A 1,031,871-nucleotide genomic window follows, 5' to 3' on the forward strand; every position below is an offset into this window, starting at 1 on the left:
GCAGCACGTAAAAAACCGCATCTTCCCATGTGCTCCTGATAGGCAAACTGGAGGGGTTCTACTGCATCAGTGATCTCTGACCTCAGGAAACGGAGGACCATGTGCTCCAGGGTCTTCATAATGTATCATGTTAAGGCCACCAATTGATAATTATTTAACTTGACCGGGCGCCCGATTTTGGGCACCGGTACGAGACAAGATGTTTTCCACTGCACCGGGACTTTGCCTGTTCGAAGCCTCCTGTTAGAGCCACTGAAGGGGCTCTGCTTGCTGGGCTGCACAGTCTTTCAGGAGCCTTGGACTCACCTGCTGTAAAGGACAGTGGTAGTTGGCCATGGGTGGTAGCTGTATCTGTAGCCTAGTAGTGGGGGAGGGGCTACTTCCAGGTGACAGTGGAGCAGGAGCAGCAGCAGCAACAGGTGACACTGTGGAAGGGGAGATGGATGCAGTGGTTGGGTGAACACTGCCTCCTCCATCAAACCTGTTATAGAACAGGTTGAAGTTGTTGGCTTTGTCCACATCACCATCCATAACCTGGCTGTTCTTCTTTGAATAGCCCTTTATGTTCCTTATTCCCTTCCACACCTCTCTGATGTTATTCCACTGCAGCTTACTGTCTGCCTTTCTTTTGTAGTCCACCTTTGCCTGTCTCAGTTTCCCCTTCAGCTCATGCTGAACCCCCTGAGCCTCTCTGTCCCCCTTCTTGAATGCCAGCTGAGACCAAGACTGCATCTCATAATTTAATTGTAATTTTGAATTTATCAGGTTAAAATTGTGATATTAAAAAGTTTATTCAAGAAAATGTGTTAAGTAAAAAAAAAGGACTTTTAAATATTTTTTTGGCTAAGTAGCCCATTGTTTGGTTTTCTGTAAAAAGTTTTTTTATTGACTTGTTTTTCTCATATTTCATTATTTGTTTATTTATTTATTTGGCGGGATATGCTTTCTTTAGGGACGAGGAAGATGAAGAGGCCAGCAATAGGAAACAAAAAAAAGGAACTACTGTTTTCAGAATAGTGGCGGAAGGTTTTGGCAGACGGACCACGGACAACTAGCTAGTTAGCGGCCGCTGGAAACAAAACCGGATTCTACTGAAGTTCTGATGTTACCCAGTTAAACCTTGGCCGTATTTAGTTACTTGGCTGTTTACTGATTTCATCTAGAGGTCGAAACTTTCGTGGTGAAGATGGGAGTACCGAAGTTTTACCGATGGATTTCAGAGCGCTATCCTTGTCTCAGTGAAGTTGTCAAGGAACATCAGGTAGGAAACCATTGATGAATATCGTTAGCTTCTCAAGCCACTGTTACTGATAGCCGCTGCGTTAGCTTAGCTATCTGTTGGCTATCAGCGAGCTAAGTATAGCGGGCCTGGAACTTTTATCCCCCGTAGCTTCACAATGTTTCACCCGGTAACAGGACATATCTCTTGTCAGTCCCTTTTGACTCCATCGTTTAATTAAAGTCAACATAGACGCAACGTTATTTATAAAATTCCAACACAAATTCGCTTGCTATTTTGCTACCTTCTACGTGTGCACATTAAATGTAAACGTGAATATAACTTAGTAAATGCGTTACCATCGGATAGTTTAGGTTTTTGTTGGGCAAGAACATTCCTCACAACAGTCAGCTAGCATTCCCTCACAGTCATCTGGCTGTTCAACTTCACACTAAGAAGAAGCTGCCGCTAGTTACTGTTGCCATCTAGTTTACAGTCTCCCTGCTTTGCAATGTTTGTGAAGTTGTTGAAAATGCATTCATTATGTGGTCAGCCTGTAGTTGATACAACAGGGGACAATGTGAGTTAACCCTACATGACTTAGTTATTTAAGCTCAGTTATTTGGGCTGCCTGAATTGACTTTAGTGACCTAGTTCCCTGTGTAGTAAGACGGATAGTGTTTCACTGCTTGAGCAGCAGTTTCATCAGCTGGACGTTGCTCGGTGTCACACTCATTGCGTAAGCCAGCTTTGATAAGTTTGATAAGACAATAATAAGGACATTTTATATCGGAGGACAGGGGATATGCAAAGTAAGCTGTATACCCTGTTCTTATAGTATAGGTCAGCCCAGTTTTAAAAACATAAAGGACATTTTGCCCCTGTGTTATTAAACCTACATGTCACCTTGATGTGTCACCGGAGAGAGTATTTTGGTGTCTGTGTCAGGCTGAAGGAGCTCATTAAAATGCTTCTGGTGACTGCCAAAGATGAGTTGGCCCTTTCACTTTTGGCTTACAAAATGTGTCATGTGAAGGATACCCCCTTGCGGACACACCAGCATATGTTAAGACAAAACAAAACAAGGAGAGATGTATTCCACGCAGTCAAGGAATATCAATCGATTTTACAAATTTGTCACTTTACAGGAATCCACTTTAACAATTTTATTTTTTTTTATGTTTCTTTCTCTTTTCAGATTCCAGAATTTGACAATCTCTACCTGGACATGAATGGGATTATCCACCAGTGTTCCCACCCGAACGACGAGGATGTCCACTTTCGCATTTCCGAGGAAAAGATTTTTGCTGACATCTTCCATTACCTGGAGGTGCTCTTCAGGATCATCAAGCCACGCAAGGTCTTCTTCATGGCGGTGGATGGCGTGGCACCGAGGGCAAAGATGAACCAGCAGAGAGGACGGAGATTCAGGTAGAGATGGATACAGCATTAAAGAAACACAAAGCAATTCTTTCTGACTGTTTGTGTACAGGGTGACACCCAGAATGGATCAACTGGGGTCATCTGACCTTGCTCCATGACCTTGTTACAGACCTGAATTTAATGTTGGTATGTCTGTCTGGCTTTGTTATGAAAGGGTGAACACAAGTTCCTGTTATAACCATAGGGTTACCAAAATGTTATTGTTATTATTAAATGATTATGGAATGATTTTTACCCAATAGTAAAATATATAAACTTGTCGCCCTGTCACCACTTAACACTTCTCTATTTCAATGTCAAAGACAATTGAACATGATTGTTAAATTTAGGTTGTTGCAGGAGCTTTTCTTGAGGTAACCAAATAAAGAGATGGAATTTTATAAAGATTTCTGCACCATGACCTTAAATCACAAGTGTAAATAATGGCACATTCTCTTTTGGTAATCTGATCAAGATGACAACTCTGTTTGCAAATGTATTTATACAATGTCTGGTATAATTCTGTGGTTGAGCAGTGATGGTGGTGGTGCTGCCTTATAAGGCAGAATGAGCCTCAGACTAGAACTAAAACGCAACATTTGCTTTGGTAAAAACTGAAACCAGACAACAGGCAAGATAACAGCCTGAGGCTGTGAGTCTGACCTGCTCTCTTTTATATATGCGCGTCTGTGTGTGTATGTGCGTCTGTGTGTGTGGGTGGCTATGTGTCTAGGTCCGCCAAAGAAGCAGAGGAAAAGATAAAAAAAGCTCTGGATAAAGGAGAGGTGCTTCCCACAGAGGCTCGTTTCGACTCCAACTGTATCACTCCTGGTAGGAATGCTCGTGAGCTCTAAACAAAATGAACAGCACTCATTAGGATTTAGAGAAGCAGCTATAGCATGACAGGTATAAAGGTACCTGTTCATGTCGGGGTAGGGAAATCATTTCTTTCTAACTTTCTTCTTTTTTCTTGTATGGTTTTTAGCAAAAATGTGTTTGGGAAGTGGAATTCAGGCATTGTGGGTTTAGTTTATTCTGTTGAACTATGGGGCAACTGCATTTTTCTCCTGTATTGCAATGTATTATTGTCAGTAAAATTATGTTGTTTTTAGCATGGACATATTTTATACAATCCTAACATATTAGATGTAAGTGTGCCTGTTCTCAGAAAGTTGGTAGCAACTCCTTTAATCACACATCCTTCTTCCAGGCACTGACTTCATGGCAAGACTCCAGGAGCAGCTCAAGTATTTTGTCCACAACAAGCTCTCCACTGACAAGCTATGGCAGAATGTCAACGTCTACCTGTCTGGTCATGAGGTGTGTTAACAGAATGGCCACTGCAGTTTCAATAGCAGCATTTTGCCACCAGTGTTTGTGCTACTGTTTAGTCACTGTGATTCTGTTACAGCTTCAGTATCACCTGTACCAAGTCTGTGTTTCTCTTCTTTACAGACCCCAGGAGAGGGAGAACATAAGATCATGGAGTTCATTCGCTCTGAGAACGCCAAGCCCGGTCACAACCCCAACACTCGACACTGCCTATATGGCCTGGATGCTGACTTGGTAGGGTTTGTGTGGACTTAGATGAGGGTGTTCATTATTGATTAAACCCTCTGTGGATGCTCACACATGTCTTGCTCTCTGTGTTGTAGATCATGTTGGGTTTGACCAGCCATGAGCCAAATTTCTCCCTGCTCAGAGAAGAGGTCCGCTTTGGAGGAAAGAAAAACCAGAAAAGGTTCTTTTCCTTGTCATTTTTTTGTATAGTTTTATTTCATATCTTTTCTGTCATTTTTTGTTCTACCAGTTTGATTTCTTTCTCTGAAACCTAGTGTGATCTTATCTTCTAGGATAACGGCTCCAGAGGAGACAACTTTTCACTTGCTTCACTTATCTCTGATGAGGGAGTACATAGACTATGAGTTCTCAGCGCTCAGGGTGAGAGAGAGTCTCACACACACACACACACACACACACACACACTTACACTATTAGTATAATTATAAAACTATACATGATTTTCATGTCACGGAAGGTTTTACTTGAAGATTTTTTGTCTTTAAAGGGACGGTTCACCCAAAGTGAACAAAGAGGCGTCTGCCCTCTCTTCAGTATTATAGAACTAGATGGCACTCAGCTTATGGTGCTCGAAGCACTAAAAAAATACATTCAAAAAACTCAACAGCAATATCTCTTTCCAGACATCATGACCCAGTTACTCAAGATAATCCACAGACCTTGTTATAAGCAGTGTCGTGTAGGAAATGTTTTCTTTCTAATGAACTACACCCACCAGCTGAATGACTGTGCAGAAGGATTAGTGCATCTATTCACGGATAAGAGGCTCCTGCTCGTGACTGCTCATAAACACTAATTGCAGCTGAGCTGTAACGTTAGCCAGCTCAGTGGTGCTAGGTGAGCTAGCAGTGGATGCACGCATTCTTCTGCGCATTCTTGATCCAGTTGGTGGGTGTAGTTCGGTAGAAAGAAAGTCGTTTCTGACATGATTTCTAGAAAGAGACATTGCTGTATTTTTTTGACTTTTTGAGCACCACGAGCTGAGTGCCATCTAGTTCCATTATATAGTAGAGAAGGCAGACATCTCTACAGACAGTAGCCCCAACACTCGGCAACTCACCAAAACAATCTAGATTCATAAATAGCACTGCAGGTTAGAGGAAAAATATCTATTTTTGATTTTGGGGTTAAGGGTCCCCTTAATATATGCCACTTTGCCGTATGGCATTTGCTCTGTATTCTGAATATGTCTGTGGGTTTTTTTACAGAGTCATCTCGGTTCTGCTTATGACTTGGAGCGAATAATAGACGACTGGATTCTAATGGGGTTTCTAGTGGGAAACGATTTCATCCCTCACCTCCCTCATCTTCACATCAGTCATGATGCTCTGCCGCTGCTGTACAAGACCTACATCAGTGCTCTGCCCAGCATGGGGGGTGAGAGACACACACGCACACATGCACAAATAAATATTGTACCATCACACTCACTTTAAATGAGATTTCAAATGTTGCGTGCAAATACCAAGCAAGAGTGATTAGTCTGTTTAAGGTATTGTTTGTGCCGGTCAGATAGTTTGTACATGTCAGCTGTGTGTCCTGCCTCTATGATGTACAGTACAGGCCAAAAGTTTGGACACACCTTCTCATTCAATGCGTTTTCTTTATTTTCATGACTATTTACATTGTAGATTCTCACTGAAGGCATCAAAACTATGAATGAACACATGTGGAGTTATGTACTTAACAAAAAAAAGGTGAAATAACTGAAAACATGTTTTATATTCTAGTTTCTTCAAAATAGCCACCCTTTGCTCTGATTACTGCTTTGCACACTCTTGGCATTCTCTCCATGAGCTTCAAGAGGTAGTCACCTGAAATGGTTTTCCAACAGTCTTGAAGGAGTTCCCAGAGGTCTTTAGCACTTGTTGGCCCCTTTGCCTTCACTCTGCGGTCCAGCTCACCCCAAACCATCTCGATTGGGTTCAGGTCCGGTGACTGTGAAGGCCAGGTCATCTGCCACAGCACTCCATCACTCTCCTTCTTGGTCAAATAGCCCTTACACAGCCTGGAGGTGTGTTTGGGGTCATTGTCCTGTTGAAAAATAAATGATCGTACAACTAAATGCAAACCGGATGGGATGGCATGTCGCTGCAGGATGCTGTGGTAGCCATGCTGGTTCAGTGTGCCTTCAATTTTGAATAAATCCCCAACAGTGTCACCAGCAAAACACCCCCACACCATCACACCTCCTCCTCCATGCTTCACAGTGGGAACCAGGCATGTGGAATCCATCCGTTCACCTTTTCTGCGTCTCACAAAGACACGGCGGTTGGAACCAAAGATCTCAAATTTGGACTCATCAGACCAAAGCACAGATTTCCACCGGTCTAATGTCCATTCCTTGTGTTTCTTGGCCCAAACAAATCTCTTCTGCTTGTTGCCTCTCCTTAGCAGTGGTTTCCTAGCAGCTATTTGACCATGAAGGCCTGATTCGCGCAGTCTCCTCTTAACAGTTGTTCTAGAGATGGGTCTGCTGCTAGAACTCTGTGTGGCATTCATCTGGTCTCTGATCTGAGCTGCTGTTAACTTGCCATTTCTGAGGCTGGTGACTCGGATGAACTTATCCTCAGAAGCAGAGGTGACTCTTGGTCCTTTCCTGGGTCGGTCCTCATGTGTGCCAGTTTCGTTGTAGCGCTTGATGGTTTTTGCGACTCCACTTGGGGACACATTTAAAGTTTTTGCAATTTTCCGGACTGACTGACCTTCATTTCTTAAAGTAATGATGGCCACTCGTTTTCTTTAGTTAGCTGATTGGTTCTTGCCATAATATGAATTTTAACAGTTGTCCAATAGGGCTGTCGGCTGTGTATTAACCTGACTTCTGCACAACACAACTGATGGTCCCAACCCCACTGATAAAGCAAGAAATTCCACTAATTAACCCTGATAAGGCACACCTGTGAAGTGGAAACCATTTCAGGTGACTACCTCTTGAAGCTCATGGAGAGAATGCCAAGAGTGTGCAAAGCAGTAATCAGAGCAAAGGGTGGCTATTTTGAAGAAACTAGAATATAAAACATGTTTTCAGTTATTTCACCTTTTTTTGTTAAGTACATAACTCCACATGTGTTCATTCATAGTTTTGATGCCTTCAGTGAGAATCTACAATGTAAATAGTCATGAAAATAAAGAAAACGCATTGAATGAGAAGGTGTGTCCAAACTTTTGGCCTGTACTGTATATCACACACATAAAAACAACAAACTGAATCCTGTTTCCTGACTCAGGTTATCTGAATGAGAACGGCCATCTAAACCTCAGAAACTTTGAGAAATACTTGGAGAAGCTTGCTGAGGTGAGACAATATCACACCACTGTCTATATGATACATACAAGATCAATACAGTTTACACTTATTCATATCATACCCCTATTCTGTATATAATGTGTACTATTAGCACAGCTTGTATTCAGACTTTCTGCACTACTTTTTATTCTTACCTGCACTGCTTACTGTGTTCTACTCATTGGAATAGAATCTCATTCTATTTCTATGATTCTGCTGTATATATCTGAGAGCAGTGGTTCCCAACAGGTCCATCCACATGGCCCACATCTCTCCTTAGTTATTAGTTCAAGGTCCACACAATTTAATATACTCAGTGTCATGCTTATTTATGTCATGCGCCATAAATAATGGTTAAAATATGTGACACTGTTCCTTCCTTTCCGACATTCCTCCAGTTTGACCGGGAACATTTCAGCGAGGTGTTTGTGGACTTGAAGTGGTTTGAGAGTAAAGTTGGTAACAAGTATCTGAACGAGGCGGCGGGATTGGCAGCAGAAAAGGAAGCCGCCAGCAAAGACACCAACGAGAATGAGGTCTGTTCTTCTGTCAGAATATTTATACACACCCAGGGATGCAGTGACAGAAATTAAGCCCAATATTCATTCAATTTTATTTACAGTTTCAGTCATGTATCCCTGTAAATAATAACTTCTGTAATTTTGTTATATGGGTGTGTGTGTAGGATTCTACCCTCTCAGAAAGAGTGATTGGAGAAGGAAAAGGAGCAGTAGGAGACGATGAGGAAGAGGACGACGATATGTTTGAAACTGAGTTCAGACAGTACAAGCGCACCTACTATATGACCAAGATGGGCGTGGATGTGGTGTCTGAGTGAGTGTACACACACACACACACACATACATTGCGAAGAAATAAAAACACTTACAACAGGAGGCAAAGCTCCCCCATATGAAAACATTCTATTTAGGGCTCACAGATTATGGAAATGTGTCTGTAAGCATTATGTACCACTTTAAAGTCAGATGACCCTAAAATATGTTTTTATTCTCATTTGCAGTGACTTTCTAGCCAAGCAGGCCAAGTGTTACGTGGAAGGTATCCAGTGGATTCTCCACTACTATTACCACGGGGTTCAGTCCTGGAGCTGGTGAGAACAACTTCTTCATATGTCACTTATCCTCTGCTCTTCCTTTCCTCTCGTTCCAGCAGTCTCAGGCAGTCAGATGATTTATTAAATCCTCTTGTAAAGTGAGGGAGTATCAGATAATAGTTATACTTTCATATATTTCTGCACAGCAAGCCCAGCTTTAGTGAAAGTTACAGTCTTTCAGAACAACCATGTAAGGCTGCAGCAATTTATCGGCCAGACAGTGGTATTGGTCATTATTCGGCGTGTTGTCTGACATCAGCCATAGAGTGGCCCAGGGATGATGTTTTCCTGCAGGCTGAAGCAGAAGTTAGCATTGCACTGGCTCCCTCCTCAGCGTATGGGATTTTTCTATTAGATTTTGGATTACTGCACAAAATAAGCTCAAAATCTGCTCATGTTTTGTTTAGTAACATAATCTTCATAAATGAACACACACCACTGATTATGGAAGCCCGGAGAGTAGAACCACCGTAGACCATCCCTAGAACTGTGCCTTTGAGCCCGAAACAGTCATTGAAGCATATAGTGAAATAATTAAAAAAACATTCATTTTAAGTTGAGGACATTAATATGAGCATTTTCCCCCTTTATTGCCTTCCCAGTATCTGCTATCTTGAGTTTGTTCTTTTCTTAGATCAGCCTTTAAATAATGTGTGTATGTCACTCTAGGTACTACCCCTACCACTACGCCCCCTTCCTGTCTGACATCAAGAACATAGCAGGGTTAAAGTTGACCTTTGACCTTGGGAAACCCTTCATGCCCTTCCAGCAGCTGTTGGCAGTCCTGCCTGCTGCCAGCATGGAGCTGCTGCCTCAGAGTTACAGGGTAACGCACTCCCACACACACACATATGTACAGTATATGCACTTACTAGGTCCAGTTATCACAGATAAGTCTTCATGTGGAACATATTTATTTTAAAAGCAGCAAATTTTAGGGGGTATGCAAGATCCAAACATGAAAATGATAATATATATTTTTTGACATTTCAGCACCTGATGACCAGTGAAAGCTCGCCCATCATCACATACTACCCTGTCGACTTTAAAACAGACCTCAATGGCAAGCAGCAGGAATGGGAGGCTGTGGTTCTCATTCCCTTCATAGATGAGGTATATACACGCACACAAGAAAAATCATGCCACAGTTAGGTTAAAAAAGGCAGTCTCATTGACAGTTTAACTATATGTGTGTGTGTGTGTTGTGTGTTTATGCAACAGAGGTGCTTACTAGCAGCTATGGAGCCCTGCAATCAGAAGCTGACTAAAGAAGAGAAGGCCAGGAATCGTCACACAGAGTGTGCAGTCTATGCATATGACCCTGAAGCAGACTTTACATACAGCTCCACCCTGCCTCAGCTGTTCCCCGACATCATCCACTGCCATGTCAGGTAGGTACACACACATCCCCACCAGCCCTGACACTGATTTAACATGAACTTAAATAGTCTTTGTCAAATGATCTTTAATATACCCACCCAGTAGGATACACAAGATCACGAGGAGAAAGTAATATTTTATATATTGACCATCCATTTTTGCTTGTGAGGTCCGCTGCTTCTTGGCATTGTAAACAATAAATAAAATTCGGTACAAACATTCGAGGTTATACTGCTGTGATCGGACGGTTTCACAGTACCACATCCATGAGTGACCGGGAGGACAACAAAAGAAAATGGCCTAAAATCATATGAGGCCATTTTTAATGACTTTATAGCGTCTCTTGCTTCAGCTGAGAAATGTGCTCGAGCAGCAAGTTCACTACATTCTGCAAGCTCTCCTAGCTTTTAGTCTAATAGATACACAAAATAAACTCACAAAATGTCAAGAAAGGAAATACTGTACACCTGTTTTCCTCACTGAACACCAAATAAACAACTGTACACCTTCTGAATTCAAGTCTCTCTTTGAACAAAGTAAGACTAGCTTAATTGCTTTAATTCATAGTAAAAACATTCAAACTCAACAGAAACAAGCTCACCATAATGGTCTCAGTCTTTCTACTGTTCCAACAGTCACCAACTCTAGTTTTGGAAATAAATCCTGAATCTAACAAGTTAGACGTGAAAATATGCTAACTGTACAAGACGTTTTCCCCTGCTCTCTCCCTGTGCCTCTCAGCTGCTCACTGAGCAGTGGCTCTCACTCATTCTTTGGTGGCAGCTTATTAAAGGTCCAGTGTATAAGATTTAGGTGCATCTATTTGCAGAAATGGTATATAATCTTATGTTTTTATTATTGTATAATTACTTGCCTTGTTGTTTCTACAGTAGCCTTGAATGGACAAATCAAACACTGGCTCTAGATAAGGCCATTTGTGCCATTCATGCATGCAATCTGCAACCTCACTGCTAGATGCCACTAAATCCTACACACTGGACCTTTCAGTTCAGTCAAAAATAAGATGGCAAACATTCCCCCCAAAAAGGAACCAACAACAGCAAAACAGAGATGTACTTAGCCAGTCGCCAATATGTTGGTCCAAATGTCTAGTCCTGAGGGTTTGTAAACTATTTTAATTGTCCCCCACTTTTGTTTTAAACCATGATTTTGCACCTTCTTGTTGTACTGCACTGTTACATGCACAGTCCTGCTGTGAGGAGCTGCTGGCTGTGTGCCAGCGAGTTGACATACAAAAGCACGTGTCGACAGTATTTTCATACTGCACTCTCACAGCCAGAGAGGGTAGACAAAGGTCAGCACCACAGAGATGCAATTTCTTAATAGTTGTCACTGCAGGCCACAGTGCTTACAGAGCAGCTCCTCACAGCACCAAAAACATCAACCCAAATTTTCAAATAGGTGTTTTTTGGATAAACTATTCACATATTGGGAAAGTAGATGCTTACTTCCTTGCATGAAAAAAAATAAACTCAATAACATTTGTTTAAGCCTAATATTTGGCAAGTAGAGGATTACAAAGCAGAGTTTCTTCTGCTCTAAAGCCAAAGTAAAATTGCAGATGTTGGCTGTTGTCATGTTGATTTCACTGCACATGTTCGCTATAAGTTTGCTGTATTGTGTTTGTTTGTTTGTTTGTTTGTTTCAGGAAAGCAGACATCCCTATGGATGCCTGGCATGTACCACTGGACCACGTCAGCAGGCGCGTCGACCGCTCAGCTCTGTACTTCTGTGGCTTTCCCACACTGCAACACATCAAACACAAGGTTTGTGCTTTCACATACAGACATGATGTTGATGTTAAAAACTCTAAACCACAGCACAGGGTCTGATGAAGTTCATTAGTAATAGCTCATGTTTATTTATCATGTGGACTTCTTGCTGGTAGAATACTTAAAAACTTTTTCTTTGTCTCTTTCACCCCTCTGTCTTTTCTGCTTCTCTCTCCTGTTTATGGGCTCACTCATTTTTTAGTTCTTCAAGAAGAAGAGTGGGGTGGTCGTGTTCCAGCAGAGCAGCAGAGGGGAGAACATGATGCTGGAGATCCTCCCCAGCCCAGACGGAGAAGCGGTGAGCTTTCGTGTGATTTTCACTGATCTTACTTTAAAAGAAAAAAATGCCAAAAAGCAGACTTGATGAAAGAGTTTCTACTTTTTCTAAATGAGATGTCTAAAAATGTCAAATTAACAGAATAAAAGGCTTTTTGTTTAGTGATTAATAATGGCATGAAGTTGTTACATCATTATTGCTGCAGTGCTAATTCTTACTCAGCGTCTCCATCTGACACTGCAGTAATGCAAGGCTAGATGGGGCTCTTGAAAAGTCACAGGATCCCTATAAAAGATTACTTTTACTAGTTCTTATATCGACCTACTCACATTTAGGTTATTGTGTATTGTCTTGGTCATAAGCAACATCTACAAAAACCAAGCCTCTTATTATGATATACAATCGACAAATTAAAGTTTTAGCCTTTATTTTAAGGGAAAATTTTGTGTTTTTCAACCTGTTGCCCTTTTTCCATGTTTCAAGTGACTAATTGGAACAACTATTTTTGAAATTGGTCCAGTATTGAGCAAGACAAAATAGGCTGCAATGTAATCCCTGCAGACAATTGAGCACTGTCAATGTAAATCCACAAAAGCGCTTATTTTTGCCACTGACAGGCTCCACCAGCATTATCCTATCCCGACAGAGATAAGTCTGTCTGTTTAAGAGTAAAATCCTTTTTATTCATCCAGAAACCACCGCGAAATTGCTATCGCCAAACCAACCAGACTCCATTTAAATAAACAGTAATTTTAGTGTGCATAGAGCCAGCATATTTTCACATCCAACTCGGTGAGTTAAGGGTTTATTTCAACCAATACAGAGATGGCGATTGTTGGAACAGTGGAGACACAAGTCGAATTTGATTGAAGTGTGTTTTAAGGTGATAAAATGTTTATTTAAATTGAGTCTGGTGGGTTTGGCGATAAGCAACTTCCAGACTGTTTCTGGTTAAACAAAAAGGATCTTGCTCTTTAATAAAAAGGTCTATCTCTGTAGGAATCATTTCATTAATGTTGTCAGACACCTATAATAAAAATAATGTGAGCTTGTCGTTGGCAAAACAAGCACTTTAAGTGGACAAAAGATTACAGTGTTACATTGCAAACTGTTTAGCCACTGTGAGCTGCAGCACTCACACTAAATACTGGACCAGTTTCTAAAATTGTTGTATCTGTTCATAAAAGACACAAAACACTGGAAAATTGGTCCAGGTTCAAAAATACTAAAGTTACCCTTTAAGAAGATAAATATGATACATTTTGAGTATTTCATCAATTTATTAATCTCAAACTCATCTATAAATGCCTCTAATATAATCAGGCACACAGGGACCTTGTGGTTCCACTCAGAGTTGCAGGCTCAGGAACCGGATGGTGCCCTTACGTAAATCTTCATTTGGACAAACTGCTTTTTCTGTTGGGAGGAGGAACATGTGGAATTCTTTACCTGCAGAACTTAAACTGGATCCTGACTGATATTGTTTTAAACTCAAACAGGAACAGGGTTAGAAGAGAGATCAGTCATGTAGTCATGAATAATCTGGTGCTTCTCATTTCATGGTGCCTCAGTGTGTGTCTGTATTTTCTTGTTGAGTCATGAGGTTTTCTTCTTCATGTATGTATGTATTGTTCAGCTTGTGTTTTGTCTATTGTGTATTTGTTGTTGAGTTTTATGTATTTTAAAGGTCCATCTAGAGGCAGGCATTACAAAGTAGCTTAGGCTATAAATGCTGTGGTGTGTGGCACTGGTTTATGCTACGCACTTTCACCCTATACAGAAAAACATTGAAATTAAATAAAAGATAAACACATGGACAGGACTTGGGCTCCTCAGCAACACAATTTAGATTCTGAGAAGTTATTTAAACACCTGTAAATAATGTGAAGTACTTTTCACTAGTTGTTGAAATTTGAATCTGAGGAAACTTCTGCAGAATTTTACAACTGCTTTGAATTTTTCAATTTCTGTTCCACACCATGTATATCCAATTTATTGTCTCCCTCTCGTTTTTTTCCCTGTGCTTCTTAAGATATGTGATGATGCTGCTGCTAAAGTACTGGGGAAATCAGTGTTCGTCAACTGGCCACATCTAGAGGAAGCTCGCATCATCGCTGTGTCAGATGGAGACGTAAGGTAGGAATTCGTACCAGGCCAGTTTGCTGAACGTGTCTTGTTTTTGATTTTAACAATTTTCTCAATCTGGATCAGTTCTATCCATGTATTGTTTATCAGTGTACGAACTTATTACCCCATCTTTCATAAGAATCTTGTTAATATTATAGAAAGCATTTCATCAGTCAATAACTTGCATGGAAGGATTAGATACACCCACATGATAACAGTGGATACTGAAATAGTGATCCTTTTCAACACCACCACTGGGGGGCGCCAAATTCTACACAAAGTGGCTTTAAAATATGAGCTGCTGAAACTTCGCCTGCAGTCACCAAATGTAGCATGCATGTCTTTTTGCCACAGAGTTTGTCTTTGTATCATTGAGTCAGCTATGACAAGAAAAATCTTTCCTGCTGTTTTTCAGGTTTTCTTTAGATGAACCACCCGGTGTCCAGAGAGTGTATGACCGGCCCTCCACTCCTCCTCCCACTAAAGTCACCTGCCTATCTGACAAGGAGCAGAAGGACTGGGTGAAGGATGTCCAAGGACTCACAGAACAGTATGGCACAGTTTGAAACATTTTCACAGCAATATTATTAAGAGACCCTTAATACAGCTGTGTTTCCATAAAGTATTTTTTATTGACATTTTAAAGTGTCACATTAGAAAAGCTGCGCCGAAAGTGCAAAATTTGATAAAACTACCTCAGTTGCACAAAAAAGTTTTAATGCTAGGTTGAGGTGGTTTTTGCCTGTGTCGAAAACTAGTTGATGTGCAAAATGGGATATGAAAACACCTTTGCCAAATAAGTTGTGCTGTAGCAAAGTTAGCTCTGGTGACTGAGCACTTGTTTCCACTGTCAGGGTCTTCCCACATATTCCTAATTTGCCTTAGTCTCCAGACAACGTGAAACATGGCCAATACTACCTAACATGAATGGTCGATGTAACCTCTTTATTTTGTGGCTTGCAGCCTCTAGTTCTTCTACTCTGAATACTGGCAGGTTACAGCCATGTGTAAAGTAGTCTGACAGAAATGCTTTGTTGAGCCTAGTTTATCTGCTCCAAGCCATTCAATTTAAATGCCTAATTACCTTTTTATTTTTGTGACATTTATAAAATTTGCTTAAAATTCGTTTTACAATTGAATGGAAACACAGCTGTTGTAAAACTGCTCACTAGAAGGTTTTAAGTTCCTTGGCATTAAACCCAACAACAACATAATTGGTAGGTTGTGTTCAAAATTTTCCTGAGATTCTGATAAAGCGTGACCTCTCCTGTCGTTCTGCCTGTGTTTATGACTCCTTTTTTTAAAGTGATTTTTCTTTCTTGCAGTTTCTTGAAGAGGAAAGGCATCATGGTGAACGAGACATCAGTGGTTTTGTACGGCCAGCTGCTGACTGGAAGGAAATACGTTCCCAAAGCCAATGGAGTGGTGGAACTTGAGAAACAGTGGGCCAAGCAGGTCCTCCCTTTCGCCTACCAGACGGTGGTTAAGGTACATGCACACACATACAAGAAGGGAAGTACACAGATAAAAGTCATTGAAACAAAATTCACTTTTTTTCAACAAGGCTAGGCGGGGCTAACGCTGCAGCTACACCAATTGCCACCATCCATGTATTGTTGTTGTTGTTATTCCATGCAGTTCCTCTTCTTCCTTTCCTTAACAGCAGACTAGAGTGCTTGTAGGCGTATATAATTCACTAACATAAAGTTAACAAAAAACATTTTTTTTACTGAGTATTTAACGACCCAACTCATCTCCATTCAAAAAAACATACACACTCACAGTAACTCTCGAGCCTAGCCAGAAGACATCCAGCCAGCATGAGTATGTGTGAGGCTTGGACATATTTACTGCTTGAATGTCCGTGGACAGCTGCAGACTTGTACTGGTTGCATGAACGCGGCTCCATGTAGTGAGAGTGCAGTGTGTTTGTGTGCTTTTGTGTGTGTAAAGAGAGGGAGAGCTGCTGGTTAGTGTCGCATGCTGATCCAAACTCCTTCCGTTTTCCTCTGGTTATCTTTATGATAAGTTTAAAATGACTGACTCGTAATTCTGGTACCAACTAGCGAGGGTAGCAACATTTAATCCTCTAGTTGACTTATCTGGCACAGCCCCAGCCCTCATAGGTGGTTACCACTGAAGTCGGGACAGGGTTGACCTTTGGAGTTCTGTCAACATGGTTAGCTTCTAGCCGCCAGCTCAGGCACCTCCATGTTGAGAGCCATGTACAGACGACCTGTGAATCATAGATATGCTCTAAATATTGTACAGACCTCCTTTAATATTGGTCAGAAAAAGAACTGTAACATCACTGATACAGATGCACATTCATAACATGAACATCTTGTTAAATGATGATTCTGAAGACTGTTATCCTTCATCCTCTCAGGACATCAAGGCCTTCTACTCGTCTCTGAACTGCTTCAAGAGCTTAGACGAGCTCTTTCCTCCAGCAACCACTGTCTTCATGGTGGGGAACCCTTACTATGGAGCCATGGGCGAGGTACGTTATCACTTTTCTGCTTCAGTCAGAAGAAGCATCACTGTAATAATGATAATAATAATGGACGTTCAAACACAGGAACCTTCAAGCTTTTTTTTTTCTTCTTTTTTTTAAACTTTCTAAAGGGCAAATAAAGCTGGATTTGAATATAAAATAATGATGTTGTATGCACAGTATTGGGCTGTAAACAGACATTTTGATGAAAATCAGTTGTTGGTTTGTCTTCTTGCTACTTAATAAATGAACCACTCTCCTCTTTCACAATTCTGGTTGGACATCAGGAGTGAGAGAAGTTTGGGTCCTTTTTCAAACTCATCCTGAAATAGAGTAATAGTAAAATGAACTTTAATTAATAGTACTGAATAATTACTAAAATATAAATATAAACAAACATGAATATAACCAAAATTCGAAATACAAACAAAAATCAAACAGAATTATCAACAAAATTCCCTGTTGTTTTACATCTGAAAGCTTAAGTAAGAAGCATCAATAAACAAGGAGCTTGGAGGTACTCTCTCCTGTAATGACATGATGGCAACATGATGTTTTTAAAGCTCCTCCAATAATAATGCTTTTAATCTACCAAGATTTCACAAGTGTTCTTTTGGTTATTGTGTATCATTTGTGAAGAGCAACACGCCGGCTTGTTGGCTCATTGAAATGTCTCCCAGTTAATCACCATCTATTTTATTACTTAATTAACAGGTGCAAGACTCCAGTGATGTCATTAAAGAAGGCCGGGTGCGAGTGGTCTTCAACGTACCGCACGAACCACAGCTGGAGCCCTTAATCCAGAATCAGCATGTAAGAAACACACACACACACACACACACTTGTTGTTTCTGGGAAAAAGTCCCATGCTCACCTGTTTGTGCCTGCCCTGTATGCCTGGATGTGTGTGTATTGTAGAAGTACTGCGTGAAGTACTGTCCTGGATACGTCCTGGCATCCCGTCTGGGCATCACCAGCTACCTCGTCTCCCGCTTCTCAGGAAGCATCTTCATTGGCAGAGGCTCTAAGAAGAAGTAAGTGTTCAGTCACCTTTCAGACACTGGTTAAAGCTAAGATGGACAGAGTTTATTCACTTACTATTCTGACATTTACAGCTTGTTTTTTAAACTATGTAAATTGTTAAGAATTTGCCTGTGTAAATCTGCTGTGAATTAAACCTGACACATTGAGATGGCTACCTTCACTCCCCCAGATAGAAACCTTGTATGTTTAAGAGCTGCATTTTTAAAAACCTATTAGTTAATCTGCCTATTTTTGTAATGACTATTCTGCATTTTGCAGTGTGTTAAGGTTTTGTTTGCTCCACCGGTCAGAACTCAGTTTTTCCAGCTGTCTCTTTCTCTGCACCAATATTTTCTTCTTCACTGTTCGCAGTCCCTGTGGGGAGCAAAAGGCTAACGTGGGCCTGAACTTGAAGTTCAACAAGAAAAATGAGGAGGTTCCTGGATACACCAAGAGAACTGAGAAGGAGTGGCTCTACTCTGCTGCTGTGGAGGAACTGCTGGCCGAATACCTGGACAGGTAAAAGAAAAAGAAAAGAAAACGAGTGTGAGATCACTTAATGCTGCCGTTAAGAAAGTTCATCATTCTTTAGTTGTTTTAGTTTAGTAGCAGCACTGATGCCACATTAACGCTGCATGCTGTATCATGGCTCTACTAAACCGGACTTTGTTGGTTTTCCATTAGAAAAGTACATGGTACTTTTTTTGGTACTATTTTGGTCGAGGTTCCAAGCAAGCTGATTTGATACTAGGAGGTGGAGTTAAAACACTGCAGACCACTGATAAGTCAGAGAGAATAGTCATTTGCGTGGGACATTTGGCACAAACCAGCCATTTTTAAATAACCAAGCTACCGTCAATAGTGTCCACAATTTTTTATTCACTTGACTCAATTTTTCAAAAAAATGGCAGCCTGCAGATCTACACTGTACAACTGACAAAGTGCAAATGTTCCTCTGGTTGCTGATAAAGGAATTCAGTGAGTGTCGCATTTAAGATGATGTCATGGCAGTTTCACGCAACGTCGCTATGGTGATCAGCTGAGAATCCTGCCTACGCTGAGGGTATACTATTTGCAGTGGATAATTAAACAGAGAAAGGGACCTTATACCAAAAGTGTTGACTCACGCAGTGGAAATAAGGCATGAAAGTCTGTTTGCACTGAAATCTGATGACTGATGATAACTTTGTACAGTCAAAAATAATGTGTGAAAAAGCTTAGTCACTTATACTGTGAAAAGAGGCACTAGTTCAACATTTTAATATGATGATTTTTTTTAATTCTTGTCTAGATTCTCTGAGGTATTCAACACAGTGTCCAGAAACAGTCACGATGATGTTTTCTATGAAGATGACATCTGGCCTGATGTGGACCAGAATGGGTAAATGCACACACACACACACACACACACACACACACACACACACACACATAGTATTTAATGTCTTGATTTTGGGCACATGATTCAGTCACAATATAGTTGATGAATATATGATAAAATCCTTAATATTTTCGGGGCGTCGGTAGCATAGTGGATAGTGCCGGTGCCCCATGTACAGAGGCGATGCCTCACTGCAGCGGCAGCAGGTTCGATTCCAGCTTGCAACCCTTTGCTGCATGTCATCTCCCCATTCTCCCTCTCTCCCCATTCCACACTGTCCTGTCGATTAAAGGCAGAAAGCCCAAAAAATAATTGAAAAAAAAAAAAAATCCTTAATATTTGCCAGCCATGTCAGATGAAAAATGAAGGAATCACAGCCTAAATAAGCTCAGGGGGATTTCCTCTTGCTCCAATATTATATTATTAAATATATTATAATATATTATATCTTGTAAATATTATTTAATATTTTCAGCACACACAGTTTGAACAAATTCTAAGTTCTGAATGAACTGAAACAGTGTTGTATTTGCTGATGAGCCCTGATACTGATGGTCACCCCACAGGGCGGAGAAGGTTGCTGAAATCACTTCGTGGTTGAAAAGTCACCCAGTAAGCTCCATCGGCAGGACGTCATGTGACCTGCAGGTGCTGGACTCTGCTATTGTGGAGAGGATTGAGGACGCAGTGGAGAAAACCAAGGTGACTCCGACACACTTAATTCAGGCTCAAACTACAGCATACTTCTTCCAGTTACCACTATCAGTAGTTCCCTCTGTGTGAACACACTGTCCGCCAATCCACACAACTCCATCACACACTCTCACCGTCCTTCTTTTAGGTGAAAAAGAGCACCAAGAAAGTCCGTGTGACAGTCAAGCCCCATCTCCTCTTTAGGGTGAGTACATTTTGCATGTATTTGTTATTACTTTAAAAAGCATATGTGTATATTACATTTCCTGGTGGGCATAAGAACGATGGAAATTAGATTAGATCAGTTTTGCATGTTGATACAGTGTGGACACACTCAACTAATGTGAACAAATAAAGTGATAAAGAATATTTCAATATTTCCATCACGGTTCAAAAATTCATTGTAATGGAAAGGCTAGCTTAGGACTGTACAATAGAGAGTTTTTTTTTTACCACCCTCGTGATGTCAACTTGTGTGTGTGTAGCCCTTGGAGCAGCAGCAGGGCGTGGTTCCAGACCCGGATTCAGAGTATCGCCTGTTTGACAGAGTGATCAACATCAGGGAGAGCTTCACCGTCCCACTGGGACTCAGAGGAACCATCATCGGTATCAAAGGAGGTGAGGACACTTTTGTCTCTTTCATCATATTTCTACATACGGTTATGAATTCTACCAAAGTCTCAGCACTTTTTAAAGTTACTATGACAAAAAAGTAATAATATGTTTAAGTAATAACATAATTCTCACAGTTTATATTGTGTATGTGTTTGTGTCTTCAGCGGAGCGAGAAGCAGAGGTTCTCTATGAAGTGCTTTTTGATGAAGAATTTGCCGGAGGTCTCACCATCAGGTAATTGAATGAAGTGAAGCCGCAGTTTGATTATTGCTGCTGCATTAACTCTTTTGTTGAGTCTTTTTTTTCCCAAGTAAATTTCTGACAGAATAGTGAATAATGTGGGAAACCAAACTGTGGTGTCCAATAAAGGTATAAGTAAATGCCTTTCACTCCACACCAGAATGATTTCTGACCCGACATGACTCATTTGTCCTCAGGTGTACGTCCCCTCGTTGTTACCGCCTCCCTCCCTTCGCTCTCATCAACCTTTCCCATGGAGCCAGAGTGGATCACTCCTCTCACAAACTCACCGCCATCGTCAAACCTCAGCCGGCCGCAGCTGCAAACTTCAACTCTCAACGCCAGCTGTCCGGGCTGAACCACTCTCCACGTTCACCCTTTATACCCACACAGGTTATAACCCCACGCAATGAAAAACTGTTTTATATTCCTGATTGTAATTAATAAAACAATTAGAAACGTTGCCTCTCAGGAGGCTCACCAAGCTGTTTTTACCTCCCTTTCACACAAACTCTTTTCGTCTTTTCACCTCTCCACTCTTGTAGCATAACAACAAACAGGGTGTGGTGAAGGCAGCCTCGCAGGGCAACAGGAACTCTCCCTCTAAGGGTCCCATCCAGAAACAACAGGACAAGGTAACCTCAGGGTCATCTCTATGTAAACTCCTCTCACTTCTGTTGGCCCTGTAACCATGTGACCTTACACACATGCATTTTCTAATCCTGTGTCTGTCTCTGTATCTTCAGGAGTACAGTAATGTGTGGCAGTCTCTGCAGAACTCTGGGCCTCCTCTCAAACCTCCTGCTCACTGGCAAAATGTACGTCTGTATGTGAGAGTGTGTGTTTGAGGGATTTTTTGAATATTATATAAGAAAAGATTGATTCACTAGCATAGTGCTGACCCTCTGTGTCACTTGTTATACATGTTTCACCAAATGTGCAACTACCATGGTCAAGGACTCACAGTTTGGTACAACAGAAAAAAAACAAATGCATTTAGTCTTGAAAGTGTCAGACAGACAAAGTCCTTTTGCTGGGGACTGAGGTATAATTGGTGTTCTGTATGTTTAAAACCCAAGAATGTTTCTTGTGTGGCGGCTGCATACGTCCAAGTACACTTGTGTTGACAAATGGAAATACTAATCACAAAGTACTTTTTTGGTATGATTTTAAAATGTTTCTGTGGGATTTTGAATGTATGGAGCCTCTGTATGTTCATGGCAACCCAGCTTTGTGTTGGGGACTATAGAAGACTTTAGTAAGAGAAAATAGCCGGTAACTTTGACATGAAGCAGTTCAAAGTTAGCAGTTCAAGGTAATGTGTTGGTGGAGTGTGGAAGATCCTACACTTGTTTTTGAAACACACTCATGAAGATGTCACTGGGTGTTAGAGCAAAAATTAACAAAACAATCTTGTGTGTTTCCAACTCTAGGAAGGACTTTCCCAACAGGCAAAGAACCAGCACTCGAACAAAGCTGTAAGTACACACACACACACACACACACACACACACACACACACACACACAAGCAGAAGCTGGTGCACTAGAGAGAGATCTATAGATGATTTATGTATATTTGTGCATGTGTATATAGTGAATTTTGTTGGTATGATGCTGGATGCAGATCTTTGCTTTAATGTGTTTAACGTGTGGGCTTGTTATATTTATAGAAAAGCGTGAATGTGTGGAGGGAATAATGTCTGTGTTATTTGCAGGCCCCAGCTGGTGGCATCAGACTGTTGAAGAAAAATGAAGACGCCAACTCCATTTTCCCCCAACAGAACACAGCCAATAAGGTACACACACAAACAGACACACTTTTAATCTCCTCTCCCCAGCCTGGTTCTTTTGAACTGTAAGGGACAGTGCAAAGCTCTCAGTTTTGCAGTGTCACCCAGTGGCTTGCTTTCAACCACAGTAGTCAGAATATTGTTTAGACATTTTTAAATTTGTCCACAATAGGTAAACTAATGTCTGCCCACTACCTGTTTTTCCATCTCTTCCCGTTTCTCTCACCTAGGCTACGACTGAATTTGAGGAACTGATAGCCAGTCTCAAGATCTCCAAAGGCAGCCAACAGACCCCACCCCCTCCTGCTCTTGCTCAAGCACCCACCAGCCAATCAGATGGCCAGTCAGATGGCCCATTGTCTCCGCAGTCCTTCGCCATGGTGAGTAGCTCAGACAGAGTTTGCTCAAGATGACAGTGGTCTTGTAATGCATGAGTAGGGTAGATATTTGGGAGATGTTAAAACCGCTAAAAAGTTGTAACACAACTGCCTGTCATAGAAAAACTGGAGCTGAACAATTTGAGGAAAAATTTCGATTCTGCAGAAGAACCACAACTACAATCACAACTTGTTCACCTACATCACTGCAAAAAGCAGTGATGTAGGTAAGAGCAGTAAATAATAACTAAAAAGATTTTTGGAAGTGTGGTTGTATGAGGTACTTATCCATAGTGTAATATTTTCACCACGTCACCTTGCTGTCACACAGCCCTTTCCAACAGGGAACTGAAGCCACTATATTTTTCTCTCCTCAAAGCCGTAATTTTACCTCGCAGAGCACTGCATCATGTTTTTGTTATGCACAGTTTTTTCAACCAGCAGCAGGCTAGTGTGTGTGATCATAACAGGCTGAAATGACTTTGTTCAAGCCTCTTTAACAATGTACATGGCCACGTGTTCTCTTCCTGCTCCATCATGATTTTAAAACAGTTTGGCCTTTATAGTTTTTAAGCCTTTTAGGCAAGAACATAAACATGAACATGTCACCCTCTCTGTCTCCTCTCTTCCTTCTTAATACTGTTCTCTGTCTCTCAGCTCTTTTCCTGGCCCTTGTTGTGTCTATTTCTCCAGTGTCCACTGCAAGTCTACAAAATGTATCCAGTTTATGGGCAAAACATGTGAGAGACGCATCAAGAAGTGCAGTGTAGCCAATCAGAGGCAGAGTGGGACGGGTCTTGCCAAGAAAAGCCAATAGCGAAGCAGCAAGCAGAGTAAACTGAAGGATTAGTATGTGATGTCATGTGGAAGTGCTTCCCACGTCTACATGCCTTGGTGTTGTGCTGGAGTCAGTCACATTACTTATCTCCAGGTTTAATACCCTTACTTTTATCCAGACCTCTGCTGAAACAAAGCTGCACTTCACAGGTTTTCCTGGGAAAAATAGCTTGTATTTTTTGTGGACATTGCCACAGGACTTGGTCAATTGATCAACTTTGCTACTGAAAAGCTATTTGACTCAGAAAGTAATGAGGTTACCACCATGCTACTGAGAAATGTAGTTAAATTAATTAGGTTGCTACTTGTAGTGATGCTACTGCCCAACACTGAAAATAACACAATACAAAAGAACAGTTAAGTTCAAAGTAAAAACAACAAGTCAGCGTTACAACAATACAATTAAAAACAATAAAATAAAAAGATAAAAGTATGAAAGAGAACATAAATGAATAAAAAGATTTATTATGATATATATATGTATATTATGATAATACAATTATAATGAGGCCTTAGGTTGTAAAAACCTTCAGTTTAAAGAGCTTGAGAACAATAAGGTTCTCTGTCAAGATTTTGAAAACTTGAATTTCCCTAACACCATCGGGAAATCAGTTCCATCGCTTTGCCGCTTAATGATTTACTTGAATTCTTTCTGATCATCATCAGTGTCCACAAAAACTGAACCTGACTCATTTTAGTTCCTTGAAATCCTTAAGAACATGTATGTGTGTTTCTGTGCAGTCTTTTGTTTTATTTGTTGTTTTGTTGTAGAGTGTCCTCGGGTCCCTTAAAAGGCACTAAAAAACTAGCTATTATTATTGTCATTATTATTATTACTAGGACAGGTGAGGATAATTGAACTGTTTGTGTGTTGTTCGTTTTTCTAGAAGGGAACTTTGATGCTGAAGGAGATGCTAAAGATTGACGGCGCTGGAACAGGAAGTCCCTCTTCCCAGGAGGCAGCTAACACAGTTAGTCAGCAGCAGAGCAGGAGAAGATCATCCAAGAAACTAGGTATGTATAAAATTACTACACCACAGGCAAATGTACTGCGACCAGCTTTACAAACCCAGAAAGTGGAGTTTCTGTCTGTATACAGTGTCAGCCATGTTTTTATTTCTCCCTCTCATCCCATTTTCCAGCAGCAAATATGAACACCCCCCACGGTGATGTAGCTGTGATAGCTTCTCCCACTCTGGGGGGATCTCCCAACCTCTCCAACGCTGTGCTGACCAGCAAGGTGTCAGAGCTGGCATGTGTCTGTGCGGGGTTGGGAATGGCACCTCCTGATTTCAGCTTCATAGGCAACAGACAGGTAACACAGTGCAGTGCATGTTTGTCTTTTTAGCAACATAGAATTTAGTTCTGTTTTAGTGCTTTATTTACCTGCACGCTGTAGATATATGCAAGAAACCTCAGCCAATAAGTGTGTCTTTGTCTGTGTGTGGTTGCTCTAACATCCTCTGTCTCCACAGACAGTAGTGTGTCAGGTGAAGCTGTCCAATGGGTTGATGGTTCACGGTCCCCAGTGCCAATCACAAAATGATGCCAAGGAGAAAGCTGCCTTCTTTGCCCTCCAAAGACTGGTACAACACACACACACACACACACACACACAAACATTACTGTTTCTGTGTATAAGAGAGTGTGAGAATGTTTGCTTGCAATGCAATAGTTGCACTATTTGTTCCTTTTTTTTTGTTCTAGTTTTAAAATATTAGCGAGGTTCAACTATTTTGCCGGGTCACCCAGTGTGTTTATGCATCTGCGCTTACATTAGTCGTAGCCGGAGGAATTATATCCTATATTGTCTGATAGTTCTGTTCTTGTAAATGCGATATGTTAAGAACACCTTGAGGGAATTTCTTCAAAATTTTTATTTTTTTTTAAAGATTTTTTTGGGCATTTTTTGCCTTTATAGATAGGACAGTTAAGCATGAAGGAGGAGAGAGAGAGGGGTAATGACATGCAGCAAAGGGCCACACGCTGGAGTTGAACCCAGGCTGCTGCGGCAACAGCCTTGTACATGGGGGCCTTCTCTATGCACTAAGCCACCGACACCCCAATTTCGTCACATTTGGCACCAATGTCCATGTGGACTTAAAGGATAACTTCGGTATTTTTCAACCTGGGCCCTATTTCCCCATGTGTATGTGTGCGTATGATTCATGGGTACAATTCGTTCTAAAATTGGTTCAGTATTGAGCCGTGAAACGAGCTAAAATGGTAACGGGGGCAAATGCGTTGGATGTCTTCTCTTCTTCGGCTGGCAGTAGTCATCTTGGGAGAAGTGAGCACTGCAGACCCGATGGTCTGCAAGGCACAGTGTCTGGACAGGAGTGTTGGCATCCATTTGTAGCACAACTAGCCACAACTTCAGCATCTCGCCGTCCGACAAAGGCAGCCTGTGAAAGCTGTACGGGGTGTTGCGCGACATCCTGTTCTTGCAATTCGGATAAGCACAAACACAAACAATTGTTTTCAATCGATGCAGTAAAACTCTTAACTGTACTCCGGGACAACCAGCGCCACTCTGAGCGGCGCTCTGCATGGCTCCTCTGTTTTCTTCCGGCAACAAACAAAGCTCTCGCGAGATGACGTCACAGCCCAGAGCAAGTGAAGGGTAAGGGAAACGCTTAGTATGCTATTTACAGAGATAACACTGGCGATCTGAACCGGTCAGTGGCGAAAAAAAGCACTTTTAATGCGCAAACTTATACGGGACGCATTTGCCCCCGTTACCATTTTAGCTCATTTCGCGGCTCCCGGCTGCATCTGCCTCCCTCAATACTGAAACAATTTTAAAACAAGTTGTACCCATGAATCATACGCACACATACACATGGGGAAATAGAGCCCAGGTTGAAAAATACCAAAGTTATCCTTTAATGATTTACAGATTTGTTTTTGGTGGTCAAAGGTCAAGGTCACTGTGACCTCGTCTGTCTCTTTCTTGTAAACATGATATCTTAAGAACACCTCGAAGGATTTTTTTTTCCCAGTTTTGCACAAACATCCACTTGGACTCAACAATGAACTTTTTTCAGATATTGATAGTCAAAGGTCACTGTGGCCTTGCATCCATCTCATTCTCGTGAACATGATATCTCTAGAACACCTTGAGAGAATTTCCTCAAATTTGACACAAACATCCACTTGGACTCAAGAATGAATCAATTCGAATTTGGTTGTTGAAGGTCAAAAGTCAAGGTCATGGTGACCACACCAAACATGTTTTTGACCATAACTAAAGAGTTCATGCGCTAATTTTGACAAAATTTCACACAAATGTCAAATAAGATAATAAGAGAATGAAGTAATGCCATATTTTATCCAAAAGGTCAAAGGTCAGCTTCATTGTGACATCATCATGTTCTGCGAAAACACTTTTCTGGCCATTATTCAACGTTATATATCTCAGGAACAGAGGGGGAGACATTTGGTCAGATACAGACTTGGTAACACTAATCTTGGGTGTCCACCTTGAAACTATGCTGATTGTATAGATCTTTTGTTCTGCCGGGAGGAAGATGTGTGTGAAGCATTCATGTTTCACAGACATGGATGTAAACTGTAACTGCAACTTGACAGGTTAGCAGAGGCTGTATCCCCATCTCTTGGTACCCCAAGGAAAGAAAGAAAGAAAGAAAGAAAGAAAGAAAGAAAGAAAGATCAACAATTAAACAGGTTGACAAACACTAAGTGATCATTCTGGATAATATTTAGCTATTACTAAAGCATGGTTTTAACACGGCTGTCCAAAGAAAGGGAATGTGAATATGCATAAATAGATGTTTGTTTATTAGCAGCACACCAGCATGAGTGCTAATCTTTCCGTGGTATTATTGTTCAGATCTACAATTAAATCTTCTTCGTCTGCTTCCTCTTATCTCTAGAACTCAGTGGGATCGGGCTTCCCTATCCCACCTGCTCTATATCCAGGAGTGGGCCAGATACGACCCCCACCCTTAGGAGCCATGAACCCTGTTTTCAGCCAGCAAGGTCAGTCTTCTCTCCTTACATTTTACATGAATAATTTGTATTAGATGGAGCAGCTGTCATCAGCAAGGTTACTTTCAGCATGATTCCTCATCTACAGTTCCTTGTCAGTTGTTTATGGCATTACCTAGAGGTCAGAACCGTTTAACACAGCTTTTACAAATACACATTTTTGCGAGATTATGGAAATTCTTGTTTCAATTTGTCTTGTTATTTGTTCCTTTATTTGTCTGTTCCCTGTAATTGGAATATTTTGTCATGTGAGACTTTGTTGAGGTAAAGAGCCATACAGATAAATGAATTTGAACCTTTATGTGCCGTCATCTCATGAGTGTGCTCTTTTTCTTCAGGTGGTTTGCTGTTGCCTCCGCAGGGTTACGGCCCTACACCTATGTGGGGAATGCCGCTGCCTCCTCACCACCACCAAAACCAGCCATTCTACGCAGCAGCAGGAACCTTCCCTGGTGCTGCCCGCCCCCAGCCTGCAACGACACTGCCCATCGGCTCACACAACCAGTTTATCCCGTTACAGGTAGACTTATCACATATGAACAACTTTAATATTTGTAGAAATAATTAGCTGTATTTCTATTTTGTGTGCCACATTTTTTTTTTATAATGCTGTAGTCATAGTGACCCATGATTTCTGTTTGTCCTCTAACCTTAACAGGTGACTAAGAAGCGAGCCTCAGCCAACAAGAAGAACCAGGAAGCTCGAGAGTTTTACAGCGCTGCCCACGTTGTGAGCAGAAACCAATCACTGAAGGCCCAGAACCAACCCTTTGGCCAATCACTTGCTCAGAGTGAGGGCGGCAAAGTCGACCAGCCGCACCAATACACCACCAACAGTAACCCCTCCCCGTCCAGTCCTGGCCTAGGAGAAGCCGTTTCCACGACGTCAGCAGCCCTGCGCACGCCCCCTCGACAAAACGTCCCAGTGACAGGCCACACCCCCGGCTCCTCCTCCAAGAGGAAGCAAAGAAAGCTGGCTGTCAACTTCGAGGCGGCTAAAGTCTCTGAGTAATGAGCTTGTGTGTGTCTGTGTGTGTGAGAAGAGAGAGAGAGAGAGAGAGAGAGAGAGTGTGTTTAGTGTTTTTAAGCTGCTGTTTTAAAGCCTGACTCAGCATCTCTGATCAAAACCTCATTGATGTGAAAGTTTCTTATTTTTACGTCATATGTTGCAAATTCTAGCAAACTCGATTATTCCCACATTAACATAAATCACAATGAGACAAAAATATACAACAGAAATCCATCGTCCCTTCACGTCTTCTCTTGAAATCAGTTATGCCAGTGTAACCTGGTTATTGTAGTTCCGCATTCCCTTCTTAAGCTTGTTTTTGGCCAGTTAGCTGTACAGTGTGCTTAATGGTTCAGAAAGGAAGGTGCATTCTGGGATGCAGCCAAAGTTCAATTTTTTTCCCCTCTTTGGGTCTAAAAGAGATAAATTTAGTGGGCAGATTCCTCTTCTTAGCAGAATTGATTAGCGTCTTATTTATTTGAATCAGAATATTAGTGCTTTATGAAGTCCTTAATTGAGAACTTTGGCTTATTTAAGATCTCATTTTATTTTTGTAACTCTGCTATTAAATCTGTCGGCTGTGTTAACATAGCACACACCAAATAATTCCTGAGGTCTCGGAATCTGTCAGCAGTGCCGGCCTGAGCTAAAAAATACAGCCCAACTTGCTCAAAATAATGAGTTAGTGGTCATTATTTTGAGGAAGTTCACAATACTAATTATCAAGTCATTATTTCTAAAAAAAGTAAGTCATTATTTTGGTCATTTATTTGAGCAACTAGGTCTTTATTTTTAGAGAGTTTATCATGATACCTTAGAGAATTGTTTTTCATCAAATTGGTGGAAATGGGCCGCCATATTGATTGATGTAGACAGAATAATCTTCTGACTAAAAATTTTTCTTATGAAAAAAAAATTCACATGTTTGTTTATTGAGCTTGGTCCGATTGTATAAAAGTTCTAGTGAAGTGAAACACTGCCTTAAAAATGCATCGTATTCATTAAATATGTATTTTAGATAAACATCCAAGTGGCAAAAAAAAGACATAGTCAAACCTTAACTTAAGTGCAAAAACATGATCATTCATACACTACTTTGTTCTGTAAGTGTTAGTCTGAGCATCGATACAGCCCGTAGAATTAGAAACCATTGTATGTCTTCCAGCCTCTTACAGTGTCAGTCTTAGCACCATCCCTCTACCCCTCCTCACAGTGTCACTTTGGTTCATTTACAGCTGAGAAGCAGGAGAGTTTTTACTGAGTTGAGGTGCTGCTATTGCCTTAGTTTTAGTGTTGGACCCCACAGCAGGCTCCACGGCAGCGCAGACTGAGAACACATAGTGCAGATATGTCGAGATTTATCACGCTCCTGGTCACACAGTGCAGATAGTCCTCTTCAATCAATGAATCTTGGTTCTCAGGGACACGTACACTTCATACTCTAGCTTCAGATTTGCACTGCAGTAACAACACCTTCCTGCTTCTCCCTCTGAATACTCACAGACATACTAAGTTATTTACGTGTCTTTAGAAAGTTAGTTTGAGGGCACATGATGCTGCGTATTTGTATCAAAATACATCCATGTTGTCAGGTTTGGATCAGTGGTGTTGGTCAGGCCAACATAGATTATCTGTTTTAATGTTTGCCCTTGTTTTGTGATCGTTTCCCATCAAGTTTGACAGCCTTTTTATTTCCGTCAGTCTTTTTACGCCTTGCTGCATTTTTGTACCTTTTTTATGGTTTGATAACGACTCGGCCAAAGTAAAAAGTTGAATGCGCACTGTCGTTCCACAGTGCAGAATTATGATATGAGAAACTATTGGATTATTAAATACACACCATATGATGATATTGCCACTGCAGAGCTGTTGTACACCAGCATATAACCCAGATTAAAATTCCAACAAGTGTTAAAATTGCCAGAGGCATTTTTTAATTTGTCGGTTATTTTTTTATAAACTGGACCTTTGGAGGAAGTTGTTTTATTGGTGCAAAATACAAACTGACTCAGATTTGTTGAGTTCTATTGGACCCACAGGGACCTTTACACTGCCAGATTCCAAAAGCAACCTAATACAAAGTCAATCAGCTTTTTAAATTGGATAGCGGCAGTTTGTGGCTGATTTTACACAGGTGCAAAAAAACATTTATTTTTAAACTGCTAAGATGAGACATTTTTCATGTACTAATTATGTACTTCTGACATTTTATTTGAAATACAAACCAACATTAAAGATTTTAATGGATTGTGTGAAGATTTCTGACCGATGTTAAAATAGTTTGTATTTGTCAAAAGTTTTAATTTCACTGAGATATTTTTGTATAAATAGTTCTAAGTGAGGTGTGTGTTGTATGTTTGGAGAACCACACACCATTGATAATTGATGAGCTTTTGTTGCAACTTAATTGTCTTGATTAAGTGCAAAGAAAAAAGTAAGCATTGATATACTGAGATCAAACACAGTCCAATAAGGATAGGAAATAAAATTTTTGTATCTGTGTAAATGCAGCCAAAGAGCATTGTAACTGTTATGTAATGAGTACTGATATATTTAAAACATTATGTAACTGCTAAATTCAGCGTCACTAAGATGCTATTGGAACTTTCCTCCAGGTCTTGGTTGGCGGTTTATAAGACGTTTGGCTATTTTGAAATTCTGGGCTTTCTTGTAAACCTCTGTGCACATCTGGACTTATTTACACTAGCACAGACACACACACACACACACACACACACACACACACACACATAATCTCCCCATTTTAAAGATCTTTCTTTTCAAGCTATGGATTTTATGTATACCCTTTTTATAGACGGTCTTGGGGTCTTTTCTAAGCTTTCTGAATAATTATCATTTCAGTAATGTTTATGGGAGAGCTACATCGATAGAAGCAGCTGTAACGACTCATAAAGTGTCTTTACTTTGTCCTTGTCTTGAGGCACGCAGGTGTACAGTATGCTTGTGGTGTGATTGTTGTTTTATTGCTGATATCCTTACGCCGACCCCGAGACTCTAGTCTGTAAGGCTCTGGTGCAATAAGGGGACGTTTTAAAACATTTTGAAAATCGAAGCACACCTGTTGCATAATATGTTTTTTTTTTTTTGTTTTTTTTTTTTGTTTGGAAATAAAACGAAGTAGAGTATTCTCAGTATGAAGAGATAATGACTTGCTTTTTTGATTCAGGAATGTGCTGTACATATCGATTTAATAAAGTAAATCTTTTGTTACAACGTGGCTGCCTCTTTTTGGTGTCAAACTGTGCTCACTGCCAGATCTTTTTTTTCTGATAATTAAACAAATACATTAACAAACAATTTAAGTATTTTTGGATATTTCCCCTTTATTTAATACTATGCATGAGAACAACCATAGACACATTACAGCAAAGGCAAAGCCCTTGCATTTGCAGTATCACAAACTGGACGTTCATCATTCCCATGAATGTACGAAGAGAACTGGATACAGTGGTGGAGGCGATGCCCCGTTCATTCCTAGGAAAGTTGTTCAGTGGCGAAAGTGCCAAAAAGTTTATTCATTGCGGATAATATGATTTAATCATGTGGCTCTTCCAGACTTTGGAAATGTAATCAGACCAAGCGGAACAAATACAATTGGTGAAATGAGTCATTTTGTGGGGTTGTGACACTCGAAAGAACGTATCCACTGCTTAACAGACGTCTCTTTCACAATGTAAGTCTATGGGAAAAATGTTTTGAAGCCCCGTGGCATCACATGATTGACCTGTTAGTTGAAGTTATACAATTTTTTTTCTCTATGCCCAATTACTTTCAAAGCTTGGTGTTCTTCCTAAGGACCTGGACATTCCTGGGAAACCGCAAGCGGCGCACAGTTAGGCCCAATCCCAATACCCCCCCTTTGGCCCTACCCCTAGCCCTTGGCCCTCGAAATGAAGCAACGAGGGGTAGTGGTTGAAATCTTTCCCTAGGAATTGAGACACCACTCACTATGTCTCCACGTCGGTTACATTCACGCATACTTAACTATTTTAAACAGGAAGCCGCGAGCCATCTACATTTCCAACCGGCATCTACAACATAATGGTAACATTAGTTACTATTATGCTTGCTACCAGAGATATTGGATAAATCGAAATACCCCACTCAGCTCACTTCCTGATTCAGTGACGTCAACGGCACACCCCCGTAGGAGACTTGCGGCAGCTCTGAATGTATTGTCGTCAATGAGGAAAATGAACCTGATCACAATTTATGGTCAATTCTTTCGCCCTATAGTCACTAAAGTAAATATTGTGTTCATTTTCCACAAGCCACACATCTTACCAACATTCTGACACTAAAGCTGCATTTTTCATCCGCACAGATCAAGAGAAACTTAACTTTGTTTGAGCCCTGTCCGTCTCAGAAAACAAGTTCTCGCGAGATCTTGTGATCTTGACAAACAGGCGGTAAAATCAAGCGCAAAATCACAGTTAGCTTACAAACAGTTATTTACCACTAGTAATAAATAAAAAATGCCTAAGCTTTGTGCAGCAATAGGCTGGGACTTCTGCTTGCTAGCTAGCTAGCTAGCTAGCTAACAAGCTAACATTACGAGGCAGCATAAATATACTAGCTGGCGTGTTACTGTAATGTGAAAAATCCGACAATTTTGCAGAGCAGGACAGATGACAGACGCCAGATAGTGCGAGCTAGCTAGCTAGCTAACAAGCAACCTGACGACAGTAACGTTAGCTAGCTGGCTAGCTTTCTGTCAACTCCAATCTAGACATCGTGAATAGCAATAAAAAATTGTTATACCGTACTCTACACAAATAGTTATTTGAAAACATTTTTACAAAAGTTCCATGTTTACTTGCGAAATTACACGTACATGTATGAACTTTTTTCCCTGTCTCTTGCTGGTGGTAGCCATGGCAACGCCTACCCCTCGCTGGCAAGTCAGCATCTGAAATCCCTCGCTCCAAAGGGCTAGTTTCATACCCACTACTCCTCGTTATGCCCCCTACCCCTATATGCATAAAGGAATTGGGACACCCCTATCCCTCACGGGAACGGGCAAATGTAGGGGTAGGGCCAAACATAGACATATATGGGGCCAAAGGCTAGGGCTAAGGGGGGGTATTGGGATGGGCCCTTCCTGACGTGTATTCCATCACCCAGCAGTGGTTGGTCTGCCAGAGAGGGTAGGCGGAGCTAAAGTAAGAGACTTGCTCTTCAACTTGTTACCATAGACTGTGTAAAAAAAATTTAAAAAAAAGGGACGTAGCCTTAGGGTCTGAAGAGTAAAGCCAACATATGAAAGAGCCTTAAAACTGCATTCTCTGTAATGGCCAGCTGGGAGCGATGCCACTCGTTGCAAAAAGATGTCCAATTGTGTATAAGTCATTGAGAAAATGAGCCTACTTCTTACTTGATTTAATACCTCAGTAAATTTTATTCATTTGAATCTAACAGATGGAATTAAAAAGAGTGGAAATAAATGTGGCCTTATGAATGTCCTCTGATATAAATAACAGCAGTCCTTTGAAAAATGTCCTTTAATAAATATAAACCTATTGATTTATTTAGTGCATTCTATTGATTCATTCATATATTTACATTTATTTATATATTTATTCCCTCATTTATTTATTTCAAAGTTATTTCATAGCCATATGTAGTTTTTTCATATTGACTTCAGTGGCATTCAGTAAAGGACAATAAACAAGTCACCACATTAAAAAAAACCAACATAAGACATATTTATTCAGTGAGCACCAGTCAGTCAGTATAAACGTTCTCTTTCCTCAGAAGCTCAAGTTTTGTTTGAACAGTAATCAGAATCAGACATCAGGAAAACTACCACTGCGTTCACAATCTAAACATCAGACACTTTGACCTCTACAGGCAGAACACTGGAACTACATCTTGATCAGGGCTTGGTGAGAGAAAATCTTAAGTCATTTAGTGTGCGTCATACAAAACCTACCTCTACAGAGTAAAAAACAAAAACATTTGGACAATAACAACACACATATATATACACATGTTCCAACTTCATCAAAATCTGAAAGTGAACTCGCTAGATTTTCACACTATGTCCTGCTACTGTATAAATTAATGAAAATCACACATTGATTTCAACTCTAATGCTAACGCTAAAGCACTGATGTTAATGTAGATGCAAGGTCAGATCACTTTATTGCAGGCAGCAGGACTAACGGTCAGCAGAAAACAGGAGGGAAATAGTCCTGATAAAGACAATTAAGCTTTAATATTGGAATATGGGATGCCAATTGGTGATGCATTAATCTGATAAATAAAAGATGTAAACAAAGCCGGTGAGTCAACAGGCTTTCAGCACGGGATGCCACACTGTGATTACAAATGAAGCTTTCAGTGTTATCTGTATCTCCTACATTTGTAGCCTGAGCAAGCTAAGTGTCCCGGTAAACATGCCTCAGTTCATTCGTTTATTTTTTATATCTTGCACGACTGCAGTATTATATATTTGTTGAATATCTGTAGCTTCAACATTAGAGAGAAGCTCCTAGTGGTAAAATGTTTTTGGTCAACTCCAGCCAGTTTTTTTGGCTTTTCAGTGGCCCTAAAAAAAGAATGGAGTAAGTGATGCGCTGTGATTGGTTGACTTTGTGGAGGAATGAGGAAGTTATTTACATACAGTGTATTTACAGCTACAATGTGGCAGTAAGACATGGACACTGATGTCTGGCATTAAGAGGAACAATCAAATATAAAGTCTGACCAAAGGAATATCTCATTACATGTGTACAGTATGTTTTTCAAATGGTTCACATTGTGCTCACACTTAAAGGTAAATCTGGTGTTATTCTGTCTTTCCTGTTATTAACAAAACCCATTTAAAAAACAAAACCAAATTGATCTTACTAACAAGTGTTGTGTGTGTAAGCCTGATATATCTTATCGCTCTGCCATAGAGCTCCATTGTTCCTTAAAATCTAATAAAAAAATCATTCTGCTGCTGAAAATACTACAGTAAGGCAAATGTGTAACAATCCGCCCCTGAAAATAGTCCCCAACAAATGCTCTGTTTCCTGCTGTTTGAGCAATGTTTGCAAAAACCTACAGTGCCCAACTGTTTTAGAAAATTTCATACTATTTCATACTATATATTTGTAAAGTATATATATATATATATTTGTGACCTGTTTTTAAAGATTGTATTAGTAACCAATCTAGGGGCTGGGTACCAAATACTAAAAGATGGACTAACACATTCTTAGTTTTAATAATTTTGTTGACAATAACAGTAATACAGAATGTTGTCCGCCTTATTAACTAGAAATCATCATCCTGAATGACTCACATCTGATTATTTTTTTTCATGTATAGCCTGAAAGTCTGTTCTACAGTTAAAACACAGCCTGTCTCTTCACTACAACTATTGTAGCTTTGATACACAACATTTGGGTCTAAACTACAACACTGTCATGTTCAGAAATGAGGTTGAAATTTGTAAAAGGATGATGTTTACCCAAAACTCTGTTTCATAGAAGACAATAAAATCACAAGAATCCATAACAGTATTGGTAAAGACTACAATAAGCTGTTTCCCTGCAGAGGAAATTGAACATGGATCCATACTAATGATTTTGCAAGTTTTAACCTAGTTACTACAAATCATAAATTGCCCTCTATATTTTACAACACAGCGAACTGTTTTTATGAAAATAATTTGGCAGAATTGTTTCAGGTGTTGAATCCATCACAGTAAACACTGAGTCTACATTACTTTTGTCAGAATATGTTATTGTTGTGAGGTAATGCTATTAAAGTCAATGCACTTGTAAAACCAATCTACACTGTGCAACAGTAACATGCTGAAAAAACATAATGCAGACTTGATACTGTAGGGAAATGGATGGAAACCAATGGCTGCATGGAACTGAAGGGAAAAATAAAACTATGACATACATTTGAATTTTTCAGCAATAAGGTAAAGTACAATTGATTTGTTTGTAAAGTTATTCAGTTCTACTCAGATCAGCTGGTGTCATTTTTCACTTCAACAAACCATACTGTAAATGTCCTGTGTAATGATGCTGCTCTGTTACATGTCCATTATGAATATAAATAATTCAAATCTAGACTGGGACGGATGCGTGGCAACATTATGAAGTGTTGGGTTACACACTGGAGCTAAAGATTAAACTATACAAAGTGAAAGAAACTCAAATGTGTGTTGCATGTGTTCATTTTTCTGAGTGGGCACACCTGCTTCTGCAGGTGCATGTTAACGTGTGTATTTTATCAGCATGTCTGAACAAAAGTGCCCTTTGTCTGTATACTTGAATGTAATTTCTACGCAGTGATATATCATCATGATGTGTGTATGTGCCCGCATGTGTTCAAATTCAAATTTTTCGTGCAGTGTGTCACATTTTCTACTCTGCACTTTCAGCATGCCTGCACGTGTGTGTTTATGTGAGAGTGCGTGTGTGTTCCTTTGTCTCCTCAGGTCCTCTTTTGATGTGTGTTCCCCACATATGTGTTCTCTATACACAGCACTATGTAGTGGTTGGAGCAGGAGCGGGTGTGTTGTCCTAACAGACGTCCTGTCTGCAGCAGTGCAGCCTGGCCCGTCACCGCCATGTCAGCCGTCCTCCATGCCTCGCAGTAGTTGGTGGTCAGACGGATTCCCACTGTACTGGAGCCGTGCCATACCAGTTTCTCTGGCCTGGGGGAAGAGGGAGAGAGACTCAGTGAGTGGAGTCTGCCACTGTGCTCAGTCAGTGAAGAGTGGGAAAGAGAGGCTGAGAGTGATGAAGTTGCTTTGTGCTTCCCCAGTGGTTTACAGGTGGTAAATTTAAAATATATAACCACAAGATCTGAGGATATTTTCACATCATCTATTACTGACTGTTAGCATGTCAGGTTAATGCAACACGATGTCTACACTCTCTGTTTCCTTCTCCTTCTCTCTGGGGCATTGTGTTCCTACTACAACACATGACACACACTGGCAGGTGATTGGTACAGTCAAGAGAATGAGAGAGAGAGAGAGAGAGAATTTTCTTACAAAATTAATTCCAGTTTAATCAATACTATAAATTACTAATGTAAATAAAGGTTAGAAAAAATTGATTTATTGTAATTGCTAATAAAAAACTGAACAAACCCCAACCCAACCTGAGTCTGTTGGGACCTGTGAGCAACAGATTGAGCAGCAGAACTCTGGTAAGTGTTTAAATCTGACAGTTATTAGACCTGTGATTGTGGGACATAATCTCAATACACTTTACACCCCAATATTCACAAATTATCTCCCCAAAATAATGTATAAAATCAGACCATCTTTCATGCTCCCACATCGTGCATAAAATGCCCTGCTGTGATAGATACTTGTTTTACCTTGTCTGTCACCAATGCATGCCGTGTTTGTGTTAATGTGTTTATAACACCTACACAGTCTTGCTGCCATCTGTTATTTGTACATTTTTTTTGGGGGGGGGGCAATCTCTGGCTCCTCATTTCCTCTCCACTTTCTGCTGGATCCTGTCTTACAAAGGCAAATGCCCCCAAAATACTTAACTAACTACTGGCAATATCACAACTGTCCGTTTCAGTGACAGCTGCTGTCCATGTGGACATGAGATCTATGGTCTGTCTGTAAAACAAGCTGTCTTTTGTTGAGTTATTTCCAGATCGATTGTGCCTTATGAAATCATTGATTTGAATGATTGCTTCTAGTTTCTCTTCTCACAAATACTTTCCCTTACTTGTTCACACAGGCGCACACACACACATTCACTCACCATGCTGAGTCAGTCATCACGTTGCGTCCATCAAAGGAGTAGATGGGTGTGGATGGGTTAAATGTGCCTCCATTTCCAGAGAAGATGGACATCCAACTATTGAACAACACTTCACCCTAAGAGGAGATGAGAAAAGAGATGGATATGTCATCAGTAAACATATCAACTCTGATGACTGCTGAGTGTATCTTTAAACCTGTAGGAACACACTGGGTGACATGTCATAACTCCAAGTTATGAAAGATGTATGAAAGGTCAGAAATACTGTGTAAGAATTGTGACTGAGAAATACAGTGAAACACATAATCAACATGCTTCCATTTTTATTAAGATTAATCTGTATTTTCTTTAAATGAAATTTAAAATGTTAATATAAACGTCTCCTTACCCTGAGGTTAACCACGGGCATGTCTGTGCGGTCCGCCTTCCTCACGATGGTTGCCAGGTCCTGGAGGTGTGAGGACAGGAAGGCCCTGTAGGTGGCTGTTAGCCCCATAGAGCGAGCCTGCTGATAGCACTGGAAGTCTGCCCCGCGGATGCCACGCATGTCCCCTTTCAGCGGGGCGTTCAGTGCTACCAGATGGAGCTGGGAAAGAGAAAAATGCAGAGATTAGGAGAAAATATACTTGGTTCCAAATCTGACACGTAACTCATCACAGATCAGTCAGCTGTGCCAGAGTTAGGCTGGTGTTGAGCCAGGTGACTTTGACTACCTGGGTCTTACATGTGTATGCATGTATGTATATTGCGAAAATTAGACCTATCCTGACCCGAAAAGATGCAGAAAAATTGGTCCACGCTTTTGTTACCTCAAGGCTGGATTACTGTAACTCTCTATTATCAGGTAGCTCTAGTAAGTCCTTAAAAACTCTCCAGCTAATTTAGAATGCAGCAGCACGTGTACTAACAGGAACTAAGAAACGAGATCATATTTCTCCTGTTTTAGCTTCTCTGCACTGGCTCCCTGTAAAATCCAGAATTGAATTTAAAATCCTACTATTAACTTATAAAGCTCTAAATGGTCAAGCTCCGTCATATCTTAGAGAGCTCATAGTGCCATATTATCCCACCAGAACACTGCGCTCTGAGAACGCAGGGTTACTCGTGGTCCCTAAAGTCTCCAAAAGTAGATCAGGAGCCAGAGCCTTCAGCTATCAGGCTCCTCTCCTGTGGAATCATCTTCCTGTTACGGTCCGGGAGGCAGACACCGTCTCCACATTTAAGACTAGACTTAAGACTTTCCTCTTTGATAAAGCTTATAGTTAGGGCTGGCTCAGGCTTGCCCTGTACCAGCCCCTAGTTAGGCTGACTTAGGCCTAGTCTGCCGGAGGACCCCCCTATAATACACCGGGCACCTTCTCTCCTTCTCTCTCCTTCTCTCTCTCTCTCTCTATCTCTCTCTCTCGTATCCTATTACTGCATCTTGCTAACTCGGCCATTCTGGATGTCACTAACTCGGCTTCTTCTCCGGAGCCTTTGTGCTCCACTGTCTCTCAGATTAACTCATATCGCAGTGGTGCCTGGACAGCGTGACGTGTGCGGTCGTGCTGCTGCTGTGGTCCTGCCAGATGCCTCCTGCTGCTGCTGCTGCCATCATTAGTCATTAGTCATACTTCTACTGTTATTATACACATATGACTATTGTCACACAAGTATACTGTCAGATATTAATACATACTTTCAACATATTGTACCACAGTAGCCAGAACTATAACTATAATATTATTACTTTCAATAATGTTGTTGTAAGCTATACTGTCATTACCTGCATCTCTCTCTCTCTCTCTCTCTCTCTCTCTCTCTCTCTGTCTCTCTTTCTGTCTCATTGTGTCATACGGATTACTGTTAATTTATCATGTTGATCTGTTCTGTACGACATCTATTGCACGTCTGTCCGTCCTGGAAGAGGGATCCCTCCTCAGTTGCTCTTCCTGAGGTTTCTACTGTTTTTTTTTCCCCGTTAAAGGTTTTTTTTGGGGAGTTTTTCCTTATCCGCTGTGAGGGTCTTAAGGACAGAGGGATGCCGTATGCTGTAAAGCCCTGTGAGGCAAATTGTGATTTGTGATATTGGGCTTTATAAGTAAAATTGATTGAAATTGATTGATTGATGTATGTATATGTCAGTAGGTGTGTGCAAGTGCATACATGTGTTTGTTACACTCACCCCAGGTACAGCATTGAACGTCTGTGGTAGGACATTATAGCTGGGCTGATATCCTCTACTGCCCTCTTGCAGCTCCTTTTTAACAAGAACATAAATTAGTATGTTTATTAAGGTTTTTAATATGTTTAAAGATGTTTCCAGAGAATCTTCAAAAGTCCCTCCAGGATTTTGCGGGCATTGTTGTGGCCTAAAATATGTGATTTTACAGCAGCTTTTTTTTTTTTTTTCTTTAAATGCAATGCGTATTGCAATGTTTTTAGATGTTTTTTTTGCAATTAAGTTGCAAAAATTTGTTCCTGTTTTTTTTGTGTTATTTCCTTAAAACTGAAAGCAATTTGTTCCGGTAAGAATAAAACTGCCCTATACTGAGTTGATGATTTATTCTACATTAAAGTGCCACTCACCATGCATATGTAATCTAACTCACCAATTCTTTCAGCAAGTGCAATAGATCTGAATGCAACAGCTCTTGTCATGGTGATTTGTCTGGTCTGTTTTCAAAGTGTTAATCAATGTTGTTTGTGTTTCACCAATTTGCATCAGTCATTGCGATTGCAACATTACAACATCCTGGAGGGGCTGCAAAGATGTATGTACTACTATGAACAGTTTTATGTCACGACTGGATCTGCTTTTTATCAGATTTGGTACAGTTCCCCGCTGTGGATCTTCTTTGTGTGTGTGTGTGTGTGTGTGTGTGTGTGTGTTTGTGTGTGTGTGTGTGTGTGTATGTGTGTGTGTGTATGCGTATGTATGAACCTGGCTGTGGATTCTGTGGGGTCTGCTCCATTCTCCAGGTCTGCTGAGGGACTGAGACGCAGCTGAGGCAGAAGGTCCGGAAAGAATCAACTCTCCGAGCTGAAAAAGGGACACACAGACTGAATCTACTTAAGAACCACGATCCCAAATCAAACCCACTTTTTAGAATAATGGGACTGAAGATGATGGCACAAATGTGACATGGAGACCATCTAAATTACTGTGCTGTATGGCAGATCAAACTTAAAATGTCTCTCATGATCAGGCTGCATTTTTGAAATATTTTCTTTGAAAGATATCTATCTTATATGCTTGTACGTTGATAATAAATGATGTATGATAAAGAAAAGGATTAGAAAGTCCAAGCATTGAACCAATCACACATGTCTGTAGACACAATACATACCTGGATCTTGCGCCAGCCATTGCGTGCTCTGATGTACAGCTCTCCTCCCTTCTCAGACACGTAGGCCAAGGTTCCCTCTGCTGCACGGTGAGTCTCTCTGCTCAGAGCGTGGCTCGTCTTGTAGGTAGACACCTGAATATACGTAACATCATAATATACTAACATTATTTACTAGTAATGGTAATTTTGTTAACTTTACAATTTCTAGGTGTCAATATTAAGGCAAAATTACGATGAGAGCTCCCACGACCCTGAATAGGATAAACAGTTACAGATGATGAATGAATGAATGATGAGTGCTTCAGAACATAATTATGTTAGTATATACTGTATATTTCTTGTAGTGTACAAGACAGCCCTAGATAACTGAACCACCAGCAGATCAGGAGTAAGATGCCTTGCTCAGTGGCAGGTATCTTACCGGGTTGGCATATCCTGGAGATCCTGGTGGGCCGGGAGGACCAGGAGGGCCGGGGATGTTGACATCTAATGATCATAAATACATTAACCGATACAAGACAACGACACCAGTCAGCCTCATGTGTAATGCATGAGATATATAACTTTTATGGATACAGGGTGAAGTCTACATCTCTCTCACCTTCACACACACACACATACCTGATCCATATGCAGGTGCAGTTCCTGGTGGTCCAGCAGGGCCAGGGGGCCCTCGGGGACCAGGTCGTCCGAACCCAGGGGCTCCAGGCTGGCCCGGAGAACCAACAGGTCCTGGGGGACCCACGATGGATTCACCCTTTGGACCCTACAGGACCATATAAACACACTCATTTCTCTGCTAATTCCTCACTTCATTTTTAAAGTGATATTTCGTTGAGATGACTGTCTTCACTTATGTAAAGCTCATGTCATCTGATACATTGTCTACACTGGCTGATCATTTCAATACCTGAATAATTACTAAGTTACTAAAATAGAATTATTTTTAGAACTTACCACAAGTCCTGACCTCCCAGGCAGTCCTGGAGGACCAGGCAGACCTTCGTCACCCTTTTCTCCCTTCTGACCTGGGTATCCCTGATCACCTCTAGCACCCTAAGGGATCCACAAACATAGTGAAGATCAATAACTGTCAAGTGTGTACACTCCAAGATTGTATCTTGCTCACATTCGGATAATCCGCTCAACCAGACCACATGCCGACTTGCAAAAATAGCGGCATGCATTATCTTTTTTTTGTGACCATTTGGAGGCAGCAGACAGTTATGATATGTAAGCAACAGTGGCGTGTTTACACATCCAGCATACACACACCTACATATACAACAATAGCATTTGTTGGTACTCATGTCTGTGGCCACCTGATGCTTTAGGTACAATGTTAACTCTTGTTTGGTTCTGTTTTGTTTGCATGGTCTATATAAACCCCTGAGGGAAATATGTGGCTCCTCAGATGCAGCACTATGTTCACCAGCTTGTCCCTAACTGTGCCTGCTGTTTGCTACTGGGCAGGGAGTGTTTCATAGCTGAAAGAAGCTGCCTGCTGCTGGAAATGAACCAAAACAGTAAATATGAGAGCGATAAAACCAAAACAATGAGCTGAGAGATGCTAAAATGCTTCGTAGAGCTGAGGGCAACTGCAGAGACAAGTGATAATTCTCAGTGGGTTTGTGATATGTGAAGGGGTACATTAACAGTCATTTGATCTATTGGTAGTATAAAATATTAATCAGTGCACCTTTAACTAGGGGCGTAGCAATCCATCAGCTTTATCGATATAATGAGTCAATAACCAACAATCCAGTACTATCAATGCAAGGTGAAAATATCCTTACCTATCATCATGTGAAAAATTGTTTGTTTGTACCAGGTTGTAAACATGTCCCATAAAGTTATGCATTTTAACATGGGTGTTTATGGGGATTAAGTGGCTTCTGGAGCCAGCCTCAAGTGGTTGTTCAAAGAACTGCAGTTTTGGCACTTTTAATCCCTGGAAGTTGCAGCTTGTCCCTACCTTTACCATGATACGAATCCTAACTCCTGAATAATTTAAGGCTTGGACTGGACTGATGCTTGACCATTTGCCATTTCTTTCTGACCCTATTAGCATTAGATATATTGTGTATGATGAATCAGTACTCACCACAATTCCATCTGGAAATGCAGGTGCTGAGATGAAAAATAAAAAGGCATAAATGATACAAGTTCCGACAGACATTTACCATGAAAAAGTCAATGGCAAGAAATCAGATGTTTGATGTAAGGGTCTTACAAGGTGTGCCTGGCTCTCCAGGAAATCCCATATCTCCTTTTTCTCCTTTAGGTCCAACTACATCTCCCCCTGTCACTGACTCCTACACACACATACACACACACACACACACACACACACACACAAACCACAAGCACACACACATTGATTAACATTACATGCATGTTTGCAACAGCAGGCATGTGCACATGTACACATTGTACAGACTGCTGAACACATACATTGAATTCATTTTTAACATCTGTTAAGAATATTAAAAACTTGGGTTATAATAAAAAGAAGACACAGATGCAAATAGTTAAAACATGACTGTCAGCACTGCAAAAACACGTGTTAAATACACGGGATGCGTGCTTGAGACAGCAGCACGTACAACCCTGTCTTGGCTGCGGTAAGATACAAAAGGTTAGATAGCAGGGCCGAAACAGGTGTTAAACATGTTTTGACAAAACAGATCTGCATTAATCCAAACTGTTGCTATTTTTTCATGCTTTACAGTAAGGTATTGTCAATAACTCCGTGGACACCTCTGCCACACCACAACTTGACCACAGCTGCTTTGAATGAAACTAGGCGCCCTTACATCACATTTATAGCATCTTGCAAATATCTCAAAAGGAAAATGACATTTACAGAGTGTTAAAACAATGTTCCAATGGAAGCAATTTGCTGCATACAATCATAAGAAAAAGATCAAAGATAGCCCTCAGCTTCCTTGTCATCAGTGTTATGTTTCACAATACTCAAACTACTGCTGGGCAGTATATCAATAGTGATGTGAGACTAGGCATCGTCTTAGATTTTGGACATTGTAATATTGCAAGTTTTGTCCTGTTTTTTTCCTGGTTTAAAAGGCTGCATTACAGTAAAATTATGTAATTTTTTTAACTTACCAGACTGTTCTATTATTTGCCTTTACCCACTTAGTCAGTATATTCACATAGCTGTTGATCATTAAAAAAAAAAACTTCTCTAAATATCTGTAAAAGCACCAAAAGTCAACCCTACATTATCGTCGCAATATTGATATCAAGGTAGTTGTTCAAGAATACTGTGACATTTAATTCTCTCCATATCGCCCAGTGCTAATTCAAATGTGTATGTGTAAGACGGTAACAGAGGCACTGAAATAATCCCTGTGGTCAGTAATAAAGTATCAATACAAAATCATAACAATACAAAATGAATACATTTACTGAAAACTTTCTGACTACTCGCCCTGTTTACATAAGAAGTGAGACAGTGGTGGGAAGTGAGAGATTTAAAAATGTGTGGTTGCTCACAGATTCATGACAGTTGCTTTAGGAGTTTCAATAATTCACCAGGAATTAAGACATAATGAGATTTAAAGTGTAACTCGTGGGTCAAATGTATAAATCTGTAGTGTACTGCCATGATTCCCTTATATAGTCAGGGGAAAGTTTAGAGATTCGTTTTCATGCATTTATGAGGGAGCCCGTCACCACAGCTAGAACCCAAAGAGTGACATTTGAAGAAAAAGGAGCCAAATTCCAATCAGAATTCTTCCCTATCACGTTAAACCTTCATGGTAGATTTTAATAAAAGATCTCTGTTTCCAGAAATGAGCTGTTGGCACAATTTGAGAATTATAGTTAACTGCAGTTTATTGCAGTTTACGCATTTTTATAACTGCTGATTTATGATAACGGAGTTCTACTGAGTGAAACGTGACACCAAATTTAGCAGCAGACCTCAGCAATATCTGTAATATAAAGTAGTAGTAAACTAAATAACTTCATTTTAGATATGAATATGAAATAAGTACAGTAAATCAGTAACACATTCTCAGCCTAGACTAAACACATAATTAAGGGTATGCTGCTAAGTTCATTTTATAACGAGTAATTTTCTAATGTATGTTAAGAATGACGTCAAACAGGGAAAAAAAGAGATATAATGTACTGACGTTGAGCGACAGACCTGATGTTATAGGTTCATTCTCTTCCTAAAAATACCCCTCCACTCTTGAAACTCTTTCCGTTTTATTATTTCTTATGTCATTCCAAGCATGTGAAAATGTAGTTCATACGTTAAGAGTAGAGTGTGCAAGAAAATACAGGACAAAATCATGTCACTGGATTTTAAGGTGGATGATTACTTAAAAAAAAAAAAGATTTACCTTCAAAGTGATTTGGCACAAACTCTGATTAAGTTACACAGTAAAAGTATCCATAATATCAATAATATCTTCTACTTCCTGTCAGAGGTTTACCCAGCTTCCTCTTCCCTGACATGGAGGACAGTAAGGACAGATGAGGCAAGCAGGATTCAGACTCAGACCCCCTTTAACACCTGGCATTAACATTCATCATGGGTGATCAGATTGAATTTAACAAACACACTGTCTTGGTGTAAATGAATCCAAGATGCACCAAAGATGGGACAAGCCACATGACATTAACAGGTGACTTCTGCATCTTTATTTTATATCTGGCAGCTAGTTACAAATAATTCTGCATGTAAAAAATATAAAATACATGTTAAGATACAACATGCATACAAGAGGAATGTTAACGCCTGAAGAAATGGGACCAGACCCACAGACAACTAGTCTTTTTAAGGATCACTAGGACAGAAGCAGAACCAAGAGGGAGGAGAGGAGAATATAAAGGAAGGAGGTAAAAGATGGGGGAATGCTGTTTGTAGCCCAGACCAAAGAGCTGCCATGCTGCTACACCCACACACCAACAGAACCACCGGATGGTCCCATTTCAAATTGAAACAGACCAATCAGATGGTCCCACTCAGACTTACTCTTCCGTTTTTGCAGTGCGGTCTGGGGCGCACCGGAAACACTGTCTTTAAAATTCAAAGAAGAGCAGCGTAATCAGACTAAATGAGTCAGGTCAAACACTGTACTGTAGATGAGCTTTACACACATGAAGTAAGACAAAGAAAAAAATACTCCATTTATACAAACTGGCTTCAAATCATAGTGGTGCTCTACAAACTACTCATACTTCATCACAAGCCAATATGTGTTGTATTTTTATATGATTCATGAGATTACAGCATCTTTCAAATTATTTGAATGGCCTGTAGAAAAATTGGACAATCTCTGTGAAAAGAGTTAACGTCATAATTTTTCAAATTCTAATACACATCCACATGCAAATACGAGGTTCAGTGCTGTTAAATGGAAGTCAAATCTGTTACAATAATGCATATCATCAATAAAAAATAAGTTTCCTAGATTTCTACCATTCAAAAGCATTTTGGACTTGTTTTACGCTGTGAAACAAGCCTTTAAAATATTGCAATGTAAAGCGCTGGCTGTGTATCATCATCATCCTCATCATCCTCACAATCATCATCATCATCATCCTCACGATCATCATTATCATCATCATCATCCCAGTCCACAAACTGAAAATGGCAAATTTAATTTAAATAATTAAATATAAAGCCACAGATGGAAACTTACTCCTTTCAGCCCAGTAATTCTTCCTGGAAGTCCAGGTGGGCCTGGAGGACCTGGAGGTCCCTGTGAGAGAGTATTATGATATTAGTGTCACTGCACATCATCTCATTTATGTCAGCGCACAGTCAACGCACAGTTTCAAAGTCAGGAAAAAACTAACCTAAGGGACAATCCATAAACTTAATGTAAAGAAAAGGACCACCCCACCACCAACATCCAAAACAAGACTGAGGCATGCTATGAATGTATCTGTCTGATAGTCAAATTATTGATTAGAGTCACACAGGTCGTTTCCTTTTTCTCTTACCGGTAGGCCAACCGAATCTCCTCTGTCACCTTTCCTCCCAGGCGTACCTGATCGTCCCTACGGGAAGAGAAAGAATGAAACACATCAGTATTTGTAAAGGACAAAAAGGCATGAGGAGCTGCTCTCCTCCAGGTTTAAACAGTTCTGGGTGCTCTAGGGTGCTTTATTTAATGTTTCCACATGTAGATATGGATATCATATATTTTTTAATGGGATGAGTGTGTGGCCACAACCATTTTGTGCAATATATACTTTTATTACAAGCAAACATGTGCCGACCATTAAATTCATTTTTGTTTCTTGACAGATATGATGTGGCAGGTTCCCCACTGAAAAGTTATCTGTAATTAAATTAGTGAGTGAATACAAATAGATAAAAACAAATGAACAAACATGATTTCTCTTGGCACTAAACTAAACTATACATACAAACTCAAGGTACTCACTGGACGACCGGGGAAGCCATACTCTCCTTTTTGTCCAGGTGGTCCTACTGGGCCCTGAGATAAATACAGTGATGTACATAAAAATCCATCGTAGTTCCTCACTCAACAGTTTTCCGCAGTAGTTAATAATAAATAGATTTGTGTGCAGTTTGTCATGATTAACAAATATGAGTTTGTAGATATTCATGTTCTATTTAACATGAACTCACCATCCGTCCGGCAGGTCCAGGGAACCCACGGTCACCCTATGAAACAGCAAAGCAGTACAGCACAATGTGGCATGAGATCTACATTAATGGCAGTAATGGTAGTGTTTTCAAAAATAGCTTGTCTCTCTATCTGTGGGTTTGAATGAGTTGTTTCTGTAGAATAACTGACAGATTATTGCTATCTTCACAAAAGATTTGTGAAGATTTGGACCCAGATTTGGTCCCCGTTCAAGCCTCCAAAAGCTGAGCTTCATTGTATGTATATGGCTCAGGATGTTGAGCGAGTCCAATTTTTGTTGTTTCGATCCTTGAGGTAGACCTCAATGTTTTACTGTCCAAAACTGACAATCTGTGTTGTAGGGATTATGGTGGGGGATGTAGCATGAAAGGACCAGAATGTAAAACTGTGTTACTTTTAAGGTTTCAGAGGTTACACGATTAGATGCAGCATCGGACTATCATTGACCACTGCAGTAAGCATCAGTTACTGGGTAAGGTAAGATTGAGTCGGATGGGTAAGGGGTCATTTGTGTGGTACCTTGTTGCCTTTGGGCCCCATGGGGCCTTTTGGTGCTGATAAGAGGGATCCGTCAGCAGCAATAGTCACCCCTGGCTCTCCCTTCTCTCCCTGTTGGTGCAAAAAATCAGAAATTAAATGCAGAACATTTACACCACTGATTTTGTATACAAAAGTGAAATGACATTTGCCATCATCCACATTCTGTTTCTAGTTCTCACCTTCAACCCTAATGGCCCTTGGGGACCCTGAGGGCCAATGTCTCCCTTTGGTCCCCTGGGGCCCTGGGGACGAATGAAAGTGTAGTGAGGAGGTAGTTTGGAGGTTTAATGCAGATGATTACATTTTAAAAGGAGCTTTGTACAGTTATGAAAAAAACTGGGCCCCTGATTACCAGATGATTAAAAATTCTATTTACGTAGCCTAAAAGGGAAAACTCTGTGGCAATAACATACCTACCCCGTTAAGCCCAAAGACAGCAAAAGCAAAGTCGGAAAAAAAAGTTACATTGCTTTCAAATAACTTTTGCATCTTTGCTCATAAACTGCAGAACACTCATGCACACAGTTTATCAAATTTTCAATGAATTCAGTCAACAGGTGTTACAAATGCTCAGCATAAGGTAGTTTTGCAAAATGCTCTTACAGGAAATCCAGCTCTGCCAGGCAAGCCTTCAGGGCCCTGCAACATGCAGACAAAACACACATCCATGCATAAGCATGCATGCACAGGCATATATACAGATGCAGGCAAAAGTAATGGTGCTCATACACAGCGTCATCAAACACAAAAACAGCCAAAGCACTTCAAAAATGCATCAATGATGCTACAAGAAAGTAAAGGGCTTTATTGTAGTTCAAATATATGTATTATGTAACTGATTTAGCTCTCTGAACTGATGTCATATATGTGAGTAGTGCTTATCTATTTGTCCCCCTCATTCTGCCCTTATTGTTGTGTGTATGCATTCAAATATTTGCAGAGGGAGGCAGGTGACATCTTAAAAGACACAGCATTATTAGCTTAGTACTATGCACCATAGGCCCTGGTGGTCCTCTGATCTCTGTGAAGTTGAAGATCCCATCTGTAACATTGAGCAGCAGCTGTAGACAGAATATGCAATAAGTCAAAATGAGCACCAGTAGCATGTTTTACACATTTAGAAATTTGTAAAATTCACTAAATAGGGTGTTTGTGTGTCACCGTACATCTGACAAATTGAAGATAGGTCCAGGGGGTCCAGGAGGCCCAGGTGGTCCTGGGATACTGAGTCCATCAACACCTCGATCACCCTTTAGAAGACAAAAGAAAGAATAAGTAGTCCGTTATAAAAATATAAGTGTGAATAAAGGGTAGAATCAAAGGCAGAGGACAAAGCCGCAGCCAGGAATATGAACTTAATAATGCAACCAAGAAGTTGAAAGGAAAGTTTATGGAAACCTGCAATAACTGATTTTTTGGCCACTTGGAGCAGCAGATACAAGTTGACATTTCATTACCTTTTCAGTTGATCTGAAGAACTTGTAAGCAAACTGTCGCTTATTTACACATCCATCAGCAAAAGGGCAACATTATCATTAATCAGGAGGTGTGCACTAGCCACCCGATGAATGTAAGTCCAATATTACCCCTTTTAGCTCTGTTTTTGGTCTCTACCAATTCCTGAGGGAGAAATCTGGATCTTCAGCTGGTAAATGCTTCACTATATGTTCATCAGCTACTCTCAAACTGTGTCTGTCTGTTGTTTGGTGCTGAGCAGCACTATGGGGTTTTAGAGCTTTCCCACTGAAGAGAGCTGTCTGCTGTGGCTGAAAAACAACACAATGAGAGTGCACCAACACACTGAAGCATTGGGTCAGACAGCACAACCAGAACCTGAAACTCATTAAGCTCTGTGAAGTCGAGGGGAGCAGCAGATTAATGTGATAATTCTTTGTAGCTTTATTATCATGAGTGACCCCTTCCACTTTATCACATTGTTTTTACATTGTGATTTGGTACATTGCTATTTCAAGAATATATATTATAGCCTCTAGACCTCCAGCATCAAACAGTGTAAAGAAGACGGAACAAACAATATATGCTGCAGCAGACTCTATGAAGTATCACTTAATATCCACATTTTATGTTTTGTTCAGCAACCCTACCTTGGGTCCTGTGTCTCCTTTTTCCCCTTTGGCACCCTGTTTGTAAAGAGAAATAAAAGTTATTTACATGTTGCTAACCATTTTCTAGAAACCATATTTTGCCTTGGAGGGATCTGAAAATAGTTTTAAATAATTTTAATACATTATCCTTCTCAGACTGGAACAAGGATATTCTTTGTGAACAGGATCGACCATAGGCCCTACAACATCAACCTGTTCAAAGATGGCTTACGAAAACATTCATAAGCAAATGGATGTCAGTGATTTGCAGGGAGAGTTTCACATTTTAATATATTTGACTGATTAGCTCCCAATTTAGTTAGCAAGTTACATACTAGCTGCTACTAGCACTTTAGCCAATTTCTTTGCTACATTCAAGATGTTTTTGAGAGTTATTCCCACAGGACATTCTTGATTCTGATAACTAATGTGATGACTATAGGCTAGTGTGCTGCTACTGTGTGCTGTGTTGGGCAAGTTGCTTGGGAAATATAAGCAGTGGTGCCCCCAGAATGTTTTCATAAGGGTGGCCAGATGGGGCCATTGAAAATCTCGTGGTGGCATGCAAAAACCCAAACTAATAAGCCATAACTGAATTTAAGGGCATGTGCTTAAGCCTGATGCTGTTGAACTAAGCTAGTTGAAAACTATGTCAATGTGAAGAGTTAAGGAATCGCATTACTGATATACTTTGGCTTCCTTTTTTACAGTTAATTTGGCTAATTTGATGTCCATAGACTAATACCACTACAATACAGTAACATTTTGAGTTATATAAAAATCCTGTTTTAATGTGTTACATATCGTACATGTTATAAGTGATTCAGTACTCCTCAAATAGGCTGGTTGTCCTTCATTTAAAAAGACTAACAAACAACTTTCATTTGAAGGACTACATTGACTGAAAAAAAAAAAAAAAACGTTTACTGGGAACAAGCCTTCTCAGGTTTCAGGGAGACTTGTGGGTACCCATAGAACCCATTTTCATTTAGATATCCTCAGGTAAAAGTTCAAGGCACCCCTGCAAAAATGGCCGTGCCAGTTGTTCCCTCGCCAAAATGTAGTCTTACTTCGGAGCGTTATCTCGCCCGTTTCTTAACAAGCTACACCAACATGGTGGGTAGCAATGGATGCCTGAGGTTGTCTAGTTTCAGATTGCAGCATTTGGCAGTAATAGACCTCCAGTTGTAGCAATTGTATCAAAGGCGCCGTCCATGGGGATGCCAATGAATATGAGCTATTGAATCAAAAACATTACTATTATTATTCAATAGCAACAGTAAATATTCACCATTATTACTTATTTTTTTAGGCCCCTGCTGTGTCACTGTGGTTTGACCAGCAATAACACATTGAGGCTGCCTACCATCAACAGCTAATGCTAACTTTAGGCCCTGCTGTGACTGATTCACTGAAGTAACATAGTCCCATCCAGTTTCAAAGACTTTCCCAATGCAGTGTTGCCAACTTAGCGACTTTGTCGCTATATTTAGCGACTTTTCAGATCCCTCTAGCAACTCTTTTTCAAAAAAGCGACTAGCGACAAATCTAGCGACTTTTTCTGATGTTACTGAAGACTTCTGGAGACTCTTGTGAGAGCACGTATCATTCTTAGTCTTCTCAACGGGCAGCGGATGCTGCCGTGAGCTCCTCTCTCGCCCCAAAGCACTCACAGACAGCCCAGTCCTCCCTCCCAGCTACAGTCAGAGCAGGAGACGTTAACCCCTCCACGTCCAGACTGCAAGTGAATCGCGCATGCGCGGAACCACCGCTGGCTGATCTATCGCTCTGGTCCCGACCTGGTTTACAGTCAGGGCGGGATGTAAATGTAAAATTTTCTTTGTCTAATATAAATCACTGAAAAAAGGTTCATTTGTAGTTCTAAACATATTCAGTGTTTTTTTACTCAGTTTTTGTCTCTCCCACGATGTTATTCCTCTCTCCTACAGTATCCATTACAATTACGTGCATATGGACAATTATGCAAATTAGGCGATGACGTCATTTAGCGAGTTCTAGCGACTTTTAGGACAGCCAATAGCTACTTTTCTTACTGAGGAGTTGGCAACAGTGTCCCAATGCACACGTTAGCTAGCTAGCTAGTTAAAAAGATGTAGCTAACATGTAAATGAGGGTGGAGTTGTTCGTAGGTTTATTATTTTCCTCATTGGTGGAGGCTAGCTATTTACCTTTGCTTCTAGTTTTAAGCTAAGCTAACACTAAACACACCTTGTATATCTGAAGGCACAGAAATTAAACTGATGTCCAGATGAGTCCAAGTAAGACAACAATCATTCTAATTTTCCAAAATGTCAGACTAACAGAGCAATTTACAGATTTATAATTTGAAATTACAACCCCTTACAGTATTACTCATTGCTAAAAACATTGGTCAACCTTAACCAGAGCCATTTCAACTGTATGAGGGAACAAACTACTTTGCACCTGATAAATGCAAATGAAACGTCCAGAATCCTTAACACACTTGTTGTCTAAGCACCTGCTACTTACCCTAGCACCAGGCAGTCCAGCGGGACCTTGAAGACCAGTTGGTCCTGGGTCCCCTGGCTCACCCTGCAAGGACACACAGAATGAACACAGCCAGGTAACATAAAAACCTTTCACTGTTACATGTTACATATTAAAGACTGAGAAAATAGTGCATAAATATCTAGTAAAGCTTGATAACACCAGAAAGGACTGAATTTCATACACTAAATGACAAAAAATCAAAGCAGTGTCAATTCAGAGTCAGTTTACCTTCACTGAAAGCCCTGGAGCACCTGTGGCTCCATCCTCACCCTACAGAAGACATGAGAGAGCATCTTCAACTACTGAGCATGCAAGGGCAACACTTCTCAGAGAGACAGCTAACATCAGTGTTGTTAGCTGTTAAAAATAGAATACCAGCTACCCTGTGCAATATACACAATTAATGGATTTTCATAAATATTACCTTAGGTCCTTGTGGGCCAGGTAGGCCAGGGGGGCCCTGGAGAAAACAAAACAGAAAACGCTTACTGTATATGAAACAATATACACTGTCTACATAAAAAACACACACTCTGGCACTGACCTGTGGGCCCCTGACTCCAGCGCCAATCAGCATGTCACTCTTCCCAGATCCCTCCATATCCTGAAAACAAAACACAATCCGATGTTAAACATCGAACTGAAATCTTCCATGTGGTGAGGAAGATGTCATCCTTTGCTCAAAATGAAACTGTTGTCTCCTTCTCGGCTTATTAATTAAAGTAGGTCTGTATGGAATGGTCATCAGCAATCACGTGTGTGTAGATCTTTGGTATGGTTACCTCTACAAAGAATTTGGTTCCTGGAGGTCCAGAGGGACCAGGGGGTCCTGGGGGACCTGGTGGGCCTCTCTTCCCTGGTGGACCATTTGGCCCTGGAGGCCCAGAGGAACCTTCTGTACCTACAAACCCACAATCACCCTGCAGAGATGAAGAGAAAAAGCTATCCATTAACATTTGTTTGCCCTTCTTAATAACAACCAGAAATGTGTTTATCTGGTGGATAAAATAGAAATACACACTACCACATAGTGTGCAGTAGATGTTTTTGGCTTACTCTATGTAGAGTATTATTACCTTTGGTCCAGGTGGCCCAGGTAGCCCTTGGTCACCCTATGAATGTATGAATGTAAAGAAGCAAGAAAGAAATTAGTATGACTAATCCATACACGATGAAACATATCCATCAAACAAGATTAGATGTGTGTATAGTATAGAATATCAAATTTAATAAATCTATATAATTAAATATAAACCATGGTCATCTGGCTTAGTCCAGTGGTGCCGAAATATGGTAATGTAAGAAGCATCTGGTAAGTTGACGCTTAGGAATAGTTTCACTTTCTTTCCTGTGGATATCAGCCACTTTGCGCTGAACCACAACAAGCAAAAAGGTTGTAAGTCTCTATGACTTTTATATAGCCAACTGAGCTCCCAGGCCATTACATATTTATCTTGATGATCATACCTTCTTTCCCATAGGTCCCGGTAGACCTGGAGCTCCATCTCTTCCTGCTGGACCCTGGACACAAAACACAGACACGAGTACAGGCAGACAAATAAATAGTGGTGAGTCACAGAAAATATGCTAACATGGAAAAAAAGAGTGATTTTATGCTGTGCTTTTCGTTGACCCTTCAGCTATTCCAATAGGGACCAACGCCAAATCCAAAGGTGACAGCCTGTCAGTCTAAAGGAATACTGGGTCAGTTTCCTTAAGTGATAAGATCACCCATGACAAGTCACCTCAAGATTGTTGACGTCAAGACATCATGCTCACACTTTAGGTTGTTGAGTGATTGTTGGTTTACTAATGCCACAGCCAAATTAGACCAATTCTACTGTTGTGTCAATTATTTATTTTATTTTAACAAATTACACTTACATTTATCTCCCATTCAATGTAGCATGACGCAGTGGAGTCAGCAACCTTAAAGGATGATGATGTTGTCTGTTTTCTTATCACTTAACAGGAAAGCTGAAGTTATAAAAAAATGTAGTGTATTCCTTTAACTAAGCAGCATCAGACCAAAGTACAGCAATGTTTCTGCACATTTTTTGTACAAACTGACAACATAGTGTATCAGAGGCCTTTCAGTGAAACACTCAGTTCCAAGGCACACTGACAATTGACTGCTCACACATGGCTCATTAGATGATCAGTGACTTAATGTGTTTACTTATACCAATCCACTGGTGGGGGCAGAGGATGGCAATAATAATCAATCTGTCTGTTGATGCTTTGAGCATTTTAATCCAATGTAGGATATCTTGAGAACTACTGAGCATCCTGCCAATACATTTCCTCTTCATATTCATAATGTGTAGAGGGTGAATCCTACAATGCAGCAACCCCACAACTTTACTCAAAATCATTACTCAGCCAACAGTTTGGTTTAATTAGGGAATAATAGTTGGATTTCTATTAAACTGCCTGTGATAAAAAATACTTACACAAACAAAAAATGCATTTCGCACATTTATAGAACCCAGAGGGTTAACTCTTTTTCATTCTGAACACTCAATGAGCATGCCTGTTACACTTTGTTTGGGCCAAAATGCAACCTACTCACCAGAAGAAATGTTGGCATGGTACATTTCTGAAAACCACAATTATGTTACATTTACATTTTTTTGTGCACAAGATGAACATTTTTAAAGAGTTGTAGTTTATGAGCTACCTTTGCCATCAGGTGATGGAGAGGACTACAGATGGTGTGTCACCTAGGCCAGATGCCTGTCAAGCTGCAGACTGCTGCAGATCATTGTTCATAATCAACAAAAATTAAACCAATTGTGTTTTACCGAGACTCACCTTTGTTTCCAGTGGCCTTTTTAGCCACGAAACACGCAACCTGTTGTTGTTTTTCTACCAGGGATATTGCCTCGGAAAGCAGTTGTTTGTTAACAAGACATCGGCAGCTTCTTTAGCTGTGATTATGCCACTAAAACCAGATTTTTTAAGCTCAGACATGATCTATTTCCAAAATAACTAAGTGGTTTTTGTGCCTAAACCTAACCACACATTAACTACAGCATTGTTAAAATGTTAAGAAATGGAAAGTTTCAACATATCCCTTACATAACATACAAATGTAACATATTTGTAGTTTGCAGAAACACACAATGCTGACATTTTGTCTGGCAATAGGGTTGCCAATTGTCAACAGACGGATAATGATAATATTTGCTAAGTACATTCATGAGAATAAAACGCTTCATAGGTTTTGGACTAGCGCCACTCTGAGGGACTAATGTTCCATTTTTAGCTTTAGCATGGGTAAGGCTCTCAGAAAAACAAAGTTGTTTGCTTCATCCAATATGTTCATACAGGCCGCTTTTAGTGGCCTTGTAGTCTTGCTTTTATATCCTAACCGGAAAATGCAGAGGCTGTTCCAGGATAATTTGTAGAATTAGGCAAAGTGTGAGTTATAAATAAATGTACTAACTCAGTATTACATTTTGTGCACATCAGTGTACCTTGGTATTTGCACTGACTGGGAACTGCCAGTATACAGCAATATACAAAAAGAGAAAACAAAACAGATCAGTAAAAAGGCAGATTTGTTTCTTTACCATGTTGTATAAAAAAGCAAAATGGCAGCTCAAGCTGAGGTTATATGGCAAGTTTGTAGTCAGTTTCCTTCAGTTTATTCACTTTACCATGAAAAGTAAAACTTCGTGTTGAAATGTTTCATTTGGGAATGACAACATTTGAACTCAAAGTAAATGAACTGATGCTAACTGAGAAAATTCCAAGCTGATCATGAGTGTGCAAGCAGTAACATTGGCTGCCGGAGTGACAACCAAGGGGCAAAGAGAACAGTGAGACACACACACACACACACACACACACGCACACAGCACTTGAGCCAGCTAGGTAAAAATAATTCCTGTTCAGCACCTGCCAGCCAGCAATTAAGACAACATGGTTAGAGGTAATGTACAGTTTACAACCCTGAGCATTGAGGTAGTGAATGTAAGTTGGTGTTTATCACTGGTGTAATTGTTTCAACAAGATAAAGGGACAATTAATAAATGAAGCACTATGACTGTCTCAGATTAACAATTAATATTGTTTTATATTATGTTGTATTGTGAATGTTGCCTCCTCAATACTCAGGCTTTTGGCTGTCATTCTGCCTTTTATTGTTTGCTGGTTAACCAAGCAAACAAGGAAAATATACCTCTCCTGAACCCCAAGCAGACCCAAAGTCAAGTCCAGACCCAGAGGCAAAGCTGGATTCAGAGCCGAACCCAGCACTGAAACCAGAGCCGAGGTCAGAGGACAACTCTGAGCTAGAACCTGAACCATCAAGCCCAGAACCCCTAAACCAATCATCAAACATCTGGAACAGAGTGGAGACGAGGAAAAGATGGCAGGAGTGGAGTGTAACAATGAAGAGGGGGGCAGAATAAAGATTGATGAGAAGATGAAGGAAAAAGAAATGGAGGGGGAGAATAATTACAGAGGGTGATAGGAACAGAGGCAGAGGGAGAGTAAAAGACAGACTGGTCATTCATCATGACACACATAAATATTGATCACTACATCATGATTTAAGAAGAAACACAAACTAAAGATGAATTTAATTGGAAATGGGAGAGACGTTGGGGAAGAAGAAAGACAGACAATAAAAAATGATAAAAAATAGTCAGAAATACAGTGCAAGTAAAACATAAAGGCAAAGTAGTTACATATAAATAATGTAAATGAAAAGATAGTAAATCTACAGAAAATTCAGAAAAAAACAAGAGCAGATTTTTAATCATTAAAACTATTCTTAGAATTCTGGGATAATAATTTCATTCAGAATACAAAATTGTGAAGAAAAAAAAAATCAAAAGTCAAGACTTTACTGGGAAAGCAAATACAGATTGCAGTCTGAGGACACGTAAAGCCAATACTGTGCTGGTGTTATATAAATATGTTTAAATTTGACCACTGCCATACTGACAATGTTTGATTAAGTATTTAGTGTTTAGTTGGAGTTGGAGTCATTAGGTTTTAAAACTGTTTACTTAAAGGTCCAGTGTGTGGGATTTAGTGGCATCTAGTGGTAAGGTTTCAGATTGCAACCAACTGAAACAACTCATGTGTGCCAATCATGTAGGAGAATTACGGTGGCTGATGCAAAAACACGAATGGCCCTATCTAGAGCCAGTGTCTGGTTTTTCCTGTCTAAGTCTACTGTAGAAGCAACATGGCAGACTCTATGGAAAAGGACCCGCTGCATATGTAAATATAAACAGCCGAATCTAAGGTAATGAAAACATAGACATTCTTATTTTCACATAATTATAAACCAATGAAAACATAGTTACAAATACTGTATTTAATTTCTGCCAATATATCCCCCTAACTCTTACACACTTGACCTTTAAATTGTGACTAATGCGATGTGTTTCTGTAGGTCCTATAGGTCCTCTGCATGCCTGTATGAATAACTGATTCATAAAACAAGACTTCAGGACAGTTAGATGGCTATTCATTTGTAATTAAAATAAACCCATAAGTCTGTAGGTCTTATAAACGTTAACAGAATTTAACAGTTGAACTGTATGTCATTCATCCGCGTAACTTACTGGTACTCCAGGTTGGCCTGGGATCCCGTCTCTGCCAGAGGCACCAGGTGGTCCAGCATGGCCTGAAGAGGGGCCTTCAGCAGTGTCAGATGATGACATGGGTCCAGGGGGACCAGGAGGTCCTGGAGGCCCTGGTGGACCAGGATGACCCTGGTGGAAAGAGAATGTGTATTATTTCTACTGTGTAAATTAAACGATCAGACTGTTCCATCTATCTCTGTGGACTTTGTCTTACCCTGATAAGTTCAGTGTCACTGTCCAGGTCCTCAAACCCAGAACCAAGAGCATCTGCTCCATACTGTAACACATATAAACACAGAGTCTTACACATACACTGAGATGTTTGTGATGCTTTAACCATCATGTCCTACATTTAGTTCGCAAACTAGGGTTGATCCTCATCTGCATTTACTACAATTTAAAGCCTGGATATACCAGCATGGTATCCTACCAATGGTATTGTGGCCTTTGCTGATGTATGACATTCTATTGTCCACTGTGCAGGGGTTTGAGAGAAGAATCAGCTGTCACCTTCAAAGGTAGTTGGGGTTACCAAGGAGCTTGAGCAGCACCACTCCACATGTTAACAGGAACAAGCTAAGACTTCTCATCAACAGCCTTAGTGTGGAGTTCATGGTAACATGTACGAGGGAGGTTCTTCAACACAGGGAATCCAGTGACCCGAAAGTCTCCCAGGCGGGAATTGAGGTGAGAAAGTAAAGGGCCCAGGAGGCAGTGGACCAGGCAGAATAACAGCTATGGCATGGAGTGCTGGAGCTGGATTAGGCATCACTCCAGTAACTGACTACAGCAAAGCCAGGGGAAGTAGGAGCTGCAGTCCAGGAGCTGTGTGCAAGCCAGACAGTGGGGTTGCAGCAACAGGATGCGTGGACCAGATGGAGTAAGCAATAGACAGAAAGGTCTTGTGGATCGAGCTGTGGTAGGCTGGACCCTTCCCCAACAAATACCTCATCCAGTCTGTGTACGGTGTTCTGTCCAGCCCATGCATCCTCTTCTGTTGGGGAAAGGTTAAATCTGCCATTATTCCCCTTGTGCCAGGGAAGAGGAACCCTGGAACACATCCTCAGCAGCTGTCCTAAAGCACCTGCAAAGGGTCGCTATCACTGGTGACACAGTTGCTGAATCCATCTGTAGCACCATTGACCAGCTCAAATGTCTTATCTTCTAATTTGGCTTAGATTCCTGGATAACATCTCAGAGACCGCCCTCAGACCATACATTCTGCTGATCTCTGGAACATCTCAGCAGGTAGTTTTGCTGGAGCTTACAGTGCCGTCAGAGGCATGGATGAAAGAGGCAAGTAAAAGGAAGAAGGCGAAATATGCCATTCTGGTGGAAGAATGCCATAGATGGGAGTGACTTGCACAGTGCAAGCCCATTGAAGTAGAAGGAAGGGAGTTTGCAGGAAAATCACTGTGGAAAGCCAACAATCTCCTGGGCATCACTAGGGCACGTAAGAGACAAGCCATCAGCAGAGCTTCAGAGGCCGCATTAAAGGCTTCAAGATGACAGTGAAACACAAGGGACAAGTGTGGTCAAATGTTTCTTGGACAAAGGCTGGGGATTATTCACTCCTGGTCGGGTCATCTGGGTCATGGGGTCTGAAGTTGAAAGATCTAAAACCCCAAGTGACACCAGGAACTATCACTGATGATGTGTCGAAGTGCATCATATTATGTATGTTAATACCATGCTGATTTCATTACTAAAAATAACAGGATAATTCCAACAAAAAGACAATTCACACTACAAATAAGTTGATTCACAAATGGAATTTCTTTTCACTTTTAATGTAAGTAAGGTGCCAGGGTGAATAAAAAGTATCAAAATTGAGCTTGTCTATCAAAAATTGCCAGGGGAGGTTCCCCCAAAGCCCCAACAGAGGTCCGGGCTAAGCCATGAATGTCCCTAAATCCAAGACCTGCCCCTGTGAACACCTGATCTGTGTGGAGCTTTTGGTGACTGGCCCCTGGCCACCTGTCAAGTTGAGTATACCTACCATAAACTGTGATACTCACCGGTACACTGCGTGATCTGGGGGGTCCAGGAGGCCCAGGAAGGCCGGGAGGGCCTGGTTGACCAACTCCTGGTTCTCCCTGTGAAGAGGGAGGGCAAGAGGAAGAGGAAAGAAGGAAAGGATCTGTCCTTAACAATTTATGTGGCGACATACAATAAAAATGATATTGAACTGAAAGGTCTAGTGTGTAGGATATAGTGGCATCTAGTGGTGAGGTTGCAGACTGCAACCAACTGAAACTTCGCTTGTGTGTCGAGCTTGAAGGAGAACTACAGTGGCTGATGCGGAAATGCAAAAATGCAAAAATGTGAATCACTCTAAGCTGAGCCAGAGAGTTTTGGTTTGTCCATTCTTGGCTACTGCAGAAACAACATGGCAGACTCCACAGGACCAAACTCTGTACGTAGAACTGCTCATTGTAAGGTAAGGAAAACAAAACAACTCTTAGTTTCAGGTGATCATAAACTGATCAAAAAAGTAGTCAAAAATATTAAATATAATTGTTGCCAATACATCCCTAAATCCTACACACTGGACCTTAAAGGTTACCAGTTGTGTTAAGTTAATAATTGCAACTTGTTTGTTTTAGCCTTACCTTCTCTCCTTTAATTCCAGCTTCTCCATCCAAACCTGGAAATCCCTGAGGTCCTTGTACACCCTGGACATAAAAACATAGTTGAATTTATTACATGTGGTAACTGAAACTGAAATATAACTAATATGACAGAAGAAAAGCTGCAGAGAAAATAAATAACTTACTGGATCTCCTTTCTCACCCTTGCTTCCCTGTGAAGAGAGAGAGGGCCTGAGGATCAGCACTAAATCTTATCAGCTCAGAGGTTTAAAAAACGATGGCAACGCAAACACACACATGTTCTCTATCTAGTTGGCACACACACCTGCTGTCCATCTCTCCCTGGCAGCCCTGGGGAACCAGGGGATCCTGGTGGTCCTTTTGTCCCTCTTGGTCCAGGCTGAGCTTGCCCAGGTAGAGGGGTGGGGCCTGGGCGACCAGGAGGGCCAGGTGGCCCTCTGGGTCCAGGATCTCCACGCTCACCTTTTAACCCAGGCCTGACCTGACCCTGGAAATTCAAATTACATATCATTTGTATGTGTAAAGAACACAGAATGTAATTAAAAATGTTGTTGTGCAGAGTATTTAAAATGTCATGTTTTGAACAAGATTGACAACAAAATAAAGACGTAAAAGAGTGGCGAGAATGTCTGCGTGTGAACTTACATCTCTCTCCCCTGGCTCCTCTGCCCTGTGTGGCCCTGTACACAGCATATGACATCATCAGCAGGTTCGACCAATGAGATCTCATGAGGTAACACCATCAATACAGTAACTTGCCACTTGTCAAGCATCACACAGACAAATGGACTGCAAATATTTATTGCTATGAAAAGGTCAAGGCATGTTCTTATACCGCAGAAATGCTTACACCTGTATTTTTATGATGATGAGCCTCATTGTCCTAAATTGAAAGCATGTGCCAGTTGATCCTAATTAGCATAGGTAAACAGCCCGCCAATCCCCATGAAAGGAGAGAATGCTGGGCGGTGTGCACACAGAAATTAAAGAAGAAGAAGAAGAAGAAGAAAAGTTTAGGGAATTAAGTCAAGAATTCCCAACTGAAAACCTGTAGAGGGTGTAGCACTGGACTCCAAAGACAAAAGAATTAGAATAACTGCCTCAGTGCTGAATGCCTCTGGGAACTACTCAAGTCACATTTACAGTTTACATCCATGTCTGTGAAAACATGAATCCTTCACACACATCTTCCCCCAGCAGCACAGATTTATACAATTAACATCGTTTCAAAATGGGCACCCAAGATTAGTGTCACCAGTTCAGCATCTGACCAAATGTCTCCCCTTCTGTTCCTGAATTATGATGAATGGCCAGAAAGGTATTTTTCTAGACCATCATGATGTCACAGTGAAACTGACCTTTGACCTTTTAGATAGTAAATGTTATTTCTTCATCATTCTATCCTATTAGACATTTGTATGAAGTTTTGTCATAATAAGCCTATGAATTCATGAATTGTGAGGTCACAGTGACCTTTGACTTTGGACTACCAAATTTTCAGTTCATGAGTCCAAGTGGATGTTTATGCCAAATTTCAGGAAATTCCCTCAAGGCATTCTTGAGATATTGCATTCACAAGAATGAGACGGATGCAAAGTCACAGTGATTTTGACCTTTTACCATCAAAATCTAATTAGTTCATCATTGTGTCCAACTGGACATTTGTGCCAAATTTAAAGAAATGACATCAAGGTGTTCTTGAGATATTATCACATTAATGAGAATGGGATGTATGGATGTGCAGAAAACTAGAAAACATAATGCCTCCAGCCATGGCTGTTGCCAATTCTGAAGTGGAGATGCTTCTGCAGAAAGCGAACGGCAAACAAGCTGTCATATATTCAGTAGAGTCAGGAGTAAATATAAAATAACACAAAATAAGATGCATGGCATGCTATTGCTAGTTCACTGAATGCTGTGTCTGAGGAAAGGTTCGATCTTTAATCTGAATCCAAAAAAATATAACTGCCAAACACAGACAAGAGATGCCTCCTCAGGGCACTATCTGCAACACCAGATACTGCAGCAGCAGTAAATTTGCCATTGTCCAATGTCCTACTTTGAATCTGTAAGCTTGACCAATCACTGTCTTTTTTTTCGGATGTCATGGTTACCATGAATATATCTGGTGGAAACTGAAGTGTAAGTGCAGCATTTATTTATTTTATTTCAAAAGACTATAATGCTTTGTAAAATAATGAAAATAATTATTGAAATATATTGTAAATAATAAAAATACTATTGTAAGTTAAATCCTGTAATATTATACGACTGTAGAATTGAAGAAAAGACACTAACGAATTATTCTGTACAAATGTTGGCACAAAATGTGTGCTTATAGATTTTGCTCTTGACTACAAACAAATCCCAAATATGAAAACACTGGTGATTGTCAGAATCTTCATGCAAAACTGTGCAAGTCGGTTTTATGAAGAAATTCTTCCTAAGAGCAGTTGGTGAATGAGGTGCCATGTGTTACCTATACATTCGTCACCAGGAAAGTTAAACCACAAAGTAGAAATGGTTGATGAGCTACTAAAGACAGACAGAAAAAAATAAATGCTGTATATTGAGGTTTAATCTGACCTCTCATCTGTGCGTCTTCTCTGGCCTGTGTTGGGGTCAGGTGACTAGAGTACTCATCAAGCTCCACCTCGGGAGCCTCAGTGGGTGGAGCTCTGGCTGGAACACTGTCCTCCTCCTCCTCAGAGAAATCAAGGAGTCTTAATTAGAAATTGTTGTATCACATATTGTACAAGTAAAACTGAAAATGCTGAATCCATGTAACAGGATCTGAAAGAAGATATCAAATATAACATTCGGTGCTGCTTAAGGTCTCTGGACCAGACGAGACAGAATCAACCATGGCTTAAATATCTGCTAGCAGTTATTTAGCTGCTGAAGGGCAGTTTGCTTTGAAACTTCAAAGTCAGTGTTGATTTCGGGATGTTTGGCGTCAAAGTGACTTCCTGGTTGTAATGGAACAGAGAAGAAGCACACACGTTCACACACACACACGGAGTGATGTCTTAATGATAAGAAGGGGAGTGTGCGCCATATACAGCAGAGGACACGAAAAGCTAACACACACATGCACACCCTAGCAGAATAAATGCAATTGACATTACAGCATTTAGAGCCCTTGCAACTGCCTTTTAGACCTTTGTTGCATAGGCCCATCAGAGGGCATCTAAAGAAACCACAACTTCAAAAAACTATTTTCTTGCAGTCGTTGTTTTACATTCATATGGAGATCCTAAACTTTTTGAACAATATGACACTTGTGTTTCCATTTGATGTAATGACGCAGGCTGCAGCCAACCAAAACATGACACCACCTGTAAGCAATGTTTAAAAGAAGTTTTTCAGATACTTGTTCTCAACACTTCATCAACCTACATGTGCTGTGCCATGTTTTCTTTCATGAGTGTTCTTCATCACTTCCTCCTCTGTGTCTCTGTCATCCAGAGCATCATCTCCGCTGGTGTATCCTGAGGCCTAAACATTGAATTATATGTTAGTTTGAGAAAACAACCTTATAGCAAAAAAAAATAATGTCAACCAATGATGATGCATGATCTCTCCTAAAAATCCAGTTGCTGCCTGAGGTGTTAAAGGTATACTATGTAGGATTGTCAGTTACTGTTTGTAAACACACTCGCCTGCAAAAGTTATAGTAAAAGCCAACTCCAGTGTCACTCTCGCCTGGTGTTTTGTCTCACTATATTTGCATTTTTTTGGCTGTGTCTCTTGGATGCCTGCTGCTTATGGTCTGGCACCTTTTATGTATAAAGCCCTGGCATCCCAAACACAGAAAATAATAAGAAAAAAAGAAAATATCATGTAGAGAGTGGATTAATTATGTAATGAATGAAGTACTTCCTAAGCTGCCAGGTTACTGCTACAGTTTACTCATTTGACCATTCGGGTAGGTAAGAGGACTAATCCCCAGTCACTAGGTATTTTTGTGCAGTGATGTCCTCTGACCACTAGAGGGTACTGTTGATTAATATGAATGTTATTTGTACAGCTCTCTACTGTGTTTATTTATGTGTTTCTCACATAAGGATCATCATCTTCACATTGCTCCTCAGCTGCTCTTGGATCATCTTTTATCACCAGCTGTTGAATGGATCCCTGGTGAGAGAGAGAGAGGGAGACAAAGACAGCGGCAGAGTCAGAGACAGGAAATCAGGAAACACTTTAAACACACCTAAACTGGGTTATACAGGTATAAAAAGCTATATTCACAGTAAATAAATGATATGTGTGCTGTAAAGACAGTGAAAGGACTGAATTTGGCTTCTCTTTCATATTTCAAATAATAAAAACGAGCAACAATATAATTCATGATACGTGGAGTTGAACCATTGTACAGTATTCAAATACACTTTTTAATTACTTGAACTTCAACGTTTTTATGTTCTGAAAATTCAGGAGTTGTAAACAGACCTAAAGCCTAAAGTTGCTTGAAAATGTTAAATGTGGTGATATGAACAAATTGAAAGCAACAAGCCACACCAAAGTCAAAATTATATATTTTTCCTTGTACCTGTAGTGCTATTTATCAGTCTATATTATTATCAACCAAACTACACCCACCAACTGTATCACAGTGCAGAAGCAAATGTGCATCTACTGCTTGCTCACCTAGCATCACTGAGCTAGCTGACATTAGCTTAGCTGAGGAGGACAGCATTGATGTTTACATCTCGTGCTGTCAGGTGAATGAGCCATGACTTAATGTGTGCTATCTTCTGCACAATGATATGGCTGGCAGGTGTAGTTTGGTGAAAAGAAAATAGTTTCAACATGAAACTGCTCACAACAAGCTCTGTGGATTATCTTGAGTAACTGGGTCATGATTTCTGGAAAGAGACATTGCATTGTTGAGTTTTTCAAATGAGTGCCATCTTGTTCCAGTGTATTAGAGGCAAGCAGACTTCTCTATGGCCAATATCTCCAGCACTCAGCAACTCACACCCAAACAATCTTCAGGTAAGAGGAAAAATCTGTAATTTTTATTTGGCGGTGAACTGTTCCTTTAAATGCTCTGATGCTGGTAAGCCTATTTTGCTAACCCAAACCTTGTGTTTGTTTCAGTGAAATTCAACTTGGCTTTTTATCTCTCTCTCTATAAACAGAGGAGCATCACACAGACACAATGAAGTACAGTCCACTTGTTGATATCACCATAGAGACTGGATTTCCAAAGACACACACACACACACACACACACACACACACACACACACATGCACATAGAGACACATCCACAAAATCAGACTCACAACATGGCAGTAATAGCTCTGGGTTTATAAAGATCTATGGGAAAATGGAGAGCGATGTCAGTTCCTTCATTTATAACACTCACACACAAACACATGCTGATTAAAAAGGGCTCCATGCCACCACTGCTCCCCTTTGAAGTCCAAGACAACAAACTAAGGACACACACACACACACACACACACACACACACACATACACATACACACAGTGTCCCAGATATTTCAGACTGGACATGGCTGCCGCTGAGCATGCACATATTATGTCGTCATGCTTCAGATAACCCGTTCAGAAAGTCAGGCTACACTGAACAAAGCTGAATAAAGTGGCAACGGATGCGCCTCCGCTCGCCATGGCAACAACAAGTGCCGAGCAGCTCATATTTATCTTTTATGAGCGTCAGTGAGCTGAAAGTGGACTGACAGTGATTCCAGTAATAATGTCAGTGTGAAGAGAGTTGTAGTAGCTTCACTCTCTTTTGAATATACAGTATGCTGTCACTCCTACTGACTGAGAGACTCACACATATTTCTTTTTTCCTAACTGGAATGTTTCTTAAAGTTTAACCTTACTAAACCATCATACTTGACATGGCAGCAGACTCAAAGGCCTGAGTCAAGCCCTTGATCTGACCACAACTGAGCCTTGTTGATGTATTTGACTTCCTCATCTGCCATCGACTTACTCCCCCGTCCTCTCCTCCTATCCATATCTCACCCCTCTCCCTTCCTCCTACACCATCTCTATTTTTTCCTCCCTTCTTACTTCCTTTCTCTCTCTGATCTTTATAGTTTTATCCAGTAAAATCTGTAACAGAGCCAGGAAAGGAAGTACTACTAGAGGTGGTCATGACATTTTGATTCTGTTTAGACCTGGTTGTATCAGTATCTGGAGCAAGTTTTGGAAAGCCAGTCATCAAATTTCACTTGTTTAATCTGGTCTGGTAATGTTCAGTAAGCATGTGCTTGGGTTGGAAGCATCATCAGTGGTATTCATCACTTTTCAGGTGATTGGCTCCTGTTTTGAAGGGTGTTCTGTCAAGGAGGTGTCCACAAAATGATGTTTCTTTGTAAATATGACCTCAAAATTGTACATTAGTTGCAATTGTAACTAACTTTTTTTTTTTCCATTGAAACAAATAACATAAAGGAACACACAGCACAGTACACATATACATATCTGGGGGTCATGTAGTCATGGCTAAGCCCCCCTCTGGCCCCCTATTTAGACTTGCCATTAGCATGTTAGCTGATTCCCCCAAACAAGTACCATAACATACACATATACAATACATACACACTCCCACACACATCTACCCAAATTATGAATTAGATAAAACAGGCAAACACACACACACACACAAATATGCATTAAAGCCACAGTGTGTAGTAATTTCTCCCATCTTATGTTGAAATCATATATTGTATTCAAACGGATACAACAGTAGCTGCTGTGTACCAAAAAGCTATGATAACATTGATGAAACCATGTCATCCGATACTTCATGGAGTATTAATTCAGGCTCCTACACAGACACACTCGACACGAGTTAACAATCCCCCTCCTCACCATGCTGTCTGTGTTTACAATGTAGGACTGCTCGGGTGGGTGTAAATCGTAACAAACCAATCAGGTCTTGTCTTTTGACAACTGACAAGTGCCTCAACCTCACACACCTCATCCCTCTCCTTGCATCACTGCGCCGCTGACAGCTATTAGCTGCTGTTAGCGGCGCCGCTACTACTCTGGCACTACTGCAGCATAACAAAGTCCCACTCTTTGAGCATAATGCAGTATCATGCATATGCAGCATCACAGGAGACAGAATCCTCGTCGCCAAGAAAGCACAAAAGCCTTTCCCAGGTGGCAAGAGCTGCTGAAGGAGAAAGGTAATGCAATCACAGCCCTGCCCCTGTATATTTCTCCCTTAAAGTTGGGCACTTTAACATGGGGGTCTGTGGGGATTGATTTTCCCCTAGAGCCAGCCTCAAGTGGCCATTTGAGGAACTGCAGTTTTGGCATTTTTTCATTGACTTCATTTTTCAGCCCTGGAAGATGCTGCTTGGCCTTCAACCCCATAAATTCAAAATGGGTAATGGTGAAAACTTTCACACGCAGCTGTTTTGGGTAGCTTTCATCTGTTTTTCTTTTCCTGGTTGAAAGGCTAGAATAGGAAACGGGAACCACAAGTTTCTTTTACATCCTGCCTGTTGCATTCATAAGATACTGGACAGTATTGTGTGCAAGCATTTCCTCAAAGCATAAATTGTTGGGAAGTTTCCAGAGGAGATGGACTGAGGGCAGAGAAGATTTCAGCTCTTTTACATGGTAATGAGAGGCCAGAACACACACCTCCACACACACACACACACACACACACACACACCAAGAAATGTAATCCTGAGGCCAACTGCAAAGACAAACTGCACACTGATATTGACATAGGCTCCTTCTTTTTCCCCTTTTCACAGAGAAAAAAGATGCAAAAACACCCACAGACACACCAACATGTAGAGAGTTTCTTCACTTACCACAAACACGTCAAGCCCCGTGCTTCCTGCGTTAGCCACGAAAATGCCTGAATTGTGTTGGAAGGTAAGTCTTTCTGGTTTCCTATGGAAAGTAGCCCTCTCGGCCTCTCCACAGTCCATGTAGAGACGCGCCTCATCATGCTCCACCACCACCTGATAGACAGATCAGATACACCCATTCAGTATAGAGTTTTGTCATGGAATTTCTCTCTGTTGTCAATAAAATGGCTTTTGCTTTTATATTTTTTTGTTGTTGCAAGGATTCAATTTGATTTGATGCCTTTATTTGTGTATATTCATTCACAACAAAGGCATGTTCCTTTCCTGGAGAGATATTCCCTTTGTATGTATAATGTAATAATAAATAAATACATGCATTTATACGGCACTTTACAACAATAAAGTAACTATTAAAGGAGAGCAGCACAAAATATACATGTAAGTCAGTAAAGAAAATGTGCAAAAACAAACAATAATAAAGATATCTACTAAAATGTCTGTATCAGCTGATTATATCCCTTTGAGCCTGTACTTTATCATATAACACATGCAGTACGCAATGCTCACCGTGAATCGCGTCCACTGGTCGGTCATATCTGGGACACTGAAGGAAGCAGCTTTGTGGCTGTGGGACGCCTGCTCTTTGTCAGTGTAGTACAGTAAGATGCTCTGGAGGCCACCACGCACCGGAGTGAGAGCCAAACCCAGCTTCACCACCTTCTGAAGGGCATCTGTGATGGCGAACAGCACGCCTCCTTTCTGACTGGCTGGACGCACCTAAAGTAACATCAGAGGTCACTAAAGCTTATTGTCTTTGCATCTTTCTACCAATAATAATGACATGCATCATAAGTTAGGGAAATAAAAAACAGAGGAGGAAATTGAGGGTGGATTATCAGACAATAGGCCCCTGGGCACAGACAAGTCTCTGTGTGTCTGTTTGCAGCTGTTTTGAATCTCTTTGTTGTATTTTTGTGTCTCTTTGTAGTCGTTTTATGTTTCTGAGAGATCATTTTGAGTTTCTTCCTTGTCAGCACTCATGTCTTAAAGTGACATTTTAAGGATGAAGGTCAGGGGGGGCCCTAAGACTTTGGGCCCCTGGGTCTGAGCCAGTAGGCCCATTCAATGATCCATCCATGAAGAAGGTAAAAGAACAAATATCAGGGAATAGAGAAAATACAGGACCTGGACATGAAGTTGTGCATTATCATCAAAATTCCACAAGGTGGAGACATAACATGACCTCAGCTGGCCACAAAGATTGTTCTTCAGCATAGAATAAAAGCCATGCCATATGCAGTACTTTACTACTTTACTAGTATACTTACTATACTTAGTTCGAATTTTCTGTTGTCTCTTGACCCTGGTGACGACTTTAAGTAACACAACGACAACAAAGGCTGAAGGGTTTAATTCTCTCGTGTTACCGTGACAATGATGGCAAAGTCCCTGTAGAATGACCCTGGCACGAAGGCCTTGGTGAGCCGTCCGATGTTGGCTTCGGGCCCGAAGTTGTAGGCTGGTAAACCCTCATAGCCAGGAGTGAATGAGACAGAGGGTGGGAGGGGGACGCCGATTAACTCCATCAGGTCTAGATGACCTCCCGAGCCTCGCTCTGACAGAGACAGAGACAATGTAAACATGTGTAAATGGAAACAAAGAAGGAGTAATGAGTGGGAACTTGTTTTTCTTGTCAGTGGGATTACTCAACAGAAACCAAGATGCACAGAAGCTGTTCTGGCAGATTTCTGATCCCCAGTTCAAACTGGCTTCCTTTGTCTATTACCTGTGTGTTGCTGGTTCACACAACACATTAGAGTAAAAAAGGGATGTGCCAGAATCATCTTGACATGTCTTTAATTTGCCTTGATTTGATCTCTGCCCATGCCTCGCTGCTCTGCCTCACATGGACATAATCCTCCAAAACAGAAATGCACACACAATGAAAGGCAATTAGAGTATTTAGTGTGTATGTGAAGAGATGGCTTCACATTCCCTTGATTCCCCCCACTGTGGAGTCTGTCTCCCGTGGTGACTAACTCTCACCTCAGCATTCCAGTCAGGATCACCCCTGCTACCTATATCTGTCATGCACACACACACACACACACACTCACATACACTGATAGAAATGTATTTGCATATGTTGCGCACACATCAAATACAGATCTCACCCACATGAACACACACAAAGCCCAGACCAGACAGGCAAACATCTGGGGGTCTCTAATTCATCAGCCTGACCAACTGGAAACATACCTGATTAGAGGGTTTAAGGAGTGTGTGTGTGAGGGTGTGCTTCTGTGCACCACTCACACCACTACAAATGAAGCTCTGACCATTTAAATGTTTATTGTTGCAAACAGGTGGGCATTCAAGATGTGCAAACAAAATACACACACACAAACACACCCAAGCTGTCACACCTCCAGGCCAGATGTGAAGCCCTCAGTACCCTGTAATGACTGAAAGGAAAAGACTGCTCTGAGAGAGCTCATGCTGCAAGCAGCGTGCTGTAACTTCTCATTTCTGTACTGTGAGACATACATTTGAAACTACTGGCCGACATTGCTGTTGAAATCTGGTCTGAGACTGACTTGGCAGCAGTGACCTGATGGTGAGTACCAGTCATGACTTGGACAGTAGCCATTTCAAGATACAGAAGGACCACGGGTCCAACACATCATGGGTTAGTGAGAAAGGGCAGAAGACTGGAAATCTCAGCAGTCTTAGGGACAATATGATATAATTTTTTTTACATCATTATCAAATTTAATGTTAAAGTTTTGTGGAGAAAAAAAAATCTACAAAGCATTCAATAAAATGTTAACACTTTAAGCCTCTTTTAGCTCATTGTCTTGACTTTCTGGACCTTGTGGGCTCAGCTTGTCAACATTTAACAAAAAAATGCTTTTAAGTTTTTTGGCTAAAGGGGTTAACTGTGTAACAGAGGGATAGCATAATATGCCTTCATTTCCTGTCCAAAACCTAATATTTAAAACAAAAGACCATAAATAAAAACCATTTGATAATAATTAGCGTAGAAATCAATGCGACAAACAATTTACAATTTAATAAATTTAAAAATGGTGAATTTTACCATGGCCAAAGCTGATGGCAGCTACAGCCTCTCTGCTAAGCTAGGCTAATGTCATTTACCTTTACTTAGTACTAGTTTAGATAAGCGTCAGCTGTTTTTATTCTCCATGACTGGATTCAACAACTACCCATTTATATAAGAACACAAACTAAATGACCAAGGCAGTTTATCAAAATGTATTTATTTTCACTATAGGAAACAGCTAGGGGGAAAAAGCAAGTGGATTTAGCTTTAGCCAACCGGCTAGCTGTAGCTATCTCACCCAATCTCACCGGCTAGCTTAAACGCTAACTTAACTAATTAATCTATCTTTGTTTGTTCTATCTTTGTTGAGTTTTGTATTGTTAGGTTTTTAGCTGTGATTTGAAGGAAACTGCTGTTTTAACATGCTGTTTTCTCTGTTTTTTGGCATACAAAAATCTATGTTAGAACAAATGTTAAGCAGCAGGAGGCTTTGCAAAAGCTGATGAACCAAAAGTAGCTTAAACAGCAGCACCAAACAGCAGAAAGATAACATTAACAACTGGTGAATATAAGAGATAATTTAACAGCTCAGGAGCCAAATATTTCCCTGAGGAAATGTTGGAGATCAGACCAGAGACAAAAGTGGAGGTCTGATAGATGTGTAAATGGGTTTGCTAGCAGACGTAATAACTTCATGAGGTGTCAGTAATATGTCAATGTAGCATGTCCAGCTTGTTCCCAGAGTGGCTGAAAAATTGAGTGACGCAGTTTTATGTAAAATAATAAAAATACCAACACATGTTGAAATGCATCATTTCAAGCGAAAGTTCAAATTTTACTCTGAAGAATGAAGGTATTAAATGTAGTGTAAGTAAATGCACAAAGGTCATTTTTATTAACAAAGCATATTTTAATCTATAACAGATTTATGATTGAAAATGTGTGTGTAAAATATGTAAAACGTGCAGGGTTGTAGCACCAAATTCCGGGCCCTATGCATAAGCAGAGTTAGGGTCTCATTTTCTTTGTCAAGCATCTTTCTTTTTTTGGTTACAAATCCAGTCTGCTTTCTTTTCCTTTACTTTTCCAGTCTTCTTTTTTTGGAACCCTGATTTCCCTTTCTTAGTGAAAGACTTGACAGTGTATGTTGGTGCTCCATGCAGTTTAAGCAGTCACTCACTCAGCTCTAGCTGAGTTTAGAGACAAATCCTAGTGCAGGGACAGACTAAACCATTTTGGCCCTTTAAGGGGTGAGAAGGGCCATTTTTATACGAAGTTTAGTCTTTCTTCGGTGGTGTGGTGGTTAGCACTGTTGCCTCACAGCAAGAGGGTTCCTGGTTCGATCCCGGGTGCAGTCCCAGGTCCCCGGTGCGGGAGCCCCCCTGTGCGGAGTTTGCATGTTCTCCCAGTGTCAGCATAGGTTTTCTCCAGGTACTCCGGCTTCCTCCCACATTCCAAAGACATGCAGGTTGACTCTACCCGAAGGTGTGAATGGTTGTCTTTCTCTATGTGTCAGCCCTGCGATGGTCTGGCGACCTGTCCAGGGTGTACCCTGCCTCTCGCCCAATGTCAGCTAGGATAGGCTCCAGCCTCCCCCCGCAACCCCCAAGAGGATAAGCGGTTAGAAAATGGATGGATGGAGAGATAATAAAATCAAAACTTTTTATTCAAGGCTTTTCAAGGTCCCCCCTCCCATTGGGGCCCCAGGTAATCAGGTTATTACACCCCTGAAAACGTGTAAAATCTTATTTTGAAATGTAAATTGTAACTATAGTGATCAAATAGAATAAAAGTGTGGTGGAGTAACTCCTGCATTTTTTCCCTGTTAACTGAGGGGGAGTAGAAGTATAGAGTTGAATATAATGAAAATACTCAAGTAAAGTGTAACGTTTCAGCTTTAGTTTGAAGATAAACACACACACACACACACACACACACACACACAGGCCTATACGAATGAGTAACAACACCAGGAAAGTATGTTGTCAAATCCAATCTAATGACATCATGTGTTATGGATTTCAGAGTAAAAACTTTTACATAATTTACATTTTACACAAATGGCTTACACAAACATATCCTATTTCTGATTATATTTTTTTTTTATGATTTATTAATTACTTTATTGATTGATTGATTAAAGACTCCTATAAACACTTGAGTAAATCTTTTAATTGTTCATTTGTTATTTAAGCAGAGTATCAATAAGAGGGTTACATGTCAGTCAGTCAATTAAATAGTATATCAGTCATTTAGTCATTAGTCATCGCATTAATGTCCTCAGTCACCAAATCAAAGTCTGCCAGTCATCTGATCACGTCACATTTTTCCTCTCTAACTCCCTCCTCCTGAACCTAATCCCCGTCATGTTGGCCACATGGATGCTTGATCAGCTTGCGAAGGCTTATAAAACCAATATTAACAACCCCCACACCGTTGCCACGTATAACCTTTTAAACCCACCTTGACCCCGCTATGCCACACAAAAGCTTCCTGCTGTTTGGCCCACTCCCTCTGGATTTTTCAGACTCTAAAAGATTTAACGCAAAGCACATCAGGGTACAACTGTGTCACATACCAGCATGCTACAGAAAGAATAACAACCAGGGCTTCTGTTCTGATTTGTGAGACATACTGTAGCCAACACTGGGGTATGAAAGAACATTTAAGACATCAGATATGATTTAACAAAAAACTGAACCACTAACCCATCAGCATTAACTACTGAACCACAGACTAACAATCTTAAGTTAGTCAATATGAAGGCTCAGTTATACTGAGAGGAAGACGGAAGAGAGTAAAAGTTCTGTCTTCTCAAACAGTTTTCCTTAAATCATGTGTTAACATGGGTGTAATCCCCACACACTGCACTATTTTCTTTACTGATACTCAGTGTTAACAGTTGCTCTTTGTGTTGTGGGCATTTACAGTTGAATACTTGCAGTTTGTTAGTTGACGGCATCTTGCGTAAAAGGTGCACTAATTGATATTTTCACAATAACAATAGATTAAATCACTGTACTGTATTTGAGGTTGCTTGTAGTCATAAAACCACAGAGAAATATCACCTGATTCTGCAGTTCCTCTCGGCTCTATAGAGCATTTTAGCATCTTTTAGCTCATTGTTTTGGTTTAACCACCTGCAACTTTTCTGCCTTGGTTCACAATCATCAACACTGTTCCCAGCAGCAACAGGCAGTTACACCTCTAAAACACTGGTCGGGGTTTCTATGACGCTGTTTTGTGTTTCGGTGAAATGAAGTTTGATTGATTCAACTAACACACCTAAAACATACATAAAACATGGCTTAATAGCAATTATTAAACAAAAGTATAAAAAACGGCTCCATTATAACTCACAAGGTTCACAGACAAAACAATTTTTCTTTTCCCAGACATGCATTCCCTTTATATACAGCATGCTTACATTATTAGCATAAGCATATACAGTAATATTATACACTGCAGAAATCAGCTTAGCCGCAACAGCATCAATAAAGGTAACATTACAAATCTCAGCTTAATTATAACTCACAAGGTTCACAGACAAAACAACTGTCCCATAGCCTACTAAACACGATCTCCCCACATATACAACATGCTGATCACATTAACATAAGCCTACGACATTTCCTGTGGCATTAATTTAGCCCAGTGGCTTGTGGACTTCTGAAGCCAGAATAAAATAGACACAAGCCTAAAAATACTATCCTGTGTGGGCTTTATTGTCTTCACAATTCATTGTTTCTTCTATGTGAATTAAAGTAAATACAAACTTTGTTTCCACTGAGGAAAATGGTTTTCAGTTTACAAAAATATACAGGAGATCTGTGCTCGTCAGGCTACAGTGTAGGGTGTGCATCTATGCAGAGTCAATGCCACAGGTGCGGCAAAATTCAGTGCAGAAATATACATCCCGCTTCACATGAGAGATGACATGTAGACATTGCTTCTTTTTAAAGGGTTACAAGTCTACAGGTTTGAAACTACTCATTAAACCGCTGTGGGAATCTAACCTCTCTAATCTGTAATACTAAATATGAAACATTTACAACTCACTCTAGAGCTAGAATTCTGTCAATGGGAGAGTGTGGCAAAGAAAACTATTATAATTTAATTGGCCCTCCTCTTCAACATCCATATTAACACTCACCACTCTTCCAGTGTTTTAGTGGTTTGTACTGGGCCTTGGCTTTGCCATCTCCAGCTGCGTTCTCCTCTGGACGTAACGTCCCGGGTTCTGCAGTGCCGTGGCCAAAGATTGACACTCCTGGGCTGGGTGTAGGAGCCAGCACAGACCCCTCTATCTGAGTGCTACCCTCTAGAGCTTTCTCTGTCACCCACTGTGTTGTCCCTGGGGTGTCAGAAAGGCCCAAGGAGGTGATGGATGGAGCAGTGATGGAGGGAGGAATGGAGGTAGGAGGAGATCTGGTGCTGGTTTTAGGGCTCAGCCACGCGAAACGCCACCACTGGGCTTGCACAGGAGAAGAGAAGAGGAAGAAGAGAGCAAGACAGAGGCGAAGGGCTCCCATCCTCTGACTATGTCTTGCATGTATGTACAAACACGCCGATCCTATTATCTGCAGCTACCAAAAACTACACATGCAGCAGACGTACAGGCAGGGCAATGCTAAGTCTCCAGCAATGAGAGGATGCACATGCAGGGTCCTGCAGTGTGTCAAAGTAAATCTCAGTAGTCCAGGAGTTCCAGTGGTGCAAGAAATATTCAAGTAACGAACTCTCAGCTTCTTCCTGTCCTCTCTGGTCCTCCTCCTTTCTTTTCTTCTCCTCTCGTCACGTCCTCCCTTTCTCCGTCCGTCTCTGTCTCTTGCTCTGTTTGTAACTCCCTGACATCTCTCTCTTTTTCCCACTTCTCCTCCTCCTCCCTCCCTGTGTAATTACCGACTCCCCCTCCTCTGGCACTTCACAACACTGCAGACTTGATTTTCTCTCCCTTTTTCTCTCAGACAGGCAGATTAGAGAGTTAGTTAGTTCACTACTCCCTCCTCCCCCTCCTCTTCCTCCTCCTCCTCCTCCTCCTTCTTTTCTCATCTGTGTGTGTGTGTGTGTGTGTGTGTGTGTTCTCTGGGTTGCACTTATGGTCTCCTTGTCCACCCCTCATGCCACATGTACAGCATGTCAAGTCTAATACACAGGCACACACCAATTAATGATGAGTTGCATCATTCACAATGCTGCTATTGGGTGTTTACTGCTAATACAGCAGAAATGTATAAAAGGAAAGCACCTCAAGTACATTAACTAAAGTCAAAAATAAAATGAAATACCATTTAAAACCTCAATGAGTCCTGAGAACACTGTGCAGGCAGGGAGATTACTTTATAAGGGCACCAGGGCAAAGAGTTTTCCCTCATTTCTCATGGGACTTATTACCTTTTCCAGCTACACAGTACTTTTAGAATAGTGTGGGAGAGAAATAATATTTAAGAAACTAAACTAAGAAAATAAGTTGTTTATTTGTATTAACCAAATGGCCATACAGTGCACAATAGGAGACTGGAGTTTAGAGATTGGAAGTGGAATTATGCTTACCATGTTCCATAAACAAGTGATTTACTGCTCTGTAATTTTACTATTAATATTAATTTTACCGATTGTAGGTTTAATCTTACCAAAAGGAGAAAAATGCATTGTTCTGAAATGTATTCATAAGCATGCACCGCCCTTTAATCTTTTGTTTTTCACATTTTTGTTAAAATCTTTGGTTATCTGTGATAGACTTGTACATAAGAGGATATGAAGGACACTATTTGTTCTTTTTTATGTATGTATTATGCATTCATGTTTAAACAGTTCTTAGAGAGATTTCAATCAGTGTGGCTATATGAATTCTTACTCCTCCTTTGTTTGACGCTGTTTCTAAGCCTCTAGCTTCCTCTTTCAGTTCGAAATCAAAGAGGCAACTCCTATCTGGGCCAAACCATTAAAGGGAGACTTCTGTTTTTTTTTTACATAGATTCTATTTTCCCATGTTTTTCAATCTAAGTGACTAATGGACACAACAATTTTTTAAACTAGTCCAGTATGTAGAGAGAGTGCTGCAGCCGCAGCAGCAGCAGTAAAACAGGCTGCAGTATAATCCCTATGGGCAACTGTGCACCAATAATCTATGACCACTCAAAGTGCTTGTTATTAAAAGTGTCTGACAACATTACGGAAAAGACCCTATGGAGAAAATAAATGTTTTTCCTTACTTTTCGCTGGTCTGTTTGTTATCTTATGTAATTATGTCTTGCTCTACAACAAGTGTGATTGCCGCTGCTGCTGCTGCTAAAAGATAATTTAAAAAAAAACTGATGGAAATGTAGGAGTTGGAGAGAGGAGTGCTGGGAAAAGGTTTATTGTGTTAGAGTACAAAAAGCCCATCTTAATTTTGTCTAAAAGATTTTCAGTGTCATGGCTGAATATTATGCTGATTTTGACAATGTAGAAAAGTCAGCAAGATTTCAGAGCGAGATTTCCTCTTCTTGGACAAGACTTGGTTACACACATTAACAAACAGATGAAATTAGCAAAGGGTAAGGAAGAATGTTTCATTTCTCTGTAAGGTATTTTCTGTACTGTTGTCAGACACTTATAATAACAATCTGAGCCTGTCAGTGGCTAAGACAAGCACTTTGAATAGATGTACATTGACAGTGCGCTATTGCCTGTAAACAATTACAATGCACCCTGTTTCGCCACTGCAGCTGCCACTGTCTCACTCAATACTGGACCAGTTTAAAAAACTGTTGTAACCAGTAGTCCCCCAGACACAAAAACATAGGAAAATAGGGTCCAGGTTAAAAAAAAATAAAAAAACTTTCTCACCCAAGACAAGTAACAACAGACCGTCCTGTTCACAAACTCACACAGGAGCCAGTCACTGTGCTCTTAACAAACTGTGATGACAACAACTGACAGCCACTGTAATTAGCTCTAAAATCAGTGTGACCATTGCTAAGCTGAGGTTTGATGATGTTCACCAATTATAAGGTTTAACTCTAAGAATTAGCTTAATGAAAGTCACCTGCCTAAAATTAAGATCAAAAACAAAAACTAAACACAAAAGGTTGAATGGAAGCATTTATAAAGTGTGGGCTTTCTTTCTGCTGCAGCTCACTGATCAGGCAGAGAGAGTTGAGAGGCCCCATATTGGTGATGACAAAGGGATGCCTGTTCTGTCATATTGTGGAGGAGGATGAAGGATGGAGTGCTGCTGAGGATAACTGGGTGGAGGTGTTTGTTCAGGCTGATGAGGGGCGTGGTCACACTAAGCACATTTTGATGTGATTCAATTATAATGCAGCTTGGTCCCTTCCTTACCTCCCACCCCCTACTTCCAACTCACCTGCTCACCACACCTATCTTTAAACTCTGACTGTCTGTGTGTCTGTGGACAGACTTTTGTCAATGCAATAACAACGCAACTGACCAAGGTGCAGTCTTGTCAATGTACTGACTAATGTGGTAATGCCCATTACAACAGGTTTCACCAGGACCACATTGTGCCATGGTGACACATACAGACTCACAAGGAAAACAATAGGCCTACCAGCCATTACGACATTTTTGCGGGTGATAATCAAAATCACTCTTAGGTGGGGAAATTGGAGCAGGTGAAGCTAAGGAGAAAAAAATGTGATGAGCCTTCTCTTGTCTTTGTATATATTCAGCAATAATCATAAAACCTAAACTCTGCTAACTGAGTTACACACTGGCACTGCAAGTATATATTCTCCTATATAATTCTGAAGAACCTGCTAGTCATTGCTAATGTCTGGACAGTTGTAGAGCTTATTACCAGTGTTTGCCTTTCCCTGATAGCATTCTCGGAACCCATTGGCTGTATTCAGCGTCTGACTTCCGGCAGATGGCGATACAGCCTCTGGGGGCAGACCCCCGATTTTTTGGCATTGCGGTTTGATTTGGTCAGAGGAGGCGAATTTCTGTTTCTGACTTCCGTTTATATATAAGTAAATATGCTGAACCATTGCAATGGATTCAGAGTTTGCAGTGACGCCAATTATGTTCCGCCTCGTTAGTTCACCACATGGACCGTTTAACCTGGCAACAACTGCAGCCGGCTCAAACGTGATTGGTCAATATCACAGGGACTACAAACAGCCTACAACCGGAAACCAGGGCTCTTCCGCTCTTCTTCCGGAGGCAAGATCTCCAGGGTTTGCCTACAGACTCTACATTCACTGAATGTAGAGTCTGTATATAGAGACTACCCTGATAGCAACCGAGATGAACAAGACCTCAGCCATTTAAAGATTGCAGCTTTATAGAAAAAGACTACACAAAATAATACATAAAAAATTTTGGGTAGATTTGTTATATCCATCACTACATAAAATGGATAACATTTATTTCTATTTAAAACTAAAGAGTTAATGTCACTCATTAAAGTAAAAATAGTACAGCCAATCCCACACAGCATCAAAAGTTCTTGACTTGCTGTTTCAAATCCCTAGTAACCACCACAGAGATGCAATCAGAGCATCACACAATGCACGTATAACACGCTATTCACACAGCGATTGACTCGGTCATTGGGTTGGTATTTTCCGAGAGTGTGCAAGAGGAAATCTGATTGGCTGTTGACAGAAAAAAAGATCAGCCATGGCCCAGTTTTCTCAGCTGAAAGCTTGTTGACTGAACACACATTGTTTGTGTTTTGCTTGTGTCTAAGCTCTGTGGAAAATTATCAGGACTTGTTGATTGGATTGTTCATAATCTCAATATATGCCCATCACAAATTAAGATAAATCTAAAAACGTGCATCCCATGATATCAGAGATGCTCATAACCCCTCACTCCATTGTTCTCTCCCTCACAGTAACTGCCTTACCTTGGGGGGAGTTGGTTGTGGGTACTATCTGGATAAATTTGATCACTCTCTGGGAGCAATGCTGGTGAGAACACACACTAACACAGGAACAGTTGTGGGTGGAAAAGGATAGGGTGGTCTCTAATGGACCAGATGATAGGTTTAAGATTTAGAGAGAGGGTGAGGGAGGCGACCCCCTAGGGGGAGAGGCTTGATTAGTCATGGATTACCCAAGGATAAAAGGGTGATGGAGTGGGGGTGAGGATGGGTTGGAATAGTTCAGGATCAGAGATTGGGGGCAACTTTGACACTGCATCACAGTGAGACCTGGGGCCTGTATCACGAAGCAGGATTAATGTCTTAGCGAGGTAACTTCAGGGTTAACCACTGGCCAATCAGCTGTTCGGAAAAAAATGACTCCGCTGACAGAAATGCAGCCCAGTCATGACGGGAAGTTTAATTCATTTGATTGATTTTGATTTGAAAGTTTATTTTGAACATTAAAAAAGAAAAGAAAGCAACAACAACAGACAATGAAAAGATTGTTCAAAAAGGAGTGGAAAGAAGTCAAAATTTCATCCCACCCCTTCATAAGAAAGAAACTGATCATTTGCGGACACTTAATATATTAGTGCCAACATTTTGTTTTGTTGGAGGAAATGATCCCTGTTAAAGATAATGGGCCTAACTGACAGCTTTGCTGCTGGAAATGTGGAAAGTAGCCTATCATGTCTACACTTCATGATGTTTGAGGGATTTTCCTTTTTGTTTTTTGAAGAGGGAGACTAGGTATATTTTTGCGCAGCTGTTAATTTCTAACACAGCTCAATATCAGGATGATTTTATTCAGACTATCAGTTTGGTGTTGATATGATTTAATTGTGACGTCAGCTTTAAGCTTTATTGTAGCATATATAACGTTAATTATAATACACGCAATTCATCTGCGCAGCATTGATTTCATGGGATTCAGGTACAGGTACTGTAGCTACTTGAACCAGTGATGAGTAATTTAACCTACACATCATTTTATTTGCTACCTTGTTTTGTCTTGATTTTTCCCTCTCTCCTCCTCTATTTCTTCTTTCCTCACCCGTTTTTTTTCCTTCTCTATCATGTGATTTCATTGATGTTTTGACAGGGGAATTTCTTTGATAAGCTTTTAGTGGCTTCTAACCTCTCCGGCACTTTTCTTTTTTTAATCTTGTAAATTTTATACTGTCTGTTTTTAACATTATGTGAAAATAATCTAAACTAAAAAAAACATTATTCATCCCGTTATGCGTTGCCACGCATGTTTCCTCCTCCTGCAGCTGTCACGGTGTTGGCCTTTTCTGTAATGTTGCTTTTCTCCTTCTCATATTTTAGTAGAATTAATCTCTGATCCTCACGAGAAATACTTTTTTCTCCCTCACATACGGCGCTCTGTGAGGACGCTCAGTGACGCTGCGCTTCTCTCATGATTGTGATTTGTCCGCTGCGTGCGCGTTCACAGCTCTTGATAGAGCAACACTGGGTTGAGTTACCGAGTTGATATCCAGCGTCGTGATACCGATTATCCTGATTGCCATTGTTAGGGTTAGTCAACCCAGGATAGGTCTGGGTAACCCAGGAAAGGTTGATCTCGCTTCGTGATACAGGCCCCTGGTATGTTATACCAACAGACACACACACACACACACACACACACACACACACACACACACACACACACACAGATAGATCATAGCCCTCCAATTTCCTACCAACCACTGACCCTGCTCTTGGACCTTTTATGGATTTTGAATCTATTTTGATTTTTGATCTGAGGGGGTCTATTCTGACTATAGGCTGATATGACAAGCTTGTGAGCACACAGTGTCCAGTTAAAACATCCAGCAGACATGAGACAATACTTGCATTCATTTTTTGTCAAGTGTTGGGCCACTTGATGATTGAAATTCCAATATTTATCCTCCTTTTATCTCTTTTTTGGTCTCCAACACCTTCTAAGAAGAATATCTGACTCTTTAACAGCTCAGTGCTTAACCATGCTCACCAGCTAGTTGCTAACTTTGTCTTTCTGCTGGGTAGGTCAGGCTGTTCTCATTCACTGTTCGTACACCTACGAAAAGCAATGCACTGTATTTTCATGTAACCCGCGTGATTGTGAGCCAGGAGGCTGTGACCATGGGACCTATGCACTGTAGGATGGGCCTGGAGGTGGACTCTCAGGAGTCGGCCCACAAATGGTTTGTAATGCAATACTGGCATGGCTTGTTGACTTGACATGAAAAATACTCATAGACTGTCCTCCATGGTAGGATGGGAGCAAACGAGAAAGTCAGGTCATGTAGTATAAAGAGCAACAAAGTCCACTTATGAAGGAGGTTCAGATGGTGGACAAGTCAAACTAACACAGGACTTTGACCCAGGAGCCAAGTACGCTTGTCCTGTGTGAAACCAAAAGTCAACATGAAGTTGTTTTAAGGTGTTTTATGTAACGTCATGCTGTCACATTTTGTCACAATAACAAGATAAAGTAAAAGTAAATCATTGCAAAACCTTGTAATGTTTAAAAAATATAAAACAATTGACTAGCAGTAATTAATTCATGAGTAGTGCTTTGGATGTTAGGCTATTGTTTCTAAGCAGTGGTAGAATGTATAGAAGGTCACAAAGTCATTACCTACTAAACAAGGACCAATGGCCATGTTCAAGGGTATGAATAAAATTAAAGGATATTAGTGATCATGAACACAGCCTCTATTTGGCATTATGGTGTAAACAAATAACAAAAACAAAGTGGCCACTTTCATGTTTAAAAGCTGATGAAAAGCTGCCACATTCTATGTGTGTTTTCAGACCCTCTTTTTTCTATACATGGTGACCCCGTTTAGGGCCTCTGGATTCCAGGAAGAGTAACCCCTTCACCCTTCACCTCTCTCTCACTTCCTGCTCTACCTAGCAACCGCCCCAACAATAAACTCTAATTGGTTTACTGTCACAGCCAATCGCACGGAGATCCCATGAATTTATTCACATAAATAACAATTTAAGTGGCTTCAGGAGACAGAGGGGAAACCACAGGACCAGCTGAAATGTGTCCATATGACATTATGTGTCAGACTACATTATATTTTAATCAGTTGTGTTATACTTCAGTTATGCTTTACATTATTATTGGGAAAAACCTCATACTGTCTGATGCAAAATCAGCACAACAGAGAAGACACAATTATCTGGACACATAAACACAGGGCAATAAAAGGAAAACCTGTACCAAAGCCTTACACTCTGGTACCACCTAGTGGTCATAAACAGTAATGCATGAAGACTTGAGTGGAGAATAGCTCAAACCAACCAGCCCATGGTTTAAACTGAGTCAGGATATGCACATCACATCACATAACATAGTTTTTTATTGTAAACATTGATATTGAATAAAATTTGTCTGAAATGATGCATCTGTGTCACATGGTGAAAAGGTTGTGCCACAGCTCAGCTAATTAAAAGTATAAATGGTTTGGTGTACAAACATATTTGTGTTTAAGAAGAATTAACACGAATTAGGCACTGTATGTGGAAAAAACAACAATGTAACAATGTAACAACAATGTAATAATGAGGATGAATGTATTTGTAATGACTAAAATGCAGAAATAAATCTTTGTACTATTGTACAATTAAACTATTGCACTATTAAACTGGACTTTCAACAGTATTACTTAGTTTGTAGGCTACAGCACAACAAAGTAGGAAATAACAATAACAAACACAATTAAAAAAGATGAAAATACCTATTAATGACTAAATAATGGTTGAGGCTGAAATGTTAAGTGAAAATGACCAAATCACAACAACCATGGAGAGCTGTGCGGTGCAGTGGAATTGTCCCTCAGTGTCCCCTTTAAGTCAAGACGGAGGGAGAAGATAAAAAAAAGGGGATTTATTCATCATGTATATTACCTAACTTTAGTGAGTCACAACATTCTGGGTACGGAGTTAATCTGCAGATGCTGCAGTTTAAAACGAGACTGAAATTTTCTATTGATGTCAGTGTTTGAGCCACAACAAAGGTCAGAATGTGTTCTGAAACCATGGATGTATAAAGAGAACTGGATACAGCTTTGAAGGTGGTTCTTGAAGCTAAAAAAAAGGGCTTGATTTCCATGGTATAATTACTCAACTCTTCTGCATCATGGGGCCCATAGAGCAAGCACACTAGAGACTTTGCTGGCTGAGGAGCTAATCTTAGCCCTCTGCTAGCTTGCATAGGGATAAAATTACTTAGCTGTGTGGCTGTTTAAGACTTTAGAAATGTGATGGAATGAAACAGATTCTGACTGCAGGGATTGTGTCTATGGAAAAAAGTCTTAATGGGCCTAATGGCATCATGTGATAGACCACAATGTAAAATTGGCCTCAGTGTTTGGTGCTGTTCCTGGGTGCTTGCCTGCAAGAGACTAGCTATGGCTTGTTGTTTTTAGCCAAGCTGATTTCCGGAGAACTTGCTGCCCTTACTGGCAAGTTAAGAGGGGTGAGGAGTCAGCAGTTAATGATGCCAGTTTAAAACAGTTAGTAAAACAGGTTTTTCAACAATTGTATATCACTGCAAGCATGAGAAGTCCTTGAGCATACAGTCATAAATGTGCACACAAAATAGGCTGATTGGTCCAGTAGTTTGCAAGATAAGCTGCAGACAGACAGATACACACATTCTTTTACGTCTATCTTTGTTAGGATCCTCTCTGACATAATGCATTCCCTAGCCCCTTACTCTAACCTTAAGCATCACACAACTAAATTCTACCAACCTGACCTAAACCTAATTCTAACCTGAACCAAAAAAAAATAGTCTTAACCCTCAAACAGGCCCTTTTAAAAGTGAGGACCGGCTAAAACGTCCTCACTTTGCAAAAATGTCCTCATCTTGTTGCTACAATATGTTTTTTGGTTCTTACTGTACAGCATGTACAAATACACACACACACACACACACACACACACACACACACATGAACAAGGGCATGGTCCCTGGTGACAATAAATTACAGCTTCACACCACATGCTGAGACTAAGTGCGCCTGACAACAAATTTTCAAAAGAGAAGAATAGTCAAAATATACAGATTAGTATATGGGTGGTAACAGTGGATGGATGGTGATAGTAGTATGAATGCAAATTTGACCGAACCTACCAAAAATAAGAAAAAAGAGAGCTCAAACTTAAACACACTGAAATTTCACTGCTTTGCATGAAAAAAAAATGGTTGCAACAAAATCCATGTTAAGTAATAGTATTACATAACACCCAGTTTAAATGAACACACTAAAACATGGGTAGGTACTCAAAAAGGTTGGAAATCACTGCCTAAATGAAATATTTCATTTGTTTAACATTGCCTGCAGAAGTTAGTCAAAAAGTGTATCTGCACCAAATTAAAAGGCTGATCTACAAGACTAAAACAAATAAACTGTGGGGGATAAAGAAATAATGGCTACTAGTCTCTACTACTACTACTCTACCTGCTGGTAGAATTTCTGTAACAGTCTGACTAGCTGTCCAATTCAAAGCTATCACATAAGAGTGAGCTCACTTCTGTTTTTGTGTGTTTGCAAGTCCTACGTGTGCCTTTGAGTGTACGAGTTGGTCCACTCTGCCAATTAGAGCGAAAGAGGTTTTGGCTCAGTGGCCAGTGTTTTGGTGCCAGAACAATACAAGAACTCATTTATTGGGCACTACAGATGCTAACAATGTTGTTTTAAGTTTTAGCTTTTAATGACTAATTAATTCATTTAGCTAAATTTATGCATTTGCCTAAGTCTTTAGATATTTTACTGATTCTGTCAAACAAGCACGGGATCATCTGTGCCACTCAAAGGGGCTTTTGTGTTGTTTTTCTTTTGTGTATGTGTGTGACTGTGAAGTGTATATTTTACCATTCCCCAGTAGGTTTGATTGACACGTACTCTTAACCAACCCCAAAGCAGAAATGAGGGTGGGTGGGCTGTCGAGGTCAACAGAGAGGAGCTGTTCTCAGGTAACGGTATTCCACACATTTTCAGACACTCACACACACTATAGCCACTAGGAAAGTGGTCAATGAAGCCTGTGTTGTAAAGCTGTTTTTCTCATGCACTTCCCCCTCCCTCCTTTCCTCCCCTCCTCTTCCACTCCTCCTACGATGTGTTTTTATTTCATATTTCTAGGCCATGTTCACTCAGGAAATGTTGGGCGTGGATTTATAAACTCTTATTAGAAGGAACAGCCAAGAAAGGCTGTTCAGACACTGAAAACCAAACTACCATCATGTAGACTGGTGAGTCATGATCCACATTTAGTCTACTTCTGCTAATAAAGCCACTGATACGCACCAATAACATGACTGTTTAGCCAGTACCTCTGCCAAAACCAGAATAAACTAATTTATTCATAATAGAGGTGGCTGCTTTCTTAACCAAACTGCTTCAGGAAGGTACTAAAAATGTGTGGCTGTGATCTGGGTGTGATCAAGTTAGATAGATATCAGGAAAATAAAGCCCCAAGTTTAAATTTCTGAACTTGCCCAATAACAGAAAGAACAATCTGAGAAAATCTGTGGTAAGCATGGGTGTAGTGGATGGCGTAGCAACTTAACTCAACTTTTCTCCCTTTTTTTCCCCACTAACGTAAATTATTCATTCATAACTTATAGGAAAAACTAACAAAGTATCATACATTTTTGTATTTACATAAAAAACAAAAACAAAAAAATGCACATTAACTGTCTTAGAAATGTATATCTGGTGTTAGTTTGTTAAATGTAATCACATAAAAGTCTGATTTGTCAAATGGAGATCTTAGTTTCCCCCAACTTGTAATTTACATCTACATCACTGAGGGGCAGCAGCACTTTCTAGCTGTGCTCTCTGCACACAGTTAAGGTTCAGTGGTGATTGCATGAGTGGGACAGGACCTGTCTCTCTGATTGAATCCCCTTTGTGTCCAGGACGGCAGGTGGGAGACAGAAAAATTCCTGGAATGTCAGAGATGATGTTAGATGGGCACACACACACACACACACACACACACACACACGGTCACACACTCTTTTAACCTCTAGCTCAACCTCCAACCTCTGCGAAGACAAAGGGACTACCTGCAGGCAAAGGGGCGGTGTGGCCTGAATGTGAATTACAATCTATCAGTCCTCATCAGTTCTCTGCTTACGAAGTACAAACAACCAATCATTAGGGCCAAAACATAACAGTCTGTGTGAATTTAATGAATGGAGCCACTAAAGCCTGACTGTAGAAATATCTGACTAAGAATTTCTCCTGTCACACCTTTTGTTGTCATGAGTAGTAGAATCCAGCCCAGTTGCCAGTAGAAAATGTATGTTTCTGCAAATCACATGTATGTTACATTTGTGTGTTTCATACGTATCATGTCAGCATTTCTTATGTGATGTAATTTTGATTTCATGTAAGATAGATAAATTGGTATTACAAGGAGGAGGTGGTGATGACATGACTATAATAGGCAGGAGGAAGGGCAAAGGTTTTTTTTACAACATAGACGTGGATGCTCATTGGGATGAGGAAATCAACTCTACCAGTCTGTAAACTACTCCCCTGCTGACTTCTATCTACCTAGCTGCTAGCTAGCCAGGTCACGGTTTTAAATGTAAACATCAGCAAACATCAAGGACAAGATGGAAAAGAAATGGGCACCAGCCAAACTAGAATCCTGCCAGTCATTGTACAGGTGGATTACCTGCGTGCCACATTAGTTTCCAATGGCGTATCAGGAACTGTAATATCCTTTGATTCACTGAAACGTGACTAAATCTTGGAACAACCAATACATACATACAACCAATGCAACAGAGCAGAGGACTCTGGCAAGAGAGAAGGAGGAGCGTGCTTTACGGTGGCGAAGTGCAGAAAAAGATGCAAATATAGTGACGCGAATTGCCAAACAAGAATGAATCTGGGGTTGGCTTTTCATTTCACTTTCACAGGCGAGCGTGTTTACAAACAGTAGCTGACAGTCCGCCACAGTATACCTTTCACAGTGTTGTCACAACATAAAATTAAAGCTTGAAACATAAAGAAAATAACTGACAAATTGAATATATTAAATGCACAACTGTTTGCAGAAACATACTTTGCTAACATTTATTCTGATGATTTAGGTTGTAATGACTGGCAGAAACATCAGTAGGAGCAATGTTAACCATCATCATTATATCCCTGTCATCTTTGTGATCATTATTAGGAATAGTGGCCCTAGTATATAATCTTTAAGTATACTTATTAAAGGCTTTTTGTGACCAATGCATCTTTAGCATGGGAACAGGGGGGAGGATGGGCAGAGGAAGGGAGGGACAGGAGATGAGAAAAGAAGTAGACAGGGGCTTCTTTAGAACAGAGGACAAGAAGAGAAAAGAAAACAGGAGAGAAAATTGGGAGTCAGAGAGGTTATCGGAAGGAGAGTCTGACCCCGGGGTAGGATTAACCCAATGAGTGACCTGCCCACACACACCCAAACACAGAGACACACACACACACACAGAAAAAGTAGCCAGAGACATGGATGCTAAACTTCGATATTGCATACATGATCTCTCTCTGGATAAGATCTGGTCTTGTGAATCTGTGAATGTGTTCCACTGTCAGTCAGAGCTCCCATTCAAAGCCAGTAGAGTAGCAGAACTTAGATTGCATCGTGCTGAATGACAAGTCATGTTATACTGTGCACTGGCTTGATCCTATCAAATAAACAAATTAAAAACCAGGCCTGGGCTGACTGACAGCAGACAGCCATCAGCCTCTGCCACAGAGGCCATGTACACATCCTCTTGTAAAACATGCTGTACTGGTAGGGAAGCACTTGGAGCAATTCGAGCTGTCATTCAAAAACATGTCAGGAATCTGAGAGGAAAGTGCCGCTAATCAGCTCCCCTGTGTATCTTAACTCTTAAATCAATTTCAGACCTGTGCACTTTTAATGAAAGCCTGCATAACTAACATTAGCATAGTTTTGGATAATGACTGACATCCAGCCAATTACATTAGAGAAGTCATGGGGCCAAATAAGCCTCAGATAGAAACACAGCTGATGAGACAAGTCGGGAATGTGGTTTTAGGTAAATTCAGCTTCATTATCTGAACAGATTCTTTTAACAGATGATCTAAATGTTACTGAATAAACAGACTGTGCATGAAGGAGATGACTTAAGATGTTTAAAGGACCTGTGCTGTCAACTACCCTGCTGTAGTGTCCTTCAGCAAGAATCTCCGGGTTGTGACCTCTGACCTTCCTGTGGAAGGCGGTTCTCCAAAGGCATCATTGTGCATGCACAGTGCCATGTTACACTACTATAAACTACCATATTATTGAATCAAGTTCATAGATTAGCTCCTAAATTAAGAGTTGCTCAAAGTGACAGAACCCAGAGAGAGTTATCCCCTTAACTCTACAACACATGTTTGCATTATTCAGCTCAGAGTCTTGATTTTAAGGCCTGACACTTTGGGCTCTAGTTTCGCAGACTGGGCGAGGCGGGGGCGCAGCGCACCTGCGCTTCGCCAACTGGGTGTGCCCAGGCGGATTTTGCAAATTTGGCACGCCTGGCGCAGCCACTCCTCTTTCCCACCTCCGTCCCTCCTACCTGCGCAAGTCGGAAAGAGGGAGGAGAGAAGGCGTGGAGTGGGTTTTACACACATCACACCAATCAAATGAGCCCCTCTCCTTGCCCTTAAATGCGCCGCGCGAAGGCGTAATGAGAGTTTACTCAATTCGCCATGGCAGAAGAGAGCAGCAGCGTCAGACGGCCAAACTTCTCCCAGGAGGAAACTGATGTTTTGGTCCGGGAGGTCCAAGCTCGCAGTGTCCGAATATACGGAACTGCGAGCAGACCTCCACGGGCTGATGATGCAAAGGTTGCCTAGGAGGAGGTCACCACAATTGTAAATCAATGTTGCGTTTCTCTCGTGTGCGCGCTCTCTCTTTCTCTCTCGCAGTCTCACTCTGTTTCTTTTTTTTTTGACTTTTCTAAGATGACAGATGCTGAATATATACTCCCTATCTGATGCTGTGGCTGTTTGTGGTTGGCTGAGAGGGATGTGAACTCATTAGTTTGCAGCTGTGTTAATCAAATCAGGTTGGGTTTCCATTACGCGTGCCAAACGTGCCAAACGGTGCCAGTCCCCTTTAAATCTGATATCAGATGTGATGGGACAGTCGATATAGAGATACATTTATGTGCTGATTGCAGATAGTTGCATTGAATAGTGTTTTTTTGGGTATTTATTGCATTATTAATGTGCCTGATATTCTGGAAACCTGCCTGTGAGGTTTTGGTGACGTGAGCGCACTGTCTGCCGGTCAGCCAAACTTCGGCTTACACCGGGTGCGCTCCGCCTGCGCTGACAGTAGACCTGGTTTCAGCTGGCGAGCTTTTAGCGCACCTTCGGCGAAGAATTTTGGCATGAAACTGTCACTGCGCCAAGCTGCATCTGTCAACACCTCCCCCTGCTGCGCTGCCACACCCATCTCAGTGCAACTCGGTCTGTCAAACTACCAAACTGAGCGCGCCTCGGGTTGCGCTGCTCGAAACTAGCTCTGCGCGGGGTTCGCCACCCTGCGCCACCCTGTGCTGCGTCGGGAAACTAGAGCCCTTAATCTTGTTTTTGGCTGATGCACTGTAAGCATCCATTTTCAGCAAAAAGCTCTGATAAAGCATGCACAGCAGACTTACAAAGTTAGCAACTAGATGGTGGGCACCGTGGAGTATTTTAGCAGTGTAAGAGCCAGATATTTCATCTCAGATAAAGGGGGAGTAGTAGGTAGGGTTGTAATATTATGTGTGTACAGCTCCATTCCCCACGGCAGTGGCCAAAAAAAAAACTCAACTGACATTGCTTTAAACCATGACAACGTAACTTTAGCTGACTAGTGGCAACAATGTGGCCACCAGTGACAATCATGGGATCATCATGAACACTAAACCACAGTGTAGCCTGCAAGTAGCACACGTGTAGAAGAGTCATGAAGTCAGCAAACTGCACCATTATTTATCTTGGTTAAGGCTATAGTAGCAAAACATACCAGTGAATTAAAGTGATCAACTGATCCTTTTGCTGTTCATGGATTTAAATTTATATTTTTATAAGTGAAGATTTTGTTAACATTTTTCAAAAGTTACATAATCTCTGGCTGTAACCCACTTTAATCATGTTTTAACTTTTTCTAAATGAAACAGCCATTTTTTGAATAAAGGCTTTCTATACATTTAAAGAAGAGTGCCTTGGATTTTCCTGTTTTTTTTTTAAATAATCTCTCCCTCCTTTTTTTTCTCGCTGTGACTCAGGGGCAACGCAAAAGGATAACAAAATGTCACTATATAAAGTTATTATGGTGAGAGTGTTGACTACCACTTACTGAGGTGGTCTGGGAAGCATTTGTCCACATATCTTTTGTAGCATGAATGCTAACACGTCCTGATGTGTCCTCTGTAAGACCTACATTATCAATGCAGGACATGGTGGTTGTTTTGGTGACTCTGGTTACTGCTCTATAACTTGCCAATTTTACAATGAGTTGTACAAAGCGTTGCACAACTGTCCATCCTGTGGAAGGAGACGTACTAACACAACCGCTAGCATGACTAGCGAGCATGCTAACATTAGTGTGGCAGTTCATGAGGCCATAAAACCACAACAAGAAGTTATACGCTAAAACGCTAAAACTCTCCACAGAGCTGAGAGCAAATACAGAGTTGGGTGCTAATTTTCTGTGGGTTTCTTACTACAAGCATCACTTTACACATTACATGATGCCATTTAATCTATCAATGCAGCTTTAAAGTTCAATTTAAATATCATGAAAGTAAGCTGCCAACTGTGAGGATCTGGTGGTCTGGTAGCTGTTAGACATGCAAAAGACAAATGTCTAATTTTACTCGTGAAGTTAAGTTAAATTAGGCGTATGATAAGAAGCATGTGATTGTAGCATTGACTCTGCAACATGAGAGCTGACCCCTTAATAACCCTCCACACGTTGTTACGGCAATAACCATTCGACTTGGTTAACACTACAGATGAACTTCTGACTTTAAACACAAACATGCACACACACACACACACACACACACACACACACACACACACACAAGTTCACTCAATGCCACACTGTAAGGCCTACAACATATTTGAGATAAAAGAATGCATTGTTTGGAGTTGTTAGTTGGTCAGAGGTGGACATCTGCAGAGGGACAGTTTCCATTACATCGTGTCCTGGCTTTCACCCCATCCTGCCCCGCCCAACCCCCTGCCATCCTCCTACTTCATCCCCTGATATACACAATCACAGAGACAGAAAGAAAGAGGTCATCCAGTGTGCAGCTCAGCAATGTTTTTTTTCCTCCCAAGAAAAGTGCCTGCTGAGATGCAGCTGGACAAGGAGGGACAGTGCAATGGTCTAGACAGGCAGGTACACTGAAATGATGTCAGTGGTAAAATATGGTGCCCAGTGACATCTCTAACCCCATGTTATTGTCATTTGTTTGTTTTGCCACTTCATAAACAGTCTTCAGCTTTCAAATCACTGATTATATTTTCAAGACCTTATTTTGCTTCAAACCTCTGAGAACTATTTACTTTTATCAACCTTTTATGTAATAAATTGCTACTACGTTAAATGTGAGAATACTATAATTGCCAGAGGTGGGACCAAGTGGTTTGGCAAGTCACAAGTCCGTCACAAGTTGTTGCACTCAAGTCCCAAGTCAAGTCACAAGTCCTAAACTTTGAGTTTCGAGTCCTACACAAGTCATAATGCGCTCTTCACAAAATCTAATGCCATTTTATCAAAACAGTAACAATTTATTTAGTTCACAAAAATCATGAATGCTTTTTACAGTTTGTATTTATTTGTTAAAACAAGTATGTTAAAATGTTACTTAGCTGTTAAACTTACATTAGCTAAGCATTATCTTGCTATGTTAATATTAGCCTCAACTTACCGTTCTTTGGTGTAAATTGTTTTGTCTTCATTTGTAATCTTTGACCTGCACATTTTTCATACTGCAGTTTGTTTTTTGTTGACCACTGCATAGTTTTTGTATGCAGACAAAATTATATTTGGTATAATTCTTTCCAACTGGTGCTCAGAAATGTAATGTTACTTTGTCATGGTTCTCTTGTATTACTGTACTCTCTGTGTAGAGTAATACTTATGACACTACTTTTTCGTTACTTTCACCAAAATGAGCTCAGAAGAACTGATGTTGATTGATGAGGATCATGTTGTTTAACAGCAGGTAATCAAAAAACAGAAGCTTCAGTTTATTTCAGTTCATTTCAAATCCAGTGCTGCACAGGTCTGACCCATTCATGCATTCACATACAGTGATTACCACTTTGTATTACAATGAAAAAAATGATAAAGAGTGATAAAATAGCCTAGGCCTTTTAAAATAAATGAATAGCCTTGGACACAGGGAGGGTCAGGTAGAGGATCAAAGTCTGATAATTATGAGATATAAATGAGTATTTGTGTGAGCCTATGACATGAAACACATTGAACAAATATTGAGGTTAGCGTAACAAACCGACTGGCCTGTCAGTCAGTTACTATTAAAAGTGCAAATTAAAACACTGGAGCTGGAAGACCCACCTGCCAGTTCCCAATAAACTGAGCAGCTACAGCAGCACCAGAGAGAGAGAGTTATGCATAAGAACGGGACTGTGTGCTGATGTTGCTCTGCAGTTGTAGGGGACGAGTATGGAAACATATCCAACATATACTAACATCACCCAGGCCAGATGTGCTGATCACTGGGACGAGGAAAAAAACAAACCGGAGGCCAACTTCTTATCCCAGCTGCTTTCAGGCAGCCTTAAGACCCAAAAGCAGAATGGGACACGTTGTACGTTGTTATATTAATGGAAACACACTGAACATGACAATGTACAGTAGCCTACAGCATGACGCAGATGTGTTGAGCACCGGCACCCTTCTATGATGCAGTCTGTGGTGACATAATAACGCACAATATGCATTGGATGTTTTTTTATGGTGGCACTGGCGGAAGTGGAGCAGTTTGGATGAATGAAAAATGAAAACCATCAACAGTTTATTTTGGGTGGTAACGCTCTATGTGACACTGTAAATGTAATAATATTATCCGAAATTCTGTTGGTAATGTGTTTTATTGCTTCATTACTGCTAAAACGTAATATTTTACTGTAACACATTACCTTTGTAATAAACGTTACTTTTGTGACTGGTATTAAAGTCCGAGATTAGTTGCAAGTCTTTTTTATATATTTATTTTTTTTATTTTCATCAAATCTTGATTTCCACATCTTTGATAATTGCCATAAACAAACTAGAGACTGGCAGGTTTTACCAGCTTTAACAAATGTGTTATATATGACAACACAATAGATTTATTACATCATGGCATATTCTATTCAAAATTGACTATAACAGTATTCTTGATATTATATCATAGTCAGAATATTACAGTTTAATCACATCTTTTGTAGAACCGAGGGACAGTTCTGATGTTCAAGAACTTAGGCTGATTTAATTAAGGTAGATAAAAACTAGTACTGTGTCAGAGCAAAGTTGCATTCTCACAATTTAAGAAACATTTTCCAGGAATGAAGAAAAGTTTCTACCAGTACTGTAAACTCTATTACATACAGTGTCCTCAAACAAGCTTACTGTAATAAGTGGCCAAGCCAGTCAATCAATTTCTCCAAATATGTGGTATCATAGATACAAGTTGCTGGACTATTTACATCCGCTTATGTCCTGATTATGCATGCATGTGAAACTGTGTGTGTGTGTGTGTGTGTGTGTGTGCATGTGTGCGTGTGTGTGTGTGTGTGTGCATGTGGGGTGTTGGTGGTGTTTGCTCAGCTGCAAGTGTCGTTCTCAGAGCAAACAACCTCTTAGAGCTTCTCGCATCGGCTCATCTCCTCCTCCAATACGAATGTTAATGAAACACATGGGAGGCACAGTAATGGGGAATTCTTTCACACATTCGATGTGAGCTGTCTGGAATGAAAGACAACCTTCATAGAATTGTGACAGGAAAATGTTATCTCATGTTCGCTCCACTGTCCCTCTGGCAGAGTACCATCTATTGACATGCACCCACTGAGGTCGCACCACAAAATTCACTATTGTTTGGAACTGGAGACGTAATATGCTCTGCAGTCTGGTATTTTTCCATTTGTGTCTCTGTTTGTGTATCTGTTGAGTACAGGCGCAGTACAACTCCTAAGAGGACCTGGGACATTTGTTTTATAGTGATGTTATCAGCATATTATGTCCTCTATTAGTCAGGTTAGTATCTACAATAACTGCCTCACCTTATATGCTTCCACCAACCAGTCAAGTTGCAGTTTATATCCATGTCTGTCCAGATGTATATAATATATGTAGAAAAGTCATTGAGGGAATTTAATAAAAGGCGAAACATGAATGCTTCACACACATCTTCAACCTGGCAGTACAGAAGATCTATACCAGGGGTAGGCAACCTGTGGCTCCGGAGCCACATGTGGCTCTTTAGCCCCAGTCCAGTGGCTCCTTGAGCCTTTGAGAAAAGAGTTCTATGGAAATTCATTCTATGAATCCAAATGTTGATGAACCTCGATAGCAGTGTCTGGTTAGCTATGGATGCCAAATCCAAAAAAGTAAAGGACAGATTTGTTTGCTCTCACTGCCAGCTCTGCAAAATTTAAGTACCAAATAATCATAAATAGTGCCCTGCACAGTGGCCACCTTGTGGTAAAACATATTAACAAATGCTTATTTAGACCATAAGTATACGCTAATTTAGACTTAATAGGCTATTTACCTTGATTATAAGGCTCAAACATGTTTTGCGGCTCCACACAGATTTTTTAAAATTATTCTTGGTCAAAAATGGCTCTTTTAATGGCAAAGGTTGCAGACCCCTGATCTATACTGTCAGCACAGTTTCAAGGTGGGCTTCGAATATTACTGTCGTCTTCTGTTCTTGAGTTACGGCGTCGAATAATGGCCAGAAAAGTGTTTTTTCACATGATGTCACGCGGAGGTTGACCTTTGACCTTTTTGATAGAGAATGTCATCATTTCATTATTTTATCCTATTAGACATTTATGTGATCTCTTGTCATAATTTGCATATGAATTCTTGAGTTATGGCCCAAAATGTGTTTTGTGCTGTCACAGTGACCTTGACCTTTGACCACCAATATCTAACCAGTTCATCCTTGAGTCCAAGAGGATGTTTGGGCCAAATTTTAAGAAACTCTGTCCCACATTTATGAGAATGGGACAGATGTGAAGTCTCAGTGACCTTGACCTTTGACCACCAATATCTAACCATATCATCTTTAAGTTTAAGTGGATATTTGTGCCAAATTTGAAGAAACTCCCTCATCCTGAGACATCGTGTTCATGATAATGGGATATACAGTTGTATGTATGCAATTTCGGAAAGTCTGGAAACATCATGCCTTCAGCCATGGCTGTCTTTGTCGTAGCTGTTTTAGTAACTTTCTTAAGCTTCAGACTTGAGCCTCATTGAGCTGAGAGCGGCCTCTTCCATGGACATTTTTAAAAAGCAGTTAAAAACACATCTGTTTAGGCATGCGTTCCATTAATTGTCCATTGTATCATCTCTGTATTTCGCTGCACTTTACTTTTTATTTGTTTTGTGTATTTTGCATTGTTTCTGTTATTGTATTTTTTGTATTTTATCTTGTGAAGCACTTTGTGAGTCCTCTCTGTGAGAAGTGCTATATAAATAAATTTACTTACTTACTTACTTACTTACTTGTCCCACCCTGTGAGGACTTCTTTATGAATGATCTATGATACAGATGCAGAGGAAGTATTTTATCATATCCAATAACACATTTCTACAAAGGTACAGATGTGAGATGAGTCTGAATATGTCCAGAGGAAGAAGTTGTTTGCAGTCTCTGAATTCAAGTCTTTGCATTTATCAACAATGCCATGTAAAACTGCCTTGACATCATCTTCAACGTGATGTAGCATGAGTTGCTCTATCCATCCGGATCCTTTCAGTGGCAACCAAACAGAGGAATGTCTGCACTTTATCACCACAGTTTTGTGGTCTGCCTTTTTGTTAAATAAAAAAATTGCAGTTGCTATTGACAGTAGCTTGGCTAAACAATGGTGGGTTTATGCAGATGTCTTGTGTTGCACTAGTCATGGTTCTCTCTGACTAACTATTGTTTTAACTCCACCTTCTAATAATCGCTCAGCTCACTTGGGACCTTGACCAAGGTAGCACCAAAAAAAGTGGCACATACCAGGTACCATCCAGAACTATCACTAATTGAAATCCAAAAAAGATTGGGAGTCAAGCTGAATAGAGCTGCGCTGTACTGTGCATTACCTGTAGGATTTTAAGTGTTGAAAATAATTGATTTTAAGCATGTGTAAAAAGCTTCAGCCTCACTTTCAGTGTGACATGTAAAAGATTTTAAAAGTTAGACCAACATCTTTCTAACAACACATTTTTCACAGGCACAGAGAGCTGAGTTGCCTGAGATATGTTGTCACTGGTTGGGAGCACCAAATTGGAGACTAAAGAGCTGGTGCTCAGCAGCACATCCACACAGCCTCAGGGAGGGAAGTGAAGGAGAGAGGGATTTGAGCTGGGGTTTCCAATCCAAAGGTAAATAAGAAAATGGCAGCAGAATATTGTAACACAACCTGTGGTCAGCCTCTATCAAAATATATCAGCATTGGAGAAAGGAAAAGAAAGGTTTGTGGGAAATGGTGATACAGTAACCATGTTTGATAAATCATGATGGAGTACACTGCAAAAATTATAATTAGTAATAGTAATAGTAATTCAGTGGTGCAGTGCAGTTGTTTCACTTCCATTTAAATTTCTATTTAAAGGTTCACTGTAGAGTCTTTTGCCTCCAGTACCATTATGGAGCAGTTGTTTTGTGATTGGGTCCTGTTCATGTATGTGGGAATGAATATGGAGTGTTGGTGTGTTTTCCATAAAACTCCACATGGATAACGGGGCAAAGGTATTTTACAATGATGTTAGTAGTTTAGTCTTTGAACAGACAGATTCATCCTTAAAGGTAGAGAGTGTTGGTGAGTGTACATTTGTGTAGTTGGCCTACTCTCCATCTGCCAACAGCAAAGGGACCATAATTTCAGTAGCCACAGACTCAGACCCAAATATGCAAAAGCATACCTGGGCATAAACACACAGAGAAACAGTGTACTTTCAGCCTTTTCCTTCACACCAGTTACTGAGAGTTACCTCAAAATGAGAAACAGTACAGTTCTCTTGTCACATTGTGAGTGAAGAAACCAGCATTGCAAACTTCCATCACACAGATTAAGGCCGCTGTTAAAAATTATGTTTAATTCAGGACCTGGCCCTGTTCATGTCAATGTTTAAAGGAACATTGTGTGAGATTTAGTGGCATCTGGCAGTGAGGATTGCAGACGGCAACCAGCTGAAACTTCTCCCATGTGCTTAGTGTGAACTTCTGGTTAGAATTCCTGCAGTGTTTGTTGTTAAGGAAGTTTTTACCCCGAGGCTATTAAAACTGGTAAAAACACTGAATAAATTTACTGACTAATTTTATATCTGATTCATTGGTTTGAGCAGTTGATTTAAAAAAAAATAAAGAAACATGCTCTATTTTCAGCTTCTAAAATGTGAATGTTTCCTGATTTCTTATCTCCTCCATGACAGTAAACTAAATATCTTTGGGTTGTGGACCAAACAAGACAGGGTGAGAGAGGGTGTGATCTTTGGCTTTGGGAAACACTGATCGACAATTTTTCACCATTTATAAACCAAACAATAAAAAAAAAAAGTTAGTTGCAGCCCAAGTATCAACATGAATGCTTGATTTTCCTCCAGTGACACAACTATACTGAATTAGAGCTATTTTAATAATACATTTTAAAAAGTCTCTTTTCAAGCAAAACATGCCAAATATTTGCTGGATTTCGCTTCTCAAATGTTGCTATTCTTTGTCATACGGGAAAGTATTCTGAATAACTATTCATATAGGCATTTGAAGACCTCACCTTGGGCTGTGATACCTGCATTGCTCAGTATTTTCTGACATTTAAAGACATGATGAATTCATAAATTGAGAAAACAATCAATAGATGAATCGACTATAACAATAATCAAAAGTTGCAGCTCCAAACTGAACGCCCAAATACTTTATTTGATTTGACAACCTGGTCTCACCCCAAAGTCGTCGAAATCTGACCAAACGTGATGAGGTGGGAGTGACAATGTGTTGGATATGAAAACTAAGTAGCAATGCTCTGTGTATTCACATGTAGAGCGGGCGATAACAACGCATGTAAATGTCTCAAAAAAACAGCCAGAAAGTGTGCACATAAACAGATTGTTAACACTCTCTTCAAGTAAAGGAAGTTTTAGATCCTCTGGCTTATTTAAAAGACTTTCTTTGTATGCTTCTTCACCCAAAGCATAGACAGCAAGGAACAGATACACAATGAAATGATTCATGGTCAACTTTGTAGACAGTAACTATGGAAACGGTGTACCCAAACAACAACAACAGAAACCAGTGACATTTCAGTGTTTCCTTTCTAAAACCATTACAGAGATCTGTAAAAAAAAATCAGGTCAATCTAATGGATGCTTGTGATATTAGTTTAACTTTGTCTGAAAAAGCACAACAGCTTTTCCTCCCCTCAGTCTGAATCCCAGCACAGTCTCTTTTCCTCTATACATAATGGGAACTAAGGTTAAAGAATTACATCATCTCAGTGCACATCACATCATGGAAAACTGAAGGCCATTTTTAACAGGAAGTCATAAGAAACACTCATTCTTATATTCAAGTTTCCAGTAACTGATTTTTTTTCCCCCATTAAAATCCCATTGAGCTGACCGTTACACACATACAGCAATGACACCTTTTACAGTTGGCCCATTGTGCCCAACTGTGTTCAAATCAAAGTCACTCTGGCTGAATGAACACATTCCAGACAGGACGCCGCTGCAGCGAGGGCGTTCAGTTCTCTAATATACTGAGGACCTTTAGGTAGAGGCTCTTTCATACAGCTCTATGACATCCTCGCTTGCCAGGTTTTGAGACCCATAAAACAAAAATGGAGTTTGGTGGGAGTTTTATTCCAGCAACATCAGAGACCAAATAAGGTCAAGAGTGGAAGCAATTGAAAGGCCTACAGGTATAACTGAAACTAAAAACGTTTTTGACAGCAAACTTGTTTTCTAGAGGTGAATGGGTTCATAGAGAAAACCATCAACAACTGATGGAACCAAAACATGGCTGATATTGTGGATCTCAATGGGAAAATAATGTGACAAGTTTTACAGTACAGTGGAGCGCCTCGTCCAAGAAGACTCCTACTGGGCTCACCTCAAAATCATTTATATTGGCTAAACATGAAATCCTTTCAGAGCAACTCAACCAACGGTAAATGGAAAGTGAAGGTTCCTGGAGGCAGGAATAAGAGTGTTTTTGGGGGGACAGGGTGAAGTTTGGAGAGTGGAAACCGGTAAGATGAAACGTCCTTTTTCAGCTAGAGTTCTGTGTGTCTGGAAATGTAGACACTAATGACCCCTAAAAAACTGAACCCACTAAAGCCATGTCCACATAAATACGTCTCCATTAACAAAAGCATTTTAGCATTGTTTCAGAAATAATCTCTGTCCATAGTAACACACTAGATGTACAATGATAATAATAATAATAATAATAATAATAATAATGATAGTTTCTGGCTTTTGGTTTTACTTCTACAGTTTGCAACCCACTGAATATGCAAAGTAACATTTTCCTGCTGGCCCCACCCACAAGTTCCCATCAGCTTATAGCCTTAGCAGTGATGCCGCCACAAATTTTTAAATTGCTTTTCTCAGCTTGAGGAAAGTTTTACAAATATACAACCTCCTTGTATCAAAAATTCTTAATAGAAAGAGTCATAATTGACCTCCTAAGCTGCTTTCCTGGGGACCCAGCAAATGCATATCACATGACCATCTATCAACACTGGGCATGCACATCCAAACGTAAACAGAAAGCAGGTTGTCAACTGGTTGATTAGTTGCAGAAAATTCTACGGAGATAGCGAAAAGTACGACTGGAAATTTGTTGTGGAACTGTTACTGAAAGTAACACATGAGCACGAGGTGGTCAAGTCAGCGGAAAAATAGATTGGGGGTCGTTAAAGAACTATCCATCACCGGAGACAGCCACTGCAATAAGACAGGAGTACCCACACAAGAAAGATGAAATCACATAAGGTATGTAAGACCTAGCTATAATGTTTTGACTTGACACATTATCACTGATAAGACCTCTTAGGAATTGAACATGGGTGCCCCCATTCTTGTTTCCAGAAGTCTTTTTGTCTGCCTGTCCAGACTAAAAGGCAACCCCAGTTTTCAAACTAAGATGGGGTCAGCAATATTTTCAATGGTCTCTCACTGGACCTACCTCATTGTACCAGAGAACACAGCAGAGCAACCTTGTAGGTGTTAATATATATTTCACATTAAAACTAATAACCAAATCAATGCATCCTGTATTTAAAAGAATCAAGAAAAGAAAAATCAAGTATGACATATGGGTCCCCTTCTCATATAGAAGGCCCCAATATTTTTTAGGTGTTTGAATGGGAGATCGATTTCTGAAAAGCCTAAACATTGTCATACTATGTTTAAGTTATGAAAACACAACAGAGCTAGTAAACACAAGCAACCAAAATAAATGGATTGCGTCCAGGAATCAGTGATAGAGTCAAAGTTGTGCGTTGCTCAAGGGAACACTGATATTCTAAGCTGGTGTTGGGATTTTAACATATGATTTTCAAATCACAAGACAGTCTCTCTAACCATCAAGCCTGTGGCAGTCCACACTGAACACAGCTGTGTTCTGTGTGAAAAATAAAACTCTTCTAAGTCCTGTAGAAACACATGGATCCTAGATTCATTGTAACTTAAAAAAAAAAAATTTAAATAAAAATGTATTTTTGTCATCCATTGTAAAAAAAAAAATCACACATGCTGACATACAACTGGCACAGGGACAAGTGTGTTCTCAACATCCCACTTCAAAGCTCTGTGCAAACCGACCCACACCGTCCTCTCTGATGTTCTCAAGCACACAAACAGCAAGTGCAGGGCAGCCATTACCATACAAACTAAACACTTCATTTCTCACCCTGGTGCAGCATTTGACTCGTCTGCCACTTCCAGCTACCTCATTGTACACACACACAGGATGCAGAGGGCAGAGGAAGCCCGGTCTATTGCCAAACAAACAACTATCTCTCTCCTACGGAGCTGTATAAGAGGAGCCTCACAGCAGGGAGTAACTCAAAGAAAACCACAGCAGCAGACAGAGGTGTGACAATAGAAATGGAAAGGGGACTGACCCCTTATTAGAGGTCTCGTAATGGGTCTGTGGGGGAGTGGAGTTTGACTGAGGAAATTTGAGTTTAGCCATTGCTATTAACCTGATTTAACTGATTGGTAACATTTTACCTTAGTTATTTGGCGTGTTGTATTTCACTGCATCCGACTGTCTTGAGCAAGTTTCACGGCCCAAACTGAGCAGCTCTTTAGCCGTTCACCCAAAAAACGGTCATACTGGAGGACTGCTCAGCACTCTATCCTCAAATCTGATTGTATATTTCATTTTTAGTGCTTAAATAAAGTTTATAGTTCAAGATGACTTTAGTTGGGTTCCACATACTGTACATGCATTTAACCATCTAAGTCCACAATGTCAAATGGGTCTACAGTGTGTGGTGTGTGCAGCATTTTGAGGACATTAGACCCCAAAAGGGTTTTTGACCTTGACCCACAAATATTCAACATGTCTCTCGATTTGTTTATGGAAAATTTAGAACAGCCTTGAAAACAATGGATATCGGAAATTAATTTGATAAGAAATTACACTGTTATTACAAAGCAATTGACCATTTGCTCAGACTGACCCCCCTCAGTTGCACTTGTCAAGGTTTCCTTTTCCTTTCTGAAAAATACCCAGGTTTCTGGTAGCCTACTTTGATAAAGGTGGCAGATTTACCTGGCGTAATAATAATTGTAAATTTCGAAAAACTACATTTAAGGCAGGCAGAGGTAAAAAAAACAACAACTAAGTTTGTTTGTCCAATGAAATGACAACTGTTGCTTGCAGATTTTATCCACTGTAACTAGCTAGCAAATTAGACTAATCTCAGCTTCATTAGATGGCTTATGACTTTTTAGTGTTTTAAAGCAGGCTTGTATTAAAACAAGAATCTTGTAAAGACATCTCAAAATAATGTAGTATGAAATGCCCCTGTCCTTAGAGTATTATAAAAGAGTATTGGAGAGTATTATAAAAGAAACCACCATCCAAAGTCTTTATATACCTGAGTATGATTCTTACAGCTGCACCATGCACACAGCTTCAACATGCTGAGAAATCCAAATTTGGAAGACCTGCCATTCCTGGTAATAGCTGCTAAGCTATGACAGACATTCACAGTTCAGCCGAGAGGTTTGTCAACAGAGCAAAACAAAGTTTACATCCTCACTTTAAAAGCAATCAAGCAAATTTCCCAAAGGGATCTAACATTGTGACACACAATATAAAATGTACTGTAAAAGACTCCATAATCAATGATGTACATGATAAACAAATATTGTTGATGTTAAACTATATTTTGCTGCGTGGTTTTCTGAGGCAATCACATGAGTGACTATAACATTGGGATTATTAGACTTAAGTCAGATGATTCTATATGGTCAACAATTTAGCCTTTAGCTTTAAATAGAAACTGGCGTGCTGCATGATTTGCTGAAGCAATCACATGAGCAACTATAACATCTGGATTATTAGACCTTATGTCTGGTGATTCTACATGATCAACAATCTAGCCTTTAAATTTAAATGGAAACTGGTATTCACTGCCACAAGATGGCAATGAAAATATTATAAAATATAATATATGATGCTCAATAACAGAATTAATTGCTTTATATTGTCACGACATTTTTTGGTAAGATTCGAGGAATAGTTGGAGCTTATCATTGACATGAGGGAGAGCTACTTTAATAAAGCATCTTTTGCATCAATGCCAAACTGTTTTAGCCCTCATATTCTCCTTTGGAGGATCCACCACAGCTGTATGTCTCTTTACAGTTACAGTGCTGGGAAAGAGCTGCAGCAGCATGAATCTTACCTTCTATAACCTGCAGGGCAGTGGCCGGCCAGCACAGTAGGACTAGATGCAGGGCAAGAGACCACCTGAGGAGAGACATCAGTCACATAATGTAAGTTGGGTTTGGTGTAGCGTTAGGCAGACTTTAGAGGGTAAAAAATTAGTTTAAAAAGGTCAGATTCATTTTAAATAGCTTAGGTTTCAATGTAGAGATCAGAAAGCTAAAGAAAGGTTGTTACATCACAGGTCTACTCTGAGGTGTAACTGAAGTCTGAAAAAGTCAATTAAAATCAACTCTGATTTCTTTACGTGCAGAAAATGTTGAGGTAATATTTAATTGCCTTACCCTTGAAACATTTTAGCAAGTAAAAGAATAAAAATCCAGGTTTGGAAGTGAACTCCAAGTGCATGTGTGTGATGAAACTCTGTGGTCCCTCTGCCTCACTGCAGACCTTAAGTCACACTGCTGCTCCCTCTCTGTCTCTCTCTGTGCCTCTCTCTCTCCTCTCAGTACAAAGGCTCTCTCAGTTCTGAGCTGAGTGACTCTCAGACCCACTGAGTTGGGAAATTCGACTCCCTTGAAGGAAAAAAAACCTCCCCCCTTACTCACTCACTCAGTGGACCCTCTCTCTTCCACTAGTGATAATATGATGTGCATTTATGGTCATTTAAGTTAAATCTATCCATCTATGAATATCTTTAATATGTTAGTCGTTCCTACCATTTTATTTCACGATCGTAGGTAAGAATAAATTGACTGAAAGTTGAGGAATTCCAAAAAGAATGAATGAAAAATAGGAGTGTGTAGTAAATAGCATGGCCACATTAACCTGTAAGATGGCCTTGGGACAAATATTTGCTGTTCGGTCCCCTTTGACATCCCACTTCCCACCTCATGTGTATTATGTATGCACCCTGTGTATGGCCTTTAAATTCCCATTGGTGCAAACAGGAAATTAGAAGGGCTGCCCCCAATGGTCAACGAAAAGTTAACCAACCAGAAAGGTCATTAGTTGGCATGATTTCATTGGTCGCTTAGTCGCAGAAAAAAACAAACAAAAAACAAACCAAATGTGAAACTCTACTAGAAGCTGTGCCTTGTCAAAATAAATCAAAACCTATATGACTGGACCATGTGAGAATTTAATCTGAAAGGACAGACACAGGAAGTGGCCCCGCTCAGCAGGCAGACAGGAGTCTCCTTAATTTAAATTGCTGGTACCTGCGGTTATTACACAGGCTAGTTAATAACAGGTTGGACAGGAAATCCAAAGTGTGGGATCATTTTGAGAAGGTGAAGGACGAACCCAAGGTAATAAGTAAACTCTGCATTCGTCGACTACGAACACGACGCATCATCTGAAACATGTATGTAGCCACATGCCCAATCTGTATTGCTTTGCCAACAGGCAGCTCACTCAGAGTGTGACGTGCACTTGTAGTTCATTAGTACGGTTTTGTATTTCTCTGTAATGTAGCACAGTGTTAACAGTGTTACTAAGACTATTCTTTCTCAGACCTTAAACTCAAACCATTGTGTTGCCCCACCCAAAAAATATAATTTAATAATTAAATTAATATGGTAAACATGCAGGTGACTTGTCAGCTAATGGCCCTAAATGACGACTGTTGGTCAACTAGGAAATTCTTAGTTGGGGGCCTTCCTGGAAATTACAAATGGCAGCTTCATTAAATGTCAAAGAACCAGAAAACAATCAGTACTCCTTTGGATGAATAAACCACATAGTCCAAGGTTTTCTGTGTCACTTAGTTTGTGACAATTTTAATAAACTGGCTTTGTTTGAGGAATATGCACCATGTGAGTCAAGTCAATTATAGTCCAATATTACAAAAAACATCTCACCAAGATTCACTCTGCCTGCTGTCCTTAACCCCCCACAGGCTGCATTCAGGTGGTGCAGGCTGCACCAAGATAACACCTGGGGGTAATGTCTCTGAAGTAGATTTATGAATTCCATTGGTGACGCTCGACCTGTGGAATAAATACAGTTCAACACACAGCTGACTAGGAACTCATCCATTATTTATCGTTTAAAAAAACAGACATGGCTGACAGTAGTCTTACCATTTTTCACGTTGATGGTGTTCCATAGGAATTCACATGGCTGGACAGAGGTAACACCTGGTGGTGTTGAAGATGTTCCAGGACTTCCAATTGTGCTGTTAAATGGAGGCAGGTACAGTAATTCAATGATCCCAAATAATTTTAAATTATAAAATAAATAACATGCCTAATTTCAGATTAGAGAAAGTTCCATTCAGGACTGACACCTGCATTTTGTTTGAGCCAGTCCAGGAAGCTACTATATGTGTTTTTATAAATCCAATCTGATGCTCTACATTGAAATGAGAGCAGTTATTTGAAGAAATTAAGTGCAGTGACGTTAAATTACTGTCACTACACTTGGCGCTCTGCTGCTCCATTTCCTCGAAGTGTCCACAGTACACTCTGCCTCTCTGAGAGTGTGGTGCTCTGAATAACTGAATGGTACAGTGCTCTGAAAACAGATTGCACTTAGGTTACTGTAGATAGTAAGCTAGTTAGTCAGGCATGGTAACTTCATTGGCTTGTGTTAGAGCAGAAAAACACTGTTTAAGCTATTCTTAAAATTTTAACTTTTGTGTTTTGGAAAAGCAAAAAAAATAATTTAAAGATATTACTATACTATACTAAAAAACTTGTTGTTTGTATGCTGAATATTGTTTTTACTCTGACACTTTTTTTTAGTACTTTTGTGCTATCTACAAACTAATCTGCCTACTTTAAAAGTCCTTCAGGCTATAGCTCATTTGTAGCTACATATCTTAAATAAAGGTCATTTTAATTTCTTATGACCCCAGTCTCAAATATCTACAAGTGACAATAACATATACACATGTATATCAAGCATCCCAAAATATAATTAAAATATCTTAAAATTTGAAGTGAAATTCTGACAAAACAGAACCACAGTGCAGATATCTTGAATTTGAGTTTGGGCTTGTCATAATTTAATTGGAGATGTCTGAAACAAAGAAAGTGTTAGAGGTATCTTTACATAAATTCTCCATGCTTTGTACTATGCAGAATTTAATTAGAGTATTCTTAAATTTGAACTGAAACAAGATTACACATATTTTGTATTAATATTTTGACTATGCATAAATGAACTACAGAACTGATGATAATCAGCTTGCCATGTCCCTGTAGAGACTCATATCTGTGTATAAGCCGTAAAATAAAAACTCCCATTTCAGTCCACTTGCAAACACAGACACTTACTCTGAGTTTTTGTGGAGGGTGCCCCTTGTAATAAATGGGTGGGTGAGGACTTGACTAGAGATGACCCTCTCATGGGGAGCGATCTGAAGCATTGCCTTCAGCAGGTCAATGCACTCCTTCTTCTCGTCAGCCCCCACCATGTTCAGGTTTTCCAGGGGCAACTAATGTGGGAAACAAATGGCAAATCCAAAGCAAATTTTCTGATTCATAAAGAAAGAACTGATTGAAGTCCATCTTAAGCAGCTACAGCACAATCAACAGAAACACCTACCATCTCCAAATCAGGTTATTCAGGAATTTCAAGGGCTTGCCCCCAGGTTCCAACTTTACCAGTCAAATAGAAAACTAAAACTCTTTCAGCTGACCCCAGGCTCTTACCCTCAAACCACTCAACCATTTTTCCATTTTTTCCATACTAACTGGCAACTACTATGGCTCTTCATTGCTGACAACACAGAGATACCGTGTGATACGAATGTCATTATCTTACTATATAATGACAAAAACTCTGTCTGTGGGTGTGTCTGTGTGACTGTTTCACGTTTTTCTCCTCACTGACTTGGTCAATCCATGTGAAATTTGGCACAGTGGTAGAGGGTCATGGGAGGATGTAAATGAAGCAATATTACATCAATTGGCCAAAGGGGGGCGCTATAGCAACAGATTGAAATTGCAAACTTTGAATGGGCATATCTCATGCCCCGTATGTCGTAGAGACATGAAACTTTGCACAGAGATGCCTCTCCTCATGAGGAACAAATTTGCCTCAAGAACCCATAACTTCCAGTTATAGTGTAAAAACACTTAAAATCGATCTCTTTCTAGGAAGTTTGACCGATCTGCATGAAACTCGGTGAACATAATCTAGGGACCAATATCTAAAGTTCCCCCTTGGCAAAAGTTGGAAATCTTACTAAAACTGAGCTTCTATAAGGCAATGAATATTGCAGAGGGCGTGGCTCATCACATAAAGGTATATAACATCTCAAGGGTTTCACCAATCACCACGCAACTTTGTAGGCATATGACCACACATAATCTGAGGGGACCCCTCCATTATTGACCCCATCAAACAAAATGGGGGCGCTAGAGAGCTTATTTCTTATCTAGGCCTAACCACCATATCGATTTTTACTAAACTTGGTAGATATGTAGAACAGGACACCTCAAGGTGACTGGAGAAATTTAACTCTAATTGGCAACTGGGTGGTGCTATAACAACAGAAAAATGCTTAAAAATGGCTGAAATTTTATTTATAAAGCCCAGTATCACAAATCACAATTTGCCTCACAGGGCTTTACAGCATACAACATCCCTCTGTCCTTTGGACCCTCACAGCAGATAAAGAAAAACTCCCCCAAAAAAAACCCTTTAACGGGGAAAAAAACGGTAGAAACCTCAGGAAGAGCAACTGAGGAGGGATCCCTCTTCCAGGACGGACAGACGTGCAATAGATGTCGTACAGAACAGATCAGCATAATAAATTAACAGTAATTCGTATGACACAATGAGACAGAAAGAGAGACAGAGAGAGAGAGAGAGAGAGAGAGAGAGAGAGAGAGAGAGAGAGAGAGAGATGCAGGGCAGACGGTGGACAGTGGAGAACAAAGGCTCCGGAGAAGAAGCCGAGTTAGTGACATCCAGAATGGCCGAGTTAGCAAGATGCAGTAATAGGATACGAGAGAGAGAGAGAGAGAGAAAGAGAGAGAGAAGGTGCCCGGTGTATTATAGGGGGATCCTCCAGCAGACTAGGCCTAAGTCAGCCTAACTAGGGGCTGGTACAGGGCAAGCCTGAGCCAGCCCTAACTATAAGCTTTATCAAAGAGGAAAGTCTTAAGTCTAGTCTTAAATGTGGAGACGGTGTGTGCCTCCCAGACCGTAACAGGAAGATGATTCCACAGGAGAGGAGCCTGATAGCTGAAGGCTCTGGTTCCTGACCTACTTTTGGAGACTTTAGGGACCACGAGTAACGCTGCGTTCTCATAGTGCCATAATATGGCACTATGAGCTCTCTAAGATATGACGGAGCTTGACCATTTAGAGCTTTGTAAGTTAACAGTAGGATTTTAAATTCAATTCTGGATTTTACAGGGAGCCAGTGCAGAGAAGCTAAAACAGGAGAAATATGATCTCGTTTCTTCCTGTCAGTACACATGCTGCTGCATTCTGAATTAGCTGGAGAGTTTTTAAGGACTTACTGGAGCTACCTGATAATAGAGAGTTACAGTAATCCAGCCTTGAGGTAACAAAAGCGTGGACCAATTTTTCGGCATCTTTTCGGGTCAGGATAGGCCTAATTTTTACAATATTACGCAGATGAAAAAAATGCAGTCTGTGAGGTTTGTTTTAAATGAGAATTAAAAGACAAATCTTGATCAAATGTTACTCCGAGGTTTCTTACGGTAGTGCTAGAGGCCAGAGCAATGCCATCTAGAGAAACTATGTCATCAGATAAAGAGTCTCTGAGTTGTTTGGGGCCAAGAACAATAACTTCAGTTTTGTCTGAATTTAACATCAGGAAATTGGTGCTCATCCAGGTTTTTATGTCTTTAAGGCAGTTATGGAGTTTAGTTAATTGATTACTTTCTTCTGGCTACATCAATAAATACAACTGTGTATCATCCACATAACAATGGAAATTTATAGTGATTTCTAATGATGTTACCTAAAGGAAGCATATATAGAGTAAATAGGATTGGTCCGAGCACAGAACCTTGCGGAACTCCAAAACAAACTTTAGTAAGTAAGGATGATTCATTATGAACGTCAACAAACTGAAAACGATCAGATAAAAAAGATTTAAACCAGCTTAGTGCAGAACCTTTTAGGCCAATTAAGTGTTCCAGTCTCTGTAGCAGAATTTGACGGTCAATTGTGTCAAACGCTGCACTAAGATCTAATAAAACAAGTACAGAGACGAGTCCTTTGTCTGAAGCAATCAGAAGGTCATTTGTAATTTTAACTAGTGCCATCTCAGTGCTATGATGCACTCTAAATCCTGACTGAAATTCCTCAAATAAATTATTATCATGGAAATCACAAGCTGGTCTGCAACTACTTTCTCAAGGATCTTTGACATAAAGGGAAGATTAGATATTGGTCTATAGTTGGCTAACACCTCTGGATCCAGGGTGGGCTTTTTTAGTAGAGGTTTTATTACAGCTACCTTAAAAGACTGTGGTACATAGCCTGTTAATAAGGATAGATTGATCATATCTAATATATGAGTGTTAACTAAAGGTAAGACCTCCTTAAGTAGCCTAGTTGGGATGGGGTCTAAGAGACATGTTGATGATTTAGATGAAGAAATCACTGCAGTCAATTCTTGAAGAGAAATTGGGGAGAAGCAATCTAAATATATATTAGGTCTTACAGCTGTGTTTGAGGTTAGATAGGTACTATCTGAGGGCAGGAGGTCATGAATTTTGCCTCTAATAGTTAGAATTTTGTCATTAAAAAAGCTCATAAAATCATTACTGCTAAGGGCCAAAGGAATACAAGGCTCAATAGAGCTTTGACTCTCAGTCAGTCAGCCTGGCTACAGTGCTGAAAAGAAACCTGGGGTTATTCTTGTTTTCTTCTATTAATGCTGAGTAATAGTTTGCTCTGGCATTGCGGAGTCCCCTCTTATAAGTTTTGAGACTGTCTGCCCAGATTAAACGCGATTCTTCCAGTAGGTATGCTGCACCTAATCACGGAAACTGTCAGTGTGTCATTCTGTCAGTCAGTCATTCTGTCTGTCCCACGTTTTTCTACTCACTGACGTGGTCAACCTATGTGAAACTGCACAAAGGCATTGAGGATTGGCATAGGTAGAAGGTGACAAAGCTACCAATGGGTATGGACTAGTATGTTATTATTATAATACACAAAAGTAAACAAAACATTCATTTTAGACCTGTTGAATTTTTTTTTTAGGAAAGCGACTAATTCCTCACCTTTCTAAACGCTCTAACTATTATTCCTAAAGTTGTTGTAAATAAGGCCTTTAAATATTTGCTTTCTCATTAGATGTAAACTGCAAGTAAAAACAGTGCTCCTTTGAACGGGAAGGGCATGCCTTTGGCTGACTGGTAAATGTTTGGTTTTGCAAAACTGAATCTCAAAAGAAACCATTCAGATGTTTCACAAAGACAATTTGCTCCCGAAAAAGTCTTTTGACTCAGACATGGAACTTAGGCATCACCAACTGTTGGCTGGTTGCTCTCTGTGTTTTCAGTGCTTTAATCAGTCAGACAAGAAAATATTTTTAGACAATTGTAGTCACACCCTGACACTGCCACCCTGATCATACCGATCACAAACACTGATATAAAAACACCCATTAGTCTAGAGCCCTATTCGCACGGGACTGGTAGTATTACCAGGGGACCTCGTGATTTCACATGATGTCTTTTTAAAATGCTGATTTAAAGTGAAAGCAAATCAGTGTGGATGTTGCCTAGTACCTAGAGTTGGGATGGGAAGTTTGACCACTTTCAAGGAGTTTCTTGAAATATGACACTCCCCTAAAAACATATATAATACTTGAATTTTATAACAGACTCAAATAAAATATCCCTAGCTATCATCATATTAGCCTGTATGTTTCAGGATAACAATGATTGGTCCCTTTGTCCTTTGATAAATACAAAACTCCGATTGTATTTTAATTTACATTTCACAGCAGTGCACAGAATCAACTAGCCCAGTTAGTGCTGGGAGACAGACACAAAGCTTCAGGGGTCAACAAGGTCAGAGGGAGTCTCAGTGAAATTATCCGTGTTGTGATGTTAACACACAACTTAGCAGATGTTGGAATGATAATGGCTAAGGGAGAAAGAAAGGTACCCTCCCTTTCCTCCTCCTCCCCCCTCATCCTCTGCCCTCCTCTGTCTTTACAGACCTCGCTCCCTTTCCTAATCCACTTGTAATTTCCATCTTATTCTCTTCTCCCAGATTAAGCTCTCAGATAAAAGACAGAAAAGAAAATGCAGTTCAGCCAAAGTTTCCGATGTTTAGGTCAGTGGGAGATGTGGGAAGATGAAGGCTGTGGTCAGCTTCAGTGATAATAAAAATGTTGTAAGGAGAACCTGTGAGTAAAGAACAGTAGGCCAGTGACACATAGACTAAACAAAAACTGAATGTATTTCACAATGTGAAAAAAGAACATAGAAAATATCAGGATAGACTTTACAGCTAAATGCTAAGGTCAGCATGCTAACATGTTCACAGTTACAATGCAGGCATTTGTGTAACTGGTATAAAGATTACCATGTTTATTATCTTAGTTTACATTCGCAAGTAGCACTTTACGCAAAGCACAGCCGAGGCTGATGGGAATGTCAAGTGTTTTGCAGGTATTTGGTAATGAACCAAACTACTGAACAAATCCAAATTTTGATGTGATGGTGCTACAGGAAAAGTGAGAGGATCACTAAAGTGATCAGTTCATCCTGAGGGGGACATAACAAGGGCTAATCTTCAGCCACAAAGTCACACAACACACAAAGTCTATCTAAACAATGTAATACTGTGGGTCCAATTTAAACAATCTATAGCGAATGGTCTACAGTGCAAAGCACAGTGGCACCCCCAGAATTTTTTCATAGGGATGGCCAGATGGGGCCACTGAAAATCTTGGGGTGGTACACCAAAACTAAAAGCCATACATAAATTAATTTCAGGAATTCTGTAATGCTGTTGAAATACATACGCCAGTTGAAAACGATGTCGATATAAGAGTTAAGGAACTGCATACTGATATACTTTGGTTTCCTATTTTACAGTTAATGTTACTAATTATCTGATGTGCATAGACTAATACTCATTCAGTTACCGTTTTGAGTTCCACACAATCCTGTTTTTTAAACAGAGATTGCTGTATAGGGCCGGTATGAAGTTCCTTCTTTATGCTGCCTTTGCATTTTTACACAGAACCAAATGACAGCGGCATCATCCCACTCCAGTGTGTGATTTTAAAGAACATTCCAGCCACACAAATTTAAAATAGGCATGACGGGTGTGACATGTAACACAACAGCGTCAGCCTCTAGTGTGACATAAAACATACAGGTCAGCAACGTTTTTTACTCTCTAACAATGGCATTAAGATGGCAATAGCAATCATTTACCATTTCTGTTACATGGTGGCTGATCTCATCCTGTGCCCCGAGGGTAAGGAGCTACCAGACCTCATTTGCAGACATTTTCGGCTGCTCTTCTTTTTCTTAGCTGCTATGACCACCAGCTACTTTTTTAATCCCTCGGTGGGTCACAGACACAGCACATCATCACAATGTCACACCAGTGCTGCCCATATTTCCGTTTTGCCGGCTGTCCTCCTCACGCAGATATCACTTCAGGACTGTTACTACCTTGGTTCCTGGCTCAGAGGCAAAACAACTTTGCCCCCTCATTCCACGATTGTGCCTTATACACAGCACGGTGAGGTGGAATAATGGCATGAACTTTGCTGTTTGCCACAAACCTTGAACCTTGAAGGGTCAGTGTTAAAGTGGCTACCGTGTTATGCATATGTGTTTTAGGTGATTCATAGTTCTTCAAACAGTCTGGTTGCACTTTTCCTTAAAAAAAAAGCCTTTAATTTGAAGGAGTACAGGGAATGTACAGAACCAAACATTTACTGGGAACAAGTCCTCTCAAGTTTAGGGGAGACTTGTCGCACCCATAGAATCCATTTACATTCAGATATCATGAGGTTAGGGCTCAAGGGACCTCTTTGAAAAATGGCCGTGCCAGTTGTTCCTTCGCAAAATTTAGCGTTCGAGTGTTATTTAGCCCACTTTCAATAGGAGGGCCAGCCATTGTATTAAGGTGGCCATTTCATACTGCAGAAATTGAGCTTTTTTGGCTTCATGCGCCACTAAGTAACTTGAATGAATGGAGGCCTGCCTCCAATACTGTATCCAGTTGTCTTAATACATCCTTGATCTCGCATAGATGAAGTACAGTACAGATGGCAGGCCTGACAATTCCATTTTCAAAATAAAATAGCAATTGAAGTAAAAAAAATAATTGAGGCCTGTCTTGTTGAAAAAACACACCCATGCCCTGCTATGGTACACACGTACAATACCACATAATGTCTATGAAGAGATGCTTTTGCCATTCATGCAAAATCATACTGCACGCTGCACCTCTATGCATATGAACTTGCAAAGCAAGATCTAGATGGCAAAACATCTTGTAAAAACTTTGGGTGATAAAACCTCCCACATTTGCAGTAAGCCAGTGTGAACCCATCATTTTCCCCTCTTGTTTTTCACAAGCTCTGTGAATTGTTTCATACAGTGACACTTGTGGTCATTGTGGTTTTTTTTATGTGGATCCTGGGCACCATACCATGTTCCCATTGGGGAAACAATAAAGTGTCAAATTAAGTTAACTGTTCTCAATTTTAGCCAATAGACAGCATGTACTTTAACATGAGTGTAAGGATTACAGACAGCACAGAATGTAGCAGAGTTGTAGTTCAGACAGTGATCAGAGCATCAGACCGAGATCCTTGTTGTTGTTGTTCTGTGCGTGCTGACCCAGCTAACCGCTCTGCGGGACAAACAGGAAGCCATTTATCCAAGGCCAAATTTCCCAAAAGCTTCTTACTGCAGCTCCAAGATTGTCTTTGTTCTTTTGTGAGCCAAAAGACAATGATGATTTTAGGATTAAATTGATTTTTGGAAAATGAGCCTGGGCCAGTTACGTAAGAGATGACAACAATCCAGCTCAGCTCTCATCTGGGTCAGACAGGAACGGATTCCATCGAGCAAGAATGTATCACCTTCTGGTTTATGTTACTGTTATAGGAAATAAGTGATTTTTAATAAGAGAGCAATCAGATAAATCACAACAGTCTATATCTAACCAGCCAGTCACTCGGCTTCATTTCCTCCTTCATTTCCCTTGTATACTGGCATCCTGCTGTAATGTTTCCTGCCTTTTGCCTGCGTGTCTGTGGATGTATGCTTCATGTCATGTTATAGGAGTTTCCATCCAAGTCTGAACAAACACAAACACTCGCTGTGGGCCAGCTCATTATGTGGGTCACATCCTATAGGCACAAATGGACCCCAATCACTCTGACAGAGGTGAACATAGTGTATATCTTCTCTGGTTTTGGCCAGAAACCCTCACATATAAAACAATGTTGTTTACAGCAATGCATCTATTGATCGTGAAGTAGGGTCAGTTAATTTTGCTTTTGAGCGTGACACCAATCAATAACTAACCAGTTGATTAAAAAAAGAAGTGCAAAATAATGTGAAATACATCAAGTCTTTCCTGTAATTCAAGCTCAAAGCATTTTCCATTTAAAGTGGTAAAATCTGAATGTCTTGCCTTTAATTTATTTATTTTGTTGGCTTTGCTAATAGACAGCCAGCTAACTACATTAACATGTGGAAACACAGTGCCCACTGCCCAACGTTAGCTAACATTAGCCTTGGCTAACAGGGAGGAGCTAGGTAGCAGCGCCTCATTAAACAATTACCGCTGGTAACTGACTGCTGCAAAAACATGGTAGCCACCCTTTGGTCCCCTCCCATGTAGCCCCGTGAATAAGAGGCTTCATTTTGAGCCACAAAACCCCTTTAGCATGGATAACTATGTTGGGACCACTAGCCGTGCTGACAGTTACCAGCTAATTGTGTTAACAGAGCTAACAGTGATAACATTGTCAATGCTAAATGAGGTTTGCTGCTCAGTATTTAGCTCACTCACCTGGGCGACCTGGGGGGAGACTGGAGGGTGGGTACAATATTTCCACATCGCCAAATGAGCGACACTGCTAGCTAGCCCCAACCAGAACCTGTTGGTGCACAGTGCAGTTAAACTAAAAAAAGTATTCTCCACCTATTGACCAACATGCGTAACCAGTCAAAAACATTCTTGTCAGTTAACCAATAAACCTGGACACCTGGATAAGCCGGGGAGCACTGTGAGGGTCACGTTCTTTGACTTCTCCAGTGCTTTCAATACCATCAGGCCTGCTCTACTGGGTGACAAGCTGACGGCGATGCTGGTGAATCCCCCCCTTGTGTCCTGGATTGTGGATTACCTCACTGGCCAACCACAGTACGTGCGCTTGCGGCACTGTGTGTCAGACACAGTGGTCAGCAATACCGGGGCCCCACGAGAGTCTTGTCATCTTCAGAAGTTTTCTGATGACTCTGCTATAGTTGGATGTATCAGCAAGGGTGAGGAGGCTGAATACAGGGCTGTGGTGAATAACTTTGTCTCATGGTGTGAGCTGAACCACCTGCAGCTCAACACAACAAAGACAAAAGAGCTGGTGGTGGATATGAGGAGAACGAGGACACCAGTGACCCCAGTTTCCATCCTGGGGCATAACGTGGACATTGTAGAACACTACAAGTATCTGGGTGTGTTCATTGACAGTAAACTGGACTGGACTAAGAACACTGAAGTCCTTTACAAGAAGGGACAGAGCCGCCTCTATTTTCTGAGGAGGCTCCGCTCCTTTAACATCTGCCGGACTATGCTGAGGATGTTTTATGAGTCTGTGGTGGCCAGTGCTATTCTGTTTGCTGTGGTGTGCTGGGGCAGCAGACTGAGAGTAGGGGATGCCAACAGACTCAACAAGCTGATCAGAAAGGCCAGTGACGTTGTGGGGGTGGAGCTGGACCCTTTGACAGCAGTGTCAGACAGGAGGATGCTGTCGAAGGTGCGGGCGATACTTCAGCATGGCTCTCACCCTCTCCATAACGCTCTGGTTGAACAGAGGAGCACCTTCAGCCAGAGACTGATTGCTCCTAAATGCACCACTGAGCGCCACAGGAAGTCATTCTTACCTGTGGCCATTAAACTGTACAACTCCTCCCTCTGATGATCGGACTCATTTGGCTATTTATAAAACAAAACACACAATATAATTACTCATTATTTCATTTATAACGCTACAACCATTTCATTGTATATTGTATATATTTCAGATTGTCTCCTTTACTATTTTATTATTTATTTTATTTTATTGTCTACTTTAATATTTTATTTTATTTTATTTTAATGTCTACTTTAATATTTTATTTTATTTTATTTTAATGTCTACTTTAATATTTTATTTTATTTATTTCATTGTCTATTTTAGTATCTTATTTATATCTTCATCTTTATCTCTTGTTTCCATTCATGCTGTATTTCTATTTCTACTTTGCACGGAGCATTGGAACAAAAACAATTTCCCCCCGGGGATTAATAAAGTATTCTGAATCTGAATCTGAATAAAGACATTCCCTATTGTGAAGTCAAAGTGACAACTAGTGGGTCTTTTAAACCTAATATTCTCTAAAGGAGTTTAAAATTATGCCTGTGCATAACATGACATTTTCACCAGGCTTGTTGGCAAGATTTATTGTTGACACTGTTATTTGATGAATAATATATCTTGCAAAAATATCAGATAAATGATTGATAAGGGTTAAAAACCTGCTTTCCAAGGAAGCTCTCACCAGCTAAGGCCTCCTTACATTTCCAGCATATTAGGATACAAGTCATTTCCACTCACAAAAACTAAACTGGAAAATAATTTAAAGTAAAACTATCACTCAAACCACGTTAAGACCGGCACATCCTGAAGTTCAGTGGAGAAGATACACAAATTAAGACTTTTTCATATGACCCCCCTAAAGTATAGATATGGTGGAACATTATAACTGTCGTGTAAAGTCCAAAGGATCAGTGACTTTTCTGGACATTGTTTCATGTTGTACCTTCATGATTAGTCCTTCTACAGGGATGCAGGACACATATAAAACAGTGTGACTAATAAGTGCTCCTGTATTTGCACACTTAAGACTCAGAGTTGCAGACTTTTTTGGTTTGTTTAATAAGATTGTCTTTTTTGTTGAACTAAAACACAACATACTGTACTTAACTAATAGTAATACTAAATGAAAATACTACTTTATAGTCGCTCTTGCACCCTAACATTTAGCTCCATTAAAAACAAGACAATCATATACATCAAAAACTAAAATGTAGTAAAATGCTAAAATCACAAAAGTTGCATTTTCTTTGTTGCATTTTCACTATCTCTTTTTTGATCACACTTGACACACTAATGTTTTCTACGACAACAAAAACAATTACAATCAATGCTGCCACTTAAACTGTCCTGATTGTAATCAATGGGACTTTGGCTTTAACTTCGAGTATAAGGCAGTGATATGAGGGAAACATGATAATATGTAATATAATGGCTTAAAAATATGTTCAACTCATCCCATGATTCCAAACTCAGTGCTTGTCAATTAAAAAGAAAGAAAAGTTTCATCAGCGGTACTGAAATAAATAAAGGTGCTATGTTGGCTATGTTAGCATCCCTCATTGAAACCAGTGAGCCAGTTTCCAGCTACCACCATCAGTGAAATGCTAAAACTGACAACAAGCTGAAGTTTGTGTTCTTCCTCCAACAAGTGCCTGGCAAAGCAATATAACATGTGAAATTGAAAGGACAGCTCTTTCAGAAAATACAGTCTATCTAAGGAAAGAACATCTCCACAGTGCAGCCATGCAGTTTTCATTTTACAGTGTACAGATGTGCCAGAGATAAGGAGCCCCACGAGGAGGGGATGTAGAGAGCCCTCTGTGCTCCCAGACGATGCACTGAGCTCAGGCTGTGCTGCAGGTGGACTCCCCTGTCCTTCCTAGCAACCATGATCCTTCTTTCTCATGAGAGGGAGTGTACTGTACTTCCTCTGTTCGACATCTTAGTCCATGTCCCATAGTCCTCAGGGGTTCTACTGTCCCACAGTGTTTCCTTCCAGTGCACTTCCAAACTATTAGGAACCGCTTGGTACTAGGAGTAGATGGTAATGACCTCCCGACCTCCTCCACGAACTAAAAGGACGCGGTCGAGACCATCCATCAGGACCTCCAGAAACTCCATATCTGAGACACACATTCTGGTTAAGGGCATACTGCACATTAAAGTAAACACATGCTGCCATTTTTAGACTTGCACAACTTTAAAGCTCATGAACACACCAAAAATTGAATGAATAAGTGCATTTCCCAAAAAACTGAACTACTCCTTTAATATGCCAACATTACTTTGAGTGACTGAGTTAACAACGTGTTGACTAAATGGCTGATTAGCTGAAAAAGGATACAGTTCTCATCCCCTTTTCTGTTCTTCGGTGGGCCCGGCATGTTAAGCAACACCAGCTGTGACTCACAGGAATTCTTGAGCACCACCTCATTCAGCCTCACAGCTGTGTGCATCCTCCGCACGTTGGACTGGTTGCTATAAAAAAACACAGACATTATCAAGAGCATTGGTTATCTTGCCATTCCTTGCAAAGTCAGAGGGCAGGTTCAGTATTATACTCTAAATCAGCATTCTACAGGAAGCACAGTATGAGTGATTGCGAATCTGATGATGTTGCAGGCAAATACAATACACACACACACACACACACACACACATGCAGCTTCCATATTTGTCATCATGCAAACTGAGCTGGTGAGCCACTAACAAACAAGCATGCCAGCACAGACATTATTCTCACACGGCACATGCACAGAGAGTTCGTGCACATGCAAACAAAAAAAAAAAAATGAAGTGACTTACAGATTCTCCCATTCACTAGAGGAAGGGAGCAAAATAAAACAACATATCCAACATTAATGCAACAATCTGAGTTTATCAGGTACCTAGATTATTTTATTATTATTATTATTAGATCATCTCTCAAATTATAGTAATATAAAGGAAATAAATAATGTTGTTTAATGTTGAGTTAAATCTAAATAGAACATCTGACATATTGGGCACTAAAACAAAAATCAAGGAATGTGTCTTTAAGATGTTTTGCAGCAAAGCTGGATCTACTTACGGTTTCATATTAAATATGTCTTTAACTCCTATGTTTTCTCTGTGTCTGTTCCTCTCATTGACCAGTTTGTCTTTGGTCCAGGTCATATGGACACGATCAGGTGCGGCACCTGCAGCTTTGTCATTCATAGAATGAGACGCCGTGTTCCGGTCGTGGATCAGCTGGGCCTAAACATATGACAGGTCAGATGATATACAGTCAGTTTGGTATTTTTAGACATGTCATGTCCTGTTTCTATTCTAATTTCTAATAATAAAACACTGGACATTTACTTCCTGGTAAACTCAAAAAGATCAAACTCTGGAGAGACACTAATATTATGTTACTGCTTCTCTCAGAATAAAACCAGTATCGGTATGTTTATTTTTTCTTAGTATTAGTAGACATTTTAACAACAGAGCAACAAGTCATTGCAAATTCATCATTTTTTTACATTGATGATGGACATGAAAATATGACCAGAAGATGATATGAGGACAAATCAGGCAGATGTAGTTATTTTTAGGTCAGTAAGGTGGCAAACAGGTTCATGGTGATGACAGAACATGCAGGAAAAGAACACAGAAAATATGAAGCTGTCTTTAACAGTGGACCCAGAGAACCTCCTGCTCTGTTTCTTGATCTCCTTTAAAGACAATTTCCTGCAGGACCCCAGGCTCTGTTGCTGTAAACTATATATATGATTCACAACATTTTGATGTGTGTCAGAATCTCTGAGGGAGTTGATATGCAGCAGCAGGCTGATTGAAAATAACTGGACTAAGTCTCATGTTGACCACAAGTACTGATAGTGTGGGTCACATTTATTTGTCTTCCTCTAGTGGCAGCTTTTGGTATCTGCCAAGTCAGCACTGACAGAACAGTGACACACTGAGGCCAAACATTTCATCCCTGAGTTCAACCGCTGATGACAGCACTGTCTGAAAGATTGCAGTTGTTATGAATGGATTATGATGTGAGAAAGGATGGCATGATAAATGGAGGGATCAGTGGCATCATGGTTGGTTACTATGGGCCGTTTGGTCGACGTGGCTACCTCATCCTCTGGTATGCACTGTGTGTTGAGAGAAAGGACACCCGAACACTTCTTCCTCTTTATGGAGCCGCGCGATACATCTGTGATGCTCTGAATCTGAGCCCGTTGTTCAATGACAAAGCGAGGTTGGGGGAAGAGGTCAAAGGTCAACAACAGCAGAACAGACCATGAGGAATTATACTATGCCTTTGTCTTTGGGTGGGGGATAGCTGCATCTGTGTAGCGCATCTTCAATATAATTTTTATAGCGCTGTATATAATTTTTATAGCATTATTGCATCATGTTTTAAAGCAGAAAATATGCTAATTTCAGGTTAATACTTTGTCATCATTTTTCCCCAACTGACTCAACATTGTGGAAGACTCTGGTGACGCAGACCTCCTGTCTGTCTGTTTCTGTAAGCTGACACCATTTCCCTCAGCTGAAACAAAGCTTTTATTTACTATTATTTCACAGATAAGAAAAAATAAATTGTGAAGACAATATAGCCCCCAAAAAATAGAATTTTAAGTCTTGTGTGATTTATCCTGGCTTCATACGAGTAAAGGAAATCTCAGATAGCGGCTAGGCTAATTTATGTAAAGGTAAATGTCATCGGCATATACTAATATTGTTAGCATGTTGAATTTGTGGGGAAAATGTGTCTAGTGTAAGACACTTAATTTGTCAGTGAATCTTGTGAGCTGTAATTGAGCCGAATTTTGTAACATCACCTTTGTTAAATGTTGCTGTTGGTCCTGGCTTCATATGAGCAGAGGAAATCTCTGCTATCCACTAGGCTAATTAATACAATGTAAAATGTCATGGGCTTGTGCTAATAATGTTAGCATGTTGTATTTGCAGGAAAACATGTCTAGCAAAATACAAATACTTTTCTGTGAATCTTGTGAGTTATTATGACACCAATTTGTGTACTTTTATGTACTTTGTGTAAGATGTGTTTTGGATCAGTCAAACTGTACAGCACCTCACAGAAATGTCACTGCCAACTAGTGTTTTGGAGTTTGGAGGTGTAACTGAGTGACACAGACACACCAGTCTACAAGTATATTATGTATTAAGGAAACGTCCTCAGGTTATCATGTTGTGACCATAGGCCTTAATGCCACGGGGATCAATAGTTTCAAACATACAAAACCTGTCTGAATCAGGGAAGGCAACTTAACTGGAACTCCTGAAAGCCACTGATTTGAAATAAATAAATCTAAAAGTCAAGATCAATAATACATTCCTTTGCATTCATTTGATTCTTACTGAAGACACTGAAGACATTGCTTTATCTTGTTAATATGGACTTCAAAACTGTTTTGTAATGATATAGAATTTAATTGTAAATATGCAATAAAAAATGCAATTGATTGCAAAAAACAATTGGAATTAAGCATTTAATCAAGATTTTTTTTACGTCACATTACCTCTCTCTCCCTCTCAGTGCGGGACAGCTGCATCTGTTTAAGCATTTCAGACCTCTGCTCCATCACCAGCGTCTTCTCATAGGTGAAGGCTGAGATGTCACTGTCATGCTAAAGGGACACAAAGAAAACACTTGAAGTCATTTGCTCATTCAGAACAGATTACAGTGACAAGTAGCCTTTCTGTATTTTGCTCAAGTAAGATTCAAACTACCACTTCGACCAACCATCATTATGAACAAAAATGAGTTTCCTTAATTGTTAATAGTCTCACCATCTCCACCACCTCCACCTCTGCATCCAGGCGAAGATGGTAGAGAAACATCTGGAGGTCTTTCTTCATCTGGATGGAGTTGTCATCCATTTGGGCCACCGTGAAGATTCGCATTTTACACTTCCTCCATACCTACACAGGTAGGACATGTATCAGTATCAGATGCAGGTTACACAGTTAAGCTGCTGATCTGAGTGCAATAAATCGTATCTGTGACCTTTACTTCAGAGGGACATGCGAGCAGGAAATTCTCAACAAATAAGCAATGTAAAGAATAATGACATCCATTTATTTAATAATATGACTGAAGCCTGGTACTACAATGAAACTGTGCGTCACCGGGCTGTGTTTAGCAGAGAATCCATCCCTACTTTATGGCACAAACAGAAGCTGCTCTAGAAAACAAGACAGGGCAGCTGTTTATGTACAAATGGTGCTAAAGTTTTAGAGTGTGGAAATGAAAGGCTGCTGAAATAAATCACTAAATGTTAGGGCCAAATGTTAAGGCAAAGAAGAAGATTAACCAGGAATCTTATAATGACGAAAACTTGGTCTGTCTGTGTGTCTGTTCCATATTTTTCTTCTCACTGACTTGGTCGATCCATGTGAAATTTGGCACAGTGGTAAAGGGTCATGGGAGGATGCCAATGAAGCAATATTACATCAATAAGCCAAAGGGGGGCGCTATAGCAACTGACTGAAATTGCAAACTTTGAATGGGCATATCTCATGCCCTGTATGTCATAGAGACATGACACTTTGCACAGAGATGCCTCTCCTCATGAGGGGAACAAATTTGCCTCAAGAACCTATAACTTCTGGTTATATAGATTTTCTGCCATTTTGAATTTTTTGAAAAACACTTAAAATCGATCTCCTCCCAGGAAGTTTGACCAATCTGCATGAAACTCGGTGAACATAATCTAGGGACCAATATCTAAAGTTCCCTCTTGGCAAAAGTTGGAAAACTCACTAAAACTGAGCTTCTATAAGGCAATGAATATTGCGGAGGGCGTGGCTCATCACATAAAGGTGTATAACATCTCAAGGGTTTCACCGATCACCACGCAACTTTGTAGGCATATGAGGCACACATAATCTGAGGGGACCCCTCCATTATTGACCCCATCAAACAAAATGGGGGCGCTAGAGAGCTAATTTCTTATCTAGGCCTAACCGCCATATTGATGTTTACTAAACTTTGTAGATATGTAGAACATGACGCCTCAAGGTGACTGGAGAAATTTAACTCTAATTGGCAACTGGGTGGCGCTATAATAACAGAAAAATGCTTAAAAATGGCTAAAATGCGACCGATCGCTGTGGCTACCCATGTGGCCCAATGTTTTGTTTTTTTTCTAATTTTTGGTATGACTAAGTCATGGTATGGTATGCTGTACATAATCACAGAAACTTTCAGTGTGTCATTCTGTCTGTCCACTGCATAGTTTTTCCACATGGTTATTTAGTCTTTTCTTGCTCTTTAGAGCCCATGTTATTATTGATATTGAATGTATACTGAGTCAAATATGTTTAATTCTGCTCATAAAAATGCATTGAATAATCTAAAAGGAAAAAGAAAAACCCAACACACAGACACACACAGACACACACACACACACACACACACACACACACACACACACACACACAGTCACCTTGTGTTGACTAAGTAAAAATGGCAGCAGCATGAGCAGTCCACCATCATGTACGATCCACCACACATCAATGGTTCCCTCACTCAGACGCTCCTGGTTACTGGGGAAATTGTCGATGTTCTTAGCAACCAGCAGAGCCTGATGAGCTGCTGTTGTCTCTCTCACTGTCTCTGCAAAGAGAAAGAAAAAGAGAGTAAGTAATGGTTGAGCATTTGATTTTTTTTTAGGTCAGGGCTGAGGGATGCAGCTTCATAAAAGTTCTGTGTCTCCCTTTGCGCTGTTCCCCTGTATCCTTCCCTTGAGTCTTTCCCTTTTCCTCTTGCAGAGATAAAAGTTCCCTCTACTTGTTGCTGGATTGCCAGTCAGAGCTACCTTATGCCAACTGCTTTATGTCTTCAAACCACTGAAATTCCATTCCAGGAAAGTTCTTAGTAAAGTCTGAGAGAAGCCACTATTAGAAATTTGGTATATCTTACCTTGAAATTCTTTAATATGGAAGCAAATACAAGACATGAGTATTGACATTTAACAGCCACTGAAAACTTAATACTAAAATGTAAACATCACTGAATTCAAAGTGTTTAAATGTTTTACTTTAAATCCAATTCACTTCTTCATATGTATATATATATATATATATATATACCTGAACCTATATATATATATATAGGTTCAGGTTGTTTTAGGTTGAAAAGTTTCAAATAAATCATCAGTCAAAATCTATTTGAAATTTTCCGACTTGAAGCTGAACCGACCCGATTTATTTTGTCACACACATCCTTCATGGTGCTTCTGTGTAGTTTACCTATGAAGTTCCTCCTCGAGGAGTCCCGGCCTTGTCCCCAGCCTGTTGGCCAGGCCATCAGGACCGCATTGTGTTTCATCCCTCCCAGTCCTGCTGACTGGATGAGCAGAGAGAAGCCGTCCCGCAGGTTGGACGACACCACCACATGAGAGAAACCCTTCATCTTCTCTGCAGTCATGGCCGCTTTCAGGTTCTGCAGGGACCAAGTGGAGCAAAGACAGGTGACGAATGTAAGACAGAAAATGGTACAGGATAAGCAGTGTTTCAGATGATGAACTGTGCAGACTATTTTGAGGTGCTATCACTCACTACTTGTGTAACACGCTGGCAGCCTCTTTTCTACATGTTACTTTTAAAAAGGATTTCACTTGGAATCATGGTAGTTGTAAGGTGAACATAAGCAGCATTACCCGGTTGACCAATGATGACTTGGTTTTGATTGTGGTGTTGTAGCGTACATAACAAACCATCCATCATTCCCAACTCCAGGTTGAATGTTACCAACTGGCACCTTTATAAGGTGACAATAAAACAGCCTTGGGATTTCAGCTGGTTTTTGCTGGCCCGAAGTGGCTAAGGAAAGTCTATCAATGCAACTTAGATAGTATTTGGACATTATTTACTTATGTGAAAGATAAGAAAACAAGTTACACCATATTTAATCATTTCTTAATCCTAGCTGAATTATGACCTATACTGCAACCAGCCACCAGGGGGCGATTGAGCTGTCTTGGCTTCATCTTTGCAGCACTGTTGCCCGTCTTTGTTACTGTTTGTGGGTACAGATATACAATCTCGTGCAAGTCAGTAAACTTGTTCAATACAACTGTTTCTAATACTCTGGCCCCTCATGTCTGTACATAAGGGGGACAAAAACATTTACATCACCTCTCAATAGAAAGTAGTTGAGTGCAACACCACCATTTACTATGAATTCGGTTGCACATTTTACACATTTCTAACAATGTCACAAATAACTGATTAGAATCTTTGTAAAGGTGGAATTTATGGATAAGTTGTATAAATTTAACATGTAAAAAAACACACCATCTTTAATAGTACTTTAATGCTGGCATACACATTAAACCTGAGATCTGAACACTGGAAAATCATGCAGAGGAATAAACAGGCTGAGCAGATGACAAACAAACTGACAAACCTGCTCTCCAGTCTTGGCATCATTCCCCCGGGTCATAAAGGTTCCCTCTAGGACTGAGCTAACGATGGTCAGTCCCTTTCCTGCTTTAAGCTGCGTAGTGAAGGACAGGAGACGAGGGTGTCTTACCGTCAGGTCAGGGTCCAACTTACACAACACCAACAGCTGAGGCCTAAAAAAAGAGAGAAAATGTTAACTAGTAGAATGAAAGTTAAAACTAGAGTTACCACCCCACAGTTGTATGCCTCCACTAACCCGTCAAGTTGCAGTTACAGTTTACATCCATGTCTGTGAAAACATGGATGCTTCACATACATCTTCCTCCTGGCAGAACAGAAGATCTATACAATCAGTACAGTTTCAATGTGGTCACCTGACCAAATATCTCCCCTCCTTCTACGAGAAATAATGTCCATAAAATTGTTTTTGCGTGACATTGTTATGTCACGGTGAAGGTGACCTTTGACCTTTTGGATATAAAATGTCATCACGTATCACTATATCCTATTAGACGTTTGTGTGAAATTTTGTCATAATTAACGTATGAATTCCTGAGTTAGGGCCAAAAACATGTTTGTGTCACAGTGACCTTCGACCACCAAATTCTAATCAAATCATTCTTGAATCCAAGTAAGGGTTTGTGTCAAATTTAGGAAAATTCCCTGAGGGCCTTCTTGAGATATCATGTTCAATGAGACAGATACAAGGTCACAGTGACCTTGAGCTCTGGCAATTAATTTCTAATCAGTTCATCATTGAGTCCAAGTAGATATAAGTGCCAAATATAAAGAAATTCTAAGTGTTATCGAGATATGGTGCTCACAAGAATGGGATGGACAAAACGGATGGACGTCCTAACGAATAGACAACCAGAAAATGGCACAGAGGCATGAAAAGAAGAAGAAGAATTATTACCATTAAATTTTTAATCAGTTCATCCTTGACTAACAGTGGATGTTTGTGCCAAATTTGAGGAAATTCCTCTGAGGCCTTCTTGAGATATCACATTCACAAGAATGAGACAGATGCAAGGCCACACTGACCTTGACCCTTGACGGATATCTACGGCACAGAGGCATAAAAATAAGACTTAAAGATATAATATATTAATGGAAAGTGTGCCAATTTTACAAATCAAAGTGTGTTCACATGTCTTAGGAAATACCACTACATATATGAAAATGCCTTAGATCTCACACAAAATACTTAATGTTTTGCATGTCACTTTCCCTGGTTTCACTATGATAAAAGCAAATCTCAACATACACTCACCTCCAGTTTTTGGTGTGTAATGGTGCTTCCTCCAGCCGGATGAGAGCATAGCGTGCTGCATTTAAGGACAGACCTCTGATCCCGTCTCCCCATTCCTTCACTGCCCTGCAACCAAAAGGTCCACATAGGAATGTTTCACGTTTCTTTTCCAAATGTTTAAGAATATAAAAGATATTCAAGTGTTTTATCCAGTCTCAGTGGCGTTCAAGATGTTAAGCCTTCTATACTGTCTTGACAGATCTCTTGATCTTCTGACCTGAACCTCCCAGACTCACCCTCTGTACTCAATGTACTTGTAGATACAGCCGGCTATCAACATGGCAACCAAGGCGTAGTACCAGGAAGAGATGAACATGAGAGAGAGACACAGACTCATCCCTAAGAAGGATAGGGTCCTACAGGACACACATACAGTGCAAATTATTACAAGATGAAGGACCACAATCTGTGGTTTTGGTCAATGCTTTGGAAGCTTACATCTTACATTGAATGTGCAGGATCTGTTTTGAGTTGAGCTGGAAGCTGTTCTTACCAGTGATAGAACTTGAAGCGAGGTCTCCAGTTGGGGGTACGGAGCAAAGTCTGAACAGCACAGGCCAGATTCACAAACAGATAGCACATGAGGAAAAACCTGAGCAGACACAAACAGAAAAGATCAGCAAAGAGAGAAAGGAGTGTAGTAAAATGTGCATCACTGAGACAGACTGAAAGCAAGTGGATCATTTTAACCACTTACATGGAGAGGATGGGAGCCACAGCATCCAGAGAAGCAATGAGGATTCCTATCTCACAGATCCCAACAGTCAGCAGCAGAGCCCAGGTGGGCTCACCATTAGCCTTCCCATGACCAAAGACCTGAGAAAGACAGAGACAGAGAGAGGTGGTCCAATACAGTACAACATAAAAACACAAATACAAACACACTCTATCATCAACATCAAACAGTATAGTAGATACACTGCAATATCTTTTTTATTATCACGATTATTATTATTTAAAACTCCATATTCATTCAGATTAAGGAATAATGATGGCATGTCAATTTCTTTTCTCTTGTGCAGAAAGAGTATCTGTTCATGGCTCACACGAGATGTATGGTCCACTTGTGAATTCACTGGTGAATGCCAAACATTCTTTTAAACACTCATACATTCCACTTAAAAACAACTTTATTTGCACGAGTGTTTCTTAAATGAGTACCAGTGTGTTTTGCTAACAAACACTGGTTGTAATTTGTTCACCAGTAAACCCCACAGGGCATGTTTAGGTCAAATATGACATTTTCACTGCGTAGTAGATTCAAACGGTCTTAAGTTGAATATATTCTATTGACTTATCATCAGTCAGTGGCTTATAACCCTTTTCCACAAGAATTAGTAAACATGGGAAAACCATAGACTGTTTAACATAATGGATGTAGCTATCGTGATGCCTCGAGTTCGACATTTTGGCCATTATCATCTTTTTTTTTTTTCTTTTGGAGCCAGAAGTGCCCATATTTGGACGATAGGGTGGCAGACAATTGACTTCTTTCCTATCGCCAGTAGAGCACAGCCGTATACACAGCTCTACAGTAGAAAGTATGCCTCTCTGTTTTTTTTCACTGCTGTGTCACATGTAATGTCACAAAATCGCTGGAAAACAGGGTTAGTAAACAGTATAACACTGACCTGTAAGAACGGGATGATGCCATCCCGAGCAATGGCCTGCAACAGGCGGGGTGCACCAGTGAGGCTCTGAAGCCCTGCCCCACAGCAGGAGAAAAATGAGCCAATCACAATGACCCAGGGTGACGGCCAGGCCAGAATACCGATAACTGGATTCTTCTTTACTGAGTAACCAAACCTGAAACACCGAAAAGCATACATATGTTATATGTATTGTATATCAGGATTGTGTACCTGTGTGAGACACACCAACGACACATTTTACACTTACTTGTCTCTCAGCACCACTCCTTCAATACAGGCTCCAAACAAGACCACACAGGAGATGTCTACCATAGAGTTAAGGTGAAAATACGTTGCACCATGTATATACTGCAGTAATAAACCTGAACTGACAATACACTACACATAAATACAGATGTAACTGGCAAAACTCTTTTTCCTTTCCATCATTAACTGATATACCTCCCACACATGCATTATGTCGAAAATAGGTTTATACTGTACTGTGTATATACTGTATAAGCTGCACACACACTCCAAAACAGTGTAGAGGATACAGATGAAAGAAGTGGTGAGAATAGCCATTATGGTCCCTATTGGGATGGACCTTTGGGCATCTCTGAGGTCACCAGACCTATTAGAACCAGCCATTATACCTAAAACAAAACACAAGATGTAAAAGTTAGAGTCAGTTTTAGAGGAAGTATTAAATACACTGTACATGGCATTCAGAACATTTTCATGGTAGCAGACAGCTTTTTGCTATGTAAAGCTATAGTGGAGTAATGGCGTCCTGAGCAGAGAATTAAGTCACGCTCCCTCTGTTTGTGTTGTAATCCCAGCTTTTTGTTTTATTGTTGTGGAAGCCGGTCCAGTCACACACGTATGTTATTGCATGTGTGCATGTGTGCATGTGTGTCTCTATGTGATGCAGCAGGCTTTCAGCTAACTCCAATGTAAACCTATAGTAAACGGCAATACCTGACACTCAGAGCAGCTAACATAGTATGAAGAGAGAGAAAGTACATGTAGGGTAGTTGGGAGGGGTGGTGGTTGGGTCACACAAACACAGACTTTCACCCAGGAGGCCACTGTACGTGACCCATGAGTGCTTATACATCCATGGTTTTTAAGTTAGTGCTGTTTTAACAGTATGTTACGCAACTTCCATAATACATCATGTACAGATGTCACTCAAGTGATGTGTTTACATCACGCTATAAACTTATTTCAACCTAAAACATTATGTGTTTTCTAAACCTAATCAAACAGTTCTATCGCCTAAACCTAACTGCGACGGTCTGACAACTTTATCCACGTGTGAAAAGTTTCATGCGGGAGACAGCATGTCACATACAGACGTCTCACAGAGACCCCAGAGGGTGCCTTTGGCATCAGAATCACACGCCAAAGGCAGGAGAAAGCATCAGTATTTGACAGCCTCGAATGAGAATGCATTAGCATGTCCCATGCAAAAGCGTAATGCCCACGCCCCGTATCGATACAACAATGTGAAAATGTTTTCATAAAAGTACCTGAGTATTACAGTAAATAAACTACAGTTACCACAAAGCAGTTACATCCATGTCTGTCCAGACTCATATGTAGCCATGACAGTTGACAATGTTTCAAATATGGTTGTTACTACCAAGAAGCCACAAATTCTAAAACATGGATGCTTCACACACATTTTCATCCCAGGCAGCACAGAAGATCTATACAATTAGCAGATTTTAAGGTGAGCACCTGAAATTTGTGTCATTAATTCAGTATCCGACCAAATGGTCTCTCCATCTGTTTCTGAGTTATTAAATTAAATAATGGCCAGAAAAGTGATTTTGCAGAGTATTATTATGTCACATTGATGTCAACCTTTGATCTTTTGGATATAAATTGTCATCATTTTACACTTTTAGACATTTGTGTAAAATTTAGTGTATAAATTCTTCAGTTCTGGGCAAAAACATGTTTTGTGAGGTCACAGTGACCTTGACCTTTGACCACCAAAATCTAATTTGTTCAGTGTTGAGTCCAGGTGGATGTTTGTGCCAAATTTGAGGAAATTCCCTTGAGGCCCTCTTGAGATATTGTGTTCACGAGAATTAGCGGAGTTAAGTCATGATGACCTTGATTTTTTTCCACCGAAATCGAATAATTTTATCCTTGACTCAAAGTGGACGTTTGTGCCAAATTTATAGAAATTCCCTCAAAGCATTCTTGAGATAACGTGTTCATGAGAACAGGGCAGACACATGTACATACAGACAGATGGACAGACAAACCGAAAAAACTATTGCTGGCGCAAAGGCATAAAAATGACATTAATGTAGCTAATCAAAAGTACAAGTACTCATTATTGAATATCCTATCACAATCATTACTTATTAATATAATCTTAAATGTTAATATTTGTTTGGTGTTTGATGTACCTGTGACAGAGGGGAAGTATATTCCCACCAGCAGAGTGAAATAGGTAGTGATGTCATTGAAGACATAGGGCTTATTGATGTCATTGGGCGTGTCTGGGGCCTCTGCTGAAGGCTGGCTTTTCTTCTCAATGTACATACCAGCTGGATTATAGTCTCCCCACAGGTTGTCTAAAGGAAATGCAGAAGAAAGCATCATCAGCTGGTGTGGATAAACATCAGGAATCATACTCTGGGTCAATGACCATCTTGTGTACAAAGTTAATCATTTAGCCTGAAGGTGGCGAAAGATGAAATACTGGTAATACTAGATTTTAGCTTCATGGAGAAACCTTCAGAATACTTCCTATTCTCCTTCTCACCTTTGATAACTCCACTCAGAAGCCCAGGTATGGCCCGTAACTCTGTCAGGTTGTTTAGGTTGAAGTATTCATCGCAGGTTGCGTTGGGATATTTACTGTTACAGAAGAGGCTCCATAGCTCTGTGATCACAGTCTTGTTTTTCACGACCTCCGTCTTTGCACATGTTTCAAACATTTCATTCTTCAGAGATCTGTTTCCCAACAGACAGACGCTGCAGAGGAAGAGAGAAAAGTGTAGTGTAGTTAGATGGAAGCTGCTGTGTCTGTTGTGGTAGATGGAGTTCTGGCTCTCTGGGAAACATGTCCAGCTGCAATGATACAGACTTGAGCTTCAGTCTCAGCTGAGTGTGATGAAACCCAACAACTGAAGTGCAAGAATTTCTCCTTATCTTTGCTTTTGCATCAGAATCAGGCACTGGAGATGTAACATTTAGCAATTTGTTCATAAAAATATTTCACCATGAAAAACATGTCAGTGCTTAATGACAAATGGGTACTTATCTCTTAGCAACTCACTTAAACTCTGGGGGTTCGATGATTGTCTTGATGACTCCCGCATAAGTGGCCATGATTGAGAGAACAACACAGGCCAGAAACACCAGAGCCAGTTTGTTCACATACCTGAAGACAGAAGGGGAGTACATGTAACTCTGTGTGTGTGTCTGTGTGTGTCTGTGTGTCTGTGTGTGTTTGAAGATACTTACTTTACCCCTACAAACACTACCAGAGCCATCAGGAGCAGGCAGCATGTCCCATAGACACGCATATTGTTGGACATCGCAGCACTTTCACCTTCTTTAAACACTGTTGCTGTTGGAACAATATACGTCTGGCAGTGGGGAGACAGTAGAAAGAGAGAGAGAATGTGTTATTAAAATGCTGTTGACGTGGCTGACCTCTGATCTGTCAGAATGCTAACGTACCAGCAGAATCTCTATGGTGCCCAGTATGTACATGGATCCAGCGAAGGTGGTTCCAAGGTAGAAACAGAGACCAACTGCTCCTCCAAACTCTGGACCCAGTGATCGGGAGATCATGTAGTATGAGCCACCAGCTTTGGAGTAATGAAATCAGTCAGTTAGACTACACAACTTTATTTTGGTAATATATGATAACACTTTATTTGGCATTTTAACTTAAACTTTGGATGGGGAAGACATATGGAGGCATATTCCTGCCACGCCAGGAAAAAAAAAAGATCACTATCAGGTAATAACTTGAAAGAAAATGTCTTTTTATAACAAAATGTTTTTTCATGTTTTTACAAGATATATAGATATTTTTATGTTATAACTTGAAAAAGTTCTTGTTATAACAACTTGTTATAATGTGAAATGTTGCATGTTATTGTTAACATGAAATATTTCATGTTATTATTCAATACTGATCATTTTATTTTTATTTATTTAGTTAGTTTTTTTCTGGCATGGAAGGAATACATTTCCACAGTGACATGACCCCCACAATTTTCAAATTTTCTGTCTATGTGAAAAGAACATTTATCATAAGTTTACAATAATAACTAATAATAATAATTATAATAATAAAAGCTTGCATCTCAGCGCAACTCGAGGGTGCTGGCAGGACACCAGCTGGTGCGGCAGTTCATTTTTGTGAAAGTCAGACACCGCACACAGGAGTGCGATGGCATATCCTTCTTCATTCCAGTGTGGGCGCTGGAATGACCTATTTCACATTGAAAATTTCAGCATGAAAATTTCAGGTAAACCAAAACACAAGTGTCTGAAAAGACGTACTTCTTGTTGCCAGTAGGTAACGCTATGTGCATGACTGAATATTGTCATATCCGTGTGAAGTGTGGTGTAGATTGGATAATTTAAGCGAAAGTTATAGGAATTTCGTGTTTCATGGTGAGATATCAAAACTTGATGCTTTGTTCAACGTAGTCTCGCGTGACCAGCCTCCCTTACTTCGGAATGGGAGTCTGGGGACATTCGTCTTTCGTTTTGTAATAGAAATGGGCGGGGATACCCAGACCACGTGACAGCGTTGCCATAGGTGCGGCACGTGTGTTACATGTAAGAGACACTGTGGCTCTGCAATATAGCTGAATCAAATGAAATCATTTCCATTATAATCTCCTCTTGCAATGCACTGAACACTTCCTTTTCTGTTGTACTACGGACAACTATTCAGGGAACAGCAATTCCGGTGTAGGCGGGTATAAGGCAAAGCTAATCAGCCGTTGGTCGAAGAAGTACGGAAGTACACGGATTTGGATCCAACCACATCACTGCCGCTGGGAGCCAGCGCTAGTTCTATTACAACTTTCCTATAGGAATGTCCACAGACAACAGAGTCAGCCAGCATGCTGACGTCATCGGCGTCTGTGTAAGAGACTATGTTCAACGCTGACTAAATCTTGTAATAGCTTTTGATCACAAAGTTGTCTAGGTGGTACACACCAGGTTTGAAGTCAATCGGATTATATCTGCAGGAGGAGTTTGTTAAAATGTGAAGCATAGAAAAAGCCAAAATTGACCATGACAGAGCGGCAGTAGCTCAGTCCATAGGAACTTGGGTTAGGAACCGGAGGGTCGTCTGTTCAAGTCCCCGTCTGGACCAAAATATGGAGCGTGGACTGGTAGCTGGAGAGGTGCTAGTTCACCTCCTGGGCACTGCCGAGGTGCCCCTGAGCAAGGCACCGAACCCCCCAACCCACCTGTCATGGGCAGCCCACTTAGTGCAGGTATAGGTCCAGTTTGTGCATGTGTGTGTTCAGACCGGTGTGTAAGTGACAACAGAGTGAAAAATTGAATTTCCCCTCGGGGATTAATAAAGTATATAAAATTAAATTAAAAAAATTTAAATTAAAGATTAAAATTAAAAAATGACATGAAACATGTATGTACCAATTTGTGTACATGTCAATGAAACATGCCGCAAGGGCTGCTCTTTAAAGGGCATGGCCAAGACATTTTGCCACGCCGATCAGCAAAACTTATATCATGTGTCCAGGCCTAGACTATAAAGGAGCATTTCATGTATAATATTAATAATAATATTAGTAATAGTAATTCCCTCAGTTTCAAGAGGGTCCTCGCACTGCGAGTGCTCAGGTCCTAATAATAATTTGGGGGGTTTAAAGAGATCTCTGTGAATATTTTCTAGTCATTGAGAGACGTTTTTGACCCATTGTCTAAGCTTGCATATATCTACTTTGAGAATTCTTAGGTTGCTGCATTTGATTATCTGGGAGGCCTAAATATAAGTTAATTTATCCAACAACCAACAACCAAAAAATTGAAGATTAGGGAAAAAAGTAATACAGTTATTGCAGTTAGAATAAAAACAAACATCATTTTGTGAAGCAGAAATTTATATTTAGTCAGATTTATCTTGTGACCCCAGGTTGAGAATAGCTGCCCTTCACAACAGTATAACTACCATCTTATTTCCTGGTTCTTTTATAAGCACACAAATAAATGAGTGTGTACTTATGTGTTCTGTCTCAGAGCATTGCCTTTATTTTCCCTATAATTACTTTTTTTTCATTCACCACAGAAATGCTGTTGAACAAAGGGTGAAATGTATTTATTCATGTTTCCATTCTTTTTGTTGTGTCATGATGCAGTCACCATAACATATGCACAGGAGGTTACATAAGGCCGTGATCAGTATGAATTACTTTAGCAGTGGTAAATGAAAACACTACACTGTATCCAAGCCATTTTATGTGAATACTGCCAGTGGAATAGAAAAAAAACCAAACAAAACATTTCATAATGTACCTGGGACAACTCCATTGGTTGCTATGGCGCTCATTGAAATGGCTGTGAGCAAAGTCTGTGTGGAGAGAAAGAGGACAGATGTTAAATTCTGAACAGAAGAAAAGAGAGTGCAGGGTGCACTGTGTTATTTGTACAAAATTATAATATTATAAATTATAATAATTTAAATGAGTTTCACATGGTAAACTGTCATTAAATATTGCCAGTGCTTTGTTCAAGCTTGCTCAAAAGGTGTATTATTTTATCTTTTATTTTATTGTATTTATTTTTTTTGCTCATTTAAAAGTCTAATATACCAGTCATTACTGTATTGGGCTGGGTATATTTTAAACATTTTGTAATTAAATTACAGAAAAATAATTTTTGGTGATATTTTGGATCTTGGAAAATAACATAATATAATATTAAAATATGTTTCTTTTACAAACCCTTTTATCATTTTACAAAAGAGTGAATGAATGAACCTTATTTAAATAGCACATTTCATACACAGATTGCAGCACAAACGTGCATTACAGTTCAGCAGCAAAAACAACAAAGACATGTTTAAAACAATACACATACAAGAGGAGGAAAGATTTTTGAAAAAAAAAAACAACAACCCTGAAAACAGACTTGAATTTATTTTTCCAAGGTGAAGGTAAAGAGAACTTGTGGGATCACTGTAAGGACAAAGCTTTATGCCTGAAGATATCTAGAAAAATTTAAAATCATATCTTTGAGAATATTACAGGTCATCATCGCAGTGGTTTCTTTTTCAGGTTCCCTATCAATCAATCAATCAAACTTTATTTGTATAGCACTTTTCATACATTAAAAATGCAGCACAAAGTGCTTCACAGAATAAAAACAAACAAAAATAATACATACATATTGAAAACCCGCCCCTCCCACCCCCACATATAAACACACACACACACACACACACACACACACACAGTCAATATAGTCAATAACATGGCTGGGCACTGAGGAACCAGGTGAGGAAAGAACCACCTATGGGGAGCCATCCACACTGAGAGGCGCTACAGCCCACGGCCACAGGGAGCGCCGCCACAAAGACCACCTAATCTCCACATGGTGTGGAGATTAGGAAAAATTAAAGCGTTAAAGATTAAAATAATATTAATAATAATAATAAATAAATAAATAAATGAAGATTTAGAAACTAAAATGCATAAAGATTTAAAAATAAATCATTTAAAAGCATTAGAAAGTAAAAAGAACACATAATAGAAGAATTAAAAGAGTAAAAGAAATCAGTTAAAAGCTAAATTAAAAAGGTGAGTCTTGAGCCTCCTTTTAAAAACATCAACAGTCTCTGCAGTCCTGATGCTCTCCGGCAGGCTGTTCCATAAGTGAGGGCCATAATGGCTGAATGCAGCCTCCCCGTGGGTTTTTGTTCTAACTCTTGGAACAATTAAAAGGCCGGTGCTGGAGGACCTCAGGATCCGCGAGGGTTGATATGATAAAAGCAGGTCAGATAAATAAGATGGCCCAAGGCCGTTAAGACATTTAAAAACTAATAAAAGAACCTTAAAATCGATCCTGAAACACACGGGGAGCCAATGCAGCGATTGTAAAACTGGTGAAATGTGCTCCCGCCCTCTGGTCCTCGTCAGCACTCGTGCGGCTGAGTTTTGGAGTAGCTGCAGGTTAGAGATGGTCTTTTTGGGAAGACCAGACAGCAGGGCATTACAGTAATCTAAACGACAAGAGATAAAAGCATGCATCAGCACCTCCGTGTTAGCCTGAGAGAGAAACGGGCGGACTCTGGCTATATTCTTAAGATGATAAAAACCTGTCTTTGTTACGTTTTTGATGTGTGGAATAAAACTAAGCTCAGAGTCAAAAATGACGCCCAGGTTCTTTACACATTGTGAAGGTTTAAAATCTTGTAGTTTTGGTAAAAGTTTCTCTCTCTGGCCTTCAGGACCAATAATTAAAACCTCTGTTTTGTCCTGGTTGAGCTGTAGGAAATTCACAGCCATCCATGACTTGATATCTAAAATGCAGTTAAAAAGGGTTTCAATCTGCGTAACTGTGGAAGCTGATGCCGTGCCTCCTGATGACGTCCCCAAGGGGAAGCATGTATAGATTAAAAAGAATTGGACCTAAAATTGACCCTTGGGTCATATTAATCTATTTTTTTACCCGTGGGGAAAAGAGTTTGGGTTCAAGGCCAGATGAGAATCTGTAATGAGAGCGAACCATCATAACAATGGTAGTCCCAAAACGTCCTTTTTTCTTGTTCCTTCACACTTCAAGAATATTTTTCAACCAAAAGTCACCTCTGACATTAGACAGCTGAAGTTTTTTATATGTTAAATTTTGCTGTACAAGAATTTTATTGAAATAAAATCATCTACATGATCTATTTTCTACATAAAATTTATGTTTAGGAGTTCACTATCTGATTAAGTTTACTGATAACACTTCTCATAATCAGAGTTTCATTGAGCTTTACATTTAGCATTTGAAAAAGATAAGCACAAACTGTTAAGTATTTGACATTTTTTGATACCCAGTGCTATGAACATATTTCCGTAATTACATGAGCAGGTATTGCCATTTACATGTATACCCAGCCCTACTGATTATATGGGACCTACTGAAAAACATAACCATGGATGGATCACTAGCTGGGCCTACCCAGCACAGGCCCAGGGGCCCACATTGTCAGGGACCTTCACCTGCAAAATGTCACTCTACAAGATAAAACAACTACAAAGAGATACAAAACAACCACAAGAAGACACAAAGTTACTACAAAGAGATGCACAGGAACTACAAAGAGACACAAAAATGACCACAAAGAGACACAAAGCAACTACAAAGAGACACAAAATGACCACAAATAGACACAAAATGACTACAAAGAGACACAAAATGACTACAAAGAGATACAAAATGACCACAAAGAGACACAAAGCAAGTACAAAGAGACACCAAATGACTACAAGGAGACACAAAATGACTACAAAGACACACCAAATGACTACAAAAAGACACAAAGCAACTACAAAGAGACACCAAATGACTACAAAGAGACAAAATGACCACAAAGAGACAGAAAGCAACTACAAAGAGACACCAAATGACTACAAGGAGACACAAAATGACCACAAAGAGACACAAAATGACTACAAAAAGACAAAGCAACTACAAAAAGACTCAAAATGAACCGCAGACACAAAACTACAAAGAGACAAAATTACCACAAATAAAACAAAACCACAGTGAGATGCATAATGACAAAAGGAGCAACAAAAGGAGGCTAAATATCATTTGAGTCTGTGTGCAATGCTCCTGTGCAGGAGAGGTGATGAGATCTTCTGCATGTCTGTGCCCAGGGGCCTGTTGTCTCAGAATCCTCCTCTGAATATAACAGTCTCCTAAAGAGCACCGCTTAGATCATATCTTCAGCCTCGGTCTCTTTGGTCTAAAGCATCAAAGCCTTACAGGGTGAGTATATATTGTAGGAGGGTGTTGGGTGCAGATTGTTCCCATCACATCACATGAGTGCTGAGCATTTCAGTTCAAACAATTTAAACAGTCAGCTCTCTGTTTGGCTGGGGAGCTACTGACGTAAGAAAAGCAGTTGTAAATAAGACACAAATTTTCTGCTTGTTTTGAGACATGGCATTGTCCCATTCAGGCATTTATAAAATCATAAAGAACGCCTAAGAAGGACTTTGTTTGTTTGTCTTTCTTTCATTCACAGATGCCACCAGTCACACTTAGATCAAAAATAGTGACATTGATGCATTGCATTCCTCTTGTTGTTTTTTTAAGTGTGCTTACTATACTCAGGTTGGTGTCATACGTCGTCCTACTCATTGTGTCACTGTCAGCAGAAAGTGCTTGGTTGTCGGGTTTATAAATTACTCACGCAGATGCAGCACATGGAGACGATGGCAAAGGATCCCAGGATTCCTGCTGTGCCAACGATCCAGGTGAGACGCAGAAAGAGAATCACTCCCAAGATGTTCTGCATGCAGGGCAGGTAAACTCCGATGAAGGTTCCCATTTGAGGGACCTGGGGATGGATAAACACACACAAACATGCAGATAAGAATCAACAAGGTGAACAGAGGAAAGGAAAACATCAATCAAAAAACAATACAAATTCTTATCTAAGGTCATGTCCTTTTATTTTAGGCAGCTGTAAAGCACAGTGGGTTAAATATAATTCCAGCATGACTGGAATATTTCCTTATTTATTCATTTTACAGAACTAAAGATGTGCTTCTGACTTGTAGTAATGCCCAAAAATCACGTAATCTGTGCCAGTAATTTGCGCATAACCCATGTGTTTTGGAAGGCTGCCATCATGTGACCAATGTACTGATGGGAATAAAGAAGGAAGCAATCCTGAGCGGTCCAGTAAGGAGGCAGCTTGAGGTGATGGATGGGTCAAAAAACATAGGACTTTCCCCCCAGGAGTTTCCTTTAGGTGATGGATGTAAGGAATTTTGTGAGATTTGAGTTCATCTTGAGTCATTTTAAAGTACGTCCATATTGTGTTCCTTTATCTAAAGCACAGTAACTTTACTTGCTTAAAGCTAACCTTCGCAACTTTATGCAAATAACGTAATTTTAGGTTAAACATAATTTGTGGGGCACTAATTTGTAGGATGTCATACAAACCGTTGTATGAGGATATGCGGATATTTAGAACATGCACATTTGTCCATGCCTCCTTAAAAAAAAACAGTAGCAAAGGATATTTTTTCTGACAAAATTAAAGCAAAATAAATTATATCATAATTTGATGCAGAAAACACACAAATTGGTGCATAAAAATTCACCAGAATGCAGAATATGTGTTTGACGCTCAAAATTTTAGGACCCCTCACCACCCCCCATTTCATATGTATCCCTCCAATGTTGAAATAAAACCTAAGCCTTTGTGTAGTGAGGAGTCTGATTAAGGACATTGACTTGAGTGAGACAATGACACATTTCATTATTAAAAACATGCTATGTGAGAAAAAAATGTGAATATGTGTTTGACGCTAAAGAAAGATGGTTTAAGATATTTAAAAGATGTACTATACTGAATAATAGTTTGTGATGTTTTTTTTTTCACAAAAAACACTTAACATCTACCCCATCTACATCCTTAACAAAGCAGATAAATATACAAATACAGCTCATTTTAAGGAAGTGTAACTGCTGGACAGACGATGTCTCCTACTCCACTGAAAAGTCAGCTCTCTGAATGTGTATGTGCAGTGGAGGTTTCAAATTCCCACAATGCCACAAACTCTGCAAGTTGCATATTGGACCACAGTTGGCTAGATGTGATGTCACAAAATCAGCTTGTATGTACGTGTCTTAAAACTTAACTTTGAGTTGAGTGTAGAAAAACTTTGAGGTGTTGACTGTGACTCTACACATGCAACGTTCTGCACAGTGAAGCTAAAACATCCAGGTGAAGGAACAAGAAGCATTTTCTAGTGGAGGGAGACTCCAAAGTTTATAGACTGATGCAACACAGATGTTAATGGACTGAAGTGGGAGTCTGGGAGGTTCCTTTCTAGGTTCATTTAAATTGAAACAAGAATCAAATTGATTAGATCAACAATGATTTCCTACATCTTTCAGTTAGAGAGGATGTGCCTGAACAACCCAAATGGAAGACAATCAAAAATGACACTGAAATTGTCCTTTAGAGACATAGACCAGAAATTGCTGTCCTGACTGCAATTTATATTTTCCTACCGGTGTAAATTTCTCACCACATATCATTTCATTTTATTGCAACACATTAAATCTCAAACATCTCTTTAAGTGTCGTCCACACTGTAAAAAACTTACACTGAATATTTTAGCTTTTTTCCAAAAGCAAAATAAAGATGATTTTTGAATACATTAATGAAAAAAGGTACTTGCAAATTCAAGTATGATCCATGGTACATACAAAGTAATGCACCCTTTCTTGTGCTGTGTCTCTACAGCATCTCACTAGCTTTCCCAAAACTGTTAAGTGTACGTACCGTTTTTCGAGTTACAAACAATCCGTCCTGTGCTTTCTCCATTGCACTCAGTGGTCTGTCTAAATAATGTGAAGTGCCTGATGTTGATCTCCAGATTTCCCACATCTTCTCTCTTGTGTTACTCTCACTTTCTCTCTTGTCTGCTTTTCTCCTCCTCACTCTCTCTGCATAGTCAGTCTGATTCTTTTTGGTCTCAGATCTCCCCTCAGCGCTCTGTATCATTCAGGGGGCGGGTTTCACTGAAACATCATCAATGCTTCCACACAAAGCTACAGTCCAAGGTCCTACTGTGTCTCACTCAGAGACAGAAAGACTTAAAAAGAGAGGAGTGTTGTAATTGGAGCCTATTCCTGATGATTTCATACAATTTAGATTCCTACTTATTTTTCTACTTTTTTTGTGAATTGGGAGGAGTTTAAATAGTGGTGGGTATTTTATGAGCTGATTCTAGTATTGCTTAGACTCAATATGCTTAAATCCAACTGCCTACAAACAAATTCAGGGCCAAACTGTTATCCTACCAATGTGGAAAAGGCTTTGAAAGAGCATTTAGACTTTCATGTGAGGATGTATTATTTTGCAGAAAACTTAATCAGAAAATTTTACAGCTTTTCTTTTTGGTGTCTGGTAAAAATCTCAGTATCTAAAAAATCAGGGCTACGGCCCTGGTTGCTCCAGCACAGCTGATATCCAGGGATTAAAGCTGTCACCAGATTCCGTGTGCTCAACTCTTGTAAATTTCTGTAGGATAAATTAGCAAATAAATGGTACTTTGTATGATGTAAAATAGCTTTTTAAGAGATGGAGCCTTGAGTCAAGTCATATTTGCTATACTGTTGTAGGCTGCTGCTGTGTTCTTTATTCTATGTAAAACCTCTGCAGTCCACAACCCTCAGAACAAACAAAAACCAGTCCCATGTCATTTTTACTGGGCTGGGCAGCTCTCACTGTCTTCAAGAGTCTTCTATACCAACTCATACTCATTCCTAGGTTGTAAAATACGGATGTTTTGTCACGGCCCTCTGTGTATCATAGCGACGCTCAGGGAAACCTTTAGCACCTTTTTGTGAGGCACCACTAAAATACATTGTAACATGTGATGTTGTGAAACAGCCGCGGTTAGGTTAAAGCAACAAAACTACTAAAGATAATGCTTTGGGTTAAAATAACTATTTGTTACATAGCATGATGTCAGTGCCTGATGTAAATTCCATTCCAACATTACATTAAAACAACACCGACTTTTGGTTTCACATGGGTCATGAACTTCGGTCTTGTGGATGAAAGTCCAGTTTAGTTTGACCCATCCACCTATTCTCCCACCCTACATGCATTTCTTGCTTTTTATACTACGTCAGTTGCTCTCAGCATCAAGTATTGCCAATGATAGGTTTTGCATTGCCTTATGTCACTTGTGCCTCAGCCAAATAGTTGCACTTTAACACAGCGCAAAGACTACAGCCGATGGCAAACCAGCACATATTTTTTGTGTCTGTGTGAGAGGAAATAACTCTCCACACCAGCAGACAGAGGTAATCTGTATTCATCATTCAAAAGCCTAAAAACTGGAGGACTATTTTGATGCTAATCAATCAGTTAGCATATTGACAACACAATCAAATGTTGAAAGAACAGAGCATACAGAAAGAACTGTTGAAAGAACAGAACACAACCCATCATGAAATGTTTCTGCCAAAGAGCTCAATGGCTGAAGAACAACAATCTTACCTTATGTAACAAGCTTGTCTAACTCCCTCTGGTCTTTGTTTACTTTCCTCACTTCCATTTCTTTCCTCATGCGCTGAACTGGACTGCTAATTAGACTGATTTTATTCACAGACGGGCTCCGCTGACACCAAATTAACATGCTAAATCAGCTGAAAAAAAAGGCTGCCAAGGGCCAATGAGGCCAACAGTGTGAGACACGCTGCAGCTACTAGGGTGACAGATGCTGACCGACAGCCCAACACTGACCGACTGACTTGGCGTGTTAGGGCCTTAAGGATACATTTGGTGTCAATATCACACAGGGCGTGACAAAGTGGCAGTATTTGATGTCTTGATTCAACTTGACTTTGACTTGATATTAATGACTTCAGACTTGACCTAGACTTGAGACAGATGACTCCAAGGACTTGACTTTTCCTGGTTAAATATTTGCATTTGTCTAAATACTGTTAAGTTTTTGGAACATGATTGGGTGATTTCTAGTGCTACGTGTGCAAATCTGGCAAGCTACGAAGGCGCAGCAGACCAGCAGAAGCCAATACACAAGACAGCTATCATGAAGGGGTTTAGTCCAAAATTTATAAAATCTGAATTGAAGCATTATACTGTCGATGACAGAAGTAAGACGAGAACAGCAGTATGCAAGGTCTGCTGCTTAAAAATCACTGACACGACTACCACAACATCCTACATTCACAATGAAAGGTACGTGAATATGTCTTTTTTTAAGTTGACTTATTAGCTTATTGGCTGATCAAACATTAGCTAGAATCCTCGCTAAAGCATAAAAAGTAGAAACGGGAAAATGCTTGTCTGACTGTCTGAAGGTAACGAAATCTGACTAAAAAAGCTCACTTTTTAACACATTATGAGTAATTTGTTTAATCTCTACAAAAGCCTGTGAAAAATTGTCAGGTTGTGGTTTTCACTGGGGAGTCTGTGCTGGGCTGCTTGGATGTTGGACACAGTCACTTCTTGTTTTTTAATATGTTAATGAGTAAGCTTTAAAGCTTTGGGTTGGTGTATGTTGTTAGGTTCAGAGTAATGCTGCTTCTCCCTGTTTCCAGTCTTCACGCTAAAATAGAGCTCAGCATTTCCTTTTTTATATGAACTGACTGATATGAGAATGGTGTGAATGTTTTCATCTAACACTGCAAGAAAGCTGAAAGTGTATTTACCTAAATGTAAAACGATTTCTTAAATTTTTTTATTCTTATCCGTGATGACCAACCATAGAGAGACTGACTTTAACAGAGCCCTCCCTGACCCCGTTTATACATGGAGACAGTCCATTTATTCCCACACACAACAGATTTTACAGACCAGGTGATATTTGAATCATACACATCTCCTTAAATACGTATTAACTCTGCACATCACCCCGGACTGGAAACAAAGATATTGTGAAAAAGACAGTCACAAGTGGCCTTATGCGAATATTAATGACATGCAGCTCTATCTTTCTGTGTGTAACCCTAACACTATGAGAAGCAGGTGTGCCAGCTGGCTCAGAAGAAAGGAAACATCTCCACTCTCCACCTCCAGCTGGCTCTAAAACACAACCTCCCACACCACAGACACGCTGCAGTTCTCCTCTCTATGAGGACTGAGGGAAGTTCACTAGCCAGACTGAAACACTGTTTTTCAATCTAGCCAACAGTGAGAAGGTGACTGGCGGAGGACACAGTCTGCTACACACACTCTTTGAGCTGCACTTTGTATTCGAGCAGAAGAAAAGTGTCCATTCTGATCTCAACATTAACATGAATGTTACCAGTCATTTGGGGGATTTCAGGTCTTTTTCACACGCAGAGCAGGCTGTTCATACCAAACACCAAGTACAAAGGAGATGTTGTTGGTCTTGTGACTTTGCTCAAAGGTTGATAGAAACTACAGTTATCAAGATACTATCAAAGAAACAATATTAGGTTGTTTGAAAAGCAGTGATGTGTGAGCGACTCTACTGTATGGGTGCCTGGAAGGTGTCACATCATTTGTCAGTTAAAAGTTTATGTGGTCTGGGTGTAGCTCACCCAATAGAGTGTGTACAATTGAAGCTGAGTGTTGACCGCAGTGGCCTGGGCTATTGCTGCATGTCATCCCCTCTATCTCCCCTGCCTTTCCTGTCTCTTTCTGTCCCCATCAACATAATACAGAAATGTTGGGGGGGGGAAAGCAGTGTGTTTGGTTTAACTAGTGATGTATTTTGCCTTTACTGGGTGTTTTTGCTGTGCTGCTCACTTCTGCAGTCTGAGTCACTGTGTCACATGAACACTGAAGTGATTCAGACATTCACTGGTCAGAATATCTTGTGTCTCACTATCTGCCTAAAAATACCTCTGTACTCCCCTTATCTTGGCACCAAACCAACTTCCACTTCTTCTTAGCCCTGTTTGCTTTATTCACCAAAGCTTTCACAGTGGCTAGCCATCTCAGTTTTTCAAGTTCAGAGCTGAGAAGCACCCTGACAACTGTTGTGGTACTGGACCTGCAAGACATCTAAGATGTACCCGATGAATTCAACATTCCACTCTAGAAAATGTGCTAGTGCTTGCAATGTATATTTATATTTCTTTCTAGAGGTGAAACACTCAATCAGTTATTGTTGAAAAACTGAAAATTAATCTGCAACAATTTTCATAATCTAGAAATTTGTGAATTTTTGAAGCTGCCACCTAAGACCTGAGCATACAGGTGCAACCACATCGCAATGGCCGACAAAGCACTCGTGTTATTTTGGAGTGTGCAAGCCACCACAGACCTGTGGATGAAACTATTTTGGACAAGTTAATTGCAGTGCTTGCTAAATGAGTGTAAACTGACCAGTCCAGTCAACACTGTGAAAGCCTCTGGCGATGCAGACCTCCTGCTTATTTCTGTAAACAGAAAACCATTTCCCTCAGCCGAAAGAAAGTGTTTTTATAACTTTATTTCACAGATAAGAAGCAATAAGTTGTTAAGACAATAAAGCCCCCACACAATGGCATTTTAAGTTTAATAAGTCTAAGTGTAAAATGCTTGTGTTAAGAACATTTGCATTTTGTATTTGTGGGGAAAATGTGTCCAGCAACTGCTTTGTCTGTGTATCTTGCGAGTTACATTGAAGCCAATTTGTGTACTTGTGTTTGAAATTGTTCCTATTAAGCCATATTTAAGGTGTGACTTGGGGGTGTAACTGCAGTGCGACACAGACATACTGCCACACAAGTGTATTATGTATTAAAGGGACGTCCTCAGGTTGGCATGTTGTGACCAGTCATACGCCTTACCATTGCAGGGAACAATACTTTCACCTGCATGAATCACAGGGAGCAACGAAACTGGAACTCCTGAACACTTTCACATTAACCAGAGATCAGTGGACATCAGAGAGTAATAAAAATTATATCAGAGAAACGACACTTTCTCGAGTGAAACAGTGTAAACCCCAAACCCCTAAGTCATGGTTTAAAGACTATACTGTTGTAGGAGCGCAGCACTGATTTGAAATAAAGAAATTGAAAAGTTAAGATCATAAAGTAAATTTGATGGCATTTATTTGACACGCTGGTAAGAACTGCTTTACCTTGTTATTAAGGAGTTAGAAACTATTTTGAATTGCAAAATAATGGAATTTTAAATATGCGATAAAAATGGGATTGATTGCCATTAACTATTGAAATTCAGCGATTAAACACAGTGAAAAAATTTAATCATTTTATAATGCAATCTATCGGCATACAATAAAAGGGGTCACTGTCCTAATATTTTCTTAATACACTGTATCATCAAGATTGATGTAATACATGGTTTAAGAAAATAGGAAGAACAAACGTGAAAAGAAAAAGTAAGATATCAAAGATAAAACTGGCCCTCAAATACATCACAAAGATCCTTTTCATGTTGAACACTAGTTTAGTGGTAATACCCATGTCATCAGTTATAGTGTGTATTTGTCACACAGAAAAGACACAAGTCCAATCTCCAAAACCCAAATCTGAACCACAAGGATTACCCGGCAGTTTACTGTATGTCTTCTGCAGCACAAGCAATACAGAATCTATTAGATCATAAAAGATCTTACAAGATGAAAGACTTAAAGAAACTGGCGCGTCTTTCTCACAATACAGTCCATTCTTTAGATATGTTTACAAGCTGCTTTATCTCCTCTTGACATCATCGGAAGGTCAAAGTCTGCAGTAAACAGTACTCAAACTGTATAGAAAGCCGGAGAGACTGCAAAACTGAGAAGCTGGGGTTATATTTGCAGAAACTCATTTACCGCCTATACCTTAAATCAGAAGTCTACACTGTACACAGTGCGACAATGATAGCAGAATGCATTTAAAGGCATATGAGATGCCAAACAGATCCTGTACTAGCACCCTTTGGATTACTGTCCTTTACATTAGAAGAACCATGCCAGAACTGGTTTCTACAGCAAATATGCTGGCTGCTTCAACATAAAAGCAATCCCTACTGAAGATCACATAGTCTCAAAAACTTGCATTATCAAAATTTTCACTGTCTCAGAAAAAGACGTCCATACCATGACAGCGACCCTTCTGACCCCATCCTCATTCTCTGCCTCCTCGTGCTCACGAACACCCTGGGTCAGGTTGGTGTAGTTGGCCAGCTTGTTGAGCAGAGATGATACCATGGGGGTACTGTCCATTTCCTCCTGCAGAGATGGAGAAAAAACAAATAAAATTAAGCATGCAAATTCCTTAAAACCTTAAAACATCTTAACCAGAACCAAGAGGTATCACCACATCACTCCTGTTTTAACTCTGTAATGCGGCTTCCCTTTATGTTTAGATACGATTTTAAGATCTTACTACTTTTAAGGCTCTTTATGGCTTTTCGCCTTGCTGTATTTCTGCCCTTTTAGTACCACATGAGCTTATACATAGCTTCAGGTCTTGATTCAAAGGTCTTGTATCTGTCACAGCTAGGACCCAAGGCTCTGGAACAACCTGCCCTGGGAAATACTTAAACCATTTTTTGGACATACTTTTATCAGAGCACTTATCCTGATTTTACTTGAGTTTGTATGTTATTTTACTTGGATTGTCTTTTATTTTCTTAATTCTGTTTTCATCTTCTTCAGTCTTTGGAGCCAGCAACAGTCTGCAACATAATAACATAATCTTCCTGTACCATACAGAAGACACTTGCTGGTTGGAAAATGCAGCTTTTTTTTCCCACATGTGCATAAAATACTTAAACAATCATAGACAATGTACATTTGTCATTTTTGTCTCACCTCAAACAGGGCCATGTTCTTGCCTTCATAATAGTGTTCTTGGTCATCATCTGAGTTGATGAATGGACTGGACTCTCTGTGGCTGTCATCTCCTAGTGGGGTACACAGGAAAAACACCCATGCTGTTAGTTGCACGCTATTGATAGAGCAGCAAGAGAACAGAGGTTTTGTTCTTGTGTAGTATCCTTAACAGTTGAGGCAGTTCTGGATTGTATTACAAGCAGTGATGAACTATACTACTGGTCCTGGTTGTGTCGTAGTAGTGACAGTAGTGGGACCGGATGTAAGGGTGATAAATACATCCGGTCCCACTACTGTCACTACTACGACAGTAGTGGGACCGGATGTAAGGGTGATAAATACATCTCCAAGTAGGTAATTCAAACTATTTAAGAAGCTTAAATTACAACCCATATTTTGTAAGGTGGCGAACTCCAGTGGCCATATTAATTATTACAGCAGAAAAGGAGGAAGTCAGGCAGCGTAGTATATAAAGCGACAAATTCCACTTTGGGAGGGAGGGGATGTGGTCAACCAAGCACAGGACTTTCACCCAGGAGACTGCCGTTTGTGTCTTGTCTAACACCAAGTTATGTAAAGAACATAATGTAGTACCTTAGTAGAAAGCATAGGCTACGTAGTTTTGGTGCAATGGTATTATGGGCTGTTAGGGACATTAATTTAAACATTCAGAATGACCATACATATACAGTACAGGCCAAAAGTTTGGACACACCTTCTCATTCAATGCGTTTTCTTTATTTTCATGACTATTTACATTGTAGATTCTCACTGAAGGCATCAAAACTATGAATGAACACATGTGGAGTTATGTACTTAACAAAAAAAGGTGAAATAACTGAAAACATGTTTTATATTCTAGTTTCTTCAAAATAGCCACCCTTTGCTCTGATTACTGCTTTGCACACTCTTGGCATTCTCTCCATGAGCTTCAAGAGGTAGTCACCTGAAATGGTTTCCACTTCACAGGTGTGCCTTATCAGGGTTAATTAGTGGAATTTCTTGCTTTATCAATGGGGTTGGGACCATCAGTTGTGTTGTGCAGAAGTCAGGTTAATACACAGCCGACAGCCCTATTGGACAACTGTTAAAATTCATATTATGGCAAGAACCAATCAGCTAACTAAAGAAAAACCAGTGGCCATCATTACTTTAAGAAATGAAGGTCAGTCAGTCCGGAAAATTGCAAAAACTTTAAATGTGTCCCCAAGTGGAGTCGCAAAAACCATCAAGCACTGCAGCGAAACTGGCACACATGAGGACCGACCCAGGAAAGGAAGACCAAGAGTCACCTCTGCTTCTGAGGATAAGTTCATCCGAGTCACCAGCCTGAGAAATCGCAAGTTAACAGCAGCTCAGATCAGAGACCAGATGAATGCCACACAGAGTTCTAGCAGCAGACCCATCTCTAGAACAACTGTTAAGAGGAGACTGCGCCAATCAGGCCTTCATGGTCAAATAGCTGCTAGGAAACCACTGCTAAGGAGAGGCAACAAGCAGAAGAGATTTGTTTGGGCCAAGAAACACAAGGAATGGACATTAGACCAGTGGAAATCTGTGCTTTGGTCTGATGAGTCCAAATTTGAGATCTTTGGTTCCAACCGCCGTGTCTTTGTGAGACGCAGAAAAGGTGAACGGATGGATTCCACATGCCTGGTTCCCACTGTGAAGCATGGAGGAGGAGGTGTGATGGTGTGGGGGTGTTTTGCTGGTGACACTGTTGGGGATTTATTCAAAATTGAAGGCACACTGAACCAGCATGACTACCACAGCATCCTGCAGCGACATGCCATCCCATCCGGTTTGCGTTTAGTTGGACGATCATTTATTTTTCAACAGGACAATGACCCCAAACACACCTCCAGGCTGTGTAAGGGCTATTTGACCAAGAAGGAGAGTGATGGAGTGCTGCAGCAGATGACCTGGCCTCCACAGTCACCGGACCTGAACCCAATCGAGATGGTTTGGGGTGAGCTGGACCGCAGAGTGAAGGCAAAGGGGCCAACAAGTGCTAAACACCTCTGGGAACTCCTTCAAGACTGTTGGAAAACCATTTCAGGTGACTACCTCTTGAAGCTCATGGAGAGAATGCCAAGAGTGTGCAAAGCAGTAATGAGAGCAAAGGGTGGCTATTTTGAAGAAACTAGAATATAAAACATGTTTTCAGTTATTTCACCTTTTTTTGTTAAGTACATAACTCCACATGTGTTCAGTCATAGTTTTGATGCCTTCAGTGAGAATCTACAATGTAAATAGTCATGAAAATAAAGAAAACGCATTGAATGAGAAGGTGTGTCCAAACTTTTGGCCTGTACTGTACATGTACTTTTCCCCTTGCATACACATATAAAACCAAACTCATTGACAGACTATACTGAGAACCTTCCACACACATCCCAGTGAAATGCTTGGGTTATCTAGACACGACCCAAATGGAGCCCTCCACAACCACAGCAGCACCAGTGTTGCCAGATTTATAACAATTATTGTATTTGTCCAATAATTTTGCTCTCTGTACAATATCCAATCAATAATGAAAAAAAGTCATAATGTACGATAATTACACACATTCTTATCCCAACCTCATTATATATCGCCGCTTGGTCATGGACCTTTCATGTTGACATACGATGTGCAAGGTAGCCTGGGTGCAGCTGTTGTTAACATTGGGGGACACCTGTCAGATTCAGGCTGTTACATGCATTGTGTCTTTTCAAAACACACTTACAGTTTAACAGGAAACGTGCAGTTTGCATTCAAAATAAACGTACTATGTTGGTACAACACCACAAATTGATGTTTTTTTTTCCTTCAACAGCAAACGCATATGGTTGGTTTTAGGCAACAAAAGCGCATGGTTAGGTTTAAAAAAAAAAATTAGAGTTTGGCTTTACAAACATATAGGAAGCAAGTACAGGCCTCTTGAGTGAAAGTCGGTAATTGTTGGACCCATCCACCACCCCTTACAACCACCCTACTCGGATTTTTCACCCACTTAACTTGCGTTCATGTCTGGCCGCATTTCGCCTGACGCCGTCAGGTGCCATTACACACTAATGGAGCCTAGCTGTGTATCATGCCAATGTGAAAGGATGGCTTTTTTCGTTGGTGTTTGACATGGAAGTCACTGCCCAAGCGCCGGTATTCAATGACCGGGTTGCAATTAGTACTTGGTTTAAGTCTGTGCTGTCTCATTTTAATTTATTGCCTAACATGATGAGGACAGTCAAATTTAGATTCTACGTCTGTGTTTACGCTTCTCTTCTAACATGACCTCCTTCCAGCCAGTCATGCTTGGTGTAGGCAATGATGAACGTGGCTCAAAAACTTTCTCACCAAGGTATGCTGCATTCAAGTCAAGTTGTTTTGAATGCACAAGCAAACCCAGTTATTCATTTATTTATTTATTTAATTAGCTTAGTTCATGACCTTAGCAGTTCTCATGCAGATAGGCAGCCAGTTGTGCTGTTATAATCTAATTTTGCAATGTTAGGCTATTACAAAAATCAAAGATCAACACTGGGCAGCACACCCTGTAAAGCTAATGTTGACATTAGCTAAAACTGCTACAGCAGTCAATAGTCAAATTTGTGAGTTTATTCTTGTCAGACATGACTTATAGTTGGTCAGTGTTGTCAAAAGAAAGGTTACAGAGAATACAGTGCCACCTTTGATTAATTTTAATTGTTTGAATGAATAAAAACGTCATGGTATACTTTAGCTGATAAATATCTGTTTTGAGAAAGGTTAGATGAGCAGTTTGCCCTTTATACGGGCTAGTTTTTTGTACATAAATAATATATTATGATGGTAAAAGAAAGCATAGATAATAGTATTTTTTGTCTTATTTCACTTAACGTTTAACAGAATATGAACCTGGATAACATTATCAGAAACTGTATTATCATGGAGGTCCTTATTAATAAACCAGGCTACATAGTTTGAAAACTTATATAGATGATGTCAGATACCTCTTGACTTGTGTCAGTCATTTACCTGATTAAGGATGTTTTTGTTTTTGCCTGTGTAAAAGCCTCGTGGTATGGGACCAGTGAATCATTCAGTATATGGCTTCACCTGTAACAGCCCAAGTGACTGCGTACATATCAAAGCACTCCATACTTCATACCACTTGTGTGAGAGCTTTTTGTTCTAAAACTTTATGATAATAGAGTTCCACACTGCTTATAGAGGGTCAGGGGTCAAGACAACAGACAAGTTAAGCCTTTTGCCTTTTGCTACAATCAGCTTTTGTAAGGACAAAGCTGCACAGAGTATCCTTACATTAAGATATGTCTTTCAAACTGCTTCTCAATCTGGTTTCTTTTGCCCCTGGTTGTCATGCAATGGTCTCACTTTATTAGGTTTGGTATTTATCACACTAGATCACACTGTTGTCAGCTCATCTTTAGAACCCAAGGCCTACTAGTGATTTGTAGATCACTGAAGAGCATTTAATAAGAACAGGCACATGACATTGTGTGGATTGAGCCGGGAAGTCCCTCAGCGGGCACCGAGCCCAGTATTTCTGCACACTGGTCTGTTATCAGTGTTAGCTTGTGGTATTCTGTGGCCACTTTGTATCCATGACACAAGGGAGTTCAAAGACTGAACAAAGGGAACAGAGAAGTAGGATGACTTCTCTGTCTTTGTTTGCAGAGAGATGAATATTCATCTTAACAGACTATGTCACCGATAGTTTATGACACATCACGATGTGGGCACAGTTAATCTCAAACAAAAACATACTGCATGTTGGATGATGACAGTGTGTCAGGAGCATGGCAGTATGTGAACATCTGCATATTCCTCCAAAGATGTCACACTGAGAGACATCAGAAAGCATTTGTTTTCCTCTTCCAGGAGGACAGGGACATTTTTATATAACTGTACACTGAAAAACATATTGGAGATACTAAAGAAACAAACAAGAAAGAAGCTGTAATTAACTGTCACATTGGTTAGCGAATACCTACGGATTATCTTTGAATATTCCCCTCAGTGAAACCCCCAGGATGTAAGATGTAGTGTGAAAAGAACTATAACATAGTAACTGCAGGCATAAGCTAACTTGTTGATAGATGTTTTGGCATTGTGATGAATTATAGACATTTCATAACAATGGACACATACATACTGCCATACATGTATGCACATACCAAGCCCGTAGCCATGCAATCAATACTGGGGGACCATATCTGTCGGGGGGTCTGCCCTCTCTGTTGTAGATGGTACTTCAACTAGCAAAACACACAATAGTCTAACTCACCAGAATGTCTCTTCTATAGCATACTTAGCAATATGCAGAAGTACAGTAAAGTGCACGCACAGCTGGGTCCTTGAACATGGTCCCTTGTAATGATGTTACAGAGTTGCTGAGCTGTCTGTTGGACTCTGGAGTCAGACTAACACACAAACATAGTATATGTGCATGGATGGATTCCTGAAAAGAGGGCAAGTGTCAAAATACCTCATAAGACACATAAGACAGAGCATAAGACCTCAAAGAGACCCAAATGTGTAGAGCAACACATAAAACTACCACAAGAAGACACTATATGAATATTAATAAACACTCAACCACACAGAGATGCAGAATGACTACAAAAAGATGCAAAACAAACACAAAGTCTGTGTGTCTTGCTCCTGTGTAGGAAAGGTGGTGGTTCCCTTTGCATGTCTGTGCCCAGGGGGCCATTGTTTCATAATCCACCCATGTATATGTGTGCACCTTCACTAAATGTTAATTCCCTAATATTGACCTTCAAAACCAACCACTTCACCTAAACTCTCACCTTTACAAAAGTGTATTCTGATTTATAGCTATGTCCTGACTTCATCCTACTGTTCCACAAGATCCACATTCTTACAGAAGGATGACATCTTGAAAAAGTGTCTCTCTCATACTCAAACATAATTCTTTCATTTGCTTTCACAAAATCCAACAGTTTGAAAAGCTTCCCATGCAGTAATTGTGTGAACCAGCAGATGTCCATATCCGTTATGCGCATCAGCAGGGTGTCCTAAAGGTTCATTTCACAGTGTGCATCACAACAGATACAAAATAGACTTGTACAACATGTTAAGTTGAGTCACAAAAATAAGTAGAGGACTGTGTTGGTTGTCACATTCATTAGATTTCACTCCCTAGGGAGAGTGTTAAAAAATTTCAGTACTGAAATTTTCAGAATTGGGTCAGAGGTTGCCTACAAGGTCATTTCAGGAGTAAGGCACTTGACACTAAGGTGAAAGGACTTTTAGTGTTTCCGTGTCAAAATGTAAGGATCCAGCTCGTCTGTGTTTTTCTTTTGGCTTTCACACATGCAGGTTAATTACAAAACAATTATCACCATCAAAAAGTACAAAGGGATATGTATAGATTAGATACGTTCAGATATAGTTTCAACATTTGGTTGTTAGCTTAGTTACTAGTAAAATATCCCAGTCAGGAATGCTTGTTCTATTCTCTTTGGGGTTGGTTGTCACATGATTTTTCCTGTGTATGTTCTCTCGATGCATATGCTGGTTATGTTGTTACATTACCGTAAAGAGTTTCAATGAAAATAAACTTTTTAAATTAAAGTTTAAGTTTGCCTATGTATTTTTATTTTTCCCTGTTAAAATAACAGAGACAACCAACCCCATAGTGTTTGACTACCAACCTCATGATGGAGATGGTTGTCATACACACACAAGACGTATGTGACAGTCTTTTGAACACAGTAAGTTTAAAGAGAGTAAGGATGCAGATTTTAAGGGGTTCAAATGAGAGTAAAAAGAGCAGGAAAAAAACCCATTCTCCCCTACTTCTGTATCTCCTCTGCTTTTTGGCTTCTTTTGGTAGCTTATAAAGCACGAAAGACCATTTGAGTTGGTAAACATGATGAGCCTACTGAGGACACCTTACAGGATTTCTGGGTATTGGAGTTTAAAAGTTTGTTACGGCTGCCATTTTGAATTATTAGAGCAATGGAGTGCCAAATGGCTGAACCGGCAATTAGTCAAAGTCTAAGTTGTATTATGGGTCACAGACGTGATAGTTCATGTACTCTGCTGTGACAAACACATAACTCTAACCATGCACACCCTATACGGTTCAGTGAGTGTCAAACTGGCTTGTTGAGGAACTACAAAAGTGACAATCCAACTAAACAAAAGTCACTAAAAATAAATGTCCTTTAAAATCCCTGCACTGTTGGCAGTCAGCCCGCCCCACCAGGCTAACACATGGAAAACAATGCTACACATAATTAACATCCTTTTCCGCAGCACAGTTGCTAGAAGTGCCTGTGTTCAGTGCCCAGGGGAAAGGACATGACGATAAAGGAATCAAACTGCACTTAACAAACAAAACACCACTTTTCACACAGACTTTGGGAAGTTTGTCTCATTGAGCACCTTATACCTAGTAGAGTTGGAAGGCTATTCTCGCCCTGAAGGGTAGAGACAGAAGTAAGTGCAATATGGTGTTTATGGTTTTAATAGGATAGAGATAACATAGGTAGATAATTGATTACTACATATTTAATATCCACTCTGCAGTTACTATAAATAGTCACTGAGGATTTTAAACAGAGTTACCAGAGCAGTTTGACATTTTGGGAAATACCCTAATTTGCCTTGGGAGTCTGGTGGTGGTTAGATGAGAAGATCAGTACCATTCTCATGTCTATACAGGAAATATGAAGCTACCTCAGACAGCCAGTTAGCTTAGCTTAGCAAAACACCTAGAAACAGGAAAAAAGCTAGCCAGGCTCTGTCAGTGGTTACAAAATTTGCCTACCAGTCGGTGTTGTCAACTTTTTTCCAATGAAAGTGGCTAGCACTAGCTAGCAAAGACTCGCCAGATGACTCAGTGCTGATGGTGGAGAGCCGTGGACTGCGGATACTCTAAGCAACATGCATTGGAATAAATTACAATATATTTCTTTTTTCTTCCCTAAAGGTCTGAATAAGTAGCTAAATTTGTTTATAGTGGCCTTTTAGAGATAACGTCGCTCAGGAGGTCTGCAAAATAGCAAAATCTAGCAAGAAAGTTGCCAAGAAGGCAACCTTGCTACCAGTACCTTTAAGTCTGTTTACACTGGACAGAGCTAGGCTAGCTGTTTCTCTGTTTCAAGTCTTTGTGCTAAGCTAAGCTAACGAGCTTCTGGCCATAGCTCATATTTACCATACAGACTTGACAGTGGTATTGATATTTTTGTCTCTCTCTCTCTCTCTCTCTCTCTGTAGCATTCAATAACCCAGTGTTGCTTTCACTCCATTCTCTGTTTATTAGAATATTTAATCAAAATTTTCTTCATTCATGTTTGTCTATGTGCAGTTTGCCATAAAAAATAGCCTATATTTGACCTCAGATCAATTTTAAACATCATTTTTTAATTAATTTTAGTGCATCTTAATTTAAAAAAAAAAAAAGCAATCCTAAAGTGAAAAACTTTGGATTATATATATTTAACCCAACTTCAATTTTTGCCTTTCTTTTAATATATAGAAAAAAGGTTTGTTAAGACTTGTAACACATTAGAACATATGTGTACAATTCTGCAAGCAGTATCCTAAGTGGAACAATATGAAACATGACACTGGTCATAGGAAACTGCTTTGGAAAATGACTATACTGAGATGTTATTGTTTATACAGATGACATCTTGTCTAATCAGCACTGTGAGTACATGTGGGCGTATGACTTCTTGAACACTGCATGTTTCGTTACTTCTGCCTTAACAATGAAAGACATAAAGCGTGAAAGTACCCACTGTACTGCCACTGATAAAGAGTCAAATTATAGTTTGCAGGGTTGCCATCAAAGGGATAGTTTGTTTTAAAAGTGTCTTTTTATTTTTTTTCCTAAAGTGTAACTCATTTTTCTCATCAAGTACAGTTTACTCATCACTCATCACTCATCACTCTATCATGTCTTTAGAGGATCTCTCTAAAATCTGAAAAAATAACCCTGATGATGTCATCAGGGTTATTTTGGCTAAGGGTTTAGACACATTTTTAAAGGGTAATTCCACCAACTATACACATTAAAGTTTGTTTTTAATGTGTTTGGGAAATAGTACATAAAGCATTTTGTGGCTCCAGAGGCAGCTGTGTGAAGCATTTATAAAAACTAATTGATCAATCATGTGATGTTACTTATCACATGTATGAAAAAAAAATCTGAGGGTGTGGTGTTAAAAAGAGGAGCACTTTTATCTATCTTTGTAGCCCACACCTTATCTCTGCTTGAGGCTGGCAGCTCAAGGCTATATTAGCTGCTACTAGCACAACACACCCAAATCTCTAACAGTGCTATATGCATTCGAGTGGGCAATGGCGGCAGGTTTTGACAAGTTGTGCTGAACAATTGATCATATTTTCATGGTCATTGTGATACGAGAATGCATGATCAACTGCCTGCAACATCCCCATCAGGGTCCAAAATTAACACCTACAAAATGTATCACATTTTCCACTTGACAAGTTAATCTCAGAAGGCTTGTGTTTTCATTTAAGGTTGTGTTTACGGTTGTCCTGTTCTGTCTGTCTGTGCTGGAGGTATGCAAATTTATTTTTCCTAGGATAGCGTAGACATGACCTGCCTTACTTTGCCTCTGATATGCTTACACTGACATTCTTACCCTAACCAATCTCACTCCTCTTACCTAAACCTAATCAACCCAACCAGCAAAGGCGACAAGTTTTAGCCAGTCAGAGGGAGAGTAGGGCAGGGCTTTGCAATCCTAGGAAAAGTAAAATTGTGTTACAGACTTCATAGTACATTCAAGCGCACCTTGTAAACTCAGTAATCCATTAGTAATTAGATGCTACAATCATAACAATATACAATTCATTTCTTCATAGGCTGATTTTAAAAATTCTATTTAAAAAAATCATATCAAAATTGTTATAAGCAAACTCCACGATATTTTTGTACAAGTGGTACCTTTGTGATAATTTTCAGATTGTTACTGCAACAACATGCATTTATTTTGATCAGTAAAATAAGCCTGTTCAAAATAATTAGCATTATGATATGTGGACGGGCAGCATCAGAGCATAACGCTCTCAATTGCACCTGTCGCTGCGGTATGATACACCACTTGATGGCATCAGTTTGAAATGCTGTTGATAATGACATCATATAATGAGCTGGAAAGTCCCTGTAGGGTAAGTGGGAGAGTTGGTGGATGGGTCCAACAAACCCCTGGCTTTCACCCAGGAGCTGAGTGGTTGCTTGCAATGAAGAGCCAATCCATGATGGGTTTATTTTTTTAATAAACCTGACCATGTGCATTTGTTGAGGTCTGAAGTTGATTGTGGCATCCCAGAAAATCAACAGCAGATGCAAAAGGATAACCTGTAATATTTAGATGTGAAAGTCCACTGACACAGCGGCGATATGTGATCACTTGGGATGAGAACATGTTGGCTATTCAGTATTTGGGGTCTGTGTTAGCAGTGTGTCTATTAAAGCAGAGAGCCTTAGGAACCATATACACACACTTTAATATTTGTTTATTAATTGTGAGCCATATTGCATGTGTAGCATGCTGTCACGTGGCGTATATGATGAATGTAGGTGATGTTACATTACATTAGAAACAAACATACTTATTTTAACTCAAACCATGATGTTTTTTTTCTAAACCTAACCATGTACTTTTGTTGCCTAAAACCTGAGAAAGTAAACCTTAAAACGAAGTTCCTTTACTTATGTTCTGAGTTTCTTTTGTAATGTATACAGTCTGTATAATATGTAGAAATTGTACATTTCCTGTAAAAATGTGAGTTTAATTTGGAAAGACACTGCATACCTGCAAACCTGAATTGACACGCCATCCCTGAATGTCCAAATCTGAAGCTGGAGAGGAACCTAGCCCATCATATTTCCATGTGGATTTTCAAGTTGGAAGTGTGAATGTGTAGAGTGGCTAAACTAAATTCATAATCCAATCATTGATGAGACAAAATAAAATAAAAGCATTATGTAGTGTTATATAGCAGATAGTCTGAGTGGGCGGAAGTTTGCTGCAGAGATCAGCCTCTCACTGGGCGGAACGAGCCACCCGCTGAAGTCCCTACCACCTCCGGTTGTGTAGCAGTTTTCAACCGTTTTCAACACGTCCTTTACTAACTTTTGCGGTGTTTGATCTTGCGGGGATGTAGCCATTTTTCTGCCATGGCTCGCATCCTGTAGGTGATATTTTTGTGGGCGTGTTACACCAAAATCTGTTTCCCCCCGGCAATATTTTTGCAAGCGCACCGTTGCTGTGGCACCGCCCAGAACGATTGTGATTGGTTGAAAGAAGTACAAGCAGCCGGGGCGTTTTTTTCTCCAATCTCACAGTGAGAGTCGGCCCAGCCAGACCTTTCTTTTCTTGAGAAAGGTCTGGTGAGCGAGACTATATAGCAGATATCTCTAGCTGCTATCTCAGCTTTTGACTCCAGTGCAATACATTATTACTATTAGTATTATTATCAATAATAACAATAACAATAAAAATAATAATATCAAGGCTGAAAAAGATGTAGAAACTACATTTTCTGCAAGCATTTTGTGAAGATTATCCAAAGTAAGTGTGAATCATCTGCATTTTTTAAGTATTGTGTACTGTGGGTCTGTTGGAGGTAAAATAATCAATCTTAAAATGTGTAAAATGAGGATAAAACAACATTTCTAACTTTCTATTGTTACACAGTTTGCCCATCTTAAAATGTTACACCCACCTTTTTTGCTACATCTGAGCTCTCTGCATGTTCCATACAGCCCCACACTACAGTCATGATAAAGCAAAGGGCCCAAACCACTGATTTGCACATGGTGAAGTAACAACAACACACAGTTCCCCCTTACTAGCACACCAATCATGCTGCCCTGCAAGTTCTAGCTAGCTGAATCATGTCACTGAAAAGCTGAGTGTGTGTATTTGTTTGTTTGTGTGTGTGTGTGTGTGTGTGTGTGTGTGTGTGTGTGTACAGTATATGCCTGCCATAGCATGTATGTGGCTGCTTGTGTCAGCGTGTTTCCGTTTGTACTTGTTCAATTACACAATGACGCATGCAGTTTAACAAACACATACATTTAACACATCTTTCACCCAGTGCATGCTGGCATACGTTCCAGCTCCCACATGACCCTCAGGAGAAATAGGAGGGTATTCAAAGCAGACTTCCCTAAGTGTATGAGCATGTTTTTAATGTACACTGTATTCCTACCTGAATGAGATCCTCTATCATCCTCCCCAAATATTTTGCCCAAACTGACTGGTTTGCCGCTTCCAGCTGCAGCCGCGCTGTTGCTGCCACTGTTGCTGCCACTGTCTGTGTCCTCCACTGGCACTACAGTGAAGTTGGTGGGCATCTTGGCTCTTCAGATGTCCAGAAGAAAGCAGGAAGGGTTGTCAGGTGACAACAACCAGGAGGGCACTAGCTGCTGAACTTTCCCCTCCACAGGAAAAGGAAGAAAAGATCCAAAGTGAGTCAAACCAAGGCTTTGGTGAGGCAGCTAAAGCTTTAGTTTGACCTCCACATGGCACTCACTCTATATCTTGTGTTTCATTTCTTTTTGTAATGGGATCCAGTGTCCTCTAAACTCAGGGTGAAAGTGCCGCCTCCTGTTCATGAGTAAGGCCAAAGTCCTGCAGAGTACCTCTTCACTCTCTCTCCTTGTTCCTTTCCCTCCCTTTTCCCCCCACTGCTTCAAGACTATTGCCCCATGTGACCCTCTATTTACCATATGAAGAGAGTGTGAGTCAGTACATGGAGAGCCCTACAGCTCCTCCCATTACTCTGACTGCCCTGCTTCTCTCACTCACACCTTAGTAGAGCCAGAACGTACATACAAACTCTGGAGTATCTATAAAAGTATCCAAAGTGTCTATAAAGTCCTCCTTGGCTGAAAACAAAAGAGTCTGCTCATATTTAACACGGATAATCCAAACACAAACTTCTGTCCTTTTGCCTTTGATTTTGTTTCCTCCTCTCCCTTCACTGGTAGTTTCCGTCTCTGGTTTCCTCCAGGTAATGGGTGTTACCTTTCCCACAGTGCATTATGGGTAGCAGTGAAGTGTTGAGCATAGAAAGACAGCTCATGCTCACATGCGCACAAGCGCACAAGCATTGTGCCTACAAAGGAAACAGCTTGGCAACCTTGGAAACTGACTTTCCTTTGAATTCCGGGTAACATCAGAGATAACAAAGGACAGACCCAGGAGAACAGGACTGAGCTTTGAATAACAATGGGCACAAGTAAACATGAATTGTTTTTAGCTTGTGGGGTCTTAATGGCAACTCTTAAGCAAGGTTTTCTCAAAGAGCAGGGACATTTATCTTGATGTTCTGTAAGCTTTAAACAAAACCTCCTTTAGGAGAACACTGAGTTGGCCCACTGTGTACAGTGTGAGTGTGTATTTTTGTGTTTTATCAGCTGAATGTCTTCATCAGTCACTATTTATCTTAAGCATTTATGCTGGACACTTTAATATAGTGTTATAGTAAATATGACCAGACTTGATTTGCCATTTTTGTTGTCATGTTGAAACTTACTGTAGTAGACAATGAATAGCCAGTGACAATAAACACTGTTTTATTTTATTTATTTTATTACGCTTTTTCTAGAATACTTCCACTATGTAGACCTGTAGGTTTAATGTCTTTTTTTATTTTATGTATTTTTACATCATAATGTGTCATGGAAAATCTAACAAATGAATAATAACATTAAAGCCCCTACAAGGAACTTTCATTTTGAGTTGATTTTGGCGACCCTGTGGACAAAAGCGGTAGTGTTTTGCCGGAATGAAGCCTACATTTCCCATGAGCTCTAGTGCGTATTGTCGTAAAGATGCTTACCTGGCTCGCGCATGTGTTTGTTTTGGGGATGAATGAAACAACAAGACAGGAAAACTTTGCCCCCGCTCCTATTGGGGATCCCAGCTCACCTCTGCTGCGACCCAGCTCCACCTCTCTGGCGTAAGCGCCACCGCTGCCGGGGTAAACGCAGCGGTCGGCTAGTAAGGCTGAAGGCCTGTTTGGCGAGCACCACGGCTTCTTGGACTGAGTATGGAGCGGTGCCTCGCCTCTTTATTTCTCGGCACTCGCTGGACCCTGTCAACGCCTGGCTGGTACCTGTCGTCAGCCTGGATGAGGTGTTCCAGCCCCGCGGCCCCTGCTCTCCTCGTCCCCGCTGGCGCAGGGTGAATCTGCACAACCAGTGGGCTCTGTGTGTGGCTCCCCAGACAGCTAACACCGTGGACCCACCGGCTCCTACCAGGATTGGGCTGGTAAATGCTAGATCGCTAGCGAACAAAACGTTCATGAAGGATTTCCTGACTTCCCGAGGATTGGATTTTCTCTGTGTGACTGAGACGTGGCTGACTGTTGGTGAGTCCAGTGCTTTCACAGAACTTTTACCTGATGATTGCTGCTATTTTAACTCCCCGCGGACGTCAGGTCAAGGAGGAGGAATAGCGACTATTTATAAGTCACTATAAATGTAAGCAGCTAGGTAAGATGACGTGTGCCATCTGAGTGCCGTAAATCGTTTCGTCCTGGAAGCGACTTGGAGCGGACCCAGAGACAGTTTACTAAAGGTATGATATACACTATATAGAAATAGCTTATCTTCACACCGATGGTCTCATTTGCTGTTGTAGGTCACGCATAGACATCAGCAGAAACGAGAGACTTTTGCATATCCAGTTAAAAGTTCCTTGTAGCGGCTTTAACCGAATATACCGGTGTTTCAGATTTACTCGCGACCCTGTTAACTGGCGACCTTCAGCCGAACGCGTCTGTGGTTGTCGTAGTGACAACAGCTGTTTTCAACCAGGAAGAGAACACGTAGCTGTCCTCGCGAAGGCCTCTTTATTCAGTTTTTCATAACAATATCAAAACATAGCCGACCTGATCCGTCTTTGGACTCTTGTTGGAGGAACCCAGTCACGGACCGACACTCAGTCGCGGTTTGAATCACACTTGTTATGACGGAATGTTGAAAACAGGAAGAGGCCAAGTTGCTTTTCCTGTAAATCTAACTCCTATCTCGAATAAATTTTCTAAATAGGCCTACACAGTTTCGTCTCTGGTGCCTGCCTAAATAAACGTGCCATATTAAAGAACCGTTCAGCCCTGTGAAATGTAAAAAAGAATATTTTCACGGGATTCGAACCCGCTTCATTATGGGAAAATAAATTAAAAGTGCACAATTAACATGATGTGCCACTATGACAATACCACTTCACTGACAGATCCATTAAAAATACAACAACATACAGCCAGCTATGTCTTCAAATTGGGAGGTAGCCAGATCAACTTGTGACCACACTGTCCATGCACTGAGGAACATTTTACAATCTCACTGCTTTCCAATACAAAAAACAACGGTTTTAAATCCACTTAATTCATAAACCTAACGTTTATTGTTGTGCTACAGGTCGATAAAGCCAATATTCATATTCTCACGTGGAAATACTTTATTTTAAATTAAGCAATAAAGCAGCAGCTGTATAATAGATTTATCTCTAAGATAAATTATCTATTTATGTTGTAGCATTAAGGCGATTAAAAGCGTACAAATACGACAAACACTAGGCTGTAGGCTATGTGGTATTTAAGTCCATTAACCCCTGCAAAGCGTTTTAGAGTACCGAGGTGTAGTTAGTTTGACGTTGGATATTCGGATATTCATTTTGGGTTCAACAGTGATTTCCTCTCATAGGCAGAAAATAGTGAGCAACAAAGAGAATGGCTAATACCCCCATACCCCCATTACTGGACCCAGATACCCCACACCAATGTAGAATGGTTTTGCCAAGTGGGCCTAATAAGGCACACCTCTTTATAAATGGGTTTCATGCTGTATTTTATCTATTATCCAACGGCAAACTAACTTCACCCGGAGTCACATGCAGTGCACCCTTGGAATCACTTGGTCTTGCCATGATCTGAGAAAGTCCCTATTTGCGTAGAATATTAACTTGACTTTTGACACTTTCACTTAGTTCCGATGTCATGTTTCCTACCAGCACAATGCTACCGAGTAAACAATGATCTGCTAGAAATTACAAGCACAGCCACATTAATAAAAGGTGAACACTGAATGCAAGTTTAGTTACATGAATGACAGCCAGATGAGTACATCAAATCTACTTGTGCGTCATCTCAAGGAAATATGACCTTTTGGCCAAAGGGGTTGTGGTTATGTTGCAGGATCTTACTTGTTTCTTCACTGTACATGTTTGGTATACCATATAGCCTACCATGTGTGTTTTTTCTGAACCACCCTCAAATGTATTTATTGTTATTTCTAGGTTTACATAAAAGATGTGATTTTCAGTGTTGCCTATGAAGGCTACAACATGACGTTATCTTGTGTTACGTTTATGAAGTAGGCCTAACTGGATTTATACAGCTGCTGCTTTATTGCTTAATTTAAAATAAAGTATTTCCACGTGAGAATATGAATATTGGCTTTATCGACCTGTAGCGCAACAATTAACATTAGGTTTATGAATTAAGTGGATTTAAAACCGTTGTTTTTTGTATTGGAAAGCAGTGAGATTGTAAAATGTTCCTCAGTGCATGGACAGTGTGGTCACAAGTTGATCTGGCTACCTCCCAATTTGAAGACATAGCTGGCTGTACATTGTCGTATTTTTAATGGATCTGTCAGTGAAGTGGTATTGTCATAGTGGTGCACCATGTTAATTGTGTGCTTTAATTTATTTTCCCATAATGAAGCGGGTTCGAATCCCGTGAAAATATTCTTTTTTACGTTTCACAGGGCTGAACGGTTCTTTAATATGGCACATGTTTATTTAGGCAGGCACCAGAGACGAAACTGTGTAGGCCTATTTAGAAAATTTATTCGAGATAGGAGTTAGATTTACAGGAAAAGCAACTTGGCCTCTTCCTGTTTTCAACATTCCGTCATAACAAGTGTGATTCAAACCGCGACTGAGTGTCGGTCCGTGACTGGGTTCCTCCAACAAGAGTCCAAAGACGGATCAGGTCGGCTATGTTTTGATATTGTTATGAAAAACTGAATAAAGAGGCCTTCGCGAGGACAGCTACGTGTTCTCTTCCTGGTTGAAAACAGCTGTTGTCACTACGACAACCACAGACGCATTTGGCTGAAGGTCGCCAGTTAACAGGGTCGCGAGTAAATCTGAAACACCGGGAAGTGCAAGAAAGTATCTACAGATGACTTTGCTGCTGGGTTCCTCAGTAGGTTGTTGTCTTTAGCCTTAAGCCATATTTTACTTTGCCACCTGTTTTCACAGCTGCAATATCGCTCATTGTGTATCACAGATTTGTTATCCCTCAAAAAAGGCTACATAAACACACAATTATGTTTTGTTCCTGAAATTCTTACTTCCTGGTATCCTGGCAGACATATCTTCCCAGCTCTCTTTGAACACAGACATACAGTGTGTCTCTAAGATTAGCAAAACCATAGTCTAAGTTTATAGCTTATGTTATTCTACTTTGGCTTAGTTTAGTTGTAGCTTAGCATAATTTAGAACAGTTTAGCTAAACTTTCCCCTAATACTACAGAATAATTGTAGCCGTCTCTTGTGGTTTTACTTTGGTGATAGCAATACCCCCAAATGAAACTATCTGATATGACAAATATGTAAAAGCAAACAAAGACAGAAATTTCTGGGGGCATGATCATGATTTTTTTTTATTGGAGGGGTAAAGAGACTTAAAAGGACATAAAGTTTTTTTTGTTTTTTTTTTTGCCATTTTGCAGTATGTCAGTGTGAACTCTAAGTCATATATATCTATACTAGTGTCACCAAGTCACATTCCTGCATATTTACTGTGACTGCTGCTGCTGCTGTCTGTGAGTGTGTGTGTGTGTGTGTGTGTGTGTGTGTGTGTATGTATGTGTGTGCTTGGCTTAGGATTCAGTGTTAGCTTTACTTGGTCCATGACACTTTCTTTACTTTGGATCTTAACACTCTCCTACTTTTCATACACTGGTAGTGTTTTTGTCTTCATTCCTATTTGTTGACAGAGCAATCGAGACACACTTTAAACTATATCAAATGCTGATCAATACCCTACGATTTTCTGAATAAACTTAATTCAACTGAGCAGAGCGATTTTGAAAAACTGGAATGTAGCACCATCTCCTGCATTTCTAAAATACAGGCTGCCCAGATGTTTGACCAGATGTTTGTCTTTGAAAGTATTCGTTCCCAGGCCTATTTCAAAACTGCTGAGCCATGTAATAGTTAATATGAAATATAGTGTGCCGTGAAATGTAGACCTTAATAAACAGAACTGGACTGGAACAGCAGAGAAACCAAACATGGCTCGTGTTTAACCTGCAGACACACCTTCTACAGCTGCCCTGATATCAGATAATCTCCCTGCCACAAAAGCCACACCGGATACCACAAAAGAAAACTGCTATTTGTTCAGCTTTGTTTAGAAAGTGGTGTACAGTGGAGCTTCCCTCCTCAGCCATAAGCTTGGTGGCAAAGAGCTGAGCTTTAGAAAATCTGATGTCTGCATTAAGTTTTCATTCTTATTGACCCTCTGACCTTCACTTTAACCATTTATTTTTGTGTGTGTGTGCAAGTGGCTCATGTTGTTATGACTCCTCTTCTAATCTCCGGTTTTTAAATAAGTTTGCAATCTTCTTCAAAACATACTAAATGGATTAAAAACAGTGACATGATATGCAGACCTAATGCCAGCAGAGGGTGCTGTAGGTTCATGGAGGCTCAACATTTAAGTTGACAATGAATAGTAGAAACTGAGAGATGTTCAGTCAATGTCCAACTCACAGGGAAGGATATTTATAGTTTGTAAGCAACCAGTGGGGGAGTGACAGCAAATAGGTTTTAATAATAGTTTAGAGCAGGAGGTACTAATAAGCAAAGATACAGTCTAGAGGACTTGTGACAACAAGTATACACACTGTTGAACTTTCCTTCAGCAAGGCGCTTAATGTTTTGTGCTCACCATGACCTCTGACCTCCCTTTGAAATGTGTTCATATTTACAAATATGCACATTTGCGTATAGAGGTGTTTAGCAAGATGCAAAACCTCCAACCACCTTCCGTAAAAATGCCAAACATTTCCTTGCTGGAATCAGCTTATCATTGGTGTGATATCACTTGGCCCATGACTGAACTACCCAAGCTTCTCCTTCGTGGACAAAACTGCCCTTTTATACTCCTCAGATGGCTTAAGTGTGAATGTTGAAAAAAAGGGAAAGCGAGAGTTCGAGGTGAAATCAAATCCCTTCAGCAAACAGCAAAAAGGTCAGTGCTGACGCAGACCCGGGAACAGGCTGCCCTCCCTCAAGACTATATGCTTAAGTGGCTAGATTCTATTTGTAGCATTTTACCTGTTTACTGACTCCCCCAGTCCAAAACCAGGTAGCTGTGCAAACATACTGGAGGGTTTGGACGACCTCTTGTGTCATCACATGGGGAATAAATTTCAACTGCCTGCACTGTGCTGTCAGACCGCAAAACGCAATATCAGGGCATAAGGACCCATGTCTATCAGGGCAGGGATACACTTTTTTATTCACTTGGTGGATTGACTTATGTATCCTAAATGTTGTAATTACTTTATGTGAGAATGTAACTTAGAGTTTTTAATACTGAAAGCAAATGAATTGCAGTGTCCCTCTAGATAAACATTGTGGTGTTTTGTTGAGCATTGCATAACTTGCAAGCTATTAAAACACGTGGTTTGAAACTAAACCTTTTCATTTAGGGTTTTATGGTTGCTCAAAATTACCCAAAGTAATAGTTGAATACTTGTACTACTACTACTACTATTCAGTAATAAGCCAATTTATCCACAGAGGTCTCTATCTTTCCAAAACAAACAGACCAGGTATTAAAACCAGTAAAAACTCTATAAAGCAGTTTTACATTATACATCAATGGTTCTTCAATACTATTTGGCATGTCGGAGAAGTGCCGCTGGCCCAGCACCTGCTAAAGTGCACTCACTTTTTTTCTCTGATATCTTAAGAGACAGATGTTCAGGAGGTTTTCACCATGAGCTGAACTAGCTGCAGAGGTTTCTTCTTCTCCAAAACAAACAGACCTGGTGATTTAAACTGGTAAAAACGCTGAGGAAAGCTGTTTTATGTTAAAAATCTGTGTTTTTCCGATGCTGCTTGTCACAGAGGGCAGGGACGGTTTTTGCTATGGGCAATGTGGGTGACCGCCCAGGGCGCAATCTATGTGAGGGCGCATGAGCGCCCTCCAAAAAAATACAAAAAAACCAAAACAAAACTCACCAGTTTTCTAGACTACCACTCATTTCCACGTCAAGTTAGTGGAGTGGGGGCTGGGGCGCCCCTATTATCATGTTTCAACCAGCAGCAGAAAGGAAAGGCAAATCCTGGTGGTTGTGGGTTGAACAGGGGTCACAAACAGGAATACGGCGGAGCCTCATAGCGCTCTGTGTCGCAAGATAATGGCCGGTTGGTCAAAGGGCTGGCAGCTGGTTTTAGAACGTAAAGCTCGTCACCTGTTTCTACAGCCAGTCTCAGTGGAAACAAAACTTGTATTTACTTTTATTTCAGAGATAAGAAACACAATAAAACCCCCACATAAATATAATTTTAAGTCTTGTGTGTAATTTGTCCTTCAGGGATTTATATTTAGGTATATATCCTGGCTTCATATGAGCAGAGGAAATCTCTGCTCGTTGCTAGGCTAATTTATACAATGTAAAATGCCATAGGCTTGTGCTAATAATGTTAGCATGTTATATTTGTTTGGAAAACGTGTTTAGTATAAGACAGTTGTTTTGTCAGTGAACCCTGTGAATTGTAATGGAGCAAAATTATGTAGTGTTACCTTTGTTAAACATTGCTTTGGTCCTTGTTTTTATATGAGAAGAGGAAAAGATTGCCGGCCACTAGGCTAATTTATACAATGTAAATTGCCATAGGCTTGTGCTAATAGCATTAGCATGTTGTATTTGTGAGGAAAATGTGTCCAGATAAAGACAAGTGACTGTGAATGCTGCAGGTTACAGTGAAGCCAATTTGTGTTTGTACTTGTGTTTGAAACTGTTTCTATTTAGCCATGTTTAAAGTGTGTTTAGTGTGTGTTTTGGGTGTGTTTTGAATCAACTACACTTTACAGCACTTCACAGAAATCCACCCCGCCGACTAGTGTTTTGGAACTGCAGAGTGACACAGACCCACCACCGTACAAGAATAAATGCTCACGATGGCATAGGTGATGTGGCTTAGGACTAAGGCTGCAGCATAGGGTCTGCCACACGAGTATAAATTGAGCTTAACTTGGCAATAAATCATTTACCATCTCTGTTACATAGTGACTGAGCCCATCCTCTGCTCGGAGAGCAACAAGCTGCTAAAACTCACTGTTTTCCCAATTTGCAGATACTTTCAGCAGCTGTGTCTCTTTGAGGTAGCTGCTAACTGCTATCAGCTACCTTTTAAAACTCCCTTGGTGGGTTGCATACATAACATGTTGTCAAAATGTCACACCCATGATTCCGTGTTTTCCCTTTTATACAGACATTGTTTTGGCACTGTCACTACTTCCGATGCCAGCTTGAAGGCGAGACAATGTTCCCCCTTTCTGTGACTGCACCTGTATACAAAATGGCAAGGTGGCATATTGGCATGAAATTCCTGTATTGTAGAGGCAGTGTAAGGCTGTTGACTTACTGGAGAATTACCCTAATCCTAACTACTACTGGCATAACCCTAACCTTGACCTAAACCTAACCTACTAAATGGGGGGGACTTGCATTTTGTACCCAAAAGGACAGTGTGACTGAGTAAATAGCTTTATGCCCCAAAACATCAGTAATACACACACACACACACACACACACACACACACACACCCCATTTTATGCTTCTTTTGTTTATGTCTTTGGCCATTTCATCACTACAAATGAAATGCAACTGCAGCCAGTATCACTTTATCACTATCCTCACTCATATTTTACGAGGCTACAAATTATATTCAGCCACAAAATAAGCCCGAGAGAGAGTTCTTGCGTAGAAATGATACAACAACTCATCTAGTTGTATTGGTGTGGACCGGCAGGTTTTTAGAACGTTGCAGAACGACACATTCGTCTCATCACAAATCTTTTAGTCTGGACTGGGCTTAAAAACATAAAAGGTCCCGTTTTCTCTTCAAATCTAATACTGACATTTTTTGTGGTAAAAGATGATTTAATTTGGGGACCAGTTCCCTGGGGTTCCTCACTGAACCCTTTTATGAGAGTGTTTTTAAGAATGTAGTATTTGTGAATAGAGCAATAAGGACACCACTGCTGGCATATAATCCTTTAACCATATTATTCTAAAATTTCAGCTTTTCATTTAATGTAAATTGGCTATTTTGGCCAAGCAGTACACTGTATAGTTACATTGAAGATCATATACAGTGCCTACCTTGTCCTCACCCTTCATCTTTTTTTAGGGACATGCCCACTCTACATACAGCAATGCCCAGAACACCCAGTAGTATTTTTATTTATTTCATTTCCCACTTTCTCAAACTCTCAATCCTTTTCCCACACACATATGCAGTCTCACAAAGACTGGATGTCATGGTGAAAAAAACTAAAACAACATATTAATGAATTTCATAACTATTACGGTGAAAATAGTCTGGTCGCCGGTGTGTGTACTCAGCCTGCCATAAGCGACAGGAGGGCACCAGGCGAGCATGGCCAGCAGTCAGACAACTATTTTTGGTACAAGTGGAAAATTTCTACAGGGATTCTATGGCGGTGGGGACCAACAGCATAGGATCAGGGGGTAAGAAGAAAGTCTCTGAATCTTGTGGGACTGTGGGAAACAGTGACCCTCTGCCACACTCTGCTGGCACTGGAGGTCTGCATGTGGGTTACCAACAAAACAGGAGGAGAGGGAGCGCTGCCAAGCCCATAATTTGAGTTTGGGATGAGTGTGTGTGTGTGTGTGTGTGTGTGTGTGTGTGTGTGTGTGTGTATGTGTGTATGTGTGTTAGTGTGTTTGGTGGGCAGTAGGTGTGGAGCTCTGGTGAAGCCAGATTTCACCATCCTCAAAATGCTTTCAAGCTGCAAAAAAATAAATCTTCATTTTTTTTTTTTGATGAACTAAGTAGTGCAATCTGCAAATGGTGAAATCATGTCAATGATTTTCTTTATGTCAGCTTATCGAAATAAAATAGACAAGATTGACCAAACACTGCCCCTTGAGAAGTGTAGAAGGGATGGACAGAGGAGAAAAGACAGGGGCTGCTGGCAAAGGGAATGAAGGATGGACGCAGAGGAAGTCTGTAGGTGGAAAATGAAAAATGAGGAGAGGACAGTATGAGGATTATGAAAAAAAAAGTTGGGTGGAGTGAGCTTTGGGAATTAAAACTTTCACACCTCAATCTGTCAATAACGTATTCTATCTGTAATAAGTCAGCTCAGGCTTCTCAGATGGCCACTATAGTGTCATAGGAAAGAGGCACAACGTGGATGTAAAGAATACTGGAACTACAGCAGAAGAAGCCAGGCAGTTGTAGTTTTATGCAGGACAAGAAGAACAGGAGACTGTACCAAAGATTAGATGTCTGATTACCTGCACTGACCTGTGACGGGTTACTGTATGCAGTCCAATAGACGTGTTTGTTAAGGGAGTTTAGAAACAGTCCAGCTCAGTGAGATATCTGCCTTGAATATATTTCTGTCACCTGTCATCACCCACTCACTTACAGAGTGGGCAGAGCATTGGCAGTCACCCTGCTTCCGACCTGTAGGTGCAAAAATGAAAACACTCATGGTGTTTTGGATACTGATTTAACTAGAGTAAGTGGGTGTCTCAATACGCTCATAGATTTTCGCACTTTATATATCTTTGGGTGCTTGTATTTTGAAATGCTGCAATTTGGAAGAAGTCAGGAGTTAAAATGGATAGATTAGCAGGAAATTTGCTACAGACATTTAAGGTCCATAAAACATGGCTTTGGTGATCTTTTTTGGTTACTGTGGACATTTAGGTCCAGTACATTACCTTGATATCTATAAATCTGTTTTCTCATATAAACTCAGGGCAACATCTGGAGAATCATGTGTGGGCATTGTCTGGAGTTTCTCTTTCGCACATGTAGCACACAACAGAAGACCGTCTGTGTCAGAACCATTCTCACCTACTTGTATATACTCCATTTGATTTAGGCGAGGAGTGGCACCTGGGAAGAGTGTGCAGGAAGCAGGGCATGATGTGGATTATGCCACAGTCACGCAGCTGTTTCTTAATTTGGTCATGGACAACAGAGTCTCTTGCCATTCCTTAAATTTGTCTTATGATTTTGGCATCAGCTCTTACTGATAGAAATTCCTGGATCTTATCATATCTTCGGTTAGACTTTTTCGTTTCTGTCTTTATGTAAATGACTCTTCTTCTTCATCCTTGGATGTTTGTTTCCTTATGGTGTGGTGGGAGCTGGAAGAGTAAAATCTGTTTAAAATTCAATCCAACTGATTTGGATGTTTGCGTTCTCACATAAAGCTCCTCTGGGTAATGTCTAGGTAATTTCAGGTTTGCAGTGCACGTGTGAAAGGGGCTTTTGTTAAACATCAGTGGATCATGAACAAACAACTATTATATAAATGGTAACACTTAATAACACTACAATCAGGCTAACCATGGAAAGACAAATCTGTTTCTCAGAAGTTACCAAAAAACTTTGTGTCTTCGGCGATGCCCTGACCTTTTCCTTAAGCACCACCATCAGGTTAAAGTACAATATACCAGCAACTACTGGATGGATAGCTATGATATTTGGTTCAGATTTTCACCTACCACCGTCAGTTTTGTCCAGTACCATAGTTTTAACCTGGTCTGATTACCAGGTCATCAAAAATCAACACTTTGTCATGCCCCTTGGCATCTCAAACCAACACACCAGGCTCCCTTTAGCATTTGTATGAGATGCAATTGGCTCTCAGATAACTCCATTAAAAAAAAAAAAAAAAAACAGTCCAAGGCAATATCAGACTGTCGGAGCACTTGCTGTAAAGAGCGACAAAATCGGCTTGGAGAGGAGGTTCATACAAACAAAGGACTTTCCCCCATGAGACTGCTGCTTGTGTCCTGTGTGAAACCAGATGTCCACACTGACTTATTTTAATGTAAGGTTAAATAAGTAACGTGACAAAATGTACTTAGGCTACATCACGTCACATGACTATCTAAAGATGAACACCATAGCCTGATTTATGGTCCTGTGTTAAATCAACGACATCGCTACGTCGTAGGGTACATGGCTACGCAGAAGGCTCGCCGTAGCCCCCGGCATAGTCTGACGTGCACCTCCCCAAAAATGTAACTACACGCCAAGGCGACGCAGACCCAGCGCAGACCGAGAGGGCTGTGATTGGTTTGCTTGATAGCAACGCATTTCCAGTTCCGTATTTCCAGATTGCGCCATCCCCGCCATCTTTAAACATCTTCTGTTGTGATGTAGATGTTGCAGTATTGAGGCCCATTTATGCTCAACGTTCAATACGGATACGGATACGGACAGAGCCCTCTGTCCGTGCTCCGCGTTCATTTCTCTGTGACCGGAAAAGCCGGAAGCTAAACAAAGAATCAACTAGAGACGACGATAACCATTCAGGAAAGGAACGCAGCCTCCTACCACTCTGGCGGTGAATTGCACCGCGACGAAATGGAGTGACGGAGAAGTTCGAAGGGTTCACGACGGCGTCACAGCAATGACGTAGGTATGTCGTAGGTACGCTGCAGGACCATAAATCAGGCTTAAGTCTCTGCTTTCTCCTGTTGTATAAAAAATTAATCCATTATATTGCAGGTACGGCTGCTGCCATTTCGCACCTGGGACGTAATTTGGATCCAGAGTCTGTGAAGTAGTGATCTCTGTGGTGTCGAGTATAGCATGCACACCGATTGACACGCAGTTGTCGGTCATGACATCACGCATCCTTTTTTATAGCATCAAATAACTAATTAAAAACCTAACTTATTAGAAAAATGAACATATACACCAGCATGATTAAGAACTACCTAAAATGACAGAAAATAACATATTTTGGAAAAATGTATTTCTCATCTGCTGACATGGAGGGGGTGGGATTTAAGACCTATACTGCAGCTAGCCACCAGGGGGTCATTGAGATATTTTGGCTTCATTTTTGGGGAGCTGTCATGTCGCCATCTTTATTATACAATCTATGTGCTTAACAAAGATGGTGGACCTGAAACTTTACCTGCTTCTCACTGTGAACATGGAAGCATGCTAAAGTTAGCATGTAGCACAAAGCAGCAGCTCTGCCAACCCTGAGCCTTGTTTCAATGGTAATAGTAACCTACTAATATAAATTCAGATTCTAAAGTTGAATTATGCTTATTTATGGATGACATAAAAGGTAACCCTTATATACTTACATACAGACTTTTCTATATCTATATTTGGCACCAACCTATACCTACTGTCCTTTAATCCACTTTGTTAATCCAAGAACTCTGCAGTAGAAATGGTCCACCAGTAACATTGATGTTTTTGCCTTTTGTGATGTCATTTCTTGGAGTATCTTCAAATGCTTCACATCTCAAAATCTTAACAACATAAGCTAAAAGGTTATGTAAGTCAATATTTCTTACAATTGATTAAAGTATTGAAATTGTGTCATTAGAAAAATATACAGAACTTTTCATCAGATATACTTAATATAGATATAGATATACAAAATAAAAACACAAAACATATCAATCCAAATTATTTTTAAACTAGTCCATACCCATTGGTAGCTTTGTCACCTTCTACCTATGCCAATCCTCAATGTGCAGTTTCACATAGACTGACCACGTCATTGAGTAGAAAAATGTGGGACAGACAGAATGCCTGACTGACAGAATAACAAACTGACAGTTTCCGTGATTATGTACAGCATACCATACCATGACTTAGTCATACCAAAAATTAAAAAACAACAACATTGGGCCACAGGGGGAGCCACAGCGATCTGCCGCATTTTAGCCATTTTTAAGCATTTTTCTGTTGTTATAGCGCCACCCAGTTGCCACTTAGAGTTAAATTTCTCCAGTCACCTTGAGGCATCCTGTTCTACATATCTACCAAGTTTAGTAAAAATCGATATGGTGGTTAGGCCTAGATAAGAAATTAGCTCTCTAGCGCCCCCATTTTGTTTGATGGGGTCAATAATGGAGGGGTCCCCTCAGATTATGTGTGGTGATATGCCTACAAAGTTGCATAGTGATCAGTGAAACCTTTGAGATGTTATACACCTTTATGTGATGAGCCACGCCCTCCGCAATATTCATTGCCTTATAGAAGCTCAGTTTTAGTGAGTTTTCCAACTTTTGCCAAGAGGAAACTTTAGATATTGGTCCCTAGATTATGTTCACCGAGTTTCATGCAGATTGGTCAAACTTCCCAGGAAGAGATCGAATTTAAGTGTTTTTCAAAAAATTCAAAATGGCGGAAAATCTATATAACCGGAAGTGATGGGTTCTGGGGAAAATTTGTTCCTCATGAGGAGAGGCATCTCTGCGCAAAGTTTCATGTCTCTACGACATACGGGGCATGAGATATGCCCATTCAAGTTAGTAATTTCAATCAGTTGCTATAGCGCCCCCCTTTGGCCAATTGATGTAATATTGCTTCATTGGCATCCTCCCATGACCCTCTACCACTGTGCCGAATTTCACGTGGATTGACCAAGTCAGTGAGGAGAAAAACGTGGAACAGACACACCCACAGACAGAGTTTTCGTCATTATATAGTAAGATAATGACATAGGAACATAAATAAAATTTTTAACACATTGGAAGTTATTTGAATTATGTACATTCTTTTTTTTGAAATGTGCTTATTTTTACGAGCAGAGCGCAAAGGCATTGTGATGGCGTAATCATTCATTCCTCTGGTCCCGCTGTGCATTTTTGCGTAGCCCAATGATGTCATGCTGAGTGCACAATGTGATGACATGGAAGACAGACAGAATACATGTTCTAGCTATAATGATTTTTATTATAGATCAATATATACGGGATTATGCAAACACTGATCATCCACAGTAATTACGGGGAAAATCCCGGGGAAAGTCTGGCATAATTACTGCAAAAAGTTTGTACCACATGTAAAGTAAGGTAACATAAGGTAATGATGACAGGGAAGACAGTGGCCTTAGCTTTCTGCTGCAAAAAGGATGAACGTTCTAGCTGTAATGGTTCTTATTTTAGATTGATATATATTTAGGATTATGCAAACAACAATCTCCCACAGCCATTACGGGGAAATACTGGTGTAATTACAGGGAAATACCACATTTGCATGGCACCTAAGGTAACATAAAGTAATTACATGATGACAGGGAAGACAGAAGCCTTAGCTCTCTGCAGCAAAAAGAATACATTTTCTAACTATTATGGTTCTTATTTTAGATCTATCTAAACAGAATCATGCAAACAACAATCTCCTGCGGCTGTCCACAGGAGGTCTGTTTTTAAAGAGTTAAACAGTGTGTCTTTGATTATCCATATTGTCTTAATATATGGGAAAAGTAAAAGTAACTATAAAGTAACTCAGGGGGTTACATGTGTTTCAACTCAATAAAGTACATGAGCAAACTCTTAAAATCCCCTTAGAGATCTAGTCACTCAAACAGAATGAGTTATACAAAAAGATTCTATAAGGGCAAATTAAGTGACACAAAGACTAAGCAGATATGACTTTATGACTTTGAGAAGAGTCCAGGTCTGTGTTGTGTCATGAGAAAGTGGAGTGAAACAGTTCAGTTATAAATACACCTCAACCGACAGAAAAGCCAGCAACAGGGAGGTGATTACCATGTTTCGCCACCAAAACACAGCTGCTAACTATGTTAAAATAATAACGATGTCTAAATCTATGAGTGGTGGAGGGCTGAGAGGAGGAAGTCCAACCACACACTCAAACACCAGCACACACACACACACACACACACACACACACACACACACACACACACACACACACACACACACAACCTCTTATCCTGTCCACGGTGATTGTTCGCCCACATGCATGGTGTGTGTCCACCCAGGAGTTAACCACCTGAGGAGCCGGCTATATAGCATGAGAGTGATTGCACGAGTCATATTTAGAAAGTGCCTCACTTCTACACATGTAGGGCACATGCAGAACTACACATTCATCCACAGAGGTGTATTCCTACATAAACATGCACACACACACACATATGCGCATGCACACCGGTGTGTTACAGGCATGGCCAGCTGCGTCCAAATTTCAGACATATCTCAAAAAGCCTCATAATTGCTACATCCATTTGACATTTCTGTATTTTACTGACCAACACACACAATCAAAAAGGTTTTATTGCTAAAACTGGCAACACAGAAGTGTGTTGTTAAACCTACACAAATACCAGCCATGACTATTTATTCACTTGCTATGAAAAGACACATACTTTCCCTTGAAGCTTAATGTTATGGATTAAGTGTTCAAGGCTTGTAACTAGCATTATTTAAAGAATTATGAGATGACAGCTATGACTGTAAGTATAGAATATAGAACTAAAGTAGGGTGACTTCATTTAGTTTGGTTTGAGAGTTAACATTTTGAAGGTTTTGGTCCTGAGGCAGATTTACTGAGGCATTCAATGTATGCAGTGGCTTGCTGAGAAGTGTGGCTCACAGAGGGGAGAGCACGTCCTCGAACTCAGTGGGAGCCCTCTCAAAGATGTCAGATTATACTGTGTTAAGTTCAACACATCAAGGTCAATGGGCCATGTTTCCTTTCTTGTCGGGGGGCTCAGAATTCCTAGCAGTGCACCTGGGCCCCTTCAAAAACTGCATACTCTGCCATGTTTCACAGAGCACAGACACACCTTGGCAGTGCTCAGCATTGTTTGATAATGCTTTACAATATAATTGTTGTATACGCTAATTACACGGTACCATTGATCATCCACTTACCAGTGGCAGTTCTAGCCTAAATGGCGCCCTGGGCGACACCCCTATCTCTCATTATATTAGGGGGGCGCCCCCCTAATATAATGGTAATGTAAAAACATGAAAGTATGATAAACGTTTGTTTGCCACAAAGCTGTTTTTTCAGCAATAATTCAAAATCCAATGGAAAAATCCCACAGGTTTTGACGAGGGAACCAGTGCAATGCTAACTTGCTAACTACAGAATACGTCATCCCTGGGGCACGCTACAGGTCAACTGTGCAAGCAGCTTTTTACTACCCATACTTATGTTTATTGTAAGGCAGTCCTTTCTAGTGGCCATAGTAATTAATACAGGAGAAGAGGTCCCTATGGGGTGGATGGCAGGGATGGTGGGTGGGTCAAACAGGCACAGGACTTTTACACAGGAAGCCAGTGTTACCAGCCCAAAGTCAATGTTAAATTCCTTTAATACCAATGTAGTGTAGTGTACTAATATTTGTAGCATACTTCTTTATGCACAGATGTATGTAACGTGATGAATATAACGTGACAAATGTGACGGTTGTCACGGTAGATTAAGTTATCAACAGAAGTACTTATTTAAAGCCGATGCTTTTTCTAAACCTAACACATAGTTTTGTTTATAAACCTCACAACAAAGTTTTATAGCATAACGCTGACCATTTCCTAACATTAAGAGTGTGTTGAAAGCTGCAACCATTTGGACGGTAATGTATGCTGCTTTGGGGACAGTCATATATGTTGTTTTGGAAGTCAGTGGAAATTGACCTGTTCTGTTGTTCAGATATGACAGTGTTGAAAAACTTTAGAGAAATAGTTTGACATATTCTGAAATATGCTTAGGCTAGCTGTTTCCTCCTGCTTTCAGTCTTTATGCTAATCTATACACTATGTGTCTCTTGGCACTAGCTTTATATTTAACAGATAGATATGAGTGGTTTAGATCTTCTCATCAAACCCTCATCAAGAAAATAGATGGTTGTATTTCCTAAATTCTTGAACTTTTTCTTTAGGAGGCCAAAATCCTGAAAACCACTGTAGAACCTTTGCCTGAATGACAGCCTGGTTAACTGAAAAGCCTGCTTTTCTGCTGTAATGAACTGCTTGGCTAAGTGGGTGGCTATTTGTCTGACCAAACCTGTCTGACTGATAGAGTTATGACGCACAAACTGAATTTCATGCTGATGAAGTGTTGCCTGCCGACTCTAAGTACTTGGAAAGGCCTTTAATTGACTGGCATGCTGGCTGACTGACTGTTTTGTGACTGACAGGCTCGCTAACTGACCGCAGCAGTTCACAGGGGTCCTGTGCCAATGGCCGCCTCTGCAACAGAGTCCTGTGAATTTTGACAGCACTGTGATGCTTGCCTTTTTTCTCCAGGAGACCTGGCCCAAACCCAGTTAGCATATTCAGCCTTGGTTCATATTTTCTTTATGTGATATACATTCAGGGTAAATCAAGCCATATCACTTTAGGTTGTATTGACTGGACTGATAATCACCTTTTGATATTTTAGTGTCCTTGTCTAAATGTTGTTTCAGAAATGCTCTACCATGTTTGAACAATACTTCACCTGCAAAATGACCATTTTTATATCAGTAACTTACAAATTCACTTTCATTGAATTTGTGAAGAAAACTTTGTTTTCCTGCATGCTTCCACAGTGTGGGGAGGATCCAAAAAAGGCGTAAAATCTTCATGACCATTTAGGGACCATGATCATCAACAGCAAAACTGAAAACATAGGTTTACAAACTCTCACACAACTTGTGCAGTATAATCCAAGTCTCATTTATCCAGCTGAATGCTCAGTACATTCCAAACACATGCATTTTCACTAATGTGTTTACCTTCACACCTTCACCTATAAGTAGCATGCCCTCACGCCAGAATTCCACTGGATGCATGTCTGTTGCGGAGCAGCTGTGCTGGTTATCCGCTGCCTGCTCCGCCGTCCGTCAACACCCACCGGCTGCGTTTGCTGTGCAGAGCAGTGCAGTTCTGCCGGACAGCGGGAGTCACGAAGACCCACGAGCTCTCGCATAATCGCGCGATGTAACAAGATGTAGTTTTTATAAACAGAACCACAAAACCAGAGGAGTAGTAGGAAGACATCTCGGTGCACCTCCATGATTAACACTGTTTATTTTGTTATGGTCTCCCTCTGGGTTTTACAAAGTAATGGTAAGCATGATTGTGTGTTTGCCTTATGTGGGTGTGTGTCTACTGTAGAACCCCGATTCCAAAAAAGTTGGGACGTTGTATAAAGCATCAGTAAGAACAGAATGTAATCATTTGCAAATCTTTTTCCACCTTCATTAAATTAAACACAGTACAAAGACAAGATATTTAATGTTTAGATGGATAAACTTTATGCACTCATTCTGAATTTGATGCCTGCAACATGTTCCAAAACAGTTGGTACAGGGGCATGTTTACCACTGTGTGACATCACCTTTTCTTTAAAAAAACAAAACACTCAGTTAGCCTGAGGACATTATTGTTGAAGATTTGAAAGTGAAATTCTTTCCCATTCTTGCTTGATATACAACTTCAGGTACTCAACAGTCCAGGGTCTCCATTGTCATGTTTTGTGCTTCATAATGTGCCACACATTTTTAATGGGAGTCAGGTCTGGACTGCAGACAGGTCAGTCTAGTTCCTGCACTGTTTTACCATGAAGCCACGCTGTTGTAACACGTGCAGATTGTGGCTTGGCATCATCTTGCTAGAATAAGCATGGACGTCCCTGACAAAGACGTCGTCTGGATGGCAGCATATGTTGCTCCAAAACACGTATGTACCTTTCAGCATTCATAGTGTCTTTACATATGAGCAAGTTACCCATGATGCCATGGGCCCTAACACTCCTCCATATCATCACAGATGATGGCTTTGAACATGGTTTTGGTAAAAATCTGGATGATTCTCTTTCCTCTTTGGCCCTAAGGACACAACATCACAAACATTATACCACAAACAATATGATGTTCTGGATGTTGTTGATACATGGCTTTCACTCTACATGGTAGAGTCATAACTTGCATTTGTAGATACAGAGATGAACTGTGTTTACTCACAATGGTTTTCCAAAGTGCTTCCATGTAGTGATATCCTTTATATAATTATTTCAATTTTTAATGCAGTGCAGCCTGAGGGGTCAAAGGTCATAGGAATTTCTAATTGGTCGTCAGCCTTTTCCCCTACATGTCAAAATTTCTCCAGATTCTCTGAAAACTTTGATGATAGCATGGATTGCAGATGGTAAAATCCCTAAATTCCTATGAGAAATGTTGTTCTTAAGCTGTTGGACTATTTGCTTGTGCAGTTTTTCACAAAAGGGCAAACCATGTGCCACAATTGCTCATAAACGACTGAGGGCCAAATTCACAAAAGGATTGCGTGGCTTTTGCGGCCGCTAAACCGGTAAAAATGGAGCAAACACATACCTTCTTATTCACAAAGCACGCGCAGAGGGTGAAATGCTCCACTAACTGCGCTGCCAAGCAGATTGTGTCTCGGTGCTCCGGTGTTATTTGCACGTATTTAAATGAGGTAATATGCATATATTTGGTGCAAAAAATGCCCCTTTCTATGCAAATGAGCCTCATTGATAAACAACGTCTAATTCACTAACACCAGCGCTAATAGCCACACGCAGTTTGAATGAAGTAAATAACGTCTTTAGAAAGCTGGTGCAAACTGGGCGCTCCTCTGTGGAAACCTCTCGCCCAGACTTTCCAGTGATCGTGGCAGCAGTGATCGTCTGTTAAATCAGTCTGTAAATAATATTTTGACATTATTATTATTATAATCATTATTACTTTAATGGCATCCGAAGATATTGATGCGTTGAACAGGTGACAGTCTGCGGTCGTTCTCAAAACGCACTTCTGTCACGCACTTCAAAAGCAACTTTCAATAATTTATTTTACGAAACAGGGGAAACAAACGTGAACAAAAACGGTTCCATAATTCATATTAAATTCAAAAGCTAACGAAAAAAAACAGCTACAGGTGAGAGGGAATAGTGATAAAGTGGTCAGACTTGGTCAAATCCACAGCCTCAACCCATCTGACACTGTTAGACTGACTCACCAGCAGACATCACTACATGAGGATATACAGTATTCAGTACTTTGCCAAACAAAGTCTGCCATTGTTCTGCCATGGTGTTCTTGGCGCAAAGCCAGCATTTATACTTTGCCATGTGTGGTTTATTGCAATCAGGGGCAAATCAGGGGCAAACTGCACTCAGCTGCCAAACTTTGTGGGTGTGTTTGCGCTGGTATATCATTAGCGCAATATCCTTTGTGAATAGGACGTTAAGATGGAGCAAACTGCGGGTGCAAATGAAGTGCAATTCAAGGTGCTATCAGCGGCTGCAGTTCATTCTTTGTGAATTCGGCCCTGAGTCTTTCAAGGATGCCCCTTTCATACCCAATCATGATATCATCACCTGTTACCAATCAACCTGTTTACCTGGGGAATGTTCCAGGTGTGTTTTGAGCATTCCACAACTTTGTCAGTATTTTTTTGCCCCGTCCCAACTTTTAGGTTTATCTTGTCTTTATACTATATCCAATTAAATAGAAGTCCAAAATGATTTTCAAATCATTGCATTCTGTTTTTATTTACATCTGACACGCTGTCCTGACTTTTTCATAATTGAGTTGTACATGTGTATACTCTTCTTTGTGTGTGTGTGTTAAGGGGTGACTGGCGGGGTCTTTTTAGCTGTAGCCTGACCACATCTGTGCCAATCCAGATGAGGGAGCGGAAATGCATCCCGGGAAGTTGAGATCAGCAAAACACAAAGCTGGTCTTTGTCTGTATGGCGCTGCCACAGCCAGTGGTCCTGAGCACTTAAACATCAGTTCACTGAGATTCAACTGAAAAATGAGAGGTGATATAAAACACTCCAGGAGCACATTTCCAGCAATGCCTTAAAGTATCACCTTGGTTGAAAACGAGGTGAAAAATGAAAGATGAAACCTTTAAAACAGAGTGCAGATCAGGCTGGTGGTTAGAATTGCTTATTTTTCTAATTGGACTTTGGAACTATGATGTTGCTTCAGACTCTCTTATTCCTAGAAGACCAAATGTTGTGAATCTCGAATCCAAAATCAGCAGTCCTGAACTGAGTGGTGTTATTTTAGGCATTTGGATATACAGCAATAACAAAAATGAAATCTTAAATTGGATTGACAGAGCATAAACTGTAATGACATATCTACTGTTTTGACTGAACTGACAACTTATTTGGCCTTTACTTGAAACATGCCGAGCAGACTGGTAGATAAGATCTCCTCCCTGGACCTGAAACAAGCAGCTTTCTCTTCCTCTGTGTTCCCTGCTGTTCCTGGAAACACCCACAGCTTTCTAGAAAGAAATTTCACTTGAAAGTTTGATCCGCAGCTGAATTTGAGACTTGGTTGAAATGTTAATGCAGATTCCTCAGGCTATCTGGACGCTGTAGGGACTGATATTGAAATACTGTGGCCACTCAACCATATGTCCACAACCATATGTGAAAACAAGTGTAACATAATACAAGGTAAACTGAGGAGTAAAGTCCAGCCTGTAACTCTGAGTTAGCAAAATTTAGGTTCAGTATTTTTCTGAGTTGGTGATTGGTTTATGATGACTCTTTATAACACTGAGAAATGACACACTCACACAATTTAATCTCCAAGTATTTTAATTGTGATTCTGCCATGCACATTCCTGGCCAGCCAGGGTCCATTTATATAAATCTATAAACAAAAGCTGGGAAATGCAGCATAGAATAAAACAATATGTTACATACACAGTATTTACAAACATATGAATATACTAAAAGTATTGTTTGTCCTTTATAAAAAATAAAAGCTTGAGTGACAAATACATGTTATGCATGCAGAATCAGTTTCAGCATCTACCGCTTGCTGCTTGTTTGACTTTGAATGGCTGGCAGTGTGTTAGAGATATTAATGAAAAGGCAACAGCAGTGAGCATTTCATAGCAAAGGGTTCAATATTATTTACAGCGTTATTATGTACAAAAATATACAATCTGAGTTTTACTGCCTGCATTGTTGCTATAAAGTATATTACCACTGTGACAAAAACACTTTTTTTTTTTTTTTTTAAATAACTATAACTGTACTGAAAGAAGTACACAAGGAAGATAACTTTATATTTCTCTACCTTTGACCCCATATTTTATTTACCTGACCATAACCATACCTTAAAGGGATGCTTTGTTGATTTTCAACAAGTCTATGCCGCCATGGTGTGGGAGTCACTTGCAGATGAATGGTATTTGGTTTACCCCTGTGCCAAAAGTGCCAGTAACTCCCCACCAGAAACCAAAAATCTGCCTGATGATGCATTATGTATCATTTCACATCGTCAATGACTGCTGGTGGGTGGGCGGGGAGCTCAGGGTGCTGGTGGCACAGGGAGCGCCGTAACACTGTTCTTTTGCCACACTTTCAACACCACGGTGACACAGAAGTGGTTGAAAATCAGCAAAGTATAACTTTAATATCAATATAGTGATTACATATAAATATCCAAACAAGAATATGGACATTTTGAAGCCTAGTTTATACACTTAAGGGAAAATATATCATTTTAAATACTATATATCAAATAACCCAGGTCCCACACGTTAAAAACAATCCAGGTAAATTAAAATGATAAATTCCACTGATAAAAAGAGAAATTCTGCACATACAAAAAAAATTATAATTTGAAAGTACAATCTAGATTAAACCAGTTGAGATTAATTTATTCATATTTATGAATTTATTTATCTGCTGTATTTAATTTTGCCCCAAAATTATTCATTATATCATATCTATTTATTTGTGATTTAATCATTTGTCTGGTTTGGTCCTCCATAGAAATATACAAGATTGTATTTTGGGCAAGTATGATGAAAACAAACGCCCAGGGAGTTAATTTCAGCACAGATGGCCTGACTAAATAGTGTCTAATCTTGTTCCCGCAAAATGTCTGAACAGATTTTATGACTCTGCATCTGTCTGCCCCATTATTTACCCGGTGTATGTCTACATAGAGCTGAGGCATACATCTAAAATTACTTTGGTTGAACCTCTGATGTTACATTTTAACCTTCATGATCTGAAACTGTGGGAAGCATTTGGAGTGGTGCTAAATCTGGTGGTGTGTATTCAACCTTAAGAAACACTGTTAAAAAAACGCATCATGATATCATGGTAGTCCAATGTGATTATTATGGTCAGCTTTATAAATTTAGCAAAGACGTAAGGCAAAAGACATGTAGGATCATCATTTGCCAAACATCCTTTGCTAAGCTATTATTGGACACTGGTTCACTCATGACCAAATTTAGAGGGGAAGCCTTGAGTAAAGCCATGTTACACTGTGTCAGTGTCAGAAGCTGAAAAGCTGAATTATCGACTGTAGGAATGAATGTGATTACGGGTTGTAAGATGATAATGAGTAGGTTTGCTGGATGTGAAGTGGCCATGTATGATGGTGTTCTGTCCTTTGAGAGTGGTTTTTCAGATGACTGCAAACACTCTGAAGGCTTTTCCACCTGTTGGGTTCACTAGGCTGGAAAAAGAAGAGCAGGGGGAGAACAGAGATGTGGTGAATGTACGTGTTGTTTTTCACATTAATAACAGGTATTGTTTTCAAGATGGATTCTAATATTGACTAGTCACTGAAATTTGCTCATCACACTGACGGAGGTAATTGCACATAAGAATTTGGACTTGTATAAAAAAGTCCAACACAACATTAAATAAATTATACACATATTGAAAATCTGTGTATTTTTACATAGCTGAGTGTATTTATTTTTATATATGGCCATTGCTTACTCTATATAAACCAACAAGTCTTCCAACCCATACGACCACATTAGTCGTACATTCATACCTCTCATCCAGTGTCCCCTAAATTAGCACCCCTACTGGTGGATGTTAGAATAACTCATATAACTGATAATAGTCAGAGTTTAAAACATGTGGGTAACGTTAAGAAATGGTGACAGTTGCACTAGTCTCTCGTAGCCAGACCTATCTCCTAAGCAATGCGTCAACGCCAGAGAAAGGTCTGGAATCACCGATTATCTTTCTGCAATAGGCAAAAAACTCTCCAGCATGTTTCTGCTTCCTTAAACCAGTCACAATTGTCTTGGGCAGCACTAAGCCCATAATGCAGCAGCAATGCTCTCGCAAAATATAGTCAGGGGTAAACTTGTTTTGGAGGAACATTTGGATGTGGTGAAGCGAGCACTTATGTTAAAATGGCTCCACCAAAAAAACATTAACAGTCAAATGTCACTGTGTGATTCAACTTCTAGTGATAGAAAAGAGAAACTTAATTTGATAATTGATGCCCTAGAGGTGAGCCTGCCTATACTTTAGCTCTGGAGGAGCTCACTGAACCCTTTAAAACCACAGACAGTTTGCTGGGTGAAATGGAACAGATCGGTATATTGTGCATGTGCAATGGTGCATGCAGCTGAAAGGGTAAAAAACGATGTGACAAATCAATTAAGACTGGTTTTGTCACAAAACAGATTAACATTCGGCACAAGAGTCCTGTGAGACAGAGTCTGGGCTTGCAACAATTCACCAAAACAGACATGCCTTTTTACACGTTTCAAATCTTTGTCAAAACATGCCATTTTCAGCGTGACAGTTGTTAGCTCGGGGGCTGTTGTTGTTGGGATTTGGAAACAGTAACATGCAGATAGCAGAAGAAAAGGAGAATGCCGGCCTAATAATCTTTCAGTGGTAGGCTTATAGGCACAGTCTACATCCAATGAGTCAGACTAGGGCTGCACGGTATATACGGTAGACGGTAGAAATGATATAAATTTGGCCCACGGTAGAGATTTGCGCTCTACCGTCCTATCGTCAATGACGTCATCGCACCTGCCTCAGTGTGAAAATGGCTGCGTGCACAGAGACAGCGGAGCAAGAGGAGCTGGTTCACGTCCGTGATTTAGCGTAGCACGTGCAACATGTGTTGCTGGAGAACTTGTGAGTGAGTGAGTTAATGTTTTATGAACAGCCCCGGACTTCTCAGACTCTTTTAGCGACTTACCGCTCAGAGGGAACTCATTCAGTGTCTCCTCTGGCAGCAGCACAGCGTCTCTCCCTCTCCTCTCTCGCCGTGCGCACACGGGAGTTGGTTTTCGGCAAGAAAGTTTGTCATAAACCTTTGGTAATGTAAACCTATGTGACGCTAGGGGCTCCACAAAAAACTCCATATGTGAATGTGTGATAGTTGTGGTATCATAACAGCCTGTCACAGGTTACAGCGTGATGATTAGAGGAGAAATGGCAGAGCATAAAGGTCCAGGTGGAAAAAACACAACTCAGTCATTTAGGATTTTGCTAAAAGAAGGAAATTACCTTTTGATATAGATCCCAGGGGACATTTTGCACCATAGAGTACTGGGTTTTAATTTTGAGTTTTGAGATCTGCATTCTGCACAATAAATGCTCTAAAAAATACATTATATCTTTGCTTTTGTTGTTGTTGTTTTTTTTTTTTATCAATTTAGCTTTGCTAAGGGACTACAAAACCCATTCAGAAACACTTCTATTATAACTTTCACACTTAAATTTATACCGCGATATATACCGTTACCGTGAAGGGATTCGATTTATACCGTGATATGAATTTTAGGTCATACCGCCCAGCCCTAAGTCAGACTACAATTGCACCAAAACTACATGCTTTGATTTAGAAAAAACATCATGATTTGGCTTAAAATAATTATGCTGGTTACATAAGGTAACATTACATATTTCACATGACATACATCATGTGAAATCATGTGAGTGACATACAGTGACACACTACATTTTATTGTTGTAACTCTACTTTGACTACTGGTGTCCTACAGGACTTAAACACCAGTCTCCTGGTTGAAAGTCTGGTGCATGATTGATCCATCCACCTCCACTTCCAGCCACCCTCAGCGGACTTTGCTCCCACAGTCACTACTACGACCACTTGAGGTCGATGCCTGGGAACCTGGGAACATAGGTCTTAACCTCTGCTTGTTAAAAACACTTTGTGGTTGTATTTTGGATGAGTACAGTCTCATATAAACACTGTACATATGATTTTTTTTTTTTTTACCTCTCTGAGGTGATCCCATTCTGGTAACTGCCACTGTACTGCTTCCTTCTGTCTACAGGCATTACATCGAGGTACCCTCCTGACTCAGTCTGGATTACTCCTGCATGAATGGCTGCTTGGCAAATACTGGATTTCTAAAAAGAAAAAAAAAAAACAGGTCTTTACATCAAATCATTCATATAAGAAAAAAATATTGAGAAGAATTTCCCCTGTTCTCCAGAGAATTAATGCAGAGTCTGCAGCTAACATTTATCACCATCATAAAATCATCAGAATTCAAATGGGTCATCTACACATGGTGGCATAATAAACCGAGAAGATGACGTCTTTTATGTATTTAACTATATTCATACAATTACTGGTTGAATAATATTTGCACCAGAGTTAGCTAACAGCTAATTTTCTCCCGCTGTTCCTGGGCAGGCAGATATAAAAACAACAACAGAGTAACACCCACTCTGTACTGATTATGAGTCAAAATGTCTACTGTAAAATAGGTCTATAATTCCAGTAAAATCAATGAAAAGCTGTGATGGTCAATTTATGATAATGTTGCAAGAACTTACATCTGAGTAGTATTTCGTCCCAATGACTCGGGCTCGACTGTCACGCAGACAGTTCCTGGGACAATACAACCTGAAGAAAAAGCCAGAGCTCACTTTAGGTCCTAGGATATATCAGTGCACACACCAAAACTACTGTATGCTGTTTCTGTATGAAAGGCTGGAATAATCTCATTGGTGGAGTTATCACTGTTTAGGAAGAGTTATAGTTTGTTAATAAAGAAAATCATAAACAGCAAAGCAGGTAACCAGGGCTTGGCATTACTTTTTTTGCTCAGCAGCCACTGTGGCTAGTTGTTTCCCAAAGTTACTAGCCACTTAAGAGTAACAACTAACACTTTTGCTAGCCACTATTTTGTTATAGGGGAAATTCTGTTTAACTGTGGTGTGCTACAATTTTCTTGAAGAACTAGGTTTAAACTCTCGTCACTGTAAGAATAAGGAGCATTTCAAACACATTTGCAAAACACTAAACAAACACTTTCCCAAAAGGTAACAATATACTATAAAACTGAAAAGTATTCAATGATAATTGAAAATAAAACATAAAACTTGTGCATAAGTGTGAGAGTTACAATTAATTCCAACCGTAAATGCCAATGGCTTCAGTAATTGTGTTATCCTGTGCTGCTTTTGTGTCTACAGGCTGCTCAAAAGCACCCAGGATAAGGAGTTCAGCCCTGGTTGCTTTTCCCTTGTCATGGTGACAGACACATCAGGATGATGCCGTCAAATGTGCATTAGCATGTTGGATGTGTTTCTTTTCGCAGACCCTTCAATGGCAGAGAAACACGGACATGCTGTTCCTGTGTATACACAATCCTCTCCATTGCTGTTAGCTGACCGGACACATGCAGACAGGTCTTCCTGCTCCAGTGTTTCATTTGCTTTCACCATGTGACTATTGACTCACACGCTAGTCTACTTGTTGTGCTAACCTCAGCTATGGATCAGACCTCCAGGAGGTGCCTGGCACTAAAACCAATTTTGGTAGTGGCCAAACAGGGGTACTGCAATTTCTGGGGGAATTACATTGGGAAAGAGATGTCTATAAATCAGTGAATACATTTTTTTGAGTGTCACAGCCCTTGCGAAATAATTCATTCCACTATCGAGATTTAATCATTTTGATCCTATAACATTTGGAAAGTCTAAAAGAGCAGCAGAATAAATTATTTTAACTTCATTCAAGTTAGCGGAGTGCTAAACTAGAAGTCAGCCACCCAGCAGGCGGAAGTGCACTGATCTGCTGCACTCAACCATCTTCAGCATAGTGTGCCTGATCCGTGGGCCAAATGATGCGTAAGTAGTGCCAATAATCATGGTCATTTTATAGGAATGAACAGGGCCCCACCACCAGTGCTGTCTCCAGATGTCGTGGATGTACAGGGTGTTAAAAGTGACAGCTAAAAGTTTCCAGGCGCAACTTGCACTTGTTAACGTGCATCACATTTGGCGGCTGGGCAGGTGCTACTGTCACAACCTGCAGGTAACCTTTGTCAAGATATGACACATGGCATTTAAAAAAATATGTAGTTATTATTGAAGTTAAAAGGTTAGTAGGGTAGCTAATGGTATCTTAACTTACTCCAGCTTTAGGCTATTGTTGTTACTTTACGTTTAATATGGAGGATCACATGGGCCACATAGCAAACCTCTTTTAGAATGACTATGACTCATCGGCTGAGTTGATTGTGGTTTAATTCAAACAGTGAGGTGTTTTCAGTCTCCTAAGTGAATAAGCTTAAAGTAGAGTGTTACCTGGGGCAGTGTCGTACTGGTTTCTTGAAAGGGCAGAAAAGTGCAACGGTTGTTTCACATGTCACTGCCTTGACTGGGGGAGAAAAAGGCACAGCAAAGTGACCTCACAATTATTCTGTATACAGACAACATGTTACTGTATCTGTTACCTCATGTGAGAAATGATTGTATTCTCCTTACCAGGCACCGACTCTACTTTGAAGGAATTGGCACTTCTGTTTTTCCTGTGAATTTGAAGAAAACTGTATCAAGTTATGATCTGTGCTGCATAGCCATGCACCATCAACTCCCATAAATGGGGTAATTTTTTTCTAGACTGTATTAAACACTTTTAAATAGAGACTAAAAACAGAGACTGATTCATACCCAATCGACTGAATACCATTCTTGTATGACTTGGTGAAATGTTGCTTTCTGCCCAGTCTGGTCACATCCAGCCACCCTCCATCATTGTCAATAACACCAGAGTGTAACCCAGCTCCACACACACTAGATTGCTGCAGTAAATGACAAAGACATGAATGTTAATGCACAGTAAGGTACTATAGACTTCATCACAATGTTTGTTTACAATAGAAATCTCCCATGTTGGGTACATAATATGAAATGCTGCTGAGCAAATGTTAATTGGTTAGTTTTTAGCCACCTAAAAAAGACCCACCTTAGAAATCAATATCAGTTTAAGTGAACATTATATTTTAAAAAATTTCATCGCTTTACCTTTTTATTCTGACAGGAACTAAAGCTGTTATCTCAAAACCACCACACTCCAACAACAAAAGCAGTAATTTTACTTTGCAGAACACAGGAGTGGCTGCCTCCGTCAGTTAGTGTGTAAGGTAAAGTGGTGAAAATATTTCAAATATAGCATATACCCAAACGAATATTATTATTAATTTTTTTAAGTGGGTCTTATTAAGTGGCTAAAATATGTTTTGCTGTGGCCCCCGTCCACAGTAGTACATTGTTAAGCTTCTATGCCAGAAGATTTAGCTTATCAAAGATGCTAGCAAAGCAACACAGTACAAAAAGTAAGCACAGTTCAAATTTCAGATAGCTTGGACCACTATGTTTAAGTATATCTCTTTAAATGTTACAATTACAGCTAAAAATAAGTTTGCCAATTTCACACATCTCTGCAATTGAAATCAATTTTACAACAACAACATTGTGGTGATTCAGTCTACAGGTTGAAAAAAAAAACAACATTAATTTTCCATGGATAGGCCTACATAGGGAAATGTCAAACATTTCAAAATGATCTGGAAAAAAAAATTAAGCTGTCCCTGGTGACCACTCACCATGTCATAATATCCAGTCCCAACTACTTTTCCAGGCCTGTCGCGGCAGCCAGGTGGACACTCATATCTATGGACAGAAACAAAAGTTATCTTTGTAGATCAAATGTGTCCCAGAATTTTCATACACAGTAATATCCTCCTGAGACCCGAACTTTTGTTTGGTATGCATTTTTAATTTCTCCTAGCTATTTGGGATTAGTAGGACCTGATAAGTACAAAAAAACTAAACATTGTCAATGATAATAAAGTCCCAGTGTCCTCACATGAGCTTATGATAAATTCCCAATGTCCTCAAATGAGACTTTTATCTCAGGATGAGCTGCAGACTGACTTGGCAGAGATGGCTGCCATTTTGTTTGTACATGGATTAGTGTATTGTGGTCTTGACACAAAAGAGTGTCCACAAACGATGACAATAGGACAATGTTAAGCAGAAGAATGAAGTATAAAGTGCAGGAAACCAAAAACGTGATGTCTTCATACAAGGACACAAGGTCTCAGGAGGATATGTGACATCCCCCTGTTGTTGCTGCGTCACCACATTCCTGAGCATTCACCTGTTACAGGTCGTCCCCTTGCACTGATCCCTCAGCTTAGTCTCACAGTCAAGCTGTTGACCTAAAATAACAAACAAGAGCTTTTCACAACCTCGTTTTAGAAATAGTAATAATGGGTACTCTTAAAAGTGCACAGTTAGGAAAGATGTAGTATTATGTGAGCAGTCCTTACACATCTGCTCTGTGCTGACAACCTGGTTTCTCTCTAGATTGTCATTAGGTGAGGGGTTTGGCATCTGGGCCCTGGGTTGGGGCTCCCTGTCCCTCACTGGTTCCGGTTCAGGTTCAATGTAGTTGGTCTCCTCAATCTCAGGAGCCGGACGCCTGTCAACACCCCCATCTGAAAACATGGAAACCAGACTGTCATCTAGTTGTTTCACTCAATTTGATCATTTTCTTTGTCTTACATTGATAGAAGTTGTACTTGAAGTATATATTATAAATGTATATTTTGATGTAGAAATGCTATACTGGGCACTTAAAAAAACAATCCTGCCAGTGAAGGGAAATATCCATAGGGTAGCTGATACTAAAAAAACAGGGCAACAAACCCTTTGCTTAAATAACTATTAATAACTATAACTACATTACTATTAAGACTTAAAGGGCCAGTGTGTAAAATGGGTTGAAAACAGTGACATCAGTGGTCAAATTCTAGATTGCAAGGCTCACTCGCTCACCCCTCCCGTCGGGTAAATGCGGTGGCCTCGTAGGGACAAAAAGCCTTGCGCAGACACGAGTTTTTCAGGAGTAGGTCTATCTAGCGACGAGGTGAATATTTATTTAGAAATCTAAACCATGTTACGATATTGTAATGAATCCCTCATGAGCAGGAGACCAGAGGAGCGTTCAGGAAAAAGGCCCCGTTTATTTATTTATTTATTTGAGCACTCCAGAAACTCTGGTAACACTCCAGGGGGTAAAAGACTCTGTCCCAAACTCTGACTCTTCTAGCGTAACACACACACTTAATACACATATACTCGTTTACAGTACCTAGCGGGTACCCCCTCCCCTCTCTGCTCCACCAATCTCCAGCCCGCACACTGACTGACAGCGTAGCCGGTAAACAGAGCTCAGCTGTTTATTTAGCCTAGCAATATCTCCGGACTATAGTAGCTGCAATGGACGACTTTGAACGCGATTTTGAAGAGTTTCTTGTAGCGGACACAGACCCAGAGCCATACCTGTTTGAGCCGGAGCATACAGATGAGGAACTCCATGTGTTTGATGCTGAGCGGGTGAGAAGAGAGGCTGAATGCACAGAATGGGATTCGGTGCTACTGCTGCCATCGTTGGGGAGATATATCATCAGGAGGAAAAGCGCCGCAGAGAGTGCATCACAAGGAGTGAAGTTGCGTCTTCTTTTCCTCGCAGATGACGGTTCGGGTTCATTCTCTCCTGTTGCGTGGTAAGTGTGGTCCATTTGCAAACTTTATAACTAAAAAAACTTTTCACTACTCTCTATCGACGAACTACTAACACTCTCTGCTGTTTCCTCCTCCTTCTTCCTTCCTTCCGCTGTCTTCGTTGGTTCATTTATACATGCGAAACGCGTTCTCTGGATGGCTGGATTGTCCGCTCGGTCTGCCGTACATACATGGCGGTGCAAGATGGCGACCTCTCTAAAGCAAGGCCCTTGCTATATATATATATATAAAAGCATAATTATAAGGCTACGAAAACCAAATGAACTTTATTTTATAGCGATTATACACTTATATAAACATATTAATGGGTAGAATATTCAGATTCAGATTGACAATAAACCATGCCAAATATTACACACTGGCCCTTTAATAACTAACTGCAATTTTTGCTGGGTTCAAGGGAATGTACAGTAAGGAGATAAAACATGGCAAAAGACCACAAAACCCACCTTTGTAGCAGAGATTATCCCTGCAGCCTCCACCATAGCTCGCTGGACAGGCAGAGCAGGGAGTTCCATATTTGTATGGAGCGTGACCCCACCAGTTGCCCCTGAAAAAAAAAAAAGAAAAAAAAAAGAAAGGGAATCTAATTTATTTGAATGTTTTTATAAGCAAGAGATGGAGGTGTATTATATTGAATAAATCCAATCTAATGGAAATTATAGTCGTTTTATATTCATGATATTGCTTTCATTGGCAGCAGGTCTCCGCACCACTGTTACTAATTTATTTTAATTTATTTTGAAGAAGATATATCACATAGTATTGAAACAAGCAAAAACATACGGTGGGGAGTAGTTGCAGACCAGATAGACAGCTTTAGCCCAGATCATTCCCCACACGTTCATGTTGTAACACACATTGATGGCACAGCCGATACGATTGCTAGTCGCCCACACCAACTGAAAATTGAAATACACACAGACAAGCAAAATAAAACGCTGTACCTGCAGTAGAAAATGATTTAACATGATTCCATGGTGTCTTCACAGTAAGCAATAATGATAAACATTCAGAACTTGGAAGAACAGCCTTGTTTTTATCAAACTGATCTGATGAAGAACTCACATCAAAGTATTTCTTAAAGAGACTAAACATCCCCCAATAAGTGTTTTAACTAACTAACTAGAATTACCGCCTCACAGTTGTAGTCCTCTGTGACTCACACAGACAGTTTACATCCATGTCTGTCCAGACTCATATGTAGCCATGACAATAGACAGTGCTTCAAATATGGATGTTTCTGCAAAGAGGCTACAAATTCTAAGCAAGTATACTTCACACACATTTTTAATCTGACAGCACATAAGAGCTATACAATAAGCACAGTTTCAAGATGCACACCAACGATTAGTATCTGAGTTAAGACATTGCATAATGGCCAGAAAAGTGCTTTTACAGAACATTATTGTGTCAAACTGAAGACGACATTTGACCTTTTTGGATATAAAATGTCATCACTTAATCATTTTAGGGTTTAGACAATGAATGATATTTTGTCATAATTAGTGTATGCATTCTTGAGTTACTGCCAAAGATGTGAGGCCACAGTGACCTTCACCTTTAACCATCAAAATCTGATCAGTTCATTGTTGAGTCCCAGTGGATGACTGTACCAAATATAAAAAAATTCCTTTAAGGTGTTCTTGAGATATTGCATTCACGAGAATGGGATGGATGGATAGACAGACGTGTGGTCGGAAAAATGTACAGACAATGGACAGATGTAAGGACGGACGGACAGACAATTGGAAACATTATAATCCCGCAATGGCTGTCACCTGCACAGGCATAGTAACTCCTGTGTGGGTATGTATGGATGTATAAAGACAACTGGATAGAGCACTGAAAGCATGGCACCCTTTTCAGTGGTGCATCAAACCAGAAAAGCTTCATTTCTGCTGTATAAAATTACCTGTTTCCTCCGCATCGTGGGTCTCATACAGCAAGAGCATTAGAGACTTATGCTGCCTGAGTGGCTAACTTCCAGTTTTGCCCTCTGCTAACTGGAATAGGCATTAAATGATTTAATTGTGCGTCTCTTGTAGAAATATTATCAGATCTAATGGATCAAATCCTGATAGTGAAACAGTTCATTTCACGGGGGGATTTTACATCCAAAAAACGTATCCACTGATTTACAGGCATGTCTTTCACAATGTTAGTGGATGTGGAAAAGTCCTTTTAGGCCCCATGGCATCATGTGACGGACCTGGACACTGTAATTCTACATTTGGCTGCTATGACAAATTGGCTTCAAAGTTCAGGGAGGCTTGGTATGGTTGGCTATTCCATAATAGAGTTTTAAGTAAATCCCTAAAATTCCAGAAAGCATGATTAACTCTTTAAGAGGAAATACAAAAAGCCCTTACCTGAGTGTAGTGAGTGCAAACAGGTCCTGAACATCTGAATGGGCAGTGTGGGTTACACTCCTGGGAGTAGGGATAGCTGTAGTATCTCACCTCATCATACCAGGCCTGGACATGGTAGGTAGGGGGGCGGTCTCTAAAGTCACACAAAAGGTGTTTATACTGTATCCTTCCATTATTATTACAAAAAAGGTGACAATAAATACATTAAAGACATGTCTATAAAGGCAATCTCAGATAATTTGTTGGCAATGTCTGTATATAAGATGTTAAACTGCCTTGTTGAGGCTTCCATGAGCGAGGCACTTTGCCTAGGGCTGATTTTATTAGACCAGGTTCACAGCAGACATTTTATCATGTCATAGCAGGAAAAAGCACAGGTTGAAGACATTACCAAGGGCCACTTTCAATTTCAGTGAGCCATTTCCAGGCTCCTGGTATTGTGCATGCTTGCTGCCTGCCATAGCTTAATGAAATACTTAATGAAACTCAGTTATCATTAATGTCGTTAGTTACACCTGTACTTTTCCTGCCACAACAAGCATTACTAGAACACACCCACAATTATAGTTATATAAAAAATATATATAAAATTAGACCTTTTGACAGTTATGAGAAATGGTGTAATTGGCCACAATAAGTGAAAACACCTGTGTGGATGTATGGTTGGCATGGGCTTTAATTTAACGATACAACCTGGGTGACACAGACAGGCAATTTTTTAAAATCATACTTCTACTGGATCATTGAAGCTGCATTTGCATTTTAGCCACTTGGGGGCAGCAGAACAAGCTGAAAAGTGAATATTGCCATATTTAATCTTTAAGAAAATATAAAGGTATGTCATACTGTTGGGACGGCCATTTTGTGAGGAATACACCCTGTGCTTGCTACGGTGGTTACCCGCTTCTTACCTTTTGTATTTTATTTGGTTTAATAGGCTAATTGAGCCAAAAAGAGGAGTGCCACTTTACCTTTGTGAGTATGACTGTGCTCCTGCAATTTGCAAGCTTGTGAATTAGCTGATCCTGCCCCCAGTCACTGCAGACCTCACATTAAGCATAGGCACTCAATCCAAAAAAAGATCATTTACAATGTGTGGGCATTTCAGTGAAGGTAGTGCATCTAAGTCTAATCCAGTCTTGGGCTGCCAAGTCACATGGATCTATGTTGTTTATCATGATTAGTTTGTTGTTTGTTGCTTGGCTTTGCGATTCAGTTTCAACAGTAGGGTCTCTCTTTTCTGTCTCTTTTCCCCTCTACAGTACATCAGATTTGACCGATGTAACTTTCAAGTCAAGCGAAACAAAACAAAGCACCCTAGCAGGCACATTCCTCACAAGATGGTACCCCGTCCCAAACTTTAACACAGAATGACATCAACTTCCCATTCCCTATAAAGGCAGATATGTTAGGACACAGTCATTTATTTATGTATCTAGCAGACCTGGAAAAACACTGGCAAACATTTATTTCACACCGAAGTGGAGAGCGATGGTGCATATTGTTAGAAAACACTATTATTCTTATCATAATACTGTAGTATAAAACATAATTTAATAAACACAGCTCCCTCCACTTCTTTGTACATACACACCTGCCCCAGTGGGCTCCAAGGTTTTGGCCTATTTGCGTCAACATGTGGCTCGGTCCATGTTCCCATCGACAGGTATGTGCCCAGTGCTCTGCGCTCCTCTCTAACTCATAATCCCAAACCTGCAGAACACACACAGACACACACACAGAATAAAACACACATTTTGGGTTAAATAGTTGTTTGCCTTTGGAAAAATGAAGGTTAACTCTGAAGGTCAGCTCAGGTAAGCAGCTAACATTTTTTTTTCAGCTGGTAACTAAAGCATTTTCTCCTGGGCTTAAACTCAATGAGTCCAGAGCCGTTTTGTCTGCAACAGATGTTTGCAGACCTGAAACTCCACTCTGGATTGCCATTTAAGCAGGCAAAGTGGCCACTTACCATAGTTGTGGCTTTAATTGCTAGTCATTACATTTTTCAGATATCTCATCATTCTCTTTGAGTGAACTAAACTACCATAAATCCCAGTGACACTAATCTGAAAGTAACCTTGCATACTCGAGACAAAGTGAACCTGAGAGATGAACCTGCTCTTTACTTTAAGGTACAGAAGCTATACGCATGCCTCTCACAAATTTAACACAGTGTAGTCAAAACTAGGCCTCTCCTATTGAGCACACACATTCACTCCCTGACACACACAGACACATACATGAGAGAGAAGGGAAACAGAGGAATCACCACCACCACCACCACCACCACATCAACTTGCAGCTTTGTGCTACTATTCAGTGTGGCTGTTTCATAGCTTGTTTCCAGTAAGTTTTGGTCCCATAAAACAAGTGTAGACAGAAAAAGCTACCAACACAGAGAGTCTCTGTTTGGGGGCTTGATGCCATCTTTACTGTAAAAATTTGACAAAATTAAACCCAATTGAGGTCAAAATACCTAAAGACTGTTATGAACAAAGTAGGGAAGTAGACCATGGATACAGGATTGAGCAATTCAAATGTTGCGGCAAAGTTAATTTACTGTTGACTTTGCTGGGGAGAAAGAAAAATAGGTGCAGTGTGCTCTGCTGCTGGCATACTGTTTGGTTGCATTATGGCTATCACACATCAAAACTAATAGAATAGTGCTTAAGTGTGGAGGTGTAACTGCTCTGATTGACCACCATGATGTGTTCCATATGTTTGGTAAGACTAATACACTGTGCATACTGTTGCCCATTCACTGTTGAGCTGCTTACTGTTCAAGCCTCATTGGAGAAGGGATATTTTGACTCTTTGCTCCTTTGGCCACAATCCAGCTGTGGCAGAGATACCAACATAAGGTGAAAAACTGCTCTAACCCTCTGAATGGTTGCTATGTGATACTACATTCTTCCATGGTTATTGCATTATATTGTAGCTGCTAGGTAGAATTCTGATTATTTCAATTTTGGTGACCTTATTTGTATTTAACTGCATTTAAAAGATTGCATGATTCTCTAAGGGTTAAGCTTATTCTGTCACATTACATTTCACCCAAAAAATGAAAGTAAAAGTCGATTCACAACAAAAAATTATGAATCAAAAAATTCACAACAATCACAACAGCAAACACATGCTTGCCTGTTTCACTTCAAAGTAGATGGGACACAGAGCAAACATTTGCAGGACATCAGTATGATGTAACCTTTATTGGACAATCATAGCCCAGTAGCTGCATGGGTGGGCGTGTTGCTACAGGTATCATCAACGCGTGCAATTAGGGCTGCAGGGTATATGCGGTAGACGGTAGAAATGATATAAATTTGGCCCACGGTAGAGATTTGCGCTCTACCGTCCTATCGTCGATGACGTCATCGCACCTGCCTCAGTGTGAAAATGGCTGCGAGCACAGAGACAGCGGAGCAAGAGGAGCTGGTTCACGTCCGTGATTTAGCGTAGCACGTGCAACATGTGTTGCTGGAGAACTTGTGAGTGAGTGAGTTAATGTTTTATGAACAGCCCCGGACTTCTCAGACTCTTTTAGCGACTTACCGCTCAGAGGGAACTCATTCAGTGTCTCCTCTGGCAGCAGCACAGCGTCTCTCCCTCTCCTCTCTCGCCGTGCGCACACGGGAGTTGGTTTTCGGCAAGAAAGTTTGTCATAAACCTTTGGTAATGTAAACCTATGTGACGCTAGGGGCTCCACAAAAAACTCCATATGTGAATGTGTGATAGTTGTGGTATCATAACAGCCTGTCACAGGTTACAGCGTGATGATTAGAGGAGAAATGGCAGAGCATAAAGGTCCAGGTGGAAAAAACACAACTCAGTCATTTAGGATTTTGCTAAAAGAAGGAAATTACCTTTTGATATAGATCCCAGGGGACATTTTGCACCATAGAGTACTGGGTTTTAATTTTGAGTTTTGAGATCTGCATTCTGCACAATAAATGCTCTAAAAAATACATTATATCTTTGCTTTTGTTGTTTTTTTTTTATCAATTTAGCTTTGCTAAGGGACTACAAAACCCATTCAGAAACACTTCTATTATAACTTCTACACTTAAATTTATACCACGATATATACTGTTACCATGAAGGGCTTCGATTTATACCGTGATATAAATTTTAGGTCATACTGCCCAGCCCTACGTGCAATAAAATATGATCTGAGAGGGCAGGTTGAAGTAAAGATCCATGAATTTAGGGCTTACCAGATGGTGCCATGCATTGTAAGAGACCATTTTGAAGCCTCAATGGTCTGAAAAATTACCCTGGAAATCCAGAGTTCTCGCGAGAGCACAATTTGAATTTGCTCAACGAGTCACTCTGGCAATCAGTAATGATGTTCATTACCCATGCCTTTGTAGCCGAGCTGCACCAATCACATCGGTGTATCTGACATAGGTGGGCCAGAGGCCAGCTAAACAGATGACGACAGCGCTGTGACGATGAAGTCCGGAATCAGTCAGTAAACATTGCAAGATAGCTACGGATGAACACCATTTGTTTGAAACGGCTTTGGCCACTACAATGAACGAGTTAGACTTGGCTTTTTCTCTAAAAGAGGAACAGAAGACGGCGCTTGAATCTTTCCTTTGCAAAAAGGATGTTTTTGCTGTTTTGCCGACCAGATACGGCAAGAGTCTAAACAACCAGTTAGTTCCGCTGGTAGCGCTCTGGATACGTCACCCTGCGTATTGTTCTGATTGGTCGTAGTGTTATCCAATTGCGTGCAGTGATATTTTCAAATGCATGCTTGGTGCCGCCCCTCAAGTTGGGCCATTTGCATTACTCATAGCCAGACACTAAATCTTTCTAGATTTGGATTGTCCTATTGGAGCAAAAGGCCATTTTTCTGACAGCCTAGTAACAAAAGTCCATTTCTCTGCCTCTGATCAGCTTACTCTGATATTCTTAGTCTTACCCTAACCAGTCTCACTCGTCATGCCTAAACCAAACCAACCCAACCAATGAAGGCAACAAGTACTATCCAAAGTGGGACATGCCTTTGCCATAGAAGGAAGTTCAGATGATGCCATTCTGCATAATACGTAATTAGCCATGGGCTTCTCTTTGGGAGAATTTTAGAGCACTGCAACTTTGTTTTTGGGATTCTGGACTATTGGAGCTTCAGAATTAGGCTGTGAAGCGGCAGAACAGTGAGTTGTCCCCTACCAGACAAAAGGAACTGCAGAGCAGTTTGTAATACTATGAGGATTATCATGGCACAGTGACTGTGGAGACCATAGACTGTATAATATAGATAGATTACATGACAGCTCCTGCAAAATGAAGTCTAAACATCTCAATCACTCCCTGGTGGTTGGATGCAGTACCCTCTCCATATTAGTGGATAAGACATGGGCTAATCTGAAAAGTAGTAGTACACATCAAATACATTTTTCCTAAAGATTGTTCTTATAATTATAGGTAGTTCTTATCACCAGGATGTATGTTTTTGTGATGGCAGTAGCCATATCAGGGATATTTTTCCTTGTACGATGGGAGGAAGTGGAGATGCGCTATCCATACAGCCATTAGTGCTGACAATCATTTCTTCCTTCATCTTACATACTGTATATTGAGTGAACTTCTCCCTCAAGCTCTCATTTTTCATTCTTTACACAACTAATTCAAGTCACTTTTTGTGTCCAACATGGAGTGCAACACCATAAATGCCTGTGAGGAAGTGTGCATCGTAATTTCCATTTATGTACTTTATCATGGCTTGCCTATGACTGCAGATTTTGCAGCGTGTGGCTGCTCTGAACAAGTTAAAACACTTTTGCCTTTGTTGGACAACACTTTGTAAAACCTAATTTGTTTTAAGCATATTGAACCCTTAACCCGACTTATAAAGCAAAACTACCCACCTACAAGTGCCATGTGTCACTACTGTTGCAGGTTATAATGAAATTGGAGTTCTGCACGAAGCTTTCACTGCAAACAATCTACAGTGGATACTAATGATCTCTGCCAGCTCATTATTCTCTCCGAGTCCTTGTTATTCTTCACCCTCAATTATCCAGCAGAGAGGAAGATGGACTGCCCACCAGCCTTTGGAGAAAGATCACAGTAACAACTACCAATCTCCTTTTGCATTCCGAAGAGCATTAAGTTCCCAAAATACAGAGCTGTTTCCAGCCATCTGCCAGGACCACCTCTGCTACAGAGCTAAGTGCAAGATGTGCAGTCTTTAGAGTGAATGTTCCAGATATCAGTATTGAGGCATAATACAAGAAGACATCCTTTACTTTGGGAATCCAAAGTATGCAACATGGTTCATGTGTAATTTAATGCTTGTAATTCAACTTACAGTTTAGAAAGTGGCTGTGATTATAGAAACCTGTTAAGAGGTCTCTTATTCTCAGGAAAATCTGCAGGGCAAGAAGTGATTTAGATGAACAGATGCAATAGTGCTTTGAAAGGCATTTGCTGGATTTTGTATGAAATTAAGAAGTCAGAGCTGCAGTGAAAGTGCAGCCCTTTTGGCCTCCAAATCCTGCAATCTGAAAACCTAATACTTGGCCCTCATCAGTCCCCAGCTTTACCACATCATTATCATCAGTAATAGTATCCCTTGCTAAAGAAACACTGGATTAGTGTACATAACATACATTTACACTACTGTGCCCCACGTTTCAAACGGTGGGGCTCAACATGTTTGAAATAGATTCACCGCAGTGGCACCCAAAATGAGATGCGTGGAGGATCAAACAAAAGATAACACAGGCCTTGGCCAGGGTTTAACTGAGCTGCGATGGATGGAGAGAGGTGAAGGGAGAGCGGGAAAATAAAGCAGGGTGAAGGAAAGCCCGAGGGAAAGCTTGTGAAGCTAAGGATCAAGAAGGCACAAGGGCCAGGCAGGGAGAAAGAGACTCAGTAGGCGGAGAAATGGAGTGATAGAGTAAGAAGATGTAGAGCAGGAAGGAAAGGAGGGAGGGCAGGATGGTTGAGGTAGAGGGCAGGACAACACTGCGGGGGTGAAAGCTGGATATGGGCCAGGGTCAGCGAGGGCGGGCAAGCAGGAGGCAGGAGCTATAGCGAGCCAGATGGTGGCTTTGGATAGCAGATCTTGTTCTCTCTGTCTTTCCTTCCCTACTCTGCTGTCTTGAGCTGACAGAACTACAAGAAAGTGCTTTTCTCTGAGAAAGACGTATGACTTTAGTGTCAAACCTGATCTGATTTGGCCAGATTTACCAGATATCAACCCTCAGAGAGTTGTGTCTCTAATCTTTTATTTGATAGTGTGAATGTACTGTATACATGCAGTCACAAGGGAAGAAATGATCCATTCTGATCTATGTTTTCATGTTTGCTTCATGTAAAACACAAGGTACTTTTAGTTACTGTTGCTATGCTGATCAAGCTGTCTGTGCCAACATGGCACAATTACAGTGTACAATGATATTAGATTAGATTACAATGATGGCAGATTTATTACTCAAAATGCTTCTATTTTTTGGAACAGTAGGTCCTTGATTTCACACAGAGGAGGACGAAACAGCTTCTCAATTATACCCGATGAGCCAGTTTTACCAAAAACTGGCGACTGTAGCTGGCAGTTTTATCAGCTAGCCAGCTAGTTGAGCTAACATTAGCTCTATAAATTAGTTAAAGGTCCAGTGTGTAAGATTTAGGGGGATATTTTGGCAGAAATTGAATATAATATTAATAACTATGTTGGCATTAGTATATAATCACCTGAAACTATGAATACGGAGTGGGTCTTTGTCCACGAAGTTCACTGTGTTGTGCTACAGACAAACCGAACACCGACTCTAGATAGGGCCAATCGCATTTTTGGCCACCATAGTTCTCCAACACACTTGGCATGCAGGCAAAGTTTCAGTTGGTTGCAATCTGCAATCTCACCACTAGATGCCACTAAATCTTACACACCAGACCATTAAAACCTGTGTGGAGTTGTCCTATTAATGTTTCCAGACTTGTATAACAAGGATCGTGCGTTAAATGACTACGGCTAAAGCAACATGTCCAGGCAAAAATAAGCATCTTTGCTAGGTTATCCACAACTGTATGTAGAAAACATGGAAATAAAGAAACTCCATTGTTGTTGTATTGCAGTGTAGAGCTAGTAAGTCCTAGCATGTACAAACCTACAACCATATTGTGAAACGCTGGTGTGTTAACTTCCCCAAATCCAATAGAAGTAGGACAAAACTAGGCAATTAACGTTAGCCCAGACTTTGATAGCATCTAGGACTGGCTTACACACAGTGAGGAAATACAATACGGTGGATGTGGGAGGCACAGTGGTGCAGTGGTTAGCATTGTTGCCTCACAGCAAGAGGGTTCCAGGTTCTAACCCAAGGTAGGGAGTTCAAACCCTTGGGTGGGGGAGCCCCTCTGTGCGGAGTTTGCATGTTTTACCTGTGTCAACATGGGTTTTCTGTGGGTACTCTGGCTTCCTCCCACAGGTTAACTGGTGACTCTAAACTGGCTGAATGTGAGCGTAAACGGTTTTCTAACTCTAAAATTAATGATGTGCCAGTCGTGAACAGGGCTTTTTCATACCAGTAACCCTACAAACAAAGCTGGCCCTTCCCATTAAGTGATAGAAGCAGTTTTTTTTGATGATAACAAAAAAAAATACATTTAACTTACTGAATAAAAACTTACAACATTTCAAGACATTTTTTCCAATGAGTAGTAACAAAACAGTAAACTTAGTGACACGGGCAAAATGGACAAATTAGGTAGACCAAGTAAGTATTTTACTGTCTCCCTACTGTTTTGGTGGTAACTGACAAATACTGTATTTACTGTAGTCTATTTAAAGATAGTGTTGCTACCAACATGTCTCACTTTAGTCTTCACATGCTTATTTGTATATTATGCATGGTTATACTAATATTTACAATACACAATTTGGTTCAGTGCCATTTGAACACAGGGGGACCCCCAAACCAAATCCTGCTTGGGGCCCCCAAAAGTCTAAGGTTGGCCCTGTCCACAATCTAATTAAACTACTAAACTGGTTTATCTAAAGGGCTGAAAATTACACTTTTTTTTAAAAGTCTTTTAATGCATTGTACTTCCTAAAGCCCAGTGTGCTCTGCCTCAGCATGTGCCCCATTATGGTTGCTTAAGTGTCATCGGATGTGCTTTAGCAAACTGTCAATCAAAATTAACTGATTTTGCATCAGTTCAAGTCTCCAGGAGTTTAATTCTGTCTCTTTATCTCTAACTAAAACTGGTGGCGTGTATTTATTTAAATTAAAAACAGGAAAGGTATGAAGGGTTGAACTTTTTTGAATGATAAGATGTATTCAAGTGTAGATTTACCTACACTATATGACAGACAGCTGTGTCCTCAGAACTTACCATGTACTCCATGTTAGAGGCAGGAGGATGGACCTGACCCCGCAGCTTGTTGTGCAAGTCCAAGATAAGGTGCATATCTCCCTCGCTGATCGCCCTCTTCCCTCTCGACCTGGCCTTCCACCACTCCTCATCCTTGTCCCTGTACTGGTCCAGAATGGACTCGAGTTGTGTGGAGTTGGTGAGGACCATGGCCAGGACGGTTTGGCTCAAACACAGCAACAAGCTCGCCACTCTAACCAAGCCCGGGAAAGGAAGAGACGTCTTCATGATGGGGAAATTACTGCAGCTGAATAAAGAATACTTTTTGTTGTCTGCAAAACAGAGAGAGTGCAAGTTTAAGTGGAATAGCTGGAGTATAGAGTTTTTTTTTTCATGCAGCAGTTTAATATGTGATGTTGAAATGATGCACAGGTCTGCATAGAAATTTAGAAGAACATGGACTCTGAAAATCCAGGTTTGACATTAGCATTTACATCAGTGTACACACTCATTTTCTCCCTTTTCAGCAAGCTTACCCACACTACAGCATGTTTATGAAGAGCCCAAAGACACTTTGAATCTGTCCTCTGTCTCAGTTTGAATAATGCTGTAATTATACTGTAGGAGACTTCACTTCAAACAGTAAGGCTACTACAGCTTTCAGCAGCCTGAGTGCATCTGCAGGTCACTGCATCACCACACACAGTAGGACCAGTGTCAACTGAGTTTTCACACGTTATGTTATGGAGCATGAGATTTGGTGCACATGCGCAGCAAACAAGCACTGGAGGGAGGCTTTCAGCATTTTAATTTTTGATATAAAATCAGATTAAATAATACCATACATCTTTAGATAATGATTTTTTTTTTAAATAGTTCCAGCAACTTCCATAATAGACAATATTGTGAAATGATTCTAGGAATATATTTGAACAACAAAACGTGATAAGATCGCTTTAATCTCACTTGTGTGAAACAAGAACACACACACACACACACACACGCACACACACACAGGTCCTAAATAGTAGAATAACCATGTTTATTGAGCAGTAATGTGTACTGTAGGTTTACCTTTAAATTCCGCCAAAGTGGTCAAAATACTTCTCAGGTGCAATATTCCAGATGCCACAACCCTTTGAGATTATTGCAGAGTGACAGTTTTCCAGTCCAGGGAGCCTGTAATTCCATCCATCACATAAAATGAGTGCAGGCAGTCAGTTCTCTTTCCCACTTTACATCCACGCTGCTGGAAGAGAGAGAGAGAGAGAGAGAGCTCAGAAATGTCTATAGGTACCTGCTGAATTCCTCAGCTGGCTCAATATGCTGCTTGCTGCATGGGACCGCTGCTCATTTTGCGTTTATATGCCAAATTTGCAACGCAGAGGACCACGCCTCCACAAACCCTCTTGCTTCCCCTCACACCGCACCCCCACCTTACACACACACACACACACACACACACATACACACACACACACACACACACACACACACATCTGTTGGAACTCCAGGGTTGATCTATTTGAGGAGGCACCTGATCGCACAAGAGGTGACGTGAAGGTAAACTTGTGGATGTTATGAGAGCAGCCCACTCCTGTTACAAATATTGCACATTTTGCTTTTTCCAGGTTTTTTTGTTTGACAGGAAGACACGGTCAGAACTAGTTATTGGCAGCAGAAAATAGCCAACAGTTAAGATACAGTATACATGTCCAAGGAACCATTAGGCCATATAAAGCACCTTGATGAAAAACCACAATGTCTGTAAGGATTCCTGGGGGTTAGGAGGCCAGCCTGCAGTCATAATATTTCTTTTATTCTCATATTGTATCACTATACAGTCATTTCTCATGGTGTCACTGTGTGTCTTCTAAAGGAGCACAATTTGCAGTCATACTGTGTCCTTGCAAAAAAATAGTAGAAAATTACAGTAACAATCATTGACATGAATGCATCAAACATCCCATTCATGAGCATCTGTGGGTGTTGTATTCCTTTCCTTGAGGGCTGAACTTGTCTGAGATCAAATCAGGTCTTTTGCTGTCTGTGAGAATGGCGGCAGCAGCAGCAGCAGCCAGCAGGGTGGCCAGTATTCCCCTGCGACACGACCACAAAGCACTGATTCATCTGCCTTTACATACACTAGAACATTTGTGAAAGTTTGTGGGCTGTGTGTGTGTGTGTGTGTGTGTGTGTGTGTGCGCTCTCTCCCCACTCTCCCTGCTTCCTCTACTCCGACACGTTCTGTTTGTGACTGTCCATCAGCACAGAGAGGACAGTTTAATTTGAATTATCATTGAAGTACAAAAGCGAGGCAAAATGAGGAGAAATATACAAACTAGCAACAGCAAACAAACATTGGAATAAAACGTGTGTGGAAAATTGATAGATTGCACACATTTTTGGGGGCTTAAGAGTGGATGGAAAGGGGGAGAGAGGGGATGCCATGTAGCAAAGGGCCACAAGTTGGAATCAAACCTGGGCCACTGCAGGAAGGACACAGCCTTAATATATGGTGTGCCCTCTCTACGAGATAAGCTACTACACACCCGGAGTCTACTAATTTATGAAAATGATCAGTAGGTTTCGCTTTTATAGGAAAATACACAGTATGATTAAACTACTCTCACAGAAACTCATCTATTACTGTAACAACCACACCAAAGTAAATGTCCATCACAACTTCCCAGACCAAAAAAGGCAGTAAAGAAATGGATTGATCATTTGTCAAAATGATTTTTGTTAATTTTCTTTGTTGATTGACTAATCAATTAATCAATGAATCACTCCAGCACCACTTCTCTCTCATAATTCTACATTCTAAGTTGTGTCTACTTACACAAAATGAGTGATATCCCAATGGCTGAAACATAAAAAGGTCTGCAAATACAGTTTTTTTTCCCCAAACAGTTGGCACAAAAAAGCAAATGATTTTAGGAATAGCACCTTATTCAACATCGTGTGCATAAACAGCATCAGCAGTGCTCCTGGCTCAGCTTGATGACAGGAAGCCTGCAAGGTTGATAATATATTATACATTCAGCACAGCTCTATATGCCAGACATTCACTAGTTTCATCATCATTCCACTTAGTTAAAAATCAGGTTATATCAAAATTATTGAATGATTATTTGTGATGACTATGTGCACTTAAGTGCTAAACAACACAAGCTCAGTGGTGATCATAAACTATGAATCAAGCATATTTTCAGCTCTACAAACACTGAAGACTATTTATCTCTTCCATAAGCATCTGCTGCCCCCTCTTGGATAAAGAAGAGACTTTCAGTCAAAAATCACTTCTTCTTCAGAGAGCCATGCATGCGTGCTTGCGCTAAGTCATGCAGCCAGAACTGGCGTCCATCGCCTTGTATTATTAAAAGAAACAAAGTCAAGAAAGATATAGTTACAATCAGGGGAGATGCTGCACATACAGTACAGGCCAAAAGTTTGGACACACCTTCTCATTCAATGCGTTTTCTTTATTTTCATGACTATTTACATTGTAGATTCTCACTGAAGGCATCAAAACTATGAATGAACACATGTGGAGTTATGTACTTAACAAAAAAAGGTGAAATAACTGAAAACATGTTTTATATTCTAGTTTCTTCAAAATAGCCACCCTTTGCTCTGATTACTGCTTTGCACACTCTTGGCATTCTCTCCATGAGCTTCAAGAGGTAGTCACCTGAAATGGTTTTCCAACAGTCTTGAAGGAGTTCCCAGAGGTGTTTAGCACTTGTTGGCCCCTTTGCCTTCATTCTGCGGTCCAGCTCACCCCAAACCATCTCGATTGGGTTCAGGTCCGGTGACTGTGGAGGCCAGGTCATCTGCCGCAGCACTCCATCACTCTCCTTCTTGGTCAAATAGCCCTTACACAGCCTGGAGGTGTGTTTGGGGTCATTGTCCTGTTGAAAAATAAATGATCGTCCAACTAAACGCAAACCGGATGGGATGGCATGTCGCTGCAGGATGCTGTGGTAGCCATGCTGGTTCAGTGTGCCTTCAATTTTGAATAAATCCCCAACAGTGTCACCAGCAAAACACCCCCACACCATCACACCTCCTCCTCCATGCTTCACAGTGGGAACCAGGCATGTGGAATCCATCCGTTCACCTTTTCTGCGTCTCACAAAGACACGGCGGTTGGAACCAAAGATCTCAAATTTGGACTCATCAGACCAAAGCACAGATTTCCACTGGTCTAATGTCCATTCCTTGTGTTTCTTGGCCCAAACAAATCTCTTCTGCTTGTTGCCTCTCCTTAGCAGTGGTTTCCTAGCAGCTATTTGACCATGAAGGCCTGATTGGCGCAGTCTCCTCTTAACAGTTGTTCTAGAGATGGGTCTGCTGCTAGAACTCTGTGTGGCATTCATCTGGTCTCTGATCTGAGCTGCTGTTAACTTGCCATTTCTGAGGCTGGTGACTCGGATGAACTTATCCTCAGAAGCAGAGGTGACTCTTGGTCTTCCTTTCCTGGGTCGGTCCTCATGTGTGCCAGTTTCGTTGTAGCGCTTGATGGTTTTTGCGACTCCACTTGGGGACACATTTAAAGTTTTTGCAATTTTCCGGACTGACTGACCTTCATTTCTTAAAGTAATGATGGCCACTCGTTTTTCTTTAGTTAGCTGATTGGTTCTTGCCATAATATGAATTTTAACAGTTGTCCAATAGGGCTGTCGGCTGTGTATTAACCTGACTTCTGCACAACACAACTGATGGTCCCAACCCCATTGATAAAGCAAGAAATTCCACTAATTAACCCTGATAAGGCACACCTGTGAAGTGGAAACCATTTCAGGTGACTACCTCTTGAAGCTCATGGAGAGAATGCCAAGAGTGTGCAAAGCAGTAATCAGAGCAAAGGGTGGCTATTTTGAAGAAACTAGAATATAAAACATGTTTTCAGTTATTTCACCTTTTTTTGTTAAGTACATAAATCCACATGTGTTCATTCATAGTTTTGATGCCTTCAGTGAGAATCTACAATGTAAATAGTCATGAAAATAAAGAAAACACATTGAATGAGAAGGTGTGTCCAAACTTTTGGCCTGTACTGTATATTCTTGTTGGATTGAAATAGTTACACTATGTCACCAAACTCAGTATACAAGCAAGATATAACATGTGAGAAAGTGACCTCTAGAATTGCTTTCAACGGAGCCAGGCTAGCCATCGGCTGCTGGCAGTAGCTTCATATTTAGCACATAAGCATACCAGTTAAAGTCGTCTCTAAGGATTAATTTTTACTGTCAGGATTTTCATAACTATTTTATAATTTTGTTGATTTATTTTTTTTATTTTTTTAATTAGCATTTGATCATTCTGTTTTCTTTTATTTATACTATATATTAATGGCAGTATGGTGGTGCAGTGGTTAGTACTGTTGCCCCACAGCACGAGGGTTTCTGGTTAAAACCCTGGGTGGGGGTTCAAGCCCTGTGTTCTCCCTGTGTCAGCGTGGGTCTTCTCCAGGTTCTCCGGCTTCCTCCCACAGTTCAGAGACATGCATGTTAAGTTAACTGGTGACTCTAAATTGTCCGTAGGTGTGAATGTGAGTGTGAATGGTTGTCTGTCTCTATGTGTCAGCCCTGTGATAGTCTGGTGACCTGTCTAGGGTGTACCCCACCTCTTGCCCAATGTCAGCTGGGATTGGCTCCAGCACCCCCATGACCCCCAACGGGATAAGCAGTTACAGAAAATGAATATATATTATTGTTTTATTATTTAATAATGAAAAGATTGTGGACAAGAAGCAATAATTCCAAGGGAGCATAGGAGGAAGTAGCCAACATAAGATCAGTCACATGGATGTTAAGTTAGTAGATAATTGTCCAATCTACTGTTAAATTTGGGAACATTTTAATTTCTTCGCCAGACTCTTTGAGAACCTTTTTTGTTTTGACCTTTTGTTGCTTACGGTTGACTTGCCAGTACCCCCAACGTGCGCAAGGGCCTGGTCATTTTTTGGTTCCAATAAAGTGGGTTATTAACTTTAAAGAAAAAAAATACTATGAAGGGGGATTAGGGCAATGTTAAAGACAAACAATTTCTTAGATTTTGAAAATAAAGTCACAAAGTGTGTACAAAGCCTTAGGATGCAAAGCAGAACAGGATTGTGGGTAAGCTATATATAAATGAAAACACATTGAACATGATAACACTCAGTACGACATCACCCAGATGTGTGATCACCAGCAGCACCCTTCTATGATGTGGTCTGTAAAATGACACAACAACCTTCAGGGGATTTTTTTTTCTGGTGGCACACTGGCAGAAGTGGAGCAGTGTGGCTCAGTGTGGATGAATGAAAAATGTTACGTGATATTGTAAATGTAATGATATCACCCAAAATTATGCCTTATATTACTTCGTTACTGCTAAAATGTGTATTATTGTCACCCCCAACACTGTTTGTATAAACTTGTCACTTTTAATACCATGTTAACCAACTTTTCATTCTTAATCTGTAATTTTTTTTCTCCTAATTAAGAGTTTAATCTCGTAATATTTTGACTTTATTCTTGTAGATTAACAACTTCATTCTCACAGACTTACATCTTTATTCTCAAAATCTCATTTTTTTTCTTTAACATGGCCCTAATCCTCCTCCATAGAACACACTAAATAAAAACAAAAATTGTAAATGTATTCATTTTAACAGCGTTGATACTGCCTACTAATAAAATGAGGAGATGCAACCACCTCTTGTAGTGACCAATAGTGTGCTCAAGTAGTGTCTTAAAATTTTATTTGAAAATGTCAGACATGTTCGTTGTAGCAGTGATACCCAAATATCTAAATGACCTTGAAACAACTCTAAATGGGAGGTGTGAATATTGTGCGAATATTGTGGGTATTTATAGGAAGTATTTTAATTCTTTGACAAATTTCAGCTCATATTCAAAGACCCATTACATATCATATTGCCTCACAACAGATATAGTATAAGAGATACGATATTTGGTATTGATTTAGATGGATTTGTTACATAAAACAATAACTCATCGGCATATTATGACACTATGTGCCCCCCCCCCTCCTCTCTATAGACATAGTCATTTAACAAAAACACTGCAGTAGCCAAAAGTTCTAAATGCTGAACATTTTTGAGTATTTACAGTGTTTCTTTATTAGTTTAACCCAAAGTTAATACAAACTCAGCCACAGGTGAGTCAATGGAATATTTCATGTTCTTTCTAGTTAGTTTTGAAGTTCTGAAGTTACACTAAAAGTAACTGTTTGCTGCGCTCGCTCACATACCCCTAGCACTGCTGGGTAAGCATTATTGATAACAACAAGGTTGTGCATGCATACAGCTGCTGCACCTGTGCCCCCTCCCGGCAAACACTGCTCTGATGACAAAGTTGTGCTGATCAGAAGGCAAACATTGCAACATGCAGAGAAAACTGAAATGATGAAATTCAAGTAAAAACACAGTTTACATCAACTCTATTGAAAATCTCTGGAAAACAGATATGTATCAGTGTCTGTTTCTCCTTCTAGAGACTGTTAGATTTCATTGTGTTTTTGGTTGTGAAATGAAATGAAAATGGTTGTGTTTGCCGACAATCACTTTTCCATTTTTCTTGTCCTTTCAAAGTCCAAGAATGGTCTGTCTAGCAAAGTCTTCAAAAACCTGTAATCCTTGGAAGTAATTCTCAGAGTTGCACCATGGAAAAGGCCATGTATGTTTTGTTTTTATTAAAAAGAAGTACACTGTTTACCATCTTCACCATCTTAGTTTAGCTTTGTTAGCATTGCTAACATTTACTAATTAGCAGTTTACATAAAGTAGCCTACAGCTGGGGCTAATGTGAATCTCACTTTTGCAAGTATTTAATGATTAACCAAAGCAGTGGTCAACTCATTCTGAGGGAAAATGTGTACGTTGTCTACGTCGCCTCACGTCGCCTCACGTCGCCCTGTGTCAGTTGCATTTGAACACACGATAAAGACTACATCCGACGGCCAAGTAGCACGTACAGTCAGGTCCATAATTATTTGGACAATGATACAGTTGTCGTCATTTTGGCTCTGTACACCACCACAATGGGTTTTAAATGAAACAATGAATACCTGCTTAAAGTGCAGACTCTCAGCTTTCATTTAAGGCTTTTTTCAAAAATGTAGTATGAACCGTGTAGGAATGACAAGCATTTCTTCACACAGTCCCCCGACTTTAAGGGCTCATAAGTATTTGGACAAACTAACATAATCATTAATTAAACAGTCAGTTTTAATACTTGGTTGCAAATCCTTTACAGTCAATGACTGCCTGAAGTGTTGGACACATAGACATCACCAGATGCTGGGTTTCTTCCCTGGTGATGCTCTGCCAGCCCTTTACTGTAGCCGTCTGCACTTCCTGCTTGTGTTTTGGGTGTTTTGCCCTCAGTTTTGGCTTCAGCAAGAGAAACGCATGCTCAATTGGATTCAGGTCAGATGATATGACTTGGCCATTGCAGAACATTCCACTTCTTTGCCTTAAAAATGTCTTTGGTTGCTTTTGCAATATGCTTCAGGTCATTGTCCAACTGCACTGTGAAGCATCGTCCAATGAGTTTTGAAGCATTTGGTTGCATTTGGTTTGGTTGAAGCAGTATTCCCCTGCGACACGACCACAAAGCACTGATTCATCTGCCTTTACATACACTAGAACATTTGTGAAAGTTTGTGGGCTGTGTGTGTGTGTGTGTGTGTGCGCTCTCTCCCCACTCTCCCTGCTTCCTCTACTCCGACACGTTCTGTTTGTGACTGTCCATCAGCACAGAGAGGACAGTTTAATTTGAATTATCATTGAAGTACAAAAGCGAGGCAAAATGAGGAGAAATATACAAACTAGCAACAGCAAACAAACATTGGAATAAAACGTGTGTGGAAAATTGATAGATTGCACACATTTTTGGGGGCTTAAGAGTGGATGGAAAGGGGGAGAGAGGGGATGCCATGTAGCAAAGGGCCACAAGTTGGAATCAAACCTGGGCCACTGCAGGAAGGACACAGCCTTAATATATGGTGTGCCCTCTCTACGAGATAAGCTACTACACACCCGGAGTCTACTAATTTATGAAAATGATCAGTAGGTTTCGCTTTTATAGGAAAATACACAGTATGATTAAACTTCTCTCATAGAAACTCATCTATTACTGTAACAACCACACCAAAGTAAATGTCCATCACAACTTCCCAGACCAAAAAAGGCAGTAAAGAAATGGATTGATCATTTGTCAAAATGATTTTTGTTAATTTTCTTTGTTGATTGACTAATCAATTAATCAATGAATCACTCCAGCACCACTTCTCTCTCATAATTCTACATTCTAAGTTGTGTCTACTTACACAAAATGAGTGATATCCCAATGGCTGAAACATAAAAAGGTCTGCAAATACAGTTTTTTTTCCCCAAACAGTTGGCACAAAAAAGCAAATGATTTTAGGAATAGCACCTTATTCAACATCGTGTGCATAAACAGCATCAGCAGTGCTCCTGGCTCAGCTTGATGACAGGAAGCCTGCAAGGTTGATAATATATTATACATTCAGCACAGCTCTATATGCCAGACATTCACTAGTTTCATCATCATTCCACTTAGTTAAAAATCAGGTTATATCAAAATTATTGAATGATTATTTGTGATGACTATGTGCACTTAAGTGCTAAACAACACAAGCTCAGTGGTGATCATAAACTATGAATCAAGCATATTTTCAGCTCTACAAACACTGAAGACTATTTATCTCTTCCATAAGCATCTGCTGCCCCCTCTTGGATAAAGAAGAGACTTTCAGTCAAAAATCACTTCTTCTTCAGAGAGCCATGCATGCGTGCTTGCGCTAAGTCATGCAGCCAGAACTGGCGTCCATCGCCTTGTATTATTAAAAGAAACAAAGTCAAGAAAGATATAGTTACAATCAGGGGAGATGCTGCACATATATTCTTGTTGGATTGAAATAGTTACACTATGTCACCAAACTCAGTATACAAGCAAGATATAACATGTGAGAAAGTGACCTCTAGAATTGCTTTCAACGGAGCCAGGCTAGCCATCGGCTGCTGGCAGTAGCTTCATATTTAGCACATAAGCATACCAGTTAAAGTCATCTCTAAGGATTAATTTTTACTGTCAGGATTTTCATAACTATTTTATAATTTTGTTGATTTATTTTTTTTATTTTTTTAATTAGCATTTGATCATTCTGTTTTCTTTTATTTATACTATATATTAATGGCAGTATGGTGGTGCAGTGGTTAGTACTGTTGCCCCACAGCACGAGGGTTTCTGGTTAAAACCCTGGGTGGGGGTTCAAGCCCTGTGTTCTCCCTGTGTCAGCGTGGGTCTTCTCCAGGTTCTCCGGCTTCCTCCCACAGTTCAGAGACATGCATGTTAAGTTAACTGGTGACTCTAAATTGTCCGTAGGTGTGAATGTGAGTGTGAATGGTTGTCTGTCTCTATGTGTCAGCCCTGTGATAGTCTGGTGACCTGTCTAGGGTGTACCCCACCTCTTGCCCAATGTCAGCTGGGATTGGCTCCAGCACCCCCATGACCCCCAACGGGATAAGCAGTTACAGAAAATGAATATATATTATTGTTTTATTATTTAATAATGAAAAGATTGTGGACAAGAAGCAATAATTCCAAGGGAGCATAGGAGGAAGTAGCCAACATAAGATCAGTCACATGGATGTTAAGTTAGTAGATAATTGTCCAATCTACTGTTAAATTTGGGAACATTTTAATTTCTTCGCCAGACTCTTTGAGAACCTTTTTTGTTTTGACCTTTTGTTGCTTACGGTTGACTTGCCAGTACCCCCAACGTGCGCAAGGGCCTGGTCATTTTTTGGTTCCAATAAAGTGGGTTATTAACTTTAAAGAAAAAAAATACTATGAAGGGGGATTAGGGCAATGTTAAAGACAAACAATTTCTTAGATTTTGAAAATAAAGTCACAAAGTGTGTACAAAGCCTTAGGATGCAAAGCAGAACAGGATTGTGGGTAAGCTATATATAAATGAAAACACATTGAACATGATAACACTCAGTACGACATCACCCAGATGTGTGATCACCAGCAGCACCTTTCTATGATGTGGTCTGTAAAATGACACAACAACCTTCAGGGGATTTTTTTTTCTGGTGGCACACTGGCAGAAGTGGAGCAGTGTGGCTCAGTGTGGATGAATGAAAAATGTTACATGATATTGTAAATGTAATGATATCACCCAAAATTATGCCTTATATTACTTCGTTACTGCTAAAATGTGTATTATTGTCACCCCCAACACTGTTTGTATAAACTTGTCACTTTTAATACCATGTTAACCAACTTTTCATTCTTAATCTGTAATTTTTTTTCTCCTAATTAAGAGTTTAATCTCGTAATATTTTGACTTTATTCTTGTAGATTAACAACTTCATTCTCACAGACTTACATCTTTATTCTCAAAATCTCATTTTTTTTCTTTAACATGGCCCTAATCCTCCTCCATAGAACACACTAAATAAAAACAAAAATTGTAAATGTATTCATTTTAACAGCGTTGATACTGCCTACTAATAAAATGAGGAGATGCAACCACCTCTTGTAGTGACCAATAGTGTGCTCAAGTAGTGTCTTAAAATTTTATTTGAAAATGTCAGACATGTTCGTTGTAGCAGTGATACCCAAATATCTAAATGACCTTGAAACAACTCTAAATGGGAGGTGTGAATATTGTGGGAATATTGTGGGTATTTATAGGAAGTATTTTAATTCTTTGACAAATTTCAGCTCATATTCAAAGACCCATTACATATCATATTGCCTCACAACAGATATAGTATAAGAGATACGATATTTGGTATTGATTTAGATGGATTTGTTACATAAAACAATAACTCATCGGCATATTATGACACTATGTGCCCCCCCCCCTCCTCTCTATAGACATAGTCATTTAACAAAAACACTGCAGTAGCCAAAAGTTCTAAATGCTGAACATTTTTGAGTATTTACAGTGTTTCTGTATTAGTTTAACCCAAAGTTAATACAAACTCAGCCACAGGTGAGTCAATGGAATATTTCATGTTCTTTCTAGTTAGTTTTGAAGTTCTGAAGTTACACTAAAAGTAACTGTTTGCTGCGCTCGCTCACATACCCCTAGCACTGCTGGGTAAGCATTATTGATAACAACAAGGTTGTGCATGCATACAGCTGCTGCACCTTTGCCCCCTCCCGGCAAACACTGCTCTGATGACAAAGTTGTGCTGATCAGAAGGCAAACATTGCAACATGCAGAGAAAACTGAAATGATGAAATTCAAGTAAAAACACAGTTTACATCAACTCTATTGAAAATCTCTGGAAAACAGATATGTATCAGTGTCTGTTTCTCCTTCTAGAGACTGTTAGATTTCATTGTGTTTTTGGTTGTGAAATGAAATGAAAATGGTTGTGTTTGCCGACAATCACTTTTCCATTTTTCTTGTCCTTTCAAAGTCCAAGAATGGTCTGTCTAGCAAAGTCTTCAAAAACCTGTAATCCTTGGAAGTAATTCTCAGAGTTGCACCATGGAAAAGGCCATGTATGTTTTGTTTTTATTAAAAAGAAGTACACTGTTTACCATCTTCACCATCTTAGTTTAGCTTTGTTAGCATTGCTAACATTTACTAATTAGCAGTTTACATAAAGTAGCCTACAGCTGGGGCTAATGTGAATCTCACTTTTGCAAATATTTAATGATTAACCAAAGCAGTGGTCAACTCATTCTGAGGGAAAATGTGTACGTTGTCTACGTCGCCTCACGTCGCCTCACGTCGCCCTGTGTCAGTTGCATTTGAACACACGATAAAGACTACATCCGACGGCCAAGTAGCACGTACAGTCAGGTCCATAATTATTTGGACAATGATACAGTTGTCGTCATTTTGGCTCTGTACACCACCACAATGGGTTTTAAATGAAACAATGAATACCTGCTTAAAGTGCAGACTCTCAGCTTTCATTTAAGGCTTTTTTCAAAAATGTAGTATGAACCGTGTAGGAATGACAAGCATTTCTTCACACAGTCCCCCGACTTTAAGGGCTCATAAGTATTTGGACAAACTAACATAATCATTAATTAAACAGTCAGTTTTAATACTTGGTTGCAAATCCTTTACAGTCAATGACTGCCTGAAGTGTTGGACACATAGACATCACCAGATGCTGGGTTTCTTCCCTGGTGATGCTCTGCCAGCCCTTTACTGTAGCCGTCTGCACTTCCTGCTTGTGTTTTGGGTGTTTTGCCCTCAGTTTTGGCTTCAGCAAGAGAAACGCATGCTCAATTGGATTCAGGTCAGATGATATGACTTGGCCATTGCAGAACATTCCACTTCTTTGCCTTAAAAATGTCTTTGGTTGCTTTTGCAATATGCTTCAGGTCATTGTCCAACTGCACTGTGAAGCATCGTCCAATGAGTTTTGAAGCATTTGGTTGCATTTGGTTTGGTTGAAGCAGTATTCCCCTGCGACACGACCACAAAGCACTGATTCATCTGCCTTTACATACACTAGAACATTTGTGAAAGTTTGTGGGCTGTGTGTGTGTGTGTGTGTGTGTGTGTGTGTGCGCTCTCTCCCCACTCTCCCTGCTTCCTCTACTCCGACACGTTCTGTTTGTGACTGTCCATCAGCACAGAGAGGACAGTTTAATTTGAATTATCATTGAAGTACAAAAGCGAGGCAAAATGAGGAGAAATATACAAACTAGCAACAGCAAACAAACATTGGAATAAAACGTGTGTGGAAAATTGATAGATTGCACACATTTTTGGGGGCTTAAGAGTGGATGGAAAGGGGGAGAGAGGGGATGCCATGTAGCAAAGGGCCACAAGTTGGAATCAAACCTGGGCCACTGCAGGAAGGACACAGCCTTAATATATGGTGTGCCCTCTCTACGAGATAAGCTACTACACACCCGGAGTCTACTAATTTATGAAAATGATCAGTAGGTTTCGCTTTTATAGGAAAATACACAGTATGATTAAACTTCTCTCATAGAAACTCATCTATTACTGTAACAACCACACCAAAGTAAATGTCCATCACAACTTCCCAGACCAAAAAAGGCAGTAAAGAAATGGATTGATCATTTGTCAAAATGATTTTTGTTAATTTTCTTTGTTGATTGACTAATCAATTAATCAATGAATCACTCCAGCACCACTTCTCTCTCATAATTCTACATTCTAAGTTGTGTCTACTTACACAAAATGAGTGATATCCCAATGGCTGAAACATAAAAAGGTCTGCAAATACAGTTTTTTTTCCCCAAACAGTTGGCACAAAAAAGCAAATGATTTTAGGAATAGCACCTTATTCAACATCGTGTGCATAAACAGCATCAGCAGTGCTCCTGGCTCAGCTTGATGACAGGAAGCCTGCAAGGTTGATAATATATTATACATTCAGCACAGCTCTATATGCCAGACATTCACTAGTTTCATCATCATTCCACTTAGTTAAAAATCAGGTTATATCAAAATTATTGAATGATTATTTGTGATGACTATGTGCACTTAAGTGCTAAACAACACAAGCTCAGTGGTGATCATAAACTATGAATCAAGCATATTTTCAGCTCTACAAACACTGAAGACTATTTATCTCTTCCATAAGCATCTGCTGCCCCCTCTTGGATAAAGAAGAGACTTTCAGTCAAAAATCACTTCTTCTTCAGAGAGCCATGCATGCGTGCTTGCGCTAAGTCATGCAGCCAGAACTGGCGTCCATCGCCTTGTATTATTAAAAGAAACAAAGTCAAGAAAGATATAGTTACAATCAGGGGAGATGCTGCACATATATTCTTGTTGGATTGAAATAGTTACACTATGTCACCAAACTCAGTATACAAGCAAGATATAACATGTGAGAAAGTGACCTCTAGAATTGCTTTCAACGGAGCCAGGCTAGCCATCGGCTGCTGGCAGTAGCTTCATATTTAGCACATAAGCATACCAGTTAAAGTCATCTCTAAGGATTAATTTTTACTGTCAGGATTTTCATAACTATTTTATAATTTTGTTGATTTATTTTTTTTATTTTTTTAATTAGCATTTGATCATTCTGTTTTCTTTTATTTATACTATATATTAATGGCAGTATGGTGGTGCAGTGGTTAGTACTGTTGCCCCACAGCACGAGGGTTTCTGGTTAAAACCCTGGGTGGGGGTTCAAGCCCTGTGTTCTCCCTGTGTCAGCGTGGGTCTTCTCCAGGTTCTCCGGCTTCCTCCCACAGTTCAGAGACATGCATGTTAAGTTAACTGGTGACTCTAAATTGTCCGTAGGTGTGAATGTGAGTGTGAATGGTTGTCTGTCTCTATGTGTCAGCCCTGTGATAGTCTGGTGACCTGTCTAGGGTGTACCCCACCTCTTGCCCAATGTCAGCTGGGATTGGCTCCAGCACCCCCATGACCCCCAACGGGATAAGCAGTTACAGAAAATGAATATATATTATTGTTTTATTATTTAATAATGAAAAGATTGTGGACAAGAAGCAATAATTCCAAGGGAGCATAGGAGGAAGTAGCCAACATAAGATCAGTCACATGGATGTTAAGTTAGTAGATAATTGTCCAATCTACTGTTAAATTTGGGAACATTTTAATTTCTTCGCCAGACTCTTTGAGAACCTTTTTTGTTTTGACCTTTTGTTGCTTACGGTTGACTTGCCAGTACCCCCAACGTGCGCAAGGGCCTGGTCATTTTTTGGTTCCAATAAAGTGGGTTATTAACTTTAAAGAAAAAAAATACTATGAAGGGGGATTAGGGCAATGTTAAAGACAAACAATTTCTTAGATTTTGAAAATAAAGTCACAAAGTGTGTACAAAGCCTTAGGATGCAAAGCAGAACAGGATTGTGGGTAAGCTATATATAAATGAAAACACATTGAACATGATAACACTCAGTACGACATCACCCAGATGTGTGATCACCAGCAGCACCCTTCTATGATGTGGTCTGTAAAATGACACAACAACCTTCAGGGGATTTTTTTTTCTGGTGGCACACTGGCAGAAGTGGAGCAGTGTGGCTCAGTGTGGATGAATGAAAAATGTTACATGATATTGTAAATGTAATGATATCACCCAAAATTATGCCTTATATTACTTCGTTACTGCTAAAATGTGTATTATTGTCACCCCCAACACTGTTTGTATAAACTTGTCACTTTTAATACCATGTTAACCAACTTTTCATTCTTAATCTGTAATTTTTTTTCTCCTAATTAAGAGTTTAATCTCGTAATATTTTGACTTTATTCTTGTAGATTAACAACTTCATTCTCACAGACTTACATCTTTATTCTCAAAATCTCATTTTTTTTCTTTAACATGGCCCTAATCCTCCTCCATAGAACACACTAAATAAAAACAAAAATTGTAAATGTATTCATTTTAACAGCGTTGATACTGCCTACTAATAAAATGAGGAGATGCAACCACCTCTTGTAGTGACCAATAGTGTGCTCAAGTAGTGTCTTAAAATTTTATTTGAAAATGTCAGACATGTTTGTTGTAGCAGTGATACCCAAATATCTAAATGACCTTGAAACAACTCTAAATGGGAGGTGTGAATATTGTGGGAATATTGTGGGTATTTATAGGAAGTATTTTAATTCTTTGACAAATTTCAGCTCATATTCAAAGACCCATTACATATCATATTGCCTCACAACAGATATAGTATAAGAGATACGATATTTGGTATTGATTTAGATGGATTTGTTACATAAAACAATAACTCATCGGCATATTATGACACTATGTGCCCCCCCCCCCTCCTCTCTATAGACATAGTCATTTAACAAAAACACTGCAGTAGCCAAACGTTCTAAATGCTGAACATTTTTGAGTATTTACAGTGTTTCTGTATTAGTTTAACCCAAAGTTAATACAAACTCAGCCACAGGTGAGTCAATGGAATATTTCATGTTCTTTCTAGTTAGTTTTGAAGTTCTGAAGTTACACTAAAAGTAACTGTTTGCTGCGCTCGCTCACATACCCCTAGCACTGCTGGGTAAGCATTATTGATAACAACAAGGTTGTGCATGCATACAGCTGCTGCACCTTTGCCCCCTCCCGGCAAACACTGCTCTGATGACAAAGTTGTGCTGATCAGAAGGCAAACATTGCAACATGCAGAGAAAACTGAAATGATGAAATTCAAGTAAAAACACAGTTTACATCAACTCTATTGAAAATCTCTGGAAAACAGATATGTATCAGTGTCTGTTTCTCCTTCTAGAGACTGTTAGATTTCATTGTGTTTTTGGTTGTGAAATGAAATGAAAATGGTTGTGTTTGCCGACAATCACTTTTCCATTTTTCTTGTCCTTTCAAAGTCCAAGAATGGTCTGTCTAGCAAAGTCTTCAAAAACCTGTAATCCTTGGAAGTAATTCTCAGAGTTGCACCATGGAAAAGGCCATGTATGTTTTGTTTTTATTAAAAAGAAGTACACTGTTTACCATCTTCACCATCTTAGTTTAGCTTTGTTAGCATTGCTAACATTTACTAATTAGCAGTTTACATAAAGTAGCCTACAGCTGGGGCTAATGTGAATCTCACTTTTGCAAATATTTAATGATTAACCAAAGCAGTGGTCAACTCATTCTGAGGGAAAATGTGTACGTTGTCTACGTCGCCTCACGTCGCCTCACGTCGCCCTGTGTCAGTTGCATTTGAACACACGATAAAGACTACATCCGACGGCCAAGTAGCACGTACAGTCAGGTCCATAATTATTTGGATAATGATACAGTTGTCGTCATTTTGGCTCTGTACATCACCACAATGGGTTTTAAATGAAACAATGAATACCTGCTTAAAGTGCAGACTCTCAGCTTTCATTTAAGGCTTTTTTCAAAAATGTAGTATGAACCGTGTAGGAATGACAAGCATTTCTTCACACAGTCCCCCGACTTTAAGGGCTCATAAGTATTTGGACAAACTAACATAATCATTAATTAAACAGTCAGTTTTAATACTTGGTTGCAAATCCTTTACAGTCAATGACTGCCTGAAGTGTTGGACACATAGACATCACCAGATGCTGGGTTTCTTCCCTGGTGATGCTCTGCCAGCCCTTTACTGTAGCCGTCTGCACTTCCTGCTTGTGTTTTGGGTGTTTTGCCCTCAGTTTTGGCTTCAGCAAGAGAAACGCATGTTCAATTGGATTCAGGTCAGATGATATGACTTGGCCATTGCAGAACATTCCACTTCTTTGCCTTAAAAATGTCTTTGGTTGCTTTTGCAATATGCTTCAGGTCATTGTCCAACTGCACTGTGAAGCATCGTCCAATGAGTTTTGAAGCATTTGGTTGAATCTGAGCAGATAATGGTGCCCCAAACACTTCAGCTTTCATCCGCCGAAAACTGCTGACGCCGAAGTGCAGACGGTGCAGGACATACCGCAAAAACTAGGGCAACAGACGCTCACCAACGGCCCAACTTTGACCGACAGCCAACCGTCGGCTTGGTGCGTCAGGGCCTTCAGTGTGCTTTGGCAAGACAAGGAACTGATCAAACATGAGCGCAAGAGACAGGCACAGAGAGTCCCATATTAGAGGAAGCAGCTAAATAATTAATTACAGGTTGGACATCATGATCCTTCTCTGACTTTATAAATGGTGTCCAGGGGCAGCCTGTCAGACACACACACAGGCACTGCTGTGTACTTGAATCTCTTTCACAGGGACTGTTCTTAGTCAGATCTCTTTCTATTGAGAAATTTACATCAACATGGGGAACACACACTGGCGTGCTGAGGACGCAGCCCACATTGCCTCTATTGCTCGAGACATCTGCCCTTTTCCAAACTACAGCCCCAGTCCTCTTTTCACAGACATGCTCTCCATCAACTCATCCTTTCACCTGAGGAGTCACTACACGGCAGTGCAGTCCTCCCTGACACCCAAGCAGCTGGAGGACTTCACCCAGAACCTGAGGACCACTTTTGGCAGGGAGGGCAAAGTCACTCTCGGTGGGGTGGGGGTAGTGGCCTTGTCCCTGGCTGTGCTGTTTGACACCCTTGCCAGACAGGCCAGAGGAGAGTGGGTGCCAGACTCAGGGCCTATTCCTGGTTTATTTGTCAAAGACCCAAGAGGCTACTACCCACCGTACATCTACACGGCCAGTGAGTACCTGAGGCTGGTACCCCACATTGCAAACAACCCCACCAGGATGATGAAGGAGACAGAGAGGTAATGTGTATTTATTTACATGTGCTCTTTAAAATCAGTTTGTCAGTGTAAAGGTGCAGACACACCAAACCGACATCAAAGAACTAGTGGTGACGAAAGCCAACTGTTGCTTCGTCTACGTCACCTCACGTCACCTCACGTCACCTCACGTCGCCCTGTGTCAGTTGCATTTGAACACACTACAAAGGCTACATCCGACGGCCAAGTAGCACGTACGTTCTGCGCCTGCGTGAGAGGAAATAACGCAAAAAGGGAAACCGGAAGTCCGAGGAATGCATGAGATAAACAAAGTAGTGGAGTGAGAGAGTGGTACATCCTGTCAACCGAGGGTTTCCTATCTGTGCAGCCGAGCACCGCAGCACCTCCACGGACTATTACAACCAGATGGTCCTGGTGTTTCCTCCGCAGGCTCCACTTCACTCAGGTGCCCGACAAACCTGCTGCTTCTTCCCACTTTAACCTGAATAACAAACCGGGGCTCGGTGCTCTGGTTGGATCCAAACGGAGAGCCAGGGCTAGCTGGGAGACTAGCAGAGGCTAGTCAGGTTAAAGTGGGAAGAAGCAGCGGGTCTGTCGGGCAGCTGAGTGAAGTGGACCCTGAGGAGGAAGCACGGTTAGTCTGAACAGCCAATCAGAGTGATCTCTCTCACTGACAAGCTCCGCTGCCGATTCAACACGCTCAATCGGCCAAAAAGCCGCCGATGCCGACACCCAAGTACCGACGGTGCCGGACACACCGCAAAAACTAGGGCGACAGACGCTCACCGACGGCCCAACTTTGACCGACAGCCAACCGTCGGCTTGGTGTGTCAGGGCCTTTAAGTCTTTAGTCAGTATTGTGTCTACTCTATGTGACATTGTGTGGTATTATTGTCTGTTAATTTCACCAAGGTACCTCTGGCGGTTAAAAGCTGATGACCAATCTTTGGACAAACTGGGAGAAAACCACACATTACGGCTAAATGAAGACATCACAGCACTCAATGTGATTCTGGGACGCGCTTTTGCATCCAGTTTGAAGCTTCACCTCTTCCGATTCAAAAACATCACAAATGATGAACTTCGTTTCAATGAGAGATTACCAGATGATATGATCTTTAATCTGAACTGTGACCCAGAGGCTGCTGACAAAGAATTTTTGGCTGAAGTGCAAAAATCTGACAACCACACCCAAGAAGCTTTTAAAAGATGCAAGCCAGACAGTGATATACCAACTACATGGCTGCAACATTTTGCCCATCTAGTATGGCTAGATGCCATCTACGTCCCCTTGTATGGAAACATACATAAACATGCTTCATTGATTGCACAAAGAGAAGATTTTGACCTGAAGGTCGATGCACTCAGAAAATGGGTTGAGTAGTGTACTGCCCAAGACAGCTGAGAAGAAAAGGGGGTGGCTGTCAGCTGGGACACTTTTTCATCAACACAAAATAACCTTCCATTACTTCAACAGTAATAAAAGCAGGTCTCTAAAAAGATGCAGGTGTGTGATTACAATTTATCAGTAGATTTTTTTTGAGCCCAAATGTTAAGGGCATGATTTTGTTAAATGTACAAGGAGTGCATTTTTCTAAAAATCCACATTGATTTAGACATCTAAATATATAATATTGAAAAGAAAAATAGTGCAATGTACTTTTGAACACCATTCATTTCGGTGGCACCTCTCAGCTCAATGTGACAACCATAGGCTACATGTAGCATATAGGTTTATGTAGGCTATTTAGATTGTTTCATTTTGCAATAACAAAAGGTCTATGAAAGAAAAAAGTTAAATTGTTGAACTCTACACACTGAAAATATGCTTAAGGGTTGAAGTGAATGCCAATATGGCGTTCATGCATTTATAAACATGACCAAATCAGGGACTAATTTTGTTACAAAGTTGCATAATTGCTTAGAGTTGGTTCATGTTCTCATGGCAGCATTTACAGGCAGACCAGATAAAATGCCTTGCGCAAGAACGCTGCTCTTGACTGGTCAGAATTTCCATGTGGGAAAAATCCAAGAAGTGAAGAAAACATTGACAAAGAGTACACTTGCAAGATAAATTTGACACTTTCTAATGTCACATTGGAGAGATAACTACAGGGTTTTTCAGCACTGGTCATCATGTGTCATATTGCTTCCATTGTTCTCTTTAGGTAAACCATACAGTTTGAAAACAAGGCATGGCTCCAACTAGAAAAAAATGTTTTGATGCATTGGATGCGCCAAATATGCATATTAAGGCAGTACAGGAGGAGGCACACACTAATAATCTTCGGGGACTGTAACATGCTCATGCTTGTTTAACCCAAACAATGTGTAATGCGACTGCAGTTGGTTCGAACTGAGGTTGGGAAACAGTCTCACCACAAATGAACTGCTGCACCACTTCTTCAAGAAGGTCTCAGTTCAGTTGTTGTGTTCACACCTGCCCAAATGAACCACACTTAGGGGGCAAACAAACTTGAGTCGGTTTGAACCGAACCAAACAGGGCAGGTGTGAAAACACCCTCAATCTCTTAATAGGCTAAACATACCATAAAACAGAGACTATGGGTTATAACCTAAAGCAAGTGCATTAAAAACATTTCATTTATATTAACTGTCTTAGCAGTCTAAATCCCAGGCTAAACATGACTCAAAGCATAATATGGGCTACAGGATAAACCAAATGAATTAGATTATTCAATAATGAAAAGCCTCTGTCTTGTTTTTGTCTAGGTTTTGTTGATTTGTAACAAGGAAGGAACTATAAATAATACCGTCGACCACCTACAGGTAACTATCCCAACCATCCCAGGGAGAACAGACACAATTTGGACTCCTGTGCTAACTACCAACAAAAATTCAGACAGCTAACGCTAGCATCATCTAATAGACTAGAAATTCAGCTTTGCAATTGTATGTTTTTGGTATGTGGGATAACTACATTTTTTTATGGTAGAAGAAAAATAAAACAAACAAAAAAAATTACTTACATGCTGTAGTTTTCAAAACTGTGACTAAAATGTGAGGAAAAGTCATAAAGTCTCCACTTTGAGGTTGAAAGTGAAGAGAGTGTGGCTGAGTATGAGCATTATGAATGGCATAGGGATAGTTTGGTTTTTCTGACTTGCTATAAAGGCGCTAACCCAACTGACCCTCTGTTCCAACTGACCCCAGTCTCCCCTAAGTAAAGTGGAACATCAAACCAGTGGAATACATAAAGCCAGATTAGCTACTGATAAATGTGTATGGACATAATGCAGGATAGCATGGGACAAAGGAGTTGTGATATATTTTGACATCTGATATAGTTTTTCTCTTTTTCTTTGTTAATCTGCTTGTTTGTTTGACATTTGCGACCATTTTGTTCTATGTGCATTCAAACAGGAAATAAAGGAAATGTACAAGAAAATGAATCAACATAGTTCCCAAAATGTTGAACTTTAAAAAATATTTATAGTGTTTTTATTTTAGTTGAACCTAAAGTTAATACAAACTCAATCAGGTGAGTTCAGGGACCTTCCAGTCATATGACCTGCAGTTATTCTACAAGTAAACTACCATTATGTTTGTTAGGCTTAATCACATGCCCCTATCTATCACTGTTGGGTAAGACTTATTGTCTTATTAAGGTTGCGCATACAGTCGCTGCACCTTTACTCTTTCCTGGCAAACATTAGATCAGATGGTGAAGTTGTGCACAAAAATTGATCAAGATCAAGTAAAAAACAGTTTACCGTAACCCAAGTGCAAACATCTCTGGAAAACAGATATGCATATGTGTCAATGTCTTCCTCCGTAGACTGTTGGGTTTTGCTCTGTTTTTGGTTGTGAAATGTTTAAAAGGCACATTTCACTTCCCACACTCTTTGTCTTTTCCAGGTCCAATAATGGTCCATCTGGCAGAGACTTTAAAGCCCTTAAAATATTTCTTAGATTAGCACTATGGAATACATGTATGGGACTTTGTTTTTCATTTTTTATGACCATGATATGCAAATACTTGTGCAATGTTTACCATGTTTACCATCTTAGTTTAGCATATCAGTAGCTGAGGCTAATAGGAGTGTGAAATTTGAAAGTATTAAGTCAAAACAAAAGTATTGGTCAAATATACATTTTTTCCAATTCAGTGATTACCATCTGCACACCTTATTTGACATATGTGTCTGTTGGTTTCTTCTTTTGTAATTTTCAGCCAGGTAGTCAGTGTGTCACCGTGCATGTCAGTGTGCTTTGGCAAGATGAGGAACTGATCAAACATGAGTACAAGAGATAGGCACAGAGAGTCCCATATTAGAGGAGGCTGCTAAATAATAATTAATTACAGGTTGGACGTCATGATCCCTCTCTGACTTTATAAATGGTGTCCAGGGCCAGCCTGTCAGACACACACACAGGCACTGCTGTGTAGATGAATCTTTCTTGCAGCGACCGATCTTAGTCAAATCAACTGACAAATTCACATCAGGATGGGGAACATGCAATGCCCTGCTGAGGACGCAGCCCTCCTGGCCTCTGTTGCTCGAGACATCTGCCCTTTTCCAAACTACAGCCCCAGTCCTCTTTTTGCAGACTTGCTCTCCAGCAACTTATCTTCTCACCTGAGGAGTCACTACACGGCAGTGCAGTCCTCCCTGACCCCCGTGCAGCTGGAGGACTTCACCCAGAACCTGAGGACCACTTTTGGCAGGGAGGGCAAGGTCACTCTCGGTGGGGTGGGGGTAGTGGCCTTGTCCCTGGCTGTGTTGTTTGACACTCTTGCTAGACAGGCCAGAGGAGAGTGGGTGCCAGACTCAGGGCCTATTCCTGGTTTATTTGTCAAAGACGTGAGAGGGTACTACCCACCACATGTCTACACAGTCAGTGAGTACCTGAGGCTCGTACCCCACATTGCAAACAACCCCACCAGGATGAGAAAGGAGACAGAGAGGTAGGTGCTACAATCGACACAGTCACTGTATTTACATGTGTGAAACAGAGGAGACTTGACGGATAAAAATATGCTCTGGGTCTGATTTCAGATCAAATCTTGAATTTTCCCACATAGCTGAATTTCAAATAAAAAAGTTAAACCCCTGGTGTGTTGTGTACATGTTAAGCACATGTTAAAAACAAAAACTGTTTGCCACAGTTGGATGCATGTACAATATTCTGTCAGCCTGTGTATTTTTACATTTCTTTGTGTGTGTGTGTGTGTGTGTGTGTGTGTGTGTGTGTGTGTGCGTGTTTCTTTTTTCTTTCTTACCAAGGTACTTCAGGCAACTCATGATTGATGAACGAACTGTGAACAGAGATCCATACCTTACCAACGATGCCATCGTAGGGGTCAACCATTTGTTTGGGAATGTATTTGAAAACAGTTTGCACGTTCACCTCCTCCGTATTACCAACTCTACAGTTGTAGATAATATAATGAAGTCTGTTAGCAACACTGAAATAAGAGGTAATGCAACTCATGTCAGCAAAACCAGAAAGAGACGTTTGCCTCCCCCTGAAAACTCAGTTATCTTCAACCTCAACTGTGATCCAGATGCAGCTAGCAAAGTTTTTTTGGCTGAAGTGAACAAAGCAAACGACGTGCAAGAGGCTTATAAACGATGTCTACCTTTCAACATACCAAAGACATGGTTGCATTTCATTGCCAGACTAGTCTGGCTAGATGTAATCAACAACCCCATGCTTGACTTAAATAGTTTAAAGGAATCACTGGTAGGTCAAAAAGAAGATTTTGACCTAAAGGCCAATGCACTCAGAAAATGGGCAGAGTAGTTCACTGGTCAACTGTAAAAATGCAGATGAAAAAATGAAATAAAAGTTGAAGTTCATCACTCTGTAATTGTTGTCATGTTGTTATTAGCATAAAGGAAACAGTATTAAAGGAATACATCACACACAAAATGACCATATGTAAATCAATTAGCCTGAATGGTTAAGAAAACTGTTTTCCACAGAACCCAAGAAGTTAAAATTCATGATGAATTGAAATCACAGGGGTCCGCTACATCACACTTCATCATCCATTTACAAACTGTCACTTAACTCCTGCAGTATAATCTTGAGTCTCAGTTATCCAGTCATATACTCAGCACTTCCCAAACACGTGCATTTTTGCGAAAACCTTAAAACTGAACTGAAAGGGAAGTTTATCTTTGCTCTCTTCAAAGCCAGACTCCAAAACTAAGGTTTTTTTTTTTCAGCAAAAATGCTTGTGTTTGGGAAGTACCAAGCATACAACTTGATAACTGAGACTCAAGATTATACTGCAGGAGTTAAGTGACAGTTTGTAAATGGGTGTTTTGTTGTTAAATGCAGTCCAAAATCAATCAGTAAATCAATATGCTTTTTTTGTGGAAGCATGCGATACTTTCTGGGTGAAGTATTTTTTAAAATGTGCTCAAAATTCTAACAAAGGAAACAAAGATGAACAAAACTAAATGAGAAAAAACAAAACCCAAGCTTAATAGGGTTGGAATAAAGCCATATTGGTTACTAATGATAGGTTTGTGGACAATAAGCAAGAATAACCAGTAAGCATTGGACAAAGTAGCCAGCATTTGATCAGTCACATGGTTTTGAGTTGCTAGATGATTGTCTGGTAACCTTTTATTCTGCTTGTGAGACTTTTTGCAAACCTTTTTGTTTTGATCTTTTGCTACTGTCCAATTTCGTAAAAATATTACAGCATTGCAATACCAGCTACTGCCTGCTATGAAGGTTGCAACAGAATAATCATTAGCTTTAAAATCTGGGAAATTACGAGTGTAGTCTGTGTATGTGATAGGTGCAGGTATACACTGTTTACCCAATAGAATTTTCAATGTGTCATTAAATATACATATTAAGTCATTACCTTCTATTCTGTTTTCTGTAGGTGAAAAATGACACGTCATGGGTAACAACTGACAAAATCTATATTTTGTTTCCAGTCTCTCGACTCTATAATTTGTAAAACTTTGATTCTTAACAAACTGAAGTTACAGGCGATTGTGTTTAACAAGAGCAAACCTTTGTCAAAACATCCATTTATAAACTCTCAAAGAAGTCTCATTTATCCACAAACAGCCTCCTTTGAAAGGGGACTGAATTAAAGTGCTCTCTTCAAAGCCAGACTCCTTTGACAAAAACAGTAATTTTACCTTGCTGAACACAGAAACTGCTGTGCAGCAGCCCCCCCCTGTTCAATACAACCAGATAAATGAGTCTTGGATTACACTGCACGACTTGTATGAAAATTTGTAAACAGATGTTTTTTAATAGATTTGCTATTGTGAACCTGGATCCCTTTTTAGCTCAGTCCGCAAGAATTCTCTCTATTTATGGATTCTTTGTTCACTGGTGGCATGATGGCGTGCTGGGTGGCCTGCTGACAATTTACAACTTAACTAGTCCATACCCATTGAGTGCACAGTTGCCCACATACAGTATCTCATGGTGTGTGTTTGGGATACAGGTCATAGGAAATTGCAGATTAAACAGTCAACTGAACCCATTAAGAAGAGCAACCTTGAGGTGTCCTGTTCTACATATCTACCAAAAAAAAATTGACTGGCGGGGGCATCTGTGGCTTAGTGGTAGAGCAGGCGCCCCATGTACAAGACTGTTGCTGCAGCAGCCCAGGTCTGAGTCCAGCCTGTGGCCCTTTGCTCTCCCTCTCTCTCTCTCCCCCCTTCACACTTCACTGTCCTGTCAATTAAAGGCAAAAAATGCCCTAAAAAATATCTTTAAAAAAAAATTGACATGGTGGTTAGGAAAGAAAGAAATTAAAGAAATTAAGAAATTAGCTCTCTAGCGCCCCCATTTTGTTTGATGGGATCAATAATGGAGGGGTCCCCTCAGATTATGTGTGGTCATATGCCTACAAAGTTGCGTGGTGATCGGTGAAACCCTTGAGATGTTATACACCTTTATGTGATGAGCCACGCCCTCCGCAATATTCATTGCCTTATAGAAGCTCAGTTTTAGTAAGATTTCCAACTTTTGCCAAGAGGGAACTTTAGATATTGGTCCCTAGATTATGTTCACCGAGTTTCACGCAGATCGGTCAAACTTCCTAGAAAGAGATCGATTTTAAGTGTTTTTCAAAAAAATTCAAAATGGCGTAAAATCTATATAACCGGAAGTTATGGGTTCTTGAGGCAAATTTGTTCCTCATGAGGAGAGGCATCTCTGTGCAAAGTTTCATGTCTCTACGACATACGGGGCATGAGATATGCCCATTCAAAGTTTGCAATTTCAATCGGTTGCTATAGCGCCCCCCTTTGGCCAATTGATGTAATATTGCTTCATTCGCATCCTCCCATGACCCTCTACCACTGTGCCAAATTTCACATGGATTGACCAAGTCAGTGAGGAGAAAAACGTGGAACAGACACACCCACACACACATAGACAGTTTTCGTCATTATATAGTAAGATAAAAAATAAATTGATACGTGCTCTTTTTTTGTTCATTGTATGTAAGTAAGGTGCCAGATTGCACTAGAGCTTGTTAATAAAAATAAAGTGCCCCCCGAAAATCTGCAAACAATTAGAACACCAGCACTCGTAGAAATCTAATTTATTCAACATGGGCATAAATGCAGAGACAGATGTGTTTCAGTTAAAGAGCCATCATTTACATGACAAAACAAGATGGAATGGCAAATTTTATGTACACATGTGAGGTTCGAACCACAGTCAGGCTAGAGAACACAAAATTGAATGATGGGATCCATCTGTGTATGAATGAGGCACCCAAAATTAGCCTCTCCCAAATAGAAAGAGTTTCCACAATAATCATAAAAAACACCAGCAGCCAGTGTCACAGGCTGAGGTGTAAAAAATGTTTTAAAAGAGACTATAGGGGACACATAGCATATATCATACCAATTGAACAGCCAGATTCTTTCAGCATCATTTCTGTTTTGGTTGATTTGCAAAAAGGATAGCTGAACCCACCAAAAGAAGCAAAGAAATTACTGACCGTGGGGATGGTTTTCCTTTTCTTTTTTTTCTTTTTATGTATATATATATATATATATATATATAATTTATAGATTTTTAGATTTTTACACAAACAACACAACTATAAGTCACCCACCTCCCACCCTCGCAAATGGACAATACAAAAAGACAAGAAGACAAAAAAGAGCAAAAGAAAACAAAACGAAAAATGCTCTTATAGGCAGTACGATAAGCAGAATGTTCAGCACCAACTACAGAATGAATGTCTACAAAATGAGAGAAGTTAAAATATTCCTTTTTGCCACGGTGCCGTAGCATTGTTTCGACCTCTCGTTGTTCCGACCTCTCATTAGTCCGACGTCCCGTTGTTCCGATATGTGATTATACTAGGTTATACTGTATTTGTGTACCATAGAGGATCAGCAACGCAACAAAAGTAGGCTACTGGTTGAGATACAAGTGTCATAGAGAGGAGAGAATGAAACACCATAACCTCCTGTTATTAACTCTGGGGTCGGGGTTGTGTGGGGAGCTCTCCGCAGTGCTGAACGGCTCCCGTTGGGTGTATTTCTGCCTTGATGGTGTGCCGCGACCGGCTCTGGGTCAGCTGGGAAAGCCTTGAGGTAAAGCAGGCTCACGGCTTATGTGTTTGCCACTTTCTTTTTCATTTTAACCCACACCATGATCTTTTCCTGACCCTAACCAAGTGGTTTTTGTACCTAAACCTAACCAGACCTTAACCACAGGGCATCATGATGATTTCAGAACAACGGGACTTGGGAACAATGGGTTTAATATGGTCCGAACAATGGGATGTCGGACCAATGGGCTGTCGGGAAAATGGGCAGACCCCTTTGCCACAAGCATGCCATATTGTCTTTTGCTGCAAGTGGGACAGAGCTAATGGATGTCGGGTTCAGCTCATGATGGCAATGCTTGGGTCTGATGTAATATCACAGTTATATGCTTATAAAAAGCACTTAAAAATATCTGACCAGAACTTGTCTTGCTTGGGGCAAGACCAGAAGAAGTGGCCCAAGAAAGTGGCACTGGCAAGATTATATTTCATAGTACGCACAGGAACATGCCACCCGCTTAAGGGGGATTTATTCTTGTGCAGCAGACCATACCCGGTAGCCTATGGACGTGGCCTACGCTGTTGTGAGGATTTATACTTTTGCGGTGGCGTGTCTGTTTCACTCTGCAGTTGCACCTCCAAAACACTAGTCAGCAGTGGGGTTTCTGTGAAATGCTGTAAAGTTTAGTTGATTCAAATAAAAATAGCTTAATAGAGACAATTTACAACACAAGTGCACAAATCAGCTTAACTATAACTTGCAGAACTGACAGACACAAACACTTGTCTTTTGGTGGACCCATTTGCCCCACAAATACAACATGCTAATATTTTTAGCATAAGCCTATGGCTTTTTAGATTTTATAAATTAGCCTAGCAGCTAGAGAACTTTTTCTCTTCGCATAGGAAGCCAGGGACAACAGCAACATTTTACAAAGGTAACGTTACAAAATCCGGCTCCATTACAACTCACAAGGTTCACTGGCAAAACAACTGTCTTATACTAAACAGGTTTTCCAAACAAATATAAAATGCTAACGTTATTAGCACAAGCCTATGGCATTTTACATTGTATAAATTAACCTAGGGGCCAGCAAACTTTTCCTCCACTTATATGAAGCCAGGGACAACAGCAACATTTAACAAAGGTAATATTACTAAACACGTTTTCCAAACAATTATTAGCACAAGCCTATGGCCTATTACATTGTATAAATAAGTGGAGATTTCCTCTGCTCATATAAAGCCAGGATAAATCCCGGAGTATAAATCCCTGAAAGATAAATTACACACAAGATTTGAATACTATTTTTGTGCTGGCTTTATTGTCTTCACTACTTATTGTTTCTTATCTGTGAAATTGAAATAAATAAAATCTTCATTTCCACTGAGGGAAATGGCTTTAGCTTACAAAAATACGCAGGAGGTCTGCGCCACTCCGTGAGTGGGCAACTGGTGAAAATTAACATTACTGACATAACACCACCAAAAAACTCTAATTAGCCTATCACATGCATTTCAAAGAGAAGCTAACAGACCAAAAACAGCCAGAAAAATAATAGAATATAGCCCGGAGAAAGGTACAAGCATTTAGCAGACAACAGATTGACTCATTTTGCAGCAGCATCACACGGCAACAACATCAACAGTTAGGTCTAAAAAATACACAGCAACAATATGCACAAAGCCCAAACCAAGCTGCTACAATAAACAATAAAAAGGCCAGATGGAAAAATCAAGTTGTATTCCTCCCTATTAGAAGTTCATTCTGTGTCTCCCTGTTGCAGCAAACTCCTGTAGAATGGCCTCCACATCAATTCTAATGTCAAGGTGATCTCGGGACTCATCGCTCTGCAAAGTGGGTGGATCCTGGACATGTAGCTGGCTGCTACTCTTTGTTGTTGTAAAGTTAATGCTAGCAGCAGTAACATTAGCAGACTTGGTGCCCGTACTGCTGTTCTTTGCATATTCTTCGCTTCTGAGGCTTGTTTGCTTTCTTATTTCAAAAGCCTGAAAACTGCTTGGTTGTTCGTTTGCTCTTTTTCTAACTACTTTTGCTTGCTAACACACAAGATAAGTAACACAGTATTGCTAGCATCACAATTGAGCGCCAAAAATGTTTATCATACGCTGACCTCTGGCAAGTGACGTGCACTAATCACTGGCATCCAAATGTATTTGCGTCATAGTGAGTGAACACAGCCAAGAAATGCATCCCAGGGACATTCATCAGTTAAAAAGAACCCAAAGACACAACCTGCTGCTTTTATCACAGTTTTATTTTCAAGATAAGATGATAAATCATTGAAAAAAATGTATGCACACTGCTTACAGGATTACGACTGCAGGCGCCATTGGCCCAAGGTGCCCTCTGCTAAATTACATTTTGGGCAAATTGTAGAAACTGAGGCATAAAAGGAGTGTAATGTAGCACAGGAGTAGTGCAGCCTGTGAAGCACTTGTGTCTGGAATTTATGGAGCATCTGTGAATGTCTTTCAGGTAAGTTTCTCAGGTTTCAACACCAATCATAATGCCAAGGTCTTTCTCCCAGGCTTCCTTCAAATACTGTGTGGAGACAAGACTGATAGACAAGTCTCTTTGAGTCAGGGGTCTGATTCATAAACATATACATTTCAAAAGGGGATGGGACTGACTCAAAATGTGATATACTCAATCTCTAATCTGGAGATAACGGAAGAAATGTAAACTTGGGAGTGTATGTTTTTCTTTCAACTGATCAAAGGTGGTAAGAGTGTTGTTGATATTAAGGTCTGTTATAGTGATAATGCCTTTATTTTTCCAAAGTCTAAATGTATCGTCAGTAAGAGGGAAAGGCATGGCAAACTGGAGTACAGGCTGAGGTTTCAGGCAACTTGAATGATTTCCTTATTTGATACCAGATTCTTAAAGCACTTTTGACCATAAACTCATTGTTGACGATGCTTTTCAGTCTTTGGCTGAGGACAAGATTAAGGTGATGTGCATAGCAATGCACAAAGACTGCACTAGGGGACAACTGCTCATACCTTCTGAATACTTTTCGACAGGCCAAAGAACACAACAGAATTTTCAGTGTGCTCTGCTAATATGCTGTCACGCCCTCTAAAAGATTATTCTTGTATTCCAAGATGAGCCATGCCATCACTAAGATGGATTTACACATCTCTGTTTCATCTTCACATTGTAGATGCAAACGTGCTCCCTTGTCAATTAACTTGTTCATTGGCACAGACCAAAAAGCTTCAGTCTACTATTCCAACAATACTATCGGTAGGGTGACCAGGTCCCAATAAACCAAATGTGGGACAAGGAGTAGGTTTGTGAGGGACAGTGTGGGACACCCACCCCCAGCACGAAGTTTAGTCATCAGAGACTAAATACATTCATCATAAACTATACAGATTCTACTGTATATTATCACTGGACTGTTTTAATTATTGAAGTATTTAGCAACACAGAGACTTGTGGTCAGTGAGATGTGAGGATTCTTATAATAACATCTGTAGCCTACAGATGTGAAGCCCTGACTGTATCTGACTGATCTTTAATGAAAGCGGATTGTCTTGTATTTTTTTTCCTCTGAAAATATGAACCTTACAGTCAAACACAGTTTATTCAGCCTATGTAGTTGAGGGGACAGGTCAAACTGATATGATGCTGATTTACAGGAGAGTTCATGTCAAATGGAGGATAAACCATGAACATAAACTACAGATCACCTGTAAAGCATTTTAATAAATTCATCTATCATAATTAAAACAACTGGAGACTGAAAACAAACTGATACATGGGTCTGATCACTTTTTTAATGAATTGACATCATTCCAGACAGGATGTCAGTGTGTCTGTGACTTCCTGTACGGACTGAAGGCTGCTGGAAACTGTCTGGCTGCGTCCAAAAGGCCGAGTAGTATGGATTGTAGTAGACCAAATTAGTATGTAGTATGTCCGAAACTGTAGTAGGGAGGAGCAGTATGCTACCACCCCTCAACCCCATGTTGAGAAGCATGAGAGAGCTTGCAGACATGTTGCTGGTGGGTAAAGAGTGGCCAGCTTCATTTTTGGGCAATTTCAATAGTCACAGGTGCGTTCAGATTTTGGTGCAGTACCTCAGCCAAGCCAGCAGATGGGGTGCTTTCGTAGGCACTCCTCTGCTCTGCCAGCGGATGGCGTGAATCTTTCAGTATGTCCGAATGGACCCAACTTGTTTAGTAGGTAGGAGTAGTATCTAGGGGTAGTATGTAGTAGTAGTATGCAGTATGCTAGTGGCCCTTTCGGACGCAGCCTCTGACTTCACCATGGCTTTTTGTCACCGCCCCCTGCTGCGGCCGCCTGCTCTTGTCTACTTTCCAGGCGAGACACAGTTCATCTCTAATGAACCTATTGACACTCACGCGGCATGAGTGTCATTAGCTAACGAGTATCACCTGTTGCTATCAAGGAGGTTGAAATAGTTGCTATATGGGGCGGGAGGGCTTAAACACACAGAGCCCACGTGGGCTGGCCGCTGCATGCAGCTTCTTCTCATTGGCCGGGGGGGGAATGCAAGCGTGAGTGACAACCAATCATGCGGGACATGATCTCAATTTGCGTGACGCGTGAAAAGAAACAGAAATGCTGTGCAGTCCCGCACAATGCAGGACATCTGGTCACCCAAACTATCAGTCGTGGAACTCCACATTAACCAAGAGTACCTCTCATACCAGACCTTATTCAGCTTATAATCTTTTGTTTGATGTGGTCTAGCATTTTTCATCGTAGCTATCTGTGAAGTTGGATGTCAGGCAGTCTTGATCCTCATCAGTGTTGGGCTGTTATCACCCACATGATGTTCTTCGCCATCCCACTCTGTGACCATGCCTTTCTGTGTTGCCTCATCAATAGTAGCACTGAAAGGACATGACTAAAGACGGATCAAATTAATCTTTTCGATGTATCTTGCATGTTCTGTGGTTTCATATTTACCTGACATAGTGGAGTCTTGTTGCTTTAAAGAGGATGGTTCCAATATTAGACATTTGGTGAAGGCAAGGGACAACTGTGGCCATCCTTAAAAAAGGAGCGCTGATTGTCGGTTGGAAACAGGAAGCAAACAGCAGTCTCTCTTGTAAAAATCAGATGTTTTGTTGGCCCTCTCTGTCTTTGCCTCATTTGGCCAGTCTTTTTTATCCAATTAAAATTCACATTAACACACATTTGCATGCACACAGGACACTTGTATTTTTTCACAATGTAATATACACATTGATATACACAAAGACATGATAACAACATCTTTAGGTTTAGTCCTGTCAAGTTACTGTGGTTAGGTTAGGTTTAAGGAAAAGAAACATAGTAGGACAAATCTTGAATTAACTCAAATTTCACATGGTTCCAAACATTGGTCTTATGGGGAAAGTCCTGTGTTTTGTGACCCATCCACCACCCCAATCTGCCTCCTTACTGGACCTCTCGAGACCGCTTCTTTGTTTACATCTGTCACCCATCAACATTTTACCTGGAGCTGGAGCTGGAAATGAACTATAAATGTAATACGCACACTTGGTCCTAGATGGGTCAAGTGCTTGTTTTTCCCTTTTTACCTGCTTTTTTTGTCCCTCTTTCTCATAGAGTTCCAAAAAAAATCAATGTGCATGTCAATGTGCTTTGGCAGGATATCAACCACATCAAATGGCAGACACAGAGTCAGACACAGTTGCGTATGGGGGGAATCACGTGAATAATTAATTACAGATTTTACATCATGATCCTACTGTGACTTTATTTGCGCTGTCCAGGGACAGTCTGTCAAACACACAGAGCTAGCAGTGCTGTATAGTTGAAACTTTTTTTTTTTTTAAAAGACTGTCAGATCAAATCCCTGACTGACAAATTCACATCAAGATGGGGAACATGCAATGCCCTGCCGAGGACGCAGCCCTCCTGGCCTCTGTTGCTCGAGACATCTGCCCTTTTCCAAACTTCCACCCCAATCCTCTTTTCGTCAACTGTCCGTCAACTATTCACTTCATGTGAGGAAGCACTACATGGCAGTGCAGTCCTCCCTGACACCCAAGCAGCTGGAGGACTTCACCCAGAACCTGAGGACCACTTTTGGCAGGGAGGGCAAGGTCACTCTCGGTGGGGTGGGGGTAGTGGCTCTGTCACTGGCTATGCTGTTTGACACTCTTGCCAGACAGGCCAGAGGAGAGTGGGTGCCAGACTCAGGGCCTATTCCTGGTTTATTTCTCAAAAATGTGAGAGGGTACTACCCACCACATGTCTACACAGTCAGTGAGTACCTGAGGCTCGTACCCTACATTGCAAACAACCCCACCAGGATGAAAAAGGAATCACAGAGGTAGGTTGTGTAATGTGTAATGCATATTTATGGGTGGTTGTAGCTCAGCGGTAAAGTGGGATGTCTATGTCAGTAGATCAGTGGTTCGATCCTCAACTCCTCTGGGGATGTATCCTTGGGCTAGATACTGAATTCCAAATTGCCCATTTATTCATTTTTTTACATGCACTCTATACCATCAGTTTGTAATATTGAATATATTTAAACTACATCAGGTTGTGTGATTTTATTGTCTGTTGCACCCAGGTACCTCAAGCAGTTAAAAATTGATGACCAATTGTTGGACAAACTGGGACAAAACAACACATTTCCGGAAATGGATGGAACAACAGTACTCAATGTGGTTCTGGGAAATTTTTTTGCAGGCAGTTTGAAGCTTCACCTCTACCGTATCAGAAACACTACAGCTAAAGAGGTGTTCAGACCTAATGGCCAATGGCCATCAGCCTATTATATCTATAATCTCAACTGTGACCCAGAGACAGCCAACAAAGATTTTTTTGTCAAAATGCAAAAATCTGTCATTCATACCCGAGAAGCTTTTAAAAGCTGCGAGCCAAGAAGTGACCTGCTCAACATTGCCAAGCTAGAAATGGTAGATGTCATTTTCCTCCTCTTTCAAGCAGCTAGATATAGGAGTACTGCTTCAATGATTGTCCATAGAGAAGATTTTGACCTGAAGGCCGATGCACTCAGAAAATGGGTAACGTAGTTCATTGTCCTGTTAAAAGAAAAATTCAAAGTATATGTTCAAAGGAAAACAAAATAAAATAAAGTGATCAAAATCAAGATCAGATATATAAAGTGGAACATGAAACTGGTGGAATCCATAAAGCCAGATTAGTCGTTGGTAAAATGTGTATGGACATTATGCAGGGATAACCAGGAATGTGAACAGGCATATATTCTGATATTGATGATACTGATGAAGTGTTCTTTTGTTCTTACTTGCTTGTGAATTTAAGTTCCTCTTTTATCATGAATTTCTATTTTGTGAGTAGCAGTGTTGCAACTCCAGCTACTTACTATCTGGATGTAATCAGTGTTGATAAATTTCTGGATATGACTAGTGTAGTTGATGTATGTGATATGTGTATGCTGGTATACACTGTATGCCCTGCAGGATTTTAAACGTGTCAATAAATTTACGTTTTCAACATGACTCTGTGTTCAGAAAGTGACTAATAAATAATGGATGTCATATTTTGGTTCCAAAATTATTATTTTTTTAAAAAGTTTAAACATAATCTGTTCAAATGAATTTTAACACAACCCATGTAGCTTAACAACATAGATGTGATATTTTGTTCATTAGCAGTGCTTACTCGAGTGACAGGCCAACATTACTGTAAAATACAGATGTATTTTCCCATGGTTGAACATTTGTTTGAATTTTGAATCAAAATGTAGTCTTGTAGTATGCACTAGTGATATTTAAATTACGTCAGGTCGTAAGATGAGTGCCAGGTGGCCATCGACCATTTTCTTGTTTATAATGTAAGAGATCCGGGCTGAGCACTGAATATGCAGGCTGAGCACTGAATATGCTCAAATGTTTGTCCGCTAACTCTACCATATTTATATCACATTATTCTTTCAGATGAGTGCATTCATATCTATGGGTAATTAAGTGTGTGAATCTGTGTGTGTGAGTGTATGTATGGTTTAGATTTTTTTTCCCCTTGAAATATGTGAAATGTATTTATGCATTTAATCTAAGATTGTAATTACACTGAACCAAAATTTAAATGTAACAATTTGTTTTTATTTTTAGTGTGTTTGTTTATTCGTTTGTTTGATTGTTTTCTGTGTTAGTGAGCACTTTTGAGCACATCTTCACAGAGGTAACATCCACCTGATACGTGTAGCATATCAGGATGCTGTTTAGCACGATAACTACACAGGTGTGCCTTAAGATGGTCTTACTCACTTACTTAGGCTTTTGTACTCCTTTCGAAACATAGGTTATTGAAGGATAGTTTCCAACCTAGATAACAATGGGGTGTTATTTTTTATCCACTTTACAGTTTACTAAAAAAAAAAAAAAAAAAAAAAATCATTTTTGATCGTAGCTATCTGTGGAGTTGGACGTTAGGCAGTCTTGATGCTCATCAGTGGGCTCTTATCACCCACATGATGTTCTTCCCCATCCCACTCTGTGTCCATGTTTTTCTGTGACTCCTCAGTGCTGGTAATTGCCTCATTATCAATAGTAGCACTGAAAGGACATGACTAAAGATGGATCAAATAATCTTTTCAATGTACCTTGCATGTTCTGTGGCTTCATATTTACCTGACATAGTCTTGTTGCTTTGAAGCGGGTGATGGTTCAATTTTTGGACATTTGGTGAAGGCGTGGGATGACTGTGGTCATCCTTAAAAATGGCGTTGATTGTCGGTTGGAAACAGAAACCAAACAGCAGTCTCTGAATAAATGCGAGTTGGATTATACTCCACGATTAAAGTGATTTTTTAGACAGATGTTGTGATATAGTTTTACTGTTGTTAAATGTGGTCAGTAAGTCAATATGGTCTGTGTTTTCCATGGAGGCTTGCAAGAAAACATTTTCTTCATGAATTTATGGTAACACTGCATGACTAGTTGGTTTACAAATGGTCATTTTGTCTGTAAAGTATTCCATTAAACAGAAATCCTTATTATAGGAGGTGTGCACACTTATTGCCAAGTTCTGCCTGCTCCTGGCACTCTGGCTCAACATGTTGTACCTACAATTAAAAACCTTGATGTTATTTTAGATTACAACTTTAAATCATGCGCTATGTTAAAATGCTAGCACAGTTGTGTTTTTTGAGCACAGTCTCACTCCGAAGTTGTCCAAACCCAGCGCTTGGACAGTGACTTCCAGCATCAGAAACCAATGAAAAAAGGCATCCTTTCACATCAGCATGATACATGGCTGGTTGCCATTATAGTTTAGCAGCGCCAGGCAGCGTGTCACGGGAAAACATGGCAGGACAAGAACGAAAGATAAGGTGACGAAAGTGCAAGTGGGGCAGGTGGGAGTGTTCGTGGATGAATCCAACAAACACCAGCTTTTACCCTAGAGAGCTGTGTTTGCGTCATGTAAGATTCAAAAGCCAAACCCTGTTATTTTTTTCCTAAACCTAACCACGAGTTTTTGTTGCCTAACCTAACCATGTGTTTTTGTTGGCTAAACCTAACCGTGTTTTTGTTGCCTTAACCCAACCATGTGTGTTTGTGGTTGAAGGAAAAAATTTCAATTCACGGTGTTGTACCAACGTATTGCATTTATTTTGAAAGAGACTGTATGTAAATGTAAAATTTCCTGTGAAAATGGAAGGGTATCTTGAAAGAAGTGAATTTAAAACTGTCCCAGAACGTCAACAAAGCACCCAGGGTACCAGGGTGTGTTGTATCTGGACCTGGAAAGTCCATGGCCAAAATTGATACGTAACGAGGTCGGAGTGAGAATGTGTTGTTTTTCTCCATTTGAGAAATACGTCTAAATTGAGATCTTGAGTACACGGCTTCAGGGTGTCAAAATTGCACTGCCAGACTTTAAACCAAATCACCTAAACATGTTAATACCTTCCCTATTTTAGCTTCTCTTCACTGGCTGCCTCTCCATTGTAAAACTGAATGTAAAATTTTAGTCTTGACTTTTAAGGCCCTGCATGGTATGGCACTGCATGACCTGCTTGATGGTATATATTCATTACTCACAAGCCCATAACCTGTAGACTCACAAGTCAGTCTTTAGACGCTTTGCTTAACTAAAGACTGATGTCTTTCTCCCTGATTTTGTGTTTAGATGAGCAGATACAATTTCAGAGTTTAAAAAAACTCCCTACGTTGCAGAACCAATAGTAAATCCGCAGGGCGGTCCTTCGGTGCCTCGCTGAACTCTTGTGCTTGTAAACATAGTCCCACTAGAAACACGTGTAGCGGTACAAAATGGCTCAAGTCGCTGTAAGTCCTTCATTTCCACAATCTTGTGGACTGAGCACACGTTTGATAAAACGGAGTTAAATCTCTCGGCATCCATTTTCAAGCTCTCTGTGTGTTTGTTTCCTTGCGGACGAGAAAAGGGGGAGCGCACATTTCCAGGAGGACGTGTCCTTTTCAAAAATGCAAGAGGCGTTGCTTTGTTGCCGGCTGTTTTCGCCGGTGTGTTAAACACACTTTAGAAAGGAGTGTCCCCAGACTATCAGAAGGCGGAGATCTCTGATTGTCTGGTGGCGAGACTATGTAACCTGAGATCCTCTGATAAATCTCTTTTAGTTATTCTTAAGGCTAAGAACTGACAGGGTGTTTACTGTTTGGACTCCAATCCTTTGGAATAGCTTACTTCAAGAACTTAGACTAAAAGAAGTACTGCTCTCTTTGAATTGTCTCTCAAGACTATCTTTTACCATCTGGCTTTTTATTAATTAGGGTTAGGTGTACTTTTGTCTTTTATTTTTCCTTTTCTATCAGCTGTTTATTTGTTATTGTGTTTGTTAATTGTGAATTACTATTGATCGTTCTCCTGCTTCCTCTGGCTTCTTAGTTTTGAAAAGAGATATATAAATGAAGTTATTATTTATCATTATTATTGTTATGGTTATTCAGAAAGGTTTTTAGCCAATAAACAGGAATAACCTGGAAGCATTGTATAAAGAAGCCAGCCTGTGATCAGTCACATGGTTTTAAGAGAATTGTCTGATCTACTGCACATTTTCGGAACTTCTTAATCTGTTTGTGAGACTTTTTGAGAACATTTTTGTTTTGACCTTATGTCTGTTGCTGTCCAATTTTGTATTGCACATTACGGTAACAGTGTTGTACATCATGTCTTCCTACAATGGTTTGTTTGACTGTACAAATTAGCAACCCATGAATTACGTTACTTCCTCAACATAAAGTTATGTAATAACATAAAGTTACAAAGGTTAGGTTCAGGGAAAAGAAATATGGTGGGTGTCTTTAGGTTTAGTCCTGTAAAGTTACTGTGGTTAGGTTAGGTTAGGTTAGGTTTAAGGAAAAGAAACATGGTAGGAAATATCTTGAATCAACTCAAATTTCACTTGGCTCCGAACAGTGGTCTCGTGGGAAAAGTCCTGTGTTTTGTGACCCATCCACCACCCCAATCTGCCTCCTTACTGGACCTCTCGAGACCGCTTCTTTGTTTACAGCTGTCACCCATCAACATTTTACCTGGAGCTGGAGCTGGAAATGAACTATAAATGTAATACGCACACATGGTCCTGGATAAGTGCTTGTTTTTCCCTTTTTCCCTGCTTTATCTGTCCCCCTTTCTCATAGATTTCCAAAAAAAAATCAATGTGCATGTCAATGTGCTTTGGCAGGATATCAACCACATCAAATGGTAGTGCCAGACACAGAGTCAGACACAGTCACGTATGGGGGGAAGCAGGTGAATAATTAATTACAGATTCTACATCATGATTGCACTGTGACTTTATTTGCGCTGTCCAGGGACAGCCTGTCAAACACACAGAGCTAGCAGTGCTGTATAGTTGAAACTTTTTTTTTAAGAGACTGTTAATAAACAAATCCCTGACTGACAAATTCACATCAAGATGGGGAACATGCAATGCCCTGCTGAGGACGCAGCCCTCCTGGCCTCTGTTGCTCGAGACATCTGCCCTTTTCCAAACTTCAACCCCAATCCTCTTTTCGTCAACATGCTGTCCGTCAACTATTCACTTCATGTGAGGAAGCACTACACGGCAGTGCAGTCCTCCCTGACACCCAAGCAGCTGGAGGACTTCACCCAGAACCTGAGGACCACTTTTGGCAGGGAGGGCAAGGTCACTCTCGGTGGGGTAGGGGTAGTGGCTCTGTCACTGGCTATGCTGTTTGACACTCTTGCCAGACAGGCCAGAGGAGAGTGGGTGCCAGACTCAGGGCCGATTCCTGGTTTATTTCTCAAAAATGTGAGAGGGTACTACCCACCACATGTCTACACAGTCAGTGAGTACCTGAGGCTCGTACCCTACATTGCAAACAACCCCACCAGGATGAAAAAGGAATCACAGAGGTAGGTTGTGTAATGTGTAATGCATATTTATGGGTGGTTGTAGCTCAGCGGTAAAGTGGGATGTCTATGTCAGTAGATCAGTGGTTCGATCCCCAACTCCTCTGGGGATGTATCCTTGGGCTAGATACTGAATTCCAAATTGCCCATTTATTCATTTTTTTACATGCACTCTATACCATCAGTTTGTAGTATTGAATATATTTAAACTACATCAGGTTGTGTGATTTTATTGTCTGTTGCACCCAGGTACCTCAAGCAGTTAAAAATTGATGACCAATTGTTGGACAAAATTTATGGAGAAAACAACACATTTCCAGAAATGGATGAAACAACAGTACTCAATGTGGTTCTGGGAAAGTTTTTTGCAGGCAGTTTGAAGCTTCACCTCCACCGCATCAGAAACACTACAGCTAAAGAGGTGTTCAGATCTGATAGGCTACCATCAGCTGATATTATCTATAATCTCAACTGTGACCCAGAAACAGCCAACAAAGATTTTTTTGACAAAATGCAAAAATCTGTAATTCGTACCCGAGAAGCTTTTAAAAGCTGCAAGTCAAGAAGTGACCTGCTATACATTGCCAAGCTAGAATTCATAGATGCCAGTTTCCTCCCCTTCCATGCAAGTGAATATAGGAGTACTGCTTCAATGATTGTCCATAGAGAAGATTTTGACCTGAAGGCCGATGCACTCAGAAAATGGGTAACGTAGTTCATTGTCCTGTTAAAAGAAAAATTCAAAGTATATGTTCAAAAGAATACAAAAGGAAAACAAAATAAAATAAAGTGAACAAAATCAAGATCAGATGCATAAAGTGGAACATGAAACTGGTGGAATCCATAAAGCCAGATTAGTCGTTGGTAAAATGTGTATGGACATTATGCAGGGATAACCAGGAATGTGAACAGGCATATATTCTGATATTGATGATACTGATGAAGTGTTCTTTTGTTCTTACTTGCTTGTGAATTTAAGTTCCTCTTTTATCATGAATTTCTATTTTGTGAGTAGCAGTGTTGCAACTCCAGCTACTTACTATCTGGATGTAATCAGTGTTGATAAATTTCTGGATATGACTAGTGTAGTTGATGTATGTGATATGTGTATGCTGGTATACACTGTATGCCCTGCAGGATTTTAAACGTGTCAATAAATTTACGTTTTCAACATGACTCTGTGTTCAGAAAGTGACTAATAAATAATGGATGTCATATTTTGGTTCCAAAATTTTTTTTAAAAAAAAAAGTTTAAACATAATCTGTTCAAATGAATTTTAACACAACCCATGTAGCTTAACAACATAGATGTGATATTTTGTTCATTAGCAGTGCTTACTCGAGTGACAGGCCAACATTACTGTAAAATGCAGATGTATTTTCCCATGGTTGAACATTTGTTTGAATTTTGAATCAAAATGTAGTCTTGTAGTATGCACTAGTGATATTTAAATTACGTCAGGTCGTAAGATGAGTGCCAGGTGGCCATCGACCATTTTCTTGTTTACAATGTAAGAGATCCGGGCTGAGCACTGAATATGCAGGCTGAGCACTGAATATGCTCAAATGTTTGTCCGCTAACTCTACCATATTTATATCACATTATTCTTTCAGATGAGTGCATTCATATCTATGGGTAATTAAGTGTGTGAATCTGTGTGTGTGAGTGTATGTATGGTTTAGATTTTTTTTCCCCTTGAAATATGTGAAATGTATTTATGCATTTAATCTAAGATTGTAATTACACTGAACCAAAATTTAAATGTAACAATTTGTTTTTATTTTTAGTGTGTTTGTTTATTTGTTTGTTTGATTGTTTTCTGCGTTAGTGAGCACTTTTGAGCACATCTTCACAGAGGTAACATCCACCTGATACGTGTAGCATATCAGGATGCTGTTTAGCACGATAACTACACAGGTGTGCCTTAAGATGGTCTTACTCACTTACTTAGGCTTTTGTACTCCTTTCGAAACATAGGTCATTGAAGGATAGTTTCCAACCTAGATAACAATGGGGTGTCTTTTATTTCATCAATGTTTCTGAATTAATTTTTATCCACTTTACAGTTTACTAGTTTTACCAGAGCCCTGTTGGTTAGCTTTACCTGCTTCTATCTCTCACATCGGGGACATAGGGATGGGTTTTGAGATGGAATGGTCAAGGCTACCCGACCATCATGATGACACGATCTAAACATTCTATTTCACTTCCTCTATCAGACTAGTCTCTGTGTCCCCGCCTCGTATACAGAAATTAAAATTAGATAGGGGCCAATAAGCGACCCACACCATAGTTGACAGAGTAAGCAGCCAATCAGAAAATGTGTTGTTGTTGTTGTTGTTGTTGTTGTTGATGTTGAACCCAGACATTACCCCTTAAGTCACGCGTTCGGAACCATGCTGACTTTGAATGGACTTTGAGTCATTTTAAGGTATGTCCTCACCATGTTTTTTTTTCTAACCCTGACCACAGTAACTTTACTTGCCCAAACCTAACCTCCATACCTTGATAATAATTATGTAACTGTATGTTAAGAACATGATGTCATTCCTGGGGCGCTAATTTGTAGGATATTATGCGAACAGTTCTATGGGAATACATTGTGCATACATCAAAAAAGTTTTCTAGTTTCTAGGTTTACTCTCACAGTATGGGGCCCACTGCATATGCACAGTAGTGTTTCTCCCGCTGGCCCCACCCATGAGTTCCTGCTTGGCTCATAGACTTTACATTGTGATGACGTCACAGATTTTAAATCACTTTTCTTGGCTTGAGGAAAGTTTTACACACATTAAACCACCATGGCTCAAAAATTCAGAATACAAAGTTTCATTATTGACCTTGTTTGCATTTCAAGGTGTCCCTGTCAACAGTTTAACAGACTTTTCTTATACAGTGGTAGTCCAGGGGGTAAATGCTTTTTGGGCTGCAGAGGATTTTTTGGCGCAATACCATGAGTGGCCACTGGGAAATATTTGCCACTACTTTTCTTGGGGCCTGAAGAGGACCTACTTCATACCTATAAACAGCTCATTCTAAGGTTTTGAAAAGAGCAATTATTTTTATTTTCCAGTGATTCAACACTAATGAAAACATATTTAAGATTATTATTTACCATTTCTGCTAATAGACGCCCCACCGTTCAGGTTAATTTTCCCACGATGGAGCACAACCTGCGTACAGTCCAAGTAGTGATGGGTGGACCGATTCCTTTTACATCATTGGTTCCTTCAAGTTGATACATGTAAATGTATTTAAACTTGTGATTCTTTTTCAAAATGTAGTGTACATTTTTTGTGGTATTCTGTTATAGTAGCCTACATGCATTCAGCTAGTACTGCCCGTCCCACAAAGCTTCTCTTCAATGCATTACCAGTCATCATGTATATGTCTACGTTATCAGTGATAAATCATTTATTTTAATGTATTGATTCAACATCCCACCTGTATGTAGGCTATGTAAGTCTGATATGACAATACATAATGATACTGACCAATTATCTGTTGCTCTGTGAGGGACAAGCAGCAGACATCCCACTTGAGAGGAATGGTTTATTCTAGGGATGCACGATAGAATTGGCATGTCATCAGTTTTCTTCTTTTGGCTGTTCCCTTTAGGGGTCGCCACAGCGAATCATCTGCCTCCATCTAACCCTATCCTCTGCATCCCTTTCTCTCACACAAACTGACTTCATGTCCTCACCCGTATGGGCTGATATTCGCTTTCAGATGAAATACTGGAAACAGCCAACATGCTGATAATATCAGTACATCATTGATTGAACCAATATCCACTTTAAAATGTACAGCCAACATGCTTTTTCTTATTTTGCACAATGAATGAATATAAAATGCATTGAAAAGTATTATATTTCATAGTTCAATGGTGTTCATTATGTCTTTAGTTTCTGATAATGACTTTAGTTGTTCTTTTATCTCAGACATGTTAGGACATACCTTGACATGTTTCGGCGGAAACTTCGCCTTCCTCAGAAATGTCACTGACAGGACGGTCACGCCACCTGCTGGCACAACAAGAAACCTACAAATCAGCCATAACAGATCACTACAAAAGGGAAAATCATCTTATGGACTGGGACAAGGCCAGAGTCATAAACACCAAGGACAACAAATACCGGTGCTGGATCAGGGAGGCTATGAAATAAGGAAGTGGGGTCCAGGGACGATGAACAGGGACAAGGGGGCATACATGCTCTCCCACACCTGGCGCAGCGTCATGGAGAGGCCGCAGACGGACAGCAGGTGGCTTGTCACGCCTCCCGAATATGGGCTGATTGACAGATCAGCTGATAAAGACGCATCACAACCACCACCAAGTGACACTTCTGAGGAAGGCGGTTTCCTCCGAAACATGTCAAGGTATGTAACATCCTAACATGTCTGAGATAAAAGAACAACTAAAGTCATTATTATATTTCATGTCTCCATCTGCTAGTGGGCCATCACGATGTAGTATGCATGCATTTTATGATGTTAATTCCACTATAGAAGAGACTTGATCACGAAAATTAGGTAGGGAAATAAGTGGATACACTGATATCGGCAAAATGCGTTATGTATCAGCATATTGTGTCTGTCTGGACTCAAGTCTGATACAATCGCTTCTTGTTCTCTCACTGAGCACTCTGACATTTGACATACTGACCCGGTACAAACTGGACACTGAAGAGAGTAGTTCAAAAAGATTTGATCGTTCCTTTTTGCCCATCATGAAGTCCAAGTGGATTCAAATTCTAAATAAATAAAGTAGCCTTGAATGATTAAAAACTTTAACTATAAAAATAGTAAACTAGTAAACGAAACGGTATTTCTAAACCATTAGATTTTTTTTGTATCTTGATGCTGCTGCTGATTGTGTTCATCTCAGGAGGAGGAACACTCCTACACTAATTCACCAAATGATTACGCACACGTACACACGCGCGCGCACACACGCAGGACAGTTTTCAATTGCCTCGGCCCACTTTAAACGGGCGCAGCTTTGTCAGTGAGCGTCTATCTTCTGAGAGGATTAATGCAGCCCAAAGGTGGAGGAAAAATATTGAAGGTTTGTGGCGGACGGGAGAGTAATCCTTTGAGCTCCTGGGGAGACAGAGAGAGAGGGATGGACATGTCGAACTCTTTGCTCTCGGATTTGGCGCATTTTGTGAGGAACCGATGGGCTGAAGGACATTTCCCAATAAACGACGTTTGGTCAAGACTATTTAATGGCAATATCTGAGACAGAGCTGCCCAGCCTCAGGGAACAGAAATGGTGCACAAACTTCTGCTGCTCATCGGTAAGTTAACAGTTGTAAACCTGTTTTGTAGCCTGTTTGTAACCTTTAATAAAAAAATATTATAAGACGGTTATTCATAATCCTATAGCTCATGTGGCGTGTTCATGGTGTGCTTCTTCCTAGTATAAGTAGCTGATCTAATCATATTCTTTGTTGTTGTCGTTTTTCTTCTGTAATATCACCAGTTTATGGTTTTAAGACTTTGTTTTTTTTAAATAGGTTTAAGAAGATTTCTGACAAATTGAAAAAGAAAACACAATCTTTAATCTTTTTTTCTCTCAGCTTTAGCAGCAAGCCTCATCTCACCTGAGCTGCCAGGTGCCTCAGCCACCAAAACAAAAGCTCAAGGTATCACATCACATCCTGAGTCACTGTCACATTCTTCGCCATTAACCATTTTAAGACTAAAGTTTTTTTCTGTTATAACACATCAGTAGAGAGCAGTGCTAAAAAGTTGTTTTGGCTACTAATAATTTAGATGTGAATAAAAAAAAGTTGGAGTACTAGATGACTGAAATGTGGGTCAGATTAGTGCAAAAACAAAACCAAACAACAAAATAATTTATGCATTAGTCTGACCTGCAAAAAATTAGTCGGAAATAAAAAAGCTCAACACTTTGATCTACATGTCTGTCTGTCTGTTCAATGTCTACCTGTGATTTTACAGTGAAGAATAACTCAGGTGTGACACCAGCTGGGCAGTGTGGGACCTGGGTGAAGGAGCCTGATGGAGGATTTTTCACCTCACCCAACTACCCTGAGAAATACCCGCCAGAGAGGGAATGTGTCTACATTATAGAAGGTGAGGCTCTCATCCTTTTCCTCTTAGCCTCTCATTCACTTTCTACCTCTCTTGCTTTTATCTCACCTGTTCTCAACCTCTCTTCATTCTCCAGCCTCCCCTCGACAGTGCATCGACTTGTTCTTCGATGAAAAGTATTCCATCGAGCCTTCCTGGGAGTGCAAGTTTGACCACATTGAGGTCCGCGATGGGCCCTTTGGTTTCTCGCCCATCATTGGTCGCTTCTGTGGGCAGGAAAGCCCAGCATATGTCCGCTCCAGTGGGAGGTACCTGTACATCAAGTTTGTTGCTGATGGTGAACTGGAGGCCATTGGTTTCTCTGCCCGGTATAACTTCACACAAGGTGAGAGATGGGTGATAAGGCATCACCCATAGGGTGGCCGTTCATGCTACAAAGGTATCTACCATGAACGCATGCTTATATATATTTAATGTGTTAATACATTGTTGTCAGGTGATGTATTGCACTGCGGCAAAAGTTGAGCCAGGTTTATCTTTTTGCTGTGGACGCAGCCATGCTGTTTCAACCCTAGGCTGTATGAAGATAATGGACCTTTTACAGTTGTCATGAACAGGTAAATTAGCCATAGAGCCCAGGAACGTATTTTGGACCAGGCTGTAAACATGTTAATTTATGCTATGAAGTTGGGCATTTTAACAGGGGTTCTATGATTTTGGAGCCAGCCTCAAGTGGCCATTAGAGGAACTGCAGTTTTTGGCACTTCTTTATTTTTTTTTTAGCTCCAGGTTGCCGTTTGGTTTCAGCACACTTGCTGAGAAGTGGAAACTCAAAATGTTAACTGCACCAGTATTACTAATTGATTAGTCTATTAATTAGTCATTTTAACTTTAAAACATTTTAAAATAAGAAACCAAAGTATATCACTATGTGATTCCTTAACTCTTCATAGTGACAGTTTTCAACTAGCCTGTGCTACAATGGGAAACAAACAGCAGTCTCTTGTAAAAGTCAGATGTTTTGTTGACTTAGCCATCCACCCCTACCTCTTCCCCACGTGGGCTTTGTCACTGTGCAATGCCACATAAACATATGTCGTTTTGGGGCAGTTGAGCAAATGACAGATTTTTTTTGGGAGGACAGTCTCCATACATAGTCAGTTCCTTTAGGGAGTGGGGCAAAAAAGCTGAAAATATCATAATTTATCCATGTCATTTTGCATTTCTGCTATACTAGTGTTCTTCTATCACACCAGCTGGCGTTCTGTCTGGCTGGCAGGGGCTGATGTTTAGAGTATTACTACAACTCTAAGCCTTCGACTCCTTTCCTTGGCCCTTTCTCCCGGTTCAACACCCTGCTGTGAGTTTGACTTTGTTAGTTGCCATATGCCAAAACTGGCTACCTCTTTTACACAGATTCTCCCTCTCTGTCTTTGCTCTATTTGGCTGGTTATATAGTCCAATTAAAACGCACATTTACATGCACACTGGACATTTTCCAGCGCCACAATGTGATGTGCACAAGATCAAAACCACAAAGAAACACAGTAATCTTTATACTGCATTAAAGGATGTTATAATATATGCTAGTTTTTAATTGTGCATATGAGGTCAAAAAGTTGCATAGTGCAACTTTAATAGTGATCCTGTGGCATGCTGCTGGGAACATACTCTCATTTCCATTTGTAGTGCAGGGACACCAGCTGCAGCTGACGAGGGATGAGGAGGGGAGCAGTTATTCAAACACACGCATATACACACACACACACACACACACACACATACACACACAAGTTAATGAAAGCTTGTCTTCAGGGGAATACAGCTTGTCAGTGCTGAGCCGCAGTAGCAGCTTAAGGGAGTCCGAGGCAGAGGCTTCATTAGCAGCAGATTTTATAGGCCACCTACACTGACGGGGGGCAAAGATTAATCTGCATCCCTCTGTCCATCCAGCCATCTCACTATCTTTCTTTCTCTCTTTCTTGACACGATTGAGCATCTTTACATTATATTTTTATTCCACAAGGGATGTTCCACTTTTAGCCCTACAGTCCTGTGAGTCCGTCCCACACACTCTAGTTTTGTTGTTGCTGGGGGGCTGATGTTGTTTGCATGTGCATGTCAGGGCTTGGTGCTATTTTTCTGCAAATATCAGAGACAATTTTTCTTTTTTTTTCAATTTTACAGCACGGTTACTTTACCTTCCTCATGATAATCACTTACTAAGCTTACTTATACATTTATATTTTCAGAAACTGATCTTTAAAAAGCAGGCTCCTAAAAGCATGAACTATCCCTTTAAGTAGATAATTTTCATTATTGGCAGATCAGAAGAAGCTTTTTTCTGTTTACATGAAATGTACTGAGTCTGCCAAATGCTAATCTCCTGTCTAATTCCACTTATCACTGGGGGCAGGAGATAATTAATTCACCCTTGTGAGCACATGCTTACACACATTTTAAAAAACTGCAATATTTTGCACCATATGTTGGCCCGAGACTTGACCTTTAATGTTGTCTCTATTTAGGCATGTTATAGCCATATAAGGAGGATTTAGAATTTACTTATACATTATTTCATGCAGTTGCGATTAATGTGAAAGAGCATGGGCACATTCAGTTTTCATACTCCAGAACTTGTTCTTATGTTAATATGAAAGTTAACATGTTGTGTGCTTAAGATTTAAAAAAAAAAAAAAAATAGAATATGTCAGGGCTTTGGGGCCTCTGCAAGGCAACACTTGCCCCCCTTGGGAGTGCTACTGTTTGGCAGGGACTCTATTGTTATGACATGTTTCCTCTAGTTTATGCTGACTTTTGTAAGTGGGCAAGTAATTTCCCAGAACATAAAGGCGCCCTATGGAGCAGTTATGAAAACAAGTTACGTTTACATTCACTGCATGTGCATAAGGCAGACAAAACTTTAAAGCATGCAGCCTTGTTCTTGCCACTTGAACTGTACCTCATCCTAAAGCGGCTATGATTAGTGTTTTATAATAACAGTGGATCGCATGACTACTTGTAGTGCTGAAACTCACATAAAATTAATACATGACTCTGTAGTTCCCTTCAGCAATGGAGCATTTTTGCTTCTGTCAACTCATTGTTTCGGTTCTGGTACTGCAACTGTGTTGATCTGAGTCAGCTGCACTGCTCTCATGACAGACATTTTTAGCCACAGCAGGCAGCTGTTTTCAGTGGCTGTTCATCAGGTGGACACAAAAGTTACGACGAATGAATGCAAATGATGCTCGTATCTGCTGGATGTGCATATAGGAAATTATTTGCAAACAAATTAGCCATATAGAGGTAATATTATATAACTTTTTTGTTTCATGGCTTGTTTCTGCAGCCCCCACGTAGCCACATTAATCTGTTGTTGCAGGTTTAAATTAACTGTCATACATAGTCCAGATGCACTAAAAACTCATCCTTTATGAGAGTGTACAGAAATTCTGGGACAAGACCGTAAATTCACCTTTTTGCTCTCACAATCAGATTGGTCAGGTTAAAACGGAAAATTAACACACACACACACACACACACACACACACACACACACACACACATAGCATTAATCTTTGTTCAATCAATGTTCTTGTTACCAACACACCTTTAAGCTGAATAGGAGAGGATTTACATAAACCATCCTATATGTTGCCTTCATCTCATCTTACATTTGTTTCCTCATATTGGGTATAAAACCTTTGGGATCTCTCTCTCACACACACACACACACAAACATGCAGAGGAATGAATGTGAATAATCTGGACAAGCCTGAAGCAGCAGGGTTAAGAAACATGAGAGGATTAATAAGTCATTGTTGATTTGAGCCTCTGTGCAGTCCATCACCTGCTCTCCTTACATCATAGCTACTGACCAATGTGCTTCATTACCAGTAACAGAAACATTTTAACATGAGGTAGTATGGTTGTAAAAGAAACGTACTCTCCACTCCGTACTCCTTTAAAACACCTTTTTCCCTGTATTTGATTTTGAGTCAGCTGTATATGTTGTATTATGTAGTATTTTATTGAAGGCTTTCTAACACAATATAAAACTGGGAACTTTGGCAGAATTTAGAAAACAAGAAAGTAAAATTTTTATCACCAGGTTGTCACTGCTGGTGGGGCCTAATCTGTCTCGAACTAAGCCGGTACATCAGGATTTATAATCCACCTAGCAAGTAGATTCATCAGCACAAAGGTTTAGAGCACAATTTCTCCTCCCATTCTAATGCGAAGTGTGTGTTTTTCTTTTTTGATGAAGGGCAAGAGGGTTTCAGGGGAGTTTAAATGAGGGCAGCAGGAATTTGCTGGCACAAAGATTATGTAAACATTGGCCAGCTGTGCCTTTTTTTCATTTGGCAATATGTCTTTAATATTATCATTTCTGCGATTTAGTCTTTGTCCTAAATTGTTTTCTCTATTCCTAGAAAAAAAAATGTTGCAATGAATGTTGCATGCACACATTTTGAATACTTCAGGTGAAGTTTGAATATGTTTAAAAATCTGGGGCACAGAAAACTGGCAGCAAATTGAATGAATGGACTGTATACTATCTACTTCTTACCCTGGTGTACTTGTACTAGAGGGTACATAGAAGGATTTGCAAGAAAAATATGTCCAGATATGTGCATTCACAACAGTAAATCAACAGTAAAATATTGTCTGGCTCTTTATCCACTCCACCTCTAACTTGCTGGGCTGCGGCTCAATGTTTTTTCACCTTTGGCTCTTTTGAGATGATCCTAAGTTACACAGCGCTAATGAGTTTCTCTTTTGATCAGCACTTATCGCAGGTCCTCTCAGATCTGCTCATTACACATAATGATAAACAGACCAAGGACCTACAGTGACCCAAACTGGACCCGGACCCAATTGACCGTAATAAAACATGGACCTGAGCCCGTGTAGGTACTGGGTTGGTTGCCCGGACCAACCCGGTACCTACATGGGCTCAGGTCCAAGTTTTATTATGGTCCATGAAGACCTCTACTTTCTACTTAAAGGGCACACTATTTTTGCACTCAAAGTTGGCACTGGGTGGAAATCATGAGTTGGTGGCTGGTGAAGACTGGTTTGCAGGTGACCAGAACAGTCAAAGTCAGTAGCCAAAAGTGATGATAAATGGCTGAAACAACCAGCTCCTGTCACTTAAAGGTAGTAGCGCACAACTACTGAAATATGTCTCTATAAAAAAACGCATTGTCGCTTAAGCTCATCTTGCGATGGGATCGCACCAGCCGTGATACAGTGATCTGCGACTAAGAACTAATGTGTCCCAGGGAGATATGGTGAGGGGGGTCAATGGCCCCTTCCCTACTTCCTAAAAGCTTCCTCAAATCAATTTTAAAAAGAAAACATTTAAAACTTCTGTTTATTATTTACAATTCTAAATGCAATTTGTGTTAAATATAATGTATGTGGAGTACAAGTTAGAAATTGTTTCATTGTGGTACCCAAACTTGTCCTGTAACCCTTTTTGAAATTTGTCCCCATGACTGTGGAAAGACTTGAGCATATGTTCCAAAGATATGTTTCCAACAACATTATATTTATGCTTTTAGATCCAGAGTTCCAAGGGCTTGGGGAACTGCCAGCTCTGCCATGTGAGTATTCAGCTTATGTTTTATATGTCACATCATATCAGACCTACTGCTGGTGCAGCTGTGTTTCAGTGTAGATACTGCAAATTGTATGTAACGTGTTCATACAACTACCTACATTTATTTACATGTTTGAGTCCTCCTTTTTGCTGAAGAGATAATATTGCACAGTCTACTTTAACAATTTCACAGTCACTAAGATTTTAGGGTCTGAAAACTTTAACACAAAAATATTGTTATTCACAGTTTGTGAGTTTGAGCTGAGCGGTCCAGAAGGCTTTGTGGAGTCCACCCAGATAAGTGGAGAGGGCCGGGCACTGCTGACTGAGGCTGTAGACTGCAGGTGGTACATCAAGGCTCCACCAAGAAGTAGGGTCTGTATATGTCAAACTGTTGTTGGTCTTATGTGTTGGTGGTGGTGGTGTTACGTGTGTTTATTATTTGTGGCTGTGACGGTGTGGAGTGTTGAAACAGACGAGGGCATTAAGTATTATGTGCACTTTCACTTATTAAGTCAAAGTGCTGATAGCAGAGTGTGGAAATACTCCACTACAAGTAGGCTAAAAGCCATATGTATTATCAGCAGATTGTATATACATGTATATAGCATAAGTGTATTTGAATGAAATGGTGAAAAAAATTGATTTAGTGTCTCCTGCTTAGTGTACCATGGTGCCCTCTGGCGTATGCCAGTGTGTCCTGCTCTGCGTATCCCTCTGACATATGCCAGTTATTTGTCCTCCTGTGTCTGTCTCTGTGCCTCATCTTGCCATATATATACACACACATACATATAATATATATATATATATATATATATATATATATATATATATATACAGTACAGGCCAAAAGTTTGGACACACCTTCTCATTCAATGCGTTTTCTTTATTTTCATGACTATTTACATTGTAGATTCTCACTGAAGGCATCAAACCTATGAATGAACACGTGGAGTTATGTACTTAACAAAAAAAGGTGAAATAACTGAAAACATGTTTTATATTCTAGTTTCTTCAAAATAGCCACCCTTTGCTCTGATTACTGCTTTGCACACTCTTGGCATTCTCTCCATGAGCTTCAAGAGGTAGTCACCTGAAATGGTTTCCACTTCACAGGTGTGCCTTATCAGGGTTAATTAGTGGAATTTCTTGCTTTATCAATGGGGTTGGGACCATCAGTTGTGTTGTGCAGAAGTCAGGTTAATACACAGCCGACAGCCCTATTGGACAACTGTTAAAATTCATATTATGGCAAGAACCAATCAGCTAACTAAAGAAAAACGAGTGGCCATCATTACTTTAAGAAATGAAGGTCAGTCAGTCCGGAAAATTGCAAAAACTTTAAATGTGTCCCCAAGTGGAGTCGCAAAAACCATCAAGCGCTACAACGAAACTGGCACACATGAGGACCGACCCAGGAAAGGAAGACCAAGAGTCACCTCTGCTTCTGAGGATAAGTTCATCCGAGTCACCAGCCTCAGAAATGGCAAGTTAACAGCAGCTCAGATCAGAGACCAGATGAATGCCACACAGAGTTCTAGCAGCAGACCCATCTCTAGAACAACTGTTAAGAGGAGACTGCGCCAATCAGGCCTTCATGGTCAAATAGCTGCTAGGAAACCACTGCTAAGGAGAGGCAACAAGCAGAAGAGATTTGTTTGGGCCAAGAAACACAAGGAATGGACATTAGACCAGTGGAAATCTGTGCTTTGGTCTGATGAGTCCAAATTTGAGATCTTTGGTTCCAACCGCCGTGTCTTTGTGAGACGCAGAAAAGGTGAACGGATGGATTCCACATGCCTGGTTCCCACTGTGAAGCATGGAGGAGGAGGTGTGATGGTGTGGGGGTGTTTTGCTGGTGACACTGTTGGGGATTTATTCAAAATTGAAGGCACACTGAACCAGCATGGCTACCACAGCATCCTGCAGCGACATGCCATCCCATCCGGTTTGCGTTTAGTTGGACCATCATTTATTTTTTACAGGACAATGACCCCAAACACACCTCCAGGCTGTGTAAGGGCTATTTGACCAAGAAGGAGAGTGATGGAGTGCTGCGGCAGATGACCTGGCCTCCACAGTCACCGGACCTGAACCCAATCCAGATGGTTTGGGGTGAGCTGGACCGCAGAATGAAGGCAAAGGGGCCAACAAGTGCTAAACACCTCTGGGAACTCCTTCAAGACTGTTGGAAAACCATTTCAGGTGACTACCTCTTGAAGCTCATGGAGAGAATGCCAAGAGTGTGCAAAGCAGTAATCAGAGCAAAGGGTGGCTATTTTGAAGAAACTAGAATATAAAACATGTTTTCAGTTATTTCACCTTTTTTTGTTAAGTACATAACTCCACATGTGTTCATTCATAGTTTTGATGCCTTCAGTGAGAATCTACAATGTAAATAGTCATGAAAATAAAGAAAACGCATTGAATGAGAAGGTGTGTCCAAACTTTTGGCCTTTACTGTATATATATATACATATATGTGTATGAGAAATTTGGCTACGGCAAGTGGTGGGGATAACGTTACGGGGCAAGTAAAAAAGTAAAATGCCTATGCCCCTGTTTGCGAATATTTCCACATATAACTTTATTTTATGATGACTTCATCCAAATACAAAAGCAACTCATCAGCCACAAGATTTTATTGGTCACATCATGTCCATTCAATTCAGTGATGTGTCTGTGTACGCCGCAGCAGCGTCATTGAGTCCTCCAGCAAGAATGCTGTCCATCTATATATGTTATTGTATGGGCCACAAGTCTGTTTACCTGCCTCTGCCAACACTATACCTTTAGCATATATTATATACCTACATTTTTACAATCTCTTACTCAAAATGACTGATTTTTTTGAAATTACTTATTCAGTTTTACTACCTCTGAAAGTCCTCATTTTCATTTTGAGGCATTGCTAATGTTAGCTAAAATGCTCAAGTGTTAAAACATGACAGGAATGATTTAAACCTGGATAATTTTGGTGTCACTGTGTTAACATCAAAATAAGTGTAGGTCCATCGGCTGTTGTAAAAAAAAAAAGTGATATATTTCTTTAAAAACCATCAGAACAAAAATGTCCTTCCCTGTCTTTTACCCACAGATCTACATGCGTTTTCTGGAGTACGAGATGCACAACTCAAATGAGTGCAAGCGCAACTTTGTTGCTATCTATGACGGCAGCAGTTCGGTTGAGCACCTGAAGAATAAATTCTGCTCCACGGTGGCCAACGATGTCATGCTGGTGTCCTCCGTGGGTGTTGTGAGACTGTGGGCAGACGAGGGAAGCAGAAAGAGCAAATTTAGGATCCTCTTCACAACCTTCCATGAACGTGAGTTTTACCTGCAAGCTCTCTCTTACATGTGTGCCCCATCTATATGTGAGAGTCAAAAATTAAATAACAGCTTCTTGGTTACATTTTTACATATTAACAGGGGGTGCCTCCAACATTGAAAATGTCACTTATGACATTCTTGAAAAGAATTATTTGGAAAAGGTGTATTAGTCAAAAAAAAAGAAAGACATTACCTTCACAGGGCATGTCTAGCAACATATTGGAGGGCACATTCACATCAGGGACCTGGGCCTGGCACTGGGTACACTTGACCCCAAAGTCCAGTTCCTTTGGTTAGCGCATACTAGAGGTTGACCAATAGCGGATATAAAGACTGATATAATAACAGTAGTTTTGAACAGGAAAAAGGCTATAGCCAATGATTCGACCGATATCACCTTTTTCTCGAGCTGTAGCCAATGATTATTTTACACAACCCTCCCTTTCTCAGCTCTTCACCACGTGACTGGATGCTGCACAGACCTCAGCCGAAGTTCCACCGATAACGATAGTTTGTAAAATATCCTCAGTGGCAACTAATGGGCCAAACTGGGAAATCTGTTCTCCTCTTGTGTGAACACTCTGTACTGTATCAAACCGTCGTCCTGAGTATGGTTCAAATGCATTTGGTACAGTTTGCATCAAATGTGAAACCTAACTGTACCAAAACACTGAACTGGGCTGCTATTAAATGTAAGAGGCAGTTAGTGTGTCAAATACTTATTAAACCATTTCAAAATGTATCTTTTAAATAATACTTTGATGCTTCTATAATCAATATCCGATATAAACAATGTATCAAATGACTAATTGCAATGTGAAAAGGGTTGTTACAGTTAATTGTAGACAACAGTGTGGTTGGATGTAGTCTGGCTGTGCACAACTGGCCTAATTTTCCGGTCAGAGAAAATGCAGCAGCTTCTCTCCTTCAGATGAACTGTTTATTGCAAATATAATAAGCCTGCATATGTGTGGTTTGTGATCTGCAACAGAATAACAATAATAATAATTACTAAACAGTGCCATTAAATTGGGACTTACATGGTCTCAATTACATAAAAGAAATGACATGTCAGTAAGTAACCACAAAGGGTCAGGGCGGGCACATAGATAAACATAAACATAAACATGGCACTTGCTTTAACAAGAAGTAGGTCACGTGACCGAGCTAGAGTGTCGGAGTTTCTTCGGTCCGCTACTGAGTTAGGGAGTACGCTATACATAGCAGTCATAGCAGTATAACAGTAATACAACTTAACAGCACAGGTGATTAGATAAACACGCTGCAGCTTAGGGCTAACAATTAGTAGCATATAGACTGGATTACATCTACTCATTTCCCCAGACGAGCACCTCTTCAGGTAAGCTAATAGCATGCTAATTATCGTTAGCATCTACCCTGCGGTACTGACATCAACACCCTAGCGCCATGAACTTTCACATCTATGATAACTTACATTGTCAACAATCATTGGAACAAAGGAACAATCATTGCAGAACTGAGAAGCCGAGTGAGGGTGATGAGCTGTTGACTCAGTTGAAAAGTTTTTAATTGCACAAGTTGTGTGCGCACACACGTCTCTCAGGCAGAGTAGGAGTGACGTGTAGTGACGTCGATCATCATCTAGCAGGGGATTTTACACATTAATTGTTTTGGTTTTACAGCCTCCAAACTCCACCCTCATCAGCCAAAGCTTGAGCAGAAATGCTTTGATGAACCCACTGTATGTTACCTGACCAGCATTAAATGGCGGACAGACAAAGTTACCAACTAGCTGGTGAATCTAATGGAATGTTTAGTTGCCAACGTGCCATTATTTATTATTTCTCTCAGGAGATGGTGGAGACCAAAGCAGAGTTAAAAAAAAAAAAAAAAGCAACATTGGACCCACATTCGTTAAGTGGTCAGAAACCACCATGATTCCAAATAGATGTGGCTCAGTTCAGAAAATAAATAAATAAATAAAAATAATAAAGAATAAAAACCAAAACGCTATGATTCTTACTTTGGCGCCCTCTGGTGGTGACATTAACAATGACAGTTTGGTAAACAGGAATGTTGAATTCTGCACATGTGATATGTTATATCACAGAATATAAACTCAGAACTGACTATAATTCAGTCTACTGTGTACAGCTGCTATTTGCTTTTTTTTTTTTTTTTTTTTAGCTCCATGTGAAGGAGAAACTTTCTTTTGCCATAGCAACATGTGCATCAACCACACCCTGGTCTGCAACGGTATCCAGAACTGTGTTTACCCATGGGATGAGAATCACTGCAAAGGTACCCTGACACAAATGCTGAGAAACTAGCCATCTGTTGGCTGTGGCTTGACATAAGGTCATTCTTCTACATGTTGTCTCCCTAACTAGAGAAGAGGAAAGCCAGTATCCTGGACACACTGGATAACACAAACCTCACTATCATTGGAGTGACCTGCGGCCTGGTTGTCATCCTGCTCATCATCTCTGTCATCATCCAGATCAAACAGCCACGCAAGAAATACATCATCCGCAGGTGAAATTTCATTCTTACACAACATGTGCTCCAACCCACATGACCACATAGGTCATGTTCCTACCCTCTACTATGACCCACAGAGGCGTTTAGGGTTTAGGTTAGCCCCAACCGGTGAACATAATGGATCGTATATGACTGTTAGCGGTAACAGTTTTAAACACATGGTTAATGTTGTGAAACAGTCGCAGTTGCACCAAAACTATGCGGTTATGTTTAGCAGTAGCCAGGCAGTTTGTGCCAGAGTGCGCTCTGGCATTTGGAGTGTGTGTTTCCAAACGCACCCTTGGTTTCACACAGGACACAAACAGCAGTCTCCTGGATGAAAGTCCCCTGTTTGTTTGACCCATCCACCTCTCCTCCCCCTCGACCTGAGCGTACTTTGTTGCTCTTTATACCACTTTGCCTGGCTTCCTCTTTTGCTCCTGTCATAATTACTGTGGCCACCAGAGGTTGCCACCAACAATAAACGTAAATATGGGTTGTAATTGCTGCTTGTGCTAATGAGCTTTGTTGTATTTTGGAGGGCAGTCTCTTTCGACACCATATGGCCACGGTCACACATGAGTGAAAATACCACTAGCAAATATTTGTTTCACATTTACTTTAATTCAATGTGAGTGAGGTTAAACAAAAACAAAAAACAACAACATTTGCTTCTGGTGGTAAAGCAATCTTTGCATCTTGTGGAGTTCAACTTTGGTGAACCAATAGCAAAGAAGTATGTGTGAGGAAGACATTGATTGTTGTCATGTTTAACCAGCCGATACTGTATGATATTGGCCATGAAAAAACCAAACCACCACACATGAGAGATGCTGCCTCACGGCAGTGAGTCAGAAGGCAGGCATAGCATATAGAAAAATGGAAAATGTACCGTAACATTATATCTAGCGGTATTTACTAACAAGCTTGCTAACACTAACTGGCAAGCTAGCTTTCTCACAACCGGCACTGCCCACATTCAGCACAAACGCGACCTGCCTGCCATACATCCTCGTGTCAGCACGGTGGACGCGGAGCCTCCAAGCATTCCTATGAGACAGTGCTGAGCAGGTTTTTTCATGCAGCAAAGCGAGACGGTCATTGGATAAATGCGACAAAATCGTCACTTCCAGGGAGGCTCAGCTTCCCTGGGACCTAATGGAGCGGTAGGCGGGAGAGGACGCTCGGTGTATGCATGATGATTGGAGGAATTGTCTAAAAGGCTGAACCCCTTTGTGATTGACAGCGCTTCGCATTTTGAGCTCAGTCCTATGTGGATATTTGTGAGTGGAGTCTTCTGACAGAGTGCCATCCGGAGTTCCTTATTTCCATAAGCGATATAGCTTATTTTGACCGTTTGTACAGTACAGTTCAGGTGTTTAAACCCATCTGAAAATCTTTGAGGTGTGTTTTGCTGTGGTTTGATGGCATGAGTGCAGTTGAAAAACGGCTTCAATTAAATGTTCCTTTTATGGGTTACTGCCTCACTACAATATGATAAATTTTATGATGTAAACTTAAAGTGAGCTTCCCCTGTTTGTAAGACCAGCAGCCGCCACTGGTGTAGGTCATGTCAATGTGACAATGTTGTTTTCAAATTGTTTTACTGCCCCCAAGTGGCAAAAAACATATAAAACAAAATGCAGCTTTAAAAATGTATCAAAAACTTAACCTACTCAACCTACTGGTGTCAGTGTAACCACTTTAATTTGGCTAAGATACAACATGTTGCTACTTAGCTAACGGGCCAATTCCTTTACTTAATAATGTACAAATGAGCCAACTCAGTATCATTGTGAAGATGTCTATTTAAAAATATCAGTGAATGTCACAGAACAAAAAATATTTGTTCTCTTCTTTCCTCTACTTATCCACAGAGATGACTTTGACCCTGCCCTCCTCCACCCTGGTTTTGAGCCTCCTCACTATGAGCTCTGCACTCTGCGCCGCGCCCCCTCAGGTGACCTGACTGATGCCGCCCTGGCTGAGGACTTTGAGAAGTTCCACAAGCTCCAACGTTCCTCCTCCAAATGCATCCGCGACCACCACTGTGGCTCTTACCAGGGGAGCGTGCATGGCAGTGTCCACGGTAGCCGCAGCAATCTGAGCATGAGGGACGCTACCATCGCGGCTGATGGAGGGGCTCTTGTGCCGCCCCTGCCGCCAGTCATGGTGAGCCAGCAGTCACCGCGCCTTTCCCACCACACCACACCAGCAGGTCGAAGGAGCATCCTGGTGATGAAGCATAGCTACTCTCAGGATGGGGCAGAGGGGTACAGGGCGGAGGTGGATGATGATTTGATGAGAGATGATGGTCCCACCACCAGCCAGCACCACATGCACCACCATCAGATCCACCATGGCACGCCAGGGCTGGACCATGCTGTCCACCGTACACTGTCTAATGACTTCTGATATATGGCGACATGGAAATAAAGAAAAGAGACCAACACTTAAGTTATTTATCTGATCAGGTTAATAAAACCTTGACATTTAAACTCCTTTTTAGATAAGATTTCGGTTTAACTAATAGGAATTAAAGGTCCAGCGTGCAGGATTTAGGGGGATATATATTTACAGAAATGGAATATAATATTCATAAGTATGTTTTCTTTAGTGTATAAACACCTGAACACCTTAGAATTGTTACACCTGTTACATCTAGGAGCAGGTCCTCATCCACGAATATCACCATGTTGCACCGCCATGTTCCGACAGTATCTGAGAATGAACAAACCAAACACTGGCTCCTCTGCGATGAGATTTTTTTTCTTTTTTTTTTTTTTTTACATGAAAGTCATTTATTTATTTTCAACCAGTTTAAATCACCAGGTTCATTTGTTCAGCAGAGGAAGAGATCTCTGCAAACAATTTGGCATCTCTCAAATGTCTGAATCTTAAGTTATCAGAGAAAAAAGTGAGCACACATTAGCAGGTGTTAATACCAGTTTTAATCACAAGGTCCATTTGTTTCAGAGAGGAAAAGAACTCTGGGTAATTTGGCTACCGGTAAAAAGCTCCTGAACAATAAACACTAAAGGAGAAGTTTCAGCTGGCTGCAACTGCCCATCCTCACCACTAGATGTCACTAAATCTCCTTAAATCTTACACACTGCTTCGTTAATGCTGACCTTTACAGCTCCTCTCAGCATTTCTTGGTCTCATACTCCAAGTTCAACTGGATTTTTACATTGTATGCATCACGAATAGTGTGGACTCGAGCTTATGAAACACACACTAGTAATTATAATAAAAATACCTGTCTGCCAAAGAATTTATAGGAGCAACTGTTGTACATCTTGCGTAGTTGATTGCTGTGGTAGTGCTACTGTGCATGGGAGTTGCAGGGAAATAAACTGTCAGGATTTGAGAGCAATGGATCAACAAAGGATTTATATCCACAGATAGTGAGATAATTTAATTCCCACTTATTCTAATGCATCAAATTTTATCCATTTTTATTCCTTATTTGGCTTTTCCAACTTGGGGGTAGAATGTATTTATGACTGCATCCTATTTGTGATTATTTTATGAATGAACTATGTGTTGTAGTGTTTCCTATATGTTTGGACATTATTACACCACCAAAGGGTTAAGCTGTTCCTTTTCCTCCAACACGCAAGATGTTTTGTGTTAAACACATGTCCAGAATCTGACAGGACAAGACATTAACACAGATAATATCAAGGACAGCATATGAAAACATACGAGTCAAACCAGTGAATTCAGCACACAAACATATTTCATTCAAGTACTTGCGAACTCCTTTTGGATAGTCCACCTACAAATAGTTTACAGAGTATTTGTAACATTTCATCAGCTTCTTAGTTGTGCTTCAACAATTCAGCTGTTTTGCTTTTTTGTAGTGTTCACCAGATTATCTATAGAGTGTATAACAATTCATGAAAATGCCTTCTTATTATCAGAATAATTCAGTTGAACTTGAATTTTTCAGTAAACCCATAGGCTGAGTGAATAGTTCAAGTTCAATTAAATTATTCTGAGAATATGTAGACATGTAAACATCTACAGACAAAGTGAAACAGTTGAATTGTTGAATCTCAGCTAATGAACTGTTTAAACATTTCACATACTCCATACTATCGATAGGCGGACTATCCAAATAAAGTGTTACCAAATACTGTTCTGCAATTACAGTGGGCTGAAAAACATACATGTTCTGTTGCTGTGTAAATAGATAGGCCTTTATATTCTTTAGATATAATTTGTTTTTGCTTGTTTGGGAGTATTTATTGATGTTTATTCATGTGCATCAGTTTTTCAATTTGATTAGTCCTGTTTATTTTCTGTATGATGTGTTTCTGTTGATCATTTGGCTATTTATTTATTTCATTAAACATCGTCTGTTTTTCCTTTACTCTGCATGGCACCATGGCTCTGACATTTGATGTGTGTTTTTATTTGTACCTCATTTTAAAGTTATTTGCATTCATGGCACTAAGGGGCTGTTTTTTACTTGTCAGAGCAGGAGGGTGGCTGGGGTGTGACTTCTCCATTTTATTTTTTATTTTGACCCTCCCTGAACCTACAAATAATTTTCCTTGAACCTCTCTGAGTGACTGGCAGAAAATGCATGACCCTTCCTCCAACATAAATTAGTTATTAGATTTTCAAACATACCCTTTGATGTTTGAAAGTTACAAGTTAGAAGTTGAAGACAAATGGCATCAAAAAAGCCTCAGTTTTTCACTCTTATCATGCAGGCTGGTTAGTTAGAGCATAGTTTATTTTTAAAAAGTAGTTTTGATGAAATATCAGTATTAGCAACAAAACTCCACCTGATGGAGGCTTATGGCACCCCAGATTCTTGTGCGCGAGACCAGCGAAAGCACGTAAACACACATGAACGCGGTGCCCATGTCTCACTGTTTCGCGCAAGCGCGCACACATGATCGCGGTACACAGAGAGGCAGTTACAGCTGCAGGCTACAATGAGGCTAAAAACAGAGTACAAATGACGTTTTTCCAAACAATCAGGGCTTCAGGACACTTGGATCACTACAGACCAGCAGTATGGAGATATTCTGTGGTTTCAATTATGTGTTTTTGGACGTTTGAATCTGGGGCACCGTAAGCCTCCACTAGGTGGAGTTGTGTTGCTACCCCTCTCCCCTTGGATCTCCACAAGGGATGTGAGGACTCTAAAACTTCACCTGAGCCTCCCTCGGCATATGGGTGAGTAGATAATGGCTGAATTTTAATTTTTGGGTGCACTATCCCCTTTTAAGCTTAGATTGGGTTATGTTTTTTTTCTGAAGCAAGTGTTTGTCATACATGATGTATCCAAGGGCTGTCGGAAATTTGAAAATCCAATGATAATTTCTTTTCTCGTGGTTTCTGGCCATGATAAAAGGTGTAAGTTTGGTGATTAAAAACTGGCCGTAAAATAAATACAAAATACAACCATTTAGATTTGTAAGTCCCCCCCCCCCCCCCCCCTTAGCCAAAAACAAAAAACACACGCGCCCCTCACCAGTGCTTAAACAATTATTTCACATGCCTCCCTCTTTTTGCACCACCCCTTCCCCCTTATATGTAACGAACGGTCCCTAAACCGGAAACCAAGGCAGAGCGGAACCTTCGTTCGCTTATCTTTGTCGTCACTCCGGGCTTGTCACAGCGCTGCACAGGTCATGTCAATGCATGAATGGTGGAGTAACAGGACCTCTACTTTCTTAGAATATTTTTTTGGTTTCTATTCGTTTGTTTTGCGCCTTTGACTCAGCACAATGAGCAGGTGCGGTTTAAATAACATCTGGTTTAATTCATGACATTTACTTAAGGTAGCTAGCTTGTTAAGCTAACCTAACGTTATAGCATAGTCTCAGCTGTCATTCATGGACTTCAAGTTCAGCTGAAGTTAGCTAAAGTTACATATTTGTAACGCGTCCGATAAGCTGGTATCATGTCACAGGAGGAGCTTTATCTCGACTCAGCACCGGCAGGAGAGTTAAAGAGTGATGTAACGGAGAAAAAGAGCCGAAGTCGACTCGGTCTCGTCGTCACAGGGGTGCTGGGAGGGTCGCTGGTCGCCCTGTACGCAGTGGCTGCACCGTTTGTCGCTCCTGCTCTGAGAAAAGTCTGTCTCCCGTTTGTCCCAGCGACCACAGCTCAGGTGGAGAATGTCCTCAGGGTGCTGCGAGCCAGATCAGGGACCCTGGTTGACATTGGGAGTGGAGATGGAAGGATAGTAAGTACTGTGTCGTACTCTGTAGGTATAGAGGCATGAAAATAATTAATCCTAACAACAAGATAGGCAGAGCCACTGCCACAAAACTAAACTATAGTGTTGGTGACATGCTCATCGTACTGACTAGTCTCAGTTTGCCCGTGGAGTGTCACATATCCACTGCATCTGCAATGTATCACACTATTCTACTCAACAGTATGCATTTCTAAAATGGTAATCTGAGGTTTACATCCTTTTGGAGTAAAGATTGATTAAGTTCTCAAATGATTTCAACCAAAGGGGTAGATTTTAGGTGGGACGCAGGGGACCCAACTTCCTGAAAGTAGCAGAGGATGTCTGATAAAATTAATGGCATTTAAATCCTTAATTGATGCAGAAAATGCATTGATTGGTGCATAGACTCTCTCTAAAATGCAGAAAATTTAGCGTTTGATGTGTAAACTTTTTTGATGGAGGACTCCAAAACCTTGTTTCATATGCGTCCCCCTCATGTTGAAATCTATGCTCTCAATGTCAACAGAGGGGCCTTGTTTCAAATCTGCAATGTAAGCAGTATCCTTGAGCAAGACCCTGAATTCCTATCAGCTCCTGCTCCAGTGTTTCAGTCTGAACCTCTGATCTCCTTTGGAAACAATGAAGCTATAATACTTGGTGTTACTAGAGTTAAAGTTGCAGAAGCATGTCTTTACATTATACAATAGACTGCTGGTTAATGTCACTTTAGTTGAACCTTGAACTAATGAACCTGTGTTTAGAATGTGACGACATCTTTTTCATCTCACCAATTGCTGCTACAGTTGCTACATTGTTGCTGATACATTGGATTTCACTCTGTTCTCCTTCCTCTTGCAGGTGATAGCTGCAGCCAAGCATGGCTTTCAGGCATCAGGCTTTGAGCTGAACCCCTGGCTGGTGTGGTATTCTCGCTATAAGGCCTTGAGAGAGGGAGTCCACCGCTCCACCTCCTTCCACATCTCCGACTTGTGGAAGGTCAGTGATGCATTGATTTTACAGTAGCAGTTAATATATTTTTCATATTAAGATATAAGGCATCACTTTGTGAGGGAATGAAAACATAAAACATAGAGGGTGTCTTTTCACTATGTCATTCCCAATATTTCTGATTCTTTTGCAGGTCAGTTTTGCACAATACTCAAATGTCGTCATTTTTGGAGTCCCTCAAATGGTGAGTTCTCTTGTTTGTCCATCAGTAATTTTATCAACATTGTAATTATTGCATTTTCCAAGTTCATCTATGCTGTGTTTGCTAATGTCAGTCATTGAAACAGTAAAGCATATAGTCAGTGTGCTGGCACTCTGGTTGGGTAGCTCCTTAAGTAACTGAGCATCAAATCATACACTGGATGTGTGAAATAATCCATTCTTGGTGAGAATGGCACCATCCAGTTCACTGTAGACAGCTATTAAATATAATCTAACATAATCTGCCATTCAGCCCTGTTGTATCACTGCATTGCTATTTAATTTTTCCAAGTAAGTTTCAGAATTCCACTATTCCCCTTGTTAAATCGATTGTTGCTGTCTGTATCTGCAGATGGAACAGCTGGAGCTGAAGCTGGCAAACGAGTTACCGAGTACAGCCAAGGTGGTGGCCTGCCGCTTTCCCTTTCCCACTTGGGTCCCTGAACATATCGCCGGGGAGGGCATAGACACTGTGTGGGTGTACGATGCCAAGACATTTAAAACACACATACAACATGGAATGACAAAGAGGACGACACCAGAGCATGAAGACACACCAGAGTCACACACATAAATGCCAACACTCAGATGTTGCTTTTAAGTTGTCATCATGCTTTGCAACCCTGGGACAGTCCTTTATTTATGTTTTTTTAATCCATAAAATTTGGGGGTGGACCTGAAATGGCTGGAAAAGACTGATGTTCATTTTTTTTCATGTGCTAGTAGGGAAAATAACCTGATTGGCACTGACTTGATGAGTGGCTACACTTATGTTAAAGTCATAGGATTATCAGCCTCCATGTCTGCATTCCTGCACACTCATGCTTAAAGCATGACAATTATCAAATAGGCATTTCATGTTTGATACATTTGTGATGCTCAAAACCAGACCAGGGATTAAAGTGATCTTAAATGGTAATGACTTTAGAAAGTAGGAAGAAGTGCACCTTCCATGAATTGTTGCATAAATTATTCCTAGAAAGTTGCAGTACATGTTGAATTGTTTATCCTTTACAAACAGGCAAAGCATTTGATAAATGGCTTGCAAATGTGGCAAGCCTGTCTCACAGAAGACTGTCCACCACGTTGTTTTGTATACTATCTGCAGAAAACTACTGCACTGTGTGCTATTTTTAGACCTGTGTATTTATAAATAAACTCATCGTGTAATTGTCCAACTGGTTGATTGCGCTTTGCTGCCATCCAGTGGTGAAACACCACACAACCACACGTTGTTACTTGGAGCACGTCCTGACCGCTAGCTGATGCACTATGAAGTGAAAAAGCTTTAGTGTTTTCGAAACGCACGATCACGTCAAAGATGATCGCTGCTTGAGTTTAACACTAAATTGAAATGTTTGCATGTAGATAGCCAGCGGTCTTTATTTGTAAACTGACTGACTAGCCTGCCTGACTGTTGTGGAGCAGGGCTGCCTTAGTAGCCAGTCAAGATGGACACCGCTGAGGAAGGTAGCTAATGTTAAAACTTGATATCCCCATTTGTTAGCGTTAACTGGTACAAACAGATACTAACTATGTCTGGGTCACATTCCGACTTACTCATTGCCACTGTCCGCAGTAATGACCTATTCTTCATGTTGTTACGCTTTTGTCAAAGGTTTACCAGAATTAAAAGGAACCGCTAGCCAATTAGCATTAGCTAGTTAGCTAACTAGCATTAGCTCATGCCCGTTAGCTATCAGCTGTTGTAATTAAAGTCAGCGTAGGGTTTCTGTTGTTTGCTTCCATAAACACCAAATCTACTACAAGTGGGATGTGGTGGTTGAAGATGAACATTTTACATTAAAGTCTAACTTAGCTAATTATCTAATTAGTTTCACGCTAACTGTTGACGTTTAATAAGTTTTACGCAACCGTTATCATAATATTACGTGCAGTATGACAACTAACTTGGCTAACATTACGTCGACACACCGGCGGTCCTGCAAATGGACGTTATGCTTAAAACGAGATATCATTCATTTGTTAATTTGTCATATTCTTGGACTAGTGTAACGTTGGACAGCAGTTTTTTCCAAGCGTTATTAAAGCTACGGTATATACAATGGTCATTTGCTTGAGAAAGTAATAAAGCTTAACGTTACTCATTCATATTTTGAATTTAGCCAATTGTTTACATATGTCATTAACTCTAGGTGTCCCAGCTGACAGTATGCTCTTGTATCCCGGGCTAATTATAGCTATTTTATTTTGGTCATCCAGTGACACAGGTAATCCAAGGATTACAGTTTGCTCAGCAGTTAGTGTATATATATGACATGTCCTTTTCTATTCACTGTAGACACATACTCATGCTATCCCAAATGTTTTTTTAAATTCTGAAAGTACTGTGTGTTTATGTTCTGCAGAAAGCTTGCATATGTTTTTCTTTAATTTTTCAACATTCAGCACTATATGAAAGGTGTGTCATGAGTTTGGATCAAGGTCAGTTACTGATCTTTTGATGGCATGGATGGAAATGCATCATGCCATGTTAATAAGATGAAATATTTCAGGAGTGGGATCTCATGGTAGACCAAGTTATGTTATTGTGTGCCTTTTGTACAGCAGACATCTGTCGGGTATGTCGGTCTGAGGGCACCCAGGACAAGCCGCTCTACCACCCCTGTGTCTGCACGGGCAGCATCAAGTTTATCCACCAGGAATGGTATGTTCAATGACTCAGGTTGTTAGAAATTAAAATGTATTTGGTTATTTTCACTTGCAAAATTAATGGAAAATAGTGATGCAAAGTTACCATACCCTTAAAAGAATAAACTCACAATGTGTCCTTTTGTTTCCACAGCTTGCTGCAGTGGTTGAAACACAGCAGAAAAGAATACTGTGAATTATGCAAACACAGGTTTGCATTTACACCAAGTAAGTTGTCAGTAAATTGGATCAGTACACTAAAAATGCATTTATTTGTTGCTAGCTCCTCAAAGTGCCTCATTTTGTCTGCCTTTTTTCCTCCTATCCACTACCCTCATTCTCTCCTTGTTACATCCCTCTTGTTTCTTTTCTCCAGTCTACTCTCCAGACATGCCATCCCGCTTGCCTGTCCAGGACATCTTTGCAGGGCTTGTCACCAGTATTGGAACAGCTATCAGATACTGGTTCCACTACACACTGGTGGCCTTTGCTTGGTTAGGCGTGGTGCCTCTCACAGCATGTAAGTTACACCATTCCATTGTTGAAACAAAATGAAAGGAGATTTTATCAGCAGTCATATATTGTTTCAGCATATTGTATACCTCTCCTAACATCCAACAAAGCATAGGGTAACGTCCAGGAACTTGTCTTGCTGCTCTGTCGCTATGATCTCTCACCACTTCCTGCCTGCTTTAGCTCTGGCTGATTGACATAAAACACATCACTTAAAGGTGCGCCAGGGCGGGAAAGTCACTCACAGACACCACAACTCTGGTATCAACAAAACACAGAGAGCTTCCCTTGGCGGCAGTAGACTTAATCAGCATTATGTGACCTCATTTGGCAGGGGCTTGAATGTAATGGATGTTCATTTATATGTAAAAGTCCCACACTCCAGCTTTAAGCAGTTTAAATTTTAGAAGAACTTAAACTGGATATAACAAACAAAATCATATATAACCATAAAGTAATGCAATTCAGTTCAAAGAGGATTTAGGAATTTGCAGTATACTTTTTGGGAGCCAGCTGTCGCTTTACAAAATCATTCTCAGATTTTTTTTTTTCCTTTGTGTGTGTTTATATTTTTGTCTGCTGTCATGCAGGTCGCATCTACAAGTGTTTATTTACCGGCTCTGTGAGCTCTCTCCTTACTCTGCCATTAGATATGCTTTCAACGTAAGTATGAATGACTCTCTGGTCTGTTTTTGCCCCATGTCTCTCACACTGTCATGCTCCTATGTATTGTACATCTGTAAGTTCTCCATATTTTGTACCCTGGAGTCTGGTTGGTGACAAGTTCAGTTATTCTTCATAATAGCTCTTTCCATCCATCACATCATCTTTTCTCTCCCATTCTCCAACTCTCGTAGTAATATGTGAAATTGTCGTGCCATATCTGATAAAACCATAATGTTTCAACTCTTCCACGCAGACAAAATCTCCTTGCAGACTGCCTCCAAGGCTGTTTTGTGGTCACTTGCACACTGTGCGCCTTCATCAGCCTGGTGTGGCTTAGAGAGCAGATTGTCCATGGCGGCGCCCCGCAGTGGTTGGAGCAGAATCAACCCCCTCTAGTTCCTAACCAGCCTAATGGTCCTGCACCAGCTAATGAGGTGAGATCAGTTTATGGTGTCAACCAACGTCTTTTATCTACCTGCACACAGAGCTGATGGGTGTACCATGATAGCGGGGTTTGTTGAGCCTAAAGCCAGAGTTTTCCGTGTTGGAAAGGTGTTTATTTCATAACCTGGCTAGATCACCCTGGCAACTTATGCTGCATGATGCATTGATGACCTGGTTGGGGCCAGTTTGTGATGCGTGTTTGGCTTGAAATTGGCTAAAAATGCATTTCACTAACAAACTCATTTTGAAATAGCTTCACTCTATAGTCAGTTGTCAAAGTCAAAGTCAGTCGAAGTGACACAGACTCTCACCTGAGGGAATATGTTATAAATGCACTTATCCAGCATGTTGAGACATAACATTACATCAGTAATGTCACCAAACCAAGCTGTGCAATTACACCAGGCGTGTCCAGAGTTTGGCACAGAGGCCAAATAATTAACACGATACTGGTTAATCAAGCAAGATCACTTTGCATTATTTCTGATCACTTTATGATGGCAGGACTATCATACAGTTTGTTGACATGCACCAGGTAGGAACTACGCAGGTGGAACTGTCGGTTTTCATAAACAGACCATAAACATTGAAGTGAGGGCTGCTGCTTTTAGAAGCACTGCAAAATTGAATACTTACTCCCTGAAAGATGAAACATTTGCATTTGTGCCATTTGTATGTGATGTTTATAACCTATGTGATGCAAGAAGCAGCTTGCCACTGGGTATTTTCACATTATCTAATCTGGTCCCTTTTCAATTTAGTTTGCACATCCCTGAATTACGTTAGCCCTTACTGTATGTGTTGTGTTTTATTTATCATGGGACCCCACAGTTTATCAGTGATGCAGAAAAATCTGAGCAAGAATATTGTTTTATTTTATTAAAAAGGTTGGTCTTGCTCTCGCTGAACTACTGAATGCATTTCTAGTGTTCCCTGGTCCATTTGCCCACACTGGCTCTGAAAGAAGCCTACTATAAAATTGCAGGTAGCATTATACATTAATGGTTTACTGTATTATTAATCAGGATGATGTTTACTTGCATATGAAATGTGGTATAATTCCTTCAGCCCATACCGTAATGGCACCACTTTGAAATATGTTTTTGTGTTCGGTCCTCATTTGCTGAAGTTACAGCTAATAGAACACAGATTAGAAAATGTGTTGGTCTATTGGTATTTATTACAGATAATATTCAATCAGTAAAATTCATTTTTACTTTGATTTACTCAAAAAATGATTTGCATGTATCCTTTATGATGAGACAGTGTCCTTATGTGTAAATGCAGTTCTTGAGTAAATACTTAAACCTGCTGCATCAAGTTTTAAAGCGGTAGTAGAGCGTGCAGCTGTCACATTAGAAATGAACTGATAAATAAATATATGAACTTGTGAATTTATTAGCATTCATTTGAAGTTCTCTGCCAGCACTGCTCTCTCACCTTAATTGAAACAACAGTATTGCTTTTTTACTGTAATATTCTACAAAGGTGTATGACCTGGTGTATGATCATGTGTGACCCATTTATGGAAACGTGCACAGAGTCTGAAGAAGAAAGCCTGGGTTATCAGAGAAAATTGATAATCACCTTTGTGGTACCCGATATCTCTGACTAGGGCTTCAGGGTTTGTCGAGCAAGCTCAGGCAAAGAGAGCCTGGCTTTGTTGAACTTGCTTCCCATTCCACCCCTCTGGGCAGATATTAGGTGCATTGGCTTCCTTGTATATCACACCACTATCAATGACAAGTTTGTATCTGTAAATTATAAGCCAGTGGAGTTTGTGAATCCCTAAGGCATTCATTCTTAGCTCGATGTGGTTTATTTAAGATTAGGCATTTTATTTACATAAAGTTAGATTTAAATACACTTTTTCGATTTAGTGAAAAATAATTACTGCAAGTTTAACTTTCTCCCACACTTTGCCAGTTTTCTGTGTGGGTCACATTTGTTTTCTGCCTGCTGAGTCTGGCCAACTCTTGGTCTCAGAGGAACATTCAGGACAGTGATCTTTTTTAACAGAGAATGTGCTTGCCAAGCTAATCGTGACATTTGTCCACCAAATGAGTGCAAACAGTGCTTGCCAGATTATTTCAATCCTCTTCTGTCATTGTTAGTAATGAGTAATACAGTTTAAGACTGAAATATTGTAGTTAAAAGTGACAGAACAGTTGCTAGAGCTGTTTTCCGCTTATTTTTTAAATTTAAGGAATTCAGCTCCAGGTATTGTCAAACTGTCCTTTGTAACGGCCAAATCCTGTGGGTGTGGTTTATTAACATGCAAGCCATATTATCTCATTTAACTGTGTGCAGACTGTGCTGTAGGTGGGAACTTAGATATTTCATGATTCCACAGGTTCCAGGTGGTAACATTGGCATCAACGCCCAGGCTGCTGCAGAAGCCCAGCACCCTGCAGACGCTGTCCCAGACGGGCAGGCACCTGTCAACCCGCATGAAGCCGGAAACCATGGAGATGAGGCTGAACTTGACGATGAGGAGGAAGACGACGATGGGGAGGAAGATGAAGAAGAGGAGGATGACGATGAAGAGGGCAGGGAAGAGGATGCTGCTGATGCGAATAATGGAGGACAAGGTCAGCATGAGCATATGTGATGCACTTTAAAGGTTTTTAACCTTTATACATATTGTTAAATGCACACAGCTCTACTGTGCAGTGGAAATTGATGCTTTGTGGTAAATAAAATTATTAAATTTTTATGGTATGTGGTTATATGGCCAGTTTTCTTAAACAAGTTTGATATAAAAATGAGTTTAGCTCTTGTGAACGGATGTTTTCATTCCTCTATAAAGAAATAAATTGGCCTAAACCATGGTGAGGAAAGGCAGCCTACATGGTCATGCAGCCACAGTCACTGCACACTGTAGGTGTTGCTGACATCAGTTGTTTTCTGATTGTGTTTTGCAGAAGATTTGAACTGGAACGCCCTGGAGTGGGACCGTGCAGCAGAGGAGCTGACCTGGGAAAGGGTGGGAATCTATGTTTTGTCCGTCTGTCTCCTACTCCATGAAGTGGTGTGATGTAGTTATAACACAATGATAGCAAAGCAAAATGTGCGCAGGATAGCAGTCAGTTGGCAGATGTATTTGGGATAAAAGGCTTCTGTCACAGGAAATATCCGTCTTGGTATAGTGTGTTCAAGCAGCATTTGGATTCTTGGCACTTCCAGGGATGCTGTTTGTAGCTGGCCTGTCAATAAATGCCATCTTTGTTGTATTAGTAGAGGTTTCGGATGTTTTAATAGTAGCAGCAGTTAGTAAAGCTAGCAGTATTTTCATTTACTGTATATGCATTATTATGACATTGCTTTTTGTTTCTGTCCAGATGCTGGGCCTGGATGGCTCCTTAGTTTTCTTGGTAAGTGCACACCCTCTCCCTCTACTCTTACACACAGTATTCAGTGTGTCGTAAAGGGAGATTCTGGTATATTTAACCCAGCATATATCCAATAAATGTGTCCATTGTGACTTCATGGATGCTAACTTGCACTCACAACTTCCCTTGTAGAGACTCAGGGCAGAAAGGGTTCATGCAAAACAACATGTATTGGGGGATGCCTCCTACACCTTCCCAAATTAACATGTTTTTTTCCCCATGAATCATTTTTTAGGGTTTTACTTGTTGTAATAGCTTTTTCTTACAGTTGGAGAGCTGACCGTGTGGTCTGGCCGGCCTCTGTCTTTTCTTCCAGTTGATTTTCAGGTGATACAAAATTAATTTGTTGTAACATAGTGATACAAATGGGATCAGCCTCATCTATGGACACATCTAGATTATACTAGTATGGCAGTGAAATGATCCTTAGCTGGATCCTGAGAAGACAGTATAAATGCAGTGAAAGCAAGCCTCATTCATGGTGTAAGGTGTCAGAGAGTTGCAATGGCCACATTTATTGGGACTATCCTAGGTTGAGACACTATATACTGGAATTTCCCTTTAAAGTAGTACTTAACAATTGATCATTTGTATGTCAATTTCTCAGTCTGTGTTAAATTAAATTTAGGAAGAAAACTGTTTTTCTCGCATGCCCCAATGCAGTGGTGTAGCAGAGGGTACAGGTATACGGGGTCTACCCACCTCTTTTTCTGGCTGTTTATAGTATACCCACCTACCAGCCAAAAAGCTATTGAAATATATAGGAGTGTATATACTTTCTCTCCTCGGTAACCTACTCTTCTACCTAGGAGTTGTACAACCACCTCATCAAATAAAACTACACCTCTGCCTTCATGGTGAATGAATAATCCAACGTTGGACAAAATTTGTAATAAGTTGCAATCATTGGGGTCTTAACAACAACAAAACTGACATACAAGTGATAATTTTGGGGGTGAAGCATTCCTTTAACAACCTCAGTGGAATTGTATGTTGATATAAGGTGTGTAACTTTCTTCATTGTTTTACAGATAGAAATTGTTTAACACTGACAGAGACCCTTGTTGTGTGTTTGTGTATTCTCTAGGAGCATGTGTTCTGGGTAGTGTCTCTCAACACACTCTTCATCCTGGTCTTTGGTGAGTTAAACTTGCAATGGAGCGATGGTGTACAGTACATACATTGTTCTCTGAGAATCAGTCAAGTCTTTGGGGATCAGGGGATCAGGGATTTCCCCTGATTTAAATAGATTAGATAGATTGTTGACCAATGAGTGATATAAAACAGTGCCTTTTACGTTCTTAGTCACTCCACTAAACTCCGAATTCTAACCTAGTCTTTGTGTTTCCATCCAGCTTTTTGCCCGTATCACATCGGACATTTCTCAGTAGTTGGACTGGGCTTTGAAGACTACGTAAGTGCACAGCAATGCATGAGGAGGGGCATTTGTGCGATTTTAATTCCTTACTAGTGTCTGGGTTTGTCATGCAGTGATGGAATTTGTTTGATGATGATGACATTATATCTGGTTACAGATCAAAGCTTCACACTTTGATGGCCTTGTCACCACCATACTTGGGTACATCCTTTTGGCTGGAGCTCTCATAGTCTGCCATGTATCCTTTGTACACAACAATCTGTTTTGGGTTTGAAATGACCTTCAGTATGTCTCATACTCCTAGTTGCTTGTCATGGCTATGTACAACATTAGTTGTATCAGGTGATTAATGTGCATGTTGGGGGGTGCATATTTATTCTAAAAAATTCTAACATATACATCCCACATCAAGGCCACCACATGTAGTTCCTCACCTATACATTTCATATCTCAGCGAAAAGTTTGATTGAAATGTGGTCATGAGTGAAACTAAATTTTGATGCTTAAAATACTGACTGAATGTTATTTATTTCACATTTTGGTGTTTGTCCTTAACTGTTCCTCCTTCAGGCATTGGCTTCATTTGTTAAGTTCCAGCGCTCCAGACGCCTCTTGGGTGTCTGCTACATTGTTGTGAAGGTAAATTAGAGATGCAAGATTGGAATGTTTTCAAAAGTCTGTTTTGTTTTTATCAAACTAGGAAAGCTTTCAAGTGAAACAGTAATTAGGTAAATTATGATTACAGGAACAAATGATGAAAATAGGAACTAAATTGCATTTGTATTTACATATCGCAGGTGTCCCTGCTTGTTGTCATGGAGATAGGCTTGTTTCCGCTGATTTGTGGTTGGTGGCTCGACATTTGCTCTCTGGTATGATCGTTCAGAATAAACTCAATTAAATGCAATCATGATGATGAACACATTTTGTTTTTGTCATTGGTATTAAACACACATGATAAAACACGTCCTCTGTTCATTGCAGGAGATGTTTGATGCTACTCTGAAAGACAGGGAGCAGAGTTTTGATTCAGCCCCTGGTACCACCATGTTCCTCCACTGGCTGGTTGGCATGGTCTACGTCTTCTACTTTGCCTCCTTCATCCTTCTGCTCAGAGAGGCAAGTGGAGCAGCCGGTCACTGTCATGTATTGCAGTTTATGTAAAAATTCAAGTCATCGAAAGCTTTTAAAATCTTAAGCTTTTACACGTTTTGTGGTTGCAGGTGCTCCGGCCAGGCGTACTGTGGTTCCTGAGGAACCTGAACGATCCAGACTTCAACCCAGTCCAGGAGATGATCCACCTGCCCATTTACAGACACCTGCGGAGGTTTATACTCTCTGTGGTCAGTCAAGTGTTTTTCTCTGTTCTCTCCCACACGTAGTCTTCAGTGGCATAAAAAACACCCAGATGTCTGTTTACGCTAATGCTAAATACATAGAAATATGCTGTTGTCAAGTCAAGTACATCGTGTAGTATTTCAGAGAAAAGAATTTCCATAAAACATAGTTTAATTTCAAAAATGACCAAATCTGGGATTATGAAAATAATATAAATCATTGTAAGCACTTTTCAGTAATGCCCACCATACACTAGAAGACTTTGAGAAGATTATTGAAATACTTTTAAAAGACCCTCTGACACCCTCTCACATCTAAAGACAATGCAAGTTTTTAGTCACACACTGTAAGATTTAGCAAAAACTGGGGATCTCGCAGTCACTGTTTGCACACTTTAAGTAATATGACATAGTTACAATTTCTTGCTTGTCCGCAAAAACACACCACTCTTTGAAGCACAAGATAAAAGGCATTGTATGTCGTCAGTACTCCTGTCAATTCAGCATCAACATAATACATAAAGATAAACTGCGTAGCGTACAAATTTTACATTTTGGATTTTGTCATCTCAACTCGCTACCAGCCTTTGTTCATCAGATGCGCTGTTTTAGTAGGAGGAGACGGTGAGAATGAGAGGCGAAAATGGAGATTTCTCACTAAAATAAGCGCTGGTTGGTAGATCAGATACGTGCCAAATTAAACACGGACTTTTGTTCACTTCACAACTCCATTCGTTTGTCCTCGGTTTTCCACAGTCCAAGAGAACCGAGACTTGTTCACGTTCTCGAGCCTCCCCAAAGTCCCCTTAAGGCTTACTGTCTACCTGGTTTGCTGCTTTTTGTTTGGTGCTGCAGGGAGCGCAGCTGTTGGTTGTTGACAATATTCATGTAATTGAACTTGAATATTTGCATGAGGCAAAACAATATTAAACATGTTTGATTTTTTCAGAACATAAAGACAAGAAGAAGACTTGATGACAGCTTGAGTTTTGTAACATTACTTACACCAAACGATCGAGGTCAAGGAGAGTGGGCGGCAACTGAGGGAAGATGCTCGTGATTTTATTCCAACTTTGGAAATTTGTCTGCAACAGTGATACCACTTGAAAAGTAATTTGGTTTAAGGCCAGCATAAGGAGAGATGAGTTGTAAGTGTGTAATGGTGTTTACTGAGGTTAACAACAGAGAAGGACTTTGGTGGTTACACGCCACTGATGTGATGCATCTTCAGTGAGCACAAGCCTATGAAAATAGGAGATAGATAGAATCCCCTGGAGTCTAGACGCTGGTTGTGGAGGAGTAGAGCCAGCAGATGGAATCTTTCAGCTGAAGCACCTGGATCATCCTGAGGGACGAGTTGGCGATGGGGAGGCGGTGGGTTGCGCCATGGCGGGTGTGAAAGACAGAAGGACAGAAACATAGTGATATTTAAAGAGCAGCCTCTGAGGACAGATTGGTTTGAGGAACGTGAGCAGAAAGAACATTGGCCAGATATGCTTATGTCAGAAATGAATGAAAGGGATATTGACAATGTTGGAACACAGCCCAATGTGTACTGTAACTTTCTGTATTCCTGTTTCATAGTATAGGGATACTTTACACGCCTGCTAACAAACAACGATTTGTTGTTTTGTGTGTGTGTTTCCAGGTGGTGTTTGGCTCCATAGTTCTGCTGATGCTCTGGCTCCCTATCAGAATCATTAAACTGCTCTTTCCAACCTTCCTGCCCTACAATGTCATGCTGTACAGGTACACACGACAACACTACTTTCAGTATCTCAAACTTTAAATTGACATTGTGTGTTCTTTCTTCAGTCATAACCAAAATAGGAAGCTGCTAGAGAAAATGAGCTGCCATTTCTCATTACATTGACAGTATATTATAAATGGAATGTAAATTGAGTTTATTTTATGTCTTGTCTCCGCAGTGACGCCCCGGTCAGCGAACTGTCTCTGGAGCTGCTGTTGCTTCAGGTTGTTCTGCCGGCATTGCTGGAGCAGGGTCACACTCGCCAGTGGCTCAAACGGCTTGTCCACGCCTGGACGTTCACAGCTGGATACATGCTGTAGGCCTAAGACACACACACACACAAAAGAAGGACTACTGTGTTGATATGATGTAGCTAGAATAAGCTCAAATTATAGTTTGCCCATTTTGTGCTTTGTCATGTCACTTCTCAGTCAAAGTAATCAGACAAAATACTTACTCACCACAGTGACCTTCACTCTTACCTGCTGGGGGACCACGAAGATGATGACAATCAACCAAACAACAACCCACCTGGTCGCCATAACAACAACAGGATTCCTGGCCTAGGGGAGGGGCTTCACGCTGCCCATCAGGCCATTCTGCAGCAGGGCGGTCCTGTGGGTTTCCAGGCATATCACCGACCCATCAACTTCCCCCTCAAGGTTTGTCCCAACATTTAATCATATATTCAGATATCCTGTCACTGTTGAAGCCTGTGCTGCTGTTAACGTTTCCTGTACAGTTGATTTTTTTCTTCTTTTTGGTTAAGATCATTCTGCTGGTTGTCTTTATGTGTGTGACACTGTTACTGGCTAGCCTGATCTGCCTTACTCTGCCAGGTAAGTTCGGACTCTACCACCCTTCCTCCCTACTCTCAGTCATTCTTTACACCTTCGTTCTTACCTGTCTTCCTCGTCCCCTCTCCCAGTGTGTGCTGGTCGCTGGCTGATGTCTTTCTGGATGGGCAGTGCCATGGTTCACGAGCTGTACACAGCGGCCAGCGGTCTGTACGTCTGCTGGCTGTCCATTCGAGCCGCCACCGTGATGCTGTCTTGGATGCCACAAGGGCGGACCATCATCATGCTCAAAGTCCACGAGTGGACACTCATGGTAATGTGGATGTCTCTGAAGTCTTTAAAGCCAGTGGCAAAATTGAAGCTTGCCATGTGTTAAGTGGGTAATTGTTGTAGTTTGATGTAATGACTTGTCAAAAACAGATTCTAAAGACCTTTGTGGTGGCCGCGCTGTTAGCCGGGGCAATTCCTCTGCTGCTGGGTCTGCTGTTTGAGCTGGTCATTGTTGCTCCACTCAGAGTCCCACTGGACCAGACACCTCTCTTCTACCCCTGGCAGGTAGGACTATAGAGTTTTTATATGTGTGAGAATGAGTGGTGAAATCATACACAGCAAGTGATTGTTTCCCTCTGAGAAAACATGGATTGTTTAGTGTGTACACATGTTGTCAAAAGGGCAGGGTATCAAACCTTAATGCTGAAAGTACTTTTTATTGGACAAAAAAGTATGAATACCAGCTGGCATTCAGTGTCCTGCTCAAGGACACAAAAACAGCTTGAGACTTGACCTTGATACTGAGCAGATGCTAAACGTTTGAGACAACCCTGATTGTGTCTTGGTTGTTATGTTGTTTGTCTGTGTGTGGCAGGACTGGGCCCTGGGCGTGCTCCATGCTAAAATCATTGCTGCCATCACACTGATGGGCCCTCAGTGGTGGCTCAAAACCGTCATCGAACAGGTCAGTCTTACATCCCTCTAGCCTTATTTAATCCAGAACAAAATGGGATCGCTGATATTTAAATACCAAGTAAATGTTGCATTTAAACACACTGTAAAGATGTCAAAATGTGTGGAAACATTTCTTTATGATCCAAGTGGAACATATTGTCAACAAATCTGTCCATAGAAAATTATTCTAAGAAAAACGTGTTCAAATTTAGTAAGGGTAATTCACTGTGCAAGACAAAAAGAATTAGGGATGTCCCAATCTAATCTCAAAGATCGGAACTGGGACCGATGAGGGCATTTTCTCTTCTCTTCAGGATCGCTTATATTGAGCTATGTAGGGTTCACTTTCATCTTTTGTTTAATGCCATCTGTCATGCAGGTGCTTTGTCTTGCAAAGCTTTAATGCACGTCAACACAGCGTGCAGTTGTCATCAACCCCTCAACTCTCCCTGTGTGTGTTTAAGAAAAGGGGCTGAACCCTGTCCGCAGCAAAACACCACACACCATAAACAACGGCAAAATGCGATTTGAGACTGTTTATATATGTTATTCACCTAATTTATGTGAACTTGTTTCATCTCAGTGTGAAAGAGTCTCTTACGTTTTCCCAGTTCATCATCCATGGCGCAGGCCCTGTGAGCATAAAGATGTACAGACGACAAATATTAACACTCAGCGAAATATAGTTTGTTTAGGTAACGGCAAAGGGTGCAGCGATGCAACAAACACTGGAGAATACTCTACTTTGAGATGGTGACAAGGCCAAAGAGGTTTTTAGAGTTTGTCCTTTTATCCTTTTTTTATCCAGCTTAGATTCCAGGTATTTTTTTCCTAATGCACTGCAGAGCTATTTAGTTGTCAAGCATATAAATTAGATTTATTTAAATAACTTAAACGTACATGAATTGTATACTATGCAGTTGTATTATTCAGGAAAACAGTATCAGGATGGACTTGGTATTGGAAGATAGTAAATATTAAAAAAAAATAGGATTGGGATCAAGGATAAAAATTGAATTGACATTTAAATAAAGTGAAACAAACCTTTAAGTATCCTCCCTCTTTCTCTCTCCTGTAGGTGTATGCTAACGGTATCCGAAACATTGACCTCCATTTCATCGTGCGAGGGCTGGCCGCCCCAGTTATCTGCGTCCTGCTGCTTTCTCTCAGTGTGCCCTACACTATCTCTAAAGGCATTACACCACTGCTGGGTGGGTTTCTGTTCATGCCCATGTGTCTGGTTTGTGCATTAATTTTTTGGTACCGTCATGTACCCTGACAAGCTTAAGTTTTAAGGTAATGGAGTAAGACAGAACAGGCTTTAGCTTCCTCCATCTCTCCTCCTTTTTCCATTGTCTTCCTCGCTGCTCCAGTTTTCTCTTTCATCACCAACTCTCTGTGATCGGGGTCAAAGATGGCCTCATGAAGAAGAAGACCTCTCAGTTTTTATTCTCCCTGCTTTAGAAATTTTCATGTTCACTGGTCATTCACATTAATCTTGAAACATTAGGTAGCTTAACGGCTTAGAATTGAATTCGATTGACTGTGTAAATAATACACAGCTGCATTCCAGTTGGCACTGCCTTTCATTGAAAGCTATTATAAGTTCTTATTACTCAGTGAAGTGGTTGTTTAATGGCAACAAGCAGTGATTTCTGGAAAAAATAAAATAAAAGCTACAGTACATGTATCTCATTTAACTTCCATATACTTTTAAGATAAGTGGAATAATTCAAGGGGAATTATGTGAATAATAATTATGATAATGAGTTACTGCAAAATCAGTGTGAATTAGAAATGGGAATTTTGCTCAATTTTTTAACAATATTAATAAAGCTGACAACACAACAAGTTGTGGTGTAAGGAAGCAAAGCTAAAATGAAACTTAACTTAATTTGGTCCTTGTATTGTTTTGGGTACTGACTAAATTAGAAATTGCAGCAGATAAAATTCAGGCCCAGAGGTAGCAGACTGCTCAGATATCATCAGGCCACAGCACAGGCAAATCCTTACTAATTTGGACATGGGGCTCATTTAGGAAGTGCTTTTTATTCAAAGCCTATCCAAGGCACCAATTTTAGTTTAGACAAGGGCTTTTGATGTTGACTCAGACAACACTTGCATTTAAACAACTAGTCAATCAAGAATTCCCAGCTCTGGTGGTAATCAGGAGTTTAGCCATCGTGCAAGCCAAAGTGCAATTGATTGTTTTTGTCTCGACTTTAAGTCCATCAGTTCCCAGAGATAAGACATCACAGACATGCATACTTGTTAAAAGGAGATTCTGTTCCACTGTTTACTCTGTCTTCTCTTTCTTTCTTTTTTCCCCACCTCCTCCATCCCTCCTTCCCTGCCTTTATAGGTGTGCAGCCAGAGATGCAGACGCTGGTGGAGAGAAGGATCTATCCCTTCCTGCTGATGGTGGTCATACTGTTGGCCATCCTGTCCTTCCAGATACGACAGTTCAAACGCCTCTACGAACACATCAAAAACGACAAGTCAGTAGACCCCCCCCCCCCAAAAAAAATATGTGAACTAACACATGGAGGCAAAGAAGCTTAGTGTTTTATTCCGATTGTGCTGTTTTACTGATCCAGAGACATTTCAGTCAGTGGTCAGTAGGGCTGTGTGATATGGAAAAAAAATGTTCCCTGATAATTGTTTTCATATCAGTCAGTGTTTATATACCTTCTGTCACCCAGCTGTAGAGGGCAGGCTTCATGATGATAAAGAAGGGAGACAGATTCTTGCCCAGCTTTATGCTATGCATCTAAAAGATTAATAGGGCACACTGTTTTTTAGGATTTTGAGTTACACATGGGCAACATTAAATTTAATGCAATGACGAGAATAAAGATTGAAGCACCTCATAAACAAGGCTCAGACTACAGGAGTTCTGGGCTGATTTATCCCTGATCTGCCCCTCCCAACAGTCAAAGGACAACGCTGATCTGGGACTTTGATTGGAACCAGTGTTCAGCCCAGAATATCTGTAAATTTGTTCACAGATCTAGTCTTAAACCTCCCAAACTGCTTGCAGACTTTCCTAGTAGCTCTGAGTTTCTCTGTTTGTTGTTGTGTATAGATGGTCTGGCTGCGGGTGCATGTTGGTGTTTGAACGTTAGTGTCGGTGGATGAGAGACTGTGGACGGAGCATATTGAATATCACTGTCTACATGTTTACATGTTCATGCATGTTTAATGTCACTTACAGTGATAAGTCTAGCCGTGGTCAACTCGAGTCGTTCTCGAGTTATCTTTACTTTTTTTCCACCGCGGCCGCTCAGCTGTTCACTGGTTAACGTGTGGCATTGGTGTATGTGTGGATGTGTGTGTGGAGGAGTTCATAGCTGGCACAAAAGAACCGATACCGTTAGCGCTTATCAATACTAGGGTCTTTAATAACATAGCTCTGGGGCTAATTTAGTACCGGGTTTCGGTGCCCATCTTTAATCAAAGCACAAACGAAGTGAAGCTTGTAGAAAGGAAATAAAGTTTTCAGCAGCTGCCCATGCCAGGAAGTGCGGAACGCTGCAAGTGTGAGTCCACCAATCAGTGTTCTTCGGCAAACAGCCCCGCCCCTCAAGAATTCCAGGTAATGTGAAAAGTCCTAGTTTTTTTTTTACCCAGGTAATTTCGGTGGAAACGCGCAGAGGTTTTTCAAAATTCTGGGTAATTGATAAAAGTTCCTGTGGTGGAAAAGGGGCTATGGAAGCTGTTGTGGAAGGTGGTTTAACGTCAATGTGATTATCAAAAGACCATTTTCATTGTCTATTTTTGCTGAAACCGCATGCATCACGCAAAAGAATTGGTGAGACGCTGGCTCTCTAGATGTTCTGCAGCTGAGCAGAAGCTTGAGCAGTGCTGCTCATGTGGGCAGTGTGGCTGCTCTAACCCTTTTAACATGGGAGCCAAAAAAAGAAGTTCTGTGATGCACATGCACTGCTCACGCAGGCAGTGTGGCCCAGGAAGACCGTAATTGCCACTGATGTTGTGTATGATCTGGAAAATGCAGGGATGCACTCTGTATGGCTTTGGTGGACAAATAGATCTGTCCATAATAAAAATGTTAAAATCTATTCTTTATAAGTTTACATTTAAGTTGTCTTAGCATCATATCTTATAAGTCACAAAATATTAGGGTATTTAACATGCTGATAATGAATGTATTTATTTGGAATATTTCCCACTGGACATTTTGGTCATGGATATTTTCATCTGCCGGACAACTACACATGATCTTGGCCAAAAGAGCCCAACTGAGGAATGATGAGTGAAATGACAAAATAAAGTGTATTAGAGTAGAGTGAATTTATGTTAAAACTCTTTTGTAATCAACGCTGTTCTTCACGTTTCTCCTCCAGATACCTGGTTGGACAGCGACTGGTGAACTACGAACGTAAGACAGGCAGGAACACGTCCACCTCCACATACAGCACCTCCTCATAGACCTGACACTGCTGTGGGATCAGTGGGGCTGACTCACTCTGCTATCATCAGCTCCTGTGGTGAAACCTTTTTTTGTTTCCGCCGCGCTGTCAAATGCCAACCTCTTAACTTTTGACTGCAGCTTCTTACTCAACAACATCTACTGCTGTCACAGGTTGGGGAGACAGAGACATTGAAGAGTGAGGACAAAACAGTCCTAGAACTTCTTCATGGAAAAGTTGAATTTCTCAACAAGGTTGTTAATCAACCTGCAAAAGCAGTCAGCATAATTGAAACTCAGCAGAACCACAAAGTCTTTGACTGTCTGATGTGTCCATTATTGTCTTGAATGCAGCTGACATTTTAAGTTGTAATTATATTATTTTAAAAAAGGTTTGAGTTGAAGTCAAATCAGTTGAGCATAGCTTTTACCTCAGATTGTGCTTCCCTTTGAATGTTTGTTGTGAAATATTATCTAGCTCACACTGAGTGTCTCTTAATGGGATGTTGTTGACATTTCAGAGCTGGAGAGGCGACATTTTGATTATCACAGTAACGCCTCCGCGGTTCTGTTCCAATTGTTGATTTGTCTCAAATGACACCCTTCATCAAATCGAGGTTGTCAGTGAGAAGGAGGGACATACATGATGTAGCAATGTGATTGTATTCTGTATTTTTTTTTCTTTATAGATGTTTTTTATTAGATGTGTTTTCATTGATTTTTAGTGTTACATTTCTGGGGTGAGCTGTTAGATAGTCCTCTGAGGAGTCCTTTAAAGTTAAAATGTAGAAAGAGACAGACAAAGAGGAAAATAATAGTTTTTTGACAATCTGGACACAGCCCAGGACATGTTTTTTTTAAAGATGTTATGTGAATTTTAAAAACTGGGTTGTGTAGTAAGTTCCTGAGCAAACCACCTTCAGGAGAGGAGAGGTCATTAAGTGAGGTTACAACTATAAATATTAAAACTGGAAAAACAGCCTCAAAATATTTCAAAATGCGCCCATGTTGCATCCTTAGAGTGACACTGATCTTACAGAAATATTTGTTCTGGTAGAATTTAAAAAAAAAAGGTCATGCTTCTAATCAGCTCTTGAGACTTGAGAGTGCTGTCTGCACTCTGTTAACGGTCAGGAGACAAGGGCTAAACATAACTGTAAGAACAACAAAACACTGATTTACAGTGAGGAAGAGTGATCTATACTGACAGACCTAATAGACCTTTACTGAAAACCAGAATGAACTCATCTCAGTTAGGTCATGGTTACACTTACAGAGTACAAACTAGATAAAATGTAGGAAATTGATTGGCTGAGGTGGCAGGCTGCCACCGAAATTATCATTTAGGTTTCTCAACTTATTAAATATTTGAAATAAAGTTAAAACAAAGTCATACCTATAGTTACAAACAACTGGCAGTTTAATATAGATCTAACAGCTTTTCCACTTTGGTTACAGTGACTTCCTGTTTACATAGTTGATTGTTTATAATTGGGTGGAGCCTCAGTTGTTTCCTAGCAATTGGTTTTCAACCAAGGGCAACCTCCAGGGCTGACAAATGAAGCCAACGCAAAAGTGCCAAAAACTGCAGTTTATCTAACGGCCACTTGTCGGTCACTGTAGACCTCCCCGTGTTAAAATGTCCAACGTTACAGCAGAAATAAATGTGTTTACAGCCTGGTGGAAATCAGATTTGGTCTCTGCAGCTAATTTCCCTCGTCATGACAACTACAGGGTGTGCATTTTTATATAACTCACCTGTTTATATTAAGGATTAAAGTTAGGCATAATTAAGGGCGTGGCCACCTTGAGTGACTGCAGGGCTTTCAGTAAGAGCCACGTCTCACTTCTCCGCAGCTCCGCCCTCTCGTCCAAATATTTTCAGTTCTGGCTCGAAACAATCCAAGATGGTCACGGCCAAAATGCCAAACTCGTGGCTTCAAAATGCGAGCCCACAAACCAATGGATGACATCATGGTGGCTGTGTCCGTCATTTTTATACAGTCCACAGTTTTCACACTACTGAAGTCTTTACTAGCTAAGACATTCCTTACATTTTAACGGTGCAACTTAATTTAGTGAATTAATAGGGTTGAAACTAACTAGTTCGTACTAACAACTTATAAAGGACTTTACATACAAACCTATTAAATGATTTGTCTGGTGCAACCCAGTCCTGCTCCTTTTCCCTCAAGGTTAGTTATATTTCATAAAAGTAATGATTTCTTAACGCTCGCACACCTCCTCTAAAACACACTACTCGGATATTTACCAGCCTGAAGGACATGACAGCTAGTTTTATTTGTAGAGTTAATGGAGTGCCCCTTTGAAGCAAGTCCAAAATAAAAAGATAGCAAGAAAACCAATTTTCTTAACAAAACAAAACGCCATCACGTTGCATGGGCGCTGACCTTGCATACATTTAAAATGTAAGATATCTGTCCACAGAAAGTATCTTAACCTTGACACAAATTGTCTTCAGCAGTTTAGATTCAGTGGTGTTTCTTTGCATTACTTACACCCTTAAAAAGACTCGTGTTGCAGATCCAGTAATTTTGCCATCCAGCGTGGTTTTGTTAGAGAGTATGTAGTTTTATGTCTGATCAGCAATCAGAACTGGTTCTGTTAGATTCTGTGTGGACAACAGCAGGAGCTGACGTACTACCGTCTGTGTTCCTCCTCTTGTCCACCAGATGCTTCGCCTCCTGTGTCTCAGCTCATTTATATTATTGAATTCCCTTCTTGTGGCACTCTGATCTGCTGTGAGTCTTTTTACCTTTCAGTACTCCAGCTGAGTTAGTAGAGTCACTCTCACATTGATCTACCTGTCTGTGTAATACTGGACCAGTTTGTGGATCCCAGTCAGGTCAACTACTGGCGACATCTTTAAAGCAACTAACTGAAGAGAATTTGGGGAAAGAGGGGAAATCTAATGTGCCATTAACCTGTAATTACCACTTGTGTCCACAGTGGCACCTGTGCACAGGTTACAGTCTCCCTTTAAAACAGGGCTCTGTTTGTCATACTGGTGTATGTCTCCTTGGCAGGAGCATTCCAGGTGCTCACACTGATGAGCTGCAGCTCGTTCAAAGAGATCCTTTAAAATCAACTCTCTACTTTACCTCTTCACAGCTGGTGCTCTGATTTGACTGAAGGTTGACATTGACACAGTGATTGGAAGAATCAGGGTCAGCTCAGCTCAGTTCAGGGAGTCATGTTTCAGGGTCCTACATGTCTTAGAGGGTTTATCTGGTGTGAGAGAGAACGCCTTACACACAGTGCATTCACAAATACGATATTAAAATCACAGTATTCACAGCAGTCACTATATAAGTGCTTTAAAAGCAACAAGAGTGGATAGGAGAAGAAGAAATCTGAGGTGGCTGGTGCTGCTGGTGAGAGTTGACGGCTAACTGAAGAGCACAGTGCAAGCTCAATCTTTACTGTAAACTCAGAACAGACGTGCATGAAGTGATTTGTGTCCCTAAACCCAGAAAAATATTGTATCCACAACATAATGCATAGCAACGAGAGGCTGCATGTAAATCGATGTAACACGTGCATGACAATTTTGATTAAATGTTGGTTCACAATTTACAATCAAAGGAATAGTTTAATCTTTTGCAAATACATTCAGTTGCCTTCTGGCTGAGTTATGCTGGGTTTAAACTGGATGCGGAGGCGCTGATAAATGTGCCGGTTTTCCGTGGAGCAATGCCTGCTTCTGCTCTGCGCATACTTTAACAATTTGGGCTGTTAATACTGGACCCACCGTAGTGCCAATCTCTGTGACAAACTTGCAATCTGCAGCAATATTTTCAGCTTCTGCTCTGTTTTCTGCAAGCCATGAACAAATCTGGAGAGAAAACACACTAATAATATGATATGAATGATATAAATGGTACATTTTATATAAAATGAACAAAGCGATTCTTATAAAAGAACATATGCATCCCATGCTAACTTATTCCACATATTTGTTAGTGCCTTCGCCTCCAGTGTGAACCTGGTGTTAGATGAAAAGATCAATACCACAACAGTATCTGCGCACTAGATATAAATCTAGAACTTGGCTAGCTTAGCTTAGCTTAGCTTAGCTTACCTTACCATAAAGACTGGAAACAAGCAAACAGCTGACCTGGCTCTGTTCAAATGGAACAAAATCTACACACCACCTCTAAAGCTCACTAATTAACATTTTATATCTCCTCTGTTTTATATGTACAAAAATGAATTGTAAAAACGTCAATGTCTGGTTTCACAATGGGTTACATACCGGAACTGTTCAATGGACAGGGGCAGTGACTCCCTGGAATCTTTGCTGGTTGCCTGGCAACCTCAAGTCTCTAGGAAGTATAATCATCTAACTCTTGACAAGGTAGCAAGTGTATTTCCCAAAATGTCGAACTATTCCTTTAAGGTTCCAAATGTTTCAGTGTCTAGAACCACTTATACTCCCAAAAGCACTTTTGCATGGGGATGTGAAGTCAGTGTCTAGGTGTTGTGCTCCCAGCGTCTCACTTGTTTGACAGCAGTGTCTCCTCTGCTCCCCTACCCCAGAGAAAATGCCTGAATGTTACATCTTTTGTTTCAAATCAAATTTTGGATTTTTTAGTTCGAAGTCTTAGACCCACTACAGAACAAACCCATTACAATCAAAGAATTTGAAAGGCTAAATGGTGTTTCAACCTCTCATATTTTCAGTGACGGTAACAAGCCCCAGCCATTTTTTAAAGCTGTTTTTTGCTGCCAACTAAAACTGAATCCAGTTCTCTGGTGGGTTCTTGCTCCTAAACTCCTGAGAGAAATATTTGAGATGTTTTAGATTTTTTTAAGTTCCTTTTTTGAGGGGACAGTACTGGTTAAGTAGTAATTAACTTTTTTTTCATGCAAATGTTTAAATGTGTTGCACTTTATACCACAATTTGCAATCATTTCAGAATCCATTGTAACACTTTTTATTTCCCTCCCACTGAGACTGAAAGATGTCAGTATTTCACTGTGGTGACTCTGCACAATGGGTTTTACTTACAAGGTGAATTTAAGTTTTTCTTTTTTTTTCGACACTGCATCGTGTGAGAAATGTTTCATTAGGAGTTTGATAAACATAAACTGCTTTTGTATTGATATGGATTGTGACTCACATTAACTTTAGTGCTGACAGCTGTAGTGCTGCTGTGTGGAATGCTCACATTATATATGTATGATGCTATAAAGTGACCTTTTAAGTATCTTCTTGAACTGAGCTGGACACTTCAAATTTTGGTCTTGAATTTCAATTTCTAGAAGCAAATGATTTCTATTTTTATATGTGCAAAACGGCAGTGGCATGTACTGTAATATAAAGGTATATACACTAAGGTCTATTAATTGTTGGTTCAGTAATATGAAACAATAATAAATAGTTGAAATGATTTCTCAGAGTGTACAGTTTCTTCTTCACACTGCAGCTACTGTGCTGTATGATCCACAAACCTAAAAGGAATGCAAGGTAAATCTTACAAGTGACAGGAAATGAAAAAATTAATTCCAATACCAAATTTCGTTGTTTTTTTTTTCTGACTTTGCTTTCGCTCTCTTTGTGAATTACTGGATATTTATCCCTCCACGGGATTCTAAAAATAATAACAATAAATTAATGAGAAGGAAAATGACTAATTGACATATGCACCCTAGTTTTGTGTGATCATAAGCCCAAAACTGTGGAATAGTTTAATATCAATCCCTAAATGCCTTGTTTTTGTGTGTGAGTTGATTTCCTCTTTTACACAGGTTGAGTACACCAAGGACTCCATAGGTTGAACACTCTCTGAGGAAAAAACACAGTACCTGCCAGACTGTAACAACCAGGGTTTCTGCAGATCCCTAAAAAGTCCTAAAATGCACTAAATACCTAAAAAGGAAAAAAATATATATATATAAAAACTTCCCCTGATTGGTATGGTGTTTGTAAATCAATCTTTTAAAGTCTTCAAAATGCAGACTTGGGAAGTAGGATATTGTGAGCCAGTATCTTCTGATGGGCATTGTAAAATCTCAAAATAATTGGTAATATGTTTTTTCTTAGATAATAATCTACACGAATGTCTTTTACGAGTATGTCACAAATCAGGACAGTAGACATCCTGTCACATCCAATCAAATGACAAAATAACAAGCTTTTTTCAGGTCAAACTTTTGTGTTCATTGTTTCCCTTATGTTCCACTCGAAAAAGCTTAACATTTTATTTAGCATTTGAAGTAGATCATTTAACTTTTAAACTTGGCCGAAAAAGTCATGTTTTATGTTACAATAAACTATTAGAGCAAAGTTGTCTCTAACTTTAAGTAATAGTTCAGGTTTTTTTCCTTCAGTTTTGGTTGTTGTAAGATTGGTCCTAAATTTCATTGCGACGGGCATTTAAGTCTTAAAATGTTCTTGAAGATGACAGTGCAAGTTTGTATGTTTTAATGTGTGCCCCTGAATTTTGAAAATAAAAAATGTGTTTAAAAAAAAGGAACCAATATATTCACAAAATAGAGTTCTATAAAGGCTCTAATCCAGTATTTTTTTGATCTTACATAGCAGAACAACTCTCTAATATGTTTCATTAATGCTTTTAATTCAAACAAATGTAACAAATGAAGTTGCTTTATGTCAGTTATTTTACAGTATGTTGATGCTGAAGCTTGTTTAACCTCTTGCCTCAGTGTTACAGATCAAGTAATCTTTCGACTCAAACTTTAGAAAGTCGCTTTTCTGATAATGTCTTACTATTAAGACACTGTGGAAAAACACAGAAACGGGGTATTTTAAACCTTCGCTCAACAAAGAACAAAGAATTTTATAACTTTGATTTGAATGTGTTACAAAAGTTGAATCCCTCAGTCTCAAGTTAAGGACTAAATTTTTATGAATGGTGTGTTTAAGAGGTCAAGAGGAGCTTTGGTTGTGCTGGGATCCCATCACCAGGCACCAAACAAACAAAGATGTTTTGTCTTTACGAATCTGTTGTTATTCCTATATGCTTGTTTGTTTTTACCTCACAGTTGCATGTTATTTAAAGAAACAAGATTGGGCTTGAATATGAAATGTATAATTTTATCTAGAAAACCTCCACATGACAAGAATATTTTAACTTTTAACTCTCCAAGTGGTGTAAAATCCATCTCCCCACCAACGGGAGAATCGGTGAAACTGTGACATTAACTCAGACAGCTGACTGTGTTAAAAGTAAGACAGTAATGTAGTAGACTGTCAGCTGTGACCTTATTTAACACCTTTAAACTGTTGCTCATCATCAGTGGGATAAGTCCAGGAGCAGGAAGGGTGGGAAAGTCTTCCTCTCGCTTCCTGTAACTGTGTGTGATTATGGTTTACCATCCAACTGGAAGATTTCTATCCATCACAAGAGCATCAGAACATATTAGAAAGCATTCATGCAAATTCAACACTGATATAAAACAGTGTTTTAGCTTGTTACTATTGCTAAAATTGGTCAAATCTGTATGCAATATAAAACCATAAATGTTATTAAGCATAAACAAACGAGTTTAAATCATAATATTTGTCCACTTTTGTGTCAGGACTGGCTGAAGACTGACTCCTCGTTTTCCGATGGATTAGTGAATTGCGGTCTTAATGCCACTAGATGGCGCATAAGGGTGTCCACAGACGAGGACAGCAGATCTAAGTTATGCAGAATGAAATATAGACCAAATCACAATGTTTATTTACAATAATTTCCGGGTGGAAAATCCTCATTTTAGATAGATGAAAATCTAAAGGCGCTAAGCAGCCTCAATTAGTTAGTTTTTAACCACCTTTAAAAAGCCCACCAATAAAAAAAAAAAAACCAATACCAGTTTAATGCCTGTGGATATTCTCATTTGTCCAGGTCAGTTATCTCAAGGCAATTGAATCGAATGCAACTGGACTTCATTTTGTCTTAGAAGACGTTTCACCTCTTATCCAAGAGGCTTCATCAGATCATGCTTGTCAGACTAGGCCGGAATTAGTCTGACAAACTGGTGTGGAAGCACCCAGGTATTTAACCTCTGGGGAGGTCCTGATAACACCTAGTTTGTGTTCCAGTGGGTGGTGAGAATCGAACACTAAGTATTGGTCTGTGTGAGTGGGTTTCCTGTATACACCAATGTGGAGGCCTCTGTCCTCTGTAATGTGCAAGTCACAATCCAAGAAGGGCAAACTATTCTCCTTAACATCTTCCCTTGTGAACTTGATGTTTCTGTCCACTGAATCGATGTGTTCAGTGAAAGCTTGCACCTCTTGAGTTTTGATTTTAACCCATGTGTCATCCACATATCTGAACCAGTGGTTCGGTGTTGTTCCCTTAAAGGAGTTCAAGGCTCTGAGCAGTGAGGAATGTCCAGACACTCAGCTGTCTATTTACACCTCAAGGAGAAAGTACACTCCTTTGAAGACAGCAATGTGCACATCTTGGACAGGAAAGACAGATGGTTTGAAAGAGGTGTAAAAGAAGCCATCTATGTGAAACTGGAAAAGCCATCTCTCAATAGAGGAGGAGGTCTGCAACACCACCTATCCCCCACCTATAATGCTGTCCTTTCATCCTTGCCCAGGAGATTTAACAGCTTAACCTCTAAAAACAACGGTCGTTCACAAATGGCCTCATGTGACTCTAACGACTCCAACGACCACCGGTGCAGCAGGAGTTTCAACGACCGTCGTTGACACACCATTGGAGCACTAACAAATCAGTGACATCACTGGCCTTGTGAAGACCTCCCCAGAGGTTAAATACCTGGGTGCTTCCACACCAGTTTGTCAGACTAGTTCCGGCCTAGTCTGACAAGCATGAACTGATGAAGCCTCTTGGATAAGAGGTGAAACGTCTTCTAAGACAAAACGAAGTCCAGTTGCATTTGATTCAATTGCCTTGAGAATACCAGTTTAAGTGTTTGTTATATTAAGAATATTTGGTAACACTGTCTATGAAGATTACATCTATATTGCATTGTAAGGCCATTTATAGTGAATTATAATGCAGTTATAATGCTGTATGACTGCACTCATACACACACATAATGCTTTCTGATGCACTAAATCAACAGTCATAAAACATTATAGATGTGACTTATAATGAATTATAAATGTCTTCTGATTGTTCATGACTAGTTATAAACTAGAGGTTGACTGATGGAGCTTATGATGCATAAGGGGCCGATCACACCTACAGGTGGCGCAACCATGGATAAACTAACCTAGCTAGCTAACGTTAGCATTTTTATCATCGTAGTAATGTTTAATGACATTGTACTCACCAGACAGAATCACTTGGCTGCTCACACAGCTCCAAGAGTGCGCTTTCCGCTGCTTATTGCTATACTGAGGTATTGAGGGATTGTATAGCTCCTCGTAATTATAAACAGTCAGGATGAACCGTTCGTCATCGCACTGCATTGCCATTGTGTTTACACAATTTATCTCAGCAACAACAAAACATGAATGAAGTTGACATGATAGCAAAGCCCTCCTCTTGCTTGATTCCATGGATTTGATTGGCTGCCTGGGCCAAGTATGACGATGACGAAATGGTGCTACTGGCGCCTGACACCGAAAAGTTGAGATTATTTCAACTTTCAGCATCTACAAACGCGCGTCTAAAGAGACACCAGAAAGATGCTCATCATAAAAAATGCTTTAAAACCAGTCCGACGCGCCTTATGATAGGGACCTTATTGTATGTCTTAAGTAAAGTGACGTACATATGAATATATCTATAATAAGGTATGCTTCATAATAATGTTTCGTTGTTGGTACAATGTAAAGTGGGATGCATTATCATGTATTTAAAAAAAATATCTATGCTGCTTCAGAAGTGATTAATGTCTATCATACACTAGAATACTTTGAAAGCTTTTAAAAGACTAAAATCTGACACCCTCTCACATCTGATTTTTTTACAGTCTATGATGGGGCACGTGATAAAAAGGTACTTTTACATTATTTGGTTCATGGTGTTCACCCACCACTTATGAAGAATGTTATTGGTTCACCTACACCCATGTGTGTTAATCGTGAGTTTGCCATGTCCTAGAAGCTCTTAGCTTTTTTAGTCTAATAAACAACTCTCACATACCACAATCATTTTAACACAAACAAAATGGCCATCATAAAGTACTTTTTCCAATGCCAGTCCGAACCTGCTATCATTCTCTGGGGAACTGAGAGTGTTTTGTTCTACAGGGTTAGCTTGCTGAACAAGAGTGTGTCACTGAGCAGCAGTTCTCATGCGTTCTTCGGCTCATTGGGTGTGTGCTCATGAACAGCTCGTTCTTTCGGCTCAGGGGGTGCACACTCAACATGAACGGAGCTGAACAAGAGTCTAGAGCAGCAGCTCTCTGGGGTTAATCCGGCTTTAAAGCACAACTGTGCAGGTACCATACAGAAGCAAGAGTTTGGATTCCCTTCCACTTGCAAGAAGAGAAAACTTTTTCCTTTTCAAGAGTCATTCAAAAAGAACGATTTGTTTGCAAATCTGACATCACTTTAAAGGGGTGGTCATAGAGCCTCTAAGCCCTCCCACTGCATTTGAGAATTTCTTTAACCCTTAACATCTCTTTTTTCAATCTTCACACAACTATTCCCATCTTGTCTGAGGTTCAAGAAAGAGTGCACTATGAACAGCTTTAAGGTGAGACTGTCTGCAAGTGTGCACTGTTATTCTACCCTGGAAATCCAGAGTTCCCGCGAGAGCACAATTTGAATTTGCTCAGCGAGTCACTCTGGCAATCAGTAATGATGCTCATTACCCATGCCGTTGGAGTCGAGCTGTACCAATCACATCGGTGTATCTGATATAGGCGGGCCAGAGGCAAACTAAACAGATGACGACAGCGCTGCGACGCCGAAGTCCGGAATCTACCAGGTAGTTCCGCTGGTAGCGCTCTGGATACGTCACCCTGCGTATTGTTCTGATTGGTCGTAGTGTTATCCAATTGCGTGCAGTCACATTTTCAAATGCATGCTTGGTGCCGCCCCTAGAGTTGGGCCATTTGCATTACTCATAGCCAGACCCTAACCCTTTCTAGATTTGGGTCTGGATTTCCAGGCTACTGTTATTCCCCTTTTGTCACTAAACACAGGCCATGAATTTATCAAAAATATCACCAATTTTATATCCATGTGTCAAATTAATTTATCCTTCATCTGACATCCACCATCAGCAGTTTATAACAGCCGCGTTCTGATTTGAGATGTGTGGTATTACTGGAAAGCACAGCTCTAGGAAACAGGCCATGGGGTTATTTTTGCTGAATCCAATTACCTTTTCTGCTAATGCAGTCTTAACAGTTGTGGAAGCCAAGTGCAGATTAGGAGCGTATGCAGCGGAAACAAGATTTCTACTGTCAAGCTGAGTCTGATTTTTCCAACATGTGCTTCATTTTTCACAAGCACAATGAGATCAACCTTTTCATGGCGATCAAATCATGGGCTAAGTGCCTGTGATTTGTCCCTCCTTAAAGAGCTCTGAAGAGATTAGAGCTAAAACCAGACTTCAGGCAAAGAACTATTGTGAAATGTACACTCTCTGGCACAGATGACTACTTTGCACAAGACATTTCAGACCTGGGTCAAAGACAACTCGTCATCTAAAACACATTTTTCAGACTAACACCCTGGTATCATTTCCCCACTTGGTCCAGGAGTACGGCATCAGAAGTGACCAATTTTTGGAATATTTACAACTCAAATCATCTGTTAAATCAAAAATCAATGTTAGAACCACTAGTCTATGCCTTCCCCCGCAATCTCAGAATTAATAAATATCCCCTCCCCAAAAAAACTTCTCTCCATAACATATAAGATAATATCACAATCTGACAAAACCATATTTCTACCTTCAATAAAATGGGAACAAGACCTCTCCATTACTCCTGATGCCGACTTCTGGACCCAAATCTGTAAAAATATTTATTTCATGACTAAAAAAGTTAACCTACAACTCATACAGTATAAGATACTCCATAGAACTCACTACACAGGGCAAAAATTGTACAAAATGGGATTCACATTAGAAATATGCTCACACTGCACACAAAACCGTCCTGACACTTACATTCACGCCACCTAGCACTGCACACCCATCAAACACTTTTGGAAAGAAGTCACTGAGTCACTATCCCGCTTCATGGGCTGCCGCATCCCAGTATCTCCCTCACTCTGCCTTCTAGGAGACTTATCAACATTCAACCTAGATGGAACAAACCATAGACTTCTCCTTGAGGCCCTAACTATCGCCAAGAAAACTGTCCTCATGAACTGGAAATCATGGAACACCATACATCTGGCTCACTGGAAAAACATACTCACTGACTACATCTCCCTGGAATATGCATCCTCCCCTCTCATTAACACAACAGAACCTCAGTCCTTCTGGTCAGCTTTCATTCATTTCTTAACATCCTGAATACCATCTGACTTATTTTTCTTGTCTGTCAGCCAATCACCCATAACACTATCTATATCCTCACGTGTACATGTTGTGGTGTCCTGAGAGGCTGAGAACTCTCGGCCCCCTCAGGACACCACAACACACTCGCACACACACATACATACATACACACATAGATCCTACCACATGCACATGCACACATGTACATACACATTTACACACACAAAAAAGGGAAAGAAAGAGAGAGAAAACATATATGTATATATATTATTATCTTTTTGATTTATTGATTTATTGATTTATTATCATTATTATTATTATTATTATTATTATTATTATTATTATTAGTATTATTATTGTCGTCGTTGTCACTACTATTATTATTATTATATAACTATTACATAGGCTCTGCCTCGGGTCCCTAGTAGGCTGGGGTGGGCTGGGCCCTGCCTGCTGTTGAATGATCTTGGTGGACGCGGGGGGGCGGTGAACCTGTGTGGGCCGGGCCTGTGTTTCCTGCCCCCTCTTGGCCTCCCCTCCGCCCTGGTTTCTACCCTGGGCTGGGTCCATGTTGCACGCCTCGCTTTTTTAATACATCACACACCAGCTCAGGAAAGGAACAAAACAAAACATAAACCAAAACCAAAACCAAACCGAAGCAAACAAACAAAAGTAAGAATAGGGCAAGTGGGGCATGCATGCGATGACCGGCGGTAGGGCGGGCCCCGCATTGCAATGCCCACTTTGTTTTTGGGCGGGGGTCAGCCTGCTCTATGGCTGTGTGGGGATCCGAGGCAGATCCTTCGCTTCTCTTCCTCCCTTTATATTTATTTATCCCCCCCTTTTTTTATTTATTACTATCATTATGACGATGATGATGATGGCGACGATGATGATGATGATGATTATGTGTGTGTGTATGTGTATGTATATATACTTTTGTTATTATAATTATTATTATTTTATTTTATGTATTCATTTTGTTTGTTTTTTTTAAATTTTTCTTTCTATTCGCTTATTTTATTTATTTGTTTATTTTCTATTGTCGTCTCCCCCCTTCAGTGCCTATGATGATAATGTTGTTGTTGATTATTACTACTTTTTATTATTATTATTACTATCATTACTATTATGTTATGTGATGCTGACACGCACGCACCCACGCACTCACGCACCCACGCATCCAGTCACTAATTGTTGTTTCGTCATGTCATATGTCTCTTTATGTATGTATGTAGCCTTTTTTACGTGTCCTTACATGTATCTTGTATTGTTTCACAATAAAAAATAAAAATAAAAAAAATAAAATGATCACCTGAAACTCAGAACATGAAATCACAAAAAAAAAAAGAGAGAACTCGTAAATAACTATTTTACCTCCTTGTAAATATGAGTGATGGGTAGTTCATTACTCAGAATAATGTAATGTGTGTCAGGAAAGGCAGGATTTAACCGCGAGAGATTAGTGATTCCTTGTCTAAAAACACGTTGGCTCAGAGAGGACTGTGTCCTCATGTGACAAACCTTACCTGCCCTAGGCAGTTGGCACAAAGCACTTGGAATCCCAAACTGTCTGACACAGATACTGAAGTCAGATGAGCGGTTCATTGCCATGTGAACTAGACTGATATACGAGCTAAACCAGTCACTAGAATCCAAAATTCTTTACCATTACTGAATGATAGATTGTATCAATGCAAACTTGTCATGTTTGTGTTCACAATTTATTTCTGCTGCCCCCAAGTGGCCACAAAATCAGTTATTGCAGATTTAAAATTTTATATAAGAATTGGACTAATTGAAGTTGAGCAACTTCATAATTGTTCAGAATATTGGAGTCTTGATATTTTTATCTGAATTTGTAAACTTTAAAAATAAAACATGAAATATAAGTATTGATATTCCATCAGTTGAAAGTAATTGATGTATTAAAGATGGGGATCCAAACCAAATGAATTCAGATTCTTAGAGTAAAGTGTTTAAGTTTTACAAATCAGTGGTATTAATGTCAAGTTAAAAGTAACGGGTACATTTCATAATTGAGTCTTCATTTGTCTTTTGCTCAATTCAAATTACTGTGGGTTGCCTCCATAGGTATGCAGCATTCTTTCTGTTTCATTCTGTTTAATTTACAGTCTGTTAGGCTATTCTGTTAAGCACTTTCTGTAGAGTTCTTTACATTGACTTAACTGATTCCGAAATAATTTTATTAATCAAAAGGGACTCCAAGTCATGTTGGGGATTTGAAGGAATGCCAATGCGCTCAACAAAACATATACCTTAGACACTATATGTGACATTAAGGCCTGAACTGTCTGGGTTTAAAGGTGATCCTAGTCCTTCCACCGAACCCTGTACACAAATTAAGTCATGTGGTTGTTAAATCCAATTTAAGCCGGCAGTGTTAAATGCAGCAGAAGAGAGGGGTGTGGTCGGCCTGACCTGTTGAACTGATGACACTATAATAAGAATATCTTGATTGGAACAAAGGCAGCAAATGAATGTTGGTGTAAACGTTGGATGTTTAGGTATTTGTTGCATTTATTTTGCATATTGTCTGTGTTAAGTGCTTTAGTCTTGTGAAAAGAACTCACTGGTTCACTTGCTCAGCTGTCCCTGTGTAAAACATCTACAGATATGTAGAGAGAAGATTTTCAAAAGTTAAGACATTCCCTCTGTGCTTGTACCATTCAATTTTACACTTTATTGTATTCCAACAGAAAACATTCAAACTGTCTTGTCACAGGGGAGGGGAACACAACGGAACAGCTAATGCTAGAGAGAGAGAGCGACTAAAGGGATTATCATGCGTCAGTTCAAGAGAATATCTCTCCTCCCTTTGCCGGCCAGCATCAAAGGGAGCTCAATGTTTCTCCACAGGGAAACACGATTAGTTGCTGTCGGTGGTGGATGTTACAGTTTCCAACCAAGATGACTGCCTGTTCTACTTTCCAGAGGACAACTTCAGCATCAAGACTTCAAGAATTCAAACTACCCGTCTGGGTTCTGATGCCGTGATTAAAAGATTTGACGGACAAGGCTTTTGGTGCAATCATGGAGAGTCCCATGGAAACGGGCAATGGCTTTTTAACAATTCGTAACTGATGGAAACTCATGGGCTTACCAAACTCTATTTATTTGGAAATGCAACCTTGACAGACTCATTAAAGAGCAAAACTTGTGACTCTTCATTTTTATTGACTCTCTTTGGTCACCTCACCACTCCAGAGAAACTACCTCAGATCATGCATATGATCACACCTTTCTTGATGACATTGTCTTATGGAGTTCGAGGGAATCCTCAACTCTATGATATCCTGAGAAGATTAATTCGATGATGACGAAGGATTGGGAGCATGTGTGATGATCTCAGGCTTCCTCTGTGAACTCTGGTGCCCCTTATCTCTTGGGAAGCCTGACTGAGACAGAAACAGATAGAGGTCAATAGCCTGTATTGGATCTTCTGTATGATAGCATGAGACAACATACTGCAGCAAGCCAGTGGACATCTAGGTTCTCCTAGAGTTGTCCTGGCACCCCACAAGAATTTAAAAAAGTGTGTGGGGGCAGGGGAGGGTTTAAATGGTGTTAATAACTGAAGAACAAGGTGACGGTTCAAAGGTTCGGGAGAATGGAGTTACTGGAGGCATGGGACTGGGTGAGATACCGTATAGGACTAGTACAGTGGCTATGGATACACCTGTCATGTCCATCACAAGTTTTGACAAAGATGGGGATGAGTGTGAGGAGTCGGGAGAGGACAATAATGAGGAGATTGAAGTTGATTATAGGCACAACTATTGGGAGGACGAGGACGAAGTCTATCAGGAGTTCGAGGAGTTGGACTTCGACTCCCTGCCGGATCACCCAGACACGCACAGCATTGCCTCGGACGATTCTTTCTATCCCCCAGACAATTCTGTTGTGCCTGACTTGTACCGCCCGCCGAGCCCCGACAGCCCTGAGCCCATTTCCTTCTTTAAAGCCTGCTGCAACAACAACGCCATCATTGTCAAGATTATGATCAGACAAGGAGTGACTGAAGAGGAAGTGAAAGAGACGGATCGAAACAGAAGAGTAGGTGTCTAGGCTCAACGTTTTTTAATGAAATCTTCTGGCTTTGTTTCACTGCTAACTTGAGCTAGCTGCTAGCATTTTCTTTCCTGCCTCCCTGATGTAAACCAAAAGTATCCCAATGTTTTTCCATTGGAAATCTAGGTTTGCTCACAAGGGTTATCATACTATAGATGGAAATACATCATGTCCCATGAGTATCAATCTTCAAGGACTGTACCAGTATTTATATAAGTTTTAGCTATCTAAATCATATAAACTCTGCAGAGTGTGAGGTTTTTAAATGTGTTTTACAATTTACAGGCAGCCACTGGTTTCCATTCATTTTTCCAATATCAGGTAAAGTGCAGATTGATTTTAATTGTCTGCACTGTGTCACTTTGAAACAGTAATATAAGTTTGATCAAAGTTTATGCAGACTTATGTTTACCATGATAAATTACACACACAAGCAAGTTTTGAGTCAGCCAGTTGATGGTCATACTGTATTGAAATGGATGGATATCAATGGCTGCTTCAAAGCTTCAAAGGTAGTAAAATTACATTTACAACATAGATCTTGAGAAGGGTATCATCAGGTGCATCAGATCCAGGGTCTGAAATTAACTTTTTTTCAATACCTGCTCCTGTGGCAAATGTTTTTTCTGTCTGTCTGCCATTCAGAAATTTTATCCGCCACTTTTGAAATTTATCCAGTAAATGAAGAAATAACATTTGAATCACTTAGACATGATTTAATGTAAAGAATTATGTCACTCAGTCTTCAACAGAATTACACAAAAAAATGTATATGAAAACACACAGTGTCCAACTACACCATAGCTTTCTGGGGAGCCCCATTTTTCAAGGGTCAAAGGGTGCTGTGCACATGCACAGACATTCTTGATTGCTATCAAATCATTTTAAACCATACAGAGAATATTCAGCCTGGCCCATTGAAGAAACTTCACCATTGCAAAGTCTTTTTAACTGATTGTTGTTGGTTAGGATTCAGTTAACTTCAACTGAGAATCATAACAAATATGGTTATGTGACCTACAGCGTTGATTCCATATAGCAATTATGAGCTACTTTTAAATATGTAGCTCTGTGCAATCATACACCAACCTAACTAAACGTGTGTTTTTTCATATCTGCCAAAGTGGCGGGTTGCATGACGGTGTCAGTTACTTGTACTCATTTCATATGCGACATTTTGTTCCTTAGAACTTCATCAGGTTAAATAATTACTACCTGATGAAGGTCAAGTGAACCAACCAGTGCACAGGTGTTTTTTCTCACAGTAAAAATACATTCAAACATATGACACACAAGAGCATGGTCTGTAAAATATTCAACAGTAATGCAACATACTTATGATCTGAAGAAAACAGGTTAAAATGTGTGAAGCCACTGGTATGGTCCTTTGAACTTTGATTATATATTGTGATAACATCGGTAGTAGCAGCATCCCACCTTCCATAGAGTTCATGTAAAGCTATTTGACTGATGTGTATGTGCAGGCTCAGCATCAGTGCAACAGCATGGCCTGCAGTGTTGTTCATGATGTAAGCCACCCACTACCTCTTAAAAGAGGTGAGATTATGACACTTTACTTTAAAGCCTGGTTCAAAACAGTTCTGTAGAGGGAAATACTAACACCTGCGGTTCACTGTAGGGAGCTGCTGCAGCACCTAGGAATATCATATCATTTAAAATCATAATGACAGTATATAAGGCAGCTCTTGCTGTTTCACAGCATGCATATGATCTGTTATAAGTACATGTGCCTGCAATGTTGATTGGCCACTCAGCACCATTTTAGCCTTTTAAATTTTTGCCTTTGTAAGCTGTTAAGCATTAGGTCCACAGTTTACAAGTATCACTCAGAACACGAGATTTTGTGGCTGTGAGCTTAGTAAACAAAAATTGTAGTCTTAACAAACGTCAATTTATGGCACATATACTTCTATGATTCATCACTTTAAAGTCAATAACTAAGAGGTGTTGTTGTATGTAACACAAAGGTGCAGTTAAGGATAAAAAGCCTGCTCACCCTGTGTGAACTTGGCTGTTCCTCTCAGCAGCATTCGCATCAGGTTTTGCGGTCAGGCCAGCTGACCCCGGTGCAGCTCCTGAACACCAGCGAGCCACTGAGGGTCACATCCTGAAGGAGGGTTCAGAGCAGTTGGTTAAGCCTCCGGTGACAGATGGGGAACGCAAACTGCACAGTGACAGTGTCAAGAAGCAGCTTGCCGTCTGGGCTCAGCCTCTGAAAGGCTCGCTAAGACATTGACCTGAGAACTTGGTAAGAGATACTGCATGCTTACAGAGCTGGAACAAACAGAGAAGGATTGTCCTGGAGTACTGTGACAGTAATGTCTTTCAGGAAACCTTGAAGGGTGTTGACACAGCATATGCTGCAATGAAAATGAGCAAGGGCTGACATTTGCTAATGGGATAATGAACTAAACAATAACTTTATCATTAATACGCTTTCTTTTTCCACCTGTTTCAGTAATAATATACGATTCTGTCCAATTCAACTGCCCTTTATAGTGTAATGCTGTCACTGTAGGAAACGTTTTATTGTCTCTGAGCACTGCTGAATGAATCTTCTCACTTTCTGCAGTGTGATCCAGCAAAAAAAAAAACCTTTCACGCAAAGGATTTAACTTTGACTGGGTGTTATCTTCAATATGTGTAACATTAGAACCAGGCTGGCAGCACTAACCTTATGTCTTGTAACACTGTTCACCTGCCAGCTTTAGCTCATGTTTTTTGTACAAATGCACATCATGTCATTCATGACTTTCCTTTTTTTCGACTCTCCTGATTGCAAGAAAATTCATCTTTCTGCACCCTGACCAGTGATTTGAGTTGCTCTATGTTCACGACAGTCACATTCACAGGACATGATTGTAACACCGTCTGTGATGTTTTAAAGGTCTCCTGACATTACATGCAGCTCACATACTGTATGTAGTTAATGCCAAGTCATCTTGGTCACAATTATTTCAATTATTAAAACATATTCTTATTTGTCACCTTCAAGACACAACTTGGAAATACTCCCCTTGAATTTGTGACATTGCTATTGTCTCATGTTCCCAATTATCCCCTTGGTCTGCGTTGAAATTAAGTTCTCGTCTTATCCCATAAATATTTAATTTAACCAGCTCTGTAGCTGTACCTTTTGATGTGCTTTATTACCACCCAGAAGTGGGTCGTGGGAAAGGCATAATTTATTACTTGTCATACCTCATTTGGGAATATTGGCACTACAGTGGGAACTACAACAAAATGCTGCTAAATTGGTGGGATGAAAGAAAAATGTGGATCATGAAACTTTTCGTATCACAACTACAGACATTTATGAGTGTTTTTCTTATGGAGTCCGGAGGCAGAAGGGATATCTTTACTCAATCTGTCTTAAGCGTCCATTTGATTTTGCATCCATTTGATTTTGCCAGTCTAATTTAACTGTGACACACTGTGCTTATCATAGGCCCCAGTTACATCTCATGTTAACATGTGATCTGCATCTAAATAATGACATCTGACCTCCAGATGTGGTGTGGCTGATCTGATCACATTATGATTGCAATGTGTTCTGCTTGCATGTACACTTGGAATTAACATTTCTATTTTCTTATCCAGGCTGTATATCCACATACAGACTGCATGTTAATGGCAGGTGAATATGGGGTCAGAATTGAAGATGTACACCTTTTTTGTTTGAAATAGAGAGGTACGGTGAGAGGAGGGATAGGTCAGAATTTTTGAAGTGGGAATGTATGAGGTACTTATTTATAGTTAATGTATTATATACAGTAGGTGGAGGTCGGTATGCCCCCCAGAAGCAGCAGGAGTGCTGACATGAAAGCTAAACAATGTACTGCTGTGGACGAAAGGCAGCAGCAATTTGTATTTTAGCCACATAAAAGATTCCACTACAACAACAACAGTTTGGGTATATTGAGAGTATTTTCACGACTTAACCCTTTTAAATGCCAAAGGTACACAGTGACACAAACAAAAGAGCTAATTGAGGCAGCAGTAAACCAGCAGCTCCTGTGGTCAAAAATGGTAAATCACTGTTTTTCTCTGGGAGAGAAGAGAGCGATGTAACAGCTTTATTTCAGCTGTCTAACGGAGAGGTAAAAGTAAGTTTTGTTGCTGACCCCTCCACAGCAGTCCATTGCTTAGTTTCTATGTCGGACTCCGGTCTACCTCACTTGCCCGGGGGCGTGCCAGCTAATCTCTACTGTATGTAATACACTGACTATGGATAAGTATCATACAAACCAACTTCAAATAATCCAAATTATCCCTTTCAGCACAAATAAGTGGTTTAGATAATGTGGTTAAAGTGGTGGTTTACCTATAAAGTATGTGATTGGCTGTCTGACCGCTTTGGCCTTATTGGTCTTATTCTTTTCAGCAATATTAAAGTGAGGACAGATCAACAATTAAGTTGGTGAGAAACTGTTGTCATAACTGTTCGGACACGTTTTCCAGATTTCCACCTCCAACATGGACTACAAAGTGTGCACCACTTCATCCAGTTCAGTTTGGGTTGTGTCCTAAGTGATGCCTGAGGACCTCAACATCGCACAGACTAACTGCTCAATACACATTTATTTTTACTGTTCTTTATCTGTGCTTGCTCCAGAGACTGCATACTGCAGTGTGGCTAACTTGCTGATCTTATGTCTTTCCTCACATTCTGTTAAACCACCAGCTAGGTAGTTTCTTCATGCTTTTTTAATTACCACTAAGGTTGGTAACAGTATTAACCATCTCAAAAGCTTGAAAATGCAACCCCTGTCCACTTTGTTAATGTGTCTTTATGAGAATTTTATTTTATTTTTTTAGCCCTAATCCAAACACTAACTCTGATTTAACAGCTTTTAAATAAGAACAAACAAGCCAGTAGCAATTTGGACAATTGGGTTCTTAGCAAGTGAGAACTACAGTTGGAAACCATGTTTAGCCTGAGTTAAGAGTCTATTACAGACTCACTATCTGTCTGTTACACATTGGAAAACAGCCTTTTACTTTGCTCATAGGCACTACGACTGATAAGCATTATTTCTTTTTATGAGAATTACTGCAGTGATTTTCTCCCGTGAGAAAATATGGCTTTATTTTATAAATAAGCTTCCCTGTAGCCCCAAGAAACCATTTTAGTGTTTTCAGGAGCCAAAGAAATCACAGATAATGAGAGAAGAAGGAACTCAAGCACTTTTGTTTTTGTGTTTCAGTCTGGTCTGATTGTGGCGTGCTACCATGGCTACGTGGACGTGGTCATTGCCCTTTCTCATTGCCCATATGTTGATGTTAACTGGCAGGACAACGAGGGCAACACCGCTCTCATCACTGCAGCACAAGCAGGTAAACACACCTTGGGCCATTAAAGGATTGTTATTGCTAGTATTTGTTAAAAAAGCCGTTCCCAGTCAGTCAGGATCCACCAACAGGTGTCTTGACTTATTAGACCTCTCTGTCAGACTGTAGGGGCGTGTACCGACTGTGCTTGATTGAGATTGGCCAAACTATCCTGTTTTTAATTTAGTTAAAGACATCATTTCAACATTTTGGGAAACACACATAGGCGTATTTGCTTTCTTGCTGAGAGCTGTGAAGAGATGCGAAGATTGAAAGCACTGTCATGTCTATAAGGTAATATGAAGCTACTACCAGCAACAGGCTAATTTAGCTTAGCACAAAGACTGGAAACACGGGGAAATGGCTAGCCTTACACTGTCAGAGCCAATGACAGTATATAAAGATGGATGACATGACAGCTCCCTAAAAGTGAAGCCAAAGCATCTAGACTGCACCCTAGCTGCATTCAAGATCATAACCCCACACCTTCTCTATATTAGTGGTGGGACATACTAAAAAATTACACAAGATAGGAACTATCTTAACTAAACAATCAAAGTATGTCAAATGAATTTTTTACCCAAGATGGCTTCTGTCCCTTTAGATCGTTGATGTATGTTCAAGTGTTCATTTTTCTGAGTTTGGTTTTTATTAGCTATTTGATACTACGATCCCATTTATACGACAATGATTTCACCCGAAAACGGTAAAATTAAGTTGCGTTTTGGCTAATCGTTTACACGACAGCGGTGTTTTGGGTGCCTGAAAATGCAACGTCTTGAAAACGGGTCCCAGAGTGCAATTTTTTTGGAAACGGCACCGTTTCCTTTGTCATGTAAACTTGCAATATGCAGTTCCTTTGAAAATAGAGACTTTTTGCACATGTGCATTACGGTTCCAGTCAGTAGCAACTCCACCTTGTCGTCCGTCGAGACAAATGTTCGTGTGGTTGCCCTTTTGTTTGTTTATACATCACCGCTCTGTAGAAGGAAGCGCGTGTGTACAGACGCGTGTTGTTTCATTGCGAAGTCACATCGCCAACTTCTGGCCTGGCATGTATACTACAGCGTTTTTGGTCATTTTTGCGGATCCGTGTGCATGGCAATTGTTATCAAAACATTGAAACGAAAAATGAAAAACGATTCCGTTTTCAGCGGATCGTTTTCGTGTAAACATGGCCTAGAAAAAGGGTGTGCAATATCATGATTGACAGCTATGTGTGCTAATTGTTGTGATTGTGATCAATGGTGCTGATCACAGTTAGATCAGACGGGTTTATGAGTGGAGTTTGATACCGTGGCATCACTTCTTCACAGACTGGCTTCAAATGTCACCAACACAAGATGGCTGTATCCATACTTTGACCTCATTTTAGTGCAGTGGAAGGAAATGTAGACGCATCATCCATCTTAATATACATTCACTGGTCAGATGGTACCAAATTTGCCCACCAGTGCCTCTAAAGTTGCAAATTCACATGTTGCATCTCAGTTGTTCAAAAGTCATGTGTAAAAAAATTCAATTTGTAGTTTTATGTTATGTACCAAACTTTTTCTTGGCCAGGCTAGCTGTTTACCTTTGACATGTATAGTTGCAGCCACATTCTGTTTGGAGCCTACACGACTCCCCCTATAAACCATACCTATCACCAGTACAAGATAAACCCACCAAGGCAACGGTTACTTGAACCCTGCTACAGTGTGACATTGTAGGCTAGTGCATAAATATGAGGTCAAAGAAGCAATAATCCAATCTACAACTTACCTTTTAAGTAACAAGAGGACCCTTACCCTTATTTTAACCTTGACCACCCCTCTTTTAACCAATTTGTCATAACTTTCTCATTATGTCACAAAATGTATCTCATTCAAACATACTTTGCTCATTCTAACATGATAAGTTTATTTTTATAACAGGATACTTATACATATTTGAAGAAGAAAAGTACCCAGTCATGGCTTATGAAGGGTGATTGTGGCCTACCTTGGCTTGAAATTTCAACAATGACTGGTTTATATGGTTTGATTAACTTTTATCCAAATGCTTGGGATGATAAATGGTAAAAGAATCATCCATCTAGAGAATCAGTCTATTAACCAACCAATCGCTTATTTGTCACATGGAAATCATACAAGGCACAACTCCAGTGAAATGTGATCCTGTCAGCTCCTTTAACCTGTGCACTGTGGTTTAGTTAGTTCATCCAACTGATTTTTTTGTCACCACATTCACACATGATAATTACACAAAGTGCACTGAGCAATATGAGAGCAGCCCACAGCCATAACCTTATATATTAAAACACCCTGCCACATTGATCAGTCATGGTATATTATTAATCAGCCATGCTATATGATTAATCAGTCATGTCATATGGTTGCTCAGGGCTACAGTGTCTAAAAGAACTGACTGGATCATTATTACAACAAACCAATCATGTTATAACAAGAAAACTTTCCAAGCGATACGCTGCAGTAAATATTACAGTCATTTGTCATTATTTATTAAATTAAAAAACAGTGAATTTTCTCTCCAATACAGAACCAAGCTTTTAAAGGCAGGCTATGTAACTTCGAAAGAAATAGAACAATCTTCCCCTGCCAAATGAAAATCTTTATTTGCAATAGAATTTACTCTTGCTCAAGCCAACATACTGAGAGGTTTTACTGCTACAGCTGTATTTGGCTTTTGGTTGCTAATGTTCGCTAAGGTTGAATGTATAGCTGATTCTCTAGCCCCTTTTACACTGCCAGATTTTCCGCGAATGTTGGGCCGTTTTGCCGGCAAGCTGTGAGTGTTTAGACACAGAGGCGGATTGGCAAGTTGATCCAAGGTGCCCAGTTTTCCCCCTCGTAGGGTAGTCATATAGGTGAAACCTTTTTGGTTTAAACCGAGGCGGCCTTCCGCAACGGGAGGGGCTGTAGTAGCAAGTGGGAAATGCAAACCTGACAGACACTGTAAAGATGAGCAACTGGGGAGACATGGAATTGCGCACCCTCCTTGTCCTCGCAAATGAAGAGGCCATTAACCATCAGATGACAGGAACGGCAAAGAATGGGCCAACTTACGAGAGAATCCCCGAAGGACTGACCAGCTGTGGCTTCCCTCCCACGTCACTGTTTACGTAGTCTCGCCACCAGACAATCAGAGATCTCCGCCTTCTGATAGTCTGGGGACACTCCTTTCTAAAGTGTGTTTAACACACCGGCAAAAACGGCCGGCAACAAAGCAACGCCTCTTGCATTTTTGAAAAGGACACGCCCTCCTGGAAATGTGCGCTCCCCTTTTCTCGTCTGCAAGGAAACAAACACACAGAGAGCTTGAAAATGGATGCCGAGAGATTTATCTCCATTTTATCAAACGTGTGCTCAGTCCACAAGATTGTGGAAATGAAGGACTTACAGCGACTTGAGCCATTTTGTACCGCTACACGTGTTTCTAGTGGGACTATGTTTACAAGCACAAGAGTTCAGCGAGCCACCGAAGGACCGCCCTGCGGATTTACTATTGGTTCTGCAACGTAGGGAGTTTTTTTAAACTCTGAAATTGTATCCGCCCATCTAAACACAAAATCAGGGATAAAGTCATCAGTCTTTAGTTAAGCAAAGCATCTAAAGACTGACTTGTGAGTCTACTGTTAACGTCAAACTCTGAGCTACACTTTTTGTTACATTTGCAGCCTTTTGCCGCACTCCCTTATTTTGTTTTTATACTGCCAATGCTGAAAAAAAGACTGAGAAAAAAGACTTTTGCACAACTCCTATCTAAAAAGGGCTATTGTTACATTATGTTTTAGCATCACAGACAAACATTTTAATTTTTATCTAAAAAAGTGATTGTAAACTATGATGTTTTTTTTACAGCTTGAGTTGTTCTTGTTTTATTTTTCAGAGCTCCAGCCATTAGATCTAACATTGTGCACAACAAAATAATTGCTGAGCTCTTAACCCACTTGCCAGAAAAAATGTTGGCATTGTACATTTCTGCAATCCATGGATATGTTACATTTGAATGTTATTTTGTAGTGGATACATTGAAACTCTTACTTGCTTACAGTCAGGAAAACATCATGTTTTGGCTAAAAATACACGGTTTAGGGTTTGGAGGGTCACAATCCCATCAGGAAAAGCAGCAATGTCTCTGTGAAAAAAAACCCAAAAAAACAAAAAACAAAACACTTTCCATGCCTGATAAGCTGCTAGTAACAGAGCAATGAGTCACTAAATTCAAACCAGTCTTGTTATTTGTTGTGGTTTGTTGGTCAAGGTGCCATTCACCATCCCCTCCACCTCCAGATGACAAAGAAAGCTCCTATACTATGTCACTTTATAAACGATGATATGAAATGTATAAATCATGCAAATGTAACATGTTTATGATTTGCGAAAACGTACAACGGCAACATTTTCCTCTTGTGACTGGGATGAAGATCTTTGACCATGGCAGCTGCGCTAAAACTATGAGCAGTCAGTTGTTCAGGTTGTAAACTAGCCATGTTTGGCCAGATTAGCTACCGCTTTTGTCGAGGTAGAAGCAACCAGGTTCAGACCAAAGTTAAACTTTGGCTGTAAACTGTGATGGATGTTAACGCTTAACCTTTTGTGAACAGTAGTAATTTTACTGTTTGCTTTTCTTTCACTTCCCAATATATCTTTCTAAACTGTAAGCTTGTTTACAACCTGTTTGATCCTCTGAATGCTTGTGTTCCCTGACCCACTCTATTTTTAGTCATATTGTTGCGTTCCAAGATCATACAATATCTGATAGAGCTGACAACCAGAGCCACAAAAACCAAGCAGTAACAAACAGTTTTCCTTTATTTAACAGATGAATTTGCAATGATCCTGTATTTGTCACCTGTTGACATGAATTTGGTTTAAAAGCATTTTTTAAAAGGGAAAAAGCTGCTACAGACAAGCATAAACTTAGACCAGCCTCATTCAGATCAATTTACTACTTAAGCATTGATTGGTTAAAATTTCTAGGTCTGAGCACCAACCCAGTCAAAGGTAATGGAATCATCATTCTATCTATTTGAGTGAAACATAATCATGACATGCTCTCTTTGACAGGGATCCATAAAAAGATTCTGTCGAGATGGTAGGGAGCTTATTGTGTTTGACTTCCCAATCTTTCTCCTCCATTTACCTCAGTGTGGAACAGTTATATTGTTAGCATTGCTTGGTAAATGCAGGACTAAAAACCTCTGGATATGACTCTCCAGACACAGATTACATGACCAAACATCAATAATTATAACCCCAGATACTCACACAACTTTCAGGATGTCTCCTTTCATCTCATTTCACTACTTTGAGGCATAATTTACAGTGGTAAAATTTTTATTGCAGAGAACTGAGTTTCCAAATTTGGTCCAAATTAAAGCACATATTATATAATATTATGGTCTGGTGATTCCAGTTGTAAGAATCACTGTTATTTGCTGGCATTAGAAAGTACCATGGTAAGTAATTTCATAGTGATGCAGCCACATGTATCAGACACGGCGCCCAGGCCTCTCATCTGCTAACGATGATGAATGGCTCTCTGTGTCCTGTGATGAATAGCTGCAGACTACTCTTCATTTTCTGCTTCATTAAAAGAAGTATCGATCCCATTTCATGACAAAGTACTCTGCAACACCTCAGGGGAACTGGTGACCAAGACTGTGAGTCCACATGGCTGCTGCAGTGCTGAGTGGCCGAATACATAAGGAGAAAAACTTTCCATAAAACCCTTGTGCTAAAACTCTGCACTGTGCTGACTTAAGGGGCTGTAGACATTCAGCGTCTTTCACGGCCTGGAAAACGCTAGGCTGGGCGCAGGGTGCCACTCCTATTTTGTGTCATGTGCCAGCTTTCAAGAGTGCAGTGGCAGGTTGCATCTGAGGTTGCTAAGCAACCTTAACAAGCACTGTATTATAGCCTATTTACCTGAAATCCTGAGTGGAGACCTGATCTTCTTCCAGGCACAGTTTGTGTGTGGGCTATTGTCCATGGGACAGATGTAAAGCTCTGGCAGCCCCGCACTAAAATGATCAACCTCTCCATATTTTTCACAGACTGATATTCACAGAAGAAGGGCGAATTTCAAGAGACCAACCTTTACACATTTGTCTGGATGTAGAATGGATTTACTCGATTAGGAACTCAGGTTGTAAAGGTTCAATCAATCAGTCAGTCAGTCAGTCAGTCAGTCAGTCAATCAATCAACTTGTAACATGTAATCACAACATTACTCCGATGAAAAAAGTAACCCAGTCAGTTCCTTTAATTTGTGCATTAAAAGTGTGTGTATGATTGGGCATTCAGTGTCCTCATTGGCCTGTGGGTAGAAGCTTGTTGCTGAAGGGTTAAACGGCTGCACTTTGACTTAAGATCCTATCAGCAACAGTGAAGTGACTTCAAACCCCAGAGTGGCTGACAAAATATGAGCATTGTTGACAAGTGTTGACATGAATAGATCAGATGCATGGGTGCTGGGCATCATTTGAATCCCATTTTTCCAAAAAGATATAAAAAGTTACAACATTAATTTAAGACATTTGATTGTATGCATACTTACATGAGTCTTCAATTATAATAAGCTCCTCAATAAATAAGACAATATTGTTTAAAGGCAAAAAATAAGGAGTACATCAACAAATTTACCTACAAAATTAAAGCTGTAAGCAGTGTTGGGCGGGACCTCGGACTCAGGCCATTTCGGCCTCCAGCTAATGTAGACAGTTAAAGACAAAAGTTGTAGACGATTTTAGACCCCTCTAGCTCACAGCTGACAATTTCTCCACATTTGCTCATGTTATTTTCAGAGGCACTAGCTCACTTCCTGTTGGATTTAGGTCAGGGATGTCAGCACGTGATTTGTAGGTCTTGATGAGACGAACAAGCCAGTTTTGGTTTAATCTTTCTACGACATTCCTATGGACTGCAGCGGCCATTTTAGTGTGTCTAGGTGGCGCTAGAGAGCACATTTTGGCACTTTTGGGGTTAATTTTTCCATTTTATCAAATTTTTCACCAGTCCTGACATGCGTGCCAATTTTGGTGAGTTTTTGAGCATGTTTAGGAGGTCTGCCTTTGGCCAAGGTCCCTTAAAAATACTGTATTAAACCCAAGTGCCTCATTCCAACTGGATTATTAGGCTGTAGTAGTAGTATTATCTCTGAAACAACATTCAGTGCAGATGTTAGGGGACAAGTCTAATGAACGTGATGATTTACATGACAGAACCAGTCCAACTAGAAGAAACAGTTTCTGAAGAAACTGCAGTGTGAATGCTGGATGCAGAAGCTAAACTATATTGCTGGCCTAAATGTTAAAGAATAAAGGGAAGTAGTAGCAATAGTTGGAAAAGTGGCAATAGGTTTAAATCATATGAATGTCATTGGAAAGTTGAATAATACAATAATGTGAAAAAGGATGTGAAAAATTTTGAGTCTATTTTTTTTTTAAGTTGACGCAGACTAATTTGCTGGCTTCAATAGTTGAATAATACCACAAATGTAAACAAATGTGGAATATCTTAGGGTATGTTGAAAAGCTCATACTATACTGCACTGACGCATGAATGTGTACAAATAACGTGAGGAAGTAGGAAGAGGTGGAAAAGTGGACATGGATTAAATGAGTGTAAATGTCATTGAAAAGTTGAATAATAGTTTAATAATAATAATAATAATAATACATTTTTTTTGAAAAGCTGACACCAAAGTAAATTACTAGCTTTAAAAGTTGAATGCCCATAATATATGGGAGATGTGAAACATTGTAAGGTTTGATCAAAGTGTCTAGCTGAAAGTACAGACAGAGGAGGATCTTGAAAAATACTTTTAAGTCTCCCAGCATTCACACCCAATTCTCTGTAAGTATAGGCCACCAAGACATTGCTGGCCTACCACTAACCTATCTTGGCGCTCCTCCCTCACTGACCAGAGCCACAACAACCGGACACTGATTCTTTAGCATGAATTAAGCAAAGCAGTGCTTTGAGCTAAATGCCAATGTCAGCATGCTAACATGCTCATACTAACGTGCTGTGGTTTAAAGCCTAGAATGCTCACAACATCATCATCTGGCACTATTTTGCAAATTAACACAATATTTGCTCTTTGGCACTAAACACCATACATACATGTATGTACCAAATTTCATCATCATCCATGTTGCAATATTTCAGTCTAGACCAAAATGGTGGTACTTTGTTTTGAAATGATGGTTGAACATTGTCATCCCTGGAGCCACCACACTGACATGCTTAAAAATTCACTCCTGAACCTGCCTTATAGTCCTGAGTCTACAGGAGGGAGTATAACTGTAAGTTTTTGTATTGATTAGTGTTGAAAAAGAAATGCTGAAAAGTAGAAAAGCAAAGACAATATGAGAGATACAGTGTATCAGAGGAAGCTTTCCAAGTGCCAAACTGGAGAAACTAGCCAGCTGAACACACGTCTGTGTTTCTCTCTGGCCTGCAGGTCATGTGTATATCTCAAACTTCCTGCTCAACTACTTCCCTGGGATGGACATCGAGAGGAGGAATTGTCATGGCTTCACAGCTCTGATGAAGGCTGCCATGCAGGGCCGGGCTGAGTGTGTCAGGGCTCTCATGCTGTCTGGTAAAACATACATTTAATAATTAAGATCAATGAAATCATTAAATCGTGAATGAAAACCTTTATTGTTCTTGCAATCTACTAGATGTATGAAGGTAGAAATCAGGGCAAATTATAGTACTGCTCACAGATTCTCTCTAGCACTGACCACGTCTATAATGCCTCATGTTTCCAGGAGGTGATATTCAGGCACGGGACAGCAGCCGCAGTATGACACCCAGGGAGTGGGCTCTCTTCACTGGTCGATATGAGACGGCTGATCTGATGCTTCGGCTGATGTCAAAGCCCTGTGCTGAGCAGTTTTGTGACTCCTTTTCCCTGGAGTGGCCCATGTTGGAGGTTAATAAGTTCACCATTGTTACTATTGAATGCACCACAAAATGCTTTCAACTAATGATTCTTTTAAACTAAAATGTTGGATCTTCTTGTGCAGGAGCTGGTGGCCAAGGCCCAAGAGCCAAAGTCTTGCTGGAGGCGTTTGATCAACTACCTTTCCTGCTGCCCTTATGGGCTTTACAACAACAAGGTAAACCCTGTGGATGATGGCGTTCTTGACCACATGGTACGGGTCACCACCAGCATCTGCAATCCAGTCATTGCCACAGCTTGCCGCACGGTGTGTCCAGGCAGCCCACCGTGCATTGGAAAGCGTCGTCAGGCCGTGCAGGAGATCCTAAGGAGGCAAAGGATATCTGAGCTGAAGCGTCTGGGCCCGGACAGATTGAACAACTACAAGAGATTTTTCCAGAACTCGCGGGTCCTCCTGATCCCCAAGGCAAGGGACCGGAGAGCCAGCCTGCAGCCTCAGCTGCTGAACAACGTGGCTGCAGTGGCCATTAGACGAGCAAGCCTCCTGCCTCTGAATATGCTGAGGAGAAGCAGCGTGCGGCCAGGCATGGTGGTGCCCAAAGTGAGGCTTTGCAAAGCCCCAGCTCCGAGCTTCATACCAGAAAAACTAAGACGGAGCAGAAACCGTAACCAGCTCCAGATCCCCAAGTGGGACTACAAGATGAAGAGAATAGAGAAGAGGCAGGAGGAGGAGAGGCGACGATTGTTACCTCTGATAAGGAGGAGATGAGGGGATAGGGGAGTACTACTATATGTTCACTTTATCTCAGAAAGCAGGACAAGCCTTGACCATGCACAGTGTTGTAGTCCCAGATAAATTAACCGGAAGAACTGACTCTGTTAATGTAAATATTTTTCATTGTGTTTGCTGAGATTGCCGACATTGTTGGATTTGTTGCCTTGTTTCTACTTGAGTTCACATGATTCCTTTGTGAGGCATATTTTGGGGTGCAATGTAGGAGAGTTCAGCAAAAAAAAGTCAATGTAGTAGCTATATTGGTTATTCCTGCTAGGATGCTGACAACATACACATTTCCATGTCGACAGCTTATATTTATGGTAAATTCAGTGACACATGGCAAAAGAACAAAAGAAGATTATGTGTAAGGGTTTTAGTATGCTTCAATGCTTGTGAAGGTTCCCAGTTCAGAATATTCCCTTCTGGACAGTAAAAAAAAAGAGGCAGAAATAGGAAAGATTCAGTAAGGGTAACAGGGAGACAACAGAAGCTAAGGAGCAGCCGAGATTACTCAAAGGAAAAGAGTTAAGAGAGAGAAAAACAAAAAACTGCAGCAGGATGAGAGGCCATGCTGACTTGGAAAGAACAAGTACAGGATACATGATTCAGGACACAAAAGTATGGAAGCTTAAAGCATTCACCTGAGAAAAACAAAAGAATTTGTCTAGTTTTTCTGAATTAATAAATCTTTTTAAGCATTATTATTAAAATTATTTATCTATTATTTATTCATGAAATATTATGACTTTTTTCTCTTAAAGGGATAGTGCACCCACACATGAAAATTCAGCCATTATCTACTCACCCTCATGCCGATGGAGGCTCAGGTGAAGTTTTAGAGTCCTCACATCACTTGCGGAGATCCCAGGGGAGAGGGGGTAGCAACACAACTCCACCTAATGGAGGCTTACGGCGCCCCAGATTCAAATGTCCAAAAACACATAATTGAAACCACAAAATATCTCCATACTGCTCGTCTGTAGTGATCCAAGTGTCCTGAAGCCCCGACATAAAAAGCTGTTTGGAAAAACGACATTTGAACTCTGTTTTTAGCCTCATTGTAGCCTGCAGCTCTAACTGCCTCTCTGGGCACCGCATTCACGTGTGCGCACTCGTGTGAGACCATGAGACATGGGCACCGCTATCATGTGTGTGCGCTCGCTAACCTGTACATCTGTGTTTGTATCACGTGACACTTGCACCACAGGGAGAAACAACAGTAACCACAGTAAAAGTTAAATTGCACTACGATCTTTTAGCAAAGGATAACCCAACATGTGTGAAGACTTTGAAATTGAGGAGGAACAGCATTTCTTTGCTGAGCTGTATTTGTTTGAGTATACGGACGTGGAACTTAGGCTGCTGGACGAAGCAGCCGCTGCAGCTGAATAGAGGCCCAGAGAGGCAGTTAGAGCTACAGGCTACAATGAGGCTAAAAACAGAGTTCAAATGACATTTTTCCAAACAGCTTTTTATGTCAGGGCTTCAGGACACTTGGATTACTATGGATGAGCAGTATGGAGATATTTTGTGGTTTCAATTATGTGTTGTTGGACGTTTGAATCTGGGGCACCATCAGCCTGCATTAGGTGGAGTTTTGTTGCTACCTCCTCTCCCCTGGGATCTCCGCAAGTGTTGTGAGGACTCTAAAACTTCACCTGAGCCTCCCTCGGCATATGGGTGAGTAGATGATGGGTGAATTTTCATGTTTGATTGCAGTATCCTTTTAATATTATGCTTTTTTTACCCTTCAAATTCCTAAATTAATTCTTGTAATATTATGACCTTATTCTGAAATTTCAGATTTTTTAAATACATTTCATACATTTCTGGTGAAGCATAACGCATTTACTTGAGAAATCTTTTCTGTAACCACATTATCAGAGTTATGAGAAAAGTTTCATTGAACAAAAAAAAGTTCTGCTCTTGGTTTTCTGAAATAACAAGACAATAATCTTGGAAATTCTCATCTCTGATTAAACATTATTATTTTCTCATTAATTCAGAAAAACAAAAGCAGAATTTTTTTTCTCCTGTTAATGCATGATGCTTCCATACAAGAGGAGGAGAAACGTGAAAATGTGGGAAGGTGACAGCCAGTCAGATGGATTTTACAGGATGGAGAGAGGAGCTTTGACACGGCCAAATGAAGATTGGTGGCTGGCTTCTGCTGCAGATTGCTACAGGGAAGGATCACTGAGCATGCAGGGGGAAGCCAAGAAGCCATTTTACACTGGTGCATAGTCCAACAGGTATTTCCAAGGAAGGGGAGAGCTTGTGAGCAGCTGAGCTGAGGAGCCAGCTCACACAGGCTTTGTAGGGGCTTTGTGGAGAAGTGGAGAGGCAGAGCCAAAAATAAACAGCTTAGTGCTAGAATGTGACTTGTTGACTTCCAAAAAAATCTCACGTGATAGTCCACTGCTACTGTTTGGTACGAGGGTATCTCCTTCTCTGTGAGAAATGGAGGCCCACCAGTAGCACATGTGTACTTGGATTTTGCATTGGAATGGCAGTATTTAAAAAAGTACTTTGAAGAGCTTTTACAGAATAAAATACATAAAAAAAAAAGTGTTTTAAAATGACAGTAAGGAAAAAGTATTAAAATGGCACTTTTCGTAGGTAAATACACTACTGTATGGCGTATTACATTTATCACTGTCTGGTGACAACCACTGGTAATTGCAACAAAATTGATTTTTTTTTTTAGTGGTAAATCATGCAACACCATGAACTCTGTACTCTTTACTTTGACCTGTTTGTCTCTGGAACTGAACTGGTCTGGACTCTGGACCACAGTGAACTGTATGTGAGTGGACTGGAGACTGCTACGGTCTTCCTCCAAGGATCTCTTTACTTTCTGCCAAAACCTGAAACTCTTAGGTAGTAAAACACAAGACAAAGTACCGAGCAACAGCTAATTTCTACCACGTTAAACCATTACTTATTTCATCACGCATCACCTTCTAAGGCAGGAGAAACAACACTGAAGTGAGATTTATAGCATTGGTTACCTACATGGTTGACTTGAAGCTGTAACGCAAAGGAAAAGGAAAACCATGCCGAATTCATTGAGTTGAAACTGCTGATGGCCTGACAAATACATGTCATATAAAGATGGATGATGCACCTTCACTTCTACCCACTGTATAAAAGTAAAGCCAAAGTATCCCAGATACGGTAATGCCATCTTGCATTGGTGACGTCATTTGCAGCCAGAGTCTGCACTGTAGTGATCTGAGAGTGAGGGCGCAGTATCGAGTCCCCCCTCCCCACCCCCAGCCCACTCAGCGCCATTGGCCCGACTCAATCACGACTGGTCCATGGCCCATGTCCCATCTGCTAACATGGAGGGGGTGGGGTTTATGACCAGCACTGCAGCCAGCCACCAGGGGGCGATCAAGATGTTTTGGGTTCAGTTTTGGGGAGCCGTCATGCCAATATCTTTATATACAGTCTATGTGTCACACCATCACTGGCATATGAGGAAATACTGTGATTTATACTTGAAATGTTGATAGGGATTATTTTGTACTTTCATTTTTCATTGATTGTGTATAATTACATGTACCTTTCCTTTAATATATCTAAAAAGTACTGATGTATTTTTGAGCATGCCCAGTTGGCACCAGACCTCAATATGAAATCAGAGACATTGAACTCTTATGTCACACAGTTTTGGTTGCAATGAAAATCAGATGATATTTCAAATGTCTAACAAGGAAAGAATTTCATGTTGTGTGGATGTTAACATTACAATGTTTTGTAGACTTTGGGGTTTTTTTTTTGTGGTTTGGGTTTTGTTCTTACAACCACAGGTTGTTATTCTACGTCAAGTTGACGTCTGCATGAGATGTTTGGAAGACACTGGATTTTAGTTACTGAACAACACAAGTTAAAATCAGCCAACATCCACATCATTTATCTATGGTCTGTATTCTATGTCAAAATGATGTTGGCATTAGACATAGTCTTGACATGGAATTTTGGTCACAACCTAAATCAAACCAAATATCAACTTCTAACAGTGTTGGTGGCCAACTGGGGGGATATTCAAAACTATGCCTTCAATAATGGGCTTAATGGTCAATTTCATGCACCTCTTTGTCATTCAGGGAACAATTGTAGAGGGACATTTTTGTATTAAATTGTAATGAAGTCTCTACGCACAGAGATAATCCAGATTACTGTTGGCTGAAATAAATTTGTTTGTGATGCTCTGCCCAGTCATTTTCATGTTACTACAGCCATAATATTAAAATATATATATATATATATATATATATATATATATATATATATATATACCCCACAAACCATCACCTTCACCTTGTTCTTCTTTTCGCCAAAGATTATGTATTTATGGCTGACTGTATGTTTGGGGTCGTTGTCATGCTGCAGAATTAATTAATGTATTGCATAATGGATAAGAATCTGTTTGTACCTCAGTGTTGAGGACACCGTTTATACTGACCAAATCCCAAACTGCATTTGTTCTGAGCAAATTTCAGTTTTGAGCTGATGCCGCTCTTGGACATCTTCCGATTGTGGAGGAAAGTCAGCTTGATATGTCTTTCATTCCCTGCTCTCACTTTCCTTGGCAGACCATGTTGTTTTTGTCCCTCAGTCTGTTTCTTTTCTGCCATGCAATAGAGCTTGGACAACACATCTGGAAACACCTATTTGCCTAAAAATGCCTGCCTGTGAGAGATGTTACTGATGCAGGATGACCACTTTGTGTCTTCTTGCTATGCTCACTCTTGTCTTGCCATAGTTTGTGGATTAAACTATCTTCAGCAACCTCATCTTTTTAGTATGGCTGTTCCTCACGCAGTTTTATTCCCACACAGCTGTTTCTGTTCAGTTAATGATTTTGGTTTAAACTAAATTTTATGTATTTGATTATTAGCACCTGTTTGATATATTTGTTTATCATGCAGTGGGCCATATATGTTTTTAAGGTCTGCTACTTTGTTAAGCTCTTTGTGTAAAATTTTGGGGAAGTTAGTGACATCTAGTGGTGAGGATTGCAAATTGCAATTGGCTGAAACTTCTGGTTAGAATACCTTCAGTGTTCATTGTTCAGGAGGTTTTCACCGTAAGCCAAATTATCCACACAGATCCCACACGGTTTCACGTTACAAATCAGTGTTTCACTGATGTTGATCAGCTCGTCGAAGATAGGACGCAAGTCCACCATCTGCTAATGTGTGCTGACCTGGTTTCTCTGATAACTGTTGCTCACCTTTTTTTCTGTTCCAGATGTTCAGGAGGTTTTTTTTACAGGTAGCCGAATTATTCGCAGAGGTCTCCTCCTCTCCAAAACAAAAGGACCTTGTGATTTAAACTGTTAAAAACATTAAAAAGCAGTTTTACGTTACAAATCAGTGTTTCTATGACACTGTTCAGCTCATCAGAGATGGGATGCTAGTCCAGCACCACTTAAGGTGTCCTTAGTTTTCTCTCTGATAACTACAGATCCAGGGGCCGGTTGCACAAAGCATCGTGAGTTAAGATTTTCCCTAAAGTCCAGGTTAGGTTTCCTTGAAAACACATCTGATTCACAAAACATCATCATGTCCTTTCCTTAAGGTTTCCTTAAAATGTTTACTTAAGGATAAAGCTTTTCTCTTATTGTTTTCTTCTTAACTTGGTTTTATACTTAACGAATTGCTTAAAGTTTCTTAAACCGTTGCACAAAGAACCTTAGTAACCAAAGTAAGGACAAAGACATAAAGTACCCTCTGACTCCATCTTAACCGCAACATGGTTGAGTTTATGGAGATAAATGAAAAAAATTAAGGCATCCCAGGATGAGTGTTCCACGACCAGGTGGACTCGATGGACATGCTTACCACAAGTCAATTTCAGATTGTGACCGTCTGGCATTGGATCACTCAACTTTTCAAAGCTGTGCTCTTCCAGCCCCTTTACAATTAAAGCTATAGTGCATAACTTCTGTCGCCTCCCAGCGGATAATGCGTTATTACCACTAATAAGCCGAGCGTTACAAAGAGTAACACTCGCCACACACCGTGTACACAGAGTACCACTAGCCAGTTGCCATACACCGTTTACACAGAGTAACACTCGCCAGTCGCCACACACCGTACACAGAGTAATACTGGCCAGTTGCCACACATGGTGTACACAGAGTAACACTCACTTCACACCCTGTACACAACGCTACACAACGTGGCGAACACCAGGCTGCTAACATTACATTACGTTCATAGCACCATTTCCAAGAAAATAATAAAGTACTAGGTCCAGTACATGTAACAGCAACACATACTACTCATAATATAATTATAAACCAAGTCACTTACTTACCCAACAGCAGCAAGGCAACATCGGTGTCTGCCCTCAGCCCAATTTCTTCCTTCAGGGCTCTCCACCGAGGAAAAGCGACGCCAATACAAATCCTTGTTTGCCTTCTCCGTCGGGCACTTTCCTTCTTTGGTAATAGACCTTCAGCCGAACGTCCAGGCTTTTTCTTTGTGGTAGGATCCACTTCTGAACCGTGTCTCGGCCGCTTCTCCACCATGTTGCTTTCACCTTCTACCTGCGCTCTACCTCTTGCTGTGACACTCTCCGCTCGCCCTCCCTTCTTGTTGTGAGGAAGCATTTCCTGTGCGCCAGTGCGGGAATGTCACCGGTCTACACGCATACTAAAAATGATATATATTGAAATTATCGCAAGATGTTAGAGGAGCCAATCGGCTTAATCAGCATTGTGTCATCTCCTCTAGTAGTGGCTTGGGTGAAACGGACATTTACGGACCTGTAGAAGTTACGCACTATAGCTTTAATGATTGCTCTACGGTCTTATGCAACAGGTTCTTACCAGTCAGTGATTTGCAAGGCATTTCATGTTAGCTTTAAGTGTCATACTTAAGGAGCAAACTTTAGGTGCTTTGTGCAACTGGCCCCAGACATTCAGGGGTTTTTACCGGGAGCTGAAATTATCAGTCTGGGTGTCTTCCTCTCCAGTACAGACTAAAGCGTAATTTATGGTTCTGTGTTGAATCTACGCGTAGCTTATGGCGTAGGCTCCACGTCAATTTGGAGCCTACACCGCAACCTATGATGTAGCCTGACGTGCACCTCCCCAGAATTAGGTGTCGCAGTGAGGCAGACCTCCGGTCTGTCGCTGTATACACAATTTCCCTCAGGGTAAACGGAGTTAAATATTCACAATAAATTGTGAAGACAGTAAAGCCTCCACTGAAATAGCATTTTAAGTCTTGTGTGTGATTTATCCTTCAGGGATTTATACTTAGGGATTTATCCAGGTTTCATATGAGCAGAGGGAAAGATCACTAGCCGCTAGGCTAATCATTCATTCATTCATTCATTCATTCATCTTCTAACCGCTTCATCCTCTTGAGGGTCGCAGGGGGGCTGGAGCCTATCCCAGCTGACATTGGGCGAGAGGCCTAGGCTAATCAGTACAATGTAAAATGCCGTATGCTTGTGCTAATAACGTTAGCATGTTGTATTTGTTTAAAAAACGTGTTTGTATAAGACAGTTGTTTTGTCGGTGAATGTTGTGAGTTGTAATGGAGCCAAACTGTGTGCCGTTACCTTTGTTAAATGCTGCTGTTGTCCCTGGTTTTATATGAGAAGAGGAAAAAAATTGCTAGTTGCTAGGCAAATTTATACAATGTAAAATGCCATAGGCTTGTGCTAATAATGTTAGCATGTTGTATTCGTGGAGAAAATGTGTCCGGATTGCTGCGAGTTGTAGTGAAGCCAATTTGTGTAATTGTGTTTGAAATCATCTCTATTAAAGCTATAGTGCGTAACTTCTACAGGTCCGTAAATGTCCGTTTCACCCAAGCCACTACTAGAGGAGATGACACAATGCTGATTAAGCCGATCGGCTCCTCTAACATCTCGTGGTATTTTTCAATATATATCATTTTTAGTTCGCGAGCCCTGAAGGAAGAAATTGGGCTGAGGGCAGACACCGATGTTGCCTTGCTGCTGTTGGATAAGTAAGTGACTTGGTTTATAATTATATTATGAGTAGTATGTGTTGCTGTTACATGTACTGGACCTAGTACTTTATTATTTTCTTGGAAATGGTGCTATGAACGTAATGTAATGTTAGCAGCCTGGTGTTCGCCACGTTGTGTAGCACTGTGAAGTGAGTGTTACTCTGTGTACACGGTGTGTGGCGAGTGTTACTCTGTGTACGGTGTGTGGCGACTGGCGAGTGTTACTCACTTATTAGTTGTAATAACACATAATCCGCTGGGAGGCGATAGAAGTTATGCACTATTGGTTTAAGCCATGTTTAATGTGTGTTTTAAGTCAACTAACCTTTACAGCACTTCACAAAAACCTCTGCCGCCGACTAGTGTTTAGGAGGTGTAACTGCAGAGTGACACAGACACACCACCGCAGAAGTAAAAATGCTCACACCGGCATAAGCGACGTGCATAAGCTACATGCGTAGGGTCAACGCACGACCATAAATCCAATTTCAGTGATAAAAACACTGAATAAAGCCGTTTCAGGTTAAAGAATATCAGTGTTGTTCTTATGCTGCCTGTCACAAAGGAGCTGCTAACTATAGTGGCTGACACAAAAATGAAAATGAAAAGCCCAGTGTTTGGTTTGTCCACTCTTGGCTAGAAACATGGTGGGTCAACATGGCGGACTCCATAGATGAGGACCCACTCCCTATGTAGATTTAAATGGCTCATTTTAAGGTAACGAACATACAACAATTCTTATTTTCAGATGATTATAGATGAAAGAAAACTTATATTCCATTTCTGCCAATATAGCACCCTAAATCCTACACACTGGACCTTGAACAGCATAGGCTATATCTCACCAGAATATTTCACTTTTCACTGAAGGAATATATATTTTCTATTGACACACTAATGCAGAAAATATATAAAAATTGTCTAAGACAAACATTTTAGCACACTATTGTATATTTCGTTTGAAGTGCTAATGTTATGAAAAATACTTAATTTTACCACTTCATAATGCAGTGACAGTTTAAGAGACAGAAATAAGAAAACAAAAAATATTCAGTTCGCACCTGTTCAGTGATCTGAAATATGTATTTTGGTAGGAAAACTGTCAGAAAAGTACAAAATGAACTGAAAGAGAGTCAGTGAAATTCTGGGGGGAGTTTTGTAGACTCACTGTTCAGACTCACAGCACTGAATCACTACAGGGATCTATTACATGAACAAAAAATTTGGTTGTTGCCAACAGAAACATTTAGAAATATCTGTCCTGGGAAATACTGGAACAATATTTAACAACGATACTGAGTAAGTTGGTGGTGGATAATTCCACAATCCTCTTCTGCTTGGTTACGCCAGAGAAATACTGTATGTTGGTAGAAAGGCAGCTTGAGGTAGAATTTATAAAACCAGCCCCCAGAGTCTGCAGCACATTGTTTTTAATGATATGTGCCCTGAAAAAAAAACAGTTGTGGTGTTCCTTAGATAAGGAAATAAGATGCACTCCAGCCTACCTCTCATTTCTGCAGCTGTGACTTGACTCCTTGTCCGTGCTTTGTTCTGAGCTCCAACAGTGCATATGTAATGAAAAAAGACCTGAGCTAACCCCAGCCCTCAGAGATAAAATCTGTGCCTGTGGCGTGCTGATCTATCTGCAGAGAGTCATGCAGAACAGGCCTCTGAGACTAAAATGGCCGCCACCCTGACCTGTGGTGCAGTTTCTCTAATGACCACTAGAGAGCAGCCACGACCCTTTAGATGTTAATGCACTTGCATGTTAAGATCAACAGTGCACTCACAGGGATGTACAAGCACGCACATGGCCCTGGGCATTCACCTGCACACATTAATGTGCAACACACACACACACACACACACACACACACACGAGATTATCTCATAAATGGCCTTGCTGTCTTCTGTTTCTTTGCACTGGAAATCTTTCTGTGGCTGCTGTATGAGAGGCTGCATCATCTAGTATTTCCATCTGTGAAGATGAGGGCTGAATCTGAAGTGTGCTGAAATGACCAGTTCATGGAGTATACAAAGCAGTTTACAATGCCCTCTGTGTTCAGACCCAAAGAGGACAGGACTGTAATATTTTTGAGCCAGTTTTCCCAACATTTCTATTATCTTCATCTTTGTCTCATGTTTTGTTTTTTTTACTTGGCTCAGTCTTGGTCTTTGGACACTAGTAAACCCAGTTGCCTTTTTTTCCCCTTGCCTATCTTTCCCAGCATCACTTGTTGTCTCGTAGCACACAGGTGCTGCAAGTCCGCTGCCAACAGGATGCACAATTCTTTCAATAACAAGCCCAGGTAATGCTTATTTTTCAGAATTTGTCTATCATAACAGCCAAGCGTCCTCATTTAAACTCGTACTTTTATGCAGAAATGTATGAACCGAGTCAGACTTTTGGTGTTGTAACCATAATTTTAAGCAAAGAATGCAATGTTCAGGGGTAACATTGGTATTTTTCATCCTGGACCTTATTTTTGTTTTTGTGACTCAGTGACTAATGAGAACAACACTTTTTGAAATTGGTTCAGTATTGAGCAAGAGGGCTGCAGCTGGCAGCCATGAAACAGGCTGGAATGCAACCATTCGAGGTCTGTTCACATTGTCAGTATACATCCACTAAAAGTGTTTGTTTTTGACACTGACAGGCTCAGATTATAATTAATTAGATTAGATTAGATTAATAGTGTCTGAAAACAGTATGGAAAGGATCCCTTTTTGTTAAAAAATATGATCCTTTACGTTTAACCTGAAATGACCCAAAATCACCGTTGCCAAACCCACCAGATTCCTTTTAAATACACAGTAATTTTAGTGTGTATGAAGCCAGCATACTTTCACATCTAACTGGGTGAATTAAGGGTTTATTTCAACCAAACCAGAGTTTGTGATTGTTGGAACAATCGAAAGATGAACTAAGACATCTTTTGTGAGTTTCATTTTGTTTTTGTTGACTTTGAATGAAGTGGGCTTTGTGATAATAATATTACTGCTTATTTAAATGGAGTCTGGCTTTGGAGATAGTGATTTTAGGGCTGGTTACAGGTATATTATATGGGGTTTTCCTAGAAAAATGTATAGACTCAACAGAAATGATCACTTATGACCCAGTAGAAGTTTCTGCAGGGACTCTGTCCTCTGCCTGTATTTGCTTTTTTACTTCTTATTTTCTGTTTGGCATGTTCATTGGAGTGTGTCACCACAGCACTCAGGTGAGGGCGGGGCTTTATAAAAAGGTGGAGACCAGGTGCCAGACTTTAAGCAGCAGACATCCAAGAGACACAGCGCAGAAAAAAGCAAAAATAGTAAAACAAAAATGCTGAGCGAGAGTGATTCTGAGGTTGGCTTTTACTTACACTGGCAAGCGTGTTTCCTAACAGTAACTGACAATCCTGCATAGTATACCTTTAAACAAAAAGGATCCTACACTTCAACAAAAAAGTCTGTCTCTGTGGGGATTCTTTCCATTATGTTGTCAGATGCTTAGAATAATTAATATGATTCTGTCAGTGGCAAAAATAAACACTTTTAGTGAACGTAGATAGTGTGCACATGCCAGAGTGGTCTGGCCTGTTTGCAGGCTGTTGGAAGATTGTTGTTCCCATTAGTCACTTACACAAAAACATGGAAAAAATTGGGTCCAGGTTAAAAAATAAATTACTCATTAAGGCTAATTTACTTTGTTTTCTGCTCCTATCTCATTTCCAGCTTTTCTTGTTTTTTTGGTCTCAGTCTTGACTTGGTCTCAAGCCCATTGGTTTCTCCTTCTTACATTCGCCCAAATAAGGGTCCTTCCTTTGAAGGACAGCATCACACAATAACTGACTGAAACATTGAAGCAACATGTTGACTGGGATCGATTAGTTGTCTCAAGCAAGTTTACTGAAGGAGAGGACAGTAAAGGCTGCATGGAAAGTAGGATTTCAAGCTAAAATCTAATGGGATGCTTTAGAAATAGTGCAAAATAAATCCCTACATCTACACTGATAATGGAAAAACAGAACACCAGCAGTACTACTGTCCTTTAACAAACTGAAAAACACCACACAGACACTTCTTTTGGCAACAGAACAAACAACTCCCAACATCAGAGGTTCTTCGATGGTCCGTTTATATTTTTTGGAGCAGTTGCAATCTGTTTGAGGCAATAGAAAGATTCACAATTCTCTTTTTAAAACACGTTTGGTCTAGCAACAAAAAGGTTACCGACGTTATATCTCCATACAGGTCTTATAGTCAGGTTCTTCTGCCTAAGGATCACAAGGACATACATAACGTTGTCAGTTTCCAGATGCTTACAAACAAATACAGTACGTCAGTTTTTCATCCAGTGTTTTCGTGGGGACAGTTGCATTATGAGTCATTTTTCAAGCATCGGAAGATGACCTCTAGGACTTCTAAACAGTAGTGGGTAGGGAGAACCAGGGTCTGTTGTCACGTTTTTCAATTTAGCCTTCCTCACATAAAAAAAAAAGAAAGAAAGAAAATCACCATTTAGTTTCAGATTTACTGACAACAAATTCTCATGCATTCATGGGCACAATTTTTGCTATTTAGCAAGAGACCAATTAATCTGAACTGGGGGTTTTCATGCATGGGGAGTACAAGAATCCAACTTTTGATTGATCTCAGTTATGTGGCTGATAATCAATAGTTATCAGTGTATAAGGGGGACAAACATTTTGTGCACAGTTAAAATACAGACATGTTGGAAATACTTCTCATGGACGTAGCACCTTTTTGGACTGCTTTAGTGACAACGTGGATCCCTGGGCCCTGGTCTACTCTACTCCACATAGCAACAACATTACTACACAAAGTTGACAATTTAGTGTGTTGACCAGAAAATAAAATGTGAACAAAATTCCTACATGTAGCTGTTTTTTTTACAAGTCTTTTTCCATAATGTTGCTGCTATAAGTGACATCCACATCTGCACATAAAAAGTATATATTTATATGTATATAATATATATCCGTACTCTATTAACAGTTTTGTCTACCATGAAGTTAGAACTGCCACCCATCTCTCAGAAAAGTTTTTTTTTTTTTTTGTACTTCAAACATTGATTATTTTACAACACAGAAATCAACTAATTTTGTACAACTTTGGAGGAAGCGATGCTCCGCCCGGTCACAGTCCCTCCGTGATTTTCTTCTTCTTTTTTTTTCTTTTTTTTTTTTTTTTAAGTTTTGTTTTTATGCTTTCTCCCCAGTCCTGGTGCAGTTAGACAGGTTTCATCCCAGTAAAACACAGTTTAGAAAAACCAAAGCATTTACAAACTGGCATCGTTAGAACCGCAAGAATGTTCAGCTTCTGCTGAACTTGGACCCTTTAACACGCCCCTAAACCTTCCCCCCTGCCTTCTTCAGCTGAGGGGAAGTAACCCCTGTTTGGCACGGTTATATACACAATGAGCACAGTTCACTCACAGGAGGGGCTCATGGGAACAAAAATGGGGATTTGAGATGTTAATGTAGAAAGATAGCCGCCAAAAAAAACAAAGCTTGCCTCAAAAAAATGAGAGTTTTGTCACGGAAAAGGCTGCTCCTGAGTCAGCTATTCTGTGAGAACTATCTGTAGGGCAGTTAAAGGAGCACCGTGACCTATCAGAATTGACGCTTTAATACTCAATTCATATCCAATATTTCACAATAGCAACGCGCTGACATCTGGCTGTAGCTGTGATATGAATTTTGAAAGTCTGAGTGCAGATACTGTGTGTGTATTATTTTGTGTGTTTAAAGGGGGGGTAGTTAGTGAAGGAAGTGAGGTTGACCCAATGGCGAAAGGCCTGACATGACACAGAAAATAGTGCAATGTACAGTACACAATGCATCTCCGTAAATGTACAGTGTACATCAAATACTATACAACCAGAATCGAGAATTAAAAAAGTAGAAACACAACAAAAGAAAAAAAAAAACTGTTACAAATGACAGAGTCCAGAAGCGTTCTTTGCTCAGAGGAGGATACATCACGCTGAAGCCATAGAGAGAGAAACAAAGGTTTGTGTGACAGACGTCCTACATGTCCTACAGCTCTGCTTCTTGTGCTTCACATTACTAAAAGCCATGTTGCTATACCACATATTTACAGGTTTCTCCTGGGTATCTCTCACACGTTCCACTCGCAATCCAAAACCTTCCATCAAGTCCACTGATTAATTTTTCTCTTTCATTGCCCCTCTTCATCGCCTTATATTCCCCACTTTTTCCCATCTTTTCCTTCATGTTCTCTTTCATCATGTCCATCCCTCTTACGTTCTGTATCCAGAGGCCTTCCGGTGCAGGAGGTCTTTCTGTCTGCTGAACCTTCTCGCAGTAGTTGATCACAAACTAAACACAGAAAGAAAATGTGTCTGTCAGTTTTGTTGGTGGTGTGCATGCACATGCATGGCTGCTCCTCCGTTCGTTTCTGTTCTTCCTTCGTCCCCTCTCCCTCCCCCCCAGATGTCTCAGAAAGGAGTGTAGTGTCTTAGGTTTTCTCCTCATGTCTCTTTTCCTACACTCCATCCTCCCCCATCTGTTGTCCTGCTATCTATGATGCTACTCAGGAACTACAGGGGAGGATGGGGAGGGAGGGAAACTGTCCTCTCATCTTCTTTCCTCCACTTGTTAAACTAACCCCTTCACCATCCTTCCTTTCCTCCTCCTCCTCCTCTTCCTAATCCACCAGCCTCATCTCCCCTTAGACCCAAGAGTCTGGTGAGGCTGGATAGTGGCTGGTCTCATAGTTGAGCTCACTGTAGGGCCGCGAGGCTGAGTAGAAGTCTACATAGTTGCCGGTGGACTTGAGGCCCTGCAGGTGCATGTTGAGGTCACCCTGTGGGGGGCGCCCTCCCGCATGAACTTGGTTCTCATAGAAGGCCTGGTCCTCGTAGTTGACGCTGTCGGGTGGGGGAGGGTTTTGGAAAGGAGGGTAGGGCTCTGAAGGCAGGCCTTGAGAAGAGATCTGTAAAAAGAACAAGAACATTAATAAGAGAAGGTAATGATGATTATGATCTTGCATCATTGATGGCTAGGTCCAAAACATCATGACGCGAGGCTTTGCACAAGAGTTCTACACTAAAACTAGAATTACCATCTTGCAGTTAAATGCCTCTGCCAACCAGTCAAGTTACAGTTTACATCCATGTCTATCCAGACTCGTATGCAGCCATGACAGTTGACAATGCTTAAAATATGGGTGTTGCTGCAAAGAAGCTACAAATTATAAAACGTTGAGGCTTCAGACATGAAGATGGACACCCAAGAACCACTGATTTTGGTATTGTGCAAAGTGTTTAGCCACGTGGTTTAAGGCCCTGACACAGCAACCTGACTGTTGACCATTGGTGAGTGTCTGTCACCCTAGTTTTTGAGGTGCGTCCTGCATCATTAGCACAAGGTGGCCCTTGTCTGTGGCTTTTCAACTGATCTAGCATGTTGAATTGGTGCACAAGAATGTCCATGTTCTAATGTACCAGAAAAAGAAAAGTTTTAATTTAGGTCTGTTACTTTTATTGTTTATATTGCTGTCTTTTATTTATGATGGTTTTATTGACTGAAAAATATATTTTGGAACTGTTTTTGAATTACTGACAGAGCCAGACAGCCTACTGAAAGAGGCCAAGACAGAGAAATACATTAAGTAGAAAGAGGAGAGAGACAGAGAGAGAGAGAGAGAGAGCAATAGGCCGACTGATGATGTCATGTTATTGGAGGACATGTTCAACAGTTGCAAAGTCTTCAAAAAAAAAAAAAAAGAAAAGAAAAGAAAGGAAGAAAGTTTTGACTTAAGTCTATTATTTTATAATAAACAGTTCAACTGAATATTTTTTGCCTGCCTATTTGTTTGGCTGACAGTTTTTCTGATCACTGAGATAACGCTGATTCGACAAAATAAAAAAATAACAGTAGCTTTGTAAGTAGCAGCTTTTGCCTTTTTTTCATAGCTTAGCATGCTACATTTCTCTGGAGATACCTTCAGAGTAGTGAAAATTTTGATATAAAGTACCTGGTAACTTAGTTCACTACATTTTCTAAGTAGCTTGCCCAACACTGTCATTGAGTTAGCTAGCATGCTAGTATCTTCACACAAAATGAATTAGATTTTTGTGCACTGCTGTGAGACTGCCAAGTCATACGTTTAGACACAGCCTAGGATATTGCTGCCAAAGGGTGTGATGGGTAATATGAAAGGCATTTACTGGCAACAAAGCAGAACTGAATGCCACACCCTGAAGGCAGTTCAGTGCACTATTACGATAATGCATAAATGGGACTCTATAAGTTTATAGTGACCCTCATAGTATTTTATCCCCCTTGGTGTCACTATTAAATTCCCATACTATACAGTGACTAGTTTTGCTGTCATATTTCGTCTCCATTTATAACTTACTAAGGGGTTACTATACAGCAGTTTATCCTCTTAATCTGTCATGAAGAGGTAAGAAGAGCTTGCAATGCAAAAACCCCAACACCGAGAGAGAGAGAGAGAGAGAGAGAGAGAGAGAGAGATGCAAAGACGTCTCCTAGTCTATCAAACGTTGAGTGTTGTGATTCTTCAAATGTTTTTTTCAGAGAACCTGGGACACCTAAAAGTCCTGAGTTGAAATGTAATAATATATTTGCCTTGGGTGTTTCCATTTCCTCCCCTTGTGAACATCTCTCTTAGATATTTCCATGACTAATGCATTCTTTGCAAATTGCTAGCTTATTTAAATGACAGCTAGAAGTAGTAATTCATCACATAAAGGGAGTGAATACTTTGAGGTATTGGTGCTAGCAGCACTTGTCTCAATACAGAGACTAAGTGCTTTGTGATCACATTATTAGGGGCACAACAGCGATCACATTTAACACAGAGAAGTGACTTGTCACACCTGATTATACTTCAGGTCATCAGTAGGCGACACATATGCCCCTCTGTGCAGTGTTGAAGAGCCACTGGAGAGTTGACCTGCAGAGACAGAGAGGATGAGGACTTCAGATGAAGGCTTGCTCTGAAGCATTTGTTCAGGTATTACTGTGAAGGCAGAGGAGTGTGGGTAGGCTGTCAGTGTTATCAGGTGGACGTGACACATTTCTCATTAAGAGTAAGAATTAAAATGACAATGAATGATGATGATTAAGGAGAGCTTGGAACTCAATGTTTCCCACACAGCTGCTGTCAGCGTGCAAAAAATGTCTGCAAACATTAATTAATGAAACACTGAAACCTTATGGTAGTCTCATTTTAGCTTACAAACATACGCAGTGGCAAATATCGTATGTTCATGAATCATCTCACCGACAAAAGTTGACATAAAAAGAATACATTTGACATTTTGGGAAACATGCTTCTTTGCTTTCTTGCTGACAGTTATATGAGAAGATTGAGGAGCTAAGTGGCTACGTGTATGTAACTGTGTGACTTGCTCAATCTAATGGTGTAACATGATCATCTTATCATTATCAGCTGTGTGACAAAGGTTAGGTTAGGTTAGGTGTAGCCTATATAACAGATCAGTGTACCCATGTGTCAGTGTTACTGTTGATTGTCCAGAAGGCCCAAAGGCTGAAACACCATCACAGTAAAAGAAATGCATATGGTGCCAGACACTTGTTTTCTAAAATCTGTTTAGCTTACAAACACTCACACTGGCAACTACTGTATGTTCATAAATCATCTCACTGACAAAAGCTGATATAAAAAGAATACGTTTGACATTTTGGGAAACATGCTTCTTTACTTTCTTGCTGACAGTTAGACAAGAATATCAATACCACTCTCATGTCTGTACCCTGAATATGGAGCGACTGCCAGCAGTTGATTAACTTAGCTTAGCACAAATACTGGGAGCTAGGGCAAACAGCTAGTCCTTGCTCCATCCAAAGATAGCGAAATCTACCTATCAGCACCCCTAACATTCGCTAATAAAATGGTGCAAAAATGAGTCCTAAAAGCTGGAATGAGTCAGCATTTTTGCATTTCCAGTTCTCTTGTCTTGAAGTCAATGGATTTTTTGAGTGGGTATTTGGTAAGACACCTGTGGTGGCTGAATGAGACTACAGAGGTTGGCAAACACTGAATCTACTTAGTGGTTCGCCTTCCAAGCCTTCCTGTGTTTATACTCATGCTTTTTGCAAACTATTTGTATTCAAACTTTTCAACTTTTACATTTATCAATTAAATTTTTTTACTTTTTACTTTGGGCGATTGTGTTTATGCTTCAGTTTATGTGAGAATTATCTTGCTGCGTATCATAACACTAATGGAGACACTGTGCCCGGCCAAGTATTAGTCAAACACATAATCTACCCCCCAAAAAACACAATTTGGCATTTTAACACCTTAATTTCTCTGCGTATTAAACAAATCAGGTATAAAGTGTTAAGAGGTGAGTTTAGAGGTGCTGGTAGGTGGATTTTGGTAGTTGAACAGAGCCAAGCTAGCTGTTTCCCCCTCTTTCCAGTCTTTGTGCTAAGCTAAGCTAACTCTCTCCTTCCTTTTCATTTTCTGCACAGATACTCTATGTAACTCTCTGCAAAAAAATAAATAAATTAGCACTTCCCAAAATATTGAACTATTCCTTTAATATTGTAAAACCTACACAAGCACATGTGGTTGGTATTCATTCTAACGCAACACACTGAGCTGAAAACACTCAGGCTTCATGGGAGAATGTGTCTTCGTGTCAGACACGCAGTATGGAATTCCTACCCATCATGGCGTCCTTCCGGGATGTGTGTTCGCCCTTGTTGCCATGGTAACTGGCATTGCCAGTCGACTCGTAGTCTGCCTTCCTCTCCTTCAACGCCATCATCTCCCTGGGGGAAGCAGGGGCGCTTGCTACACACAAGCACACACACACAGCACAGGGAATATCTTTAACCTTCAATCCATCATGAACACATTATCAATACACTTTTAAATTCATGAGGAGGAGACTACAGCAGGCACAACATTATTCATATCACACTGGAGTCCCTTCACGGCAGAAAGACCAGAATGATTTGTACTTTTCCAAGCATCTCAGGTTTTGTATTTACCTCAACAAAGGCACAGCACTCTGAGGCTTCACTGTGTGTATTATTTCCTCTAACCATCACCCTGAAATGAGTCAAAAACGGGGGCACTGGGTGCTGTTTGTATTGCAACTCTGTGGGTATTGTGCCATTCTTCACAAATCTAGCTTTTTGACCAGGGTGTGATTTCAAAGAGGTAAATATTGAGTCATCCCTCCTCCCTGCTTCTGCTATACTCTTGCCTCTGTCTTCTCTATTCTTCTTTCTGTCTGGCTGCAGGCCGATCTCTCTCCAACTGTATTTACTACGTGTACACATTTTCATCTTAAACTCCCACTGGCCTATTAATCCATCTCTGTCTTGGCATTACTCACCCAAAAATCCACTTGTACCAAATTGAAAAAGTATCATATACACCAACAGTTGGGAGAAAATAAGAAATGCTGGACTGACAGGGGGAGCGGTGGGATCAGATGCAAAGATAATGAGCTAGATCTGGTTAGCCATGTTGAGGAAACCTGGCTATTGATTCAGTGCCATATGGTTCGGTAGCATTTCCTCTAATATTCAAATCATTATCAACAGCTTTTCACATAGAAGCTGCTGGCTATGATAGAGCCCGCCAGCCTGTTTGTGTGGCTGCATCTGTCGCTTTGTCTCTCTTCTGTATAACACATTTAGCATTGATCCATACACTCATTAATGCTAATATCACAAGTCTTATTGTAATATCTGCACCTACACGGCCAATTATCCTCTGCCTGCTGCTGTGCTAAGCAACTGTTGTAGGAAACTACACGTTCCTGAGGCTTTTTATAAAATAAGGTTTCTCTTGTTTGTGAAGAATTGCCACAGAAGTGAAATTAAACAAATGGCTTGACAGACCATCTGCTTGCACAATTGTAAACTGAGAAACAAAATAAAAAAAATTAGTTTCCAAACCAAAGTGTTTATCATTTTGCCATTGTCAGTTGACAGCGTCATAAATCCACTTCTGGTGATTTTTTAAAATGCAGTCCAATGAGACCCATTCAAATGCTCTCACATATAGTAATTTCAAATTGGTTTGAATTATGTATTGGCCAGCAGAAACCGGAACAATATATCTCCCCAGTGGAGGCTTTTTAAAAATCATATCAGACTTTCAGTGTCATGAAATATGACGGAGACAATGCAACTTGTCTGAAAATACATTTATTGCAGAACTGACGCTATAGCCCAGTGAGACTCAACTTTCGGTCCACGGGCCAAATCTGGCCTGTGATAGGGTGCTGGGTGGCCCGCCAACCATTTTGTAATTCACAATGAGAATGAATTAATTCACACTGCAAATTAGTTTGTACTTTGAATGGAAATAAGGTGCCAGAGTGCATGAGAAAGCATCAGATGGAGGTTGTTTATCTAGGGATGTCCCGATTTAATCACAAAGATCAGTATCGGGGCAGATAAAGGCATTTTATAACTAATGGGCCTCAGCTATATTTATGCTTTGTTTTACGTCTACTGTCACACAGGTGTTTTTACTGGCGAAGGTTTCTTACACAGCGATGCAACGAGCACAGCTGTCATTAACCCTCGTCTGTTGTCTGCCCCCCATTCCGCTACTCCAGCCGCATAACACCACACGCCATAAGCAACAGAAAAATGCAGTTTGTAACTGTTAATTTATGTGATATACCAAAGTTATGAGCATTTATTCCAGCTCAGTGTGAGAGTCTCTTGCATTTTGCTGTTGTCTCTGGCAGAGTTGTGTTTCACCACAGGCGGAGGAGAGAGAGACAACCACACTCACCACGCCACTGCAAGTGTGACAAAAAGCGCGAGCAAAAGCCAAAATTAGTAATTTATTGCAAAAGATGCAGAGATGCTTCATGGAATGCAATTTACTCAGGTAGGCTACTTCATGACTGAAGCAACAGACACTGGAGAACACTCTCGTAAAGAAACAGAGGAATTCCCTCGAGACAGCACCAAGGCCAAAAAGACTGACGAGAGGATTTCACATTTTATACTTTGCTATTATGTGAAAAATAAATAAATTAAAAACAAAATGAAAAAAATAATAACAACATATTCATTGGATTGATTTAATACTTTAATGCACTTGCAGTGTGTGCTATGCAGCTATATTATCTAGGAAAATATAAGTATTGGATCAGGGCTCAGTATCTGCAGATACTCAATATCAAATGACTCAATTCAGTATGGAGGGCAGCAAAAAAAAAGCTTGATCGAAACATCCCTCTGTTTATCATAAAGAAGTGCTAGGAGAGGATCCCCTGACAGAGGTTTGGACTGAGCCCTGAATATCCTGAAATCCTGGAGGTGCCCCTGCATCCACCTGACCTGTGCAGGGCTACTGTGACTGGATTTGCCTCTTTGAAAAGATGAGTAAGGACAGCAAATGACAAAATGTTAAATATAGGAAATTAATTTATTACATATACGGATACATATTATTAATATTTGTTTATTAACGGCACCCTTGGCCTCCTGTTATTTTGCAAAACTGCCCCCCTGACAAAGCAAGTCAAGTATCTCTGCTATGGCAGCTTTCAGACATGCACCACGTTGCATGATGTGATGCCAATTTTACATCCTGGCTTCATGTCTGAGTGAGTGTCAGAGTCTCTTTCTACAGTATGTGTTGTGAGGCAAACGTCACAACATATAAGTACCTCCACTCTTATAGTACATCTACCATATATTTTGAATATGAGCCATCTTACTAGGTTGGACCTGGTAATTCAAGTCTGAATTGAATGTTGTCACATTTGAATAGAAGCTAAAGCAGCGCAGAAATAAAACATGCAGATAGAGAAGTTCAATGCATGTTGGGTACGCCTTATTAAGAGGAATATAATAACTACTACATTTTATCATCATGTCTGGTGCACAGGAAAAAAAGTCCAAGTAAAACCTCAAATGAGTTAGTGTTAAGTTTTCAAAGAGATTCCTGTCATGTTGGAAGGGTCTATAAAAATGAGAATGTTAATTAGTGGAGAAGAGGGGACAAGCTTCCCTTGCACTCATGACTGTTATTAATGAGGGATGATGCGGCAAAATACTGCATGAGTTTAAAAATCCATCACTGATGCAGCCTGTGAGATAATGTAAAAATGCCCTGCTTCCTGCATTGTTGGCTCTCTCCATAACAGCCCTGTTATGTCTGAGCAAAGGAACATTTGAAACATTTTGATTATATTCCACATATGAAATTGATAGCTGGCTTTGGTTTCACTTGACATTTTTATCGTCCTGTCAGTGTCAGAGACTTTTAGGCCCACTAAGAAAACACTGATAACATTTTTATTCCAATTTTTTCTCGTTGGGATGTTGTCCTGAACCCTGGAAAGCTCATATTAGTCAAACCCTAATTTCGACAACGCAAGGGCGGAAAACCTTTTTAGGAGGCACCGTGCAAGGATTTTACTTGACAGCAGATTCATTTGTCAGTGGCCGCCATAGTGTGAAGGTTAAAGCAGACTTGTGCTAGTTTGGAGCAGGGTTTGTTTGACTGGACTATACTGATGGAAAGATTGATAGAGAACAAAAGGGAAGACAGGAGAGTGGGGGCGGGCGGGTAGACGCACCTGATCGATTGTTGGGTGAGGTCCGTACGGGAGAGATGGACGGAGTACGAGAGGAAGAATAAGGTCGCTGTCTGTCCCTCTCTATCGTGGAGGAAGAACCGACAAAATGGTACTGGGAATAACCATCCTGAGGAAGAGAAGAGACGAAAGAGAAATGATGAAAGGAGGATAAGAGAAGTGATGAGACAGTGTACGAATTCATGCATCTACATGCTTTGCAATGGTGTCATCAGTACTCAGTTTCCAGTGTTAATACACATTAAGACTCTACCTTTTTGTAGAGGCTGCGGAGGTCTCTGTATTGCCACATGCTGTTCAGGACTTGAGATGCTGCTTTCACCACTTTAGGACTATGTCTGGGAATTCAGCAGAGGAAAAAACATGCAGTATAAAGCTTGACTGTCTTTCATTTTTGTTTGTGCTGATGGGAGTTATAAAAACATCAAAATGCAAGAGAATCAAGAAACAGACACAACGCTGAGGCACTAAACCAGTATGTAAAGCATCGTCTCACTGCTGTCTCCAAAGAAGAGACAACCAGAGGTGCAAAATGAAAAAGTCTTCTTTATCTCCTGAAATATGGCACTTAAATTGTACTGAGGCCAAATTGCATAATTGCTCGGCTGATTGATTGATTGGCCAATATTTCATTCTGCGTCCTCCAGGGTTTGGCTCAGCTGACTAATGGCTACAGGTTTAATTGGCTCATATGGCCTTATCAGCGGCTAACAAATTAAACTTTATTTCTTCAAGTCATTTTGGTGAATGTTATTGTTTTGGATTCTGTGATTGCATATCATGCCCTTGCAGAAATGCAAAGTAGGAACTTAAAAAAAAAAAAAAAACATTCTTTGAAAAACAAGATTTTAAAAGAGAAAGACGTGTTTATCAATCAATCAATCAATTTTATTTATGAAGCCCAATATCACAAATCACAAATTGCCTCACAGGGCTTTTTTGTTTATCTATGTATTTATACCTTCAGTCATTGACAGATTATGACACAATGGGCAACTGGGCCTGGGCATGTAGAATTCCCCAGAAATAAGTTTTAGCCAGAGCACTGGAGAAAAATAATCCAATTCTTGGACATAAAAGTATGAGGCAAAACACAGTTACATTGTGTCAAAATTCCCTCTAAGACCCGCTGGGCCACCGGTGAACCAAGCTGACATTCTGTCTTTAAGAGGCTGAGTTTTGAAGCTAGAATGGAGACACTCGTGTCATATAAAACTGGACGACCCAAGGAATCCAGTGGTACCAACCATGTCATGCCTCTCAGGAAGGTGGCTGAATAACCCTCCAAAGTAAGGCTAAGTGTTGGAAATGGAAAAATGGCATCGCCATTTCATAGAGGTCCCTTGATTTCTCACCCCAAAATATCTGAAGGAAAATGGGTTCTATGGGTACCGAGTCTCCCCTTTCCAGACATGCTCACTTTATGATAATTCCATGCAGTTTAGGGCACAACTTGTGCAGGTTTTTGCATGCAGTATAAATGTGTTATTTTCACCTACTGTATATGAATATTTCTGCATACTGGGGTCCCTGAACAGTGTTGGAATTGCCTGAATTGGATATGACTGGAAAGCTGATGCTCTTATGGATTCTTTGAGCAAAATTTTATTCATGTGTGATGATGTTAGTAGCCATTTCATTGCAGTGAGATCATTTTTGTATGTATAAAATTAGCTATTGTGACCTCTAGGATACACAGCCACAAATTAAAGACCTTGGACGAGACCTCGAGGTCAAGGTCTTTGTGTCTCAATGTGGTAGTTCTGAGGGATTTCTGACTATTTTTATCAAGTCTCAAGTGGCGAAACATGCTTCAACAAAGCACCAAAACTGTGTGACAAATGGTATCGACCCAGAAATTGCTACAAAAACTAATGAGAGCCAAAACACAATGTTTATACATATCTATGACTAGACTTGACATGCATTACTGGCCAAACTTTGCTTCAGACCTTATTGTCTGTTGACTGATTTGACTGCTGACTCATAGCTCTAAAACAAGCACACAGCCTCTCTAAACCTCTACCACCTCCTCCTGCTTCACCCCTGTGTCTCTGCTGCATGATCTCTCTCTTTCTCTGCCTATCTCCGCCACAGTCATGTTCCAGCCCTTTCTTATTCCACCTACTTGTCCTCTTGGCTGATGAATTTTTCTACATCCACCTCTTGGCCTACTTCACCAATCAACCTCCTTATCCTCATGCCTAAGTATCTCTTTCTCCGCACCCCCCCCCCCACACAGCATCTCTGTTCTACCTGCTTGCTATGTGCTTTGTTAATGAGCAAATAACCAATGTATGCTTCTTACAGAACAGCAGGCTGCCTGATTAGCATTAATATGTGTGCATCCCACAATCAACATTTGGAAATATGGAGACAATTAAACACAGATTATCTCTGGTCCAGCAGCTGTCTGAGACGTGGCGACTGTGATTTGTGTGCTGATGTGCGATGTTTTTCACAACATAGAATTATGCTTAATAACATCACAGAGCTACAAATTTGAGTGGTTGCAATTTGAATAAATTCAGTTTCTGATTACGGACACACTCTGATGAATTTGCCAACTCAGATTCGTGTTTTGTTTTTGATCGTAACTACGAGGCAATATCATGATGCATTTGTGGTTGTTGTCTGCTGATGAACACTGCCCAATGATGGTAGCCTACTTCTACCTACAACCACATCTTTTCATCCTTCTGTACTACCTTCTTCTTTCTTTAAACCTCCTTCCACCTGACATCATCTTCCCATTCGGCTTACTTGTCTCCTTTGCTGCGGGCGATGCCGATGAGCTTCTCTATGCCGCCGGCGTCCCTCAGGGCCTTGGTGTTCTCCATGTTCTTGGTGATGACCTCATGCAGCGCGCAGCAGATAGCCGTGATGGTGTCATCCGACATGGTCTTCCCCACCAGGATGCTGCTGTTGGTGCTTCCTGTGCCTCCTCCCCCGCCGCTGCTGTTGTTGTTGTTGCTGCCTCCGGGCAAACGGTGCACCAGGTCCCTCATGGCGTATTTACCTGTGGGCACGGTGGGTAAGAGTGACAGGGTGGGGGTGGGGTTGATGTGGAATAAAGGGTTTGGAAGTGGAAGGAGACTGTAAGCTTAAGAAAAATAACTCTAAAGAGAGAAGGATTAGTAATGAACATCTAAAGATTAATGTCAATTCTATCCTCACAACTTTGTTGATCTGATCTATAAAATAATACCAATACATCTGGAATGAGAAACAGCTGAAGGACTTTTCTCTGCACCTCCCCAAAATTTGATTACATTTACTCAATCATTTCTGGACAGTCCCTAAGTCAGCTGTGGTTTCTGCTCCTTTCCCTTTCTTACCTGAAAAACGTATGAGAGCTAAACCAGCTACAACTCACAGCCTGTGGGGCTGTCATACAATAACGATGACTTGACCACGTGATCCATCACCAACTGACTACATTTCCCATGACAGCCCAGCACTGCTGTCAGGCAATGCTGTCCAGGCTGACCTCTGCCCCTCATTCTGATTGGGTCATCACCCTGTGTGATGGGGGTGGGGGCAGTGCTATGACCCACTCACAGCTCACATCCACACTACATGTTTTTTTTCTCCTGCTGGTGCATGAAGCCTATATACTCCAGATTCTTTTTGATTAATACGTTTATAAATCACAAAATAATACCAAATACCAAACTGTGTATACAGGCAACAAGGTCATTTTCAACTGCACATGTGTGCAGCTGAAGAAAATATGGTCTTTAGTGGTTGCACCATTACAACAGTCAGCGGAAGTTATGTTCAACTGGTTGTGAGAAAAACATACAGTATATGCAGCCTAGTCACCAGAAAAAAATGTTGCCGGTGTACATTTCTCCAAACCACAGATACATTCCATTTGTACATTTCATACACATCATTTTAAAGTACCTAAAGGGACGTTGTATATGAGCTGACTTTGTCATTGAGAGATGGAGGGGACAGTGCAAACCACTGCAGACCACAAACAACCACTTTTGTGCTTAAAGCCACAACAAGACCTTTTCTTAACTATAGCTAAGTGTTTTTGTGCCTAAACATGTACATTTTTCGCAGCATTGTCAGAAACCTAAAATTTCAGTGTATCCACCTACATAATAACGTTCAAATGTAACATATCTGTGGTTTGCAGAAATGTACAATGCCAATAATTTTTCTGGTCATTGGTTTGACATATATGTAGTGTGAGCACTGCGACGGTAACATTTACAGACAAAAGACAGGAAAAGCTGTGCTGAAAAACATTGAACACAGTAGACTGAGCTAAAACTAGACCAGCTGCTTCATGTCAATAATGTTGCTGAATATCATGGTGATGGTATTACTTCCGATAAATACACAGATGCTAACGTGCAGTCAGTTCTGCCTTTCTGCTGCTTTCAGTAAACTGCTAAAATACAACAAAACACTTGCTAAATTAAAACAAGAGAGGAAATTCTTTTCAACATTCTGATATTGAACAAATTGAACAATGAAGGAACTAAAAAAAAAGAGACAGTTACATTTAAAGTGCAGCTTTCTACTGATACTCATTAGTCCTGTCACGATAGTGGAATTTATAACTTTGATACAATACCTTTAAAAATATCAATATTCAATACCATTTTCGATACCAGATACAGAGATGGCAAACATTTAAAATATTTATTAAAAGATAAATGCAACGATTCTAAAACATGAAATAACCGCTTTCTCTTCCTGGTAGCAAAAAACAGCAGAATGACTTTTGCAAACATTAACAATAACTGAGAGTAAGAAAGCATGGCTGGTCACTGTGTACTGATACTGCGGAAAAGGAGTATTAAAACCGTTTCAAATATTCAGAATAGGTATGTATCAGTAAATCTATATTTTTGAAAAACTACATACTGTGCAGCCCTAGTTTTAACAATAAAAAACACAGTTCTCTCCAAGTGAAAAGTAATTAACAACTGTCTTTTTACAGTAAGTTATTATAGACATAATTGAACCATTATACTTGCAGGCAATATTCACATTACTACAGACATACAAATGCTCAAAGGAAAGCACTCTATCGAGTTTGTAACACTGCAGCAATAAATCAACAGTTGTTTCACAGCGTTCCTGTCTGTGCAGACAGTATTGATATCTACTGCTGAAAGCTCTGAGGACACAATGACACAATATATTGCGTCTCTAATGCAATTTTATCATGTTAATACAACACGAGTGAGGGCATGACTATATGTCCCATCAGAATATACGTGCATGCCCCGTGGCAGCGGGATATAAGATTAACGTGACAACCTACATACACTTTACACATGAATGGCTGCATTCACATACATAGACAGCACACACAGACACAGACAGCTCAGCTCAGAGCCTCAAGCATCAGGCAGAGTAAGAGGAAGGAGGCATGTGGTTGTTGCTATGGGGACCAGCAGAAAAGCCGAGTTTATTGCAGACATCACTTGGTCTCCAAAGAAGGATCAAGCATCAAATAATCAGTCAGAGCGACACTACTATCTACTTCAAGGAAACTATCTTTATGTGTGCATAAATACAGACAAACACTATAAAGACATGTATCTCAATTTCTATCAAAGAGATACCCACAAGCCTACTGTCAGTCAGCCATCCCTAACAGCAATAACCCTCTACACAAGTGACATTTTAACAGCTCATTTTAAAAACATTACTGTGAAACACATCTACTTAAACAGGTAGCATATGCATTATTAAAGCAAGTGAGTAATACTACAAGTGGGCGAAGATGACTGCACTTGTTTTCAGTGCAATTATCTTCAATTAAGGCAGAAATCATCACTTTGCTCCACTACTATCAAAAAAAAAAAAATCTTGAATAAAGTAGATTTGCTTTGGAAATTACGCTATGTGTTAATTACTTTTTTGTCGCCTTCATGACCTTTCGGATTGTATGTGTCCCTTTGTAAAATGTCACTCTTTGTTCACTGTGACGGAACGACTCACCGATGAGCTCCTTGTTCCTGATGTCCAGAGCCATGTTTCTCAGTGCGGTGGCCACGGCACAAACCACTCGGTCGTTGTCTATCCTCAGTAACTCCACCAGGATAGGGAGGCCCTTCTCCTTACGCACTGCAGCCCGGATATACACCGACCACTGGGCAGGACAGAGGGATGGGTGGGTTTGTAGGTGGATGGAGAGAACATTAGAGACAAAGGTCCTCTCACAGTACTTGGTGTTTCTGAGGCTTTCAGCTACATCTCGTGGCCTTCAGCAGCGAATGAAGGTGTTCAGTTGTCATGGAGATGAGTAATCGTTACATAGGGTTTATGTTTACTTTGTTATGTAATCTGCAAATTAGGGATGGGAATATCTAGGCACCTCACAAATAAATTAGACCCTGATTCAGAGGGCTATGATGTGATTATAAGACAATAATAATATACGACTGTATAATATTATGGAGGTAGTCACAGTGATTTGTGGATTCTCATTTTGAAGCTGTGAGTTTGGCATTTCGGCCGTCGCCATCTTATTCTCTTGGAGCCAGAAGTGACCATATTACGATAAAGGTTGGAGCAGTGGAGGAGCGAGGGGGAGAATTTCTTAGTTCCCAGTCCAAAGTTTTAACTGGAACACCCCCTGAAGTCGGAATTCTAACTTGAAACGTCGATGGAACCTCAACCCTGACCTCAAAATCCAATATGACTGCTCCGCACGTCAATGGTAGTGAAAACTGTCGTAATATACAGTTTATTAACACTTCTGTCTAAAGCAGTGATACACATACACTCAGTCTCATCCAACTTCTATCTGTGGACATGTTGCTACAGTGTTTGCATTCTTAAATACAGCGTAATGCTTTGTTATCAACTGAAATGGCCAACAATGGCTAACCTTTCTTGAACTGGTATTGCTAAGAACATCTTACTTGTACTGGAACAAGATCCACTTGGGTGTGACGTCATTGCCAGCTCTGACCCCGGACTTCCAAGGTAAAAAAAAACACAGCAATAGACCGTGGTGACGCTAGCAGAGAACCTGTCACTCAAAGTGGCCCTGCCCTTAAATATGCGTAACTTTGGGCCTTAATAAAATGGGCATAGGTGACTTAAAAAATAAATTCACTCACACAGTTGCCATGAATGTTGAAATTAGTTATAAAATCCAAAACCATTTTCTTATACCACCCTGTAAACATGTTTATTTCTGCTGTAATTTTAACATGGGGTTCCTATAGGGATTGACTTGCTTCTGGATCTGGCCTCAAGTGGCCATTTGAGGAACTGTAGTTTTTGGCACTTCCGCATTAGCTTCACTTTTATCCTATCACTTTTTATTTATAAGGTTGCTGCTTGATCTCAATGCATCAATTATTTTTATTTCTAAACATAATGTATTTTTTCTCACTGTGTGACTACCTGCTACTTTTAAAAAATAATGTATTTGTAATGATTCACTATTAAAATAAACAGATGAATTTACAGTGTGGCTCATGTCCAGGTCCCTTTTCCCTTCAGCTTTATAGAAGCCAAATGCTTCCATACACTGGCTTTTAAGACAGGAGTTGCCAGTCAGATTGTGTCCATCATGGATTGTTCACGCTAGTGAACACAACGCACATGTTTACATCTGTTATGTTTCACTATCCAGTTGGTTCAGCCATGAAGAGTGTACAGCCCAGTCTTACAAAAATGTTCACAGGCAATCATAATGTTGAGAACTGGGTTTAAAATTTCTGATATTTTCCTTTCACATATCAAGAAATAATCTTTCAAGAGAGAATCACAATGCATCAATATTATATATGCCACGCCTACTATATATGCTGGGGAAGGCCATGTGATGTGGCTGAAAGCTCTGGAATCACCAAGCATGATACCTTTTTGTCAAATAGACGGTAATGTGTTTACTAGCATTTCTATCTAATGACAAAATGGAACTGTTACGTGCAGGATTATTGTTAGAAAGCATGATGCTGTTCACATGCTGTTTTGAGAAAGTACTAATTAACTAACTGATCAATGAAGTCAAAAATCAATGAGGCTAACAACAAATACACACTGTACATCCAGGCAGTCATCAGATAGTCCTCTCTATAATGTATGTTATTATCTGTAATATATTGATGAAAATATGATACTTTTATTGTGAGGATGTGCATTTTTTCTGACTTGTCTATTGATTTCAGAGAGAAGTGCATCAAATGGAGTCATGCATGAGGGAATTTCAAAGAGCCAGTAAGTAAGATTTGCTATCTAGGTGTAGCACAAAATGACCGGAATATAGGGTGGCTATTAGGGTTGTTATTTTGCCGTGAGAGATTTCTCACTTTCAGAGCACTCTGGCACCCACTGGAATTTCAAAACACTTCTGGAGATGCCCTTTAGTATCACAGTGATATAGGCACAGTCCTCACCTTCCAGCTGCCAGCAGCTAGGTTCTGCAGAGCCCCAGCTGCTCCCTCCAGGGTGTCTGGGTTGGAGCACTCAGACAGCAGTGTGAGGTAGGGCTTGACGATGGTGGGGTGCCATAACATCTGGATGCCTTTTGGGGGCTCTGCCAAGTCTGGAAATGGGCCGACGCCATCCCACTGCGGAAGATGAGACATAATTCAGAATAGAAAAGCATTTTGAATTCCGTGTGAGGCGAGGTTTGACAGTGGTAGGGTGCCAGCATGGTTCCCTCGGGCAAAAACAGGGGAAGAGAAGGGAGGGAGAGAGAGCGAGAGAGAGGGAGGGAGATTTACTATTCATAAGCAGTGTATAAATAGGGTGGCATTCATCTATTTGTGCATTTGTTTTTTCTATCTCGTCTGTAATTGGAATCTGACATTTCCACATTGATGATGCATTTTGAAAAATACACACATATACTGTATATCAATAATAGCTGTGGAAGCTTTGGCTCCTGAATACAGGAGATTTCTCAGCAACACCGTAATATAATTCACACAGATTAGTGCTGCTGACATTTGACTGACGTGTATTGATGAGTAGGCGCATTGTGGAAAAACAGAGTAATTTGCACCAAAAAGTAATCATTAGTTGCTGCTCTGGACGACATATTGGGCTTGTTGTTATATGCACCCCCCTTTTGGAAATACACAGAGCAGTGCTTAACTAGCTAGCTACAACTGTTAAAATCTGCAAGCAGAAAAAAATGACACAACTGGCTAGAAATATGAAGCCCGTTTTTTTCTACCACTGCCTAAAATCAAGGACTCATTGTTTCAAATATAACTAAGAATCATTAGTGGTAAATCTGCCACCATTATGACTGTAAACTGTACATGTGCCATATGAAAACGAAAGGCTTGGCAGATGTAGCAACAATAACTGAGGGCTATGGGACTAAGACAGATATAGATAAAGATACAGATATTTTTGAAATCTTATATTTTCCTCTCTTTTATGGCCTCTCATTCACACGCAAACAAAGCTTTCGCTCAAAACCATTTCCCCCTGTATACACAAATTTTTTACTTACTTTTATTTCACAGATAAGAAACAAAAATTGTGAAGCAAAATAGCATTTAAAGTCCTGTATGTGATTTATCCTGGTTTCATATGAGTAGAGGAAAAGTCTGCTAGCTGCTAGGTTAATTTATGCAGAGTAAAGCTCATGCTAACAGCTTTAGCATATTGTATATGTGGGGAAAATGTGTCTTGTATCTTGTTTTGTGAGTTTTAACAGAGCTGAATTTTATAACGTTACCTGTGGTAAATGGCGCTGTTGTTCCTGACCTCATATGAGTAGAACAAAACTCTGCTAGCCACTAGGCTCATTTATGCAATTTAAAATGTTATACATTTATGCTAAAAACATTAACATGTAATTGTGGGAAAAGTGTGTCTAGTATTGACAAGTGTTTTGTCGATGAACCTTGTGAGTTATAATGGAGCTGAATTTTGCACTTTTGTTTGATGTTGTCACTATTAAGCCGTGGTTTATGGCGATGTTTTTGGTGTGTTAGTTCACACTCAAACTTATACTGAGGTGTGATGACTCCTTTTCATCTTATCTCAGTATTGTTGCACCACTCCACAGATGAATGCAGGCCTCTGCTTTGCCCAGTGTTATATGGTCCACCTCAGCATGCACCAATTAAAGTCCACCAGGAACAACGGTTCACTTTCTCTGCTATTTGACGAACTATTGACTAAGCCTTTATTGCCACCTACTGGCTTGCTGAGCATATGGAGTCATTTTTGCGTTCTCATGTGGATGAAGATATTTTGTAAAACAAATGTTGTATGGACAGATTTTTTTTTAAAACAGAGAGGAAAATATTCATTTTCACAAATATCTGTATACATCTGGACTGGGCATTAAATTAGCAAAACTGTCAGCTGACACATATGAGCCACCTTCTACATGTATACAAAGTAAGTTACTACACCAACCATACAAAAAATGTTGAGAGCTACTAAAAACTGGACCAAAAGTATTGTATGTGTAAATGTGTAGCTGGTACAGTTGAATCTTTATCTTAATCTGATTTGTGGGTGTACTGCATTATATTAATAAAACTGGGACGTCCTGTACGCTTCCTTGTTGTCATTATATAATATCAGACCACACATTTGTTTTGTATAGAAAATGATATCATCTTCCTTCCATCTGCAATGACGTAATCTCACATGTCGTCTGTTAAAGCTCTGTTACATTGCCAACAGACTGCATTGAAAAAAAATCCTGTTGTCTTTCTTTGCCTCCCTTTTTTATCTTTGACCTCATTATTTTACTACTTCCTCTTTCCCCTCTCTCCTCTCTCATCCTTTTGTATTTTCTAGCCCCTACCGAACTTTCTTCACTCTCCCTTTGTATCGCCTCTCCATCAACATATCCTTTCCTCCTCTCGTCTCCTCTCCTCATTCTCTCTTCTAATTACCCCACAGTTGATGGAGTTTTGCCCTCTCCAACAAGCTCCCCAATCGCTACTTCATGGTAATCACCCACAGCTGCACTGGAGTGGAGGCAGACAGATAGAGGGAAGAGAGGGGGTGGTTTGGGGGGGAGGGGGGGGCTACGTATTATTACTATTATGGAAAGGTTATGATTTGTCCCTTTACAATCTGATCCCAGGGTTAGTTTTAAGATCCCTCATCTCTCTGCTATCTGCCTGGATACACAAAAAAAATTCCTTGAGGGCTCGCTTGGCAAATGGAAGTTAAAGGCCTGCCTCATCACCAACATCTCCTTTCTCTGTCTTTTCTAGAAATGAAAGAGGGAAAAAAAAGCATGCAAGCTAATGAGCAATTCACCCGTCCCTGATCCACCGGAAGTGTTGGGTTTTTCATTCCCCACAGCTTCACTAGAAGTTGTAAAAGACGTCTCCCACTCAACGAGAATGTGATGCTGATTGCTTATTAACATGACAAGAGGTTAGAGCCTACTCCAAGGCAGCCGTTTGGTTTCTGCCAATTCTACAGCTAAAAGAGCACAAATTTTTTAACTAACCGGAGGATGACACTCTTCCTGTTGGCAACAGATGGACAGACCCAGAAAATCCAGAGTGAAATACTAAATCGACTTGGTGTTTTTGATTCTGGGCACAAGCAGTAAGTCCATCTGTAGGTAAAGCTGTGATCTCCCTGTAAGAAAACCTTGTGGCTTATTTTGTTGATATTGCATAGAACAACAACAAGCATTAAATTAAGAAGACACATATTTACATCACATCAAGCTCTTCCACATGTAGCTGTGAGTCACCTTATTCTGCAGACGTGACCCTAAATAATCCAGGTGGTAGGTGAAAACCGGTGGTTGACGTGGAAAAACAACTCCGGCTCAAACATCATGAATATCAAAGAAAGCTGCATTCATAAATATTCATTTGAGTCTCGAGATAGTGTGTGAACCAAGGATGAACTGAGCAAATGTTCCTGAACTAGAAACAGCACAGGGCTGAATTACAAAATGAGATACTGAATCCTCCATTTGGAAAAGAAGGGAAAGAAACAAACAAGCAGTGACACCTGCTCTGACACTAGACAGATAACAAAATGATATAAATGAAAACATATAATGGTAGGGATAGTATCCCACAAAACACACACTGGATGCTCTTTAATAAAGGCTCAATATGACATCCTATCTGTATTACTGTTCCTATGACTTATTGTTTAGCTTTTATCATCCTGGTGTGGATATTTGACAGAAAATACCAACCAATAAAGTCACAGTATTAAACAAACAAGGGTATTGCATCATGTAGTCTGTGTGTGAATGTAGATTTGTATGTGGTCATTAAAATTCTGTATATTGTTGTGAAATAAGAGGGAAAGTAAAATGAACCACCAGGACACCACAAAGACGAGGCCAAGGTGCTGTGGGTGTCATATTAGATGCAAAAACTGATTACCATATTAATCACCTGCACACAAAAAAACATGACACAGCAACTTTATGACCCATACAACTGGTTAATGTCAAGCTAACGATGTACGAGCAATAGTTTATTATATTCCACAGAGACAATGTCTATCTGCCAGCTTTGTTTCTAGCTGCCATGTTTCTGCTTGTTGATGCCTCCACTGATACAGCAGCGTTCACATATAGGGAGTCAAAGTTACTTTCTCGTCTCTCATGAGAGCTTTTGGGTCTGTCAAGCACCAAGCTAGTAATTTGTATACTCATCCTTGATTGAGCAGTTATTTTCTGTCATTGCGACTATACTCATGGACACTTAAGTGGTTCACTTCCTGAGAGATCTGTTCCCATGCATCAATTTCTCATCCAAGCCCCGGTATTATGACAGTGTTATATCATGACAGCTAGGAAGCCTGATTTAATGTAAACTACGCTGGCATCCCGTCGCTTCTGCTACTTATCAGCGACCTAATAATGTTGTAATCGTATGTAAAAAAATAATCCATGAGCAAAAAGCTCGGTCTTAAGACTGTTCTGAATAGTTTGTTTCCAGCATTTTTTTCTACTTTGGCTACAAGCTGACATCAGTTCATGATGGATTTGTTGAAATCATCTGGTCCGGGCACGCTGCTGCAAGTTTTTAAATTAGATAGCCCATATGGCTACATGTAGCTACATGCTAACATCAGGGGAAAAAGTAATCTTGGTCGTTGGTGTCATTAATTTCTCCCAGATTTTGGATCATGGACTTGCTGAATCATGTCCAAATGCGTTTAGAGCTTTTTATTGGTGATTTTTATGAGGAGAAAGTGCCACTACACAGTTATTTCCTGGCTGCAAATGCACCGCTACATGTAGCTATATGCTAATGTCAGGGAAACTTGTAATCTTCTATGCTGATGTCGCTAATTTCTCCCCATTTTTGGATCATATTCCTGCTGGAACAACAATCTTCAGCTATGGCTGCTAACCAGTTTTATCTCACATGTGGCTCCAGCAGTATTTTACCAACTTAAGTCCAAAAAGAAAAAACAAAACAAAAAAGAAAGAACTGAAACAAATATTTATTTCTTCCAACTTCCTGTTTTCCCACCTGGTCGTGTCCCTTCTTTTTCTTCTTCTTCTTGCCCCAGCATCCAGAACTCTCTGCGTCCTTCCCGCCAGTGTCACATAACAGACCGTCCAGCTCCTCCGACCCCCCCTGCTGGCTGTGAGATGTCTCTGCAGCCAGACGGTATGACAAGTTCCTCAGGATGCACACACAGTTCTCTACAGTCTGGTGGTAGGAAAAAAAAAGAAGGAGGGATGGGGAAGAAGTGTGGAGAGAGAAAAAGAGATAGACATGAAGGAGGGACAGATGGCAATCAGATGAACACACACTCAAAATTATTCTGTAGACACATATTCCCACAGGCGCACACACACACACTTCTATGAACATACTGTGCGATGCTGACTGTACAATATACAATACACAGACATGGACACACACACACTAATCCTATTGTTGTGAGTGGCTATGCAGTCAACAGTCACAGACTTTGATCTTGTGAAGGATTTCTAAGGATTAAAAACTTCACATCTCCTTGTGAAGAGCCTCCACTCAACACACACACGCACACATGCACGCACTGGCCACAAAGCGAGACACTCTGTACACTTTAAACACACATCGGCTGTATGCATGTAGCACATATGCAAGTGCATGCACACAAACAGATACACATGGTTGCTCACATAAAAGCACAGACATACACACTCTCACTAGTGATGTTTCTGTGTCACTGGCCATTTGGGTTGGGTAGTGTATAGTGTACTATAAAAAATGACAAGCTCTGCCAGCTTGGGATTTTATACCGTATTTTTGTATATAACAAGGACACACATATGAAACAGGGGGATTCAGGCTCCTCTGCCAGTAAATTTTGAGCGTCAAACACTTAATATTCTGCATTCTGGTGATTTTTATGCAACAATTTGTGTATTTCTTTCATCAACATTTGGTGTAAATGTTGTTACTTCTGTCAAAAATAAAAATCCTGTACTACTTTTATGTTTTTTTAGGGCTGCCCCTTGAAAGTTGGAGATTTGAATCATCAGTTAGAGACCTCTCAATCAACTTAAATTGCTTTAAGTCAAGCTTTTTTTATCAGTTAATGTGCAGCGGGGACATTTAGTTTCCAGATTTTGCTGCAGAGTGAGGGTTCTTCACTGTTGTGCTGCTCTTTGGCACAGGCAGCTGCGGACATGGAGGCAGCTGCCTGAATAGCTTTATTTATTTATTTCTGATGGTTGTAGTTTAAAGATGCAATTCATTTAAAGGTGATATTTTTCTAAATTGATTCGTAGCACTAAATGCTGCAATTCTAAATACAAAACAATTTACTATGTTTTTTAATCTGTTTTACAGTGAGTGGTTTCTGGCCTGTGAGCCTTGGACATTAGCATACAAACCACAGGCAAACAACTTATACAGATTAATATGCATATACAGTGTATGCATATGGCCTGCAACGACACAGACAAAACTCATTTGCATGTAACCCATGTCATCTCATGTAAATGATAAATATTCTTTACATAATAATCATCACAAAACATGTTTACAAAGCATGAATAACCATCTATGTTTGAGTTCTTCGATAGCAATAAACACACAGAGAGACAGACACACACTCACACATACAGAACTTTGCAGCAAATCATTTTCTATCATTGTGCGTGTTTGTTTGTGTACTTTTTATTCAGGTGCTTTTGTGTGTGCAGTTGGTGATTTGTGTGTGAGACAGTCACCTTGCTGTCAATCTCACTGCTCCCCAGAGCAGTCTGGATGACATAGAGCAGAGCGTCTGTCAGGCCCTCACACTCCCTCATCCTCCTCCGAGCCTCCTCACCTGCAGAACTCACATTCCTGTTACGCACACAAACACAAACACAAACACAGACACAGACACATACACATACACCTCATCAGTCCAACTACTGTAAAAACTGAGCAAGTAGCACAGCGTCAGAATATCCTACACACGTCTACAAAGTAATACGCACAACTTGAATTGTCCAGTAGTTTCACACAACTTTACGTGATACTGCACATGTATTCGTGTCTGAGTGACATACAGGAGAGAGAGAGTCTGAGTGTAATGCCCTTTAAATGTCAGCCTATTAAAGATGGCTCGGAGATGCTCATGCCCTCAGTGTCAGTGAGAAATGGCACCAAGCTTCCAAAACTCCATTAGCCGGATTTGTTTTCCCAGGTTCTTAATAACAATCTTAACCACTTTAGTCCCAAACTAATCTGTGGTTTAAAGGCAGAGGGTGTGTTGTTACACAGCTGTGGTGTCATACATTATGCATTTACTTATCTTAACTGTGTTAATGCTTAAATACCCAATTTAGCCTTAAATTGGCTTTACTGTCATTAGGATTGTAGAACACCAGTGATGTCAGTAAGCTTTCATAAATGAAAGAACAGCAAGGATTAATGTCAGACAAAAGTCCATTTAGTATGTTATTAGTGGCTTCAATGATGCTTGTATTGCTTATTTTCATGGCCAGAATCATGACTGCAAATGAATGCTAATGTTGCTCCATGTCCATCTCTAAGGGTAAATATGGTCATTTTAAACCTGGCACCTATTTTCCCATGGTTTTTTGCCTAAGTGACTAATGGGAACAACAAGGTTTAGTTGCAGCCTCGAAACAGGCTGCAATGTAACCACTCGGGGTATGTACACCGTCAATTTAAATCCACTAAGAGTGCTTGTTTTTGTTAATGACTCAGTTCAGGCGCAGATTGTTATTATAAGTGTCTGTTCATTTATGGGAAGGATCCCGTCAGAGATAAACCTTTTCTGTTAAAAAGTGAAATCCCTTTTGTTTAACCAGAAACAGCTCTGAAATCGCCATCGACAAACCCACCAGACTCCATTTAAATGAACAGTATTGTCTTATTGTAAGACACACTTCATTTAACATTTGCAAAACAAAATGAAACTCACATAATCTTGGTTTGTCTTTTCACTGTTCAAAACCCTCAGTTCACCCAGTTAGATGTGAAATTACGCTGGCTCTATCCACGTTAAGATTACTGTTTATTTAAATGGAGTCTGGTGTGTTTGGCGATGGCGATACCGGGGCTGTTTCTGCTTGGACAAAAAGGTCTGTCTCTGTAGGGATCCCTTCCATAATATCTTCAGACACTTGAAGTAACAATGTGAGACTGTCAGTAGCAAAAACAAGTACTTTCAGTCGACATAAATGACAATGCTTTATTGCCCGCAGGGATTACACTGCAGCCTGTTTTGCCGCCGCTGCTGTAGCAGTCTCACTCAATATTGGACTTATTTTAAAAAGAAAACTGTCCCCATCAGTCACTCAGAAACAAAAACATTGAAATGTAGGGCTCAGGTTGAAAAATACCCTTTAAGTTACCCTTTAATATGTAAAGAGGCAACTTTTTGCTAACCTAGCCATATCAATTTTATGAGGCCACATGTCAAGTTTATGTGTGTGATATTTAGCATGTTGTGGACATGGCATATGGCAAAAAGAGATAAACACAAAAATTAAAGCACTTAAATTGTACTTTTTAAACCACTTTATATATACTTTTTTCTCTCACACATCTCCTTTATTTTAGATACCACCTGTTAATGGATTCAATTCAATTAACCTCAGTCAATTTGGCATAATTAATCCCTCTGAAGCCTTCCTTTGCAAGGCAACAGGGCTGCAGATTATCTCTCATTATGATCTTTTAGTGTGAAGAATCTTAATAATGAGAGAAAAAAAACACACTGCTGGAAAAAAGGTTGTGCGTCTACTAGGGAGCTCTCAAACAGAACAGAATCCTCATTAAACCATAGTGTGCTGCTGCTGTGAGAGAAACTGCACTGACAAATATGTCACTGTTTTGGTAACGACAGGGAGAGACTGTCTCTTTGGCTTTAATTCTGTAATCAAATACAGGGTTCTGCAGGATTTCCCTGCATGAGTGGTTGAATTGTTTTGGTTTGATGAAATCTGGGAAATTTTATTTCTTATATTAAAAAAGGACCAGCCGTTTTCAAATAAAAACGCATTTTGCAAATCAATTTTCTTTTAAGACCAATTGGTAACTCATCTATTTAACCAGTGAGTCTAGCGGCGTCTAAATTCTTCACACAATAGCAAAAATGATGATTTATGTTATATAGTAACATAAGTTTTAGTATGTTCAGTGTTGGTACAAAAATGTAGTACATCATCAAGCTGCAACCTCTGAGGCTGAAAAATAAAGCCAACGTGGAAGTGCTAAACTTTGCAGTTCCTCTAATGGCCACTTGGGGCAGGTTCCAAAAGCGAGTCATTTCCCATAGACCTCCATGTGAAAATGTCTAATTTTACAGAAGGAATAAACATGTTTACAGCCTGGTAGAAAAAACAGTTTTGGTCTTTACAGTAATTTCTCTGTTCATGACAAGTGATTTTTTATGGAACTCACCCACTTGCATTTTATAAAGGCTTAAAGTTATACATAATTAAGGGCATAACTTTAGAAACACTGAATCGTAAAGAAAAGAACCTTTGGACCCATTTACACCATGTCAGTTCTCTTCCCATAGTGTTACTGCATAGCAATGCATTACTATGGGATATTCAATGCCTTTATATGTGGCTGACCTGGCACTGCATGTAATTTGATAACCTCTTCTTGCTTCAAAAGCCAAGATATTCTTTAACGGATGTCAAAGCTAACTAGCTAAACTGCCCTCAGATCAGAGCAGAAACTTCAGTTGCTGGGGATACTTGTCGGACTGCCTCCATCATAGGCATTTTTCTCACTCTCTGCTGGCCTGTCTCCAAAGAGTGGAGTACTGCAGCTTCTCTAAGCACTAGCTAGCCTGACAATTATCCCTCCAGATAATCTCTTTCCTTCAGCACACCTGCTAATGGATACAGCTATGGGAGATTCCTGTGCACCTGTGGGAATAAAATACAAAGCACAGACATACACCTGGGGCCTCATTCATAAAACTAAATGTTTGCAAATGTACAAATGATGGAATATACATGTGCGAAAAATATTTTGGTTTATAAAATGTTGTGTATGCCTGTCAGTGTATAATTTCCTTTTTAGAAATCCTGAATCGAATTGGTATTATCTGCATGTGGCTCAGCCTCATATTCTGACCTCAACACACCCACATTTAACCATAAATGGTCAATGCAAAGCACCTTATGAATGCTGATGCACAGAAATTAGCCTGTTCAACGGTTCTTTGCAGTGAGTCATGGCACTGATCGAGTGTCACTGCAGTATTTATATGTTCACATCAATCAGGCTGTTTGCTTCACACCTTGCCAAAATGATAACGACAACCAGTGGTATCCCCCACTCTGGGATATTATCTGAAAATGGGAGCTTGATAGTAAAACTATTTTGTCATGGTAATGGCCTGTATTACAAGAACTCATAATGAGAATATGGAGTGTAATAATTGTGTGAGATCTGTCACTTGCTTTGTTTTATAGACTTCTCAGTGACTTACACACAAAAACTATAAAAAATAAAAACTATATGAACTATTATACGTATCAATTTGAAATCAATCAAAACCTCACCATGAGCATTGCAAATTTTCCTCTGTCTCTAAAATGTTAGTACACATGGGTCAAAGTTAGATCACATACATTCCCTCATCAAGTCTTTTTTATTAAATAGATCCCAATTTATGTGAAGAATGTGGCACATGCACTCTAAAGCCCTTTTTAGTGTGTTTGCAATGGTCTCAAATTATAACATTTACAAATACACAACATGACACAAAACTTAGATATCAAAGGGGCCTCTAGATCAGTTAATAAGCAGAATATATAGAACATTTTACTTTAGTAGTGCGTAATCTCAAACAAAATTTGAACTAAATTAGCACAAACTAGGTGGCTGGAGCTCACAGGCCCTTGTATTAACTGTGCTCTCTCCCTCAAACACAGCATTCAATACAGGTGTTGAGAATGGATCAGACAAATGCTACAACATCTGCTGCCTTACTATGTATGATTGAAAGAGTTGCAGAAGCCGCTTTCTTTTTGTCATTTAAGCGAGACAGGGAGAACGATTGGTGATTCAGTGTGGATTCAGCTGCTATGATCACAAGGCGAGTCCCTGTAAGTAGACTGCAATACTGATGTAGCTACATGTTGGGGGTGTAAAGATTACTTTTGCGTCTTGGAGACATCTTTTACACGTCTGGGTGGTATTAATGTTTCTGATCAGCTTGTAAGTACAGTAAATAACAAACATGCTCTCCATTAGTTACTGCGGAATTTGTGTCACATCTGCAAATTCAACGCACCTAATTCATATTCAGCTTTCTAGCAGCACAAGTTTCAGCAGTTCCCGTTAGTTGGCACAACAGCATATGCACACACAGGGAGTGAAACAAGCAGTGAGTAAGCAGAGGGAGAATATGTGTGTGTTTGTGAAAGCGAGAGACAGCGAGGCAGAGACAGGGCGAGACAGAAGAAGAAAGGGATAAGGGGAGGGATAATATGATGGAGAGAGGAGAAATGGAGTAATAAAGCGAGATGGAGATGGAACGAGGGAGGGAGAGAAAATGAGAAAGCGAGGAGGATAATGGGAGATGGGGGAAGAAAGAGAGAGAGTGAGAGAGAGAGCGGGAGAGAGCAGGTGGCCGGCGATATACCAAACCCGCCATGAAATATTCAATCTTTAATCAGACTCCCAGCATTCCCTAACGAGGCGTGAGAAAGATGAATTAGCCCTTCGAGTTTAGGGAGCTGATCCACACAAAGCTATCTCCTGCAACACTCACACACTCCCACACACTACACACACACACACACACACACACACACCAGACTTGAAAAACCCACACAGTGCCAGATGTGTGCGTTTTCACACACGTACAGCATTAGGAGTGACCCAAGCACCCAATATGTGTAGTTTATTTTCACTGACATGCAGGTGAGCAGACATATTGCAGTTGAGATTAATGGACCACACATGTCGTTAGACAGAGAGACAAACAGTGACACACACATACACACACACACACATAAACAGGAAGCCAGATAACCTTGCCGACAGAGATGCAAATGTAGTCATGGCAGCAGTCCCATTCTGCTCTTGCTCAACTTTTGCCACATCCTCAAGAGGAAAACATTATAATACGACATACAGACATATGTATAACACTGTTTTAGAGTTTTAAAGTTATAGTGAATTGTCACATAATTAAAATGTACTTATTTGTTCTATTGTACAACATAGTATATGTCTGCAGAAATATAATATGCAAGATAACTATGCAATGAGAGACAAGGAAAAAGGCAATTACACATAGAGTTTGTGAATGTTTCAGGCTACGTTGTCATTATTCTGTCTGGAAGATGTGTTTTTTTTTTCTTTTGGTGCTGAAATGTTTGATGGAGGGGAACCAGTAGCACATCAAAAAATGTCTGGTACACAGCCGACATGTCTCTGTGAGAAATATTTATGAGCTCAGTCTAAGCCACGGAAATTTCATCATGCATGCCTGCGTAGTTTTGAAAAGCATCACACCAATACAACTTTAATGTGTATAAATATCTAATGATTAGCTATATCTACTTTAAAGTCTTTAAAGTCTTCTAAACTCTAAGAAACACGCAGGACTGACGGCAATCTTGACCTACATCAGTGTCACGTCAGTTACTGGTATTGTGTGAGACAAGACAACCTAAGGAATCCATCTGTACCAACCATGTCATGTTGGATTGTCAGGGAGGGGGCAAAAAAATGCTCCAAAGATAGACAAAAATTGTGGGGAGGGAACAACTGCCATGGCCATTTTCAAAGGGGTCCCTTAAACTGGGAAAATGGGGTCTATGGGTGAGCTCAAGTCTCCCCTTTACATGGCCAATACCATGCAGTTTTGGCAAAAAACATTTCTGCATACTGGGGTCCCTTAACGGTCTTAGAATTGCATAAATTGGGTATGACTGGAAAGCTGAGGTGCTTGTGGATTAAATGAGCCCAGTTGTATTCATGTGTGATGATATTAGTCCCCATAGTAGCCATTTCATTGTAGTGACACCATTTTTTAAAGTTGGCCTCACTGTGTAAGATGACCTATTGTGACCTCTAGAAATCACAGCCTTGTGAAACTTTACAATCACAAAGTAGAGACCTGGAGTCTTTAGAGGATGTAGTGTTGTCACGATACCAAAATCTTTGTTTCGGTACCAATACCAATATGAATTTCGATAGTTTTCGATACTCTTCGGTACTTTTCCTAAGGAAAAGTCCTTTTGGATACAAACCTTTAGAACAATAAATAGTAGGGGTGTAACGGTACCAAAAAAACCATGGTTTGGTAAGTACCTCGGTACGGATGTCACGGTTTGGTAACTCAAATGTTCCACCAAGTTTGTGTTGTCTCGTGTTGTCTCCCTTTGCGAGGCAGACTTTCTCTTGTCTTTTTTCACGTGTGCCAGCTGCGAATGTTGATACAGGTGTTGTCTTACACACCACTTGTGTAATCTGTGCTCCAATAGGAACAAGAAAGGCGTTTGTGTGCATAAATGAGTAAAATAATTTAACTAAATTAATGAATTGAATCAATTTCAAAGTACCGGTATTTTCCAAATGCAGTATAGTACCGTTTGGAATACTCTAGTACTGCGGTACTATTTTAGTAGCAGTATACTGTGCAACACTAAGAGGATGTATGCCTTTTATAGGAATATTGACAATGATAGGGTTTCTCACCACTTTCAAGAATAGTAATGCTCGTCATCCAATTGCCAAACAAGCAGTTCTTACAGAAATCTCAAAATGTCTAAAAGTTTTTGACCAAATTACAGCATGGACTCTTATATGGTGTTGCTTAAGGTCTTAAGGTACCTTAGTGTCATATTTCAAAAAGATTTTTGACTGATTTTTATCAACTCTCAAGTGGTACAAAATGCTTAAATTTAGCACCTAAACAAATAATATCATGCCATGAAATTGCTCCAACAGCATATGAGACACCTACCCAAAAGACAATCTTTATTACAGATTCATTACTAGAAAATCGTGACACACCATGCTGAGTTGCATTTTTAAATAATCATCAGGTCTCTCCTTGAAGTTCCACTGCTCCCATAAAAAAGACAAAATGGGTCTATGATGGGTCTCTAAGGGTTAATCAGCTTCTTACTACAGACAACTTTTTAATGGGAGTAGGTGTGTGCGTATGTGTTTTTTAAATCCAACCGATCATTAGCAACTTTAAACGTATGTTAAATATCCTTCCTGCAGATGCCATTTTCAGTCCACTGCATGGCTGTTGCTGTGTAGCTAAAAAGCTATGTAGGAAGACGACATCAACACTCTAAATCCTACCAACAACGCTCTGATTGGTCAATTGTCCAAAAACAGCTAGTACACACTATGTTGTATAATAATGGTGTTTAAAAGGCAGATGATGTATTAGTCTGTGAGTTTAGTCTGTAACCACCAATATCAAACATGTCTTTTCCTAATTCTCACCCTTTTGTGTTTCAAATTCATAACTAGAATGAGTGAGCCAAACCAATTAATATCCACAACAAAGACAAATAAGCTAATAGTGGGCATATTTATACGTCTCAGAGATGAGGCGTTGTAGCGCATTTTTGTAGGGAAATAAGTGACAGGTTATACTGCACTGCACATTACTGCAATCAATCAGTAGCTAATGGCGATATGTAGCTCATCTCCTACTGGCAAGAGAAATTCATTATAATATCTTTAATGTAATTATGCAAGTGTTTGTACTATACTTAAAGCTGCTATGATCAATATTACTTCAACAAAAATGACGACCCCTATACAAAACAGGTCTGGTTGCAGTTTCCTTGTAGCTCTACAGAGGGTTTTAGCATTTTTAGCTTATATTATACAGTCTCACGGCTCTCATCAGTGTAATTTTCAGATGCAGCAGGCCACAGTTTTCAGTGGTAAAGCTCTGCTAAACCCACAGTACGCTACCTACCCAGCAACATACAACAGATACGTAAAGTTAGTAACTATCTTAAGAATGTGCTGGAACATTTTAGCTGCTAAAGAGCCAGATTTGTTTAAGAGTTTTAGTTTAAGAGAGACCAGTGTGTGAAAATTTGATTTACATTTGTCAGGTAGACACAAACATGACTCCAAATAAATGTGAATGTTACCCTTGTCAGTGAATTTTACACCGGTGACTGCTTGCTAAAATGTTTGCCGTATTACCCTTATAAAATTACAGCATGTCAATGTTGTGTTTGAAGCAAACAGCAACCTCCAGGGCTAAAAATTAAGCTAATGCGTAGGTACCAAAAACTGCAGTTCCTCTAATGGCCACTTGAGGCTGGTTCCAAAAGCGAGTCAATCCCCATGGACTCCCATGATAAAATGCCCAACTTTAGAGCAGAAATAAACAGCCTGGTACTAAAAACACTACTTTGTTTTGGTTTGGGGGTTAATTTATATAACTCACCCATTTCAATTCTTTATTGAGTCTTAAAGTTATGCGTAATAAGTGACAGATGGTGCCATCAGTTGACAAGGCTGTACCACAGTGACAATCTTACTCAGGCAACATAACCATGGCAGAACCGCAGATTATATATCTACACACACACATATATATATATATATATATATATATATATATATGTGGAGAGAGAGAGAGAGAGAGATAGATAGTTGTCACAATTTCAGTGTGTTTTCACTTTATGATTTCCTAAATCATAAAGTGATTTCCTAAAAATGCCTTGTTCAGCACAAATTTTAAGTACATTTTGTTTCTCAGAACAGAAATCCACAAACCAATGGGTGATGCCACGATGGCTACAGCCATTATTTTTATACACTCTGCAGTTTACAGCTTGTCGCACTGCCCATAAGTGGCAAAGAAAATGGTTATCAGTAAGAAGTGTTACATGAGGTGGAGAAACAGCACTTTTTTCCATACCTGAATTGTTTTAAGAATAGGTCATTTATTCCCCAATGGGGGACAAACCAAATGATGAAAAACACAGCCAATAACATCTAATGCTATATTGCTAAAAGTGTAGAGGCACTGATAAAAATCCGTAATTCCAAACAAAAAATAAAAACTACAATCCAGTACCGTATTGACCACATGCAAGATCAGGACCCTGACCCTGACGTACATTTGAGTAATATATGTATGAATGAATGAATAATATAAAGTAGAAATGAATTGAAAACAAAAAGGCGACACTTAATTTTTTTTTTTGTCACTGTTTTTCTTTTTAAATATCCAATGGGCTTTAGGACAGAGCTAAAATAACAAACAATATGTGTCACAGTCCTACTACTTCCAGACTGCACTGTATGACTAGCATCATGTCTCAAGTGTAAAAAACGAAAAGCCACAGCAGCTCTAAAGCCAAGTGGTGAGTCATCTTAAATGCAGCTAAGTCTGACAGTTCTCTGTGTGTACAGTGGTAAAAATAACATACACTACTATCTAAAAATACCAGACTGTTGTGAACTAAGAGAGACTTTTTTTCTCTGTTTGAATGTGGTTGGTAATAGCACCCTGTGAACAGCAATACACTGCACAAAGTGAGTGAATCTGTCATTTCTCTGTGGCAATAAATACTTAATGTAAAGACCACACAATAAGAAAGACAAAACATACAAAAAATATCTCTGTGACAGTGACACTGACCGGAGGCAGCCTGTGGCATTGCGGAGGACCTGGGAGGAATGTAGGTGCAGCTTGCGGTCCTCCTGTGTATGCGGGGAGGTGTCCCAGCCTGAGTGGGGGATGATCACAGCGTTGGTCAGCACGGCAAGGGCATCCTGGATGATGGGCATCTTCAGTGCGTCACATGACGACAGGTTCCACAAAACACCTGAAGAGGACAGCAGGGAGACAGGACGTCAAAACCAATCCACAGAAGAAGGAAAAAACAGTGGAGGCAGACAGGAGGAGAGACAGACAGACAACTCCAGGGTAGAAAGCATTGAAATATTTAGTAGGTTTTTAGTGAGCAGCTTGATCAAACACACGCAGCAACACAGACAGTTACTGCAGTCTTGACTTACTTGCTTTACAGCAGTCTGGAAGCCTGCTTTCAAACATGTGCTCTCAAAACTAGCACAACAGCCCTTTGACATGAAAGTCATTTTGACGTGCCACAGTAAGGAATATGAAGCGTCATGTTAGTTCATGCAGGACATGGAAGTCACACGCCCCATCTGTAATCAGCTGACAGTCAGCTGATTGGATCATTGTTTCTAATCAGTCACACACCAATCACAGCCCATTCCCACACAAGGCGGTCCATTTAAATATGGCTTCCTACTCACTGATCCCTGCTACACCAATGATGCTACACACCTCTGCTGCTGGCAAAGCTTTACCTCTACCACCCCAGCCTCCACCTTTCTAAGTCAGAGTCCTAACATGGCTCTAAGGTCAAAATGGTATTTAATGTCTTGCTTGGGCCCACTCTTGTAAACCCAGGGGGTTTCCTGCATTGCGCCCCCTGTTTTGGCATAGCATGCTGCTTGTCTAATCAAGGGAGCACCTCAAGAGCAGAGCCCTCGGCGCCAAACATAACTGTATTTTCATTTGTTGCAATAAATGGTTAAGTCTTTGACGAGAGTGTTCCTGACAGAACAAACGTTGGTTTGGGATGATGTAATTTCAACACCTGCTACATCAACGTCAGCTCCTGTACACTCATACCCCTTTTCCACTAACATGGATGGGGTAGTGTTCCAGTCCCTACACCTAATTTTGAGCCATTTGGAGCATGTCCACCAAAACTAAATTGGTTCGGAAACCGAAAAGTTGGTTCCCAGCTAGGGAAAAATAGTATCATATTTTAAATGCTAGAAAGAGAGGATGGAGTCTTGCAGGTAAAAGTAATACAACAGAGTCATATTAGTTGGTCCATATTGTTTTTTAAGATTAAGACAAATATTTGTAATGACAGAACAATAGCCTGCAGGTAATCAATGCAATCTGCCATCTTGCTACAACTGTTTACTTTGTACAATACCCTCCATTGATTACACATCCTTGATTTCAATGGCTCTGCTCAAATCTGGTGGAAAAGCAGACTGGTTTGCTAGATAGCACCAAGGTTCCGAGTGTCCTGAACTGAACAGGTTAGAAAACCAGAGCTAATTTGGTGGAAGAGGTATCAGTGCTGTGTTTATCCCACATTATTATAAGAGTTGAGTTACCATTCGATGTCTCTATTTTCTGGGTGTATGGTGATGGCAGTTGACCTGACTGTCAGAACTCACAGCAATGTGTAGTCCTCTAAACACAACTCACTTTTTGTCCCAAGGCTTATCTGGCCCTGATTAACAACTGTTTTTAACAGTTTTACTATTATTATCCATGGGCTACTACAGACCATCATACACTATATATTTTTTTTTAAAAATTAAAAAATACACACATCACAATTATGCAGACACACACACACACACACACACACACAACCCCCACTTAGCATCCTGCATCTTTAATTATTAACACGAGTGATGCATTTCAAATGTTGTTCTAATATTTCAAAACATAACCTTTAATTTATTGTACCGCTGTGCTGCTGTAATTAATTGAGAGCAGTGGAAAAAAAACCCCAGAAGAAATACCGGAGGCAGTAAATCACTTCCACAAAATTCCGCTGCACCTTTCTGCTGCTCTTAATCCTCACCTGAATTCAACATACAGTGACCAGCCAACCAAGGAAATGGAGTGAGTTTTCTCCTGTCTGCCGATTACTGTTCACTCTTTTTGCCAGTTGCTGCAAACACACACATACTGGCCACTGAATAGACAAAAGCTGTCCCTCTCTAGAGAGATTCGCTCTCCCCCACACATACATGCATCTGTTTGAGCCTTTCAAGAAAAGGACAGAGAGGGTAAGAGGCAAATCAGCACATTTTACTGCAATAGACTTGATTTCTTGAGTGGTTCGTATACACACACACACACACAGACACACATACAAACACTTACACATTGCGATAACCTTGAGGATCTATGCAACACATCATAATCATTGTTGACCTTTGTCTTGCAGAGTGTCTATGTCCTAATCTATGTACTCAGATAATTATATGTGTGCATTTGAGAGTGGTCCACCTCTAGTCATATCTGCACTTATCTACCCTTCTCCTTTATGGTTGTAATTATAGCTGTAATAGAGGTAAAACGTCCTATCCTTAGATCTGTGTGTCTGTGTGTTTGGAATAAGGCGTCCTCTCTTAAGTGCCGTGTTGTTCACCCCCGGCTGAACAGCAACTGTGTAATTACAGCTTCTGTTATCTGTCTTTGTGGGTTTGTATGAATTTGTGTGCATGTGCATGTGTTTGTGTGCATCTAAGCCCCCTCGACAAATCAGTCTTAACTCCGTCAGCCATTTGGACGCGGTGTGTTTGTGCGGGGCAATGTCTGTTTGTGGTCAGAAGGAGTTTCTAAATGACTAGCTTCTGGCTTCATGGCGGTAATTAGCTGGGCCTGTCACGTTAGCAAAAGTGTCCTCTCTCCGTCTCATCTTATCTGCTGCTTAAGAGGGCAAAGAAGGCACGCTGGATTTTTGATAACCTTGACATTTGATGTGACATGTAATAATTCTAGCTAACCTTGAGTTCCACATCAGCGAATGTTGCTGATAAAGACTTGTCGTACTGTTTTCTCTGATTAGATTCTCAGGTCATGGTAATTATAGGTGCTACATCGTAGCCTACAACACAGCACTTATGAGTAATAGATGAAGAAGCACCACACAGAAAGTCAGACAATATGTAACTTTGTAATTTTGGTAAATCAACCCTTTAAACTTAAAGGGCGGGATATATCTTTTTTAAGTCATTACATCATCCTGTTGCTTCCAGACAGCATTCTTTATGTATTTAAAACCACACATTCAAATTCTGGTCAAAGTACATATGTTTTAATGTTAGAATGCTATTTTACAAAGCCCTTCTAAACACATTTTCCCACGTGACCTGACATAGGTTTCTGCATGATGACGTTGCTATACGTAAAAAAACCTAGCCCGGCTTTGATGTGCTGCTATGTGACTGAGGCAAGCCTTTTTTGATCATTGTGTGTTATCAAACCAAATTAGCTATTTCTTGTAACCTCCGAACCAGCACTGGAGCTAAACAAAGTGTTGTGGGTGCCACAATAGTCCCACAATAACACAAACAAACCGATCGATTGGGGCAGCGGTAGACAAGCAACTCTAGCGTTCAGCCAGGTGAAATTCTTCTTGTGGCTTTTAAGAAAATATTCCTAATATAGCATACACTGAAACTGATATAGATTTTTTTGGGTGATCCTTTCAGTTACTAATATCAGTGCTCTTATCTATGTCACTGCTTTTTGCTAACGGCTGAGTGGGCGTTTCCATTTAAAAAACCTAGAGCGGAATGCATGGAATCGACCTTTAAATTTTTAGGACAAAAAAAAAAAATTAAAAAAAGACAATCTGACTATCTGACAAGCTGGCTACAATCACAAACACTGGTTTATTTTTAAATAACACTAAGTCTGCTTATTGGGATAGAAATAATGAATCTCATCAACATGTTCTAACTCCCAGTTCATCAAATACGGCAACAATCAGTCAATAATGAGAAATCAGTCATTCAGCCTGTCTCTTTATTATATTTTGCTTCTCTTATATTGCTTTTGTTTTTTATACTGTTTGCTTTTTTATATTGCTCTTTGCGTTGTACAGTTTACTTACACCAACCTGTCTTGTCTTCTTACCAATACCTTCTTATTTGTGCTTTGTGATTTTTTTTTTTTTTTTTTTTTTACTGATACTTCCTGTTTGCGTTATTCCTCTGCTACTGTCATGTTGAAGATTTCCCTGTTATGGTAAGAAAAAAGGATTATCTTATCTTATCTTATCTTATCTTATCTTATCTTGTCTTACCTCACTTGGTCAGTGGCCCTATGTTGCAAATACGATGCTCTACTGTGGGTACCCTCCCTTGTCAGTTTTGGACATGTCAGTTTTCTTGTCCATTTCCCCTCAATAAACACAAAATAAACTTCTGTCTTCAAGGGAAATGTAGGTCTCATTACCAAAACAACTTTAGCTTTATGGAACAAGTGGGTTTTGTCATCTATGTTTGGTACTGTAACTTGACAAGTATTGTACTTGGCGACTTTGTTACGTAGTTGAAAAAAACCCCAAAACAGTCAGTCACTGGTCTCCTGGGTGAAAGTCTGGTGTGGGTTAGACCTATCTACCACCCTTTCCTCCATCCCTCCAAATTCCGACTCTCACGCTCTTTCTACTATGTAACTGCCACGAGAGGGATTACATTAGAGTTAGTTAAAAGCAGAGGTGTAGTGGTAGCTGATGAGGTGGGTGTACTACTAAGTAGACGGGTAGGTTACAGAAGAGGAAGTGGATAAACTCTCCTACATATTCCAATGGCTTTTTGTCTGATAGGTGGGTAAACTGTAGGAGCCATAGAAAGAGGTTAATATGCTGTGTATACCCTCTGCTACACCATTGGTGAAAAGCCCAGTGCATCTCATTCAGACATTATAAGGTGCCTTGTGTGTCGGTAACAATAGCCAAGGGACACTGACCAGGCTGTTGTATTTGCTGCTCTGGAAATGAGAACGGGTTGCATCCTGCAAAATGGGAATACATTTACTGAATATAATGCATTTGATGTCCTGTGGAAAATTATTGAGGCACAGCATTCAAAATCCTATTGTTATGAAAGTCTTTGTCACATATTAGCTTTATCCTGTAAACGTGAATGCTAATGCTACTCTGACTTTTCTAAATGGTTTATTAAATCAGCACAATCAGAAATAATGCCATAAAAATGGATGGCTTTTGCAATCAAATAGTATAATTATCTATTTTTATCTCCTGTAACTAAGTGGCATCTAAAAACAGTTTTTTGTTGTTGTTATCAATGGTGGTCCCCATGGTAAACTTGCTCTAAACAAACTAAAATATGTATGTAATTAACCAAACGAATTCTCATATTAATAATAAAATCTCCCACTGAGGAGGATGTGCCTAGTATGCATCAGTTGCATCAATTTTAAGCAATTAATAAGCATTTATTATATGAGGAGAAATGTAACGCATGACACATGATGTCATGCTGCAGCAGCTGCAAGAAGAAGATGATTTTTTTCTCTTTTTTTTTATTATTGTGAGTAAAGTCAGCTGTTTGCCAGAATCACTTCTTGCTGTGCAGAGAATGACATCATCTCCCTGAGGTGAAAGGCAGTGGGATTTTATCTTTGATCTGAAACACACCCTCACAAACACACAAACTGGCTCACACAAACAGAATAAACACTACATGTACCCTCACATTAATGCATGCTAATACACATGAACGTGGAGGCACACACACACAGACATACACAAACACACACAAAGCCATGAGAGTATGACAGATGAAGGAGGTTAATTGCCTCAGCCTTACATCATGAGTGGCAGCAGGAGGTTATGAATGCACTGTTCTATGGAGGGAGGGGAAATGAATATGTTGGCTATCTCTCTTTGTTTCTGAAGCCATTCCCCATCTCTCATTTGCACCGTATCTTCATTCCCCTGTCACATTTCTCTCTTCTGCAACACCGTGGCACTTCTCTTTGTTCACCACTTGATCTCTTTTTTGCCTTTTGTTCCCCAGTTCTCCTGATGTCTTTTTGAGTTCTTTTGTGGACTCATGTCCTTGTGTGAAATACTTTGTTCATGAGACCTTTAGAGAGAGGACATTTTTACAAAATGGGTGTTTTTTTGTTGTTGTTTGTTTGTTTGCCTTTTCCAAAGGCATTAAAGTTAGGAGGGTACTGGCTGTGGGTTCGATAATAAATGTGGTCACCAGAGGGTTTTGACATCTATGACAAAATAGATGTGAGTAAGGCTGGATCTCTGAGAATACATCTCTGCTGGTCTACACATACACACACAGCTGATTGGTTGACCCAACTCCTGCCAAGTGGTTAGTCAGCAACAGAGAAGAAAAAACCTGTGACCATTTTGCCTAAAATCTGTGCGTCTATAAAGTAGCCCGTTGCTTGGTCTCTTAACAAAACTGGTGCAAGTTCACCTGTACATGCAGCCTGGAAAAGCATCTTCCAGCTTTGTGTGTGTGTGTGTGTGTGTGTGTTTGTGCCAAAATTCTCAAACCTAACAAACAATAAAACAAAAATACTGTGGGTCTGAACAAGCAACCCATGGTGTAAGCACCTTATGGGGCTGCTTGTATTCAGGTTATGTATGCAACATCTCTAAAGAGCCCACACTGATGGTTTGACCTCGAAGATAGCAGGGTGCCTTTGTCATAAGAAAGAGACAGGCATGTGTAAACTACATGCCATTTGAATGGGTTTGTAGAAGGCTTGATGACTCCCTTTTAACAACTCAATGGATGAATCAGCTGTCACCTTTTTTGATTGCTGCCATTTTCAGAAGCACAGTAGAGGGAGCCCTCAAGATCGCTAGTGTCATGCTGAGCCAGCTGCCTGGCAGCTAAAGAAAAAAGTCCAAGCTCAATTTTTATTCCTTACATGACACAAATTCCCTGGCGGTTATCACATGGATATGCCTTTAAATTCAGATTCATGCAGCCTACATGCAGGTTCATTGTATAATAAACCTGAACTAATCAAACCGAGGTTTTATTGACGAATAATTATATTCTGGAACCTACTGGTTTGTAGTTTTATACCTGGGACATGAGGAGAAAAAGAAAAATGTTATTAATTTGTGAAATATCAAAAACTTTTAACACTTTAGTAGTTTAAGGCCTGTATAGTATTCTGCAGGGGCTCACAGTGACTTTAATGTTTTCTAAATAGGGCTATCTATCTCTAGATAGAGCATGTCAGTCACTGTAGTTAGCAGCCCCTCACCCTGCATGATGATGATGTTAAACTGTTTTATTCAGTGTTTTTACAAGTTTAAATCACTGGATCTGTTTATTTTGGAGAGGGAGAGACCTATGTGGATAATTTGGCCCCCGACAGAAACCTCCTGAATGTCTGGATCTTAAGTTAGAGAAAAAAGGTGAGCACACATTAGCAGCTGCTGGGCTAGCGGCCCATCTCAGATGAGCCAAACAGTATTGTAGAAAAAGTGATTTGTAACGGTCCCCATCCCGACCAATTATGGAGCATGGACTGGTAGCTAGAGAGGTGCCAGTTTGCCTCCTGGGCACTGTCGAGGTGCCCTTGAGCAAAGCACTGAATCCCAACTGCTCAGGGGGCCTGTCCATGGACAGCCCCTTTGCTCTGACATCTCTTCATTTAATGCATGTATAGATCCTCTTTGTGCATGTTTGTGTATTTCGGGCCTGTGTGTATAAAACAAAAGATTGAAAAAAATGTTCCCCTAAGAGATTAATAAATCATATCTTCCTCTTCTTGAATTGCTTTATTTAGTGTTTTTTACTGGCCTTAATCATCTGGTCTGTTCGTTTTGGGGAGGAAGAAACCTCTGCAGATTATTTGGCTTCTGGTAAAATCCTCCTGAGTGATGAACACTCAGGAGGAATTCTAACCAGGAGAACTTTCTGCTGGTTGTAATCTGTAATCCTCGCTGCTAGATGCCTCTAGGTAGTGTGGAGCATGCTGTTTTTGACAGAGTCTGCAGTTCAGTGTGCCAAGATGCCACCAAAACATAAGAAAGCATGACTACTCTACACCCCTGTGGCATCTGGTGACATTTTACACAAGTTAATGCTTCAATTCACATGATGGGTATCAAATGATATATTGGTATTACTTTGAGGCTACTGGTATTGAAACCAGTGATTTTTTTAATGATACCGAGCCCTAGTGTCATATTATATGTCAGCTCAATATGTCTGTCACATGGAAAAGCATTGCATATTGCAACGACTGACACTGCCACATGGCAACTGTACCATGCCTCAGAGCATCAGCACTTTGGATATTTTTGTAAGCATCCGACAAAGAAAAGCTTTATTTGGTAGCTATCAATATTTGCACACATTAATTGTCCTCAAACTAGAAGCCTAAAAGGCTTGACTCTTTGTTTTCATAATGAGGTGAACATCGATCACTGCTAATCACTGGGTCCACACAGGCCTACAGCTTTGTGTTAATGAGCCTTGGCCAAAGTGTGGAATCATGTTTACTCAGTTTGGGTCCTTTAATGACATCGTCATTAAAATCAGGAAACAGTGTAGCTAAGCAGTATACTGTAGGTCACATCAAGGTCAACCACAGGAAAAAAAAGCTGTCTCCTCTGCTACTGTACTGTTATGTGTTAACTTATTCAGCTTATCCACACTGAGTTTCAGTCTGGTGTTTATGGATGAAAATATTATTTACCTGCAATTATTACACAGATTGAGCCTTCAAAGCTTTTACTGAGAAATGGCATGTACTGCTGTTCCCCCTTATAATCTGTATTTCCTATACTCTTACTAATAGTCGTTCTCCACCTCTTTGCTTTGCCTAAACTGGGTAAGCATTATGAATGGATTGCATCCAGACTGCGGAGAGTTCCCATCACAGTGTGAGCCTGACAACTTCCATATCTTCTTCTGAAGAGCTGACACCAACGTGAGCTATCCAGACCTGTCACTTACGATGAAGTGTGCTGCTGTGACTGGATGAAAAAGTTGCATTGTAATGACAAGTGGAACCACAGCTACTGATGACATGCAGATTTTAAAAGGGAATAAAGAATGTGAAGAAAGTGCAGCGCTCTGTGAGTCAGAGTGAGAATATATCACCATGTTGGCATTTCTCTATAAGTTTCTTTGAGGTTAGAAAAGTATATCAGTAATAACTCCTTTCAGTTGTAGTGCATTTAAACTAATTAATCAATAGATCATAAATCAGTTTCTAGTTCAAGCCAGGATCAATAACGAGATCAAAGCTGAGACACATAAAGATTTGCCTGCTGTAGGTGAGCTACATGCTCACTGTAAAAACAGTTTCTCCTAAAATGATTGTCTTTGACATCTTCATGTTGTTGCTTTATAAAGCAATAGTGACGCAAATTATATTCTGAGCCTTCCAGGAAAAGCCTGCCACAGAAAACTTGGATCATTTTTCCTCTAGTGGCCATAGTAATTATGATGGGAACAAAAGAGGAAGTCAGGTGATGTAGTACAAAGTCAAAGTCCATGTACAGAGGAGGTTGGGGTGATGGATGGGTCAAACAAGTATAGGATTTTCACCCAGAAGACCACTGTTCATGTCCTGTGTAAACAAAGGTCAACGTTGAGTTATATTATGTTCTTAAGTTAACTTACTAAACGTACTTATGGTACCATATTTATGTTATGTACATGATGATCTTGCGTTACATGGCTCTGTGGTTACATACTAATTTTTAATTATTACATACATAAGTTACGTAACAAACATACTTATTTTAACCCAAACCACAATGTTTTCCTAAACCTAACCAAACTGTGACCGCTTCACAACATTAATTAGTGCCTGTCTGTGGTACTCTCCAACGGTCACATATGTTATTAGCAAATGACCTACTCTGTATTTCGATACGAGTACATGTTGAAATCCTTGTCATCCATATGTTTACTCACACAGCATATGGCCCCTTCAATTGCAGAAATGATTTGATACAATTATTAACAAAGATATTTCAGATATACATCATTAAAAAGTGACAGTGGAACCAACCACTGCAAAATTTCTGTGTGCTGCTTGGTAGGCAGGTGAAGTAAGCAGAGACAAAAATGGACTAAATTGAATTTTTGGAGAAACTCTGGGTCTAGGGCACTGCTGGGGCCAGCACAAGCCTGTCTGTTGCTTAAAATTGCAGTTGCAACAACAGATTTTTTTTTGGTTTGCTACACTACATGCATTATGATCCTTTATTTTTATGCAGTCATATTCATGCATTTATTTGCTTTCCTGCACTGTTTGGCTGTATGTTGTACTCTGATTTTTTTTTTCCACCTTTTAGTTTCTCCTTCTGATCAGCCTCTTCTCCTTGAATACTTATAAAGGCAAAGACATCTTTAAGTGGTCCATCAAGTGCAATCCATCATTCTTTTATAACCATGTTAGCTGCGTGGGTCTAGGGATGCTAATGTCAGTCATTTCACCACTTTGGTCCGGACTGAAATATCCCAAAATTTACTACATAGATTTTATATAGAAATAAGAAATATAAGAAATTTTATATAGTTCATGGTCCCCAGAGGATGAGACCTTCTGATTATGGCTATACTCTGGATTTTACTGCAGCAGCACCACCAGGTAGATATTTGAGATTCCTTGAGCTTGCATTTAGTATCACCTCATGGTCAGTGGAACAGTGGAAACAAAAGCAGAATTTGTAAAAATAGCTAGATGATACATTATTTTCCATTGAGTTCCTGTATTGGAAAAGGTAGATACATATTCACTGGAGGAGACATGCACTTGCAATGCAAATGAATACATACAAGCAAATACACACACTGCTCTGCTAAATGCTGCATCTTATCTGCAGAGGAAGAGCTAATATCTGCTCTTTTAAAGCAGCTTTAGTCCCTTCAAATAATCATTTTCAGTTCTGAACAGGGAAAATACAAAACAGAGAGAGCAAAAATTAAACCAAAAAGAGGGAGAGAGACTTAAGAGCACAGGGCAGCAACCCTGTTTGTGAGTCTTTGTGCCATCAAGCAAACTGTAGTAGAGCGAGAGAGACAGACAGAGTGAGAAACTTGTTTGTGTGTGTAGCTGAATCTGTAGCTAGCAAGGCAGGCAGCTTGACTTCCCACTGTGATCCTGATTCAAAATGCTCACCAGAGAGAGAGGGAGAGGCAGAGAGGGTAGGTGACACAGAGAAAGAGTGAAAAAGTGGAGACAGAGAAAGGCAAAGAGGACAGGAGAGAGACAGGAAGAGAAGGGGAGACCAATTACGAAAACCCAACCACAGAGGGATAAAAGAACGAGTGAGAGAGGCTGGGAAACAGAGAGAGAGAGAGAGAGAGAGAGAGAGAGAGAGAGGAAGAGAGAGAGAGAGAGAGATTTATTTCCTCTGGGTCTTAGAGAGAGAGAGAGAGAGAGAGAGAGAGAGAGAGAGGAGAGCACGGTCTGTCTGCGTCCGGTCGGTCGTTCAGCTGATTAATTTGTGACAGGAGGGATTTCTGTGCTCCGTGCCTTGAATTGCTGCTCTAATTTATATGGTAATCTTCTTTAAGACTCTACCAGCATACAAAAAACCTTTATTTCCATCTCTGCTAAGCCTAAACCCTTTTCTATACTCAATACACACATATAAATATACATACATGTGCAAGGCACGTGTGGGTTATACTCCACACCAAACATGATTGTATGTGGGAAATGCTCGGACAGCTCTCAATTTCACTTTCCTGATGATGTTTCCCTGTGCTCGGTTTGGGTTGTATTAGTATTCATGACTGTCTCTTATTACAAAGAATAATGCTTAAAATGTTTGTCCCTCACCAGAATCTCATGTCACCCTGATTTGAAGTACTGCTGTAATTAATTAGCAGAGTGGATAAAGGCTCAAGGGCAGGCTTTGTGGGACACAGGGACAATTCGGTTTAGGAGACTTTGCAAGGATGGGACATAAGTATGGATGTAACAGCTAAGTTGGACACTTGGTGGGCTAACATTGCATTTCCACTTCATGGTATGGCATGACTTTACTCAACTCAGCTCTCTCCTCTTTGGTTTTCTATTGGCAAAAGTTTTGGATAATACTTGGTACTTATTTTGGAATCACCTCAGTCAAGGTTCCAAGTGAACTGAAACTATGCTAGAAGGTGAAGTTAAAATGCTGCAGACCACTGATTGACCAGAGAGAATTGTCACTTACATTACATGGGCCATCCTGCACAATCCCACCATTCTGAAAAGCCAAGCTACTATCGTTAGCGACCACATAATGTTAATGTCATTGACAAAAACTATGACGAAAAATGATAGTGACCTTTCATTCACAACTAAGTCGGGACGTCGATGAGCTAACAGATATCTTCAATTAGAAAAACTACAACGAAATGCTTGTTTTGTTTACAGATGTGACGGGTCTAAAATGGTAGTGTTGAACTATCACACATTGAAAATGCAAGATATTTCACCCAATTGTGTGTCTTGTCCAGGGTTCAGTAACCTTCATCATCAAACCTGCCTGAAGCTGCAAAACATATTTGCCTTTTAATAAAGGTAACACAGCCTATTAAGTCTACACCAGCCTATCAACATTACAAATTTGGAGTCCATAGCTAGGCTGGATAGGGAGACTCAAAACTAGCCACTACTATTGATGTCTGACACAAATATTAGTTTGAGTTTTAAATTCTGTGTATAGGCTACACATTTTTACAGTTGGAGAGTGCAGCAATCACTTTAGGACTACACAGTGATGAATGAAAACAAATCTGTCAAATTCTAAGCAATGTCATTGTTTGAATCAGCTGTGGTCAGGTGTGCAGATTCCCAGAAATCCAGCCATACAGGTGATAATGTCTCTAACCAACACCAAATTCATGACAACAACACAATGACTTCAATGCAATTCTTCAAAAAGGGTTTAGTCAGAAAAAATGGACAGCCTGTGGCTACAAATTAGGTGGGAGAGAATAGGACCCAACCAGAAAAGACACTTAAAGCTACACCACCTTGTTATTTTTGCCATGGTAATTTATCTAACTGCAATGTTCATGAAAAGTCTTAATGTTAACTCAGCATAAACTTTTGCTAACCTTAATTCAATGTTACTGGGCAGTCATAGCCCAGCAGCATCGCATCAATAGGAGAGTCTAGGCAAAAGATATACCACTAAGGTAGGAAATCTGGATATTACACAAGTAAAAGTGTTGAGAGTAAAATGTTGCTTAACAAATTTCAACCCTCGACGCAATCTGTCATCTTGATTCCAATTTCCAGTACCAGTATTAGTTTAAGGAGAGAAAACATTTTGACAACAAATCAATCAATTCAATCAATCAATTTTATTTATAAAGCCCAATATTACAAATAACAATTTGCCTCAGAGGACTTTTCCCTCACAGCGGATGAGGAGACCCCCCCCCAAAAAAAGTAATGACTAAAAGTTTATTAAAATGCAATGACTTTCATCCACTAAAACCAGACCTAAACATTTTAAATTTGTCATCGACTAAAACTATGAAGAAAATTATGAAGGCTAAAATGACCGATGTGTGACTAAGACTAAAATGCATTTTCATCAAAAGACTAAGACTAAATCTAAAATAGCAGCCAAAATGAACTCTGCAACCAAAATTGTTTTATTCATTAAACCCAGATTTTAAAAAATGGCTGCTCCCAAAATTTTGCTGTAAACTGTGAAAATGTATAATTGTTGAAGAACAGACACTCCTCTGGTTCCCTATGAAAATGTTCAGTGAGTGTCACATTGAAGATGATATCACAGCAGCTTCACACAGTGTCACTATGGCGACTACCTGAGAATCCTGCCTCCACTGAAGGGGTACTAATGGCAGTGGAAAATGAAACAGAGTAGAGCATCATGTACCAAATGTGAGTCGAGTCAAGTTGAGCCGAAACATGCAGTGGAAATGAGGCATAAGCCTGCGTTCCATCCCATCATGTGGGATGGAAGGTAATTACAGGAAAGATTCCCATGTTTACAAGTTGCAGGTGTTCACATCATTGAACCAGTCAAGACTGTTGTATGATTGCAGAGTTGGTTGTGTGAGGACGAAAAATTCAGTGAACTGGAAATGCAGCACTAAATCCATTAAATTTGGCTTTAATTATCTTAAATGATGGACTGACAAGATAATCTCTAATGATCTGTGGCTCTGCACTGAAAGCTAAAGAACTGGATAGAAAAATAGCACTCACTTGGTAGACATCTTTGTTTGGTTGTCTGTATCACACAGTCTTCATTTCACTGATTGCTTAGTTGTCGTAGAAAAGAATCGTTAACATGCACTCTCAGTACATGTTATCATTTCATTTCATTTCACTTTTATGACTTAATATGAGAAGCAGCTCAGCTACTGAGCTTGCATGTCAACAGACTCATCTCAATGACCTCCAAACTCCTTACACTGTATGATTTTATCTACCAACTGTCAGCACTAACTGGCCCAGAATGGAACAGACTTTGTCCAACTTGGTCTGATAAGTCCTGATGCTAAATCATATTTATAATTGGTAGATGCTTCAGGCTTCACTTTCTTAACATCAACCTCAAACACACTGGTTAAAACTGTTCTAGAAAGCAGAAATAACTAAAATCTTGCTTTATGTCATGTCTTGAAATATCATGCTCCTGACAGGCCTACAGCAGAGATGTTTCCATGAGCGTGGGTGCTGGTTAGAGAAATCCATTTTTCTCATTTGGATGTAGATCAGTTTGAAAATGGAGTTGTATTCCTCTTATAGCTCCGTCGCCTCCCCATGCACCTCCAGAAGTAAAAGTCCTTTTACCATGGCCATCCGTGTGAATGCCAATTAGAAAGGAATTGCCAGGATATATAAAGTAAAAGCTGTCAGAAACGCTGGTAGAAGCACCGCTGGTAATCCTTTAATCCTTTTGGTGGCAAGTTTACAACCAAGATCTCAGTGGGTTTAGAACCTCAAATTAATCAATCCTGACTTTTTTACATTGTGGATGATATTTGTGTTTACTGACAGGGAATACAAACCTGCTGTGGATACAAGTGCAGTGCAGCCCTTTACACAGAATCTCAGTTTGACAAGTCAACAGTACTTGATGAGTGCTGGGAAGCAGGCAGGTGGTAAACAATTCTCTCCTCTGTGTGTGTGTGTGTGTGTGTGTGTGTGTGTGTTCATCTCTGTATTTGTGCTCGAGTGTAACTGTGGGAGTCCTGTACAGTGTGTTTTGTGTGTTGTATAACAAGATATTCAGTACATGTTCCTCATCTGAGTGTGTGTGGTTGTACCTAACAGGCAACATAGTATCAGTCTATATGTGTGCATCTATGTGACTGCATATGAAGTGGATCATGTCTGTGCATCTGAACATTTTTATGTAAGAATGTAGGTGCACATTAGTGCTCAAGGTTTTCCTGTAATTTTAGATCATTACTTTGAGACTGTTCTCCTCAAAAATAATAACCCAATCTGTGTTTTCACAAGCAGCTCATGACAACAATACACTGTATATCAAGAGGGACAATGTGTCTCCACTTACCCCCACTGTACAAAAATAAAGCCAGAATATTCCTGATATGGCCCCTGCCATCTTGCCCTGGTAATGTAATTTGGAGCCAGAGTTTGCACAGTAGTGATTTCCGCGGTGCTGAGTTCCCACCCAAACACCCGCCCGAACAATCACGAGCAGCACCATTGATAGTGAGCACACCGATTGGCAAACATAGATGTCAATCATGACGTTAAACCCCTTTTTATAGCATCAAATAACTAATAAAAACCAAACACTTGAACATACAGCAGTGTGACAAGAACTGCCTAAAATGACATAAACCATCTTTGAAAAAAAATAATCTGACGTACACTTTGAGTTAGCAGTCTGGCCCATGTCTCCTTGGCTAACATGGCAGGGGTGGAGTTTAAGACCTATATCAACGCCACCGAGATGTTTTGACTCCACTTTTGGGAAGCTGTCATGTAGATCATCTTTCTTATACAGTCTATGATCACGACCCATATTAACATTTATTAGGCAGCGACCTCTAGTGGCCATGGTAATTATGATAGGAGCAAAGGAGGAAGTCAGGTGACATAGCATAAAGAGAAACAAAGTTTGCTAAGGAAGGAGGTAGGGGTGAATGAACTGGTCAAACAAACACATGACTTGCACACAGGAGACCTCACTTCATGTCCCGTGTGAAACCAAAGTTGATGTTTGAGTTATTTTAACTTACATATTTAAGTTAACTGATGTAACACACTTAACTTATGTCAAGTACGTAAAGGAAGTTAACTTACTTATTACCTTATTACCTGCTTGGCGGAGGTCTGTGCTCTCCGAGTGCTCTAGTTTTAACTCAAACCACGATTTTCTCCGAATGTTGCCTAAACCTAAACAAACTGACCATTTCACAAAGGTAACCATGTGTTTTAAAAACTGTAACTGATAATGGTCATATGTACTGTTTTTGTGTTCCTGCCACCAGGTAGGGGCGCTAATTTAGGAAACGCTCATGTGGGACGTATTAGAGTGTAGAAACAAACAACCTAAGTGGTCGTTTGGGATGGAGAATTCATTGCACTTACTAGGAATATTTTAACTGAAACAGGTTTCTCACCATAAATAAAGTTCTATTTCAAACACATAACCGTAAAGTGAATGTTTCCTGTGGAATGCACTTATAAACTCAGCACGACTAAAAAAGTCTAACCAAAATAAATGTCTTTTTTTTCTGTATGATTATCATAAAATGATATAGTTCTTGCCAAAAAAACGTCCAAGGAAATCATTAAGACATAACAAATATTGCACAAATTTACTGTTTCAAAGCCCCTTCCACACTGCCAGGAATGTTCAGGAAAGTTCTGGTGGGAAAATACTAAATCCTTTGTTTATTCAGTTATTTTGTCATCTTAAAAGTAGTCTAATTTAAATATGTTGACTCTGAAAATACTGGAATCTGCCTAAAAGATTTCTGAAAAGATTCAAACTGTAGACTGTAGTCCTCAATGTAGCCCTGGCCATATGGGAGTGTATGTGAGTTTTCATTTATAGACTTTGCACTTGGCTTCATTCACTCTTGTTATAAAATGTAGTTTCTCAAGCAGCTGAACATTAAGCTGCCATTTTAGCATGAGAAGTAATCGCAAGAAACTTCTGCACCTGAAAAGGTGACTTCAAGGTCGTCCTTTCAGTATTATCTGCTGCATAGTAGTGTAAATGAGGTTTGGAAAAAGGTGTCTTTGTCTTAATGCATATGAAAATCTTCAGTATGTGAACACACAGTTGCACACAGACACATGAGCAAACGCAAGCCAGAAAAATTCCTGGTATTTTACCAAGCGGAAAAGGCAGTAGATTAGCGAAAGAAGAACAAAGTATTTTTTAACTGTTTTTACCTGTGAGCAGCTCTCGGATCTCCACATCTGTGGTCTTCCGGAGCAGTCGCACCAGAGCTGGTATGCCTCCACAGTTCTTCAGGGCAATCTTGTTGTCATCATTGGCTTTGCCGTACACCAGGTTTCTCAGGGCTCCACAGGCGCTGCGGTGCACGTCGGTCATCCGGTGGTCCAACAAGTCCACCAGCAGCTGGATGCCACCCTGCCGCCGGATCTGAGGACAGAGGAGGGAGGGAGGGAGGGAGGGAGGAAAGCTGTGGTAAATACACAAATAACAGAATGTTTTCATGCATTTGTGCCAATTCCCCCCTTAATATAACAATAAATGTTGGTGTCTAAACAATATCACATGACATTAGGGCTTGTTCATGTCAACTTGAGAAAATAATTCTCCACTTTTGATGCTGTTGTTGGAGAAAATGTTATGTAAATATTGTTTTCTAGTTTTACAACACTTGTAAATAAACAGTGGCTACTCTGGCACTGATGCATGATTTATTAAAATGCCAGCCACTGCACTTTCTGTCCCATCACCCCTCTAAGTGTCTGCAGCCGTCCCTGCTTTCCTCCGTCTAGACAAAGAGAAAATGTAGGGCAGACTGCCTGCTTTCTATAAAAACAAGACACAGTTCAGAGAAGGAGATTGCACAGAGGAAAAGCAGTTGTGCTTGTACATTGTGTCTCTTGTGCTCCAGATAAAGATGCCTATTACAGATGATTCACTTTGGGGTGAAAATATCTAATCGGATATTTATTATTTAGAAACTAGATGTTAGATCCTCACGTAGTAGATCTCATAATGTTGAAAAAAATAATGCTGCAATTACAATTATATCAAAACACAGAAACAACACAGTCTCACTCCCAACTCGTCAAATTCTGACACTTGGTCAGTGGCCCTAAATGTCAAACTAATGCTCTAGGTACCCCTCCAGTGTCAGTTTTGGACCATCAGAGACGGCATCTTGATTTCCACGTTACATGCACTGTGTGTTTTCAAAATAAACTTATGTTTTCACAGGAGATGTAGTGTACAGTCTCTTTTCAAAAGAAAACTAAAAATGTTGGTGAAAACATGCCTTAGGTTTAGGCAACAAAAGCATGAGGTTAAGTTTAGAAAAAAACAGATTTTGATTAAAATAAGTGCATTAAGTGTGACACATGTCACAAGTATAGTAGCTATACACACTAGCACACTTTGTTGTTGTGAAAATAACTTGATTGACTTTTGGTTTCATATGGGAAATAAACCATGGTCTCCTGGATCAAAGTTCGGGGTTTGTTTGACCTCCTGCCCACCCACAGAAGGTTTTTTTCACTCTTTACTATGGTAACTGCTTGGAGTGTCGGCTCTCATACAGCCGCTTAAACGTGCCTCAGTGCATCAGAGTCTGACGCCGAGGGCCACTGACCAAGCATTGGTATTTGACAAGTTGAGAGTGAGACCAAGTTGCCCAGACATTACAATGAAAAATGTCAAATGAAATGAAAAATATTGATTGCTTTACCTCACTTGACAAGGAAACAATTGAACATGTATTTATGTCAGCAAGGGCTATAAATAATGACTATTTTAATATTGATTATTCTATTGATTAGGTATTATTGTTTTGAATTAACTTTGTAAAATGTTGGAAAGTGCTCATCACAAGGTCCAAGAGATTGTCTTCCCAATTGCTTCTTCTGTCTAGAAAACATAAAAATCCCAAAGGAAACGACTTAATAATGATATAAATTAGAGGAGAACAGAACAGATATGTATTAAAACTATAAATCAATAACCAAAATTATTGTCAGGTAATTGTCTTTCAGTCCTGACTTAGTGACACAGAAGCAGTGATTAACAGAATAAATCATGCAGACAATAATACATCTTTACAGTGCATTGGGTGCTAGGAGACTGAACAGGCAGCAGGCCATATGCATATCCCTCAGCGTCCTGTATTTCACCAACCAGGCATCTCTCTCAAGGGCAAAAAACAATCTGGCCCGTGGGTTGAAGTTTTGGCAGCCCTGCTCTAAATACTACCATACTTCATTCTTCAACACAATTTCAACATCAGTCATCTTCCTCATCCGCCTCTGTCTCTCTCCGTCTCTCTCACTCTATCTTTAATGCCTGTTGGCTGATTGCTGTTTGAAGAACTTTGTTTGCCCTCAAATCCATCGTCTCCATGGGGATTAATAAAGTGGAATTGAGCTGAATTGAGTTGACATTGAAGAGACAGACGGCAGTGGTTTTCTCAGAGACACTGAGTGATGCCGGCTTGAAAGGACAGAAGGACAGACTGCAGGAACAGGGCTGTGCTCAGTGTTGGGTTAAGAGTGTGTAATGAGGAGTTAATGCCACCTAATGTGGAGTTTGGTGGAGCTCAGACAGCTGAATGCGTGGGACAGAGTTTCCCCCTCAACAAAGATGTGTGTCAAAGCTTTCACTCTCAGGTGATGGCACAGAAATGGCACTCCTTACATTCTACAACAAAGTGAGTTAAAATTGGCCATTTTTACAACCTGCCTGTCTAGTATTTGGTCATTCTCAGTGCATGAAGCTAATTATGTGTTAGTTTTCCACATGTGCCTTCTTGATCTTGTCACAGGCTGATCTAATCAAACTAATATAAAGGGTAACTTTGGTATTTTTCAACCTGGACCCTATTTTGCTATGATGTTGTGTCTAAGTGACTAATGGGAACAACAATTTTTAAAATTGGTCCTGTTTTTGACCAAGAGGGCTGCAGCCAGCAGCCTTGATTGCAATGTAACCAGTTGAGGCATGTTCAAACTGTAAATGTGCATCCACTAAAGGTGCATTATTGAAAGGATCCCTGCAGAGATAGACCTTTTTTTCAAAAGAGTAAGATCCTTTTTGCTTACACCACAACAGCCCTGAAATCCCCATCGCCAAACACACCAGACTCCATTTTCATTAACAGTATTTTTATCATTGTAAAACACACCAAATTGTGTTGGTTCATCTTTCCACTTTTCCAACCATCACCAACTCTGGTTTGATTAAAACAAATACACTCAGTTAGATGTGAACATGTGCTGGCTCTGCACACACTAAAATTAATACTTATTAAACTGAACCTGGTGGGTTTGGTGATAGCAATTCTGGTGCTGTTTCTGGTTAAAACAAAAAGGATCTTGGTCAGCAGCCCTCTCACTGAATTTTGCACCAATTTCAAATAATGTTTCCAATATGTGTACTTCATATTACACAACTTTAGCTCTGATCTTCTGCCTGCCAACAGTTTTTGGAGCTCCCTGACAAAAGCTCCAGATCAGAGGCAAATTGGTGTTGGCTCCACACTTGCTATATGGCACTTGAGTGTCAACTGTTCAAAGACGCAAGCCAAGAGGCTTGCTGATGCATTGAAGACACTCCCCAGAAATCTAGCATGCTAAATATCTTGAGCTGCTAGGGACTTTGCTGGCAAGCTACAGCCAATGACAGCACATTGGCAGCACATTGACAGACAAGCTGCACTGTAGCATTTTTCAAGGTGTGTTTGTGTTTGCAAGGAAGACAGAGAAAATGACAGAGAGAGGCGAAGAGAAGGTGGAAGGTGGACTATTGCAGGCAATGACTGTGTAAAGTTATCAACTTTATAACTTACTCAAATCGCTACTTTGTCACATCTGCTATTTTTGAGTTAGCACCCCCAGGTTTTGGTTCAACCCACACTAGGGATGGGCAAACGAATAATTCGATCATCAAAAAAATGAACTATCAATTATCGATTAATTGATAAGCGAATATTTCAAAAGAGAGAAAACAAAGGAGTGCAGTGCAGACTGTCGCCGCAAGAGAGCGCAGCTGCTCCAGTTTTGAGCTTCAACCCCCCAGGTCAAAGAGGAAGAATGGCGCGCATGCCCAGTTCACCCCTGGGTGTTTACAACCGTTACCAGCCAGGGGGTTACATTCTTCAGTTTTCAGCGAAACCTCCATCTTTCAATGGTGTAATGTTTTCAGAGGCCTCAAGGGAAGCCACCGAGGCTTTGAAGAGCGATGAGAGCCTCCGTCTGTTTATAAGTCTCGTAGGCACGGCGGCTCGCCGGGCCTGTAGCATTGTAGGGGAAACACTGCGACTATCGAACAAAATTATTTGTGATTGATCAAAATCCTTAACAATCAGTCATCGATAATCGAAAATTGATGCCGATCCCTAACTCACACATCACATGACATACTCATCTGAGATTTCTCCTGGTGAACAACCCTAGTGTTTAACCCCCCTGTCGCTGGTCAGTCATGCAGTGTGAAAACTACAACACCTTTTTTGGGTTATGTAGTGTGAACAGTATACTGATCTGATTACTTTGAAAGTCGTGCAGTGTGAACTAAGCTTTATTCACTTTGACACAGAAACATGGGAAAACAGGGTCCAGGTTAAAAAATACTCAAGTTATATGCAGTATTTTTCATTTATGCTACATAAAATACATTTTACACATTGCAGGATTTATATTGCCAGATAAATAATGAGAAGGACCTGCCGCAACCCTCTGTCATTATATAATGGCGACCCGGCGGCATAAAGCACTGTGGAAATGTTGTTGTATTATTCCTCCATTGGTCTGTTGTGTGACCATCAAACATATTTTCAGGCGAGCAAACACACTCACCCACTCACTCTTTGTTAAGCACCCTGGTCCCCTGGAATCTTGCCTGTGGTACTCAAAGCACTGAAAAATCCCACTTGAAAAACTCAACAACAGCGCACCTCTCCAGAAACAATGTTTAGCTGAACTTTTAAAACTTCAGCAGAAAAATCAAACAATGCACTATCTGCATTCCTATCTGCTCACTAGAGGAAAGAGTGGGGAGGTATGTTTTTTTGTGTGTGTGATTTTACTAAACTCATTCTTTACTGGAAGTCACCAATAAGAGCCAAAGTATGCCCTTGTGTGTATGTGTCTGTATGTATATATGTCTGTATGTATATATAAGTAACAGTGTATGATAGGGCCAAGCAGAGTTTTGGAAATCAATCCTCTGTGTCTGGAAGTCCTCTCTCTTGGTATTGTTTCTCCCCAGTGATCAGTACCTCAGATTTGATCTTGTTGTCTCCAAAGCAGAGGTGCTGGAGGTAAGCAGCAGCGTTGGACTGGACTGATGGGAACTGATGCTGCAACATTTGGATCACTTCCGGCAGCTCTGGATCCCTCCAGCCAAACTCCCTACAGAGACAAACACACAGAGAAAAACAGTATGTTTTCATGTGTGCAGAGAAAGAGCTGTGTGTATGTGACTGTGTAGCTAAACCAGTTACTAGACAACTTGTTTCCCTACCATAATCATGATTTAAAATGCACGCCACAGAAAAAGAAAGAGAGAGACAGAAATTGAGGTTAATGAAGATGAATAAAAATAAAGAGCGAAAAAAAGACACAATCAACATTTATGCTGAGTTTGAATGAATTAAAATCACGGTTCATTTGGGATGACAGCTGTGATCTAGACCCCATTCAACTCCTTTCTAAGTTTGACTGTGAGCAAGGTCTTATCACCCAACATCACAGTCCAACCTCAGTAATGCTCTTACCAAGGTTCTAAAACCTCATGAAAAGCCTTTCCTGGAATGGGGTCTGTTATAGAAAGCCAAAATGAAAACTGAACTCCCAGGTTCTGCTCGAGAAGTAGAAACCTCATTCAAAGTCCCACCGGCATTTGTAACTATTCTAATAACCAAATATACAGCCTTGGGAGAGAGCTTTTCTCAACAAGTGTTGTGTGACTTGTTTCATGTGTGTAGATAAGGATGATGGGTTTTTGAGAAAAAGATAATATCAAAGTTTCTGTTTCTAGTGGCCTTTAACAAACCATTTCCCATAAGCCCTAAGCCTTCTCTGGCTCATTGTCATGGCTCAACAAAAGAGGCAAGTCCATGAGCGAGTTGGGAGGTCGGGTTTTTACTTTCTATTCCACTATTCTGGTGTACATTGTAGTTGGTGGTATCATAGTACATAGTACTCGCTTGAGAGAGTATTTCAATAATAGTTCAAGTACAGCTCTGCCCGTGGGTACTGTTTGCATACTGCTTTAAATGTAATGTCTAATTGCTCTTTAATAGATTCTGTTTTTATTCCATTGTTATTTTTGCCTGGACCGCAGTATGCAAGGTCACCCCTATAAACGCTTAAGTCTTTCCGTGAGTGAGTGAGCGGATGATAAAGTTACACCATTGGTCGGAGTGAGGGATGACACAAGTGTTGCTGTTTCCCTGTTGGCCGTTGCTCTGTCAAAATAAATAGGTGCCGACAGAGCTGTTGACTACAGTCCTGCATTACTGTAACCAGTGTAGAAGCATGATAGCATGGTGGAATTAGCATGCTAACTACTAACTGCTAACATGTATTGTTGGGCTGGACCTCATCAAAGGGAACCAGTGCTGTAGGCTGTAACAGCATAAGTCCATGACTGACTGCCTCCGCTTCTTGTTTCAAATCAAAATTCATTGCTACAAATTAAATGTCCTCTAGCATTTCATACACAATCCAGCCATATACTAGGTTTTGACCTTGTCTTGTTATTGTATACATACCGTAGCTGTTTTTCCCTTAAGTCACATTGTGCTACAATGTTGGCAGACTACATTGATGCATGCTGTAAGCAGTAGCTGAAACGCACAAACCAAAATGTCCCTGAGTATGTAGCATTCCTCTTTGCCACTATATTTATCACTTACAAATATTTATAACATTTCTGGTGGTATCCAGCTAGAACATCGTCAATCCCACAGCTTAATGACCTAACTAAAATTAATTACTGCCATGCTACCTGCAGACCCCATGGCCACGGTCAAAAAACGGCATGCTCCCCTTGGTATGCAAAACATGTCGCTGCAATTACCTTTCCTGTATAAATGCCTTCTGATTAAAGGTAAGGTTCCGAAGGCAAACAAATGAATAAATGCTCTTAGAGTGTATACTTCTAATTATTTATTTATCAGTTTATTTATTATCTTTCTTTATGTGTCTGAACTTATTTCTGTCCTTGTGCTGTGGCAACACCCTACTTTCCCCATGAGGATCAGTAAAGGCTTATCCTCTCTTATCTTATCTCAATTTACAATCGTGAACTTTGAGACAGTCCATTCCTCTCCATTATTTTCTAGTAGGAGTTGGCACATATGATTCATGGCTTATGTGCCTGATGCTCAACATATAGGATGGCCTCTCTATGCATTGCAATAGGAAGGTGTTCAACAACAGCAGATATCTTGGGTGAACTGTAAGAGCTTCCTCCTGCTGTGATGAATCCTTTATCTAACTGCCCCAGCTGCTTTGGTTTTAGTGTGTTACCAGGGTCTTCCAGTGCTTTAGCCTAAAGGCATGCTTTAGGGGTAGACACACACACACATACATACACACAAACTAAGCTAACTAACCCTTTACATGTGTGTAAGAGTGTGTATGAAAGAAGAAACTCCGTTGATTAATGTGAGAAAGGTGTGATATGAGAGAATGAAGTCACAGTGAGGGATCAGAGAGAGGGACGAAGGGAGGAGAGGGAGGTGGGGCTTATCGATGTAGATTATCTGTCGCCAGCAGCAACAAAATATCCTGTTTCCTTGACAGCAACGGTTTCTAGGGACCAACTAAAACTGGGGCTAGATATTTTTTTCTTCTTGTTTGGGGCATGGTTTTATTCCCACACGTGATTTACATTATTATTTTACTTTAATTCAGTTTTACTGTGCTCTACTACTTTTGATTCATGCTGTTTCTACTTTTAAATACATACAATTTCATTAGATTTTTCTGACAGTTGTGAAAAGTTTAGGCTGCATATAGAGGCCTTGTTTGCTCTGCTCTAATGTAGAACCCATTTCTCTTTGATGTATCTTATTCTTGATGCAGCAACAGCCCCATGTCCCTGTGGAGATAATTTCAGTTCAGTCTAATCTAACATAAACACATGCGCACACACAAACAATCACAGGTTTGTGCAGATACAAACACACATACACACCACTGAGGGCTGTAGGACAACTCAGTATGCAGCTTAGAGCACACACAGAAGCACAATCCAGCACACTTATATGGTAGTCAAACACACACACAAACACACACATACATACACACTCACTGACTTGCATACACACCAAGCCATCAAAGGCAGTGCAGAAGAGCCAGGATTAGAAAGCTTTTGTCTCTGAGTTTCATAATGGGCCAATGGGATAAACCCAGTGTTTGAAAAATGGGGAAATTGAAGAGAGAAGGAAAGAGAGAATTATTTCAAAGGTTATTTTTTCTCTCTCTTTGAAATCCTCCCTCTCTTAAACAATTTTCTTTTCTTTTTTCTCATGTTTTTTTAACTCTCTTGCCTCAGCGTCCCTCTCTCTGTTTCTGCTTTGCTCTGGGCAGATTCTTACACAAACACACATGAACAGCCACAACATTAACATACATAATGTTGTTATGCTTATACAGTAGCATGCGCCTCAATAAATATCATCAGAGATGACATAACCTTGTTTAGGTCACCCTTTGGGTTAATTGGCTGATAAGACATCTAACGTTATGGCTGAGCGAGCTGTCAGATGTGTGTGTGCGTGTGTGTTTGTGTGTGTGTGTGTGTGTGTGTGTGTGTGTGGGTGGGTGTGTGTGCATGGATTTTTCCTACATTGTAATTAGAGAGTGGAACACCAGCGATAACAATGCCTGTGGACATGAAGCTTCTTTAATAACTGGTAAACCAGATGACTTCACTTATCAGAGATCCAGCTGCTTATGTAATCATCTGGTAAATTAAACGGGTTAAACCGATCAATGAGAAGGCAAACATATAATGGTATCAATTATATCTTCAATCTGTCAAGTTGCAGTTACCGTTTACATCCACATCTGTAAAATCATGGATGCTTCACACACACCTTCCCCATGGCAGCAGAAAAGGTCTCTATAATCAGCACAGTTTCAAAATGGACACCCAAGATCAGTGTCACCAATTTAGTATCTGACCAAATGTTTCCCCTTCTGCTCCTGAGTTATGGCGTTGAAAAATTGCAAGAAAAATGTTTTGGTAGAACATTATGATGTCACACTGAAGTTGATCTTTGATCTAATGGATATGTCATCACTCACACATTTGTGTGCAATTCAAATGTGTGTGAAATATGAATTTCTGAGTTATAGCCTACACATGTTTTGTGAGGTCACACTGACCTTGACCTTTGACCTTCAAACACAAAATTGTTATCAGTTCATTCTTGAGTCCAAGTGGATGTTTGTGTCAAATTCAAAGATATTCAAAGGGGTGGGATACCACATTCACAAGAATGCAACAGACAAGGTCACAGTGACCTCTGACCATCAATTTCTTATCAGTTTATCCTTGACCCAGGTTAGATGTTTGTGCCAAATTTAAAGAAATTTCTTTGAGGTGTTCTTGAGATATTATGTTCACATAAATTAGACAGATGTAAGGTAATGGTGACCTTGACCTTTAACAACCAAATTCTATTCAGTTCATCCTTAAATCCGAATAGATGTTTGTGCCAAATTTTAAAGACTTCCCTCAAGATGTTCTTGGGATATGGCATTCATGAGAATAAGACTGATGAGGTCACAATGATCTTGACCTTTGACCACTAAAATCTAATCAGATCATCGTTAAGTCCAAGTGGTCATTTGTGCCAAAATTGAAGAACTTCCCTTGAAATATCACATTCATGAAAACTGGATGGACAGACAGAAAGACAGCCTGAGAACATAATGTCCCCGGCCATGGCTATCACCAGTGCAAAGTCATAAAAAGGCTAATGGAGACTAGGTGTGAGAGATGTGCAACGAGATTACATCACTTTTTAGGCTAGTGCCGTACTTAAAATCTTTAATTTTATACTTCTCCATACCTAGACTTCAAACATGTCAAGGGAAGACATTGCATTTTTGTGGTTACTTTACAGATGGATGTTTTACATACAAAACATAGAGTGCAGTACTTTTACTCAAGCAAAATTTAGCGTGTATTTGTTAAAAAACTATTCACTACAACGTTGTGTAGTAGCAGGGTTCAAGTAACTGTAGCTTTGGTGGTTTTGTCTTGTATTGTTGGTGGGTGCAGTCTCTATGGGTGTGTCGTATAGGCTCTAAGTAGAATGTGGCTGCAGCTAGACATATCTTGCTGGGGGTCTCTCAATCAAAATAATAAAAAAAGACGAACTTTCATGACATCAAAAAAAAAACAACCCTGGGGTCATGGGAGCTGTTGTCTTCATTATTAAACATCCACCATTGTCGATGAGACCTATCTGAATGACCCAGTGAAATAACTGCCCAATCAGGAAACTTTCTGTTGCTGCCGTTACACCACCAGCCCGCTGTGATAACCAGCTAAGCTGAAGGTTTGTGTCTGGAGCTACAGCCCACTCACAATGTAGTTTCCTGGGTGTGTAGTGAGGCAGAGGGGCCGCTGGTTGTGCTAGTCATCTGGCTCATCTCATTTAGCTTGTCTCATAGCTTGTTTCATTTCTTGTCACTCAAACCGAGAGAGAAGGGCAAGGAGGGGCAGAAAATAGAAAATCAATTTGTATCAATGCTGATATTGTGACTGGCTGCAACAAATAAATCAATATATGGAAAACATGTTGTAACATTATAACGCTACCTTACACATTAGTTTGGTGGCTGGCATGAACCACTTGTCATAGTAGCACACTGTAGTAAATTAGTTTACTTCTGAAATATCACATCAATCTACTAATCTACTGGATTAGTGTGTTGCAAAACAGCATTAATGAAAAAATTAGGCTGTGGCAGAAAAAGTGCTGTATTACTGTCACTGAGAATAACTCAGAAACCGGCTCTGTGACATTGTTTGATTTCTTCCTCACTCTCTGATGGATCGTCTGGTACTTCCTGTGTTTCCTCGGAAATAGAGCAACTGGTAAAGGTGAAATGACATAATCGACATCAAGTTGAGTTCAACTAGCTGACCATGTCATGGTGCAATAAACATATCTCTGGGTACTGAATAATCAGTGATATCCACTCAGCTCATTCTCTTTGTAATTGTTACAGTTTCAGCTACAAGAAGACACATTCAACAGCTGTCAGGAAGCTTCCATATGAGTCCATCAACACTGATGTCTTCTAAACTGTTTATCCATCCTTTTTCTTGAAAGGCCTATCTACTGAAATGGTGAAATGAGGTTGCAGAAGTGCTTTTCAGGTCCATTACTCATCAAAACAGCTCACAGTGATGTTACTGGCACATCAGTGGCCACAGAATAAACACTACTTGAAGGCTAAAGTGGCACTTTTGGCGGCACTCTACAATAATTTTTATAAAAACACTCTTATTTCTCATTTCGTCTTTTCTGCTACCTTTCCGTCTTTTCATTTCTTTTCATTTCTGTCTCACATTTTTCTCAGAGTGCAAGGTCAAAGTGGGTGCGCGCGCACACACACACACACACACACACACACACACCAACAAGAGAATACACAGAAACCAACAAGTGGCACTTTATGCATATAATAGAGTGGACGGTTAACACTTGAATCAATGAAGGGACACAGTCTACTTGCTGCCAGCCTGCAGGCACAGAATATATGACGCACCCACACACACTCACAAAACAAACACACAAGTATGCTTCAGACAGCCCAATCACCAGAAAAAAAATATTCCCATTAAATGTTTTTGCAAACCGCATGTTTCATACATATCATGTCAATGTTTCTGAAGTGACATAATATAAAAGCTGACTTTGGCGTTATGCTACGGTGAGACGATGGCCAGCTGCGGAACACTGTTCAAGACCCACCAACAACACAGACTGTTTATTGGCGACCCTTCGCAGTGTTTCCCAATGATGTTTGCGACACCGAACCTAGGTGTTTTAGCTAGACATTATTGCAATTCCCAGCAGGGTTTGTGGTAAAGAATTTGGGTGTTTTTAGCATGACATTGCTACATTTCCAAGCAGTGTTTGTGGCACAAGAACCTGGGTGATTTTGCCCGACCATCCCTGCTCCTCCAGCAGCTTTTGTGCCAACAAACATGCCAACACAGCCAAAACATTATATTTTCCTAACCATAACCAAGTGGTTTATGTGCCTAACCCTAACCCCACCTTCACCACAGCATTGTTGAAAAACCTCAAGTTTCAGTGCATCTCCTAGAAAATAACATACAAATGTAACGTACCTGTGGTTTGCAGAAAAATACACTGGTAACTCTTTTTCTGCCAACTAGGTTGCTTCAGAACACCAGGACAAGAGAAAACACTATGTGCTCACATTTTGAGATAACAGAAGCCACGAATGGGTGAGAAATAAACACAAACATGAAAAAAGAGCACACACACTCACACACACACACACACACACACACACACACACACACACCATGACAGAACAACGGCCTAGAATAGTTGCGGCTCTGGAGAGAAAGTGGCACATCACAGCGGATCTAACTCATCCTGAGGCCTTGGGCAGTGGTGCTTCAAGGGCTTACACACACACACACACACACACACACACAGAAAGAGAGAGAGAGAGAGAAAACAAATGTACAAATTCACCACAGATCTGATGCATGACTCCAACATGCTGAGATAAACCGAACACAAAGTTGACATGTTGTGCAATATGTTGCTGTTCTGGGATAAAACAAAACTAGATTCCAAAGCAGACTAACGCTCTAAAAGAATTTACCTACAGTCGCAGTGAAACTAAATTAAATGGAGAGACTGTCTGTCTTCTCTCCTCTGTGCATTCTGCCCCAGAAAGCTGTACTATAATGGTTCATTCATTCACTAACTCTTGCCTGGAGCTGTACTACTTTTCACTCAGCATCTCTCTCTCTCTTTCTGTAGTTGTGTGTGTGTGTGTGTGTGTGTTTCTCTCCCTCCAGAGAGAAGGGAACACAGGAGGATATGGTGCTTCCAGTCCCAAACACTGTGCGACAACATCACAGCAGGATGAGCAAATACTACTGAGCCATCTGTGAACTTCAGGCTAAAGTGTTCACTCGGGCAATGTTTGCACTGTTTTAGTGTTGGAGTTACAACAACAGTATGCAACATATTTGGATAGCACTGCTGTTCTGGAAAACAGAGAAATGACTTCTGTGTGTGTAACAGTGATTTTCATGGCCCTCGGAATTAAAAAGTAGTATATTGTAAGATAATTACAGAGGATGTTTAGCTTCATAACTCTTTAAAGTGAGTCCATTTTTAGATATTTATTATGTAGGTATATTAATCCTCCACCACATCTTTTTAATATTCATAGGTGAGTTAAGGTTATGTCTTACGCAGCAAATAACACATTATAATAAAACTGATATTACATGAATACATTTAAAATGTGGCCCAACTTCTCTATTAATAATTCACTGACCCAAGTCATTTAATTTCATTGATTGAAAAGTAAGATAAAGCTGTATTTACATCTCAAGCATAAAAAATAGAAGACAAGAACAAATCTCAAATGTGAGTCAGTCTGGAACCTCTCAGTTCATTTATGATTTCCATGGGGTGTTATGAACAGGCGTAGACCCAAATGCCTCTGTACTCAATTCAGTAGACCTTTAACCAATTAAAGCAACAAAACAGTGAAGTAGTGCTTGGAAATGAACAAATGTAACCAGACGTCAGCATGCAGAGATGAACTGTGATGGGGTGGCATCAATAAGCCAGGAAATTTTGTCACAGTTCAGGAACCCCCCTTTTATTGTGTCCACATCGCAAGAACTAGAAGCAACTGTAGTTCCTTTTAACGCCATTTTGAGGACATTTTATAGCTCCTATTTCAAAGTAGGTATCTTGAGTTATGCAAGTGTGTGGTAATTGGGGCGACCTCTAGCTTGCTGGGTACAGTGAGCACCCTATGTAGGCTGAGTCCCTGGCAATGGCCCAGGTTCGAGTCCAACCTGCAGCCCTTTGTTGTGTGTCATCCTCCTTCTCTCACCCCCTTTCCTGTCACTCTAGTTGTCCTGTAATAAAGGCAAAACCTTTAAAAAATAATCGTAAAGTGTATGGTGATTGGTCGAACACAGCCACCATCAAAGTCCATTTGTAAAAAACTGTTTGCAGTGTAAACAACACGCAGCACAAAAAACAGCTTGTAACATAAAAATGGAAGACAACACGAACAAACGGAATGACACTGAAGTCCTTGCTTTACTGAGCATATATAAGACTAGGGAAAATACAAAGCTATTTTGACTCATCAAAGTAGAATAGGCATAGGCTGGCTTACATCATTTCAGTGTTTCTACTGGCCATGTGACAACAAACAGAAAAGAAGTCCTTGCAGGTATGTAGTTCACGGGGAGCCTCCCAGTGGGCAATTCCACTCACGGAGTCCCCAGGAATCTTTGGTCAGAAAACGCAAAATGTGTCTGCCGTGAGAGGTGATTTTACACACTCTATTCAAATATTTGAAACAGCGGGAAAGGCAAAAACTGTTTTTGACTGACTAACTGATCTTTGAAATACAAAATGCCTTAACAGCGCACCTTAATAGGTCATTGTCTCAAAACACACCCCATATCAGATGAACGGTTGTGATTGGCTAGTCAGATCTCAAGTTCCTGGAAATCTGTCCAAAGCAGAGGGGACCAGATGCATCTGCCGGAGCAAATGAAACATGAGCTCGCAGGTTCATTGGCAGGCAAGTCCCTCCCATCCCCAGTGGAAATTATGCAATAGCATGTTGTCTTGCAGTAATTTAGTCAGCCTTTGTTATTAAGTTAGTTAGGTTGGGTACTTGGACCCCAGACCCCAGTATTTTTTTTTTTTTTTTTTTTTCCAGGCCTGCTGTTATTTTTGACGAATATAAATAATGAATATTAACCTATCTTGAGGCTGAGGTCAGTCTTTGCAAAAACATGTCAATCATAACATCATCTCTGCTGAAAATGTGATCCAATTTTAGATCACAATTTAGATCCAATTTTTTAAACACTGTTTAACTTGTTTTGAAATAAAGCAGATTACATGACATCACAAATTTTTCAAAACAATTTTTGACAGCAAGTTTAATTGCCTCACCTCAGTTGCAGATACTTTCACTGCAAGGCACCAAATGTTTTTATACTATCCCAGTTTCTTTCTTGACTTCATCTTTCTGCCACTTTTGTGCTTTCTATAAATAAGCCAGTTTTTTGTTTGAAACTTGTGTGTGAGAAACATATTCACTGACATATTTCCTCTCACAAAAATATGCATATATGCAAGTGCCTGTGTGTATGTGTGTGTGCGTGTGTGTGCATGTGTGTATCTGTGTGTGACTCTGAAATCCCCCACGAGAGCCTAACGTTTCATTTGGCGACTCAGTGGACTGGGACAAAGTACTGACAAACTGTCAATCCACTCTTTATTCCCAACCAGTCAGGTGGGCTATCTCGCATCACCACTTGTCTAGGTGTGCGAGTTTGTGTGTGTGTCTGTGTGTGTGCGATCGTGTCACCCACAGCCAAAACATTTACACCACAATAAGCGATGCAGGCAAACTGACAATTAAATCTGGTAAATGAATCGACTATCTATGAATTATGTATTCAGAGAGCAAGGCGAGGCACTGTAATGTGAGGACTGTAGGCAGATGATGCTCACTGCTATATTGGGCTGAAAGGATTTCCTGTGAGTCAGGGTTTTTGGGGAATAGAGCGATTGGAAACCAGAGAGCGAACTATGCGATTTGTGTCGGGTATATTTGTGTGTATGTGTGTGCGCGTATGTGTGTGTTGCCAACACTGAGAGAACTGTCAGGGGGGGAAATGGAGATGCGTCTGATGACTCATTCCCCGATAGACGTACAGAAATACAGAAAGACACAGAGACAGACAGGTAGGGTAAACCTGCAGAGTAAACTGACAGAAGAAGAAGAAAGGAGGCAGGAATAAAGGAAATCAAAAATAAATTGACGAGGTTGCTGACTCACTGCATTCATTCTTCAGCGGGATATCTCACAACTTCAGGTGGCTGATTAACAACAAATCATTACAGTGTATTTATAGCAGACTGGAATAGAACAGAACACAAAAGAGCCCAGTGTTGTACTGGTTACTTTCACTAAACAAACTGATCTCAGACCAGCAGCAACAGACCACCAGGGATCTGTCTACAATAAGTTCAGCTGATGGATACAGTAATTAGCACAGTAGCTGATTAATGATGGACAACACTGGTTAAACTCAACAGTCCATGTAATTGTCCTTGCAATGATGTTGTAGCATGAGCTCTCTCTGTTTGTCTTTATCAGCCCTCATTTGTCTCTCTCTGTCTAGACCGACACCTGTCATCTGTTCTTTACTGAACAGCACTTACTTCACAGGTGTTTACTGCATTAGTTAAGTATGTACTGCTGTGATATAGCAATGTATGAGGTTGGTAGTATATTGCCTAATCAAACTGTTCAGTATACAAACTATAATCCAACACTGTATAAAGAAGAAGCAGGGCCTCATGTAAAAGCCCCCCAAAGTTGAGGGAAAAAGTCCAGATTTAAGTAGAAAGTCATTACCTTATGAAAAAAGACGAAGACAAAAATATGTTTGAACACAAGCAAACAGGAGTGTGCAGTGTGTCATCTTCTGTGACAAAATGAGGCATCAGAAGTGAAAAAGTATAAGTCAAAGTAAAAAACTATTCTGACATTTTAGCACATCATCTTACTATATAATGACGAAAACTCTGTCTGTGGGTCTGTCTGCGTGTCTGTTCAATGTTTTTCTCCTCACTGACTTGGTCGATCCACATGAAATTTGGCACAGTGGTAGAGGGTCATGGGAGGATGCAAATGAAGCAATTTCACATCAATTGGCCAAAGGGGGCGCTATAGCAGCCGATTGAAATTGCAAACTTTGAATGGGCATATCTCATGCCCCGTATGTCGTACAGACATGAAACTTTGTACAGAGATGCCTCTCCTCATGAGGAACACATTTGCCTCAAGAACCCATAACTTCTGGTTATATAGATTTTCCGCCATTTTGAATTTTTTGAAAAACACTTAAAATCGATCTCTTTCTAGGAAGTTTGACCGATCTGCATGAAACTTGGTGAACATAATCTAGGGACCAATATCTAAAGTTCCCTCTTGGCAAAAGTTGGAAAACTCACTAAAACTGAGCTTCTATAAGGCAATGAATATTGCGGAGGGCGTGGCTCATCACATAAAGGTGTATAACATCTCAAGGGTTTCACTGATCACTATGCAACTTTGTAGGCATATGACCACACATAATCTGAGGGGACCCCTCCATTATTGACCCCATCAAACAAAACGGGGGCTCTAGAGAGCTAATTTCCTATCTAGGCCTAACCGCCATATCGATGTTTACTAAACTTGGTAGATATGTAGAACAGGATGCCTCAAGGTGACTGGAGAAATTTAACTCTAATTGGCAACTGGGTGGCGCTATAACAACAGAAAAATGCTTAAAAATGGCTAAAATGCGACTGATCGCTGTGGCTCCCCCTGTGGCCCAATGTTTGTTTGTTTTTTTTTCTAATTTTTGGTATGACTAAGTCATGGTATGGTATGCTGTACTTAATCACGGAAACTGTCAGTCAGTCATTCTGTCAGTCCTACATTTTTCTACTCACTGACATGGTCAATCTATGTGAAACTGCACATAGGCAATGAGGATGGGCATAGGTAGAAGGTGGCAAAGCTACCAATGGGTATGGACTAGTAATATTTTTCAAACCTAATATTTTTTTCAAGATGTGACCAAGTGTCCTACTACTAAATAGCATAACCAGACATGTTTTGAAGCACTGGTTGGAGGCACAGAGGAGTCAGACTTGGCTCCCAGGAAGTGCGCTGGGTTTTGAAGCCAACTGTCGCAGTAACCAAACAGTGGTACTGCAATTTCTGGGGTCTGTATAGTGATGCCCTGCAATCCAAGAAGACTGTTTCCCATAGACTTACATTGGGAAATAGACGTGAAATGACACATTTCACTGTCAGGATTTGATCCATTTGGTCTGATATCATTTGGAAAGCCTAGAAGAGCTGCAAGATCAAATCATCAAACTCTCATAGGAATGAATGGGCCCCTGTGTTCAGTGCTGTATCCACTTTTCCCAATACATCCATGAGTTCAACACACAGTATGTAATTTTTGCTGCTAGGTGTCTTTCAATCAAATCAGTGACAAAAGGTGGACTTCAATGACATCATGAAGCAGCGTGGGATCGTGGGCATTGTTGTCTTTATTGTTAAACTACCGTTGCCAATAAAAATCTATGTGACATGACGAGTTTATGTGTAAGTTTTATTCAGGTTACATTAATTCACATTATGTGATATCATTCTTATGAAATCACTGCAAGTAATGCAAGCTAACGTAACTTTAACTCGTTAACTTAGCATCAGCTTGATGGCTGGCATGAGCCACTCGTCACAGCAGGCCCAGCACACTGTAGCAAACTGGATTGATATTGATATATCATATCAATCTACTAATAATGCATTAGCCTGTTGCTAATGGCATCCAATTAAAAGAAAACTGTTGCTGTGTGGCAGAAAAATGCTGTATTACTGTTAGTGAGAATAATACTATGACAATGATTTCTTCCTCCCTCTCTGACAGATCATCTGAAGTTAGAGCAGCTAGAAAAGGTAAAGGGAATATGACGCCATTGACAGGCAACAAAAAGAAATGGCCCATTACCTTGAATAATATTAGAGATTTCTCTGGTTTAAACATTGCTGGAAACATTTGGGATACTATAAATACACAGCTTAAGAAAATGTATAACATAGGCCTAGTTGCTTTTAGACATTGTACCTTTGATGGCATTATAAGGGTTGAAACCTGAACTGCATAATGCTTTGTCTCAACTCCACTGTCGGATTCTTACTGATAAATTGTTTTAGAAATAGCTTTACATTAAAACTTTATTCATGAAATATAATATTCTATAATATATAATATAGTTATAACTCTGGACTTGAGATGGCGACCCTCTGGTTCCCAACCCAACCCTGAACTACTGCATGAACTACTGTTTAGAATATGATCTTAAGGGAAAAGTATTGATCATTGCTTGCTGGCAACTGAGGTTTTTGTTATATATTCTGTTGTCAAAATATAAAGTTGCATTTTCAGAGCAACCCTCAGTTTTAATTCTTTTGTAGACTTTCTATACAGGCAGACTGCCTCAAGGTAACTGAATCTTACAGAATAAAAGGTTTGCAAACTTGTAGACCCAGAATTTCTGTTTTAAACTCTGTTGCTTTAACTCTTAACTTCTACTCTGTAAGTAGTCCAGTCTTTCATTTTCACAGGAAACATGATTGCCCAGGAAAAGCACCAGTGAAATAGTGGTTTACATTCATAGATTGGTGTTAGATAGGTCACTGCTACAACCGTTGACAAATAGAAATGTTAGAGAAACATATTACTGTATGAGATCAACAAGCATTTCACATGTTCATACGCTGAGATATAAAGCTGAACAATGAACTCAATCAACACAAATGAGTAATGCTATGACCCACCTTGGCCTCAATGTGGGAAGGAGGTTAAGGTGAGAAAAGTAGGGAGAAAAATAGGGAAAAAATAGACTGCGTAGAGAAAATTTGAGAAATATAAAGAAAAGCATGTGTGTGTGTTCATGTTTGTGTTACCCAGACAGTGTGTGTGTGTGTGTGTGTGTGTGTGTGTGTGTGTGTTGGAGGGTGTGATGGCATGGCTGACTGACTGGCCCACTGAGGCTGGAAGAGATGAACGAAAGGTCAGGAGATGTCAGGCAGAGCTGAGAAACACACACACCACGCGGAGTCCATCTCAACCCCGTGACTGAATATGGATCAGAGATTCGCGCTGTGCTTATGAGCATGAAATAAAATGAGGCACTTTTATTATCGGGTCGGATCCTGTCTAGCACAAATCTTTCTACGTGTTAGCGGGCACGTTTCCATAAATTATTGGCAGCCTGAAGGAGGAAATGTGTTGGAGTACATAAGAGGTTGTCTCCACAGTAACGTTTCTTCATTTGCCAGACTGTGCCACTGTGTGGCTTGATAAAATCAGGTAAATGATGTTTGTTTGAGGCTTTTATAGGATAAAGGTATCATTTGGGAGCTAGCTGCAGACGGTGGAAATGACCACACTTCTTCAGTTATCATCTGTTTACCATGCTGATGCAGACAGCGTTGGTGCAATAAATGATTTCATTTATTTAATTTTATTTCTATCTCCACACAAAGTCTATAGTCATTCCATTTCATCAAAGGCATTGAGTGTTACTGTAGGTCACTTTGTCGTGGATGAGACAAGCCCAGTATTAATTTTGAAAACAATGCCAAAAACATTTACAAACGACCTTCTTTGCAAAACGACAGCAAGACTGAAACTAAATAAAAAGAAAACAGTATCAGATGACATAATGCACCTCCCTCGGGTGAAATACCAAAGTTTGAGGGAGTTTCATTTATTGTTAGCCTATGTTATGTTTCTGCAAATGCTTTTAGCTAATGTAATGTATCTGCCAATATTCATTTTTAGCATATCTCTGTCAGAAAAGACATTATTAGATGACTGTTATATCTCTACTAATGTTGTACGTTAATGCTGTGTTTCTGTTGGTACTAATATTAGCAGGAACCACAGACTGTATAAAATAATGGATATAGCCACCGTAATGTGACCTATGGGTGGGTTTGTGTACTCCTATTCTAAAGCCTCAAGTTTAGCATTTTGACCGTTGCCATCTTGGATTTTTGGATCCAGAAGCATTCACATTGAGACCAGAAGGTGGAGAGATAACCCTAACGCTCACTGGAAGCTTGGTTAGCACTGTGATTATGCTAATCCTATTTTTTGCCAGGTCTTAAACCATTAAAACAATATGTACTTAATGAAAAAATTGAGGATCTTTTGGTACAACCAAACATTGAAGTAGACTTAATTAGGCAACCAAAACTTTACAATTAACTTTCATAAACTGAAAGCACACTGAAATAGCGATAGCTACGGCTACGCCTATATGTTACCTAGCCAAAGTTGCTAACATGGTAGCAACTTGTGAATGGACAGCATCCATCTGTCACTTGAAGCAGCCACACCCCAAATTTAATCCTTAATAAAATATAAATTAATTAGTTATATAAAATTCAACTCCCATACAGTTGTCATGAATTAGCTATAGATACTTTTTTTGTACTGGACTGTAAAAATGTTTATTTCTTCTGTTAAGTTGGGCATTTTCACATGGGGCTCTATGGGGATTGACTCGTGTATGGAGCCAGCCTCAAATGGCCATTTGAGGAATTACAGTTTTTGGCACTTGTGTGTTGGCAGAAAAACACATTATTACACACGCAGATAATAATACTGGCACAAACATAGGGGTCTTTCCTATGTTCCCAGAGTCCTATAGCCCCCAGATTTATATGCTGCATAACTGGAACCTGAAAAGGATGTTCCCTACCTCATGGGTTCGGTTAGGGGATTATAATCATGACACTGAGAGTCATGAAATTGCACTAGCAGAGGCCTCAGTCTAGGTAACAGTTACTCTCTTGTATTGAGAACAACAACCAAAATATTTCAGCCCTTAATGTAAAACAGTAGATATTAGCAGACAAATCAATTAATCAATTAAAAATAAAGGGGGAAAAAAATAAAGATGAAAAAAGGAAGAACATCACTTGTTAAACATTTTAGGGTTAAAAATTCAATGGCAGATGACAATTGTTATTTCCAAACAGGTAAAGATGAGGAAAAGGGTCTACAGTCAGGCTAGAGTCAGAGAGCTCCGACAATCAACTGTCATATCCAGAATTTAGGGACAATTAGATAAAATTGATCAAATATCTGACCCGAAATCAATAGAAGGGTTAATGTGAATATTTAATTGGGGAACATACAGTAGGACCCTGGCAACATGAAACCCTGGGAACACAGGACATGGGAACATGGGACCTTGGGAACGTAAGCACCTAGAAACATCGGACCTTGGGGACTGAGGACCAAGGGAACATGGAATTTGGGGAACTTAGGACCCTGGGGCATAGATAGGTTCCTGCTGCCAGTATTATTATCTAATGTTTTTGTAAATGTTTTTCTGCCAGTGCTGTGTGTCTGCCAGTTTTGTTGGCTAATCTTATGCATCTTTCTACTATTCTTAGCAAATGTAACAGGTTATTGGATAGAAAATATGAATGATTTATGGACTAAACACAACAACACTTCCACTAAAATTAAACAAGGAGCAGAGACAAACTACCAAATATGCATACTATTTTTTGGCCGAGACCAGAAAATCAATACCACTAAGTCTCTGATCAAAATCCGGTGCCAAAATGAACACTTGACAATCTACATGAATACAACCGCCACAAAGCACGTTCAGAAATCACCAGACATACAGACAATGGAGACAAATGAATGACTGAATAAATCAACAGATAGATAAATGGAGGGATGGAGGGATGGGTGGATAGCCAAAGGAGAGAATGAGGAATATTTACACTCTAAAAACAGAGGCTCTGATAAGCCATATTGCTATGAATTGCAAATAAACAATCAGTAATTGGAAAATACTTACTTAAATGCGTCTTTTAACTTAGAATCTTTTAAAGATTTCAACTTCTTAGTCTTTTCAAGTCAAAGCGGATGCCATTCTGATGTTATGTATGACGTAATTAAATGCAAAGTGCTTTTGAAAGCCAGTGCTCTGATCTAGTCTCCAATTTAGAATCCATATAATGCTAAAATAAAAGTGATCCCTGTTTAATAGAGCACTAAATGAGTGACAATACAAATGGGAAATGTCATGTGGCCATTAACATTAACATCTGTGTCTGATATTGGTGTCATATAGAGAAGATGGAAAGATTCAGTGAATGAGACAAAGGTAAGATAGATAGACAGAATGTGTGAGTATAAATAAATAGTTGGATTACTTTGTCATTCTTTGCTCGGCTTGATTTTGATTCCACACAAGGAATTCAGGGTCGTACCTATCGAGGGGGGACAGGCAGAGAGAAACAAGAGAGAGGTATTTGTTTGCTGTCTGGCAACAAATTATTCAATAACTGTCATAGTAGTGATGATTAGTAAATAAAAATCAATATGTAGCCCTCCAGACTTGTCTTTCTCTCTCAACATTTGGTTATCAGGCAATGGTGGAGAAGGTGGGCAGGGTGAAGGACATGCACATAGAGCGGGTGGTGAGGAGATGGTTGATATGTTGGGTAAAGAGAGGGTCTTCGGATAAAACAAACTGGGTACAGCCTTGTTCTGTGCATATTCATACACCAAACAGGATGTCCAGGTCATGGCTGGTGCTGCATAGTGGAGCATTTTTTCCAAACATTCAGATCTACATTGCAGAGCCAATTATCAGAGTACTTTCAGACAGCAAGCGAAAGGTTGGCCTGTTAGTCAACCTAGCTGTTGAATATAGATGGCAAAATCCTTCATGCGTAATTTATTTTAATTTGTTTTGTGTGATTGAAAATGACTAGCTTTATCTCTGGAAAGCAGGACTTGTACCAGTAAAGCTAAATGGTGAGTAAATGACAGGCTAAGCTGCTAAGCCTGTTATGTGTTGGGTAAATTTAACCAAGATACAAAATATCTACATATACTGCATATTTTAAGCAACTACTTTTTCTCACATTAACTGAGGAGGTTGTAGATGATGATAAATGGTTGCTAAACTGAAATAGTTTTAATAAAAAACTGGAACCAAAGCTTATCTTTTAGATTACACATAGAGTATGCCTGAGTAAGGCTTGTAGGTCTAGAGTAATGTGAATAATTGTGGTGTTGGTGCTTAAAGGTCCAGTGTGTATGATTTAGTGGCAACTAGCGGTGAGATTGCAAACCTGGAACTTCACTAAGCATGTTGAAAAACTACAGTTGTGGATGTGAAAACACAAATGGCCCTATCTGGATCCAGTGTTTGGTTTGACTGTTCTAGGCTACTGTAAAAACATGGCGGACTCTGTGGAAGAAGACCCACTCTGTATGTTGATATAAACGGCCCATTCCAAGATAACGAAAACACAACAATTCTTATTTTGAGGTGATTATAAGCTAATAAATACATATTTTGAACATTTCACACCATTTCTACCAATAGATGCCCCTAAATCCTACACACTGGACCTTTAACAGCTACGTTGACCAACTGGCTGAAATCAGAAAAACTGGGTATGTTTGTTTAAAGAATAATGCTGGTGATAGTCTTTAATTTCTCTCATTGTCAACAAATCCCAAGAAAAGACCAAAACCAACAATGAATCGATCTTATTAAAAAGTATTTCATGTAGATTTCCTCTGTAGCCAAAACCTGATATACCTTGTTCCTATGTGCCATAGACTTCTATGAGCTCTGTAGTTTATCTCAGTGTTTCTCCAATGGGAGTAAGGGTACCCCAAATAATACTTTGAGTTACTGCAGGGGGCACCTGAGATTTTTACTTAATGTTAAGTTTAAAAAAAACTCTCTTGCATAATTCCTTAAATAATTACACTAAAATAAGTGAAATAAAAAATAATAAATGTAAGTTTGATTGACCACATTTAACATTTAATATTCCTATTTTCAGTGCAAACATAAACTGCAACAAACACAATCACATTTGTTTGTTCACTGTGTGTTTCCACCAAGAATGATATGTGCTGGTCAGGGGTATTTGGCTGACACAATACCTCAATTGGGCTACATTGTTGAAAAAAGTTTGAGAACCACTGGTTGATCTCAATACCACATGCACCATCCTGATGCCCACTAGATCACAAAGTGTGGATTAATCCGCAACTGAAAATAGTCCCCAACAAATACACTGTGAATATGATTTCAGTAGGAACAAATGAGCTTAGGGTTGAGTGCCAAAGACAAAGTAGGGAAGCCAGAAAGTATTGAGAGATCGACTAGTACATTGCTGGTTTTGGTCTCTTTGCGGGATTTGTTTACACAAATCTGAGATATTAACATGCTTTTTTTAAACAACTTTTTTAGCTGCAGTGCAGCAAGCTTTTAACCAGTTAAACATGACAACTGCAGGTTCAGAATGTTCCTGTATAATTATAATCTTGGCAGACCCTCCCTTTAACACAGTGTGGACAATAAGCTACTCAGATAGCACTGACTGTGCATGGTGTGAAGGTAAAGCAAAATGCCATGCATCACAGGTCAGTCCTTCAAATGTAGCAGTGCAAATGTGTGGATGCTGGAAGCCAGACACACCAATGATGCCAAGGCTCAGGAATTAAACAAACAGACAATGTGAGTGCAATGTGCACAGAGAAATAAACACTTGGACAATGGGTGGAGGAAAGAGCAATGGCAACAACAACCAAAGTCACCTATTCTAATGATACAGACAGATATTCTTGTGTTTCCAAATGTTACCATATAATAAGCACTTCAGCACAAAGTGACTTCCTCATTAGAAATATTACAAAAAATATATCTCCTGCTTACACCTGAGCTGAAATGTCACAAAGAGAGACACTTCAACTTTAATGAGGCTGCTTCTATCTGTGATAGTGTCTCTGTGCAGTCATTAGTCAGAGGCTAAGAAAGAAAAATCCAAGACACAATTGGAATAGTATTTCAAACTTGATTGTAACTAGGACAAAAGAATGATTAAAACAGCTATTATGCTGTCTCTGTATGTGTCTCTCTCTTACTCTTTTCTCATCTGTCTGTCACTGTCTCTGTCCCTCATTCTCACACACCCACACTCATACGCAGAGCTCTCTTAGTCTAAAAGCAGACTTCATGCACTTTCCGCACTAACTGTGTCTACCTGCTGCACAGAATGTGACTGATTGTCACTGACAGAGCGGCACTCCACTCCTAACAGCAATAGCAAACTTTTAAATCGGACCGAGAGGTGTGCGCAGGCAATTCATACGGCAGTGTGAACAAGCCCCAACACCAGGCAAACTAGAGAGGACAGTGAAAGATGTGGCGTGATGTGTGTCTCATACTAAAGCCCAGATTCAACCAGCCTTTTATTGCACTGGACCATCAAATCCTGACAGTCAATAATCTGTTGAGATGCTACAAACTGTTTGGTGTTGTCATGTTACACTTTGAAACTTTGACACTCTTTTGAAGATTGCAATTAAACGTTTTCTTATTGATGAGGATTGATGTCTCCAGGTTACTGACATTATCTATACTTAATCAATGATGTTAATAATTATGTTTAATTTGGTGAATCTGGCCCTCAGTAAGTTCAGTGAAAGTGGAAAGGGAGCGGAACAAAGGGCTTCATCAACAAGCCAGAGCTGATTCAACATGTTTTTGTTTTTTTTCTTACCTTGGGTCCTTCTGAATACTGTCCACTGATGGAGACCGGCCCAGGGCGGCCTCAGGGGGGAGGGCGGGGCCCGACTTGCTGTAAGGCGACTCGGTGGACGGGCAGAACTGCAGAGTACGGTACGGGTTGGCGTAGTCAGCCGCCCCGCCTCCTGCGGCGAAGCTGCCTCTCTGAAAGGTGCCCGCGGCGCTCTGGCTTCCCGTTCGCTGCAAGGGGATTGGGTCGACACCAGGGGAAGGCGGGGCTAAAGCAGGAAGAGGAGTGTAGGGATAGAGCAGATAGTTCAGGACTTCTTGGTACAACTGGTTCACCACTAGGTTTGATGTAGCCGAGGAGGACAGGGGAACGGGGGACGGAGAAATTGGAACCAAACACGAGTGCCAACACAAGAGCGCACAGAGACACGATGAGAAAAAAGCAAAAACAACACCAGCACCAATGGAACAACACAGCACAGAAGAAAAAGCAGAAAGGGAGGAAGAAAAAAACAAAAAACACTCATACGTAAATAAATATGGCAAACTGCAGTGACAACTTACAGCTCAACACATGGGGGGACTTCAGGTGAAAAGGTGAACTCACCAAATGATCTTATTTTTCATTCGAAAAATATAATCACAAAAACAGACAGAAGCAGTCAAGTCAAACAGACATGCAAAAAAGAGCAAAGCAAAATAAAAATGTCACAGTGTAAAGCTCTCAGGCACCTGTAATAGTTAATAGTGATGAAAATTAATATTATCCTCTCAAGCACAGCTGAATTACCCCGATCACCACATTAACAAATAAGCTGTGAGCTTCCTGACCTTCCACTCTCTGTGTTGACATTTGTCTTTAAAGTAATATTTCACCCACAAAAATTATTATTTATATATCAATTACTTGACTGTGTTACGTTAAATCTGCAAAGAACTTTGTTTTTCTTGCATGCCTCCACATTGAACAAAGAATCGGAAAATGGAGAAAATTCTTGTTGAACTGAAGTCATGGGCTATCACATTTAGCAACAACAAAAGTACATCGGAACGTCCATTTACACACTACTTATGCAGGATAATCCAAGTCTCATTTATCTAGCTGTGTGGTCAGTGCTTCCCAAACACATGCATTTTCACTAAAACCTTGAATCCTGCTCGTGTATTCCATCGAGTTGCAGAGGCGCCCTACTTGTCGCTGACTGTCTGTTTATGCAGAAGTGTTTTAAATAGTAATGTTTTAGCGAAAATGCGTGTGTGGGAATAACAGCACATGACTTGATAAATGAGACTTGGATTATGGACTGTTTCACTGGAATTGCATTACTGGGCAACAGCTTGGGTGCATTTTTACGTCCCCTTAGCTGATGTCATTCATATAAGCTGTGTCTCAATTCGGAGGCTGCAGCCATAAGACCGATGGTGCCACAGTCGCGCAACCAAAGCTGTTCCATTTCCAAGGCTCCTTCATATGTGGCTGAGAAAGTGGCCCGCTTTGTCTGAATTAGGAGGATGCAATGGATGAATCCTTTGGGGCCTAATCTATCTAAGCATTCATTGCCTGCCAGTGAGGACTTGGTTATATCAAAGAATATGGCGTCCTGTTTTTCTATTAGCTAAAAGAACACAGGGTACAATCTTAATTAATGAAGCAACTTTTATTTTTTTAATTCTGGCTTTATTTTAACTAACTTGTAGTCTACTTGCTTCTCTTGTCAAGCTCAGCTGGTTGCTATGTGACAGGAACGTCACCAGGTAGGGGCAGGAACAGCTGGTGACGCAAACAGGAAATCCTCCGTCAACCATACCGTCCTATTTCACAGATTGCTTGGTTTAGCCAATGCAGTCTTCACACGGCCGAAAGTCTCTGTCCTACGAAAGCTGCAACCCCTGATTTGACAGCTTTATACTAAAAAACACTGCAACCAGGAATACAGAGACCCATTTAGTATGTTTATGTTGTCAAGTTTAAAACGTATATACTGCATGAGTTGTATTAGAGTTTGAGTTTTCTGTTGTGGAACGCGGCCCCCTATGAGGTCAATTTATCAAGAATTTTCTCAATTTTTGGACTCATTGTTTACATGGAAACATGCAAGAAAAATAAAGTTTTCTTCACAAATTTAATGTAACGTGGGGTGAGCAACTGATACAGAAATCATCCTTTGGGGGTTGAAATATTCCTTTAAAGCTTTTTTTTCCCTTTTTTATTTTGTTTATATTCTGTTTTAAAGGTGGCAGGTGTATACAACATACTTACAATTAATCCAATTACTTGAACTATTTGCCACACAGAGAGGTTGTGGTCCCATTTTGCCCAGTTGGTATTCCAGCTTTGCCATAAAGACATGGACATCATAACACACAGCCCAGTCAACCTCCTTTGTCAGTGTCAAACAGAGAGAGGAATTGTCTTCTTATTAAACAGCAGCTCAGAAACCATTTGGGCATGATAGTCAACATGGTTACACCGGCTCGCTCTGAGGGAGGTGAGCTGGGTCAGTCAGTCTGTGTGTGTATCTGTGTGTGTGTGTGTAACTGCATAACTGTAGGGACACTGACAAGGCCTGAGGAAATTCACCTGTGATGTGAAGTCGGGTGTAAAGTGTTGTCTGCTTGTTTCCAACTCTGTTCATTATCTTGAAAAACTATTTGACCTTGAAACAAAGTCAGGCTTCAACAACTACTTTGCGTTGCACAGAGAAAAAAATGAAAACCAGAGCGAAGTCAGTGTAAAGAAAGAGAAGGATTTCACAGTCAGACTGCTGTTGTCGTGACTTACATTCACTGACACAATGCTGGCAATGATGATTGAGTTATTTAGATGCATCAATGTGACCTAACAGTGTGCACGGGGAGTCAGCATGACCTCAAATCTTTTAATTAATAAAGTGAATCTCTCCTTTTTGGAACAAAACCGTGTTGACAAAGTGGATTTTCTTTCACTTTTCTCTCTGTGTGCACTTCTCTTCAGAGCAACATTCATGGTTTAGGAGACCAAACCAGCAGCACTGCGTCGACAACATTTTAGGACACGGTTGATTTGCTTTGATTTCAAAGCACCCAAGCTAACGCCCATGGGATTAATTGAGATTAATTTTCAGCCTTGAAACTAATTAGTTAATAGACTGTGACTGAGAGACAAATTGCCATTGAGACCCCAATTGGATTTGCCTACCTGATCTGGTAAATAGCGCTACATGATCAGATGGGACGAGGAAATCTCTTACGTACAGCAGCACCATTAAAAAAAACCCTCCATCTTCTAAACTGGACCTGACTATGTCTTTTTCAGTTTTACCTGGCAGTGTGTTGTACAGTATGTCTTTGATCCATCACTTATTCAATGTATCATGTGATGTCTTCCTTTACTCACTGAGTTTTATATTTAGAAGGTTCAGTGGGTGAATTACAGCTCGCTGCAGCTATTTATAATATCTGGACTAAGTGAGGAACATTTCTGTGTTTACAGTATCACTTTAATCTACTCCAAGTGTTACTACAGGACCCTTCCCTCTGCTGTTCCCTCTACCTCTCTGCCAATACTTAAGAGATAATCTTTATAAAGTGTTTTTATAAGTTAAAACTAATGACCTTATTATAGTTAGTAAGACATTTACTAATGCTTTTTAGATCAGTTATTAGCAATGACGAACAACTTTTAGACTGTCAAGTGAGAAACTGCTTCTGGCTGGTAGTTATCCCTCCCCTTCCTGTGCACCGCCATGGGACCTTACACAGATAGGCAAGGTTGTTCAAAGCGAGAGACTAATAATTTTTTTTCTTCCCCTTTTTTATTTTGCCATGAATTTTACATGTGATGTAAGATAATTTTGGGGAAAGTCGCAGTTTGCTGTAAACTGTTTAAATATAAGACTGAAAATCCGTAATTAGAAAGACTATACATTACATACAAAAGTCGCATGAGAGAAATCATAACTTTCTTTTTCGCTGAAGCTACAATGCCTGTGTGTTTGATACCAAGATATAAACAGGGAGTCTACAGATATCAGAAGCTTAAAGGCACTATGTGTAACAATTTCAGTTGTTCTTTGAGACAAACAAATTTTGCAGTCAAAAGTATGTCCTAGCACATGTGTATGGACATACTCCATCAGCATATCTAAGTAAGTCCGTAAGCTCCGAAATTCTCATTTTACATATACATTGCGACCGGTGTCTCATCATGTACGTGCGCCATCTTGAAAATACAGGTACGCCTTTCGCGTTTTCACTTGTCGGTTTCCGGTTTCCACCTGCAGGTGAAGTGACGAAAAGCAGCAGCAAGCAGGCTAGTCACAAGTGCCGGTGCATTTGAAAAAATGCAAAAAGGCAACATGACAGGCAATTTAAAAAAACGGGGGTCAACATCTGGGTAGCCTTTCCCAGGTGGAGAGAGCTGCTGAAGGAGAATCACAGCTAACAGCGGCTAACAGCTGTTAGCGACCAGGGCCACTAACAGCTGTTAGCGCCATTAGTGCTGTTAGCGGTGCTGGTCACTAACAGATGTTAGTGACGCAGTGTTGCGAGGAGAGGGATGAGGTGTGTGAGATTGAGCCACAGTTGTCAAAAGACAAGACGTGATTGGTTTGTTTCTATTTACACCCTCCCCAACAGTCCTACATTGTAAACACAGCCAGCATGGTGAGGAGGGGGATTGTCAACTCGCGTCGCGTGTGTCTGTGTAGGAACCCGAATGAATACTCCATGAAGTATCGGATGACATGGTTTCATCAGTGTTATCATAGCTTTTTGGTACACAGCGGCTACTGTTGTTGCAATAGTGAGGTGCTAGAGTGCGCTATCCGTTTGAATGCAATATACAATCTCAACACTAGATGGGAGAAACTCCTACCCAGTACCTGTTTAAGCTTAAAGTTCAAGATGATTTTATACTAAATTTAAGACTGATTTTTGGACAAAACATATTTTTCTTATTTAAGCATTGCAGGTAAGTATACAGGTTAGTATATATGTGTTCCCTTGCAGAGGTAGCTTTTATGTACTAATATGGTTATCAGAGTGAGTTAGGTTAATCTACATTTTGCCAACAGGTAAGTGTAAGTAAAAAATCTGAGAAAAGTATTAGCTTCAGTAGTAAGTTTAACATCAGAAATGTGGACTTTCACACATAGGAGTTTGCCTTATATTTACAAAAAGAAATTAAAAGAAGGATATGACACCATAGTAGCAACTAACTCTCTTTTTGCATAGCTGCAGCTCTGAACATGGCCAGACTTTTAATACTTTGTCCATTGTTGTGGAAGAATGGAGCAAAATGTGCCACAGTAACAGCCATGTTGGCGTTGGTGACGTATATCGTGCAAGACGAGAGATGTAGTTCACTGCGCAGTTTCACAGACAACTAAATGATACTATGACAAATCTGCATCAACCTGCGACTTTCTTGACTTGCAAAATTATCTTTTAAAACATAAATTTATAACAAGTTGGCTCATGTCTGTGGAGAACTGAGATTGACGTGCTGACGTATTGCGGTAAGCGAGTTGTGTCATTTCCGGTGTTTCTGTGACAGTGTCTCTGTACTGCTCTGGTGAATTCTGCTAGCCTGCTTTCTCACCTCAGTTGCTTTAACGCTGCTTTAACGTCTACTTCAAGTCATAACCCACACTGGTTCTGTTTAAGCACTTATAGCTCTCCTTCTTTCTACGACTTTCTCGCTAATCTCTTAGCTGTTGTTTGCACGCTCTTAGCCTTGTTAGCTCTTTTAGCTTAGCCATGGCTTCTCCTTCTCCTGCTCTTTCTTGCCCGGTGTGCCAAATGTTCAGTTATGCCTCTGCCTCCTTTAGCGACAGTGGTAATTGTAATAAGTGTAGCTTATTTGCTGCGTTGGAGGCGAGGCTTAGTGAATTAGAAGCGCGGCTCCGCACCATGGAAAACCATTCAGTAGCTGCGGTAGTTAGCCAGCCCCCTGTAGCCGGTGCGGAGCCACATAGCATAGCCTTAGCCTCAGCTAACTGTCCTCCGGTAACTCCCGTTCAGCCGGGAGGTTGGGTTACGGTTCGCCAGAAGCACAGCTCCAAGCAGAATCCCACGGCTCACCACCAGCCTGTTCACGTTTCCAACCGCTTTTCCCCACTCAGCGACACACCCGCTGAGGATAAAACTCTGGTTATTGGCAGCTCTATTCTGAGGAACGTGAAGTTAGCAACACCAGCGGCCATAGTCAAATGTATCCCTGGGGCCAGAGCGGGCGACACTGAATCAAATTTAAAACTGCTGGCTAAAGCTAAACGTAGATTCAGTAAGATTGTTATTCACGTCGGCGGCAATGACACCCGGTTACGCCAATCGGAGGTCACTAAAATTAATATTGCCTCGGTGTGTGAATATGCAAAAACGATGTCGGACTCCGTAGTTTTCTCTGGACCCCTCCCAAATCTGACCAGTGATGACATGTTTAGCCGCATGTCATCATTTAACCGCTGGCTGTCCAGGTGGTGTCCAGCAAACGATGTGGGTTTTGTTAATAATTGGCAAACTTTCTGGGGAAAACCTGGTCTTATTAGGAGAGACGGCATTCACCCCACTTTGGATGGAGCTGCTCTCATTTCTAGGAACCTGGCAAATTTTATTAGTAATTTAAATCCCTGACAACCCAGAGTTGAGACCAGGACAGAGAGTTGCAGTCCTAAACGCCTCTCTGAGCTTCTAGTTCAGTTACCCAGCCATAGTTTTCATAGTTTTATACAAACGGTGTCTGTCCCCCGACCACCTAAATTATTTAAATCTAAAATTAAACAAAGAGGAGTTGTGCATAACAACCTCATAAAAATTAAAACCTCTTCTGTGACAGAAAGACAAAACAGGAGAATTAAATGCGGACTGTTAAATATCAGGTCTCTATCGTCTAAAGCAGTGTTAGTAAACGAATTAATTATCAGATAATCATATTGATTTACTCAGTCTCACTGAAACCTGGCTGTGTCAAGATGAATATGTTAGTCTAAATGAGTCCACTCCTCCCAGTCATAATAATACCCACATTCCTCGAGGCAGCGGCCGAGGAGGGGGAGTTGCAGCCATTTTTAACTCTAGTCTGTTAATCAGCCCTAAACCTAAACTAGATTATAATTCATTTGAAAGCCTCGTTCTTAGTGTTTTACATCTGACCTGGAAAACCTCGCAGCCACTTTTATTTGTTATAGTGTACCGTGCTCCTGGCCCGTATTCTGAATTTGTATCTGAATTCTCAGAGTTTTTATCCAGTTTAGTTCTTAAATCAGATAAAGTTATTATTGTAGGCGATTTTAACATTCATGTCGACGTTGATAATGACTCCCTGGCTACCGCGTTTATCTCATTAATAGACTCCATTGGCTTCAGTCAGGGTGTACATGAACCCACTCACTGTTTTAACCATACCCTCGATCTAGTTCTGACGTATGGAATTGAAATTGATAACCTAAAAGTCTTTCCACAGAATCCCTTGCTATCAGATCATTATCTGATTACTTTTGATTTCTTTTTACTCGATTACACGCCACTCAGCAACAGTTACTATACTAGATGTTTATCAGATAGTGCTGTCACAAAATTTAAGGAAAAGATTACTTCGTCGTTAAATTCAATACCAATACCTTCAGTAACAGAGGTTTCCCGTGCCGACTTTAACCTCTCCCAAATTGATCATTTTGTTGATAGCGCCGTATGCTCGCTGCGAACAACGCTCAAAGCTCTATTGAGCCTTGTATTCCTTTGGCCCTTAGCAGTAATGATTTTATGAGCTTTTTTAATGACAAAATTCTAACTATTAGAGGCAAAATTCATGACCTCCTGCCCTCAGATAGTACCTATCTAACCTCAAACACAGCTGTAGAATCTAATATATATTTAGATTGCTTCTCCCCAATTTCTCTTCAAGAATTGACTGCAGTGATTTCTTCATCTAAATCATCAACGTGTCTCTTAGACCCCATCCCAACTAGGCTACTTAAGGAGGTCTTTCCTTTAGTTAACACTCATATATTAGATATGATCAATATATCCCTATTAACAGGCTATGTACCACAATCTTTTAAGGTAGCTGTAATTAAACCTCTCCTAAAAAAGCCCACCCTGGATCCAGAGGTGTTAGCCAACTATAGACCAATATCTAATCTTCCCTTTATGTCAAAGATCCTTGAGAAAGTAGTCGCAGACCAGCTGTGTGATTTTCTCCAGGATAATAATTTATTTGAGGAATTTCAGTCAGGATTTAGAGTGCATCATAGCACTGAGACAGCTCTAGTTAAAATTACAAATGACCTTCTGATTGCTTCAGACAAAGGACTCGTCTCTGTTCTTGTTTTATTAGATCTTAGTGCGGCGTTTGACACAATTGACCATCAAATTCTACTGCAGAGACTGGATCACTTAATTGGCCTAAAAGGTTCAGCACTAAGCTGGTTTAAATCTTATTTATCTGATCGTTTTCAATTTATTGACGTTCGTAATGAATCATCCTTACGTACCAAAGTTTGTTTTGGAGTTCCACAAGGTTCTGTGCTCGGACCAATCCTATTTACTCTATATATGCTTCCTTTAGGTAACATCATTAGAAATCACTCTATAAATTTCCATTGTTATGCGGATGATACACAGTTGTATTTATCGATGAAGCCAGAAGAAAGTAATCAATTAACTAAACTCCATAACTGCCTTAAAGACATAAAAAATTGGATGAGCACCAATTTCCTGATGTTAAATTCAGACAAAACTGAAGTTATTGTTCTTGGCCCCAAACAACTCAGAGACTCTTTATCTGATGACATAGTTTCTCCAGATGGCATTGCTCTGGCCTCTAGCACTACCGTAAGAAACCTCGGAGTAATATTTGATCAAGATTTGTCTTTTAATTCTCATTTAAAGCAAACCTCACGGACTGCATTTTTTCATCTGCGTAATATTGCGAAAATTAGGCCTATCCTGACCCGAAAAGATGCAGAAAAATTGGTCCACGCTTTTGTTACCTCAAGGCTGGATTACTGTAACTCTCTATTATCAGGTAGCTCTAGTAAGTCCTTAAAAACTCTCCAGCTAATTCAGAATGCAGCAGCTCGTGTACTAACAGGAACTAAGAAACAAGATCATATTTCTCCTGTTTTAGCTTCTCTGCACTGGCTCCCTGTAAAATCCAGAATTGAATTTAAAATCCTACTGTTAACTTATAAAGCTCTAAATGGTCAAGCTCCGTCATATCTTAGAGAGCTCATAGTGCCATATTATCCCACCAGAACACTGCGCTCTGAGAACGCAGGGTTACTCGTGGTCCCTAAAGTCTCCAAAAGCAGATCAGGAGCCAGAGCCTTCAGCTATCAGGCTCCTCTCCTGTGGAATCATCTTCCTGTTACGGTCCGGGAGGCAGACACCGTCTCCACATTTAAGACTAGACTTAAGACTTTCCTCTTTGATAAAGCTTATAGTTAGGGCTGGCTCAGGCTTGCCCTGTACCAGCCCCTAGTTAGGCTGACTTAGGCCTAGTCTGCCGGAGGACCCCCTATAATACACCGGGCTCCCTCTCTCTCTCTCTCTCTCTCTCTCTCTCTCTCTCTCTCTCTCACTCTCATCCTATTACTGCATCTTGCTAACTCGGCCATTCTGGATGTCACTAACTCGGCTTCTTCTCCGGAGCCTTTGTGCTCCACTGTCTCTCAGAATAACTCATACCGCAGCGGTGCCTGGACAGTGTGACGTGTGTGGTTGTGCTGCTGCCGTGGTCCTGCCAGATGCCTCCTGCTGCTGCTGCCATCATTAGTCATTAGTCATACTTCTACTGTTTATTATACACATATGACTATTGTCACACAAGTATACTGTCAGGTATTAATACATACTTTCAACATATTGTACCACAGTAGCCAGAACTATAACTATAATATTATTACTTTCATTAATGTTGTTGTAAGCTACTGTCATTACCTGCATCTCTCTCTCTCTCTCTCTCTCTCTCTCTCTCTCTCCTCTCTCTCTCTCTCTCTCTGTCTCATTGTGTCATATGGATTACTGTTAATTTATTATGCTGATCTGTTCTGTACGACATCTATTGCACGTCTGTCCGTCCTGGAAGAGGGATCCCTCCTCAGTTGCTCTTCCTGAGGTTTCTACCGTTTTTTTTCCCCGTTAAAGGGTTTTTTTTTGGGGAGTTTTTCCTTATCCGCTGTGAGGGTCTTAAGGACAGAGGGATGTCGTATGCTGTAAAGCCCTGTGAGGCAAATTGTGATTTGTGATATTGGGCTTTATAAATAAAATTGAAATTGAATTGAACATATGTGTAATTAATAACACACTACAAATGGGATCAACAAATTAAGCTCTAGCGAAAGTTAGGAAGATAATACTTTTAATGCTCAGGCTGTAAGATTCTTTCTCACTCTGCCATTCACTCCTTGCACGCATCCTCACTCACTATCTCTAGGTGCCACTGTCTAGGTAGGTCTATTTAGTCATCAGCTGATTCAAAATCAACCAACAGCACAGCGACGCACCTTCTCCGTCAGCCTATCATCTTACTGCTCCTCATTTTAAATATGGTTCTTTCTCTGCTGTCGTTCTCTCTTGCTGCAGTCATGCGTGCCCTCCATCTCCCCATCACCACCTAGTCTTTACAGATTCATCAGCCTCATCTGCCTCAACAGTCAGCAGCCTCAGAGTCAGCAGCCACCACCACCTGTCTAGACTCCATGGGGGGGATTTATCTTGCTGCCGCTCAGACGTCCCTCCATCACAAAAATATCTCCCTCTGGTGTCCAAGCACCAAAGATGTCTTTTAAATCTTAATCAGCACAAATCATCTGTTAATCTGCACACTCATATTGCGTATTAAATATTATCTTTCATTCAGTCATCTGTCTGTCCTCATTGAAATGACTTGTCTCTCTTGCCACTGACTACTGTACATATTTTTTCCAAGATAAGGTCCCATGATGGACACCAGAAGAGGAGGTACTTTGCCTCTCTATCTCTTAAATAGGCACTACAGTGATTTAGTAAAGCATTGAAAAAGGTCAAAATTGAAGCTCCAAAAATGCTGGGTCCCACGTTTCTCATAAAGGTTGACTTACTTAAGAGCTCATCTCTTTCCTCTCTTACCACTTCTCCTCCTCTTTCCTCATTTTCTTCCATCTCCCCCTCACATTTCATCTTTTACATTTTCCTAAATACCTTAGTCTCAACGCTCTTCCCTTGCTACTCTCACCCTCAGCCTCCTTTCTACTCCCTTTGCCTTCTAGGATACAGTTTTACAGACTCTGTATTTGTACATAGTCATTTACAACCTAAATAAATAACCCATGTCTTCATTTTCCTCAGCCTGTATATCCACATCTCTGCTTACCTTGTCCTCTAAGGTTGGGTTTGGTGTAGACTCTGTCTTCATAGATGGGGTCAATGTGGTGTTCAGGAGACTGCAAAGGTCGTAGCTCAGAGCCCAGGTGACTGTGCTGGCTGCTGTAGGAACCTCTGGAGCCTGGAAAACAGAGGGAGTATGGAGGTTAGATATACAGTCAGTACTGTTTTTTGAGTCACTCCTTTAAATATCTGTTACAGTACATCACAAAATATCTGGAACATTACTGATCAAAAGCAGGCATAAGTTATTGTCCATTAGTTTTTAAATGAATCAATTCCTATTAAACATGGGCTCATTTCAAATTGAACTAAATGTAATCAATTAAATGTAATTAATTTTGGAAAACTGAAAACAAAGCCAAAACTTTTTATAAGGGTCGCCAGCAGAGACGATTAATCACATTCATGAACTGTTCAGAAATTCATGAGTACATTTACAATCTAATACGTTTTAGAGAAAACCTCGAGCCAGTTTAATCAAATATTTGGTAGTATGTGTTTTCTGAATCCTTGTGCTCATGCTGATGAATACAAATTAGACATAAAAGGAAAGCGGGTGCGTGTGAGCTTAACCATCACAAACTGCCTCAGATATGGCAGGGTTGTCCTAGTACAAGAACAAGCTTAAAAAATGTTTATAAATGACCATCTACTGAAATTCAAATACAATGACTAAAATGGACTATTTACATATATTTCAAATACAGTGAAAGTGAACAATTCCCACAAATGAAAATGTGAAAAAAAAAATACAGAACATTTTCACACATCCACACACAGAGAAGTAATAATGAAATTGTCTTGACCTCTACCTGCCAGGCTACCAGGCCTTTGCAGGGTTGCGTTCGCGTACAGCTCGTGAGAAATCTTGTAACCGTCTGCTCCGATGTGATGCAGCATACGCTTGGTGGGCGACAGAGTGGCATAGCTGCCCACCACTGAGCTGAGCTGGTGGATGGGCGACGAGGTGTGGTTTCCTCCTGGGGACGCTGCCATGGGGAGGGGTGAGGAGGAGCCAGCGGCACCCGATGCTACCATGTTGATGGGCGACGAGGTGCTGCAGAAGGAGGAAATGGAACCAGTCGGTTGGTACTTTGACACATTATAATTTTTCCCCACATGACAACTTAAAGTTCATGACCACACTGAAGTCAGAAGAACGACCATCTGGGCCTTGGCTGGTGGAGGTCTTGACTTTAGTCTGGTTTAATCAACCTAAGTCGTTCATTCAGTGCCGTTGGTGCACTTTTTTCCTGAATGTATTTATTCTATTTTGAGGACACTTTAATCAAATACTACTCAAATTGTGTGCAGAGCTGAAAAAGTGCAAGGAGTATATGTCTGTTAACTCTCGGTTTTCCAGTCATATCTGACTTACACAGTTTTCAGACTGTTTAGGGACTCTAGTCTGCAAAAAGTTCTGTTCTTCTTTCCCTTGCCAAAATTTAGTGTAACTTTGAAGCATTATTTGGGCCCCTTTTTGACAAGATAGCGTAACATAGTTGATATGGATCAATCAATGGATGCCTTAAGTCCTCTAATTCAATAGATACACCTGTGTCATCACTGTAGCTTTAAATATGCGCCTGATACACAAGGTTCTTTTACTAAAAATTAGTCTGCCTCACTTCACACCATCAGCTCCGCCTGTCATGCCTGCTGCTTCTTTACATTTTTTTTGCCAGATATTTGGCCATTTCCCCTCCACTGCTTTCATTTTCCTGTACTCTCTGTACTCACTTTTCTTTTAGCAGCACCTGCTTTTTGTGAGGCATTCTGACTTTGCTGATCAGGCAGCATTATCAGTGATTTAAGTCAGTGAGTAAATTGTTGTACCTGATCCCATTTAAGGGTCAACCATAGACCTTTTCATGGAACCCCCGTTGGTGTTGGGCCAGGGTCATCTGTGCCCTTTGACCCCCCCGACGGCGTGCCCTTGTAGTCAAGGCCCTTGTAGTCATGGTGAAAAATGTATGCAGGAACTGTAAATTGGACTTCATTTTATACCTTCTTACAGCATAATATCTTATACATCAATGTGTTCCAGCTCTTTATTAAAACTGTACAATATTACACTGTAATTACACATATTATTACACAAGTGTAATATTCAAAGCCCAAGACTGTTTTTTTTTAATTCATTTTTTTATGGCTTCACCTTTCCATCAAATAGATGTATTTTATACACATTCTGCCTGAAGTCAGCCTGACACACAATGCTTGGTATCTTTGGAAATACTGGGATCTCCACAATAATTTTAAATAAAGTTCTGTGGGTTTGGACATTTGGCTACACAGCATGAGCTTGTAAAGACCGGCCCACCAGCAATCTGCGACTTCATTAGTTGTTTAACACTGTATGTTGTTTTGAATGTAAGGATAGTGCTTCAGGAGCTTCGTCAGAAATGTACTGGCTGTAAGTTGTGCACTAAACCCCTCATTCAATGCATATAGTTCTTAAGACTGGTACAAAAGGTGTCTTTAACTGTCTGTCACAGTAAAACTTTAGGTAGACCGGCTGCAGAAAAGACCAGTATTGATGCCAAATAACGTGTGAGCCCAGTACATTCAGAGTGTGTATCGGGCCATAAAACTGTACATAGACCAAACTTCTGTTCTACGTCTTTGATCGTTTAACCCTGTTTGTACTATATGCAGTCAAACATTTGCAGTACATCTGTTGCACTGCTTGTTGAAGCACTACTTACATTGGTTTCAGCATTTTATTTCATGCGGATGCAGGCTACAGACTACATGCTGGAAAGTGTGATCTCAGCACCAAATGAAGTAATTATTGAGTCATTTGGTATTGATCAACATCTGTATCGCCTCTCTGCAGATATTTATTCTTTTGTGCTTTGGGACCAGTAAAAATTCTTAGGTAATGTGCTACTACCAATAAGCCCCTTACTAAATCAACTGGTCAGACTGAAGCTCAACCAACCTGTAGGACTTGGCGAGTCGGCTGGGTGACTGTTTGGGCGAGGACACCCTCTGTAGCGTGGCGTAGCTGGGCATGTCAGAGGAGGCTGATCCCAGGCGCTGTAGCTTGGTAGGGGATCCCACCGCCTGCAGAGGGGAGCTCACACGCTGTAATAGAGAAGTTGTACTTCATTAAAGAGGAATGTCACTCACTTTAAATATTCATCTACTCTTCTTGTTCATATCATTATTTTCAGAGAGATGAACAACTCCCCCCGGAGCTGGAAAACCAGCGAGCAGAGGCTCTAATCTGTGATAACATCCTGATGAAGAGGCTTGGAGTTATCAGACCAAACATGAAGGGATGACTCTGAACTTTTATAACCAAATGAACACGAAATCCGGCTGCAAGCAGTGGGCTGCCAAATGGAGTTCCCTCACAATTTTGAACATGCATTTTCATTTTGCACTAACTGGGGAAATACATTGAAGAAATATTCCAAGGTTTCACGGTTACAGAGCTCGAGGTACCATTTTAAACACCCCATTAGATGAGCATGGTCAGGATGTGCCAGAGTGATGATGCTGAGGATACAGTGACGGCAGATCTGTTTAAATTAATTCAAAGACATGATAAAGATGGTGTTCTTAAAATCCAACACTCTGAACCCAGAATTCATCGCAGTGCAGCAAAAGAAGCAATAAACGAGTAAATCACCACTTTGCAGGGGCCAGAATTTAATACAGGTTTGGTGCACTGTGGCTGCACTGCTGACCGACCTTACAAGAGAAACTGCCTGCAGATCTCATAAACCCATTGTACTAATTACAAGAAAGATGCAGGATAAGCTATTTCTTCAACTGCTACCACGATAGCAGTAATGTCGCTTCGATTAAGAGTCAGCACAGTCTGGCTATCACAGCAGTAAACACTCAGGTACCATGTGTTTGTGGTGTATAAAGCACTAACCTGCCACAAATTTAACTGATACTGAAAAAAATCTTCTACAAGTCAAGACTTATGTGTGCGGGCAAGTTCACTCTTCTAAATCAACGTACAGTTATGCCACAGTATTTGTTTAGTGGTTCAGAGGTAATAAACAGCCCACTTTCATTCCAAGGTCATCAAAAACTGCTTTGTCAAATCCCTTGTCGTGTGATACCAATGCCAAAGTCACCCTTTGGTGTCCTTATAAGACTCTCTGGGCTTTTAACTACAGTAATTTCAGTTTAAACCCATCCTTGGAAATATTTGATGCTTAAAGGGATAGTGCACCCAAAAATGAAAATTCAGCCATTATCTACTCACCCATATGCCGAAGGAGGCCCTGGTGAAGTTTTAGAGTCCTCACATCCCTTGCGGAGATCGGCGGGGGGAGCGGCTAGCACACCTAATGGCTGACAGCGCCCCAGACTAACGTCCAAGAACACAAAATTGAATCCACAAAAGATCTCCAACATGCTCATCTGTAGTGATCCAAGTGTCCTGAAGCCCCAACATAAAAAGTTGTTTTGAAAAACGTCATATGAACTCTGTTTTTAGTCTCACTGTAGCCTGTAGCTCTGACTGCTTCTCTGTGCTCCGCGTTCACGTGTGCGCGCTCAGGGTGATCAGTGATCTCTGAAGAGCAGCAGTCTCGTCAGTACTGATGTCCAGATTCTCAAGTGCAGGCATCGCCAATTCCCAGTCTGAGCAGCAAAGACTTTCCTCATCCGTTGGCATTGCTTTGCATTTGAACCAACTACACCACCAGGTTTCCAGTGCTCGACTCCGGTATTCTGCGGCTGCCTGAGGGTTAGGCTCATGAGCTGCGGCGGCTGCTTTGTCCAGCAGCCTGAGTTCCGCATCCGTATAAAGCTGTACAAATACGGCTCAACAAAGAAATGCTGTTCCTCCTCAATTTCAAAGTCTTCAGACATGTTGGGCTGTCCTTTGCTAAAAGACTGTAGTGCAAATTATCTTTTAGCTCTGTAGTTACCGTTGTCTCTCCCTGCGGTGCACGTGTCACGTGATGTAAACACGGGTAAGCAAAGCTCATGCTTTCACTGGTCTCGCACAAGCGCGTACAAGCGAGCGCGGAGCACAGAAGCAGTCAGAGTTACAGGCTACAGTGAGGCTAAAAACATATGACGTTTTTCGAAACAACTTTTTATGTCGGGGCTGCAGCACACTTAGATCACTATGGATGAGCATGTTGGAGATATTTTGTGGTTTCAATTTTGTGTTCTTGGACGTTAGTCTGGGGCACCGTCAGCCATTAAGTGTGCTAGCCGCTCCCCCCGCCGATCTCCGCAAGGGATGTGAGGACTCTAAAACGTCACCTGAGCCTCCCTCGGCATGAGGGTGAGTAGATAATGGCTGAATTTTCATTTTTGGGTGCACTATCCCTTTAAAGTAACTGCTGTAGTATAAGGAGCGAGAAGGTCCACACAGGACAGGTGAAGTGATGATGTACCTTATAATGGGATATGTACGAATTTGGGTGCATTTCTTTTTGTAGGAAAACACATGAACAATTTAACCATGCATTACAACTAGTTTCACCCAGGCGACAGCTGTGCATCCAACATGGAAGGATTACTGAGCAGGCCTTCTGGGCACAGGCCCAGGGGCTCACAGTGTAAGGGGGGGGGGGGTCCCCTGGCCTTTAACTGCAAATTAACATGTACTGATCAAAAAGAGATTCAAAATGACCACATAGAAATGCTATGGACCTGCAAAGAGACACAAAATACCTACAAAAAGGGCAAAACACATGAGGGGTGTGAGAAAGCATAGAAAGTTGAAATCTGAAAGCACAAAAGACCGTTTTTTTTCTCCTTCATTCTCTGATTCCTTGATGATTTTCTTGAGTCAGCCACAACTGCTATGCTATGTTTGTGTGTTGGTTAGGAATTCTGTCATCTGGGACTGCAAGTACTGTGAGTTAAGGCTTTAGGTCTGTCAGACAAAACTACAAGAAAAAAAAAACAGTTTACAGATTCTGCACCTTTGCAAGATGGGAGCTATTTTGTAGTGTTCTTAAATAAATATGCCATCAAAACTCTATTGAATGACCACTGCCTTTGAATTTTTGAAAGGTAGCTGTAGCTTGCTAATTTCAGAGGATGGCAGCTGTGTGGTTAGATTCACCACACCTTAAGACTGACCTCACCTGCTTCTCTCTGTTTTCTCTGTAACAAACTGTCTACTCCCTGCTGGCATTTTGTTTTCGGGGTTGTAAACAATTTTATTTATTTAATGTTACTGAAGGTCAATAATGCAAGTTGTCTGAGCTAGCTAGCATTCTGACAGTTAGCAAGCTTGTTAGCTGAGTCAAAAAAAAAAAATCCTTATTTCCACGACTGCTTTGTATCTCTGAATCTCTGCTAGAATTAGCAGAAAATCATTGTTGAAAAGGTAAGGGGTTTATTTTGCAGGGGAAATTAGAAAAGATTCTGTGGATGTTTTGATGTTTTGTTACCATGACCTTTGGTTCACCACTGGACTCCACTGTACCTGAATCCAAGCTGACTACAGCTGCCTTCCCCTGCAAAGAAGCAGAGTACAGACCTGACACCTTTCACACCTACAGGGGCGAGCTGGGGCGCCGAAAAGCGGGGGGGAAGGAGAAGGATTCTAGGGGCCCATGATTAAGAGGGGCCCAGATAGGCCCCTAATAAAATTATAATACTGACAAAAATAATATGACACTAAGTTATTAACTAACTTATAATCACAAATATTTTTTATTTACAATGTACTGGTAACAATAACTTTATTTGTTTTGGAAACATTAAAGCCCCCCTCTCTATTTATGTAAAATGGTTCAGTCCGACTGGATCAGCTGCAGTGCGCCATAATTTGTCACAGACAGCGGGTAAGGAGGCGGAGACGGCAATATGCCTCAAAAATCAAGTAACCAAAAACGGAAAGAAAGGAAGCTAAGAGAGGAGAAAGAAGCAAAGGGTCGACAGTATGTCACCCAGTATTTCAAAAAGCAAGGTGGGTTTGTTCGTGGTTCATGTGGTGGAAAGTTATGGAATATTAACTTTGTCCCTGGTCTATAAGCAGCTTATAGACCAGGGACAAAGTTAATATTGATGATCATTGATTCAGTGATCATTTTAGTTAGGGATGAGCAAGCAAACAACTTTTTTTTTTTTTGCTGAGCGAAAACTAACTAATAACTTACAAATTATGGCGAAAAGGTAGTTTCTTGCAACCCTAGAATTAAGATAAAAATATTCACAAACAAAAAACCACTTCTGGTTGCTGATAAGTAGTGTTTAACTTTTGAATTTAGTTAGCAGGATAATAGGTCTCCATTCATTGCACGTCTGGCTTTCTATTTCCTTGTCGGAGATGGTGTTGTGTTCAAGGTCCCCCCAAAAAAAATGGGAGAAAAAAAACACACAGTCACAGTCAAATCCCGTGCCATCAAACGAAGCTTCAAAGCTTCGAATTTTTTGGGTCAGCCCTATAACGTACACTCTACAGAGCCAGGTCTAGGATCCTCTTCAAGTTTGTCAGGGAGGAATGTGGAAGTGGAGGAAGAGATTGTTCTTTTTTCACAAATGTGAGAATGATAGTCAAAAATACCATCAAAATGCATAGTTTTATGTAAAATAGCATCAAAAATTTTGATGCTGTGTATAGGACCCAGTAAAAATTCTTTTCATGGGGCCCAAAATCCCTGGCGGAGCCCCTTTGGGGCGAGTGTTTGATGCTAGAGATTTTCAGTAAAGCATTCCCTCAATGTATAAAGAATGATACCAATAAAACAGTCCCATAGTACCTTGGTACCACTAGTTCTAGCAGGGTTGTAGAAGCGTTAAGCATTCCACCAATAGTGTGCTACTGAGAGGAGAAAACATCCGTCAGACAACAACAAAAGCATCACAGTAATCTCCTCGGGGATTTGTACCTGTGCAGGCAAAGTGGCGCAAGAGTAATACATGGGTGGTCCAGCAGGTGCAGTTCCGCCCTCAGTGGGCATGTGGAAGGCGCTGCCATGGGCCTGCTGGGCAAATGAGTCTCTCTGGGACTGGGAGGGAGAGTCAGTTCCCGTTAAGTGGGCAGCAGCACGGCTGGATGTCACCTAAAGAGGGCGGAGTGTGGAGATATATGAGCAAGGGGAGGAAGAGAAGGGGACAGGCAGCACGTGTGGAGAAGGAGGAGAGGATAGATGTAAATAGGGGAAGATGGGGGAGAAGGAGAGAGGATGAGGAGAAAGAGGAGAGTGGACAAATTAAGTGAGGTAGGAAACAAAGGCATGACGAAGAGGAGGAGCTGTGAGGAAGCAGCAGTTATGAAAAAAATAAACAAGAGAAGCTGAGTCTGACTAATTCTACAAAAGCTGTATGTATGTACCTGGTTGTAGCTGTGAACAGCCCCTCCGACCTGCCCGCTGCGGCCCGTGATTGATTCCCCAAGTGCGAGCCCTTGGTTACTATGGTAACCAGCTGCTGCATAGGCATCCTGGTGGTTAAGCTGCAAAGCACTTTGGGACAGAAGTCCTTGTCCTGATGGGAAAAAGAAAAGGAAGAGAGAAATTAAGGACGTATTAAAGGGCAGTGATCATTCACTCTGTGCAGTGAAGAAATACTTGTGACACACAAGCTGTATTTTTTATGTAAATTTAAGGCAAGAGAAATTTTGGTTTGGGGCAGGAGAGATGTCAGGTGAGGTTATGTCATGGTTTGAAACAAACTTTTGATCCCTGTCAAGCCACCTTAAAACTTGGTTTCACTTCTGTCGAGCTGCTTTTATGTAACTGTTTTCGGACGACTTTTACTTCTGTAACAGTCCGTCTTTGTGTAAAGATTTATTCTGTTCGTGGCCTTGAAGGCGTTTTGTAACCCAGTTTACATCCCACATGTTATACAATATATTTCTTTTTTTATGGGAAAAGAATGAATGTGAATACAACAAATAACTGCCTTGGTTTGCAACAGACCTTGAAATGAAGAGAAGAAAAGGGAAGGGGAGAAGAAAGAGAGGACTGAACAGATGAAATAGAATAAAATAGAATGCCTTGTCCTCTTTTATCAGACACCCATTTGCTTTTTACCTACCATGTTATTCCAGCCTCTCTACACTGTTTTTCCTCTCATGCTCTGTGACCCTTAAATCTCACTCTGTTCCTGACCTCCATTTAAATCACACTGCTTCTCTGTCTTCCTTCCTCACCATTTCTGTCTCTATCACTTCCTTTACCGCTCTCTCCTACCCGTCCCTCTCTTTCTCTCCTCTGTATTACTCTGTATTATTCAGTACGAGGAGCAAAGAGTGACATCAAGGGGTTAGAATGAGGCTAATAATACAAAAACTCACTCACCAATCTAATAATATTTGTCTGTTAAGTGTGATCCGGTTAAGGTTTGAATTTTTCTTTAGTAAAGTTTTCTTGCCAAGAGTTAGGTAAGAAGATCAATAACACTGGTATACATATGAGTCTACAGCTGATTAGCTTAGCATAAAGATTGGAAGAAGATGAGAAAAAATACCTAACCTTGCGCACTCCTAAGCTCAAAAATACACATTTAAAGGGCACTGATTAACATGTTATATCTTTCCTGTTTAATCCCTATACAAACAGAAATGTGTGAATTTACGGAAAGTTACATACTTGAACTACCAGCGGCCAATCGCAGTGCTATCTTATTTCCCAAAATATCAAACTATTCCTAAGCCACCCGTGTATTCTTGGTGAACTTTCAAGGTGTATTTTTCTTCCTTTGAGCAGAGCTGCTATTGATCCCCTACGTCTTTTTTCACCTGTGAACCAGAAGAATGTGCAAGCTCATCTTTTCTTGGCTCTGGCAGATGCATCTGGTCTCTCTCCGCTTTGGAAACGTTCCCAGCTGCCCGAGACGTGTCGGGCCAATTAGAACTATTTATCTACAATGGGGTGTGTTTGAGACGAAGGATGTAAAAAGGAGCACCGTTGAGGCATTTCCTAAAACAACCAAGATGGTTGCAGCTGAGGTGGGACTTTGTATTGAAGCTGCTATCACATCAGTATTGAACGAACAGGATGGTATATATTCCCTAGTTCTGACGAGATTCGGCAAAAGTTATACCAACTCATACCAGCTGATCTCTGCATGTTTTCTCATCATTCAGGGGTGGCTGTTTTTCCCACCTGCCCTAACTTGCTGTGATTGGCCATCTACACAAGGCAAACCTGGTTACTGGTAGCTCAGCGCTATATCACATGTTGATAATACCCCCATTTATAATGCCCCCTGGAAACTTTAGATGAACTGGGAGGTTCCAGATTAATTTGCTTTTGTGATTTAGTCTGGTGATGTCATGCAAAGGATTTTTAGCAGCTGACAGTTATTTTTAATGTGATTATTAGATTGCTTGGGATATCAAAGTGATTATCACAATGCTTTTATAGACTAAGACTTCATCTTTGCCAAACTTTGACATGCAAATTCCCATCATACAACCGGAGGGTCAAAACAGGGAACAACATATTAGAATGTTATTCGCCACAAACATAAGGAACCAATCCTATCAACGTGCTGGGTGTCAGTGGAGAAGCCAGGTGTAGCTGTGTTTTGCTTTTACTTTCACTTCAACTTGTCAGAGCCATCAATCAGGAACACGGTTCATCGAACATTAGCAACACATTATTAGCAGTTTGATAACGCAAAAGGCTTATGTTTTCTAGTTACATTGCTAACATAGAGAGCAATGAATGAATAGAGTTCAAGGGGAGCAGGTAGGCTCAAACTATAGGCAAGCAGCTAAGGTGTGGGTGGAGCTAAAGGCTGGACTAATTTGCATATTCCCAGGTCGACACATGCTAAGTTAGCCCAAGGTGTACAGTTAAATCTAAAAGCCCTGACACACCAAGACAACAGTTGGCCGTTCGTCAATGTCGAGCCATCGGTAAGTTTCTGTCACCCTAGTTTTGTGGGCGGTTTTTCCCAAACCACTGGCACCAGTCAGCCCTTGTCGGCTTTATAGCATGTTGAAAACAATGGATACTGTCAGTGAGAGAAATTGCTCTGACTGACAGTTCAACTCAGTGCACAAAAAGAGAAAGGGAAGTGAGGGAAGCAAACAAAGGGCTAAAGTCAAGAGGGTGTGACATCAAAACAAACTTGTCATATAAGGTAAGATTATGTGTTTAGCCACTGAGTTCTTCAGTTACTGATACTGTTCGATGCTGCACAGTAAATATCATTGTGCTTTAAACACTGGGTTGTGCTATCAATGTGCTACCTGGCTAACAATTGTCTTGAACCCATCTTGTCGTACCACAGAGGGTACGTGCTAGTTGGACATTGGCTGTAGTCTTTGCAGTGTGTTCAGGTGCAACTTTCTGGCCAAGACACAGGCAAAGTGAGGCAACATAACAGTCAGCTTAGGGCCACTAGTTCTTTAACGCCACTTTAGTGTGTCTGGGCTTAAGCCATTTTAAGGCAAGAAAGGGTTTTTTTCATGGAACAACTTTTAAATTTGTCATTTCGATGAACAGAGATCAGTTCTTTTGGGTTTACTCAATGACAGGAGAGGAACTTTAAATTGCATAGAGACATAAAGCTGGTGTTCATCTCAGTTTGGGTGAGTAATGAAGAAAGAAAAAATAAACTATTCCTTTAAAGGTAAATGCATTTATCATGTATTTCCTCATTTTGAGAAACTTACCTAATGAGCGAGCTTAGTCCCTAGCTCATTACACATCTTCTACACTTTGTAATGTCATCCGTCAGCTGTAGTAAAAATTTAAGTGTGAGAATCACTGATACACTGCTGTGTAACACCTTCCAGTGGAGTTGTTTTTTTTTTACTACCACAACTCTGCGACTTTCACATTCGGGCTTTCATCCAAAATCTACCAAAGATCAGTCGGCCAGACTCCAGCTGGCCATTTCTACAATGAGTTACCATTGAGCTAGCAGCTGGTCAGCCATCAAATCAGTCAGTTAGTCAATGGTAACTTTTCAATGAACTCTTTTTTAATTAAAAGCCTTTGCTTCAGAGTCGATGTGTGGAAGAGGATTTATTGTATCCTCTCTGGGTGCACTCTGTCATTTTGTAATAATGTATATAGTTATTTTATGCATGACACTAACAGTTTAACAGCAGATTCACAGTAGAGGCTGACTAGGATGACACACACATACTCACAATGTGATAAAAAGCCTCATTGCTAATTTTACACGCAGCCTCATTCATGTTTCTGAGGCATTTGCAGTCAGCTGATTTGCACATGGATCATTTTATTTGTTGCGTAAACCTGCAAACATGCATAGACTGTGACACATAACACAAACAGGCTGTATGTAGATGACAGCACGCATGCATGGAACATAATGACAAAGCATTTATAGAATGTTTTGTAGACTATAAACTGAGTTTGCCTGGATGGCCCATAAAGTTTGAAGTGAATTTAATTGAATCATTTGAGGAGGACAGGAGGACTGAGCCTCTCCCTTTTCCATCCCTCTTATTGAATTCCTGTAAAATGTTTGATGTACCCTTGATTAATTTGGTGATGATAGCAATGATGCGCCTCATCAAAGACTTTAATTACAGAAATAAAACTCATTTTTACACAAAATGTTAGTTAAAGGATGATGATGATGTCCCCCAAGCAGCAGTTTGCTGCAGTGACACATGAATGTGCTCCAGCCACTTTTACAACCGCTACATCTGTTTGCCTTTCTGTCAAACAACTCACTGCGCTGGAAAATAACTTTACTGCATTATATCAGCCTCTAAATAGACCTATAAATTCCTAATGCTCAGTATTTGTAGTCTCAAAGGAGTTCTTGAGCTGTCCTCCATCAGCAGTGGCTGTCCCTTTAATCTCCACTGATGTCACTTTTTTTGCCAGCAGTCTAAGAATCAAAGGAAGAGACAAGCAGAAACTTTGCTTGTTTGCTGATGATTAAACAAGAGAGAATGAGAAACCACAGTGTGCCAGCGGTCAGTATCAACTGCATGGGAGAGATAAAGTCAGCAGCTAACGGCAAATGGAGTCACTCTGGATAAGCGCGTCGGAAAATAAAGCTTGACCAAAGTGAAAAGTCACTTGAAAGTACGGCAAGTGGCTCCTGTAGGCAGTGTAGCTGGTGATTGTGCATTATTTAAAATGTGATATTAAGCTTAGGGTGCCAAGCGAGTTTACTAGGTCAGGGCCTCTCGTGTCCAATATAGGCTCGTCTTGGGTGAGTATACAAGCATGCATGGGCGTACAAAAACACATAATGCAATGAAAGAATTTGTACTCCACGTCTGTTTCAGAGGGCTGCACACACTCTCGCACACATGCATACAAACCCAGATGTGTGCACAAAGCCAGGGGATGTTTTCCACAATTTTTGTTTGCCACTTTGGGTGTGTTTCATGTGGGTAGTGGAGCCTTTAGGGCAGCGAAGGGGCCTCATAAATTCATTATCACTCAGATGGCAAACACTGAGGGCTCCACTGAACCATCTGAGGTGAGAGAGTGGGGGGATGAGTGTATGTTAGTGTAGAAAGAGGAAGGTGTGTATTAGACAGTAATGGGGTGCCACAAGAGGGTCTCTACCTGTGAATTATAATATTCTTTCAGGCACACACATGTCCCAATCACTCCTGCTCCGTGATGGCATGCATGACCACACCTCCATATATCTGCATGTATGTATCATGGACAGTCTCACATTGGTAGACCTGCTCTGGGCTCATAACTATCTTCTTCAGTCACGCACACACAAACTAAAAGTTGTTGAGTGGCTTTTCTTCCGCATCATGACCAGCGTTCTCTATTGACACATTTTAATATTTCATCAGTTGTCTATTTTTAGATACCCATTGGAGGCATGTGCAGTCTGGAACACACACACAAACACACACACACACACACACACACACACACAAAACTGCATGCACAGTCCCAAATAGCTCCGTGCAACATGGTCACATACACACAGATTTACATGCACAGTGGCAAGCATCACCAGCATGAAGCGTGAAGACACTCGGTGTACTCGGTGTTGCTGTGTCGCACTAATCTGCTCAGCAGCTTGAGTATGGAGTGGATCTGCTGCTGCTGCTGCTGCTGCTGCTGTGTGTGTGTCTTGCAGGTGTGTGTATCTTGTTATATGTGCTATAAGGCTTCTTTTCATGCCTCTATGCATTTTGGGGGCATGTTAAGTAATGTCAATATGATTCTGTGCCAAATGGAAAGTGCTACCTTTTGCCTTTCTTTTGGACCACAGTGAGACAAATACCAACTGACCCTTCCACTGATTTATCATCAAAATTTTCAGTGATTTCCAAACAATAGGTCCTTGATTTCAGACAGTGGTAGACAAAAGCAAGCTTCTTAACTCCAGCCAGCAACCGTCAATTTTTCCATCTGAAATGACAACATCAACTGATAGCTGTTGTCAGCTGTGGTAAGCTAGCTAATTAAGCTAATGTTAGCTTCATGAGTTGGTCAGAAAACATTGTCTCTAGTTGACTTTTAAATGTTTCCATGCACTTGATGGTTACATACATACTATTGGGCCAAAAGCTAAAGATGTGTGATGGCTCTGACAAAAAGTCAGCATTCATGAACAGCAGCAGACATGAAAAGAAACAAAATTGTTTGTGTATGACAACAATAAAAATGTAAAATTAGGCTATTATTTCTTTGCAACATTATGTTTGACTTTTGATGCTACAAGTGAAAAGCTTTCGAGATGAGGGCTAACCAAGCAGCAACCTCTGGGGCTTGAAAATGAAGTCCAAGTGAAAGGGCCAAAAACTGCAGTTCCTCTAATGGCTGCTTGAGGCTGGCTCCAAGAACGAGTCAATCCCCACAGACCCCCATGTAAAAAATTTCAAATTTACAGCAGAAATAAGCATATTTACAGCCTGGTACTATAAACTTTGAGTAGGATCCACCCCCCGCTCCCCCACAGCTCCACCCTCTCGTCCAAAAATGATCACCTTTGGTCACCTCTGGCTGAAAAAGTTCAAGATGGTGACAGCGAAATTGCTGAACTTGACGTTTTAAATGGGAGTCCACAAATCAATGGGTGAAATCAGGGTCCAATACTTTAAACAGTCTATGGGACTAACCTAGGTGTTTGACAAATGTAACGCTATCTTGGGCAGGGGTCGCGTTAACCGGATATTCTCGGTCATTGACCAGAAAATCTGAAGGCCGTCGGTCATTTTGACCGGTTGCAATTACCACCCCTGCCCACTTGGTGGCGGAGTGCACAGTACTGCAGAGAAAAAGTCATTCATCTGCTTCACATAGCGTTGTTGACATAACGCCCTGGACACACCGGACGCAGAACCGAGGCACGGCGCCCAGCAGCGGAGGCAGTTTTCAGTCAGCGCCCATGTTAACCTATCTGACTGTCCACACAGGCCGCTGAGCAGAGCGGAGCGCCCGCGGAGTAGAGGCAGCGCTTCAGTTCGGCGTCTGGTCTATTTTTCACGGGATCCGCAGGCACTTCTTTCAAGCTGGATTGAGCGGATCGTACCAAACAGGAAGTCGGACACAGAAAAGACGAGAGAATCCGGCCAATTTTCAAAATAAAATAACAACAGCATGCACTGAGGAACATGAGGAGAAAATACCGTGTTTATAATTTAAAATAACACAACAGTGCATAACTGAACACATTTTTCAGTACCCTAATCACTTCATTACAATTTTAATTTTGTGTCACCAAGCCTACAGGCATAACTACATAACGAAGCCTAATGGCACAGGTGCGTGGATGTCTGTTCATCTTTTCGTTCATGTCCTTATTAATGCACACTTTATAACTTGCTTGTTGGATTTATTAAAAACGAACAAATGAAAACTAAATGTCTTTGAATATCTTTATTATCATTTAAAAACGAAAATTAAAATGACCGGTAAAAATAGATTCTGACCGGATTTTTATGACCCTGTCGGTCAAAATGACCGGCGACGAAAAAGTCTAGTGCAACGTCTGATCTTGGGTAGCAATGGCTGGGGTTGATGAAGTGTAAAACTCCCCAAATTTAATTAAGAAAAGAACGGAGCGACTAACATTAGCCTAAACTAACATGGAGGGCCCACCCCGAAACAGTGAGGAAATGCTATCCCACGCATTGGATGTGTTGTTCATGAACTTAATTTTTCTTAACATAACCTGTAACTCCACAAACTATTGACGTGCATCTTGGATTTGGCAGAAAGGTAGTGAGCCTAGTTAGCCAGACATGCTAACGTCTGCAGTTTATATTTAGTTAACTCTTGGTATTTTTTGCTTTTGGTTTTGAAATTGCAAAAAAGCCACCGCCCTTCATACTTTTTATATACAGAGTGTAATGTGGAGAAATCCAATAGGGTGGTGCAGGGATGATGTGTGTTTGTAGGCCAACCTGGAAGTTAGCATTGACCTAGCCTCCCTCGACAAAAAGCTGGATTTTGGATTGTTGCAGAAAATAAGCTCTATGGCAAAAGTTTATGATACTAACACATTCGTTTTTTAGCAAAACAATCTTCACAAATGAACACCACCATGATTATGAAGCTGATATGCAACTTCCAGAAGTAAAAAGCTAACGTTAGGCTATAAACATATTACACTACAGTATCATGACTTCAACATCGCTACCAAAATGAGACTGTAAAGCCATGTTTGGTGTGATAATGCTCTGTAGTCTCATTTAGCTACTTGTTAGCCAACGCCGTTTTAAGTAATCTAAAAGCTTTAAAATTCACCATTGAGGTATTTACTTATGTATTTATGTTGCAGAACAAAATGTAAAAGTCTCTTGAGCCTATCTTAACCCTTATTTAAAAAACAACAAAAAAAACATGCTGACTTTGAGATAAGAACGTCATTTCTGGGTTTTAGGACTCATTCCTGCAGCACTCTATGTTGCTAAGACAAGATTGGACTGCCAATGTTTAGGGGAGTGGTTCAGTGGAGAGTTATTTTAAAGCTAAATTTTTTGGGTTTTTGCTCTCTCTTCCTAATTTTCCTTTTATCTCTCCCTGCCTCTTGCTTTAACATTTGCCCTTTTTTCTACTCGTCCGATGGTCTGTTACATAACTGTTATTTAAACATCAAACAAAATAACTGTTCCTAGTTTTGCATGCCTGTGTGTGTGTGTGTGTGTGAGTGTGTGCATAAACAGTCTACAGCATGCAGGCCTTATATACTTATGTGTTTTTTCATGCCTGGTGATGATTCATGCCTCATGTGTGATTATATATGCATGCCTGTCTATGTGTGCACATTTATGGCTTTATGTGCCTGCGCTGTATAATTGTGTGTGTGTGTGTGTGTGTGTGTGGTGTGTGTGTGTGTGTGTGTGTGTGTGGGCCTCCCCTATCTGCACTGTGAACAGCAGGCCAGCTGACACCTCAGCGAGGTTGGATTAGCATATCAAACCACTGGCACGACTCCGCATGTCTCCTGACAGCTACTTTTCTCCCATGGGGTCGCCTATACAAGAGACATGGGTATCATCCCTGGGACCAAATGAAAAAGGATGAGAGTGGAGCAGAGAGGCACGGGGAATTGTTCAGATTCTCACTGACAGCTATTATAAACAACTGCTCTGTCCTCTGAAACTCTGTCAAACTCTCTTAGTCAAGTAGCCATTCTGTTTAGGCTTTTTAAAACTGCACTGATCATATGAACAATGGATCAAATGACTACAAGTAATGTGACAGGAGTCATTCATAGTGATGAACTCTCAGAGGATTGTAGCCCAACTCTGAAGTTCCCCTCAGCTGTAGAGAGTGTTTTAGCATCTTTCAGCCCTTTGTTTTAATTTTTTGGTCTGCAACTACTGGTTGGTTCAGTGTCAACACTCTCACCAGGCTTGTATCAGCAGGCAGCTGTTTAAGTAAAAACCTACCTACCCAGCAAAAAATGGCACACAAAATTGGTGACTAGGTGGTAAAGATAGTGGAGCATTTAGCTACTAAAAAGCCAAATATTTCTGTCAGAAGTCAGCAGAGACTAAAAGAGAGCACCGGACTAATGTTCATAATATAGATGAACACTAAGGAAATGAATGCCAAGGTTGCTCCAAGTCTGCTTGATGTGTTAATAGGCAACTTTTTGCTAGCACATGTCCTGTATGAACCTTTTAAGGCGATAATATGTCCTTGTTGTGTTTGCAGCTTTTTGCACTGCCCTCAAGTGGCTAAAAATCAGTTAGTGTAGGTTTACATTAAAGCTTTAACTTATAGCCCAGGCTTTGATTTGATTCAATCGCTGAACTCAACTAACACTAAACAGAGAAAGGTGGGTACACTTTTGTTTTGTAGCCAGCAAAGTAGCAAAAGCAAGCATAGTCAATGCCAGTTTGAATTTCCTATGATAACAAAGGCATGACCCTCCCTACCCTCTGATTGGCTTGGACTTGTTGCCTTCATTGGATGAATTGGTGAGATTTAGACAAGAGGAGTGAGATATAGGGTTAGGGTAAGAATTACAGGGTAAGCCAAACAGAGGCAGAGTAATGCTGGGCATACCGCTGCTATCCTCGGAAACGTAAATTCACATACCCAACAACAAGTTGCAGGAGGATGAGAAAAATGTGTTGTCAGTTAAAGTAGGGTCTTCATTTAACGAACGAAGTTAGCAGATGGTGAGCAATGTACTTCATACCACAATATTCGCAACTTTGGATTAATTTTTATCAAAAGCCCTTTTGAATATTTTCATCAGTTAGGGACCCATCCACCCAAACCTGCCTCCTTACTTTGTTTTCTTTACTCCTGTCATTGCATTGGTCATGTGGTCGCAAGCTTCATGATTACGTGGGATATACATGACTTACTGGCTCATGATTATGTGGGTTATAAACGAATTGTGGTGCATTACTTTTGTAGGTATGTGTAGTAACAGTGCATGAGAACAGCCTGGTTTATTTGTAGCCACACCTGGCTAGTAAAATGGGCTCAGCGTTTAATGGGGGCTTAGCTTTTAATTGACGTTTTATGGTAATATAAATAAAGTTCAGTTTTGCTTTTGTATTGCCAACTATTGGTTCAGACTAAATCCAGGTTGTGAAAGCCTCTGCATGTAGTCTTCAACATTCTGTGTCTGGCAGCAGAACCTGGGAAAAATCTTGTGGAGCACAGAAAAGGAGGATTTGTTTTTTAAAGACTATTTTGAGGGCTTTTAACCTTTAACATAGGACAGCTTGAGAATGACTACCCAGTGAGCTAGAGGTCACCCCAAGGATTTATGTTTGAAGATTTAAAGAGCCTTTGGTATTAACTTACGTATGGTAGTTAGTAGGGGCATAAATATTCAGCATGGGTAAACAGACAAAGAGAAATAAAATCTCATCAACAGAAAATCCAAGACAGGGTGCAATCATGCCGGACACACTTGCAGACAAGTGGTATAGATCACAACTCTTGTACATTATACTTGTATTTAAAATTATTTCATATTGTCAAGTAGCACTTCTGGAAAATGTGATGAAATCTAATGAAAGACAACCTCTTATTCAGCCTTTGGGCAGAGCATGCTAATTAGAGCAAGTACTTGAGTGAAAGAATTTATCTCACAGGCGTGATTAAATTTAAAGAAAAAAAAGGTGTAATTGGCTTCTTTTTACTATTTATTCTAAAAAGGACTGAGGACACTCTTTTCAATGCTGCATTGCTCACTAGTTCTTCGGTGCAGACTGACTTTGTGAACAGCATTGTGAATTCACACATATTCAACAGGTTAATCAGCAAAAACCTGGAGACCCCAGCTCTGCAGAATATCCATCCCCGCTAGTCTTTGATTGCATTTCAACTATTCTCTTCCAAGCTATCCTTCTCGTCTGTCCCAGTAAAGAAAACTAGCAAGAAACTTTTTTTCATTCTCCTTTAAAGAAAGCCCTCTTAATCATGACATTGGCCTTACTGTCTCCTGTAGCAGTGTCCTGCGAGTCCAAGATGCCTGATTCCTGAAGCGATCGGATGCAGGAGTCCACCAGCTCCAGGCCTGTCGTCAGCTCCTCCTCTATGTCCTTCTGTCCATCTACATGTGCACAATCAAGAGAGAAAAAAAATACCAGTTAAAGCAAAGACACAGCTTCTTCTGGTCTCTCTTTACTTCTGCACTGCAGCATTAGGACCTCAACCACATTTAGTAGTTGGTCCTGCAAAAACAAATATGTGTGGGTTCCATCTGACATCCCCACCCACCACCACCACAACCCATTCCTCCTGTTCTCTATCCATTGTGTGCACTCATTCACCTATGATGGGCACCCACAGACCCATCATGTACAGAAGCCTGTTCACAGCATGGAAGCTTCATTCCATATTGCCTGGAACTCCAGATACCAACCAGGGATGATGGGATTCCATCCTGCCCTATGTTTGCAGTGTAACTAGAATATATGCCTTGTAAATACTACATCAATGTGAAGCTATTATTATGCAGATATTTTCTGTGTTTTAAAAATCTGTGAACATGTGGGCAAAAAAAAAAATCCAAACAATTTAAAGAACACGTAAGGCACCAATGTGCTGAGTGAATGAGTAATCCCATTGCAATTAATGCAAGGTGGCCAGTCCTGGTTTATGTTAGAGTTGGTTGAAAACCCTGTGCCTCTCATACGGACGCTAAAGGACATCCCCACTGCAGTGTCCAAGCGGTTTATTTTGATGCCTCGGGAATGAGACCAGGCTGCAACATTAGTGGTCAGGCTGTTCCAATGCACTGTTTGTACATATACCTACAAAAGGTGATGCACCACAATTTGTATATAACCCGCATAATCAAGAGCCAGTAATCTAAGCATAATCCATGTGATCAGGGCTATGATCACATGACCAATGCACTGACAGGAGTAGAAGCAAGTACATTGGCAGGTCAGGGTGGTGGATGCATCACACACACAGGACTTTTCCCCTGTGTTAAGAAACATGTGAAACCAAAATTTATCCTACGTAACTTTACTTACCTAAACCTTAAGATGCCCACCCATGTTTCTTTTACCTAAACCTAACCTACACTACCAGCTTTTTGTTAAGTACATAACATCATTTGTGCTGTACTAACTCGTTCGATATGATTCAAACTGTTGTGTGTGCATTTTTGTAGGATATCATACGAAGCGTTGAATTAGCATACGCTGCAGTGGTAACTGCCGTATGAGCACAGTGCAGAGTGGGGACAATTACCTAGCCTGCAGGACAGGGACTCAGATGTGCTAAAGTGTACGTGCTGCCGCACCCTCTAACATAAAACTGGACTCTTAAAATTGGCTCTGATCATTTGAGCTATGGTAATTCGTGGCACATATTCTATGCGACTTCTTGTGTGCCAACGGACACAGTAAACCTATGGCATTTCAATGCTTCCCCCCACTTTGGCTTATCATTCCACATCCCACACATCAAAATACATTTAGACCTAAACCATGTAAGATAGAATTCATTCTCATTCAGCTGCTGATTAGCAACTAAAGAAGTGGCCTCACTCATGTCTCATCACAGAGCTATGTGTAAGGATAAATCTCAGGTCAAGGTTAAAACCTAGCTGATAATCCAGCAACAAATCTTGGGAATGGTGGGATCTAGGTCTTTTGGGCCGCGCCTTGTACTTAGATACCAGGTCGTTTGTCTGTCAGAGCGAGGCTGATAACATGCCCAGTGTCTTCAAGTTAGAGAGGGCTGCCAAGGGGGATAAAACTTAAAAATGAGTCTGAGGAGCAACATTAATCTCTTACCGAGAGAGAGATGGTAATAGTGGAGGCCTTTTGAGTGGATTTAGGAGGCTGATTTTATTGACTTCGACTGACGCAATTGCAGACTGATGATGTTGATGCTGTTGGTGAAACATTTCCAGTGCTGTCTGTGGCATTACGTTGGATTTACTCTCACCCTCACACACACAAGCCAAAACTCATTTTTAAACCTGCTTGATCCAGAAGTGATGGGTTTTTAATGATTTGTGAGTGATGACAAGATCAAGAAGCCTGATTGGAGTGAGCTGGGGTTTTCCTTTTTTCGTGACAGAGTAAATTTAGTTTCTCTGAGGCCCAAGCAGCCGGCCTTCAGTGCAACAGATGGATGAAGACCACAGCAGAAACTGCAAGCCTTTGCTATGAAACATTTGGACCGCAAACCTTTAGTCACCGCTTTGTTGGCAGAGGTCGCCAACCCTGCACTCAGACAATCAATCTGCCCACAACACCCTATACATCTCAACATGACTGACAAAGAGGCAGAGAGGGAGACCTAAGTGTCATGCCTGGGCGGTGTTTTTCAACTAAAATGCTGTCAAAGAAGTTGTCAAGCCCTGAGAGGTGTCTTCATTTGACTTTCAAATCATCATACTCATTGACTCTTGTTTTCTCCTTTATGGAAAACACTTCCCATCTGGCTGTTCAAACAAGTTAAACTAAATACTGAGAATTATTTGCAAATGCTGTTTGACCTTTACTCAACTGTCAGACGGGGTGAGGGAATTTTTTTTTGGAAGAAGCCTTTTTTATCTGCGTCTCAGTGCAGAGAATGAGTTTGATTGAGCATTTTAAATGCTGCAGCCACCATAGTTAATATACAGGATTGCAACAATATATTGTTTGTGCACAATGGGGGATTTTATTTATTTTATTTTTTTACAATGGCTACCATAACACAAAGCACAGTCAGCAATGTGCAGTGCTGGAATGCAAACAATAAAGTGTCAGCCAAAATGTACAGTTAGAGAGCATTTTAGAAGAAATATTACCTTGGTTGTTCCAGCGAAATTTCTCATCTGCTGAGCTGCAAGAGACAAACGACACAAAGCAAACAGGGTTAGAAATATGAGCAGCAATTGACATTTTACATGAACTTTTGTTCTTGTTTGTTGGTGCACTTGCAATGTAACAGCATTTTCATCAGCCTTGCATGCTACAAACCGTCTCATTTTCCCATCAAGATCCACTTTATAGTAAAATAAGAATACAATGAAAAAATACCGGTCTGAGTAGCTTTAGATCACTGCTTATATATTATACAGCTACTATATTATTTCATGACTGAAAGCAAAGATGAATCACTAACTTTTAGGAACATTACATTAACATAGTCTCCTTTGCTAGACAGAAAGTCACAAAACTCCCATTTGAATGTCTTGCAGTTTAATTTAACCTTGCTTAGGGCAATCATTATGTACTTTGTAAAGTTTTCAACAATTCATTCTTAATTTTCATTGGATTCTCATAAATTTGACATTAAGGGTACATCATAAATCTCAGGTACTTCAATTAACAAGCATTTTTAACTGCTATGTGATAACGTCATTGCTCACCACCTGTTTCTTGCCTTCCTTATGCCTTTAGACTAATACCTGTTGTCGGCAGCTGTCTGCATGGGCAGACCCTAAGTGACTAGATCCTGTTCCCCAAGCCCTGTATGCTGCTGCTTTACTGTCTGAGATCAGCTCTTTTGCTGAGACCGCCTATGACTGAAGCACCTAAAACATGAATAAAAAAATAATTTTGTTTCAAAGTTACTCAATAATTGTCAATAACTGCCATCTAAATGTGTAACATTTTGGTATTAAAGCACTCATTAACAAACCCCAACACAAACTGACAACTTTTTGTAAACAGAATCAATTGCGCTACGGTGCATAATTATCTTTTGGATTGCTGCCATGTGTTGCAGTTCTCAGCTTGTGCTTTGATACATTATTTACATCGATATCAGAAGATAACTGAGACATCTGACCTGTAATGACTACTTTAAAGCTGAGATGAGCACAGTTTTACAGAGACTAGCTCTCATTTAAGGGGACATGTAACCCAGGTTAAAAAACCAACAACCATTTAGCTAATCCAAGAACGCTCCCAAGGTATTATTATGCAGGTTAGGTGAGGTCACTTCCTCTTCTCCAAACTCCAATCTGCCAATCTGGCTGTTCAGTAAGTTGAATCAGAGATATTGGATAAAGTGAGATACCCCACTCAGCTCACTTCCTGATTCAGTGACATCAGCGCCACGCCCCCGTAGGAGACTTGCGGCAGCTCTGAATGAATTGTCGTCAATGAGGAAAATGAACATGATCACAATTTATGGTCAATTCTTTTGCCCTATAGTCCTCCTCGCCCTATAGGGTTGAGGAGAACAGGCTCTGATTGGAGGGAGAGCTAACCACGCCCACTTAGGAGACAGGAAGAGTAACCGATTTCTTAACATTGGATAAGCCTATGGTGGGGTATCTCCTTTATCCAATATCTCTGGTTGAACTGATCTGAACAGAGCATTTCTAAACACATTATGCTCCTTTACTCCTCTGCATTTAGCAGTGACTTGTGTCTATATGGTTTGTTATTAATCAGCTTCAACTAGCATATCGTTAAGCACGCTATTGTGTTTGTATGTGTTAATTAGTCCCTGCTAGCTTAGTGGGTAGCACTGCATTGTGTATGTGTGCACATTAGGGATGTAACGATATGGAAAATTTGATATCTCGATTAAAGTGACCAAATTATCACGGTAAATGATAATATTGTGATATTTTTTTAAGCGCTGTAAAATGTCCAAAAAATAGATACATTAAAATAACTTCAATAAATCTTGTAGCTTCCTTATCATACTAAAATGTTAACAGCCAAAATCTTATATTAAAATGAAATTTTCACATTAAAGGGGCAAGGGATTGGCACAGCAACAGAAAATTTTATTTTAAATTAACAAAATATGTAAACACATTACAGGAGCAAAGCTTATTTGTCTGGTGCATTTTAACAGTCAGCAAAATATATAAACAATTTATATATTATTTATTTATTAGCACGAGAGGAAAAATATATATAAAACAAAACAATGCAAGAGTAGAACAAAAGACATACAATATATAGAATAGATATCACAAATGTGCAGGAGAAACCAAAAAAACCCTAAGGGCAATGGTCATCATTACACAGAATAATTCACATATTAGAAGTGTGCATGTGAGTCAGATTACCTATATGAGAAAAGGAGTGCATGCTCTCGGTCAAAGGTTAACACGGCAGCGTTTTATGTTGACCCCAGACTTTGGGCGTTTAGTTGGGGGGGGGGGGGGGGGGAAATGTCCTGAGTGCCACTATCACCACCTTCCGCCAAGTTTTCATTCTTTGTGTTTACACATGGTACGCATTCATGCAGCGCCTGCATCGCGAGACTTGAATGAGGCTGTTATTACATGTCCTGATAATCCACCGCGAAATTTACTGTAATATCGGTAATCGTTACATCCCTAGTGCACATGACTCAAGGCAATTAGCGATTTAAACGAAAAAGGTTAAACATTAAAACTGCATGTGATATGATTAACCTGTACCTGTTCAGGTAAAAATGTTAGCCTTAACTCAAAGGTGTCTTTGATTTGAACATGATCTTGAGATGATCTTTGATGGCGAGCTACCCACAACACCTGGATTCCCCTCCTTCTACAGTGTGTGTGGTAGGATTGACTGAATTAACTGAACTTTGGTCTAAAGCTGAGGACATTTTATTTAATTTAAAGGCCTATATTTGTGTTTTGTGTTATTTATTTCAGAAAGAAATATTACTACATCTTATTTAGAATTTACCCTTGTGTCCTGTCTGTGGTGTTCATACACTTGGCACCCAACCTACAGTCTTCTGTATATTTAGTCCATAACCTTTTTCTTTAAATCTAGCTCATCCCATTTGTGACAGACAGTTTACACCAAAATCAGAAATACATGTTTTCCTTCTTAGTGCTATTTATACATCTAAATTGTTTTGGTGTGAGCTGCCAAGTGTTGGAGATATCAGCCATAGAGATGTCTGCCTTCTCTCAAATATAATGGAACTAGATGGCACTTGCCTTGTGGTGCTCAGAGCGCCAAAAAAATACATTTGAAAAACTCAACAGCAATGTCTCTTTCCAGAAATCATGACCTGGCTACTCATGGTCAGAGCAGTTCCATGTACTGTAGGAACTATTTTCTTTCTACCCACTACACTACACTACACTACACTACACCCACCAACCGTATTACTGCGCAGAAGCAAGTGTGCATCTACTCATGGGGGAAAGGCTTGTGACAGAACGAGATGCAAGTATTAATGGCATCATCCTTGGCTGAGCTGTAACATTAACTAGCAGTAGATGCATGCTTCTTCCACACTACGGCGGGTGCACTTTGGTAGAAAGAAAATAGTTCCTACATAAAACTGTTCACAACAAGGTCTGTGGATTATCTTGAGAAACTGGGTCATTATTTCTGGAAAGAGACATTGCTGTTGATGCAAATCTACACTGTGAAATAGAACTTTTAACAGCCAGTATTTATATATTTAAGAGAAGGGGAAGAGAAATAGCATCCTTCCAGCCTAACCATGAATTGTTAATGGGTGTTTCCTCCAGATGGAGCTTCTCTGACATATGTCCAATACGGTTTACTGCCATAGATCCACATCTTATTATTCCTGGGCTGCAGGGTTTACCTCTCACCCTGTGTATAGAGGAGGAGTTTTAATTTAAATGTCTGTCAAATCATTTGACAGGCGATGCACTGCTGTAAAAACTTCCTGATTGGATTTCTAAAAAATGTAGCAGCCCAGTCAGTTAGCCTCATCATGTCTCAGACTTATTTTGTCTTTTTAGTGAATGTAACACACACAGAAAATTAAAGGATCACCAGTAAATCTTTACTAATATGTTCACTATGAATCCATGTCAGCAAGATTTACTTAAAAACAGCCTCAAAGACTAGTAGGCTACAGTACAAACTATAAGTAAAACCTGCTGTCTGCAGGTTAGATGGTCTGTTATTTTTTAACAGGTTAACCATCACACCACCTCAGTTCAACTGGCTAAAGCTACGAGCAGGAAAATCAATACAAGCTTACATTACCCACCCAATTACAACCCAAGCCATGTAAGTTCACCTCAGGCACAATCCAGTACAGATATCTGATTGCCAGCTCATATAGCAGATCAGTGCAGTGTGACACAATCTAAAGATCTACACACTGTATATATATATATATATCATACACTCTTAGTTAATAGTTTGAGACACTTTACATAAAAGCCTCACAGCTAAGTTGTGTTTGGTGCTCCTCTGATGAGCACTTGATTTGAGATTTCCTAGGAAGCGATGCATCCACTTCTGAAACCTGTTAAATCCAACAGCTTTAAGTGCGTCAAGCGCCACATTTAAATGCGATTCATATCCACTATATAAATAATGATGGGGTTTTCATGCATGATTAACATGCTGCTATCTACAGGCTGAAAGAAAACCCAAGTTTTCAGTCACAAGAGTAAAGCATATGATGAAGCAACCTTTCATAGGAATAGTGTGGAAAATTTGCTTTCTCATCAAGAGCTACATGACAAAATTGATACCACTCTAATGTCCGTATGGTATATGAAGCTAATTAGCTTAGCCTAAAGACTAGAAGGAAAGAAACAGCCTGGCTCTGTCCAAAGTTATGAAATACTACCAACTACCAATTTACAATTAAAGGAGCTGTATAAGACATTCAGAACATTGATATGGCAGGAAACAGCTATTTGCTATGTAAAGATAATGTGGAGTAATGGCATCCTGAGCAAAGAATTAAGTCACGCTCACTTTGTGTTTGTTGTAAGCCCAACCCCATAACAGTATAGTATGAAATAAATAGTAAGTAAGATATTAGGGCTGCTCAAAAGATTCCTTGAGAAAGTCACTGATGCAAATGGCACAATGAGCTTATGCTGTGAATATGTGACATGAATAAGGCACCTCATAATCATACATCCATGGTTAAAATAGAATCTGTGATTTGATAGCACTTATTACAAAATGACAAAGAGAGAAAACATAATGAGGGGCGACAAGAGAAGACAGGCCAGAGAAAACAACAGAAAGTGTCCAGAGTTTGGGATTATTTCAAGATGAAACAAAATGAAAACTGTCCAGTGTATCTATTGTAAAACCAAACCAAATCAATACTTCAGCATCTCAAGCCACAACAGGACAGACTGAACAAATACAAAAACTCGGCTGTAGCTGAATAGTGCTTTTTGCTTAGGAAGGTTCCTGACTGAGTAAAATGACGCAGAAGTATCTGCCATGAGAAGAGCTGTTCGAATTCTCTTAATATTAAAGAAAGGTGCTTCAATGCTTCCTTCATAGTCTCCTTTAGCATAGACCATCCTTTATGAAAGGAAAGGAGATAATGGTGTCCCAGAGTTACTTGCAGCAGCAGCATTTAAAGCAACATGCCATATCCACCATTCTTTGGGCAGTCAACTATGTTGTCAAGTTAAACATCCACAGCCTGTATGAGCAATTACATCAACATGACAGGTGTTTACTTAGTTGCGTGGTGGTTCTTAAGCCATTACATGTTGGTCTGTAGATCAAATATATCACATTTATATTTGTATTGATTATTATGTGCTCATTCTGTTGTTATATTTTATTATATTTAATATGTATTCAATGTTACTATTCACTGTTTTCTTTAATGGAGCCACTCAATGAAAATAACATATTTCATGAGTCTTAAAACCAAGAAATGAGTTAGTATTTTACTATTTACAGTTGTCTTGTCTTAAAGTCAATGGGTTTTTGAATGGATTTTTGGTTAGATGCCTGAAATAAGGTATGTGGTTAATGTAAGCCTTAGAGACTTTTATGTTTTGTTCTATGACATAAAATACATTAGTAAATACCCCACTTGTGAACTTTAAAACTTCTATGTGTCTTAAAAAAGATGGTTGCTAACAACCTTAACAGGAAACATGTGTTCCAGATGTCAAGGTAAAACCTTGATCTCAAGAGGGGGGGTGTGACACGACTGTCTTGGAGGTTGTTCCAGCCAGCCTCATCAGGCAGCTGGCTGACATGGGAGGGCTGTTGCCTTTATTAGGCTCGTTCTGGGCCTTCCAGGCTATAAAAGCTGCACTCTTCCCACGTACAGCAGACGTCCACCCTGCATCATTGCTTTTTGGTTTGCACCTTCAACACCTCCACAGCAGACCTGACACACATCCATGCGTGGCTTTTATTACTGGCTTTGCTGACCTACACACTCCATTGGTAAGTTGGGGTTACATCGGATTTAGCAAGCATGGTGAAGCTTGTGAAAAGGAAAAGCTTGGGAAAAGTGAAATAAAGTACATTGTATATAGTCTGATTGAGTAGAGCCATTTTGTACTGTATTTAGTAAAGTTGCTCTAGGTTTTCTTTTTGTTTTCCACACACACACTGCCTTGCACCCACACGCATATTTCATTACTGACTATACACATTCTTGTTTGATTTAACTTGTGTTTTTGTCAGTAAATTATCATTATTGTCAGCCAGCTTGTTTGTCCCACATTTTTGTCTTTTGAGCCAGGCTGAGACTGCAGAACATCATCCTGCCAAGTCGCGCTGTTGACCTGCAGAAAAACATTATCCCTGGGGCACTCTGTGGATTGTTTTGTACCTTTTTGAGCAAGTGATTCTGACACACCGTTCGACTCAGAAACCAACACCAAAGTGCAGAAGGTGAGGCTAATGCACCTAGTCTGCTACAATTGCTGCCGTGTTAAAACCTACAGGAAGATCCAAGAGATAATAAAACATTTATTAAGAAAATTATCTCAAGTGCAACTCAGTCTTACACAATATGTGTAGTAGGGGGGTCCCTGCTCCATCTCTCTTTAAGCTAAGGGGTTTCTTGCCATGAACAGTAAAGACCCCTGGCTTAAGGGTCTTATCACCAGTTTTTTTTCAAATATTGATCAGTGAATGCCATGTAGCAATAATCTCTCTTGTCAGCATTGGCGCATGTTTCAAAATGAAAAGCATTTTGGTATGAAATCCTCCATATCTGTAACCCAAAGCCTTCGCAGCTAAACCTAGCAATGAATGCTATTCAGTCCCTGCAGACACAGAACAGATGCTATTAAATCATCCCATTGATTACCTCCATTCTGTGTGTGTATGTGGTGTGTGACGGATTGCGAGGGGGAGCCAAGCGCTACATGTTAATGGGACCCTCTGTCAGCAAAGCAGACTCCTCATTCATCAGGCGTTATTATACCAAACAATACACCTCCACATGTGCACACACACACACACACACACACACACACACACACACAAGCTATAAAACAGCACACATTTGCTACGCAAAGGGGGCAAATACATTCTACAAAGCCAGGGAGCGGAGAGAGACTGAACCCGGGTGTCTTGGAGGATGGAGTTTGTTTATATCCGACACACACCTTGGATGGAACAGGATGATGAGGATTATTGTCTGGGTTCAGACAGCCAGTACTGATGACAGAGGCTGAGTCAATGTTTTCTTAAAGGGCAGGACAGACTGGTCCTCATGCTCTTTTCCTGCATTTGGTGGTGTCAAAATGTTGCCTCGGTGCTCTTGAAAATACCTGGGCAAAAGGCAAATTTGTGTTATTTATCAATGCCCAGGATTTGATGTAGGTAAAACTAAATGTAAGCTGAGTGCTCACATAGAAACCTCGTTGGAAATTGCAAGGAAACAGGCCAAGTGGTGTTATCATCAAGTGGTTGCATCAACAGGGGCTAGAGCTGGAATATAAAACAGTCCGGAGGGTTTCAGATTTCTGTCGGAGCTGGGGGGAAATACAGGAATGTGCTCACATTATCAGTGAGATCAAAACAGACCAGAACAGACTAGACAAACCTAGATAAGACTGGAGGAAAGCAAAAGAGAAGATATAACACAATATCTTGGAGGAGAAAAGGCTAAACTAGACTACACTATAGCAGAACAATTCTCAGTCTAACACAGTTGGATTGGATCATGACTCAGAGTCAGAGTGCAAACCCTGGGGGGAAAGAGACAATGTGGGGCCATGTTCACAAATATTCTTAGAATACTTTCAGAGTGCTTCTAACCTAGCCTAAAAAACAGTAAGGAGTCCTAGCTCAGGAGTGATTTAGGAAAGTTCTCAGAACAACTCTGAGCAAGGAAGGGACAGAAACTTTGACCTTAATGAGGGGGTGTAGCTGACCCTGTTGTCAGGCATGATGTATTCCTTTAACAGATGTGATTGGTTTTTGTAGACACACAGTTTTGTGAGCCTGCAAGGTGTAGACACCCACTTGAAATGAACTGGGATCATTTTATTTCTGACATTATATCATTATTGTTTTTGGTGGGAAATGTGTGTGTCCCTAAAGAGATCAACCACAAACATTATCACTGCACCATCTAATCATATAGCATTTCAATTACTCCCTACTTTCATGTACTCACTTTGACATAGTCTAAACAAACCATCAACATTTTGAGCTAGTTCGGTAGATATCATATGAACTTTTGTATGTGCATTTTAATGAGCTATATGAACTACTGTATGTGTATTTTCAGAAGATATATGAACTGTTACATGTGCATTTTTGAAAGATATATAAACTGTTGTATGAGAATACGTTGTCTATGTTAATATGCTGATGCTGACATGCCCAGTACCTCAGCAGATAGAGCGGGCTTTCCATGTATAAGGAAATGTCCTTGCTGCATCGGCTACAGTTTCTATTCCAGCCTGCGGCCCTTTGCTGCATCTCATCCACTCTTTTCCCCTTTCACACCTATAACTGTCCTATCAAATAAAGTCAGATAAGTCAAAATAATAATAATATTTAAAAATAAACAAAAAAACATGCTGATGTTTAGCAGGTATAATACCATTATAAAATTTACCATCTTAGTTTAGCATGTTGGTATGCTAAAGTTGGCAGGGAATAGCATTAGTTATGCAATATTTGGTATAAACCAAAGTGTTGGACCAACTGAAATGTTGACCTGGTAATGGTACCAAAGTTATCAAAACCCATTGTGAGAGGGACAAGAGTGCGTGTATCAAATTTCATGGCAGTCCATCCAGTAGTTGTTGAGTTGTTTCACTCAGAGCCACAAATGTCACCCTCATGGTTCCGCGAGATGAAAAGTCAGGGGATCACTAAAGTCCTTTAGAGTCATCCTCTGGGGAACGTGGATGTCTTTACAAAATGTCATGAAAATCTATCCAGTAGTTGTTGGATTATTTTTCTCAAAACCACAAATGTCAACTTCATGGTGTGGTGCTAGATAAAAAATCAGGGGGATCACAAAAGACATTGGGATTCATCCTCTGGGGATCATGAATGTCTGTACAGCAATTCATGGAAATCCATCCAACAGTAAGATATTTCAGTCTGGACCAAAGTGGTGGACCAACTTCATGTAATTACTGACTCATCACTCGCAATCATTTGAGGCTTTTTCTGTTTTATATTATTGTAGGATCAGGATGAATAGCTTGTGGTTCTCTGAAATGCAGATTTGGACTGCTAGCTGAGCCGCAGCCTTCCTCTTCCTCTCTTCTTTCTCTCCCCTTCCTCTGTGCAAACACACTACTCCTCCTCCTCCTGGCAACCAGGTACATCTAATCAGACCTCAGTATCCGAAACAGCTCATTGACCTCTTGGCCCAGGAAACACAGCGAGTTCGTGTTTTTTCCAGTTGAATCTCCATGGCGCGTCAATGGGATGTGACAGTATAATTAGTGGACCGAGAGAAAGGACTAATTGACAGCGTGATCAGCTCGCCTGCTGCAGGTCACGCCATGGCATGGCACTTCATCACCGCTAATGATATAATGTTGTGTGCATGTGCATGCAGTTGTAAGTGTGGCTTAGTTTGTGTGTACAGCCTATGGGTCTTGCATGCGCACACATCAACTCTGGTTTTTGTGTTTGAATGTGTAAAGCTCAGACATAAGAGTTAGATCAGTAGCTGGAGACCAGCACTAGGCTTTAGATATGATTTCTGTATCAAAAACAGCTTCAGTGCTGTCTAACACGTTATTGTACTCATTCTCTGCTGCTTTTGTATTCATAAAATCCAAACATGTTACATTATCTTGTATAACATTATCCTAAGTAAAAGACAATGTTGTTTACTGAAACTTAGCAACAATACTGTTTTAGGCTATTTTCAACCCTGTCTTGTTTAGTATGGCAATCATACTCACAAGCTGGACAAAACAACCACACCAGGACGCACTAGAGCTCACGGCTCAGTCACAAACAAATTCTGGGGCTGGGGTGCGTGTTTATGTTCCCTAAACCCTGTTTCCTCAACCATGTCTTTCCTCAATCCTATGCTCCCTCAATCCTATGTTCCAACAGCCATATGTTGCCTCAACCCCATGTTCCCTCAACTGCATATTCCCTTAGTCTGATGGTCCCTCAGCCCTATGTTCCCTCAGCCCCATGTTCCCTCAGTCCTATGTTCCCTCAGCCCCATGTTATCTCAGCCATATCTTCCTTCAGCCCTATGCACCCTCAGATCCATGTTCCCACAACTCTATGTTCCCTCATCCCTATGTTTCATCAGCCATATGTTCCCATAACCCTATTTTCGCACAGCCCCATGTTCCCTGGACCTTGTTTTCCCTCAACTGTATGTTCCCTCAAACCGTATGTTCCCCCAATCCTTTGTTCCCTCATTCCTGTGTTTCCTCAGCCATATCTTCCCTCAGCCCTATGTTCCCTGGACCCCATGTTCCCTCAAACGTATGCTCCCTTAGACCTATGTTCTCTCAGCTCTATGTTCCCTCAGCAATGTGTTCCGTCAGCCCTTTGTTTCCTCCACCTTATGTTCCCTCAGCCCTGTGTTCCCTAAGCCCTGTATTTCCTCAACCCTATCTTTCCTTAACCCTATGTTCCCTCAGCCCTCTGTTCTCCCAGATCAGTACCTCTGCCAATGAGGTAATGTTTTCAACCGTGTAATAACATGGGCAACCCTTACGGAAGGGCCGTAAAATTAAAAATTAAAAATTCATAGGTGCCAAGGGAACATATAGGGCTGACCTGTCCCTAACATTTGTCCACATAGGACCTTCTTTAGTACCTTTGTCCTGTCTTTACTGTTGTGCTCCTGCCCAACACATCTAACCAATCAGTGGAGTGAACATTCTCACATTCTCTTTATTGTAATGCCTTTTGGTTTGGGATTTGAAAATCCCCCTTGCAACCAAAACCACACGCTCCTGACTATTAATGCTTAGTGAACCACTTTTATTTTCATATATATATTGACAATGTTGTAAAAAATATGAATAGACTTTGCAGCAACACACAGACTTTGTTCACACACATTTCATGTACTGTTAAATGCTAAGATGGATTCAGAGTGGCTATCTGATGACTGATCCGACTGACCTACTATACTTAAAAATATGTATATTATTATAGTGTGGAGAAATGTGGAACAACTGGACCAAGTTCAAGATAATAACCGTAAAATTAGCCTATAATTGGCTATAAAGAGATCTTATTGTTCCTCATGGTCTCATAGCAAGTGTTCCGAGGCTGACTGGTCCGCATGGGACGCAGGACACAAACCCTGCTCTCTGGTGTCAAAGTCAAAGTGCTCTGTACACTCAACTATCAACCAACCTCTTCTTTATGACCTTTATAACTGGATTGTAAAACACATAAACTACATTGGTGAATATACCTCAGGAAGCAATTACATCTCCTCCAAAACAATACAGATTAGCAGCATATAAATGTATTCACTATATATGATTATGTTGAGGGTCCACCCTCCGGTAGGGATTGAACAAGGTAAGGTAGCGGTATATTTTTCAGAAAAAACAGCAAAAGACACAAATAGTACTCAAACAGCAGACCCTGCGGAAAACTATTATGGTACCCTGTAATGGCTCACCTAATGTTAATCCCCCAAAATGAGATCACCTGAAAGCTTATACTTAAAATATGAAAAGAAAGACACTCAGTTTGCGAGTCTGCCAAAGTTCCTGGAGCTCCATCAAGCAAAGGTGTCTGAAATAAAAACCTGATGCTATGTAACTAAAAATGGGGTTCATTTAAGACTTTATGACACCTTGGCCTCTGCCATTTTTGGACTTTAATATAAATCTTTAAAAGTGGGAATATACATGTCAAGATAAGGTTACAATTTGAGCTGTAATCCAAATCAGGCAAATAGCAAGTTTGGTAAAAGCTCTCGATTGCAACACTTGAGCCCAGTTATGACAATTTTTAGTTAAAAGCACCACTTGTTACAGCTTGTTATTTTCAGTTAGATAAAAGAACAGATGGGATGCGTGATGCTCTGTAATTTCAAATAATGATCAACTCCAGTTGTTCAGTCTGACCCGATATTTTCGGCTGCTTTGAAGAGCGCATTTTTGGCTATTTGGTGCTATTCCTAGAGAAAAACAGGTAATGTTACAAATCAAAGAGCTACTCTCTGACCACCTCATCTAACTGACTGGTCTGCTGCATTAAGGGACCGGAAAATGAAAAGAATAGGAGAGAAGAGGAAGAGAGGGAATATGATACACGGACAGAGAAAGGGAGAACAATAGAGATGCAAAGAGAGGTAGAAAATCAAAGTGGGGATAGAATACAAAGAGAGACAGAACAGAAAGAAAAGGGGAAACAGAAGAGGAGAGTGAGGATATGACACAGAGAGGGAGAGCTCCACTAAATCCAGTGAAGGAGGGGGGGAGCTTAAAAGAGCGATTGCCAGAGATAGCAATGAAAATCCTGTCATTTTATCCACCCAATAAACACATTCTGAACCCAGTCCATATAATCCATCTATTTCCATGCCCTGCATATTATCTGTTATCTGTTCTGACCACAATGGCCAGCCCCCTTGTATACAGAGCTGTTAGATAATAGAGCCACCCATAAAGGGGGAAAAAACAAAGAAAGGAAAGCAAAGGCCTTTTTAGCTCTTGGAAACCATCGGACAATAATGCAGCTTGTGTCAACCTTAATTTGGATTCAGAAGCTAAAGCCACAGTGTGGTTGTTAATTTACTCAGAAGCGTTTTACAGACTTTACATAAAAACAACTCAAACCCATATAGGCTTTCATAATACAGATACAGATCTTATTTTATGCATTAATTTAGACATTAATCATGGGCTGACAGCGACAATCTTCACCGTTACCTTTCGCTCCTTTATTCACATCTCACGCAATTTGATTCACACTCACAACACATCATGACCACTGATGCTGCAGTTTTTTGAAAAGCTTATAGTCATCTAAATAAAGTCGAAATTAGCATTAAAATGTCACATCAAAGTTTTTCTTTACCACTCAAAGAGAACTAGACTTGCTTTATTCCCCAAAGCCTCATCGATATTCATTCTCTACATTTCTTTGACCATCAGTCACTGCTGCTTGACTTTGCCTCACACATAATCATGAATTCTGGGAGTGCTGCCTCCTCTTTCTGCTGTCTACTCAGACAACAGTCCGATACTGAAATTCGTTCGTAATACCAAATGAGGTAGACCGTTGGGATATTGTGATGGCTTACATTTTAGTGCAAAACAGGGTAAGAAATTAACAGTCACACCTGAATAAAGAGAGTCAGTAAAAAGATGCAACAGATGCATTTGCTTCCATATGGGCCATGAGGGCTTCCTGGATGGTTTGACTAATATGAAAATGATGCAAATCATATTCTGTGATTTTCACAGTCACCTATGGAAGATTTTGGATCAACAAGCTCGGAATCAGCAAGATAAAAAATACCTTCCTGCTGCCTCTGGGAATGAGATTGGTAAGAGCAGTAAGACTGAACCACATTGTTTATTGGAATGAGGTAAATTTTTGGATTAGCTGATCTGGTGTAAGAGTTTAAAACTGTTTGATTTAATGTAAATAATACGCTGAACTGGCATTTGTCATTGTGACAGGTTGCGTCAAAAACAGCCTGCATCAGCAACCTGTGCTGACGGCATCACGGTACTAAATCCCAAATGTTTTGCGTTAGTAATAAGCAATATGATAACTTGATTAACATAACATGTTTGTCTATAGACGGACTAACGGAACCTCTAATGTCTGACTGGCTGTGAGTTGAGCTCTGCAACATGAAAACGATCAAATTCCATTTAGACATGGGAGGGGGATGAGTGGTACACATTGCGTTGTCTACTAGAACATTTGTGGTTTTTCTGGGGAGTTACCTGACAGGACATGGTAGAATTTGTCTCTCAAGGAAAGTACAACTGCCCTGATATGGCAACAGATTTAGATTTTAAGATGACGAAAGAGGTGTGCTAACTGGCTGCAATGACGCAGGGAACAATTTTGACCTGAAATTTGTCAGACACCCTGTTTCTGTTTACTGCTGTCACTCTCTTTGAAAGCGCTTCTATAGACAAGGAACGGATGATTCATGAAGTTGAAATAAGGAACTATGTCCGACACCTCCTTATTTCACTCCAAACTGGCTGGAGGGAGATCAATAGGGAGCTAAAATTTCTGGAAACTGATCATCTCTAAGGGCGGCATGGTGGTGTGGTGGTTAGCACTGTCACCTCACAGCAAGAGGGTTCCTGGTTCGATCCCGGGTGGGGGAGCCCTTCTGTGCGGAGTTTGCATGTTCTCCCTGTGTCAGCGTGCATGAGTTTTCTCCAGGTACTCCGGCTTCCTCCCACAGTCCAAAGACATGCAGGTTGGGGATAGGTTACTTATTGACTCTAAATTGTCCGTAGGTGTGAATGGTTGTCTGTCTCTATGTGTCAGCCCTGTGATAGTCTGGTGACCTGTCAAGGGTGTACCCCGCCTCTCACCCAATAGGGTAGGCTCCAGCCCCCCAGCGACCTTCAAGAGGATAAGCTGTTAGAAAATGAATGGATGGATGGATGTTCATCTCGAGTAACAAGCTAGGCTATATTTGGTGACCTTTACAGCATTAGGAGCATATAGATGTTTACCTTCACAGCATGTCTCCCAATATCCATTAGCCTCTGCATTACCAAACATTCAGCATTATTTCGGATTTGTGTTCACTTTGTTTCCGCATGTAGGCTACTTGGCACATTAAATTTACAATAACTCAGATAAGCCCGGATCCTGTTTATGGGAAACATGAATATGATAGCTAAGTAGCTGATAACAGCAGGAATCCTGAGACATGGAAAACATCCGTTGTATAAAGTCTGTTGCTATGGTAATATCCTCGATATTCTGTTTCTACTAGTGTAGATGACAAACATGAGCAGGATATGATCTTAGATATGACCTTAACTAGGGTAGGAGAGCTGGAGTTTTACCAGTTCTGAATATACAAAGATCCAGTTTGCTGCAGAGAGCAGTGTCTAAATATCACAACTTGTTTTTTTCCTACAATGGGAATGATAGCACTGTGCCTGTCAGAAGCTCCAGGAAAACTGCCGGATAATGCAACACAAGACAGGCAGTATCGCAAGCTGAAATGACTTCAAAGAGACCCGTAATTCACTGGCTGATCCCAGTGGGAGCAGGAACTGTATCAAATGGCTTGGCTGTAAGCCACATAAACAATAAGTCATACGGCTGATATTAGCTGGCTTCAAGTGCTCTAAAATGATAGAAATCTTTGTCAGCTTTTCCATCCAACACATATTCACTTAAGATCCTGCAGAGGATAAAACTGGTAAACCTGGAATAACTGACTGTTAGGCCACAAAGACAAGCTGTGAACACAACACTGACACATGATTAGGTTTCAAGTTTAATGGTGAACTTGCAAGCAATCAGTTGCCTTGTTGATATCCAGCAAACATGGAGCAACATGAGCGTTCATTTAGAGTCATGTTTCCAGCCACCTGATGAGTGTGAGTCCATTTCTGACTGTCTTTTAGCTCTGTTTTTGGTCTCTACCAGCCTGTGAGGGAAATATCTGTCCCTTTGTCTGTAGGGCTGAAACAATTCCTTGAGAAACTCCAGTATATCCAGTATATATCCATATATCCATATAACTATAAACATTGCACTGTGTTATGCACAGATGATTATTACTGTCACACAACACACTTAAGTTGTGGACAGGTAACTTGATTACATGGCACAGCATTGCAAAATAGTGCAACACAAGACAAAGTGAAAACTTTTGTACAGACAGTGTCTACTGTAAAACCAAATTAGCCTACCACTATAGCACAACGTCAGTGCTTCAGCCCCTCAGGAGAAAGCATGCTGTCAATGCAACCAGTCCACACAGTGAACCCGACACAAGGTAACCGGCAGTATTAAGGTAAAGTTCCATTTTTTCACTCTGTTGTTAGTTACATGTAACATACACACAGGCCCAAAATACACACACACACACAAACAAAACCTATTCACATGCATTAAATAGAGAGATGTCAAAGCCAGAGTGCTCCACATAGACAGGTGCCCTGAGCAGTTTGGTGCCTTGCTCAAGGGCACCTTGGCAGTGCCCAGAAGGCGCTACTTTGGTTCGTAGAGGGACTTGACCCGGTAACCCTCCGGTTCCCAAGCCAAGTCTCTGAGGGCTTGAGCTACTGCTGCCCATTTAACGTAAATCAATGTGATTGCTAGTTGAGATGTAGGCCCCCAGCGCTGCAGCTTGTGCTGACTGACTGCAAGTTGCTACAGCTGCTTACTGAAGGTCCATCTCCTGAGGTGGCGTCTGCTCTCCTTCCAACAAAGTGGTCTCCAAGCGGCCAGGAGTCAGGTGCCATGCCATTATCATAATATTCTCTCTTTCTCACACACACAAGCACACACACACGAGACCTGTCTTATTTTCTCTTTTGTATATTTCCTCTTGCTCTTTAGTTAAGCAAAATTATTTTTTTTAGAAGCTAAATACTCCACTATGTTCACCAGCTAGTCTCTCCATGTGTGTGTGTCTGTTGTTTGATGCTGAGCAGGTAGCGTACAGTGGGTTTTATCAGAGCTTTCTCATCTAAAAACAGCTGCCTGCTGTGGCCGAGAATGGTGCTTTGAAGGTGGTGAGAGTGAACCAAAGCAGTAAAGTTGTGGGCCGCACAGCTAAACAATGAACTGAAACTATAAAGGTCCATAAAGGCCAGAGGGTCTGCAGATTCAGGTGATAATTATAGGTTCATCACTACAAGCTATCCCTTTCACATTGTCACATTGATTTCTCATTATCATAAAATTATTGATTGCAGCTGCTTGCAGCTTCAACCCACTCCATTAGCTACATGATGAAATTAGAGTAGGTTGATAGCGGCAGCTTGTAGTCAGTGCTACAGGTTGTTGGTAAAACTGGATGTAGCTGTTGATGGAGCTGCTGTAATGTTTTCTATTTAAGATACAGAACACTTACATTGCCGGCTGTAAATGCAAGCATCTCTAGAACAGGTAAAACGATGCAGTAAAAGCCTCTTACAGCACAGAAAGCCAGTAATTATACACAAGACTCACAGACAGTCTCTTAATGTAAGAGTGCTGATTTAAGACCTGCTCAGAAACATAAATTAGTCCATGTGGAGCATGTGATATTAAAGGTGAACCTTGAACTGTATGTGGAAGCTTGACACTGTACAGGACCAGTGAGAGTTACAATACAGCCTGAAACATTTCACATTGTAGATCCTGAGAGAATACAGATAAGCACACACTACAGAGGAAGATAGACACTGAGTCCAGGGATGCTGACATTATTGAAATGGGACTCCGGCATGAATTTCTTGCTGCATTGGTGGCAGTGAGACAGCCCTTCACCCAGCCATGGGAAAAAGCCCAGGCACATCCCAGAACGGCTATTGTGGACCTTTAATTACAGTCTGAGTCGGAAGATGGAAGACCCCAGTGCGCTCTGTAACTATGTGCTTTATCTTGCCCGGTCACCTGAGTTTTACCTAATTGCGCATTATGTTGGAACAATAGCAAACTGTTGCTGCTTTGTACAGGTAATATCTAACTCTGCTGTATCTCGTATCTCAAGAGAGAAGGGAATTCAACGGGTTGAAAATGTCAACAGCCTCAGGAGACTGTTGAACATTGCTACTCGGAGAAGGGCCATGTAGTGCATAATGCATGGCTGGATGGTGTAATGAGATGGTAGGAAATTCTTCAACCCAAGGTTTACACCTCAGTGTAAGCCGGTTGGCCCTGTTTAGGGGTCCTTGAACAAGACAGTGAATCCCAAGGCTGCTGTAGCTGACCCTGACCTCTGACCTCCCTGTAGAAGCACAAAGCGAAGGGGGGTTTTCACTGCAGTCGTGCTGTCATTAGATCTGACCACAAAGTGAGTTCAGCTTGCTCTTGAGGCTTTCCCCAACTGAAAAACGACTGCACTGGTCCTTTGGACCAGCCATTGAAAAGACCTATGCTTACACTTTCTTGACAAGGACCTCTCGTGGCCATATGAAACTACCGTCTCTTAGAAGCAAAGGCATATGTAGCATGACATTTTAATGCAGTAGCACCATCTTAAGGAGATGGTTTAGGTGGCTGGTTGGGTGTGCAAAGCTTTGACTATTTGCATCCCATTTCCTACCAAAGGTCTACATTGTCTCTTTTTAAGAAAGACCACAATCTTTTCATAACTTTAGCCAAGTCAAACTGCTTAACTTAACCAAACCTTAAAGGGACAGTTCATCCCACAATAAAACATATGTATTTTTTCCTCTTACCTCTGGTGCTGTCTATTGATTTAAATTGTTTTGGTGTAAGTAACCTGTTCATGATTTCTGGAAAGAGACACTGCTGTTGAGGGGTTTTTTGTTTGGCACTCTGAGCCCCACAAGCCGATGTGAAAGGGGTCACCAGCAGTGAGGAAATGACAAAGAATAATTCCCTGAATCTGCAGCTTTAGTCAGTTTCAGCTCACTGTTCAACAGCCTGCACCTTTACTCTTATTTTACCATAAACAGTCATGTGGGTCCTTTTTGTACGTATCAGATCCGTTTTAGAAGGCACTAAGACACACTGTCATCTTGGCATTAAAAAAAACCCCTACTCATATCAGATTCTTTCGAAGGAATTACTAAACCTATTTCATCACTGAGGCTCCAGGACACTGAAGGCATAAACTTGAAAACAAGTTTTCTCCCAAGTTTGCTCAGAGTGGCAAAGAGGTCCTGGTGAGAGAGGAGGAACACATATGGGGTGAGATGTCTGTACTTGACGTTTGTGTGTGTTAGCACGAATGTCACAAGTCAGACTCCTTGTACATCATGAGCTTGTCTGTTAGAGTACATACGTCATTACCAAGGTAAGGGAGAAAAAGAAAAAATGGATTCAACTTGCACATGCAAATAAAATAATGCTGGTTCCTAGCAGTCCTGCAGCAGATTGCAATCACATAAGAAAACAACATTAAATGAATGCTGAGCTCTGTGTCTGGCTGCGACTGATAATATTTTTTAGGGAAATTCTGTGGCTTTTTAATAAAAAGCTCAGTGTGAGCTGCCAAACTGGAGCTAGGACAGTGAAGGTGAAGGGAGATATCAGTCTTGTCTGGGTCTGATGTACAGGAATTCAGCCGTGGTAGAGTAGAGCTTCATTTTCCTCCCCTCTGCCATCTAGACTGAGAGAAACACAAGAGCCTTTGAAGCGAGTGATTAAAGCGCAGCAGGACGAGGCGCAGCTCGCCATTTCTGTTACCCCGTCCACATGCTCCAAACAAATGGTTAGAGAGAGAGGCAGAGAGAGAGAAGCAGAAGTCTCCTGTGACCCACTAAATTGGTCAGATTGACTTCCTAGACTGCCAGTGTGGGAGGCAGCCATTTTGACTTGGGGCCAGAAGTTAAATGAGAAGACATGTTGCTTCTCTGTGTGAGATCAGCCTGTCTTTCCAGAACTGCCCAGAGACATACATCTCAGAGGTATCTGTATTTCTCCAAGCAGATAAATAATCCAAACTGCAAACTCTCCAACGCTGCCGATTACAGGTATAGAAATATTTCTTGACAAGCATGATGTCAAAAATGATCAGCTGTGATACATCTCTCTTATGTTGCTGTGCAGGCGTTCAAGCTTTTTTTTGGAAAAAAAAGAGCCTTTTGCATGACAACAAAGAGTCTAAGAGAGCAGAGCTTCAGGACTTCACAGAGTGGCATGATCAGTCAACTTTTTCAGCTGAGCACCGTACAAACAAAAGCTGATGTGTACTGACTTCAGTAGGCCAACGCTCTGCACATCTCCTCCCCCCTTTTTCCAGTTATCAAGGGGCTGAAATATTGAGCCTGTCAAAAGCTATAAATAAGTCTTACTGTCAATAGACAAAACCCTCCTTTGGGATATCTGCTCAGAGGCCATTTATTAAAAACACAGCAGTGCTTTTCTTTCAGCAGGAATTGAGGTTTTGTCCTACAGTGGACAGAGTGGTTAAACTGACATCTGAAGACACTGTGCTGCACTTTTCATGAATCTATCTATAGCCTTTGACTTATTTGATCATGGTATTTTATTGGAAAAACCGCACTTAATTGGAGTAGATGAACAATCCATTAAATGGTTTTGTGACTGTCTCTCAGACAGAACTCAGGCAGTAGTTTCCAGCAGCTCCAAATAAAGTCCCCTTGATGTCAGTATAGGTGTCCCACACAGGTCAACAATTGGTCCTCTATTATTCACCATATATATAAACAGCATCACCTCTGCCACCCCAAATTATAATGTACATTTTTATGCAGATAGCACTGTTTTATATGCCATGTGTTCTTCTCTTAATCAGGGCTCTTTCATCAAACATAAGCTTGATTTAAATTCTGGCGAAACTAGGTGTATGCCCTTCTCGAGGTCAACCAAGAGTATCCAGCCTACAGCCCATATCCAAACCTTTCAGGGCTCTCCAATTGAAATTGTTGAATGTTAGAAATATTTGTGACTCTGGCTTGATACCAGACTCGCTTTTAAGACTCATGTTGGTTGATGCAATGAAGCACAAACTCTATTGGGAATCTGTGTCCCGATGCTACTGCCTGGGCAAGTTCTCCTCGATACCCAATATGTGACACACCTTGGTGCCAAAGCACTGTGTTTAGCCCAACTGTTAGGGCTGTAGTAACAGTGTACTGTGTGTTTTTTTTTCTCTCTCTCCAGATCGACAAGCCAAAGCTGTGGCCATCTACTCTCTAGCTAGCTAGATGTCGAATCAATTTGCTGGCTTTGGACTTGGCCTGTTGCACACACCTACTGTACACACATACACACACTATCAGAAGCTGCGTGCCAGGTCTCCTTATCAGCATCGATCGGTCCCAGCCAAGCCACTTTACTGGATGGCAGACTTCCAGAGCTAAATTAAGGAAAACATCAGTTTGTAGCCAAAATGGCTGACGATCTGTTCCCAGTCCCTTTGTGCCACTGCAGCCAACTCCCAGGTGTGTGCTCTGCTTTGAAGCTGTTGCGATTGCATTTGAGGAATTAAGTTAATTAAGTTTTGCTATCAACAGTTCATCTCAGAGTGTGGTGTATGGTTTTCTCCTTTACTCCCGTTGTCCAAATGTGTGACTGAGGCAGTTTGAATTGGCAGGAGTCTATTAATGAACAATACTGTGCTTGCAAGGTTTGATTCAAAATTATTCACCCTGTCTGTGAGGCTGCTGGAGGACCAGTGTGTGATCACACAGTGCATGATTTGATCAAACGGAGATCAATTCAGTCACATCAGTCAAAACATATTGTAGATTTCACAGCTTGTCTTTTTAATGAGGCTGAAGCTCCTTTGCTTTGCAGTTCAAGAATTGGACTTTTCCTGTTGCAGCTCTTTTTGCCTTAGGCTGATGAAATTTGACATACAAATATATCAGCTAGATGACATCATGTGCGTGTGCCCGCCAAAACAGTTACAAATCACACAAATGAAAACATATATCTGTTTTATGAGGTGATGCTATACTGTAGTTAGTGTTGATAAGGTTAAGGCACAAAAATAGTCTTGAGTGAGATTCCTCTGTTACCTTTCCTCTGTGTCATGCACTCTGTAACACATATTACCATAGCAACCTAAGCCGTGTGGATTTATTGTTATGTGGGGCCTTGAGGTCGTTTGCATTATTCACAGGATCTCTTGATTCTATTTAATTTAGTAGAAATGTTCCTCCTGGCAAGACATGTCTGTGAAAAGCTACGTGGAATTATTATAGTAAATTGACATTTTTTTAACTGTAGATGCTTTGCACAGTACATCACATGTACACTAGGAAAATAATGATTCCAAATCAGGTCCCTAACTACAAGTTTAATCAACACCTCTCTGACACAATGTTTAGTGCAGTGAGGCACATTGACTTCTTGAAAAACATGATTTATAGACATATAATGCCAATAGTATGGCTTGTAAAACAAATCAAAATGCCCCAAACCAAATTTAAAAATGCAAAATTGTCCTTTCAGAAAAACAAAATTTACTAAATATGTCCAAAACATTACAGCAGCTTTGCACTGCCTTTCTTCCAGTCTACCCAAATATTGTATTTAAGCTTGTGTGCTTCAGATCAGGCTTCTTTCAAGTCAGCATGAATATGTATTTGTGTGTTTGAGTGCATGCTGGTGTGTCTACATGCAAAATCTTTCAGTGTATGTGTGTGTGTGTGTGTTTGTGGACTAAGAAGGTTTTCATCGGAGCTTAACTGTGACAGTTCTGTCTCCGTTCTGCTGGCGGATCAATAATATAGTCGCAGATGACTGTACTAACACTGGGAGCCACACACACACACACACACACACAAACACACAAACACACATACAGCCGAGTGTGCGAGTGTGACAGACAGAGCCTGTCTGTGACTGTGGAGGATATTAGGCTTATTAAGAGTGTCTGGGTCTCCGAGTGACTCATGCTAACTCAGTGTGTGTTTGCGTGTGTTTGCAGGGTAGCAGGTTAAAAGGGCTTAACATGAGAATGCAACCTCCCCCCTACCCCTCCCTGCCTTCCTTGCCTCCTGGCTCATCTTGTTATTCCCTCACTCCCTCCCTCTCTCAACCTCCCTTCTTGCTCAGTATCCATGTTGACTCCCTATTTCCTTCTCTGTCCTCTTTTCAACCCTGTGTCCTCCTTTCCTCTGTGTTTCTCCTCCACTTTACTGTCTCATTGTTTGATTTCAAAAAGACAGACTTTCTCCAACCTCAGTTTTGTTACAGCTTTGGATTCACTTTTATTGCATTCAAATTACTTACTGTGAAAATATGGATAAGAGGACAAGAGGACATCACACTGCGGCTCAAAATAATGCCTCAATATAAGTGATAAAAGACAGGAAGAGCTAAGGGGCGCCTGCTCCAGTGCCAAAAAAGGAAAAAAACAAAAACAAAAACAAAACACACACACAAATCCATTATGTTAAAAATTCTATGTTGAATATTCTAGCAAGAAAACACACACACACACACACACACACACACACACACACACACACACGCACACATTAATGAATTTGAGGGAAAACTGTAATAAAAGAACTTTAAAAGACAAACTGAAAAGTAATTGAAAGGATCCTTGTATGTGGTTTGAAAAATCTGATGGACACAATAAATAAACACTAATTAGTTTATCAAGGACACTTCTTCACTGTTTACCTTCTTACTACACCGTAAACAACCTAGCAAGGCTAAAAAAACTAGCCCACTCATGCAGTCCGCTGTCTCTCTCACGTGGCCCTTGCCTTGCAGGCTGTAGTGGTCCCTTGAGGGTCCCCCAACCTAGTTACATCTACGAAAAATAGCTATGGAAAAATGGCCACAGAAATTGGGACAAGATCACCACAGCTGTAGAGGTTGTTGTACAGTTGACTTAAATAATAACCCTGGGGGCACCATAGTAGCTCACCTGGAAGAGCATATGTCCCATGTAAGCTGAGTCCTCAGCAGCAGCCTGGGTGCTACTACTACTCACAGCCCCTCTGTCTTTATCTGCTCTATAACAAAGGCAAAAAAGACAAATAAAAAAATAAAGAAAATAACATCTCTAAAATCTGCATATTTCTTCAAAAGCCGTGAAAAAACTTTAACTGCTCACAGCAGATGCCAAGTTCCATGATGACTGAAAATGAAGTCAGCAGGACGGAGAAGTCACTGACAGCTCATTACTTAGGTAAAAACAACAGAAATTGACGAACGTGAAGTCAGTGTAAGGCTAAATGAATGAAGCTAAAGGTCAGATTATCAGGTTACTACTGAGATTAAACACAAATATATTTAGGAAGGGTTGATTTACAAGACAGATTGACAAGATAGGTGATGATATGTTGTGTTTTAGTGGTGCAGATTCCCCAAAATATGTAATAAACCAAATTACTATATACAACAAACTAACAATGTTTCTCCATTTTTGCCAGTAACATTAAAAGAATAGGTGCAATAAACTCCATTACAGACAAACAGTAAAAAATAATTTTCTACTTCCACTCTTGTGAATGAAGTCACAGTGTGTGAAATTGCATTGAGTCTACTGCTAGATAAAAGCTGGCATCATATTATTGTACATGAGTCTGAAACAAACAGTAATGCATTTTTGAACAAAACCAATACTTTTAAAAACCTGGAAACGATCAACCTGATTCATTTTCAGCTACATCCCAACATCCTCTGTGTCCCCCCTGATTTCCCATCTGGATTCGCTCTCGTCTCCATTCACCGATCAAAAGGGAGAGCAATATATAGATCAGTGACCCTTCCTCCTCTGCTCCCGTCTCTTTGCTCCACACTCACTCCCAAAGATCAATACATAGAGCTCAGTATGGATCCCAACAAATGCTTGTGTTTAAAATGTGACTCGCAGCCATCCTCCCATTTCCTCTTAGATCAATAACAAGAACACACTCATGATTCCACCACCACTGTCATCATCAAGCAGTCAGCCTTCTTTAACTTCATTAACATCCTCATCATCAAAAGCAGCACCATCATCATCATTATACTCATTGTATTATCCATATTTCTGAGCTCATAAAACGTTTAAATCCAAATGGTGAAGAAAGGGAGAAAGTTGCCGAGTATAAATGAGAGCATTGATGTTATTCAATATCAAAGCCCTCTAATGTCAGCGAGGAATAAAGAAATCTAAAGATCACAGATTATTCATTGACACGAGTGCACCGCTCTGATGTTACACCAGGATTTGCTTAGCCAATATCAAGATATTTCTTTTTTTTTTTTTTCCTTTTATTCAATCAAAACTTTAAGAGCCTTTTCAACTTTTCAAAATACCAGATGGTTCATCCGAGCTGTGCTCAGCATTCAGGGACATTGGCTGAGAGGTAGTGGCCTTTAACTAAAAGTCTGCATGCGTTTTCACCCAGGCACAATGACGACGGCATAACCATTCAGAGCACTGGCATTTAGAGAGGAGCATGTAATGTGATTCCAGCTGATGCAGTTTATGGGATGATGCCATTTATGATAGATGATAGAGAGAGAAAATAGAAAACACAAACAAACACATTGGTGATGCTGAGTAGAATAAAGGTTTCATCAGGTAGACAAGGAAATAACCACAAATCAGTATTTTACACCTAGTTAGTGAATGTTCTGAATTGCATAGACTGTGTTTTGAGTTCCACCTCCCTGTTATTACTCTTCCCTAAATTATTTTTTAAGCACAAGTAAAAAAAGACTAATTAAGGATTGGTGCAGGCGCTGCAACTGCATGCATGTAAGGCAAAGCTGGTCCTGATGGGATCCCACATGCAAATGTGTTACCATCAACTGCTACAGTTTTGCACATTGGACTTTTGCAAGTCTTTTGCACAAGCGTAATATACTCAATTGTTATACAGTGGTTAGCTACATTACAAATGTACTGCAAATTACAGTGAATAATGATGCAGCAGGTGCAGTAGCCTCTTACAGAAGTTGAATGAACTAATTAAGCAACATGTGGCTCAGTTCTAACCGACAACATTTGCCTGATAAAGTAATTGATATTGTTCATAAATACTGTGCATGGCCGGGGTTCTATTCCAACCTGCTGCATGTTGTCCCCTCTCTCCCATTTTAATGTTTATCTGTACTGTCTAATAAAGGCAGAATAGACCAGAAATTATATATGATTTTACTCTCTAATCAGCCTATAGGGGGTTCCTGCAGCTGAACAATGCAATGACAGAAGAAAAGGATTCATAGAATCCTACTCTCCATGTCCCAAATGATTTGAAGACATTTTAATACCAATAAAGGCCTTAATTTTAGACCGATTAATTCATTGCCTTTTAAGCCTGGTTATACCTTCCTAAAATCTCTGCAGAGATTTGGATAATGGTACAGGTCCACAGGTACCATCATTGTTCATCCCATTCCTCGTGCAATGCATTCTGGGGGCAGAGGTCTGGCTACTTTTGCATATCAGGATCATCCAGCAGAACTCTTGAAATTCTTGCAAAAGTTTTAAGCTGACTATTATCGATCAAAAATAAATACAGATTCAGCAGCTGCATGGACTCTTTCTCGCCTCAGATAAGACAGTTTCCAATCAAGCTGCCATGTTGTTCTGGTTTAAAAACCAGGAGCAGACAACAAGTGGCATGCCCATCAAGCATCCAATGCTGGGAACAAGTGCGACCCCTCGCATCCAAAAACGCCCCTGTGGACCCGTACCACGAGAGTATAATTAGCTGCATGATATATATGTAATTCAATCAGGAACACTTCAGTCAAACAAAATTATTTCCATTTGCAGTATTATATTTGGTGGTATGCCTCTCTGCCTGTCCTCGGGCCTGCACAGAAAGCCTTTTCCACGCATCTAAGTGGAAAGCATCAGGCGGAGAGAGCACACCTCTCCGCCCTTCCACGCGCCTGTGTGGAAAGCCTTAAGGGAGAGAGAGTACACCTCTCTGCCCTCCATGTACAAAAATGAGGAAACCCTGAGGCACAGAGAGCAAACCTCCCTGCCCTTCCATGCACCTACATGGAAAGCCTAAAGCAGGGAAACCACTGTCCGAGAGTGATCCATAACAGCTGCTTTCTATGCAACTACATGTGTTGGCTACAGTACCACAATGGATGACTGGTACACATGAATGTGGACTATAATATGAATGTATCGTGTTTCTACAATTAGATATGTTTTGTCACTATTGAACTTTAAAGCTACCTACTAGATTTGAAAATGTATAGCATTTGTTCCACCAAGGTCAAATACCCTTTCTCACAATGCTAACCAAAGTGAACATTGAGTTGGATCCACTCCAAAATTTAATGGGTTCTTCCTTACCCCATGCATTACCATTCAACCAGGTTTCATGAAAATTGGACCAGTAGTTTTTCTGTAATCCTGCTGACAAACAGACAAATAAACCAACAAACAAACTGAACTGAAAGCATAACCTCCTTGGCGGAGATAATCACTTTACAGCCACACATTAAACCAAATTTTAATATCCCCACATTCTGCAATAATCTACTAAATGACAGCCTCTCTATAAAACATGGCCTGTGTATAATTACAGCAGTCACATAAACTACAATGAGAGTGACTACAATTCTCAGTCATGGCAAAGCTACTGCACAAATTCAATCACACAGTCACCAGACTGACCCTGTTTTCCCCTTCCGTCAGACTGTCTCTCTCTCTCCGTCTTTCTCTCTCTGATCCTCTGTTCTCACCACCTCTATGATGCTTCGAAAAAAAAATCCACAGTCATATCTAGACATTCAGTTCAAACGTAGCTCAAGTGACTACAGCTTTATATTACGATGAAAAAGACATTAATGCTATTGCTTCGCACAGGTAGCAGCCACAGTTTGCATCCTTTATGACTCAGCCAAATGCAGCAGAGTGCAGGCTTGTCATCCTGACTTTGAAATTCTCTTTTTTGGGTCTTGTTCGAAAACATCAGTAGCTAAACATAAAGTATGCAAAATGAATTAGTCTGTTACATAATTGACCTACTTTATAAGTAACTGTGACTGTGTCGAGATGGGATGGGTAAAGTGCATAGTATGTTTCCTAATTTACAATATCACAGCTGTATTTATATGATCATTGTGATTATGCATATGTGGCATCAGATGTTTTTTCTTGATTGTTTCTTGATGGGTCTATGGAACTTGTAGTAAAGAAATAAATAAATAAGCCTAGATGCAGACATGTGGCATTTAAAAGCCAATTTTGAGAAACGCATGCCTACAACAAACTTGAATCCCTAATGAATCAGAATACTAAACACTGGCAGTGACAGTCACAGGTTTTTATGCTAAGAAATAGCATTCAGGACTGTGACAGGACAGGTAGATCGGACCTACGTGAAGACAGAGGGCAGGTAGATGCAGAAACAGACAACATAGAAATGCAAAAACTGACTGAAAATTAAAGGCAGAATGATAGGGTGTCAGTTTACCTGAACCCTAAGCTCTTAACCCTATCCAGTTGTCATCCCCAATGTTTAAAGTCACCCTAATCTTACCCAAACCCCAAACAATTATCTCATAACTTGTAATCATAACTATACCTACATCCTAACCCAAACTCAGAGGGCAAAGCTACAAGATAAACCCTTCAAAGGAGGACTCGAGCTCCACACGAGTCTAAACTTTAACATCACTAACAGCTCTGGCAGGAGTGAGTAGCACCTGAGGAGCTGCTGAAGCTGTCTCCAACTGCCGGCATCATCTTAACTGTTCTTTGGTTCCTCTTAGCAAGGTCTTTTGATGCTGAAAAGATGCATTTTCATCACACTGCTAGCATGCCAAAGCAAACTATACATCAGTTAGAGCTTAGATTCTCTGCCTGAGCCCGAGCCTGGCCCGACCCGGCCCGTGGGCCCAAGTTGTGTCCCTCAGATATGAGAGAGAGAGAGAGAGAGAGTCAGATATGAGAGAGAGAGAAATGGCTACAGGTTGGGGGTTGCAATTCACACATACAGAAAGGGGGGGGGGGGGGGGGGGGGGGGGGGTAGAGATAAGTGGGAGGGACAGCGGCTTTCCGTGCCTCCCAAAAATATGCCCTATTCATTCAGTGTTAACCCAACATGCTCAATACATGGACATGCAATGACAAATTGTCATTAACTTATTACGTTATAAAAAATGATGAAACAGACGAGTCGTGTAACCGGCGCGGAGGAGAAATGCGCTGCCTGTGTGGCCAGTCAAGCGCCTGCGAGTACATTCGCAGGACGTCCGCAGCACTAACGCGCTCGGTGTGTCCTTAGCGTTAATTAGCCTATAACAGCCAACTTATTGAAAAATGTTGGGTTTAAATCGAGCTCGGGCCCATAATTACAGTTAATTGGACGGGCTGGTCCCGGACATAATGTGCACGGGCTCGGGCTGTGTCGGGCCGAATTTTTTGGGCCCGATCTAAGCTCTAACATCAGTTTACTTCTAAGTCAATACATCTTGTGTGACATGAGCGACAGATGACTCTAGGGTATAGGCGGCTGACAAGGCACCTGCAGACTGGGCGGAACAGCAGCTGAGTAAGGGAAATCAAATCAGTTTGGTAAAACATGACAGTTCAGATCAGTCTAATCTCCATCCCTTCTTCAATTAGCTGTCTTACTGACTGTTACAGTAGCTGTCATTCACCACCTTAATTTTGTAGCTTATTTACTTTGGACAAAGTTAACCTATGGCAGGAAGGTTTAACTGTTGACCTATAGTTCTATCAAAGTTATTCTGCAGGAACAGTTTATTTTCAAGGATGATCTCTTGTCATTTTTGAGGTAAAGGAAAATATCCTACTTTCAGGTGTTGTTTTTGTAGTTTTAGCTCTGATTTCTTTTAGCTATCAAAAAATATTTGACTGCAAGACCTGGATTGTAAAATGTTTTGTCTGACTGGCCTGATATTGGCTGTTTGACTTCTAGAAATGTTCTACCCAGTACTATAATGCATTCTTCAGATTACCTCAGTGGGAAAACAGTCCTTCAAAGGACTATTAGGGACCTTTCTTTGAAAAGAGTTTTTCAATTCAATAACAACAACTAATAGTTCTCAGTAAAGCTGCACCTCTCTGCAAACATGTCCGTTAGTCGGTGTTTGCTGAGGAGAAGCAGAGGGAGAGCCAGGGTGCTGTGAGTCTAAACTGGCAGCTGAGCGCCCCGACAGCTTCTGGGTAATGGCCCCTCGCTAGACGGGTCGCATTTTCCCGCCAGACGAGCGGCAGTGGGTCTCGCTGGGTGCTGTGGTTACAGCCAATGCTTATGCACACACACACGCTCACCACTCAGCAGCCAGACGAGCACAGAGTTGTGCATCCGATTACTGGACAAATGTTGCAAATGTGCACAGCCAAAAGAGGCAGACAAATAGTCCACCCCAGGAGGAGGCTACTTCTCGGCCAGCAGAGTGGAGAGGCCACCACGGTGCCACCACAGCTCAGATATCTGTATCTACTCGGTGTGTGCTTGCTGTCGGAGCTCCACTCGGGTGATTAGATAAAGGGACTGTAGCCAGGGAGCAGGTAAACACTAGGCAAAGTGAGGCACTCCAACAGAGCCAACAGAGAAAGAGATACTACTCTTGTTAGCTGGGGTGTTTCCTCCCTTGTTAAATTTATTCAGTCAAAATCAAAGATGGGTTACTTTGTGTCAGAGATTGTAAACCCATAATGTAGCTGGTTAAGATCAGAATCAGCCTTAAGCTTCAGGGTCAGTTTGAAAATGTGCCAAAACTTTGCTCTAAGCAAGACACCTAACCTGACTGGAACAAACAAAGCCAACTGAAACCACAACAGGGCTCAAAATAATCGATCTTAACTGCAGTATTGGAGACCAGCCCTCATCTCAACACCAGTCCCAAGACCACCTTTAAAGGTCTCGGCCTTGTCTTGGACTCCACTACTGGTCTGGTCTTGGTCTTGACTTGGCCTCAGCGCCTCAAAGTCTGGGTCTTGTCTTGTTCGTGATGCACCCTGGTCGAACCGTGCGTTCACACCAAACGCGATGGACGCGATGTCATCGCCCATAACGCGAGTATCGCGTCGCTTGATCACAAATGTCACCTTTTTGATCATCGCTTCATCGCTTCAATCGCGATGACGCAACCCTCCTCCCGCAATTTTCTTCACCTCCCGCTATTTTCTGGTCAACCATGGCTGAGTTAACTACCGTAGCTGCTCTTTATCTGTTGTGGACAACTGATCTGGATCGGAGACCCAAACACCGCCGTGTCTGGGTTCACAATATCCTCCAGAAACGCACACAGCTGGGTGAATATCATCACCTCCTGCAAGAGCTGCGTCTGGATGACGGTCGTTTCCAGCGGTACTTCAGGCTGACGCTGGCCCAGTTTGAGGACCTGTTGGCCCGTATCGGTGCGAGGATCTCCCGCCTGGACACCAACTACAAGCGCTCCATCCCAGCTGCGGAGCGCCTGTCCATCTGTCTACGGTTAGATGCTTATAATTTCTTTATGAATGGTTGGATATCAACGCTGATTGGATGTCACGGCACAGCGTCACGCGATGTCGCTTGAAAAGTTAAAATTTTTCAACTTCAAGCGACACACGCGATGAGACGATGGACGCGTCATCGCTTCATCGCGTTGCTCTTATCGCCTGAAATGCGTTGCCCGAAGCGACATCGCGTGTCATCGCGTCATTTACATTGATTTTGAATGGAAACTTGTGGCGTTCATCGCGTCCATCGCGTTTGGTGTGAACGCACAGTTAGTCATGACTTTGTCTTGGTTAAGGTGAACTTGATTACAACACTGCTTTTAACTGTTCTGCCCTGGGAACCTGACCTCCTGTTTGGATCAGAAGGACAGTTGAAAACTTTGGAAGAGGTCAGATACAGATGGAGAAGACAAATAAAAAAAGTTTTTTTTAAGTTAAAGACGAGAGAGTGAGCTAATAAGACAAAAGCCTTTAAAAGTGAATAGCAGGGAAACTGAATGACAAAAGAAGCTGGGGATGGGTAGAGGGGGAAGGTGAAACTTCAGTGATAGTTGACAAGACAAAAAGATTGGCTAATGTCATAACAGCTCAGAAATTAGACATTTTATCTATTTTATTTGGGTAATGTCACATAAATATGTGGTATACTTATCACACACACGTTGCTCTGAACAGTATGATTAAAAATACTGACTAAAGCAACATTAAGACCATTGATTCTAACTGCTGAAGAGACTGGAGTGAGAGGGTGTGGTTGATAATTGAGGTTAAGGGACAAACAGAAAAGAGCAGTGCTTCGGGAACTGCCCACTGGTTCAACATCCCATTGTTCCGACCATATTAAACTCATTGTTCTGAAGTCCGTTCCGAAATCATCATGATGCCCTGTGTTTAAGGTCTGGTTAGGTTTAGGCACACTTGGTTAGGGTCAGGAAAAGATCATGGTGTGGGTTAAAATGAAAAAGAAAGTGACAAACATAAGCCGTGAGCCTGCTCTGCCTCAAGCCGGTCGCGGCGCACCATACGCCCGCCGCGAGCCGTTCAGCACCGCGGACAGTCGGACTAATGGGATGTCGAACCAATGGGCTGTCGAACCAATGACATGGACCCAGTGCTTCAAGGGTGAGAAATTACATGTACAACACAACTATAATCACAGTAATGTCCATTTCCTCCGCTCATTTCCACCTCCTGTGTTGTCTAAACAAAGAAGAAGTACCTAAGTATCACTTGCAACCTTGACATTTGAGGCGACTCTTCTCTTTCAGCAGACAAAAACATTGTCGCTGTTTGACTGATAAAGCAACACACAAATACACACACACACACACACACACACACATTTGCAGTGGATTTGTGCTTTTTGAAGTGGTAAAGCAGCAGCATATGCCGTAGCAGACACTGTGACCTGTGGTGACTGATTAAAACTGGAAACAAAGGCAGAGCTGAAGATCTCATTAGCACCTCTGAAAGTCTTTATCTTGCACAACACAACAGGAGCAGATTCCCAAACTGCCGGCCCCCTCACAGTCACACAGCTGTACTTAACACTCATTCTTTACTCAACTTTTCTTTCTGTCTGACTATCTGGGGACAGATTTTCATCTTTTCAGGTATTTTATTGCCTACTTTTTAAAAGAGCCGTCAAATCATAATTTTAAATAGAAAGAAAGTCAACTGAAAGACTTCTAACTAAAAAACATAAGTTTTGGTTTTGGGGATTCCCTTCTTGTAACACAAGAAAACCTGTGTTTTCAGTAGTTGCAAGGTGTCTGTATTTTCCTTCCTCAACTTACTTCTCAAGTTACATCAGGACAAGCCACACTAAACGCAGTTACACAGTTCCATCCTCTATTGTTCTGCTTTTTTTAATCTACTGCAGGCATCAGCCAAGGTGTCTGAAAACCCCACACAGCCATTGTATTGTCCCTGGACATAAAAACACTGGTTATATTATATCTACTGTGCCTCGGTCTATGAACCAGCGGTTTGTCTGGAAGCAGAAACCAGAGCTGCTCCTTTAGGAAAGCCAAGAAGACGGCGACGGCCTGTGGAGGAGTTTATTTAAAGAAACACAAAGACATGTTTTCATTCAAGAGCAGTTTCAGATAGTAGGCTATATTAATAAAGTATTATACTATCAATAATTACAAATTTAATGTTCTTTTTAATGTAGTGATTAACGGACTTTGGAGAGAGAAGTGACTGAGTTGATCATTCTTGACCATTTGGATTAAACAGATAATATATAGAAGCAAACTAATCTCAGTTCAGAAATAAAGCTAGTTTGTGGATTTGGTGTTCATTTTTATTTATTTTTTTTTTCAAAATTTAGTTTCCAATGCTCAGTGAATACTGTTCTCTAGGAAGCAAAAGTGCCTGGAATATAGGTAATAATAATAGGTATTTGGGTATTTTCAAGTACTTGCCCTACTACTTATTATCTACTTTTTTATGTTACACAACTGACAGTGCTAGCTAGCTATGACACACAGACGCACTGAATTTAAGTGAGAGAGGCTGCTCTCATGCACTGTTTGTACACCTACAAAAAATAATGCACCACATTTTTGTAAACAATCCATGTAATCATAAGCCAAAAATTTCTGTGTATCCCAAGTAATCGGGAAGGCTAGGATAACATGACCAATGGGTCAGTTTGGGGAGTAAAGAAAGACCAAAAGTCTGTGTAGGAGGAAGGTTGGTGGATAGGTCAAACAACACAGGACACTCCCCCAGGAGACCGGTGTTTGGAACTGTGTGTTATTTTAAGGTGTTGTCACCAAGTTTGTCTTTCTTGATTAAACTTAAACACGTCCAGCCATGTTTCTTTTCTGACACCTAACCAATGTAACCAGTCTTACATTTTCATAAGATATCGTACGAACCGTTGAGTGAATAATGGTAGCTAGCAGCAGTAATGCTAACCTGGACGACACCAATAAACTAGCTTCTGCTAGGGGTGAGAAATGACCTTTACCTGCAGATACAGAACATGGTGAGCCAGACAGCTAACAAAAAACACATCTTTTTATCATCTAAGTCACCTTGCTAATGAAGAAAATACTGTACAGTGCATTTCAGCCATGTTACGTACTAGGGATGCACGATATCAGCCAACATGCTTTTTCTTAATTTGAAAATGAATAAATGCCGAAATAAATATTACATACATTGAGAAGTATTGTTTTTCATGTCTCCATCTGCTGGTGGGCCATCATGATAAGAGTATGCATGTATTATATGATGTTAATTCCACCAAAGATCAGTCAAATGAGTTATTACCGTCCATCCCTATTTCATACTATGCTAACCTAGCTACAGAAAAACAGGGGAAATACAAGGAACATACAAAAATAACCTTTATAACTTTCTACAGCCAAAGTACATTATACAACAAAAAAGCAAAAGGAATAAACTCAAAGCACTGCAACAATTGAAATTTTGTTTTCCTTTCACCAAGCTGCTGAAAATATAGGAAGTTCCTAGCTTAATTGCTGTGCAGTGCCAATACATCTCACCACAAATGTTACCAAGATAAATTCCTGTACGTGTCTTGTAGCTGTCAATAAAATGTTGCGCCTTCTGTTTGCCGGGACAAGCAGCCAAGACTAAAACTATTCAGAGCAGCAACAATGCTAATGTTTCAGAGGTAATTGAACAATAAATCCTACATGCTTTAGGCAATACAAACTTCTAACATATTGCTTTGTTTGGCAAACCATTTGTCCATTTGGTAATTACCTCCAAGTCAAGCAAAGTGGACGGCCTATAAAAAGCAATGGAACACAGTGTAATCCACAAGACGCCCTGCTCCTCACTAAATAATAAACCCATCTAATCGAGTTAGCAAGATGGCAGCCTTTATTCCATCTGTGTGCAGCTGTGTGATGAAGTGGAAGACGGGTGTTTTTGGACTCCACACCTCTTCCATCTCCCATGTTGCTGCTGTTTTAAATGGGGGCTCTCAATACAGCCCTGTGACAGCGCTGAAGAGCTAAATGCATGCACCAGTTAATTAGACTGGTGAATGAATCGGTTTTTAGACCATCTTTCTGCTCTTTGTTGGTCCACCCCTCAAATTGAAACGAGAATTACAATGCCGGCAGATGAGTAATTAGTTTGAGACGGATGGAATCCCCGCTCGCTTAACGGAATCAAAGACGGGAAAAGATGATGGACTGTGTGCGTCTATTCGTGTATGTGTGTGTGTGTGTGTGTGTGTGTGTGTTAGAGAGAGTGGGACAGAGAAACAGAGACAGAGGCTTTAATCGTGTTACATTGTCCTGAGAGGCAGGCTAAGTGCGTTACCACTATTGTGTCAGCAGTGTTGTTTTCACATTGGGACTGGTATGGAATGTGTAGAATCTGCTCTTTGAGCTCAGAGCAGAGACGGAGCTTGGGTCCAAACTGAATCAGCAGCAGATAATATGGCAGTCTCTTCACATTGTGAACAGTTTACTTCCTCTCATCACAAGAAAAAAAAGGGGGCCCTGAGCAAAACAATGGACTCCTGAGACGGCTGCACATTGTTTGTTTCTTTGTGAGAAGCAACTGTTGTTTTTAATGGACAATTAATAGTGTGTCATGTTTGCAAAGCTAAGGATTTGCTTTGTGCCATTTAGACCACAGCCAACATTCATTTAAACTACTAAAAGCAGCTACTTTGATCAACCTGGAGTGTTATACTGACGGGTTTGGCCCGATTTTGCCAGTAAAGAATGTAATTTTGCTCTCCACCGCACAAGGTCATATCTGTTTCTGGCCAATGCAACATGCAATTATTAATCAAGACACTTTAGCTCCAATATTCAACTTTAAATTGTCGTATTCTATCTTTATTTGAAACACCCTCAGAACCCCAAAACCCACACATGGGTTTGAAAGTCATGTTTTCTTTAAAAATAAAATCACCAAAATCCGACCATTTATCATCGCCAGGAACTGTGAAAAACAATTTGAAAACAGATTTTTACATTTCTGATGGTCCGTGAACACATCATCTGCAGCAAACATCATGAAATGTAATCTGATCTAAGTTTAAAATACTGATATTTCAACTCAATCATCTTTCACACCCTAGCCACCCCCATACTCTGATAAATACAGTCCCTTATACTGAATATATATCTGTGTATATGAGTCCATATTAAAGCATTATCTATATGAGAAATGATTTGATCATTATTCAGTCACTGATCATTAAATCCCGATGAACTCTGTGAGAATCAAAGTGTCAATCGGAGATCGGATTGCTTTCAAGTTCAAATCCCTCAGCCTCAAAGTGATCTCACTTTATTCCTCATGCGCCTCTGAGCTTAAAGGTGCTACAGTACCTATAGTCAATATGCAGTTAAGAGCTTCAGGATTGCAACTTGATCCCGTCAATAAACTTAACTCTGCCAGTGAGATTTTGACAGATCTAACTCCTTTCCAGCAGCACACATTACACATACATTCAGGGTTATAAGAGGCCTCAAGCTGTCTCATCTCTGAGTTTTTCTTGTACTGTTTTCTGAAGATGACTGTGGACTGAGCAACATATTTTAAAAAGTAATTACAAAATAATTGCTTCGTGTCCCCTTCACCTCCCTGTTGTTACTCTGCATGTTTATTTTAAAAAGCAATAAGTGGAATAAAAATAATGAGAGCTGATTATGGCTAATATGTGTTCTTAAAATGAGGTCGGCTAAAATGAACATAATTACTGGAATGCTGCTGGATAAAAAAAACTTGATAGGTAAAAAAATGTTTGTATGAATTGTAAAACATTTAATCCCAGTGGCCGAATTAGTGGGTAGAAAGCTCCAGTAAGAAGCTCCAAAATATAAAAAATATAATATAATATAAAGCAATGATTTGTTTTTTCATTACCTATTGATCATCTACAGTGTTGCATGGTCACAAGCCTACTTAACTAGCTAGTTAGTAGCTCGGCTAAGAATATTTTTAAGCTACACTAATGAATATCTTAAAATACCAATGGCTCAAATAACGATGGGTAATATGAGAGGGGTCGCTCTTATTTACAAACCCACAACGAACTACAACCCAGGTCTTAGGGTCCCCTCAGCTCTACGGAGCATTTTAGCATCTTTAAGCTCATTGTTTTGGTTTAAGGACAACTGCAACTTTACTGTTTGGTTCACTCTGATTGGTCTGTCAGTCTTGTTTCAAGACGTAGGCAGTTGTTTTCATAAATAAAGCTCTGATAAACCTACTGCACACAACCTATCCAATACAAAACAGCACACAGACACAGTTAGCAAATAGCTGGTGAAACATTTAACAGCGTAAGATTCAGGTCTTGGGCCTTCAAGCCCCAACACACCAAGCCAATGGCTGGCCATTAGTCAGTGTCAGGCCATTGGAGAGTGTGTGTCACCATAGTTTTGGTGGTGAATCTGTTTGTTCTAGTAGGCTTTTTTGGGCCAATTCAGCATGTTGAATCGGTGTCAGAGACAACAGAACCCATAGGTGAATGAAATCAGGTGTTCAGGTGCAGTGTTTTGGTCAAGACATGAGGCAACGCAACATTCGGCTTAAGTTGACACAAGTTCTTTGATGTCATTTTGGTGTGTCTCAGCCTTTAGGAGTTGGTGAACTAAAACAGAGCTAAAAGAATAGTGAGCTTTTTAACATGTTGCCAACTTGATAAGATGATAATATGTCAACATTGTGCTAACAGATTGTACACAGGTAGCCAAAAAATCAGTGAATGCTGCCTTAAATTGGACACTCAGGTAATCTAACTAGTGAGATAGCGCTGTCTGAATGAACTGTGATGAAATGTATAATGAAAATACTAGTCCTTCTATCATTTTATTTTACCTGAGGGCCCTGAGGTTCTCCCACAGCTTTAGGTTTTAAAAAGCATCTTTGAGTAGCTACCTGTTATTATACATGTTGCAGCTCTGTCAAGTAACTACTGTAGAAGATGTGAGTGCAAGAGAAGGAATAAGATCTGGTGCACCAGAGGAATGCAGGAAGATTCTCTCTGTGGCCTACAAAGCAAACCAGCAGAGCTTTGGAACTGTGGTTTGAATCACAGGGATGAATTTTGGACACAAATCAAGGAGTGTACCTCTAATGTGACCAGCTGTAAAGCCAGTCACCTGCAAGAGCACAGCTGAAACACACAGGTAGAGTGTACAGAAGAGGATCTGACAGGTGTGAGACAAACACACACAACACACACACACACACACCTGATGCTAGTCATGCTTCCAGTCTCAGAGCCAAGCTTGCATCTCTCCAGCTGACTGGCAACGATCTGTCGTTCGGCTTCCAGCTCCCTGGTCAGACGTTCAAACTGCAACTCCTGGAGAGGGGAGGGGAGAGAGAGAGAGAATGTGTCAGCGCATTCTGTCTGTTTATTTACTGCCACATTTACAGTCATCCTGAACATTATTTTGGCCCCGATGTCTCTGACACATTTTTAATTGTTGCGAAATGGACTCTGCAGTCTGTGGTGGGAAAACAGGCTAGATCTCACTGTGTCTGCCAGTTTCACGCTGCCAGATATTCACGGAGAAGAGTTTGATATGTCGCAAAACTGTGACACCAAACTAAAGCCATCACAAATGTGACATTTGTTATTCTGTGACGAGGAGACTCATAAAACAGAAGTTTTAGGATGAGGATTTTTGTTATTTAGATTCACATGTAAGCTTAAGTCTAATGCCTGCCTCTAACTCTCTAACTCTACACTCTAAGTGTATGGATCACTTAGAGTGATCCTGCTGTTACCACGTGGTGGCTGATATGAAGAGATGAGATATGGGAGGCTGTCAATCACATCGCCACAGTTGAAGAATCTATAGCTGTATGGTAGCGCCCCCTGAAGAAACATCATCCCCATACTGCTGGATGTTAATACATTCCTTTCTTTAAAATGTGTGGCCTAAATCTGATTCTATATATATCTACATACACATAAAACTGATGGATGGAAATGCACTTAGGTGGAATTTTTTTTTTCTTACCCTAAATCTCTCTTACTTATTTCCCTGTGAGGCTCACTCGAACAATCGTTCCAAGTCTGAGTCACCAAACCCTCTGAACTGTACAAACTAAATTTCTCATTTCAACTTGATTAATTCATGAGGACATGTGCGTCCGAGAGATTTGGTCATTAGTGAAGTGCTATATTTAAAGGCTGTTTTGCTCCAGGCAGATTTCATTCACAAAAGTGCAATGTTACACTATCAGGTGTTATAAGAGAGGGCGAGCACCTGGACAGCGATCTGAAGGAAGACCCTGAAGCAGCTGTCGGAGCATGACGATTTTCCTCATGTATACTGAGTTGTAAACTAACACCCACCACCCAACAACAGGGGTGTAGTACAAAATTCTGCACCCAATGCATAAGCTGTCCATGTAGGACCATGCCCTTTCTCTTTTCCACCACACTGTCATGCACCTTTTGATTTTTTTTCTACAAAGTCGGTTTGCTTTCCCTCCCTTTTCTTTTGGAACCCCTAAGCAGTCAGTCATTCAAGAGCCTCAGAGAACTTTCACAGTTTTTTTTAAACAGGTTCAGTCTTTCGATCGATTTATTCAGCCATTTGTTAGTTAGTTAATTATGGCACTAATTAATGAGAAATAAAAAAGTGCAAACAAAACCCAACTTTTTATTTCAAGCTTTTCAAGGGTCCTCTTCCCACTGGGCTGCTGGGTAATCAGTCCCATGTTTCCCCCACTACGACACCTCTGCTGTTTACTGTACAGGACATCAGCTACTCCACTAAACAATCATTTGTCACTGTTCAGGATTCTGTCAGGTGCTGGAGGAAGAAGGTCACAGCAGTAGAGAGTGAGGAGTCTGATGAGGAGGTTTGAGTTGATTCAAATGATGAAGCAAACCCTCAAATGTTTGATCCTAATGTACATTTAACACTAAATACTTAAAATTTTGAGATCAAGGCATGAGTTGTATTCAGGTTTGATTTGTTTCACAGTTCATCAATAAGTCAAAATAATTTTGCTTTAAATTCTGCTCTGGCCTCCTCTTTAAGTTTGTATTCAACACAATACCTTAGTATCCCAATAAAATGCACTAAAACAAATGTATATGCAAAATAAAAAGGCAATTTATTATTTTGGCTGGAAAAAAATATGCTTGGCTGTTGGATTTTTTCATCTGACAGTCCCCTTGGCCAGTGAGTCAAAAACTTAATTTCGGACACTGGCTGCAAAAGTTGCCACGTCAAAAACACTCCTGCCAAAAACAAAAACAAACAAAAAGAAAAGATATATTGTAAAGGCCCAGGTAAACTGATAAGCCATGATGCACATCTCATTTACGTAGTGAAGAGTTTTGGGGTTTGGTGATTATAATTTCTCAGTAAAATAAGTGCAGAAAGGCAAACTGTGTAAATAAAAAAAGAAATATCAGAACATTGGCAATTGCAACAAGATCTTTTAAATCATTTGCATGTGCTATTTAGGAGCAAATCTCTTCCTATGAGTGGTTCTGTCATGAGACCCATTGTTTTTATGCCTAATTTATGCTCTTCAATGTGCGATGAATAACCACCAATTAACAGATATGCAAACAAACCAACTGCTAATTATAGTATTCGTGTCTGCTGCTGTAATCATTACAGCTGATTAAACATAACTGATTTTACTAATTTGTAAAAACAAAACAAAAAACTCCCACATACAAATTAATGGATTGTGCAATGCATTAATGCATTTGGATTGTAGATTGTTTCATCAAGTGAAGAGCACATGGTGCCTATACACTGGAGCACTGGTAGTGGAATTATGATTTAGATCTTAAATTGATATCTGGCAGTTTTCTGATGGGGTTCCAGATAGTAAAAACGATGGGATTATAATAAATCATGTCAGAATGGGAGTCATAATGGATCAATGTTTCCCGGTCGGCATTTGGCTACAAAGGAGCGATTCTGAAAGAGATCTGAGCTCATCGAAAAGCTATAAAATTTAGACTTTAAATCTGATGGATTTTCATATATCCATTTGGTTTGATGGTCAGTTTCTAAAGTCTGAAGTGGAACTGCACACCACAATAATTCTATGTGTGAGGGCCTTTGAAGTGACACAAGCACATAGACAGTGAATGCATATGTATTCCCTTTTTACTAATCTGTTTCATGTTTTCTGTAATCTGACACTTTGAAAAAACATTAAACTATGTGCATGACAAATAAGCCTGTTGCATATCTAACACAGAGCCCTTGTGTAGTTTCCAACCAAATTAAGCTCCATACATTCAGAAAGCAATTACATGTCATTACAAGTGAATACAAAATTGGAGTGCTCTTTCTGTACAGACATGAAACAACTCAGCTTTATAATAGTTTTAACATTTGAAATGCCCTGAAAATAAAATACATTTCCCAGTAGGAGAGAACATTAATTTTATTTATAGTGATTACACGGTGTGTATTTTCAGTTTAAGAACACTGACGGAGAGCAGAGTGCCGGTCCGTGGGAGCTTAAACGCTGATGATGCCTGAGGCACCTTCAGGCTTCCCACCATAATGATACAATTTGATTATAATGAATCATTAATGTAATAAGTTAACAAATCAAATTGAGAATTTCACTGTAATTATGCACCGTCTCCTTGTTATTAATGGTAACTGGACACACATGCAGGCACATGCGCGTGCATACAAAACATGTCCGCTATACTATTGGCTAACATGCACGCATGCACAGAAGCATGCACAGACGTAAATGCATTTGCATGGATTCTGCAGCTTTGAAACTGATTGGAGAACACACGACTTGTTGCTGTGACATTGAATGAATATAGAGACCCACTAACAGTGTCAGGGTTATAGGAAATTTCCCACTGACTTCATGACACAGATAAGTGCTTTGTGCAACTGCTAAACGGCATATACACACACACACACACACACACACACACGGCTGTGAAATCTCTCAAGTGTGAATACTGCGAGAGCAACATGCGATCTCTTCCTAAGTTCAACATGATGATACATACATGTGTTTACACTGCACTGCAGATGAAAACAGAGCTGCTCAACAGAAATAGTGACAAAATAAATTTAAATAAATCACCTGGCTACATCGTCTGTGCTGAGTTGGCCGTATTCCCTGAGCTGATAATAAATCATTTTTGAAATGGATGAAAATAACCCCTTTCTAGCGCTTAGTGGCCTCAGATCAATCATCACGGTGTCAAAGTTTTAGCATGAAGCTAATCACGTGCAAGAAACACATGGATGATTTCAGAATCTATGATCTCATCCCTTAAATGCTCATTTGAAGATAAAAGCTGCAGATAATCCTTTGATGCAAACACAAACCAGCCACTCGGTACAAAGCTACTAGAAAGCTGCAAGAAATTCTGAGTTCAGAAACTGCACTCAAACAACTCTGCATGCAAAAAAAAACCAAAAAAAAAACCTGCAGGCTTTTCCCTGTGTGATCTGACTTTTTGCAGTCAAATCAATCTAAACACCCTCATCAGCTGAGAAAAAAAAAGATGGGGAAAAACAACCTACTTCGAGGCAACATCTCCACAGCAGATGAAGGCAAAGATGAAACGCTTGTGTTTTCCTTTGTTTGTTTGCTTGTTTGGCGCTGCTACAGCTGAGAGCATAGAGGCTGAGTGGCTAAGCGAGCTGACTAACTAGCTGGATGGCGAGCCATGAGAATTCAGTTGTAAGGCTTCTTGAAAACATCCAAACAAAAGCGATTGCTCCCTCCTCTACCCCCCCTCCACCTCCTGCCCCTCCGATCTCTTCTCCCTCCAATTCAGGGCTGACAGGCAGACACCTGTTACTGCAGAGGAACAGGCAGACACCATGATGGAATTTGTTGTGAAAAATCAGGAGCCAAAAAGCCGCCAAAAAAGAATAAAAAGAGAAGGAAAGGAATGGAAGTTGTGAGAACACATACCTTCACATGGACCATACTTCACAGAGAGACATCAAATCACACGCTTTTCTTTGCTCCCCTCTGGTCAAAAAGCAACAACAACAGTCGCTCTCCCTCCTCCACACACACTCATCTGTCCTGGGTCAAACACAGCAAGTGATAGAGAGAGAGAGACAGAGAGAAAGACAGATACGGAGACTCTAGTGTCACTTGAGCTGACTGCAACTCAGCCCCTCTCTCTCTCTCTCTCTCTCTCTCTCTCTCTCTTTCTCTCTCTATGTCTATGTCTCTTTATCTCTTCTTCCTCAGGGGCCATGAAACACACACACACACACACACATACGCTGTTCACTGAGGCACAAAGGTCCCCATGGCAACGGAGCATTTAGAAGCCCCGTGGCATTATCTATGCAACGTTGCATCACAATGGGCCCTCCCACCGGCCGACCCTGCCAAAAAAGCCCGCCGCTCGCCACTCACTCTCTGCCTCTCTCACTCTACCTCTCTCCCTTTCTCTCTCTCTCTGACCAGACCATCTGCACTCCTCCCTCTCCTCCCGCCTCTTCCCCCCCTCCAGCCACCATCACTGAAAAGCAAAGGGAGGATATTAAGACAAGGGGGGAGCCAGGAGAGACAGAAGATGGATGGGAGGCGAGATGGAGGGAGGCACGCACACTCAAAATAGTGGACTCATACATACACACAAACACACACATGCCCACACACACTCGCAGGCTATATCCTCATGCCTTCACACACACTATGATCTGCCATGGTGAAATTCAACAGGTTGATGTAAGGAGCGTATAAGGGCGAAATAAAACACATTAACTGGAGTAAGTTCAGAGATAAATGCCTGATCTCCTGTCAAGAGTTTTTTTGGGACTATTGGCTGCTTTTATTTGCACAGACTGAGAATGTGAGAGTATCCATCCATCCATCCATCCATCCATTTCCATCTGTTCTACTTTAGTAAGAAACAAATTACACCATGTATGTGTTTAGGGTACAGTCACACCTAAGCGAACTTAACGTAGGCGGATATTCGCTTCCCATTCTCTTCCAGCTTGGCCAAATAAAACATTCCCTTTTAGTGACAAAGCAAATTTGCATCTTCACATCATGTGGAGTTTCACCATTGATGTATGGAAAGAACTGACTTACAGCTTTGGAGCGGGACCCTGGTTATTCCTATGGAAGATGCTCAGTGGCACATGAAGCCAAAAAGTTCAGCTGCAGTGTATAAAATGACCTGGATGATATAGGCACTGCTTCTGTATTACTGGGCACATACAGTCATACTAGAGACTTGACCATGCTGGCTACTTCCAGTTTAGTGCTAATTTGAATGGGGATAAAATAATTGTGCAGCTCTTCTAGACTTTCCAAATGTAACTGGACTGAATGGATCGAGTTCTGATGGTAAAGTGAGTCATTTTGCGGGGTAAATCAATTTGTATTGATTTACAGACATCCATTTCACATGTATGTCTATCGTAAAAGGTCTTTTTGTGCCCTATGGCGTTACATGATGGACTCTGCAGTTTTTATACCACTGTTTGGACCCTAAAACAATTGGCTTCAAAGCTCGGTGCAAGTTCAACTTTGGTGAACTTTGACAGGCGAAGACGCAGCCTCAGCGGATAGCAAAGAAGTATGTGTGGAGGAGACATTGATTGTGGAAGATTATGGAAAACTTTTGTGAACTTTGACACAAAAAGTTGACCCACTGACCAAAATCAAGCCGTCTTAACAGCAGAAGGAATGGAGAGCCAGAGAGGGCAAAAGAGACAAAATCATCATATTAGCTCTTTCACCATCGACCTGTTATAACATTCCTCTGCCAAAAATCTAAACTGTGTTTTTGTCCAGCTGATGAAGGAAGAATCTCAATTGCAAACTGTCACTTCCCCAGCCAGCTAACGTGGTGCACTATGGTGGCTGGCTAGTGCTGGCAAGTCCTTGGCTCGCTAACATGTTACCAGTTAACTCAACAGCTACAGGGGTTCACCAACCAAGAGAACTATGAAAGGTTCCAACTAGCCCCCAAGATGGCACTGAGAACTATACTTACTTGTTTTTAATATTCAAATTAACATCTACACAGGAGCAAGTGAATCATTAAACAAACAACCATGAGAGAAGCTTCACATAAAAAACAAGCATGCAGAGCCGTCTCTTACCCAGATGCAATCTGACTCCATATTTGAACCCATGGCTTCCCAACAGGTGCCACAGTCGCTTCCTAAAGCACCAAGAAGTCCAGTGGAAAAATGTCCCCAGCCTGTTTGAAATCTTTTCTTTGTGTTTGCTTTCTTTAATCTGACGTGTCCACTTCCCACTCCCTTGATCCCACAGTCCAACTAAACCAATAACGACAGCCTGGCAAATACATGCTGCACATGCAAAGCTCCAGCCTCCAGTCATTTCTTTATTCAAATTTGGATTGGTTGAGTTTACACGGCTGTTTGGCTGCAGACTGACTGAACGCAGGTTTAATCACAGAGATAAATGGGCCATCAACTGAGAGTTTGGCTTAAACTAGACAGATCAGCTTGATCAACTCAACGTTTCAGTCTGCGAGATTAAAAGCACAGGATGTAAATACACAGCAGCTCTGAGCATGCACATTCCCGTGTGTGTGTGTGTACTATAAAGTATGTTAGACTAAGACCATTTGGACTGTAGAAAGCTGATATGGGGGAGGCTTCATCAGATCTGAGAGAATAACCCTGATAATTTCATCATCATCTCAGTTTAGGCCCGAAATTAATAAATCCATAACAGAAAGCCTTTGTAATAAACTGGAGGCATGGAAAAGTTTGAAAATGGATGTTTACTGATCAGAAAATGATATTAGTTGCACTGTTTGGAAGGATCCAGTATTTTAGGACTTTAACCCATACTAGGGACTAAAAATTAAGGACAATATATAAGAAGGAATGGTCATGACAACACTGAGAGCATGGTGGTGTCAGTTCTGCTGGAGTCAATAGGGCGGGCACTGCAAACAACTCTTTAAACCATCATATCTTTGTTGTTTTAACTTTGAAAAATCCTTCCACCAGATTAAAAAAAACAAATTACGTAAAGCTTACTGACATTTTTTAAATCTAAATATACATGTTTGTTTTCCTTGTAATTGGTCTCTAAACAGATCATGGCTCTTACCAGTAACTGCATCTAAGCCTCTGCTGGACATGATAAAAACATATAAAAGCTGTGTTTCATTGTAATTGAACTTATGATACTCTCAGTTTAAATGTAGAGTGATGATATGACATATATATGACATTACAGGTTAAACGATTAGATGTTGTATTAAATGTTGGACATCAGATAAATTGTGCCACTCACAAAAGATAGATTCAAACAAGCTCCAAATAGCCCCCAGATTGTAATGGCACCTTTCTGTTACAAATTTAAAGTCCAGGCAGAGATAAACCTGATGACATCACCATGGGTTATTCTGTCAGACTTAACAACACCCCTCTGGAGCAGGAGAAGTCATTATACAAATGACTGAGTGTTTTTTGTATAAAATTGGTGGAGTTTCCTTTGAAATGACATTTTATCCAAGGGTCCAGACTGTCATCATTTAGTCACATTTTGTGACCATTTTTGGAGACAATGGCAATAAATTTTAAAGGAAGCACCAGTGCAACTTGCAAATATACTCAGTCTTTTGTTGTTGTTGTTGTTGTTGATTTTAAATCTTCACTGTTAATCATGTGAAACACCAGAAGGGAGTGGTGTGAGTGTGTTTTTTTTTTTTCACAAGGGTAACAACATCTGCTCTACACACCCTTTGCTCTGCTCTGCCCGTGTCTGTCTCCAGCTTTAGCAGTGGCTGGTTTGACCACACAGATGTGAGTGACAGGTAGCTTGACCACAGTCTTTATCTCTGTCAGCCAAGCTGGATCAAATCCTGTCCTCCTATTCTTCAGGGTGGTCAAAAGGGCAGCAGCTGACGTTTCTGCATCAAGCTAGCCATCACCTGCATCTCCAAGGTCATATCAGCCGCTGTTAAAGTAGTGCCCAGTAATCTGAACTTTATGGTAAATGCATTGAAGTGGCCCAGGATACGCATGTGACTATGTCCGCATTCCCAAAATCAGATGTTAACACAAACATCACAAACAAATATATATAACAAAATATATATATGGAAATAACATTGACTTGATCATAATAAGGAAGTATAAAATATATTTTCATGTGTCATTTACAAATAAATAAATCCAACTACCTTGTGAGGGAAAATCACTTCTTGATTTGATTTAAATTAAGGGCAATTTTGACTACGTAAATCAAAATCACACATTTTTACTGTATGACTTTTAAAATATTCCCTAAAATTTAAGTCCCAAATTTGTGCACCTTGAAATCTCTACATTTCTAAATACTTGAGGCGTTAACATTGTTAAGTTCAGCTATATTTCCAGAGAGCACAAGCAAAATTCAGAGCTAGGTAGTTAAGAATTTCTGACTTTTTCCTTTAAAATATCACATCACATCGTGATTTCAGTGAAAAGCATATATTAGTAATACACTTAAGATTAAAAAAATATGATGTTGCGCTGCCTGTCAAAAATTGACAAGCAGCGCAACTGTTGGAAATGACTTGAATGCTAAGAAAGTGGTTTATTAAAATTACAAAAGAAATGAGTACTGCTCAACGTCAGCACGTCCATCATAATGGTAGAAAGACACACTCGCTGGTCAATAGTAGATTGCTGTGCATGAGTGTGTGTGTGTGTGTGTGTGTGTGAGTAATCATAGCTCGATAAGCAATTAAGGGAAAAGGACAACAATTAACTACATCTTAATGAGCAGGTTCTACAATCAAGTGCTTGTCAACTGATTGCATTACCAAAGATTCAGCTCCAATCTGAGCCCATTAATGGAGACAGAGGAGAAGACAGATAGAGAGTTAGTGTGCAGCCACTAGCTTACAGGAACAGGCTGGCCCCTGAAAACCCCATTAAAGCAATTAGTAAAGTAAAATAAATGACTGTAGGACAGTGGTGGGCTGCATGGGGAGCAAAGTTGCAGTGTATGTGTATGTGTGTGTGTGTGTGTGTGTGTTCTAGCTGTAACTGTCTCCCCCTCTCTCTCCAGTGTAAAGCGGTCTAATTGTGCCCTGTGGTGTCCGCCTGGCATTTAGTTGTTTCAGAGGAGGCCCTGTTCGATGAGAAAATGTCACGGTGGCTGTATAGCTAAGACCACTGCTGTCTAGAGCTATTGTTTCAGGCCGGAAAATTACTAGGTACATCCAGTTGGTAACAAAGTTGTCCCGGAGGCAGAGGGAAACAAGTCAACACGAGAAGGTGGGGTGTGATAGAACTATAGACACCAGGGGAGCAGGGAGAGAGAAGTGAAACGAGATAAAGGAGAGGAAAACTTCAGCCGACTGAAAAGCAGCACGGGGGAAGACAGATTCAAGGAGATTTAACGCTCTCCGGATACCAAAACTACTTAAATGTTCATCCCAAACCAGACAGATTTGTCTTGTTTCCCGATAACTGCGGCTGTAGATCCGAGGTTTAATTCCTCTCCTCACTACGGTCTGTGTTTCCACCCCCCCTGTGCTACAGCACTGAAACTGGTCTTAAGCACAGGGTTAGAGACATGATTTATGAGCAACTGTAAAATATTCAGTGTTTTTGTTGAGCTTATTGTGCCGCAAAATTAAAAAAAAAAATCCTGTTCACACAGCATCAAGGTAAAATTGTTTATTCAAACTGCAGGGAGAATGAAAACCTCGAGGATGTTTAACGCTCAGGGCTGTGACACATGAAGTAAACATCTAAAGGGTAAGAGTTCTCTGGAGTTTTCTTGACATTGTTGCTTTAATCACATTGAAACACCTTGTGGCCTTGTTATTTTTGTCTCAGTTTATTGTCTGTTGCTGGGAGGATTGCCAATTGACATTCTACTCCCCAAAAACCACATTGATATCTGTAGGTGCTGTTTTGGAAAAGAGGGAAAATGAGCAGCCCAATAAAAAGCTTACTGTCCTCAGTCTCACTGACTGCAATCAAGAACAAATGTAAGCATAGGACATGTACAGGAGCTGAACCACTGTAACTCTCTGTACTTGTGGACTTCTAAAAATTATGAGACATGGCCCATGTGTTCCAATTCATAAGTCCAGCTCTTATCAAGTACAGCACGGTCCAAGTGACCAGAGGTTCTTGCTCCACTTGTTTTATTGTGGATGCTTTGGGAACTTACTTGATTGGTCTTGGGGATAAACAAGAATCAATGTGTGTAGAGCTGAAAGAATTTATCGTCAACTGACAGACAATGAACAGATGACTATTTTGATCATGGATTCATCATGTGAATCATTTTGTGGGCTAAAGTGGCAAATATTTGTTTCAGTTTTTCAAATGGGAGAATTTGCTGCATTTCCAGGTTCTTATATGTCCATGCAAAACTTTGATTAAAAAAATAATAAACATATAGAAACTGAAACAAATTTCACTGTCATGTGAAACTGTGTACATAAAATACATTAGGCATAACAATAACAAGTGTATCCCTTGGTCACTGCTCTTAAAAGTGTGTAAATGGATTGACCTGCATTTGTATAGCAGCTTTATAGTCACCCGACCACACAAAGCGCTTTTTACACTACGAGTCACATTCACCCATTCACATACACTTTCATACACTGGTGGCAGAGGCTACCATACAAGGTCTGGAGCAATTTGGGATTCAGTATCTTGTTCAAGGATACTTCGACATGCAGACTGGAGGAGGCGGGAATCGAACCGCTGATCTCTTTTTTGGTGGATAACCCGCTCTACCTCTGAGCCACAGCCGTGTGGCTGAGCTGATGACATCAGCAAGAACTCTCTTGACCAGATCGTAAAATAGGTGTGCTGAACACTCCCATAATTTGGACTCCTGTGTTAAACAAGCCAAACCTGAATAGGTAATGTTATCAATTACATACTAATTAATCAAAGTAATAACATGACAAATGACTCAGCAGCAAAATTAATTAGTTTCATTACTTGTTACTAGGGCTGGACTATAAAACAGTCTCAAAACAGAATGTATGTTGATAATGATGATAAGCTTTGGATATTCTTACTTGCTACGAATAAATCTAACAGCCTAGCAGAAATAAATGTGACAACAGCCAATCAGTCTGCAGCTTTTGGCTTGCACATCAAAGTACACACCCATTTCCTACTGCAAAGCATAGTTTGAGCCAGAAAGCTCTAGAAATAAGAGAAGAAATAAAAACGGTGAAGGGCGCAAAAAGGACGGTGAAAGTAAACTCAACTCCTCCAAAGCTGAGGAAATAGTTGACAAAATAGGTAACATGACAATGGAAGAGGTTTGGATATCTCAAAAGTGACAAAGTGAAAATATACAGTACAGACCAAAAGTTTGGACACACCTTCTCATTCAATGCGTTTTCTTTATTTTCATGACTATTTACTTTGTAGATTCTCACTGAAGGCATCAAAACTATGAATGAACACATGTGGAGTTATGTACTTAACAAAAAAAGGTGAAATAACTGAAAACATATTTTATATTCTAGTTTCTTCAAAATAGCCACCCTTTGCTCTGATTACTGCTTTGCACACTCTTGGCATTCTCTCCATGAGCTTCAAGAGGTAGTCACCTGAAATGGTTTTCCAACAGTCTTGAAGGAGTTCCCAGAAGTGTTTAGCACATGTTGGCCCCTTTGCCTTCACTCTGCGGTCCAGCTCACCCCAAACCATCTCAATTGGGTTCAGGTCCGGTGACTGTGGAGGCCAGGTCATCTGCCGCAGCACTCCATCACTCTCCTTCTTGGTCAAATAGCCCTTACACAGCCTGGAGGTGTGTTTGGGGTCATTGTCCTGTTGAAAAATAAATGATCGTCCAACTAAATGCAAACCGGATGGGATGGCATGTCGCTGCAGGATGCTGTGGTAGCCATGCTGGTTCAGTGTGCCTTCAATTTTGAATAAATCCCCAACAGTGTCACCAGCAAAACACCCCCACACCATCACACCTCCTCCTCCATGCTTCACAGTGGGAACCAGGCATGTGGAATCCATCCGTTCACCTTTTCTGCGTCTCACAAAGACACGGCGGTTGGAACCAAAGATCTCAAATTTGGACTCATCAGACCAAAGCACAGATTTCCACTGGTCTAATGTCCATTCCTTGTGTTTCTTGGCCCAAACAAATCTCTTCTGCTTGTTGCCTCTCCTTAGCAGTGGTTTCCTAGCAGCTATTTGACCACGAAGGCCTGATTGGCGCAGTCTCCTCTTAACAGTTGTTCTAGAGATGGGTCTGCTGCTAGAACTCTGTGTGGCATTCATCTGGTCTCTGATCTGAGCTGCTGTTAACTTGCCATTTCTGAGGCTGGTGACTCGGATGAACTTATCCTCAGAAGCAGAGGTGACTCTTGGTCTTCCTTTCCTGGGTCGGTCCTCATGTGTGCCAGTTTGGTTGTAGCGCTTGATGGTTTTTGCGACTCCACTTGGGGACACATTTAAAGTTTTTGCAATTTTCCGGACTGACTGACCTTCATTTCTTAAAGTAATGATGGCCACTCGTTTTTCTTTAGTTAGCTGATTGGTTCTTGCCATAATATGAATTTTAACAGTTGTCCAATAGGGCTGTCGGCTGTGTATTAACCTGACTTCTGCACAACACAACTGATGGTCCCAACCCCATTGATAAAGCAAGAAATTCCACTAATTAACCCTGATAAGGCACACCTGTGAAGTGGAAACCATTTCAGGTGACTACCTCTTGAAGCTCATGGAGAGAATGCCAAGAGTGTGCAAAGCAGTAATCAGAGCAAAGGGTGGCTATTTTGAAGAAACTAGAATATAAAACATGTTTTCAGTTATTTCACCTTTTTTTGTTAAGTACATAACTCCACATGTGTTCATTCATAGTTTTGATGCCTTCAGTGAGAATCTACAATGTAAATAGTCATGAAAATAAAGAAAACGCATTGAATGAGAAGGTGTGTCCAAACTTTTGGCCTGTACTGTATCTCAAAACAACATGTTCTCATCTCATTGACTTTTGATTTCACACGGGATATAAACAGCGGGCTCCAGGGTCAAACTTGACCCCACCTTATACAAACTACAATAGTTGCCAGCAGCTTCAGAAATTGTCGTCGGTCGGTGCGCATCATACCACGACAAAGAATGTCTCTCAGCGCGTTGGTGTCTGATGCTGACATCCACTGAAAAAGCAGCAGTATTTGACGAGTCCGGTTATGGCTGGTGGCATCAGAAATAGCCGCCAAACGGTGCTTATCACACTGCCGTGAAAGTCTCTGTACATCAGTATCTGATGACAAATTATTGACAAAGCGGTGGTGTTTAACGAGTTGGGACTGAGAACAGATGGTTAAAATATGTCGCCAGTTGGTGCCAGCTAAGATGGGAAAAACAAAAACTGTTTTCCATTCCAAAAATGGACCAGTGCGGGACTAAACTCCAGTTCCTGCTCTGAACAAACGCATCCAACAAAGAGGGGCTAAACTGGTTTCAGTCCTCAATCAAACTTCCAGTGAGATGACGAACAGGTTGACCCCTGATTTGTCAAAGTAATAGAGCAATATTGAAAAAAGTATTCACATGACTGCAAGTCTTTAAAAATCTGATGATTTGACGATGTGTGCCCAACACTGGTAAAAAGTATTTTAAAGTCTATCCATAGCAGTAACTGTTCTCATACTAAAATAATATTGTACAGTGATGACATTTGCAGAATATGACATGCTCAAACCCAATACAATATGCTACTTTGAAGGATCCACAAAAAAAGGTTCACATCAAATTATTCATGCTGGAACCTTATTTGCACACATCTTTTTCAAAAACGTCAAAGAAATGAGTCTCCCACAGAAGCTACACTTTGATCACAGATGACTATTAATATGCAATTCTGTAAATGTATAAGAGATAAGATTTTACTTTTGACAGACTTCAGAGATAAGAGAGAGGCCCAAGAGTCAGGCTGCTGATTTAGCTCTGCAGAAACTTTGCATTGTTGTTCTGGGCTCCTACAGTAAGCTCCTAACTTGCATACCCTCTGCTCTGTTGCCGCGGCGTTCTGCACTGTCATGATCCACGTATATGATTGACTGTCTAATAAACTGTTTCAGTTTGTGATTGGTTGCCAAATACCATGCTCAAATCCAAATCAAGCTGCGCCGTTTAAACATGTAAAGTGTGTTTTTGGTGATGGTTAATTTGTTTGATGTGAGTCATCTTGAGACCTTGTTATAAGAACTAGAGACTGAAATCTGTGAGTGTTGCCTTAATCATACAACAACTACATCTTCAGAGTTTAAATGTTCTGTATGTGTGGAAGGAGGGGCTGAAAAAAGGAGGAAAAGAGTGGAAATAAAACTGATCCTCTGTGTTCACTCATGCATGAGCTGAAATCCTGGCTCAGGCTACATTGCAGCATCTGTCTCTTTCTTCATTTGCCTCTAATAAAATAATCAACATCTACCACTAGACTCGTGCTCATCAGATAAAAAGTATGGCATCTTTCCCTCTGCAGAGTCAACCGTCTGCTCAGCTCGCTGCATATAACTCGCAGGGCTGAACTCTTAAAGTCAAGTCTGGAGTGCTGGACTCAACTCTGCTACCCAACGGAGCCTGTACACACACACACACACACACACACACACACACACACACACACACACACACACACACAATCTCACTTGCCTGTCAGTCCCCAGTCAACCATTTTTCCCTTGCTGTGGCAGGTAGCAGAGAGAGAGAGAGCTGACAGTAAGACTGAGCTGCCAAATGTAAGAAACCACTGGCCCTTTCCGAGCCCTACCGCCCCTGTCACTGCTTTCCAGTTTGAGCAAGACAGCTTGCAGCCCCAGATGTGACACTCTGAAAAGGGCAAAACACACACATGCATGCAAATACATATGCACTCACATGCAATATCAAAATTGATGGTTAAAGGTGGAGTCTGCAGTTCTGGAGAAAGACTGTTGGTATTTGAGCTCAACACCCAAACAAATACACCCCCTCCCCTCTCACTCCCACCGCATTTCTTTTTATACATCCATGGCCTTTCCCCTGTCCTGTGCACAAGCATGAACGCCCCCTGTTGATAGGCTGGAATGGTGTTGTATAGTTTAGTCTGAGCCTCTTTGTTTGTTTCCCACTTTACAGAGCTGGGGTTGTGTATGAGGAAAAAACTACTCTGGACAGATGCAAAAGCAGAAAATTACACAAATTTACATAAAACATGATTTCAACCTGTCCACACAATTTAACACAGGTGATAATCTGATTGAACACATACCTGTTCTCCTAAACTCTCTGTTGCTTGCACTGTCAATTTGAGCAAGCCTGGTTTTACAGTGTTGTCTTGTTGTTTTTATGTTTGGTAACCCTCTCAGAAAGATGCCTGAGATCCTGAAAGCCTTTTCTTGACCAGGTACCATGCCCTTTGAAACATACATAAGAAGCAAAAAAATGTGTGCTGTAGAAGATAATCTACATTGTTCATGGGGACTGCAGTTTGGGGCTGGACAATATTTTCATTTAATGTCAATATCATGTTATGAGATTAAATATCTTACTATATAATGACGAAAACTCTGTCTGTCTGTGGGTGTGTGTGTGTGTGTGTGTGTGTTCCACGTTTTTCTCCTCACTGACTTGGTCAATCCATGTGGAATTTGGCACAGTGGTAGAGGGTCATGGGAGGATGTAAATGAAGCAATATTACATCAATTGGCCAAAGGGGGGCACTATAGCAACTGAATAGCAATTGAAATTGCAAACTTTGAATGGGCATATCTCATGCCCCTTATGTCGTAGAGACATGAAACTTTGCACAGAGATGCCTCTCCTCATGAGGAACAAATTTGCCTCAAGAACCCATAACTTCCGGTTATATAGATTTTCAGCCATTTTGAATTTTTTGAAAAACACTTAAAATCGATCTCTTCCTAGGAAGTTTGACCAATCTGCATGAAACTCTGTGAACATAATCTAGGGACCAATATCTAAAGTTCCCTCTTGGCAAAAGTTGGAAAACTTACTAAAACTGAGCTTCTATAAGGCAATGACTTTAACTATCTGCCTTTCAACGTGCTACCTCAACTACTAATGTACAGTTTTAGCCCACTAACTATCCCACTATTGGCAATGGTACTACTGTACTTTCAATAAAGCAATCATACTATCAAATTCACAAAAACTCTGTCTGAATATATTGCTGTTCTTAATGGGTTCAGTTGACTATTTAATCTGCCATTTACTATGACCTGTATCCCAAACACACACCATGTGAAACTGTACGTGGGCAACTGTGCGCTCAATGGGCATGGACTAGTCATCTTAGAGTTTGGTAATTGTAAGTAAGCGTTGTGTTTCCCTGGTTTTGAAGCCTGCATTATAATAAAGTGATGTATTTTTCAGAACCTACCGCCTGTTCTAGTTGTTCTATTATTTGCCTTTACTCATGTCGTTTATTTCATAGCGATGATGTGAAGGTGATGAAGGAGACTCCGCTGACACGTCTTGCTTGTATATAGGAAGGTTTATTACAAGAAGTACAGCATCAAATCAAGCGCCTAGGATGCCTGAGAGAGGGTTCGAAGCCAATATGAACTGCTCTGAATATCAGCTCCAAATACTCTGCCTATAGGGCGGTTGTTTTTGTGAACTTTGAGACAAAATGTGACAGGTGACAGAGAGACAATCTAGATGGAATCCAACCTTACAACCTAGCTTATCAATCCTTGACCTAGGCCATAATAAAGTCTCAACCTGGGCCCCCAACTGATCATAACAAACCCTGTCATCACATAACATGGCACGTCAGATACTACACTCACTTAGTCATATATCCTCATTTTTATCAACAGTCTCATAGTGTAAATATTAGTCAATGCTGCAATACTGTCACAACATCGATACTGAGGTATCTGGTCAAAAATACCACGATATATGATTTTCTCCATATCATCCAGATCTACCACCGTTGCTAGGCTATCTTCTTTAAAAGAAAGTCAGACCTCTGCCAAATCGAGCAGATGATGACAACAGTGTTTGGAAAATAGCCAATCAAACTGTAGCAAGGCAGCTTTAGGCATGAGTATTGTACACCCAGGGCACTTGACATTGCAAATGTCAAGTGCCTCCCTTTCCAAACGTGCAAGGACGCAATTTTCATTTCAGCAATGGGTGGGAACACATAAAATGCGGGTTTGGGGTCCTCAACCAGAAAAAAATGAGCAATTAACACATAATTTTCTGCATTCTGGTGAATTCTCTGCATCAATTTGTACCTTTTCTGCATTGATTCATGGTGTAAATGTCTTTAATGTTGTCAATATAAAGGTCCTCTGCTAGTTTCATGTTTTTATGGAGGGGACAAATGCACAGATTCTTAAGTCCCCACTGAAATCCACCGCAATGCAAGTGTATGGGAAAACCTACAGTGGCCTTCACTTGAGTGTTAGAGCCAATGTTTGGTTTGTCCATTCTGTAGAAACATGACGGTGCAACATGGCAAGCTTAGTTGCAGGTGATTATACACTAATGAAAACATAATTATATATGATATGCCATTTGCGCCAGTACATCCCCTTTAAGTTCTGCACACTGCTCCTTTAAGTGGTGGAATTATGATAAATAACAGCATTTTTTCTTTCATGCAAATTACATTATTTTCTTAATGGCTCAGCACCTCTAAAACCACACTTCTCTCGACTGCCAGCAGGTGGGGCTTGGCCTTTTTGCCACTTCTGTGAGAATAAAGCTTGATAGGGTAGCAACAGTAGATAAAGGAGGCGTTTCTTAGCAAATGGTCTATTCAGTATGAACACACATACACACAAATAAACAAACATATTCACAGCCACATTGCATCAGTGAATAAGACACACTGTCCAATTCCTCCTATGGTGCTCTGTCTTCCTCCAGCTGGAAGACGAAACATGAGCACACACAATTCCTCAAAAAAAAACCCTCCTCCTTCCCCAACCCTTAAATGTTCTACTTTTTCTTTTTTTTCCTCCACATGCCCTCTTGCATAAGCAGTAAAACAAAATAAATATTTGATTCACTTTGAAACCACTTCTTATGAATATCTAACTGTGTTGTGAACTTTGAAGAGAACTATATTTGGTAATTTAATGAGGTAGCCGATGCTAAACAAATCTTAATTAATCCTTAATAAACAAATGAAGAGAGCAGCGGTGAGAGGGGGAGGAAAGGCTGATAGCATCCATTATTATCATCGCAGCATTGCTGTAAGAAAACACTATAAAAGAAGTTAATGAATCATCCAAGAGTGAGTACAATTACCATAAGGCTGATTGTTTTCAAAAAGCTATTAATATCATATCATATCATATCATATCATATCATATCATATCATATCATATCATATCATAACTCCAATCATAAATGGAATGAGTGTGTGTGCTTTGATACTAGTGTGTTAAAAATTGAGTGTGCACAGCCACCAAATATGTGACTAAAATGTGATCAGTTAAAGGAATAACAGGTATTTGTATAGTGATGTGTTGGTAGGTGCGGAGAAGGACTGAGACGAGTTTAATTAGGCTTACAGGGAAAATAAAGGAATTTCAATTACCTCAGGATAAACTGTTTGGATTCATACGAGTTGTAGGTCAGACTAGAGAAAAGCTGTTTCCTGCTGCACTGTCAATTAGACTGCACACTGTGATTCACGTTAATAATCAGGCCACAGAAACACCACGTTCAGATGTGATAGCCAGTGGAAAGGTTCCTTGATAGACTTTTCCTCTTTGTGTTTTTTGTCCCCCCGTTAGTTATCCTATGCTGCACGTTTTTCCTGATTTTTATCCTTGAAGACATTGTCATGTTTTCTTCTCTTGTGAGGCAGCAAATGCTCTTTTCTGTCCGACGTTACTTATGTTGCACCATTGTTGTTGTTAGTGAGAACACAGCGGGAGGTCATGTTGCAAACATGATGAAAATGAAGGCTGAAGCAGTAACATAATGTGCTTCCCAGTTCTGGAATAAACAGAACAAGCACACATGGTTGGTCTCTTTAATGAGAACCACGATAAGCTTTTACCTTCATTGTGTTTGAAAACTGTAATTGTATTTCAGGTTTGGCTGACTGCAATCTGGTAGTCGTGAGCAGTGAAAATCACACTGGGGGATATTTGCCAAGAGGTACACAATTTTGCAACACCCCCACTTCTCAGTTTTTCTGGGTATTTAATGATCCCAGCTGCAGCTCATCTGATTTGTATGAGCCAATACCAGTATTTAAATTTTTTTTAAAAAACACTCCTTTGACTGGGTTTATTGATTAGATATTGGTTCAAAAACCACATCGCATAATCAGACTGATCTGCTGATCAATGTCAGACATTTCTAAACAGAGGTTTTGTACCCAAGTAAGACTGGGCCTGCATAAAGCATTTATAGCCAAAGGCCACTATGTGGAACACTTTGGGAACTACAGGCTCCTACATTGCTAGTCTTTTGTTTCATGTATTTTGTGGTGCTGAATGGAGAATGATATTTAAATTACATTCAAAAGGATAAGTCTTGAGTTAATATATGTTTTTCTTATTGCCATCAAATCCCCAGAAAAGACCAACACCAACAATCTGTTAGTCTTTCTCTAAACTCCACTAGCATAGATAAAGACAAATGGATGGCAAATAAGAGTTAAGAGTCTACAGCCATGCTAGCAGCTCTGTGAGGCTGCACTTGCTTTAAGCTAAATGCTAGTGTCAGCACAGGGATGCACTGGATCAGCAAACCTTCTAGTTTTTCTTTTGTTTTTTTGGCCCTTCGTAATCAGTCTCCTCTCAGAATTTGATAGTTTTTGTGGGTCCATGAACGCAGCGCAGGTGGAACTATTTTTCCAGCAGCAGTTTTTTTAGTTTGATTCACGGGGTGGAGAAGTAAGGAACGCTCAAGACTTCCTTTAAGTCAGTTTTTGGTCAGATAGATCAGGGCTGATCAGATCAGCAGCTGCTGCAAAGGTGAGCAAAAGCAAACTTTCTGTTGCTGCTGTTACACACGTTAGACCTCGCACTGGAACCTGGGGTGCACGGTTTTTCATTGGAACACAGTTGCTTTCCAGGGTATGCTCTGCATTGTTTTTTATTTTATTTTATTTTATTTTTTGTGTGTAATGCAGCTTTTGCAGAACAGTTTTTGGGCTGTGCCAAACATTTGGTAGAAGGCACATGTCAGAGATCGTGACATCATGTCTTTACGTGCTGGTGAGTATTTACGACAATGTATGTGACTTCAACTTAAAATATACTACTAAAATTATCTGAATAATGAATGTTACCTTTGCTGTCTTTTTATTCCTGCTTTTCACAGACCTTAAATTTCAGACACAGTTTACTCGTCTGCAGTGGTTCATCAGTGATTTTACATGGGCTGCTGTGGCTATTTGTATATGTTTATATTCCCTTCTCTTGTATGTATGCCTCTAAATGAGAACACTATACATACTGCAAAAGTCAAAACATGCACTATTAAGCTATGCTGTCTTTCTTTTATTTTACCGGCACAAAACTTTGGTATGGTCCTTTAGTAAATATGATTGAGTGCAACTGGAATATTTAGCATCAAAAAGGGTGGAAGCACCAGAAAATTATTATGTTTATTTAAATTAATATTTTAAAACCAAATGAAAAAATGAAGAATTTTGTTTTGAACTGCTGTAGGTCCTGCACATTCAACATCTTGATATTTCAGAACCGACTGGATTGTCAAATGTTACCAGGCTGCAAGTAGAAAGACAGCTAATCAATACCCTGTGCCACTTTCACTTTATCTGTCATTCAACGAGACAATATGTCAGATTTTCCAAATAGGCACATCTCACATTGGAATGAAACTCTTTCAGAGCTGCCACTTCACACTGTGCTGCCCCAATAGCAGATGTGTTGACAGCAGAGATGATGAACGATACGAGGACAAAAGCTGACAGATGTGATAAATACAACGTCGAATGGCTAATCAATCTCATGTGGGTAGAAGGAAACGGAGGAAAAACAGCAGCGGGGATCTCCTGGTGTGAGTCAGCAGAGGCAAAAGAGTCTGATTGGCAGCGTGTGCATGAGTGTGTGTGTGTCTGCAGACCGCATGTGTGCACGTCTGTGTATCCAAGTGTGTGTGAGGCCTTTCTCGGTCTCTCATGCCTGACCTTGTCTTTATGAACCAAAATGAACAGGGGGCTGTGTGTATAAGTGTGTGTGCACTGCCTGAAAAACACATCCCTGCTTCCTGGATACAAACACTGGCAAAAGCCCAAACACTGAAAAATTATACCCTGCAAAAACAAGTATAGAAGGAAGTGACAAACGAGTGGCTTAAAAAATAATAATAACTTCACCGTGGCGCAGAAGCATGAAATATAACAACTCCAGGAAGAAGGGCGGTTGAAGAGAGAGCAACCAACTACCCATTCGTCTTCACTTTCTTCAAGCAGCTGACACTCCTTCCATTTCTGTCTTCTCCTCTCCAGCCTTTTTTCTTTTCACACATTCTCATCAGAAGGCCATTATCATGCCCTAGATCATCTGTGTGTGAGCACATGACCTGTGTGTGTGTCTGTGTAAATATATGTCCTAGTCATGTGACCTACTTAGACTAGGAGTGGACCTCGAGAACACTGTAGTAACTCACAGTGAGGTTTCAGTCTAAAACATGAAGAATCCATTATTTTTCTACTCTCAGTGTTTTCACCAGCTATCTTTAGCATCTGCATTTCAGAGTACATTTCATAGTACTCAAGGACACACACAGTGTCCACAGTATCAAGTACCCACTCGAACTGTGCACCCACACACACTGCATGTAAAGATACACACTGCCACATTCACTCTTTTTAGACCAGACAGAGCCAACATTCATAGCACTGCTATCTTCTGTCATTAAAACAGTATTCCATCAGTTTAGCACTGCACTCGTATAGCATGATAAGAAACACGATGGACCAGCCCGCTCTCACCAAATAAACAACCACATATTACACACACAAATACACACATTATTACAACCTATACTAGGGGCGTTGCAATTATTACAGGAGCAGAGGAGGAAGTGACGTGATGTAGAATGTGAAGCAATCAAGTGTGCATAATGTTGTACAAATATCAAAGACGCCCCTACAGGGTGGGCGGGAAGGGTCGTGATTGCGTCAAACAGACACACTTTCACCCTGGAGACCGGTGTTCACGTCCCAAAGTCAATGTTGACTTCTTTTAATAACAATGTAGCCTAGTATGCTAATGTGTGTAGCATCCTACGCTAGTGATATATGTGTCAACTCATGCAAGGTATGTCATGTGACATAAGTAACGTTACATTTGGCAAAAGCACTTATTTAATGCCAAACTATGACCTTTTTTTTCCAAACCCAACCAGGTAGTTTTTAGCAGACTGCAACCATTTCAGGATATTAAGAACGTGGTTAAAGTTGTAGCCATACAGTAATATATATTGTTTTGGTGCTAGTTGTGTAAGTCAGTGAACGGAGATCTGGTAAACTCACTTTTTTTTTACTCCACATCTCCAGATGTTTTTTCTTGTAGTCTTCAGATCCAACAGACACTGAGGCTCAATCCCAATTCTCATTTTTACCCCTTCCCCTTCGTCTAGCCCTTGCCCCTCAAAATGGAGTGCCAAGGGCTAGGGGTGAAGATATTCCCCTAAGAAATGGGACAGCACTCGATTACCGCTACGTCATCAAACGTTGTCGCTAGCTGGCTGCTACGTCAGCAGAGGCGACAAGTGTTTATCACAAACATTCAAAATGCCGTCTGCAAACACTGTAATGTCCATTGCTTGGGTTTTAGTGTTATTTCTGCGGCTGTCCACAAGTCGCAGAAATCAAAGGAGGAGAAGATGTCTTCGACGCATACAAGTGCTGATGGACCAGTTTTTGGTATGTATGGATTGGCTGTAAATAGACGTTTTGTTGTATTTAACATTAACCGAGCTAATCAACGCTAACGTTAGCTAACGAGCTTACCTAAACATGTGTAAACATTCATGTATACATTTATAACTCGCTTTGGCTGCTCGTTGCGCCATTTTGCCGGTGTTCGCACTTAATTGTGGGAAAATTCCATGTACCCCTTGGTTGCTAGTGCAGTCTGGGAAAATCTTCATTTTAAGGGCTATTTGGCCCTAGCCCTTGGCACTCGCCCTCGATCCACAGGAGAATTGGTATACCCCTTCCCCTCACGTGAATGCGCAAAACTAAGCGGTAGGGCTAAGGGGGAGGGCCAAGGGGTGGAATTGGGATTGAGCCTGACTCAAGTGACATCACTTCAGGCAATTTATCAGAATTCACCATGGATGTATAAAGGGAGACTTACGAAATGTTATCAATGACATTCTGACAGTAAAACAAGTCATTGGGGCTGTGATGCTCAAAAAAAATATCCACTGATTTACAGATGCCTCCTTCACAATGTAAGTCTACAGGAAAAAAGTCTTTTTGGGCACAAAGGCATCACATGACAGAAGTTGTAAATTCATGTTTGACCACAATGTAAAACTCAAAGCTGGGCACTTTTCCTGGGGGCTTAGATTTCACGCAGCTCCCTTTAGAACAACAAAGGCCTTCACTGAACTCTATTACATGTGCAATAGTACTCCCCAGAACATATAAACACACTTTGATGTGTAAAATCTGTGCACTTCCCCCTCAAGTTTTAATACAGAACAAGATCTCACACCAGCATCACGTTTAATCTGTTCTGTATTTACTGTGTGTTGATTGGTACTTATCCTATGGGAGACTAAGCTGATTGGGTGTAGTTTGAAATACACTGGTAGTGTAACTCTGGGTGTGGCCATGGTGTCCAAACAGTCCATCTGCTCAACATTTGGGTCCAGATTTAAATATCTGGACAACTTCTGGATGGATTACCATTAAATTTACATAAATGGTCCTCAGAGGCTAAACCCTAATGACTCCGGTGATCCCCTTACTTTTCTATCTAGCACCACCAGCAGCAGGTCAAAATTTCACTTTTCATTTCATGACAGGAATCCTCTAAGATGAATGATGAATCTCATCAGAAAAGTCATCTCTCCAGTTTTCATCCAAATAAATAAACAATTTTGTTTCCTTTTATGAGATGTTGCGTGAAGCTGCTAGCATTGCTTTAGACTTTGAATCTTGCTAAGTCTTGGATTTGAGTATACAAGATTTAATCATCTGCAAAACTAGTGAGTCCAATACTAAACATAATGCAGCACTGATGACACTGTGACTGTGAAATGTAAGCATACAATTTGTTGTGCCGGTCATCCCCAAGGTTTTGTCAATGACTCAGAGCTAGTGGGATGTGGAGAATCTGCCACTCTCCAGTAAAATATAATAAAAACATAGCCTGTAAGAGGACGGAGCTCCTTATGAACATTAGCAACAATCTAAAAGTCAGTAAAAGTCTAAGCAGTAAAGTAATCAAAGACACTAGCAGACAAAAATGAAAGAGAAGTTTTAACAGATGGACACATCAAGAAACATTCTGGCAGTCATGAATATTCTAACCTTTATAAATATGTAATAGGCACAAAAGACAAAATCTACCTCTAAAGCTTCATGTTAGCGTTACTGAAGAAGAAAAATCAAGGCGTGGGCTTTGTCTTGTCCCTTTACTGCTTCGTCATGCACAGTATCTCCAACAAAGCTGCTCCGACTTTGATAAAATGTAGCGAAATGATGCATCCCACCACATTAGAGCAGTTTCAAAATTACACTGAGCGGCTGTAGCCTGAGGCTTTCAGCTAACAGATCAAAATGTGGTGACATATTTGTGACACATTAGCTCAGATGGGCATTCCATCATTCGTGTTTACTGTTTACTGTCGCCCTGTCTCACCCTGAAAGGAATGGAGGAATTACCCCCACTACTTTCTGGTATTCATATTTCATTAATCGTGACATGTTGCATGCACACACACACGCACAGTTCTAACCTGTTCTTTGACGGAGGCAAGGATGGCGGAGGTGGTTTCAGACTCGGATCCGTCTCCATTGGAGGCGTTGAGGACGGGGCTCAACATGGTGGCAGCGCTGGCAGTGTCAGACGCCACCTCAGGCACTGGCATACCTCCTGGAAAACAAGAGAACATGCAACTCTTTTACTATTATTAAAGACACTGTGACATGCCAGCACTTGGGCTGAGTAGCTGTCACACCTACACTCTTGTACTCAGGGACAACCACATACAGATATGGACTTATAGACAGAGGTGAGGAGAGACACACATTCAATATTGACATAGTGGGGTAATAGCTAAAAGATACCCTGATAAACCAGACTGCTATTAAACTTCTAATAAAATCTGGATACCAGCCAGCCAGCATTGTCAATGTGCAATGCATTACAATGGCTATAGTGCATTTTGATTGCATGTTAGTGAGTCCACTGCAAAATTTTAAACAGTATTGATTCATGACTGACTTATTCATGTTCAGGGTCATGTGGAGCTGGAGCTCATCCCAGCATGCATTTGGCAAAGGGCAGTGACAGATCCTGGACAGGTGCACTGGTACGTCTTTGGAACAGAATCTAGGCCAGTGAGAGGAAAGTGTGCAGACTCCACAGAGGTAATGGTAACAGGTCTACTGGGTAGTCTGGTAATAAAAGTGATAGCAGAAGTAGAACTAGCAGAGAATATAGTTGTAGTAACAGACATATATTTATGACATAAGGTGCTACCAGTGTTGTAGTACTCGGGATCAGTCTTGGTCTCAAGACCAGCCACAAGACCTCTATTTGAAGGTCCGGGCATTTTTATTCAGCCTTTCCTCTCTCCTCTGCCTTTCTTGTATCTCTTTGACTGTCAAATTTCACAGAAATGCTGAAAAAAGAGTTTTGAGTATGGTTAAGGTTCCTTGAGGTGTCTGTACGTAGTGGATTGTGCCGGCGCTCCATGTACAAAGGCGATGCTTTGCTGCAGCGGTCGCAGGTTCGATTCCAGCTTGCAACCCTTTGCTGCATGTCATCCCCCCACTCTCTCTCCCCATTTCACATTGTCCTGGCAATTAAAGGCAAAAAAGCCCAAAAAATAATCTTAAAAAAAAAAAATTATAAGGGATCCCCTGCATGCCCCTCAAAATCGACACCTTCATTATTCTATCTCCCTACTCTAATCTCCCATGGGCTGCTACTGAAAAAAACATAGCACGACTATATACCTTCATTTTTTTAGGGCTACTAACTTCCTCCAACAGCTAATCACTGTAGTTTTTAGGAAATATTACTCAAACAGGAGTTAACACTGCATTTGTTGGGAACTATCTTCATGTGAATTCATCCACATTTGGTAAGTTAATGAGTATTCCAGCCACAGGATGATGGCTATTCAGATAAACTACAGTTTGTGTGTGTTCATGGTAATGAACGAACATGTAACCCAGCGCAACAGTGTGGCTCACTGATATGTTTTTAATATTTCTGGACAACAATGGAGCTCTACGGCACAGAGGAAGAAGATAAACCAAGCTTTGAAAACACACACAGTATTGTCAGTATGACACATTCATTATTTTGTTTTGATTTTTTCCAGGGGATCTGTTGAAGGTATAAAGAAAAAGAAAAAGAACATCACCAGCCTTATCCATTAAGGACAGATGTCTAATGGCAATTTTGCATTAAAATGATCATTTGTATATCAATTCCTCACCCGTGCGACATTTAATTTGTAAATGAAACTTTTCATTTTCTTGTATGCCTCCACAATGAACAAAGAATCCAAAACTGAGTTATTATAGTTCATATTTTTCATTACTTTTTTATTTCATTTTGTATTGTTTTCAATTCAATTCCTCATTTCAGTTTAGTTTTTATTGTTTTTTGGATTCCAATACCAGTGAATATTTTTGATGAATTGGAGCAAAAGGGGGACACATTTAACAACACCAAACATCTGTTTACAAACTCTCACACAACTCATGCAGTATAATCCGAGCCTCGTTTATCCAGTCATATCCTCAGTTCTTCCCAAACACATGCACTTTCCCTAAAACCTTCTTTTTAAAACACTTATGCATACGTTTGAACTCTGCTCAGTGGGCTGTGTTTTAGTTTTGCTGTTGTTAAACAGTCCCACTTTAATTCATCAAGACTTTTTCATTTTTGGATTCTTCGTTCGCCATGGAAGCATGCAAGAAGATCTAGGTTTTCTTCATGAGTTCAAGGTAACATGATGTGAGTAATATATGTACAAATGATCATTTTTTGGGTGAAGTACTCCTTTAAAATGAGACCATAAGCTCAGTAGCCAGTTAAGACTTCACATGCAAATATTTCATTTAACTATATAACCTCCACAAACCAATATTCTTTTTACCATATGTGGGCTACGGATGATTTACATATCGCAGAGTTAAATATGACATATTTTTAAGCATGTGTGAACCACAGATACAGATTTTATGCAAAATTGAAAATGAGACATGGAACTCTTAGAACTGCAAACAGTAACCCTGAGAGCACTTAGGTACTAGTTGTAGTGTTAGTATAGTCAAGTCAAGTCATAGTAGTAGCAGTTGCAATAGTAGCAACAGTAGTGAGTAACACTTGTGGCAGTGGCCATACTATTTTATGGCATTAGTGAACCACTTTATTTCCCAAAAAGACAAAAGCTAGTGTCAGAAACAAAGTGTCAGAGTCCTAACATCAGAGTGACTGCCATACACAGGCAACCACGCACACTTGCATGCTTGATGCCATGTGTCATCCTGAATTTGACCAAGCGTTGGAGGACACGGGCTTCACATGTGCCATGTAATCCTGATGCAGCACAGAGCTGGTGTAACAGCTGCATCAGCCAGCTTTACACACTGATGAAAGGCTTGTCATGAAGAATCGGCCACACACACACACACACACACACACACACACACACACACACACAAAGGGTGGCTGTCGGCATGAGGCAGCACCAGCCTAGTAGTGAGGTATAAAAAAAAAAATATATAGAAAGTGGAGCCTGTGAGCAGAGTGGAGGGATAAGTGCAGAAAGGAGAGGGTTGATGAAGAGGTGAAAGGAAAAGAGGAGTGGAAAGAGAGTGAGAATAACAGAGGGGAGAAGAGGAGGCGAGGTGAGGAGAAAAAGAGAGAGGAGTAGGAGGGTGAGGACAAGCGAAAAGAAAAAAAACTATTCTTGCATGCTGCTAGGCAACAATCTCTGGTCACTGAAGGCTGCTAATATGGCTGACCTGGCTTTACTTGTCTTCCATTTTGGAGAGTGGTCCTCTTCTTCTCTACCTATCCACCCCTCATCACTGTTTCTGAACTTAAATATTTCATTATCACCCACCTTCCTACATACACTACATCCCTTTCTCCTCATGCTTCTCCCCATTGCATCCTCCCCCTCCTTGTTGCCTCTAAACTTTCTCTCCCCCTCCTTCCCTCTATCTCCCTGCCCACTTCTCTTCACTTGACCTATTTCAGTGTCTTTCTCATCTTTTCAGCACATTTCTGCTTTATTAGGCAGCATGCAGCAGAGGGTGACAGGAGGAGGATGGCCCGAAAGGTTGCCAGTTGGATTTGAACCCGCAACGCTGCAGTGCACCTGAGCCCGCCCTACTCTGAGTGTGCACTGTCCCTCATAAATACTCGGCTGCTTATCTGGCCTCTGGACCCCAAGACATGCTTCACAGTCTTCACGCCATCCCCTTTTTCTCTCCTCCTTTTATGGATTTTTTACTCTCAGGCTGTGCGGTCACAACTGCATCGCATTATGCTGGCACGTGTCTTCCATCCTCTCTCTTATATCTACCTCCCTGCCTACTCACCTCCTTCCTTTGTGCCTTCAACTTGTCCTCCCTTTCCCTCTTCGCTTTTCTGTAGTCACATCACACACAATGTCATCACTCTCATTATCACCTCAGCTCATCCTAATCTGTCTCCATCCCTCTCTTGCTCTATAGGCTAATCCCAAATCCCTCTCTTACACTCTTTTTCTTTTTACTCCCAGAGCTAATGTGACTGACCTCTGTTAGCATGTTCCTGGCTGGCTAGAATATTAGTCGGTAGCTATTCAAAATGTGGGGGCAACAGCAACATATCTATTTACAAAGCCTCTTTAAGAATTGACATTTTAGTTTTAGATTCCCAAGTGGCATGATGACAAGTATATGGGGCTGAGCAATGACATATGTCATATTATGACACAACACTGTTTGTACAATATATGCAACTGCTACGAATCCCATTATTACTGCTCTTAAGTAGTAATAATGGGAGGTAGGTAGTATTTATTGACCTGTATTATATATTTACTTGGTCTTGATTGCAGTGTCATGCTGAAATGATAATGTTTGCGTAGCTACTTTTCATTTTGTGTATTTTGTCAGTGCAGACTGCCTTATTTTAGGATTTTCAATATAAGACAAGCAATCAGTATGTCACTCGAACAACTCAGCCACAAATACCTCCACAGATAGAAAAAACAAGTTCTAGCACTTTAACATTACTAGTAAAGTAAATACATAGACACAGCAATAGAGGGTGTACTAGCGCTTTATTACAATCCACTACCCTTTAGGTACTCTAGCATGGGCTCCAAATTCTGAAACATATTTGAGTCTTATTCTTATTAGAGAACCTTAACTTTTCAAAGTACTGTGCATTCATCAACTCTTTTATCCACATATCATACTGTATGTTGGTGCACAGTCGGACTTCCTACTTGTTTGCCAAAGGTAACCCACTCATGGCACCTAGGACAGCAACTAGTGGGTTAGGTTTCCAGTTCTTCTTAATGGCTTCAGAGAAACCTTCAATTTCCGACATGTCCAAGGAAAATGTGTTCATGTCCCGTCTGCCTCTTTACACCGGTTACAGAGAGGAGAATCATCAGGGAAAATCTGGTGCAATCTGTCTTTGGAGTAGTATTGCTGATGCAGTATTTTACATTGTATCAGATTGTGTTTAGAGTTAACTGGACATGTATGCACACTTTGAAGACTCTCCTCCCAAATGTTATTGTTTATCTCTTTGCCCAACTCAGACTGCTTTCTTTCTTTTATTCTAGAAGGTAGTTTTCTGGAGCAGGAACCCAACCTCACATTGAGATTAGACCTCAGTAGTAGGAGTCCTTGAAAAACTCGGATCATTCAATCACAGGCTGTTCCCACTACAACACGTTGGAGGCATTTTAAAATGCATCCATTCCAGTCCAGAGCATGTCTTTAAAATATACTATTTTTGTATGTGAAAAACGGTGGCTTAGTGTGAATGAATACTGGAACAGAGCCCCCTAAAAACTCTGCCTCAGTCAGTCGGTTGACTGGTTGATTCACCACTTTGGTCCTGACTTAAGTATCTCAACAACTGTTGGATTCATTGCCTTGAAATTTTGTACAGACATTCATGGTTCTCAGTGGATGAATACTAATGACTTTGGTATCCCTTTACTTCTCCTCTAGTGCCATCAACAGATTGACTGTTATGGTCTTAATAATAAATTAGGTCAATAACTATTGACCGGATTGCTGTGAAAGCTGATATGGATTTACATCCAACATGCATAGGCCCAAGAGGATGACATTTTATTTTATACATTCAGCTTTAGCTGTACTTTGTGTTTAGCACTAATTAGCACATTATAGCAAACTAAACAAAATGGTGAACATGGTACAAATTATACCTGCTAATCAGCACTGACCATGTTAACATGCTGATATTAGCATTTAGTTTAAGTACAGCCTTACAGAGCTGGCATGGCTTTTGACTCCTGTTTGTATGTGATTTCTGTTTTTCCCATCCCCCAGTAGGCTATATATGACCATGTCAGTTGTCAATACATTGTTGCACCAGTATTACAAATTCCTCCACATGATGTTGAATGTAGTTCTGATTCTGTAATGTATATGAATGTTTTATTCCGTGGGAGGATCCGTAAGCATGAAACACTTCACATGACAGCACATTCAAGCTTGAACTTGATCAGAGAACCGGATCAGAGAGCGGAGGAGAATGCCCGGTGGCCCAATTTGCCTATAGAACAAAACAAGTGAGAAACTCCGGTTTTGACTGTGCAGATAGGGCAGTCAGCCAAATATAGGTCAGCTCAACAGACCGTGTCCAAGCCCTCATCACACAACTGACCAGTACAAAGCTGCTTTCCCCAATAACAGCCATCAGAACTAGGTTATAGAGGCCCACAGCCCAGCTAGAGACAAGACTTTGAATATGGATTAGGCCTAAAGGCTTTATTTCACTGAAGTATAATCTTGGATTTTTAGGTCTATATTTCAGCGCCGTAATGCAGGGGTATTTAGCCCCGCATTTCAAAGCGGTAATCTCTGATATTGCTGTAGCGTTGTAAATGCAGCTCACCATGCTATGATTGACATGGCTGACATGGGGAGTATTGAGCTTAATCTTTTGACCCTTTAAGCTCATCAGTCAGGTCTGAGACAGGCGTGTTTTGGTGAAGACAGGATTCATAATAGATCAGCAGCAAATCAGCTAAATGTCCATGTGGAAGTGCTATTTTCCTGTGCTCAAAAGTGCGTGTGTTGTTTATTTGCATGCACAACTGTGTTCTTGTACATGTGTGTGTACATGGTGCACCAGAGCAAACTTGTGTGTGTGTGTACATTTGTGCGTGTGTCCCTTCTGGGATGTGATTGTTTGTTATGTGTTTGACGGGCAGTCCCCTGTCGCCTCATTAAAACTTGTTGCAGTGTTTTGTTTGGGCTTCACCAGTCATCTGTCCCTTTGTCTAGACCCTGTGCCCACAACTCGGCTTTCAAATTAACAACACTTTAACACTTACGTTAACAATGTAATTAGCGCTGTCTGTGTCTCATTGTGTATTTATTAAGAGTACAGCGGAGGTATGTCGTTAATTTTTTGTGTGACCCTTATGAGTTCTGTGATGCACATATGATTTTCTTTCAACCTTGTTTTCTAAAGCAGCACAGTGAATTAGAAAAACTAAATTAAACATGGAGTAGCGGGGATTGAAGTTTGCATGTAAGTCTTCTGATCTGTGTTCTGCATTCAGTGCTGAACACAACACAAGCGCAACTTTGACTGCAAAGAACTTGACCAAGCGTGTAATGGTACCTTTTATGATGATCATTAAATTGAGCAAATTTTGATGTCTGTTTTTTTCAAACAGCAACTCTGTCACTTACAAAGTATGTTTATTACTAATTTGCTTTCCAAATACATTTAGGGAGAAAATAGGCAGCCTGAATTAAGCTCACTGGGAATGTCTGTATTAATCCACTAAATGTGACATCCTTAAAGCAACAAGTCCATCAACCCAGTTTTTCTCAACCCAGGGTCCTTGGGGGAGTTCCCCAGAAAAATGGGGAATAGTTTATTTTCACGGTTTCATTTAATTGAACCCAATGTGAGTAAGAGTCACAGTGACTATTCTGATCATTTGATTCACTTCCTCCATTATTATCTCCTAAATTGTAGTTGATAGAAATCTGGTCCTAATGATATCTTCAGATGGAGGTCCCTGAAGCAAAATCTTATCTTATCAGGAATCCGTGAACTAACATGTAGAGGTGCTTTTGACAAAAAGTCTCCTCGGTCAAAGTCTCATGTTTGTTTTCATGTATACATACTTAACACAACGTTACACACTTAACATGACATTACATATCTAGCTTAAAGTGATGTGGCAATGTGACGTTAAGTATGTAATGTGAGGTTACCTACATATATAACTCAACTCAACATTGACTTTTGGTTTCGCATAGGACACAAACAGTGGTCACCTGGGACAAAGTCCTGTGGCTTTTTTTTACCATCTCCCTATGCAGACTTTGTAGCTCTTCACACTACATCACCTGACTTCCTCCTTTGCTAGAGGTCAACGCCTGCACCTACTGTAATGAGTTGCAATAAGCTGCTTGTGCAAATAACCTATAGTGTGGGACAGTTTCCCTTATGGCCTTAATATTTTTATATTGCCATATAGTGATGAACCCACAGATGCTGGCCCCACACTCTGCAATTCCCCTCCGATCTACAGATTGTTTAGTGTCTCTCAGCTTCTTGTTTTGGTTTTACAGTCTGCAAACTTACTGTTTTGCTTTACTTTCACCACTCTTGTTTTCTTTTTCAGCAGGAAGCTGGTTTTAGCTCTGCCCAGCACCACACAGTAGACAAAGACAATGACCAGCTGGTGAACATATTGCTATGCATTGTGGTATACTTTAAGTCCACTGTATGGGGTTTAAAAATCCTCACTATACATTTGGACGGCACTACAAAATGGCAAACTCACTGGACCTTATAGTGAGTAGCAAGTGACTTCACACAGCCCATGTAATGTTAAGGGTGATTACTTCAATTTGTCCACCCTAGCAGATGTTACAAAGCAAATAGGAGAGTGAGGGAGACAATCAAATGCAGTCTGTACAGCTCAACACAGTCCTGAGAAGAGGTCTAATCAGCCAAGTGAAATCACCTGTGTGTGTGTGTGTGTGTGTGAGTGTGTGTGCCATATGGCCTTTAAACTGAATGACTTTTCACTATAGAACTGTCACTGGCAGACAATGGCAGATGGCCTTCTGAGCATCACTGAGGGTTAATCACCCATCAGCCAGATCTATCCATAGTAAAAGTCCAGATGCTAATGGACATTTATATTCAGCACACACACTAATTCACACACAAACACATGCCTACTGTACTGCTGTGATACAGTGTGCATCCCTCTGAGTGCCACTTAAGGATAGCAGCTCTGATGACAAACCATTAAGAGGCGATTGGTCACAATAAAAATCTATCATTTATTAAACAATGTATTATCAAAAGCATTAAAATACAAAGCCAGTTACACCCCAAGGAAAACTATTGCCAAACCACTTCAGTGAGCTGCTGCTGTGTTGTTATTTTGGATGCCTGGCTCACTGAATATGGATCACAATCCAATTGAGTCTGAATGATTGTGTTCTCATTTCAAATGGCTATATCTATTTTGGGCTTAAATGCTAATGATGCTCACTGATGTTTGTTGGTGTGATAGAAAGCACTGCTGATTATATAATCAAAATACCTTTAGTGTAAAGTTCCAAGGACAACTAATAACTTCAATAACAACCCACTTTGATTTCTTTTCTTTTCTTTCCAGCACAGTCAGGCTTCACACACATGTGGTTTATTACCCAGAAGGGAGAACGAGTATTATTCAACCAACATAGTGTAAATATGGTGGAAGTGTGTGAAGAACAATGTGACTAATAAAAGAAGCTGTAAATAGTAGTCTGACAGCAGCGTTATGGCAGAACTCAGGTGTTGAGGGATGACAGGAGCTTGATGATGGTGTTTAAGGTTTAACAAGCCTTCAGGCTCTTGATGAAACAAACACTGCAGCTAATGTGGCTGATTAGACCTGTGACAACCATGTTATAAGCACATAGCAACACAGAACTGAGCTATATTTAAAGCTGAGGGTAGGGTAAAATCTGAGAAAAAAAAAGCTCATTCACTCAGCCCCCCCTTCACCTGCTCTCTCCATCTCTGTTTATCGGACCACAAATGAGACAAGAATAAGCTAGCTAGCCACCCCACGGTCTCTCCGCCTTGCTCCCCGCCAGTGTGGACTGCTTCCCCGAGGGCAGAGCAGGCAACTGCTTAGGAGATGGACCTTTTGTTGGTTGTAGCGGCCCTTATTTGGCCAGCACAAATCTCCCAGCATTGGGTGTCACAGTGGGCTGGTAGCCAGCAGCAGTGTTGAGTCCAACCTGTGTAATGGCAGAAAGTTTGCTGACTCGACAGGGAGTCAAGACTGTCTGGTCCCCTATAGCTGGGGTTTGCACTGGCTGGATTTGAGTTGCTGCAGCCACTGACTTGGGGGTTCGTCTCCAGGGGCTCCCACTAACGTTAGCTACATAAATGTAATCTTGAAGCTACAGCTGTGAGTCCTTAGCTCCGATAGCAGAAGGCTAAACATTCTCTCTCCATCTCTGAAACGCCTGCCAATATTGACACGTGTTTTAATTTGTTAATTGTCAGAATCTCTTTTAAACTGTTTTTCTGATGACCCGTCTTCCTTTTTTGAGTTGCTTTGCAGTGTACAGTAGGTAGTTGTTGCCAATGCTGGAATAGCAACTTACTTTGCAGGATTCTCCACTGTAACATCAGGCTTTCACAGAAGTGACATGCACACACATGTCCATTTGTAGAACAACCAATCTCTGAAATGACCCGACCTGAACTGGCTCCTGCCACAGCCTAAATTTCCTAATGCCTAAAAACAGAGCTAAGAGGTGCAGCAGCCTAGAGTTCTCTCAGTCCACTTGAATTACAATATGCTCAAAGTTTATCATAGCATTTTTGCCTAATGAAGCCAAAACTAAACTGCCTATCCCAGCTTTAATCTAAAAAATGCATACAGTTTAACCTAGTGGAATATTTCTCAAAAAAACTACAAGTGAACAGGTGAGCGAGAAAGCTCTGTCATCAGCATGGCTCACCCTGCATCCCAGTTGTAGACACCTGGCGCCAAACCAGTTCCCTCCCGTTTGAGTGTCTCAAAGGAAACCACAGGGCCCCAACATAGACTAGCCTTGTTTCAGACCACTGAATCACCTCCCACACCTCTCAACCCAAATGAGGATGTCATTTTCTCATACACCTAGGCAGCTACCAAGCCACAAGTGTGTAAAATAGAGACAAAAAATGGCTACAGAAAATGGTGACAAATGTGGATAAGATTAAAGGAATAAAAATGATCATGTGTATATCAGTAACTCACCCTGTGTTACCTTGAATTCGAGACCCGTTTTTTCTTGCACGCCTCCAATGTGAATGAGGAATCCAAAAATGGAGATAATTCTTGCTGAATTCAAAAAGGACAACAACAGCAATAATATATGAAAATACCTGTTTACAAACTCTCACACAGCATGATTTATTTATCTCATTGATCCAGTTGTATGTTCAGTACTTCCCAAACGCGTGCATTTTGCTAAAACCTTACTATTTAAAACACTTCTGCATAAGTAGTCTCACAGACTGACAAGTAGCACAAACGCACAAGCAGTTTAAATGCACATGCATGCCACTCGTATACGAAAGTGTACAATTTTGTGAAAATGAATGTGTTTGGGAATTACTGAGCATAGTACAAGATGAAGGAGACTTGGATTATACTCCATGAGTTGTGTGACAGTTTGTAAACCGATGTTTTGATTTAGTTTTGCTGTTGTTAAACGAGTCCCCCTTTTGCTCCTTTCATCAAGTATTTCTTCATTTTTTTGGATTTTTCGTTCACCGTTGAGGCATGCGAGAAATAAAATGTTTTCTTCACAAATTCAAGATAATAGGGTGAGTAACTGATTTACAAATGGCCATTTTGTGGGTGAAGTATTCCTTTAACAGATGTACGGGCTGTTGTCAGATGACTTACAGAAATAACTCTTGGTTTTTTTGTTTGTTTGTGGCCACTGTTTGTAACGGCTCCAAGCAACAGCCACCACAGTCTGATTATTAAGCTAGATATAGAGAAGATATCAAAGCAGAGTTTTGTTCAGTCCAAAACTTTGGTACTGTGCCCTGTGGGGCATTAGAAGCTTTGCAGTCTCTACAGGGTACAGCAGGGCTTTTGTTTTTTACTGCTTGTCTTTTCACCTTGTGCTTGATGTTAACTATTTTTGTCAATTTACAGAATGCATTCTGGTGTGAACTCCCATGTAGTGATACTAACAACACTGATTACAAGGAAACTGTTAGCAGAGGGAGGAAGAAGGATTAGTAGTGAATCAGAGGGATTTGGTGGATCTATTTAAAAGCAAGAGACGCATACACAAGTAGTGGCATGATTAAAAAAGTGAGTGTTAGAGTTGCATATTCAGGGCACTGGGATATATGGAAGAAGTGAATTTCACGTTATTTCTGGCTGCTGTCTATCAAGTAAGTAGAAAAAGAGTCACACCAAAGAGAAAACAATAGAAATCTCACAGAAGTACCATCTTGCTCTGAGCAAGTCACGCTGGACCAAAGCTGCGAATGTAGAATCAGATCAGCTGTGATTTCAGTGGCTTTCAACTGACTTCTCTGGAACTAACCATTGACACACACACACAGTCGAAACATCCAGTCAGTGTACACATAGCAAGTCTTTTTATAGCAAACCGCTTTTAAGGTTTTTTTCAAACATGTCCTCAGATCTTTTTAACACAACATGGAAAAGAACAGATAGTAGAATAAAATCTTTCATCCAGTGCAAAACGAGATCTACTTTCCTACCTAAAATGGAGCCATAACAAATGCCTGCTCTCTCAAACTCTACCTGCTGCAGCACAGGGGTTAGTTAATGGCTGACCAGTTCTTTTCACAGTACCAATTCTTTTGACTTAATGCATGTAAATGTATCAAATCTTTCTTGTTTTGATACTTTTTGCGATGGTGTCAGTCTGTCTGTTATAGTCCATGCACATTGAAGTTAGTGCTGCCTGCCCCACAATATGTCTCTCAGTGCATTACCTGTCATCATGTATAAGTTTACATTAATAAAGATGAAATATTCATTCATACATGTATGTAGGCTATGTAAGCTCAATATGTTACAGAAAGAGGTAGCAGACATACCACTTCAAGAGAACTGTTAATTTGGTCTCGCTCAGTGAGTGTAGCTGCCAGGCCGTCTGGACTCAAGTCTAATTCAATTGTTTCTCATTCACTCAACGTAACAGGCAGACTGAGCAGTACCCTACGATAACATCAAGTGGATGAGTGGGAAAAGTCGGGGATTCATGAGCACTCAGACATTCGACAGGCTGATCCAGTGCATACTGGACACTACAAAGAGCTGTTCAAAAAGATCTGTTCGTTCATTTTTGCCCATCGCTAACAGGGGTATAAAACTCATCACAATGCTATGATAGCATATATGCAGACAGTTACTGCAACCCTGATGAAGCCTTGGGCGAAATGCATTGTTTGTAACATTTCAAATGAAGACTAAATTAAAAGGATAAGCCATTCAGTCCTCTTGTATGCAGTGTATCTGTTTATTTTCTCAATCTGATTTCCTGCGATCACCTGCAGCAAGTTATAAGGACTGACAGCGCTGTGTGCGGGGCATGTGCTCTTGAATGAGACATTTACTGTATTTGGAAATAAAGCCACTTAATGGAAACCAGTGAAATTACAATTTAGAGGTAAAATTGTACATGGCACTCATCCTACATGACACATATGTAACCCCCAGCTTCCACATACTCTGTCTGCGCAGCGCAGCGCAGCGCAGTGTGTAGCAGATACGCTCCCATTCTAGTGAATAGCTTCATTTCCATAGCAAGCACCACCCAGCGTCCCTGGAACGTCCCAGAAGTGCCACGGCACTCCGCTTCATCGGAGATACGCACCAGGTCTATTTTTCAGCGACTTTGCATCCATTGCACGTCAAGCCACGAAGCTCAGATCGCACCAAACCGGAAACAAAATGCACACAGCATCTGGTAAATTTCAAAATACAACACAATGCGCGGACTACGGATTGTAAACTCTCAATTTTTTAAAAAATCACGTCACATCCTGTCGCACAAGTTGTCAGTCAGTGTGAGAGTCCAAGGAAAGGTGGACGAGGAGAAACTCATAGTTGAACTGGAAAACCATAGTATTTTGTATGACACCACACATCCTTTCTACAAGGATACAAACCAAAAGGAGAAGACCTGGTGTGAAATTGCAGTCCGAGTTTTGGGAGTGAATGGTGCTTTTTATCGCGTGATTTCGCAGTTTCCACGTGTGAGATTGTAGCTCCACGGTGCAACGCTACAGAAACCCATCCGGTAAGCGAGGGTAGGGGCCATCGGTCGCTCCAGATCCACGGTGCTGCATAGCGTGCCACAGACGGAGTATATGGAAATTGGGGGTAAGAAACAGCAGCTGTACAAGCAGCAATAATGCTACACTTTGCTAGACTACACAATGTTAGCTCTTGCAGGTGAGAAATCAGCTGTGCGTCTAAAACCACAAAAAAGCTTACAAGTATAGAAGCTCCTCTGGCACAAATTACATAACAAAAACTGAACATTTAAAACCAATAACTTTTATAATTCATGCAGTTTTTGGCAAAAAACATCCCATGATGATCTCCAATAAGCTCTCTACCATCTGCATGCACGCCCATCTCATGATGATGTCGCTCAGTCACCCGACTATTTATTTCAGCACCAAAACTCAGTTCAAACAAACTTTAGATAATGCAAGGCACAGTTCATCCCAAAATTAAAAATAATATATATATATAACAAACATTTTATCCTTCTACTTGTAGTGCTTCTGATCAATCTAGATTGTACTGCTAGCTCTTCTAGCATCGCTGAGCTTAGTGGAGTAGGGCGCCAAGGTCTGTGGATTGCTTCAGTAACCAGGTCATGATTTTTAGAAAGAGACATTGCTACTGAGTTTTTCAAATGTGTTTTTTCCTTTGGCGCTTTCAGCAGAACAAGCCAAGAGCCATCTAGTTCCATTAAAGTTGAGAGACGGCAGACATCTCTACAGCTGATATCTCCATCACTCACACCAAAACAATCTAGACTGCTAAAAAACACTACAGGTAAGAGGGGGTGAACTGTCCCTTTAAGGTGATTATTTTGATCACTATATCATGACATTACACGGCTAATTAATCGCAGCTTAAATTCCAACTACAGTACTATCCCACAATTCCATAAAGACTAAGTCAGTTTTGCTGCCTTATTTTGCTGATCAGTATTACATAATGATGCAACACACAGTACATGCAGGCACACAGCATATGTACAGATATAGAAAAATACACACTTATGTCCACAGATACCCCTCACTTGTCACTCTTTAGCCTCTCTGTCAATATGCTTAAGTGTCAGTTTACACACACATGCCATATGTTGCTCTGCTGTAGTGACTGTGTCATTACAGTCAACCAAGCTTCACCTCGGCACATTGACTCAGTCTGTTGGGGACTGACTCAAATGAAATCGGAAAAACCTTGTCACAACAGTGCTAGCCTTAATCCATGATCTGTGTGCGGGAGTGTAAAATGTTTTAATAGTGTCCATGTTTCTTTCATGTCTCCTTGGTGATAGTTAAAGTTGAATTAGCACAATCACAATGACAGCTATAGTGCTTAGTTGAATTGTATTATTACATACTTACAGATAGACTGTAATTCTGTAAATGGTTTTTCCATCATTTCAATGCTGTACGGTCGGCTTTTAAAGTAGTCAGTGATGTCTCCAGGTACAACTATTTACCGTACGACTGGAATCTTCTCCCTGCACCAGCACTGCAGTTTCTATCGTGTGAAGTTGGGTCTGACTTAGCAGGAAAGCTGCTGGAAGGCAGTAGTGTTCATCACGTGCCAATGCAGTAAGAGGTTTGTCCAGACTCATATGTAGCCATGACAGTTGCTGAAGCTTCAAATATGGATGTTGCTACAAAGATGCTACATGTCCTAAATGATATATGATTCGCACTTCTTCAACACAACAGCACAAAAGATCTAAACAATCAAACAGTATGAAGATGGACACCAAAAATTAGTGTCACCAAATCAGTATCTGGCCAAATGTCTCACCTTCTGTTCCTGAGTTACAGACAGAACAATGGCTAGAAAAGAGTTTTTGTGAACTTGACCTTTGACCCTCTAGATATAGAATGTTGGCCTTTGACCACCAAAATCGAATCAGTTCATTCATGAGGCAAAGTGGACGTTTGTGCCAAATTCGCAGAACTTTCTTTAAGGCATTCTTGAGATATTACATTCACAAGAATGGGATGGACAGATGGACAGGTGGACAAATAGAAAACAATACCTCCAGCCATTGTTGTCGCTGGTGCAGAGGCATAAAAATAAATAAATGCAGACTGAAGAAAAACAAAGCAACAACAAAGAATTTCATCTTAAACCAACTTACTTTGACCATATAAAACACAAATGCCGACCTTGGAACAGTTCTGAAGCTTTGCGTATGTATGGGCAACATGAAAAAATAGACACCAAGAAATGAATTACTAAATACTCATACGGTACAAGATAAGTCAGATGGGAGAAGACAGTGTGTCTGTATTTGTCGTCTTGTTTTATTTTCTGTGCTTCTGGTGAGGAGATGTTTTTATCAGCCCACCTGAATACTTTTATTTGTTTCCTCATTCAGTATACAAAGAAATAAAGCCGAAATAAAGTCAATTCCCTCTCTTGCTTTTCCTCCACATTTCTCTTAATCTCTGTCACACACACACACACACACACACACACACACACAGCAAGCCTCTCCCTGTGTTGTTATACTTGTGAGGACATACTGTTGGTGAGAAGGCTTTCCACACTCGGAAATGAAATTCATGAGGCTTTTTTAATCTTTCATTTGGTGGAATTCAAGTCATTCAGCTGAAAAGTCTGCATATTTAGAGTGTAAGACATGAAACTGGCCAAAAATTATGATCACACAGGCCTCATCTTTTACTCATGATCTTGTCAAGTGAAGAAATCCAGAGGAAATCATTTTCAAACTGCTGCCATATCAATGCAAATCTCCATCACAGGTTTATCCTCAGGATGTGTGTTGATCCCAGGTCGGAGAGAGCGGGGGCATATTGATGAATCTGGGTGTAATATTTCACTAAAGTTCTTTCAAGGTCGTTCTTTTAGTGTGGGAAACTTGTAAGAAGTTATTTTGTTATTTGTGTCAGATCAAAAAAAAAAAAAGGGGAGACCTGGATGTTTAATGAACAATCATATATCATATATTAGTGGCATTTGAGTTAATGACTGAGAGAACCTCCTGCAGTTTATCTAATCATCACTCTCTGACTGCTTTCTGTTCATTTAGCTGATTAACAAATCTCATTACAGAATACTTCAGCATAATACACATCAGCAAGAGCTCACTGACATAAATTAAATGAGCATGCAAGAACAATCAGTAACTGGTAATGGATATATAAGCTTTTTGGCCAAAAGTATGTGGACAATGCAATTGTGTTTTGGAATGGAGCTGTTTTTTATGGTAAGGTTCAGGCCCCTTACTTCAAACTAAGGGAATCATACTGCTGCAGCTAACAACAGTGTTTTACATTAGACCAGTGGTTTTCAAGCAGGGGTCCTTGAGGGAGTTTCAGGGGTCCCCGGAAAAATGGGGAATGGTTCAAGTCACTATTTAATTCACTATAGAAGTGAGCACAATGGTATTAAGAGTTGTAAGAGTGACTGTTCTGATCATAGGTTTCATCTCCTCCCCTGTTTTCTCCTCAGCTGTAGCTGACAACTATAAAATGTTGATCTTAATCATATCTAACAACCCAAATATTTTCAGATGGAGGTCCCTGAAGCCTAATCTTATCCAATGGGGGTCTGTGACATAATGTCTATCACTTGACACGATAAGAGTTGGGAACCTCTGGATTAGACAATAGCGTGCTTCCAACTTTGCAGCACCAGTTTGGGGTAGCAGCGCTCCTGTTATAACATGACGATGCCCCCATGCACTACAGCATCAACGATGAATTGATTGTCAATATGGCTGGGTATCAAGTGAAACAAAACAGCACAAAGTAGTATCCAAACCTCTTCAGTCAAATGATACCTGCATTTAATTCTTTTTTTACCCAGATCCAGAAAAAAGAAAACGACTATATGTATGGTTTTACTTGCAGAGTGTCACTGCCAGTGTCTTTCAGTTTAATGCAACATGTGTTCAGCCAAAGCATTCTCACTCCAACTCATCACATATTGCTGTTTGGTCATTGGGCTTTCATGTCAACATATAACACGATAGGCATCATAGGTGCGTCTGATGTTGTACGTCTGTTACATGCATTGTGTCTTTTTGATATACACTTTCACAGGAAATGTACAGTTTCTGCTCATTAGATGCATATGCTAGATGCATGTCGGTAAAACAGCAAATTTACCCTTATTTCACTGTGCAATAAATGCACATGGAAAAAAAAACATCATGGTTTAGCTCTACATTCATACAGGAAGTGGACAGCGGCCTCCGGTGATGTTGGACCGATCCACTACCCCTCCAATCTGCCCTATAGGGACACTCCAGCTCCTTAAATTACGTTGTTGTCTGGTGGCGTTTTAAACTGACACTGCCCAGCAATGTATCATACCACATGCCTGTTTTTTGTCCGTGTCTGACTGGAACTCAATGACCAAGAGGCAGTATTTGATGACTTCAGAGTGAAAAAGGGTTGGTTTGGCCCAATACTGCAGCAGCTACAACCCAATAGCTGTTGGAAAAATGGTTTAAAAATATCTTAAAAAATTTTAGGCAGCTGAATGGTTTTATTCAAATGATGGGTACTGAATGAAGTATAAAAAAGAAATCAAATAAAGTACTGTATTGATATCTGTATCACTTCAAGGACACTGGTGTTGGTTCTGGTATTGTAATTTTTCTAATGAAACCCACTCCCAGTTGTCTAGTATTAAATTAATCAGCAACTAATTTGATTATCGATTCATGGATTTAAGTTTCACCATTTTCTGATATTTATCACCCAAACAACTAATCGATCAACAATGAAACTAATCATTAGTTGCAGCCCTTCTGTGCACAAAGGCGCAGGTCTGTAAAGAAATATTTTTCCTAGTGGGGTGAAGAAGAAGTTCACTGGCTTGCACAGAGGCCTGCCTCAACCCTGTCCAACACATTTGGGATAAACTGTAACGCCAACTGTGAGCCAGGCCTCATCACTTAACATCAGTTCTCAACCTCACCAACTCCCAACGGCCACAGAATGTAGCTGTATTCCAGCTTGGTCACACCTTTTTTTCTCCACTCAATTTGGGATGATTCATTTCATCAGATCCTCTGATCGCACCAATTCCATTGGAATCAATTGAAGTTGAATTCTCACTATTTTAAATCCTGATGTGATGAAGTTTGTAGGAGCTTACACAACTTTTAGAGCTTTAGATTTGAAGTTAAAGAATCTTGTCAAAGTTCATGGACTGTTATCAAAAATGATACTGGCCCTGCTGTGCAGTAACCCTAACCCCTAGTTTAAGAAACAAGTCATGGACAGTGTCCAGAGAGCTGCACTGTGATTGGCTGAGAGTGTTGAGTTTCCATTGGAGACCCCTGCTGGCTAGTTGATAGGACAACAACAGGGAAGAACCTCAGGATAACCTCAGGCCAGGGAGCGAGATATGGAGAGAGACCTTCACACAGGCAACACAGCTGACCTCCACATATTGCAGGCCACTGCTAATGTGCTCTTATTGATGAGCACACACACATACACACTGAGTGGGAGGCACAGATACAGAGAGGTCACCATGTTTCCCACTGTGTTCGATAAAATGATGAAATCACATTCAGAAACACTCACACACACGCTGGTATCCACCTTTCACTGGAACAAAGTCTTCAACAGCAAAGTGAATCACTTTGCATACACTGAGCAGACTTCTGATTTGTGCTCATAAGGATCTGCTTCTCCTGACTCAAACATCATGTAGTCAGTCGTCTCCAATTTAAAATGAAAGAAAGCTCTTCTAGCTTTCTCATATAAATTATGCCACTCTAACGAACAGGGAAATGTGGGCAATTCAGAGCTTAAGACATTAAATTTTTTATGTAGTATAATGGCACTCACTGAAATGGCACTGCTTTCAATGTACTGCAGCTCAGGGTTTTAGCTAGAAAGAATAATATCAGTTAAATAAGAATAAATAATGACAATAACTCAGGCGCTGATGTTGATTTTTCTTACCTTTGAAAATACAGATGGGGGAACCTGAGTGAAAAAAAAAAAAAAAACCTGAAAGGCTCCACCTCTTTGAGCGCAACCTCCCAGTGGGCAGCAGGCGAAAGTTAAAAGAGGAGGAAAACAAACTGTTCACTCATGGAGTAGATCCTCATCTTCATTACAAAGTAGCCCTTGTTTAACGCTACATCCCTGTCTCCAAACAACAAGCTGGAGCAGCTAAAAATATGATCAACATCATGAATTATACATATTTTCCACAGATCCTCTGGGTGAGCTACACTCGCGAGCGGCTTCACCACATGCTATAATTACAGAGGTTACAACGGTGGTGATAAACACAGTGCAAAGACAAATTAAAACTCGCACTGCCCTCCTCCACCCACAGAGGAATTCAAACTGCTCGATGACAGAAGACTGTGCATCGTGACAAAGCTGTTTGTGAACAGGAGGATTCTGGAATGAAAGTTACAAGCTGAGACACTTCAAAGTTAACTGCTTTGTACAAACTGTGGCGTTTTGTCGGAAAAAAGCTGTCCGAGTGTCTTTTAGAACTAAACTCCTGAGGGTTTACATGCTCATCAGTGAAGTAAATAAGTGGGGCAGAGCTGTATTTGTAGAGGGGGTCTACTTATCGTAAAAGCACCGGTTGACTTCCAGAGTTTCAAGGACGATATACTCAAGATACATCCCCACAGTAAAACCCACACTGATGCACTAAATTCCCTCAATAATGGCTGAGACGTGTGCTTTAGCCACACAGCATGCTACACTGCTGTTCAAATGGTCTTTGAAGACAGAAACGATTGATATCTCCATGTATGATAAAACTGTTGCATACATGTCCTCCCAGAAGCAAAAAACCACTACATTTCTCCGCTCCGCTTTTATTTCCCACACCTTTGATACAGCAGGCTAGCTAATCTAGCCAGCTAAATCATTTTAAAGTCGATTTATGTTGCATGGTAACCCCCTGAACTCTTGCACAACTGTTAGCATAATGATCTCTCTATTAGCTGCTGCTGCTAATGACCTTGTGTTAGATCCTCTTTACAACCTTCACAAAAAAGACACTATGAATCGAACTTATTATGTTATTCAGTTCCAGTAAGCCAATGGCCACAGATAGAACAAGACAAAAGGCTGTAGCTTACACCAGGCCGCATTGTTAGTTTCAGACCAGCACAGTTGTCATGTTCAAGGCCAAAGCTCACGTTGTGTAATAGAAAATGTATATGCGTCCATCTGTGTCCATGGACGTGTAGGTCTTAAAAGGAGGTGTGGTCAGGTGCATTGTTAGCAACTGCACCACCAACCAGCAGAAACCTGGTCTAGAGTCAGAGTATTTTCCTGCTATTTAAAGGGCACATTATTGAGTAAGTATGATGTGCCTGCATATGGTAGGCAGGTTTACAACATGTGTACATTCTGTTTGTTATACACGCACAGATGTGTGGATGGGTTACAGGTGGGTGAAATCATTTATGAGGAAAAGTAAACTACATTTACGAAAATGTAAACATGGCAGCGAACAGAGCAGAGCTGCTGTCCAACCCCCCACTGATCATTTCAGAAACTGAAAGTCTAGTTTTGTTTCTTCTGTCAAGTTTATAACTATAGTTTTTTAATTTTGCTGCTTATATGTCCCACAATATTTGCTGCTGTGACATTACTGCTCTCTCCTCATTTCTCTTAGCAAGAAACCACCCGATTCTCCAATTTAAATGAATATATTTAATAAATGAATAATTAAGGAAAGAAAAACAACCCACTTTTTTGCCCCTTGCACCTTACTTTGCAAGCAGATTATGCACTATTTAACTAGCAAAAATGGATTTGGACATGCCCTTAATGCACTTGCACCATGTGCTTCATACCATGCAATATTGATAATTTGAATAAGGCCCTAAGACTCTAGTTATGCTAGAAGCTCTGTTACACTGTACTTAGGCATAGCTATGCTATATGCTAATGTCATTATGCTAATATACTTAAAATGACAATGTTAATATGCTAATGTTTTGCAAGTAATGTTTACCCTGTTAGCATGCTTAACTTGCAATTAGCAATAAACACAACGTACAGCTGAGGCTAATGACAATGTCAGTAGTTTTGCAAATAGTTCATCATAAACCAATGATTATGAATCAAAGGTGGGACTAAATACCAGAACTTTGACCCAATGAAAAGTCAGTGGAACATGAATGTCTGCAATTTCATGGAAATTATGTAAAAAGTTGTTGAGATATTTCAGTGTGGACCAAAGTGGTGGATCGACGGATTTAATGACTGACATTCTCATCCCCTGCCAGTTTGTTTGTTTGTTTGTTTTTTTCATAACCACAAAAAACTTTAGTTGTTAACAATTTTAACCTATTTGACTTTGGTGGTTTCATATATAGGCGACATCAAGAGCATGGGGAGATGAAAATTTGCATTCTCACAACAACAATTAGTAAATGGTACAAATCAGTGTAAGGGATTGGTGTTAAAGACCAAAAAGACTTCAGTTACTGCTACAATTACCTGTCCTCTCTGTTCTAACTGTATAGAAGCACACTATGTTGTTCTTTATGAGCCCCACTACTCAATCAAATTCAGTGAGCTCATTAGCATGTGAAAAGTCATATATTGCTTGATGTTTCACTTCCATAAAGTTTCACAAACAACAGAACATCTGCATTTCAATCTCTGAGCATCTGGTTAATTGTACATGCAGAGCATTAGTAAAATGGAGCCAAAATATAAAAAGCTTCCTTAAATACGGGGGGGAAAAAAAAAATCATTGATTATATTTCTTGCTTCTTTTGCCAATACACAATATCAATAAGTTTTAGACCTTTTTTCAAATATATGTATATATATTTTTTTATTTGTTTATTTATTATAATTCTATAAATTATCTATATAAAACATATTACTATTTTATTATCTTGACATGGCAAATAATTATTTTAAAATATTGACATAATAATTATTTTCTTTTGAAAAACAAAACTTGTTGTATTGAGATCGCAAAACAAATAAAATATTATTTTGTGTATCTCCCGCAGCCTTCCATACATTATCAAAACTTGGAATATAGAAAACAGGAACTTTTAAATGTGGACTGCATCTTGTGTATGAAATACCTTTTGGTAGTTGCTCTCAAAATGCATTTTTATTGTGGTGATTGTGACTTCATCTCTACAGCTACACCTAAAAGTCCACTGATATCTGTACTGTGTTTGCACAATGATAACACATATTAGAATTACATTGAGGGAGGGAAATGTTGACCATAGAGTGAAGCACAAAGGCTTCCCATTGCTATTCTCAGCACTGCGAGCATCACCATCACCACCCCAGAGCACTACTAGCACACTGGCTAGCTACTGTAGCGCCATGCATAATACATCAGCCAAGCTTTGAAGGGCTTTTCTCAGAAGAAATGACATCACTGAAGAAATCGCTTATGGAAGGAGGCATCAAAGAGGTGCGACTGTCCTGGGCTTCAACTCCCAAGCATGAGAACAGCAGCATCAAACAGCTGAGCTCACTGTGGTTTGGACAGCATGATGCAAGTCAGGACACTGCGAGAATAAATGAAATGTCAAGAAGCAAAGAGCTGTCCTAAAGCACTCAGCATTTTTTAAACTGCAGAAATGGTACTTTTTAAATCTTGGAAAAACAAATACGAGAGATGGATCTCGTATATTTCATTGTGAAGGTAAAAGTGGTAGTTTAGGCTATTTCTTCATCCAGCATCACAAATCAAAGTCTTCCTCCAACCAAATGCTTGACAGCATTGACATGTGCAATTCTTAATCTATTTTACATCAAAAACAACATGCTCTAATGGATGATGTCTACACGATTATTCCCCAAATTTTCATCTATCTAAACATAGTCAAAAATGCCTTTTTTTACCCTGTATTTCCAGTGAGAACCAAATTTGGATTTCCAGCCTCTTTTGATTCTTACTCACAGGCCAAAGCTTCATCTAAACACAACACCACATATCTGGAATGATTCTTAAAGCTGCGTGCCCACTTTGACTCTGCTCCTTTTTGGCTTCTTTTTATCATTATCTCCAGCAGAACAGGACGTGCTGTTGCACTCCCAGCAGCACTGATACATTTATAGCAGTTTGTACAAAAACAGTGCTGAGCTGCAGATGGGATTGAATCGTCACAAAGTGACAACAAAAAGCCAGGACCAGCGCTTCCCCCCGAGCATCTGTTTAGCTCTGTGAGTTAAAAAAGAAAACTGATGGCCAGAGACTTATTTAGCTTCTCACTACAGAAGGAACTTGTATACGCTCACGAATACAGACTGGCCTGTCCGATGCCATTGCCCTGACATATGTGCATTCTGAAAAAAAAAAAAGGGGGCGCAATTCCTCTTTAGCGAATAAAAAAATGATGCCAACTCTGCCCTGAAGTGTATGTGGTGTGGCCGCTTTCTCTATCTTTCTCTTTCTCTCTTGCAGTGCTATAAATAGTGGAGAGTGCTGCTGTCTCTCATATTTCATGTGTCACTGGCTCCCACAGTCACTGGTGAAGAATGTTCACTGCGTACATAAAGCCCCTTCTTGCCTCCTTTTGCGCGTGTATCCACTTTCTTACTCTCCTTACTGCTGTCTAATATTCTCTCCTCTCCATGCGTTAACATAAGTGGCCAGGCCTAAGCCACATGCTTCAAGTGGCAGGGGATGAGATCCTCATGTGGGGGAATATAAGTAGAAAAGAAGAGTCACGCATGTTCAGCCACATCAAGTATTTTTAAAGGACAAACAATACAATACTTAGAGTGACCCTATATGTCCTTTTTAAATTCAATATAATAAATAACTTGCGCAACATGGGAGTAAAAACAAATGCACCCTCCATGCTGAAGCTCACAGGCTAAAACCCTAGCTAGAGCTACTTTTATGAGGCAGACAACTGGATGTGAGTTCAGAAGGTTGACATATGACATTATTTGAAGCATTTGTTGCATCAAATAATAATAAGTCATTCTGTGTGCTCTGTCAGACTTTTAAAATGAGGGCTTTTAGAAGAAAGGGATAAGGGGAAAGGAGAGACAGACAAGGGAGAAACATGGGTAGAGTAAAAGAAAGGTGGAACTGAGACAAAATTTGAAGAAAAAGACGTGGGAGGAAAGGAGATAAACTGATCCAGAGGCAGCCCTGGAGTCAAGTGATTGAGAAATGTGCAAATTCTGAGAAGGCAGAAAAACGGTTAAGGTCTAAGTTTGAGCTGTGCCAAATGAATTCTGGCTTTGGTAAAGGCTTTAAAAACGCAACATTAAAAAGAAAAAAACAACAACAACACAAGATTAAAGAGTTGCATATATCAGTAAAAAAAAGAAATGATATGATCAGTTAGAACACAAAACGTTGATGGATCACATTTTAATAATGAACAACTGTTGCATGGATTACCCCAAAATCTTGTACATACTTTCATGGTCCCCAGAGGCACTTGTATTTTGGGATTTAAAATCCATAGCCAACTTAATTAGGGACACTCAAGACCAGCCATCGCCATTGAGGTTCAGCAAAAGTATGACACACATTTTAGTTGATGAAAAGTTAAAACTTTTTTTTAAATTTGGTGTATAGGCCACACATTTTTGCAGTTGGAGAATGTATGATTCACTTAAGGTCTACAACAATGATAAATAAAAATGTGAATGTTGAAAAAAAACAAACCTTTATTCAGTTGCATAAACTGTTTGTCAAAGCCACAGGGAGCCACTGGTGAGGGCCACAGGTTGCTTACTCCCTCATTGAGGTGAAATGTCTCAACAACTAAAGGATGGATTGTCATCAAATGTGGTATTGTTGTTGCAAGCTGTTGTGACTTATTGGCCCAATACGGATAGACACGGTGGTAAATAAAACATTAAAATGTGTTCTTAACATGCATCCTTTATTGCTTGCCCCTTCTGTGTTGCTGTAGTTGTGGACTGTGCAAATTAATTGTTTTAGTCTCTATTTTGCAATTTTGCAGTTAGAACCAATGGACCAGAACCAGACAGTTGTCATGAACGGGGAAATTAGCTATAGGGACCAAAACTGTAGACCGTTTACTGTTCTACTGTAAAGTGGGGCAATTTAACACGCGGGCCTATGGGGATTGACTGGCTTTACTATAACAAGGCAGGTCAAAGAACTGCAGTTTTTGACACCTCATTTTTCAGCCCTGGAGATTACCACTTGGGATGTGACCCATCACCAACATGTTAACTGCCCTCCTGTGGTATAGCATACTAATACCCACAAAATATTATTTAGTTTTTTAAAAAAGGACTTAAAAAAACACAGATATTGGCTCCATGTACTTAAAGCCATGCTAAGTGCGAATGAGAAAATATTAGCATGCTGAAATACTACGCTAAGATGGTTGACACGTCATCATTACACATTAGCATTGTTATTCTGAGCACGTCAGCACTCACCTCAAAGCACTGCTCAACGCAAGTAAACACTTAAATGGCTGTAAATGCAACATGACTGCTTGTACAATCATGAGTTGTTTGATCATGAGTTGCAATCAAATGTGATGAATATTAATGTAAGAGGCAGGAAAAGTCACACATATATCCAGGCCTAAAACACTGCAGATACATACATCCAGCTTATCATTGCCTGATCATTGTCTTCCATTAATTAAGCTGAGAGCGAGTTAAATGAGGATAATGTTCTTTCACTGCAACAAATCAATGAGATTCATTAACTTAGCCTGAAGGCTAAGATAAGTAAGAACGCACTGATATTTTACTATAGCTGCTCAGTGCAAATAAGGAATTCCCAGCTCCAACTTGAGCACATGGAGTGCAGTATGTTAGCCAGCTGAGTGAAAATCTCTGAGGGATTTGACCCTTAGCCAATAAACTGGAAAGTCTCTTCATCTCTCAGTCAGACACAATGCTTAGTCATCAGTGAGACGCTAAGCTCAACCTGACAAATCCTTATTAGTCAAAGTTTAAAGGTCTGAGAGAAAATATTTCCTTTGAGCTATGTTCAGAAGCTCATTCTGGGTTCCAGGCCTGTCTTTAACGAGTGTGAGACATTTTCAATCAGCAGCTGCCAAATGCTGGAGCTGTTTTTGCCTGACTGGGTCTGGTGATAAAACACCCGAAAAAAAGTTCAACTTAGTCGGCAGAGAGTGTCCGATGGCTGATTCACACCAGTTATAAAAAGTACAAGCATCTTTGATTTCATTTTATTTTCATCCAGTTCTATTTCCCAAGCGTAAATGTCCTGTTTTCCTTCTGACGTCAAAGCTGATTAAAATACCTCAATCTTTTCTATGTCCCAGATGAACTGATGGAAAAAAACTTCAAGTTCAATCTGTATTCTAATAAGTTTCCTAATGCGCAAGGCTTAAATACGTCACATGGTGTGACCGTAAATGTAAAGATGACAAAACACCACTGATATGAAAAGATGAATTAGGGATTTTTAGAAAAGCAGTCATATGCTCATTCACTAATAAGTGAGTTTCAGGTGGGTTTCTATTGATTGCATCAGTGTGTGTAGCCCCAGCCTGAGGCAGATCAATGACCGCACTCCTTTCAACTAATCCTAAATCCAGAGCGGTGCACAAACAGCATGGGCGTGGCCCTTTGAGCCAGGGTAATTTCACACGCGGTGACTGGAAACGGCATCCTCATTATTTGCTCTGTCTATTTTGGATCTTAATATCTCATAACAAGACCTTTCCAGCTAATTAGTCCTGTTAATGTTTTTGCATATGACTAATTTTCAGGGGGGAAAAAAACAAACAAAAACAAAACAAAATCCACATGTAGTTTTCTCTTTATGAAAGGGTTGTTGTCATTGTGAGCAGGGAAAGCATTGGCAGGTCATTTATTGCCAGGGCAGTTTGGTAGATCAACAAATCTGATGACTCATATCTTCTTCAAGCACAAAAGGTCCCAATGTTTGTGCACACATGACCTCATCCTGGCTGTTGTGGTGACAAAATGTGAATAAAGGCTGAGTCTGCTGTTAAGGGTTAATGGACACACACAAGTAAAGATAACACATTTCATTTTCTAGACGTGTGGAACAATAAAGCGCAGTGACCCTTTACTGGCAAAAGGGACCACCTTTTTGTCTAGACATGAGTCTACAGCCATGCTAGCAGCTCTGTGACTTCAGCACAGCAGTGCTTTGAGCTAAATGCTGACATCATCATGCTAACATACTCACAGTGACAATGCTGATATGCTGAAGTTTAATGTTAGCCATGTTCACCATATTAGTTTTAGCTTTACAGCATGCTAAACATTTGCAGATTAGTAATAAACACAATGTACATCAGAGGCTAATGAGAATGCCATTAGTTTTGCAGGCATTTAGTCATAAACCAAAGTACTGGAGAAATGCAAAATTTGACCTGATGGTGGCGCTAGATGAAAAGTTGAAAGATCGCAAAAGTTATTACAATCTATTCTAAAAGAGGACATACATTTCTGCAGCAAATTTCATGACAATCCATCCTATGGCCTTTGAGATATTTTGCCCCAAACCATAAAAGTAATTAGGAGCCATTATCTAAATACCATGAATGTCTGTAAAAGAAAGTGTGCCAGTCAGTGAGGAACATGTTGAGATATTTCACTGGAAGTGGAAATTTGACCCTCTGATGTTGCTAGATATAGAACTTAGGGGATGACCAAAGTCATTTAGGATTCACTAACTATTTTCAGTGTATAGCAGCTAAAGCCTTTTAGGTGACATCACATGCTAATTTGTATATCAGTCTTGTCAGTGTCTGAATTGGACAAGAAAAGGTGCCAGTACCCTTATTCAGGAGTTGCATCAGGTGTCTTGGATATATTTATATTTATATGCATATCTTGGTAACATATTCCACTTTAAATGTATGTTTGTTTGCATTTCATTACATGTTACAGACAATGCACATTTCCACAGTTGCACATAAATTGGTTAATAAAAACTTGATGAAACGTTGGTGTCTGATACCGGAAGTCACTGCCCAAGTGCCAGATTTTGACGACTTTGGGGTGAGAGTGGGTTGTTAATACCATAGGAGCTATCTGGGGCAGGCTCTGTAGCAAAAGGCTTGATTCTCACATAATCTTGTCATTCTCGCATGATTGCATGAATCCAGCTGATTTGCCAGGTAACATGACTTGGGCAGACGTAGAGGAGGAGAGTGAAGTTGTAAATACATACAATACTTGTAATACTTGAAATTACTGTTCCCAGGAACCTTAAAGCTGACATTTGAAAAGAATTTTAGTTTTACTCTTTTGAGTCTTTTGTTTTTAACTCGTGTTGTCTCAGGTGAGGCAGTTGTTTCTTGTTTTTATTTGTATGGAAGTTTCAGATAAAAGAAGAAAATAATCAAATGGGACGAAGTATTGTACTGTTGTTTTAAACCATTTATTAATTAATTATTTATGTCTTTGACTTTCTCTATTTATCTGTATTATTGCTGTCATTGTGCTGCTGCAACAACTGCCTTTCCCTGCAGTGGATAAATAAAGGTTTATCTTATCTTATCTTAAACTTTGCATATTTTGAGGCCAAATAAAACTTTAACCAGTCATCAAAGGAGTCCCATGAACAAAAAAAAAATGAAGATCAGTGACTGAAAAAAAGTTGCTAAAGTAATCTTGGCAATCTTGGATTCCTCCTTTGTGCATCATGAATATCTTTAGCAAATATCATGACAATCTATCAAATGGTTATCGTCTCATTTTGGCATTCTTACCTTTCATTGGTAAAAGTGACAATCTGATGTCTGGACATGTCTTAAAATTCTACCACAACTATGTCAGAGCTAGGTTAGCGCTAAACCAACCTCACTATTCCAAAGTACAATGACAAAGAATGGACATAGTCAACTAGGAGTGCTGCTTTGCTGCCTGAAATCTTTGGTTTGCACCCATCTGAATGGGACACCAAAGTGCTGAGCAAACCTTTAAGATAAAGAGGAGATTAGTTGCCGTCAGGGCGCTGGCTGGATGTGAGTACAGTGAATGAAGAGGCATTAAAGCCAGACAAAGCTGGGCTGCACTGGCCTTACGCCACTTCCTCTGCTGCACGCGTACACACACACATACACACGCACAAACTCACTCATACAAAAACCTGCAAGCAAGCAAATGCTTGCACAGGGTTAGAAATTAATGAGAGCTCGGGGTACCAAAATGCCCTTTAAAGTTTAAAAAATGCTTACGAAATAAAAACTGTCGCAGAAAAAGAAAAGATAGCATCCCAACCCATTTTTTGGTTGTGCTATTTTTTTATTTTTTTTATCTTCACCATCTTCATATTTAATTGGTTGAGCGGTCATTTCCTCCCATGTAATGTCCACTTCAGGTTATCTTTGGGGTTAGAAAAATGTAAGTGTTTCTGGTCAGAACACAATCAAGGACACAGCCTGGAGCAAAAGATTACACTGACACCATGCAGTCTGCAACAGACCCCACACAAACCATCATGTCAGCAAAAGCAAAGCAACCAACAGGGTTGAAAACTAAACAATGGCGCCCAGGAGGGTGTGGTGGTTGGGGACAAAGAAGAAAATAACATTTTCACAAACTTCCATCACTGGTAAAAGTTAAAAGAAATCTTAGACATGCAATTTTAGCATTTAATTGGCAATATAAAGTGCAGACGCTAAAAAGACCAAAGCTTGAAACAAAAATCACAAGGGGGCAAAACATGCCCTCAGCAAAACCATTCATTTCACACCCAGATGAAAATTCTCTTTCTGCCACCATCTGTGAAAAATCTGTATGAATTCATCGTCTGCCAAAGAACACAGGCAGTAAAATAAAGCAGAGTGAGAACTGTTCTCATCAAGGTGATAAGTGATGAATGGGTGTTTGACCACCACAATCTGTCATTTTTTTAACTTCACAGCTCCAAAAAGCTCTGCGGGACATAATGGCTTTCTCTCAGCAGTATTATGGATAAGAAGCTCATTTGTAATTATGTAAGGCCCACTTACACATAAGAGTTCATAAACGCTAAAGGCATGTGAGAACAAAGAGCAGCCGTCAGGCTGCAGCCAGTCCTCCAACGCCCACCCAGTCCAACACACACACACACACAGCACACACATGCAAAAAGACAAGGGCATGCAAAGTCACATTTATATTTGAGCATACAAGATAAAAGAACAACCAGCTTTTCCAGTGAAATAGATTGAGTGAGCAGGTAAATAGGTCTGAAAGCTCTGCCACCTAATGTGTTTGTCCTGTTCCGTCCAATGAAATCATGATGGGCAAATAAAGAGCAGAACATGAGCATATGAGAGTTTATATACCCTAAAACAAATGAGGCATTTGTTGGGGAGAATAGAAGGTAGTTCTAATATTTGGCATGTTCATTCTGCATTCAGTGCTTTGAGAGCTCGCCTTGATGACCGATGTGAACACTTATTAAACCATCATGTCTTTTCTACACATGTGAAATAAAGAATATATGATGTACAGGTGTAGAGGACTTGCTAGGCCCTTTTTCAGAGGTGTACTGAGTAACCAAAGTAATGCAATGAGTCACATAGGAAATTACTTTTGCTATACGGTGATAGTTACTTTTTGTTTGGTAATATGTGATGAGTTATTTTTCAATTAGTATAGTTTTAGTACTGGAACTTAGGTATCATATGGACAGTAGTATGGAAATGGAACAATTTGCAGCCCTTTCTAGTTTTCTTACTTTGATTAGTTTTCTACAAATCTACAAATGTTTTAAACTGGCAATAAAGCTAGAAAAAAAACATGTAAGTGCAGGAGTGTTGCACTCAAATTCATCGAATGAAGTATGCTAAAAGAAGACATTTATGCATAGCAAAAAGATGAATGTTATATTCTACCTAAGCTTTTTACTAAAAGGATATATATTCAGATTTAACTCCTTTGTGATCAGTTACATTTTGATTAGTAACTGCAATTTAATTAGCCTGAGTGTCAGACTGAAGCTCCCAGAACCTTCAGTCTGACATGGCCTCCATTGAAGGCGATTTACAAGGGGGAGGGAATTTGATTTTTCCCTAACCAATCAGTAGAGATCAACGACTCACCCAGAATCTGACGTCATTAGTATCCATGCCTCGGGGGTGCCAAAAACAAGCGAGCATTGCCCGTTTAAAATGTCTCCGTCGTCGTGCACGCCCAGCTGCATCGCCGTTAAATCCAGTTTAGCTGCTTCCTTAATTTGGTCCTCCATTAACGCGAGTAGTGGCGAAATACCTCGATAGCATCATTAATGTGGTCTGTAGGATCTGTAGCGGTCGCCATTGTTGCTATCCTCACCAGTTACCCACCGGCGTACAGCTTGACATCAGCGTGGCGCTGATTGGCTAATCGCTAGACCCCCGGCGTTCACTGGTCCGTCCATCGTTTGGACGAGATGAATCGCAAATTCATTGAAGTATGCCAGACCAGAGATGCAAGCCTACTCAGTTGAGTGGGCGGGGTCTATGGTCTGGAACCAGGCTACAATTTAATGACATTTTTCTGTTACTGTAAAATTAATTTAATGTAGTAACTGCACTACACATAACTAATTACTCACTTGCCAACACTTGCCGCTAGCGACATATGTTGAGGTTAGCACAACAAGCTGATTAGTGTACAAGTCAGTCACACTATGTCAAGTGCAAATGGTAAACAGACTTGCAGTTGTATAGTGCCTTTCTAGTCTTAAGAGTGGTCTTCGACTGCAGAGTCACACACTTACCCTTTTACACACTGGTGGCTGAGGCCACCATACAAGCTCACACACCGATGATGACACAGCCATCGGGAGCAATTTAGGGATCGGTATCTTGCCCAAGGATACTTTCACACACAGACAGGAGGAGCTGGGGATCAAACTGCTGATCTTCCGATTAGTGGATGACCCTCTCTACTTTCTGAGCCACAGCTGCCCAAAATTCAATGCTGGAGCTGGAAGCTACAACAGCAACAGAGAGACAGCTGTGTATAAGACAAGGATGGTGTCTACCGCTGTAATCAGCGTGAATGGAAACATATCCAACATGCCCTCGCACCTTCGACAGCATCACCAAAATGTGCCGATCACCAGGAGGATAAAAGTTTGGGTGCTCTGAATGTTTAGCCAAAGCATCTTGTGTATATAGGTATTTTCAGTTTCATAGAACAAGCGATGCTTTACAGTTTAGATAAGTGTTTAGTGTTCATACGCTGTAATAAGTGTATGAAATAGTTAGTTTCCAAAATAACTAGTGGGCAAAATATTAGCTCAGTCCCCAGTAACAGGAATGCGTCCGTCTTTAACACTTGCACTTTTTTCTGCTGTATCGAACTTGCACCCAACAGTGACTCCGACACCATGCTGCACATGTAAATGTGTTTTCAATATTTGTCACACATGTTGCAGAAACAAGCATTTGTCCACACACAAACATACAGTAACAAAACAGACGGGGAGACCTTTCATGCCCCCCACCCGACTAACCACCCACCCACTCTCTCCCTTACTACAAGCTAATTGGGAGTCGCCCCTCGCTGACCTCCTCTCATGCACAGAAAGAGTCATCGCCATGACAGCAGAGTCTTGCTCATTATCCCCAACAAGGGTCGGCCTTGTTAGAGCCCAAACTGCCACACCGCACCTGGCTGACATCACAGCAAACCCGAGTCCCTGTTGCCACGGCAACCACAACTTGGCAACCGCAACTTGGCAACGTCCCACTCCACGGGGGATTGATTGGGTGAGCAATGCAGTGAGAGGTGGATTAGGAGGAGTATTATTGTCTCCCTCGGTGCAGAGGGACACGCGGGGTCCGAGCTTTGCCAGACACTGAGAGGATGGTGGACTCAATGAAACAATGATGACAGCCCTGGCCCGAACTTGGTTTAACACAGAGATGAAAGATGCCTCTCATGTATCCATTGCTCATTAATTTGCTAATGTGCTGCAGTGATTAAAAAAAATACTGTGGTGCACTTCTGGCTGAGCTGACTGAGCCTTATTCCATCTATTTTTTGATTAGTAAATTGAGCTAAATGGCACAATTCAACTGAGAAGAGGGGACAGACATGGTTGCATTTTCACTCAAGTGTCTGTTTAATACACAACCAAATAGGTGCTGTAGTAAATATAGGTCCAGAGCGATTTTGCAAGGACAGTTTTCCGGCTGTAAAGTGCACACTCAACCATGGAGTGAAATGAACAAAACTCAAGTGACAAAATGATGTGTCCGACAAACAACCATTACCCTCTCCATAGCTCCCGCTCTGCTCCTCTCTCCTCTTAGGGCAGCAGAGAAGAGGGAAAACCACTCAGTGCCTGAGACAGGGAAGCAAAGTGCAGCTGTTATTTGTCATCATCCATTAGTGAACCAACCGGACCCACAAGTGGAAGCTGCAGAGATGGGAAATGGTTGGTGGTCACTCTATCACACGATTTTTGCACCTGATCAGGGCTATATGTAATTTTAATATACTGTGTATACAATGTGGGTCAACACTGCACCGTTAGACCTCCATATCTGACTTAATTCATATGCACTCAGGATTTAATTCCTCACCTGGTTAGTCAAGCAACCTGGTCACTCTCTGTGTTGTAAATGCAGGAAGTAGTGTGCTCTTTAAGGGTCGAGTCTGGATGGTAACTTCAGATGTGCAAAAACTCCTGCAAGTTTCATGTTCCATGTTTCAAGTGATCATTTTAACCCAAACCATTATCTTTCCCTAACCAAGTGCTTTTTGTGCCTAAACCTAATGAGACCTTAACCACAGTGTTGTCACATCATATAACAGTGAGACAAGAATCTTTTGAAGTGACTCGCGTAAGCTTTGCAAATCTAGGGTTACCATCTACTGTGGCCATGACCCTCTTTAAGTAATGAGGGGGTGTGGAGGTTGGATTGGTGGACAGGTGTGTCGTACACCTGAGTTTAAGTGTGGGTTTGTAATAGATGCAGTTTGCATCCTATTACAAACCCACACTTAACATTTGCTTTAACCCTAACTGTAGCCACAATCCTTTCCTAACTTGAACCATGCCTAACATTAACCAAACTTTAACCATGGTTTATTTACCATAACCAACATCTTTCCCTAACTTTAACCATACTATGGTTGCCATACACAATAAAGTGAAACTTTTAAAATAGCTGTCATTGAATGTAATCCAGGGTTTTGTAGAATCATCCATTATTCACATTCATGTCTGGCAGCAGGGGTGGTTATGAAGTCAGCACACTGTAGTGGTTCTGCTACTTCATGACTTCATAAATGCACTGAAAAATCTGCAAAGCCATCATATACTTGATGCCTCACCCAAAAGATGCACAGCCACCACATAGTACATCAAGTCAGATCATTCTTTGACATGGAGAGATGACACTAGTTAATTACAACAAAGCATAAAATGCCAGGTAAAAATATAGTTGCACACAAATATTCTGAGCAAACTGCATTAACTTTCAGTAGGTACATCTCTATTTTGTGGACATTCTGACAAAAACCCCAGTCTTTTCAATAAAAAATAATGGGACAGTTCTTTCATTCATTATTCATTTCATGAATTAATGAGGCACTGACCTGTATAAACCTGCCACCCAGTAGAACCCTGAGAAAGATAAGCATGTATGATTTGTGTAGTATACACAGAGGAAACTATGTGATCTCCTTAAACCACCGCCTCGTAAATATTTCCAGTGGGAATCTCTCTCATCATGCAAAGCTTTCTGTCTCATGAATTCAGTCAAACTTTTGAACCTTCAGCTGTTTTTGCTTGTTATATTTTTACTCCATCTATTGACAAACTCATAGCAATAGTCATTATATGTCTTGAGTCTGATATGCTTTTAGTTGATGTGTCAGCGGTATTGTACATGATCTGTTGTTTGTATGAACCACAAGCTCCAGACTTCAACTGTTGAGTCACTGGTTTCAGCTCCACACTGGCTTATGCACAGACGTTTCCTCATCTTTGGGACGTATTTAGTTTCACACATATTCCACAAATGTGGGAGCAAGCTAAATGTAAGTTATAGATTTTTAAAAGCTACACTATCCGACTGGCAAAACAGTAGAGTATCATCAGCAAATATATAAATTTGCAATTGTGATTGTTGAGGAAATGTAATTAAAAACTGGAGAGGAAATACACTGAACCTTTAGGAACTTCCACATTAACACTCAAAGCATCAGAATTTTTACTACCAGTAACCACACACCATAAAGCTATACAGTCGGATCTAACAGTGGAGCATTAATATAAGAGGACAGAGAGATCGACTATATCTTAAGGCCAATCAGAGTTGTACAAAGTTGATACGGTTATACGGCATCATTAATCACTATGGTGGTAGCAGTAAATGTGCAGTGACCTTGCTCTCAACCCCACTTACACGAGACTGCACTGAAATGACTGAAGAGAAAGGCCTTAAACTATATGTTAAAACTGAAGACAGTGTAGATAACTGAATTAAGAGAGCAACAATAACACCACTAGATTCCATACTGGTTGAAACTGTGTTTTGTTTTCTGGTTTGTCATTTTTGTTCATTGCTTTTTGTTTTCAAAATAACTTAATTGCTTTAACATTAGTCTGTGATCCTAATAAAGGCTGTCAGCTACAACATATTGGTCTATTTGTGTTGCTAAATTCCTGCCTTTTGTCTTACTACTCAATTTAATTTAATTATGTTACTAATACCATTATTTTAGTTTTCTTTTAGTATTTTACTGCTATCTTTAGCTATGTTTAGTTTTTTTTAAATAATAGTTATAATGTGTTTAACAGTGCTAGATGAATTGATTTTATTTTTATTATGCTTTGCAAGTAAATGTGGGCAATGATGTTGGCAACTCATCCTGCTTTTTGCATCTCCCACTGTGTTTCTGCTCTGAACAGTTCAAGGAATAAAGAGGTTGTTGACCAGGCAACCTATCTTCCCCATCTACTCACTGAAGGGGGGTGGGGGGCAGCTGCGATATGAATCAGATGCAGCTATGATTGGAATACAATGACCTGGCAACACACGGTCTCTCTTTCTCTCTCTCTTGCCATGTGTCTCTCTTTCTGAACAAGGTTATCAGCTGAGATTATCAGGTTAGGACAATAGATGGCTGATTCACATAGTGAATGGTTTTGGCACAAAGCATATCTCTGCTTGTGATTGCCAATTCTTCTCACATAGAACTGTGGTTGTTTTAAAAGTAAAACAAGGGCAAATTGTGACAGATATCATCACTGGTATATTACTATTATTAATTGTAGCAGTAGTAGAGCAACTTTGAGCCATGGAAATTATCATGTTACATATGATTTTTTTTTTTTTTACAAATGTGTTAAGTATTTACAAAATTCGAATTATTAGCAGCACCACTCATACTACCATCTCCACCAAGAACCCCCCAGTTAAATACTGCTGCTTCTTCTATATAATCTTACATAAAATCTACAGGGGGTTGATGAAATAACATAACCACTCATGAAAAACAACTTTAACTTTGAAGTTACTAAAGCATGTTAATGCTGCTATAAAAGTGGGTCATATGATGTCTCATACTAATTAAGTATTTGTCAACCCCCCTATATGCTTTATACAGTATCTGTAGTGTCCCCAGTGACTAGTCTCAACTGGTGGAGGCTGTTCTTCTTTCTCACAGCAGCTCTTGATTTTTAACACTGTACTCCTTGAGGTATTGCATAATTTAGCAGTTTTTGGACTGATGCGCCTGCAGTTTAAGCACAGATGATCTAACAGCTTCCGATTTTGTGTCAGTTGTCACATTACACCCTGAATGCTCACACGTTAAAGTGCTGATTGCTACACCTTTTTATCAATGACAAATACTGCTAACTGGCATGAAACCTAATTAGGATTCACCTTTGAGGCAGTTGTTGTAATTAGGTTACGACAAGGCTAGAGGACAGCTTGGGTCTATTTATTATAGTTTGGCCACCATTTCTATTGGTAATAATAGCACTGTACACACTAAGCTAATTGATGAGATTTGGGAATATGGTATCACTGAAAAGTCCTTCATCATGTCTGATGAAGGGCAGAAGCCCGAAACGTAACATGTGAATAAATTTTCAAGGAGCAGCTTCTGGTGTGCGGACTTTATCTTTTATTTCATCACTGAAAAGAATCTCAACGGATAAGAAAGAAAAGCAGAAAGATCCTGGCTCAGCTTTGGCCTACTCTTGCTGCCATAGCTCTGCATGCGTACAGTTTTTTTGTGCACAATAATGAATTAATACAAACATTCCAGGTAATTGTACAAATTTCTGACCACTCATGTTTCTTGTCCCATTGGACTCCCAAAGGTTTCCAAGTCTCATCAAATAATTTGACAGTGAGATGTTATCATAGCCATAACATTAGAAATGATGGCTAAACCTACGAATTCAAATACTAATGCACCTGAGAAATCCTTAAAAGACTATTGTCATTGTTTTCATCACCTTGTCCATCCCATCTTTCTCATAGCCATGTAAGCTGATTTAAAAGACTTTACCAAATCAATTGCATCAGTCTAGACCGAGAAAGCAACAGAAACAATATATCTTGACTACAGATGTTGTGAAGGGGCAGTAATTCACGTCTCGGATCTGTCTCAGCGAGAGGTTATTAAGAGTTTGTCCACATCTCATGTATCATCTTCTTAATATAAAAACTTAATGAAGCCTGTTGAGGCTGCAGCAGCCGAGGCGAGTCTTTGGAAAAGGATGATAACACGCTCTTAACACCTCTCTGAACCGTGGCGGAGTGCATCACTTTTCACAATTTTCACTCGGGACGTTACTATAGGGTCACTCCACCATCCACCATGAATCTTCGGCAATTAGGCAGAGAAATGAAGAGAGGGTTGGGAGAGAGGTGGGGGGGTACTTTGTTATACCCCAGGGTAGCAGGTGAATGGACTCTGAAGATTTCTGGCTTCCTGTAATGCTGCTTAGCGTGTTTCAGGAATGTGTGCGGCAACATCTGGGGAAAGAAGCTCTTTGATCAGTTAAATGTTGTGTGACGAGAACACTGGCTGGCAGTTTCACCTGTGTGTGTTGATGTAAGTGTTTAGAGCTCCGCTTTGAGATGTTGCTAATCTAGCTTGTAGCAGTCAGTTAAGTCAAGCTGTTAGTGTGCACTCTGGCAGACCAAATGAATACTGGAAACAAGTAGATGAAATTGTGATTATGTTTGTGCCACGGGAAAAGAGCGTGTTTAAAAATACTGCTGTTGAGATCTTTTTTGGATTACGAGGCCAGATAGTCGGAAATCAGTGGTTCCCGACATGAAGGTCGGGATCCCAGAAGGGGATCACAGGATTAATTTGAGCTCTTATGACGTGTATATTTGGACTTTTTTTTCTTATCTTTACTTTTTGTTATTGTAAATCACAGGATAGTTTAATGTCTTTAGGTCTTAAATTAATGAAGCTGGGAAGAGAGGTCAAGAGGTCGTGGGTATACATTATTTAGTTTTAAAGCTTTCAAAGTTTAAAAGTTTGCTATTTTGGTAAATTTGTTTTCATGCTGTGAGTTAGATGAGAAGTATGAAACCACTTACTGGTCCTTTAAATATGAAGCTGTCATCATGTTGATGTTGCCATGCAACCATTTATAAGTTAGTGTACCCAACCCATGGCCGTATAAAGAGATACAGTGTTGGGGGCAGGGCCCCGTTCATACCTATGAAAGTTGCTCAGTGGTGAAAGAAGGCAAAGAGGTTTGACTTTCTGATCATAAAATTATTAGCAGAAGCACACTACTATACAGGAAGCACACTCTGCAGGCTAAGTGGCTAACTCCCAGTTTACCCCTCCATCAGCTCAAATGGGGCTAAAATGATTTAATCATGTCGCTTTCGAAGACTTTTCGAAATGCTATCAAACTGAATGGATCAAGTCCCCATAGTGAAACAAGGTATTTCTCGGGGTTCCAATGCTAAAAAAAAATTATCCACTGATCAACAGAGTTTCCTTTTAATATAAGTTCATTTGACAGACAAGGAAATGTAATTCCATTGTTTAACCACTATTTCAAATGGCTTCAGAACCTGGTCTGTTAATGGGGGCTGGTCTTGATGAAGAAATAATCCTTCATAAACCCCCCTGGTTGAACCTCAATTTGTCATTGTTACACTTTGGTGTTTGCAAAGATTAAACAAGTTATGAAGTGTTGAATTTGTTAGTTGTGGATGATACTAAGTCTTTATGCTAAGCTAAGCTAGCTGGCTGCCTGCTGTAGCTTCATCTTTAGCATACAAATATGGGAATGGAATCAGTCTTCTTCTGAGGAAAGTGAAGAGTCAGTGCAAATACTAGAACCACAGTCTTAAAACACAACAGCTAAAAAATAAGAAGAACAAATTGCTACCCTTTGATCAAGTGATCCATTTGTTTTGATTGGTTCTAGTGTTATGTATGAGCTGTGACTCTCCATTGGTCTGGTGGGCAGTTGCATATTTTACCCACAGGATACAGAGATTAAAAGGCAGGGGAACTAGCATCAGTTCTCTACCAGCCGCCTCAATGAATATGAACACATCATCATGATTACTAAGCTCATTTTTACACTGCCATATCCACTGATCTTTGTCATGTTTTTCCTCTCAAACCTGATGGAAAACATCTGCTACAACATGCTGTACGTGCCTAAATACAATGGTCAATGTGAAACAAGCAGCCTGTTGATAACCCATTTAATGAGATATCTCACTGCCAGACAATCTGCTCTCAGAAGCCTCTCTCTGGCTTCCCCCAACCCCCCAATGTCCATCACATTAAACTTCTTATTAAGGCTGGGTAGCTCCTCCATCTTGGGAGTGATCTGTGATCTACAACACGATAGCCCCTAAGAGAGAACACAGGAATTAACTTTTAAATGAGGCATCATAAACTGCCACGCAACCCACAGTGACTGGAGATCCTGTTAGGCTATATGAGAGCTTATTCAGTAGGCACGAGCAGGCCCCAATTTCTGCCAGGTCACAGAGCAGAAATCCACACACAATTAACATGAGCAAACATCATGATGCTCTCTGCTGAAACACAGTATAATCTTGGCAATGTGATGAATGAGATGAATTACTCTACAGTGGGGAGGAGAAACAGCCTGGAGCTGATCAGAAACACACTGTGATGTTTTTAGTGATCAACATGGAGCGATTCAAGCAGGCAGGCCGGAGCTGGAGCACACAGGCAGCAAGGTGCTCTTCATCCAGTTCACATGCCTGCTGATGATGATGGCTGAGGGAAACAAATATTCTGATCGTCCCAGCATCGCCCTGCAAAGGCAACACAAAGGCGGTGCAGCCGGTCACGATGAGCCGCTGTCACCTGTGATAATCGTGCGAATATCGCTCACATTTAGGTCAATCTGAAAGTAATACGGTTATCGCATCAGCCAACCCCCCTCCTCATCATCCGACCCCCACACACCCTCCTATGGATGGATGGATAGACGGCGAGTCTAGCTGAAATGGGGGGGTTTCCATTTTCAGTCCACGACCAATGCAAGCGCACCACAGCCCTTTAGCGCATCATAATAAAAAGCACAATCCACACCACGCCTCGGAATAAACTGACACATAATAGCAAAAAAACATCTGGCACACACTTCGAACATAATACAGCAGCCAGCCATATTCCCAGCAGGCTGACACATTCTAGCATTTTTCAAGCATTTGCACAGATGGGAGGTGTGAGACGAGCGGAATGAGGAAACTGGAATGACATTGCGCCTGCTTACTGTAAAATAAATTCCCTCGGGGGATGGAGAGCCTCCCTTTTCCCTCTTGACTCCCCTCCTTTCCGACGTGCGAATTTCCCGAAATTCAGACCATGCAAAACAGGTAGTCAGTCATTCCGCCCTCCTAAGTATTTGGTCCAGCGCGGTGGGCGAGAGGAGAAGGCAAGAGGCAGCATCCGAGAGGAGAGCGCCAGCTGTGGGGAGGAAATGAGGAAGGAAGGAAGGAGCGGCCGGGCCGGAGCGCTGCGCACAGGAGAGGAGGCAGGAAGAGAAGCAGAGGTGCTCTCTCTCTCTCTCTCTCTCTCTCTCTCTCTCTCTCTCTCTCTCTCTCCCCCCTCTAGTTCTCAATACAACATCCCCCCATCCCTGCCAGACAGACTGACAGACGACTTGGGTACCAGTGTCAGCAGCGACACCCACCGGGGATGAGAGGAACTACTGTATGGGGGGTGATTAATGCCGCAAGAGTGTCAGCAGCTGGAAAAGGAAAGCACCGATAAATGCTGGTGCAGGTGCGTCAATAAACATTTAAAACCAACTAAAATCATAATTACTTATCCCCTGTTTCAAAAAGTAATCATGTCATTGTGATTTTTACGTTTATTTTCAACATTTTGTTATTATTTAACAGATGAAAAAGGTCTTTAAGGGTACGGTAAAACCTCAATTAATAACCTGGGCTATTATTTGCTTAAATCACTGAAATCAACAGGTCTGTTCTTTCACACGAAGCTTAATCAGCAAAGATTGTGAGTAAAATCAAATTGTTTATCTAAACCAGTATAAATATACTTGTTCAAAAATTAGTCTTCAGATAATATATAAATTATGAATCATTCATTTGATCTAGCTCTGACAGACAGCGCATCAGAGAGATATAATGTCACACCGAGGACACCATTTTATCCTGTTAAAACAATACTCACCACTTGGATTAATTTTTATGAAAAACCCTTTTGATTCTTTCGATCTGAGGACCCTAAGGGACTAAAGGAAAATGAATGACTTACAGGGTAATCGAGGAATGGACACATAATTTGAGGTAGCCAACAACCTGGTTTAATACATCTGAAAAACTTCTATTAAAAAAAAATGTAGCTGCTAGGCAACCAGATCAGGCATCTAATTGAGACAGGCGTTGATTTGTCAAAATGTGTAGCCATACCGGGCTAGTAAAAGTGACTAGACATTAAATTGGGACAGGGCTTTTAATGTAAGTTTTACGGTATATTAATGCAGCCATAAGACGTTTTTAACTGGTAACAAAACAATCTTAAATACTGATGCCTCTATATGAGAAACATGTAGAACTGCCTCTAAATTGCGTTTGAAGCCTAAAGGACACAACCCTACAAACTGTGCCCACCAACAGTACAAGACAAACCCACCAATGTGAGGCACATTGTAATAAATAAATGAGGCCAAACGTAGCAATAATCCTCTTTATTAATTTACTTGATTAATCATTCCTGAAGATGTGACTCACCTTGTAAGTAATGAGACGTAAGCCTTACGCTAACTTTAACCCCCTATCTTTTAACCAAACACTTGATAGCTAGCTAAATGCTATCTTAGATTTTTCTTCGGGGCTTCTGCTTCTGGACCAAAGAGCAAAGTGGTGAGTTATGTAGCAGGTGGGTGGGTCATGTAACTGTTCCAGCTGCAACTACCCCCTATACTATATGACCTAAGCAAATGAGACCATCACCAAGAAGAATGACTATGGGTTTATCTGTCTGAGATCCCGTGTCCTCATATGAGGACATTGCATTTTGGGTTTACTTGACCTTATATTTCATTCTGCTGAACTCATGCCTGTTGTCGTCATTCATGGATACTTGTTTGTGCCATCTAGTGGTAGTGAAACCACAAGACACTAATCCATGTTAAAAAAAAAGATGTCAGCCATCTCTGCCAAGTCAGTCTGCAGCTGACCCCGAAACAAAAGTGGACAAGGTACAAAACCTGATCAGATTTAATGGTTGAAACTTATTTATTTATGATTAATAACATTTGTAGTTTGATATGCCAACAAATTTTACCAATTGTATCAACAGTAACAAGCTAGGATGCTTGTACTCATTTGAAGACATTGGAAACCTCATCATCATTGGGACACTGGAACTTAGTTGTGTTTAGTTTAGTTTTTTTATACATATCAGGATCTCAGGAGGATATAGTTATGCCTGTCCTTGGGTCCAATCCCTGTGAAATCAGCCCAAACGGATTATGGGAAGAGCCTGTGTTTACATTTTCTGAGGAAAAGTTTCCCAGTGGGTAGATCTTTAACTAGTTAAAAATAAGAAGGAGAAGATTTTTCTTTGAGGATTTTTATTTTTGGCGTTGTATTCTGTGGTTATGGCTGATACTGGAGCAGGATCAGCAAGAATTTGAAAAAAAAAAGAATGGACAGAAGAACAAAAAGAGCTCAAAGATACAGTGATAGAGCACGGGTGAAAACATGAGTCAACCTTGGTCAGTCATTCAATAGATGGAGAGAATTATAGGATTTGAGAGGATTCAAAACCGATCCTGAATTGGCCCTTTTCCTCCCTAAACAGCAATGTGATATGTTTATTTTATTATGAAATATATTGTGTTTTAATTTCACTTGTTGCCAAAGCAAACGTACACACTAGCAAGATCAAAATCTTTATGACAGGAGGCAGTGGTGCTTATAGGAAATGCAGTCTTCATTCTGGAAACACTATTGGTTTTGTCCCCAGGGGCCACCAAAATCAGCACCAAATGAAAGTGCTGTAACAATGCTCCCTTAGCCTTCAAGTATCTGCCTGGGCAGGCCTGTGTACCTGCACTGCATCGCGCCAACAAAGGGGCTACAATAAGCTTGTCCACTTGGGTGTTTTATTTCCATAACTGCCAATCAAAGCTGATTGAGCTGGAGCCGATAAATACCCGTGGCCACTGCAGAGTCATTTGACCTGGGAATGAATGCCGATTGTAACAGTTCGCATTAAATGAAAAAGCCAGATGTGAGCGGGTATTAGTGGGTTTTTTTGTGCAGTGGGAAAGGGGCTTATGTTACATAGAGCTGTGGTTTTACTGCTTTGTATACATACACAATAAATAATCATTATCATTATTGAATTATTGCTGCCATTTTGAGACACTTTCTATTATTAGTCTACATAAACAAAAGAAACAAAACAACACCATGGTTGGGTATTTGTAAGGTTGAGGTTAGGTATCCTAACATGCTAATGTGTTTTTTGCCAAAATTAAACATGTTGACTTCACTATTGAAGGGTTGGCTCACCTAAACAAAAAGTTGAATGTTCGTGATGTAAACTGATCTCACAGAAGTATGTGGAATGACCAGGACATCTTACCCCGCGTTCTGTGGTGGTGGCACGTACTGTGTTAAAATTATGTGCCAGCACTGCAGAAACAAAGCCAGTGGAAAGTCAATTAGGATCCTTTGTCTTGGTAAACACACAAATTCCTTGGTTCAACGATGTCACAAAGTGTGCAGTGGTTACTGGTATGAGGAGCAAGGAAGTCCATATTTAGGAAGTCAGTTAAGTTGATGGGTCAAAACAAATACAAGACTTTCACCCTGTAGACAGCTGTTCATGGCCAGTGTGAAATCAGAAGTTGATGCTGACTTTTGTATTTACTTCACCAACTTACGTTCTTTCGTCATTATGTTATGTGACATTCTTAGTTAGTTCTGTACGTAACAAATGTAGTTATTCAGCCTGTTCTCACTCCCAACTTCTCAAATCCTGCTGCTTTGTCAGTGATTTCGGTGTCAGATACTGACGCACAAAGGCACCTTTTGCGATACGCACCAGCCGGCAGCTATTCTGACAACGCCAGCAACAACCGAACTCGCCTAATGGCGAACGGATGTCGACGCCAGACACCAATTCACAGAGACACTGTTCACAGTGGTATGATACACTCTGAGCGGGAGCTAATTCTAATGCCACAAGCAAACAAAGAGTGAGAAAGTCCATATTGGGCGGGTGGGTCAAACAAACACTGGACTTTCACCCAAAAGCCTACTGTTCGTTTCCTGTGAGAACCAAAAGTCAACGTAGTGTGCCAGTATGTGTAGCATGCTACACTAGTGATGTAGGTCACATGATGTATGTCATGTGACATTACGTTAGTCAGAACCATTCTTGGTAAGGCCAAACAGTGATGTTTTTTTCTAACCCTAACCAGAGACTTTTTCTGCCTAATCTTAAGGGAATAAAAATAAAAACAAAGTGTTTTACCTACAAACAGAACTGTACATTTCCTGTTGAAATGGAAATCAGTGCAATCAGCATCAGATGAGACGTAGGAGGCTACTTAGTGTGTCATATTTTGACACTGAGAGCCATTGACAAAGTGGCGGTATTTGATGAGATAGGATGCAAATAGGTTGAGTTATTTAGGTTTTTTTTTTTTTTTTTGCTAAACCTAACCAAGTAGTTTAGGTGCCTTAACCCAACTGTTCCAACATCATGTAATTTTTAACACATTATGTGCCATCACCACATAATGTGGTGTTAAGAAGACGTGGTCATTTCACGCATTTCTGTGAGATCACATTGTTGTGATGCCCGCAGATTGAAAGCCTCAAAAATGCTATTTCTGGAGTGTGCTTTTATTAGAGGAAACAATATTTTAGAGAGCCTCTTTTAACCAGTGTGCTTCAAACCAAAGGTTAATGTGTAAACATGGGCTACGACAATCTGGCTGGATACCTTTTGGTTGACTGGTACTCTTGCCACTGTAACAGTGTTTGTCAGTTTTGTAGCTTTGCAAATGTCAACTTTTACCAGTAAACCGTTCCTCTTTTAACAGTTTCAACAAGAAGGTTCATTGTTTTTCTTAAATAACCATATCATAAAATCTGTTTTTTCTGCCGCCTTAACATATTCCACCCCGTTCTGTGTCCCATCAGCTTTAAAACCAAACCCTCCCCCTTGGTTAAATAAGCAAGAATAGAATATACAATATGAACAGACAGACATGCCAAATCAGGACAAAGCCTTTACTAGAGGGAGTTACAACACAAATGGAGACTGGGAAAAGTTTGTAACCCAGTTGAACTGAGCTCTGTATATTCTCTGACTCTTTTCTATCTCTGGCTTTATCTATATTTGTCTCCCTCTCTTTCTGCCTCTCCCTTTCTTTCACTTCCTCTTTGTCTAACATTTCTTTGTTCAGTCAACTGTAAGCTATTTCCAAATGCCACAGTCAGTGGCATCAATGGCAAACTAAATCTTGCACACATTGTTCTCGCATGCACTGTTTGCTTCATTGCACAAGAAATGACTTTGGATGCTCAGATTATCTACACACATTGCAGCCCAAATGTCATACTTTAACGGTGGAAGAATCAAAGCTTTGTTGATGCAAAACCTTGAAATATAATACAATACAATAAGCATTTTCATGGGCGTATGATGCAACAATGCACATTTCTAATTTGTGTTACCCTGTAAATCTATATTAATTTATTTGTTGTATCATCCCCAGTATGCTCTCCTCACAGTTTCATGCAGTATACTTCATTTGAGCTATTCTTATCTGTAGCCTATCCTCTGCTGCTCTAATGACCTGACATCTCCACAGGGATCATTAAAGTTTCATCTGACCTAATCTAAAAATTGAAGTCCCCTTAAGCAAGGCACTTGTCTGCTCCACTGAAGCTGCTCAGTGTCCATCAGTAGGGAATGTGGCTATACTGAGAAGCTGCTCGCAGGTGTCAGTATGTGTGCGTGCGTGTGTGTGTGAAGCATAATGCTGCAGGGAGGAACACATGCTCATTTAAACCTATGTTAACACAAAAGAATATGTGAGCCTGTGGTGTTAGACTCAAAGTGATGAGACAGTGTGCTGATTATGCAGCAGTGGTAATCTTCACAATGCTATGTCTGGCTTTTGGAAATTGGCAACGAAAACAAACAAAGCATCCACCTACCACAGTGGTGCACGGTGATGTCATGCGAGAGAGACAGGGAGAAAAAGAGAGGCAGTGAAGTCAAGATCTACAGCCTATCAGTCTGAGCCTGAGTGACTCACTTTGTCCTTCATTTGTCTACCCATCATTTATTCATCTAACCATTAACATCCATACAGTGTTACCTAAGGAGGTGAGAAGCAAGGTTGTAAAGATGTGTGAACATTTTCACCCAATCTGTAATTTTATAAACTTATACTCAGTCATTATAAAATTTGGAATTGCCTGCCACAAAAGCTTGACTGGGTCTAGTGAGATGTTTGAGAGGATTAATCTATATGTTGGAGTGGTCTTCATTGCTTTTAGTTTGTAGAAATTCCAATTTGATGTTATTTTGCATGAAGGGTTTGTTTTTTTACATGGAGAACAAAACACTGTTCAACGGAATAACCAGACTGACAACTGAAAGGGCAGAAAGAGACAAAAATCCCTCTGAGTCTCAGTTCAACAGGAATAGAAGAATCACCGATCATTGGCAAAAGAAACTGGAAGTTCAGCATCTGTGCAGATTAAAATAGAGACATGTTCCTGTTTCAGTGTCAAATGCACAATAATCAGCCCAGTTGCCAAAATAAAATGTTGTCATTGCATGTTCCTGCAAACACTGGATATGTTACATTTTTTATGTTTCATATGAATGGCGTTGTTCACATTACATGTGTATGAGCTGAGTTTCTCATCAGGTGGAGGAGGGGATGGTGGTCGGTGTGACACCAGATGGCTGTCAAGCAGCAGACCACTGTTCAAGACCAACAGCATGTATTTTTAAATGACAGGTCAGGACATTTCAATTCCTGTTCAAACTGTTCTCTTAAACTGTTTGTATGTTTTCCTACAAAAAGTAATACACCCAAATTCATACATATCCCATGTAATCATGAGCCAGTAATTCACGAATAACTGACCAATGTGCTGATGGGAGTAAACACAGAAGAGGTCCTGAGCTGTCTGTAAGGAGGTAGGTTGGGGCAGTGGATGGGTCACATAACACAGGACTTTCCCTTGGAGGCGGCTGTTTGGAACCGTGTGAACTTTGAGTGAATTTTAGGTCATTTTAAGGTACGTCCTCACCATGTTTCTGTTCCTAAACCTAACCTCCGTAACTTAACATTAATTACATGAATTTACATCAGGGACTTGACATCATTCCTGGGGTGCTAATTTGTTCTGAACTGGCGTTTGTGCATTTGTGCATGCAGGATATGTTGCCTTGTTTGTAGCGACAAAACTAGGTATGTTGAAGGTTCAGGGTGTAAGATTTCGTTGCATCTAGCAGCGAGGCTGCAGAACTTGAACTTCTCCCATGTGCCAAGTGTGTAGAAAAATGTGATAGCATGAAAGGCCCCGTGGAACCAGTGTTTGGTTTGGCCATTCTGGACTACTGTAGAACAACAACATACAGAGCAGGTTATGGCTCACTCTAAGGCAATGAAAAAACACATTTCTTCTCTTTTCAGAGAATTACAGACAAATGAAAACATAGCTATGAATATTATATTCCATTTCTGCCAATAGATGCCCAGACTATCACAGGGCTGACACATAGAAACAGACAACCATTCAGGTTCACATTCACACCTACGGCCAATTTAGAGTCACCAATTAACCTGCATGTTTTTGGACTGTGGGAGGAAGCTGGAGTACCTGGAGAAAGGCCACGCTGACATAGGAAAACATGCAAACTCTTCCAACTGTATTCTCCCCTGTCATGCAATGCAAATGGAGGTTTGAATCATTTGTTATTCTTCTTTTCATGCCAAAACTATTTCAAATGTACAAACATGTGGTGTAGAAAATTCACTGTCTTTTTTACAATAGCCATTATTGAAAGGAAGAAGGAAAACTATAATAGGTCATTCCAAACTTTTAAATGGCATTATGAATGTTCCCAAACATGATTTAATGTTGGTCCATAGACCCCATTTGCACGTGGTATTAATGTCTGAACCTTATCTGGGTAGGGTATCTGGGTCATGACATCTGATTACAGGCAAAGCGTCTTTTGCATTTACCTGGTATTAATATGCATGCTTGTTATCTCGTTTTTGGCCGCACTATAATTGGATCTCAATATGCAAATTAAGTGAAGCGGGTGGACTTCAGGTCAAGGGAGGAGATTCAGTTAGCTCCATTTATTGTTCCTTTTTTTGTCATGCAGCATGGCTCTATGGTTAGCGATGGGGTCATTCGACCAAGGAATCTCAGAAATTATATACAATGAGATTTTGTAAAGACGTTCATGGTCTCCAGGCGATGAATCATACTGACTTTGCTGACCCTTACTTTTCCTTCAGTGCCACCACGAGGTTCACGTGTGGTTGGTGTAAAATGTCTCAACAACTGTTGGACGGGCTGCCATCATTCATTTGGCATGTATTTACACCTGGATGGGAAATCAGCATTTTGTTTGTTCGTGTTTGACTCAAAGATTGTGTCTGGTTTTATTGCATTTAACCCATTCCATCTTTACCATTCACATTTCACAGTCAACTAACAGATGCTATGAAAAGTACTGCTCTTGGTCTTAATTAAAACCTAACAGGGTCAGATTAATGCTAAGATGTCTTATCTCCAGAGCAGCTTCTTCTCTGATAAATTCTCGTGCAGACTCAGGGCTGCTCAGGTTATGGCTAACCACGTCTTCTGTAGTGAATAAAACATGACACTGCCTTTGCTGAGGTCTGAATCATGTCCTTTTCTGTAGAGGCAGCCTGTAAAGAAATTCCTCCCACTGAAGGTTAACCTTCATCTTAAAATCAAAGAAACAGGTAGAAGCTGTGGGCAGAGACAGTCTTTGTCAGCTAGGGTTGTGTCTTTCGCAAAAGTTTCGTTCAAAAGAACAAATCTTTTGGGTGAGCAGGTTGAATCACTTCCTGAAACAATCCGTTCATTTCTCAGTTCAGTTGAGTTCTCAGTCAGTGGCAAGCAAACATGCAGGGACTCACTGAGTGAGTGATTGGATGTTCAGTGATTCGTTCACTGAACGTACTACACAGTGAACGTTAGCCCTGAGTGACAGACCTTTCCCTCTCCCTCCCTCTCATGTCTTGAAGTCTCAAAGTAGGATGTAATTCCAATATTTAATTTCATAATTATGTCGCAAAATGTACAAGCTGTACATAATAGGGTGGGATTTCAGATTTCAGTTTTCAAACTGTATCCAACTAAATGATCTGTTCTCAGTTTGCTAGTTAGTGAGCTAAACCAAACATCCAGCTGTGTTTCAGTTCAGAGAGTGGCACTATGCACAGTCAGAGTTCTCATCAAGCACTGAACAATATGGCGAACAAATCTTTTTAAAAGAATCATTTTAATGAGAGGATTTCTGTGATTTAGTACACTGAAGAGAACTGTTCACCAGTCAGCTTGAGAGTGAAAACTCTAACGTTTACACACTGGAGGAGGACACTGCAGGTTTTATTGATCCACTCCGAGCTGCCATAAACCATACAGCTATAATGGGATGAACACAACTGTGAGCACAGGAACTAGAGCTCATCTTTAAACCAGTGCATCCATACAGCTACTTATTTTTTCTGTCAGATAAACATCCCGTGTCTCTTGCTTTCTTGAGCACCAGGTGCTTGATGATGCCTTTGTTTGGGCATCATCAACCCAAACTGGTCAGATTTTCTTCAGTTCACAGAGGAGTGGGCAATGCTTACTGTTACAACATGAAAACCTGTGGTGAGAAAAGTATTCAACACCTTTAATTAAGGAAAAGTACTGATACAACCATGAAAAAATACTCTCTTGCAAGTAAATGTCCTGCATTCAAATTCCCACTTACAGCAAAATGAACCTAGAGTAAGTTCAGGGAAGTAAGTCTACTGTACGTCTCATCATTAACCCTCACGTGTAAGGAACCAGAGACAATTAATTAATGTCCACTCATCTTTCTGGCAAACTTAAACAACTGTGATCTTTGACTGCTTCATCCTTACATTGGTGGAGTGTACCTAAGTGCCCTGATTCTTCTTACAAAATGACAGTACCCGCAGATTAGCCAATTACCAGATTGTAGATAATGAACTCCCCTATTACTAGTGTGCGTCTGAAGTGCCTGTAATATCTATAGATTGCGTTAGCAGAGATGAGCTGTTGTAATTGAATTGACAGGCATGATGTCATTGCTATGTTCCCAGGGTCCTATAGGCTATCTCTTGATATAAGTGGACATTGTAAGAGATTGGTAAGGGCTAGCTTTGCTGTTCAAAATGCAAAGAACAACAGAATGTAAATGTTTCAAATGTAGTTTCGATGGTAAAAATCAGCTCAGCCACTGTGGAGATATCAATGTCTAGAAAATTATCTTGCCCATAAATTTTAGGTTAACGTCAGTAGGCAATAAGCTGTAGGTGGATGATTTCAACATTTTGACCCAGGGAACCATAGCAGTTTACCTTAGGAAAAACATTTATGAGAACATAAAACAGTCCCTCCAGGATTTTGTTGGCTGTTTTTGTGATTGTTGCAGCCTCAAATGTCTGATTCCATGGCAGCTTTTCTAAAAAACAATTTTTTATTATAGTAAAATTGGGGGGCAAGTGAAAATCATAAAAATAGTTGTAATGCTGCCATGGATTCACAGCTTATTATTATGAGCATTAACTGTTTCCCACAGAGTTAGAATCTGCAACAGCTCATTGCCGACTGTTGTTGTTGCTGTTCGATGCAGCGCTGAAGAATGGTGTCTCCTGCTCTTTCCGCCCAGTTAGCACCGTTAGCATGAGCTAACACAGCATAACATGATCTCATCCCAACTCTGTATATTTTACTGCCTAGACAGAAGCCTTGCAGCAGCGGTTAACAATCGACACCAACACCCAAATGGCTCGACTCTGTTGTTAAACCTTTTAAAGAATGTTGGGTAACGTTAGCCATTTGATGCTAATGGCTAGCCCTGTCACTGTGTGTGTGTGTGTGTGTGTGTGAGCACTGGTTCCCCCTGCAGTCGTCTCACGACAAAGAGAGGCTGAGTGAATCAGTATGCTGCACATAGCTCTACAATGAAATTTTACTCGTTTTAAATAGTCATATTTGCTGTAAACTTGGGTGATTGGACAAAATTGCAAGGTCGTGCAGAATTCACAGGGATTGGCTGTATTTGCAATAATTGTTGCCATCTCTAGTTTTATCAATCCCTGGAGGGACTGGTGAAACTCAAATGAGTTATATTAAGATGATATGGAGCTGGGGAACATAGGGCCTACAAACATAAATAAGCTCAAGACACCATGTTTGCAAAGGTGGAAGAGTTAACACGAGCCATCGTAACACAACTAGCAAGACTGTATCAACTGCAGGTTTTTAAAGGCTGGTAAAATAGGCTAAGCTTAAAGTTAAGCTAACAGGGAAGCAACAAAGGCAACCCTGTAACACTAAGACTGTTTTTAAAATGAAAGGTAGTAAGTGTAACATGATGTGGATTTAGCACAGAGAGAATAACAGAGTAGATAAGTAAAATCCTAATCTGAAAATTAACTAGTTATTAATGCTGTCAAATAACAGTGGAAGAAACAGAACAATATTTCCTACTGAAATGTGTTGCTGTAGAAGTATAAAGCACAGTAGTGGAGAGGGAAGGGGGGGGGGGGAGGGGGCTTGAAACTGCTCTTTAACAACCTGATATGACATTAGTTTTTCTCTGACTGTACAGAACATTTTAATTATGACTAATAGTTGTTTAATTTCATAATTCTGTTGATTTCATGGACTGGTGGCCTGTCAGCTGATAGAGCAGCAGCCATTGTGAAGACATCAGTCACAGAGAGACAAGGTGCAGCTGGAATAATATATAAAGGCAGATGACAGAGAGGTAAAGTGCAGCAGTGCAGACAGCCAGTGAATAAGCGAGCTGTGCCTCTGTGGGTCCTGTCACCAGCACAGATCTGAAGGTAAAGCTTCTGAAGCTGGTGGAAGTGAACTTATCTCAACTCTTTGCCACTAATCAGATTCCTTTTTTAAAAACTTCCCAAATGCGTCCTGCTGCAGAAACCCTGCGCCACAAGTACAAAGAGGAGAAGATGTTTCCACAACAACAAGATGCTCATACTGTGTGTGAGCTGGAGTCATGGGTGTGGCAATGTCAACACATTTCTTTTTTGTGTGTGTATTGCAGCTGTTAGTTTTGTATGATTTATCTTTAACTCATCAGGACGAAACTTAAATCATCAATATTTTGTCTTTACAATACAGATAGAACTATAAAGAAAATGAATGTGGTGAATACAGACATTGGATGTTGGTTCCCCACAGAGGGAAATGATACATTCCTGTAATATGTCACTTGGTGCAGCACAGCAGGATGAACTTGGTACAGAAAAACTGCTTTATAAAATGCATGGATACTGGTGTCAGTGAGCAAGACACTGAATCCTTAGCATCTTCAGAGGATTACAGTGCTTAATTTAAGGGTATTTCAATATATGATTTAAAAATTATATCTAAAATATATCAGAAATGGCCCTTTAGTTCACATATAAGGCACCCTCACATTGTTATTTCATATAAAGTATACTTTCATATAACGATTGTTGACTGACTCAGACAGTAAAATAACAACTGGAGTAATGTCACTTACCCAAGGCAGTCTTTGTTTATATAGGCTATATGTGTTTTTTTTTTTTATTTGCGGTGGTGATTGCAGGTAGAATGCAGGGAGCTGTGTTTACCTGCTGGCAGCAGCGCCATCCTGTGGTATAAAAAAGAATCGCACACAATGATCTCCTGGCATTATCTTGTTTCAATCGAATTTCACATCATCATAGCAGAGCACATATCCTCCACACTAATGTATTCTGTGTCACTGAGCACACAGCATGTCTTCTTTTGTGTAATAATTTGATTTAGAGTGGGTATTTTCAGAGAGATATAGTCAACACTGAATCCAAATGTGACCCAACCTTCAATCTCATGAGAGGGCAAACATCAAGACAAAAAAAAAAAGGTTTTCATGAACCATTTTGCCTGTCTTTGTTTGATCCCTGGATGATGAGTGATTTTACCAAAGAAAGAGGGCATTTAAAATAAATGAATTAACTATTCTGAAATTTGAGCTGCATTTTAGATGGCTACCCCTGTGCTGCATCAAATGACAGTGTAAGCTATAGATTCATTAGCTGTGGTAAGAATAAAAATGCATTTAATGAAGAAAAAATAAAATAAAAAGAATACTGTGGTTACATAGCTTTTAGCTGCCTTCGAGGCCTGTGGGAAATGAAGGTCCAAGGAGTTCAGGGCACATGAAAAATGTAGTAGTTGTGTAGTATATTTTTCCACGTATTTCCACTATAATTATTGTAAATTCATTCTTGATATTTTATCTTTGCAATCTTGGATTTTACCTGTATTTGTAACTATATGTTAGTCTCCGTTGTCAATAATTTTAAATATCCTAGGCCAACGTGAACCCTGATCTATTAATTAATTAACATGGACTTTTCCTCTTCATGTTTTATCAGCTAAAACCATGCTAATCTGCAAAACCATTTGAATATTTCTATTATAAGTAAAGTACTGCTTCTTTAACGATTACTTTTAAACTGTTTTGTAAAAGCAACATCCGAAAAGCAGCATCATAGATATACAAATAAATATTTTAGCCTGGTAACTAAGGTTTACGAGGTGACATTGAACGCATCATAAGCCTGGTGCTGCTCAGAGCTCTCTCCTCTCATCCTTTTGTGTCTCCTGTCCAATCAGCGCGCAGATGCGGTTTGCTGGCTGCTGATTGGTCGCGAAGGAGGAAGATGCGATGGCTATGGAGGAGAATTAGACTGGGGACTTTGCAAAGCATCCTACTGATGTGATTAATAACGTTAAATGACTGCCATGCATTGACTCACGGCGGTATGTAGTGTAAGGCCTTTGGGATTATTATCTTCTGGTCGCGGGTCGGATTCGGTATTTTTTTTATTTTGTGTTGTTTGTTTTGTTGGGTGGTTTGATGTGATGTCGGGCCCGTGGCGCTGCGTTGTATGTGAAGTCACTCCCTAGATGTGTAGCTTGTGGTTACAACACTGGTAGAGCTGTCACTGAAGGTAAGAAACGGCCGAAACAGAACTGAGACATAATGTAATTACGTCATGAGTTATTTCGGGAATCTAACTTGACTTGTGGGCCCGGGTTTATATCTAATTCTTGACTTGTGGGCCTAACCATGGATGGGCTGCCTGGGTTAGCATGAGATGCTGCAAATACTGGGAAGCTATAAAGCTGTGAACATTTATGAAAAGCACAACTAGTGAGTAGTGATTCAAATGAAAATGTCCCGAAACTGCAGTCTTGTGTCAGTCAGGTGTGTTCTACCAATATTTGTGGAGTGACATAACGTTATATCATATTAAATATGCATATGAATAGTAGGCTATATCGTTTATACTACTACCATACTATAGTATATGAATATGCAGTCTTTCAAGCAAATTTACCCAAGTTTACCTGATATAAAATGTGCTGCATAAATAAAATAGCCTTGCCCATAAGAGCATCATGCACTATGACCACACACACTGTGCTAGATGGGGCTGAACCTCCAGCTGCTCCTCTTGTAGGTGTTGCTGTGTGAACAATGCACGAGCGATGTCTGATGTTGAGGCCACGTATGCAGACTTCATCGCCTCCGGCAGGACAGGACGCAGGAACGCCATGCACGACATTCTGCAGAGTCCCACCGACCCCGAGGGACGAGAAATGCCCCTCACCCTGTCCCTGTCCCAGCTGCACATCAACGCAGGAGGGGGAGGTAAACTACTGCACCACATTAAAGTGGATTATTCTGAACTGATTTTGTGTGTACTAATGCATTTTATTTACCTGATTTGTTCTATGTCAGAGGTGAAACTGTAAGAGTTTTTTTTAAAGGTCCCATAATGCTGTCAGTCAGATTTCCACATCGTCTTTTAAATACAAAAATGCTCGATCCACAGAGAAATGCACACAGTCCATTTTCAGAAACTTTTAAACTCAAACTTGAAACATAAATAGTCTAAATGGGTCCCTTTGTATTATTTGTTGGAATGTTTTGCAGTGTTTGTGAATGACATCAGCTGACAGGAAGTAAACATGGACCCAAGCTGTTGCCTAGCAATGCACTTCCAGTATAACAGTCTATAAAGATAGAAAGTGCCGCTATGGTGCCATTACCGTTATTCCTCCGGCTGCAATGATGGTGCAGAGATGCTAAAAGCACAGATTTGGTCGACCCTGAACCACTGACCAATCACAGCCGACTGGGCTTTTTCAGAGGGGAACTTAAAGAGACAGGCACTAAATCAGAGAAAAATAATGTGGTTTTAGCCAACTGCCTTAAAAAGCATATAGTAACTTTTTGTCACCCCAAATCATTGCAGGTACATACTATGTTAATAAAACACAGGTTTTGACACAAATCTCCACTTAAGCTTTCATCTTAATATATTCTACAAGCTGCAGATAAAGCAAGGTTTCCAAGATTGTTATTCACAACCATACCAAATTACTTTGTTTGAGAAAATGTGTCATGATGGTATCAATATAAAAGTCAGTAAATCAGTAAGTCAGAGTGTACTGTGAACCAAAACTGTGCTCTAACAGTCTAATCCCATTATCCTTCAGGTTTACTGTCTGTAGTTTTAGAGGATGCCACTGATAAGGTATAACACATCTGTATAGAAAATTGAGGAAAATGTTACTTATATAAATTTAAAGATTCTATTGTTTATCCTCTGTTCCTTTTACTGTTCTAAACATCATCCTTACTCTCATGATAGCATCGTTTTTCACAAGAATAGTTTAGAAACAGCTCTGCTGGGTCTCTGTGTGTAGCAGGCCTGGAGCCAGGTGTGGAGGCCATGAATGAAGGTGCCCTGCAGTTTAGGGATTGTGTATTTTAAGAAAAGAGAGGCACTGTTGAAGAAAAAAAGACTTAAAAATGATGTTTTCCAATTTGCATCAGCCATGCTGTTTGAAATGACCCTGCTCTTTGGATCTACCGTAGCAATAAAAGCTTTTTTTTAAGTATTTCTGTATGTTATCAGAAGCTTTATGTGCTCCAAAAGTTAAACCGTAACTTAACACTTATATGTGCAGTCACTTTATTACTACTATCTATGGATCCTGGATATGTTTGAAAGTGTTTATGAAACAGAAGTTAAATTTTCACTTTTAAGAGAAAATCTATGAATTCTGTCTTTCTTATTATCTTGTGCTGTACAGTTATAGAAAGGCATTCATTGCCTATACAAATCTAAGATCTCAGCCTCCAACAATGGCCATTGAATATGTATTCAAAAAAAGAAAGACAATCAGGCAACAGAAAGCAAAATAAAAACCCAAGAAATACAATAGTTAAAATATAGGCATAAAATAGAAACATAAATAAAACATAAAATAATTTAAATTTGTGGTAGACAATATTGCAAATGAATAGAATGTAAACAGGGATGTAGTAAATGTGTATGCATAATGCAAAGTAATATCATACATACACAGAGGTGTACAGTTTTTTAGTAAGTAAAGTTGTAAAGGGTTCAGAATTGTATTTATTTATTTGTTTATTGAGTTTGTGAAGGGGGTGTGTTCCAGCTAAAATGAGGATACTTTTGCTCTTTCAGCTTTTAAAAGACAGATTGTGAAAGCTAACAGTCTTTTCTTGGTTGTGCGTCACTTATTTGTGACCTGTAACATCTGCGTAACATCAGCTTTGGCTTTTTAGCTCTGTACCATATGCCAAATCTCACTGCACAAAGTCTAGCAGGCTGGTAAATGATATTCGTGCAAATACCTAGTGTTGTTGTGCACTTTGCTTTTTTTAGGGGCAGCTACAAAGCTGGCTTGGAGAACAAATGTTTGATTCAGAGAGAGAGTTATCTTGTGTGAGTTGACTTTTGTACAACATTGTTGTGCATTGCTTCCTGAATGGCAGGAGAAAAGGCTGTCAATGTAACACTGTTAAGAGTCTACATGCTATAGTAATTTTGACAGTCTCCCGTTAGGCACAGTGATGCTTTTAGCTAAATACTAATATCAAGTAGGGCTGGGTGATATGGACAAAAATTCATATCTCGGTATTTATAGGCTGACTGGCGATACATGATATATATCTCGGTATTTTCTGTTTGAAAATATGCAGCTGCACAGTAGTTACACCTCTGAAACACTAGTCAGTGGCTGGGTTTCTGTGAAGTGCTGTGAAGTGTAGCTGAATAAAAACGCACCTAAAACATACATTAAACATGGCTGAATAGAGACAATGTCAAACACAAGTGCACAAATCGTCTTCATTATAACTTACAGCATTCACAGACAAACACTTGTCTTTATCTGGACACATTTTCCCCACAGAAACAACATACTAATATTTTTAGCACAAGCCTATGGCCTTTTACATTGTATATATATTAGCCTAGCGGCTAGGATACATTTCGTCTACTCATATGAAGTCAGGGACAACAGCAACATTTAACAAAGGTAACGTTACGAAATTCAGCTCCAATACAGCTCACAAGGTTCACAAACAATTTTCCAAACAAATATAACTTGCTAACGCACAAGCCTATGGCATTTTACATTGTATACATTAGACTAGCGAAAAGCCGTGATTTCATGTCATGTAACGTAACTTGATCCTATATCAATATAAACAGTGTTGTCTAAATTTATATCTTACTTGAAAATATATCGGTATATATCATATTCGTTACATTGCCCAGCCCTACTACCAAGAAACATGCTCATAATGTCAAGGATGACATGCTGATGTTCAGTAGGTAATGTTTACCTAATTTGTCTTCTTAGTTAGCATATTAGCATGCTAACATTTGCTAATTAGCACTAAAGAAGTGAAGCTGATGCTGGTGGGAATGTCATTAGTCTGGGGATCACCAAAGTTATTACAATTCATCCTCTGTGGACCTTAAATATCCAATTTATCTTGAGATGTTTTAGTCTCATCTAAAGCTGTGCACCGCTGGGCCAGTATACTGATATTGCTATCCCTAGAGTCATGCCACCAGCTTGGCTGAAAAGTTAAAGATGATTGGGTACCAGGAATATAGCCTGAAACATTCAAAAATACTGATATAGTCCTACTAATATTTATATCCTGTAAATTTCCTACCTCTCCTCATTTTTCTGCAGATGGAAACGACACTGAGGACAGCCAGAGCTCTTCTTCCTCGACCCACAGGGAGGTGGAGCAGAGGAACAGCTAACCTGCCACACACTCCTGCCAGTGGACACAGAGCTGCAAGATGGATTTCAGCTGCCATTGTGATGAAGCCAGTGGTCCACAGTGGTCTGGTAGCTGGAGGGTAGCACCACCACTGCTGAGGTGCCTATAAACAGGGCACTGACCCCACTAAATCCACTGTAGAGGCGCTGTGCTGTGCTGCGATGTGATCACCCAGTGCTCTCATGTCCCTGTGGCTCTGCTGTGCACTAGAATAACAGACTGTTGGCAGGGGTGTATTTCAGAGTTGGAGTAAGCAGAGAGTCAAATCTGTAGCTCATGTACAGCTGATTTTACTTTCAGTCTTAGTTACTAAACACACAGGCTGGATGGATGGAATGAAAAAAGAAAATAGATGTGAATTTGTAGTTGTGCAGGCAATTTGTAAGACCGCTGAGACGTGCTGATGTAATGGGTCACAGTGGGAGTAGCATGTTTGTAGTGATGCTGATAGAGATTATATTGCCAGGTAATGGCTTGTGCTTCCTTTGAATTGACAATACTTTGGAGGGAATTGGACTACTCAACTGTAGTGAAACACCATGAATAAAAACACTGGGGTTTGGTTACTTTATCTGTTGAAAGGTGTGTTCACTAAATCTGTTGTGTTTGATGGACAAAATCCAGTCAAGTGTGAAACTGGCTTGTACTGTAGAAAGCAGCAGACTGGTTGGTAATATGACACTGTTATGTTGACCAACAGCACTTAATAATGCCGTACATTTACAGTGAGTACAGTAGGAACGACATATTTCAATGGTTCAGTGGTTAAAAGAATGATGATGGTGTACTATCTTTTAAAATGTTGATACTTTTTAAAAAAGAAAACACTTTTCTAATGATGCCATTATGTATAATCACAACCTTAAAGGAGCAGTTTTAAATTTTGGGAAATACTCTACTTGCTCTACTTATTACTTGCTTTCTTGCCAAGAGTTTTGAGAAGACTGATGCCACAGGTTCCCACGGGTCCTTGAAATCCAATCAAGGCCTTGAAAGTTTTTAAAATTAGACATAAATAGACTTGGATCATTTAAAGTGTTTGAATTTAGATATTTTGCCAAAGAATAAATGTCGAAGTTCTTTTGATATGGTCTGCCATTACTGTTAGGTGGGATTTATACTCGTGCTGCAGACCTACGCACGTGGCCAACACTGTTGTGGGCATTTATACCTCTGCGGTGGTGTGTCTGTGTCACTCTGCAGTTACACCTCAAAAACACTGGTCGGCGGTGCTGTAAAGTTTAGTTGATTTAAAACACACCCAAAACACAGGTTAAACATGGCTTAATAGAGATAATTTCAAACACAAGTACACAAATCAGCTTCACTATAACTCGCAGCATTCCCAGACATAGCACTTGTGTTAATCCAGACACATTTTCCCCACAAATACAACATGCTATACATGCTATACATGTTTTTAGCACAAGCCTATGGCATTTTACATTGTATAAATTAGCCTTGCAGCTAGCAAACTTTTCCTCTTCTTGTAGGAAGCCAGGGACAACAGCAGCATTTAACAAAGGTAACATGACATAATTCAGCTCCATTACAACTCACAAGGTTCACTGACAAAACAACTGTCTTATATTAAACTCATTTTCCAAACAAATATAAAATGCTAATGTTATTAGCACAAGCCAATGGCATTTGACATTGTATAAATTAGCCTAGCGACGAGCAGAGATTACCCCTGCTCATATGAAGCCAGGATAAATCCAGAAGTATAAATCACACACAAGACTTTATATGCTATTTTTGGGGAGGCTTTGTTGTCTTCACAATTTATTGTTTCTTATCCGTGAAGTTTTATTTCCACTGAGGGAAATGGTTTCAACTTACAAAAATAGACAAGAGGTCTGCATCGCCGCAACATGTAGTTAGTTTCTGGGGAGGCTGCACGTCAAGCTACGGCGTAGGGTGTGGCGTTGATTCAATGCACGAGTATAAATTCGGCCTTACACAGCACAATTCAAGCCTCTATCTTTTAATTTGTTATCTGTGTGCTTCTGTAAAGCCTGCTATAAACTTGGCAATGCTGTAACAGTAATTAACCTTGATCCATGTCTCTAACCATACCTTGTGGGGTCCTTGAATTTGAGATAACTGGGCCTTGAAAGTCCTTGAAAAGACCTTTAATTTGGTGTTGGAGAAGGTGTGGCAACCCTGATAACTTGTACGCAAACTCCACCTGAGTTTTGACCTCTGACCTACTATTTGTTGTAGATTTGCTGATGTTTTGAAGAGCATTTATCAGCCCCCAGATTAACTGAGTGTGTTCTGTGTGTTTTTTCATGTACTTTGGTTTCCTGGCAAAGAGGGGGCAATGTTGCTCTTCTTGTTTTAGAAAACAAGTGTCAATTTATGCCCAGCCGTAGAAAAGATAGTTAAGCCAGTTAGCTAAACTTAGCTAAACAACTGCTTGCTTCAGCTACATATTTAGCGTACAGGCATCAGGATGGTATCAGTCTTCTCAACTTCTCATCAGTAAAGTCAATAAGTGTATTTCCCACAATGTCAAACTATTCCGTAAATGTAGATATGCAATACTCAGTGGAGCTTCCAGTAAATGTAACATGTTTGTGTGAAAGTTTCTATCCCTGACATTGAGGCTGAACTACATTCCTGCTTCTTTGTGTAATAATGGATACATCCCATAATCACCATCTTGTAGAGACCATCATGCATGCACTGATCAAACTGTGTACTCTGTTATTTTGTCCCCAGTTTTGCTTAGTATAATCTCACTGTAACACTGCAGCTTGACTGCGTCTCATTCCTATTCATGCTGACAATAATATGGAAAATATAACTCTTTTTTTATATTACTCATTCAATCAGGTTTTCAAGTTGTAAACTGCCATGTGACTGTGTAGTGACTCCCACCCACTTCAACAATACTGTATAAACCCAGCTGTTCATAATTCAGCATGTAGAAATATAGCAGGTGCATGATTCTGCTAAATGTGTAGGTGTTTGTCTGACTGTCTATAACCATATTTTCTACTCTGTGTGTCAAAAAAATAAATCACTGAGGACAGTAAATGAAGTTTCTTGTCTTGTACTTCTGCAGTTTGGCCAACAGGTAGCACTGTGGGAGAATTTATGACAAAAACAGGCATGACACTCAAACTAAGGTAAAAACTAAACTTTTTATATTATGTTCAGCATACATAAACATTAGTAACAAACTTAAGATGAAGTAGTTGATGAATAAGTTAAAATCTTTATTCCTAAAGGGATTCTGTTGGCTTATGTATTTTATGACATACTGGAAAACTCTTCTTTACTTTAACACTGACAAATGTAGTGTTTCTGTGTATTAAGATCTAAAAGATCATTTGTCTGCAGTGCCCCAGTATGTGTGAGTATGTGGGTGTGTCTGTGTGTGTTGCTGATTATGCAAATAATCATTAGACAATTGTACCAGGAAGTTTCAGTAAGAAAAAAATCCCCCACCAGTTTCTCCAAGTTCCTCATTCTGTTGGCTGAATGTCACAGTCCATGTCGACCGGCTGACCAACTTGTCGAGCCAGATACCATCAGTCTGTGCATCCACCGGCCTGTCTGTCCACCAGTCTGTCAGTTATTCGGATGAAAGTCAAAGAGAAGAAATCTGAGGACTAAAAAACTTCACAGTGGATGAACTTTTGCCTTAACCAGGAACACACACTGAGAGAGGTAAGCACAAGTGAGGTGTGAATGACATCAGTCAGAGATGTGCATCAGGTCATTGTGTGCTAGCAGAGTCTGTTCATAATCACTCAAACTGTCACATCAGAAGAGTTAAAAAGATGCGTTGTTGAGTTAAATTTTTGTTAAAGTAAATTTTGAATCACTAGACTGATAATTAAAGGTTTAACTGTGTTTTTTTTTATGTATCAAAGTATTTCACAGTTACATAAAGTATGTTTGTCATAGTTTTAATATTTAGATTAAAAGAATAGTTTGTAAGCTGTAATAAATCAGTGGTTTAACTTACTTTAATGTGGGTTTTATTATGTGCAGTATATGCCATCATTATTTATCAATTAGTTGCATCAGATTCTGCAGTGGAATATGTCCCCTCCTGTGGTTTCATTTCTTCACCACTCCAGCCTTTGGCTCAGTCCATTGCTAAAGGAGGAAGTTTGTATGTTGGTCATAGTGGTGCACACTGAGTGTGTGTGTGTGTGTGTGTGTGTGTGTGTGTGTGCTCCTAATCTGTTCCGACCCTTGGTTTCCGGCTGTTTGCTGACTGTCAAGTTAAAAATATAACAGAGGCACTGAACCAATAAATCACAAAACCAGTGCCAAACTGCCAAACTGTTGGTTACAACACTTTTTACTCACCTACATAAACACATGTACTGTCATCATCATTCATAAACCTCTATTTAGACAAGTTAACAACACGCTGAGCATCAATTCTCACTTCCAGGTGTGCCCCTCTTGTGTTTGCCTATGTGCTGATGGTGCTTCAACATTTTCCCCCTAACTCTTGTCCAAACAATCTGTCAGGGGCTGACCCGAATCTGTCATCTGAATATCTCTGGGCACACTTTTATTTGCATACCATTACTCAGAAACATTCCCTTTCCTTAGGAACTAAAAGGGTAAGGTGTATAATGCTTTCTGTATTGAATGTACTTAGGTAGGTTTTAGCTAGCGGCATTACTCTAGGAACAGCAGTACCGCCTGGTCAACCAATTTCGTCCAGATTGATATATCTCAATGGACATTCATGTTACCATCAGGATGAATCCTACTGTCCTTGGTCATCTCCTTATTTTTCTTATAGTGTCACCAGCAGGTCAAAGTTTTCACTTGGATATCGCTAGGCACTAAAATTTGTGGCTCCAAATGTTGAATCCTAATGACTTTGGTAATCTCTTGACCGTTACTCTAGAGCCACAGTGAGTATTCCTTTGAGGTTTTATTAAGTAAAGTGTCTCGACAACTATTGGATGGAGTACCCTGAAATTTGGTGTAGACATCCATGTCCCAGTCAAAATGACTTTTAATAACCTTGGAAATTGCCTTTTCATCTTAGGCTATCATCAGGTCCAATCTTCAGTTTTTCCAATACTAACTAATGACATTCCCCTCAGCTCCAGCCAATGGTAGACTAGGGTCAGCGCAAAAGTGTGCTATCAAAGTGTCTTTTTTCTCCATGACAATGGGTTATATGTAAACAATAGATGGTTGTTCCTAGATGATTCCTCTTGACCTTTGACATGTGACTTATTTTATTTTCTGACCATTTTCTGGACCATTTACTGTCAGATCTATTGTCAACTTTTAACAGTGGTTCCCCCTAAAATTTCATATGGATGGCATGATGGGACCACTTGAAATTTTGGGGTGGCACACCAAAACCAAAAGCCATAACTGAATTTCAGGAATTCCATCATACTTTGGTAAAATGTAGGCTAGTTGAAAACTGTCAATATGGAGAATTAAAGAAACACACACTGATTTACTTTGGTATCTTATTTAACAGTTTAGATTACTAATTATGTGATGTGCATAGACTAGTACTGGTACGGTTTATATTTTGAGTTCCACAACAATCCCATGTTAACGTGTATCTGTGTATACATGTGTTAGGCAACTTATTGCTTTTCAAACAGCCTTGTTGTCCTTTCCTTAAAAAGGCAAATGCTATGCAGCTTTAATTTGACAGAATACATCGATTGTAAGGAACAAAACATTTATGAGGAGCAAGCCTTCTCAAGTTCAGCAGAGACTCGTGGGTACACGTAGAACCCATTTCATTCAGATATCTTGAGGTGAGAGTTTAAGGGACCCCTTTAAAAATGGCCATGCCAATTTTTCCCTCACCAAAATTTTGCCTAACTTCAGAGCATTATTTAGCCTGCTTCCTCACGTGCTGTGCCAACATGCTGTTTTAAAGAGCTTTGACTGGCCAACAAGAAACCCAAAGTGTGTTCCTCCTGTCTCTGTTTGTGTTCACTCATGCACTTCAGCTTCCTGGAGAAAGAGCAACTGTTGTTTTTCTTCTAGACAACAGGTGTTATTTATGACCAACATGTACTACTGCTGCTGTGATGCCTCAATTTCTCTGCATCATTTCAATAAAGTTGATCTTATAGTCTCTAATCTTATTTTACAGTACATCTTCACCTTATTTAGTTGTGTGTCTATGGCCATAATATCAATATAACAGTTGTATTGTGATTCACAGTGTCAGCAAGGCATCCAAACATCAGTCCAGCATATAATCAAAGAAGTATGGGTCATATAGTAATAATCTCTCGGATTCATACAATCAATATTCCTGTGTGTGTGTGTGTGTGTGTTATCTCTGCTGTATTATCCTTTTTCACAACCTCTCAGAAATATATATCTGTGGACGGGCACTACCCTACTCTGTTTCAATAGAAGCCTATGTAATGATTGTAAAAACACTGAGAAACAAACACTGAGCTTTCAACCAACAGTATACTGTACTTGGTTAATTAAGCTCAATTTAATGACGCCGGCAATGTAGTTAAATATTCTCCAATGGGTCCAAAGTCTGAGTAAATACAGTATGCTAGGTCTCACCAGGAAAGAAAACACAAGCTAACTTTGACCAAAATCAATTTTTACTTGTGTTAATGTGTTTACTTGTGTTAGTGTGAGTAACCTTAAAACCAAACCAAAATTCCTTACAGCACATAAACATCTATTGTTTGTAAAGACTGCATTGCTATGGGGAAATCTGCAAAATACTCTGATTCATAAAGTTTGTTTATAACTTTAACCTTTAGCAAGGTGAATGTGTAGGTGTGTGTTTCCCTAAAACTATAATACAGCAGGTGTGCTGACAATTGTTGTTTCTTCCTCTTTTATGCCCTTTGAAAGTTACTGAACACTGGTAATGTAAAAATACAAAGTCAGATGCTTTTCTGTGAAAGACTTCAAAGTGCTCACATACTCATCTCCTCTGTAAACTCTGACATTGCCATCGCAGGGTTAAGCTTCCAGTGTGGCTAAACACAAAGGGTGTGAAACTGATCTAAACATAAAAGGCAGCTATACAGACCATCACAGATACACGCTATATACAAAATGACATCGAGCTGAAAGCCAGATCCAGGGACAGTGACTTTTGGGGACTTGTCAGCAGAGAGAAGTTTCCTCTCCTCACTGCATGTGCACTAAGAGTGAGTGCCAACTTTGGATCCATGTACCTATGTGAAATGGCATTTTAACAGATGAAAATAATCAAATCAAAGTACAGGAGCTGCCTTACTGACAGACACCTCACAGACTGTCTCAGACTGGCTGTCTGTAGCTATGAGCCAAACTACAAAGCACTCACAGACAGTATCCAGTCACAGCCATCACATTAACTTGATTGAGTAACATGACTGCCTTCTGATGTGAAAAGTGATGCTGCATAAGATGACTGCACGTAGCACTGAGAAAAAATAGCCAGATCTACTTTATAAAATGCTTATATTTGTAAATGACAATGAGTAAGAATAAGTCAGACAAGTGTCAAAATGAAGGGTGATAGGCTACATATGAAACCTAGAAGTGATGCTGCATAAGGTGACTGTGCTTAGCACTGACTGAGAAAGCAAACATTATAGTTCCACTTTATAAAAAAATGTTTGTCAGTGATAAATATGAATAATAATAAGTCCAAGTGTCAAAATGTGAAGAATATCAATTTGTTGTTAGCTGGTATGAACAAAATAATTCCCTCATACATTCCTCATGCCTTTATTTTTGCGTTATGAAACTACATGACTCTGAAGTGAATGTTATTTTGTACAATTCTTTAAGCAAGACAGCTGTTTGATACGTCAATTAATTAGTCTTTTCTTGGTTGCATCAGTTTGAATGTTGCAGCAAAGTGCATGTAATTCAAATACAGGCAAATAAAAGGCCTCAAGTAGGAAGTACACAGTGTTAGCTGTCTTTTTCTATCAACACTTCAATAGGTAGATCTTGCCTTTCACCAAGGCCGAGGTCAGGGATCTTGGACTTAAAAAAGTTGGTGGCCACTACTTTAAGTATAGGGCAGTGACACTCAACTTAAGGCCCATGGGCCAAATCTGGAATCATTTCGGGGAACCATTTCACAAAAGCATCAAAATAAAGATTGTTTCTCAAAAGAAGTGCAAGGGAAGGATTTTCCAGACCCCTGACAAGGGTCTGGGTTAAGCCTTGAACATCCTCAAATTGTAGAAATGCCCCTGCATACACCTGACCTATGCACCTTTTTTGAAGTGGGACTGTATGAGGTACTTATCCATAGTCAGTGCATTGCCCACAGTAGATAGTGGTTGGCACACCCCCAGTTTGTTGAAACAGTGTACTGCTGTAGCCGGAGCAGCAGCAGAACATGTTTTAGTCACCTGATTAAAAAAAATACCAGTTTAAGTGTACACTATATTCATGATGTTTACACCACCTTACCTTGCTGTCAGACAGCCTTTTTCCATGGGGAACTGAAGCCATTATCTATGCTCTCTTCAAAGCCGCCAGACTCCACTGACAATAACAGTAATTATACCTCGCTGAACATGAGAGCTGCTAGTCTACTGCTGGATCAGTCATTTCGTTTGTTTATGGTATTGTGAGACTTTGGTGTTTCAAAATGTTTAATGTTAAAAGGGTTTTGTCACACAATGACAAAAAAAACAACTTGATTGAGGCAGCGGTAGGCCAGCAACTCCTGTGTTCTGTGAGGTAAAATTACAGTTTCTGTCAAAGGAGTCTGGTCACTTTGAAGAGAGCATAGATAAGCTTCAGTATCAGTTCAAAAGCTGTCTGACGGCAAGGTAAAATGATGAAAATATTCTTAATATAGTGTACACTTAAAATGATATGGATTTTCTTGGGTGGCTAAAATACATTTTCATAGCTCATTGTTTAGCGTCCATGATGGCACTCCTGCATACTGCTGTAAACTGGGAGTGTACCAGCTGCCATCTACTGTAGCTAGTACATTGACTGTGGATAAATATGTAATATAACCTCACTTCAAAAATCCAAACAATCCCCTTAACCAACAGTATTTGGTTACCAAAATATGGCCATAAAAATTGGCTATGTATATTTCAGTGCAACACTAGTCACAATCCATATCTCAAAAGACCAGCTTGTTAATTTCTATTTCTCTGTATTTGGAAAAAAACTGATTAGTATAATCTATACAATGGACTGCATCTTACAGGCTCTACTCCTCATGTATTATATGCCATGATGAAAGCACTGACCAAGCAGCAAAAGAGACTCATTTGGACCTCAAGGCCTACAAACACAGCTGTTGGGTTTACGCTACACCTGTTCCTGCATGTTAGTTTCGAAGTGTTGACTTTTTTTTTTTTTAAAAAAAAAACCATGATGTGATAAAAAGGAAAAGATGAACATGTTGCTGTTTTGGTCCTTTGTTAATTTTACATGTGACAACTGAAAAGTCACAGGTGTTTGGTTCCAAACCTTTTTAAGTATTGTTTATTCCAGCAGCTGTAAATGGTAAATATGTTACAACCCAGTTCACGCTTCCTTTTTCTCACTTCCTCCTGCAGGCAGTATGGGCTGTATGAAGTCCACGCTAAGCGGAGGTCTGAGCGGAGGTCTGAGCGGAGGTGTGGAGGGGAAGAACGGCCAGCAGACTGTACGTACCGACAACACGCACTATGTCAGAGACCCCACCTCCAATACAAAAAGAAACATAGTAAGTAGTCAGACAGCCGGGCTGAGTAAAACCCAGAATTTCAGTTGTAGTCAAGAAGACACTGATATCGGCTCTCTAAGAAAAGCAAAGTGTTGTGCTGCTGCTTTTAGCCCAAAGTGAAAACCATGCCCCGGTGAATTAAAAATTTAACAAATGGGGAATATTTGTGACCATGAAACACTTCAGATACACCCTTTCCTAATGTTTTGGAAAAATAGGGACTCAGGTATTTCCTAATGAACTGAACTTCCCTGTGTCACACAATCACATCTGTGAGGAGGAAATGAGCACATTGTGAAAGTCTGTAGTCTAGTAACTGTGTCAGACAGACAGACAGACAGACAGCTGATGCGCGCATGTAACATTTATTTTCTGACTGTGAAAACTTTTGGTCTATCCTTTGCAGAATAACTCCCTGCTACCTGGTCAGGTGTTCCAAAAAATGGAAGGTACGCCACATCACTTCATTCTTTGTGTTTCATTCTCACTTTCTTAATTTCCTTTGTAAAAGCATGTAAAAACACACTGTTGAATAGCTTTCACATTTGGGAAAAAATACAGGAAAAGTGAGTGAGTCAGTCAGTCAGACACTGCAACCCTCACATCCCCTGACACTAGAGCAGTAAACATACACAGTTAGCATGTATCTGTTACAGAGTGTGCTAGCATATGTTAGCCAATACTAAGATTGTGGTTGAAAACATTGTTACAATTAAATGATTAACTTCAAAAACTACACAAAAGTAGCCAGGTATGTGCAACTAACTTAAAATTCAAAGAATATTATTAACACCAACAGCTGGTAAGTGAAGTTGTATTGCGGGTACATACTGAGCCTTGCTATTCCATACAGATTTAAATACATTTTTGTGAGCCAACTTAAACATTTGTAGAGGAAGATGGTTCTTTGATAACCTCAGTGATTCATCCACACTCACACACTAATATAGCTGAGGTTGCTAGAAAATGGTGTTACCAGTCAGTTTCCTTATGCAGTCACTCTTTGTGGGTTTGGCCATCATCAGGTTAACTGTTGTCTGATGTAAATGCTTGCCCTGCTTTGGATCACGTTGCAGGATTAAAATAAGATGTGTGCCTATTGCTATTGTAGAGTTTCTAACATGTCTGTATCTTTCTCTGTTCCCTCTCTTAGAGCAAAGTTTGGGTAAAATTGTGATCAGCCTTTTCCCGTATGAAGCTGTGCATCCGGATGACTTAGGATTCAAGAAGGGAGAAAGGATGAAAATCTTAGAGGAGTGAGTGTCTGATACTGATGGTAGACCAATTCAACTTCAGTAAATGTTATTCATCATGAACGTATATACTGCATCATGAGGGGTGAGAACCAAAGATGACCGCTTACACATGCTCCAAAATGGAGCACTGTTTGCACTGCATACCTTGAGGAGACTGTCAGAGTCATGTACAGTTCACCGTAACCTCTTCAACCCTGATAGATCCACTTAACAGCTTCATCTGTCATTACAGACTCTTGCGTCACCAGAAAATATTCAAGCTCACAGAGCATACTTAAAATTTTAGAGAGGGTCCCAAAGTTCAGTATATTTCAGAAGACGTGCTCATGAAATCATGCTTAAGACATTAGACAGATTTTAATTTGGTGTAGTGGGGAATCCATGAAAGAGCATAGTTATTCTCACTGTGCCCTCCATATAATTACATTGAAGTGCTGGAACAGGCTGATAAATGGATATGTGATATTCTTATGTTGTAAAATGATTTGTTTTTTCATTGTAAGCCACTTAGGATGGGACTTAATGTGAAAATAAGGGCTCAGGCTGTGGACCAAATCACAATGTTTGTTAACAGTAACTTCCAGGTAGAAAACCCCTGTGTCATGTACATACAACCTGTTAGCGCTGAGCAAATGGGGATGAGGAATGGCTGAGAAAATAGTTAAAGGTCCAGTGTGAAGGATTTAGGGGAATTGGCAGAGATGGAATACAATATAATATGTATATTTTCTTTAGTGTATAATCATCTGAAAAAAGAATTGTGTTTTCCTCACCTTAGAATAAGCCGCATAGGGAGCAGGTCCTCATTTATGGAGATCACCATGTTTCTACAGTAGCCCAGAACGGACAAACCAAACCATGGCTCTAGATAGGGCAATTTGCATTTTCCCAGTGGCAACCAAAGTTAGAAGCAAACGCTGATTTGTAACATGACATTGCTTTACTCAGTGTTTTTGCCGGGTTTAATCACCTGGTCCATTTGTTTTTGAAAGGGAGAGACCTCTGCGGATAATTTGGCGCAAATAAAAACATCCTGAGCAACGAACACTGGAGAAATCCTAACCGAAAGAAGTCTCAGCTGGTTGCAATGTGCAGTCCTCACTGCTATATGCCACTAAGTCCTCCTAAATCTTTCACACTGAACCTTTAAGCCTTATTCTGTATGGGGGTGCTGGGTAAGAATGCGATGCATCTTCGTAGAACGGTTCCAATAAGATCCTACAAAAATGCACACACAACAGTGCGTATGATATCCTACAAATAAGCTCTCCACGAATGACATTACATCCTTACTGTAAAGTTTCGGAGGTTAGGTTTAGGCAAGTGAAGCTGCTGTGGTTAGGTTTGGGAAAAAGAAACATAGTGAGTGAGGACATACCTTCAAATGACTCAAAGTTCCCACGGTTCAGAACAGTCTCCTTGGGAAAGTCCCAGGGAAAAATCCTGTGTTCTGCCTCCATTCAGGCAGCTCAGGAACCCCATCCTTGTATACTCCCATCAGCAAACATGTGATCGCAGCCTTTCAAAATACATAGGTCATGCACAAATTACTGACTAACGGTTACATGGAAAATGTATGAATTTGATTGCATTACTTTTCATGGGAAAACATTCAAACAGTGTATGAGAACAGACTGAACAACAAAAAGTGGAGAAGGGTCCAGGTTTTCTGATTTCCATCTGCAAACAGCAAACGTGGTAAAAGACAATGCAACGTATTAAATGAATTCTTTTTCACGATTCTTTCATCTCATTCATCAAGGCTAAATTGCATGTTTGATGCTTTCATAACTCATTAATACCAACACTTTAATTTAGGTTGCAACCTAATTTTCCTATTGGGCAACAGACTAAAGAAAAAGACAGCTTATGTTTATCCAAAACTAGCAAACTACATTAGTCTGACCAGCAGTGAGATGTCACTGTTTGGTAATGGTAGATGTGGTATCTCAAAGACTCTAGCAAAGCATCACAGTACTCAGAGTAAGTATAGCTGAAACATCAGATAAACCAGTTTAAACATATAATAATTTCACATATCTCTACAATTCAAATCAAGTGCCAGATGTCTGTCCAGAAGCGGTAGTTGTTGTTAGTGTGACATCATGGTGATTTGGTCTATTTTAACACTTTAGGACACCACAGAAGGTACTCACTGACATTCAAAGAAAAACAATAATTGTGCTAAAATAAATGATCTCCTGCAGACATGGGGAGTGGTGGAAAGCAAAGTCACTGACAACCAAGAAAGAAGGATTCATCCCGTGCAATTATGTTGCCCAAGCTGACACCATGGAAACAGAAGAGTGAGTAGCTGCATCTAAATAAATGACTTTTTCTCTTTAAATAAACAGCTTTTAAAAAAGGGTTGTTTGATTTGACATTTTGTGTCATGCTGATTACTTACATAGGGGATCCTATTGAAAGCTATTATGCTTTATGAACTTCCCATATTTAATCTGCACTGATAACAAAGGAGGATTTCTGAGCTTCAAGACAACTGGTGCCATTCGTTAAAATGGGTGGGAAGTCAATATAAATATAAAAAATACATCCATTTTGTATATTCAGTTCAATTTCCTGTTCATTGTAGGTGGTTTTTCAAGGACATCACGAGGAAGGACGCAGAAAGGCAGCTGCTGGCGCCTGCAAACAAACCAGGCTCTTATCTTATCAGGGAAAGTGAAACATCAAAAGGTATGGAAATCTCAGCAGCCCTGAGAGACACAGATATATTCCCTTTCAATATACTGAGTTCCCCCTGCTTCATTTCGAATCACTAGTCACTTTCATTTGATGATTTTCCCACAGGAAGTTTCTCATTGTCCATCAGAGACGTGGACGCCCAGGGGACAGATTCTGTCAAACACTATAAGATCAGGATGATGGATAATGGCGGCTATTACATTTCTCCAAAAATCTCTTTCCAAGACATCGGCAGCATGATCAAACACTACCACAGTGAGTACAGCTCTGAAATGGAGGCACTTAATATCCTTTATTCAAAACTTGTCTAATGTGTTATGTAATGTGGTCTCAGCTGCTGATTTTGTTATTAGTAGCCTAAAGACTTTGATTATGAGAAAAAAATGATTTCATAACCAATGTTTTATTCATAAAATTGAACACTAAAGCAAGTGCTCCTTCCAGACAAAGCAGATGGCCTGTGTCGTAAACTGGACCGTCCATGTGTGAAACCCAAAGCTCAGAAGCCGTGGGATAAAGATGCCTGGGAGATTTCCAAAGATTCTATTAAGATGGTGAAGAAACTTGGAGCAGGGCAGTTTGGAGAAGTCTGGATGGGTGAGTAAAGAGAAGCATTTTGGCTTAATTTAGTCAATGACATTGACTAGGAACAGCTTCTTATGTCCTCTTCACCACCTGTGGGACACCAGGCCACAGTGAGCTCCCCGAGGTGCTCCATGTGCTGAACCTTATCATAGTGGAGAGGCCTGTGTGCCTCAAAGACCCTGAGAGATAGGCTGGTGGGAGTTTTAGCTCCCAGGAGTTCAACAAAGCCACGCTCGTCTCAGTTAGGGCACATGATAGCAGACTGCACACTGGGCCCTGAGGTTAGGGGGTTGGGTATGATGACAACAACACCTCATGTAAAAAATGTTCTGAAAGTACATAAAAGAGCACGTCTCATGGAGTATGTGTGTGGTTGTCCTGACAAGTGCAACCATAGTCTTCAGGTTTTGGCCATGAGTAAATCATTAACTCATTTGTTCTAACATGGTATGGCTACCAAGAAGACAACTGTTTCCATTCAACTGTCAAGCAAAGTTGGTGGTACGGGGTACGCATTACACATGGCTGTAATCCACCAGCAGAAAAAGTAGAGATTGCGCCCCAGAAACAAAACAAGTCCCCTTTTACATCTAACCATCTACCAAAGAAAAATCGAGAGAAGTCTAAAGGAGTTAGTTTCAATTGGGCACGTTTGACTTGTTCTTTTATGTCAGCTAGTACTGGACATATTTCATGACATTGATGCTACTGATCTTATTGCTATTGATTCTAATGCGTCCATTATGTTATGGGGATGTGTGAAAAGATTCCAACGGCGGAAAGCAACCCATTCTCGCTCCCAGCTTGTTACGTATCAATGCAAAGAGGCAGCCTGTAGCGGTGGTATCAGACACACCAGGCAGTGACATTTTTTGGAGTTCTGAGCAACTGCCGTGGCATAAAGAGCGAGAATGTCTGCGTAGGACATGAACCAGGGGAGATGGATGGATCGAACAGACTCTCAGGAGGCCCCTGTTTGTGTCCCATGTGAAACCCACAGTAAGACAAGTTATTTTATTAACAACGTTTTAATAAAGTTTTTATTCATGTTTATTTAAAAAAAAAAAAAAAGGCTGTATGCATGTAATGGGTGGAAACTGTACATTTCCTGAGTTTATTTCGAAAAGACATCCCCAAATGTCTAAAACACTAAGGGAGTACATAGAGCATAGTTTAACGTGTAAGGCCACTGACAAAGCGTCTGTATTTAACAAGTTGGGAGTAAGATTGTGTCGCGGAAACAGCTGACCTGTCTTGTGAGTTAAATGTTCAATATGTCTGAATTTATTCAGCAAAGAAATTTCATATCCCATTTATCACATCAACTCATTTTTCAACGAGGCAAAAACCAACTCAAGTGAGTGTATAAACTTTTTTTGTGCAATGGAGAAAGTTTAATCGAATTCTGCCATCTCTATGGATCTTTCCTAAAGCGATACCTTAAAATGGACATAAAAATGCATTCAAGGAGATGTGGCTGCTGTGGCTGAGTCAGATTTCACTGACATTTCTGACATAAAAAGAAAAAACTGAAAGAGGGGAAAGAATTAAATCCACGCAATGCTGATGTCTAAACAAATGAAAGGCTCATTTAGCCCCTCGAAATACCCTGCAAATGGCACCTTGGTTTTGGTGGTTGAGTGAACAGGCCTGTGCCTCGTTCAGTTTTGCAGGTCTGAGGATTTCCAATTCCTTTGTCTCATTTCTGTAAATTCAGAGCTGCAGAAGTGAACATTGCAGGGAAGTTCCATTTCCCTCTAATTAAAACAAAAACGACTTCCTTCTTTTGTTACTCATTATGTGTATTACATAGTTTTGATCAGCACTGAATGCTTTCTCTGAAGATGTGCTCAAATGTGTCCACACATGCCTCCTGCAGTAAAAGTGGCTGCATTCATGTGTGCATCAGTGTTTTATCATCTATGTAGGAAATGTTTGAGTCTGAAGGGAAATTTGCATTGGAAGTTTGGGAGTGGTGATATGACACACACACACATACACACACACAAACCTTTTTGTGGCCTGATACGTACTCATAATTCAGGAATTAAAGACTCAAATTTATTATTCATTTAAAAAAAAAAACATGTTCCTAAAATTGCCTTTTGAGCACTTGCACAACTGTGACTGCAATTCTTTGAAACAAGAGGGAAGTATATGACAACATAGTGGTGAAAAAGGGCTTAGATTTTTGTGTTACCTCTGTGGGTGGGTAATGGTGAGGAAGTTTGGGTTCAAGTTCCAGATTACTGATTTATTTGAGATAATGACATTGCATAAAACATAATGAAATCCTACTGAATACAAAAATGTGTGCTTATGGTTGTTAAAATGATCTTTTTAGCTACTGCATATATGAGAATGTCACGGAGTGATTGTGGTGTAGTGCTATGCTTGGAGGCTTTGCATTCATGGCCAGCATGAAAAAACAAATGGTGTTAATTTAGCTGACAGCATGTCATAAATGTCTCTAACACTAAAGGCAATAGCACACTATGAAAATAGGACATGGCGCCATATGAACTTACAGTATGAGGAGGGAGGAGAGGTTGTTACCATCACATTTGCCCAAAATAAGAGCGAGAGTCTTAACTAACCACAATTTACCTGCAAATGCACGGTTAGGTTGTGTCTGGTTCACAAAAGGAAACAGTCAGTGTCATAAACATCCCACTAATCCCACCAACAGCCCAAACTCATACTAACCCCTGCTGAACTCCTCCATCTCATCTCTCTCTCTGACCTCACAGCTATTTCTTTATAGCACGTTTGTTTTGTTTCATGCGTTTCATGCTAATTACAAGCAGGCTCATACAGTGACGTATTACTGCATTGCACATACCTGCAAATATCTGATGCTTTGTTAATACAATCTTTAGTTAGACTATAAATCTGCAACATGCAATATCATGAAATGTCTGTTGTGTAGGATTTAGGGGGTTATATTGGTAGAAACAAAATATGACCTAATAAGTATGTCATCTTTAGTGGTGAATCATGTGAAAATAAGAAGTCATGTTTTTGTTACCTTAGAATGAGCCATTTATATCAACATAGGGAGCAGGTCCTCATCTATGGGACTCACCATGTTGCACCGCTATGTTTCAACAGTAGATAGGGCCATTCATGTGTTTGCGTTAGCCACCGTAGTTAGCAGCCCCTCTGCAACGAACTTTTTTAATGTGACACTGTTTTCTTCAGTGTTTTCACCGGTTCAAATCACTGGGTCTGTTTGTTGCGGAGACGAAGAGACCTCTGCAGATACTTCAACTCCCAGTAAAACAACCATCTGGAACTTTTGGAAAAAATGTGTACACACATGTCAGCAGGCGTTGGGCTAGCGGTCTGTCTCTGATGTGCCAAACAGTGTAGGAGAAGCACTGATTTGTAATGTGAAACTGCTAATCACCTGGTCTGTTTGTTGTGGAGAAGAAGAGACATCTGGGAATAATCCAACTCCCGGTAAAAACCTCTTGAACAATGAACACGGAAGGAATCCTAACCAGTTTCAGCTGGTTGCAGTCTACAATCCTCACTGCTAGAGGATACTAAATCACCCTAAATCTTACACAGTGGACCACTAAAATTAAGCAATGTGTACTTGAGACCCTCTCTTCACAGATATTCCATGTGAGGATAGTTTGAATAGTTTTCAGCTGTTAATTGCTTTAATATTTCATAATAAAAAGCAACAATTAGAGAAAAATCTGATTTTTGTAATGAACTATGTGAAAGAGAAAGTACGTTAATAATCTCTGGAAAACTGAAATGTCACAACAGTCACACATGAATCACAAAAGTAAATGAAAAAGGACAATCATAGAGGCAGATGATAAAATAAAATAATTATATAAATGACTAAAACTCACTAGAAACTAAACTACAATCACAAAAATATGACGATGCTCTAAAGTAACAACAGTGCCTGGTCTAATAAATACTATGCTGTATATTTGTCTTGTGCTTCATTAGAAATGCATGGATTTGATTGTGAGAGTGAAAGCACTTATGTGGTCAGACGGCAGCTTCATGACGATACCTGTGACAGTGTATTTGGCCCAGTACACTCAATTTAAAGATGAAAAGTGAAAAAACAAGCACGTTTACTACATATCTTTGTTCACTGAACTGTTACCAAAGCAGTCACATCTCCTTGCACAATTTTGTCACCCACCCTTTTCCAGCTGCTGTGTGAGAAGTGTGTATCTGCAGGGCCTTTAAAGGGACACTTCACTGATTTTCAACCAGCTTTGTATCAAAACAAAGTGGGCAATATGTGTACATGAATTGTAGTAAACTTTCCTCCATCTAACCAGTATCCCTTTGTTACTGGCTGTTGATGGAACTACAGGCTCTACTTCGGCATTTTTGTACTGCCCGTCACTCATGACGGACATGTGGAATATAAAAGCAGACATGTTCTCATCTCAACTTGTCAAATATCGCTGTTTGGTCTGTGGACTTTCACATCCTCATATGACGCACTACGTATCCTACTGCATCTGTTTTTGACGTTCTGGGATGCCGTGTCAATTTATGCTTATTACATGCATTGTGTCACAACACACTTCCATTTTCAGTGGAAATGTACAGTTTCTATTTGTTAGATGCACACAGTCTTTTTCAAAATAAACTTATATTAAACTTATTAAATACACTTATTGTTAGGTTCAGAAAAAAACATCGTGGTTTGGCTCAACATTCATACAGGAAGCAAACAGCGGCCTCCTGTGTGAAATTTCAGGGTTTGTCTGCCATATAGTGACTTTCCAGCTCCAGTACTACCTTGCTATCGGCGGCATTTCTAACTGACGCTATCCGGTAGCATTATAAACTGAAAACAAGGTGCCTCACTGACCAAGCAGCGGTATTGTTGAGAATGAGAACGGGCTGGAGCAGATTAAGTGACAGACCAGCCCCTCTCTTTCACTCTCTCAGACCAAAATCCGATCAAATGTTAAAACTGGCAGTGCTGATTGAAAATAAATCTAGATTATGTTACTTCACTGCCTATTTCTCACCTAAAATGCTTTTTGAAACATATTTTAATGCTCTATTTAGCTGTAATAGCAAGAGCTTGTGAACAGGAACTGTGCCTCATACTGTTTCCTGCATAGTGAACACAGAGACTGAAAAAACTGAGATCAAATGGTAAAACTAAGCAACCAAGATTCTGTTACAGAGTTGCCTATTTCTCACCTCAAATATTTTCATAAACAAGTTTTTGCTTACTATTTAACCGTAATGCAAGATTGTTTGTCACTAGCCACCATTGCCTCAAGTGGCTAAATTCTCATTACATCATCCGCCACTGGGACCGTGTATTGGTCTGGTTTCGACGCAGTGCTTTCCAGTGGTTGTAGGTTTTTTTCCTTTTGAGCAAGAGTGAATGCCACAGTCCTTTTTCTCTGTTTTCTCTGGTCATATAGCACTCATTTCAAAAGTAGTTATGTCTTTCTGCCGTATAGACAGTCTACTTTTATAAAAAAAGACCATCACATACATTTCCATTGACTGATTGATTTACAGTATTGTGGCAGTCCATCTGATTTCCGTTTTGTTTATGTTTTTTGCCATTGCATAACCAATACAAATGCAACTGTAGCCAGTATCTCACTATTACTCTTGTCGTTCATATTTCAAGAAGCTACAAATTATATTCGGCCACAACATAAGCCTGAAAAGCAACATCACTCAATATTTCAGTGTCAACTTTATTAAACCTCCGATTATCTAAATGTAACACACACATTTTCTACTTTAGTGTCATGTGTCATTGGTTGTGATGTGTGATGTTTTTCTTTAACAGTAAATTAAGTGTGTTACTTCTTGGGCTCTCATGTTTATCACTACAATTTCTGTGGAAACATGGAGTAAAAATTGGTATACACAATGTAATCTTCCACTTAAAAAAGACTGACTATATATCATCTGTTTTAGTTTGACACATTACTGTTATATCAATAACTGTTCAAAAAGTTACAGCAGAATAAAAATGTCCTTTTTCAAGAGTTATAGCCTGTTTGAAATTGTCCTGTCGTCATTGTAGCGCACTGAAACACCCTGAAGCCAAGCAGCGTGTCAAGCAGATGGTTTCACACTTTCACAGATTTGTATTAATGTTCTCCATTTCACTAAATCTCTCTATCGCCCTCTGGCTTCACTCTCTGCACAATCAGCTCACTACAACAACGCGACCACAGTGGCGGTGAAGACCCTGAAGCCAGGTACCATGACGGTTGAAGCTTTTATGGAGGAAGCCAACGTCATGAAGACGCTGCAGCACGACAGGCTGGTGCGGCTCTACGCTGTTGTCACCAAGACACAACCCATCTATATCATCACTGAATTTATGGCAAATGGTAAATGAGCTTTATTTTTAACACTTGCTGCTGATATTCTCATCTGGAACAGCTTCAAATGGGTGCAGCAGTATAATAAACTTCAGTATTAGATTAAGCATCCATTAATAAGAAATGTCAGCAGCGTAGTATTGTGACATACAGTGTTCATGTGACCACATATTGATCTCTGGATCTTGTCTGGACACAGACATACAAGACACTGACATTGTTTCCTGTTGTGCCTCATGTAGGGAGCCTACTAGACTTCTTAAAGAGCGACGCAGGATTCAAACTGCAACTCCCCAAGCTCATCGATTTCTCAGCACAGGTGATTTTCACACTGACCACAACACGCTGCCTTTTCTCACAACTCTCAGCCATGATTGTGAAACAGATGTAACGTCACTGTTTCCATTGCTGAACTGAAAAGAAGAACCATAACCAAAAGTTAAAAAAAACACTTCACTGATAAAGATTCCAAAAATAAAGAAACATTGTATGACTGATTTGACTTAGGTGACTTAGATGTAAATAGAGCATTTCTTTCAAGGAAATGTTCTGCTACAATCAGTGGAAAATGATATAATTCTTTGCAGGAAACCTCTTAGAAAATTATTAGGAAATTAACAGAGTGGTTAAATAAAGCTTTACTGTGATTTTTCTTCCTTTTTCTGCTCGTCTTTCCTTTAAAAACCCACATGAAAAGGCAACTCCCACGTCTTGATGTGTTTTTCAGAGTGTAACTAAGAGTTAAATGAATAACGAATCAATTCCACTTATTTTCCTTTTCTTAGTTGTTTCATTCCTTGTCGTTTGTTTCAATGAAAATTTGCAATGATCATACAGTGTAAACCATACTTCCCTTGTGCTGTTGCAGATAGCAGAGGGCATGGCATACATAGAGAAGAAGAATTACATCCACAGAGACCTGAGAGCAGCTAACGTCCTGGTGTCAGAGAGTCTGCTCTGTAAAATAGCTGATTTTGGACTGGCAAGAGTCATAGAGGACGACGAATACTCTGCAAGAGAGGGTAAACTCTATGTGTATATGTGTGTGTGTCCAGTGTTGTCTTGTGTAGGAGTTTTTTTCCCATCAGAATTGAGCTGACTTATGACACATCACAATAAAAATCCCCTTTTGAGAGCTGAAAGCAGAATTGATGACTTGTACTGACCAACGTGTTTTGAAACAAACTTGATTTTTGGTTTCATTTACCAGCTGCTTCATTTTTTCAAGCTCAAATCATGTACACTGCAGTGACCAACACATTTGATGGCCTTGAACCACACACTGGGTCTATTTCCCTTCATACTGACACTGGTACCTATGATACAGTCTAGTAAACAACACTGTAGAGAGAGACAAGTGGGAGAGAATGTGTGTATCTCTGCGTCATAACATGAAACCTGATTGATCACTGATCTGGAACCAGGAGATACTGAAACTACTAATAGGAAAATTACAAATTAATGCGAGTACATAAATAGAATATGAATCTTCCATGACATACAGCTTGGACAGTATGGGGTGAGATGTTTGGGAATGTGGAGGAGTATGACTTATTCACACACAGCAGGTGAATTCCACTTGTCATTTGCAGACTTTATGTAGTTTATTTTAGCTTGTACCAAACGTAAAAACATTTCAACACCAGAGTAATGATATATGAAGTTTACAAAAATCATGCCGTTTGAAGTTTGTATATATAAGTTTTTTAAAAAGTTACTCAGCTTTTACGCAAAGATGAGCTAAGAATTAGCTCGCTAACTTTGTTAATATTAGCCTTGACTTACCGTTGTTTGTGCGACTTCAAATGTCAAACAAAGCTGAAACTTGTGTCTTTGTAATTTTTTACCTGAATGTTTTGCATACTGCAATTAGTTTTTGTATGCGAATGAAATTATCTTTGTTTTTTTCAGTCACATAACATCAGTTCTTCATGGCTCAAGTTCAAACAAAGTGGATTATCTAGGGAATTAAGTGTTGACTTGCTGGGAATGAATTGCTTTAATATTAGTTGATTCAGGAAATGAAGGGAAATGATTTGTGGCACACTTTACATACCATACTTTTGAATCTTTGGGTTTGGGGAAAGGTATCAAGTATCTCCACATCAAAAGGCTCAAGTCCAAATGAAGTCACAAGCCATTGGTATGAAATCCAAGACAAGCTGCAAGTCTTTTTTGATTTCATAAAGTCAAGTCTGAAGTCATCAACTTTGTGACTCGTTTGAATCTTGCACCAACAATTTGACCCCAGTCTACACCTCTGATTTCAGTATAACCTGGTGGTAATAATTAATGGTGACATGACCTGTGTTTGTGTGTAACTGTGTGTGTTCTCCTCAGGAGCCAAATTCCCCATTAAGTGGACCGCTCCGGAGGCCATCAACTACGGCTCCTTCACCATCAAGTCAGACATGTGGTCCTTTGGAGTTCTGCTCTACGAGATTATAACCTACGGGAAAATCCCATACCCAGGTAAACACTATGGGTCTTATTCATGAAACGTGAGCAGAAGGAATTTGTGTGTAAACTGTTCGCAGATAGAAATTTACGTGCATGTCCGCATTCATCAATATTTTAGTAGCTCCTATCTTTTCATAGCTACTAACAAAATCTACTCGTGCTCCTGACCACTCGTAGTGCTTGTGTAAATTTAGTAAAGCACATAAATATTGCTTTTCACTATTGGAAATTACAATTTTAATTCGTATTGCACTCTGTTATGTACACAATACACAGATGCCTTTGAAACACGTAATCTAAACATGACAAAAATATTAAAAATATAACACATTTAGTTACATTAGTTGGCAATTAGCAGGTTTAAGATCCAGATTAGGTTCATGATTGTGAATTATCTATGTAAATCGACTCAATAGATTACATTCTTACATTCTTTCTACATGTTGAGTGATGATAATAAAAATATCCATAAGGACAGCCGGATCACAGCCTCTTCGGCCTCGGTGCCTGGGTTCAACAGGGGCAGCAGGAGCAGCAGGTGGTGGAGCCACAAAGGAGCACGCACCATCTGAAAGAATTATTTGAGACAACACATTTTTGTTGTTGTTTTTTTTTTTTTTTGTGGCTTTTTGATCATTTGAATGAATAAATCTGATTTGAAAAATGTTTAATTTACGTTGTATAAAACAGAGCTTTAGGCTATTAAGATTAAAATAATTTGAAGACGATGCATACAAAACTGCTGTAGGCTATATGTTATCCATATCATTTGTTAAAATAAATGTTAAATAGCTCTACATTCCGACAGCCATCACTGATTTAGAGTTTATCCATTACGCACAAAACATCTCTGGTTTCCCGTTCCCACTTCATTCAAAACCCCGCAAATGAATTTTTTGTTTGTTTGGTGACCACTGTATTTTTTGTGTGTGTGTGCTTATGCGTTTCTTTGCCTCCAGTTTCATATCAAGCCATTTATGCTTCACCTCTGACATGGTTCTTTGTACCACGGAGACAACAGCATCTGTTACCTCCCTCCAGGCCTTCGCTTTGCCTGTCCCTGTCACACCACTACTAACTGAAAAAAATAAAATGTTTTTTTTTAAGTCCACTTCGCCCAAAATTATTTCGATCTCCGCTTCGGAAAAAATCTTTTTTCTTTCTCTCTCTTTCTTTCTTTGCGCCATGACTGACAGGTCGACAGGATGCACCTACACCTCTTTATATGGTGGTCATTGGCTATTCATGGGTGGGGATTTACGCTAATTGCTGATTACCGGGAGCGCGCTGTCACTTTACGATGGATTGGCATTCATGATCATACACACGTGTTTACGATCAAATTTCCCGCGGCGTTCCTGAATCCGGAATAGGTTTTTAGTAGCGTAGGTTTTTATGTGCAAATCTACACACAGATTTACTCACTTTTCATGAATGAGACCCACTATGTTTACATTCAACTATGTGCTATGCTCATATGTCATTATTATTACAAGCATTACCATAACATAGTTTCCCCAAGTAAACCTGGGGCTTTTGTGGGCCCAGGGGGGTTTGGGGATCTTTTTCCCCAGAGGTAGTTACCAACTTTGCTTGATTAGTAAGCACTGGTAACCAAAATGAAACATTGGGGTCTTAGAGTTATGAAGCTTAACTGCCCTCTACTGGTGATTATTATGCTCAAAATGATGAACTTGAGTGCTTTCACCAGTGTGTTGCCTCTCTTTAAATATGTCAGTATTCACACCTCCTTCTCTGCCTGTATTGTCCTCAGGTATGACTAAAGGTGAGGTGATCTCTTCTGTGCAGCGTGGCTACAGGATGCCTCAGCCCGACAACTGTCCTGATGAGCTCTACAGGATCTTGATGTCCTGCTGGAAAAGCAAACCTGAGGACAGGCCCACCTTTGACTACATGCAGAGCGTCCTGGATGACTTCTACACTGCCACAGAGGGACAGTACCAGCAACAACCATAGAGAGGGACACTTTCAGCTTTGACACATAAAGACATTTCACTTTCACTCCAGATTATGTTTGGAGCTCATTAAGATTTAGGTTTGTAATATTTTGTACATATGCCACATTCTATACATCTATACAATGTATTTCCTTAATAGTCACGGTTGAGAAGATGCAGGTTCCAGGATATACTGCTACTGCAGCCACTCACAGTGCTTCCTGTCTGTTCATTTATTATACATGTGCAGTTTAATCTCACCTGTAAGCATATTCTGGGGTATACAGGAGATGGCTTTTGCACAGATTAGCATTATATATAACAGATACAGATAGTTAATCGTGTCATTTTCTTTTTACATTTGACACTGGTGTCTTGTGTTTAGGCGTTTAAATATTTGGACCAAATAAATTTCAATATAGGTTTGTGTACAGAGGGACTGAACAAACAGCTGACATTATACAAACAGTTTGCTAAGGTAGGACACGATACAGGAGGTTTAGTGTCTTGATTTCAGTACAAACAGCTGCCTCATAGTGTCTGTGTAAATAATGATGCAAAATGGGAAAAAGGACATGCTGCCTGTAGGGATAGCTGTTAAATGTACACTTCTGGTCACTTTTTCATACTGAGTAAACATTTCACAATCATATCTTTGTATTCAAACTCATAATGTGCCATTTTATTGCTCTGATATTTACAGTAAATGACTGAATTGTTCTTTGAACAAATGTATTCACAATGTTTCCATCTCAGAGGCTGTCATTAGTGAAACTTACATCTTCTATCTGCCCGATGTGTAAAAAGCATTATTATATGTTATGATGTTCCATAATAACATTTCAATTTGGGTAGATACGACAGTTAAAAGCAAATTATGCTCTACAAAAAATATATTCATATGTTTATGTCTATCCGTTTTACATTTCATGATTTCATAAGCTGCTCCAACAATGGGACCCCCACTTTGGAAGACATACTGTTTATGTTTGGGTTGTTTCTGTTTGCTTGCTGTTTCATTGCCCAGTGAAGGGTCGATCACCTTTAGTCCACTTCATATTGAAGTGCTGTAGCTCTTGCTTGTTTTGTTTGTTTGTTCAAATGTGTATTGTATAATCAGAATTGTGATCTGGATGTTGCATTGAAACTATACCTTAAATGTGCAAAGAAACAATATCCAAATACTGTATGGGCTTTTGTGAACATTGGAACTGTGAGCTGTTTGTTGAGCATTTTGTGTTGTATAGTAGTCGCTATTTGAAAAGAGAGTATGTACATTTTGTGTGGACTGAGGGTGTATGCAGTAAATTTTATTTTGTGTTCCATGTGGTTGTACATTCAAGTCATATTTCAATGCTTACGCTTACACTGAGAAACCCATCCTGAGTGATTTTGTTGATTTTCTCAAAAACTAACTGATCATAAAATTTGAATTCAATTGTCAGTACCTTATTGCATCCATGTTAATGGCAGTGACCTGAGAGAACTATAAAGACACATGTAGCGCCATGTCCTTTGTATCAAAAGGTACACCCAAAAGAAAGAATTGTCAGATTTACATTTCTGTATTTTTAATCACCTTTATTTATTCCAACACCAACAAATTAAAGACAATTGTTTAACCCAGCTACCCCCACCCCCTCCGCCCTCCAACAGCATAGCAATATTTACACTGACAGAGCCTCCTTATTAAGACAGAGGATCTTTTAAGTTAGAGATCATATTTGTCCTCATTAAAATCGTGCTTGGTAGTGCATCACTGCCTACTTAGTGATAGCTCCAGGTCAGAAATCCAAAAGTCCAAAAAGCTCTGAAGCCAATAATTATTATAAGCAGATTTCTGACACAAGACGTCAATTTTCTTAGCTGCAGCCAGGCTTGCTAGCCAGACTTTGCATGTTCTTTTTTCCTGTAATTGTACCCCTGTTAATTCTGCAAGGGGTACTAATACCATTCCTCCCAGAGCCTAAACCCCTGCACATTCCTACATATAAAAGAGCTAATGGTTCTTTAATAGCAAAATGGGCATAATAGTCAGGTTCCAGTCCCATTTGATGTCTATGTCTTAGTGTTAGACGACATGACAAAATATAATGCAGGCCTATCTTGCCTATGGATGATTTGGGTTTTTCCAAGTACCAGTGACATTATTCCAAATTACATCTCAGTCTAACTACTGTCCTAGTTGAAATATCTTTCCCTCCCAAGCTTTTAGTCCTGGTACAGGTATATACTTTTAGAGGTTTAATATATCATAGATATTGATGTATAAAATTTAAACTGTACGACAAAGATCAAAGTTCAGACGCTCTACACAGACCTTGATTTAAAATTTATATTTTAAGGTAACTCAGAGAAAATACAATAATGGAGGAGTATTTAAAAACTAAATCTTTTTTTTCACAATATAACATTGTTTATCTTGTAAAGAAAAAGAAACCCGTTTTTTAGTGTGTTTAATTAATAATATTTTATCAATTTTATTACTCATGAGTTACAAACAATAGAAAAACAAACACATAAATCCATTTTATTAAAGAAAAGGGCAAAGTATTTTATTTTGAATGCGCGGCTCGTTTCCTGGTTTGGTCACATGGTCTTCCAATATGGCCGCGCCCTGGAGAGAAGGGGGGTCTGAGCTGAAACAGTAGTGCAAGCAGGTTTAATGACAGTTGAGGAGCTGCAGGTCGCAACCGACTTCTTCACAGAGAGACAGAGGAGCGTCTGAGAAAACCTGACACCTCCTCAGCCCTGCCGACATGAGCAAGGACGGTTTAATCCTGTAAGTTCTTTTGTTGTTAGCCTAAACATACTGAAGTACACTGAGGTTAACGCGAGCATTTCGGCTGCTAGCTTAGTGACGTTATGAAATATGCCTGTGTCATTCTTATGAAAGCATCTCTACACGCAATGTGCAATGAGTTTATGTCCAGCGTTTATAACCCCGTCTTCACTGTTTTAGAGTAACATTTACCGCTCATTACCACTAACGTTACATACTTACCCCTGGTAAGCACTGATCATTATCTCATAGAGGAATCTCATTCACAAAACCAACATTTTAATATTCTTTCGCTCACATGGAAAAGTGAGTATCCTTTGCAACACAAGTTATTAGCTTTAAAGAATCATTTGGATCCTCTGATAAATTCGGCACAGAGAAAATTCATTAAAGAGTAGTTTATTCTTTTTAAATCGTAACATTGTCGTTATTATTACTAGTATTGTTATTCCTGTTTGTTTAGTTTAGTTTTACTTACCTTAATCTCCATAGTGCTGTGTAGTGATAAGTATTGTGGGAATAAATCTATTGTTAGCATTGTTATTGGTACTGGATGAAAGCAGAATAAATAGAAGATCACAGCTCTTCTTGAGTTATGCTGTTTAACACCAACAGCCATTATTTCTACATCATTTGAGTAAAATCTAAGCAATTCTGCATTTATGAAAGTGTTACAGGATAGTTAACATAATTTGTTTTGTGTAGATGCTTTAGTGGTTTCTATTTTAAGTTACTGGAAAAGCAGGATCAAGTCAAAGTTTGAATTTCAGTCAGGCTGTGATGCATCACGGAGACATCCACAGCGGCCTTTCATTCAACCGTTTTTCTCCTGCTGCTGGAGGATGATAAGAGGACAGACAAGTGTTATCACTCATCTCAGTCACTGACAGCTCTACAGCTGGATGCCTGTATGACTGCTGGGGAAAGGGAGGGGTTTGCCTGTATGTTAGATAACAGAAGCTTAGCATTGCATTGTAGCTCTCAGACTATAGTGATTAGGACACTGCCATCCAAACCTCACTCTCATAAAGGGCAATTCATTAAAAAAAAGGTTCTCAATGAAGCAGAGGGGTAGTCCTCTTTTAATTAATGCAGAATTGCTTGATGACAACAGAGACTAGACCTTTTTTTTTCTGTTCAGCCCCAAAGACTTCCCCCAGCTCCAAAATGATACATTCCTGCGAGCAGCACGAGGAGAAGAAACTACACATGTCCCTGTCTGGTGTATGAGACAGGCCGGAAGATATCTACCAGGTACTGTGATCAGTGCTTCTTTGTTTTCTTTTCTGTAATACAGATTTCTTTCCCTTACAAAGTTAAAAACTTTCTCTGCATCGTTGTTTTGTTTTTCTATCAACTTCAAATAAATGTCTTTAAAAAGTACAATTTTATTACAAATGACATTAAAACATTTAAAACATCAGTAAGACATTAACGTTTTGTTGAATCTAAATTGCAGAGTTTCGTGAGTCCAGAGCAGGGAAGGACTTCTTTGAGACATGTCGGTCACCAGAGGCCTGCTGCGAGCTCACTCTGCAGGTAAAGCAGTGCTTTTACAGATTGCTATCAAAGGCCTAATACGTAATTTTTAAAAATTTGTTTTCAGAATGTTAAATTCCAAGACAGCAGTGTTAGTATAACAACACTTGAGGCCAGGGGTGTCGAACATGCAGCCCCGGGGGCCAGAACCAGCCCGCCAAAGGGTCCAGACTTGCCCACTGGATGACCTTGTGCACCTTCTTCATGTAAAATGGTGTTCAAAGGCTTTTCCACCCGAACCAGAATACAGTTTTCTTTCACTTAAGTTCGGTGTGGTGATGTCAAGATGACTACACAGGAGAGTGAAAGGTATAGAAAGTCTCAGGTCCAGCCCACCTCGGACTGTATGTTGCCTGTGAACTAAGATGAGTTCAACACCCCACTTAAGGCTGTTTCCTACATGCAAATACCCATTGTAAATCACGTTACATTAATTTAATCATTAAGTATTTTGTGGGAAGAAAAAATGAACTTCAGGCACTCATGCATTGAGCAGGAACAGATGCATTTGAATTAAGTTAAAAAGCCTGTATTTCAAAACATAGCTGCTTACATTAAAACACCAACCGGTTTCGACTCTATGGTGTACGTCAGGGTGCAAAAGGGTGGACAGTAGTCAAGCAAACATTGTCACCTGTCCTCCCTTTTGCAGTGCCTGAAGTTCAGTTTTTCTTCCCATGTGCTGACCCTTTTCTTCAAGAGCATCTGAGTTTTTTTGTGAGTATTATATGATAAAGACAGTCCTCTAGCACACTATCTCATTCTCCAAAGTGTGACTTATTATTTTATTTTGTCTGAAAGATTACGTTTTCATCGCAACTCACTAATTTTGGTGCCTTTTGCCGCAGTGTATTTTTATTACTTAATACCACACTGAAAGAAGAAGCTACAATGTGCAAATGAATTAAAATTAATTCACAAAAATGAATTACTTGACTGATTTACTTAATAATAGTACAGTTGTAAATTAATAATAATAAAATATCTGTAGGCCACCACAGCAAGACAAGAAACAACAACCACTCTTTTATTTTTGTGTTATCCATTTATTTGTATTTGTTAAATGTCCTTTTTTTCTACTTTCAGCCTCTGAGACGTTTTCCTTTCGATGCTGCCATCATCTTCTCTGACATCCTGGTTATCCCACAGGTAAAGCTATAAGGACAGGTTCATTCAGTAGCATGTTGACTGCACATCTCTGTTCTCTTTCTTTCTTCTCTCATTTTCTTTTGGATATGTGTAAATGGCGTAATAACATAGAATCAAATTACTGTGTGTCATTTAAAGAGGGTTTGCCTGTGGGTAGTTTTAGCCTCCTTAAGCTCCTTGTTTTTGTAGCCCACAGATTTACCAAATTTTAGTGTACTTAGTGTCGTCAGGTGGACAAAAACATAATCAGTTAGCTTACATGGTAATTTGAGACGAAGTGACAAAAAAAAAAATTCTACAAGTTCTACAAACATATTGAAACCCTCACGTAACACAAAATGTAGTAATATATAGCTGGGTGTGATAATTTCGGTCATGTCAGTGTAATCCTTTTTTTATGAGCTACTAGGCATTTGTTTGCATGGAGTTGAGGGTGATGGACACTCTGAACAGTTTAAAATCATAAACCAACTATAAAGAGTTAGATATTTGTATTGTTTATTGAAAAAACTATGGGCCATATGATTTCTTTTATTCATCTTCCTCTCTCCAGGCCATGGGTATGGATGTCCAGATGGTGGCAGGTAAAGGTCCTACATTCCCAGAGCCCCTGAAAGAGCCAGAAGACCTGCAGCGTCTGCAGACCAAAGTGGACGTGGGGAAAGAGCTGGGCTACGTCTTCAAAGCCATCACACTGACCAGACACAAGATAGAGGGCAAAGTGCCGCTCATAGGATTCACTGGAGCTCCGGTTAGACACATTTACAGACACGTTTATCAATGTATAGAAAAGCATAAAAAAAGAAAATGAAATCAGAGTATTGTGATTCTTACTCTCCCCTCTTTGCTGTGTCCTTTCACAGTGGACGCTGATGTCCTACATGATAGAAGGCGGGGGCTCAAAGACCTTCTCTAAGTCGAAGCACTGGCTCTTCAGACACCCTGAGGCCAGCCACATGCTGCTGAGGATGCTGACAGATGTGATAGTGGAGTATCTGCTGGGACAGGTGGCAGCTGGAGCTCAGGTTACACCCTCTGCTTTCTAATCTCTGGACACGTGTATACAGTTTTGATTATGTTGCACCACCGCCATGACACATGAAAATTAGAATGTTTCTGCTTTTGTATCTTAATCAAGTTAAAAGATAGAGTCTGCAGTTTTTCCTGATATGTGGAAAGCTGACTGTTAACAACAACAATAGGATTAAAAAAAATTTGAAAACCTCTGCGACTGAGTATAAGGCATATTGTGTAGAGTATTTCAGAGTTTGGACATAAATACTGCTGATTGCGGCAGCTCCTACACACACTCCGTATGGAAACAAACCTGCCTCTCAGTATCAGCAGAAAATGTGATTGGGGCAGCATTTTCTCCCCAAAAAAAGTTGAGCGCAGCCTGAGAGCACAAACCTAATCTTTACAGAAAGTCTAGACAATGTCAGACCAGCAGAGTGCACTGCCATTTTTACTGCAGATATCAGTATTTGGGGTAGCAGGGTGACTTTAGAGAGAGTCCTTTCACATGGATCAACCTTGTCTTGAAGTGGCAAGCATCCTCTCTGCTCGAGTGTCCTCGACCTCTGACCTTCTGGCAGAACAGTGTGAGAAAAGGGAGAATATTGTTTTGCACTCTACAGTATTTTTTAGATTATTTGTAAACCTGTGATGACAACACAGTCATTCGGGTATCTTGATTGGGTGACCCTTTGACAAATACTTAACTGTGTTCATTTAGGTGAACTTCAAGCTGCTATCAATAATATTTTTATATTAACAAGTAGGAATGTCAGTTTCGGTAAAGTTGGCTTTTGAAAGACCAACGCCCATTAACTGGTAACTAACCGGTCAATTTTAAGATAAAAAGACATGAACTACAAAAGGCCTTTCCTTTTAGTCCTGCGCTCCATTGACGTGGCCAGCTGTTGCACTGCATTTCAAGGTGCTATCCATTTAGAGGTGGTGAACATTTTATGCTCTGTGTTGTAAATGTTTGACTTTTATTTTCTGATGGCTTTGCTAACAGACTGCCGGCCAGCAGTGTTAACATTTGAAAACATCCCTACTGCCCCAACTCCAGTCACCTCTGGTTTCTTTGCCACTCTGCACCAGAGTCCTGCACGGGTCCAGTTTTCAAGATCCGCCCCGACCCGAGCTGGCGACGTACAAACCCGCACCCGAACCGCAAACCCGCACATCAGGCCAATTAGTACCACAACCCGGTCCGACCCGTTGAAACACGACCCGCAGCCCGACCGTAACCCAGATTTAAAGTAATCATTTTGGGTCATATTGGCTGAATATTGAACAGCATATCGCCACAGTTAAGGTGCCAGTGAGTAAACAACGACCTGAATGAAGCAGCTCTCACAATAAAAACCTGACTTCAGCTCCATCATCAACCCTCTGTGTTCTTCTCCCATACGAGTGTAGAAGCACTGGTTTGTTACGTTTAATGCTTTTAAACTTTTAATCTATGTAAAGGAACTTTACATGTGTAATAATAGACTTACTTTCTGTCCAGAGCGACGTTCAGCAGTTACGAGCCATCACGTGTTTTTAGAATCCATCGAGGAGAGAAGTAATCCATCAGGGAAACACTTCAGAAACATTATAAAGTGATAGTTGTACGTTTTATCCACTTATTTCTCAAATACCTAAATAATTATTTACTGTTTTGAAAGCAGCGCTTGTTAGACGGTGGCAGCCATGTTGATTCTGTCGTCCAATCACAAATTGTGTTATTAGATGGTGAAACGCGTGTAAACAGCTGAACCAATGACCGTTGCGAAATAGCGGAGGTAATCCTCAGAGAGTAAATAATGACCAAGATAGTTATCTGTAGTTTACCGAGCTAATGACTGATGTGTTTATCTAAAACCTGCGATCCGACCCGCATGTTATTTTTTCCACCCAGATCCGAACCCGGGAAAAAATGTTTTTTTAAAAACCACCCGCAAATCAGCTGTGCAGGGTGCAGTGCACCAGTGCAGTGCAGGACTCTGCTCTGCACCTCCCAGGTCGGGAGTGAACTAACTTAAGCTAGCTAGCAGCACTGCTTGTTTGGCGATTACAACTGGTAACACCACCCTGATGGCAGACCAAAATGCACTGCTGCGGAAACACTGTGCCTATCCTCCAGTCTCTCCCCAAGTCTCCCCAATGAGTAACTGGCTTTATTTTAAATCACATAACCCTTGTAGCATTGCTTACTATGTTAACACCACTAGCTGTGTTGACACTGCTAACAGTGGTTACATAGCCAGCAATGCTAAAAGCTTACTCACTGAGGCAAGCTGGTGCGAGACTGGAGGGTGGGCACAGTATTTCCACGGCAACATTGTTGGTTCGTGGCCATGGATGTATTAAGGGACGGCGTTAATGACCAAGCTTGCTACCACGCTTGGATGGTGCACATTGCAGTAAACTGAAGAGTAGCAAAATTAACCTAAAGCTGTAAATGGTCAAAAGTTTCTCCGGAATTTTAAGTCATCACCATGTTTTTGTCCTAAACTCATGAACTCATTGACACGACTTGCCCAGAACCAAACAACAGACAGACAGAGTTAGTGCCTAGCAGGTGGACACAGTGGAGCATTTAGCAGTTAAAAAGCCAGGTATTTCCCTCATGAGTTGGTGGAGACCAAACCAGAGCTAAAAGAGAGTGAATGTAGGACTGAATTTCATTGAAAGGAGGCAAACACAACTCTAAACAAATACTTATGTTGCTCCCACGCTACTGAATATTTAAATTGGCAACTGTTTGCTAACTTGCTTGCCATATTAACTTAATAAGTTGATGATATGTATAATCAGTTATTGCAGGTTTTAAAAAGAAATTCTTTATCCTCTGCTCTGTGTGTGTTGTTCAGGCTCTGCAGGTGTTTGAGTCCCACGCTGGCATTCTGGCTCCAGATGAGTTTAAAGAGTTCTCTTTGCCTTACCTTCGAGACATCGCACGCCGCGTCAAAGATAAACTAAAGGAGTCAGGACAGGACGTACCCATGGTGAGAGACAGCTGCACACAAGCTTAACTGTGCTTCTTCAAATATAAATATATATGCCCTAAAGACTCCTGTGGTAACACTGTGCATGTGTTTTGTTTTTTTTTAATTTGTCACGTTTCTGCACGTGCTCTTCTTGACAGTGTCAGTGGCTAATGATGTACAGCTGCACATCATCCAAACAGCAAACGAGTCAACTGTGACAGCTCTTTATATTTATTTATTTATCTATCTGCTGTGTTTTCTGTGTGTTCTGTTGTTATAATTACTAACTATATTAGTTTCAAGACTCTGGTCTATTCTTATCACTCTGTTGCTTCAACAACACAGTTTCCCCAGGAGGGATCATTAAGGATTCATCTGGTCTTAGAGAAATAGCTGTTATATTTTATTACCACAAGATGGCAGCATTTTACCAAAAATGGTTTATGAAGCTTCCCGCTTGCTTTGAAAATCAACTCTTTACTTCTCTGTGGCTGTGTGTCTGCCAGATTGTGTTTGCAAAGGACGCTCACTACGGTCTAGAGGACCTGTCTCAGTCTAATTATGAGGTGGTTGGGCTGGACTGGACCATTGACCCACAATCAGCACGGTAACACACACACACACACACACACACACACACACACACACACACGTACACACGCACGCTTACACCTATAGAGAGCTGCCCTTACTTTACTGCTGATACATTTTCCAATAATTCCTTAAAATGCTGTTTTGGTTATAAAAGGACAACGTGACACAAAAAATTAAATCATTTAAAAATCTAAATCTGAACTGCACCTTCTAGAATATCTTCTCTGCATTAAGCTCTGTGTTAAATATGCTACATCAGCCCATCGGCTATTTGTGAAAAAGTAATAGAAATCTGAATTTCAACCAGAGCTGGCACCTCCGGTGGTAGTTTGTAAGATTTACGATGTTGAGACATCTCTGGAATGTGAGCAGGAATAGAAAAGGATCAATACACAAAATCCAAAATCCACTGTCATGGTCAAACTGCCGAAATAGCTTGAAGGTGAATACATCTCAGAGATGGAGGCAGTCAGTAGCACTGGTCATGAACCGCACTGTCGTGCTCCTGAGGAGCAGGTTAACCATTAGTGACCTGTCCCTCATCCCTGGTATGTCACTGGGTGCAGGATTTAAGTCAACAAACATTTGTGTGTCCTGCTCCGCTCATCAAATGCTTAACCTGTTGGTTAAAGGATTACCCTGTGTGTCCTGTGTTGTGTGTGTCTGTGTGTATTCAGGGAGCGCACAGGAGGGAAGGTCAGCCTGCAGGGAAACATGGACCCCTGTGCACTCTACGCTACAAAGGTAACCTCCAATCTCTCTTTGGTTTAGGCTCCCAAACAATGACGCAAACATTTTTTTTCCCTGTTCTTGTCCTGTTTTTTATGCCTTCACGCCAGCGACATCCATGGCTGGAGTGTTATGTTTTGTCTGGCTGTCTGTCTGTACGTGCATCCATCCCATTCTAGTCAACGCAATATTCTAAGAATGCTTTAAGGAAGTGTCTTCAAATTTGGCATAAATGACTTCACATGGACTTATGAACTAATTAGAATTTGATGGTTGAAGGTCAAAGGTCACTGTGACCTCACATATAATGTTTTTTGACCATAACTCAAGAATTCATGGGCTAACTAGGACAAATTATTACACAAATGTCTAATAGGATAAAATGAGGAAGTGACAACATTTTATATCCAAAAAGGCAAAGGCCAAATTCACTGTGACATCATAATGTTCTGCAAAAACACTTTCCTGGCCATTCCTCAGCATCATATCTCAGGAACAGAAGGGGAGACATTTGGTCAGATACTGAATTGGTGACACTAATCTTTGGTGTCCATTTTGAAACTGCACTGATTGTATAGATTTTCTGTGCTGCTGGGGGGAAGATGTATGTGAAGCACTCATGTTTTCACAGACATGGATGTAAACTGTAACTGAGACTTGACTTGTTCACGGAGGCATACAACCGCAAAGTGCTAATTCTAGTTTCAAAACTATCTTTACTGATTTTGAAAAGACGAACACCTTATGTACATGTACAAAGAAAGAAAAGAAAAAAGAAAAAAACCCATCTCAGCAAATTGGCCAGTCATAATGACGTAAAAATATATTAATTTTGCTTTCGTCTCATATTTTATCATAATTAATTTCTGTGTCAGTTTCAGATTTAAGTCATTCAGATTAAGGTATTTTGATTTCAGGACAAACAAGTGTTTCCCCAGTGGAGAGAGGCATTAAATTCTACATACAAGAAAATCAGTGAATGCCACAAATGGCTTCTATAAACCACTTACAGACAATTCTTGCTTGAAGCCCCTTGTCTGATCACAGACACCAACACAGTCAGGTGTGACATGTAATGTAAGAAAGGCACCCATATCCACAACTTACCTTGTAACTTACTGTGTAAGTGTGTTTTTGTAATGCCAGGCTGCAAGACATCTCCTGAATCCACGGAGTAGATCTTCGAATGTCCTGTTAAAGCAATGACACACCTGTCCTGTTACAGACAGAAATGGATTAGCTTGTTTCCTTACATTTACTGGAAAATCTTCAGTTTTTTTTCCCCGTTAAAGGGTTTTTTTTGGGGAGTTTTTCCTTAAACGCTGCGAGGGTCATAAGGACAGAAGGATGTCGTATGCTGTAAAGCCCTGTGAGGCAAATTGTGATTTGTGATATTGGGCTTTATAAATAAAATTGAATTGAAATTGAATTGTATAAATTGTTTGCAATGAACTTACATTCTAACACAGCTGTTAATTTAGAAATGAGCCACCAGCGACCTCTGTTAAGTAAACTGTTTAGTGTGAGTTGTTGAATGTGGATTCCAGAGAAGAATTTAGTATTATTTCTCATGAAATAAACTACTGCTACTCTTCACTTTTCTCAAGTGCTGCTGCTGCTATTTTCAGCACTCGCATATATGCTGTTAATCCTATTTTTATTCCGCATTATTTCAATTCATACATTTCAACATAATATGGTGAAGTGCTGTTATTCATTCTGACAAACTTTTGTTTACACACAGTAGGGCAATTTATAACTCCTCACCACAAGTTCCTATAAATGTTCCTCTCTGACCCAGTTTGAGCAAAGTATGTCTCACTCAGATACTCTTATGGACTTATTATAAATATTCTAAAGCCCTTGTTGAACCATGACTAATCTAAAAGGTCTGCCAGTTGATCCCTACCTTTAATTCTCTCCCTCTTTCTCTTTCTCCTTCTCCTCCTCTTCATCAGGAGCGCATTTCGGACATCGTAAAGAAGATGCTGGAGGGTTTTGGCACCAGGGGCTACATCGCCAACCTGGGCCACGGCCTTTACCCCGACATGGACCCGGAGAACGTGGGCGCCTTCGTCGAAGCTGTGCACCAACACTCTAAACAGATGATCAAACAAATGTGAAGATGGATGTGTCTGTGTGAGGGAGTGTATAAAGCCAAAAATGCTGATGATAGTGATGGAAAAATGTACATTAATGCATTATTTTATTAAAAACCAAAACATTTACAGCTTTGTGTCCATTTTCAGCAGTTAAATTATCCATTCCCAGAGATTTGAGGGGGGAAAAACAAAACAGTGATCTCATGTGAATTTAAAAAACCAAAACATACATTTACTACATTTTTGTCCAGTGCAGATTTTCAGATAAACAAGATTTTGGTTTTCTAAGACAAGATTTTCTGTTCATCTATAATATGTTGATCTGACCATGAGTGGATTATGTGTCTCCACTGAACATCATTTTTGCAAGTACATGTACGTTACAAACGCATTTGAATTGTATGGGATTTGTATTAATTTTGGATCTATTCAGAAATGCTGAAAACAGCTTTGACTTGTAGATGAAAACTATTGTTTTTAGATATTTGTCATCCAATCAAACTCAGTGTAATGTCACTCCAGCACATACAAATACAAATAGAGACAAACCTTTCTAACCTCTTATAAAGCGCTTCAATCAAATCTAAGCTCTTCATCAGTACAAGTAGCTTCTTTGTCCTTGAAGAGAAAAATAAAAAGGGAAACAAAAGCTGGTGATTTGGAAAAAGAGTTCCAGCAATAGATGCACTACTGCAGTTCTAAAATCAATTTTTAAGGAAAAATGTCAGCAGTTGATCATTTCACCGCCTCACATCTTAACGGTGAACAAAATCCCCCGCTGGATCTCAGCATGAAGAGTTTTATTTTTATTCCTGCAGATAGAAAATCTTCTAAGAAGTGCACATTCTACAAGAAGATGCCTTATGCTGGATTTGTCTTTTACTCTAAATCTGTTTTTATCTTTTTTTATTTCAACTCAACAACAGTGGCTCATGATTTGAATTACATGTTAAGCATCCTGAGAGGTTTCATGTGATTGCTGTTTTCCAGAATATTAAATCCTAAATGTGTGTATCTGGCTGTTTTTTTTCTGGCCAGTTAAATAAAGATTGATTAAATTTTTAGTAAAATTAAGGTTGCTTTGTATTTTATATTAATTTATTTGATAATCTTTCCACCTGCCACTCAAACTAGAGGCTCACTTCTTTCACCCACAGATTTCCTTTTCTTCAGCTCCTTTCTTGTCTTCAGCACCAAACAACACTGACTCAGCTGCATAGGTGTCTCAATATTTCTTTGTGCCCTGAGCTGTAGATGTTGGAAGGTATTCTCTCCCTCCGTCAATGGACAGTGACAAATACTAAATAAAGTGTTCTAGTAATTAGTAAACAGAAAATAAAAATGAATCAATATAAGACAATACATAAACGGTAAGTAAAGCCAAAGCTAGGTTTTCAGCCGAGTTGGTATGTGTGCACAGTGACGACAGCAGAAGATCAGTCTTTCTTTAGCCCTCTTCACACAGTGATTGCACTTTAGAGCTGCTACAAAGTCCCGTCTTCATGCTGCCTTTGCATTACTAAACCAAACAATTGTGGAATGATGCTGCTCCCGTGTGTGATTATAGACTGCTTCATGTCATCATGGAATCAAAAGAAGGGTGACGGGCGTGACATGCAGCACAACAGTGTCAGACTCTAGTGTGACATGTAACACACATTAGCAGCATCATAACAGTCATTTACCGTCTCTGTTACATGGTGGCTGATCTTGTCCTCTGCTTGGAGGGTAAGGAGCTCCTGGACCTCATTATTTTCCCAGTTTGTGGACATTGTCAGCTGCTGTTCTTTTTTTTTTTTTTTGAGTTAGCTGCTAGCTGCTACCGGCTACTTTTTAAATTTTCTGCGGTGACACTTAACACATTGTCAAAATATCACACCAAGGTCCCGTCCTGCTGGCTGTCCCTAGAGACATTGTTTCGGTGGTTACTACCTCCATTTCCAACTGCGAAGCGAGACAACTCTGTTCCCTAATTCCGTCATCGTACCTTATATAACCAACGGCAAGGCATGATTTTCCCGCCTTGAACTGACAGTGTGACCAGTTTGTTCTGCACTACAGTGAGCTGATCACCATAGCTATTGCACAGGAAACCTCTGTGACTTCCGTGGCCCAATACTGTTTGTAGCAGTGGAGAAAAAGTACATTATAATTCATGATATATATATTTAAACATTTTTTTAAGCATGTCTCGAGAGGCCCTGGGTACTCCTGGGGCCTGGGACTTGAGCCCCTTGACATTTTTTCCAGCTCCATGTTGCTTTTAGTGCTCATTAGAGCTCCCACTTAGCTCATAGCATCCCTGTGCCTAAGTACAGCCTTACTAGCTCTGCTGTAGGCTTGTAGTCTGTTAATATTTGGCCTATAATCCACTTAAAGTTCTTTCTAGCCTCCATTTCTCTCCCTCTTTCCTTTTTCTGTCTCCTTTTCTAGCACCTGCCTCATATGTGACTGGTGTAATTCATCAGAGGTAGCAAATCTTACTGAACTATGCTATTCCTGTTTACGATTATTTGCACCTCAAATCATTTAGGAACTGAAGCTTTTCTAAGTATCATCAGATAAAGGTGGATATTAGTCAGCCAAGTGTGGGACTGACTCGATGGGGCCTGGCCCAGAAAATGGGACAGAGACGTGACAGTGACTGGGGCTTAAACTAGGACAGAAGTGAGACGGTGTCCTGCCTGAAGGTGCATCAACACGATTTTATCATCCAGTCTGAAGTCCTTTGAGACTGCTTTGTAATGAAGGTCTATATAAATAAACAGCACAGTGTGGCTTCTGGAACAACATTAAGTAATAATAGTGTAACTTGAGTTTGTCTAAAAGAATAAGTATTCAAAAGCAAAAATAGAGGAGTTTGTTACCGACAACAATTAAATGATGAAAAATATGTGAAAACATATCTATGATTTAATAGGATTTATGTAACAACACTGATTTGTACCTGCCTGATCTTGGAGCATTTTCCAGTCACAGTCTTCCCTCCACCCCCTGACCTTGTCTTAGTGCTGAGGAGTTTGCAGTGTTCTGACAACATGTTACATAATTTGCAGGCACTTCAGAATTGTCAAAGTTCTTCAGAATTCACAGTTATGTGCTGCTGCCACTTGGGATCACCAAACTGTGCTTGTAAAATCCAAGTGATAACCATCCGAGCTAAATGCGAGGAACTGTTTCTGTCATGACTGTTGGAGGCTGGCTCAAAGACACATAAGACTGGTTGTACTGAAGTCAATAGCAAAAGGCCCTACAGATATACAAAGCCTTAAAAACCCTCCAAATATGTGAAGTCAGTCATATTTTGCCACAAGTTAAGGTCACAAATCCCAAACCCAAGTCAAGGTTATAAAATGTCCATTAAAATTTTTTTTGGTGATGTCACACATGGTAAGTCCGTGTGCTATGGTTACATTGTCAAAGAATTTAAGGTGGTGCTCAGGCGTGCATGATGGAATCCAAATGTTAACAGCACAATACCTTGTTTAAAGTTCATGACATGCTGTCACAATTTAATATAATCAAGAATTTTAGGTGACTAAAACTCCTCCTGTTTTAGCCCATAGATAGCATTCTTTGTTTTTAGTTCTTGTACATCCAACCATCAATCTCAATGTTTATGTGGTGGAGAGGACGTAATTATTCACAAAATTGCAAGAGATCATTTAAAGGGAACTCCACCATTTTGCTCATCAAACTGTGTTTACAGGTGTTGAAATTACAACTACATATGCGGGGGAAAAAATGCCTTTTGTGGCTCTGGAGGGAATTGTATGAAGTCTGATAAATTAAATTTAAACATGTGATGTCACCTGAATCAGTGTTGGTTGGGTCTGGTATGGGTTTGAAAATTTAAAAAAATGTCAGGGTGTGGAGTTAGATGGAAGTGAGCTTAGTGGACACTCAACACTACAACTGCCACGACTAGCACATCACACTGAATCTCCCGGCTGAGCTGTCAGCATTTGAGTAGCATTGTGGGTAATGTAGGTGCCAGGTTTTGACGAGGAAGAAAAATGCATGGAATCTAAAAGACAGTATCTCTGGTTCTCAATATCTCTGCATCCATTTTGATCCTTTTTGTTATAAAACTATCCATTATAAATCCGACAATATATTCTTGATGGAGTACTCTTTTTCAAGAAAACATAAACATAGGACATCTTGTGCTGTCATTTCTTTGGTGAGGTCTCTACAAAATGGGTGTCTGTCCATTTAAAGATATATTTATACAACATTTTAAATGTAGTGACCACCATAATTTATCTAGGCTTATTAAAACCATGGTCAAACACATCTTTGATAGCACTGTGTCAGTTCAGATTCTATTTAAATAAAATGCATTTTTCTAGCACTTACAAAGGTTTTACATTCAGTCTCATCTAAGTGTTTTTAATGAGCTATGGCGTGTCTGCGTAACTCTAGTGAGGATACATTTTACCTGTTAAAAAAAAAAGTTCTCTCTGTTTTGGCCCTCTGTCTACACTAAGACACCATTCCCAATTCCAAAAACTGTCTTTTTTATCTTCTGCAGCATGAGTGGGGAAAACAGAGCTTTTTGAAAACTTTACCATCTGATTATCGACCTGATCAGAGGTTGTGTGGTACTAATGTGTAGCCATTACTTTATACTGTTTGGAAGCACTTGTAAATCCTCACAGGTTGTTTCAGAACAGCCAGAGGTAATAAAGTCAGGCATCAACTTACTACACCATCACTGCCATCACAACCACCAATGAGATGCAGACACAACCAATCACAGCAAAATCTTTTGCCACAATGTAGTGAATTTGTGGTAAATACAAAGCTACATTTTATTACACAGAATTTGGCTTAAAAATAAAATGATGTGCATCATTACTGTAATCATCACGGAAGCTCTTTACATGTGGAATTGAGAGAAAGAGATCAGTTAATCCCAAATTGTGTTTTTCTCTGTGAGGCGGCTCAGAACGTCAGATAAGCAGATTCTAGTAAATCCGGTTGTTGTTGTGTGCTGCTGCTGCGGATGTTGTTGTTGTGAAGGATTCCAGCAGAAATCATAACATCATGCGACCAGATTGGATTTCAGGGCATCCCTCCTCACCACCATATTATGGATGTTGTTGTCACTGGGGTTTTGAACAATGCTGACAGTCGATGTCAGTGTTTTAAACTGACTTCATTCATTTCTCCTGCTGTTACTGAGCTCTTGGTTTTACCTTATTTGTGACAAATGTGTTTTTCTTAAGACTGATTTTTTTTTTTCATTTCGATATTTTTACTTCAAACTGCATTACATCCATTATGATCTGAATTCTGCTAGAGAATCTCTTCAAAATATTCTAGAATTTGCACCAAAAAAATGGATAGCAACCAGTCTAAAAACACACTAGAAGTTGTACATAATGAATTTGTCAAATATTTCATGTTTCAAAGTGAGAAATAGATGGTGTTGGCTTCAATAACTGTTCAACATAATATCAGCCTTGTAAAATTAGATGCTTTTTTGAAGCCAGAGTGCCACTTTTGGGATCTCATATTTGATAGTTATGTTTTTAGGCCCAATTTTTACCCTTATGTCCTTCCATATTCTTCCTTTTGTCAACAAATCCTATGAAAAGACTGAAACCGACAATATCCCTCAATACTGTGTGATTTCCCTACCCTGTCTGAGGCAATCAGCCTATACGTTTGTGTTTAAGACATAAATCTTTTAAATCAGTTTACAAATATAGTGAAAAAAAGGCTAAGTAACTTGCTGAAACAGCTGGGCACTATAGTTTTTAGTAAAAGTCACTCAAACGATAGTAGATTGTGCACTTGTTTGGGACTATTTTCTTCCGTGGATTAATGCACAGTTTGTGCTCTAGTGAGAATTTACAGCAGCAGGATAGCATCAGTCTCACACTCATCTTGTCAAACACTAATGCTTTGTCACTTTTGCCATCAGCATCAGACACTGACGCACAAAGGCACCCTTTAGTGGCAGTATGAGACTCACCGGGTGGCAGCATTTTTTACACACTGAGCAACTGCCATAATATAAAGAGTGAGAAAGTCTACATAGGGTGGGTGGGAGTGGAGGTGGATGGGTTCAAACAAACTCTGGACTTTCACTTGTGAGACTGCTCTTAGTTTCCCATGTGAAACCAAAAGTCAATCAAGTTATTTTAATAGCAATGTAGTGTGTTAGTATGTATAGCATACAATGCTATTGACATATGTCACGTTACATATGTGAGATATGTCACATGATGTAACGTTACGTTACTTATTCTAAGTCAAACCATGATTTTTTTTCTAAACTTAACTACATTAGGTGGTTGCCTAGACTTATGAAAGTAAACCTAAAAAAAAAGGTGTTTTTTTTTTTTTTACTACCATTCTAAGTGTGCTTTGAAAATAGTCTGTATGCATTAAACAAGCAGAAACTGTAAAAACAGAAGTTTATTTTGGAAAGAGTGTAATGTCCCTGAATGTCCAAAGCTGATGCAGAGCATCATAGCTGGATGTGTAGGGCCACTGACCAAGCACGGTATTTGACGAGTTGGTAGTGAGAATGTGTTGTGCAGGACCAGCGTTGCAGCACCAAATTCTGGGCCCTATGCAAAAGCAGTCTCTGTGGGTCCCCCACCCTTCCTCTCTTAATTCATGTCTTTCTTAAGTACCTTTTGAATTTTTTTTTTTTTTTTTTTTAACGAGGTCAGTTTGCTTTCTTTCCCCTTCCTTTTTGCATCTTGGCGAAAGACATGATATTGTACTAAGCAGCATAAGCAGTCACTCACTTGGGTCTAGAGGTTTAGAGACAACTTTTAGTGGAGGGGCGAACTACACCATTTTGCACCTTTAAAGGGTGAGTGGGGCCCTCAGAGAGCTTCCACTATTTTTATACAAAGTTAAGTCTTTAACCATATGGCACTAATTACTAAAAAATCACAAATTGCAAACAAAACCAAACTTTTATTGACAGGCTTTTCATGGGCCCCCCTTTTATTGGGGCCCTGGGCAATCAGTTCCACTTTAACCCCAACTACAACACCCCTGAGACGAATGGTGTATCTTGGACTGACTTTGTATAAACGACAGTGTGTATGTTCATGGTCATGAAGGCTCATTAATGTGTTTGAATAGTTTCAGGACAACGATGGAGATTGGCAAAGGGGAATAAGATATATCAGGATGTGGATACACATGATACTAAGCAATAATTTGTTATTAGGGGCCGGGCAGCCTAAGCCTATTGTTTTGCTGCATGTTCTTCTTCTTCTTCCGAGGAAATCATACTTCCCATGCTCGAAAAATCACCAAACTTTGCACAAAGGTCCAGTCCCATGCCAGATTGCCTCAGCTGCAAAAACAGGCCAATAGTCCTGATGGTGGTGATACAGCAAGCCTCTAAAGTTCAAAATTTTGAAAATTCACAACAAATCAACCATATGTGCTACAGATTTGCAACTTTCACCAAAATGTAGCCCCAATACTGAAGACTTTTGTACATTTAAACCTATTGCAAATTATGAAGTCCATCAAAACTTCTTAAACCTATCTCCTCCCACAATTTTTGCTCAATTGACACCAAACTTGCTACAGAGCATCTTCAGACTGTCCACACAGATTTTTGATTTATCGAAAAATGAGCCTACAGTGCATCAAAATGTGTGACTGTAAATGGTATTGTAAACATATACCTGCAAATTCTTGCTAAATACATTTTCAATGTTCATTAAAAAAATGACAAAATTTTGGAGTCATGGTAGATGATGTTTGGAAAATATCAGAATTTTATCTCAAAAACTGAATTTTTTTTACAGCATTTTGAATTTCGCTCTCATGCGAACAATTGGAGTCAATGTAAAAATGGCATTTTTAAACATCAGTTTTTCACTTACGGAGCCAATAAATCATTGTTAAAAACAAATTACCAACATCTCCATGCTGTCTAGATGCAATTTGTGTATTTTCATATTTTTGTCTTCATAACTGAATTTTTGACAGCCGTTTGAAATCTGCCTTTACACACTAACAGCTGCTGTCTTGCACACAGGTGACTGGCTTAGTCAATTTGTGAAGCTACATGTGACATCCTGTTTGCCAATTAGCTCAGTGAGATAGAGGATGGTTCTTGTTGTTGAAGATTGTGAGTTCAAGCCTCAGCTTGTGCAATGTTTCCATATGAGAAATCTATCCAAACTTTTCATAAAGGTCCAGTCTCATGCCAGATGTCCCCAACTGGAAACACAAGACAATAGTCCTGATGGTGGCGCTACAACAAGCCTTTAAATTTCAAAACTTTGAAAATTCATAACAAATCAACCATATGTGCTACAGCTTTGGAACTTTCACCTTGAAATTTGCTTTTCCATGGCATGGATGGCTACTGTCTGGCACCCTGATGCTTGGCTTAGTCAATTTGTGAAGCCACACATAAACTGCCACTTGCCAATTAGCTCAGTGAGATAGAAGACGGACCTCAATCTCAGAAGTTGTGAGTTCAAGCCTCAGCTAGGGCTGAATGAATATTCTAATGTGAGAGTCCTATGTTCAGACATCATGCTATGTGGATTAGAGACTACCAAGGTTAAAATAATTATGATCCAGGCAGTTTTGTGGAGAGACAAATACTCTTTATCAACACTTTTCCCTGTTATCCCTTGTCTCTTTTCCCTGTTTATTTGGCTTAGCTATCAGTCAATATGCAGAGTCTATCCAATAGCTACTTTTACATTTTAAAAAATGTTTTCATCTTTGTCACCATGGATAATGTTTAGCTTTAAGCTAGATCAGGCCAGTTTGTTCATAATTGCTAGCAGTTAATGTTATTCTTACTTTCTTGTTCTTGAGTTTTTTCTTTCCTTTGTATATTATGAGTCTGATCACTTCAGCCACTCATCCACAATTTGAAGGGCATGCCATAATTATATGATGTAACTTCTATGTTGTGATATGCTTTGTTTTAGTGTGTGTGTTGCTCAGAATTGCCTAGTTTTGCCTAAAATTGTCCGGCCCCGACCATTGCTGCGCAGCAGCTATAATTCTTTGTTGGTTTTGGTCTTTTGGTCTTTTTGGGATTTGTTGAGAGTAAGAAACATTCTGCATACTGCCAGCCTGACAACACTACACACTAAAAAAGTACAAGGTTAAGGTCACCTGAGCTGTTCCACAACAGCTGAATGTTTCAGATCCTTCATTGATTTGCCTGCTAAACACTTCAGTGGAAGGAGGAAATGAAATGTTGGATTCAAGCCTCCAAATAATAATTAAGACTGGACAGAAGCAAGTGAGCCTCAGTGTCATTAATAAATACAAAAATACACAAAGCTCAAAGCAGCTGAATTAATGTTGATGATGATGGAAGAAAGCAATTCTTCCTGAAATGAAAGCCGGCTTTCATTCATCTCTGTCCTTTGTGTTGTTGGAGTTCCATAAACATGGACGCACACACCGCCCGCCCACACACACACACACACACACACACACACACACGCACGCGCGCGCGCACACACACACACACACACACATAAAGGCTTTTGTTGTGGCCCCCCTATTGCGTAAATAGCGGAGACAAATGAACAAAAATCACCGCTGATTGTCGACAGGTAAGACTGAAGAGGCTGGGGCTGTGTGTCAGTGGGCCATCTGGGAACAAAGTGACAGGCTGTGTGTGTGTGTGTGTGTGTGTGTGTGTAAGAGAGAGAGAGAGAGGGAGAGAGAGAGGCTGTAACAATGAATCTATGCTCTTTAGAAATGGAGATCAATTTCCACACGGTCGCCTTTAAAGGCTTTGGCAGGAGAATAATATATAAGTGTGTGTGCATGGGTGTGTGTTTGCCTGCCTGTGTACATGTGTGTGTACCTGCTTGAGTCAATTCATTGTGTGTTGTGTGTGTGTCTGGGCTTTTATGTGCTTATTTTGTGCACAGAAATTGAACAGGTGGACGTGTGTGTGTGTGTGTGTGTGTGTGTGTGTGTGTGTGTGTGTGTGTGTGTGTGCGTGTTGAAGGAGGTCCAGGCTCCATCTCTCAGCAAATCAGCAGGCCTGAAAATCCAATCTGCCTGGAGAGACAGCAGGCTGTACATCATCTGCCATGGATGGACACTATCAGCGCTTTATCAGTGACCGCCCCCCACCAAACACTCACACACACACACACACACACACACACGCACACAAACTTTATCTTTCAATGACCACATGCATGACTGAACACACACATCCGCACACAGCCCGCTGTGACAGAGACTGATAGACATTATTACCATGGTGGTTATGGAGGGAGGTGGAAGGAGGAACTAAAACTCTGGCTTTAGCTGAAGACCTTGAGATGCTTCACACTAACACAGATGCTGACAGCTGTCTGTCCCTCTCTGCTGATGAGAACTTCCTACCCCACCATGTTCAGCCTGTTGATGTGGACCCCCACTCTGACACACGTGCCTGCAAAAAGTAACATCCTGCAGTCAACGTCTGACTCATGGCATCACCTCGGACTGGTAGTGTAAAAAATATTCTTATGTCAAACTACGCAGGCAAACTCGTAGGAGGTTGCTTTTAATGGACTTGTAAATTATTTAGACAGTTCCCTGCTCAAATGTTGATGAATTCATTTGTTTGTTTACTGACACACTCACTGTTAGCCTGCCTGCCCTCTAGTGGCTGTTAGAAGGTATGGTAACATCTAAACAAACAACTGTGAGGCAGGCTACACAGATGTAACTGGGTTTCCTTGTTAACTCTTAGTTTTGATCTGAACTTTGGAGATACATCCATCCATTTTCTAAAACTTGGCAGGATCAAAGTTGCAGTGGCAGCAGGCTAAAGCCTGGTTTATGCTTTCTGTCGTCTCACCGGTGCAAGGTTTCACGTCGGGCGCAAAGGCTCCAAAAGTTGTCTCAGATCGTAGTCGTGCACTTCTGTTTTTTTGTAAATAAGCACCTACTGTGCTTTTCATTTAAACATAGACGCTTCAAGGCATGGATGGATTACTGAACGGACTGACCAGGCCCAAAACATCAGGTGCCCTCTGGCCTTCACCTGCAAAATGTCACTAGAATTAATATGTGCTGACCAAGAAGAGACACAAAAAGACCACAAAGAGATGCAAAGGAACTGCAAAGACACACTCATTAACTACAAAAGGGGCAAAACAATCACAAAACAGCCACAAAAGAGTCACAAAGGAGCCTCAATCAGACACAAAATGATCACAAAGAGACATAAAACCACAAAAAGATGCCTAACAACAACAAAGAACACAAAACAACAACAAAATGCACAAACCTGAAATAGCTGCAACCATGTACACCCAAGCTTCCATGCCTTGCCCTTTTTTGCCAACTGGCATGACAGTGAATCAGCTGTCCTTTGGCTCATGACCAATCTTTCCATAAAATGGTGGGAAAGTCTGTGAATCCTAGGGCAAAAACTGAGGTCCAACCAACTAACAGAGAGAGTTATAGAGCTGCTGGTCACGGTTAAAAACAGGGCTAAACAACTGTTTAACTGTTGGTTAGAGCTGTAGAATGTTCTTCCGGTAACACTCGTTGCTCCAAACAACGTGATGAGCATTAACGCCTCTGTGCACAGATGTAGCTCGCACTCCATCTGAGGAGACCTCCCCCACAGTGTCTCGCGCAAGTATAAAGAATGCTTAAGCAAGGAAACCTGGACACTTCTCTCTCTAGACCACATCCTCCAAATCTTCCTGAGGGATCCAAAGTGTTCCAAAACTATTCCACCATCTGAGTGGGAGTTCTGACAGAGTATACTGGCGCCATTTCAGCAGTGCACAGAGCCCCAACACACAATCACCGTAGCTATGGCCATAACTAGAAGAAGACAATAGACTTAAATAATAAAAATACACTTGGGGATAACATGCATACGGTGCAAGTAAAACATGATGCATTATGTGGCCTGTGTAGACCGCTGGATTGATTAAGAGAGAGAGAGAGTGAGATTGGGGGACGCAGTGCAAACTGAGGAGAAAAAGATTGAGCATATAGCAATCACTTCTCCATCTATCTGTCTGGATAATTAATATAAATCTGTTCATTTACCATCAGCCAATCAATCTAGATTTACAGCCACATACACGCACAGTGTCACGGGCACACTTAGCACTCCTTGATGGCCTGATTGTCTGCTTATATGGCTCTGCAGAAATCTCTAATGAATGAGAATGAAGCGGCGAAGGAGGGATAGAAGAAAAATATTCTGATTAGAGACAAATGAGCAAAAGATTGATGGAACTATATCAGCCTCCGTGTGCTTCATTTATCACTAATGCTGGGTGGCTGGACGGTGAAAATGCAGGATTTTGACACACCAGCTGGGACACAGACTTCTTTGTGAAATCTTTTATCCATAAATCCTTGAGAGAGAGGGTCAGTTACTGTTTCAGAGCATCAAAGCACTCCTGAGATATTACTTATCTAGCACTTAAACAGCTGCTGATAATTTCATTATATGTTTACACATGCTCTCTGGAGGACTAATTTGAATACCACATTACAAAAATCATCCTGCATACAATGTTTTACTCAAGTACAGAAGCATTAACAGTAAAAGTACTTAACTCAAGTGCAGGATGGCTCCTTCCAGTATGTTATATATATTTTATTATCGAATTATTATTTATCAGGCAGGATCTGACAGCATCATCGCAGTTAATGGTCCAGTATGTGGGATTCAGTGGCTGTGAGATTGCAGAACTAAAATTCTCCCATGTGCATGTAGGAGAACTGCGTTGGCTGGCACAAAAACACAAATGGCCCTATCTAGAGCCAGTGCTTGGTTTGTCCGTACTTGGTTACTGTAGAAACATGATAGACTCTGTGGAAGAGGACCCATTCTGTTTGTAGATATAAATGGATCATTCTTTGGTAAAAAAACCAAAAACAAACCAGATTCTTATTTTCAGGTGATCACAAACAACTAATAATAACATAGTCATAGAATATACTATATCATTTCTGCTCACAGATTGCCCCTAATCCCACACACTTGACCTTTAATGAGAACTCAGGTCTTATTTCCATAGTTTTTGGAATCATTTTTGGGATGGTATGAAAACTTTTTACTTAAAAGTTATTGCTGAAATCACATATACTATACCACTTGCCATGCAGCAAGGATGGAATGGACCTAAGGGCGCATTCACACCAGGATAGTCCGGGGGACTCGATTTGATTGGACGGGGAATGCTGAAAAATTTCACACCTTCATTTGGTTCAGTTCGCTTTCACGCTGCACTTTTTAAAGTGGACCAAACCGCCTGTACAGTGTCACGCAGTTCCAACGTCATGCAGTTCCAACAGCTGCTCATCTGGGGACAGTATTGCCCGAAACGACTACTGACCAGGGAGAAAAAAAAAAGCATGATGGAGAAGAAAACCCAACTCATCGATTGGCCAGGACCGAAAAAGGATATCTATCCCTTTCAGCCGACTTGGTCATCACAAAAACACCAAAATGCACTGTGCTCTACATCATTTCCTCTCTTTGGTTCACTGGATAGGCCGTTTGCATTTCCCACGTAAGCGAACCGCACCAGGGTTCACTTGCAAGTGAACCGAGACCCCCAGTTTTCAAGTGGACCAGAGATCACTTGTTTGGTCCACACCAGAGTTCGAATGAGCGTTCACACCACTCCAAACGAACCAAACTATCCGTGGAAGTGGACCAGGGTTTGTTTAAAGCGGACCAAATAGCACCAGTGTGAATGCATCCTAAGAGCTCATTGGTTGTAGCTGCCATTGGCTGTTTAAATAACATAATGATCTTTATATTGTCTTTATTGTTTATCATTTGTGTGATGGTTGTCTGGTTACTGCTGGCTGTATGACAAATTGCCTTTCTGGGATAGGTATCCTTGATCCGCTTTATTTGGAGATAAAACCGAACTTAAGTGCACTCAATATGTCAGCAATTAGCAAGTAATAACTGCATAGGAAAACCGTCCGTGCACAACTGTGGAAAGGTGAGTCAAGTCAGTTTATTTGTGCCCTATCTGACTGTTTTAGAAATATTACTACGTTCCAAGGATCCCAGCACTTGACTTGAAGAGAACAAATGGAATAATGGCTGGAATTCTAAAAAAAAAAGAAAAAAGAAAAGAAAAAGGAGGACTAGAAGTTAAAATAAGCCTGAATTTTAAAATGTAAAAAATAAATAAAAAACACAGTAATAAAATAAAACAAATGACAGCTACAGTTTAGGCTATGTGTTAGGTGATTATTATGTGTTATGTATTATTTTGATTTTGACATTTAAAAAAAAAGTGAAAGCCCTTTAATAAAATGGAATTAAAAGCACAAATGTCCCCTCTAAAATGTAGTTTGTAGGTTTTAGCATAAATTAATGAAACACATAAATTTAAATACTCATGTAAAGCACCACAACATTATAGTTAAATACAGTACTTGAGCAAATAATTTTCACTGTTTGGGAGTCCCAGACCTCACACAAAGAAAGTCATTCCCACACCACTGCGTCTTGGTTCAACACAAATATAAAAAAGAAGTCCTTGTAACGTGTTTCACACTTTATTCATAGAAAAGCACTGAGATTCCAACACAAATCAATATAAAATGGTAGTAGCGTTACATAAATAGTAATAAATTCTCGCTTTATAGACAGTAGCTCAAGAAGTTGCACAAAAAAAATTACAAATTAAAAAAAAAACAAGTGTTGATGATAAGCTATCATACTTCTGTGGCAACAAATACTGGAAATACCTTTTCATAATCAGTAGCACAAAGAGGCAACAAACACTTTCAATTTTCCCTTAAGTTAGAAAGAATCCAAAAACAAAACATAGAGGGAAACAGTGGGTGAACTAGATCTCTACCAGCAAATAGTACTCTCCTACAAAATAAAAGGAAACAATAAGAACTGGCTGATACAGTTACTACAGACTGAAAAACAGAGATCAAGTCAGAGGGAGGAACGTCTTAGTTGTAATGCTGTCAGGTAATGCATCACATAAAGGCAGCTGGCCGGAGCCTCCAAGTTAGGAAAGTGGTAAAATAATATCCCTCTTTCATTTAAGATTTAGGAAAACAGCCTCATCATGCCAACGGTGTAGCCAAGAAATTAAAAAATATATTTTTTATCCTCATTATGTAAAAACCTTGCAGCAACAAAAGAAGAAAATGTTTTTCGTCAAACGCTGTGCGGATACAAGGCTGCTGCAGTGCACTGATGTCTCAAAGCTTTAATTAAGGTAGGACAACAGAGGAAGTGGCTGCACTGAAAGCTGGTCACTGACACATGGATGCATTGCTCCTCCCTCTGTGCGAGGGGGTGAGGCGATGAACAACTGAAGATTAGATAAAGAAAGTATGGTAATGAGATAGAAGAGGTGAACGCTGAAGGGAGTTGAGAAAGCAATAAAAAAACAAGTAACAATGAGGAATGAACACAAGGTCATCCACAGGCTGCCTCCTTTGTTCACACAGTTGCTGTTTCTGACTCTGACATTTTGTGTATTGTTCTGTCTCACTTGCGGCGCTGCCACACGACACCTCTGAGAAGACACTAAAGGCTTGAGTCCTGATTAAATAAAACCAACAAAGAAGTAAAGCAAAAATAAACTTTGTACATTGATCGGTCACAAAGGCATTTTCCACCATTTTCTCTTTTTTTTTCTCCTCTAAATGTTGCAGCGTATGCAGGCTGGCTACTGCGCATTGTCCAAATACAAGCATGCTGGGTCTTGTCTTTGTCCACAACCTCCCCCTCTTTTTAATAGTGGTACAGTCCAACGAGTCTCTTCTTCCACATTTTTAAGTTTTTAGGGGGCATCTTTAAGAGGTGACAAGACCATTGAAGTGGTTCTGCATAGTCAGGTTTAGTTTACAAGTGAATGCCTTCCTCATTTTCCTCAACTCCGAATAACATGCTTCCTTTTGGAAAACAGACTTTTTTTTGTCTTTGCAAATGAAATAAAAAAAAAATCAAAGAGATACAAATAATAATAGTTATAGCAAAAACAAACTGAAAGAAATGTACACAGGAGCACCTGAGAAATGCCTTGAAGTCTTTGCTCTTACAAAAAACGCTGTCAAATTCCCCGTCCAAAACAATTCAAGTACACCCCCGCCGAAAAAACAACATAAAAATAAAGTAAAAACAAACACATAACATACTTATCATAAATAATTATAACTTTACAATTTTCTGAATTGACACTTTAATATTTACAATATCTTAAATGCTTAATGCTACTACTTTTTGTTTTGTTTCTTTAAGTGATGTCCCTGAGAACTGAGTTTAGCCTCTCTTTTCTTTCTTTTGCTCAGTTTTCCTTTTTTTTTTTTTTATCTCCATTCTTCTATCTGCGTTTCTTCAGATCAAAAAGGCCCAGAGTTGTGACTGACTACCTGGGTAGTGGGTGAAGGTAGCTCTCATGGAATGTAAAAGCAGACAAGAAAATGTTCCTCCATTCAAAAACCCTTTTCTTTTATTCTCCCGCCATCGACAGGCCAACTCGCTCGCCATGTCCTGTTAATGTGTCTGCGATTCCTACTCAGTCATACAAAGTTACTAAACAATCAATAAATAAATGCTGAAGCAGGCAGGAACGTACTGAAGAGGTATTTGTGTGAAGTGCTTGTACGATGACGTTTAAGTCCGACCGGTAAAAATTCAAGCTCTTGCTGTACTGTATACCGCCATTAACAACAACACTTTGCCACTGGGTTACATAAGGGAGCATGAACATCCCTCATACAGAACAAATAACTTCCTGTGCCAAGGCATGTGGTCTCAATTATACATGATTAAGTCATCAAGTCATAAAACATACAGTATTTGATGTATTTGCACTGTGTATCTATAACCCTTTGAGAAAGACAAGGCCTCTTGTCTTCACAGTCCACAATGATCACAACCAGTAGCATTCACAGGTAAGTGGCTTTAGTAACTATAGACTCTTTTCCATCACAAGACCAAGGAACTAGAGAAATATAATAATTCAGGATGTTTAAGCACGTTCGTTTTGCTTTAGCCATGAAGGGAACAAATGTGATTACTGCAGTTGGTGTGGGTTTATATGTTTTAGATATTGCCTTTCTTTTTTTGTTTTAGTTTTTCAAAACAACACTTAAACCACTGTTAACTGATTTTGGGGGCAGTGATCAAACTAAGAACACAACATTGACATATTATCACCTTCCAAAGTTGCTATGGCTAACATGTTAGCAAGCAGTTGCTAATTTACATATTTAGCAGAGATGGAGCAACATTAGCATTCGTATGGCTTCATGTTTCTGGCTGACTAACAAATGTGAGTCCAATATTCACTCTCTTTTTAGCAGCTAAATGTGACATTTTGTGCACCAGCTAGCTGCTAACTTTGTCTTTCTGCTGTTTGGTGCGAAGCAGCCAGTGTTCAGTTGGTTAGCTTCTTTGCTAACAGTTAGCTGCTGCAGTTGGAAAAGAGGATGATGAGCAGAGCGAGACTTAACCTAACAGTAACTTTGCAGGCTGTAAAAATCAAACTAATTAGCTAAATGATGCTAACAAGCTTCATAGAGCCGAGGGGAACAGCAGAGTTAGGTGATACATGTTTGTGGGTTAGTCACTACAAGCGCCCTTTATACATTACACATAAAAAATATCAATTAGTGCGGATTTATCTATGGTTTAAACCTTCTTCTACAATAAATTCATAAAAAATATTTTATCAGGCTTTTCAATTGTTGATATATATATATATAGTGATATTTATATACAAGGCAAAGCTTCTACCTTGGTATCAGTCCAAAAATACTTAATTGTGTAGCACTTGTTACCTCCTGCTGCTATTTAATTTTAGACAATTCTGGCTGGTAAATTGAAACATGCTTATTTGACAAATCAGCAATGGTAAGTACTACCAATTTCACCCCAAGAACTCAAAACAATTGGAATAAGTACTATCTGGCCTGCTAGGGCCTTAGGGGTAGAAACAATAACCAAAAGAATTAACAATGAAACCTGATCTCTGCCCTTCTAATGGGGTAATATTCTGGGTTCATAAAAAAGTCCCTAAAAACAAAGAAATAAATTTATGAAAGTTCCGCCAAATGTTCTTGAGATGGAAAAGGGCCTCTAGCTACAGGCAGAGTTAACAAACAGTCACTGAAATCAACAAGGTCCCAATATGTTCCAAAGCTTCCAAAAACAATGCAAGTAGGTGAAATTAATGCTGCTAAGAGATAAAAAAATGAAGCGCAGACTTGACTTATATTGCTTATTGACTAAATCTTGATCTAGCGAGTGAAAGGTGACCACTGGAGTCTTATAGATTTCAAAGGTTTTGGCCACAAATAGCTGTACAGCAGTGCAGTGGTAGCTCTAGGGATGGGAATACTGTGACCCCCATCATTCATCACAGTTGTGTATTGTCACTGTTAATAAGCTTATAGGAGGACATATGAGATATACTGAATACATATGTGCACTTGGAGCCTCAACTACTCTACCTTAGCGAGAACAGCCTGAACAATGTCACTCTCAGGCTTCTGGATTTGAAAGCATGCACTCTGTGAAGCAACATGGTTCTTCCTCTTAGGATATTCTTAAGGAAAAGCACTGACCAGCAGGTGTAGAGGGTAGGAGCTAGTCTAGAGTGGCTTTAGTCAAGTTTATACCTGTTGGTGCTGACGTCTTTCACAAAGAGACCACACATGTGTAGTTCTGTATTCTGCCCTCTCTACTCTAAGATGCCCTGAATGAAACAAGAGGCCATTTCTGATAGAGAAGTTAAAGCTGACAAATAATACAGTCGAGGTATGACAGTAACACTATGTGTGTTTATGACCTCAGTGGGTTGTTTTTTTCTTTTGGAATGACATGTTCCTTCCGCTTTGAAATCCACTTCCTCCTCTTCTTCTTAACCCCAGCTGAAAGCGTCTTCTGGCTCAAAGTAAGTACCCCATCCAACAAAATCTTTTGGTTTTAAATCGTCATGTGCCACAGAAAAACAAAAGTTCCTTTTGTCTTTTTCATCACAATCTTGACTTTTTCATACTAGATTTAACATAAGTCATATGGGGAAAATGCTTTGTTTTTGTTTCTTTGACATTTCAAGCCGTTTCCCCTTTTGCAGTCTCAATGAAGTAGAGCAATGTACTGCAAACACTTCCTGGTTCACATTCAAGAAACAAAACAACAAAACTGGACAAAAACTTAAGACTTAGTCAACAAATGGCTCAACATAAGAAGTAAAAATACAAGGAATCCAAAAAAACCTTAAATAGAAACAAATAAATTTAACTACTTCCCAAGAAGAGGGTCCCTGTAAGGGAGGGGTAAGGTCAGCCGAAGCGCTCCCTGACCAACATCATCAGTTTCTTCTTGCCCTTGTAGATCTGTTTCAGGTTGTCTATGAACTGGGCGAACTGAATGTGCCCGTCCTGTGCCAGCAGGAAAGTCTCCCGTGCTTTGCTCAGGAATTCTATGAACTCTCCATAGTGCCGTGGACTGATGTGCGTCAGTCGAGAGTGCGTGGTGTTGATGTACGCCGAGATTGTGGCGTCTAAGAGCTGCCGCAACGGCGCCTTGTCTGTTGACATCAGCTTCCCAGAGTTCCTTCTCCCAGGAATGCCCGCAAGACCCGGTGCCGTCATGGTGCACCGCCGCAGGATGTCAGACAGCACCGTGGCACAGTGCACGCTCTTCACCACCAGGGGGATAATGGCTGCAAGCTCATTTTTACCCAGAGAGTGGCTGAGCGCACAGGCCCAGAGCACGTCATTAATGGCCGGGTGTGTGTCCTGGTTGTAAGCCAGGTTAAGGTGGGTCATGGCTAGGGAGGCCAACTTGAAGGACCGCAGCGGGTATCCTCTGTGTTCCATGTACCTCGCAATGGTAAACAGCTGGGAGTAAGTCATACCCGTGGATGCTGCGTCGATTACAATCTGGTAGGCCGTCTCGAAGGCGATATGGTCCTTCTCGCAGAGCGTCAGAGCTGACAGGGCACAGTTCTGGGGGTCCTTCATGGCGCACTGCAGGGCCAGGGTCCTTGCACAGCTAGCCAGCTCCTCTCGCTGAGGGTAGTCAAGACTGAGACGCAGGATGGTATTGTGGGACATGACAGTGGCCGCCACGATGCTGGTGGCCTCAGTTGGTGTGAAGAGAGTGTACCAGCTCTGTAAGATGCTCACCAATGCCCGCAGACCTGAGGAGGAGAGAGAAAGATTTAACACTAATTGTGGTCACGATGTAAATCATATGATACTGGTATGAGTCGACAACGATTTCTTATTTAGTTAATTCCACTGTTAAAAGGAAGAATCTAACAAGGGAGGAGACTTGACTTGCATAACCTCTCTTCAAAAATTTCCACCTTTTCTAAAATGTCTTTGCTGTGTCCTGCTTTCGTGTCTCACTTGAACTATTGGCTACACTGCCCCAACATTTTCTCGTGGTACTGCTTCATTATGTCTGTATGTGTAAACTTTCAGAAAACACGCATAAATATGGACCAATTGAATGCAGAGTTGGGACAAAGAGCTCCATCAGTGTTGGTATAGGTATCTAATGATGAGCATAAGCCTGAAGGAATACTTCGACACTAAGGCCTTGTGTGTCCAGTTGAAGATTATCCATGCATGTATTTCCTCTAGTTTACAGGAGTGTAGCCACTTATATACCAAAACCCCTTTTCCACCAAAAAGCTCTAGGTCGGTTCCATTCAGGATTCTTGGAACCTTGTACCATCAAGCAAACCAGCCTGCATTTCCACCAGTGCTGAGCAGAACTGTGGTTATCAGGTGAGTGTCATCAATGAAGAGGGGAGTGACGGAAGATTTTTCCCCAATGATTTCTTACTTGACTTCTCCATTGTTGCCATCTTCATCCTTTCTTTCCAACTTGTAGAATATGACACGTCCTTTGACATTGTCAAAATTTGCACTACAGATTAAGGACACCTGATTTTTATTTTGGTTCCAGCTGGGGACAAACTTTTTGGATTCTGAACAAATCATTTTTGGTTGAAATGCTCTGAATGGTTCAGAACCCGACAGAACCCGTTACAAGTTGGTGGAAAAGGGGTACAAGTTGTCTCTGTAACTTCCACAAGTTGTTCAGAATGCTGCTGCTATGTTGCTTTATCACCAGGTCTAGTCTCACAACCTACTGTTGTGTGTCTTGCACTGTACCTTTCAATGCCATTTTGGTTTTCTGTCAGAGGTAATTTGAGGCTCTGTACTTGAAAGGCTCAACCTAAATAAATCTACCCTTTTAATTGAAACAGTTGATTTGGTTTGGACAGCCATAAACTGTACTGTTTCGCACTATGCCACCAGACATCAACTATTCAGCAGTGAGACAAGTATGCTTTAACCACTGAAGCCTTCATGGTGCCAGTGTATCAGCCAATTACAGATAGCAACGCACTGTGAAGGCCATAATTGGACCATGAATCCTGTTTTACTGGTGTGTGTGAAAAGGCATCACGTACCAACTTCAGTGGCACAGGTAACCAGCCATCGAACCATCTCTCTCCTCCTCCAGTTCAGTGTGGACAGCGTCATCCTCATCACCTGCAGAGCACACACATGCAGAACAAAATGTTTTCTGATCCTGCTACTTTCTACAAAGGGAATACTTATTACAGCCAGTATTTTCTTGGCAGTCACACAGTTTTTGTTTGAATGTTGATAAAGAAATTCTAACATATCTGTCCGTACCTTGAGCAAACAAGCGAACGTGAAATGTGTGATTTTCATAATTGAACAGTTAGCACAACACCACACGTCTCCAGTGATGACAGATGTATCCAAAATGTGTTCATAATTACACAGATGACTAATTGTGACCCTTTCATTTTGAGCACTTTATTAGCAGTTTTGCTGACAGGAATTCAGCAGATACTCTAAATACCAGGAGGAAGAGGCGGGCGGGTGAAGCCACAGCGACACTGCTGCCTTGATGATCTGAAGAGTTTTTTCTGTGTTTACTGTGGGACCCAAAAGGCTTAATTATGTGGTTTCTTCTCATCAACAGCGGCAAGACGCTGTGTGATGTTTTCTCTGTTAATTTGTAGTGAGGCTGTGGAGGCCTACACAAATTATAAGTTCAAGGAAACTGTTGCATGTTTTGACTGGTGACCAGTGCTCTGATTTTTTTTGTGGTGAAATGATTTATGAAAATTGCTGACTCGCCTTCATACTTTGCCTGCTCTCTTTCTCTCACACACACAAACACACATAGTCAGTACCTGTAGTCCTAGCTCCAGTGCCACATTGAGCAGGGTTATATCAGGTGGGTTGTCTGCAGGTGTGGCTATCTTAAAGGCGTCCTGGGCCAGCTTGAAGATTAAGGAAGAGGAGTGGATGTTTTTCTGAATAGCCTCCAGCACTGTCCGCAACCTCAACATGTCACCTGAAGGCAAAAAACTTTGTTAACTAAGTGTGCATTGTTGGAGAAGCATCTCAAGGGACATTTTTCTACTGTGACTACAGCTGTGGATATGCAAATATGTACCTTTAGCAGCAGTCAGCATGGTGGAGGCCAGCTCACACTGCTGTGACTCCAGGTGTCCCAGTGTAAACCAGCGCGGGTATCTACTTGGTACTATGGAGATGCCATGATGAGGGTGGCCCACATCCCCGGAGCCTGCTGATGACTCCAGCACCGGCAGCCTGACAGAAACATACAACAACATATTTGTTAACAGCTGTTTAACTGACGTACATCAGTTAGGGTGAATAACCTCTCAGTATAATGCAATACAAGTCAGTAGCACCAATACCAACATCTAATGCCACAGATTAAAAAATGATCACAAAACTGAAACAACTCCTGTATTAAACAATTAAAGACAACTGATTACAACCTTAATGAGGGATTTATAGCAACATGTGGACCTCATAAACTGACTCATATTCTGTATACTTTGCAGTGTTTGCCAGATTTTGCACTGAGTTGTGAAACTGACCTCATGGCGCGGAGAGCCACCTTGTATGCCAGGTCTGTGTCATGTGGTAGCAGCGCAGAGAAGAGGTACTTGGCGAAGGTGTGCATGGGAACGCTCTCCCTGTGGATGACCTCACCGAGACCGCTGAACGGACCAGCTGCACCAAGAGAAGTACAATTTTGTGTTACATTTATTTTGCTCCTCAACAATGTGAAAGCCAGACGGGACCATCATGTGCGATGTTGTTGTTGTACCTTCTAGTAGCTGTATGGCCTGTTTCCGAAGAGTCTGAACCAGGAGGTCATCCAGCTCCAGTTCTTGGAGTTTTGCAACAATCTGCTCCTCGTTACGACACACCTACAACATAATCACAATGCACATTTTTGTCACCGTGATCATGCATTAAATGTCCAATTTAACGTCAATGGAAAATGAGAAAAATGTGCCAAAATGATCTACAGATGCTAAAAACTTTACTTTTGGAATAATTGTTTTATAATTTCCAAGTTTAATACCAATAGTGACAGTGAGATTATGTAAGAATGTGTTCAAGGATACACAGTTTAGATCCATGATTTATAACTCCTAGTGAGAGAAAATTACCTAACACTTTGAAGTTTAAATACCTTTTTAAGAAGGGATTTTAGGAATCTGAGGTATTTAAGCACTAGCAGGGTGCTTTAATACCTCACATTGTCACATCTGTGCATATCTTCAGTTAACAGCACACAGAACACAGATTCTATTTGACCATTTAGAGGTCCTTTTGGAAACTTGATTTGTTTTAAATGCAATTCTTATTCAAAACATTTCTTTTTTCTAATTTGTGTCATCCTATAATTCTATATATTATAATAATATTTTTGCCAATTCCTCTGACATTAAGAAAGGTCTATAGCAGCCATGTGAAGCACTCTGCAGAAGACTACTATTCACATAAAGAAATGTTTCTTGGATTTATTCTAATTCAAAGTGAACTTCAGCATGTTGACTGTAGCACTTGTTTTTCAGGAAACAAAATGCTGTGACCTTTTCTCTTTTTTTGCTTTGCAATTACTTCACACAGACATTTAATTATAGTGATTTTCTATCGTGGCAACATTGTCTACACCAGGCGAATTCACACCGCATGTTTTAATATGCAAAATGCAGTTTGGTTACCCACTGCAAGCAGCCTAGCATTACTGTATTCTCTACAAGGGGGTGGAATCTGTTCATTGGATTATGTTATAATGTCTGTCATATTAATACAACAGCATCATGTGACAGTGTGTATTGCTGGACCATCATACCTTATCCTGAGCGTATAGGCCCTCAGGCATTATTCTCTGCTGGCCCATACCCATCAGAGCCACCTCTAAGGCCAGCGTCAGGTAGGATTCCCCTCCATCAGAACTGCCCCACACTGGTACGTGATGGTAGACTGGAGGCCTGGGATCACCTTCTGAGAGGTAGGTAGTAAGGAAGGACACAAGGAAAGCCATTTAGAGAATCAAGCAAAGATGTGTTCAACACTATCAAAGGCCAGGGATTGTTACAGTAAAATTTTTCACTGATATGGACAAACTGAATAATAATCTGTGTAAGAACAAAAGTTTAGATTTAATGCACCAGCATGACATTTGCTTATTTGTCAACAGTTATCAGTCACAATATTCAGAATAATAGCCCAGTCTAAATAAAAATGCCTCCTGTAACCCCCTCAATGGAAAGAGCCTGGCCTGATTGAAAGGAGTTGTTAATTGGGTTGAGAGGGGTGGTGTTAACCTTTGATAATCCATTCAACAGAAAAATATGAGTGGCTACTAACCACTTAAATGCTTAATCCTATTGTTTCCCTCTGGTTGAAATAAATATATATTTTTTCAGTGCATGTTTTCCCTTGTGGGGGTAACATTAGGTGACGATGCTTCAGGGAAGAACAGACACATGACGATAGCAAAACAAAACCGGTTTATGGCTGATGCAACTTTTTTGTTGGAGACTTTAAAAGATTTAAGGGTTGTTTAACACCTTGATGATTGAAAAGCTCAAAACAAGATGTACAAACAAGTGTATGAAAAAATGAAAAGCTGGAAAAGTTTCAATAATGTTATACGAAGTTATGTAAATGCTTTGGGGCATGTAAACACATTTTATTGGATCACTTTATTTAGTGCCCATGTTAAAAGTTAGGTTGGGAACTCTAATCAAATAATTTCAATCAGACTGAGAAAATATTATACTGGTATCTGTGTAACTATTGTGCGTCAAGCTGAGCCCACTGTCAATCTCAAGCATACCACTTGGATGGAGGAGGAGGGGCTGAGTCATTGGGCCTAACTCTTCATTTCAGGAAACCAACCAAGCAGTACAAAAAGCAGCCCAAATGATCACAGTACCCCCAAAACTATTTTTACCAGCCCAATTACACAAAAAGTAACCGAGCTTGGTGCAAAACCACCGTATCTAAAGACCTAGTTCACTGGAGCTAATATAAGGCTTATGTTAGTCAGAGACTGTTTCAGGGCCAGGCATACAGTGTGTATCGTATTAAGAGAGCCTTGAAAAAACCCAAACCTATCCGTTTGTGCATACTGAAGCTGACATGTCTGAAAAAGCTTACATTCTCTGAGAAAATTAAACTTGGTATGATTTATGTATATATAACATTAAAGCTGTGTAACATTATATAAATGTGGCACTGATGTTAGAAAGTGATCACTAATCTAAAATGGCCGCTAACCCTACACCAATGCTCGACAGCTATAAGTGAGAACAGATGCCGTGAGAGTCTCAGCTGTTGATTGGTGCCCATTTGTTCTCTCTTGCTCCCCCATCCCATCATTCTGCTTAAATCCCCTCTGAGCAATAGATCCCCTCAATCCTGTTTATTCCATGGATATGTGTGTGAGTGTGTGTGTGTAGGAGTGTGTGTGTGAGTGTGTAAATCTAGGGAAAAGTGGAAACTGATTTTGCAGGCTTAACCCTGGTGCTAACTCAATTTTGTTTTTCTTCTGTCCATGGGCTGCTGTTTGATTGGTTGATTCGAAAAGATCAGAGAGAAGACTGCATTTCGATTGGTCGAGACACAGTCCAGGGCCCGCCCCCTCTTTTAACAGATGTTCCCAGCTGTCTTCTGGAGGGAAATAAAGCATGGCGACCAGGCTATACACATACATACACACACGCAAAATAGTCATACCACTCTCCTCAAATTCCCAAAACACAAGACAATCATTGACTCTATCGCCAACACACACTCGCAAACACACTCGCACCAATGAGTGTGCCAGTGGTCAGTATTGTTTGAATTGACAATAGTTCCCTGTAGCCTGGTAACAATGGGAAAACCCAACCCCTATTCTGCTCTGCTGCAATAGCCACTGGTGAAAAAAAGGCCCTGGGCAGGGTGAGATGCAAATGGTGATGAATTCTATACATACCACACACACACACACACCAGGAGTGTGGTCTAAATGAGCAGGGTGTTCCAGCACGACCCATTCATGCTCTGCTAGTTTATGGCTGTCTGCAGCACAATAGCGCCCGGCCCTGATATAAGAACATGGGAGTCTGTTGTCTAATGAGTCACTGCTGGTGTGCCCAATCACCTCTGCTCAGGATTACACTGCATCAGCTGGTGAAGTGTGCAAGGAATTATACCTTGTGTTTGGCAAATAAGCTCTTTGACCCATGTATTGTGCGACAGGAGAATGGTGGTTAGTAGATTACGTTACAGGTTTAGTGGACAGTAGGTCACCTTAAAACCACACTAATTTCTGTGCAACACGGCACAGGCAGACGTAGAAGGATTTTGATCTTAATATATGCATTAGTCTGGCTGCAACTAACAATATGCGTGCAACATAATAAGTCATTCAACATGTCGACATGTCATGAATGATATGTTTCTGTGAAAATATCACTACCTCTACCTCTTATTCCCAGTCTCTATAAATTGTTAGGTTGCTGCAGCTCTGACCAGCATTCTTCGCTAATGGCTGCTCATAATGGAGGCAACATAAAAGGTAAAGCTTATTCTCAGCTTCGCTCACCATGGTAAAGAGCAGTGCCAAAGTGCCTATCAATTCAATGCTAAAAAAAGCATTAAGTGAAAGATATACTATACATTTTAGTGACTCGGTTCTTGAGCTTATAAAAAAATAAAGTGAACCTACGATACTGAAAACTTTCCATGCCTGAACCTCAACTCATGACCAGCCTTTTCATAATCCTCTATTAAGACCAGAGGCACATTGTAAAATTAGACAGTTTGTTGGTGCAGTGGCACAGCATTCCCTGTGAAAGAAAGATCTTTCAGTGCTAAATGATGCAACAAAACATGAGCAGTCATGGGAATGGCACTGATTTCTCATGATGATATTCATAGAGAGAAAATTCTTGGAAATGACAGACAGAACCCTATCGTCATACCTCCAGTGTCCATGGTGTTGTCATCATCCACACGACAGGTTTCAGTGAGCGTAGTGAACAGACAGCCAATCGGGTCTAAGGGATGACCCACCCAGCCTTCCAGGTTGGTGGTGGAAGTCACGCCCCTCTGGAGTAGCTCTGAGAGAGGAAAACAAAATGATACCACCCTCACTTCAGAAGGCAGTTCTTTCAAGTCTCTGTATGGTGCTTTAGAGGTTATCTACTGGTTCTTTCTCTGGTAACTTAAACTAAACTAAGATGAAGAATTATAACACAACATTTTATACCCCTGCATTGTTCTTTAGAGGTTATCTACTGGTTCTTCAGCACCTTTAAGAGATGGGTGCCATATAGCACCGAAACAGGTTCTCCTATGACTAAAAGCCAAAGAACCGTGTTCGGCTACTGTTTTGCATTATTTTGTTTAGAGTGGTGTGTGTATGTTTTACCTTTCTTTTGGTGTTTGTAGATATCCATCTGTCTCTGCTGTTGGAGGCGGAGTGTGTTGATGATGGCGACGGCCAATCGCAATGCTTCCCTCGAATAACCGTGGGAACGCAGGGCGTCGACTCGAGCGCAGGCCGTCGGGACGTGGTCTGTGTGGTCAACAAAGTGATAAGGTGGAGTCAGGACAGCTTCACACACACACATACACAAACTAAATTAAATTAAATAAACATGTACACATACACACACTGACACACACAAACATGCTTTGCTGTACACAGTCACACACGTGTATTCCTCTTCCAAACACACACTGTGGGACATAGGATGTAGTCAGTAATGGCACAAAAACACACACACACACCCACGCACACACCCCCACACACACTCACTCACAAACACAGACACGCACAGTGCAGTCTCAGCAGAACGCCAGTGTGCGTCTGATAGCTGGCTTAAGTTGCAGAATCTGACAGATCTTAGCTGGAAGCTGCTTACTGCAGATACTGGCCTCAATATCAGCAGAATTACTGTGTGTGTGTGTGTGTGTGTGTGTGTGTGTGTGTGTGTGTTAGTATTGGGTCGGCTTTCAGTGGAATTAGAGATTGTGTGTATGTGGAAGTGCCACATAGACATCCTGAAAATTAAGTTTTGCTTTACAGAAAGTGTGTGTGTGTGTGTGTGTGTGTGTGTGTGTGTGTGTGTTTGTGTGTGTGTTGCTCAATGCATGTTTGCATTTCAAATAAACTCATTATTTGACTAAATAAACCACAATAGATGTGTGGACGTACGTTGCTGAGTGCAAATGATGCAATAGACAAATGCAATTACTTTTCCTGGAAATCAGTCATGAATTGCTGCTTCAATTTTGGTGACATTAAAGTGTTCTTACACAAATAGCCCACATGGGGAAGCTGATTTTCTGAGGAATAAAATAATCCCTCTATGACTTCAGCAAGTGTGTGTGTGTGTGTGTATATATGTGTGTGTCTGTGTGTGCTCACCTAGCCAGAGCGGCAGGCCCTGAGGGTTGAACAGCAGGCTCTCCCCCTCTCTCTGGTAGGATGGAGACATGTAGTGGTCGCTGCTGATGATCCTCTGAAGGTGGCTGTCCTGCCAGTGGAGGTCGCAGGCCTCGATGGCCCGGCTGAACACCGACCTCCTCGGCCTGGACAGAGAGTCTGAGAAAAACAACACACACAGGGTCAGTGATGGCGTCGTGTTGTTGCATCTTATCTGCCCAGGAGTCACAACGTTCAAGTTCAGATTGATTACACAGTATGTATGTGTGTGCATGTGTGTGTGAGTGTGTGTTGGTGCTGACCCTGCGCTAGGTTGCTCTGCGGCAGAGCGTTGGTGATGTTTGGAAGCTCGCTCCCATAGTTACCGTCCTCCAGCGGGCAAACGTCCATGTCGCCCCACTTCTTCAGCTGCTTAAGCCAGCCACTCTTCTCCTCGCTTTTGCAGTGGGGGTTGAGCACCACGCACACCCACAATGCACCTGGGGAAAGGATTGCAGGCAGAGGTCAGGATACAAAGGAAGCAGAGGCTCTGGGGGGCCATTTAAGGGAATTTACTGGACCTGGAAAGAGTCAGCCATGATGGGAGCTGGTTGAGTTCTCTAAACGCTACAAAAAAAATCAGGGTTTCCTCTAACCTCGGAAACTAAGGGCCTTTTTGAGTAATTCTATTTAAAAGAAAGCAAATATTGCCATTCCACTATTTCTTGCTCGAAACCTCACAGTGCTATCACTCCTGATTAACTGATTTCAGTCAACATGAAGACAAAATACTAATGCTTCATACATATACAGTTTTGTACATTAAAAAACTCAAACAATATAGCATAAAGCAAATTTAATTAAATTTAATTTAATCCTATGATCCATACAATCAACATACTGTAGCAAAAATGTTGGGAATTGGCACCTTTAAAGCCCTCCAAAACAAACAGCACACAAACAAACAGGCCAGACCTGGATTGATTATGTGATTAACTGGTTTGTTAAATGACTTGATGTTGATAATTTAATCATTTATTAAGAACATTGTCTTCTTCCTGCTTCTCAAATGTGAGGATTTGATGGTTTTCTCTGTTATATATGATAGTAAATTGAATATCCTCGGGTTTTGTAACATTGATTTAACAAAATTAAGCAAACTGAAGATGCATCTTGTGATCTGGGAACATTTCAGTCATTTTTTTTAAATATTTTTCTGATATTTCATTGACTAAACAACTAATCTATTACTCAAGAAAGCCCACCACGGCTGAATGATAATCCCTATAAAGAATAATATAGCAGAAAAGCAACACTAAATCTAGTAAAGACATGCGTTCAGTCAAGTTGTATGTCTGAAAAGCTAAAGAATGTGTTGCTTTTATTTTTTTTAACACTTGATCTATAAAGAAAAAGTCAGCCAACAACTATTATGAATTTCATAACAAATATTGTTACTATATTATACGAATCTGAATACTATCTGTGACACCAACAGGCAGCTTGGTCTCAACTAACCTCTGCACGAGACTCACCTGTTCGACACAGACAGACCTCAAATGGGGTCAACTGTCAGATGTCCGCATATCTGAGGAAAATTATCAGGCAGCAAACGCCGACTGTCTGGCTGTTATTTCTGTCTGTGTCTGTGTCATGATCTCCCTCGCTCACCCAGGAAGTGTTCTCATTGACCTCCTAAATGCTGAGATTGATTGCAGAGAAGCTGAGCAGCCATATTGATCGGCAGCCTTTATCATTCACTCTGTGTAGGGAGCGAGAGCAGAGGAGAGGCCCGAGCAGGAGGAGAAGCTGCTGACTGGATGACCTAATAGCTTACTGACTAGATGAACGTTTACCCGACAAGGTGACTGCTGATTTGTCTGAGTAACTGACAGGCTGGACAGTTCTCTCGGCCTTGCTGTCTGACCTACAGTGACGGATGGATGAACTTGTGGGCTGATTGGCCAAATCATAAACAAATACATCATTTTTATTGCGTGTTTCTGTTGCCGGTGGTCATTACTCTGACTGTTCTTACCTAGCTCATCCCAGAGCTGCCGACACTTGTCTGTCATGCCTGTGCCCTGCTGTCTCCATAGCGACAGCCGGGGATCTGCCATGAACTGTTCCGTTATGAGCGTCAGCATTCGGGCGCCATTGGAGTCTCGCATTCGCAGCATCTCCCTCACCTGGAAAGACCCAGACAGTGCAGGCTTAGTCACTGTATGTAAGACTCTGACCTTCTTCCATTTGGTATTGACGTGCATTAGAATGAATTACAGGAGGGAAAGAAACACTTTGAATAGCTGTGTAATCGTATCCAAGATGTACTGAGGGTCCAGCCTCAAAAGCTTAAACATAAACACACAGATGCAACCAGGAAGTGCAGGTGAATCAAAAAGAAGGCCTGCAGCTTGGGTTAAATGACTGAGAATACAACTGTTGTTGCAGCCATGGGTGGTTAGCTTAGCTTAGAATTTAGACTGTAAACAAGGGAGAACAGCTAGCCAACAAGAAAAACTGTCCAACAAACACTTCTAAAGCTCCACCTGTTTCCAGTCTTTATGCTAAGCTAAGCTAACTGCCTCCTGTCCGTGCCTCATGAAATGGACAGGAAAGAGAGTTGTATTGATCTTCTAAGTAGTTAGTAAAAAAAGTGTATTTCCTGAAATGGCAAACTATTAATGTTAATACTCCTAGATGACAGAACGCTATGTCTATAATCCAGATATGACACGTGAAAATCTTATTTGAAATCAGAGCAAATGGAAAAGATTAAGCATGATTTCTGGCAACACACATTTTACCTTGTATATATAAGGTTCAACATAAGGGCACCTTTAAATGGTATACAATCTTGTGAATGCCACTAAGTGAAAGAAACCGCTCAGAGCTCAGACTTATCACATTATAGGTCTGTGTTAAGGGAGCAGTGAGTATGATTTGGTGGCATCTTGCAGTGACATTGCAGACTGCATCCAACTGAATACCCCTCCCCTTATCACTCCCTTTCCAAAAGGGTAGAACAACTACAGTGGCCTTCAGGTAAAAACACAAAAAGCTCTCTCTGGAGCCAGTGTTTGGTTTGTCTGCTCTGGCTCACTGTAGAAACACAGCGGTGCAACATGAAGGGCTCCACAGAAGAAGACCTGCTCCTATTTAGATATGAAGAGATCTTTCTACGCTAGCTAGCTTCCTTTCTAAGCAAACAAGTTTCAGGTGATTATACATCAATGAAAACATAATTATGAGTATTATATTCCATTTCTGCCAATAGATCCCCCTAAATCCCACAGACTGCTCCTTTAAATGGACTTGTTTGACTCAGACAAAGAGCACGAAGAAAAGAGCATTTATAAATCCTCCGCATTAACTTTAAAGGATTGAGATTTTGAGAGAAAGACCTGTTAATGCCTTGAGTTTGAATAATACTGTTTAAAAAATCTTCAGATGTTCTCGGGACCTGCGGGGTGCCCTGGTTCTCTGTGCCATTTTCTCAGTGGGAAACCACACCTTTACACAGAGACAAGAGGTTGACTGCAGAATGGACGGAAAGGGCAGGCTGTGTCAGTTTAAATGTCTGTGGGTCATTGTAATCTTGGACAGTACAGAATAAGCTGTGGGTTCAATATGAAGTAGGGAAGAAGGGAGAAGATACTATGACTATGTTCGTAATTTTAAGAGGGCATTTCACAAATTTTACATATTTAGACCAGTTTACTAATGCTTTATTGATGACATGATAAAGCAGCACAGAAGTGGAGCATAACACATTTCTCATTACAAGTTTATGTGTTCAGAGAGGTGGCAAAAGATTCATGTAGGGATGACAACTAAACTTGATGATTATTATGATACTGTTAATCAAATCCAAGCCATATAATGGAGTGGAAACAGGAAGTGGTGATGTATACCTTTGCAAACATGGAGTTGAGTTGCTTCCCAGAACCGTAGTATCCTCCCTGTGACAGAAACTGTTTGACCTGCTCCCTGACTTGATCCTCGTCCAGATGCCAGCAGTTGTCATCGTCGATGCTGGCGCCTGCAGTCGGGTCCGGAGCACCTGGAAAATGCACACATGCACATATTAGATGACTGGCACACAACAGTGCAACAATGATAGAAACCTGAGCAGACAGAACTCAAAGAAACACATGAAAAACAGAAGAAAACTGAGTCTAAAAAGCACAGTCAGTCCAACATTAACATCCTTCTCTCCACATCAAAGCTGGTGGAAACTGAGTTAAGTCTGTGTATTCACCTCAGTCACTCCGTTCCTTCCTGATTTCAGTTCACACTTGAACAAAAACATAAACAGACCATGGGAAATGGAGTTTACGTTAAAACAACCCTGCTCGTAAAAAAAACTTGTTTCCTTTGCTTGATCCTAACATGTCATTCAAACCGTCCTCAGATGTTACGGCTGGTAGAAAAACAGTGAATCTCTGCTAACTGTTACACTGATGCTGTGCTCATTCCTATTTGTTTCACATTTAACGTACAGCGCACCTACGTGACACTTGAGAAAAGCGGCTCGATTTATGCTAATTGTGCGCTGAGGGAACATAAGGGCAACTTTATTTTTCTTCTGCTCTGCACTAAGTGTGTCTCAGTAATACTACGGGGAAATGTAGATATGTTCAGAAGGGGGAAGCCGCTTTGATCTAGCAGGAAGCGAGGCTGAGGAAAGCCCAGAGATGTGTTTCCAACTGGCTGTGAGCGCGCAACCGCAAACAAGCAACATTCCTCCATCAAAGAAAGCCTCGCTCCTGGATCGACTGAACTTCAACCCCCATGATCCCCCTTGTCAAATGCAGACAGGAAACACAACGCGGGGCTTCCTGGACAGGAGAGCTGGAGGATGTCAACATTTAGCAAGGAGCATGAAATGGAGAAAAAGAAAAAGAGGTTTGTTTGGTGAAAGGATGTGTCTGGTTTGTCGTTTCCCCAATGCGGGTCTGTTGTGGTTCTCCTCTCCTTTTTCATCTCAGTACATTCTCCGCTCCTTTCATCTTTCCTCTCCTTTCCGTCTCCCCAAGTGTTATTCCTCCTGTCTCTTCCTCTCAGTGTCCCTTTCCTTTCCACACATCTCTCTCTAACTTCTCCTGCATCCATTTCATCATTCACCTCTTTCTTTCTGCTTTCTTCAACACACTCCTGCCACTGGAAGGAGGCAGTTACTGGAGAGAGGGAACTAAGAAATCAAACGAGCCATTTGAAGCCTGCCTTGCTGCTCCACTGGAGTAATCAGGGCTGTGACGTATGACAGCCTGTAGGCTAGCGTGCGGCATGTTTTAAGTCTTGAAGCTTTTAAGTCTGGCCTGTTGCTGTGAAGATATCAGTGCAGAGGGATGGACAGCACCTCAACAGAGCCAACTTTTCAACAGCTAAGAAAGGTGCGGTGCCTGCCTTTTGACTGCCATGCATTGATAACATTAAACATCAGTTCTATGTGGATTTGGTGGATAAGTGAGACATGAAAGTTGTTTATCATGTGCATTTTCACTTCAATCAAACATGAACTCCAAGTTTGCCACAAACGTTGTCCTCTCACCGTGGACCTGGTTGATCTCAGAGTTGGAGGAGAGGATCTCGTCGGCCAGTTTCTGAGCAGTCGGCAGCACCTCAGTGTGGTGGGCTGTGATCAGGTACTGGACCAGCTTCTGCAGCTGATCTCTGTTCATCTGGAACAACGTCTCTGAGATGGGCAGCCGCAGCTTCACCTGGATTAGACACACACAGAAATGTTTGTGTATGTCAATTACATACTTTTAATTACTGCAAGTTAGTCAGTGACTTTTTGGTGCCACTGATTCCACCTGTATTTGTATGACACCTAAGAGACTTTACATAGACAAAGACAGGGCTCCCACACGTATTTACAAATCCAGATCCATGATTTTTCACCCCATTTCCATGACTTTATTTAAGTATAAATTCGTCTGATGATTGTCCGATAACCTTGCCTGAACCTGAGCGTTTGCAATTCCTTAAAAAATTAAGGTTGGTCACCATCATGTCCCTTCAGTCTTCTGCCATCCAAGTGGATCAATGATCCGACTCACTGGCCGGATTTTGTTTACACCGACATCTATACATGTTTAGATCTGTGAATCACAATACCTTGTGATTCCATCAAGTATGTATATGTTATTCTATTGCCAGGTATTGTTAGCAAGCAACCTATTAAAAGCCGACTGTTTGATCTTGGCGGAGAATTATGTAGTTGGGAACAGCAGTCTGATGCTGCTATAATGTATGACAGTTCTGCAGCAGCCTCCCACTCAAGACAGCTATAATTTGGTATTAATGGTCACTGGCACATATTACGTAAGGAGCATGTTTTGCTAATGTTAGACACATTTTGGGATTAATATGAACATATTTTAAACAATAGCCAAAAATACATAATAAATATTCACATTCATAATATTCAGTCAATTCCTAGTAATCCCCAGGTCTGTAAAACATTTTTTCTAATTTCATAATTTTTCCAGGAATTTGATGACAATGGGAACCTTTACATTACGGTTATTACCTGTTCGGGCTTGCGAATCCGGTAAAGAGAGAGTGCCACCACATGGGCGCAATAGAAGATGTCTCTGTTCCCGCAGCCACAGGTGACAGAGGTGATCTTGCATCGGTCGAAGCTGATGGCCACCTTGTGGGTGACCTCTGGCTCTGACGATGTGGCGGGTTCAGTTACTGTGCCACTGAGGTGAAACCCTGCATAGACACAAGGAAGAAGGGAGGAGGAGTGAGCTACATCATTATTTCATACTGTGATGAAGAAGAAAAAAAAACACATAAAAACAAATGTTCTGTTAAATGCACATTTAACTATCTTGACTGACATTTTAATGCCTGCTTGATGATAACTGCGACAGCTAACTGCCAATTTAATGGAAACATCAGAGGTTTTCATTATTTTTAAAGCTACATTTGCAAAAGCTAACATTGGAAAAACAGCTACCATGACCTACACATATATATCATTTTCCCAGGTTCCCTAAATTTAAGTAGTTCAGCATCATCATAATCTTTCCTGTTTCCTTTGTTTTAGCTTCCACCCAGATCTTGTGTGCAGACTGCCAAGGAGAAAAGAAGCAGCAGAGAAGGAGCATCTGTGGTAATCTGAGCCTCTACAAACATACAGAATGAACCTTCAGTACAAAACACACACATCTTAATGAGACATCTCCAGCAGGGCACTGTGTCATCTGATACTCCCTCTACCTCTCTCTCCTTATGTCTCTATGCATTTGTGTGTGTGCAGTGAAAAGAGGGTTGCTAGGGTGTGATGATTTCCGGCCCACACACACACATACACATTCAGCCCCCAGGATAGTAAGGGTAGTAGCCTGTAGAGATATACTCAGCTTTGCATAGTTAATCTTAAGGGCCCTGTTGGCAGATGTCATTGAGCATCTGTGGGCAACCATTGCTTGTGCTTTTAGTGGTACGTCAGGCATCATTGGATCTAGTTGGCCCTTACAATCAGCCGTTTGGCTGATTTTGCATGTTAAATTGGCTGGATGGATTTGAACATTGACTACTGGCTTGTTATTTCCACTTATACATGAGCATGTTGGCCATCAGCAGTCCAACAGCTGTGGTCTTTAGAGTCAGAAAAGGTAGACCTATTGAAAAGGCAATAAAGCCTTTTTAAAGGTTGTCAAAATTCTGTGTAACATCAGGCGACATCAATTATTATTCAGTTCATCAGTTATTGGGCTAGATACAAATGAATGAATGAATGAAAGAAAAATCCAACTGTATGGAATACCTCAAGGCTCTATCCTAAGGCCCCACTGTTATGCTGATGACATGACAACTTGATCTCTCTGTAAAGTCAAAAACCAGCGGCAGTTTGGTGTCCTAAAAGAACTGCTGCTGGTTTTTGATGACATGACAACTTGATCTCTATGTAAAGTCAATAACCAGCAGCAGTTTGGTGTCCTAAAAGAACTGTCTGACTAGCATCAAATGGTGGATGTCTAATAACTCCTTGAGCTCAGTTAAAAAAAGCAAAAACACATCGAGCAATAAATCTGTTCGTGCTAAACTTATCAGAATTGGGCAAATTTGATAACCCGGTACCCTCCATTAAATTTGTGTGGTGGGCCTATCTTTGATTCTAATCTTAAGTAGTGCAATTCTGCTTTTTATGATGTTCGTTTAAACATTTACTAATTAAATGAAAGCATAAAAAATAAAGGAAGCCCTTTCTTTGCAATGCCATCAACTGCAGGGATCCTATATAGCCCACACAATAAAAAAATATGTGATGAGAAAAGAAAAACTGAAATTGAAGTTAAGGTAAAGGTGGAACAAAAAAATAGGCTGAGTAAAAGAATGGTAAGTGAGGAAATGGGATAAAGGGGATGGGATAGGAGGAGAAATGTGAGAGGAGAAAAGAGAATAGAGGAAGGGAGAGTGTATCTGGTCTACCCTGTCGTCTCACTGTGACAGGTCAATTATTTATGAGGTGAGGTGTGTGTGTGTGTGTGTGTACACATTGGATTACTGTATCTCACCAAACCATAGCAACCCCACTGCTGCTTTCAAACTAGAAAGACAGGAGAGAGAGACATAAAGGGAGGATGGGCAAGCTAACTGGAAAGCAATGATATGGCTATTCTGGGCATGGGCTGAAAAAAAGTACATGTCTAAAGCTCAAATTAACAAACACCAGTGCAAACACACACACACACACACACACAGATACACATGAACAATTAAATTCTGGGGTGTGGGCCAGCACGGTAGAGCAGCCTAATAAGCGAGTGTTAAGCCATCTCCCTGGCAAAATCCCACAATAGGCTTTTCCAAACCAAATGTTGCACGCACATAGTACATTGCAAAACTTATAAGAGGGGCCTCCGCAATGCTAGAGCAAACTATTACTCAGCATTAATAGAAGAAAACAAGAACAACCCCAGGTTTCTTTTCAGCACTGTAGCCAGGCTGACTGAGAGTCAAAGCTCTATTGAGCCTTGTATTCCTTTAGCCCTTAGCAGTAATGATTTTATGAGCTTTTTTAATGACAAAATTCTAACTATTAGAGGCAAAATTCATGACCTCCTGCCCTCAGATGGTAGGCCTACCTATCTAACCTCAAACACAGCTGTAGAATCTAATATATATGTAGATTGCTTCTCCCCAATTTCTCTTCAAGAATTGACCGCAGTGATTTCTTCATCTAAATCATCAACGTGTCTCTTAGACCCCATCCCAACTAGGCTACTTAAGGAGGTCTTTCCTTTAGTTAACACTCATATATTAGATATGATCAATATATCCCTATTAACAGGCTATGTACCACAGTCTTTTAAGGTAGCTGTAATTAAACCTCTCCTAAAAAAGCCCACCCTGGATCCAGAGGTGTTAGCCAACTATAGACCAATATCTAATCTTCCCTTTATGTCAAAGATCCTTGAGAAAGTAGTCGCAGACCAGCTGTGTGATTTTCTCCAGGATAATAATTTATTTGAGGAATTTCAGTCAGGATTTAGAGTGCATCATAGCACTGAGACAGCTCTAGTTAAAATTACAAATGACCTTCTGATTGCTTCAGACAAAGGACTCGTCTCTGTTCTTGTTTTATTAGATCTTAGTGCGGCGTTTGACACAATTGACCATCAAATTCTACTGCAGAGACTGGATCACTTAATTGGCCTAAAAGGTTCAGCACTAAGCTGGTTTAAATCTTATTTATCTGATCGTTTTCAATTTGTTGACGTTCGTAATGAATCATCCTTACGTACCAAAGTTTGTTTTGGAGTTCCGCAAGGTTCTGTGCTCGGACCAATCCTATTTACTCTATATATGCTTCCTTTAGGTAACATCATTAGAAATCACTCTATAAATTTCCATTGTTATGCGGATGATACACAGTTGTATTTATCGATGAAGCCAGAAGAAAGTAATCAATTAACTAAACTCCATAACTGCCTTAAAGACATAAAAAATTGGATGAGCACCAATTTCCTGATGTTAAATTCAGACAAAACTGAAGTTATTGTTCTTGGCCCCAAACAACTCAGAGACTCTTTATCTGATGACATAGTTTCTCCAGATGGCATTGCTCTGGCCTCTAGCACTACCGTAAGAAACCTCGGAGTAATATTTGATCAAGATTTGTCTTTTAATTCTCATTTAAAGCAAACCTCACGGACTGCATTTTTTCATCTGCGTAATATTGCGAAAATTAGGCCTATCCTGACCCGAAAAGATGCAGAAAAATTGGTCCACGCTTTTGTTACCTCAAAGCTGGATTACTGTAACTCTCTATTATCAGGTAGCTCTAGTAAGTCCTTAAAAACTCTCCAGCTAATTCAGAATGCAGCAGCTCGTGTACTAACAGGAACTAAGAAACGAGATCATATTTCTCCTGTTTTAGCTTCTCTGCACTGGCTCCCTGTAAAATCCAGAATTGAATTTAAAATCCTACTGTTAACTTATAAAGCTCTAAATGGTCAAGCTCCGTCATATCTTAGAGAGCTCATAGTGCCATATTATCCCACCAGAACACTGCGCTCTGAGAACGTAGGGTTACTCGTGGTCCCTAAAGTCTCCAAAAGCAGATCAGGAGCCAGAGCCTTCAGCTATCAGGCTCCTCTCCTGTGGAATCATCTTCCTGTTACGGTCCGGGAGGCAGACACCGTCTCCACATTTAAGACTAGACTTAAGACTTTTCTCTTTGATAAAGCTTATAGTTAGGGCTGGCTCAGGCTTGCCCTGTACCAGCCCCTAGTTAGGCTGACTTAGGCCTAGTCTGCCGGAGGACCCCCTATAATACACCGGGCTCCCTCTCTCTCTCTCTCTCTCTCTCCTTCTCTCTCTCTCATCCTATTACTGCATCTTGCTAACTCGGCCATTCTGGATGTCACTAACTCGGCTTCTTCTCCGGAGCCTTTGTGCTCCACTGTCTCTCAGAATAACTCATACCGCAGCGGTGCCTGGACAGTGTGACGTGTGTGGTTGTGCTGCTGCCGTGGTCCTGCCAGATGCCTCCTGCTGCTGCTGCCATCATTAGTCATTAGTCATACTTCTACTGTTATTATACACATATGACTATTGTCACACAAGTATACTGTCAGATATTAATACATACTTTCAACATATTGTACCACAGTAGCCAGAACTATAACTATAATATTATTACTTTCATTAATGTTGTTGTAAGCTACTGTCATTACCTGCATCTCTCTCTCTCTCTCTCTCTCTCTCTCTCTCTCTCTGTCTCTCTCTCTGTCTCTCTCTCTGTCTCATTGTGTCATATGGATTACTGTTAATTTATTATGCTGATCTGTTCTGTACGACATCTATTGCACGTCTGTCCGTCCTGGAAGAGGGATCCCTCCTCAGTTGCTCTTCCTGAGGTTTCTACCGTTTTTTTTTCCCCGTTAAAGGGGTTTTTTTTGGGGAGTTTTTCCTTATCCGCTGTGAGGGTCTTAAGGACAGAGGGATGTCGTATGCTGTAAAGCCCTGTGAGGCAAATTATGATTTGTGATATTGGGCTTTATAAATAAAATTGAATTGAATTGAACATACACACAAGGAAACAGACACACACATAAACACACATACACACGCTGAGATCCTATCAACTGCAAACTGCTATGACACTATGACAAAGAAAGGGCAGCAACAGGAGAATAAGGGAGGAAACTGAGGACCATACGAAGGGCTGAAAATCACTGATGCACGGTGTTGTTGCACCAACTGATTGCTGACCAAAGTACATTCTGAACCAAGACCAAACTTGTCAGCTCGACACTTCCCACCAGCATAATAGATGCCCACTGTTCAGATCGTCATCTACCTCCCAGACTGCCAACATACAAGTACCAAAACATCGACCTACAGTACAGACACAACAACTAGGACTGAGTTTGGACCAAAAATAGCAGTGCCTTGAAAAATGAAATGGCCTATGATGGTGTGGGTGTGCTGCTACAGGTATGGAAGAAAATATGACACAGGATATCTGCTGATACAGAGTACCAATTTCATTCCTGTAAAACTCACTGTTTGGAGGTCATGGGGTTATTTTTGTGTAAGGCAGAGGTGAAGGACTTGAGTAACATGACTTGACGCAAGTCAGACTGAAGTTGCGATTTCCAGGATTTCAAACTTGCTTGACTAAATGCTCAGACACACCAAACCTTCAGGGAACTAGTGGCATTGAAAGCAGATTGTTACATCACTTCACGTCGAATGTGTTTCGGCCTGAAAGTTGCACTCGAACACACTGCTATGACTACAGCCGACGGTCAGTCAGTATGTACGTCCTGTGCTTGCATGACAGGAAATAACTGTGCACACCAGCAGATGGAGGTAGTCTATATTCATCATTCAAAAAGGGAAACCAAAAGACTGACTTGACGCAAGTTAGCCAGTTAGCACATTAACAACACAATTCAATGTTGAAAGAACAGAGCATATTTAGCATGCGCCGGTGAACAATAATGCAAACCAACATGAAAATCTTATCTTATGTAAGAAGTTTGTTTTGGTCTCTTTCCCTCTTAACTTAAGCTGTGTGTTTACATCATCACTTCAGTTTCTCCACGCTGAGCTAAATTCCCAATCAGGGAGATTTCATTCGGTGACAGGCTCCACCGTCACCAATGCAGACACCAATTCAACATGCTTGAATCGGCCAAAAAAGAAAAAATACAACAGGAACTGCCAAGGGGCAATGGTATGACTTACATCGCACCAATTAGGGCAACAGATGCTCACCAGTGGCCCATAATTGACCATCAGCTGACCACTGGCTCCTTGTATCACGGCCTTTACATTGATAAAAGACTCTGAGACCTGGTATTCATGATCTGAGACTAACTTAGACTTGAGACAGATGACTCAAAAAGACTTGAGTATTTTCATTAAATATTTTCATTTTTTAGTTAAGTTTTGTTTTTGAAACATGATAGGATGTTATCCAGTGGGATGCCCACAAACCTGGCAAGCTACTATGATGCAGCAGACCAGTAAAGGCCAACGCACCAGGTAGCTATTATTGAGGGGTTAGTCCAAAATTAATACATTTGGATTGAAGGATTATGTTGTCGATTACGGCAGTAAAAAGAAAACAGCAGCATGCAGGGTCTGTAACTCAGAAATCAGTGACACAACCATCACAACATCCAACTTCATCCATCCAACTTAATTCATGGACTTGCTTGAGACTTGAAGGTTAATATCTGAGACTTTCTTCTTGGTGTCATGGACATAGTTGATAATGTTTCATTTACTCACTGGTACCTGTAGTAACACACCCATCCCATAGTAGCCCCCTGTGGTTTATGTGACACAGTGCTATTTTCGGTCCATACATGACCACATGGCCAAACCATCTGAACTACCCACCAACAGACTAATACACCCACGCTCCAAATGACCTAACTGTCATCAAAGCCACATGTATACCATCGAGTGAGCTACTAGCCAACATACTGACATACTGGCCTAGCTGGCTTCATGCCAACCAACACGTCAACTTACTAACATACTGAGTAACCCAAGGACCTGCTGACATACCTATACTTAAACATATCAACCTAACACTTTACAGGCAACTAACCAAACCATTGATTCCTGAAAGGACATGACTGACCAACGCAAACGGTCCACTGAGCCAAACAGGGCATCTGACTATGACAGGAAGGATGATAGAGACACTGAGAGTGAACAGACCGCAGAGAGAGAGAGGCTGATGCATCTGCCAGTGATAGACATAAAGAGTCCTCCGAAATTGTTGAAATCTCTCCCTCCCACTGAGTCCGCCTGTCGAACCGAGCTTTGTGTCTTGCTGTGCATGGTAATATCAGAAATGTCAGAATAAAGGCTTTCCATTCCTTCCCTCTGTCTTTATAATGGATATACCTGTAGAGCCAATTTACACTAACCACAGCTTAGTGTACGGGAGTCCAAATTTGATCTTCCAGTGCTGAAATCATCACAGCGGAGAGCAAAGGATCAAGCAAAAAATCTGGGGAGTGCATGTCTTAAAAGCATCGGGGGAACATTTGAGAGCTATCTTCCCTCCAAGCTGTCTAAATAATGTCTTGTCAGTCATCACTCATCGCTACACTAGTCTCCAGAAATCCAGTCTAGCATCTCAGATGAGTGCAGAAGTTTTGATGGCAGATGATATTAGGTATAACGACTTTCCCACAGCTGGGAGTGCTGCTTTCTCTTGCTGTCTTGGCTTCGGACCCAGTCACCCCCCCCCCCCCCCCCCCCCCCCTTTCCTCTCCGTCTGTGTCTGTTAGGTTAAAGCTTATTGTTGCTCAGACCACAGGGATGAATGTGATGGTGACACCACTGCTCTTTTCACTTTCAATCAAGTCTAAAATGGCTCAGACACAGGTCACAGTCCGTCTGTCTGGCACCCCTCCCCTCTATCTTTTTCCAGTTTCACGCTTACCCACGACATGGCTGAGTTTAATTATCCGTAAGTTAGCAGTTTTTGGCATTTATACCTCAGTCAAGTATTTTCCCACACAAAATGGCCATTCCTTAAAGATTAGGTAACACTCATGTGAGACCTGATATCTGGCTTGTGAGGCTAGGTATTGCATTATGTTAGATTCAACAACACCTTTTAAGTCTTTTTTGAATGTTTTATTTCTTCAATGTTGAAGAGATAGCTTGACATTTCAGGAAATAAACTTTTCACCTTATGGCCAAGAAGATGAGCCAACAAGATAGTGGGCATTACACAAGTGCTGCGTGTATCTTCACAATAAGAATCATCAATACGAATAGAAGGGGACTTAGGACAGAACATTGGCATACTCCACAGCTAAGTGTATTTCTTTTCCTTGTTTAATCAAACTTGTATCTAATACCAAAGCTTGGTGATTTAGCATTCATCATCTAGGTTTAAAACTGTACCCCTTCTTATTCTTGTGTTGCTCTCACATAGAGTGCTTCTGTGTATGTAAAGGCTGAGGGAGACAGTGTGTCCTCAGCAGATGGGGATGCAATGACACTTGATAAAAAGACGCTGCATCAGACAGTCTGCAAGAGCGCATGCACACACACACACACACACACACACACACACACACGGGTAAACAAAGTGAAGAAACAACCTTTTCAGAGCCTGTCTGCTTTTGTTCTTAATGCCACAGTGACAAAGCGACACAAACGACTCAGTGATATTCACAGTAGATATCACTAATCTCTCTCTTTTTGTCATAGACACTCACACACACACACTTACACACACCCACACCCACACCCACACACACTCCTTGTGTTGTTCTATACCAGGCTATTGGACTGGTTCGGCAGAAACGATGAATTTTTAACAAAGGTGAATTAGGAGTGTGATGTGTGTAAACTGGGAGTCTTGCCAAGTACAATGATCTGGCCTATTCCTTGGGGAAAATCACACGGTCCTGTGTGTGTCATGTCTTTTTGTCTGTTCTGACGCAGGTATGCATGCTTGCCCTGAAAACACACACAAACACACACACACACACACACACACACACACACATCTTTCACGCCAAAGAGAGTGTTTATGTGTGTGTCCTTTAACAACGGCACTTTCATTGTGCGTGCTGCACATTATTCAGAGCTACATATAGAGCAGTGCGCATTCAAACCCCAGCTATAATCTTCATTCTGATTCTGTTTAGCGAAAGAGGACACAACATGAAGCAAAGAGGCTTCCCCACTTCTCATGTCAAATAAGAGAATTCAGATTTTACACGAGGATTTGTTTTTTAATCTGGATTATTTTCCTTTCAATCAATATATGAGAATGCATGTGGGTAGGACTTGACAAGGTATGATGTCTATGGATGCAGCAGGTGAAATCCTGCTGCACGATTGTATCGAAGTGTGTGAGAAAACTACAATAAGTGTGAAGAAACAGAGGAGAAACCATGAGTGCAGAGACCACCATTGCACATCACGCTATTGTAATTAGAGGTCCCCCCCTCGCTACAATGTATATATATACACAACACACATACACACTCCGCCCTGCCTCCCTCCCTCCCTGTTGTACGCCATCTGTCACTCGATGGCAACTCCACCCACACAATCCAGTCAGCCAATCAGGAGGCCGAGAGCTCCCCACGCTCATATGCCATTAACCCCTAATCAGCTGGGGAAATGGAGCCAGGCAGTGAGCCAAAATGTGTATACAAAACCGTAAACCATAGTCTTATTCAACCAAAGCCTAACCACAGTCTCACTGACAGAGACAAGCCCCGCCCAATCCTCTGAGTGTATTTTAAGTTAAGTAAGAGATCTTTGATTCTATTCATCTATCTATGTGCTGCGCCTACATTACACACACTTTGCCAAAAGCCACTCCTTCATATTGTTGCCAACACGAGATCACAGCATCCCCTGTTTTGTGAAGCAACACGAATCGATGGCAAATTTCAGAAAAAAGGCCTTAAGAACAGTTTTTTCCAAAGATGTTCCATCATTTGGTCTTTGATGATGATGGTTAAGATCAAATTAAAACAACCACATACTTCAAGTATGCTGAAGTTCAATTGTCTAGAGATGTGGTAACTATGAAGGCCAAAGCATATGATCATTCTTATACTCACTGAACTCAGTGGCCCCTCATGCATTCATTATGTGTCTCCACTCATTCATTCAAGTTGTTCATTGAATTGGTTTCTATCTCCAGCTACAAAGGCTCACCTCCTTGACCTGTACAACCCAAACATTACAGTCTAAATGGAACAACAAAACCCTGAACCTACGCTGGCAGGCTGACTTCATGTGGTATTGTTAATCTAAATCATGAAGCGAGGCTGCAAAAGAGAAAACATCTGCATTTATAAAACAAAAAGAGCTGATTAACCACGACAGACAGTGATGTCGGATACAGTCAGTGGTGGTAATTGGTCTATGCTGACCAGACCTGATAAAGAAAAAGCCAAACACAGTGATTATTTTCCCTTTTTTTGTGGGTTTTATCATAGATGCCAAGTAAAACACAATGACACATCGATCTGGGAGATATTATCAGACAATCAGCATAGATATTTCTGTGCATACATCAGCAAGTGACTAATACCAAATTGGAGAGAGACAAAGATATGTTCTGAGTAATTTATGTTTCACTTAGCTTTAGGCTCAATCCCGATACACTCCTTGCTCCTTCCACTTAGCTCATATTCCCCTTTGAAGTGTTCATGAATAGGGGTAGGGTGTACCAGTTCTTGTTGGGACAGAGGGGTAAGGTGAAGTATTTGGGCTACACGGCTCTCCACGTGGAGGTTTTCAGAGACACACTCTAAAGCAAGTGTCATGAGAAATCATTAGCAAGATGGCTGGCTTGTTTGATCGGCTGATAGCGTGAAACTTATTTTGGGAACGAATAGTGACCATCCATGCTTTTCCATCTCCATCAGATTAATGCCAAGTGTCACTGTGATAATACCAGAGTGTGCTGCGGGGATGATGTTTTTTGTAGGCCAACATGGAAGTTAGCGTTGCCCAGTTCTCTCATCAGAAAGCCAAGGGGATTTTTCCCATTGCATTTTGGATTATTGCTTTGTGGCAAACAAATGTTTCTGATACTTGCATGTTTTGTTCAGCAAGATGAAGTTCACAAATGAATGTCACTTTTATGATTTTTGAAACTTAAATGCAATCGTCAAACATAAAAAGCTAATAAAAATGAGGGGGTATTTACTGACATATTTCATGTGGAAGAACAAAACAAGAAAGTCTCTTACGTTCGTGTTAACCACAGATGTCATTTTAGTGATCTAACCAAAAACCCATTTAAAAAATCCATTGACTTTAAGACAAGGAGACGAGGAGTACTAAAATGCTAACTCATTTCTATGTTTTAGAGCTCATTTTGCACCACTCTATTATAACTGCATGTGTTTAATTTAAATGCCATCAATTACCATGATGATGTACAAAGGTCTTGAAGGTTTCCCATTTTATAGGGGAGGATTCCAACTGCTAGCCCTTGTAACTCTGTTTCAAGGGGCAAAGGGGAACTCGAAAATGAGGGGTAGGGGTAAATATATATGTCCACCAGTGAACACTTAAGTTTACATTTTATTTGTTAAATGTTAGGCTCAGTACACAGGCTATCTTGCTAACTTTTTTTTTTTAAATTCAACTTAATTTTCTGAAGGATTTACCACAGCTTTTTATGGCGGAGTTGAGCCACCTAACCTGAAACAAAGACTGTCCTTCACTTTCATCATTTTATCAAATAAAATCTTCAGGGATACAGGGCATAGATGCTTTTGTCTTACAGCAACATACATGTATTTAATAACTGGGTCTATTATTAAGGCTGTCCACTTTCTAAATTGATCACAGGGTATGAGAGTTAGGATCTGAGAGGCTTACCACCTCAACAACACAACAACTTAACACACACTTTGCTTGTCAAATACACTGGCTCATCCTCATCCTGTTCAGAAAAGCTGACTGAGTCTCTGAACCCTTCTCTTACTCTGTATGCTCGTGCTGTCTACGTCAATGACACATTACTATTTACTTTTTATCAAGAAACTGCTTCTTCAGCAGAAACACATCCCTCTCCGACATACACAGCCACCTTTTTTCTCCTCTAATCTCACTTCCCCTTTCCAAAAGTAGCCTACCACAGGATTCATCCTCCTCCAGCAGCCAACACATCCCTCGCAGCCTGCGGCCCTTCCCATCTCCCATCTGTTCTGACAGCTTCAAGGTTTACAGCAACCCCCTGCTTGCTCTCATTCACACACACAGACACCCACATGGCCCTGTATTCAATCAGCCATCTATCTCTGCACAACAGACGTGCAAATGCACACACACACATTGAGCACACTGAATCTTCTCCACCCCTCTGCCTATCCATCCATCTATCTATCCATCATCCATTCATCCATCCTTCCATCCCTCCCTCCCACAGTGTTTGCTGATGCGATAACAGCTGATTGATTCATTTGTGATTTCCCAGCAGCCCTGTCCCAAACACACACATGCACAAAAAATCCTTGCTAACCACCAGGACTCATTTGTCATGATTACATTGAATTGATTCCCTGATTTGCTCCTTTCTGTTGCGACGGGGGTAGGAGAGAACGGGAAGACAGGGAAGAGGGGGGAGAAAGAAGGAGAAAGACGAAAAAAGATGGGCAAGACGGGTTTAATCAAGTCCCTTTCAGCTGATGTGTCGTTGTGAAAACAACAAGAACGGGAAAAACTGCAGATCTGACAGAGCTGACACGGGTGGAAATCAGCAAAAGGCTGACGTGTTGGCCCCGCGTTCCCAACCTGATTGAGCAATGGGCAAAAAAAAAAAAAAAGAAAGAAAGAAAAATGGAGGAAGTGGAGAGAAGAAATTGAGAGGGAGGGAAAGTAACACTTGACGTAAACCAGATTACTCTGAAAGGAAGATCGTGTTCAGCAAAATGCTCGTCAAAGAGATAAAGAGATGGACAAAGATCAATCAAAATCATCAGAATGAGAAAGAACACGAGGGCTCGTAAGTCCTGTTTTGTAATGCACACACACTCACACACAGGTATACTGCTTGAGATAAAAGCTGTAGCCTCTGAACAGTAGCGAGGGATGAAGAGATGGATGGAGGGAGGGGTGGCGTCCTTTTGCTTGATGGCGTCTGAAATTGAAAGCAAGCTATACAACCTGAAAGCCAAAGTGGTCCAATTCAAGACTCGCATACACTCAGCTGTTAATGGAGAGTCACTTGGTCGATTCATGCTTTTGTGAGCGTGTGCGACACTAGAACGAAGGTTGCTTGCTGAAGAGAAAAGCCATAAATGTTGCTTTCAGCTCTGCATGAGAATACAGGACCAAAAAAACCTGAGAGCAGAAATGCTCGCACACAAGCACGAGAAATACATTATGTGGAATACAAAGCTGAAGCTGGGCTGAGGTGAAGCAGGAGTTAAAGGGCCTTGGCATGCATGTGTGTGTGTCATACACAGAAGCTGTTCCTTCTCCACTGTGTGTAAACCCTGTTCACTCAAGGCTAAATTAGAGATAAGGAGGCCATGTTTTTTTGTTCCGGCCTGTTGTTTGCGGTGTAGAGGCATTATTGTGCTGCGGCCTTGTCTGGCCACATTTACAAAGAGACGAGCAGAAGCAATTTATCAAGCTGCAAACACTCGAAGACAGACTTGTGTCAATCCCCTGCAGGTGATAAAGCCGGCATTCATTGTCTGCTAGAAAACTTGGACTTCCAGTTTTGACTTTTTTTAACTGTGCTTAAGACTTGGCATTATCTCTTATGTATAACCCCTGGCACAAGCAATGTAACAGTGAAAAGATAAATGTATTTTGGAGTTGGTTTAACTCTGAATTTTGATGGGAGAAAATTCACATTATTTTAGTTTTTGGGAGGCATTTTATGACTGGTCATTAGAAATACTGGAGGGGCAACTGTCACGTTTCCATATAGGCATATTGTATGTGCTCACATTATCCCTCAGGACTAGCTTTCATTATCAGGAGACAAGCACTTAAGCCTGATTTATGGTCCTGCGTTGAATCAACGACGTCACTACGTCGTAGGGTACGGGGCTACGCAGAAGGCTCGCCGTAGCCCCTGGCGTAGCCTGATGTGCACCTCCCCAAAAATGTAACTACAGGTCGAGGCGACGCAGACCCAGCGCAGACCGGCAGGGCTGTGATTGGTTTGCTTGGTAGCAACACATTTCCGGTTCCGTATTTCCAGATTGCGCCATCCCCGCCATCTTTAAACATCTTCTGCTGCGATGTAGATGTTGCAGTATTAAGGCTCATTATATATATGCCATTATGCTCAACGTTCAATACGGATACGGCCGGAGCCGTCTGTCCATGCTCCGCGTTCATTTCTCTGTGACCGGAAAAGCCAGAAGCTAAACAAAGAATCAACTAGAGACGATGACAACCACTCAGGAAAGGAACGCAGCCTCCTACCGCTCTGGCGGTGAATTGCATCGTGATGAAACGGAGTGACGTAGAAGTTCGAAGGGTTCACGACGGCGTCACGGCAACACAGGACCATAAATCAGGCTTTAGCTTTTCTAAATGTGCATCCTGTCATTAATATGTGCAACTTGTTTACTTGTCAGATGACTGCATAAATAAGAGACATAAAAGAGCAAATTACACAGCCTGGAATGACGTCAAAGACGAAACTGTATCAAACAAGCTAAACTTTATAAACAGATATCTGCAAATGAAAGTGAAATCTGTGGGCAACGGGAAAGATTTTGGTTTCAGAAGCACTCCGGTTTTCATTTGTAGTCTGAGTAGTATTGACCCAATAATGTTTGAGCAAGCTTTGGTTGCATGCAAATAAACAGTCCTTGTGGAGAGCAAAAGAGGCCAACTGCATTAGCCGAAATGCAATGTCGGAACACAGTGGCTATCGTCTGGCAACAATTTTGCAGTTGTTTTTTTTAGCTTTTTAAAACATTGTCTGCAGTCATATGCAGATATCTGTTTTTAGTGTCATGACTTAGTGTCTCAAGTTGCTACCTGGACTGTAAACTATAACTAGCAGAGCGAAAAGGAAGTCATGACCCAGATATTCCTTTTCCAGGTACATTAAGATATACATGGCTGCAGCCACATTCTGTTTGGAGTCTACATGACACGTCCTTAGAAACCGCTCACACCACCAGTACAAGACAGACCTACCAATGCAACAGTTATTTGAGCCTTGTTATAACACTACGTTGTCGTGAATAAATATATGGTCAAATGTAGCAATGTCAATGCCCGCCTGTCTTTTAAACGCAACAAGTTATAGCTAGCTAAATGCTGTCTTAGCATTTTCTTCAGGGCTTCCGGACCAAGGGGTGAAGGGGGCTGATTGTGGAAGTACATGTAGGTATGGTGGGCAAGTCATGTAGCTGCTCCCGCCGCAGGTATACCTTTACCTCTGAAATATTGGCCATACCCCCCAGAGGCTAAATTGTCATCAGAACAATAGCTGATGGGTTAGCCGAGATTGCCAACGTGACTATCTAGTCAAACATTTTTCCAAATTCTATTGTAAGGGTAGCTAATTAACAAAGAATGTATGCCTTTGTACACTTTTATTTTATTTTTTTTTTTTTACAAATGAACGCTCACACCATCACACGCAACTATTTTCAATTAGCAGGCAACAACCAGTTAGCTTTCAGGCTTAGTTCAAAATAATTTACTGTCTGACAGCTGCATTACACCACAAGGCTAAAAAGACAAAACTGTAACTAATAAGCCAACAAGAGTGCCCCGTACCATTCCGACACATAACAGTGCCGGAAAAATCATATTACATTATAACACTGTAGCTGAGGAGGTTCAGGACAAGTGAATGTTAATGGTGAAACCTGAAATCTAAGCGACAAAAGTTTGGTGTTTAAGTGTCACGTATTCTTCTCCACCTCTTCTCATGGCTGACAGAGATATATGATGAGAACTGGCTGCCATAGCAGTATGAGCTTGATGTTACCATAGCAAAGGTGATGACTGGCTAAGATAAACACTGCAAGACTTCGTATGGTTATCATCTCAAACATCAGTTGGCAGTACTGTTTGTCATTTTTACTTCACCATTTTTCACAATATATCTTTGTTATTTGGAGATAATGTCACTGTCCTTGTCAGATCAGACGCATAACTGGATCTAAAAGTGTAGAAGACAGTGACGAGACAAAACCATAATATGATATGGACACACACGCACACAAACCAGACACACACCAACATGTAAGCATATGAGATGACAGCTGTAAAAGGTTACCGCACTGGATTTACCCTCCAATTACCAACACAACAGCTTACCAAAGACATGCAAACGCATTTACACATGCAACACCATTTTTTCTCACTTAGTGTCACCATCAATATGCATGAAAACACACACACACATGCACAACATATGATTTTCGCTAAATGTATAGATTCTTCCCTGCAGCAAACCATTCATCTGGAATGTATGTGTCTATTCTGGTTATCTTTGTGTGCTAATTTGTGTGTGCGAGTGTCCGTCTGTGCAGGCAATGCATGCAGCGTTAATGTGGTTATGCACACACACATGCACATTTACACACATGGATATCCTGCTTGTGTTTACGTATGCCAAGCCTGTTGTCTCCGTCTCTCCCTCTGCTGCTCTTTTGTCTCTTCTTTCTCTGTCTCTCTCGCACTTTGCCCTTTTCCTAAACCAGCCGTGGCCTTAGCCATGGTTTTTGTTTAATATGGCGGCATGCAAGGCAAAGGAACAACCATCTGCCACATGCATGCAGCCGCCGTCTTAGGAACAACAAGGGGCTGGCATCACAATGCCTCTTTAGTTAGTGTGTGTGTGTGCGTGCAGGCATGTGTGTGTTTGTTCTTCAAGCGCAGTCTGCAGGGCAAGATAAGTATGCATTTAAGAGGCTTATATTTCATTTCAGGAACTGAAGGAGACAAAATGGCTCCATTCTGAGTTGGCGGACACAACACAAGGAACGGTGAGGTAGTGAGAAAAGCATAAAGGAAAGAAAAAAGCTCGCTCTGACGCCGTTTGTGTACACACACACAGAGGAAGGAGGCACAAAGCCGAGCATTTGTAGTTTGTGCACAAACACAATTGAGCACAAAGCTGAACATTTGAAATACAAATGCAGCTTTATTAATCAGCGGTTTGTTTACTGTACAGCTAAAAGCACATATCTGATGAAAGCAGCCAAATCAATGTCTGAGGACGGAACAAAAGTAACTTCAGAGACATTTTGGAATAAGTGAATATTGACCTGGGCTTGTCAAGCAGATGACACACTCTCGTGGAGCCTCTGAAGGCAGACATGCTGCACAACCACAAAAAAATTAGCAAAAAATACACACGGAATGAATAATTAAGCAACTTTTTGATGTTTTGCAGTGACTGAAAGTGGCCTACGTACAATATGTCAACGATATTTCATGGCGTTAGCTGGTGTGCTTCAGCTTTTTCTGACAAACAAAGCTGCAAAATAACTTTGACTTGCAACTCATTTAAAGACAATAACCTCAGTTAATTTTAGACCACCATTTGGATTCTGAGCGTACCCTGGGACGTGGAAATTGTTCATATCAAATAAAAGAAGCAGAAATTTCAGACATGGACTCAGTTCAATCCCTGCTGGCACTGTGCTTCTCTGCATATCTGAAAATAAATCCCGACTGCAGGATTCATGTGATGTTTTGGTTTCGCTTCCACAAGATATTTTCTTCTTTCTGGGAAATGTTTCGTCTAATGCAAAAGGTCGTGACATTTGTGGTTTTGTTGGACCGTCTGCATGTCTGAGTTTAGAAACCTTTCCACCCCCTGATTAGCCTCCACCCCTGCAGAGCTGATCGCTGCTCGCCTTGCACAATCATGCATGAAACATGAATAATGAAATATAATGAAAACAGCTTGCAAGCCAATATACAAGCTGACGATCCACACATGCCCCTTCTTTCTCTCTCTCTCTCACACACACACACACACACACACACACACACAATAGCTCTGCAAGGGTGAAACTCTCATTTATCCATTAGCTGAAAAGCAATCACAGATTTGCGCGCACACACACTCACAGAGGGGTGGGGGGGACTTCTGGTTGACTTCATCAAGCTCTCATCAAGCCAAGCCACCATATGGGGATGGGGCCCAAAACAGAGGGGATTGGATTGTGTGTGTGTGCATGTGTGTATTACAGAGAAACCCCCCCCCCCAAAATGCAACACCAACACAAAGGAAGCATGCATCACCAAATCAGCTTTGTCTTGCATGCATTATGATGCTACTGCTGCCCCATTAAGAAGAACCCCCCCCCCAACTCACACACACCCCGAAGGTGTGCTGAGCTCAAAGCAGCTGAACTAAAGCAATGAAGAGGGCCAGACACTCTGATTACTACCTCCTCCTTTTTCCTGCACATTTCTCCTCACACCCCCATTGTGTCTTCATTCCTGTCTCTCTAATTTCTAGCTTTGTCTTCTTCCCCTTCCTCCCTCTCACTATGTTAACTGGCGAGCCAGCAAGGCACCCTGACAATCCTAAGAACCCCCACCGCCGGCTCGCACACACACCATTTACGCCACAAGGCCAGCCTGCTGACGTAGGCAGACAGTCGTACGTGGGGCATACATTGAATTTTAATCTGGGCGTGACCTGCTTTTTCTTGGCTTCCACTTCAGCTTGCCTCCCCTACTGGCTGCCCCCATAGAGACAGCTTTTCACCAGCAAGCACACCCCCCTTCTCACCAAGCACCGCCCACCACAACACCCCCCTCAGACCCAGGCTGTAGGCCTCGAGGCTGGGGCCTCGCCTGCCATTGTTAGCCCACAATGGCTGAGAGGCGGCTGGCGGGCAGGCAGCAGCCAGGAGGCCTTGTGGAGGAAGCCAGGGGAGAGGGAGAAGAGCTGCTACTGGGAGGGGGAGGATGGCGAGAGGGGGTCTTTCCTGCATAGGCAAACACACATGATAAACCTGTTAGGCGAAAGGAACATAAAATAAACATACATAAGACAACAGTGGAGATCTGGTATCATATACTCGACTCACCGTATCAAGAAATGAAAAACAACTGAGCACAAGAGGGGAAGCTCAACGATCTTGAACACGCTGCAAATGATGCAAGCTCCGTTCACAAAGCCACCACAGCATAATACTGGACGCAGGCTGTCTACTCTGTTGAATCAGTTGTCTAAAGTTGGGATCAAGCTTAACAAAGTGAGCTTTCTTCTCCAAATGGAGGTTCATTTATTTATGTCAAATGAGAACATCTGTCACTGCAGCCCGTCTGCACAGATTCACTGTAAAGTCGTGTTCACACCAGCATTTCAGGGATGAACGGGAAACAAAGTTGAAGCTGGTTCAACTTCCGCTAAAAGCCCACATTTCAGATAGATTACTTTATAACGAAGAATAGTGCACACATTATTGGAAAACATTGCAGAGATCCCCAACTTTCTGAAATATAGCAAATCTGACCAACTAAATACTGGGGAAATGTGTTTAAAATGATGCAGCATCTCTGCAATGTTTTCCAATAATGTGTGCACTTAAGCTGAGTTTTGAACCTTGGCTGCTTATTGAGAAGAATTTAAAAACTACAAATAAAATGTTTTTGCTATGCTTCGACAGTCAGCGCCGTCCAAAATAATCATAATTAAAATTAAAAATTATTATTACTACTAGTTTTACGGTGCACTACAGTTCTGTGTGTGGTCTGTTCAAGTGGTGTTGGTGTTTCCCAGCAGAAGCTGTTGCTTGACTGCTGTAGGAAGGTACAGTCAAAATCACTGTACTCTCTATTTCATAGTCATACAGTGGTGGAAAAAAGTTTTTGGACACCCTTAAAATTTTACACCATCTCAAATATTATCATGAAATATTTGTGGAAAAATCTTTTTTGTGTTTCAAAAGGTGTGGCTGCATTAGACAGATACAAACAAATACAAATTATATTTTTTGTTTATTGTTTACAAGAAAAACTAACAAAACTAAATTCTTGACAGTTTCAATATGTCAGTTCTCAACATTGTCGGTATCAAAGTCAACAAATAACAGAGAATGTGTTCAAAACTGAACAAAAAATAAATAAACCATCACATCATCAAATTAATATTTAGTAGTCTTGCCATTGGCACGTAGTAGAGCTCTAATCCTGGCTGGCATGTTCCCCACGAGCCTTTCACACTGTTGAGGGGTAATCTTGTCCCATTCTTCTTGAATTACTGCTTTTAATTCTTCTAAATTCTTTGGTTTATGCTTTGAAACAGACCTTTTGATAATCCACCACAGATTTTCAATGGGGCTCATGTCGGGGGATTGAGCTGGCCACTCTAAGACCTGGATACTGTGCTGCTGCAGCCAAGTTCTACTGGCCTTGGATGTGTGGGAAGGGGCATTATCTTGTTGAAACATCCAGTTTTTACCTCGACGGAACAGTGCACGCGCAGAAGGGAGCATGTGGGTTTCGAGAATGGTACAATACTTGGTAGAGTTCAATGTGCCATCACAGACAGTGAGATGACCAACACCAGCAGCACTCATGCATCCCCAAACCTTGATACTGCCTCCACCATGCTTGACAGTAGGTACTGTACATGCTGGAGATAATGCTTCGCCTGGCCTTCTGCGTACCCTCACATTAGTAGGAGGAAGATAAAGCTGGAAACTGAACTCATCTGACCACAAAATCTTCTTCCAATTCCTGGCTGTCCAGTTCTTGTGTGCCTGGGCCCAACGACGCCGGGCTAACCTCTGTCTTTCATTGATCAGGGGCTTCTTGATAGCCTTGTAGGACCTTAAGCCATGATCTAAAAGTCAGCCACGTACAGTGTGGGTGAAACACTGGACACCAGTTTGGTTTGACCACTGCTGCTGAAGCTCCTGTGATGTCATTCGGCGGTTTTGCCTGCACATGCGGATCAGGATGCGGTCATTTCTTGCTGAAGAAACCCTTGGACATCCAGATCTTGGTTTGTCTTCCAAGCTGCTGGTTTGTCTGTATTTCTGCAGAGTGTATCCAACTGCTGAAGGACTGCATTTGCACTTCCTGGCTATCTGGCGGCAGCTGTACCCTTCCTGGCTGAGAATCTTTATCTTCAGGCGTGTTTCCTGCGTTAGGTTCCTTGTTTTATCCATTTTTGTGTCTGAAGAACTTTCAAATGTGCTGGCTTTATGTAGACATGAAGCTTGGCAACAAAAATTGTGTCTTTTAATAAAAAGAACGACCTTCATCACTGGTACCAAAATGACCCAATACTCAAAATTTCTTATGTATTTTTATGGAACCAATCAATTTTAAGTTTTTAATGGCTTTTTTAGGATTTATTTAGTATTTTGGCTGTGACTGTACTAAAAGAAATTGCACCTGAAGACCTAAGAGTGATTCTTAATGCAATATTTCACAAATGCATGGGGTGTCCGAAAACTTTTTTCCACCACTGTAGTATGTCATGAAATGTCTTAAGAAAAGACAGTGTGAGTTCTCTACTTGTGTGACCCTCAATCATATGCTGGCTTCCTAAAGCTTTGAGAAACCCTGATCTAAAAGTTTTGTTTCAAAATGTTCTAAAATGGTCAGTTCAGCTGTTGGGTTTCTAAAAATTCCTTTGGGGGAAATACCCCCTGACCCTATTCGACAGTTTGGTCGCTGAAAGAGTAGATTGAAAAGGGTCTCCCCCAGGGTTAAATAGGTGATTATGGCCCTGGTTTGAACCAAGCTGGGCTGTGCAGCAAGAGTTTATGAAGACTTCAGCACAGGTGGGATTGCAGAGGTTAAATACATTGTTGAATGAGGCATGATTATGCAGCTGCCTAACCTATTTCTCACTTCTACTGCAGAGGTTGACTCTGGTGAATAGTTAAGTAGAAATATGATGTTTCCAGGACAGCCACATTGTTTTTTCCAGTTTGAAAATGGGGCAAAACAAGCAACGAAAGTCATGCAACAACCACATCAAGAAAAACTTCCACTGTGGTTTCACATGTTAACTGTAAAACTAAACCATATTGATTTGCAGTATGAGAACACACGTGTAAGAGTTTGTTTAACTCTGACACATGAAGTAAGTCTTAGTACAGGAGGCAACACTGCAGTTCTGATTTAAGCACATCGGAGCGTGCTGTTGTGAAACCACAGGCCGCATCTGAATGGAAAATAATCAAGTGCACACACGCACACACACACACACACACACACACAATCAATCATCCAATAATGTCAATTGTCCACACACACACACACACAAGCATGCAGACATACATAGAAACACACACACACAACAGTGGCGATCCAGTAATGTCAGTTGTCATGTACATAACCACACACAAGCATGCGTGTGCGTGCGCGCGCACACACACACACACACACACACACACACACACACACACACACAGAGCGACGAGTCGTGGGAGCAATCATCTGATAATGTCAACTGTCACACAAGGACACACATAATGCGTGCACACACAAACACACACACAGGCAGAACAAAGGCGGGGAGGCTGGTAAACAATGCTCCACAATGCTCTCTGGCAGAGACTTGAGTTTACAAAAGAAAAGGTTTCCAATCGCTAGACATTCATTCAGTCTCTCTCTCCCCTCGCACTCCCTCACACACACACACACACACACACACACACACACACAGCTGGGGTGAGCGAGAGGGAGAGAGACCTTTACGACGTGCGCTAGGGGACACACAATGCCAGGCAGACCATTCTCTCACTTACTCTATTCACTCATTCAATTGCTCTTTTTCCCCCCTTCTCCCTCTCTCCGCTCATCTTTAATGCACTCTAAAATAAACCACTTTTTTTTCTGGATGTGTTTTTCTTTCTGTCCTCTGCTTTCTTCATTATGAGGATCTCAGTCATTTATCACTGAGTTGGTAATATAGGACAGATAGGAGGGATCGAGCTGCACTCGTTGCCCCGGCTCGGTGCGGCACCACACACTAACGCACACACAAATTCGCACACACATCACATCCCATCACAATAGCCTGGATTCACACAGGGCAGGGACAGCTTGAGATTGAACCAACAGTGATGCAAGCCTCCCAATCCCCTCTGTATGGACAATGAAGGACTAGTAACAACAACCCTGGGGCTACAGTTGTATGTGTATGTATGTGTGTATGTGTTTGTGTACTGTATGTATATATATATATATGTGTGAAAATATGTGCTGCTGGTGTGGTGGGCTTTTAATTCAAATGCAAAGCTCTACCAAATGATCCACATACTTCCCCGAAAGAATGTTTTGAGGAGGATGATTTGAGCTGCACAAATCAATATTTGTATTTGTAATAGGATGACACTGTAACTACCACGGATGTTACAGAACCAGTAAAACTCAAGAAAATGGCATCCAAACAAGTTTCTCTTTGCTTTAAACAAGTATAATAAAGACATGATACAACTCAAATCCTTGACCTGCTTATTTGACCCCAAACCAGCCACCTTTAAAAGTGTTCGGTTTTCAAGAGGATGAAGAGCCAGTATCTGTTGGCCGTTCCCTACTTCCTGGTATTTTCCCCCTGGCATTGAAAACTGCTATTGTGAAACCTTACTTCAAGAGGAGCAACATAGACCTGCATTCTTTTACGCTTCATCGATTTCTTTTAGCAAAATCACTGAAAAACTAGTCTTTAAAACCAAATAAGCCATGGCTTAATTCTACCTGTGCTTTGCAGAAATTGTATACCCTCACAACAAGACAACCTGAGTTAAAAGATATACAATAAATGATCTGAGAGTGAAATTAATGATATGAGAAGTTAGTTTAGTTCTTAAAAAAGACTACCATTGAAAAAGTTACTGCAAGACACCCCCCTACAGAAAGACTACAAAGACACAAACATAAAGACTATGTGCTTCTCTGCCATCCTTCTAAATTCTCTCCTTTGGTGACCATTTGTTTGACAGTGTGTAATGCGGGGTCCTTCAGGGCTCCATTCTGGATCCTTCATTGTTTAAGGGGTCACTGTTTGTTGGATTGTCTAATAGCATCTGAAACCCCATGCCTTCACTTTTTCTAGCATTGGAACTAGGGGTGAACTGCATCCACCCTTTGTTTGAAACTTCAGAAACCCACAATTCACGCCAACTTAACGCAAAGATAGGCCTGGTGTGTGGAAGTGAGAAAGTAATTGAACTTTTCTTTCAAGCTCTCTTCTTTATTCTTTAAACAAGTACTTAAGTCACTTTTTGTACATACAAACAAAACAAACTCTATGCCTTTGAGGAGAGATTGTTTGAAAGCTGGCACTGCTATCCCTGTTTAAGCAATTATTGTGTCTCTGCCTTGGGTCTCTACGTTCGCAATACACGCTTGATTACATGAAAAGGTGCCATTGTTGACAGTTTGATTTGATTGGACATGATTTCTATTTGACTTCCATGCACCTCATTTAATTCACTACTGTTGATGAATTTAGTCTGATGGGGGTGTATTCAGATCCTCTGAAGGCTTCCAGTGGAGCTGTTGGATGACCTCAACCCAGACCTTCATCTCATTAACACATTTCTATTGATTGGGCTGCAAAAACATAAAAACCTTTAAAAAAAAAATGCAACTTAAAAATGAATGCAACATTGGCACCATTAAGTTAACCATTAAGATCTGATCAGCCATAGCACAAATTTGATGGAGGGGACAATAAGAATGGGATCACTATGGAAACATTATATCAGGGAGTCATATGTTCAAGATTTTTCATTCTGGCAAGAAAAGAGCAAACCTATCCCAATATGATAGTGGAGACTCATTTAATGCCAGATGGTACATTCATATTGTGCCAGTGTTGAGTATATGGCAATGTTAATGGCATTGATAGTGGTTCTAAACTGGAGAATAATCTTATAGTCTCTCCTTGTTGCCTACAGTTGGGTGCAGGGGTGACCTTTTTTGTAAGCCAGCCCAGAAGTTAGCCTTGCCCTGGTTCCCTTGAGAAAAAGCCAATGGGATTTTCTCCAGTAGATTTTGGATTATTGCAGAAAATAAAGTTGGTGGCAAACAAAAGTTTTTGATAATTCCACGATTTGCTCTGCAAATCAATCTTCACAAATAAACACAATTTTTTTTAATCATTTTTAATGTGTAAATGCTATCGCCAAAAGTTAAAAGCTAAGTTAGGCTATAAATCAACTACACCACAGTCACATGACTTCAAACTTACCCCCACAATAAGGCTGTGAAGCCATGTTCGGCATGATAATGTTCTGTAGTTTCATTTAGCCACTTGTTAGCAGCCACCTTTTTAAGAGACTGTAAAGCTTCAAATTCCCACTCCGACTTAATTTAGACTGCAGAACAAAACGGGAAAATCTCTTCAACTTGTGTTAACCACAAACTTTATTTTAGGCATCTAACCAAAACCTAATTCAAAAATCCTATTGACTTCTAGACAAGGAAACCAAAGATGTTAAAATGCCAACTCATTCTCAGGTTTTAGGACTCATTCCTTCACCACTCTATTCCAGAGCAGGTAAAGGTGTTAAGACATGATTGAGAGTGCTTTTATTGGCTGTAAATGAACTCATCTTGTTTTTCAGAACTAAAGTGGTAGTTATCCGTTGTGGTTGACCAGCATCTCACTATGTCAACTGGTTTTGCTTATCTAAGCCACAATGTGAATGCAGCATGACTCCTCCATCACATTTCATCTGCTTTAACCTCACATACACTTCCTCTGTATGACTTTCTCTTCTCTTTTCCCATCTCCTGTCTCTTTTCTACAATGGGTTTTCCTCTGCAGCCATCTATCTCTGTTTGTCTGTCTCAGTCACACACACACACTCAGACACACTATCCTACACACAATGAGAGCCTGATTAATAAGTGTGTCTCTCTCTTGTTTCCGGAAAGTGTCAGAACAGGGAAGGCCATTTCAAAGGCACTTCAACCCAAATTATGTAGATTTAAAAACAGCTTTGGACACATGAGGCAGCAGGAGGTGGGAGGGTGAAGGGGGGCTGAAGGGTTGGACTTTGTTCATGAATATTCATGATTAGACACTTTAAACATATCCTCTCATGGGTCACCACAGGCAGAGAACCAGCCAATCAACTTCTTTTGAGACCGTCTCTTTCTGCCACTGCACTTCAAGTCAGTCAAGTCTGTCTGTTTCATTGGCAGAAATGTTGAAACAGCGCTGTCAAAGCATTTAAATACAGTTGAATGAAAAGGATTTCCAAAATATGACTATTACATAACAGTTTAGATCTGCCTGTCTATCACATGCAACAGTCAACAAAGAACCAGTTTCTTTTTGTAAACTACCCCTGGCATGTGTAGCACAAAATTGATATTTATCTTCACAGCAAGATAATTGGTCCTGACGTCGTCAGTGCTGGCAGTTTTAGGGCCTGGTCACACCAGCATAGAGTCACACATTTCTGAGGCAGATCAATGCATTCCAGTGGAATCACCGCCATCATTAGATTTTATTTACTGCACTGAGTTCAACATCAATGAACACTGACGTGCAAATTTGTGCTATTAAACAATAGCATGCCATCTTGACGGGTCTGACATTTAAGGGAGACCCAGAGAAATGGAGGAAGTTCTCATTGCTTCTAGGTGTGCGTCACATTCCAATTGTTATAGAGGAAATAATTTGTGTATTTACGAGCCAGGAGTCAATGGTACAAATTCCTAGCTTGGAGAGAATTTTCCCCTACTTCTTGTTTGGATTAAATTATGTGGCACTGAAAACAAAAGACAAGCCCAGAGAGCTATTGCAACTGACAAATGCTAGCATTAAGCCAAGTTGCTAACTTTCGGTATAGTCCTATAGAACTTTAATGGGTATAAAATGGTATAATTGTAAAGCTCTTCTGGATCTTCAAAAATTGGACTGAATGGATCAATTCCTGATAGTGAAATGTGTCATTTCACTGAGGTTGTGACCCTCATATAAATGTATACTGATTGACAGACATCTCTGTTATTATGTAGATCTATTGAAGAAGGTCTTTTTGGGCCCCATTGCATTACATGATGGATCCATAAGTTGTAATTCCCATGTTTGGCCACTACCTGGCACACTTCCTGGGTGCCTGGTTAACAACAGCAGTTTACCAACTAGCCCTGCAATTAGTCCATACGTCACAAAGCTTCTAAAACCATATACTTCTTGAGGATGGACCTTTGCTGTGTGATGCTCTGGTGCAAACAGGCCATAAGGGCACAGTGTGCTTCAAACAAACCAGAAGGCAAAAATGTTCATGCAAGTTCCACAAGGCAGGGCAAAAAGACTGCTGTCAAGAAGCAATAAATTGTACAAAAGGGCCATAATACCAAAATCTTTTGGACAGTCTCTCTTCACAGGCTTTTATGGTGCACTCATTTGTATTCAGAAAAGTTCTAGATTTTGTTGTGCGAAGGGTTAAAACATGAGAACTTTAGAGAGAGGTTCTAATCCTGCATACTTTCTTGCTGCCACACATTTGTCCAAACAATTGCTCGATGAATGGTGAGTTTCAGAAAACAACAAAAATAGTTATATGCAGCCCTCTCTTATATAGCATAGCATAGCATTCAGACACTGTCCGACTATCCAAAGGGCTTCCAACTTGCCTGCTGAAATATAAATATGCTAACTGATCACTGTGTGAATATTTCCTGCTCCTTTCTGTATTCCTGATGAGCACACGGTAGAGAGTCACATATGGGATGCCAGGCAACAATAGTCATGAACAGGATCTGACCACAAAGCCAAGCAGGGCCCCTTCACCTCTTTGGTGTAACAACAGAAGAAAACCACAGTTACGGTACGTCCAAAGTCAAACACCAGTGAATATTAAGTAGGTAATTAGATGCAGCAGCATTTAATTTCTAATTTTCTCTATTGCTCTCTATTGGCCCACTCGTGTTTCTAGTTTTCTCCACATATCAAGGTCACTGCCATAAAAGACACACACACATACACACACACGAGGGAGGGAGAGCGAGTGAAAGGCTCTTCACAACAATGTGTGTCGTGGGCTGAATACAGAGCATAGCACAAAACAAAAGCATGAGCGACAGCCAGCTGGCTTGGCACCACTTGGCACGGGACAAGCCCGCTTGTCCTTGGCATGACAATGAAACACACACATACACATGCAGACGTAAAGACACACACCGATATCCACACACACTATTTCTCCCTCTCTTCTCAGGGTGTAATGAAAAGCGTAGCTATAGAGAGGCTCGGCACTTAAAACAAGTTCTGTTCATCAGATCCCAGTGAAAAGAGGCAGTGCTGGGCTACACCACAGAAACACAACAGGATCCTCTTTTCATCTTGGAAACAAGAGTGGGAAAAGAAACACAGAGGGACTTGAACGAGACTCAGCTGGCATCTTTGGAGGGAGCTGGACGAATATTTGGGACAGGCTTATACCTAAAGTGTAGTGCCGGGCAGTTAAGTGTTTATGGGCTCCGAAAAGTGATTTGAACTCATGAGTCAAGGCCTGGCAAGTTCTAGATGGATGAAGGATAAACACCACTCAATAATGCAAAACTCTTTCTATTATCCCAATCCATTATCTAAGAAGTCTCACATGGATCCCCATGAAAATGGGTTTAATGAGTATCCCAGGCTGTGTAACTATACAGACACATGTCAGTTTCACTTGTTGTCATCATTTCTTTCAGACTGCGGTATCCATCCAGTGTATCAGTATTAGGAGTTCAGCATGGTTTCTGCATCTCTGTGGACAAATCTACAGCAACCACATCTGAGAGCCATTTGGAAGGTTGATTAGAAATAGGGCTGGGTATTGAAACTTCACACCTCTTAAGGTATCGACACAAATAAATCATCATCTACAGAATCAAGACTTCCCCCATCAAACAATAACCTGCTTTTGATCCTTTTTGTCCTTGATTTAATGCTACGTGATTGGCTCAATAGTGCAGCAGCTACAACCCATCCAGTCTGTGGTGTGTTGAAGTCAAGTGCAGTTCATTTGACAGAGCTGACAGTTCAGAGTGCCGAGATGCCATTAAAACTTTTTGAAATTATGGCTTTACTACTGTGGCGTCATATGGCATGTTACACAATTGAATGCTTCCATTCACATAATGGTTATGGAGTGCAAAAAAAAGGTATCAAAAGAAGTACTCTATTGGTATTTGTATCACTTTAGGGGTACTGGTATTGGTGCTGGTATTGTCATTTCTTTAAACAATAACCCTAACATGAAACTAGGTATACCTGCGGATTCCTTTTGTACGATGCTCATCAGCTGGTACGGTTAAATATACAAACCTATTTCCACAACAATAGCTTTATTTTTAAATATAGGCTATTGCCAGCATGGCATTCCAAGAAATTGAAAATTGTGACACGGCTGCCATAACTTTAATGTCAAGATGTACAGTATTCTGGTTGTTTTACTTATTTCCCACAGTGGAGCTCTAAACTGCTACCCACTGAGAAGCCGATAAAGCATTATCAGGGACATTGTTCCCTGAACAAAAGACCATTGTTCTGTGTGATCAGCAGCTGATTAAAACTGTTTGCCACACAGATCAGAAGCCGAGGAGCCACGGACAATCAGTGCAACTGCAGACTGAATGGTCTCAGCGATGGTACCAGCTGAAATTGCAGATGTGTGTGGCTTTGTGGGCGAGAGCACGTAAACCAGTGCAAAGAGCAGGCAGAGTCTACTGTTACTGCACTGGTAACTGTAAAGGAAATAGTTTAATTTTAGGAATGAGACCTTGATAAGGTAAAGTAGAGAATTGGTTCCAGCTAATGTCTATTTCCAAAGCACATTTATTTGGGCAATGCACAGCAACATCCATACACTAAAGATACACTGGGAGTTGGCTTTGCTAGCATCACTAGAACTCACCTCGAAGCATGAAGAAGTATTCACACAAAGGCCAAACATACAGGTTTCTTGAGGGACAGCAAGGTAATCAAAGTGTTAATTAGACCCAAAATTTATGAAATACTTCCTCCCCCTTCATTCCAAAGTCTGTGTTCAAGAATGAGCCAGAGGGAGTGTAACCATATTTCTCATACCAGGACCAACTTCTCAAGAAGTATATGCAATCATCTCAGACAGGACAGGGTGGTAGTAAAGACACTACTTGCCCTTGTAAAGACACTACCTGTCCGTGTAAAGACACTACCTGCCCTTGTTTTTCCACTAGGCCCTAAATACTGTCTTTATCTATATGGCTTACAGAACAGGGTTTCAGTCAGCAAACAGCTTAACACTTGTTCCAGTGACTCAGGTGTCATTCAATGTACATATCCTTTAATCAACAGCCAGCATGCTTAGTGCATATGAGTTTGAACAACGGTCAAAGGTCAAAGACTCTTACATGGTAACCAAGGTGTTGCTAAATCTAATGCTCAAATAGTCTCTGTAGGTTTCACCATGGTTTATAGAAAAGATATACTCATCTGTAATTACCATGAGTCACTGTGAGGGGGATTGGGCAAACATGGTTATACACTACCCGGCATTGTGAAACATCGTCTATATCTTTAGGCTAAATGTTGCTGCCTGAATCCCCAATGCCCCACCTCTAATTCTTAGCTGTTGAGACATTACTGCCAGCAGGAGAATAAAGACATGACTAATGGCCAAAGTTAAATCTTCACATCCAGTTACAACGTGTCAACTCAAAAGCATGCAATGCGGCTTAGCCATGCTGCAATACGGCTGACGGTAAAACCTTTTGAAGGATTGGATAGGACTGGGGGTAGGCGTCAGGGAAAACGGGTGAAAATGGGAGTGCCTTGGGTTTCCTTAGTCTCTGCAGGTTGAGGACGTGTTAAATACATGGGAAGAGATGAAATGAGACTACTGTGTGGACATAAAGGGAACACAGACGGAGAGAAGGCCGGTCTGAAAAGAAACTGGAGGTACAAAAAGAGAGAGTGAGCGAGAAAAAAAGAAAGAGAGCAAGGGCCTCCTTACTCAGCAGGAGCTGTCTGCCAAGGCAGGAGTCAGGCAAGGGGCGAGTGTGTGTTTCGTGTGTTTTGTGTGTGTGTGTGTGTGTGTGTGTCTGTGCAACATAGGGGAGATAGTGGCCACGTGCCAAATACAATGACCCGCAAAGCTGGCAGGGCACCGGGTGGTTGTGAGTGTGTGTGTGTGTGTGTGTGTGTAGGAATGTGTGTGTGCTTGCATTCCTGGGACGCATGCTGCCGGTTTCTCCACAGTAACAGTGAGAGGAGGCAATAGACTCTGTCTCAACAGAGGGAGGGTGGGAGGGAACGGAGGACGAGTAAGAAGGGGAGGAGGCGCTGCTGTAAAAGCGATAGAGAGCGAAGCAAATATCGAAACGGGGGACAGAGTAGTGCTTTAATGCGATGACCTATCCACCATTCTGTACACTCACTTTATTGTGTTTCATTGTGCTGTATTTTACATAAAATTAGCTTCAGCTTTGCAGTATGTGAGAGGAAACGGACAAGGTTCTAAGAGATGGAGATGTGGCTGAGCAGGTAGAGTGGGCTGTTTGCTAATCGCAGTGTTGGCGGTTCAGTCGCTAGTGTCAGTCGAAGTGTCCTTGGACAAGACATCTAACCCCAAACTGATTGCGATGGTAACGTCAGAACCTTGCATGGTAGCTCACTGCCATTACACTAGAACCGAAACTATGGGCTGATTAATTATTTGTCGATTGACAAATAGGTCCAGTTTGTAGGATTAGGGGGATATATTGGCAGAAATTAAATACAAAACAATAAGTAACTTTTTTTTAGTGTATAATCACCTAAAAATAAGATATGTTGTGTTTTTGTTATCTTAGAATGAGTCGCTTTTATCCACATACGGAGCAGGTCCTTGTCTACGGATTCTGTCATGTTGTACCGCCATGTTTCTACAGTAGTCTCGAACAGACAAACCAAACGGTGGCTCTACATAGGACCATTCGCTTTTCACATCAGCCACCATAGTTAGAGAGGAAAAACACTGATTTTTTTTTTTTTTTTAACATGAAACTGTTTTATTTAGTGTTTTCACCGGTTGAAATCACCTAATACACATTTGTTTTGGAGTGGTGGAGACCTCTGCAGAAAATTCGGCTCCAGTAAAAAAAATCCTGGTTGTCTGGATCTTGAGTTATCAGAGGAAAAGGTGAGCACACATTAGCAAGTGCTGGGCAAGTGACCCATCTGCGATGAACAGAACAGCATCAGAGAAACACTGATTTGAAACATAAAGCTGCTTTGTTCATTGTGTTTACCAGTTTTAATCACCAGGTCAGTATGTTTTGGAGATGAAGAGACCTCTGGGGATAATTTGGCTCCCAGTAAAATGAAGACTGAAGGAATCCGAACCAGGAGTTCACACTTGGCACATGGGAGAAGTGTGAACTCGCAGTCTTCAATCCTAACTGCTACATGCCACTAAATCTTTACTTTTGCTAGTTTCATGCTTTTGAAATGTGAGAATGTTATGCTTTTTATTGTCACACATGATAATCAACTAAAGCACTTTGGATTTTAGGACTGTTGGTCAGATAAAAGATATAATATATAACATAACGGTTGGAAGACGTCACCCTGAGGCCTGGGTTATTACACACGGCATGTTTCAGGATTTTCTGACATTTGATTAGATAAACCATTAAACGATTAATCAAGAAATTAATGCTCAAATTAATGTAAAATAAAAAATACTGATTAGTTGAAGCCCTACAATATACTTATTAATATTTGGCTTTGTCACACAGCCCTGCTTGAAGCCAGTAGACAATAGAGTGAAGTAGACGATTGGACACAAACCAGAAGGAGGTCGAGAGCTGGAGAATGTGGTGTGTGTTTCTATGTGAGTGTTGCTGATTTTCTTAGTTGGAAGAAGCACTGGTCCCATCTGGCAAGGACACAAACACACACCCACCCAATCACAAAGTCACACAATCATGCACACGCACACACACAGCCATTGTCTGCAGGAGGGACGAGGGTTAAAGGGTCCCCCTCCCTCCCTGCTGACTCCTGGATGCTTGGAGCACTAATCCTGTTATCTCCGTCCCAATAAGAAATGAATTAATGAATAGAGCTTGGAAAGACAGTGCAGAGTGCTCGGCGACAGCCCTGCATGGAGGCCAGTGAGCTCACAGGCTCAGGCATAAATAGGCAGAAAACCACTGGGAGGATTCTCCATACGTAGATATGTAGTTTCTCTCCTTACTTCAGTAGGATATATGACCATGTGAACGCTGTGCTTTCTAAAACCGAAAAAAAACTTGACAGTAACAAACTAGAAAGGCTGTTATGTGTCTCCATGGATAAGAGCTTCAACTAAATGTTAAATGTAATGTAATGTACGGTGAAGTGTAGGGTAAATCTGTGATCAGACACACTTTCCCCACAGGGGACATTAAAGTTTCATCCTTTCAGACTCCCAGTGGAAATTATGGAGAGAACATAGAAAGGCAATCTGCAGAGTACTGGTCTTTTAGAGCATATAGATACTGCGCAGTTCAACATCCTGCTTTAGTTATGTGCTTTTATTACCTTATTGAAAACCTACTGGTTCAAGGGGCTGGCTACTTCCCACAGTTTATATGAATGTAATCAGATCAACCCAATATAGGCCTTATGCAACCCTTCTTAAGTCATGTTTAGACTAACTTTAGCATGGGAATAAAAGAACCCAATGTTATCCTCAAAAAAGTGACCTGATTCAAATGTTATCATCCCATTAAATGGCAGTTATCTGAGGTTTTTAGCCTTATAGATATGGGTTATTCAGGGCCACACGTCATACATCAGTTGAAACACCTGTCTGTGGCTGAAATTAGTTAACACTGACCTCTGGTTTCTCATGGGACATGACCCTGCTCTTCTGTGTGAAAGTCCTGTGTTTGCTACCACTCCTTTCTCCCACCCACTGGCCCGATATCAGCCGAACAAGCTAAAAAAAATGGACTGAACTCTTGCCGTACCACAGTGCAACATCACTATGCAGCAACCTGTGTTGGCCAACAAAATACATGCAAGCACATACGAGTACAACGCATGCACCACACAGCCTGTGCTTACTGTACAACTACTTCCGTCATGCTTTATATTGTTTAAAAACCTGACTCTGAGCATTTAAATCCACAAAGTGGCGTTTCTGTGTCTGATATGCCTTAAAAACTGGTATTTCTGGTGCATATTACTTTTTCTCACCAGTACTTCGTGACAACTCACACCAACCCTGTGGGCCTTTTTCTGGCACCTCGAAACCTTAAAAAACTTCTCTTGTCTGTCTTTTGTGTACCCTTAAAACCAGGTACACAAAAGACAGACAAGAGAAGTTTTACACACAATCACTCAAATACAGATTGGAGAAGACCTCCACATGAAAACGATACATGACACATACACTCCAACATACCTGGATACAAAACCGTCACTTCTACACACACTGACAGGTGGGAAGAATCAGAAGAGAGGATAAATGAAAATGAGGGTGGTGAGTAAGCCCTTGACCAGCACTGCAGATATTAAGAGAAGGATTTGATGATGGGGTGATTTTTTTCCTTTCTTGTACAATCATCAAAGAGGATGCACACGATAAAACACACACACACACACACACACACACACACACACACACACACACACTGACAGGACTTCAGTGTGTGTTCATACAATCCTGCTCCTTCCCCTGTATGAATGAAAATACCTTTCCTTTGACACCAAAATAGCCTGGTCTCACTTTAATCCCACAGGGAACAAACGTCTGATCACGTAGTGCTGAGAACACATGCTTAGTGTTGTCTGAATGTGTGTGTGTGCATGGGTAATATGCAGCTCAAATATCCTCTGTTGTATTTCTTATAGAAAAGAAGCCCATTGACTGTGTTTCTGTGATAGGAAGTCAATGCAGCGATCATTAGCTTGGAATGAAATACCAGACAATGGCCGACCAGCAAGATGGGCCACAAAGGGAGGCTCTAAGTTTTCAAGCTCGGGGGTGAGGCAGGTTCATAGAATGTGTGTGTGTGTGTGTGTGTGTGTGTGTGTGTGTGTGTGTGTGTGTGTGTAAGAGTGACAGATTCAGACACTGAGATCTTACAGTTGCTTTCTAGTGTCATAAACACTCCCTCTCTGCGCTTTGAACTCAATAGAAATGTCACAGCAGCCTGTCCTTGCACCAATGCACACACACACGCACAGACACACACACAAATACAGAATTCATGACAAAAGAAGAGGTCCTTTCAGTGTGAGGACCTGAGGGAGAAGAGACAGACGAATGGGGGGAACTCCCCCTGAAGTTCGCAGACAGCCATGACACAATACTGCAGGGAGCAGAGAGGGAGACGGGACTACAAAGACAGAAAGAGGCCAACAGAGGGATACATGAACATTTAACAGTCTGGATAACTTTTACATTAGAGCTGAAACAATTAATTGACTGGTTATCAACTACTACATCACTGACTAATTCTATAATTGATCAATCTGTTTGAGTAATTTTTTTAAAGAAAAAAAAAAAGTCAAAATTATCTGATTCCAGCTTCTTAAAAATGAATATTTTCTGGTTTCTTTCCTCTTTTATGACAGTTATCGAAATATCTTTAGGTTGTGGACAAAACAAGATATTTGAGAGCATCATCTTGGGCTTTGGGAAACACTGATCGACATTTTTTTTAATATATTTTCTGAAATTTCATGGACCAAACAACTCATTGATTAATCTACAAAATGATCAACTGATTAATCCATAATGACACACTTTTGCTAAGTTCGCATTCAAGCTACACCGAGATTACTGAGAATAAGATTAGGTTCATAGTTTGATTTGAGTTTTTACAGTCTTAACAGTAAAAACATTTGTTTGATCCAGTGGTTTCACTCAATGATCAAAACTGTCGCAATTTTATTTTCACCTATAAGACCCAACTGAGTGATTGGTATTTAGTGAGCATAAATCTAGGTGTGCTAATCAGGTTATGTTATTGCAGATCATGAGATTAAGAATCTAATCCAACTGAAACCCCGACAGAACAATTCCCACAGTTGGAGTGTTGCCTTAAATCTGATTAAAATTATTAAAGTGAATGTCAATGTACTAAACTTGTGCTTTCTTACGTGTAGAACTTTTTAAACAAAAGAGTCAAAAAGTTGAAACGAAATATGCATGCAATCTGACTCAAAATGAATCAGAGGAAAGCTTTATATCAGTATTTCTCATCACAACATGATGTCAGCCTTTGCCCTTTTGCCTTAATGGCCAGGGGGGCCACACCTACAGATTTCCAAAGATTTTGCATCATTTACGGGATTCATCTCTGTATCTTGTTGCCACGGGAAATGTAGCTTCCCATAATAATAAAGTAACAGGTTTTCACTGAGTGCCAGCAGCATTTAGAGCTGGTCCTGGCAAGCCCTGTGCAGCCTTTCTCAGCTTTTGGAAAAAATGACTCTTTCCTGGCTTTGTGGTGTTTGATATCAACTGCATTCATCAGCCTTCTCCTCACCAGACGGCCACCATTTGTGCTGCCGTCTATTGAGCCGGCTGAATCACTCACCTGGCAACACACTAAGACTAGTGCCCGGTTTCACCTCGGAGATTCAATACACCGAGTCAAACTACCAAAGGTTCTCCTAACTAGCATGCATAGCAACCCCATTTCAAGATGCCACAGTGGGTTGCTTTTTATCTCTATTTGTTGATGCGCATAAATTCAGGTGACAGTAAAACCTCAGCTTTGAGGGAGACGAGCTGGACGCTGCAACAGGCAAAGCACTTTGGCTGGAATTAGTTTAAAAGGTGGAGAGAAGGAGGAGAAAAAGAAAGAAAAGAGCAGGAACTGGACAACTGAGGAGGGTCTGATCATAGTCTTTTGGTTTTCCCACCATTGGACACACACACACATGCACACACACGCGCGCGCGCGCACACACACACACACACACACACACACACACACACACACACACACACACACACACACACACACACACACACACACACACGCACGCGCACACACACACACACACACACACAGAGTAACCCCAGGCCTCAGTAACCACTGGCTTCCAACTGAAATGGGCTTTGTAAGTTAAAAGGTGTGCCAGGCTTGGCTATAGACCCCTGCAACAAAAGCAGTGGTTAAATAGCATGGGAACCCCCCGAGGGATGTAGGCCAGGGTCAGTTGGTATATGCAGTGTGTGTGTCTTTGCAGTTAAATACTGTTGGTTCAGTGTGTATGGGAACAACACTGTGACTGTATCAGATCCACAGTGTAGTGTGTGAGTGCATGTTGTGTGCTCAGTGTATGAGCTGATATCTGGATTGCGTGGCAGCCACAGGGGAAGCAGCTAGTAGTCATGAATGTGAACAGGCATCTGTTACTCTGGGGCCTCTGCTGTTTTCTACCTCATGACCCCAAAACCAAGGGAGAGCTTGCTCACTGCATCCATTGTACAAACTCTATACATTTATTCACAACAATTGTACATATCTGTTTCTAATTTCACATTATAGTTCCATTGTCTTTTCAATTCAATATTCCTACAGTAACAATCTGCAGCTAAACTGAGCTATGTGAATCATCATCACCAATCACAGCTGTTCTGTTTGGCATTCAAGAAACAGATCGTGATGACTAATAAACAATGAAGACACCTAGCAAGTGATGAATGAATAAATAATAACATAAAGCTTGCCACATTTGTAAAGAAAATTTAAAAAAGAAAAGAAAGCACTGAGATACTGCCGTAGTCAAAACAGCTTCTCTTCTCCAAAGATCCAAAAGGCAAAAACAGCTGGACTCAGATTTGAGTTAATAACATCTTTCACCAAAAGCCCATCAGCTGAAGAGCAGCCAGGTCAGGTCTGTGAAACGCAATCTGCACGGCCCCTGAGAGACTGCAAAAAAGGCTCGTGCTGAAAACAGACTGCAATCAGCTGCTGGATGCAGGCGGCCTCTGTTCCTCCAGTTAGCTCAGTCATCACATTCAGTCTGATGGAAAATTCTCTCCAAAGCACCTTATGTATGAGGAGCTTCGCTGATTACAAATGATTCACTATTTAACCTGAACTTATTCCTAAATCTAATCAAATCATAAGAAGCAAAAGGTGGGATGATGCCACCTTTTTTTGCTCAGTCATAGACACCATCACCCTGGGAGAGCTGTGTTCATGCTCGCTCTTTTATCGGACCTCGACGGGACAGAAGCAGGGAAGGAGAGAGAGGACAAAGAGGCCACGTCAAGGGTAAGTAACAGCTCTGATGCTCACCAAGACAGAGAGAGGAGACGGAGACTCTAATCAGAGAGAATTATCCTGACAAACCCTCTTCAATCACACAGCCCTCCCCCTACCGCTACATCTCTTTGCTTTTCTCTCATCCATCTTCTTCTCCATCCGACCACTCTGAATGAAGAGATGAAAGATGATTAAAGGGAACAGCCTTGAATATGCCTGTTAGCTACTTTTTGCATTGCAAAAGGGAAAAGACAGAGGGGAGGAGAGAACAGAATGTGGAGTATTGTCCATTTATTGTTGCTGATGACAAATGCGGCATTACAGAGCCCTGAGATCAGCTAGTTTGTTGTCTCTCCATCGGAACATGTCCTGTATTGAACATGAATACTGCAACACCAGCAGGTGCACCAAACAGCTGAGCAGAACTATTTTTAATCTTCTTTTATTTATTAAATCAAGCCACAAAACAAGCAACATTACAAGTTATGTGTTAGGTCCTTATCACAGGTGTTACATTTGTTTGATTTTTGTTCCGAACATTTCCCAGCATTTAGCCCCACCTGTCAATAGAAAAGTGCAGCACGGACTAAAATGTCTTTTCTATTTGTGTTCAGAAAAAGAAACTGGAGTTAGCTGAATATGAGTCCTTTTTTAGGGGGGTTATTTTGACATACAATGCACTACATGTTTAGCCCCCCCTTAAGTTGCCCATTGAGCAACTTAGCAAACACAAGGAACAGCAAAGAACAGCAAGACTGTTCTTAAATTACAGTAATGCAGGTGCTGCAAAATATGTAGTAATTGCAGCAAAAGGATTAAAAGGAGTAAAAAGTTGTGTTAGCACATCCACACTGAATAAATCCAGCTAACCAATCAGGTGAAAGGACAATTTGGCTGTAAACCAATCAGCAGTGTCTGCTGGGAACCTGCGGACGCCTCCAGAGAAGAGGAAGAAGAAAAAACTTGAAACTATGAAAGTGCTTTTTGGTGTTAGAAGCAGATGAGATAAGATACCATTTAATTGCTTCGTTCATAGGCGCAGCTTTAATCCTATTGTTACAGCCGTGGTGTTTCATCCCACTGATAACTCACAACACTTTGAACAGTGGTTTTCACTCACACACACACACACACACACACACACACACACAGTATATATACACACAAAGATTTCCTTTCTGCTGCCATGGCAGAAAAAGTGCTTAGCGTGCCACATGCTCCCTTTTTTGAGGCAAAATTTAACTAGGTGAAAATTAGACTTTAAAATCAAAAAAGACGGAAATATACAGATCATGCATGGTGTGTATGTGTATGTGTGTGTGTGTGTGTGTGTGTGTGTGTTTGAAAAACGACAGTTAAGGAGGGGAAGGCTCATACTAAGAAAGGTTGTTAGATCTTTTTCTGCAATCAAAGCCATCTCTGCCGAGGTCAAGACAGACAGGAGAACCGATAACAAACAAATAAAAAACACACAGCTTTAACTTTATGCAATAACATATAGATATACATTCAATTCCAGTAAACAACATATGGAGAAAAAGAAAACATGCCGTGCAACTGGTTTCTGCAGTAAAATAGTTGTTTCTGAAAAGTTTTCACGCTCTATAAAGCTATGCTGAACAGACACACACACACACACACACACACACACACACACACACACACTGGGCCCCCCTTGGTTTACAGCACTGAGCAAGACCCCTGGAGACAAAGCTCCACCAATGGACCCCACACACACATACACACCCACAAACTACAATGGTCCTGTGGTGTAACAGTAGAGAAGGCACCTAATCCTGTTAAAGCATGACAACTACTAGAAGCCCTGTATTCACTGATATATGCCCACCCTGGACACACACACACACCCACACACACTGTGGCATGCAGCAAAGGAACAGGAAATAATTCACAGCCTTAAAGTGGACATTTAGTAACCTATTATGTGCTTCCAGTGATGGACAGTTTACTGGCCTCATCTCCACTGACAGTTTAAGTGGTTTGGGTTCAAACGTCTTGAGGCCATCTTACAAAGGTAATGTTTCAAACAGCTGCATTAGCAAGAGGGTTTTTACCCAGGATCCATTTGTTCATTATGTTATCTGTAGAAATTTATTTACAGCTGTACACAGCGGTGATTCTGTCTGTCTGCTAATGTGCATGCTGGTCTGCTCCCTGGATAGCAGAGTCCAGGAACTTGTGTTTTTCAGGTGGGCACTGTCAAATACAGGAAGTTCTCTGTAGACAATTCCCTCAACGACGATGGATGAATGCATCTGTAGGTAAGTCAACCTACTTTCTCTATTCTTGGGGTTTCTACCAATTTTACATTTGAATATTTCAGTACATTTTGTTTCCAGAGGCATCAATTGCAATTTTCTTGGCCAATTCCGATTTCAGGTTTTTTAAAAGTCTGACCTGCCGCTTCCAATTTTGGAGAATTCCAATTTTCTTTCAGTCTGACAACTGTAATTGACAGCATACACAAACTTATTTGGAATTTGTCTTTAAAGCTACTGGAAACTTGGCTTGAAATAGTAAAAATGCCTATATGTTGATGACTGTCTCATTAAGCATCCATAAAAATAAATGTTTATCAATATTAGAAAACTGAGTTCAGAATCAGTTCATTTGGCTGCTCAAACCATTTCTCAGGTGTGATCAGGTCATGCTTGATTGACAGCTCCCTGTCATCTCAAGGATCCTTACAATTTCAGTTACTTTTACATTTTATTTAAAATGTTCTGGTGCTACAGAATAAACTACCAAATCTATTACATGGACATAATAACAAAGCTAATTAGTAGGGTTGGGAATCTCTCTGTGATAGACGATTCGATATGTATCTAGATACACGGGTTACGATAAGATTCAAAAACGATATATTTTTAATACAGAACGATTCCATATGATTCAATACAGTGTAGGAACGATACGATTCGATACGATTCTACGGTTAACATTTGTTGATGTAGACATTAATCATACATTATAACATAAAGAAGCCAATTCTATAAAAGTGACATTTTTACAGTATTTTCAAATTTGTAAAAGACCACATCCCTAAGCATTGTTGCTGTATGGCACTGGCAAAAATAAAATAAAAAGACAAACAACAACAAAATCACATGTCAAATATATTACATATATTATAGTATTTATTTTTAGACATGGACCAAAAAAGACTTGCTGAATGAAAATCATTTTGTTGGATGGGATCAATATAAAAATGAGAAGAAGTTTTAAACTTTAAGTGAAGTGAACTTTAAGTAAACTTTAAATGTCTTAAACCTACTTGTTGTGTTGTTTTATGGTATTGTCTGTGTTTTTGTATGTATCTTATATGGACTTGAGTCTGGAATAAAGTTTATTCTTACGCTGTACAATGTAAACATAAAGCAGAATAAAATAATAACATGCAATGTAGGGTCAGAATCTGACATCTCCTGTTATTAGTTGATATCATGGATGTGATGACTAGCAGCTTATCACTGACAGCATGTCAGACTATTTCTCTGTGTTTGCTACACTCTGTCATTTATAAAAAGATAAATCACTTTTCTATAATACATTAATGATATTTCAATGGAATAAATTACTTATTGACTTATTCATACTTCAAAAACAGCATCAATAAGTGATTAACATAGGGGGGATCAAAATAAAATAAATAAATAAAATAAAAATCAACCAGCCACCCTCCTCCCCTGACAAGTAAAGAACAGTCCCTAAAGTGCGGTGAGGTTTGTGGAAATGTGAACGGCTCGTTTCTCCTCTGACACGTCACATACCTGTGTGCTGCCACGGCTCGGCTGTTCAGGTATTTCTGGGCAGTCATGACACCGACAAAGACTTCTTGAAAATGGAGCCGGGCTTGTCGGTCGCTGGTAAGCCATTATCTTGCACCGCGGAGCACTATGGCCGCCGTATTTGACAGGAATACGTATTTCTGTCTGTGTCTGTGACCCCCGTTCAACCCACAACCGGCAGGATTCGCCTTTAGTTTCTGCTGCAGCTTGGCTGCTCCCTGGTTAATCCAACCAGCATTAGCTTCTGTTCCTCAGCTCCATCGGTCAAGCTGGCGCTGATGTTTACATCCATTATCGTTGTCAGTAATGCCTGCTACGGAGCATGCCGCAGGCTCTCGCGTTGTTTTAGAGATGCAAACTGTTAAAGCCAGTCAACCGATTGCTAGTCTCGCGATACCCGATCCATGACTCTACAATCGATTCATCTAAGGATTCGTATCGACTGAGGAGGCTGCTACCGACGCAGCCGTATCCCTCACTTGTCAAACTGGATATCCGGCCATATCGGTTAATCGTTTCCAACCCTACTAATTAGCAAACAGGGTTAAACCACCAAACTCTTTGTTTCTGTTAAACTAAACCTCCCAGAATATGGCGCCAGTCATTTTAGCATTTTCCATTCACTTACATGAAACAGTTAGCATTAGCCATTCTATGTGAAACTTTCAAGCTTATTATCAACTACCGCAGTGGTTGGCTAGTTACTAATCAGTTAACTAGCACACTAGGATAGACCACCTCTATTTGTGTATTTATTACGTTATACCTCCTGAACAAAGAAGTGTTTCAGCATCTTCCATCCAGGTTAACATTTGCTTTGCTGTGTTATAATTTATTCAGATATGGGTGGTATCCATCAGTCTGTTAGTAAGCCTGACACAGTGGCTTTCAAACCATATGCAGCATGCATGGGAATACGGGTTGAAGTGGCTCTGGCATTAGTCAGTTACTGTCTGTGCTGCTGTTTGCAACATGAACCACTGTGCAGCACATGCATGTAGAATTAATCAGAAACGGAACGGCTATATTTAAGACTGACCAGCAGGTCACCCATCGGTCTCTGCCGAACAAGCTAAGAATCGTCCGATTCTGGTCACCAGCCAACTGATCTGTGCGTCTCAACTTTTATCATTAAAGACCTCAAGTTTTATGAGTAAAACTAAACATTTAGGTATGGAAATCAACTCTGGGTAACATGACAAAGCTAAATCTTTCTACAGTTAATACTGTCTTTTTTTTAATCGAATGGGATGGATGCCAAGCTTATGACATCCACTGTGTCTGTCTGTCTCCTCCATCTTTGTTTGGGTGCGCGGAGGGTGAGGAGGGTGTGTGAAGAGACGAGCCAGAAAAGGGCATAAAGACACTTAAAGAGGACAAGGCAACATTTTCATGTGTGCGTTTGTGTGCATGTATGTTAAAGGGTGAGAGGTCTCGACTAGACTGATCCTCATGGCTGTTGACCACATTAATCATATTGCATAGAGAGACGTGGTGTGTATGTGTGTGTGTGTGTGTGTGTGTATGTGCATGGTGGGAGTTTGTCCTCAGCTGTTCCCTGAGTGTGTGTGTGTGTTGCTGCACTTGACTGCTCCTATCAATTCAATTTCATTCCTCCCTCTGCTCCCTTCTTTTCTCCGGGCATCCCCATCCCCCCACCATAGAGCTCAGTAGTCTCTCTTTCCCTCTCTCTCTCCCTGTGTGTGATGGACTGCTGAGAGCCTAATGAGGTCCCTCCCTCCCCTTTGGCTTTTTTGTGACTGCAGAGTGTGTGTGTATGTGTGTGTATGTGTGTGTGAAGGGGGAAGGGAGAGCCAGAGGTGACAGGTTGGTTATGTACTTCCACATTTGCCTTTTAGCTCTCCTCATCCCTCCTTCCTTGCTTCACACCTCCCCTTGCTTTCCCCCCTTTTCCTCCATTCCTCCTTCCTTCACACCCTCTTCTCCCTCTCTTCCATCACCTTCCCTCTGCCCCCCGACACCATCATCCTTTTTCTCACCCATCCCATACCCTGTCCCGGCCCTTTTTTTATCCTCGCCTCCTGTCCTCCTCCTCCTCCTCCTCCTCCTCCTCCTCCTCCTCCTCTCCCTGCACTCAGTCTTACCGTTCATTTGTCGGTGAGACTGCAGCCTAATGGGCCATGGCAGGCCTTCCACTAAAGAAACCCACACAGAGTGCTGTTATTAGCAGGCAGGGAGATAAAGAGGAGAGGGAGGCAGGCGGACAGGCAGAGAAAGGAGGAGGGGAAATTGTGGAAAATACAGCATAATGATGTACGAAGGTAAAATGGGGTGATTCATATTAACGCAGCATTCAATTAACAAGTGCTGAGGAGGCATCTTCCACACTCCAGCCCCGATACGGTGATGTATCTGTGCTACCAGTTAGCAGTCTGGCTTGTTCACGGAGGAAGAGGCCATCAATAGATCAGCATGACCCAACAGCCTCTTACAGAACTGAGAGGTGAGTCACAGCGAGGGAACGGCTGCAGAGATACAACATGTATCAAAACACTTTCTCAGAATAGTAAAAAGGCACTGGATGTTTGTGAGATTTAAAAAAAAATATATTTCCATACGGTTTTTGATACTTTTAATCCTGTGTCCCAAAGAGTTGTAACTGATCCTTTATCTCTTGTTATATGCCTAATATATGTTAAAAAAATCTGTATCAGAGTATTTTTACATCAAAATCACTGTCTTTGCTCTTTGTGTAAAACCAGGTAAAATGGTTTCAAATGTTTGATGACTCATCCTGCAGTCAGGGGCCTTTACAAAAGATCATCCTGTCAAATAAGACCAGGTGACTAGCTAGACACTCCGGCCATATAAAACCGCACTTCCCTGCTTGTGGGTTGTAGTAGCCACCAGCTAACAGAGCAATATGGAATGAGATGGGAAGATATGCATGTTTGCACTTTCATTGCCAAAATAATGTGACTGAGGTCTTACCAATCTCTCCCTCATCCTCCCCTTTATCGACTGGTGAGAGGTGTGTGTGAAGCCAACAGTCCACTCAGCACATGGATGTATTAGGAGACCTGGATACAGCATTGGAGGCAGGGCCCCTTTCATTCCTATGAAAGTTGCTCAGTGGCACATGGGGCCAAAAAAGCTTTGTCTGCCCACATCTTCCACATTGTGGGGCCAAGAGCAAGCGCACTAGAGAGTTATAGCAGCCAAGTGCTGCTCGGCCGGACTTCTGGCTGACTTCTGATGTTCCGCTAACTTTAATGGGGATAAAACGATTTAATCTTGCGGCTCTTCTTTCCGTATTGGACTGAATGCACCAAATGCCGTTTGTGAAATGAGTAATTTTGGGGGGTTGTGACTCTCAAAAATGTATCCACTGATATACAAACGGCTCTTCCTCAATATATGTTTATGAAATAAGTCTTTTTGGAGCCCCATGGCATGACGGACCCAGTCATTGTAATTCCACTTCTTGCCACTATGTAAAATTGGCTTCAAAGCCCAGGGACTCCACGGTAGCTGCGTATCGCACTTCACTCTAAACCTGCCCATTTTTAAACAGTCCAATCAAATGCAAAGGATCTGATTTTAATCCCTCTTAACTGTATTAATGCAACTATATTTAGCATTAAATGGCCAGACAGGTTGTATACAAGCTAACAGCTTAGCAGCAGTTTAGCTAACCACTTCACTTGAAGGAACTCTAAACATTGGCATACCCATATTGTCAGTTACAATATTTCACACAAAACGGATCAACTTGAACTACCTAGTGAGTTTAGCAACTAAAGAACTTTGTGGAGACCAAAGCAGAGCAAGAAGGAGAGTGAATACAGGACTAACTATTTGACTGTTTGTCACGTGGCCAGATGCATCTTCAAATTAATGCTGATGTTGCTATAGGTGTAACTAAGTGTTTGCCGACATGTTAGCCATAACAACATTGTACAACTATTGCCTGTGTTCAGGGTATGAAATTAACAAAATATTTTTGGGGCAATTTTGGCCCCCACGGTCTAAAAAATGGGGGCATTTTCAAAATGTTTGGGAGCCATCAAAAAATTATAATTATGTTCTAACAATAAGCACATGAAAAGCAAAACCAACTAAGATAGCGTCTTCACTCTTCAGTAGAAACCACTATAAATTAAATAAATAATGGGTTACATAAAGTTATGGTTGCAAAATATCACTCAGATTTTCTATAATTCAACCAGTTTAAATGTGATGATTTAACCATTAATCTACTGATAGCAGTACTAATGTTTCACCACATTACAGTTACTTTTACTGTTAAAAAGGCCAAATTACTATAAATTCCTTAGATGCAATCCTGGAAGTAAGTTAATTTAAAATTTAACATTCATTCTACGATAATTTTTCATTAATTTGTCATTGTGTAGACACAGATCACCCAAGAAATGGTTAATTTATACTGATGGTACAGCAAAGCCCCCTCCCCTTCTCTGTCAGATTACTCTCATGTAATCAATGCAGTCTCTTTGATTATGTCTGGAAAATGAGTTGTAGACGTGACGGTAAATTAATTTAATGAAAATAAAATTATACTTTAATGTCAGATTGTAATACTGTTAAAAATATAAATACATATAGTTGTTTTGAAAACTTGGGGGCAATTTTGGCCCCCGGAACATGGCTTTTGGGGGCATTCTTGGATAAATTGCGGGCCAAATGGCCCGTGGCCCTTGCTAATTTCTGACACTGCCTGTGTTCAAAGCTTCTTCCGCTGCCCCAGTAGCTTTTGTTTGGTAATCGTCTATTAAAAACCTGTAGAATTTGGTGGTTAGACAAGCCTTATGATGATGTTATTTGGTTTGAGGATTAGATGTGACTATCTGTCTGACTCATCAGAAAGCACAGAATTGGGACATTTTGATAATGTGAGGACCATTTTAGCTTTTATTTCCATGATTACAATCAGAATAAGCGGAATGTAGTACTAATTGTTTGAGGTTGTTTTATTGTATTATCATTCTAATTTTGCACATAGCTCAGGTTTGTTGGACACTTGCAGCTGTATGTAAACATAGCTATAGAGTCAGACAAAGTGGGACTGACTACTTGCACAAAGGGAAATGGGAGTGGTACAGACTTTTTTGGACCTTTGGGGGGTTACAGAGTGGTGTGTGCTGGTCACATTTTGGATTCACACAGCGCACGTCTCAGAATAATTCAGCCACACAGGAGGCCCTGGCCCATTTGCTAATGCACACTGACAGACTGAATCACCATAATAGGGGACTTGGTCTCTAAGTGATATAATTATTCGTAGTTTTAGCACTAAGTGCTTCCTTTAAAACCTTATCCACACATTTGGGGAGAGAAGGAGAGCGATGAAAAGCACAAGATGATCAGGGAGAGGCAAACCTTGGCAATCAGAAAAGATCAAATCACTTGAAGAGGTCAGTGCTGATGAATCACATATTAACTGTTAAATACAGCAGGCAGAAAATGTTTTCATCTGGGAGGAACATGACAGCGCTATAGACAAGGAGCACATCTGAAAGCCATGACAATACTGAGCTGCACACAAGAAAAAAACGATGTAGCATGGCTGTTGACTCCCATTTCCTCACATCAAAGTCGACCAAATGTATGGAAATAGTTTCTAATCCAGCTATAATGGATGTCTCACACACAATGGACTCCTATGGGCCCTTGTCTGTCTTGTTGGCAGTAATAGCACTGTTGTGCGGGGCTTTGAGTGCTGCGGAGATTGGAAAAAGCACATAGGATAAAGGCACTCGCTGCAATACACAACTGCATGCGTATTCAAAAGAAGAGTGGAAAAAGGGAGAGATGACTATCTGTGCCTGATATCTATGATCTACAACTGCCCACTGCAAGTTGAGATGGGCAACACAATAAAGCACCAAATTCACTGCGTTCAAAGGAAAGATGGAAAGCATCAGCTCATGGGCTGGCTAACACAAAGCGGGGCATTATGGGACTGGCGCTGGAGTGCTATGCTCAAAATGCTGCAGATGTGGAACTCAGAAAAAGATAATTGCATTACTTTAAGATTCTTTCCATTTGTTTCCATACATTGTTTTGTGTTTGTCTGTAACACAAGGCTCTGCATTCATAATGCAGTATCCCCAAAACTGGTTCCATTGGTATTTCCTCTGCCACGCAGATCGAACCCAGAAACCCACAGCTGATGATCATGTGTAGTGTAAAAAGGTCAAATCTAATCTAATTGGCTCAGAGAATCCCTGATCTTTTCACTGGTGTGGTTAAGTTTCTGTATCTGCTCTATGACTGCTCTTTTAGCATACAAAGAAAGAAAGATGGAAAGTGTGCAACGCATAGAAAAAATTACCATATATACAGTACAGGCCAAAAGTTTGGACACACCTTCTCATTCAATGCGTTTTCTTTATTTTCATGACTATTTACATTGTAGATTCTCACTGAAGGCATCAAAACTATGAATGAACACATGTGGAGTTATGTACTTAACAAAAAAAGGTGAAATAACTGAAAACATGTTTTATATTCTAGTTTCTTCAAAATAGCCACCCTTTGCTCTGATTACTGCTTATCAATGGGGTTGGGACCATCAGTTGTGTTATGCAGAAGTCAGGTTAATACACAGCCGACAGCCCTATTGGACAACTGTTAAAATTCATATTATGGCAAGAACCAATCAGCTAACTAAAGAAAAACGAGTGGCCATCATTACTTTAAGAAATGAAGGTCAGTCAGTCCGGAAAATTGCAAAAACTTTAAATGTGTCCCCAAGTGGAGTTGCAAAAACCATCAAGCACTGCAGCGAAACTGGCACACATGAGGACCGACCCAGGAAAGGAAGACCAAGAGTCACCTCTGCTTCTGAGGATAAGTTCATCCGAGTCACCAGCCTCAGAAATCGCAAGTTAACAGCAGCTCAGATCAGAGACCAGATGAATGCCACACAGAGTTCTAGCAGCAGACCCATCTCTAGAACAACTGTTAAGAGGAGACTGCGCGAATCAGGCCTTCATGGTCAAATAGCTGCTAGGAAACCACTGCTAAGGAGAGGCAACAAGCAGAAGAGATTTGTTTGGGCCAAGAAACACAAGGAATGGACATTAGACCAGTGGAAATCTGTGCTTTGGTCTGATGAGTCCAAATTTGAGATCTTTGGTTCCAACCGCCGTGTCTTTGTGAGACGCAGAAAAGGTGAACGGATGGATTCCACATGCCTGGTTCCCACTGTGAAGCATGGAGGAGGAGGTGTGATGGTGTGGGGGTGTTTTGCTGGTGACACTGTTGGGGATTTATTCAAAATTGAAGGCACACTGAACCAGCATGGCTACCACAGCATCCTGCAGCGACATGCCATCCCATCCGGTTTGAGTTTAGTTGGACGATCATTTATTTTTCAACAGGACAATGACCCCAAACACACCTCCAGGCTGTGTAAGGGCTATTTGACCAAGAAGGAGAGTGATGGAGTGCTGCGGCAGATGACCTGGCCTCCACAGTCACCGGACCTGAACCCAATCGAGATGGTTTGGGGTGAGCTGGACCGCAGAGTGAAGGCAAAGGGGCCAACAAGTGCTAAAGTGCTCTGGGAACTCCTTCAAGACTGTTGGAAAACCATTTCAGGTGACTACCTCTTGAAGCTCATGGAGAGAATGCCAAGAGTGTGCAAAGCAGTAATCAGAGCAAAGGGTGGCTATTTTGAAGAAACTAGAATATAAAACATGTTTTCAGTTATTTCACCTTTTTTTTTTGTTAAGTACATAACTCCACATGTGTTCATTCATAGTTTTGATGCCTTCAGTGAGAATCTACAATGTAAATAGTCATGAAAATAAAGAAAACGCATTGAATGAGAAGGTGTGTCCAAACTTTTGGCCTGTACTGTATAAAGAACAGTTTGACATTTTAGGAAATATGCCTATTTACTTTCTTGCCAAACGTTAGATGAGAAGATTGATACCACTCTTTTGCCCCGTGTTCTCTTTAGCCTGTCCACAAACTCCACATCCGCAACATAGCAGGAATGATTTAAATACAACATAACTTTTAAAAAAGAGAGAAAAAATATGTTGGATTTCGAACAATCACTCTGTAGAAAAAACATTCAGTTGAAGTGTTTTGCTCGCTGGCCCCATGCTGCTCTTCTTTCTGCCTGAAAAGTTGCACACTAGCTCCACAGTCCATACCACTTCATGCCAAAAAACTTTTAACTATCCCTTTAAGCTCTCCGGGCGCCTCGAAATTGCCTGCAGGCAATAAAAAGAGTGAATAGGAAACACGCACACATCGAGACGCACACCTTGAACGGGAGTTCTGCTTGAATGAGTTCTATCCAACCATCAAGTAATCAATAGCACCACACAGATGAAGAGAGTAATGCTGCCCCCCCCACCCCCCCACCAAGTTAAATAAGGAGGAAGGAAAAGAGGTTTGGGGTCAATAAAATGAAAACAGGTTTTAAGTTTTAATTTGGGGTAAAAAAAAAAAAAAACTCTGGCAAGACTGTTGAGGCCTGAACTTCTTTCATGTGACTAGTGAAGGGTCCAAATATAAAAAGTCCCCACGAAGAATCACATCCTCTACAAATAGGTCTACCCCCGAGAGATTTAGCATTTTGTTTTTTTAAACAATGCTACCTGTCACTGCTTTCCTCCCCTACTTAAGTCATCCTGGATTTCCCCTCCTGTCGTGTCACAGGCATTGCTTTTATTTCTATGGAAATGTGTCAGTTAATCTCATGTGGGATGAGTTATGGGATTATGTTACATGACATGAAGTATTACAGAGAATATAGTATTTCCCCCAAGTCATAGAATTCTGGTGCCTACGACCTGATCACAAGACTGAGTTTGATTTGGGTCTGTTTTGCATTTCAAATACCCCCTTCCCCATCATGCCCGTCTATTTCTCTCCCTTCTCCCCAACATTTGTTAGGCAATTACAACCAAACGAGGGCATAATGGTCCAGTCTGCGAGCCCCGGCCCTCTCTTTCAAGTCCAGCCTCTCTCTGAGACATGGACAGAGGCCAAATGTGTACAACAAGCATGGTAAACACACACTTGTACACACACAGAAAGCCAATAAAAGACAGGTGTGGAGCAGTGCAATAACAGAATACAGCAGGCTGTCGGCTTCAAAAGCTAAAAGGACAAGGCCACCATTGATCCTGGCTGATAATTGCACGCCCACCACCCAAGGTAAAAGCACTAAAGGTGGAGGAAAACACACAGACCTACACAGGGGACAGGGAGGTATGAAAACAGGACAGGAGTAGTAAAAATGTGTTTGCTCCGTGTTTTTTTATCTCATCACATGTGCAGATACACACAACCTCCATCCACGCATGTTGTGCTGACAAGTGTAAGAAAGGGAGCTCTTGTTGAGGGACAGGGGCTGAGCAAACAGTACCAACGGCAAAGAATGCCTCTTTTTTTTTGCTTGCTGCTGCAAACAAGTCCGGAGTGGAAATGGCATAGCTGGAAATCGCTGCAAAAATGTGGCTGAAACACCTGAGGCCAGGTTTAAACAGAAAGCACATAAGGGAAATACACACAGGGAGAAAATGGGAACGATGCTGGAAATACTGAAGAATACAGCAAGAAAAGAGCTATGATTCATTTTACAGGAGGGGGTGCTGTGAGGGTAATACTTCCATTTTACAGCTTCTTTGGTTTTACAGTAATAATCCAGGTAGTTTTTTTATTAATTCAGTGGTATTTTGAATTGGTTTCAGTAACACAGTACTTACATTTGATCTACAATCCACACCCAGTTAACGAAACCTTTCCCATTTGCTTCTCTGCTAATTGTTAAAATGTATCTTTCCCAGGGCATTTTCTTTTGCTGGGAAACGATGCTATTAACTTCAAGAATTTAGGCAAGAGCACAGCATAAGCTTCCAAAAACATGGATGAAGGTAGGCTGACGGCCAAGGTTAGGCTTGCAACATACTAGTTTTTGATAAGGGTGTCCAGCCATGTCTACAGGCAAAAGTGTTGGGCTGCTCCGAATGGCCACACTCATAGGCGGAGGGAGCAGCCAGATGCAATAATTATTCAAGTTTTCAAGGTGTTGCACTTGGCTGAACACACACACACTAAACTGACAGCAGTACTGGTGTGATGAAGTTAAAGAAAGAATATACGTCCACACACCTAGTCAAGCTCTACGTAAAGTGAGTGTGAGTAAAAATTGTCAGACACAAGTGAGTATGTACATGTTAATGGTTGCTAGAGCTGTCGTGATAACCACAATATTGTAATATTGAGAAGCCAGCCGCAGGGAATGGCAAACAACCACCACTACCGCTATGTCCATGTTTTTTTTTTTCTAACTAGAGCTCGTATTTACACTCCGCTACAAACGCCAGCAGTGTGACGAGGCTCTGAGCATCTTCTCTGCACTGAGCATTGCACATTTGCAGTTTGTTTTTTGGTCAGCGAGAGTTGAAAAAGGTTCAACTTTAGCAGCCACTCATCACTTTCACTTTTAACCCAGCTGTCCAATCACAGTGAAGGAGATGTAGGACGAATAGGCTACCACAAAGACGAACTGTCTAATCGCTAAACAACAATAATGAGGAAAAATGAAAACTGAACCCACATAGACTGGGGGGGTCTCTCTACCTGCTTCTGCCTTCCCTTCATCCAGGTACTAAGATAACTGTGCTATTTTTATTTCAAAAAACAAAAATATATTTCATATTAGCCTAAAAATAAAGCTTATTTATAAACCACTAAACTTGTGATAAATAAGTAATTTGCTGAGCCCTACTGCTGACAGTGAATACAGTTATAGAGGAGATGCCATATAGACCGTGTTGAACCCTTTAACAGGTAAAAAATATTAATTTAAAAATAATTTTAAAGGAAGAAATTTTCAAGAAAAACTAGTGCTGTATCAAGGTTACGTTAGGACTATGTTTTGTTCCTTTTTGTTGCAGTCTTAAGAGCAGTTGCTCAAAAGTGGTGCATTTCTGACCTCTACCAAACTGTCATTTTTTGTTGTTACTTGGTGGTTTTGATGTGCTGCCTTGACAACAGATCAGGTGTGAACAGCATGAGTGTCTGGACACTCAGAACACGTCACAACTTGGTGTTAATAATCAAAAACCTAAAGGGACATCACAGTGCTGTACCCACTGTTTAACTAACAAATGTAAAGCAATAAAACTGAGACAAAACAAAAGTCTCTAGATTAACACTATTCATCATGCTTTGTGTGTATAATAAATAAGGAACAAATGGTTGCCTCGCTGTCTGGTGGAGGAAGCCCTCAAACAACAAGCTTTGATTAATGATTTTAGATAATCAGCCCTCGTGTGCTCTCACACACACGCGTGTACAGGTGCCTCTTCCTTTGATGAATACAACAACAGAGCATCTTCCAAATGGCCTCATCTTTCACGAGCCTCTCCGAGAGCTAATAAGAGTGCAGGGACGATTTGTTTTACCGATTTTCTCTTTTCGAGTGTGGCGGGCATGGAATTAATTACACTGATTAAATATTGTCTGTCTGCATTGTGCGCTGGGGAAGGGTTGAAGACGGACTGTGAGCGCATGTACTAAGTGGTTTAAGTTGCGGCTCAGAATGGGCTCTGCTGTGAATATACATGGATAAATAGATATACAAGAAGAAATGCACTTAAGGAGGAAAAAAAGATGTGCATTTGCAAATTAATGTTCAAGCATTCAACTACAATTACCAGCGCAGTGAAGGTTAAAGCACTTACAGGTTGAAAATGTACCATTTCTTTAAATGAAAGTAATGATGAGCATTAAAATTATATGTAGCACTTTTCTAAACAAAGTTGCAAAGGGCTTTACGACAAAAACAGCAAGACGAAAGCATTAAATTATACCGATATACATAAACAAGATCATAGAAAGACAGTATAATTAGGAAATTTGTGTAAATAAAATGTGACCTGAAGCAACAGCGCAGCAAAAAAAAGTTTAAAGCTGAAATGAATCGGAACAAGAGCAACAGTTTGCATGCAACTGCCCAACACAGACAAGTACACAGTATTATGAGTGTACGTGCAAATAAGGGCTGTGTATTGGCAAGAATCTGATGAAAGGATACAAATCAAGATATGGGATATCAAAATCAGCTGATGTTTGCCTTGGATACAGTTGATCTATTGGCAGATAAGATGACATTCACTGATGGCAGCAGCCAATATTTTTCTATTCTGTCACATCAAATTTTTACTGTCCGCTTAAAATAAAAAATGTGCTTGTGATGAACAGAGATCTAACCTGGGACACCTTTGGGACAAAGGACGCAGTCAACTCTCATGTCAGGGGATAGACATTATTGTTTCCCTGATAATGCTACACTTTAAACAACAAATCTGTGCCGAAATCAGCATGAGTAGAGCTTGTTAATGTTAGCTGTTAGCAGGCAGTTGCGGGAACTAACAGCTAACTGAGGTTGCATCTAGTTACAATGCGATGTGTTCAAGCTCTGTTCAGTAAAAATGAGTATTGGGCGAAGGTAAATTTGAACATTCTCATCATGTTCAAATGTAATCCTGTAAAATTTCGTTTTTGGCATGAAACTTGAATAAATACAATTGTTTGAGGAGAAATTTGTTGATTTTTTTTTTACAGCGGTATAAAACAGATATTAGAGAGAGAATTATGATATATCATATACAGTAAAAGGCAGGACTGTGTGTGATTGAATGTGTGCTCATCCAAAGATAGTGTAATGAATGGCTGAATCACCTTAAAACAGTTCATTTTTATAATTAAGATTTTTTTGTATCCCTGGCACAAAGGGGGGTAAATTGCAACAAAATCAAACTAAACAACAAAAAACATCGGTATTGGCTGAGAATTTCACAAATGGTGCATCCCCCTTAATTAAAAATCGATAGTGCTTTTGAGAATCGGTAGAGTGTCACAAAACCTAACATTGTGATACACAAGTGCATTAATAGTTTCTACACCCTGACGCAAATAAGATCTTAAATTTCCTGCCTATAGCCTGAACCAAGAAGCAAACAGTGTACAGGAAAAATTGAGCCCTCCAACACATACGTGTTTTCCTGTCTTCGTTTCACTCACACACACACACACACACACACACACACATATATAGATATATATAATACATACATACATACACATACACACCATCAGCTAAGTCATATGGGGGTCTGTCGTCTGTTAAGTTACTCATGGTTACCCAGATGAACACGAGCCAACATCCTGATAGTCTGACCTCCTTCTCACTCAACAGAGTCATGACTGACTCTTTCCAGCTTCCCCCAGTCCTTCTGTCCAAACCACCAACACTTCCCCAACCAGCAGCCTCACATGTGAGCAGTTAAAGAGAAGGTGGGAGTAAGGAAAGAAAAATAACTTTAAGATCTTGCCTTGGCCGACAAACAGCCCTTTACTATGCGGAAGCCTTCAGAGAGAATATGATTAAAGTGCGAGTCATCTTTTACTGATGTAAGTTACAGAAACAGAGAGGGAGAGCGTGTGAAGAACATAAAAGAGCATGAAAGACAGAACGCAGGCGTGGAGTTACATATAGTTTCATTGAGTGAGAAGCAGATAGAGAAATTAGAAAAGAAAACAGAGAGATTAAAACTGAGCGGTGTCAGTGGACTCGGTCCTGAGAGTCGAGTCAGAAAGAAAGATTGGGAGATGAGGCAAGCGAGATGAGCTCACCGCCTCCTTGTGTCTTTTATCGCAACACTCTTGAGCAACCAAAGAGCGGATTTACACCAGAGGCTCACGAGCTTTTCCACAACAGGGAACCCCGCGGCCATTCTGCCAGGAAATTACATCTGAGGAAAATACTGGCAAGACCAACCACCAACACCTCCCTCCACACACACATTGAGTGAACTGAAAACTGAAAAATCATACAAGAACTTACACTGACTAAACACAGTGATAACAAGTAGGAACCCCATAGGAATGCCACACAAACAAAACCTTTGAAAGTGATGGGAAATAAAGACAAAACATTCTGATGCAAATAGCTGCTCTTTTACATACTTGAATGTGGAGTTGCTGGCTAGCTTTTTTCACAGGCGATCTTGATTGCCTACATCAACAATCACTTATAAGTTTCTTGAAATGGGCAATATGTGTATGGACTGATTACTGAACAGGCCAAGGGGCCCAAAGTGTCAGGAGGCCCTCTGGCCTGCAAAACGTCACTCAAATGAACAAGTACTGACCATGAAGAGACTCAAAAAGGCCAGAAAAAGATGAAAAAGAACAGCAAAGAGACACAAACATAAGTACAAAAATGTACGAAACAACCACAAGGAGACGCAAAATAAAAACAAAGATACAAAAATAACCAAAAGAGACACAAACTTACCACAAAGAGACTCTAAATTGCGTCCAAGAGACACTAAACGAACACCGGGAGACAAAAAATGACCTCAGAGAGGCGAAACTACAAAAAGATGCACAACGACTTCAGAGCGATGCAAAACCACCTCAAAGTCTGTGTGTCTTGCTCACATGGGAGAGGTGGTAGGGTCTTTTACATATCTGTGCCCAGGGGCTCGTTGTCTCATAATCCACCCATGAATGTGGCAAGTATTATATATCAAACACGCTGTCAAACATTCAGTGTTTTAAATGTGAGGATTTGCTGCGTTTCTCTGTTTTACAACTGCAAACTGAATTTTTGAGGGTTCTGAACTCTTGGACAAATTTGGAGACGTCACTTTGGATACCAAGAAGGAAATGCTTTCCAATCAAAGTATGAAACTGACCAGATATTTTAATATGCCAACTTTTGGCATTTCACAACTCTCGATACCCAGTCTGTGCCAATAAAGTGCTGCTGTTCAGTACCCAGCCCTAATTAAAGGACCAGTTTGAGGAGCTTTCAGAGATTTTGGGACCTGAAATGTTTGGAGTTAAGCAGCCCCGCAGTGTTTTCAGCCCACTGACTGACTCTCCCATACAGTTTAATCCTGTTCAACTTTGCTGCCTCGCTTTGTCAGAGTCACCGGTGCTTCAAAAGGCGTCAGGGACCCATTACAGCTTTATGTAACGTTGTGAAGACAGGGACGTGCACACACACATACACACAGACCCCCACCCCCACCCCACACCCACCGCCACCACCCCTTTCTGTGAACAAGGGGTTTTTCTACAGCTGGGTAACAAAGCATGACCCAATAATCCCAAAGCTTGACTCAAAGCTTAAGAACCCCCCAATTCCCTCCCTCCTCTTATATCCCTTCCTCCCGCTCTCTGAGGACTTTATAAGGCTCTGGCAAGGGGCTTCTGGTCGCAAATGTGTGTGTATGTGCTGCGAATGAGGGGGGTTTTACAAATACAAGCACGCTTAGCTTTGATTATTCTAATTATGACTTGGAGCGAGGAGTAGATTATTATGAACACATGGGCCAATGAGTTGTTGATGAGCTCACGTCTCTTCAATCTGTCAGTATTACAGTTAAAAGAGGACTGACAGACAAAGGCCTTTACTCATAATGTATGTGGGTGGAGGGCATCTAAGGGACATACCAGGCAGGCAACTCATTTTTTTATTGTTGATGCATACACAGATGTCTTCAATGGTAAACATGATCAAGTCCTTCTGAAATGACTCTCATTTTATTTTTACTAAGCTGGCTGGAGGTGCAGTTATTATGCAAACTTTTAGGCCATTAACATCAGCAGCCAGAGACAAACAAGCGGCAAGACACCATGTCCAATATATATTCACGGTGGACATATTTTACATTGTGAAAATAATATGACACCACCCATGCAGCTCCCTGACAACTGCAAAAAATCAGATTTGTGTTGATTCAACTTTTTCACTGTGGCAAGCAACAGTTTTCCTCCTATTCTCACGCACTCTTAGTCTGGTCTTAAACTTTCCATGACCTGCACACTGAATTTGTCAAGTCCTGCTCAGCTGAAAAGCAGATCACAGATTTCGCCCCCACCCACCCTTGCACCAGATCCCATTAGTAATTACCTGAAAAAACAAGAGCAATTCCAGATCTGGCTCTAGGCGCACCGATTCTAAGAAACCAGGACAAAAACAAGTCTAAAGATGAGAATGAGTTTATAGGAACAGGAACTCCTGCTGTGCTTGTGATAGCTGTGAGGAATAATGAAAAAATGCTATATCTCATGATAGCCTAGCTTGTGAGCTCATCGCCTCAGTATTTTCAGTGCTCCTTGTTGTGTGCTTGGTAGATATCTTGAAACCTTGAGGACGCCAGTGGTAAACAGCTGGTTCAGCTCCCCTAAAGTCACAAAGACAGACGAGAGCAGCGTCGCCCACCACAGCTTGGGACTGATGACAGATGATGACTCTGTTTTGACTTAGAGCAAACTAAACTTAATAAAAAGGGGTAAATACAGCAGGAAATGTATTTGATTTTGATGTGTAAATGAAGCTTGCACACCAGTCTTAACTATTCCTATGCAAATCATGTGATGCAAAAGTTAAATACAGGTTTTCCAGGCTGCATTTCTCTGAGATGCCATATTTTCAACCACGCACCATCAACATGCATGTGTCAGCACGCAGCCTTGTCTCATTCCTAAATCGCTCCCCCCCAGCAAGTTCCTATTACAAAGTACATGAAGCACGTCCATCTCGCTCTCTCAAAAACAAGCGCTGCCACTATTTTAAGTGGCGACTACATTATGCCATGTCAGGTGAAAGCAACCTTAAGACTGTCATTTACAGGTGCGTAACACGATCCTTAATGAGTGCATTGTGTGTGAGCGTGTTCGGTTGCCCAACCTATCTAAATCCAGCTGTGAACAAACAAAACAATTGTTCTCCTGCTTAGTCAATCAGCAAACCATCCACAGTAACTGGTTCCCATGGTCTGTAAAGTGAAGAACAAGCCAAATCTTATCTTGATGTCACACAGCTATTTTTTGTTGACAGAAAGACAAAACCATGTGCCTGCCTGCTATGACTGACCTTGGGGGAGATTGGAAACGATTTGCCGGTGAGGCAGGTAAGACTGGAAGTGTTTGCTTACGGGTGTATGCTTTGTTTTGACCGTTTAAATATCAACTTAAGTTAATAACCAATGGAATACAGGTTCGTTATCTCCAAATGTAAATTCGGGCATTTGTGTGCTGCAAACATTTCTATTTATTTTTAATGAAAGTCTGTACATGCACACACCCCAGACTGAGCCCCTAGTTTTGCTCGCACACACCTTTGGGGGAGTTGCACATTGATATGTTGGTGATGACAGGAAGTGTTTAAAGTAGGTCATCAACTTGCTCAAGCACCCTTCACCAAAGTTATGGTTTTAAAGAATCCCTGCATATGGTACAAATGTGAAGCCTTGAGGCAATCGACAGAACTAAAGCCAGAACAAATCTGACTTCAGTAACTAAGATATCAACTCTCTCTCACACAGACGCAGACTTGCAAAACTTATCAAGCCAGACGGCAACAAATCTCACTGAGGGCAAATCTCACTTTCATATTCATAAGTCTCCAATTTCATTTAATTATGGGGTGGAATCGATGAGCATTTATAAGATGCAATTAGATACAGCAGTCACAGAGAAACGCAGCAGCCACAGTTTGCAGCCCCCCCCCCCCCCCAGATACCTTGGAGCAACATGAAACCCCAGACAAGCTCCAGTGGCTCTCACACCATATGGCCTCAGAAAAATCCTCCGGGTAACCATAAAAGGCTGGTTTTTTTTTCTTTTTGGACAATCTATCGGTTTCATCTCATCAATTTCCCTGATGTCTGAGCTCATTTTGTGGCTGTGTAGAGCCGGAGGTATGAAGCTAATGAGAATGTGAGTGGAGATGGAGCTTTGCGGAATGGCCCTTTGTTTGGAAACAGCCTCTCTGCAGCGCTGGAAATGCGAGACGCTTATCGATCATTTCAACTGGAAGCCTTTTGTGTTGCAAGCGACTGAGAGGCTGCGGGCAAACGCACCAATAAAGGCAGTTTAACGTTATGCGCAGCTATGAGGGGGTTAACTTTAATAATAAAAACAACACAAACAGCCACAGCGTGTATTTTACACGCTGGTGGCGACTGCGCTCTTTGTCCGGTCCGACCAGCAGCGGCAAATAAACAAAAAGCTGTGGGGGGATTTTTTCGGATTAACGTTGGATTAATCATAATAAGAGACCCAATAACCGCCTTTGTTCCTTGCCTAAGCCACCCTCAACCGATGGTGAGTTGAGAAAAAACGACTTTTGCAACGAGGAATTCGCACAAACAAAAATAAAGCCCCGACGCTATAACGCTGGGTCCTTTTGTATCCGCGTCTGTCAGCCCTCCTCCTCCGCGCCTCCCCCTGCCTCTCTGCCGGGGTTACGGCTCCAGTCAGCTCCGGTCGTCGACGAGGAGCTCCAGAGAGGTAGAAAAGTGCTGATAGTTGCCAGAACACAGCTTCTCTTGATTGAAAACCTCTCATACACAGCGGGGCAAGGCTTTAACGTGAAGGCAAAGCTGCAGTAGCCAGCGGCAAGCTACGAAGTAATGAGAAGCCACAATAGGAAGCCCTTTAATTTTTTAACAGCAGCTGGTCGGCTAAGCTAGCAAGCGACCGTGTCTTCGCTTCCCCTTTTCACAGTCGGCCCATAAAAGATCGAAATTTGACTACAAATGTTTCCCTGTAAGCCTACCAAATTAAAAACACACATAGAGCCATGTGTGGGTATATATGCGGGGGAAAGAGACGCTTTGCATACTTTCCACGATAGCAGGGAAAACTTCCATCAATCATCCCCAGTAAAGATCCAGCAGCACAGACTTGGAAACGGTCCACAGTGTTTGAGCCAGAAAGCTTCGCCTCGGTGAGAGTGAAATATTCCACTTACCGACTTGTAAAACGTTTTCCACACAGCCGGTCTCTAGCAGCCTGATACCCCGGCGGAAAGGGAGTCCGTCTCCCGTTCCCACTGCTCCGGCTGCCCCCACGGTAGCCGCCGTACCGGCGGTAGGTCCTCCGCCACCGCCGGCGGTGGTGGCTCCGGACCCAGCACCCCCAGCCCCGCCGGTAGCCGCCGACGGACCCTCCTCGCCGGCGACTCGGCACTGAAACGAAGAGTACATGCATATCTCCTTTTCGTTGCGGGGGAAAGACCAGTAGACGATGCGGCGCTGGACGGGCTCAGGGATCCGCTCGAAGCGCTCCTCTACTCTCTCGAAGGCCCACTTTTCCGCTACTGCCTTGGCGGCGCAGTCCAGAAGAGACTCCGGGGAACGATACCGGGAGCTGGGCAACCCGCTGCCGTGGCCGGGCCCCGGGCCGGGACCTCGGGGAGCAGGGCGCAGGCAGGGTCGCTTGCTGGCCGGTGGTAAGGAGAGGAGAGGATGGGGCGGCTGCTCTCTGCGTCCTTCCGCCATGGTGAGCCGATCAACACTGACGAGACGGACGGTGTGCGGACACCAAGCAGCAGCAGCAGCAGGAAGCCGAGTATACACACACACACACACACACACACACACACACACACACATAGACACGCGAGTGTCAAAGCAGACAGGATCTCAGACAAGGCTTCCGATCACAGCTTTCAAAATAAAATTAGCTATTTACTGAATATTTAACAGAAAAATGTGCCAGATGAATAAGGTTTTCATTTCTGCTAGGGTCGTTTGTATGGTGTATAGATAATTATTGTTGTATTGCACACACCATATTGCTCTAATTTATATTTCTCCACAACCCTTTTTGTATAATACAACATAGTATACCTAAGACTGATGTATAGTACTTTGCTACAGGTTCAGGTATATTCTCAATATCTTATTCCAATCAATAATCTCATCACTTTTATTGTGCTTCTAAATATCTGTGGGGGTTTTAATAAATCTTTTATCGATCCTGTTCACTCTATCACCCCATTTGCATCCATTTTCTTCTCATACATGCATGCTAAATTTCACATTGTAATAGACTCTTGGATCAAAAACCTATTCCAAAATAAAGCAAGTGAACAGTGTTACCATGGCTGGAGTGAAGGGGCGTTGTCCAGCTGCAAACAGAGTTCTTCCTAAAGTTGAACAACTTCTACCTGTTCCCTAACTAGTCTGATATAAAGATAAGTGAGGCCACTTTAAGTGACAACTTCTCCTTAACTAGAATAGTAGGTGGTAATGCTGGGAATAAATTCAAGCCACAATTGCTTGAATAATTAGGACTGAAATAATCAATCAAAAGTCAATCAGACAAGAATAAATGATAATTTTGTGATATACCCATCTCTTCCCAAACCTATACTGAAATAGCTGAACTTATGACCTCCGAAGGGATGCAGAAGCCCAGTACTTTATGGGAAATTCACCACAAAGGAGGAAAACTGTCGAAATTTAACCTATTCTCTATATTTTAGTTAATACCTGACCCAGTTTCAACATCGACTCATCAGATGATTACAAAGTCAGCAAGTGATTCAAAGTAGCAGAGATGTGGACAAGTGTTTTGGACACTGAAGATAGAAGATCAGGTTTTGGAGATGACATGCAGTGTGAAAATGTCAACAACAAGGTCTGATTCAGGTTTGTCTAGATGTCACTTCTCAGCGTCTGTGGCTACTTTGGTCCTTAAGGTTGCTGCCGGTTGTTCTCCCAAGGCCTGTAAGCTCTCAACTGTTGCTGTTATTCATCATCCTATACTGTGAACCTGCTCTGTCTCATGTCCCTCTGGCTTCATCTTCCTGCATCCACACAGCTGCAGAAACTACACTATAGCTGCCAATGTGTGATGCAGTTAGTTTGTTGGAAATACATCATCCTCTGATAATAGTCTTTTATTTTAAAAGCCCAATCTCTTAATTTCCTGTCTGTTAAGCTGTATGTCTGTGTGACTTGATGCAGCTGAGCAGGCAGAGAGAGCAGAGAGAGAAAGAGAGAGAGAAGGGGAGGGGGTCAGTAGATTGATGGGAGGTGGAGGATGTTACACGTCACTAACCAACACAATAACAAAACACTCCAGTCTCCTATCAGTGGGGCATGCCAGCTACAGCTTCCAGATCTGCTCTCTAATATTTAAATATACTTTATTATTTATATGAATGGGTGGTAGCTATAGATGCAAAAGCAAGCACCTGACGCATTATAAACAACATACTGAAATGCTAGTTCACCTAATAATAAATAATCAATTCAAATGAAATATTTAACATATACATACATACGTTACTTCTATTGCAGCTGTTTATGTCTGTGAAACGATTATTAACTTCACTTATCACATCTGTGCTCCTTCTTCAATAAAACAGTTAAGTCCCTGACGTGCGCATTTTACATTGAAGCAGATAACGATCCCAACTTCTCCTCATGAATAACAAAGTTACTGTTTTGCAAATTAAATTCACACTATTATGTGTCCTATACATATCAATGATCCCGAGTCAGCAAATACACATTCATTTGAATGGGTGTTTCTCACAGCAGGACACAAAAGGTTTGGAGCTAACCACCAACTTAATACTTATTATACTTCTTATTTCACAAGAAAATTGATTATTCTGAGACTATACCTCCATGGTAAAGACTTTCAGAGCTTTCCCAGTAATTTGTCTTTAAAGCCGCCACAAGGAACTTTTAACTAGATATGCAAAAGTCTCTCGTTTCTGCTGATGTCTGTGCATGACCTACAACAGCAAATGAGACCATCGGTGTGAAGATAAGCTATTTCTATATAGTGTATATCATACCTTTAGGAAACTGTCTCCGGGTCCATCCCAGGTCGCTTCCAGGACGAAACGATTTACGGCACTCAGACGGCACACCTCATCTTACCTAGCTGCTTACATTTATAGTGACTCTTATAAATAGTCGCTATTCCTCCTCCTCGACCTGACGTCCGCGGGGAGTTAAAATAGCAGCAATCATCAGGTAAAAGTTCTGTGAAAGCACTGGACTCACCAACAGTCAGCCACGTCTCAGTCACACAGAGAAAATCCAATCCTCGGGAAGTCAGGAAATCCTTCATAAACGTTTTGTTCGCTAGCAATCTAGCATTTACCAGCCCAATCCTGGCAGGAGCTGGCGGGTCCACGGCGTTAGCTGTCCGGGGAGCCACACACAGAGCCCACTGGTTGTGCAGATTCACCCCGCGCCAGCGGGGATGAGGAGAGCAGGGGCCGCGGGGCTGGAACACCTCATCCAGGCTGACGACAGGTACCAGCCAGGCGTCGACAGGGTCCAGCAAGTGCCGAGAAATAAAGAGATGAGGCACCGCTCCATACTCAGTCCAAGAAGCCGTGGAAGTGCTCGCCAAACAGGCCTTCAGCCTTACCAGCCGACCACTGCGTTTACCCTGGTGGCAGTGGCGCTTACGCCGGAGAGGTGGAGCTGGGGCGTGGCAGAGGTGAGCTGGGATCCCCGATAGGAGCGGGGGCAAAGTTTTCCCGACTTGTTGTTTCATTCATCCCCAAAACAAACACATGCGCGAGCCAGGTAAGCGTCTTTACGACAATACGCGCTAGAGCTCATGGGAAATGTAGGCTTCATTCCGGCAAAACACTACCGCTTTTGTCCACAGGGTCGCCAAAATCAACTCAAAATGAAAGCTCCTTGTGGGTGCTTTAATTTTTATTTCCTTGTAATATGTTTAGTGCATGCAACAAACACCAAGACAAATTCCCTGTAAGTAAAAGCCTACTTGGAAATTAATCTTATTCCACTTCTGATTCAGATTCTTATAGAAAGACATACAATGTGCCCACAGTTGATGGTAACATTATTGATCTTTATGACATTTTGTAACTATCTCGATGTTGTAAAAAAATATGGCAGAGTGTATGTTCAAAAGTGACCTAATTTTACTTCAGTTTTTAGGTACTTTCAAATTTCTGTTGATTTACATACACTTTTTTATCCCCCCAAAACTGCAAAATTGGTCCTAAGTCCCAGTATGTCAGCTGTTTCATATAGAGACAAAAATACAAAACAACATTTCAAAACTAGAATTTCTGCCTTGCAGTTGTATGCCTCCGCGTACCAGTCAAGGTTCCCTTACAGTTTACATCAATGTCTATAAAACCTTGGATGCTTCACAAACATCCGACAGCACAGACGATCTATACAATCACCACAGTTTCAAGGTGGACACCCAAGATTAGTGTCACCAGTTCAGTATCTGACCAAATGTCTCCTCGTCTGGTCCTGAGATATGATGTTGGGTAATGGCCAGAAAAGAAAATCACAAGTGAAGTGAAAGGTGAAGTTGCTCCTTGACCTTTTGGATATACAATGTCATCATTTGGTCATTATATCCTATTCGACATTTGTGTGAAATTTTGTGATAATTAACATATGCATTCTTGTGTTATGGTCAAAAACATAGATCACACTGACCTTGACGTTTGACCACTAAAATCTAATCAGTTCATTGTTAAGTCCAAGTGGACACTTGTGCCAAATTCGAAGAAATTCCTCCAAGGCATTCTTGAGATATCACATTCACGAGAATAACATGTACAGAAGTACGGATGGGCGGCTGGGCGGATGGAGTACGCAGTACCTACATATAGACAGACAAATGGACAGACAGCCTGAAAACGTAATGCCCACCACTACAAACTCTACAAATCACACCAGCAAGTACGAAAAATGGGTGCAGTGCAACAAATTAATCATTCCTATTATAGTCAGGGTTTGACCCAGGTACTCTGAGGCTACTTAGAAGCCAAAAAAAGCTGATATTCTTCAAATAAGGTGTGAGAGGACTCGGCTTCAAGTGTTTGACCCAAACTCTTTGAGCAGATTCGTAGCAGTCTAGCTAGTCTCTCTTTAAGCTGAACAGAAAGATAACTGTACAATGCATGATTCCAGTGTTTACTCTCTATGACCTCAGTCTCCTAAGAGACATCTGCGTTGTTGTGTTGCTGTGCATGTGTGTGTGTGTGTGTGTGTGTGTGTGTGTGTGAGAGAGGGTGTGTATTCAGATGAAATTCTTCTTTGCTAAACCTCACTGTAAATTAGCTTGAGTTTGCTAAACTGAATATGCATCTATGATAAATCAATATTTGCATACAGACATACAGTGGTAGCACTTGGAAGACTTAATAAGACTTGGTGCTCCTTTGCCTCTAACTTTAAAAAAAAATACACTTTTTTGTATGACTATCTAATTGGTCAACTATTTAGCCTACCACATTGCACATACATTTTGTATGAATGAAAACACGCAATTCTGATAATAATTGGCCATTAGCTTGTTTTAAAGATTTTTTAGATAAAGTCAGAAGGCAAGCCAATGTACAGTTGAACAGTAAATGTTTTTTTAACAGACCCTGCACTATTTTGCCAACTCATGAACTGCGGATTATTGTAAACAGTAAACTACAGTGTGCTGCTCAAAAACTATATAATAATGGCACAATTCCTGAGGCCACAAAATGGAAATCACATGAAATCACATCTTTTTCTCTCTCTTCGGGCTTTCTGTTTGCACTGAGCATGATGACAGTCTCTCAACACTTTATGATAAACACTGTCAATAGAAAGATTTGACTTGAGATTAGCAGATTAGAGAGTTTACTTTCACTGTGAAGTTGGTGGATCAAATTTAACTGGCATGAACATTAAAGTTATTGCAGGATAAAACAAGACAAAACATATGCATTAAACAGTACAGTCCATTAGAGCATATATTAACACATTCAGCAAAATCATTCACACTGGAAGCTGAATGGATGTGTTTCAGCTGCTTAGCATAGCTCAAGTCATGCTGGCCTCTATGACTAGTGTTTAGGAGCTCATTATGCTTAAGGATTCTTGTGAGATTGGCAACACGCCGCGCCAGACACCTTTCTGGCTTTGATACGAGTGTGCTGTGTCCGACAGGTTTTGTATTTTTCCAAAACAGACAGTCTGAGTCACGCCCTCATTATGCAGACCCTCTCGTTTTTCATTCTTGACACAATAATCACATTGCTTTTGGTGCACATAACCATGGGACACACTATTAATGCCTTGGAGGAGAGACTATTCCCATCTTTATGATTAATCTGTAGAGACTACAAAGGTTTGCCTTCAAGGGAAGCCTTTAAGGGTGCATTCACACCAGGAGAGTCCAGGGAACTCAGTTCGTTTGGGTGGTTAATGCCGAAAAATTTCACACCTTCATTTGGTCCGGTTCACTTTCACATTGCACTTTTTAAAGTGGACCAAACAGCCTGGACAACGTCACACAGTTACAACAGCTGCTTGTTTGAGGGTGATATTGCCTGAAACGACCACTGACCAGGCAGAAAAAAAGCAAGAGGAAGAAGAAAACCCGGCTCATCGATTGGCCAGGGTGAATGCGTCTAATCTCTATAAACAGGTATCTGCATATGAATGCAGAATCTGTCAGCAACAGTACAAGATTTTGGCATTGGAAGTGTTCTGGTTTCTGTTTGTTGTACATTTGTAGTCCAAGTAGTATTGACTAATCACATTCTCAGAACCCATCGGCTGTATTCAGCATCTGACTTCCGGCAGACGGCGATACAGCCTCTGGGGGAAGACCCCCGATTTTTTGGCATTCCGGTTTTATTTGGGCGGAGGAGGCAAATTTCTATTTCCGACTTCCGTTTATATATAAGTAAATATGCTGAAACATTGCCAGCTCCAGAAATAGAAAATCAGAAATGGTTTTAATTGTGGCACATAAATGAATGTGCATAATATAATACTGCATTTGCACAGTATGAACCCATTTAAAGATCCATAGTCAGTGTATTACCTACAGTAGATGGCAGTCAGCACACTTACAGTTTGGAGAAGCAGACAGGAGGATGTTTCGGGCTTAGGAAAATAGCATTGTGATGTTAAAACATACGCACTTTGACCAAAATTGAATTTTTAGATTTGAATACATTAGGAAAACCAATGGGAAGCGACAGAAATGTATAAAAACTTAAAACTAAGGCAAAAAATAATGGACCCGCCCTTCAAGTTTGACACTAAAAGATCTGTTTCCTTACTTTGGATGATACACTTTATATCACACAATGTATTGGTGACACATGAATAATTTTGGTGCTGATGTCAGTAGACTAATCATATTGCCTTACAGGCCAGGTGGGGTTTGGGTGAAAAACGTTCTTTTGATAATTATGTGGAAAAAATGGAGACCCGAGGCACTGTTAAAATGTGTGTTCATTAATTTAGAATTAAGACAAACCAAATAAATAAAACAACCTTAATAAATGTTTCGAGACACTGGCTCCCATTCCATTCGCACAAATACATATCGGTTTTGTTCTACACTGATATTGTATGGGCAGTTCTACTTTCTTGTTTTCACAATAAGTGACAATTGCGTGGGCACAAAAGATGTTTCATCAGCCTGGTATAAAGCCAATCTTCACGTAATGGCTAATAAAATGTCTGATGAATGGACGGCATGGTTGAAATTAAGCAGACGATCTCTTCTGAAGTGAACTCTTTGGAGACGCGCGAGAGACATTAGTCGCCGAGCACAGAGACAATATCCAGATCTGTGTCTGTCTGTGTATCCCCTTCCCTCTTCTAAAGACTGCTTTTTGGCGTGCAATTATATTGAACAATAGGCCAAAGCCAATGGAGGATGCAACCCGTTACCATGGAAATGATTATGATGGATTTGTGGATAGACAGAGCAGGTAATTGGAAAAAGATTGATGGGTGACAGGGCGAAAGGGAGAGATAGAAAAGGATGGAAAGAGAGAGGGATAAATTACCAAAGCAGCAGTGGGAGGAGAGAAAGCCCTATTACACCCTATCTTTCTGGGATTTACAATTATATAATGATGCATCCTCTCTCTCATCAAGTCAATAGGCAATCACTCTCTCTGGCTTTTGCAGTAACGCCCTCTTCTCTCTTTCTTCCCCCTGTATTAAGCTTTCTTTTTCCCATATCTCATTTTCTGTCTGTCTCCCCCTCTCTCTCCTGCCTCCAACAAGAAAAGTGGATCCATTGTGTATATTCCCCACCATTATCACTCAGAACTGGCAGGCTAAAGGGTAGAGATATCCCAGTGTGAAGTGCTCATACAGATACATGCACAGGCAGTGTCCAGGGGATGTCAACATGTGGTGTGTCTGTATTGTCGTGTTCTCAGGTTGTTGAGGAGCCTTGAGGGTAGAGAGGCTGGTTTATGATTGGAAGGTCACAGGTGAGGAGCCACAGATTACAAATTTTAGGTGAGGAAGATGAAAATGTAATTCTTCTCTTGGACCACTGCTATCAACCTGCCCTTGAGCAAGGCAATGAACTCCCCAGTGCAGCAGTGAGTCAGCTCAGTGGGCAAAAATTGGACGCTGTGCTTGTGCTGGCCACTCACAGAGGAAAAAAAGGAAACAATTGAATGTGAAAACATGGCAGTGCTGCTCTGTATGAAATTTTCAGATTAGCACATATGTACACTAAACCAGTGTTACTGTTAATATGAAGCATCTTGCATTGAATAAAGTTCTGCCTCCGTCAGTCGTGTTTTCTGATGTACCGGTTTGTAAAGAAGTATATGGTGGCTGACAAGGGCAAATGCATGACAATGACCCAAATCATTTCCATTTGAAGAAATGTGCCAAAGGTTCAGAAACAACCGTAGTGTAAAAAATAATGAACATCACCCATTGGTTTGTGGACTCCTGTTTTGAAGCCTTGACTTCAGCACTTTGGCTGTTCCCATCCTGTTTTTTTTGGAGCCAGAAGTGCTCATATTTGGGCAGAAGGCTGGCGCTGTGAAGTAGTGAGGGGTGGGTCGGACCGAGAAGCCAGCAGACAGCCTGTCACTCAAAGCAGCCCGCCCTTAATTATAGGTAACTTTAAGCCTTAATAAAATGTAAACAGATGAGTTATATAAAAATTCACCTCCCGTACAGTTGTCATGAACTGGGAAATTGGCTATAGAGGCCAAAACCATTTTTTGCACCAGGCTGTAAACATGTTTATTTCTGCTGTAAATTTGGGTACTTTAACATGGGGGTCTATGGAGACTGACTTGCTTCTGGAGCCAGCCTCAAGTGAGCATTCAAAGAACTGCAGTTTTTTCCATGCCAGCTTCATTTTTTAGAATTGAGGTTGCTGCTTAGAAACAATGCAAATTTAAAAACACATAAACAAATCCAATACAAGTGAAACAATAGAAAGGTGCCGTAAATGAAAAAACATGCCACAGAAAGCCAAAACAAGTAGGCTACATCAACATTAACACACAGGTTAATTGATGTAGTGTGGGGCGTACCACAAGCCAGTCCGCGACACTGCTGCTCTTTCGCGTCGAAAGGGGTCAGTTGAGGTGGCTCGGGCATCTGATCATGATGCCTCCTGGGCACCTCCCACTGGAGGTGTTCCGGGCACGTCCCACTGGTGGGAGGCCCTGGGGCAGACCCAGAACACGCTGGGGGGTTACATATCTCGTCTGGCCTGGGAACGCCCTGGGGTCCCCCAGGAGGAGCTGGAAAGTGTTGCCGAGGAGAGGGATGTCTGGGGTGCTTTGCTTGGCCTGCTGCCACCACGACCCAGCCCCGGATAAGCGGATGAAAATGGATGGATGGATGGATGGATGGATGGATGGATGGATGGATGGATGGATGGATGGATGGATGTAGGGCGTCGGTGGCTTAGTGGTAGAGCAGGCGCCCCATGTATAAGGCTGCTGCCGCGGTGGCCCGTGTTCAGGTCCAGCCTGTGGCCCTTTGCTGCATGTCATTACCCCTCTCTCTCTCTCCCCCTTTCACACTTAGCTGTCCTGTCCATTAAAAGCAAAATGCCCAAAAAAATATCTTTAATATAAATGTAGTGTGCTAGTATGTGTCACATGCTACTCTAGTGATATATGTCACATTACATGACATAACTTTAGGAAGAACCATACTTCTTTTAACCCAAACCATGACCTTTTTTTCCTAAACCTAACCATGTGCTTTTGTTGCCTAAACTTGAGGAAATAAGTGTAAAAATGTGGTGTTTTACCTACAGTTTATTTTAAAAAAAGATGTATGTATGCATGTAAGGAGCAGAAACTGTACATTTCTTGTAAAAACCGAAATGTATTTTGAAAAGACACAATGCATGTAACAAGCATCAATTAAGGCACTGTCTGTGAAGGTCCAAAACTGATGCAGAAGGCTACCTAGCACATATATTTTTGATGTTTGGTCTGGTATTTGATGAGTTGGGATGAGAATGGGTTTGTATTACTGCAGAGCTGATTCACATGGACACTGTATGTGTGGACAAGTAAATAACCTCTTTTCCACTACCCTACGATAGAGGAGAACAACACCTCATCAATAACCACAGCAACTGCAACAAAACTGGCGATAACTGGAGCCTCAAAATGCTTAGAAGACAAAAGAATTAAAAATTCATGACAAAAATGAAACTAAATTGTCTCTTGTCTTTGTTGACTAGACCAAACAAAATCAGTTTGTTAAAATGACACTAAAACGAAAACACAAAAGACTAAAACAAGACTAAAACTGGAGGAAATGTCACACCAGGGACGGATTAATCTGCTTTGAGGTAAAAAACTAAGCGCGGGCCCCCATTAAGCCTCCTGAATTCCCCGACTAAATTTGGTTTGAAATTGATTAAACACAAATCTATTCAAGAATATGCACCATATATCAACATAAACTGTAATAATAAAGGTATTAAATCCAGATTGTGACACAAGGACATAAGGGAGATTAGATAAAAATGCAGAAGCCACATTTAAGCTCTTTCCATTTCAGTTAATATTAATCAGTTAATCAAATTACCACACAGTAATTGCCACACAGTGAACCTGGGGCTTTTGGGGCCCCTGAGGGTCTGGGGCCCTGGGGCAGGTGCCTGCTTTGCACAGTTGGTAATATTGAGTTGTGTCACTGTAGGCAGCAGAAACTGAAAAAAAAAGTGTTAACTAAAAATGTTTCAACAAATTTTACAACAGTAACAGCAACAGCCAATTAGTTTAGCTGGTGTCAGTGGTGTCTTTGCTGAATGTGTTGTTAATATCTTAATTTGTATGGTGGAGAATGTAAAACACAAAGACTGGTCTGGTTTCCACGACTGGAGATGGTGACTGTCTTCTTACTGTGGGTGTTGTGTGAGATTTTTCAACACCTCTGCTGGTAAAATATCTGAGTTTTGGTACCACATTTATATTGCTTTGATGGGTTTTGACAGATTTTTGTTATGTTTCACGGACGTTTAAAAAAAGTGTACATATCCATGTATCTAAGCCTCACTCTCACACATTCCCACCCACATTCCATGCACACACACATTCAGCAATCCAGCCACCCACACACATACACCGACATGTTTTCAATTAAATCCTCAAATAATACTCAGGTATACACTTTGGTTTCATAGATAATTCCAGCAGGCGTCTGCTGCTCTGAGGCCAGTGCAGCTTACTAAGAGTCCAGTGGTACAAACACACTCCTGAGGGGACAAGAGTCATGTCCTGAAGAGCGAAAGAAAAATAGAAATAGATCTCTGTTTAGCCGGTGAGAAAGAAACCGTAGCTTCACCACGGTGCGAAGACATTCAGTAGACAAACTGTGTGTGTTCGCTGGCCTTGACACATGCGCGCACACCTTTTGTCTCCCAGAATCTTGCGAACCAAGATGCTGACAGCTCCGGAGCATGCTTTCCTCACCATAACACTCCACTTGAGCACTTCATCACTGTGGGACAATAGAGCAAAATATCCGCCATGCTCTCTCTCCCTCTGACCGTCTTTTCTTTCTCTCTCTGCATTGATGGCTCTAATCATTTCAGTTTATTTTCTACTGCAGTTTTGTCCTTCTGCGCTCCAATGCTTCATTGTACAGTGATATAAAGGCTTCAAATGAAGAGGCAGGAGGGAGAATGGATCTATGTCTTCATGTTACTGTGTTTGGTCACATACAAGGTCTCATAGACTATTGACCTGATTTTAAATTAAAGCTCAGTAAATTGTAGACTACGCTGCTGAGCGCTGGTTTTAGACCTGCATCGAAACAATTACCAGAGATTGTGAACAATCCAATCATTACTCTGCTCTTGTATGAAGCACATTCTGCACGCTCTTTATTAGGGTTCAGCTGAGAAGGATCCAGTGGAGAAAATCAAGATTCTGGTTTCCCATAATTTCCACTGGAATACATAATACATAATACATAACAGCATGTATAACATTTCCCAAAATGTCAAATTCTTTCTTTATCACTGCCCAATTGCTATCTGGCACTCAGCCAAATACCAGTACAGTATCTCTGTTTTAAACATTTAGGGCTTTGAGTTTTCAAACAATGCCACCTATTTACCATTTTCTTGATGTTTTTAAATGTCTTGCTCAATTCAAACTTGCGGCGACAAATGGAAATAATCCAAAGTTTCAAGCGGAACTTATAAAGCCTATTAAGCACAAGAGGTCAAAGTCTCAAAATGACTTAGAAATAAGTGCATCAGAAAAATCACAAAGGCTACATCTTTCTGTTTTGCCTGTGTCCAGAATACTGCTAGATTTTGGGGAAAAGTAAAAGGACCAAGTAAAGGTCTCCAAATAATTCACAATTGATTGGTAAAGTCAGTGAATGACAACAGATGTATCTAAAGTTGTCAAGTGTGGGTAGACAGAGGAAGGGATCATGTGCAAACTAACTGGCAGAAAAAAAGTTGATATTGTATGTTTCTGCAAACCACATAGGTTACATTTGTATGTTATTAGCAGATACGTGGGAACTTTACATTGAAACTTTATGTTTCAACAATGCTGCCGTTAGCTTTAAAGTTAGGGCCGTTTCATAGTCGACACAAAGGCACGCAGACAGGAATGCATTTGGATGCATCAAGACACATTGGCCGCCATGATGCGTGCTTGCGTCTCAGAATGTGTGTGTGTGCAGCGCAGCAACGTGTGTAATACCATGCGTTGCCAGCGGGGGTGATAATGCAAGTGACGTACTTGAAATGAACCACTTTCTGTTATTCACACAAGGAGCAGGTATGAAATATGGTGGGCGAGGAGGAAAAACTTTGCGAACTAGTATGGGCACACCCCCATTTATATGACAGTCCTAGTGCCCTGCACTCTTATAAAATAGCAGTACTAGCTAGCCAGAATGTACCAGTGACTCTGCTACCCCCTGTTGCGCGAGCGATGTATTGTATTTCAAGTGTCGCCTGCGTCGCTTGCATTCAATGTGTTGACTATGAAAGGAAGTGCGTTGCTCGCATCGCTTGCTCGCGTTGCGTGCGTCGACTATGAAACGGCCCTTACAGTTAGAAAAAGATCATGATTTGCTTTTGAAAACCTGGGAGCACAACCTCGCTGGAAAAAGAGCCACAGGTTGCTAAAAAATACCCACATTTGGTGCCTAAGTAGCTGCTGGAAACACAGCAATGACTGGTTAAAAGAGAGAGCGATTTTGTTGTTTGTTGGTTTCAAGCATTGGTCTGCAGATTGCCAGGCATCTCAATCAAGTGTCACACCATCCACCACCCCCTTCTTGATGACAAAATCCACTCATATACTATGTCACTTTAGAAATGTATGAAACATGCACGTGTAACAAATTTGTCATTTGCAGAAATGTACCATGTCAGCATTTTCTTCTGGCGACTGGGCTGTAATATAAGAATTCACTGATGTTTTGGGTTTTATTTCAATGCCCTCTGATTTTGAAAAATGTTTCATTGTCTCTGTTGTCAGGGATGTCTATTTTCTTTCTACCAAACTACACCTGACAACGTATCGCCACGCAGAAGGAATTGTAGATCCACTGTTAGCGCACCTAGCACCACTCAGCTAGCTAACATAACAACAAGCTGAGAGGGACTCCATTAATGTTTAATCTCGCACTGTCATGGCCATAAGCCTCTCATCCATGAGTAGCTGCACGCTTCCTTCTGCATGGTGATACAGTTGACTGGTGTAGTACTGCAGAAAGAAAATAGTTCCTACATGAAACTGCTCACAACAAGGTCTGCAGATTATTTTGAGTAAACAAAAGTCATGATTTCTGGAAAGAGACATTGCTGTTCAGTTTTTCAAATATTTTTTTGGCTTTGAGTACCACAAGCTGAGTGACATCTAGTTTAGTTATATTAGAGAGAAGGCAAATATCGCTATAGCTTAGGGCATTAACGACTTTGAATTTTTTCAGGTCGACTTATCTGTCAATAAAGTCGAGTCGAGAAGTCATTTGATGACATCATCACATTGACATGGCGGAGGAAAGTGAAGTATCTCCACACATGTGATGTGTGTCTGGCCTGAACATACTCGGGCGGAACGTACACAGAACGGACTCTGCAGAGGTCCGCGTGGACTCAAAGCGGATGCCCGCAAGCCCTGTGCGCGCAAAGCTCAGATTTTACGACCGCGCGGACTCCGCTCCACGCACCAGTGACTGCTCGGCATGTATTTTTCACATCGCAGGGATTTTTCACGGACATTTTTACAGGAAACTACAACGCGGAAGTGCGCTCGACTATGAGTCTGCTCCGCTTATAGTATGCCGTCAAGGATAAAGTATCAGCGTAATCAGAGGCAGTGATTGCATTCCGTACACAAGCACACAGAGAGAGAGAGAGAGAGAGGGAAAAAACACACGACTTGTCCACTCCTCCCAGGGGGTGTCGACTTGTGCCACTGACGTCGACACGTTGACAAATCGACTTTTCTGTTATTGCCCTACTATAGCTGATACCTCCAACACTCTGCAACTCCGACCAAAACAATCTAGATTGATAAATAACACTACACATAAGAGGGAAAATATGTGATTTTGATATGGGTTGAACTGTCCCTTTAAATATCTACTTTTCCTTTAGCTGTAGATTTGCTGTCACTAAATGAAGTGGTCACATGTATGACGGACATTGTCTTATCTGTAGTAGGCTTTTCTTTTTTCAGAGGGAATCCTGTCTTGCCTTGCTGAGAAAACAACGATACACAGATTTTCACCCAGCACTCAGTTCTGTCGGGAACTGCCCATTGGTCGACAGCCCATTGGTTCGACATCCCATTGTTCCAACCATATTAAACCCATTGTTCCGAAGTCCGTTGTGGTTAAGGTCTGGTTAGGTTTAGGCACAAAAACCACTTGGTTAGGGTCAGGAAAAGATCATGGTGTGGGTTAAAATGAAAAAGAAAGTGACAAACACATAAGCCGTGAGCCTGCTCCGCCTCAAGCCTTTCCCAGCTGACCCAGAGCCGGTCGCGGCGCACCATACGCCCGCCGCGAACCGTTTAGCACCGCGGACAGTCGGACTAATGGGATGTTGAACCAATGGGCTGTCGGACCAATGACATGGACCCGTTGTGTCAACAATTCCCACCAGGGTTTCTTTTTCATGTCACCTTGGCTCCTTACATCCCTCTGTGTTACTGGCATTGATTTATTTCAACACATCCCTGTTGAAATCAACACTGTCTTTGTCCATTTCCTCGAACTGGACAAAGGCCTCAGAAACAATGCTGATATAACATCAAACACTCGCCTCCTCACTTTACCTCTTATTGATAAATACATATGGCACAGTGCTTCAGCTGGTTTGACAGTATGGCATCAGTGTGATGCACAGGTAAGTATTTCATACTCAGAAACATGAGAGCTGAGTATATGAAGCAAAGACACAAAAAATTAAGTTATGTCAGAAGCACCGTTGATGTTTTCTGGAGCTGACAATTAGATCACCACAGTTAACACAAGTGTTGGGAGCAAAGTCTACAACAGTAGCATAGTATTGGTTGGGCTGACAAAACCATGATGGGGACAGACATGTTTTTCAGAATCAGCCTGACAGACGGATCACTATGGAGCCCGTTTGCCTCTTGTTGTGAGGGTGTCACCCGCCACTGTTTAATTACTTTGCTATGTTCCTGAAAACGGTGTTCAGTGTGTTCCTGAATTCATAGTGTTCAGGTAAATCAGACTGTCCCTCATAATTTGAGCACAGGAGTACATCTTTCTCACGTGTAAAAGCTATGAACCTTACTCATAAAAGCAGCAAATTATGCATTCCATTAAAATACATTTTCTGTCTTTTAATAGGAAATTAAATCTTCTTCAAGACATTCTAACTGGAGCCAAACTGACCTCAGGATTGCTGACAAGAGAGTGACTGTGTTTACATGCACACATGGAACCAGATTACTAGAACAATCTGGGATTTTCTTATTTTGGACACAGGGGCAGAGAAACGTCAAACGTTCATGTATGACTCTCTGCACTGCTGCCACATTCCCTGAGGTGAATCTTTGTAACCGAGCCTGACAGGTATCACAGGTACACCTTTGAATTCTTTTGTCCTCAAACTAATAACTTATGTGCAAAAATGACTCATTCTTACTCTAAAATGACTTCAATTATTCCAAAGCAGTAGGACCTTATATGCAAGAATCAGAACAAAAACTATTTCTGAATTATGTTTAAAGCCACAGTGTGTAGGAATTTCTCCCATCTAATGTTGAAATCATATATTGCATTCAAACAGATGGCGCTCTCTAGCACCTCACTGTTTCAAACACGTATTGCAACAACAGTAGCCGCTGTGTACCAAAAAGCTATGATAACACTGATGAAACCATGTCATCCGATACTACATGGAGTATTCATTCAGGCTCCTACACAGACACACGCGACGCGAGTTGACAAACCCCCTCCTCACCATGCTGGCTGTGTTTACAACGTAGGACTGTTGGGGCGGATGTAAATTGAAACAAACCAATCACGTCTTGTCCTTTGACAACTGACAAGTGGCTCAACCTCACACACCTCATCCCTCAGGCGCTGGCCTGTGATTGCATTACCATTCTCCCTCAGCAGCTCTCTCTACCTGGGAAAGGCTACCCCGATGTGGGCCTTCGTTTTTTTAATTCGCCGGTCACGTTGCCTTTTCTATTCCCTTTTGCGCTTTCTTGGCGACAAGGATTCCGTCTCCCATGATGCTGCATATGCATGATCCTGCATTATGCTCAAAGAGTGGGACTTTGTTTCAAATTTGCCAGGGTAGTAGCGAAGCGCCTCTTGCACCTCTCCTTCGGCAGGTGTATTCTCAAGATGGCGAAACGTAATGGAACCCCACAGACGACTTACCTGCACAATGTACAAACAAATCTGAAATTCTCCTTTTATGAGAATAAGTCAGATTATTGGTGGAGGTAATAGTACACCAGTGATGACATATTTATGAATGCAGACATCAATTTTGCCAATAAACAACTGAAAATGTTACACAATGTCCCTTTAAAGGATAACTTTGGTATTTTTCAACCTGGGCCCTATTTCCCCATGTGTATGTGTGCGTATGATTCATGGGTACAACTCGTTCTAAAATTGGTTCAGTATTGAGGGAGGCGGATGCAGCCGGAAGCCGCGAAACTAGCTAAAATGGTAACGGGGGCAAAAGCGTCTCGTATAAGTTTGCGCATTAAAAGTGCTTTTTTCGCCACTGACCGGTTCAGATCGCCAGTGTTATCTTTGTAAATAGCATATTGTAGCGACCCTGGGGCAGTGGTGAGTGTGGTATGAGTGGAGTCAGCTGTCAGACAGTGTTGGAGCAGAGAGGGGGAGGGCTGCCCCGCTGGGCACTGTAAGTGAGTATGTGTGTATGAAGTGTGTGTGTTACGCTAGAAGAGTCAGAGGACGGAGTCTTTTACGTGCTACCCCCTGGAGTGTTACCGGAGTTTTTGGAGTGCTCAAATAAACGGGCCTTTTTCCCAAACGCAAGAACAGGATGTCGCGCAACACCCTGTACAGCTTTCATAGGCTGCCTTTGTCAGACGGCGAGATGCTGAAGTTGTGGCTAGTTGTGCTACAAATGGATGCTAACACTCCTGTCCAGACACTGTGCCTTGCAGACCAGGTCTGCAGTGCTCACTTCTCCCAAGATGACTACTGCCAGCCGAAGAAGAGAAGACATCCAATCCCAAAACACCTCTTCCTCAAGAAAACGGCTGTCCCACGAGTAGAGAGAGCTACAGACACAGTGGAGCAAAGCTCGTGACATCACACAGCCCAGAGGTAAGGGAAAGGCTAGTATGCTATTTACAGAGATAGCACTGGCGATCTGAACCGGTTAGTTGCAAAAAAAAAGTACTTTTAATGCGCAAACTTATACGGGACGCATTTGCCCCCGTTACCATTTTAGCTCGTTTCGCGGCTCCCGGCTGCATCCGGCTCCCTCAATACTGAACCAATTTTAGAACGAGTTGTACCTATGAATCATACGCACACATACACATGGGGAAATAGGGCCCAGGTTGAAAAATACCGAAGTTATCCTTTAAGGAGTATGTAAAGGATAAAAGTTGTGCACTGGTATTTCCTTATACCTCCATCCAACAGAAAAACAAAACTGTGGCTTATTTAGGTTCTCAGAGCCCTCAGTTTTCAATCAGTCACGTTGGGACCAAATGTTTGGCCATAATCCATGTTGTTATATCAACAATGGATCAAATGATGTGTAATGTAAAACGGATCACTCGTTGTGATGCAGCCACAGAGAATTATCACCCCAGCTATGTAGGGATTTTTAGCATTTTTCAGCTCAGTGTTTTGGTTTTATGGCCCACAACTTTACTTTCACCACTCTCATTGTGTCATTGTTAGCCACAGCAGGCAGCTGATTTCAGTGAAAGAGCTCTAAATCCCTCTGTACACTACCTGTTCAGCAAACAGACACAGTTAGAGACTAGTTGGTGAACATAGTAGAGCATTTAGCAGCTAAAGAGCCAGACATGTCCACCAGGAGTCTGTGACGACCAAAACATTTGCCAGGTTTAAAGTTAAATTAATTACATATTAAATTGGTTCCGCATTATTTTCTGTTGATTGACTCATTCATGCATCTACTTATTGTTTCAGCACTAAATCTGAGAGAATGAATCCAGAGATTTGAGGGTATAGCTGCTAATTGGCTGCTGGGTGCTCCTTCCTTACTGAAACCTTCCTTACAAGAACTTCAGTTCCTACTGCAACAGTAACTTGATACTATTTAAAGGCATGTACACAAAAACCGTGAGGGTACAATCTAATAAATCATTTGCATGTGCAAGTGATTTATTTAAATTGATGAATTATCAGGAATATCACCTTTAATACCTGCCACAGTACCCACATTGTAACACGGATGTACAAATAAAAAACAACAACAGCTTAAGATATAAGTGGACAAATAACCAGGTCCCTCCAGAAGAAATCATTCACCTTAATCAGGTTTTTCTTTATCCCTTTACCAGGTTTCCAATTTACACAACATCACCGAAATGAGGTTGCTGCCAAAAGCTGGGAATATTCTGATTTCCTAAGAGCATGTGAAGGCAGCAAGTGTGTGACAGACACAGATCAGAGCTGAACATTTTGTCAGCCTGACACAGAGGTGATGATTAAGACTGAGGTGTCAACAGGCTGCAGATTAGCCAGACAGTGTATGTGTGGACAGTGTGTATGTGTACGTGTCAAGGGGGAGGGGAATTGTGCAATCACCTAACCTGTGGCGAACTCATGAGTGCGCTGTTTGCACCCGAAAACACTTCCTCTCCAAATTGCACGCTCACACACACACACACACACACACACACACACACACACACACACACACACACATTAAGCTGATGAGATGTTTTCTGAAGGGCTCCTCCTCAGCAGAGGTGGCACAAGCCTTTTAGCAGCTACTTATGACCCTCCATCCCCTACAATACACTCTCACACAGGGCCTCCAGGCAACCAACTCTCTCCCTCCCTCTTTATTCAAAGCTTGATTTCATTCATCAAGACTGTCTCTTCCCCTTTTCTCATCTCCACCTTTCTACTCTGCTGGATGCTCTTGTTTGTGTCAAATACAATCCCTCCTTCCCTACTGGCCTCTATCTCTCTCTTTCTGTTCCTCCTCGCATCTTTGTCTCCTTTCCATTATCCTCTCCCCTGCTTCTTTTCTCCTCCTCTTGTTGTACCTCTTTCACCGTTGACTATCTCTCCCTCTCCCCCTTTTATTTGCCTCCTTTTCTCACTATCCTTCTCCTTCTTAAGTCTACCCCTCACTCTTTCCCTGCTCTCTATTCTATGCTCTCTTTACAGCTCTCTTCTGTGCTTGCACTCTTCTTCTTCTCCTCTGCGACCTCTCACCCTCTATTTTCCCCTTGCCTTTCTCTCTCCCCTTTTCTCTTTTCGCTGCCCTTTTCTCCTTCACTCTGGGTGTCGGGGCTTTGTGGAGGCTCTCAGCCCCCAGTGGGATATCCAGTGGGAGAAAGAGCTGAAAAACAAACTGGGAGGCATGGGAGGGAGGGGAAAAGAAGGAAAGGAAAGAGATAAGGGGGGAAACGAGGAAAGGAGAGAAGGAAGATGGGAATAAAGGACAGATTGTAGGGTCCATGTAAAGGAAACAGAACAAATGCTCACATGATCCCGTTGGCTGCTTGATTATCTGCTCGACAACTGGCCTCATATAAACTTGATTAGTCGCCAATAAGCTATTGGTGATTAGCCCGATTTAATGCTGTGGACACTTTGGCTGACTTTCCCATAAGGATCTCTTAAGGGGCCCATATATTCAGCCTACATCTACATGCCATGTGGGACCCATTGGACCCATATGGACATCACACTGTGAATCTAGTTTAAGCCCGTTCCTGGGCCTCATTCACCCCTTATAGAGCTCAACATGATAACTGGAAATGTGCCAGGTGTTAACACAATTGATTTGGTTTTATTCTGTGATTATAACAATATACACTTTAGAAAAGTAAAATATAAAATAAGTCAGTGAACAACGTGAAACATCAGTGTGGTTAGATTCATTTCAGCACTAGAAAGGAATTACATACATGTTGTGTCTCCTTCATGTTGCAAGGCGGAACATAATGGTGTGGAGGTCAGACTGCATGAAGGAGACCAGAGTCTGGTCCCCTTACAAAGTGACAGTTAAGGTTTGCATTTTTTTGCAACTGTAACCATGATGAATCTAAACCTGAACCTTAGTCCTTTAGTCGCCAATCACTAAAACTCTGAAAATCAATATTAATATTTTAAATGACTATGTGAAATGTGAAAAGGACGCTTGTAGTGAGGAATCATTTTAGTGTCTTTAAACTCAGTAAAAAGCTCAGATAAACCCACTGTATGACACCTGCCCTGCACCAAATTACAGCAGGACAGTTTGTTGCTATAGCCAAAGAAGCAGGTATCCTCTAGTTGGTGGAGACCAAAATAGAGCTAAAAAATAGGGTGTATTTTGGGTTTTCATTCATTAGGTTGCCAGAAACTCAACTCCTAATGTTTGCTATTGTTCCTCCATGTCTACTGGATGTGTAAACTTCTTACTGAGATGTTCTGAAGTGCTGATAATACATCAATGTTGTGTTAAGTTCTGCTGCCAGTGCTGCCAAGTGGCCCAAAAGCCATTTACCCATACCTAACCATAGTTTATTTGCCATTTTTACCATCTCTACTTGCCATAACCATTAACCACTCTGTAGCTGCTGTGCATTGATGTGTTAATATAAATGATTTAGAAAATGTTAGCAAAGGGGCACCAAGGCAGCCTTGAGGTTTAAGGCACCTACCATGAACTGCAGCGTCCTTGGTTTTAGCTGGTCTGGCAGGGGTCCTTTAGCCCCGTTTTCATCAAGCAGCCCAGTCCAGTTCAGTCCAGTTCAGTTCAGTTCAGTTCAGTTCAGTGCCCATTAGAACAATTATTTTTCCATTTCCAGTGTGAAAAGTTGTGGATGGCACTAATAGAGCAGTCCCAATTTTTGTCATTCCTCTGTTGGGGTACCTAGCATACTGATCCGGTTACTGAAAAGTGGAGCTAGAAACAATGCAGTCTGTAGGTTCATCAACAGAGAATCGTGAGGGGGGGAGTTGTGGCTGGTTTTGCAGCTTATGTAACAACCATTCATACCATGGCAGGTTTTTCATACATTAGTAAACTATTACTATAAAAAGAAAGGATGTTTTGCTGCTTTTAGCAGCAGCTGCAGACTGAGCAGAACTTGTAATGTTACTCAATGCATGAGTCGACAATGTGTATCAATAAACACACTTTAAATGTCAGTATGACAACTCTGACTAAGCATTTACATTACTTTTGGTTCTAAAGGTACTATACCAAAGGTTTTTATAAATAAAGGCATAAAAATGCCCAAAATGACCCACTATGAAACAAAATTGGTTGCATGGTCACATAGTCAATGCCTTAAAAATAGTCTACTCTATCTTGACTCAAGAAACAACAAAACTCTTAAAACAAGTTGCTTCAAACTTAATCCAAGTGGAAACCTGTTTGCAACCTTTAACTTTTATATGAAAAATAACACTTGAAGAACAAATTCATGATTTAAAAAGGAGTAGTATTTGTTGTGCTAGATGTGTTTTTAAATTGATTTCTTAAAGGTCTAGTGTGTAGGATTTAGTGGCAGTGGTAAGGTTGAAGATTGCAACCAACTGAAACTTCCCCTGTGTGCCAAACGTGTGGGAGAACTACAGTGGCCAACATGAAAATGCAAAAACACAACTGGCCCTATCTAGAGCCAGTGTTTGGCTGTTTGTTCTGGGCTACCATAGAAACAACATGGCAGACTCGGTGAGACAGGACCCACTCCATGCACAGATATAAACTATTTATCTACTATTTCTCCCAATATGTCCCCCTGAATCCTACTCACTGGACCTTAAAAACTTTGTTAATCAGATCCTTAAAGGACCTCAACTGGCTCCCTTTAAAGTGAAGAAACAGCAGTTTTCCAGTGAACCCTGAGCTCCTCACCTTGCCCAGACACCCTCCACACAAAACTTATTTATACGCCTGTAACAGCAATTTCTTTCTTCTCAGTAGTGACCAACCAAGTGATATCATAGACAGAAGTGGCCAAAAATGTGTAGCTGAGATGACAGAAAAGAGCAGGTTATTATTTCATCGCTGAAGCACTAGAGCCAGTGTCATGGTGTCAGACAATACTGTGGAGACAAAAAGGAAAAGTAAAACTAAAGGTAAAATTCAAAACGCAACATTAAATGAAACAGCAGGCATGTTTTCACCTCTGATTTCAGCCCTTCTCCTGGCTCCTTTCACTCCAACTAAATGGACTCCCATCAGATGAGAGGGAGTTATATCTTAAATTGCTGACATTACTTCAAAGCTACAGAAATCAGTGTGTCTTCTATCCTGTCTTTCTTTCTCTCAACCCTCCCAACTCTCACTTTTCTGCCCATTTCTCTCTCTGTATGGGCTCATTGGGCCCTGATTGGAGTGTGTGTGTGTGTGTGTTTCTCTGATGTCTCTAATGGTGATAGGGGGTGATTTGAAGTGTGTGTGTGTGTGTGTGTGTGTGTGTTAGGATGTGATTTCACACCCAGCAGCCTTATGGTCTCATCAGCCACCATATCGGCCAAATGGCTTGTGTGAGTCGAAGAAATTGCTTGCCTGGTGTGTGTGTGTGTGTGTGTGTGTGTGTGTGTGTGTGTATGTGTGTGTATGGTGCTTGCTTGAATGCATCCTTCTGTTTGTGTGTGTTTGTGATTATTTGTATGCGTATGTGTGTGAGTGTGTGTGTGAGGGTGAGTGTGTGTGTTGTTCCTCGCTCCCTCATTTGCATGTTCAAACAGGATTAAGTGTATTGAGAGAATCAGCAATAACCAGTTCTTTGACAGGAGACAAATACGGCAGATTAGCATTGCAGATCAGATAACGCCAAGAGGGGAAGCTAGCTCTCACCCTGTTAACGTCTTTGTTGTGTGTGTGTGTGTGTGTGTGTGTGTGCATGTGTGTGTGTGTGTGTGTGTGTGTGTGAGAGAGAGAGAGAGAGAGAGAAATGTTTGAAGGTGACCGGAGGTGTCTTGAATCTCCTAAATATTATAACTAAAGTTGACTACAGTCTGTTGACTACATCAGCCACAGAAATATTGTATGTCGACCACTTGAACTGAGTTTTTACAGTTTTCCTTTATGTTTCTGATAGTAGTGATTGTTGATAGTATAGATATAGATATGTTGATCGTTTAAATATGGGAAAATCCACTAAAAATAGACTGTAGACTCCTTTCCAATTGTCAGTAGATCAGAAATGTGTGATTTCTTTTTAATTCATTTATTTATTACTGGTATGTCATGTTTTATGTCACCAACAGGCCAGAAAACAGGTTAGTAAACAGTAGAATGCAGCATGGAAGCCATTGAAAATGTGATGGTATTATTTTTATGTAGTCTATCTCTTACGTATTCAGTCTCTCTTTCAAACTGGTCAATGTTTGAGTGCTGCTTGGGTGGAGACAGATGGTATTTGTGGTGGCAGGTCATTGCATCTTGCCAGTAAAGGGGCTATTGTATTTCCATCAATGCTTATCGCAGCCATAGCAGATAAATACCCATGCAACTGCAGAGTCTCTTGACCGGGATGTGAATGCTGATTGTAACCTTGTCCGTTACATACATAAGTCAGATGTTAGCAGCTGTTAGTGTTTTTTGTTTTGTGCAATGGGAAAGGGAAAGGGGCTTAATGTTCTCCTTTCCAGTAATGCAAAATGAATCTCTACCAAGCAATACAATTTCCTCTGCAAATCTTCTCAGTGTTGCACTAAATCATCAAGTGAGATGAAAGAATGAACACAATAAATTTAAAAAATCAAAGACCTTTAAAATTAAAACCTTTCAAATTAAAGAACTTTTTCAAAATTTCTTTTCATTCCTGATGATCTGAATGTATTTTAATGCAGTTTGGAGGGTAGATAAAGCAAAAGATACTGGCTATTTAAGTTTTGTAGGGTTTTTTTTTTTTTGTTAGTTTTTGTTTTTAGCATTTTGTGTTTTCACTGTAAAGCTGACAGAAAGAATGCAATCAATACACTGGAGGTCACGATATTCTGACTATTCGTCCGAAAGCTTTGCTTGTACTTCTGTGTTAAATCGACTCTGTACCTACAACCTAAGTTCTGCGTAGATGTGTACCCTACACCATAGCCTGAATGTGCACCTTCCCAGAAATGTAACTACACATCATGGCGACAGAGACCCCTGTTGATGTTTTTAAAAACCGAAAACCATTTCCCTCTGTGGGAACAAAACTTTTATTTACTTTTATTTTACAGATAAGAAACAAAAAAAATGCGAAGACAATAGAGCCCCCACAAAATAGCAAATTAAATTTGTGCATGAGTTATCCTGGCTTCATATGAATAGAGGAAAGTCTACTAGCCTAGGCTTATGCTTATTTATATCAGCATGTTGTATATGTGGGGAAAATGTTGGTGAAACTTGTGAGTTTTAATGGAGCGGAATTTGTAACAATACATGGCTTCATATGAGAAGGATTAAGAAAGTTAGCAGCTAGGCTCAGTTATTCAATGTAAAATATCATTGGCTGATGCTAACAATGTTAGCATGTTGAATTTGCGGGTGAAACGTGTATTGCAAATGATAATTGTTTTGTCTGGGAATTTTGCGAGTTATAATTGAGCCAAATTTTGCACTTTTGTTCAATAATGTCATGATTATGCCATGTTTTATGTGTTTTATTTGTGTTTTGGAGGCCCATGAATACTTAGTGGTGTAGGCAACTTGCGTAACCTACAGTGTAGGCTTTGTGTAGAGCCTATGCACAACGATAAATAAGGTTTCAAGCTCCATAAACACATAACCCTACAATTCCCATGATGCACTTCAGTGGTGTATATCATCGAGGGTCATTTTGTTAGACTTTGAAAAGCTACATCCAGAGCCACAGAACACACTGTACAATTGCTTCCACAGGCCGAGTAGCACTCCTCCAGACACGTTAAATTGGTTGAGTGCCCTTTTAATCATTTTTAGCCATTACTATGAAACTGGGAGAAGACAGGCATTGTGACATCTCAGTGCTGTCAGTCTATAAACCCCTCTGCCACAAGACAGTGTGGACTTTCTAAAGACAGACAAGTGACCACATACAAACAAAGAGTAATTAACCAATCAGAGCTGTGAAATTAATTCTCTCTGTTTGGTCATCTGGATAATGAAATCTGACAAGCAGTGAAAATATGTGAGTGCTTCTGTTTGCAATGTATATACACTGACACACGGGTAGTTGCCTCTGCTTGCATGAGAGGATGTCCACATGTATGTGTACGCAAATGTCTCAGTGTTTGTGTATTTGTGAGGGGAGTTTTCTCAGGTCCACCTGAGGTGATGTTTCATCATCATGGAGCCCTGCTATAAATTAATGATCATACTCATCATACAATATTTATGAACAGAAGGGGCTCACACACCTTACTACCTACTTGTTCTCTTGCTTTACGACACCCCTTACACGTTCTTCAAAATATACATTTAAACAGTGAATGCTTGACAGAACTCTCTTCACCTGTGTTAAAACATTGAAAAATGCCAAACTCCTCCTCTCGATGACTTGACTGAACCTTAACCCAATAGTCCATATTGAAACCATTTAGATATAATTTCAAAAGGCCTACAGCCGATAAGCAGGTCTGTTTTGTTCATAATGCATAAAGCATTACGAAAGCATGACATACATTGCATTAAAGATAAAGCATTACAAGAAGTTAAAAAGTCTGTAGTCCGCACTCAAAATCAAAAAAACATAATGTATTTATGTAACGTTTACCTCATACACACAGATAGTTACACTGTTTCCTCTACTGTAGGTCAAACATAAACTGAGCATTTTCAATAGTGATTCATAAGGGGCTGTCCACACATAAATGTATATGCTCAAAAGCAGGCACAAAGATACGCTGCTATTTATTGTGAATGGGACAGGGCGTTACAGGCCAGCGCCCCCTGCTGAGCTGCAGAGAAAAAAAGTTCAACTTTATGCAAATGTATTTTGACACAACGCAAGCGACAACCAGGCGACAGCCAATCACGCTCATTTTGATTCCCACAGAAGCAGAAGCATGGAGTTGTTTGCTACTTCCTTTAACTTGTAGACTGGGGATAGCTTCCAGCACAGATGCTTCTATTCTGCACTGAGACCAGAAACTGTGCAGCAAGAAAATAACAACGTTCTCATGTGTAGTATGGCGACTACATCAGGAAACAACTGTCCAGCTGGAGCAGAGAATGTAAATTACATTTTCAATGCATCACATCCACAGAACTACAACAAACATTTGCCACTTTGTGAGTTGAAGACATTTTTATAGTTAGTGTATGTGACAGAGGGCTCATATTAGTGGTTTTTCAAGTACTATCTTGAATGTATCCCTCCGATTTTTAAAAATTTTAGTTTAAAGAAACATCAATATATTGTCGGGTCACTAGGGGGCGGCGGTACAAGCTGTGTACATGGCATCTCACATATTATTTTATTGTGAAGTTAACAAATGTGTTTAGAAGCAGTTGCTCGTTGAAACATCTAGCAGATACATAATACAGTTTTAGCATCTAGAGACATGATTCTGACTTGACTGATATACTGTAAGTCCAATATACACTCATCAGTTGTGTTTTGGTCTTCAAATATCTGGCTTTTTAGCTACTTACGGGGACAATTTACCACAAAATCAAAAATACACATTGTTCCATCTTACTTGTAGTGCTATTTATCAATCTAACAGAGTGTTGAAGATATCGGTTGTAGAGATGGCTACCTTCTGTTGAATATAATGGAAATAGATCACACTTGAATTGTGGTGCTCAAAGCATCAAAAAAAAAACATCTGAAGAACACAAAAGCAATGTCTCCATTCAGAAATCATGACCCTGTTACGAAAGATAATCCACAGACCTATGCCTACCAACCGTATCACTGCACAGCCAGAAGCTTGGATCTGCTAGCTCACCTAGCACTACTGAGTTAGCTAACATATAGCTCAGCTGAGGAGGGTCATGAGCAAAAGCCCCTCATCCATGAATAGATGCACGCTTGAGCACCACAGATTGAGTGGCATCTAACACCATTATACTGGAGAGAAGGCAGACATCTCTATAGCCAATATCTCCAACACTCAGCAAGTCACACAACAATCTAGACTGATAAATAACACTGCAGGTAAGAGGAAAAATAGGTATTTTGGAATTTGGGGCGGCAGTAGCTCAGTCCATAGGGACCTGGGTTGGGAACCGGAGGGTCGCCGGTTCAAGTCCCCATCCGGACCAAATATGGAGCATGGACCGGTGGCTGGAGAGGTGCCAGTTCACCTCCAGAGCACTGCCGGGGTGTCCTTGAGCAAGGCACTGAACCCCCCAACTGCTTGAGGTGCCTGACCAAGGCAGCCCCCTCACTCTGACATCTCTCCACTTTGTGCATGTATAGGTCCTGTTTGTGCATGTGTGTGTATTTTGGACCTGTGTGTTAATGACAACGGATTAATAAAGTATATTAAAAAAAAATAAAAAATAAAAAAAAACCTGTCCCTTTAATGCTCAACAATGTTCATCAGCAAATCAATAATATTGTCTGTTTGCCAACTACTGCCAGACGGGTACAGGCACATGTGTTGATAGGAGTGATTTCACAAAAAAAAAAAAAGCTGCCCATTGTAGCTGGAAGGGTTACTGGAACAAGAGTTATGAGACTGGAGTTTGCAAGCTCCAATCAAACCAAAACAATGAGCTGGAAGATGCTATAATGCACTGTAGACCTGAGGTGACAATTTTCTTTGGGTTCATGACCACAAGTGACGCCATTCATGTTACACATAATCATTTGATCCATCGTCCATTTATCATCCAATATGAAAATGTCGAGTGCAGCTTTTAATACACCATGGAAATATCCTTGGGGTAGGCTGTCCTGTTCCGCTGGATTGCTGTTAGTACCCACAGCTGTCAGTAACAGGATTTTCACAATTGATTTTTATTTTCTCTTTTCACATGCATGGGTTCACTGGCAGGGTGGGTCCCTGAGTACTCAGAGTGTAGATTATTATTGATTTGTGGAAGGATTTAAAGGAAACAAAATCACATATTCCATGAAAATGCACCCAATTTTACATAATGATGCAAGAAATAAACACAAACTGTCCTTTCTAAAACCTGCCTTCTTTTTCTGCTTTTAGGACTTTTCCAATGAGTAAGTCATCACAAGCAGCAGGGAGCCAAATGAAATGATTTTAGCTGGTGGGACAAAACTCATGTTTCACAGGTTAAGCATATCATAAGGATGCACAGGACAAAATCCAGCTTGAAACCCTGTACCATCGCCTTGCTGCACTCTTCACCTCAGCCACCACTGCCATCTTCATTGCCTTGAGCCATCATTTTACCCTCAGTCACCCTCCTCTCTTTGCTCCATCTCACCACTGCACTCTATCATCTCCACCCATCATCCTCCCATTCAACCCCCACGCCCCTCACCATCCTCTTAACGCAGCTAACCATCACACACTCTAAAAGGGATCTCCAGTTGTCGCTCAGGAGTGTGTGTGTGTGTGTGTGTGTTTGACGGTGTGTGTCTGTGGGGGTGCGGTGATCCATAGGTTCCAGACCACTGCACGCAATGAAGGTACCCTGGGTGGGGCCACATGCTCTATAGTCCCCCCTACTACACAAACCCATACACACGCACACATGCACGAACCAACACTCCATATGAGTCCATGGCGTGGTGAATGTAGCACCAGATGGCAAGCACTCGATCTGAGGAGGTATCTCTGTGACCCTAAACAAACCCAAGTGGGAGATTTTGTGTGTGTGGACCTACAGCAGTGTCACCACACACACACAAAAAAATGAGCGGTGTGTAGCAAAGCATAAATTTTGTGTGGTGCTGCGTTCATTGGAGTGTCAGTAAAGATTTTAATTGGGAATGATTGGAACACTTCAAAGAAATGTTGGATGTTTCTCTGGGTTGAAAGGTGGAATCAAAAGACAAAAAAATACTTTTAGTGAAGAAAACTGTGTTCAAAAGGAAAATGCAACCTGATATAACACTGTCAGTTGCTGTTCTAACCTACTATTATACTATTTTAAGCCACACTATTAGGGTGGCTCAAGGGATGGCAATGTCTGTTGGTCTGCCACTTTGTTCAGGCTGAAACATCTCAACAACTATCAGATGGATTGCCATGAAGTTTGGTACAGACATTTGTGGTTCAAAGGGGATGAGTCTCAAAGACTCTGTTGGTCATCACACCTTTAGATTAGTGCAGTCAGCAAGTCAGAGTTTTCACGTACCTTCAGGGGTGGGTAGTAGCTAAGGTGTTACAAGTAACACACATGGGTAACAGAAGTGTATTTTTAAAAAACAAGTACTTTTTATGTTCCTTTTTAAAAATGTACTTAAACTCTTTACTTGAGTATATTTTTGGGCCAGTTATCTATTTTTTCATTCATTTGCCATTTATACCTTTGCTACAACAAGTGTAGGCTACTATGAAATTGAGTGTAGTGGGAAGAGCATGTGAGGAGCACCTCGATTACAAACCAGGCGGCCTAAATTGAACCCCCACCTGACCTAAGGCATCGTGGATTTTTCAAAAAATTTCAAAAAACAGTGATGAAAATGAAACTGGCTGCACACACATAAGCACAGAGCTGCCAACATGGAATTCAACCAAAGTCAGACAGGTAAGCTTGCTAGTATTAATGTTAACTTAACCAGTTAGCTAATGCTAGACTGTTGTAATTTTAACGTTATGGGTAATGTGTCAGCAGCTGACATTTGGATTTACAGTGAGTGAGCTGACGTCACTGTTACAAGAACTATGAGGGGTCAAAACTCTGCAACAAATCACTTAAGTAACCTTAACCAATTGAGCGAGATTTATACTTCTGCGTCAAATCGACGCTGTACCTACAGCGCAGAGCCCACAATGTACTCTGCACTATAGCCTGTCATGCACCTCTCCAGATATGTAACTACACGTTGCGGCGATGCAGACCTCCTAGCTATTTTTGTAAGCTGAAACCATTTCCCTCAGTGGAAATTAAGCTTCTATTTACTTTTATTTCACAGATAAGAAACCATAAATTGTGAAAACCATAAAGCCTCCACAAAATAGAGTTTTATTTTATTTTATTTTAGTTTTATGTCTTGTGCGTGATGTATCCTACGTTTCATATGGGAAAGGAAATCTCAGCTAGTTGCTAGGCTAATTTATACAATGTTAAATGCCATAGGTTTGTGTTAATAATGTTATTATGTTATAGCCTACTTAGTTGGAAGATGTGTTTAATATAAGACAATTGTTTTGTCGGTGAACCTTGTGAGCTATGATGGAGCTGAACTTTGTAACATTACCTTTGTTAAATGCTGCTGTTGTCCCTGGCTTCATATGAGTATAGGAAATTGTCTGCTAGCCACGAGGCTAATTCAAACAAAGTAAAATGCCATAGGCTCGTGCCAATGATATTAGCATGTTGTGTTTGTGGGGAAAATGCGTCCAACAAAAGACAAGTGCTTTGTCTGTGAATCCTGCGAGTTATAATGAAGCCTTTCCTGTGTTTGAAACAGTCTCTATACTGTAAAGCCATGTTGAATGTGTGTTTTGGGTGTGTTTCAATTAACTCAGCTTTACAGCACTTCACAGAATCCCCACCGCCGAGTAGTGTTTTGGAGGTGACACAGACACACCACTGCATAAGTATAAATGCTCAAAACCACTTGGCTACGTGCGTAGGCTACGGCGTAGGGTCTACATAGAGCTGACGCAAAAGTATTAATCCGCCTTTACTAACTTACCGACTCATCTTCATCCCCCGCGACTGAAGGCTGCAATGAGATCACTCCATCGTATTTTATCCTTGTCCACATGCTGCTCCTCTCCCCATGACAGCTGCATCTTTTCCAGCAGACACACCAGTGAGCAGGGCTGTTTCTAGCTTTTAGGGGGCCCATGTAAAATCTTGTTTTGTCCCCCTATTTCAATCACTCCTGAATACACACCACTTAAGCATCACATTTCATATGCATATCAGTCCAAACACTACATTTTATACATAAAAAACATAGTTTAATTAAACATAGCTGCATTGTTAACATTAAAATCAAAGATAAGTGTCACTGGCCCCCATAAAAAGACACTTGTCCAGCGGCCTGTGCCAATTATCAAAAAATAATTGCCACCTGGCCTAACAACATTTTCGGGGGATATCCTGCATTGTATTGTAAGTGAAAATGAATTAACTAGCTAATGTTAGTGATGTTACTTTTTCATGTGCAATGTTTATCTATGATGTTATGATAAAGAAGAGAGGGGTTAAGAGGCAGATATGGAGAAAGGGTGAGAGATAATTCCTATTCAATTGTAAAGGCTATCCTGTGTTTGATTAGCCAACCTTCTCATCAAAACAAATGCTGTTTTTTCATTATTTTGGACAGGCCCACACAGAAAGTAACTTTTACTTTGAGTAATTTATTAACCAGGTACTTTTTTACTTTTACTTGAATAGAATTTTCAAAGGGTCATTTTCACTTTCATTTGACTCATTTTTTATGGGAGTACTTGTACTTTCAATTTTCAGTACTCTACCCACCACTTATTACCTTGTAAAATATCAACAAAATGTTGGAGACACTCGTGATTCCCTGAAAACAAATCAGAACATTTTGGTGATGATCCCAACAATTTGTCTATAGTGCCACCATGAGGTTCACATTTGTGGTTTTAAGGAAAATGTCTCAAAAAATGTCAAAATGAATTGGTAGAAATTTATTTCCCCTGACGATGAATTGTGATCACATCAACGTTTTTGTGACTTGCCACGTATGTTGATCAGCAACATTCCCTCGTTATGTTAATAGTAAACATAATTCTCTTGCCATCATGTTTCCCTCAAACATTTGCTGTTTCAAATTAGCTGTATACAAACATAATTTCTAGAATACAGGGATGCACAGGGAGAACATGCAAACTCCATACAGAAGGGCCCAAACAGATTGGTGTGTTTGGACACAGACCGCTCTTACTGTGTGACCGCAATGCTAATGATTGAACCACCATGCTGCCCAGTGTCAGTCTCTATCACACCCTTCTCTCATTTCTCAGTTTGCCCATCCTCGATTTCTTTCCCTTTTCTTTCTTTTCCTTTCCCTCACATCTTAAACAGGCATTTAATGAAATGAGACATCCATGCTTCAGAGCCCTCATTTTAACGTGACATCAATTAAGTATGACGTGTAGCACAGCTGCATCATCTGTCCATTGTTTTGTTCTGGGCTGCCGCTGTATTTTATGATCTCTGTTAGATGAGCATAACAGTGTTCATGACAACTTATAAATTCACTTTTAATCCAGTTCACAGTGTGACATAATGTGACATGAATGCAAATGTCATGCAAATGTTCTTTTAAACAGATGCAGGTACAACAAATGGTGCTTGTAGTGTTGCATAAGGTGGTGTTTTTGTACTGAATATCAGTGCAGCTGTCATCCCAATATATATATTTTTTTCAAGATAAAATTGCATATATAGGAGTGGCCTTTTATTTTGACCAGCCTAAGGCACACGTGTGTAGTGATGATGCTGTTTAATCGGCATCTTGACATGTCACACCTGTCAGGTGGATGGATCATCTTAGAAAAGATGAAGTGCTCACAAACACAGATTTAAACAAATTTGTGACCAATATTTAAGAGAAATAAGTCTCTTGTGTGCATTACAAAAGTCTTCTTCAAAAGCAAAAGTGTTGTGTTTACATGTTTGTTCAAGTTTGTAGATATGACATGATTGATCAATTTCTCACTGCTCTAAATGCAATACACCTACAATTCACATCCAGACAGTAGCTTAGCACTTAACAAATCATCAAGGACCTGACAGTATATAAGGTGCAGGTACACCTCCCTTTTTCATCACATCAACTACAAATGGTTGTGGCTACAGACAGAGAGACCAAAAATTCAAACTAAATGAAGAAAGCTAGAGCATGCGCCCTATTGCAGTGGCATCAGCTGCAGCATGACATGCTTCAGCCAGACAAATGCCATTTGCAGCGCTGGAAAGTAAAAATGCGTCATGCCATCCTGCTTCACCATGAGGTATTATGACTGCTTCTTTTTAATGTTGTTTCAAAGGAGGAAGCTTTTTTACTTGGCAAATATACCAACCAAAGGTAGCAGGAGGATAAAGCACACATGGACACATACTTATATGAGGGTCTTTCACATACAACATGTTTGTCGTAAGGGGTGGACAATTTTCTTTTTAATTTTGACAACACATTTACTTTGCAAAGTCTGCTTGCTCAAGGGTTAACCCATGTACACTTTAACAGCTTTTATTCTTCCTGTGGGCTGAAAATCCACCAGCACCCAATTATAAATGCCTCAATAGCACTGCTCCCATGCTACAAATTTATTCTGATGGGGAAAAAGACAACCTGCTTTACCAACGCCTCAGCCGTGACTCCTTTGAGGTCTTGAGGTGGTGACTGTCACCTGAAAGGAGACGGGCCTAGGCACACCACATAACTGTACTGATAACTGTGTACTGGCTGGAAAATGGTTTATCATACAATGTGGTGTCTCAGGCCTTTCAAGTTTCCAGAGCCATTGTCACAATGCGGTTGTTCCTGTAGTCATCATTGCTTGTAGTGTCTTCCACAATACTTGACTGCAGGAGACAATATCAAGCCCACTGAGGAGGCTGAAGAGATGGAAGTGCCTCTACATAGTTGAGTTACAGAGGAGCAAAGGGGACATGGCTGGCGAGACAGACTGTAGGACCAACTCTCTGCTCCTGACCATAACCATGTGGTGTTGAATGAACATGCTTATTTATTCTGTTAATTTCTCTGATCCTTTGGTTCATTAATTTAAATTCCCATTTAACCTTGCTCAAGTTTATTAGAACCCTTATGTGCGGTACGTGTCCACAAGGGAGTTTTTGGATGTAAGGGGTCTCGCTGTTTCCCAGCTTGATGGGATGCTTGATGGATGTACCACCAGACATGTGGGCTGCTTGCTCCTGGATTTCAAAGTGGACCAACATGGCGGCTCGTTCGTAAGCGTTCTCTTATATGAAAATAGATCACCGAAAACAAAAAAATAGTTGAGGTGAGAAATAAGCCATGCAGTTGCTGAATCTGTCTTCATTTTAGGTCAATAACAGTTAGGTTTAGGGTGGTTTAGAGGTGGTGAATTGCACTGGATGCCCCTCATTTGCTTAAAATAGCCTAGATTTGGGGCGTCGGTGGCTTAGTGGTAGAGCAGGTGCCCCATGTACAAGGCTGTTGCCACAGCGGCCCGGGTTCAACTCCAGCCTGTTGTCCTTTGCTGCATGTCACTCCCCCTCTCTGTCCCCCCTTCACGCTCATCTGTCCTATCAATTAAAGGCTTAAAAATGCCCAAAAAATATCTTTAAAAAAAAAGAAAAGCCTAGATTCAACTGCAAATGAGGACCCGTGGGCCCGTCTCTTGAAACGCAATGTGATGCTACAAGAATGCATTGCACAGCTGGTTCCATAGACAATGAATGGGGAGCACAGGATTGACGGATCCTGTGGACAGCCAACATTACTGGTTTCTCTCAATGTGCTGATGTTAATTTTCAATATGACCACAATCACCATGTCAGGTTTGTTGCATGGCCTTGTGGTGCCACTTTTACTGCCTCCTCCTCTGCAGGACCTGGGAACATCTTCTTCCCACTTGTGCGGGGATGATAATACCTACAGGCACCTTCTTCTGAATAATTTTCCTGACTGATAAAAGAGTTACTGACTAACTCATGTGTTAGCAAGTAATTAGGTCAACAGTTACAACAGGTGTCAACTCACATTAAATGGCAGTTGTTATTGAATTAATGAGTTTTATAGGACTTCATTGAAGAAATACTTCATCCACAAAAAGATAACTGTATAGCAATTACTCGCTTTGTGCTAGTTGAATTCCGGAGGAAAAATTCTCACATGCTTCCACGATGAACAAAGAATCTAAAAACTGAGAACATTTTTGATGAACTGAAGTCATAGGCAACTGCATTTAACAACAGCAAAACTATATAACTCAGAACATCTGTTTTGAGAGAGTAGCCGAGGAGGCACAAAATCCGATATTAAAGTCCAATATTAGAGGATGTTGGTGATCTTTCAACTGGCACCACCATCAGGTTAGTGTTTAAACTTGTGCGTATGACATGTTACAACCTGATGGGTATGGGATTGCTCCCCAAAAAAAGGAAGGAATGAACTAGGGAAGAAAAATATTGTCCCCCATTTTTTCCCCATAACTTCCCTTCCCTAATTTCCCTCTCTCTGCGTATGTGCACATACACTTCTGTTTAAACCTGTCTGTGTGTTAACAGCCATGCGATATGCAAAACCAAACTAATAAACAAACAATATCCAATCAGGCTCAGCTGTGAAATTGGGTTTAAATGTGTCCCTTTCTCTTGTCAGCAATGGATAAATGAATGAAATGTGACAGGCTGGGATGGATTTTCTGTTCGTGTGTCTGTGTGTGTCTGTGTGTGTGTTTGGGTGGGGGTGTTACAGTGCTCATAATGCTCTGCACTCTCACTAATGACTGATAACATGAAAAGTGCAAGGTGTCAGCTCCAATTGCTCAATGCAATTACAGGATTGGTTCACTAAACGCACAGACGTGTGCACGTGCATGTACAGGGGAGTACTGACTTATGATTACATCATTATATACATGTGTATCTCTGCACATACATAGCAGCATGTATTACATATGTACACACTGCTAGTGATAGGAGCGAGTGTGTGTGTGTGTGTTTGTGTGTGTGTGTATTTTAGTCTGATACATTGACAGTGATGTCATATCTATATCAAGTCTATAGGTCTCACAAACTGACACGTCACAGCCTTAGCAACCTACATGCAGTGTGTGTAAATGCACTGCAGTAAGGATGTTTTAATGGGGTATTTGTAATCTATTGTAAAAGGATTTCACCTTTAAAGACCAGAAGTGGCTTGCCAGATTTTAGCTCCTTTTCAGTTCTGGTGTCCACTGACCCAGCAGCAAATACTTGTTTGTGTTGTTGAGTGTAATTTCTCACATCCCCCAGTCCTCACCTTGTTGTAACCTCGACTCTTTTATGCTGCTACCCATCTCTGCTGTGGCAATAATTCCTCACAATAGGACTTATTCAGCACCTGTGTTGTTATTTATTACTATCTGAACAAGTTAGGAAAGTCACCAAATAAGAGAGGAGAGTTCAAGAGCTGAGTCAAGTTCAGGCTGTTTTAAAAAACATGGTCTGAAAAGCAGTTTTCATGTGACACTGCTTTATTTGACCACTCTCTCACTCCCACATGTACCAGCCAGCAACACATCATCGTAGCGCTTCGTGTTGCTAACACTTTAGCATGCTGAAGATTGTATAATTTAATATAACATTAAATGCAGGGTTGGATTGGGAACAAAATCTGGCTCTGGCAATTTTTGTCTAGATAACTTTATGTATTATGTTTGCCAAATTCACAAAAAGGCATGACTAAAGGATCCATTTTTTTTTTTTGGATACGTTTTTTAAAATCCGCCATCCACAAAAAATGATTACGCACAGGAACTTTGCACACTGACTCCAGTGTGTTTAATTGTTCTGTTCATTATGAACATTCGTAATATGTGACAAAATGAAAAGATAGTTCCTCCTTTGCCTCTCTCCACTGGAGGTACCTATCTGGCTATCATCACTTCCTCCCTGTCTTACATTTGGCACCATAGCTGCATGAAAGGGCAGCGCTGTTACCACATTCAGTGAGCGATCCACATCCTCCTCCTCTTCTTCATCATCCACCTGAATATTACTATCTGACCTGTTGAAAGTGAGCTGTCTGAGTTATGAAATCATTCTGTGTGCCTAGTTCCTCTGTCTTGTCATGGCTGTGTTCCACCGCCACGTTTTCTTCACTGACTCTTGGTCAACATGACATGGTGACAGACAAACATGATTGACACAACGTGAGGTCGTATTTATTTTAAGACATGCAACAATTTTGGACAAAAAATGGATTCAGTTTCCAAAGGCTTTAACTATGAATTTGTCAGAGAGAGAATAGTCCCATTAGTTACTAAATTACATTGGCTATTTTGTGATATGATAAGTATGAAACATACAAATGTAACATATTTGTGGTGTACAATGCCAGCATTTTCTCCTGGCGACGTCCTCACTCACAAACCGTAACATACAGTAGTCTAATTCAGAGACTAAATAGACATTGTTTTGTTTCCTGCTGTTATTGATTAGCTGATGATGTCAACATTTTATTTCACTGCATCTATTAGCACAATAGCAATACCTCAGAGAATCCTTTAATAGAATTTCAAAAGAATGCATTTACAGGTCATGAGCTGTGCTGTATTGATTTTTTTTTTTTTGTCAGCCCACACAAACAACACTTTTATTTAGAGATTAACTGAGCACAGGACCACTGAAACACACACATTACTTGCTAGAACATGATCATGCATCTGGTTTTTAACAATATTTTTTTAGAGGCCTCTTTCTATATTCTATCACGCTGTTTTTCCTAATCCCTTTACATTATTAAGTATGTGGTTGACAGATAAATGTGTATATGGATCCATGTTTCTATGTGGAAATGTGTGGTGTTTACAGGTTCGTGTGCGTGTGTGTGTGTTTGCCCACATTTGGAATATATTACAGAGGTGTTTGTTTGTGGGTGCGTGTAAGTGTGTTTTTCCATGTTGTTGCTCTAGGTATTAGAATGAAATGAAGTGTGAAATAAGCTTTTCTGTCTCTGGAGTGTAGCTGTGGGAAGTCCCCCCCTCTTCACATCATCACACATGTTTACCACGTATCCCTCCATCTATATACCCTCCCACCTTGGCTATTAGGCATCCACTAAAGCTAACATTTGATAGTAACAAGGTGGGCAAAACATGATGGATATACTGCTGATGAATAGGCACACTGAAGAGAACGTGGGGGTATTATAGAGTGCATAAACCCTCTTATTTTTAATGGTAATCTGCTTATAGATATCAAGGACATTACAAACAAATGATACTCAAGACTGTATGTTAAGAAAAAACACAGTGTTAATATGGGGTACTTTATTATTAATAGCATGTTTTGGCCAAATGGCTACATCGGCCGTTGGAAGTAGCAGCGTCACAATGGCAAGCTGAAGGAGATAATAGAAAGGGTGATCAGCTTCATACCATGAGCTGTCACTCATAATGCATTCTGTTAATGCAGTTTTGCCCTCAGAAATTATGCCTTAGCATTTCGCCCTTAAATGTATTTCATTCCTTTCCTTCAGCCAAGTTGTGACCTTCTCATTGTTGCAATGCATACTGTGGTAAATGCTGCAAGAATGCACGAATGCAAGAAGTCCTGCAACTTACCTGACTTGAATCTGCATGAGCTCCAAAATCACGGAGGAGTCACACAGTATGTTTACATAAAGGTTTTATTTTGTTGAACTAGTTCTGTCACTTACATTTAGCCTTCAGTAAATGACAACTTTGCAACATTCAAACTTCAATGCAACACATTCTCACCCCGACCTCATCACATATCACCCCGCTGGGTTGTGGACTTTCCTTATCTACATATGACATGTAAGGTAGCTATAGTACATCTGTTGTTGACGACCAGGAATGCTGTGTAAACTTCAGCCAGTTTTATGGATTGCTTCATTTCAAAATACACTTCCATTTTCACAGGAAATGTGCAGTTTGCATACAGTATCTTTCAACATTTCTTCCCGTCAACAACAAACACATTAGGTGAGGTTTAGCCAACGCACACACATGGTTAGGTTTAGGCAACAAAAGCATGTGGTTGGGTTTAGAAAAAACAACAGGGTTTGGCTTCACATTCATACGGGAAGCAAACACCAGTCTCCTGAGTGGAAGTCTATGATTGCAGGACCCATCCGCCACCCCTCCTTCCCACCCTGCTTGTACTTTTCTCCTCCTTAACTTTCACTGTGGTCTGGCCATGTTTCCACCTGACACCACCTGGAACCATTACACTCTCATGGCACCTGGCTGCATATCATGCCGATGTGAAAGAACAGCTTTTTACATCTGCATTTAACATGGAAGTCACTGCCCAGGTGGCAGTAGCCAACAACTTCGAAATGAGACCAGGTTGTTCGAGGAGCTGACACCTACTGGGGAAAAGAGGCTGGTTTAGTGCTGCAGGGCTAATGAGAGAATGAGATGCAGGTGAGGGGATGAGTGGGAAGGCCAGGTAACAACAGTGCTGATGAGAGAAGTGGGAATAGGTGTGTAGATGGACAGGGCATTCAGGTGATAGGGAAAGGAGGGTAACTCTGAGAGCATTTGCTGGATGGATGGCAAATGGCAATGAAGGGGCCTGGGGAGAATGGAATGTGGCTCTAGAGGAGGGACAGACAGACAATGCATGTGACAGGGCCTCTCCCAAACCAACCTCCTACACCGTCTCCCTACCCACCTCCACTGGGTTTCTTCCATTCCTGCAATTATCTGGCTGTTTAATGTGATGAGAAAGGCTACAATTGGCATTCACACCCGCGACAAATGACTCTGCAGTAGTCACAGGTATTTATCGGCTCTGATCAGCATTGGTGGAGACACAACACCTGGTTATGAACATGTTAATTTTAGCCCTTTAACTGGCGAGATGCAGTGATGCCCCACAGTTTTCTTTCCTTGACATCCAACATGACACACCAAAAAACCCCACAAACCCACCAAAAAGATGTACCTGTCAGCTGCAGAGCTGTGTGTTTAAAAAATCTGCATACACTTGCCAATTTTGACGGCAAAGAGGTATGAGACAGACTTTATATGGTTCAGTTTGTTGTGAAGTTCTGCCCCTAAGTGGTAAAAAAAAAACATTTCCACTCCTCTAAGTTGTTATTGTGGTTTATTTGCTGTATTGTGAGCTGTGTTTAAGAGCAGTGAACACTGAGTGCACTCTAAATTCCATCAATTACTGATAAACCCACAATATTAAAGTATTTTCTCCCAATTTTAGAGGAAATTTTTATTTCAACAGCATGATTTGCCTTGAAAAATCAATCAACTCTGCCTGTAATCAACTCTGCCAACTTGAGTTGACTGTCTATTGTGTATGCTTTGCATTTGACTGTTGGGCTGAATAAGATGTACTGTAACTAATTATGATTCATTTTGTAATAGTTAAAGCGTCTGTTGTGGGACTGAGACGTTTAGCGCTTGTTTCTCTGTTTAATCACACCAGGGATGTAAAAATGTTCTTGGCATTCAAATAAAATAAATGAGATGAATGAAAAATAAGACCCCACACTGACTGGAGCTCAGCAAAGATATGTGTATGTGTAGATTTTAAGCATTATGACTGCCACATTATTAATACCAGTGTCATTTCATTCGGCTTTAAACATGGATGCAACACTTTCTTCCCAGGGTGTCAAAGCTCTATTTTTTTTTTAAGATTATTTTTTGGGCTTTTTGCCTTTAATTGATGGGATAGGCTGGTATTAAGTCTGAAAGGGGAAGAGAGAGAGAGAGGGGAAGACATGCAGCAAAGGGCTGCAAGCTGGAATCAAGTTTACGGCCGCTGCAGCAAGGACATTGCCTTTGTACATGGGATGCTCGCCCCACCCACTGAGCTACTGGGCGCCCGATCATAGCTCTGTCTTGAGGAAAATATGTGACAACATGGTCCTACTCATAATGTCAATGGATGATGGCATTGTTGGAAATGTTTTCTTTTGAAAATAGGTCCTTAAAAGAATACTTTACCCTTCACATGACCATATATCAATTGACATGACCGTATATCAATTACTCACATCTTGTTTTGTTGAATGTGTGAAGAAAACTTCTTGCATGCTTCCACAGTCAACAAAAAGTACAAAAACTGTGATAATTCTTAAAGGATTGGATCTATCAAAACAATTGTATAATGAACTCTTACACAACATATGTAGTATGATCCAAGTCTCAACTATCTAGTCATATGCGTAGTACTTCCCAAACACATTACATTACCTTCCCATCAACAGTCCTTTCAGATGAGTGTCTGTGCTGCACAACCCTGCAGCTAATCATTGCAACACATGAATGTGTGAAGTTTTCTTCACCAATTCAACGCAACACAGGGTGAGTAACCGTTAAAAGAAAGATCATTTGGGGGTGAAGTATTGCTTTAAATCAGCAATAGTTTAAAATACGATCCCATAATTTTTCCAGCGATTAAAACATAAAATCAAATCTGCACGAATGTTCCAGTAACAACACTGGGGTGGATGCAAAATGACGGGGTAGCAGAAGTACAGAACTGTGGCCACTTACACCCCTGATTGCAATTTCCAGCCTGTACGTGGTAATGTGTGCAGTGGATTACATTTTTAATCTCCAACCGTGCCCCCAAGGGCCGGTCCCCAGACCCAACAGTAGATCTCCATTAGTTGAAACCTCCAGAGGAACGTCGTGGCCTCACCTTGCCCCAAGGCTCTGCTCCAGTTTTCATTTATTGGCAGAGGACAGACAAAGACACTTGTCAGCATCCACATTCACCAAATCAAACACACACATACACATACAGACACATTACAGAGCTATTCAAAACACTCACACACACACAGCTTCACAAGTGGGTGGAAGGTACTGTATGTTTCCAAAAATCCCCCAAAACAAAAAAGGCACTGCCTCTCTCTACTTAATCTTGGTGTATTTTTGAAAATAATAATAATAATACCCACGATGCTGCAGGGAAAGTGTTACCTGCCAACGAATTGGATGCTAACAAACACAGTGTGCAGATGCGAGGTGACAGGCCTGCAAATCATTAATTTCTACTCTGATGCACAATATCACAAGTCAGTCTGCCACTGACAAATTTATCAACATCAGACACAACAAATTTAAAATCCCGGTGACTCACACTTTTCTTCCACGTCTTTGTTTCCTCCCCCAACCCCCCCACCCCTCCTCTCCAGCTGTTAAACCAATTAAATGCTCACAGAGGGTAGACTGCCCACTCTCCTGTTGAGAAAAATACATGCAATAAAAGCCTTCTCTGTGCAGAGCCATTGTGCGATGGCAAGGACGCCATCTTTAATTATGGCCTACGCCCCCACCCTTCTCCTCACTGAATAGAAGTGGGCTGTAGGTACAGACAGCCACTGGCACTGGATCAGGTTTTTGTGTTTTGTGTTGAGCGAGCGGCTGAAAGGAGGTGAGCTGGTGGATGATGCTGAGGTTGCATTACAGGATGGTTCGGAAAAGCTGACTTCAAGTTGAAAATTTGAGTATTAGAATGTTTCGAAGAACGAGAAAAAGTTCAAAAGGGGTCAGAGAGAATGAGGGAAATAATATAGGTAATATATAGTATTTTTGATAAACTAAATTAGGGAAGAGAGGATTTTGAGGAAAGACGGACACAGAGTGTGTGGGAGTAGAAGAGAGAACGGATGAAAGCGATTCAGAGAGGAGACACAAGGTTGTTAACTGTCAGTTTTATGGCTAAGTGAAAAAAAGACAGAGCAAGAAAGGGCATCAGTAGAAAACCTTCATGAAAAAAAGAGGTGTGGTGGTGTGATGGGGAGGTGGTCTAAAAGAGCGATAATATCCGAAAGAGAAAGGGAAATGGGGGCGTAGAGAGGCCTGTGCCCCTCCCAGTGCCCTGTGCCTTGAGGGGGGACCCAGGGCAGATCTGGGGAATGTGAGGCATGAAGGGGGGGAACAAAGCCGACTACTGTCCCCTAGAGAGAAGCCTTGTTCTGGGCCAGGGGGGTACAAGAAGTCAGCCGTTCAAATGTATGAATGGATGGATGGATGGCTGACCGGCTGTCTGGATGGATGCTGGTTCCCCCGACTGGCAGGCTGGTTGTCCTGCTTGCCCACAGAGCAGGCATGTAAGGGTACCACGGCAGGTCTGGGGAATTCGAGGCATGATAGGGGAACAAAGCCGGCTACTGTCCCCTGGAGAGAGGCCCTGTCCTGGGCCACAGGGCCCAAGGAGTCAGCCTCTCTGGATGGATGGACAGACAGATGAATAAATGACTGGCTGGCCCACCAGCTGACAAAAAAGCAGACCAGCAGTTTGAGTGAATATTATGAACATACGGGGGTCTCTTACTCATGTCTTGCAGAATCTTGTACAAAAATAATTAATATTTTACTGAATTTAGAATGTGCACAGGAGGATACATGTGTTTGCATTGCAACAGTTACCCCTTAAAAACAAAATAAAAATCATCTCTGTGACCTCCTTGTGCCCACACATCCCCATAAAATTTAGGTGTTTAGATTTTACCAGCTGTAGCATCAATTCCATAAGATAGAAAAAAAAATTAAAGGTATAGTTTGGGATTTTCTGAAGTGGGGTTGTATGAGATATTTATCCATAGTCACTGTATTACCTAAAGTAGATGGTGGTTTGCACGTCCCTGATTTGAGAGGCAGACAGGAGTATGTACTGCTGCGGATGGGGGCCATTAGCAAAACAATGTTTAGATGCCTAGAAAAGGCCCACCTAAAAAGTCAGTCAGTCAGTCAGTTTAAGGGCCAATTCCTAGTTTCCATGTCCCTGTGTCTGCACAGACCCCCATGAAGATGTCTGTGTGCAGCGTGCTATGCCCTACCAGCCCTCATGTTTACTGCGGGGGAAAACCTAAATTGTACTAAAAATGAAACCACCTATGATGCAAAGTATGTCTGACCTTTAAGTGAATGCTACACTATATTTAGAATATTTTTACCACTTTACCGTGCCGTCAAACAGCCCTTGGCTACGGGGAACTGAAGCCATTACCTATGCTCTCTTGTCTGCTTCTCCAAAGTGGGGTTGTGCAAACTGCAATCTACTGTATGTAGTACACTGACTACAGATAAGTAGGTCATACAATCCCACTTCAAAAAAATCCAAACTATCCCTTCAAATTGTTGGCTGTTTTCTTGTAAATGGGCATTTCAAGTCAGTATCTGTTTGCATCGCCAAAGACAAACTGTTACAGAAGGCAATACTCTATAATTTTGTTATGTAAAAGATTTTTAGATGTCTTTTAAAGGTCTTTTACAGGTTTTTAATCAATACTCTTCTAAGACCAGCATTTTTGAGTATTTCACTAGGGATTCAAACTCAGCTCAGTAACATATGTGGTCAAAAGCATTTTTATAACATTCAGTGAGGAAACGTAGGCCTATTATGCACACATGCTTAACCACATACACAGAAATGTTATTAATTATGGCAAAGTTCCAAAGCTGTTTACTGCAACTACTCCCTCCAACTTCTTGTCTCATACCCCCTCTAGCTCTGTTACAGTTCTGTGATGGACTGAATGCTTGACTGTATGCAAAAGATTAGTGTAGGGCTATACTGTATGTAGGACTGACTGTAGGAGTGAATGCAGGACTGAAATCGAGTGTGAATGTAGAACTCAATGTAAAGTTGAATAATGTAGAAGTAAGTGAAAGACTGAATAGCACAGTTGTGCCAGCAAACTACAGTCATCTTGACAGTACACTCCTCTGTTCTAAAAGCACGCCTATGTCTATGACCAACCCACTGTAAACCACACTGCTGCATTTAATTATTGAAAATAGTATTAGAATATTATTATTATTAAACTATAAAATATGGATGAAGAAAGTGTACAGCACAAGAAATAACTCTACTTTGTTTAACCAGGTCTCAATCCATGTGTCCATCCATTCACTAAAAGGCTTTTCCCATTCAGGGTTGCACTGAGCTGACTGGGCCCTATCCAATACACTGGGTTAAAGGCAGGCTACAGTTGGCACAGGTCATCAATCCATTTTTGGACAACGTCAAGTCGAGCCAGTTTACTTAAAAAGTCAATCTAAAAGCAACACAAGCTGACAAAAGTGTTCTACCAATTTCCAAAGGAAGGTTATAATATCAGATGTGCAAGACCGAACATCACAGGTACAGAAAACATGGTGGGACATATGAGGAAATTGTAGAGCTCCCAAAGTAGGCACATTTTAACTCAGGTTTAAACTGTGGGGGCTTCTCTATTATTAGGGGGGTAATAGTTGCACAGTCCAGGGGCCAAGACAGTAAAGACTCAATGCTGCCAACAGCTTCAGGTCAGATCACCTCAGAGATGTAGAGGAGGCGATGGTGTGGAGGGTGGGTGGAGAGGTTGGCGGGCTTGTACTGACCCATGCTCACAATAATGTGGGTAAACTTTTTTTTTTTTTTTTTTTTACTTTGGCTTTTCCATCTGCACCAGCTGAAATGAATCTTTTCAAAAATGCTCTCCAAAGTGGGTACACTTGAAAACAGTCTTTTGTTAAGGTGTTAACTGGAATGGAAGAGCCTTTCAGAGACAGACATAGAGTATTATTCTCTTGTAAAAAAACTTTGCACAAATATGGCCGACTTAAGTCTGCTTTCCCACAATGTTATGAAACTAACATTGTGTTCAAAATGGTGAAAAATCTCTCTTAAAAGTGGACATAAATATTCCCATTTCTGGTCAGTTGTGACAGAACAGTCACAATGAAACAGTGGCAGCATGCTGAGAGAAAAGCAGGGGGCTCTTTGTCACAGACTATAGCTATAGGCTAAAAATGCATGTCATTATTACTAAACTGAGCTGTGCACACACAACTTTTTCTTCTCTATCCAGTTGCATCAACCACCTATCACCAAGACGGGAGAACTTCAAGTAAACTGCTCATGTTACCATGGTTATCCCAGGTAATTCCAGGTTATTAATGCCTGATGTGCCGTCACCCCTTCATTATCCTACCCAGTGTATTTTCTCTCTTTTTCTATTTCTAGTTTTACTATTGTCTCAATCCCCACTAAATCACTTTACTTTTTCTCTTTCTGTATTCTGCAAAGCATTGTGATTTGAGCTGCTGTGATTGAAATTGGAGCTGGGGGGAGAAGAGCTACTTTGCTGATAGGAAACAGAAAATCAAGTTTGTCTTTTTGTTTAAATGAGCTATATGTAAGAAATCTAAAGCAAATAGTCGTAAAATCCTCCTAATGTGTCACAGAGACTAAGGAATAATGTTCATATAACATACTGATCTCACCGACAACAATAGTACAGCCAGAATATTCGCATTTAAAAAAAATTTTTACAGTCCACAAATGATGTTTATGTTTTGAATTTGTGTTTTGGCCTGTTGCGCCACCCACCGCCGTCTACCAGTCACGCAGTCAGTAGAGTCTCAGCATCAGTTAAAGTTACGACTAAGCTACAGCAGCACGGCAAGCAGCATTAGCAGTGTCCCAGTACATAGCATTAGCAGCCGGCTCCTCCTCGGCTGTATCCCGGCAGCAGCGTTAGCAGTGTCCCAGTACATAGCATTAGCAGCCGGCTCCTCCTCAGCTGTATCCCGGCAGCAGCGTTAGCAGTGTCCCAGTACATAGCATTAGCAGTCTCCTCAGCTGTATCCTGGCAGCAGCGTTAGCAGTGTCCCAGTACATAGCATTAGCAGTCTCCTCAGCTGTATCCCGGCAGCAGTGTTAGCAGCAGAGAAGCTGGACTTGCTCGAACGGTCCGCTGGAAAACCGAAGATCAAGGACGCTGTGACACGGCCCTGCCACGGCAGCCGCCCGTGGGCAAACAAATCAGTCTCCAGCGTGCCGCTGTCCAGCAACCTCGAATCTGTAGGGGGTGGGGGGGGCGGACACGACTCGTGGCAGTATTTTGAATTTGAGTGCAGTAACCGTTTTGGCCACATTCTTACATACAGCGCCTTTAAGAAATTGAGGGGGGGGGGAAATAATACAAGTATTACTAGATCCATTTTATGAAGTCAATTTAAGTTGACTAGTTTCACTCAGACACAGAGGAAGGATACATTCTGCAAACAACCCAACTACTTGAATAAATGTTGGCATTGTACATTTTTGCAAACCACAGGTACTTTACATTTATGTTATAGGGTTGTCACGATACTAAAATTTCAAACTCGATATCGATACCCAGGAAAATATTCAATACTCGATACCATTTTCAATACAACAGAAAAAAATTGTCATTTTTTAAATAAAGATCAGAACAGTAACATCAATGATAACAACAAAAAATCCCCCCAAAATAAATAACAACCAGAAACAAGATCTGTCCATACAAATGTATTTATCTACAGCCCTGTTTATTTTCTGTGCTTCTGGTGAATTGGCACCATATTTTCGTAGCTGATCAAATAGAGTTGGTAGTTTAGGCTCAGGATGCTCCTGTTTCTACCTCACTATGTGATCAGAGAACCAGGGGTTACGGGAGAAACCAAACGTTTTTTCAGCTTCAATCTGTGACTTTACAGTTAACATAACTTTTCAGACACACATAATTGTGTTGTCCTGTTAAACTAACATTGTCTATTAATGTTACAAATGGACATGACTGATAAAGTTTTCTGCTTAGCTCCCACATTAACGTTAGAAGTTATATTTTAGTTTGATGCTGGCGACACCAGCTGCTCAGCTGCTAGTGAGGGAAGGGGCTGTACCTGCCGTCTGCAGCGTGCTGTGTTCACTTCACTAAATATTTCCAAAGAGCGCTTTTTCCTTTATCATTTTTGACCAAAACTGGCTGCTCTGATCCTCCTGCAGCCGTGCTGGCCATATTACAGCAACAGAAATGTGTGCATTCATGCACAGCGACGACAACAAGCCGGGTTGCAGTGAGGGCTCTGTGCCTGCCAGACGCTGCCTGCACAGCGCATGTCCGTCGGACCTGTTGCGCACACCCGACAGGCGCTGAGGTGGCGTGTTTGTATTGTATTGTATTGTATCCGGATACAGCGTTTGAGTAATAATAGGGTTTTCAAAAGTATCGATACTCTGAAAAGTATCGATACTTTTGAAAACCCTATTATGTTATTATGTAGCCGATATGTTGAAACTTTACGTTTCAACAACATTTGTGCATGTGGTTAGGATTAAGCATAGAAACCACTTGGTTATGGTTAGGAAAAGATCATGTTTTGGCTGAAAATACTTGGTTTTCACACAATCCTTACTGGAAACGCAGCAATGTCTCTGTAAAAAAACAAGTACTTTTTGTGGCACTATCCCAGCATGAAAAGCAGTGATGTCTCAGCAAAAAGCAAACGCTTATCATGGAACTACCCCAGCATAAAACACAGCCATGTCTTAAGAACTGCTTTTTGTGGCACTATCCTAACACGAATGCAATGATGCTCTGTTAATGCTGGAAATGCAGCTTATCTCAGTAAAAATCAACCCCTTTTCTTGCTACTATCCTAGCTGGAAATGCAGCAATGTTGCTGTAAAAAAAACAACTGTTTTTTATTATCCCCAGTGGAAAGTAAGCAAGTGGAAAAACACCTATGTTTGGTGGCTAAAAAGTTGCTGGAAGGATCCAGCACCCAGCCATGATTTCCTAAAACACAACTGGTTTTGTTTGTTGGTCTCAAATGATGGTATGCAGCTTGGCAGGCATCGTTCCCAGGAGTCAAGCTACCCACCACCTCCCTCTCCTCCGCAGAACTAAGTCAGCTTATATACTACGTCACTTTAGAAACATTGATATGATAGGTATGTAACATATTTGTGGCACATGTACAATGCCAACATTTTCTTCTGGCAACTGGTCTGCTGCAAAACTGTGAAAAATATTTTGTGAAAGGAACAACACTCTGAGCACGTTACATTTTTAGTGATCCAGTTACAGATGGGCGACTATTTTGGGAGAGGTAAGTAATTTACAGCCACGAGACTAAACATTAAGTAAGACCAACCAGTATTTTTAATTAGTATGGACAATTAATTTACACTTGTCTCTCATTTGGGGAAGGTTGAAATGTCTTTCCTGTCATGCTGGCCAATGTTACCAAAAGATTTTGAGCTAATAGCAGAAAATTGCGTTACGTCGCAGTGTCCAAAAATGGACGCAAATATTAAATGTTATGTGTGTAGTGAGCCTTTATAAGAATAAATGTCTCTACTTGATGGCTGTGCACAAGGAACTGAGATTCATAACAGCAGAGTCGAGCGGAAACAAACCATTGTTGCTTCACTTGTGAAATTAGAAATCCATTGTTATATAGACAATAAACAATGTCATGTCAGAATGATTGTGACCATGGGTGCACGCCTTACTAGAGTAAAAGTCAGTGTAGTGACGATATTTAGCTGAGAACTGTGCTTAGTATGACTATCAGGAAGTGTTGTTTCATTTTGGCAGAGTCTTAGGGAGGAAGTTGAGGTGAATGGCTGTGCATATAACTCTAACCACATGCTCTCTGAAAACCGAAGAGTTGTGTGGTCCTAAACGCAACCGTAACTTAACTATAGCTGCAAAACAGACAGTGCTCATACACATGTTTTCTGCAGTGCTCATATGGGTCATTTTGGAAAGAAAATGACAAAAAAAAAAAGACCCAGTTTGTCATTTTGGTACCGGGGATTTGTTGTTGTGTTTGAGTCTTGGAGGGACAAATCTACTCTATTTATTGATCTTACCATAGAAGGAGTAAATAAATCAAATGTGAAACCGCTTTGAAGAGAGTAATGGTGGGTTGTGTGAAACACTGATAGGTTATTTATTTCCGGTGCTGGTAGAGCTGCATAATGCTCTTGGATAAGTTTAATGAACACCTACAGTGTGAATGAGATTGCCGACCAACATAAGAAACCAATGGCCCAACAGAAGTCACTGAATGGAGTACTTGCTTGCAAGCTTGGCAAAATCAAGTCAGTCCCTTGATTGTATTCTGAAAAAATAATCCAGCCATATAAAAGTATGATTGTGAACAAGGACATACAACCTGCTAACTTGGGCAGAATGTAACCATTTACATTTACTCAGGTACTATAAATTAAGTACAAATTTGAGGTGATCTCACCTAATTTATGACACCTCACAAAGGACATAACGGCATACACTCTACATGTCAATAATGGTAACAAAGTTTCACATAAGGTACATTTTCAGTGACCTAAAATGCAGTTTGTGTCTGGAGAAAAGACCAAAGTGTATAGTAGTAGTATAATTGATTATGTAAGCATCCAGATCTCCAGTTTAAAAGCTTTTTCAAATAACTGAGTAAAACTTTAACCTATCTTTTGTCTGTAACCTCTTATCCTGTGCAGGTTTGCATAGGCTGGAGACTGTCCTAGGATGTTGAGCAAGACAACCCAAAGGGCAGAAAAAATCTTGGCATTGTATTTTCTACAAAACACAGGCATTTACAGTTGCATGTGATTAGGTAACAGGTACACTGAAAACTTATGTTTCAGCTCCACTGTGATCAATGTGTGGTTTGGTTTAGGTACATAAACACTTGTTTATTGTTGGGAAAAGATCATGTTTTGGCTTAAAATACCCATGTTAGGGTTACGGTTTGGGTCTCACCATCCCCTCAACCTCCCAATGAAGAAGCCAGCTCATTAATCACTTCAGAAACGCTGGTATGATACATATAAAATGTGCAAAGGTAACATATCCATGGTTTGCATACATGTACAATGCCAACATTTTCTTCTATCAACTGGGCTGGGGAAGAGGCCCTGGACAGATTGCCTTGTCTACCACAAGGCTACACACAGACAACCATTTATTGTAACAGTCGTACCTATAATCATTTTAGAGTCTCTATTTATCCAAAGCTGCATCTCTTTGGACTGATATGAGGGAAGTGGTCATCCTAAGGGAAAACCAGCAGGCAAGGTCACATAATGGATTTGACCCAGGTGAGGTGTTTAGCTGTGAGGTGACAGTGCTAACCACTGCACCCTTGAATGGAAAAAATAGTGTTTGTAAATGTTTGTTTGACAATTTGATGTATTAAGGAAGTAAAATTACTAACAAACAAAATGTGGAAGTACTTTTATACACCATAAATAACAAGTCGCTAAAGTATGTGGACTACAAAAATGCTGTAACTTAAAAAGTCATTTCTGGGAATGCAAGTTCATACTGTGGCTTGGCTTGAAGGTGCATGATCACAAAAACACAACATGGAGATGTTAACAAGCCATTTTCTCTCCACTTCTGGTTGCCTAGATGGAGACCAATCAGAAAGAGGCAGAATGGCCAATCAGGAACAGTAGCCTTGGAAATAGCCAATTAGGCCTGTTTGTCTGTGAGGACAAAGGAAGTGATATTGCAGAGTGATTGCACCAGCGCCGGGCTACACAAACATGCTCAAATGACACCTTGCTTGTTGCCTTCCAACCCTAATTTTCCAGGAGTGTAAGATCTTGATTGCATCAGTGCCGGCAAGAGAGGACGTCTCATTATTACACCAAAACAATCGCCACCTCAGAGGCAAGAAACAGAGATTTTGTTTTCATTAGGGAGCTATTGAGTCACTAGCTCTCAAGTCAAGGCCAGTACACACACACACACACACACACACACACACACACACACACACACACACATGCACCAAGGCTCTATAGTCTGGCAATTTTATTCAAAAGATTTGTACCTTACTCCAGTCCACTTAATGAAGCTGTAAATTTAGAGACATGAGAGCCTTTACAGTGCTCCTCTGAGAGCTGCTACAATGATCCTGGGACTGAGCTGGTTAATTAACTGATTATTTGCTTGGCTGGAAGCCACGGAGAAATAGGGTAGATGTGGAGAGAGACAAGGAGAGGAGAAGAGAGGACATGTGGGGAGAGGACAGAAGAGAATGTGAGTGAAAAGGAAAAGAGACTATGAGGAACACTGGGCTGGCAAAAGGAAAGCACTGAAGAGGGAAAGGGGGATATGGACGGGAGTAGAGAGGATAACAAAACACAATAGTAGGAATGAGGAAAAGAGATGATGCATGAAGAAGAGAGAATAATGTGACCGTTGATATACAGAGCAGTAGAGAGAAAAAGGCTGGTTAACTTCAAAACCAGTATCAATTGAATGCTCTCAGTAAGGTAAAGATCAGGAATCAACATGTCTCAGTGATAGTATTGCTGCAGTTAAGCTTCCATCCACCAGTGGCAGCACTGAGCACACTGCAGCAGAGCAGCAGTCAGATTTAGGAGGACACTACGTTACACACTAACACAAAAATATAATCACTTTGAATTCATAATTTAAAAAAAAATTGTTTTGTTTACCTCTGTGTAAGATGTCTTATGTTTGGTTACCACTTCTAACAAGACTTGTATGCCAATAGTACAACAACATTAGTACCATCATTGGTATCTTGGCGTCATGTTAGTAGTTGCTATTAAGTGTGGAAAAAGCTGAAAAATGGCTGAGTTTGATCTTAAGCTCCCGCTTTCACTTCAGTACCAATCCCAAGTGCTCAGCGACAAATAGAGGATCAAGACCAGGGTGAACACTGGTTCAGCTTTTGCTTGCTGGAATCAGCTGGAGGAGTTTCAAGGGCTGAAATGCCACGCCAAGGTCGCCACTTTTTGTCTTGACTGTAAAGCCAAGGCTAAGGTTTTTAGCTAAGGTCCAGCCCTGGGGATCTGATCCCGGACAGTCCCGATTTCTCACCAGATCAGCAAACTTTGTGTTGCTGTTGGTGTTACACGTTAGACTTAGCCCTGAAGGACCGTGTCTTGGGCCGCTCTCCTCCCGGACAAAAGGTCACTTCAGCAGCAGCTAACATCGGACACCAAGCTGTTAAACGGTCCCAGACATGTCAGATACTGTGGGTTTCATTTAATTACAGGAAGAATGTTGAAAATACAACTCCTTCTTCTTAGCAACTTTGCAGTTGTGGAAAGTGTTTTCATGTTGGTGATTTACTCTGACCAAGAAAGGTCTTTTCCATTAAAGCTGCTATTGATAACATTAACCACTGCCCCTCCCCCCTTTCATTGTTTTCAAGTCACAACGTCTTCGTTGCACCAAGCACAAGTGGTTATCAGTTTGTTGCACAACCTGCATCTTTGATGGTCAAGTGGAGTGAGACTTAAACAGATTTAGTCATGCCAAATGATAAACTTTTCATGGTGAATTAGGCCAACAAATTCATTTTCAACATGTAGCTATACATTAGATATAGATTTAACACTAGGTTACTTTGTGCGGTGGTTTTTCAAGATTTACATAATCTATTGTAATCTTATGGTATGGCTAGGTAGCTTAAGATAACAAAAAAGTTCCACCCTTCTTGGTTTTATGTCTCATATTTGGAAGGGAGGCCACTCATTTAAATTGCAGGCAATGAAAGAAAATGCTGTTTTACATCAATAGGCTACATCCTTTTCTTTTTTCACCCCTGATTACTGGTACCAGCCCATAGTAACGTTATTTTCATGACATGTCCCACTCTTATTCTCTTCTTTAGCCCATGTGCCAACCACAAACAGGAGGGGGCGGGGTTTATGACCTATACTGCAGCCAGCCACCAGGAGGTGATCAAGATGTCTTAGCTTCATTTTGAGGAGCTGTCATGTCATCAGTCTTTATTATACCGTCATTTGCCTGAACACATACTCTGTAGACAGACAGAGCACTGAAGCTGCTGCTCCTCTGCTAATGTGCTGCTTAAGCTACGCCTCCTGCGTAGACATGCTTTTATACTTCCTGCAAAGTTATGTGACTCACATGAGGTCTAAGCTTTTCTATCACACATGGACACATTGCGGTGTTTCAGACAGCTCAGAGCTTGTCAAGTGTTCCAGTGAATCAAAGTCATGAAAAATCTGGGCACTGATCACCCTGTCAGACAGAACCCTGAAGAGAGTTCAACCCAGTCAGCTATTGTACATAATGTAACTGTAATTACTGCAGCTGTAAAGTGACACTTATGTAGAGGCCATTTGTACAATGGGATATGTGATTACGTCTGATTATAAAATAGATCTAGAGAGAGAGAGAGAGAGAGAGAGAGAGAGAGAGAGAGAGTACACATTTGCACAGAAGTGGTTACAGGAAACAGAAACTCTCTTTGATGATAAAGCTGAATGTAACTCTATTAATTGTCAGGTTTATCACTGAAATGTATAAACTACAATGCAGACTGGAGTCTCTGATGACAGTGACAGACTGAGTCTCATATGAATGTGTCCAAGATCTGCAGATACACCTGTCTGCTGTAAGAAACATCTCCTGCATGCGTGCACATGCGGTCTCACTCCATCTTCATCTTTCTGCCGGTTTCAGTTCTGACTTCAGTATTCTTGACTGTAGCTGCTGTGGTTGCTTTGACAAACAGTATGTTGGTGTTCAAGTTTGCTGTCTGTAAAACCTCTTAAAATCAGTGTAAAATATTGTTCAAAACTATCATATATAAATGATCCTGCCTTTTGAAATTCATGCAAAAATAATGAATGTTGTGCAGCATTTAGTTTGACATCATTATGCTGACTGACTTCATCTCAGCACCCTGAACTCTGTCTGACTTTCTCCATCCCTGCCACCCAGGAACCTGATATGTTGTATATCTAGGATCAGGCTTAATTTAAACATGACACCTGTATCTCCAGTAGGCCTGTAGACTAATCTAACAGCTGATTAATGTGTTGTGCTGTTTAGCGATGCAGCCATTACCACGTCAACAGAATTGAACTGAAAGCACTGACAGTGAGAGAGTGGATGACTGGGCTGATAATGTACAGCAGTCACCCTCCAACAGATAAGGGTAGTCTAAATGAATGTGGAATTTACAACCCAGTCTCTACAATAAATGTTGGCATTGTACGTTGCCACAGATATGTCACATATGTACGTTTCCGATGAAGCAGATAGATTGAAACGTGACATTTCTTAACATTTCAATGGGGCTGTTCTTAACATGCTTATGTTTACACACAAAAACTACTTCACTATGGTAAGAAAAACATGTTTTGGCTGAAATACCTGGTATGGTGGTGCAATCATGGCTGGAAATGCCACCTCTGTCTTGTTAAAAAAACAACCAGTGTTGCTGAATGTTAGTCTCGAACAGAAAAGAAATGTACAGTGCTAACATGACCTTCTGGTGACTGGATAGAAATTTATGTTTCAAAACTGGTTATTACACTGAGGGAAAAAAGAACCTTAGCTTACCGCTTTTGACAACCTCCACAATATAAATGTCAAAATGATCCAGAAAACCTGCTAGCCAACACATTCTAACTCCGGCCTGGTCACATACTGAGATTTTGGTCATGGACTTTCCATGTCCACATACGATGTGCAAGGTACCCTGGGTGTGTTGATTTTTGACGTTCTGGGACACCCTGTCAAGTTCTCTTCTTTCAAGATAGGCCTACATTTCCGTTTTTATTTAACATTTACATACAGCCTTCAAAATAAACGCACTATGTCGGTACAACACGGCAAATTGACCTTTTTTTTCGTTCAACGACAAACTCAAAAGGTTCGGGTTCAGGCAACAAAAGCAAGCGATAAGGTTAAGGCAACAACAACATGATTAGGTTTAGGCAGCAAAAGGAAGTGGTTAGAGTTAGGAAAAAAGAACAGGGTTTGGCTTTAGAATCTTACGGGACATGAACACCACTCTCTCAAGTGAAAGTTGGTGTTTAGTGGACCCATCCACCAACCCTCCTGCCTTCCCAACTTGGACTTTCACCGCCTTAACTGTCATCCTTGTCCCACCGCGCTTCCCCCCTGATGCCACTAAATCATAACAGTTAAACTTTAACAGCAACAGGCCGTGTATCCTGCCAACGTTAAAGAACATCTTTTTCATTGGTTTCTTACACTGCATGTCACTGCCTAAGCACCGGATTTCGACGACTTCAGACTGAGACCGTGCTCTACTAGCTCATTATTATTATTTCTTACTTTCTTACAGACAGGTGCAAGTTCAGTAAAAAAAAAAAAAGCTTATTGTTGAAGCTAATGGCTATTGCTACTTCTATGGTAATTTGTGATTTTGGTGCTAAGGTGGCCTAAATACTGGCTAGGGAACCTTTGCAATCCTATTCATAGGGCGCAAATTTGCATTTCCTATGAAAGCAAAAGCATGACCCACCCTGCTTTGCCTTACTCTGCATCTGATGAGATTACAATGACATTCTTACTCTAACCCTAATCAGTTTCAGTTCTCTTGCCTAAACCTATCCAATCCATCCAAAGATGGAAAAAAATACTAGCCAATCAAAGGGAGAGTAGGGCGGGTCATGGAAATGCAAATTTGCTCATAGGACCCATAGATTAACTTATTTTAGTTAAGCATGTTTCTAAGAGTCAAAAACATTTTAATAGAAGTCTTATGCTGCTCCTTCTGCTGCCAATCCCTGCAAAGCTAAATCCATTGACTCCCTTTAAACTGTAGCATTAATCAAAAGCCTTTTCCTGACTTCTGCATAAACTCTTATATTTCAAAAGAAGCAGTGACTGAACCTGTCATGTCCAAATAGCACACATTATCCTGAAAAGTACTGTTCTATGATGATACATACAAACACACACAGTAGAAAGTATAGATGGAAACACAGGTGCATGTTTGTTCTTTCTTTATTAATTGCAGTAGTAGCTCAGGTCTCCATTGTAACTGTTTAAGAGGTCAAAGATCAGTCAACAGTTAGATCTTCTTGCTGGTTCTCTTCAGCACTACAGAGCCGGCTTTGGAGGTCTACAGAGAGACAGGAAGAGTGGTAAATTATAAACGCAAGGAAAATATTAATGCAGTGTCTTGTTTGCTTCAATATATATCATCAAAAGAGACTGTTGTGCTTCTACAAATGTAAATGGTGACAGTAATAGTTCCTCAGCAATTTTACCAGTAATAATATGTATTTCAGCTAGCGTCTCATTTCCCAGAATTTACAAATTAATTCTTTAAAATTTCCGAAAAAGCAGGAATTGGAATTGAAAAACATGGAGCTGCAAATGTGGAAACAAATTGGAGGGTTCTCCCACTGACTCAGTTTTTAAAGGTTAAATGTGAGTCAGAATTGCTTGTTAATGTGAACTCATTTGCAGGACTCTGTGTTTGAGACAGTTTTACTTGTTAGCAAATGCCCATCGCTGTCTGCAGAAATATAACATTAATGACTCTAATGATCCCTGCGGGGTGTTAAGTGTAATAACTGCTGTCATCACGCTAGCCTCTCAGCTCTAAAAGCCTCAGCAAATGTGTTTACCTCGACCATCTTGCCTCCGCAGATCTCAGTGGTGTGGTGGTAGTTGGGGAAGGTCGTGCTCAGCTTGCCTCCCTCCATGTGCACTGTGGCCTGAAAACACACAGGTTAGAATCAGTCAGGGAACCAGGGTACATTCATCCTCCTTCTCTTTCTGCTGGGTTTATAATCACCTTCATACTTGCATATTTCTGTGATGCACAGCTGGAGCTTTAAGACTAAATTAGATGAAAGAACAAGCTCTGGATTCTTTGCCTCCTACCTTGAATTTCTTTCCTCCGATGGTCTCCATGTCGCACTCCTTGCCGATGGTGAATGTGTTGGTGACCTTAGCATTTGCTGGGTAGATCTGGGTCCAGGAGAAGTTATCGCCATCCTGAGTGACCTCTGTGATCAGCTTGTAGTCACGGCCTTTCTCAATGATGTCATCTGGGATACCTGTGGAGTGGAGAAATAAGAGTGTGAGGATATAATAGCCCAGATTAGTCCAGATAATCAGAGAGGACAGAAGTAGGGAAGTAAAATGCATGTGTTTGCCTGAGAAGGATCTTAGATTCAGACTATCTCACCAAGCAGCTTGCAGAATGCCTCGTATCCCTCCTGGGTCTCAGTTTCCCATCTTCCAGCAAAGGCCATTTTGTTGGTGGTGGTGTGTGGAGGCGTGAGAGCAGAGATGCTGAGACAAGCTGAGGGGAAAGCAAGGTACTGAAACCTAGACTGTTCCCTGTTTATATACTGTACACCTCTCGCCACCTCCCTCATCTGCATGTGATGACACAAGAGTGCAATTACAGCACAAGATGATGACTACAATGGGCTACAAGGGAGAGGGCATTAACCTGCATAAATGTGCGTTTATGGAGTTCCAAAGCAGTGAGTAAAATGCTGACTGCTCATCAGCGTGAGCTTGTAGCTCACCTCCAGGTCAATGAACTCTCATGTGATGGCTTTATGGTTGCACCCTCCACTTTTACTGCTGCAGAATCTAAAATCAAATAAAAAGCTTTGTTTGAAAATATTATCCCTGTATTTAAAGTAGTTTATTATCCGTTATTGTGAATGGTCTGATCTGTAAAAAGATCATCATAAACTTGTTCAAGGTGCTTATTTATAGACTGGCATTGAAAACTCCAGAATATGATGAAACCAGTACTTCAGTTCAGTAGTACTTCAGTACTTAAACATTTATGTAAGGGTTACAGATCATTATTTTGTTGGTATAAAAAGTAAACCCAAGGCTGGATTTTAAACTGGGCAATTGCCCAAGACCCACTAAATACCCAATACCCAAAAGCCCTGGTTCACCCTGTGTCAAGGTTTTTTTTTTTCAATTGATCAGTTGCAAATCTTTTACAGAATTTGCAACACTAAAGCACAATATTAACCAGGCCCTGCATTATTATGAAATCTTGTTGCCCTGTGTGGCAGAGGGGCCCAATGAATTAATGTACTTTCAAAACCTTAAAAATGCATGTTGTGCTCATATGGTATGGTATGGTATGGTATGGTATGGTATGGTATGGTATGGTATGGTAAATACCAAGAAAAGACCAAACCAACAATGTGTCAGTCTAAATACTTCCTGACTTCCCTCTGCCTGTGGCTCTGGTCTCATGCCTATTTCTTTCTACTAAAGACAAAAATCTTTGAATAGATAAATGAACCTTCCTAACATAGCTGGGCTCTGTAGCTTTTAGCCAACATCACTCAAACAGGAATAAGCAGTATGTTTGTTGAAGACTATCTGGTTTAATGGCAAGTATTAAAGCAACCAAGACGGTGTATGTGGAATAGACTCAGAATAACTACTGTGTCCATGTTCATCACAATAAAAAAAAAAAAAAGGTCGCCCAGTGTAAGCATGTGGCGTAAATGTGTTGTTAATCAGTTTGACAGCAATAGAGCTCTGTGGCACAAAGGAATTAGAAATATCAGGCTTTGGCTACACAGACGATATGTGCCAATACAATCTTTTAATTGCTGATTTTGGTCTTTATATGAAATTTATTGAACACAAACTGATTGACACAGAAAACTTGGGGCCAGGTTGTATTATTCCAACATAGGTGTACTGGTTGCAGTGTTTGGGCAAAATACAATGAAGCTGCTTTTCATTGTGCACTGTATGCTCCATATGAATAAGAGATTAATTGGTTACAAATCCAACATGTCTTTTTTCCTGTAGTATCTATGAATTGTGAGCAAACACATGCATATGGAATGTCAAGACAGCATTCTGAAAATACCATATTAACCCAAATAGCAGGCAACGTTTTTTCTGGAGATAATATTTGAGGAGATAACCTGATAATTGCATTATTTTCAGTGCATCAGATATTTGTTCTGAATGGAAAGGGATTCCTACAGAGTGTTGCATTATGGGTTGTTTGTTGCCTTAATGTTGCAAGCATGTGTCCACAATTCTGTGTATTGTGTATTTTGTAGAGTTAGTCAGCCTCTGAAGGCTCACCTAACATATTTTACCATCATAGAGTGACAAATGAAAACAAATCAAAGCTTCTTCTGACAAATTTACTACAGAAACAGACTGGGTTCAGAATCATCTGGCATGCATTGCAAAAATTGCTAGTCACAGATGATGAGAGGCTCAAAAAATTAAAGTCTTAGAAAATCATTTTAAATTGTTACAAAGTTAGATTTGTACATTGAATCCTAGTTTGAAAAACAACACCGAAAAATATAGAACATAGTGAGGAGGTTGAGGTGGTGGAGGGAGCTGTGGTAGTAGTGACAGGCTGGACGTTAGTCAGCTGGTAGCCAAGCAGCTGGTGAATGAGCAATTGTTTTTGAGGCATGACTGAAGCAGCTAATGTCAATCAAATAATGCAAGTGCAGCTTCAGTGCCCTGTCTTAACTAACGTTATGTCTCATGTGTGTCGGGGGTGTGTAGGGGTTAATAGGGGCCCAACAGAATATTTTCACCCCACAGCCCACAGCTTTGTTATTCCGGCCATGAATAGTGAATGTGTTTATGTTTTACTACCACATATATCTCTAATTTTATGACATTATACTGATATTTAGCTGTTTTTGTATGTTTTTATCATTCCAAGTCCTTTTATCTAGTAATCATATTTTGCTTTTATATGCAATCCAGTCTTATTTGTGCCAATCTGTGTGAACAATCCGAAAAAACAAATAAAAAGCTGTTCTTGAAAATATTACTAATGATGATAAAACTGATAAAACCTTGGAATGTTCCTGATATTAATATCATTAAAGCTAAAGTTTTTTTCATACATAATTAACCAAAATCGATACCACAAAATATACAGAGTCATTTTATACCCTACAGAGTCCTGACAGTAGATGTCTGGACACAGAGTGCATAAAAACAACAAACTAGAAACAAAAACATTCACTTATTAAATCTTCCTTTAAGAAAAACACAGCCCACAGTGGACTGTGAAAATGGCTGCACTGTGTGAGATTGAAGTTAAGTGCACCATAAAAAGCTTCTACCTATTCACGCTTTGTCAGAATTGAAAGCAAAGCCTGAGTTGCTTCAGGCATGTTGTCACCTCATGGACGATTTTCAGCCACTAGTGTGTTGAAGCAACATTATCCTGTAATTCTGTTAACGGTGTTTCTAAACCATGAAAAGTCAACATGACCTTGGAGCTCTTTATAGAGAGATAAAACATCATATTGGCCAACGTCCTATAAAAGACACCCACTATCTCTCTCTCTCTTTTAACTGTCTCTTTCTCACTCTCACACACACTGACACAAGAGGCCAGTGTGCTGAAGTGCACAAATGCAGTTTAAAAAACCCACTTCTCATCACATTTAACATGCTATCCTCCCTCCTGCAGCATCATTATTCTTTTACAGCTGGGTGAATAGTGTTCTGAAATGTGACATGGCTCAGGTTGACCTTTAACGCTCTTGCATTTGACTTTTAATAAGATACTTGATTCAACATTTTTCACGTAATATTCAAGCTACTGTATGAATTTGTTATGCACATTTCCACAGGTATGGTTCTATTTTGAGGCACCTTGGTGGTCTTAAGTTTTCCTTTCTACTGTAGTTGAATCAGCTTTCACAAAGAAGCATCTCCAGTATGTTGAGTTTGAGGTAGAAAGTGGTGGAAAGTGGCTGGCAAGTATTGAGATACTTGTATTTTTACTGGAGTATTTCCAGTATTTCATGTTACTTTATACTTCTATTCCACTAAAGTGACCTTTTCACTACATTTATTTGAGGCATTTAGTTACTAGTTACTTTGCAGATCGCACTGACAGTACATAAAGTAGTTTAAATTACACCCTTTACCCACTACAACATTAATAAAGTTTACAGTGAATTGAATGTATTATTCTGGCCATTCTACATAATGTGTACTATTTTTTATGCTATCACTGTATTGTATTGTATTGCACTTTTACTTAAATAAACTTCATAATGCATGACCTACAACACAATTTTTCCCTACACTTTTTACATTGTGGTATTGCTACTTTTACAAAAGTAAATGATCCAACTATTTCTTCCATTGCTGAGATAAGAGTTGGCGTGTTAATACATAAAATATCAAAACTGCCAATAGTTATTATGCTTTGAGAGTTTTGGAAAATCACACCATAAATACAACTACACCATTAAACACTATTTTATGTATTTTAACATCCATGTAATTAATTACATGCCAGTGGGTGGTCCTTCATATTCACTCAACTGTTTTCAACATGGCGGCTGGGTTACAAACTTTTTAACAGCTAAACAGTACACTAAAATATGAGTGTGAAAATACTTATGCAGTTACAGAATCTTGATTCATATTTCATCAGCACTGCCTAGTTTGACAATTTGACCACGGTTCACGAGCAGTGATTGACATGGTTGACAGCTGTAGTGACTTCTGGGCTCTGATTGGTTGTCTTCATTTACATGTGGTCATGCCATTATAAGTAATACTCAGATATTTTTTCACAGATTATCTGTTTCATGTAATACTGAGTGCATATAGGGACGGTCTCAGCAAACATGACAAAAAGGTATTTTCTTTATAGAAAATTACCAACTGTAGCTTTAAACCAAGTAAATGCTGGCTGCCTCCACATCATTATATCTTATTAAATCATGCCATTGTTTGATGTCAAAGAGATGCAGCTTGTAGCTCTTATGTTTTGAAATATATTGTATGGCTTCACAAGTACAATATATTAAAAACAATTGTTGATATGAAGCTTAGTTCTCAGGTTTAGAGGAAAACTGGTTAGTTTAATATCAGATGCCAGGATCCCCACTCTTACAACATTTATTTGCATACTATTCCACTAAACTTCACTTTCTCCAACTTGCAATGCAAATATAAACCATGATGAAAAATATTTAACAATGTACATCACATTGGGTAGCGTTAATGCTTTTCAGAGAATGCTACTGACTTTCGATTTGTAGTGATTGCTGGGTTTACAATAAAATGATCACCACCTGGTAGTTATATTTACTACTACACCACAGCTTATCACATATACATTTAGATCATATTGTATCTGTTGCATGTGTGCAGAAATACACTCTAGTAGATACATAAACCACGATGTGTAATTCCAATTCTCTGAGAGTCATGTCAATGGTTTACAGAGTGGTGTAGTGTTTGGTTCAAGTAAGTAAAAAGGTAAGTGTGATAAGATCTTGTGAAAGGCTATGTCTTAGCATTATCCATATGCCAAAATGATGATGCCATTGCCATGTGCCTGATTCTCCTGCAAGCAAAATATGATTGTATGCAGGATGTCCTGTACTAAATTAAAATTTAACAACAATCGTTCTCTTTATTTATTTTTTGTCTCAATGTCAAACCAGATTTGAACCACTTACAGTAGTGCATAGTACAATTGTAGAAGTTTATTGATGATGTTGTAACCTTGTGGTTACACTTTAATGGAAGGTTGTAATTTCAACTTTTGCTGAAACATTTCCTTTCTTCCAGGGTGTGAATCCTACTGGACAATAAGTAACCAGGATTACCTAATATTCAATCGCATCTCAATGAAGTCATGCTTTACTCTTGCCTCTCCTCTTGTTTTATGATGGGTATCTTTCCATATATGTGGAGAGAAGTAGAGAAATAACGACTACGCTGAGCTGGTGATGACTACAAAAAAAGACATGAAAAACAAGAATATGAACAAATGAACAAGGAGTTAATGAAGAACAAAAGAAGAGAAGAGGGGGAAGGAAGAAAAGATTCTAAAGAAAGATACATATAGATAGATTCCTTTTATCTACAGCTATAAAGAGGGGATTTGCGATGGAGGAATTAAAGGAGGGGAGGCCTTGATATGCAAATGAAGCTGCTGCTAATCAAAGCAATAAGATTAGCCTTCCAAATTGAGATGAAGAAAGGCTCCATTATCTGGGCCGAGTGTCATGTTTAATAACGCGGAACGGCATGGTAATTCACTCGTGATGCAACTGTAGCCCATGTGGGTGTGTGTGAGTGTGTGTGTTTATGTGTGTGTTACAGAGGCATGTGTATGTGTCTGTGTGAGTGGGTGTGAGAGAAAGAAAGAGAACAAAATTATATATAGAGAATTAAACAAGTGAAAGACAAATTGTGACCTTGTCTGTGTGTGCTCATGGTGTCACCCAGCATGAGTGTGTGACTGTGTGTGTGACTGTGCGTGTGTGTGTAAGAGAGAGAGAGAGTGAAAGAGAGGGAAAAGAGGGCGCAAAAAGCTGGTTCCCATGGGAAAATAGTATTTCTGTGTGTTGTGTGTGTGTGTGTGTGTGTGTGTGCGTGCCTGCATATGCTTGGCTTTGATGCAAAAGTTTTGAGCTACGTTGAGAACAGTTAGCTTTAGAAAGACATTCCTGTATGCTCATACAGCAATATGTCTTACTTTATTCAATGAGGTACATTATAATTCCTCAAATTACTCACTCAAAGAGGTGAGAGAGGTGACGGTGTAACTGAAACAACTGCAGGTGACAGCGCGAGACACAAAAATACGCTTTAACAAGCACACATTCCAACAAGTGATAGTGAGATAGTATGTCCTTGTTCAACAAGCTAGTTTTGGCTGCTTTTGTAGAAGCTTGTCAGCCAGTATAGTTTGTGAAAAGACAGCTAAATTTGTGGTTGAATGTACTGACTGTTAATGTATTACCCATAGCTGACCCACAGACAAGCAAAGTTAGCAACTTGCTGACGAATATAGTGGGGCATTTAATAACTAAAGAGCCAATTATAATTGCACAGGAGTTGGTGGAGATTAAAAAAGATAAAAGAGAGTGGATATAGGACTTAAATTTGTCAGGTTGCCAGTAACATGACAATGATGCAGTGATTTCAGTATCCTTATGTTTTAACTGTAGCATTTGCCGATTCCATTCAGCTGCAGAGCTTATGGCTGTACTGATGCTGAGGCTGAGATCAGTGACGGTATCCGCTGTCACCCGCCTTCTCTACACCATGCATATCAACTTAAAGTACAGCCCCATCACCACCTCTGGAGGATGCACATATTACAAACACAAATAGAAAACAATCAGTAAATTATGTGAATACAAATAAACATATGGCTCCCACAACAGCTTTCTAAGGTAATAGGTCAGTGTTGTGTTTACAACTTGCTACACTGCTTAAGCATCAAAAATAAAAGTACTCCTTATGCAAAATGGCCCCTTGCAGAGAGATAGAACAATATATAGATTATTTTTAAAGATCCATACATTTCAAAGCAGTGTTTCAGTGTTACGGGTGGTCAAGGCTGTGTGACAATGGATCAGATTTTATAAAATGACTATAATATTTTGTATGATAAATGTGTATCTGCCATGTAACAAGGAACACACCTGTCAAATCAACCCATCCTCCCCTCTCGTCAAATGCCGATGCTTGGTCAATTGCCCTCAGAGTCCAGTGTTGGAAAGGTTACTTTTGAAATGTTATAGGTTAAAGATAACCAGTTACCCTGTTAAAATGTAAAAAGTAATGCCACTTTTTAATCACTACATCAAAGTAATGTAACGTATTACATTTGATTACTTTTTGTTTTTCTAACAAATGTTTTAAACAGGGCAATAAAGCTGAAAAATGTCTGGAAATAGACTATGTCAAAATTCATGCAGGGTGAAAAGATGGAAAGCAACAGAACGAATGTTTTACTATATATATAAACTTTTTACAGAAAAGAACATATCTGGATGCAACCCCTTTGTAATTGCCAACATTTGGATTAGTAACTGTAATTTAATTACATATTTTTTTCCCAGCAGCTGATTACAACTAGTTACTTCCCAAAACTGTCAACATAGTAGTATAAAGAGCAGGAAAGTCCGAGTAGGGTGGCTGGGAGTGGTTTTGGATGGGTCAAACACCAACAGAATTTTCAGCCAAGAGACATTTGTTGGTGTCTTGTATGAAACCCAATGTTATTAGTGAGTTATTTTACAACAAAGTGTAGTACCTCACATATGTGGTGTATTTTATCTGACATACATGACCTTACATTATGTTCAGAAAACATAGTTATTTTAAGCCAAACATGATCTGTAAACCTAACCACATAGCCTTATTTTGTTGCCTAAACCTAAAGAGGTAAACCTAAGAATGATGTAAACCTAAACTGGAGGTTTATTTTGGAATACGGCTGTATGTATTTAATAAGCAGAATGACACATTGCCCATGAAAACAGAACTTTATTTTGAAAAGACAGGGAGCAGGCAATGAGCAGACATTGGCGTCCAAAAGTGGCTCTTGCAAGGTATTTACGGAGCATCATAGTTTGACGTGCAGGGCCACAGACCAAGCATCAGTATTTGAGGAGTTGGAGAATGTATGGATCAGATGTAGAAACACTTAATTTGAGCCCAGGTTCTTCAAAGTAGTGCTTAAGTACAGCACAATATTACATGTGCTTAGTTACCTTCCACCATTACTAGCCTTTGGATTTTTGTGTTCTCTCATTACAAAAATAGGAGTGTTAGGGATCATTTACATTTATCACTGCTTGTAAAACACGAGGTCAGGGCCTGGGAACTACCTTTGTGCCAACTTTCAGGGGCGTGGAGGAAGGTTGAACCTGATGTTGCTACACGACTATAACCAGCACCAAATCATACTTACTAGAAATCGCAAGTTTGGAGCTGGTTATCCTCCAAGCCAAAAAGAAATCAAGTGGAGCTAAGGTTGGGGAAGGAAGAACAAGTAGAAACATCATTGCAGCAAAGTGGTTTATGACAAATATGAGACGTAGGTAAAGAGATTAAAAGCACTGATGTGCAAGAGAGGCTACCAATTGTTTATGGTAATTATATCAGTCTATCACAACTAATTTGACCATGACAGCTGATGGTTGAAAAATGCTGCACATAGCACCTTTCACTTTAAAGAGCCTGACAGGGAGAGCTGCCTCACTAACTCGGGCAATGAGCCAATATAACCATTAAACACCGCGACAGAAATAGGCCACGGTAGCCGCCAACAGTAAGCATTCTGTTATTGTTATCTTTACTGTTTCTCAATCCATCCTGACAGCCTTACCATCCTTTGGGGAAGGAAACGGCAGTCACTGGTGATTATAAAGCCCCCACCACTCCCACTTCATCCAGGGAGCCAAATTATGCCTACATTAATATTTCATATTACACAGGACTTGCAGAGAAACCGCATGTGTACTCAGCCCTTTGTCTTCATGTCAAATGAAATGTGCTCAGCAATCATCAGAGGGTGAAGTGAGGTGGTGAGAGGAGGGGTCGACGGCATGAGGAGAGGAGGAGAAAGGAAGGGGTGGAGGGAGATGAGAAGAGAGGATGGGGGGAAGGAGACAAGGGAGGAAAAGGAGGATAAGAAGGGAAGCCAGGAAAAGAGTGGAGAGGTGAGGGGGAAGAAGAAGAAAGATCAGGTGGGATGAATAAAGGGAAGAGAATATATGGGTGAGAGGAAGGATGAGGCAAGAAGAGGAGAGGAGTGAGGAGATATGAAAGCTTTGGAAAGTTAAGATGAAAGGCAGCTAGAGCAAAGAAAAAAAGTAAAGGGGAGGAGGAGAAGGGAGGAGAAGAAATACCTTGGTGCTTTAAATAATGTAAAGAGGTGAAGGCGTATGCTGGGCTGAACAAAGGACAAAGAGGTTTGTAATACGTGTGAGAGCAAGTCAGAGAACAGTGGTAATATTTTTAGTTTGCTTTTAATTGTCAGATAATTTAAATAATTATATATTCAAGAGACAATGCAGTAACACATTTATGGTCCTATAGATCTGCTGGAGTAACAGAGGTGAGTTCCCATCAAAGAAAACATAACGATAACCATGATATAGCTTCAGAAGGACCATAAAACAAATGTCCTGTGAGAAAACCCCATAAGCTAATGAAACAGAGGCCAGCTAGGAGAGCAGGTGGGACTTTGGCTTATTATAGCTGCAATGTGTAAGCTTACTGTGTGTTAATTACCATGTCTCCATTTCTATTTCTTCATATGTAAATACAGAAGCTACAATGTGTTAGTATGACAGCTTTTACGCATTTGTTCTAAGCTGGACTAAAACACATCTTGAAGGTACTGTCACTGAACGCACAGCAATGAAACTAACTCTTGCTCAGACAAAGTTCTCAAAATGTTGTCGATGAAAATGGTTATTTTCTTAGATTAAAAATATACTATGCAGGATTTTCCTGAAAAAAAAAAACCAACCAAAAAACACATATAGATTCATACAAAGGTAATTACTACAAAACTTTTTAAAAGGTAGCGACCACATGCCAGATTGCAAGAAGCATGCATCCAAGAGGAAGCTAAGAATATTGCACACACAGTGCCAAAAAATGCAAATAAAGTGAGGTGAAATGCCAAGCAGCAACCCAGTCTCACACTGAAATCGTCAAAATCAGGTGCTTGGTCAGTGACTTCCGGCATCAGACACTGGCGGAAAAAAACATCCTTTCATTTTGGCATGATATGTGGCAGGTTGCCGTTATTGTTTAACAGTGCCGGACGACATCAAGGGTTAACGTAGCAGGACAACAACGAAAGTTAAGGTGGCAGAAGTCCAACTGAGGCAGGTGGGAGGGATGGTGGATGGGCACAACAACCACCGACACCAACCACGTGTGTGTGTTGGCAAAATGTAACCATGTGCGTTTGTTGTTGAAGGGAAAAATAAGTCAATTTGCGGTGGTGTGCTAAGGTAGTGCATTTATTTTGAGAGACTGAATGCAAACTATACATTTCCTGTGAAAATGGAAGTGTCTTTTGAAGACTAACAATGCATGCAACAGGCACAAGTTAACAAAGCATCCCAGAACGTCAACAACCAATGCACCCAGGGTACTGCACATCATATGTGGACTTGAAAAGTCCATGACTAAACGTTGATATGTGACCAGATCGGAGTGAGAATGTGTTGCCAGTGGACAACGCTGGGGTTGGCATTTACTTTTGCTGGTGATAGTGCTAACAAACAGTATTCCAAAATTCTTGCTTAGTGAAGCGTACCATTAAGGCTGAGTGATTACCGCAGTGGTGTGCGTTCGAGTCCGGCAGGCACTTTGTCACAGGTTTTTGCCCCTCTTGAGCCCTTTTTTTATATGTTTGTTCTTTAAATAAAGCATAAAAAACTTGTCTTTGTCTGAATGGAGGTCCCTAAACTGGCAGTGGATTATAACTGGACTTGACTAACACCCTAATTGTTCCTATGGGCAGAGGAAATATGCAAAAACACTTATTCAGAAAAAGAAAAAAAAACACCACCATCCTTTGAGGCCTCCATACTCTCCTTCCTCTTTTGTCCTTGACGAATGTCCCTCCCGCTCTGTCCCAGACAATGTCTGTGCTGTTATGGACTTTGTCAATGTGACCTACCAAGTCTCACTGAAGACTGAGAACAAGAAGGTCGGCAAACAACACTGTTGCACCAGAGACAAGTAAAAAGGGGCCATGCAGTTGTCATACTGACCTTAAAGTGGTCTTAACTAGGTCTTGAAAGCTCACAGTGCAAAATGCATGGCATGCTTAAGGTGTGAAAGAGGCCAGGGTTACTGTACTGTAGGTAGACCAGCTCCTGATGGTAATGGCTCTTTCACCCATGTTATTTTTGTACAAAACAGCTTAATCTATCACTGTGGATATGCAAATATAGTTAAATGTATCTCAAAGGTCGATCTGTCTAGTCTTCTCGGTCACTGATCATAATGTATCTGATTCCATCATTTATTTCTTATCAGCAGAATTTTGATTTGTATGGATCAATCTGAGTTCAATATAAGTTTAGAGTCACTATCAATAGGACCATGGTTAAATTGAGTTAGAGAAAAGTTCAAGGCTAAGTTTGCCTAAATGTGGCAGATTATGTGTGCCATTCATCTCCTGGTGAGTTTAAAATGTACGGAATTAAAAAAAGGAGAAAATCATGTACTTTTTAGTTGTGAATGTGAATAGATGTGATTAGAAAAGTGCATCACAGTTTAGGCACCGTGATTGGTTCAGTGATTGGTTGGAGGCTTTGAAGTGTCTTGTAATGTTGGGTTTGTGGTGCCAAAGATAGTAATTTTCATTTTGAAGTCTGTTATTTGACCTTCTTTATATGCTGGAAATACACACATAAAGAAAGTACTAGTATTGTTGCAAGGAAGGATTTATATCCTGGCTGCTGGTGTCCATGCAAGATGTCTGATTCTGCAACAATGAAATAAAATTTTCACTGGTACATACACTTACCACATCAGCAACCACAAGTACCAGTGAGAGATTTTTGTGAATTTTCAAGTAACAGAAAACTGCTGACACCTCTGGCCCAAATGTCCTCTTTCTGGCTCTTAGGAGAGGTGAAAAGGACTGAAAAATCATAAATTATTTTATCCTTCAGTAAAAGGAGCACTTGCTTTGTGAAGATTTTTTTTCAGAGTTTCATGGTAATCCATCCAATTGTTTTTGAATCATTTCAGTCTGGATTGGATATAAGTGGTTGACCAAACTGGGTCATATGTTCCCAGGGTCCTAGCTTTATGTTGAGGTTTGAGTGTGTGTCTTTTGATATAAATCAGCACTGCAAGAGAATTGAACCCTGGGCTCCAGTGGGAAAGCCGGTGTTGAATTTTTGCATTTATGTTATTCTTATAAACTTGCATTAATAAATTAAATATAAATAGTTGACATCTATGGTTGCAATGATACATTATAAAAAATCATCATATAGATATTTTTAATGTATGTACATACACAGTTTTTAACCTCTTGTACTCCGCCCCCATTTTGTAGCAAAAACGCCTAAAATGACATACCCAAATTAAAGTGACTGTAGCGTCTGAACCGCTCTGACTACATGCATGCATGAGGTCTTGTCAGAAAGAAAACTCCCGGAAGTTTCTTGTGAAAGTGTCAGAAACACTCTAGGTGATACAGAGACAGAGTAATGGGCCTCTGAAGTCAGTAAAAAGTTGAAGATTTTGCCTAAAATAAAATAAAAAATGTATTTCAGGATGAATAACTGTCTGTGGCTTCATCTGAGCAGGTAAATGACACTGTGGGGCTGTAGGCACACTATCAATGAACATTTGTTTCAAGTTTGAAGAAGATTGCTCAAAGTATGACCATTCTACAGTGTTTTTCCATGAAAAGATCCACGAGGAGCTCCAAATGACAGAGCGCTGACTCCGCTTCAAAACAGTACTATCAGTGATCAAACAACACTCAGCCAGCTTCTAACATTGTACCTTATTGAAATCAGGTGTGATTATGATAGCTGATGTTGTTTTTGACACAGAAACATCATAAAATATCACCAAATAAAGCCATATGAAACATGAAAGTTATGATCCCACTTTCTAGGCGGTATATCTCAGCCAAAAATAGTGGTAGGAGTGAGACTCTTTCCTTTTATAAAACAGCTACGTGCCTGCTAACAGCTCCGCATGAGATCATAAGTAATCCTTTAACTTTTCCCCTCGAAAAATGGCATGACATGGCTTGTCACCACTCATCACGATTCTGGACATTGTGTGTTTAGGCTGCTCTGGTGCGAAATCCATTAGAGATAAAAGAAAAATGATGCCGGATTCAGGAAGCCGAGAGCTTGAATGCATGTAACGGGTACTTACTCTTGTACTGTTTCTCCGCCATTTCGTTCAAATGTGCCAGATGTAGAGGGCAGGTATTTATACGTCATGGCATTCAGCTGAAAAACTCTTCCGGATAGGAAGCTCTCATCCTAGCTCATAGCTGCTTAAAGCTTGCTGCTAGCTCCTAGCGCTAGCTCCTCGCTGCACAAATAAGAGACTTGGGACGGCCTAGAAGATGGCGGACCTCGAACGACGTCCGGTTCAAGCGAGGAGCTAGCAGTAGCACTATAAAAATAAGAGACTTGGGACGGACCCATGGTTTGATGACATAGTGCGCCTGTGAGATACCATTTAACAGAGGAGGGAGGGAGAGCGGACGCTGGCATCCGAGCGGAGTTATTTCTATATAATGTTATAAACTTATAACTTAATATATTCAGAGGATGTATGCATGTGATAATAATATATTGCCTTATAAGTAACATATATGGCAATATCACTACTGACATAGAGCCATAACATTTCTGTATGGGTCCAAATGCAATCCATTCAGCCACCATGGAGATATCAATTTCTAAAGTCAAGAAAACTGTCTTGCCTGCAAATTTGAGGGCATGGTTTTCAAAGAGAAGGACATCAGCAGGCTTTAAGCTGGAGGTGGGTTATTTCAACATTTTGATCAAAGGAAAAATACAATGAACGTTTGACCAGGGGAGGAACCTTGCCGAGAACATAAAACCATTTGAAAGGTCTCCGTAATGTGTCATGTTAAGAGGACATTGAGCTGGAGAACCCAGGACCATGGAAACATAGGATTCTGGGAACACAGATACACTCCAACCAATCCACCCACTGCACTGCTATCCTTGGAGCCACACAACTAGTGTCACTAAAAAGTGACAGGTGTGGCAGAAATCTATTTGCGCTAACAGGGCAAATTTACAGAATCCGGCTCATGCAAATATGAATCAAATCAAGTAATACCCTGTGGGCCTTAGCCCCGCTGAAACAAATCTCTTTATGTCCGAGATTGTGGGACCCACAGCAAACAATGAAAGCCATAAATCAAGCCTGTCAAGACAAATGGCACATCCCCCATATAACTTTGATAACATACAGGTGGCACTGGGTTCATTCCATTGTCCATAAATGGGGATGATGTCACCAACAGATGGGACTTCTCTCATTGAGGACAAAGAAACACATGGATACGCACATACGCACACACAAGTGATGACAAAGTGACTGATAGATGTTTTTATACAAGCGTGATTTATGCTTGAGGTACAAAACTGTAGGGATTGGGAAAAAAGACCTTTTCCTTTCCGCGAGTCTGTATTGCCGACCACTTAGAGCTTCATGCTTGTTAATTACACAGACACACACACACTTGACAGGGAGCTACTAGCTGATTGGTTGGCTGATTAACACTAGCTTGCCTGCTGGTTGAGTGTGCTCCCATCACAGGGAGATTGCTGCAGCCTCTTGTTAACCCTCATTGTATGAAACAACCCAGTGGCTCACCTTCAAGCACACTTACCAGCCTCTTAGTCCCAAACCTCTCTCACTATCAACAATTATGTGTGTGTGTGTGCTTCTGTGCCCTTGCGTGTGAGTGTGTATCCCTGTCCCTCTCACTAGCTAGGAAGTTAGCAGCAGCAGCTTCGAGAGCGCTTCAATATCCTCTCCCCCTAACCTGATTATTAATTACAGTCTGCCTCTAGCTGACCGCAGCCCAAACACTGTCTAACACTGTTACCAAGGAAACCGACACAAAGTCATTCACAAACAAGATTCAGGAAACACAGATTTAAGCACGCTCACAGCACAGCAGTTGTTCAGATTAGTATATTTGTGTCTGTGTTAGTCATTGTGCTCAAAGTATTTTAATCAACGTGCATGCTGATCAAAAGTTATTCACATAGTGAAAAGTGCTGATGTGTAAGTGACACCTGTAACGTGCTTGGCATCATCTCAAAAGCACCATAACTCACTAAACACTCAAGATGAAACCCATCATCTGGTTGCAAAATCATAAGTTGATCTAAGTGACTGAGTGCCAGAAAGTCAGTCATGCCTGAGCTGTGCGGCACTCAGCAGTAATCAACCTGGAGCTGTGCCTGCAGTAAGGCTGAGGGACATCACTCTTTAAATGGGCTTCTGGCAATCAGCTGTGTGTGTGTGTGTGTGTGTGTGTGTGTGTGTGTGTGTGTGTGTGTGTGTGCTTGTATCACACTTGTGTTGAAATGGAGAGCAGATTAAGTACTTGCCAGCAGCAGAATATGGCTTATAATGCTACACAAGTGTGTCCTGTGTTATTTTAGTACTGGCCATACGGTGCTGTGTTGCACTCAGTGACACACACACATTCACACACACAGTCTGCAAAATGCTTACTGTGTGATGTCAGCCAAGTGTCAGACATCACAGAGCTTTCAGAGGAGCCTCTCATCTGCCAATAACAAACGTGAGCTCAATCTGTAGTAATAAATTCAAATACATCTTTTAACACACTTTTCATTCAGATTTTCTCACCAAAGTGTTTTGTGTGTATCCTTGTGTTAACCCCCCTTCCTTTTTTAAAACCTGCATTTGTATCCTCATGTACATGCACTGGACACAAACTACACTGGTACCACCGTCATACAAACATTGCTCCATAGCACTCTTAGTGGTCAGAAACTCCCATTTTGATATACGGGACTAGGCCATATTCACATCAACCAGTGCACACAGAGGATATGACAATTGCCACTGTGGCAATTTACCAGAAATTATAAACCACTCAGTATTGTGCAGGCCTTCAGAGTCGCTCAAACTGGGCTAGTATTCAGAGTCTCATCATGATGCTGTTTTCCACTTAAATTCCCCTTGTGTAGCTCTGTAGCAGTTTCATATTCCTTCACCATTATACAACTAAAAAAACAGCTGTTATAATGGCTCACTTCATCCGACTTTAGAAAAGGGGGTGAGAATGTCTCAGCAGATAATAATATTTAGTTCACTGCTCCATGTTCTGTGCTCTTTATGCCAGACTGTGCATAATTGTGTTACCTTGGTGCCAATAGGTCTTAATTTCAGTCCTGCTACAGGATACCTACTCAAGATAGAGCCTTTTTTCATGTCAGACATTTGTCATAACAGGAAATCAGAGGTGTACCTAAAAGCATTAAGTGTGGCCCCGTTGCATTTAAGTGTCTAGTAAGCCATGCCTGTGAGCAAGCATAGGGGAGACCGGGGTAAGATGAGTCACTTTTCATATTCAGGATCACTACATCAAGGCTATTATAGTTTTGTTGCTAACTAATATGTATGTTCCCCCTTCAGGGGAATGAAACCCCGACGCGCAGCGGAGGGGTTCTATTCCCCTGTCGGGAGTTATTTTCCCAGTATTCACCGGCTCATTATACATTATCCCGCTTATTACACGGCTAATTATCAGTTAAATAAATAATGTTGTCTGCCTCTGCGAAGTGCATTAAAACCGATCGGATTCGACAACTTTTGGTGAAAGTTTTGTACTCACCCAGGCTTAGTGGACTGAACCGAGGCATAAAACTCGCGTAAAATGTCATTAAGCATGACTGCCGAGTGTGTATTCAAATCCGTCTTCTTTTGTTTTTGGCAGAGAAAGTCCGTAGGTATTCTTTTTCTTCAGCGGCATCCGTTAAAATCAGCCACTTCTGTTTGTTTTTCCCTCGGAAGTTGTTTGACAGCTGCAGTGTTGCAGGGCAGCATCCCTAGCAACGCTGGGCTACATAGCAACTGTGTGTAATGACCGTTGCTACTAGCAGCGGTCATTACACAGTAATATCAGACCGCAGAATGCCGCTACTGACCAATCAGAATACAGCATTTAATAGAGCCGTGTAATAAATGTGCATATATTTCAGGATGTTGTGCATCCCTACAAACAAACAGAATGGGTGTAAACATAACTGTTTTGATAATATAACATGTCCAAAAAAAGTGGTCTCGTGGCACAACTTACCCCGTGTCTGGGGTAAGTTGAGCATAGGAGTGGGGTAAGTTGAGCCATCTCCCTCCTTCCCTCCCCCTGCCCTCCCTCTTCCCCCTTCTTCCCCCCACCTCACCTTCTCTCCTCCCCCTCTCTCCCTCCCTCCCTGGGTTAAGATATTCCAGTTATACATGTCTGTACTGAATTAAATAAGACGCTTCTTCAAATCCATGTGTATTTTTATTTATAATACACAATTCAACAGATACAAATCTTTTTTTTAATTATTATTGCATATAGCAACATTTTAACATAGGCCCGAGAATGCCTTAAAGTACGTTTAGCAAGAGAACTATAATTGTCGTGTTTTTGGAAAGAAAACACTGAACTAAATCCGTAAACGTGAATCCTAGTTTGGTGTCCTTGCTGACAGGAGGGCCTCCTTCATCCTCTCTAAACTCCTCCCTCCATCTTACTCTCGTTCCATCCACCCCCCTCCCTCCTTCCATCCATATCCCACCTGCCCCGTTACTCAATATTCCACCTGTCCAGGTTGCAGGGGAATACAAACTGCTGGGACTCTGTGGTTTGGAGAGTTTTGCGATTACATCGCTTCTTGGGAAGAATCCCTCATCTTTCTCATTGAAAGTGAAGCTTGGTTTACCATATCCAGCTTTGCCTCTTCTCAGAAACTTACGGCTCAACTTACCCCTGTTCAAATTGCTCAACTTACCCCATAGCTACCATATTGACTTTATTAGCCCCCACAGCTAAAATGGTACACTTTCATGCAGCTGTACTACCTCATTTTGTAGTTAATAGATACCACAATTGATGTATAAAACAAATTAAAAATGATCTATTTTGGTCTAAACACAATCCCCATGAAACTTATGATAGACTAAATTCACTTTCATGAGTGAAAAATGCTTTTTTGGACATAAATCTCTAAGCACTTAACCCATGTGGTTCTTACCTTCACAGACTCCATAAAATGATGCCTTCCTCCTAAATATTTGGTCACATGCTCAATTTTATTTACAGTTTCCTAGCAACAAGGGGTGGCTCAACTTCCCCTTTGGCTCAACTTACCCCAGTCTCCCTACAGAGCCCTAGAAGTGAAATACATCAATGCCACACTGACATCATTAATGCTATTAGTTACACCTGTGCTTTTCCTGCTGTGACATTTGGTGTATGTATCCTTAAGTGTCAAAGGAGTTGTGATTTAATTCTGTGGTCAGTTGTAAATGCACTATTGTCCTGGCATGTATGCTCTACCACCTACTTTGCCACAGTGTTTTCATTTTACCAAGTGATAAAATGTCCCTTTTTGAAACCTCTAGTTCGGCTCCTGTTTTCTTTGTAAGTTGTTTCATTTTGCTTTGAAAAAGTCACATGTAAAGGGTTGATTCTCTGAAATTCGTCAAGCTGCCACATTGTGCTGATTGCTATTAAAATGACTCGCCTGAGTAGCTGCCTCTGAAACTTTGATTTAGTCACTTCAAAGTGCTTCTTCATGTGGTGTTCTGTTATTTTGTCCGCCCCCCTGTTGAGTTTGGAACAGAGCACAGTCAAAGCCAATATGCTGCTGGAGATAAAAGAATAGATATATAGATAGTGAACAGATTGGGGAATAAGTGATGATGGCAGGGGAAATGTAAAGTAAAGAAAGCAGATACGGTTAATTCAGTCACTCCTTTCATTTCTGTCCACAAGGGGGAGTGAATGGGACTGCTGGACTCAGGCAATTATGCCTTCACATCATGACAGATGGAACCAGGGGGTTTGTAGGGTGGGCTGTGGTTTCCTCATTGGTAAGAGGGATTAAATGCTAGAAACAGGGGAGGGGAACCTTCATCTAAAAAGGGGAGGGATATATGGTGAGTGCGGGACACAGAGCTAATGGCAAAAACAGTTGATTGGCTGTGAGTCCCAGCCAATGAGTGTAAGAGAAGAATAAAGCGACTCGAATGGCGATTAGAAAGTCTCGTCTATTAGCAGCTGGGGGAAGGGAGTGATGAAACAAGGGTTAATATGAGTTGAGTTTGTGGTTTGGTACTGAATGAATGAACAGATGGAATGAATCAATGTGTTAAATGAAGGCCCTCATGAGTACGGTAAAAATCTCTATGTGTGTGTTCAGGGAACAAATATGCAAAGTACATAAAAGTAGTTTTCATATATACAATATATGTAAATGTATTTTGTACATATAAGAAATCAAATAATTACCATGACATCATTAACACAAAGCCATTAACAAAACAAACAACCTTCCTATTTCCAGATTATTGCATTTCAGCTTCTTTCTGTCATATACACCTCTCTGTCTCTCACTATGTCTCCTTGCTCCTTTTCTTGGTGAGGTAGCTCTGGTAGTAGAAGTTACTGAAGAGAGCGATGAGGCTGAAAGAGTAGGCACACACAACCATGTTCATGGAGTCAGGGAAGTCACAGTCGGCAAACAGGTTGTAGGTGGTGTGGATGGTTACGATGAAAAACTGGAGCTGTATGGGAGACAGACAGACAGACAGACAGACAGACAAGAGAGAGAGAGTGAGACAAATCAAGTGGCAGACTGTCTGGGCTCTCTTGGTACAAGTGGACACAGACAAACCTGGCAATGTAGAGAAAACAGATCAACACCTACTCCTACACAACAGCCTGTGTAAAGACATAAAAAGTTCCTCACCAAAAAGAAAGGAAAAACAAGCTCCTAGATCGAAACAAAATTTAATATACAAAAAACATCATGACATTCCCAAGGAAGGAGCAAAATATATAATATATTAAAGTATGTAGCCTCATGCAGTTGCATGTGTTTGTTGTATAGTAAATATAGTACATATGTTCAAACACTTTGTCGCCCTTTTTTTAAATTTGGAATACTTGTACATTCAAAATATTAGACAAAATGCTTTAACAATACTTAATGATGTTCATGCCAGTAAAGCAGATTTGAGTGTGAGTTTGAGACAGGAACAAAGAACCTACAAGGCAATGGTCACATGACAGACAGAGATGGTCGAAGCCATCAGTACAAAGAGTGCTCAAGTGATGAGGTTTTTCTGTAGGCCGACATTGAAGTTAGCATCACTCTGGTTGGGCTGTGGAAATACATATCTGATTGGCTTATGAAAAAAAACACAATTGTAACCAAGTTATTTATAAACTGATGGCATTACACTGTGAAATACACAATGGTGTAGTAATAGTTACCAGAACCAATGGCAGACAGCTGGCAGTAATAAGCTAGACAGTTAGCTTTTGAACATGTTGGTCTTGCAGGCTGTAGCGGTTCATCAAGTGCCTCTCAAAGAAAGTGGCATTTAGTGTCAGCACTTGTGTTAAAGTAACACACTTGTATGGAGCAAATATTGATTTTATATTATTGAGCACTAACTAATGAAAGAGTGATTCTGTTGCTAGTTCATGCTAGCTTTCCATAGCAAAAACATGTTGAGCTAGCATGAGCACATGAGAGGAGCAGGTGTGACTACTAAAATGACAAGTGTCACGACTGTTTAGCTGTCAGTGCCTAACATACGCTGTAGAATAATCCATATCCATATGTCTTGTAGAGCCACTATGGTGTTCAGTTGGGTTGAGCGTTCAGGGCATAAGCAGGAACCATGTGTATGAACGAACATGATGGACGTTGTGCATCTATCAACCCCGCTCCACACACACCTCCCCTTCCAATGTAGTTAATAATTACCTCTGAAAGAAACAAAAGAAACGACCTCATAAGCACAGAGAGAAATACAATCTCCAATCAGCTCAACTATCTCTGCTTCAGTTCATCAAATTGTGAAGCCAACTGTTAATGAAGGCTTAGGGGTCATCTCCAAGGTCAGTACAATTATTGTTACATAATGGCGGTCAGCCACCGTACTGACCTATATATACTGCAGACACATAGAAGCAAAGAAAACCCTACAGGATGCATTGTTTCATCATCAACCCTAAGTAGAAAACAGATGGTCCAGTAGTTAGCTGGGGAGCATCAGTGCTGCTAATCTGTCTAGTTGTGCTAACAGCCAATCAGAACAATGACGGACCAAGCAGGAGGCCTCATGTTAGGCTTGTCAAATTTGAATACTTAGAGCTCATGGAACGTGCTTTTTGGACATACACCAGTCTGAATAGAAGTTTATATATAGAAGGAAAGACTTGCCAACACAGGGGCGATTCTAGGATCAAAGGTTTAGGGGTGCTGAGCACCCAGAGAGCTGCCCGGCCAGGCAAGATAAATTTCACTGTTTTGTACATTTTAACTCAATTTCATTCCCACATCTGTGAAAGAAAAGCACAACACTTTTTGGGAAAGTCTGTGACTAAACCATCAAATCTGATAAAGGTTATTTAAATGCTGAGCCACAGCAAAAGAGGAATGGACTGGAATCATAAAAGAAACATATCGTAACCCTAATTTCTGGGGGAAGACAACTCATTTTGATACAGCAGCTCCTCAACATATACATAAACAGTATGTATGTTTCTGGAGTAAACCAGCCCCCTATAGTGAGTACCAAAAATACCAAAAATGGACCTTTTGGACCTTTATTTGAAATGCAATGCACAACATGTAACATTAACACATTAACAGTAATTGACTTTTTCAGTGTTTGTCTCTGCCTTTTTCCTTCTTGTCTGTATTATATAATACAAATACATAGATAAAAATACACTTCAAAAAAAGAAAAGTGCTTGAAATCTACAAAATAATAATAATAAATACACACAATAGGAGTTTTAATGTTACTGGGCATCCAGTCAGTTAGCTAGTCAGTAGCACCTTGGCTTTAATATTAACACATGCACATGACACAACAGCTAGCTCCTCTCATTCCAATTCAAACAGAGGACAGTGGTACTGACCATCTGTAACGTTTCCTAGCTAGAAAAAACGTCAGCTAACTCCTACCTAACAACATAAACAGTGACCTACGATTAAATGCAGCAAAAATGAGGACTGGTAATGATAATAATGTGTTGGTATTGAGTGGTAGAAGTTAGGAAATGTGCCACATATCCTGGTTTAAGCCAGGTACTTACACCACTACTGCAAATCATCCACTCTGGAAGGCAGTGCATTGCTCTGTGCAGATAGAGCGCTCAGAGCCCGAGTCAGGGAAAGGTGGGAGGGATGGGGTGGATCAAACCATTTTTGAGGCAAGGGGGGGGGCTGCTGTGTTTTTGTTGTTAAAATATTACGTTGCAACCAAGTACTGTATGGTTTTGACACTTTTCTAGCTTGTTAACCCTATGGGCCCTAGATGTTTTTGGGGTATTTTTACTGCCTTTACTTTTAAGCTCATATCACAGTCATTATAAAGGCTACATACACATGCTGTATCTTGTTTTGTTTTTTTCAGGACAATCTGGGCTAACCAGATTTGCCATCATTTCATGTCCTACTATGTGCCTGTATTTTATATTATTTTTTATAGCAATGAAAAGAACAAATCTGTGTGACTAAATTCTTACATTTTTACATGTATCTCACCATAGCAAGTTGGAAAATGACATATTCTGCCATATATAAAGAGGAGAGACTCTCTGGAATCTGGCAATATAAGAACCATGATGGTGGGACATTCTGTCACTTCACAGTTGTCCAAAACATGTGGTTTGTGCCAGGCGGACATAATTGCCAGTATTTTTTCAATATTGCAAGAAATTCCACTGACTCATTCATAAGTCAAAAATGTGTTTTATCTGAAAGAAACATGCAATATTTACATCTAAGATCATAGTAAAAGTCAACCAAGTGCAATGATGTCCTCCAAGATAATATTTTCTCAGTTTCAGTTATATATTGGGGGGCATTTTGGGCATTGGGGGGGGGGGGGGCATGTCCCCCTCAATGTATATGGTGACTATGGCCCTGTCATGCATGCATAATTAGGCTACAGTTGTCTGGGTGCGCAAAGGTGAAGTGGCTGGTCTTGTCATACAAAGTTTGATGGAGTGTCAACTGGACAATATGGAGATATTTGCATCTTGAAAGCCGGACTACAAATGTAGATAGACAGGGAGAAACACACGCAAGCCTAAGACGTGGTAAGATACGATATTCCTCACTATATGAAGTGACTGATAACAAGATGGATTGTAAAGAAATTCGTCAGGTTTTTATTTTGTAGACAACTGATCTGGATTTATAGCGTGATGGGATGACAGCACAGTGATGTGTGTGGTATCACTGGAAAGCTCTGCTCCAGTGCTTTCATGTGATATGCGTGGCATTTCGTTGCATTCGCGGGTAATCTATCCAACAGTAATGTGTGTGCAAAGCTGTAAAGCTCTGTTATTCATGATTTTAGTGTAAATTTATCATTTTTTTCGCTGTGACAACATTGGACTACCGACAAGTGCTTGGCCTTGTCGGAAAGCTACAATTCCGCTGTTTCGCGTGATATGCGTGGCTACGCGGTCGTACGGTCGCGGAGAAAATCAATAGAGAAGAACAGGTGTGAATTTGGACGCACTATGCGTCGTTCGGGCCCATAAAAGGGACATACAGTAAAAAAAGAATTTAAAAAAAACTCTCAAATTTTAGGGGTGCTGGGATTCAATTTAGGGGTACTTCAGCACTCCCAAAAATGGGCTAGAAACGCCTATGTGCCAACATCATATTTTTTTACATACAGGATGCTAAAAGTGATATATTTTATTCAAATATGCCTAATTATCTTTATGCTACAGGTGGAACTGAAGACTGTTGCTTAACAAGCAAACATAATGCTGAATTATGTTAAAACATAAAAGAGAACTTGTCACCAAAATGCATTTTGCTACATTTACATATTAAAGTGCCTCATTTATAGAGACAATGACAGGAATATGATAAGTGATAACATCCTAAAAACAGAAGGAAAGAACTAAGGCCAGTGAGGTACACACACACACACTTGTACTCACACACACACAAACACACAGAGGCGAAATACTGACCAGCTGCAGGGAGGTGAGGTAACGCTTCCACCAGAGGTATTTGGACATGTTTGGTCCCAAAGCCGCCAGGCCGTAGTAAAGATACATCACTACATGGACCAGGGAGTTGATCAGACCAATCAGGAAAGCTATGGACAGACACACAGGAAGAATGTGACACATTATGCCCTTGAGAATTTGTGTCTAAACGTGTGTGTTCTCCAGTAAAAAGACTTCATCTGCACATTTTGTTCAATTTTCATGACATTGTTGTGAGACTGGGCCGGTGGGTTGGCGTGCACTCACACTGGCCACCAGCCACATATTTAACCCCAGCCCACCAGTTGAAGATCATGGTGGCGTGATGGTAGACGTGGAGGAAGGTCAGCTGACTGTTTTTCTTCCTCAGGATGAAAAATATCTGAAACGCAAAAACACACACGCAGGCACATGGTGAGATCAAAAAGAAGATATGCCACTTTACTTGAGAGTTGCGGTAAATACTTTAAGTTTTAAATAACAATTCTTACAAATCTAAATAACTTTTTACTCATTTCATACTCACAGTGTCACTGAGCTCTATAACTTTGGAGAAGTAGAACCACCAGCAAACTCTGGCCATCTGTCCAACACGGTGAAAAATATCTTATTAGTCTTTTAAACTGTAATTTAAGGACACACATAGATTTTGTGAGGCACCTTTACAGAATATCACCAAGGTCAAGGCCAATGGAACCTGTTTGTATGGACACATAATGCAAATTCCAGAGTGGATCTTTTTCAAGACATTATTCCATAAAGTACAGTGTAATAAAAAGAGTTACCCTCATGGCCAGTGGGCTGTCACTGTAGTCGACTGGCTGGCACAGCAAACTGTATCTGGCCAACCAGGAAGAGGCTGTGAACTGGAAAGACAAAAGCTGCATTTCACCTCTGCTGTCTCTTAATTAGCACAGGGATCTTTCATCCCATTTTTGTCACACACAAATTGGCTGTAAATGAGTGAAATAAATTCCTGTTTCACTGACAACTCCCACAATGGACAGGGCACATAAATACTGTGGTATCGCCTGAGACTTACATCTGTCTGACCTCCATGCTAAGGAGGATTTTTGTCCTGTTAAAACTGAGATAATTGATGCCACTTGGGGAAAGCTGACATAGTAACACCTTTGAAGTCGATATTGTTAGTCAACGGTTGCCTGTTTATACATCCAGAAGATATACAGTAACATTAACATTCTTCTGGAATTGTGTTTTGGCCACCTGTAAAATGTAAGTCCAATTCTCTATAGCGAGCTCGATGGCTGCTAAATGTTCTACCATGTTCACCAGCTATGCTAACTTTGTCTGCTGTTTGGTGCTGAGCTGCGGGCAAAGACGGCACGACACAAGAGCTGTGAGACTGAACCAAAAGTGTAAAGTGTCAGTACGCAAACATACAGTACTTTTCAACCTTGAGACCTCAAGTAGGAAAATAAAGAGGATAGCCTATCAAAACCAAAGCGGGAGGTCTGGGTGTCCTGCCTCAGAAAAAAATCAAGTTTCAGAGTCTTTGTTTCCTGCAAATCTGGTGACTATTAAAGAATAAAAATGACAAAATAATAACTACACTGCAGTAGCATTTTTATGTCAAAGACTTTTAATTTTACTTTTAATTCCCAGAAAAGTAAACAGAATAATTCGTCCTTCTGGCATGAATGTATGTAAAATCACTGGCATGAATTAATTCTAATCAGTTTTCATTCAATAATTTCATTGCACTGTGTGACACATCTTACAAAATGCATGCTCCTTTCCTTTAAAGCTCTAAGAAATGGCAATTTTTGTCAGAACAGGAGATGCCAGGAAATATCTGGTGTAGCTGTCTTGTTGTTGTGATGGAAACAGTAGACTTTTAGGGTCATTGCGCTTATACGAGCTGTACACGCTGTCAGAAACACAGTATGATAATAAAAGGGGAAAAAAAGGTGTGAAAATTTGTCATAAATCTGGAGGAATATGGAAGAATTGTGACCTCAGGAGGAAAGCGGAGATGGCAGTGACAATCAGGAGTCTCAAACCAAGACAATGTGCTAACAGATGCTATATAGCTCTGTAGAGCTAAGCTGAACTGCAGAGTCAAGTGGTTATTCTCAGTAGGTTTGTCACCGTGAACCACAGCTTTCACATTACACATAGTCAATTGATATATTGTGATTAAAAATAAAGACTTGACATCTTTTTGCACTTGTTTTCATACCAGCTTGGATGATTTATGCCACAGCATCCAGCTTCCCATCTACACACATCCCTTACAAAGGTTCCCACATACAGTACAGTCGTACCTCATAGAACATGTATGCAGACAGGCAGACCATGGCAAAGTTGTAAACTATCAGGACGGGTTTAAGGTTGATCGGCTGCCTTTTCTCCATCAGCTTTGGCCCCAACCATACAATGACCAGGTAGCACAGAAAGATACAGCTGATTGGCACAGGAGAGTAGACCAGCGGCCAATTGTCTGTCCTCTTGTCTATATGGAGAGAGATCAAGAGAGATCAAGCAAAGATTGTGCTAATGTGCTAACAGTATAGCATTGAACTACATCAGTCATTAGATTAATAACGTGAAAATAAAGACCTGCCTCCATTTTCCAGAATCCCCAGGTAGAATAATTGTATTTTTTGCCACATGGTGAGAGCCTGAAAACCCTGAGCAGGAGCAGGAGAAACGTATATTAGCTCGTAAGTACAAAACTGTTGAAAATGTCATTTGGGCAAGGTGCATTTACAAAAATGGCTCTCAAGGCCAAAAATGGAAAATGTATTGATTAAATGTCTCTGACAGGGGAAAAAAAAGTTTTTCATGCACAATGCAAGCAGAATTTTAAACATAAGATTTTACTGTATTGACTTTATTTTACTTTCCCTGCTCTTTCTTATCTTAGCTGGTACTACTAATGTTCATATCAATTGCAGTTTAATGTTGTATTCTGCAAAGGTGTAGTCAAAGTTGAATCTCCATTTCAGTGGACATTAAAGTTGTACTCTATTGTATTGTACTGTAACAAGGCTTCGGTCCTGCAAACTTAATCACAGCCATGTAATTAGGAAGATAAGCAGTGAAGTAGTGATACAAATTGTAGCAATTTATAATAGGATGAAAACAATCGAGCAGAAAATAGCAGAAAAGTATTTCAAAACAGCAGACTTTTTGCATCTTACGTAAAGAATAACACCCCTCTGCAAATTTGATTAAACCACTCAGAGATGATCTGGATTATAATTCAAGGATTATGTTCACTAATCCAAACGTATCTCTTGATCATGGATAATAACTAATAATCCCCTTGATGAAGGCTGCCTAATGTGGACGACAGGAGGATGAATTTCCATGTATGATTACCATGTGAAAGTGCTGCCATCTAGTGTTTGCAGATGAATGCTTCACACACAACAGGTCAGTTACTCCTCTCCCTCATCTTCCTGTACAGTGTATTTCAGATAGAGCTGAGTTTGCATGTGTTTTTTTGAGGAGTTGAGTGCCCTCTTGTGGTATTGGTCGATTAATCAGCTGGGTTTTGGTCTTCAGTATTGGTCTATGAATGTAGAAATTCCTACACAGTTTTTGGTAATGTCTCTGGGATTTGGGGGTATTAATGACCAGTTTTAAATTCTAAAATTGTGTACAAATTATGCTTGATGTGCCCTGAAGGTTATTTTTGCCTTTTTGAATTACATTGGAATTAAATTAATTCATAGGCAAAGAAACATTCTAATAAATGCTGCATAAATAAAGGGATCTAGTATTTCTATACCAGCACCACATCCTGGCAGTGTGGAGGATGATTTAAACAACATTTAGGAAGACAAGGTTTACAAGATATGGTGAACGGTTAGATTAATTAATCTTAAATGGTAATAATATAATATAAGAGGCTTCTTTGTGGTGGTTGCACGAGGGGAAAGAACTGTAATCTGTGATCATCTCTGCCTCAGTAGATGTCTCTTCCTGAACATCTCACAGTGGATCAATGTCTTGAAGCTTCGAGGTCTTTTCAAAAGAGGAATCTCCAACAGATATTTTTCCATCAATGTTTTATACTCCACCACTGACTATAAGTGAAAGCACTAATTACTATATTGGTAGGAGCAGCGGGCTGTGTGGACAGGGATAAGTAGTTTAGCCTCTCCAGGAGCTTCCTCACTGGGATTTACAAAGGAAAATCCCCAACATGGCCAGGCTTCTAGAACCTGCTGAGTTTTATCCACGAGGTTTAAGAACTACAGTGTTGCTAATTGGAAATCTAAAAGAAAATTTTCAAGACAAATATATATAGAAAGACAATAGCCATCTTGGCATTCTGTAATACTCTACAAGAATCACAGTATACAAAGCTGTTACTGTTCATTCAGTCTGGTGTTTAGACAGAGACCCTACATGCAGATAATCCTGGGAAATTATGACAGCCAATGAGCTTTCAGTTGTATTACCTAGGTTTAACTGAACTGCAAGAATCAACATATACTTAAATATTTAATGTTAAATATTCTTTCTTTAGGACCTGACATCTTTAGGAAAGTGACCTTACCTTCATCCTGATGGTGGCTGTTAAGATTTTTTTCTCCTCAGCTCTCCTCAGTCAAAGCATGCTGCATCTCAGTTGTGTGTTAAGCAGCAGTGAGGTAATCCACCTGTACTCTGGAGGGAAGGGTGTGTGTGTCCAGCATGACATATGGCACTGTGTTCCTTTATTCTAACATAGCAGGTCAAGTGCCTGCCATCTAAATCCCAGTTCCAGTGTTATTCAGAGTACACATGATTGTAACTATAAGGCCGGCTCATTTCCAGGATGCTTCTTGTCATAGCAACATCATATTTAATTACTTTATTATGATATTCAGACCATTTGCTGTTTTCTGAATTTCTTTTTCTGCTGTCCAGTGGCAAGTAATTTCTTCTGCTTTTGTTATTTTGAACTGATCAAACCCATGAGATGCAACTTGTTCAACACTGATGGTCGGCAGATTTTGTTACCGTTGGATATAACCAGACTAAATTGTGTGACTGATGTGAGAGTGGTGACAATCGTTTTACCCAGCTCTTGGGAAGAAACTAAATAAGCCCATTTCCCAAAATGACTTGTCTTTTAATGTATCTCTGTTGTGAAAAGGGATTACTTTTTTATATTTGTTGGTTTGTTTGTTTAGTCATAAGGACTTTCTAGTTGGTCTGTTGGTTGTTTTGCCTGACCTGGCTCTGTCCCTGTCTTAACTTCCCTGTGTCCCTGTGCTCACTTCACCCAGGCCATTTGATCTCCTCTTAATTCCCAGACCTGCCATCTTCAGACCATCCACTAGATGCCCTCAGACTCTCTTGGTCACCTGACAGCCCCTCCTGCCAACACACCTATTCCCACTCTCCCTCATCAGCCTTGTGCTTTCTAACACTATGGAAGCCCATTTCCGCCTGTGTGATGATAAAAAAAGCATTATGTTTATATTTTAATGAAAACTTTGCTCAAAATAATGAGTTGGTATCTCAGAATATTGAGAAACTTTCTTAAAATAATGACTTTCTTAGAATAATGCCTTGGTATAATTATGATATACTACTTTTTTTTAATTTATCACTATTTTGAGATACTAACTCATTATTTTGAGAAAGTTCTAACATTTTTAAGATATTATGTAATTATTTTGAGATATTAACTCATTATTGTGAGAAAGTTTCTGATTATTTCATTTATATTGTATTTTATTTTACTGAAATCAAATTTAGGATTTCATGTAACAATTAAATTGAACTGAATTAAGACTATGACATTATTTTTGAAAAGGTTTTTAGAATAAATAATACAATCTTTTTTTCTTTTTCTTTTTTTGTCATCACACTGGAGGAACGGGCTTAGATAATAACTGGTCCTTTCCCACACCCTGCTTGCCAGGTCATAAAAGTCACACAAGAAGATATATTGCAACTTTTTAGGACACCTAGAAGCAAACAATTTACATATGTATTTTCTTTTTATTGCGGATCAACAACCTGAAGGTTAATTCCTGTCTAAGTAATTAATTGGAAGCAAAGTAACAAATCCACAGCAAATATGCAAAGTTGATTAAATGGAGCAATGAACAAAATGTTAATCCAGTAATACTGTATGTAATACAAGTACAGTATAGGTGGGCAATACTGTTTTTGCTGGTGTGATTTATAATATCTAATGGTTTTTTTTTTAATTAGTACTCATCTATTTTATTAAACCACTCCCCCAGTTGCTTGCAAATATTCAAATGAATAAAGCACAGCACTTGTTAAATGTACATAGTGATGTAGTAACACAGCATATCACTTCCAGATCCTGCACAAGACAGGATTAACAGATCTAGAAACTGAACTAGAAGGAAAATGTTTGGACAGTAATCTGACTAAAGTTGTCTCAGCAGCAGTGTACAACATCCTCAGAATCTGTCTGGATGACAGTAACCATCAGTCCACCCAGACTCTCCACACACATCCATCTACAGCTTCCTGCAGGCAGGTTTCACACTGTAGACTTCATTAATGGGAGGGGACAAGGTAGCATGGCTATGTTATCCAAACAGATGAGTGAGGTGTGGAGATGCTAGCAGAGAAACCACAATCTGATTACTGCTTAAACAGACTGGACTGCTCAGTGAACTGCTGCCATCAAAGTAAAAACACTGTAACAAAAGTGAAACATGAAGTAAACCCATTGTAAAGAAGTAGCAAGTAAAAACACTAGTAATTTAACTGGTATCCTAATTGTCACTATGATCACTGTGGTTGCCAGGCTGCTGATGATGATGATGATGACGGGGGTGATGATGGTGAGAATGAGAGTGATGGTGCTGAGGATGCGAGTGGTGATGATGACTGAGATGAAGATTCTGAGTTTTATTCTGACTTGTTTCATGCTGATGTTGGGACTGATTGCGGTGAGTGGTGTGGTGTTGGTGGTGGGGATGATGATGATTATGGTGATGATCGTGGTGTCTGTGGTGATGAGTCTCTCCAGGAGCTGTGCCTTCCACCTCTGGCTCCTCAATTTCTGTCTGATTTGCAGTTGCATCTATGAAGTTGCCACTTGATGAAGTGGAGTTAGCCTGGGGAAGATTAAATACGTTTTGATTACATTTTCTTTTTTAAGCTTAAAGGTGCAGTAATTGTCTTTATTCGGCCACTCAGGCAGCAGAACAAGCTAAAAACACACTGAAATGTTATTATGCCATCCAATCGCTATTACATTTTAAACATCCAGCAGACATAATGCTATTATCATTTATTTGGAGCTGTGTTTCTGAACAATATTCAGTAAGCTATGTTTTGATGAACAACTCCTGAGAAAAATATCTTCCTCTTGAACTGCTATGCTCCCCTTTGTTCACCAGGTAGCTGCTAACCTTGTCTGCCTTCTAGTTGGTGTTGGTTGAATAGTGTACAGTGGGTTTATCAGAGTTAAACAGCAGCAACAACATCAGTAGAGATGGGGTGAAAAGCAGGGTTGGGTGAAAATTCTGAGTAGGTTTGTCATTGTGAGTGAACACTTTCACATTACACACAGTCATTTGATCCATTGTTAATGTAAAAACATTTATAAGTGAGGGTGAAAGCCATTTGTGTGTTTGCAAGCATTTGCATGTGTGTTTTGTGAATACTCACAGTGCAGTTGCAGATGTTTTTATGATAAGTGGCTCTGATTGCAGCCTCTACATAGACGTAATGCAAGAAACTGTAAGGCAGCACTATGTGGAAGGTGAGCAGACCGCACCTAGAGAAAACGGAGAAAGAGAGAGGGAGAGAATCAAAAATTAGATGAAAATCAGTTTGGCCCCTTCAAAGCACATTCTGTTTTGTATTCTCTACTGTCCACGCTCATATCATGAGATAGTTGTATTCATAGTGATCTCATTATTATAATCAGGAATTTGGTGATTGGAGATATCTACTATTGAAGCAGAGCAAAAACTGGCAAGCCAAGCGCACCAGGACTAATATTTTATGCATTTTATATTTACACTGATCAAAGAGCTGAACCTTACTGGGGTTGTGAAATAACGTAATAACAATTTGATCCCTAGGCTTTACCTATCATAGACCAAGAAGTCATCTTTGTCACCATCCAGAGCCTCCCACACGTCATCTTGAAAGGGTTCCTGCTGGTAGACAGGAACATCAGGGGGCGCTCTTCTCTTCAGCTCCCAGAACATCGCTCTGGACATAGCCTCGCGCTCATTTACTATCATAAAAGACACCTCTGTCAGGTTGCTGCGGTTCAGCTTGTCACGCAGGCCTCCAATTCTATGGAGAGAAAGAAAGTAAAAAAAGTGAAGTAAGTAAGAGTCCGATGAAGTGACTGAATGTGCTGCAAATTAAATTGAAATTCAAGATACTTGACATTTGTGTGATACAAGGTCGATGTTCAAGCCATGCAGATAAAAAGCATTATATTTTATAAGATAAATGGCACATTCATTTTTGTATTTTTGATACTGAAACATCTTCAAGACTTTTGGAACATGTATCCCAACATGTTCCAGTTTCTTAACCGCATTTTGAATAATTTTCTTAATAATTTAATCTTCCCTTTACATTTTTCACCTTGTCTATAAGTGTGTTTTCTTACTTGGAGGCCTGAGTGAGACAGAACTGTCAGCTAGCCTTCAGTAGCGCCACCACGACCACATTTCCCAGCAGCTTTTGCATGGGTGCATGTCCTTTTATCGCCCAGTGGGGGGCAGGTTTGCAGATCCTGGAGGCATCATTATCTCCCTCTACAATCAGAGTGACATGTGAGGCCAACAGCAGACCTGGCAGGGCCGCGTACAGCCACAGCGACGAGAGACAGCGCATTGTCTCCCCCTGGCTGGCTGGACTGAATCTACCTGATGAGGAAGACATACATTCATTATTACATTGTCACACAGCTGCTACATGTAGCACTTTAAACATCATTAAACCATATTTTGAGACGTGCATGTAATTCAACAAAAATCAAAAGGAATAAAAGTCATGAATTCAGTGACTGTGAGTCATCATCAATCTGAGATCTTCACCAAACTTTTGCCAAAGCTTCTACAGTCTATATGTAATTGCAATTATGAGGACATAAATGCAGACTGCAGACTACAGCAGGGCAGCACATGCACAGTCTGGGATGAAAAGCAGATTCAGTCTTTGGCAAGTTTCCCCAGCCCTGAACCAAATGTCCCGTCAGTCTGATCCCCAAATAATTAAAAGAGTAAACCCTCATTGTCTCTCTCATCGCATGTGGAGATAATCTGCAAAAACAGTTTATTATGGGGTAAACAGCCAACAGACAGAAGAATGTCAGGGCTAATGGGACGGACAGGCTGGGACAGAGAGACAAAGAGAGGCTGGGACAGAGATATTTACAGCCACAGTGACGTCCAAAATATCTGCACAAACACATAAATGTGCCCTTTTTGGACCTCAATATAAAATGATTCAAAAATAAGTCATTAAATTGCAAATCTGATCTTAATGAATATGTCAGTGTTTGGAAATAGCACAGCTCCAGTTTAACCAACATGATGGAATTGCAATTGTGTTTAACATGTGCTGTGGCTACCTGCTGAATTCAGATCAAGTGACTAAAATTGCAATCAAAAAAATTAATGAACTATTTTGAAGAAGCGTAGTTATAGAAAAAGGAAAAAAAGAAACCTACCCCTCTAATGCAAAAATGTAAAATCATATATAACTGGGTAACATATTTATATTTGCCTCTCAAAATAAAAGACTGACAGTTAGTAACTCACATGAGCCCAAGAAGAAACGCTGTCCAAACTTACCTCTGTCCACTCTCTGTCCTGTGACCCACATAAACACGGGCAGTGAACCCCTGTTGTTTTTAAAGCCTGTGGGGTTGACTAAGCACTTCCCCCAAATTAAACAGAGAGAGAGACAGACACAGTAAGAGAGAGAGATAAAGGGAGAGAGAATAGCGTAAAGACCCTTGTTGTTGCTGTTCCTTGTTGGACTTCAATTTGAAAGTATCTTAATCACCAGTGCATTTTATATTATATATTTATTAAGATATATGCACAGGAATTTGACATACAAACAGGAAAAGCAGGTAAAATTTATAACATTAGATTCCATTCAGGTTTACCATCCCCCAGCCCTGTTATCACACACACTGTGTATATGCATGTTATACTGTATATACATCAGCCAGAACATTAAAACCACTGGCAGGTGAGGTGAATAACGTTCATCATCTCGTTTCAATGGAATGTTCTGCAGGGAAACCTTGGGTCCTGGCATTCATTTGGACACCAGTTGACATGCTCCACCCAATCCAAACACAGACCAAGTGCCCCCCCTCATAGCGATGAGTACCCCCTATGGCAGTAGCCCCTCAGCAGAACAATGCCACACTACAAAAACTGCTCAGAAATGGCCCAAAGAATGTGACAAAGTGCTCAAGGTGTCAACCAGGCCTCATAATTGCCCAGATCCCAATCTGAACGAGCATTTGTGAGAGGGGCTGGTCCCCCAGAGGTACCCCTGATCCACAGTGGGGCCTCCTTGGATCAGACTTGGCTTTGACCTGTTGTAGCACGAACATAGGACCTTTGGGGGGGTGTCCTGTGGTGCCTGGTACCAGGGCGTTGGCAGGGGATCCTGTGAGTCCTGTAGGTTGTGAGGTAGGGTGCCAGCAAGATTGGGATCTGGGGAATTCGCAGGTCAGATTGACGTCTTGAGCTCTTGGTCTTGGTCTGCAACAGTGTTTGGGTGGGTGGAGTGGCATGAATGCTACCTGAAACCCAAGGTTACCAAGCAGAACATTACACTGAAACAAGACGATCAATGTTATTTACTTCACCAGCCAGTGGTGTTAATGTTTTGGCTGATCATATATATATATATGTGTGTGTGTGTGCTAAATAAGGGGAGAAAGTATTATACAACAAAGACCCCAGCCAGACTCAAATTAAGGTTGATTCATGGTCAACACCTTAAGCTTCTAGACCACACCACCTCCTCCTTTTCCATTGTACTTTCTTTTTAAAAAAAAAATCAAGCATTTTATTTAAGCATACCGACTTATTTTCAAGTATTAGTATTAGCCTTCCCCCTGTTGTACGTCTGTCATGGGCTCATATTTAGTAAGCTATGAACCTTATTATTTGGAGATTCACTTTATTTATACTCATTGTTTATACTCAGAGGACTATCAGAAGGATTTTCCTTTTGAGACACTTTTAATCCTCAATCAGATCATACTCAACCTGACTTTGCAATGTCAACTTCTATAAACTAATCAGTGTAACTTGTCTCCAGTCTGATTGATCCCATCCCAGCACTGTCTCCACCAGAGCAGATGTACTGTAGTTGCACTTCCATATGACTTTTCATGTTTTGAGCCATGTTTGCAGCTGGTTCTACAGTTGGTCATTCAGCCTTTCTGTCATTTGGTTCACCAAAGTGATGAAATATCACAGCAACTACTGGATGGATTGCCATGAACTTCTGTACAGATGTCTCTTGTGCCCAGAGGATGAAGCCATATGACTTCAGTGATCCTATTACTTGTTATTGCATCGCAGGCAGTTTTTACTTATCCAGTGAAATATCTCAACATCTACTTGATGGATTGGCAGAGATGTATTTACAGACATTGATGGTCCCCAGAGAATGAACCCTAATGAACTGTGAACCTCTGACTTTTCATCTAGCACCATCAGGTCCAAATTTTAGTTGGCCTACTGTTTAGTTTATGCGAAATATCTGCACTAATGATACTCCCATCCACCTCGACTGTACTTACTGTTTTAATTGGCAAATGTTAGCATGCTGACATGCAAAACTAAAATGTAAAAATACCCATTACACATCAGCATGTTAGCATTGTCATTAGTAGGTCACGCTCATTTTCTGTTTAGTTCAAAGCACCTGCATCCCTACAGAGCCCCAAGCGTGACTGTAGACTCTTATTTACCATCAAAAGAACTTCTTGTACATGATATTGATCGTATTACTGAGCATATTTACTTTACTATGCATGACTCATGCTTCAAACTGTGTAGAGGTGAATGCCACATGTGCCAAACTAAACCATGGTTGCACTTTTGTAAGAGGCAAGGGGTCAAAATCAATCAACAAATAGCACGACATAGTCAGAGTGACAGACTCACAGAGGAGAGATGTATTGTCGGTCAAAAAGGCTGATGTAAACTTTACTGTATAGACATGCACTGTAAAGCTGCACTTGTCTTCACAACTCTCTATGCAACATTTATAACTTGCCGTATCAATGTTGCAACCTAAACGTTACTAGACCTCATTTTGCAGTTCAGCTCAGGTAACGAGTCCACTGCAAAACAAATATCTAATCTCCCATGTGAGTTATTTGGTCAAAGTCTAACGTGAGCCAAAGTAAAGTGTCATTCTTTGTTTTAAGGAGGGTAAAGATAACCTGGAAAGAAGATACATACATCACCTGATTGGCCAGTGTAAGTATTTAGTTACTTCAGTGGTATTTAAGGAGACTTGTGGTTAGTTATTTTTCCATGAGCTTTCATGTCAGTTGTAATGTAACCAGTGCAGTGATGGCAACAATACAGTTTATCTGTTACTGATATGCAATGAAAAATACAGATAATTCTTTACAGTCACTTTATTTACTCACAGTGCCAGTGTGGTTTTGGATATTGAATGTTACGTGACTAACTGTGACTCGCCTGAGCTTTTTTTTGTACCCTTTGTGGGTAACTACAACTGCACTGCAACACTTCAAGCCAGAAATTTACACTCTCTCTAGTGTAGAAAACTACTGATAGTTTTTTTTTTACCAAGGGGGGGTTTACTTATAACTCCTTGTTGACTGTACACAGCTCTAAGGGTGTACTCCCTGACACATTCTATAATTTGTCATTGAAAAACAGCAAAGGTTTCAATTTGGCGATATGATCAATATAGGTGACAGGGTAGGATATCAACTCGAATGTTGCTGACAGCATTTGGATGACTTGTAGAGACTAGACCCCATTGATTATAAATGCAAACACTCTCCTAGACACTCACTTGTATCCCACTTCTACACTACTGCTTTACACACACACCATCAGATGATAAATACTTTGGGTGAATTATAACAAAAAATAAAGCTTGCATAATGTACAGGACCTGTTTATAGTGTCAAATATTTACATGCCATATGCCTCATAATATCGGAATACTCAGGCTACCTAACCCAGGATATAGGTTTATCTGCTCCCAGTACATCGGAGTATCCTGAACATTATTAGGGTGTTGTTGTGCATGTAAACACCGTCAGTGAAACACATTAAATTAGTTGTACACATAAGCAGCAAAGTCAACAAGCTTTGTGAAAATTGTGTTTTCACTTTCCACACTCCATTGTAGTCTTCTTAGCCACAGATTACATCTCCTCACGTTGCAGCACAGACCAGAGCTCAGCATCTTTGTGGTAAGAAACACCATAAGCATTACCCTAGGCTAACTGCAAGCCCCAGCATCTCACATCAGTTGAGCAAAGCCGTGTCTTCATGTTGTAGATCACAAGCACAACTCAGATGAGTCAACTCACAATCTCTCAAGCGATGCATACATTTATATTAATGCTTAAGTCTTTCGTAGATGAAATACAGGACACATAGTGTGCTCATGTTCCGCCAGCAAATTCTGCACATTCCTGCCTTGGTTAGAGTCTTAAAGTCACGCAAAACGCTATAATCAGGATAAAACACCAATCAGTTCCTCCTCATCATTGTCCACAACACCTTCTGTGGGACTGTCACAGGTGGCCATGAGCCCCAGGCCCAGCTCTGCAAGCTCCTCACAGCTCATGTCAGTCGTTACCATGATTTTAGTTTCCAGGCGGTTACATAGAGTCCTGTAGGAAGGCAAAGGGTATCCCAGCTCCCGTAAGTACTCATAGCCTTTTGTGCCAACTGCACAGCGGATTTTTCGTGCTTTCATGATGGTCTCTGGAGACCAGACGGCACGTCTGGAGCGCTTGGTGAGGGACAGGGCACGAATCTGGTCCTCATACAAAAAGTTCTGGAGACCCTTCTCGATCCGGTCCAGCCGATACAGACGCTTCTTCATCTCCTCTGCCTGCCAGAGAAGAAAACAGGTTATTAGGGATATTTATGGAACATTAACACATATGGTTCCCTCACTGATTTCTTGTCTCAATTTGATTTATCTGTGTTAAAATACAGCACAGTGCCCTTTCACAGAAAAAAACAACAAAATCTAGGAGAGTAATTTGTTGCAAGAGACACTGGGAGCCATCCTACCTCCTTCTGAAGCCTTGCCGTGTGCTGCATCTCCTGCTCCAGCTGTTTCTTGAGGAGATGACACTGTGTACAAGGCTGCTGGTCCTCAGCGGTCCTGTCTGCATCCTCCTCCTCAAGGCCAGGCAGTGGAGTCCGTCTGGCATAGCCATGGTCCCCGAAATTCAGCTCCTTCTCCACTACACACACACACACACACACACACAAAGCAATGTCTAACTGGTATTGTGCTTCCTGGCATTTTATATACAGTTCAACTAACAGGCATACATGCTTTGGCACTGTTTGGCTGCATTCTTCCTGTTTAAATATGGATCAAATGAACTGATATTTTCATCCCTTTTCTTTGCACATTTACCTGGTTCAGGTTTCATGGGCAGCAAGATGTATGGAATAGTGACTGCAGGGTAAGGAGGGTCTCCAATACTGAACAGAGTGGGGATGGCATTGGGCTTCAGCTTCTTTCCCCCAGCTGGAGACCTCGCTATTTCCTCAAACTGGCTCTGCTCAAAATGGTCCTTTGGGGAACAGGACAGGAATACAAAAACACATTATCATACTAGTGATGCACCCAAACACAGTGAGTGCCAAGTTTAAATGTGGCAGAGGGAAAGTAATGTAAGAGTGACAATCAACTGAACCCAGAGAATAATTTACCATAATAAATTCATATAATCCTACACTCTTTTGATGCATTGTCATATCAAATTTAACTTTGGGTCTTCCTCTGAGCGTATGCATTGTCTCTGTAACAGTGCTTTAATAAATTAGTGCTAGGTCACAAGCATATATCTACGCCTCTGTGTAACCGTAGCTACCTGACAGAGTCTGGAGTGAGGAGTTGGCTCGAAGTCACGTCGACAGTTCACCACCCATTTCTTCTTACGAACAGGGTCTTTGGGGAACCTGAAGAGCTGTTTACCTGTGCTGGTTGAATTGGAGCAGTTTGGCGCGGAGCAGCCCCCCATTGCGGAGGTTCAAACAAACAGGAAAGCTAAATTTAGCAAACGTCAGGATAGCTTGACTGCCACTAAAGCTCAGCTGGGAATTTTAGTCATTACTTTTAGCTAACTACATACGCGGTGTAAAGACAAGAAAAAGTTACAGTAGCATTAAACGTTAACTCGTGGAAACCGGAATCCCGTCCAGCACACTTTTACACGGTATTTCATAGATAAAATTTAATATAATTTATCGTGGATAAAATGTTTCTGACTTTGTTTGAGCCAAAATGGCGCACTTCACCTCGACAGTTAATTATGATGACGTATTGTTTATGTGTGTCTGTCGTAAACGCCTGCTTGAAATGTTTCTTTAAAAGCAAAAAGTCAAACGGAGAAGTAAATTTAAAACATAAAATAGACAATTACCGATGTAAAATTTGTATTTATTAATTTTAAAAACTCCGCGCACGCATTTATCGGCAAAAGCTTTTTATTTGCGTTCAGGCAATAGTCCAACTACTATGGATATTTTGTCACAAGACCCCAAAGCACGTTGAAATGTTTACGGTGGAAGTGATGTTAGTAGTCGACTCGAGTAAGTGCCAATAAATTAGTAACAGCTAAAGTAACTATCGAATGTGTGAAGATAATATAACAAGTAAGCAACAAACAAGAGCTCTGCACAGAGCATCTGATAATGAACGCGTTTGCTGGGTAGTTAGCTAAACTAGCTAATATTCCGGGTAGCCGTTGGGAACTGCTGAAAACGTTTCAGGCGCGAATAAGAGCTGTTTGCTTTCTATACAATAAAACATGGTGTCTTCACTGATAGTCCCAGTTATAGATGTCCAGAATGATAACTTCAAAGAGCTTTGGCCTGCCATGGTGGTCGCCATTAAGACGTCGTCTTTCGTTGCACTGGACACGGTAAGTGCAAGTGTGTGTGAGAGAGCGTCTACCCGACCAGCATGCACCAGAGTTTAATCACTGTTAGCATTTCAAGTATTGCGAGAAATGTCGAAGAGAGGTGGGATCCAACATGTGAAACATTGAAGGCAAACACACACTACCTACCTTAGATTTCATTATCAGAAACACACCTTTTATAATAACATTTCACTTACAGAATTACAATCAAACACTAAATCAACAATTCATCCTTATTTGGCATAACTTTAATTTCCAGCTCATATACACCCCTCTCCATCCACTGCTTTACATTGGCTTTAAAAGAGATTACAGATCATCGTCACCTCTTTCATGACAATCAGTTCATATCCCTCAAAGACAGGCCCCTTTCTTAAGTGTCTGCAAGTGGTTCAAGATGGGAAGAGGCACAATGGGCCACTGCCTTCATCTGGGTGGCTGAAAGCAACAGCACTCTAATAAAAAGATGGGCTATAGACATAAAGGAAAGGGGAGAGAAAGAAAAAGAAAACAGATATTTAAAAAAGGGGAAGGCTGACTGTAACTATGGTATTATTATTGTTGTAGTTGTGGCAGATATTTATTATTACTATACTGTTTCCCCTTCTTCTCCCATATTCCTTACTCCATACACCAACCTATCCAGTTCATATATAAATATGCTGACACATATCACTGACTCTCATACACGCATGCACACAACTCAGCCTATCCTTCAACAATACTCGAACCTCGTCTTTCAGAGTCTGAACATTTGTCACCACAGGCATCATCGTTACTGCTTTCTCACACTGTGTATTTGTTCATTTTTCTGTTCCCTGTGTTGTGTTAGGAGCTGAGTGGTCTTGGAAACAGGAAGTCCCTACTGGCTGAGTAAGTAAAAACATCAGCTGTTCTCTCTGCACTTTTTTTCCAACACACACTCACCTGAAAGAGGTTGTTGTGTAAGAAGCCATGGATGCAAACTATGCAGTTTTCAGTCAGTGTCATGCCATCTGACCAGCATATTATATTAGTGTTTATGTTTCTGTCCATTCACCCTGACCCTCGCTGTCATGTTTCAGATCTATAGAGGACAGATACAAAGCCATATGCCATGCAGCTCGCTCTCGCTCCATTCTCTCCCTGGGAATCTCCTGTTACAAGAAACTGAATGACAAGGTACAACAAGATTCTCCAAATGCATAAAATGTGGATACAGCTGTCCAATAGGCTTGGGTGGTATTACGGTTTACAAGGGTATTTAGAAATCCTGACAATATGTTTTCCAATACCATCATAAATACAGGTGCTCTTCTCTCTAACAGACTCATGGTATGTACTGCAAAGCTCACACCACCAGAGGTGAGTGTCTAGTCTCTACTGGTGGAACAGGCAGCTGAGCTGACAGACACCATGACTTTGAGTGGTGGAGGAGTAAGTTACAGAACTGTATCCAGCCAGCAATGGCACAGAGAGATGCCATGGGGGAAGGCAGCATGTTCTTTTACATCTAACTCAGTCAATTAATTAGCACCACACACTCATACTGTTATATACTCTGGTAAAATTTCAGGAAGGTATGAAACACTAGATACTGTCCAAGCCTACTGTCCATATACTTTTGTCCATATACTGTATATCAAATTGTTATTTTATATTTCTGATGAGCATGACATTTACACGAAGAGGAATGCTAATTAGATGGTTCTTACATATAAGTAATTTATGGGGTATTTATGATCTGTCTTCCAACACCATCATCAATTCATGTATCTTGTGCATGTCAGATAAAAGAATTTGCCACAGCAGACTTCTGTGTTATATCCGCGAAGTTCATTCTATGTCTCCTTATTTGATCTCTTCCCCAGGCTGCAGACACGTACCTGGTCCAGGTGTATAACCTCACCCTGCTGTGTTCAGAGGAGTACATCATAGAGCCTCAGTCAGTCCAGTTCCTGGTTCAGCATGGCTTTGACTTTAACAAGCAGTACGCCTATGGAATCCCATACAACAAGGGCAATAATAAGGTGATGATACTTACATGCTGATCTGTACTGTGCTGTGTGTTCTGAGCCCACTCTGCTCTCTATTGTACACGTCTGTTACATGTGTGGATCCACTGAAGACTTTCTAGTTATCATATATTGTAGTGTTATATTACATCACCAGTATAACATACAACAGGATGCTGCAAAGGATAATTGACCTCCCTCATGTTATTTGGTTTGATTGTCGTTTCTCTCTCTACCTTATATGTTAGGGAGCATCAGACGACCAGGGCGTCCACATCCGGGCCTTATTCACTGAACTGCTGCGTGCTAGGAAGCCTCTGGTGCTCCACAACGGCCTCATTGACATGGCCTTCCTTTACCAGGTATCATCAAGTTATTAAGTTATTTTACTGTCGAGGTTCATTTTTTTTCTGATCTGTAAATGGCATGTATTTTATTTGCAGAAGTTGAATACCAAATAGATTTTTTTTTTTTTTTGCAAATGAGGTAAATGATAAATGATAAATTTATGATAAATTAAAAAATATTTTCTTACATTTTATAGATGAAATATTAATCCAAAAATGATTTGCAGATAAATCACTGATGAAATGTCAAACAAAATATGGACAGACATTGCATATTAAATCTTTTAAAATGGTCTTTGTCAAGTGTTCAAATGTTACCATCAGCTGGTTAAAAACAAGAAAGTGCACACGTGTCAGAGTTCCCATATCGTATTTTAAATCTCATGTCTTTCTCACAGCACACTGCACTTGTGTTTTTTAACATAATGGATTTTGTCTTTTTCTCTCCCAGAGTTTCTATGCACATCTGCCCGAGCGCTTGGCCACCTTCACAGCCGACCTGTCTGAGATGTTTCCTGCTGGTATCTATGACACCAAATATGTCACTGAATTTGAGCTCCGGCTCACTGCATCCTATCTGGAGTACGCCTATAAAAAATGGTGAGTATATGCATACAGTATGTGTGTGTGTGTGTGTGTGTGTGTGTGTGTGTGTGTGTGTGTGTACATATATAAAGCTCTGCTGCATCTGGACTATCTACATTAGGCATGTCCAAAGTCCGATTTTAAGCAGCTCGTGTCTTGTCTCTCAATATACACCATATGTAGCCCATCACACAATATTAGTTAATCATGCAATTTCACTTTGAATTTTTTCCGTTCACCTCACAATGGCAGCACTACTATACAGTTAATAAACACGCACCAAGTAGGAACAACTCAGGTGGAATGAATGTGTTTTAATAAGTAAACAGTAAACAAGCAAACAAATGGTTACGTAGCAACAGACATTTCTTGCGAGGTAGCAGACCATAGCAGAGATACTTTTTCACTGAAAGATGAAACAGTTGCATTTGTCTCATTTGTATGTTGTTGTTTTTTGTTGTTGTTTGTTTTTTAATGACCCATATGAATTAAGTAGCAGCTGCCACCAGGAATTTTCACATTGTTTATTCTCGCCCCCATTCAGAAAAGTTTGATCACCCCTCGGCTAAACAAACCGAATTTATTTGGACTAAAAAAATATTAGTGTTTTATTCTTATTTCATTTATACTACTTAAGGTTTTCCATGTATTTGCTGGTTTATATCCCTTTTGCAATAGGACAAGAACTGATTGGAAAGTGTTGTTAACCTGAACTCTAAAATTATTAATTAAAACGCAGAGGTCCCTAGCGCATCTAAATACTGGGCAAGCCACCATATAAGCATACAAGATTATCAACGACCCCACATGTCCTCTTTGACCACTGTAATCTAAGAGGACCGGTCTGTAAAACAAATGGAAGGAAATTGGGTTTTATTCGAAAAGGCAGCAGTACAAGAGATGGACAATTTACCTTGCATATAGATTGGTAAATGTGCCTGCACTTTTTCCAACATTTGGCATGTTTTGCCTTTTTAAATAGTATGGATTCATGCTTTTGGATATTGTTGGTCAGTTCCAGATTGGCCACTGCCATTGAAACCCTTTTTTCCTACGTGATCATATTTTTTATTTTTGGTTTGTTTTGGTCAGAATATCCCTGGAGGGACAAATTAAGTGTTTGGAATTTAATTACATATAATTGTATCTACATCAAACATAATTCACAAATTGTCACAAGTGGACTGTTATTATTACCGATAAAAGGAAGTGTCAAAGTTTTAAACTGTCAGTTCTAATCGATGTTAATGTCACTCTCTATTCCCTCATTCTCTCTTCCTCCTTCTAGTAAGCTGGATAACAGTCGCAGTGTGACCTCTGGAGGGGCCGGGCCTCACGTTCATGTAGAGTTCTGTCAGTATGCCGGCCACATGTCCAGCTATGTGGACTACAGAGTATGTCCAGCTGTGGCCTCTGCTGAGGGACAGACTGACGTCTGCCAGCGCTTCTCTGTGAGTTTCAACCTGTCTTTACCCAAAAGAGTCTTTCACTTTTTCTGAAATTCTCCAAGTGAAGTAAAACAAATAAGTTTTTTTCCTTCCTGTGTCTTTCCCTGTGTCTATCAGAACCTGTGAGCCAAATAGACTGTATGTTTTTATGTGTAAATATATTCATTAACTATCCTGTCTTTGTGTTTGTCTGACAGGCGTTTGGCTGGTGTCCTAATGGCACCCAGTGTCCATTATCCCACGACACAGACTTGATCGTCCTCCAGGATGAGAAAGGCGCAGGGGACAAGAGAAGAAAAAGGAAGAGACATAGAGAGAAGAAGAAAGGTAAAGGCGGGGCAGCAGGGGGATCTTCCATCTGTGACGATGGCCCTGGAAGCAAAGTACCCCACATGGAGGTGGATCCCACAGAAACAGCAGATGACCATCACGGGGCTGAGCAGTGCCCAGACAGAGGGCTTATAATGGACAGTGATGGAAACACGCAACTGAATGAAGGAGGGGACATGAAGTCAAGCAGTGAGGGGAACGGAGTGTGTGAAGACAACCCAGACTTTGGAGACACTGCAACAACAGTCACAACTGATGATGACACAACCACAAAACCCAACACAGTCGATGGTGCAGACAACAGAGGGAGAGAAAACATTAGTGACCACCCACCTAAGACAGACGATCAGAAGAAGAAGAACGACGCAGGAACACACCGAGCGGGATTTGATGCCTTCATGACGGGATACATTTTTGCCCACTCGTGTGTCCTCATCAAGAAGGAAGGAGCGGGAGCTGTAGAGACGGAGAAGGGGGAGGAGCAATCGTGGCTTCCTTCGTGTCTCAATAAGGTCTACCTCAGCGGCAAGGCGGCTCCTCTCAACATAGTTAAAAGCACCTTCTCTAAATCGTCTAAGGCCCATGTGCAGAAGATGGAGATGGTTTGGGGAGGGAAAATGTAGTATGCACACTTGTATACAGAATTTATGGTGTATACATATGCAGGTTTACAATTTTATGTTCTTCTACATGCATAGCGATGTTGGTCCAACACTTTGGTTTAGACTGAAATATTGCAACAGGTATTCACTGGATTGCTGAGAATTTTTGTACAGACATTAATGATCCTCAGAGGATGAATTTTGCTGACTTCAGTGATCCCTGACTTTTCTATCACCATGAGGTGTACACTTTTGGTTTTTAGTCAGATATTTTGATAATTATTAAATAGATTGCCATGAAATTTGGCAGAGAAGTCCATACCTTCCTCTCGCTTTTTTGGTTATGTCTGTTTTAAGAATAGGAGACAAAATCGGGGGTAATGGTCAATTTATGTTCATGGCAGAAACGTTCAGTCTGACAATCTAGGGAGATAAAATGTCATATTTTTCATCCATTTCAGTCTGTTTCTCCTGCTCCCGTATTGTTTTATTTCTGTACATTTTTCACCCACTAATTATCCTGTAAATACTCAGATGTTTTCATACATAGATAACGACATTAGTGACTTGAAAATTGTAAAAGCAGCAGTACATTGCATTGCAGAGGCACCTATTTTAATTTAGTATTGAGCCAGTATTTGTAGGGTTTCTCTGAAAACAGCCAAAGTGAGATAATGATTGATATGCATTTATCCCACATTTCAGATTTTCTATACTTGTTTCTGAAATAAGTTGTGGAAAATAAACTGATGTTCACAAACAATGATTATTTTGTTGTTATTTCATGTGATAGGTTTATCTGCAGGGATGACAAACTGTCAAGAACTAGACACACTTAATTTAACCAGTGCATAAATGAATAACTCGGCACACAGTGTGAATGGACAATCCGAGGTACAGTATGAACTGCAAGTAATTCTGTGGAATCACTGAGTCTTCAGGCTGTATGGGTTACATAAAAAATGTATATTGTTAATGTAAATCAGGAGTAGAACACCAATGGCACCACAATTACAAATTTAATCCCCATACACAATATCAGGTCCCATGGTGCTGTATACAGTATAACAGGACCAAGGGCTTAGTAGCCAGTGTAGTGGCTCTGTAAGGCTGCTCAGGCACAATGGTGCTAAATGCTAATGCCAGCATGTTAATATACTTTTGTTTTGCAGGTATAATGTGGACCACCAGTTGGTTTCAGTTAAAATTTTGCACTAGTTTTTATTGAGTTCCTGAAAATTTGGCAAAGTGATGTTAGAGAGGTAGAAGTTGGAGCGAGTTTGAGCAGACCTGAGGCCTGGTACTCATTTAGTTCCCCATACAGAGGATTAAACATTTGATCTTGGTAACAAATGGCCCTATTTCTGGTTTACTATACCTGCCCCCGGTGATTAAGTTTTTCTGTAAGCACTTCAGCTGCTAAACATTGAGCGTAACCTTTAACTAATTAACTTCTTAAGAAGCTTCACATTAACCCAACATCAGTGAGGGTAAAGGTTCTCACAGAGCACAGGATCATTTTACATACCTGGGGTTTTTATATTTTTTCATTTTAGTGAAGTTATCATCAAGGAGCCAAGTTTAGGAAGTGTGGTGCTGAAGGTGGTTCAGTGTGTTCACAGGACTGCAGTGGTGCTGGAGCTTCCTCGCATTGCATTGGTTGTGCGATGCTGACTTTGTGTAGTTTGGTTGACGTCCACTCTCGGGGCTCCAGGGCAGCCGAAGACCCAGGAAGAGTCCTGCCCTGTGATGTCAAAACAAGTCATGAATGTGGATCCTTCTCTTGGTCGCTGTCAGTCTCAGTGTCTTCCGTTCTAATAATGGAATAATGGACTATGAAGTGTTGACCTGTTAAATGATTTGTGTTAAAATAAATCTGTGTAATCTCACAGGTTATTTAAGTCCAGAAAACATTTGTAGAGTTCATCCTTCACACTACTGAGGCAATGGAACTACACCTTTTTTGTCCAGTGAACAGCAGCAACTCAGGTGTGGAGTAAGGAAGTAAGAGCACAGAAAGATAAATAATTATTAATAAAACAGGCAATCTTTGAATAACAAATTAAGTGATATTTTATGGATAAATGTGTTGCAAGGCTACTTTACCCAATGAGGTAGGCTCCATTAATTTCTCTGTCTTCACAGCCTTTTCTAAAACTGTATGATGCAGATGTGGGTCTTCACACTCACAGTGTCCCAGGTTTACCACACAGACACATCATCTGAAATTCCTTTGTTATGTTTGATCTTTAATTTTCACCTGAATCTGAGTATAAATTCCTTTCATCCAACATTTGAATTATTTATATCTACTAAACATGTTGGAGTACAGCATACACAAGCCTATGGGACTGACATTGTTAGTTTATACTGGGGTGTAATTTACTACCAAAACCTGATCTTAGTGGACTTTAATGAGTCACAATTTCCTCTGCAGGTTAACAAATTACTGTAATCTTTAACAATATAACAACTATTCTTTGCATATATAATTTTATGGGACAGATATATGTTTAAACATGGTCAACATGGCCGAAACTGGGAATTCAGCTTATTTTTGTCAAACTACTTACTTTTCCACTCAATAGTACTAGCTATATTTTGTGGAATATGATGCAGATTCACCAGTTTGACTAACGTAAATGGGACTGTATATTGTGAGTCAACAGTAGATAGAGTACAAAACAAAGCCCCGAAACTTCGTATCTGTGCAATAAGCACAACTCCAAGTATTGCTGTACTGGTAGAATCGGGAGAAGTCCCACTAGAGCAGCCAAGACAAACTTTAATTTTCTTAATGGATTCATCTTAGAGGATTTGGGAATGAAAACACAACTACAAGTGTCCTTACGTATAACAAATTTAAGGGAAGTTGTTTTGGCTGGAATATAAAAGATAAATCAGAAGAAAACAATATAATGAAACACATTTTAATTCCCCCTCTCCAATAAGCAATGTTTCTCCATGGTTATTTCCTAAGGCTAAAGTTGACCATGAGGTCATGGAGCTAAAGAAAGTTTGAGTGACAACGAAATAGGACGTGATACAAACCAGTATACAACAAATCATTTTTACAGTTTCCTACAGATATTTACTGATGACACAAAAGACCAAAATGATCTTGTGAGCAATAGTCTACATCCCACAATTTCAGATTCAGATAGGGAATAGAATAACAGATAAACTGATGGTTTACACAGCAGAGATGATGCCAGTGATCATTGGTCTTCGGTGGGTGGAAGAAGTGAGGCCAGACAGGGTGGTGTTGTAAACTGGCTCTGCAGGCAATTAGGGAAGATCTAATGTTTGTCAGAATGGATAAAACATCACTAAACATGAGGCATATAATGGACATTCCATTTGGGAAAGTGGAAAGGTAAAGCACTAATCAAACAGAAAATATCAGAACTTTTGCAGACAGTATGGGCAGAACATACCTTAAAATTCAGAGGACAGTTAGAGCACAGAGTGTCAAAGGAAGATGTAGAAGGGAGGAGGCAATTATATCCAGATTAAGGTTTAATCTCACTGGTTTAAACAATACACTATTGTTGTTGGGAAAAGGTAATTCACACCCAGCTGGCGCCAGACATCATATGACGTCAGAAAGATTGGACTTAAGCAGGACAGAGATAAAAAATTTGGGCTGGAATGAAAATCGGATCAATGACATTCTAAATATCTAAGGATGTTAGAATTTCACGTTGTGTGGACATAACATTATCACATTTTGCAGACACTGGGTTCTGTTCTCCATACTTTGCAACAAAGGGTCATTATTCTAAATCAAGATGATGTTGGGATGAGATTGTTTTGGATTGTCCTCAGTATTCCACATCAAATGATGCTGGCATTAGACCTTGAATTTTTCTCATCGGACATCACAACCTAAATTCAAACAAATATCAGTGTCTAAAGATGTTGGTGGCCAGCTGGGCAAGTATGTGTGCATTGCAATAGAGTGATCGATTTCCTAATAAACACTGGATTGTTTGATAGAATTAATTTATATATATATATATTTTTTTTTTAAATTATTATTATTATTATTAGTAGTAGTAGTAGTAGTATCCACCTTTATTGCATGTAATTTAAAGAGTTATGTAAATCAGGTCCTGTGTTACATACTCCGGTACGATAGGTGGCGGTATGTACCAAAAAAGCTTGTATTATAATCTACCAAAACCGCATTGAAGAAGAAGAACCGTGACAGTCCACCGACCTGTCTGCAGTGTGTTATTTGTCACAAGCTGGTAGTGCTAAATTTTACGCTGTGTATCTTGTCTTTTATCCTTTTTATAACCACCAAATGAAAGAAACGTTAACGTCAGTGAACAGCAGTTGATACTCTCGCATACAGAAATGGCAGACGATGAAATAGACTACAATATCGTGTTTCCAGATGCGGGGACATCGGGTGAGCATCATTTCATTGTACTGTGTTCATGCCTCAGTTAGCTTAGCGTGCATGCTAACGTTTTTCTTACAAGGATGCCGTGAAGATGTAGTTCTGCTGACTGTTAGCTTTAGCCTTTTAGCTTAGTTTAGCCAACCTTGCCTTGGCAGCTTTGGTAACGCGCTGTATTATTGTGTCTTGTTTTCAGAGAGGCACTGGCAGGGGACAAAGGAGCCAGTTGTGATCCTGTTGGGCTGGGCTGGATGCAAAGACAAACACCTCTCCAAGTACAGCTCCATCTACAATGAACAGGTGAATAGTAAATATCTCACAAGACATTCTGCTTACTGTTGTACTGTCATTTAGCAGCATTGTGGCATTATAGAAGCAAAACTATCAACAGCTCATAAATATTTCTTTCTTTCTTTTTCTGTTTTCCTCAATTTTAGGGATGTGTCACCATACGCTACACAGCTCCCTTGAAGACAGTCTTCATCTCTGAGTCGTTTGGCTACAAGGAGCTGAGCAGTACAGCCCTTAAATTGCTGGAGATCCTCTATGATTACGAGGTGGAGAACAGTCCTGTTTTCTTTCACATATTCAGTAATGGTGGCTTCATGCTGTACCGTTACATCATAGAGTTGTTGTACAATGATAAACAGTTCAGTTCCTTGTGTGTGATTGGGGCCGTAGTGGACAGTGCTCCAGGTGTTGGGAATGTTCCTGGGGCTCTGCGTGCACTGGGGGCCACCCTGGGGCCCAAAATAAGTCCTGTTTTAAGGTACGTTCTCTTAGCCCTTTTCGCAGTGACTGTTTTCCTGTTGCGAATCGTGCTGTACCCATTGACCAAGTATATCCACAAGAACCACTATGACGCAGTGCTGGAGAGGCCACCCGCCTGGCCTCATATCTACCTGTACTCCAGAGCCGACCAGGTGATCAGGCACAGGGACATCGAGCACTTTGTGGAGACACTGAAGCAGAAAGGCGTCACGGTGGACAGTTTTGATTTTATTTCCAGTCCCCACGTCGGTCATTTCCGGGATTTTCCTGAGCAGTATGCTCTTAAGTGCCGTGATTTCCTGGTCGCTTGCATGAAGGACTTGGAAGGGACTGAGATAAAGAAGAGACAGAGGATTCAGAATCAATGAGACCTGGAGAGAAGCTGACAAGATTTTGCTAACCCTCTGTTAAGCAGTCTTGTGAGGAAAATCAGACAGCTCTTACTCAGTGGTCTGAGAAATCGGTTAGAAAATGAGGTCAACATTTTTTTTGCAAGGCGGCTGGAATTTGAGCGGAGCTAGTACAAGATGTTGATGTTTTTCCGTCCCAGTGCACATAATGGCAAGGTTCCACAAATGTTGTTTTAGGTGTGCTAATCCATATCTGGAAAACCAGCCATATGAAACACTGTAATTCACATACTCCTAAAGTGTGTGGCACAAAACTGCCTACTAAAATGTTTCTGCAACAGTCATAAACCATATGTAATAATAATAATAATAATAATACAAACAATTTCTATACACTGGAAAATAAATCCTTTAAGATAATTTAACTGGTATTTAATATTGCTGTGAAGTGTGATGCATTGTACATTAGTAGTAGTGATTCTAAAAGTGAGGCTGGGTATTGGAAAATAATAATTTGTAGCTTCTATTTATAAAATTTACAATGTATTTATGGTTTTAATTGCACAATTTGTCATTAAAATTAGATCATGAGGGTGCTTACATTGAAGGCAACTGTCAAAAATTAATACTTTTTCTTTAATGAATAAAAAAAATCTCAAATTGTTGCCTTAAACGGTAAATGCCTTTTGATTGTTTTTGGTCCAGAAATTGTAGAAAACCCAGCCCTGATATGTAATACACAGTTGATTTAGTTTAAGGAAAAGGTGATTGACTATGAATGTATATGTCCAGCACAGCTATTGTGTTCTTTCTAACTGATGTGCCTTCAATAAATTAGAATGCTCATAGAAAAGTTGGTCAGCCCATTCATTTCTAATGAGACCAAATGCTTTGGATTTGCCTCAAATGATTTCAAACAGGTTTGGCTGTGTCAGTTCCAATGGGTTTCTTGGAGAATCAGGAAATGTACTGTTACTCCAGACACAGTGGGAATGTGGTTAAAAAAGCCCTAGTTCCATATTAAAAATACTGCTGTTCTTTACTGTACAATGTTGGGGGAAGGGAATTAGGATGGCTGATAGTTTGCAGATTATTCCTTATTGGTGTCATAGTGGAAACTGATTGGCGTGAGTTGGACCTTTGATCATTTGTCATGTGTCCTGTGTGTGTCTGTAGAAATGTGATGACTTGTTTCATTTAAATGGGTGTGCTTGTCTTCAGGGTTATGGAGATGCAGTGGCTGTTCCAAAATCAGATGAAAATAAATTTTAGAAGGATCTCAGCCTCTGATTAATTGGTCAGTGAGTTGGTTTACTGATTGGGAATCTCCAAAAATCATGAATGAATGATTGATTTCAAACAAAATGAAGTTTAGTTCAAACCGCAGTATTATTCTCACTCTGAAATGCTCGGTGCAGCAAACATTTAATTAGCTATTTTTTATTTTCTATTTGTTTAAATACATATATAGAATGCTTAATGTTCAAAGACAGCATTTTCACTGATCTGTGTGAATGATTTGTGATAGTAAAATCCTTTTATAAAGCCATATTGCAATATCAAAATAATAGCCATATTGTCTAGCTCTATCATTTGCTGCATGACGCTAAAAATGCACCATGTAATGTGGCCCTGGATCATTTTCATACTTCTCTACTCCCGTCCAGCAGGGGCATGAAAAGCTTGTTTCTAACATCTGTATCCCACACAAAATACTGTCATGCTGGTCTACAAATGTAAGTTGTTATTTTAGTTTAAAATGTAAAGTGAAAGTTGGTGAATCCTGCTTGTAATGTTCATTTACACAGTGAACAGGCTGTAGCCAAAACAAAGGCCTAAAGCATTGCTAACATTTTAATGAGGGAAAGTTTATGGCAACTGTTTTTTTATTGGTTATGAGGGCTGTTTTAACTTCAGTTGATCTTTTGACTGTCCTCCTTTGCTGACGACCCAAAGGACTCACTTTGTGTACGTCATCCTTAGAGGGCTCACTGAAGGGAAGACATCAAGACAAGGTGTCTGTGTGATCTCATACCCGGAGGCAGATAAAATCCAGCCATTTCCCCTCTACTCTCGTCATGAGACATCAGGGACTGTTTGAAGAGCGTGGCTCTGAATTGGTCCAGCAGGGATGGTTATCGAATGTCTACGACATGTCAGATTTGACATTTGGAAGAGCGAGTGGTTGGCATTTGTCTCTGCGTCAGGCCTGGCCCTGGCACTTCATGTATCATGTAGAGCTGCTCGGAGGAAAGGGAGAAAGAGGAAAGTTTACATATCGGCACAGACAGATGAACATCGCTTACTGGAGTGCATATGAGACAGGCTGCTCTGATCGTGCGGGTGGTCTCCTGCATTGTTCTAATGATGTAGGACGTCCTCAGTAGTTGCCCTGTTACTCTGAATCAAAGTGCTACACAAATGCTGTAAACTGTGTTTTGGCTTTCTTTTTATTGATTTACAGAAAGGAAACATGTCACAGACATGTTTTTGTTATTAAGAAAAACAGACTCCCAGTTAGAAATTACTGGGAAACGTATTCAGATCCTTTCCTTGAGTGAAATATATAATGTAAAAATAATCCATTACAACTAAATGTGGCATTAAAAAAATCCCACTTAGACAAAATTACACATGTATTAGCAGCAAAGTACTTATTTAAAATTGTCCCTTTATTATGTACATATCATATTTATCATACAATGGAATTATTATTTAAACAGTATTTTTATGTAATACTCAGCCCAAGTAAAGGATACCATTGTACAAGGTTTATACTGTAGTTATAATACATCACAATGCAAGAAAAGACAACAAATGGTTTGAACATTACCACATGAAATAGACTTACAACATACATTATACTAAACAATATAACTGTGTTACTACACTGCAAAGTACTGTTATGAAAGAAAAACAAATCCTTACAAACAAATCATGTTTCATACATAAAGTTGGAATCAGTGAAGTATAGTTGGTGAAAGCTGTATCAGTTATAGAGTGAAAAGTACAATATATCCCTCTGCAATTAAATATCAGTTACCATTACATGAAAATATTTAAGTTAACTACAATTCAAGTGGGGTTTTATAGTAATTGTACTTAGTTTTCACCACACATCTACTGTAGGTTACTGCATTGTATCATAGTCTTGCAAGACACAAAAGCACAGATGAAACTAATAGCCTAACTGGTGAACCATATCTTTCTTTTTTTGCTACCTGGGGTCAGTGTGCACAGGTTACAAACATAGATTTACGCTGACACGACAAACTTGTAAGCAAACAGTCATTTACACATCCAGCTACAGAACAATATTATCCATCCATCTTCTAACCGCTTCATCCTCTTGAGGGTCGCAGTGGGGCTGGAGCCTATCCCAGCTGACATCAGGCGAGATGTACACCCTGGACAGGTCGCCAGACTATCGCAGGGCTGACACATAGAGACAGACAACCATTCACATTTACAACTACGGACAATTTAGAGTTATCAATTAACCTAATCCCCAATCTGCATGTCTTTGGACTGTGGGAGGAAGCCGAAGTGCCCGGAGAGAACCCACACTGACACATGCATACTCTGCACAGAAGGGCTCCCACACCCGGGATCGAACCGGGAACCCTCTTGCTGTGAGGCGACAGTGCTAACCACCACACCACCGTGCCGCCCCAGAGCAACATTATCATTTGTTTGAAATCATGTTTCTGGTCACTTGATAAATGTAAGTCCAAGGTTCACTCTCATTTAGCTCTGTTTTTGGTCTCCACCAACTTCTGAGGGAAATACAGGTCTTTAACCTTTAAATTCCCTGATATGTTCACCCAGTCTCTGTGTCTGTCTGCTGTGTGGTGCTGAGCAGATGTCCACTGGGTCTGGAAAGCTTTTTCTGCTTTTTCTCTGAAGACAGCTGCCTGCTGTGCCAGAAAATGATAGAATGGTGAGTGTGAACCAAAACAGTAAAGCTGAGGGCCGGACAGTTAAATGATGAGCTGTTACTCTTAAAGCTTTGTAAAGCTGAGGGAAGCAGCTGATTCAGTTGATCGTTCTCTTTAGGTTCATTACCACAAGTGTCCCCTTTAAAGATGGCTGCTTTAGAGACAGAGAAAATGATTAGTTACAGGAGATTGTCTCTGGGATCATTAGAAGACTTTTGAGTAACTAATACAAATATTTATTGTGGTTTACACATTAGATGGTTACATTTATCTACTTGATTACATTAAGTCATACAATACAAGTCATGTTGGTGGATCAAGGTGAGTGTTGGCTCACTGACCAAGGACTCAGTTGTAGAAAGTAACTTAAGACATTAACTAAAGCTCTTTGCCTAAGTACAATTTTCAGATACTTGTACTTCACGTGAGTATTTTCATTTCCTGCTATTTTATCTGCTCTACTACATCTCAGAGGGAAATATTGTACTTTTTACTCTACTACATTTATCTGATAACTCAAATTACTTTGCAAACTGGAATTATTAATACATAATATAATCTATAAGCAATTTATTATAGTAGTGTATTATTACAGGTTAAAATAAGATAATACTTTATTATATTATAATTATAATATTAATTAATAATTAATTAAAGTACTGAACACATGAATGCATCAGTTATAATCCAGTAATGTACATTATTCTGAAATGGACTATTCAGCATTATGAATACTTTTACTTTTGGGATTTACTTTGATGCCAAGACATTTGTACTTAAGTAAACCTTAAAATGCATGACTTTTGCTTGTAACAGATTATTTCTACTCTGTGGTATTAGTCCTTTGTTGAATTAAAAGATCTGAAGGCGTCCTCCTCCACTGCAAGGGGTTAGAACAGGTACAACTTAAACTAAAACACTCACACAACTTACTTAAGTACCATCATAGCAACTATCATATTACATGTACAGTGATTTAGTCAAATCAAGAAACAGAGTTTGGTAGTTTGGTAGGTTGTATCCGACTGCCACCTGACTCTGAGACCCAGAACATCCATGAGGCAAATCCAAATATCTCCATGACCTTTCATCCATACAGTGACATTAATATTCCTAAAGAGGGCAGCATTGACTCACAGTTGCCATAATGCAACATCTCACTGAGGCCTCATCTGAGCATCAGCCGGACTACGATCAGGTTCAGCAGTAGGTGTTTTATTCTGGGCTCCTGAGGAATAAAGGCTGTGAAACATTACCTTCAGAAGCTACTCCTGTGCATGTTTGCACTGCTTTGAATCAGGAGAAAGTGAAAGGTTGTGGTGGATTATTTGTGCACAAAGAAATACCATCTTCACATTCAAAATGTTGGGGTTATTCAGGTAGCAATATTACTTTCCTAAAATCCTACCTTCCCTTTTCTTGTAATTTTATTTGACATCAATGCAAAGTAAGATTCAAAGTAAAGAGAGAATGAGTCTTTTCAGTTAAGGGTGGGAGATAAAGGCAGGAAAAGAGAATAGCTGAGAATGGATGGATGGGAAGTAAACGTCATAACACCCCCACTCTCAGAAACGCACTGAGAGAAGAAATTACCCCATGGAAGTTAATGAAGTCTCACAAGTTGATGAGGGGAAAATTGCGGCGAAGAGGGGTCAGCGCTTTCTCTTTAGCCTTTCCCTCTTCCACGGAAAATGGCTGCGGTCAAGATCCATACTTTTAGAGGACGCCAAGCACTCCAATGCAGAGATGAAGTGAGAGAGGGGGGAGGGGAGGGCATCAAGATTAATGGTATTAAGTGGTAGCACTTGGCAATGCGGTAACATATCGTCTATGTTCTCTATTCCACGCTGATAGTTTCATAGACCTTGGCTTTACACATTGACTTTTAGCTGTGATTTACAGGATTCAAATAATCCGGGTGGCTTTTCATCATTGCAAGACCCACGAGCATCTTCAGTACGGAGTAACATCAGTAGCAGATTTATCAGGGAATGCAATCAAAACCTTAAAACACACCAATGTTTGCTGGTTATCATGCAAAGCCCCAAAAATGAACTTTCTTTCAGAGATTTGTTTATTCTGGGCAACAGTTTTTGCTTGGTTTAATGTCACTCCGAATCGAAAAAGAAATATTTGTATTTATGTACATGATGACATTTTGGATGCTTCCCCGTGAACCCCCCTTCTAGATCATTGCATGGGGAAGTGCAGTATTTTATCTGACAGGCGCACACACAGAAGCAGATAGGATCTAGTGGCAAATCTCTGTGCTTCCTCCTCTGGTGATTTGAAGTGATTTTGTATAATGTTTGACATTTTGATTTTTAGGTCTGACATACTGTGATTTTATGGCCCTTGATGACAATGATTTCATGTTGTGTATTTATTTATTTTTGAATTTCTGTTTACACGCTGGTCTGCATTACTACAATAAGAAAGGATGGTTCTTAACATAATGTGTCTTTGTCTAAATTTGGGGTTTTTTTATACTGGGATTTGTATTAATTTGTTAGATAGATAATCCACTTTTTTCATTACTGTGTCCCTCCTTGTAATCTTTTTAGTCCCCCCATTCTTATCACTTCTCACACACACACCCAGTTGTGTCACGCTGTATTTTTCAGACGACACAGGGCGTCGAAACCTCGACTTTCTCTCTGGCTCCGCGGGACTGGCCTTGTGATCAAGTTGAGCGGGGAGCCGGTGAGAAGTCACTCAAGTCACCCTCTCTTCCCTCTAATGAGCAAAGTGTCTCGTGGAAGCCGAGTCCGAGACAGCATGGGAGCTCACACACACACACACACACACACACACACACAAGTACGCTCACACAAAGAGGAACAAATGCATCACCAGTGCACACAAACACACACCTTCAATGAGATGAAATCCAGAGGATCAGGACCAAAGTCCCATCCACCTTTGAGTAACTTTAAAAGGTCTCCTGGTGTTTTGGATTGAAGAGTGAAGAGAAAATTGATGCGTGTGTCTGTATGTGTGTGTGTGCGTGCGTTTTGAGAGGGGAATCGGCTTGTTGGACCAGACAGGAAGCCGTCATCAAAATCTCCCCTGGTCTATCTCAGCCCCTCAGCCCTCTACTTAAGACCAAAAGAGGCAAAAAAAGCGATGGAATGTTAGATAAAGGAGGAAAAAAGACAGAGAGACATAGAGGGAGAGGAAGATGGAGAGTGAGAGGAACAGCAGTGTAGAAACCCCTCAGCATGTGTGCAGCCTCTCTCCCATCGTGTGGTGCAGCAGGCTGCCTCTCTCAGCCTATTCAAAGCGAGTGTGTGTTAGTGGAGGAGTGTGTGTGTGTTTTTTCACAGATGTCCTTGAACAGAACCCCCTCGGCTCTGCGGATCCCTGCTGCCACTGGAGAACATTTGACAAGCAGCAGGCTCTTGTTAGAGCGCTGTCAAATTAAAGGTAGGTGTGTGTGTGTGTGTGTGTGTGTGTGTGTGTGTGTGTAGGTCTGAGGAAGTGTGTGTGTGTGTGTGTGTGTGAATGTGTGTGTTTCAGAAGCTCTATTCAGAGCCCTGTCAAATTAAAACTACCAAACAAACTGTGCGTGTCACACAGACAGGCCAAGTCGCGTGTATGATGGCAGTGGTAGGCCCTGGGCTGCTTTGTCTGTGTTTGTTTGTGGGTGAATCTCTCGGTGTGTGTGTGTGTATGTGTGTGTGTGTGTGTGTCCTTGTGTATGTGTGTGTGAGAGAGAGAAAGAGAGACTTGGATTTTGTGGCATGCATTTTTTTTTTACATGCATCTTTCACTTGGTTGCAATAAACAAATACACACATTGGTGTGGAGGCAGAATCTAATGAGGTGTGTCTAAAAGTAAAACATATACTGTAGTAAGTGTCACACTTACACACACATTCAACCTCCGCATACTGAAGACTCCATTCAGATGATATTACATGATTATACAGGGGTTTGAAGGTCTAGAAAGCCAGCAGTATGAGAATACAAGCTCTTGAAAAACAAGCAATTGTTACTTTTCACAATTCAAAACAACTACTGTCTGAGTGACAGTATCAGTTATTATATTCATTTCATTTTAAACTGAAATAAAAAATGTTAATAACTCTTAATGTTGCTCAGGAAAGAAGACGACATTAATTTGTACCTGCATTTACACAAATGTATCAAAGCAACAAAATGACAAACCATTTTCTGGTGAAACACTGAGGTGGGTGAGATAATATAATGAACGTGAGGTGATAAATGATCATTAAAAACAAAAGGAAAGCTGTAGGTCTCCTGCAGGTACTGGGGACACTCACAGATGTAAATACAGGCAAGCTTTATGTCAGGGCTCTGTATCATCTACATGATATCCCACTGTGTGTGTGCTAAGCGTGTGTGTGTGTGTGTGTGTGTGTGTGTGTGTGTGTGTTCATGTTTGTACACAAGGACTAAATACTGTATGTACTAAACAATGTTAAAGAAACGTTATATTTGTACCTTAGTATGTAGCGAATATGTTGAAACATAATGTTTCTTTAGGTTACAAAAAGGCTGTGGTTAAAGTGTGGTTGTGTGTAGGCACAAAAATTTCTAGGATTTGAGGACATTGGGGGTGTAGCTTTGACCTCTGTGGAGGGTTCTGGGGGGATCCTTCCCCAGAATTTTTTTGATGAATGTGCTCTATTTTGATGCTTTTTATGCACTCTGGCACCTTTGTTACCCCTAAAACTTTTTTAAGTCTTATTATGAATTTGGATTTTGAAAATATTAGTAGCGGTTAGTAATTAGTATGGGTTGGGGGAAAAAATCGATACAGCAAAGTATTGTGATATTTTTGTGGGGTGGTATTGTATCGTCACACAGTGCCGAGTGTCGATTTTTTATTATATAGATTATAAATATTACAAATACAAATTAAACTGTGGGTAGCCTACTAGAATTATATAATCAGTTGCTTTTTCAGTCCACATTTTGCTGCAAAAATTAGCTTAAGTGAGATGAACAAACTGAAAACTTCATCTTATGAGATAAAACAGATGTCGACAAAGTTTTCCTTTGGGGGCGTAACTTACAGTTGATAAAAGGTAATAAATCGCAATATATCACAATATATTTTATTGCAATACTCAGCATATTGCAACATTTTTAAAATTGCAGTAATATTAAATCGTGACTTAAGTATCTTTTTAATATTGAATCGTGGATCCTCTGGTGATTCCCACCCATAGTAATTAGTATTAAGTAGAAACACAATACTCCACAAGTGCTACTAAAAATGTATTGACTAGAGTTGGAAAAATAGTTAAAAGTGGTAGAATGTTACTAAGTACATTTATTCAAGTACAAGTATGAACGCAATGACAGATTATTAGATCTGGGCCTTTTTTGTTATCATTAGACCTATTCTTATTTTTTAAAACATATATATATACCTAGCCTAAATATTAAGATTCAGGGCTATTTATAAATCATTTGAGGCTGAAGCCTCGGACGCCCAGGCCTAACGACACCACTGTTTGGAATTAAAATACCCAGTTTTGGTGCCATAGTCACAGCTGTAAATGAAGTGATGTCTCACTAAAAAACAACAGGTTTTGTTATGTGTTGGTTTTGAATAGTGGTGTGCAGCTTTTCAGCCGTCTCGCCCAGGCCTCACGCCATCCACCATCCCTCCACCTTCTGATAACACAGTGAGCTCTAATACATGTAATCAGAACTACGACAGACTAAAAATGATGATATGAAATGTACAAATGTAACATATCCATGGTTTGCAGAAATGGACAATGCCAACATTTTCTTCAGACAACTGGGCTTGATTATGTTTATTTTCAGGCTTGACTCTAATCTTTGCCTTTTTTTCTTGTGGTTTAGTGGTTAATTTGACCTCTGATTGAGCCAGGGGAAAATCACTCTATGGTTGGAGAGACAGAAGGTGGGCAGATACACATATAGAAAAAGGTCAACTTTGAAAGATGCAGAGAACTGACTGCAAACAGCTCACATCTTGACAAAAACAACTGTAGAGGGACACAGCTGGCTTGGCCCCCTTCACCTTTTGGACAATGTTGCACTGTCTTTATACTAATATTAGTGCCTACTAGCTGTAGCGTCATAGTCAGCCTACAGATATTAGAGTGGTATTGTTCTTCTCATCTAACTTGTGGCAAGAAAGTACAGTGCCCTCCAAAAGTATTGGAACAATTCCTGTGAGGCCAATTCCTTTATTTTTGTTGTAGACTGAAAATATTTGGGTTTGACATCAAAAGATGAATATGAGACAAGAGATCAACATTTCAGCTTTTATTTCCAGGTATTTACATCTGGATCTGATACACAACTTAGAAGATAGCACCTTTTGTTTGAACCCACCCATTTTTCATGAGAGCAAAAGTATTGGAACATGTGACTGACAGGTGTGTTTTGTTGCCCAGGTGTCTCCCAATTACATTGATTATTCAAACAATAAATAGCACTGAATGTCTGAGCTCAGTTTCAGATTGGGTACGATAGGTTTTGCCTGTGCAGACTGCATTTAGAGGTGGAACCAACATGAAAACCAGAGAGCTGTCTATGGGTGAAAAAGAAGCAATTGTGAATCTGAGAGAAGATGGACAATCAATCAGAGCCATTGCACAAACATTGGCCATAGCCAGTACAACCATTTGGAATGTCCTGAAGAAGAAAGAAACCACTGGTGTACTAAGCAACAGACGTCGAACAGGTAGACCAAGGAAAACATCAGCAGTTGATGACAGAAACATTGTGAGAGCTGTAAAGAAAGACCCTAAAACAACTGTTAGTGACATCAGCAACAACCTCCAGGGGGCAGGAGTGAAGGTATCACAATCTACTGTTCGCAGAAGACTTCATGAACAAAAGTACAGAGGCTACACCAGAAGATGCAAACCACTCATTAGCAAGAAGAATAGGAAGGCCAGGCTGGAATTTGCCAAAAGGTACAGAGATGAGCCTCAAAAATTCTGGGAAAAAGTTTTATGGACTGATGAGACAAAGATTAACTTTTTCCAAAGTGATGGAAAGGCGAAAGTTTGGAGAAAGAAAAGATCTGCTCATGATCCCAATCATACAAGCTCATCTGTGAAACACGGTGGAGGTAATGTCATGGCTTGGGCTTGCATGGCTTCTTCTGGGACGAGCTCTTTCATCCTCATTGATGATGTAACACATGATGGCAGCAGCAAAATGAACTCAGAAGTCTACAGAAACATTTTGTCTGCTAATTTAAAGAAAGATGCAACCAAACTGATTGGGAGATCCTTCATCATGCAGCAAGATAACGACCCAAAACACACTGCCAAAACAACAAAGGAGTTCATCAGGGGCAAGAAGTGGAAGGTTTTAGACTGGCCAAGTCAGTCTCCAGACTTAAACCCAATAGAGCATGCATTTTACCTGCTGAAGAGGAGACTGAAGGGAGTAACCCCCCAAAACAAACAACACCTGAAAGAGGCTGCGGTGAAAGCCTGGAAAAGCATCACAAAAGAAGAATGCAAAAGTTTGGTGATGTCAATGGGTCACAGGCTTGATGCAGTTATTGAAAGCAAAGAATTTGCAACTAAATATTAAGTCTCATTCACTTTAATCTATTTTAAGTTTATATGTTCCAATACTTTTGCTCTCATGAAAAATGGGTGGGTTCAAACAAAAGTTGCTATCTTCTAAGTTGTGTATCAGATCCAGATGTAAATACTTGGAAATAAAAGCTGAAATGTTGATCTCTTGTCTCATATTCATCTTTTGATGTCAAACCCAAATGTTTTCAGTCAACAACAAAAGTAAACGAATTGGACTCACTGTTCCAATACTTTTGGAGGGCACTGTACATTTATAAGTAAAATATTTACCAAAATGTCAAACTATTCCTTGAAGGGCTCACAAGCCAAAGAGGTTGGAAACCACATTAGGGTTAGTGCTAGAATTAGGATTAGGAGTAAAGTTAGCCATTAAATAAAGTTTAATTTCAGAGAATATATACTTTTTGTAGAATAGTAATAATAGTATGCATGTGTATGTTTGCTTACCCGAGTGTGTATGTGTGCATATTGTAGTGTCGGCACACTACAGAGGCTGTGTTAGTGTTTTAACTTTGCCTCCATTAGCAAAATGTTATGATTTATGCAGTTGCTGGCAGACTAATATCTTTAGAAGTTTTTTTTTTCCTTTATCTTGTAGCTGGGAAGCCGATTCATCTTAAAGAGTGATGAGGGGAGGTTGCTCTCTATGCAAAACGCATTAAAGCTAAATGAGGAGTCTATTACTCAAATCTGGCTGATAATCCGTTAGCTAAAGACCCCTGGCCGCTAACTAAGCAGATTAAGATATGTCATTGCCACCGCGACCAGGATGACAATAGTACACTACTTACGTTCTCACACACAGGCACACACACAGGCACACACACACAGTAACACATTGCTGAATACAACACTTCTGCTTGGCATTCTGCACACACACTCACACACACACATTGTCTCACATATGCACATAATATGGTCAGTTAATCCTATACTTTCTCACACAGTCAAACACACACACACACACACACACACACACACACACACACACACACACACATGTAGAGTCTCACACACATTGTCCACACCCCCACCACTTATCTACATACAGTGTCTCCTTGCCAACTCACTTCATAGAATTAATTCTCTCCTCACCGCCCACTCTGTTGTGCTGTTTGGTGTGTGTGTGCGTGTGCGTGTGAGTGTGTAAGAAATGCACAGGGGACTCATGAAGAGGCCGTGTTTGTATGAGCATGGACAATTCATCATGGCTTGATTAACATACAAGATTTTTATCTCCCTTTCTCTCCCTCTCTCTCCCTGTGCTTTGGTCCTGTGGTGATAATTACAAATAATTTATTCCTACTGGTTAATTAACTGATATCCTCTGCACAGACTCCTAAAAATACAGGAAACATTTTGAGTAGCTCCAGAGTAAAGCCGAGTCGGTTTATCTTGCTGTAATTACTCAAAACAAAACAATTAATCATGGCACGTGAAATGATGGTGATGTTGACGTCTTTGTAACCTACTGAAATTCTGATGCTAACAAATATTAGCAGTTCAAATAATCCTGAGGACATCAAACAAGGCCTTAGTTGTTATTTTAGGTTACAATCCTTAAGATTTTGGTCCTAGTTGATTCAGCAACATCCATACCGTGGTAACAAGTGTGAAGCGGGTTGTATAAAGTACTCATCCTAGTCAGTGCATTACAATAGATGACAGTTCGGAGAAGCAGGCAGGAGTACTGGCAAGGAAGCTAAGCAATGTACTGCTGTGGATGGGGTCAGCAGCAAAATTTATTTTAGCCATCTTTTAAAAGAGGCCGACCTAATTGTACACTATATTCAGAATATTTCACCACTTTATCTTGCCATCAGACAGACGTGCTCTCTTCAAAGCCACCAGAATCCATTCACAAAAACAGTAATTCAGTAATTTTACCTCACAGAACACAGAAGCTGTGCATTTACAGCTGCTTAGATCAGTTTGTTTGTGTTATTAGGTTCATTGGTGTTTTAATGGTAAGTAGCTTCTGTGACAGCACTCTTGCCTGCTTCTAAAAACTGCCAACTGCCATCTTCTATAGGTATTACACTGATGATGGATAAGTACTTCATACAACCCCACATCAAAAATGGTGGACTCCACCATTTAATAATATGTATTAGAATATAAATAGTATAGAAAATGGAGGTTGACTTCAAGAATATCTTATCCTTATTGAAGCAGGAAAACCCTGATATTATTTTGTACTTGGTGTGTCCTAGGGATTTAAGGGTTCAAGTCTAGGAATGGACCATTGTTACATGTCATCCCCCTTCTCATCTAATTTCCATGTTCCACAGAAATTATATTATTTTAAAGATAAACAAAGCATGATTTTCCTAAAAAAAAAAAAAGATTCATAGAGAAGTAATTCCTCTTAATCATCACTTATGACCCACTAGAAATGTGTGGCGATGTATTTTTCTGCAGAGACTTTGCCCTCTGCCTAAATTTTCTAAAATCTTTTATAAAGTCTTCTTATTTTCTGTTTTTGGGACATTTGTGGGCATGTACCCCCACAGTGCGCAGGTGAGGTTGGGACTTTATAAAAGACTGGCAAACAGCAGGAAAAAAAGTGAACCTGCCCCCCCCCACACACACACACACACAAATATAGTGAGGTGAAATGCCAAATTGAGTGAATCTGCGTTTTACTTTTACTTTCACTTTCACTGGTAAGTATGTTTAGTTAACAACAACCTCGCACAGTAAACCTTTAACTAAAAACAAACTGAAACTTTGTGTGTATACTGAACCTTTTGCAGTCATTCTGTCCTTTTCTTTTTCAACCATCCACTATGGCGAATGTAGGCGTTTGTATGCACAAGCAGCCACCAGTATTGGCATTCCAAATAAGTAATTCAGAGCAGAATGTGCCTGGTGTTGTACACATTGTGACTCCGTTAAGAGGTGGTGTGGAGCCCAGCTGCAGACTGTAGATGGCCCAGGGCAGACATCAGTGTCCACATCACTCCAGACCTTGGAGCTGGTTGACCTGTGCTGGGCCTGTCTTGTTTCCAACGACCGTTTGTTACTAATTAATGGACTGGAGCCCATTCTCCAGCGCTGAGTGCAACACAAACCACATGCATTAAACATGACCATGCCTCCCTCTGCTGCCAGAGCTGGGACGACAGAAAGATGGAAAGAGAGAGAGAGAGAGAGGGAGAGACAGAGAGAGGCATCAACAGAGAACAACACGCACCTGTAACACCTCACATGACTTAAAAATACACAAATAAGGACAAACGTGCCAATGATCTCATTGCACTCAGAGATATGCTTTAGCGTAACACTTCAAGTAACAGGACAATTGTAAAATCTTTTTAAGTAATATCAAGAAGATATTTAAGTCATAGTGTCAACCTAAATGCAACCTTACTTTTTCAAATTGTTGATTTTTATGAATAAACAAGTACATAACAAGTATAGTATTTAGATTAGCTTGCATAAAAACATTTTCGGTATCTGAGAAAGGCCTTTCAAAAAGCTTGCCCTTTAAGACTGAAAGTGTCCTCGGTGGCCATCATCACACACGCGCACATACACACACAAACTGAAACACACACACACTGTAACACACGTTAATGCATAAATTGCCATTATCTGAGCTGCCGCCGGTGACAGAGGCGCCCCCACCAAGATCACCTCAGCTGACAAAAGTTAATTTGCACTAATGATGTTTTACTCCTCTCATTACCTTAAATCATCTCCTTCCCTTCCACTCCCTCCCTTCACCGCAGAGAGGGAGAGAGGGATGCAAATAGAAAGGTGCAGAAAGAGAAGCACAGAGCCAAAGTGAGACACAGTGAGATACGCAGTGGCCAAGAGAGGAGCAAGCAGTTTGTAATTGTTATTGTTCTGGATGAAGCTGATGTTCGTTCACACTGCTCTAAACAGCTCTCTCTCCACTCGCTGTTAAATATTTTACACCACCGTATAATTATCAAAGCTACTCAAGTTAATTTTTGATGGAAGGCATGTGCACTCTCAAGTGTTTTTACTGTACAGCCCGCTGCAGTCTTGTATTTATGTTGTAGGCTTAAGTGGTGGACTTTGTAATGATAACAGAGTCCAAGCTTAACAAGTGTAGAGTGTTTAATGTGTAAATTAGTTTTTTATAATGCAAGTTTCAGTATTACACTTTTATGACTAGGGTAATGAGTATTTTGTTGTGTTTTGCCAAACTTTTTCAGCCTCACAGCTTCCATTCCTGTTCTGGCTTTGTGGGTGTCTGTGGAGATGTCCAGTTTTTGTTTCATTGCTCTATTAGGGTGCAGCTTACACCTTTATTATCATAACTCCTGGAGTTTGGTAACCTGTCACACTCCCAGCATTGCTCTTTCCAGCTCATACCTGAGAAGAGGCCTTATCAGCCAGAATAATTGAAAACACCTAAAAAAGGTCTGTGCAAGGTCTTTAAAGGTCAAGTGTTTAGGATTTAGCAGCATCTGGCAGTGAGTTTGCAGAGCTGAAACTTCTTCATGTGCCAAGAGTGTACAAAAACCTGTGTGGCCCTATCTAGAGCCAATATTTGATTTGTCCATTCTGAGCTACTGTAGAACAACATGGAGACTCCGCTCCATATGTAGATAGAAACAACTCGTTCTAAGGTAACAAAAACACAACTCTTATTATCAAGTGATTATACACCAATGAAAACATAGTTAAGAAAATTATATACCATTTCTGCCAATAAATGCTCCTAAGTCCTACAAGGTTGGCATTGTTGTTATACTGAAAATATCTGTTCCACTAAAGAACTGTACATGACATAACGACATCCTGTTGTCATCACCTAGAGGAGCTACGTCTCCTTATACTTGCAAGTGATTGTTTTGTAGACGGGCTCTCTTGTCCTCTCATATTCTCTCTCTAATCCTCATGGAAAATAGCCTAATTAAAAAGTGTCTGAATTTTTATTTTGTTTTATTTTTTTCCAGTTGACTCTTCATGAGGTCGCCAGACCAAATGTCAGTTAAACATTTGGTCTCCTCCTCTCCCAGTGTGCTACCTTGGCTTGTATTGACCTTCCAGGTTGTGGTCTGGAAGCTGAAGCACAGGGACAACTTTGTTTTACCTCTAAGGTTAGTGTCGCATAGCCAGAGCTGTCTTTACACTTCATTTTAGTGCTGTGCCAGTGCTGGGCAGAGGTCTGGTTAAATCCATCATACTTCCACACTAAGGGAAAAAAAAACACCCAGGGTTGTATATCTTCACAACCTTCGCTTTAGCCAGCAGTTGGAATGTAAGATTCTGGGACTTTACTTGAAACTTGAGGAAAAATTCTTCTCAGCTTCGATTTCAAACAGCGGTCAGCTTTGAATTCATCCAGCATCACTCTCTTGGTTTGACCGCACACTTACTGTGCCCACACTACACACTGAGCTCTTTCTTAAAGGAGCTATGCTACTGACAATTGCCTGCCAGAGCCTTCTGTAAGTGATCTGATAATCTGAACTGTCCAAAAACACATTAGAAACTAAATGAACCATGGTTCAATTTGATCCAGACTGAGACCACTTTGTTACATTGGAACAAAGTTTGGATCAAACTGAATGGTCTGAAAGTCTGGACCAAACGAGATAGGTGTGATAGGTGATGGTTGAATTTTCTTTTGGTGTATCGATTTCAGGGTCCAAGTATTGTGCTCACTGTCACACTATCATGGCTTACTGGGAACGTTGAATAGAACAGAAACATGGTTATGATTATTAGTTACACCTGTGCTTTTCTTCTATGACAAAGACATCTGTAGTGGAGGGTGTTGTGATGGTTCCCACTGCACCTCAGTGAGGTTTCATCTGCTCTCTGAAGACTAGATTAGATCTACTCTCTGAAGATTGTTTGACTAGATTAGGCTTTTGTCCATTTAAACACCTTCATAAAATTAGCTACGAGTTCTCCTTTTCTCATAAAAGTTGCAAAATCAGCCTGGAAGTTCACAAAGTCCACAGTAGTTTATTATGAATGTCCCCACCTCTCGATAACATCACAAATTATGATCTTGGCTCTCTGTTCACAAGCTCAGATAGAAAGTTAGTCGATACTGATTAAAGAGTCCTGGATCATATGAATCACATATGTAAACTGTGTGGATTTCACCTTTACTGTAAAGCATCGCTCCCCCCGAGTTTTCAGACAATGTTCTCCAGACAAAGTTATGTGCCACCGACCCTTCCCTCACATCAACTCTGAAACCTTGCAGTCATTAGCAGCCGATTGATGAGGGAAATGGTATTAGTCTGAAAACATTTGCAGCTCATCCAGAGAAGGGGCCATTTTTACAATTGGTTTAGGGGGTTATGAATGTGCGCATGTTCTGTTTGAAATAGGCAATGTTCATTTTTTATCTGTAATTGTTTCTGGAGGAGGCTTTTAGTGAGAGATGAGTTAAGATTCTATTAGAATCCACGGCTCGCCTTCATTCCTTCTTTCTTTCTTCCTTTTTATACAGAACTCCTTGTTTTTTATCCATGTTATGAAGGGTAAAGTGCATGAAGTTTGGAGGTGACTTTTGAATAACATATAAGATAAAAATGTATGTTAAGTATTACCACTGTGTATAAAGTAGCCCAAATAGGAAAGAATGTTGCTTTACAGCCACAGTTAAATAAGAGATTGAACACGGGGGTAACGATTTTCAGGATAACTGTCGTCTTTGGTAACGTTCCTCTCCGTCTGCCCTGTTTGATGATACTCATGGTGCGTAAAAGGCCTTGAAGACGTTTTCTCTTTGTTGTCTGCACATATCAGTTTCATCTCCATCATCATTCTGTTAGTAGCCAGGAGCACGACTGATGTCAACCTGGATACGGCAGCCTTCCTGTCCGTTAGTGACACAAACATGTATTCAGTACCACACGCGCACACACACACACACACACACACACACACACACACACACACACACACACACGATGTGATGCAGGGAGTGTGTCATGTGAGTGATGATCAGTAGGTATGAAGGGGTGAGGGATCAGGAAGTGGCTTGCGTGATGGATCAAAGGGTTACATGACAACCAGGCGAGGACTTCCTGCTTGACGGGAACATTCCTCAAATGGACAGCACTGCGTATTGAAGATGGTGTGTGTGTGTGTCTGTGTGTGTGTGTGTGTGTGTGTGTAAGAGAAAGAGATCAGCCACTGAAATAGACAGCGTCCAGTATCCAGGATGATGTGTTTTCTTCATCTCAGGTCATTCTGTCTGTCTGTGTCTTTATCTTCATCACTTGTCCCTGATCTCTCCCTCTCTTACATGCACATACATACAAGCACAAATGTATTTATCTAAGTGAATATGTGACTGTTCTACATGCCATAATGCAGCTTGTTGTCAATGTAAAGATTTACTATAAGTATTAGCTGCAAAAAGTTGTGATAAAAGCTAGGATTAACAATTAGATTGATTTCTTTTGAAAATTGTGAAAAACTATCAGGCGTACTTTAATGGTTTATAAAACAAATGTATTTATTGATAATCAAAAATTATCTTATTAATGCTTTAGTGTTTTAGATTATAGTGTATAAATTGAAGACAAGTTTTGGACAGACTTTGACTCTTTACTGATGACTTAGTGGGCGTTCAGACCCAAAATATAATACTGTCTTAAAGATCTAGTGTGTAGGATTTATCAGCATTTAGTGGTGAGGTTGCAGATTGCAACCAACTGAAATTTCACCCATGTGCTTCTGCAGAAAATGAACACCAAAGGAGCTGAGTATACTTAGAAGCGTCAGGAGTGGATATAAAATCATACAAAAAGATCAACCACGGAAACCACAAATTGTATGCATTACAGTAGCACAACTGCCAAGACTGAGGACAAAGATGACCACCACAGCACTCGCTAAAGAGTACATGTGTGTGTTCAGAGTGAGAAAGCAAGAGGAGGAGAGAAGGTGAAGGTGGACAATTTCATGCAATGCTTCTGTAAGTTGTTCATAATTTACTCCAAACGTTGCTTCGTCACTTTTTGTCCCGCCCTCCCGGACTGCCAGTGATATTTTCTAACATGATCCATCACTAATTATTAGATAGCATAGTTACTATTAACATAACTGACGTGAATCGAAGTGTTAGTGTAGTGTGTGTAGAGTGTTGTGGAGAAACTGCCAATAATCAATTATCCTGCATAAACAAGAGTGCACTGAGGCCCAATAATTCCTAGTTTTCATAAACTAATGGAAACATAGTTGTGAATATTATATTCCATTTCTGCCAATAGATCCCTCCTAAATCCAACACACAGGACCTTTGAAAAATGCAATGGGAGGCATTCAGTAATATATGATCCAAAAAGTCCAGTTTGAGTAAGAGACTCATTAATTTGAAAGCTTATCAGAAGCCAAAACACTGCACAGGGTTTTATGATATTATGGCGAAGGACTTTAATGCATTGGAAGTTCATCAGAATCACAATAATTTCATCACAGCATCAGAAATACACTGTTCACATTACAAACTCATCCACCAGGAATGTATGGTGGCACATATGTATTTGACTGGCCAGCGCAATGCCTTGCAGTTTAACGCCACGTTCTGTCTCAAGCAAAATTTTGCAGGAAGATTCTGTGTTTTGTTTTGTTTTTCCTTTTATTGCCAGAGCCCATTTAAATGAATAAATGGGACGCATTTTTCACACAGGGTTAACGTCAGTCTGAACATGGGTTTAAAGGAATTTTTCACAACCTGGCAAACCCAAAATTTGCTCTTACAAATGGCTTACTGCTAATCTATAAAGCCTTAATAAATGATTCATAAACCATTAAAAAAGCCATTAGTTACAACTTCTAATCCCCATTAAAAGTGTGCCTGGTTAATAGGTGGTCAGACAGAACATGAAGTGGATTTTAGGTGTGTTGTAATTGCATATAAAGGTGCATGTTACAACCATCTCAGGATTAGATTTGTGGTAAATTCAAGGTGATATGAATCTATTTAATAAACACAAACAAAACACAAGACAAAAAAAATAACCAAAACTATATTTTATGATGAGTTCTAATTTACTTTTTTTAATTTAATTTTACATTGAAGAAACATCAGGAGAGTGATGGTTGAGACTACTGGTAAATAAAGTGCATACAGTCCTGAACAGTAGCGCAACAACAATAGAAATTCTTTGTCTGAAACATTCGCTCAACTCATACTCTGCCTCTCCTCTCAAGTAATAAATGTCTTCCCTGTCAGGTTCTGTCTCCATCAAATGTTCTTGATACTTAAAAATAAGAGGCACATGATTGATCTTTTACATTCTACACAGAGACAAGTGAGAGTGACGGGACACGCAACACAAAGCAAGAGGTGAAAGAAAGCTCACCGGGTTGCAAGTGCACTGCATTTATGTAATATCATGCATGTAATATCATGCAACACCCCAGTTCTTAATAACAGTTTTCCTTATTCGAAGCAAAGGCTTTCTTTGTGCTTTTGAGGGAAAGCGCGGCCTTGTAGCCCATCTCCATGCATCACCATGTCCAGAACCCCGCGGCCTTTGGGAGGGTATAGAATCACATGGACCAAACATAATAAAGGTAATTTACTGCCAAGGCAAATTCCATAGCTCTGGGCCTCCACCCCATGTTAAACAGCCTGCTGACCTTTAGCGTCTGATTTCATAAAGAGGGACACAATCCGATTAGGCCCAGACAGGAAAGGTCAAATGCACTGGCAGTTGTGGCGGGAACGTCGCCGCTAGCTGGCTGGAGACGTACAGAATGGCCGCAGCCGTGTGGACTGCAGCCCTGTGCATGCCTGAGTGTGTGAGAGTGCGTGAGTGTGCATGTGAGAGGAGTGTAAAGGCTGTCTGTCTGTGTGTGGGTGGCAGAGGTGGGGGCAGCGACGGCAGTTAGCCTCTGTGGCCTCTGGAGCCGTTAGCAGAAAGGGCAGCATATCTGACATGGGTGGCGTGCTCCCTTTTTATGTCCCAGTGACCACACACACACACACACTCACACACAAACATGTACACGCCAGGTGCTTTACCTGATAGCATCTTCAACTCCACTGAGCCTTGAAGTGCATCACTGTCTTGGGGTATGTGCGTGTTGATTTTCTGTCCTTTTTTGTCCTGTTTCCTTTCGAATAAAGGGTTGATGTTAATGTCATGGCACATTGTGAAGGTGCAGTCTTCACTGATTGCTTGAACCTCTATTTGACAAGCTTTGTTGCCTATCCCTAAAGCTGATCAGGCTTTTGTTGTCCATTTTAACCTGGATTTTTGTCTTGACTTCATTTTGAATTGAAATTTAATTTAACTTCAAAATGTTTGTAAATAAGTGATTATACCCATTTACTACAACTTACAATTTTATTTTTGAAGTTTGGGTCATTATTTCTACCCATTATGATTGCTAAATTGCTAACACAAAGTCAAAGTTAGAAAGGCTGTAATCAAGGGGTTATCTCCGTGTCTGAAAAGTAACACCAGCGCAGGAGTGTCTTAAACCTGCATTCTATCTAATAGTCACCAGGAGACACTTCCACTGTTTGCAAAAAGAAATCTGGATGTAAATAAATGAAAAAATGGCCGTACTTCCCACTTCATTTCTTACCTCAGTAAACATTTTGCTATTGAGTTTCAGGTCTCAATCGATAGTCTTCTTCAATACAGCATGATGTTCATTTGCTGAAATATTCTCCCACGATTGTCAGTTCACTACCACTGCAGTGTCCTCGGGTTCTCAGTCAGATCCACCCCTCACTTCTCCACAGCTCCACCCTCTTGTCGAAACATGGTCACATCTGGCTCCAAGAAACCAAGATGATTACAGCCAAAATGCCAAACTCGAGGCTTTAAAACGGTAGTCCACAAACCAATAAGTGCCTTTGAGGTAGCTACATCCGCTTCTTTAATACAGTCTGTCGTTGTAAACAAGTCAGCAGTTTAGCCAGATTTTGTAGGCTAAACCACTTTACATCAAGGTAAAACCTAAAGTGAACACACCTGAAAAGTTGCTAATATTTTCCCAGTGCAACATTACAAAATCTGTGTGTGATCAAAACTACAAGTAAAGAGCATAAAGGTTAAACCAGGAAGATAAGTTACAAACTGTGTGTTTACAATGGAGTGTTTGTAGTTTAATTTCTCCATTTGTTTTCATTTTCCAATCAAATTGGGCTAAAAATTGATCACCTGACTGTGTTTCTCACATGTGTTTCTATGTCACATTCCCTGATGTCATTAATTGAATTGGTGAGTACAGTGTTATCAGAACCAGTGTTGGTCATTGGGCTTAACGCATTACTTAACATTGACCAATCCCAGTGACACTCCATTACTTTGACATTTTCGATGTTGGCTTCTTTGACATCCTACAAGGAGTTGGATGGGAAGTTTCATGTCTGTGCCCAGTAAGGACAGTTTTCTTAGCTCAGCACACTGGCTGGAGGTGGAGGTGGTCAGCTAGCTCACAAAAATGGGGAGTGAAATACTCCCATACTCGTAACATTCATTTAATATTCAGTTTTTGTTTGGAATTTGAGGGCGTTTGAACCCCACTACAAGGACAGGACTTCTGGAGTGTGCTGTGCGGTCACTATGGCTTATGGTAAGCCAGCTCTGTATGATCAGTGAATACCTCCACACTGTAGGCTGGCTGGCTGTTAAACGCAATCGTCTCATTTTTCTGTTTCTGCATATAAAATGCAGAAGATGATGTGTGTGTTTTTTGAGGATGTGGAATGTGTTTTGAATTGGTTACGACACAAGTATCCTTTAAACTACAAACAGTCTTGACATAACTAATAGCCTAACTAGTCTGTTTCAGTAATCTAAAAATGTCAGCTTTGTCAAATTAACCTGCAACATAGTAACAGTGCAGTTTCTTTATTTCAACTCATGCAGGAAGAAAACAGAAAGAAGACTACTGAACTAGACATCAATTTCATACTTGTTCATGTGCAAGCTCTGTTTTCATGGATGTTACTGTGCTTACATTCCTGTATATCTTCAGTGTGTGTGTGTGTGTGTGTGTCAGTACAGGTAGTTTGTCTCCCCTGTGGATGGTCTTGGTAGCAGAGCTGTCGTCTGTTTTACGAGGTGCCCATTAAGGAGCTGACATGGATAATGCTGATTGCATGGGGCGCTGCCAGGATGCGCGGTAGTGTGTGTGCGCTGTGTGCGCTGTGTGCGCTGTGTGCTGTGTGCATGTGTGTGTGCAGCAGGTAGAGGTTAAATGTGTGTGCCTGTGCATGCATACACTATACAGTATCTATATTTGTGTATAAATCGAAGTGTGTGTTTGCATATTTGTGTGTAAATTTATTGCAGGATACATGAACAAATTTGCTAGTGTATGTGTGTGCTGTATGTGTAAAGTTTTGGATGAATGTACATAGTCGGTGTGTGTGTGTGTGTGTGTGTGTGTGTCATGGTTAATGTTGATTGTGTCGGGGCACAGTGAGGTGCTGACAGTGCCACGTCTGCTGAATGACGGAGATGATGTTAACAAGCACAGGGAGGCGGTCACCACCCCCCTGTTTACAATATGGGGGTGCTAAAGCTGTCGAGACCATAACTACCGCACGCTGCTGTGTGTGTGTGTGTGTGTGTGTGTGTGTGTGCGTGTGTGTGTGTGCACTAATACCTTCTTGTCCTCCACCTCTTTGTTGTCACACTCCTTATCTCCAGATCGCTGCAGAGCGGCTTGCCTGGCACTCCAGCTGAGAGAGACGGAGAAAGAGAAGGAGAGAGACAGAGAGAGAGACCTTTCAGTAAAGAAGCCTATAAGCCTTCATGGAGGAAGAGATGAATAACAAGACACACATGAGCACATGTAGCTATGATAATTAGAGCTAAGAACAGCTGTGTATGTTGTCTGTGTCTCGGAAGCCACAGATTGATGATTATTCTAATTATTGAATAATCTACAGATTATTATTTCAACTAATTAATAATCTTTCAAAAATAGTGAAAAAATATCAATACAGTTTCCCAGAACCCAAGTCGATGTCTTCAAATTGCTTGGTTTGTCTGACCAGTAGATTTATTTTCATTTTCATTGCACCAGGGTATCAACTTAGTATCAACACATATCCAAAATAAACAAAAATCCAACAGCCCAAATATAAAACAATATAAAACAAAACTGCAGATCCTCTCCAGATATGTCTTAAACATGTTAAAATCATGGACTGTATAAAAAAAATGGATGAAGTCATAGTGATGTTACCTACGTTTGTGGACTCCCATATTAAATCCTCAAATTTGGCATTTTGGCCTTCCCCATCTTGGATTTTTGGAACCAGAAGTGACCATATTTGGATGAGAGGGTGGAGCTGTGGAGGAGCAGGGGGTAGCTCTAAGACTGTAGCAACGCCTCAAAGACAGCCTGTCACTCAAAGTGGCCACTCCCTTAATTAGGCATAAAATTAAGCTTTAGTGGAATTAAAACAGGTGAGTTATATAAAAATTCACCTGCTTTACAGTTGTCGTGAATGTTGAAGACCAAAACTGTTTTTGTATCAGGGTGTATACATGTTTTATTTTTGCTGTAAAGTTGGAAATTTAATCACGGGGATTGACTCACCTTTGGAGCCAGCCTCTAGTGGCCATCCGAGAAACTGCAATTTTTGGTACTTCTGCATTAGTTTCATTTTTCAGTCCCAGAGGTTGCTGCTTTAATAAGGTTCAACTGCTGGATATAAGATGTCTCCTACTTCACTGAAATTATTTTCTCAGTGTTTGTGCACCGTATGTTTAAACGTTTAATGTTTCATTTGTGTTAGCTGCATACTGGACCGTAATCTGCTTCTAAACTAGTTGTGATGTCACCAGTCATACACATCTCAAACTTAGTTTTGAGGTGACACAGAGAAACTTTACTCTTTTAGCAGATGAGAGCGAAGTCTTCCACTGTAATTTTGTACAGTGAAGCTTAAACACCATGATAAAGGACCAATACGTGATTTTTAATGGGGAAGAGATTTGCAGCATTGTTATTATAAATTTACATCTGGTGGCAGACAGGTGTTTCTTGGTTCCTTTTACTTTTATTTTCACCTCTGCATGCAGTGCATATGTGGATTCAGCAGTGAGCACAGTGGTGTTGCAGCAGTGCCCACCACCCAAACTGTGGGCACTACAGCTTAATCATCCAACCACAATTAAACATGCATCCAATTTTACTCAACATTACTGAAAAAGTAAGAAAACATTGAGAATGATCCATCCTCTCTGTGTTTAATTCCTCAGCAGTGACAAATCTCCAGGGAAAATTTTCTTCTGACACCTCTTACAGTTAAAATATCAGACAGCTCTGAATTATTGGAGCTCTGATCCAAAATGTATGTAGCTGTATATATCATATTCCTTTCACTAACCATATTTTTCACAGCCCATTATGACATAAAATATATGTCATGTTTACTTCAGTGTTCAAAAATTATTGCTGGAAACAAATCTTTGTCAGTTTGCATAGAAAACTTATGCCATCTGTCAAGAGCACACATATCCAGCAGCCACACGATGTTAAAATAATATGGAGGGCTTAGAGACTTTTGCAACAGAAGCTCCATTGCGTTGGTCGCATTTCAGCATCCTGTAACAGGCAATAATGTTACTAGATTAAAGACAAGAAACTATCTGATGTGATACTGAAACTTTGGACACATCTGTTTGCATTCTAGTTGTTTTCAATACAGAAAGCAGCAGTTTTTCATCAAAGTCTAGCTTTTACAACTCCCCCACTTCCATTTATCAAAATATTAGCATAATGGCCTGCATCTCGAGTCACTTGCTATTCTGGCTCATCTCTCAGCTTTTTGGAATTCAATAGTTGTTACTTGGAGTGAAACAGCAAGATACAAGGCCCTTAATGGGTCCAAGTTAAAAGCTTGGCTCTTGTAGAGCACCAGAAGTTAAAAGCTTACACAGAGTTATCATAATAGGCCACCCTCAACGTCAGCCAAGTCGTCTTTTTGAAGCGGGCCTAATTTCCCATGATGATGATGATGATCGGCCGGACAACATGCTCAGAAACAATTAGCGCTGGCCGCTGAAGTGGACACTTTCCCCCAGTCAGGCATCGAGGGCCAGGGCATAAATAAGTCCCCTTGTCAGCCATTGCCAAGCGACAGCTAATGACTCTCATTAATATGCAAAATAGCAGCCATTTTTCTCTCCCTCAGTGTGTGTATGTGCCTCCTCATTTGGTGCACTTGGTCCATCCAGTGCAAAGTGACCAGCTCAAGAAAATTTCTAATTGCAAGTCAATTATGTCATAGAACCCGTTTAGATGTTCATTTGTATGCAAATTTGGAGGCTGCTGAGAGAAGAGAGGGGAGCTGGCATCAGACAACATGGAGGGCAGAAATACTCACTGAACGCTGACCCACACAGAGAGAAGCATGACATGATTCATCATTATTTTGGGTGTGCAAATACTGAACACTTGATGGCCTTTTGGTCATGTAGTGGAAGTCCGAGCTGCTGAGAAGTGTTGAGTGTTAAAATTAATATGTTAAATGTTGCAGGAATGCAAAAATAACAGAGAGGACACATAACAGATTAGATTTGCTTTTCTGAGGGAGTTCAATTCTGCCTACTTAAACGAATAGTTCAGTATTTTGGGAAATATACATATTATGTATTCTTGCCTAAAACAAACGAGAAGATCAACATCACTCTCATGTCTGTATGCCAAATATGATAAAGCCAGCAGGAAGTTAGCATAGCTCTGCGTACGGACAGAAGCAGGAGGAAGCAGCTAGCCGGGCTCTGTCCATATGCTCCGACCAGCAAGTCCTCCAACCCATATGACCACATACGTCATTTGTTCCTACCCTCTAATATGACCTACAGGAGGGTCTTTTAGATTAGTGTCCCTAATGGTGGCAGGAGATCAACACGTCCTCATACCTAAATAACACAATGGACTCTAGTTTCGCCAACTGGTTGTGGCCAGGCGGATTTTGCAAGTTTGGCACACCGTGCGCCCTGGCGCAGCTAGTCCTCTATCCCACCTCCGTCCCTCCTACCTGCGCAAGTCGGAAAGAGGGAGGAGAGAAGGCGTGGAGTGGGTTTTACACACATCACACCAATCAAATGAGCCCCTCTCTTCGCCCTTAAACGCGCCGCGCGAAGGCGTAATGAGAGTTTACTCAATTCGCCATGGCAGAAGAGAGCAGCAGCGTCAGACGGCCAAACTTCTCCCAGGTGGAAACTGATGTTTTGGTCCAGGAGGTCCAAGCTCGCAGTGTCCGAATATACGGAACTGCGAGCAGACCTCCGCGGGCTGATGATGCAAAGGTAGCCTGGGAGGAGGTCACCACAATTGTAAATCAATGTTGCGTTTCTCTCGTGCGCGCTCTCTCTCTTTCTCTCTCACAGTCTCACACTGTTTCTTTTTTTTGACTTTTCTAAGATGACAGATGCTGAATATATACTCCCTATCTGATGCTGTGGATGTTTGTGGTTGGCTGAGAGGGATGTGAACTCAAATCAGGTTGGGTTTCCATTACGCGTGCCAAACGGTGCCAAACGGTGCCAATTCCCTTTGATCTGACATCAGATGTGACGGGACAGTCGATATAGAGATACATTTATGTGCTGATTGCAGATAGTTGCATTGAATAGTGTTTTTTTGGGTATTTATTGCATCGTTAATGTGCCTGACATTCTGGAAACCTGCCTGTGAGGTTTTGGTGACGTGAGCGCACTGTCCGCCAGTCAGCCAAACTTCGGCTTGCACCGGCTGCGCTCCGCCTGCGCTGAGAGTAGACCTGGTTTCAGTTGGCGAGCTTTAAGCGCACCTTCGGCGAAGCCTTTTGGCACGAAACTGTCACTGCACCTAGCTGGATCTGTCGACACCTCCCCCTACTGCGCTGCCACACCCATCTCAGCGCACCTCGGTCTGCCAAACTACCAAACTGAGCGCGCCTCGGGTTGCGCTGCTCGAAACTAGCTCTGCGCGGGGTTCGCCACCCTGCGCCACACCGGGAAACTAGAGCCCAGTAGGTTGATTGCAAATGACGACATATATGACTGTTAATGGTTGCAGTTTTAAGCATGTAAACAGTGGTCTCCTGGGTGAAAGTCTTGTGTTTTGACCCATCCATCCACCACAACCTCCTTCCTGTGTGGACTTGCCCTTTCGCTCTTTATACGTCACCTGACTTGCTCCTTTGTTCCCGTCATATTACTACAGCCACCAGAGGTTGCTGCCTTACAATAAAAGCAAATATGGATCGTAATAAGTTGCTTGCACAAAGACTTATGGGGTAGTTGTCTGGGGGGAGGACAGCCTCATGTGGACATATATGCAGACAACCAATGTAGCATTAACAGAACTGTGTGTGCACATCAGGGCCTCAAGAGGAGACATCAAGAGGAGGTAAGAGCATAAGGACTGCTTGCTGTCACAGATCAAGAACCATCTCTTTATGTGGTTCAGGGTTCTTGGTGCCATCAGACTTCATTTACCATTGTTCTCATCACCCTGAATGAGCTGAGTGAACGAATGCATTAAGTTGTGTTCACACTACAAGTGACAACAGGCTACAAGTCATTTTCAGTGGAGACCGGTGACGTGAAGCTACAAACTAACGTCCAACCGTTGTTGCTGTGGATGAACGTGATCAACCATTAGATGTTTTTGTTTCTATCCGTGGTATTGTGTTATTTAGCTTAGTTAGCCAACGCTATGCTAGCATGCATAGGGGCAGCAAAATGTGATCATAAATGCAATCCTTTTTACAGGGCACCTTTTGATGTGTCACAGGAGGATAAGCACAGGTGTAAAAAATAAAACTAATGGATGAATTCAATTTAGCTACTTCAGTTTCAGGGTGTGGGTGCTGCAGGCTCAGTTTTTATGTAGAGCTTATGTGTTCTCACGCCCTTATCCATTAATATTTGATTTTTTATTTCAAGTGTATTATTATTTCCTGTTATTTGAATTGTGTACCAAATGACTTTTTACAACTTCAGTAATTTCGTTGCACTACATCACACACACTCAGTTACTTATGTGATTATAGGAGAGGTTGTAATTTTCATTTGATCCATATGGAGCTAATGGAAGAACAGCTGACCTTATCAATAGTTATTTTCATTTGTCAGTATTCATAATAATAGCATTTTACTTTTTCATGTTAAATATTCCAAACTGTTACAGTTAATCGGTATCTCAGGACAGCCTCCGAGAATACAGACCATTATGAACAATAAAGAAGACGATAATTCATGTGACATTGGAATCTTATCATAATGACATGAAAATTTCAAATGAAGAACTTCCCATCAATGAATTATAATACTGGCCTGCTGTGAGAACACAATAGAAATGTACAATGTTGTACCAGTTTCATGCAGATGGCAAATATCTGTTTTACTAACAGTGATAAATAAGTGGTTCTTCAGCAATGAAGCCCAAGAAGAGGAGTTAAATTCCCAGTCCTAAAGTTTCTCTGGCTCTTATTTAGCAGTGGACTCACAGTGTGGAACGGAGAGCTCATCATTTCATCAAGCTATCATCCTGAAGATACGTACCCGCGGTTTAGCAGAGTGGGCCAGTCCCAGTAAATGATTCCCAGATCCATCATCCTGCTGTGATCTGATCTGATCCCCTCTGCTGTTGATTAGATGCTTATTGGAGCGAGGAGCTAAGACATCAATATGAAGAGGGGGAGTAGAGGGTGAGAGGAAGAAAGAAGGGAGGAAGTAGGGGGGGGTGAGGAAATGTCAGGATGTTAAGGAGGAGGATGGTGAGAGGAGGAGGAGGAGGAGGAGGAGAGAAAAAGATGACACCCTCTAGTGGGTGAGGCAGATATCTATCTATTTCTACTTGTTTGCACCTGTAACTGTATCTCTTTCTATGCAAACATTCCCCCCATGTATGCATATGTGTGTGTGAGTGTGCCCTCGACTCTGCTTCATCAATAGCGGTAGAATATCCTGGTGACATTGAGCAGTCATTACAGCAGCCATCAGCAGTTAATGAACGGATGGAGTCCACAGCATTCCCACTAAATTCATTATCACTGTATTGGACTTGACGGTGCAGATTAATAATTGGTTTGTCACACAGATATTTTGGATGATTAATATGGGTATTGATTAAGAAGAGGAGGCGGCGGTGAGCGCGTGTGAGTGTGTGTGTTGATGGGGGTGATAAGAGGAAAAGTGCGCACACCAGCAGCGGGCTTCAGGAAGTCAATGGGCGGTCGTTGAAGAGACTGATCAGAGCAGTGCTGAGAAAATCACTGCAGCCCAACTTAATCAAAGCTGTGGTTTGTGTCTTGGCATGGATCCTCTTATCTCTCTCTCTCAATCGCTCTGTTTCTGTTAGTTTATAGCAAAGATAAAAAAAACATCCTTTTTCATAAGACCTATAGACTTATTTTTGTTTTCTCTATATGACTTACTGGCCTGTGTGCCTTTCTCTTTCTTTGTTGTGAACATCACTTCAATATACTTAAAGGTCTGGAATTTAAGATATACATTACTTGTGCCATACCTGCTGTTGAGGTTAAAGCAATATTTACAGCCAGTGGTTCAGCTTTAATACATGTAGCCAACAAAACATAGTTTAAATTGAGTGAAATGTCTTTGTTGCAAAATTAAGTGCAATTGAAAAGTTCATGACATTTTCTCGAGGTCTTAAGGTGAAGCCAATGCAGAAGTGCCGTAAACCTACACTCTTTCTAATGGCCAGCAGGGGGCTACTTCACTGGTTGCAAAAAGAAGTCTGATTGTATAGTAGTCTATGAGAAAATGATGCTGCTTCTCACTTGATTATTACCTCAATAAACATGTTCCTAATGAGTTTATGGTCCTAGTCGCTAGTTTAAAGTCTTCTTCAATTCAGCATGGTGTTCATTTTGTAAATTTTGGTCCCATTTAGTGTAAACTAGATGATAAAGCAGGGTATGCTTTAGGACGTGGCTGCCTTTTGAATGACAAGTTGCTGCCACAGCACAGATAGAGGCATAGTGATGTGTATCTTTTCCAATAATGTGTCAGTGAAGGTCCTTATACAGAGAAAAAACACAGTCGTTTGCAAAGAAGTTGACCCTGTTTCAACTTTTGGTTTAGGTTTAGACAAGAGGCAGATAAACTTTTTTACAGCCTTCAGACTGGACTTCCTGCTTCATGTTAAATCATTTTATTTGCACCTGCAGCAACACACTCAAACACATTCAGTATTTTTCAGCATTCACACATTGTTGGCATTTTTATGCCTTAATTAGACAGTGCCAGAGAGAGATGCAACAAAGGTCTTCAGCCACATTGGAACCGGATACACTGCAGTTCATGAGCTACTTCTTAACTAGTGAGTAAAACATTTTTGGTCTAAATACAGCCATGATGATATTTACTGACACTGAGCAACAAATAGCCACTTTAATTAAAAAGAAATTATTATTATTATTATCTCTTTTTTAATGGTGACACAGCAGTGCAATGTTGAGCTCTGTCCCAACACAGCAAGAAGGTCACGGGTTTGAATCCACCAGCCAGCTGGGCCTCTCTGTGGACAGCTGGCATTTTCTGTTTATGCCTGTGTGTTTGATTTTTTTTTTTTTCCTGGATGCTCCGAATTCTCTGACAGATGACTTTAGCCCCCTTCCATCCTGCACAAAATAAGTGGCTATAAATAATAGATGAATGGGAAAACTAATTACAGAGACTAATATGTAATTTTGTCAAAAAAAGAGAACTTATGTAAAACAATAAAACCCCAGCAAATTACTGTACATATCTCCCTGTTTTCCTGTTTCTCTCTCTGTGAGTGTGTGCCTGTGTGTGTTTGTGTGTGTGTGGTGTTTAGGCCCATACAGCTGACTCTCAGAGGAGACATCTTGTTGTCTATCTACTGAGCTCAGATTCATTGCTATCGATCAGCCATGTACTGGATATATAGATCCACCAAGTATATAGATAAGCCATTTATTATGACAGATCTTGGTCCACATGTATAGATTCACCGTGCGAGCGTATAGATTGACCGCAGGCAGGTTTACTGCACATTATCTGCATTTGTACTGAACTGCTGTTCTACAATGTTTACGAGAAATTGTTTGTAAAATATACATTTCCTTCTTTCCTTTCTGCCCTCAGGAGGAAAACCATAAACAGAAAGCAGGGAACTGCTTTAGGTCAGGCAACCATGATATCCATCTGTTGTTAATATGTCTGATGGAGCGGACAGAACGTGTAGAGTTGTGAATGAGGCTTTCATTCTTATTTTGATCAAATCCAATGATAAGACTGTTCTTCTCCTCCCCAAAATCTGTTTACTCACTTTGAAAAACTATGCCATTTTGAAAAGTGTGACAACAAAAAACGTATAATGCATTCATATAATCCCAGATGTTTGAATAGATGGATTTACAAGTGTAAAACCAAAATACTTTTATCACAGAGGATTGCTATCTCAGAATTGGACTTCAGGAGTTAAAATTGTCAGCACTAAACGCTTCTTAGTCACAGATGGAAGTTATCTTTATTTTTTTCTGAGAGGGAGGGAGATTAAAATAACATCCAGTAGAGAGTTATCATTATATTCACCATGTCCCCCCTGAAAACACCCTCTAACATTATCCATCAGCAATGCTCCCACCTCTTCTCCTCTTTGATTTAAACACACACCCACAACACATGTTACTGTGATACATCCATCCAGACGTCACCAGCAACCCGTCGTCATCATCAGCATCTGCTGAGATGATAAAGTGACGCTGGGCTTCGTTTCAACAGAGAGAGGGAGAGGAGGCCTCCCTCTCAGATTAAAGAAAGCCTCGGTTTCCGCAGGGACAATAGGGAGGAATTACCATATGAATATGACCACGGCACCCCGGCCTCTTAAGACCATCAATCTCCCCACGCCGAGCGCCGCGACGCCAGATAACCCCCTGGATATCCCCTCTTAACCTCAATTTCTCAGGATGTATTAAGAGATGGTCGCCACAGAGAAGAGGGGAGAGGAGAGGGAGTCAGGAAGGAGGAAGGGGCTTGGGGTTGGACCAGCAGGCGCTGCCATTTTTCTCCGCACACCCTCCACCCCAACCTGAAACAAGTTATAACGCAATTAATCTTGTCCCGGAGGGAAAAAATATGGCAGCTAAGTGAATTTTACATGAAGATCCTCCCTCTACTTACCCTCTTTTCTCCTGTATCACAGCATCTATCAGTCGGAAGAGTTGTGTGATGAAGGGGGTGGGAGTGTCAAGTGTATGTGTGTATTAATATGTGAAACTTAGGGAGATATGGATGAGAGGATGGCTTGATGTCAGTATTACTTATACTGTACATTCAAAAGAGCAACATTTTTCCTGTAGTCGAAAAAATTAGGTATATTACTTTAAAATATCATTTTATTTTATTTATTTATTTGTCACTCAGGGGCAGCAAAATAAGTTGTGACACAAGAATGACATTGTATAATGTGTTTAGGGCTAACATTTTAGTAAACAGTAGCCCAGTCACCAGAATAAAATGTTAGCCTTGTATGTTTCTACCAACACGTTCTCACTCTGACCTTTCACATTTTGGTCATGGACTTTTCACGTCCACATACGATGTGCAAGGTACCCTGGGTGCGTTGGTTGTTGACATTCTGGGACACCGTGTCAAGTTCTCTTCTGTCAAGATACACTTCCATTTTCACAGGAAATTTAACGTTTACATACAGTTTCTTTCAAAATATACGCAATACGTCGGTACAACACTGCAACTTGAGTTTTTTTTTCCTTCAACAACAAACACATGGTTTGGTTCAGGCAACAAAAGCACATGCTTAGGTTTAAGCAACAAAATAAGTGGATAAGTTTAGGAAAAAAGAACAGGGTTGGCTTTAGAATCTTATGGGATGCGAACACCCCTCTCTCGGGTGAAAGTATGTGGTTGTTGGACTCATCCAACACCCCTCCCACATGCCCAACTTGGACTTTCGCCACCTTTATGTTTGTTCTTGTCCGCCACTTTACCCACTGAAGACACCGGGTGCTGTTAAACAATAATGGCAACTAGCCATGTATAATGGCAACGTTAAAGGATGCACTTTCATTGGTTTCTGACGCCACAAGTCACTGCCCAAGCACTGGATTTCAACGACTTCGGAGTGAGACTATGCTCTTTCTACAGACCACTGATACCTAACATTTGTACATATCAACATGTCTAATATAGCTTGGATTAGATGTATATGAGCTAAGTTTCTTATCAGGAGGAAGGGATAGTAGATGGTGTGAGACCTAGGCAAGACAGATGCCAAGAAATAGACAGCAGCAGACCACTGTCCAACAAATAATAAATAAAGGTTTTTTTAATTAATCATTGGGACATTTCTAGCTGTGTTGAGGTATTTTAGGAGATTTCCACCTGGGTTTGTTGCAACAAAGCTGGGTTTTTTTTTAACAACATGTTAGGACATTTCTAGCCGTGTTTGCTCCAACAAAGAAGAGTATTTTTAACAATATGTCAGAGGAATGTTTATTATGGCAAAATTGAGTATTTCTAAACAAGAGTTTGGGACTATTCCAACCATGTTTGTGGCAACCAAACTGGGTAGTTAAAGCCGAAACATGATCTTTTCCTAACCCTAACCAAGTGGTGTTTGTGCTTAAACCTGGCCGCATGTTAACATCAGTGCTGTCACAACATGAAATTTAAAATTGAAATGTGAAGAGACTTAAAGTTTCAATATATATGCTATATATGAAACATACAAATTTAGCATAAAACTTACAAAAATAACATATCAATGGTTTGCAGAAATGTATGACAACATTTATCCCACCAATTGGGTTGTAAACAGTTGCCTCTACATCCAGCAGACACCGACAAACATTAGCATTTGTTTGAGGTCTTGTAGCTCAGTTTTGGTCTCCACCAACTCCTGAAGGATATATCTTACTTTAGCAGCTAGCTTAACCTCATTTACGTTACCCATCAGAGTTGCTGTTAGGTATGGTGTCGGCAGTGTAGAGTGGATTTATTAGTGCCTTTTTGTTGCTGCTGGACACAAAGGTGATGAGAGTGGTGAGACTGAACTAGAACAGTACAGTGGCAGGAGACATAAACTATATTTCAACTATTCAATTTAAACTATACTGAAATATATGTAACTCTAAATATGTATGTGTAACTGCTGTGATCAAAAGCGAGAAGTGTGAGGACACACCAGGGATTGTGGATCATAAACTACAAAATCACTATGAAAGATTACATTGTTCATAGCTTGAATGTTTTATGTCTGTTCCTGACAAACACATTACCCAACAAAAATCTTGACATTTTAATGGCCTGCAGTGGCATAAAAAAAAAAAAAAAAAACAGTAAATATTGTGCCAAAATATGCATAGCTGCCACCTGTGTCATCACTGTGAAATCATGTTTCTGGTCACAGTTTCAAACAGTATATGTATTTTGGTGTTATATATTTGTCCTGACTTTGAATTCATATGTTATGTTCTGTAAGATATCTGCAAAAAACAAAACTTCCAGCCAATGTGAGTACGTGTACGTGCTACAATTGTGAGTGGGTGTTCCAGGATATGTGATGATTAAACGCATCCTGCTGTCCAGGTGTCAGCTGTTTGACTTTTATTTGTTCATACAGCACTGACACTGATCATCCACGTACAGGTCAGACTGTAACAACACCTCACTGACATCGTGGAGTTCAAGCTCACTGAACAATGGATGTGTGATATCAGCACCTTTTTGTCCACTTTAACGTCTCTAATTTCCTTATTTTGTCAGGTGTGACGTTCAAAGGGCTCAGGGAATTATAAATAGTCAAGCACATCCTCTGCAGTTCAGTTGAGGTGATTTCTTGATGTCTATGGGCACTAAATGTGAGGTGCTGTTGTATCATGTAAATGCAGTGTGTCCATAGGTCTCAAAAAGGCGTACCTCTTTGCTGTCTTCATCACGTCAAAACTCAGCTATTGCTGTAGTATTCTTGGTACAGGGTCTATCCTCAGTAAACTGCACTATAGTCAGAACTCTGCTGCGGGTCTACTTGCTCACTTCCACACACACATGACCACATGACTCCTGTCTAAAATCACAGCCTTCTCCACCATCACACTTCCTCCCTTAGCCCCTGTTCCTCCAAAACTAACCCCTTGTCCCCACTGTCCAGGATCAAGCACCGAAACTGGGCCTCTATAGCCTCCCCTCCCTCTGACGCTCTCTTTCCTCAAACATATCTGTGACTCCTCTGATCTTGCTGTGTTCAAGAAGTAACTTAAATCTCACCTTTTATTGTGTGATTGTAAGTGCTAATGTGAGCTGATATCGTGTTTTAATCTTCTAAGATTGAGTGTACCTTTTTAATTTGTCATGTAAAGGGTCTTGGAGTATCCCTAAAAACACAATCAGTATCTGAAATTGCTGCAGTTTCAAATCAAACTGGATACATTGCAGTCATGCGGTGGTATACATTTTACCCACTAGACCACCAGGATGCCTCTGGATGTGGTGTTTTTGAAGACATAAATAAGTTTCACCAGTGGTTTTAAACATAATCTCAACCAGCAATAAAAAGTCTATTTCAACCTGTACCCAATAGAAATCATCTCGTTGTCTAGAAATAATGGTAGCACTTTACTTTAACACCCCACTTAGCATTTATAAGCAGTATAAAAATTTAATAAATGGTTTATAAAAGACATAATGTAGCTGTAAGCAAGTACAAGCATTTATTAATGTTTTTGTCAACAACTGTAACTCTGCTGTGGATTCTGGAGTATAAACAGATAATGAGTGACAGTATAATAAAACAGGCATAATTATATAAGATGTCATCATAGGAAAAGTTATAATTTGTGACAATTACTGTACATTAATAAACCCTTAAAATGTCTTTATAAATGATTACAATTACACCATAGTCTGCATAATGTTTTATAATGCTTATAAATGATAATTGGGTGATTAACATGAAGTGTTACCAAAATATATTTTTTATAAATTATTGTGCTTTTTTTTGCTTCACAAAAAAAAAACAAAAACACATGACTTGATTTTAAAAATAAATGAAACCAGTAAAGTTGCATTAGAAACAAGTCAAATATTCAGTTTTTTTTCTGCTTGTTTTTAAGAAAATACTCAAATACAACAAAAAATATTTGCAGGACATGCATGCTGTTATATTAATGTTTTTATTTAGAATGATTCCATATTTCAGTAGTTTTGGTGCATTTCTACAAAATAAGTGTAATGAATTTTCTTCTTGTTAGACTTCATACTCTCTCCATTTTGTCTACTACTAATGTTTTCCATAAACACAACTTTTAATAATAGAATTTGAGAACTTAAATGGACTTTTTCCCAGTAAATTTAAATTTCCAACAACAGTGGATCTTAAAATACAGATCATCATGTCAAAGCCAAAAGCCTAAGACTTCAGAGAATGCTCAAAACACTTTTGTCTGAAGCTACAGGAAAAATAAAGTCATTATTCTCACAAGTATCACCTGCTTTAGTTTTATGCATTTAAAAAAAAACACCTCTGAGTCTCCTTAACGTCACTGCACTACAAGAAGCAACAGAAATACAACAAAGAGAAAAGGTCAGATAATTATTGAATATGATCGACTTCTCCATTTGTCAGGCAGATGTACCGACAGATAACATAATGTACATGTCAGAGTGAGACAGTGGGAGATCCATAGCCTTGGAGGAGGAGAGGAAGAGAGACGCAGGGATAGACACAGAGGGGAGACAGTGATGTAGATGCATCAACCTTTGTGAGAAAGAGCGACACAGAGCTGCAGATGGGAGAAGGGAGAGAGAACACAGGTGTAATAGATTTCTGGTGTCTATATTTCATGTTGAAAATTGGCTGGTACATCCAAGCGGTTTGATCTATGAGGGCCGTCGTCTTAAGAAAAAACCTTAGTAAATGTGTAATTTCTCCCTTGATGGAACACAGACGAAAGGCTATTCTTCTTATTCCCCTCTCTCTCTTTCTCTTTCTCCCTCTCTTTCGGGGTTGTTTCCACGCTCCCTCCCCTCCCTCCCCTCCTCTTCATGCTCCTTGATGTCTCCATTTCATTACCAGCCCTCCATCTATCAACCTTTCCTGTTTTTTTTTTTTTTTTAAGGAGTGACTTTCCTCACACACAGTTTTGGACAGAGGTGCTTTGATTGTGGGCGTCTATCTGCCCCATGGTCACTACAACTGTATGTGTGTATCTGTACACCTGCCTGGCTGTTGTGTCTAGGACGTGTGTTTGGACATGTGTATCAGACAAGCGCAGTCTTGCATGACTTTATGTTCTTGTTTCTGCTTGGCTGTAACAACAGTTTAATGTCCTGTATGGCAGGCATCCACATATATCTTTGCTTACATGCACATACACACATATGCATACACCCACTGTCCATTTATATGTGCTTGAATGCCTGTTTTTGTGTCTGTGACCCTCTCTGACCTCTGCTCATACCTGCTGCTCTCTGTGCTCAGGTGTCAGTCAGATGAGCCATTTTGTCCCGTGGAGACTTGATGTGAACAGTGAATAGAGACAGAGCAGCAGCATTATCAGAGGTCTGAATGTAAAAAAAAATAGAAGGTGTTGAGAATAAATGGGGCGGAGGGCTGAACGGCGCCGCACTACTGATGTGTAAAAGATAAAGAAGGTCTTACCATTGATTCACGAGCATGACGGCAGCTGAGAAGAAGGGAGTGAGGAAAGGGAGGAAGGAAAAAAGAAAGAAAGACAACAGAGGAAGACAAGCAGATGGAAACAGATAGAAGGTAGAGTGAATCTGTTGAGTAGGTGGGCTGCAGACACGTCTAAAATAATTTCTCTAATACAGGTTTCAGGCGAAAAAAAGATTTCTGTGAGGAAACCCCACATTCCCTCAAATCCTACCTGCCAACTGCCATCCACAATTCCAGACTTTTCCTTTATCATGTACCAAAAACATTTTCTCTTGTGGTTTGTTTATATTTAATATATATTAAAGGGACAGTTCACTCCATACATACATATATATTTTTTCTCTTACCTGTAGTGCTATTTATTAGTCTGGATTGTTTTGGTATGTGTTAACTAATGTTTTTTTTCTACGAAACTACACCCACCAATGGTATTACTGTGCAGACCGAAGTGAGCATGTGTCGCCCTTCAATATTAAGAACGTGTGCATTTGTACCCTCAAAGGTAAAAACATGAAAGTAGCAGAGGACTTTTAATTTGATGAAATTAAAGACATTGACATCATCCTCTTCAGGTGACCTGTAATATTAGCTAGCTCAGTGGTGCTAGGTGAGCTAGCAGTAGATGCACGCTTCCTATTGCACTGTGATACGGTTGGCCGGCATAGTTCAGTAGAAGGAATATAGTTGCTACATGAAACTGTTCACAGCAAGGTCTGTGCATGATCTGAAGTAACCAGGTCATGATTTCTGTAGACAATGCTTTTGAGGTATTTTTTGCCGCGTTGAGCACCTCAGGCCAAGTGCCATCTAGTTCCATTATATTGGAGAGAAGGCAGACATCTCTACAGCTGATATCTCCAACACTCGGCACCTAACACCAAAACAATCTAGACTGATAAATAGTACTTACAAGTAGGGCGGAAGATATGTCATTTAGAATTTGGGGCAAACTGTTCCTTTAAGTATATTTAAAATGCTATAATAACACACATTTATGAATACATGTGTGAAACAAGATGTTGAAATATTATACAAATATTTAGGAAATTAATTATTTGTTCAATAGCAATAAATAGATACTCTGTCAGTGGTTCTTTTATTTCCAGGATTTTGGTTGGGACCTCAAAAGTGTGTGACATTCCAGATATCACATTTGGAGAACACAGCAGAAACCCCCATATGTTGAAATATAAATTCACAAGTGAAGCATTCAAAAGAGAAATAAAGAACACAAGGAATATATATGCCAATTAAAAAACTAAATACTTTCAGTGGTGAATGATAAATGAACAAAAGCCATCACAGATCACATTAGAATGAAGCTGCTGCTGCTGCTGCTGCTGGTTGGTGGTGATCGTACTACTAATAATGTGAGATCAGTTGTCTCTATCAGCGGTGGGCTGGGCAGGCCTTTTAATCATGGTCTAAGGGGTGCCGAGCCTCTCTATCATCATTGAACTGTGTCCAGGGCTAATTGTGGCTATATTTCACTGTCCCTGTGGCCTGCACACCGCAACGATCTGCTGGTCTGCTGCAGAGCCACACACACTCAAACACACACACACCCTCACAACCTGCACATAAAGTACTGATCGGGTTGGGGACAGGAAAACAGATATACACATGTTCAGTTCAACCATATAAGCACAGATACACACCAGCAAGGCCAGAGGAAGACTGTATTACAGTAGAGGGAAAGAGTGTTTTTTGGCTTAAAAAAATGGGGAAAATGCATTGTGGCTTTAGTAGAACCTTATATAGTACCTTAAATTCTCAAAAGTCTCACTGATTACAAAATATTTTCCCATCTACTGTTAATACTTAAATAAATACCTGCATTAAAATAAATGAGTCTCAAATGGATAAATAACATTCTGACTGGCAGGTAAAATTTTGCATAATATAGACCACATTTTCACAGCATTAATTCCATCAGTAAAAAAAACAGTCATGTCATACTCACCAATCTACTGATATACCTTTTTTTTTTTTTTTTAACCAGTAACACTATTGATTCATTTATACCAATTTCATTTATATTGTAGTATTTTTTTATTAATTTGAATCCGTCAATGAATTTCTCGCAGAAGTTTCACATTAAAAGCCTACTAGAAAGGGGAAGGATTATGCCTTTTGAGTCACTGAAAGGCTTTTAATGTGGAACGTCTTTGTAAGATAACAAAAACGAAAAAAACTTCAAAGTAGAATCAATGCACCGATGAGTTGGTGGTGGGAAAATGTCCATTATGCTAAAACTTATTGAGATAACAAGTAAAGATGGAGGAATTGTTAAGACTGAATTTACAGCAAAATAAGGAGCCCCAAAATCCTGAAAGTTGATAGTTTGTATTTTGTGCTCACAATATACTAAATTGTTCCCATAAGATAATTAACCTGTGAGCACAAGAAATTTAACTTGTTCCTGCAAGATAATTAAGTTGTTCCCACTAGAAACTTAACTTGTTCCCACAAGAAAATTAACTTGTTTCCACAAGATAATAACTTGTTCCCACAAGATAATAAATTGTTCCCACAAGAAACTTAACTTGTTCCCACAAGATAATTAACCTTTTCCGACAAGAAACTTAACTTGTTCCCACAAGAAACTTTAACTTGTTCCCACAAGATAATAAATTGTTCCCACAAGAAACTTAACATGTTCCTACAAGATAATTAACTTGTTCCTACAAGAAACTTAACATGTTCCCTCAAGATGATAACTCATTCCCTCAAGGTGATTAACTTGTTCCGACAAGAAATTTACCTTGTTCCCACAAGAAACTTAACTTGATCCCACAAAAAACTTAACTTGTTCCCACAAGAAACTTAACTTGTTCCCACAAGATAATAACTTGTGTGTATAAGTATAATTTGTTTTCACAAAATAATAACTTATTTTCACCAGATAATAACTTATTCCTACAAGATAACAAACTTGTGCACACAAGTTAAAAACTTGTTCCCACAAGTTACTTAAAGCCCCCACAAGGAGCTTTCATTTTGAGTTGATTCTGGCGAACCTGTGGACAAAAGCGGTAGTGTTTTGCCGGAATGAAGCCTACATTTCCCATGAGCTCTAGCGCGTATTGTCATAAAGACGCTTACCTGGCTCGCCCTTGTGTTTGTTTTGGGGATGAATGAAACAACAAGACGGGAAAAATTTGCCCCCGCTCCTATCGGGGATCCCAGCTCACCTCTGCCGCGACCCAGTTCCACCTCTCCGGCGTAAGCGCCACCGCCGCCGGGGTAAACGCAGCGGTCGGCTGGTAAGGCTGAAGGCCTGTTTGGCGAGCACTTCCACGGCTTCTTGGACTGAGTATGGAGCGGTGCCTCACCTCTTTATTTCTCGGCACTCGCTGGACCCTGTCGACACCTGGCTGGTGCCTATCGTCAGTCCGGATAACGTGTTCCAGCCCCGCGGCCCCTGCTCTCCTTGTCCCTGCTGGCGCGAGGTGAATCTGCGCAACCTGCGCCCTCTGTATGTGGCTCCCCGGACAGCTAAAACCGTGGACCCGCTGGCTCCTGCCAGGATTGGGCTGGTAAATGCTAGATCGCTAGCGAACAAAACGTTTATCCTGAAGGATTTCCTGACTGACCCGAGGATTGGATTTTCTCTGTGTGACTGAGACGTGGCTGACTGTTGGTGAGTCCAGTGCTTTCACAGAACTTTTACCTGATGATTGCTGCTATTTTAACTCCTCGCGGACGTCGGGTCGAGGAGGAGGAATAGTGACTATTTATAACATTAACTAAATGTAAGCAGCTAGGTAAGATGAAGTGTGCCGTCTGAGTGCCGTAAATCGCTTCATCCTGGAAGTGAGCTGCGGCGGACCCAGACACAGTTTCCTAAAGGTATGGATATACACTATATAGAAATAGCTTATCTTCACACCGATGGTCCCATTTGCTGTTGTAGGTCACGCACAGACATCAGCAGAAACGAGAGACTTTTGCATATCCAGTTAAAAGTTCCTTGTAGCGGCTTTAACTAGTAGGCAAAAGATAATGATTTATTCCCTACAAGATAATAACATGTTCCCATGAGATAAAAAGAAGAAATATAATCTTTTGGGATATAAGTGGCTCTGGAGCAAACAACATCAGCAGCATAAATGGCGAAGAGATTAGAATGCAGAGCGACATCTTACTGAAATATCTCAAACCATCTTGAGTAAAGGCCTAGTTCTCTTAGTATTTGAAAATTTACGGTACTTTTCAGCAGTTAACCTGCTGTTGATAAACACGTCCTGCAGATGTTTCACAATAAAAGCCCTCCAGGGAAGTCAAGTCTTATAAAACCCCAGAAAGCCTTTAATGTGAAACAGATTGAGGAACAGCAGCAACAGAAGATTAATGCAGCAAATGGGAGTCAGACAGACATCCTCTGCAAACGCAGAGGATCAAATATACAGGTGACACAGGGCCTTTAATAATAGCCTGTCTCAAATAAAGGCTCTCGCTTAATTTGAGCTAAATTAAGGCCTATTTGAGTATTCATGTTACCTCAAAAGGCATCACTTATCCAGACAATTGATGCTTTATTACACTGTTGCAGTTGGATTAACACACATATTCATGCACACACACACATAAAGAGAGATGATATTTTTACTTGCTCTATCTTCTCCCTTTTCCTAATCACTCTCTGACTTTCCTCTCTGCCTTACCTTCACCTCGACACCGACAGGTCACCTCTGCTGCAGAAACTTTTAATTAAAGTTAGAGCCTCGACAAGTGGACAACTGAGAGAGGGGGGATGGATGAGTGGATGGATGCTGCTGTGCTTCTACCTCCCTTCTACCTCTGAGCCAATAATTTCCTTTCTTTTTTTCTATTCATCTCTTAACTTCTTCACCACCCCCTCTCACTTTGCCTCCCTCCATCTGTGGTAGAGAGAAAAAAAGCAATTTCCATGAATTTGACTTAATGGACAGGGTTGTGTCCCTAATATGCAACAATGGATTGACACCCAGACTGAAAGTGTTTCTCCCTGCCCCAAACCCTGGTCTATGGACAAATGGATCCCATATTCATTTACACACATAACCTGGTGTTTTGAGAGGTGGAGTGTTTTGACTTGTTTGTGGAAACCAAACCATATTTGTGGCAAGTTAATGTACAAACCTCTCAGTCAGGAGTGATTTCCCATAGCCATTATACAACAATTTGGCCAGTGTGAAGGACTAACACTTTACCACACCGTATTAGCTACACCTACCTCTTAAAGGACCAGGATTTTGTGTTTCCACTGGTGCTCTAAAACCAAATTTTAGGATTGTTTTTTACTTGAGTAAGCAAAAGTTACATGTAAGACATTTCCACTCTGCTCAGTCAAAATGCTCTAATACAGGACAGCACTTGAAAAGCAATAATCGGATTCAGAAAAGAAATTATCTGGCATCTATCAAAGTATGTGTTGAGTAGTAAAGCAGTTGTGGGAGGCCAGTGTGAACACAGCCAGGGCATAAATGTAGTTACAGCAGTGTGTGTATATCTGATAGCACTTACAGGCCTCTCTATCATCACAGATGGCTGTCTGTGGTTTCCAGAGAAGTTGCGGTTACTGCACAGATGTGCATTTGTGTCTCATTATGTGTGCACATGCTTGTGAACATACTGTATGTGTGCGTTTGAGAGTGCATTTAGAACCCCATGCTTCCCTGCCGTGGGTCTAATTTCAAAAACACCCTCTAACACATTTACACAATAGAGAAGCATACACTTAACGGAGGCACCTGATGCCAAAAACACTGAGCCAACATTAGCAGCCAAAGTAAAATATATCATCTAAAAAGCAACATAACAGTGTTAGTAAAGGAACTGTACTCAACAGTTCTCAGTGTAGTGTGACATGAGGTTGTTAGAGGGAGAGATAACGAGTAGAGAGGTGTTTCATCATGGAAATGAAAGGATCAGTTCACACATTTTGAAATAATCACGAGACAAAAACATGTTTTATACAGTAGCATAAAGGATAAAAAATAAAAATTGATTGATAATTTAACAAGACAAATAGCTGAAATACATGGGACGAAGACACACAAAAGTGCATCCATTATAATCAATTAAAGCTGCTACACTGACCACAGAAGCACAGGCATCACACTATTTATCTGTTATCTCTTAATTTTACACGAGAGTGTTTTGGGGGTTTTTCTCTACGCACAGCTACACAGCTCTCCAGTGGGTAAAAACTATGTAGAACTGTGTAAAAAATCAGAACAATCTGTTTAAAAATTATTAAGTTAGGCAATTAATAAATAAAATGAATACCTCATTGTACCAGAGGCAATGTGACGCAGCAGAACAACCTGTTTTTACATTCATTATTGAAATGAATTAATTAAATCAATGCATCCGGTTGTCAAAACAATTCAGTACCACTTAAATGGCCTGTGTTTCCAAACCCTGCATAAACAACTACAGTATCATGATGAACTCAATATGCACACAGTGAAGTTGGCAGTAACTATACACTACACAGATGAAGTCTGTGTAATAGATTAAAAAACAAAAAATCCTGCTCCATCCTGTCAACATGAGGCATTGTGTCTGTTTCCTGTGTATTTCGGCCTAAGAATCCACAGCCACGCTAACGGCTCTGTAAGCCTATGCTAATGCACAGTATTGATCTGAGCTAAATGCTAAAACCAGCATGCTAACATGCTCACAATGACAATGCTAATATACAGATGTTTAGCAAGTATGACTTTTTTTTATCAGGTTTACCATTTTAATTTAGATTATGAGCATGCTAACATTTGCAGAACAGATTAGTTTTGCAGGTATTTTGTCATGAAGCTTAGTATTGGACAAATTAAAATTTTGACCTGATGATGGCACTACATGAAAAGTTAAAGAATCACAGAAGTCACAATGATTCACTCTGTAAATATGAATATCTACACTAAATCTTATGCCAATCCATCTAATAGGTCTAATTGCTGAGATGTTTTAGCTTGAACCAAAGTGGTGGACCAACTGACCAACCCAATGGACATCCCATACATTACTAAACATTTCAAAAGGATAACTTAGACTTTTGGGCTCCTCCATACAGTAATCGTGTGCTGTGCTAGCTTATTGAAGTCATTTTTTGTCATTATTTAACCCTTGTTTAAATCCTTTATTTCCTGGTTTCTTGTGTTCTTCTGACTCAAATGAGAATGAACAAATAATGACTGCGTTTGTGGTGTTTGAACTGTTCCTTTTGAGTTTTTAAAAATATGTTGTTTTTTTTAGTTTTAAGACCATTTTCTCTGAAACACCTGCTGTGACAAGTGGTACTGAACTGAACCAAGGTGAAATTTTCACGCCACTGACAGACACTTTAAATTATATGTGAGAAATGTTCAGATTAAAAAGAGTCCTGTATGGTGCATTACAGATGACAGTCAGTAAGGATCGGTCCCTCAGTCCCTCGCAGGAAGTATTCAGTGGAGAGATGGATGGAGGCAATCCTTCCTCCCCATCAACCACCTCATTAGTCCCTCTCAGCCATAAAGCCGTCCCATCAGGCCACGCTGTCATAACTCACTTTACAGCATTGATTTTAATCACGGCAAATGTAAACATACGTATTATCAATATCAATGCACAAAATAACGCTGTAATATGCAATTACCGAGTGGCATTGATTTTTCTTCCCTCTCCCCCTTTTGCCTCTTTTCATCCTCCCCTCCTCCCTTCCCTGCTTCAATGTAATCATGGGATCGTCCTACTTTGAACTGATTTAATAAGGTTGTTATATATAAATATATATAGCAGGCAGGCAGGCACTGGCTGAATATTACAGAGATGATTTTCATAAATTTCAATGCAGGGATGAGAGTGTGAGTGTTTAGCCTGGAGGGAGGTGAAACCAGGACAAAGCAGGAGGACTTTATTGTGGGGAATAGGAGGACACGACAATCACTGCATACAGTTTCCCTTCTTTTCTATAGAGTTTCACCTTTTGAAAATTTTATAGTTGGTGTTAGTGGGTGGAAAAAAGGTAAAATGAGGTGTATATCACATTGATGTAAAGGTAATGTACTGTATAGCCTAAAGCCTCTCATTGGCTTTGGAGTGAAGATGCTCACCATGAACCACATCCTCACAGTTCAAATCCTCCCTCATTTCCTATCATCTCTCCACTGTTGCTACTTAATAAAGTCATAAAATAAACAAAAATGACAATAATTAGAAATACAAAAAACAGCACTGGATGATTACCAGCCACTTGGGGGCAGTGGAAAAAAGCTGTGAACACAAGTTTTTCAAATTTATAATCTCACAAGCAGATTTCTTTTTGCTTCTTCACTGAGATTTCAAGACTCAACCAATCATCTATGCCACTGCAGTGATTAAACATTACCAAAAAATAACACAATTTGCTACATACAGAATGAAATAAAGAACCTTGTCTTATATCCCAAGCTCTGCAAACAAACTCTGCCACAAAAGTCCCCAAAAATTCTTGAAACGCAGCTCAAGTCATTTACATTTATCTAACCTGAAGAAAAAATAAGGACATTTCACTATAGCCAATAGCCCTTCAATAATCATATAATGAGCAATTAAAGTAGAAAATTAACTTCATCCTCAGTCTCATAGAATCACACAGCAAACCAAGCTTTTTCTTTTAGGAGACCATTCAAGATGTTTCTATAACTCATCATAGTGCACCTGTAGCAAACTTTGCACACTGAGACCTTTGACTTTTGGGTAAATTCTGCTTCGCATTCAGTTCTACACTAGTTATCTTTATGAGCCAATGAGCATCATGCAGGAAGTGGTACACAAACAGATTCCTCTTATTTTTGTTTATGTCCACCATTTGTTCTTATTTTGTCAGTATCCATAGATTTCTGGAACTCACCAATGTTTTCTTATTTTCGCTCTGGTGGTTCAGAGCACTTTGACAAAGGTAAGAAAAAAATATGTTTATAGTCTACAAATTGTCCAAAGGGAGGAACATAAATTTTAAAGTTGAGGAACATAAAAACAAGTATGAACAACCAAGTTTAGATTAGTATATACTTCACAGTATGACTGGATTATTAAATTTGTGGGCTAGGGACAAACTATTGGTCCATTGATCCTAGTTAAGACTATGAAAACTCTTGGATAATATTGTGTGCATTCTTCTGGGTGGCTTACATACTGCTCCTAGATGCTTTTGCCCTCTGCTGAAAGGGCATTTACAGCATCAAAAATGTTTTGCATTTGCTGGGTTTTTGATTTTCTTGTAACGCAGACTGATGCTCTGAAAGATCACATGTTTACTTTGTTTAAGTTTAATTAACAGTATGTCAGTTTCACAGCTGCAGAAGGTCTTTTTTTCTGTGGCATCACTCCAGTTCTTGGGCATGTGCCAGAGTATTTGCACACAGAACAACACCTGACCTTACGTGATATTTAGGGAGCATTACCTATGCTAATAACAAATGGCCATGCACCTAAAATTGCGATTCACCACTCAACACAATTGGGTAAGAAAAGCAAATTTGGATAGGGAAAACATTTTGTGCTGGAGTTGAGTTCTGTGATTTTTTTTTTTTTTGTCTTAACAGAAATTGAAGTGAGAAATTTAAGGAGATGTTGCTTCATGAGGCCAAATATGTTTGTGATTCAATTTTGTACCAAACATCAGCAGTCCACATTTCCATATACATACACTATGGAATGATTTTTACTGATCATCCCAATATCAGATTGTAACCTAATCACACAGAATAAAGATTTTACTTCACTAGTCCAGGCATACAAAAGTCTGCTTTTGCAAGTCTATTCCAAAGTTCAAACATCATCACATTATCTCAAAAGGTTTGGTGAACATGGTTGGTATATTTCATGACTCAAAGGAGGGTACCACATAATCTGTGACCATTACAGATTTGGGTCTCTTTATTTATTTTACTTTACTTTTAAACAAAAATAGTGCACCGACATCTTCTCTTTCCTGCTCTAGCTATTCCCGTTCTTTTTTTTTTGTATCATCTTTAAAGGCTTTTACTGTTATTGACCAAGTTGTCCTATGTTACAAAAATGACAGCAGAGCTTTAGTTGTCACACGAGGGTTTCCATTTCTAAGGTTTGTGTTCAGGTTGAGGTTAGGTGAATTAGCTGTATCACTGATATTCATTCATTCTGATTTATATTAAGATGTCTGACAAGAAAAATGCTGATGTCTACCTGATGCTAAATACCCACAGCAACTGTGGCATCATTTATTACACAACACATTACAAGTGAAACACCTTAATATTACTGTTTAATTCTTTATCTCACAAAAGTCCTTTGGTACAGGGTTTTCTATGTTGTCTTTATAATATGATCCTGTTTTGTTTGTAGGCCTTTGCTTTCATCTGGTGGCATTACAGAGAAACAATAAAGGAAACAACAAGCTCTCTCTCACACACAGATACACACTGAACCACCTCACACATGGTTTCATATGACAGAGACGGACTCTCACTGGATCAATCTGTCACCATTTGTCACTGACCGCTCTCCACTCTGTGAATCTACACCGAGTGTGTAGAGGTGTGTTTTTGTCTCCAACACTGTAAAATAACCTTTGACAGGTGTATTGAGGACACGGTCTCCATTCTACACGACTGCTTCCAGTAAAAGCCTGATTGTTACCTGTCTGTACATGAAACAGCTCGGAAAAGACGGCGAGACAAAAGAGTGTGACGGCACGAGAGAGGTGAAAGCTCTGCAGTGAGTAAAATCAAATCGAATCAAACAAAGAGAAAAACAAACTGATGGAGGTGGGAAAAGCAGATGAGAAAAAGGGAAATGGTGCACACAGATACTAAAGAGAAAGAATTACTTCGCCTGGAAAAATATGGTCCTGCACAGGTGGTAGGTGTTAAAGGAATGAAGAAGCTAGCTGAATAAATGATTAACTACATCACAGATTCAGTTTTTATATGGCCGATACATCTCTGCCTTGCTCACAGCGCAATCCCGCACTTATGGAATGTGCCTAATCCATAACCATAACGCTGGCGTGGCAGCATGGACTTATATATCAAGACATTTGCTCCGTATGATAATGCTCATTGTAGCTCACATATCATCAGGTCTGCTGATCCCATACATATAAACAGATGCTCGTGTCACATCTTTTACTACTTTTACAAAGTAGAGAACCACATGGAAAATAGTCAAATGATTTCTTTATTGGCATCCTTATCCTCTCATCATAAATCACAAGCTTGTTAATTTTTAATTTGTGCATATGGCATGTGTATTAAAAACGTAAACACTAATTAACTGCAATGATAAATGACAAGACAAATCTCTTCTCTTCTGCTCTCTTCCCTTCTCTTCTCTTCTCTTCTGCTCTCTTCCCTTTTCAGCGGTTATACAAAATCAAAATGTATACCCACCATGCTTTGTTCTCCGGTTTCACTCAGAACAGTTCTAATGAGAACAAACTGCTCCCTGGTTGAGCCACAATGGCTCCTCCGACTCTGAAAAGAACTAAAATGGCTGAATGGAAATGAGAGGGGCAGAGGAGGTCAGCCCACTGCATCAATTCTCATATTACCACACACACACACACACACACACACACACACACACACACACACACACACACGGGCGTGATCACGCGCACAAATGACTATTGCACATTGAGGTGTCACAGACGCATAACGGTGACAGCAGCCATCTCTCTAACCATCCCTCTCCTCTAATATCATCATTTGAATCTCCTCTCCCTCTTTCTCTCTCTCTCTCATCTCTTAATATTATCATCTGAATAGCCAGCAGGTGATGGGATGTTGGACCAGGGATCAAATTGAGAAAACGTATTAGGAAAAGTGGAATAACTGACCGGTAACCTCATTAGCATATCTATGGCAAAGGCAGGCAAATGGTAATTTATTTATTCATTATTTTATTTACTTTGCTGTTACTTAAGATTGATAAGACAGACTTCACATTATAATTTACAGACTGTATAGCAACGAGCTATTTCAAGTATATATATGTGGCAATATGTCATTGTCAAGTCCCTTATTATCAACTGGGACCAATTTAAACAAAAACAATTGAGCCCATTGTACAGAGTTTAAGTAGCCTCTGTTTTAAACCAGCAGTAGCTATTATTAGTGCTCAAGTTTCTTAATATTTCCCATGAACTACATTTCCTTATCGTCTTTTCTTAAGAGAGTGCCCAACACATGGGAGGGATGGTAGAGGTGGGAAAGATTCCTATGTTTACAACTTGAAAATGTTCACATCCAACGTGTTCTCATCCCAACTCTTCAAATATCACCACTTTGTCAGTGGACTTTCATGTCTAAATATGACCCACCAGATAACCTCATGCATCTTCTGTTGACGTTGTGGGATGGTGTGTCAATTTACACTTATAACATGCATTGTGTCTTTTCAAAATACACTTCCGTTTTTACAGGAAATGTACAGTTTCTGCTCATTAGATGCATACAGTCTTCAAAATACACTGACAACGTTGGTAAAACAGCTTGCTTTTACTGTTTTCTCCTCGTGCAACAAAAGCATTTTGTTAGGTATGCTTTAAACTCAAAAAGGAACTGTACAGTGCCCCCCCACCCGGAGAAAGGTCCAGGGATTGTTGGACCCATCTGTTCAAAAATGAGAAGGGGCTGTCACATCATTGGACAATGACTGACTCAAGGCCGTTGTATGATTGCAGAGTTAGCCGTGTAAGGGTTAAACATGCTGTGCATTGACAAAAAAGCTCGACATCCATTGAACTTGGGTGTATTTACACTGAATGACATGAGCCTTGGTTTGCAGACACTGCAGGTCAAGGTTTCCCATCCATATTAAAAAATAATGATAAATAAAGCCTTGCTATTAAAATTGAAACCTGAATTCAACAAAGTCTTGCAAGGTATTATTTGTTAAACTACAGTTCCCATTATGATTACCACACAGCAGTTTTCACAGGCCTATTCATAACTACCACTGAGGACACTAAGGTCATGCCCATAACATTTTTTATTCTGGGAAACTGGGTGTTTAAGCAACCATGGCGGTTTGAAACCTGTACACAGTGGATATTTTTTAAGCTGATTTCAGTGTTCATATACTAGAATCTGTATCTTTCCAGAAATATCTCATTCCTGGCAGCATGGATAGTGCTTTGAAACTAAATTTAGACTCTTTTGTTGGGTTAATTTTGCTGGTTCATAATCTCCCAGTAATTTCCCAACAAAGATAAATAATAATATCCAGGTAATGTATAATAATAATTAATAACTACTTCATTGAAATACATCTTGAAACGAAACATTGTACAGCTTACTCAATAGATACAGTATAAAAACGCCTTTCTTGTTAATCAAACTACTAAAGTTTATTTAAATTTAAAAGATGAACCCTTTGTTTTTGTCATATAACATTCATTTACTGACCTCCTCTCCAGTTTTGATAGAGTTGCTTTAGTTGAACCTAGTGAAACAGCGCCCCCTCTCAAGTGGTGAAAGGTGGTATTGCACTGCTACAGGGGGCAGGTGAAGGTGATGTCTCTTGATTAGCAGTTTTAGGCATCAGTAAAACGGTGAATAATTAATACTCCGAGGGAAAGTATAAAGGAAATTGTGGTCTCTCACCTATGAAACCGTGGTAAGCAACTTTTTTTTCCAACTGAAACATCCGCGAAAAAGTTTTCCAATGCTGATAATGACTTTAGCTAACGTTACCGTGTTTTTGCGTGAATAGTAAGCTAGCAGCAATGGAGGGTGGATTTCTGGTAATTTCCTGGTAACCAGCTGCTTAGAATGAGTGACTGAGAAAATAACTGCTGTGAGAAGAAGACGGAGAAAGGACACCTGTGGACAGGAGAGAATTTGTACAACCAGCGGAGATGGAGTTGTCTTTGGTGACGGAGCTGAGTCCAGTGGGAAATGGCATGATGTGGTTCCTGAGAACTTTGCCACCATGAGGGACAGGGGACTTCAAATGGGCGGTAAGTGAATCAAACACACCCCTCCTCCGTCTCTGCTGGCATACCTTATGTGGTTGTATGGTTGAAGTTTGACATTGTGCACCAACATTTGGTCAGGGCCTGTTGCCAAGTGATGTAGAGTTCTCCACTTTTACATTCATGATATAGGCTATAGTCAGTTGTCAAGTCATCAGTTTGAAAGTGTGTGATTTGTGATAGGTTGCAGCCTGTGAAGAGGTCTGGTGCTTTTTCATCTTTGCATGCTGTATCTAATTAGTTACCAGCTTTAAAAGGTAGCCTACTGTGTTTTTGTGTTTGATGTTTTTTTGACTTTTTAATGTAATTTGTCAACCAGATTGGGTTATCTGTGATATTCCCTGACTGCTAATTGGAATAAGAGACGTGTAAGTCATGTATCTGTATGATATATGCATTTTTATAACATGAACTTGTCTAAATGGGGTCAAAAACGTCCTTTGTGGTTAGTAGTCTAATCTAAACACATTCATCGTTCTCCAGTAACAAAAAATGTATTTTTCGCTGGTAAAAAATAACTCGCCACAGTTGCGAGTGGTCTTAAAAATTTACCAGCCAGAGACAAAATCTACCTGTAATTGGCGAGTGGCGAGTGTTAGTTTTTGACCCTGGTCACAATACAATATTCTGCTGGGATACCTTTGGTCCTGGCATTTATGTAGATGCCACTTGACATGTGCTAACCACCCAAACACTGTTTCAGACCAAGTGCGTCCCCCCCATGGCAACTGCATTGCCTGATGACAGTGCCCCCCCCCTCCAGCAGGACAACGCACCATGCCACATGGCACAAATTGCTCAGGAGTGGCCCCAGGAGCATGACAAAGAGCTCAAGGCCTTTACCTGGCCTCCAGATTCCCCAGATCCCAATCTTATTGAGCATTCATGGAACGTGGCGGTACCTGAGAGACACCCCTGATCTACAGTGGGGCCTCCTTGGGTTGGACTTGGCTCTGATCTGTAAAGGCGTGAACACAGGAATTCTGGGGGTTGTCCTGTGGTGTCAGGCACCAAGATGTTGGCAGCATATCCTGTGAGTCCTGTGGGTTGCAAGGTGGCATACCAACATGTGCCACCAATGCTTGATCAAATTGGGATCTGGCTAATTTGGAGGCCCGGTCGAAGCCTTGAGCTCTTTGTCACGTTCCTCAGACCATTCCTGAGCAGTTTTTGCACTGTAGCATGGTGCTTTGTCCTGCTGTCCCAGTCCGTACCGTTATTATAATCTATGATGCTCAAAAACGAAGCCATTGACCCTCTCTGTGCTGCTATTGATACAGCCATATCTGAATTAGTTGTGGCCCCTTATACCAAGCTGGTGATTTTATACCCACAAAGACTTGTGGAAACTGCTATTTAGTGAAGGCCACTGAAAAACAAATATTGGTAGGTTAAATAGGTTTTGGCTTTTCTCTACAAGAAAATTACAATCCCTGTCAGTCAGCATACTTTTGTATACTGTATGGATGTAGGCTAGTAACTAGTAATTTAGTAAGTCAGTGTGAATTTGAATCAGGTTTTCTGACATCTGCAACAGAACTTAGATGTTCCAGTCTCACCTCAGAAGTGATATTTCCATAAAACAGTATTGACCTATACCCTTAGCTTTAGGCCTTTATCTTTAATCAAGTTTGAGTAACACTACCTTCTTCCTGTTTTGTGCCATTAAGCTGATTTCAGTATTTCAAATCTGGCAGACAACGTATGTAAAATGCTGCATAGAGACCAGTCAAGATGGCTTGTCTTCTCAATCATCAGTCGTCTCAATCGTGTGTTTATATTACCTGAGACAATGTCTCAAAGATAATGCAGTAATGATTAGTTTCTGTAAAAACAGTACAGATAGCACCTTTAAACCAAAGACACCTCAGGATGTTCTGTACCCGCTGTCTACCTCACTTGAGACTTAAAATCTGTCTTTCTTCAGCTCACCTTGTCTCTGTTTCTCTCTATTTATGTTGGTCACTCTTTCTCCTCTCTCACATCTCGTTTCCTCTGAGGAGTGCTAGTGAGCGGCAGAGGAATCATAGAGCCATCAAAGGTTGCCAGCTGTAGGAAATGTCTTCATTTGCAGCATGCTAGTCTGACACCTGAGCTCCAGGCTTCTGTGTGTATGACTGTGTCCGTGCCTGCTTGCATGCGTGTATATGCATGTGTGCGTATGACTGATAGTCAGCCATCCCAGCTCCCCAGCAGGTCCGTCTTTAAATTGTCTCTGTGTGTTTTATAGCTCTGTGTGTGTGTGTGTGTGTGTGTGTGTGTGTGTGTGTGAGTGTGAGGCTGTGGGCCTGTGCCCCATCCATCAGCGTTAAGATGGCACATTACTGTTAATGAATGATATTTGTGTTCAGCGTGTATGTCAGGAGGGAGGACCAGGGAAGCAAAACAAGCCCTCCCCAATCACCTCACCTCCAGCCTCCTCATTTTCTTTGTCAGTCTCTTGCCTGTTTTACATTTTTAGGAATTTATTCAGCTCTTGGGCTAACTTATTTGAGCTGTTGCATATAAACAGCAATTTTTGTGTTTTTCCAACCGGAGTTACGTGTCAACATGGCCGTTCATGTACTGAGTGGATTTTCGTGACCAATGAAAGACTTATAGAGGACCATAATGTTAGTTTTGTATGTTTTAGCACTAAACTTTCACAATCACATAGTTCACATATTTTGAATATTTTCTGAGGGACTATAGATCTATTGATATCCTTTGACCAAGTAGCCATCGGTTGTTTTTTTTCATTTCAAATAGGTATGAAAATCAATTTAAAAGACTTAAAACTTGCTTGAGGTAGTCTATACATCCCACAGTGAAGGTGACTCTTGTTTTTTAATGAAAGTGAACTTATATTGTGTGGAGATGCAGTTTCATACTGTGAATTTATGGATCAAAGTTAGCCACCAAAGAAAATGTTTTTAATTTTAATGTAATTTTCATTCATCTGTGTTTTCTTGTTTGTGTTTTTTTGTCCTCTGATTTTGATTTACCTAAAATGGCCAGGGAGTGCAATCATTTGGCAAGAGAATCTCAAAATCTATGTGTTAAAACTAGAGCTAGGCTGACGTATTGGCCCATATTAGTTTATTACAGGTATGATGGTGGATAAGAAACAAGAAATTGCAGGACAGGAATGCCAAACTAAGTTTTAAATCATTGAAACAGTGTCACTATCATGTAGTTTGTCCATGTTAGAGCACTACAAGTTGATTATCACTCTGTTAAATGTTATGCTCATTATGTATCTTGGTCAGAGTTACAAACAAAACACAAACAAACCTAAAGAAACCATATCAGTTGTTGTCGCTTTCAACTGTTTGTTACTTTTGCTGTTGATACTGGAGGATACATTGTTATCAGATATTTCAAACTCCCATATGTCAATATTAGTATCGGCCTTAAGAATCCAGTATCGGTCAGGCTATAGTCAAATATGTGTGCTATATTTACATATACCAACAAGGGACGACTCTCAACTTTAGCGCTAGAAAACAGTAATGTGATTTGAAAATGTGATGGACTGTGTTGGATTTCTTCTTAAGGTTTGGTTTTCATACTGTAGTGAAATCTAGAGAGAATCACTGGCTGAATTGAAACTAAGAAATTATTATTAAAATTTATAGTATGACTTCAAAATGATGAACAGCCTGTTACACACCATGAGCTTAGAGATGCAACACCATTAGTTAAGTATTAGTAAAGTTGTGTTAATAAGATATCTGCTTTTTTTTTTACACACTGTTTTTACAGCAGTGGCACTACATACAAATAAATGTAACATTGCATTGAATATTAGTTGGATCCAAAGAGCAGTAACGTTTCTTTTTCTTTGTGTTTTTGGCATGTGAGAAATTGGTAAAAGATTTAAGGGCCAATGTGCTAACACACTTCTCTCCTAGTAGGTCAGCCGCACTTAAACATAGCATCCATTTTAAATGGCTTATGATAAAAACATCCACCACAAATGAGGCTCTCTCCATGCCTTCTCACTCTACTTATAGCCTCTACTTTTCTGTCTTGCCTTCCTCCGTCCAACTTTCCTATCCTTGGCTCTTTTCTCCTCCACCTCTGCCTCTCCTCTAATACCCTCTGTTCTGTCCCACCCCTCCACCTCTTCGCCACTTCTCATTCCCCTCACAGTTCTCCATCATGCCACAAAGAGACGTTTAACAGAGCTAAGTGAGGTGTGAAACTTCAAGTATGGAATGAGATTAGTGCCAGGAGACATTGTGTTTGAATTGAAGAAGACTACCTGGTGTTAGTGAATCTTGTGGTCTTAGATTTAACAGAGTTGTTTTAGATGAATCCAGTTATTGTGGAGGATAAATTCATAATGTGATATATTACTGATCCCAGTGGGGAAATTGTCAGCTTCTCCACAGGGAGATGAGAGGTCAGAGGTCAGGGTCAGCTACAGAGCAGCAGTTGTGGAGCTGGTGGGGATAGTGGCTTGCTCAAGGACACTAAACCAGGGCAGGGCTTCCTGAAATAAGAGCTGTGATACTGCCTTAGAGGTGACCTAGATGATTTTGTTCCATGAGTCGTCACTCACCTTGAATACAACTGATTAAATAGTAATACAAAATAGCAGCTGGTTGCACACAAAAAAGTTCACATAAACCTTATCTGGACTCTTATTTTTTATCACAAAATAGTTTATATCTAGATGAGGTGATATGGAAAACTACTACATTTGAAAATGTAGGTTACATGGTGTTGTTCTTTTTTTCAGAGTAGAACTTACACTTCATTTTGAAACTCTGACTATATTATCGAGAAAGATATAGCTGTGAGTTAAAGGGGACATCATTGTCCTTCAAACACCGCGTATCTCCAAGAATCACACAATGGTGTCATAAACTGGTGAAAATTTGTACCATTTTACAGTCAATTATCAAACTTTTCTGCACACTGGAGACAGTGTCACCCATCAATTGGTGTCGTCTATCAGTTCTCGTGAAAGGAGGGTAAAGTGAGAATATCAGGTGTCAGGACACCAGTGGGAGTCTTACTGTGTCGAAGAAGCTCATAATCCACTGCTCACAAATTGTTATGAGGTTGAGTGCTGATGCAAGCAGAAGCACTGTGACTTTATGAGTGAGATGGGTGAGAGAGATATCTCAAATGAGGTGTCAGTAATATGCAGAACCAGCTATGTTAAACCCCTATGGTCCAACCAATTATTAAAAAGCAAAAAATCGATAATGTTAAGGAAACATGTTTATATTATTAGCGAGTAGCATTATCACCTTTTTAAATACAAATAAAAAAAAATCTAATTATTACATGAATTATATTTTAAATATAAATATCAAATCATTTGTGAATTATAAATAAGTTCCATTTATTTCCAGTCTTTAGAAGAAGAATTTTCTGATGTGACTTACCGACCTTTACATTTTAGAACATGCCTGCTGCACAGCAGGACAGAGGCAGGATGGATGGATGGATGAATAGACATGTTTTCCCAGTGTCGGGCAGGGTGACAGCGCTCTGTCACACAGGCCCCCAGTAGATGTCACTCACTCATTAGTGAATGATGTGTGAGACCAGCCAGCGACAAGGCGCAGTCAGCAGGCCTTGACAGAAGAGTGAGAACATGTAGTGAACATATTACCTCCTAATATTAAGAAGTGCCTAACCAACATTCAATTACACTCCCATTTTGCATCATATAATGTGTACTATCACTGACTGATAACTAAAATCTTACTAATAATGCGACTCCTTGCCATCTGGAAAACCTGCTAAAAGCAAATCCTTTCATAAGAAAAATGCTTAATCATATTTCCACTGTGTTGGCTAACATACCACAGAGGAAGACAACTGACAGCATGAGGAAATGACATACGGTCAATGGTGTCAACTGAATTTCGAACCCACGTCATTGTCTGGAATTAATACATGGGATGTGCTCCTAGCCTCAGTGATCCACAGCACAACCTCCAGTTAACCCCTGATGTTCATGTCCTGCCCTGTCTGCCCATGTTTACGGGCTTCACCTTGACCAGCGTCAAAACATTGTATGAATGTGTCAAACAGGAAGCTAACATTAGCTCATCGTCAGGCTATTTCCTATGACTGTATTGAGCTGTTAACAAGCTGAATAACGGTCGCACAGTGCTGGGAAAATTGGGCAAGCAGTGGGAGGAGACAGGGAGGAATTGAGGAAGAGGATGGTCAAGGGACAGGAGAGGGGGAGTAAGACTGAGGAGAGGGAGAATGGGCGGGGATGAAGAGAGGGAGACTGAGGTGTCAGGGAGTTGAGCAGAGAGAGTGGGTAATGGGTGAAGTGAAGGATACAGGTGTGGTAAACATCCTGTGGAGCTCTGTGTCAGTGTTTGTCTTTGTCAGCACCAAGCCACTGGACGGTGGAGCAACAACAAGAGAACAATCTTGATTCACTGTTTGGGATGACGCTGTCTGGCAAACAGGCAGGGGTGTGTATGCAATTGGGTGAAACACAATATATTTTAACCCTGCACTACTTGTGGCTAAAACTTGGTATCTACATATGCTTAAGGCTTAAATTTAAGAATGAACATTGCGACTGTTTGCCTATCGTAAGTATGATTTTGGTATCAGGACTCTTACTGAGTTTGTTCCAAACTGGGTGTTTGGAACAAATAAAATTAAAGTGTGTGGTGTGAGAGTATTTTAATCATTTGCCTTCTGATCCAGTATAGCTGCTTTTTGTTCTCATTACTGTAAGGTTATTGAAACATTTTTTAGCCGGAAATAGGACTGTTGTGGAAGAAATAACAAAAATGTTGTGTCCAAATATAAAAACGCATGGTGTGCTATAGTGAGCATTATTTTGTCAGTGCAGAGCAGAGCCACAGCACATCTGAAGTTCACCTCACTTCACTGCCTTCAAGTTTCCACTGCAGAATATAGTCCTTGTTGCCTCTCTTCAGTCAATCCACTGTCTTATCCATATTTAACATTTTTCCCACATCCCAAGTAGATGAATTTAAAATGTGTGTTTTGTTTTATGAGCAGTCTAAAACCTAAAAGATACTGAGTTTTTTTTAACATACATGACAAAGAAAACAACCAGCAAATGTTCACATTTGAGGGAACATAATGTGTTTGATGCAATTTATGTTTCCTGATAAGACTACTTTTCAGATAGAAGTTTAGTTGGGATTTTTCAGTAATAAAAGTCCTGGATTCTTTTACAGTATCTCAATTTGTTAAGTGAATGATCTCCAGTAAGACTTTAACTACAAAACAGAGCTTGTGGCTGTTAGTAATGAGATGTAACATCCTCAGTTTAATGGACTTTCAGGATCTTTGTTTGTCTATAATTCAATTACAACAACACAAGGATGTGCGTTCAGTGCGGATATAAAGAGGGAAAGGTCGCTGGAGTATTGTGGGAATACACATTCATTTGAGAGACTGTGACATATCAGTTGTGTGCTCTTTGGGCCTGAATCCACGTGGCTCAGGGGGTAGGAAGTAGCAGAGTCAGAAACAGGAAACAGGAAGTTATTAGCCAGGATGATCTGAACACACTGGGCTGTGGAGTACATCAAGAGAACAACAACAGACACACACAGCATCTGGCACTGTGTGTGTGGGCATTTGTGTGTGCGCATGTGCGTGTGTGTACATTTGTGTGCAAAAAGGAGGAAGAGGAAGGCATTTGAGACAGAGACCAGACTGTACTATCCTGAAACCAAAGAATCCCAACACTTACATCTTTGTTTGTGTGTGTGTGTGTGTGTGTGTGTGTGTGTGTGTGCGCGCGTGCGCGTGCGCGTGCATGTAACCATGCTGAACTTGTAGTTCAGTGCGGCTGTTCCAACACCTGCAGTATCACAGTCAGTCATCACAACACAGAACTTCCTGAAAACATCACAACACTCAGGTAAACTTCCAAAATATAGGAAATACAGGAAGCACCTGAATAAATGACAGCATGAGAGTGTGTTGACAGTGTTTGGAGCATTTTCCTGCCATCACTCAGGTAGACTAAACTATGTTAGCAGAATAAGGCAAAACCAATAAATATGAAATACATATCAAAACAGAAACCTCTTCTGTGTGATACAGCAGGACAAAGATGATGTAAACAGATATTTAGAAAAATGTTCTTTCTCATGATTATTAGCTTGATGTGAAAAAGCCTGTTTTCATGAGATCACAAAACAATTATCTGCTGACAAAATAATATCTTTGTTTTCTTATTAAGTTTAGGATATTATGAATGGGAGCAAACAAAGCTTGTTTTGTCAAAATCAGGAAATAATTTATCTTCTAGACTCCAGTAACTAGACCAGTGTTTTGATTACTGTGCTAAACTGCTGATTATTGGGCATAGATTGGTCTACGGCAGTGTTGGGGAGTAACTACTTACATGTAACTAAGTTAAACTACAAAAATGTAATTGTAATCAGTTACACTTACCGAAAGCTTCATTCAGAAACTTAACTTCATCATAAACACTGTTGTTCCCGTGTCCTCAGTACACCATGAGTGAGGACATTTTGACCCAGTGGAAGTGAGACCCTCAACAAAACACAAGCTGTGAGACTGATAGAAATAAAGTAGTGACCTCACTTGGGGTGGAGATCAGGCCGTGTTGTTCAGGATGTGAAGTACACTGATGTGACATCATACTACAGACTTGGTATAGAGTGTTTAACTTTAGCTGATCCACAGTTTGGAAGATGAACTGGCTGATTGGCTGAGCCGTCTGTTTGTCTCACTGTCTAATTAATCAGCTGACTACCAAGCAATTCTGATAGTATTGTTGCACTAGTTTTCCGCCCATAGAGTCAGATACTGAAACAATACACACACGCACACGCTGACATACTGGCTCAATAGGCTCCTGGATGTTCCTATATTCCTTACATAGAGCTCTACCAGGCAGGTGTTTCCCCTGACGGAGAGACGGGAAAGCAGGGTCAGAATGAACTGGCAGTGTATATTTGTGCTTGTGTCTAGCAGGGCCAGCTGCCAGTAAGCACCTGTGTCCTCTGGCTTGGCGTGTTGTTTATCTGCGTGTTAGCTGGCTCTGACTTCCTGTGGACACGTGTCTGTTTGACTGGACAGCTAGACCAAAGAAACCGGGGGGCATTCCTGGTTTTGAAGCTTAAAAAACAGTTTCTTTGGGGTTGAAAGCTGGCTGATGCAGGAAACTCTCTCTGAAACACAAGTGACTGAAATTACAAATAGTCATGTCTCCAAATTCTGAGTGAGCAATTTCTCATCTTTTCTCAATACATTCCTCTATCTCTGTCCTTGGATCTCACACTATTCTCCAAACATTATCCAAATAAATTTGGCTGCCTGCTTTAGTTATTTGCATTATCATTCACTCTTGATAGCAGGAATAGTTAGGGTTTTCCCAAATAAAGCTGACCTTTTTTTCTGAGAACCTTGACCACTTGCTCCCTGTTTTTCACGCCCACATGATGAGAGGACACCAAAACGATCGAAACCCAAACCTTGAACGCGGGTGTCGTGGATAGTCCTTCTCGCCTCCTCTATCTCTTCTCTCTCTGCCCTCCCTCCATCCATCCCCTCTAATCCTGATGGTGTTAATTGAAAGTCAGGAGAGGGCACTCTTGCGGTTTCATTATTAATTTAACACTCAGGGTAACTTAAAGTGCAATTTTCACCCACATGTGGAACAGAAAAATCAATGGCCACAACAGCAGTGAGCATCAAGGTTGATTACTGATGCACGGGGAAAGACGGGCAAGACACCAGCTACTTGAAGTGAAAGAGTGACGTGTGTGTGTGTGTGTGTCTGTGTCTGGTGTCTGGGTGGTTTTTGCTAAGTGTTTCAGATGCGTCGACCCTGTTTTGACACCTCTTTCTGTAACACAAAGCAGTGAGTAAACACAAAGACATTATCAGCTGATTAAAAATGACACCTGATGGTGGCGTGGGTGTATTCCTGTGTGTATACAAGATTGTGCATTCTTTCATTCATCCTCATGTGTGCAGGGCATGCATTTAAATCTTGTGTGTGTACTTCTCCATGTTTAATTGTGCACATACATGACTCGGTGTGTTATTACCTCTAGCTGTGCACTGATCGGCCCTGTGCTGAGGATTAAATGGGGGAAATAAAGGTATATTGCTCAGTAATGCAATCTGTCCTACAAGTTGAGAGATGAGCAGGCTGCCCTTTGCGCTGAGCGGACTCGCAGATGATTTAGAGCAAGCAGATGGAAAATTCTAATATGTTAGCCTAACCCCGGATGGCTAAGAGCTAATTTATTTCAAACCCTGCGCAAGAATTACAGTTTCCTTCCTCGGATGCCCCTTTTTGCACTTCTCACTCTCCTCATCCTCTTCACTCCCAAACACAAGAGAGGAAAGTAGCCAAGATATGCAGCGAGGCGGAAGTCAAGTGTTAAACTAAAGTATATTTAACCCACCACAAAGCACCAGTTTGTAGAATTTATTCCTTCCTTGAAGTCAAAATTGAACTCCATTTAGGGTGCAGCAGTTAATTGAAAATATGCCACTCTGAGGCAAGGTAAAAACACAGTAGAAAAGGGATAAACTGACAATTTATAGCGAGTAGATTCTCTGCCAAGAACGTTACTCTCCTCATCCTTCCATGATGTATGTCTGTACTTTTATTTTAGGCAATTTCGAGTGCTTTAAGCGTTAATTTGGTTATCCTAATTTATGACCAAGACATTATGCGTTTGTTACTGAATTAGTTCTTGATTGAGGACCACTAATAGCCCCCCTTCTTGCCCTCTCTGCCCTCACCTTCAAATCCTGCTGCATGCAAACTTTACATAAACATGCTTGTTCTCACCTACAATAAGAAAATGCCAATGTAAATGCCAGGAAATACACAGGCACATGCAAGAACACGTACCAACACAATTATCCTGTTAATTAACACAACACACACTCGTGCAGAGATGCACATATACCCAACTTTGTCCCCTCCCCCTCGTTTGCATCTAGCTGAATGAGGTATTTCAGCATGATCAACCCTAAGTGGACATGTCTGTCTTGATAAACACTTTATGCAGATCAGCTTCCACTTGTTTTCCCTTTCTTGAGAGAGGGAGCGAGGGAAAGAGAAAGAGAGAAATAATACCTCTCTAATTGACCCATTTGGCTGCTTCTCTGCCCACAGGAGGGGGCCTCGGCTTTTAATGTTTGATCGGCCTAATTTCCCCAACACATCATTAGTGGCCATCTTCAGCCTCGACTCTTAATAACCTCTTTATGAGGCGAGTGGATGCCGTTAAAAGTCTTTGTCTCTCTCATCTCTCTCATCCCTCTCCCCGGGTCCCAGACCCTCCTCGTCCTGCTAATTAAGTCAGATGTTTCAAAATATGGTAATGGGGCCTGGACCTGTTTGAATTGGATAAGCAAGCGTCTCCTGGACTCTTCCACCATTTACATAATTTCATTATCAGGTAAAACACACTAATTGTTGAGTGTGGGTGTTTGTGTGAGGGAGTGCATGGACAGGGTGAGCCAGCGGTTCCTTGGCAGAAATGCAGCACTAATTACAAAGCGAGTGGCAGCGCTCCAGAGCCAGGGTGTGTAAAAGCAACAAGCCATTTACACAGAGGCTAATAGATTCCTGAGCGCCGGCCCGGCCATTCCAGCAGTGTAGGGCAACATTTTCAGAGCAAAGCTGATGTTTTATTACACATTGTATCCTAATAATAGGTCAGTGCTTACAATCTAATGCACAGAGCAACAAGCCACTTATTCCCATTCATTTAGCATCAGCAGCAGCTTCATATGCGGTTTGTGAAACTGCTTCTCTCCCCATGTCAATGTGGAACAAAAAAAAAATCACAATAAATTTATCAGTATACATGAAATGTATAGTACTGAAGAGGCCATTTTGCAGCATTTGCATGTACGATACCGGTGTTTAGGTGACAGGCATAGCCATGCTTTAAATTGCTTGCTTTACAGTTTGCTGAATCCTGTCCTGCCTAGAAGCTCTTACTGAATACACACTCCAAAAATGGTCTAATCAGCTGCTTACGAAAGGACGAAATACAAAATAGCTTTTGGCTACAGTGACGGGAGCCTTACCTCCATCTGTATAGGACACAGAAGTACCACATTGAATCTACGTCAGTGTTTCTAAAGCTGGAGATTAACTAAAATTGCTATTGTCCTTCATGAGAAGATGCCAGGATCCAAAGTGAAACTGTATTTCTTGAAGTTGAGAAAAGCAAGAACTTCTAACACTGTACATCTAATATTGTTTTCATGGTTTCTGGTGCATTGCCAATTAATGACAACATGTTGACATCCTGCTTGGTGTGTGTGTGAGTGTGTGTGTGAGAACCATGTGCTTCCTTTGTCGTACCGCCTGCAGTGTTTTTGTCCAGACATCACAGACAGCTGTGACCGTCTGCCTGTATCACGCTACCAAACTTCCCCTACCTACAAAACAACATACTGTAATCTTGCCTGTTTTAGACACTCAGCTGATGATTACTGACACAGACTTACCAGGACACATCAGTGTGAAGAAAGAATGACTACACATGCAACTTTCTAGTCTGAACAATGATAATGGTTGATTATGAGAAACCCTGCATTTTGTTCAGTAGCAACATTCTTACACTTACAATAACAATGTATTTCAATACCTGCACATGGCAAATGGTTAAGATATGGATATGGTTATTCAACTGAAGCATTTAGTTAAGGTTTAGAAACAATTGTCATGTTTTAGTTGAGGGAAAGGTCACTTTAATGGTTGTATAAATAATCAAGCCCAGAGCTCTAGTGTCAGAGTTGCCATTGTCTGTTACACTGTAAACCTCCACACCCTTATTTTTCAGTGTGCTATAAGATTGTCATACTACTTGCATTGGCATTATAGAGAGGCAAGGCTCTCCTCGTCCAGTGAACAACCATGAAACCTAGGGGTGTAACGGTACACACAAGTCACGGTTCGGTACGTACCTCGGTGTGGGGGTCACGGTGCGATACGGGTTCGGTACAATGGGAAAAAAGCAACAAAAAGTCACATGTATTACACTAGCTTTTTTTCATTTATTTTGAACAGACACCAATTGACTGTAAAACTAAAAACCATCTCCTGTTATAAAAGTAAAAAAAATAAACAATAAAACACTATTGCTCCTGCAAGCTTGTAAATGGCGTGGCATGTTTTTTTCCTTGCACCAGTGATAGACATATCAGGGTGATGCCGTCTTATATGTATTAACATGTTTGATGTGTTTCAGTGTTTCCCCTACCATTATATAAGGGGGGGCACCCCGCCCCCCCCAACGGCACCCCTTGCCCCCCTTGAAGGTCAAGTTAATTGTATTTAATTTTATTTAGTGCCACATCACAACAGAAGTCATTTAAGGTTACCTTTCCTATAGAACATGTCTATACCCTGTCCTTTTATTAAACAAACTAAATAGCCTTATGTTATTTCCCTTATGTTATAGCCTTATGTTCAAATTTCCCTTTGGGGACAATAAAGTATCTATCTATCTAGCTATCTAGCTATCTATCTAGCTATCTATCTAATTTACACCATGGCATATCATTTCTGTCTCTACACAGTGCACGTTTACAATCCTCCTCTACTCTCCGTATCTCGCAGGGCGGAGTTCCGCCCCAATGCGCGCGCGCGCACACACACACACACACACACAGACACGTGCGCACGCACTTACAGGTGAGCACATTAGAACGCAGCTCGGGCCGCATTTTCCTAACAGAAGAGTCCGACGCAGTTTGTTACCTGGCATTGTTATTGCTATGGACAGTGTAACATGCTGCTTGCACAGCAGTGCAGCACAGCGCTGAACACACACTCAATTGGAGCGGAGCTTGTGTTGCTTTCAGGCGTTGTCACGTAAATAACAAATTCCTGGATTGAAGTGAGGACTCGACTGCACCGAACCGTGACGCCCGTACCGTGACGGCACGGGACGAATACAAATACTGTTACACCCCTAATGAGACCCCATTTCAGGAAAAATATATTTTTGATCCCCTTTGAATTTTGCCATGAATTACACGTTTGTCAATTTTAAAGATAATTTTGCAAGTAAAGAGAGTCATACTTAGCAGTGAAACTATTAAAGTATAAGACTTTAGTTATACTTGTTTAGACTACACACCCAGTTGCGTAGATGACATTTGGGATGTATTCCCACGAGCAACAGTTCTTTTGCTTTCCGGCTGATAAAAAGACTAGTTGCTGGATAAAACCCATCAGGTAAGATAACATTACATTTGTGGGTCAAACTTTACCTAGCTAGCTAGCAAGTCAGCAACATTAGCTTACATTACTGGTGTTGGTGACGTATATTGTGTGAGATGATTATGTAGTTCACTAAAAAAAACTGAATGGTAATACAACAAACCTACAACAAAGTGCAACTGTGTTGACTTACAAAATATTTTTTTTAAATTGACAAACATCATATATGTAATTCATGGCAATGGTTCAAATGGGATCTGCCACTGTTATGCAGTGAAGATATTTTGGTAACTTAATTTAACGTGTACGAAACAAATAGGTATGTAGTAAGTAAAAGCACAAATCAAGGCAGCCAGTCACACAAAAGCAATTGTCAGGTGCCCACATGAACCCTGAAACGAGTTTTGCTTCCTCCTGTCATACTGGCCATAGAGACATACCTTCTTAATGTGCTTTCAATGGAAGTGATGGGAAACAAAATCGTCAGTCCTCGTTTTGGGCGCAAATGTATCCCGAAGTTAATCTGAAGTTATTATGTGGCTTTAGCAGTCTGAGTTGATCAAATCAAGTGAACTCTTAGTGATTTACAAAATGCCTCTTTTGTTGGCCTTGATACTGTTTTCTTACTAAGCTGCAGTGGTCGGATAGTAACAAAAACCCAATTAAATAGATTAAAAAGATTGTAACTATTGTTTTAAGACTGACTTTTAAAAGTTACGAACTTACTCTTTCAACCTGACGTTTGTTTGTAATGCTTCTCCATTGTGTAGTAGTGTTCTTGCTGAAGTCAATTACACAGGATGTACTGTGCAGCACCATTGTTTGTTAAAAGCTTTGAGTCATTTTTATGCCTCCACACTGGCGATAGCCATGGCCGAAGGCATTATGTTTTCAGGTTGTTTGTCTGTCCCATTCTCATGAACGTGATATCTCAAGAACGCCTTGAGTGAATTTCTTCAAATTCGATACCAAAGTTCACTTGGACTCAACGATGAACTGATTAGAATTTGGTATTCAAAGGTCAAGGTCAGTGTGACCTCACAAAACATGTTTTTGGCCATAACTCAAGAAGTAATATGTCAGTTATGACAAAACCTCACACAATCTAATAGGATATAATGATGAAGTGATGATGTTGTATATCAAAAGGTCAAAGGTCAGCTTCACTGAGACATCAAAATGTTCTGCAAAAACACTTCTCTGGTCATTACTCAACATCATATCTCAGGAACAGAAAGGGAGCCATTTGCTACAGATACTGAATTGGTGACAGTAATCTTGGGTGACCAATTTGAAACTATGCTGATTTTATAGATCTTCTGTGCTGCTGGGGGAAGATGTGTATGAAGCATCCATGTTTTCACAGACATTGATGTAAACTGAGAAACTTGACTGGTGCGCAGAGGCATACAACCACGGGGTGGTACTTCTAGTAGCATTACTGTGACTAATATATGACTTTTTTCAAATTCCATCGATCAAATAAAGTAAATCTTTTGATCAAAGTATTTACCTCTCAGTGTTTGTCTGTATATGTGTGTGCATATTTACAAATTAATGAGAAATACACAAATCCCCCCTCGTTAAGTCATTTTTTACCCGTCCATGTCTCCACCTTTGATGAGACATACACACTGATTCCACCCAAGTGTCCGCATCCTAATCCACTCCCTGACAGCCAGGAATTCGTATGTGTGTGTGTGTGTGTGGATGGCCATCTGAGGCCAAGCATGGGGAGCCCTCTCTCGTCCCTCTATTTCTGCCATTTGCCATTTACACCAAATGGTTATTAATTACCAGACAGGATGAGACAGGGAGGAGCCAGCTTGTCCAGCACTGGCATCAAGGTGTCAGGCTGCTGGTCTGTATGCTGTAAAGCACGTCTAATTTAAACAACCATTTCATCTTGTGCATGAACATCGGACACAATTTCGTCATTTCATAATTAGTGTATAATAATTTACTAATTTATAATTCACTGTGTTTAAAGAGTGCGAATGTCGACTCAAGACACATGATTTATACAAGTGCAGTTATACTTTGTTTTAAAAGAATAATTTGACATAAACTTGCATATTTTCATTCTTTCTGAGAGTTGGATAAATAAATCAAGACCAAACTCAAGCCCTGAAGCACAGGGAAACGGTTTTCCTTGCTCTCTCATTAGTTCAAGAACACATCTAAAGCTGACTAATTGACAGTAATTTACATGTTGTTTCTTGTTTGTTTGACCCATACATAAACAACAAGGTGTCAATTTCTTCTCCTCAGAGAGTGCCAAGGGGATTTAATGCTAAGGGATCTAACAGTCATTGAACAACTTATTTATATTTAGGCTATACTCAGTCATGTGCACTTCATTTGTTCCCAGTGCAGCTGAAAAAAGTGTCACTGTTGTTGAAGTAAGGTGGAATAAGGTAGACTACTTCGATCAAGAAATTGACTCCTGGTTTTGAAAAAGAAGTTGATTTGCATTGGAAGCAAGTGGAATTACCATACTACCTCGGCAGCTTTTTTCACTTCATATAAAATAAGATGGATATTTTTAAAAAATAACACATACACACACTCTGTCCCTCTTTTGCTCCTTTTTCTGTTTCTCTCTTTCACACAATGGGCTGACACCACATAGCTCTTCATCAGGTGCTGGCCGTCAGGGCCTCTTGCACGTGCAGACGATTACCTTGTCCCCTGATTGCCACCACACAGGGAGGGGGAGGGTTTTTTCTTACAAATTAGTGGATAAATAGATACCCCAGCACCACTGCCACTATTCACCCCTCCTCTCCACTACCAACTCCACCCATCCACCCTGTGCCTAATGACGGGGGCTGGGGAGCGGTAATGAAAAACTATACATCACAATCAGCCGGACAGTCCTATTCATGGCTATGCATTATGCTCACTAGTCATAATCATTGCTGCGGTGACAGAGGGAGAGATGTGGAGAGAGGAGAGGAGACAGAAGGAGAGAAGAGAGAAAGAAACAAGGGAGAGAGAAGGAAATAGATGGCAAAAGGAGAAGAGAGTATGATAGAAAAAAAAGAGATGGTGTGAAATGGTCTGAAGAGGAGAAATTATGAAATTGTAGGTAAGAAAAGGAGGAAATGGAAGGAGAGAGTGCAAAGGAGCTATGACGGAGAGAAGTAGAGGGAATGAAACTCAATCAGGGCAGAACAGGTGCTGGTCTTTCTTTATCTGCTCTGTTTTTTAGCATTACCTCTGTAATGAATGCACTGCATACCAGCATACTACTTCTGAAGTGTAGCAGTGTTACCTGGCTGAGAGACTATTTTTTTCCTTGGATTAGTAGTGAAATAGTTGTTATGAGGATCTGAGGACTACTGTAGGCAGCACCAAATTCACATGATGGATATTAGACGATAGCTATCGTACAATAGTAAAAGGTGTCCTCACCACTCCAGTGCATTGGTATTTTGCAGCATGTGATTTACGTTCAATGGCAACATTTAATGCCAATGCAGGAGGCAGTGTGTCCTTTATGAAATTAGGCAAATACTCTGGGTGTTGAGGTCAGGGTGCATGGGTGTGTAGTTCTTCCCGTCCAAGTCCATCAATTAATGTTGACCTTTTTTTTCAACTATTACCACATTTTTTTCTAACCTTAATCAGGTATTTTAATGGCCTAACCTTCACCATATCTTAAGGCCTTATACACTGTCCGTTAACAGTGATTTTGCTGGTTCATTGCATTTCACTGTGCAAGTTGGCTCTAATAAAATCGTGATTACAATCTGTGTCAGGCTATATGATATCAGATTTAAGCCATGTATGTCAGGTGTGATGAATGCCTGGTGAATTTTGAGGAAAATAAGTCAACTTACGTTGCCCATCTGCATCACTCTTTTGTTTTGAATATGCACAAAGACCAAACAAAACCCTCAAACAAAGAAAAAAAAAAGCCTTGGCCGTAATACTAGTGCTTACAGTGTTTTGTCATTTTATGTCACACCAAGTGTACAAGGGAGCATTGTGTTATGCATGATGTAGTACATGATGAGAGACATGGCACATAATCCTGCAGACTGAGATGCTGTGCGCTACACTGGAATACAAACAGTGACAAAAAATGTTTTGGTGTCCCTGTCCTCTCTGATATATATAAAAAAAAAAACTATTAATTTTGGGGCATTGGTGGCTTAGTGGTAGAGCAGACACCCCATGTACAAAGCTGTTGCCGCAGTGGCCCGGGTTCGAGTCCAGCCTATGGCCCTTTGCTGCATGTCATCCCCCCTCTCTCTCCCCCTTTCACACTCAACTGTCCTATCCATTAAAGGCAAAAAATGCCCAAAAAAAATCTTAAAAAAAAAGAAAACTTAATTTTTAGAATAGAAGAATATCAAATATCAAAGTAATTTTAACCAGATACCTCAGTATTGATATTGTCATGATATTGTAGGGTTGACTTTTGGTGATTTCACAAAATATATACATGATGAGATTTTTGATAGATAATCATCAGTAATGTGGATATATTGACTGAGGCCCTAATTGCACGGGACTAGTAATTCCTTGGGACCTCATGTAATTTAGAAATTATATCTCAACGTCTTCACATGGGGTAAGAGAAGTAGGGCTGTAGTCAACCAAAGAAAATCTTGGTCGATTAAAGTCGTACATAATCTTCAAAAAATCTGCACGTTATTTTTACTTCTGTGGTGGTGTGTCTGTGTCACTCTGCAGTTACACCTCCAAAACACTAGTCGGCGGTGGAGGACTGTGTTAAGTGCTGTAAAGTTTAGTTCAAATCAAACTTTATTTATATAGTTGATTCAAAACTCACATTAAATATGGCTTAATAGAGACCATTTCAAACACAAGTAGCTTATGCAAATTGGCTTCAATATAAATCACAGAACTGACAGACAAACACTTTTCTTTATCTGGACACAGTTCCCCCACCAATACAACATGCTAACATTATTAGCACAAGTCTAAGGCATTTTACATTGTATAAACTAGCCTAGCGTCTAGCAATCTTTTCCTCTTCTCATATAAAACCAGGGACAACAACAACATGTAACAAAGGTAACGGTACATAATTTGGCTCCATTACAACTCACAACATTCACCGACAAAACAACTGTCTTATACTAAACACGTTTTCCAAGCAAATACAACATGCTAATGTTATTAGCACAAGTCTATGGCATTTTACATGGTATAAATTAGCCTAGCGACAAGCAGAGATTTCCTCTGCTCATATGAAGCCAGGTTAAATCCTGAAGTATAAATCCCTGAAGGATAAATCACACACAAGATTTAAAATGCTATTTTAGTGGAGGCTTTACTGTCCTCACAATGTATTGTTTCTTATCTGTGAAATACAAGTAAATACAAGCTTCCTTTCCACTGAGGGACATGGTGTCAGCTTACAGAAACAGACAGACAGGAGGTCTGCGTCACTGCGACGCTGAGCGTGAGGGTGGGCGAGTCCAACTTTCTGTCAACAACGGGGGTGTTTTGAAAACACCCCCATTTTCACAGTTAACTTAGCCTGTCCCCCCGCCGCAGGAAATAATGGATTAATCCTGGAAAGCTGTTGATGTAGCACTTTTCTCCTTATGAAAGTAAGACAGCGATTATTCGACTAATGAGAATTTGGTTGGACGAGAGCATATCGACAAAATAATCGACCAGTCGACCAGGAGACTACAGCCCTAAAGAGAAGTCTACATTTTACTTGAATTTACTGATATTATCCCCCGAAAATGATGCGCACAGTCATTTGTAACTCCACTCTACACAACACAGAAACACTACACAGCACCACGAGTCGTGATGTACAGTGTTAATCCCCATTTTCCTTTAGATTTGGTTTAAACAAACAGAACCGATTCTGCTATGCACTGTCATGTTATCTAACTTTTCATCTTTCAGGATTCTGGTGATTGATATGATCAATTTGAGTTTGCTCTTTCTGCAAATTGGTTTCCAGTATTATCACACAACCCCTTTGTTCGGCAAAATATTGTAGGTAAATTGTGGTGGATTTTTTATTTGACAAATTATGGACATGGCATATTGCACAGGATTATGATCACAGACAATCTCTGCAATCATTACAAATTTCCAGAGGTCGCCAGGTAATACTAGTCTAATGGAAATGGTGGGTAAAGGCAAATAACAGCTAGAACAGTCTGGTAAGTTCAGAAAATGACATCACTTTACTGTAATGCCACCTTTAAAACCAGGAAATGACAACAGTTACGATATCCAAAATCTAAGACGTTGTCTCGTTTCTTATTACAATATTCATTTGATATTGATATAATGCCCAGACTAGGGCTGAACGATATATCATTATCGTATCTATACCGAGATATGAACATGCAAGATACTAATATCCCAAAAGGCAACGATATTGACGATATAATTTCCCCATGAGTCTCCCCAGCTTGACCGGGAGACGTGCTGCTACTAGCAACTTGCTAGTACACACAACACATTTGCGACTAAAAATAGTTTTGTTCGAGCAAATTAAATCATTCAGCACGCTATGTGAGTACAGATTTCAACCAGCAGCAGAAACGAAAGGCGAAACTTACCGGTTGTGGGTTGAATGGGGGTCACAGACGGGAATACGGCGGAGCGCTATGGCCGCCGCAAGATAACGTGGTTTACCGGCGTTTCGCCGTACGTGAAGAGCCTGGTGACGCGAGGCTACCGGCGACCGAGAAGCCCGGCTCCAGGTGAATAAGTTGGTGTCATGACTGCCCAGTAGTACCGGAACAGCCGAGCCGTAGCGGCACACAGGTATGTGACGTGTCAGAGGAGAAACGAGCCGTTAACATTTCCACAAACCTCACCGCACTTTAGGGACTGTTCTTTACTTATGAAGGGACTGTTCTTTACTTGTCAGGGGAGGAGGGTGGCTGGTTGATTTTTATTTCATTTATTTATTTTATTTTGATCCCCCCTATGTTAATCACTTATTGATGCTGTTTTTGAAGTATGAATAAGTCAATAAGTAATTTATTCCATTGAAATATCATTGATGTATTATAGAAAAGTGATTTATCTTTTTATAAATGACAAAAGGCACATCTGCCTAATTTTGGCTGTGGTATCCTGATACTACTCAGAACTGTGATACTTTCACTGGTATCGTACTGTGGGTCCCAATTTTGGTACCGTGACAACACTACCGAGGACTGTATGAACAGTGGCTTGCATTAAAAGACACGGCAGGGACATCTGGGTCCTCCTGTGTCAAGCCCAAGCAAGGTCGGATTGCCAATGCATTCAGTAGCATAATGCCATACCAATTGACGTCCAGCAGGCACAAAGACATTATAAATGCTATAACGTATCATATTGCTACACATGATTCCTGTGTATTCAGTCACTAAAGAGGGCTTCCAGAAAATGGCTCGTTTTTTTTTTTAAATTTTTTTATAAAGAATGCTTAGTTTTCACTGAACCCATAGTCATATCGTATCGTATCGGTATCGAGATATCTGGCATAAATATCGAGATATGAAATTTTCTCCATATCGGTCAGCCCTAGCCCAGACCCAAAACAGAATGAGAGAATGTGGCAGCATTGCTAAAAAATAGTCTGACAGGGCAGCAAACAGGACAGAAAATCATGGAGGTTACCAACAAAACCCCAGGTTAGTCAGATTTATTTAGAGAAAATGAAGGCAAACTTGGACCCATTTTTAGTGATGTGACCACTATCCAGGATCTCAGCAAATGCTTTGGTGACTACAGTGTACTCTAAGTATAACCAATAGAACCCATGGCCCAATCTACAAAAATAAAACCCAAATTTTAATAGTGAACGGCCAGGATCTGGTTCACTAGTAGACATTCAAACAGACAGGGGCTGCTTTGGAAGCTACCAGGCTTAGTCCACCCACCTTTCTTGTATCTACAAGCGAGTAGAGTTTAAAAAGCAAGAACAGAGGAGGAGATGAGGAGGAAGAACACAAGGACACAGAGACGTTAGAGGAAAGACAAGAGAATGATATTGACTTTTCTCCCATCTCTCATTTTTTCTTCCCTCAAACACACACACACACACACACACACACACACAAACACAATGTAGACACTAGGTGAGAACTGTATTTCTGCAGCTCATTAACCAGAATATCTCCTCTACATTGGCTTATTTGGCAGCCACTGCATGCTGAGCCTGTTCTGCCATCCACCATCCTCAGGACAGTAAATTGTAGAGGGTGTGTGTGCGTTAGAATATGCAGTCGCAGTGTGTAGGTGCGCTTGTATGGGTTTGCATGTGTTTGTTGGCGGCAGGTAGGCAGCAAGCAAGCAGGGGAAGAGAGAAAAGGAGACTGGCAGAGAAAAAAAGAGTGACAGATACAAAGCAAGAAAATGACAGAGGTAGGGTAGGCACACATACACACACACACATTCACCCAGAATCCTTTGGGGGAGCTTTGTATTAGGACAAAGCTGCGTAATAAAAGTTGGATCACATAATCACTTTGACTACAGCAGAAAACTAGACTGGCTAAAATACCCAGGGGACAAATAATAAGGTTCTCCTATCAAACATGTTGGGCCCGTCTGTTGCCAGGTGTAGGTGTACGAGTGTGTGTGTTTGTGTTTGCAACACAGTATGAGAGAAAAAATTGGAAATGTAGAAACATTTATACCTCACACACACACACACACACACACACACACACACACACCTTTCTTTGCTGGTCTGTTTTTATAGACTGGTCGCTTACAAGCCACCAAATGTCACCGCTGTTGTTAATCCCATACAGCCTCCCTAATGAGACCATACTTCACACACTCCTTCGAGGGTCTGTGTGTGTGTGTGTGTGTGTGTGTGTGTGTGTGTGTGTGTGTGTGTGTGTGTGTGTGTGTGTGTATGTGTGTGTGGGTCTTCACTTAGTATGTATATGTTAACATGTCTATGAGTGGCTATGCATGTTTGAAATGTTATGTGTGTGTCTGTTGGTGTGTCACCCCTGACCTTGCCCTCACCCACATCTCATTCTGTCTCATTAAATATGTATATCTTATCACACAACTGCTTTTTCCCTTTTCTCCCTCTATCTTTCTCACACACACACACACACACACACACACACACACACACACACACACTAAAGCCTATTTGCATGCAATAAATTTCAGCAAGCGATGGGGACAGGGTTTTAGAGAGAAACAGGGAGGAATAAGACTGGCTTACTAATAGGTTAGGTGGAGTCGGTGATACTAAAAGGGACATAGAGAGTGAAGCAAAGACTATTACAGACATACAATTAGGGCTGAGCAATATGGCTAAAAATGTTATCATGATAAAAATGTTCACATCAGTCAGTATTAATGATTATCACGGTAAATGTGAAATCATTATTTCTTTCAAGTCTTAAGGCTGATTTTTGCCTGTGAGTAGAAGTTGAAAATACCAGACACTAAATTGTGGTTTAAACTATTACTTATTATCAGAACTTGACAAACGGTTGCCAAGCGGAACATTTTACAAATCTGAGGTAGATTCAAAACAGTAATAATCAAAATAATCTAAATTAATAAAACAATAAATGGACAAAGATGTCTCCATTCTGATCAGCAGCATGTCAAACTCTTTAAACAGCGGTGTTGTAGCTGACACTATACATGAAACAAACAGACAAAGGAAAAATCTCAGATGTGGTCAGTATTATCTGTACTTTTTATTCTAATATGTTTTACACCTCCATTATGTAATTTATGCCATTTCTCAGACCAATAACAGATGACTTTGATAACATAATGAAGTTGTATAGGATCATTCTTTGACCATCAAAGTATACCTGAGGTGATTCAGGTTCATGGACAAGGAAATGTGTTGAAGTTTTATTCATGTTACGTTTAGTTGTGTTTTGTCATGTCATTCTAATGACATATAGCTGCAAGGCAGTCACGTTAACCTGCTAATTTAACCAAGTTTTTCCTACGCATTGATTTATTTGTGGCAGCCTGCCATGACAACCTCTGCCGCCACGTATTGTTTTTTTTAAACTTTTTGAGTTGGCCCGTTTATTTGGAGTGCTGTGAGGACATACACTGTGTATGTTATTCATTGCACTACACTGTTGGAGTGCAGAGCGTACTCAGGGCACAGACGGAGCAGCAGAATGCCAGGCACATTGAAAGGGAAACTTAACCTTTCATTGTGCTGGGTCTAAAAGTTTGGTTTCACCCGCCTCACCTCTCATCCATTGATCAGATCTGATCAACTCTGATCAACTCAGTTATCCACCCTGTGACACAAAGTCCATAAACTGCTGCTGAGGAAAAAAGATTTCATGAAGAATTCAACCTGCACTGTGTTCACATATTTGCAAAACCCTCTGTAATTAGAGGGAACACAGAATGATAAAATTGAGTAAGTTAAAAAACCAAAACAGAAAAATTTGTAAGTTTGCTGACCTCACACCACCCTGTCCCCCGTCATCGGCTGCTGCCACACATGGTTTCCAATTCTTTGGGAAACACTGTACCATTAGGGTTAGATGAGTCGGCTACCCATACATCTACTGTAGCTAACTTTATGTGCAGATGACAAAAACAATCATGTTGTTGTGACGTTACAGCGACACTTTTCGCACCAGCTTGGTGGCTGTTCTCATTGTCTTCTCCTCCTCCTCTTCCTCCTACTACTTTGTCTTCCTCTCTTGGTTAACGATGGGTGGCAACTGCTGTTTAAGGTGCATTACTGCCTAGTCTACGGGCGTATGAGTGGCAGGGTTCAGTGCTAAGGTTTTTTTTCACTTGCCTGGTCGGGCAAGTTGGTCAGAGATCTATTTGCCCGAAGTCAGTTTTTACTTGCCCTATAAAAATTGTTTAATTTAAGCGGCTATCCAATAACAAAGACTGCAGTTGTTTTTATGTTATGTAATCTTTATTCACACTGTATTTATTAATTAAAACAACATATGTCATGTATTGTAGCTTAATTCCTACACAAAAATGACAGTGTCAGGGCTTAAAGTGAAAAATTTGTCAATCGTTCTCCGTCTATAATTTTGCGCCCTACTTGAGCCATGCCCACCTCTATTTATTTTTCACCCCTCTCTCCAGTTCTGCTGTATTAACACCGGGTTTAATATATTTTGCTTCCATCTCTCTGCCCTGTTCTACTCTACTTCAACGCTACTTAGCTCTCTCTCTACTCTACCAGTAGACTACCACATCCACCTGTTGCACAAAATGCACAGCAGTGTTTCCCCTAGGATGGAGTTGTAGCAGCGGAGGTGAAAAACATGCATGAAAAATAATTTTCACTTGCGTGAAACTTTTTTGTATGCTTGCAAAGCACAGCCTGCTGGGATGTTTCTGTGTATCTACTGGCACCAGAAGGGCTCTTTAGGACTAAGTACATACAGTACATGTGTGCACAGTAATGAGCAGGTGAAATGTCTGTCTAGCTTATTTATGAGGTGTCTCAAGATTTAGGAACATACAATTTTATTGAATATAATAAAGTAAAAAGTCACTTGACATGCTGCTGTTTTGTGCTATGACCTATGCAAGTGTTGGAAGTTGTTATTTACGTGACAACGCCTGAACGCAACACAAGCTCAGCATGAGTGCCGTGCTGAGCTGCTGTGCAAGCAGCATGTTTGTCTGTGTGTAACAGCAGTCTGTGGATGGTTATTTACACACTGTCCATTTCAATAACTTTGTCAGCTGACAAACTGCACCGGACCCGGGGTCAGGTTTGGTCAGGAAAACGCGGCCCGAGCCGCTCTAGCGTGCTCACCTGTGTGTGTGGCGGAACTCTGCCGTGCGCGATACAGAGAGCAGAGGAGAATTGTTAACGCGTGACCATGTAGAGACAGAAATGACACGATGGCATAACACCATAGATAGTATATTGTTATGTTATTATATGAAGCGTCCGTCGCGCAAAATGATATCAATGGGGGCTGTGGGCAGGACATTGTTACACAGCTGTGCCTGTGACTTCAGGCAGAGAGACCGCTGCATCAGAGCAGAAGAGCACGTTTTAAAATACATTTATTTTATCAATTAGTTATTAACTTTTACTATTTTTAGCAACTTGCCCGATCGGGCAAGTGAGTTGTTAGTTTACATGCCCGACCGTGAGTTTTACTTGCCCCGGGCAATCGGGCAATCCTTATTGTTGAGCCCTGAGTGGGTTAATAATATCAAGGATATATTATACCTCTATTGAGGAAAATTATATCAAGATAATTATCGTTATCTTTTTATCGCCAAGCCCTATGCACACTTAGGTCAGGTTGTTTCTTTTTTTCCTTTGCCTTCCTTTGATTTTCTTTCCCCTCTTGCTCCACTCTCTCTCTCCTTCCATGTATCTCTCTCTGTGTCTTTGTGTACAGTGAATCTTGATCGAATCTGGCCTAATGAGAATGATGTGCTACAGTGATAAAACACGGCTGTGGCCTCCTGTAAAACACCGAGCATCCGTAGCATTAATTATTGACCGTGCTGGGGCGCCGCTGGAGGGGTTTACAAGAGGAGAAAACATTACACTGACCACCAGCATAGTTAATCACCACTGGACACTGGATGGTGCTCAGACGAAGTAGAGCTCATGCACAAAACACCAAGACACCAAAATTCTCAAGTTTTCAAGATCACAAGCTTTTTGCTTATTCTTTGGCATGGCTGTGAAACATCCCAAAATGTCTTTTTTCACAAGACATGATATGAGAGTTACTGTATGAACCAGGCAGTACCAAGACTGGAAAATAAATGGTACAGGACAGTTCTAGCTATGTAGGATCACCTCAGCTCAAATTAGGCAGACAACCTTGTGGTGCTCACACTGAATGTAAGCATGGAACCCCCAAACGGCTCCAATAAATTTTATTCAAACAAGGCAACTATGCTAACAATGTTGGCAAAAAGAGACAAAGTCAGCATTACTTTGTTCAGTTCTACCATGAACAGACATTAAGAAGAAATAAAAGAAAAATATGGCTAGAGGGGCAGATAGTCTGGTCTGTCTGCTCTGCAATGACGTTTAGTTTTACATCACAGCAGTCTCCGTAAGAATACAGATTTAGCCATATATGTAACATACTACTTCGGTTAAATTTAAGCAAGCTCATTGCAGTTTGAAACAGATCTTTTGACAGTCTGATTTCTGACTTCTGGTTTGCAATTTAAGACTGAAATTCAGAGAACCAGATCAATGGTTGTTTAGGTAATTAATTGGGCGTTGTCACCCCATACAAAGTGCATGTCAAATGACAACTAGTATGCTGGAAATTTGGCACAGTTCTAAAATTAGTTTGGGGGGACTAGTTCGGGGAGGTGGCAAAAGAAGATGTTAGGAAAAAGAGGGATTTTTATCTCTGTTGCCAGTCTGGGCAGCTGATGATGTTTGTACTGATGCTAAAATATTCATGTAGATGCTACTGTAGTGCTTATTAGCAGCAGGATGCAGGTACACCAGTTGGGTTTGTCTCCACAGTTGGCCATATCAGGAGAAGATAGTGCTGAGATTTTGGAACATGAAACATGCACTTTTGTATGTGTCATAATTTTATTGACATATAATTATCAATACCAAAGATATTAAGTAACACAATGCACTAACAGGCAGTTTAATTTAATCAGTGTCAGGAATTCAACCCAGAAATGAAAGCATGACCCCTGTGAAGTTGGGGTATTTACATCTTCATTAGAAACACAGTAGAGATGACAGAAAGTGAGGGGCTCTCAGGCCACCGGAGTGCATCTCCCATGATCTCATATATGAAGAGCACTGATCTGGTTATAAAGAGTCCTATCATGTTTTAATGCATGTTTTAACCCTTAAACCAGTACCTGCTGTATGCTACACTTTAACTTGCATCTTTAAGATCAAAATCTTGGACCTAATCTCAGAGCTGGATGCATACTGTTCAAGTTTGGGTCAATTTTAAAGATGCTAACATCTTGAATATGAACCTGACCTGATCTCAAGCATTTCAAGCTCTGAGAAATTTAGCCCAACTTGGCCAGTAGTTAAAAGACATCTTTTATCTACTGAATTGAACAGCGTCAAACTGAACAGATTATACACTTATACGCACACTTGTATGCAAACACACATACACCAAGATGACAAGCAGCAGAGGCAAAGCTACAATCAATGGCCAAACAGGGAATCGGCTAGTATAAGTGTGCGTGTGTGTGTGTGTGTGTGAAAAGCCAAAGCCAAAACAATGGCCCATCAGATTGAAACTGACTTCACCTTGTATCTTTTGGCCCCGGCTTGCGACAATAGATTGGACAGGAAATCCAATGGCAAGCTAAGAGACAAGGAGAGGGGGATGGAGGAGCAGAAGAGGAAAACAGATTGCTAATAAGCTGCTGCTGATGTGTGTGAGGTGAGGTGTGTGTGTGTGGGAAGTGCATGTGAACATATAAGTTACTGTATGTCTGGATAATGCATGTGTGGGAGCATGTGTGTATTTTTATAGGTATTAGTTAAAAATGTGTGTGTTTACTTTAACTTTTGTGGTTATGCAGGAGCGTGTATGTGTTTGTGAGTGAATGTGAAAGTGTGTGTTTGTGTGTGTGTGATGGGTGACCTGGCCCATTTTAATCTGTGGCAGAGAGAAGATGTGGTGAAAACCATTATCACCGTCTCCCTGTCGCAGATAACAGCCCGCTAATCTGTTTGCTGGAGGTATTGAACAAATGCATTTGTGCCACGGACGGACAGGGAGAGAGGAGAGGGAGGGGATGAATGGGGAGATGGGAGCCTGTGTTTGTGTGGATGGGGGGTGTTGGAGAAGGGCTGATGAAAAATGAGAGGATGAGGAGGTTGGGAAAACTTCCCTGACAGCGGTGGCCTCCCTGTGACAACAAGGAAGGAGGGAGAGATGAGGAAAGAGAATGAGCGAGAGGTAAAGACAACGCGGGCAGGTGGAGGAAACAAATTGGGGTAATGACAGAGACAGATGAAAAGAATTGAGAAGGAGAAAGACTGGATGAAAAAAGGAAATGAAAAAGAGAGAAGAGAGGAAAAAAAAGAAAAAAAAGAAAAGAGGCAGTAAAGATGGTGAGGGAATCATGAGGATGGAGGTGTTGGATGCTGAGGGTGACTGATCTAGTCAAGTGTAGTAGATCATTGGTTACATGACTCGACCTTGACCTGTGATGTAAGTTTCATCTAAAGTCAGTTACTACCAATGCATCTTTTACATCCTTGAAGACAGTATTCTCTTGCATCTCTTATCAGTTTGTTTTGTTATGCCCGGTCAGAGAGCTTGGAAGTGAAAAGACTTCAGTTCAGCAAATCACAAGGGAAATGATGCCAGAATTTGGTGAACACTGATTAAACAGGGGCTGGCACATTTGACCTCACACCTAGCCCTTTTCCACTCACTATCAGTTTTGTTTTTACGGGTTCAACACAGTCTCCACCCCATCCACACACTATCTCCTCTGCAGCCATGTGCGCACTGTCTGAAACCACTCGTGTGTACTGCTATGCTTCAATCACATTATGACAGTGGAGGTTACACTGCAGACAGATCTACAGCAGTCCCACCAGAAAGTATGGAACTACATTAGGGTCAAAAGTTTTGTACTTGAAAAAATAAAATTTGAAACTGAAAATTCATGTGTTGATCTTGAATTTTGAAAAATACAACAATGTATTCAAAATAAAAATAAGTGTATGTGTAAGTGTATTTTTGTGACAACATACATTTTTTTGTGACGAATTTTAAGTGGCGAATTTGTCAGAGCTGGAAAGTGTGATTGTCCGCAACTCCATCGTCACGGCCCTGTTGATGCTTCCTCATCCAATAAACGTGTCCCCTGGATGAAACCTTTGAGCTTGGGGAAAAGGAAACAATCAAACACCTCCCTACTCACCTGACCGGGCTCCAGGTGATTTTTGTGGCACCAGGTGAGTAGGGAGGTGTTTGATTGTTTCCTTTTCCCCAAGCTCAAAGGTTTCATCCAGGGGACACGTCTGGATGTGGAAGCATCAACAGGGCCGTGACGATGGAGCTGTGAAAATGTATGTTGTCACAAAAACGACCCCTTAATGTCTGTTATGATTTCCCAAAACTCAGTTAACATTTCTCACCTGTGTGCTGGATGTATGGGCTCCAGCCAATTGACCCGACTGACCAGACGCCAGCATCGCAAGCGAAGTGGACACTACGCTGCGTTCACAGTGCTATGTGGAAATTGGACATATCAGCACTTAAAATGTGGCTGTTGAACTGCAAAATCTGGCATAATTTATCGCTCTTATACCGCAATTGGTGCTCAGTACTGTCTAAAACAGATTTCAAAATGGAAGTTTGTCACTGGCATCAATTTTTACACTGCCAGTCACATGAATATGGTGTATATAAGTGTTGAGTCAGAATTTTTTTAGTTCCTACGTTTCCTGAAGACACTGTCACTCATGATTCCACACCCCTCTCAGTTGATGCCACGCCCCCCATGCCACATCAGGGTCAAAAGTCTGAAACTCAAAAAACAGATTTGAAACTGAAAAAAAAGATCTGAAAGTGAAAAAAAGATTTGAAAGTGAAAAAATAAGATTTGAAACTGTAAAAAATAAGATCTGAATCTGGAAAGATAAAACATGCAACTGAAAAAAATAAGACCTCAAATGTTAAAATACATATGGAAGTGAAAAGTGAAAATAAATTATTCATTCAAAAGAATAAAGTGAATCAAAATTATATTTAACCTAAAAAAAAATTTCATACACTTATTTTTATTTTGAATACATTGTTGTATTTTTCAAAATTCAAGATCAACACATGAATTTTCAGTTTAAAATTTTATTTTTTCAAGTACAAAACTTTTGACCCTAATGTAGCTCCATAGAAGCCACCTGGCGGGTGGATGGAAAGCCAGGTTAAACCACATATTTTTTTGTGCAATTCTTATTCAGTGCTAATGACTTTAGATAATTTTATCTCAGACATGTTAGGATATTACATACCTTGACATGTTTCGGCGGAAACTTCCGCCTTCCTCAGAAGTGTCACATGGTGGTGATGGTTGTGACGCATCTTTATCAGCTGATCTGTCAATCAGCTGACACTAGGGAGGCCTGACCACCTGCTGTCCGTCCGCCGCCTCTCCAGGATGCTGCTCCAGGTGTGGGAGAGCATGTATGCCCCCTCGTCCCTGGGCCTGGCTTCCTTATTTCAATGGCCTCCCTGATCCAGCGCCGGTATTCAGTGCTGTTTAAATAAACCTGAGGTCACAACACAACACTTATTTCGTAATACATATTTATACAGTTATAGTTGGTGAAAAGGCTCTGCTCTCTAAAGGAGCTCTCAAACCGCAAAGTGGCCCTGGATTAGCGGGAGAGGATGGATGGATGGATGGACGGACAAGTGGATAAAGCAAATGGAATAGGCATGAGTACTGTACACTATGAATATAGTTGGAGGCATATAGTAAGCTGGTAGTCAAACAGCTGATAAAGCATGAATAAAGCAGGTGATGTCAATCAGCCCATACAAATGTCACTGAAGTGCTCTGCCTGAATAAAGGCTCCACATCTTAGGTGATCTTGATGTGTGTTTTACACATTTATTTACACATGAAGTAGTGCTGCACGATTTGATAAAAATGTGCGATTGCGATTATGGTGGACAATATTGCGATTTGTGATTGCGATTACAATATAATTACAATAATATATAATAAATAAATGGTATCATGAGTCTTTTTGCTTGATTCAGTGTTTCCCCTACATTATATTAGGGGGGCACTGACCTGACATAGTTATTGTTATGGACAGACAGTGTGTCAGTGACCATCAACAGACTGAGCACAGTCAAACACGCTGCTCACATGGCAGCGCAGCATGGAAATGTACACACAGCGGAGCGAGCCTGTGTTGCGTTCAGGCATTATCACGTAAATGACACAAGTGTTGATATATATTGGTCGTGTTGCCGTGGGACGTGGCGACTTTAACTTTTAAACTTTTACACAGCACGTCTTTCAGGTACGGCGACGTTGGACAGAAAGACGTGCTGTGTAAAAGTTTAAAAGTTAAAGTCACCACGTCCCGTCTCAAGTGCTGATATAGATTGGTCGTGTTGTCGCGGGACGTGGCGACTTTAACTTTTACACTTACACAGCACGTCTTTCTGTTCAACGTCGCCGTACCTGAATCCAAAGTATCGCCATGTAACAGACTTTTTTTCGCCACCAACTCAGCCTGTTCTTGGTCGAGCTCATGCTCTTCTTCAGCGTCTGTGTTGGTCACTGCTGCACGCCAGCTACACGCACCAGGATAGCTTGTGGGCGTGATGTCAACAAACTCCACACACTACAGGAGAGGCAGCCACATTCACAGGCACACACGTTAACATTTATTTACATTAAATCACAAATGCGGTTATGTAATCACACAGCCTGACATCGTGATTGCGATTAGATTAATCGTGCAGCACTAACATGAAGTAGACATCCAAGTTGACACCCATTTAGCAACAGATATAGAAAAATAAAGCTGTGTTCCCATAAGAGTTGGACAAACGATTAATATTCTGTGTTGGCGCTAGCTGATTAGAACTGTTGGTTACACACAGCAGGAACCAGTCATTGGCAAAGAGCCATGCACAGTTGGCACGACCACAACCAAGAGGCATGACAGCAGCAAATACATACTTGTGCATGAATGTTAAGAGCTGTATTTCTCCTAACCCCATCACTTCATTGCTCTGTCCCTCCCTCCCCCATAAATGAGCCCAATGAACCGAAGCTCTGATGTACAGTAAAGGCCATGTATCTGAAAACTTCAAACTTTAGTTGTTTCAATTTGCAGTGATTAATGAAACTCAGATGACAGAATTATTAGACAAAGACAATTTTAGGATATTTGTGCTTCTCATTTTATCATACCCATGTGAGTAATTTCACAGTACCATTGACTGGGCTGTTTGTCAGTAGGGGCTGGTGGCTGGGTGGAGGGGTAGTTGAGTGTTACTGCAAGCCCTGGGGCTAGCAGTTAACCTGAGCTCAGAGACCCTCTCCTATGAAACGCTGAAGATTGCAGAGATGTTAAAGAAGAGAACGGGTGGGGTGGAGCTGGGTTGTAACTCCCTGAGCAGTACGTCGAACACAAGGAAGGACATGCTTATATACCTGTTTTCTCTTCCTTCCTCCTCACCATCTTCCTTTCATCCTGTCTTTAACACCTCTATTTGTTCTTCTTTTTTTACATCATTGTACTTTATATTTCCATTTTTTCCCAGTTTGTATCCTGTCTTCCTTTCTCTCTGTCTGTATCTCTCACTCTCTTGTGTCATCTCGTCACCCTCACTATCTCTCCTCTCCCTCTTCCTGCTCTGCTGAGGCCCTGGGGCACCATCCCACTGCACCGGCTAACCCTTGTATAAGTTTTCCAATTCCAATTCCTGCTGGATTATGGCATGGTGGTGACGAGGGGACATTTCCTCTCTGATTATATATTTGATTCAATGGCATGATTATTGGAGGAGTGTGAGTGTAGATGGAGAAGGTGATGATGTTGAGGAGGGGACAGAGACCTTGACCTCACCCAGGGGACAATGGACATTCTTGTGCTTTCTCTCTCTCACTCTCCACACACACACAACACACACAAACGTGAATGCGTGAAGGAATACCTTCGTGTGTTCCATCCCCCAAAATCCATGCTCGCAAATTGCTATGCTTACACACACACACACACACACACACACACACACACACATAGAGAGCCCTCTCCACCCTCTAGCCCTGAGGTTAGGGGCTGTAGATGGCAGACATGGAGATTGGTTTTTAGTTAAATGTCAGTGGAGGTGAAAGTACTGCCCAAAGGCACCTCGCTTTCTCTCTCTCTGCCTCGCTCGCTATCTTTCTCACTCTCTCAGTCACTTGCTCTATTCCTTGTTCTGTTTCTTATGACAACCTATGTCTTTCTTTCACCTTGTCTTTTTTTTCTTCCTGTGAATATGGTTTCCTCCCTCGTCATATCTACCTTGTGGTCTCTCTCTGTTTAATCAATCAATTTTCTCTCAAATACCATAACTGCAATATTGTTGTTTCATTGTTTTACAAAATTGAGACTTTAAAGTGGCTATAATTTCTATTATTATTATAATGTGTCAAATGACATTGAAAACAATGTAAGAATGTGAAAGGGGTTGCTTGTAGTGAGAATCACACGAATGTGCAACTCTACGGTGCTTTATAGTGAGTTTTAGCCCATTGTTTAGCTGTCTGGCCTACAACTATATTGTTCTGTTTCACTCTCGTTGCTCTTATAGTGTTGTTTCAGCCGCAACAGGCAGCTGTTTTCAGCTAAACAGCTCCAGAAATCCACTGAACACTACCTGCTCAGCACCAAACAGCAGACTGACACAGTTAGTGACTAGCTGGTGAAGATGGTACATTTAGCAGCTAAAAAGCCAGATATTTCTGTCAGGATTTGGTAGGGACCAAAAACGGAGATAAAAGAGAGTGACTATGGCCTTACATTTGTCAGATGGAAAGAAACATGACTCCAAATAAATGATAATGTTAGCAACTACTGTTTGCTGACAAGTTTGCCCCATTTTAAAAAAAACAAAACAGTTATTGCAATTTTAGCACTCAAAGATGTCATAAATGACTTGATATGGGGATTTTTGTTGTGCATAAATGCATCTGTTCTGTGCCTGTAAATCATAATCTGAGATAACATCAGACCCAGTCAGGCATAGGGTTGAGTGTATGTGCTGCTTTGCATTAATGCAAGAAAATGAGTCATAAATAGTATGATTTAACCCAGTATGGTGCCATAGCGCGCCCGTGTTAGCAGTGATGGACCATTAAACTAGAGAGAGTACTCTGCATATTATAAGATGATGTGCACTATAATGCATGTGAAAGTCATAGTGAGAGCACAGTGCAGCATTGTGCTAACTGTGCCTTGTTTAACAGATATTAAGAGAAGATGAAACTGGGGTGATGTTGGTTGTCTGAATATGTATGTTAATCTGGTGTCACTTGATTTATCTCTTAAACAGACTGTAGGCTCAGTGGGGTGTAGGTCAGTAGCTTATGATTTCTGATAGTTGAGTGAAATTGTATGCTACAAATGTTTTGTTTTTGACAGATTATCACCTCTGTGGAAATAGTCACATGTATATTACTTAAAATATTTTAGTTAGTTTAGATTGGGACAGGTTGAAATGATCCAACCAAAGGTAAAAGACTGAAAAGTTTCAAATGACCAAACCCACCCTCTCATGTTGTATAAAGTAATTTTGGTCTTTGGTCTCAAGACGGCATGACTATCAATAGGGATGCACGGTAATATTGACACGTAATTGGTATTGGCCAATATTGGCTTTAAAATGAAATATCGGAGTCAGCCAACATACTGACAACATTGGTGCATTATCTGTATCAGCCAATATTGACTTTAAAATGAACTATCACAATTGGTAAACATGCTTTTTCTTATTTTGCAAGATAAATGAATATTACATACTTGAAAAGTACTGTTTTTTATGTCTCCATCTGCTGGTGGGTCATCACAACAAGAGAATACCTGCATTATATGATGTTAATGCCACTACAGAAGAGACTTGATGATCGTTAAAATTATTTTAGGGAAAAAAAGTGTATATATCTATTAGGAGTGCACCGAATATTCGGTAACCGAATATATTCGGCCGAATATTGCAAAAAAACACACATTTGGTATTCGGTGGAATAAGTGAAAAGCAAGGCCGAATAATAGCGGTGTGTGTTGATAACGCAATCAAACAGCGTGCGGTGACGGACGGAGTAAAATGTCGGCAGTGTGGCGATATTTTACTCCGTCCGTTACCGCACTCACATTTGCAACTAAAAATAGTTTTGTGCGGGCAAAATAAATCATTCAGCACGCTGTGCGAGTACAGATTTCTACCAGCAGCAGAAACGAAATGGCGAATCCCGCCGGTTGTGGGTTGAACGGGGGTCACAGACACAGACAGGAATACATATTCCTGTCAAATATGGCAGCGCATGATAACGGCTTACCGGCGACGGAGAAGTCTAGCTCCAGGTGAATAACTTGTTGTCATGACTGCCCAAAAGTACCTGAACAGCCGAGCCATGGTGGCACACAGTATGTGGCGTATCAGAGGAGAAACGAGCCGTTCACATTTCTCTCTTTGTGGCAGGTAACGGTCCACAAACCTCACCGCACTTTAGGGATTGTTCTTTACTTATGAAGGGACTTGTCAGGGGAGGAGGGTGGCTGGTTGATTTTTATTTCATTTATTTATTTTATTTTGATCCCCCCTATGTTAATCACTTATTGATGCTGTTCTTGAAGTATGAGTAAGTAAGTAATTTATTCCATTGAAATATCATTGATGTATTATAGAGAAGTGATTTATCTTTTTATAAATGACATAAGGCACATCTGCCTCATTTTTGCTGTGGTATCCTGATACTACTCAGAACCGTGATACTTTCACTTGTATCGTACCATGGGTCCCAATTTTGGTACCGTGACAACACTATTTTATTCGGTACTCCGTATTCGGCCAAGCATTTAATATTATTTGGCTTCAGCTTTGGCCACAAATTTTCATTTTGGTGCATCCCTAATATCGATATTTGTATCAGTTACCAGTCAAACGAGTTGTTACATATTGGCATATCGGATATTGGCAAAAAAAAATCCGATATCATGCATCCCTAAATATCGAGGTATTGTGCGCTGGGATGGCAAAATGTAATCGCAAGGTATCAGTTGTTTAGATCTACCAAAAATCTCCCTCCCACTTTAAGAGAGCTTTTTTGCTCTCTTAAAGGTGCACTTATCAATGATTTTATTTTTAAACAGTAAATCAAGTAATCATATGTAATGTAAAATGATTGTGGCTCATAGTTAAAAGCCCAGAGGGAATTTTTATCCAATTCTGCAGTTTCCTGTAGCTTCAGAGCATTTTTGCCTCTTTAAGCTCAATGTTTTGAAATTACTTTAATGACACAACTTTACTGTTTTGATTCAGTCTCCCGCTCTCATCAGTGTCGTTTCCAGCTGTAGCAGAGAGCTGCTTTCAGTAAAACAAAAAAGCTTTGATAAACCCACTGTAAGATACCAGCCCAGCACCAAATGGATTAAGTCGGCAACTTGCTGGTAAAGATAGTGGAGCATATAGCTGCTAAAGCACTGGGTAGTAAATACAGGATGTGTAAATTGGCAACAGGGTTACATCCCAGAGCTGTTTCTGATAGGATCATTGTTTCTGCATTACTATCAGTAAAGACTTTTTAAAAATGATTGAATCAACCAGGTAGTCGCTCTGCTAAGAGGACAGCTGGCTGCAAGTGTGTGGCACAGATTGCATGCTGTCGTGGGTGTCAACATGCCAGCTGCTCCTCCCTGTGAACACCAAAAGAAGAAAGCTGCTGTGCATCTGTTGCAGCCCGTGGCTTTAACAGTGTCGTTACCTTTTAAAATTCTAAAATAGTCAGAATAACTGCCTTGGCCTTTTCATTGGTAGTGAAGATGAAGCAAAAATGGAGCACGGATATTTGAGTCATGCCATCATCAGTTTGTTCCAACCAGCGGAGATTTGACAGCTGGATCATGCCAAAGACTTGGCATGAAAAAATGCTTCAGAAAGCTGGCATCTTGTCCAGAGTGAATATTTGAATACTTATGTATGTTTACGCAAGTGTGTGTGTGGCCTGTCCTGCTTGACCCCAGATGTGTCAATCAGCTCAGCATGGCAGTTGTCAAAGTGGTATTCACAGCACCAGAGCCAGAGGGGTGACGCACACACACACACGCAGAAACTGGTATTCAGAGATCATGTCCTAAAGGGTTGTTATTGTCCTAACATGGGCCGTACGTTGTCTGTCCACCAATCTGATCACATGGACCACTAAACCTCTACACTGGCCCTGACTCTGTATGTGTTTACTGCATGAGTGCTGACTGACAGCTGTCACAAAGCCTGAGAAGCAACAGACCGTATGCACTGTGTGTTTGTGTTACTCTATGATGGATTGAGTGTGTGTGTGTGTATGTGTGTGTGCCTCCAGACAGAAGAAAAGGTCAGTGTCTGCTAGCTATTTGACTGTTTCCTACACTTGACCAATGTTACACACACACACACACACACACACACTTGCCCACAGAAGAGCGCTGATTGCAGCAGATGGTGGTTGTTAAAGTGGGATAATGCACACACACACACACACACACACACACACACACACACACACACACACACACATGCTCAGCTCACACCTGCTGATGTGAACACACACACCACTGCCCAGAGTCTCACTAGGCTCCCAAAAAATAAATCATGCCTATTGTCAGTAGTGATGACAGCGCAGAGATCTCCCAGACATAGGAAAGACACATTTGTCTTTCATCAAGAAAAGTTTGAAGAAAAAAAAAACAGCATACAACTGAAACAAAATAAATTTACACAGTAACTGGTTGCAGATTTTAAGACAAAGGAGGGGCTTTACAGTCTTCATATGCTAATAAGAAGGTTTTTTTCTGTAATTTAATTAGAATTTTTTTTAAATGACTTCAGTTTGAAAAAATGTTCAGGTCAACATTATTAACAGACAAAAAAAATGGCTGTCAAATCTTTAGTGGTTAGTTTTTTATTTGGGTTGTACTGATAGAATATGTTAAATGTTTATGCAAGACACCTGTATGTTCAGTAAAACACAAAGCAAATAGAATGTCAACTGAAAGATGCAAGAGGAAGCAAATTCATGTCCGCAGCACAAACACAAGATATGCGTCTGCACGTGATGAAAATATTTCAGCTTGCGCACAGAATTCAGATTTTTCTTGCAAGAGCAAAAAGAAGGAAATCTGAAGGGAAACACCAGAGAGAATTGAGTTCCTGGTGAGTTTCAAGATAAGGCAGAGTCTGAGCTGAACACAAACACACATAGACACATTCTGAAAACATGGCCGGTTAGTACATGGCTAGCATTGGCTGCTGGCTGCAAATAAGCACAGACTGAAAAAACACTCCAGCAGCCTAGTGTACACTAATAATGTAGGGCAAAAATTCACATTCAATCTGAATGCCCCTTCACATTGTAACTACCCACTGTAATTACTGTACATTCCCACACAGATTGCACAGATCTACAGAACTATAAGGATATAAAACATTTAGTTTTTCCTCTTTCATGTTTATATTCCATCATATTAAAAATATGCAAGCTTTAAGCTTCTGACACAAAGCACTGAACTATTTCACAGCATTATAGTTATTTCAGACTCTCAACTTTGTTCCACTTGCCTTGCTCAAGTGCAGTGTCCATTTGAACCGAAAGCACCACGGGAGCTGAATGGCAGGGGAGAGCAGCCGAGGCAACAAACGAGCCAATTTGGAGACACAAATGGCCTGGCATAACACTTTCCCATAGTTAAACCCTAGAACAATGCACAGAGGCAGAGAGCGAATGTGACATTAGTGGTTTCGAGTGCATCCCTGTAGGCCAATACGCTGTCTATCTGCATATGTTTGTGCGTGTGTGCGTGTGTATGTGTGTGTTGTCGCTGTGAGTAAGTAAGACAGTAAATGTGTTGCTGCACATGAAGACAAGCATAAATAATGTATTGAATTACTCATTAGCTGTCACTCATTGGAGAAGTAGTCATTAATGGCAGCACTGATTCATTACACTGCTCATATGCACACTACAAAGACTGTTTCTACTCTATTTCTAACTCACTCTAAATTGAAATACTAATTGATAACACTACTTGTTACTAGTGGAAAAAAATCATGTGACATTAACACACACACACACCCCGCCATCACTGTCCTCTGCCTCCCCTCACACACCCACATTAAAGGAGAATTCCAGTTTATTACAGCTTAGGCCTTATATTTGTGGTTTGTATTTCTTTTATTGTTATAACATTGCACTGACCATTTTTACTGAAATGTTGGTGATAATTCTTCATTACATGGGGAGATGGTGTATGCATGTGCATTTTAAGCAGAGATAGGTCAAAGTGGAAGCAAGAAGTCAGTCTGTAACCTGTGATGAACATTTACAACGGACAGTTTGGGTAATAACTTGACTGTTTGACCATATTTTTCCTTTCAAATATGTTTGGCAAATCTGGGGTTTTGTTTAAACCTGAAGTGCAATTCAGCAATCTAAATTGTTTTGGTGTGAGTTGCCAAGTGTTGGAGCTATCAGCTATAGAGATGTCTGCCTTCGCTTGCTTTAATTGAAACTAGATGACACTTACCTTGTGGTGCTCAAAGCACCAAAAAAATGCATTTGAAAAACTCAACAGCAATGTCTCTTTCCAGAAATCATGACCCGGTTACTCAAGATAATCCACCGACCTTGTTGTGATTTAGAAACTTCTATCAAACTACACTCACTTACCGCAACACTGTGCAGAAGGAAGTGTGTATCTACTTCTAGCTCATCTAGCACCACAGAGCTAGCTAAAATTACAGCTCAGCTAAAAAGGACACCATTTATGATTACATCTTGGGCTGTCAGGAGCACAAACCTCTTGTCTGTGACTAGGTGCACGCTGTCTTCTACAGGGTGATATGGTTGGCTGGTGTAGTCGGTAGAAAGAAAACAGTTTCTACATTAAAATGCTCGCATCAAGGTCTGTGGATTATTTTGATAGGATTTCTGGCATGATGATTTCTCAGCAAGTAGCTATATATAATGTTTTTATTACCAAATATTGGCCAAAACTTTTTAAACAAGACGAAACTGAAATTTCCCTTTAAAATGCCCCGTAGTCCAAACCCAGCAACCCTCACACCCCTGCTCCTGCCAACATGGCGGCTGCCTGATAAATGGCCGTCCCTTGTGCCCATGAACAGCAATCTCTCTCTCTCTCTCTCTCTCTCTCTCTCTCTCTCTCTCTCTCTCTCTCTCTCTCTCTCACACTCACACACACACACACACACACACACACACACACCACAAACCCACGCACATACACAGAAGGGGCTCTGCGCTTCATTCTAGCCCACTAATTCCTATTCATTTAAAACAGCCACCAGGGCACGGCGTAGCCTAGCCCGGCCCTAGACACCAGCCATTCATTATTCAGCTGCTTGCTTTATGAATGGCTTACAGGTGGATGCTACAACAGCAACCGAGCAACACTGCTCGTAAATCACAACAGACACACACACACACACACACACACACACACACTTTATTTATTTATTTGTTTTACCTTTTTGAGGATACAGAACCTTGTGCCTATGTGTGTCCGTGAACAGGGGTGCATAATGTCGTCAATTTCCCTCTGTGCACTTTCTCTTGCTGCTGTTTAATTAGTAATGAGGACAAATATTTGTTTGTTCCGACTCTGAGAGAGAGGGAGAGAGAGGGACAGAGACAAGACAGACAGAGAGAGAGAGAGAGAGAGAGAGAGAGAAAGAACCCACAGGACTAAATTAGTTTTGCTTTGTTCGTTTGTTGTCAGAAACAAGCTGTCTAACTCTTCTCTCTCCATAGGCAACCAATGATAGAGATGGCCACTATACCGAGAGAGAGAGAGAAAGAGAGAGAAAACACCCACCAGAGCACAGGGCAGCTATTTAACATAGTCTGTGGTATAACTAATAGATCACACTGTGTTACATTTGTCAACGTGACACTTTCTCCTATATTGAGTTACACTCCAGGGCTTTCTCCCTTTCTTCTTTTCCCTCTCTGTGTTCTTCCTCATACTCCTCCTCCCTTGCTCTCCTGCGCTCTTTATGTCCGTCTCTACTCTTTCTAACCTCTGAAGTCTTTCTCTGTTGTTCTCCGCAAATCATGACTCAGGCTCCAGACAGCGAGGAAATCAGCCTACCAGAACAATGCACCGGTCTGGTCAAGGTGTAGACACCACTCTCATCCACCAACTATGATGGATGACAAGATGGACTGTGTGTTTTTTGAGCGTTTTCTCATGTTATATGTCAGGGTCCACTCCACTGCTGCTTTGTAGAGCGACAAGATGCTGCTTAAAATGTTTTTATCTTTTCACGTCTTTGCTTATATTCAGTTTTTTAACTTCTGGTTGAGGTAGATATGTCTTCACTGCAGCAATAATAACATATATCCACAGGCATCAATGAAGTTGTAGAGAAACTAGGGCTGGCATAATATCAAATTTTCACTATATGATTATCGCAGCTTAAGAGTTCACTACAATATTATGATGATATCTGTAGAAAATTTGAAATAAATAAATAAAATAATAGTAAAATTGCTATTAGTCAAATTCACCTCAAGCTTTGTCGATTGTGCGATTGGTGCTTTTTTGACTAATGAATTACAGTTTTAACTTTAAGTGTAGGGAGATGAAGAGACAGTCTGTTACCATAACTGTTAGGGATTTAACTATACCAGAAACTCACAATACGATATTATCACGATAAAGAGTCCATGATACGATGTATATCACGATATTTATACAAGGGGAAAAAAAGAGAAAATTTATTGTTAAAAATAGCTATTTTATTCAAAAATAGTGCATGTACACTGTACAGCATGTTATTTTTAACTTGGAAGCGTATCATAAACAAATCAACACATAGTTGAACATGTGCTTTCATTTCCCCCCTATTACTGCTAGGCAGGCAGACATTAAAGTGCCATAACAAAGTCATGTCAATTAAAACTATAGTGACAGAATATGAAAATGGAAACATTCGTTATTTTTTAACCTACTCTGAACAAAAGTAGTGTAGTACTATTACTAGAAAGTCATCTGAATGACATCAAATTATGAGGATCTTAATATTCATCAAATATACAGAACTTAGAACAATCAGACCCTGCAACAACAACAAAATTAACAAATGAGAAATAATGTAAACTCAATAACACACAATCCCTCACTCATAGATACAGATACAGAGAGAGAGAGAGAGAGAGAGAGAGAGAGAGAGAGAGAGATGTGTGTAAAAGAAAACCAAAATAGATAAAGCCCAGCCATTTCCCTGGAAGTCATAGAAAAACTCAAAAACACACATTCACTCAGTTTGTTCACGCCAGGTTGACAATCTTGACATCAAGGAGATCCTAACACTTTCTCAGAACAGGAGATGAGGAGAGGAAAGCTCTGGTCCTGCGCTTTCATGTGATACGCATGGCATTTCTGTGCGACCCTGCATTCGCGAGTAATCCATCCAAGAGTAATGTGTGTGCAAAGCTGTATGAAAGCTCTGTTATACATAATTTTAGTGTAACTTTATCATTTTTTTTTTCGCTGTGAAAACATTAGACTACCGACAAGTGCTTGGAAAAGCCACGATTCAGCTGTTTCACGTGATATGCGTGGCTTCTCGCTATGATGAACGGTCGCGGAGAAAATCCACAGAGAAGAACAATCAATCTCCTTACTTTTATTCGCTGTTCCTCCGGTCACGCACGGGTCAGAGTCGGAGGCTGAGAGGGTGAGCTGCACGAGTCTGCTCTCACCTGCGCGCGGAGTTGCATGCAAAGGATTATGGGGAATGTAGTCGCACAGTCATATTACCGGCTCTGTAGGAGAACGCAGCTATATAACTACCGTGGCATTCCCACGACGGTATCGAGAATTTATTTTATCGCGACCTGCGAAATTCGACATATCATTACATGCCTAATAACTGTACAAAAGTCTACAAAAAGAGCAATTATACTAAATGGACACTGAAATGGTACCAGATTACGTTGGGAGACAAAGTTAAAATGCAAAAAAAAAAAAAAGATATATTTTACTATTATTTACAATAATATTTACAATAATTATTATTTACTATCATTATTGTGTATTATTAACATTATGTCAATAATTCATTTCTAAATATCATGATAATCATTAATACCAGTATATTGCGACACCCCTAATAGCAACATATCAGTTACATAGCTTTTTCTTTCCTAAGTTTTAAGAGACACTTATATCTGCAATGGTCAAACACAAAAGTATATTTATAGGTTTCCCAATGTTACAGTTTAATAGGCAAAACATTGTCAGTACATCCATTCATTGGATTCTACTTGAAATAAGATGTAAAATATTTTCTACCTATGTGCTACTGATGATCAAGTATATCTCAAATATTTCAGGCCCTTGAGAGGTCCCCAGTGACTTAACAATTGTGAAAAGGTAGAAAATGAATGCCCCAAAAATAAGGCATTTTACACTTCCCCTAATCCAGTCTGATTCTGTCTTTAATTTTAACTGTCCCAGCCTGGTTCATGCCCATGTCTTGGTGAATCTCCTTGTGTCAATTTTGTAATTCAGATTCTGCATTACTGAAAACAATCGCATGAAAACTAGAAAATTATCATATTTATAGAAAACTATCATACATTCAGGTTAGACTGCGGTGCACCTAGAACTGAGTTTCCAAGGTTGTGTGTCATCTGTGCCAAATGTTTGTGCCTTGGTTTACAATGCATTATTAGATAGGTTCACTAAAGTGTCCACACTTGGATCCACAGGGCAGTCTTATTATGCAAGTAAAGTGTCAGGTTGCATATTTGGGCACTTTGAGCCAGTTCTTATTCCCAGGTTGTCAAATACAGATGCTTTATCACACCCCTCAGCATGTGCCATTGATGCCAAAGGCACTCTGTTCCAACACAACAGGCTTTCAGCTAACTCCAATGTAAACCCATCCACGGCAATATTTGAATCTTAGAGCAACTGACATAGAGTATAAAAAGAAAGAATGTCCGTGTAGGGTGGGAAGGGGAGTTGGTTGAGTCAAACAAAACAAGACTTTCACCCAGAAGACTGCAGTTTGTGTCCCGTGAGAAGCCAAGAGTTAAATAATTTATTAACGGTTGTCTCACACTGATGTCACTTTACGTTATTGTTATATAACAGATGTATTTATTTTATCTAAAACATAATCTTTTTTTCAAACTTAACACAGTAGTGCTCCCTAAACCTAACAGAGACCATTTCACAACATTGACCGTTGGTTACAATGTGTTTCAGCTGTGTCACACAGGGACGCTAAAGATTGCCCTGTGTGTCGCTGTGAGACCGAGAGGGGAGTGACAAAGCATCTATTCGGTATTTGATGACCTGGGAATGACAACGGGTTGGTCTCTTGGGTGAATGGAATTATACAGTATAATTGTATGTATTAAAAGAGGTGTATAGATGTTTGCCAAATTGTATACATTTGGCAGGTTTGGACAATAAGTGACTTTTGTGCCTTCCAGGTCTACAAAAAACGGTCACAAGTCAGGAGAAGACTGAATTTCTGGAACTTTTTAATGAATTATCTTTGCATAGCAAAGATAAAAAGTGTTTGGAATTCAGTGGAACTGCAGTGCACCTGTAGATCTGTAAATAGAATGCAATAATATTGGACCTCATTATTTAATGGAGCAATTTCTCACTCTGCATGTGCAGTGTTATGTTTTAGTGTGTTTTATGTACAGTACAATATGTGTGTGTGTTTATGTGAGAGTGGTGGTATTGCAGCCATGATTGATGGGCCCCTCTCTTTCTCCCAGATGCTTCCACTCAGCTCGTCTTTCACTGCCAGGCCTCTGATTCTGTTTCCACTCTGTCACTCACTCACAGAGAACACACCTACACCTCCATACACATACACACACATATGCACATACACACACTGATTCTGTTTCTAGTTCGTCAGTCACGCAGATACACACCGAGATATGAAAGCAGTATGTGACAGCGCATCTAACGGCACTCTCAGCAGCCACACACATGCACACACACTCAGTGCCGCTCAGTGTTGTGTTTTGTTTTCCCCAACTGACCTCTTGAAGAAAATAGCTTGTTTCAGGCTGTGTTGTCTTTGCAGTTGTCAGGTAGACAGATATATAAAGATTGTGGTTAAGATGCTGTATGTGTGTGTATGTTTGTGTGTTTAGTTGGGGGTGAACACATTTGACTGGACTGTTGACAACAACATATATAGAGGATTTTTGATTAATCACTCAGTACGCCCTTCTCACTGCTGACATTTTGACTTAAATGAAAGTAGGAAAAGCACATTTCATTATTTATACCTGTGCTTTTCCTACTTTGACATGTCTGCTATGAAAGGGGCCTGTCAGGGGTTTGTTTGAGAAAGTCAGAGAAACTAGGAAAAGGTGATGTAGGAAAGATAGATTATACCGATATCATCGTGAACGAGATGATATGGCACACCCGTAGTAGGAGGACGTCCTCATTTTGTTGTATAGCATGGAAGTATTACAAAATAGGACTAATTCACTATGTTCATCCATTCTCTAAATCTCTCCCAGCATGACTGAGATGCAAGGTATACACTGAACACTTTGCCAGTCTAAGTGCAGTCCATTCACCTGTTTTAATGCACCCTTTCATGTTTCAAATAAAATGTTGGAAATATCCTGAAAACTGTTTTATGCTTGGCTGAGCCTGAAAAGTTGTCTCAGTAATAGCAAAATGCAACAAAGTGCAGAGGAAACAGACTAAGCAAATTAATCATGATGTATATTATGAAGCATGTGACTTTAGTGTCCACTGCAGCTTTTACTCCAATGAAGAGACTAAAAACGGTCTGGAGCATTGGGGAGACCGTAACCTTCTTAAAATGAATACATAAAACTAACATAAATTGCCATTATGCATAATGCATGTTTTAATCAGCATTTTTTATTTATTATATTGATATATTATATATTTTATTGATTTCCTAAAAAAAATGTTTAAAATTCTTATTGGATGAAATTGGCTTATCACAGGTTCAACATACTACATGTAGACATACAACCTCGTATGCACTACACTTTCCAGTTCATGAAACCTACACGTCTTTAGACTGGGGGATGACGACAGAGCACTTGGTGGTGGCAGGTACAGATGTGTCAGGAATACGCAAACTCCAGCCAGCCAGCAGATTCAAACTCAGGATTTCTAACACCAGTTTTATACTTCAGTAGGTCGCTACCGTGTGGACAGGGTGCATGGTCCCTGCATATGTCTAGTTGTCCATACTGATTTGCAGTCAAAGCAATCAGAGCCGCTCCTAGAACCGACCTCTTTGTTTTAATATTTTCAGCCTTGCTCATTTAACATTTCATCACAGGACTCCATTTTTAAACAGCTGTGCAATTCGAATCAGCATCAAGACCCACGGGAGTGCTGCTGAACTTTGCAGCTCTTTCCCAGTGGCCACTCGTGGTATTGCAGCAAAATATACCTCTGCAACCCAAAAAGCGTTTTCCCCATAGGCCACCATTATAAAAGAGATGCCTGTAAAACTGTTTACAGGACACCTAGAACTGCAAACAAGGTCAGTTATTAATCTTTCTACTGTGCTTTTCTTATCCATTGAGGTTTTATATTTGTAAAACTTTCTAAGAACTGAGAAAATTGATTTTAAAAATCAGTGATTTTCATTTTATTTATGTAAAGTCCATGAGCGGAGCAGGAACTCGCAGGCATAGACACTGGGAGTAACACTACTTTGCATATTCAGTGGGCAGCACACAATGGAAGTAAACCTGGAAGCTAAAAACTTTTTGATGGATGTGACAGGTTAGCAACTCCATTGGAATAAATAGGTGCCACCTTTGCATGTGGTATCTAGGTATTAAATTAAATCTATTATCAGTGTATAGGCACTTACTGGTTTAATAACTAGTCAGTCATTGCACTGTGGTCTTTGTGACCCCATCCACGTTGTTACAAAGTCTTGGAGGTACGCTACTTGGCCCTCAGATCCTACTGAGATCCTCTGCATGTAATCATCCAGGTTGCAGCTGTGCAATATCGACGTCCATGCTGCACTGACAGCACCTCCCACAAGAAGCATGAAAAAGGTGTTACAATGGAACAACAGTGGTGGTACTGTTAATTCACTCAGCAATGAATTCTGGATGAATTAAAAGACTGTATAAAACAAAACAAAATGCAATCTCACAGTTGACACACATTCAAAAATGCTATAAAAAGTAAATACTTTAAATTAAAGGAACCAAAACTGTATAAGCTGAGGGTATATTCATGGTTAAAAGAAATCAGTGCTGATGTGACATCTTTTTCCAATCCACCAAATCCAGTGCAAGACATTTCACTTACAGTGGCCCATACGTTTTGCTTTGGTACTGGATATAAAATCATTTTCATATTCTAAACAAATGACCAATGCTGGTAATGTACTGCTTTTAATGGACACTCTGCAGTGAACCTGTTTAACTGCAATGGTATACTTTAAGTGTACTTACAGTGCTCTTTGCTAAGCTTGTTGTGTACCAGTTAGAGACTAACCAACCTCTCTGAAAAGCAGCCAGCTGTGAGGTTTGGATAACACACAGACCTAACTACCTGCGCGTACACTCACACACACCCTGCACACACACTTGCATGCACTGTGATTCATAACCCAGTGTGCTGCCTTTTGACACAAAGGCAATAGGAGCAGCAGCCTGTACAAGCCTGGACTTTTATTCCTTTCAATTTGTCTTGCTTAAAAAACAAACCGGCCGTGAGCCAGTGAATAAATAAATAAAGCGGTATAGGCGCTGAGGGAGGGAGAAAGGATGGATGAATGGCCCCGTCTCAGCAGCGAGGGAAGGTAACGGGGGGGGGGGGGGGGGGGGGGGGGGGTAGACCTACCTTGGAGAAGAACGTATGGTATGTTTTGTTTGTCTGTGTGTGCATGTTGGCAAGTCTTTGTTGGCATGTCTGCATATAGGTGCACACATGCCATTTTATGTTGGCGTGTATATGTGCATGCATCCATTTTATATAATATGCATGTCAGCCATATTATAGCGCAGTACGTGAAGATGCATTTTTACTTGTGTTGACATGTGAAGGTGTGTGTGTGTGTGTGTGTGTGTGTGTGTGTGTGTAGGAATATGATTGTATGCCTACTGGTATGTTTATATTTGTTTTTGTGAGTATGTGAGGTCTGACGAAGTCTGTGTTTACAGGCACATGTGCACACATAGCTGTCTGCATATGTGCGTCTGTGTGTCTGAGCAGCTGTCTCCTGGCCTGCTGTTGATCACAGAGTGTGTATGCAGCCACTATGTTTCATCTATCAGAGCCCATCCCACACAGACAGAAGCAGGCGGGACTGTTCCCTTTCTCATCCTCTCAGCTTGTGACTGTAGGCTTCTATTGCACAAACATACATTACTGTATTTTCCTGCAGTGCGTTAGCTTATTTTATAATAAAGGTTGGTTATGAATTAGCAGGATACAGTAAGAACTTTAACTTTAAGTAAAACTGTTAATAAATCATACTTGTTCCCCAAATTAAGGGAAATGATATTTAACAACTGAGGAATTAAGTAGAAATGAGTAAAGTTCTATGTTTCTTTTACATAACCAACAAAAATCACAACACACTTCTAATAGTTGACTTACTGTTACATATTAACCAGAAAATGTTTCTTTAAGTGTGTACCAAACACAGTCCTTTTTCTTACATACATCCCAGAAAGGCTTTATACAGATTATATATCCCCTATTCAAATGGTCCTACAGGCTTGTTGGTGTTGTAAATAGCTCTTTTTATTTGGTGTTAAAATGCTTTTGTGTTTTTGCTGGGAAAGTTGTCATTAAAATACTTACAATTTGTAGTGAAACAACTGTTTCCACTTTGGTTTAATTTGTTACAGGGATTTGTGTATTTATGGTACATTTTAGCGTCTTGAAACAAGATGAAATAAACCAGCAGTTACAAAAAACATACTTGATTGAAAAATACTTTGAGAACGAGTCCATGTGCTGTGGACACATGTGAAATGATGTTGTACAGCTACTATTAGATATTTTAGACTTATATTCTTAATATGAGATTTGATGATGGGTACAGTTTTATATGAAGTAGTAATATGTACAGATAGTCACAAAGCAATCAGCCTGAACCCTACAAACAGTGCTTTTTTTTTTTAAACATGCCACAGATGTCTAATTGCAGTGTACTTGAAGCATTGAAACATGCTATGTCAGCAAACCCCTGAAGCAATTAAAATACCTGACATGACAGATAGTTGCAATATATACACAGAACAAACCCTGTCTATTTTAGGTAATTCTTAGAAAAGTCTTGTCAGTGTAGTATCTGTGTCCCTGAGGCAACCACAGCCAGAATGTATATTTTCTCCATGTTGTTCTGTTTGACTCCTCTTTTCTCTCTCATTGCATAAAGTCATCATCCATCCTTCAGTCCTCTCTCTTGCTTCATGCATTGGTGTGTGTAGAGGGTTAATAATGGCTTTAGGTTACTGGTTTTTCCTTCATTTTTCCATGTTTGTTGTACTTTAATGTAACCCCATATCTCCTTCATTGTGCGTAGTCAGTTTATTAAAAAACAAACAAAACAAAAGACATTGCTTGACACTTTATTGAAACGTTGAGACACTTTAAGCTGCTGCAGTCTGAGCACCTTCACCTGCTTCAGTTTACTTTTTGTGTATTGATACAGTCCCGTTACCCATGTTCCAACTAGGACACAGGCAATAAGTAATGTGTAAAGAAATGCTTAAAGCAAAAAAGATGCCGTAAAATGAATTCTGCATGTGTTTTTCTCCCAGACACATCAGTCATGATTTGTGAACATGAACAACTTTCCCCTCTGGGGGTTTGGTGGATATGGGAATCATTACTTAACAGCAAGTAGAGCAAACACATTAAATATCTCATCCCTCCCTCTCCACCTCCTCCCATCCTCTCTCCATCTTCTTGCTCCCTGGACTGCCCTGTAGTTTAAATACACACTTTCCTGACAACAACACGCCATTGATCCTGGTCATCTCACACACACGCACGCACGCACGCACGCACGCACGCACGCACGCACGCACACACACACGGCCTTACAAGTCAAAACCCGGGAGATTGTTCTGTTAGAAGTGGATTAAGGGGGGACATGGCACTAAGTGCTTGGTGTGTGTGTGTGTGTGTGTGTGTGAATGGCCAGGCCAATAAAGGGAGTATGTTTTATGACAAGTGAAACGAGCCCAGTGAGAAGCTGCCCAGTTCAATACCTCATCACACACGCCAAATTGTGCTGTGTGGACCACACACACACACACACACACACACACACACAGAAGAACTGATGTGTGTTTACCAAAGCTCATTTCATGGAAAATTGTCCATTCCTGATGACAGCCACACTAAGAAACAGTATAAACACATATGTACAGACAAGCTATGTACAATAATAACAATAATCACATATAACACATGAAAACTGGTAAAGACGGTTTACACTAATAATAGCAAAAACAACATGGATCTGAATAATTAAGCTTTTATTCAAGATAAGAGCAGTGAACATGAAATGTTAAGTTTTGAAGGCCAGATGAGTCCCTCAGGTACAGTTCACTGATACATTATGAAGCGTAATATTGTCCTGGATCACAGTTATTTCTGTTGGTCTGCTACTGTCTGTGTTTTTAGCACTACTGTCTAGCAGCAGAATAGCTGAAAGTGAGAAATAAAAATCCTTGTCATTGTGAATATTGTCAAATGAATGTCTTTGTGACAGCTGATCAGATGGTGAAGAACCAGTAGGCTTTAATGTAGCTCCACTCTTGGACATTTTGGCAGCGAACGAGACAGAATTGAGACAGTGAATAATGCATATAAGTGTGACACAGATGGACTAGCCACTTCCCTTCTTGTTTTGCTTGTACAACTGTTTTCTTACCAAAATATACTTAAATATACCTTTTTAAGATGAGTAGAGGTGCTGGAAATATGTCAACAGGAGTAAGAAGGAGCGAAAGATAATGAATAGGAATCTTGCAAAAGGTACTCAATTCAAACTATTGCTTACGTTGTTAAAGCTGAAATCTACAATTTGGTGAAAGTGTATGGACTTTTGTCCTCTTCATGATGGAATATTGTTGTACAATAAGAGTGACACTTAACTACATTCTGAGCTCACTTTTTATGTGTGTTACTTAGTGTCATTGATAAACAAGGATATGAAATAATATTATTGATCTGGGTAGCACCATGCAGTGTTTTTGGCTAACAGTGCCAACTAGATATGTTCAAACCAAAGTTGTCACACAGTAAAACCCCTAGTATTATAAACACAAGTACTGTTAATTCAACTTTTTTGTAAAGATTATTTTCATGGGCTTTTTGCCTTTATTGACAGGACAGAGAGTGAAATGGGGAGACAGAGAGAGAGAGAGTGGGGACTGACATGCAGCAAAGTGCCGCGAGCCGGATTCGAACCCACGGCCGCTGCAGCGAGGCGATGCCTCTGTACATGGGGTGCCGGCACTATCCACTACGCTACCGACGCCCCGTTAATTCAACTTTAAATTTGTAGAATCTATGCCTGCCTACAGTTGGTAACTTCTATCAAAATAACTTTTTGTTAAATTTGTTGTAACTGTCATTATATCCACACAGTAGTACATGAGACGGTCTGTGGAAAAATTCATGTTCCTCCTGCTCCTCATAGTGCTTCTAATTGCAATTGCTAGAATCCACTGTGACTGAAGGAAATCAACCAATCAGAGCTGAGGAGTCTCTGACGCTTTTGTCAATCATGTCAATCGCTGCTTGTGAACTGCGGTCAAACTGTCAAACTAGGCAGTGCTGATCAAATACAAATCAACATTCTGTAACTGCATTGTCTGTTTCTTGCCTCAGATGTTTTCAGAAACATACTTTGGTGTACTGTTTAGCTGTAAAATGAGAAAGTTTGCTCTGGCCGGGGGGCGGTGCTTGGTTTTCGCTAGACTGTTGTGAACTTGGTGGCTTTCTTATTTAACAGATAAACAGTCAGTAAAATATGTTTCTCTCTGCCACTGAGGATAACAACATGAGAAGTTACAGATAAGAGTTTGAAGTCGATTTAACGCAATGAAAGAAAAGAGATTTTAGAGGTGTAGCCCTGCAGTGAAAATCAAAAAGGTACTTTGTAACTAACATTTTTATTAAGTATAGCATGAAATATGTAGACTAAATACTGGTATTTAAATAGTCATTGTTGATAATCAGATGGAAGATTATGACTTTTCCCTAGAAAAGTTACTAAATGAAAACACATAAAAAAAATTAAAAGTTAAAATGTCCAGTTGAACTTATTGTATGTAAAGTACAGCAGGCGTTGACTAGATACTCCTGTGAACAAATATAGGAACACAATGGAAGCAGTTAAAAGTGAATGAACCAACAAGTCAGTGTGTTTTGTTGCCTGAGGTGGTGGCTTTTTGTACAGGAGAGGCTTCTGTGGGACACTGGTGATAGTTTTGCTATTTTTTTGTATCTGGGTGAGAAGGAGAGCGGGGACTCTTTAGACTTTGCAATTTAAAGGTGTGTGTTGCACATGAAAAGGACACATTGCCACAATTCCAGCAGACATGTAGACACAGTTGTTCAGTGTCCATGACAGGTGTTCCCATAGGAACAGTAGAGGTTAACGTATCGTTACATTGTGCACAAAAACTACACACACATAGCAATATAATAATGCATGCCAAATTAGCACAGATGCAATCACTTACTGTGTACACACCAACCTGCAGGCACATACACATACACACATCCCTGGCTGGTCCAAACAACATGCTCCAATTAACACCTCCTTAATCGGCGCTCAGCAGGCCCCCCACACCCTGAGCAGAACCCTCAGAACCCCACCAACCTTTGGAATCGTCAAATCAAAGAGCAGACATCTCTCAACAAGGAAGTAATTGGCCTGACCCCGCGACCTCTGGTGCCTTACATCAGGAACGCATCGAATCAAAACCAGCTACTACAAGACACACCCACACTGCTAACTAGCCCCTTGGTCACTTAAAACGTTCACAAACACACACACAAGCACACACACTAAATGTATACTCACACATGCTCACACAAAGATGCGTCATTAGTGGCTGTGCTGCGCTCATCGCTCATTAGACACAAACTAGGGAGAGATGTTCAGTTGATGGGGAGGTGAAGTGACTTCCACTGCACATACACACAGAACACACGCACAGGCATGTACGGACAAAAATAAAAATGACTGGGTCTTCATCTAGTGAGGACAAGAAGCTGCAAGGCTAATAAGGCAGTCTTACAAATAGAGAAGAAAGAGGAGGAGAGGGGAGAAGGAAACGATGGAGAGACTTCCATTCCTCCCTGCTGTTTAGAGGAGTTTTGATTGATGTTGGGACAGAAAGATTGGGACTTTTTTAATTAACCTCCTAGGAAGGAATGAATGTCTCTTTACTGTATGTGGGCCTATATAGTAGAAAATGGCATCATTAGAGTTTTGTGAATGCATGCATGCATCCATTACTACTTTCAGTTTAAAAAAGTGAAAAGTCAGTATATCAGAAAAAGTTTGTTCCTCAGAGAATTTGTCTTGTGTGCTAAATGTAAGAACTGCATCGTTTTCCAGTCAGTTTAGGATGAGAACATTTTGCACCAAATTCAGGGGAAGTACATTCATGTTAAGCTTTCTTGCTAATTGTAACTTTGCTAAACTAAAAGCAAATTTGTGCAGATCTCTGTACAGGGAGTCACACTTCCAAACCTGATGATGCTGTAACTTTAGCTAATGGTGTTTAAATAGAACCTCTCTGGTAGAATAAAAAAATCACAGCAACATCAGCTTTTACTTGGAGTTATGTTTTGTTCACCCAATGAATTAAAGTCCCATATTTACCCTTTTTTATTTCTGACAATTCCTGAGGTAAATATCTAACTCTTTAGCTGATAAATGCTCCGCTAAGTTTGTCTGTCTGTCTGTCTGTCTGTCAGTGAAGTCCTTGGTGGGTATCATACTGTGGGTTTGTCAGGACTTTCTAGCTGAAATTGGTTGATGGGAGCAGTGAGACAACATGACAGTCAGCTGCCTACTATTTGTGGGCTCATCACTATGAACAAACCCTCTCACATTACATGTAATCAATTGATCCAAGGATAACCTAAAATATTAATTAGTGCAGCTTTAACAGTAAAATGTAATAAATAAAGATGTCGTCACCTTAAACGTTCTATATATGAGATTTTAAAAGTTAATGTAACAGCAAACAACTTATTAGCTATGTAAAGATTCAGTGGAGAAATGGCGTCCTGAGCAAAGAATGTCAGCCATGCTTGCATGTTTGTGCATGTGAGTTCCTCCCTTCATGCCCCGCTGGCTAACTGTTGCTGCTCTGCACTGCACTTATACAGTGGTTACCACTTATAACGCTGCCCTGACCCATGGTGGCAGAAATGCGTGATTTTGAAATAGCACGACAGCGTTCTAAAAGCAAAAGAGACATTACCGGCATAACATGTAACACAACAGCATCGGCATCGAGTGTGACATATATCTGTCAGGCAGTGCTCTCTAAACAATAACAGTGGCATAACATGGCAATATCAAACATTTACTGTCCCTGTTATATGGGGTTGATCTGGTCCTCTTCTTGGAGGGTAGGGAAGAAGCTCTCAGACATTGTCTCCCCAGTTTGCGGGTGAGTTGCTGTTCTTTTTCTTTGAGTTAGCTGCTAACTGCTGCTAGCTCGCACACACAACATGTCATCAAAATGTCACACCCATTCTGTCCTGCTGATTCAGATGTTTTATAGAGACATTGATTAGGCTCTGTCACTACCTCTGTGGCTGGCTAGGGCTGCCACGATTAGTTGACTAATCGATGACTAATCGACTATTAAAATAATCGGTGACTATTTTAGTAGTCGACTAATCGGTTTGAGTCATTTTTCATAGACAACTACTATAAAAGTACCCAAAATACTCTTACTTCAGCTTCTTACGTTCAGATATTGGCAGCTTTACACAGTCTCCCGTGACAGTGAACTAAAACCCTTTGGCGTGAGTATGAAACAAGACATTAGATGACGTAATTTGGGGGTTTGGGCGAGACAGACCGACATTTTTCAACATTTTAACACATTTTTCAATGAAATGATTAGTCGACTAATCGAAGAAATAATCGACAGATTAGTCGACAATGAAAATAATCGTTAGTGGCAGCCCTATGGCTGGCTTAAAGTTGGAACAACAATGCCTCACCATTTCAGCTCAGCCATCTCCAGGTTTGCTTGTGATGTCAGAGGTGAGCCATATGCAGGCAATCCCGGCCCAAACACTAAATGTCATATGTAGCACCTTTAACCAATTGTTGCCCAAAAAGCAAAGAGAACATAATATGGAAAACAGTCATTATTATATTACACATGAGGAAGATTAATGTTAGCTAAAAGTCATATATTTACTACAGAGGGCCTGAAAACATTGCAATTCATTATTGCTCCTGTTTCACTAAGCAGTGGAATTATTTAAGGGTGAAACGGTGCATTACTGACTCACACACACACAAGCACAATAGTCACAGCCTATACATGTATATATCTTTAAGTATCACACATACTCACACATGATAACACAACATAATGAAGGTGTTCAGCAGCCACTGCAAAGGCTGCTGTAAATGATGAGACCGAGTGCAGGAGTTAAGTGTTATTCATTCCATACACACTACATGCTGTATGCTAATGAGGGGATTTTATTTACTGGACTTAGAGAAAAAGTCATAAGATTTTCCCAGTGGTTTATATTGTTAACCAGGTGTAAATACGGTATTTGCATTGTTATTGGGAATAAATATGTTTCCTCCTCATGTTGAGGGGACAAGACTTAATTCCATATCAACATGCATTTAAATGGCACTAGGTGTCTGTGAAGGGGGGCTTATTTATGGAGTGGAGTTTTGCCTTGCATGCATGCATGTATTTACACATTAATGCACAAGAGCACACATATATACATTTGCATAGAAATATGCATACATACAAAACTTGCACATTTATGTTCATAAAAAACAAACACATAACAAACAATACAACACATGTACACTTATACACACATACCCACTCACAAACATACTGTATGTAATGCACACACTTACAGGCATTGATCCAAACACAGCAACACATACACACACACACACACACACACACACACACACAGTTGTACGTAAATGCTCATTATTACTATCACTCACACTATCACCCCTCTTAATTTAAACACACATGACCATACATAGTCACTCCTTCAAAATCACACTTGTACACATTCTTACCCTCCTCATTTCACTGCACACGCACCATATGTTAAGACCCATACACAAACACATACGCACTGTTAGTTAATCACCGTGTTAGATAGAGAGCGGACACAGCCTATGCTAATGTCTCAGTTAATGCCTCGGTGGCTCTCCTTGAGAAATATATTTATCGCTTTATTATGGGCTCGTTTCTATAATTCATAGGAAGCACGCCGTCCTAGATCACCCCCAGATGAATAGAGCCGGGGAGAGTGGAGAGATGTAAGTGTAATTCACTGAGGTCTACTGCCGTTATGTCCCTCTGTACTTCTCTCCCTCTCACCCTCTTTCTCTTTTTCTCAGTGTCTCTAGTTATGGATCATAATATTATGATAGCTGTTGGTTGTGCATGCACCATTAATGATGTTGCCTCATGGGTGAGAACAACTGTTTCAGCAAGTACAGACCCCTCTGGGAGCAATCAGAGAGAGAGACTGAAAGAGATTATATCAAATGTTCCAGCATTATCGTAACTTGAAGTTTTAGTGTTATCATTAACTATGCCAATTGGTATGAAGGATTGCCAAAACAAGACCAAAGGTGAACACAGAACAGCAGCATTGTGACACCTGTCGTTGAGTGGGATTACATGGACATGAATAACCTGTTTATAAGGCTTATCCCAGTTCTGATCATATTCAGGTTAAGGTTTTTACATGAGCACAGAGAAGTCGGCTTATTTATATACCCCGTATACATCCTGTTTTTGTTGTTGTTGTTTTTTTGAGTACTCAAGCTAGCCTATTCGGGTTTCTCATAAATGGAATATGGCGTTGACATGCTCAAACACATAAACGGGATACTCCAAAAACCTGATCATAAACGAGGTATTCATGTCCATGCGCAAAGTGTAGTTTGGCGGGCTTCATCTTGTTAGGATATGCCCTAAGTGTCCTACTGTCCTATTTTCTGAGTGTCACCTCGCCCGACAAAGTATTCTGTATTTAAATGTCCACAACCAAGATGCCGATCATAGCAATGAATGTTTCACTGATTAGTCGGTGTTGAAACCTTGCAGACACATCAAGCTTTTCTAGACTGTAGGTTTGATGTATGAATGTATTTAATTTTGCTTGTAGCTGAATGTTTTCGTCAGAGAACAGCTCATCTTTACACTGAATAACAGCATTTGAGCGAAAAGTGTAACACATTTTTCCCTGATATATGTCCTACAGTGTACAAAGTGCATGCAGTATTACTTTACTGCTCTGCGCTGCAGTGGTAGCTTTTGTTTGGGGCTATTTCTGATAATGAGTGAGCTGATGGAATATAGTTGAATTATAAATAATAAAATGAAACAAGAGGAAAGTAAAAAAAGAAAAGAAAAGAAGGATTCCTCTTCTCTCTCTCTCCCGAGGGAGCGACCATTTGCTCTGACATTTGCTTTGCCTACCTGAGTGTTTTCCATTAAACGCCATGACTGCTCTATGCCCAGAGATGGGGGGGAAAGGAATGAGGGGGGGGGGATAAGGAGTGGGAAGATAGGGAATAGTGGAAAAAAGGGAAATAAGAAGGAATGGAAAGTAGGGATAAATGAAGAAATGGTGTGATGACAAGCAAAGGAAGATGAAAGTGGGAAGGACTTAAGGGAGGAAATGTAACAACTTGTAGGCCCCTGTAATGTAATGATTTATCATGTTAAAATACCTCATGTAGAGACAACATATATGTGCTGCAATTGCTCTGGTACCTTTTACCAAAACCCAACATGTCAGTGTCCCACATTTGAATTTGACAAAGGATGGGCGAGAAATGAGTGTAAAAAAGGGAGAAGGCATCACGCTCAAGCTGCCTTCAGTCATTCTTACCCTGCCCCTGTGTCACACAACATGTATGCACATGCACACACACAACATCCATCCACTTGGCAAAGAACTTTGAGCAAGCATTGCCCGTGGTTCTTGTGACTGTGAGGCGGTCAAATGCAGCATAGAGGTGTGTGTGTGTGTGTGTGTGTGTGTTTTATGGTGTCAGTATGTTGTGGCCTGACAGAGGCCTGGTCACAGCACATTTACTCACTGACATGACTCTAATTACACCACACACACACACACACACACACACACACACACACACACACACACACACACTTCTAATTATGTCATGCTGCTGTGTCACAGCGCAGTGGAAACGAAGGTCACAGAGGCCATACATGGGCTACAAAGTAACAATGACTTCTTATGTCTCGGTCTTCTCTGATATATGACCCCTCTTTCCTCTTCCCTTCTTTACTGTACTGTACAAGTTATTTTCAAAAATCAGGTTGTAGGCATCATCAGACAAGATTTATGTCAAAATACATCTGTCTTATAACCAGGGGTGTGCCATATAATCTCGTTCACAATAATACCAGTATAATTTTTTGATATATAAAAGATACATATTGTTATACTTGCAACATTTACACTTGTTGATATTGATGTCATACTGTTACCCATGGCAACAACAAGCATGGCTGAAAGTGAAATTATTACTGACTTGGTGGTTCCAAAAAGAGGAACGGCTTCAGTAGTGTGGCATAAACTGTGGCGTTGTTAGGCCTGAGTGTCCTGAATGGTTTTAAAACAGCCCTGCACTGAGGGAACTCATTCAGCGACTCTGCCGTCATCAACCATCATCTTGTTTAATCAGTTATGTTGCAAGAGAGAATGAAGCCCAAACCACCCTCCTAACCAGCACCTAAAGGACACAGGTGTCTGTAACAGTGGATCCAATTTTGAGGGTGGAGATCCCCAAGGGGATGCAAGATGAACAACAGGAAATTAGAAAAAGAAAAAAAAGCTGCCACACTTGAACTTTTCTCTCATTTTTAAAAATGATTAAGTAGTGCATAGTTTTTTCTTCTTGGGTCTCTAAAAACTATTCAAATAAACAAGACTAAGAGTCTCTAACTGTGCCAGTGGTTTGGAGTCTGCGTCTTTGAACATCGTAATATTTTCTAATTATCTCTCAACACCAAGTACTGTTGAGGCTAATGGGAATATAATTTGTCATGCAGGTATATTGTCATCAACCAAAGTATTGGCAATGTGAAATTTGGACCTGCTGATGGTTCTAGAGGAAGGGTTAAGGGATCACCAAAGTAATTACACTTCATCCTGAGGGGGATGCCTGTACTGAATTTAATTGCAACTCATAGTTGTTGACACATATCAGTCCATACCAAAGCTGTAGACTGACCAACAACATTCCCATCTCTTGAGCCATGCTGGTATCATTGATAAAAATTTGTGTTGGTAGTATCATTCTTCGAAGTGCTTGAAACTCATACACCACCTGTGACAAGGGGCTGCGAGTAGATTTGTTTCACTTTAAAGAATCACATGCCAAAAACGTTGGGAATCATTGGTCTGGTGGAGGTTGGACTCACTTCTGAAAATTCAAACAAGTAAGACAAAAATAACTCTAGGCTGTTATTTCCCCTTAGCTCTTTTCCTCTTCCTGTCCTTCTCATCATCTTCCCTCTCTGTCCCTTTCTTTGACACACAATGACAACAGTATGGATCACCGGAGGTCATTTTAACACTGTGTGTGTGGATAGGGACTTTGCTGACCTTTGTCTTCTGCTGGACACGTTATGGCAATCACTCTATCTCTGTCTCATAACTACAAATATATGCGAGGGCATGTCTGTTGATGTGGAAGAAGAGAGGTGAACAGCTGATTGGTGGGTAGGTTTAGGGGGAGGGGGGTGGTTGAAGGGGAGGGGGAAATCTAAGAGCCAGAGGGGATGATGATGATGATGGTGATAATGGTGATGATGATATCATGTGTGCTTGTGTTAGGGCAGGAGGACATCCCAAATAATCCTTTCCCTTCTCTGCATTTTTACATGTGGTATGTTTGCCAGACTTTCATAATCCATTGCTTACTTGCGACAGAAAATACCCTCAAATCAGTACTGATAATAACCAACAGTTTATCAATGAATAGATAAGATGATTACTTGGTTTGACAATATATGAAATTATTTTCAAACCATCCATTTTCCCACAACTTCATCTACAGCTGCGTCATGGTGACATTCTGGCTCTGGATGACCAGTAGTCCAGAAATTAACCAGAATCTAGGATGCACCTATAACACACCTATCTAAAATGATGCACACAAATTCTCCATCCAAGCACACTGGAGCACATGAGACCAAGTGGTAACATTTTCCTGATCATAATATTGACAAGGCCTTGATAGAAATGTTAACGAATTAGCATAAATCATTTCCCCATGCCCTTTGGTTATGCAGATGATGTATGAGAGAAATTTAAATCTCTGTTCTTTGGTTTAGTACACCCATAATCCATGGTGCACTATTTCACCAGTCAATTCAGTTTAAAATGATGAATGGGTGACACTTAAAACAGATCTCAAAGGTTTTACGTCTTAAATATCATTGTACACTTGGTGACATGATGAAATGCAATGATAGAGCATAAAAAACAAATGACTTGGAGGTGGGATACACCCTGGATAGGTCACCAGACTATCACAGGGCTGACACATAGAGACAGACAACCCCTCATGTTCACATTTCACACCCATGCACAATTTAGAGTCAACAATTAACCTTACCTGCATGTCTTTGGACTGTGGGGGGAAGTCAAAGAACCTGGAGAAAACCTACGCTGACATGGGGAGAACATACAAACTCTAGAAAAAAGGGCCCCAGCTCAAGTGGGCATGAACCTGTAACCTTCTTTCTGTAAGGTGACAGTGCTACCTATTGCACCACTGTACCACCTGTGAAATACACAGACAAAATGTAATGAAATAGATTTGTGAAAATGAGAAGTTCAGAAGATAAGAGGAGAAGCAGGCTTGTGACTGGAAGGTTGCAGGATTGATCTCCAGACTGGCAGGACTGAGTGGTGAGAGATAAATAGCAGTGCTTAGCCCACCCTCATTATCACCACTGATGTGCCCTTGAGCAAGCTGGAGCGCAGAACACAGCACAGAGGCAAAATGTAGCTCAGGTTTACATCACCAACGTGTGCCTGACTGCAGGAAAGCCAAGGAAATTGAAAAAAAAAAAAAACCCCACAAAGGCACTGGCAGTTGTCCGCTTTTGGGAGAAAGAGAGACACTTCAAAAGTTTACCAATAATGGTTTGGTGCATCAAATCTGTATTGTCCATAAAGAATAGCTTTCAGGTTACATCAGAGTCAGCTGTAATTCCTTGCAGTATTGAAACTGGGCAGTGCACAGCACTCACTGAAGCACTGCTGCATGTTCTGCCATCTACAGGGCCTAAGGGATATTTATGGAGTGCTGTGTTTTTTGGATGGAACCATAGTGTGCTCACTCTGAACGGTATGTCTCATAGTGGGGTCCAAGATCCCTCCTTCACGGGTCTCTACAGAGTCAAGGTTAATCCCCTAGCAAAGTGAGCCAGAGTTAATTTGGATGTAACCCTTTGCAGAAATAGCAACCAGAATAGAATTCATGACGATGATATAAAACTGAAACAAAAACTTTACCACACTGGCCCATAGGATTACATATTATCAAACTGGGATCTGTAGCCAAATGTGGATCTATATTTCGGTCCTTGACATAAGGGGAAGCTGAGAACCCCTGAAGGTGTAAAGGGTCTGGAAGTTGATTAAGACAGAGGGGAGCACTCCACTACCTGCTTGCCCCTTAAAGAGCTCTTTATCCAGGATATGATAAGTCCCAAGGACCCCCCCTCTCCAACCATCCAGAGATAGACTAGACTAGCATGCATGCAGTCAGGCAGGCCAGCAGACAGAGAGAGACAAATGCAGAGCAGAGAGATAAAGTGCCTCTTCACACTGCCAGTTAATAGTACCAGAGTGGGGAGCAGGACAGAGAGGAACCTCTTGGCTGGCTGACCCCATGAAGAGCTCTCAATCCTGGGCTCACTGAGTCCCAGAGCCCCCTTTCTCTCCTAGACCTCCAGCCCTGCAGCCCCACTGGGTCAGAGCTAACCCCACAGCCTTACTCTGGAGGCTTGGTAATAGGGCCTGGATGAACTCTTCAAGGGGATTAAAAGCCTCTTCTGTCCCCCAGGCGCCGGCTTTTTTTAAAGTGGCTGAATTTTCACTACCTGCCAAAACTGTTCTCAATCCAATTTTAGGACCACACTTTTAAGATAAGTAATGCCGATTAAATTGGCAGTCTTTATATTTGCTGGTGAAGATCTCCAGTTCATATAAACACTGAAACAAAGACTGCAGTTAAGGTGAGAACATTTCAGCGAGGACTTCTGGTGGATGTGAAAGTGGTCCACAACATGGCGGTTTTGATGCTCCAGTGGAAACAAAGCCACTGTGAGGTAGGCAGGAAAGCTGGAACACTGAGGAGGAGAGAAGAGGCAGAGTGGCAGTCGAGTGGAGAGATGGAGTGGTGAACTGGAGTAGGGGTGGAGGAGAAGAGATGCAGAGATCAACGCAGGTCAGAAGAGGGTAGATCAGGAAGAGGAGAGAGCAGCGTACTGAAGTCCCATTCTGAGCTACTGCACAGCTTGTTGCTGATTTCTAATCATAGAATATTTCACATGAAACACAGCTGAAATCCACTGTTAACCTCATAAGCTCAACTGTTCAGCATTGTTTTTCCAACTCTGGCTGCAATTCAGTTTTCCCATTAAGCCCTTTAAATATCTCTAATATCATGTGTCGGCCAATAGTTCATAAAACCAGCATTTATATTTTGCTTCTGTTATGGATGGTCTGTTAAGGATACAAGAAAATTATTGGTGACTTTTGGAAACGAGAAATCAAATTGCCAGACAAACCAACCATGAATTAAATGCAATGACAAATTGTGGTTTTACAAAGGGTTATGTTGGACCATTTCTTGGCCGGGTGCTGTAGCTTCAAGAACTTCTTGTAAAATTCTAAATTGTTGATTTTACACATTTTCCTTACTGATTAAACAAATGTGAAATTGTGTGTCAGAGGTGCTGGTAATAGAGATGTACCGATACCACTTTTTCTTTCCCGATACCGATTCCGATCCCTGAACCTTAGGTATCTGCCGATACCGAGTACCGTTCCGATACCAGCACGTAAAATAAAAATGGATGGGATATGAATTGTTGTATGTCTCAACTCCTAAAACTACTGTAAAATATTGAGAAATGAATACATAATAATAGAATGAATGCCATAAAACTTTTTTTATTATTATTATCCAGTGTTGATACAGATCAAGACACAGGTTAAAGTGCAGCTACACAATTTGGTAAAAAAGACATTTTAAATGCTACAGTAGAATGTTTTTTAAACTCCACTCCGTTTCAATTTCATTTGCCTGTAGCGTACGTATGCGTAATGATGTGAGGCATTACGTGGTATCAGATTGGTCTTAGGCTGTACTCGCTGATACCCGATATCGCATTTTAGGCAGTATCGGAGGCATTTCCGATACTGGTATCGGTATCGGTACAACTCTAGCTGGTAAGTAGATTTTGTTACCTTCAGACAAAGCTGGGCTGGCTGTTTCCAGTCTTTATGCTCAGCTTAGATGAGCTAATCAGCTGCTGGCTTTAGCTCCATTTTGAACAGGCAGACAACAGAGTGCTATCAGTCTTCTCATCTAACTTTTAACAAAAATGTGAATATGTGTATTTCCCAAAATGTTTTAGGGTAAGTATTCTGAAAACTATTCCACAACTATTCATTTAAGGGAAATCTAAATGCATCAGCATACAGTAATACTTATATAGCCCTTTTCTGTTTCAATCAAGCAACAATCTCCTCTGCAAATTAAAACCAACATGGAAGTGCCAAAAACTGCAGTTCCTCTAATGGCAACTTGAGGCTGGGTCCAAAAGTGAGTCAATTCCCAAAGACTGTACTGTAGGGGTGATGAATTTTTATAGAATGTTATTAAGGCTTAAAGTTATGCATAATTAGAGGTGTGGCTGCTGTCACAGTTTCACAGCTCCGCGTTCTTGTCCAGACATGGTCATTTCTGGCTGCAAAAATCCAAGATGGCAACATCCAAAATGCCAAACTCGAGGCTTCAAAATGGGGGTCTACAAACCAATGAGTAATGTCATGGTGGCTACATCCATTATTTTATATACAGTCTATGGTTATAACATGGCATTGCCCCCAGTACACAAAGCCAGAACCATCAAGAAATGATTTCGTGAGTTTGGTGTAGAAGAACTTGACTGGTCTGCAAAGAGTCCTCATCTCAACTCCATCAGCAACGGAGCAAAACCCTAAAGTCAGAGATTTGCTCCCAGTTAGGTCCAAAAATGTTGGGGAAAGCCTTCCTGTCGGAGGCTAGTTTTGCGGTGCAATTTTCAGCATATGGGTTTATTGTTCCAGTGTACATATACAGTTGGGCCTGGGGTATTTTCCTGTTGTTTAGTTGGCAGTCTGATGCTGCCTAGTCACATGGACTTTCCATCAAGAACCACAATTGAAATAGGGCTTAGACTTGAACTTGAGACCTTGAAATACATTCCTCTATCAATCCACTATCACCATCATCAGTCATTGCATAGAATATACCTTAAGGTGCAACATTATATATGATCAATATCTACAGTACTGGAGACAATTGAGATGATGTAAACCAATCAAAGCCAGTTCTAATGTATCATATTTATCTTTGTTCTGCTCTCTACTCATCGTAATACCACCTCCCCTGCAGCTTCCTCCTGTCTTGTTTGCCTGTGATGACATGTCACAGTGGAGGGTGCAGTCATGTCAGGAGCTATGCAGGGTTAAACTCTAGCACTCTCATTCCATGTGGCAATTAGGCAAGCGGGCATTTAGGAGCAACTGGGATTGCTTTAGTCACTCGTGGGAGGTAATTTGCTGTGTTTTATGTAAATGTGACCAGGAGAAAAATACAGTTGATGTGTTCTTCCATCCTACTTTATTCATTTGGTTTTCTTTTGTACCCACAGTTTTACATCATTGCCTTTTTCCTCTCCATCACTTCATCTGTCTCTCTGTCACCACAACGTCGACAAACTTCGTTCTCCACCCACCACTCCTTCTCTTTCTACCTCTCCTCCCCTTCAACTCGCCTTCCCCTTCCATCTTACTCATCCACATTTTTCCAATCTCCCCACAATACCTCTCTTCTACCATACAAAATTCCCTCTTTCTCTCTCCCTCTCTCCAAGTCAGGTGACACCAGCCAGACCACTAATTAGAATTCTGTCACTAAGTAAATGCATTGTGACCGGTGGCTGACAGCTCCGTATGTGTGTGTGCGTGTCCACGTGTGTGTGAGTGTGTGACAGTTTGGGCAGCTTGTTGGCGGTGACGATGGCAGCCGCATGGCATTTTTAACGTGGCAAGGTGCTGCTCTCGCCACTGACCTGACAGTCATTTAAATTACACAGAGGATGGCTGCCGTGTGTGTATGTGTGTGTGTGTGTGTGTGTGTGTGTAAGGAGAATGAGAGAGGGATTGAGGAAGGACCATTAGTAGCTGTGGGATAATTCACTGACTCGCAGGTTGACTGATTGTGTAGCTGACTGACTCACTGACTCATTGTTGGAAAACAGACAGACAGATAGGCAAGGCTTGTTTACCATGTCAGCTCACCAATATAACTCAAGTCTCCTTCTCTCTCATTGACACACACACACTCTTACACACAGAAGCTTTGAGAGAAAAAATATAATGTGAGGAAAGCAGGAGATGAGAGGGGAAAAAAATAAAGTAGTAGGAAAGGAGTGTGAATGAGCTGAAAAACAAAAATGGCTTTTATAGGCTGGCAATCGACCTTTGCAGCTTGATACAGAGATTGATGGTGAGGGAAGGAAGGAATGGATAAGGCAGATAAATCTGTAAACAGCATTCACCTGTCAAAGGTTTTTCAGTCACACTGGCGTTATCAGATTTTTTTTCAGAAAGTTCAACGTCCACGCTACAACACACAAAAAAAACCCCTGGTAAAACTCCTCCACGCTTTCTGTCTTTATCAAAGTGATGTTTGTCAAGAGCAAATGTGAATTTTGGGCTGTAAAAGCAAGTGAAGATTGTCAAAAATCGGTCACATGACCATTGTGCATAAGCATGTTCACAAACTTTTGTTTTCCAGCATTTTCTAATTCACCCATTCCAATTCAGAGAAAAGCTCTTAAAGTGGATGGAGGAGTGAGATAAAGCCAAAGAGATGCATTTTAAATGTATCTGCAGTTATGATGCACGATAAAGCATTTTTCTGGCTGAATTTAACAGCATCTTTGTCTCGTTTTGTGCAAGCTGCAAATCTTTACTGACACAGAATTGTACAAATAATTATATCCATACCTGAGGAAGCATTAAAATGGGCAGATATTGTAACCAGATAAAAAATATTGTACTTTCTTTCGACTTCACTAATGTAAGGAAATTGAGCTCAAAAAGCCTTTTTATGTGTAAACACATTACTTAATGTAAAAGTGCATTCTCAGTGTCTCACAGCAATATTTGCAATGAAGTGGAATGATTTCGTCTCTTGCAGAAATAGGTTTGATGTATTTTGACTTGCAGGAGTAATAGAAATCCAAGAAAACCTTGTTAAAATTCTACTAACTGGATCTCTGCTGGTAAATTTGGAACTTGCTGATCAGACAGCACAGAGAGAGCTTTGATTAATAGAGGCTCTTAAGATGTTTGAACCCTTTCAACAGAGGACTGCAATGATGGTAGCCTGATACTTACTGGGACAGGTGTGCTCTCCACAAACATAACTGAGGGACACAGACTTGTTATACAGTGTGTTTGAGAGTTGAGTTTCTCTGTGTGTATCAAGTTGGAAACAGTCTCAGTGCAGAAGAGCAGCAGGAGAAGAGCCAAACTATCAAGAGACAGAGGGAGAGACTGTTAATTATTGATTACAGTTGGCTCTCTAACAAATAAACCCACTTGCTGCTCTCTCTGATGCAGAGATTCAGTCTGTGACTGCGTAGAAGTACTGATCACTCAGTACACCATGAGTGGCTCCCTGTTGCATTTGTGTGCAGAAACGATTCAGATTGTTGGACATTATGGCCAGTTGAGTTTGAACAAGGATTTGATTTGATCTTTGCATAATGTCATCATTACAGTTATTTCAGTTAACAGCAAATGCATGTAGAACATGGGAAAACATTTCCAGATTTGCCTTTGTTTCCTTCCTCTGTACCTGATTCCTGCTGTAGCTTGTAAACCATAAACATCCTCAACATTACAATGTTCCCACAGCTGAAGTTAACCGGGCATCATGTTGCTTGTTTTGTATTTGTTACAGGGAATATGGTGATTTTTGTAGCATCAGTGGTAGTGTGAGTGTGGCCTTAAGGTGTGTTCAGACAGAAAGTGAAGCAAATTTTTTGGAGTTTGGCCACTGTACCGTATGTATTTATTTGCCCTAAACAGTCCAGGCACCTACTTTACATTAGCTGTACAGTAAGCCTGCTAGCAATAGTGGCACCCACCATGTCTGAGGGAGTGTGTCTGTGTGGCAGCTCAGCCTCTGACTTCTATCATCTCCTTCCAGTCTCTCTTCCATTTATGAATTTCATAAAGCCCCAGGATATGCAAGTACGCATGCTTGCACCTTCATGTCAATGTTAATGGGAACAGACACTGCCAGGGCCAATGGTTGGCAAAAATGTTTTAACTTTGACAAAAGAATCAATTTACAATACCATTAATACCTCACTATGTAAAAGAAAACAATGTCTAATCAGCTGCTACATGATGAAATGGACCAAAAGAAATATAACTGAAGTAGTGTACAGCAGTACAGAGACTGAAAAATACTACTTATTATCTTGTAAATCTGACCCACCTAGCAGTAATTTCTTTAAAAGTTAAAGTCCATTCTCATGATTATTTGTTGTGTTGTCTATAGACTGTATATGAAATAGCTCAGGTTTGTTTTAAGGGCCATTTTGTCTATTGTTGTGATGTCACATCCAGCACAGGTATAGACAATAGACTAGCTGGTTATGACAGCTTGGATTGTGCATGTGTGCATATCCATGTCAGTTGGTAGGAACTAAACTCTTTTCAATGATTTGAATTTTAGTTTATGTAAAGAAAAATACATGCATGTTGTTTTTTTAAACTATTTGTGTAGTTTTGCATTAGTGGGAAATGTGGTTTAATGTTCATTTAAGTGTCTGACATTCACATGTCCTTCTCAAAGCTTGCCATTAGGATGTCAAGATGTACACTTGCAAATGCCTCTTTCTGGAAGAAAAAGAAAATTAGAAAATTAAGCGTATCAAAGAAGGGGGCTAAAATTTTATTGTGAAAGACAAAGTGTGGTACAGTGAAAAGGGAGAGAAAGAGAGAGGTGAACAGAGTAGACCCCTACAGAATAGTCCCTTGAAGGAAAACAGCGCTCAGTGTCACCACCAGCAGACAAGCCACAATGACAGCAGCATGGTAAAACACCTCTAATGCACCTCTATGGGTTTTTACTGCTTCTCGTATAGCAGCAAGGACACACACATGACACATGACTGCACACACGTACATACAAACACACACACATAAGCCAAGGATGGGGACACTTGAGATTCACGTTTTTGTTTTTCAGTGGGGCAACATGCTTCAGTACAAACTCACGCACACAGTGTGGATATTTATTATTCACGCTTTTGTTTTGCACACAGACAACATGCTTGCTGGAGAGGGGAGGGGAGAGGGACGGAGGGAGGCAGAGAGATAAATAACAGTGATAAGTCTTGTCTTGTCAGAGGAGAGGAGAAGGGCTGAGTGACATACGATTGGTCTCCCGGTCGTGAAATATGCATGGCTTTTTCAGCAGCCAGAGGAGAGGAGAGGAGTTAATTTAGGCCTCTCGCTATGCTCGGGGTAATTAAAAGAGATGATCGATAGTTTCCCCCCCGTGACTGATAACAACCGCCACACACACACACACACACACACACACACACACACACACACACACACACACACACACACAGAGGCAAGCAAGCAAACATACAAGCAAGACACTGACAATGCGCAGACAACTGCACCGAGTATACGTGCACACCACACTTGCAGAAGCGCACAAACAAACAGGGAATAAAGAAACAATGAATGTGTGTACAGAACAATGAAACCCTTCACAGACAGTGTCAGATTATTGACAAAAAATATATAGTTGTCCTTTGTACGCATTGAAGTAAAATTTTTGGTTTTATTAGGTCTTCAGATATATCCGATGATGATTTTTTTGTATTGTGCATACAAAAATGGCCAGCCCATAAGACACCACAAATAAGTATAAATAAAACCCATAACTTTCATAATCAAACTCCAAGACCTTCACGTCTACAACAAAACACATGACTGACTGCAAAGAAATAACTATTGAAACCATAGACATAGAATGAGAGTAAAACTGACATTCCCATGCAAATCAACATGGTAGGCTCGACACAGTAGCGGCCATTTTTATGTGCACCACTGCCATTGCAACCGTTGTGGCAGGCTAACATCCATAGAAACTTCCATTTAATCAAACAACTTGCGGCAAGACGCAAACTCACTCAGGTGAGGTTTTGCAGTAGCTACCAAATGGGCAGTGGAGTAGTGTAAATAAGCAAAGAGACTTGTCTTTTGTGGTCTTTTTCCATTGCCTTGCAGCTAGAGAGGAATTGAGGATTGTTGGATTAACGTTAAAGTGTTGCCAACAGAGAAAAGCAGCTGGCTAGAGTACTTTCGCGTTTCTTCCTGCTCAAGCTAATGTGAAAATATGCTTGTTTTATTTTGTTAGTTAACATGGCCTCATGGCAGTTGAAAGGTAGTGGGTTTCAATCATAGAAACAGAATGAAGAGAAAGGACATTGAACTTTTTGCCATGGTCATTTGACTAGTTCAGTAGAAACTGGTGGTTGTTGGTAGTTGTTGAGGTGACAGCTGGCACATGTCAGAGGGGCAATTAAATCTGTCATACTCACCAGTTTGAGAACTTCTTCACACAGTTAGTAGATGTATTTACGATCACAGTGTTGGGGGTATCACGTTACAAAGTAAGTACACGGATTACTTTTATGTTGTAATGAGTGACGTAACGTGTGTTGTTATCGTATGTTTCTTTTTTTGCCATTAATTTCATTTCTGTTGAAACATGATGCAACACTGCTGTAGCTCCCTATGAAGAATGAGTGAGACCCGTTGCTCAGCAGTAGGGATGGGCATCAATTTTGGATTATCTATGATTGATCATTCAGGATTTTGATCGATCACAAATAAATAATAGCAAAGCTAGCGCGTACTTACCTCTGCATCCCTGCAACCTCGGTCCCCTCAGAGCGGGTATTTTCAGCGGCTGGATTGACCGTCACCAAGCTTCGATTGCTTCTTACCCCTGAACATGTGAACATGCTGATCTTTCTAAATAAGAATGAGTAGGCTGAGCCACTTTTTACCTTTTACAACTGGACATTATTGTTGGGGTACACCAAAGTTTGACAGTCATCCTGTTATCCCGTTTGTGAGTATTAAGAAAAAAGAAAAAAAAATCCTGTTTGTGAGTCATGTTAACTGTTCTTTTATTGGCTTCATGTGCTACAGGTGCCATGTTTGCTTTTTTAAATTAGGCTACCATACTAGGCTATATGCACAAATAATTTTTTTTAAGTTTTGTGGCTAGAGTCTTAATTGCGTGAGCCCGACATGCAATGTGTTAATTTGAATGTGAAGAGTAGGCCTAACGTTATGCCTCCGTCTGAACTTCAGGCTCGTGTCCCTACGGCTGACTCTATTTAAATTTAACATAATATTTTATTCTCTGCCTTCACTTTTTATTTATTGAAATTAAGTTTAACATTTTACTGTTTAAGATTTTGTTGGACTGTCTGGGTGTGGATTGTGTCTCAGTTTGAGTGTAGTCTGCATGCCTAATATGGCTTGCGGGGGCTTTGGGAAACAGAGGTTTAAGCCCAAGTTTAAACTTGTTTTTTGAACAAGTAAAATAGATTCTATTGAAGAAAACATGCTTTATTTGTTATTTCTACCATAGGCATCATTTTGATGGAGAAAAAGCTTATCAATTAATCGATAATTGATCATTAATTTTTGTGATGATCGAATAATGAATTTTGATCGTTTGCCCATCCCTACTCAGCAGACAGCTAAGAGGCAGAGAGAGACAGCAAGATTATGTCTCACCTCAATATCTAATTCATTCAAGACTACTTTAGTCAAAGAAAACTTTATTTCCATTTGCAGTATTATATTTGGCAGTATGGCTCTCTTCTGGGCCTCTCTGCCTTTCTTAGGCCTATGCAGATAGCCTCTTCCCCATGCCTACATGGAAAGCCTAAGAAGGAAAGAGCACACCTCTCCGCCCTACTGCGTGCCTTCATGGAAAGCCTAAGACAGAGAGCAGACATCCCTGCCCTTCCACACGCCTACATGGACAGCCTTAAAACAGACTGAGCACACCTCTCTGCCCTTTCCTCATAGCAAATGAGGAAAGCCTTAAGGCAGAGTGAGCATACCTCTCTGCCCTTCCATGCGCAAATGAGGAAAGCCTGAGGCAGAGAGCGCAAACTTCCCTGCCCTTGCGTGCACCTACATGGAAAGCCAAAAGCAGGGAGAGCAGCAGCAAAGACCCCCCCCCCCATGTAGCTGGGATGTGAGCTGAGCTTGATATCGTGTCCTGTCTGAACTAACGCTATGCTCAATTTGCTGTTGTGGAGCTTTTGATCATATCACATCATCTACATGAGCAGACAGAGTTTACCCAGTTTTCAAGGAGAATTCGCGAAATTTCTTGAATTTAAAAACTCTCTTCAAGACATCATAGTATTTGGAATACAGATTAAAATGGGACTTCCCTGTAGATAGATGTAACATAGGTTCAAGACCCAAAATTACTGACATACTGAATGATGAATTTGAATTGCCATTTTCTTTTTCCTAATATAAAAGCCATTTAATTTCTCATTTCAACACCTTTCGTTCTTATATGTTTAACAATTTCTGTTAAATAACACTAAGTTAGGCCTATGCTCAGTGTGGGTATATAATTGGGGTGACCTTTTTTTGGACAATTAGTTCACAAGAAACTAAGCCAAGCCAAATGAAACACTATTATATAATGCAATCCACTGTCCCTTGCAAGTGTTTCCTTTCTGTATTATCCCCCCTAAAATTAAAAATCCATTTTGAATTCATGCTGCTGTTTCAGGATGTTGATTTGCATTCTTTAGTCTCTGATAACAAGGCAGAGAAGAAGAGAGCTCAGTCCTCCAATCTCTTCCATAAACAGGCACTCTGTCATCAATATTGTAGAGGAATCCATACTGCAGGACTAGAAGACTAATTAGAGCCAGCTCTAAATTATTTAACTCCCTCTGATTTTATTGATTTGTCAGTTCAGAGCTGCGACTCAGAGCTGTAAAATTGACTCTGCTGAAAGAGACATGCTCGTCTGCTGGTTTATGGCTGTCAGCACATGGATGGGGACAGAGAGTGATGTACTAATAGAGCTGCTACACACATGTAGACACACACAACAGCAGAAAACAGTTGTACATGTGGACCTAAGCACACATGCTAATGATACAGCCAGAATCAGTGGATAATGTAGTAAAACCGTAAAGGTGCAGCATTAACCGGCTTAATTAACAGCCCACCAATTAAACACTCCCATGTACTGAGCACACACCCAAAAACACACACACATATAAACTAATTATGTATCTCTCAATTAACACAGATCTCCATGTGGAGTGCATAGAGCCCTAGGGATCCAGTTAGCCACCTGTTACTAATATTTCAACTCAGGCATGATAACATCAGTACTCACACACACACACACACACACACATTCCTCAGTACTGGGCTTCAATCAAAAGCACAAACAGCACTAAACACCAACGCACTTCCAACAGGCCCGACTCATCTGGCTTGTTGGATGTTTGCTGAATTGGTTAAATGCCTAATTGGTTAATTGCAGAGGGATTATGTTCAGATGACTGGGAATCAATTGACCGGGCATGCACATTAGCACGTATGATTGACAGAAGAGGGAAATGGTCTCATAGGCTGCGAAACAAATCAGGAGCAGCGATTAACCAATCAGAGCAGATGTCAATTGATCTCACAGGGCCTGGAGGTGAGCTGTAGCTTATGACAGTAATTGTCAAATAAATGTAATTAATGGAACACCTTGATGTGCTCTGGATTGATATTGAGTGATTTTTAATGTTTTGATGTATGCATTGATTTTGAAGTGCTGCTTGGAAATGATGTTCTTCTAATGTATTCAGATAGGAAAGAAAAGGAAACACATGAACAATTGACATGGCAAACTGACTACAACTTATTGCAAATGACACACCTTGTTGCCCGTCGATGCCCTGTTTAATCCTCATTGAGCAGTTGGGGATTCAGTGCCCTGCTCAAGGGCATCTCAGCTGTACTTGTTGGGAACAGGGATACCTTTTTATTTTACACTCACAGATTTCCTGAACAGGCTCAGTGATTTGAAAGGAGCCTATGATTCTCTATTTTCATGTTCAGTTTCCCCTTAAGTACATATTTTTTTTATATTCTAAAAGGCACTTCTGAGAGCTATGGTATATGGAGGAATTCTGTCTCTGCAAGTGTGTGCTGCTGTTTGCTCATGTGTGTATATAATGTATGTGCGTACATGTTATGTGTCACATTTTCCGACACACCTGATGCCCTGGACATTCGTGGGTGTAGGTGCTCAATGAGGTTTAAGTTCACAGGTTTATGGTTCATGGTTCATGGATCAAACAGGGAGCTAATAGTTGTGTCTGCCAAACACAACAGGCTCCAGCTGTGGTCTAATGTCAAAATGACAGACAGACAGACGCTCTTTTGTTTTAGTCTAGTACAAATACAGTGGCTGAGATAAAGAGGCAGCCCACTAATTTTATTGTAAATATGATGTTTTGCTAACATAACAAAAGTGTTGTAGTTGCCTTACCCTAACCATACCTTACTAACAATTTATTTGTTCACAATTTTACCTTCTAACTGTACCAATACTGTAGTTGCCATGTGCAGATATTCTAGGAAGCGAGAATTTGAAAAATGTTGGCAGTAGAGTTGGGTCAATTTCAGGTTTTGCTGGTCCGGTCCAGTGTACGAGCTTCAACCGTTTCGATTTCATGCACACTGGCTGAACCAGCATTTGTCATTATGACACGTTCTGGCGAGGTAAAAAGTAGCCTTCATCAACAACATGTGCCGATGGCATCACAGCAATAAATCCAACTTATACTGCATTACTAATGAGCAATATGGCAATGTGATAAATATAAAATTATGTTTATTAATGGTCCAACTGAACCACAAGTGTCTTACAGGCTGTGTGCAATTTACTGCTGAGCCGTGGCTGGTGTTGGCAACATGAAGGAGATCAAATTTTAGCAGGGGTGTGAGGAGGGATGAGTTTCTTACTTGAAAGTTTGTGTTTTTTAGGGTGATGAGAGGAGAAATGGTGGAGTTTCTCAAGAAAACTAAAACTACACCAGCATGGCAATATTTTGGATATGAGGCCGATGAAAGCGGTGTCCTAACTGGCTGCTGAGCCGTGAGCTTGAGCTAAACTTTTGTTGGACACTGTGTTTCTATTTATACCTGTCGCTCGCTTTGAAAGTGCCACAGTTGATGATATATGAAGTTGAATTGAGGAATTATCTGTACAATAACTTCTTATTTCACTACAAAAACCCAAATACGTTGGCAGCTGGCTAAAGGGAGATCACCAGGGAGCTAAAAGATTCCTGTAAGCTAAATGACCATCACTTATAACAAGCTAGGTTACATTTCCAATAAATATCACAATATAAACATGTTTTCTTTTTTAAAAAATAACTTTACAAATGGAGGAAAACAAGAGGTAGGCTCCTCACCCATCTTTTAAGTGGTTACGTCTCCAATCTGATCTCGAGCACACAGCTGATAGCTATGAGGTTTGTATACAAAACAATAGTGCATATTTCATGGATTCAGTGTGGACAGAGAGCTCCAATATTAAGTAATTCCACATGATAGTCAGGTACTAATATTTTGTTAGTATATGTTGTCAGTATGTTCCTTTCAGGAGTAGTTGCTGAGTCAAGTGGGACACCTGGTAAAAGTCGGTGTACTGATCCAGTCTGATGTTTGGCTTGGTTGGAAAATTTTCACACTGGCCCAACCCGTGTTGGCACTGGACTTTAAAAAATACATTTTTATTGAACTCAACCTGTTTATTTTTTTATTTTTATTTTTTGTTTTTTGAAGAAGAATCCAATTTTGACATTCATGTCTGGAGTCTCTCTTCTTGAGCTTTCTGACTAACAACTTCCAGTTCACAGAATGGAGGTGTGGATAGTGAGGTAGGCAGGGTCTACTGAAATGATGTTAAGTAGCTTTTCGGAATCCAGTGTTTTTGGAGCTAGACTCATAATTGAGGCTAAAAGATAAAACTGAAAAACAGACAAATACAGAAAACAGAAAAATGCTAAAAGTCATACACAAATCAACAAAGGTCTGTAAGATGTTAAAAACTGATAAAGAATTAAAACACTCAGTTAGAATATTAAAGCTAAAATACGCTTATTTTGGTCATTTTATAACATTACTACCCACTGGTCGACTTCAGAAATCGTGCATCTGGTTGTGTTTATCCCTGTTTTGTGTCTGCGGAACACTTTGATTGTATAACTCACTTTTGTTAATTGAAGCATTTTTGTATATGATTGTGTTTTGTAACTCTACCAATTGCACTAAATTGTCCGGTCCTGAAGTATATAATGTTGTGACGTGTACAGTGTTCTCAGGTTGGACACTGATTAGCCTAAATTGTGAACTCTCCAATTCTAATATGTTCAGTGTATTACAGGTGTCAGAAATCCCTAAATGACAGAGAGCTGTGGCCCCTGACAAATTCAGCAGCCAACACAACAACAGCAGATGCTTCAGATGTAGGAGGATTGCAGTCAATCCATCACTCTCCAATCATTTATCAAGCTCTCCCTGTTTACTCTTCCCCTCTCTCTGTGTCTTTCTCTCTCCCTCCTTCTCTCTCTTTCTCTTCATTTATCAAACTCTCCAAACCAAAAGAAAACCAACAGACCCTGAGGAACACCTGCAGTGACATCAACCATCAAGCACACACACACACACACACACACACACACACACACACACACACACACAACACATTGACAATGAAAAAAAGAACATCTCAACAACAAAAGAATTTCATTTCTAACGTCTGTGTCAATCAGCAGCAAAGAGATGTGACTATTTTTCACGTAGCCGAAACAGTGGCAGCTGTGCAGATGCCGTGGTATGTGTGTGTGTGTCAGGGCTGACTGGACACAGATTAGAGGTGGCGTTAGAGGCCACTCCCTCATTGAGCAACAGCCAGAGTGTGACTGCTGTCCCTCTCTATTACTCTCTCTCTCTGCTAAGCCCACTGCAACAGCCATTTCTTTCTTTCTTCACTTTTTCCATCCTCCATCACCTCCTTTCTTCCTTGTTGTGGCCATGTATCCATGCCCGTTCTTGCATCCATCCATCTATCCATCTCTTTTTTCACCTCCATTTCTCCATCTGTCCAAGGCGTCCAAGGCGTCCAAGGCACAAAGCTGGGCAGAACAATAGATGGATTGGACCAACCTGAGCAGATCTGAAGTATACCTGATTAATAATAGAGGTTGCAGACACCAATTTTATTAAATTTCTTGGCAGATCTTAATTTCAGCTCTGCTCACAACATTATATGAAATCCAAGTTCCAGGTACTGTTGTAGAGTGCTAGCTGTGTTGTTGGTCATGATGGGTCAAGCAAATGTGTTGTTATACTATCAGTGACTGCTCCAACAAATACTACTACTGCATTTACCACAGCCGAGGGTGAAGGTTTGGTTTTTAAAAGTCGGGGGACACAATAAAGTCAGAAGTTCTAGTGTCTTTTTAAGAAGATGGACAGCATAGTTATTGCCTGAGCTTTGACACTCAGAACAGAGAGTCTGCAAAGCATTTGCTGATCAAGATTTTATTGAATAATTCAAATCAAATCTGCTATAGGCCTTTCTCACAAAAGACATTTTGACTTGTCACAGCAGGAAAAGCACAGGTGTTACTAAAGATGGCTCGGTTTAATTCCAGTACTCAGTGACAAAGAAAACAAGCCACATACACGATGCCAAGAACCCGAAAGCAAAGCAACTAAATGGAATTCAGCTGTTAATTTTTTATATATATACACCCATACTTTTCTTACAGTGGCAAGTCAAAATGTCCTCTGTGAAAAGGGCCTATAGTATGGGGACAGAAATATCATTGGAAAAGTGAGGGGGACATATCCCTTTTATCCCCAGTGGAGAGCAAACCTTTGACTACTGCATCGTCAATACAATAAAGTGTTATTTAATTAAAGATAACCATTGAAATGTGTATGTTGGACGAAGAAAAATGAAGACTAATGTTCTTTGTCTGTTGGATGTGTAAATGGCATCTGTTTGCTAACATATTATCATCTTTAAAAGGTTCAGGTCCCAGAACTTTAAGACCACAGCCTGGGTCGATGCACTGGATGCCCTTTTGTATTTCTGAACAATCCTGTTTGGTATAATACAATGGAAATACAAAGAAGAACCTGGCGCCCAAGCCTAACAAAGTGCTTTAAAGTTGAGGTTATTAAAAGTCTCCCAAGTTCCTGTGACGTTAAACCAATCAATGTCTGTTTGCCCTGTGACATATCCTGCATCTCACCCAGTGTGTGCTGGGATTGACTGAACAGAAAAAACTGGTGGAGAATAGTTCTGGTTTGCAGTGAGCGTTGTAGTTTCTGTACCATGCTTTCTGTCTGTGAAGCAAGTTGTGTGAATGGACACACCATTAAAACTATGTCTCCAGGATTGTAAGTGATTACTGCATTACCTATTGGTTAATGAATGTGCTCATGATAGAGAGCAACTCACTGACTGTACTGATCAGTTCACATATTCAGATACTGTTGGTGGTGCTTTCAAATCTAAATAGGACGCATCAACCTGCCTGCATGTGTCTATGTTGTATATGTTAAGATAAGCATGTATGCACCCACAGACACACTTAAGCTAGCATGTATCTCTCATCCTGTCAATAAGTGCGTGTGTGTGTGAGTATGTGAGGGGCGACAGACGTATCCAGTGGCAGTCCCATGAAGAATGAAGTCACCTGGCTTTCCCCTGTCTTTGAAGGTCAAGGAGACCCACTTGCATATTCATGGCCGTGTGTGTGTGTGTGTGTGTGTGTGTGTTCATGCGCATCCACGTATGAGTGTGTGCTGGGATCGATGGCTTTTAATTGTTTTTTCCTGAGCTGTGGAAGGAAGTGCCAGCAGTTATTGATCGGATGGAGGGATGGGAGAAGAGAGGGAGAGAGTGGATAGGAAGACAGAGAGTACAAAAGAGGAAGACTGAGTGAGAGAGAGAGAGAGAGAGAGAGAGAGAGCAAGAGAGTGAGAGAGAGACAGTGTGGCAGACAAGAAGGAAATGTGACAAGACAGGGTGGCGACATGGAACATAGAATCACTGTCTAGAGGGTGGATGAGGGGGGAGGTGTGTATGTGTGTGTGTGTATGAGAGAAGGGGGGTTGATGGGTGCCATGTGTGCATATGTAAGTGTTTGCATGGTTGTATGTATGTGTGTGTGTGTGTGTGTGTGTGTGTGTGTAGGGGGCTGGGGGAATGTCACAGGGTGTCTGATCTGGATGCTACACACACATTGCACACCACACTCACTAGGTGCATTATTGAGTCGGGTTTAGTGTGTGAGGGTGGGTGTGTGTGGATGTGTGTGTGATTTCGTCAACTGGTTCACATCACTAACACAAAACAGGCCCTTTATCTCTTATTTCTTGTTATTTTTCTACAATTTAGAGTAGTAAATCTTACAGGTTCAGCAAAGGTTTTAAAATGTATGATATTAACACTACTTACAGGAAATGTATGACAGATGCACAAGACAAAATAGTAGGATGTTTTGTGTATGAACAAACAAAAATAATATTATACAGTATATAATTATTATAATAAACTTGCCTGTGCTTTTTGTTTCTAATTTCTCCTAATAAGAAATTCTTATTTTGGTACTTTTTAAGCCCTATGATTTTTAAATAACTAATACAGTAAGCACTGTATTTTTATGTAATTTTCTGCCTATTTCCCTGATTCTTTTTCATGTAAATTTGTTATTTTAAACTTAATTTAGCAGTTTTTAACCAATAACATTAACATAGTCATTCTCTATGGAGGGTATATCACAGTATAAAACAATTCCACAGCAACATAACTACACACAAACACCTCTCTAAAACGGTTTCAACAATTACAATTACTTTTGAATATTACTGTTGAATAAAAATGCATTCGTTTTCGCCATGGTTATCTAGCAAACTGGCAGCTGAGTACGTAACATATTTGGCATTGCTTATTATCAGCTGTAGCCAGAATTTTTAAATTATATCATTTTTTCATATTATGTTTTTAACAAAGTAATTTTAGCTCCCTCAACAGATCTGCCTCAGTTATCACCTCAAAGGTATAATAGCTTTTCAACATGGTCTGTTCATTTACAGGGTTAAATTTAAGAAGGGAAATGCTAAATCCTTTTTTCTATTCATTTTTTTTTTTTTGCCTAATAAGTCATATAAAAATATACTGAATCTAAAAATATTGACATTGCCCAATGAAATACCTTCAGTTTGTATTTTTTTTCTCAACTAATGAACACTTTCAAGTTGCTAAAACTGATCAGAAAGAATACAGAGGACATAGTGTAATCAGTGGTAGCACGATGTTAAATAATAAAATTCATAAAAAGAAAAAGTAACATTGTAGAAAGATTTTTGCCTTGATAGTTACTGGATGATCACATAGTCATTTCCATCAAAAACAGACATTATATTAAACCAACACTTTAATATAGATACACTCAATGATTTGGAGTATAGCTGTAATTACACAAGAACCTGATAATGCACCGAGGCAGCTGGCAGTCTAAATCATTATGTGGGGGTATTTGATGTTCATTATGTTATTAAAGGTCCCTCATATTAAAGGAGTAAAAGACAGCTTGTATTCAAATAAATATTGAGGGAACTTTAGTTTTCCTTGTTGTTTGCTTTCAAGTCACATGCCTGTGCTCGGCTGCACAGCTATTAGTTTCCAGTGTTACGAATGAGAGAAAGAGAAAGAAAACAAGCAGGCCCACGTTTGAGCTACAGGGCAAGATGAAATTGGAGTCAATGGTGTTGGTCAACCCTGACCCAGTGTTAGCTAAGGCTAGTGTGAATGAAATGTGTATGTGTATTATGTGTGTGTGTGTGTGTGTGTGTGTGTGTGTGTGTGTGTGTGTGTGTGCGCATTTGTGTGTGTTGGTGAGTGTGTTTGGACTAAAAGTAACAAGCTTTATTCCCTAACAATGTTCCACCATGCCCTCATTACACACAGGTTAAAGTGGCACTCGGTCCTGTCTAGACTGCTAAAGAGCGTACACACACTTACACACACACACACACACAACACATAGACACAACACATACACACAGGTGAGAGTGGACTGTGGCCCGGTTTTACTGCTGACCAGGCCACAAGTGCTCAATCACAGAACAGTGAGAGGAGAGATTGAGATGATGTGTGGGCAAAAAGTGTGTGTGTTGTTTCTTAATTGAATTTAATACAATCTAAACAACATGTCAAACCAGCAGTCAAAAAGAAAAAGGGCTAAACATGATGAAAGAAAAAGTGTTATGTTGTAACTCACATTGCAGCTGTTGAAGAAGTTGTTTGCTGCCTTTCTTATAGCAGCTACTGGTGTGTTTGATATTGTTGTTGGTCTGGTTGTTGTTTTAGCTACTGTTGTTTTTGTGGCTGTTGTTTCTTTTTTTGTTATTGCTGTTCTGTATTTCTTTCCTGCAGTTACTGCTGTTGCTGTGATTGTTGAAGCTGCCAGTGTTGTTGGACCTGCAGTCGTGTTTTGTGTTGTTGGTGCTGCAGTTGTCTTTTGTGTAGGACGCAACTCTGCCCATATTTCTCTCAGTTCATCTGAGAGAAAACTAGACTTCCAGCCCGAGACAGGAGCCTTTGGCCAGTTTCAAGTAATTTCCGAGGGAGGGCATTCCTATTGGCTGTTCTACAAATGCAGATGTGCGTACATGTACCTTTAGTGAAAGCCTGATTCTATGGTGGAGAATCCTGCAGAGAAAGTTGCCACTCCAGCATTGGCAACAACTGCCTGAACTGCTAAGCAACCAAAGAAAGGAAGACAGACTCATCAGAGAGTATAAAAGAGTCTCTTGACTGTAAAAGAATAAAACACTTGTCAGTTTCTGTAAAGTGTTTCAGAAATGGAGAGAAAATGTTACCAATAGTTTACCCTTCTACTAACCAGAGCCAAAGGTTCATGGCTTCCGTTTCATCTTCATGGTTATGTGGGTAGTGTTAGCACAAGCCCTGAATCAGGGTGTGTCCTCCAGCTTAGTACCTGCCGCAACAGACCACCTCGTCAGGGGAAGAGGACAGCAGCTCCAGAGATGGACCCCCAGGAGTGTTGGGCTCGCTACTCTAAAAATGGAATATATTACTCATTAATCGTTACTCTGTTTAAAAGTAATAATACAATACAACACAATACAATAATACAAGCACAATGATTACTAAAATGAGTCCACTGATTTAATATTGTATTTCAAGTCAGTATTGATGTGATAACAAAAGGAACATTGTAACGAGTTGTTTGGCTTTGGCGTAATTAGGGACCTTGGCTGAAGGGCGAGGATTCTTCACACCGCTAATTTACACCGTCTACGTGAGCTGGAGGCTGACAGCGAGGGTCCGAGGTCCCGCCCAACGCTGCTTGCAGCTTTAATTGTAATATTATTACTGAAACTTCAGTAGTAATTAGTTACACTACTCGTTACTGCAAAAAGTAATATTATTACTGTAACGCATTACTGCTCAACACTGACCTCCTGTCAGCAGCAACCTGAATGCAGCCAACATAAACCCCGGCTCTGGGGGACTGGACAGCTCTGACTTCCCACCAGATCAGCAATTTTTCTGTTGCTGCTGTTACACGGATTAGACCAGGCACTGCCGCTGGCCACCAGCCCACTGTGACACCTGGTGCTTTTGCTTTAAAACTCGTTCAACTCAAAATAGTTGCCAATCAATTTTTCCTGTTGATCAACTAAATTGACAGATCGACTAATCGTCTTATTGTTGTAGGTCAACTTTTGTCATGGTTTTTTTCTTTTTTGGTATCCACTGACATTTTTTCTTCGTTGCCCAAGGCTGTGTCCCAAATCACACTCAGTAGTGTACTCTATAATCAGCAGTGAATTGAATTATTATCCTTTTGTGTCATCACTGACAGGTATTAGTGTCACGCAGCTGTCCCACTTGTGTCTATGAAATGCAAGTTAATTCTTTATTTTACAAGATCAAAAATTCTCTGAAATTTCCTTTGAAATATCCGAGACACAACCATGTGATTCGGCAATATTATATAAGGTAAAATAGAGATGATGCTCAATGTTTAGACTTCCAATTTAGTCAGTGTGCAGCTAAATGTACAAAGACTTTGTGTACATGGTACAGTACAACATACAGTATATGAACAAGTCCAAGTTTTCAGTGATAGCTGAATGATGAATATTAACTTGCCTTTAGGTGAAAGGGTACTTAAGTAAATTCAATGGACTATCTGCGACTTCTTTGAAAGTTAACACAACTAAGTTTTTTAAATTATTATTACCACATTAAATAGTTATTTTAGGTTTTAGGAAAATTGCTAGGAATTCACAGATCTGTAAAAGAAGTGTTAGCAAATGTGATACATTGCATCTTGGTATTGTTTGCAAAAAATAGTGTATATGCCCTGGACATTTCTTTTTTTATTCCATTACGAAAATTTGGAGAGAGTACTAAAAAGAAACATGAATTTCGCTCTTAAAATTTGCACACTCAAATAAAATGACGGAGGCTAAATGTAGTGCAAATAGCGAGTGATATCAGACAGAGCCCAAGTGTCCAAGAACATGTGAGACAGTCCAAGTTTACCCACATTGACTCACACACACGGTCTCCACTGTATTTTCTCACCCTCAAAGAGCTGTTTCTTATTCTCCCTCCATTGCACCATGGTCTATCTATCTATGAGTCTCTCCCTCACTGTCTGTCTCGCTCCTTGCCCAAAAACCTCCATTCCAAAAGACGTGATAATCAGCGTCTACTGAAGCACGGCAGAAAAACATTTAAGTGAAGAGAAGGTGGGGTAGTGGTGGTGGAAACAGGGATTGGTGGGGGGGTGAAGTGGTGTTGGGTTGGGGGGTGAATTGGTGGTGAGGAGATTGCGGCGACAACACACACAAGGCTTTGCCCTGCTCCGCCACACTGTCAAATTTGCCCTGTATTCACACACACACACACCCACACACACACACACACACACACACACACACACACACACACACACACAGATTCTCTAATAGATTCTCGTCTTGACACTCAATTCCGTGGCGAGACGATCCCACTTTATCCCTCCCTGCATCAAATATTTAAACACTTGTATTAGTGGCTGTGTCATCCCCTCAAACACCCGCAGCTTAAGGCACCAATCTCCTCTCCTCCCCCTCCTCCTCCTTCTCTCTTCTTCTTCTTTTTCTTATTTCTTTTCTGTCTCTCCTTCACACTGCTCTCGCTCTCTTTCCTCATCTTCCGCAATTCCACCTCTAATATCCACAATGTTATCACCTGCTTGCCTCCCTCCACCACCCCATCATTTTATATTTTCAATACTTCAACCTTTTTTTTCTTATGAAGGAGTGTGATAGAGGGAGGGACATAGAGGAAGGAGTATGTTCTTTCTTTTTTTTTTTTTTTGCCCCCCTGTTCTTTTCAGGGTTTTGTCGCGGGCCGAGAGCCCTTTTCAATCTTAAGAGGCGAAGCTCTACAGATTGCAACAAGGAGAGAGGGAGATGGAATGGAGAAAGCGGGATAAAGGAGGGAGGGGAAGAGAGAAGGTGGAGGGGGAAGAGAGAGAGAGAGAGAGAGAGGGGATCGGTGGCGGCGGCTGTGCGCTTGAATGATGTCTTTCAAGAGGAGCAGTCTAGCTTGTCAAATCGCCGGCTGCGAAATGAATTGGCATATCTGTTGGGCTCGGCGCGGAGATGTCGCGCCACGCCGTTTCATATTCCTCGATAAGGCCAAATAACGCAATTGTCAGAGAGACAGAGAGAGTGTGACAGAGAATGAGAGAGAGGAGCCAGTTAGAAGAGAGTGGCGACGGAGGGGGGAGTAGAGAGAGAAACTGGCAACAATGGAGTGTGTATGATAGACAGAAAGAGCTTTTACACCTGATATTCCGCCTGTCTGTCTGTCTGTGGCGGGTGTTACGGCGAGTTAATGCAAACCTTTTAGAACCACTCAACACATGAATCTGCTGGCTTAAATCTGATTGCTTGCCATTGATGTTTTCCACTTTTAGACTAAAGTGGCTAACACCATGACCTGCCTATGTTTGCAAAATTATTACAGGGCATATCTGCTTTGGAGAGGACACAATGAAAAATACTAAGAATGATGAGAGAAGTAGAAGGGAAGCGATAAAGGTCACAAGCTAGACTTGAACGCCACAAAGTAAACACACCTTGGCCTCCCCAGCCACTGTTAGGGCCCCATAGCTCAGATATCATCCACTCTCTATCTCTCACTGATACATTGGCTAACTTCCACAGTGTAAACAGATGATTTGTACTGCACGTTTTCATGACATCAGGACCTCAGATAATTTCACCACTGTTAAAAATGAAGATCTGTGTACTTGTCATGGAGAATAGTACTTTGTCGGTACAAAACAGTTGCATAATGTCCTCTATGGCGCTACAATAGGTTTTACAAATGTGAAAAAAATAACCCTTCTGACGTCATCAGGGTTATCTGCACTTGTGCTTGGAGAATTGTGACTCAAAAGTGGCGTTACAAAATGGAGGTTTGCGGTTTTGAGATGTGGACATTTACAAGGCAGGTAGGGTCTAATGAAAACTCTTTCTACACAAAGATCCCACAATACTGCTGCAACAAAGACCCTACATGAGGCTGGTTTATCCTTTTTAAAAAGAACCAAACAATGCCTGCATAATTCCGCTCCAGTGTGTGATTTAAAGAGGCAACAGATAGGATTCATTTTTTTTTTAGCTTGGCGCCACCTAGCGTCAGCGGTGTTGCTCGCACTGTCGCAAAGACCAAATTGACCGTGGGGATCAGAGATAATCAATAAAATGTAGTCTGTAAAGCCACCAGTATACCTCTATGTGTATGTAGAATGAGAAAGTGTGTGGACACTCTACTAAATAAATGAGTCAAGAGACCGAGCAACAATTATCAGATTTATCTGAAGAAAAAAACAAATAGTAATGCAAATAATTATACCAGAATGCACAGTACCAGAACAAACAGCTCACAGTAAATGATACCAGTATGCACAGTATCAGTTCAAACAACAGTAGACACATACGTGATAATGTATCGTGAGCCGGTGACTGTTGAAAAATAACTCCCGACAGGGGAATGGAACCCCGACGCACAGCAGAGTTATTTTTCAACAGTCACCGACTCACTATACATTCTCACACACACACACTCACTACTAAAACATTCAAATGTTACAACTGGCATCAGTATTATTAAACTGCTGGCAGAGTGTGTTGACAGAGGAGAGGCGTTCACCAGACAAACAGGAGCGGAGGAGAGGATCTTACTCCATTTCTCCCAGTCGGAGAGGCTGGGAGCCCAGTAGCTGCGGCGGCGGCGGGGGGGTGGGGGTAATCACTGTCCGAGGGCTACCGTAGAATGGCAACGAGGATGTCAGCTGACCAACACTTGCTACCCAGTCCCTGGTTGCGGCAATTTGCGATGCTGGCCAGCTAGGAATGAACTAGCAGCCAGTACAGTACAGTCCTCTCTCGGCTAGCTAACATTTAGCCGTGTTACTTACTGATCCATTAGAAAGAAAGCTAGCTGGACATCGGTTTTGAAGCCTCTTTGGTCACAGAGCTCCCTCCATCTCTTGAACGCCTGACTGAGGTTTACTCTTGTTTTTCCTCTTCTTTTATCACTCTCCTTTTTGTGCATCCTCGCCTCCTCAGACAGAGGAGCTCGTTTTCTTTTGGGAAGCCGTTTTTCACTTATCTCCAAACTTTGTCCGTCTGCCATTGTGCTCCTGACTCAACTATCTCATGCCACGGCCAGTTCCTCATAAGGACTAGCTCCAATCCCTGATTGGCTGACCAACCAGTTTGGCAATACATGACGCATTTCCTGCCGTAAAACAGATTTTTTCCGCAAAAATTCGTCCTCGGTGGCAGAACCTTATTGCAGTCACTAAGTAACCTATGTAAATGCTGATAGTCTGATTTTACTGTGTATACTACCCTGTGCAACCCACATTATTTTCATAATGATATATACTGTATAGGCAAAAATGCTGTCTGTTGCTTTTTTAAGCATGCTGGCATTCCAGAGGCAAAATTGGCGTAATCTACGTGACGTTTAACACAACAGCATCAGTGTCTAGTGTGTCATACAACATACATGTCGGGCAGCGCTTTCTTAACAATAACAATGGCAAAACATGGTAATAACAATCATTTACCAGCCTTGTTATATGGCGGTTGATCTCGTCCTCTGCTCTGACCTTGTGGTAGCAAAGTTGCTTTGTTCCCAGATCTCAGCAATTACCCTTGTGTGGACAGAGTTCTAATAACTAACAGAGGGAACTGATGATCAAATCTACAAAAATAAGATCCAAGTTGTAACAAACGAGACCTGCTTTGTAAGATTTATGTAACTGGGGTGGAGGAGAGATCACGCCCTCTGAAGCTTTTTCCTTTGCTACCAGACCTTCTACCTCTTGTACCTACATGTGACTGTGGTGGAATTCTGCGGCGTGTCACTGGGTGGTTCAGTGTTATGCTGTTTGGTTTGGGTCTGACAAACTGAGACTTGTTTGTTCAGTAGCACCGAGTCCAACCGAGGAGAGTGGGAGACTATCATTAAGGGAGACCACTGTCTCCAGAGCTTGTGATGAGGGGTGTGAGGAGACATACGGTAACACAGAGGCACACACACATGTTCAGAGTGCAGTGGTGGGCTAGAGTCTGGTAGTGGTTCAGTATGTGACAAACTGAGGAGGGTTGTTTGAAGCTGTAGTCCAGTTGGAAAGAAGACGAGAAAGAATGGACAGACTTGTCTTGTTGGGAATTACTACTGCAGTGTGTGTTTGTGTGTTGGGACCTCAAAGGTGATGGCAGATAGAGGTTTCCCAGGTTCATGGTTACTAAGGAATATGCAAAAGAAACAAGAAATGCTGTCAGACTCTGGCAGCATCTTGTACATGAATACCTCGGGTGCTGTACACATGCACACAGACACACACACACACACACACACACACACACACACACACACACACACACCTATGATAAAGTATCCTCCTGCCATTGTGCTGTTTGAATAAGTAAAGTTTACCACTAATACATACATAATTCTGACACTTTTCAGATGGAGATTAATGAAAAGATGAAAACCAGCAGCAAGATTTATACAAAGGCAATATGTTATTTGGTGAATACTTTACCAGACAATTTAGCATCTGTATCCTGCATTTTCTACACCATTTAAAAAAACAAACATTTCTACAATAAATGTTTTTTTCCTGAATGTATAATTATAAATGTTAATGACAACAACTGATATTTGCATTTTTTTAAAAAGTGGGGCAAAGATTTCGAACACTGCAACTAACACTTGTGTTTATTATTTATTAATCTGCCACTTTTCTGTTTTGTTTTGTTTTTATCAATCTCTCAGTTGAGAAAATGCCCAGTTTAATATCCCAGGGCCTCAGGTGATGTATTTAAAGGCCATGTTATGTACGTTCAATAGTTCAAAATCAAAAGATTTTTGAGTTTACGGTGACTTAAAAGCAGCAAACCCTCAAATTTTGGAAGTTGAAGCAGAGCATGTTTGGCATTTTTGTTTGAAATATAATTGAAAAGGTGAAATTATTACCACATTATTTGCAGATTGATTTAATTGATTAAATAGCACTTGCTGTATGATAATTAAAAACATTTTGATGTGAAAATATTATACAATCACTCTATCATGATGTGGGTACATTTTGACTTAATATGCTTTGTGACAGTAGAAAGAAAAGCATGACTATCTATAAATGCCATGAAGTAATTTCTTTTCAAATATTTTTTAAATTAGCGAGATTCAGTAGTAGAAGTGCTCTGGTTAAATGATCTTTCTTTGCCTTTTCTTCGCCTTTTCCCTCCATCTGTTATGGCCCGTCTTTCTCCTCTGTGGTCGGCCCATTAGCTCGGTGACCAGTGGACTATGACAGGGCGGCCTGGTCATGGCAACACACAGCTGTAACATGGATGGTGCCTTTCACATTAGTGTGGTGAACAAGGGGAACAGGAGCAGGAGCTTTTCCATTAGCACCTCCCACGATCTGCCAAGATCCTGACAGGGAGAGAGAGAGAGAGAGAGGAGGGGAGAGGGAGAGAGAGCTATATTGACCATGTTTTCAAATGGCTGCTTCTTAACAGTGTGACAGTGACCTGAGCCAAGCTTTGGGCGGGACCATCACTCCATATTCACACACTGAGTGGGAGAGAATGTGAGGCAAACTGGAGAAACAGAAAAGACTGTGTACATACTAGTGCACATTATGTGATTCCCACTCACTGTATTTAAAAAATAAAAAGGAAAAAAAGAAACCATTTTTTAGTGGTTGTCAAGAGTTTCACTTAATGATGCTGAAAAGTCCTTAATCAGGAAAAAAACATTTTAAATCTTGATGTAAAATGACATAAATAAGTATATTAATTGGGGTGTCTATTGTCTTTTTTTGATGGTTGTCTTTTGAGGGTTTGAGGGTTCTTGGTTTCTAAAACAACTGACACATTGTTACAGTGAATAAAGATTTTCTTACAGCAGTTATTTTAACGTGTCAGAGCAGGAATAGCATAGTCTCTGGCTCTGTCCTATTTAGGTGTGTCATTGAGCCAGCATGCACAAAAAAGCAGAGCACTGGGACTAAAACCTAAATGAAACACAGGTATTAAAGTTTTAAGTTACAGCTGTGTTTGGAAAGTTAAATTATCCGTTTGAAGAACTCCCATATTCTCCCATATTCCCATATTCTTATACCTATGGTATAAGAATATGGGAGGAAGAATAGGCTAATGCATTTATTTTATTGTTAATGTTAAACATAAGTACTAATAACTGCAATGTGACAAGAAGTGTTTTTCTGTTTTTCTTTTCTTTCTTTTGGAAAGTGTGTATTTACATTTTCTTCTTAATGGATGAAATGTTTTTTTTATTGTTAATATTTAGCAGTTTACATGGGGATTCATAAATTAAATATATTTAAAGAGAATATTACACAATTACATTTGCACATACATATATTTTCATTTCTTTAATTCAAACATCTCTGTCCACTGAGTTTACAAAACGATCTTTAGTAAATCAGCAATTTAAAAGTCTGCCTTTTATAGTGGCACTCCAGCAATTCTGTATTCAACTGCTAAGAAGTTGAAGGACTTGCGAGAGAGAGATTGAATCAGAGGAAGGGTCAAACTAAAGCAGCACAGGCTTCGATATTGTGACTTTTACTCTCTTGTATGGGTCAAGCTCCAAAACGCTGGATCCTACAATACACATAATGCAACTGGACACTGTGTCTTTGTTACTCCATGTATGACTGACAGATGACCACTTTGTTTGTAACAGACACTCTCTTAGAAATGTATAGTCTTAATAAACTAAGCACAAAAAGTAAGGAAGTTTGTGTTTGGTAGATTATTTCTTTGTTGTAACAATGCTTCTTGGCAATACCGTTGGAAAGCCTATTTATTTCCCTATTAAATGGTGCAGCAGAGCTGAGTATGTGGGTTGCACCCATGAAAAAAACTGCTCTATCTTCTCTGCCAATGTCAAACAGCTTTTTTTTTTTTTTGCTGTTGCTGTTGACTCTTGTTTTGAGCTTCTGGTACCCCCCACCTGTGAGCATGGGCCCTGCTACAGTGGTCAGTTGGTGTCTGCTCCAAGAATCAACATGCCATGTTTGACTGATCTGAATAAGGCCCGTGTGATAGGGCAACTTCAAGCTGGTGTTCCATAAAACCAAGTTGTGGCATTATTTGGAGTGAGCCCTCGTGCCATCTGCAAACTGAAGGCCAAGTTCCATATAACGGGGGATGTCAGAGACAGGCTGCGAAGTGGGTGCCCCCAAGAAGATGTTTTCCTCATCCTGCCGGCACTTAGGTCCCGTAGGCAGTCTTCCACAGATTTGCAGTCAAGGTTTGCAGGACGTTATGGCCGACGACTCTCTGCCCAGACAATCCGCAACAGTGTGCACGCAGCCAATCTCCGGTCTCAAAGAGCTGACAGGAGGCCTGCCATGACTACCCTTCACTGTCAGGCCCATTTGTGCTGGTGTCAGCAACATGTGCACTGGAACCTGAACATGTGGATGAACGTTATGTTCAGTGGTGAATCCAGATTCTGCCTACAGCAGTTGGATTGTAGGGTCAAAGTGTAGAGAAGACGCGGAGAACACTTGTCTGATTGCTGCACCGATAGAGTAACATGTTTTGGTGGAGGCAGTGTGAAGGTGTGGGGCGGCATCTCCCTCACTGGAAAAACAAGGTTTTTCATCATTGGAGTCAATCTCAATGCAGAGAGATATCGAGATGAAATTCTGCAACCAGTGGCAATCCCATATCTCCACAGTCTGGGACCAAACTCTATCCTCCAAGATGACAGTGCTCGCCCCCACAGAGCGAGGTTTATCAGAGACTGCCTCTAGAATTTGGGAGTGGAGAGGATGGAATGACCTGCCAGCAGTCCTGACCTCAAACCTATTGAACACGTGTAGGATCAGTTTGGGTGTGCTGTTTGTGCCAGAGTGACCAACACAAACAGGTTGGCAGACTTGTGACAAATGCTGGTTGAAGAATGGGATGCCATCCCACAGCAGTGTGTGACCAGGCTGGTGACCAGCATGAGGAGGAGGTGCCAGGCTTTTGTGGCTGTGTATGGTTTTTCCACACGCTACTGAGGCTCATGTTTGTTAAATGAATAAATTGTTAAATTGCCAATATGTCTTGTTTCTTCAGACTTCAATGATCCATTTTCATGGGCGCAGCCCACATACTCAGCTCTGCTGCTGATCCCACAAATGCATATTCCTTACAAATGTAACACCATTTAAAAGGGAAATAAACAGGCTTTCCAATGGTGTAAGAATTATTGCCAAGAAGCATTGTTACAAGAAAGAAATAATCCACCAAACACAAATTTCCTTACTTTTTGTGCTTAGTTTAGTTTTCTCACACTTTGCAACTTTAAACTGTTGAAAGCTGTTAGAAAGTATATATGCACTGTCCTTTATTAATGCACCTCACAGATTTAAAGCTAATTTTTCCTGATGTCTATAATTTTCCAGAAATCTGCTTCTTTTCTTTTCCCCTTAATCTTTTTTTTCCAAAGCCTTGGGGTGTAATTACCACAGAGCTATTGAAATGGATTGCGTAGCATTTCATCAATGGTTTGCTTTTTAAAATTTCGTTGTTTCTTCTTCATCTCCAAAGGTAGCGGTGACGTCTCTTTTGATGAAGTGATCAAATGATGAGGGTCTCATTTGCTGTGATCACAGGGCCATGCGTCCCCAAGCCCTAAGTCTATCTACTTCTTGATTTATTTTTACCTTTTTTTGTTTTGTGTTTCAGCATCTCCTTCTTCTCCTGTCTGTTCCCTTGTAATTTGACGTGGAAATGCTTGTTATGGCCGATCAAAGACAGCCATCTGTGGCCTGTCAGCTTCCCTCAGACAAAGTGGGAGGTGAGATGAGATGAGATGATCTACAACATGCATATCAGAGAGAGGGAGAGAGAGAGAGGGAGTCAATGAGAGATGCATGTATTAACAAGGTGCGAAAGAGGAGTGTAAGATGGATAGAAAAGATGATAGAAATGAGCAATTAAAATACAGAAGGGCCAAAAAACTGTAAAAATGATTTTAGAGACAGAAGAGAGGATTTAGACACTGTCATTTCAGTTTAGATCATTTATACACAGCGATCTCTATTCATTTTGGTGGGAACAATCAAACATGCACAATTGTTATTATGCTTTAGTTGTGGTACTAGGTACAAAAATGCAAACCACATATCCACCATTAATTTATAATATCAATTATGTATAATATCAATTATAATGCTCACAACACTCTCTACTCACATAACTGACCTTAGGAACAGTATGTGTAAAAATGATCTCAACTCAAAGGTCCACTTACCGGCTTTTTTTTTTTTTTAGCTTTCATTGCAGCTAACAGGCTTCATCAGCGAATGCAGCTGGCTCAGGTGCCATTGTAGTTTGTCATCATGGTACTGTTACTTTGAATTAAAGTGCCCTGCTTTCACTCTTCTTTCCCCTCTGTTTTCTACCTTATGCCTGTGCAGTAATCTTAGAGAGATGAACAGTAATATTTGGTTTCCATTAAGCTCCTACTCGATATCCCAACATTATCAAGCAAGTCCTCAGTGTTGAAACTGTGTTTGACTTTGCTTACAGGAACTCTTCCTCTGCGTAGTTACTGTCCATCTCTGTCAGGTCAGCACTAGGGTCAGTACAGAGCTCTGCACTTTTAAGGGTACTGACCAAGTTCCGTAAGTACTACCAAGTACTAATTCACATTAAATCCATCTGTGTCAAATGTCGCTTACTGAGAGTGCATCTGGTTGAGAATGCCAGGTTAAGAGATGAGGTGTACACCTTACAACTTGGAAGCCAGCCACAGAGCTCTGAAGCTGGCAAAGGATCTCTATTGCTGGCCTTATCCCCCTTGGAGTTAGAGAGATCTATTGGCAGAAATGGAATAAAACATTCAGAATTATGTTCTTCTTACTGTATAGTCACCAAAAACTAAGAAACGTTGCGTTTTCATTAGCTCATTGAGCCCTTCTTAACGACATAGGCAGCTGGTCCTGTTTCACAGAGTCTACCATGTCTCTACAGTAACCCAGAACAGACAAACAAAACACTGTTTTTATGTTACCTGAAGGTCACTGTAGGTACTCTACTAGCTTGGAAAGGCAGGGGTAAAGGGAGGGGTATTCAGTTTGTTGCAATCTGCAAATTTACTGTTAGATGCCACTAAACCCTACACACTGATACTTTAAGTAATATATGCACACAAAGCATTATTACAGTAATTAATGCTTCCATTATAAGTGTTGGGGGACAAAATCCATAGTCCTCTGCAAAAATGTATTCCAAAGCTTATCTGAAGTTATTATAAGGCTTCAGGCTTCTGGAATTTGGCACTAAAAGCTCTAACTTGGAAGATACCCACTTTATTTGTCTAACTCAAACTGCTTAAGCCTCAGTTTAGCTTCAAGTAAACTTTGGGCTGTATTTCTGCACAGACCAAAGATTGTAGATCCAGTTGGGTGTTTCTGTGTCAGTATAGTGCTGGCTGTCTGACACACCAAAATGAGATGGAGCCATAATTAACATTATTAGTTTGACCTTTGCTTTTCATGCTATGACAAGTCAAAATTCTAGCTGTGGAGAAGGACCTCTGCTTGCAGTTTAATGCACAAACGTGGACTGTTGAATGGCTCAACACAAGAATAACGGCATTCAACAAACACCTCTACCAACCAGTTAGAGCCATTGTTTTTATGTAGCCATACACAGTGCTAGTTTGAATGACGAATGGTTATAAAATACAAGAAGTTTAGGCATTTGAAGTTTTTCTTTTCAGTCAGACAGGATATAAACATTAGCTGTAGGTTATCTGTGCTAAATAATCAGTGGCAGTTTCTTCCAAGTGTGTATAATGGTGACTGTTTAACAAGTGCTACTCTGATAAGTGCATACATGTACAAGATGTAGCATGACAAGACAATAGCCACCTAATGATGAAGGGCACACATTACATGGAACAAGACACAGATATGGACGTGACAGGACACTGCAGTCATGTAATGGTACAAGACCCTCATTACAGAGGACAAGACACTGCAGAGGACAGGACATAAAGTGATCGAACCCTCTCAAGAGAGATAAAAGAGATGAGAATGGCAAAGCGGGGGACAGGGGATGAGAGAGTTGGGGAGAGGATGAAAGAATGAGCGAAGGAGGGATGAAATAGGAGGACAACTCCACTCAAAGAGACCCTATCCCTCAAAGTAATGATGATGTCTTAGTTGGTTAAAAAGCAGTGTTAAGTATTGGCCGTGTTGAATATCAGGGAGAGCTGGCTCAGAGAGATGGATGGCATCTTAAGTAACAGCATCCTGATAGATATGTTGGCACAGGAGCCAAGCATGACGCGTACTGTAAGGAGAGGAGGGCATGAAATATTACAGAGGGAGGAAAAAAGAGAGAGAGGTGGAGAAACAGGGAAGCTAATACCAACGTTACATATAGAAAGACACTTATTCTGCATTAAAAAGTGACATTTTTGTCTTATTTTAGATGGAAAAGTGAAAAATTTAGTGAATAGGTGACATAACTGGCTGCTTGCAAAACTGTAAATGGCATTATGTTATCACGAAACTAGATGTGATTGTGCAGCTTCATTCATAGCAACAGTGTTTAAAGACTGCAGAATTTTCCCAGGATTTATTTGGAAACCAGTGATTAATGTACATAAAAGCTGGTGTTGAAAGTCCGCAGATAGAATCAACCTAGTAAATTTTGTGTGGACTTTATATTCTCTCTTTTCCTCATGCATGTTGAGGCTATTTTGAATATGTTTGATTTTTATAAATGGAATCAGAGCAGATGACATCACACAACAGGGCAAAAAACTACTAAACAAGACTGAGAGCCTACCTAGCACGTTAGCATGCTAAACACAAACTGCTGAAGGCTGATGGGAATGTCATTAGATTTGCAGGTATTCAGTCATAAACCAGTGACACCTTATGAGGATACATGAAATGTTCGGAGGAAATTCATTACAGGTTACTTTGTGGGGAACATGAATTGATTTCATGGTTAACCATCCAAGAGTTTACACACTGCACACAAAACCAAAAAAACTTAACCTCATTGTGTAGCTGAAGGAAAGGTCAGGGTATCACCAAGGCCAGATGGGGTCATCCTCTGAGGACCATGAATTCCTGCAGAAAATTGGCAAACTATTCAATATTTTTCCAGATATTTCAGTCTGGAGTGGCTAGAAATGGCTTATAAATTCAAGGAAACAATGCAATGATTATAGTACTAAAATGAAATATTAAATAAGTAGAATCCAAAGGACGGCCCAGTGTTTAAATTCTAATCTCAATCCTGTTGCTCAATATGTTGTTTTTGTTGACTGTCAACACAAAGAAATCAGTGTATTCCGTGTATTCCGTGATAATATATATTACATGTATGGAGGTTTTGCAGGTTTTAATAATTTCATGGTTCCGAGTAGGGTTGGGCTGATGGACAGTGCCCTCCCCTCCAGGCTTTAGTCCACTCAAACATGGTTTGTGGATTTGCAGTGGCACTAATATTTATTGTGTGCTCAATTTATCTACCAGATGAACTGTAGTTAGCCAGATGGGCAAAATGGTACTTTTTTTAGTGACCAAGTTTTGCCACCATTGTAAACATTTGCCACCAACAATATCCACTCATAGACACTTTATAATAATTTTTTTTTTTGAACTTACTGGTATTTATAAGTATCACATGATCAGGCAGGCGTGTCAAAAAGTAAAGTAAATAAATTAATTAAATTATTTACAGAAATTAGTCCACCTTCCACCTTCTTTTCCCTCTTGGCGGTCTGCAGCTCAGGTTGGGTTCAGGTAGTTAATAAGCAGGTCAACCTTCAACAAAAATATGATAGGCAGTGGCTCAGTCCATAGGGACTTGGGTTGGGAACCGGAGGGTCGTCTGTTCGAGTCCCTGTCCGGACCAATATATGGAGCATGGACTGGTGGCTGGAGAGGTGCCAGTTCACTTCCTGGGCACTGCCAAGGTGCCCTTGAGCAAGGCACCGAACCCCCCAACCGCTCGGGGCGCCTCACCAAGGGCAGCCCCCCCACTCTGACATCTCTCCACTTTGTGCATGTATAGGTCCTGTTTGTGCATGTGTGTGTCTTTCGGACCTGTGTGTAATTGACAAGCAAGAGTGAAAACATTGAATTTCCCCTCAGAGGGATTAATAAAGTAAATAAACTAAACTATAGTCTATTGCGATGTTTCACTGTTGACATTGTCATATGCCAATTTGGTAGACACATCTACTCATTAGTCACACTAAATACATTGTAATATCTTGTCAGTCAAATATAGTTGCTCCTATTTTTTATATAGAATTTTGTTTTGTTTTTCCATTGCAATGAAAGTTGTTTTTTTAACATATCTTTGCAGCCATGTCAGCCTAAATTAATTGAAGGGAAGTCACGTGAAATTGAAGTCTGTTCTGATTATTAAAATACATTTGTGTTTTATATTAGATGATATGTACAAAATTAAGTTATTGGTTCCTAGAATAAGGCATGTTGAATTGTACGAACCCACTGATAGATTTTGTTAAAGGTGTGTTCACACCGGACCTGTTTTTTTTTTCCGCTAGCGACGAGTTTACATACAAAGTCAATGCAAACGGGCGATTGAGCGTATATTCGCCCAGGAGAAAAATCGCTCGGGCTCCGAGCGACAGCGACAGAGCGACAGAGCGATTTTTCGCTCGTCGCTTGAGATGAGAAATCTCATCTGGAGCGGTATTTCGCTGGGTCCTGTCACTTGCAGCTCAACGCTGATTGGCTGCCGTAACCCCGGAATCCCGGGGGGTTCTTGACTGTCATGACATGTCAGCTTCATTAAAAGTATAGCTGCAAATTAAAAGCAGCAATAGATGTAAAAACACACAGACACAATGCATCTGTGATCAGTTCCCTAATTTAATTTTAACAATTTTTTTTCAATCTTCTCCAATTTCTAGTTTTATTTTATGGAAGTGATCAATGTAAGTGCACTTGTCCTAGAGCCGCCACAACGGTTTTTATAATGCAAATAACTCTGAGATAAAACCTACAAGCTTCTCTTCCTATGACTTTGTATGTGTCTTGTATGTTTTCTGAAGCCTTTGGGCCCTATTTAGATGGTCTAAAGCGGACGGCAGAGGGCGCATAATCCATGTCGCAAGTGTCATTGCTATTTAGATGCAGGCGCAGTTGTCATTTTCACGCCCTGCGCCCTCGTCGTCTAACTAGCAAATGAACTTGCGCTTCTCTGGGTGTGTTGGTCTAAAAATGAGGAGTGGTCAGGCGCAGTCATGGCGCATTGCTAGTTAGATGATGTAAAAAGTAAATGCGCCAAAAACCTGGTCTAAAGTCAACGGCGCAGTATTTCGCTGTAGTTAGTAATATGTGTCTCTAGGCGGGTGAACAACGCGCGTGCACTCTGCTCAGACACACACGGAGTAGCCACACATATGCAAAAGATAACAAATAAAAATATGATTACAATGTGAAAGGTTATTATTGTGCACATTAAAATATTTATCAGAAACACGTCTTAATGGTCAGTCATTAATCAGAATGATCTAATCGCAGTAATAATGATCATCATAATCCGGGAGGTCCAAGCTCGCAGTGTCCGAATATACGGAACTGCTAGCAGACCTCCACGGGCTGATGATGCATAGCCTGTAAAATGAATTTGTCTTTCCCAATTGAATTGTGATCATTTTGGCATGTAAATCACAAAATCAAAGATGTGAAAACGTTTGATAAACTTTATTTTGACATAAACACAACAATAACCAGCTTCTGTGAACTAAAAACGTAAACTTATAGCCCTACAAGTAGGCTACAAATGTATATGTATAAAAAAAAAAAAAAGCTTTTAGAACGTAAAACTGAAGATCATCTTGTCAGGAGGAGGAGGAGGAGGAGGAGGAGGAGGAGGAGGAGGAGGAGGAGGAGGAGGATGACGACCCCAGCTCCGCAGCCAGCGCGCAGCCAGACCAGATGGGCCCGGGTGCAGCCACGGGACCAGCCCTTCCTGCACCTTCAGGCAGGGGGGTTCAGGATGCTGGAGAGGGAGCTGGGCTCTCTAACCTCCTGGGTTAAAATAAAATAAATTGAATAATTTACAATTTGTTGACAGCGTTTTTCTCGGGCGCGCGCGCGCTCTCTCTTTCTCTCTCGCAGTCTCACTCTGTTTCTTTTCTTTTGACTTTTGTAAGATGACAGATGCTGAATATATACTCCCTATCTGCTGCTGTGGCTGTTTGTGGTTGGCTGAGAGGGATGTGAACTTATTAGATTGCAGCTGTGTTAATCAAATCAGGTTGGGTTTCCATTATGCGTGCCAAACGTGCCAAACGGTGCCAATCCCCTTTGATCTGTCATCAGATGTGACCGGACAGTCGACACAGAGATACATTTATTGTCTCCTCAGCTGTAAAACGCTCACTCTTTCCAGTTGGTAGGTCCGCCATCTAACTAGCTCTCCACCGTGCGCCTCTTTTAAAGGGAATGAGAGGTGACACTCTGATTGGCTTATTGAATGATACACCCAAAACACACCCATGACTAATTCACAGAGTAAGTCCAACCCTTTTAGACTCTCCGCCATGGCGCACAGTCTGAAAATGCGCTGTCTAACTAGCAAGTGACTGGGACACGCCCATGCGCCACACGCCTGGCGCTTTGCGTTTTAGACCATCTAAATAGGGCCCTTAAAGTTACAAAAATGAAACACACTAGACTTCTGAGCATTTATACCTCCAACCGCGGAGGTATAAAAATAAATAATTATAAAAAGCTGAAAATTATACATTTTGATACATAGGTAGGCTATACATATTGCAAAACTCTGTAAAAGTACACCAAAGCATACATTTTCGTTTCCAAATATTTTATTACACAAAAGACGAAGAAATTATGATTTTTTTTGTTTGTTTTTTTTTTACCTATTTTGGCACATACATACAAAATCCTCCCGCTCCTCGCTCCAGGCAGCTCAAACTCCGCTCACATGCTCTGTCTCAGGCATAAGAGCCTCTGCGCTACAGTGATAGATGCATTGGCACTGTCCATGGTGCTTAACACAGGACCGCCAGGATTACAGCGCCCCTCCAAGCGCCGCAACATATGTAACTTCATTGTTTATGCTGCCGAGAAGTTATGATAAAATAAAAAAAATATTACAGACTATAGAATAGGACTGACAACCTCTCCAGTGTCTCATGTCAATTAATTAACGCTATTTGTCGGCTTTTTATAATTCCTTTTTTTTTTCTTTTTGCTGCTGCGCTGCTGCTGCACTGTGTCTCCAGTTGAAAAAGGTGATTTGCTAAATACATTCTACAATAATAAATTAGATTAATTTGAATTCATTGAATGAATGAATGAACATTGGAAGCGGTTCAGCCGCAGTCCCGCCAGCTGGCGCGGTCACTGTTGAGATTCGTTTTTTATTATTAACAAAATGTTTTTTTATTGTCCGTATGAATGGTTTTGTTTTCAAATAAATATTTGGAAACAAAAATGTATGCTTTGGTGTACTTTTACAGAGTTTTTCAATATGTATAGCCAGCCGTAGGGCCTATGTATCAAAATGTATAACTTTCAGCAGCGGCCTGCCGCGGTGGGAGGTAGAAATGCTCAGAAGTCTAGTGTGTTTAATTTTTGTAACTTAGAGGCTTCAGAAAACATACAAGACACATTTTTAGGAAAAGTCATAGGAAGAGAAGCTTGTAGGTTTTATCTAAACAGAGTTATTTACATTATAAAAACCGTCTTGGCGGCTCTAGGACAAGTGCACTTACATTGATCACTTCCATAAAATAAAACGAGAAATTGGAGAAGATTGAAAAAATTGTTAAAATTAAATTAGGGTACTGCTAACAGATACATTGTCTCTGTGTGTTTTTACATCTATTATTGCTTTTAATTTGCAGCTACACTTTTAATGAAGCTGACATGTCATGACAGTCAAGCACCCCCGCCCCCCCCCCCCCCGAAATTCCCTGATCGCTTCAATGACGTCATCAAAGCGAAAAAGCGAGTCTGTTGATTTCTGCCACATTGACGAGCGATTGCAACTGAGCGATGAAGCGATATCAAAGGGGCGAACCAAGCGACAGCAAAAAAAAACAGGTCCGGTGTGAACACACCTTAAGAAAAATAGAATAATACACAACCCTAAAAGAGGAGAAGTTGCTCAGTATAAATGACTTTTTGCAGAATTTACTTTTTAAAATAAGAAAGGGAAGGTTTATTTGTCATCAAGATGATATGTTTCTGAGAAAAAACAACAACAGACAAACCTGAAGCTTGCCTTTGAAAATATGTCCATTTATCATCACCTTTAGACTGCTCTTACCCTCGGAGGGTTATTTTGTCTGATGGGACTGAACCAGCCCTCCTCCCCAACCACTCCAATAAGTGTTTTTCAATTACTGCTGTCAGCCGGTAATCATCTAGTGATGAATAGTCTGATATCCAGCCTTTATATTCATCTGCCTTCTTTGTTAGATTGTTTCTAGACAAGCCTGCACTTGTGTGTGTGCGCAGAGGCAGAGGTAATATATTTTTTTATTTACAAAGTATAGAAGGTGAGATTAAATGAATGGCAAAGTTAATGAATTTCGCCTTGTTTAATTTTTCATAACACAAATGAATATAAATGCTGCTTTTCTGAACAATTAAACCATCTGCTGTCATTCCTTAGAAGAAGCTGAAGATTTTATTTTGATCAAATATTCATGATTATTACTCATCATGGATAATTATTGCAATTTATTTCTCTTTTCAAGCTATTTTGGTTCTAATAACAAAAGCACAAACAGAAGTAGTCTAATATTATCATTAGAAGCATTATGTAAATACAGTATTATGCAGAAAGCATGTAATTGCACCAAACAAATGGCCTTATAGCAGAAAGGGAAACACTGATTTTATTACTTTTGGGTCATTATAGCAGGAGCAGAGTGGTCAAATATTAACACTGGAAACATTTTGCAAATACTATATTGTACACAAATTGAAATTGCTCCCATTTAAAGGCCTGTCTTAAGTACATGGAGGATACAAGCACAAACAAATAGTTATTAAGTAATAAGACTGTTTATGTCCTTGTGATACAGCATGGCTGCGTCTTTTTATTTTCTTCTTTTTTAATTCCAGGTTTTTGATAAGTTCGATTATCTGATTTCTGATAGAGCCTGATTATCATCCGGGCTTGGCAGGCTACTTCCTGAGGCACTAGAACTCCAGGGGCCCCTGAAAGCTCCAGACTTGCTGTTGTTGTTTAGGAATACATACCATGATAGCACAATATCAGATGATGTGATAAGGGTCTTACGAGTTCTGCTTTAAGCTTGAGGCCCTGTCTAGCAGAGGTCCCTCTTGTGAAAATTTAGTTCTAAGTCCTTTGTGCATACATGTTGCAAATTCATGAATTGATGTGCTTGATCAAACTATCACACAGCAAATCAGGAACCAGATAGTGCTCCATCAAAATGCAACCCAGTATTTCTTGGAATTACATCCATTTTGGACAGTTGACCGTGCAGGACAACCCAGTCTCCCATAAAAATGTCACTTTTTATCAACAGAATTAGGAAATATTATGGTATTATGGTATCTGTGAAATGGCAAAATAATGATTACAATAACATTTTAATCGACAAAGTAGTTCATGTGTTTTTTCCATAAAAACATCTGATTAATCTTTTTCATAGTTATGTACATGTTTGTATGTACAGTTACAGTTATGTTGACAGTGATTGTTAACATCTAACCAAAACCATGATCTCTTCCTAACCTTAACCAAAATGTAGTGTTATCCAGGGTTTTGCAGCATTGTGCTGTTGACATTCTTGTCTGGTGATAGAGGTTAAGACTGTACACACTGTGATTCAAGTGATTCAGAGTAAAGGACACAAAGGCTGAATATAACACAGTAAGAATGTAACTGGACAGCAATCATGTGAAATGTGCTGAGTAGAAGTGGAAGCATCATAAAGCCAGCATAGCAGCAGATGTAGTTTTATAAAAGCTTTAGTGGTGTGGTAATGATTAAGATAGTATATTTAGTTGTGATTCTTTATATGACACACTACAGCAACTACAAAATATGTTACTTTTATGTCAAGTGCAAAGTATAAAGGTTTTAAAATGGGGAACAAACTAGGAGGATTCAAACTCATTTTTCTTTTTATTACAGTGTGACTAAATAAGTCCCACCACACATCCACACACAAGCACGCGTCCTTGAACAATAGCACTACACTAACACTGCTGATACTGCCAGCATGTAGATATGTCTCTTCTTCTACTATACTTACATGGTAGGGATGTTACAAAGTCATTTCCTAGAAACAATAAAATAAAATACATGTACAGGCGGAAAAAGGACTCCCTGCCCTCCTCCCTCCCCTTGTCTTCCCTCTCCGCTCTCCATCTATCACATCCAGCAGGTACCACAGGCCACTGACCAAGCCTGTCCTCCCGTCATTAGCCCCGCGTTCTCCCCAAGCGATCCGTGTGGCTACCCCTGTCTCCTTTCTCCAGCCCGACACCCCATAATAATATCTCTTTCAACCTTCACACCGTGATAAATAGGGGTGCACAGAACAAAAGGGATGGTGGGAGAGGAGGGAGGGAGACCAGAGGGGTGAAGTATAAGAGAATTAGGGGTAGAGAAAGAAAAAGAGGGGAAGTCTGATGTGGTCTGTTTGTGTGTGTTTCTGTATGTGTGTCTCTGTGTGTGTCTGTTGTTGCCTGTGAAAACCTCACATTATTAGGATGTAACATGAAAAGTTTTCATGGGATATAGATAACCTGGGTGTATTAGCTTTTGTACATTTTTTTTTTTTAATCATTGTCTTTATCAACTTAAGTTAATTTTACTTTTTCAACACTATGGGGAGCAGGACATTAAACCACACATGACTACAAAGTGTAAAGACTTATATTTTCATATTTGATGAGATTACAGATGCACAAGTCCTTCTGCCATCAAACAATACAATTGTACCCAAATTGTACTCACTCTAAGGCATTTCCTAAAATTGTGGCAGTTACAAGTTTTATTTTTTCAAGGTCACATAGATTATTAATCATAATGGTAAATGCACCAGTGATACTCAATGGCTAACTTTCAGCCACTTTTCTTTTGGCCACATGTTAAATTAGCCATTAAAACAACATCTTAAATAATGAAGGGTAAGAAGACTACTACATAACAGCAGTCAAACAAAGGCTTAGGAGCAGAAGTTAAGGAGGCGTGAGTAGTGTGGTAAACATAATAAGAAGTACAGTATATAATTTCAGCAAGGTAATTACAGTAAAAAACCAACAACATACAAATATATTGTATAAAATGTATTGTAAATGTTACATTACATTGCAGTAATTAGTTTCTCCCCATGCACACACAAAGTAGAATTGGGGGTTCATTGCCTTACTCAAGGATGTGTTGACATGCAGACAGTAGGAGCCAGGGATCAAATCATCGTCCTTTTAACAAATGGCCAACATACTCCAGTACCTGAGCTAGAGCCACTCTGCATAATGGCATCAAGTGATGTTAAAATTACAAAAGAAAAAAGTTAGCAAGGCAGATGAGGATAGATTAGTAAGATTAACACTGCAGACATGGTGGGAAATCTGGTTGGTTTTGAGCTTAGTTTAAGTCTTAACATCAAAATTGGGAGAGCATGCTGTGTTGTAATGATTCTTTCAGCCTGAGACACTAATGGATAAATCTCTAAGCCAAACTGAAGTAATAAAACTTACTGGTAACACTCCACAACAGAGGGCATATTGTAAAAAGTAACCCCAGTACTGTACTCGAGTGCAATTTTTAGGTTGTACTTAAACTGAATATATCCATTTTATGCCTCTTAATTCTATTATTATCGAAACTATATATTGTTTTCTTACTCACAATTCTGTTACTGCTGAAGTTATTCTGCAGACACACACATATGTGCGATGGATTTAGACACATTAATCTACTCATCACTAGATCGAGTAATAGAAATTAGCCCAACCTCAACCACCTGCTTAATTAAAATGCTGCTATATGTTTCAGCATCAGTAATAATAATACAGTAATAAGCATAAGTATGTGAATACACATTTAGTGAAGGATCACTTTATGTTTTTGTTTGTCTTTACCATTATGTTTGTCTTTGTGTCATTACACCTTGTGAGCACATACAGTTTAATAAAGCAGCATCAACAGACCCCAATAAAAACAACTCAAAGAGCTTTATGGAAACTGTTCTCATGATGATTTCAGATAATTAGAGGGATTTGTGTAACCTGAAGTCATGAGGCATCTAAAAGGTGAGATTCTAATATACTTTTATCTGGATGTGGACTTATATGAAAGTTCCTCAGGTTGCTTATCTCTCCACTGATTGTTGTACTGTCTACCAATGTCTTTGTCTCGTTGGTTCATTTAATCGTCTAAAGAAAAGAAAAGAAAAAAAAAATCGGGATCTCTCACCAAGACAAAAAGAGGGAGATGAAATCATTATGCAGATTCCCCTGAGACATGTTTTGAGTTTGATGTTTAAGTCATAATTAAAAAGTCTCTCCCCTCTCCTCTGTCTCAATCCCTGCTCTCATAATATCTGTGTGATTTATTAGCACCGCCACAAATTACAGCCCTTTTTTTCTCCTCCCTCTGAGATATGTATTGTAATATTACACTTCAACAGTTAAGCAGATTGTTGTGTGTGTACGACTGTGTGTGGACCTGTGCTCCATATTGGCTTTAATCAGTGTTGTGCTGCTCTCATGTCTGGTGAAGGACTGTGGAAACGAACTAATTGTCATATCTTTATCACCTGCTGAGACGAGTCAAAGTGGTTATCAATGGGAAGTTCAGTTGCTGTGACTCACTAGGTGTGTGTGTAATTGTCTGTCTGTGTGGGCAGGTCGCAGGGTTACTTTTAATATCAGTTTGAAGGTAAAGTGCGAGTGCAGGTGTCAAGTCAGGAGAAGAAAGATTGTTAATTAATTTTTCCTCTTTGGTATGTAACATTTAACAGTGTAGAACTTGCCCAGACTTCCCCTCCCTCTTTCCATCTATTCCTCCACGTCAAATCCCTCCATCTTTTCCCTCTATCCTTCCTTCCATCTATCTTTCTATCCATCCTTGCCGTCCTCCATCTCCCCCCAACTTGATTTAAGAGTTGCCCTCATGGCTTTGACACATCGGTATTTCTATCAGACAGGATTAGAACTCTGTGTGTGTGTGTGTGTGTGTGTGTGTGTGTGAGAGATATCCATGATGATTCAAATATAATAGCTCTGTATTGCTGCCGTCCTGTTCAGTTGCAGAGATTAATAAATGTGTGTGTGTTCACTGTTGTGTGTGCATGTATGTAGGATTGTGTGGCTCCATGTTATAGCCCAGACAGTAATATCTGCCATGCATACATTATCCATCCTCCCTATTATCCACAAATCGCAGGCAGAAGAATTAAAGCACGGCTCCTCTCAGTCTTGTTGGTGTCTCTGAGCGGACCGGACTGCTGTGCCCCCCCCCCCCAGTCAGAGGTTAAGATAGCAATCAGGACAGGACCGCAGATGGAGGCAGACATTTTAATATTATCTTAATATTCACAGCGGCTGGTAATTGTTAAAGGACAGTGCAGTCCTCACCGCTCTCCCTCAAAGTCCCAGTAATTGTGCCCAAGGCTATGGAGCGGTGACTACGAGGGGGAAGAGAAGGAAACAAGGATGGTAAACTAGCTCCTGGAAAGCCACTTGGACCATGCTTATAGTTTTTTAATTCCACTCATTACTCTGATTTATTCCAATAATAAAATGCATAATTCCCATGCAAGTGTCCAGGATTTTAAGACATATTTTAGAATATGTCACAAGGTACCTTGAAAAATTACATCTTTTTTCATTTTTTTGGGCCTTGTATGCCCTGCTCGTGTGCAATCTTACAGTACAGTTAGTCCAGTCAGTTCACTCCCCCAATCCACACCTGTTACATTTGTTCAATAATATGTAGCAGACATATTAAAACTTAGACATTTCAACAATGCTGCAATTAACGTGGTTAGGTTTAGGCACAAAAAACACTAAGCACCTAGTGGTTAGGGAAAGATCATGTTTTGGTTTAAAATACCCGGTTTTGGTGGCCAAGCCCCAGCAGGAAAAGCAGGGATATCTCAGTAAAAGACAACCATTTTTCATGGCACTGTCCTGGCTGGAAACACAGCGGCAGATTGCTAAAAAAAACACCCTCAGTTAGTGGTTTAAAAAGACGCTGGAAGACGCAGTGATGACTTGCCAAAGAACAACCAGTTAGTTGTTGGTATTGAACAGTGGTCTACAGCTGTCTGCAACCTGGGAGGCATCTTGTCCATAGTTGCAATGCCAATCACTATCCCCTCCTCCCCCTGATGAGCAGATCAGCTTAAATACACTTCACTGTAGAAATGCTCATTCAAAACATATGAAACATACAAATGTGGCGCATCTGTGGTTTTCATAAATGTACAATGCCAGCATTTCTTCTGGCAGCAAGGGTGCCCTCGGCTGTCACTACTCTGCCCGGGTCTTACAAATGGAACCATGGCTACCATTAGTGGGGAAAAAAGAAAAAAAAAAAATCTTGAAGATGGAACCTAACCCCAAACCCTTAACAATGCCAGTTTTTCCTGAAAGAAAAGTTTCATAACGCCAACCTTTTAGGCCTACAACAAGTAAATTTAAAATTTGGCAAGTACATTACTGTTACTAATTCCAGTAATGTTTCATTACTTTAACATTTCAAGGTATCAGCATATTTGCCGTCCTCCTTTTATTTGGCTAAAGGGTTACATCTCTGTGGTTTGGTGAGACTCGTCTAGGTCACAAATTTGTTTCTACTCTGTCTGCAAAATCATGATCCACCTTACTCTCCCTCTGATTTGCTTGTAGTTGTTGCCTTTGTTAGCTGGTTAGGATAGGAGGAGTAAGATTAATTGATTAGGGTTAGGATAAGAATATCAGGAAAGACAATTAGAGGCAGAGTAAGGCAGAGCAGAGAGAGTCATGCCCTCACCATCTTAGAAAAAACAAATTTGTTTCCATGCCATGTTAGCTTGATCAAGGGCTGGAGGTGAAAAATATCCCTTTTGCTTATTCAAAAAATGTCTTATAACACATTTCCTTTGTTGTTGAGTAATAAGTAATGTGATTACATTGAGTAAGAGACGAGTAACTGATTACATTTCTAATTAAATTTCATTGACCTTGTATTGCAAAAATCAAATTCTTCTAAGATTCTGTGATCAGAGAGGTTTTGAGAAGTCACAGAGTGGGCATGTATGTGGGGAAACCACATTTTCCTTTTACCTTAAACAAGCAGAGGTACAAAATAAAATGTCAAACCCCTTTGTGACACAATACAACTTTGATCAAAGTCATTTCCCAGCCTCCAAGCTCTGTATCAGATCTACAGCATCTGAAGTGGCTGAATGGAACGGGGCCAGTTGGAAAATAAAGGGAGTTGACACCAAAATAGCCCGCCTGCTCTGCATGCTCCTTGCTGTTATGCATCAATCTATCAGCCAGCCTTATTACTATTCAGATTACACACAGCGCACACACACTATTCAGATTAGAGGCTAAGGTGTACGGGACGTTGAGGGGTGCAGCGGAGACACGAGTGACCTTTTCAATCGTTGCTGGACGCTTTGAGTCCGCAGTGAATCCATCTCAGCGAACTGGTGTGATAGGCGATTTCTTGAAGCCTGTCCAATACTCTTCAGATCTACTACCAGGCTATTGTAATGCATGCACATTACATTTGTTCTGTTGTGTACTGCTGTACTTGTGTATTTCTTTGATTCTACTCCTTTTTTACATGCACTGTTGACTGCACACATTTTAGACTGGCGCCAAATCAGGAAAATTAAAGCTAAATCCAACTTCTCTCGACAGGCGGTAACTATGGGCATGATTTAATTTGCTGACTGGCTTGACTTTGCCCACTGATGAATACAACTTGGAGGAAACAATCCTTACACTCACAGTTTTCAGTTTGAGTCATGTCATTTAGTATTTTAACGATGTCTTGCTGGATTGTGATGATGTGGCAGCAAGTGGCAATTGTCTTTGCGACAGCTGATGCAAAATATTGCAACTGCGTGACTCAAATAGTCACCAGATATTTCAAGATACTAATTTATGAGCTGCTTTAGATAATGATTTTGTTGAGTGGTCAGACCTGCTGTTTCTGCTTTCTCATCATGATAGGAAGTTAAGGAAGGGGAAGAGGGACAACTCCAAATGACAATTGCGTGTTATTGTTAATAATCTGAAATTTGCACCCCTTAAAAATAGACATACGGTATGCATGTTTCACTGCCTTTTAGACACTGTTATTATTCACTGCTGAGCTGGAGCTGTCTGAAAACAGATGCACTCCCACGAGTAAAAGGCATTTACAATAATCTCCTTACAGTGTGAACATGGCAATGTTTTTGAGCCTTTTTTACGTGCCTACCTGATTATTTCTTCTCAGAATCACACATAACTAAGTACCCTACGCACTCACTCAAATGACTGCACACAAACATACACACACAAGGACTGCGAGTTCCCTGATTGTGGCTGGTGCTCCGTCATGCATCTCAAGCCACACTGCTGGTTAATTATCCACACCATTAATTTATTGCTTTGTATATTTGTTGCTTATTAGCTCTCCAGTGAGAGAGAGAACACTCTCACACAATTCTGTGTGGAGTTTAATTAAAGTGTAACCTGCCCCAGCGGGGACTGAGGGTACAGGGAGGCCCGTGACAAGAGGCACACAAACATACTCACACATACACACACAAGCAACCCCACCACTTGGTAACATGGCACGTACTATGAGATTTAATTTCCCATAACAAAGTCAAAAACAGGAAAAGCATGAGGTCTTTAAACAAATTCAGTAAGTTTTAAATATCTTAACTGTGACTAGTTTCAAGTTAATTGTTTGATTTTTTTTTTCCTCAACTCAAAAATTATGCTTACAGTTAAGGCTAGGTTTAAAAAGTAAAATTTTATTAGGTTCAGATAACAAATAAGATAAAATCAGTATTTTAAGAATTCATGTGAAATCTATAAAAATGTAATTTGCATCACAGACTCTGCAGTTTAAATGTTGTTTACTTTCAAGAAACACAACTTTTGGATTCATGTAATACAGGTGAAAATCAATCTGATTAAAAAAAAATCAGCATATTTTGCTAAAAGTCTACAAAATTTAAATGTGTCAGTCTACAGATTTACACAAATAATTTAATTATGTATTGTGGAATAAAGTTGAGAAGTGATTCACAGGGAATCAGTTGTGCAGTGATGACCTCTGTCTAGTTGTGTGTAAATATGATTGTGCTATTTTTTCACAATCTTCCTTTAATTGAACCATAATTCATTCAGAATAAGCAAATCTTTTCTGTTTGATATGGTCATACACTTACTTTTACAGTCATTCAAACTGTTGTGTTATCTCTGAGATAATAAAAATTACCACTGTGATTCAGCACTATTCCTACTATTTTCTTTTTCTTTCCTAATATTTTCTTATCTTTTTATTTCAGTGTGGTTCCATGAGCGACATACACAAGTCCCCTGTATCAGATCAAGCATAAACTATTGAAATCCCACCCCTTAGTACCAAATAATAACCTCCATAAAAAGCCTACAAGGAACACATAGACTGAAAAGTCAGCAGACACCAACACAAAGACATGGGAGGGAGCGCGAGCGGCACATAACTTAATAGAGGGATCGGACAAGGGCTAAAAAGGAAGAGTGAAATCATTAGGATGCAAATGAGAGGGAACGATTAGCATGTGTGTGAGAGATTGAAAGAGATACTGTATGAAAGGTAGAGGGAGAGATTGAGTCGTCTCTGCTTTCACTGGGGTTTTCACACTGAAAGCAACAACTGTCACATGCCTGCTGTCAAAGATCCAGGCGACGGGTGCAATTAATTTTACAGTGATGACTACTTTACCGTCTACAGGAATTTGTTTTACAATGCCGTGGCTCATCCCTCTGTCCAAATGGTTTCATGCAGCATTTTATCAAAGACATGGAGAAAAGGACTGGTGTGTATCAAGCATCTGCAGGCCATTTTCTTTGAGCTGCAACAAACTACGCGTGAGTGTGCTGAGCTTTTTAAAACATAACTCAAAAGATAGAAGTAAAACACAAACTTATTTTTTGTATCAGAAGGGGGGAATTGGGGGATTTGGATTCCCTTTCACCCTTGGGTTTACATGACAGTTGACAGAGAAGACAAAAGGGTCGTATTACCTTAAAATGACAGCTTCAGAATCATTCGAATGGTACACTGACTTGTAGAATGGTGCCTCTCTCATTCCCACTCTGCACCCTGAACACTTGTTCTTGCCCTATTGTGGAGCGGGTAGGATCTCCCTGGACAAGTGTGTAGCGCTTTATGGCCCGAGCTAGTTCTGTGCTTTGGTATTGCTTTTTGTTTTCTTTTCTCAATACTTCTGTATATACATGACTGATATTTTTCATATGATACTATGCATTTTGACAGTTTTAAGTAAAGATTTAAAAAAGCTATGTCAGTATTCTCAGTACAGACACTATGGCAGAGGCAAAGAGACAGAAGCAGATGTTGACAAAGTAGGCAAATAATGCAGAGTGGCCAACTGTTTATACTGACCTTGTGTAAACTGTAGTCATCTGTCTCATGGCTATCAGAGAAAACAACAATCTGACATCAGGGTGTATGTCCCTGCTAATGTTATTTAAGAACTAGAGACCGTCTTGCAATGGGATCACTCCAGCTGTGATACAGCGATTCGCAACTTAAAATGAATGTTCCCAAACCCAACTTTAGGCCCCCTTGCTCGGACAAGACCCATCTTCTAACTTGACCTTCAGTTTGATCTGAACTACACACCTGTTAGGTTTGTACTGGATCTTACATGGTTGTGACACTATCGAGGCGACAAAATCTGTTCACACCTGGCAGAGTACTCAAAATGGCTTCTGTGGTAGTTCAGCATCAATTGGTGTCTCCAGGACCACATTTTGCTCTGATGGCAAACATAGATTCAAAGGTGAAAACAGACAAGCCATTGCAATGTTTTTGCGGCTGGTAATAACTATTTAGAATCATATCCGTGTACAATCCTGTAATATTGCTCTATCCTTGACATGGGTCTTTGGCCTTTTGACCTCATGTATGCTCGTTCAGAATCCTTCAGCTTGTCAACAAATGCATGTGTACAGTTGTCCATGAGACATTGTGAGACAACGGTGACACAGATGAGGTTACAGCCTACGTTGCAAACTTTCATTGGGAGGGGTGTACACTCTGCCATTGGACTGTTGTTCTTTTCCCGTTAGCTGTGAGACAGATCACTACAACTTACATCAGGACAGTATAAACAGTTAAGAACACTGCAGGCACAATTTGTATTTACAGCAGTTGTGTATCACACTGAAACTGTTGGGGCGTTGAATCGCAAGAACGCAGGCTCATGGCGAAGGGACTGGACTGTCCTCTTGCTGTCTAAGTACAACTTGTCAGCTTTAGGGATTATGAATGTTGAATGTTTGTATGTGTGTGAGAGCATTGTTAGTCAAAGTGGGGAATTTGTCTATTTTTCAGAACATATTTTGATTGAGCTGTTTTTAGGAATGACTGTCTTTTTTAATGCTCACTTTATTTTTGTCTTTCACCTGCTTTTTCTTCTCCTCCCTGCTGTTTTCTTTACCAACCTCAATAAGGTGAGAGGGTTCGCACCACTCTGTTAGCCGCTGTCTTAGCCGTTGAGTCTCTTCATAAAACAGAAATATGTACTGGCTCGGGCCAAATCCACGACCAAATAAAATCCAGCCAAGTGTCTTCCAGAGAACCCATCCATTCACATCATAAAAATGGCTCTTTATTTGTGTTTTCAGTCCGTCAGTCTGTTGTTGGCCATTTGGCTCGTCTTAGCCACTGGGATATCCCCCCTGTCCATAAATCCCCCTCTCATCTCTCCCTCTCTTTTCTCTCCTTAACTCTGCCTCTCTCGTCGTCTCTTTGAGTGTTTCATGGTGCATCATGTGAGATTTATTTCCAAATATACTGTTGCGAAATGTACTGTGTGTCTTCTTGTTTTGAGGAGGGATTTACTCCCCGTTAAGAAGAGTTATGTACACTGAGGCATTTTACATCCTGACTCTTGGTAACAGAGTTTTCTGACATATTTCATCAGGGCCTTCGCCTAATCCACATATCAATCCACACCCTGCTATAGAAACATTCACACACACACACACACACACACACGCACATTTACAGCAGAAGAAAGAGATCTCATGGGGTGAGGCATTTGACAACTATTTCTTTTACTGTGAGACTGCACTTTCTTACCTGGCGGTTTTAGCTTTTGAAATGGGAAAGTCATATTCAATACAAAAATTGGGAACAATTCTTATTTTAGTGGAATGTTATAGAGAAAATACACTTTGAATACATTTGATTTGAGTTTGTATGCTGGTGTACATCGTGTTTGAGCAGTTGCCAGAATTATTAAGCCATTTAGCTGCACCTGTAGCTAGGTCTGTCATGATAATTACGTTATCGACTCATCGAAGTCAGCAAATAGCATTGAGGTAATATGCATGTATCATATGAAAGTGCCTGTTGTGGTTACATGTGGGTGTTTGTCTGCTCATCTCTCTCACTCTCTGTTTAGATACATCTGAAAAATATGTGGAATATGTACGTAATCAATCACAAATAACAGTGACACTAGGCAGTTTCTAAAATAAAATACAGAAGACAGCAGACCAAATGCTGAAACTATCAGCGCTGCAATCTTTATCATCCGCGGTTGCCAAAATTGCCAGGTGAGCAGTAGAATTTCCATGTTCAGGTTGCAAAGTAATCAGCCAGGAATGCATGTTTCTACATGTTTGATTGGTCAGTGCATTGCTCTGCCAAAGACGCTGCATTGTCTTGCAGCCAAAGTTTAGCCAGGTTCTGTGTTTTTCACCTTGCATTTTCAGGACCAATGCAGTGGCCTCAGAGAAATGAATAAGATGGCTGCCTTTTCCTGTGCAGTGCACAGCCGCTGAACAAAGCCTTATTATGGGATTAGATTTGTTTCATAGTAATTCAACAAAATCTCCCAAGAATCTACAAATTAAACTGAAAGCAAGTAAAAGAAATTTGAAACCAAAAAGTTACCTAAAAAGCAAAACTTTAAAGTGGTGTTTGTCAGCTGCTAGGACGGATGTCTTCCTCTGGTTTTACTTCAGCAGAGCTCATAATTGTATTGTGCACCACATTAGTATCACACTATTACCAGTTTTGATATTTACATCAGCCAGTACAGAGTAAAAGGAGAGTTTCTACACACACACTCAAACACACTCTGTTCCCACGACCTTTGGTGTTTTGCTGTTCCAGAGAGTGGAATTCACAAATTTATGAAGGGGTGATTTCTGGGGCCATTTTCTTAAGACCTGAGGCCACACCACACCATGTCATAATGTAGTGGTTTGTCTTTAAGCTAAATTGCAGTGTTTTTTTGAGTAAATAGAAAAGAGGAACCAGTAGACACAATCAGTGTCACTTCTCTTTAGTTCCTAAATTACACAGCTGTGAACAAAGCATTATAGCCTGGTAGTATAATTTCAGATTTATAAGCACTGGTTGAAGTTATGGTAATGACCATGAAACGACAGTAATTTTTTCATCAGTCCTTGTTAACGTTTTACTATAATGTTTTGTTGTCTTGTCGTATAAGCTCTTTTTCTTGTCCTGTATTCACCTTCTCCTCTCTCACACCTTTTTTCTTCTTTCTCCCCATCCCATCTCCTAAATCTCTCTCTATAATATTTCCTCTTACTGCAAATGTCCAAGTCATTCCAAACCTATTAAATAAGAGACATTTAATCGTGCAGATGATCTGAGTCCTGTTAACTTATCTCATCGAGACTCAATTCTAGATTAACTGACTTTTGAAGATGGATCATTTTGGATGTGTCCCCCTCTGTAGTTTCAGTTTTTTCTCTTTTTCTCTTCCCATTTCACTCTCCCTCTGTCTCTGTTCCCCTCTCTCTCCTCAGGCTGTGTATCAGGGCTCTATGTTAATGACAGTTGACAGATAGTTGAAGGGCACGGGCTGCTCCCTGTCAGCCCTGTTTTGGACTCATAATTATTTCACCAGTGTCACGTCACTGTCACCCTCGCCTGCTTAACACTGTCACACACACACACATAGCCCCCCCACCCGCCCTGCCTGCTGAGCCTTGAGGAGAGAGAGGAAGAGAGAGAGAGTGTGTGTATGTGCATGCCTGTGTGTGCATCTGGCTGTCACTCGACCTCAGCGTTGGCCGTTTCCCTGCCAAGACAAGCATCGCTGCCAAACAGCAACCGTCGCTCTGCGTGCTCGTCTCCGTGGTAACAAACCAGAACCACAGCCTTGTGGCAGTATGTCGGCGTGGTGGAAGGTGACTTTCCAACTGGATACCAATATAATGTCTGGGTGAGATGTTCTACAACTGGCAACAGATGTGCTGAGGTCTGCATGAGAGGAATATGACAATAAAATGGATCCATGAATGAAGCCCACTGTTAAAAAAAGTGTTACTTTGAAATTATCAAAAGAGCAGAAGCAATGGAAAGACTCCGCTGTCACTGCCATTTAAAACAACTGTACATTTTTATTTAATCCTGGTCCTTTGTTGACATTGGCTTGCCTTTCATTGTTTGGGGTCCCACAGAATCCGCTACTGTTTGTGGCATTTTTTTTGCATTATCCATCTTATGTTGTTTGTAATTCACTGAAGCTCCTGAAAAAGAAAATTCTATAGTAATAATAATTATTGCAAAATCAACAAACCCTTTCCCTCTGTTTATTTTCATTTGTTTTGACTTGATTAAAATCCAAAATGTTACCTATAAAAAGTGGTAACCCTTCCCATTGCCACAAAATGAGCTTGTACATTTGTTTCTGACAAAATACAATAGCACCGATAGTACACCAAATAAGGAGATATTTTATATTTGATACAAGCTGTGGATTAACAAATAAACATTATTTTTGTTTGCTGAAAAGGCATTCACAGTAAAATAAATATTAAGTAGGCTATAAAGATGCCCCAAGCTGATAGTAACAATCAATATTGGCAGCTTCTCAATAATTAAGATCTCACCTGAATGAGTGACAAGCCCTGGGATCTCCAAATTCTTCTTAAAATTGGGAATAATAGCCAGGGGGTCTATAGATTACCACAAGGTGGAATGATCAGTCTCTTAACCAGAACAAAGCAGTTTATTGTTATATAGTTATGTTAATGCAAGACCCTCATGTAAGTGGAATTCAATATCAAGTTTGGAGGTTAGATTTAAAATAGACTTACAGATGAAGCACTGTGGTCTGATTCTAGCAAATGCCATTAGAGGCAGTAGGAGAAGAAGAATTATGACTATCTATCTCATGTACTTCTTTCGGAATATAGTGACAGTCTCAGCAAATATGACACAAAGTTTTTTTCATAACAGTTACCAACTGTAGCTTTAATGAGGGTCCGGGTCAATGGCACCCAAACACACCATTAGAGTTGAAGACTTTCCACCGGATAATGCTTGTTATTAAGAAGAAGCAGATGCTTGGCAGTGATTCTCATAGATATTTTAGATTTATATAATCCACGGTTTCGTTTCAGTAATTGCAACCACCTACTGTGCATGTACTGGTTTCCATTCTTACATTTGATCAATACTGACTGGGGCCATTTACCAGTCACCATCATCATCAATCAAATGAAAAACTGACATCTATTAATGTGTAATGCCCATCACAGAAGATAGAAGGCAATAAACATGACAAAATTATGAAAACATATATATGTAAACACTAATTCCTCATCATACATCTTTTCAGGTGTGTATTATACCATAACAGTATGGTTAATGATTTTGGCATTAGAGCCGACCTGAAGCTGACACAACATAGCTTTAATCAGTAGCACATCGCTGATACTAGAACACACATACCCTACATGTGAGCAGGGTTATCTCCCAAACAAGATATGAAATTGATGAATATGAATATCTAAATAGAAATTTAACTACAGATAGGTTAAAAGTGGAAATATATTCCATTGTAAATTTCTGTGAACAAATATAGTGCACATTTTAAACCAATTTGTAGAAGATCTGCAAACAGTAATGCAGATGAAAGTGCATTTCCATCCACGGCTATGAATATTAGGAGTTGGTTTTGGAAACAAAAAGTTGTGTTGGTGGCCCAAATTCTCTAGTTGGGTGCCGTTAAACCACTGCATAAGAGGGAGGGTGCAACAAGGTGATGTAATCAAAAGAGCGCCAGTCAAAACTTGAGAATGATGTGGAAATGTGATGAAATATGGCTTTTATCTTTCATATATGTTGTTATTTCATCTGTGGGGAAATAGCTCCACATAGATCTGATTTTTTTCATCTGCTGATATTCTGCGTGTCAGTGGACGTTTAAGTTACATGCTTCATGTACATCGTAATTCATTTGGTAAGTCTGTTTCCATTGTACTTTATCACATTTTACATTCATCGGTACACCAACTTTTTCACCTCAGCCACTTGGGAAAAGTTTTTCTTGCAATATTTTTGACGTTTTCTCAAATTTTAAGTGTTTCCACTTCCAGTTTTGTTTTCAAAGCTTAATAATGTGCATAGAAATTGATGGATTGAAATACACTTAGTGGTGCGTACCTCAAAAACATGACACTCAAAAGTCTGAAGTCCCTTAGCGGCCTCCCTGGTAGAGTAATAACAAAGAAATGATGACAGCATTTTAACTGGACTGCTACAGAGAAAACAGCCACAACTTCACTGGCAGCCATCATTGAAAAGGACAGTTGGTAATGGTGCCTTTTAAAAAACAAAAATAGATCAGTGCAAACAATGAGGAACTGTTCAACCTTTGAATAATAAGAACTATTATAAAAAAAGAAGGCAGAAGAAAAACGGGTTGAGAGAGGACAAAAATGTTGAGACATTATGTGTGTGTCAAAAAGAGAAAGGGAAGATTGAGAACAAAGACAAGAGGACAGGCTGCCCGTGTGACTGTCACAGAAATAACTGAGGTGACAAAGAAAGAGAGAAAGATTGAATAGAGGAAGAGCAAGATAGATATATAGATGGAAGAGAGAGAAGGAAAGAGAAGCGATCAATGATTTAAACAATAATGCAGCCCTCTGTATTCACTGTCACACTCTCGCTCTCTACCATCATCAGGATTGTCTCTCAGACATACACGAGTTGAAACCGTCCATCTGGTTCATGCTCCATCTTGAAGCTGTCTGTATGGTGGACTCTCCCTCCTCCTCCTCCTCCTCCTCCTCCTCCTCCTCTTCCTCCTCTGTCCCTCTTCCTGTGCTCCTCTCTCTCAGACTTCGTTACCTTCACGATCGTGTCACGATCAAGTCACTCCTGCTTAATCTTCTGTGCCCGCTCCTACCTACATATTCTCTTGGATATGTTGGTTGGTTGGATTCCTAGTTTTTGTATTTGTCTGTTCCTACATGTTCTCTCCACTCCTCTGTCCATCGCTATTTCCCACATTTTGATTTTTGCATGCACACAATTTGAAGCTGCACGCTTGTTCTGTGTATTCATGATAATATAAGTTGATTTTGTTGAAAGCACACACTCAAAACAAAGGAGAAACACCTGAACCTTACATGCTAACACACACACAAACACACATAACTGCTCATTTTAACTGCAAGTAAGCCAATCAGAAAGTGAACGTGTGTGAAACCCTCTCTCTCGTTCCCTCTCTCCTTACCTCCCTCAGTCTTTACCTCTCTCCCGCTCCCAGCCTTCTGTTTAAATTAAGGTGGGCTGACAAACAAATTAAATCTGTCACATCCTGTTTGCATGAACCAGACAGGAAGTCAATATCGTCAGCCATGTTGGTTAGCCGGAGTTCTAATCACACTTCAACGCCATGGCAACAGAGATGAGGGTGAGGGGTGGAGGTGGCCACATGGACCACTCTATGTTGTGCAGGTTCCTGGTGATTCTTATTAAGTCAGCATTCTTCTGTTTTAACCCAGAAATCATTCATATCTTTTTTTACATTTCTTTGTTACAAATACAAATACATAGTTTTACATAAATATACCCAGTGGAGATGTAATGGATAGCCACCAGCCTCACAACCACATAAGTCGGTTACGATGACAGACGTCTGTCAGGTGAAGACCCTAGTGAGGATGACAAACATGCAGATGAGCTTCATTGAGACGGTTTCAGCTGTTCCGGGGGCTGATCTCAGATGATCTTGCAGGTGAAGATGCTGGATGTGGAGGTCCTGAGCTGGTGTGGCTATACATGGTCTGCAGTTGTTAGGTCCGTTGGATGTACTGCCAAATTCATGTAAACAGCATTGAAGACAGCTTATGGTGAACATTAACATTCAGTTCATGGGCAACCGTTCTGGTGGACATACCTACTGTACTGTCAGCATGCTGTTTGCATGCTCCCTCAAAACGTGTGACATTTGTGTCATTGAGTATACTTTTATTGTGACCATGCCAAGGCACACCTGTGTAGTAATGGAGGTGGATGGATTTTCTTGGAAAAGGAGAAGTGCTCACTAACATAGATATTAACAAATTTATGACCAAACTTTGAGAGAAATATATCTTTTGGGTACATAAAAAAGACTTAGATCTGTAACTTAAACCTTTGAAAAATGGGAGCAAAAACAAGTGGTTAAAGTTAAATTTTGTTCAGTACATATTGCAAAATATAAGTTATTTTTCTGGTTTATCTAGAATAAGTTGAGAACAAGATGATGGCATTAATGAAAACACTGCCAATACATATTGAATTAACAAACCCACTGTTCTGCAAATGATTACCAAGAAGTGTGGCGCATAAAAAACACAGCAAAAAAAGACCTATAATTATAACACTATACCATTTCATGTGTAAAAATTCACATATCACACAAAAGATTTTCAGATAATTTGCGAAACATCACATTTGGAAGAAAAAAACGTGTTGTTTGGTCGATGCTTTCTGATCTGATGCTACTGTAAGCAGGATAACATCATTTGTCAGTGCTTTCCAAAACTGTTACAAATCACTGTTGAAACATAACCCAGTTTTATGATGTGACAATGCTATGACTAAATTTTATTTAGGTGTAGCGAAAGATCATGGTTTGGGTTAAAATAAGCACCCATGAAATCTAAAGTTGTATTGGGGCACTTGCTGAAACAACTGATCACTCTTTCCTGGATGATAGCACGAAACAGCGTTTAGCAATTTTTATTTTTTTAATATAATAATTCTTTGGGCATTTTTATGTTTTTTTCGCAGTGTTAATAAGTAATTTTTGTAAAATGGGCTCCTGAGACGGAAAAAATCACACACATCACATCATTTAGTAATTTCATGTTGACACACACACACACACACACACACACACACACACACAGAAGGCCAAAGGTCACCGTAGTCTTCTTGTCTTTAGCCTCTGTTTGTCAAATCAATGCAGACCTTCTCTCTCCTCCACACACTCTCTCTTTCTTTGTGCCTTCCACACACTCAAACAGACACACACCGGCTGTTGTCATCTGCTCCCTGTGGAGACGTACAGCTAATCTCAACGACATCAGTCAGAGAAAAATGCTTGAGGCTGTGTGTGTAGGTGTGCATTTTTGCATATGTGTGTGTTTGTATGTGAAGGTCAAGGGTCAGAGGTCAATCAAGACACCCACAGGGCTGAGTTTGACCCTGTTACCCCCTAGATACACAGGATCTTTAAGGCAGTAAATTTATAGCTATAAAAATTCAACAAGGAGACAAAAATGGGATCATCAAAAAGGTGCAACAAAAGAACAGACACTGTTGACATTATGATTTTTTTCCTCTGATAAAATGTTTTCTCTGAACTCACTACTTTCACAAGCAGGCTGAAACTAAAAGAACCACCATTGTAGATCCTGAAATATCAAAATTGGTCACTACTGAGGCTTTTCCCACAAACATTCTCTCTATCCGTCCACACTGACATATCCAATTTGTCCATCTCTCCTGCACTCCTTCCTTCTTTCTTCTTGCCCTCAGGTTAAGTCCTGTTTACTCATTTGACCCCACTGCTTCACTGTTTAAAAATGCATGAACAATAAATAAGGATGGTCACTCTCTCTCTTTCTGACTTGCTCTCTTCGCATTCATCCATTCACCATCCATCTGCTCATGTTTGCGCAGAGCTCATTCAGGCTCTTAAAGGAAATGGAAATCCTCCGTAGTGACCCTGCAGTCACTGTGGCGACTAACTGATATCCTCTTGGTCAACATTTACAGTTCTTTGGCTATAAGGTAGGAACCTATCAGAAACTCCATATCCCATTGGGCATTGGGCCTGATGTTTTTTAAAGGGTCTGGCTGACCCCCAGGACCTTGAAGATGAGGCTCTTTAAAGCAATAAATAGCCTGAAGGGTATACCCCATATGTGAAGCGCTTTCTGGAACTACATATCCCAGAGGGCCAGAGTGTTCTAGGTACCTTGCAAATGCCAAGTACACAGAAGAATAGGGGTACATCCCAAGTCTCTTATTTGACATTTCCTTGCTCCTCGCTTGAACCGGAAGTCATTCTGGTGTGCCGTCTTGAAGGCCGTCCGAAAGCTCCTATTTGTGCTCTAAGGAGCGATGGGCAAGGATACACAAGAGCAGTCTTTCACGGAAGTCTTTTATCAAACGACACAGCCCCAATTGGATATCAGGTAATGATTAGACACACAGCACTGCAGCTAATTGTACAAATGTGATACATCACAACTTTGCTGGAGTTTCATACTGAATACAGATAAAAGATTAAACTCAAGTGTATCATGTATCAAGTTTTATATTTCATTTATTTTCTGATTCACAATCTAGTTAAAAAACAACAGAAGAACCGTTTAATTTATTAGAAATATTTTTCTCCTTATGATGTGTTGTTTAACCAACTTCCCCTTTCATTATGGAAACAGTTCAAATCAGAGAGAGTTTGTCTTTCAGTCAGAAACACTTAAGTTATCGTCATTTCCATTCAGTTAAATGTGAGGGTTTTAATTTCTGAGTGTCAGGTTTGATGAGTTACAGAAAGTAAAATTTCTCTGAAACAGTTAGCCTAATAAATCAGTCATATCCTAGGTTATTAAATAATGAATTTCTTATCAGAAATATAAACGCATTCTGTGCCCCATAATGGGACACATGTCATAGGCTATTATAAATACAGATCACAGGTCCATTAAAAGTCTCTACAGCTGTTAAAGCAACTGACAGCTGATCCAGCTGTGATCAGCAACCGCCGTCATCAGAAAGGGGCATCGCTTTACCTGATGCTTCTGTGGCAAAGACGTCTCATTTCTCTTAAAACATATTTCCTCGATTCCTCTCTCCTTGCAGTGTTTCCTTGTGTCTCTCCATGCATCAGTGGCGGGGACTAAGACGCAAGGAAAAGACACAAGTAAGGGAAATTCAAGAGACTTGGGTTGCTTCCTAGGAAGAACAGACCGACATTTTTTTTGCTGCTACCTGTAACGTGTTTAACTTGCCCACATTCATTTTTTCATTTATACTTTTAATGATAAAAATTCAGACATTTTTCATGGTTTGCATATATTGATTTTTCCATTATTTGTATTAATGGTGCAGTGGATAAAAAGCATAAGAGACAACAGACTTTCTACACATTACTTATCACCAATGTGATATTATGCCTTTTCTGCCAACCCTCACACTCTCCAATGATATCCCTTCTTACCTTTAAAAATCAGGTAACATGAGGTTTCTTCTCCTGTGGATAATGAGGAAAAGTACTGCTGCTGTCCAATGTTCTTGTCATGCTTTAGCTCAACACACTTATCACAATGGCAGGACCTCCAAAAATCACCTCTCCTGGCTGTGTAAGCAGGGACACTCAACATTGACCTGCAAAGCTAAAATTATAGGCTAAAGAGAGAAGACCTCAGAGGGAGAAGTGAGATGGTGTCAAGTACAAAAAATAACTTTTGACATGTCTGAAAGTATGAGTTTTAGGAATATTAATTATTTATATATTACATAGTAGATACAGCAACACAGTCTTGCTGCATGCAGTCGCATTACATTGTGGAAAAACCTGAGCCCAGTCAAAAAAATTTCAGCTGGGTGACTGAGTGGTGTTTTTTTTTACTGAAATTCTCTGCATTGGCGCCCCATTGCTTAATTTTTACACACTGTTTGCAGCTTTTCTGCACAATTTTCTGTTGTCCTTCTCACGTGTTGTATTGTTCATCCTTTCTCTTGAGGTTTTTGCAGTGGTGAGTGTGGTGGTGGAACTCTTTGTTTGAGAGATCTCGCTATAGGGCAGCTACAAAGTCCCTTGTTTATTCCTCATTTGCATTTTTACACAGAACCAAGCAATAGAGGCATCATTCCACTCCAGTGTGTGTTTATACACTGCGTCATGGCTTTGTGGAATAGGAAGAGGTGTGATGGGTGACATCTAACACAACAGCATCGGCCACTAGTGTGACAAAACATACTCGATGGCAGCGATTTCTTAACAACACTGACATTACCGTGTCAATAACAATCATTTACCATCCTTGTTATACTGTATGGTGGCTGATCTCATCCTCTGCTCAGAGGGCAAAGAGCTCCTGAATCTCATTGTTTTTCCAGTTTTGGGACATTTACAGCCGCTGTTCTTCTTCTTTGAGTTAGGTGCTAACTGCTAACAGCTACTTTCTAAATTTCCCATGATGGGTCCCATGCATAACACGCTGTCAAAATGTCACACCCGTGCCACCCATGATCCCATCTTCCAGGCTGTCCTGTTTATACAGACACCATTTGGCACTGTTGCTATCTCCCATGGCAGCTTAAAGGTGAGACACCTCTGTCCCCACATTCCGCAATTGTATACTGAACAAGGAAGCGGTATAACTGCAATATTTCTGCCCTGAACAAGCAGTGTAAAAGATGCTAGAAAGATAAGCCTAAATGGCCACTTCACAGAGCAGCAATTTAAATTGGGACCTCTTTGTTTTATGCGAAAGAAAGGGGGTTTCATATGTATGTATGTATGAATGTATGTAGTATGGGGTTGGTGGCCCCTTGCTAAGGGCCATCCAGTCCCTGTACCGAAGAAGCGTGAGTCTGGTTCGCGTGGCCGGCAGTAAGTCGGACCTGTTCCCGGTGAGGGTTGGACTCCGCCAGGGCTGCCCTTTGTCACTGGTTCTGTTCATAACTTTCATGGACAGAATTTCTAGGTGCAGCCGAGTGGTGGAGGGTGTCAGGTTCGGTGACAAGAGGATCTCGTCCCTGCTTTTTGCGGATGACGTGGTCCTCCTAGCTCCATCGAACAGTGACCTCCAGCTCTTGCTGGGACGGTTCGCAGCCAAGTGTGAAGTGGCTGGGATGAGAATCAGCACTTCCAAGTCTGAGGCCATGGTCCTCAGCCAGAAAAGGGTGGATTGCCCACTCCAGGTCAGGGGGGAGGTTCTTCCTCAGGTGGAAGAGGTTAAAGGGGCAATAAGCGAAATCATTTCACCGCTAGGTTCGCTGTTGTGCACTGCCTGTAGAGCAAAACAAAGTGTGTCATGAGCCACTCCTCCCTCTACCTCTGCTCTCCAACACCCCCGCCCCCACTCGCCTCGTCTGTGCCGGCAAGACGAGTACCGCAGCACGGACTATCACATCCAGACGGTCTTGGTGTTTCTTCCGCAGGCTCCGCTTCACTCAGCTTCTCTCAGCTGCCCGATATACCTGCTGCTTCTTCCTACATTAACCTGAATAACAAACCAGGGCTTGGTGCTCCGGTTGGATCCAAATGGAGAGCCGCTAGCTGGGAAGCTAGCGGAGGCTAACTGGCTGTGTTAGCAGCTGAGTGAAGTGGAGCATGAGGAGGAAGCACCAGTTAGCCCCCGCTTTCACTGCAGGCAGATTCACTCGCCACAGGGGCGAGGAAATAAAACCTAAACAGCCAGCTTAGTTTAGCAGTTAGTAATGTCTTTCACTCACTCTCGGTCTCTGCTGTGTTTAGCTATTTCCCTGCTTTCCTGTTAGCGTTAGCACTACTCGGCTACCACGCTAACGCTCCATCTCCAACTGAGCCGGGAGCCGGGCTCACAGTCTCACGGAGAAGGGTTGGAACGTTAGCATGGCAGCCCATTAGTGCTAACGTCCCCACGCTTCTCCGCCAGGCTCAGTGAGTCGGAGCCGAGAAGCATGGGGACGTTAGCATTAGCACCAGTCGGCTGCCATGCTAACGTTACGGGAGCCAGCTTCTCAGCTCCGTCCGTGTGCAGTGCAGTACGTCACATAAAGGGAAATAAAAGAAAATTTCTCTTCTTCCCCAGTGCAAAACAAAAAGATGGGTGATGCAACACTCCGTGAGAGTACATATGTAATGTTTCATTTTTGTTGAGACTGTGTCAGCTCCATGAACAGGTTGTGTAGTTGTTATTGTGTATAGTCTTGGTGAGGTGTAAACCCATATAAATACATGGGGGGGGGGGGGTTGCAGTAATGACATTGTGTTTTCTCACACACTGTAAAACTGTAATTCATTTAATCTGTCAAACCAAAGAAACATTAACTGGACTTGGGGCCTTGTTCAGCAATTATCTGCTTTGTGGTTTAAGACGTGTACCCCATCACTGCAAAGTCCCTGGGTCACCCAGAAGCCTTTTTTGAACATCATCCCCCTCACCTCTCCTCATGTCTCCTGTTAGTTTCTCAACTTTTACTATCGAATGACACTATCAAAAAGTAAAATGCAAAAACTAATGTGCTAACTAGAAAATATCAAAGTCAAAAAGTAGAAAGCAATGTTCCAAACAAGTTATTAGGCTAACTTACAGAAACATTGTGTGCAATAGTCAACCTTCCACTTTCTCTTTCCCACTCTCTGTTACTTTCTCTCTCTTCCTCTCCAACACACACACGCACACACACACACACACACACACACACACACACACACACACACACCCTGGGCCAAAGCGCTCAGTCCTTGTCTCTGTCCTCAACCCACGTCCTGCGCTCTCATTGGCTGTAGCTCACCATAAGGTTCCTGGCAAGTCCAGATATTTTGCCTGCTAGATATCTTGGATGCCTCTGCGGTGCATCGACTAGCCTCTCAATTTGCATCTTTGAACAGTTCATACATAGTGCTCAGACGCCAGATCAGCATCGATTTGCCTCTGATGTGGGGCTTTTTGTTGGAGAGCTCCAAAAACTCAGTGAGTGGAAAATCTGAGTTTAAGTATGAACTAGGCAAAGTTCAAAGTCAGGACATGATTGCTACAGAGGAACTGAAGTAGGTATAGTTTGTAGGGACAGGGGATTTTTGTGGCATCTGACTTACATTCAGTAGAAATACAGTTAATTTCAGACAGTGCTGGATGAAACCAGTGCATGTATGACCAAAGAATGAATATCAATGACGTGAAGGGGAAAAAAGTTAGAAAACCTCTTAAATGATAATGCCACAGATGGAAGCACTAAGAGACAGAAATAGGAAAAGACACATAAGCAAAGAAATCATTGGAAGACTGGGGCAACTTACAAAACACATTTTCTCACAGTTGGCATCACTGTTAGGTCTTCCATTAACTTACATTACATTAACTTGCTCAACGCTCATAATCTGTAGCAAATCAAACTTCATTAAACGCGCTGCATCAAATAGGTGAATTTAGTTGGAATATCAAATGTACTTTGAGTTTGTTTCAATGTCACATTCAGAGATACATCTGCATCATTAAACAGACGTCTGGAAATGGAACTCCGGTACAATGGAAGACGAATAGAACAAAACAGACCAGCAAGGACAAACGTTTTAAAACAGCAGGAGAGCCATCAATCTTTCCCCGGATCAATTTCCTAAAGGCCGGGAGATCAGGAATAGAGCCAGAATGGGGTTAATCTGTGGAAATTATTTTGTTATTAATAATAATTTCTCAAATATCTAACGGCCGAGAAAGACGGACTGTAACGCTAATCAAAGCTGATGGGAGAGTCTGTCTTTGCACATCAGAAAATGTCCTCCCCTTGATTGCTTTAACTGGTGTATGGATTTAGTCCCCATGTATTCACTTAAAGTAAAAGATGAAATGTATTAATCCCAATGTATTTCAATTAAACACAGTAGGATTCTTTGGGTTGTGCTTGCGCAACATTTTAACCTCTAATTATCCTAATAGGAGTTTTACTCATAAACAGTTGCATTCAGGGCTGTTTCACTTGCTATCCTTGGTAAGTCAGCAATTTTCATTATGAAGTAAATGTACTCTGATTCAATTTAATTGCCGTGTTGCTCATAAATAGTCACAATATTATGTTGTTAATAGATTCAATGGTCTAACTGTTTATGTGTGTGTGTGATCTTGGAGAGTTAAAACAGGCATAATGAAGTAGCAAAAAGCTGCCTTCATCCCCAGACCCCTGAAACAAGCAATTATGGCTAATTTGTTCTTTTAAAAAGACAAGGGGAAGCCATTTGTCCTGGATCACACACACGCACACACACACAATGAGAAAATATTCATGTCTCTACCACCCCCTCCACAAACACTTAGGAGCTAATTATTGTTATTAGCATCATGGTTGAAATCCCTCTACAAGGACATGTCAGCACACTTCAACATCTCTACACCCTTTTTCTTTCATGGAAGGAATGAGAGAGACAGGAGGAGAGGAGGGAAGAAGTGACACATAAAAATGTCCTGAGATCACCTTGAAAAGGCCTAATCAAAATGTTCCGCACTTTCAAGTCATTTTGTCTCACACACAATGACACCATTCCACTACAGCGGTAATTGCCTTTCACAAAATATTGGCCTAATATATACATGAATATTGATTTAGCCATAAGCAGCACCATTCCCATTATAGGCAACGTTGCTCTGATTTTACTATTATTTCCATCACATGGCCATTATGGACAAACATGTTTACTACGATGACAATATGGTAACTATAATACATGGATTAGACTATGGCTTGATTCCTATTTAAGATGAATGCTATAAACATGGGTACGGATCAATAACTTATGGATTAACTTACATAGAATGCATGTCAATGAAGCAGCAGGACTGAATTAAGTTTATCCTGCAACAATGTAACTCAGCGGTATGGTTTTCCTCTGCTCTCCAGGTCCGCAGGAGTCTATGAAAGGCAGCCCATGTTTCTTTCTCCCCTGCCATGTCCTTCAACTCTTGCTGAGCAGATTCCAGATGGGACGCATAACCTTTTCAGCATGTTCTGGATCTGCTCTCTGGTGTCCTCCCAGTTGGACACACCTAGAATACCTGCACAGGTAAGCCTCCATGAAGCGTCCTGATCAGAAGCCCAAATCACATTAACTGGCTGCTTTTAACAGAGAAACAGCTCTTCTGTGAGGGCAGGTTCACACATTAAGGTCCAGTTCCTGAATCAAACAAATGCGAGGTTGTTACATTGTTTAATGTTCCCAGCTGGTCCAGTTTGCGTTCACAACGTGTTATGGTTACTTCTGATTCAGTTTTACCCCTATCACACGACAGTACTCAACACCTCACTGGAATCCATTCTCCTTCAGTTTATCGCTGGATATTTTGAATACCTCTGTGCCCTTATGCACCTTCTCGAGTAACTGAGGAATGTTCTTTCAGCCCATATATTGAGGGGGCATCTGACTTTGTCTGGAGTCTAGGTTTGTCCCCTGCCACGCAACATTTTGGCAGCAAATAGGCTACAAGTTCACCAATTACCGAACAGGAGAAGAAAATCTTGGGATTTATTTAACCGATAAAATTGTACGCTTCCTGTGATTGGTTCGAATGATGTTCACACCAAAAATGAACCACTCCTGAGTTTTGACAAGCTGACGGCGATGCTGGTGAATCCCCCCCTTGTGTCCTGGATTGTGGATTACCTCACTGGCCGACCACAGTACGTGCGCTTGCGGCACTGTGTGTCAGACACAGTGGTCAGCAATACCGGGGCCCCACAAGGTACTGTCCTCTCTCCTTTCCTCTTCACCCTTTACACCACGGACTTCAGCTACCAGACAGAGTCTTGTCATCTTCAGAAGTTTTCTGATGACTCTGCTATAGTTGGATGTATCAGCAAGGGTGAGGAGGCTGAATACAGGGCTGTGGTGAATAACTTTGTCTCATGGTGTGAGCTGAACCACCTGCAGCTCAACACAACAAAGACAAAAGAGCTGGTGGTGGAAATGAGGAGAACGAGGACACCAGTGACCCCAGTTTCCATCCTGGGGCATAACGTGGACATTGTAGAACACTACAAGTATCTGGGTGTGTTCATTGACAGTAAACTGGACTGGACTAAGAACACTGAAGTCCTTTACAAGAAGGGACAGAGCCGCCTCTATTTTCTGAGGAGGCTCCGCTCCTTTAACATCTGCCGGACTATGCTGAGGATGTTTTATGAGTCTGTGGTGGCCAGTGCTATTCTGTTTGCTGTGGTGTGCTGGGGCAGCAGACTGAGAGTAGGGGATGCCAACAGACTCAACAAGCTGATCAGAAAGGCCAGTGACGTTGTGGGGGTGGAGCTGGACCCTTTGACAGCAGTGTCAGACAGGAGGATGCTGTCGAAGGTGCGGGCGATACTTGAGCATGGCTCTCACCCTCTCCATAACGCTCTGGTTGAACAGAGGAGCACCTTCAGCCAGAGACTGATTGCTCCTAAATGCACCACTGAGCGCCACAGGAAGTCATTCTTACCTGTGGCCATTAAACTGTACAACTCCTCCCTCTGATGATCGGACTCATTTGGCTATTTATAAAACAAAACACACAATATAATTACTCATTCTTATTTCATTTATAACGCTACAACCATTTCATTGTATATTGAATATATTTCAGATTGTCTACTTTACTATTTTATTATTTATTTTATTTTATTGTCTACTTTAATATTTTATTTTATTTTAATGTCTACTTTAATATTTTATTTATTTCATTGTCTATTTTAGTATCTTATTTATATCTTCGTCTTTATCTCCTGTTTCCATTCATGCTGTATTTCTATTTCTACTTTGCACGGAGCATTGGAACAAAAACAATTTCCCCCCGGGGATTAATAAAGTATTTTGAATCTGAAGTTCACTTGACAGCTGTCTGAGACCACCATTTCGAGGCGGACCAGAGAGTGGTTGATTGGTCCGCACCAAATGCTCGGAGATTTGGTTCAAACAAGGCTGGTATGAACCCCTGAGATCCTTCTGGATGTCTAAGATATAGGTGAATCCAGCCACCCTTTGAAGGGAACTCATTTCAGCCACTTTGTCTTAACCCAACATTTATGACCATAGTTAAGGAGGTTGGTAATTTTTTCAGGGTATAGCCGGATTAATATCTCTGCATCAAGGGGTTCCGCCATGATAGCAACGTTCATAATTACTGAGGTTACGCTAAAACCTACACCATGGCTGACATGCACCTCCTTCAAATTGTAAATACACATTAGTGCTACGACAGCTGTGGTGATACTACCTGGGGACAAAACAACATGAAGAAAATCAAAAAATGGGCCTCAGTCTCCTTTTCACTAACACAAATCTAGCATAGCCATCTCCACTGCAAACCAGTACAGTACACACAATCCCTCCACATTAAACAAATGTCAGACCAAAAAGTGTAATGTATTAAAAATTGCAATTTTGAAAACAAGATACACTGAACAAAAATATAACACTTTTGTTTTTGCTCCCATTTTTCATGAGCTGAACTCAAAGATCTAAAACATTTTCTATATACACAAAAGACCATTTCTCACAAATATTGTTCACAAATCTGTCTAAAATCTGTGTTAAGCCCTATTTGGACGGGATTAGTTTTACATAGGGACGTGGGGTAAAGTAATAATTACCAGAGATAGTAGTCCCGTCCGAATGTGCCATGTCAGTAATCATTACTGCATGATGTCAGTAAAGATTACAGCGACTTTTACCTTCTGTAAAAGGGTCCCGGACAACTACCTCAGGTAATACTAATCCCGTGCAAATAGACCAGCAGTAAATAGTGTGTTAGGGCTGTCAAAAAAAAAAAATCGAAGTTAGAAATATATTCGAATATATATATTTTTTTATAAGTTCGAACCTAAATTTGATAATTCGAATATCATTAATAATTAATTAATACTATCAATAATGTTGTATATCACGGCGAATCCCGTTCGGGCGGAGATGGCTCACACAAAAGCTGGGCCAGAGAGGGACGCAGCGACGGAGGGAGAGGCGCCGACGGAAGAGCCCGCTGCGCCAATACCACCCACTGCGCTGTTTGCGATGTGTGACCTGTTCGGGGAGACATACAGGGAGAGTGTTGCACCTGCTGCCTCCCTGCCTACCCTTTTTGAAGAAGAGATGAAACGTTACCAGAATAAGACACTACTACGAGCCGACCAGGATCCACTCTTGTGGTGGAAAACTACACACTGAAGTATCCAAACATGGCTCAGACAGCAAGGCAGAAGTTTGTTATACCTGGCACTTCAGTGAGGTCAGAACGGGTGTTTTCATCCGAGTGTCACGTTCATACTGCGCCAGCAATAAGCATCTTATTTTTTGTTTTTTCTTTTTGTAAAAAAAAAAATAAATATATATATATACAGTACAGGCCAAAAGTTTGGACACACCTTCTCATTCAATGCGTTTTCTTTATTTTCATGACTATTTACATTGTAGATTCTCACTGAAGGCATCAAAACTATGAATGAACACATGTGGAGTTATGTACTTAACAAAAAAAGGTGAAATAACTGAAAACATGTTTTATATTCTAGTTTCTTCAAAATAGCCACCCTTTGCTCTGATTACTGCTTTGCACACTCTTGGCATTCTCTCCATGAGCTTCAAGAGGTAGTCACCTGAAATGGTTTCCACTTCACAAGTGTGCCTTATCAGGGTTAACTAGTGGAATTTCTTGCTTTATCAATGGGGTTGGGACCATCAGTTGTGTTGTGCAGAAGTCAGGTTAATACACAGCCGACAGCCCTATTGGACAACTGTTAAAATTCATATTATGGCAAGAACCAATCAGCTAACTAAAGAAAAACGAGTGGCCATCATTACTTTAAGAAATGAAGGTCAGTCAGTCTGGAAAATTGCAAAAACTTTAAATGTGTCCCCAAGTGGAGTCGCAAAAACCATCAAGCACTACAACGAAACTGGCACACATGAGGACCGACCCAGGAAAGGAAGACCAAGAGTCACCTCTGCTTCTGAGGATAAGTTCATCCGAGTCACCAGCCTCAGAAATGGCAAGTTAACAGCAGCTCAGATCAGAGACCAGATGAATGCCACACAGAGTTCTAGCAGCAGACCCATCTCTAGAACAACTGTTAAGAGGAGACTGCGCCAATCAGGCCTTCATGGTCAAATAGCTGCTAGGAAACCACTGCTAAGGAGAGGCAACAAGCAGAAGAGATTTGTTTGGGCCAAGAAACACAAGGAATGGACATTAGACCAGTGGAAATCTGTGCTTTGGTCTGATGAGTCCAAATTTGAGATCTTTGGTTCCAACCGCCGTGTCTTTGTGAGACGCAGAAAAGGTGAACGGATGGATTCCACATGCGTGGTTCCCACTGTGAAGCATGGAGGAGGAGGTGTGATGGTGTGGGGGTGTTTTGCTGGTGACACTGTTGGGGATTTATTCAAAATTGAAGGCACACTGAACCAGCATGGCTACCACAGCATCCTGCAGCGACATGCCATCCCATCCGGTTTGCGTTTAGTTGGACGATCATTTATTTTTCAACAGGACAATGACCCCAAACACACCTCCAGGCTGTGTAAGGGCTATTTGACCAAGAAGGAGAGTGATGGAGTGCTGCGGCAGATGACCTGGCCTCCACAGTCACCGGACCTGAACCCAATCGAGATGGTTTGGGGTGAGCTGGACCGCAGAGTGAAGGCAAAGGGGCCAACAAGTGCTAAACACCTCTGGGAACTCCTTCAAGACTGTTGGAAAACCATTTCAGGTGACTACCTCTTGAAGCTCATGGAGAGAATGCCAAGAGTGTGCAAAGCAGTAATCAGAGCAAAGGGTGGCTATTTTGAAGAAACTAGAATATAAAACATGTTTTCAGTTATTTCACCTTTTTTTGTTAAGTACATAACTCCACATGTGTTCATTCATAGTTTTGATGCCTTCAGTGAGAATCTACAATGTAAATAGTCATGAAAATAAAGAAAACGCATTGAATGAGAAGGTGTGTCCAAACTTTTGGCCTGTACTGTATATATATATAAAAATAAATAAATAATAATAATAATAAATTCTAATATTATTCGAACTCTACAGAATTAATTCGAAAATATTCGAACTCAATTTCATGGTGCTTTTGACAGTCCTATCATACGCACATGACGGCAGGAGGGGACGGCGGTGCGTGAATGGGTTTACCCCTCCCACTTGTGGTAGTTTTACTGATATTTCTTATCCCGTGCGAATCGGCCATTAATATTACTGACGTCCTGTGGTAAAGTGACATTACCCCACATGCCCAGGTAAAACTAATCCCGTCCCAATAGTGCTTTAGTGAGCACTTCTCCTTTGCTGAGATAATCCATCCCACCTCACAGGTGTGGCATATCAAGATGCTGATTAGACAGCATGAATATTGCGCAGGTGTGCCTTAGGCTGGCCACAATAAAAGGCCACTCTGAAATGTGCAGTTTTGCTTTATTGGTGGGGGTCTGGAGGGGGGGGTCAGAAAACCAGTCAGTATCTGGTGTGACCACCATTTGCCTCACGCAGTGCAACACATCTCCTTCGCATAGAGTTGATCAGGTTGTTGATTGTGGCCTGTGGAATGTTGGTCCACTCCTCTTCAATGGCTGTGCGAAGTTGCTGGATATTGGCAGGAACTGAAACACACTGTCGCATATGCCGATCCAGAGCATCCCAAACATGCTCAATGGGTGACATGTCCGGTGAGTATGCTGGCCATGCAAGAACTGGGATGTTTTCAGCTTCCAGGAATTGTGTACAGATCCTTGCAACATGGGGCCGTGCATTATCATGCTGCAACATGAGATGATGGTTGTGGATGAATGGCACAACAATGGGCCTCAGAATCTCATCACGGTATCTCTGCATTCAAAATGCCATCAATAAAATGCACCTGTGTTCGTTGTTCATAACATACGCCTGCCCATACCCTAACCCCACTGCCACCATGGGCCACTTGATCCACAATGTTGACATCAGCAAACTGCTCACCCACACGACGCCACACACGCTGTCTGCCATCTGCCCTGAACAGTGAAAACCGGGATTCATCCATGAAGAGAACACCTCTCCAATGTGCCAGATGCCATTGAATGTGAGCATTTGCCCACTCAGGTCGGTTACGATGACAAACTGCAGTCAGGTCGAGACCTCGATGAGGACGACGAGCATGCAGATGAGCTTCCCTGAGACGGTTTCTGACAGTTTGTGCAGAAATTCTTTGGTTATGCAAACCGATTGTTGCAGCAACTGTCTGGGTGGCTGGTCTCAGATGATCTTGGAGGTGAACGTGCTGGATGTGGAGGTCCTGGGCTGGTGTGGTTACACGTGGTCTGTGGTTGTGAGGCCGGTTGGATGTACCGCCAAATTGTCTGAAACGCCTTTGGAGACGGCTTACGGTAGAGAAATGAACATTCAATTCACGGGCAACAGCTCTGGTGGACATTCCTGCAGTCAGCATGCCAGTTGCACGCTCCCACAAAACTTGTGGCATCTGTGGCATTGTGCTGTGGGATAAAACTGAACATTTCAGAGTGGCCTTTTATTGTGGCCAGCCTAAGGCACACCTGTGCAATATTCATGCTGTCTAATCAGCATCTTGATATGCCACACCTGTGAGGTGGGATGGATTATCTCGGGAAAGGAGAAGTGCTCACTAACACAGATTTAGACAGATTTGTGAACAATATTTGTGGGAAATGGTCTTTTGTGTATATAGAAAATATTTTAGATCTTTGAGTTAAGCTCATGAAAAATGGGAGCAAAAACAAAAGTGTTGCGTTTATATTTTTGTTCTGTGTAGTATATCCAATTTCAGTACAAGATTCATAATAGGAACAAGAAAGATATGTTAAACACAAAAAACCAAGACTGAAGATTTTAAGGGACACACCCACTTGATGTGTTTTAACAGTGTCAACACTTCTGGGCTTGATTTTATCTTTAATCTTGAAGAGACACAGTCCATACTGAGCTCACCATGTTCACATTTATCTTTCTTTGTTATTCTAAAACACAGTGGATCGTTCGAACCACTTGACTGGTTGACTTTTCTTTTACAAAGACACACTGGAGATGCTGCAGAATAAACATCCGCACACACACGCACACTCAGACACACAAAATTAACTGTCGTGCTCTTGTCTCTAATGCATCTGTCATATCAGGGGTAAGCCCTTTTGATCTCTCTCTCCGTCTCTCTCTGACAGCTGGCTTGCTGCTCACTGGTCCTAAATGAATTGATATTTCTTCTGGCCACTTGAATTTGTCACTTGACTTCTCTGTGTAATCTCCACTCCTTAGTGACTGCTGTGTCTGCTCGTATGCATGTGCTTAGAAACCTGGGTAACACAGTTCTGTGTTTTGGATGAAAACACATGGCTAATAGAGTCGCTGACTGTCAGGCCGCCAAGTCAGGCAAAATGCCTCTAGAAGGCCTCCATGATGAACCTGTCAAAGGTGATCTCATTTTTCCTTCAAACACAACAATGAAACATAATCGCCTGCAGGAGCATGACTAACACAGTGGAAGAGAAATCACAATTTACTGGCTGTGTGAATGTTACTGTTTGCATTCACCTACAGTGCGCAGGGCAAACGTCATGTCAATCACAGAGTGCATCTGTTTCAGAGTAAATATATAATTGTGAATCTCTCACCAGATATTATCCATACACTAGATTTTTCAGATGTACCTGTCTGTCTAGCTCAGAATTGCAAGAACAGAGCTTTGGTGAAAACATAAAGGTGGGCTGAGAAGCTCATCTGTCTAAAGCATCACAGAGTAAGAGGGTCAGCAAACCTGTGCATGTTGTGCACTGTTTACAGAAGCTGCATTACACAAAGTTATGAGGATGGAGGTTCAAAAGTGTCCCTGCCAGAAGGTGACACTTGTATAGTGCATCTTCAAAGAAAATGTTGCAGATTTTATAATGAATTTTCAGACTATTACATAATCACATATTAGTTATTGGAAGACAATGGGGCAAAATACAGCTACAAATCTGAGCTGTATGGCTGACCTTGCAAGTGCTTTGCAGCAGCGCTGAGTTTGGCAATTTGGTTTAACTTGGCTCCCTACGGTGTAATATTTGAGGCAGTCAGATCAATCCAGTTACTCTGAATCAAAGATGTCCACTGCCTAGAACTACTGTGCTCCACCCACCTATTTTTTTATTTAATTTTAATATTCTTAAGTTTTTAATTTTTAAAATCTACTTCTTGAATATCTACCAGTATATAACATAAATCCACCTTGCAAATTAGCTAGGTGTTCCTATGATACAGTCAGTGTGTAGGGATAACTTAAAGTCAGATGTTCACAGTTAGCAGAATTCCCTCCTTGACAATTCCCAATAATTCCTCTGAAGAGACCAAAAGCAAAAAAAGTATTCATTCTGCCTGCACAGCCACAGCCTGATATACCGTATATATCTGTGTCATAGAACTCCAGTATTATCCATAAACTATTTAAAATACATAAAAGAGCCGTACAGTTTTGTCCAATTTCTTGATTTTGCCCAATACTGTGTGTGTAGCTCATTCCTCCCAGCTTGTCAGACTAGCAAAGCAGTGTAAACACAGAACCAGCTCCCTGAGCATGCTCATTGATGTCCAATATAGAGCTGCTTGAGAGAGACTAGAAAAGCAGTTGCAGAAAGCAACAATATAGCCCTACGGGAATGTCTGACTGTTGTGTGTTTTTGTCAAAATTTAAATTATATTAATTTCCCAATCTCCAGGCATTATTTTGACAGATACAGTGCAGACAATGTGTGATACTTTTTTATTTGTATGACAAAAAATTTGCTTTGCACTCTGAAAATGTTGAATTCTGCTTGTGTCAAGAGAATCAAGAAGAGGCTAAGCAGAAATTTAACATAGGTAACATGAGCTATTTTATTTTTTATTTCATTATTCAGTGTTCATGGTCTCCTTTTTTCAATATCAGTGTCTGTAGTGAGCAGACCAAAGGAAACATTAGTTTAAATCAGCTCACAAAATGTACATTTTCATTTTGTTTGAAAATTTTAAAACACAAAAAAACAAGTCACAGACCCCATCTCCCATCTGCTCTTCTCCCCCTGGCTTCGCTTCAGTCTTTATATATATCTGTCTGTCTTTGTGTGTCTCTGAGTCCAATCACTCCATATCTCTATCAGAAGCACTCTTGAGGAATATGGCACAATAATATTCAGCATAAAATCAATGGCTTGTTTAATTTAAACAGGGAGGAAGTGGGAAGGCTGGGTAATTGCAGAGAAAGGCCCACAAATCAGCCGTCCTTGTTATCCCATTTGACGGACCATTAAACGTCTGCAGGAATAAACATTATTTTTAGGTTAACTACCAGCTTCTGCTGGCTAGAGAGTAGATGGACAAATCATTACCACAAAAAAAAAGAGTACAAAAGTCTGGCCTGTTTGTTTATGCCAGCATGTTTGTATTTACAGTGAATACTTTTTTATATGCAAATTGACAGCTGACACTGCGTGGGAAATGATTCAGCTGTCAAATATAGTTTAAAGAACAAACAAACCAAAAAAATCCAAGCATGTACATGAGTATATGGTATTTAAAGCAAAACTATTTTACTTTTGAAAGAAGAAACGACACGTTTTTCTTTAAAAAATTAAAAGTTGACATTCTAAGCAATAACAAGTATATTTAATACACTCACTTTACTCAGTCATGTCACCTCATTATCTCTTTAAAGCAATAGACTCAAAAGAATCTTAGGACATTTTACAGTCACAGTGGCCACTGTTATGCAAAAAATACGTTGTTAAAAAGCTATTTTTAAAGAAACACAATTTTAGCATTGTTAGCCGTATTCCTTACCCATGGACACTAACGCTAATAATGCAGGCAAAAAATTTAGAATTAGTGATGTAAGCACAAAGGTCATTATTGATTACACAAAAATAAGCTAACACTGAAATCTTTAGCTCAATGAGGGACAATAATATATTGTATCATATGTTATGGGGTAATATGATAATAAAGAACCATTGCAAATTCTTATTTTTGTACATTTTATGATAGGCATTGCTACCAATATGTACTGTAATACATATCTGGGACCCAGTATCATCTACACAGTTGAAGCCAATGTAAAAAATTCTTCAACAAGTTGTTCTGAGATGGTCACTAGAACTGTATTGTCAAGAGGAAAACTTGCAACTTCAATGTTATGTTTGTGATTTTGATAAATGTTTTTTTAAATGCGCTATTAAGACCTACCAACCCAGTCGCCAGAATAAATGTTGGCATTGTACGTTTCTGCAAACCACTGATATGTTACATTTGTATGTTACATATGTAGCAAATATGAAATTTTGTGTTTCTTTATCTTTCGGTTTAAACTGTATGTAGTGACAACACTGTGGTGAATGTGTGGTTGGGTTTAGGTACAAAAAACACTAGGTTATGGTGAGGAAATATTTTGGCTTAAAATACCCAGTTTTGTCGCCACAACCACAGCTGGAAATATGCTGACCTAGCCCTAAAAAGTATCCGGTTGTTGCCACAAGCACCGCTGGAAATGTCACGACATCCCCTTTTCTTCCTGATGAGAAACTCAGCTCATATACATGTAATCCAATCTACCTCACTTGATATGACAGGTATGAACATAACATATCCATGGTTTGCAGAAATGTACAATGCCAACATTTTCTTCTGGAAACTGGGCTGGATTTACAGACAAGTATACTGCTGGTTTGACTGCAATGCTGTCACAATAAATGTTTGATTGCCACTTGTTTGGCCCACCTCAGCCACACAAATCCTAAATTTGGATTTTCTGGCTCTGACAAACATGGCTTTCGGCATGAGAGAACAACCAGACAATGATTTAATTCTGGGAGAAAATTGATCCAAAGGTTTTGACCACTGGAAATGCACATACAATAGATCATATACAATACATCCCAGCAGCAGCAGGGGCACTTTCACTGGAAGCAGTAATATGGAGATTACTTGGACTATGAAATAGGATGGTTTTACTGGGTAGATGATGATAGAAGGAGGCCACTTCACCATCTCCACCTGACTGGCTGAGGAAATTACTCTTTCTCTATCTGTCACTGCAGTAACCCCTCTTATATTTATCTCTGTTTGATAGAACAAAGCAGATGTATGTTAGATACCCATGTTACCCCCCAGCTCCTCTCTTATTTTCCACAGATAAGACATTTTTTTTATATGTTGCCCTTGATAAATGTTCCCCCAGGGAGTTGTCAGAAATTAACTTTATCTGGTCTTTAATTACGGTACATGTGCTTTGATGCATCTCTCACGCCCCCCTAAACCCCAGCATCACCCTCCCCAGCCCTCCCCCCTGACACTGTCATTTTCAAAGCTATTTTAAGACAATGTGTGATTATCTGTGACATTGCTTGACATGTGCCTCAAGACTGTCTCTCTCTTCACTATCTCCGCTCTCTCCCTCTGTCTCCCGCTCTCTTTCTTTCTGTCTCTCTCTAATCAAAAAGCCAAACCATGCAGACAGCTCAGAGCAAATAACAAGTCACTCCCCGCGGATGTTTGAAGATGACGGAGCGACCGAAGCGACGAGGGAGGAAATACACTCTGATGTTTCCCGGTCTTGAAGCCAACACAATATTTCATCCCATATTTTTGTACCAGTATTATTTTCATATTTTTTGATATCTTGTTTTTGTTTTTGTCCATGGATATAGATGAATTATTTGTAATATAACATTGGACATTGACCTTCTTCCAAATACTTGGACTTGAAGAAGCAATCTCCCCAAATTATAGGAATTTCTAGTTGTATAGAAAAGTGGAGTTTAGGCAATCAAGTCAAAAATTCCTGAATTTTTAAATTTGGCCATTAAGTATAGCATATACTTAAAAAACAACATAAATTTGGTCTCCATTTAGTGTAACGTATACAGAATAGCTATATGTCATTATTTTTAAGATGAATGCATCATTAATGGGATACTGTGGGATAAAGGAGCTTTTACCTACCCAGAACGTAATTTAACACAAGACAGATTTTAATTATTTTAATTGATCGTAGTGATGATTGAAGTATTGATGCTCAAAACAAGACTTAGTGTTAGTACTGTTAGTCACCCAGCTTCCAAAATGACACATAAAACATTAAAAAACTGTTCATTTGAGCTTTTTCTGATCGGCCATTTCTATGGGAAGAGCCGATCAATTAAATCTAAGCAACTAAAACTACATGGTAGTGGTTAGTGAAAGATCGTGTTCATAGTAAATTAAAAGAAACCAATGCTGACTGTTAGTTGGGAATAGGAATCAAACGGCTGTGTCCCATGTCAGAGTTACATGCTTCCCATCAATCTACCGTTAACTAAGAGGTTTCACAACATTGGAACCAAATCTCACTGTGAGGCATTATTTGCACAACCACCAGAGGTTGCATTTTTGGAAAACACTGACATAAGTCACTTTAGGCAGTGGTTCCCAATCCAGTACCAGTACTACAGTACTAGGAACATTTATTATGAAGCGGATATGTTGAGATTCTTATTTGTGCAGTAATCACCTTGAACTGACGTCTGTCAGTATTCTGTCAAGGTCAAAATATGTACTTACTGATACTAGGTTAGAAAGAGGACCTTGTGTTATTATTTTTTTGTTGAACAAGAGGTCCTCGGTTTATGCGGTGATCAGCCCATTGTTACCTATTTTGTTACTCAATGTGCTTGTGCTACGCTGTTGTTACTGTTGCAACTAGCTAGCTAAGTTCTTTTTAAAAAGGAGTTTTTGAGACATGTCTAGAGAGCTTACAATCTCACTTGGAGAAGGTAGGTTTAGATAAATGGAGTGTGTATAACATAAAATGTGGATACTCGACCAAATCCTCACGGAACGAGATGGGTAAGCTGAGTTTTGATAAATATTTACAAACGATGTTCAGATTCCGGTCAGGATCGGCCTACGATGGACCGTCTGTCTGTATATGGCTACTTTTTGTTCAGTGCTGGTGTTTATTTATGTGGTAACACCTAGGCTATTTCAGGTGGCAAATATTCATGCAAGCTAGCTAATGATGCAGCGGGGCTAACGATGCAACGGGGCTTTAGCATTGCTGGAAGACTGATCGAACTCAGGAGGACAGCGCTGAAGCCATGCACACAATATTTAGATTATGTAAAATAGTTCAGTTAACAAAGGTTACAGTTCAGGAAGAGTTTGTGGAGATGAAAAATGCAAATTGTATTATTTATAACTTTTGATGACATTGCGTCATTGTGTGTGTGATGGGTGTGTAAATCCATATAAGTCTATATAAAACACTGCCTTTTGATGGTCACTTACAAGGTGCGTGCATGATCACAGTATATAGTATAGTATACAGTCAATGCATGTTGAGTTCGGGTCGGGCTAGGTTACTACTCTTTCAGGCTCGGGTCAGGTTCAGACAGATGTATGCATCCTGTGCTGCACTCTAGTGTGCAATAACAATCAATCAATCAGTTCAATCAGTTTTATTTATAAAGCCCAATATCACAAATCACAATTTGCCTCACAGGGCTTTACAGCATACGACATCCCTCTGTCCTTTGGACCCTCACAGCGGATAAGGAAAAACTCCCCAAAAAAACCCTTTAACGGGGAAAAAAACAGTAGAAACCTCAGGAAGAGCAACTGAGGAGGGATCCCTTTTCCAGGACGGACAGGCGTGCAATAGATGTCGTACAGAACAGATCAGCATAATAAATTAACAGTAATCCATATGACACAATGAGACAGAAAGAGAGACAGAGAGAGAGAGAGAGAGAGATGCAGGTAATGACAGTAGCTTACAACAACATTAATGAAAGTAATAATATTATAATTAATAATAATATATTAATATCTGATAGTATACAGTACAGGCCAAAAGTTTGGACACACCTTCTCATTCAATGTGTTTTCTTTATTTTCATGACTATTTACATTGTAGATTCTCACTGAAGGCATCAAAACTATGAATGAACACATGTGGAGTTATGTACTTAACAAAAAAAGGTGAAATAACTGAAAACATGTTTTATATTCTAGTTTCTTCAAAATAGCCACCCTTTGCTCTGATTACTGCTTTGCACACTCTTGGCATTCTCTCCATGAGCTTCAAGAGGTAGTCACCTGAAATGGTTTCCACTTCACAGGTGTGCCTTATCAGGGTTAATTAGTGGAATTTCTTGCTTTATCAATGGGGTTGGGACCATCAGTTGTGTTGTGCAGAAGTCAGGTTAATACACAGCCGACAGCCCTATTGGACAACTGTTAAAATTCATATTATGGCAAGAACCAATCAGCTAACTAAAGAAAAACGAGTGGCCATCATTACTTTAAGAAATGAAGGTCAGTCAGTCCGGAAAATTGCAAAAATTTTAAATGTGTCCCCAAGTGGAGTCGCAAAAACCATCAAGCGCTACAACGAAACTGGCACACATGAGGACCGACCCAGGAAAGGAAGACCAAGAGTCACCTCTGCTTCTGAGGATAAGTTCATCTGAGTCACCAGCCTCAGAAATGGCAAGTTAACAGCAGCTCAGATCAGAGACCAGATGAATGCCACACAGAGTTCTAGCAGCAGACCCATCTCTAAAACAATTGTTAAGAGGAGACTGCGCGAATCAGGCCTTCATGGTCAAATAGCTGCTAGGAAACCACTGCTAAGGAGAGGCAACAAGCAGAAGAGATTTGTTTGGGCCAAGAAACACAAGGAATGGACATTAGACCAGTGGAAATCTGTGCTTTGGTCTGATGAGTCCAAATTTGAGATTTTTGGTTCCAACCACCGTGTCTTTGTGAGACGCAGAAAAGGTGAACGGATGGATTCCACATGCGTGGTTCCCACTGTGAAGCATGGAGGAGGAGGTGTGATGGTGTGGGGGTGTTTTGCTGGTGACACTGTTGGGGATTTATTCAAAATTGAAGGCACACTGAACCAGCATGGCTACCACAGCATCCTGCAGCGACATGCCATCCCATCCGGTTTGCGTTTAGTTGGACGATCATTTATTTTTCAACAGGACAATGACCCCAAACACACCTCCAGGCTGTGTAAGGGCTATTTGACCAAGAAGGAGAGTGATGGAGTGCTGCAGCAGATGACCTGGCCTCCACAGTCACCAGACCTGAACCCAATCGAGATGGTTTGGGGTGAGCTGGACCGCAGAGTGAAGGCAAAGGGGCCAACAAGTGCTAAACACCTCTGGGAACTCCTTCAAGACTGTTGGAAAACCATTTCAGGTGACTACCTCTTGAAGCTCATGGAGAGAATGCCAAGAGTGTGCAAAGCAGTAATCAGAGCAAAGGGTGGCTATTTTGAAGAAACTAGAATATAAAACATGTTTTCAGTTATTTCACCTTTTTTTGTTAAGTACATAACTCCACATGTGTTCATTCATAGTTTTGATGCCTTCAGTGAGAATCTACAATGTAAATAGTCATGAAAATAAAGAAAACGCATTGAATGAGAAGGTGTGTCCAAACTTTTGGCCTGTACTGTACATATGTGACAATAATCATATGTGTATAATAACAGTAGAAGTATGACTAATGACTAATGATAACAGCAGCAGCAGGAGGCATCTGGCAGGACCACGGCAGCAGCACAACCGCACACGTCACACTATCCAGGCACCGCTGTAATACGAGTTAACCTGAGAGACAGTGGAGCACAAAGGCTCCGGAGAAGACGCCGAGTTAGTGACATTCAGAATGGCCGAGTTAGCAAGATGCAGTAATAGGACACGACACATTGCAGTATCCTCAACCCATTATCCTAGGAATTACATTAATAGCAGACAATTCTACAACTCAAGATTTGCATCCATTGCAGGAAGTAGTGTGCCCTTAGTAGTGTGGAGAAAAGTGAAAGTTTGGAGGTCAGAGTGGCAGATGGGAATGTAGAGCTTCAAACTTAAATGCAGTAGATAAGAGTTCATGTCCTGTTGCAGATATGCAATTAAAGTTAGCCTTGTTTTCCAACCCTATCCATTATGTTTGCCGAATCATAACCAGCTATGTTGTCTCCCTAACCCTTGCCATATTCCAGCCAGTGATAATTTGTCATAACCACAGTCTTCCCCTGAATATAACTATTGTTGTCATGTGCAGATATTGTAGAAAGCAAATTTTAAAACTTGTTGGCACGGTTCTAAAATGAAGCGCTGGCACTGAACACAATACTGTGTTTGCTAGAATCTTCTGATATCAGTGCTCTCGTCTGGCAATAGTGATGGATATCACTGGCTGGCAATATTAAAATGTTGTTATATTAACATGGTCTATGGTGCCAGACAGTTGGGGACCCCTGGTTTTGGCAACAATTTTTAACTACATAGAAATGCTAACAATAGGAGCAATCTTCTTTGAGAACAGTTATTAACTGACACCTGGGACATTCAAATTACAATAAAGTTTTAAAAAAAAATTCTCAACACAGTTAACAAAAGTGATCAGTTTTGATATTAATGTTAACATGCAATGCAATCTGCATATCAAAACTAAGGAGCATTTCAGCCTCTTTTTTTCCTATACATTTATTTTATGATTATTTATAAGCTCTTATGTATTTCCCCAACCTTTCTTTATGCAAACCAAATAAAATGACAGAGAACGTTTTTAAATATACAGCAGTCAAGTCTGTAAGTGGAGACTGGGACAAAATCAACATTTATATTAGAGCAGGTTTGGATGGCAAGCAGTGAAACATTGATGAAATTACCCATCTACCTCCCCTCAGATTGTTGCCCATGTATCATAGCCAGAACAAATACCACATAATTACATAATTAATCAGATCATGTATGTTTCCTTTCCCTTCCTCCATTTTTTTTTGTTCTTTTGTACAAGAGTCAAATGCATGTAATCACTTGTTCTGTAATGTAATCTGATCAGGGCCATGTAATTCTTCATTTTCCAACAGCTCCCTGGAGCAACGGATCTGAGAGCGAAATGAATGTGGCGGAGTCTCTGTCCCTCCTCTCTCTGGCTCTCCACTTTGCTTTCTCTAAATGTGGCTCCTTCACTGTGGTTAACCGCTTGGCTGTGTAGCAGCTGGCAGCTGCGTCTCCCGCCACAAGACAATATCTGTCCTCCTCACTTGTCTCTCCATCTAGCTATCCATCCATGCTCTATTTCCCTTTTCTCCTCCCTGTCCTCTCATCTCCCCCAGTCAGCTATCCCTCTTGTTCTTCTTTCTCCTCATCCACCTCTCTCCTTCCCTTTCGTCCCTCACTTCTCTTCTCTCCTCCCTCGCTCCCTCCCTCCAGTGGCGACACCAACCATCAGGTCCCATCTATCTGTGTGTACGTCAGCAATTAGAGCGTCGTGGCAGCCAAATGCCAGCCATGTCCTCAAGCTACACACACACACACTCAAAGGCTATGCCCTGACAAAACAGCGAGAGAACAAATCACACCATAATTTATAATCTCGCTGCGCTTAAATCTCATTATATTACAGACATATGGATTTGGCGGCATGCACGGCTGGGGAGCCGGTGCTATAAATTCCACCAATCGTAAATTATTAAAGGAAAGATAGAAATGACCGTCGCCTGTCCAGATTAGCTGTAAATCACACTCAAACATGGTTTGTTTAAGGAATTAAGTCCCACGTGGTGTAAAGGACCTAACAGGGTATTACTTTAGTCACTGGGTGGTAGAAAGGGTCAAGTTTGAGCTGCCTTAAAATATCAAAGGATTATGGGTCAAGTCATAAAATAGACAGGGGCTTCCAGCAAGGAAACATTGCCTTTATCAGTGTATACACCAACCAGCGCACAAAAAAACTGAAAATGGTTTCACTACAGCACCGTTTTTTCCCACCCGATTGTTATGTTCTACCATTTACAGAAAATGCCGATAACCAAGCCAACAAGCAACATAAACAAAGCAGAAAGCCACAGCTTGTCACACCCTCTCCACTTTGCCTCAGTCCAGCCCTCCTAGCTCAGTTTTGAAAAAGTGGAATTCAATTTAAGGATAAACCCGGCCAAGCAGAGGTGAAAGCAGGCCGTGAGAGGGCAGCCCCGGCCCTCTGCTGTCAGCTCGGCTTTTCATTATCACTCTGTCATTTCAGAGGAGATGTCAGGGGTTTCATAACACAAGGACATGACTCAGTTCAGATGGATGCTAAGAAATCTGTTGAAAAACAGAACGAGCCCTGATGTTAACCTGCTGACACGCAATGTTGTAGACTCATGTCATGTCATCAGTCAGGGAGGTCTGGGCGCGGGAGAAGATGGCCTTTCAGCCATTTCTTGCATCTGGAAGCATACAAGTACCTAGAATTTATAGATACTCAGAAAATCTGCCTGATGCACAGGGCTCCTGCAGAAAAACGCAGGGCCATCCAGCAAAGAAGGTGGATTTGGCTCGCAATGTCATCTGGCAAGGTGCTGCATTGGCCGAACAAATACTGGCAAGCATAATCTCCTGGTAGATAAGTGTCTAGTGTTAACCTTGCGATCTTTGTGATGAAAGATAAAATGACTGCAGTGGTGATAACATTCCAGAGCATTAAAGTCCTTCCTCATAATATGTGTAATCCCCTGTGCATTGTTTTTGTGTTACTTTATTGTTACACGGATACCTGAAGCAACATATTCCGACCAACACAGCTCCTTGGCAGTTTTTAACGCCCAATATCTTGCTTTTTTTGGACAAACATAAGATACTGGTTTTTATTCCTTATCAAATATCATTTCATTTGGCTTTTGATATTCTTATGATTTGAATTGTGGAGGATGCACGTCTGCATACAGAGATGTACTATAGGGAAACTGCCTCAATGGATTGGTTCGCCCAAATGACAAACATTTTCTCTCTTTAGCAGGCATTCAGAGTGTAAATGTCAGCGTCAAAACAATGCTATTAGGGTCCACTTGTTTCAGGTATCTCTGAGACATAATAGGTATATAATCCTGGAATTCCAGTTTGATTAATAGATCCATGAATTTGAAGACTCATCAAACACCTAGACACTGCACAGCGGTTTGCTATACTGTTAGACATGATTTTACAACTCTGGAAAATTATCATTGCAGCAAAGTTAATACTTGTGTCGTGTTCCTGTCCAGGAACTTTTTTACCTTTTCTGCTGACCCTGTGTGTTTTCCATAAGGTGCTGTGATGGCACCCCCAGTGTGTTGCTGGACTGGCTTCATTCAAATGAATAAGAGGGCTGTGTCTTGTTACTAAGGACTTAAGTCAGTCAGAATATCATTCTGGATAATCCACAGAACATCAGGAAGTAATTTAAAATAGATTTGTTTAATGCTGCAGGTAAAAACCCAGAACTAGTAACCTCCACCAGTATATTGGTGTGGGGACAGAGACAGATACCTTTTTTGTAATTAAGGTGAATCCGCCTTAAAAATTTGTATCTTATGTCCTTACATACATTTACAGTATCCCTTACGCCTCTGATATCTGCATGTGGAGTGCCTTTGCTCCAGAGTGGGGGGGAAGAAGCAGTGCAGATGCCTCAGCAGTGCAACAGGTGCTATCAAAGTGCTTCCTAGTCAATACACACAGAGGCAGCATTTAAAAACATCAGAGGGTGGGACTAAAGAGTGGCATTAGACTTTGAATGGAGAGGGATCTAATACATGGATGGTCCTCTTCCTCGGTCAGCCCATTGACTCCAAACTGAGCCTATTAGCAAGACAACACACCACTAATGGCACTGCTACCGCTGCTACTGCCCCTCGTGTATGGAGACCACACACACACACACAACCCTCTTCACTTTTACCACGCTTTTGTTACCTAAAACATTGTTGTATTATCACGTGAATTGAGTTCAAAGTTTCATTTGAAACCCATCAAACACTGTGTATGATGAACTGTTTGTGGGGGGCCACATTTTTGGTCAGATAGTAGATAGAATCAGTTGTTTTGGCACTTGAGATCTACAGAGGGATAAATGTTAGGGCAAATAACAATTCAGAAACAATAATCATATCCTCTGCATCTGTGAAAATCATCCATACTCTTATTGTCCAGTTTAGCTGAGTGTGTCATTAGTTTCAGGAGAATCCAAAACTATATATTTATTCCCACTAAGCACCCTGTCTTTCGCAGTAAAATGCTGTTAGGCAGACATTTTCAACCCATGCACCCTGTGATATACCACAAGTCTTTACCTCATGTTCTTTTGTGTCTAAGACCTGGGAATTTTCTGATAATCCAAAGTGATTTATTTGCTGGATTGTAAAAACTTTAGGTCACATTTTCTTTACCTGCTTTTTGCCTTTTTAGTGCCCAGTTTGAATCAGACCATGAAAATGAAATTGTCAGTGACCCAAAGTGAGTTACAGCAGGAGAGAAAGTTCGTCTGAAGCTGTTAGTAATATTGCTCAGTTCCATATGTGGCCAGCAGGGGGGTGTAGTGGAGAGGAAGACAGGGGACTTCTCCTCTCCCTGTCTCTCTCATTCTCCTTCAGTCGGACCACACTGTCCTACAGCATGCATACACACTTTATGATCAAACCATATATATTATAATTCCCCCGCAAATCATGTGTAATATCCCAGGGCTGATAGTTGGGTTAAAACTTGTGTTTGTACCATAAATTAGCTTTGCCTCATTATTTTCCTATGATTAACTCTGTCAGTTTGTTGCAGTGATGGTCGAAAGAGTATGTGCATAATAGAGCTGTTGGTGCTTTGTTTCTGGTTATGGGAAAGTACTACAGTGATTAGTTTAGTCTAGTGATGTCCAAATTTGAATGGAGAGAAAGGAAACGCAAAAAGATACATTGATTAAAACAATCACAGATGCCAGAGATCATTTCTGTAAAAATGACCCAAGATCAGTTCCAAAACAATATTTCCTCAGCTGAATTGGGGGAATTTTACACAACAAAATATCCCACTGTATTTGGCTCGACTTTTGCCATTAAGTGCACATACTTCATTTGTAAATGTAAATGTCTTAGAAGTTTGCTTTTTTTTTTGATCGATGCCAGGACTGTCGGTTTAGTGAACTTCCCTCTGTCTCACTAACTTGAGTCTCTAGTGCGCACTTTATAAGAGTGTCTGGTAGTCCACCTCTTTTTGTTAAGAGGTGGACTTCATTGGCTTTATGGCAAGCAGTCTCTCCAATGCAGAGAAAGAGAGAGAGGGAGACAGAGAGGAGGGGGATAATTCATTCACTTTGCGCACAAAGCGCAGTGGAAATCACCCAGGGGAACGACACAGCAGACAGAGGGGAGAGGCAGAGGGGTTGGGGGGTGTTGAGAAACACTGTCCACACATGCACACGGACACTCGAAATCCAACAAACTAAATCCATCCTCTCACACTTTAACTTCCTCGTGATTTTAATTTTGTGAAACTAGAAGAAGAAAGACACCTTTTGGTAAAGTTGACTTTGTCACGTCAGAAATATCGTCAGCTGTTTTTTATCTTGCAAAAGACTGAGACAAATGTAAGATATTAACACTGTCCGGCTCCCTGATCTGTCACAAGGGGGGAAACTGAGTGATCCAGATTTTGTGAAGGCGAGAAAAAGCGCAGTCCTTTGTTTGGGAAGAGTGTGTGATCATTTTGATGGCCAGGTGGAGAAAAAAGCTCCCACTGAAAAGATTAAGAAGTAATGATTATTATATATAAGTATATTGTTTTGACACAAGGAAAAGGCAGAGGGGTGTTGTGTCTGTGTTTCTGTCAGTCAGTCAGTCAGTCAATGAGCGACCCGAGCGCTGCGCGGCAGCACTGCACCTCGGAGCGCTCTGGACCCTGGACGCCCTCCCTCCTCCCCTCCCTCCCCATCCACCCCCACACTCCCCGCTCAGCCTCGCGCAGCCCAGCTCCAGCCTCACACACGTCGCTGCTGAGCACTGTGAGACCCCCACCCCCCCTCCCCTCACACAACCACCACCACCACCGCCACCACTGCCTGCCACCGTCTCTGCGATCCTGCGCTCCCTCACCGGCTTCACTCCTCTTTCCTCTCACTGATCGTCCCTCTCGGTGTTTCAGCGGAGGGGCTGCACGCGCGATTGCGCTATTGATACCCACTTTACACTGTGTTTGTGGAAAGTCAGCCTCTCTCTCTCTCCCTCGCTCTCTCTGTCCTCCTCTCTGGCTGCGCTTTGGTAACCTAACAGGGAGGTGTTAACTACTTTTGCTTCCACAAAGCGCCTCCCGTTATCTCCGGTGCTGCTGCGCAAGAGCCAGAAGGGCCACTGCTACTGATATTCCCACTCCGCAGAAAAGTTTTCGGTTTGTTGTGAGGATAAAAAAAAAGAAGCCGGAAACCGAGGAGTCGTCTGCAGAAGACGCGGATTCTACCACGGCGAGGTGAGTAACACTGACTGTCTTTTTGTTGTTGTTGTTGGGTTTGAAGCTCATACAGTTTGTGTTTCCACGCCTTTTTCGCGTTCCGCCGCTTCTCTGTGTTTTGGAAGCGGATTTCGAGTCGTTTCAATAAACTTTCTCTGCCACTGTGCGCTTTGGTCGCTGCGCGCGGCGGCGTTTCCACGCGTAAAAAAAAAAAATAAATAGAAAAAGTCACGGAACGGTCTGTCTCCGTTTGGACACGGACTTTCACGCGTGAGCGCGTGTACGTCCATATCTGCTTTTGACTCTCTAGGTGTGTGTGCGCGCGTGTGCGTGCATATTCAAGGTTCCCAAACAATTCAAGTGTTTTCTTGAAAAATTCAAGTGTTTTCTTGAAAACACTTGAATTGTTTAGCACAGTGCGCGTGTCAATGCCATTACGCATACATAACCATCACCATATATTATACATTACAAGTGCTGCACGGCCACACATTGCAACCAATATTTCAACTTTTTACAACTCTAAATATTGATTGTGTCAATGCAGTGCTTTAGATGAAGGCGGGTTGTGTCCTCTCAGAATTAATGATTAGATAATTTAATTGTTCTCATCCTCGCAGTAAAGTAATTAAAAATACAATCAAATTCTGCCAGAGAAACCTTAATCTTTATTATCGCTGCAGAGCTCCTGAGATCTTTTCCCATCATTACCGGCTAGATCCTCAATAATGGACGTTATTCAGCAGGCCTGCTGTGATTTTATGTATTTAAAAGTTGAGTTGAAGTTGTGGGAGATATCCGTGTTTGTAGCTCACTGGGTCATTATGTCGCTGCTTTGCTTTTAGTGAAAGTTAGAGTTGCTTTTCAGCACCAGGTCGCTCACAGTCATGAGGACGTGTAGTTTAAACTGCCGTGTATTGGCCCCGTTATTTGGGGTCCAGTAAAGCCTTTGATGAGCCTGATTTAAATGAGTGACCAACACAGATAGAAATATGTAAAGGACTCCCGGACCAGAACCATACCGTCATAATGGAATCACTAATCGTTAGTAACGAATTTACATTTAATCACAGATTTTAAACTTTCATTATTATTCAACCAAATGTGATTGTTGCAATTAAAACAAAAAATAAAATAAAATTAATAAAACATTGTGGAAAAGGAACAAAATCAGAAACAGGAGGGAAAAAAGAGAGAAGTGTTTGTACAGAAAATCCTCCTCTCTGGGCGTGTGTGAATACAAGTCCTCAAATGCGCAACAAATTATTCTCAGTTTCTCTCAAAGAGAAACAGACGGCTTCATTTCAAAAAAGAAAGGCGACTCACTGCATAGCATGCACGCGCACGAACACACGCACGCACACACACAGGCCTACACACAGTTGGGAAACACCTGTTAACTAGGGAGCCACTATAATTTACATCCTCCCCCTAAATAAGCAGCGCCCAGCCAGAGGAAGTCCCGGGGGCCTTCCAGTTTCGTGGCCGAGCACAGTGAGCCAAAATCGGCTTCCCACAAGCGCCAGGTCCCGCTGCTGCTGCGTCGGTGTTACCGGATACAGCACTCATTTTTCACTTGCATTTTCGGCATTTAACATGTCTCATCGGGAAGACAGGATTATTACTTTTAGCATAACTCGAGTTTTTAAAAATATTTTAATCATGTTTTTTGGGGAAACGGCTCGCTTGTATAAAGGGCGTTGTGTTTTTATTTATTTTTTGTTGTTCCTGCTAATGATTTCATACTGCAGGCTTGATGAGAGACATTTAATTATTTGCTGTTTCTTAATGCAATAATTTAAAGTTTTTATTGAGAGTGACAGGCGCAGAACATTAAAGCCTTGATGAGATTGATTTTTTTGTCACTTAGGCAGAAAACTTCTGATCTTTTATAGTCGAAGGCATTTTTCACTAATTTGAGCTCCCTCCTTCATTTCTCTGCGTGTGTGCCCGCCTTGACATAATCACATCCATACTGTTTGGTAAAAAGGAGCGACCCCACTGAAGCAAACAAGTGAGCAGTCGCGTACGCGCCCGGATCAACGCGCACTGCCGCACAAAGCCGCAACACTCAGAACAGGGAATAATAAAATTAGTAGTGTGGGAAAAATGCAGCAGACCTATTAGTAGTAATTTCCAAGTTGAAAAGTCCTCTCCCTGCCAGCAATAAATAGCGCGTAAAAACACACTTTTGGAGCGAAGGTGCGCCCGAGGCGGGTCATTGAACTCACCGCACTGTGCAGATTGAATTACAGTTCCTGAAAAATCACAAACTCCACATCCAGATCCAGTGAACCCAGCGTGATGAATTCCTTTAAATTGATTTTATTGATTGTCAGATCAACCAGCCCTGACTTATAACGACCAGCCGAGCCTTTTCATTTCTCAAGCACTCACATTAGCGAGCAATAATTATCTTTTAAAAGTGGGAAACTGGGCAGGAGAGGAGAGATGTTACAGAACAATATTTTCAACATGTTAAACGGCATCATATACAGCAGATATATGGTAGTTTGTTTCCGATGCGGGGGAAAGTTTGCACATTCCTCATTAATACAATTTACTGATAAAGAAAATAGAGATGTCATTTCTCCATTAAAGCCTGTGGTACACAGCCCATTCCTACCAGTAAATGCATTTATTAAATGAATAATTTTGAAAATTAATTTAATGCAGAAAGGAGCTTTATTTCATTTTTAACTAATGCTTAATTAAAATACCTCAAAATTCTTGTTTTTAATTATATGTTAATGAGAAATTCAGAGCGATTTGACGGATTGATTTCAGTTACAGTGCTTGATATTAAGTTTAAAAAACTATTTAAACAACCAAGTTGAATAGGCATATGTTAGATGTTATTTACACAAATTAAAGCTGCCTCTTTTCCATATACAAATGATTATAAACTTTGTCAATTTAATCGTGTTTGGTGGTGTAGCTGTCACCCAGAGTGATGCACCACCGTCTCAGTTTCTGTCATTTTATTATTGTCCTGCCTCAGGTTTCTGATCAGTGATTTACAGGCCGCCGCTTATTTCCCGTCCACATTTGAAGGCGCCACAAAGCCTTATGTTTTTATTGATATGTTTCTATGGAAGTCGGATTTTGATTGAAACTTTTGGGTGTTTTAATTGTAAGATTTTATGCGCGTTACAGTCTGTTTGGTATTAACTCCGAGACTATGCCTCGGAGCCGTGGGATATAAATCACACATAATGATGCCTGCTTTAAAGCATATTATGAATGAAATTATTTTCAAGTGAAACAACACAAAACGGACCTGTATGAGTAATTCTGCGTGTATGTTTTCTCCACCAAATTCAATGTAAAAGCCTTGATTTTAAATATAAAGTCTGAGAACATGTGCTTTTCTTACCCACTCATTTAGGCCTTATCTCCATCTCAGTGTCTCTCTCCACCCTTCCCATAGGAATATTCTGTAGGCGAAAAAGGAAAAAAAAGTGTCGAGGTTGGAGGAAAAGTAGCAAAAGATGATTTATTTGTCAGCGTTTTCGACCCCCCCCCCCCCCCCCCCCCTTTCTCTCTCTCAGCAGTCAGCTGTTATTGCTCGCCATTGATCTCTCTTGCTCCCCTCCTTTGCGCAGCGAGAAGTGAACGAAAATTAATGTCCATTTCACACCTCTGTGCCGGATCGATGGCCGCAGGGAGAGAAGTTTATTTTAATTTGGCCCCGAAGAAGCGCCACATCCGAAACAACAGCAACCAAAAAAAAAAAAAAAAAAATCCTCCCGCCTGCTAAATTATCAGGAAACCAGTTCACTCTCACTTTTAGGCGGCGTGGACGATCATTAAGTGGCTGGTGCGCAGCTTTAAAATCCTATTCATCAGATGAGGAGGTTATTAGAAAATTAAAAGTAGAATTTTTTGTCTTAAATGTGGGAGTGGAATTCTGCTCGCCAAGTTTTTTATTTACCGCCTCTGAGGGAATAAAAATATATGTAACTTTTGTTGCTGCCACCTGTTTTACCCTCCTGAATATTTTCCTCTCTGTCCGAACACATATCCAAACCTGTATTTGTATTCCACTTCTCATATTTGGGAATATTAATGCGTCACGACGCGCGCATTAACACCTCATCTCCCCCCTCTTCTCTCTCCCATAACATGACACTGATAGTAAATTAACCATGGATCGCTCAGTCGCGACTAGTTTGATGACCCCCCTCGGTCTATTAAGTCCTATCAATATGCACTAATTCCTCATTCTTTATTAAAAGCAGAACCAACTCCTTCTCCACTTCTCCATCCTCCCTCGCTCCCTCCCTCCTCCTCCTTTCCCTCCACCCCCCCACCCCCCCGTGTGTGTTTTATTATTTTTGTTGTGCTAATAAACACCACATACGAGAGCTAATTTGACATGCAGACGGTAATTGAAATAAACGCGTCGCCGGTAAATAACAAGTGTTTGAACACGCAGACACGAGAGCGGGCCCCCTTGGAGAGAAAATGCGTCCTGCGCGGTCTGCATCTTAAAACTTTGTGTTATTGTTGTCTCGTTATCGCGGTTATAATCACCATAATTAAGTCCAAAGAGCCGGATGCGATCATTTAATGGATGGATATTGTAGGGCTGTCTGGCTTATCAAAGCAACCAAATGTTTTTTTTTATTTTTTCCTTAGTGGAAATTGCAGCCTGTCCGCAACGCAGCTTGTGTTTTGGGGCGATTTTGATTGATTTGTCTAATATTCCGTGTTTGAACTTGGATCAAAAGTTTTAATTTGCGTTTTTCACACACTGTCACTTTCATGTCCAATATCTATAGGAATTATTCTTCTTATTTTTGCATGTCTTTATGAAAATAATGCTGTATTTTATTGTTTTATCAAAAAAGTGATATTTCTCCATATATTTCTGTCTGTAGGAGACATTTTAAATTATACTGAGTATCTTATTTTCTTGTCATATTTTAGAAAATATGTGGAAATGCAAAAAAAAAATCTTGGCATCAATATTACTAAGATGCCTATATCTAACAAACTGAACAAATAATAATTCTCTCCCTGCAAATATGCATGCACACCCAATTATTCCTTTTATTGATGACAGGAAAGGGGAGTAGCTCATGTCCAGTCATTTTCTATTGGAAGGAAATCACTCCATGTAGGGGATGCAGCACTGTGTTTAATGGTTTGATTGCATTGGAGAAGGCAGCCACTGGTAATGCCGTTATAGGGGGAAATATCACTTGGAGACGCTATCGGCAACAAGAGAAAGTCAAAGAATTAGCCTAATGGGGGGGAGAGGAGTTGTGTCGGATGTCAGATACTTTCTATTCTCCATATTGCTCCGTGTCTCTTTCCCTCTGTGTCTATCCCCCTCTCTCTGCCCCCACCTTTGCCCCCACCGCCACATCATATCTCTCTCAGGTTTCCCCCCCCCATTCGTCAATTACACCGTGAGCCGGATCACAAGCTCCCTGCTTGGAAAATAAGCTAATATTCACCCCCCCTCCCTCTCACACCTCCCCAGAAGACACTGTTGGTGCATTTGCGTCCATCGATTGCAGACAGGCAGTATTTGTGTAGTCCTACTTATCATTTTTCTCCGTGCAGCCAGCTGGGCATCCAGGCTGGAGACTGATACAGGCGGCCTGATCCAACCAGCTGATGTTTGAATACACACACATAACTGCAGGAACACACACCCTTACGCATCTGCATGCTCACACACAAGCAGTTTGATATTCACATTGTATGCTTGGTTGCTTTTTGAGAAGTTAACATAAAGGCTTGATTGTTGGTAGAGCATCCTCGTAAATCCCCTTGAGCTCCAATTCTGCTGCTTTGTATCTCTGACCTTTGGCCTCCATGCAGAGCAGAGCTGATCATTTCCCGGCATGCATCAAAGACATTTCCCATTGTTCTTATTATCATTATTAACTCTACAATAGTGGATTATTACTGCAGGATCTGTGGGTGAAAACAGTGTACCTGGCAACACTTTTTCCTTGTTAAACTTGAGCTAATTGGCTTGCACTTGCATGCAGCCCGGAGTACAAACCGGCCAGCCAGCCAGCCGCCTGTCTGCCTGCCAGCCAGCTAGATTAGTGGCTGCTGTTGTACACGCCGGCGCAGCACAGCAATAAAGAGTCATAGCAGCACGGCTGGTGCCACACACACACTCTGTCACGCTCCTGCAGGACAGATAGCGAGCTCCGTCACCTGTCGGCCAGCAGAGAGACACTGGTGTCATATGTCAGGCTTGGAAGATTTTTGTGAGTGCGTACCTCGTCTCTGAAAAGCAAGAATTGTTGAAGCTTCAACAGAAACAGTTAAATATGAGGTAGATTGTCAGATTTTGAGTGTACATCTTTTCTGGTTTCTGTTGCAGTGCCAGGCGTCCATATCAATTGCAGCATAATCAAGCACATGAGAGGGTATTTTATTAAATCATTTTGTCCTCTGTTAGATATTAAGCAATGTGAAGTAATTTCAAACTGTTTTGTGTGATTATTAGTTGTTATAAATTTGGACTATTTGATCAGATAAACTGCTCAAAATGCTTCTAAATTCTGTACTTGGCACTGTCCACAATACAAGCCGATAATGCTGCACCTGACAGCTGCCAAATATGTCAAAGGAAGTGTATTTTACATCATTTCAGGGAAACAAAAAAGGAAAAAAAAAATAGATACTTAGATTTGGTTTACCAGTGATCCAGAAATACACTTTGGAGATGGTAATCTATGAGCAATGGAATGTTGTGCTTTTCCCATTTAGCCTTGTCTGTACCAGGAATTAGCTGGCCCCGCTGAACTGGGCCTCACTGGTGCTGCCATGAATAGAAATCCCTGCCACAGGTCAGGGCCGACTTCCAGAATGATTTTTGTCTACCGGCCATGACTCTGTCTCTGAAATCACAAAGGATTATTTGAGAAGTAAATCCTAATGCCTTTTTTTTTCAGGAGTGTTGCATGAATGTCACAGAGTGAGTCTGGGAAAGAAAGATGTCCCTCTTCTTTTTTTCCTGCACTCAAAAAACACACATTTAGTCTGTTAGGTAATACATTCTCCAAAATATATTTGTTGTTAGTTGACTGCTGCACAAAGCTTGTATGTTCTCTTGCACAAGCTTGTCCAATCCTTATTGATTTTGTTGCTGAATATTGCCCAAGTGCCATTATGCACCTCAGGATGATGTGTGTGTCGGTATATGATCAAATCTTACCGTAATATTTTTTTCACTGCGGATGCATATATCTCCTGTTAACTGCAGCAGCTGTTGACTGACGCGAATAACCTGGTTACGGATTTCATATCAGAGAGGCGGAAGACAGAAGGAGAAAGACAAGAAGAGAGAAACATGAGATTGGATATTTGAAAGACATTTGGAAGCAAAATTAGGGTTTTACAGCTGAAAAGAAAGACAAGAACAAATAATATGAGAGCGAGAAAGAGAGAGTGGAGAGATAAATGGGTGTGATTCTTATTCACAAGGACATTTGAGCTTTGCCTCATGGCCAGACATGAATGAGTAGATTTCAATAGTATCGACTGTTGCTTCGGACATCAGCAAACACACGCAGATACACACACACACACCTGCTGAAGCACAAGCACAAACACCGTGGTCTGTCTGGAATACAGAGTGGAGCTGTGTGCAGGTCACACACACACACACACACACACACACACACACACATTGCACAGACAGGCGGTTTTCTCTGTTCCTCTCTATGTGTGTGTCATGATGGCAGATATTTTATATGTGACAGCAGTGTTTTAAGTAGCAGTGCTTGCTTTGTCTTTATTCTGGAGAAATGAGTTTTCACAATGGTCCGGTTTACTTGAAAATATAGTTTTTGCCATTTCAAAGAAAAGAACAGTCCAAGAAAATAAAACAAGGCTTTTGATTATATACTTTTTGTGTGTGTTTTTAGAGAAAAGTCTCACTGAATTATCCAGAAAATGTTCTGTCACCAAACTTTAAGCAAGGCCTTATTTCATGAGATACATAGATTAAAGATGTATTTTTTATGTTAATTTTTCCCAATGATATTTCTTTTTCAACTTCAAAATGTGGCACCTGTATTAGCATAATGTGCTTTGTTGATCTTCCAAGAGGTTGGTAGTTTCCTATAAATGTTTATATGGTTGATTTTTGGGTGGTACACTTCTGTAATTACCTTAGATTAAGATGTGGGGTAGGGTGAAGAACAGTGAGACAGGAGTATAGAGTACAAGCATTGCAGTGGCTGAGGGCAGACTTTAGAGGCTGTGAATTTTAACTGGAGCTTCAGGGCTTTTGGACACGAACATTTTGTTCTCTGGAGAGTTTTGTTTCTCTTTTACACTTCATATTTAAATTGCTGCTTATTAAATACCAAATTCAAGTATGGAAGCATGTACTTACACAGTTTTCCATGCACTTAGGTCAATTTAGTTCCATGATGCATCATGTCATATTATCCTGTGTTTTTCAGAGTGTTTTATTCTTCAGCGTCTCCAAATTGTCTTTACCTGATCTGGTGTGTGTGAGTGATTGTGTGTGTGTTCAGCGGAGAGAATGTAAGACTGGCATAAAATGTATAAAATGTAAGAGTGGCACTTTCACGCTTGTCAACAATCTCTAAATATAACCATGGACCAGGAAGTGTACACACACACACACACACACACACACACACACAGACATTTAGACAGGCCTGCGGTTTTGACTGCTTTTCTCTATGTCTCCATTAGAAAAAAAGAGAAAAAATCAACTTCAGCTGCTTTACTTCCCGACAGTCTCAGCAGTCTCACACACACACACACACACACACACACACACACACGGACGTGCGCGCACACACACCAGTCACAGTCGACAAGACATTTTTATAACAAAAATTGGATTCCTTTTCGTTCCTCTCCAAAACTCAGCAGACACACTGGAAAACTCGATCTGACAAGTTTCAGCACCGTGTTGGAACAGCAAAAGCGTTGGTTACACACTCAAAGCAGCCATGCAAGAAAAATATTTATTTCCAACCAGTCAACAAAAAGGAAGGCTTCGATAAGACGGGGGCTCTTTGTCACCAGTGTAGTTATTTGGATCCCATTTTCCCTTTCACTTTTTTGATCCTGACACTCACAGCTGCTTATGTTTCTGTCCTCCAAAGAAGGGAATCACTGAAACATGTGGAAGACAGAGACTGTGCAACTGATTAAACATTTGATCCTGTTACAAATTAACCTTATTTGGAAGCCATCACCATTCTTTAAGTGATATTTATATCTATAATACTGCCAACAAAATGTCTTCAATGCCTAAACTTTTCTCTCTGAGCTCTCCAACAAGCAAATAACATCCTCTCATCATTCTTAAAGAATAATAATAATGTTTATGACCACATTTACAAATTATTTCACATAGAATCTGTGACTTCTCCTGCAGCCCCCCCCCCCCCCCCCCCCCCAACAGCTCATATTTCCTGAGTGAAATTCCCCCTCAGAATGATGTTAAAGCACATTGTTGTTGACACTGCAATTTTGCAGACTGGCATGACATTGTCACTTAAAGTGCAGATTTGACGTGAAAAGCCGTCCTCGCTGTTTGTATTTAATATCGCGCTGACAGCTGTATCATTCTTGCACACTGTAATCAAATTATGACAGCGCGGTAAATGTTCCCCTGTGACATTTTCTATTATAAAATGCATATATACCCGGTGTCAGACAATGTGTGGGTGCTATCCCTCAGTGGCAAATGGGATTGTAAGTGGCAACCGACTGACATTATGCGTGTGTGCGTTAGATGTAATTGCACTTGGATATTGATGATATGCATAGGTGCATGTCATTTGGAATTATGATTGTTGTTTTAGAGATAAGGTGAAAAACATGGTTGACTTTTAGAAGCTTTATGGCACTTCTCTCACTGCGATATTACAAGTGGAGGTGGAATTTATTGTAAATTACCTGTGAAAGCACCCATACAAAAGCAAATACAGAAATAAAACGATGGGAGCCAGCTGAAGGACTCTCTGCTATCATTTTTCAGAGGCCTCATCACATACACGTGTGTGTGTGTGTGTGTGTGTGTGTTCACATGTGTGCACACAAGAGCAGCAGGCCAGAAGGCAGCCAGCTTGTGTCAAGTCACCCAGGGAGATGAGATTTGTACCCTTTGCTCTGATATCACACCCTCTCCTCTCCTTTCCTTTTCTCCTTTCCTTTTCTTCTTTCCTCCTTTCCTCACCTCATATATCTTGTTTTGTTTCCTCCTCTCTCTCATCTCCTTTCTTGTTTCCTCTCCTCTCACCTCCTCTGTTGTTTCCTCTCATCTCATCTCATCTCATCTCATCTCATCTCATCTCATCTCTCTCCTCTGTTGTTTCTCCTCATTTCATCTCATCTCTTGATTCCTCTCATCTCCTCTTGTTTCCTCTCCCCTCATATTCCCTCCTCTTCTCGTGTTTCATTTTCTCTCCTGTCCCCTCCTTCTTTCCTCCCCTCTCCTTTTCTTATCTCCCATCCTTTCCCCTTGTTTCCTCTCGTCCCCTCTTGTTTCCTCCCTGCTCCTCTCCTTGTTTCCTAGCCTCTGCTTTACTCTCCTCTCCCGTTGTGGCCTGTAAGGGAATATCCAGTGTCCTCTTATTGGATTGGCTGCTTCACGTTGGCGGCCCTTCACTCGCCGCCCCCTCGGCCTGCTGGGTAATGATAATAAAATTGAAATATCCCGGTACTTATCAGTGTATTACCTCGCTATCAACACCTCAGACACACTCCTACTTTAGAGGTTATACAGGAGAAAGCGTGATCTGATACACAGTGCGAACAGAGAGAGGACGCCAGCCGAGAAAGTGAGAAAGACAGAGAGAGGGAGAAGAGGAGAGGGAGTAAGCTGACAGACGGAGAAAGGGATGGCGAGAAAGAAAGACAGGAGTTTTTGTCATGGCTACACTTTCAAGGTGCTATTTCCAGGATGGATTGCGGTAGGTAGGGAAGAGAGGGTGAAAAGAGGAGGTGGTAGAGGAGGAGGAAGAGAGGCGTGTAATGTGACTCTGTGGCATCTGTCCAGACCAGAGAGGCGTGTTAGCGTAAGCCGTTCTCAACACTCCACAGTAGTCTACTGTACATTTGCGGTAATGTAAAACATCTCACATCTCCTCATCTCTCTCTGTCTCTGGGCCCTCTCCTCCCTCTTGGCAGTTGTTGGTGTGTGTGTATCTTTGTGTGTGTGTGTGTGGGAGGTGGGGGGAGCATGCCAAAGCTGAGATCAGGTTTGGAAATTGATTTGAATGAGTGTTGTGGA

The 1,031,871-nt window shown here is 40.5% G+C and overlaps 23 protein-coding genes across 43 annotated transcripts; 14 read left to right on the forward strand and 9 right to left on the reverse strand.

Moving 5' to 3' along the window:
• Positions 1-1,039: 1,039 nt before the first annotated feature.
• Positions 1,040-31,908, forward strand: xrn1 (5'-3' exoribonuclease 1). Of its 2 annotated transcripts, none has more exons than XM_033650826.2 (41): positions 1,040-1,261; positions 2,418-2,650; positions 3,375-3,472; positions 3,852-3,961; positions 4,097-4,207; positions 4,297-4,382; positions 4,495-4,582; positions 5,431-5,599; positions 7,453-7,520; positions 7,910-8,047; positions 8,197-8,345; positions 8,533-8,622; positions 9,295-9,451; positions 9,619-9,738; positions 9,847-10,016; positions 11,675-11,792; positions 12,001-12,096; positions 14,108-14,211; positions 14,618-14,752; positions 15,528-15,690; positions 16,592-16,705; positions 17,414-17,512; positions 17,618-17,733; positions 18,095-18,241; positions 19,014-19,103; positions 19,670-19,805; positions 19,945-20,001; positions 20,282-20,414; positions 20,576-20,645; positions 20,849-21,044; positions 21,197-21,286; positions 21,398-21,469; positions 22,085-22,129; positions 22,369-22,449; positions 22,674-22,823; positions 24,545-24,671; positions 24,800-24,972; positions 25,133-25,243; positions 27,554-27,659; positions 28,007-28,188; positions 28,327-31,908. In XM_033650826.2, the coding sequence occupies exons 1-41, from the start codon at positions 1,187-1,189 to the stop codon at positions 28,678-28,680; spliced, it is 5,127 nt and encodes a 1,708-aa protein (XP_033506717.1). In that variant the 5' UTR covers positions 1,040-1,186; the 3' UTR covers positions 28,681-31,908. The 2 variants fall into 2 exon arrangements, with proteins under 2 accessions (XP_033506717.1, XP_078029055.1); XM_078172929.1 differs by having other exon boundaries at positions 24,803-24,972.
• Positions 31,909-34,378: 2,470 nt separating this feature from the next.
• On the reverse strand, positions 34,379-106,240 carry col15a1b (collagen, type XV, alpha 1b). Of its 5 annotated transcripts, XM_078172933.1 has the most exons (44): positions 106,088-106,240; positions 105,763-105,827; positions 71,066-71,253; positions 70,206-70,415; positions 69,639-69,791; positions 65,881-65,955; positions 65,218-65,316; positions 64,405-64,522; positions 62,464-62,498; positions 62,123-62,305; positions 61,983-62,009; positions 61,819-61,881; positions 61,225-61,302; positions 59,421-59,483; positions 59,186-59,335; positions 55,068-55,121; positions 54,677-54,712; positions 54,383-54,520; positions 54,145-54,204; positions 54,025-54,060; positions 53,829-53,870; positions 53,580-53,642; positions 51,069-51,104; positions 50,130-50,213; positions 49,959-50,024; positions 49,567-49,602; positions 49,143-49,205; positions 48,943-49,032; positions 48,405-48,440; positions 48,196-48,249; positions 47,750-47,806; positions 47,446-47,505; positions 46,776-46,820; positions 44,001-44,082; positions 43,872-43,897; positions 42,725-42,823; positions 42,389-42,533; positions 42,189-42,253; positions 41,768-41,899; positions 41,362-41,460; positions 40,603-40,677; positions 38,827-39,024; positions 38,439-38,554; positions 34,379-37,360 (listed from the first exon to the last, which is right to left on the reverse strand). In XM_078172933.1, exons 1-44 carry the CDS (start codon positions 106,096-106,098, stop codon positions 37,138-37,140), a joined length of 3,834 nt encoding a protein of 1,277 aa, XP_078029059.1. In that variant the 5' UTR covers positions 106,099-106,240; the 3' UTR covers positions 34,379-37,137. The 5 variants fall into 5 exon arrangements, with proteins under 5 accessions (XP_078029059.1, XP_033507165.2, XP_033507164.2 ...); XM_033651274.2 differs by lacking the exons at positions 105,763-105,827; positions 106,088-106,240 and adding an exon at positions 76,856-77,611 and having other exon boundaries at positions 64,405-64,519; XM_033651273.2 differs by lacking the exons at positions 105,763-105,827; positions 106,088-106,240 and adding an exon at positions 76,856-77,611.
• Positions 106,241-119,844: 13,604 nt separating this feature from the next.
• LOC117272108 (solute carrier family 12 member 7-like) lies at positions 119,845-163,728 on the reverse strand. Of its 4 annotated transcripts, XM_033650859.2 has the most exons (27): positions 162,907-163,728; positions 150,679-150,770; positions 149,962-150,093; positions 141,596-141,742; positions 137,704-137,758; positions 134,875-135,005; positions 134,656-134,780; positions 134,468-134,572; positions 133,952-134,163; positions 133,593-133,760; positions 131,721-131,819; positions 131,432-131,489; positions 131,164-131,338; positions 130,230-130,348; positions 130,026-130,124; positions 129,769-129,888; positions 129,494-129,598; positions 128,225-128,393; positions 127,066-127,258; positions 126,261-126,430; positions 124,603-124,734; positions 124,332-124,439; positions 122,916-123,011; positions 121,880-122,046; positions 121,615-121,629; positions 121,154-121,287; positions 119,845-120,932 (listed from the first exon to the last, which is right to left on the reverse strand). In XM_033650859.2, the coding sequence occupies exons 1-27, from the start codon at positions 163,049-163,051 to the stop codon at positions 120,841-120,843; spliced, it is 3,363 nt and encodes a 1,120-aa protein (XP_033506750.2). In that variant the 5' UTR covers positions 163,052-163,728; the 3' UTR covers positions 119,845-120,840. The 4 variants fall into 4 exon arrangements, with proteins under 4 accessions (XP_033506750.2, XP_033506752.2, XP_033506751.2 ...); XM_033650861.2 differs by lacking the exon at positions 122,916-123,011; XM_033650860.2 differs by lacking the exon at positions 121,615-121,629.
• Positions 163,729-186,360: 22,632 nt separating this feature from the next.
• On the reverse strand, positions 186,361-209,472 carry crispld1b (cysteine-rich secretory protein LCCL domain containing 1b). The gene is made up of 15 exons (XM_033650136.2): positions 209,193-209,472; positions 208,140-208,450; positions 200,380-200,498; positions 198,786-198,918; positions 197,200-197,315; positions 196,863-196,963; positions 195,156-195,323; positions 194,984-195,044; positions 194,427-194,493; positions 193,492-193,622; positions 193,306-193,349; positions 193,126-193,198; positions 191,368-191,437; positions 190,802-190,935; positions 186,361-188,251 (listed from the first exon to the last, which is right to left on the reverse strand). Exons 2-15 carry the CDS (start codon positions 208,404-208,406, stop codon positions 188,200-188,202), a joined length of 1,536 nt encoding a protein of 511 aa, XP_033506027.1. The 5' UTR covers positions 208,407-208,450; positions 209,193-209,472; the 3' UTR covers positions 186,361-188,199.
• Positions 209,473-226,780: 17,308 nt separating this feature from the next.
• On the forward strand, positions 226,781-228,972 carry LOC117272034 (uncharacterized). Its single transcript, XM_033650716.2, has 2 exons — positions 226,781-227,346; positions 228,238-228,972. Exons 1-2 carry the CDS (start codon positions 226,886-226,888, stop codon positions 228,707-228,709), a joined length of 933 nt encoding a protein of 310 aa, XP_033506607.1. The 5' UTR covers positions 226,781-226,885; the 3' UTR covers positions 228,710-228,972.
• A 2,596-nt stretch (positions 228,973-231,568) lies between these two features.
• Positions 231,569-233,161, forward strand: LOC117272033 (uncharacterized). Its single transcript, XM_033650715.2, has 2 exons — positions 231,569-232,255; positions 232,575-233,161. The coding sequence occupies exons 1-2, from the start codon at positions 231,795-231,797 to the stop codon at positions 233,092-233,094; spliced, it is 981 nt and encodes a 326-aa protein (XP_033506606.2). The 5' UTR covers positions 231,569-231,794; the 3' UTR covers positions 233,095-233,161.
• A 9,325-nt stretch (positions 233,162-242,486) lies between these two features.
• On the forward strand, positions 242,487-244,348 carry LOC144465069 (uncharacterized). Its single transcript, XM_078172935.1, has 2 exons — positions 242,487-243,186; positions 243,433-244,348. The coding sequence occupies exons 1-2, from the start codon at positions 242,744-242,746 to the stop codon at positions 243,896-243,898; spliced, it is 909 nt and encodes a 302-aa protein (XP_078029061.1). The 5' UTR covers positions 242,487-242,743; the 3' UTR covers positions 243,899-244,348.
• Positions 244,349-248,577: 4,229 nt separating this feature from the next.
• Positions 248,578-250,385, forward strand: LOC117272169 (uncharacterized). The gene is made up of 2 exons (XM_033650929.2): positions 248,578-249,212; positions 249,459-250,385. The coding sequence occupies exons 1-2, from the start codon at positions 248,752-248,754 to the stop codon at positions 249,922-249,924; spliced, it is 927 nt and encodes a 308-aa protein (XP_033506820.2). The 5' UTR covers positions 248,578-248,751; the 3' UTR covers positions 249,925-250,385.
• Positions 250,386-253,224: 2,839 nt separating this feature from the next.
• LOC117271692 (neuropilin and tolloid-like protein 1) lies at positions 253,225-271,093 on the forward strand. The gene is made up of 10 exons (XM_033650033.2): positions 253,225-254,510; positions 254,793-254,858; positions 255,178-255,312; positions 255,407-255,655; positions 260,841-260,882; positions 261,126-261,253; positions 263,979-264,207; positions 266,381-266,494; positions 266,584-266,728; positions 268,591-271,093. Exons 1-10 carry the CDS (start codon positions 254,483-254,485, stop codon positions 269,126-269,128), a joined length of 1,674 nt encoding a protein of 557 aa, XP_033505924.2. The 5' UTR covers positions 253,225-254,482; the 3' UTR covers positions 269,129-271,093.
• A 1,256-nt stretch (positions 271,094-272,349) lies between these two features.
• On the forward strand, positions 272,350-275,301 carry atpsckmt (fATP synthase c subunit lysine N-methyltransferase). The gene is made up of 4 exons (XM_033650113.2): positions 272,350-272,924; positions 273,777-273,914; positions 274,060-274,110; positions 274,480-275,301. The coding sequence occupies exons 1-4, from the start codon at positions 272,640-272,642 to the stop codon at positions 274,699-274,701; spliced, it is 696 nt and encodes a 231-aa protein (XP_033506004.1). The 5' UTR covers positions 272,350-272,639; the 3' UTR covers positions 274,702-275,301.
• A 48-nt stretch (positions 275,302-275,349) lies between these two features.
• On the forward strand, positions 275,350-297,844 carry LOC117271829 (E3 ubiquitin-protein ligase MARCHF6-like). Of its 2 annotated transcripts, none has more exons than XM_033650279.2 (26): positions 275,350-275,597; positions 276,696-276,795; positions 276,934-277,007; positions 277,156-277,299; positions 277,883-277,955; positions 278,212-278,392; positions 280,756-280,993; positions 281,327-281,388; positions 281,744-281,776; positions 282,882-282,933; positions 283,150-283,208; positions 283,330-283,410; positions 283,743-283,811; positions 283,970-284,044; positions 284,157-284,291; positions 284,396-284,515; positions 286,158-286,258; positions 286,438-286,575; positions 286,726-286,921; positions 287,029-287,098; positions 287,188-287,369; positions 287,477-287,611; positions 287,922-288,011; positions 289,080-289,212; positions 290,364-290,499; positions 292,366-297,844. In XM_033650279.2, the coding sequence occupies exons 1-26, from the start codon at positions 275,579-275,581 to the stop codon at positions 292,448-292,450; spliced, it is 2,781 nt and encodes a 926-aa protein (XP_033506170.1). In that variant the 5' UTR covers positions 275,350-275,578; the 3' UTR covers positions 292,451-297,844. The 2 variants fall into 2 exon arrangements, with proteins under 2 accessions (XP_033506170.1, XP_033506171.1); XM_033650280.2 differs by having other exon boundaries at positions 276,699-276,795.
• Positions 297,845-307,591: 9,747 nt separating this feature from the next.
• ankrd33bb (ankyrin repeat domain 33Bb) lies at positions 307,592-325,407 on the forward strand. Its single transcript, XM_033650077.2, has 5 exons — positions 307,592-308,926; positions 314,170-314,299; positions 322,766-322,906; positions 323,079-323,242; positions 323,337-325,407. Exons 1-5 carry the CDS (start codon positions 308,432-308,434, stop codon positions 323,979-323,981), a joined length of 1,575 nt encoding a protein of 524 aa, XP_033505968.1. The 5' UTR covers positions 307,592-308,431; the 3' UTR covers positions 323,982-325,407.
• An 11,744-nt stretch (positions 325,408-337,151) lies between these two features.
• ctnnd2b (catenin (cadherin-associated protein), delta 2b) lies at positions 337,152-555,215 on the reverse strand. Of its 10 annotated transcripts, none has more exons than XM_033650653.2 (25): positions 554,799-555,215; positions 513,360-513,496; positions 487,689-487,801; positions 449,147-449,181; positions 446,324-446,440; positions 434,826-434,977; positions 434,380-434,553; positions 429,495-429,640; positions 427,357-427,607; positions 426,537-426,668; positions 415,227-415,470; positions 411,849-411,905; positions 394,013-394,145; positions 388,962-389,175; positions 371,637-371,823; positions 361,738-361,855; positions 360,038-360,220; positions 354,989-355,162; positions 352,575-352,725; positions 349,365-349,620; positions 346,855-346,939; positions 346,584-346,710; positions 342,686-342,814; positions 340,866-340,942; positions 337,152-338,953 (listed from the first exon to the last, which is right to left on the reverse strand). In XM_033650653.2, exons 2-25 carry the CDS (start codon positions 513,489-513,491, stop codon positions 338,690-338,692), a joined length of 3,651 nt encoding a protein of 1,216 aa, XP_033506544.2. In that variant the 5' UTR covers positions 513,492-513,496; positions 554,799-555,215; the 3' UTR covers positions 337,152-338,689. The 10 variants fall into 10 exon arrangements, with proteins under 10 accessions (XP_033506544.2, XP_033506550.2, XP_033506543.2 ...); XM_033650659.2 differs by having other exon boundaries at positions 427,363-427,607; positions 554,799-555,134; XM_033650652.2 differs by having other exon boundaries at positions 346,855-346,948; positions 427,363-427,607; positions 554,799-555,134.
• Positions 555,216-568,516: 13,301 nt separating this feature from the next.
• LOC117271736 (cAMP-dependent protein kinase inhibitor alpha-like) lies at positions 568,517-576,037 on the forward strand. The gene is made up of 3 exons (XM_033650094.2): positions 568,517-568,820; positions 569,334-569,524; positions 572,899-576,037. The coding sequence occupies exons 2-3, from the start codon at positions 569,362-569,364 to the stop codon at positions 572,970-572,972; spliced, it is 237 nt and encodes a 78-aa protein (XP_033505985.1). The 5' UTR covers positions 568,517-568,820; positions 569,334-569,361; the 3' UTR covers positions 572,973-576,037.
• Positions 576,038-576,474: 437 nt separating this feature from the next.
• On the forward strand, positions 576,475-599,433 carry lyn (LYN proto-oncogene, Src family tyrosine kinase). Of its 2 annotated transcripts, none has more exons than XM_033649530.2 (13): positions 576,475-576,673; positions 582,523-582,611; positions 583,078-583,120; positions 583,825-583,927; positions 586,135-586,233; positions 586,521-586,624; positions 586,739-586,888; positions 587,078-587,230; positions 593,398-593,580; positions 593,814-593,890; positions 594,440-594,593; positions 595,912-596,043; positions 597,806-599,433. In XM_033649530.2, exons 2-13 carry the CDS (start codon positions 582,528-582,530, stop codon positions 598,006-598,008), a joined length of 1,485 nt encoding a protein of 494 aa, XP_033505421.1. In that variant the 5' UTR covers positions 576,475-576,673; positions 582,523-582,527; the 3' UTR covers positions 598,009-599,433. The 2 variants fall into 2 exon arrangements, with proteins under 2 accessions (XP_033505421.1, XP_033505420.1); XM_033649529.2 differs by having other exon boundaries at positions 576,476-576,673; positions 582,523-582,671.
• Positions 599,434-600,611: 1,178 nt separating this feature from the next.
• urod (uroporphyrinogen decarboxylase) lies at positions 600,612-611,508 on the forward strand. The gene is made up of 10 exons (XM_033649598.2): positions 600,612-600,771; positions 601,913-602,025; positions 602,231-602,310; positions 603,397-603,459; positions 604,013-604,210; positions 604,323-604,484; positions 607,329-607,463; positions 607,952-608,052; positions 608,717-608,783; positions 610,727-611,508. Exons 1-10 carry the CDS (start codon positions 600,749-600,751, stop codon positions 610,889-610,891), a joined length of 1,107 nt encoding a protein of 368 aa, XP_033505489.1. The 5' UTR covers positions 600,612-600,748; the 3' UTR covers positions 610,892-611,508.
• Positions 611,509-629,436: 17,928 nt separating this feature from the next.
• zswim5 (zinc finger, SWIM-type containing 5) lies at positions 629,437-707,460 on the reverse strand. 2 transcript variants are annotated; one of them, XM_033650344.2, is made up of 16 exons: positions 706,878-707,459; positions 646,165-646,352; positions 645,181-645,349; positions 643,541-643,689; positions 641,665-641,815; positions 639,950-640,126; positions 639,630-639,806; positions 638,628-638,774; positions 638,179-638,316; positions 635,055-635,206; positions 634,017-634,119; positions 633,784-633,919; positions 633,330-633,487; positions 633,064-633,227; positions 632,305-632,386; positions 629,437-631,017 (listed from the first exon to the last, which is right to left on the reverse strand). In XM_033650344.2, exons 1-16 carry the CDS (start codon positions 707,404-707,406, stop codon positions 630,155-630,157), a joined length of 3,483 nt encoding a protein of 1,160 aa, XP_033506235.1. In that variant the 5' UTR covers positions 707,407-707,459; the 3' UTR covers positions 629,437-630,154. The 2 variants fall into 2 exon arrangements, with proteins under 2 accessions (XP_033506235.1, XP_033506236.1); XM_033650345.2 differs by having other exon boundaries at positions 629,446-631,017; positions 635,055-635,203; positions 706,878-707,460.
• Positions 707,461-764,132: 56,672 nt separating this feature from the next.
• On the reverse strand, positions 764,133-765,559 carry LOC117271767 (gastrotropin-like). Its single transcript, XM_033650143.2, has 4 exons — positions 765,346-765,559; positions 765,039-765,214; positions 764,780-764,869; positions 764,133-764,268 (listed from the first exon to the last, which is right to left on the reverse strand). Exons 1-4 carry the CDS (start codon positions 765,542-765,544, stop codon positions 764,218-764,220), a joined length of 516 nt encoding a protein of 171 aa, XP_033506034.2. The 5' UTR covers positions 765,545-765,559; the 3' UTR covers positions 764,133-764,217.
• A 19,183-nt stretch (positions 765,560-784,742) lies between these two features.
• elovl8a (ELOVL fatty acid elongase 8a) lies at positions 784,743-795,561 on the reverse strand. The gene is made up of 8 exons (XM_033650071.2): positions 794,282-795,561; positions 792,335-792,401; positions 792,036-792,223; positions 790,533-790,613; positions 790,274-790,330; positions 790,015-790,129; positions 789,730-789,857; positions 784,743-785,276 (listed from the first exon to the last, which is right to left on the reverse strand). The coding sequence occupies exons 1-8, from the start codon at positions 794,285-794,287 to the stop codon at positions 785,106-785,108; spliced, it is 813 nt and encodes a 270-aa protein (XP_033505962.2). The 5' UTR covers positions 794,288-795,561; the 3' UTR covers positions 784,743-785,105.
• A 136-nt stretch (positions 795,562-795,697) lies between these two features.
• Positions 795,698-799,662, reverse strand: selenop2 (selenoprotein P2). The gene is made up of 5 exons (XM_033649863.2): positions 799,527-799,662; positions 798,338-798,596; positions 797,800-798,012; positions 797,374-797,482; positions 795,698-796,817 (listed from the first exon to the last, which is right to left on the reverse strand). Exons 1-5 carry the CDS (start codon positions 799,555-799,557, stop codon positions 796,473-796,475), a joined length of 957 nt encoding a protein of 318 aa, XP_033505754.1. The 5' UTR covers positions 799,558-799,662; the 3' UTR covers positions 795,698-796,472.
• Positions 799,663-802,342: 2,680 nt separating this feature from the next.
• LOC117272054 (uncharacterized) lies at positions 802,343-805,236 on the reverse strand. Its single transcript, XM_033650771.2, has 4 exons — positions 804,821-805,236; positions 804,361-804,520; positions 804,006-804,181; positions 802,343-803,820 (listed from the first exon to the last, which is right to left on the reverse strand). The coding sequence occupies exons 1-4, from the start codon at positions 804,968-804,970 to the stop codon at positions 803,437-803,439; spliced, it is 870 nt and encodes a 289-aa protein (XP_033506662.1). The 5' UTR covers positions 804,971-805,236; the 3' UTR covers positions 802,343-803,436.
• Positions 805,237-805,347: 111 nt separating this feature from the next.
• toe1 (target of EGR1, exonuclease) lies at positions 805,348-811,942 on the forward strand. Its single transcript, XM_033650769.2, has 8 exons — positions 805,348-805,873; positions 806,706-806,746; positions 806,938-807,034; positions 807,724-807,882; positions 808,116-808,229; positions 808,666-808,814; positions 810,088-810,250; positions 810,445-811,942. The coding sequence occupies exons 1-8, from the start codon at positions 805,760-805,762 to the stop codon at positions 811,198-811,200; spliced, it is 1,593 nt and encodes a 530-aa protein (XP_033506660.1). The 5' UTR covers positions 805,348-805,759; the 3' UTR covers positions 811,201-811,942.
• Positions 811,943-815,377: 3,435 nt separating this feature from the next.
• On the forward strand, positions 815,378-817,561 carry tmem53 (transmembrane protein 53). Its single transcript, XM_033649913.2, has 3 exons — positions 815,378-815,596; positions 815,784-815,887; positions 816,025-817,561. Exons 1-3 carry the CDS (start codon positions 815,542-815,544, stop codon positions 816,724-816,726), a joined length of 861 nt encoding a protein of 286 aa, XP_033505804.1. The 5' UTR covers positions 815,378-815,541; the 3' UTR covers positions 816,727-817,561.
• Positions 817,562-1,031,871: the final 214,310 nt, after the last annotated feature.

This window comes from Epinephelus lanceolatus, chromosome 12 (assembly GCF_041903045.1).
Source record: "Epinephelus lanceolatus isolate andai-2023 chromosome 12, ASM4190304v1, whole genome shotgun sequence".
NCBI classification, from domain to species: Eukaryota; Metazoa; Chordata; class Actinopteri; order Perciformes; family Serranidae; genus Epinephelus; species Epinephelus lanceolatus.

Excerpts from the sequence above, each read along its gene's own strand:
- xrn1 (XM_033650826.2), top strand. The coding sequence starts at position 1,187 with ATGGGAGTACCGAAGTTTTACCGATGGATTTCAGAGCGCTATCCTTGT. Across the intron at positions 4,383-4,494 it reads GGAAAGAAAAACCAGAAAAG|GATAACGGCTCCAGAGGAGA; the intron begins GTTCTTTTCCTT and ends CTTATCTTCTAG. Across the intron at positions 18,242-19,013 it reads CTGGCCGAATACCTGGACAG|ATTCTCTGAGGTATTCAACA; the intron begins GTAAAAGAAAAA and ends ATTCTTGTCTAG.
- col15a1b (XM_033651273.2), bottom strand. The coding sequence starts at position 77,234 with ATGGGAGCCCTTCGCCTCTGTCTTGCTCTCTTCTTCCTCTTCTCTTCT. Across the intron at positions 65,317-65,880 it reads GTGAAGATGATGATCCTTAT|GCCTCAGGATACACCAGCGG; the intron begins GTGAGAAACACA and ends TTCAATGTTTAG. Across the intron at positions 55,122-59,185 it reads CAGGCCAACCTGGAGTACCA|GGTCCAGCAGGAAGAGATGG; the intron begins GTAAGTTACGCG and ends TTTTGTGTCCAG.
- LOC117272108 (XM_033650859.2), bottom strand. The coding sequence starts at position 163,051 with ATGCCCACCAACTTCACTGTAGTGCCAGTGGAGGACACAGACAGTGGC. Across the intron at positions 150,771-162,906 it reads TGATAGAGGATCTCATTCAG|GAGATGACAGCCACAGAGAG; the intron begins GTAGGAATACAG and ends GTACCCCACTAG. Across the intron at positions 127,259-128,224 it reads ATGCCAAGACTGGAGAGCAG|AACCTGAAAGCGGCCATGAC; the intron begins GTTTGTCAGTTT and ends TGGTCCCTGCAG.
- crispld1b (XM_033650136.2), bottom strand. The coding sequence starts at position 208,406 with ATGAAGACGTCTCTTCCTTTCCCGGGCTTGGTTAGAGTGGCGAGCTTG. Across the intron at positions 193,623-194,426 it reads GGACTGGATATTATGACATG|CAATCTAGTGTGTGTGGAGC; the intron begins GTGAGTGGTCAC and ends CATTTACTGCAG. Across the intron at positions 193,199-193,305 it reads CAAAGTAGAGTCGGTGCCTG|TCAAGGCAGTGACATGTGAA; the intron begins GTAAGGAGAATA and ends TTTCTCCCCCAG.
- LOC117272034 (XM_033650716.2), top strand. The coding sequence starts at position 226,886 with ATGGGGAACACACACTGGCGTGCTGAGGACGCAGCCCACATTGCCTCT. Across the intron at positions 227,347-228,237 it reads ATGATGAAGGAGACAGAGAG|GTACCTCTGGCGGTTAAAAG; the intron begins GTAATGTGTATT and ends AATTTCACCAAG.
- LOC117272033 (XM_033650715.2), top strand. The coding sequence starts at position 231,795 with ATGGGGAACATGCAATGCCCTGCTGAGGACGCAGCCCTCCTGGCCTCT. Across the intron at positions 232,256-232,574 it reads ATGAGAAAGGAGACAGAGAG|GTACTTCAGGCAACTCATGA; the intron begins GTAGGTGCTACA and ends TTTCTTACCAAG.
- LOC144465069 (XM_078172935.1), top strand. The coding sequence starts at position 242,744 with ATGCCCTGCCGAGGACGCAGCCCTCCTGGCCTCTGTTGCTCGAGACAT. Across the intron at positions 243,187-243,432 it reads ATGAAAAAGGAATCACAGAG|GTACCTCAAGCAGTTAAAAA; the intron begins GTAGGTTGTGTA and ends TGTTGCACCCAG.
- LOC117272169 (XM_033650929.2), top strand. The coding sequence starts at position 248,752 with ATGGGGAACATGCAATGCCCTGCTGAGGACGCAGCCCTCCTGGCCTCT. Across the intron at positions 249,213-249,458 it reads ATGAAAAAGGAATCACAGAG|GTACCTCAAGCAGTTAAAAA; the intron begins GTAGGTTGTGTA and ends TGTTGCACCCAG.
- LOC117271692 (XM_033650033.2), top strand. The coding sequence starts at position 254,483 with ATGGTGCACAAACTTCTGCTGCTCATCG. Across the intron at positions 255,313-255,406 it reads ATGTGTCTACATTATAGAAG|CCTCCCCTCGACAGTGCATC; the intron begins GTGAGGCTCTCA and ends TTCATTCTCCAG. Across the intron at positions 264,208-266,380 it reads CTTCACAACCTTCCATGAAC|CTCCATGTGAAGGAGAAACT; the intron begins GTGAGTTTTACC and ends TTTTTTTTTTAG.
- atpsckmt (XM_033650113.2), top strand. The coding sequence starts at position 272,640 with ATGTCACAGGAGGAGCTTTATCTCGACTCAGCACCGGCAGGAGAGTTA. Across the intron at positions 272,925-273,776 it reads GGAGTGGAGATGGAAGGATA|GTGATAGCTGCAGCCAAGCA; the intron begins GTAAGTACTGTG and ends TTCCTCTTGCAG. Across the intron at positions 274,111-274,479 it reads TTTTTGGAGTCCCTCAAATG|ATGGAACAGCTGGAGCTGAA; the intron begins GTGAGTTCTCTT and ends CTGTATCTGCAG.
- LOC117271829 (XM_033650279.2), top strand. Across the intron at positions 284,045-284,156 it reads GGCTCGACATTTGCTCTCTG|GAGATGTTTGATGCTACTCT; the intron begins GTATGATCGTTC and ends TGTTCATTGCAG. Across the intron at positions 288,012-289,079 it reads TCAAAACCGTCATCGAACAG|GTGTATGCTAACGGTATCCG; the intron begins GTCAGTCTTACA and ends TCTCTCCTGTAG.
- ankrd33bb (XM_033650077.2), top strand. The coding sequence starts at position 308,432 with ATGGTGTTAATAACTGAAGAACAAGGTGACGGTTCAAAGGTTCGGGAG. Across the intron at positions 308,927-314,169 it reads AGACGGATCGAAACAGAAGA|TCTGGTCTGATTGTGGCGTG; the intron begins GTAGGTGTCTAG and ends TTTGTGTTTCAG. Across the intron at positions 322,907-323,078 it reads CAGGGCTCTCATGCTGTCTG|GAGGTGATATTCAGGCACGG; the intron begins GTAAAACATACA and ends TCATGTTTCCAG.
- ctnnd2b (XM_033650650.2), bottom strand. The coding sequence starts at position 513,491 with ATGCCAGTGCCTGAGGTGGCGTCTGACACTGCCAGCGCTGCCACCATG. Across the intron at positions 449,182-487,688 it reads GGAAGCATGACTAGCATCAG|CTCAGCAGATGAGAAATTTC; the intron begins GTGTGTGTGTGT and ends TGTCTCTTGCAG. Across the intron at positions 434,554-434,825 it reads CTGTTCACAGCTACAACCAG|GTGACATCCAGCCGTGCTGC; the intron begins GTACATACATAC and ends CGCCCTCTTTAG.
- LOC117271736 (XM_033650094.2), top strand. The coding sequence starts at position 569,362 with ATGTCTGATGTTGAGGCCACGTATGCAGACTTCATCGCCTCCGGCAGG. Across the intron at positions 569,525-572,898 it reads CATCAACGCAGGAGGGGGAG|ATGGAAACGACACTGAGGAC; the intron begins GTAAACTACTGC and ends ATTTTTCTGCAG.
- lyn (XM_033649529.2), top strand. The coding sequence starts at position 582,528 with ATGGGCTGTATGAAGTCCACGCTAAGCGGAGGTCTGAGCGGAGGTCTG. Across the intron at positions 586,889-587,077 it reads CATGATCAAACACTACCACA|ACAAAGCAGATGGCCTGTGT; the intron begins GTGAGTACAGCT and ends TGCTCCTTCCAG. Across the intron at positions 596,044-597,805 it reads CGGGAAAATCCCATACCCAG|GTATGACTAAAGGTGAGGTG; the intron begins GTAAACACTATG and ends TATTGTCCTCAG.
- urod (XM_033649598.2), top strand. The coding sequence starts at position 600,749 with ATGAGCAAGGACGGTTTAATCCT. Across the intron at positions 602,311-603,396 it reads GCTGCGAGCTCACTCTGCAG|CCTCTGAGACGTTTTCCTTT; the intron begins GTAAAGCAGTGC and ends TTCTACTTTCAG. Across the intron at positions 603,460-604,012 it reads ACATCCTGGTTATCCCACAG|GCCATGGGTATGGATGTCCA; the intron begins GTAAAGCTATAA and ends TCCTCTCTCCAG.
- zswim5 (XM_033650344.2), bottom strand. The coding sequence starts at position 707,406 with ATGGCGGAAGGACGCAGAGAGCAGCCGCCCCATCCTCTCCTCTCCTTA. Across the intron at positions 641,816-643,540 it reads TCAACTCCATGTTTGCAAAG|GTGAGGGAGATGCTGCGAAT; the intron begins GTATACATCACC and ends GGGTCTTTCCAG. Across the intron at positions 633,920-634,016 it reads GGCCATACAGCTACTAGAAG|CTGGTCCGTTCAGCGGTCTC; the intron begins GTACAACAACAA and ends CTCTTGGTGCAG.
- LOC117271767 (XM_033650143.2), bottom strand. The coding sequence starts at position 765,544 with ATGCAGATGAGGGAGGTGGCGAGAGGTGTACAGTATATAAACAGGGAA. Across the intron at positions 764,870-765,038 it reads TCGGAGGAAAGAAATTCAAG|GCCACAGTGCACATGGAGGG; the intron begins GTAGGAGGCAAA and ends GTGTGTTTTCAG. Across the intron at positions 764,269-764,779 it reads GCGGAGGCAAGATGGTCGAG|ACCTCCAAAGCCGGCTCTGT; the intron begins GTAAACACATTT and ends GTCTCTCTGTAG.
- elovl8a (XM_033650071.2), bottom strand. Across the intron at positions 792,224-792,334 it reads GGGGATTCTGGAAAATGGAG|ACAAGAGGACAGACAATTGG; the intron begins GCAGGTCTTTAT and ends CTCTCCATATAG. Across the intron at positions 789,858-790,014 it reads ATATGTGGCTGGTGGCCAGT|CTTTCCTGATTGGTCTGATC; the intron begins GTGAGTGCACGC and ends GTCTGTCCATAG.
- LOC117272054 (XM_033650771.2), bottom strand. The coding sequence starts at position 804,970 with ATGGGGGGCTGCTCCGCGCCAAACTGCTCCAATTCAACCAGCACAGGT. Across the intron at positions 804,521-804,820 it reads CTCACTCCAGACTCTGTCAG|GACCATTTTGAGCAGAGCCA; the intron begins GTAGCTACGGTT and ends TGTTCCCCAAAG. Across the intron at positions 803,821-804,005 it reads CGGCAAGGCTTCAGAAGGAG|GCAGAGGAGATGAAGAAGCG; the intron begins GTAGGATGGCTC and ends CTTCTCTGGCAG.
- toe1 (XM_033650769.2), top strand. The coding sequence starts at position 805,760 with ATGGTGTCTTCACTGATAGTCCCAGTTATAGATGTCCAGAATGATAAC. Across the intron at positions 805,874-806,705 it reads CTTTCGTTGCACTGGACACG|GAGCTGAGTGGTCTTGGAAA; the intron begins GTAAGTGCAAGT and ends GTGTTGTGTTAG. Across the intron at positions 808,815-810,087 it reads GAGTACGCCTATAAAAAATG|TAAGCTGGATAACAGTCGCA; the intron begins GTGAGTATATGC and ends TCCTCCTTCTAG.
- tmem53 (XM_033649913.2), top strand. The coding sequence starts at position 815,542 with ATGGCAGACGATGAAATAGACTACAATATCGTGTTTCCAGATGCGGGG. Across the intron at positions 815,597-815,783 it reads TCCAGATGCGGGGACATCGG|AGAGGCACTGGCAGGGGACA; the intron begins GTGAGCATCATT and ends TCTTGTTTTCAG. Across the intron at positions 815,888-816,024 it reads GCTCCATCTACAATGAACAG|GGATGTGTCACCATACGCTA; the intron begins GTGAATAGTAAA and ends CCTCAATTTTAG.